This window comes from Panthera onca, chromosome B3 (assembly GCF_046562875.1).
Source record: "Panthera onca isolate mPanOnc1 chromosome B3, mPanOnc1 haplotype 2, whole genome shotgun sequence".
NCBI classification, from domain to species: Eukaryota; Metazoa; Chordata; class Mammalia; order Carnivora; family Felidae; genus Panthera; species Panthera onca.
Genome location: NC_138344.1, coordinates 94,335,598 through 95,489,030, shown reverse-complemented (window position 1 = coordinate 95,489,030; position 1,153,433 = coordinate 94,335,598). Strand labels below are relative to the sequence as shown.

The 1,153,433-nt window shown below is 35.5% G+C and overlaps 1 protein-coding gene and 2 pseudogenes across 1 annotated transcript; 1 reads left to right on the top strand and 2 right to left on the bottom strand.

The window, feature by feature from the left end:
* Positions 1-234,161: 234,161 nt before the first annotated feature.
* On the top strand, positions 234,162-1,101,820 carry MDGA2 (MAM domain containing glycosylphosphatidylinositol anchor 2). Its single transcript, XM_060619633.3, has 17 exons — positions 234,162-235,539; positions 596,885-597,024; positions 691,166-691,340; positions 770,593-770,789; positions 796,118-796,250; positions 818,845-819,114; positions 865,855-866,184; positions 892,700-892,993; positions 968,479-968,748; positions 995,066-995,214; positions 1,043,462-1,043,639; positions 1,047,679-1,047,699; positions 1,058,574-1,058,729; positions 1,059,184-1,059,342; positions 1,078,668-1,078,798; positions 1,090,150-1,090,255; positions 1,092,892-1,101,820. The coding sequence occupies exons 1-17, from the start codon at positions 235,260-235,262 to the stop codon at positions 1,092,978-1,092,980; spliced, it is 3,078 nt and encodes a 1,025-aa protein (XP_060475616.1). The 5' UTR covers positions 234,162-235,259; the 3' UTR covers positions 1,092,981-1,101,820.
* Positions 628,354-628,786, bottom strand: LOC132669604 (large ribosomal subunit protein uL24 pseudogene; annotated as a pseudogene).
* LOC132670674 (U2 spliceosomal RNA) lies at positions 757,984-758,128 on the bottom strand (annotated as a pseudogene).
* Positions 1,101,821-1,153,433: the final 51,613 nt, after the last annotated feature.

The following is a 1,153,433-nucleotide window of genomic DNA, read 5'->3' as shown; positions in this document are numbered from 1 at the left end:
TAACTATATGAGTAAATGTATAGGATATTCTTATTATGAATTAGGTCTTTTAAAAATATAATTGACTAAAAAATAACACCAAATGGAATTTATAACATATGTGTAAATAAAATATAAGACAACATCAATGCCAAAAATCCCTATGAAATAGGATTGTAAATACACTTTTTACCCTGCATATTTCCTGTAGTTAATAAACATGAGGAAACATTATTTCCTAAAATAATTTAGTATAAGGATATAATAAATTTATAATAAATAAATGCTAATAATAAACCAATATGAACAAATTCTTCATGAAAAATGTATCCTATGAAGTGTCTTAAATTGAAACTTAAAATGAAAACTCATTAATGAGGACTATTAAACCATGTTACTTATTCTAAATGTTTGTCAAACAAAGGTATAAATAAGTCAGAAGTTGACAGAAAAAAATGATAAACATTCATAACAATATATCTATTGTGATTTCTCTGTATGATGGGGAAGTTATTCTACTGTAGTTAAATGCACATAAGCATAAGGTTCCAATGAAGATAGTAATGACAGTGTTATAAATGCAGGTGATAAAATATCTTGGTGATATAGTACAAATGTGTATCCTGTTAGTTGTTCTTTTAGAACAGCTTGAATTTATCAGTAAGATACTCATGACCATTTATTCAACTAAAGAGGAATTGCCAGGAAAACGATGTTAACGGGCAAAAAAAAAAAAAAATGCTTTTTAAATTACTATTGTAGTGCTATTTTGTCCCTAAGGATCCTCTTGTTCCATCATTATCACGAGAGGCCCAACTCCAGTTTGATGACAATGGCAATAATAATGCTTCATCTTCAATATCTTTAAGCAATTGTAATAAACGCATACTGCATTAATATGTACAGGTACAATGTGGTTTGGATCCAGATATATTAAAAATTCTACTGAACATATCTCTTAAGAATAAGAGTTCTAGTATTTGAGGTTTATATTTATCCCATTATTTATCAATTTAGCAAAATATAAAATATGAATGAATATAAGACATACAATAGACTTTAATAATGTTAATAGTCATACTTTTTGCTGGGGAAATACTAATGTTTATCCATATAAACAGGTTGTTTATTAATACAATAGAGTGGTGCATAGACATTATTGAGAATATAATAAGCAAATATATACTCATTTCCGCTCGAAAAAATAAAGCGAATGGTAAAACCTAAAACATATCTGGCCTGAAAGATCTCAAATATGACACATGAGGACTATAATTTCCCTCATATGGGTGAGATGGTCCATCCTCGGCTTTCACATTTTCTTCTACTCTCTGGAATAATACCTATACAAAAGAGGTTTTGTGTTCTCTAGGACTTTGGAATTCTTTATATGTAAGCATTTTGGAAGGTTCATTTTTTTACTAATGATACAATTTAATTATTGTAGATCTATAAAATTTCTTTGTTCTTCTGGAAATACTTATGGTAATTTAGAAATGCTAATAAAAATATTTATTCCATCTTTCTTGTTTTAACTTAAATACATAATGCTGTTCATAGTTTTGTCCTTTCTGCCCTTTCCCTGTCCTTCTGTGTTTAATTTCTTAGGGAAAATGCAGTCAAGTCCTTCCAATCAGACATACGTTGTCTCTTCATTGTATCTTCCACATGTCTTCATCTTTCTTGAGGATATTTCATCCCTTTATCTCTGTTTTATTTTAAATAACTAATTTTCTCTTAAACAATGTTTAGGACTCTGACATTCATCTTAATGTCTATTTTCTCCAGAAATTCTGCCATTTTTCTCATTTACCTTTTACTCTTAATATACTTTCTTTTTTAATTTTTTTATATTTATTTATTTTTGTGAGACAGAGAGACAGAGCACAAGTGGGGCCAAGAGAGTGAGACACAGAATCCGAAGCAGGCTGCAGGGTCTGAGCTGTCAGCACAGAGCCCGATGCGGGGCTCCAACTCACAAACCGTGAGATCATGACCTGAGCCGGAGTCGGACACTTAACCAACTGAGCCGCCCAAGGGCCCCAATATACCTTCTTTATATAGGGAAAACCCACAACATCCAACTGTAAAATTTACTTGCAATTCTGCCTTTATCAAGCCATATTACACTGAGTGTTGGTGTCAATCAATGTGATGGCATTTAACTAATTATCTTCTCAATAAAGGTGTTTGGTCATGGGGCATTTAGGATTTTACTTACTAGAAATAGTAAGTTTTTAGTCTTGTTGAAATCGGTTTATAGCTCTTCAAAAATGTCCACACACTTTGTACCTACAAATCTTGTTTTTCGGGACCGCTGTTTGCCAATCAGGTCCTTTTACATCTATAAAGTCATCACACAGACTACCCATATCTAAAATGTCCATCATTTTTAAATTCTTAGAAGCACATTAGATGTCATAAATTTAATCCTTCTTTCTCAGGAAAAAAATGGCTTTAAAGCACAGAGTTACTTTGAACTTGTGAAATTGAAATTGGATTCCAAAAACATGTTATTTTTTTAATGGGTTCACTAAAGTGTCTTTTAGATTTAGGTTCTGTTATCTATATTCCTAATTAGTTTGTTTGCTGTGACAGGTGACTTTTTTTTTCAGCATTTTAGTGATTTATTTCTTTTTATACATTATAATTCTCTTTTTAAGCTTATCTTCAGTATGGGATAAATATATATATTATATATTATATAATTATTTATGTATTTAATATGTATTATATTATATAATATATATGTTATATATTATGTGTGTGTGTGTGTGTGTGTGTGTTAAGAAATGTACTCTTAGCTGTGAAAATCTCTTTCTTGAAAAGTTCTGCAATAGATTTTTCCAGAATTGCACCAGACTACAAGGTCTTAGACCAGTTGTTATTTAATTTCTCAGTTGAGGGGCATCTGCGTGGTTCAGTCTGACTCTTGATTTTAGCTCAGGTCACTATCTCATGGTTGGTGAAATCAAGCCCAGTCTCTACCTCTACACTAATAGCATGGAGCCTGCTTGAGATTCTCTCTCTCTCTCTCTCTCTCTCTCTCTCTCTCTCTCTCTCTCTCTCCCGCCCCCGCCCCCACTCCTCCCTGGCTTGTGCATGTGTGTTCTCTCTCAAAATAAATAAACATTTAAGAAACTTCTCAAATTCCTATAGCACATGAACAATATAACTAGGGACTCTACACCTGCAGATGATGGGGGCTTAAGTTTTTTTGTTTTGTGTTTTTTGTTTTTTTGGGTTTTTTACAAGTGATTTTTAGTTTTCTTTCCACCCAAAGTTCAAGGAAGAAGGCAGCCTATATTATAATATACCTGAACAAGTGGGTGAGGATTTTCAACTTCTTTTCATAAATTCAATAGACTTTGAAGGTTCTTGGTTTATGTAAATTTCTAATTCTAGCCCTACTTTGAGTAGGTTCAAAGTCCTATCTTATTTTACTGTTCACCGTTAAAACTCTAGATTCCTGCTCTGGGATCTTATATACTAATCTTCTCCCTATGCCATCCTTAGCCAGCACTGTATTTATTTGTGCATAAAGCATATAAAAAAAACCCTCCCTTTTTGTGCATATAAGGATTTATTTATTTTTTCTTCTTTTGTTCACTTTGTAGCTACAGCCGCATTTCCTTCCAAAGGTTAATAGATCAGATTTCTGTGTATTGTCTATTGCTTAACTCTGAAACCATGACCCATTATGTTTCTAGGTTGTGTAAAATATTATTTAAGCATTTTGTGGTGGCCTAGAATACTGTCTTACCAAGCAGTCATATTCTTACTCTACCATACCATAAATTTTCAACTTCTGTTCTTAATGGGAAAATGTAAAGATTAAAGGGTGGGATCATAGGAATCTCCTTGAGATAGAATCATTTCTTCTCATTATTCTCTTTGTTCTATTGTATGCACAAATGATTTGGGCTGCTGTCCACTATGTAGCCTACTCTACATGTTCTCTAAATGTTCTCTCTAAATGTTCTACTCTAAATGTTCTTACAATCATGGTCTCAGACCCTATTTTCTTCCAGAATTTCACTTCTATATTTATTTATGTATGTAGCACTAATAGTCTCCCAATCTTTGTGCATTCCATGACATTCCCTCTTCTAAAGCCCCACATTTAAATTCATTTAAAATAGAAGTTTATCCCTTGTCTTTGTTGTATAATTTCTTACTTTTGGAATTTCAAAACTGGATCTAAAATTTTATCACATATTAGGAATTATTGTCTCTTGACACTGATTCAACAGTTAATAGGAAGACTGAAATATAAACCAGTTCTCAGGGACATTGCCTGTACTAGCAGAGAGACAGAGACAGAAAGAGAGAGGGAAAGAAAGAAAGAAAGAAAGAAAGAAAGAAAGAAAGAAAAGAAAGAGAAAATGAAAAGGAAAAAGAAAAAGAAAAAGAAAAAGAAAAAGAAAAAGAAAAAGAAAAAGAAAAGGAAAAGAAAAAGAAAAAAAAATCCTGCCAGTAAGGTGGTAGGTAAACCATTTCAAAAGGCAAGATCACTTTTTGGAGTAGGTTAAAGCCAATACCAGCATTTTTAAGAGAGATAAGTAAACCTATTATAAAACTCTTCCAAAATTCTGACCCACGATATAGTAATCTGCATAGCTCCCTATGATAACATTCCTGCCATCTCAAAAACTGTCAACAGTTAGTGATTACCTATCGCAGGCATCAAGGTTTTAGTCAATCATATCCCTAGTCAAGAGGCACTTAAGAAGTCCTGGATGTCAGTTGGGTAACTGCATTAGAATATTTCTGATCCTACTTTACCTTCATTATAACAGCTTAGTTTATTTTCTCTTTTCTTTCTTTTCTTTTCTTTTCTTTTCTTTTCTTTCTCTTTTTTCACATCCCTGAGGTATACTGCATTCAGAAAAGCCTTTGTCTGGATTTTACTTTACCTTCCTTTTTCCATCAACATACCCATGTCAAACTGAGAATAACTGATACCATATCTTATTAAAGACCATGGTTTTGTCATGTTTTACTTAGTCTCAAACTTCAATCTCCATTATTGTTCACTTCTAGCTACAACCACATTTCCTGACATAGGCTGATTGATATATTGGGTTTCTGTGTATTGCTCTTGCTTGATTCTGAAACTACAGTCCCTTTATTTTAATATCTGGAAGCTGTCACCTGTCACTAGATATCACCATAATTACTTTTAAGTTTATTTATTTATTTTGAGGGGTGGAGGGGGAAGAGAGAGAGAGAATCCCAAGTAGGCTCTGTACTGTCAGTGCGGGGCCTGATGCAGGGCTTGATACCACAAACTGTGAGATCATGACCTGAGTCAAGATCAAGAGTCAGATGGTTAACTGACTGAGCCATCCAGGCACCCCATATCATCATAATTCTTATGTTGATAAAATAAAATATTATATTATTATAAAATAACTAGTAACTGAATATATAATAATAACTAAAATGTACTCTGTCCATTATGTCCAGTAACCATGACAAGTACTTTGGATGCCTTATCTCATTTAACCCTCATATATATTATCCTCACTTTATATGAGGGAGCCAAATTTCAGATAACAAATAATTTAAACAAGGTCATACAGCTAATAATGTAGAAAATATTACTCAATCCCATTGTTGTGAACTCCAAATCTCAATCATATTAATCACTTTTAAACATTTTCTTGTCTGGATTTTCACCATAAGTGATTTTTATTTTTTTTTAACATTTGTTCATTTTTGAGAGACAGAGAGAGACAGAGTGTGAGTAGGGGAGTGGCAGAGAGAGGGAGACACAGAATCCGAAGCAGGCTCCAGGTTCTGAGCTGTCAACACAGAGCGCATCCTGGGGCCTGAACTCACGAACCATGAAATCATGACCTGTGCTGAAGTCATCTGACTTCAACTATATTCAATATATTAAACTAAATCAGCCACCCAACCCCCCCCCACCATAAGTGATTTCTTAAAAAAACCCTAGCCATTAATCCTGACTCAATATTTCATGATCTTGGTTCTGACAGGAGGTTGTGTATCAAATGTCTTATTTTTCCATTAGAGTTACCCTTGGCTTTTTTCAATTTTTATGACCAATAGCTGTCAATGAAATAGCAGGACCAGAATCATCATCTTGATTGCTTTAAAATGACTTCTCTTAGCTCAGCTAGCTACTGTTTCTGGGGAATAAATTTAGTGAACCTACGGTATAAGCTCAATTCCATGATTAAAAGTTGTGGATTCTTTGTACCAAAAACAGACCCCTGTATTTTCTGTGTGACTTGTTTTAATTTAAAATTTTTATTTTTTTTATTTAAAAATTTTTTCATTTAAATTTTTCCTATGCCATTCTTAATCTGAGGTTCTCACTTGACTCCCGATCCCTGTCATTGGTCGGCATGTACATTGTCCCATTTACCCTTCTCTCTTCCTAATGCATCCGGAACTACCTCCTGCCCTCTCTGTCAAATCAAAGTATCTTTAAGAAGTTTCTTTCATCATTTATGTCAGTGGAGGCTCTACCAATCTTCATACTCCCAGATGGCTAAGAGATACTTTCATATCATTTTAATCATGTGCTTTTCATACCCCAAAGATTTTGACACTCATGAGATTATCTCTCACGCAGAGATTGGGTTAGATAAGAAACTGTTAAAATTACATCATTTCTTTCAACTGTTGTTATAACTGTGGCTGCATCAAGAGTAAAATGATTTGGCTTTCTAGAGTTTATGCATGAAACCAGGTTAGGGAAGAGAAGAGGTACAGTATTTCCCTTTGCAAAATGCTATGATAATAATATGGTCAAAATATGATCAATTCTTTGAGGCATGACTTCACTTCTATTGATTCAGTCATTAAGGCCATGGGTGAATGTGATCCATAGCATTTACCTCTCACTAAAACTCATAAACAAGGTTCCAATCTCAGATTTTATGTTCTATGATCTTAAATATGTAAATGGAATGGTTTTTGCTCACAGTTTATGTGATGAAATGACTAACTCAAGTATATAATATTACACAGAAGATCAAAAGTAAAGACACACTTAATTTCCAAATTAACCAAATTACTAAGATAATAGAGAACATCATGCTGCAACACATTTTTTTTTTTTTTTGTAAGTTTTGGTAGTAAGAGGATAGGAGGATCAAAACACATTCAAAATAATGGATAGGATACTATTCCATAGTCTGCAACACTACTAAATAAGGTAATCAACAAAAAATTGGAAGAGAAAATTAATTTTATATACAGGCATCCTTGTTTTATTATACCTTGCTTTAACTGAAGGTTTGCAGCAAACTTGCATCAAACAAATTTATCAGTACCATCTCTCCAATAGCATTTGCTGACTTAGTGTCTCTTTGTCACTTGCAATATTTCAAACTGGTGATTCTTGCAATATTTCAAACTTTTTCATCATCATTATTACGTTTGTTGTGCTGATTAGTGATCATCGTTGTTACTATTGTAATTGTTTTGGTGTGCCACAAATCTCACTCATATGAGATGGTGCACTGAATCCAAAAATGTTATATATGTTCTGACATCTCCACTGACTGGCTACTTCCCCCCTCTCTTTCCCTCTCCTTGAACTTCTCTATGCCTGAGAAATAGCAGTATTGAATTGAGGCCAATTAATAATGCTACAATGGCCCCTAAGTGGTCGAGTGAAAGAGTCACATGTCTCTCATTTTAAATCCAAAGCTAGAAATGATTAAGCTCAGTGAGGAAAGGATGTTCAAAGCCAAAATAGGCTGAAATCTAGGCCCCCTGAGCCAAACACTTAGCCAAGTTGTAAATACAAAGTAAAGGTTCCCGAAGGAAATTAAAAACGCTACTCTAGTAAACACATGAATGATAAAAAAGTGAAATAGCCTTGTTACTGATATGGAGAAAGTTATAGAGGTCTGGGCAGATCAAACCAGCCACAACATTCCCTTACGCCAAAGACTTATCTCCAGAAAGGCCTTGGAAGAGCCGAGAAAGCTATAGAAGAAAAGTTCAAAGCTAGCAGAGGTTGGTTTTGGAGGCTTACGGAAGGAAGCCATCACAATAATATAAAACTGCAAGTGAGGCATTAAGTGCTGATGTGGAAGCTACAACAAATTTTTCAGAAGCTCTAGCTAAGAAAATTAATGAAGGTGGCTGCATTAAACAACAGATGTTTAATCTAGACAAACACCTCTCTATTGGAAAAAGATGCCATCTAGGACTTTCAGAGCTAAGAGAAGTAAATATTTGGCTTCACAGCTTCAAAGAACAGGCTGACTCTCTTGCTAGAGGCTAATGCAACTGGTGACTTTAAGTTGAAGCCAATGTTCATTGATCATTCCATAAATCGTTCTAAAATCCTTAAAAACTATGCTAAATCTACTCTGCCTATGCTCCATCAATGGAATAACAAAGCCTGGATGACAGCACATCTGTTCACAACATGGTTTATTGAATATTTTAAGCCTAATGTTGAGACCTACTGATCTGAAAAAAACATTCTTACAAAATATTATTGCTAATTGACAATGCACCCTGTCACTCAAGAGCTCCGTTGCAGATGTACAATGTGATTAATGTTATTTTCAAGTCTATTAACACAATATTCTGCAACCCATGGGTCATGGAGTCATTTTGACTTTTAAGTCTTATTATTTAAAAAATACATTTTGTAAGGCTATAGCTGTCATAGATAGTGATTCTTCTGGAAGATCTGGGAAAAGTAAGGTAAAAAACTTCTGGAAAGGATTCACCAATGCTGTTAAGAACATTTGTATTGAATAGGAAGAGGTCAACATGTCAATATTAAAGGAGTTTGGAAGAACTTGATTTCAGTCCTCCTGGATGACTTTGAGGAGTTCAAGACTTCAGTGAAAGTAGTAACCACAGATGTGGTAGAAATAGCAAGATAAGTAGAATTAGAAGCAGAGCCTGAAGATGGAACTAAATTGCTATATTCTCATGGTAAAACTTGAACAGGTGAAGACTTAATTCTTATGGATGAGTAAACAAAGTGATTTCTTGAAATGGAAACTACTCCTGTTTAAGATGCTGTGAAAATTGTAGAAATGACAACAAAGGATTTAGAATATTCCATAAACTTAGTTAACAAAGCAGTGACTGGGTTTGGCAGGAATGACTGCAATTTTGAAAGAAATTCTACTGAAGGTAAAATGCTATCAAACAGTATTGTGTGATTGCTCAGGTCATGATCTCACAGTCCTGAGATCAAGCTCTATGTCGGGCTGTGCACTGGGTGTGAAGCCTGCTTAAGATTCTCTTTCTCCCTCTCCCTCTGTCCCTCCCCCACTTGCATGCACTTTCTCTCAAAAAAAAAAAACCATAATAATAATTATAAAAATGTGTACACAATTTTTTACCTTAAAATTGGAGAAATATCTTCTCATGTAAAATCATATCTAGCATTTCCTGTATCAAGTTCCAATAAAATAGTTTTAAAGACACGGAAGAAATTAAGAAATTTAAAAATGTACTGAGAGTCATAGCTGGAGGAAATCATAAGAGCAAGAACGGTAGAATAGAATGAAAAAGTACAATCTAATAGCTGACATACTCTTGAATCTAAAATGCAATCTGCCAGAAAAAAAATGAAATACATTTTTCTTCCTTTCTCTGTTTGCACCTCGGTTCAGAGAACAAGTTACATAACAACCAAAAAGCTAGAAAGTAAACCTAAGAATGTAAATTTTGTATAAAAGTGATTTGTAAGGTGAGTCATCAATATTACCCTTTCTATAGACATTGTTAGACTGATATTGCTGGAAAACAACTGAACACGAAGTGTAAAGGGGTGCGGGATGACTGATGTAGAGGGCAGCTGGAGAGAAGGAGAATTACTATTACTAGCTTATTATATCTGGCATTTTTAGTTCACATAAATTAAGCACTCAATATAGGACAAAAACAGGAAGAACCTTGGCAACATTCATGCTAACAACTGTCATTTTTGTATGTCCTTCCAGTTTAGTGTCCTAGAATCAAGAATGAAGGTTAAGAAGAAAAAAAACCAAAAAACCAAAATGAAGGTTAAGGAATAGTCCACTTCAGCTCAGGTAAGCTATACCAGTGAACGCTTGCTAGGTATGAGACATCGAATGGAATGTTGAAATACCACTCTACACTCTAATTCTAGCTGTGATAAGGATTTTTATCTAAATTAAAAATGGAAAATAAGCAAGGCAAATCACCTGTCTATTGGCAAATTCCTGGTCTGGATAAATCTATTTTCAGTAGAGAATAATTAAGCAAAAGGAAAAAAAAATAAAGATTTCATTACTGAAAACTTACTAAAGGGAATACAAAATGGAATGTTTCCTAATGTCTCAAAGGAAGATATTAACTGAGAAAAAACAATTAGCTAAAAACAAAACAAAACAAAACAAAACAACTTTTGAAACTCTTTCAAATTCTCAACATGGAGACAACATGAGGTTCTTGAAAGATAATCAAAATCATAGCAAAAGGTCAGCTGGGATTTAAATATGCATATATGCAGCAATTGAGTATTTCAAATTGAAAAATGTTTTAAGAAAATTAAATCCCAACTGCAAAATTCACTTTTTAGTAAAGTATGTTACTAGCACAGAAGAAAAGTTGAAATTTTTTTTTTCAAAATTCAAAATGAACAAACAGAAAAATGATTCTTTAAAAAGTAGAAGATAGATACAGGGGACATCTAACAGAAATTAAAAATTAAGCAATTCTGTCTAAAAAATAAGAAGCCAGAAATAAAAGTGATAGAAAAGCAAAAGTAAAAGCTTCTAAAACATTGGAAATTAGAGACCTGAATCTGTGTATTAAGATGATATTAGATTAGCAGTGCCTGGGTGCCTCTGTTGGTTGAGTGTCTGGCTTAGGCTCAGGTCATGAACTCACAGCTTGTGGGTTCCAGTCCCGCGTTGGGCTCTGTGCTGACAGCTCGGAGCTAGGAGCTAGAAGATAGGAGCTAGGATCCAGAATCCAGGGGCTAGGAGCTCAGAGGTCAGAGCCTGGAGCCTGCTTTGGATTCTGTGTCTCCCTCTCTCTCTGCCCTTCCCCCACTCATGCTCTCTCTCTTTCTGTCAAAAATAAGCATTAATTTTGTTTGTTTGTTTTAAAAGATGGTATTAAAGACTGTTAAGAAATAAAAACTAAAAACTTGAGAATTACAAAGATGGAAAAGTCTGCAAGAATCTAACTAGAAAATTCATCTTATTTTTGTGTGTAAAATTACTTTTTATAAGGCCAGAGGGGAAGAAATTTGGGGCATAGGAGTTGCTAATCTAAAAACACTACAATTAAGATGTGATCAACCAATAACAACTATTTTATTTGTTTTCAAATAATAAGTGTAACATTTGCTTCCAGGTATGATGGAGTAGTTTGTGGCATACCAATGCTCCTTTTGAGAGCAAATATAATGAGAAAATATGCAAATCTTGACAGGCGTTGGAGATCTAATGAATCATCCTGGAATAGAGAGGACAAAATTCCCCACAGAGAATTATGAAAGATGAACTGAGATTCTGTAGCCTTTTTCCTTGGGGTATTTTCTGGCTCTGGCCACAAGGCAACTGTTTGAGAATCTGGATTTTGCCTGGGCAAAACATTTTGCTCACTGTTGGCAAGTAGAGATGGAACAGAGTGTGGTCATTCCTAAGGCTAAAAAGTCTTGAGAGATGACAAAGCAAGGAATGAGAATTTAGTCTAATGAGAAGGAAGGAATGAGCACTGAGCCATCGCTGAGCCTATTTTCCCTTCAATATTTGCTAGAAACTAGAGATACATGGAGTATGAAGTTAAACAACTAAATAGCATCTGGAAAGCAAAGCAGAAAGTTTAGTAGTCTCATCAGGTTAAGATGAGGATTACAGTCTAGAATCTTCCATGTGAAAAGGCCCTGGTGAAATTAGATGGAATTCCTACCAGTTTGGGCTCATACGTGAAGACAAATCAAACAAGATGGTTGTAGGCACTATAATGAGCAGGAGGGGCAGAGTGGTATACAATAGTAAACTGGACATCAACTAACATTTTACTTAAACTGTAAATGCCAAAAAACGACAATGACAACAACAACAACCCTTTATAGGGGCATTTGTTTTATTTTGTTTTTCCAAAGTGAGGACTTAAATCACCACAAGAGGGAGTCATAGGAGGATGACTGCATTAGGAAAAGGAAAATTCCTGGACTTTTCAGAAATTACTGGACTTGGGAACTGACATTAATCCTTTGTAACCCAAAATGCCATTTTGGTTTGCCATTCCAAGGAAGAGCTAGTGGATTGAATTTATTAATAAAGTTTTGGCTTAGGTCCATCTCATGATAGGGTTAGTGAATTTCTAAGTACATCTGTGGTTATAGCCTCACTTCTGGAAGGCAGTATACATATTCAAAACTAGAAGAATCCCCTTACTGGCTCCATGATCTATGAATTAAGAGCTATTAAGATAAGATTGGCTAGGGGAAACCCACTATAATTGCTTCTCCCTGTAAAAAGTTTATAGGAACAGACAAAAGATCCTGAACAGCCAACACAATATTGAGAACAATATCAGAGAACTGACACTACCTGACTTCAAGACTTACTATAAAGCTACAGGAAGAAGTGGCAGTGAAGAAAGTGTGGTAAAAGTGAAAAAAAATCAATAAATAGATCAATGCAACAAAATAAAGAGCCTGGAAATAGACCACAATAAATAAAGACAACTGGTCATTGACAAAAAAGCAAAGACAATACAATGAGCAAAGATAGTCTCCTCAACAAATAGTGCCAGAACAATTGGATGTACATATGCAAGAAAAAAAAATTGAACATAGATTTTATATCCTTCATAAAAAGTAACCCAGAATGGATCACAGACCCATGTGTGCAAAACTATGAAAGTCACATAGGAGAAAATCTAAATGACTGGGTTTGACAATAACTTTTTAGATATAACATCAAAGGCATGATCCATGAAAGAAAGAACTGATAAGCTGGATTTCATTGAAATTAAAATTTTCTAAAAAATAAAATAGGGGTGCGTGGGTGGCTCAGTCAGTTAAGCATTCGACTTCTGTTCAGGACATGTTCTCACAGTCCATGAGTTCTAGCCCTGCGTCGGGCTCTGTGCTGACAGCTTGAAGCCTGGAGCCTGCTTTGATTCTGTGTCTCCCTTTCTATCTGCCTCTCCCTTGTTTGTGCTCTCTCTCTCTCTCTCTCTCTCTCTCTCATTCTCAATCTCAAAAATAAATAAACATTAAAAAATATTTTGAAAAATGAAAAATGAAATAAAAACTTCCTGCTCTGGAAAAGATTCTGTCAAGTGAATGAGACGACAAGCCCGAGACAGAGAAAAAATACTTGCAAAAGATGTACCTCATAAAGGACTCTTACCCAAAATACACAGAGAACTCTTAAAACTCAATAAGAAATCAAACAACCAGAATAAAAAATGGACCAAAGACCTTAATATACACCTCACCAAAAAAGATACACAGATGGCAAATAAGCATATGAAAAGATCCTCCACATTATATGTCATCAGGGAAATGTAATTTAAAACAATGAGATACCACCACACATCTATCTATATTAGGATTGCCAAAATCCACAACACTGACAACCGATGCTGCAAGAGATGAAGAGCAACAGCAAATCTCTTTCATTCCTGGTGGGAATCTAAACTGGTTTACCCACTCTGAAAGGCAGGCTAGTGCATTTTTACAAAGTAAACATAGTTTTATCATATGATCCAGCAATCGTACTCCATGGTATTTACCCAAAGGAGTTTAACATGTCCACACAAAAATTGGCATGTGGTATTTACACTAACTTTATTTATAATTACCAAAGCTTGGAAGCAACTAAGATGCCTTCAGTAGGTGGGTGAAAGGATAAATGAACTGTGGTACATCCAGACAATGGAACAGTATTCAATACTAAAAGGAAATGAGCTATCAAGCCGTGAAAATACATAGAAGAATTTTATTTATTTATTTTTTTAATTTTTTTTTTTTAACGTTTATTTATTTTTGAGACAGAGAGAGACAGAGCATGAATGCGGGAGGGTCAGAGAGAGAGGGAGACACAGAATCTGAAACAGGCTCCAGGCTCCGAGCTGTCAGCACAGAGCCCGACGCGGGGCTTGAACTCACGGACGTGAGATCATGACCTGGGCGGAAGTCGGACGCTCAACCGACTGAGCCACCCAGGCGCCCCAAGAATTTTAAATGTATATTACTACATGAAAGAAACCGATCTAAAAAAGCTACATACCATATGATTCCAACCATATAACATTCTGGAAATGACAAAACTATGGAGATGGAAAAGTGATCAGTGGTTGCCAGAGGTTGGGAGAGGGGAGCTGTGGCAAGAGATGAATAGATGAAGTACAGAGGATTTTAAAGGCAGTGAAAATACTCTGACACTATAATGGTGAATATATGGCATTATACATTTGTCCATACTCATAGAACATACAATACCAAGAGTGAATCCTAATGTAAACTATGGAGTTCAGATGATAATGATGTGTTAATGTAGGTTTATCAGTTGCAACAAATTATTACTCTGATGGAGGAGGCTAGACATGTGTGGACAGAAAGTATATGAAAAAAATCTGTACCTTCTGCTCAATATTGCTGTGTACCTAAAACTGCTGTAAAAAAGTCTTAAAATTCTTCAAAAAGCTACCACAGGTTGTGGGAAAAAATGTGCTTAGCCACAAAATAGACATCACGAGGTCAGAGCTAGTAGACATCTACATAGTCCTGCCCCCCCCCCCCAATTAACGTGATATGTAACTCATGGAGCAGCCTATGAAGTCATCATGTCTAGATTAAGCCATTACATCTGTCAAAGTTTCCATGTCTGACAACCGTAATCTCTTTAGAGTGGTGGCCTCCACTTAGTTCCTGCTTTCCAAATCATGAGAAACTTCCTTTTATTGGTGACTCTAACCTGGATCCATATAAGGAAGAGTATGCTCATGAATAATTCCAGTCTTTCACGTGGTGGTTATACCAAATAGGCAACAGACAATTCAGCCTAGTGCATGTCGTTGGAATCTCAACATCCATACACAGCCCTTCTAACCATATGAATATAGGAAAAACAAAAAACAAACAACAAAAAAAAAAAAACAGCTTCATGCTTCTGCCTAGCCTGACACAACTACCCCTTATACAATGTGCTAGAATTATGTAAACAAAAAAGAAATCCAAAATAATTTAAATAACACCTGAAATGGAAGCAGTGAAAGTAAATTTTCCTACTTTCACTCTAGGTTTCTTAATTATTTCATGTCTGCTTTAGTCATCAAAATAAACCAATAAAATTTAAATAGCAACTGACCAAATGCCTTGTAAAAATTATTTTACTCTACTTGTTTATTTCTTTATAAATCTTTGTCAGCATGCTCACCTGAAAATATTTTTTGGTGTTTTTATTGTTATTTTGTTGTTTGAGTAATATGCCTTCTAAAACAAACAGATGTGATATTTTATAGTAGAAAATACAAATAAATATTTTATTGTAGGTGTTTTTCTCTGTCTTGTAGTGTAGGATCCATCACTCACACTGCACAGCCTTCTCTACATAAACGTCTCCAAAGAAGAGCCATGCCTGCTTTTTACCTTGCCCAGTGCCTCATCCACAGTGGATACTCCATAATGGATAGCTGATGGGTAGATGGCTAGATGGATGAATCAAGTAATTGATAGACTGATGGATAATTTAAGATTGCTATATATTCTATTTATAATTTTCTTACCTCCTTTTGTTCCTTTAGGGCTTTACAATATCATCTCCTCCTCCTTTCAAATAACTCACAAGTGGATCAATTTCTCAATTATGAATTTATGTTAACGAATCTGCTTGCTAAAAGCGTAATGTTTATGACAATAAGACCCATAAAATTACAGATAGCATCTTTTGATGTAATATTACTATTACATTTAAGAAGAACCATTTTTAACAGTTTTTTGAAGAACAGGATATGGCTAATCCTGTTTAACTCTCTTCACTATTTTTTTTTTTTTTTGGTTACCTAATCTTTTAGTGTAATGAAAACACATTAAAAAGATAGTCACCACTATCCCATCAATCCTTCTCTCCTTACCCTGTGTTCTTGGCTCTGTGTATGTATAACTGCAATTAGAGAATATTTTTGGCAGGTATTGTGACTATTTGCTTGATACAGTTTACTTACACCATCCTACATTCTTCTACATTCTTCATTTTTCTTAATTAAAAAATATGTTTATTTTTCCCTTTTTCTTTTTAGGTATCCTCCCCACCCTACATCTTGTTTTTTCTTTTTAGTAGCAGTGTTTCACTGTTTCACTTTCATGAAGTAGTCTTTTATATATCTAGACTATCTTATATTTGCATTGTATACTATGTCATTTCAGTACTTACTTTTTTCTTATATGTTATTGTTCTTAGATCATATATAAATATTGCACTTAAGTAACTTTTTCTCCAACCTAACCATCAATTGGCTATTAATGCCTTCTGAAAAAAAATATAGTAGTTTTGGTTTTCTTTCTAAGTACCCTCACAACAGATTATTTCTAACAATTTTAAAGCTTTACAATTAAGAGTTTGGTGTCAGCTACTCTATAAAAATTAGTCTATCTTTTCATCAGCAACAACATTCTTTTCCTCTTAAACCATTTCCAAAAGTAGATGTTCTCTTTTGACCATATGTTATTACTATATTATAACAAATACAGGTCATATACTGAAATGCTATTTTCCTTTGTTGTATTTATAATTCAAAAGTATCTATATATGGTTCAATTCTCTAAATTCACACAGCCATTTACTCTTGTGTTTCTGTATTTAGCAATATACTAGGCTAAACTACTTCTCACTAGTTTAAAGGAATTAAGTATGTGAAATGGAATAACAAGTAATATATATCTAATGTCTCTACAGGATATCTAACATGAAATATGTGGATAAAAATATGACAGCATAAATTGTAAGAGACAATGTGCTAAAGCAAACTTGGCTAGTCATTGTCCTTTGCCAAGAACAAACATCTGAAACATTTCATTGGTAGAAGGCTTGGGGTAAGTAGGGTAGGAACTTCTTTTTCTTCTAATAAAAGTCCACTGAAACACCAACAACTTCAACTAAATTGTTATTACTGGGAAAATATTTTAGTAATTAGAGCTTTCATAAACATACTCTATAATAAGATGTTACAAAACATTATAGGTGTTATTGTCTCTCTTCTTTATAAGGCGTCTTTCTTCTTTATTTTGGGCTGAGGGGTGACCTAAAAATCTGTTTCTGGGGAATCAATGCTGCTTTCCAGTTGACTTACTCTCTATTTTGACATATGGTTTTGAATTAACTCATTCAAATTCTACAAGCTCTTCTTAAGTACCTAACAGAATAGACCAAGAGATTTGCTTCTTAGTTGGAGTTACAAACTCTCATCCAAATACCTAGATGTATGTTCTCCCAAATCCTAGGTGACTTCTCAGATACCTCAAGTCTTCATTTCTTTCCCATAAATTCCAGCTTTCTGCTGCCCTCTCCTGGCCTACTATGGCATACAGACATTTATAATCCTGAGTTTTACATTAGGAGGAAATAAAACAATTATTCTAAAATTTTAATGTGTAACAAAATCTCCAGAGAGCTTGTGAATAAAATTTAAATTACAAAGCCTATATCACCCAGAGATTACAATTCTGTGTATCTGAGGTCGGAGTTATAAATGTTCACCTTTAATGTTATTCTGAATCATGTGAACTATAAACCATAGTAAAAAACTCTGGAATAGGCAAATTTGACCCAACATCTTGGCTACAACATTTTGATTGGAAGAACAAGACTTCATGTTATTAATTTAGCAAAGAAGTTATTTGCATGTTTTTCAATTACTTAATTTTTAATATAATAGCTAAACATAATCATCTTAGATTTATATATTTGATATTCAAAATAGAGCAAAATTTAAAGGAATATAAATACCTAGGGAAAAGTAGATACAATGGCTTCTAACTTTTATACATCAACTATATTTTATTCTAAATTTATCTCCTCTGCTCAATTTTGAATTTGGCTGGTCATTATGACATATCAACTCTTTCTTGCTATAATCAAATAATTCTAATACATGTCACTGATCTTATCTGCACATATTGGGTCTTTAAAGATTGAATCTATCTAAAAAAATAAAAAAACATAAAAACTGTTCAAGTGAATAATAGGCACAATACCAAATTCATTTCTCACTGATGCCTATAACAACATTTTCTGCCTCAATCTCTAAATTTGTAAATCATAACCTGAGTCTCATATCAGAATTATCTGAGAGCTTTAAGAATATATCCATTTTGGGGAGCCAGTCTTGGGCACTCCCTATGCCTCACCTTCATTTACTGCCATTTCTATCTTGGAAGTACAGATAAAATGTGCGATTTCTAAACATAGAGTAAAACTGACTGGAAGATATTTATAGTTTAGATATAGCTGGTTGGCTCAGGATTAAGAAAGACAAGATACCATTAAAGCAGTCTGCTATTATTTTATCATTAATCATTAGAAGTCTGATGTTTTCCAAAATATTGCTAGTCAAAGGATCCTTGAGCCCTTGTTTGTTTGTTTTTTTAATCTCCAAAGCAGTTGAGAAAATAAAAAGCATACTACAACTTTTTGTTTTCCTCTGTCCGTTGCTTTTACTAATAACATATAGTTATCTTACTTTCCTACTTCTGATTCCGGAATTGAAATATACTTTTGGTTAGTCTTAACTTGGATAACATATCTGATATGCAGCCATACAGTACAAAGGATTGGAAACAAATACATCATCATATAAAAATGAAATTCTAAAATAATTATTATATAGTTAAAGTTTTGAATAAATTATCAATGGAAAGTAAAATGGCTTTATATCACAAATGAACAAAGAAGCTTTCTGAATTTGGGCTCATCAGTATGAATTTGTCTAAAATATGGATTTAGTATCTTAAAATAAAATAGAAATCTAAATAGTCATCAGTTTCTAAAGCTAGAATAAGTTTACAGTTTATGAACTAAACAACTAGGTACATTTTTGGTAACTGTTGTCACTAAATAATAATAAACTGCAATGTATATTATAATGTAAAAGTAATGATTATCTAAATTTACAACTTGGAAGTATCATAAAAATGTTAAATTTCTGCCTTCATTCTTTAAATAATTTAGATTGTAAAAGAAAGAAGAAAACTCAGTCAGGTTTGCAGGTTTGTATTTAAGTCTTTATTTAATGCATATTTTTAACTGAAAGAGATAAATTTAAGTAAAAATTTGGACTGACTTTTATATAAAGACAAAATCCTGCTGTGAGATGGCCCTAATCATAAATCCTGTGCCCAGTCCTTTCTAGAAATGAGTACACATACATGAGCTACAGAAGTTGTTATACCTAGTAGTTTGTACACCCTCTATCTTAGGGATAATAAACCCACAGTTGTGGACCAAGTTCTCAAAAAGCATGCTTGTCTTGAGACCATTGGAAAAGTGGGCTTGTTACTCCCCAGAGTGTCAGGGAGTTTATGAAGAAAAAAAGGTAGTATATTTAGGCTGAATAAAGAGAGATAGTGGAAGGCCTTCTTTCCAGAATACTATTACAATCACAAAGTTTTTGGTGCAAGGAATTTGTTATAGAAAATAGTGAAGTATCTGCTCATTTCCCACATGCCACTGTGGTGACAGACGACTACATAGGCATATTAACTATGTGCAATTTTCCAGAAATGACAGGGAGACCTTAAGATTCTCAAACGTTACAATCCATGTTTATCTAAATTTCTGGATCACTAAGGGGTGACAGCTTACAACTGGTTTAATAACAGATTAACATGATACTTTTAGATTTAGTAAAATTCATTTACTCATTTTATTATGCAACACCACCAATGGAAGTGTATATAGTCACTGAAAGAAATACTTCCCCATACACACATGTCCTAAAGAAGTGTATTCCTCAAATGGCCTAAACTCCCTAAAAATGGGGAGAGCCTTGAAACGAGAGGTTTGTTGAACCTTGGCATCTGCAGATGATACACCACCAAGCGCCAACGCCTCATGCTTAAACGAGTGAGCACAAAATGAAGTAGGGAACCTGAATTGGGGGATACAAGCATGTGACCATATAGAATCTCAATACAAATGAGGTGTCTGATTGTTCTTTCCATATCCACTTTATATCCACTTTCAGAAAACTCTTCCCTTCCCTTCCCAGGTATAGACTATCCTCTCTCCTCCACTTCCCATCTAATTTTCATAAAAAGTATTATCTGTACCTGGGTCCATTTCTCTCTTTTTTCTATTCTTTCCTCAACTCACCACAATTTTTTTGTTCCCATTATACCTTTAAAATATATTTAGCAAGGTGATCAATGATTACCATGTGGCTAAATCTAATGGGATTTCTTTTAACTCATAAGTATTTTCTTTCTTTAGAATTTTCTTTTCCATCTACTTTTCTGACACAACCCTCAAGTAATTTTTTTTCTACCTCCTCTCGCTTCTTTTTTGGCTTTACCAATTCATTTTTGTTTACCTGATACAGTATTTCAACTCAGGATCCCAGTTCATGAGTCAGCAAACTATGTCTTATGAATCAAATCCAATTTACATTCTGATTTTCGTAAATAAGATGTTTGTGTGTAAATAAAGTGCTATTGGAACAAAGCCAGGTTAATTAATTTATGTATTGTCTGTGGCCAATTTTGTATAACATTGTCAAGATGTATAGTTGTGGCAGAGCTTATATAGCCTTCAAAGCCTAAAATATTTATTATATACATAGCCCTTCACAGAAAAAAACAAAACAAAACAAAAAAAAAAAAACCTTACCCCAGTCCTAGTTATTGTATTCTGGTATTTTCCTAATCATTTTTATAAGACATCACATTGACTCCCCTGCCTCAAAATCATATCTATACACAGGACGACTTTGAAATTTATATCTTCTGTCTAGACACACCTTAGAATTTCACATTTTGATATCTAGCTACATATTTGCTACTTTTAATGAAATGTCTTAAACTCAGACTCAAAACTGAATTTATAATCCCATACATACACACAAAGCTGACCTCATCAGTTCCCACTCTTAGTGAGTATCACCACCAATATTCAATTGCTTGAATCAGAAAACTGCCATTTACAATAGTCCCTCTCTTTTCACCATGCCTAAGGTAACCAGTACAAAGTCTTAGCAGTTCTACTTTTTAATATCTCTCAAAGCTATCTAATTGTACCTATAACTCCATCTCCTTATAAGCACTCTAGACTCTTATAATAACCTCCTAATTCCTAGGGGTCCCTACCTCCAGTGAAATTTCTACTACTCTATCTTCTCATATTTTTTTTTCAAAATGTGAACCTGAGTGGGGTCCCTGGGTGGCTCAGTCAGTTAAGCATCCGACTTCAGCTCAGGTCATGGTCTCTAGTGGTTTGTGAGTTCGAGTCCTGCTTGGGCTCTGTGCTGACAGCTCAGAGCCTGGAGCCTGCTTTGGATTCTGTGTCTCCCTCTCTCTCTGCCCCTCCCCGCTCATGCTCTCTCTCTCTCTCTCGCTCTCTCTCGCTCTCTCTCTCAAAAATAAACAAAAGAAATTTTTTTAATGTGAACCTAAGTATTAACTACCCACAGCAAGATATAATTCTAGTTAACATACTTATGGTATGCCAGTTTGATGTTTTGTTTTGCTTCCACCACAGGGAGAATATATGGCTTATAGAACTCAGATATTTAGAAACTCTCTAAAATAATTGCACACTAATATTTAAACTTTTAAACTACTACCTAAATGGTCTAGTGATATACAGCTACATATTCAATGGTAAGTTCTATATATAACTTACATAGCATTCGTGGTACAATGCTTTATTTATAAAGCCAAAGTACCACTGCAAACTCTTCTAGCAAGCATTATAAATTCCCCAAATTTAATCTTTCTGGATTATTCTTAGAAATCCTATGCTTTCCAACTTGTGTATTTCTAATAAGCTATTATATATCAAATATGAATGTAAAAGACAAAAAAAATCCCTGCCCAGCAGTAACAGGGCCACAGTAACAGGGCCAGTTTTACGCACATTAAATCTGGTACTTATCAAACCAGCCACCCCTTCATTTCCCCAGGATCCTGGCATATAACTTTATCTGTGTTAGCCCATTCCTGAATTTCCACATCATTTTCAGAAAATGGTGGGTTCTAAATTACACACTGAAATCTGGGTAAGTATCTCCAATAATGCCATGAGATAACATTCTATTCTATGTCTACAATGCAAAATAAGCAATTTGTCAATTATATAATGAGCTTAAACAGGCATTCTTGGTGACCCACTATGCAGGACCACCCAACACTATCTCCCTTTTCTCTTTGCTTCCAAATTTATCCTAGGTCTCACCAATCCCCTAGGGACAAATGCTACATGATTTAAATGGCACAAGCCTATTCCTACGCCTCCAGGAATAAAGTCACCTGCTTCTCTCATTGCCTGAGTTAAAACATATGCCCAATGTTTGGGAAATTTATAGCAACTACAAAAAATGAGCTGAGACCAATTAAGCTTGCCATATCAATAGCGAATCTAAGCCTCTATATAACTTTAATTAATTACTCATTCACTCATTAAGTATGTGGAGTTCTATTATGTACCAAACTCTTCTAAATTTGAGGAATAGAACAAGAAACAGGAAATAAAGAGAGGGGGAAAATCCCTAATTTTATGGTGGAAGGAAACAGATAACATACACATGCCTAAGTCAGACATATAATATGCAAGCTGTTATAATTGTTTTGGAAAAAACATAAAATAGGAAGGAAGGGGTAAGGAGTGCTTACTCCTGAATGGTATGTGAAAAGCACAAGTGATGTTATTAAATGGGGGAAAAATGTCCTGGTCAATCAAACATTGGTGATGGGCACTTTAGTTGCTCAGAAATATCATGAAGACTAATAAGTCTAGAGCAGTTATAGCAATGGAGAGAATAATAAAAGGCATCATCAAAGGGAAATAGGATAGATTATGCAGGGCTTTGCAGGGCATTATGCAGCCATTGGCTTTTTTGGGGGGTGAGATGAGAAGTTAAGGGGATTTTAAACATAATATTTTTAATATGATATGTTTTTTTAAAGGACCACTCTAGATTCTGTGCCTATAGAAAGAAAAGGGTGGAATGAACAAAACCAGTTAAAAAGCTATGGCAAACTTCTGTTGAGAGATGATAGTGGCTTATATCATGTGCAATGGTGGAAATGAGGTAAAGTATTTAAAGTTTGGATAAATCCTGAAAGTTGGGTCAATAGGGCTTGCAACTAGAAAAGATGTTAAATATAAAATGAAGAGAAATCAAAGATGTTGCTGACATGACGAATGGAAGGATGGATTTGACAATAACTGGGAATAGAAAGATTGTGTGAGAGACAGATTTGGGGGGAAGGTGAAGAGTTTCATTTTGGACATGTTAATTTTGAGACGACTATTAAATCTCCACTAGATTTGTTGTATGTGCTTTTGGATATGAGAGTCTCAAATTCAGATGAGAGCATCTATATGGAGATATATATTCAAGAGTCCTTAGAGTACAGATGGTATTAGAGACCATAGACATAATGAAATTGGTGAGAGAATTAGTATAGAGATGGAAGAGTTTGGAGGACTGAGCTCTGGGTCACTCATTCCTCGTGGTTGAGGAATGGGGAAAACCAGCAAAGGAGACTGAGAAGAGACAGCCAATGAGATATGAGGAAAACGTGGAGTCAAGAATACAAGTGAAGATCCTGTTTCAGAAAGGAAAGAGTGACCAGTTAATTCCTTCTGATAGGTCAAGTAAGATAAAGATTACCATCACCATTAGACTTAACAACATGGAAATCATTGGTGATTGTGAGAAGCATATTTTCCATAGAATGGTGAATTTTAAAAGCCTGATTTAAATCGTTTGTGAAAAAGAAAGTACCGGCAGCACTTTGGAGGAGTTTTTGCTGTAAACTGGTAGATAATAATGAGTCAATAACTGAAGGGAAATGTGGGATGTTAAGAAGGATTTTCCCATAAAAAACTGAACCATGTTTGGTTGCAGATAAAAATGCTTTTGTAGAGAGGACACATTGATGATGTGGAGAGTAAAGAAAAAGACTGTCTTTCGGTAGGTGAGATGGGGCTAGAGGCTCGTGAACTAGTAGAATGTTGCACCAGATAGGAAGACAGAAGCATCCATATTAATAGGAGGAAAATCAGAGTATAAGACCATAAGAATAATCAAATGGATAATATGTGTTAATATACTTGGAGAGGGGTGTTACAAGTTCTCTTCTCAGTGAAAGAAGAAGAAAAATAATTGGGGATAACAATGGGGGATGTGTTAAAGACTCAAAGAGAAAGGATAGGATATAAAACAGTTTTCTAAAATTTTTAATGTTCATTTATATTTGAGAGAGAGAGCAGGGGAGAGGCTGAGAGAGACAGAGACAGAATCCCAAGCAGGTTCCAGGCTCTGAGTTGTCAGCACAGAGCCCAACACAGGGCTTGGGGGCTCAAATCCGCAAGACCTGAGATCATCACCTGAGCCAGTCAGAAGCTTGACCAACTGAGCCGCCCAAAGGGCCCCTGAAATAGTTTTCTGAAAGGACAAGAGAATAAGGTACCAATATCAACTGGTGCCACTGAGAGCCCATTGGTAATTAGTATTTGGTTTTCTCTAAGGTGGTGATTCTGCCACATACATACAAAATGGGGGGAAAGGGGCAAGGAATTTCAATGATTGTGGAAGGAAGTGATTATAATGATGAACCATGGATGGGGATAATTTCTGCTCGGCTTTTATATCAAAGGTTAGGCTTAACAAATTTTATTTATTCAGGTGCTGTCAAGGTATTTATATGCTAGTAAGTTTCTAATAGAAGCAGGTATTAATAAAATAATCAAAGAAGAAAAAGGTAAAGTTCCTATGGTAATAAGTACTACAAAGGAAATGTGCATGTTCCTATGAAAGCATATAATAGCAGAATTTAAACATTTTGGAAGTCCAGGAAACTTTTGGAAATTAAGTTGTGGTTTGAAAAATAAGTAGAAACTGACTATAAAACAAAAACAACAGAGTGGGGAGCGGAGCTCAGTGTTATGGAGTCTCAGAAATAGTAAACAGCACAGGCAAATACACTGTGGTAGGAGAGAGTATGGTATTTATCAAGGAATGAAAAAAAATCTAGAGATATGAGAGTAAGAAGGATCAAGTTTCAGGATGAGGCTTAAGACATAGAAAGAGGTCAGATAATACAGAGCCTTATAATTAAGGTAAGCATATAATTTATTGTCCAAACCAGATACCCCTATAAATGAAAAGGCATGTGAATGAAACAATTATACTACCAGGATCACAGATAGGAATAGAACTGTGTTGGACCATGAGGCATGTAGTCAACTTACTGACATAGCATTAATAGGCCCTAATACTTTATACTAAGAGGAATAGGAAATAATTGAGCACTCTTAATGTAGAGAGGTGATATAAACACACTTGAATTTGCAAAGATCACTTTGGCCACAGTGTAGAGATTAAAATGGATAAACTGCAGATTGCTTTTTAAAAAGTACTTTAAGCAGATCACACAGGAAATAATGGAAGGGTGCTGATGGAAATGGAGAGAAAGGATCAATTCAAGATATATTTATGAGGCAAAATTGACCCAACTTTGGAAAAGTATAGCATTAGAAGGTGTTAAAACAGACTAGGACGTTTATGGCTTCAAAAATTGGATGAATTGTGGAAATATTTCCTGGAATACGGAATATTCAAGAAGAAAAAAAAAATAGGAGAAAGGTTATAAGCCCAATTTTGAAAATGTTGACTTGGGGGCATTCTTGAGACATCTAGAAATAGATATTTAGTAAACCATTGGATATATGTATGCAGCAAATAAACTCAGATTTTATGCTATATTAATTTTATCTGCTTCTTACATCAAATTACTATCCAATTCTAAAGAGTAGAGATTTCCAAAATGCTAAGAAATTTAATCTCTAATATTTCTGCTATTTTCTTTGACTATCAGGTTTTACTGCCCTTTGCTTCACATATTCAACCACCTTTCCTCTCCACCCACACCCCCCATCATACACACACACTCTGAACTCCTGGCAACCAATGATCCCTTTTATGTCTCTACAGCTTTGCCTTTAACAGACTATCTCAGGAACAGAATTATAGAGTAGTTAGCCCTTTCAGACAGGCTTCTTATCTAAAAATATGCATTGAAATTTATCCATGTTTTTACATGGCTTAATACAGCTCATTCTTTTTATCACTAATTAGTGATATGTAATTACACTAATTACATCAGTGATAATGTAATATCACTATTACATTATGTGACATACATAATATATTGTGTGATATAGTATAGATACATCAAATGTTATTTGTTCACCTATTAAAGGGCATATTTTTTGCTTCCAATTTTTGGTTACTGTCAAAAAAGCTTCTACAAACATTAACATGTAGATTTTTGTGTAAACATACATTTTATGATCAGTTGGGTAAACTCCTAGGAGCATGATGGATGGATTGTATGATAAAACTATGTTTAATTTACCTTTGTAAGAAAATGACAAATAGTCTTCCAAAGTGGCTTACCATTTTGTATTCCTACCAGCAACGAAGGAATTTTTGTTGCTCTGTATCATCACCAATAACGAATTTGTCTGTTTAGGGGTTTTACCCTTTCTCATAGTTGGTTAGTTCTATCTCATTGTTTTAATATGCAATATCTTAATTTCAAATGATGTTGTGCATCCTTTCATATGCTTCTTTGATATATGTATATCTTCTTTGGTGAGGTGTCTGCTCAGATTTTTGTCCATTTTTAATTGGATTATTTGTTTTCTTATTATTGAATTTCAAGACATTTTTAAAAATATATTTTGGATACATGTCCTTTATCAGTTATGTGTTTTGCAAGTATTTTTCTCTAAGTTTGTGTTTTGTCTTCTCATTCTCTTCACAGAGTCTTTCAGAACATACAGGTGTTTTGTTTTGTTTTGCTTTGTTTTAAGTCGAGTCTGATTTACCAACCTTTTCTTTTCTTTTTTCCCATGACCCATGTTTTTTGGTATTTCATCTAAAACCTCATCATCACACCCAAGGTCTCCTTCTAGAAGTTTTATTGTTTGCATTTTATACTTAGGTCTATACTCTATTTTGAGTTAAATTTTATGAAAGGTGTAAGATCTGTGTCTAGGTTCAATTTTTGCAAATGGATATTCATTTGTCCCAATACTGTTTGTTGAAAAGAATTTTATTTTTCTAACTTTGAAAGAAATTCCAATTTCCTTGAATTGAATTTATACTTTTTACAGACCAGTTGAATATATTTGTGTATGTCTGTTTCTGAGCTCTCTATTCTAGGGCATTGATGTATGCATTAATCACTTTGCCAATATCACACTGTTTTAAATACTATAACTTCAAAAGAAGTCTTGAAATCAGGTAGTGTGATTCCTCCAACTTTGTTTTTTTCGGTACTATGTTGAGTATTTCATGTCTCTTGCTTTCCATAAGAACCTGAAAATCAGCTCGTTATTAGCTACAAAATAGTTTGCTAAGATTTTAATTAGAGTCCTACTGAATCTATAGATGAAATTGGAGGAAATATTAACAATAGTAATGATATTGAATCTTCTCAGTCATTGGAATTTTTTATCTGAATATTCTTTGATTTCTTTCATCAGTATTTTGTAGGTTTCCATATTTAGGTATTCAGGTCCTGCACATATTTTGTTAGATTTACACCCTAGTATTTCCCATTTATTTATTTATTTATTTATTTATTTAGTGCTATCATAAGTAGTATTGCTTTTTTAAATGTAATTTCAAAGTGTAATCAACCGGTGCTAGTATGCAGGAAAACAACAGACTCATCTATTATCTTCGTATCTTTCAAACTTGCTATCCTTACTAGTTCCAGGGGTTTTTTGTACATACTTTGATATTTCTAGATAGACAATGAATAAAGACAATTTTATTTCTCCCATTTCAATCTGCACATGTTTTATTTTCTTATCTTCGTGCACTAGCTGGGGCTTTCAGAGAGGTCATGCTGGCCTTATTCTTGATCTTTGGGGGAAAGCAGCCAGCCTCTCATCATTGAATATGATATTAGCTGTAGTTTTTTTTGGCATGTTCTTTTTCAATATGAGGAATTTCTCCTTTTTCTTAGTATGCTGAGAGGTTTTTTAAATCATGAATAGGTGTTAGATTTTATCAAATTATTTTTCACTGTCACTTGATATAACAATATTGTTTTCTTCTTTAGTCTATGTGTATGGTAAATTACGTTTTCAATTTAAAAATTCTAGACATCCATACATGAAATTAAACCCTTAATTACACACTTATTTGTGCTATATAATTTTTTAAAAATCATTGCTAGATTCAGTTTGGTAATATTTTGCTGAGGATTGTTGCATCTCTGGTTATGAGTGATGCTGGCCTGTAGTTTTCCTTTCTTGCAATGCCTTTATCTGGTTTTGACATCATAACACTGACCTCATAGAATGAGTTAGGAAGTGGTCCCCTAGCTTCTATTTTCTGAAAGAGATTGTGGAGAACTAGTATATTTTTCTTTAAATGTTTGGAAAGATACATAAGTAAAAGCATCCGGACCCAGAGCTTCCCTTTTTGGAAGGTTATTAATTGTTGATTCAATTTATTTAAAAATACTTGGGCAATTTATGTTATCTGTTTCTTCTGTGTCAGTTTTTATTCTTTGTTTCTGTCAAGGAATTGGTCTATTAAATCTAAGTTATCAATTTGTGGACACAGACGTGTCCATTCTATTCCTTTATTATCCCTTAATATCCATAGGATCACTAGTGATGACTTCTCTTTCATTTATGATATTGACAGTTCGTGTCACCTTTTTTATCTTAGTCTAGCTATAGGGCTATCAAGTTTATTGATCTTTTCAAACACTAACTATTGGTATTGGCTTTGTTGATGTTCTTATGTCTCTGTTGTAAATTTTAATTCTTGTTCAAATTTCTATTATTTCCTACCTCTGCTTGATATATGCTTCCATTTCTCTTCTTTTTCTAGTTTCCTAAGAAAGGTTAGTTTATTTTATATACCTCTCTAATATATTAATTTAATGTTATAAATTTCCCTCTAAACACTGCTTTGTTGCATTCCACAAGCTTTAATAAGATATATTTTTATCTTGATAGAGTCCAAAATATTTCTTTTAATTTCCTTTGAAACCCCTTCTTTGACCCACAGGGTGAATGTGTGTTATTAATTTCCACATATTTAAGGATTTTCCAGGTATCTTACTGTTACTGAATTTTAGTTTTGTAGTTAGAATATATTATGCTTTTTAAATTTTTTTTAATGTTTGTTTATTTTTGAGAGAGAGAGAGAGAGACAGAGCATGAGCAGGGGAGGGGCAGAGAGACAGGGAGACACAGAATCCAAAAGAGGCTCCAGGCTCTGAGCTGTCAGCACAGAGCCCGATGTGCGGCTCAAACCCACAAACCACAAGATCATGACCTGAGCCAAAGTCAGACACTCAACCAACTGAGCCACCCAGGTGCCCCAGTATGATTTTTATTATTTTAAATGTATCCTGATATTATAGCCCAGAATGTAGTCAGTCATAGTGAACCATTCAAGTGAGCTTAAAATAAAGCTTATTGTGTTCTTATTTGATGGAATATTCCATAAATGTCATTTAGATCATATTAATTGATAGTGCTGTTAATGCCATCTATATCCTTACTAATCTTCTTCCTGCCTGTTCTATCAATTACTGACAAGAATGTTGGAATCTCCAACTATAATTTGCCTATTTCTCCTTTCAGTTCTGTCAATTTTGCTTCATATATTTTGATGCATAGGTATTAAATTCATGCATATCAAGGGTTGTTATTCCTTTTTTGGGAATTGATCCCTTTATGATCATCCCTGATAATATTCCAAGTTCTTAAGTCTATATTGTTTGAAATTAATATAGCTAATCTAGCTTTCTTTCGAGTAGTGTTAGCATGCTATATCTTTTATCACCCATTTACTTTTAACTTATCTCTGTTTTATTATTTAAATTGGGTACCTTATAGACAACATATAATTGGGTCTTAGTCTAGTCTGACAATCTCTTTCAATTCATACATTTATACTATTCACATTTAAAATTATTGATGATATATATTTTTTAATTAATATATACCATATTTGTTACTGTTTTCGATTTTTTTCCATTTCAGGTTGGTTTTTTTTTTGCATCTTTCCCCCTCTTTTTCTGCTGTCTTTAGCTTTAAGAGTATTTAAATGATTGTATTTTATCTCCTATTTGACCTTATACTCCTTTTTGTAAATAACAGTGGCTTCCCTACAGTTTACAACATGTGCTCCTTCAAATCAATATTTTTGTATCCTTTGGATAAAAACCTAGTAGTATAATTGCTGGCTCATAGGGTAGTTCTATTTTTAACTTTTTGAGGAAACTCCATTCTGTTTTCCAGAGTGACTGCATTGGTTTGTACTCCCACCAACACTGTAAGAGGGTTCCCCTTTCTCTGAATCCTTGCCAACATCTGTTATTTCCTGTGTTGTTAATTTAGACTGTCTGACAGGTGTGAGGTGATATCTCCTCATAGCTTTGATTTCTATTTTCCTGATGATGAGTGATGTTGACCATCTTCCTTTGTGTCTGCTAGTCACCTATATGTCTTCTTTGAAAAAAATGTCTATTCATGTCTTCTGCCTATTTCTTAACTGGATTTTTATTTTAAGTTTATTTATTTATTTTGAGAGATAGTGAGTGGGGGAAAGGCAGGGAGAGAGAGGGAGAGAGAGAAAGAATCCCAAGCAGGTTGCATACTGTCAGCGCAGAGCCCGGTTCAGGGCTCGAACTCACAAACTGTGAGATCATGACCTGAGCCAAAGTCAAGAGTCAACCGCTTAACCAACAGAGCCACCCAGGCGGCCCTGGATTATTTGGTTTTGTGTGTTAAGTTAAAATGTCTTTAGTACCCAAAGCAATCTACACATTTAATGTAATTCCTATGAAAATACCACCAGCATTTTTTCACAGAGCTAGAACAAACAATCCCAAAATTTGTATGGAGTCACAAGAGACCCTGAATAACCAAAGCAATGTTGAAAAAGGAAAGGAAAGCTGGAAGCATCACAATTCTGGGCTTCAACCTATATCACAAAGCTATAATCTTTAAGACAGTATGGTACTGGCACAAAAACAGACACATAGATCAATGGAACAGAATAGAAAACCCAGAAATGGACCCACAATTATATGGCAACTAATCTTTAACTAAGTAGGAAAGAATATCTAATAGAAAAATATCTGTTCAACAAACAGTGTTGGGAAAACTGGACAGCAACATTCAGAAGAATGAAATTGGACCACTTTCTTACATCATACACAAAAAATAAATTCAAAATAGATAAAAGATCTAAATGTGAGACAGGGAACCATCAAAATTCTAGAGGAGAACATAAGCAGTAACCTCTTTAAATTGACCACCACAGTTTTTTTCACTAGACATTTCTCTAGAGGGAAGGAAAACAAAAGCAAACATGCACTATTGGGACTTCATCAAGATAAAAACTTTCTGCACAGGGAAAGAAACAATCAACAAAATTAAATGGCAATGGGAGAAGATATTTGCAAATAGTATATCTGATAAAGGTTTAGTATCCAAAATCTATAAAGGACATTTCATTTTAATTATTTGTTAGAGTTACTATCTCTCTGCTCACATTACCCATTTTCTGGTACATTGTGTAGTCTTTCAATTAGAGCCCATTTGTTACATTCACAAATGTTTCTCCAGTGGTGTAGCCTTTTCATATCTGTCCATACTCTTCCCTGAATGTAGCATCCCTAATCTGTTTCTTTGAATCTCTGATATCTCTTGACTGTCTTCTCCCTGCCACCTATTAAGTGAGATAAAAAACCCACAGGAGGCAAAAGTTGGAGGAATTCCCTTCCTCCAGCTCAGATAAGGCTCTAGCAAAGCCTTTTCCACAGGTCAAAAGTTTTTTGTTAAGGAGAAGCCTCAAGGGTATTTAACAGTGATTTCTCCGTCCCTCTGTGATGGGATCTTTCTTGAATCTTCCTCATGAGTACCTGGTGAGGTTCTTTGAAAGAAAATCTGCAACAGGGCAGGGGTCACCCCAAAACTGAAGTCGACAGGAGTTTCTCACCCTCATTCTCATCAACATGCAGTCTCCAGCAAGTCATTAAAATTACCATTTAAGTGCTAACAGAAGTTTATGATACCAGTGGCTTTTGTTCCATGTAAACAGATCCTGAAGGTGATTTTCTAGATGTGCCTGTCTTTCCAGATTCTGGGATGGTAGTTTTATCAGAAAACCAAGTTCTCTTCTGCTTCAAAAAATCTATATTGCTTTTCAGTTGTCCAGCTTTCTGTTGTAAGAATGGGAATGATGACTTTCAAGCTGTTTACATGTCAGAACGGAGAACAAAATTTGTAAAATTTTATAATTAAATAATATTTATCAAAATACTAAGTAGTTCTTCAGTGGTAGACTTTATGGATTTTTATAGTTTGTTACTTACACGTTTTAATATATTTCCACTTTCTTCACTGAGCATCTAAAAGCATTACCAATAATGGGACACATATTACCAATTTGTCAAAATAATTTGATATGGAAGTATCTCTGAGAAAGTGTATTTAGAGCAAATTAACACATAAAAAATAACAGTAGGCCTTTTAAAGGCAGGATGTTTTAAACTTTTATTATCTCATATAAAAATAATGGATTTTACACCTTAATTTCCCTCTAGTTTTTGATAAAAATGACTATTATCCATGTATCTTTAAAATAGTTTCTACCATTTAACACATCATTGCCCAATTAAAATGTTAGTCAGTTTTATGCATAGATTTTGTTTCTGTTTAATTACTTTTTTCCAGAATATAAAAAGTTATTGCATAACTGGTGTCAACGTTATTGCATATCCAATCAACACACATGGGAAAGTATAGAAGTACTGAGCAGAATGTAAAAATCTTATAAACTAACCTATATACATTTTGAAGTGTGACTCCAAAAATTTTCTTCTGATCATTCTTTTCCTTTACCATTGCCTTTGACTATATATATATCTGTAATCATAGCATTTCCATGTGAATATCTGATCCCAGACTTCACCAGCTGTTTGAGAATTCTTTACTAGATTAATGATAGTATTTACTTTCCACTGGTGATAATCTGATCATCATCACTCCCCAGTTACCAATTCTTTACAGGGGTTCTTTTGAATGAGAGTGGGAAAAAAAATATAAACAAATAATTAGTTTTTTTCACACTAAATGTCATGAGCAGAGTGAGCCTTCCAGGTGTATGTCTTGTCATGTGGCCTATAGTCCAGATTAACAAGCTGCTCAAAGGAGGGTTAGATTTAATATTGTAGAACAGATCATTTCCATGTCTCCAACACATATCCACAATTCTTAAAATAAAGCAATGACCTTAGATAAGTCCAACCAGACATTTTATTCTAAGTCTTAATAAGGCAAATGCAAGAGACTGCTGAGTCAAGCACCATTTTCTTACTCATCATTGCCTCAGCTAATCAGCGATACAAGATTTTGTGAAAGTGAAGATTGTTCAAAGATTTAAACCTTAACAGCAGTTTAACAAGGGTGTTGTTAAAGATATATACGCAACAATAGGCTTCATGGGTTTCATATTTGTCCTGATAATTGCTTTAAGGTAAAAACGTTACCACTTGTTCTTTCATTTAATAAATATTGATCCTCTAGTAAGTATCATGCAATATACATAAGGGACTTAACACTTGTCAAAACCAATATAACCTCTTCTATCATATTTTATAGTCTTAGTTGAAAAAACATAAAAAAGAAATAAGCAATTAAAATATGGGCTAAGTGCTCTTAAATAAGAGATAAGAGCTCACCTACATATGCCTTTCATTTTATCAAATATCCCTAATGCTAAAGATTACATAGAAAATTCACACAAAATCCTAAGGAAAAATTTATTTTTCATTTTCAAAAGTGAAGACATATGTACTATATATTACACTGAAATGCAAATATATATCAGCAAGCCAATATAGATTAAAATTATGTGTTATCATTCTACTGTATCTTAATTACATAAAAATGTCTTAAAGTAGCAAGATAAAATAATTACATAAATACATAATTTAGATATATAAACAGTTTTGGGTCAGAATTTTGTTAGCTTAAGCCAAAAATAGGTTATATATTTTGTTATTAGAAAGATAAAACTTACCAATTCTACAGAAACAAAAATGCTCTTTTCTAGGGCTAAACATAATGCATCATATCTTTTTAAAGAGCCAAGTTGGTTTTTTTTTTTTGCGGCAAACAATGCACTGAATTTTGTATGGTTAATGTTTGAACTCTCTTTAATGTACATTAATAAACTTTGGAAATAAACTTTAAAAATAGGAAATATTTGATATATTTTGTGCATACATAGGTAATATACACACACACACATTTAAAAATTCATATGTCTATATGATATAAAAATAGATTGTGATGACCTGATGGAAAGAAGTAAATATTGGCCCATAAACTGAGAATGATGGGAATATGTGGTTGCTTGAGGCTTCTCCACAGAAGTGAATTTTAAACAGAAATTTGAAGAATGAGGATAAACCTGTCACTGCGATTAAAGGACTTCCAACATTTCTGGGAACAAAAAAATGAAAGCAAATGGGAGAGTGATAGGAGATGAGGTTAGAAAAGTCCAAGAACTTCAGATCATGCACAGCAATGTAGAGTACAGCAAGCAGTTTAGAATTTATTCTGAATAATAAAGAATGGAATGGATTTAAACATAAGTATGGCATAATCGTGTTCATATACTGTAACAAATGAATGAAGAATGATGACAGTGGGGAGGTGGAGAGACTAATAGATGCAAGGAGAACAAAAATTCTTGGTAAGAGATGTTGGTTATTTAAAGGTGAATGGTGTCCATGGGGACTGAGAAATTGGTAAGAATTTTTAAATGCATGTGAGGAAACTCACTTGTTTTTTGCCTTAATAACTATATAGGAGATACTTCCATTAATCGTGTTATGGAATCTTGGAGAAAATCTAGGCTTGGAAGTGAGGAAAAAGAATATAAAGAGTTTCAGTCTGGGTATATAAGTTTATAATATATATAATATATATAAGATTAAAAGATTTATGAGAGATCAGGGTTCAAGGAGACAAGTGTACATCAAGTCTGTAGTCTGTGGGAGACATCGAGCCTCAAGATATTAAGTTGAAGGACTTAGCATATATTTATTTAGCACTTAAATACATGGGAATGGATGGTAGTGCCTAGAAAAAGAGAGTTAAAGTAGAGAAGAGTACCCACAAGCAAGACTTGATATACTCCATTTAGAGGCTGTAGGGGATTAAAAAAGGATTAAAAAGAAGCAGTGAGCTAGAAGGAAAATTAGAATGAAGGGTGTTCCTGAAACTGAGAGAAGAAAATATTTCAAGCACAAAGAAGTGAACAAATGTGTCATATGTTCCCTAAGCATTGAATAAGATGAGACCAAAAGCAGCCATGGGATTTGATAACATGGAGACTTTGTATTCCTCAATGAAAGAAAAAAAAGAAGTTTTAATAGAGAATAGAATGTGTTGAAGTGGTCATGGAGATTGAAGTTCCTAGGAAGGCATTTGTGCATAACTCTAAAATGTGTTTTGCCCTAAAGTTGACATTAGATGGAAGAGGATAAAGGACGAAGAAAATTTTAAAGTCTTGTAATAACTTTATTACAAGAGTTCTACTTCTTGTACTAACTCTTGTAATGCCTTGATTACACAAATGTCATCTTCCAATAGTATTTTTAGGGATAGATTGAGTTAAAGAGATTATAATCAAGGGGCACCTGGGTGGCTCAGTTAAGCCTCTGGGTCTTAGTTTTGGCTCCGGCCATGATCTTACAGTTCATGAGTTCAAACCCCACATGGGGCTCTGTGCTGACAGTGCAGAGACTGCGTGGGATTCTCTTTCTCCCTATTTCTCTGCCTCTCTCTCTCTTTCTCTCGCTCTCTCTCTCTCAAAATAATTAAATAAACTCTTTTAAAAAAGACTATAATTGAAATTCTTACATGACAAAATTGCAAAAATGTTGAACTGCATTATCTCATAGTGGAGTATTTCCATTTCTACATGAACTTCTGTTTGTAAGAAGATTTATTCATTCACCCAACAAGTATTTATTGAACAACTAGTATGTGTGTGAGCACTGTTCTGGACAAAAGCAAATATACCACCAAAGAAACAAGCCAGATATCGTTTCTACCCTCAAAAAGTTATATGCTTTAATGTGTATATAGGCCTGAAGGGAGTGAGGTATGTGGTTATACTCAGTCTACTTTCCTAAATCACTAACACTCATAAATCCTTCAGTATTATAAAAACGATATAAATCTGCAATGATAAAGAGCTTATGAATGCTGTGCAATTGAGAAATCAAGGAGACAGAATATTTAAGCAATTAATAAAAATGATCAATAGAGCAGTATAAACATGGAATATACAATAAATAAAATACTTAAAAATAGGGCAAATGCCAAGTAGTAAACAAAGAATAATGAAAAATGAAAAAAGAGAATAATGTGTGGATGAGAAGTCCCACAGAGAAAGCTATTTGAATTAGGTGTTTAGAAAGCAATGTTTAAAACATTCTTTTTATCTACCTAATTAGAATATTACAATTTTATTTGCTATTGACCAAATTGGAATTTTACAAGTAGTTGAAAGCAAGCAATAATAATTACAACACATAACACTTACAAACATTTGTAAAAATGTTATATCTGTGCCCAATGGGAAGGGGGAACTTCCATCACTTCTCAGTAACATATGTAAAAAAGAATGAGAAGCAGAAGTTAAGCCCAAGTTTATTTGCGTTGACTTGTGATTACCCACAGAGCAAGTGCAACTGAAAGATGTTCTGATTAAGGTCCACAGAATAGATAAGAATGCCATATATAGGTTGGTGTTGGTTCTGCAACTCATAACTCAAATTTGGAAACAAGTTTTCAAAAATAATTTTTGAAAGATCTGGGCATATTTTGTGTACTACTGCTCTCCAGTTCTCAACAGTTGTAAGCATCCTGTGTTCATAGAGTAATTGGATGTCTTGCTGGAATACACAAGGGGTTCAGATGTTTTAAAATCAGGACTTACAATTGCTGTTAAATGCCAATAAAGAGCTTAAAATATTTTACCTGAACAAGACAAAATGACCTAATATAAACAACCAATGTAACAAAATTTGAATAAAATTTTTAAAAAGGCAAGCAAGGAAGCCATAAAAGTTAAAAATCCTTGAGTAATTGCGAGGCAACAGACATTGTGATGAGACAGCTTATTTAAACTATGACTTTATGTCTAATGTGCCAGGGACACTCCTGGCTTATGTGTGTTGCTAGTGCATAAGAATAATAGTACCCCCATCCACTGGCAAACTGTCACAGCTTAGATAACAAACTATATCACAATCAATATCTAATCTTTATCAGATAGGTACTACTATAATCATTTTTTTTTTTTATTAGAAGTAACTGAGGCTTAGAGAAAACTTAGGCAATGTCCACATAAAAGGTAAAGCTAGCTTCAAACCTGTGTAGAAATAAATCTTCCCTGAGTTTCTCAATGCTTCTGTAAAAAGCCCTGGCCTACTGAGACACTGGGATGTATATGAATACAAAATGTTGGCCTACACTTCCTCTAGAAGTATTTTATTGTTTACACACTATGAGGATTAGATCTGTAGCCATTTGTTTAGTTAATTATGCTGATAAAAAATGTAGTAAAACTTCTATTATCTCCACAAGAAGGCCAAATGGTCACAGCATAGGCTAGACCCTTAAATTAAGCTTTTAAGGGACCACAAATATGGGTCCTCCAATTCCTTACATGTTTACATTTCAAGGAAGAATGAGGTCCATGACCTTAGAAACATCACTACATCATAAAAGTCAGAGACACTGGAGCTTCTCAGGACCTTGGAAAGATGTATTTATATTCCAGAAGGTTAGGGTGGAAACCAAGGATCCTTCCCACCCTATCTCCAAAGACTTAAGGGGAGGAGGAAGCAAGGGTTTCTCTCCCCTGTACATTATATGTAAATAGAGAAAATCCATTTTTCTCCATCTTTCACCTGGAGTAACTCTCACTCATGTAGGGAATTATTCCATCTGGCTTTTATTATTTCACCCTAGTAGTAAGGATCAAAACAAGGGAAACCACCACAATTATTATTACTTATACAATTATAATATCTAATATGTCTCTTATCCAGAATACCTCATGTGCACATTCAGGATAAAATTAATAAAAATTAATTTTAAAAACTCAACAAATCCAAGCAGTGCAATTTGAGAATCTGTCAAACCACATTTTTTTTTTTTTTAATTTTTTTTTTAACGTTTATTTATTTTTGAGACAGAGAGAGAGCATGAACAGGGGAGGGGCAGAGAGAGAGGGAGACACAGAATCGGAAGCAGGCTCCAGGCTCTGAGCCATCGGCCCAGAGCCCGACGCGGGGCTCGAACTCACGTACCGTGAGATCGTGACCTGAGCTGAAGTCGGACGCTTAACCGACTGAGCCACCCAGTCGCCCCAAACCGCATTTTTTTTACAAAACTCTAAAAATGTCATAAACCGACAATAAAAGAATTTGTGTAGAACTTTACAAAAAAGTAAGAGAAATTAATTGGACAAAACACATGAACAAGAAATAGATGTTGGTATAAGAGACTTTGTAAAGGAATAATCTATTTTAAATTGGCAAATGTTTTCATTAGTATCTTTGTATTAAGTAACATGTTTTAAAATATCAACTAGACATCCATATGTTAGATATTTTGTAATAGATTTATGCATTAAGCCATGGAGAAAAATTAAAGGCAACTGGATTAAATAGTCGTTAAATAGGAAGGATTAAGTTTAGGAAGGAAAAAATAAATTGTAGACCTAAAATATGTTAAACTTTGTAGCAGCAAAAAAATAATATATATTAGAAAAATAAAGATATGTTAACATTTTACATTTTCCATGTAAATGTAATAGTAATATTAAATATTATCTATGCAAAATAATATAAAAAACATTTTAATAGATAAAAAATAATAAACTTTTGTTTATGGTAAATTGGAAAGTGGTAAATTGTACTAATCAAGTAATATGTGAATTAAAATAACAATGGAATAATATTATTGAGTATTGCATAGCAAAAAAAAATGATAGAATTAAATTTTTCAAAACTCACAGTAAAATTAGTACATTGATGCGGGGAATAAGTTTAAGAATTCTCTGGGCTTACACCAATGGGTTAACAAGGCATAAAGAAGTACAAAGCCATAGGATGCTCACACCCAAGTTTGGGTAAACAAGATTAGGGGAATGAGGATAGAGAATGGGGGCTTAGGCCTCCAGAATAAAGTAGGGAGGTGCAAAGGCACCCAGAATAGGGAGGGGAAAAGGCACCCAGAATAGGGAGGGGAAAAGGCCCCAATATAGAACATAGGTATACAAAATAAACAATATTAGGTATTCAGGGCAGAAGTGTCCCCCCCCCCCCCCCAATTTAATGCTATAGCAGAAATCTGCTTTCACAGGAAGGAAGAACCAAGTTAGGTGAACAGGTAAATTGGGCTATGGACCACTGCTCTGTGCTGCAGGGCGAAGTTACATCTCCAGAGTGGAGACGATTAACAAAAGAAAAGTGCCTTGTTAACTCTGAGGTCACGTGTCCTACCTGTCTCATCCCCTAAGCTAGCTAAGATAAATAGAGGTGCAGCCTCATGTCTGCTGTAAACAACCTTCCTCCCAACTGCCCGGCACCTGGATTTTGTTTTGTATTAACGCAAACCCCAACCCCAAATATCTTCAAGACTCCCTTTACCTCATGTCCTCAAGTTAATGTTTGCAGATTCATTGTCTCTGTGTGAACGTCCATTGCCATGTTTGTAAGCTTTCTGATCATAATAAAAACGAGGCAAGGACCCTTATTCAGGGCTCTTGTCTTTTCCCAGATATCAGCCATCTCTCGCTTTTCATCCTGCATCCCACTCTTTTGCTGGCCAAAAGAGAACTTTAGACTTAGAATCTATGACACATTACTTGGTATATACAAAAGTATGATCAGAATATTCTTTTTAAGAACAAAAGATAATATTTAAAGCTGACTAAAATATTCATAAAATTTAAACTAGCAATTTCATTTTTGTTACTCTAACAGAACAATAGATCTAAAATATTAAAACTTGAATTCAAAATTATGTGACATATATTACTCAAGCATGCTTGGTACTTATTGATGTTAACTTTCTGATCTAACACATGGCCATTTTTTATAGCTTTTACATGTGCTTTTGAGAAAGGATGTACATTCTCTACATTTCTTCCACATATTAATTTTTTTGTCATTTTGATCTTGCAATTTCTGACATACATTAAATTTTTTTAGTATGATTCTTTTTTAAGTTCTCCTTATAGGAGAATTCCTATTCTATGTTTTTCTTCTTCTTTGGAGAATTCTTGTTCTCAATATACATTGTTATATCTATCTATCTATCTATCTATCTATCTATATCTATCTATCTATCATCTATCTATAAGCATTTTAGATGTTCTCATCTAAACACCAAGGAGTCTTGGTGTTCTTTTTTTTTTTTTTTTTTAAGTTTATTTCTTTATCTTGAGAGAGATAGACACAGCACAAGTTGGGGAGGGAGGGAGGAAGGGAGGGAGGGAGGGAGGGAGAGAGAGAGAGAGAGAGAGAGAGAGAATCCCAAGCAAACTCTGTGCCGCCAGGCAGAGCCCAATGTGAGGCTGGAACACATGAAGCCGTGAGATCATGACCTGAGCCGAAACCAAGAGTTAAACACTCAACCAATTAGGCTACCCAGTTGCCCCTACTCCTTGGTATTCTGATATTTCACCCTAGAATGGATTAATTTTTAATATTACTTAATACATAGTACCATTCTTATAATTCAAGTGTGTGTCTTATTCAGTTTTAGGCACTTTCCCTCCATTGTGTCCTTAAGTTTAAACCTTATCTTCATTTCCTTCTCTTTCTGTAAATTCTATTTACTAGATGTTGCCACTTCTAAAACAGCTTAGCCATCCTTAACTTTTCTTCCATGCTTTCTATTGTACTTTTCTTATTATTGAATTTTTCCTATCGGCATTACCATTGAATAATTTTTTCTTGATCTGTGCCAATTTTGTTACTGAGCTGTTACTGTTGTCGCTATTCAATTAAAGTAAATGTGAATCATGAGACAGACCTGATGAAGCCCCTGGAAGCAGTCGTGAGATCCCTATAATCCAACTCAGGAGAAAGACAATGGAGAATTCCCCAGGATAACAGCAGAAAAAATTCCCAGAATGAAAAATGTGCAATAAAGCTGAAAGAAAGTAATTCAGATAGAAAAAAAAAAAAAAAAATTGAGATTTCAAATGGAAATGTTTCCAAAAGGGGAAAAGAAGATCCACTGTCATATGGGCTGAATTGCGACACCTCCCTCTCTAAAAATATTACATTAAAGTCCTAACCCCCAATACCTCAGAATATGACCTTATTTGGAAAGAGAGTTGTCTCAGTCATAATTAGTTAGGATGAGGTTATACAGATGTAGGATGGGCCCTTAATCCAATATGCCAGATGTCATTATAAGAACAGGGGTAGAAACACAGGAACATAGACACACCACAGGAGGTTGGGGAAGAAGGGCAGACGGAGGTGGGAAGGGAAAGCCATGCAAGGAAGGAGGTAGAGATTGAACCAAACTGATAAACCAAAGATTGCCAGCCAAACACCGAAAGCCAGGAAGAGGCAAGGAAGATTCTCCCCTACAGGTTTCAGAGGGGGCATGGCCCTGCTAACACCTTGATTTTGGACTTCTAGACATCGGAATTGTAAGAGAAGAAATTTGTGTCTTAAGCGATTCACTTTGTGATAAGTTGTTATGGCAGCTTTAGGAAACTAATACATCCATCAATTACATAATTGGAATAAACCAAGTAGAAGAATTATTTTAAGATGATATTGAAAGTTATTTTTTAAAAAAGTTAGTAGTGACTGCAAAGAAAATTGAATAAATTATAAAATAAGTCAATTATTAGCTAAACCAACAAGAAAGTAATAATTATATCACAGCACACTAAAATGTTTACCTATGAAAAATACTTGAATAGGCATAATAACATAAGCTTTCAACACTGATTTCACAAAAACAATATAATCACAGTATGATGAGGGGAAAATAAAAGCCAAAAGAATAACACTGCCAAAGATCTAAATACTCAACTACCATAATAGGAATTCAAGAGTATGGATGTCACTGTGTGTGTGTGTGTGCACGTATACATACACACAGCACACCACATCTTCTCTATTCATTCATCTATGGATGGATACTGGGGTTGCTTCCATATCTTGGCTATTGTAAATAATACTGCAATGAATATTGGTGTTTTCATATTCTTTGGGTAAATACCCAGTTTTGGAATTAATAGATCACATGGTATTTCTAATTTTAATTTTTTGAGGTATTTAATTTTCAAGTTATGTTTTTATCTCACCTCTGATTTCTTCATTGACCCATTGGTTGTTTTGGTTTATGTTGTTCAATCTCCACATATTTGTGATTTTGCCAATTTCCTTCTTGTAATTAATTTCTAGCCTCAAGCCACTGTGATTGGAAAAGATGACTGAAAAATTTCAGTTTTCTTAAATTTATTGAGACTTTTTTGTGGCCTAACATATGCTCCAGCCTAGAGAATGCTCCATGTTGCATTGCTGCACTTGTGACGAATGTGTATTCTGCTTCTTTGGCATAGGGATGTTTTGTATGTATCTTTTAAGTCCATCTGTTTTAATGTGTCATTTAAAGCTGACATTTCTTTATTGATTTGCCTTCCCCAGACTCTGTCCCCTGACAGTACCTCCATAGCTTCTGTATCTGGCACACCTAAAGTCTGCCCCTCAGGCTACAGCTCCAGGACAAGTGAACAGGCCTTTTTCATAGAAGGACTGGTGGTGGATTTCAGTCTGCTTTCTGTGTAGTGCTCTGGGAATGATAGCCTGCCAAGAACTGCCTCTCCAGTTGTTCCAGTGCCGTGGGATCCAAGAACAAAATCTCCCCTGGCTACCAGCACCAGGTGAACAAGGAGCCCCCCTGTTCCCATTCACATCCCACCCTTATTGGCGTGATAGCTCTAGGCGCTGGGTCATCTATTCCTGATAGGCTCAATTTAATTGTATGAGGGGTGGCCTAAGGCCATACTTAGGTCTTTTGTCAAATTCCTGAGGGAAACCTGAGGGGGAGTAAGTGAGGTCTGTTTCATTCTTAAGAGGAACCTTATGACTGAGGGGGTTTGCTGTGGTCAGACACTCCCAGCATTGTTCCCAAATATGTGCTTTTCCCCACCCAGGGACCTCAGGTCCTCATCTTTCCTTTTTGCCTACTGAATCCTATCTTTTCCTATCTTAGTATCACATAAATGAATCACACTTAGAGCCTTATTCTTTGGAGTAAAATAATTTTTTAAAAATTTTCTTGTAATGTACATCAAAGTCATTTTTTTAATTATTCAAAGGCTGTACCAAATAACCTTAAAAATACATATAGAAAACATTATTATCTTTATAGCTAGCAATGATTAATATTTTTATATATATTAATTTCTTTGAACAAAAAGATATGTAACAAGAATCATGCTGTATTTTTGCCCTTCTGTCAAAGCTTTTTCAGTCTAATAAGTCAGATTTAAATTCAGCTCAAGTTCTTAGACTATCTGCTTGCCACCCAGGGAATGGTACCCCTAGGGATTCTGCAGACACACTGAGAGATTGATATACTGATAAAGTGCTCTGAGGATCTCAGAAAACTTTCTTACATGGAAATAAAAAGAAAAGGATAAACAAATTATACACTTTGGAAAAAAAAACAACATTGAGAATGAATTTATGTCTAAGCACATAAAAATACCCGATTACCTAGCATTCTTTTGAATCACCTTTTGAAGATTTGAAAAATAACTCCAAACAATCTGAAAACTCAGGAATCCCTTGATTTTTTTTTTTTTTTTTTTTTTTTAATAATTACCATTTCATTTACTTTAACACTTGGAAAGCTTGCTGCTCATGGTCGAAACTGGTCTTAACATTGACACAGCATTTGAGGGAAAAAAAAATGTTTCAGAAACTGAATATATTTTCAATGATTTCATTTTAAGATTATTTCTATCAGAGAAAAAACAAGAGTTTATTCAGTTTCTTAATAAATTAGCTTTCTATAGATTTATAAGTAATGATGATGAACTGGATTTACATATTTAAGAGTATTACCATGTAAATATTTTAGCTCATATTTTTAATATATTCAGGTGACACATTTGTTTCCAGGGTAAGACACACACATTCTACGCTCCTCATGATACGTTTTATCAATTATTAATACTTTTTGCTACAAAGAAAACTATACTTCCTCATTATGCATAATAAACATGGTGGGCCACAATTAACAATGAGACCTTCTCCCAATTTAAATCGAAAAGTAGCAAATAATTTTACAAGCTACCTCTTTTAGGGAAATTCTGGCTAACACAAATCATGTTAAATCTTATATATTTTTATTTTTTTTTAATTTTTTTAACGTTTATTTATTTTTGAGACAGAGAGAGACAAAGCATGAACGGGGGAGGGTCAGAGAGAGGGAGACACAGAATTTGAAACAGGCTCCAGGCTCTGAGCTGTCAGCACAGAGCCCGACGCCGGGCTCGAACTCACGGACCGCGAGATCATGACCTGAGCTGAAGTCGGCCGCTTAACAGACTGAGCCATCCAGGCGCCCCAAAATCTTATGTATTTTTAGATTAGAGGGGCCTATTACAGCTCTCTGCTACTGCCATATTTTATCATATTTTTTTAAAAGCATCACCAAAAAATCCAGATACTTACATGTGCCTCTAACTCTTGCACATTTATCTGAAAGGCAGTGCAAAGTACAAATTGACCACTTTAAATGAGCCACTTGGGAAAGCAAGAGGGACTAACTCCAAACAATGAGAGGTCAAATTCTGTCAAGGAAATGTGTCTTTCTTATGTTTTTAAAACTCTCTTTTGAAAAAAGCCTGTTAGGTTGGGGAGCAAGTTAAGTGACATGTCAGATGCAAAATGAGAGAGCTTCTGTCAGAGGCACAGTGGTGAACTGTAACTTCAACTAACTCCAGGTATAAGAGGGAACGCATTGCAACCTGTATCCTGTACCTTGACAAGATGCAACATTTTGAAAAACCTAAAAGGCCCAGTGCAGCATTTATATCGGTGAGAAATGGTGAACTTTTGGAAAACTCCATTTTCTTATTACTGTGGGAATTCCAATGAAATGTCTGTTAATTCTCAAAGTTTTTTGTTTACTATATTATTTTTTATTTAAAAAAAAAATTCAAAACTGAAACTCATGTTCACCCATATTAACTGGTTAATTAGTCTCCAGTTAGGATAATCTCATTTTCCTTTTTCAAAATAACTTATTGTCAAATTGGTTTCCATACAACATCAGGTGCTCATCCCAAGTGCCCTCCTCCCTGCCCTTCACTCTTTCCCCTCTCTCCCACCCCCCCATCTACCCTTAGTTTGTTCTCAGTCCTTAAGAGTCTCTTATGGTTTGCCTCCCTCCCACTCTGGAACGTTTTTTTTTTTTGTTTTTTTTTTTCCTTCCCCTCCCCTCCCCACCCCCTGGTCTTCTGTTAAGTTTCTCAAGATCCACATATGAGTGAAAACATTCAGTATCTGTCTTTCTCTGTCTGACTTACTTCACTTAGCGTAACACCCCCCAGTTCCATCCACATTGCTGCAAATGGTTTCAGGTGTACAACAGAGTGATGTAATTTTAAGACCGAAATCCACACTGCAGCCAGTTTTGCCCTTTTCTCCTCTTTTTGAACATTTATGTATGCAACATGCCTATGGGCTACATTTAGGATGACATTCACCGTGGATAGATTTTCAATATTATTTTGCTCTTTAGCCAGTTGTTTTATTGATATTGATATTAACCAGGTTTCATCAAAACATAAATGCCTTTAGCAAGAGACAATTGGCAAATAACTGAGCTGCGGTTGTTTGTGTTTGTACTCTCAAGAACAACCCTTATTTAATAAAGGTTATCTATCGATCACACACACGAAAAATGGGAAAGTGCTGGTTGATCCTAGTTCTTTTCCTGCTATGAAATGCAGATCATGAATGGCCCAAATATTCAGGCCTCACCAACCTGTGAATAAACATAAAGTCATATTTCCATTTATAACAGCTCGTTCTGCTCTCATAATAGCGGCATTTCAAACTTCTCAGCAAAACCGGATACTCTCTCTTTATTCCTGGGAGTCGACCAAGGAAAGTGTCACTTATTTTTATAGTGTAGTAAGTCCCCGGTGGCTGCAACTCACGGTCTCCCTTTGCCCAGCTCTCCCTTCCCCATTGCCCATTGGCCCTTCCATCACTCTAAGTGAATTGCCAATTTCCACCTGCCAATGGAGTTTCTTTGGACATACGTTGTGGGTCCACAGTGTAAAGGTGAACACTCTGGACTCTGAATCCAGATGTAAGTAACATCCTTGCCAGAGAGGTTTCTCGTGATACCTCAAAACTTCCCAGTCTGTGATGCAAAAGCAATGCCAGTTTCTGAGCAGAGAAAGAGAAGACGGCTCTCTCTTCAACTGGGAGCTAAAATTGTTTATGTGTATTACAACCCACAATATCTCGACCCCAAATCTCAGAAATTGCTCATGAAAAGTGAGTTTTTCTGCCTCTTGTCTCGGCTTCTCATCTTCCGCAAGTAACTCTCCCAGTAAAACTCAACAATAAAAACCACTCATGAATAAAAATCAGGAACCAAAACCACCCACTCACTACAAAAATAAAGTCTCCATTCAACACACACAAAAATGCATTTCTCCTACTTTCTCACTCTACTCCACTACAAATAAAGCAAACATCCTGAGACATATAACTCCAGCACACCTACCCCTTCCTCTGGTATCCATATTAATTTCTGGTTAACTGTATCCCTAACAAGTGACTAACTCCAAAGTCTATTCAGGTAATTTGCCTTAAATGAGGACTGTGCCGTCCCAGATACAAATTGATGTATCCATCTCTAGGGACAAAAGAAAAAACAACTCTAAAATGCTTATTTTGTCTACCTGTATATCAAAAATAATAGGCTACAGCATCATCCAATGCCCCCATTGCAGGTGGAATTCAAATCATTTGGTCAATTGAAACAGTTTCATTGGATATAGCTACACCTTAAGTCAAGAAGTCTGCCAAACACATGTTTACCATGATTTAATAAAACACTAGTTCAAATCATTCGTTGTAAATTATTGTATTGGAATACAATATATCTAACAACTTGATTATTTTCAGGAGGATTGTACTAAAAATATAAAATAGCATTCATCAAATATTTAAGCACATGTCAAACACTGTGCTAATGGCTTCACCATATTATGAAAAATATATGAAAATTCTGAGCGTAATGGAAATGATAATTTGCAGAACTTGAAATTCAGAAGGTATGAGAAATTGAACCCTGTCAGCACACCAGAAGTGTGCTGACAACAGACATAGGAACAACAGACATAGCGTAGCCACAAAAACCAGCAGAAGAACAGCATGAATGTCAGCTTGTGATTACCGTTTCTAACTCAATTGTGTCATCAATGAAAATGCCAAGCCTAATATATGCTACAAAACTTTGGCGACTGTTTCCATTTAATAAAGTCCAGAGCACCTCTTTTCCTTCAAGTGCCCTCTCACAGCGCTTCACCTTGAAATACTGATTTCAGTTTGTCCCACAGCTCACTGATTTCTGTTCTTTTTTCAGTCTTGTTTCTCTGTGAGTTTCATGTTAGATTGGTTACGCTGCTGTTTCCAACTTCCCTAGCCTTTTCTTCTACAATGTCTAATTTCCCACTAATTGTATGCAGTATATATTTTATCTCACCCATAGTAGTTTTTATCTTTAAAAATTCAGTTTAATCTTCCATTTCTCTACTTAACATGTTCAATTACTCCTCAACCTTCCTGAACATATAAAATATAGTCATACTGTTTTAAAGACCTTTTCTTCTAATGCTATCATTGTTACGATTTTGGCAGATAGTTCTCCATGTGAGGATTATAATTTTTTGCTTTGTTTTTTGCATGCCTGTAACTTTTCATTGCATGATGGACACGGTAAATTTTGCTTTATTGGGCACTGGACATTTTTGTATACCTCCGAATATTTTTGAGATTTATTCTGGGATATAGTTAAGTTATTTGGAAACAATATAATCATTGGGGACCTAGTTTTTAAACTTTTTTTGGATGGGACCATGGCAGCATATATTTGAGAAATCATTTTTTCCTACTTCTAAGCACTCTATAGTAGGCCCAATGAATTATGAAATTACCCAACCTGACTTGTGAGGAAAAGCACTATTTTTGGGCACAAGTGAACTCTGAAGATCATTCTTTTTATTGATTATTGGCAATTATTCCCCAACTTTCGGTGGTTTCCTCACATGCACACACTGATCAGTGCTCAAATACTCATGGGGTATTGGCATCTCTGAATTTCTCTGTCTGTGTGACTGTCCTTTTTGGTACTCTGTCCCGCAAACTCTAGCCATCTTGGCCTTCCCCAGATCCCAGGTCTATCTCCTATACTCAAGGAGACAAGCAACCTCCATCTTACTTACTTTTGCTGTGTCAACATCTGCTCTCTCTCTTTAGGCAGTAAACTAGAGAAAATGGCTAAAGGGCTGATTCTTACCTGTTTCCCATCTCCAAGAGATTGTGGTTTGTTGTTGCCTATGTTCAATGTCTTGAGAACCATTGTTTCATACATTTTTTTTTTGTTTTTTAGATTGTTTTAGACAGTTCTATAGACTGAATGTGCTGCTAAAATTCACATATTTAAGTCCTTAGTGTGGCTATATTGGGACCTGGGTCTCTAAGGAAGTAATTAAGGTTAAATGAGGCCCTGAGACTGGAGCTTTGGTCTGACAGGATTCATGTCCTTATAAGAAGAAACATCAGAGCACTCTCTCTCTCTCCCTCCTTCTGCAGAGGAGAAGGTGCACAGAGGAAAGGCAATGTGACGACACAGTGAAAAGGTGGCTGTCTACAAGTCAGAAAGAGAGCCCCCATCAGAAACCAAATCATAGACTTCTGGCATCCAGAATTATGAAAAAATAAGTTTCTGTTGCTTAAACCATGCAGATTGAGATATTTTGTTGTAGCAGCACAAGCAGACTAATACAGGCAGGTAGATAAACTTTGTCCCTGTTACCCTCTCTTGACTGAAAGAAGTCACAGTTAAGTAAATCTAATCACATACCCAAGACACAAAATACAGCAGCTATAAAGAGAACATGGAAGTGAAAGCATGGATCCTGTATCAGCAAAATTCAGTAATAGTAACACTAGTAACATTCATCAAGTATTGATTCATGTGTTCAACACAGTGATAAGTGTTTTGGCTTTCATTATATCATTTGTTTCTCCAAAAATCTATAGAGAAATCAAGAACTTCTATTCAGAATGAGACAAACTCTCCCTAGATATCAAAACTACCCTAAGCAGTAGTGAGGAGGGGGTCTTGAGACTTTTGTGTGCCCCCATCCCCTGCCAAGGTTCTTGGCATCTAAATACTGCCTTGAAACATACAAACTAGTCTCATTAAGCATCTAATTTCACCAACAAATTGCAATTAATAAAACACAGTCAAGTGAAAATGTTAGAACTAAAAATATTTTGAATTACGAACTCAGCAGATAGAACTAACAGCATTTAACTAGAGCAAAGTACAGTTGATCTTTGAATGACATAAGTTTGAACTGCATGGGTTTTCTTATATGTGGATTTCTTTTCAATAAATACAGTTTTGTATTATAGTGCATTTATACTGTAACTGATGTGTACTGTAAATCTCTTTTCTGTTCCTTACAATTTTCTTAATAGCATTTTTATTTCTTGAGCTTACCTTATTATAAGAATACAGAATATAATACACATAACATATAAAATATGCATTAATCAACTACTTATATTATCATTATGGCTTCTGGTCAATAGTGGGCTATTAGTTAAGTATTTGAGGTGTCAAAATTTACATGGGAACTTTTCAGTGCATAGAGGTCATCACCATTAGCCCACCAACATTGTTCAAGGGTCAACTGTAGTACATTTAAAAACAAGAAGTCAGAACAAGAGAATATATTGAAATAGCAGTAAAAAAAAGCAAAAAAGAATTAACAGAAAAGCTGTAAGAAATTTGTTGGCTATAATAAAAATTTTGTGTACATAGAAGTAGATCAAAATAAATTTATGAAGAAAATAAATGTTCCAGAAATCATGAAAGACATCAATCCACAGATTCAAGAAGCTCTGGAAGTCTCAAGAAGGATAAATACAAAGAAAACCATTCCAATATGCATCAGAGTATATGCTAAAACCAAAGGCAAACAGAAAATATCAAAGCACCAAGAAAAATCTATGCCCAAACACACCTTACAGATATCGCTGGCTCAGTTCCAGACCACTGCAATAAAGTGAATGTTACAATAAAGCTTGTCACGTGATGTTTTCTTTTTTAGTTTCCCAGTTAATATAAAGTTATGTTTATACTATACTGTAGTCTATTAAGTGTGCAATAACAATGTCTGAATAAGGAATGCATATAACTTAATTAAAGATACTTTATTGCTAAAAACAAAAATGCCAACCATCATCTGAGCTTTCAGTGAGCCCTAACCTTTCTGCTCATGGACAGCCATGCCTCAGAGTTGATAGCTGCTGACTAATCAGTGGTGGTGGTTGCTGAAGGTTGGGGTGACGGTGGCAATTTCTTAAAACAAGACAATAAAGTTTGCCACATCCATTGACTTCCTTTCATAAATGATTTTTCTGTGGCATGTAATGCTGTTTGATAGCATTTCACCCACAATAGAACTTTTTCCAAAATTGGAGTCAATCTACTCAAACCCTGCTGCTGCTGCTTCATCAACTAAGTTTATGTCATATTCTAAATCCTCTGTTGTCATTTCCACAATCTTCACAGCGTCTTTACCAGTAGATTCCATCACAAGACACTAATGTCTTTGTTCATCTATATGAAGCAACACCTCATCTGTTCAACTTTTATCATGAGATTTCAGCAATGTATCACATCTTTAGGCTCCACTTCCAATTCTAGTTCTCTCGCATTTCCACCACATCTGCAGTTACTTCCTCCACTGAAGTCTTAAACCCCTCAAAGTCATCCATGAGGCTTGGAGTTAACTGCTTCTAAACTCCTTTAATGTTCGTAATTTGACCTCTTCCAATGAATCATGAATGTTCTTGACAGCATCTAGAATGGTAAATCTTTTCCAGAAGGTTTTCAATATTCTTTGCTTAGTTTCATCAGAGGAATCATTTTATATAGAAGCTATAGACTAACATGTTTCATAAATAATCTGACTTGAAATTAAAATGATTCCTTGATCCATGGGCTACAAAATGGATGCTGTGTTAGTAGTTATGAAAACAACATTAATAATCTCATTGTGTATCTTCAGTGAGCTCTTGGGTGACCAGGTACATTGTCAATGAGCAGCATATGTTGAAAGGAATCTTTTTTCTGAGCAGTAGGTCTCAACAGTGCGCTTAAAACATTCAGCAAAATTAGACTGAAAATGTGTTTAGTGTAGCCACCTTTCTTAATTAACTAGATCTTTTAAATAATTTGCTGCTGCTTCTACATAAACATGTGCTACTTTGCCCTGTTCTGTAATGTTATAGAGACAGCCTCTTAAACTTCATGAACCAACCTTTGCTAGATTCAAATTTGCCTTCTGCATCTTCCTCACTGCTTCAGCCTTCATAGAATTCAGGAGAGTTGGTGCCTTGGTGTACCTGAGCGGCTCAGTCAGTTGAGTGTCCTACTCTTGATTTTTGCTCAGATGATGATCCCAGGGTCATGGGATCAAGCCCCACGTTGGGCTCTGTGCTGAGCATGGAGTCTGTTTAAGATTCTCTCTTTCTCTCACTCTGTCCCTCTCCCTGTCTTTCTCTAAAATAGAGAGAGAGAGAGAGAGTTGGGGCCTTGCTCTGGATTAGGCTCTGACTTAATGTTGTGGCTAGTTTGATCTTCTATTCAGACACAATAACTTTATATCAGCAACAAGGCTGTTTCACTTTTTTATCATGTGTGTGTTTACTGGAACTTTTAATTTCCCTCAAGAATTTTTCCTTTGCATTCACAGCTTGGCTAACTGTTTGGCACAAGAGGGCTAGCTGTTTACCTATCTTGGCTTTTGACATGCCTTCCTCACTAAGCTTAATCATTTCTAGCTTTTGATTGCAAGTGACAGATTTGCAAGTCTATTTCACTTAAACACTTACAGGCTATTGTAGGATTATTAATTGGCCTCATTTCAATATTGTTGTTTCTCAGGCAATAGGGAAGCCTGAGGAGACAGAGAGAGATGGAGAGAGGGCAGGTCAGTGGAGCTGTTAGAACACACACATTAATGATTAAGTTCACCATCTTAATGGTGGTATCCAAAACAATTACAATGGTAACATCAATGATCATTGATCATAGATCACCATAACAAATATAATAATAATAATGAAAGAGTTAGAATACTGTGAGAATTACCAAAACACTACAGAGACATGCAGTGAGAAAATGCTGTTGGAAAAGTGATTCTTATAGACTTGCTTAACACAGGATTGCCACAAACCTTATATGTGTAAAAAATACAATATCTGTGAAGTGGAATAAAGTGAAGCACAAAGAATGAAGAATGCCTGTATTATCGTCAAAGAAACAATAAGTTCAAATATAAAACACCTCATAGAAATTTCTTAATAGAAATATGACAGCCAAAAGATAATGGAATGGCACTTTATAATACAGAAAGAAAATAATTGCCAAACTAAAAAGTGCATGATCAGTGAAATAATCGTTAAAACTATAGGTGAATTAATACATTTATGACTAACTAAATAAAAGCAAAGATTTTTTTTTTTTGCCAGAAAACTTCCACTAAAAGCTAACAAACAGACAAACAAAAACCCACTTGAGTGAATTCTGCAGGAAGGAAGAAATGGTCCAGAAGGAAAAAAAGGGAATGAAGGAAGGAATGAAAAGGATAAATAATGTTAAATGAATAGTACAAAACAAAAATCAATAGGCATGTATTGGTCATAAAATGTATATATGCAGGACCTCTCCTCCAATATGAATGCCCATGCATCAAACTTCTGTGTCAACATCTCCTTTTTTAAGTCTAATATAAATCTGAAACTTAATATGTGCACAAAAGAAATCATGGTCTTCCCTCCAAAATTATGCCTTCTTCCCTAGTTGTCAATATCTTGGTAAAAGGAAACTCCACCTTTCTAATTATTTAGGTAAAATACCTTGGAGTCAGCCATTACTCCTGTGATTTTTCTTTCACATATATATCCAAACTTTCAACAAATTCTATCGTCATACTATTGTCAGAATCAGATGACACAACTTCCACCTTTACTGTTCAGACACATTTTCTACTTATCCCAGTAGCATCCTATGTGGTATTTCTGCCTCTCCCTTTCCTCAGCACAGTCTATTCTCAAAACAACAGCTACAGACATTCTTTTCCAAACTTACATCAGACCTTGTCCCTGCTTAAAACACTCCAGTAAGTTTCCATTGCATTGAGAGAAGTAAAATTTTTTCAATGGTATAGAAAATTCTCCTAAATGTACTTATTATCCTATTACCTGTCTGTCTCTCTCTCTTGAGGCATCTCTCTTTTGCCAACTCTGCTCCATTCATAGTGTTCTCTAGCCACAATGTTTCCCTGCTTTTTCCTCAAAACTCCAAAATCTACCTTCCTCATCTCTTCCATCTCCTTCACGTGTCCTGACCACCCTTCTTTTAGGATACTAAGGTTTTGTTTTATTTTGTTTAGTTCTTAGGCATACTATTTGTCACCCTGAGAACTTCAGAAAACATGTGCATCAGAGCAAAATATGTTTTTAAATTACTGAACAATAATCTTAGACATTATAAAGGACAATATATTCTTATTTTTGACCTGCTTATGAGTATATTATATGATTAAGTATATCCATCAATATAAAAAGGTAGACAGTAAAATGAACATTTTTTAAAATTTATTTTTAAGTAATCTCTACACCCAATATGGGACTTGAACCCAAGATCCTGAGAAGGAGAGTTGCATGCTCTTCTGACTGAGTCATCCAGGCACCCTGAACATGTTATTTTAAATAAGCCTCACACTAACAGTTATGCTATGCTTTCACAATAAATAGGCAAAAACTTAATGCTTATTAAAACTGTAAATTATTCAAAAATTAAGTAGTGACAGGCTTGTTTCTACATGTGGAATTTATGATAAATCTGTGTTTTCTTCCACTATAAAAAATCTGATTTCCCACTAATGCAGATATGAAAGTTTTTAAATGACAATTATAGAAGGAAATGGTAGTGAGTTACATATTTCCACATTTTTAGTACATATCTTACATGGTATTTTAAGAAAATGGAATATAGAGGTCCTTGGTGCCTCAATTGGTTAAACATCCAACTCTTGATTTCGGCTCAGCTCCTGATCTCATGATTCATGAGTTTGAGCCACGGGTCAGGCTCTGCACTGTGTCAGTATGAAGCCTGTTAGGAAGTCTCTCTCCCTCTCCCTCTGTCCCTACCCCATGTACTCTCTCTTTATAAATAAATAAATAAATAAATAAATAAATAAATAAATAAACAAATAAATTTAAAAAAATAAAATAGAATATAGTGGAAATGTATATAAATACTTCCTTATTTGATAACAAGTATTTTCCATTTTGAATAGTATTTCTTATTGTTTACAAAGAATATCATATTACTAAGAAGGAATTGTTTTTTCTAGAAATAACAGGAAAGTATTACCTGAGTATATACTCAATAGTTAGATAACCAATCTATAGTACCAAATGGAATTTGACACATCTCCTCTATAGCTTATCTACACCTTTTCTTACTTTATACCATTGCCTAGCTATATTTTATTTTAAACAATGTAGAAGTATATTCCATATGATGAACAATTGATTCTTGGGTAATTCTTTCTTTCTTTTTCTTTCTTCTTTCTTTCTTTCTTTCTTTCTTTCTTTCTCTTTTACTTTCAAGGTATGTTTTTCTTTCTTTTATATCATTAATCATTAATTACTTGAACATTTAGTTTCCATTGGCATCACTTTCCAGACCATCAATAAAGCTAATGTTAAGAGTGATCCCTAGAAAGAAAGAAAGAAAGAAAGAAAGAAAGAAAGAAAGAAAGAAAGAAAAAGATTGATCCCTATATCAGTTTCCTTGAACTTGACAATCTGCTATTTTTTTACTCTTCTTTGTTTTCTGTTCTTCAGCGTATTGTCAATCTTGCTGACAATCCTCATAGGGTAGGTATTATGAATTAATTTTTCAAGCAAGATAAGATGAAAAATATGAAACTTTAAGTACCATATGATTTTTAAGTACCATATGGGTTTTCCTAAAGCAGAATTCTACCATTGCTTGTAAAAGTTGTGTATAGAATTAATCATTAATATTAGAAGGGGGTACAAATAATGATTCATGCGTTGTTAGTTTCCTCTGAAAATTTCAGGTTAGTCCTCAATCAGTATTTATTAGGCTTATTAATCATTAATATTAGAAGAGATCATAATAATTACTAACCTAACTATGCTAATGTTTTCTTCTCTAACAGACACATAATAAAAGTCAGAATATGATCCTAAATTGCATTAAGCCATTTAAACCATTTTATGAAAAATCTTTACTCTTACTCATGTACACTTATTTCTGAATACAAAGCTGGCTCCTTTTTGAGTTCGAATTATGAACCAGCACCAACTAGTTCAATATGATTGTTTAATTGATCCAAAATATTTGCCAATTTGCTAATTGTGTATTAAAAATTCTACAGTTCATTTCGTAGAAACACTCACAGATACAACACTCTAAACATAGGAGAGATCTCTCATCTCATTTAAAGAAGGGGGTATAAATAATGATTCATGCATTGTTAGTTTCCTCTGAAAATTTCAGGTTAGCCCCCAATCAGTATTTATTAGGTTTATCAATCAATTTTGTTTAATTTATGCATCTGCTAATATCTTCTTAGCCATCTGTCTTCTGAAAGATATGTGTTTTGTTAAATTATAAAAAAGTAGGTCTTTATTTTCTTCTTTTAGAGATAAGATTTGTATGAATTTCTATTTATTTTTTCCAGGTAGATGTTTCTACTTTAAATTACCAAAGAGAAGAAACACTGGTTATATTTGTTTTAACTGTATTTAAATAATGATGCATATAATCATATGATAATATTGATTTACAATTACATAATAACTGCTGAAATCCAAGTTAATGATGTTCATCCAGGTGTTGCAAAATATTTTTAAGACATAGAACACTTTTTTCAAATGAAATCATAGGAACACTCAAAATATTTAACAAATAAATGTAGAACATCTCTGTGTGAAACAGATTTAAGAGAATAGGAGTCTGGGAGTCTTTCTCTATCTGTGTCTCCAGAACTCCATGATTTACCTCACAAATCCTAAGAAATTTCCAGAGAAATTTATATGCTGAGATAATTGATTTTGTTTCTTGGGAAAATGGGCATGGAGATGTGTGGTTTAGAGATATACATTAGGAGGCAGATGACTGGCCTATGCCAAGTGTTAGTGGAATAGTGGTTAAACACACACACACATGCGCACACACACACACACACATGCACACACACTTATTCTGAAAGTCTGGCAATATTCTGCAGATATAGAGTTGCTCTCAAGAAAGATTATACTCTGCTATCTGTAATATGCTGAATGTACTTTTCTAATGGATCTGAAAATCTTCTTTCATAAAGCCTATTTGTAATTAATTCCATATTGTGGTTTACACATTTGACATATGAATCATTTTTGTGCTATACTTATTTTTCAATTGAATTTAATATGCTCAACATGATAAAAGGTTTCATGTATCATTGGAATAAACTGTTATTCTAAGATACCTTTTGAACAAAATTTATTTTCCTCATTTTTCAAGCAGCTGTACAAGAAAATCTTAAACTACTACTTGAAGAGCTAATCCAGATAAAGAAATAAAGTACATAAGGAAAAGACATTTTTGAGAGAACTTATCTACTATCTCTTGAAACTAGAAACATGGAAAAGAAAATAACCTTTAATAATTTATTTTTTAAGTAATCTCTATACCCAAGTTCACAACCCTAAAATCAAGAGTTGTATGCTCTACTGACAAAGCCAGCCAGGTGCCCCAAAATAATTCTTTATCAATGTAAAATTAAATCAGAAAATGTACTTATACAATGGGATTACATAAAAATATAATTCATTCTCACATATAAGTAAAATTACATGGTTAATAAATAGTGGTATATTAGGTACCTGTTTAGAAATAGGTCATCAATTTCTAGATCATGTAGCTTTGCAAACTTAGGTTGTTTGAAAAGTATATTACAATTTTCATTAAGAGTTAACTACCACATACTTGGTAAACTAAAAATGTCCTGTTACAACTTATGTCATTTTTTGTTTCCTTCCTGGATACTTGCTTATTATATTTGACACAGCTTTGAAATTAGATGTATTGTCTATGTTAATGCACATATTTAGCTAACGATTTTAATTATTCAGAATGAATGATAAAATTTTTTTCCTCTTAACTGTAGTCATAATTTGGAAGAACAAATATAATCACTAGATTGAAGGTGATTTGACAATATTGTTAAGTCTAAGGTATATTACAGTCTGGGCTTCCTTTAGGCCCAGGGAAGATGGGTGGCCAGCTGCCCTGGGGCCAGTGTTTTAGAAGGTCTGGATCTAGCTTTCCTTTATCCCTGACTCTTACCATGTCCCTCTCTATAGTATAAACAATCTTAAGTGTCAGGAGATGCTATTCCCACCTGAACCCCTGGTACCCTTCTTGACCCACGCAGGATGTCTAGAAACCTGGAATTTCCTCCCCAAGGACTGTTGCTGGGCACTCTGACTATTGCAAAGGCGTGCATACCTCTAAACCTGAGGGTAGCTAGGAGGCAACTGCTGGTGGGCGGAGAGGAATTGAGCATGGGGGGTAAAGCCCTGGGACCATAAATGCCTGGTGGGGGCACAGTAGGAGGTCAGAGAAATTTGGAAGCTGTTCTTCCTTCACACTTTGGCGTAGAACTCTGAAGAGTCTAAGCAGTATAAATTCAAGTCAGCACTTCCCGGTTTTTATGAAGATATTCATCAAGTAGAAGGATAAAATATATTTTATATTAGAAATTGCTGCTTTAATTTGTAACTTTCAAATATTTATAAATATAGTATGCAAACCTCTATCTGTATTCTGGCCATAGGCACCCCAATATTGGACATGGACGTGATAATGATGACAGTCTGCAAAGCAAGTAAAGGAAGGAAGACACTGAAAATAAACCATCCTGAAAACTAACTGGAATAATTTAGTTTCCAAATATTTATTTTTAGCTTGTTTCCCCCTTTTGGGTGAGCTGAATTAGCAGCCCACATGGTCAAATAAAATGATGAAAATGGGTATATAGTCCAATCTCTCATTCTATTTGAGAATTGACAAATAATACAAAATTATTTCCTATTCTTTTTAATTTTATAATAATATATAAATATATATGGATGTCAGATAATTAATATATTTGAGAAACTAGTATATTTTAGAAAGAATTTTTCATAAATTTTGTATTTTAAAATTCTGAATAAAATTATCTTGATCCAAATGGCAAATGACTGAGGAAAAATCACAATTTACATTGAAGTCTTATATACAAAAATAGAAGACATAATATGTGCCTCAGAAGATATTGAGTTACTCTTCAGAAAATAGGATTTTTAAAAATATTTTCTGAGAAATTATTCATGAGGTAACAATATTTTATTAACATAAGAATCCTGAATGATGATATAAACACTTCTAGTCTCAAAGTGTATACAATAATAGGATTTTGTTGAAACGTAAATCGTATATGATTATATCTTCATGGATATTGTCAGAGCACCAATTTCACGTATGATTGATTTTCAGAACGTGTTGAATGGAATACATTTTCAAGGTCCATTTATTCAAGATGAGGTTCAATTCACATAAAACATAATTTCTTATGAATTATAAAGACAAAGAGTCCCCTAAAACACCAGACTTCATATGGTTCCTATAGTAAAGTTCTTTTATTAAATGATACAATATTTTTAATCATTTCTTTTTACATAGGTTAATACACATTTTTGAAAAAATATACTCTATAATCTGATTATTCAACTTAGCTTTCTCAACCAGCATCCAAGAAAGGACATTTTTCCCCCCAGCTTTTCTACACTGAATGGATATGCCAAGTTCTCTCCTCTTCATTCATGCATTCATTCATTCATTCATTCATGTATATATTTATTTTTGGAACAAATTGTTCATTGAGACCCATATTCTGGACACAATGCTAGCTAGTGGGATATAAACACATGTAAACACATGTATACACACATATACGCACACATGCCAGATTATTATATAAGTTAAGAATAAAGAAAGTAATTGGATTTAATATAGATTGCTAAACTTTGTAATAGAAGAAAACTTCTGTCTGCTAAAAGTAACCAAGGTAATCTCATCTTCTCTTCAACATGATCAATATGATGCCCTTTGAGTAATATTGAATTTACTTCATGGTTGTATATATCCTATACTTATATTCAGAACTTACATTCACACACCACATCCCCAAAATAAATGGATTAATTGAAATTATCCTACTCAGATTTAACATACATGTTAAAAATAAACAAAGCATATTAAAACAGTTATAATAATTATATTCTATATTTTCAGAAGTTTAGAAGAAATATGGAAGATGTTTTTAAAAACCAAGCTTATAAAGGTGAAAATTTCAATGCCTGTTTTAAAAAAAATACTAAATGGAATTAATAGATTAGACACTGCAGAGGAAAAGAAGAATTAACTTGGAGACATAGTAATCCAAAATAAAACACAGATATTAAAAAATACTGAAAAAAAATAAACCCAGCATTTGTGAGTTCTGGGACAAATTTAAATGGCCTAAAAATTGTGTAATTAGAGTCTCTTAGGGAGAAAGTATGGGGGAGGGGGATGTTAAAGAGAAAAATACGTGAACAATCTTTTAATGGGAAGAAAATTATAAATTTAGACATTTAAAGAATCAAGTAACCAAATTAGTCAAAACTGGTGATTTGGGGAAAATCTTAAGGCAGGAAGAAAGAAAAAATGCAAAGTACATAAAAACAAAGATAAGAATAGCAGAAGATTCTTTGTGGGAAACACAAAAGGAGATTATGAAGTAGCATTTTTAAAATACTGAAACAATTTCCATAAACCTGGAATTCTATATACAGTGAATCCTTCTAAAACAAAGCTGAGGGGTGCCTGGGTGGCTCAATCAGTTAAATGTCTCAATTTCTTAGCTCAGGTCATGATCTCAAGTTTCCTGATATTGAGCCCCAGGGAAGGCTTTGCACTGACAGCACAGAGCCTGGTTGGGAATATCTCTCTCTCCCTCTCTCTCTCTCTCTCTTTTTTTTTTTAATTTTTTTTTTTTTTTAACATTTATTCATTCCTGAGAGACAGAGAGAGACAGAGCATGAGCAGGGGAGGGGCAGAGAGAGAGAGGGAGACAGAATCCCAAGCAGGCTCCAGGCTCTGAGCTGTCAGCACAGAGCCCGATGCAGGGCTCAAACTAACAAACTGAGAGATCATGACCTGAGCTGAAGTCCGACGCTTAACCAACTGAGCCACCCAGGCACCCTCCACCCCTCTCACTTTCTATCTGCCCCTGCCCCACTTGTGTGCACATGCTCTCCCTCTCTCAAACACACACACACACACACACACAGCTAAATTAAGGGACATTTTTGATATTCAAAAGCTAAAATAATTAATCTCTAGCAGGTCTGCACTATAAGAAATATTAAAGGAAGTTCTTTATGCAAAAAGAAAATTATACCAGATGAAAATATAGATCAAAACACAGGAATAAAGAGTATTGAAAATGGTAATGATATAAATAGAAATGGAAGGGGTTTTTTTACTAATATTTTTTAATGTTAAGATGATTAACAAAAACAGGCACCATGTATCATGGGACATAAATATATAAAAAACTAAAATGAATGACAATAAGAGCCAAAAACCCTAGGAGAGAAGGAAAAAAAGTTTCTCTTATAAGACTTCATAATATTTATAAAGTGGAATAATATAAATTGACGGTTGACTGCAATAAGTTAAAGATACATAGGGTATACCTTAAAACAACCACAAATATAACAAAACAGGAGTTATAGCTTATCATCCAACAGAGGTACATGCAATCATAAAAGGTATTCAATTGATCCAGAAAAATAAAAAAAGGAAACAAAGAATCTATAAGATGAACAGAGAACAAATAGTAAGATTATAGATTTCAGTATAATCATACTGATAGTTACTTTAAAGGGAAATAGTATCCAACCATCATATTTAAAAAGCAGATATGATCAGATCAGATAAAGTAAGAGCCATCCATATGCTTCCTGGGGGCGGGAGGGGAATGTTAAGTACACAATTGGGCAAAAAAGTAAAAGTGACATATATTGCTGGCTCCTCTGAAACTCAAATGTTTAATAAAACTTGCTCTGTTTTCTAACAGGAAAGATAGAACCTGCAGTTTGCCATTCCCAGTGGTGAATGTCAAGCACATAACTGGCAAATAGGTACTGGGCCTTTACCTTCTGTTCCAGGTGGACTTAAATGTATTGGTGCATATTCTGGGTTTGGCCCCAAATACCTAGTGACTGAAGCCAATGCTCCATACGCTATCAAGGACTGGAACCAAAAATATTGTACCAGTTGGAAGCTCTTAGGTACCTTTCATCAGGTCCAGGCACTCACTTCACTGCCTGATCAGTGCAACATGGGAGAAGAAAGATGAAATTCAATGGACTAAGCATATTCCTTATTGCCTTCAAAGGAATGGACTAACGGAATCAGAATAGACAAGTGAAAATCTGCTAGAAGGGTGGTGGGTGATGGTAAGGCGAGACAAAAATTAAAGAGCTGGCCTATAAACCTCTAGTGCTATTTACCATGAAAACAACTACGTGGTATAAATTATAAGATAGATGTACATTATATGATTTTGAGGCTCTTGTTGAAATCGGAGGACAGGGGATGAAAGATGATATAGGAACTTAGTAGAAATCTTCCTTACATTACCATAACTTTCTTTTTCAATGCAGAGCTAACAGTCCCTGGACCTGGCTACCATTAAGAATCCAACAGGCTAGCAATTTTTGAAAATAAGGTACTTTGTCCATTAAACTGAACTTCCAAATTTTTTTTTAATTCTACTTTTATCTTTATTGATAAAATAAGGCAATTTTTAAATTTTTTGAATCTAAGGATACACAACACAATAAAATAATTAATGCCAATTGAAGAAATAATAATCTATTCCACAAGAAGTGTGACAAAATCATACCACAAAAATTATATAGAAATAAGTCTGTGTGCATAACACAAATTAAGTATCTAATACAGTAGAAGCACATGGGCTTTGGAATGAAAAACAGCACTGGTGGCGGTCGTAAGTCCATTGCTCAGTGGTTCTTTTCAGCATTTGTAACAATTAAAATCATGATATTTTATTTAGTCAATTTTACTTTCCAAATGTGGTTACAACAGAATCTCACAACACACGTGCTCTTTTGCAGTGTGACTTTGCCACTCCACCTTCAGGAGATTGATAGAGGTTCGTCCCCCTCCCCTTGAATATTGGCTGGCCCTAGTGACTTGCTTGTCACCAATATCATACAACAGAAGTGACACTATAAGACTCTGGAGACTGGATTAGAAAGAGGCTTATAGCTTCTGCCTGGGTCCCTTGGAATGCTGGTTCCATGCTCGCTGGAAGCCGGTCTCATGAAGAGGTCACACTCGGAATCTCCAGTAGATAGCCTCCAACTAGCCTAGACTTTGACTCACTGCAGCCCAGGAGTCACACATTTGAGTGAAGCCCCCAGGTGAGTTGCCCCAGCAGTTAAAATCACTCCTGCTATTCAACTAGAAAGGCACTGAGGCCTTAGAAATCATAAAACAAAGAGAAGTCCACATCCATATCCTTCCTGAGTTCTTGTTCCAGAGAACATGCGAGTGTAATACAATGGTTGTGGTTGTTTATCATTAAGTTTGGGGTGGTTTTGAGGATTGAATAATTAAAGATAAGGTAAAAGATAGCTGACTTATTAAACAGCCCAACCATCAGCCTCACTAAGGGCTAGTTTCCTTCTTTTATTCCCCTTAGATCAAGAGCTCAGATGGCCAAATTAGAGTTGCTAATACATTAAAACTGTGAAAAGCTCAGAAAAGAAATGATGGCAAAATATACATCTTTAGATAAACCACTACACAGGTGAGCAAATAAATAAGAAAAAAAGAAAAAAGAAAAACCTACCATTTTAATAGCAAAACCTGTTAAAGTACATAGAGTGAATGAAATAAAATTTCAATTTAATGTATACTGAATTTTCCTATGTAGTTCTGCTCCCCCCACCCTTTTTTTAAATAAAAGACTTTGTTTTCCTTTGAATGTTAGAACCCAGTGATAATGCTGACTTTATGAGTCACACAGTTCAGGGAGAGGGCCTTGATTCATAGGAACAGCCACAAGCTAAGTTGGGAGCCTGCAGTTTTCTCAGCATGGCTCTCTTGTAGTGAACTCTTCAGGACAACACGCTATTTCATTAAATCATTCCCCTTCTAACCAGCTTAACTACTATTTTCCCATGCAGCTTTCCCTAAAAATGCAATAATTCTGTTACTTTCTATTGTATATACTTCTCAATATATGATATTTTGAATTTTCCTAAAAAAAAAAAAAAAAAAAAAAAAGACTAATTAGGTGGCACCAATTCTGTTCAGGAGCAAGTACCAATTCTAAGACAAACATGAACTGTCCTTTCTGTAAAACAGGATATGACAGCCTGCACTTTCACCCACTTTTTATATTCTGGAGCCACAATTCAGTTTGTACTTCCCAGAAGAATGTTATACCAGATCTGAAATTATTGATGTTTATTGAATTTGAATATTAACATTTTTGCCTGTTGGAAAAGGCTTAATTTCCTTTACCTAATAAGTAAAAGGTAAAGGCTTAATTTCCTTTACCTAATAGGTAAAATGAAATGGTAAAAAAGATTAAAACTTGCATTGAGCAGTGCCTGGGTGGCTCAATCTGTTAAGTAGCTGACTTCTGCTCAGGTAATAAGTTCCGGGCTCAAAGGCTTGTCAGTTGGAGCCCAGGATCAGGCTCTGTGCTGACATCTCAGAGCCTAGAGTCTGGTTCAGATTCTGTGTCTCCTTCTCTCTCTGCTCCTGCCCTGCTCACACTGTCTTTCTCTCTTAAAAATAAACATTTAAAAAATTAAAAAAAGAAACTTGGATCAAAACGTGCAAAGATTGTTAATAAATATTCACCTAGGTTTCCCCAGCCCACATTGCCCGGGAATAAAAATCCCCACAATAATCATTTAAAAAGTGTATCTCAAATAATTGTAGGAACATTTAACCACTTTAAAATCCTTCCAAGTGATAGGAATGATACAAATTCTTCCTGGCTAAGATATGATATCTAAATTTTCTCTTTAATCATTTCAGCTGTTATTGTGACATTCAATGACACTTTTTTCTTGGGTCTAGATTCTTCATCAACATATTTTTCAACATATCTGAAACAGAATTTTTGTTGGGTGTACATTAAACTCCTCTGTTTGACAGTCAGAAAATTTATTTTTTCTTCAAAAATTGAAATAGATTTTTAGTTCTATTATATGCACACATAGTAGTTCATTTTAAAACAGCTTAAATTTGAATGAAATATTTTTATCAGGCTCAGGCTTACTTGGAGAATCTGAACTGATTCCTTAGAGTCTTCTGGTCCTTTCACATATCTGGTAAAGTTCACATATTTGCTTTCCCTGTGTCTGTGTAACGTCTGGAGAAAGTAAAATAATTTATGTCCAAGTTGTATTGGTTTATATTAAAAACTTTCAGGCCCTTCTAAATGGAAAAGCAGAAAGACTTCACTTGTGATAATTTATTTTGCCAGCTAAGAGGGCTAGTTGTCTGGGAGTAATAGGAATTAACTGCATTAGAGGTTTCTTTTATGACTGAGGAAGGTATCCATATTTTGTTTGCTTGCTCGTTAGTTTTATTGTAGGCCCACATGACTTGAGGCCTTTGCTTCTCTGCACTTTGCAAAACTAACCCTGTTAAGAATCCCTGCATCAGTCAACTGCCTGCCACCTCACTCCCAAATACATACATAATAAATACAGTTAACTTATCCTGCAACCTCTGCCCTGTTGGAAATTGAGACTGAGTTCTTTGACCACTCACAGTGTCCCTGTTCTGAGTTTCAGGCTATTAGTGAGTTTCTGCCAGTAAGATTATACCTTCAAATGTTTATCGGATGAGAAGAAATGTCTAAAATCAAGTATCTAAACTCCCACTTGGTCTTAGTCAATTTGGGCTGCTATTCCAAACTACCAACATTTATTTCCCACAGTTCTAGAGGCTAGGAAGTCCACGATCAAGGCCCAGCAGATTCAGTTCTTGGGGAAAGCTTACTTCCTGGTTTGCCAACAGCCATCTTCTCCTTGTATCCTCACATGGTAGAGACAGCCGAGAGAGAGAAACAAGCTCTTATGTCTCTTATAAGGGTGCAAATCCCCTTCGTGGGGCTTCACTTCATGACCTAATCACTACCCCAAGACCCCACCTCATGATACCATCACAGTGTGGGAAGGGAGGCTAATATTTTAACCTATGAATTTGGCAGGGACACAAACATTCCATCCATAATACATCTTAAGCAACTATTTAACAACAGCAATACATGTAAGTGGAAATAAAAGTAATAAAGAGTGAAAATAAAAGAAATAGAAAACAAAAAGAATAGAGAAAATCCATTAAAACAAAAGCTGTTTCTTTTAAAAGACTAGTAAAATTGACAAATCACTAACAATACTAATAAAGGAAAACAGGGAAAAGACTTTAATATCAAGATTGAGAGTGGATACTGATACCTTACTATAGTTTCTACAGACATCAAGTCATAATTTCTTAGTATTATAAGCATCTTTTTGCCAATAAATCAAAATATTTGATGACTTGGACCAATTTCTTGGAAGACACAAATTAACTATAATGGTTCAAGAAAAATCCAAAAATCTGAATAGCTCTATATTAATTAAAAACTTTGGATTCATAATCAAAAACCTTCTCACAAACAAGGCATGAATGTCTGTTCACACTATTTCTATTCTGTTTTGTACTGGAGATGCCATTCAAAATAATAGAGGAAACAAAATCATGCAGAATAGAAAATAAATAGTTGAGTGTCTTATTCACAGATCACATGATTGACCCTCTCCCAAGGAATCTAAAAAAAAGAAAAATCCTCTACCACTAAGGCTTCAATTTGGGAAGGTCACAGTATACATGCTCACTGTGTTTTATACTAGTAGAAAACCTGAAATATGATATTTAAGGAAAAAATATATTTAGGGAAATATGATATTTAAGGAAAAAATGGCATGCACAGTAACATCAGAAAGAAACATTGGAATACTTTGCTCCTAGATTGGCAGACTCAGTCATTAATATGTAAATTCTCTGCAAATTGGTCTATAGTTTCAGTACAATCTCAATTAAAATATCAACAGGCATATCTACAGACAAACTGATTCTAAAATGTATATAGCTGTAAGAAGGATCTACAATAACCAAAATAATCTTACAAAATAAAAACGCTGAGAGATGTTTTAAAATTCAGTTAAAGCTACAATATTTAAGACAGTGTTATATTGATGTAAGGACAGATAAATAGATCAATTGAACAGAACATAGAATTCCTAAATGGACCTACACATATAAATTAAGTAGATTTTGACAGATTCCAAAGCAATGCAACAGGGAAAGAACCTCTTTTCCACAAATGTTGCTGAACCATATACATAAATGCAAGGTCATAAACTGTCCGTCACAAGTCAGCATTATAGAAATGACAAAAAAAAATTCATAGACTGAGAGAAATATTTACAATGCATATAAATGACAAAATACATTTATTCAACATATGTAAAGAACTTCAACAAATCAATAAAAACTCCAAGTAAATTTGAGTAAAAAAATTTGAAAACATAGTTCACAAAAAAAATTTTTACATGGAAAAGAAGTATATGAAAAAGAGTTCTATAACTTCAGTCATCAGTGAAAGGACATTAAAAGTGCAATGACATACCACTTCGCACCTACTAGAAGAGTTAAAATAGAATGTCAACACCCATATTGGCAAAAGTGTGGAGCACTTGGAGCATTCATACATTGCTGAAGCAATGCAAAATTCTAAAATCACTTTGGAAAACTGGTGTTTTTTTTTTTTTTTTCAATTAGGCTAAACATGTATTTACTCTATGACCCAGCAATTTCACTTGGGTTGACCTACCCCCCCACCAAAAAACTAAGCATATATAAGTAAAATAAATGCATGTAAAATATTCTACTAGCTTTATTATTAATTGGCAAAAGAACGAATGTCAATCAACAAGAGAATGGATAAACAAATTCTGATATAAGATAATGAAATTTTAGAAAGAAATGATCTGCTGAATCATGCAGCAGGTATGAATCTCGACACTAGATTAACATTATGTTGAGTAGTAGAAGCTTAATACAAAAAAGTTCATAAAGTTCATAAAAAAAAAAAAAATTGACAAAATTCATGTATTTTAATAGAACCAGAAGTGTAATTGCTCTACAAGTTGAGATTAATTAGGAGAGACAAAAGGGAACTTTCTGGGATGATAGAAATATTCTATATTGTAATATTTTCCAAATAGCATCAAATTATACAATTAATATGTATGAGTATGGGTTAATACTCAAAGTCATCACATAACGTTTCCCTCAAAAAGAAAACCATACAAAAAGTTCAAGTGTTGGTGAAGAAGGTAAATCACTTTACTCCCTAATGTGTTTTTGTTTGTTTGCTTTTTGTTTTTTTTTTTTTTTTGAGAGAGAGACAGAGCGCTAGCAGGGGAGGGGCAGAGAGAGGGGGAGACACAGAATCCACCAAATCCAAAGCAGGTTCCACCCTCTGAGCTGTTAGTATAGAGCCCATCACGGGACTCAGACTCATGAGCCGTGATATCATGACCTGAGCCAAAGGTAGATGCTTAACCGATTGAGCCACCCAAGCACGCAGAATAACTTTACACCTATACATTGCTGATAGGAGTGTAAACAGGAACAACCACTTTGATGTACTCTTTGCCAGTATCTACTGAAACTGAACATACACATTCCCACACCTAATTACTTATGTAAGAAATATGAATGCATAGGTCTCCCAAAAGAGATCTAAAAAAGTCTTCAAACTACTTTATGTATAATTGACATAAACATGAAACGAGACAAATATCCCCCAAAATAAGAATATTTCTCAAGAGTAGCAATATTTGCATTTTAGACCAAATAATTATATGTTGTGGAAACTATCTTGTGTCTTATAGGAAATTCAGCAGTATCCTTCCCCTTTATCCAAAAGGTGTCATTAGTAACCCCACTGTTAATGACAATCAAAAATATCTTCAGACATTGCCACACATACCCTGAGAGGGGGAAATTACCTCAGTTGAGAACCTCTAAAATAAACAAATATAGCATATTCACCCAGTGGAATATTACTCAGCAATATAAAGGAATGTTCTATTGATAAACACAACATGCATGAATATAAAACAAAGTAGTCAAAAAAATTAGTATGTTGGTAAAAGTTTAATTGCTCTCTAAGATGAGGTGAGGAGAGGTCGATATGTAGCATTTGCTAATTCTCCTGGTTTCCACAACTATATTGAAAGCTACCTTTTTAGTGTTATAAGACTTATGTTTTTAGGGAGAATATTTCTAATAATTAGGCTATCCCAAAATATTTGGAAAGGGGGCATACCTTCATTAGTAAGTTCACAGATACCGTGTGACAGTTTACTAAGGATATTACATAAAAACTTACGAATCCATAAACTTTGGGGTCTTTTCATTTTGAAAGTTTGTAATACTAATATTTGTCTTCAGTATCGACTACTCATTTCCTATTTATGAAACCAAATGGACCGAAACTTTGAGTGATTTATATTTTTAAACAAGTTCTATTTATATTAATTTGTAAATTCAAAATGTATCTTTTTATCTCAGAATAAATTATGATATATTTTCAAAAAAGACATTTATTTAGATACCTATATCTGTGTAAAAGAGTCCTTTTATACTTCCGAGTAAGTAGAGGTCATAAAAGAAAAAAGGTCTCATTTAGAAGCCAAAGATAACATTGGGACCATGGTAATTTTTTCTTGAGGTTATGGTGCTGGGGTGCTGATAATAAGTATATAAAATGTGACCCTGGATTCTACTACTTAAGAATACACTATTGAGATGCCTGGGTGGCTCAGTCGGTTAAGCATCTGACTTTTGCTGTCAGTTCAGGTCATGATCTCACGATTTGTGAGTTCAAGCCCCATGTTGTGCTGACAGTGTGGAGCCTGCTTGGAATTCTCTCTCTCCTTCTCTCTCTGCCCTGCTCCCTTTCATCTCTCTCAAAATAAACAAACTTATAAAAATGCACTATCAATAGTAATAAAGGATTCAAGAAAGGTAACAGCTTTTGACTCTAACATATTTGGCATCAATTTGTAGCTCAACTTGAAAGGCCAATAAGCCAACAGAAATTCTGTAATATGGATATCCAATTTAGATTTTAAGTAAATATCACATGTGAACTTTTGACATTTGAATTTCACTTTTCATATCCAGCTTACTATTTTTTTTTCTCTGCAGACTTAAGATGATTATGGATAACAAACTATGTTTTAATCACTAAAGAATTATTTAGCAGATTTGGGGATTTGAAAGGTTCCCAGATTGAGCCTTTAGTTCCTACCTCGAGAACCGTCATTGAAGCTACCAATATGAATTTGCAAACTGAGGATTATTTTGTTACACAATCCCACACCGATGTCATTCAGTAATTAGGGGGAAACTACTCTCTGTAAACGACATTCACTCCCATCACACCCGGTACAACTTCTTAGGAAACAAAGGAAAGTGAATACTGGGCTCCACCTTATTTTTCATATAAGTTGGAGAATATAAATGAAATCAATATTAGTAAAATAGACTTGTAATTGACATTTGCATATCTATGTTACATCCTTCAGCAGACTTCAAAAATATTTCATTTCAAAAGCATTTCACAAAAGTTCTTTAAATTTTCAATAATGGTTTAGGCAATGATTGTGTATCTATTTTTATAGACCTTAACCTTTAAATCCCAGCCTCTTGTGCACTAAATAACAATGCAAGATGTTTTTCTATTTTAAATTTTAAGTATATTTTTATAATTGAAAAATACTGAATACAGGAAAATATTTTTCATAATTCACCAGTAAGTCAAAACAAAATGAAAAATAAGAAAAAGTCTGATGATTCTGGTTGCACTGAAGTAAAGATAACTTCATTAGAGAGGACACTATTATCAGAATGAAAACTAGGAGAAAAAAATGCAAAGCAAAAAACTTCTCACAAATCTAATAGCAATTGGCCATAGCTGTTTCCAAATTGGCTTCCAACTCTAATTTTTCATTTTACACTCACCAATATTATGAGAATATGTGCTTAAGTCCTCACATTATTGAATATCATCAAGCTTTAAAATATTTGTCAATCCAGTAAATGTTCACACTTATTTTAAGAATGCATAAAATTAGATATCTCTTCCCTTTTTATTTGCCATCTGTCCTTTATGAACTATTTGTTCACTTTGAGGTTTTAATTTCATGATCTCTTCTGATGTACCTTTTGTTTCTAGATGAATGAAAAACTATACAATGAAGTATACAAATGTAATTATAAACAAGATGCATAATTCAAGAAGTATATTACTGGGAAAAGTTTTATAAGTTGAATTAAGTATCTGAATTAAAAGTAAATGATGTATTTTTTACTATTCTTCAACTCATTTCTGTAACTTTGAAATGAATTTGAAATAAGTAGTTAAAAACGGAAAAGGAAAGCAACAATGCAAAATGCCTTTAAAAGGAAGGAAACTGACAGTGGTCTGGAAGGAACCCATAATATATGTGTATGTATATTCAAAGGTCTCAGTTACAGCAAAGCCAAGTTTGTTGTAAGAGCAAAGCGTCTGCCCCTTCCAAATAAGGGAACATAATTTATTATACTTGGTTATGGATGTAACAGCATGCCCTTGATATGTGTTCAGAGTACCATACTATAGCTGTAGTGAGTAGATTGATTTCTTTGAAACACTTAGTGCCAGGTGATAAGAAATCTTATTTCATGTAACTTACTATGCACTGTAAATATTAATTTGCACTTTTGCCATTGCATGCATAACACAATTATTCAGCATTTCTTAAAAGTTTGTGAAACTCACAATATTAAAATTATTTCAAAACATTCCCAAAGATATGAAATGCATTGAACTTTCTTAGAATTCAGACCTAAATGCAATTTGCTTTATTCGGGGTCTTTCTGCTTCTGTTCTTCGGAATATGGCCATAATCTCCTATAATTATGAAGTATTTCATACATTGAGCAAGTTTTACAGCCCACTAAAAAGCTAATTAATGTTGAGTTCAAATTGCTTCTCTTACACTGACATTGCTATGAGTAGTTGGCTTGGCTCAAATATAAAGCGCACTTTCCTTTTTGACCTTATCTAACTGAATGTGAGGGTAGCTCATTAAGAGAATTTTAGCATTCCTCTTGCATGGATATATTATTAATGCCTGGCTTTCAGAAGCAAAAAAGAAAGTGGGGGCAGGGATGCAAAATAATGAAAGTTCAGACAAGGTCAAATACCATATGCAGTTTAACATCTCTCTTAGTTTGCTCTTGACATTGGGCAGAAAGCATCTCTAGAAGTCAGATGTCACAAAGGGAAGTGCTTACGCTTTCTTCCCTGTACTAATCTTTCTAATTTTGGTCTCAGCAAATTCAACCTAAGGCTATTTAACCTCAGTGAGAATTTACACAAAGCAGTATTCTTGCTGTGTCTTCTAAAGAAATGTATTTAAGTATAGATATATAGATATATAGATTAGATATATAGATATATAGATATGATGCATCTTATGGCCACCTCAAATCCTCCTGGTTCCAGCCTTCCTCCAGCCTATTTCTGCTTACCATTTCTTTGTAGGCTCTGACCGGCTTTGTGAAGATATTCTGGAAAGAACCTTTCCTCATCCCATTGCCTTGTATTTCTCCTTGTATTCCTACTCTAGGAAGTATGGGTTCCCTGGAACTGTGAGCAGTTAACATTCATGAAACCACTCTACTTAATGAGGATAAATTATTCTCCTTTTCTTCCAGCTGCAGGGAGTTCTGAGCTAATTTCATAAGAGTCCTCAGGAGGTCCACCTGGATAGAGCTCACGTGGCCAGGAGCAAAAGCCCACCTAATATTGCATCCTTGGATGTTTTTCTCACTTCCCTGTTTTGTTTTGTTGTTTCCTTAACTTCCGCTCCCTGGGATAACTTCCCAAATAAACTATCTATGTGCTAAACTTTTCCTTGATCATGGCTTTCAGGAACTGTAGACAAGACATAAAGCAATGGACGTATGGAGAGATTTTATTAAATATAACTGTCTTGTGCTTTATTATGTGAGAAATATTCTGAAAGTAGTTTCTAAGTGTTTTCTTTTTCACTGAATGGTAATTTTTCAAGTAAAGGACTAATATAGCATTGTCAACATTGTTAAACAGGTATGAATACTTAAATATCTTCTTAACATCCTAGGTTCTAAAATTTTGCCCTACATGTGAATCTAAGAAATGTCATTTGCTAGAAGTATGACTTTCACAAGTTATTAATGTCTCTGAGCCTCTATTTCCTCATTTGTAAAATGGGGACAGTAATAGCATACTAGAAAGTTATACTAGTAGTCCTCCCTTAGCCACAGGGGGTATGCTCAAGACACCCAGTGGATGGCTGAAACTGCGGATCATACTGAATCCTATATATGTTTTTTTTTTCCTCTACAGCTATACCTATGATACGATTTAATTTATAAATTAGGCACAGTAAGAGATTAAGAAAACACCTAATAATAAAGTGGAACAATTATAACAATACACTTATTACAGTATAAAAACATTATAAATAATAATATATATAATAAAAAGTTATGTGAATATGCTCTTTCTCAGAATATCTCATTATACTGTACTCACCCTTCCTGTGATGTGAGATGATGAAATGCCCACATGATAAGACGAAGTGAGGGGAATTATATAGGCTGTGTGACGGAGCATTAGGCTACCACTGACCTTCTGATGATATAGCAGAGGGGGATCACCTGCTTCCAGACCCCTGTTGACCATAGGTAAATGAAACTGCAGAAAGCAAATCCACAATAAGGGAGAAGTGCTGTAGCAGCATAGTAAATAATGAAGTGTATTATATCACCCTTGTTGCATAACAAACCAATCCCAAACTAAGTGGCTTGAAATAGTAACCACTGAATTTACTCAGGATGCTGCAGACTGGGCTGGATTCAGCAAGGCATCGCTTCTGCTGCTGTCTCCTGGAATCATTCATGAAGTTCATTGTCATCCAGAGACTGCAAAGTTAGGTAGTTCAAGACGGCCATGCTCACAACTCCGGTGGTTTGCTGAAGTGCCTTAATCTTCTCCCTGTGCCCCGTTGCAGGAGCACTGGAGTTTCTTACATTGAGGTAAACAGAATTCCCAGTGAGAGTAGTGTGGGGAATAAGCTTAGGAATTCCCTGAGCTTGCACCAATGGGTTAACAAGGCATAAAGAATTAGAAAGCCATAGGATGTACACACCCAAGTTCGGGTAAACAAGATTAGGTTAGGCATAGGCCCCCAGTATAGGGCAAAGGTGTAGTTTAGGCCACAGTACAGGGCAAAGTTGCCCAGAGCAGAGCTAATTAGCAAAAGAAAGGCGCCTTGTTAACCCATTAGTGCAAGCTCAGGAAATTCCTAAGCTTATTCCCCACAAGTAGAATTTATAAAAGCACCCTGAGGATGAGGCTGAGAAGTAACAAAAATATTACTTCTGATGTTCCATTGGTCATAGCAAATCATGGGGATTGGAAAGAAAGAGAGTAAACTCCACATCTTAAAGAGAGAAGCAACAAATAATATGTGACCATTTTTAAGGTATGTGCACCTCAAGGGCAGTATTTATAAATAGCCAGGGGCACCTAGGTGGCTCAGTGGTTGAGCATCTGAAGTAGGCTCAGGTCATGATCTCACAGCTCCAAGGGTTCAAGCTCCGCTTCAGACTGCTGCTGTCAGTGCAGAGCTCACTTCTGATCCTCTCTCTCTCTCTCTCTCTCTCTCCCAAAAATAAATAAACATTTAGGGGCACCTGGGTGGCTTAGTTGTTAAGCATGACTTTGGCTCAGGTCATGATTTCAGGGTTTGTGAGTTTGAGCCTCTCATCGGACTCTGCACTGTCCACGTGGAGCTTGCTTGGGATTCCCTCTCTGCCCCTCTGCCCTCTCTGCCCCTCCCCTGCACGTGAGCTCTCTCTTTCTCTCTCTCTCTCAGATAAATAAACTTTAAATAAATAAACGTTTTTTTAAAAAAAGTTTAGTTCTGCCACTTTCTATTGGTCATAGCAAATCACAGGGATTAGAAGAAAGAGTAAACTCCACCTCTTAGAGAAGCAACAAATAATATGTGGCCATTTTTTAAGGCATGCACCTCAGGAGTAGTTTTTATAAATAACTAAATACAATGCCTGGCACATAGTCTGTACTAATAAAAAATTTTTAAAAAACAGTTATTTTCACTACTTAATTTTTTACTATTATTTTATAAAAGAGCAATTTATTTTTCTTAAAATATCTGAAACTCAATATCTAAAAATGAAAAATAATTCTTTACATTTAATAAATTTAGTCTAGTGAAAACTGAGCATATTTTCTTATCTTATTTCACATTTCACACAAAATATTAAGTACATATTTATAGATACATAAATACATATTATATGCCTATGCATACACACACACACACACACACACACACACACACACACACAACACTAAGACTAGTCCCAGCAGCAGCAGAGTTTAGTAATTATTGGTCAAATGCATCATTTTCTCTTTTAAAATCCAGTCATATAAGTCCAGTTTGCCTAGTTTTTGAACAATGGTTCTTATCGCAACATGGCCATTCCCAGGATTCCCATATAATTTTCCACCTCATCAGACCTAGAGCAGACAACTATAAGAAGAACACATCTATTCTGCTTAGGAATGGAAACAAATTACAGGGTTGGAATTGTGTGGTTTCCTGTTCCACAAATGTTCCTGAGCTTCCTGTGTGAGCTCAGGCATGAACTTAATTCTAGTAAAGAGCAGAAGACAAGTAAGCTTTTGCCTCAGAACACCCAATCAAGTGTCAAGCTCCATTCTTGTTCTGACTTCTCGCTTTTGCCTTCAGCGTAAGAATAACATCTTCCTCGGATGGTTTTAAATAATGGATGGTAAAATTATCATGATGTGTGACGTCTTAAACACATTTCATTATATATAAAGTGAGATATAGAGAGAGATAAATAGAAATGTAATTTATTTTTACTGTACAATAATAATACACTCCATGCCCGGTTATTAATGGCTGAACGTTCAGACTGTGACATGAGCTTTAGACTGAACAGGGGATGTTAGTTTACCTATGTTGCCCATGGGCATTTGATTTCTGTATCACTTGGTTTACTGAATTTCCCACTCCATCCTGAGTGCCTGACCACACCTTCCCATTATGTAGAACTGATCTCTAGCTTAGATAATCTATTTTACGTGGTAGCTTCCCTTCAGTTAAGTTAAACACACCTTCCTGCCCTTTCCACTCCCACCAGATTACCTGTGTATAATTTGTGATGTATGGTGGGATGATTCGAGTGACTGTGTTACCAGGGTGGTTGCCTTCCTCTCTACTAATTATCTGTTGTATCTATTTTAGATGAATAGGATTGACTATGCAAAAGACTGTGTAAACAGCAGTAAAACTCTACCAAAAACTCTAATTCCTATCCTAACATCGTGTATATTGTGATCTTGGTAGGAATCAGTTAAAATCTTCTATAATCTAAAGAACCCACCTTTCAATTATTGACGATTCAGAATTTTTCCAGGGCACCTGGATTTGCCTTCCATAACTGATATAAAGCTGATAATGCAAAAATTCCAAATACTATGTGCCTAATCACCTGGTTCTTACAAAGAAAACTGGAAGAGTCATTTGACTATAACTCCAAATCAGCTACAATATTATGTAAGGTAGACTACACTTTTTGCTTTGAGTGCTTATTTAGCAAGACTTACTTGTCCAAAAAATTGGACTTTGTGAAAAGTGTTGAGAATTCCTACAGTTATTTAATTCTATTTATTTCATCTAGTATATATTTTCAAAATGTATAGAAAAGCATATGAATATGAATATGAAGCATATTTTTTCTTTTTAAAAATTTTTTTAATCTTTATTTTTGAGAGAGAGAGAGAGAGAGAGTCAGGGAGGGGCAGAAAGACAGGGAGACACAGAATCCGAAACAGGCTTCAGGCTCTGAGCTGGCCCTACATAGCTCAGAGCCCCACGTGGGATTCAATTCGTGAACCATGAGATCATGACCTCAGCCAAAGTCAGATGCTCAACCAACTGAGCCACCCAAGTGCCCAGAGTCAGATTTTTCTAAGTATAATTTGTATTGATTAGGGAGGGAATTCTTTGATATATAGGGAATTTTTTATCAAACAATACCTATTTTTTGTGTCTTTGCAGAGACAACTGAGGAAAGAAAGACCTATGGATTCAAACTTCATTTACTTTGAGAGAAAGAGAAAGAGGAAGAGAAAGAGAGAGAGAAAGAGGGAGAGAAAGAGAAAGAGAAGAAAAAGAGAGCACGCATACATGCATTAACTCAGGAGGGACAGAGAGAGAGGGAGAGAGAGAATCCCAAGTAGACTCAATGCTCAGCACGGAGGCCATCATGTGGCTCAATTCCAGGACAGCAAGATCATGACCTGAGCTCATGTCAAGAGTCAAATGCTTAGCTGAATGAGCCACCCAGGTGCCCTGAGAGACCTGGCAATTCAAATCATTCAAAAACTCAGGTTAAGAAATCTAGTGATTTACAAATTATTCTTGGTTATCACTAGTAAGATCTTAAATGGGCTTTAGTTATTGAAAAAATTTGTTTAAAGCATTGTGTCATTTTTTTAAACATCATTATCAAGGTAAGACAAATAATTTATACCATGAATTATCACATAGTCTTATGCAAGAGAGGTGAACAGATGTAAATGCAGGTGGATAGCAGAGGATTAAAAAGAAAATTCACCATTCACCACATTGGCATTTCTGTCTAACAACCTTTCAACTACTTATGTAAATGTTCTTGGAACAGAAGGTGGTTTAAATTTGAGGAGGAAAAAAGCCACCTGAGAACAATTGCATTGTTTGTGAGAATTTGTTTTCTTCCTCGCAGGACTTACTCAGGAATAAAATGTTTCCTTCTAAATATTGAAGTTTTCAAAGGAACAGAAAAGATCCTCTACAAGATGGCTGGAAACAGAAAATAAAATACCACTACAAGAAGCAGAGTTAGTGTAGGGGCAGATGACTGCCCCTTGCAGATGTAAGAAAACCTTAGGAATGGTGGTGATAACAGGACAGTGAGATATTTGTGGAAGCAGCATTTATGCCCTCTGAAACAAGCCAAGAGGAAAGACCACAGATAAATCAAAACAGTTCTTGAGGGACCATTACCACAGTCCCAGCAAGCAGCATTTGGAGGCCAAAATTTAACTCACCCCTGAGTACTTCTGTAATTGGATTTGGAATATTTGCCATGATAAATAGTCTACTAAAAATATTGATTGGAAGCATGGTCTGAAATGGAAAGCTCTAGGAATGTACAATATGACCCCAAACACTGTGGCTTAAATTCCCGCTCTAGCTCTTAATAACAATGTGACCCTGGGCAAATTATTTCAACTTTGTCCACCTCAATTTCCTTATCTGTGAAATGATATTTTCACTGTCTCATTCTGTTGTGAGTAAAATTATTAAGTCTAATAAATTGAAATAATTAGAGATGCACTATCTGGGCACTGCTTGGAGGAGAAATACTTACTCCTGAGGGAATATAATATCCCTTCAAATTAGTATTGTGTTGTCCATCATGGTAGATTTCATCTTCCCTCTGTTTCTTAAAATTAGGAAAGTTTAACTAAAAATGATGGAAATGACTGAATCTAATATCATTAACATCATTAGAGTATTTAAATTTGTAGAATGATTATTACAGAATTTAAAAGAGATTTTTAGTAATGCAAGGCAAAAAAAAAACTACTAAAGTCTTTATTCCTTTTATAGTTTAGCCCATAGTACAGCAACTTGCTATTTTATTTTCTCTCTGTTTTATGCGGTATTCTTAAAAGACAAGTGAGCATAAAAATCTCCTATTAAATAGTTGCATAACTAATTGTTGAAGGTTATATCCCACTTTCTACTGTAAAACTTTTAGAATCATAGTGCCTTACAATAATTACAAAAAGACATGTTTTTCCAAATTCATAAACCAAAGGTTAACCTTATGAAGAGTTTCTTAGAGCTTCACTTTTCTTTTGAGTTATCAGTGTAGGATAATCAAACAGCCCAGAGATTTTCCTCCAAGAGAAGGTACTTGCATTTTTCTTTCTCCCCACCCACTCCACAGCACTTCCAGTTAGGAAAATAAGAAACTTTAGAACAACTTCTTTACTATTTTATTCATCCATAATGAAATTTTGGTCATTCAGGAAAGGCACATGTGAAGATTATTGGGATGTGATATGATCAGCTCTATATTTAGGGACTGTAACTGTTGGCAGTCTTTGGGATAAATCATACTGGTATGAAGAAGGGTATGGCACAGTAGTCCAGGAGGGAGACTGACTAAATCATGAAATCATTCATAGCATAACCAGAATGTTACTCAGCCTTGTATACACTCACTATAATGGTTCTTGCATTAATGTCATGTAAGACTGGAGCTAATTGAGTGGTATTGCAAAGAATGTAAGAGATTTAAGAAACAGTGGAATGCTGACCAAGCAGCTTCTGAAAAAAATGGTTGGGTGTAGAGCCTCATCAAATGGGAAAGAGAGTTGACTATGAAGCTTCAGGAACATATGACTAGGAGAATCAAGTGAATTAAGAGACTGAGGTTAAAAAAAAATGGAAAAGTCAGAGCAAGTTTGGGAATGCAGAATGAACTATTTTTACAGGTTGAATATGGGACATCAGGACATCGAACAAAAGTGTCTAGAATGGAACTAGAAAAGGTTAAGACTGCGGAAATGTCCTTACAAAGTTAATTTAACTAGAGCTAGTGACTTAAGCTGCTTTGATATTTTTCAATGCTCTTGAACAATCAAATGTCTTGGGATTAATTTCCCTGTTATCATGATTAGTTTCAGACTACCAGTTCTTAACAGAGAAGTTGAAAGGAAAATGAGAACTTATTCTCAAACAATGTAATGTAGCTGGCCCTAAACCACATAACTTTCCCATTTGTTTTCTTCTTGGACTACATACATCCAAAGGTAAACATGATGTTGTTTTCCTGTTTAGCACTTATAAATGTCTCACTCAAATATAAAATACCCAACTCTATTGTATATCCCATTAATGATTTTTAAGAACTCCAAAAGGTCCACTTTTTCCAAGTTTCTAACACTTCTACTTCCTCAATCAATTATCCTTTATTAGTTAAAATAAATTATAGCAGCAATATTATTCTCATGACTTCCCCTGTTTCTAAGATAACTTTTCTCTGAAAGATGAGTCATTTGATTTCTGCTTTTGCTGAGTGTAAACTCCAGTAGACACCCACTATGCAACAGGGCATATTGTTTAAGACCATTGTCTCAGGAGCTAGATTGCCTGGGTTCTAACTTTGTACCTTTTGTTTAGCGATTTGGTACTAGAAATTATGCAAACTTTCTGAGTCTCAGTGTTTTCATCTATACCCGAGTATAACAATAACTCCTATTCCATAAAGTATTGTGCTGTATATCTTATGTTTGCCCACTAGATTCCCCTCTTCACTTATCCCTAGCCCACTCTGTGCTTACAGAGTCCTATTCATATGAACCAAATCAATGAGCTCTCTTGCCTTCTACCTCAGACCAGAGATGGAGCTGCTGGGGTGTGATATGGGGGCATTTATTCTCCTCTCTTCTTTCCAGGTTACTATAGACTGGCTGTAGCCACCTATCAAAGACCACAGCTTCTGGTTGGCAACACTCTTCATATAGTGACATGTACTAGGTCCAGTTAACTCGATTTGCCCCTTCTGGCCTGGAGCTGGTAAAGATCTCCTGCTATGCTAGTCCTGTGGTATCAATACCCTTCCATGAGGTAGATTCAACTATCCTTACATTATCTGTTTCAAATATGCCATTACATTCCTGTTGAAACCCAGGAAGTAACTGAATGGATTAAATACGTCAAGTGCCTGGCATAGAGTAAGTTCTACAAAAAGTGTTACATATTATTAGTGATCCTGGATATTTGAAGTGTTTCTGACATTTTTACAACTGTCATTTATATGGAAGGGATAATTTCTCAATGTTTAACTAACATAAAATAAGTATTTTAAAACCATAACCTGATGCAGTAGCTTCTATTATTATGCTTTACCAACAAGGAAACTGAGGAACAGAGATACAAAGTAACTTGCCAAAGAACATACTTCCAGTAAGTGGACAAACCAGAATTTAACCTGTGGGCCAGGCTTCAAAATATTTTAACACTGCCTGTTTTGATACAATTATATCCTCTATGGAGCCGGTAATTCTGACAAGATCTGAGTGCTGGTTATAGCAACCTCCTTCCCCTTTCTCAGACACAATCAGATTCCTACTGGTCAAGCCCCAGAGATTCCTCAGTGATTCCTGAGGATGAGAGTGGGAAAGCTGGAAGTGTACCCTTGGCTCTCTTTTCCCACTGGCATACCTATAAGCTCAGAGACAACCTCAGCGTGGGGGAGGGGCAATGTGGTCAGGTGTGGCCACTGCTCTTACCTTTCTAATGTAGTCTGTTTTGGTCTCTGTGAAGCAGGGGGGTGCTCCAGCCTCACCCCCATGTTCTAGGATTCTCTCAGTGTTGTCCATGAATAGTCGTTCCTTGTTCTCCACCTATAGGGGAGTCAATTCAAGAAAGAACTATGCCTCCCACCATCTTGATGATGTCACTGCCTTCTGAGCCAGTCATTCTGAAGTCTATTTTTCACTCAGAAGTGTCTTTAGTATCACTTTGTTCCTCTCTTCATGGAGCTCCACAAAAATGTTAATATATAATTTTTTGTTTCCATGTACTCTCATGGTTGATATTTGTGCTGATATAAAATTACTTGACCAAAAATTACATTATCATGCCTTCTAAAAAAAATCAGTTGACATGAATACATTCATACATGCACAGTGCACCAAAGAATAGAAGCAGAATTAAGAACTTTAAGCTCATGTTTTAGTGATGGAGCTTGAACACGAACAAAACAAAAATCGTATAACCTTAAATAATGCTAGTACAGAAAAGAAGAGATAGTTATTGGCTTAACTCAAGCATTTTAGAGAAAAATATTGAAAGAAATCTCCAAGCGGAGAGCACTTCTTACTATTTCAAACTATTAAACACTATAACATAATTTTAGACATAATTGTAAAACTCAATTCTAATATCTTACTGTTTTGAAATAAGGGATATCATGTAATTTTCATTAGATTAAGTTTAAATAAGATATAATTATCAAATAATAGCATATGTTTATGGTGCATATTCAGTATGTTATTAAATCAAAATATAATTCTTTTGTTTCCTAGGTTGATTTATACTATATTTATCTTTCTTAATAATAGTGCCCTTTGTGTTTTTCTGAAGTGGAAACAACTTTACATTTTAGCTATGAAAGAATACTTGCTCTTATGAAATAACACTTTACTTAAAATGTAATTAATTATATTTATTTTAATTTAATATTTAATACACATATATATCATCATAATCTTCAATGAAATTAAATATCTATTAAAGACCTACTATGTGCCAGGTGTTTTGCTAATTAGCATGATGAGAATTAAAAGTAAGATTCATGGGGTGCCTGGGTGGCTCAGTCGGTTAACTTGATTTTTTCTCAAGTTATGATCTAGGGTTCCTGAGTTGGAGCACTGCCTAGGGCTCTGTACTGACAATATGGAGCCTGCTTGGGATTCTCTCTCACTCTCTCTGCCCTTTCCCTGCTTGTGCTCCTTCTCTTGCTCTCTCTCTTCCTCTCTCTCAAAATAAATAAACATTTAAAATTATAATAATAATAAAAATAAGATTCAAGATCAGCTCCACAAAGTAACATCTAGTAAGGGAGTTTAGATATAATAATAAAACATTTCAATAAAGGAAGAATGAAATATCCTGTGGGAAGCCCCAAAATGAGAAACTTGAGTAGTGACTGAAAATTATCCTGGGAAGTTTAAAGGAGAATTAATTATTTGGGCTGTGTTTTAAAATTTAAAAAGATTTCAAAAGTAGAAAGCATGAGGATTAATAGTGAAGTATTATAGTAGAGAGAACAGCATAAGTACAAGGACAATGCCAGGGAAATTAAGGGCACATTCAGTGTAACCAAACTCACCCTCATCTGGGATTTATGGTGTACTAAGTAGAACAGTAGAAAGCAAGCCATGAACAACAGCGTGGTGACAAACCATCTAGATTCTTGAATGTCAGCCAAGAAGTTTAGGTTTCCTTGTTGAAAAACTGAGTGTTTCAGCTTTAGAAAATGTGTACCACCATCACTGTGTGGAATAAATTGAGGGTAGGAGAAAATAATGGCAGAGAGACCAGTAAGAAAGCCATTGCAGTAGCTTGCAAAAGTCATTACAGTAAGCTCTTGAATTCTTATAATGTCTCTGTGAATTTAAAGTAGGGGAAATATGTAAGAAACATTGGTATGTCCGGTTCAAAATCACCCATAGAGACTATATGCAATAGACTAGCAAATTTCCTCTCAATAAAGAAGTTTATTATTTGACTAGATGACTTTCTACTTTTCACTTGAGAACCCTTACGAGTAAATAGTTTGTATTTACTCACTCAAGGGTGGAGAAAACTGTGTAAGACGTAGAGAGCCACGTTTGGGGAATAAGAAACAGTTTTAAGTAAAGAGGCAGGTATTACAAAGAATAACTATAATAGACTTTACCCAAGAACCAAAGAGCTCCCTGAAGTGAAGCAAAGATTATGCTATAGGAGGGCCTGTGCATTTATGAATACTAACTCACCCTCAGGCTCTAGAGCATGGCAGCTTGGATGTTACCATTCAGACCTTCTGCATTTTTGTAGGACCAGACCCTTACGTCTTGACAACCATTGTGACCTTGAGCTCGTGCCCTGCATGTGCCCCCCTGGCTGGCTTCAGTACTGTATGCCTACTCTCAACAGCTATCTAGAGTTATTTTTCTGGACATCCATTATCTTCCAGAACTTAAGGAGTTGAAATTCTCATGATATCAGCAGATAAGGAGGTAAATGTCTTGCTTTAAGTAAGTCTTATTAAGATACTCAGAGAAGATAGGCACCTGGGTGGCTCAGTCCTTTAAGCCACCGATTTCAGCTCAGGTTAGGATCTCATGATTCATCAGATGGAGTGCCATTCAGTCTCTGCACTGACAGTGTGGAACCTGCTTGGATTCTCTCTCTCCCTCTCTTCTGCCTCTCTCTCTTTCTCTTTCTCAAAAATAAATTAATAAGCATTAAAAAAAATGATACTCAGAGCAAAGCAACCCCACAACCCTTAAAACATTCAGAGCAGGGGCTCTTGGGTGGCTGAGTTGCTTAAGCTTCTGACACTTGATCTCAAGTCTGGATCTCAGGATCTTGAGTTCAAGCCCCAATTTAGGGCTCTGTGCTGGGCATGAAGCCTACTTAAAACAAAACAAACAAAAAACACAGAGAGCATATAAAAATAGTATTTAGTATGGTTAAAGAGCAAGTGCCTTCCTGGCATTCAGATAAGTTTTTATTTCTTAGCAAGGGAGTATGCTTTAGGAGTTTAAAGACCCACTTTAAGAAAACACCCACCAAGCTGTAGTGTTATTGTTTAGTTTCCTATGCAAATTTTAAAAATCACCCAGAATTTTAATGTTCATGGAATATTTGTTCTCACTTCTTTATATTCATAGTAATATGATGTATGCAGCTGTTTATTCATTAGGGACAGTTGGTTTATGATCAGTTTGGAAATAAATGTGAAAAACCATAGAGCTGCTTAACAACAGTAACAGAACAAAGAATATAACATATAAACTAAACTTATGATGAATGTATACTATGGCTTCTTTCTTAAATAACTCATTTTAATTAGTTATTCACAATGCAAGAGTATTTAACTTCCCTTTATTATGGAAATAGGTAATCAGAATATTTTCCATAATTTTGTAAATGTTTAACTTCATATTCCTTTTTCTTTCTCCAATTATTACTTTATTTTTTTATTTATTTTTAATGTATGGATTATTTTTTTACATACAATCTTTTATTAGTTTCATGTGCACAACATAGTGATTCTACAATTCTATACGTTACTTGGTGCTCACCACAAGTGTAGTCACCATCTTTCACCGTTCAATGTTATTATAATATTATTGACTATATTTCCTATACTGTACTTTTTGTCTCCATGACTTATTTATTTTATAACGGGAAGTTTGTACCTCTTAGTCCTCTTCACCTATTTTGCCCATTCCCCCCAGTCCCTTAACTTCTTATTCTTAAGGAAAATTCTGACTATTCCCAATTGAGTTATTGTTCTAATACAGTTTTGCATTCAAACACTCTAAAGGTGACCTTATTACTTAAAAATAGTTTAATAATATTTTATTATTATCACCATTATCAGAATTTAATTGCATATATTAAGACAGAGGAAAATAACATGTCTCAAAAGATCATTTGAGTCAAAAAGTAGTCCCTTATTTGAAATGAAAGATCAAAGCAAAGGTTTCTTCCCACCAAAAGGGATGTATTTGCTAACATGACAGAAATTAAAGAATAATAACTTTAACATTGAGTGCCTTTCATCATTGTCAAATTTATAGGAATTTGAGAGTAGAAAGTGGAAAACAGAAATTGTACATAAACAATATAGATATCAGGGGTGCCTGTGTGGCTCAGTCTGTTGAGCATCCTACTCTTGATTTCGGCTCAGGTCATGATCTCACAGTACCTGAGTTTGAGTCCCATGTCAGGCTCCACACTGACAACATGAAGCCTGCTTGGGATTCATTCTCTCTCTCTCTCTCTCTCTCTCTCTCTCTCTCCCTCCCTCCCTCCCTCCCTCTCTCCTCGTCCCTCCCATGCTCTCTCTCTCTCAAGTAAATAAAATAAACTTTAAAAAAACAGTAAAAATAAAGTGATTCTTCAAGACCACTATACAAAAACATAAACATTTCATATTTTGTGTTCCTAATTCTCCAGTGACATATTTTAGGACACTGGGCTATATATAAAAAAATTTTATAAACATACATAATATAGTTATTAAAATTCTTTGAACATTTAAGGGAACCACATTATTACATAAAGGAGAGATTTTCAATATGGAATTTTCAGGTAAAAGAGTCTATTTCCCACATTCTAATATAAGCATTCTGGGAAAATCCATCTATTAATTTGATTTTTTCAAAATGTCCTTGTGTGAGTTTGGCTAATGTCTGAGATTTATGTAATTTCACTTTCTAGAAATAAGCTAGAAAGGAAAGTAATATATGGCTTCATTTTTTAAGTGAAAAATTAGAAAAATAATTTATTTTGTAGTTTTTAATTCTTTTTGATTTATTTTTGAGAGTGGGGAGGGGCAGAGAGAGAGGGAAACACAGAATCTGAAGCAGGCTCCAGGCTCTGGGCTGTCAGCACAGAGCCCGATGCAGGGCTTGAACCCACAAATGATGAGATCATGACCTGAGCTAAAGTCAGAGGCTTAACCAACTGAGCCACCCAGGCACCCCTAGGAAAATAATTTAATTAAGATGTTTGTAAATAGCATAATATAGTCGCTAGTAGAATATCTTACAAATTATGAAAGGGTAGAGTAGAAAAGAAAGTTAATACGTATAGTCAGAGAAGAAATGCAAGAAAATAAAAAGTCAAATACTAGAAAAAAAATAACAGAAGAGCAACAACAGTCATAGCAATAAATGTAAATATGTCCTCATTTAAAAAGAAAAGCTCTCAGATTGATCTACTAAATTCTACACATTATCTGAGGCAGACCCAAACAATACAGAATTATATCACTATGTAAGAAGAGAAAATGAAATATGTGATAAAAGATCTAATATCTAGTAAAAAGGAACCCATTAAATTCGTTATGATATCTCCACAAGATATACTCATTAAAATCATGTTATTGAAGAAGATGTAAGGTTATAGGAATATGCTCAAAATATGAATAAAAAAGATATTCTAATGTTATACATTTTATTATGTTATATATAGAAAGAGGTTTTAACTATAGTATATGTCAATATATCTAGATACTACAGATAGCTCAACATGCAGATAGATATGGATATAAATATAATGTGTTTATATAACAAGGAAAATAACAAAGATACACACCAAAATATTAATGGTCATGATACCTGAATAATGTGATTGGCAGTAGTCTTCCTCAAAGTTTTGAAAGTTTTGAAATAATGCTTCCCACCCAATTTTATTTTTATAACATACCAAAGGGTGAGGAAGGTACAACTCAAGTGTGCTTTGTTACTTCTTAATAAAAAAAAATAAACACCTAATCATTTAAAGAAAGAAGTATACAGTTCTCTTGGACTCAAAATTTATTGACATTACTTTGTTTTGTAGAAAAAGATTAGCTAATGCTTAAAACAATTAGAAAGATATAAATTACATGCTATTTGCTTCAAATTTTTATTTGTTAATATTCAGGAATGTTAGATTCCATAATAAAAGCTGCATTTTCTACTTGTGAGCTTAACACATCATAACACTATTGGTCCCCATCTATACAAATAATTGCTTCTTTGTTTCAAATTTACTATTTATAACACTTAAAGTTTTTCTTGTGGAAGAACATAGTATTTAAGTCTAAACAGTTGAATTTAATTATGATATTTTGTTAAAATATATTTATTAAAGCACAATTTTGTAATGTATTATAGTTTAGATTACATTTTAGTTTGAGAATAAGTAGAGTTATTTCCATTTATAAATATAACTTTAAACAGAGTTCATCAATACTGACACTGCTGACATTTTGGACTGAATAATTGTGATCTGTTGAGTTAAGGCTAGAGTGGTAAGAAGTGGAAAGGATTTCTTAATACATAAAAGATGGTGAAAGGATTTGAGAGGCTAGTGATTCATGTCATTTACTGAACCGTGTTAAGTATTTCAAGGTCTCTAGAAATTTTACAACTATGGTAGGGTCAAATCTTGATTTAGTAAACTGAATTTGCTGTGAAGATTCCTTCTGACTCCAGACAGGGCTTCCATCTGAAAGATCACAAAGAAAGCCTAGTAATAATAGAGTATCAAATTCAAAGTGTATTTTAACATAGACCATCTCCTTCAGAATTGCCTACAAGCAAGTAACAGTCATAGGTAAACATTAATGCTTGAGGACTGTTACTTTAGAGTTCCAAAGGTCTAAGCCTCTCTCTAGGCATGCCAAGGAGCTCCAATTTTATGTAACTGTCCTAAAATCATTTTAGAAGGCTTCAGAACACCTGACAGGACTGCCAAATAGATTGGAGATGAACCTCATGAAAAAAATATAGATCACAATAGTTCACGTATATTTATTTTACTGCCAACATCAGTCCTTTCAGTGATGTTTTGGTGTTATTTTGGAAGCTCTTCTAGGATTAAGAGCACCAATCAGTATATCAGTGATCCTGAATTTTTAACTATGCAAGTTTACCCCCAGAACAAAAAGTTCTCTATGCCTACTTATATCTACACAAGAGAACAATCGCTGTGAATGAAGACATTCTATGACACAGTATGGTAACAAGAGACTCTCCTAATAGGTCACTATCTCTCTATTCTCTGCCAAAAATAAAGTGTCTTGAGAATAGCACCATTACAAAGAGATAGGTAATATGCTATCTACTCCAGATAAGTTGGGAGGAATCACAACATATCTCTTGCATCTAAATTCCTTTTGAATCTTTATTTTTAGAGATTATGGAAAACTGATGTAGGCTTTTGGCTCCTTCCCCCAAATCAGTCCTAAATATACCATATAAATAAGAAGACATTGATAGATCAAAGAATAAAATGTTTTTCAGTGTGTGTAAAAATGGGCAGCACAGAAAAGCTGGTTATTTGTTCCAGATAAAGAATACTTGGGTGGATCTTTTAGTTGTCTTTTCCCTATATTTGCTAGGTAATTCACTGTCTTCTTTTAAAATGTGCAGGTGAGTATGATGGTTAATTTTATGTGTCAACTTGGCTAAGCTAACAGCACCCAATCATGTAATCAAACACTAATCTGTTACTTTAGAGTTTCCAAAGGTCTAAGCCTCTCTTTAGGCATGTCGAGGAGCTGTGAAGGCATTTCGTAGATGTGATTAGCATCTATAATCAGTCAACATTAGTAAAGATTATCCTCAATAACGTGAAAAAATCCTACCCAAACAGTTAAAAGCCTTAAAAGGAAAAATTGAGGGTTCCTTGAGAAGAGATATTTCCTCAATGCATAGTAGCCGCTCCTGCCTGAGTTTCCAGCCTGCTGGAATACCCCTACATGTTGGCTTTGCCAGCCCCCACCACCTCACAACCCCACAATTATGTGAGCCAGTCCTCTCTCCCTCTGTGTTTGTTTCAGTGTCTGTGTCTGTGTCTCTGTGCATGTGTGCATTAACTCCTATTGATTCTGTATCTCTGGAGAACACTGACTGATACAGAACTTGATATTAAGAGTGGTGTTTCTAGAAGAACAGAATCTTGAGGATGAGTTTTCTTAATTGGTTGTGTGAATTCTGGAATTGGTTCTCATTCTTGTTAAATTTAAAGATACTAATGACTATATTTCCAGTGGTTAAAAAGGCATTGATTTCCAGTGGTTACAAAAGGCATTGATTAGATAGAGGCAGAGTTACAGGGGTATATCCTATTCATTCTGTTTCTCCGGAGAACTCTGACTTGATACAGTGGCCTAATATCAAGATTGCAATCAAGATTTGTTGGGATGGAAAATGGATTAAATGGTACAGGCAGACCCAGTAGCCTTTGATATGCCCCACACAGCCTTCTCCAGGCTCTACAATCTGTGACATTAAAACCCTGGGGGAAAAGTCTTACAGAGGAGTTTCAGAGAAGAGTGATGAGGAAATTACAGTAGAGACAGGGGTAACATGGAGCATCTTTCATTCAGTAAGTTATTTACTCACCACCCTAATATACTTTGCTCATTCACCATCTTCAACTCTAAACTTACACAGAGGTGTACCAACCAGAGCTCAAATTTTAACTCATCTTTGCTCTTTTCCTCAAAGAAATATAATTTAACCAGAAAAACTAGTGAGATCTCTGAAGAATAAAACCTGTACAGAAGAAAGACAACAAACAGGTTAAAAATAAAAGATGAAGAAAATCAATGAACCAGTAAGAATATGAATTTAAAATAAGCAAAATAAATATCCTCAAAGAGATCAGAAAAGTTATAGTAACATGAATCAAGGTCAGATATTTATAGAAAGGGATATATAAAATGCATAATAGCTGAAATAAAAATATCAAATATGAATTTAATAGCAGAAAAAGAAAGTTACTACATTAGAAGATCAGGTCAAGAAATTCTCCTATAAAATATCAGAAATGGATAAAGATAAATTATGTAAAAAAAAAAGGTTAAGGATATAAATGGTCGAAGTATAAGAAGAAAAACATAAAAGATAAAATCTTTTAAATAATAAAAAGTGATAATTTCTAAGAATTCAAGAAAGATTAAAGCTTCAAAAAGACTCATACACACTCAAATCTAGATAAATTATATTGGAATTCAAAAATATGTAAAATAATATGACAATTCTCCAAGTTTGTAGAGAGAGTGGATGTGCCTTAAAGTAAGCATCAGATTGACATAGCAAATTATTGACACTGTAGGCAAGAAACCAGAGTTACATTATTTTCAATTTACTGGAGACAACTCAAATAAATTAATGCTATAATTTTATACTAGGAAATTCTCATTTAAAGAAACACAAAATAAAAATGTTTTCTAATACACAAAGTCTCAAAAGCTTTAAAATGAAAGAAACTACTTGAAATTATACATGGAGGAAAGAGCCATATATGGGGAAAAGTAAATCCAAGAGGATACTAATGCATAAATAGTATGTAAGAGTGAGGAAATAACTTACTGAATTGACTACTATCTATATGCAATAAACAAAAAATATTCAAAAGAGCACATACATAAACCCAAATATTACTGGATTACGGTGTTGGAGGTTGGGATAGAGAATGAGCAATCAGAAAATAAATTCATGCCAGGTATATAGATAAGGAAGAAAATGTTATGATGTCAAGAAAATGATAGAGAGAAAGATTCCCCCCCCCCTTTTTTTTAAGACAGAAAGAGAGTATGAGCAGGGGAGAAGAAGGGCAAAAGGAAAATTCCAAGCAAGCTCCATGCTCAGCCCGGAACCTAATTTGGGGCTCAGTCCCATGACCCCAGGATCATGACCTGAGCTGAAATTAATAGTCTGATGCTCAACCACTGACTGAGCCCCCCAACGACCCAAGAGCAAGTTTTTAAATGACCTTGATTAATTAGACACCAAATGAAACACACAAAAAGAGGAATTTATAAATTCTGCATACCTGCAAAAGAAAATTCTATGTATTCACTTATACAAAATTAGAGGAGGGTGGTGGATTTAAAAAGCTTGATAGTAAAAGAATGTAGGGAGAAAACAAACTTAAAAAAAAAAATGGGGCACTTGGGTGGCTCAATCAGTTGAGCAGCTGACTCCTGATTTCAGCTCAGGTCAGGATCCCGGGGTCATGGGATTGCATGAGATGCAAGAGATACATTGTGATTCCTCCCAACTTATCTGGTTTGTGGGATAGAGCCCATACTCAGCCTGCTTGGGATTCTTTCTCTCCCTCTCTCTCTCTGTCCCTCCCCCACTTTTGTGTGCATGCTCTCTCTCTCAAAAATAAATAAATAAACATTTTTAAAAAGGAATGGAGGAAGATATGCAAGGATAAATGAACCAAAGGAAGGCAAGTGTCAAATTTTTAACAGTAAACCATCATTAAAAACCAATAATATAAGTAATCCTTAAATATAAAGCTCTGTAAATAAACATGAGAGAAAATTATGTGACTTTCATTTTGTAAACTGTAACAGTTTTCTTACAGGCCACAAAACTCATGAATCATTGTAGTAAAACTCCAGAGTATATAAAGAACCCTTGCAACTCACTAATAAAGAGACAAATCCAATTAAAATAAATGGGAAAAACCTTGGATGGGCATTTCAAAAAGGAGTATGTAAAAATAGCCAGTAAGAATTTGAAATATGCTGAACATCATTAGAAATCAGTTAAAACCGCAAGGAGATGGTACTTCAAATTCCAAAATGGCTAAAATTAAAAAGTCTGACCACACCAACTGTTGGCAAGAACTTGGAGCAACCAGACTTTTAAACCACTATACGCCATACAAACACTTCGCAAAACTCTTTGGCAGTGAAACATCTATTATTTGAACAAGCAGTTTCACTCCTAGATATTTATGCAACAGAAATGAAAGCATGTATCAGAAGAAGACCTCAAAGCTGCTGTTTACAACAGCTTGATTCATGTTGATTCAAATTGAAAATAACCCCAAATAATTGTCAACAGAAGAATGGATACACAAATTGCAGTATGTTCATTTAATAGAGCATCCTTCAGCAATAAAGGGGGCAAATTAATAACACATGCAACAATATAGATGATTCTCCAAAAATATCGCTTTGAATAAAAAGACACATAAAAGAACAAACTGTGTAAGATCTATTTGTAGACATCAGACAGGGAGGGGTTTTGCGGGCAAGAAAGGCTCTCTGGAATTTAGGCTGCAGGTACTAAGAAATATCTGAATCTACCAAAGTTACCCATTTCAATTCTTACAGTCATACTCTTATTCAATAGACACATTAAATTTAAATAGATATTTAGGGAGGCTATGAATTCAACTTACTCTGGAATTCAGCAACCCAGAGAATTAGACTCTGTTTCTGGTTTTTGGTGTTAACATTATGACTTCAAGGATAAGATTCTATTGGGGGCGCATAGAAGATCTCTTATCTTCTGGCATTCAATGAGCAGACATTTTAAAGCTTTAAGCTTATAATTTTTTTCTGTCAGTCCTCTAAAGACGCTAAATATATCCAGCCCATCACACAGTCTTACTTAACAAGCTCTTCATTCTAGGTGATTCCAGCCAGAAATATAAGTAAATCGTTCACAGCTATGTACCTTAAACTACCATTGCATCACTCTGATCTTAAATTCTAGAATCTAGAAGGATATTCCACTATTTTAAAGCCCTGCCACATCAGTTTAGTTATTTCACCTTCGATTTTCTTGAGACTCTCTGACCCTCAACATCTCCAGGTAATATTTACTCTATCAGTCTGTATTTAGAACAAGAAGGAAGAATCCATTCTAAGCTATTTAAACAAAAAGGGATTTATTGCAGGGTGTTAAGTGGCTTAGAAAATTTTTGGAAGGGATGATGAGAACTGAGTCTGATCTGTTAGGAGTGAGCCAAAAGCCACCTCAAAGAATTAGACCTCCAACTGCTACTGTAGCCAAGATCAGGTAGCTGCCTGTCAAATTGGGAAGCTGCTGCAATGTACCCTCTGCTACAATGTGTTGTTTCCATTACACGAATTAGCTTACATATGAGTGTTAAATTAGGTAATAAGAAAAGTATGTATAAAAATTGCATTGGTTTATAAGAATTTTTCCCAGTTTGTTAGTCTTCCATAGCAAATAATATCTGAAGGCCAAGTACATGAATACAGTCTAGTGCAGCAAACACCAATAGGTGGCGCTCTGTCCCTGAACATACCATTCACCTTCACCTTCTTTCTCCTGGGCTCAGTTTGCCAGGTATTCTTGGAAGGGCTTAATGTGTAACTTTCTCCTGTCTCTGTGTAGTTGCCCTTACTTCGATAATGTAGCATAACACAAAGAATTTGAGGAACACATATGTCACCTTATATCAGAAAATCCTGTTCAGTAGCCTCTGTCGGAAGCTGTATTATTAAAATGGATGTCATTAGACCCACCATTCTATTCATTTTTTGTATGACACTTCTGATTGCTGGAACCTGAATCATATCCAGAGCATAAGAAGCAAGACAGCTGAGCCAAAGTAGTTTTAGCTAGTTTTTTTTTTAAGTCTTTGCATTCTAGAAAGCAGGGCAGTGAATTGTTGAATCAACCAACCTAAAATATCTATCAAAGAGGGGGCTGTTGGCAGCTGGAACCAAGGAAATATAAAGAAAGTCACAAGGAAACAACTCTTTAAAAAATCCACTAAGATCTTCACAATAAGAGGAGCAAGAAAATCTGCATTTGCCTCACAAAAGAATCTGATGCCACATTACTACTGCACGGGTTATTTTAAAATGTTTTCTGGCTTTTTCTCTACAACTTCTTTCAATCCTGAAAGAGCTCCCAACTCCAAAGAAAGAAAGAAAAAGAGGAAGAAAGAAAGAAAGAAAGAAAGAAGAGAGCAAGTAAGAGAAAATGGACAAGAAAGAGAGAAAATGTCAAATATCAACTCTTCCTTGTATTGCAGACTTCTAAGTTAGGGTTTCCTTACGAGGGAAGGAGAAAGATTTCAATTATATAAAGGGTTAAGTTTCCTGTGTTAGTATCTATTGTTGATCAAAATTAATATGGGATATATTTGATATTTCACCCAGAGCCGGGAAAAAAGGTTTCTACATTTGGAAATCATAAGACCTAAAGTGAGGGGAAAAAATCATTTGCTTGTATCCTTCTGTGTATATCTCATTCAACAGATCTCTTAACCTTACCTTAGATGATATTTATCTCAGATGACAGAGGGTTTTCAATTCTTCACTTTTCTATGATATAATTATTCAACTATGGCCATGGTATAGCTTCTTATGGGCAAAGTATACTTGCCTTTATCTTGACATTGGACTTCAGCATAAAATTCCTTTGGCCAATGGAATGTTAGTGGAAGATATATAAGTAGAGGCTTGCAATGTGGTTGTGGAGTTTGGCTTGCCTTCCTTAATCCTGGTGATGAACCATGAGAAGAAAAAGCCATTAGCAAGCCACTATATTTCAAGCTGGATCACAGAAGAAGATACATGGATTTAGCCACATGCATTGGGTACATGTTGGAGCCAGAAGATTGAGCATCATGAGCAACAGACTTGGACACAGTCTCTAGTCTGGAGTTGGGATCCTGAAGCCTAGTTTCTGGAATACAGCTTAAATCAGCCACAATGTTGTCACTCCATGACTCATTAGTATCTTTAAATTGAGTGGTTTGTTATACAGCATTATTGCAGCAAGAGCTGACTAATACACATCACTATTTCAATTAAATAATTTTGTTCCTTACCATAATACATTGTTATGACTCACCTAGTTTACAAACTTTACATAATGTCTTTGAGTAAGGAGCTGATGTTAAAACCACTATCAGAGAAATAATTAGAAAACAATAACTTTACATAATTCTGAGTAAGATTTTAGCACAACTGACAATATATTTTCTAACCCTGCACAAGTATTTCTTGCTTTTGCAGAGTGTCTCTTTTTTGTTGGTTTGAAGACTAGGTGAAAATGTCTTCATGGATAGAAAAAACTCTAAACTAATAGCAGTAAGTTTATAGGGGGATTTATGTTTGCTTGGATGAATTTTATCAAAAATAGTCTAGTCTTTAAAAAGAACTCATGCTAATTGTACCAATCATCAAAAATATTTATGAAACAAAAAGGTATGCAAATGTCACATATAAACTAGATTTCCTATATTATTTCTTTTGATCTTTCATTGCAATGCTGAGAAATTCCTATTTTAATAATCATTTCTTTCTTACAAATAGGAAGACTGAGGTTAACTTTTTTTGCATAAAATGTCAGTAAACAAAGTTTATCTGTTTACTACTTGAATATGTTCTCAGTATGCTTAATAGATATAATTGAAAATATTTTAAAGTTTTAAAACTGTTAATATTATTTCTCCCTCCCCACTTTAAAACCATCTATTTCAGCCACTTCCTAACCATCAGTACTCCACGTGTGGCACAGTGATGATGAGTAAAATGTACCCTAAAATTTCCATTAAAGAAGTTCATAGAAAAATCCTTCAGAGTAAGAATATAATGCCTATCTTTCAAAATAGAAACAACAACAAAGTAGCCTAGAAAAATTAGTTCCTTCAAAAACATGAGTGTCTACTAATGTAAAGAAAACATTTTAAGTAAATTAATACTGCTAACATCTTTACTTCTGCCAGTGCAAGCTGACTCAGGTGATCTAAAGAGGAAAAAAAAGCAAAAAACAAAAAACTTAGAAATATATGAGTAAGTTGTAAAGCCTAACAGGCAAATGTCTCCATGTACTAAGAGCAAAGTAACGGCAAATGGATACCAGAATGGCAAGTTATGTAGGACCAGTGTAACTTGTGTGTGTGTGATCTGAAAATAGTGAGGTCCTTTGCCTTTGAGACATAAGACAGCCCTGTCATGCTCTAATACTTCACAAGGCAGTAGAATGATTGGAGCCAATATTAACTTGGACAGTTCTCGGGAGTCTCTAGCAACAGCTGTATGACTACACAACCTAATATTGTACAACCAGATAGTGAAACAACACATAATCTTTTGGTCGTGGGGCACTGTTACATAAATGCATCTATGTTGTTCATTTGAGTGCTGCCAGCAATGGTTTATTAGATTAAAAACAAAGGGCTCAAGTAGAAACTACACAACACGCAGTTGTAATAATCTTCCCTTCCACCCTCCACAGGTGTGTTAGTGTGGAACATCCACCCATCTGGTAAAAGCCCATTTCTATTTCCTTGTAAAGTGGTGTATCAGTGCTTAGATTAAAGATTTGGGTAATTGAAGGTGAGTGCGATCTTCAACTTAGCTATTTACTACTCATCTGACCTGAGGTAAATATCAAATTCCTCAGTTGTAAAATGAGGGAAACAATTGTAGTTTCTTCAAAGAGTGCTTCAAGCTATGTCAACTAATATATGCCAAGCCCTTAGCACAGTAACTCAGACATGGTAAGTACCAGAATATAGTTTTGCATTATCAATCATACCGTTAATCTGTTTTCATATGCTTTTTCTCAGTACTTGAAGTTTTCCCTCTCCATGTTTTAGACCACTTAATTAAAATACACATGTAGGTGATGTCCTTAGAAAAAATGTGAGATGGATGGAAATGATGACAAGAGGAGAGAGATCTAGAAGAATCGAATAAAGAATGTCAGTGGAATAGCTGTAAGGTTTTGCTGTGTTCAGAGTTGCGCGGATGTAGTAGTTTAACAAGTCTAGAAATCAATTGGTGCAATTCTCTCATTAAAACCCAATAAAACATGTCTTGTTCTTCCTGCCACCCGCCAGTACACCAGTACTGTATTCATCTAGATCAGTGCTTCTAAACCATATAACAAGTATTTTCTAAAGTTCCTTTATTGCCGAAAGACATCTGTAGAAAACATAACCTAAAACCACTCATTAGAATAATTCAAAGTCACCCATTATTGATGCAAAATCACGCATTAGATTGATTCAAGTGAATCAATCTAATGCCCTAACTGTAAAGGAAACATGATGTATAGTAAAATCATTGGCTACAATAAAAGACCTAATGAAGTACTTAGATTCTTGTACTTCCTTACAGTAAATTTGGACTTAAGAGAAAGAGTTTAATATAATGAGGGCAGGGAAATAGAAGAACAGGGATGTGTGTGGATACTAAAATAATAAGTGGTGTTAGGTGGACTAATGGTCGTTAATTGTTGGTAAGAAAATGAATAATAGCAACAACTAAAACTACAGACCCGTGATGTCCAATATGGTAACCAACAGCCCTGAATGGCTATGGAGCCCTTGAAATATATGCCACTGAAGAACTGAATTTTTTTAATATATTTTTTAACATTTATTCACTTTTTGAGAGACAAAGACAGAGTGTGAGCAGGGCAGGGGCAGAGAGAGAGGGAGACACAGAATCTGAAGCAGGTTCCAGGTTCTGGGTCGTCAGCCCAGAGCCCGACATGGGGCTCGAACCCACGAATCGTGAGATCGTGACCTGATCCAAAGTTGGACACAACCGGCTGAGCCACCCAGGCACCCCTGAAGAACTGAATTGTTAATGCTATTTAATTTTATTTAATTCAGGCTTATATTAACAACTAAATCAGGGTAAAATATCTCCCTAACACTTACATTGACTAATTATAGGTTGAAATAATAATTGGGAGATGCAGTGTGTTAAATATACTATATAATTAATATTAGATTCCCCTAGTTCTTTTTGCTTCTTATAATATGACTATTAAAACTTTTTAAATATATAGATAGCTCACATTTGCTGCTTGTACCATCTTTCTCTGGCATGGTGTTGTCAGAGTGGTAAACCTTTGAGGATGGTAGCAGGATAAAATTAACAATTAGGAATGTTTCTAGTTTGTTTCAGTATGTAATTTCTATAACCAAGATGTGTCATTTCAATATGTAAATGTATTTCTGCATTACAAAAATTACATATATATAATAGTAAAACTTTATTAATGAAATTCAGTGCAAATTCTGAATTTTATATATATACTATCGAAGTTCAGAGTATGTTAAAAGGAATCTCATGTCTCCTCTGCTTTGCATGCACGTTGGTGATGACACTTGCCAGAATTGCATCACCAGCCCTGATGACTGTTTCACCCAAATACGTTGTTGGAAATCTAGAGTAATTTGCTTCTTTCCAAAGAAGTGCATAGAAGTTTTAGCCGCATCCAAAACCTTTCATAATTAGGTTGATTAAAGTGTGCTTTGGCCCCAACATTGGATTTCAGTTCAATTAAAATTTTCTGAAAATTTTGGCTAACATGTTCTTCATCTGCTTCAAAAGGATTAATTTGCCAATCCAATTTTGTAAATTAAACTAAATTTTTAAAAAATCGAATCGTCCTCTGTTTAGTAGCCATTCAAATGAAAGCAACTTATTTGCATTTATCTGACTTCTGTAAAGATAAAAGCTGTAAAAGTGTTTGATGCAAAAAATAAACTTAAATAATACATGTTTGTTGGCAAATCCTATAATAATTCTGTTCACTATGAGATTCGTCTTAATTTCTAGCATTTTATAAAAGATCCCATTTAACTTTGCAAATATATAAATATATCTGCAAGATATGTTATAACATTTTGAGATATTTGAATTGTGACGCTTATTTTTTAATGAATCAGAAATTCTTTGATTATTTTAAATAATAAAAAATTAAAACTGCACACTGAAAATTCACCTTACTTCTTAATACAAACTCTCTGTATTACCATTGCACAGTTCGCTCATAATTTTATTTGTAACACTGAAAACAACATTTGTTGATTTTGAAGTTATTTCTTTAACATCCCGGATGTCAGTGAAAATACGTACTGAATTACTAACACCCTACAGCTATTAATGTCAGCTATAAACGCACATCGTAGGTCCATCATAGCTGCTATTACAGCAATGAGAGTTGGAAAGCTGATGTTTTCACATGAAATATTTTTAAAGCCTTTGTTAGTTGATAAACTCCATGGATCTATTCTCAGTAGTTTTGAAAGTAACATTCTCTTCATGGTTTATTTTTTTTTTTTTTACTCTTTACAAACCCTACATATATTTGAGCAGTAACAATTCATTTTCACATAGGATACTTTTACCCATTATGTGAAAATTTGCTTGACTGCAGTTCATTACACAGCTGATTTTCAACATTTTTCATAATCTCATCAAGGCTTCTTGACAAGATATCATTGCTTAGTGAAACACAAAAATCTCATTTGAACTTTTTTCTATAAATAAAAATAACAACCTCTCAATCAGTTGTAAAGATTCATTTTCTTTAATATTTTTTTATTTTTCATATTGTGTAATATACTGTTCTATTCTGTAAAAAATAAGACCTTTGATGGACATTTAGGCTCTTTCCATAATTTGGCTATTATTTCTCTGATTAGGATTATTTAAAACAGTTTGGTTGCTGTAATACAATTTTAAAACTTTACCTATGAATTTCAGCAGTATGATATATCCTTGTTAATTTCATCAATGTGTTTCTTTGTGAAATTTGCGTTAAATTTCACTAGTTTAAAGGATTTCTTTAAAAATGTGTTGTTAGATTAGGAATATGAGAAATTTCCACATGGAAGGATTTTAAAGATCTTGATAGTTTTATAATTAGAACTGTGGGAAAATCCCATTTCTTTTTTTTTTTTTTTTTTTGAATTCAAGTTAGTTAACATACAGTATAGTCTTGGCTTCAGGAGTAGAATCCAGTGATTCATCTTTTACATATGACACCCAGTGCTCATCCCAAAAAGTGCCTTCCTTAATGCCCATTCTGCATTTAACTCATCCTCCCACCCACTACCCCTCCAACAGCCCTCAGTTTGTTCTCTGTGTTTAAGTCTTTTATGGTTTGCTTCTCCCTGTTTTTATCTTATTTTCCTTCCCTTCCCTTATGTTCATATGTTGAGTTTCTCAAATTCCACATATGAGTAAAATCATATGATATCTGTCTTTCTCTGACTAATTTCGCTTAGCATAATACCCTCTAGTTCCATCCATACTGTTGCAAATGGCAAGATTTCATTCTTTTACATAACCAAGTAGTATTCCATATGTACACACACACACACACACACACACACACACATATACACACCACATTTTCTTTATCATTCATCAGTCAATGGACATTTGGGCTCTTTCCATAATTTGGTTATTATTGATAGTGCTGCTATAAACATTGGGGTGCGTGTGCCCCTTTGAAACAGCATGCCTATATCCCTTGGATAAATACCTAGTAGCGCAATTGCTGGGTCATAGGGTAAATCTATTTTTAATTTTTTTGAGGAAACTCCATACTGTTTTCCAGAGAGGCTGCACCAGTCTGCATTCCAAACAACAGTGCAAAGGTGTTCCCCTTTCCCACATCCTCACCAACAGCTGGTGTTTTGTGAGTTGTTTATTTTAGCCATTCTGACTAGTGCGAGGTGATATCTCACCGTGGTTTTGATTCATATTTCCCTGATGATGAGTGACATTGAGCATCTTTTCATGTGTCTGTTAGCCATCTGGATGTCTTCTTTGGAAAAGTGTCTATTCATGTCTTCTGCTCATTTCTTCACTGGAGTATTTGTTTCTTCGGTGTTGAGTTTGGCAAGTTCTTTATAGATTTTGGATACTAACCCTTCATCCGATATGTCATTTGCAAATATCTTCTCCTTTTCCATTGGTTGCCTTTTAGTTTTACTGATTGTTTCCTTAGCTGTACAGAAGCTTTGTACCTTGATGAAGTTCCAATAGTTCATTTTTGTTTTTATTTCCCTTGCCTCCGGAGACACGTCTAGTAAGAAGTTGCTGTAGCTGAGGTCAAAGAGGTTGTTGCCTGTTTTCTCATGTAGGAGTTTGATGGTTTCCTGTCTCACATTTAGGTCTTTCATCCATTTTGAACTTATTTTTGTGTGTGGTGTAAGAAAGTGGTTCAGTTTCATTCTTCTGCATGTCGCTTGTCCAGTTGGGAAAATCCCATTTCTGTAGGCTCGTCATAGCTATCAGTGTGAACTACATCTGTTTACATCTTTTTAGATTCTTGCTTTTCAGTATTTTATTCTCCTGAGATCCTGTCTATAGCCACATTTACTTTGGAATACCCATAAGTCATCTATTCCATTTGCATTAGTCTCACTGACAAGCACATTTATGATGGGATAATTTGGAAGGCTATTTCTCATCTTCCTGTACTCACCCAGGCTTTTATCTCTCTTATACTTGTGGCCACATTTCTTCTCACCTTTACAGACACAGTTTCAGACCAACCAGGCTATTCATTAGTCCCTGTATATACTTAGGCTTTTAAGTACTTGCTTCTGTGAAGATTTATCCAACTTCTCTTGCAGTTTTACTTTGCTAATTGGTCCAGTCAGTGTTCCCTTCCACAGCTTCTTTCCCAATAATCTTCCCTTAAATTTCCCACCACAGAGTAATTTTCCAATGTTACAGAATAATAATCAAATCCTCCCTCTGATTCTGCTGTCGGTTCTCTAGTACCTAAAATACTCCACATTCTATTCTTAGGCAAAATTCTTATCCTTTAAAAAGATATGCCTAGATTTATTTTTGAAGAATCAAAAAAAACAAGATAAAATATTCTGGTGAGGGCAGGCTGGGGTAAGTTTCTGTTATCTGTCAAAATTTAAGATTGTCTTTAAGGAGAGCTTGGCTGGCTCTATTGGTGGACCATGTGACTCTCTCAACATTGTGAGTTTGAGACCCCTGTTGTGTGTAGAGATTACTTAAGAAAAAATAAAATATTAAAAAATGATTGTCTCCAAGATAACTGATTATCTTCATTATCACACTCTCTGGTTTATCATTTTCCTCCTCTCCACAAACTCAACATTTCACCAGTCTCTCAAAACCATTGTGGGGGAGGAAACAAAAAAAGGTTCTTAATATTAAGAGGGGAAAGATGAGTAAAATTATCTTTTTTCCTCGTTCTTAGTATTGATATGATATGCTTTAAGATTCTATTTGTGCCTGTGAACATCATGAGGTTAGATAATTGCTTTTTGTTGGTTCTTTATATTTATAAAGTTCTTTCACTCAATGGAGAGTCCAAAATGTTTGATTTTTATTAAGAAATTAATTTGTAGAAAAAATACTAGTAAAATTTCAAAACAGCTTCTATTATATTCCGTCTTAAAAATACATACTTACAGGGGCTCCTGGGTAGTGTCCAACTTTGGTTCAGCTCATGATCTTGGGATTTGTGGGTTCGAGCCATGTGTCAGGCTCTGTGCTGATAGCTTGGAGCCTGGAGCCTGCTTCGGATTCTGTGTCTCCCTCTCTCTCTGCCTTTCTCCTGCTCACACTCTGTCTCTTTCTCTCAAAAATAAATAAACATTAAAATTTTTTTTTAAACAAATACTTACAAATTGGATGCTGTGTGTATATTTTGGTTTATGTGACACTGACTGGCAAAAGAAGGAAAGTGACAGGTAGAAAGTATATGGGAAAAAGCAATACCTATGATTTTTAGAGATAAAAGGAGAAACTAATTAAGAAGGGAATTAATACAGCCTATTTTGGCCATAACACAAAGCAATTAGCTTTGCTAAAAAGGAGAAAAGAAGAAGAGGAGAATCTGATTACTGACCTTATAAACTAAGTATATTATCAAATTCTTTAATAGGATCAAAGAGTCTCATTTAAGATGTATAGTAGAAAGTAGGTATACAATTCTGAAAAATAAATGCACATTTATAATTAAAATCTAACGTAAGGAAACTAAAAGCAAGAATCAAGAAAATAACAAGTCATATACAATGTACAAGAGTAAAAAAATCCACACACACACACACACACAAAAAGACCTTAAATGTCAATTAACTGCAATTGCAAACAGGTACATTGGGGGTACTTGCTTTTGCATAATTAAAAATAATAACTGAAAGCAATTTTAAAACATTTTATACTGCAAAAAAAGGGGCTTTTTATAACAAGAGGACCCTAGGCAAACAAACATTCCAGAACAGATTCTCCACAAATATGCCTTTTACTAAGTCATTTCCAACCCTTGCATTCAAGTCCCCTGCAGTTTTTATTGATTGCTGTGGAACAGAGAAAACATACATCTGCCTGTTAAGGCACACCTCATTACAGTGACTTCTGGAAAGTAATGTGCTTGAACAACCAAACATATGCAATATATTCAAAATGTTTAATTTCGTTAAAAAGTAATAGCAAAAGTTTCAATATCACTAAAATAACAAGGATCTAAATGTTTAATATCGCCAATACATGCACATTAAAACAATGAGATAACCTCTTATCCTATAAAATTAACACAATTTGAGATGTAATTTATTCAGGCTATTTAAATAATTTATTTTATACGTAACTCTAAATAGTGTTTGTAAAGTATTGTAGTACAACATTGCCATAAACATAAAATTTAAACTGCCTATATTGTCCAAGAAAAAAAATTTAAACTGTCTATATTATCTGAGAAAAAAAAAAAAAAAAAAAAACTTTGTGTGAACCTACCAAATTGACCAGTAAAAATAAATAACTGAGTAACCCAGGAGACCATGCTCTCCTGATGGTCTCTGAGTGGCTGTGGAGCAGAGCCCCCTGATGATCCATTATGAACATGTATCCTCAGAGAAAATTAAATGTTGTATCCAGACACCGCAATCCTGGGGTTATTACCTATTATGACTCAGAGTCCTGAGATGAGAGTTTGAATGCATATGTGGATATGCACTACATCATGAGACTCTCCAACCAGAAGATCCTGCCTTCTCCTCTCAAACTGAAATGGCAGGGCTTTATCGAGATCATTGATATTGCCAAAGAGTCAAGTTTAGGATTAGACATAAGTTTAAGGTTTAAATTAAGTCTTAGTTTGAGATCCTCACTACTTAATAGGCCCTCAGAGAGCAACAGCCTTAGGGGTACATACTTCTCTGAGTTTGAAGATGACTTATGAGATTGAAGAAAAATATAGCTGAGTATATAGAAAAGTTTTGGAGTCAAGGAAATCTGGATTTAAACACTTGTCTCTCCATATATTGGCTGTGTGAACATAAACCAGTTATCAAACGTCTATAACCTCACTTTGCTTATCTGGAAAATAGGGATAACAAATCTGTTTCCATACAGCTGTTATTTGGATTGAGTAAAGTATAATATGTAAGTGCCTAAAACAGTATCTGGTATATAGTAAGAACTGGCAGATATCGTGTGTACTAAGTGCTCAATAAACAGGAAGTATTATTAACATACCTTGATTCCTCCACAAAAATGTTGTCCTATGGCTCATAATTTGTGTGTTGTAAAAAATCATTGTGTTATTCGGACACCTGAGTGGCTCAGTAGGTTAAGCATCTGACTGGATTTCAGCTCAGGTCATGATCTCAGTTCCTGAGATGGAGCCCTGCATTGGGTTCCCTCATACTCTCTCCTTCTCTCTCTGCCCCATGCACTCTTTCTCTCAAATATAAATAAGTAAATTAAAAAAAAATAATCATTGTGTTACTTCTGACTTTTCTATTGTCTTCTGCTTAAAAGTGTGTGAGAATATTTGTTTTTTCGTGTTTTTCTTATCAATACTTTTAAAGATTTCATACTTTTATAATAAGATTATTACATTATAGTTATTAAATATTTATTTTTAATGTTTATTTATTTATTTTGAAAGAGAGAAGATATGAGTATGAGCTGGGGAGGGGCAAAGAGAGGGAGAGAAAGAATCCCAAGCAGGATCCACACTGTTAGCACAGAGCCCAATGCAGGACTTGATCCCATGAACTGTGAGATCATGACCTGAGCCTAAATCAAGAGTTGGATGCTAACCAACTGAACCACCCAGGCACCACAGTGATTAAATATTCAAGTTGGTCAAAGGTTTTTACAAAAATTAAATATTATTTGGGTTATGAGTTTAATACAGTCCCTGGCCCATTGTAGGACACAAAAAAGGTAGCTTATCAATCAATATTTTAGTTGGCATGAAATTTTAACACATTAACTGGATAAATGGACATGAATCCTCTGGCTTTCATGATTCAGCATGAGCTCAAGATCTCAGTCAAGCAAGTTGCCTGGGTGGCTCAGCTGGTGGAGCCTGCTTGGGATTCTCTCTCTCTCTCTCTCTCTCTCTCTCTCTCTCTCCCTGTCTCTCTCTCTCTCTCTGTCCCTCCCCCACTTGTTCTCTGTCTCTCTCTCTGCTTCTCTCTCTCTCAAAATAAATAAATAAACACACACAAAAAAGATCTCAGTCAAGCAAAATAATAACCCTCTGGACTTCATTCAGGTGGGTGAGAGGGTTAAGCCAAGCGGGAGTAATTTTTGAGAAATGAAAGATAGCTGAAAACATCCTAATTAGCACATCTGTAATCTTGAATCATCTTCCTGTTTTGCCCAACAGACTTGTCTCACCGCTTGTCGTTGAGCACTGAGTCCCACTCCTCTTCCGAGACATGCTTTACCATAAACTGAATGTGTCCCCGTCACTTGCGTCTTTCCCACACTCTTCCTGTTTATGACAATTTTTAATGACCTGTCACATAATCTATACTACTATGCAGTATCTATGCATATGTATACATACTTTATATGTGACATACTAGCACCCTTTACCTACAAAGCTATTTAAATTCTCACATAGTTCTCAAGAGTCTTATTTGACTTCCACAAAACACTTCTCATATTTCAAATGGGGTCAACTGAGAGGAAAAAGAACACAGGCCGCAATTATTATTATTATTATTATTTTTACCATAAAAGTGTGTAGGTTCTAGATGGCAGTGTGTTGTCTCTTGAAAATCTGCTCTGTATTGGAGGAGTTTAATGTCAAATCATTTTGTCGACAGAATCTGGCACCGCCCTGGGCTGTGTTGCATGTTTGTAGTGAAATACAGTTCCAAAACATTCCGGGGAAGCAATCACTTCTGCACTGTCTGGCCTGAGGAATCTACCCCCACTTGCTCGTCTAACTCACATCTCTCACCTGCTGGCTGTCATTTCAAGAAGGGCCTTGATTGCAAGTGGTCTTAGCTGCGGGATAGCTCTGGAGATACATATTTTTTGTCTTTAGACTATTTTTTCTATCTTCCAGTTTTTCTATCTGCTCTGGATTCCTGGGAATGACAAATTGTCATACGTATGAGATGTATGTTGTTAGGAATTTAAATTATCATATGTTTATATGATCACCAAAAAAGGTTTTACTTGGGTTTCCCCCACAATCTCATAAAAACCCATCTTTTATTTTGACTGACCCTCTTCAGCTTGAGTTATTTCACTTCTTTTTTAATGCATTTAGAAATCACAAGCTTCCCAAATCTCCCTTAACGTTTTTTTAAGACTCGTGTGTAGAAAACATACTTAACAACGTAGCATTGCAAGTAGGTCAAATAGAAATTCCCTGGAGGAAGTAGAAAATATATCTATCATTTTCATATGCTTATTACTAGGAGCCCATCTGAAATCTTATTAGTGCCGAGTATGGGGATTTTTTTTTTCTCTTTCCCTTTGGCTAATGACTTATTTACATATTGACTTGTCCCATGGGATTTGGGAGGTGGGGGGAACAATAAATGGGAATTTGGAGAATAAAACAGTATTCAAAAGTGTATTCTTCTTATGAAAATCCTTCTTTTGTTGCATTAACAACTTTGAAATGATCATTGTGTCATGAAATAATCGCTAAATGACATATGGCTCTTTAATCAGCATTGTTCACTGCTGGCAGGATCATAGAGTCATTGGACTTGCAAATAAGCAGGTTTTGACTTATGGTGGCTTAGTGTAATGTATGAAAATCGGTGATGGGGTGTTTCAAACCAAGAAAATTCAGCTCTGATTTTACATGCATGGATAGCACTGGCCTGCACAGGAAAATGAAATCCATTACCCATTTTATTGTTTTCTACTTTTGTGAAGTTTGCTTCAGATTTTTGTGTGAGATTTTACACAGAAGGAAAAATACGTGAAACTCTTTTATTAAATTCTGTGTATTTGAAGATAATCCTGCTAATGATGTAACTATCATCACCACAATGTTGATTCTACGTTCTACAGACATTCCTCACATGACTTATAGAAATGCACTCTCTCTAGGGAATACCAGCCTCCAATATTGGTCTAACGTGATCACAAATAGAAACACTGTTTTTGATTAAAGACATTATCTCTATACAATCTCTATACAATAAATTTTTACCTAGATACAGGAAATATTAGAACATATTGAAATATTATCCGTTCCTAATAACTTGGTGCTAAATATAGGAGTGTTATAGTTTTGTTTTTAAATAGCAACTGTCTTATTGATATCAATAGCTTTTACAAATAGATATTATTTATATGAAAGACATAACAAAGATTATTTCAATAAAACAGTACTGCATATGTATTTGTTACAGATGAATAGAAACTGCCAAGCGCAACACATATAAATTTTGTTTGCATTACAGATAGACAAAGCAAGACGATAACACAACCTTGAGGTAACCTCAGAGTCGCTTAAATTAAATTGCAGTCATGATACAGTTTTTTGAGATAGACTAGGCATTATGAACATATGCTTGTTTTCATGTGTTTATCTTATTTAAATTTTAGTTATAGCACCCTGAGATCGTTACTTTCTAATTTTTAGAAAAATAAACAAAGTCTCACTGAGGTTAAGTGACTTTCAGAAGTTCAAACAACTAGTCAGTGAAAGACCAAACATTATAATCAGTCCTTCGGTCTTTTTTTCTAGCACATTTTCTGTGCATGTATTGCAAGTTGAAGAGGGTGAAATCAGTCCACAATAAAAGAATATATGAGCTATGTCTATAAAAAGCAAAGCCTATATTTCCATTATAATCTCTAAGACAAATATCTTTGTGTAATGAGACAAATTTTAGCTTGCTGGCTTCCTGGATTACTTTGTTGGAAAGGATCTTAAGAATTCAGTTCATTGCCATGATTGAGAGTAAATGTCTGGATACATATTGCTGCCCCCTGGATTTGTTTCAGGGCCACAGTTTGGCAGTCTGACGTCTAGTTGGGATTGGTAACAAATCAGGAATCCCGTTATGGTAAGCTTCATTCCTAAGCTCAGGGAAGAGAACAAACTAAGAATTCTGTGAATTGTTATTATTCTATTTATTTTTAACTAATAATCTCCCAGACACCATAGTTCAAACATATTTATCTTATGTCCTACAGTAGCAATTGTGCATACAAAGCAGGAAGAACTGATCATGTGTTACTTACAAAACGTCTCTTTTGATGTGTCTTCCTTCTCAGTTAGAATATGAGCTTTTTATTTTTTATTTTTTTAACGTTTATTTATTATTGAGAGACAGAGAGAGACAGAACATGAGTATGGGAGGGGCGGAGAGATGGGTAGACACAGAATCTGAAGCAGGCTCCAAGCTCTGAGCTGTCAGCACAGAGCCCAATATGGGGCTCAAACTCACAAACTGTGAGATCATGACCTGAGCTGAAGTCGGACGCCCAACCAACTGAGCCACCCAGGCGCCCCATGAATGTGAGCTTTTTGATATCAGAGCAATATTTCATGCCCTTTGCCATTCATAGGACACCAAGACAAAGACTTTACATAGATTTTGATATATTTGTTGATTTAATTTTTGATTATTCGATTTATTGTTTGACTTAACATTTGAAAATTTACCAAAAATTTAGAAATATTGTTATTTTTTTCATGTATGTCCAGATAAAATTGTTTAAATCATACCGCCTATTTTTTCCAATGATAGTCCTCTCCATCTGAACTAATTTCAATAATTTTCTTTATACCTAATTTTGTTAATTTTAATAATAAAACTGTAATTTATCATTCTTCTGCTTAACTAGTACTTTATTCATGTAACAATTCTTCAACTCCTATCAGAAATGGATTCTGTTGGGGTGCCTGGGTGGCTCAGTCAGTTAAGCGTCCGACTTCGGCTCAGGCCATGATCTCGCGGCCCGTGAGTTTGAGCCCCACATCGGGCTCTGTGCTGACCGCTCAGAGCCTGGAGCCTGTTTCAGATTCTGTGTCTCCCTCTCTCTCTGACCCTCCCCCATGCATGCTCTGTCTCTCTCTGTCTCAAAAACAAATAAACGTTAAAAAAAAATTAAAAAAAAAAAAAGAAATGGATTCTGTTAATTAATCAACATTTTATACATATCTTCAGAGATTCAATTTTAAATAAACAAGTCACTGTTGACTTCTAAAATTATATTTTGGTGCATGCTTTTATATATTGTACATTTTAAAATCAGTTCTTATATTTTCTTTCACTAAATGGCTCCATGTTTATGTATAAACCATTTTCTACAACTGTATTTTAGGCACAGCTTTGAACAATTTATATCTTTTGGGATCTATTACCCTGGAAGGGCCTCTCTTCTATCTTGCTTCTATTTTATAAAACAAGGAGATATTTGATTTAAAATTTTTTCTTTACTGTTTATTCATTTTTGAAAGACAGAAAGAAACAGAGCGCAAGCAGGGGTTGGGCAGAGAGGGGGTGGGGCACAGAATCCAAAGCAGGCTCAGGGCTCTGAGATGTCAGCACAGGGACCAATGCGGGGCTGGAACCCTTGAGCCCTGAGATCATGACACGAGCCAAAGTCCGACGCTCAACCAAGTGAGCCATCCAGGTGCCCCAAGGAGATATTTGATTTAGAGCAGCAAAATATCCAGTGATGCTTTTGAGCTTCCACAAAAAAAAATGTCATGAAGATATTCTTTTTTTTTTTTTTTTTTTGCTCAGCAAGCTTTTATTTTTAGCTCTTATGTTAGTTATACGGTCTGTTACACAGTCTGTTATATGAATTCTATTAATTTGTGAGTGTGCAGTGAGGTAGAAGTCAAGGTTCTTTTTAAAATATATATATATGGATATACAGTTGTTCTGGCACAATTTGTTGAAAAGAGTTTTTGTTTCCACAATGACTTGCTTTGGCTACTATTTTATTTGAAGAATAAGAAGTTTGTAGAAATAAGTAGTTGTAATTTGAAGAATATTTGAAGGTTTGTATAGGCTGTTTTTTTTTTTAATTTTTCTTCTGTTCTATTCATCTATGGTCTACTCTTTCACCAATATCAGACTATCAAGATTGGTGTAGTTTTATAGTTAATCCTGAAAGTAAGTTCTTCAATCTCTTTTTTTCTCAAAATTATTTCTCCTCTTTTCTATATAGATTTTGGAAACAGTGAGTCAATTTCTTCAAATATGCTTGCTAAGATATTGATTGAAATGATATCAAATCTACACCTTGATTTGGGGGAAATTGAAATGTTAAAATATAAAGTCCTCTCATCTTGTACGTGGTATATCTTTCCATTTTATTAAGTCATTTTTCATTTCTCTTCCACCCCTAAAATGCTCTCATTAGAATCTAAACAGTGAGTTTTCAGGGAATAAGTCTTGCATATTTTTTCATTAAATTTGTAATTAAGTATTCCATGTTTTTAATGATACTGTAAAAAGGTACTTTTCAAATTTTTGTTTCTTAATTGATCATTACTAATATGTAGAAATTCAATTGATTTATGGATATTGATGCTGTGACCTGAATTGCTACTGATTTCATTTACTACTTCTAGTGGGTATTTTGGAGATTTCTTTCTTTTCCAATTAATTGATTGCATAAGAGAATTAACTTTTGTGTATGTGCACTGTGCCCTGAAACACTGGTAAATTCACTTTGAATTCTTGTAAGTATTTTTGCTATTGTTAGATTTCTCAGGATTTCCTACATATATAATAATAGGTTATGCAAGAAAGGCATTTACTCTTTCTCTCTGATCTCTAGGTCTCATTTCTTTTTCTTGCCTTATACTAGCTAGCATCTCCTTACAATGTAGAATTCAAAATTGAAAAAAAATTCTTTGCTGTGTTTCCAATTTCAGGAGGAGAGCATTTACTGTTTCACATTAAGTATGATATTAGTTAGAGAGCTTTTAAATCACTTCATTTAAAGATATTTCCTCATATTTATAGTTTGCTGAGGTATTGTCCCATGAGCAGATACTGAATTTTGCCTTATTTTTTAAACAATTGAAGTAACTACATGATGTTTCTCCTTTTTAAAATTAATGTGGTGGTTACATTAAATTATTTTTGAATACTGTTGTTCATTAGATAAATCTTAGATTCTTGAGATAAATCACATTTTCTAGTAATATATCTCATCATGTATAATGTATCTTATTGCATTCAATTTGCTAATTTTTCGAAGAATGTTTGCTTCTTATTCAGAAGGCCTTGTCTGTAATTTTCTCTCTTGAATATCCTTGTCTGGTTTTGGAATCAAAGATATACTTGCCTGACAATAAATTCAAAATATTCTTCCTCCTCTATTTTCTAAAATAATTTATATAATGTTACTATCATAATTTCCTTAAGTGCTAGGAATTTGCTGATGAAGCCTAATGGACCTAGAGTTACCTTTCTAGGGAGATTTCATAATTAAAAACTCAATAAATTCAGTATCTCTAATATATGTAATGCTATTGATATTTTCAGTTTTGGGTTATAGCAATTATGCCTTTTAATAATTATTCCATTTTATACAAATTGCTGAATTTATTCACACAAAATTGTTTATTACATTCTTTTATTATCCTGTTAGTGTATGTAGAAATCTGTGTTGGTATCCATAGTTTCATTCCTTATCTTGGTAATTTATGGCTTCTTGCTCTCTGGAGAATTCCAAATTTTATTAATTTTTTTTAGAATCAGCTTTTCACTTTGATATTCCCTACTATTTATTCATTTTTAGTTTCTTTCCTTCTTTCTTTCTTCTTTTTTTTTTTTTTTTGAAAGAAAGAGAGCAGGGGAGGGGCAGAGAGAGAGAGACAGAGACAGACACAGAGACACAGAGACACACAGAGAGAGAGAGACAGAAACCCAAGCAGGCTCCACATTGTCAGCACAGAGCCTGATACGGGGCTCGAGCCTACGATCCATGAGATCCTGACCTGAGCTGAAATCAAGTCAGACACTTAAGTGACTAAGCCACTCAGGTACCCCCATTTTTAGTTTCAATGACTTCTACTCTTAACTTCACTTTTTCCAGCTCATATGTTTTTCCCGGCTCATAAGTTCCCAACTCACAAGCACAGTTCATAAATTTTACATATTTTTAATTTTTAAACATAATGATTTAAAGTTTTAAATTACCCTGTAATGAATATTTTATCTGTGTTCCACCAATTTTGATGTTTGTGTTTTTACCATCATTCATATCTAAATATTTTCTAAGTTCTCTTGTGATTTTTTCTTTTATATAACACATGGGTCATTTAGAGTGTTTCATCTAATTCCCAAATAGTTGAGTATTTCAAAATATCTTTCTGTTAAAGACTTCTATTTTAATTCCCATGTGGTCAGAGAACATATTATGTTATTTCTGTTCTTTAAAACTTATGCTAACGTATTTTGTTAGATTTACATCTGAGTGCCTCATTATTTGTACTTTTGTAAATGGTATTTCTTTTTCATTTCAAAATATATGATGGTATGCATTTGTCAAAACCCATAGAATATTACAGCACAAAAGTAAACTTGAATATATGTACATTTTTTAAAAAAAATTAGCCAGAAGAACATATCAAATGCAATGAATACCCCAACAAAAGATTCTGACTACATTACAAATTTATGCATATCCTCACCAAAATGGGTAGGCAGAAAAAAGAGCTGATCTAAGTAACTTTGGAAATTGTGTCTGATTGGAAACTATAAGACTAAGATAAAAGAAGCTGTACATCAACACTGTACTCTGGTTGTTTCTCTCAGGGGCGTGGGTTAACAATTTCGAAAAAGTTGTGTCTGTATAGTAGTTTTCAACAAATAATAAACAGACGATGGATGCTGTGAGTCAGGTTTACCGTTATTAGAGAGGGAAGTTACATATTAGCAAGGGGAAGGGTGATGAAAGTGAGCCATGTGGTAATGGATTGATTAGTCTGAGATTAATATGAACCCATGCTTAGCTTTATACAAATACAGAAGCATAGAGGAATAATTGTAGATATTTGTATATCCATGAGTACATATATAAATTTTCTAGTTGTCTCAGGTGAGAGGGCCCAGAAAGCAACAACACCCCAGAAAATTGAGCCTATCTGACTCCCAGGTCTTGCTTCCTAAAACCATTCTCCAAGAAAATGTATTCAGAGCTCCTCAGAGAAATGGCTTAATCTAGAGATGGGGCAGGAAATATATAAAATGAACCTGGAGCATCTTGTAGTGCTAAAATGTGAAGAAATAATCAAAAAGCCAAAAGCACTGGTACCTGCCAAAGGGACACAGATACCAATCCGAAAGAGGTCCCAGTGGCCAAAGCTGAAATAATTTGCACAAAAAAATAATAACGTAGTACTTTAGTTACCTTTATTTTTTTTTTAATTTTTTTTAACGTTTATTTATTTTTGAGACAGAGAGAGACAGAGCATGAATGGGGGAGGGGCAGAGAGAGAGACACACACAGAATCAAAAGCAGGCTCCAGGCTTTGAGCCATCAGCCCAGAGCCCGACGCGGGGCTGGAACTCAAGGGACCGTGAGATCGTGACCTGAGCTGAAGTCGGACGCTTAACCGACTGAGCCACCCAGGCGCCCCGTTACCTTTCTGATTATAACACAAAATATAAAAGAAATATCCATGAGTTCATATTGATGTAAATAAGTAATTTAATGAATAAACAAATGGAGGATAAGAGACAAATCTACTCTACCTAAGAATTCCAAATAATTTAGGGGCGCCTGGGTGGCGCAGTCGGTTAAGCGTCCGACTTCAGCCAGGTCACGATCTCGCAGTCCGTGAGTTCGAGCCCCGCGTCGGGCTCTGGGCTGATGGCTCAGAGCCTGGAGCCTGTTTCCGATTCTGTGTCTCCCTCTCTCTGCCCCTCCCCCGTTCATGCTCTGTCTGTCTCTCTCTGTCCCAAAAATAAATAAAAAACGGTGAAAAAAAATACTTTAAAAAAAAAAAAAAAGAATTCCAAATAATTTATGTAAATATTCCTCTCTCAAGGAGCTGGACCTTAGCTCTCTCACACCCCTTAAATGTGGGTTGTACTAAACAATGACTTACTTTCCATAAAGCGGGGGCTTCTGGGTGACTCAGTCTATCAAGCGTCTAACTCTTGATTTCAGCTCAGGTCAGGATCTCACAATTGTGAGATTGAGCCCCATGTCAGACACTGTGCTGAACATGGAGCCTGCTTAAGATTCTCTCTCTCGGCCCCTCTCCCCCTTCATGCACTCACTCTTTCTCTTTCTAAAATAAATAAATAAATAAATAAATAAATAAATAAATAAATAAATAAAATTTTAAAGTAGAGTGTAGAAAAGGAGGGAATACCTGTATAGAGGAAAAACCTGCCAAACACTACTTTAATGAAGGTCAGTGTCATCAACAAGTCATGTTGCACTTGCCCTTGGTATGATGTGAAGTAAATGATACTTTACAATCTGAAGCTCTTTTTACCCAATTCATTTTCCTTTTATCTCTAGTTTTCCTGGTATTAAACATACATTGACAACATGAAGGCTTTTCTTACTTATTCCTAAAGACTCTCCCTTTTATTATTCACAGGTATTACCATGAGTAAATATTTTGAACTTCTACCTCTGTCTTGGATAAATTTCCTGGAGGAACCAGATGACATTTACTTTTAATGTGATAATTGATATGTTTGTGTTTAAGTCTACTAAAATGGTATTTGTTTTCTATTTGCCTATCTGCTCTTTCTTACTCTGTTCATCTTTTCCTGCCATCTCTAGCGAATTGATATTTTTAGTATTCCAATTGATCTCCTCTGTTGACTTTTTAGTCATGTCTTTTTGTGTTATTCGTTTTGTAGTTTCTTTTATGCATTTTTAATTTTGCAAGTGTACCTTCAGATATAATCTAATACTTTATAAACAAAGCAAGAATCATACAACAGCATACTTCAAATCACCAGCCTCCTATCCTCTGTGGCTTCATCATATAAGTTACATATGTTACAGATCTCACAATCTTTTGTTATTTTACTTTCAAAAGTGGTGCTTAAAGATATTTAAAGAGATAGATATTGATATTAATATAAAGACATAGGACATAGGTGGACATAGGTGTAAATATTTAGATTATTTTTAAATATATTTTTTTTATATTTAATTATATATTTTCTTTTTCTAGTGTTTTCTATTCCTTCATTTTCTATAGCCTGAAGGACTTCTATTAGCATTTCTTGTGCAGGTTTGCAAGTGATAAATTCCTTGAGCTTTAGTTTATCTGAACAAGTCTTCATTTTACCTTTATTTTGAGGGGATATTTTTGAATATAGAAATCCTTGTGCATGACATTAATTTTTCTGACACTGAAGGGATGCTATTCCAAAATCTGCCTCTAATCATTTCTAGTAAGAAATCAGCAATACTCTTAAATTTATTCCATTGTAATGTCTTTTTCTCTCTAGGGGTTTTCCTATTTTTTTCTTTTCCTTTGGTTTTCAGTAGTTTAAGTATTATATGCCTATGTGTAGTTTCATCATATATATTATGCTTCACTTCTGAATTGATGTCATGTCAATTTTGCAAAAATTTTTGCCATTATTTCTTTAAATTGTTTTTTTGTTTTGTTTTGTTTTGTTTTGTTTTGTTTTGTTTTTTTACTACATTCCTTTCTCCTGCTTGGGCTCCAAATGGAGATATTAAACCATTTTATATTGTCCCATAAACCTTGCAAGCTCTGTTCTCTTTTATTAACTCTTTTTACCTTTGGTATTTCAATTTGGACACTTTCTACTGGCCTATATTTAAGGACCTTGATTCACTGATTCTTTTCCCTGCTGTGTTCAGTCTCTTGATCAGCTTATCAGATGAATTCTGTTTCTGTTACCATATTTTTCATTTCCAATTTTTCGTTCTTACTCTATTTGACAATATCTATTCCTCTGATAATATATCCCATTTTTTATGCTTGTCATCTGCCTTTTGCTCTAGATTCTTTAATATATTTATCACAATTACCTTAGGAGAGCTGGCCTTTTCCATGAAACCCAAACATTTTTATTATAGTTACTTTTAAATTGCTGATTGATCATCCCAACATCTCTTGACTGCTTCTTTGTTGGTTATGGGTTTTAGTTTCTTTCTTGTTCACTTGTCTAATAAATATTTCTTAAATGCCAGACAATTTTTTAAAAGATATAGATGAATGATGTTTATGCCTACAGAAGAGCTCTTCACTCCTTCTGAGTCAATCTTATCTGTAGTCGAGCTTGGTCTAGAATCTGTTGTTGCTTTAGTTAGATTTAGTTGAGCGAGGTTTCAAATGATTTGAGGGTTAAGTTCAGAATCTTTCCTTTAATAGACTTGGGACTGTGGGATTGGAGTGCCTGACATTCTGTTTTCCTGTCCTCAGACTCAGCAGTCCCAATGTTCATGCACCTTGGGGAGGTTTTTATTTTTTATTTTCTAAGTTTATTTATTTATTTTTGAGAGAGAGACAGAGAGAGGCAGAGAGTGAGGGAGAGAGAGACTCCCAAGCAGGCTCCACAATGTCAGCACAGAGCCCAATGTAGGGCTCGAGCTCATGAACTGTGAAATCATGACCTACTAAACCCCCAGGCACTCCTTGCGTTTTATCTCATCTCTCTTTCCCACACTCAGCCACACAGGACTTGCCTCATGCTCATTTAAGACCCAGAGTGTCTGTAGAGATTCCCCCCATTCTTCTGCACGGTCCTCACACTTTAGAAATTTCTGTGCACCTGCACCTTAAGGTTACTCCAGCTCTCCTCCAGGCAGAGACAGACGCTGCCCTTGACTCAGTGTAAGGCATGGAGGGGCTGGAAGCTTTCCCTCAGTTACTCTTCTCCTGCCTTCACATGTTAGCTGGATCTTCATACCATTGCACAATGAGTACCCAAAATGCTTAGGGATTTCGGGCAGTTCTATCGTCCTCCCCTAGACTTCAGCAGCCTTTACACACCTGAATCTCCTGTGAAATGTGTCTCAGCTTCCCTGTGCTGCTCACAGTGTTTCTCATGAGTGCTCAGTGAAGCTTGTGCGAAAGAGTTGGCAGGTAGTTGCAGATTTTGTCTCTGCCTCCCTGGGATTCTAAATTGTCATACCAGCCATTAACAGTCTTTAACAACTTATTATAACCATTTTCCCTTTAGTCACAGGTATGATGGCTTCTTCCTCCCCCTTCTGTTTCACAAGGTGTAGAAGCAGCCATGGATCACTTCTCTTCTAGGTCAGGCTAACCACTCATATGTTTGATGAGCTTAAGAAACTATGACTTTAAGGTTCTTGTTGCTAGGGTGGAGGGACATTCTCTGGCAACTCTATGTATCCCACCTGGAAGCAGAAATCGTCATTTTTAATTTTTAATTAACTTGTTAGTTTCTACAATAATATCTTTGAAAAATGATAAATAAAAGATTTTTTAATGTTTATTTATTTTGGGGAGAGTGTGAGTGGGGGAGCAGAGAGAGGGGGGGATAGAGGATCCAAGCAGGCTCCACGGTGACAACAGAGAGCCCTACATGGGGCTCGACCTCATGAACTGTGAGATCGTCATCTGAGCTGAAGTCAAGAGCCAGATGCTTAACTGACTGAGCCACACAAGCACCCCAAAATGGTTTAAATTTTTTAAATATTTGCAATTAATGTATCTTACTCCTAAAAGTTTATTACATTTAATTTACCTAACAATATTATTTTTAATTTTTTTGAGAGAGAGTGTGCATGTGCACAAGCAGGGAAGGGGCAGAGGAAGAGGAAGAGAAAGAATCTTAAACTTTTTATAAAATAAACTTTGTTTAAAACATAGCCCAAAGCAGGACTCAATCTCATGACTGTGAGATCATGACCTGAGCCAAAATCAAGAGTCTGTTGTTTAACTGACTGAGCCACCCAGACACCCCTCTAACAATATTATTGAGAGCCCACCATTATGATTTCTCAGAAAGATATACAATTTCTAGGTTTATGAAACCTCAAGTCACAAATCCAATAGAGAGTAAATGAGTAGCACACATGGCTAACTGATAAGAGAATCTTCTACGAAGGGTATTTCCCTATATGCAAAACTAGAACACTATCGTTATAGAACTAAGAGAAGATTATGAATCCTGAAGTGTAAGTACAAAAGTCCAGGTGAGATTAAGGTAATTGTGGAGACATTAAAAGGCTTGTTGAATAAAAATATTTATTGTTTAAGTCTAATCCTAGGATAATAGAAAACTATTGCAGTTCGTTGAAATAATAAAGAGCCTATTTTTCAGACCTTATATGAAGCAATGTTAAAGCTTAAGGGAAGCAAAACAATATGCTTGACATAACCTGAATATAAAATATTGTCTGCATTTTCAGATACACTCACCTTGAATATGAGCTTGAAAACTTCAAGCTGATAAAAATACTAATAAATGGCTTGTCATCAAAATAAATATTAAATAAATTCCAAAATACATGTAATCATCCCAATATAATAACATTGATATTGCTGTATTTCAACACTCCATTTCTCATTTTAAAAATGCATAATTGCGGTGTCTGGGTGGCTCAGTCAGTTAGGCATCCGACTTCAGCTCAGGTCATGATCTCACGGCTTGAGGGTTCAAGCTTCATGTTGGGCTCTGTGCTGACAGCTCAGACCCTGGAACCTCTTTCGGATTCTGTGTCTCCCTCTCTCTCTGCCCCTCCCCCACTCATGCTCTCTTTCTCTCAAAATAAATAAACATAATAAATTTTTTTTCAAAAATTAAAATGTGTAATTATCCAATTATTCAGGAAAGTTCTGAGTTACAAATTAACAACCAGGTAGTACAAAAACAAAGGGAAGAAACAAATACTTGATTAAATGTAAGTATAAATATACAATAAATGTTGACTGAAAATTACATTTGTCACTAAAAGTCCCTGATGAATTAGTCCTTCAATACAAAAGGGCTAATTATAACTGCAATATGAGTAAAAGGGAAGTTTTAAAAAAATGCACTTTACTTAAAACCTTTACTATGTGCCTGGCACTATTACATCACGTTTTGATGTACTTATCCTAATGCGCATTTTACGAAACTTGTGGCTCAGAAGTCAGTATCCTGGTTTAAGTTAAATACAAATAGGCTTAGTTTCAAAGTCAGGTGTTACTGACTTTTAATTCCATGTTCCTGAGAAAAAAAAAGTGGAGGGGATACTATCAGAAGGATACGTAGAGAAGGCCTAACTTCAGGGATTGGAAGTTTCTGTGAAACCACAGAAAGCAGACATCAGAATGAAGAGAACCATCACACAATACAATTCTCCCAGGAACCATTAAATCAATTTTGGGCCACAGAAAAAGGAATACAAATATTCTGGCAGCTCTACACACTGGTTATCCAATAGTGAAACAACTTAGGCAGGATTTAAAATATCACCAAATCACTGAGGGTTACGGCCAGAAGCATCAATCAAAGGAGGCATAAAAATGCCTCCTAGTTGAGTCTAGGGACTCTTTATAAAATAAAGTTTGGTTAAAACACAGCTAGAAATCAGCAAATAGCTTAAATATCCTCCAGCAATGCTCAAGGCAATGAAAGAGTTGACTATGTTCCTATACACAGCTCTAAGATATTTGAGTAGTAGTAAGGCTGGCAATTTAAAGACATAGAATGACCCTGAAATACAAATCAGCTGGAAAAGAAAACGACCTCTTACTTTTCTGAATCATTATCTTCCTCTTGCTACTTATTGCCACGCCCCCCAACATTCTTTATGAAACTAGGTACAAGTTAACTTTATACATATTAACTTTCTAAACTCAGTTCACTAGCCATAATCTTTGTAATATGCAGAGACTCAAAAGGATGCTCTACATTTGGATCACAGATTTTATTTATGTCATTAAAATGTAGATGTTTGAGAAAAATTGGGGTTTTTTTATCGGGCATTAATATATGACTAAAGGCATGAATGACTGGGAATAGAATTTTGAATATTAGAATTCAAGCACGTATGGTCCTTATATGAAGCCAAGGACCAAATTGAAAGGACATTTTGCTAGGATGCTGAAAAATATGTAATATAGCTATGTAGGTTTATAACCCTCTCTGGGGCTTTCCTGTCCTGAAACTAGGCCCCATATGCACGGGCAAGGAGAGACTGAAGAAAGAGGCAGGTCACTCCACATTGGTCCCTGGCAGTTTTAATAATAACAAAGAGAACTTACACACAAGGCTTGTCCAGGGCTGTAGCAAGTTGACTAGATTTCCACACTTCTCCACACCGTAAAAGCTTATAAAAAGACCCTAACTGGGCTCAGTCACGTGTACCACGCAGGTGTTTCCAACACCACATCACCATCGGAAGGCTCTGTCCTTGGAGCAGCCTCTAGGAACAGGAAAGGCAAGCAGAACCAATATTCCAAGGATAGGAGAGCAGATGAAAAGACTCCGAGTGCCCAGGTCCAGCACATGGGTCAATCAACAGTCACGTTTTTTGTTGTTGTTGTTGTTGTTGTTGTTGTTGTTGTTTTGTTTTTTGTTTTTTTGTTTTTAGTCACATTCCCCAACAAGCTATGTAATTGCGAGTTTAAATACTGTCTCATAAATAGGGTTATTACCTTTAAAAGATTTGTCAATGAAAATCAGCAACATAAGTCAGTAAGTTTGTTTTCAAGTATGGTGTTATTTCAAAATGTATTCCAGTAGAGTCAAACCTACTAAGTTAGGCACAGTTCTTTCTCTCACATAGAAAATTTGTCAATACAAATAACACTAATTATCAAAGTCTGTGGACATATCTGTGAAGTTTTTATTTTGAACCACGGTAAATGATTTGCCTGTAAATAACAGGCAATAAAATATTTATTTCACTTAGTGAAAAACTGTAGTTAAGTAGTTACTCTTTCCATGATGTGACTCAAAAGAATTAGAAATCTGATTTGGCATCAGTATTAATTAAGATTAGTTTGGATTTAAAGGACAGGGAACCCAAACTAAAAATGAGGGTAAAAATATGGAAGTTTACATCTATATTACATAAAAGTGCAGGTGTGCGGTCTCTGACCAGAAAAATGCTTATGGAATTGGAAATCTAGCCTCTTCCTGTTTTTTCGCACCATTTTTATATGGCTTTCATTCCCAACTCACCTTATAGAAGGATTGTGTTGGCTGGAACCATATAATCTGCATTCTAGACAACAATCAAAGAAAAGAGGGAGAAAGAAAACAGTCAAAGGTTACAGATTTTTAGTCACAGCTCAATGGTGTGACAGTGACAAGCATCAAAAAAAGATGGCAAACACAGGATTTATTCCAAGTGGCCATGAGCACAACTAAAATTCAGAAAGTCTGTTATAAAGAAAAGGCTGGGATAGCTGTTCCTATGACAATATTCCTGAATTTTTCATATTTTTCCCTGGGATATTAAATAATTGCTCAGCAGGTGCATATTCACAAGATTTCACTCAATGGGAGGAGGCAGGAGAGGCAAGAGCTATCTCCACATGCCTTCCCCTATTCTCTAAGAGGGGTGTTATCTATTATCCTTTCCCAGTGCTCCCTCAGCAGACCTCCAGTTGCAACCTAATTGGACAGAATGAAGTCACATGTTCACCTGTAACTGCAAGGACAGCTGGGAGAGCAAGGGTCTGTCCAGGAGAATGCAGTAGCTTTTTTGAGCAAAACCAGTGATAATCAATCCTCCTAGATTGGGAATACTGGAGTCCAAACAAAGTTAGAGGTTTGTTAGTAAGCAAGATTGGAGAACAGCTACTGAATAAGTAAACCACAGTGTTTGCCAATATAATCTGGTGTTTTGTGTGAGCTGCTAAAAATAAGGTGGAAGCTGGGGCTCCTGGGTGGCTCAGGTGGTTGAGCATGCAACTTGATTTTGGCTCATGTCATGATCTCAGGGTTGTGGGATCTGCACTGAGTGTGGAGTCTGCTAGAGAGTCTCTCTGTCTCCTGCCCCACTCCCCCACTTGTGCTCTATCTCTCTCTCTAAAAAAAATAATAATTGGAACTTAATACTAGATAAGGTGAATGTTCTCAGCTGCTATTAAAAATTCAGTGACATAATTAACCAAGAATAAAAATACTTAGGACACATTTTCAGTTTTGGAATGTTGTATTAGAAAATGGGAAGAAAAAGAAAGAAAACCGTTATTTTTTTAAGTTTCTAAATAATGCTTGGGCTAAATAGGAAATCAAACCATATTATAAACATTAGCATTAAACAAAACTGGGAATACAACACATAAAAATACTGCATGATGAAGCTGAAATTTTTCAGAAGAAAATTAAAAGTCTTAAATGTTATGAGAAAATAAGAAAAAATAAAAAATACACTAAACATTTTATTTTGGAAGTAATAATAACAATGTCTCAAGTCAATTTTTTAAAGAAGAGATATGCAAAGATGAAAGTGAAAATTAATTATTTAGGGGGTAAAATCGAAGAATTGTTTAGAATTAAACATCTATGAGGCTAATTTAATATATTAGTAGGTCAAAAGATAAAAATATTAAAGATATCTTTAGATGCTACCAGAGAATTTGAAACTATCAGTATGCATTCTTGAGTTTTAAAAAAACAATCCTATGACAAACTAAGAATAAAACACCTTTAACCTATGAAAAAGCATTATGAATCAATAGGATGCCCCTTAAGAGTGAATAAATAATGTCTCCAATTGTGAATTATTATTCACATTATTCTTCTAATAAATGTAGGATGAAAATTAGAGAATTTAGTCATCTAAATAATGGAAAGCTAATAAAAAATGATAATTGTTATTGTCATTAGTAATAAATAGAAAATATAGGTACATTATAGATTATAGTATCTTTGGGATGATACTTGTTTTTCTGGGTGTCTTTCTCACTATTTACAAAGGTACAAACTTTTGTACCACACACTCATGCTTCCAGAGATCTCTGGGAGTACAAGAACAGCAGAGAACATTCAGCTAGTCTGGTATTGAGTTCCACCTCAAGAACCTGAACCGTCAGTCAGTCCTGATTATAATCTTCTAGGCAATCTGAATATCTCTAGGCCTCTGACTTTATTTTACACACCATTCTCAAAATTAAAATAAAATTCTAAACACTATAACAACAAAAATCGATTAGTATAGGGTAGTCAAGTTTATGAGAGAACTCAGAAAAATGCAAGACAAAATACACCATACTCTACACTATATCCTTGTTCTATATCATAGTTCTATAATATGAGAAATAACCGGTTTTTATAAAGGTAATGTGGAAGTATTTTACTCATAATACAAATAAATAAGAGTAAACCAAACTCAACACTTTTAAGCTACAACACTTTTATGAAGAAATAATAAACCTTTACTTAAAAACATAATACATGACCTTGAATAGAGACATAGCACATAATACTAGAAAAAAAGAATCAGTGTGGAAAATATTTCACTTCTTTTCAAATTTATATAAATATAGTACAATTAAGCTTTTATCACCTAATAAAACTTACATTTGTGGCTTTCCCTAAAATATAAACTTTACAGAATTCCTAAAATTTAATTTGGAAGTTCTGGGGAGATAATAAAAGGCTGATTTGAAAAGCAACAAAAAACTTTGCGAGACTGCCAATTTCAAAAATATGCATTAAAACATACATAGTTTTGATTACCACCACAACCACCCCCCAACACAGAGCACTGAAAACCACAAGTCCAAATCGTCCACATTCCATGTAATAATTTGAGATACAACTGCTGTTAGTAGTAGCTGGCTCCACGTTAAGAAGCCATGGAACTTATTTTCAAGAGTGGTTGATAACTCCCCTGACCCAAGCCAACTCATTAATAGTCAGTTTAACATAATGCCAATGGCAATCCCAAGGTAATTTTTTAAGTCGAAAAAATAATTCTTCAGGTAATCTGGAAGGAGTAAATATACAAATTTTGAAGAAAAATCATAATGGACTAGTTGCCCCACCTGTTAAATTTTAAAGTATTCTGTAAAGATTTGTAAATAATAAGTTCAATCACAACACCAGATAATGGAACAAAACAGCAAGTACAGAAACAAATTCATAAGGAAATATAGGATTTGATGAAGCATTGAAGGTAATGATAGTTGTTCATAAAATCATGCTGGAATAAATTTGGAATAAATAAAATCATTTATATCTGCTCCTCATACCATAACCAAACAATGTATTAAAGTAATAAACACTAAAAATTTCAGAAACACAAACAAAGAAAACACAGGTAAATTTTTAGAGAAAGCTATGCCAAATACTCTGATGGAAGTTTCTTCCAAGTATAGATGATCAGAGACAGCAAAGGGAATACAATGAAAGGATATAAATTACCATACCCTCAGCACTCTGTAAGAAAGTTCAGGATAAATCCTTACAGGAGACATCTTATATCTTTTTTATCCCTAGAGCATGGTAATTTGAAATGTTCATCAGCCATTTAAAATATATACCAAGGGGTGCCCGGGTGGCTCAGGAGGTTAAACGTCAGACTCTTGGTTTCAGCTCAGGTCATGATCTCACGTTTTTTGAGTTTGAACCCCATGTTGGGCTCTGGGCTGACAGCACAGAACTTGCTTGGGATCCTCTCTCTCTTTCTCTCTCTGAATCCCCTGCTCACTCACTTGCTGTCTCTCTCTCAAAATAAATATAACAAACATTAAAATTTTTTGAATAAAATAAAATACTATCAATAAGCTCTTCTTTAACATTTTAAAATCATTTTTTTCACCTTGAAGTCATATTTCCATTTTACTTCCACCATTAAATTGTAAACTAATAAAATATCATTTTATGATTAAAAGCTTTTTTAACCCCCTTCTTAATTCTGTCACAAAACATGTATGTGCCCAAAATTTTACATTTTATTATAGAAACCTTTGTTAAGCTGTACTTCTTCTGGATTAGGTTGTGTTAAAATTGTTATTAGTACATAACTGATCTTAGTAAAAACATATTGCAAATTTAAAAGTAATTTTAACATGAAATTAAGTATTTTAGAATGCATATTTTAATGAGATTAATAAAGCAGTTTCTGTCAGTTACTGAACTTATCCATGGATAAGTAGGAATTATTGCTAGAATATGACAGTTTACAATCAATCCTACTGATTTTTCATTTTATTACTCAAAGTAATAAAGAAACATTTAAATGAAAAGGGTTTCAACATCACCAAATTCTCTGAACTCTTCAGAATTACATGCCAAAATAAAATAATAGTCTATGATCAAAATTATTATTAATTACAAATAATTTGGCAAGAGATTAGGTAATGCTTCTAATTTGTGGAAAACAAAGAACATGAAACAACCTGAATTACATTTTTTTTTTTACCCAGTTATTAGTATCATTTGTTGTCTCAATTTGGGGAAGATATGATGGTTAATTTTAAGTATCAACTTGACTGAGTTGAGGGATGCTCAGATAGCTGATAAAACATTATTTCTGGGTGTCTGTGAAGTGTTTATAGAAGAGATTAACATTTGAGGGGCACCTGGGTGGCTCAGTTGGCTGAGCTGTGACTTCATCTCAGGTCATGATCACACAGTTAGTGAGTTCGAGCCCCATGACAGGCCCTGTGCTGACAGCTCAGAGCCTCAGCTTGCTTTGGATTCTGTCTCTGTCTCTCTCTCTGCCCCTCCCCTTCCCATATTCTGTCTCTGTCTCTGTCTCTCTCATATAAATAAACATAAAAAATTTTAATTAAAAAAAAAAGAGAAGAGCTTAGCCTTCGGTTGACAGCAGGGTACAGATTGCCCTCAACACTGCAGATGGGCAGCACCCAATTCTCTGAGGACCTGAATAGAGCAAAGAGCAGAGGAAGAGCAGGTTTGCTGTCTTTCCTTGAGCTAAAACATAACATCTCCTCCCCTCAGGTATCAGCTTTCTGGTTCTAGGGCTGTAAGACTTGAACTGGGATTTACACCACCAGCTTCCCTGGTTTTCAGGCCATTGGACTCCGACTGAATTACACCATAGGCTTCCCTGGTCCTCCAGCTTGCCAATGGCAGATCATGGGACCTCTCAGCCTTTACAATCATATAAGCCAATTTCTATGATTAATCTCCTTTTTACATATTTCTTTGTACAAATTATTGACTGTGTAACCCTGACTAATTCATCATTATAATAAACCTAGGTTTAAAATCATAAAATGATTATAATTTATGCATTTGGATAAACTCATTTTTTTGTGCACATTGGGTGAGTTAGGCAGGAGAATGACCAGAAGAAACAACATCAACAACCAGAAACAATAACACAAACAAACCTTTTCTTAAATTAGGAATGTGTATCCATTTGAAACCAACGCTCAATAGCATTTTGAACCATGAAACACTAAAGGCATTCCAGTTAAAATCTGAAACATGTCATCACTAACATTTCTCATTATAACAGAAGTTCCTGCCAATGGAATCTCACAACACAGAAGTGGAGACACATCACTACTATGAAGAAACAATCAAAATTATTATTATTAGTGAAGTATAGGATTGCTTACTTGCTGATAAAGTTGAGATAGCAAAAGAAGAAAATAAAAGATGACAAAATTAGACGTAATAACTGAATTTTAGTTGGTTATTAAACAAAGTGATTAGCATTTGAATCCATAGACTGAGTAAAGAAGACTGCCTTCACCAATGCAGGTGGGCATCATCCAATCCATTGTGCACTTGAATAGAACCGAAGGTCAGAGTAAGGGTAAATTTGCTTTCTGCTCGAGCAGGGATATCTATCTTCTCCTGCCCTCATATTGGGTGCTCCTGGCTCTTAGGCCTCAGTCTTGGTCTGGGATTTATACCATTAGCTCCCCTGGTTTTCAGACTTCAAAATTTCGACTGGAAGTGCCTATCAGCTATTCTGGGCCTCCATCTTGCCAACCACAGAATCTGAGACTTCTCAGACTCCACAGTCATGTAAGCCAATTTCTCATCATAAATCTTTTTCCATCTATTTCTAAAAATACAGATTTCCTCTTGGTTGTTTCTGTGAAGAACCCTCACTAATACAGGAGGGATACCCAAAAATGCTTTATCCAGAATTTGCAAATGGCAATTTATTGTACCTGTTATTCTTTCTCTTAGATGCATCTTGCATACCTTGCTATACTAAAAAAGGCCTTCCTTATATAGGATAAGTTTCTGTGTGTCCCTCCAAATTTATTCTCTCTTTGCTCTTCTCTCTGTTCTGTTGTATCAAGTAGTCAATGGGCTTTCAGGCCTGCTAAATTCTCTCTGCTTCAGCTAATAAGAAGCTCTAGTAAATTATCTAAAAGAGAAGAGTAAAGTCCAGGGTGTTTATTCTCCAGAATCCTTCCCTTTCAAGGCTTCCCCAGACTGTCCCTAACCAAAAGTCAGTGCTCATCTCCCAGAAGCCTTGTCTACAAGATTAACTCTCCTTCCAGGTACGAATAAGCTCTCTCTTCTTTTGTCTCTTTGGCTTAGTGGTGGTGACAGCTTTACTGCTGCCTGGTCCTAGTTCCTGTTTTACTCCTGTGGTTCCTCAGTGCCACCACTCCTCTTTAATCAGTCCCTTTGTAAATAAACTATCATCATACGCTCTAATTTTTGTGTCATCTGTTGAGATCTCGAATGATACAGATTTGGAGTAATGAAGATATTTTAATTCTATTACAATGTTACTAATTTAGTATTTTAAAATGTTTTGAGCTTTAAAGATATTTTTGTCAAGACTTATTGGAGCTGCAGATTAAGCTCATTCAATCTGCGAAAAATACCCACAATACAATCCAATTAGCAAGGCCAATTCTTGTTTCCAAGCCAAATATCCAGTTCTTTGTCACATAAAGTCTGATTTCATTTATCAATTTGCATAAATGTGTTATATGTTTCAAGATATATTATTAAAACTATTAAGAAACTAATAATGGCACACATCTTGAAACATAGATGCTGTGAAGTCAAGATTGAAATGTTATACCTCTGATAGAATGAGTTTATTCATTTCATTATAAATTATAAATGAAAATATATCAATATACTATCATATATAATATATACAATATATGTGACTTCATTTGTAATAAGACTATGCAATTTATATAGCCCAAATTAGTCATTTATGACACAAGGAACATGATTCCTTTTGATAAACTTGTATGGGTACACATATTTTTGGCTTTTATAATGACTAAATAAGAATCAAGAATAAAAAAAATAAGAGGGATGCCTGAGTGGCTCAGTTGGTTAAGCATCTGATTTCAGCTCAGGTCATGATCTCATAGTTCGTGAATCTGAGTCCTGCACCAGGCTCTGTACTGACAGGTCAGAGCCTGGAGCCTGCTTCACATTCTGTGTGTGTCTCTCTCTGTCCCTCACCTGCTTGTGTTCTCTGTCTCTCTGTCTCTCTCTCAAAAATAAATAAACATTAAAAAATATTTAAAAGAATAAAAATCAGTAATAAATCCATTTAATTTCTTATAATCATGGTCAAGTATTCTTATATATTTAATGAAAGAAACAATGATCTATTGCTAAAAACTAATAGATCTGATAGCCATGATACAATTTAATTATTGCAAATTATAGGTAAAAGAAATTAAATTGTTTATAAGTGTAAATAAGATAAGAGTTGACTGTGATTGGGGATATAGCTTTTGACATGATTTAATAAAATAGGTTTTATCTTTCTTATTAAATAAGCTGAAACTACAAATCAGAAATCTCTCTCTCTCTCTCTCTCTCTCTCTCTCACACACACACACACACATACACACACACACACGATTTTACACTAAGAGTTTTTACTTTGGAAAATTTTTTGTACAACATCCCAGATACATTTTAAAATATCTTTATTAGTACACTACATTGATTCTGCAGTTTGAAAGTGCTTTTATTATGAGGAAGAGTACTGATAATAGCTTATAAAAATTGCTTATGTTTAAATACCAAGGGTCAGAGAGGATGGAAGATGTTGGTAGCATTCAATAATTTCTTTACGCTTTTTCTTGTGCTCACAGAACTCTCCCTTGTGTAATGCATTCCTTACTTAGAGCCAGGGATTGGAAGAGGTGATGTTATTAAAGGAAATTTATCATCATACATACCACCCCACTCTACCATATAGCAGATAGATTACATTTGTATAAGAGGTCAAGGGTTCCCTTGCAATGAGCATGTTTTCATATACTTCACTCTTAAAAGGCATATTTATGATAGAAGCAGACAGTAAGCCCTATGGGTTTGGGCTGCATTAATTAAATCATTTAAAGGAGTCACTTTTGTTTGATGTCCTGAAGATTGTCAAACAATACATTTTTGTTACGTAAATTCAAAGATCCAGAAGTTCATTTTCTGAAAATTCTCTTGCCAGATTACATTTGAAGTGTGTGTAACAAATGGTTTAACTTTAACCAAAGAGAGGTCTGGCCTCTATTAGGCCAGTAGAAGGTGATCTCCAGACCCTTAGAATATCCTCCCTGATAAAAGTATCTTCATTTACCTGGAGATCTTTACCAGCAGACTTCCAGCAATGTGAATTATGATGAGGACTTTGGGCTGTATCATATCCACTCTGACTCCAATTAGCTTGAGACTAAAGGTTAGCCATGTGGGAAGTCAAACATGGCGTTCCAGTAAAACTTTGGACACTACAGCTCAGATGAGCTTACTTGGTTGGTGACATTCTGCTTTTACTATTGCATGTTGATGCCAGGAGGGTAACATATCTTAAAGAAAATGAAAGCTCCATGTTTGGAACCCTCCCTGACTCTGCTCTGTCTCTTTCCTTGGCCGATTTTAATCTATATTGTTTCCCTGTGATAAACCATACTGTGCGTACAGCTTTCAGTAAGTTCTGTGGGTCCTCCTAGTGATTTAGCAAACCCAAGTTTGGAAATCCCAAACCTGTGATTGGTATTAGGAGTAAGGACAGTCTTGTGGACCATGCCTCTAGCTTCATAGAAAATACCTGACATATCCCTCCATTACAAGTACTCCCTTTGATGACATTGTGCTATAGGACATTAAATGCATGTAAAAATCATGCCTAAGATAGATTTTTAACATGCTGTTAAGAAAGTAGTAATGAGCTGTCTAGCTACCAGGAGATCATAGGAGGCAAAAAGATTTTCTTAGAGTATTGTTCTCAAAGGTACCAGTTACTGGAGGAAAGAGGAAACAGGGAGTCAGAGAGGATCCTGCTGGCAATTATTGCTATAACATGTGCTATTGGTATTTATTGACTGGAGTCCATTTATCCGCTGGGAGTACATCAAGCTACAGAGACATTATGGGCTGAAGGAGCTTGGTGGTGTCCATCATCCCAAGGTGTAAAACAATGAACATCTAGGGAAAAGGCTAAAGATGTTCTGCTTCACAGATGAAAACTTGACCCTCCAGAATGCCTGAGCTTGGAAGAATTGTAGAAAAATCATAGCAACTTGAGGTTGTAGCCTAACATTTAGGTTTTTAATAGAAGGTGTTGTCTACTAAAAGAGCTCTGTAGTCCTATTTTCTAATTGGATTTCCTATAAAATGAGAAATGCATTCATCTGGAAAGAATTGCCTCCTAAGAATTACAAAGTACTTAACACCTTATAATTAAGCTAAAGTTTAAAATGTGTGTGTGTGTATGTATGTGTGTGTATGAATATATGAATGTTTTTAAATAATCTGAATATATTAGTAATAATATTTAAGTAACAATATGAGGTATAATTTACATTTGGCAGAGTGGCTTAAACGTCTAAGTAAATCAACACAAGCTTAACAAAATAAAAACAAAACTGAACTGAGTTCTCTTTGAATGACATCACTCGTGTGACAGAATGTGAACCTGTAGCACAGTCTTTGGTGGATCATCTTTAACTGTTTCTATGACTAGCTTTTTTTTTTTTTTTTTAAATATTTATTTATTTTTGAGAGAGAGAGACAGAGCGTGAGTGGGGGAGGAGCAGAGCAAGAGGGAGACACAGAATCCAAAGCAGGGTCCAGGCTGGGAGCTGTCAGCACAGAACCTGACGCGGGGCCCGAACCCACGAACTGTGAGATCATGACCTGAGCCGAAGTTGGACACTTACCCGACTGAGGCACCCAGGCGCCCCTCTATGACTAGTTTTTATTAAGAAGCAGTTGACTTTGGGTTTTAAAGGGATCAAAATGCTGTATCAACAATGAAAGATAGGACTTTACTTCTGTAAGAGAAGTTAAGGAAATAAGGGAAGAAGCATTTAGTAAGGTCTGTGAATTTTAAATATGCAATATTAACTCAGGTAATGTATATTTAATGAGTTAATTGTCTAAAAATCCCATGGCAATGTATTTCTGATTGTTTCCATATAGTCAGGTATATTTGTGCCCACCGTTCCCAACAAACAGCAAAAGTGTGGAAACATACAGATGAAAGTAATCTCTCAACTTATGACCCAAGAATCCCCAGGACCTAAGCTGATGGTGAAAAAAGTTGGCCACTGAACACAGTATCCAAAGAACCGTCAGGAACATTCGGCAATAATTGATCACTGATTGTAAGCTGAGTGTATTCCATGTGCTTCACACACACACACACACACACACACACACACACACACACTGCTAATAATGATATTTGATCAAACTGGTAAATTATACACAGTACTATTTAGTGGCACAATCTCACTCTAGCACTCTCCAGTGGCAGGAAGAAGGATGAGGAGTTTGTATTTACAATTTGAGGAGCTTTCAGGGAAAATGATCTTTGTCTTTTTATAAAATTAAGAACTGTATAAATTCCTATGACACTAGAGATTGCAGCTATCTTTCTCTGACTTCTAGAAGTTGACATTTTAATTGCAAGGTCATAACCAGGCATAATGCATGTTTCTGAATAGGCGGAGTAGATTTTTGCAATGTTCTCATTCTTAGGGATATAATACCATGAATGACAGCAGAGTGACAAGGGTGGCTAAAGAATAGCTCACCAAAAACATTCAAGGCAATCAGCTAGTGAAGAAATGGGATCCAATATTTCCACTGGGCTCTTAAATCATTGCATTTCAGCAGGAGATCAAGGAGAGTAGGAAAGAAGGAAAGGAAAAAAAGGAGCAAAATAATGAAGCTATAGGCATTTAAAGTGACTTTAAAATAACTCCTTTTTATCAAATTTCACCTGTGTATGCAAGGCAGTGTTGTCTAACAAAACAGTTGAGAAGTAACTGTTTATTATTGATGGTTGTTCAGGCTCCTTCAGAGGAAGGCAAAGCTGAGCACTTCTCCAATGCAGCCTTATCTCGGTGAAGCAGCAGCCCTGGGAACATAGACACTCCATCTGTGTTACAGGCTCTGATCTTAGCAGCTGAAGAACAGCAGGTGATAGACTCCTAACCTCTGGGGAGCTGAAAAAAATCAGACAGCAAAGAAATAAATACTTGGCCCAAATGACTGCATCATCACTGTTTACCTACCTACAGCTCCTTGGAAATTATGCATTATCGGTTTCAAATCACACACTTTACGTTGCCTGATGTTTGAAGCTGTTGTAGTGTTTGGCTGGTAGCCTGAATTTCAATGGTTGTCGATTCCAAGTGTTTTATGAGTCTTGTGCCTTTGATACTTGTTTCATTTCATTATAAGGGACAATGCTCATGTTATGTAATGCATTGCGTTTTACACAATGTGCCCCGTGTGGATAAGCATGATGTTTGGGTGAACAATCTTGTAAAAGTGAAAAGAAGAACTGAAAAAGAATTTTGGTTTTAAATTGCATATTATTATCTGTTCAGTTGTTATTGTGGCTTTAATGAGCTGTTTTGTTTTCTTCTTTGCTTTTCTCCTATTATTTTCTGTTTGATGAAAAGAGGAGCAGGTGTTTTTTTCTTCACATTTAAGTGGCCTGATAAAGCATGCAAGCTGGAACAGGGAGAGAATATAGAATCCCCCGGGATTGAGCAGTGGGTCTGTATAATTATTTTAGGTACTCATTCTACTGACATTGTGACATATATAAATATATTCAATACTTTTTAAAGGGATGCAGATTGCTATTTGTGATATAAAGGTTTTGCCTTCTCAGTCATGAAAAATAGATGAATTGAGAGAGAAGAATTGTTGACTATGAGTAAGTGTTGGTGAGTAAAGAATTTCAAAGTATGTCAGGACTGGTATGTCAAGCCTTTTCTCCAGCTGAGGATACATAAGCCTCTGGCTTCCCTCCACGTAGTAGTTCTGTGACCTTGGGAAAGTTCCATAATCTTTATGTTATCTCCCAGTTTCTTCATATGAAAATTATGCAAAAAGAGATTAAACAGGACTTTCATGAGAAGTCAACGAGATAACCCACATTAACAGCCTAGAATCATGCCTGGGACATGGGGAGTGTTTTAAAAATGCTGGCTGTTATCTCCATCTAAATTCCCTTCCCCAAGTCACCAAGTAAGAAAGCGATTTAGCTAAATTATGAATCCAGTCATTCTAATTCCTGAGATTTAGTCACTGGAAAATGTCCATTTTCTTCACTAAAGTCTATTTGTTGTGCTGTTCATAAAATTTGCATATACTATCTAGCATTCTATGTTCCTTCTAGTTTTCAATGATAATCATTCAGGTTTCAGGGAATATAACATGACATTCAGGAGAGATAAATTTTGTATTCAAATTGAAAAACATCTGGCATGGAAAGAGAGTTTTGACGTCTTTTGTAGTGTTGGCACACATTTCCTATTTCAGATTTAATTAAAACTTCAAAAATGTAGTTTTCTTAGAAGTAGTCTTCTTAATGTCCACTTCCAGATACATTATTTTTGTAAATAAAAGTCTTAGCTTTGTAGGGTAGCAGAAGATGGCACCCCAAAATATGCCACACCGACATAAGGATTATTTTGAATGGAAGGCAACTGAGAAGAAGCAGATACAAGTAAAGCTCTCTGCCTTCCCACTGTATGCCCAAAAGCAGGACATAAGTTTGCAAAGGTGTTCCCCTTCCTGTCTCCACCAGGAAAGACAGAAGCTAATTATCAGAGACAACTTTAGCATTTCTGGGGAAATCAGTTAACCAGAATTAATTTATTTCTTCCTTTCTTTCTTCCTTCCTTCCTTCCTTTCTTTCTTTCTTTCTTTCTTTCTTTCTTTCTTTCTTTCTTTCTTTTTTCTTTCTCTTTCTTTTTTTAAAATAATCTCTAGGCCCAAAACGGGGCTCAAACTCACAATCCGGAGATCAAGAGTTGCATGCTCTACTGACTGAGCCAGTCAGGCACCCCTATTAGAGACAACTTTAGACCTTTATCAACCTGCAGGCAGCACCAGAGGAGTCTCCATCACAAACCTTGCTAAAATTAGCCCTTATCTACCATTCATTTTCCTTTTTTATATATTTGCCTTCCTAGAATTTGCCACCCTAGACTCTAAGTCATTTTTCTTTGTCTTCTCACTTCTATAAAAAATATACTATTGTTTTGCTAAAGTGCTATCAAGCCCAAGTTCTAGCCATCCCTTAGAGCTACTCATCTCTGGCTATTCTTATATGTATGCACGGTGCACATGCTAATACACTAGTGTCTGTTTTTCCCTTGTTAATCTGTCTGTGGTCAGTTCAGTTACAGGTCACTTGTTCAAAAACCTAGCTTGGTAGGAGGGAGAAGAATGTTTTCCTCCTCTACAGCCATTTGGGAAAAGTTATGTGTTTTTAGTTTGTTACATTCCCAAATTGACTTTATGTACAGTTCAAGAAGAGGTTACTGTCACAAAATGTTAAAGGGCTATAGGAAGGCTTTATTTGTTCACCCACTGGCTGATACTTCAGATTTAATATTTAGTGTTTGATTTTACTGGTAAAACATTTTTGATATTTGTAAAATAGAAACTCTTTCAGTACAGAGTATGTAAAGCCCATTCAGCTGATTTTGACCATATATACTTCAAAGTGAATGAATTTATTCCACAAGTTCCTTCAATGTTTAAAGATGATAAAAGGGTAAAATATCATGAAAAAATGAACACCACTGAATAGGAAAAGGGCATAATTAGGAAGTAAAGTGATAGGAATCTGAAGTACTACAAAACATCTGTACCTAGTTCATAATTCCCTAGGGTCTGCTCTTCTGTACCTAGAAGGTTGGTGAAAGGAGACCCCAGAGGCTACTGCAGAGGAACAGTGCTAGGAGGGAATAAAGTCTCATAAACTTAGGTCACTGTGGTTTAAGGGAGGCCATGGATGTAGACCAGGGTTGGGAAAACCTAGGGACAATAAGAATATAACTCTTCATCAGTGTCATGCTGAGCCATGCCTGTGCTTGACATGCAAAGGGGAAAATGTGCTCCCCAAATGCACTTATCCAAAATATTAACAAATTCCATTTGTTGAACCAGTAAACAAAGTTAATTAAAGCTCCACAATAAAAAATTATAATTAGATACAAAGCCCTACACTGTCCAATGTGTTTCTATGTTTCTGTCAACCCTCATTAACCTACCTCACGTGATGTGACAGATCTGCAGCTCTGGTTGGAACTAGGAGCTCATTAAAAACAACTATTCTTCCTGTATAACACAGGGTCTTGAAACAAACAATAGCTTGTCTTTATAATGTGTTCACCATAGATTTTTTAAATTAAAATTATTTATAAAATAGTGCATTAAAATATTTATCTAACTGCCAAAGTTTTTGGTGCTCTCTTACATTTTAGATCAAGCTGAGTGCCTCACCTGCCTCACTCTAATAATGACCCTGGCTGCTCATGCACAAGCTTCCAGATCAATAGGAGTAAGGGTAACAGAATAGGACTAAGTGATGATACAATTTGTGAGAATTATATAACAAATACACAGAGAAAATTTTATAATGTGTGATTCAAGTTTTCTTCCTCAAGACTTTTGTTGTTTATTTCTTTTTATTGTATTTCTGCAGTGATTAGGACTCCTATTACCATGTCGATTTGAAGTAGACTTACTACATTTTTGTCATATTCATGATATTAAAGAAATGTTTCTAACACTTCACCATCAGGAATCATTATTACTATACAATATTGTTAGTTATTGTTTGTCAGGTTAAGGAAGTCTGCTCTTATTTGGCTAACAGTTTTGATCAGACATAAGCACCAAATTTTATCAATTGCTTTATATTTGGCTACTGAGTGATATTTCTTTTTAATCTGTCCTATAATATAAATTATAATAATTGGTCTTCTAATATTAAATTATCCTGTCATTGTTTTGAATTATACTGATTAAATTTCCCTTTATTTTACTTAGGATTTATCTTTCTAATCGGTTCGTTATTTTGTTTACTCATACTCTCATCTGATATTTATATCAAAGTACTGTACTCAATAGGAGCTGGTAATAATGGGGTTCGGGCCGGTTGCCCCAGAATGTGCCACTTTGGCATGCAGATCATTTCCAGCTGAAGACAATCAAGGCCCAACAGACTCAAGAAAAGGCTTTTACCTTCCCTTAATTGCCTAAAATAATTTAAATAGAAGGCCTGTACCAGAAAGAGAGCTATTAATGAAGGTAACTTTTTTTTTTTTACATCAGAAAGACTTATCTCTACCATTTTTTCTTCATACCTTCCTGTGAGTTCTTTTCTTCCCCTTTGAAGTCCCAGATCACTGCCCTTACCCTTACTTAGCTCAGGGTGCCACATAAGCCTCATTTGCCTTCCTGGGGGTCTATAGGAAAGAAGGAAAAAGTTTTCCTCCCCTAGAGAAAGCATTGTTTCAGTTTCTATCCCCTGGAATTTGTATACAATTTAAATGATTTATTCCTTAACATTTTTGTAGAAATCACCATAAAACCATTGATGCTCTACGGACTGATTTTTGAAATTCTGGTTCTATTATGTAAAGTTATGTTTGTCAATGTATTTGCTCATTTTTCCCCGTTTTCACATTTTTAGTGGAGTTCATTATGGTTCTATTTCTTATAACGTCTGTTTTGGTAAATTGTGCTCTTCAAGAAGTACATTCTTGTCAAAATTTAAAAGTTTATTGGGGCACAATTGTTCATAATTCCCTCTTATCATACTTCTAGCATTTTTTAGGCTCTATAGTGATGTCCCCTAATCATTTCCTGGTATTTTAAATTTGTTCTTTGGTATTTGTTGATCAGTCTCGCTATCACTTTGATCAATCATTTCAAAGAAAGAATTAGTTGCTTTGTTGATTCTCACTCTTGTGTGTCTGTTTTCACATTTTGATGTTGCTGGTCTTGCTCCATGGGAAGAAGACGCCAGGTGGAATTCGGCACAGAAGGTTGACTGGGTAGTGCTTGTACAATTACCAGCTGCAGGGGAAGGGAAAACATTCAAAGACAAAGAAGTCTTCACAACAAAGATTTCAGTCAATCCCACAGAGAGTTCTGGATGGCTTTTAGAGTTCTGAGTTGGTAAGACAGGGCCAGGACTTTACCTCCTGCTGTCTACAATTGTTGGATGCAGTGTGCTTCTGGGAAGGAGGAAGGACTTCCAGGGAGGCAGCCCTGCCAGGCAGCAGTGCTCCAACAGCTCACAAAGTAAATCGCTGGTTTGGGAGATGGGTGGGGAGGTACAACGTCCACCTTAGAATCTAGAATGTCCACTTTTAGGATGGATTCTGCCCTCATCCACCTCCACATGTATGTTGGAAGCAGAAGCTTTTCCACAATGCTGGTGTGCTTTTGTTTGGGTTTTTGTTTTTTTCTCTTGCAAATTCACGAGAGAAAGGAACCACAGCCACCAACTTTGTAGCAGAGCCAGAGGCTATGGACTGAATGACTGCGTCTCCCCAAAATTCATGGGTTGAAGCCCTAACTCCAATATGATAACATTTGGAGGTAGGGCCTTTGGGAGATAAATGGGTTTAGATGAGGTCATGACAGTAGGGCGCCCTTCATGGGGTTAGTTCTTTTTAAGAGGAGGAAAAGAGACCAGAGTTCACTGGCATTCTCTCTCTGCCTCCCTCTCTCCCTCTCTCCCTCTCTCTCTTTTTATATTTTGCTCATGCTCTCTTTCTTCCCCCATCATCTGAGAACATAGGAAGGCAGTTATCTGCAAACCAGGAAGAGGACCCTTACCAGGAACCAAATCAGCCAGAACCTTGACCTTGAACTACCCTTCTCCAGAACTGTGAGAAACAAATATCTGTTGTTTAAGCCACCCAAACTAGGGTATTTTGTGACAGCAGCCTGAACTGACAAAGATACTCAACTACCCATTTGCATTCCATTTAGTCTAAAATAGCAACTCTGTTGGTATAGATGGCCTAACTTTGGATGACTGGGACCTTCATCCATAAGCGTTCTGTACCACTGGTCACTGTGTCTTCTCAGGCCACAGCTGCTGTATTATTACATTACTCTCCTCTTGTACAGCAGTTCTATCTTTTCCTGAAATTCAGATCAATTAACCTTGCCAGTAAGGGAATTCTCATCTGCCCCTCAGGGGGAAAATGCCTAAGAAGAAGCCATAGCTTAAGTTCAATGGCATTCTTATAGGGTCGGTCAGTGCATTTTATCTTTGTCCATCAGATCTTCTACACCCTGTTTGACCTCTAGTGCTGTTCACCTTACAGCTCTCAACTTACTGAGTTTTTCCCATGCAAGTGCAACTTAGTGTTTAGAAACATACTCAAGAGGATGCTGTGTATGTTTCTGAAGCTCCTTCTTTAGACATGTTCCTTCCCTTTGGCTATCTGTCTTACACATTCCTCATTCCAGTATCTCAGCATTCCCTTACTCTGATCTCCATCTCTGCAACTCAGTGAGATCATGCTAAGGATTTTCCTCCTGCACCATGATTTGGAAAATGCTTCCAGGCAGATCATAGCATTCACCTTGTCTGTTTCCTTTTCCCTTGGACTACACTTCTATGTTTGCCTATTGCCTTGTTTCTGAAAGCACTTGACTCATACATTTTCCATGTTTCTAGATATTTATAATATTAGGAAAATTGTTATGTATCACAGCCAGAGCAGAATTCTGTATCTTCTTATTATCAATAGTTTGTGTAGTTTACTGATTTTGTGATTTCACCCATTGTTTGTGTAAACATTTTATATACAGTTATTCGATGTTCTGTTTGTGGTCATTCCAACATCTGAAACGCTTAGGAATCTAAATTAGGTGTTTGTTGTTTCTGCTTTTTCACTCACTTTGACTTGGCTTATTTAATCTCAATCTTTGAGTATTCTAGAATCAACTTTTTCTCTAGGAGTTTTTAGAAATGATTTCTTCTGGAAACCTGGGACCAGCTTACTAACATAATTTCAGGTGTTCAGGATCAGGTCCTTCAGGCTTAGACTCTGGAACACATTATTGATATCAACTTTTGTCTCAGGCTGGCTCTAATATTCCCTTTTGTGTCTTGAAGGCAGTTCACTGTTGATTCTTTCTCAGGATTCAGGTCATTTTTCGTATGTTTATTAGGTTATTTATTCAAGACATGTTTATTTTTTTTAATTTTTTTTTCTAATTTAATGCTTTTTATTTATTTATTTATTTTTTAATATATGAAATTTATTGTCAAATTGGTTTCCATACAACACCCAGTGCTCATCCCAAAAGGTGCCCTCCTCAATACCCATCACCCACCCTCCCCTCCCTCCCACCCCCCATCAACCCTCAGTTCTCAGTTTTTAACAGTCTCTTATGCTTTGGCTCTCTCCCACTCTAACCTCTTTTTTTTTTTTTTTCCTTCCCCTCCCCCATGGGTTTCTGTTAAGTTTCTCAGGATCCACATAAGAGTGAAACCATACGGTATCTGTCTTTCTCTGTATGGCTTATTTCACTTAGCATCACACTCTCCAGTTCCATCCACGTTGCTACAAAAGGCCATATTTCATTCTTTATCATTGCCCTGTAGTACTCCATTGTGTATATAAACCACAATTTCTTTATCCATTCATCAGTTGATGGACATTAGGCTCTTACCATACTTTGGCTATTGTTGAGAGTGCTGCTATAAACATTGGGGTACAAGTGCCCCTATGCATCAGTACTCCTGTATCCCTTGGATAAATTCCTAGCAGTGCTATTGCTGGGTCATAGGGTAGGTCTATTTTTAATTTTCTGAGGAACCTCCACACTGCTTTCCAGAGCGGCTGCACCAATTTGCATTCCCACCAACAGTGCAAGAGGGTTCCCGTTTCTCCACATCCTCGCCAGCATCTATAGTCTCCTGATTTGTTCATTTTGGCCACTCTGAATGGCATGAGGTGATATCTGAGTGTGGTTTTGATTTGTATTTCCCTGATAAGGAGCGACGTTGAACATCTTTTCATGTGCCTGTTGGCCATCCGGATGTCTTCTTTAGAGAAGTGTCTATTCATGTTTTCTGCCCATTTCTTCACTGGGTTATTTGTTTTTCGGGTGTGGAGTTTGATGAGCTCTTTATAGATTTTGGATACTAGCCCTTTGTCCGATATGTCATTTGCAAATATCTTTTCCCATTCCGTTGGTTGTCTTTTAGTTTTGTTGGTTGTTTCCTTTGCTGTGCAGAAGCTTTTTATCTTCATAAGGTCCCAGTAATTCACTTTTGCTTTTAATTCCCTTGCCTTTGGGGATGTGTCGAGTAAGAGATTGCTACGGCTGAGGTCAGAGAGGTCTTTTCCTGCTTTCTCCTCTAAGGTTTGGATGGTTTCCTGTCTCACATTCAGGTCCTTTATCCATTTTGAGTTTATTTTTGTGAATGGTGTGAGAAAGTGGTCTAGTTTCAACCTTCTGCATGTTGCTGTCCAGTTCTCCCAGCACCATTTGTTAAAGAGACTGTCTTTTTTCCATTGGATGTTCTTTCCTGCTTTGTCAAAGATGAGTTGGCCATACGTTTGTGGGTCTAGTCCTGGGGTTTCTATTCTATTCCATTGGTCTATGTGTCTGTTTTTGTGCCAATACCATGCTGTCTTGATGATGACAGCTTTGTAGTAGAGGCTAAAGTCTCGGATTGTGATGCCTCCTGCTTTGGTCTTCTTCTTCAAAATTACTTTGGCTATTTGGGGCCTTTTGTGGTTCCATATGAATTTTAGGATGGCTTGTTCTAGTTTCGAGAAGAATGCTTGTGCAATTTTGATTGGGATTGCATTGAATGTGTAGATAGCTTTGGGTAGTATTGACATTTTGACAATATTTATTCTTCCAATCCATGAGCAGGGAATGTCTTTCCATTTCTTTATATCTTCTTCAATTACCTGCATAAGCTTTCTATAGTTTTCAGCATACAGATCTTTTACATCTTTGGTTAGATTTATTCCTAGGTATTTTATGCTTCTTGGTGCAATTGTGAATGGGATCAGTTTCTTCATTTGTCTTTCTGTTGCTTCATTGTTAGTGTATAAGAATGCAACTGATTTCTGCACGTTGATTTTGTATCCTGCAACTTTGCTGAATTCATGTATCAGTTCTAGCAGACTTTTGGTGGAGTCTATCGGATTTTCCATGTATAATATCATGTCATCTGCAAAAAGCGAAAGCTTGACTTCATCTTTGCCAATTTGGATGCCTTTGATTTCCTTTTGTTGTCTGATTGCTGATGCTAGAACTTCCAGCACTATGTTAAACAACAGCGGTGAAGAGTGGACATCCCTGTCGTGTTCCTGATCTCAGGGAAAAAGCTCTCAGTTTTTCCCCATTGAGGATAATGTTAGCTGTGGGCTTTTCATAAATGGCGTTTATGATCTTTAAGTATGTTCCTTCTATCCCGACTTTCTCAAGGGTTTTTATTAAGAAAGGGTGCTGGATTTTGTCAAAGGCCTTTTCTGCATCGATTGACAGGATCATATGGTTCTTCTCTTTTTTTTTTTTGTTAATGTGATGTATCATGTTGATTGATTTGCGAATATTGAACCAGCCCTGCATCCCAGGAATGAATCCCACTTGATCATGGTGAATAATTCTTTTTATATGCCGTTGAATTCGATTTGCTAGTATCTTATTGAGAATTTTTGCATCCATATTCATCAGGGATATTGGCCTGTAGTTCTCTTTTTTTACTGGGTCTCTGTCTGGTTTAGGAATCAAAGTAATACTGGCTTCATAGAATGAGTCTGGAAGTTTTCCTTCCCTTTGTATTTCTTGGAATAGCTTGAGAAGGATAGGTATTATCTCTGCTTTAAACATCTGGTAGAACTCCCCTGGGAAGCCATCTGGTCCTGGACTCTTATTTGTTGGGAGATTTTTGATAACCGATTCAATTTCTTCGCTGGTTATGGGTCTGTTCAAGCTTTCTATTTCCTCCTGATTGAGTTTTGGAAGAGTGTGGGTGTTTAGGAATTTGTCCATTTCTTCCAGGTTGTCCAATTTGTTGGCATATAATTTTTCATAGTATTCCCTGATAATTGTTTGTATCTCTGAGGGATTGGTTGTAATAATTCCATTTTCATTCATGATTTTATCTATTTGGGTCATCTCCTTTTTCTTATTGAGAACCCTGGCTAGAGGTTTGTCAATTTTGTTTATTTTTTCAAAAAACCAACTCTTGGTTTCGTTGATCTGCTCTACAGTTTTTTTAGATTCTATATTGTTTATTTCTGCTCTGATCTTTATTATTTCTCTTCTTCTGCTGGGTTTAGGCTGCCTTTGCTGTTCTGCTTCTATTTCCTTTAGGTGTGCTGTTAGATTTTGTATTTGGGATTTTTCTTGTTTCTTGAGATAGGCCTGGATTGCGATGTATTTTCCTCTCAGGACTGCCTTTGCTGCATCCCAAAGCGTTTGGATTGTTATATTTTCATTTTCGTTTGTTTCCATATATTTTTTAATTTCTTCTCTAATTGCCTGGTTGACCCACTCATTCGTTAGTAGGGTGTTCTTTAACCTCCATGCTTTTGGAGGTTTTCCAGACTTTTTCCTGTGGTTGATTTCAAGCTTCATAGCATTGTGGTCTGAAAGTCTGCATGGTATAATTTCAATTCTTGTAAACTTATGAAGGGCTGTTTTGTGACCCAGTATATGATCTATCTTGGAGAATGTTCCATGTGCACTCGAGGAGAAAGTATATTCTGTTGCTTTGGGATGCAGAGTTCTAAATATATCTGTCAAGTCCATCTGATCCAATGTATCATTCAGGGCCCTTGTTTCTTTATTGACCGTGTGTCTAGATGATCTATCCATTTCTGTAAGTGGGGTGTTAAAGTCCCCTGCAATGACCACATTCTTATCAATAAGGTTGCTTATGTTTATGAGTAATTGTTTTATATATCTGGGGGCTCCGGTATTCGGCGCATAGACATTTATAATTGTTAGCTCTTCCTGATGGATAGACCCTGTGATTATTATATAATGCCCTTCTTCATCTCTTGTTACAGCCTTTAATTTAAAGTCTAGTTTGTCTGATATAAGTATGGCTACTCCAGCTTTCTTTTGACTTCCAGTAGCATGATAAATAGTTCTCCATCCCCTCACTCTCAATCTAAAGGTGTCCTCAGATCTAAAATGAGTCTCTTGTAGACAGCAAATAGATGGGTCTTGTTTTTTATCCATTCTGATACCCTATGTCTTTTGGTTGGTGCATTTAATCCATTTACATTCAGTGTTATTATAGAAAGATACGGGTTTAGAGTCATTGTGATGTCTGTATGTTTTATGCTTGTAGTGATGTCTCTGGTACTTTGTCTCACAGGATCCCCCTTAGGATCTCTAGTAGGGCTGGTTTAGTGGTGACAAATTCCTTCAGTTTTTGTTTGTTTGGGAAGACCTTTATCTCTCTTATTCTAAATGACAGACTTGCTGGATAAAGGATTCTTGGCTGCATATTTTTTTTCTGTTTAGCACACTGAAGATATCCTGCCAATCCTTTCTGGCCTGCCAAGTTTCAAAAGAGAGATCAGTCACGAGTCTTATAGGTCTCCCTTTATATGTGAGGGCACGTTTATCCCTTGCTGCTTTCAGAATTTTCTCTTTATCCTTGTATTTTGCCAGTTTCACTATGATATGTCGTGCAGAAGATCGATTCAAGTTACGTCTGAAGGGAGTTCTCTGTGCCTCTTGGATTTCAATGCCTTTTTCCTTCCCCAGTTCAGGGAAGTTCTCAGCTATAAATTCTTCAAGTACCCCTTCAGCACCTTTCCCTCTCTCTTCCTCCTCTGGGATACCAATTATGCGTATATTATTTCTTTTTAGTGTATCACTTAGTTGTCTAATTTTCCCCTCATACTCCTGGATTTTTTTATCTCTCTTTCTCTCAGCTTCCTCTTTTTCCATAACTTTACCTTCTAGTTCACCTATTCTCTCCTCTGCCTCTTCAATCTGAGCCGTCGTCGTTTCCATTTTGTTTTGCATTTTGTTTAAAGAGCTTTTCAGCTCCTCATGACTGTTCCTTAGTCCCTTGATCTCTGTAGCAAGAGATTCTCTGCTGTCCTCTATACTGTTTTCAAGCCCAGCGATTAATTTTATGACTATTATTCTAAATTCACTTTCTGTTATATTATTTAAATCCTTTTTGATCAGTTCATTAGCTGTTGTTATTTCCTGGAGATTCTTCTGAGGAGAATTCTTCCATTTGATCATTTTGGATAGTCCCTGGAGTGGTAAGGACCTGCAGGGCACTTCCCCTGTCCTGTGGTGTATAACTGGAGTTGGTGGGCGGGGCCACAGTCCAACCTGATGTCTGCCCCCAGCCCACCGCTGGGGCCACAGTCAGACTGGTGTGTGCCTTCTCTTCCCCTCTCCTAGGGGCGGGATTCACTGTGGGGTGGCGTGGCCCATCTGGGCTACTTGCACACTGCCAGGCTTGTGGTGCTGGGGATCTGGCGTAGTAGCTGGGGTGGGTAGGCAAGGTGCACGGGGGCAGGAGGGGCAGGCTTAGCTCGCTTCTCCTTAGGTGATCCACTTCAGGAGGGGCCCTGTGGCAGCGGGAGGGAGTCAGATCTGCTGCCGGAGGTTTGGCTCCGCAGAAGCACAGAGTTGGGTGTTTGCTTGGAGCAAGCAAGTTCCCTGGGAGGAACTGGTTCCCTTTGGGATTTTGGCTGGGGGATGGGCGGGGAAGATGGTGCTGGTGAGTGCCTTTGTTCCCCACCAAACTGAGGTCTGTGGTCCGGGGGCTCAGCAACTCTCCCTCCCTTTGTCCTCCAGCCTTCCCGCTTTCTGAGCAGAGCTGTTAACTTATGACCTCCCAGACGCTAAGTCGCGCTTGCTTCGGAACACAGTCCCTCCGGCCCCTCCGCTTTTGCCAGCCAGACTCGGGGGCTCTGCTTGGGGAGCGAGCCTTCCCTCCACCCCGGCTCCCTCCCACCAGTCCGTGGAGCGCGCACCGCCTAGCCGCCCTTCCTACCCTCTTCCGTGGGCCTCTCATCTGCGCTTGGCTCCGGAGACTCCGTTCTGCTAATCCTCTGGCGGTTTTCTGGGTTATTTAGGCAGGTGTAGGTGGAATCTAAGTGATCAGCAGGACGCGCGGTGAGCCCAGCGTCCTCCTACGCCGCCATATTCCCTCTCCTCCTCAAGACGTGTTTAGAGATTTGCTTATTTCCATGTAAGCACAGCAATGCGTTGAAATGTAGATTTTATGAAGAATAGCTAAATGCTGTAAAGAATCTAGCAGTTTTCCTCATGGGTTATTTATGTTGATTCTAAATATCTTCTCGATGGCTTATGTGTTCTGGTTTTTCTACAATATACCTATATGTAATTTTATTTATTTTATCTTGCTCCAGATTCAGTGTGCTTCTCAAACCTTAAGATTCATGTGACTTAATCAATCTTGAAAAAAATCAGTCTTTATGCTTTCCCCTCTTGCATCTATATTTTAATCTGTTTTTTTTTTCTTGTCTTTTTTTCTCTCAGACTTGCTTTAGTCTATGCAAAATCCTCCACACTATTTGTTAATGATCTTTTATGAAGTACCTTATCTGCTTTTTAACCATTGTGTCAGAGACACAGTATTCACATTCCGATTTGTAATAATGCACTTTTTACATGAGTGATTGAACACCTTCCTTAAGACAACAACATTTCCCAGACTCCACTGCAAACACTTATGGCCAAATCAATGGGAAATAAGTAAAATTGATGTGCATAACTTCTGGATCACAGCCTTAAAACTTAAAAGGAAAGGGACAGACCTCCTATTTTTCATTACCACTTAGGTGCAGTGAAGTGCAGATGTGATGGCAGGATGTGAAGCAGCCATGCTGGGCACAGATATATAAGCTTAATGAGGATGTTATACAAAGAAATCTGGTTTGTTTGACATGTGGAAATTACTTATCAGCCACAGGAGCCTTGAATTGCTTACATTTATGAGAGAGGAATAAACATTGATCTTATCTGAACTACCATTTATTTGGAATTCTGTTATAGTTTCCTGTATCCTGTTCAGAGTGTATATCTAACTATTAAATCCATATATCGGAAGGCTTTTCTTTATTTAATATATCTTTCATTTTTATAACTTCTATTTGGCCTCTTTTCAAAGTATCTGCCTTTTTATGCCATCTTATCTTTTGCAGTAATTGATTTCTTCTTTCCTGCTTCATTCAATTTAAAGCTACTTATTTTATAGTCCCTGGGTCAGTTAGAGTTGGATCCGAAAAGCAGAACCACCAGATTTGGGTATAATAAGGGATTTATTATAGGGATTTGCCTTTATATATTTGTGGAGTTGTTTAAACAATCTTTGTGAAGCAATTATTTCTGTGTCTTGTGCTAAGCCTGAAGTCATCAGGACAAGCAGTGAGGAAGAAAACATGGGTATGAAATGAGGGAGCACAGACAGCCTAGTACCTGCAAGAATAAGCCAAAAATTCATCAAGACAGAACCAAGTTAGTCTTTCACTCCTTCCAAGTCTCCAGCCCCAAAGTTGGGGTGAACTGCAGGAGGCACTGATCCTAGTTAAAACACATCTCATTCTTGGGGCACCTGGGTGGCTCAGTCAGTTAAGCATCTAACTCTTGATTTCGACTCCAGTAGTGATCTCACAGTTGGTGAGTTCAAGCCCCATGTTGGGTTCCACACTGACAATCTGAAGCCTGCTCAGGAGTCTCTCTCCCTTTCCCTCTGCCCCTCTCCCCGACACACTCTCATTCTCTCTCTCAAAATAAATAAATAAACTTAAAAAGAAGTTAGAGAATTTGAAAGGGGGAATCTGGCAGGTGTGGCACTACTGTAGGCCCAGCTACTATTCTGCTTCAACAAGGTGAGACAGCGGATAAATGACAACATTGAGTGGCAACAGTGCCTCACTGATTTCTGAGAATAAGGGGAATATAGCTCATGCTTTACTTCATCCTTCCAAATCTCATGCCAAATATCTCTTATGGCCCTCGCTAACAGAGAACTATCCTAAAAGAGGGGTTCTGGGGAAAAGTTTGAGCTTAATTTGGCATAATACAAATATATCATAGTCTCTTTGGTAGCCAGCCCCCAGGATTTCCCCAATAATTATTGTCTTCTGGTATTCACACCCCTGTGAAATCCCTTTCTGCATTTAATAAGACTGACCTGTGTGACAAATAAGATAGGTCACTGCAGAAGTGACAGTGTGTGATTTATGAGGTTAGGTTATCAATTACATTACAGCCTCTTCCTTGGTCTCTTAGACTGATCCTTCTGGAGACAGCTAGGTACCACCTCATGAGAACAATCAAGCAGTCCTATAGAGAAGACCATACGGAGAAGAATTGAGGGTTTGTGCCAACAGGAGCACCAGTTGGCTAGCTATGTAACTTAGCCATCTTGGAAGCGGCTCCTATAGCCCCAGTCAAGTTGTTATAGTGTGAAAGTCTGAGTTCTCCCAAAATTCTTATGTTAAAAACTTCATACCCAGAGTGATAACCTTAAGAGGTAGGCCCTTTGGGGAGGTGATTGGATAATGACAGTAGAATCCTCACAAATGGAAATAGTGCCTTTATAGGTGAGCCTCCCAGAGCCTCCTTGCCCCTTCTATCCAGTGAGGATATCAGGGAGAAAGTGCAGTGTAAGTAGGTCCATATCAAATACTGAATATGCCAGCACCATGGTTTTAGATGTTCAGCCCCCAGAACTGTGAAAAATAAATTCTGTTGTTTATAAGTCACTTAGTCTATGGTATTTTCTTGTAGCAGCCTGAGCAGACTAACCAAGTCTTCAGGTAGTTCCAGTTTGTCAGTCCTCAAGTCTTCCAACGGATACCACAAAAAACATGGAATCAGAGACAAACTATCCCCTGTTCACTGTGTTTATGACTTGTAGAAACTATGACATAAAATGATAGTGTTATTTAAGGCCACTAAGAAACAGTTAAAGAATATAATTTTAGCTCTTCATATTGCTTTGAATAGATTATTTCTTCTCATGCTTCATAATTTTGTTTTTTGAACTCATTTTTGAGGGGCTTTATCTGAAACCACCCTAGGTGGCTTGGTTTAAGAGGGTTTAGCATTTGTTTCTGTCAGGTGAATGAGGAGATCCACTGATGTGAGTATAATTTGACATCAAAGTTTTAGCTTGAGGATTCCCAGATCATATGAGTTACATAGATTTGAACCCAAAATTTACATGAAGTGAAAATCTATTGTTATTTTTGAAATTAAAAAAAAATTGTTAATGTTTATTTATTTTGAGAAGTGGGGGGAGAGGGTGAGTGGAGGAGGTGCAGAGAGAGGGAGAGAGAATCCCAAGCAGGCTCCATGCTGTCAGTGCAGAGCCTGATGAAGGACTCAATCCCATGGACAATGAGATCATAACCTCAGCCAAAATCAAGAGTCAGATGCTCAACCGACTGAACCATCCAGATGTCCTGAAAATCTATTGTTTTAATATTTATTTCTCTGTAAGCATTACTTGATACAATGACTTGTGTATAGGTGTCATATTTGAGATGTGATCCCAGGAAGTCAGAATAAGGAAGTAAAAGCATTAAGGCAGGGAAGGATGTAATACCAATAATGGACATGCTTTTGAGCTATAGTCATTCCTGGAGGCAAATTGGGCTCAGCCTTCCCAGGGATCTTCTGAAAAACAATGTGGGATGTTCCTCTGAACCTTCCTTTGGAAGGGAAGAAGTTGAGAAATGTTTTTCCTGGCTCTCATTTTCCATTGATTGAGGATTGTCCAACATGTGTTATGGGCTTCAGAGAAAAGCAGAGGGTAGGGGGACAGTAATTTGAGATGGGAAATTGGCTAAATGCATGCAAACTGGAAAACACAGCTGAAGCTGAAATTGAAGATGGGCCCAGTGCATGTGATATAGAGCCTCAATAGCATCTGCTGCATACATGATTTCAAGTTCTAGGGTGGATATTTTTTACTCTCCACCCAGAGACCAAGTCATAACTTTAAAAGTTAGGGGATTATCTTATTGTGCCAGTGGGAAGATTGTTTTTTAATTCCATCATTTCATTGAAGATTTAGCACTTTGTGTACCTCAGCTTTACCTAAGACTCAGCTGCAACTCCGCTAATACCATCCCTCCTTCATCTATTCTGTTGTGGACACTGGAACCAAGCTACTAAATAAAGTTCCTTTGTTCCTTGACAGTACGCAGCAACATCAGCCTATAAATTTACCACTCTAATATTTCATCCCATCATCAATCTGAACCACAGAGATTTTCTTTACTGAAAGTTCAGCTCTACATGTGCGAGATTTGTTTTTCAGTACAGCATTTTTATCCAGTAGTTTAAGTGTTTCACAATAGGAAGATATTCAATACATCTAGTCCAATGCATTAGCTAAATGGAAACCCCTGGTCTCCTTGCTTGATGGTAGTATAGAAATTGTCCAAGGAAAGAGATACTAGTCTGTCTGTCATCAAATTCTAATCATCCTTCAGTCATGGGGAAGGCATTATGGATACAAAGATCCTAATACTATCCAGGAAATAAACTCTGGGTTGTTGGGGCGATGGAAGGTCATGAAGGACAAAGCTGTTTGTTTTGGCTGCAAAGTATTTCCCTAATGTTGAGCCTAAGATTGAAACCATACCATAGTTTCAAGCTATATGAAGTAGAGCATTCCAGTGATCATCTAAACAATTCATACCAAAGTAAGACATAAGTATGTTTTACATATATTATGTATTTATTGCAGAACACTATCAATTTTTAGGGAGTAATGACACCGGGAAAAATTGTCTCATCACCTTAAATTTCTACAATTATAGCCTATAGTTAAATTTTATATAGTTACAGTCTCTAGTTATATAGTTATAGTCTACATAGTCGTAGTCTATAGTCATATTTTGTTTCCTTCTATCAGGATATAAGCTAAAGAAGCCCTTAACTTTTTCTCCACTTCATTTTATACTTGCCCAGGGTTCTTAGCAAGTGTCTATCTTCCCCTGTTCCTTCTCTAGCTGAGGAAGCTTAGATCTCTTTACTATGTTTGAGAGGTTATCTTCTCTAAATTGTAAACTACAGTTGAGGCTTTCCTTTGAAGACATGCAGATCCTTGATCCTATAAGTTGATGCAAATCCACTTTTCAAGATTTTTCTAGTTCTTACTCATTGTTTCTAATGACGTCCTAAAGTTTGGAGATGACCAGTGGTCCCCAAGGCTGGCCATGCATTAAATACCAGCCCAGGAAAGCTTTTTAAAATTGAAAGATTCCCCACCCCTGAGAGGCATTAGCATTTACAAGGAAGTGGATCAAGTACTGATAATTTTAACAAACTTTTCGAGGTGATACATCTAATTTCTGTTTAGACCCAATCCTCAGATTAGCAGTGAGCATCACTGAATTAGAACAGGCAACCTATCGTCCTCAAGGATTTAGACTAAGTCAGTGAGGTATTCTAAAATTAGAGGTTTTCAATGGACTGAAAATGTCCTGGCAGAATGTATTTTTGAATGAACAAAGGAATTGTGGCTTAGAGGAAGGAATCAAAATTATTAGTGTCATAAAGGGTACAATCACTAAAGAAAATTGTGTAGAAAAAAAATGATTGTGGTCCTTTGCAGACAGAGTAGTTAATTTGCTGTTTTATTTATCTCTACAGTGATGAGACTTTAAGGGAATTATTCCAAATTATGTAAAAACATAAAGAAATACTCCCCCAGAATGAAAGATTCAGGTCAATTTCTAGCCATTTAAGGATCAGACTGGTTTTGTATGTGAGCACAACATATGCATTTTATGTTAAAATTTAAAAAAATTCAATTTTTCCTTCAATTTTAATTGAGGTATAAGTGATGTACAACAACTGCACATATTTATAGTTAAAATGTGATCTTTTTTAATTAAGATTTTATTTTAATTCCAGGACAGTTAACATACAGTATTGTATTAGTTTCAGGTGTAAAATTCAGTGATTCAACAATTCTATGCATTACTCAGTGCTCATCACAATAGGTACACTCTTTAATACCCTTCACCATTTCACCCATTGCCCCACCCACCTCCTGTCTGGTAACCATCAGTTTGCACTTTAGAGTTGTCTATTTTTTTGGTTTGTCTCTTTTTTTCTTTGTTGGTTTGTTTTGTTTCTTAAATTCCACATATGAGTGCAATTATTTGATATCTGTCTCTCTCTGACTGACGTATTTTCCTTAGCATTATACTCTCTAGCTCCATCCATGCTCTTGCAAATGGCAAGATTTAATTGTCTTTTATGGCTGAATAATATTCCCGTGTGTGTGTGTGTGTGTGTGTGTGTGTGTGTGTAACCACTTCTTTCTCAATTCTCAATGTACACATTAGCTGCTTCCTTGGTTTGTTTGGCTGTTGTAAATAATGCTACATTAAACATAGGGATGCATGTGTCCCTTTGAATTAGTGTTTTTGTATTGGGGCGGGGGGTAAATACCCAGTAGTGAGATTACTGCATCATAGGATAGTTCTATTTGTAACTTTGTGAGGAACGTCCCTACTGTTTTCCAGAGTGGCTGCACCAGTTATTCCCACCAGCAATGCACAAAGGTTCTTTTTTCTCCACATTCTCACCAACAGCTGGTGTTTTTCTTGTTGTTGATTTTAGCCATTCTCACAGGTATGCGGTGATATCTCATTATAGTTTTGATTTGCATTTCCCTTATGATGAGTGATGTTGAGCATCTTTTCATGTGTCTTTTGGCCATCTGTATGTCTTCTTTGGAGAACTGTTTATTCATGCCTTCTGACCATTTGTAATTGGATTATTTGTTTTTGGGGTATTGATTTGTATAATTCTTCATATATATTTTGGATACTAACCCTTTATTGGATATATCATTTGTAAATATCTTCTCCAATTTAGGAGGTTGTCTTTTAGTTTGTGGATTGTTTCCTTCAGTGTGCAAAAATTTTTATTTAATGTAGTCCCAATAGTTTATTTTTTATTTTATTTCCAACACCTCAGGAGACATATCTGGAAAATTCTTGCTATGACTAATGTCAGAAAAATTACTGCCTGTACTCTCTTCTAGGCTTTCTATGGTTTTATGTCTCACATTTAGGTCTTTCACCCATTTTGAATTTTGTATATGGTGTAAGAAAGCGGTTTGGTTTCATTCTTTTACATGTAGCCGTTTAGATTTCCCAACACCATTTGTTGAAAAGACTCTTTTTCCCATTGTATAATCTTTCCTCCATTGTTAAAGATTAATTGGCCATGTAATTGTGGACTTACATCTGGGTTTTCTACTCTGTTTCATTGACCTCTGTGTCTATTTTTATACTAGTACCATACTGGTTTGATTATTATGGCTTTGTAATATAACTTGAAATCTGGAATTGTGATACCTCCAGTTTTGTTTTTCTTTTTCAAGATTAATTTGACTATTCAGGGTCTTTTGTGGCTCCATATAAATTTTAGGACTGTTTGTTCTAGTTCTATGAAAAATGCTGTTGGTATTTTGATAGGGATTGCATTAAATTTGTAGATTTCTTTGGGTAGTATAGACATTTTAAAAATATTTATTCTTCCAATCCACAAGTGTGAAATGCCTTTCCATTTCTTTGTATCATCTTCAATTTCTTCCATAAATGTTTTCGCTTTGTTTTGTTTTGTTTTGTTTTAGAGTACAGGTCTTTCACCTCCTTGGTTAAGTTTACCCCTAGATATTTTATTGGTTTTGGTGCAGTTGTAAATGGAATTGTCTTCTTAATTTCACTTTTCGCTGCTTCATTATTAGTGAAATCTGTTGCATTTCTGTACATTGATTTTGTATACTACAGCTTTACTGAATAAATTTATCAGTTTTAGTAATTTTTTGGTGGAGTCTTTAGGATTTTCTATATATAGTAAAATTTGATTTTTTTAAAAATTGAGATATATGTGATGGACTTTATGTAAGTTTAAGGACATATAATTATTTATTTTATATTTATCTTGCAATATGATTCCTTAAGGAAGCTTTAGTAAATGAGGTTTAGACCACTATAAACCAGGAAATCTCACGTAAGCATGTGCCTTAAAAAATTTGAAAGGGGGACAGTAGAGAAAAGGCCAATATATTAGCACTATTAATGCCTCGGCAGTATTAATTTAATAACTGAGAAGAAATTGAGGAACATCCATGTTGGGTCAAGCTATGAGAAAATTTGGGGGAAATCAAGATAGGGAAAGGTGGAAGAGCTGACAGAAATGGATTTTAGAAGATTTAGAAAACATTTTAGAATTTTAAAGGAGTCAGTAAGATTTTCTCCTTTCCTAGTAAAGAGCTAAGAGAAAAAAAAAAAAAAAACAGCGTAATTCTCAGAAGTTCCTCACAGTTCGGTTGTTTAAACTATGTTATTTATAAAATTGCAGACTAGTTAAATTCCATTAGTAATTTACAAAATATTGTAACATTTCCTTACTGTATGTTTGGCATCATAAGATTATTTTGAGCTGGGAATATTCAAAATTACAAATATGGCATTAATTATAGGTTCACATAACCACTGATATTATGTTCAATCTCACACACTTTAGAAAGAAAATATTAATTTCATTCAAACAAACTGAGTTGATTTGTTCATAGAAAAAAATCCATTCATCTGCTTAATTATCTGATAATCACTACAATTACTTCCTATTAAATGTTAAGAAAGCTCTATAATGTGATTGATACATTCTAACCAAACTTTCCATGTAGCAAATATTCAAACATATTTCATGCCATTAAATTTATTCTCTTTCATTTTTCTTTATATTCCCTTAAATCTTTTCAATTCTATTCCTTTTCCCCAATATATTTTTCATTAAAAAATAGCCATATGGTAGTTCAAACAATATTGAAAAATATAAGGAAGAATGTTGAATACACAAATACAAGGAATAATGTTAAAACCACCCCAACTCTCACAAGACAAAAGCAAAGTTTTTAACAATGTCATTATGTGTGTATGTGTGGTCTGTGTACGTGTGTGTATATACACATACACATAAACTCTGTCCAGAGTCAAACTACGTTCAAATAACTTGGCCTTAGTACTATATCTAGCTAAAAATGTCATGTCTTCTTTCCAGTAATTTTCTCCTTAGAGCCTTTTGAATTTTCCTTCACATTTGGTAACAATTCTAAATATCAAATACAATTTAGTATATTTAAACCTCTACTGAGATGCAAAGGAGTGTCCATTTTCCAGTCCAGAAGTCTTTTGACCTTCACAGATACAGAGACAGAAAAGGAGTGCCTCTGTACTTTCATTGGCAGGATCAAAGTCACCAACTCTACCTATATCAAAATTGTCTAAACCATGTCTGGGCAATGGCGGATCGGGGGGAGCATTGTGGGGAAGAGCAGGCAAAAGAATCAGCGCCCTCTTCTCCACTGCCCATCTCCCTCTACTCAACAGTCTCTGTGTTCTAGTATCTTGGAGCATCTTTAATGACTTTGAGAGCAAATACATTTGTAGGTTGCAAATTTGGATCTTAGAGTTAACAAGCATTTTCCTAAAAGACACCAGAATGGAACAATCTTCATTTTCTTTATCTATGAATGATAATTTTGAACATCAAAAAAATAAAATAAAAAAGGAAACTTTCTGTTTTGTTCTCTAATCATAACCTGAAGATTTGGCCAATTTTTCCCTAAGGATGTTTATTTTCTTAGGAAAATAAAATGAAGGGATTTTTCTTTTTGGCTATACACATAAAATCTGTTTTTTAATTTATGTTGAATTTAATGAGGAATTAGCCAATGTGTTATAACACAGTCTGCGTTAATGGGGAATGGCAATTCTGTTTAATGATTATTACATAGCTTTATTGCCAAAATGCATCATTAATACACATTACTAAATTGGCATGGAATCTGAAACACAAACTGCATTAATCATTTCCTTTTCATCTTCCCCATATTTTCCCTCTGCACCATTGCAAACAAATGACACCTACAGAGAGCTCGTTGCAATGTCACTGACTTCTTTGAAGCAGAGGTCCACCACAGCTTGGTAAGCACAGTGTCACTCAGGTTCATTCACATATCATATCTCGGAAATGAATCACAGAGGACGGGAAAGGAGATTATGTGGTTTTTTTTTTCCTCTCCGGAAAATTTAAGTTCAAAAAGAGAGCTCATGCCAACATCATGCATCACCCGCCCAAATGAGGGAAAGCTAATAACAAAATATAATTTAGAAGTGAGTTGATTCTGCCCTGCAGCATGACTGCTTCTAAGTTGCAGGAAACTATTTCCAAAATACGAGAATCAGGACAAAATGGAGCTGAAATACTAATTTCTTTCTTCTTTCTGTTGCATTATTGGTACTCTGTTAGAATTCTCAGTATTTTTTTCCCAGTGCTGTCATACTTCTGTAAAATGAAAGCAAATGTGATTCAATCATACTAGAATAAGCACAACCACAGAGAATAGTTAAAATGATATATCAGGGATGACATGATTTAGGGGAAAAATGACGTGATTTGAGGGGAAAAAAACCCCTTACTTGCTTTTAAGCAGTCATTGTAGAATGGATTAGCAAATAACAACAGTTTCCCGTCCTTTCCATGGCTCCCATATAAACTTCATCTGAGCTCTCCAACTTTCCCAGCAGTTCTTTCCAGTTATTGTTGCTTAGTGTGTTTCTTTAATATGGGACTGAGGGTCGAAGATACACCACTGTCTATTTTTTTCAGATATAAAAATGCAATGATAAAGTTGTCTTATCACCCTTTTGAAGTAAATTATACACACACACACACACACACACACACATACACACACGTTAAGAAACATTTTCTTTGAGGATCTGGACCTGAAGTCTCAGGTAAGACAAAAAAAAAGCATTCTAAAATTGATCGCTAGACAATGCTAAATTATAAAATATTTCTTTCTCTCCTCTGTGTGTGTGTGTGTGTGTGTGTGTGTGTGTGTGTGTATGATGTATAAAATTGTTTATGACTTTGCTTTCTTTTCATTTCTATATCTCCATTAAAATGAAGTGGTATTTTCCCAGAAGACTCTATAGTTTGCTAGGAACTCATAAAATTAGAGACTAGAAGAACTAAAAAAGAAATAAGGAGAATCACATTTAGCTCCTCTTTATTGCCTATAACAGCATCACATAATGACAGTGATGAAACAGCAGTTCTCATTTTGATCTTTTGAAGTCCTGTACGTGTACCATATCTCAGCTTTAGCAATCATAGTTGTGTTTGCTAAGGATTCATTATGTGCTTTTGAGTAAATAAATACTATAATTTTACCTAAAATGTTACTTTACTTGTATTCAACACTTATTGTCTTCAGTGATATTCTATAGCCTAAATGGAAAGCAAATTTCTGGGTTTACTGATTCCCCAATGACAGTATAAAAAAATACTAGGCAGATTTGGACATGAGGTATAGCTCAGTGATTATTATTGTATTCCAGATTGCAGTACACCTTTGTGTACATGAGACAACTCATAAATGTTGGGAACATTTTTATACATAGGTAACTTGATTAATTGCCATGTGAGACCGCAGATACAGAGACACATTTCCATCTAAAAAAACTTAAACGTTGTCTCCTGAATGATAGCAACTAACTACTATAAAGTAAAGGAGAACAGTTAAAGTATCCCTTAAGATTCATAAGATAGATAAATGAGTATGCGATGATAGATAGGTAGATGATAGATAGATAGTTAGATAGATATGAGTTTATAATTTAGTCTCTCAACTTGGTCACTCTACAATTGCTTTGTAACTTTCTACCCAGGGTTAAGTAATTGACCACTGTATTGAGATGAACTGCAGTCCGTGATCAGATATTTCTCACCTGCCCATGTCTATTTTGTTTCTAACTGGTACCAATAAATGAGATCTTGCCTTGGCCCCAGGAGCTACATACTGTCCTGGAAGTACAATTTCCATACTATTTTGAAAGTTCCTGCTGCAAATCTCTCTTGCCTTAACATAGGCCTTTCTGTTGTCAGGTCCTGCTCTACTTTTCTCTGTCCATTTTAGAGACATGCTTGTTGTCTACTGATTGATTTGACAAAATCTAACAGCTAAGATTTTACCTAGAGCTATGGTTCTCTTCCCTTAGAGAAAAGCTCTAGACTTCTGTGTAATATTCATATTACCTTTGCTAATTAACTGCCCTGGAGGTGGTAAAAGTTCTGTCTAGACTATTTTTTAATGACTTCTATTCCATATCTTTTACTTAGCTGCTGATTGAGCCTAAATTCTGAAGGAACGTTTGTTAGTTTAACTATGACTGTGCTTGTCATTGTAATCTTTTATCTTACAAAGATGTTTGCTGAAATAGACCAAATGATAATGAATGTTTATGTTAGCCCTTTTGTTTAAATTATAATTTATTATAGGAAAGGAGAAATTTCAGAAGTATAATCGCATTGTGGAAACCCTGTCCATATTGTTGTATTTTGTCTCCACATTGTATTTCCCTAATTTAAATACAAGTTCCTTTAAGGAAGAGACCACAGTAGATGAACATGAAAAAGCACATGTATTTTGGATTGAGTCATATGGAAAGGCAGATTTCAGATCATATAAGAAGGCACTTTTTAATGGCTAGAGCTACTCTAAATGTAATGAGATAAGTCAAGAGCGAGTGGGTGAACTTGAAGATATTAGAATACAGAGTAGCTAATCACTGAATGGTGATGCTTCTGTGAGTCTTAAAATACCAGAGCTAGAATAGTTTAGGATATGATCTCTAAGATAATTCTCAACTTGATGATTATTATATTGTGCAACGGTAAAAATGTAACCAAGTTTACAAACCCAGCTCTTTCCACATGCCATGGTCCCTTGACTAATTTGCTAAGCTTTTACATCTTCCACTCTCTTATGTGCAAAAATAATGCTTTCTTTCAGGGCTGTGGTAAGGATGGAAGGGTTTGTAAACTTCTAGACGCTTTATTTGTAGGCAAAATTATAACTTCGTTATAATTTTTATTAAAATCATATCTGAAGGTGTTTAAGAGCCACCTAATTCAAATACTCCTTCAAGTGATTAAAGTTGCTTTATAGCATTACTGCCAGATGGTTATTTAATTCAGTGGTTGTAAAAATTTAAACCATAGATTTTTTCCCTTTTAATCTTACAAAATCTGGATGCATAAAACATATAAATTTGGAAATATTTTTATTGAGTTGGGGATGGAGGTCCCTTGTCCTATTTTGCCTCCTTAGCTCTATAGTATGTTCTAAATTTAAAACTCACTATTAGTACATTTTTACAGAAGTATAACACTCACTACTTTTTAAGCTAGTTCTTTCCTTATTTGAAGAGCTACCAGCATTAAAAGATGTTTTATGGGTTGAAAAGATAATCTGCCTCTCAGGCTCTTCTTCATGGTGGTGATTCAGTAATGTGGGGCCAAACAGAACAAGTCTGCATGTTACTCCGATGAACATTCTCAAACATTTGTAAACAAAAGTTAGTTTTCCCCAAGTCTATTTTTCAAAGATAAAATTCCCCAATCTTAAGAGATATACTTCATAAACATTTGTAAATGTCTCTAAACCTATCAACTGTCTTTCACTTTGTTCAATTTATGTTATTGTTGTCATTTTAACACTCAGGTTATTCTGGGACAAAGTATACTAAGACTATGTCCTCTCTTATTCCCAATACATAATATAAATGTGTTTTCTTTTTAGTAACCACACACCACTATTGAGTAATTTTGACGTTTCTGCCAACTAAAAGTCCTAAGACTTTTTTATACACTCTGGTGCTAAAATTCAGCTCTCTTATCCTGAATAGGCAAATTATTTTTTTTCCTTTGACCCAAATCTACTTGATTTTTTAAAAATCTGTATGAACATAATAAATATGACAAACTGTTAATCCTAATAATTGATTAAAAGTCTGAAGACAGATGTAAATGTAAAGCTCATGGTGGAAACTTCTGTCCAGAGTGACAATGAATGATGTTCAATGTATAGTTTTTACACAGTATTTCAGCCATCCAGAGGTACCATGAGCATTCACCTTTTATTTATTCATCTTATGTATAAAGGACAAAAAAATAAACATGCTCACATGTTGATAGAAAAAAAGTTCATGTATTAAATTTATGCCTTCAACTGTTGGTGATGCCTTCAACTGTTTTGTTGGTGATGACAGAAACAAAAGGTCAGTCCAAATAAAATATACTAGCCATTTGTTAAATATTCATATCTTAGACTAGCACAGAGTCAGTATATGAGTAAAAAGTAGGGATGCTGAAGATTTGACATATACAGAATCTTCAGCAGGACAGTGGATGATGAAACAAATGCATACTTCATGTTACAGCACAACATTCAAGTTCACTCATTTATTCTTACATTAATAGTTATGATGAGAAAGGAATGCGTTTATCATATAAGGGAATAATTTTGCAGTTTGTATACCTATAATATTAAGCTTCATATGAGATAACTGACTTGTTAAAAAGGTGTTTATAAAATAATTTCAAAAATAAAAGTTTTTACCATCAATAAAGAATTAAAAATTATTGATGATGGTCAATAGGTGTACAAAACAACTTTCGAGTTAACTCTAGTACTGAGGACAAGACTGAAAATGTAGGATCTCTATTCCTTAGTAATAGAGATGTGTAATAATAGGCTGTGAGAACAACGGTCAATCATTTGAATTTAGATAAATAGACTGGTTCTGAAAATATCACAAACATGTAGAATATTTCTACGGAACATCGTACTTCACACTTTAAGTGATAAACATTCATTTTGTTCTTCTAAGGGAAGTAAAGCAAAGCATTTTTAAGGAAAATAGTTGTCAGGTTGGAAATATAGGTGTCTGGGCTTATGCAAAAATATATGTCAAAATCCAAGAAGAAAAATTGAAGATGTCTGATACCCAAAAGGATATATGCTTTAAAATCACAAGTGAAGCCAATGGAGTTTATTTCCTCTGCATTAATGATGATCTTTATGCATAATTCATTTCAAAAGATCAAAATGTCAATCAAGCTTAGTATGTAGAAACTATTATTTCTAAATTCAGAATGATAAAACGTTACCATCTTTGAATCTGTTTTTTAAAAGAATATGTCACAGGTTCTAACATTTAAAATGGTTAGATCAACATCATTCTATAAATGTATTCATGTACAAATACATATATTTATTTTATTCTTGTTTCCTTCCCAAAAATCTTTAAATGCAGAAACAGCATATATTGAAGAAGTGAGTAATCCCTCAAAGTGCCTGATACCTTGAAAAACAGTTAGTTTTAATTATACAACCTCTGGAAAGTTTATTTTTTAAATTATTTGCATTATTTCCAAAAATTATATTAATTACTTTAAATACAATTTAGAAATAGTAAACACCATAGACAATTTTTTTGGTTGAATTAGTATGTATTTCCTCCTTTCTCTTATTATGTGCATTAATTTATATTGTCAGTAGTTTACTTGCTCTTATATTATTAGAAATTAGAAAAAGAGTTTATGCCATTTAAAAATTATGTGACTTCAATAACTGTTTATCTTCCTTTATTTAAATAATTCTTGAAATGGAATTAGCTATTTTAATGGGCTTCTGTAAAATTAGCTTTTAATAATCTATTTTTTAACTATAACTGAAAAGATTTTATTTTCCATTTTATTTTTTAATGACCCACAAAACAGACAAAAGTTTCAACCTAGTAATTATTCATGTGGCATTTCATTATATATTCCATTTTATAAGAACTGGCCATTTTATTCTGATGGGCTATTAACATTAGGGCAGATAAATTGAGTGTTGTTAACAAATGTGTATATCTCCATGAAAATAGGGTGGATTAAGGAAAAAATGTTGACATGAATATTTGATATTTTTATGCAGTAGTTCCAAGAAAACTATTTTATAACCAAAGTGTTTTAAACTGCTTTACTTCATGGTCTGTATTTTTTAACCCTCTAAGTTACAGTATAATATAATGGGACATAGAAAAACATTTGAATATCAGAGTTCACTCGTCTTTAAATCATATATTATTGTGTTGTTTCTATTTAATAATCATGAAGACGTATTTTTAATTCATTCAGCAAATCTTATCACTATCTGCTCTGTTTTAGCCAATGTTTTGGGATGTGGAGATACCTCAGTGAAAGAAACATTTGAAAACATTCCTGTTCTTTTTTTTTTTTAATTTTTTTTTTAACGTTTTATTTATTTTTGAGACAGAGAGAGATAGAGCACAAATGGAGGAGGGGCAGAGAGAGAGGGAGACACAGAATCGGAAGCAGGCTCCAGGCTCTGAGCCATCAGCCCAGAGCCCAATGCGGGGCTCGAACTCACGGACCGCGAGATCGTGACCTGAGCTGAAGTTGGACGCTTAATCGACTGCACCACCCAGGTGCCCCAAAACGTTCCTGTTCTTAATCTTACATTCTAGTGTGAATGTTTGAATAAATAGGCAGGAAGTGGATGTTGGCTTCCTGTATACAATAAATGTTTTGATGCTGTTGATAACTTCACTTCTTGATATAGTCTCTCTTGGCTTTACTTCTACACCAAACCACATTCATGGTTCTTTTCTACCTACTTGATGTTAGTCTCCTTTGCCAGTCCTTCTTTCAGTACTCTATATATTGGTGGTTCTAAAATTATGTCCCTTGGTAACTTTGCCCCTTCATACTCTTGCCCCAAACGTTTCCATTTACTCCAAAGGCTTCATCTAACATATTTATGTCTGTGATATCCAATTCTAATCTCTGTTCTAACCCATGTTTTTTTAATCCCAGATCATTATTGTAACTGCTTCCTGATCATATTCCCTTATGTACTCCAAAGTAAAGTTCAAGGCCAAAGCATTGTGTGAGGCAATAGGGTAACTTTAACTGATAAATAGTAAATATAACCTTTGGTACCTAACAACATATGACATGTAAAATGCAAGAATTGGTAGAAATATATACATATATTAACAAACATGGCAGTAAAGATAAGCTTTAACATATCCCTCAATCTGTGAGAGGCTATATTGACAAATGATCAATACCATTTATCAAATACCAGAATGCATTAATTACTAGAAAGATACAGATTTGTCAAATATTGTAATAAAAAGAGTCGAGATTTTTTTAAAGAAATTGTAGTGCCTTGGGGAGCCTGGGTGGCTCAGTCAGTTAAGCGTCTGACTTCGGCTCAGGTCATGATCTCATGGTTCATGAGTTCCAGCCCTGTGTCGGGCTCTCTGCTGACAGCTCAGAGCCTGAAGGCTGCTTTGGATTCTGTGCCTCCCTCTCTCTCTGCCCAACTCCTGTTTGCACTCTGTCTCTCTCTGTCTCTCAAAAATGAATAAACGTTAAAAAAAAAAAAAAGAACTTGCAGTGCCTTTACAAAACTTCAGTGTATGTGATGCCAAAGCGAGCACACCTTTACAAAATTTCAAATGTAGAAAGTGTGTTCAGGTAAAAATCTGTAACTACAACAACAAAAACAGCAATTATATGTGAAAATTAATAACAAGATTCTGCTATTAATAAAGTTTGGAATATTCTCTAAAAAATATCTAAATCATGGTTAGAAAACAAAAGCCATTAATAATAGTTACAAGTTATGGGGCGCCTGGGTGGCTTGGTTGATTAAGTGACCGACTTCGGCTCAGGTCATGATCTCGCGGTCCGTGATTTCGAGCCCCGCGTCGGGCTCTGTGCTGACTGCTCAGAGCCTGGAGCCTGTTTCAGATTCTGTGTCTCCCTCTCTCTCTGCCCCTCCCCTGTTCATGCTCTGTCTCTCTCTGTCTCAAAAATAAATAAACGTTAAAAAAATTAAAAAAAAATATTTACAAGTTAATAACACATTTAACGCAACAATAACTTAAAATATTAAGGTAACGTTACTAATTAGTGTTCATTATTGAAGTCAAACAAATATTAATATTAATGGTCATATCCATAGTGAAATTAGAATGCTTATATTTTTTATATTCTGTAATTAAATTTGATTAAATTTATCATCTAGTCCTTATAAAGCTCTTGACCAACTTGAAGTGGAAGGGTATTTCCACAATATGTTAAGGAATAACATATATTTTATAAAGTTTGTTTTATTTTGGTTTGTATTTGTGGGGTGTTTATTTTGGTGTTTTGGCTTTTTTGTTGTTGTTTTGGGGGTTTTTTGTTTTTTGTTTTGTTTGTTTTGACAGAGTGAGCACGCGCACACAAGTTGGGGAGGGAGCAGAGGAAGAAAGAGAAAGTGTGTGAGAGAAAGAATCTTAAGCAGGCTCCATACTCAGTATGGAGTCTGATGTGGGGCTTGATCCCACAACCCTGGGATCATGACCTGAGCTGAAATCAAGAGTCAGACATTCATTCTACTAAGCCACCCAGATGCCCCAGGAATAACATTTAAGACAAGCAATTAACATCATTTAGTGGCAAAAACTTTAAGACATTTTCATTAAAATTAAGAGAAAATAGAACTCCTGAAGTGCTACAATAAAAATTAAAAATGCATGTATAATAGAAAATAAAATTATAATACTTGAAAATAAACTTAAAAATTGGGCAAGATCTGTATGAAGAAAAATTTAAAGTTAATATGAAGAATATAAAATGAAGATCATGCAATAGGTTTATTAGGTAAAGATGTTGCTTGTCTCTTAGGATCACTCCATTCCTGGGACACCTTTAGCTCACACTCACCATGGGGCTATGCTATTTTCTCTAACTGGGCCACTTCATTCCTATCACCATTAGTAGCTTCATCTCGGAAATCAGGTCTGTCTTCAGTGTTACCTCTCTTGGTTGTTTTGACAATCTAATTTAACCTAGAAAATTCAAGTCTCACCTTTACCCCAAATTGCCACTAGTCATTTTTACATTTTCATAGTAATTATCAATATCTATAATCATTGTGAGTCTAAAGTCATTTTCTAGTTTACTATTTGTTTGATGAATATTATGTTTATGTTTTTCCCAAAGAGAACGTTAAGTTCTAAGAAAGCAGGCAACACACAGTCTTGTTTTTTCCTGTGTCCCTGAACCTAGAATAGTGCCCAACCCAAAATAGGTTTCTAATAAAAATCTACTGTTGTACTCATTGATCAATATGTCTAGACATATCTCATCTCAAAACTGGTTGGTACAGCCTCTTAGAATTGATTTGCAATTCGCTAGTTGAAGTGCTGTTTGTAATATCAAAGCCTGGGAATAAAAGGTAGAGACTGAAGAGGGGGGACTGTTTTAAAGACTGTCCTCCAGGCAGCCCTCCCCTCTGCAGGAACCTTAAGGACAGAGAATCTAAACGCTGCATCTGAGACCACTATGTCCTCAAGGGACTCTGAAACACAGGCTGAGGAATCAGTGCTTCAATATTGTGGGGAAAATGTGTGTGAGAGAATTAGAGAGAGAAGTTGTCCATGTGTATGCAAAAAGAAAAAAAAAATACCATGTGTCCTTGGCAGATTGAGAACTCTCAGTATTTGAATATTGCTTTAGTGTTTTACACTTTTAAATTTTGCAGGACATAATAGGCCACGTTCCTGGAGTGGCTGTCAATGTTATCAAAGCAGACTTTAGACAAAATAGGAATGAACACATGTAGCAGTTAATAGCCATCAACAGCTTCTAGTGAGGTAGATTTATGGCAAAGAATCTATGAAAGCTGAAAAACATTATGCGAAACATTTAAAAAGATAGGTGCAATTAACAAACTCCTAGAAAAAGTTCAATAAACCAACCACCTGAAAAAGAAATAGATAATTTGAATAGCCTATAACTACTAACAAAATTAATTCAGCAAGGTAAAGTCTTCCCACAAAAATGCACCAGACTTGTCTGGCTTTATTGGTGAGTCTTACTAAATATTAAAAAATAGATGATGAACTTTCTTACAAAAAAGAAGAGGGGAAATATCAGACCATTTATGGGATTAGTGTAACATTAATACCGAATGAGATTGGGACAGTATGAGAGAAAATTTTCAGATCAATCTCATTTTTGAATATAGATACAGAAATCCAAAAGAAAAAACAGCAAACAATAGATAGCATGATGAAGAATTTCAGGTTAACCCAAAATTTCAAAGTTGGTTTGACATGAAAGAGTTTGTTAGTATAATTCACCACATTAAGAAACTAAAGGGAAAAAAATCTAAATAATCATTTGAATAAATTCAGAGAGAAAAATGTAAAATGCAAATCTATATTTTTTCATGTTAAGTCCTTTAACATAAAGAAGAAAAGGAAACTTTCAAAATATGATAAAGAATATTTACCCTAAACTAACAAATAAAATACATTATAATAATTTATTCCAGACATTATAAATCCAGATTATGTATGCCCAACTTTTACAGAAGGTTCTAGTCAGAGTAAGAAAAGATAGAGAAATAGTATGCAAGAATTTGAAAAGAAGATACAAATATTTCAAAAATGGCCACATTATGATACTTTCAATAAAAAAACAAAAATCTACAGATAAATAATTATAATTAATTTACAATTCAAGGTACAGTCAGGAGAGCAAAAATGAGAGAGAGGGATTTAATGTCAGTAATTAAGTTACTAAAAATGCTGGGTGGACTAGAGAAGCAATGGGAGGTTACATGCTATCATGGAGACACCAGGGAGCATAGGGAAGGAGATTAGGATCTATAGGAAGTAATTACTACTCCAGAAGGAGATCAGACTATCTACCCCAATAGTGGGCACTCCTGCAGGAGACTCCAGCCCTTTGGTGGTTACCACCCTGCCAAAGCCCACATTCTTTCGAGCCCAAGTGCCTCTATTCCAAGCTACTACCTAGTCACCACACATCCGGAATTTACTTCCAGTTACCACCACCACCTTTGCTAGAATCCTCAGTTCCCTGAAGCCTGCAGTTGCCTATGGAAGCCTGTGGCTTCTACTTTACTCCAGCCTCCTCCTTTCTCCTTTCCTGAGAGTGTTGCCTTTGGCAGAACCTAATCAGGGCCCAGTTCTCACAGCATTCTGGGAAATGCAGTTTTCAAGCATCTAGCTCCAGCAGTAGAAATATATACTACAGAAAGGAGAGTGTGGGCCTAGAACCAGCAGAAAATGACCGTTGGAATTAATAAGAGAGATGAGGAAGTTTAATTAATCACATAAATTAATCAGGAAATAAGCATTAAAAAAGCATTTATAATATTAATAAAAATAGGGTAGCTATGTATGATTCTAAAACATTTAAAATAATAGGACTAAAACTAAAATAATAAAACTTTATTATAAGACATTAAAGAATATCTAAATGAATTTCAAATATGGAAAAATTAGACTCAATACTACCAATATGTCAAATTTCTCCAAATTGATATGCAGAATCAATGCAAGTTTTAAAAAATATTGATTCATTTTTGAGAGAGAGAGAGAGAGAGAACACGTATGGGGAAGGGGCAGAGAGAGAGGGGGACAGAGGATCCAAAGTGGCTCTGCACTGGCAACAGTGAGCCCAATAAGGTGCTTGAACTCACAAACCGTGAGATCATGACCTGAGTTGAGTCAGATGCTCAGTCGACTAAGCCACCCAGGCGCCCCAAAATCCATGTAATTTTAATCATTACTATATCAGCTATTTTGTCATGTTTTGTCTGTTTCAACACCTCAAAAATTTATATGGAAGATCTAGGTCCAAGTCATGCCTGGAAAGGAATCGGGAAATTGTTCTGCCATATGTTGAGGCTTCATATAAATGGATAGAAAGAATCCTACAGATATAGATATATAGTAATATATATAGTAATTAAGATCAAGTTATAAATAAGAGGAACAGACCGAAGTGCCCAAACTTACACATGTATGCCAAACTGATATATTATAGAACTATCACTACCAATCAATAGGAAAGTTATGGACTATTAAAAAATATTCTAGGGGTGCCTGGGTGGCTCACTTGGTTGAGTATCTAACTCTTGATTTCGTCTCAGGTCATGATCTCACGGTTCATGAGTTTGAGCCCCAAAGGTCTCTGTGCTGACAGTTCTATGCCTGCTTGAAATTCTCTCTTCCTCTCTCTCTGTCTCCTCTCTCTCAAAAATAAATACATACATTTTAAAAAATATTCTAGCAAAATTGGTTGACATTATTTTAATTTTTTTAATGTTTATTTTTGACAGAGAGAGAGAGACAGACCATGAGTAGGGGAGGGGCCAAAAGAGAGGCAGACACAGAATCCGAAGCAGGCTCCAGGCCCTGAGCTGTCAGCACAGAGCCCGACGCGGGGCTCGAACTCACAGACCACGAGATCATGACCTGAGCTGAAGTCGGACGCTCAACTGACTGAGCCACCCAGGCACCCCAGTTGACATTATTTTAAAAACTAATTGGGATTCATATCTCACGTACTAGATAAAATCACTTCCATGAAGATCAGATATACAAACAGGAAAAGTAAAATTAAAAACCTTCTAAAAGGAAGCATGAAGTAGGGAATAATGATGTCTGTTAATCAAAAGTTACTATCAGACAATATACAAGTTGAAAAACAAGTATTTTAACAATAATGGCTGGCAAATATTGGTAGCTAGAGACTACAGAGAATGTTTACATGTTAAATACAAGTAGTTAATTGAATAGAAAATGAAAAAAAAAAGCGTTTCATGAAAGAAAAAATACATCTGTTGAAATAAACATGAAAAGATACTCAACCTAATTAGTCTTTGCAAAATGCCTCATATAGCCACAATGTAATACAATTTCACACCCACCAGACAAAATATTTAAAGGTCTGACAATGTTAAGTGTTTGTGAGGATGCAGAACAAACGTTGGTAAGACGTAATTTAATAAAATAACTTTGGAAAACAAATTTACATTATCTGATAGAAGTCAAAGATATGCATATCCCATGACATCAATTTTGAACTCCTAGAAATAAAGCCTTGAGAAACTCTTGCACATATACATAAAAAGACATGATACAGATATCCATAAAGGTCTGGTTTGTCATAACAAAACCTGGAAACAACCAAAATGTTTACCAAAAGGAGAATCATTAAATAAATGTTTATATACTTAACATACTGGCTTATTATAAAGCATAAAAAGTTAATGATAAATAAATATTCCAGGAATCTAAGACATCCAAATGCAGGTTTAGAGAACATATTTTTCAGACATGTAGATTTTGTAGGCGCTCATGTGGTTAAAGAATAAACTTGAAATACCTTACCTAGTGGTCTAGCCATGCCAGAAAACTTAATCCCAACTCCATTTCCCACATATTTACATCCTGATCCCATCCCAAAATGTACTTTTTCACTTGTGGCAGAAACAAATTCCACCTCAGTTTGCAAAGGAAGACATTTGCCAGTCTCTCTTGCTGGAAAGCTAGTGGCCAACTGAATACATTCTTGTCATAACCCTTAAACTAGTTTTCAGGGCTGTTCATATTCTAACCTATTCTAACCACCATCTATCTCTTTGGCTCTGATTTCAACTCCAATTATTTCCTATTTTGCTTTTTCTGTTCTTTATTACTCCTCAAACCCAGTGGGCAAGCTGCCAGCTCAGAGCCTTTTAGCTGGCTATTCCTTGTGGGTTAAAAGCTTGCTCTCTCACTTTATTCAAGGATTTTCATCACTGCAATAATGCTTCCTTGATTACCTGATATAAAATTGCAATTTAATCCTTCATCCTTAGGAGTCCATATACCTCCATCTATGCTCTATTTTTTTCAGTAATGACAATCAGCTTCTAACTTACAATTTTGTTTGCCTTTTAACTTATTTATCCATTGTCTCTCTCCCCCAAATACAGTATATTCACCATAAAGTCAGGGATGCTTTTTTTTCTTTTTGTGTAGTGATGTATCCTTGATACATCAGTGTCTTAATGTTGAATGAATTGCTTATCAAATAGATATGATTTCACTCTTATGAATTCCAGCTGTTACTGTCTACACCCTCTGTAAAATTCACCTGCAATGAAAAAATACAGCTATGTTATATGTATATTTAACATCAGCCTGTATTCTACAAATGTGCACTTAAATTATAAACTCTGTGAAGTTTTTACAACCAAAATATCTGTTTGCTTAAGTCTTACCATGAATCACAAACTCTTTATGTGTAAAATTGAGCCACAACATACTACCATTAGATGAACTTATGTACATGTTTGTTGAAACACACAATACTGGGTTACAATGCATACTGTTCATGCAAAGCATTTATTCCAATATAAGAAATAACTATTCTGCTTTAAAATTTTAAGATAACTAGATCATCACATATTGTCTACTTTTTCACGTACTAGAAAAAATCCTCACAGAAAAAAGTCCAATACAGTTTGCTCATAGCAGTGAAAAATATCCTTGGGTTTGCTTATTTTTTATAGATAAGAGAAACGAAACCTATCTAAGTTATCAAAAACAGAAATGCTGGAATGACAAGTTGAGAACAAAACTGTAATAAATCTGTGGCACAAGGTGGCCTTTATCTGAGAGTTCTGAGGTTTCTAAAGTACAAACCTCCCACTGAAGATAATTAATAGTAAAATAATAATTTTCCAGAAGTACTGGAACTTTTTCCTGAACTTTAAAGATGAGGGGATTATGGACAGTAGGACTCATGTTAGAACCCCCTTTTCTCTCAATAAAAATCACAAGGAAATGGAAAGAAAAAAATAAATCTAGTCATAAAATACATAAATGAGTGTAATTACCCAGGAGTTAACCATTATGTTTCCTATGAAGACAAAAAATGCTGGCCTCAGTAGGTGAAAGCTAACATGTAAGCCATCTCAAAACTGTAACATATATTTGGATGAGTTCAAAACAATAATGGATCAAAAAGGGAAGTTAGACTTTCAAAAAGTAATTTCATGATTTCTTAATCAAAAGATAAGAAAACAATCAACCATGCATTATAGAAAGTCATAGATTAAATACTAAGTGATGCCTAAAACACAAATCTAAAACAATCACCTAAACCCAAACTTAAAAAAAAAAGTAACGTAGGGGTCATAGTTTCTATCTTAGGGCTATAATTCTTAATATGATTTTAACAACTATTTTAAAGTGACAAGTTTAAATATTTCCTAAGTGTTTGCTATAGACAGGTGTGGTAAGCAGTCTTTTAAGATGGCTCCGAAGGATTCCTGCTTCTTGGTATTCAGATCCTTCTACAATCTCCCTCCTTGAGTATGGGCTGGACCTAGTGACTTGATTCCAACCAATGGAATACAGCAAGGACCAAGGGATGTCACCTCTATGATTGGGTTACAAAAGATTGTGACATATCTTGCTAAGGAGATATTCTTCTTGGCTTGTACAGCTTGATGAATAAGATGCCATGCTGGAGAGGTGCATGTGGCAACCCTAGCCCAAGAAGCAGCAATAAACAGAGACCTTCAGTCCATCAACACTTGAGGGGCTGATTCTTGCCAACAACCAGGTAAGTAACATTGGAAGTGGACCCTTTTCTAGTCAAGCCTGTGTTTAAGACCCCAGCCCTAGGTGACATCTTGATTGCAGCTTTGTGAGAAAAGCCAATGACCAATTTAATCTCTGCTGAGAATCCGGACCCATAGAAACTGTGAGGTAATACATGAGTTTTAAGGCACTAAGCTTTGGGGTAAGTTTCTATGCTCCATTGATAAGTAATGCAATAAGAAATATTTATTTACCACTTATAATATGCCAAGCATTTTTCTAAGTGTTTAGCATCTACTAAATTAATTGAATCTTTTAAACTCCCCTGTAGGACAGAGGCAGTTACCATCCCAAACATATACTGAAACAAAGACACCTAGATGAAACATCCTCAAAGTAGCATCTTCCATGCAGAAGATACAGGATGCACACTCAGATAATCTCGGATAATCTGACCTTGTTCATTAAAATAAATAAATAAATACTCTTAACTGCTGTTCACTCTGATATCTGACATTTGTATATTTCTTCATGGAGGATTAAATTGTTTAGCTTATTTCATTCAATCCATGAAATAACTGAATATTTAAAAAATCCAGTTTAAAGAAAGATGGAAGAGCTATCCTACCTAATTTCAAAGTTTATTTTAAGTTAGGGTGATCAAGACAATGTGGTAATGCTGTAAAAAAAATAGATTAGAAAGAAAGAGTATAGAAAAGAATCCACAGGTATATGTTCAATTGATTTTTCACAAAGGCACCAAAGAAAGTCAATAGGTAAAGGAAAATCTTTTCCGCAAACACAAAAATGCTTGAATAGCTGGATAACATTATGGAAAAAATTCTAAATTCCTATTTCACGTCATACCATACCTAAATATAATTGTTAGATGGATCATTAACCTAACATAAATGTTAAAACTATAAATCTTCTAAGAAAAAAATAGTGAACAATGTCTTCACAACTTGAGCAGGTAATGATTCCTTAGGACACAAAGTGGTTACCACACAAACAAAAAGTAGTAAATTGGTAAATATTGGTAAATATCCAACATGAAATCTTCTGCTCATCAAGAGATATCACTAAGAAAACAAATAATAGAGCCACAAATTAAGAGGAAAATACAACACATATGTATGCCAAAGGAATTCAATCCCTGATATAACAAATATAACCTATAACCCCAAAAGGAAAAAAAAAACCACTTAAAAGTGGGCAAAAGATTTTAGCAGACACTTCACAATAAAAGATGAACAAATGACTAACAAGCACATGAAGAGATGCTCAGCATTGGGGAACTTGGGTGGCTCAGTGGGTTAAGAGTCTGGCTTGGTTTCTGCTCAGATGATCTCAAGATTCCTGACATTGAGACAGAGACTGCTTGGGATTCTCTCTCTCTCTCTCTCTCTCTCTCTCTCTCCCCCTCTCTCTCTCTCTCTCTCTGCCCCTCCCTGGCTCATGCTCGCACTATTAAAATAAAGAAGTCAACTTAAAAAAAAAGATGTTCAGCATCATCAATAGTCAAGAAAATGTAAATTAAAAAACATTGGATACCGTCTTATACATACCACATTGGTTAACTTTTTAAAAGATTGAAAATACCAAATATTTATGGGAATGTAAGTCACCTTAAATTCCCATGTGTTGTTGGTGAGAAAGTGCAATGGTATAGCCACTTTCATAAAGTGTTTGGCAATTCCTTAGGTATTTCCTACACCTATCCTGTGATCCAGCCATTCTGTTCCTAGATATGTATCTGAGAGAAATGAGTGCAAATGCCTCCCAAAATAAAAAGGCTTGTGAAATAGTATTTGTAGCAGTTTTATTCATAATATACCCAAACTGAAAACGTCCATCACTGCAAGATAATGAATTAACAAATTACGATATATTTATAAAATGAAAGGAAGAAAACAGACAACAAATCGCACAACATATATGAGTTCTAAGCACCTTAAGTTGAGTGAAAGAAGCCATATATAAACTATATAAATGTTGTATGATTTCACTTATATACAATTTTTTAAAAAAGCAAACTAATCTATGCGATAGAGAGAGGTAGTGAGGAGGTGGGATTGGCAAAAACGTTTCATCAGGAAAATTATACGGTGATGAAAATATCAACATGGTAGTTGCATGATCTTCACTCTTGTCAAAACTTAATAAAGTATCAATTTAAGGTCTGTGCATTTTTATGTATGTTAATAACACAGAAACAAATTTAAAAAGCTCTTCGTATATGAAAACTGTGAAACTCTGATAGATCAACTTATTTGCCCTGGGCCAGACTGCTAAAACATGGCTATGTCTGGCCTGGGTGCTAGGGTCTGCCAATTCTAGTTTATGGATATTTCTTAATTGTGCCTGATGTTTTCTAATATATTTGAGAATAATTACTCTTTTTTTTTCTCTAGTTTATGGATATTTCTTAATTGTGCCTGATGTTTTCTAATATATTTGAGAATAATTACTCTTTTTTTTTCTTCAAATGAAATCTTATTTAACAGTTTGATAATATATAATGTTGGAAAGAAAAACACAGCTCTTATGTGTGTATATTTATGTGTGTGTATATGCAGTGTGTAAACTGGTGTGACCTTTGGAGGACATATCCACAATACCTATCAAACATGCATAAACACATTAACTAGAAATTCCACTATTAGAAATTTATTTCATATGAGATTATAAAAAAAGAGAAGTTACTGATTAGGACTTCCTTATAATAGCAAGAGTGGAAGTAACCTAAACGCTTATTAGTGGGGACTTAGAAAATAAATTGTGCAACATCACTATAATACAAACTAAGAAGTTTCTGAAAACAATGCTATAGCATTGAACTGTGTTTTTCTTTCCAACATTTCCAACATTTCTTTCCAACATTTCCAAACACACATACGAGCTGTGTTTTTCTTTCCAACATTATATATTATCAAAGACATAGAAAGATCCCTGAGACACAACAAAGGAGAAAGCAGAGTACCTAAGAATTGGTATATTGCAACTCTAGTCAACTGAAAATGTGAGCATACAGGTATATATAGGTGCACAGAGTACTTCTTTTTTTAAAAAAAGAGTTTTATTTTTATTTTTGAGAAAGAGAGAGAGAGAGAGGGAGAGAGAGGGAGAGAGAGAAAGATCATGAATGGGGGAGAGGTACAGAGAGAGGGTGACAAAGGATCCCAAGATGGCTCTGGGCTGACAGCAGAGAGCCCCATGTGGGACTCACAAACTGTGAGGTCATGACCTGAGCCAAAGTCAGATGCTTAACCAACTGAACCATCCAGGTGCCCTGAGTCCAGAATACTTCTGGGAAGACACAGAAGTTATTAAGGGAAAAGGACGGTAAGTCAGGGATAGAAGTAAGACTCATTTCCTTTGGATGATTTTTGGTCTGCTAAATGTTTTTTAACCAACTGTGTGTATTTTTCTTTTGCAACAACTAAAAGAAAACCTGAAGTTTATGCCAACTCATAAAGTATGGTTTCTTCTCTGTAAGAGTGTGTTGAGATGAGTCAAGGGCATGATAGCAAAGGGGTCTATAACTTTAGCCATAATGGCGTATTCCTTTTGAAATAAATCAAAAAGAATGTTAAAGACAGTTTATTCTAAGTGATGAGAATAGAAGTGACTAGCATTTACCATCCTATTGTTCTACAGTTTTTTGTCCAAACTCGGGAAAAGACAAGAAGGAATAAATAAGAGAAGAAAAGAAGAGAGAATAAGAGGGAGGTGAAAAAAGGAGTGCAGAAGGAATTAAAGAAGAAATGGGAAGGGGAAGAGGGGTACAGAGCAATGCAAGGGCATTGTGAAAGGGAGGAAGAGAGAAGTGGGAAAAGGATCTTATATGGAACTCCATGCCAAATGGGAGAGAGCAACACTAGTTGCTTCAACTCTAGTTGAAGCTGGAAGGGATCTAGATCCTCAGATGCTTTATCTGGTTCTATTACAGCCCCTGTGGTATCTTTCAGAATTTTAACACTCTTCAGAGCACAGTAAATAACCTCTGTTCTGTACCATAGCAGATCTCTGTATTTGCAGTTATCATTCGCTCCCTGGACATGCAAATATGTATAGCACTGGGCAATATCCAATGATAGCAAGACTTGTTTACAGGAAAATTCTGGCCTTGAGAGCCACACTGGAGTTGATTATCTCCTGCACATATTAATTTTTCTATTTTAAAGTGAATGAGGGTACACAAAGATATACACTCACCTCATAATACTGGGGCTGGGGTAGAGATGGAATAAATTATAAATTCTATAATATAACATCTATGGGAAAATTCCATAATGGAAAAAATGGTTGCCTTTAGTGGCGAGGGATATAAAACTTAGCATTTTATTCATCATGTGTAGTTTATAGGAGAAACTACAATCTGCTAAATTTTTAAACACTGGTTAGTTGTAGAAGAGTAAGGAGAAAGAGAAAATTTATCTCAAGTAAGTGAGTTAACTGCTGACTTAGCTGGATGATAACCTGAATAATTCTAGGATTCAGTCATTTTTAGAGAACTTATGAAGAAAGCTTTCCTGGATCCCATTTACATAAGAGTCTGGGAAGCTTCCCTGAATAGAAGTCATTCTGTGAGAACACAAACTCAATTTGTACCACATCCTACAAGGTAAGTAGTTGGCCAATATTGGGATGTTCTTTATTGAGGCAAAAAGCCTGCAATAAAAGCACAGGTAGAACTTTTTTAGTCTGATACTGAGAAAGCAAAGTATACAACAAAAAATGGTTTCAAGCATCTTCTGTGCAAGAAGTGGCAATACTGGTAGAATTTGCTTTAGAAGAATTGTATCCAAAGTAGCCAACAACAAGTCTCAGTTATGGACAAGCAGCAGGGGGTGGGGGTGGGGTCAGTGATGCCAGCACCTTTGATGGGCTTTGGCAAAAATAGTTGCTTTGTTGCATCACTGAAACAAAATGTATCACTACAGAATGTTGGCAGGAGAGAGGAATAAAATGGTAGCACTAAAGGGAAATTAAAAGTTCACATCTAGAAGATTTAAAGTCTTAAGCACCATTCCATGGAGAAGAGTAGATATATAGATATAGATATATTCCCTTATTTCACATAAGTAAATGAAAACCAGAGGAAGACTAGTATACAATAGACAATAAATAATGTTAAAAATGACATGTTTGGATAATAATGTAAAATAAATATTAATTGGCAGCATATAGGAAAGAATTTGTTAAAGATTTATAAACAATAAAGCATCATTGAGTGGTGACATTTCTTGTATATCTGATATATTTCTCCAAAATAGACAAGCTTTTCACTTAATGTTAGAATTCCTGAGGCTTTTTTTTTTTTCCTTTTTCCTCTTCACTCTTTCTGTCAGGAAATGCATCCATATCCTTGTCTCATTTTCCATCTGTCTTATGACTTTAAAATGCATGTCTTTATTCCTGACTTCTCTTCTGGGCTCCAGACCCATATAGGTGAATATCTATATTTCAGATATCTAAAAAGTATCATAAGATGATATGTGGATAATTGAGATCTCTCCCATACCGTAAACATAGCCATCTTCTAATGTTTCTTCCTTCAGTTATCGATGTCACCATATTTCCTGTGGTTTATGTTATAAACCCACAAGTCACTTTTGGTGCCTCTATCACTTTCATCCATTGCAAACTCCCTCAGTACCTAATATTTAAAACCCATTAATAAGTTCATACCATTTTTTTGGATAAAGACTAAAATCTTTAATCCAGCATGCCAAGGCCTTGCACTGTCTGGCCCCTGACAAATTTTCAACACTTACCACCACCCGCTCATTATCTGCTTGCTCCAGACACTCTGGCTTTCTTTCAGAGCCTTAGATTCAATACTTTGCTCTCTACTCCAAGAACTCTGCTCAGGCTTCCTCTTCTGCTCAGAACACTCTCCCCTTCCCCAGACCCACCTTCGTCTCCTCCATGCTTCTGTTCCCAATTCACTCTAACTTCTCTGTAAGTTCTTGGTATTAGAATAAATATTCCTTGAACCTCCCATTCTAAGCTAAATACTTTAACACACACTTTCAGAGGATAACATAACTTTCTTCTCAAATACTTACACGAGTGTGAATTATACATCTCTCAATGTGATTATTGGCTTAATATGTGTCTTCTCCATGAGACTGTATGCTCCACAAGGGCAGAGATGTCCTCTGGTCTTTATCTAAGCAGTGAACCCCCAGTATTGTCTAGAACTATTTTTTAATGTTTATTTGTTTATTTTGAGAGAAAAAGATAGAGATTTAGTGGAGGAGGGGCAGAGAGAGAGGGAGACGGAGAATCCCAAGCTAGGCTCCTCCGCTGTTAGCACAGAGCCTGATGTGGGGCTCAAACTCACAAACCATGAGATCATGGCCTGAGCCGAAATCAAGAGTCAGATGTTTAACCAACTAAACCACCCAGGTGCCCACCTAAAACAATTTTATATGTAAGTTACAGACAGATATCACTGAAACGACTTTGTATTAGTCCTCACAGCAACTAGAGTAGTGTACAAATAGGAAATAGATGCTCTTTCTCTCTCTTTGAAACGGGGATGTACACATAGTAGAACTTTCAGCATAATCCATTCCCATAGAACATGGTGGCTTTCCTTTATTCCTCTCTGTGAACCAAACACATTGTTCTCTGCTTTGTAGATTTATAGATTTCTTGAGCCATTCAAATGAGATATGCACATATGGTGATTTGAACGGTTCTCAGAAATTCTTAAGATTCAGGCAAGTACTACTTCTGATGAGCAATCCATAAGCAAGACACAGGCAGCTGTTGATGATGGCTGTCACTAGGCACAACCAGGACAGCTATCATGGCGCTTCAGAATAAGCTAAACGCAGTACCAGCTTCCATGACATTGGACAGTCTACAGAAGTCTTGCAGATATGGTAGTTTTGCTCACTGTCCTAATACTGAGTGAAAATGCAGAGAAACCACTTATTGCTGACTTTGCCCACACTGTCACTCAAATTCAGTACCTTTATTGCCAGCCCCACTGACCACACAATCTTTCTTGCCCCCTCCTAGGCTAGATGATGCTTACCTACTCTTCCTGGGGTCAGTGTGGTATTCATCTTATTCTACACTAATTTCCAATCTATTCTGAGATTTTGACTTTTTAATTTTTTTTTAGTTTTCTAATGTTTATTTGTATCCGAGAGAGAGAGAGAAAGACAGAGGGCAAGTGGGGGAGGGGCAGAAAGAGAGGGAGACACAGAATCTGAAGCAGGCTCCAGGCTCTGAGCCATCAGCACTGCAAGATCATGACCTGAGCCAAAGTTGGTCGCTCAACTGATTGAGCCACCCAGGTATCCCTGACTTTTTTTTTTTCCCCAAGGTCATTTTTCCCTATATTCAAATACTTGTTTTTTTTTAAATGAAGAGTTTTGACTTTCAGAATGATTGTATTGATGTGGTTTTCAGAGCCTACTTTGGAATTCTATTTTATTTTTATTATATTTTATTTTTTTTAAATTTTTAAAACATGTTTATTCATGTATTTTGAGAGAGAATAGAGCAGAAGCGGGGGGGAGGGGGAGGAGCAGAGAGAGAGGGAGAGAGAGAATCCCAAGCAGGCTGTGCACTATCAGTGCATAGCCTGACGTGGGGCTGGGTTCTCAGGAACCATGAGATCACGACCTGAGCCGAAATCAAGAGTCCAATGCCTAACCAACTGAAGGCACCCAGGCATCCTTGCTTTGGAATTCTAAAACACAATATTGACTAGATCTTTCTCTTCACATTCCTGCCATACAAATTGTATTCTCCTGCGGATGATGTGTCTGTTATTGCACAGGGAAAGAAAAGTACATTCTTGGGTATTATAGTGTATAATCCCGCTACACATGCTAATAAAGCGCCTCCTGTATGCCAGGGGAATGGGACATGAATCTCAGTAATTCCCTCTCAATGAGTTTGTTCTCCTTCACTAACATGGTCAACAAGGAAATACTTGTGTGAATCACTGGAAAAGTGAAAGCAGCCAGCCACATGTGTCACTTACAGCATGAATAAATTGAATGTATTAAAAGAACATTCCTCCAAAGAGAATCTAAAGACCATTTAAGTTACCATAAACAGGAATAACTATAATCGTCAAGAACATTACATTTAGATTATGGGGTGGCATGCTTTGTGATGTTTTTGTGTTAGCTTCATTTTAAGCTTTGTTTTTTCTTCCTGGCTTTGTTGTTTCATATTGTTTCATGTCTCAGCTATAGCCAATTAAGTATGTTCTGTATTATTGTAATATATAGATTTCTTTTATATATATTTGGAACAAGATAGCATATAAATAAATAGGCCTTTGATGCATAAGTAGGTCATTTTAGAAAAAGTTAAAGATATACACATTCATGCTATTGTAAGAATGGAAAAGCAGATCGATACCAAGTCTAATCCAACAAAGCTTGGCATATCTTAACCGAGTAATTATTGTCCCTGGAGGGTCTTTATATCTTTTCATAAAGTATATTCTCAACCCAAAGTTCTTGGTATGCATATAAAGCAGACATGGACTAATTCACATGGACACAGTTTCACTATTCACACATGAAATAAGTTGGTAAGAATGTCTCCACATTGGAAACACGGCAAGCATTGCAACTATGAGAATAACTATTTGGATAGGAGCTGAGGTCATGGAGGTGAAACAGTTGTTGATATCAGATCATCAAGAAGAGAGACAACAATGTAGGGAATGTACAGAAATAATAAAATGATATGCCTAGACTGCTGGCCAGGAAGATGCATACCATGAGAAAAAGTACAAAGAAACAAGTAGAGAGAAGACTAGAATCTCTATTCCTATATATAGAATTAAATGGTGGGAGATATAGCACGGGGTTAAAAAACGGAAAATGAATAGTCATTGAAAATATCTAAAGCCTGTCTTGGCTCATACTGCTCTAACAAAATACTATAGACTGAGTGACCTAAATGACATCCATTTCTCACAGTTCTGGGAGCTGTGAAGTCCAAGATCAAGGTGCCGACAAATTTAGTTCCTGGTAAGGGTCCTCTTCTTGCTTACAGAAGGCTGCCTCCTCATGCATCCTCACATGGCAGAGAGAGGAGGCCCGGGTGTCTCTTTCTTTTCTTATAAGGGCACTAATCCCATGAGGGGGGCTCCACCTAAGGATCTCATCTAAACCTAATTACTCTCCAGAGGCCACACATCCTAATGCAATTACACTGGGGATTGGGGATTCAACAAAATCATTAGGGGCATGAGATTTCAGTTCCATAACAAAACATGTTGCAAGAAAATGAGGGGAAGATAATGCAATCAGAGGAGAACCCTTGAGACATTAACGGAAAAGAACATGGGAGAAATGCCAAAACTAGGTAACATGTAGGATACCGACAGTATGTGCTTTCAAAGGATCAAAGACCCGAGAACACAATGAAGTCTTTCAGTTTGCCGAGAGTTCAAGAATGAGAACAATATTTTTGAACCTAGACTTCTAGAGGGCATCAAAGCTGACTTCAGCAACAGTAATTTCCCTGGAGTGATGCAGGAAGTAGCCAAACTGAACAAAATTTGTAACTGTGGAAGAAATTCAGCAACACAGAGAAGAAAGATAGAAAATGGAGAAAAGTGCTATTCACTGAGTGGCACCTACGTGACAAGTTCTGTGCTAGACACCCTGCTTGTGTGTTCTCATTCATGCCTCCAATATCGTAGCCATACTAAGGGGGTGGAATAAAACAAAAACATCTAGGGGTGCTTGGGTGGCTCAGTTGGTTAAGCATTCAACTTCAGCTCAGGTCACGATCTCAGGGTTCGTGAATTCGAGCCTGTCAGCCCAGAGCCAGTTTTGGATCCTGTCTCCCTCTCTCTCTGCCCCTCCTCTGCTCACACTCTCGCTCTCAAAAATAAATAAACATTTTTTAAAAAATCTATAAAGTAGGAGACATTAGGAATGTCCGCAATCAGGAAATGTTCTTATCATTTAAAAGAAATTATTGGACAAACCAGGCTGACAGTTTACAAAACAACTGATCTAGAATCTTTAAAAATGCTAAGGTTATAAAAGACAAAGATGGAGAAATGGTTCCAGAATAACAAAAATTTAAAAGGGACACGGAAGCTAATGGTATTAGAGTGTTATATGAAAGTTAAATAACAATACTGGTATTTTCCTAGATTATGTGATACCGTTTATGGGGCCCCTAAAAATGTGAGAGCTTCAATTCCCCTACCCCGAGACTTAACCTTCTCCTAGAAAAGGAATAAAATAATATAATAAAAGAAGAAATATTTTTATAGAATAGGCATGTGCTATAGTAAAGAAAAGGAATGGGGGTGTTCATCTAGAACATACATTTATTCCTATTCCTATTCCTATTCCTATTCCTATTCCTATTCCTATTCCTATTTTGGCTGAAGTGATTCTAGACCTTTATATGGGTATAATTGAACTCCAATCTTGAAGATCAATACACAATATTTACATGATTAGTTAATGTGTACAGGGAACTTGGACGTACAGAAAAAAATCACTTACCTGTATTATTGGAGAGTAGTTTTACAGAATGGTGTTTTTCACTTAAGCAGAAGGAATCATTAGGATTCTACTGAAATGTTTAAATTGTGACAGAAAAGAACTAATTTAAGGACTGAAGAAGTTAAAAAATGCACAACTTTAAAGCAGGATTACCCTAGATATTTGCATTTAATTTTCTAGGCTCCCTTTTCATCCTTTTCATCTGGTATTAGTCAATTCTGTGATGACAATGTGGGCTTGTATACCTATAGGCCCCAGGCAGAGATTTAGGTACACAATATTTAAAAAAAGAGAAGTTTTCATCAGTGGGTACAACTATTAGCTTTCCTCTTTCATACAAGTAATCAAAAGAAGATTGGGCTTTCTTCTATTGTCAGCTGCTCTTTAAAAATCAGCACACATAGTTTTTAATCATTTTAGAGCTACTACTGCTCAGTCATTTTTTTGTCCATTTGGATTCTGGACTGATATTTTGGTGCTATTGTCGTAAAAACTAGGCAGTATTTATTATTCATTGACAGAATTATATATTACAGATTATATGAAAGTAGATATATAATAGATTTTATTCAATTATGTGTTTTATGTACACAGACTTCTGTGTTCTGCCCGAGTAAATGGATACTTTGAGTTTCAATAGCCACGTCAATGGTTTAGAATAACATGTGAGCCCCCAGAAGATACGATTACACAATATTGTGTCTTATTCACCTGCAGAAGTGTTGAAAAGATTTGAGCACAGTTTCTAAGTAACAGTTACTCATTCTCTTAAATACATGGGGCTAAACTTTAAATTCATCAGTTACTCCATGAATGTTGTCTTGTTTAAAGAATGTCTTGCTCCTGGCTTTTCCCCTGAGTAAATAAGATACCAACGGGGTATTAGTACATTTATTTGTGACATCAGCCATCAAACTCACCAACAAACTGTGACTATAAAGCAAGAGATGGGCCTTTCAAAAAGAGCATTAAAAGCCTGTCAAAATTCCATTAAGTACTGATTCCTCTGGGAGGGCTGCCTTCTTAGCATCCACTCTCTGACACTGATTAGAAGCATGGAATCCAAGGGCAGCTCACTGTTAGTTAGCCCCAAAATTGAACTCTGGAAAGGATACACAGCATCTGGCTGAATTCTGTCAGAAATTCTTTCACAGCAGGGCCAGAAAGAAAGATTCTGTACTTTATTTCTGTGGCCAACACACTGTTAATTTCTAATCTGGTACAAAGATCTGATTAGTCAATGAACATATTTTGTTGATAAAAGTTCCAGAAAACAATTAAAATGCAAACTACTTTGTTTTGGAAACTATTGATGCTGTCTAAAAGACTTGCATCTGGCACCCTAAACATTTCAGCTTTCATCAGACTCTGCATGTCCCAGTTTTGGCCATCCCAGTTCATGATTATTCTCAAAATTTTGGAAATAACCAAAAGACTAATTAGGTCATTTGTAGCTTGGCTTCAGTGCTAGGTCCAGGATCCCAGCTGGAAGTGAAGGCACTTAGGAGAGCAATCACCATGTCTAACACTGCTGCCTGGCTTTGGGGATGATTGACATTTCAAGAGCTGAACAAGCTTAACATTGAATGAAATGCATTGAGGCAGAGCTGATACTAGGAAATGAACACATTTGTTCTACAAATATTTGCCAGCCATTTGCTGTGCTTTCCATTGTTCTAGATGCTGGAGATAGAAAGGTAAAGATGAAATACCCCTGCCCCCCAAAACCATAGCCTATGGATTCAGACAAATATGAGATTTACAAGATAGTATGAAAAATGTCACAACTGAGGAAGAAGAAGAAGAAGAAGAAGAAGAAGAAGAAGAAGAAGAAGAAGACTAGAATATAGAGTAGGAGCATAAAATTTGTTTTCAAGAGAAAAAAAAGAGGAAGGTTTTGTGGAGGGAGAAATATCATTAGGGGTAGGAGGTGGCTAGGAAGGAACAGTCCATTTAAGAAGCATAACAATGGAAAACATGGGAAACATGGAAAACTCTGGGAAATCAGAATGTTTAGAGTATGGTGCCCAAGCATCTTACCATGGCTCTTAATGCTCTGCATTATTCTCACATTTTTAGCATCCTTGAGCTGTTCACTGTTCTTGAGTTGCTCAGGCCTTTGTTCACATCCTCCAATACTTCATGCTCTTTCCTGGATCAGAGTCTTTGCCCACATGGTTCTGCCATGATTGAGTCGATCTTATCCTTCATCTTAGCTTATGTACTACCCCTGAAAAGACATATTTAAGTGGTAACATCTCCCTTACATTACTCTCCACCATGGCAACCTGGAGAATCTCTGTATTACTAGGCATCTCATTTTGTAATTGCTTTTTTGGGGGGATTTACTTGTTTATTGACCATTTAATGAAACTCTCTTTGAAATTTGGCCATTTTGCTTTCTTTCATACCTTTAACTTAGTAGTATTTAGATAAGTTTTGAAGACTGATTTAATGGTCCCAGATGAAAGTGATCTACTGTTTTATTAAGTCTGATATAGATGACACTCTGGTTGTATAGTTGACTTAATATTATGTGCATTTCATCATTCACTATAACAAATAAGAATGAGGGGTTCCCTGAAACTTATCAGTTTTTTAATATCTAGATAAGCATGAAGAGAAAGTTATAAGACTATTGGTTATTTTTAATTTCTTTTTAGGATACAATGTATATACCATGTAAGTGTGGCATGTGACCAGAATTCCATAACAAGTTAGCTATAGAGCTCTGGTTTGAAAGTAAAATACTTGTATGTAGACTTTGGTTTGACCTTAGACCAGGTTTGGTTTCTCTTTATCCCTCTTTGCTTAGTATCTCCCAGATTCGTCAGATACAAGGAAAATAAATGTGTTTCTTAAAGCCTTCCTAATTCAAAGAAGTTCTTTTTGCATTGCAAATCGTAAGTTCTTTGTATAACCATATAATACAAGCTGGTGCCTAAAGAGCTGTACAGAACTATGTATTTATAAATCTTATTGTCTCATAAAAATTCAGAAGTCCTTAAGGGTGATTCAAAAACAAGTAATCAAGAAAGAAACTTTAAGTCAATACTAAGAAAAAGTGACATAGCAAGTGACTAACAACAAAAAAAGGTAAAATTTGACCTACCACACTAAAATAAGATAAAATTGAGAACATCTGAAAGATGATAATACTCCTAATAGCTTTAGATTATTAGAAATCTTCCATTAACAAGGGATATTCACTCATTTTTTTTATTTGGGCTTATATGATCCATAAAATTGGAATCTGCTTTCTGTAAGCTAAAAAGAAGACATCATGGTATTAAAATGTTATGACTATGCACTTTTGATGTTCTATGACCTTATTATAATATTTTAATTCTGAAAGGTAATTTATTTTTATTTACTTCTATTATTTATACATTATTGATTTCACTTGTCAAGAGTAAGTTCATTTACAGAAATCTTTACAGGATGGCTGAGCACTTCCTAAAGAACACAACCTAAAGTTTATCCTACACTTCTAACACAGTGTACACACAGAGAAGATTGTACCTACATGTCTAAATGCCTTTTTTCAGGGACAAAATATCATAAGACAGTTTTATGTGGAGAGAAGAAAATGAGCTATTGAAGCAGTAAGCCAGCCACATCACCCTTCTCTACAAACAATCCACATTTTATTGTCTGTTCAAATATCTGTAGGAATAGTAACCTGAATTGGGGCTCATGATATATTTTCTTGTTGCACTTACTTTCTGGCTTTTTATAGTGAAATATAAACTTGTAATTTCACTTACTGAATAACCACCTTCTAACTATTTTTAAGAAAAACATAATTTGCCAAAAATATTAAGCAAGAAAGTGGTTTTTATTGGATATTATTTCTAATCATTGATTATTATATTTAAAAGACATTAGGCAATCAACTAATAATATGGTTTGGGTGGGAGGTAAGAATCTCATGGTGTTTCTAAAGCCTGTATCATGAATTTATTCCCATGCCACAGTAAAATGTTACAGTTGCTGAATACTTACAACTGTTAGGAGTGGAATTTAAAGGGGCAGAATGCAACAGCTGGACAAAGGTCTTCTCTGTGAAGTCTAAACCCCACTCTTTTCCCTGAAAGTGAGGCAGAGTCAAACCACCGCAGTGTTTCATTTTGTAGACAGTCTCCCTTCATCCATGGGGGATGTGTTGCAAGATCCCCCTATGGATGCCTGGAACCACGGATAGTACTGAACCCTATGTATGTTATGCTTTCTCCTATACATATATACCTATGATAAAGTTTAACTCATAAGTTATAATCAGTAAGAGATGAACAATAATAACTAATAGTAAAATAGAAAAATTGTAACAATATACTGTAAGGGAAGTTATGTGAATGTGGTCTCTCTCTCTCTCTCTCTCTCTTTCTCTCTCCAAATATCTTATTGTACTGTACTCACCCTTGTTGTTATGATGTGAGATGATAAAATGCCTACATGAGTTGAAATAAGATAAATGATGTAGTCATTGTGATGTAGTGTTAAGCTGTTATTTACCTTGTGACAACATGTCAGAAGGAGGATCATCTGCCTCTGGACCCTCAAGTGCCTGAGAGTAATTGAAATTTCATGCAGAAAGCAAAACAGTAGATCAGAGGAAGGGCTGGGGACACCTGGGTGGCTCAGTCAGTTAAGCATCTGACTCTTGATTTTGACTCAGGTCAGGATCTTAGGATTCTTGAGATCCAGCCCTGCATCAGACCCTGCGTTGAGCTTAAGAGTCTCTCTCCCTCTTTCTCTGCCCCTCCTCTACTTGTGTTCTTGCTCTCTCTCTCAAAACAACAACAACAACAACAACAAAAGGTGGGGAGGGGTGGAGGGAGGGCTATGTTCTGGGGTCACTTCACTTCTCAGCTTTCCAGCCAGCAGAATACAATCACACATCCACATGCATGCTGGCAAAGTCCTCTGAAGAAACAACTGATACACTTCCACTGCTTTCACAACTGTTGGGTGTAGATGGTGGAGTGCTGAGGTGGTATACTGGTGGAATACAAAACAGCTTCCTTTTAAAACCAAAGGGAGCATTTAATACCAGTATTTATGTATTGCTTCATATGTATTCTTCTCTTACCTCCCTCAATTACCACTACCCCCAACACACAACACACACACAGACACACACACACACACACACACATACACTATTATTTTGTGATCCGTTTCAGGTTCCTTGAATCAGAATTTTAATAGGTTCAGCTGAAGGAATCTGACATTCTGACACTTTATTAAGGAAATAAAAGTTGGGAAATCCACTGCTCCAAGCTTTTAATAGACAATAGGCTATCTGCCCATATCATTTTAAGAATCTTAATGATTCTTAAAGGCTTATTTACTAGCAGATACAGAAGGAAAGCATTATCTTAATTTCCAAGTTAAGCCCTGAGAATATTCTAAAATTTATATAATCAGTGAATAACTGCAACAATTTAAACCATGACAGAACCAAATTTATTATCTAATCTTAATAATAGTGCCACATATATTGACATTATGAAAGTTTTCCCAAAATAATAAGATGTTTAATCCCATATTTTTTAAGTTGTCAGAAATGTGAATGATTATGTCTGTCCTAGCTACTAACATCTAATAACTGGTAAGTGTATGCAATGTTTTATTTTGCACAATTAAATGTGATCCCATCCGTATGTGTATCCACTATCCACCACCAATGCAATATTCCTAAATGAGCAACATTAAAATATCTTTTGAAAAATTTTAACATCACAAAGTTCATTCTATTTATGACTACACATGTTTTGAGTGAGTACAGAAATAGCCTCTAGCAGAGATTCGAGGTTTCATAAAACACAGAGCAAATGGGGAAATGGTTTTAAATTTACTTGCTTTGACTTGATTTAGATAAATAGAGTAGATTAAAAAATTAAAAAGGTGACTTTTATGTTTATGTGAATTGGCAGGAGAGGTGAAAGTTAACTGACCTGTTTAACCTACTTTCTGAAATAGACTGATAACATGTTGTAGTTGAATTAATACTTGGCAACCACAAGAGGCTCAGAAACACAGGGTGAGTTGAGCTTTTAATTTCAAAAAAGCAACTCGTACTGCAAAAACAAACTCTTTTCAGCTTTTAAATTTAGAATATATAAAAGATTAAAAAATGAAAAATATACATTATATAGAAAGAGAGCAAAATTTGCCTTCAGAACTAGTCTGCCTTAAAGCAAACTGGGTAACCCTTCAAAAAAAAAAAAAAGAATTGTGATGAATCAAATAAGGTTTTTTATATTTTATGTATTTGTATAATGTGTTTTATATTTGTGTACTGCTACTTGATTATATACATTTCCTGTTAGTGAACTTGAGTGTTAAAAGAATTGTCATACTATATTCACCATTGTTCCTTGCTTGTTTTTGTTTTCTGTTTGTACAGCTGGGGAAGATGACAGAGCAAAATAAAGTCATTTAGAAATTCAGGAAAGCAGGGTGTCTGGGTGGCTCAATCGGTGAAGCGGCTGACTTCGGCTCAGGTTATGATCTCATGCTCCGTGAGTTCAAGCTCCGCGTTGGGCTCTGTGCTGACATCTCGGAGCCTGAAGCCTACTTCAGATTCTGTGTCCTCCCTCTCTCTCTGCCCTTCCCCTACTCATGCTCTGTCACTCTCAAAAATAAATAAACATTAAAAAAAAAAAAAAGAAAATCGGTAAAGACACTAACAATAGAATACTCTTTACTTTGAGGTTTTTGTTTTGTTTTGTTTTGCTTAGTAATCCCTAAAAGTAGTCAAATTTTGAAAAATACTCAATTTAATTAAAGTGTAAAAACTGAATTTTTTGCTCTGAATTCTAAAATATTAGGTATGACAAAGATTAGCTGTGATGCATGGATTTTCAAAGTCATGTGATAAAGCAATTATTGAGAAGCCCTAAATTACAGCAGAAAAAAAATGCCCAACTTGAGAATGATTTTGGCTTCATGCCCCAAGATTATGAAGATTTCTAGCAAAGTCTCTCAGTAGCCAATCTGATCAGCTCACTCTAGGTTTAGAGGATATATTTCGGTGCCATCAACTTTGATCCCAAGACCTCCTCCTTTGAATACAAAGTAAATCAGTCTCTCCATTGATCCCACATTTTGTACCTTTCCAGGAGACTCTCTCCTTCTAGAATTTGTAGAGCATTAGATTATATACCCAAGGAGTCATAGAAAAATCAAGACCAAGACCAGCTCCACTCAGAACTGCCCTTCATACTCTGCAGAGGCCATTCCTCTGTTTCCTTCTATTTCCTACTTAGGATCACCATTCAGGCTAATGTTCAGGCTACCACTGAATTGCCCCAGATAATGGTGTCATCTCCGTTGTCTGAAAATGTCTCCTTTATTTTTATTTTGCTTCTGTACAGCAGAGCTTCAAATTAGCACAGACTTTCAGAATCTCACACACAATTTTATCCCCACAGCATATACCTACTTCCAGAAAGTTTAGGTGAAGATTGCCACACAATATCAGGAGCCTCAGGTCGAGTAATTAAAACTGCCTCATTGTGTAGTACCTCACATGTTCCAAGGTAGAATTTTCTCTACCTACACAATCTTGCCACCTACCTCCATTCTTTTTTTTTAAACCTTCTTCAAAGTTTATTTATTTTGAGAGAGAGAGAGAGAAAGAGAGAGAGCACACGAGCGGGGGAGGAGCAGAGAGAGAGAGAGAGAGAGAGAGAGAGAGAGAGAGAGAGAAAATCCCAAGCAGATTCCATACTGTCTGCACAGAGCCAGTCGTGGGGCTACAGCCCACAAACCAAACTGTGAGATCATAACCTGAGCTGAAATCAAGAGTTGGATGCTTAACCAACTGAGTCACCCAGGTGCCCCCATTTTTCTATCTCAGTCTATTTACCTTACAAGTCTACACATACACTTTTCTATGAGGCATTTCAATTTCCATGTAAATCAGAAGATAAACATATTTGAGGTGTCAGGAGAATAGGGGAGAGCAAGGAATTACCTATTTCTGTAAGCCATGGTTAACATTCAACTACCTCAGCACAAAAGAACTTAAAAAAGTTGCTACAATGTACAGACAATTATTGACAAATGAGTGTTAGCAACTTAACTAGACCTGTGTTGTTGTATATACAATTTCATAATATCTTAGGAAAGAAAATAGTTATCTTTCCCAAAAATTCACTTGGAAATTATTTTCACAGTACAATGCCATGACCATGATTTTGATCATCTTCTCCAACAATGACCTCAATGAGAAAAACAAGCTTACAGGCTTTTCTTATAGACTGTTCTTTCCTCTATGGTACTAATATTTCACATGTATTTTAGGGTGCTCTGCTCTTTGCAGCATTCCACCTGGAGTAGAGTGGACATTTGCAGTAAATACTTGTGGAATAAATAAATAAACTCTGTCAGTTTGCTAGGTATGTCACAACAAAATACCACATACTGGGATGCTTAAGCAACAGATGTTTATTTTCTCACAGTTCTGGAGGCTAGAAGTTCAAGATCAAGATGCTGGCAGGGTTAGTTTCTCTTGAAGACCTGTCTCCTTGGTTTGTAGCAGGCTGCTCACCGTGTATTCAAGTGGTCTTTTCTCTGTGCAAATATCACTGGTGTTTCTTTGTGAATCAAAATTTTTTCTTCCGATAACAGCAGTCAGGTTGGAATAGAACCCACCCTAATAGACTCATTGTAACTTAATCACTTGTTTACAGGCCCTATCTCCAATTACAGTAAAGTTCTGAGATACTGAGGGTTGGGGGTGCAACACAGGGGTTTTAGGAGGCCACAATTGAGCCCTTAACATGAACTACATACAATATGAGAAGCAAATGCTAACTCGCGCATATAATTTCATGACTATCTGTTTAGTCGATATGCAGGCCTATTTTACAAGAAATCTATTTCAACAGAAAAGAAATTCAGGAAATACAATAAATTTTAATGTGAAAAAGGCAAAAACTTAGTTCAAATGCCAATGTTCGGGCAAGGAAACTAGTTAACGGTATGCAGCAGTTCTCATAAGAACCCTTTACAAGTATATTAAGTGAGAAATCCTCAGAGAAATTGTGAAGAATGAAGAGTACCAGATAAAAGGGGAAAGTGAAAACAAAACTCTAGGGTGTCTAAACCCAAGGGCCACATTTATAGTTCAGCACTTAATTATATAGACGGGTTAAGAAAAAATTCACAAAAGCATTCTGAAAGAGAAGCAAAATCCTGCAGTGGTAAAAAGCCTACCTGTGCCTGAATCCTTGTCCTGCCATATCCTGGCTGTGATTTGGACAGATTATTTACTCTTTCTGAAACCATTCCTCTTCGGTAAAACAAATAATGATTGGAAATTAGGGGAAGAGGTTAAGGAAAGGGCCTGCACAGTGGCAAGAAAACAATGAATATTCAATGAATGACAAGGAAAAAGAAGGATGTAAATTAAACAGAATGGTAAATATTCAATTATCCCATGTTAACAGATGACTATGGACATGTGGTTCATTTGGCACATATGTAGCAGTGATACAGAGATACAGCAGATTGAATCATCGTCATCTTCAGCAGCAGCAACAACCATTATGTAATTTATATGTATTGAAGATTTGTTCTGTAACACAAAAATATGCTTGAAGTTTTATACGCATGATCTAATTTAATGCCCCCTCTACACACACACACATACACACACACCTTATGAGGTCGTTACCACCGTTATCCACATATTAAAAATGAAGGAAAGCGATTTTCCCGGTGTCATGCACCGACCTGTAACTTAAGTCTTTATGATTCCACACGCTGAACTTTGGCCCAGCATAGTTACTGCAATAATATTCAGATTGAGTCAAGAGAAGCCAACTGCAAAGTATGTTAATGAGATTATTAAAAATGTCCAGGGTAGGGGCGCCTTGGTAGCTCAGTTGGTAAAGCGTCTGACTTCAGCTCAGGTCATGATGTCATAGTACGTGGGTTGCAGGCCCATGTCAGGCTCTGTGCTGACAGCTCAGAGCCTGGAGGCTGCTTTGGATTCTGTGTGTCCCTCTCTCTCTGCCGCTCCCCCGCTTGTGCTCTGTCTCTCTCTGTCTCTCAAAAAAAAACAAATAAATGTTAAAAATTTTTAAAAAATAAAGAATCTTCAGATTAATAAAAAGATAGTTAATTGAAAAGAATCCATGTACTTTCTTCTTGCCTGCATTGGTCACTGACATAGAAAGAAAAGATGCTTGGAACAGCATGAATGATCTTGTCAATTGTCACCATGACAGTAAAGCCAAGAGCTTCTCAGAGGCGTTGAATTCAACAACTCTGAAACAACAGTTGTTACCAGTTCTTGTTATAATTCTTGAATTAATAGTCCTTATTGTTTAAGCCATGTTTAATTGAGCTTTCTCTTACAGAGAGCTAAAAAACTTCCCTGAATGACCCAAGTTTGCTTCTACGTTCAAAGATCTTAACTGATCAAAAATGAAATAACTGTGATAACTCTTTGTATTGATTGATTTTTGTCTCCAGTTCACATACAGACTTTCTATATTCCTTCCTGGGGAAAAGCATACTATAATTTTAGAATAGAGAATATGGAAAATTGTTCCAACACAAAAACTATTTTTATATGAGATTGAATTAGCAAAAAGGCCCTAAGCAAAAATGAAAAATTTTAGCAAAAATAATTTCACACATGATGTGAAAATTTTCCATGCAGCTCTAATTATGAGTATATTGCCCATAAAACAATTATCATTTTCCGTTTTCAGATCAATACCATGCCAAAAACAAGAAGAAAGAACACCTCTTGCCATAATTTTACACAGTTTTGCTAACAAGAAATTCATTTAGTTTTGTGTATAGTGTTTCATAATCATTAATATGAGAATTCACTTTATCTTTCTGCAGAAATTGTCATACAATATATTCTCAGGGCAGACTATTCAGAATTTGAAGGCTTCGTTGCCTATGAACCGTGTGTAATGCTACTGCTGATACTCTCTCTGGTACTTATTATCCCTGAAACACTTTCTGAAGTTTCCAAGCTATCATCACAGAATGACTTGACACCATGGCCTCTGAATCATCATTGAAATTTCTTTTAAGGGCAATAAAAAGAACAAGAGAAAACATTCCGAAGACAAAAAAAAAAAACACTCCTTTTCCTCTAAGAGGTTTAAAACTATCACAGATTCTCAAGCAGAACTGGGCATACACAAATATATAAGAGCAGAAATGCATCACGGATTTGAAGTGTACATGCACCCACAGCTAAACAAACATTTTTTTCATGTATATAGTTAATATACATTAGAGTATCTTCATAGCTTACCATTTTCAAAAATGGTAGACTTTCTTTTTCCCCTCAAACCTTTCACAAACCGTATGTATTATGGTATGCTATAATATCCCTAAAGATAGGTAATGCGTTGTAATACAAAATAAGATGTTACATGTTAACCTGTCTGCGACAGAGGTTTTAGATGTTTAGGATACAGTCTTTGATATCTCTTAAAGTTTGACAAGTCTTTATCAGGAGAGATTTTCCTATATTCTCTGATTATATTTTTCCTATTATATATTCAAAGGTAATTTCCGTCATGTTAATGATGGCAATACCAGCTGGCAGTTTGAGCAAATGGAGGCCTGCCAATAACCATGTGAATGAGCTTGAAACCTGATCCTTCAGCCCTAGTCAAGTCTTGAGATGAATATAGAGCTAGTTGACAGCTTGACTATAACCTCATAAGAGACCCTGAATCAGAATCTCTCATCTAGATTGCTCTAGGATCCTGGAACTTCATAAGATGTACAAGATAATAAATATATTAAGCTACTAAGTTCTGAGGAATTGGTTACTCGGCTATAAATAACTTATTCAGACCAAACAAGAACTATTTCTTTGGTCATCCTAGTTAACCATAAATAAAAAAGGACTTGATGACTGATAATCAGAATTTACTTTCTAGCATTCACAATTCATGGTGAATGGGTATTGGTAAAAAGTGCTTATTTTGGACTTTAGTTTTGATAAGTTTCAATATGTTCTTTTGTTTTTGCACAACAAAGTCCCAAGTTAACAAGGCCTTATATGTCTGCTTGTCCATCTCATTGATTTTCTGCCTATCTATCTATCACCTACCTATCATCTTTTTTATTTCTATCCATCCATCTATCCATCTGCCAGTATTTTTCTATCTAGACATTTGGACCATGCAAATCCTACCTGACTATTAGTCAAGATTATTGGGTCTAAAGAGGGAAACATCTTTTTGCATAACTGATTCTATCTTCAAGAGTTTAAATTATTAATGTGCTTTTCATGATATAATGATCCTTTATGGCATTAAGTGGTAAAATCATAGCATACAATCTCAGGCAATGAAAATGAAAAAAAAAAAAACAGTTAAAGGCAAAAATATCTAAGTAACAATAAAAATGTGGCAAATCCCTTATTGAGGGATGTATATTGTGGGATTTTTGTTAACATAGAAAGTTTGACTTTAACCAAACTACCTTTTATTAAAATTTTCCCTGTTTAGGCAATGTAAAATGATAACTTTAGATTCATTAATGTTAAAAGTGCAGACAATAAAACTCTGACATTAATTTTGTTTTACAGCTCACATTAACTCTTTCAATTCTGTATTGTAGCATAGAAAACCCACAGGAATTTAACAGCTTAAAATACTAGTAATGTATATATTATTTCTCATGATTCTGCAACTAAGGCTGGGTATATCTGGGTTTTTTATGTTTTTTGTTTGCTTGTTTGTTTTGTTTTGGTTCAGGTAGTCATAGTATCTGACTTCATCCAAGATGGCTTTATTGTTTAGGATTGGCGCAACAGCTAGGAATTGATAAGGCTTCTCTCTTTTATCATACAGCCTTACTTCTTCACACAGCAATGGTCATCACAGAAGATTTTCTACATAAGGGCTGTCTTCCAAGAGAGAAGGAGAAGCTGTCAATCCTCTTACAGGCTAGATATGAAACTGACAGGTTCATTTTTGCTCAATTCTGTTGGTCAGAGAAAGCTACAAAGCCAGGCCAGATTCAAGGAGAAATGTGATAAACTCCACATCCTGATGGGAGAAGCAGCATGGAGGGAGGGCAGGAATTGATGGGGACTGTCTTCAGAGGATACCTACTCCAGTTCATCCTGTGGCCAAACAATTCATGATTTTCCACATGCAAAATGCATTCTTTGTGTGTACATACAAATTACATTCTAAGATCTCCAAAACCTCAGCCCATTGTGGCATCAGGCTCAGATATTCAATCCAGTGTCTCATTATCCATGTTAGATACAGAGACACATGAATGCAGTTCCTCAGGATCAGAGACCTATGAAATAAGACACTATCTTTCCCCTATACCCAACATACAGTAGTAAAACAGTATATTAGTTTCCAATATCTGCTATAACAAATTATCAGAAACTTATACTATCTCACCATTCTGGAGATCAGAAGTCCAAAATCAGTTTTATTAGTCTCATCATTTTCATAAAATCAAGGTGTTGGGTGGCCTGCCTTACTTCTTGGAGGCTGGAGGAAAGAATCTGCTCCCTTGTCTTTTCCAGCTTCAAGAGCAACTTGTATTTATTGTCTGCTTGCATTTATTGGCTAGTGGCTTTTCCTCCATCTTCAAGCAGGCAATGTGACATGTTAAAATCTCTCTCCCTCCACCCCCTTCTCTCTCTCATCTTTCACCAAAACCCCTGCTTCTGTTGTCACACACCCTTTCCTCTGACTCCGACCCTTTTTCCTCCCTTTTAGAGTTGGGCCCATCTGGTTAATTCAGAATAATCTTCACACCTTATGATCCTTAACTTACTTACATCTGCTAAGCCCCTTTTGCCATGTAAAGGAACACAAGCTGCCATACAGTGAATAGTATAACTCCCTTTCAAGCAGGGGAAAGCAGAAGACCTTTATCAGCCAATAGTCCAGAGTAATTCTAAAATCCAGCAGGGAATATTTCCCAAGTCTGCCCTGCTCCAGAGACAAGGTACAAAGTATGTTCCTTGGCTAGGATATATGTGCTCTCTGGAAATGGTTCTACATGGCTCTTGAGTTCTTCCTGCACGCTCTTTGCCCTATCCTCTGAGTTAATTCTCTTTTTCTATAAGAAATGGTTTATGCTTTCAACTAAATAACTTTCTCAGTCTGCTTCCTGCCCATAGAAGTTTTCAGGCCCCAAAATCTTTTTAGCTTTTTTTTCCTGTCTCTACCTCTTTAAGTCCACATTTGTGGCAATTTTTGCCAATAAAATTCTCTTGAAAACACTGTGGATCTTCTGAATCTTATTGGGTTTATTTCATTAGATCAAAACTACACTCACAGGTCTTTTTGAAGCAGGACCTGTTAATACTTCATTTTGTGAGATATGGTGCTGTGGGTCTATGCTCTTAAGGTTCATGATCTTAAGATGGTTAGAAATACCTTTCTCTAGGGGCATCTGGGTGGCTCAGTCAGTTGAATATCTGACTTCAGCTCAGGTCATAACCTCCTGGTTCGTGTGTACGAGCCCTGTGTTGGACTCTGTGCTGACAGCTCAGATCCCAGAGCCTGCTTCCAATTTTGTGTCTCCCTCTCTCTCTGCTCCTCTCCCCCTCGCACTCTGTTTCTCTCCCTCTCAAAAATAAATAAACATTAGAGGTTCCGGAAGATGGCGGCGTAGGAGGACGCTGGGCTCACCGCGCGTCCTGCTGATCACTTAGATTCCACCTACACCTGCCTAAAGAACCCAGAAAACCGCCAGAGGATTAGCAGAACGGAGTCTCCAGAGCCAAGCGCAGACGAGAGGCCCACGGAAGAGGGTAGGAAGGGCGGCGAGGTGGTGCGCGCTCCACGGACTGGCGGGAGGGAGCCGGGGCAGAGGGGCGGCTCGCTGGCCAAGCAGAGCCCCCGAGTCTGGCTGGCAAAAGCGGAGGGGCCGGAAGGACTGTGTTCCGACAGCAAGCGCGACTTAGCGTCTGGGAGGTCATAAGTTAACAGCTCTGCTCAGAAAGCGGGAAGGCTGGAGGACAAAGGGAGGGAGAGCTGCTGAGCCCCCGGACGACAGAGCTCAGCTTGGCGGGGAACAAAGCCCCTCGCCACCGCCATCTCCCCCGCCCATCCCCCAGCCAAAATCCCAAAGGGAACCAGTTCCTCCCAGGGAACTTGCTCCCTATGTGCAAACACCCAACACTGTGCTTCTGCGGAGCCAAACCTCCGGCAGCGGATCTGACTCCCTCCCGCTGCCACAGGGCCCCTCCTGAAGTGGATCACCTAAGGAGAAACGAGCTAAGCCTGCCCCTCCAGCCCCCGTGCACCTTGCCTACCCACCCCAGCTAGTACACCAGATCCCCAGCAACACAAGCCTGGCAGTGTGCAAGTAGCCCAGACGGGCCACGCCACCCCACAGTGAATCCCGCCCCTAGGAGAGGGGAAGAGAAGGCACACACCAGTCTGACTGTGGCCCCAGCTGTGGGCTGGGGGCAGACATCAGGTCAGACTGCAGCCCCGCCCACCAACTCCAGTTATACACCACAGCACAGGGGAAGTGCCCTGCAGGTCCTCACCACTCCAGGGACTATCCAAAATGACCAAACGGAAGAATTCCCCTCAGAAGAATCTCCAGGAAATAACAACAGCTAATGAACTGATCAAAAAGGATTTAAATAATATAACAGAAAGTGAATTTAGAATAATAGTCATAAAATTAATCGCTGGGCTTGAAAACAGTATGCAGGACAGCAGAGAATCTCTTGCCACAGAGATCAAGGGACTAAGGAACAGTCACGAGGAGCTGAAAAACGCTTTAAACGAAATGCAAAACAAAATGGAAACCACGACGGCTCGGCTTGAAGAGGCAGAGGAGAGAATAGGTGAACTAGAAGATAAAGTTATGGAGAAAGAGGAAGCTGAAAGAAAGAGAGATAAAAAAATCCAGGAGTATGAGGGGAAAATTAGAGAACTAAGTGATACACTAAAAAGAAATAATATACGCATAATTGGCATCCCAGAGGAGGAAGAGAGAGGGAAAGGTGCTGAAGGGGTACTTGAAGAATTTATAGCTGAGAACTTCCCTGAACTGGGGAAGGAAAAAGGCATTGAAATCCAAGAGGCACAGAGAACTCCCTTCAGACGTAACTTGAATCGATCTTCTGCACGACATATCATAGTGAAACTGGCAAAATACAAGGATAAAGAGAAAATTCTGAAAGCAGCAAGGGATAAACGTGCCCTCACATATAAAGGGAGACCTATAAGACTCGTGACTGATCTCTCCTTTGAAACTTGGCAGGCCAGAAAGGCTTGGCACGATATCTTCAGTGTGCTAAACAGAAAAAATATGCAGCCGAGAATCCTTTATCCAGCAAGTCTGTCATTTAGAATAGAAGGAGAGATAAAGGTCTTCCCAAACAAACAAAAACTGAAGGAATTTGTCACCACTAAACCAGCCCTACAAGAGATCCTAAGGGGGATCCTGTGAGACAAAGTACCAGAGACATCACTACAAGCATAAAACATACAGACATCACAATGACTCTAAACCCGTATCTTTCTATAATAACACTGAATGTAAATGGATTAAATGTGCCAACCAAAAGACATAGGGTATCAGAATGGATAAAAAAACAAGACCCATCTATTTGATGTCTACAAGAGACTCATTTTAGACCTGAGGACACCTTCAGATTGAGAGTGAGGGTATGGAGAACTATTTATCATGCTACTGGAAGTCAAAAGAAAGCTGGAGTAGCCATACTTATATCAGACAAACTAGACTTTCAATTAAAGGCTGTAACAAGAGATGAAGAAGGGCATTATATAATAATCACAGGGTCTATCCATCAAGAAGAGCTAACTATTATAAATGTCTATGCGCCAAATACCGGAGCCCCCAGATATATAAAACAATTACTCATAAACATAAGCAACCTTATTGATAAGAATGTGGTCATTGCAGGGGACTTTAACACCCCACTTACAGAAATGGATAGATCATCTAGACACACGGTCAATAAAGAAACAAGGGCCCTGAATGATACATTGGATCAGATGGACTTGACAGATATATTTAGAACTCTGCATCCCAAAGCAACAGAATATACTTTCTTCTCGAGTGCACATGGAACATTCTCCAAGATAGATCATATACTGGGTCACAAAACAGCCCTTCATAAGTTTACAAGAATTGAAATTATACCATGCAGACTTTCAGACCACAATGCTATGAAGCTTGAAATCAACCACAGGAAAAAGTCTGGAAAACCTCCAAAAGCATGGAGGTTAAAGAACACCCTACTAACGAATGAGTGGGTCAACCAGGCAATTAGAGAAGAAATTAAAAAATATATGGAAACAAACGAAAATGAAAATACAACAATCCAAACGCTTTGGGACGCAGCAAAGGCAGTCCTGAGAGGAAAATACATTGCAATCCAGGCCTATCTCAAGAAACAAGAAAAATCCCAAATACAAAATCTAACAGCACACCTAAAGGAAATAGAAGCAGAACAGCAAAGGCAGCCTAAACCCAGCAGAAGAAGAGAAATCATAAAGATCAGAGCAGAAATAAACAATATAGAATCTAAAAAAACTGTAGAGCAGATCAACGAAACCAAGAGTTGGTTTTTTGAAAAAATAAACAAAATTGACAAACCTCTAGCCAGGCTTCTCAAAAAGAAAAGGGAGATGCCCCAAATAGATAAAATCATGAATGAAAATGGAATGATTACAACCAATCCCTCAGAGATACAAACAATTATCAGGGAATACTATGAAAAATTATATGCCAACAAATTGGACAACCTGGAAGAAATGGACAAATTCCTAAACACCCACACTCTTCCAAAACTCAATCAGGAGGAAATAGAAAGCTTGAACAGACCCATAACCAGCGAAGAAATTGAATCGGTTATCAAAAATCTCCCAACAAATAAGAGTCCAGGACCAGATGGCTTCCCAGGGGAGTTCTACCAGACGTTTAAAGCAGAGATAATACCTATCCTTCTCAAGCTATTCCAAGAAATACAAAGGGAAGGAAAACTTCCAGACTCATTCTATGAAGCCAGTATTACTTTGATTCCTAAACCAGACAGAGACCCAGTAAAAAAAGAGAACTACAGGCCAATATCTCTGATGAATATGGATGCAAAAATTCTCAATAAGATACTAGTAAATCGAATTCAATGGCATATAAAAAGAATTATTCACCATGATCAAGTGGGATTCATTCTTGGGATGCAGGGCTGGTTCAACATTCGCAAATCGATCAACGTGATACATCACATTAACAAAAAAAAAGAGAAGAACCATATGATCCTGTCAATCGATGCAGAAAAGGCCTTTGACAAAATCCAGCACCCTTTCTTAATAAAAACCCTTGAGAAAGTCGGGATAGAAGGAACATACTTAAAGATCATAAAGGCCATTTATGAAAAGCCCACAGCTAACATCATCCTCAACGGGGAAAAACTGAGAGTTTTTCCCTGAGATCAGGAACACGACAGGGATGCCCACTCTCACCACTGTTGTTTAACATAGTACTGGAAGTTCTAGCATCAGCAATCAGACAACAAAAGGAAATCAAAGGCATCCAAATTGGCAAAGATGAAGTCAAGCTTTCGCTTTTTGCAGATGACATGATATTATACATGGAAAATCCGATAGACTCCACCAAAAGTCTGCTAGAACTGATACATGAATTCAACAAAGTTGCAGGATACAAAATCAATGTGCAGAAATCAGTTGCATTCTTATACACTAACAATGAAGCAACAGAAAGACAAAGAAACTGATGCCATTCACAATTGCACCAAGAAGCATAAAATACCTAGGAATAAATCTAACCAAAGATGTAAAAGATCTGTATGCTGAAAACTATAGAAAGCTTATGCAGGTAATTGAAGAAGATATAAAGAAATGGAAAGACATTCCCTGCTCATGGATTGGAAGAATAAATATTGTCAAAATGTCAATACTACCCAAAGCTATCTACACATTCAATGCAATCCCAATCAAAATTGCACCAGCATTCTTCTCGAAACTAGAACAAGCAATCCTAAAATTCATATGGAACCACAAAAGGCCCCGAATAGCCAAAGTAATTTTGAAGAAGAAGACCAAAGCAGGAGGCATCACAATCCCAGACTTTAGCCTCTACTACAAAGCTGTCATCATCAAGACAGCATGGTATTGGCATAAAAACAGACACATAGACCAATGGAATAGAATAGAAACCCCAGGACTAGACCCACAAACGTATGGCCAACTCATCTTTGACAAAGCAGGAAAGAACATCCAATGGAAAAAAGACAGTCTCTTTAACAAATGGTGCTGGGAGAACTGGACAGCAACATGCAGAAGGTTGAAACTAGACCACTTTCTCACACCATTCACAAAAATAAACTCAAAATGGATAAAAGACCTGAATGTGAGACAGGAAACCATCAAAACCCTAGAGGAGAAAGCAGGAAAAGACCTCTCTGACCTCAGCCGTAGCAATCTCTTACTCGACACATCCCCAAAGGCAAGGGAATTAAAAGCAAAAGTGAATTACTGGGACCTTATGAAGATAAAAAGCTTCTGCACAGCAAAGGAAACAACCAACAAAACGAAAAGGCAACCAACGGAATGGGAAAAGATATTTGCAAATGACACATCGGACAAAGGGCTAGTATCCAAAATCTATAAAGAGCTCATCAAACTCCACACCCGAAAAACAAATAACCCAGTGAAGAAATGGGCAGAAAACATGAATAGACACTTCTCTAAAGAAGACATCCGGATGGCCAACAGGCACATGAAACGATGTTCAACGTCGCTCCTTATTAGGGAAATACAAATCAAAACCACACTCAGATACCACCTCACGCCAGTCAGAGTGGCCAAAATGAAGAAATCAGGAGACTATAGATGCTGGCAAGGATGTGGAGAAACGGGAACCCTCTTGCACTGTTGGTGGGAATGCAAATTGGTGCAGCCGCTCTGGAAAGCAGTGTGGAGGTTCCTCAGAAAATTAAAAATAGACCTACCCTATGACCCAGCAATAGCACTGCTAGGAATTTATCCAAGGGATACAGGAGTACTGATGCATAAGGGCACTTGTACCCCAATGTTTATAGCAGCACTCTCAACAATAGCCAAATTATGGAAAGAGCCTAAATGTCCATCGACTGATGAATGGAATAAGAAATTGTGGTTTATATACACAATGGAATACTACGTGGCAATGAGAAAAAATGAAATATGGCCTTTTGTAGCAACATGGATGGAACTGGAGAGTGTGATGCTAAGTGAAATAAGCCATACAGAGAAAGACAGATACCATATGGTTTCACTCTTATGTGGATCCTGAGAAACATAACAGAAACCCATGGGGGAGGGGAAGGAAAAAAAAAAAAAAAAAAAAAGAGGTTAGAGTGGGAGAGAGCCAAAGCATAAGAGACTGTTAAAAACTGAGAACAAACTGAGGGTTGATGGGGGGTGGGAGGGAGGGCAGGGTGAGTGATGGGTATTGAGGAGGGCACCTTTTGGGATGAGCACTGGGTGTTGTATGGAAACCAATTTGACAGTAAATTTCATATATTAAAAAATAAATAAATAAATAAATAAATAAATAAACACTAAAAATTTTTAAATAATAAAGGGCACCAGGTTGGCTGAGTCAGTTGGGTGGTCTGACTTTGGCTCTGGCCATGATCTTGCAGCTCATGAGTTTGAGCCCCATGTCGGGCTCTGTGCTGATGGCTTGGAACCTGGAGCCTGCTTCAGATTCTGTGTCTCCCTCTCTCTCTGCCCCTCCCTCTTCACACTCTGTCTCTCTCCCTCAAAAATAAACATTCAAAAAAAATTTTTAAATAAAAATAATAAAAACATTTTTAAATAATAATAAAAAAAGAAATACCTTTCGCTAGGTAAGAGGCTCTAATTTTAGGCACTGCCTTAAATTTTTCTGGAATCTTATCTCTCAATTTGGAACTGATACTGGTTCCATGATTTATTACCAGCATCTTGGATTTGGTCTTTGTTCTCAGGTCATTTTTTCCTTGAAAATCTTTGGTTGTCTAGAGGAGTTGGTAACATAACTCAGAAAATTCTTGCTTAGTCTCCTTGATTGCTGAAGTATTCCTTCTTTTTTTTTTTATGTTTATTTTTTTTGAAGGAGAGAGAGACTGAGTGTGAGCGGGGGAGGGGCAGAGAGAGAGGGAGACAGAATCGGATGCAGGCTCCGGGCTCTGAGCTGTCAGCACAGAGACCGATGCAGGGCTCGAACCCGCGAACTGTGAGATCATGACCTGAGCCGAAATCGGACGCTCAACCGACTGAGCCACTCAGGTGCCCCATGAAGTGTTCCTTCTTTATATCATTTTTCTCTTGCAATATGCTATCATAGGCAGCTAAATGAGGTCAAATTTAATTGCAAAATTCTGCCTAGAAATATATGCATCCAGATCCATAATTTCACCGAGTCCAGTTTTTACTTTCCATACCACTCGAGGTGACAGGTGTTGCAAATGGTTCCCTGCATTCCAGTGATGCCTTCCCTTCTGATCTCCAATCTCTTTGCTAGCTTTCTTTTCAAAACTAATACCATATGTTTTAAGTTTTTGTCATGATAGTGTCCTACATTAGGTACCATTCCATCCCAGTTGTCTACTACTAGATAAGCACACACAGAACTTAGTTCATTTTTAAAAAACACCATTTATGGGACACACACATATCTGTGTGGCTCTGTTGGTTAAGCACCAGACTCTAAACTCTTGATTTTGGCTCAGGTCATGATCTCATGATTTGTGGGATCCAGTTCCATGTCAGGCTCTGGGAAGACAGTGTGGAAATTCTCTGTCTGTCCCTCCCCTGTGCACTCTCTCTCTCTCTCTCTCTCAAAAATAAATAAAATAAACTTTTTTTTAAAAAAGGCTCTGTTTATTATTTATCATGATTCTTCAATCTGGGCTAAACTCACCTGTGCAGCTAGTCTGTTCCACATGATACCTCATGGGGCTGGATCACAAAAGGTGGCTTCTTCATGGAGGCTTCTTCTGAGCCTGGTGCCTCAGCTGGAAAGGATCACACAGTTCACAGCTGACCATTCACTTTTCTCTCCCCACTTGGACTATTCACATGGCTAGCTTAGGCTTCCTGACAGTATGGTCATATCGGACTTCTCACATGGTGGTTGACCAAGAGTGCAGAAGATGAAGCAGCCAATATTTTAAAAAGCTAGGCCCAGAACTGACACAGTGTCACTACCATCTCAGTTGATTCTTCAAACAAGTCAAGGAACAGCTTAGATTCAAGGGCAGGGAAGTAGACTCATCATTTTGGTATGAGGTGAAGCATATACATTTATAGGCAAAGGAAGGAACTGATGATTGCCATCTTTGGAAACTAGCATATCGATTTCTATTTTGCTCATGAGCATTATAATTTTCTAATGGAAAATATTTTAAATCACCACAACTTCAAACCATAGCAGTAGTTTTTAATAGATTTTAATTTTAGAGCAGTTTTAGGTTCACAGAAATAGTAAGCAGAAGGTACAGATATTTCCCATTTGTGCCCCACCCACACATGCACAACCTCCCCCATTATCCATATCCTCCCAACACTGTGGGACATTTGCTATAATTGAGAAACCTACCTTGACAAATCAATATCACTGGAAGCTCATAGTTTACATTAGGGTTCATTCTTAGTGTTGTACATTCTATAGATTTGGACAAAGTTATAATAACATATATCCACCATTATAGTGTCATACAGTGTAGTTTCACTGCCCTAAAAATCCTCTGCACTCTGGAATAGTAATTTCTTCAGGGTTTAACACTTTGAGGTTATAGTTTACTTCTAAAAACGATTTGACTCTAAAAGAGATTCTATGATCTAGCTATTAGATTCTAAAATCATAGTAAACCATATAGACTCAAATAACATGAAAAATATATTTTATATTGTTTTAAATTCTTATTTTAGTAAGCAAACTTTATTATAGTGGGACCTAGAATGAATAAATAAATAAATAAATAAATAAATAAAAATAATCTTTAATTTCCATAGTTTCTAATTTGCTTAGAGATTAAGAGAAATATATGTGATGTATAAATAAAACTAAAAAGAAAACAAACCTCAAAATTCAATTCAATTCAACTCCCTTTTAAGGGAAGTCCTATTTGTCATCATGCTGTCTGTTTCACATAACTGCTTAAGATTATCACTTTAGTAGCTGGCCACTGGTATCTTTCATTTAACTAGAGTCCTGGAGTACACAGTCCACAGGTATTGAAAATAAATCTGAGGGGCATTTGGCTGTCTCAGTCACTAGAGCATGTGACTCTTGATCTAGGGGTTGTAAGGTCAAACCTCAAATTGGGGAAAAGCCCACTAAAAAAATAATAATAAATACATCTAAGAAGTTGCTTTATTTTTCTTGTAATGTGATTTTGTTGATTATTATTATTATTTTTTTTTGATTATTATTTTTTTAAGTTAAGCAACATCTAGACACTCTATTTTATGTGAGACTTCATGAGAAGCAGGGACTATAACCAATCAGATGTTTCTACCTGGGAGTTTGAATCTTGAAATCGTGAACCAAAGTCTCAGGTTTGTAAAGATAAATTCTCACCTGATAGCCATTTTGATGATAATTCAAGGGACAACATGAAGAATTTAATGGTATAGTGTATTAACAATGTCCAAACCAAATTATTTCTGTATCAAGGCCTTAAGCATGACCTCTGCTACCAGTCTCCATTGGTTTTGACCTAATTTCTGAACTTCCAAAGTTTTTATCAGTTTTGCTGAACAACCCAATAATCTTCCAATAAACTGATTTTCTACTTCAGTTACTAAGAATACAGTTTTTTAGCTTGCAACCAAGAAGCCTCACTAATACACATGTTTAATCACAGTTTAACCCAATTTTATGTATTAATACAAAACCAGAGTACATCCAAGATGTTTCCTTTAATAGCTACATATTATTCTCCAAATAGTATTAATATGTTCTTTAACAGGTATCCTATTGTACAAGCAGAGCCATTGCTAAACTGTGGTGAAGTTTTTGTTTTGTTTTGTCTTGTTTTTACAATTCTCAATGATTTTATTTATTTTGTAGTGTCCTTAGATGAAAAGATCTCAACCATTATTATGAACTAGTGATCAAAAATAAGATTTTAAAAAGAAGCTCTCCTTGGGCAAGTCACATAAATTCAAAATCAATAATGAAAAACCCTTGTTTATTTAGTCAGTAAATCAATTATTCAAATTAGTAGAAATTTCTGGAAAGCTGAGTATTCATCCTTTCAAAAGCCAAAATATTATTGTTTTTATTATCATTATTACTTACCATTTGTCTTCAAGTTTTTATTGAAAAGTACACCAGCCACAAATGTTTAAGTCAGTACATTTTCACAAGATGACCACATCGTATAAGTTCAAAATAAACAAGCAGGCTATCACAACCACTTAGTAACCTTCAAGTAATCTTTGGTTACTTCCATGTGTATGATTTTTTACTTCCATGGTCATTTATTCAATTTGTTTTATTTTCTTCTCTGCTTGACTATAATATATGTGAGAAAAAGTAACATTTTGCTTCTTCAAGTGTTCTTTTTTTCCATTCTCTGTCAAATAAGTTGAGCTCAATAAATGATTAATGAATGAAATAATAAAGCAGTGAGTGGATGGAGGTTGCATAAATATTATATATTCCCTGTTATTGTTCAAATAATACTTCATTCCTGATTTTTACCTGAATTCCTAATAACTAGTTGCTATTTCAGGGTCTTATCTATCAGAAATCCTGTTTCCCTACTCATCATATAGTAACAGTTTTTATTCACAGGCAGACTTATGTAGTATATGAACCTTTTATCTTGTGGTCAGCAGAGAGGACTTTCTCCCCCTCCAGCCCCCACTACGCTGTGCACAGTGGGTGTATTTCAGTTAGTGCTTCGAACCTTTCCACTGCAAGTCATATTTTGCTCAGGTTCCAAGGAATAGCTGTTTCCTCCAAGGCCTTTTTTGTTTTTTAATTCTTAAATTTTAAATTAAGTTGAGAAAAGCAGAATGTAAGTTAGAAAGCATGCTTCATAGGAAACATTCTCATTGCAATAAGTAAATAGCAGAATCTTTTATTACTATTGTGATGTTATTTTCTCTGATACCAATTTATCTCATGATTATTTCCAATACTAATATATTTCATTTTGGCAACAGCAGATAAATAGCCACGTACGTCAAAAATAAGATGAGTACAAGTCAGAATTTTATACTGTATACAAAAAATAATACTGATTCACATTGATATCACTAAAAACAAAATGTATTAAAATATATACTACCTTAAATCATTCAGGATTACATTACTCAGTTGACTCTATCTAAATACTCCCTTTGGTAATCAGAACAGGTATACTGGAACCATATTTTGCAGTAATTAAGATACACTCATGTTAATAACAAGTGTGGCTAAAGATTTTTTCATACTTTGTTATTTTACTAATAAGCCCATACCTTAGAGATTTGAAGAGAATTTATTCAATATGTCTGTAAAATTTTTCCAAAATAAATATATTGTGTGCATAGCAGACATTTCAGTATTTGGGAAGCTGCTTTGTATCTGTGCCCTCTTCCTATCTTTTAGGGAATTCTCTATGAGTCTTGACTGGAAGTATCTATTGTTGGTTATATTAATTAATTCTCAAATTCATTCACAGTCCTTTTGGTTTTCCCTTAAGGATTTATAAGCTGGATATCTAAATATCTATCTATCTACATATCTATCTATCTACGTATATATTTTCTCCTTTTTCTCCTTATCATTCTATACAGGGTTGTTGAAGGTAACTTTGTAAGTCTTTAAAATATAAATTATATATCATATGATTTCTGTAATTGGTCATGAAAAGGTACTATGACTTCTCTCTCCCAATACTATATTTTAAATTTCCTTTCTAAATTCAGGTGGTTTTGGCACTTTACCTAGTAAAGTACATCAAGCCATCATTTCTGAAGGATCCTTAATGTTTTTTACTTTTTAATATAGTCACTGCCGTCATTTTCCATTAGCATTTACCAGTGGTCATGGAAATATTGAAGGGCACCCTATTGTGTAATAGCAAACCAGTTTTCCTTAATAATTGGGATCAATCCAATCGTTCCATTCAGTGATCTGAGAAACCTTAAAATGTTCAGTCTTATCTTCAAAGTGAATGGAAGCATTACTGTGTTCCTTAGTGGAAATATTCTCTCTCTGGGAAGTAAGGTCTCTAGTCCAGAAGACCTCAAGGTTTTCAGGATAGAAAGAAAACATTCTGTAACTGGGTCATTAGATAAAATAGTGAGAGGAGCCCCTTCATACCTTTGATTATTGAAGCCATGTATTCTGGCTATGGGTGGGGGGATATAAGCATATAATATTGTCTCTAAGTCAAAGTACATACTACATCGTATGAGACTACATCACTTTAAGCTGGCGTCTTACAGCTACCACCATACATGACTCTCCAGTAACCCATTTCATCCTTGTATTAGGTCAAATATGTCTGGGTGAGGGAGTAAGTAGTAAGACCAATTAATTCCACAAGACCATTGCAGCTCATGCTGAGAAATTAGTTTCTTGATCAGAATCAATGCTGTGTAAAATCTCATGACAGTGATTAAAATACTCTTTGAGCTGCACATGGTGGTGCTAGAAACATCAAGGGCATTGAAGGTAAATCCATATTCAGAATATATTTATATTCTAATAAAGTTAAATCTTTACCTGCTTTCTCGTGGTGAGGGTACAATGTAATCAACCTGTTTCCAAGTGGTGGATTCTCTAGGTGAATGGTGCCATATAGAAAATTTTGGTCTATGTAACTGGTAGATTGGGCACCCAGCAGTAGCACTGTCAATGTTAACCTTGGTAATAGGTGGTCCGTGTTGTTAAAGTCTTGTTAAAGGGATATGTAACAAAGTATTGTTAAAGGGATATTTCATCCCTACTGCCATGACTTCTTTGCTCATGGACCCATTGAATAAGCATTGGGATGGCTGGGAAAGAGGTTACTGACATTCATAGAGTGAGTTATTTGCCTACCTTATTATTTTGAGTGTCCTCCAAATTATATGCCTTTGGGTAGACATCCCCAAGTAAAATAAAATATCTTCACAGTCTATGTCCATCTACATACCTCTTGACTCAAGAGCTCCTTTATCACCAGTCTTCCATTCTCTTTTCTTTGAAGTTCTTATTCATCCAACCTGACCATGAAGAACCATTAACAAGTATTACATCAATGATGTAATCCATACTTCTTCTTATCTTTCAGTCTGTCCAAATTAAAATATACTGTTTGGAATTCTGTCTAGTGGGATGTTACACTTCACTACTGTCTTCCAGGACCATGTGGGGACTGTAAAACTAAAGTGTTCACTTTTAGGTAACATTGAGCATATTGTCCAGAATTATCTACAAAACAGTATAAGGTTTTCTTTTTTCTTCTCCTTCCATGAACCATAAAGAACTCCCCATGAGGCAAGAAACGTGGATTGAGAGAATGGATTGCAGGAGGAGCTGGTTTCAAATAACCCCAAACCACCTACTCATACAACTCATTTATATCTTTGGGATCTACCTGAGCCCAGTCACGTATATACTATTTCCACTTGATAATGCATTGCTTTTGTTCATGCCCAAGCTTTAGCTTGGTAGATCAGAGAAAAACTAGTTCATGACTGAGAATTCAGACTTCATGGTCACCTGATACCCTATGGTTAGCATTAAGTCTTTACCAAAGCCAAGTAGCAAGTCAGAAGCTGTTTCTCATAAAGAGAATAGTTATCTGCTAAAGATGGCATAAGTATTTCCAAAATCCTTAAAGCTTGTATTGCAATTATCCTCTGATTTCTTGCCAGATTCTCCATACAGCATTCTTATTTGCCATAGATAATTTGAGTATCATTGGCTCTCCTGGATTATAAGGTTCAAGGGGAAAATCCAATTGCCCTGGAGCCTAGACTTGTTTCAGAGCCTTCTTTTGTGCTGAAAGAGCAAATTTTTAGGTAATTTGTAAATAGATTAAAGTAGAACACACAAATGTAGTATATGTTGTTTTCAAATCCTGAACATCATGCCTTTTGTGTGTGTGTCTGTGCTAGGTTGTGTGAAATAAAGTAAACTGTGTTTCACCTTGAATAATATATCTTATGCTCCAGATCATTGGACTTCCAGAAACTTCATTGAGGTGATAAGCTTCTGAAATTTTGTGGCATTTATCTATGATTCCTTGGCTCACATTTGTCTTAGTAAGGCAACTAAATTATCTACTATTTCCAGCTCATCCAAGCTGTGGTTCTTGTAACTTTTTGTATGGAGAAAAATGGATTGGCCAGGTCAATATTTACAAACCAAGTCCAAAAGTCTATGTTGATTTATTCCAGTCAAAATACTGTAGCTGTATTATTGTCTACAAATAGAGCCACCAAATTCATTCTCCAAGATCTATCCAACTTTTGCACAGGCCAAATAGTCAAGTTAAATGGGAATGTGATTAAATGTTACCTCTCTACATCTCTATAATCTTTGATGACAGTACAAATATTCACAATTCTTTAATATTTGAATAGGAAAGAAAAGGCCCAGTGACTTTCACTTAGATCTTGCTACCATCACGGCCTTTACCATGGGTCGCATAGCTAATGTACAGATTCTGCCAGTTGCGATGTGTATATATTCTAATTATATATTCAAGAACTGGAAAAAATTGCTATGGAATCCACACACTAACCATCTAGGTGGCTACTGTGAGTTAAACTTGGGCTAAGACTTCAGGTTTCCCCTAATGACCATTAGATTCTGGTTTGACTGGGTGAACCATAGTTGTATTTAAGGTGGAGGAGAAATTTTCTGGAGAGTTCTGGTTTTAAAAAAGCAATGCAGATTGCCACTAAGAAATGGAGAAACTTCCCAGAAGCCATGGACTTCTAATCCATGAGAACTGGTGCTATAGTGAATAGTTTCAGGATCCTGCTTACCAATTCAGTGGCTGCCAAGTTGAACACAGCATACCAGTAAAGGAAAAGAAGTCACTTCCTCCTACTCTGATCTTGCAATGGGCTTCCAATACTCTCTATTGGCAAAGTCTAACATCAAGCCAACTGGCAAAGAGAAATGTCCTGAAGGTCCAGCTCCAGGATCACAAAGCGAGGCAAAGAAAAGGTAGATATAAAGCTGAGAAGTGATAAATAAATGACTGGCACAGATGACAAGGTTAATTGAAGGAAAAGTGTGTGAATAGATCTCTCAAAATAGATTTTAGAAAGGAAGAATAGTTATATCCCAGTAAGTAATAACCAAAAGACTCCCATTGCGGTAATTATCAACCACAGAAAGTAAGCTTCTATGTGGATATCATTTGACCTCTCTCCCCTGCCAACATGGTATTTTATGAAATTTTAAGTTCTTTTTTTTTTTAAGGTCCACATAAATGGACTACCTTTTTCAATCCCTTAACTTTCAACTTATTTTGTGTCTGTATCTAAAGTGAGTCGCTTGTAGATAGCCTACAGTTGGATGGCTTTTTAAAAATCCATATCTGCTTTTACGGTGGCGAGTTTAAGAGACATTAACCTAATTACGGATAGAGTCTTATTTCTCCCTTTTGCCATTTGGTTTCTATAAGCCTTATATGTTTTGTTTTTTTCAATTTCTCTGTTACTGCTTTCTTTTGGCTAAACTGGAATGATTATTACAATAAACATTAATAACAAAGGATTTTTTAAATTCACAAATATGTGGAAATCAAATAATATACCCTTAAAAACCAGTAGGTGAAAAAAATCAAAAGGAAAATTAGAAAATACTTTTATAGGAAAGAAAACAAAACACAACAAACCAAAACATGTGGGATTCTGTAAAAGAAGTACTCAGAAGGAAATTTATAGATGTAAATATGTGCATTGAAAAAGAAAATCTCAAATTGATACCCTAATCTTTTACTTTGAGAAACTAGAAAACCAAAAGCAAACTAAACTAAAACATGCAGAATGGAGAAGATAACAAATATTGAAGAATTTACACCAAACTTTCTCAAACTCTTCCAAAAAAATGTAAGAGAATACTTTCTAATTCATTCTATGAAGCTGTCTCACCGGATTAAGACAACACAAGAAAAAAACCACAGACCAATAACCCTTATGATGATAATCCAAAATCATCAATAAAATACTAGCTAACCAAATACAGCAATATAGTAAAAGCAGTGCACATCATGACCAAGCAGGATTTATTCCAGGAATGAAAGAGTGTTTCACATATATATGAAAATCAATCAATGTGAAAAACCATATTAATAGAATAAAGGACAAATCCACATGATTATCTCAATAGATGCAGAAAAAGTGCTTTACAAAATCTGCATCCTGTCATAATAAAAAACATTCAACAAACTAGGAATAGCAGGATACTTCTTTAATTGAATAAAAGGCATCCAAGAAGATATTATCAACATCACACCAGTGAAAAATTGAAAGTTTTCCTCCTAAAATGGGGACAAGAAAAGGATGTCTGCTCTTGCCACTTCCAGTATCATTGTACTAAAAATTCTAGCTAGAGAAATTAGGCAAGTAAATCAAATAGACATCCAGACAGAAAAGGAAGGAGAACAATCTCTATTTGAGATCTACATCATCTTATATATTGAAAATCTTTAAGAATACACACACACACACACACACACACACACACACACACACACTAGAGCTAATAAATAAGATCAGCCAAGTGGCAGGATACAAGATCTAAATACAAGTCAGTGTATATCTACACAATTTCATTGAAGAATCTGAAAATGAAATTAAGAAAACAGTTTCACCTCTTACACTGCAGGTGAGTACTGGTGCAGCCACTCTGGAAAACAGTATGGAGCTTCCTCAAAAAGTTAAAAATAGGACTCCCCTATAACCCAGCAATCATACTACTAGGTATTTAACCAAAGAAAACAAAAATACTAATTTGAAGGGATACATGCACCCCAATGTTTATAGCATCAGCACTATCAACAATAGCCAAATTATGGAAAGAGCCCAAATGTCCAATGTCCATCTACTAAGATGTGATATATATATATATATATATATATATATATATATATATATATACACACACACACATATCACACATATATATAGTGATATAATTATAATTATTATAATATTATAAAATATGATGTAATATGATATATATGATCATATATATGATATGATATATATGATATATATGATCATACACACACACACACACACACACACACACACACAGTATGTGGAATTGAAGAAACAAAACAAATGAACATAGTGGGGGGGTAGGGAGAGATGAAAATCAAGATACAGACTCTTAACTATATAGAACAAAGTGATGGTTACTGGAGGGGAGGCAGTGGGGTGGGTGGATGGGTTGAACAGATGATGGCAATTAAGGAGGGCACTTGTGATGAGCAGCAGATGTTGTATGTAAGTGATGAATCACTAAATCCTACATGTGAAACTAATATTATACTGCTAACTAACTGAAGTTTAAATAAAAACTTGGGGAAAAAAAGAAAACACTTCCATTTACAATAGCATCAAAAGAATAAAATGCTTGAGAAAAGAATTAACAAAGGAAGTGCAAGGCTTATACACCAAAAACTATAAAACATTATTGGAAAAAATTAAGGAAGAAATAAGCAAATGGAAAAACATCCCACATTACTGCATTGGAAAATAATACTGTATGTTGACAGTATTCCCCTAAACTGATCTCCAGATTCAATGCAACACCTATTAAAATCCCAATTGCTTTTTTTTTGGAGAAGTGAACACACTGATCACTTTAATGCATGTGAAATTTCAAGGGATTTATTCCAGCTAAAACACACTTGAAAAAAAAAACCCACAAAGATTCATACTTAAAATTTCAAAATTTACAAAGCTACGATAATAAAAAGATGGTGATTCTGGCACAACAATAGATATATAGATAATGGAATAGAATTGAGTCTAGAAATAAATCTATACGTATTTGGTTAATTGACTTTCAATAAGAATGCTAAGACCACTCAATTTGGAAAGAATACTCTTTTTAGCAAATGACTCTTTTTAGACTCTTTTTAGACATCTACATGTGAAAGAATTAATATGGATCCCTATCTAACACCATATACAAAAATTAATTCAATATAAATATTTAAATAGAAGAGGCAAAACTATAAAAATGTTAGAAAAAACTTAGGTGTAAATCTTCATGACCTTGGATTAGGCAATAGTTTCTTAAATATGAGACCAAAAGCATAAACAAGAGGGAAAAAAAAAAAGATCAACTAGACTTCACTAAAAACTTTTGTGTATTAAAGGACATAATCAAGAAAATGAAAAGACAACCCACAGTGTGTGAGAAAGTATTTTTGAATCATACATGTGTTTATTATCCAGAATAAAGAATTCTTACAACTCTACAAAAGTTGAAGAACCCAATGAAAAGGTGGGCAAAGGATCTAAATAGACATTTCTCCAATATATACTAATGGTCAATAAGCCAATGAAAACATGCTCAACATCATTAGACATCAGTGAAATTCAAATCAAAATCATAATGGGAAGCCAATTTATACCCAGTAGGATAGCTATAATTTTTTGAAGAAAAACAACAAGTATTGGACCCTAAAACTTTGGTGATTGGGATGTAAAATGGCTCAGGTTCTGTAGAGAGCAGTTGGGAGAATTTTGACAGCTCTTCAATGAGTTATCACAGCACACAGAAATTCCATTCCTAGATATATACCAAGAGAGCTAGAAACATACATCTACACATAGACAAGTACATGGATGTTCATAAAGCATCTTTCATAATAGCCCCAAAGTGGAAACAACCAAAACATCCATCAACTGATAAATTTATGTTACAAATGTGGTGTAGTTGTACAACGGAATAGTATTCAGTCATTAAAAAGTAATGAAGTACTGTTGTGTGCTACAACACGGATAAGCCTTAAAACATTATTGCTAACTTGGGATGCCTGGGTGACTCAGTCGGCTGAGCTTCCAACTTCAGCTCAGGTCATGATCTCACTGTTGGTGGGTTCCAGCTTGGCGACTGGCCCTGTGCTGACAGCTCAGAGCCTGGAGCCTGCTTCATTCAGGTTCCTTGTCTCCTTCTCTCTCTCTGCCCCTCTCTGCCTCCTGCTCTCTCTCTCTCTCTCTCTCTCTCTCAAAAAATAAACATTAAAAAGTTAAAAAAAAACATTATGCTAACTTAAAATGAGATACAAAAGTCCACATACTGTATGATGCAATTTACATGAAATGTCCAACCAAAATAGGCAAATCTAAAGACCAAAAGCATTACTGAGTTCCAGAGACTGGGGAGAGGGAGAAATAGAAATAGAGGGAGAATAGAAATAGAATGCCTGCTCAATGTGTATGGGATTTCTTTTTTGGGGGGACGAAAACATTATTTAATTAGGTAGTGATGATGGCTGCAGAACATTGTGAACATGCTTAAAATCAGTGCATTGTACACTTTAATATTGTGAATTTTGTTATGTGAATTTTACCTCAATAAAAAAGTGAAAAAAGCAATCCAGACAGTTTTTTTTCTATATACACAATTATATCCACTTTATCAAGATAGTAATATTTCTTCTTTACATATCCTTATATAATTTTAAATAGACTTTTTAAAAACAGTTTTACATTTATAGAAAACAAGGAGATACTACACAGGGTTCCTGATTACCCTACACCTGTTTTCTCATATTACTGACATCCTACATTAATATAATACAATTGTTACAATTAATAATATTGATACTTTATTATTAACTTAAATCCATACTTTAGTCAGGTTTCCTCAGTATTTGCCTAATGTAACTTTTCTATTACATAATCCCATTTAGGATACCTTGTTACATTTAGTTGTCATGCTTCTGTAGACATCTCTTAGCTGTAACATTTTCAGACTTTCCTTATTTTTGATGACCTTGACAGTTGTGAGGAGTACTAGTCAGTTATTTTGTAGGATGCCCCTCTATTAGAAATTTCTGTTTGTCTCATGATTGGATTGGAAATATTTCTGCTGTCATAAAAATTTTAAGAACTTTCTGTCTTGTGTGTATGTCAGAGGAATTAACTTCATTAGACAAGAGACTAATCAAGAGATTTTTTCAGCTTTACTGAGGTATAGCTGACCAGTAAAATTGTAGGATATTTAAAGTACACAACCTGATGATTCGATGCTTGTATAAATTGTGAAAGGATTCCTCCCAGAGATCTTACTTAAATAATCCCTTCTCAATTTCTGCTTGGGCCGATTTAGTTGAGGGACACTGCTCTCCTTTCCTAGAGGCCACGCTGTAATCCAGGGGATCTGTGAGTCATACTCCTTATCTCTCAGAGTCACATGGTGTGACAAAATATTCTGATCTCTGATGTTTCAGGAGAGGACTTTGGGGTCACATCCTCAGTATTTTCTCTACAGTACTTTCCTGATAGTGAATTTCTTAATTTTGACTTCCTTTGTTATCTGGAAGGACTGGTAATTTTTCAAATTATCACTTCTAGGTTTTACTTATTTAACAATTCTTTTCTCAATTTATGTCTTTCTCTCAAATTTTACTATAAGCAGCTAGAATAAACTAGGCCATATTTTCAACACTTAGCTTGAAACTATCCCCAGCTAAATATCACACCGTAGTTTATTCATACAGCCCCTGTTAGTGGATATGTAGTTTTATTCTATTCTTCTGCTATTATAAATACTACTGCAATAGAGTTTCTTGCGTATATGCCTTTTTATGTATTTTGTCAGTATGTATTTAGTATAGATTTCTAGAAGAAGAATTTCTTGATATAGGAAAAATGCATATGTAGTTTTGCCAAATTACTTAACTTCCCTCCATGTTTTTGAGTGATTTTGTACTATCTGCTAGTACCTGTTCCCTAAGCCTTGGTAACGTAACATGTCAAACTTTAATCAATGTTTGGTATTCTGATAGATAAGAAATGACATTTTAGTGCAGTTTTATCTTGCATTTTATGTTAGTGTAAGAATAAACATTTTTTCTATTACCAAAACCTCTTCACTTCATTTTTGAAGAATATTTTCTCTGTGTATAGAATGTTTAACTTCTTTTAATACTTTGAAGATATTATTTCATTCCAATATGGTTTTGGTTCTGTTCTTCTGTTTAAGGAATCTGGCTTCAACCCTATTGTGACTCTTTTGGGTAATTTGTCTTTTTTCCCTGGATGTTTTTATACTTTGTCTTTTTTCTTATTGTTTTTAGCACATTTACCTTGTTATGTGTAGGTACACTTTCTTCACTTGCTTCTTAACCTGGGACTTTTATATCATCATCAGGTTTTTAAGTTCTCAGCTATTATATCAAGCTTTTAATATTTCCTTTTCCCCCCCTTGGATCCAGTAATATTGCATAGAACTTCTTTCTTTTACTCACTTATTTCATATGCTTTCTTCTATATATCCCATCTTTTTTACTTTTTCATGCCCTATTCTAGAATTTTTTTGAACTTTCTTTCATTTCAATATTCTGTCTTCATCTGTATCAAATACATTATTAAACTCATCTTTGAGTTCTTAATATCAGTTTCTGAATTTTTTCAGTTGTAGAAATTTCAGTTGTAGAGTCACCCAGGCTCTGCAAAGTGTAATCTTTTATTTTTTTAAGTCAGTGGTTGAATCTCTATTATCTAGACTCCCTGTAAATACTGTAGATATTTCTATTTTATGTTGTTTCTCTTGGACTTTGACCATTGTAAAAGTGAGCTAGGGCTGTCCCAAGAAAGTATAACAGGCTAGATGGCTTACAGAACAGAAATATATTATCTCATAGTCATACAGGCTAGAAGTCCAAGATCAAAGCGTTGGCATGTTTGGTTCTTTCTGAAGCCTCTTTCCTTGGCATGTGGATGGCCATCTTCCTCTGGCATCTTCACATGTTTTTTCCTTTGTATGTGTTTATGTCTTAATCTTCCTTTTCAGAAGGACATAAATTATACTGGATTCGGTCCTATCCATACAACTGCATTTTACCTTAATTATCTATTTATAGACCAGATCCTATCTATAAACAGTTAAATTCTGAGGAATCAGGGGTTAGGGCTTCAACATATGAATCTGCAGGGACACAATTTGGCCCATAATTACCACTTTGTCTTATTTCTTCATATCTTTGTAGGACTTATTTGAGACCTAAGATGATATTGCCTTTCTCTAGAGAGAATTTATAGTTGTCTCTGGCATGCAGCCTGTGCATCAGCAATTCCAGATCACCTTAATCCAATACGTGCTGGAGTTGATTCAAAGCTGTGATTCAGTGAGGGCTAGTCTATTTCAGTTTCATCCTTACTCCTCACTCATGGTCCTTTGGGGTTCCAATTCAAACACGGTATTTTATCAGACTCTGTTTTTTGGTGGCTCTAAATCACAAATTCTGCCCATCTTGGTCCTCGAGTTTGTTGAAAATTTTGCTTAGCTTTTCAGTTCCTCACTCACTTCTTCAGGAATATGCTAATTATTCTTCAGGAAAAGTGGATACAAATGCTGGACTTGCTGCATTGGGTTTTCCTCTTTACTCAGATCTTGGTCTTGAAATTCTCACTGCATTGCTAGTCCTCTGTCATCTACATAGACAGACAGATAGACAAATAGATGGATATAGATAAAGGTATAGATGTGCAGAAAGTCACATTTCAACTTTCTAATTACGCTGTCTGTGACAGTATTGACCGAAATTACTTAGACTGCCATTCCCAGGAACAAAATTCCACCCTAACCATCACTTAATAGGGTCAAACTGGATATGACAAAAATGATACTTAAGAAAGAACAAATTCATTTTAAAAATTGGTTTTGTTTTTTCATTTCTGTATAATTCCAGTGTTAGAATTATTATTTAAGAGCTAGAAGATTAATGCCACTTTTATTATATCACTTCTTTTGTTTGTTTGTTTTGCAACATCCCTATAAATACTATATATACTCTTAAATATCTTCTTCACTGGTTGATTTAGATGGATAGGTTGGATATCTTTGAGCAAACGAATTTGGTGGAGCAGTGTGTATATTTTAGGTGTTTGATAAAGTAACAAAATAAATGGCAAGTATATGTTATCTGTAGAATAAACAAGGTAAATGAAAGAATTTTCAGTTCTGCATTCTGGAAGTTTGTTTCTGAAAAAGAAGTCTTCCAATAGTTTGAAAATAAGGTCAAAGTAATAATCTCTATAAATTATTTTCAATACTTAAGAATCTTGTGTGTAATTTATTTTGTGTTTATTATTTTTAACAATGTGTAAGAAATCAATATTTTGTGTTATGTGAATATTCTATTAACTAAAAATGATAATGATATTATTTGAATAGTCGGGATATGTATTTGGTCCATACAATTAAAGGAGGAAAAACGTGAAAATTTTATTATGCACCTAGAATTTCTTAAATGATAATGATTAGTCAGATATGTTTTTATCAATTTCCTATTTACAATTTAATTTCCCTTTAGAAAATTAATAATTCAAAATGTAAAAGGAATATAAAAGCCAGGCATTATTCTGAAATGACAGTAAGTAGCTTGATGAAGTTTAGTATTAGTTCTTTATATCTGTATTAACAAGGCAACATTTTATCTGAAAAGATAGTACTGACTCAGATACTATAATACTTGGCTCCTTTTGACATTTGTCCATAAGGAAGTACCTGGTGAATATGGAAATATTCCGTATTGTAGAGAATCAGTACTCCAGAAATGCACTGCATTATGTCACTGTTAAAATTAATTACTTTGAGCACTTTATAAATTCAAAACTAGTTTTTTAACCAACAGATGTATCCTAATAAAAAGGAAATTATCATTCTGAAATGCCTCTAGTCATCCTAAAATAAAACTGTCAACATCGATTATGACTTAAATCCAAATAAAACAATTACTTGCAAACTTAGGTTAAAGTTGGAATGTAATACTTTGGTATTATAAATTATTAATGGAATTGTAAGGTTTTTTAGCAAAATAATCCAGTTCAAAGTGGGAGAGGGTAGCGACTCTCAACAAGTCAGTGCATTTCTTGTATGATCTTTGAGTGTAAGATACTAGTTCCCCCACTTAGTTCAAACTCATATAGTTAAAAAAATAACTATATTTTGAATTGAGGAAAGCATTTTACAACAAAATTTTATTATGTTGTATGTAAAATATGGTGGGGTTGGGAAGTGATTTGTCTTTAAATTAGACTTAATAATATACAATAAAGTAAAATGACAGGATATGTGCAATTCACTTAAAAGACTCATGCATGTTAGAATAGTGTTAATCTTTGTTAGCCTGAGTAGTAACTGAAAAGGAGTGTGTACATTGGGAGGGAGAAAAGGGGAGTGTTGGTAATATTCTATTTGTTTTATCTGGGCACTGGGTCTGCAAGTGTGTTCAGTTTGAGAAAATTCATTTTGCTATAGGTCTACAGTACCTGCAGTTTTCTGTATGTATATTGCATACAGAACATGAACATTCTATAAAACAAATAGAGTAAGATATGTAAATAAAGCAGGGTAAATATTGGTATTTATTGAAATTGGATGACAGTTGCAGCCTTATTCACAACAGCCAAGAAATGGAAACAATTTAAGTGGTTATCGGAAGATGAATGGATAAAATATTATATATATATATATATATATATATATATATGTATAAATGAAATATTATTTTGTCTTAACAAAAAGGAGATGCTAGTTTTTGCAACAATATGGATGAATCTGGAGGATATTATGCTAAGTGAAATATGCCAGACACAGAAAAAAAAACAAAAAAAACTGGATGGCCTCACTTGTATGTGGAAGCTAAAAAAATCAAATCTGTGAAAGCAGACAATAGAAAGAAGAGTGGTTAGCAGGGGCTGTGGGTGGGGAGAAGAGATGGGGAGATGCTTGTTAAAGGTTACAGAGTTTGTTATTTTGTAGGATGAATAATTCTAGAGATCTAGTGTACAGCATGATGACTATAGTTAATAAAACTGTATTGAATAATGTAAATTTACTAAGAGAGTATATTTTTGGTGCTCTTATCACCAAAAATAATACGTATATGAGAGATAATGTGTTATTAGTTTGAATGTGGTAATTATTTCATTATGTAGATGTATATGAAATCATCATGTCATACATCTTAAGTATATCTAACTGTTATTAAAGATACGATATGGACTAAAAAAGGAGTTAGATGACAGAATATTTGGGTCATTTTAGAATTTTTTAGTAATTTAGAACTTTAAAGTATTTTAAAATTTTCAAAATAAAAAAAAGATTTTTTTTTAATGACACAAGGAAGATAGCATTAAGTATTGTTGGCTTCCTGGCATGAGGGTTTTACATGGAAAATTAGCACTGTTATAATTGTATAAAACAATGGCTTGGGGAAAAAATAAAACACTTAAAAAAAACAACAATGGTTTGGAACAAATATTTGGTGAAACACTATATGCCTTGACTGGATACCTCTTCCTAACATTTATTTGCTATCACTATGATTCTGGGACTTGCCTCTTTTCTTATATGGGGTTCCCCAAAAAGCAGAACTCGGTCCTAGGAAGCATTATTAGGAAAGTGAAATCATATAGGGAAGAAAATCAATAAAAGATGCGTTCATGAATGGGCACTGTTGTGGACAACTGGGTCTGAGACTTGCTGACTATTCTCAGAGAATTTCCCAACCAAGGAGTGAAGAAGTTATTCACGAACAAATGTCCCTTATCGTTTGAAGGTTGCTTCTGTGGGCATTAACTCCCTTACATCTCTGACCTGCTCCTTGGTCTCAGAACTATTGTGTTTCTACAGCTAGAGAAAGCCTTCAGGCTGAGGTGTTTGAGGTAGGAAGCCATTCATTCATTCAATGAATTCCTCATTAAAACTGCAGGTGACCTCCAGGTTGGACCAAGAAACTAAGGCCAGAGACTTCTACAAATGCTACACTTTCCTATATAAGGATTTAACAAATGTTTGGAATGAATTAATATCTCCACCCATCTAATAACTTTTAACTCATGTTTTGTGTTTTTGATTCCTTTTATTTTATGTGAAGTTGATAAAAAAGAAAATAGAAATTTGAAACATATTGAATCGGGGATTTTGTATTCCTTCATGGTTATGAGTATTTTCTCCAAGATTTGGAAATAAGAATTCTCCCACTTTCAAAGTTGATGATATGTGTTGAATCCACCTCCATTTCATCTCTTTTGCTCTAGAGTGAGATTTGTATTTTAAAAGATTTTAATGTGATTCCGTCATTATCTTTATAGGTCTCCTGTAAGTGATAAGGACAGTTTAATTAACAGAATTCAAAATAACATAAAGAATACAAATCAAGGAAATTTCTTTACGACTACCAAGAAACATTATGAAGAATGATACCAGTCATTCTGGGTTGCCTACAGAATGGAAGTAGAGAAAATAACCTAAAGTGAAATAAGTTTAGAAAATTAAATGTATTAATCCCCATTTAAATAACGTGTGGCTAACAGGCGCCAATGCAGCCTTCTCCCTATGGGAAAACATGCAGAAAAAGACAAGAGTTAATAAGTAAGTGAAAGAGACACAACCTTAGGCTAGAATCTATGAGAAATTGGCATGCTTAAAATAGAAATCAAAATCTTTGAGGGTGAGAAGAAAGAAAAGGAAACAACTGTGGATTTAATTCTTGAGTGAAGTCAAGAGATTGACTGAAACACACACACACACACACACACACACACACACAACTAAGAAAGGTGCTTTATCCATTCTCCAACTAAATGGCACATTTCAGGTACTATTTGCAGAGGAAGTACCATAATACATGTATTCTGGAAAGTATAGGTCCTATAAGTGAGCACTGAAGAGGGGACAGATATAAAAGAAATCCCATTCTGCAGGCTGGGAATTATAATCTTTACCTATTTTCTTTGTTTTGAATCAGAAAAGCAGATTATGCAAGTAGTAGAAAAATTCCCTGAAGTAATAGACAATTGTACACGGCCTGCTCCTTATTAAGGCTCCTGTTGTCTGCCCTTTGCTACGACCCTCCAAAGAGAATTTCAACATTACTCAAGTAGAAAGGGAGCAGGACCTAACCAATCCATATTTTCTGTAAGAAAATTACATCCTGATAGATCTAAATTCCCTTTAAGAAGAAAAATTGGCATTGGGCTAATAAAAAATTACTGCAGCAAAAGAGAAAGGGAATAGCACAAAGATGAGTGCATCCCTGACAATAATTTATTGCAAGATCTAGAAGAAAATTATGATTACTTATATGACAAGGCTTAGGGCCTCACCAGTATCAGGCAAAGACAGAAGAAAATGGGATGAAGAGAAGAAAGCAATAAATGAGTTATCAAAGGGCTTCTAGGACAATTATAAATTAATGATAAAGATAAAATTTCCATTTGAGCCTGATGTGGATATCCACTGCTGTGGAAAATCAAAGCAGCGATGTGGACCAGAAGCATGGGAAGTTTCCCAGAACACAGAGAAAAATGACAGATTTGATGAAAGAAAGTGAATACACACATAGTATATGTCAAAATGAATGTATATGGATAGAAAAAAAAATAGTGAAGATAAAGTAAAGAGTAGTTGTTCCCAAAGAGGATAACCAGACTAAACAGAGGAGACATAAATAAGAGAAAACATTTCAAGGGTAAGAAAGGACTAACTACACATAAGGTATAATTTCTGGGAAAAATCCTTATCCAGATACATCCTGATAAAATACATGAATCACAAGCATGAAGTAAAAACACTGAAACTGCCTAGGGAGGAAAAGCAAATATCTGTAGTAACTAAAAAATCAAGCTGGCCTCAGACCTCTCCTCTGCAATAATGAATCACAAAATACGTTTTGATGCAACAGGCATCAAAATATTATTAAAATATAGAACACATATATATATATATATATATATATATATATATATACACACACATATATATATATAATTAAGAAAATTGGTTTTATATATTTATATTTATATTCAAGACTTTGTATCTTACATTTATTTATTTATTACGATCTACATTAAAACTAACAAAGGAGACAATATGGTATGTCAAAAATAGAATGAAACAGCAAATTCTATACTCAGTCCAAGAGGTATAAATCTAAATACTTTCATCAGTAAATAGGTAAGAATAAGCACAAATAAACTAATTACTCAGTATGAGAAGCTAAAACTGATATGCCAAAATTATCCCAAGTAGTCTAAGAGATAGGAATAAGGGAGACGTGAAAACTAACACAAAGACTTAATTAATTTGAAAGCATGAAATGGAATAATTGAAAAATCTGAAAGCTAGTAGATTGAAGAGACAAAAAAATGCAATCTTGAGAACTTACAAAACATATACACTGATCTATATACACACAAAGAAAATAAAAGTACACATTTTGAGAATGAAAAAAGTGAGGTAAGCATAAATTTATCAAATTTTAAGACTTTGTTACTCATAACATTGTATTTTAGTAAGCATTCAGAAATACATTACTTACTATAATTCCACTAATTGAATAGACCAGCAGGGACTGCCCTTCAAAAATATGCAGGTCCAGATAACTAGCAGGTAAGCTTTTTTGTGTAATAATTTCTATCATACTCTGGAGTTCATAAAAATTATAAACTTCCCAGTTAATAAAACAAAATTCAGACTAGTTTCAAATAAGAGTATAAATGAGTTACCAAAGGGCTTCAAGGACAAGAAAATTCTAAATAAAATTATTAGTAACTTTGTATGGTACTTTATTAAAGTCTTATATATTATTACAAGTGTGGGTTTTTTACTGAAACACAAAGGTATTTCAACATAATAAGCCCTCTGTGTCTAAGTTTCCTCATCTATTGACTGGATAATGATAGGTTCCTACCTCATACTGTGATTTCAAAGACTGAGTGTATCAATTTTAAATGGCTTAGATGTCTTATTATATATATATTGTATTGGTTGTGTTTCTCAGGAGAACCCTAACTAAAAGATCACTACAAAAAACCCAAGTTTAAAATTATCATAAAATAATTGTAATTATACTAAAACCTACTACTAAAACCAAAGGAAACAACAGAAGTTGGCGAAGATGCAGAGAAAGGGGAACCCTCTTACACTAGTGGTGGGAATGCAAACTAGTGCAGCCACTTTGGAAAATAGTATGGAGGTTCCTCTACAAATAGAACTACCCTATGCCTCAGCAATTGCACTACTAGGTATTTACCCAAAGGATACAAAAACACTGATTTGAAGGGACACATGCACCCTGATATTTATAGCAGCATTATCAGTAATAGCCAAATTATGGAAAGAGCCCAAATGTCCATTGATTGGTGAATGGAGAAAGAAGAGGTAGTACATATATACAATGGAATATTACTCAGCCATAAAAAATAAATCTTGCTATATACAACGATGTGGATGGAGCTAGAGTGCATTATGCTAAACAAATAAGTCAGAGAGATATAAATACCATATGATTTCACTCATATGTGGAATTTAAGAAACAGAACAGATAAACATAGGGGAAGGAAAAAAAAAGCAGGGAAACAAACCTTAAGAGTCTCTTAACTAAAGAAAACAAACTGAGGGTTGAAGGAGGGGAGATGGGTGGGGAGATAGGTTAAATAGGTGATGAGCATTAAGGTGGAGACTTGTATTGAGCACTGGATGTTATATGTAAGTGATACATCACTAAATTCTGCTCCTGAAACCAAGATTATACTACATGTTAACTAACTAGAATTTAAATAAAAACTTGAAACATTAAAAAAACACCCTAAAATAAATAAATAAGTAAGCTCTGAAGTTGACTGTAAGTTTCATATCATCAGTGCCCAAACGGATTTAGTCATTCATACTCATGCCCAGTATACTTGTTGACTACTTTTCCCTCTTGGGATAGTCTCTCTCTCTCTCTCTCTCTCTCTCTCTCTCTCTCTCTCTCTCTCTCATTCTTTTTCTCTCTTTGTCTCTATTTTTCTTTCTATCACTCTGAGTTATCTAGAGGCTTACCCCTGCACTGAGAATAAAGCCTTTTTTTGTTTTTTACACTGGCCACCAGAGTTCTTCATGAGTTGGTTCCTAACTACCAGACAGCTATCTTTCTGTTCCTTGAATGCATTAGACTCCAAGAACCCTTGTTTTCCCCTGTGTCTGTAGATCTCTCCTCACAACTTTATGAGGTGGGCTTTTTGTCTTCCAGGTCTATCTCAAAATCCATTTCCTGATGATATTATCTAACATAATCCCCAATCCTTTCGTATACTATTACATCACTTTTTTGAGGTACTTATTGCAATCTGCAATTATCCTTGTTTATTTGTTTGTTTATTGGTTATTATCTATCTCATCCCATTAGAATATAAGCTTTTAAAACAAGCCAAATGCCTAACAAAGGGAGCTTGATTAGATGATTCCACTGAATCCACCCAGTGGGATTGTTGTTCAGTCATTAAAAATGCTATTGAAGATGAGCATTTATTGTGCAAGAAAGATGTCACTATATATGGAATGAAACAAGAAAGGATACAAAACAGGTAAAGAAGTATATCATTTAAAATGTGTATCTTTAACAATTATCCCTTCTCCAAAGCCTATCCAAGACTTATTGTTTCAGGGCATGAAAGTTAAAGTGTATGCTCTTTTCAGAATTTTTAGATAGAGAATTTCTTTATCAACATTTTAAGCAACATTTCAGCGTGTCAAAAGACAGGCATTTGTATTAAATATGATCAGTTACACACTAAGGAGGTATAGAATAAATTTAGTATGGTCAGACTATACTTTTTAAAAATAAAATAATATAGAAGAGAAAGGAATTGAATAGACTAGAAAAGAACATAACAAAATACTTTTGTGCAAAGGGTAATTGTATTATGAGAAATAAATGTGTTTTGGATATGTGTGTGTGTTCTGAGTCTGGACAGAAAATATATTTATTATTGTGAGTTGAGGTGAATAAATGGCAAGAAAAGAAAGTTTGAAAACTCCTCCTTGCTTTCGTGAAATAGAGGGGTGTTGTCAGATACATGCAGCACGGAGGACAGAACTACCTCCCTTCCATTCTTCTCCAGGAGATCCCAGGCTCCCCACCCATACTTGGGAGTAGCTGCATCAGAGTCAACTTGAGATGGGAGAACTTCAAATCGAGTTTTCCTGGTTCTTCCTAGTTTCCTGAGAAAGTACATGATCACCTACATTTTAACAAGCATAATTCCCTTTAGCTCTCATGAATATTATGTTGTGTATTGGAAATGCAGGGACTACTGAGGTTAGTTGATTTGTCCGAGCTAGAAAAGTGTTTCCATAAAGATTTAGAAGAACACTTTCTAAAGGCAGGGATCTGAATAGCAGCCCCAGAGGTCTCGGCCAAATGGCTTTTGTGTACACTCTTGCACAAGAGACAAATGTGAGCTTGTGTATTTGTTTTCTGTGGCTGTTGTAACAAAGTCCCACAAACTGGGTGGCTTATAACAACAGAAATTTATTCTCTTAAAACTTCTTGAGGCTAGAAGGCCAAAATCAAGGTGTCAGCAGGGCCGTGCTCTCTCTGAAGGTGCCAGGAGAGAATGTGTCCTCACCTTTCTCTTAGCCCTTGGTGGCATCAGAAATCCCCTATTTTCCTTAAGTTGAAGATGCATCACTCCAGCCTCTGCCTCTGTTGTTGCATGGTATTCTCCTCTGTGTGTCTGTTTCTGTACTTTTTCTTCTAAGGACATCAGTGATATTGAATTAAGGGCTCACCCTATTCCATTATGGTCCCATTTTAGCTAATAAGATCTGCTAAAAACCTACCTCCAAATGAAGTTCTGACATTCTGAGAAGACAACAATGGCGGGGGGGGGGGGCACTATTCAACCTGGTATGGTCCCTGTGGTTCTTCCTCCCTTCCCTCTTCTGTCTTGTTGTATTCTTCCTGGTTAACTTTCAAACTACTCAGCCACATGTTTGGCTGGTCTAATTTTCTTTGCCAGTTTTGTAGTACGCTGGAATACTTGACTGTTCAATCTCCTAGTTACTGCTTTCCTGCCCACAGGTTTTGTTTTTTTAGTTTTCCCTCCTTCAAGGCACCTCTCATGAATGCCCCCTAGAAACTTCCCACCCCCCAACCCTGCACTTCTTTGGATCTGCTCCAAAACTTTGAACTTGCATAATAATGTTTTCTTTCCTGAGCCACCATTAAGAGACAGGACATGGTCCTACCCCCTTACTAACCTAATTATACAAGGTTGGGGTGTGCAGCTATAACTAATATTTTGAAATATTATCTTATATTCAACTTCTTTCTCATTTCCTGTAATTCTTGCTGCTCTAAGGTTCCACATTTATCGAAGCTGAGCATACCTTCAGGGAAAGGGCAGAAACCAGGGAAAAAAGAAGTGTCAGGCATTCGAAAGAAAAAAGGTGTTGTTTTTTTTTTTCTTTTTTTTTGGGAGGACCTAGGCTTTAAATTATTAAGCTTTAGCTTGGAGAAGTCAGACCACAGCAGTTTTTCTATAAAGCAGACAGTAAGAATGTAAGATTGAAATGCGTTTCGTATTTCCTTTGGAAGGATGGTCAACTTTCCTCTGGCCTGGTGAGAGGCTTATGGTCAGGGAGAGTAGAAGAGCCCAGGGAGAGGAAGGAAAAAGAGATGACAGATTTGGAAGATAGGGAAATGGATGTTCCTGAGGGGGACTTTCCTGTCCTGTCTTGTGATTGAAAGGGGTTAGTGACCTTCATACACTTTAGGAATTCTATGGTGGAGAAAACTTATTTTTTGAATCTTGCCTTAACTCTTGAATGAAAACACCTCCTTGAGTGTAAATTAGGGAATCTACAAAGGAGGAGAAATGTCAACATGGTATACACAGGTAAAGAGAGAATGAAGAGTGATGCTATATAGTTTCCCAATATGAGTGGGGTGGAGGAGATCTAGATTTTCCTGGTGGCTCCAGAGGGGAATGAGAAAGTTCTTCCATGGCAGGAAGTCTGAAAGAAGCCTGAAGTTGGAATGAGCCAAGAGCTGAGTCCTTATCACTCAAAGCCAATGGGTGAAGATGAGAGCAATGGGTGTAGCAGGGTTAATGGTAAACACCTAAAGATGAAATGGAAGACAACAATAAAAGAAGATACCTATCCCGAATATAAGGACAAAACATGAACCAACAATCATGGAGTGAGGACAAGGAGAAGAGCATGTGAAAGAAACCCTGAAAAACTGGGTAATTAGATAAAAGATGGTAAATTTTAAACCTAAGAAGGCTTTGTGCTTCCTTGACTTTTTCCAACCACTGGTTGATAGGAGTAGCTTATTAGCAGGTCGAGTTTAACTACAGAGAATGTTTAAAGTTTATGTTATGTTATGTTATGTTATGTTATGTTATGGCATATTATATTATATTAATTGTATTAGTGATGTGATGTCAAAATGAGCCCAGCTCTGATACGACCCAAATTTCCTTTCCCTTATTTCCTATTACATGCACATCTATAAACTGCTCCAAATGTAGAATCTTGGGGAAATTTTTAGTTCAACTCTCTTCTAGTCCTTTATAACATATCTGTGGCTTAATCAAATCACTTCCTTGTCAGAAACAGTGGGTTTCTTTATACTTCCACCACAAAATTGCTAATCCAACTTTGATGTTGATCTTTAATCTAGACTACTGGTGACCTAGAAGTGTAAGCATTACTTCATACCAATCTGTTTTTAAAAGATAGTAACCCAAGCAAAAATGATAAGCAGAAACTTCTCTGTGTTAATATTTAAGCTATGGAGTTTTCCAAGGATACATCCAGGGATGTGGCACTTTCAAAAATAATCTTGAAGTAGAATTGTACTCTTAAATTTTCAAGTTTTCAGAAGATATTAAGCTATGCTGAAGTACTGAAATGCCAAACCATTACAGATAAACCGTAGAAAGACTTCAGAATTCAATGTGACTGGACAGAAATGGGACAGATGAACTTTGAATGAAAGCAAGTGAAGTAATGCTTTTTGGAGAAAAGAACACTTCATCATACTTATAAAACCAAAGGTTCTGAGCTGTTAGCTAACCTCAAAGTGGAAGTGATTCAAGTTATTAGCCCCATCTAGTAATGCTCTTTAACAACTAACAATTATCAATAAAAATATTGAGTAATAATATATTATTTGAGCACTATATGCCAGGTGCTGAGCTATTTATTTCATGTGTATTACTTTACTTAAACTCTTAGTAACCTCTTGTTCTTTTTGTTTTATGAAATACGAGAAATGTGAAGGTCAGAGTGACATCAGTGATTCAAGCCCAAGGCAGTCTGATGTCAAAGCTCAGACCTTTACCTACTATGTTACACTGCCCTGAACTGAACATCTTCTACTCTGGAACAAATCTGCATCTTCTCTGTTCCTGAAATAGTGTCAGAATCGAGGGAGACGTGCCAGAATAAGAATAAATCTAGGGCAGGGCTACTAAAATTGTCAAGGCTATGGTATATGAGGGTACGCTTTTAAAAAATAATTGTGGGTTCAAGATACAAACTATAGAAAACATGAGTGGCTCACAAAATCCTGGAAGTTTAGATCTGTTGACTAGCATATCTTTCTTAAAGAAGGAGGGCACATGAGGGAGAATGCTCTTGACCACATGAGTAAAAAAAATCTCAAAGATCTGCTATTTTTAAGGTGAAGATAGAATATCAAGACTATAAAGACCCTTGCCTCATGTTTTCTGCCTCTTCCTCTACTTTCCTGAGTCCTTCAGGTCCTCCTTACTGGCAGCCACAATATATCTGAGACCTTAGCCCCATCATCTGGTAACAAATTACCTTGGCATCCTCTCAAAACAGTATCGATATAATGAGCCTTTCCTAGGTACCTCTTTTTTTTTTTTTTTTTTTTTTTTTTTTAATTTAGACCCTGGATTTACTACCTCTAGGGATTAACCTTCGGGTATTTTGTTGCTTCCTCAAGCCATATATCTCTCCTTGACTTCTCTCAGTCCATACAACGGGGATTTGCTGTGCTTCTTTATTTAGAATATTAGCAGTTACCGTTCTCATTTCCCTTTTTGTTCCCACTAAAGCCTTGCTAAGGGACAGTCCTGTTTCTCAAAATGAAATCCTTGTCTCATACTCAACACCAGTGTCTGTCTCAGTTCTGCTGTTTATGAACAAGTGTCCCCTACCTGCTTCCTGGAAATGACCAGACCTAGAATCCCCAATACTATGCTTTGTCTCTCAGAAGGTAAATCATGTCTTACTGTCTGAAACTGTCAATTCTAGGTGATGCTGCTTAGATTTCTAAGCTTGCATCCTGGAAGGTATTACTAAGTAGGAGAAAATAAAACTAGGTGGAAAGGCACTTGGCTAGAGGAAACTTACCAGGACAGAAGATTTTGTACCCTACAGGAATGGTTCCATTTTAGGGTTTAATCAGAGTGGATTAGCTTTCAAGAGCACTGGTCCATTGGACAGAGGTTGAGGGAGTGATAGTATGGGGTCTCAGGTGCATGTCTGAGCCACAGAACAATAGAGTTTGCCCTAACAGGTTTTGGAAATGTCAGAAATAGATTTAGCCTCAGGATAAAAGGATTAGGCCAGGGGTACATACACACAGACAAGAAAGGTATGATTCAGGGTGGGTTATAGTCCCAATAAGCTGTGATATAAACCAGGAATCTGTGACCAAAAGACTACAGCAAGCACAAAGAAGTGTGGGGCAACAGATCAGGGTGTACAATTTCTGAGAGATTACCTATATACTCCTGATGATTTCTACATTCTTGTTTGGTTTTATAAACAGGACAGGGAGTAGTGTATATGTGATTTAAAAGGGCCAGTGGAGGAAACAGGGAGTAACCATAAATAACATACAAGGCCTTGTATTGGCTTTGTGGGAAGAAGCTAGATTAGAAAGAAAGGGCAGATTTGTCACTAATATTCCAATTTTTCCCTACTCAGCTGTATCTCCAGAGTTACTAGTTTTTCTTTTTTCTGTCCCACTACCTTGGTGTATCTTGTCCCGAGCCCTGACTCCCTCTATGACATTGCCTCTCTGATGCAACCGAGGTTGGAATGTCATGCTCATACTGGAAAATGGAGATAAAAATTAAACAGAAACCATAGTCAATAAAACTATAACACATTGTTAAGGTAATTAGGGTTGTCAGAGGGGAGCCCCTAAATTTTCATGGCCCTGTAATTGCAAATGATAAAGTGTTCATTGCTCTTCTTGTTAGAGACAGAATACTCTTGAGTGGGCCCTGGCAGTAATATAATGTGGGATTCCTTTGGGCTCAAAGCAACATCTATATCCACAATGCAACATCCAAGAAGCTAGTATTCCATAGGTTATTTATACTGCTCCTATAGGAAACTGCTCTAATTGGGCTACACAGAGTGTCCTGGGTCCGATTTCATTATAGCTCTTGGACCTGTCTTCTAGAGCTCCTCTCCTCTAATAAACCATCTCCCTTCCCATCCTCAAGCCTCAGCTCAGGCTCACCACCTGGAGGCCTTCAGTAGCTAGTGCTAGGTGTGGCTGAATACATCAGGCCTGTTTGGTCAGAGCAGATATAAAATGCTGAATATCAAAAATAAAAATAAATTTATAAAATAATACTTTGATTGGTTGAACTGGCCATTTTTTCCCAAAAATTATCTATCCAGGATTTTCATAGGAACAAAAACCCCTATATTAAATCCAGTGCAATTTTTTATTTTTACTGTCATGTTAACTGAATTAATGGTTGCACATAGAGTTTGCCACCCTATGCCCTAGGACTTTGTTTACTTATATAAAAGTTATCGTGTCAACAGAGATAGTAGTGCATGTGTTGACCAACACACCCTGTCCACTAGATTGTCTGTTTCTTAAAGTAAGGGATTCTGTCTGACATATTTTTGAATGTCCAATATCCAGAATTAGGCCTGGCCCAGAGTAGATACACCTGGCTATTTCCTCAACTGAAATAAATTCCACAATGTCCAGGTTCTTTCCAAGCTCTGAATAGTTCATTCAGAAACTGCTGAGGGTTCCATGGGTGTAGGGTCCTTCCCTAGACAGAGGTGTGCACTACGTGGAAAATAGAGGCCCTGACTCCCTGAAGCTAACATCCTAATGTTGAAAGTTAAGGAAAATAATCCCCATTAGGGATAGTCACTTAGTCTGGATTCCTTTGCAAATGTGATACACTGACATTCTGGGATATTAAGATATTTCAGTCTAGAGTCCTGCAAACACTCAAAGAGCAAATGATTCAATATGAGTCCCCCACCCCTAAAAAAAAGGGGATAGTGCCAATATGCAGGTTAAATACTACTTCAGAACACGAGCAGCTAAAATCTGCAAGTGTCTCATGGACAATATACATTGTGAGCTGCTGTCTGAGAGTTGCAGTTTACTGCCCCTTGAAGCTGCTATGCTGTACTATGCAGGAATGATTTTTTTTTTTTTAAAGACAGATCTTCAGAAACTTAAGACAATTCCCACCCCCATCCTCCCCATACAAGTGGCCAGTGAGTGAACGTCACTCATTCTTTTCAGAAGTGCCACACATTGAATTTTGCTTCTAAAATGACACTTAATTCCATCCATGTGAAAGTGGCATTTCATAAGGAAGGGGTCCTCAACACTCAGTGAAGCGTCCATTGGGACGCTTTCACCATCCCATTCTTGGAACCCATTCTTGGTTCCTCCTATCTTGGAAATCCAGAGGGTAAGCAGTAGATCCCACCCTACAAAGATGATATACATAATTCACTTAAGTGAGATAAAGGACCTTGGTGGAAACAACGGGGACTATTCATTTTCTCTTGCTTGGAGTTCCCTCCCCACAGCAGAAGTAGCAGGGGGAGAGGGAACTGCAGCACTAATCTATTATGGGAGCAGATAAATGAATACTATGCTTCAGATTTTTCATAGCAATTACTTTTGTAACACACGTATAAATGCACGTTGTAGCTATTTTTATCACTTCCCTATCCATATGCTGTTCGAATAGTGAAGAATATATTCAAGAAAGTGGATTGCACGCAGGAAGCATTAATTATTGTGGTTATAGAAGCAAATCACAAATCACTACTATATTCCCAGTTTTTCCCTATTAAAATTGGGCTAAGTATTTCTACACTTGCTCCAAAGTAAAGATGCCTCGAGTTTTCTAATCCTTTTGTAACTGAATTTCTTAAGCTCCCCAAATATCAGAGCTAGCTAGCTAGCTCTGCCCCTGTGAGACACTGTCTTTCACAAAAGAGAAAAGATTTTCAAAGCAGTTAACTTTAGTAGGAGACACTGCATGTTAAATAAACTAAGCTCTGAACTCCCAGTGTCTCCTCTCCTAGAGAGGAGAGGCATTTCATTGCCGCGCTGACCACAATTCCATTTAAAAAGGACGGAAATGGGGAAGAAACTGTGCCGTTTCTAAGTGCCCTGGCCTGTTCTGCCCTCTAGTCAAGTAGAACGGGTCCTGGAAGACCTTGGGCGACGGGGAGGAGACGGTGTGTGCTGTAATTACCCTGGTCTAGGGTGGCAGCCGGCCCTTCGGCGTGCAAGCGCAAACAGCGGCGTCGGGCATGATAACGGTGGTCCGCCGCCGCGGAGCTCCCAGGGAGTTGGGGGAGGGCCTCGGCGGGGAAAGCTGGAGGCCGGATGCCGCCGGCCTCGCGGAGCCTCTTGGCGCTGTCCATACTGATGAGCTCCTCGGCTGACACAGGCAGGCAGAGCGAAGGCGGAGCAGAGGAGGCAGAGGAGGCGCGGAGGCAGGCGGCAGAGCCGCGCACCCGGCTTTGACGTCGCCCAGCTGCGGCTAGCAGCTCGCGCTCTCAGCACGTAGCGCACAACGTGACCACACACAGCCTCCGTCTCTGGCAGCCCGGCAGCCCGTCCGCCCGCTCTCGGCTTCGCCTTCGCCCTCCTCCTCCTCCTCCTCCTCCTCTCGCCTCCGCGGCGCGCACCCCCGCGCACAGCCAGGGATTCCGGCCGGCGTCGAGCCCTGGGCGCTCCGCCGCCTGGCCCGACACCTCTGCCGCAGCTGGGGCCCGAGCGGCGGCCACGCAGCCGGGTGTCCTCTTCAGGCGGCCGCTCCCGCGTTCACCTCTGGATGCCAGCACTACGTTAGCCCAGGCGGGGAACCCCTTCTGCGGCTCCCTGCTCTAAACTCCCGCCTGTCCCGACCGCCCCCACCCCTCCACCTGGCGGGGGCGGCGCGGAAGCGAAGAGGACGCGCGCGGTGCCGGTGGGCACGCGTAGACGTGTGTGCGGATCCGGTCTCGGCTTGGCATTCTCCCTCCCTTGCAAGTGGCGGTGCCTGGACTCTGCTTTCGGCTCCCGGAATCTGTGCGGCCGCCCGAAGCCCTCTCTTCGCTGGCGGGGCACTAAAGGCTATTTTGGAGAACGGTGGTGGCGGCGGCGGCGGCGGCTGAGGCTGGTGCCGGAGAGAGCTCCAGAAGCACACTCTGCTCCTCTTCGGTCCCTCTCCTCCTTCTCCCCCCCCCCCCTCCCTTCCCTGCCTCCCCACCCCCGTCCCCCTGGCCCCACTCCTCCTCTTCCTCCTCCTCCTCTTCCTCCTCTCCCCGCTCGGAGATGCGAGCCTGTATCGTGTAACAGGATTGGCGTTGCAATGGCAACTGATGGAATGGGGGAAGGCAAGACAGCAGGGCTGGGGGCTCCGGACTGCGGGCGGGCGGGCCGCTGCCGCCGCTTGACGCTCCTCCGGGGACCTTCACGAGTTACTTTGTAAAGGCGAATCCACGCGAGGAAGCCCCTGCTCCGTGCCGCGAGTCAGAGGCCACTTCCTGCTCCGTGGCTGCCCGCGTCAGGCTTGCAGCGCTCGGCACCCCCGGCCCCTGGCCCGCGTCCGCCGCCAGCCCAGCGCGCCGCCGCCGCCGTCGCTGCGGAGACTCGAGCCCGCTACCCTGAAGAACACTTCGCCTCCCGGTCCCCTTCCCATCACGCCCCCTGCTCCTCCCCGGCGCCTGCGATTTTCCCAGGCGCCCGGTGTGAGTGCTGCGTGCGTGTGAGTGTGTGTCGGGGTATTGTGTTGTGGGAGTGTGTGTGTGCGTGTGTGTGTGTGTGTGTGTGTGTGCATGAGTGTGGGGTGTGCGGGGCTCCTGCGCTCCGCTCACGGCCGCCGCCGGAGAAGGACAGACGGACGGCGCTTCCTTCTTCGGCGAGCGGTTCCTGGGCACCTCGGCTCGGCCCGGGCGCGAGTGGAGCGCGCTCGGCTGGCCGCCGGCCTCCGGAAGGTCCCGCTGCATCCCCCCTGGGCTGGATATGTTCATGTTCACGTGAAGATGGATTTAGTGTACGGTCTCGTGTGGCTGCTGACAGTCCTCCTGGAAGGGATCTCTGGCCAAGGAGTATACGGTGAGTGCAATCGCGACGGTATCGTGACCTTGTGATTCTTAGGCAACATAGGCTGGCGAGCGAAAATGCACGACTCGCGCCGTTCCGGGGCCCCTCCCGGCGTGGTATTTGATTTACACTTCATCACGTTATTGGGAGCGGTGAGGAGGCAGCGAGCGCGCTGCGGGTTGGGTTGCGAGCCGCTCCCCCAGCGCCTCGGTTGGGGCTGGGAGTTGGGTCGAGCCGGCAACATTGCACTCTTGCGAACGAGTGGCTTTGCACTTGATTTATCCCCGCTGGGGAACAGAGCTCTAGCAGTCCTTGATTTAATAATGATTTGGCTCCTTGCATTGCCGCGGTGTCTGTGCCGTGGTTTCCCCCGAAGGGAAGCTCCGAATGTGACCCCAGTGAGCTCCCCATCCCTCTCCGTCTCCCGCCTCCTCCTTTTCTCCACCTTTTCCTTTTTTTTTTTTTTTTTCCTTCTTCTTCTTGGTGAATGCTTACATGACTTCGTTTTCCGGCTCAGGAAGTGGGGTGACAGTTGAGTTGCGTTCTGCACCAGCGTTGCCATGAATACTGACTTGGGGAGGGGAAAATAGCAGGCAAGATTCTCGGTGCCAGACACAATTAAGGGACATGTTTATGTGAATGGATGAGCAAATGCATGAATGAACGGATGGCCAAGTCTGCGCGTCTTGGCTCCGGGGCAGGACACCAGCTCGCTGCAACAGGAACACAACGACAGTTCTCTGGAAAACCCAGGTTTGGGCCGGTTAGGACCGAGAGAAGGGCGAGCTTGTTAATTTGGAGATTTTTAAGTCCTCAAGAGCAGATCTAGGTTCCTTTGCCTGTCAGCAGTTGGCACCCTTGGCTTTCGGGATTGAAAGATACACTCACTCACACACACACCCAGACTCTGGTTGAAATGTGCCTCGTTTCCTGGGACCAGCAGGCAGTGCCACAAAGGAAACAACTTTTGTGATCTCAGAGGTATGGTAGGAAGGTTAAGAGAACAGCTATGGAGGGGACAGCAGCCACCACTCTGCTACAGCTCTCCTAGGGTCAGGGTGTGCTGGACACTCAACTGCTGCCTTTGGTATCACTCCAGGGTTTGGACCCCAGCGCTGCACTGCTAGGTCAATGGCTGTCCCTGGGCAAAGGGTATGAGTGTTTGTAGAGCTTTCCCTGCAGACCCTGGAACTTACTGCAGAGTGGGTGTGGGTGCAAGGGGACTTTGAATACTTAAACTCTCTGGGAACGTGGTGTGTGCCATGGGCAGGTGTGTGGGGAAGGAGGCAGGAGATCTGACCCAGCCTTTTTTTACTGTCTCTGCTGTGTTTTTCCTGGCTTGAGTGTTTGAGGTGGTGGTCACGAGGGGGTTGGGAGGGGTGAGCTTTGGCCCTCCAGCGCTCCATCTGCCCCTTTTCTTTCTTGTCTTCCTAGTTCCCTTTTTGGCTCAGGCCAGAAAAGTTTCACTTTCTCCTACCTCTGTGCATCTTAATTTCTCCTCTCTACCCAGCCCCTCTTTCCCAAAGGAAAGAGAACCCGCTTGAGGTGGTGGTGGTGGTCATGATGGTGGTGTGTGTGTATGTTGAGAGAGATGTTGAAACTCCAGGCAGATCTTACTGCTTGGCTGACAGCAGGAGGTGGGGCCTTGAGGAGGGCAAGAATTCACTTATTGCTCTTTTGACTTCTGAACATCTTAGAGTGGCTGAGATGCTAGGGATAGAGGAATATTGGAGATAGAGCCTTATGAAGGAGCTGTTCCTTAACATGGGGGAGTCTGGATTCCTTTAATCCCATATCCAAGTCTTTATTTCTTTTTCATTTGTTCAGATCATTCCAGCTAAGAAGATTAAACAACAACTCTGTGTGTGTGTGTGTGTGTGTGTGTAGGAGATAATGAGAAGTTAGATTCGGGGATGGCAGGACATGCTGGAAGTGTCTGGATTAGAAAGGCATGGTACCATTTTCCTGTCACTTTTTGTCATTCGGATTATAAATCCTGGCACGGTTTCATTTTGGGCAGTGGAAGGGTAAGATCTAGGAGTGGAAACAAGTAGGAAACAGTTGCATTGAAATAATGCCCATGATGCTTAACAACAAAGGGGAATGCAGTTCTGCCACTGAGCTAATCACTGTGATGAAGGTAGTGGTCTTTTTTTTTTTTTTTTTCTTCTGTTTTCTTTTAATATTGGTGTGGCTATTAGGCATCTGGCTTGGATTAGAATGGGGTTTTTGTGAAAATTAATCCACATCCCTGGTCCTTATAAATGTTACAGCTACTAGGTGGGTGAAAAAATTTATTTATGTATTAGTTTTTAAATATGTTCTAGCACAAGAGTTAGGTTCTCACAGTGGGAACTCCTAACCTTCAGCATCAGCCTCACCTGGAAACTTGTTAGAAATGCAAATGATCAGGCCCCTCCCAGACTTTCTAAATCAGAAATTCAGAGTGTGGGACCCAGCAATCTGTGTTCCTTACCTTAGGTGATAATTGTGATGTATGCTTAAGTCTGAGAAACACCGATAAGGACTTCAGATTTCATTGCTGTCACTGTGTAAATCATGACACCCTTCTTAACCTAAAGTAGTTTGAATTTTATTTGTCGAAATGTTTATAGTGAGTTTATGTAGGTATAAAATATTGATCAGTTGTGGAAAGGACATAGACATAAGAGTTAGTGTAAGGTTATAAATTGTGTTTTGAACATTTTATTTGAAGAACCATGAAAACGAATAAGTAAGAAAGCAGGGCAGTTGTAAACAGACTTTAAAGATCTACATTGGAATTTCGCTACCATAAAAATCTATGTCCCTTTATCCCTTTGTATTTGCTGATGTAAAACCATTCATGTTACACACAAAGTATTATTTCTTAATGTTTCCTTCTACTAGCTAAGTTAAAGGGGAAATAAAAATTGTCTTATAGTTAATTCAGACAAAATTATTTCATTGCAGCCTCAAGTTAACTTCATGATTTAGAAATACGTCATTGCAACTTTTCTTTGAAATAGCTAGTCAGTCCCTTCATTCTTCCACTTCTTGGCTGGAAAACTCTGAGCATGAAATTCAGGTTTTTTTAAGTAATTGAGAATATTTGTTTTAATGCACAGATTATATTGTTTTGAGTAACTATAATCTTATTCCTCTTGTGCACAATCAGCTTTGGCACCACGTTCAATACTTATGTTGTAAAAGTGTGTTCTGTAGACCCAGGAACTTACTGTTATTTATCTTGGAATATTGTTTAGGAAACTTACTGCACAATAGCTGAGATTTGTGTATGTGTGGCATTTAGGTAAGGGAAATTATCCATCAGTTTATATCTGTCTGTCTACCCCCCATCAATAATTCTGATGTCATTAAAAAAGACATTTAAAAACTGGCATTTTCCTGTATGTCTCTTAACTATCCCACACCAGAGATAGTATTACAGGGATATAAATTATTTGAAAACACTTCTGAAAGGAAAATTGGAAAAAAAAATAATTCTTTATAACAAAGCAGCATTAAAAAAACATTCATGTAGACTTCCTAAGACAGCTGTTAAATATTTTGATGGATAATACTCATTTGGAGATATCTATATTTGTGTAGTTTTTAAAATCCATTTTCTTGAGTTACAGATTTGACTTTCTTGAATTTTAAAAAGTTATTTGTATTCAAAGTTTTTTTCCTGAGAATACTCTTGGAATTTGAAAGGTTTGTTTTAGTTTAATTTTTACTTACACTGAAAACCAGAGTCCTTAAATGAACAGTGAAATGGTATCAACTTTTGGTATTATTTTGTTGGACTTCCTTTGTATTAGTTTTAGGATACCTGATTAAGCATAGCATCAAGGGTCACAATAAACCTCAGCTATATGTATACTTAACTGAAATACTTAGAGCCAAGCGATCAAAGCATTTTCCTAGTTTTGAAAGTTTTCTTTGTAAGTTTTTCTGTAGTTTGGGCTGTTTAACTGTGTTTTCTAGAGATCTTACATCTCTAGAATCATATATTGAGAATCCTATCTCCCATTGACTTCTCAGTTTTGCTAAAAAAGAAAAAAAAAACTACTGTATTGCCACACACTGTATTTTTACTTCTGGCCTATCATGCCCTTAATTTCCAAGGAGACTCATAAAAGATTATAACTGCATTACCACAAGACAAATCTACAAGCGAAAAACAAAATAAAAGTCCATGTCTGAATGGTTTTTAATGGGAGCCAATCGACCAGTGAGTAGGTATCCTGAAATGGTTAATGCACCATCTATATAGTTCCCAGGATGTGCTGGAAATAATAAATAGAATAAGTTTATCAAACATATGTGTATGACAAATTAGCAAGCTATATTCACTCAATTCCAGTAATATCAATTAATATCATATAATTTAGCAATGACATTTAATGTGGATAGGAAGGATCTGGAAGATAGTTCAGCCTGTCAGTAGGTCGAATCTGAATGGACAGATTGATCCAAAGGATAAGAGGGCTCTAGAACATCAGTTGACCATTGCATCCAGTCCCAGGATGTTGCCATCCTCATGGCAAAGTTATCCTAAGTGCGTTGAATTGTGATTTTTGCTCATTTTGAGTTTGGAGAGGCCCTATGATGAGAGACTGCTTTTGGCTGAACACATATTTAGGGTGTCAGCCTATGGTAGGAGAGGGGGATATAACTTTAATAAATGTTGCTGAAAAAAATCAATCTAAAGCTCTACCACATACAGCCAGCTCTTTCTCTGTTCCCACTCTTCGCCCCACTGTTCCTATATGCAATACACGTACACATAAACAGACTCATATTGTCACCACCTTGGCCACCATCATATCACCATCACCAAGAGTGGGCTGTCCTTTGTATCTTGGGATTATTTTTGTCCATTCACGGTTGAGAATTTGCATGCAAAGTGGGAAGATTATTTAAATAATATTACTTGCTCATGTCTTATAGATCCCTAGGAAAGTCCTTAAGTGGGCTATTAAGTATTTTAGATTGAGCAGGTTGTACATCAAGCCTAAGGAATCATTTTCTAGAGAATAAGTTAGAAAGGATGCCAGGGTGAAGATAATTAGGACTCCGATGTAAAAGTGCAGAGATGGAGTTCTGGTGAATAGAGATATCACTAAAGAAATCCAAGGAAAGCATTTTTCGTGGTCTTGATTTCTTGGATTAATTTTATTGTCTCTGATTCTGACTCTTCTTATTGATACTATACAATTATTTTTGTTTTTGTTTTATAAGGTGAACCGCCTTAAGTCTGTTTTGAGAAGTAGGCTACAAGCAAATTTTTCTGAAGGAATGTGCTCTGTATTCTTTCACAGCTTACTCTTTTAGTGTGATTGTGGTGGGACTTTAGGAGATAAGACCTACCAGCATGAGCCTTATGGGTTCAGTTTATGTCTTTTTAAGACAGTGTTAGGAACTGTGATCGTGGGTTGCTTTCTAGCTGTAGAGGTAATTCATCATTCACATTCTCTGACCTGGTCTTTATGCTTTGGGAAGAGTCTTGAAAGAGTTGGGTTTAAGGCTTACAAACCACAAAAGGCAAAGGCAGATAGATATACCAGCCTAGTCCTGGAACTGAGCTCTAGAGTGGTGCTTTCTGGCAGCTGCAGTAAACTAAGGGAATGTGCCATCAGTTCTGAGTTGAATTGGAGAATGTCGTACTCTCCTTTTTGGCTATTTTGGAGAGACAAGCAAAGTATTATAATGAGGGCATTTCAGGTATGAATAGGGTGAGCGTTTTCAGCTTCATTGTTATTGCTGTTAACTGAATAGTCCTACAAAATGAAATTTCATTTCTTTGTTTCAGTGACTGTCAGTGTAAATATACCACTTACATCAGACTGAATAAATGATTGCATTCATAGGAAACTGTGCCCTATTTTTATTTTCAAATCCAATTAATAAACTTTTGGGCCTATACAATTATAAAGTTTTGAGAAGAGACTATAAGATGTCATTAAATTTTCCCACTACTTTAAGACCCAATATGCCAGTCAAATGGCAGTCCTGTGTTGTTTGTGAGATTTCTTTACAGAAAGAAATTTCACAACTCTTTTTTCCAGAATGCAGGCACATCCATTGGATGGATTTTTTTCCCAACCTACTAATAAAATTTGTCATGTTGCATTATTGGGGCACACACTTATTTTCCATTTTATGCCAGTGCAATTCCATTTCTTTCTTTCTTCTGAAAAAAATGTTTTTTTATTTTGAAAGAGAGAGAGCACATGCAGGGGAGGGGCAGAGAGAGAGGGGGCAGAGGATGTGAAGTAGGCTGTGTGCTGACAGCGACAGCCCAATGCTGGGCTAGAACTCAACAACCATGAGATCATGACTTGAGCCAAAGTTGGATGCTTAACTGACTGAGCCACCCAGGTGCCCCTCCATTTCTTTCTTACTATACCTCCTTACATTGATCCCAGTTAAGCTTGTTTTATTTTGGTTTCTTACCACTTTTTCGAGATACTATACCTTTTCTAAGCTTGGTTTTACAACGCTTTATTTTCATTTCTGTTGATATCATTGATTGAATTCAGTAAGATGATGGTTTCCATTTCATAATCCAAATCACACATTCCCCAAAAATTATAATCACAGGAAATTTCAAATATTAGGAAAATATTTTTGGGCTATTACACATTTACTATAAATATATTAATTAAAGACATTGTTACGTAGCAACAAGGGTTTTAGAAATGATGAGGTAACTTATTCTTTGTATCTTTTAGTGTGCTACCTTTATAGTTTTTCATAAAAGTAGGAGACATCAGTTTCTTACTGTTCCACTCAACACTCAACTCAACACTCTACTGCTGTGTGGTTGACAGATGGGGTCAAGTATGTGACATGTTACCATATCTGCAAGCAGCCTATTTTTTGTTTTATTTCTTTGTAATGAGAATGGGAGGGATAAAAATCATTGAGTGATTCTGTGGAAAGGGAAACATGTCTGTCTGAAAGAGGAAAGGTTGATTCATAGCTAGGCCTCCCAGAGTCCTAAAGGACAGCAGAAAATGCAGCTCAGATCTGAAAGATGTAAGTAGGAAATAGGATGCTAGCCAGAAATGACTGTTAGAAAATGTATCCACCCTTTAAGTAATGGGGAAAAGCAAAATAATTTTTTTTCTGAAGTAATTAGAAATTTGTTCATGTGTGTCAAACAGAAGAAGTAAAATGTTTGCCATTTGCCTGAAAAACATCTTCAGGAAGATTTTTCTGGTCTCCTGAAAGGGAAAGATGAGGAACTCTTAAATAGAGGCTATGGTCCTGCAGACCACATTATCCTTCTTACTAATTAATTGTATGACTTGGGTACATAAGGACAGAGAGGCACAGATTAAGCATCAGGGCATTCTGTTATTTCTGAGTGGGCTGTGGATAACGTGTAGCTGTGTGGTGTAAAGGCTGTGAACTGAAAGAGTTTGTAAGTTAATTGAAGAGACAAAACTAAATGGGGAAACAGACAAAGTAAGGCTGTAAGAAATATATAAGTTTGTGCCTAAAAAACAGAGAGCAGTTACCGTTGATATTATGGATGGAGGAAAGTTGAAAAAGCTGATACATCCTAAGTTGAGCCTTGAAAGTAGGTTGGCATAATACTGATAAAGAAGGTGGAAATGCACTGCCACCACACAGATCCCAGCTGTAGGAATCATGGTGCATAAGGAAAAATAACCCTAGAATGCGTATCTAAGAAAGCTTAAGCTATTTCTCCAAAGTATACCCAACTAGAAAGATATTATCTGCCATTTAGCCTCCACCTTCCCCTGCAAAAGTCTGTAAGTCTGGGAAATAAATTTCATTGTGTGATATTCTAGAATGTGCTCAGATATTTATGTCCACCAAGATTTTGGATTTGGTCAGTTTGAAGACAACTGACTGCTCATTAGAAGATAAGACAGTTATCAGAGCACCTTGTTGGCTCACTCATTGTGGAGCCTGCTTGCGTGCGCTCTCTTTGCGCCCCCCCCCCCCTTGCGCGCGCACACACGCGTGCTCTCTTTGCCCCTCCCCTGCCCACTATCTTTCTCTCTCTCTCTCTCTCTCTCTCTCTCTCTCTCTCTCAAAATAAATAAGGTTTTAAAAGAAACATTAAAAAAAGAAGAACTTAAGACAGTTGTGTTTAAAGTTCTGGCAACCTTGGGAAGCTTTGAACCTACACAGCAGTTCCTCTTGGACTTAAAGTCAAAGACTTTTCAAAGCCCTTTCAGAGTGTATACTACTTAGAAGCAGTGGACTGTGGGTCCAGAATGACTTGAAATGTCATGTTGATTTTTACAAATGTACAGCCACTGAGATGAATGCATTGTCGTTATGAAAAGTGAGGTATGTGCTTTCATTATTGTTTTTTACCCTTGTGCAAAGCAGCAAGATGTGGTTGAAAACTTGAGGAATTTAGGCTTGCTTCTGGTTCAGCTGTGTTGCTTTACTGGGTGACCATGGACAAAAATCTTAACGTCTGTATCCCTCCGTTTCCACATGCAGTCAACTGTTAGGAAAGTGGGCTGTTACATAAAGGGAAGCAAGAATAAAAATGTATGGTTGCTTTTTTATACCTGGGATAGAGGGAGAGTGCATGAAAAGTGTTCTCCATCTCCTTAAGAAAGTACACTCAGATGTGCTAGCAATTGGACCTCATAATAGGCCTGCCATTTGGTTCTTAGAACAGAGTACAGAACTAGTAACAGAGAAGAAGTAATTTTTTCTGGAAAAACATTCCAGTGTGTCAGTCTAGCAGAAAATAAGTGTTATATTTTAAACAGTATATCTAATATTAATATGTGCATGAAAATGCTATTGATATTACATCTTGTGTGCACATATAATTGGTATTGCACATATAATTGGTATATTGTATAACCTCTTTCTCTCAATTTGCATAACCCTGGAATTTCTTCTACTGCTCCTTATTGGCGGGGGGGGGGGGTGTGGTGGCAGTGGGAAAGTGCTAACCCCACTCTCTGCCTCATTTACGAGCTCCATTGAGGGGCACCTGGGTGGCTCAGTTGGTTAAGTGTCCAACTCTTGATTTCAGCTCAGGTCATGATCTCATGGTACGTGAGTTCAAGCCCCGGGTCGGGCTCTGCGCTGACAGCCCAGAGTCTGGTTGGGATTTCTGTCTTGGTCTGTCTCTGCTCTCTTTCTCTCTCAAAACTAAATAAATAAGCATTAAAAAAAAAGAACTCCATTGAATATTAGTGTAGCCTAAACTTTATGTGCATGAGTGTATTTACATGTGTGTGTTCAGATTATATATAAATCTTGCTTTTGTATCAAGGAGCAAGAATATTCTTCTATTTTTATTTTTTTTAATGTTTTATTTATTTTTGAGAGAGAGAGAGAGAGAGACAGACAGAGTAAGAGCAGGGGAGGGGCAGAGAGAGGGAGACACAGAATCCGAAGCAGGCTCCAGGCTCCAAGCTGTCAGCACAGAACCCGATATAGGGCTTGAACCATGAACCACGAGACATGACCTGAGCCAAAGCTGGATGCTTAACCAACTGAGCCACCCAGGTGCCCCAAGGAGCAAGAATATTCTTAATGTCCTGCTCTTTGACACTAATTGAAAATTAGCTGTCTATAAATGTAAACTATTTGAATGGAAAAAAAGTAGGAATTACTTGTAAAAATATAAATATTTGATAGTATAAAAATAAAAACAGGGAAAATGAAAAATTATTAAATGAGGCTATTGCACATTTATTGTGTATAGCATCTAATTTTGGTCCAAAACTGACCAAAATTGCTATTTCTCACCTACTCAACTAATTGTTAAAAAAAATCTTTAGAATTAACCGAAAAGGTTGGAATTTTGTCAACATTAAACTGTGATGTATATATACATATATGTATATATATATGTATATATATATATACATATATATATATGAAAACATTTTTGTGCTAGTGAATTTTAATTATACTCGGCAAATACTATATTTTTTGTAGGTGAAAGTTAGTTCACATAAATAATCCCTATTCATATCACTAATTAGATGGGAAAAATTAGGCTGTCATTTGAGTATCAGGATATTAGTTAGATATTCGTTGGGAATATTGGTCAAGTAACAATATTGGTTCCGTAACAAAACCAAAGGGTCATATTTTCTTAGGACCTTAAGCAGACAAAAAATTATTAGTTGAGAATAATTTCCCCCATTATGTGGAATGAACAGTGTTGACTTAGTGAAGTAAATCACCATAAGGGCATACACAGGAGATTCTGTCATGTGCACAGATTCAACTGATGTTTTGTGTAGTTTTGGAGTTGTCAGTGTTACCTCAGTACCTCAGAATTAGTGAAGTTATTATCAACAAGCGATATAGTTAATATTTTTACCCTGCTTCTGAATTTGCTCCTTGTTTCATGGTTATTCTACACTGTTATTATGATTCTCCCCTTGTTCTTTTATTCACTTATATTTATCATTTGGTTCAATTTTCACACTGGACTATTCCACCTGTACTGTTCCCCTGTGTAGAGCTGCTATATTAGTTTTATTTTTTAAATTAGCAAAATGTTTATTTTTGAGAGAGACAGAGTGCTAGCAGGGGGAGGGGCAGAGATGAGCTGTCAGCACAGAGCCCCATGCGGGGCTTGAACCTATGAACCATGAGATCGTGACCGGACACTTAACCGACTGAGCCACCCAGGCGTCCCTACTATATTAATTTTAAAATTTTCAGTCTTACTTCACAATCAGTGCTCAATCTTTGGGTGATTTTATTCTCACTTTGTCATGTATAGATTCATCTACGTATCATTGCATAAGGAGATGCAGGTCTGTTCTGTCATGACCACTCCCTGCAATATTTAAGCTACATGGTGACATCATCGCTGTGAAGATTAGGGTTTCTAAACTTCCCATTCTTTACCTAAGACAAGAATAACCCCAGGGGGCTGCAGCCTTTTACTCAGAGGCTACTTATTCTCTGATTATTTCCTGTGCTTCACTAACAAACATCTCTCCAGTTGCAGCAGCTGGGGTTGAAAGTCTCCTTTCTGCTCACTGTGACTTCATGATTTTACCATTGAACTCTATTCTAATTATATGTTATTTGGGTGAGCACTTCAAAAGCATCTAAGTTTTTAGTTTTCTATCATCATTTAAAACAAACTTGTTCATACCTCAACTCTAAACTTACTTATGCGAAGGAAGTACTTTGAAACCTTTATGGCTTACCCACCTCTTCAGTTTCAGAGAAATATTAAAAGACTCTTATCTGTCTAGATATAAATAGATATGCACACACTATAAATGTATATTTGTATATAGAGCATATATGTATATGCTCTAAAAATATATTCACCTATATTAATTGTGTTTATGTATGTGTGTTTGTGTATTCATAGAGTAGGTGTCCTGGATTAGTATACATTTTAGATTAAGCTGGAGGAATTGGATGGCTTTCCAGCTTCTCTTGCAGAGATGACTCTGATTCAGTGTTGTCAGCAGGGCATGCAATCTGTTAACTAACATTCGTTTTGTTTTTAAATATCCCTTTGTGATACTTTCATGTTCTTCTTGTTCACCAGTTTACATTACCTCTAGAAACTTACATTACTTGTCTTTCCTTCTGTTTTTTGCAGTTGACAGAAGTTTTTCTTAGCTGCATAATAGCACTACATGGTCAGTTTATTTTGTTTGCAGTACAGTCATGAGTACACTTGAAGCCCAGTGTCACTGATATTCTGAGAAGACCATCCCCCGTGTCTATTGGCCAGGTCTTTACAGTAGGTCTTTTCCCCTTTTTAGTGAGCTTTTAGAGCATCAGACATATCTGTATCCAAATGAGGATACTAAAATTCATCTATAAACTAAATTTAGGTAACTTGAATTATATGCCTTCTTTTTCTATTATTGAAAAAGAACTAAAAATAGGATCTAGTAATTTTTTTGATAAAATAACTGCTATTTATTAAGTGTCTGCTATTGCCACACCTTGTACTAGGTGCTTGTGCATATTATGCTATACTCTGATCTTTGGATGAGATGGATGAAAAATTAAATAACCACCATATAGTTACTTGTGCCTAAGTTTGGAATCATATATGAAGTATATGTAAAAATAAGTATTTGTGTATATTGTTATATGTATTATTAAGCTTTATTCATATATGTGTGTATATAATTTCCTATGATTAAAACTTGCAAGTTAGCTCATGTGCCATACATGAAACTTACCTCAAACAGTATATATATGAAATGCAAATTGTGTGATAAATTCTAGCTTTTTGCCCGAGAAACATATATAGGCAGCTAAAGTCAGCATTTTATATCCTTCAGCCTTCTTTTTTAGAAAGATAGGATTTATAATTTTGGTTTTTTTTTTCTTTTTAGAATTGAAATGCCCATACTGAGGGCTCTCTCTGGTGTCATTTATTTTTGGACTGAAGGGATATTTTAAGCTTATTCATAATTAGTGACCTGTAAAAATGAAGACATGGCTCTACTAGATATTCTGCAGAAGTAGTTCTATTCTTCCATGTAAAATAGTAGGCATGTGCTTATAAAAAATAACCACTGTCAACTGTACTGCTTTATTTTCCCTCAGGCTGATTAGCAATCACTGGCCTTGGTAAGATTAATAGTTAAATGTCATATTTGGCCTCATTTTGCCTTGAGATCCCTCCAGGTACTGCTTGGGCTTTTTTTTTTTTTTTTTTTTTTTTTTTTTTTGCTCAGAGTTAATTGAGGGGACTATATCAGCGGGTTCCTTTTTCTTAAAAATCTTGTTGTGCTCAAGAGGACAGTTGATTGCAAGCTCTGTTCTTCTCTTAGCTGCCAGTGAGCTCCTGAAACCTCAAAGCTTACAAATTAGTGCAGTTTAGTGATTTGTTTTAGGCTTTTAGCTACGGCATTTGCTACCATAAAAGCCATTTTTCCTATGCCTTTTGAATGCAGTGATTGTGTCATATAGTATAACCCTGTACCATTCTGGCTATTGTGTGATTGATACAGAAACTGCTTCGATAGGAAACCATTTCAAGAGAGAACAGGAAAGGTATTATATTCGGCTGTAGTGCCATGCATTTCTAAGCAGCTGATGTTTTCTTTAACTGATAACCACCCCCCAAATTTTCAGAGGCTATTGAGCCTTTAGAACTTTAACTCTTAATTCAGTCTGGCTGCAAAGAGCAACGCCTGAAGTTCATTATACATTCACATTTCATTAATTCATTAATTCTGTAGGATGACTTTGTTGTTATTGTATTTTCAAGTCATACCTCTTTAAGAATGTGGAGAAATATTAATTTAGTGAATTTTTCTCTAAGCAGTAATTTGCTCATACCTGAGCCAAATACTCAGAACTCTTGATATACGGCTTTTTGCACACTGAAAATTGTAATAATATTGTCAAATGGAGCAGGCCATCATATGTTTTGTAATCTTTTTTTTAAAGTTTTTTTTTAAGTAAACTCTACCCACAACATGGGGCTCGAACTCACAACTCCAAGATCAAGAGTTACATGCTGTACGAACTGAGCTAGCCAGGTGCCCCATGTGTTTTGTAATCTAACAATCTCAAATTACACTGCAAGCCTTTGTAAAGGAATGGATTCAAGGATGAGTCAAATCAAAGTTCAAAATAGTTTAATCATAGATTTTATGTTTTTACTACCTCACACATTTAACACTATATTTGGGAGTACTTGCAGAAGAGAGTACACCCTATTTTTGTCTTTCTCCACTTCCAATTTTTGTATTTTGTGATACCTTAGATACATACTCTATTTTGGATGAAGGTGGATGGTGCCTTAAAGATTGAGGTATAAAATTATATACCTAAGATTTAAGTACATCTCTATGTTATGTTTTACCCTTTATTTCAGTAATATATAATGTTAGCAATTAATAGTCGTTCAATTAAATGTCTAAAAAAGCTGGAATAGATTCTTAAACAAAATAAAGAATGACTGTGATTTTCAAGTATCTTGTGAAACCTGAAAATGCCATTTAAATATCTGTAGTTGTGACAAAACTTAAAGTCTAGGTATTTTCTAAGATTATTCTAAGATTGCTCTAAGAATATTTTCTGGTGGCTTAACTATTGACAGCTTCTTATTCATTGTACGTAGCTGTCATCCTCCCAACAATTATCTTGACATTGTAGAGATTTTCTCATTGTTAATGAAAGACTCAGCATTTCTACAAATGGGAAGTTATTGACAAAGCAAATAAATGAAAACCATTAAAGCAAACTTCCAACATACTACTGTATGCTGCTCTGGGGGTTAGATTTTCAAATTACATAGGGAGAGGCAGGTATCTTAGCCTGGTTGTAATATTGGCCTGGAAACAGGCAGATCGCACTGGAATAGATTTATGTTTATTACAAGAAATAGTTGGGTGTAGGTCATGGGGACTGGTAGGATGGATCAAGGCAGAATGAGAGATGTCATCAGACGTTGGCTTCCTAGGAAATGAACACTGAGGTGAAGATTCACATGCCAGTCACTCATTAGGGAGTGCTCTCTGTACTCCCTGTAAGGGAAGGAGGGAGCCTAGATTGAGTAGAGGAAGAAGTTGAACCGTGATTCAGTTGCAGCAGAGTCCTAAGCTGAGGTGATGGGAACTGTGAAGCTGGGATGGACCTTCAGAGGTGTTCCAGATAGAGGAAAGTTCCTTTCTACCTACTTTTCTACCAATTGCGAGATGTGTGCTGCCCCTGGGTAAGATGGCTCCCTTTAGTAGAAGGCAAATTCTGGGAGGAACTCAGCTGTAAGCAATCAGCAGGCAACACTCTTAGAAGCTGGGAGAATGAATGTCTTTATGTAGAAGGGATTCTGAATAAAACACATTTTCTACATGTCACTCTTTATGGTTTTCATATTTGGTTGCTTATGAGAGTTCATCCCATTGGAGAACTGGTCCTCTCTAAGAAGAAAGTTAGTGGGATGAACGTCAGCCCCTGCTACTGTGCCTGAGCTCAGAACCACATCTGATATTTATCATCCCCCTTTTCTACCACCCCTTCTAGGAGCCTCCTACCTGCAGCTGGCAGCTCTGAAGTGACCCTGAAGAGCCTGGGATCATGGTTATAATGCCCATCTCAGGCTGCTTCCACAGATACTGCATTAGTCAGTTTGCTGTCAGAATCAGTAGGGCAGCATAAACAGATACATAGACCAGGGTCCCTGGGTACTAGGTGTCATCTTCCCTTCACATCGTGTTACAGCAGTCTTTCCTTTTCTTAACAGTCAGACTTAGTTATCCCTCCCTGAAAGGCTACTCCTTTCTTGGCCTGTTTATCTTCAGCACATAGTGGCTGGGTGGCAGCTGTCACAAGAGTTCAGGGCTCTTGCTGGTGTCCCTGGGGTAAGTGTTCCCCTCTGGGGACCAGGACATCTTAGCCACACAGAATTTAGAACTCTAGGGACTGAGAGCACAGGGGCCCCGTGTAGGTTACTAGGAATGAAGTTCAATGGGGTTCTTGGACTTGTGTATTCTACTTACTAGGGACACAGCTCCACATAATGGTCATTAATTTAGGGCTATATCAGGTCCTAGGCGTGTGGTGCCCAGTCCACTCAGGCCGTTGTCTCCAAGCTGCTACATCAGCTGCTCCTTCAAAATACTGTTCTATTATTCTGTCTGGCCAGCAGCTTTGGGACAGCACATGATATGATAGAACCAGTAGATTTTATGATCATAAAATATACTCATTGCTGTACCTTTTTTTCCTCTTCAGTGGATCCCTTTGTTTAGTACAATTTTATGAGGGCTCCCGTTTGGGTGGATCATATATTCTGAAAGCCCTTGGATCGAGGTGCTTGCTGATTATAGGCAGTAGATTATAAATCCATACCCAGAATATCTGTCAGTTCTAATCAGGATGACTCTGTCCCTTCATGTATGAATGGGGTCCAGTGTAGTCAGTTACCACCATAACAGCTGGTTATTCTCTTTGAATGGTATATATCAGGGTCTCTCTTACTGGTCAGTTGGTCACTTAGCAGTAGCACTAGCTAGATAAGCCTTGATGATTGGGAGCCTGTCTATGCTGCTTGCTTTGTGCATGTTGCCTGTACTTTTCTCTGTGGCTGCTTCCTTCTTGCACCTGTTGAACCAACACTGTGGTAACTGATGGCAAGCTGACTGATGTCAGCTGGTCAAGTCATTCTATCTATTATGCTGTTTATTGCCTTACTCTATTTATTGCTTTACTCTAATTACTACTGCTCTGTAAAAAGCCATCCCAACGTAGTGGTATAAAATGGCCATTTTATTATATTCATGGATTCTGTGGTCCAGGAGTTCATACAAGGGACAATCATAATGGCTTATCTTTGTCCATAACTTCTGAGCCCTTACCTGGGAAGACTTGAAAGCAGAAGATGAGTTGACATCTGGGGACTGGAATCATCTGGGGACATCTTCACTTACATGTGAGGTAGTTGATTCTGGCTGGCAGCTGGGACCTCAGCTGGGTTGGCAGATGGAAAGCCTATAAGTGACCTCTCCATATGGGCTCTCTCATAGTTTGGGGTTCATCACACCACGGTGGCTGAATTTTAAAAGCATGTGTCCCAAGAGGGTAGAAGTGGTCTTGATCTTACCCAGGAAGTCACATGCACTGATTCTAAAGTAATCTGTCCTTTGAGGCAGAGATACAGGTCCACCCAGGTTGAAGGGAAGGGACTATAGGTCTTACTGCTTGATGGGAATAGTGTCACGTTCACCTTAGAAGAAGGATTTCTGGGATTAGAGAGATTGTTGCAGGCTTCTTTAGAAAATGCAGTCTGTTACATGCCTCTTTCATGGTGGAAGCAAATACGTGTAAGACAAAGATCTGTCAACTTTATGCCCATTCCCATAGGTACATTTGCATGTCTCTTCCCCTGAGTTATTGTTGCTGATATTCTATTATTTCTCTTTCCAGTCCTCCAACCAACCACCCAGCCAGTCTATTCACTGCTGCCAATGAGTGTATATGTGTGTGTATTCTCCAGCAACTTTTCTTTCCACATGAAGTGTATGATTACCAAAGCTCAGCATATTGAGTGTATTTCCCCTCATTGCTGTCTTTGAAGGAGCTTCAGGGCAGGTGCAGTACCTCTTTAGTTTGTGACACATATCAAGCCAACCCATCTGTGGAACATTATTGGACATGGTGGTCCCATATGGGACTTTTCATAAAGTCATGGGTATGAGTTGAGGGTAATGAGCCAGTGCTCTTTACCCAGGGTAGATGTAGGGGTCTGGACTGCCTTGCTTACTTGTGCATTCTCTTGTCAACTTGTGTTGGGTCTCAGATGTACTATTTTCACCTATTAATGGGTTGCTACTGGACCTGCTTGATCTTACATCACTTAACTGACACAATCTAGCCTATAGTAGGCATTTTTGCTTATATAGTCTCTTAATAGCCTATGGTCAGGTATTCTGCCTGAACAAGGCCCAGTAGTACATCATAAACTAATTTTCGAATGATTTATAATTCTCTGCTGCAAATGGCATGGGCTTGCTCAAAAACCTTAGGTGTCTATGTCGCGATTCTCTTTCTGGGACTTGCCTTAAACTCTGCATGGTGATTTCTCTCACCAAAGATACTTCTATCCTGACCCAAGCTTCAGGATTTCTTCAGTGCCACCTGTAACTTTTGCAAAGTCTTTGACTTTTCTGGGCCTCACTCCAACCCAGCATCTTTCTGTGGGACATGGTAAGTAGGTGACAGCAGTATTTCCAACATGGGGTATGTCCCTTCTGAATCAAAAGAGTCCTGTTAGGGATTTTGCTTCTTTCTTATTGATGAGCAGTGTGAGATGCAATAATTTGTTCTTTGGAAGAGTTGTCCTTGCATTCCTGAGGTCTTAGACACCTAAAACTTTCACTGATTAGGTGTTCTCTGTCCTCTGCACGTGTCTTACCAAAGCCTGTAAAGTACTTGCCACTTTTTGCTTATGTGGCCCACTTAATAAAATTTATCGATATAATGGATTAATGTAATATTTTACACAATGTTCAGTAAGTTCGGATACTTTCAGAATAGATTATGACAGAGAATGAAAAACTTACAGTCTTGAGTCAGCATGGTAGAAGTATACTGCTGTTTGCTCTATATGAATGAGAACTTCTTTTGGTTCTCCTTTTTATTAGAGATGGATAAGAATGTGTTTGCTAGGTCAGTTTGCCAAGTACCATAAAGTTGTATCAGTCTGTTATAGGAAAGATACCACAACTAGCCAAGCATCAACAATTGGGGATTCTGCTTGGTTGAATTTGTAGTGGTCCTCTCTCATCTTCTGGCATCAATCTGGTTGTATTGACCTGACTAGAGAATAAAATTAGGACGTAATGCCTCCTTTAGGGTTTTAAGCATGATGCTAATATCTTCCATTCCTCCCAATAAACAATGTATTTGTGATTTGCTGTCTTGATTTAGGGTTGGGATAATAGGCATTTTAGAGAACCCCCTCACCCTGGCTGCCACTCGGCTGTTCTTATGATTAATTGAGCCAACATTGCTTCTGATGCTTAAGTGCCTCAGACTGGCCTCTGTTATTTAGAGACCCTGTTGTTCCCACTGCCATCAGAGAATCAAGTTCCATATGACATCTCCTGGTGTTTGTAACCTCAGCAATGTGGAGACCCCCTCACCCTAGCACTCACACCACTCAGTTGGTGAATTTTCTGGCTTTAAGTAGCATAAGCACTCAAGCTTTACTACTTCTGTTAATCTTTTAAAGAGAGTCTTTGTTAGTCACTGCATGATAACAACACATTGTTTGGCTTGTCCCAGTTCTAGAAAGCCTGGAGATAATGAAACAAAAATCATACCTCCTCTTCCCTCCCCCAAATAACCAGTAGTCTTGGTAAAATTTTAAAATGCTTCATTGTCTAACACTGCATTTCTACATCTGACCAATCATATATTTGATTTCCAAGGGGATTGTTATAGATCAAATTGTGGCCCCAATGCCATATGTTGAAATACTTACCCCCAATGTGACTATATTTGGACATAAGGCCTTTAAGGAGGTAATAAAAGTTAAATGAGGTCATAAGGGTGGGACCCTCATCCATTGGGCTGGTGTCCTTATAAAAAGAGGAAAAGACATTAGGAAAGTGTGCACTCAGAGGTGAGGGCACAGCAAGAAGTGGCCATCTGCAAGCCAAAGAGAGAGGCCTCTGGAGAAACCAACCCTGTCAGTACCTTAACCTTGGATTTCCAGCCTCCAGAACTGCAAGAAAATAACTTTATGAGACACCCAATCTGTGCTATGTTGTTATGGAAGCTTTTGTTTTATAATACAGGGGTCAGTAAAAGAAAGTGACTACAATAGCACAAGTCCATCCCCCTTATTAGGAATAAAATACACTCTTATGATCCCCTTTTCTATTATGTAGAAATTTTCTACTATGTGGACTTCTATTTCACCTAATAAGGGTGTTACTTGCAAGTCAGATTTGCAAGGCTTTCCTTCCAGTGTCATTGAATCATTTCCTGGGGTCCTCACAAGGATGTTAATAAATCCTTTATCCCAGGAAGATGCTCCCATATCAAAAAACTCTCCATTGTTCACCTTTATATGCTTTCCTATCTTATTCCAGCATCCTAAGGATTCATTTCTGTACATACTCTTTTAGCTCCTGCTAGTACCTATTGGCTAAATCCATTTCCTTCAGAGCATAGTGGCTTTTCTTCCTCGGAAATTTTAACATCTCCATGACTGGGTTATGTAGTAATTTAACCCTGGTTGTTGGATTAACTACCAGTAGGATGTTTAAGAGTAGATTCTAAGGGAGAAAAGTGTTGTCTTGCTAGGCAGAGGTCTCTGCATCAATGAACTCTGTTTTCTGACTTTATGTTCCATTCCCTGTTGACCCAGAATCCTCAGACTCAGTCCCAAAGTTACTCTACTGACTCTGCAGGCAATGTTCTATAGGTTCTGTGGCTCTTGTGGGTGTTGTCCTTTTCCTCTCTTTGTAGGCTCAGCATATCACCAGCCAGTTGTGATTTATTCCTGGTTTTTGACCCATTAGGCAAGAGAGAATGTGGTGGCAGGTCCTGAGTGGGGCTAGTGTCCTCTTGCAGAGAATTGTCATTGGAATTGTCTTCAAGGAGGAAGCAGGAAGCACTAGCTTTGGACAGGGAGGAGTGTGCCCCTCTGTAGGCACACAGAGTCCAGAGGGGCCTGATGATCAAGATTGGTGAGTGTATCAAACCTGATGTTCATTTCTTAGATTTCCAGGCTCCACATCTTCCCAGTTAAGCCCTTTACTTTGATGTAGCTGACTTTCCAGGTAGATTCAACTGTATCCAGAGCTCCTTACCTTATAATTAAGTTCTGGACATGATCCCCTCAGGATTCTTTTACCCTCTGTAGGAAATGGTATTGTTTTCGTTTACCGGCAAGGAGGCTCTCTTGCTTTCACAGTTCACTTTAAACAGATGATTGTATTAGTTTTCTATTGCAGTTTTCACAAATGATGACAACTTAATACTTCCATATAATTTTTGTTACAGATCAGTAGGTCAGAAGTCTGCTCTGTGTCTCACCGGGCTAAAGTCGAGGGGTCAGCAGGGCTGTGTTGATTTCTAGAGGCTGTAAGGAAGAATCCACTTTCTTGTCCTTTCCACCTTCTAGAGACTGCCCTTATCTTTTGGCTCATGGCCTGTTTTTCCATTTCTAAAGGTCGTACTGTTGCATCTCTTTGTTCCTTTCTTCCTTCCTAGTCACATCTCCCTCTCATTACTTTGGTCCAACCCTAAAAATCCAGGATATTCTCTCTGTTTTAAGGTCAGCTAGTTAGCAACCTTAATTACATCTGCAACCTTAATTTCTTTTTGTCATGCAACCTAGATATAGTCACAGTTTCAGGGAATTAGGAAGTGGACATCTTTGGGGAGAGGCAATTTTCTGCTAAACACAGTAAAAAAAAAAATGTCTGCTTCCCATTAGCTTTCTCAAATGCGTGCGTAGTTCCCAAAAATAACCGTCTGATTCTATTAACTAGTTACTCCAAACTTTCAAGTATCTGAGACATTGTACACCTTCCTTTGGTAGATCATTTCAGTTTAACTAGGTAAGACATAGATAAAATTACATGGAGCTCAGGGACTCTCCATCATAGATCTCAGCCAGTGTCCACAAAGAGCTATTGTTTCTACAGTATTCTCCCTGGGATAAATGAATTTTATTCTCCTGGGAGATTCATTAACTACTCTTGTTTAGGTTTTTTGTGTTTTATAGAAAATGAACTTTTTTATTCTGAAAGGCCCTAACTATGGCAATTTCAGTTCTTATGGTAATAATTTTTTTTGTCCATCTAAGATTCTTACTGGATAATAAGGATATTCCACTGTAGCACTCATAACTACCTATAGGTCCATGTATTGGCTGTTAGAAGTTAGGGGATGAAAATGGAAAGAAGATGGGTCAGACAATACCTTTCTTCTCAGCCTGAATTTGGCTCAGAATTTCAGCTACTCTCTGTGGTGTGGTAATGTCTTGGCCAAATGTGCCGGCTCTTTAGGGATTTTTGGCATCCTTATTTCTAAGTTTTAGGTATAGTCCTTATTCATTTAACTTTTTTGAAAAATTGAAAGTTATATATTTTCTTTCCACTATCAGTTATCAATTTCTGGAGAAGTATGTGTATGTGTGTGTGTGTGTGTGTGTGTATCTGTATGTGTGTGTGAGAGACAGAGAGAGAGAGAGAGAGAGAGAGAGAGAGAGGAATGAGAATGGTATCAGAAAGATCTTTGCAATTTTAAAAGTTATTACAGAATTATAAGATACTATCTCCTTATCCACCCTCTGTTTTCTTGGTTTGCTAGTATGTGACAGGACTTATTTTCCCTCAAGAAATAATTATATAAATTTGAAAAAAAATTATTTGAAACAATTTTAATGTCATCTTTATAAGCTTTAAACTTATAAATGAAAGTCTAATTCTGTTTAAGAACATAAAAATATTATAAATGTTGAATAAATTAATATTTGAAGATAAAGGAAAAGTACTTAGTGAATTTCCTACCATTGGAGTTTGTCTTCTTTATATATAATTTAAGAATATTTATGTGTCATCTGATACTTTTATTGGTTGTTATGTATATATAATGAAAGTTCAGGTTTCTCTGTGAATAATTTATTATGTCTAATAGAACTTTTGTTCTCAGGAATAATAGATGAGAAGAATATTGGCCATATTTAAGTTTTCTGTAAATAACTTACCTTGCTCCAAACGAATGTGAGATGTCCTAATAGTACTTTATAGGAAAGGAAAATAATGATACTTTCTAACAAAAAAATCTTACATATATAACGCTTCTCTGTATCCTTAGCTAGCACTTCCTCTTCTTCTTAATTGTAAAATATCACAGATTCTCAGAGTTCTGTCCGTGTCCTCCTTTTTTTCCGTCACTCTGCACCCTGTTGCCTTAGGCAGCTTAAATATCATCTCTGTCTAATGACTTGCAAACTTGTACTCCGTATCAGATCTTTGTTCTGGGCTCCAGACAAATATAGGTAATTGCTACATTCACATTTCTATTTACGTTGCTTAAGGGCATCAAAATTAATATGTCAAAAGTTCGACTCTTGATCTTTGCCTAAATGTTTCTCCTCAGCCCTCCCCCTCTCATTAAAGGTCGGTCACCCATGTCTACACATGTGTTTGTATCGTCCACCTGAAAAGTCATACTTTTGACTCTGGCCTCTCCTCTACACCCCTATAACTTGTCTATCACCTTTATTGTGAATCATGCCTGCAAAACAGATCTCACGCCTACTACTGCCACCATGCTGGTCTGTGCTATTTTTGTATTTCGTCTTTGTAGATGCAGTGGTTTCTCAACTGGTCTCCTCCAGCCTCTATAGACAACCTCTCTACCTACTTCATACACCTCCATACATCCATCCACACACAAAGCCTGCATGATTTTTGAAAACATAAATCAGATTATGTCACTTCTTTCCCTTAAAAAAACATTCTGTAGTTTTTCATTCCTCCGAAGATAAATTTCAAACTTGCCATCATCCTTGTACATTAAAGATGTGCCCATCTCTAGCTTCATCTTGAATTGCTTCTTTCTTTATGCGTTTTGGTGGAGACACAGTTGTTTTTATTTCACCCCGTAAAAGTGCTAGACTCCTCCCTGCATTGTACATGCTTATCTCTTGCTCTGAAATTTTCTTGCCTGTATTAGTTAGGGTTCTTCAGAGAAGCAGTACCTATCGGATGTCTGTATCTATATCTATGTATATAGTGTAAGAGATTTATTATAAGAATTTGGCTCGTGTGATTATGGAGGCTGACAAGTCCTAAGATTTGCAGTTGGTAAGCTGGAAACCTAAGAGAGCAGATGATGTAGTTCCAGTCCAAAGACCAGTAGCCTTGAGACCCAGGAGCAACCAACATTTCAGTTTGTGTATGAAGACAGGAAAAAACTGATGTTTCAGCTCAAAGGCAGTAAGGTAAGAAGAGTCCCCTGGTATTTGGGGGAGAGTAGCCTTTTGTTTTATTTAAGCCTTCAACTGATTGGATGAGGCACACCAACATTAGAGACTGTCTGCTTTACTGTTTGTCAATTTAAATGTAAATTCCACAGAAACACCAAATAACTGGGCACTCAGTCACATTTACACATAAAATGAACCATCACATTCCCCTTCCCCCTCTCAGTTCTTTCTGCTTAATTCATCCTGATTTGTCAATTCTCAGAATAAAAAGAGAGCAGCCTTTCATGACCATCTACTTGATTTAAGTTCACTCTTAAGCCTGTCACAGCTTTGTCTGTCTTATCTCTGAGTGCTTTTTATGATTTATTATTCTATATTTATCTGTGAAATAATTTGTTTGATATGTGTCCTCCCCACTAAATTGGGTGACCCAGAAGGACAGGGACTGCTCTGACTTGTTCACCATTTATACTGTATAGAGCACTTTGTAGTTTGTCTGACAGAACAGTTATTTTCTTGGGGCTAGAGAATGAATGGGTAGATTCAGGAATGAACTCAATTTGTCATAGATGTAGTCATTGAAGTCTTAGGATAACAAACAGTAGGAAAGTTTTTCCTTTGTTAAGTTAACCATTTCCTCCCTCATTCCTTAAGAAGAACAAATTACCCCATAGGTCTTTTGGTGAAAATCCAAAGTTACTCTGAATCAAAAGGACTATAGAAATAATGATTAAATTATCAGATGAGTATAAAAATATTTTGTATAATTAATTTTAGAAATTTTCTAACGTCTTGATATTTCTAAAGAATTAAGTGTTCTAGATAATAAGACATGAGGTTGGAAGACATATATAAACCATCATTGTTAACATGGTGTCTGGCTCTAGTACAATGATTGTTATTTGTATAATTTTAGGTAAAAATATATCATCTCTCCTCCATTTCTGTTGGTATTCCAAAGAAAATTTGTCTTAATATGTTTTAATGAAGAAGTATTGCACACATATGAAAAAAGCAAAAAATTAAGTAGCATATTTTATGAAAACTTCATTTATGTTGATATATACTTCTGAAATGTGTTCTGTGGAGAGCATTGTGTCCAGTCTTACTCTGCCTGGAAAAGTTTCCACTTTCCAGTACTGGTCCTGTCTGCCATTGTTCTTTTCCTACGACACCAGGCCACTCCAATCTCATTCTTTGAAGCTGAGCTTTTCTTACACTTGTGTTTCAATGCCTTCGTTTAGTACTTAATTGTTCTCTTTTTTGTTGTTGTTGTTCTTTATTTACTGTTTGTTACAATTGTTCATTGAGCAGATCATCATTAGTCATTATACATATAGTATGTTACTTTCTAGACTTTCAGGGAAACAGTCCAAAATTACAAAAATGATCTTTGTCCTCAAAGAACATATGCTCTTATTGAAGAGACAAAGAAGTTTATAATTATGTCTGTAATAATACCATTTATTGAAAATGAACTATGTAGTAGAAACCTTATTTTATAATTTCTCAAAATACTTCTTTAATAGTATCCCAGAATTCAGAGGTAGAAGCTGAGTCTCAGACAGATTGTATAATTTGTGAAAAGTTATGTAGCTAATAAGTGCCAAAGCCGAGATTAGAAGCTGGAATGTCTAACTCTACAATCTGCGTTTATGTCTCTTAACAGTGTGAAATAGCACATCATGACCTAGGCAGAGAATCGGAGGATTTACATGAAACACAGTTTGAAATTGTGTGGATGTGAGTGGGTGTTGAGGACACAATCTGATGTGATAGTCATAGTGTATTGTTTTCTATGCTTTTAAAAACGTGTCTGTATTAATCATGACTACTTTACCGAGCTGAAGAGAAGCTAAAAGGATGACAAAGATGCTGTGGTGCACACAGCTGATTTTCTGTCTCATTATATTTGATGTTTAATGTTCCAGAACTTTTAAAACCTCTAGAAACGATATATTTGGGACATGTGGATATTAAATTTCTGTGTTATTTTATGGTAGGAGAAAAGAGGCCCACGCCACCGTACCCTGCCAATAGTATTCTCTGCATAGAATAGTGTATTTGTCGAAATGGGTAATATGAATACTTTGGTCCACAAGAGGAGATCACGTTGTCTGCAGTGTTTATAAAAGATTAAAGTTTGTTTCCTCAGTTCCATTTAACTTATCCAGGGTGAGATATCTTATGACATCCAGTGCCTAAGTCAGATGATCAAGTGGAATTTAAAGGAATTGTGATTTTTTTTTTTTTACCTTATTAGCTTGTATCCGATGTTCTTACATCAACCTTACAAAGATGCATGCAGTGCCATAAAACAAATAATTCCATGAAAAAAGTCCACATGTTATGGTTGATCATCCAATATAATGCACTGAAATTAATAAGAAACTTTTGAGACAAATTTCCTAAGGTGCAGCTTTAAAATATATGTGCAGACTCAAAATACACTTGAACAATTAAAAATAGACATTTTAATCTTCCTGGCTTGTGAGTGGCATGCAGCTGGCAAATGAATGAAACATTTGTATATTCATTTAAGATATTGGAACACTGCATGTAATACTAGAGCTAGAGATTAATCCAAACATTTTCTATGGGCAGCCAAACTTCTTGTGAGAGGGCAATGCGTTTTATTAGTAAACCACTTCTGATTTAGATAGTCATGTAAATTGCAGTGCAGGAGAGTGCTCCTAGATAGTTGAGTTAAACTTAGTCCGACGGAAGTAGGGTATTCAAACATTATTCATCAGCTGTATACATGTTAGAGAATGTGGACTTAAGGAACCGAGAGACTCAAGCTTCAGATTTCAGATTCAGGAACAACTGATTTTTATATAACACTTCTCCGTGATGCAGAGTCACTCCTGAAATCAAACTGTCACCTACCTGATATTTGTTGAGCATGTGCCAGACTTTGTGGTAAGGGTTGTAAAACATAAGACAGTGTATAATAATAACTTAAAATAATTGAAATTGCTCTCATGGTAGGGCAGGTGCTTTTATATAAATATATACATGTTGTGCACTGTGATGAAGAATGTGCTATTGTTATCCCCATTTTACTGACTATGATACCAAGCTTAGGGAAGATAAATGTTATATCCAAGTTCACCCAACAAGTAGGTGGCAGATGAGGGATTCAAACCCAAGTAGGATGACTCCAAAGCATGCATTGTCATCCACTTTGCTGTTCTTTCCATCTCAGATTAAAACCTGAAACTGAAAATCTGGAAAGAAGATTATATACAGCTTAAAGCTGGTTTTACATACATAAAAAGCTTAAAGAAGTGAATATATAGATTCCTAAAATATTTTTAAAACATTTTTTAAATGTTTATTTATTATTTTTGAGAGAGAGAGAGAGAGAGAGAGAGAGAGAGACAGCATGAATAGGGGAGGGGGGAGAGAGAGAGGGAGACACAAACTCTGAAGCAGGCTCCAGGCTCTGAGCTGTCAGCACACAGCCCAACAAAGGGCTCAAACTCACCAACCATGAGTTCATAACCTGAGCCTAAGTCTGACGCCCAACTGACTGAGCCACTCAGGCACCCCATTTCCTGAAGTACTTTTTTTAAAGTTTATTTTAAGAGAGAGAGGGAGGAAAAGAGGGGAGAGGGAGGGAGGAAGGGGAAAGAGAGAGAGAGAGAGGGAGAGAATCCCAAGCAGGCTCCTCACTGCCAGCATGAATCCTGACTCAGGGCTGAACCCATGAACTGTGAGATCTGACCTGAGCTGAAATTAAGAGTTGAAGGCTTAACAGACTGAGCCACTCAGGCACCCCAAATTCCTGAAGTGTGTTTTAAGAAAAGTTGCTCCGTAACCTTTCCTAGATACGTTTTTAGCAAGTAAAAAAAAAAAAAAAAAAAAAAGGTACATTGTAAGTATCAAATATCTTGATATTTGACATTGACTCTGTTTCAGAAATGAAAGTTTCTGCCTTCAAGATGATAAAACTAAGGAAATTTTTCTCCTTTTGTGTTGTATGTTAATCTTTTTTGAAACAATTGGCAGTTATATTCTGATTAGATCTTGTTTTGATCAGTGAAGACTTTTGTTAGTGCTGGTACTAGATTTATGTGAATTTAAAAAATTGTAATAATAAAACAGACATGTCTACCTTAATTAAATCCTAGAAAGCAATTTTTTTTCTGTTTGGAATTTTCACTTGTAGGAGAAAATGAAGATGATCATGCAGAAACTCTTGCAGATAGAAAAGAGGCAAAATAGTTTTTCAAGAGTGATGTAGTTTTACGAAATACAGCTATTAGGATCGTTTGAGGGTGAAGGCTACTTTATTCTTGTAAAAACAGTGCATGAATTTCCTATTACTGCTAGAACAAATGACTATAAACATAGTGGCTTAAAGCAGCTCAGATTTGTTATCTTGTAGTTCTGGAGGTCAGAAATGTAAAATGGATGGATCTTACAGGGTTAAATTCCGCGGATCTGCAGGGTTGGGGCTGTGTTCGTTCTGAAGGCTCTGGGCATGAATCTGTTCCCTTGTGTTTTCCAGCTTTTCGCCTGCATTCCTAGGCTGAAGTCTCCTTCCTCCTTCTTCAAAGTGAGATTTAAAAAATCTTTCTCCTACTCTGACACTCCTGCCTAACTCTTACAGGAATTCTTGTGACTCCCTGGGATCCTTCCATTGGAAGATAATCCAGGATAATCTTCACATCTCAAGATATTTAATTGCATCTGCAAAGTCCCTTTTGCTACATGAACTACTAGGTTTCAGGTATCAGGGTGTAGACATCTTTGGGGGCCTTTAGTCTTTCTACCACAGCCAGATTCTACAATATAGACTACATGATTGTTTTCATATAAAAGTATATCTTTATAATTCTTATTGCATGTGTATAGATGCTTTAATAAAGTAATTTAAAATTAGCCGTGAGAAAACTCACCTGCTCTATACTCTGATCTACTGAATGACCTTTTAATGGCTCATTTCCTCCTTTTCACTATGTAAATTATACCCAACAAGGAGAGTGCTTGGTAATGAGCTTTTAGTGATTACTGGATTAAAAAAAAGAAAAAGACCATTTAATCAGTTTCCCTCGCAATTTTTTTTTTTTTTTTCTGTTTAAATAATGAAGAATGGAGAATCAACCATTTCATTTTTATTTTAGCACCGGATTTTCTTTTTGGGTAAAAGGAAAAAGTGAAAACATTTTTGTTATTCTAGTAAAAGATTATTATCATATAAAGAAACTGCCGGTCAAATTATGACTTCTTGATATTTTTATGTTTACAGCAGAGCTTTTAAGGGGGAGATTAAGAGCTTCCATCAAATATGTTAACAGTTGGTACCTGCTTACTTCCCATATTTTGAATGGCTTGTGATAAAAAGATGCAAGGTTTTATTCCAATAACTAAGATGCTATTCTCTTGCATATTAAACTACTTCTCAGAGATGAATGTTGAGGAATTATTGGGAGGAAATTGCCATTTCATATTTACATCATTAGCCTCCCTACAGTAAACCTGATGGGCTTGAAGAAATCAGTGATTTGCATATGCATATACAAAAATGGTGAATGTTAGTGATTTCTGCATCATTTTTATAATGATTGACAAGAAGTACCAGAAATGTTAAAATAGTCTGTTCATTAAATATCATTTCAACTCGATAGACATTTTATTAAAATGGTATAATGTAGTACTTTAAAATATTTTCCTTTTTTTCTTTTGCTTCATGAACAGAATTTAAAATAAATGAACATGCACAGAATCCATTATATATTTGACTGGCTTTTTTTTTACAAGTAAAATATGATTTCCTATCAGCAAAGGGAAGGAGTGTAGTCATTGTACTTTATCCGGAATAACAATAATAATCATAACAAAAGTTCATTTTGCATTTACTGTTTGGCGGGTACTATTCCAAGAGCTTTATATGCATACATACATACATACAATTGTTGTCATTCTCATTTTATATATAAGAAAATGAGGCAAAGGCAGGTTAAGTCCGAGTTCCTTAACCAGTAAATAACAGCTTGAGTTTGAACCCAATCTGTTTTAAGAGTCTGAACTCAAAACAAAATAAATCATTGTATTTTAAAAATATATTGTTAAACAGTAATTCTAATGAATATGTGAACAATTCCCTCACAGAGAAATTTTCTGTTGTTAGATTTACAAAGTTAACGTTTTCTTTAGTTAGCAGAGGCCGGAGTATGGAATTTACAACATTTATGGTATATAATGTAGGTATTTAAGAGCTGTGAGGAGCAGTGAGGGCTCTATTCTGTATGGTAAGGGTGTAGGAACACTGGAAGGAGGGAAGGAAGGAAGGATATGAAGTTGTGTTTGCTTAGCAATGTGTGTGAGGTTGAGAAGATGTTGATTTTGGAAACAGATATATCTGACGGATAATGAGAGGGAACTAAAGCTCTCTCCAAGCCCTCCTGGATGTAGGTTCTTGACTATTTTTTGTCTGTTGGAAAGTCATGTTTTTGAGCTTATTTTGTTATCTTAAAGTGCATACCTATTTATTTAGCACACATAGTTGTAGAGTGCTCATTATATATGGGGGTGCTCTAAGTGCCTTGAGAATATTGATTTATTTAATTCTCATAACAATCCAGTGATATACGTCCATAATAATCTCCATTTTCCTGGTATGGGGACTGAGAAGGGAGAAGTTAACAAATTGCCCAAGGTTGCCAAGATAGTAAGTGGCAGACCTAGGAGTGTAAGCAGTGTGTTTCCAGAGTCCATCCTGTTCATAAACAAATCTGTGAAAACAAGTTCCTGTTGGGAGGGGAGCCTTTTCCCTTCCTGATTTTAGCCCAGTTCACACTTTTTTCTACTTTCCTGTCACACCTGGAATAAGATAATTAAACACTGTGGCACCCTTCCCCCACTCTGCATCCCCTGGGTTCTAGCTTTTATTCTCATGTACAAATGTACTGATTCTTTTCTCTCTTCTCCCTTTGTTCCTATCCTTGCCTCTCCTTTCATCTTTCAGAAAAGTTGGAGAGAGTAATGGACACGTAGACGGATTTGTATACTGTACTTCTAAAGTGGGATTTCATGTAAAGTACCTGAGAAACTTAGCTAAAGTTGTCACATAAGAATGAAGTATTACAGTATAACTTTCTAATTATTTTGTATCAGGTTATAGGGTTTTCACAATACCAACCTAAATTGATTTGTAAGAGGATTAAATTCTTCTGGTGACAAATAACTAGTTAGAGGACAGCCAGCCACTCATCAATCTTTCCATTGATTCCTTATTGAGTTTGATTTGGACTTTCCAACTCTTAGTCATCATTCAGCTCTCTATTCAAATACTACTTCCTTTTGGTATCACTTTCCTCCTCTGGAGTTTCTCTCTCACTCCCCCCTTTTCTCTAACACTTGACCCCTCATTATAGTATTTTCCTTAATTTACCTTTGTAGTCACATTCATACTCAGCATCAAGTAAGTAGAAATGGTGAGACATCCTTAGAAGCATTCACTGACTCAGGGATTACACTCCCAGAGCGGGCAGAATTGATGATATAAGTGAGGAAGCAATCGATCATGCTTTGGAATCAGACTTACATATACTTGACAAAGGGACCTGTTTCATTATTTGCACCAGGCATGGTAATATAGGCATCAAGATAGTGATCCGTATCCCTGATTGTACTATGGACTTCTTGGCTTGACTCTAAGTATATCAAGATTAGACACATTTAATTTGCATTAGATGCATGCATATGTATAGGTGCATTCATCTACATTTGCAATTTCTTAGTTGAATGAATAAAACTAAAAAATTGAATGCATGCTTGTTTCATTCACTGGGAATATTGAAATGAATAGCTTGCCTTGAGGAGCTACTTGAGTGGGAAAGACAGAAAAGTAAAGAAACAATTGCAAAATTTGTTTACTCAAGAAATGTTTGATGCATACTTTTGAGGTGCAAATCATACTAAGCTCTGTATATATAGTTGTAAACCAGGGAGGTGGTGCTCCTGCCTCTATTGTACATATGCTGTGATTTTATGTGATATGTGCAATGAAAGAAACACACAAAGGAATTGATGATAGCACAAGACAGGAAGGCTTCTTAGAAGAAATGATGTTTGAGTGGGTGTTCATAAAAGCATCTGTAGTATTGACTGATGAGAGTAGTATTGACTGGGGAGAGTTTATTTCAGGCGGAAGGACCAGCCTGTACAATAAGGTGGCCTTTGGAAGACTGTAGATGGGAAAATTCCTGGAGAGTGGATGGATGCTGGTGGCTGAGAGAGCAGAAAAGAGGCACAGAAGATGGCGAAAGAAGAGGTAGGGCCCTTATGTGGAGCTTTATATGATATGCTAAAAATTGAACTATAAGCATTCTAGAAGGATGTAGGAACGTCTCCACAGATTTTTAACAAGTAATATGACATAGTTCTCCCTTAAACGACAGTAGCAACTACAACAACATGAAGGGCAGCCTCGTGAAAGACGATTAGGGTATAACTGGAGACAAGGAGGACACTTAGTCCTTGCAAGAAACCTGGTAAGAAGTGATAAGGCCATGAATTGACATATTTATGTTGATGTTAAATGAGGGAGGACTCAGTGAAGAGGTAATCAGAAGAAAGAGCCTCTATATAGAATTTGAAAACTGGACATGCATGGTTAGAGAGGATAAGTGATTCTCCAGTGCTTGGTGTGTGTGGACTTCATTTCTCAAGATGTAGAATGTAGAACAAGGGGCCATAAGGATGAAGGAAGAAGAGATGGGGAAATACATGATTTATTTTTGAATATGTTGTGTATTACATGTTTAAAGACACTCGAAGTGAGCATACCCAGTCGTTAGGGACTATGGCTCTAAAAATCTAGGGAAGAAGTCTGGCTTTGGGTTATGTAGAATTAAGCTGAATAAATCTGAGGGTGAAATAGTTCGGGAGAACTGTGATTTCTGCCCCTTTCCCGAGAATTGGGGATTGCAGGCACCAGAGGGCCTCACACATCGTGGGCATTTGGTGAATGTTTGCCTTACACTCAGTTCCATCTTCAAGGAAGCACAGAAGAGAAAGTTCTGTTTAAGGTGCTGAGAATCACCTTAGGTACTGTTTGTTGCTAAATTCTCTCCTAGCAGAGCTGGATTTCTAAACGATCACCTTCCTGTGAATCCTCTCTGACCCTCACTCCTATTGCTCAGATTAAATTCATTTAGAATGATTTCAGCTTCAAAATGGATTTTACGTTGATATCTAAAGATGATGTCTGCACACACATCTGTCTGCACTCTGTGGATGTGCACAGAGTTATTGGCACTAATTTCCTCACTACTGAGTCTTTCTGCCTTGGATGTCAGGGGCTTCATCTAAATTCTTTGTGTTAGGCATCATTAGGCCAGCTTCTGTGACTCTGTTGTAGCTTTGAAGACCGTAATCACATGTTCAGAGCCTGGCAGGAGTTGATTGAGAATGATGATGACAAAGGAGACAGTAAGCAAAAGAATCAGAGTTGTGTCATTTCATCTCCTTGGGTAACCGCATAGACATTTAATCTGAGCGTGTTGCTGTTTGCTTTGCCAAAGGCAGTGTGGGAACAGAGCTATGCAATTAGCATGATAGTTCATTCAAGAAGAACAATGAAATGAGACCAGCTCGCATGTAGGATTATATATATCACATCTGAAATCTGACATTTGCCCTATCTAAAACTATCTTGCAGTCAAAATTTGAATAACATTTTCTATGGTGACTCTATACTGGTTTATATTTCATATAATACACTACATGAGAGCATTTTCATGAGGAGCTGCACATTTAAAATAACACTGTTTTGATTTCTTAGAGGTGGAATGGTGTGACCTTTCTTGGGAATTTTTTAACTTTTCAAAGTTCTTTCCTTGAAGTCTGTACAGGGAAATTATTCTTAGAAAACTATTTAAAACTACAATTTATACTATTTACTTTGACCATTTGGCTATGTTATTCTAGAAGGGACTAAGCCATAGAAAAGAGGTCATTTTCTCTCAAGATATTTTGATATTTCTCTCAAATTCATTTTCTTTTATTGACATTTATGCCGATCAGTTATTTTAAATAATTTAGTGCCAAAGTTAGTTTATCCTTAAAATAAATGGTCTATACCAAATTTTTAACTCTGGGCATCTTAACCACAGACAAAACCAGCAGCACATAGTGGATAGAGTTAGAAATTCTGCGTTATTTTACTTGGATTTGAATCCTCTTTGTACCTTAATCCAGCTCGGTGATCTTGGGTAATATGTCATTTAACTGTCTGTATGTATAGGTATGTTTTATCAGACTCCATTTCCTTATGCGTAAAATGTGAATGTAATACTAGATTTTATAAAGTTGCCTTGTAGACTGAAATGAGAAAATACATACATAATACATAACACGATGCTTAGCACATTGTAGGTACTTATACATTTCTTCAGTTGTTTGAAGTTGTTGGGTTTACAGATGCACATGTTCATTTATTAATACTGGTTTGTGGACACTAATGTCTTCAAATTCTATGGCTGCCTCTAGCTTTACAATAATTTTAGCAGAGTTTGCTCTGATGTTTGATTCAAATCTAGAAATCAGCAAAAGCTCTCTCCTTCATTTGTCTTCAATGAAGGCAGATTGGGTTACATTGTGGTTTTGTACATTTTTTTTTTTTTGCAGTTATACTTAGAAGTTGTTTCTTTTAATAGTAAGATTAATATTCTGTGTTATCTTTTTGTTTTAGTTCAAGTGATACCTTTAGGAAGATATCTTTGTTTTAGGAGATTTTAAATCTGGGGGAAACAAAGTACTTGAAAGTACTATATTACCATGAAAAGATCAGATGTAATAATAAGATATCTGTGTTATAAGAAATTGTTGTCTTTTACTGGCAAGACTTATTCCATCAGCAACTTTTTGAAAAGTGTTCCTGTTTATCATGCTTCCTCATAGTTGCTAATGGAGAATTTTAAAGTGGGCAACTTTTAGGGCACCTGGGTGGCTCAGTGGGTTGAGTGTCTGACTTCACCTCAGATCATGATCTGACGATTCACGGGTCATGGGTTCGAGCCCCACGTTGGGCTTTGTGCTGTCAGCTTGGAGCCTGGAGCCTGCTTTGGATTCTGTCTCCCTCTCTCTCTGCCCTTCCCCCAATTGCGATCTGCCTCTCTCAAAAATAAATAAACATTACAAATATTTAAACACTATAATATTCTTTAAAAAAGTAAAATAAAGTAGGCAAAATTTCAAATGAAGATTTGCTAGGGCCTATGCTTTTTTGTCAATAGGTTTAACCTCTGACCTCCATTCTTTTAGATTGTCTATTGCATAAGGTCTGTCTGCTTTTGCCTTCTCTAAATTGATTCCTTTCCCACAGTTTTCTTGGATGTCCCATACACTGCTTTGGATGAAACATTCTCTGGAAGGTAACAACAAGGAATGGATATTTTTCTTGACAGAAAGTCAGCACTTAAGGCCCCTATTGTTTCTGAAAAATTTGAGTTGCCAGATTACAAAAATTAACACTAGTGATTTCAAGGACCATTGAATTTTGGGGGTTAATTGTCTTCTATGAAGATAGATTTAAATTAAATAATGACCATAGTCCTCTCTATCCATGCATTGATTTTTTTTGTATTTGTACAGGGAAGATATTTGCACTCTGGTATCAGAGTACATTTAATATGTAAGGGACAATGACAACTTAAGACATTTGACCTGTTGAGGTTTTTTAAAAAATAAATTCATGTCTCCTTGATAAACTGTTTTTTGCAAAATTATGCCTCCTTTTAAAAATTTTTTGTAAGCCATCTGTTCTGCATTAGATACTGTGCCAGACCATATAAAAGTTAAGAACAAATAGATTGATTACATTGCATTGATTTCTGTCATGTGTCTTATTTAATCCTATCTAAAATTTACAATCTAGGTATTTATCTTTTTTATTTTATTTTATTATTTTATTTTATTTTTTATTTTAGAGAGAGAGAGAGCTTGTGCGAGAGAGGGGCAGAGGGAGAGGAAGAGAGAGAATCTTAAGCAGGCTCCAAGCTCGGTGCGTGGGACTCAAGACCCTGACCCCAACCCAAACCATGACCTAAGCTGAAATTGAGAGTAGGAGGCTCTGCTGACTGAGCCACCCAGTCTCCCCTTTCCTATTTTGTTAATGAGGAGAACGATTCTCAGAGAAGTAAGTGACCTGTCTAAGGTCAACTTTAAGATAAGTAGAAGTCTAGGACTTTCTCTTAGGAGAACAGCATAAAATTTATTTTTTGGCCATGGACTTTATAGAGTACTTTAAACAAGAAAAAATTGTGTAAAACCTGGCTCTGATTAAGATGGAGTGGGAATGGTATTAAGAACATTTATGTGTTACTCACTACGTGTCTGTTACTGTTCTAGGTGCTTCCCATCTATAAACTATTGGGTAGGCATTATAATTACCCATAATAATAATGTAAATGAGCAATTTGAAGCACAGAGATGTTAAGTGACTTGCCTAAGTTCATATAGTTTAATAAGTAAGAAGCTGTGATATGGTTTCAGAGTCTGTTCTTAAATTCAGTTTACTTTCACATTAATGACTTCTTTTGAAAATGATTCAGTTAAAGGACCAGTACATAATAATGATTTTGATAGGAGAATCTATGAATGGTGTGTCTTTTACCTAACATCCTACATATTCTTCATTTTCACAAAATCAGAAAATAAAAATAGTTTTCATGCATTGTAAACTGTGGCTGAATAACTCACAAAGTTAAATAAACTGATATTGAAATAGTCTTTCTAGCTGAAGTCTATGGTTTAGACATGAAAAATAGAGGTGATCGTTTTATTTTACAAAAAATGAAGCCCAAAATAGGGTTTATAAAAGCTAAAAAAAACACATTTTTTTTTTATTTTGCTGGAGACCAGTCTTAAAAACAATTTTTTTTTCAGAATAATAAACTTCTGGGACTGATCTTTAAATTTGGGGAACTTTAAAAATGGACAGATATTATAACAAATATGCGCATTTCACAGAATTTATTAAAAATGACTATTCATGATTATACAGCTCTAAAATTATTGCTTATCCATATTCTCATCTGTTCCTCGATATGAATATATCATTTTCATAATTGAAATCAGTTTATATATAATATGCTTTTTATTTGATATTATATAGCAATGTAATGCTTATGATATAATTTTTATTTTAAGGGCTGCATATGATCTGTCATAATAATAATATGTTTCCTTGTTTTGTTTGAGTATAGTTAGTTTCCAGTTTTTTCCCCCTTTTGGGAAATACCAGAGTAAACTTCTTGATGCATTTGGCTTTTTTGTTGTTTCAGAGTATTTATTAATGTTAATTTCCAGAGGGATGAGTACTGGGTCAAACGATACAAAGTACCTTATTTTTTTTCTTAAAGGATCCATTTACTGGCTGGGTACACATTGCTCTGTATCTCATCTTAGAAAAGGACAAACAATCTCTTTTCAAACCTTTCACTTTCACAGTATGTATTTCAAGATACAGAATTTCTCATCTAAAACTTTTACCCAGTTAATATAGTTGGCATTATCCCTCAGATTACAAAAGCTCAGGGATCTTGTACCTAACCTACAAGATGCACTTTTCAAGGTGATTTGCGTAAGAAATAATCCAGGGAAAAGGGTCTGCTTTATGGTTAAGGTGGATTGCAAACTAAAAATTGCAGTGTCTTTATAGCAACATTATAATTCTGCAGCTTAAACTCAGTATTTGTAAAATCAAGTGTGCAGTATAGTTTACTGTGGAATTTACTGATATGACACCGGTATTTCAAAATGTATCAGAATTCTCTTCTCCAAATTAAAATGTCATTGTTTCTTCTCTATGCTTATTGAGTGTTTTGGCAAAGGTTTATCAATGAAATTTTTCTGATTTTACATTTGCTAAAATGTGTACACATAAACTAGCATCCCAAATTAAGGATACAATTTAAATTTAATATTTAAAGATTATTCCTGAGTGATTTAATTAGCACACAGCAGACACACAGACACACACACAATGGGTATCATTCCTTCGGGAAGGAACATGGTGCTTTGAAAAGTGCACAGGTCATGCCATTGGAAAGGTTTCTTTTTCATTCTGAATCCCTTGTTCTTTTACTGAACTATGGTTTAATGGGTGCTATTGTAGGCTCAGCTGTGTGCCAGATGTCAAGAACTCAGTATTAAATAAAGTGGACATGGTCCTGACCCTGAAAGAGCTTCCATATGAGTGGGAGATGATGAGAAAGATAAAAAACTTTGTCATTCTGTATAATGGGGACAGTGACAGGAGCTGGAGAGGCCATGGTGAGAACACTTTGGATGCTGACCTTCAATATTTCTGGGGGTCATTGAAGGCTTCCCAGGAGCATGTGAATAATAATATTCACTGACGATATGTGCCAGGCAGTGTGCCAGTCGCTTTAGCAGCATGTTTTCATTTCTCATTTACACAGTTCTGTAAGGTGAATATTTCTATTATCCTCATTTCAAAGATGAGGTGACTGTGAATTAAGTTCACATGGTAAGAAATGAGAGAGTCCTGATTCAAAACGGGCTGAGTCCAAAGTATAAGCACCTTCTGTTGAATTAACACCTGAAAGATCAGGGCAGTGTTATTCAGAAGGAGAGAGTTTGGGGAAGTGCAAAAGAGAGAATAGAGTTCTAGGCATAGGAAAAAAAATACAAAAAAAAACAAAAACAAAAACAAAACCCAAAAAACAAAAAAACCCACAAAAAACCTGTGCCAAGCTGTAGAAGCCAGAAAAAGCATGACAGATTCAAGGAACTTGAAGAAGCTCATTATGGATGTTTTTTGGAATGGGAAGGAGAGAAAGCACGTGAGATGAAGCTAGAAAGGAAGGTAGTGATCAGCCCATGAAGGACTTTTTAGGCTAAACCAGTAAGTTTGAACCAAATTCAGACTTAGTCTAGTGGAAAGCAGCATTTGTGATTTTGGTGAGAGTAGATTTTGAGTGTTGGGGTAGAAATCAGATTGAGACAAGAAAGGGGGAAGATGTCACCATCCATTGTGGATAAGCTGGTGAAGAAGTCTGGCTGTGATGGGTATAGATATAGAATAGGCTAAAGGGTGGTGACAAAGAGATGATTTTTTTGTTTGTTTTATTTTAAAAGATAGAAGAAACTTGAGCATTTTCAATTAGTAATGGGAATGAGTTGACAGGAAAGGACAGGTTGAAATTAAGGAATAAAGAGATGACTGTATATTTAAGAAAGTTCCAGGACAGGAAATGGAGGTGGGGAGGGATAAGGTTGATGTCCACCAGAACTCAGGTGGAAAGAATTAGCATTAGTTATGGTGGGGGAAGAAGGTGGGAGAGGGAGGAAGAGAGAGAAGGGGAGAGAGAGAAGAAAACAAGTAATCTTTGGTGTAAGTCAGGGAAACAGTGAAGGGGAAATGGGTACAGCTAAGCATCTAAGTTAAAGTGGTGACAGGCTGAGGAAGTGCCTGTATGATGGCTTCTACTCTCCTGGAGAAATAAGAAATGCTTATACTGAGAAATGATCATATAAGAAACGAGGTATTCAGATGCTCCAGAACAGTGGTTGCCTGCTTTGGCACACATTAGAATCACCCGAGGGACTTATGCATTCTGTATGTGAACAGCAGTCACCAGGCTGTTGAAGTTGGAATCCCTACAGGGTTGGATCCAAGCACTAGTATTTTTAAAAACTATAGGAGGAGTGCCTGGGTGGCTCAGTTGGTTGAGCGGCCGACTTCGGCTCAGGTCATGATCTCATGATTCGTGGGTTTGAGTCCTGTGTGGGGCTCTGGGCTGACAGCTCAGAGCCTGGAGCCTGCTTCGGATTCTGTGTCTCCCTCTCTCTCTGCCCCTCCCCCACTCATGCTCTGTCTCTCTCTCTCTCTCTCTCTCTCTCTCTCTCTCTCTCTGTCAAAAATAAATAAACTTAAAAGAGATTAAAAACTCTCTAGGAGGTTCCATTCTATAACTGGGGTTGAGAGCTATTAAGAGGATTTTTACATTTCTTTACAAAGTGCAATAGAGCTGTCTTGCTCTATGACCAAGAGCAGTTACTTAACTTTTCTGTTTCATTTGTTGAATGGGGATAATGGTATCGACTTGACATAGTTGCCTTGAGGAATGGTTGAGCAAACGGAGAAAGAAAGCTAGCACAATCTTTAGAACCTGGTAAATTCTTATAAATATTGGTTTTGTTCTTCTCTGTATCCAAATAGAAAAGAATCTTAGAAATGTATTTCATTTCTAGTATCTGGCTGTTCCATGTACTCAGGACATTAGGGACAGCTATATTGACTTCACTGGAATTAAGGGAACAAATTCTTGATGTCCCTGTTCCCTTTAGTACTATCACAATAATCCATTTTCAGAGTTACCACAACACAAATGTGTGTATGGCTTGTTTTGGTGTTTGGCTGGGTTTTTAATATTCAGGCCCCTGAAAGTATAGGTTTCTTCCCAGAAAGTCTCTGATATTGTACAGATAATTCCATAAACACAGAAAAAGAGATTTTTACTAAAGAGTCATGAAACAAGAATAGTCAGTAATAAACTTGTATTATCTGTCATTGTATCCCATAAAATTTGACACATACATACATACACACACACACATACACACACACATGCATGCACACACACACACACACATGCATGCACACATACACACACACCATACATATATAACCACGCTTCATCCTGAAAGTGGTTTCTGCAGTATGAAAATAAACTTACGGAAGCTATTCATTTCCTCGTGTAATTCATGCTTCTAAAAACAAAATTTTGAGGTTTACAGTAGAGAAGTGGTTTTTATTTGCTCCCCACTACTCATTAAGGTTGACTAGGCTTTTGCTGTACGCGTTTTATAAAGAACAGTTAAGTGGCTCCGGGACTTTTTTTTTTTTTTTTTTACACATATGCTTGTTATATGTGTATGTGTAATTTTTTTCTTTCAAAAAATGGCGTATATCCTTTTTTCCCCTCTGAGCAATGTATCAGAAATATTGCCTTGTATCTAGATCACATTCTGTGATCCCTAGTCACATGTTCTTGTGGTTTTTAATATCCTCGTGTCTCAGATTATGGTCCAGAGACCAGCAGAATCAGGGTGATGTTAAAAATGCAGGCTCTCAGGTCTCATCACAGACCCCCCTGAATTTGAATCTGCATTTTAATGAGATCCTTTGGGTGATTTGTGTGCACAGTACAGTTTGAGAAGCCCACATACCTCAAGGGAAGCCTGTTCTTCCCAGGTAGATATTTTCTAATGAGCTGCAGAGGAATAAGGTGTATATTCTTTTAGAAAAGAGTTATGTCCCTAATTTTAATTGCTAAACTACAAAATATGCATAATTGAGATACAAAGCAAAAAGTAATGAGTTAAATTTTAGCTAGGTTGCTGAAAAACAACTGCCAAAGTCAGCTGGATAATTCTTTTATTATAATAATAAATATTTATATCTTATTTATATCTTCTTTTTGGTATAAAGGCATCTTTATACAAATTTCTTATTCTGAAAGTAGTTACATCTTTATCCCACAACATTTATGCCTTTAGAAAGGTGACCTTTTATTTTCTGGAAAGGTAAACAAATCACTGTGGTGTGGTACATATATGGTATATTTACTCTCTATCATTTCCTCCCTTGACATAAAACCATCTTCGAAAATGTATTTGTTCTCTTCTGGCAAATCCAAACCACGATACTTAATATTAAAGACACCTGGACAGTCCTGTCCATATATCTGTAAACCACTGCTCAGTTCAAATTAATCAGAATTGCTATTGATATAACGCTATTGAAAGAACCATAAGGTACCCTGCTAAGAGCTTTAAAATTCTTTTTTTTTAAATTATTAATTCATTTATTTATTTTAGAGAGAGAGAGTATGTGAATGAGCAGGGGAGAGAGGCAGAGGGAGAGAGAAAGGGAATATAAAGCAGACTCCACACTCAATGGATGGAACCCAACACAGGGCTCAATCCCATGACCCTGAGATCATGACCTGAGCTGAAATCAAGAATCAGACGTTCAACCAACTGAGCCACCCAGGCGCCCCTAAAAATTATTTAATAATAGTATATACATATCCACAACACTGATATGCCACATGTGTTATATATCATTTTAATCCATATGGAACGCTAATATTATTTCTTGTCACAGATGGGTTTGCTGTGAAGCAGACCCTGAGATGGAGTTCAGCGTGCAAGATGTTTGTTAGGACTGGCTCTGAGGATCAATCCTTAAGAAGTGAAGGGATAAAAAGCATGAGTGAGTAGACGGAGAAGCTGAATGATGATTCTGTCCTGTGTCAGCCTCTGTGGAACCCACGGAGAGCTCTGGATGTGGGATGACTTTTCAGTATTGTCTTAAGGTGAGGTGAAGGGGTTCAGCCTTTAGACAACCAAATGCAAAATGTCCCAGGAAGGAGGTCAGACCTTAAACAGTGGTTTTCTTCAGCTGTTGTAAACCCCCAAAGTGAGCTCACAAGGGAGGGTCTTCTTGCAACACTCCCACAAGTTTGGGGAATAAGTCTTCATTTCTGAAGAGGGGGGATGTGGGTGGTATATCAAAAGCATGATCATAATTCTCCTTAAGATGTAAGTCTAAAGTAATACAGGATCTGTCAGTATCCCTGGAGAATCAAAGAAAGGTTAATGCTGTTCTGCATAGTTTTAATATTAGGCTTTCTGATTCATCTTTGAAAATTGATGACTCATTAATATTTAGTGGGAATCCACTATAGGGCATTCTGCGGTGTTTAATTCTTGATTGTTCAAAGCCGGATAAAATCGTGATTCTCCACAATAGTGATGCTTAGTAAAAGAGTCTTTCAACTCTGAGCCCTGCCCTGTTCATCACTGAGTCTACAGTGATGAACAAAACCAACATTGTCTTGGGCTGCATGGAACTTATGGAGGATGTAGAGACAGACATTAAACAAATAGTCATGTAAATAAGTAAAAATAGTTATAAATGTTGATAAGCACTGTCAAAGGAAAGCAACATATGTTATGAGAAGGGATGGGAGGTGAATTTAAAAAAAATTTTTTAACGTTTATTTTTGAGAGAGAGAGTGCAAGCAGGGGAGGGGCAGAGAGAGAGGGAGACACAGAATCTGAAGCAGGCTCCAGGCTCTGAGCTGTCAGCACAGAGCCTGATGTGGGACTCAAACCCACAAACTGTGAGATCATGACCTGATCTGAAGTCAGATGCTTAACTGACTGAGCCACCCAGGTGCCCAAGAGGTGAATTTTCTTAAAACTGGGTGAGGTAAATGACTCTCTGAGGAGTATCATAGAAGATGATAGCTGGGGATGAACAAAGGCACCGGTGGGGAGAAGAGCACTTGAGACAGAGAGAAGAGTATATGTTAAAGCTGAGAAAGAGTTCAGGTTTGCTTCCCCTCCCCCCACCAATGCAGGTGGCATAGTGGGAAGAAGAACAGTGTTACCAGGTAGGTAAGGCTGGAAAACTGGGCTGCGCAAGCCTGGGTAGGGCCAGTGGAGGCTATTGTCCAGAATTCAGGGGGCAGGTATAGACTGTTTTTAATAATGCAATTAGGTTTACATTTTTTTAAAACAACACCCTAATTGCCATGCAGACTCAATCAGCCCTCAGACTGAGAGGTAAAATATGCTTGAGCAAAACTTTAAATATTAATGAGTTCAGCGGTGCTGGTGAGGGGCAGGAAAGGATGCTAGAGTGAGGGAACAGTATATTGGAACTTAAAGAGACTTGAAACTGTCTCAGGTCCTGGGTTCCTGGGATTAGCTTTATAAGGCTAGTAGAGGAGCCTGGGGTTGAAGAAAGGGCAGAGGCTAAATCTTAGGGACTTAAAAGTAGAGGTTGAGGGATTTTTCCTTTATTTTGAAAATTATCAAGCACTAATGAATGCTATAAAGCAGAGAAATGACAGTCTAATGAACCTATTAGATAACTCTGATAGCATGTGGAGTATGATTAGAGAATGGTAAGATTAGAGAAAGAGAAATAGTTAGGGAGACATTTCAGTAATCCAGATAATAACTGAAGGAGGCTTATTTTAAGGCAGTGATACTGAAGAAGGAATGGAGCTTAGAATATTAAGTCTAAATATATATATATGTGTGTGTGTGTGTGTGTGTGTGTGTGTGTGTGTGTGTAAGTATATATATTTTTACTCTTTTCAATTATCAATTTTATTTAAGAGCTTAAAGTCATTGAGCAGTTTTGATAGTTGGAAAACACAGTTACCCTAGTTAAGACCTGAAAATACAATATTAAATTGTGTGTAACATTGCTCATTGCTCTCAGGGATGTTATAAATATTGCCATTGGTATGTTATTAGGAGGTAAGTAAGTTTTAATGTAATGTCTAATGTAAGTGTTTTTTTATGCTTATTTATTTTTGAGAGAGAGGGAGACAGAATGCGAACAGGGGAGGGCAGAGAGGGAGGGAGACACAGAATCTGGGACAGGCTGCAGGCTATGAGCTGTCAGCACAGAGCCTGATGCGGTGCTCAAACTCATGAACCGCAAGATCATGACCCTTGCTGAAGTCGGATACTTAACCCACTGAGCCACCCAGGCCCCCCTAATGTAAGTTTTTTTAAAAAATTTATTTATTTTGAGAAAGAGGGAAAGAGCCTGAGCAGGGGAGGGACAGAGAGAGAGGGAGACAGAGAGAGAATCCCACCACTGTCAGTGTGGAGCCCAGCTCAGGGTTTGAACCCACAAACCATGATATCATGACCTGAGCCGAAAGCAAGAGTTGACTGAGCCAGCCAGACGCCCTAATGTAAGTTTTAATAGGAGACTAAGTAAAACATTGTTGTACAAGTCTTCTATCTTTTAGTGCAGCAAAGAATCTTGCATTCTGAAGTTAAATGAATTTTTTTAAGTTCCACATTGTTTAGTATTATCTGTGTTCTTTGTCCTCTTGCTGTAAATATAAGAAGTTTGACCAAATTGTAATAAAGACTACCATGGAGCCTTAAAATAAATCATTCCAAGATGAACAAAAAGCGATCTCAGGAACAACTATACCATAACCTTTTTTTGAGAAAGTAGCCATAGATTTCAAGAGACATAGCTTTTAAAGTTTTTATCTGCCACTTATTAGGAGCAAAATCTTGGGAAAATCATTTAATTTGGGGGACTTATGAGTTGATCAGAGCAAGGAAATTGCACTCACTGCACAGGCAAGGAAACCAAAAAAATTGGAGTTTGAGTGATTTGTTTAATTTCACATGCCAAGGTAATAGTCGAAACAGGTCTAAATGAGGGTTCCATTTAATTATGATTCTAATAGAAATGTCTATATGGGCAAAGGTAAAATCAATCTGTACAAAATCAACTTACCTTTGAAAACAGTAGTATATGGTGCCCGCCATATTGTCCACTTATTTCTATGTGGTACATTCTTTGGTTTATCTGAAAAGCATTTATTAGGTGTAAAGAGACTAAGCAGAAGTGTATATTTCCCAGTTTGAGATCAAAGGAACTAAATTGGGTTTGGCTTCCACCAGTTCAGTGTGACCTCAATTTTAATTTAAAATTAGAAGCACCTAGGAAAATTGTTTACCATCTATTTCATAGCCTGGAGCTTTATTCAACTGATTGGATGTAAGAATATTCATTTATTTTCAGGTCCTGGAACCAACCCTTTGGTTCTATTTATATCCTTAAAATTTGATAAAATGTATATTTTTTTTCTTAAGGGTGAATAAAAAGATCTCTAAAGCAAAAGAAACGATCTTTATCTTTACTAGATTGTAGACATATTTTTTGAAGTTTACAGTGATTAAATTAAAACAGTGTTTGTACCATATGGGTAGACGTTAAGGCAAAAGCAGTGCCTCAAAAAGGGATGTTAAAACTGACATAGATTAATAACTCCCTGGAGGTACAATGTGCATGAACACATTTCTCCCCTGAATGACCGACCAGAAGCCAGTCGTTGGACTGTGGTCTGGGAATCACACAGAAGAATGTGTTTGAGATGATGGGCAATTTCAGTGTATACTAAGGTTTGACATATGGGTAGTCCTCTGCATCTGTTTTCACCATAGATTTCTGCTGAAGAGGCACATATCAGAGTAGTAAGCTGGGTTCTACTTATAAGCCATCACAAACTCACCTTGGGACCTTAGGCAAGTTGTAAAATTTGCCTAAATCTCAATTTTTTCCAGTTAACAAAATGAGGGTATTAATACTGGTTTTCCGTTACTCAACAACATAGTAATGGCAGTCAAATGAGGTATTTTCAGTGGATGTGAAAGCACTTGAAATAAAGGGAAGTGCTATGCAAATAAAGTAAAAATAGTCTCTTAGATCACTTAGGTCATGCCTGTGTTTGGTGGTTTCCAGAGAGCAGTGTTTAATATATCCTGTTGATACTGGTAGACAGCAACTCTTTCAGAGAGTATATGGAACCTGAATTAAAAAAAGAAAAGCCATGCTCAGCTTCACTGAGACCTTCAGTCCCTTGAAACTCTTTTGCCATATCTAGGAGTAGAAGCGCTTTCTTTAGTTTCCTGACTTAAACGTCATGGTCCACGGCAGCAGCCACATCCTTGCCAGTGTCTGCATTTCCAATCCCTTGTTGGCTTCAATGCAACCATCTGGCATCAGCAGCTACTCTGGCACAAGCTACCTGCCTGCTTCTCTGTGACTAAAACCAGTCCGAGTGCCACTTTCAAAAATCATACCATTCTGTAGATCAATGTCACCCCAATTCTGTGCTTTCCAACAAATGAGCAACAGTGTCTAGAAAACATTCTCAGTCCCATCAGCTTCCGTACGGTTCTCTGTAATGAAGACATCAGGCCTTATGTAACTTCCTGAAGATCAGCTTTATTTCCTCCATCCCTTTTAGTGACAACAGATGGTTTTATCTGTTTCCTCTGGGAAATAATCATCATCAGCTGCTTGCTCTGCCTGAAACATTCGTTCCATACCCACATTTTCTCTCCTTCATCTACCTGTCTCCCATTCATTCTTGAGGCCACATCCTGAAGAAAACTTCCTAGACCCCTTCTGTGGGTTTCTAAGTCACTGGTTTTCCACATGAAGGACGCATATAATTGCTGCTTACTTTTCATTATTTCCCCATCTCTATGAAGGCACATTTGCCTCATTCACAGTTGTCCCCTTAATGCATATCACTGTTTGACTCGTAGTTAAGTGTTCAGTAAGTACTTACCGAATAAAAAAGTGATGTCATCATTTCTTTTTCCCTTCTCCCTCTGTACCTTGTTCTTCTTCCTACTGTGGCTCTCTTCAGGTTAACTTTTTGTTACTTTTTCCTTTGACTCTATTTAATAAGTATTTATTAAGCACCTGTCACTCTTCTAGATATATCAGGAATTACTATTGAGACAACACATAGTTCTTTAATTTGAAGACTGTGGGAAAATGAAACAGATGCATGTGGAAGGTTGCCAACTTGACAATAACTCACATGTATTGAATATTTCCTGTGTTGCCAGCAGAATGCTTATCACCATTCACATTATCTCATTTAGTTATCACCATAAACTTATGTACTATGTATGATGTACTGGTTTTCTCTAAATTATGCTGCAGTAACAGGTATGCTGAAATCTCCAAATTTCAGCGGCTTACAACAACACAAGCTTATTTTTCACGATACATGTTGGTTGTGGTTTGGTTGTGACTCTGCCCTATGTCGTCTTCATTTTGGAAACTAATCAGAAGAAGGAGCCCCTGTTTGGGACATGCTGTTCCTGTGCTCACAGTTCATTTGCTAAGGCAAGTCACATGGCCAAGTCTGATACCTATGTTTTGATGTGTTGTACCTATAAATAAATGCTGTTTGCTAAGGGGACAAGGTCAAGAAAATCACATGAAAAGAGGAAAGAATTTATGATTAATAAGGAGTAGGCAGGATCCTCTGAGTGTTTGAGTATTGAGAAAAGTAAGATGGAAGAATGGAGAAGAATAATTCCTAAGGACTAGAGCTTACATGTATTTAATAGTTTAGGGATTGGTGAAGGGTTAGGGACAGTGAAAACAGGAAAACAAAGTTCAGATAATGTGAGGGTCTGAGTGGTGGGAAAGGGGGTTGGGAGTTAATGAGAGTACTAAATAATGCGACATGTATGGATTCAGGCCTAAAGATCTTTGAATTTGGCAAGTAGTAGGAGGGTGACCATAATTTCAAATGATTTGCTCCATTTAACTAATCTTCAAATATTTGTTATATTAAAGTATGCTGGAACTAAATGACTTAACCTGATCTTTAGCATTGGGGATGCTCAGTGATGACAGTTGTATTTAAACGTTAGGTGACAAATAGTGGGCAATTTTGCCTGCACGTAACTGTCATTTGTCTTGATTAGAGTGAAGGTGCACCTCAGCCAGCCTGATTCTGACAGAGTGAACACACATATCCAACCATGAACTGCTGGGGTGGGGGGGTTCATGTTTGCTGTTCCAAAAGACTTGAGAGCCACTGCTTTAGTTGTTTCATTCTGCCCTCAAGGCTTCATCCTGCGTGCAAGTCATAAGGGGGCAATCGGCTTCTTATTGTCTTTAAAAATTTTTTGACACTTGAGGTGCCAAGTGTATATGATAATCTTCCCAATTTCGAATAAGTGTATACAAAAGTTTGCAGATGTAGTTTAAGGCACAGTTAGGCACAAAGCGTTTAGGTTCTTGTGCTCTCTCATTGTTATTTGAAGAAGGAGGAAAAGTGGTTGTAAGCATGTAAAATCTACCTATGATTAATTGAAATGTATTACATGTAATCAAATCTTTATGATTTATGAACTTAGAAATCAAACTTAAGTAATTTTAAAAACTATTACTATTCGTTTTAAATCAAGTAATGCTTTCCATTTCTTTTGGGAAAGAAGTATATATATTGTATTGATTTAGTGTGATATACTGGAAAAATGAGAAATAAATGTGTTATATTTATTTATTTATTTATTTAATTTTTTTAACATTTATTTATTTTTGAGACACAGAGAGACAGAGCATGAACGGGGGAGGGTCAGAGAGAGAGAGAGACACAGAATCCGAAACAGGCTCCAGGCTCTGAGCTGTCAGCACAGAGCCTGATGTGGGGCTTGAACTCACAGACCTCAAGATCATGACCTGAGCTGAAGTCGGACACTTAACCGACTGAGCCACCCAGGCGCCCCTAAATGTGTTATATTTAAAATTTAGACACATGGGGCACCTGGGTGGCTCAGTCGGTTAAGCGTCCAACTTTGGCGCAGGTCATGATCTCAGGGTTGGTGAGTTCGAGCCCCACGTCGGGCCCTCTGCTGACAGCTCAGAGCCTAAAGCCTGCTCCAGATTCTGTGTTTCCCTCTCTCTCTCCCCGTCCCCTGCTCCTTCTCTCTCTCTCTCTCAAAGATAAATAAACATTAAAAAATTTAAAAAAGTGCAGACTTTAACTTCATGGAGTAATTTAATTTGCATTTGCTTTTATGTGTGTTAACATCAACATGTAGTATACTATATATCATATTGTTCCACTTGTCCTTGAATATGCCACAGTATCTTAACTGCTGTTGTTCTAGTTCAAAAACACAGAGAAATTAATATTTACCTCTTGAATCAGAAATAGCGATTAATACATGAATACATTAATAATTAAACAGTGTTGAAACATTGATATTAGCTTCTTGATAATTCATTTATTTCTAAAAGTTGGCATTTGTTTCGTGCCTTGGTTGTCTTGTTATAGGCACTGGTAGATCTTAATTCATTCCATTTTCAAGTATTTAACTCTATATCTCAAATATCAGCATTAAGTCAGGGATTATAGATATATCCATCCCAGAACGTCCTGAGAACCTTTTGTTGGGGCTTCTTCCATGGCCAAGATATGAAGCAGTGTTTGGGACAGCAGAATCAAGTAGATGGCTGTATGCTCTGATGAGGACAGCAACAGATCAGTCTGTGGATCAATCATGTTCCACGAGGGAGAGTGAAGCATCTGTGGCTAACAAAGTAATAAGTGAAATTACAGTCACATTTAGTATCAGTGTTGAAAGCCTATTCACATATTGACGATGTGGGGAAAAGTGTCCAATCATATGCTGAATTTGTCAAAGGAAACAAAACATAAAATTGCAGCCTTTTTAAATGTCAGTACCTGGCTTGAAAAGGGCATTGTAGTTCCTTATGTTCGACCTGAGTACAGGGAAGTACCTACTCATCTGTGAGTCTTGCCATTGGTCTCTTGAGAGCCTTTCCAGTCATTCTGAGGTTCTATCTCTGCCAGCATAAAGCTTGAGCAATGTTTCACTGTGCTCTTTATCTACCTCCTCATACACACTCTGACTGAATGCACAGCCCTGATTCATGGCTACTTCTGCCCTTCACTTGATATGTGGTTTTAGAGAAGCCTTTGATTTGCCTATGAAATTGTTAATATTAGCTTTAATGTACTTCAAGCTCTTTGCTTACACATTCAAAAAAATCAATCAGCCTGTCCTCTATTAGCACTTCTCAGAGTGATGGTGACGCACCTGGTCACTGTTCCATGAAGAGTACGTTCTTTATTCATGTGACTTCTATTTTGAATATTATTATTATTGGCACTAAAATTATTAGGTATTATTTATGAGTGTCTAGTTAGGGTCTAACACAATGCTAGGTGTTTCACATCCATTTTTTCCAGCCATCTCAATGGGTTCACAGATAAAGTCTTGCTATGTGTATGTAAAATTCAGAAACTGAGGCTCCAAGATTATATTAATGGATCAAAAGCAGCATAACCCAGAGATTTCTATTCCCCAGTTGTGTGCCAAGATCTTGATTCTTTGAGCCTTTGAACATCCAAAGAGAGCCCCTGGATGGGTCTCATTCTGACCACCACGAAAGGGTTTTTTATTACTTTCAGTGTGCTTTACAGATGTGGTCCTTCACTATGAATGCCATCAATAGGAAGTTTGGAAAGCTTCAAAATGTACTCAGTTGTGGTACGAGAATTTCAACTCAAGCCTGTCTAAATTCAGAGCTGTATTATTTTGCCTTCTCGTGGCTGATTTTGTTTTTTTTTTTTGTTTGTTTGTTTGTGTGTTTTGTTTTGTTTTAAAACTGAAGCTAAATTTATTCTGAGTTTAGGGTTTTTTAAGTTTTATGGATACTTAAAATATTGGACAGGCAATTGTACCAAAGCAATGGAAAGAAGAAAGCCAGGGGCGCCTGGGTGGCTCAGTCGATTAGGTGTCTGACTCTTGATTATGGTTCACATCATGATCTCACAGTTTGTGGGTTTGAGCCCCACATTGGGCTCTGAGCTGACAATGTGGAGCCTCCTTGGGATTCTCTCTCTCCCCCTTTCTCTCTGCTCCTCCCCCACATGCTCTCTCTCCCTCTTCCCTCCCACCTCAAAAATAAAATTTAAAAAATTTTAAAAAAATCTTAAAAAAACCAGAAAGCAACCCAAAGTAGTAAGAATATGTAGTAGGCCTTCAGAAAGATTGCAAAGATGAGCAAGCCACAGTGCTCACTTACAGCAGTCTTTACTGTGGCAGGCATTGCATCAAGAAAGGTATAAACAGAGCAATTGAGAGAGTATTAAGAAAGGATTCATCATTTTCAGGGAAGCGATTGATTGGTGGAAACATCCTGATCGATACCCAAGCATACATGCGTATCAGCCTATATTACAAATTATTTCACATTTAATGTTCCTTAGGCTCTTCCCAAATGCCAGCATTGTTCTGATATAAATCTTGCATTAATCCACTAATTTGTGTGCAATGAACATGAAATGACTTGCCACCCTCCAGTTATGTTGTTTTTTAAGATGCTTGTAACTCCATTTTTGTCTATGTATATAGTATTTGATGGACGCATAACGTGTTGTATGCAAATACATAATAATATGCATTTGACTTAAGAAACAATAACTACAAGTTATTTTGCACCAAGCAGTCCAGTAACATTTATATTTTTACAACTCACCCATAAAGAAATGGTTTTAGGAGAGAGTCAACAAAGAGTCCATCTCTCTCCCTTTTTCTTTTGCTCTTTCTTTTTCTCTTTATATATATAGTGGTTGTGGTGACTGTTGATACCAGCATGCAAGTTTATCATTTCCTCCTTTATAATAGACTAATAAAATTTAAATTTGAAATGCTTTATTATTCACCTATCTCGTCAGATTATATCTACTCTTACCTGTATATACAAGAGTGTTAGATCATTTGGAGGCATAAGAGTTAAACTTCAAGTCTGTCATTTTTCAGTTAGGTCATTTCAACAGTGATGCTTTAAAATCAGTGCTGTCGAATAGAACTTGCTTTGATGATGAATATATTTTCTGTCCAGTAGGATAGTTGCTAACCACATTTAGCTTTTGAGCACTTTAAATGAGACTAGTGCAACTGAGCAAGTGATTTTTAATTGTTTACTTTTTATTAAATTTAAGAAGTCATATGTAATTAGTGACTAACTAGTGGACAGGGTAGCTTTAAGTGATACATCAGGTCATGTTAATAAGGCTTTGGACAAGTGTGTGTACAAATAAGGAATCTTTCAGTCCATTTTAAAATGTCTGCGTTTTTATGTTAGGGTTACTTAGGGCAGATTTTAGAAAATCGGTGGGGTTTCAGTTACCCATTTGTGTGTGACAACCTTCAAAGTAACAGAAGTCACTGTGTGGCCCATTATATTGTGCTTAAAGCAGACCCAGTAATTAGCAGGAGAAACATGGAGAAGAGTGTTTGGAAATTCAAACATGCCTCAGGGAAAAAGGTTTCTGAGTTAAAGTGGTACCAGCCTCAAAGCTACACTGGCAGGTGGGGAAGAAAGGAACAAGAGTTTAACATTGTAAAATTAGATGTTTTTTGTCATGTTAGCCCAGTGTCTAGATAAGTAATAAATCGCCTGTGTCTCAGAAATTTTTATAAAGTAGCAAAAATGCATAAGCGGATACTATTAAAATAAACCCTCAAAATAGCTAATTCAGAGTTTACTGCCAGGAACAAAGGAATCTGGGAATTTTAGCAGTGCCTCAAAGGCAGAGCAGACAATGCACAGACATCACTTTGATTCTTCTGTCAAGTTTGACAGTAATGCCCCATTATATTTTACTGTCGACTTGAAAAGTCAGAATCAAATGTATTTTAGTGATAACATTGAAACACACAATGCTTGTTGGTCTTAGACTGAGGTTTTAGTGTCCTGATCACTTCTCCTTCCCTTTCACTCCTTCCAGGGGAGGTAGAGTGACTTTTCTTCTTGGTAAGATTGGAGGGAGAAACAAGGTTTACTCTTTAATGTTCCCAGGTCCCCCACTCTAATGCCAAAACCCAGCTCAAAGGGTGGAGGCTCAGATTGATCCACTACTCTCAGTGTGGACATGGTTAATCCATTCAGTTCCCAGGTCAGCCTCAGGAAGCCCATTCACTGGCATATATGAGCCACATATTTCAATTTCAATTTTATCAACAGTAAAGGTGAGGTTTGGTCTTATTTCCTAGTTCATAACTCAGGCGAAGAAGAGAGGTGATATTAACATATTAGACTCCTTTGAAATCTCATAGTTCTCACCTGTGCTGGGGAGGAATGCAGTTGAGGGCTGGAGATGGTCCTTTAGAATCATTGGAGTTGCTTTCTCAAAGTGCACTTGTTCTCTTCTTTCTCTTCTCTCTCTAGATAACCTCTCACTTCCCCTCAGCCCCTGAGAGTGCCCCCATTGAGAATGGGCCTACATGTTGCAAAGACCCAGTTACGATTTTGCTTAGAGTATATTTTCACACCCCATAATTCATATTACACTGGGCTATTCTACCATGAAACATCCTGTCTGTTGACTTGGGCTAATCCCTCAATACTTAATGTAGCCATTGATCTGGGTAACTGGGATTGTTCTTAAAATGTTCATGAATTTCAAATGCTACATTGATTTTAAATAAGTATACATCATTATAGAGTGGTTAAAATCATTATTTTGGTAGGAATTAAAAGCACTAGTAAGTCAAATGTTATTTTTTAAATCATTTTATAGTATATATAAATTATATATTTATATAATTTTATATTAATTCATTATATTCCTAAGGAGGTCAAGACAAAATAAATGTACTTGTCTTTTTGATGGCTTTAGATATAAAAGAAAATCTAAAAAATAAAACAACAACAACAAAAACAACACACCAGGAAGATGGATCAACCTTGCTATAGGGTATTTTTTTTTACATTTATATAAAATTTTCTTCCCAAATGAGTTATTAATAAGGTTTTAATCAGCCCACCAATTGGAGAGTGTACTTTGTGACTACCAAATAATTATGATGATGAAATTAATAATAATAATATTAAACTCATAGAATACCTACTGTGTACCAGATGTAGAGCTAAGCTCTTATAGGTATAGAGTTTTAAAAATCCAAACCCCACTTGAATTCAGTATGATTATTGGCACAGTTTTATGGAAGAGGAAGTTCTTCTTTATTACTTTATCATTACTTTATCACTACTTTATCACTACCAAGCCTTAGACACATGGATATTAACATCTTCTGAATGTTCTGACTGGATTAGTTGATATTTGAGATAAATAAAAAAAAATAACTTCTACCCTTATTATGTACCTGTTCCTTCTTCATTTACCTAGATAAAACTATGAGCCAGTAGAGATTTGGTCTGACCAGGTAGTGTTTTAGATGCTTGCTCCAGTGGAGGGTTCTAAATCAGAAAGCTTGACATTTTTTTACTTGCAGACATTTCTAAGGATTGCTTAATGGTGGACCCTTCTAATCAACATGGATACATGAAAGAATAGTGTATTAGAATTAATCTGTAATTACTCTGTTAGTTATCACAATGAATATGAACATAAATAACATTAATATATAGAACAGAGCCAGTGTTGGCCTTAAGTATGCTTTCTGCTCTCTAAAATGGAGTGAAATGCATCTGAGGGAAAGCATTGGTTTAAAAAGTGAATAACTGATTTCTGGCCAAACTTAACCAGAATTTTATTATGGGGAAAAAGTTTTTGTGGACCAAAGTACATCAACTTTGTTTATATACTTTAAACAATATTGACAAGTTTGTGTGTGTGTGTGTGTGTGTGTGTGTGTGTGTGTATTTCCTCTAGAATGGCATACAAATTTCCTCTAAAATGGCATAAATTATGTTTTCAATTCCTTCAATAAAGTTATAGAAGCCATATTTAATATAACTCCAAATACAGCAAAGATGCTTTAAATGTGTCCATAATTAATAAAAGAAATTTAAAATATTTCATATAAAAGTCTAAGTAAAATAATTCTAGTAAGTACATGAAGGTTTATTTTTAGTGTGATGTGAAAAGTTAACCATATGAGATTGAGATCTTTTACAAGTGAAGAAAATGATATATTCATCTTGTGTGATAAATGTTGACATGGCAGAAGTGTATTATTCACAAAGGAAATTAGGAAAGTTATGTATAAACAAATGTGTGTGCCAAAAGCATACACAGATGACCCATGAACAGTGTGGGGGTTAGGGGCACTAACCCCTTGTGCAGTAGAAAACTGGCATGTAACTTTTTGACTCCCCCAAAACTAAACTACTAACAGTCTACTATTGACCAGAAGTCTTACCAATAACATAAACAATTAATTAACATGTATTTTGTATATTGTATGTATTTTACACTATATCCTTACAATAAAGTAAACTAGAGAAAAGAAAATGCTATTAAGAAAGTCATAAGAGAAAATACATTTTTAGTCCTATACTATATTTATTGAAAAATAATTCATATGTAGGTGGACCCATACAGTTCAAACCCATGTTATTCAAAGGTCAACTGTAAGTCCATATTTTAGAATGCTTGGATGTTATTGGCCCTAACAGTATGAAGCGAATCCCTCTTTCATGATAAATAATACTATAGCAAATTCAGGATTTGCTTTTTTGTGTGTGTATATGTTTTATGTGTGTGCATGCATGCATTTTATGTAACAAATTAAGTAAAGTTGCCTGCAAAGTGTGAATTCAGAAACTCTCTCCCAAAACATGTATTCTCTCTTGGTGAATGTTTGAAATTCCACCACACAGCTTACTTTATTTCTTTGTTTAGAATTTTGTTAATCGGCTAATATGCAAAACTCATTTGTTAACAGATGCTTTAGACAGTTTGCTGTCTAATGAAAACGGCCAGTAGGATCAGACAGAGCTGGGACTGACCCTTGACAGTGGCTGGCTGAGTGGCCATAGGCAAGTCATCTATTGTATAAGGCCTTCAATTTTCTCCTTAGGGAAATAAGTTAACAGTAATTATTTCAGAGTTGGAATGAAAAAGAAATGAAAAAAAAACCTATAGCAATTATCACTGTAGCTGGCATATGGATGGTGCTTAAAACTCATTGTGAACGATTCTGTGAAATTCTTCCCTGACGTGGATTCAAAACTAGGTAATTAAGGAAGGAAATCATGGTATCAATAGGTTTTCAGAGGACACTCAGAAAGAAATGTCAGCAAAGCCCAGGAAGGGGAAATCCTATAGTTAGGCTGGGTCTCTTTTTAAATATGGTCAGACAGATTTTCAAGAGAACATTTGCTTAACAAGTCATGAACCAGCCCCATATTTTAAACTAGATGTGAATTTTATTTTATTTTTTTACCGGTGGAAATAGAGTATATTTAAAGTACACTTTACTTTCTGTATATGCTATTTCAACACTTCTTTTTGGGGAAGTGTTAACCTTAAAAATAAAACTCTCAGTTATGTTACCTGTAAAAATGGGCTTATTTGGGAATAGAGAATCGTAATTCTGGACAAGAAAGTATGGCAAAACCCTTGGCAAGTCCAACATAGAAAGGAGAGGAACGTTGTTATTTTATGAAGAAGGAGGATAAAGCTGAGAGGGGTTTGCTTTGAAGGAAAGTCCATTGGAGAAAAGGAAGCTTTCAGGGTGATGATGGAGGGTTGCAGGGTTCATTGATTTCTTGTAGGAGATGCAATGTACATCTTTTCCTGTCATGACTTGTAATTGATGACCCTCTCCTGTTGACCATTCTTCTCTTGGGTTTTGTAATTGACAGTTCTATTGTAATTGACATTGAGTTGTATGGCCCTTCTAGCCTTGGGACTCCACTGTAGTCAGGTTTCCCTTTATTAATTTTCACAGAAAAAAAAAACAATATAGATAGTGCTTAAAGAGCACAAAGAGTGGCATATTATTTGGAGAAGATTTAACACTTTGTAAATAACACACTCAAATAGTTTTGCATACCCAATAGTGAAAAAAAATAAATAGTAAATCTTGTTTAAGGAGCTTAAAGACAATTCACTCTTCAGTGTTAATAAAATTGAAAATTCACATGCCAACAGTTATAACCTTGGACATCTGGAACTTTGGAAAGCTTAAAGAAGTTATAGACCCTATTTTTTTTTGTTGTTATTTTTGATAAACATTTCCATTTTAAAGTATTTTTAAAATAAACTTTTAAGGATTTTATGTATTTGTTTATTATTTATGAGACAATGCACGCGCAAGCACACATGCAAGTGGGAAAGGGACAAAGGAAGAGGGAGAGAGAGAATCGTAAGCAGACTCCATGCCCAGTGCAGAACCCCCCACAGGGCTTGAACTCAGGACTGTGAGATCATGACCTCAGCCAAAATCAAGAGTTGTGTGCTTAACCAACTGAGCCACCCAGCCACCTCCATTTTAAAGTATTTTTTAACATAAATTGTTCTTCTACATCTTTGGTCTTTTTGTAAGGGTGTGTAAACTTGTAAATTGTTTACATGAATTCTAGGCAATAAGCCTTTATCCTGCACTTACTAGATGTTACGCTCCATTCCAGAGATTAGTAATGAATAAAACACGTAAAACAGGTACATAAACATATATTTAAAATACAAAATAGAATGTGGTTAGTGCAGTACAAAAACGGTATTAGGGTACAGATTAGAGGGACCATTATTTCTTGAATTAAGTATTCAACTTGGAAAGCATTTCCAAATAAGACAGCCAGTGTTTTCCTTTCTAAATGCTATGAAACTAGCCAAATAATTTTTATATTATTGGTTCTATGCTACCAATGTCTGTGAAACATATGCTTCCACTCTTGGGAAGTGATAGGCTATGGTACATCTCTCCTGAATACAGGTGAATACAGGTGAGACACCGCTTGCTCCCCAAGATGCTGAGAGCTAGACTTTTTTATGTGCTATGTTAGATTTGTTGACCAAGACGAACAGGCTGTAAAACAACCAAAAATGTTTGTTTAGGGTTTTAGGGATTGCATTCTGGGAGATACAGAGTGGGTGAAAATTGAAAATATGTTCAAATGGCAAGTGGAGCCTGTGGGCTCATAGAGGCAAAAACCACGAAGTTACATAACTTGCTTTGAAGGAATTATGATTGGTGCTGACAGAGTTAAACTGACTCACACATGATTGGTTATTTAGCTAATAGATGTTACATTATCTCTATTTCAGTCCAAAGTAGAAAGAAGTGTTCCAGAAGCTGGGCAGAGGTGCAATTGACAAAAGTCAAAAGTTCATGATGTTACAGAAATTGAACCAGGAGATGTGCTTAGGTCCTCCTTCCTCAGAATCCTCCCAGTCCTGTTTTGAATGAATCTCTTAGCAATGGTTACTTCACTTTGGAATCTTCTTTTGCAGGTTGTTGGCCAAACAGCTTGAAATTAAATTGTTCTACTGTTCCTGTGCCAATTAAAATTTAGGACAATTTGGTCACACTACTGCATTTTGTTTTCTTTACTCAGTCTTCCTCGTGTTACAACCTTTCCCAGCACATGACATTCTTCTTACTTATTAAACTGCTAATAAAACTCTGAAAAACTGGTGAATTATTAAAAAACAAAGACAAAAACTAATTCTTTGTGGTTCGTGGAGCGAAGCATTTCAGATTTGCACAAGATGTGTGCCTTCTGATTCATTCACAGCAGCTCTCTTTGTCCTACAAACCGTTTCTTCCCAGTGGGGAACAAATCATATTATACATCTTTTAAGTATCCTGTGTGCTGTAGGGAAGGGTGGTGCCTATTCACAGTGCTGGGGGTGGATCTGCTGACACAAGGCAAATAGGACCTTTAGTATTTGGCCTCAGATGTAAGGTTTGAGCTGGAGGCGCTGATTCCGCGTTGATGTACACAGCTAGGTCTCAGTTACCTCTGCTAGTGGAGAGGAGAGGGTGTTTCATGCCCTGACACATTGTTTACTAAAACATGCTTCCAACATACAGGATGTATATTTAGCTTTTTGATTAAATTATGTCTTTTTCAGTGGATAACATTTAAAAATGGATTCATGACCATATCAAAGCTTCGCTTTCTTTTCCGAATAGCGGTTTCGTAGAAAAGGGAAGTGATTCCAAATTGTGTTGTGTGTCAGAAACTACATGGGATTGATTTTAGCCTGGGTACGAAGCCAACTCTGTACTTCCTATCTAGTTCATTTACCCATTTATTCAACAAATTCATGTATTCTATGTGCTAAGGACATAGTAGTGAGCAAGAAAAGAAAGTTCCTTATTTCATAAACTATATCCTTTAGTTGAAAATAAAGAAATAGAATAAGATATAAAAATATAAGATAGTTTCAGTTAGTGATTTGCGCTATGTAAAATTTTATAACCAGATTAATATGTAAAACACTATCTGGGGCACCATTAGAGAGAGCAATTGGAGCCTGCCTCCCTGAGACAGCAGCGTGAGGAGGAGACTTGGATGGTCATCAGGAGACAGCAGTGAGAGTGAGAAGAGCATATCTGGGGCAGACCAAGGCCGTGAAAAGGAAGCAGAGAGTTGAAGGACAGGAGATATGGGGAAGGAGCTAGCTTCCTTAATGCATGATGTGGAGTACATATGTGCCGTCTAATCAAATAGCAATAGAGATGTGAGAACCTACTGTAAAATATATTTTTCTTTCTGTGGGGGATACTCACTCTTCAGTTTGTGAGAAGGAATTTCACAAACCTCCCTCAGAGCTCACATTAAAGTTATTTTTGGGAATTCTGAAATTCATTTCTTTCATTGTAACCATTGTAAACCGTACAGGACTATGAGGATGTTACATATTACCTTAATTTTCTTTCTTTGGACATTTGCTGGGTTGATTTGATGTGACTTTCCTCATTCTTGTAAATGATGTTGTTCTATCTGTAATGTCTTATAGAAAAATAAGGATACAACAGTTTCTAATATCTCTTCTGTCTATCAGGTGACTCATACAACACTGTGGGTCCATATGCCCCTCCTATAATTATTCCCTTTTACATTTTACATAAATTCCTTGTAGTAATAATCAAAGGTGTTTGTGTGGGCATGTGCACACAGACTCAAACACATATGAATTGCCACTTACCTATTTTGCATCTTAACTTTTAAGTGGAAAAGTAGTGATTGCCTTCATTTTGTCTCACTGAAGTTAAATAAATTGATGGGTTTATGGTAAGTGCTGTGCTACTTATTAAAAGACTTACTTGTCAAATATGAAGAAATAAACCCAAGGATGCTCTTGTGACTAGACATATGTCAATAGCATTGGTATCACAAGACATTTTAAATCATAGAGAAAGAAAACAGAGAGAAAGAGTGAAAGAAAATGAGACAGAAATCAGGGTATAGTAGTTGTCTGTTCTTCTGTAACACATCATTCCCCAGTGCAGTGGCCTAAAAACAATTCATTATTACGAGTGACTTTGTGCATGGTGTGGCGCTTCTTCTGCTGGTCTTGTCTGCACTCTGTCACGCACATGCTTCAGCAGGCAGGTCAGCTGGGGTACTTGCCTCTCTGCATGTTGTCCTTCAGCCTCAAGGAAGCCAGGCCATCTTTTTAAAAGCATAATGATCTCTGGGTTGTGAGAGGATGAGAATGAGGCTTTCTTAGAAATTGCAGGGTATCATTTCTATGAAAATCACAAGGCTGGCCCAGATTCAGAAGGTGGGGTAACAGACTTCCCTTCTTGATTAAAAGATCTGCAGAGACTATGTGGCCACTTTTTAATCTGAGAGAATCAGAGTGAAATCATGATTAAAGAAGAAGGAACAGGGGGTGAGTGGTGCGGGGTAGGGAGAAAAGAGGGAAGTAAGAGATGGGAAGGAAGTGAGAAAAGTGACATTTGAAATACCAACGCAAAAGTTGCAAGTATTCCTTCCATGTTTTATCCTGAGTTGGCTCAATTACATGTCTGTTCAAAGTCTTCCAAGGGTTTGGAGACAGTGGGCCCGGAGCAGAAAAAGGAAATGAGAAAGGGGAGAGTGGGCAGAGAGGGAGACAGATAGCATTACTGAGAGACGAGTAGGGGGTCCTGGAAATGAACCCGCATCTAATTTTAGCTCAGTCATTGGACAAAATCAAAGCATTGGTCAGGCAGCGTATTGCAGAATATAGATCTCTTGTGAGTTCAGAGGAGGAACCGGGCACAGGAACACTTTCCAGTGTGACATCAAGTAGTACCCTTTTTTGAAATAGCTCTTCGTTGAGCAGTGGTGATTTTATGTCTACTGTACCTAATTTGAGGGTGTATTCTCATGCTTTGGACTAATGCATCACTGCGTGGAACTGGTGCAGACTGATGTATTAGTTTAATAAAGCATTCAAATGAAATCTGATAGTTTCATTAATGTTTGGGAAAGGACTGTAAAAGCAAAATCAATTAGTAGTGAGACAGAGGGAAAATTAGGATCCCTTTATTTAAATCATTGAAGTGGAAAGAGTGAAAAATACTGCATATCTCTCTCTGCTTCTTGGCAGACAAACTGGATTGTTGCCTAGACAGCAGTGGTCCTGATTCTTGTTTGGGTAGATTAGGTAATAGACTCATTAATCCAAACCCTTAAATTGCCCAGATGAACTTGAGAAGATAAACAGGCTTCTATGGCTTTGTGTGGGCAATAATGGATGGAAGTTGTATGTAGATTCTACTTAACATATGACTTGTGGCCTATGTTTTTTTTTTTTCTTTCTCATTTCTTTTTCTTTAAGCTTTCACATTCATCAAGTACTTCAATTGGTCTCCAGAAATAATATACAATGAAAACAAAGTTCAAAAGTGTTATTCAATATTCAACCTAACTTTCTGCATTCTAGGACCACTTCTGTCCAGCACAACGTATTTCACAGTCTCTGAGCCCTGCACAAGGGGAAGCGTGGTGATGGGTCTGTTTCTTCCCCAAGGTGTATCTTTCATCAGTCCTTCAAACTGTTGGTTTGGCCATTGGAGGCCTTCAGGAGAAAAGTCCAAGAACTTTCTCTGTCACTTTTATCCCTCAAGGGGACAAAAAAAAAATCCTGTTCAAAGTCTTCTTTAATGGAAATAGTTTTCCATAGAGACATGGTAGGAAATTAAACATACACAAATTTCAACTTAGTAAGAGAGGGAACATAGGATGTCTCCTCTTCCTCCAGCTTTTAGAGGAATTGGAATTGTATTTTATAGTGCTTCGGAGCTCTGTAAACACCCTCAAAAAATGAAGTAGAATTATTCTGGTTTAATGAGTGGCTCATCTGATCAAAGGGAATGCTCATCCCTCTGGGCACTGTCTGATCTGAAAGCAGGCCATAATGAGTGCTTTCACTGCACTCACTCTGTACTGGGCCTCTTGGTCTCCACGGCCCTTTTGGATTTAGAATAGTTGGTACTCACAAGGCACCTTTGTGACTGGGCCTGGCAGTCTGTAGGTTAGTTGTTCAACATAGTCATTTCATGAAAACATTAAGTTGATGGTATAGGATAGAAGCAAAACATGTAGCCCTAATTTAAAAAATATTTTCTGGGGTGCCTGAGTGGCTGAGTCAGTTAAGCGGCCGACTTCGGCTCAGGTCATGATCTCACAGTCTGTGAGTTCGAGCCCTGCGTCGGGCTCTGTGCTGCCAGCTCAGAGCCTGGAGCCTGTTTCGGATTCTGTGTCTCCCTCTCTCTGACCCTCCCCTGTTCATGCTCTGTCTCTCCCTGTCTCAAAAATAAATAAAATGTTAAAAAAATTAAAAAAAAATAAAAAAAAATAAAAAATATTTTCTGCTTAGATATAAAATAGTCATAGGTTTCCATGGTCCTGAGAGGAGCTTTCTCAGATTAACTATGTAACGAAGATAGTGGCATTCCTGTTCTTTCCATATGGGTGAATTATCTATGGTGGTCAGACCTACAACAACATGGTGACTCCAGGAACATAAGCCTAAGCCAAAACTCCAAAGCCATAGGAGACAATATAATTTTTGTACTTGAATGTATTCAAGATACTTTACAAGTTCAAGTTTTATTAAAGGCGATATATTAGTATGGGCTCAGACATACACAAGCTTGCTTTTATTCCCACAACTATGTATACTCGGAGCGAACACATCCAAGCACTATTCACTGATGTAGCTGGATTGTGACCTTTGACCTTGCCTCAGATGCCACGGAAACTGGAACAAAAAAATCTTTTACCCGCACTTTTTAAGAAGAAAATTTGAGTCTCTTCTCAACTATGAATGTAATTCTGGTAGAGTCCTGTCTTTCTTATTTAAAAGAAAGATGTTTTTTATAAAACCATTTAGTTTCAATGTTAAATAATGGAAAAGGAAATGAATATAGCTATTTTATTCTGAACAAGTAGACTAGTACTAGAAAATAGGTTTATATGTAACAACCCTTTATAATTTAAGGGCTGTACCTTAAACCCTTGCTCTCTGACATTTTATAGTCTTCCAGAAAACAACTGTGCTGGATCGATACATTTATTTTTTTTCTTCTCTATCTGGGATATGGAGTATTGTTGGGAAAGTCCCAAGTGTTGATTTCTAGCACAGCATACATGTGGCCTTCACCTCGAGAGTCCTTGATCTTGCTCTGTAACCAGACCAAGCTGTTGTAAACAGTGGTGCCTAGCTACCCTCTGCAGTTAGTAGACACCTTCAGTATTTTCTCTGTGCCTTCTTCTGTTTGACTCCTCAGATCTAGCTGATGGCATCAACTACTCTGTAGAGTTAAACGGTGTTATCAATGTGCAACATATTTGGTGCTCAAAAATATATATTAAATTGAATTCTTAGTATTCCTGTTTGACTTGTATCAAATATCTGTCAGCCTGGATTCTCTCTGAAAATCTTGTGAAGGCAGACTTAAACTGTTATTCTATATGGCTATATAGTCTTATAGATGATAGGTATTTTGTGGAATGTATCTCTGCGTGTGTTAATAAGGTTCTAGTAATAACAGCATGTCATTTTGCTATCACTAAATGAAAATTTCTTGTTAAGGTTACCCATTGTATCATGGAAAACTTACTGGCTAACATGACTTTTTTTCAGTACTCAAAAATGGCTTTGATTCAGCTATCAGAAAGACTCTTACTTTAAAGGCGTCTCTTAGCAGCAGTGATGGAATTATACCAGTTTAAGTGCAGTCTTTCCTGCTCTTTTCTGGGATCTGACATACAGATATGCATAGTTGATGTGGTTTACAAGGAGGGGGATGATGGAGGCTGTGCATCCCCACCTATAGGTGTTGATGCTTTTTTTTTTTTTTTTTTTTTTGCCCTGACAGTCTGAGACTTTAAAGAGTCAGCACTACTGAGAGCCCTAGAGAAGGTGTGGACACAATTCCTATTACATCCAGAAGCAGCCATGCTTTAACTCAATAAGAGTTAACTCAATGAGCCATCATTAACTCAATAAGGGTTAGGTAAAGTATTAAACTATCCTCCTGGGACAATATATATATACTACATTAAAGGAGAAAAAAAGCCACCATAGTCATGTAGCATATATGGCCACAAATAAAATATATTTTATTCCCTTGTAAATTTGAATTATAGTTCTTTATTCTGTTGTGGTATAAACTAAAAAAAATCAGTTATTATTTTCCCTCTGTGGTAATAATATTACTCGGGATATTCAGAACATGCTATCTATACTATACTATCTATACTGTAATCTATACTATAGATTTAGGCCATCCACCTAAATCTGTATTAAATTTTTACTCTTATTTGAATATATTTTTTACATTTCAAACAGATTTATTCTTCGTTTCAAAACACAGTGAGGTGAGTTTATAATGACACAGAATAATTCCTCAGTAGACTTGATGCCCAGGCCTGGCTCTATACTTATTCAGCTAAGTGACTTTGAGTAGGCAATTAATCCTCTCCCGGCTTGAAATACTGTGAAAGGAGAGGGTGGGAGCAAGATTATCTTCAAAATCTGTTCCAATTGTAAATTAATACAATTTTAAAACACAAGCTTGCAAAGTGCATGAAGAAGGTATTGTATTTTCCAGATGGAGAAATTGAGGCAAACAAAATCAGTTACTTATTTAAAGCCAGTTTTTGTTTTGTTTTTTTGTTTTGGTATGGAGTAAAACTCATTGATGGAGTTAAATGAAAAACTCATGACTCCTTATTCTAAGCACATGCCACTTTCTACTACTTGGAAGAAATATTGAATGCAGTAAAATACTCAGCCTCAGCTGTGTGTTAAGTGCTTTGAGTTCCGTGTATTGGCTTTTCTTTCTGTGCCTAAGTATACATCAGTAATTATCTTAATTTGATTTGCTGCCATTTGAATAAAATGGAAGAAACCAGCACTTGTCTTAGTTTCTAACTGACTTCATTCTTTCCTGCTAGCAGATTTTCTGTCTAGTTCTGTTTCAGATGGGATGAGTTGACAGATTCCTTTTAAGTTAAAATCATTGACTCAATTATGGAATATCCTTCTTGTGCATAATGATGTTGTGTAGCATACTAGCGGAGGACAGACATGATGTTTTCCCCAAACGATCGAATTATCTAGTTTAGGAGATTAAATTAACTGATGGGGAGCAGAGGCTGACTCATTACTGGTGTAGCACCTCAGCTCTGTGATTTGACCTGGGATTCTTTCTACTAACTTGCATTCTGTCCAACTATTAAAAATAACCCTTTCGGGGTGCCTGAGTGGCTCAGTCAGTTGAGCGTCCGACTTCAGCTCAGGTCATGATCTCGCGGTTCATGAATTCAAGCCCAGCTCAGAGCCTGTAGCTTGCTTCATATTCTGTGTCCTCCTCTCTCTCCGCCCCACCCCTGCTTGTGCTCTGTCTCTCTCTGTCTTTCAAAAATGAATAAAACATAAAAAACAACAACAAAAACAAAAACAAAAAACCTTTCTTACATCTAGTGACAGAGAATTGTCTGAGTTAATTGTGTCTGTGGAGAAATTCCCTGAACCACATTTATATGGGGAAGAGTCTGGAGCTGATTGCAGCTTTCTTTTTTAAAATTATTATTATTGGGGTAAAATATACATAACATTATTTATCATTTTAAGTATTCATAAGTGTACAAATACAGTAGCATTAAATACATTCTCAGTGTTGTATAACCATCACCACTATGTATATTAACAACTTGTCCCCAACATAAACTCCATAGCAATCAAACATTAACTCCCCACCTCTTCTTAACCTCTGGAAACCTGTTTTCTGTGTCTCTGATTGTCTATTTAGGTACTTTGTATAAGTAGGATCATACAGTATTTCCCCTCTTGTGTCTGGCTTATTTCACTAAGCATATTTTCAAGGTCCATTCATGCTATAGCATGTATTTTGGTGGATAAAATATACTCAACCGTATATAACGTACCACATTTTGATTACCCATTTATCTGTGGACAGACACTTGGGTTATTTCTACCTTTTTTTGGCATTTGTGAATAGTGCTGCTATGAACATTAGTATACAAATATCTGAGTTCCTGCTTTCAGTTATTTTGGATATATACCTACGAGTTGAATTTCTGGGATATATAGTGGTTCTGTGTTCATCCTTTTGAGAAACCACCAAACTGTTTTCTACAGGGGCTGTACCACTGTACATTTCTACCGGGATGTAGATGTGAGGATGCAGTTTCTCAGCATCCTTGACAACACTTGAGACATATATGTATTTATGTGTATGTATATATATATATATATGTATATATATATATGTATATTATATATGTATATTATATATGTATGTATATATAAATAGTTCTAGTAGATGTGAGGTGGTATCTCATTGTAGCTTTGATTTACATTTCCCTAATGACTAATGATATTGAGTGCCTTTTCATGTGCTTATCAAAGCTATCTTTTGCAGCATGTATAATAAAGAATGCTTTGCATTTATATCTTATAGATTTATTACTTGATAAACTTTATACACACTCTTGATATCTTATTCAATCAATATCTGTCCTTTCCCTGGGATTGGACAGTTCTATCTGGCAAGTCTAGACTCTGTGTTTTTTTTTTTTTTCTTTTAAAGATATCTTTCATATATTTAACTTTGTAATTGACTCTGATCTACTATGTTTCCTTAAAGGAAGCCATTGTAGCAGCTATTGAAGCCAGTCGAAGACATGTGAAAGCATTTTAAAGTTTTTATAGTAATGATGGTTAGGGAGGGAAGTGTTGAACCAAGGTCATTTTTATTCAAATGACTGTTAACTTGCCACATTCAGGTTTATAAAATATTTCTTTGAAAGGGAGATGTTATAAAATTATTTTTCAAAGTTTTCAGTTTCTGAGATATAAAAAATACAAGGTGAAGGCTAGTCATATTGTAGTTGGAATATTTTACCAACGTTATTTTTTATTTCATGTTGGAAAGTGTTGGTGAATTTATTAGATGAAGAAAAGAATGTGGGATAGTTTCATCTAGCATCTTTTTCCCTATTGATTTGAGTTTTACTGAAGAAAAAAAATAATTAAAATACTCATTTTGTTTAAAAAATGGGCAGAAAATTACGTAGATATCATTTCTTGATTATGGAAAGAATCTTGGTAAATATATGAGACAGTCTTAGTGACTTATTTTGATAATTCTTTTAGTTTTTTTTTTTTAATTAATGTTTATTTTTGAGAGAAAGAGAGAGAGACAGAGTGAGAGTTGGGAAGTGCAGAGAGAGAGGGAGACGCACAACTCAAAGAAGGCTCCAGGCTCTGAGTTGTCAGCACAGAGCCCTACACGGGGCCCAAACTCACGGACCGCGAGATCATGACCTAAGCTGAAGTTGGCCGCCCAACCAACTAAGCCACCCAGGCGCCCCTCTTTTAGGTTTTTTTTTTAACTAAGTAGAAAATTTAACCTCAAAGGGAAAATTTTCATGACCTCAATTGATAGTGAAAGGGTCTCTTGACTGTTGAAGCACACCTGTCTCTCACAAAACATTTTCGTTTTCTATAAGAAGAGCTTGATGGGATTTTAAATGTGTGGCCTCAGTGTAGTAATACAATGAGAGACGAGCACATTAACATGAAGGCTTATTTGGTGAAGCTACCACTTAAGGCGGTGCAGAACTCTTATAGAAAGGGCTTAGGCACCGGAGCAAATTGGTTATGGAGATGGACTCTTGATTTGGACTTGAGTAAAGAGTCCCTAACTTACTAATTTTTAGAAATTAGACAAGTTGCCTAATCGACATGACTAGTTTCTTCATCTTTAAAAATGGGCATAGCAAAATACTGACACCAGAGAGAGATTTTGAAGATGAAATAAATGAATCCAAGTAGCAGAATGGCTGGGAAGTATTATGTGTTGAGGAAGTATTGGCTGTTAATTATACTACTCATAGTTTTTGGTAGCAGTGTAAAGAGAAGAAAAGAGACAAGTGTAACTGCTAGGTGCTTGCTATGGAGGGGGAACTGGATGGTGGGCAAAGGCCAACTTCACCTGCTTCATCATTTTACCATGGACCTGAACATATGAAACACTGAAAACCATAAATAAGGAAATACACCACAGAAAATGACTTTCCGGAGTGAGTCAGAAATGCTTTCTGATGATGAAGAACAGAGTCCGTGTGTTTTTAGGTTTCAGTTCTTAGAGTAAAACAATTGCATTAATTTATTTTATTCTCTTCAAGTCCTACTTCTTGACTGTTGAATTACTAGCACAAAATTGGAGGCCTTTTGGGTTGTCTTTAACTTTTAGACAAATTTCATTGAAGTATAATTAACATACAATAAAATGCACGCCTCTTACATGTACATATGAGTGAGTATCAACAAATGTATACTGTGTAACCACTCCACAATCAAGATATAGAAGAATACTTCCATCACTCCCCCAAATGATCTGGTTTTCCTTTGTAGCCAATTCCCTGCACCATAGCCTCAGACAACACTTGATCTACTTTTTGGAATTATAGACTAGGGCTTGTTTTGTGTGTGTGTGGTTTTCTAGATTTTTATATATTTGTTTTTTAACATTTATTTATTTTTGAGAGACAGAGAGAACACGAGTTTTTCAGCACAGAGAGTGACACGGGGCTTGAACCCATGAACCATGAGATCATAACTTGAGCCGAAGTCAGAAGCTTAACTGGCTGAGCCACCCAGGTGCCCCTCTAGAATTTATTTAAATGGAATCACATAGAATATACTCTTTTATATAGAGTGGCTTATTCCATTCAGCATGGGGGTCCTATTAAAGTGAGATTTGTTCCTATAGAAATGGCACTGTACCTTACACAAACTCAACATTTTAGTCAGGGCTTTGAAAACTACCAAATTATGTAGGAAAATTGAGGTAAGGGACAGAGATTACTATATGCCTATATGCCTACATGGTTCTGTGTAGCGTGGGCACTGCCTTGGTGACTCATTCCAGGTGACAAACATTTAAGATGCATGGCTGAGGGTGGCTCCTTCAGAGAGTATAATTAATGCCTCTCACTCCATTATGCTGTCACATCTTTGAGTGAATTCTTCACTTGGATTCAACTGAAAACATAGTAGGATGAGTTTTTGTGGGTTGCTTCTCTCTTTTTCTTTTCTTACAATATATCAGTTTTTATATTTTCCTTTAGTGCTAGGGATCAGCAAAGAAAATGTCTGATGGAGCATCTTTTGAAATTCCCAATTATCATGTTGGGTTGTATCCAAAATAATGAGCACCCTATAGTATGCATAATTTTTTGTTAGGCACTTTCGGGTGTGAAAGACACTTAAGCTACAGGCTTTAGTCTAGAAGAGCATGTATACACTGGAGTGGGATTTGTGAAAAAAGTTAGGGATTTAGCTAGAGCTTGAAGGTTGAGAATATTTTAATTGTGAGGAGTGAGAAGACATTCTCAGATGAGGGAGAAGGCTAGAAGATTGGAATGATATGGAGGAAATTGGCAAGACAGGTAATAGATGATGTAAACCATATAATCTATTCTATCCATTGCATTGGAAGTCACTTGAGAACAGAGATGCTGCCTTCCTCCACTCTCTTTGCAACATTTAGCTTAGTGCTAGGTATGTCGTAGGTACTCAATATTGGTTGAAGAAATGAAGGGATGCATGAACCTTGGCAATCACTTGGGCCTGCTTGAGAGTAGCTCTGTCTCTACTGTGCCTACACAGTTAAGAACCAAGACCAAGTTTAAGTAATGAGCAGAATTGCATATGACTCCTGAGAATATGAAGCCCATGTAGGAGGCAGCACTGCCTCCTCTAAGCTCTGAGGAATCCTGAACCTAAAATTCTATTTCAAAAATATGTCAGAGACCCACTTTTGCTCAACCTGAAACTTAATGTTTCTATTAATACATACTTTTCAATTGAAATAACTTTCTATGCCCTTTAGAGGAATCCATAGAAGAATCTTATCTTTTTATGGAAAAGTTGAATTTATTTGCAAGCTCTTAAGACCTTTTATTTTCTAATACTTTAAGAAAAAAATATCGGAATAAGATCAGTCATCAGAAACAGTAAGCTATTACAGAGGTATGAGGGAGAATAAGATAAAGAGAAGAATATCTATATCCGTGTCCTTACCATGTGTCATCAAACTGGCTCTTTAAAATAATTTAATGTTTATCCTAGACAAAAATCTTGGATTCCTTGAAAGGGAGCAAGTCTTAATTTAGGAGTTAATTATACTTTGTACAAGGACTATTATTTCCAATCCACACTGAATGTGAATTCCTTACTGAAGGACAAAAGTGCACTGATTAATTTATTTTGAAAAATTCGCAAGTTTCCTTCTAAAAGAAACTTCTGGCACTTCTATAATTTCATTACTGTTTTTAGTTTAATTGTATTTTAAATGCCATTTACAATGTGCATATTACTGATAAAATCTCTCCTCAGGAAACTATCTGGAGTTACTAAACACAAATAATCAAACAAGGTCTTAGCTAAACTTCTACCTTTACATGGGACTGAGTTTTTTTTTAAATTGTTTGAATTGGTGCCAAACTTTACAAAATAAGTGTGAGAAAACATGAATGGAAGATGTTTCATCCCAGCAGTCAAACCTGGGAATTTTCATATCAGAGATTATAGGTTTTCTTTTGCCATAAGGATGAGCAGAGAAAGAAATTTTCTTTTGTAAAATTGGTACTAAAATTTTATAACATTCCATAGAAAAGAGTAATTTCTTATGATATATGAGAGTTCTATTCATTTAAGTATAAAGTTGAAATGTCCTATCTTGTTCCAAAATTAGTCTGTAATTGGGTTAAATTTTCTCCAACAGTTCATCATTATTTGTTGGTTAATCATCATATTTCAAAATATTACTTTATGAAGTCAATGGAAAAATTTCCTTGTCCTATCTGTGGGTGGTCAGTGAGCACATTATAAAACATCGCTTAATGCAGTATTAGTATAGTTGTCCTAAGATACTGCATATGAAAATTTAACAAATTTGTATTATCTTCTTGGTATTTTTTTTAATGTTTATTTATTTTGAGAGTTGGGGGAGAGGACATGGGCAGGAGAGGGTCCGAGAGAGAGAGAGAGAGAGAGAGAGAGAGAGAGAGAGAATCCCAAGCAGCCTCTGGGCTGTCAGTGCAGAGCCCCATGCAGGGCTTGATTTCATGAACCATGAGATCATGACCTGAATTGATACCGATGAGTCATAGCTTAATCAATGGAGCCACCCAGGTATCCCTCTTTTTGGTATTTAATAACCAGATTTAAAATGATGAGGACATACCTTCCTTTTCTCTGTTCTATAAAAAATTTAGATATACCAAGTGTTTTTCATAATCATGCCCCATACTTTTCTCCCTAGATATCTTTCCTTACACTTTTCCCTCTGCCTAGAATATATTTTATCTTGTCAAAATCCAACTCATCTTTCACGATCCATTCATATTCTTTCATTCTTACTAACGAGTGATAACTGCATCTATTGAAACATCAGTTATTTGTGTTTTCTTTTGACATCTTTCATATTCTACTTTTCATTTAAAATATTTGTGTTGAAAATTAACTGTTTACCATACCATGAACTAGGCCATTGCTGACTTTACATTGTAATGGGAAAGGCAGATAATTTAACATACTACTAAAGTAAAGGGTGATATCTGCTGTCACAATTTCTATTCAGTATTAGGGTTTAGTTGGAGCAACTAGGGAAAAAAAGGAAATAAAAAGCATCCAGACTGGAAGTGAAGTGAAACTCTCTCTACTTGCAAATGACATGAGTTTCTTTATAGAAAACCCTAAGGAATAGATGCATTATAACTATTAGAACTAATAAATAAAATCAGCAAGGTTGTAAGATACAAGGCCAACATACAGAAATCAATTGCATTTCAAGAAACTGGCAATGAACAATCTGCAAATGAAATTAAGAAAGCAGTTTCTTTTACCATACAAATAAAAAGAATGAAGTATTTTGCAATAAATCTAACAAAAGAAAAACACACCTAACAACTGAAAATTACAAACCATTATTAAAATAAAGAAAACGTAAATATATGACAAAATATTTCATGTTCGTGGATTAGAAGATTTACTCTTAATATGATGATAATTTCCAAATTGATCCACAGATTCAAACACAATTCATATCAAAACCTGTCATTTCTGTCAAGCCTTTTTGCAGAAATTGACAAGCTGATTCAGAAACCCATATGGAAGTTTGAAGTTCCCAGAATAGCCAAAACAATCTTGAAAAAGGAGAACAAAATTGGATGATTCAAACTTCTTGATATGAGAACTCACTATAGAGCTATAATAATCAATATAATGTGGTACAGTGGAATAGAATCTGGGAATAAACCCATATATTTTTGGTAAATTTTTTTCTTTTTATTTATTTATTTTTTTTTGTAAATTGATTTTTGACAAAGGTGCTAAGACAATTTTTTGGGGGAAAAGAGTAGTCTTTTGAACAAATGGTTCTGGAACAATTGGATATCTACATGTGAAAGAATGATGCTGAGAGGCTCCTGGCTGGCTCAGTTAGAAGAGCAAGTGACTCTCGATCTTTGGGTCATGAATTCAAGTCCCATATGCCCAATTTAAATAAGTAAACTTAGAAAAATAATGATGTTGAACCACAGTCTTATACTGTATACAAAAATTAATGCCAAATGAATTATAGACTTAAATATAAGAGCTAAAATTATAAAACTCTTAGCAGAAAATGTAGGCCTAAATTTTTGAGATCTTGGGTTAGGTAATGATTTCTTACAAATGATGCCAAAAGCCCAAGTGACAAAAGCAAATATAAATTGTGGTAGGGAGAATAAATTCTCCACAAAGATGTCAGTATTCTAATCCTCAATACCTTTGCGGATGTGATTAGATTAAGGACCTCAACATGGAGAGATTATTTTGGATTATCTGGGTGGACCCATTGTAAACACAAGGGTCCTTATAAAGGAAAAAAATATGAAGGAGAGTCAGAGTCAGAGGAGGAAATGTGAAGACAGAAGCAGAATTTGAGTGATGGGGGACCACGAGCCAATAAATGTAATAGTCTCTAGAAGTTGAAAGAGGCAAAGAAACAGATTCTCCCGGAGCCTTCGGAAGTAATGTAGCTCTGCCAGTACCCAGTGCAACCCATTTTGGACTTTTGGGGTCTACAATTGTAATACAATAATTTTGTGTTGGTTTGAGCCATTAAGTTTATGGTAATTTGTTATAGCAGCAGTAGAAACCTAATACTTAGATAAATTGGACTTCATAACAATTAAAATTTTTGTGCTACAAAGGACAACATCTGGTAAGCCAAAGACAGCTTCCAAACTGAGAGCAAGTATTTGCAAATCATATATCTGATGAGTTGTATCCAAAAAAATCGAAGGACATTTTAACAAAAAAGACAAATAACCCAATTACAAAATGAGCAAAGGATTTGAATATACATTTCTTTGAGGAAGATATAAAAATGGTCAATAAGCACATAAAAAAATTCTCAGCATCATTAGTCATTAAGGAAATGCAAAGGCAAACCACAATGAGATGCCACTTCATAACCACTATGATGGCTACAATAAAAAAGATGGACAGTAACAAGTGTTGGTAAAGATGTAAGAAATTAAAACCCTCATACATTGTTGGTGGAAATGTAAAATGAGTCAGCCATTTTGGAAAATGGTTGTTTGATCTTCAAAATATTAAACATACAATTACCTGTGATGCACCAGTTCTGTTCTTTTTTATATATCCAAGAAAATTTAAAACATATTTATACACAAAAACTTGTACATGCATAGTCACAACAGCTTTATTTTATAATACTCTGAAAGTAGAAGCAACCCAAAATATCTGTCATCTTGTCAGACGCCTGGGGGCTCAGTCTATAAAGTGCCCAACTCTTGGTTTTCACTTGAGTCATGATCTCACAGTCATGAGTGTTGGGCTCTGTGCTGACAGCAGAGCCTGCTTGGGATTCTCTCTCTCCCTCTCTCTCTGTTGCTCCCCCTGCTTTTTCTCTCTCCTTCTCAAAATGAATAAACATTTAAAAAATATCTATCAACTTGTGAATGCATAAATAAGATGTGGAATATCCTTACAATGGAATATTATTCAGTAATAAAACGTAGTAATGACATAAGCTGCAACATGGATGAACCTTGCAAGCAAGCTAAGTGAAAGAAACATGCTAAGCATAAAAGGCTACATATTTCATGATTCCATTTATAAGAGATGTCCAGAATAGACAAATTCATAGAAAGTAGACTAGTGGTGCCAGAGGTGGCGATTATGTGGCAGAAATAGAGAGTGGCTATTATTGAGTATGGGATTCCCCTCAGAAATGATGAAGATATTCTAGAATTAGTGATTATGGATGCCAAACTCTGTGAATATAGGGAAAACTACTGAATTGTATACAATAAAAGGTGAAATTTATGGTGTGTGAATTATATCTCAATAAAACTGTTATTAAAAATAGCATGAAATGGGGCGCCTGGGTGGCTCAGTTGGTTGGGCATCCGACTTCGGCCCAGGTCATGATCTCGCAGTCCGTGAGTTTGAGCCCTGCGTCGGGCTCTGTGCTGACAGCTCAGAGCCTGGAGCCTGTTTCAGATTCTGTGTTTCCCTCTCTCTCTCTAACCCTCCCCTGGTCATGCACTGTCCCTCTCTGTCCCAAAAATAAATAAATGTGAAAAAAATAAAGAAAATAGCATGAAATAATATGAAAAATAAAATAAATTTAAGGGCAATAAGTGCTCTGAGAGAAAAAGTGTGAAGTGCTTTTCTTTTCAAAGAACCTCAGAGTGCCACCCCAACATGACTTGGAGTATTATGCTAGGCTTCTTTATTAGAGAGAAATCTAAGTTGGAACATAAAGTAATTTGTTTACTCATATTCTCCTGAAATCTGTGAACTCCCTCATGGTAAGGACTATATTTCTGTGAGATGTAGTATCAGATAAGGTAGCAGTTGAAGGGAATAGGAATGACACATGGTCAAGCCAACAGAACTAGCTAAATGTCATTTCTGCTGTAGGAGTAGATTCAGCTATATGGCTAGAATTGAGGAATCCAAGAATTGTAGCTCTCTATAACTGAGCTCTAGGAGAAAGAAAATGTAGTGTAGACAATGGCTATCAAGAAAGTTTGAACATGACTGGTGGTCAGGGACAGGATGTTCATTAAGAAAGGGTTATTGGACAGAGCAGAGGAGGTCTCAGTTCTAAAAGTTCATGGCAGGCCACTTACAGAAGACTCTTTGCAATGTTTAGCTCAGGTCCCCTTGGCACTCACTATTCTCATATTGATACCGTTCATAAGCTTCTATGACTTTTTGTTTGAAGAGTGTTCTTTCAGCCCTCATGGAAAAACAGGAAATGCTTGAGGATGAACATGCCCTGGAGCTGGCCTCAGCCACTAACGAATGGACATTGCATGATAAATATGCCAAATTCCTCATTCCTTGGGAGGGACAACTCTGAGAAGTCCCAGACCATCTTCTAGAGATGGCCAGCCTAGCTCTGTCCCTGATGCCTACAGAAATAACCTATTTTTTTTTAATGCATACCATATTGGTTTGCTGTTTCTTGCCTTGCCTTTTTTTCTATTTCTTAACTGATTCTTCCTAGGATTATCTTACAGAAATCTCAGTTATACTCAAATCCTTACATTTGTGTCAGCATCTGGAAAAAATCATTTCAGATACCACTGAAGCTAGGGACTGAGAGTTAGGACATTGGAGAGCAGTAAGAGTGATAAACTAACTCCCATTGACTAATCTAAGTGGCTAGAGTAGAGAATGAAGGCATTGTGTTCTTAGGGTTGTGGCAAGAGTAGTACTAAGGACAGTCTGATGCCATTGGTTAATGCTGGACACCACTTTTTTAGGGAGTAGTCAATTGAAAGAAAAAATTAAAACAAGCTTAATTTAGCTAAGATCAAGTAGAAAATGGAAATATTATTAAGAAGGATAATATAACAGCTATGGTTTACATCTATCCAGTATTTCCCCTTCCCTGTTCTAGTAACAGACCTCTACTCTCTAATAACAGACCCCATTCTAATAGCAGACCATTCAGTAACTCAAGAGTGGTTGAGTTACTGGTTGGACCAGTTCTAGTAGCTTTCCCTCCTGTCTATAGCAGTTGGTTCCAGACTGCCTGTCTTAGTCCATTTTCTGTAACAATATACCATAAACTGGGATGGCTTATAAAAAAAAACGAGGTTTCTTTCTCACAGTTCTGGAGGCTGGGAAGTCCGAGACAAAAGTGCTGACAGATTTGGTGTATGATGAAGGTACTTCCTGGTTCATCGTTGGCTATCTTTTCATTGCGTCCTTACATGGCAGAAAAGGCAAAGGAGGTTTCTGGGTTTTCTTTTATAAATGGTGCTAATCTCATTTATGAGGGACCTGCTTTCATGTCATAATCACCTTTCAAAGACTCTACCCCCAAACACCATCATTTGGGGGATTTGGTTTTAATATATGGATTTTGGGGGTACATAGTCTATAGCACTGACCAATGAAAAACCTCACAGAGATTATATAAACTGAGGCTAAGGAAGTGAGTGTTTCTTGCCCCTTTTTTTTCTAAGTGGTTTGTCAAAGTTGAAGGATGTAATGTTGGAGCTCTGGGACTGGTGAAAGCCATATACAATGGGAAAAAAAATGGAACAATGTACAAAGGGATATAATGAAGACAGAGATATGGAGAGGGCTAGGAAGAAGGAAATTGATTCTGAAAGTGAAAGGGAATTAATGAATTATGCAGCCTATCAGACACTCTATACTTCCCAGTTCCCATGACTGGGAATTAAATTAATCACTTCTTTTTGGCTTTAGTTAGCTTACATTGGGTCTATGAATTGCAGCTGAAATCCCTAACTATCAAATAGCTATCTTTCCCAAGTCTGAAGCATTACTGCATACCAGACTCTGTTTTAAGTATTGTGTATATAGTCTCATTTAATCCTTATACCAGATTTGTGAGATATGAATCCTTATATTCTTCATTCTATTGATAAGAAGACGGAGGTTAAGAGATAAGTGGTTTGCTCAAGTTTAGATAGTTGTTAGTGGTGGAAGCAGGATCTTAAACATAAAGTACAATTCTTTCATAACCTTGCATTGTTCTGGGAGCTAAGTGGTGCTAATGCCTCAGAGAGGGTATTGGCAAACTTACATCTGGAGAGTTGGAGAAAAGGCAGCCATCACAGTTCAAACATATTTTTGTTTCCTATAGTTCCTTTATGCTGTCTTTCTTCAACATATTGTCATTGAATGCCAAAAAACTCATGTAGAAAAAAGATCCTAACTTCAACAGATCATAGTCAATCAGGAAGAAATACCTTTGTACACATATACATTTCTAAAAGTATGCTAGAGTCTGGGCATTGTGATTGTAGTTCATATTAATAGTTATAAAGGGCATTCAGGAGGAAGTACGATTTTACTGAACTAGGGGAATAGGATTCAGGAAAAGCTTTAGAGAATGAAGTCTTGATGTGAATAAATGTGTGCTATTCAGGGTGAAGAGGAAGACATTCCAAGGAGAGAGAGTAAATGACAAAGGCATGAAGCCATAAAACAGAATTCACATTATGGGAACGGTAGGAAGTCAGCTTGGCTGAGTTATGGGGTATTGATAGGATGTAGACAATGATTAATTCATGGAAGAACTTGTGTGTGATTTTAAGAAGTTTGAACTCTATCCAGTAGAAAAGAAGGAACCATTAAAAATGTGTATTCACACAGATAGACTTAAAAATGGAAGGTGATATTGACTTAAACAAGATGGAAGATGAGGAAGCCATTTATAGAAGATTGTGATAATACACACATGAGGCTCTAACTTTCTGAATCAAGGTTGTAGGAGAGAATAGAGAGGAGCGGATGGATGGTAAGAGAGATGTAGAGGAATTTAAATGTGTGTTTTTATTTCTGAAATGTGGAATTTAGTTATCTGTACTGCAATAGAACAGCGCTTTCCTCTATGTAAAACTTGTAAGTAAAGCTGTATCTCTAATTTGTGGTTCTGATCCTAAGATTATATCTACATAGCAAAGTATTATCAGTAAGCAAGTACTGATTGAACAACTATCATGTGCCAGGTTAAAGGTTAATCTGTAACAATTAGATGGTTACTCACAGGTGTGATTATGTTTTACATTGTGTAACATTACATTAAAAAAAATAAAAACAGTGATTGCCAGAAGAGACCACATTTGTTTCACATTTGTGTCCTCAGAGCTTACCACCATTTCAGGAGAATAGAAGGTGCGTGACAGATGCTTATTCAGTGAATGAGAGATGAACAAATTTCATGGAATTGCTGGATTTAAAAAAAAATGGAAAGTTTTATACAAAATGGATGATTTTGTTATTTAAATAAACACCTGTATGTTTCTCAAATATTCAACCTCTTGTCAACAGGAAGATAACTGGCTAAGGTGGTTATTTTTTATTCAGACACTTTGAAACACTTTGAATACAGACCACAGGATAATCAGAAATAAGTAACTTAATTGCCCAGTGCCTCAGTTTGTTCACTAGAATAGTTTGGATAGGATTGTTTCCCCTTTACATTACTAAAATGTGTTGAGGATTATTTGGGTTTAAAGTAATTAAAAATAAGTCTAAATGGATGACTAAGCCCTTCAGAGAAATTGCTGTTTACACACAAGGTAATCATTTCAATTTAATAATGTCAGCTAATAAAGAATTTGTCTTAGAAAGTAATCACATCTTATCTGGGGATCATAGTTTGGCTTGAAGACAGATGCAGTTTTTTATTATTTTAATCCAAGATCTAAATATAGGGATTGAAATAAGAAATAGGTAGTGATTAATAAGTAGATATATTTAAAATCTACCATTTTCTCTGTTCTCCTGAGAATTAAGGGCAGATGATTTTGTTCTTGGGACCTAAAATTTTCATAGTTTTTCAAGGTAGAGAGATTCAACTTATGTTTTTGAAATACAGATATGAAATTTTTATTATTCAAGATTAGAATTTAATAAATTAGAAATCAACTACATAGTTTTAAAAAGAATTGTCAAGATGAATCAAAGGCTCTAGTTCATGTTTAAGCCAGTAGGTGTAAAGCTTTTTCTGTTCCCACTGGATAGCTGCTGCTTGTCATTCAGAGTGCAGTGTAAATCTTACCTCCTGAGAGAGATGTTTTCCTTGGCCATCTAATCTAATCTAGCCGCTCTCTCTCACAGCATTCTGTCTTAAGTCTGTACATCACACTACATTTATTCATTTATTTACTTGTGCATTGTCTGTTTCCCCTTAAGCTCTGTGAGACTGGAGACCTTGTCTGTCTTGCTTTAGCTTTCTCTCTCCATTGCCCTACACATGCATTGTGGATTCTCAGTAAAGGCTTATTGAGTTAATGAGATATGAATAAAAATCACAATTCGGATATATTGTCTTTAGAATAAATCTCCTAAGCATTCACAAGATGGTGTTATTTGCCCATCAAAGATAGTGCTGTGGCAAGCACAATAAGATACACAGTAAGGTCCTTCAGTTGCCATGGTTAGAGGTTTATGAGAGACTGAGTTGAATATGACCAAGCAATTGAAGTGGTGACTAACTCTGATTTAGGAGAGTATTTTGAATAATGCTACGATATCAAAGGGTACTGGTAGACAGAATATAATTTATTAAGAATATAAAAAAACTTCAAAGAAAACTGGTTTATCCTTTGATTTCCTTAATTTGTTTGGGTAGAACAATGGTCATGTATTACAAGCCTATACATGCTGCACTCAACTTTCATTTAAAGTAAACAAAGGAAAAGGTGTTATATAGATTGCATTGAGGAATGTAAGTTCATTCAGCATTGATACCTCAAATTTATATTAAAAATATAAATTGTTATTATAATTGCTAAAAACAAATAAGAAACCAAGACAAAGAGTCATGCAAAATGGTTAAAAACTTGAAATCCATATAAAGAGCGGAAAGGAGGTTAGCATATTATTTAGAAACATTTCCATCAAAAGGATTAAAAATTTCAGCATGGAAGAATTCATATTTGGTCACATGTAAAAGTCATTTGTTCTCAATGTCACATTTTAAAAGGTCAGATTTACTAAGACGCCCTTTTTGCTGTTGCATTGTTTATGGAAAAAAATGTATATATTCAAACAAAAGACATTTGTTCTCTCACGGTTCTGGAGACTAGAAGTCCAGTGTTTATGGAAAATCTTGAATGAAGTGTTGAGGTCCATTTTCATTGCACCATCACAGAAGTCTGGCTATTGGAAGGATGCCCCAGCCCTTCCTTCCTCGTACCTCACTTCCCATTTCCTAGCCAGACCTTTTTGCAGCCTGTGTCGTGTTAATGTGTCAATAATTAAAACACAAGTAATGAAAAAAAACAATAATACCATATCTGAGATTTGGTGAATGCTTACTGTATACTGAGAACTATACTAAGGACTTTAAATCAATTATCTTACTTAATCTTCACAATAATAACAGTGTGGTTGCTACTGTTGTTATGCAGATTTTACAACTGAATAAGTAGGTTTGCAGAAGTTAGCTTACTGAAGGTTCATCTTATTTCAGAGCTTGCAGGCTTAGCTGCTTTTTTGCCTACTGTAATGAATGTAGCTTTAGGCAGAATGAGGGGAATGAATACGGAGAATAATTCTTGAAATACAGTGTGTATTTAAGTTTATGTAATAATGGGCCCTAACTAACAATGTCAAAATTCCGGAGATTTATGAAAGTAAACACATTTATTTTCCCTTTAGGGTCAAGTCACCCTACGTGTTTTCATTTTTGGAACCAGTAGCTGCTTGGTCATACTCTTCCCATGGAGGGGCAAAAGAGCAAAATTTTGTGCTGACTATAGTCTGTGCTCTGAACAGGTACACTGTCACCTCTGTTCAGATTCCAGGGATCAACACAAGTCATGTGACCAATCCCAACATCAGTGAGCTAGGAAAGTGTACTTCCCTTTGAGTGAGAATTGTGAGTGAGACTATGTCCTGTATGTATTTAATATGGTGGAACCTTCTTTATTCTCCCCGTGTTTCCCAGCTCTGTGGATCTCATCAACCTTCTGGCTCTATTTGGATGTGTTATCATAAAAACTTGATTACTTCACAATCCTTAATTCCCATTTTTAGTAATCAAAATAGTCTCCTCAACCAGGGGCTGGGTTATTGGAAACTTAAAAATTGAACAAAGTTAGGCAGAAGTGGTGTGGAAATGCTGCCTCTACATCCTGTTCCTACCCCCAAATCTTGTTGAGAACTGCTTTTCTAAAAATATTTCTTTCCTCCAGTCAGGAAATAGGCCCCAGTGAAGAAAGTAACAAAGGACAGTTTGGAGAGAGAATTTTCTTTCCTGTATGTCCATGGAGATACATGGGTAGGGCTTTCATTAACTTGAAAGCTGAATTAAGGGACAAAGCTTTATAAAAAGCAAATTGCTGAGGAAATGTGAGGCATTATGATAACTTGCAAGTGCTTCCTGATTTCAGATGATTAAAATCTTGCTTTACCCAGTGATTGAGCCATCGTGGCTTAAAATTTATTAGCAATCATTTTTGTTTTCTAAAACAGTATGAGTTAGAGAAGTCTGTTGATGTGCCCCTTTGATGTATGGCCTGTGAAGAGGGCCATTGTCACTAAGATGGCCAAGGGGCAACAGGCAGCATGTTATGTAGCAGAAGCATTGTTTCTCATAGCTGCAAACCATGGGGTAAGAAAACTAGTGCCTTGTTCTGACTTAAAACCTCAGGAAATATAAATACATATTGTTTCAAAGAAAAACAAATTACTTCCAAGGGACATGCTGGCATTTGTGTGTGTGTGTGTGTGTGTGTGTGTGTGTGTGAGTGTGCTTTCAAATATGTAGAAAACCCATATATTCTACTCTTTTCAGAGATTACTGGCAGGTGAATATTTTTCTGTTTACATTCCTTTTCCACAATTTCATATTTAAAAAAATTAATGTTTTTTTGGGGGCACCTGGGTGGCTCAGTCGGTTAAGCGACCAACTTCAGCTCAGGTCACGATCTCACAGTTGGTGGGTTCGAGCCCCGTGTCGGGCTCTGTGCTGACAACTCAGAGCTTGGAGCCTGCTTGGGATTCTGTGTCTCCCTCTCTCTCTGCCCCTCCCCTGCTCGTGCTCTGTCTCTCTCTCTCTCAAAAGTAAATAAACATTAAAAAACCTTTAAAAAAATTAATGTTTTTATTTATTTTTTAGAGACAGAGAGAGAGCACAATCAGGGGAGAGACAGAGAGAGAGGGAGACACAGAATTGAAAGCAGGCTCCAGGCTCTCAGTTGTCAGTCAGCACAGAGCCTGACGTGGGGCTCGAACTTACAAACTGTGAGATCATGACCTGAGCTGAAGTCAAATGCTTAACCTACTGAGACACCCAAGCACCCCTCATATTGTTTTTTGATATGGTTTATAACAGTGTATTGAGTAGAATCCTATTTATATGATTACATTTTGTGAAAACTAACATGTAACACTTGAATTTTGGAGGGTAAAAGAAATAGAAAATAAGATGAATAAATATAATTATAAGATAGAGTAAAGTAAAATAAAGTATAAAATAGAGGAAAGTAAAATAAATATAAATAAAATAGAATAAAATAAATGTAAATACACTTAAAATAAAGATGTGTTCAAATAATTGCTTTACCGTTTAATTTTGATGTGACTTTAACTGAGAAAAGCAATAATTTTGGACCTACTTCCTCATTTATAATATGAGAATTATAATTTCTCCCTCTTGGAACTACCTTATAAATTAAATACTAGCACAATACCTTATGTTTAGTAATAGGTGTCCAGTAGATTTTGGTTAATTTCTGTTTCTTTAAGAAAACAAACAAATCTGTTTTAAGTAGAATATGACATGTAGACAGAACTGTCTAACCTCTGTATATCACCAAGGTCCATTGGATCCAACTTTAGATTTTAGTGTCTTTTGAGAGCAATTCTAACTCTTTATAAGGATTGATATATTATGACTTTTATAGTTTCTTAGAGGTCTTCCAAAGGAAGTAAAGAACACTTACATTAAAAATAAATAGGATAAAACACATCCTATCTTGTAATTATCTTATGAATCCATTGAGCCCTCTAAGAGATTTTAGTGATGTTATTTTTCCCATATCTTGAAACATTTTTCTATTTCATAATCCCAGAATTATTTTGTTATTCATCTTGTATTCTCAAAAAAATTCTAAAAAGGACTTAAAAAAAGGAAATAGAATTAAAATGAAAGATGTTTCACAATTATTGAATAAATCAGAAGATGGATGAAAAGAGACAGCACTATAGACTTTATGATGTTGCTGAAATTTTTTATGTAAGTGAAATCTCGGAGAATGAATCTTCAGATTATGATATTCTAGATGAATTTTCCCCAAATCAAAAATAAGTGGATGAATAATACATTTTTAAAGACAAAAGTAAATATGACATTCTCACCTCATTAGCCATTCAGCTGGAAGGATTTACTCATATAATACTTTACTACAAAAACTTGATCTATCCCCCTATTTATTTTATTTTTTTTTTAGAGAGAGAGAGTGAACAAGTTGGGGAGAGGGGCAGAGGGGGACAGAGAGAGAGAGAGAAAGAGAGAGAAAGAGAGAGAGATTGATTGAGAATCTTAAGTAGGCTGCAGGCTCATTGCAGAGCATGAGGCAGGGCTTGATCCCATGACCCTGAGATCATGAACTGAGCTGAAATCAAGAGTTGGATGCTCAACCAGCTGAGAAACTCAGGTGTCCCTGATCCATCCCATTTTGATAAAAGTTTATCTTTTATAATATGTATATCCCAGAATTCACTTAAGAAAAGAGGTTGAAAAAAAAGAGGTTAGAGTGGGAGAGAGCCAAAGCATAAGAGACTGTTAAAAACTGAGAACAAACCAAGGGTTGATGGGGGGTGGGAGGGAGGATAGGGTGGGTGATGGGTATTGAGGAGGGCACCTTTTGGGATGAGCACTGGGTGTTGTATGGAAACCAATTTGACAGTAAATTTCATATATTAAAAAAATAAATAAATAAACATAAAAAAATTAAAAAAAATAAAAAAAAAGAAAAAGAGGTTGATATGTTTAAGGTCTTATAAATTATAATGAAGTTTTTCACTATTTCCTTACACTTCTGTAAATTATTCATAAAACTTAAAAAATATATATTAAAAAATTGGATGCAAATGGTGATAATTAATTTTCCTCATATGATGAGGATAAGATATTCATACTCTTTGACCTAATATTATACCCCCAGAAATCTGTCCTGAGAACATTTCAACACAAGCAAGAAGAAATTTACTGTAGCACAAAATGGAAACAAGCTAAATGTATAACATATAAAATTCTTTAATAAATTATGGTATACCAACAGGTTAGTATATCATGTAGCCTCCAAAAATTATAATTATGAAAATTTAGAAAATTTTAGAAATTTAGAAAAACATTGACAATTTACAAAAATATTTATAATGCTAAATAAAAATAACAGCATGTTAATGGATGCATAATAATTACAGATGGACTAAAAAGAAAAACATTGACCACTAAGCTTAATTCTGCCCTTAATCATGTCTTACTATGATTGCTTGGTTGGTTGATGAAGTAGACCATCATGCTAATGGGATATTATGAAGTCATTTTGGTTAAATAGGTTATTTTTAGTCTCCATTTCTGTCTCCCATCTCATTTGACTTCCTTCTTCCCAGAGATATGCTCAATAGCATGAGTTACTTTGTAAACTTTCTTCTAGAATACTCTAGCTAGGCAGCAAAGTAGATGGACTTTCAAAGAAGGCCAACATATTCCAAATCTGAGAACCTAAAGAATTTCATTTGATGCTCAATTTTGTATTCTGGTCTATTTTTTCCTCTTTCTCATTAGGTGGTAAGCTTTTTGAAGGCAGAGATGTTTTCCCAGTTTATATGAGATATGGTGAAAGCCCACAAAAAGTATTGCTTATATTGACTGAATTTAAATGCTTTTGTGAGAATAAACCTGGTGCAATGAGAATAACACATCTTGAGACAAGGAGAAGTGTTTGAAGAAAATTGAAATTTCTTGAGTGTCTGAAATGTGTGAGTCATGAGGATGAAAGTTCTATGTCTATTCTTAGAGTAATTTTCACTAAAATTTGTAAAATACCTATTTTCATCTACATATTTTTTGGAATTTATTTATTTAATTTATTTTTTAAATATAATTTATTGTCAAGTTAGCTAACATACAGTGTATATAGTGGGCTCTTGGTTTTGGGGTAGATTCCTGTGATTCATCGCTTACATACAACACTCCGTGCTCGTCCCAACAAGTGCCCTCCTCAATGCCCATCACCCATTTTTTTTAAGATTTTTTAAAAAATATTTATTTATTTTTGAGAGAGAGAGCACAAGCGGGGAAGGGGCAGAGAGAGAGACACAAAATCTCAAGTAGGCTCCAGACTCTGAGCTGTCAGCACAGAGCCCGATGCAGGGCTTGAACTCGCAAACTGCGAGATCATGACCTGAGCTGAAGTCAGATGCTCAACCAACTGAGCCACCCACGTGCCCCTCCATTACCCATTTTTAATAGAGGATAAAATTTAGGCTCAAAAATGTTATATGTTCAATATCACATGGCTGTTAAGTTTCTGAGCCAAAATTCTAATACTAATCTACATGTTGCATCCATAGTATACATACAAGGCACTACTCCATACTGTGAAAAAGGAGAGAAACTGCAAAATATTGCTTACTGAATAGGCTGTTCTCTAATATTGACACTTACACAATTAAATGTGAAGTTGGCTGCCATATTTTATAATAATGGTAAAACCTAGAAAATGTGCAATGAATTTGACTAGTCCAAGGTTGTGGAATTGGCCACTTTGTAAAAAGGAATGAAATTTGATTGGGTTTTTATTCCTAGTTTTGTGTTCTGTAAAATACTAGTCTGCTTGGCCTTACTAAACACACACAAATACGCGGGCACACGGGCACATACACACAGACACACACACATGCCAGTGTGATATCTTTACAGTGAACCACCTTGTTATTACTTGAAGCTGTTAAGCTGGATATAGCAGCTCTGTGGACATATGTCATTCTGTGATAAAGTTCAATAAGTGGAAATGAAAATAGTCTATAAATAGGTTACTACGCCAAATGTTTTGGGGCCTTTTTTTCCTTCTATTTTTATTTGGAAAAGGTGTAGCAGGTCACGGGTTTGTGTTAGCATTTTTACAGTCTGCGCTCCAAAGAAATCAATCACAAGTTTACAAAAGCACTGACCTTGCAGTGGAGTTGGGAAGTGCATTTGTGGAATTTCATTTTTAAAGAGAGGGAAAACTATAAATGTGATTTTTTGAAACAAAGGAAGAGTGGGAAATATTTTCAAGTTAAATTAGTGTGCTCAGGTTTATTCCTGACCTTATTAAATCTTAATCTCCCTCTTCCTCTGGATTTAATAATGTTTCCCATCTCCATTTGCCATAGATAGAGCTTGTAGGTGGGGTAGAATCTCTGTGACTTGAGTACTCTTTTAAGACTACAAAGCTACAAGGAGGAAAGTTGAAACATAATGATGGAGAGACTAGAGTTAGCAAACACATTCTTTGGACTGGGCTGATATGAGGTTATCAGTTAAATGAGTATTTGACCCACAATAAGCTATTAATGCTCTTGTTAGCATTGTCAGTACTAATATTTTATTTTGTCCCCACAATATCCAACTAGCATATTTATGAAAGTCTGTGTCCTCATGTTTGCCCCTCACTGGCTCTTTTTGGTTTGTAGTCTTCCCATATTTCCAGGTTTACTTTGGGGTTTCACACACTGGAAATATGGCTCTTTGATTTTTATACTGATTCAAATGATTCTTGTACCATCAAGCATAAGTTGATTCTGTGAGAAGTATAAATAGAGAGATGAGGAGCCAGAGTTGCAAAGAAGAAGAATTCCTCTATTTTTAGTTGTTCTTAAGATAATAACAATTATGCACATTAAGGGTACATTATAACAGCAGTTTTTAAAATATTGATCTGTCCTCTAGAAAGATAGATTATTTTTAGGGTAAGCTTATTTTTGCATTTGTTTAGGTTTAGAGCCTACTGTTCATTGAAGCTTCAAGACTGGTTGAAAAAATAGGAATCTGTAATGAAATAGTAAAAGAGAAGTTGAATTAAAAAAATCTGTTTCAAATATAAAGATGCCAAATTAGAAGTGCACAGATATTCTCTGTGATTGACAGATTTGATTCTTAGCTTCCAGAAAGCTGGAGTTGGGGTTTAGGAAAAAGCAAACATGGAATAATTACGTAGTTTATGATTCTTCAGAGGAAACACAGATTTTTTTAGCAATGAATTCCAAAATGTAAGATGTGGGCTTTTATGTGCTTGGATAAGAATTTATATAATGGCCTCCTAAATTATATTTTTACATGATATTCAATATTAAATTTCATATATATTTTATATGCCACCCAAAAAACTATTAGGGGCACAATATTAAAATGTCTTTCAGGAAAGTTAATTCTGTGAGGGGCATAGCTGATGTAAGTCAAATACAAATCCTTATAGGAGCTGACTTTGATCTCTGATAAAATGTAAGAGCCTGGAGCCTGTTTCAGATTCTGTGTCTCCCTCTCTCTGACCCTCCCCTGTTCATGCTCTGTCTCTCTCTGTCTCAAAAATAAACGTTAAAAAAAAATTTAAAAAAAAAATGTAAAGTAGTGAGAAAAGGATGACTTTCCTTCAACATCACTTCTTGTCCTTGAAGGTTATTGGATGGCATATAACATCCAACGTTTTATTTTCAGATAATAACCTATGATGCTGGCATGACAGAAGTAATTTTTGCCTGGAAATACTTGTAAGTTTATATTAATAGTCACCATGTTCAGCCATTTGATCAGTGGTTCCAAGTGGCATAGTGCACATTCTCTGTGTGTCTGTGTAGTGTTTAACAGAGACCAAATGGGGTGTCTGGGTGGCTCAGTCAGTTAAGTGGCTGACTTTGGCTCAAGTCATGAGTTTGTGGTATGTGAGTTCAAGCCCTGCATTGGGTTCTGTGTGCGGATCCTGCTTGGGATTCTCTCTCTCACTCTCTCGTTTTCTCTGTCTCTCCTCCACTTGTGCTCCCCCCTCCTCTCTCTCTGTCTCTCAAAATAAATAAATAAACTAAAAAAAAATCTGTCTGAAAAGTTGAAAAAAAGACAAAATGATTTTAGGTATTTGCCAAAAATAATGCTTTTTGCTCTTGATGCAATTAATTTTGAGTTCTTGTTTCTTTGACTATTTTGATATTAGGACCAGATTGGTTTTTTTGTTGTTGTTGTTGTTGTTGTTTTTCTATTTTATTTGAAAGCTATCCATTATGATAATTAAAATCACAGCAGTATTCGAAAGGGTATTACTTTTCACTGTGACAATTTTTCCCTTTTTTTTTTCAGCTACCTAATAAAATCTTTTCTCTTATCTTTTCATATACTGTAGTGGTGTCCTCTGCAGAGTGAATACATTGATTTCATTTTATAAAATGAACATGGTTCTCTTAATCTACTTATAAGAATAACTTGGAATGGAGAAGTCAGAAGCCACTCCTACTGAAATAAATAGTTAGGGGTGTTATTTTTTTAACTTAAAAAAATGTTTATTTTGAGAGAGAGAGAGAAAGAGAGAGAGTGAGTGTGAGCAGGGGAGGGACAGAGAAAGAGGGAAAGAGAGAGAGAGCCCCAAGCAGGATCTGCGCTGTCTGCACAGAACCTGACAAGGGGCTCAAACTCAAGAAAGGTGAGATCATGACCTGAGCCAAAATCAACAGTCAGATGCTTAACCAACTGAGCACCCAGGCCCCCCAGCCAGGGGTGTTCTAACAAGAGAAAACTGTTAGCCTTGTGCTCATATACTCACTCACCTCCAACCTACAGTGACCGGGCATGGCCTCAGTTCCTGCTGCAATACTAGAAAAGATAGAGTGGGTAGCCCAGTACCACGTAGCAGCTGGAATGGAGTGGTGAAAAGTGCACACTCTGGGGCCAGACTTGCTGGGTTCAGATTCAGTTCTACTTAACAGCTGCAAGACTTTAGGCAGGTTATGTACTCTGCAGTGCCTCAGTTTCCTCTTCTGTAAGAGGAGCCATCAATAGCAACTACCTTAGACAATTGACATCCAGATTAAATATTTAGTACAGATTTGTAATCTGTTTAAAAACATTTGATCCATATAGTAAGCACTCAGTAATTGTTAGCAATTGTTTATGTTAGTGGGAGTACTAGAAATGAAGGCAAGGAATATTCCTTTTTTTAAGGGAAGAGTTTAGACATTACAATTGAGCTGTCATGGCTAGATTAACTAGAATTGGGTTACAATGCATGATTAAGGAAATCAAAGTACATTGTTTAGTAAAAATGGTAAGTATAAATTGTAATCAGGCCATCAAAATGGAATCATAAATACAAAGTTGGGCTATAGGGGTAGATGAAGTAGACTAAGAGGTCAGGGCAAAACAAATCAAAGTCCTGTTGCTGAGCCAAGGATAAGAACCCAGGGGAGCAGGCACTTCCCAGTCTGGTTTATGCATGAGATTTGGCCATGGGGATCTTATCTTAGCAAGGAACCTGGGAATAGAAAGGAGTAGGAAAGTGTCACAACTTAGGCTCATGATATCGGTAAGGTGACAGATGCTGGACTTTATAGCATCCTGAGTTCCCTAATATCTGCTTGTGTTTGATCTGCTTTCTTCATTGGTCTGATTTGCTAAAAAGCTACAGTGCACAGAACCCATCTTCTTCCTCCATAAGAACTTACAGAGCATCTTTGCTTGTACCTGTATACACATCATCTGAATTTTATCAGCAGAACAGACAGAAAAGAGAACAGTGAAAAAAGGCACACCATGTCAGTTTGGCTTCAAAAGCACTTTTGGTGCAGTCCCTGGAATTCCGAATATTTTCTTCCTATCAATGTTAAAGGTTTACCTTCTATAAGGTGGTAAAGTGTCACCTTTCTGGGAGTTTTAAAGATAGCAACATCCTACAATGAAATCACTTCTGAATTTTTAAAACAATGTTAACAAATTCACACGTCGTAAACACTCCTTCCATGCTATTTCCTCCAATCAGCTCTTCACATGCTTTTAGCTGAGTTCCTACTGCTTATTAAGATCAGCTGTGTTTAGGCAGCCAGTGCACAAGCTGGCCAGTAAATACATGCTATATAGATATTTAATACAACTTAGTGCTTTATCAGTCTTTACAACCTCTAATTAGTTAAACCACAGAACACCCGAGCACATTAGGTAATTATTACTTTACCCCCATTTCACAGATAAGGAATCTGAGCATGAGAAAGATTTGGTTCTTACTATTTTAATGGTAAAATGAAGATGCATGGTAAGCCGAACTTTGGGCTTGTGTAAAAATGTGGTGTCTGGTGAGATGTAAGTCCTTAGGGCTCTGGCAATGAGAAGTATAACATACTTCCTGCATTATGCAAGGATTATAATGTGATTAATAACATGCTACTTTTCCAGGGCTAGAAGTAGTCTATGTCCATTTTGCTGAATTCTCTACCCAACAGTTCATGCTTAACTGCTTGGAAAACACTCCCCAAAAGAATAATGCTCATTTCTTTAGTGTTGTTATCTTAATTAAGTCTCATAGTATTTCATATTTTCATTGATAATTTGATGGAATTGATGCCTATTAATGTTTCCAGAGGTATAAATAGTCAGAGAAGCATAATCCTTGGTGGAATTGATTCAGTTACAGAATTATGTGCTAAATGAGAGAAATAATCAGTGGTAGAGGGATTGGTCATTGGTCATTGTTTCAAGGGACCTGTTCAAGGAAACATAAGAGTATTGTAAATGAATTAAATTTGTGATTCTTAGCACGACTTCTGCCTTTAATTATAACGTTGCACTGGAGACAATATGAAAATAATCATAAGATAAAGAGCATTTGTATCAAAATGCTAATCAAATTTGAGTGAATTTGTTTCTTATGTGAAATTTAAATGAGCCTGTGGTTCTGGTTGATTTATACTGTTGAGTGGTACTGGTGAGGCCAGAATGTCCCGTTCCAGTTTTAAATGAGCTGGTTAATTTTCACTGAGGAAAAAAAGAAAACTTTTCTCTGCATTCTGTATCTCCAACTCCAGCTGGTCATCTTCCTAGGAGGTAGTCTGGCTGTCCTGAGCATGGAGGTGGTGAGATCTCCCCACCAAGGGACTTAAAGAGATGATATGCTGCCTGTTAGAGGTTTTGGTGGAATCCAACCTGAAGGATGTGTTATTAGTCCGTTGTAATCTACCTGAGCAAAAAGCTGTTCATCAGGTGAACAATTTAGTGAATGAGTCTAATGTTTTGATCAAGTCAGAATTTTAAAAAATTGTCCAGCTAAATGATATTTAAGTGATGATTATAATTAATAACATGGTCACACATGTTCCTAATTCATGCAAGATATTATATGGCTAGAAATTATGAGGATTTCAACGTATAAAATATGACTTGATTTATATAAAGTTTGTATGGGGATGTTAAAATTATATAAGTGATTTTTGTAAAGTAATGAGTGGCATATGGAGGTCAGAATAATTGCTTATGGTCACTGTCCATACACCTACCTTGTATTTTGTAGAGAAGGAAATTAGCAAAGCAGTGAATTATAACTATCAGATGCAGTGCGAGAATTTGGAGGAGCAAGGGATGGGATTGGCTAGCCTAGGATTCTCCTTGAAACCTCTTTCTAAAGTAGAACAAAAGTGAAAGGTGTGCTATGCAGAGGGAATAATGAGCATAAAGGATGGGGGCCAAAACTCGGATTCTGTGTTAGTGCTCCATTACTTTTAGATTTGACACCTGAGTAAAGTGTGTGTTTGTGCATAAGAAAGTACTGTGCTGGTGTGCATGTGTTGATGTATGCTATACGTTTTTAAGAGAACATGTGTTTTCATTTGAAAGTTTGGAACAGAAATGTGGAAAAATACATTTTGTCCCACAAAGTGTGATATATCATTTAATCTTCTAACAAAGCTCCATGAAAATGATGGTATGATCCTTGTTTTGCATGTGAGTTTGCTGAGCTGAGTGTTAAGGAACTTGCCTAAAGTGAGCATACATGTCTAACTCCAAAATCTGTGTTTACTTGAATTTCATTTTAGAGCTTATGTTTGGTAAAGTTTACATTTGGAGATAATATATTCAGAAGACTAAGTAGGTGCCAGTATTCAGTGTTTCCTTAACATAGAAAAGCATTCCTTTTTTTAATTTTAATTTTTGCATTAATTTTTCCATTCTAGGATATATTTGAGAAAGAAGACCAAATATGTAAGGTCATTATTTTAAAGCAACTTAATTGGGTACCTTCTAATAATGTAGGTAAATAAAACACTATTTTCATTAAATTTGGTTAGCATACAAAGTTAAACTTTTAATTCCATTTTAGACATTTTTCTATCTTTATCAACAATGTGATTTGTTTAGCCTAAAAATTTTATTCAATACTTAATTAGAAGTTCTTGCTTTGTGAATATAACCATGAATCTTTAAAGCACCTTTAGTTTCCTATGCTTAAAATGAATCGTTTCAAAATTAAGACATTAGAAAGTCTTACTTTTAAGACTTCTAAAAAGTCTGTACTTTTCCTTCTGTGGAATATGAGACCACAAAAGAGAGATAAGTATTTGAAATATACTTGTTTGAATTCTCAACTGGATGATTATTGAAGTATATTGAATTATTTATGATGCTGTGAACTGTAAATAATGGAAATTCTGGCAAAAATGGCCTAAGAAATAAGGGCATTTCTTATCTCCAGAATTTGTCAGTGCTCAAGAATTGATTGTTGACTGAACCATATCACTGGGCCTTTCAGCCTCTTTGCTCTGCCACCTTTGGTATATTAGCTTTTTCCTCAGGCTGTTTCCCATCCTGGTTGCAAGTGGACTGAGAGTGTGAACTAGGACCATGTTTTTTTTTGTTAATTTGGTTTTTTGTTCAGTGAGAGATAGAGAACGTATTCCCCAACTAAGAAGTGTCAATTCTCTGTGACTGGGACAGATTAAAAGGCAATTACCATGTTCATGTCATACATTGGATAGCTCAGAGTAATCAAGATTCATTTCCTGGAGGCAGTGATTGGGAAGGATACCTGAAAAAAAATGTAGGTTGAAAAGAGGAAAACAACTATTAGATTTTGGTCCTAAACACTACATATATGCATTAAAAAAATTTAGTATCAATGTTACTCTGGTTTTTTTTATAGGATATTTGATTACGAGAGAGAGTTATTTTGAAAGGCAAATACAGGCATTAACAACACAAGGAACGCAAGGTTAGGTTTTATTTTTTATTTTAGTTATCAGCCAAGTTTACATCAAGAATGACAGTAGTTTTATGTTTTAATTAAATGTGAAAGAAGAAACTTATGTACCAAAAGGAAGTAATAATCTCCAAATAGTGGCTGAGTTTGTGATCATCAGCATTAATTTAAAAAGTATACGTTTTAGGGGTGCCTGGGCTGCTCAGTCGGTTAAGCATCCGACTTCAGCTCAGGTTATGATCTCACGGTTTGAAGGTTCGAGCCCCAGGTCAGGCTGGGTGCTGACAGCTCGGAGGCTGGAGCCTGCTTTGGATTCTGTGTCTCCCTCTCTCTCTGCCCCTCCCTGGCTCACACTCTGTCTCTCTCTAAAAAAATAAATAAACATTAAAATAAAAAAAACTATACATTTTATAACCAACAAAGTGCCACCTAAAATTGATCATATAAAACTTACGCATTTAAAAAAATTATTTTGACTCCAGCAACAATTTTTAATATGTGAAGCTTTTCTTATTACATACTGTATCCATTGACGGGAAGACAATTTTACCAGTCTACAATGATTTTTTAGCAGCAATTATCTATACGTTCTTCATCTTTATTCTCACCTGAGAAAATACGTTGAATAGTTTGGGGGGCAAGGAATAAATGACCATGTAAATAGATTTTCAGTGGCCTGAATCATCTATGTACCTTTTCCAAAGACATATTTTAGTTTTTCTTTACCATGAAGAGAATGTCCTTTTTTTCCTTAAAGAATATAAAAAAATTTTTTTTAGTGTTTATTTTTGAGAGAGAGAAAGTGTGAGTGAAGGAGAGTCAAAGACAGAGGCAGACACAGAACTTGAAGCAGGCTCCAGGCTCCATGTTATCAGCATGGAGCCTGACACAGGCTCAAACTCAGGATCTGTGAGATCATGATCTGAGCCGAAGTCGGATGCTTAACTAACTGAGCCACCCACGGATCCCAAGAATTTTTTTTTTTTTTGCTAATATTGATTATTAATCTATATCTCATGCTGTCATATTCATTATTTAGATGTAGTTATCACAAAAAAGAATTCACATATAATTGCATTTATTAAATTGGAATGATCCATTCAGTTTTATATTTTGTTTTAAAATACAAAATATGAGGGATGGTGAATAGTTTAAGTGGATAGGAATCAAGGAAGCTGAACAGCCTTAACACTTTGACTTGTACAGGAGTAAAATTCCCCAGAACAACAGTTGGTTGATGACTTTAGTCTATATAGACAGCATGAGGTCCATAAAATCCACATGTGATTTTAAAACTTTTAACGTTAATGACCTTCCTTGTGTCATAACTCAGGAAGGCTGGAACATAATCCATAGTGTTAGGGCCGCAGCAGGACTGACTAGTGAAGAAAAGCAAGGGAACAAGGGTCCTGTGGAAGCATGGGTGTGAGCCCAGGAAAACTGTAGGGCTGACTCTGTATAGGGAGAGCTAGTATGGGAGAAGCCAGGAAGGTCCATAGTATCAGGTCTTTGGTGCATGCCAGTAAGCAGAGGGTCAGGAGGTATTAGGAAATCTGATAAATTATAGCAGAATTGCAGGCAGTCATGGGAGTATAACAAATAAAATATACTTCACCAACAAAAGGGACATGATTTTATTTGTTTATATGTATATATCAATAAACATTAGGTATATTATATTTACATAATTAAATATGTTATATATTACATATAATATTTATAATCTGAATATATATGTATGTATAGACACACATATACATACACACATGCACACACACACACATACACACACACACAACAAAAACAAAAGCAAAGATACAGTGTCAAGTTGAGGGGGCTATTTACTCTAGGATCAGGCCTCCTGGCCTGGCTAGAAACAGGGGTGTTAGGGAAGATGAAATCAGAAGCCTAGGCATTCTCTGGGTCAAGCAAATGATGGTAGCAGCTACCTCAAGCGTGTATGTGGCACTCAACTCTCCCACCAATGCTAATGCTGTGAACACTGCATAAAGCAAGACTCTTAATTTCACCTTGTCCTCGAGTGTTGACCATAAAGGCACTCCCCTTTATGGTTGGGATGGGCTCAGAAAGTGGTTGAAATTTCCTTTCTTGATGAGGAGTACTGCTGCTTGGGCAGGCAAACATGGAGTGGTTGCTTGAGTTTATATTTCACCATTTGGTGCCTCTGTGGTAACATATGATAAGCATTTGTCCCTCTGCTAAGTGGACCTCATTGTAGCTAGTCATAAGTGAAACTTACCATCTCATTCTACTGCAGACACTGGTTTGGGACAGGTTCTAACATTAGAATACATTGCAAATACTTGTATGTGATGGATGTCTGAATTATCTTCTTAAATATTTTATAATAGTACTTTAGTTCAACCTTTTATCTATTATCTTATTCCTTAACGTTTAAAAATGCTTAATTATTTGTGACATCTGCATAAAAATGTGAACAATTTCATATAAAACTTTTTTTTTGCAATACCATATATATTTACACATATATGTACATATATATATAATTTTTAAGAAAATGAAGTAAAATTTACAGATTATAGCTGCCTAGTTTACTCCCTTAAAATGATAATATCTCCAAGCAGGAATTCTCTAATCAGGGTTCTGTGAAAAGTTCTATTATTAAAAATAATCATTTATCAGCATAAATTCATCCCTAGGTTTTATTATAACTGTCATTATGTAATGTATATTCCCAGTCTGCCCTAAGGGAATGAGTAAATTTATACACACTTAAAAAAATGCCAGCATATTTTTGTAGGAAACATTTATTGTAACAGAGGCAGAAAACTCATCAAAATGGACAAAGCTGTGCATATATATGTTGTCTCTGAAGTTAGAGGCTAATTATAAAATTCACTGCTTAAGGGTGTACTTTCCTTTGTCGGTTCACATCATTTATTCCTGAAATACAGGGATGTTTACTCATTATTTTTGGAATCTTGACAGTTTTTCTTCATTTTGTTTAGGTACAAATAATGCACTCCCTCAGAAAACTGCATGGTGAGTCAGTCATTTTCAGTAAACATTACTTTTCTATTGAAAATATAACTTCCTCCAGATGCTGGGTTAAAATCAAAACTGGCATCATACCAGTGTAGACCTAAAATTTGAGGATATCAGAGCAGACTTATTTTTGCCTACCCCTGCCCACCCCTACTTCAGATCATTTTAAACCAGGATTGGAAGTTATTTGAAGATGATGTTATTTTTGAAAGCATTATACTTTTATCCTCAGGCATAGATGAGAATAGTCAGAGTCTTCACCGAATTATAAACCTTGTTTGTTAAGGATGCTGGAGTCATGGTCTTATTTATCTTATTTCTGACACTGCTCCCTACTTGCCTTGTTTTTCACTGTGAACTATGCCATACGATTCCATTATTTAAAAATTCATGATGACTCCTCTTTTTTAGCAGTTAGACTATTCTGACTGGTACCTGAATTATGTAACTGAAAAAATTTTAATGAAAATTTTGGACAATCCAGGAACCAATTTAGTTAGCTTACAGATCTGTTTGTAATGCTTTTGTGTGACAACGTGGTGAGGTGGGTTTTGTGTGTACAAACTAACAAAGTGAAGCTAAATCAAAATGGGTTAAGGATCATTCACCAAACACACACATACACACGCAACCAATTATAGACCCAGGGTAAAGCATATTGCTTCCTTTTTTTTTTAATGTTTATTTATTTTTGAAAGACAGAGAAAGACAGAGCACGAGTGGGGAAGGAGCAGAGAGAGGGAGTCAAAGAACCTGAAGCAGACTCCAGGCTCTGAGCTGTCAGCACAGATCCCAACACGGGGCTTGAGCTCAGGAACTGCCAGTTCATGACCTGAACCGAAGTTGGTGCCTAACCAATTGAGCCACCCAGGTGCTCCAAGCATATTGCTTCCTAACAAACAGATCTTTGTTCACCATTGTAGATATTGAATATGACACCTAATAGGTACTTAGTGAAAGTCTGTTGAATGAATGAATAAATCAACAAATGGCTATAGTTGGAGACAATGGGACGTTTATGAAGAACTGTCTCTGATTTGAAATTTTAAAAGATGAGTCAAGCTTCTTAGCATTCTGTGTACCCCACCCTCTTCTGCTCCCCTACCCCAGCATGTCCAGGAGCTAGAAATATCACCTCTCATTCTCTAGTTCTGAAAGGCCTATTATACAAAGGTCTTTTCTCATAGTTGATTTGTGAGCCTGGACTATCAGGAAATTTTATAGACCTAAGACTCCAGATACGAGACACTAAAATCAAACCTGTATTTGATTTTTATTTTACAAATTATGTACTTTGTGTGAATTTTTCCCGGAGATAAGGTGAGAAACCAGTATCTGAAATGTCCCTAATCGTATGAGGGTGTTTATAATCAATTACATACTAAAATGTGTCCATCCTCAAATTTTTGTGAATTTGGCTTCCATTTGATATGTAAATCTTACCTTCATCATGATGCCCTTTTTGTTCCTATTTTATCATTCAATAATAATTCATGAAATGTGTATTATATACTTAGTTTGGACAAAACAATGAGTTATATGCTCTGGGGACAGGAAGATTCGGAAAACATGGGTTTGCCTCCCAAGGAAGCTGTGCCTTGGGGCAGAGATTGTGGAGAGTGGCATCACGACATGTAGCATTTACTAGGTATGTGTGTCTTTGCATCAGCCACTTGATCTCTTAGGATCTTAGTTTTGCTTATTGGTGAAATGGGATAATTTACAGATTGGAGTTATTGTATGGATAAGACTTAAATAATAATTTTTTAATGTTTGTTTATTTTTGAGAGACAGAGAGAACACTAATGGGGGAGGAGCAGAGAGAGAGGGAGACACAGAATCCAAAGCAGGCTCCAGCCTCCCAGCTGTCAGTACAGATCCTGACGTGGGGCTTGAACTCACAAACCATGAGATCATGACCTGAGCCAAAGTCGGACACTTAACTGCACCACCCAGGTGCCCCTGGATAAAACTTTTTTAAATGTGGAAATTCTAACAAATTATAAAAGACCACATGCAGATATTAAATGTCCTAGAAAAGCTTAGAAAAATAAAGAATTATTGTATAGACTGTTTTATTTTTCTTGTAGTAAAAATATCTTAGAGATGTAACACTAACAATAACAAGTATTTATTGGGCATGTATTGTTTGCTAGGCATTTTTCTTTTTAAACTCAGATTATCATTCCCCAATGGTGTTGTTACTATCTTTACTATGCAGATCAGAACAAAGAGGGTAAAAAAATGTAAATAACTTGACCAGTGTGCTCCAGCTGGTATTCCAGTGGAGAAGCAGGGATTCGAACATAGGCAGTCTAGTTCACTGCTGTTCAGCTGAAGGTGGTGAAGTTTTGCAATGAGCGTTTACTTCTGGCCGTACTCTGAAAATGGGGCCTTTTGCAATCCAGCCTTGAAAAATGTATAGAATGCTAACAGTGGAGATGGAACTCTGACAAAGGTTTTCTCAACTCGGAATTGTATGAGGGAAGCTTCAGGGTGGGACAGCCTTGACAGGGTTTAGAATCACTGATGCAGTTATCTGGTGAGAAGTGGGGAGAAAATGAGTTACAGGTTTTGATAGTTGGGTTACGTCAGATTGTAGAGTCTTAAATGTCAGTGAATTGAATTTGTGTTTGACTTAATGGGCAACATGGTCCTATACGCTGTGTTTTGTGGTACTTGCAAGGACAGAACCAAGTTCAGAGCCAGAGGTGGGGCACAGCCTCATGACCAATAGTGGGAAGCACAAGTGAGTGTACCCACTTACATGCAGCTGTGCTGGAAGTAGAACCAGGAGCCAGAAAGCAGGCATCTGGATGGAAGTCACTTAAGAAGAGTAATTGTAAGAACCTGAGCCCACGAGAGGCTTTACATACAGAAACGTCAAGATACAAAGCAAAGGAAATTTTCAAGCTCAAACAGAAATCTTACCAGGTTGCAGCCTGTTTGCAGAGCCACAGCTTTGCTCTCAGTGATGGGTGGGGGGAGGGAGAGCTTCTGGGGTTTAAAATTGGGCTGATGTGGAAAGGAGGGTAAATGATAGAGTTGTATTTGTGGAAAAATTACTGTGACCAGAGGTTATGAGATAGATAGAAGTCATTAAAGTTAGGAGGAGCAGTTTTAAAAAGAATCTAGCAAAGTTTTGGCCAACTGAGTTATTTCATTGTGGTAGGTGGAGAAGAGATAGTGACTCTCATTTTCATTGGCTCACTATGGCTCTATTTTCTTTTTGAGAATAAAAAAAAATGCCTTGCAATGGTAGAAATAATAATTTTTAAAACTTCTTAAAACATCACATTAATGAATTATTAAATGAAATAATAATTATTAAAAGAAATAATTTTAAAAACTTCTTAAAACATCACTTTAACGAATTACCTACACTCCTACTTCTGAGTCTCTCTCCTGAAGATGTACTCTCAAGTGTCCCTACCACACATATTGATCAGAATAAAAATGCTGTCCTTCCCAGAGTTAGGAGTATACTTTCTTAGCTCCATTTCACACCAGATTTCATCAGTCTTTCTTAAGTATAACTCACAAACTCTCCACATTCCCATTTCCCCAGTTTTCATGAGTATGAGACCCCAGTGCCTGAGAATATCGCACTGCTAACAAATGAAAAACAGTGGAATGTAAAGGATTCTGGATTCTAGTGCTGGCTAGCTGTATGACCTTGGTTAAAAATATTTGCCTTCGGCTTGCCAATTTAGGCCACAGAAATCATTGGCAATCCTTTTTTCCCCCAGTCAGTGAGAACATACAAAATATTAAGGCTATCACTTATTGCCAGCCTGTATTTGGGCAAGGCCAACAGTCCTGCTCCCATAATATCTTTCCCGTAACACCTATAGGACATAAATCCGCATTCACAATACTGCTTTTGGCTGAGATGAACTTATTTATTTGTGTAGATTTGGCCTTGTTCTGTAATTCTACTAGCAGAAATTAGAAAAGCAAAATATGAGAAGAAAAAGAGAGGTAAAATAGTGCCATAGCAGCTTGTGGAAATAATTTTTGGCCTCAGTTTTGACATCAATAAAAGAAAGGAACCTAAAGAAGGGATTGCTGAAGGCCACTGCCAAGTGCAAACTTCTAAGATTCTGTATTTGAATATAACTAAAGTGTCCCAAGATAGTGGTTTAGAAAGAGTCCAAGTTCAGTTACTGACTCAGGTGAAATGGGAAATGAATTTCTTCATTTTTAAAATTAGAAAACTGGATGAGCTTATTATTAAAATACCTATCATTTAAAAAATTCTTAATCATGAATACTGTTAGAGAAACAAAGATCTATTAAATGTACTAGTAATAAAAATAACCTGCTCCTTGTAAAGCTTTCCAAAGAATCATTATTTACTCCTCAGCCATCCAGTATGCTTGTATATATGCACATCTTTATCCATCTGGGATAGTTAAGTTCTAATGTTGCTGGGGTGGTCTATGAAGACAAGATGATTTTTCAAGGTTTTTTCCCCCCATTCATTTGAGCTTATGTTTCTGCCCTTACGTACAAACATAGTCAAAAACAAATACACATTTCAAACAATAAGGAGTCTTCAAAGCTATTTTTTCCCTAGCAGCAAAATTTCCATCCATATCTCTGTTTTCTGTGAAGTAAAATACAAACTACTAGGTGTGCGATATACTCATCAGTCAGATGGCAAGTGTAGAGTCTGGCTCGGAGAAAGGAAGTCAGCCCGAATCAATAACACCTGTAATGGAACTCCCACGCTGAAACCCAGGACACAGGCATCCAGGGGATCAAATGCTCTTCCATAATGGAGAGTGATTTCAGCAACTGAACACTCCCCGAAAGTAAATGGATTTCTTAAATGATAACAGAAGAAAAGAAAAAAATAGGAAGAAGGGTTAAAACAGCAGGACCCAAGCTACAGTGTATAGAACTATATCCCCACATGAAAATCAACAGAATTCTTGACTTCATTTTATCTGTGACTTTGATATTAGGAAAATACAGGGTCTTCACATGTTATATTCAATACTAATACATATTTACTGAACACCTAATATGTAGAAAATACTAGGAAATTCTAGAGATGTAATAAAGTGTAAGAAAGCCTGTATCCTTATATGCCATGAGCAGGTAAAATGAATGATTCAGGGTGAGTACAGACAAGTGTAGAATGAGGTAGTTAGCAAAATTAGGTGGAAGATACTGGATTTGAACTGGTCTTTCAGATAACCTAAATTTTAATAATGTGAGATTGCTTAAATAAAGTATGTCCATTCAATAGTCTGCAGTGGCACTATTAAAATGTTTTTGACAAATAGTAAATGGTATGGTAAAATGTTTAAAATTCAGCAGATTTTCATTATTATATTATGGATTATATCTTTCACTATTGATCTATATCCACTTGTATGGGTATATATGTATATATACGTGTGTATGTATAAGAAAAATATCAGAAATATTTCAGAATATCAATTACAAGAGATGACATTATCTTTTTACCTTTTGGAATTTTCTAAAAACTTCCTAATGATCACATAATTGTTTGGAAAAATGAGCTATTTAAAAATTAAATAATAAAAGTTTTATACATTTCACATGCTACTTAATTTTTTTTGTTTTTTTGTTTTTTTAGAAAGAGTGCAAGCAGGGGAGAGGGGCAGAGAGAGAGAGAGAGAGAGAATCCTAAGCAGGCTCCACGTTCAGCACGGAGCCCAACATGGGGCTCAATCCCATGACCCTGGCATCCTGACCTGAGCCGAAATCAAGAGTCAGATGCTCAGCTAGCTGAACCACCCTACATATTACTTAGTTGATTATTTATGTCTATCACATAATGATACAAATTATTGAATATCTAGCAGTGGTTGCAAGTTGCTGACCGTAATATACATGTTGACTTCCAGATATCTCTATGCTTCATCACCATAGTTTCAAAATAATTTCTTGGGCATCTACTCTGTGTCAGCCACTTTCCTTTTTTCTAGGAGGCAACAATGTAACTAACAAAACAGACAAAATCCTTTGCCAACAAATGCTTCACATTCTAATTGGGAAAATTAGGTAATGATAATTAAACACACACACGCGCACACACACACACACACACACACACACACACAAGATACATCAGATGATAAATAATATAGACAAAATAAAGTGATAAAGTGGCCTGGAGAGTTCCAGGGAAGAAGTCAGGGCTGCATTTTAAAATAATGTGATAAAGGAAGGTCTCAATGAGAGGGTAATATTTGAACAAAGATCTGAATTGTTTGAGGGAGCCAGGCAGCCAGCAAATAGCTGAGGGAGAAGAAATCCTTAAGGAAGGAAAGTGCAAAGATTCTGAGGCAAGAGCTTGCTTAGTGTGTTCCAGCATAGAAAGGAGCCAAATGCAGAGTGAAAAAGGCAAGGTTGAGAGTGGTGAGCCTGTATAGCGTTTCATAAGCCACTGTAAAGAATTTGCCTGTTATTTTGAATATAATAAGCCATTGGTGGAATTTGACCAAAGAAGTGACATGATCTGCCTTTTTCTCCCCTTTTCCTTTTTTCTTTCTTTTTTTTTTTTTTTTAAATGATAGCAAGGTAAAGACTAGTTAGGAGGCTACTGCAATAATGTGGTAGGGGATAGGGCGGTGGTTTTAGGGCTTGGACCAGTGTGGAAGGGGTGGGAATTATGGGTTGTGATCAGATTCTGACTGTTATTTTGGTGTAACCTATAGGATTTGCGGAAGGATTGGATACTGTGGTGTGAGAGAAAGAAAGGAGTCAGGGATTATCTCAATGTATGGTCAGAACAACAGAGATGATGTAGTTGTAATTTACAGAGGCCATTAAGACTGTGGGAAAGCTCCCTTCCTTCCTTCCTCCCTTCCTTTGTCTCCCTCTCTCTCTTTCCCTATTTCTTCCATTTTTGTTGGGATATATCATGAACTCCATTTTAGACATACTGACTTGGAAATGCCTCTGTAACATCCAGGTGATATGAGTGAGTAGCTAGTTGGATAGTCAAGTCTGGAATTCAGGGGTGAGGTCCAGGCTAGAGAAATACATTTGGGAGCAGTTATTAAGCAATGATATTTAAGGCTTTGAATCTAGATAAGATTTCTGGTAGAGTGAGTGATTATCCAGTAGGAAAGAAGGTCAAGGGCTGGTTATGGAACCACTGTAATATATAGGGTCACTGAAATGAGACAAAAGCAAAGGAGACTAAAATGGAATGGCTAGGGAGGAAGGAGACAAACCAGAAGAGTTGAAATCTTGAACTATTATTTAAAATTTTTTTTAATGTTTATTTATTTTTGAGAGACAGAGCATGAGTGGGGGAGGAGCAGAGAGAGAGGGAGACATAGAATCCGGAACAGGCTTCAGGCTCTGAGCTGTCAGCACAGAGCCCGACGCAGGGTTTGAACTCACGAACAGTGAAATCATGACCTGAGCCAAAATCTGCTGCTTAACCAACTGAACTACCCAGGAGCCCCTTGAAATACTGTTTTTAGACTAATTTAAAAATAAACTGCAAATGACCATAAATATTTTAGTAATGAAGTATACTTTCTTATTGAAAAACAGACAAATAATTCGAGTCCTTTCGTAGTTACTATTGTGGCTGTTATTTCTACTGCTGCTTCTCCCTTTCCTCCTACATACACAATAATGTCCTCTTACTGCTTCCGTACTAATAAAGATAGACAAAGTGAGAGTTGATTTCTTACTCATAAAAATTCCATATAAACATAGACATTTTTAGAAATATGCTTTCAACTTCTTTTGAAGTGTTGTTTTCACTATGTCAAGGAAGTGATATGACCATGTTGTATGTAATATGAAGGTCTTGGGAGACTTGATGTTGTCTATTTCTATTCCTTTCCATTTTGTATTTTAATTCTTGAGGGATGCTAGATTGTAAATATAGAAAACATCTGATAATGCAGAAAACTCCTCATTGGAGATTAGTTAAAATCAGATTGGAGAACAGTTGGAATTATTTTAAAAAGGGTGCCAAGGATACCCTTTATTTCAGTAAAACATCATCAAGGAATTTCATGGAGACCCAGAGGAGCAATATGTGTGTACTGAGGTGGGGTGTGAAGAAGCAAGAACATCACAGTATTTAGCCTGAACTGTAGCTGCATGTAGTAGAACTGTTTTAATAGAACAGAAAAGCATAGAAAGCAAAAATGTATATCCCCAGGCAAAGAACAGGCTTAGTGATTTCTGAGCTGGTAATCAGAAGTCATCCTAGTAGATTAAAGGCTGGTCTGTGATAAAAAGCAAAATGAAAACTGCCTACCTGTCTGGAGGCAGAATTTAGAGGGATGTATATTTTGAAATATTTTTTTTTAATTTTTAATGTTTATTTATTATTGAGAGACAGAGACAGACAGAGCCTGAGCATGGGAGGGACAGAGAGATGGGGAGACACAGAATCCGAAGCAGGTTCCAGGCTCTGAGCTGAAAGCACAGAGCCCGACGTGGGGCTCGAACTCACAAACTGTGAGGTCATGACCTGAGCCGAAGTTGGACAGTCAACTGACTGAGCCACCCAGGCGCCCCTTGAAATATTTTTTTAATCAAACACAAATAGTCTCCTCTGAATTATATTGAATAATTACAGTTTTAGTTTATTTAGTTTGGAAGATGTCATATTGTGCTTAATTTCTCTATAAGTTTGTTTTTTTATTTGTATCTTCAGCTAAAATTAAAATAGAATAAAATAGATATTTAATAACAGTATATTTTAATAATGTATAATTTAATAAAAATGCATGTTTTTCATTTCAAAAAATACTTCAGACTGTGGAAATACCCCAAAAGCAAAAAGGAATGACTCTGCTTTTAAAGGACTAAGTTGGCTTGCCTCCTTGATGCTTCCTAGGGATCTATTCACCTGGGTGGCCAAGACTTGGCTTGGAAAGGGGAAAGATGCTTAGTGAGAAAAACTCTACCACTCTCTCAATGTGCACCTTGAGCAAATATCTGGGCTTTACATTTAATGAGGGAATGTCTTGATATGTTACTGGGTATCAAAAATGAGATCACCCTAGGCAGAATTGGATGTAACTTGTAGCTGAGAAAAATCATCGTCCTTTCTGGAAATGCTTACATAATTCCAGGAATTCTGCTTTGCTGCTAAATGCAGGACAGTGTCTTTTTACAAAGACACAGTTTTTTGAAGACTATGGTGAGGCAGGAATTTGGTCATATTTATGTGTTTTCAGAACAGCGAGTTAAAAGGTGATAAAGAGAATCAGTGAATCAATCATGTTTGACTTATATAGCAACTAAGGATTGTTGTGATTTTGTTTATTCTTCGCCAGATTGTCAGTTTTACTAGTAAGTTGTTTGGAGGTGAATAGGTACATATTTAATATCAAGCCCACATTCCTTGTGATATCAGTGGCTATGATCGCAGTTTTTGCCTCTGTATGCTTGATGATACTGATTCTGAAGACAGTGATGGAAGTATTAACATGTTGAGCTTGCTTGCCAAACACACCATACTGTATCTTATAGCCATAGCTACCAACATGGAGGAGAGTATGATCATTTTCTTTACTAAGAAGTCACAAGCGGGGTTCCTACGTGGCTCAAAGTGTCTGACTCTTGATTTCACCTCAGGTCATGATTGCAAGGTTCATGAGTTTGAACCCCTTGTTGGGCTGTACACTGACAGTGTGGAGCCTGGTTAGGATTCTGTCTCTCCCTTTCTCTCTCTTTCTCTCTCTCTCTCTCTCTCTCTCTCTCTCTCAAAAGATACATAAACAGAACAACAAAAAAAGAAGTCACAAGAAAAAAAAAAGTGTTATGTACCCTTTATTTCCTTGTTTAGAAATGGTCACTAAATAGCTTTGGAAAACATTTTTATAAAATCACCTGTACTAGAATATGAGTCTGGTTAGTGGGGAATCATTAATAAAGTTGTGAAAGGCAAGAAGAATTGCTGATCTACAGCTATGAATTCTAGTTGGAACATACCGTGATTTATGTGACCAGAAGGACGCTAAGGAAGTAATACCTAACAAAAGTTAAAGAAATATGCTGATAATTTATAAGTGAGTTTAGGAGCTGAGAAATAGATTTAGGAGATAGTTATATTCATCAGGTTAGGCTGCCATAAAAAATACCACAATTTAGGTGGCTTATTTTCTCATAGTTCTGGAGGCTGGAAGTCTGACATCAGGGTGCTAACACGGTCAATTTCTGATGAGAACTCTCTTCCTAGCTTGTAGGTGGCTGCCTTCTCACTGTTGTACTCACATGGCCTTTCTTCCTGTGTGTGTGTGGAGAGAGCACTCTCTGGTGTTCCTTCTCATGAGGACACTAATCCTATTAGATCAGAGTCCACCCTTGTGTCCTCATTTAACCTTAGTTACATCCTTATAGGCCCTATCTCTTAATACAGTTACAACGGGAGTTAGGGCTTCAACATATGAGTCTGGAGGGAGTTCAATTCAGTCTGTAACAGTAGCCCAAGCCAGGGAGTAGGTGGAATCACTAATGCTTTATGTACAAAGAAGTAAGACCCAAAGGAAAAGTCTGGTAGTTGAGTATAATGAGGACTAAAGAAAGTCATTGACTCTAGATATTAAAGTCATCATGAAAGAAGCACTTCTGGAATGGCAAATAAGGACAACCCCCTCCCCCCCCCAAACAAAACAAAACAAAACAAAACAAAACAAAACATGATATTTTATTAAGAGAGAGAAAGAGACAAAGACAGAGGGAATGAATACTGGCAAAAACTGTCAACCTAAACTTTTTTAGAACTCTAGAAATCAAAGAATTGCAAGACCTTAAGGAACTCAAGGACAGCTCAAGAAGGATCATTGAATCTGTCTAAGAACAGAGAGTTTCGTGGCAATTTTTTTTTTACCTTCTCTATATTCATATCGCCCTCTCTAGCTCCATCGTGACTATGAAAACCATCAGCCTTCCAAATGAAGTAGGTATGAGAAAAGCAGCCAGTTAGCCACTGGAGGGGGGAAGACCATTTTGGAGCCCCTCAAATATCTCCACCCCTTAAAACAACAGTGAGATACTACTGTGTACCTATTAGAATGGCCAAAATCCTGATCACCGAGAACACCAAATGCTGGTGAAAATCTGGTGCAGTGGGAACTCTCATACATTGCTGGTGGGAATGCGAAATGGTACAGCTAGTTTGGAAAACATTTCGGTGACTTCCTACAATCCAGCATATGATCCAGCAATCATGCTTCTTGGCATTTACCCAAAGGAGTTTAAAACTTATGTTTACACACAAACCTTCACATCAGTATTTACAGTCACTTCATTCATAATTGGTAAAATTTGGAAGATTTTGTCCTTCAGTAGATGAATAGATAAATAACCTTTGGCACATCCAGACAATGGAATGTTATTCAGTACTAAAAAAAAAAAAAAGAGCTATCAAGTCATGAAAAACCACAAAAGAACCTTAAAAGAATATTGCTAGATTTTAAAAAGCCCATTTGAAAAGGTTACATACTGTATGATTCCAGCTATATGACATTCTGGAAAAGGCAAAACAATGGTGACAATAAAAATATCAGTGGTTGCCAAGGGTTGGGAAAGAGTGGGGAGAGGGGGATGAATAGATGGAGCCCAGAAGATTTGTAGGGAAGTGAAAATATTCTTCATTTTACTATAATACTGGTTACATGTCAGTATACCTTTGTCCAAACCTATAGAATGTATAATACCAAGAGTGAATCTTGGTAAGTAAGCTGTGGATTTTGGGTGATTGTATGTGTTAATGTTGGATCACCAGTTGTAACAAATATACCACTTTTGTGGGGGATGTTGATAGTAGGGGAGGGAATGAATGTGTGGGAGCAAGGGGTGTAAGAAAAATCCCTATACTTTCTTCTCAATTTTACTGTGAACTCAAAACTTCTCTAAAAAACAACATTTTTTATTAATTTTTAAAAAATGATTCTTATTTTTGAAATAGAGCATGCACACAAGCAGGGGAGGGGCAGAGAGAGGGTCAGACAGAGAATCCCATGCTGTCAGCATGGACCCCAGTGCAGGTCTTGAACCCACAAACTATGAGATCATGACCTGAGCCAAAACTAAGTCAGACACTCAACCGACTGAGCCACCTAGGTGCCCCAGTAATTTTGTTTTTAAAGATTCATCACTGCTGAATTGTTACTATCTGACCTGTCTGGCATATTCCTGGAAAAAATTCCATTAACATAGGGCCTGTGTTTGTTTGACCTGATTCAGAGTTTCCTCAGTGAGGAAACCCTATCACCAAGGAGTCAGCTGAAAAAAAAATTCAAGTTAAGTTATTAAAAATTGAGATGGTATTACCATTGGACAAAACAAGAGGCTAACCAAAATCTTAAAAAGAAAGTCTGAGGAATAAGAAATCTATAGGGTATATGAAAGTTTACAATATACTTCTGGGGATCTAGAAGCTCACAGCCATATGGCTGTGTACATGCCAAGAAAGTAGTTCAGAAGACCTTAATTTCTTACCTCTGGCTGACCTTTAGGCTTTGCACAAATAAGTGAAGTCCAAGACAGAGCTTAAAACTGCTGTAGTTTTAAAGTCATACCGCCAGCATACATACAGATCTCCTCTTCAAAGGTTTAGAAACTTCATTGGGTCAAGGCATTTAAAGAAATCTCTGTCCAATCATTGACTGCTTACTAGGCTCACTATGCTGAAACATCAGTGGCTACAGGTGACAAAGAATATGGACTTTTCCAACATTAGTCCAGGAGATTCATTAAACAAATAGCAACAAAAAACTATGGGAGTGAAGGATCTGATTTCTTAAATTGTACAGTTTCAACAACAACAAAATATGACATACAGAAGGTAATGGGAAAGTGTGACCCATATACAGGTTAAAAAAATAAAAAGTTAAAAGACACAGTCCCTGGGGCTCCTGGGTGGCTCAGCTGAGCCAAGTTGAGCATCAAACTTTGCCTCAGGTCATGATCTCATGGATTTATGAGTTTGAGCCCCACTTCAGGCTCTGTGCTGACTGCTCAGAGCCTGGAGTCTGCTTCAGATTCTGTGTCTCCCTCTCTCTCTTCCCCTCCCCTGCTTGTGCTCTATCTCTCTTGCTCTCATAAAAAAAACATTAAAAAAAAAGGAAAAAAAAAGACAGGGTCCCTGAGTCACTTGGAGGGCTCAGTCAGTAGAGCATGCAACTCTTGGTGTCGGGGCCATGAGTTCAAGCCCCATGTTGGGCTGAAGATAACTACAAAGAAAAAAGAGAGAAAGAGAAAATAAAAGTAAGGAAAAGAAAAGAGTCCCTGAAGAAGCTCAAATGATGGGCTCACTACATAAAGACTTACCAGCTATTATGAATATGTTTACCAAACTAAAGGAAATTGTGTCTGATAAACTAAGTATGAGAAATATATTTCATTAAATATAAAATATCAACAAAGAGATCAAACTTAAATATATATATATATATATATATATATATATATATATATATATATATATATTAACTAATTAGAATTCTGGAGTTGAAAGTATAACCAACTAAAATGAAAAGTTTGAAAAATTTACTGGGCAGGGGTGTGGGGTTGGATCAAGAGTAGATTTGGGCTGGCAGAAGAAATAATTTGCAAACTCAAAATATAGGTGAAGTGAGATTATTCAGTCTGAGTGATAAAACGAAGAAAGAATAATGAACAGAGCCTCAGATACCTGAGACACTATCCAGTGTTCCAAGATACACGTAATGAGGAGTCCTATAAAGAGTGGAGAAAGGGGAAGAATATTTAAGAAATGACGGTCAAAACTCCCCATGTTTGATGAAAAACATTCATCTACACATCAGCTCCAAGTAGTATAAACTCAAAGAAATTCATACCTATGCACACTGTAATTAAACTGGCAAAAGCCAAATAAACAAAGAGAGAATCTTAAACACTCTGAGAGAAAGTACCTTATAACACATACAAGGGATTCTCAATAAGAACTACAGCTGCCTTAATCAGTAACCAGGAAGGCCAGGAGAAAATGGAATGACATATTTGAAGTGCTGAAAGAAACCAAGAATTCTATATCCAGCCAAACAAATAAGGTGAAAGTAAGAAACTTAACAGAGAAACAAATTGAGAGAATTTATCAATAGTAGACATCCCCTATAAGAAATACAGAATAAAGTTCTTTAGGTTGAAGTGAAAGAACACTAGACAATAACCAAAATCCACATGAAAAACTAAAGAGCACAGAATAAAAGTAACTACATACATGCATATTAAAGATAGTAAGTATGATTATATTTTTGTTTGTAACTCTTCTACTTAAAAGACAAATGTATAAAGCAATAGTTTTATTTTTTTATTTTTTTAAAGCAATAGTTTTAAAACTGTGTTGATGAATTTCTAATATATAAAGTTGTAATTTGTATGTCAATAATAGCACAAAACAGAGGAGGAAACAGCTATATTGGAGGAGAGTTTTTGCATACTGTAAAATTGAGTTGGCATTAATCTTGACTAGATGGCTTTAAGTTAAGACATTAATTGTAAACTACAAGGCAGCCACTGAGAAAATTATTCAAAAAATATAAAGAACATCAAGGGAATTAAAATAGTGTACTTGATGACATCTGTTTCACACAAAAGAAGGGGAAAATGGAAGAATTGAGGAAGAAAAAAAGATATAAGATGTGCAAAAATAAATAGCATGATGACAGGTGTAAGTTCACTCTTATTGGTAATTACATTGAATGTAAATTGATTAAGATACCAACCAAAATTAAAAATAAAAACATATCACATGGGAAATTAGAAGCTACTGCAAGATGAATGAAATTAAGATACAACATACCAATATATATGGGATGCTGCTACGGTAGTACTTATAGAGAAACTATATGCTTATAATTGTGAATACCTATATTAAAAAAAAGAAAATAGGGGCAACTGGGTGGCTCAGTCAGTTAAGCGTCCAACTTTAGCTCAGGTCATGATCTCATGGGTTCATGAGTTTGAGCCCCACTTCAGGCTCTGTGCTGACAGCTCAGAGCCTGGAGTCTGCTTCAGATTCTGTGTCTCCCTCTCTCTCTGCCCTTCCCCTACTTGCACTCTGTCTCTCTCTCGCAAAAATAAATAAGCATTAAAAAAATTAAAAAAAGAAAGAAAATAGTCTCAAGTCAATAACCTTTCACCTTAAGAAACCAAGAAAAGAAGAGCAGACTAAATGGAGAGTGAGAAGAAGGAAGGAAGGAAAAAAAGATCAAAATGGAAATAAATGAAGCAGAGAATGGAAAAACACTAGAGAACATCAAAAAAACCCAAAAGTTGTTTCTTTGAAAAATAAACATAATTGTCAAACCTTTAGCTAGACTGACTAAGGGCCGGGTGTGGGGGGAGGGTGGGAGAGGAAACTCGAATTACTAAAGCAAGGAATGAAGAAAAAGATATCATTATCAACTTTATAGAAATTAAAAGGATTATAAGGGAATACTATTGCATTAGGTATCTTTGGTTGCTATCTCAAATTATCACAAATTTAGTGGCCAAAACCAACATGGACTTATTATTTTACTGTTGTGAAGTCTTCAATGAGTGTTACTTGGTTAAATAAAAAAATGCAAGGCTGCATTTCTTTCTGGAGGCTTTAGGCGGGAACCAATTTCCTTGCTCTTTACGGATTCTACAGTATGCTAATATTTCTTTGCTTGTGGCCCTCTTCCTTCAAAACCAGCATCAGCAGGTAGAATTCTTAGATCACATCAGTTTGATCTCTTCTTTTACCTTTCTCTTCCACATTTGACTCTAGTGATTACATTGGGCTCACCCAGATAAAACCTTTCCCTATTTTAAGGTCAGCTGATTAGCAACCTTAATTCCATCTGCTACCTTAATCTTGCCCTGAAAGGTAAAATATTTATAGGTTCTAAGAATTAGGACATGAACACCTTTTAGAGGACGATTATTCTGCCTACAAAATTTATAAACATCTTTATGCCAACAAATTAGGTAACCTGGATGAAACTGACAAATCCTAGAAAGACAGAAACTACTGAAACTGACTTTAGAAGAAATAGAAAAACTTGAATAATTATATAACAAATAAAGAGATTTTCACTTGTGGGAAGAATTTAAAAAGTTGCCACAAAGAAAAGTCCAGGTACACATAGCTTCACTGGTGATCTCCAGACTTTTAAATGAGAATTAATTATATTCCCTCACAAATTTCCTCATCCCCACAAAAAGAGTACTAAATACTTAGCCACTCATTCTGTGATGTCAGTATTACATGTTACTAAAACCAGATAGATATCACAAGAGAACTAAAGGCCAATACATTTTATGAATATAGATGAAGAAACACCAACAAAATGCTAGCAAACCAAATCTAGAAACATTTATAAAAGATGCTAAAGAGACGCCTATGTGGCTCATAAGCATCTGACTCTTGATTTTGGCTCAGGTCATGATCTCACAGTTTGTGAGATCAAGCCCCACATTGGGCTCTGGGCTGACAGTGCTGAGCCTGCTTGGGATTCTCTCTCTCTCTCTCTCTCTCCCTCCCTGTCTCTTTCTGCCCCTACCCCACTCATACTGTCTCTAAATAAATAAATAAATAAATAAATAAATAAATAAACAAACAAACAAACAGCATGACCAAGTTGGATTATCACAGTTCAAGCTTGATTCAACATCTGAAAATCAATTAATATTAGTAAACAGCAAAAAATTTCATTACCATTTCAATAGATACATTCAACTAGCCAGGAGTAGACATGAATATCTTTAGTCTGGTAAAGAGGGTCTCCAAAAAATGAAACATAGAGCTAACATTATACTTAATCATCAAAGACTGAACACTTTTCCTCTATGATCAGAAATAAGAATGTCTGCTTTCACAACTTCTATTCAGCCTTGTACTTGCCCGTCACTCAGGCAAGAAAAAAAATAAAATACATTCATATTGGAAAGGAAGAAATAAACCTATCTCTGTTTGCAGACAACTAAACCTTATTTATGGAAAATCCTAAGGTATCCTAAAAAAGTTTAGAGGTAATAAATATATTTAGCAAGATTGGTGGGTACAAGATCAATGGAATATAGATTAGTAGACTAGTACTGAGAATTCAGAAGGTAACTCCTACCTTTATGGTCAGTTGCTTTTCAGCAAAGATGCCAAGACAATTCAATGGGGGAAAGAATAGTCTTTTCAAAAAATGGTGCTGGGGTATCTGGATATCCCCATGCTAAAGAATGAATTTGGACTCTTATGTGACACCGTATACAAAAATGATTGCAAAATGGATCATAGACTTAAACATGAAAGCTGAAACCACAAACCTCTTAAAGCAAAGAAGTAAAACTTCCCAACTTTGAGTTAGGCATTAGTTTCTTGTATATGGCACCAAAAGCATAAGCAACAAAAGAAAAAGTAGATACATTTGACATAATTAAATTGAAATTTTTTTGTGTTCTAAGGACACTGTCAAAAAGAAAAAAAAAACACAGAATGGGAGAAAATATTTGCAAATCATATAGTTTATAAGGTACTTTACCCAGAAAAAAATATATTCCTTGGAATTTATCAGTAAAAGAGAAATAATACAGTTTCTTTAATGGGAAAAGAATTTGAATAGATATTTCTCCAAGAAGATATATAAATAACAAATACATGAAAAGATGCTGAATAATTAAGCTATCAGGAAATTTCAAATGAAAATCATGATATTCCACCACTTCAGAACTTCTAGAATGGCTTAGAAGTTAAAAACAAAACCAAAAACATAGAAAATAAACAGTATTATTGAGAATGTGGAGGAACTCAGATCCTCAAAAATTATTGAGTGGGAATGTAAAATGTTGCAGCCACTATGGGAGACATTTTAAAATTTCTCAAAATAGTAATCATTTATTTACCACATGGCCTACAAATTCCACTACTAGAAATATACCCCAGAAAAGTTAAAATGCGTTTGTTAACTTAACCCAGCAAAAGCTAACATACCCCAGAAAAGTTAAAATGTACAGGTTTTATGTTGCTATAAAACCTGTACACCAATGTTCATAGCACTATTATTCATAACAGTCAGAAATTTGGAACAGCCTAAATGACTATTAAGTGATGAGCTGGTAAATAATATATAGTCTATCCGTACAATGAAATACTATTCAGCAAAAAAGGGGATAAAGCACTGATACTTCCATAACATAGATGAATCTTGCTGAAGGAATGAAGGCAATCACAGAAAACAAGGTGTGATTCCATCAATGTGAAATGTTCTGAATACACAAATCCACAGAGAAATAAATTATATTAGTGATTTTTAGGAGCTGTAGGAAGGACAGAATGGAGAATGACTGTGAATGGATATAGGGTTTGTTTTGGGGGGGGTCATGAAATTATTCTAAAATTAGATTTTTATGATGGTTACACAGTTCTGTAAAAATACTAAACACTTAGTTGTACAATACAAAAGGGTGAATTTTATGGTATGTGAATTATATCTAAAAAGCTTTTAGTTAAAAATATCATCAGGCATTTTGCTAAAAGAGTGATAAAGAGAAAAGGAAAATTACAAAGAGGTTGAGATTGAACCGGGATAAAATCTAATACCCTTTTAAGAACTTTCTATGTACACAAAAGAAGAAAGAGGACAGTAAAGTTTAATGGAATAAAGGAATCATTGATATGTTCTGTGGAGACTGAAATGTTTGCAGACAGAAGGGAAGAAACTAAGAGAACAGTGGAAAATTTAAGTGAGGGAGCATGGTTTGATCACTTCATTGCATGTGAAAAAATCGAAACTTTCTCTAATACAGATCCATTGCTTCTAATTATAAATGATTGCTCTTGTTATCAAATTAAAATTATCTAATTATACAGTTTATGTCCATCAGTGCTTTTCTTCTCTGAAAATTTCCATGACATCTAACCAGAGCTAGATTGGTGAGTTAGGTCTGTGCTAATGCTGTGGTTAGGAAATTTCAAAACTGACTATTTTCAACCTTGACCCTCTGAGTCACGCGAGGTCGCTATGCCTGGTGAAAGTCTTCATGGTTTTCTTATTTGTTGGCACATGCTAGTTCTTCATGCTAGTTGAATGGTTAATACAGTTGTCAAAATGTTGAAACAGGAATTCTTGAATTTCGTTCATCTGCTTCAACAATTTGATTGCTGGCTTTAAAACTCCTTTCCCAAGGCTGTTATTTTTTGTCAATTCTAGAAAAAAATATATTAAATATTCTCTTATTAGAGCATCTCTCTTTTATATGTTCTGCCCCCTAGTATGTCCATAAAGCTAAAACTGCTTGAAATCCAAGAAAATATTATTTAGAGGTTCGTAGCTATATTTTCACTATATCAAAAGGACTAATGGAAGCTTACATGTACCTATAATAAGGCTTCAAAGAATACATATGGAATCAAGATCATTTGTTTAAATTGGAAATATATCCATGCAACGTGGAAATGCAATCTTGAGGTAACATCTTGCACAATAGAAACCCTGATTGTATGTGTAGCTGTCTTTCTATCTATATATTAAAAATGGGAAGTTAATAAGTTATTTCAAAGCCAAATAGGTTGATAAAAATTCTCTTTAAAAAGTCTCTTTTAAAAAGGCAATAGAGAAGTCCTAAATGAAAACTTTCAAATATTGTAGTGCTTACCTCTTTGGAATGGAGAAAATGTGGACAAGTATATCAATATGTAAATCAAATTTTATTTTTAACTATTTTATTTTATTTTATTTTATTTTATTTTATTTTATTTTATTTTATTTTATTTTATTTTGAGAGAGAGAGAGAGAGAGCGCATGAGGGTGTGTGCACATACTCATGAGCATGGGGAGGGGCAGAGGGTCAGGGAGAGGGAGAGAGAGAATCAAGCAGTATCCACGCCCAGCACGGAGAGAGATCATGACCTGAACTAAAATCAGGAGTTGGGAGCTTAACTGACTGAACCACCCAGGTGCCCTTGTCAAATTTTATTTTTAAAAGGATGATTGGCATATACTTTAAAAATTAGCACAAATATTTGACGTAAGGAATTTCGTAAATGTTTCTGGAGTGTCATGACGAATTTATAAATGATACATTAAACCAATATTTTTGGTTTGCATGTGAAGATTTCCAGTCGCAGTGTAGTTTCTGTTTTGCCTATGCTTAATGATAATCAATAATTAGCAAAAATTGTTCCCCCCAAATCTAGAGAGATGATATCAATTAAAAAGAAAGTATCAGAGGCAGTGGGAGTTTACATATGAATGCCAGACAGCATTTTAAGCATTTTTCTTTCCTTGCTAACACAGAAAATCATTACAGCTACCCCATTATCAAATGAGACATGGAAGACCAGAGAGGTGAAGAGCATTGAGACTCATACAGTTAGTTAGTGGCTGAGCTGAGATTTAAATCCAGACAGCCAGGCTCCAGTGACTTCATTCCATAATCACTGTTATTCACCGCAATTGTTTTCTTTGCTTTCATTAAGACAAAGTTTTTTTCTCAGTCATCTTTTCTCTCAACTTTACCAACATTCCCAACATAAATGCATTGAAAATAGGCTAACATTGTGTTCATATATTCTTTTCATTCTTTTAGGAAAAGTATATGTAGATTTTATGGCACTAAAATTGACAAGTTATTTACATGATTTCATTTTATTTCTTGTCCAGCATAGCACACACACACACACATGTTTAATGTTTAAATTACTCAGATATATGAGCAAGTTCAGACATTTTTTTAGAAATACTGTATGAAAGTGAGACTCAAATGAGTAAGACTTATTTCTCATTCTGCCCATGAAAATCAATTTCACTAGTAGCATGGTTGTAGCAATAGTTAATTTTAAAGTTTATTTATTTATTTATTAGTAATCTTTACACGCAATGTGGGGCTCGAACCCACAACCCTGAAAGCAAAATCACATACTCCTCCAGCTGAATCAGCCAGGTGCCCCACAGCAGTTGATTTTAAAGGCATCACTGATATGGGTGCCTAGGTGGCTCGGTTGGTTAAGCATCCCACTTCAGCTCAGGTCATGATCTCACAGTTTGTGAGTTCGAGCCCTCCATTGGGCTCTGTACTGATAGCTTGGACCCTGCTTTAGGTTTTGTGTCTCCCTGTCTCACTGCTCCTACCCAGCTCATGCTCTGTCTCTCTCTCAAAAATAAATAAACATTAAAAAAAAATTTTAAGTACACCACTGATTATAGAAGTATCTTTACATTTAGCTGCTTTAAAGAATTGCATTTGACATAATTTAAAAGTATAAAATAATTTTATTCAAGATTACCTTCTCCTTTGAAACTCATAACATTGTTATTCATGGAAATGAGGACATAATGTTGGCACTATGTTATTATCTCATTTTAAGGACTGTGAGTGTGTGTATGTGTGTATTTTTTAAAATTTATATTTATTTAGGAATTAAATATGGTTAATAAGATATAAATTAGTATGTTACTAGTAAGATTCTAAATATGAAATATAGCTTTAGAAAATATACATTACTACTATTAACAGTTTTTATTCTGTATATTCAGAATGGGGATTAAACAATTTTCTAGAAAGAATTACCATTTTCGATTTTGAGAAGTATTGATGCCACTCATGTATGTACTGTAAAGTAAGTGAATTAAGGTTTTGTTTTGTTTGCTTGTTTGTTTTTAACTCCAGTGCTTTTGCTCTGGTCACATTTACTCTATGACAAAAATTTCGGAACTTGGACTGAGCAAAGAATACTGTTCCATCTACTTATTGAACTAGTTTTCTTATCATTTTTAAATGAATATATAACTATTTTTATTACGAAGCTGCCATGCATAAAATATTGTAATATGTAAGCTAAACTTTCAATCTCAGATATGAATCTTTATTTAATAATCTCCGAGTTAGTGTGTTTTCTCATTTTAAGCCACAGTATGGTTATGTTTTTGTATGAATGGGCAATAACAGTAGCAATATGTAACACTTGGTGTTAGTGCATTGTCTCCTCAGTGCTAAGTATTTTAGATTAATCATATTTAGTAATAACAACCACGTTTAAAGTAAGGGGTGTAATTTATATCCATTTGCAAATAGTCAACTGATGCTGTTAGAATTTAAGTAACTTGCTTATAGTCATACCAGGAGGAAACAGGGCTAGATTTTAAATCAAAGACCTCTTACTCCAGAACCTCTGTGTTTGATCTATTTAAAAATAAATTGTTAATGTTTATTTATTTTTGAGAGACACAGAGAGACAGAGAATGAGCAGGAGTGGAACAGAGAGACAGGGAGACACAGAATCCGAAGCAGGCTCCAGGCTCTGACCTATCAGCACAGAGCCTGACGCAGGGCTTGAACCCATGAACCATGAGATCATGACCTGAGCCGAATTCAGTTGCTTAACTGACTGAGCCACCCAGACTCGCCAGTGTGTAATGTATTTTAAACTTTAAACTTTGAAAGAGTTAAATAAAGCATTAGCCAACTTTCATGCTTTCCCTTGGATAAACGGGAATGTCAAGTAGCTATGAAAATATCATTTCTCTATCAGCTACAGCCAATTTATCTTCTGTCACCCTTACTTGCTATCAGGATTCCCAACTCCTACTCTCCCCTCCTCATATCCTCTGTTGGCAAAATCCTGTTGGCAAAAATCCTAAGAACACCTGGGAAAAGAAAAGGGGAAGATGAAGAATTTGAGGAGATCAAATATTCCTGGGGTTTCCTCATTCACTTGTTAATTCTTTTGAGTGCCAACAAAGTGATAAAAAGTGGGAGTACTGGGATGAAGAGACAAGGGGCCAGTGTTCAGAAGCTTCACGATCTGTAATTAACGCAAGCAGCAGTTGTGGACTAAGGTTCTGTCCGTGCTATTAGCATAGCCCTGCCCCTGTTCCATCCGGAAATGCCTAGAATATACCGAACCCAGTTTTTCTCTGAAATGTAGCTGAGTCTTTATTCATTCTCGAATGGTCAAAACCCACTACAAGAATTTATGTATTGTTTACCTTTCACTGTCTTATCGATAAAGAAAAAAAAATAAGTTAAGTTAGGACTAAAATGGAGCTGTTTTATTCCAGAAACCCTTTTAGTAATTTGTGTGAGACACTCTCATGAAAAACCTAAGGACCTAAGCACTTGATTCTGGAAAATATGCCTTGGGGAGAATTTGTGAAAATAGCCTGTGCAGTCTCTTTTTGAGTTATGGAGGATAAATAATTTTGTTTGATATAAAAGTGAGACCTTTAATATTAATTCATTCAATTTACTTTTTGCCTGAAGTGAATTAGGTACCATTCCAGGCACCAGTCCTTAAAGTGAACAGATTAAAGTCTCTGACTTTATGGAGGTCTGCTGAGGAAAAGAAAGGAAATAAGCCGGGAACCAGAGAGACCAAGAAACACTTTTGAGGTTTTGAAGTAACAGAAGCCCCATACACTCAGCCCCAATCCTATAGGTCTCTGCCCCCCCTCTTTGGGGATGTCCAGAGCCCTTGTCAAAACCAGAGGTGTTTTTCTATGTGCCTTACTTTAGGAGAGTTTCCATTTCTGATGTTCTTTAGGTAGAATTGGAGGCAGAGGAAAAGTTCTTCTAGAATAAATGCTTGATGGTCCACATAAGGGCCTTGAGTTTGTTTTCCTACAGACATCGGTGGTTCTCTTTCCTATAGATGGTTCTCTTCATATTCAATGTTCAGGGAATATGGCAGCCTACGTCAGCGATGCCATAACTTAAGTACAATTTCTGAGTAAACGGCTATGTGTGCGTGTATTTGTATGTATGTTAGCACACACATATAGAGACACAACCTCAAATGAGTGTATGTATATATCCATAAACTTGTATATATTCTTGGGATCATATATTCAGAAGCTAATATCACATAAAATCAGTCCGTGTTATTGGTAGATGAATAATTGGGTGTTCAATGCCTTCCTCACTGTGGCCACCTGACACTCTTTGGTGCTTTCTACCAGGACTTGTCCCCCGCTTACATGAACACATGCTGTTCTCAGACTGTGCCTTGTTAGTGTCCATTTCTTGCCTTTGCTGGATTGTCCTCCCTGTTACTTAAACTATGTCATTTTGCATGAACCATGTTTTCCAAGTTCATATTAAAAGGAACCTTCTACATAACGTATCGTCCCCCACCATCTGTAACCTCTTCTCTTCTAAGGATTCATAAAATTCTACTTGTATTTATTTCCGAGTGGTGCTCATACTCCGTTTGATTAATAGTTTCGTTGTTTTCTTGGACTCAGTACATTCTTCTCCATTTCATCATAATGCCAGTCATTTATAAGGCAGGGATTGTGTTTTAAACATCTAAAATTCCCTCAAAAATGCCTAGCACAGGATTGCATACTTAGGTGAACACTTGAAACACAGCCTTTTCATAAACTGGGCTACATTAATCCTAGAAAAACATCTTCCGTAAACTTACACTACTCTTAAATCATCCATAGTGCGCTTGATGGACATGGCTTTCAGGTCTCCCCCACATATACACCAGCTGTCTTCTTTATTTCTGTTTGTAGCACACTGTTGTACCTGAGACTCCTGCTGTATTTTCTTTTTCTCAGTTTTGAAGATTCATTGTAAGGATCCAAGCAAGTTTTTCCCCCCTTTGACCGTGACAGAGTTGTTAAATGTCATTGATTGACGCCACAGATGTTAAATGTATTTTAAGGAACAAAGCCTTGTTGGCAGAAAGTCACCGGTATAAATAATATATCATAAGTAGCACCCTGCATAGTTTTCATTGGCTTTTGCTGTTTACAGAACTTTAATCTATGGCTTTCATTCTTGTTTACAGTGTATACCAAATCATGAACCTATTCCTTTTTGAAAAATAAAGTGTTATCTAGCACAGGATCTCTGCCCCCTTTCTAATCTTTTCTAATCTATAAAAACATGAGATGTTTTCAAACCAAATATTGAGTTTAGCTGACCACAAAATGGAGATTTCCTCTTTAAATAAAAGTGTGTGTTGATGGATTTTATAGTGTGTAGTTTAAACTGCTTCCCAGCCATTAAATATGGACACTTAAATGCATTTAGAGCTTAGCCATCAGCTTTTTGTGGTATCAGACTTTTTATTTTGTTCTTTTATTTGCACAAATATTATTAAACACAGCCAGCAGTGACTTAGAATTAATTCGTGGATATGAAACTCATTTGTCACAGAATTTGACAGATTTTTACAATACCAACACAAGACCAGAATTTTTTATTTAAATATTGAACTTGGTGTTGCATAGTTGAAGAACAAAATGATTCTTTTCTGGAAAAAAATCTGTTTTAGTTGGCACAGATCATATAGATCATCATTTTGTATCCACCTCTCTTAGTATCATTTTGTTGGTGAATTAATTTAAATCTAGAAAAAGTTGGTTTATCTTTAAAAATAAACCTAGCCTGAACCTACAGATCTCTGGTGATATAAAGTAATTACAGGAATCAGTTCTTTCATATTGGTCCTGTGATAGGACTCTCATGTTATCTTTATTTCTCTATACAGGTTTGATTCCGTTAGATAATCTTTGTATTCTCCAATACAGATTGGCTGGAAGAACAGGTCTGATTAGTTTTGCTAATTAGTTTTTTCCCTCTGGTGGGAAGAAAGAGTCCTCACAGCCTAATACTTAGAGGTTATTAGCCTACTGATTCGGAATTCAGAACACACCTCTGGACCGATAGTTACCGTCCCTCTGTACAACAAACAGAGCAGCAAATTAACAACAAAGCAAACACGGGGACCTAGGTGGCTCAGTTAGTTAAGAGTCTGACTCTTGATTCCCGCTCAGGTCATGATCTCATGGTTTGTGAGTTCGAGGCCTGAATGGGGCTCTGCGCTGTAAGCTTGGGATTCTCACTCTTCCTCTCTCTCTCTCTCTCTCTCTCTCTCTTTCTGCTTTTCTCTCAAAATAAAGAAGTAAAACATTAAAATAAAATAAACACAAAGAAACCAAAAGCTTAGCACTAGGTGTACAAGAGGCAGCATAGCTGGTAGGAGATATTAGGCTTGGCAGCTGTATGATTGACATATTCATTGTACCCATTCATTCAGAATTGGATTTGAAATGGAATTGATTATTTCACATTAATTTCTTGGCAATGAAAAAAAACATGGGCAACTCAGGAAGCATATATTTTATTATACTTGTTCGCCTATGACATGTTTGAAATTTGCAAATCATATTTCAAATTATCTGAAAAACAGGTTAATAAAGACCACTCTAACCTTCTAAGGCTTTTGTAAAAATCAGAGGTGCCTGCCTAAAAACTTAGTCTTATAACTAGTTAAGCCTGAACACAATTAGATTTTTTTAAAATTTTTTTCTTTTCTTTAATGTTTATTTTTTAGAGAGATAGAGTGTGAGCAGGGAAGGGGCAGAGAACAAGGGAGACACAGAACGTGAAGCAGGCTCCAGGCTCTGAGCTATCAGCACAGAGCCCAACGTGGAGCTCGAACTCACAAATTGCGAGGTCAGGACCTGAGCCGAGTCCGTCGCTCAATCGACTGAGCCACCCAGGCGCCCCACAATTAGATTTTTGATAACTGTTATTTTCGCGCTGGTGATATTAACCCCAGAATTTAGCCTATGACATATTTTCTGTAATCTTTATATTTTAAATGTGTGGACATTATCTTTAGTTTATTTGAATATACTTGTTATTAGAACTTTATATGAACCAATCTCAAACCTTCAGGATATTCTTGAGGTGTAATGAAAATGTTTGACTAAATGTTTCATGGTAAATATAATGGAAAAATACTGGATTAAATGAGGTTTATCACGTTTTCTCAGAGCCTTTATATGTTAATGTCCTTTGAAACTCTAACAGAGAGGGCTAATAAGCTGCCCCCATCTCCCGCCTTTTTTGTTATTTTTCCTCAGAAAATCTCACTGAACTATTTTGCAGTATTCACTTTACCAAGTGGTATTTTAGTGCTTAATATCTTACAGAGCATCTTTCAAACACATCTTTCTTGATGATTTATAGATTTTTATGGAGTCTGGTAGCTGGATTAGATGATTTATTACTCTAACTCTAACAGACTGGATGAGAGAACTCAAGATATTTTTGAATTATCTGAGTAAATTCATTTGAAGTGGCAAGAATAAGGGTCATTAACTTATTAACCATGGGGAAAAACTGGAAAATTGATGATGTTACCTGCTCAGAAGTAATATTGCATTTGCTGTTTTGGACCATGCCTATGTCCTTAACTCTCTTAACTCAGAGTATTAACACCTTCACTACCGTTCTCCTTGTTTCGGGGTTAATGCTTGTTCTCTGCTTGACCATCTTAGGGCAATAAGTTTCAATTTTAATCACTCATGGCATAGTTTTGTTCCTGAGGGAATTTGTTACACTTTCGTAATTTCAAAATTAAATTATAAATTATATTACTTTCTGCATCTTTTTTATGTTTTTCTACTTCCTGTGCTTCTTAAAAGTATGCATGCATTGCTTTTTATAACATGAGATATAAAATGCTTCCATAAATCAATATTCTAATTCAACACAAAGCATAACACATTTTTGAGTTAACCAGTTGTCAATATGCAGAAGTAAGTTGATAAAACAGTATGAGAACATTTTTTTTTTAACGTTTATTTATTTTTTGAGACAGAGAGAGACAGAGCATGAATGGGGGAGGGTCAGAGAGAGGGAGACACAGAATCCGAAACAAGCTCCAGGCTCCGAGCTGTCTCACGGACCGCGAGATCGTGACCTGAGCCGAAGTCGGCCGCTCAACCGACTGAGCCACCCAGGCAGTATGAGAACATTTTTAATAGCAACATTTTAGAAATTTTGTCTCAAAAAATCTTTTTAATCTAATTTGTTTTATTTTTATGACTTATAGATAGATAACAACTTTTCTTAAACCTTTTGTGTCAACACAAATATACTATTGTTAAACAAAGCCTAAATGATATTATGTCTTCAGCCTAGGCATGATTTTACACCACGTCCCTCTTAAACTATACTAAAGTCAAAAGCCGTAATAAGTGGTGATTCTGAATTTAGCAGCAAGAACATGAAATCTCGCCAAGGTTAAAGGAAAGCTGAAAAAACATCAGCTAGACCTTTTGTAATCAACCTCTGACTTCCCTCGTGTGCTGGTAGTCTAATCAAATTTACTTCTCCGAGGTTTTTTTTTCAAAACCCATGGAGAATTTGCTACTTACACATCTTTTCAGAAATAAGCATGAGGTTTTCAATGTCTGCTAGAGGCCTAATAACAAAAGATATTGTGAACAGAATACCCTTCCATGGACTCTTAAGGGGAAACAACTACTTTGTTGAAAATAAATATTTTGGCCCTGTAAAATATTCTTTCCTCTCAATTAATTATTATAGAGTCACAGAACCTTGGAATACAAGTAGTAGTTCAAGACGATGGAGTCAATTCGTTTGCCTTTAAAAGGAGATACCTTGTAAGAAAATAATTACAGTTTCTTCTCCCCTGCCCCTTCTCTCTCTTGTCTGTCTCTTTCTGTTTAGTTCTTGTGTGTTAGGTGCTAAGGAAAGTAGATGATAATGAATTGAGAGAATAGTTCAATAAACCTCAATGTTGTGTGGTGGAATGGAGTTATAGTGCCAGGTATTTGACTTTTATAAGAGGACAAGCTTTCTGTGATTCTCCTTATTAAGGAAAAATTGGACTTAGGCTCCTCAGGGGGAAAGCAGCCAGTGGCTGGGGGCAACAACTAAAGGATTATATTGGAAAGTGATGGAAAGGCTTCAGAACAAAATGGCTGGGTTTCCATGGGAATTCAAATGCTGTGAGAAAATTAAAGATTGGAGAGGTAGAAATTTATCTAAGTTCTTATAGCAATCAAGAGGTAGAGCTATAACTCAATTCTTTTTTTTTTTTAATTCCAAATCAGACGTTTCTTCTGAAAATTTACTAGGTGTAGGCTACTGGCAGAAAATACTGAAAGAATCAAGGATAAAAAGAGGGCAGAGGGAGAGACAATGATGCCTTTATGGGGGTAAAACTTATTTGAAAAGAGAGAATTGATACATTAAGAGTTTGAGCATAAGTGCAGAAAGAGTAAATTTAGAGATCAAACATGGAATTTCCATAATGTATCAGTGGGGGGAAATCATGTGGTCTCCCAACTGCTATGGCTGCATTTTGCCACCAGGTATATTTTGCTTATCTTCAAAGTGTTTGGGTCTTATCTCTGGTTTCTTTTGTTCTTAAAATGAATTCGCACCTATATTTACAAACTAAGAGATTATGCCCCTTTTGTAAAGTCTGAAACTGGCAAGGCTGGTTCTGATTTTTGTGTGGCTACAGTTTCCAGTAGAGATGATGAATAACTACTCCCTTCAGATAGGGTATACAGTCCTCACTTTGCCCCAGCTACTCACCTCAGCCAGCTTCAGTCATTTATATTACCTGCTTGACATATGTGTGCCCTTCAGGATTTTTTAACCTCTAAAGTAAGGAGCGAACAATCATCTGTGCTTACGTTGCAGAATAAAAGTCATTCATTCCACGTGTATTTATTGATCACCAGGCATGTGTTAGATATTAATCTGGTATTTATAATACAGTGCAGTGAAGACACCAGAAAAGTTCTTTCTTAGAGGTTCTATTCTAATGTGAGTGGCAGGCAATTACCAAAACAGTCAGCTAAAGTGTATAGTGTGTTGGTGGTAAATGCTAAGGAGAAAAATAAAGCAGGAAAGTAGACAAGAGGCATTAGTGGGTTGCTGTTTTAAGTAGGGTAGTTAAGGAAAGTCTTACTGAGAAGGTGACATTGCTAAGAACCTGAAGAAAGTGAGTGAACAACCCCTGTGGCTCTTTGCGAGAAAAGTGCTTCAGACAGAGGGAAGAACCAAGGGAAGTTGCCCTGAATGAATTTGTTAGTGTGTTAAAGGAACCTTGAAGAGGCTAGAGTGGGAGGCATGTAATGAACCACTGGGAGAGTAACAAGGATTTGGATCTGGAATGGTGTGATTGTTAGTATCCTGGCTTTCATTCTGAGTATGAACTATATGACCATAAATATTAGGCCCTAAAGGAAGTGAGTTTATGCTAGACCGGCTCTAAGGTACACCATGAAGCTGGATATGATTTACTTTGTCTAAATATCCCTCAATTCTCTCAAATATAAATAAGGGTAACGTATGCCCTTTCAACCACCTAAATATGCCATGCGGCAATAGATTGATTGGAAGAGAGGATGCAGATAAGTCCAAAACATAAAAGAATCAGAATGATATGAGGTTTTTGTTGAGAGTGAATTCCTCTTTTGTTGAGTGATGTTCCAGATAGTGATTCATTGCCTCAGAGTTCCAAACTTACCCTTAATTACCTGCTGTGCTATAGTGGAGTTAGACCCTATAAACGCTTTTTTCCTTTGCAGGAATCTCAACATTAAGCTTTGTCAGTAGAGGGCGCTAAAGCAAAATTGCAGAAGGAAGAGTGTTCCCTTTCTGGCTCTCCTGTGAATCTGTTTTGCTACTTCTTCTACAACAAGAATGCCAGTTTAGGAATGTGCAGTGGCACTCTGCTTCAACCGTGTACCCAGAGCATGCAGTCTGATGTGACACTGCTGTGGCTTTCCTAGTGGGATACTATATACAGTGGGTTTCCTGCTGATCTGCTGGTGAGCAGGCTTCTAGTGCTTTGACACCATCTGTATACCTACCTGTCTGCACCCCAAGAGGTGTTTCCTGCTTCCCTATCAACTGTAGACCAACTCTTGTCTGGACAGCTCAGCAGACTTCACTATCCAGTGGGCTGTAATCATACCTTCTGTATTGATAATCTGAATTCTAGACATGGGGAGATCTCCCCACCTGTCCAAATTATAACTTCCTTGGGTATAGTCCCTCAGCTCTAGAGTTTTCTTTAGATATCTTGTGACACCTTTATAGTTAAGTTATATGTGATAATTTTTTGTTGATAATTTTAAAATGATTTAATTTTTCTTTGCTCTATTTAGTAATTCTCTTACACTTCGCCTGTTCAAATCACATGGTTTCTAACTCCTGATTAGACCCTGAATGGTACAGGTGGTAAGAGCAAAAAATTAATTCTGAAACTTACAGACACATGTTTCTTTTTTTCAGTATTCTCAAGGATGCATTAAGTTGAAAAACTCAGCCAAAGTGTTGTTTGAGTTGCATTTATCAGAGAAGTCAAGAGTGATACTAGCATGACAGGTGGAGTAAGAGAGGCAACTGACATAAATGCAAAGCACTCTCAACTAGCAAAGTGTTGTGCACTTAATAAGGGATAAACAGTGATGGTTTAATTCAGGGCCATGCACATTTATGGAGCAGTTTTTACATGCAAAGCAACTGTGCCACTTTCACTGAAACTTACAGTGATCGATTTATTCAATGTGCAGTTGACCCTTGAACTGCATGGATCCACTTGTATGTGGATTTTATTTTTTATTTATTTGAGAGAGAGAGAGAGAGAGACAGAGAGAGCATGGGTGGGGGAGGGATAGAGAGAAAGGGAGAGAGAATCCCAAGCAGGCTTTGCACTATCAGTGCGGAGCCCAGTGCGGGGCTCAAACCCACAAACCGTGAGATCATGACCTGAACTGAAACCAAGAGTTGGATGCCTAATTGACTGAGCCACCCAGGTGGCCCTGTATGTGAGTTTTTATAGTACATACTATAAATGTGTTTTCTATTCCTTACGTTTTCATAGTAACATTTTTTTTCTCTATTGTGAGAGTGCAGTGTGTAATACATATATCGTACAAAGAGTATGTTAATTAACTGTTTATAGTATCAGTAAGGCTTCTGGTCAACAGTAGGCTATTAGTAAAGTTTTGGGGGATCAAAAGCTATATGTGGATTTTTGACTATGTGGGGATGCCAGTGTCCCTAACCCTTGCATTGTTCAAGGTCAACTGTATGTATTCATTGAGTGTCAGGTAAGTGCTGGCACTAGATAAATGCTGGGTAATTGCTGTGATAATCACACAGAGTGGAATGGGAATTTTTACCTTTCAGATAACTTAGAGTCCTATGGGGTTGGGGGGAGAGAGAGAGAGAGGGAGAAACACACACACACACACACACACACACACACACACAATCACACATCACGATGTAATAAGGTGATGATGGAAGTGACAGAGTAGAAATGTAATAGAAAGGTCAAGTATGCCTGTGGCTGAGACTTAGAGATGTTTTGATGGCAAACAACCCTTCCATTAAAGATCTCAGTCTAGAGATACTGCATTGCTGTCTTTACATGTTATAACACTAAACCTTAATGAAAAAGGTAATATCTGAGACCACTTAGTTTTTTTTACAAGAATTAGACCCTTTGATTTACCACTTCCTGTTCTAGAACAATAATTTACTGAATCACCTGGCAGTTGAATAAGAAGTCAACTTCTTAGATGCTACTGAACACTTGTAGGATAGTTTACTGTCCAGATTCTGCTAATTGGAGAAAAAAATTAACTCACAAATTTAAAATATCATGCCAATCAAGCTGTCAAACTTTAATGAAACAGTGGAGAAGTGCCCAATAATTTTATTTCATCAATAAGCCATGTATATCCAAGGCATACATTTGCATATGGATAAAAGATGCTAGCACAGATTCAAAATATCCTACTTTTATTTAACTACTGCCTCTTTTAAGTAATTAGGACATGAAACAGTCTAACATTGTAATTTAAATTGCAAATATAAACACACAGAAGACCTATTTATCTGAATCTGTATTGTCTTAAACATCAGTGCTGGTAACAGTGTTTTTCATTTAATGGTATTTTTTCCTATCATATAAATAATGCATTAGGATATAAAACTGCCCACCTGTGCTGTACATGGTTATTATTCATTATGTTGTCCTTGGGAAGTCTGGTTCCTAAATATTTATTAGTATGAACTCATTGAGTTGTTTTAATCGTTAAGGACTATGTTGAAATCTTAATCCTGTTCTTTTGAGACTCAGCGAACCCTAGAATTAATGTGGTAGCCAAAATAGGGGGAAGTTTAAACCACAATTCTTTGGCACAGGATCAATGGATCTGTTCTGTTGTAAACAAGGTTGGTTTAGTCAAATCAGCCATCTGTCTCTGATGAATTTAGACAGTGATGTGACATATTTCAGTATTGTAACAAGCTTTTGCTTATTTTTAATTTTTTTTAAGAGACAAGGTATCAGCAGATAATAGGTCCCAGGTTTCCTCTTCAGATTAATTCTTGAATTGCATTGTGGCACCCCTCTTCATGTCAACAGCTGGTGCATTTTTTTTACAGTTACAGGTCTGAAGAAACTTCCATTTCTAGATTCTTCAGTCCTTAAATTATTCCAGTCACTTGACTTCTTTTCAGTCTTTTTTCTTTGAGGATTAACAAATTAAGTCTGCATTCTTTCATGAAGTGGTCTATAAGCTTTAATTACTTGCTTAGATTTAGTGCCATATTTAACTTTTAAATAAATAGCCAGAGCAGGAAAGTGTCTACTTCTTTTGCTATATGACTACCTTTGGGGCAAGATCATATACTTAGGGAAATTAGACTGCTGAAATACCATGATGGCCAAGCTATAGGGAATATCATACTTAGCTGTCAGTATTGTTGGTGACTTAAAGGAAAGCCTTTTACTTCTTACAAAGAAGTTCTTAGTAGTTCTGATTTGTCTACTGGAAAATTTTCACTTTATTACAAACTTTCAATTATGCCTCACAATGGAATAAATATATTCTGCTATTTCTTCTTCTCCACTGTTTCAACTGGTGTAATCATTGACTAGTGTGATTAACTAATCAATGGAGTACTTGTGAACTCTCACTCTGAGTAATAGAACACTTGAAAACTCCCGTCTGCTCTAGCAATGTAAGACTCATGAGACCCTTCATACTTAACAATAAATGCATGTAAGACAATTATTACTTTGTGTGACTAATGTTTATAGCACATTAGTGCACATTAGCACCCAAGGTTACAGGTGTGCTCCATACACATTAGACTACCAGCTGGAGGGGAAATATATGTTTTAGTTCATTCTGGGCTATTATGACTAAATACTGTAGGTTGGGTGAATTTTGAACAACAGAAATTTATTTCTCACAGTTCTAGAGGCTAGGAGTACAAAAGCAAAGTGCCTGCTGATTTTGGCGTCTGGTGAAGGCCCACTTCCTGGTTTATAGGTGGCTGTCTTTTGGCTGTGTCCTCATATGGCAAAAAAGTCAACTGAGCTCTCTGGGTGTCCTTTATCAGAACACTAAACCCACTTAGAAGACCTCCACCCTCATTACCTAATCATCTCCAAACGCCCCATCTCCAGATACTGTCACACTGGGGATTAGGCTTCAACATATGAATTTGGGGGTGGTGGAAACACATTTAGTCTATGGCAGCATTTAAGTTTGTTTTTAATAATGCGTCTTTCACTTGGTAATTTTCATTTGCTTGACTGTGTTTTTATGGTAGAAATAATTATTGGCCCTCATTCTTCAGCCGGTCCTATGTTGTCTGGTTCCTGGCCCAGGGAAGATTAAGGTGGAGGAATGATGCCTCCTGGGTGCAGTGGCCAGATAGAGGAGATATAGCTCTGGATTAGTTTGCATATGAAAGGCATGCTCTGGCTGAGCCTTTGCTGTCTCTAAGAAATGGCTAGCCCAGGGAGGGGCAGTCTCTCCTCAGCCATAAAGATTTTTAAAGATGTGAAAACACCATAGTATAGAGAGAGACGAGAGGAAAAAAAAGTACACACTCACGATACACTAGTTGTCAAGTCTTCAGGAATAAAATGGTCTAGTTTTGGTGCATCCTGTTACATGAAAGAAACTGTGTAAGTGATATAAATGGAAGTTATATGACTGCTTTTTAAATTTTTTTCACTTTGCTAGATAGGGCCTAAAATATAGCCTGAATCAATAGTCAACACCTGGCAATCCTGATGATGACAAATGGATTCTGTGGACACAAAACTGGAAAACATGTTGTCATATTAATATGGTTATCGGGCACATAACTTTTCACAACTCAGTTTCTAATTTTGAGACACAATCAGTGTTTCCCTAGGCCTTAACCTGAGTAGCTTCACAAAAGACCACAATAAGAGCAGGAATATCGTGTTGCTTGAGCTCTGTCCAAACTCATCTATGAGACATCCAGGCTCTTCAGTTTCTCTCCAGATAGTTTGGGAGTTCCTGGGGAGATTCTACACTACATGCTCCAGTGCAGTCCTCTAATCTATCCTGTGTTGTCTGACATTTTCTGCCTTTCCTGCTGCTGATGTCCAGTACATTCTCTAAAAGTCCACAGACCTGGTTCAGAGAGCCAGTGTTCTCACCAAGACAACCTGTGCCCATGAAGCTGCTGTATTCGTTCTTGCCAAAGCTGTCAAACCCAAAGCCAGCCCTTTTCATTGTTACTTGTTTTTTTATTGAAGCCGCCAGCCTCCCAGTCACCTGCACCCGCACTTTGGGATTTATGTGTGAATTCGTGAAGAGTGGACTATAGATCAATCACAGCGACAGAATGTTTTTCCCAGTTTAAAGCACTCCGAACTCTTCAGCACTGTCTCACTGCCCTTGAACCTCTTTTGAGCCTCACATCTCACCCGTAAGATATTTTTTCCCAGTTTTCTCAGTTCTGTGAAGCTCCCTAGGCATATCCACATCCATTTGATTATTATGGTATAAGATTAAGGCTGCTTAAACTAGGACGTCCTAGGAGATACAAAGAATATCTCCCAGTGATCAAGATATTTGACCACTTCAGCTACATTTACTATGAATAATGCAATGTCAGATGGTACTCTTTGCTTTCTGTTTTTACTAATTAAAGAATACAATAATTACTGTTATTTAACAAATAGATATTTGGGACTGCCTCTGCACCATGGTCTTTTGCTGAACTCTGGAGCTAATAAAATAATAACACATGATTTACTCTTTGAAATATGTGTCCTGTCTACTAAGGACACATGCATTTATTTAAAATATATAGAAGGCATAGGGAGGAAATCAAGGCATAGACATAATGAGGTCATAATTCTCAAAGTTCCAAGCTACAATACAGGCATGGTAGTATATACTGTTTTCAAATTATATTCTAGATGTGCATTGTGTTGAGCATCCTCCCTCTATTTGTGGAGGTGGAAAAGATGGGTGGATCGACACACACTCTTCTATTACCTTGTTCCTCCAACTATCTAACTATGGTCCTAGATAGATTTACATAAACCATTTGATCCAAAATTGTCTGCAGGTTGGATATTGATCAATCCAGTAAATCCCAACCTATGTATTAGGAATTGACTAATGGATCTTCCGCAGCGTTGAATATTGTGGGAATGGAGGAGAAGTTTATAGAAAGGAAGATTAGGATTTGTACATGATCTGTGCTTGGAGTTTGTAATTGGATTGGAACATGTCTCAGACATGTGTTGTTCTCTTCCCAGCACCTATTTCCTTTTCTCTCAACATAGTAGCCTGATTTTCCTTTGAAGGATTTATGTGCTTCCATTCTGAGTCTTGTGCTGTGGGGAAACTTGAAACAACCTCTGACTTAACAGACCCATCTTTGATTTCAGTGATTGATTTAGGGGTGTACATGTAACCTAAATCAGACCAAGAGAGATGTAATCCCAGGATTCATGCGAAGACTGTCAAAACAGATGCAAAATTCTGCTGTGGGGAGTGTGATGTGTGAATTGGGGACCTAGAGCTAATGCAGCCACATTGCTATCATGAGGACGGGTATGATGTTGTTTTAACAGCCACATTATAGAGGGGCAGATGGAACTCATTCTGTGGAAGATAGAACAGGGAAGTAGAGTGAAATCAGATTCTTGGTAATGTGGCTTAAGGCACTGGATAAAACCTCAAATCAAATCAAAACTAAGTCTGGATTTTAATTTGCCTAACCCAATGAGTTCCCTTAATAAAATGAGTTTGGATTGGCTCTGTCGTTACTTGCAACATAAAAAAAAAAGTCTTAACTGACACAAAGAAAATATATTTGGAGGTACAAATTGTGGGGAAGAGCTCAATATCAGGGAAGTGGAAGAAAATACCTCTGGTATGAATTAATTGTAATAGAGAAGTGCATGTAGATGAGTATGATGTAATGGAAGCATACTAAAGTAGATTTTCTTCTGTCAGTCCCTGGAAACAGAACTGGAGTAGGGATGATGGTAGGGCTAGAGATAAGGATTTGTGTATAACAATTAAGATGATGCTTAAATTCATTAGAGATGAGTTCATAGGAAAGAAACATAGTAAAATACAGTGGACTTAGAGAGGAAACTTTAGTGCTAAGGCAAACTGGACGATGAGAAGAACATGAAGGTGGTAAGAAAGAAGGAAAGAAGACAAGGTCAGGAGCTGTGAAGGTTGTAAAATCCAAGAGGGAAAGCTTTTATTTCTTGGTGAAACTGAGTATTTATTTATTTACTTATTTAAATGTTCACTTACTTTTTGAGAGAGACACAGAACATGAGTTGGGGAGGGGCAGAGAGAGAGGGAGACACAGAATCTGAAGCAGGCTCCAGGCTCTGAGCTGTCAGCACAGAGCCCTACACGGGGCTCTAACCAGTGAACCAGGAGATCATGACCTGGCTGAAGTTGGACGCTTAACCAACTGAGCCACCCAGGTGCCCCTAAAACTGAGCATTTATAATACCAGTCAAAAATACTGATTTGAAGGGGCACAGCACCCAGATATTTATAGTGGCACTATCAACAATAGCCAAATGATGGAAAGAGCCCAAATGTCCATTGACTGATGAGTGGATAAAGAAGATGTGGTATATACATACAATGGAATATTAGTCAGCCATCAAAAAGAATGAAATCTTGCCTTTTGGAAGAATGTGGATGGAACTAGAGTGTACTATGCTAAGCAAAATAAGACAAAGTCAAATGCCGTATAATTTCATTCATATATGGAATTTAAGAAACAAAACAGATGAACATAGGAGAAGGGAAGGAAAAATAAAATAAGATAAAAACAGAGGGGGAGGCAAACCATAAGAGACTCTTAACTATAGAGAATAAACTGAGGGCTGCTGGAGGGATCTTGGGTGGGGGGATGGGCTAAATGGGTGATGGGCATTAAAGGAGAGCACTTGTCATGAGCACTGGGTGTTATATGTAAGTGATGAATCACTAAATTCTACTCCTGAAATCAATACTACACTATATGTTAATTAACTTGAATTTAAATGAAATCTTCAGGAATAAAATAAAATAATTTTTTTCTTCCAAAAAAAGAAGTGTATAGAATTGCTTAATCCTTGTATGGTACACCTGAAATTAATGCTGTATGTTAATTATACACTACTTTTTAGAAGACAAAAAAAAAATCTATCATCAAATTTCATATTAAATAAGGAATAAATGTCTTTATCACCTAAAAAAATAGACCTAATGCATTTCTTTAAAACTGTAACTATCTTGGGACGTTTAGGTGGCCCAGTTGGTTAAGCGCCGACTTTGGCTTAAATCACGATCTTGCAGTCTGTGAGTTAGAGCCCGGCATCAGGCTCCATTCTGACAGCTCATAGCCTGAAGCCTGCTTTGGATTCTGTCTCTCCTTCTCAAAATAAACATTAAAAAAAGTTAAAACTATAATATACTAGTAATTGACTTGTAGGATAAAAACGAGAAGATCTCTGCCTATAAATCAGTGCAGAGGGGCTTGTAATCAATCAAAAGCTACTGTTGGATGCACGGCTATATGCTTCTATAGCTCTTCTCCCATTACTATGCCCTGTTAGCCTCAAATTATGTGGAAGGCTCCGCAGCCTTGAAAGCACCAGCCCTCATCCCCAACCCTCATGTGCTAGAGACCCTAGAAACAGTGATTTATATTGAATAACCCTTATCGTGGTCAGTTTTCTACATTTATTTTGATCATAGAAATATATGTGTTGGCCTTGTCTTCATTAAATCCTTTTCAGGATCTATCTCCCTTGATTTTTCAGATTTCTAAATTAAAAAAATCTTTTTAACATTTATTTTTGAGAGAGTGAGACAGAACATGAGTGGGGAGGGGCCGGGGGGGGGGCAGACCGCAAGATCTTGACCTGAGCTGAAGTTGGCTGCCCAACCAACTGATCCACCCAGGTGCCCCTGGATTTCTGAATATATATGCACACAATTCCCTGAACCATCTAGGGCATTTAATTTCAAACTTAGATGGTTTTTATCTAGGTACAGATGTGTACCTATTATTATTATTAAGGAAACTATTATTTCCTTAATTTCAAAGAGTAAATATGTTTAGTGTTGCCATCAACATTTGACAGATCTTTACCAACATGTCTTATGTTTAAGGAAGAGCTCCCCAGGGGCACCTGGATGGCTCAGTCAGTTAAGTGTCCGACTTTGGCTCAGGTCATGGTCTCATGGTTTGTGGGTTTGAGCTCTGCATCAGACTCTGTGCTGATAGCTCAGAGCCTGGAGCCTGCTTTGACTTCTGTGTCTCCTTCTGTGTCTGCCCCTCCCTCACTTGGGCTCTGTCTCTGTCTCTCTCAAAAATAAATTTAAAGAATTAAAAATAATTTAAAAAATTATTTAAAAAAATAAAAGGAGCTCCCCAGCAACCCAATAAGATGAAGTAATACTGCTTAGTTTAATGTCTTAGAATCTGTCCCCAGCGCTGTTGTAAATGCCTTCTATGCATTAATTCATTTAATCCTCATAACAATTCTGTGTGGTATATTGTAATCCACTTTTTATAAGCAAGGCGTTGAAGCTCAGATAGGTTAAGTCACATACCTCATTATATTGTATTTATCCAATGGTTGCCTAAAATAGTTCAAATACTTCCCTTCCCCTTTTAATATGGGTCTTTGTTAGTCCTGGCTTTGGAGGGGCAATGTAAAGTGCACATTTTGTGATTATACATCTTGCATCCTCATTTTGAAAGTGATCATATTTGAAGTTTTGGTGAAAGCGAGGTACCAAACTCCAGAGAGTCGCAGCTTCTACCCTGGAATTCAGTGTTAGTTTCCTGGGTATTTTTTTAACTGCCTTTTTAAAATTAATTTAGCCTGGGAACTTAATAGAATATAGATTACATGGGCTTAATTAACTTATAATTTGGATAAGGAAACATTTTTAGGTGAATGGTAGGAGAAAATTACTCTTTGTATTATTTTACCTATGATTTTGACTGCTGCTCCTGTCATGTTTCCAAGCGGCAAAAATTCAAACTAAGGAGAATATGATTCATGTAACATCCATGGCAAATGCTTGGAATTGTATAAATGTCATAGCCATACATACCCTGCTGCAACTTCTGTGCAACTGTACAATTGTTTTTAATGACAATATTTCCAAAATAGAAAAGTCTCCAGCTGTGACATGTATACCAACGTTTAGTTAAATATGTAGACTTACTTCTACCCACCAAAAAGACTGACCTCCTGAGTGTAGTTCTAGTTGACCATTCTCAATAATTTTCATGAAAGAAAAGAATTCAGAAACTCAGTTTAGGAGTTTATAATGCTTAAATAGAGCTCTCTGTTAGAGGTCACTAAGAGTATGGAAATAATGAAAAAGAGGAGTAGAATTTTCCATTTTACCCTTATAAAAATACTTTTTTTAAATTAATGGAATCTCTGTAAAAATGCCAATAATAAATGTTCATGGTAGATTTTAAAGAAGTAATGGGGTTAATATGTGTCTCTGATTTGTAATTTTTCTGAGATGGTTATCCAAAAAGGGACTCACTAAGGCTGTACAGTAACAGCTGTATTACAGATGTAGTCTGTTATCATCGATACTGGAGGAGATAATGATACCTGCCCCTCGCTCAGAATCTTCTAAAACTTCTTCATGGAACACATAGTTTGTCCCCAAGAGTGGATGTTTAGATAGATTGTTTCCTCTGTGTAGTACATAGGTTGTTTTACAAAATAAAATCTGTTGATAGTCCTTCTTCATGAGCTTCCTAATTAGATGAAAGAATAGCTTTCTATTTTAGGCTAAAATAATTGTTTGATTTGGTGAATTCAGTCTAAAAACTAATGTATTTGAGAGAAAATAAATATTAATCTAAGTGATAACTTGTATTACAGAGATCATTTTAAGCACCTGTAAATGTAACTGTTTAAACATTTATTTCACTAAATTTTGTTGGCACAATATATCTGTCACTTTAGTGAATGTTTATTTTCTAGTCTTATTACCTGAAAATCTGCTAGAAACCTATTCTCGGGCAATGGTAGAAGAGACCATGACTTCTTTCTTCATTGGAAGATGGAAAGTTGCCACAGGTTTCCACAGCTGTTGACTGAAGAGCTTCCATATTTTGGACCCTCATCTGAGGGTGGTCTGAGGGGAACATACACCATTCTGTAAGCATCTAGAGTATAAGCTCTAGGAGGGCAGGAATAGTGTCTATTTTGTTCACTACTATGTACTGCAATGCCAAGCATCATGCTTTGCCTACAGGAAGCACTGATTAAATAGTTCTTGAATGAAAGTACTAGATGGAAAAGATGGAATTTAATGGTGCTGTGTCTAAGTACAGGAGAAAGAATACAAGCCTACCTGGACATAGATAAGAAAAGGCCTGACTTAGTGGCAGTTCTTCTGAAAAGATGTGGTAATTTTATTTAGGGTTAAGTTTGATGTGCACCTGCAATGAAATGTGGCTACCAAAAAAAAATAATACATTAAAAATAAAGTCAGGGATAATTGTATTCTCAATGATAACATCCAAAGAAAGGATCTCATTGATGGGCTTTGTTTTCTGTCTCATGCATTTTCAGTTTCTGCCTTCCAATTGTTCCTTGTCTTCAGTCTTTAAACATGCTCAAGTCTCTCCCAGAGTTAGAAATAAAAAACTGTTTTGGCTTTTACCAACTGCTTTATCTCTTTCCTCCCATGTCCAGATATGACGGAGAATAATTGATGGTTGATGTCTTTCATTTCTGCTGTCTGATTTCCTCTTACCTCTCTCAAGTCTAGTTTGCCATCACTGCCCTGCTCAAAATATTTCCATTGAAGCCACCAATGCTGGTATTAACAAGGGTCAAATACAGGTGGTACTTATAAGTAGTCTTTGCTATACTCGAGTCTTCTGCTCATGTCCTCTTTCCTGAAATTCTGATGCTCATGGAGCATCTTGATAGTTTCTTCTTTTCTTTCTACTTCACCCTCACTTCTCCCCAGCTTTCCCAAGGTTCTTCCCTCAGTTTTCAGCCAACTGCATTTCTCATGCACCCATGCTTCGTAGATAATCCTTTCCACTGTTAGTATTTTTAACACATCGTAGGTGCTGATGGCTACCCTTTGTTTCTTTCATCCTCCTACCCTTTCTTTTTCTCTTCCTTCCATCCCTCCTTCTTTTTATCCATCTATCTGTAAGAGTCTTGATGCTTAGACAATAAAACAGTGGCTACCTCCTAGTAGGAATCGAGAAGTAGTTTCTAGTTTTTTCTTCATAGTTTTATTCATTTTCTGATATTTAAAATACACAATGAATATGAATCACCCTTTTAATCAGAAGTAAAAACTAAAATTGTTTCTAATTAGAAACCTACAAAAAAGTGGATCTGTCAAGAATAAGTGCTTCCTTTGACTCATCAGCTATCATCTCACACACCTAACCTTACTCTCTATGTTAAATAAAAGCAAGAGTGGGAGGACACTGTATTGTAATCCTCTTTGTGGATTGTTTAGTGCAGAGCTTAGGATTTAGTAAATATTCAGTAAACATTTTTGAACTATGATAACCTCATGGCATGCTGCACAATTAAAGTAACATTAAAATGAAGACAAGGGTGAAAACCCAGAGCAGACAGGACTTGGGCCAACATCTGGAGGAAACAGACCACTGTGATGATCCCAACAATTGTTCTACTTTTCCATCACAGAACCTGTCAATTTTCAGCAAAGAGAAGAGAGACCAAGGAGCAAGCCCCAGCCAGAGGCTTGTAACAGTTTTGCTGCACTCGAGAGAGAATTTAGCATTCAGGGCTACCACATAGATCAGGACTTGATGCAAGGAAGAAATCTTTGAGAACTGAACTGCAAATGATGTATGTTATTTCCTCTGAAAGCATTTTCCAGTTTCTAAGCTATACATGTGTAGGGTGAAACTCCTAGAAATCAAGTAGAAATCTGTTCCAGGAAGACCAGAGAGCTTAGTAAAGATATTGACAGTCTGGTGGTCTTGGGGAGAGAGCAGTTAGAGGTTAGGGCCCAAGAAAGTGGAGTAGTCTTTGTAAATTCCACAGGCTTGCAGTCTTGATCCCAGAAGTACTATGATCTAAGAATAAAGACAAACTGGAAACAAAATCAGCACTAACAAAACCCAAAACCTACGCTTAAATGGACATGCCAATACTCTACCTGCCTTCCAGAATAAAATAAAATTCTGCTTGGAAATCACATCAAACAGAGCAATATTTTATATATGATATCTAATAGTAATTTAAAATTACCCAGCATGTTCATGAAGTGCCTGGGTGGCTCAGTCAGTTAAGCCTCTGACTCTTGATCTTGGCTCAGGTCATGATCTCACAGTTTGTGGGGTTGAGCACCATGTGCTGATGGGCAGGGCCTACTTGGGATTCTCTCTGTCCCTCCCCCACTGATGCTCTCTCCCTCTCTCTCTCAAATAAATAAATATTTAAAAAAATTACCCAGCATGTGCAAAAAACAAATCCAGATGACTGAAAGTGAAAACAAAATTCTATAGACAGAAACCCAAAGGACGATTTAGGTATTGTGGTTATCAGGTGGGAACCTCTAAATAACGATGACAAATATTTTCAAGAAAATAGAGGGAAAATGTAGAATTTTCCCAGAGTCCCAGAATCCAAAAGATGTTGTGAGTGAGAATCGAAGATTCAGTGGATGAGTTAATAGCAGATTAGTTCTGTCAGAAGAGGGGATTAGTGAACTGGAAGATAAATGACTAAAAATATCTAGATAAAATCCCAGAGGGAAATGAAGAAGGATATAAAAAATATGTGATATGTGTCTAACATACATATAATTTAGGGTTCTAGAAAGTGAAGAGCAAGAGAAAGAGACAGATCTAGGAAAATTTTCAAAAACTGGTGATTTAAGACACAGATCCAAGAATCTTCAGACTCCTAGGAGGTAAATTACAATGAAAAACCACATCTAGGTGCATATCATCAAACTGAAAATGAAGAAGAGAAATTCTTAAAAGCAGTGAAACTACATTTTAATTTTATTCATTTTGAGTTCCACATTTATAGAAGGTGATTGAAAAACTAGAGCATATCCAGTGGCAAGTGGATATGGCAAGTGTCCAGAAATCATAAAAGACTTAGATACTGGACCTGGAAACCAGAAAATAATAAAAAGATGAGAGAGGTGGGAATGTTAAACCAGAAACGAGTAAGTAAGACAATTTTGGTAGTCTTAAAAAATTTGAGGTGTTGTCAGGACGAAAAGGCAATTTACTCGTGCTGTGTTATCCAAGGGACAGAGCTAGGATGCGAGTTGAAATGAAGCAGCTTGTGACTCAACAGAAGAGAGTAATAAATAGACCTGAATGAAAATGGAACAGCAAACTCCCAATCGCTGGGATTTTTAAACTGAGATTTTAGATGAACAAGCTTCAGAGAAGAAGAAGGTATTCTTAAATTGAATGTGAGTTTAATGAGCTCTCCTGTACAATTCTTCATAACTCCAAGGTTAAATAATTCTATAATGTGCATTCCAGTGAATGATTGTTGTATTTTCATGACTGCAACTGATTTAAGAAGCCGTTCATTTAATCATTAACTCAGCCAAATGTTGTTGAGTACCCACTTGGTGTAAGGCCCTGTTCACAGGCAGGAGAGATACCAAGAGACATAGACACAGTCCCTGGCATCATCTTGATCGTGCACATGAGAAAAGCCAATTCTGGAGAGTTTATAACTTATTCAGGTCACTATAATATAACTTAGTACAAGGGAAGACAGGACATATATTATTAAAATGGAGCTGAATAGTGTAAAAGAATAATTCATCTCCACTAAATGGGTATTTTATTCCTTTTTACAGAGGAGATTACATGCTGTTTGTCAAATTGAACACAACTGTTATAAATATAACCCTTTTCAGGACAACCAGATGATCTTAGCATACTATTGCTTCAGTGCTCTAGAAGGCCATACTTGGAGCCTCAGTGTTGTTTAACCATCTTGTATTTCTTCAACAATCCCTAGTTTCTGTATTTGTTGTTAACATAATGGTTCTAGTTCTCTGTCATGAAGTGATCATATATGTCTTTATGTCATGGCAGAAGAAAGTTGTCATTAATAATAATTTTTAAATGCATTTTCTGTGCCATTAAATGAAGACACTGCAATTATTTTCTACCCCAATGTCTCCTAAATTTAATGGGATTGAGAATCTTTTTTTTTTTTAATGTTTATTTATTTGAGAGAGAGAGAGAGAGAGAGAGAGAAAGAGACTGTTCAGGAGCAGGGGAGGGGCACACAGAGAGAGAGATAGAGAGAAAGTGAATCCCAAACAGGCTCTGCACTGTTAGCATGGGGAGAGAGAGAGAGAGAGAAAGAGAAAGAGAGAGAGAGAGAGAGAGAGAGAGAGAGAGAGAGAGAGAGAAAGCAAATCCCAAGCAGGCTCTGCACTGTTGGCACGGAGCCTGACATGGGGCTCAAACTCATGAACCATGAGATTATGATCTGAGCTGAAATTAAGAAGCAGATTCTTGAGGTGCCTGGGTGGTTCAGTCGGTTAAGGATCTGACTTCAGATCAGGCCATGATCTCACAGTTCCTGAGTTCAAGACCCGCGTTGGGCTCTGTGCTGACAGCTCAGAGCCTGGAGCCTGCTTCGGATCCTGTCTGTCTGTCTGTCTGTCTCTCTCTCTCTGACCCTCCCCCACTTATGCTCTGTGTGTGTGTCTCTCTCTCTCAAGAATAAATAAACAACAAAAAAAAAAAAAGCCGATTCTTAACCAATTGAGCCACCCAGGTGCCCTGGGGATCTTTGATCCTATCATTTTAATAACCCAGGCTGAGGAGTTGGCTTACCCTGCAGTCTGCGAAGAGAACAACACATATCTTAAAACACTTACTTTTCATACCAAATTCTGTTTTTAAAACAGTCTTCATAGTAGAAAATATATTTTACATTTTAAAAGCACCTTTTTGACTGGAGGGGAAAAAGGTTGGAAACACCGCATACTACAGGTTTTTTTTTTTTTTTTTTTTTTTTTTTTTTAATCTGTCCTTGATTTGCCCTCAAGCATTAATGAAAAATATCGGTCAGTTCCACTGCCTGAAGATTGTTTTCTGGGGAAAATAAATGTTTCAACTGTGACATTGTGTTCCCATTTGATACACCTTTCAACTTGTAAGCTGCTGAAGAAAGAAATAGGGATATTTTGTTTCAGTCACAAGCTAAGTCAAAGGCAACTTCTAATATGATGGATAGCAAAATAAAAATGGAGATGTCCCTTTGTTGGGATGATGTGCTGAAGGCTTAATGAACCTATGCGTAGTCCAGCTATAAGCCTGTGTATGGGGACTGGGGAATTCCTGTGGCACATAGCCCCACTGATAGAGTGTCTGGAGGTCAGAGCAAAGGGCCCTCCCTTTCCCTCCTTTCTGAATGGACCTTCCCTATAGTCTTCCCTCCAAATTCATGTGAACGTAGGTCCAGAGAATCTGACAATTTTGTAGAGATTACAGATACCACCTCTGTGTGCTCCCATTTTAATCTTTATCATCTGTTTTTTTTTTTTTTTTTTTTTTTTTTCTGCAAAGAAGATTATATTAACAGTGGACTAACCTAAGGGCCTTCTCTAATACTTCAAATATTTAAAAAATTAAAAAGAAAATAATAATTTAGGGTCAATATCGATTAAATCATACTACCCTCACTGTTTGCATTAACCCCTACTGTATGTCCACAACTATTTTGGTGATTCTGATTAATGTCGGTTTTACATTAATAAAATTGTATTCTTACGAAGTTCTTTGTCATTTTAAAACTCAATGAGCAAGATAAATGGACTTGATTGTATTTTCATCACTGTTTTCTTTTTTTGTCCTCCTTGGTCTTTGCTTAATTGGTATGCCCAGAGAGGGAGGATGGGCTGTTTCCTATTTCAGGAGCATGTTGTTAGTGTTTGATAACTATATAAATGTACACAACAATACTGATGAGCCAATGAAATTAAGCTTTTCAAAGGGCAGCTTTAATTTGTTGATTTGGAGCTTGAAAATGCGGGTTATTTTGTGATTGAATAACAGCCTTGAATGTTTAATGCATGGCTCCATTTACCTTGATTAGCTCAGCAATTCGCTACGCATTATTTCCAAAGATGCTAATCAATTTTAAATCAAAATAGATTGAATTGCCTCTGAAATTGTGAAGATTGCCCGAAAGTGTCAATCTCTTTGGGAAATTGAAATTCTGGCATCTTAATGAATAGAACCTAGTTATGGAAGTGCTGTATAAGAATAACGGTTTTGGAAATACTATAAGCCAGGGATAAATTTCTGAACATAATAAATTACAATAAGTATCGATTTTGTTCTACTTGGAAGAAATACCTGTGGTATCATTGTAGATTTTATTCCTTCTAATTGATAAAGTATGAAATTTAGAATTACCATTTCACTGATTATTTGTTACCTCATTCACTTCTTCTAGACTGTTTAAACTTGACAATTTTAAATATTCTCCCAGATCAAACATCAGTGACAATGCTCAAAGTTGCACATGTAAAATTAAAGCAAAAAGACAGTTTCTGTAGTGAACATATCCAACTGAATAGAGAATTTCTAGTTACATTTAATTGTGTATCTGTATATATATGCACACATACATGCACACATGTATATGCACACACATATATATCCACACATGAACATTTTAACATGTTTTAGATATTCAAATATGGGAAGACAGCATTACGCTTTTTAATAAACTATTTAACATATTAAAGACAAACATTTATACTGCAAAAGAAAATCATTTGTTGGTCTACAGAGAGAACTGAAATGCAAGGCCTTCTGACCATGACTTTATGTTAGTTCACGTGTTTATTTTAGTTCAGAAGAGTATTTAAAATTACAGGGGAATGATTGGAAAGGGAGAGTGTGTTCCCACTGAAGATTTATTTAGGGTCTACAGTATTAAGAAGTGGAAGGAGAAGTTTATCGATTTTTTTAAGATTTTATTTTAAAGTAATCTCTACACCCAACATGGGGCTCAAACTCATAACCTCCTAGATCAAGAATCACATGCTCCTCTAATTGAGCCAGCCAGGTGCCCCATCTATTTTTTTTAATAGGAAGGTATTCTATAGAGTGGTTGTAGCATTTTAGAGTTCATAAAATCCTTTTTTAAAGTTGAGCTCCCCTCACTACTGTCTTTGTTGCTTTAGTCAAATTATCAAATTCTTGGAGCCTCATTTTTCTCATCTATGAAATAAGACTAATTATAGCTGCTGCATAGTTTTGTTGCATTTTTTATTTTTTTGCATGTGTGGCTTTTCTTTTTCCTTTTTGTAAGAGAAAGGGTAGTGGTAAGATCAGTGTTCAATACAATATATGTAAAGAATGTAGCACTGTGCCTGGTAGATGTTCTTGTTCTAAGTGCCCTTAATGCATGTGTGAGGAGTCAGGGAACTTTGCATTGTACACTGAATAAGGCTGAAAAATCAACATTTGCGAGCATCTGAGAAATAATTCTCCAAACCCAGTTTCTACTATCTCATTCAATAATTGAATATTAAAAATAACAGTCATTGAACCAATCATTAAGATGCTCTGGAAGGAGGAAGCAAGTCTTTTCATGAGAAGATTGAGACGGGATTTGAGGGAAATGAGAAATCAATTTTAGTTTTTGTGTTATGTGTGTGCCTGCCGAGTAGAAGTTATTTTTGTTAGTTATCATATCCACGGCAGGTTTTACTATCCTCACGTTTAAGTCAGTGACAAAGTATCAATGCTTTTCAATAAACATTAGAAAAGAAAAAAATTCTGATGTGAATTAAAATTCATTCTGTATTCAAATTTTTTTGCAAATTATTTTCCTTACGTCTGGATGACACAACTCCTATACTTCAGGAATGGTTAATATTTTAATTTGGAGTTCTCTTTAAGTTGAGGGAAATTTATGTGTGCCTTTCATGTAATGAATCCAATAGTTTGGAATCGTATTTTAAGGAATGGTCACTGATTCCTTCAGTGTTCTGAAGTGAACATTTCCAATGTGTCAAGTGCTTAATTGAAAACATTTATCGATTCTTGATTTTTGCTTGGCTGTGAGCTCATTTATTTTAATGGAGTTGTTAATAAAATGTCAACTTTCTCCTGTTCTGTGTTCTGTATCTATTTTCTGACTATACTTACTTGTGATCTGTCATAGAGAAAAATGATTAATGTAATTTCTTGGGGCTTGCAAACTACCTGCACTTTAATGTCCATCTCATAGATTTTTACATTAGAAAGTTCACACGGGTTCATAATATGCAGTTTTACTTGTCGTTGACATCAGCCGCTTCTGGGAAATTAATCCCATGAGTTGCTTCTAGTGTGCTAATAGCAGCCACTATGGTTTTGGACAATTATTTTCAGTGCTTTAAGTTTTTGGTTATTTATTTACTTATTTAGTTGGTTGGTTGGTTGGTTAGTTAGTTAGTTAGTTAGTTTTTCAGATACCCTGAGTGCATTGTGCTTAGTTGGTTTCTGGAGGGACAAACTCACCGAGTCCAAAACATACAATAACTTAAAAAAAGAAAGGAAAACATCACTAAAGAGAGAATAGTCCTCAGTGAATGCAAATCCTGAGGAAATTCTTAGTTACTCCTGAAAATAAGTGAAATAGAGTGATTTAATGGGGTGATGCTTCACAGAGAGCATGACTTAGCTATCAGTACCTCATAGATCTGGACTCAGCCTATCTACCAAGCCAAGTTCATAGACATGTAGATTGCCTTTGCCAAATCAGAAATGAACTTCTAAAAATTATTATTTCTGGTATAGTTCTCTCTCTTTGTTCACAAGCAGAGGGCTCCATTATTTTAGTACCTGGCTTCATGGAGAGAGAGGTTTTATTATCAACAAGAGTAATGACCTTCCAACTCAGTGCAGTGATTTACCTGAAATAAAAATTAGAGAAATAGGAGGAAAGATGTTGAACTCTTGTATTAGTTTAATTCCATAAAGGAGGAAAAAATAGTTCCTACTGAGTCGGAAATAATTATCTTACAAACTATATGGCTGATTAGATACCCAAATGTAAGAATGCCTATAGATGGTATAAATTAATGATTTGTTTCCAGCTGACAGGCTGGCTGGAGAAGAAGGCCCAGATAAAGGGACTTGGAAGGTAATCAAAAAGAGTAATGAGGGATAGAATACTTCCTCTGCTCCTCTGACAAAAAAGAAAAAAAAATTCAAATGAAATCTTGGGAGAACTTAACCTTTGTCGTTTGTGTACATTCTTTTACCTGCCATTTTTCAAAGAAAACAATTATTTCAATAAGCATTGCATGTAAATTCAAATTCTTTCATTTAAGATGGAGTTGGGGGATGCCTGGGTGGCTCAGTTGGCTGAGTGTTGGGCTCTTGGTTTTGGCTCAGGTCATTATTTGCCACTTCATGGGTTCCAGCCCCACGTGGGTTCTGCACTGGCAGCGTGGAGCTTCTTGGGACACTCTCTCTCTCTCTCTCTCTCTCTCCCCCCACCCCTGTCTCTCTGCCTCTCCCTCACTCATGCTGTCTCTGTCTCAAAATAAATACACTTAAAAAAATTAAAATGGAGCTGGAATTTAATTGCTTAAATGACTGTTTTTCAGTCATATAGCATACATAAAATTGCAGTTTAAAAGAATTGCATGAATAAACAAAACAAAATAGGTGGCCTGAGGCATGTCCTTCTCCCATTCGATGAAAACCTACGGAGAAGACTGAATCAAAAAACTAAATCAGCTCCTTAAATTAGAATGTAGCCATGCATAAAATACAAAATAGGTTAAGAACTAAAAATAAAATGGAATAAAATGTTTTTAATTTGAAGGGGTTTTAAAACTACTCCAATAATTATATATTCTATGTTTTTGAACATTTTACGTAAAATAAAAATGAATCTTCCGTAAGGATACTCACCAGTACTTGCTAAAATATGAAGCGAAATAGCACTAACTCATTTGGGTCTAATAGCATATTTTTCAATAAACAAAGGACCTGTGGCCCCCAAAACAGGCAACAGAAAGTGAAAATAGTAAAAATGATGATGACTTAGCACTTCCTTAGTTCTGTGTGCCTCCTGAATGTGTGTTTGACAGCTTCCCATGTCACCAGACTTTCTATAAAGCAGACTGCTGCTGTAGATGGCTTAGGGGTTTTAAGTAACTGTCAAATTCCTTTAAGTGTTTTTAAACATGTTAGTTCTGTTTCTTTTTTTTTTTTTTAAAGAGACTTTCTTTATAGGGATATTTAATGTTATAGAATAACAGATAGAAAAATCATAGAGGCAGTAGTAAAATAACAATTATGTTTTCTTGGCAAGTACACTGTTGCAAATTATGTACACAGTTCTATCAGTTTTAGTGTGTGATGTATAGATCAATAATAGAAACTCTAAATAGTGTTTTGTTTTGTACTAAACAATTAGTGTCATGTAACAGTTTGTACCAATTTTTATACTTACATAAACATATTTCTGTGCATATATATATATATATAACTTCAGCATGTCTTTTCTCCAGAAATTATCATGTTATTTTGTTTTGTACTAAACAATTAGTGTCATGTAACAGTTTGTACCAATTTTTATACTTACATAAACATATTTCTGTGTATATATATATATATATATATATATATATATATATATATATATAACTTCAGCATGTCTTTTCTCCAAAAATTATCATGTAGATATGTTTAAAAATTGTTTCTATTGCTTTCTTCTTGTTCAGAGGAAATTTACTGAATCCTTTAGTATTTGTGAAGATTGTTGACCTTACCACCACATGCTCATCCCCCACTCCCACAAATTTAGTATGTTTTTGTGGGTAGACTATTCTGCTTCTAGGATTCTGCAGTACCATCAGTCAGTTCCTAGGGAAGATTTATTTCTTTGATCAAGCATTATTTCTTGATAATATACATATGTATGCTCATTTATATCAGCACACCAGAATTTCCTCACCTTTTACTGCTCTAGCCACCCTCAACGTCATATTCTTAGTTGACCTATGTAATTCCTCCTCCCCTAACAGACATACCCACCCTTTTTACACATAGAAACATACATACACATATTCCTTGTCATTATGGGCATTCATCACCTTAATTTTCCATACTGTTGGATTTGAAAGATAACAAAAAAGAAAGAAAAAGAAAAAAAATGAGGAAATTTAGGGCACATATTATGTTGGGAATATCTTTTCTTTGTACCAAAATTTTCCAATTTTCTAGTTGGGAAGTAATAAATTAATAAATATGACTCAGTGAACTCATATAATTAGGTTATTTGGCATTTTTGTAATTTTTATACTTCCAAGTGTAAGTTACTCTTCACAATGTTTGAGTAATATGATTCTACTCACTAGGCATATGTACAAATGTGTGAGGTAACTGAACGTCAGAGGGTGTCTATGTACTACTTGAGCTCATTGAGCTGATTGCATGGCAGAATCTAAATTAGAGTTCATTACCTCTGTCTAATTTTATACTGAATCATCTAACATAATGTTTTGCATATAATATAAATTATATATATATATATGTATATATATGATCTTTTTGATTCTCTCTGACTTGCACATTGCTTTTTAAAAATGAACTTAAGGAAAGTTAATATTTTTGGAATTTACAACCTACATTCTCAATATTTTTCTGTAGATATTCTGTTTTCTTCTCCCTCTTTGTACTCTAGGGACGAGTGTACACATGATGGCATACTAACACATCTGCATTAACTTTTGCTGAAGGATGTATTTTGACATCATAATTTCCCTTCAGAGTTCTAGGGTGTTTTAAACTTGACTTGTCTTGATTTTAGTCATTGAAAGACTCCCACTTACAGAGTTAAACTGTAAAAGTCAGGTGTAAGCATTTTTGGCAGGCATGATTTTTCCCCTATGCAGTCGTGAAAAAAATTCAATTTAAGATGCCTTTTATCTGACTGACATTTTTCAGTCTAAAAGGAGGCTAGTCATATGTGAAAACATTTGTTGTTTGTAAACTATTTGTTAATATCACAACTACTCTGAGTCTCAATCTGCAATTCCTTCTGATTCAACTTCTGATTGTGTCTCTGATGGATGTATTATATTAGACAATTATTTTGGTAAATAAAATGTTTATTATTCTTGTTCTTGTATGTAAGAATATGTTTTCTAATAATATTCTAGTTTGCTCTTCAACTAGGAATCTTTTGGTTGCATGTGATAGAAAACCTAATGCAAATTGGCTTAAAAAATTAAAAAAAAGTAATTCGACTTAGGTACCCACAAAATAAGAGATTTCACTGACTTTGAGGCACAGTTTGATTTAAATGTACACAGTATTCTCCAGACTTTGCCTTTTGCTTCTCTGCAATTCTCTAGCTGTGCACACCCTGTGTGTAGGCATAATACCCAGACGAGCTTCCCACATGGTGGCACAGAAGGGTCACCTTTGTAACTTCACACTATGAAGTCCAGAAAAGAGAAGTCTCCCCTAAAAAAAAAAAAAAAAAAAAAAAAAAAAGGAAATTGCTCTTTTGGAAGCCCCAGCAGATGCTTCCTTATGGTTCATTGGCTTAATAGTCATTCCTGAACCAAAGTTTGCAGCTCAGAGTATGGAATTTACTACCTGGTTTAAGCCATGTGACCTCTTGAACCTGTGACTCAAAAAAAGTCTGGGAACGAGTTCAAGGGGATTTGCCAAAGGAAAGTCTGGGTGTTATTGGTGAGAGAAGAGGGGATTAGATGTCCAGGAGGCAACCAACAAATGTCTGCTACAAGTCTATGTATAAAAGACTATTTTACAACACTTGTTGTGAAAAACAATCATTGGTTTGTTTTTAATTTCCTGTGTGCTAATGGAGGCCTACTACAGACATAAACATTGCCTACGAAAAGATATAAGCATCGCCTACTGGACAAGTCTCATTTCCGGTAAGCTATGCATAAACAGTGCATCGGAAAATGTACTGAGTATTTTGAACTGGGGTTGATGATTGAACCATGCTTATTTTCCATGGACTCTAGCAATGAGGGGTTTCTATCTGCATTTCAGAGAATTCCCTTTAAGTTGCTAACAGTGAAATTCATTGTCTTCAACTTACTAATTGGTTGTGAGAAACAAAATGTATTTAGAGGTTCAGAACGTGGAATGAGCACATGCAGTTATTGATTCTGTACTATTTTCAGATGAGAAGACTGAGGTCCAGAAAACTAGTGCAGTTTGTCGAGGGTTGGAGAGCTAGTAAGTGGCAGAAGCACTGTTCATACCTGTGCAGTCTGTACTCTGAGTCAGCTGCATACAGTATCCTTCAAACTCGGTGCACTGTCCTTCTAAAAAAAGTATGTGGCGCTTGATGATTCACATTTCCAGACTTGCCTGAGATGGCTTATTTATCTCTGCCTAGTGCTGAAGTATACCATTCTAAGACTTGAAATTAACCCCTCAAAATGGGAGACTCTCATATCTATGTTAGGTATTTGTTGATATTTGGCTTCCAGTGACTGAATATCCGTTCTGTTTTTGGTGTGTCTGTGTGGATTCCAAAGGAATCAGGAAGCAATGCCCCACTGACCTCTATGCCTCTGTGCAAGATCAAGACAGATATGTTCTCTCCCTGCTTTCCGTCTGCTGAAGTGCATCATGTGAAGCAGACTTGACTCATGCAGTGTGCATTGTGTATCTTGATGTGTTCGGGCTGTTTACAGGTTATCCCTGGCAGCGGTAACCAAATTGAGAGTCCAGCAGCACTGCTGAAAATTACTGTGATGGTCCTGGTGGCAGCATCCTAAGTGGTTCCCGTGGCCTCACATTTCTGTAAAATCAACTACGTAACCCCTCATCCAGGCCCAATTCTTTAGTTTTCTGAGCAAGTCCATGAGCTACCCTAAATCCTAAGCTCCTTTTCTGCTTAAGCTCTTCCTCATTGCTTTCTAACTCTGTCAGAACTACTTCGTGTACTCCTGTTCCCCAACTAACCTGTTTATTCAAGAACTATGTATAAGTACAAAATGAACACATTTACAAGGGTAGATCTTTGCATATATGAAGAGATAAAGTATAGATAAAGTATAGTCAATCTGTATTTCAGAGATAACAACACTTGTGTTATCTAGAGCATTTCATCACAGGAGATGGAATGGGGGGTTGCCACTGGTTTCTTGGGGCAGGAAAGAAACTAGAGAGGTAAGAAAAAAGGAAGAACTTGGAGAGAATTTTTAACACTGTTTTGAGCCCTTGTAATCATGAGTTTTGGCTGATAAAAACTTTATCCAAGAGTTGCAGAGAAATAAATGGAGAGGAGAGATGAAAAAAAGAGGGAGATCAAAGAACCCTTCACTGACAGTGTTATTCATAGGTGGTCATTCATTTACAAGGGAGTATTTCCCTTAGGCAAGTATAAGTTAAGTACCAGCTGTATAAAATATGCTGCATGGCATGGGATAGAATGGAAGATTCTGATGATAGAATTTCAAGATACTGTTTAAGACCCAGTACTGGTGTTAATACATTAACGATTATGGAAGCATTCCTGAGTGAGTGTTCTCCTTTGTAATACCAAGCTTAGAGGTGCCCGTAGATTCCTTCTTCTCCAATCATCCTGGAAAACTCAGAAGAAAGACAGAATTCCAGAAGTTAGTTTTAGCTTGGGATGGCTGTTTGATCTAAATTGCTTGCTTTCTAAACCCACTAGGAGCTCACAAATGAAGGCTGGCTTGTACATATTACCTTCCCCCAAGAACTTTGGGGCATTACCTGTCTCTCTTTTAGGCTTTGGAGGAGAAGGCACATTGTGAAAAGGGGGAAAATGTGTCAGGTGGAGTTTGTTCTTACCCAGCAGATAGTCACTGTAACTCTTCCACTTTTTTGAAAATCAAAAACAACAAAATGTAAACTTAATAAAAGTCTGTTAAAGTGCCCTAGCTGAAATCAGAACTTTTTATTAAGTGTGCTGTTGGTGCTTTGTTCTTAGTTTCTGAGGTGCACATCCTGGCTTCAGTGTCACTACATTCTACGTGGTGATTAAACCTGGTAGGCAGTTCCTAGAAATCAACAAGATTTGTGGAGCATCTGCTGTAGTTCAGATATTACGCATTTTCTCAGTATATCCTAGTTGCATCTGGGTACTCAAAGAGGGGAAAACATAATAAATGTATGTTGAATTGATTTATGAATTTGTTTTAATTTGGACAAACCATATAATATTAATTTTTACACCATTAGAAACAGAGGTCAATTAATCCTTAACTGAGGACATAAAGAATGCTAATTTAATGTGCTTTTCAGTTCTTTGAATTTAAAATATTCTGTAGCTATCACTTATGTATGGTTATTAGCCTTAGGGACAATATGTATTAAAGCTTACATGCTAGGAAATGTTTGCATTGTAATTGATTCTGGTCTCTATTACTGATGAAATGCTCATTTACCCATTCATTTTTTTAGAACCCCATATTATCACTCTATTTCTCTTTGTGGATAGAAAAAGTATCACTAAAAACACTAAGTAAGAAAGGGTTTAATAATTCAGCATTTTTTATATCAGGAGCCGTAGAACAAAAATATTAAATTATCCTATGAGATAATTGTAATTAAATACAATATGTTAATATAAAACATAATATATTAATTATATAATATATAATTAAATTATAATAACTGTTTTACAATATTTTCTTCCTTGTAAGCTCCATTAGGACATAAACTATACTATTACTGTTTTGTTCATTGTTGTATTGGGCATATAGAAAGTTCTCAAAAAATATCTGAAGAATTTGGGAGACTAGTTCTCTTATATAATTTGTTGAATTTCCTACCTTCAATTAACTAGCACATTCTCTTATCATAGGTTTTACTTCAGTGACACAGCTATCTAAGATATACTATTTTTTTGTACAATTCTTGCAGTGTATTAGATTTGTTTGAAAGAAATGTGTGTATTACAAACATTGAATGAATGGATACAGCAGGACAAGATAATACAGTTCTAACCAAATATACATGAAATAAATTATGTAATGATTAAGTTTGTGAATATATAGTATTATTTAAATTTTTCTTGAATGGCATTTCATTAAAATTTGTGTGCCATTGTATAAAAACAAAGCAGAGTTTCAAAGGTCAGCTCTGAATTGTGAGGAGATATAGAAAGAAAGTATGTTAAGTCAGTATGATATCTTGGACCATATTTTCTCCCCATTCTTTCATCCAACTCAAAGATGGCTAACACCTTCACAGTGAGAGAAAGACATGGATTTTGAGTGGCTGTACGGGGAATCTGCTGTATAAGAGACTGACATCAATAATTTCAACATTATGCTGTCATCTCTTAAGAAAATCATTGAACTGTGGATTTAAATTAGCATTTCACACTTGAAGTACTGTTAACTATGGACCTTGGCATAGACAGCGATAGATTTATGATGTCGATAGAACAAGGCATCTCTTCATAAGTCATTCAAATCTTTGGCACTTGAAAGGTTGATACCATTTCAGTAAGTAAAGTGGATAATTTCATTTATGATTTTGTGGTCCTCTAATTTTGGGATCTATTTGAATCTTTATGAGCAGTTTTGAACTATAGCTGGATTGAGATCATATTAAATGTTGATATCCATGAGTTACTGTATATACCAAAAGTTTTAGTGATGTTTCAAATGTAGGAAAATCAGAAGAAAAAATTTACAAGGAGTAAATTTACAAATCCACCTTTCTTTTTGTTTCAATCTGACAATTCAATTTTGATTCATTGTTGGAGGTCAAAGTCAGATATAAACAGAAGATATGTTATACTTTAATATTTTTATGTGTCCAAGTATGTTACCTGAACTTAGAAGTAAATATTAAATTAAATGCTATGCTGTGCTTTTTAGTACTTCCCATAGTGTCCCACGAAACAGTAACACATACCAGCTCTATCCTTGGCCTGGACTTTCCTGAGCCCAAGTTTTATTATTTGTGGGTTGTTGCCCTTATGTATGCAAGGTGGCTAGAACTTCTGGGGTATGTAGGGCTGTAAGAATTCATTGTAAAAAACAAACAAATAATCAAACAAACAAAAAGACTCTGTTTCATTGAGAAGTAAATCTGATTATAGCAGCATAACTTGTTTAGCTGTAGACTTAGCCATAAGTCCTTTTTCACGATCTCCATACTTTTCATATACAGTAAAGGTAGACTTCCTTCTTGAACTGGCTGCTTCCTCAGTTGCATCATTTCTCATTTAGAAATATGTTTGTATGTCTGTGTATAGTCTGTGTTTCTTTCCTACCATTTCCCTCTCTTTTCCATGTGTGCAATATCCAACAGTTTTAAATAAAAAAATAAAACATTTTTATTTTCAGGAAAATATTTGTCATGATTAAATCCACTCAGCTTAAAACAGTCAAGAAAGGACAAACAAAAATAAAAACAAAACTCCTACATGTTAACTGCACATAAAATAAAATTTTAAAATATTTAGTAGGTAATTTCTGTATTGTATATTGTTATATTTTTCTTTAAACATACTTGATAGTCACTTTATGGTACAGCCTTTCAAAATTCAATTTCCTTTTCACCAGTAATGAGGTTTCCATTGGGTCACAGTATAAGTTGTCTTCATTTATTTTAAGTCGTCTAATGTGATTTATTTACAGAGGACGTTCTACCTGTTCAGTACTATTCCAAGATCTGGAAATATACCAATGAATAAAATGCAGTCCTTGATTTCATGGAGTTAACAGGTGTAGGTGGATTGGTAGACACAAATAAAGCCAATAAAAATAAGAACACTGTAGATGATGATATCTACCATAAAGATATTAAGATGGGGCAGTGAAGTAGAGAGTGACAGCTTGTAGGGGAAGTCAGCTTTAGCTAAGATTGATTGTGCCAAAAAAAATCACATCTGAGCTGAGATCCAAACTATAGTACAGGTAGGTGTTCTTGTAGTGAGTGCTTTAGTAGAGCACTCATATTCCAGACTTGAATAAATGATACATGTAAAGTCCTTCAGGCAGGAATATGTTGGAGCATGCCAGGAACACAAGGAAAGCATATTTGATGGAAGGTAAAATGTGATGAGGTCAGAAAGGCAGGAGCCTGCTAATGTAAGGACTTACAGACAGCCACAAAAAGTTTAGATTTTATTGCAATAACAATTGGAAGTCATTGGAGAGCTTCCCATTTGTCCTTACATCACTTGGATGACATCAGTCTTTAGTTCCAAAAAGAAAAGGGGGGGGGGAGGAGTAACTAAGGGAAACAAGATTATTTGAGGTAATGCTGATTATGTCAGATTTTTAAAAGAGATATTGAGCTAGAAAATAAAAATAAATAAAATTGCCTAGAACTTTCAAGCTAATATCAGAAGGGCTGAAGACCAAAATAAGTGATGTTTGTAAAGTTGCTAACAAAAAAAGTCTTCTTTTGAGCCTTATTAGAGCAACAAGTTAAACAAGGAGAACTCTGCCTCTTCTTTCTTACTATATGCCTCTTCCATATTCCATTGCCTTCCCACTTTTGAAATACAGGGACTCCCCAAACCTCCCTCTTCTGTGCAAAACACTGCTTCCCTTGAGTGATCTAATCAATCCACCCTCATGGATCACAACTGTGTTTGTAATCCCCAAAAAGATATCTTTAACTTGTTCTCTTTAGTTCCAGAAAAAGTATTCCAGTGGTTTTACTGGATATATACACACTGAACCCCATCCTGTCCCACAAAGCCTCTTCTAGCATTCTCTTCTCTGTGTGGCAGTCTACCCAATAATGCAATGTAGACTAAGTTCTTTCTAATCTAGACATTTCTATTTTTCTCAGTCCTTTTGTACAAATGACAGCTATTTTCTTACTTTTTTCATTGTTTTGTCTTGCCCTCAATAACTCAACCTTTCTCATATCTTGTATCTTTGCAAACATCTTAATTCCTTCCCTGTAGACTTGTAGGAAATTGTCTCCCTTTCTGCCCAACACTTACTTGTATCTGTGTGTGTTTATCTTATTTCCACTTACACTGTGCAAGCCAGAGTCTCTAAGCTATCTACCAGATGCCAAACCCATACACAATAATAACTACTAAAGGGCTAAATGGATGATGGACATTAAGGAGGGCACTTGTTGGTATGAACACTGAATGTTTATATGTAAATGATGAATCACTGAGTTCTACTCGTGAAACCAGTACTACTCTGTGTATTAACTAACTTGAATTTAAATAAATAAATTAAAAAAATAACTACTAAAAACAGTGAAGCATCAACAAAATAACTTTCTTCATGCTTAGAGATTTTTTATACCAATAATTAACAGAAGTGAAGATCTTTGTCTTTTATAAATTATTCTATTTCTCATTCATTCTGAAAAAAATCAGAAAAATTACAGGGAGAAAAGATAATCAAGGTAATTGACAAAGTAGGAAATACTTGGCTGGCACTAATGAACTCTACTCAGATGTTTTTAGGGTTGTTACTAAACTGTTGGAGATGCACACAAAATTTGTATTTATATTAAAAATACAAAAAATTATAGTCCAATAATAATGATACTTATGTTAGATACCAGCATTGATTTTTATGACTTATTAATTGTATGATTAATAGTACTTAAAAAGAGATTCAGCACCTAGAGCAGCATATATGCACTGAGGTTAAGTCATGCAACAATACCTAAATTTCTTACTTTGTTTCTGTTTCTTTATATTCTTGTACTAGACTTGAAAAGTTGAAGTTCTTTTTCCAGTAATGGTACTTGTGGTACATTTCCATTTAATCACATTATATAACAAAATGACTTTTGAAATAATTTGACTAATATGGAGAAATAATATCTGGATGACAAAATATATTAGGTTAATTTCATAAATAGGTTGAATGGCTGTGCATGAGATCTTATTAATGAATGTACATCAGCCTAGAGGGAGGTCTTCAGTGGCATTCTCCTGAGTTTAATTTTTAATTTTGTTGCTTAAAACATTCTTATTTATAGTTTTGAAAGGGAGTTTGCTAGCATAATGATAAAATCTTCAGATAAAGTAGTAATGAATAATCTAGGTACAAGATTGGGATGCACATATTTTTTGAATAGATTGGAATCATTAGGATGAGTCAGTCAAGGTGAAACTGAACAAGAATTAACATAAAATATTTCCTTTGATAAAAATTTAACTTCACACATACAAAACTAATAGCAGCATATTTTTAAAAGACCTGGTAATTTATTTATTTATTTATTTTTTATTTTTTATTTTTTTCAATATATGAAATTTATTGTCAAATTGGTTTCCATACAACACCCAGTGCTCATCCCAAAAGGTGCCCTCCTCAATACCCATCACCCACCCTCCCCTCCCTCCCACCCCCCATCAACCCTCAGTTTGTTCTCAGTTTTTAAGAGTCTCTTATGCTTTGGCTCTCTCCCACTCTAACCTCTTTTTTTTTTTTCCTTCCCCTCCCCCATGGGTTTCTGTTAAGTTTCTCAGGATCCACTTAAGAGTGAAAACACATGGCATCTGTCTTTCTCTGTATGGCTTATTTCACTTAGCATCACACTCTCCAGTTCCATCCACGTTGCTACAAAGGGCCATATTTCATTCTTTCTCATTGCCACGTAGTACTCCATTGTGTATATAAACCACAATTTCTTTATCCATTCATCAGTTGATGGACATTTAGGCTCTTTCCATAATTTCGCTATTGTTGAAAGTGCTGCTATAAACATTAGGGTACATGAGCCCCTATGCATCAGCACTCCTGTATCCCTTGGGTAAATTCCTAGCGGTGCTACTGCTGGGTCATAGGGTAGGTCTATTTTTAATTTTCTGAGGAACCTCCACACTGCTTTCCAGAGTGGCCGCACCAATTTGCATTCCCACCAACAGTGCAAGAGGGTTCCCATTTCTCCACATCCTCTCCAGCATCTATAGTCTCCTAATTTGTTCATTTTGGCCTCTCCGACTGGCGTGAGGTGATATCTGAGTGTGGTTTTGATTTGTATTTCCCTGATGAGGAGCGACATTGAGCATCTTTTCATGTGCCTGTTGGCCATCCGGATGTCTTCTTTAGAGAAGTGTCTATTCATGTTTTCTGCCCATTTTTTCACTGGGTTATTTGTTTTTCGGGTGTGGAGTTTGATGAGCTCTTTATAGATTTTGGATACTAGCCCTTTGTCCGATATGTCATTTGCAAATATCTTTTCCCATTCCGTTGGTTGCCTTTTAGTTTTGTTTGTTGTTTCCTTTGCTGTGCAGAAGCTTTTTATCTTCATAAGGTCCCAGTAATTCATTTTTGATTTTAATTCCCTTGCCTTTGGGGATGTGTCGAGTAAGAGATTGCTACGGCTGAGGTCAGAGAGGTCTTTTCCTGCTTTCTCCTCTAGGGTTTGGATGGTTTCCTGTCTCACATTCAGGTTCTTTATCCATTTTGAGTTTATTTTTGTGAATGGTGTGAGAAAGTGGTCTAGTTTCAACCTTCTGCATGTTGCTGTAAGACCTCGTAATTTAAAATTACTAATTTTCTTGTGCTGTTATTTGTTGTCATATAAGAAGAGACCATAGTAAGTTTTAAGGGTAGCAAAGTATTGAACTGGTTTTAGCCTAGTGGTTTGATCATAGTACATAAAGTAATGGTTCCTAACTGTTCTGCACTGGTCAAACTCTCTTCTAAGTTTGTTGTCTCTTCTAGAGGTATAAAGAATATGGTTATACAGATCCATGCTCCAAAATTAATGTTATAAAAGTAGCCCAAACAGCTGTACAAGAGATGGTTTAAGGATGGACATGTTTATTCTGAAAAGTAGACTTAACAGAGACATATCTGTCTTTGAATATTTGAATTGTAGTCCTGTTGAAAAAGAATTACTTTTAAGTTGGGAACCCACTATAGAGGATTGAAATGATTGCACTTCTATATCAGGAAGACTTCCTAACAAATAGAGCCATTAAAAACTAGGATTCTCTTTCACTGGTGTCAGGAAGTATGTGGTGATATTTAAAGAGAGGCAAGACTTGTCAAGAGAGGCATAGAGGGATTCAAAATGCATGAGGATGAGTTGACAACATTAGATTTACAATCACTGTTTCAATCACTGCTCCACTTCTCAGATTCTGTGTTGGAATAGAGTAAAGAGCAACTTAGGCAATAAGCTTTAAGCCAAAAATTAATTTTGTCAGTAACCAACATAATCTCACAACCACAAAGTTTTGTCTGAATTATTTAGGCAGTTCTGACAATGAAGATAAGACACATGTTGAGTATTATCTGGAAAGAATCCTTTAGGTATAAGGAAGAACACTGAGAGAATAATGCATTTTATCACTAGGGAGAAGTTGAAATCACTATTCAGCACCTTTCTTCTTCTGTCTGATAATATAGCTAACATGTTTGAGCTACTTGAAAGGAACTTAAAGTGAGAGGTTTATCAGCTCCTTTTTATTTAATATCAGACATGGATAAGTGAAATCCTGTCCTCTTCCCTATTCAGGTCTGGCCTGGCTTGTACACTGTTTACATCTGGTATTATACTGGACTTATTTTCTCAGGTTATTTCTATGCACAGGGTTTCTAAACTGACTTTTCAGTCCTACTTTCTTGCTAGTTCCTCTTCTAGGTTTTTAGCTCACCACTGAATTTTTTTTCATAAACTATATTAATAATTCCCTCTTCCAAATCCTCTTCCTTATTCTGTGTTACCTAATGTGAGAGTAGCCCAGTCTCTGTTGTCTCCTAGGCTAGAATCATAGCTAGATTAATCTTGTTTTACAACCACAATTCTGAATTCTCTACTTTCCCTCTCTGTTCACTCTTTTATATTCTCATTTGTGATATTAACTGATTTGATCTTGTAATCTCTCCTTACATTACTTCATAAAATGTACAACTGCGAACAAATGTTTATCAAATTATAATGGGATACTTGAAAGAGCACAGTGATGGCACATGTGTGACAAAAAAAAAAAAAGTAAGTACTTTCTTATTTCTTCTTCTTCTACGTACTAGAGACTGGGAAAACACAAAAAGTCATCCAAGGCCATAACTGAAAGTCCAGATGTTGGAAGTCTAGCCAGGCATCTTGGTTCCATTCTTCTCATGACTCTGTATTTTAGAGCATTTTTCTCACATGTGTCCTTGAAACCTATTCAAATGCTAGAAACTTCCAGCCCATGAGAAAGAGGAAGTGAAAGAAACAAAATTTAGGTCAAGAATTTCATTTATTTTTATTAGTTTTTAATGTTTGTTTATTTTTGGGAGGGGGGAAGGGGCACAGAGAGAGAGAGAGAGAGAGAGACACAGAATAGGAAGCAGGCTCCAGGATCTGAGCTGTCAGCACAGAACCTGATGCAGGGCTCAAACTTGGGAACGGTGAGATCATGACCTAGGCTGATACCAGACGTTTAACCAACTCAGCCACCAAGGTGCCCCAAGAATTTCATTTAAAGCAACAAAAAAGGATTTGCACACAACATTGGCATTCATTTGCCATGACAAAAAGTTGGTCACGTGGCCACATCTGGCTGCAAGTCTGGAAATAGGGCCTCTAGATCTGTGGCCAAGGGAAATACAGATTTTTGGGAAGACAATTAACTGTGTTTGTGTCCTTATCAATTCTATTTTCCATATTTATTTTATTGTATATCTTATGCATCAGTCCCAGTTCTATGCCTTTGCTCATTGTGGTATGTCTACTTGAATGCTGTCTTTGACATCTGAACTACACTTGTCCAAGCACTTCAAACCGAATGCTACTTTCCCATGGAGAATATCCTGACCATTCCAGCCAATGGTAATCTGGTTCTTTATCTATACTTTCTCATTACTAAAACCTTTTATTAGTTATGTATGTGCATGTCTTACCTTTCCTACAAAGGTTCAAGATAACATAACCCTTGTCCTACTAATTTTATCCCATTCCACTGCGAAGCCTGTGCTTTGTGTTTCACTTCTCCTTAATACTCATTCAGTGAATACATGGTTAGGTGACTACTGTTTTTTATAAAACTTGGATTCAACAAAATGAAAATTTAGTAAACAAGGCACATAATGGAAATATACAGAGTAAATGAAAGCCTTGCTAGAGATTGGGTATCCCATAGATAAATGGCTCTGGATTCCAGTTTTAATTATTATTCCGACACTAATTTTGAATCAATGTCACTAAAGACTGTAATATAAGTTGAAATTTGGAGTTTAGTTGAAATAAGGGCAGAATTAGCCTTCACTTTGCAAATAATGGCATAAAAAACCCCTAACATTTTTTTTACTAGAATGGATTATAATAATCTATATTTTTCACTTACTATTTTGTTTACTCAACGAATAATTTTTGAGTGCTTAATGATGCAACAGGCATTTTTCTAGGTGTGCAGATATAACATGAATAAGACAGATGCCATCCTTGCATATCCTTCTCATATTATAATATGACATGATGTAATAATTAAATAGAGGGAAGATAGAGAAGATGGGCATTGGATATATATATATATATATATATAATTTTTTTAGCACCTTCTGTTGTGAATGTTATCAGAACCAGTGAGTGTAGCAGTTTCTTTGTTCACAATTCAGTACTCAAAAATGATTTCTATGTCCAAAGAATAACTTGGGGAGTATCTATTAAAAAGAGAATTTTCAGAATGAAATAGTGAAAAAATGAAATCACTAAACTAGTCTAAGCACAAAAGTCTTGAAAGAGTTAGTTTAGATTCTTTTAGAATACGCTTTTAAGAGAGGTCCTTGGCCTCCCTTAACCGCGGATATATTGGTTTTATTATAGAATGACCATCAAATTGTGTCACTCAGCTGGATGAAGGTGCATCATAAAGTTGCCCTGTACACTAAGAACATCTGAGGGTTACACATTTTGTACATCTGTTTTTAGTGCCAGGCCCTATAGAGTATGAGAACCCTATTTGGAAACAACCTAGAACTAAGTATTCACAACTGGACACAGACTAACCACATTCTAAGAGACAGTCACAGGTAAATAATGAAAAAGAAGTTGATAAACAGGGCATCGAATATCAGTACTACTCAGACATTTCCCAGAAAACATGTATTGATATTGGCAAGCCAGAGAGGGAAGGACCAAAAAAAAAAAAAAAGAAAAGAAAAGGAAAAAAAGGGGGGGGGGGTGGCGGATAAGAACCTGTGATAGGGTTGAGATAGTAGAGGGTAGTGTAGTAAGAAAGTGATAAATCATTTAATTTTGCTAATCATATTCTTTGTATAAGACTTTTTACTAAGCTACCTAAATGTGGCTTTTTTAAAAAAAATGGTATCTAGGGGCGCCTGGGTGGCGCAGTCGGTTAAGCGTCCGACTTCAGCCAGGTCACGATCTCGCGGTCTGTGAGTTCGAGCCCCGCGTCAGGCTCTGGGCTGATGGCTCGGAGCCTGGAGCCTGTTTCCGATTCTGTGTCTCCCTCTCTCTCTGCCCCTCCCCCGTTCATGCTCTGTCTCTCTCTGTCCCAAAAATAAATAAAAAACGTTGAAAAAAAAAAAAAATGGTATCTAAGCAATTTTTTTTTTTATCTTTGACCCTTTGGTTTTTCCTGAAACTAATTCTGAACATGGAACTCACCTATCTACTATTTTAATTCTCAATAAAATTTTAAAACAGCTTTATATTTCACGTACATAAAGAGGGGACAGTCTGCCTCTTTTCACTGTAGCTCATAACCACAGTGGAGAATTGTTAGTATTTTTTGGAGGTTGAACTTGAATTTCTATATTTTATAAAGGGCTTATGTTTTTAGTTTCTCTGAAGCATCCAGGAATGTTCTTCATAAAATAACATTTTTTAGAAAAGTGTCATTCATATTTAATATTTTGTAATGGATTCATAAAATATCTAAATTTGTTCATAGTATTTTAAAAAAACTTTTTCAGAATGTTAGTTACTAAAGTCAGCTTATCAACATTATAAAAGCATGGATTTGCATATAAATTGTCATCATAGAACTAATGAATGGCATTTTTCTGGCTAGATTCTTTGGTTTCATGCTTTGATCCTATATACAAGAATCCAAATGGAGTTCAGGAAAGCAGCCTTAATTTTAGCAGTATGTTCATGTTCTAAGCACTAATTTTATGCTTTTCTGTTCTCTTTTTTAAGTCTTTCTTATGGACCTTTTACTTTTATTAAAAAATTTTTTTTAATGTTTATTTTTGACAGAGAAACCGTGTGAGCGGGGGAGTGGCAGAGAGAAAGGGAGACACAGAATCCAAACGAGGCTCCAGGCTCTGAGCTGTCAGCACAGAGCCTGAAGTGGGACAGGTTCCCTGATGTGGGAACCCACAAACTGTGAGATCATGACCTGATGCTTAACCAACTGAGCCACCCAGGTGCCCCATTTATGGACCTTTTAAATAACACCAAATAAAGCAATCTAGTATAATTAACTCTATGTACCCATAACTCGGCTTCAATAGTTAAGGGTTTTCTACTCTTATTTCATTTCTTCTCTTAGCACACATTTGTCAGATTTTTAAGGGAAATCTCACACATCATGTCATTTCATAGGTAAATACTTCATAATGTATTTGCAACTAATAAGGAAATTTAAGTGGTATATTAGTTTAGTAGGACTGCCATAACAAAGTACAACAAACTGGTGACTTAACAGAAATTTAAGTCTGAAATCAAGATGTTAGCAGATTATGCTGCCTCTGAAGGCATCAGGGAAGGAACTGTTCGTGCCTTTCTCCTGGCTTGTTGATGGTTATCTTCTCTCTGTGTCTTTTTACATCCTCTTCTCTCTATGCGTATCAGTCTCTGTGTCCACTGTTTTTCCCTTCATGACATCATCTTATTGGATTAGGGCCTACCCTAATGACTTCATTTTAACTTGATTACCTTTGTGAAGACTGCCTCCAAATAAAATCAGTCTGAGGTATTGATTGGGGATTAGGACTCTAGCTTATCATTTGGTGGGGGTGGGGAGGCACAATTCAACCATAATAAGCAGTAATCCATTTCACACCATTATTACACTAACAAAATCCTTAATAATACACAATATCCGAGTTCCAATTCACGTTTTCTTGTTTAACTCTAAAGTAACTTTGTAGAATCAGCTTGTTCAAATCTGGAGCCAAACAGTGTTCACACATTACACATATTTGTGATTTCTTTTTATACTGTAATGGACTATATCCATCCTTTTTTTTTTTTTTTTTGTGAATGTCATTGATTTAATCAAAGTGATTCATTTGTCCCTAAGAATGTTCCATATTTTGGATTTGACTGAGTAATTTCTCATGGTGTCATGGAACTTATTCTACATCACCTATTACCTAGAAGCTGGTAGTTATAGCCAGAGGATTGATCCTATTCAAGTTCAGATTTTTTGATTTTGCATCCTATCAAAAAGCCCACTTTTGGCAGTGGCTAAAATTTATCAGTGTTCCAGAGGTTGTTACCCTTATTTCTGCATTATAAATTCACCATCAATATTTAATCTAATAAAATTCACTGATGATTATTACTTTAAATCTGTTGTTTCATTAGAGTTACAAAACAGCATTTTTCTAATTCTATTACTTTTTATATTTTATTTGGCATCTTTAATAAAGAAGAACTCTCATTATCCAGATTATTATTATTGTGGTATATTTCCTTTATTTAGTGACTTTCATTATAATAAGTTGGTTCAAACTAACTTGAATTATAATGAGTTTGTTCTAACTTTTGTTAATATCATTCTGAATATATTAATTTTTAAGTATTTGATGTGTTTTATCAATTATAGTCATGATTCCTTTTGATGCTAAAATTATCCCATCTTGAATGAGTTGCAGTCCTTTCTGCTTGATTCTGGCAACTTCCATGTTTGCCAGTACATGTCCTAGGCTCATCCTTTATGTATCCTCCTTTAGTCCAGAAATCAGCTATTTCTCCAAGAAGTCCTGGTTCCTTTAATGGAATTAGTATTTGGATAATACAACCTTGGTACTAAGAGTCAAATTTTGATTTTTAATGAAATCCCATTTCAGACTTTCTAGCTCACATAGATAAATGAATATATATTCTTAACTACCAGTTTTGATCTATCTTCTATTGTAGTTTTAACTTTTTTACCTCAATCAATGGAGAAAACTCCTAGTCACAATTATAACATCCAAAAGAATCTAAATTGGGAAGAATTCTATTACTGGTTTTGGCCTTTAAATGGCCCTTCAGTCACAGGATTAATTTAACTTTTGAAAGAATTTGTAGAATAGCCAAGGAGATCATTCATTGGGAGGATATGGGGAAATTTATGCCACACGGTTTTTGCCCTAAATTCAAAATGATATGATCCCCAGACTTAATGTGTCATCGTACATGTTTTCATGGGTGTTTTATCATGTTTTCTGACCATCTGCAAATGATTTTTCAGTAGACTAGACTTGCAGCTTAAAATAAAATAAATAAAAACTTTAAACACTTTTACTGTTGGTATATTTTCCAACACTGTCTACCACTAAAGTTCACATTTCTTTCACCTTCAAGTTGAATATAGGTGTGTATTTCTCTGTGGTTATCTGGGCAAAGATAAATGCCAAAACACAAAACCAGATAATGCACAATTTTCCGTGGGCTAATTTAGATCTGATTGAAAAAGAAAATCTATTTGTAAATTCTCATGCCTGGAATTGCAGTTCCCAAGAACTGTCTTTTCTCAGAAAGCAGTTCCTGGATATCCTGATTTAGTTAAGTAGGAAAACTCATCAAAGGATAAGTGTAGGTGCTACCATTGTGGCTTTTATTCCTCTCATTATCTTTGGAGTAGCCAGTCTACACTCCTACTTGTTGCTGGAAGCTATAGGAACATAGGCTGACAGTGGTGGGGAGCTGTGGTACAACTGCATGGTGAAGATCCTAGCAATGCACATTAAAATAGATTAATTACCTGCTCACAGTTTGTGAAACACTTTCTTGATCTAGAAGAATAGAGAGGAATACAGTTTATGTATATTGTGACTACAGGTAGAAGGGCATTAATCTGATTGGTTCTAATTCTGTGTAAAGAGACACAAAACTATCTTTGAGTATTAGACCATAAATATAAAATAATTTTTCAGTAACTTTTCCAACAATGAAAAATAGATATGTAGGATCTGCATATAAAGAACAAAGCCCCCCTTGATATCTCCAATACTCTAGGATTTGCTCTGAGCCTAGAATATCTCAATCTAGCAAAGACCCAATCAGTGGGAAGAGAGCCAGGCACATTTTATGCAACTTTATTCCATTACATTATGGACCAGCTCCAGCTGGAATGATTAGGAAGAAATATGCCTAAATAATTAACATACACCTTTGGTTTTAAAAAATGGACTAGGATTAGTTATCCTGGAGAAATATGAACATATTAGCACGTGATACAATGAAAAGAAATTCTACACAAGAGAAAAAGTGACAGATTGTTAAGTATTAAAATCCTGGATGACTGCTTCCCCTCTACATGATTTATAAACTATGGATTCATAAACTGTGAATGGTGATGTCATGGCAATGAATAAGAAAACTTTATCTTTTTTTTGTTGTTTCTTTGTTGTTGTTGTTGTTGTTGTTATTGTTGTTTTTCAGTTTTCAGACCAAACTGTGTAATAATACATAGGATATGTATATGCCAAAAACTGTTGGGCTGAAATCCTTCTCTATATAACAACATTTTTCCATCTTTTAATGCAAGTCTTGACATGTTTATTTTTTAATATTTTAATTTTGCTAAGCATTGGGCACCTTTATTTCATATTTCATTTGCTACTGTGGCAATGCTAGTTACAGTGCATTTAATAATAATTTAAGTAATGCCATTTTTTTCTAACTTAAGAGTTTATCTTTTTTTTGTTTGTTTATTCATTTTGAGAGAGGGAGAGTGCATGCACTGGGGGCGGGGGGGTGGCGGCAGGGGGCAGGGTGTGGAGGAGAGAGTATCCCAAGCAGGCTCCCTGCTGTCAATGAAGAGCATGACATGGGACTCTATCTCATGAAACGTGAGATCATGACCTGAGCCTAAATCAAGAGTCAGACATTTAACCCACTGTGCCAGTCAGGTACCCCTTAAGAGTGTATTTTAAACAGATACTTTGTTGGTGAATTCCTGAAGTAAAGTTTTCCTGTGGTCACTTTATGAAACACTCTTTCACTTGTATCTACCATACTGGGAAAGACATTATGAGCACATGTATTTACTAACACTAGATTATAAGGATGAGAATTCCTTCATAATAGTACAAATGTGACTAAAGAAGTCAAGATTTTCTATATCTATCCTGTTCCAGTAACAGTTTCATGATAAAAGCTTTTGTTTGCCCTTTACTTAGCATTTCGTAGTAGGAATATTAGCTAAGTTAACAGGTTAGCAACACATATAGTTAGAATTGATAAGAAGGGGTAACTGCCTCCAAATACTCCATGGAAATGAAGAGATTTACATCTAGCAAAGGAAGGTACATGTAGGGGATGCCGGTGTCTGGATGTTAATAGAAAAGTCAGAGATTTACATTTACTCTATCAGTTATCCTGGTCCATGGTTCTGTTTTCATCTGTGTTCCTTCTGCCTTTTGTTCTTTTCTCCCAATGGAACTTTTTGGATAATTAATCTTTGGAAAGGGCACCCCAAAAAGAGTATTCTTAAGGGATTTAAGGGATTCTTAAGGGATTCTTAAGGGAATTTTTAACAGAAAAATAATATACAAAATGCATTACTGTGAATTACTTATATTTTTCTATTGGTTCACAACAGTAATTCAGACTTATTACTTAGTATTTGTAATTTATTCTCAGGGTCAATAGCCTATGATGCTGTAATTTTTATAGCTTCCCCAGATTTGCAAACATCAGAAATTAGTGGTAACAGATAGTTCTTAGAGAGTAGATAATCAATTTAAAGAGAATGTTCTCATAAAGTAATCATAAAAGAAAAAAAATTCTAACACTAGTAATTTTACCCTAGTATCTGTATTTTTAAATTTGAATTTTAATATCCTATTGTTTTAATTGGAGCATATCCTATTCACAGAATATAAAGTCAAATTTTAAGTCCTCTGTTAAGGTGAAGCACAAATAGATTCAATGAATTATCCAAAATCCTTCACCAAGCCAATGAGTGGTAATAAGTGGCTTGTTTTTCAACTGAATTTATGTATTAAGATACTTGATATTTAAAATTTTAAGATTAGTCAAATCTTATTCTCAGCGAACAGTTTATAGGGTTGCTAAATTTATGAAACAAAAATGACCTGTGGGAAAAAAAATGATGCAAACTTCAAGCTTTTCATGTTATTGAGATTATTATACTTAATTAAAGAGGATATGTCAGTGTATTTATTTTCTAATTAGAATGCAAATCAGATGTCTTCCTTTTAAAGTGCCTTACATACATTTTCTATCTTCACTTTTTCAAAACTGCAAGTTAGAAGTTTTGTAAAAAATAAGTAGGTAATAAGGATACCACTTGTTCCAACTGCTTGTGATCCTAAAAATTCCTTACAGGCACTCATTCATTCATTTGAATCAAAACTGTTTGACTCAGGAAAGAAAAATGACACAGATTATTAATACACTTAGTATATAAATACTAAAAATATATCACAATTAACAAATGTACCAAGTACATGAAGAAGCACTTTACCCCAAAATACATATATCGAATAAACCTTTGAAAAAATGTGACATGTCACTAATTTTCAGAAGGGTTAAAATTAAAATTTTAAGTAATTTTTCAACTGGCAAGTTAACAAATGTTTTAACAAATGATGTCACTCAGTGATTTTGAAAGAACAATGAAATGGATGTTTGTATACACTGTTACTGAGAGTACACATTTGTTTCCCCTTTTGGAAAGCAACCTGGAAATATTGGATCTGAAGCAATGATATGTTCTCTGCCCTTCTATTGAATGATCATTGTCCTCATCACATGTACTATAAGACTACTTGACTAGTTATTCAACTACATAGACATAAAATAGCATTTAAACATCAAAATGCCATTCCATGACAATAGGGATAGTGGTTTTATTCCATTTTGGAGATAGAAAACTGGGGCCATGAGGAGTAAGTAAAATTGCTTAAAACCATGAAGATAATCAATAGGGCATACATGATTTGAAATTAGGGTTGTCTAATTCTAAATGTGGTTAATATGGGTTCTTAGGCCATTATCTTTGGAGGATTTATAGATAAAATCAAAACTGTGGTAAATCAAAATTTACCATAGCAATATTATCAAATGTCTTTCTAAAAGATTTGTTTGTGATCCTCTGAAATAATGTAGCACTGGCCATAAGCTATAGTTTAAAACTAGTAGGACAGCTATCCAACTATGGTCAATATGGAATGAATTTTAGGGAAACTAAGTTTATATAATACCCTTTATGTGGATTTCTATAACATATGTTTCACAGTTATCCATATCTATATCTTTATTTTGAATGACAGTTGATTTCTTCTTTCCAAAGCCTTGCAGATTATATGTAAAATTTTTAAGTCATAAGTTCCATTGGATATACCATATGCATTGGTAATAACAAAAAGAACCAGTAATTTAAGTATTATCATTAATTATCTATATGATAGGAAAATATTCCCAGATAGAATTTTAAAAATATTTGAGAGTTTGTTTCATAAATTTTGAGAGCTACTGTTTGAGATACAATTTTAAACAGATACTTAAAATCTATTTTAGATTATTTTAATGTATCCTAGTTCCAGATACATTTTAATGTAAAAATCTTGTACATATTGTTGAAGTATTTCTGAGAGGGGGAAATAATTGGATAAGTTGTAAGTACTCTATATTTGGCTTCCTATTAAAAGTCTTACCTGAAGGGGCACCTGGGTGGCTTGGTCGGTTAAGCATCCGACTTCGGCTCAGGTCATGATCTCACGGTCCATGGGTTCGAGCCCCGTGTCGGGCTTTGTGCTGACAGCTCGGAGCCTGGAGCCTGTTTCAGATTCTGTGTCTCCCTCTCTCTCTGCTCCTCCCCTGTTCATGCTCTGTCTCTCTCTGTCTCAAAAATAAATAAACGTTAAAAAAAAATTAAAAAAAAAAAAGTCTTACCTGAAAATATTGAGGTAATTATATTAAATGTTTTATAGATAGTTTAAAATGTAGAATTAACAAATGTTAGGATGCCACATTCATGAGAACTATCACTATATTATCACGATTCTGGTGATAAAATATTAGAAAATGTATAGTGTTTTCAAAATTTGCTTTAAGCGTGTAAAATACAAATGGTTAAATGTCTGCAGTTTTGGAGAAATAAGAAAGTGAAACACAATTGTCTAGATTCATGTAAAGTAAGTATTATTCAAGTTTTCAGTTTGAGTTTTGTAAGATATAGCTGACTCACCTTGAATAATAAACTAAAAGAGACTTTATATATTGCATAAATCTAATATCATGGAAATAATACTTGTGTTATTACTGACATAATTCAGTAGGGTTTTGGATGGGGTTCAGGACATTTTTTAAAGTTCCCATATGTTTTTTATAACACCACTTATAGAAGGAATTGTATTCAATGCTTATTAAAAATAAGCCCAGATAATGTGGTCTGATATTGACCATATTTTAAATTACCTGCATTGGTGAAAAATCACTTAAAAGCTAACCTTTATTGAAATTAATGAATGAATCCAACCAGCCATAAAGGTACTTCCTTTGAAGTACCAGACATGTTCTCTGATCCCTTCTGTCACTTTTTCATTTTCTGTCCTGAATCACAGTTTTGTACATAAATATTATGATCACTCATACTGTAAGCTTGTTGAGGGCATGATCTCTGTCTGATTAATGCTTATATTGTCTGAATAACTGAGCTTGAACATTAAGGGGGTACCCTATTCTAATGTGTGGAAGTAGGTGAAGTTTCCCCTACAACCAAGCAAGCAATTCAACACCAGCTGTGTGTCCTACAATTTAACTCAATTCTGACACTCTCTAACTGGAGCCGGTGCTAGATTCCACAGCTTAAGATGTCAGTCCTGTAAGTCTACATCCTACCTTAAATGATAATTGCAACCCTAGGTTGTTACTGGTACTTCTGTACGATCACCTGGCTATAGATTGGAGGTTCCCATGAGCTGCTCTTTGGGCTTCAGATGTCAGTCAAACGTCCTGGTTGTTACTTGCACTTTGACCGTCTGGCTATAAATCAGAGATTCCCAGGACTCCTGCCTTGGGTTTGGTTAATTTGCTAGAGTAGCTGAAAGAACCCAGAGAAACATTTTAATTACTAGATAACTGGTTTATTATAAAAGAATATATAACTCAGGAACAGCCAGATGGAAGACATGCATAGGGCAAGTATGGGGAAAGTGCAAGGACCTTCTGTACTCTCTCTGAGCATACCATTCTCCCTTAAATCTCTACATGTTCACCAACAGGGAAGCTCTCCAGACCCCATCATTTTAGGCCTTTATGGAGCTTCATAACATAGGTATGATTGATTAACTCATTGGTCATTGGTAATTGATTCAACCATAGCCCCTCTCCCCATCCCAGAAATCAGGGGGTGGGACTGAAGATTCCAGCTCTTTATACATAGTTGGTTCTCCTGGAAACCAGCCCTTATCTGTAGGTGCTTTCCTAAAGTTACCTCATTAACATAAACCCAGATGTGGTGGGAAAGAGTCTTGTTGTGAATAGCAACTCAGTTATTTCATCTTTATGGCTGTGGAGCAGTTTTAGGAACTAAGGACAAGAGACCAAATACTCTAACAAAAGATGCTCCCATTGCTCTCACCACTCAGGAAATTCCAAGGGTATTTGGGATCTGTGAGCCAAGAACTATGGATTAAGACCAAATATATGTGAGAAATATGTTTTAGTCATTCAGATAATAAAAATATATTTCTAACTTTTTTTAACATTTAATTATTTTAGAGAGAGAGAGAGAGAGAGAGAGAGAGAGAGAACAAGTGGGGGGAGGGGGGCAGAGAGAGAAGGAGACACAGAATCGGAAGCAGGCTCCAGGCTCCCTCCAAGATGTCAGCACAGAGCCCAGTGCGGGGCTTAAACTCACAAACCGTGAGATCATGACCCGTGCTGAAGTCGCACACTCAACTGACTGAGCCACCCAGGTGCCCCCAAAAATATATTTCTTAAAAACCATAATATTTCAGAGGCAAGTAATTAATAAAAATTTTTAAATAGATTAAAGAAGTTATTCCTCTCTACTGTGCTAGCTTTGAAACCAGAAACAACAGCACATTTGTTTGATGTCTTGGATTCATTATAATAAAATCAACATTATTAATATATCAATACAGGAAGATTAAATGAGAGTTGGAAACAAGTGTACAATTACTCAGACTCATCTGCGGGTTCTTGGCATGAAACAGTATGGGAAGGAAAGAAGAATTTATATTTTTGTGGTACTTGGTTCAAAGAGGATAAATGTTTTTGAATGGTCACAGATTGCTGGAGACTCTGTAGACAAATCCACTTGCTGTTCTAATGTAACTTCTAAACAATGTCATCTCTGTAAGTGCAACAATTTATTTACTTGTTTACTGAATGAAAAATGGATATTACCAGCAATGTGTGAAAATATTATCATTCTGTGGTCAAATGTGATAACTTTTTGTTAGAAGATTTTGTTAGAAGATAGATTACTGTGTACTCTGAAAATTAATAATAGCTTTAAGATCTTTCTCTTAAATCAGATGTGTTACATAGCAAGTATGGTATACACATAAAATAACAATTGTCCAAAGTTAGTATTTATTGACAATAGATATTTATCATCCTGGCAGTATTCCTAGGGAGAAAATAGATCATTGTTTCTTTTTTTGAAGTTTTTTTTTAAATTTATTTTTAGAGAGAGAGGGGGTGGGAGAATGGGCAGAGAAAGAAGAAGAGAGAGAATCCCAAGCAGGCTCAGCACTGTCAGCACAGAGCCTGATGTGGGGCTTGATCCCACAAACTTCAAGATCATGACCTGATCTGAAATCAAGAGTTGGACGCTTAACCAACTGAGCCACCCAGGCGCCCCGAGCTCATTGTTTCTTAGTCATGGCTTTACATCCAGGTCACCAGTTCAACTTATACACACACAAACACACACACACACACACACAACCACGCACACACACATGCACACACACATACAAACAACTATATCTTTTTAAGCCCTCATTTTGAATTGATTTCCATGTTTGTCATTATGAGCTCTGCTTATTTGGGCTAAGAAACAAGTCTGTTCCTTAAGCAGAGATTCTGGAAGATGAAGGGTTAGTCTCTCCTTTCTACAAGCACGCATAACCTTCATGATTGATATATTGTTACCCCTTCTCACTTAGCCTCATGTAGGAGAAAGTTCCTCTGTTTTTCTTCCTAGAATGAAAAGAGAATCTTTCTCATTGTGAAATTTGCATTCCTCACAAGACCTTTGAAGAAACTCTGGGAAATGTTGGTGCATTGCTGTTTAGTGGTCATAGGGCTAGCTGTGTCTCAGTAAATTCTGTAAACTCTGTATAGCACTTGGTTCTGTTTGAGTTCTTGCACATTTCTTTAGAATGTAGGCTAATTAGTGATTTCACTTTTAGCTAAAATTTCATTTTCAGTCATAATTCTAGGATAACAGAAAAAAATGTCATCAGTATCCTACTGTAATTATTTCCTAAAAATCAAGCTGTCTTTAGAATGTGCTTTGATTTGTTTATCTAGCTGTCCATCTATCTATGGATTTACCTACTGTCAAAATGTCAAGGGCCAGTTCTCCCAGTTTTTTAACAGACAAAAACAACAAACAGACATGTAACCAATAATTTCTAAACAAAGAGGACTTTCAACAGAAATCTCGTCACAGACCCTGTGAAATGTTCTTTTTTCTCACTGTGTAAATAAATGCTGCTTATCTTCGGAAGAGGCACCTGCACTAGGTCTAACCACCTGATTCCTATAAGAAGGTGAAACATTCTATCAGTAGCAGAGAATTCTCTCCCAGATCCCCTGTGACAAGGTGATATTTTGCTTATTACATCAAGTCTGACTTCTCTCATTACCCCTTAACGCATGTTTTTAGATTTTCAGTTTTTTCTTTTGTAAACTCTTACTCTATTATTTCCTCTTGCTTAAAATTCCCATGTTGCTTCTATTTTTAGCACCTCTTCCTTGTTCCCCAAAATACATATAATGTTGTGACAATGAAATTTGGCAATTGTTGAGTTAATGGGATCTGCATAGAAGAGACTAAACTACACCATCTGATTTGGTTTCAAAATGAATCTTCATTTAGTCCTCAAAGAGGTATTATGTGATGTTGTCAGTCACCAGTTATTGAACAGCCGCTTATTTCTTGAAATGTATTCAGAATAAGATGCTTTTTTGCAGCTCCTTGATTTCTGTAGTTTTCCTGATAGAATTTTCTTTAAATAAAATGTTTTCGAATCACCGAAGATGATTCCTCTCTCTATACATACACTATTGGTAGGGTACTCAGTAGAGTTCAACTTTTCTGCAATTCAGAAGTGATTTTGTGTAAATAACAGTAAGAAGCACAGAAAACTGAAATTCAAAACCATTTCATATTAGCTAACCCCAAGAGTTAAAATTTACACACAGTTTTTGGGAAAAGAAAATAAAAGAAAAGAAAAGCTCACTAGTCCCATTATTGTGGGCATTTGTTAGGAGAATAGATTTTATCCTGCTGTTGACAATACTACTCATTAAAGCAGCTGTCACTGTCTTATTTTCATTTTCCAAATTAAAAGTAGGTGCACATAGTCATTCTTTGTTAGAAGTCCTGTAGAAAAAAACCTTCTGCAAAAGTGTATAAGAATGTGAACACTGCTGAGTAATTTCTGATCTTGAAAGTTGCATAGTTTTCAGATAGTAACCCATGAAGTTATAAAAGAATACTGATGATTAGCTTGAGCTATGTAAAACCCACCCCAGTGATTAAAAGAAAGCTGAAGACATAGTGAAACTCGCTAAGATGTGCAGAGAACCAAGTGCTACCCAGATCTTGCACTGAGTGCTTGTCTGACTTTGGCAGATGGTAGGCTGCCTCAGTTTTCTGTTTATAAGATGGAAATAACTGTCCTGAATGCTTACAGAATTTTTAGTGGGATAAACAGCATAGAAAACTAGAAAATTTTAAATTGTATTATGCAGATATTACATATGCAAAATACTGCTTGGATTATCAGTCCAGTTTGCTTGTCTTCTTCTGATGTTTTGGACATTTCACTGACCACTGTGACCTACACCAAATAGGTGGGGAGCAGAAAGTAAAAATAGTAACCAGAAAAGTAGCATGTACAAAATATCTTGCCTATTCTTGACAAGTAATTTAGCTGTCAGTTCTTTGGGTAAGATGCTCAGGGATGAAGCAAAAGTGAAATGCTTGTTCACTTTGTCTATAGGTGAATCCTTAAAGATTGACCCCCCAAAAATTATCATTAATTCAATGTAAAAACATAATTTAATGAAAACCATTTATAAATTTATAAAAAAACATTTAAAATATGATTTTGGTTTTCTGAATGATAGCTCTTGTCAGAGTCATCGTCATAAACTTTTCTAGTGTCACCGAAATGCTTGTTTCTCTTTATTTATATTGTTAAATCCCATAAGTCCTCAAAATTATTTTAACGAAATGAAGGACTTCAGTTGTCCATACCGCTAGATATAATTTTAGCTAAAACCTACATCAGAATAAATACCAGGACTGGTAAGCATAACAGAAACTACTCAGGAATAGTGCACAAGAGGAACCACATTTCCCAGCTGTATTGTTTGGTCAATTATCAGATCATAACTTTGTCCTGTCCTTTATATGGTAGACACCTCCCAATAGCTTAAGAAGAAATACTGCAGTCCTTTGTCTGTTTCAGCTGATTGTGATATGTGTTTCTCATGGTACATTTTTTTATTTTTCCTAGTCAACTTGTGTTTTGTGGAAGTGGATTAATTGTCATCCATGGCTTGTTACATGTTTTCAGTATTTGTCTATGCATGGCTTGTATTTACTTATTTATTATTTACTAGTTTTCTTGTTTACTTATAAATCTTTAAGAAATGCTTACTAACGATACTTCAGATGAAAGCTAGGACCTTGACCATGACCTGTTTGTAGTTATGTGTTCTTCCTTCATCCCATTCCTTCCGTATGTTTATTCTTCTCTTGTTCCTTTTCATATAGTTTTAAGTTCATTAATATATATGCATTAAAAGTCTATTTATGTTAATTGCTTTTAACTTTATAAAAGGAATAGCATGCCTATTCATGGTACGTAATCACTAAGAAGTCTTCATACTCGCTGCAGAGCACACATAGAAAGTAATAGAACTATAAGAGGTAGAATGTCAAGATCATAATAATTTCTTTGAACTTGATCTATGAACAAAATGCACAGGCCAGATGCTTCATTGGGAGAAAGAGCATCAATTTATATCTCATGCTTTGCAAAAGTTGGTTTTGCAAAGAGATTTTACTTACTCTAGTTGTGAAATTTAAGGGAATCTATTTCTTCTCTGGTCTAAATGCACTCTGTCTTGGCTTGAAATCTCACATGTCAACTCATGCATCTGACTGACAAGACAGCTCATAGGGTGACCTACCGGATTCACTAAAATATGCATTTATACTTAGAATATGCAAAGATGTAACTAGGATAGAGAATGAGTGGCCTGTAGCATGGAGACCTCCCAGAGAGCCCCCAGGGGTCTATAGCGTTAAATAATTCCTACTAGGTGTTATAGACAGCTACATTCAAACAGATGTTCCTAACCTATCAATTATTTTACTTTCCTACTATAGCAATGCTCCATGGATAAGAAAATCTTTGTATGATATATGAAAATAAGTGGTAATTGAAAATCTAATTCATTCTCCAAAAAGCAGTGCAAATTAGACTTTTATAATGGACATTTTTGAGGTATTGCCAAAACTAAGTAAAAGAAGAATTCTTAATAAAGCTGGGAAGAATGGTTAATTATCAATACAGATTTATTATTAAACAGCAAGTGAAGGGTTATGCATTTTCTATTTGTGGTACTGCTTCTAAATTTAGAAATAAGCCACTGATACATTTAAAAAGTAACATTAAGCAATATTAGGCTCAAATAATTATGTGAAGTTCTTTTCCATTCCTCCATTCTGTAAAGAGGGCATTTAGATGACATAATAATGGAGCCAAAGTGCTAGGAATATGTGAATATTACCAGCCATGAATATTTAATTAAGAGTGATAATAAAAGTTTTCATTTACTGTCAACCTTTTCTGTGCCACATGTCTTACTTAGCTTATTTCATTCAACCCATACAACTCTGTTGATTATGTTTTATAATTTTGGTGTCATATGTGAGGAAACTAAAGCTGACAAATATTTATAATGTACCCAAGTTGTAAGTTTTGATAATGTATTACCTGTATTCATTTTTATGGAAAAAATGCTAAATCTCTTAAAAGCCAGACCTATATGGGTCTAGCCTTGCATCTGATTGAATGTGATGTACTGTCTCTCTCTGACGATCATCCACAGTAATGTTGCTATGCCTGAACATCTATCAGGAAGATTCAAGTAAAGCACTGTTGCATAATGAACTTACGTCCCTTGTTTTGAACAGACTCTGTGATACTGTTTGTTTTCTCAAGATTTGCCTTAGGAACACATGATTGAGATGAAATTAGCAATCATTCAAACTGAACAGTTATTTTTCATAGCATATTGTAAACACAGAAATTTTTGTGTTTCTAATGCAGTGAATTGATGAGGAATGCATAAACTTTCTCAAACACAGTGATAAAAGGATAAAGTGATTAGGAGCGATAAAGCAAAAAAAAAAAAAAAACAAAACAAAACAAAACAAAACAAAAAACCAAAACATAACGTAGTGTTAATTTGGTATCCTCATGTCAGTCTTGAAGAGTTGTTTTGGATTGCAGAAATATCCATGAATTTAATACCAAGCAGGAAAGCAAACTTAGCAGATAGCAGGTAGTACTGCATCCATTGGCAATTGGAAGAAAACTTTGTTATTAAACCCTCCTTAAAATAAACAAACGTTTCTGCATGTTTTTGACAAATCTGCCTTCTTCTCATAAAGCATTCATTTATGAATCACTTCTTTTTATTAACCAGTTACCATCTGGTAAACTGCTCTATTGAATAGACTTGAAAGTTGTACTTTACTCTGCAGCCATATACACTATACCCCTATAAATGTATGAAAACTGAAAACCAGCATGCATTGCTTCACATCTAATTGTGTCTTTGGAAGTATATCCTTTGGAAATATATAAATACCTGACCCGTAATTTTTTAATCATAATTATGGTATGGCTTGGTACGATAAAGCCAAAACTTTGTTACAAACAATAGCTAACTCAAAAAATATTATATAGTGATAAATTTAGGTACCCACATACTTACTCTTCATTTGAGGCTTCTCCCACTCATTTGCCCATGAATTTATTTTATTAAAATAGTTAGACAAAAGTTATTTTTAAAAGCGTGAAATAAGGATGAGACAGCTGCTGGTTAGAAAGAATTTGTACTCAGAGGTTTTGACACCACATAACATGTACACTGAGCAGTTAAACAAAAAATTGCTGAGGAGTGGGGATGCTCAAATCCTTCTTGGGGGCTAGACTATGTCCTTGGCACTTGTCTTTATAATATCCCGCTGTTGAGAAAATGGAGACTCAAGAACTACTACACGATGAAAATAGATGCCAACCACTCACTGCCTGCTGAGCTCTGCTAGTGTGAGTGGAAAGTAAGGAGGAGTACTTGTGGGAAAATGAGGTAAATATGAATATGTTAGCAGATGGAAAGCCACTGTTATTTTGACTTTCGTGATGTACTCACGAGCTTTCAGCTTTGTCTGTCGCCATCTGTACTTTTTGGTACGTGCTTGGTAGACCTCGGTGCTCTGCGAGACACGATTTAGAGCAGCTCTGTGTTGCAAATGTTTGAAATGTGGTGTCTCAGGTAATTGGAATAATTCTTAAAATTGAAGCCTCTCAGAACTGAAGGTCGGTTTTGGACATGAGAATGATGGGGCAGGAAGAGTTAAAAGAAATGAACAAAGCAGCTGCGGTGATCATGATTATGATGATTGTGCGTGTCGGTTGGAGGCAGGCTCTTGCTCATCAGTGTTTCTGATTGAGAGTTTGACAGAGGCAGGAAAGTTCATGTAAAGGGAAGAGGGAGAAAAACAGAATGTATAGACTATTTGGTCATTGAAAGTAAATGTGATATGGAATATCAGTAATAACTTAGTAAGTTTAAAAAAAAACATGTGAGATGTGTTTTAGAATTGTGGGGAGGGAAAGACAGGGTCAGTAGAGGCCTTTAAAATGATGTCATCGTTGTGATTGCCATGATCTAAAAAAATGTCAGTGAAAAGCTTTTTAAAATGTGAATTTTTTTCTTTTCTAAAACTTGAAAGTATGCCATGAACGTCAATTCAGTATTGCAAAAAAATAATATCATCCATTTGTAAACTTGAAAAGGGAAAATAAATATGCCTGTAGAAAGGGAAGGGTTGGGATTGTAGAATGGGACATTGCAGTAATGTCCTCCCTTTTTTTTCCTTCTTTCATTACCCCACATTCAATCCTTCAGCACATCTTCTTGGTTGTACCTTCAATGTATGTCGACAAGCTGGCCACTTTCTCACCACCTCTGCTACTAATATCCTGGTACAAACCCAGAGTTTCACTGTATATGGCCTCCAAATAGTGTCCCTGATCCCATGGTGCTTCTTATGGTCTATCAACATAAAAGGTAGAATGATCACTAAAAGGTGGTCAATACTAATGAATGAATGAAAGGAGAATGAAGAGAATGGTATCATGATGTGATATCTTTGATATCTTTCTTTTGTTTCACAATCTAAAACTTAGAATCAAATTAAGTTAGTCAAATAAATTAGTATTACTTTACATTTATTTATTTATTTATTTATTTATTTATTTATTTTTTACTTTACATTTAAAAATTACATTTAGGGGCACCTGGGTGGCTCAGTTGGTTGAGTGTCCGACTTTGGCTCTGGTCATGATCTCAGTGGTTCATGGGTTCAAGCCCCGTGTCAGGCTCTGTGCTGACAGCTCAGAGCCTGGAGCCTGCTTCAGAGTCTGTGTCTACCTCTCTCTCTCTCTCTCTCTCTCTCTCCCTCCCTCCGTCCCCTCCCTCCCCTGCTTGCACTCTGTCTCTTTCTCTCAAAAATAAACATTAAAAACAACTTTAAAAAATTACAATTAAAATTACATTAAACAATTAGACATATCTGGATTTTTCAGAGTTGGAATGAACTCTAGTCAATGCTCTCTATGCGAAATGAGGACACTGAAGCCCTGCGAAAGAGGTATAGGTAATATATTCTATGTCATACTTTTATTTACAAATGGAACTACTTTCCAGTCCTGTGTTCCTTCCAATATATAATGCCACTCCCAATGTGAAAATGAAAACTGATGGTTAAGGAATTTGTTGGTGTCCTGTGTCATGCAAAATGCTATTTTGTAAATGGTCCTATTGTAGAAATTTGTAATCCTTTTATTTAGCCCTTTTTATCTTAGGAAAACTTTTGTCTGTTTCTGTCTTCCTGAACGTCTGTCATTCCTGATACCATATAATTTTTTTTTTATACAAAGCTTCCAGACCTTACGGCTCTCTTTTTGCTTTTCACCTAGAAATAATGCGTTAAGAACTAGCTCTGGAACTACACGTCACTCGCCATTATAAACCCATGATGAATTCTAGCTGGAAAATCTAGGTTCAATCTATAGGATCTGTTAATTAATTATAGTATTTTACTAAAATTATATCATATAAGACCTATTTCTATATTGCGGTTCATGCATATCTATAATATTATGAACATATAAGGTAATAATATTGTTGCTGTAAGTTTTTAAGTGCTTATTTGAGGCAATTTATGTACTTCTTCATATGCAGTACATATTGGGCATTTTCTCTTTTTATTTTAGAAATAATCTATAGTACTTCTAGTAAAAGTTCTGTATTTTTTGTGATGTTTAATTTTCATCAATGGAGAAATAAGCCTGATGCAAAATTTCCAAGTCAAATATAAATCATTTCTGAGCCATAAATGTTTCTCTGGCTTTGAGGGCCTTCTACTTAGCATGGGCAAAATAAGCAAATATTTAATTTGTCTGATAATAAAAAGGACTTAAGCCATTTGGCCTGATAAGTGATTATGTGACTTTAGGATAACTTGGTTACTTTTGTCTGTAGGTGAATACTGGTTATTTTTAAAGCATAAGTATTTTGTACTGTGTCAAGGCACAAAAGAAATATTATACTACCAGTTCAGGATATTAGTTTGTTTGAACTCATTCCTCTTGGCTTTTAATATGTTGGACAAACCTTGCATCTATAAACCTTATTTTAATTGTGGTCAGCCATGTCATTTGTATATTTCATTTCCTGTAAACTAGTGCATCATATAAACATTGTCAAACAAAACTCTGATCATCTGCTCAGTTAGATCTTGTTTTTAAAGTTTCTAAGTTGAAAGTGTTTTCCGCACCCTGGAAATAGTACTGGTACTTTGCCAAGTCAGATTTCCTCCTACGCTTATCACTTTATATGTGGCAAAGGGAGTAAAAGAGTAGGAGGAATAAATAAGGCTGGTATCTTTTCTTAGCATCACATTAAGTTAGGCAAGGAATTGTGTCTACTTAACTCACATTTGCAGTGGCAGTGTCATTACTTATGTACCTTTTAGGGATATAACTAGTTCTCAAATGTGAAGATGTTCTTATGTAAAGACTTCTAATATCTTGGGTTTTATTTTTCCCTTCTTTATGCATTGCTACTCTCATATAATATGAGATTACCATTATAATAGTGAGATGATTATTGCTATCGGAACAATTCTCTACGGTGCTTCTCCCTATTAGTGTAAAAGTGAATCATATAATCATCCTATAGTTTGAGATTTTTTACAATAACAGGTTGTCCTAATCACTACAATAGTATTTACAATATCTCATTCTTCTTAAAAATTCCTATTTGAGCCAAAAAAAAAAAAAAATCTTTCCTAGTTTATCTTAAAACTATGTTTCAGGGGGCGCCTGGGTGGCTCAGTCGGTTAAGCGTCCAACTTCGGCTCAGGTCACGATCTCGCAGTCCGTGAGTTCGAGCCCCGCGTCGGGCTCTGGGCTGATGGCTCAGAGCCTGGAGCCTGCTTCCGATTCCATGTCTCCCTCTCTCTCTGACCCTCCCCTGTTCATGCTCTGTCTCTCTCTGTCTCAAAAATAAATAAAAAAAAATTAAAAAAAAAAACAACTATGTTTCAGAAGGCACAGTGAGTGTTTGGGGTCCACTTTTGGTGGACTAAGTTTATCTATTCCTTCCTGTTTTGTGAATGATAGTTAAAAAATGAACTGTATCACTTTTGGAAAAAAAAAAGTAAGAAAACAGTATTTTTTTCTTTTTCATAATATAAATATTATAGTGAACAATCCAAACTATTTTTTTATTTAAAAATGGATTATTAGTACTTACTGCTCAAAATGTTAATTCTTACCATTATTTTTACCAACTGGTAAGAGAAACTGGGGACTAAACGTTAATGCTACTGACAAAAATCATTTATTGTAGATACGTTATAGGTATTACTCTCTTAGAACTATCGCTGCTTGGGCTTAAAAGATGTGTGCCAGGGGGGTGCCTGGGTGGCTCAGTCCATTAAGCGTCTGACTTCGGGTCAGGTCATGATCTCGAGGTTCCTGAGTTCGAGCCCTGCGTCGGGCTCTGTACTGACAGCTCGGAGCCTGGAGCCTACTTTGGATTCTGTTTCCCTCTCTCTCTGCCTTTCCCCGACTCATGCTGTGTCTCTCTCTCTCTCAAAAATGAACATTAAAAAAAAAGATGTGTCCCAGGAACAATAATTATTTGCTATTTTAAAATAGTCATCCCATACTTAGGTTAAATACTACCGGAGACTATTTTACCTGAGTTCATGCAGTTCTTAGCTCAACTATAAACCCTAGAATGTTGGGTTCTTTTTTTCTAGCAATATTTGGTTTTGTGAATTAATTTTGAATTAATTATGTTTATGAATTAATTTTACATGTGCTAAAGTTTGGCTAATTTTTGAAGAGCTGTCTGTTAGAAGTTTTTAAATAAATATGAAGGAGGGAAATGCATTGGATATAATTTGTAAATAATTAAAATATTTAAGCCTTTTCTTAAATGGAACCACATTATTTACAATTTTTATGCCTTGTTGAACATAATTCAGTTTTAAAGGGATGCACCTGGGCAAAGAGAGAACAGAAAAGATGTTTTTGCATAACCTTTGGAAGGTGAAATGGGAACCTGAACAGTGGCAAGGGCAGTTGAAATGGAGCAGATGTGATCTGATTCGAGAGATCTCGTAGGAACTGGAAGGTATAGTGTAAGGATGGCTCTAACGTTTTTGTGTGGTTAGCTGGGGGTGTGTTACCATTACTGGGGGAAGGAATAGAGGACATGTTATCAATAATTACTACCTGGAATAACTTTTTTCTGAAGCTATATAAAATTTTTTCCTTACTTGTGAGATAGTGAATGTTTACCAGTGGTTATTTGGATAAACATTTCACCAAAGATAATGTTTATATCAGTAGATTTTTACATCGCATGTTTTGGACAATGATTGCTTCCAGGAAACACGCCTGTAATTAAAATTATATACCAAGAGAATCAGAGATCCTTCATTAAACTGGATAGTTTGCAGCTTTGGGTTTGTAGTCTTGTAGCATTAAAAGTGTTGTCAAAGTGTTTTACTTACCTAGAAAAAGCTAGACCTAGCTTTGAGTAGATTTGAGCTTCATTTGAAACTTTAACATTTAACATTACGGACTATCATTTAAATCATTGTCATTCCACTCTGTATCTCAAAGGGGACATTGTTATTAATTTTTAGCTATTTCTTTGTTTCTATCAAGATCTGGTATTCATCCTTTTGATTAGCAATTAAAGGTAGAGAATTACTGTTTCTATGTGCAGAGCACCTTGTGATTCAGCTTCATTGGTTAAAAAGATGATCATGTGTATAGGATTGTTGCTAGGAAAAAGCTGCTACTTTTACTCTCAAAAAATCATTGTTTTAAAGTGAGCAGTGTGGATATATCCTTTTGATGAAGCAGGGTACAGGGAACTACTGTCAAATCTGCCTTGCCTATAAAGAGCCAAAGGTGAGGCTCTCTAGAAGTTAGCTGCCATTTCAAAGGCTTCAAGATGTCAAGAGATCTCCAGCACTTCAAAGCCATGTCTTTTCCTGATCTATTTAGCATGATCTGTCATCCATTGGTGAAATATTCTCCACCGGATCCTAATTCGTGAGAGATTTTTCTCAGTGTATTTTGGATCAGGAAAGTGTCATTTGAGTTGATTATTTCTAGAGAGGTACTGCTCTTGGATATGAAAACTTATAATGTTTGCAAATACAGTTGGATTTCAGTAACAGTATCACTAAATACAATATTCTGTGTTGCATAACTGGTCATCAAGGTATCCATCTACAGTACAAGCAGTGTATCTACGATTTGAAAGGTGTGCTTCCCACGAGAACATTCAGCAATGAATTTTCGTTGATTTAGTATATGGAAGACAAGATTTCTACCAAGCTAACTGCAACTTTTTAAAGCTGAACCAAGTTTTATTTTCTTCAGAAAAAAAAAAAATGTAGGGTTTTGCCTCAGGCATTGTGAACTAGAATACCAGAAGTCTTGTCCATTTTAAAAACAAAAGCAATGAGTTTGAGCTGCATTGAGTTATTTTTAAATACCTTAAAAGCAGCAAGATATTGTGGAAAGGGCAGTGGCCTGGGAATAAGAAGGCCTGTCTCAGTTCTCTTACTAATTAGCTGTTTGACCATGGATAGGATGCCTTAACCTTCAGGGCCAAAGTTTACATTTCTGTAAAAGAAACAGATTGTGCTGAATGGTCTATTAGGGTTCTTAGCCCTACATGTGTGTTTGAATATCTATGAAATATCATGGAATTTTTTTTTTTTTCATTAGAGCAAGGCAAGATCCTTCTAACACAAAGAGTTTATTAAGATTTCTCTTTTTACATGTAAATGAGTGAATGGCATTCTCATATCTAGAGGATTAGCACAAAAAAAGTTGCTATGATGGAGAGATATTAATCAAATATGTTATATAATTTAGCATACAAAAACAAAGTCCAAGATGGAAATCAAAGTGTAGAGCCACTAATTACTTAAATCAAGTAGAGACATAAAGCTCTGTGGAGTAAAAATGTCAGATTCATAAGTAAAAATTTGAATAAGATTTGCAGAGTCAAAGGAATCAGGGTATGGACTTCGGTTAAGACATTATATGTACCAGGTGCATATGTTCCATATCATGTATTCATTTTTTCTTCCATTTAACCGTGAATTACTTTGATACTACTTTAGGTTCCAGGGATTTTAAAATTATCAACATGTTTCCTAACATCCAAAAGCTTAAAGCTCTTACAAATCAAAAGTCTAAAAAGTGAACAATCAAATATTTATTGAATATTCACCTTGTGCCAGTCATTATCTCGAACACATTACATGCATTATCTCATTTTATATATATATACATATATATACATATATATATGTGTGTATATATATGTATATATATGTGTAAGTTGACAATGTGGATGCTATTATTGTACTTTTGAGTTTTAAGTAGATTAAGGAGATTGTTGGTGGTAGACCTGGCTCTCGATGCCTGATTTGACTGTGTGCAAAGATCATGTGATTACACTTTCAATTATGTTATGCCTTTTATAAAACTGTATAAGTATGCCCACATCTGTCATTGAGAGCATACAAAACGTGAATTAGGGACAAGAAAGCTAATTGAAAATATATAGTCTCATATTGAATGATCTGTTTCATATCTTTCCTAGGCACACATTTATATATAATTTACCCGTAAAAAACAGATACTACTGTGTATGTTTTCTAATTTCTTTTCTTCACCTGAAATATCTATCTCTATATGTCAATAAGAACTTATGAGATCAAATCCAATGAATATATCTGCTGCATTTTTAATTAATCCCTTATCAGAAAGCATTTATAATATCTTTAAGTTTTTCTAGTATTTAAAGTTCTAAGTATTACTTTTGTATTTAAACCTTCAGGAACATCCTTATTTTATTGGTTAGGATATTCTAGATAAAGTTTTATGGATACTTTTAAAAGCTTTGTTACATTTCATCAAGTTGTGTTAAATATAACTGCTTTTTTTCCTCTTGTCCAACACTAGATTTTATATACATGTGCATATTTATATATTCTTGATAATATGCAAGTTTTTATATTCATAGACCTTTGAGTATTACTCAGGTTAAACATTTTGTCAATGCTTTTTAGTTACTCAAAATTTAAAAAAAAATTATATTTTGAGAGAGGGAGGGAAGAAAGGAGGGAGGGAGGAAGGGAAGGAGAGAGAGAGAGAGAGAGAGACAGGGAGAGAGAGAGAGAGAGAGCAGGGGGAGAGGCAGAGAGAGAGAGAGAGAGGAGAGAGAGAAACCCAAGCAGGCTCTGCACTGTGAGCACAGGGCTGATGTGGGGTTTCATCCCATGAACCATGAGGTCATGACCTGAACCGATATCAAGAGTTGGACTCTTAAGCGACTAAGCCACCCAGGCACCCATAGTTACTGAAATTTTTAAAAAATTAATTTTATCCTTGAAGCTTGTCTAGTTTCATGTTGTTTCTTTTAAGTTTTTATTTGAATTTCAGTTAGTAACATACAGTGTAATATTATTTTCACATGTAGGATTTAGTGATTCATCTAGTTATGGTTTGCCTCTTCCCTTGCCCCCCCTCCCCCCCACCATGTTCATGTGGAAACCTTTCAGTGAAATCATGTGGTGTTTGTCTTTCTCTGACTTAGTTTGCTTATCATAATACTCTCTAGCTCCATCCACATCATTGCAAATGCCAAGATTTCATTCTTTTTGATGGCTGAGTAATATTCTATTGTATATATATATACTACCTCTTCTTTAGCCATTCATCATTCAGTGAACCTTTGAGCTCTTTCCATTATTTGGCTGTTGTTGATAATGCTGCTCTAAACATTGGAGTGCACCTATCCTTTCAAATCAGTATTTTTGTATCCTTTGGGTAAATACCTAATAGTGCAATTGCTGGATCGTAGGGTATTTCTATTTGTAATAATTTGAGGAACCTCCATACTATTCTCCAATGTCTGTACCAGTTTGATTCCCACCAGCAGTGTAAGAGGTTTCCCCTTTCTCTGCAGCTTATCCATTTTTCTATTGGAGTATTCATTTCAGAATTTGCTTTGTAAGTCTTTTTACATATAATAGTATTAACCCTTTGACCATTTATGTTCCAGTCTCCCCCAGTTTATCTTTATGCCTTTTAATTATCCTAATGATGCTTTTTTCAGATTTAAAGGAGGTTAGTATTAATGTCGTCAAGTCTATTGATGCTTTTCTTTTTCTTTTCAGAGAGGAGAGAGAGAGAGAGAGAGAGAGAGAGAAAGAATGCAAGTGGTTGTAAAGGGCAGAGGGAGAGAGAGGGTGAATATTTAGCAAGCTCCACAGCTTAGTGTGGAACCTGATGTGGGGATAGATCCTACGACTCTGGATCATGACCTGAACTGAAATCAAGAGTCTGATGCTCAACTGATTGAGCCACCTAGGTGCCCTTATTGATGTTTTTTTTTTTTTTTCAATTTATGCCTAGGTTTCAAAAAGTTTTACTTAAAATTTTTAATGTTTATTTATTGTTGAGAGAGAGAGAGAGAGAGAGAGAAAGAGAGAGAGAGAGAGAGGGAGGTACAGAGAGAGAGGGAGACACAGAATCCAAAGCATTCTCCAGGCTTTGAGCTGTCAGCATAGAGCCTGACGTGGGACTTAAACTCACAGACTGCGAGATCATGACCTGAGCTGAAGTTGGACACTCAACCAACTGAACCACCCAGGCACTCCTAAAAATTTTTATTTTAAAATATGAGAAGATTTGTTCTATCAAAAATTGTTGTAGACTATATGTATATTTTCTTTAGGCACTGGTAAAACTATTATAAATCCACCTCTTAAAAAAGTGTTGTCTACAAAACAAGGAAGAGTTGTTACATCCGTAGTTTATTGTTAGAACTGTCCCATTCCATGACTTGGAGAAAGGCTCTGATGCACTAACTCAGAGTGAACAGAATTGGGAGTACACACAGGGACTTCCAACTGGCAGAGCTGATCCTTTCTCTGCTGTGACCTGTTCCTTGCTCTGATCAGTACCCCTCCCTGTTTGTAACTGCTTTGTCATATCCTTCTATTTATTCTGCTAAGCTCATTGTACACCTTACTTGGTACACGTGTCCTCTAATATGAGTGTCCCTTCCTTCCTTGGGGCATGCATTTGCTTCTTGTCACATTTCCCAAAAGGAACCTCCTGGTTTCTCATGCTCATACAACCCTAGATTTGGCTCTTAAATTGGCTGAAAAATAGTATCAACAACACAACAATGAATATTTTTATATTCTTTCTTAAAAATGTGCTAGAGACTGCAGTAGGCACCCTTCATGAATAAACTTGTTGAATATCACAACCATTCAATGAAGTAGGTATTTTAAAATTATTTCCATTCAGTAGTTGAAGAAGTGGAGGCTTAGGGATTTTAAAGTTGCCTAGCTGGTAAGAAAAGGAACATTTCCCCAGCTTCTTGGCTTGAACATCTGCACCCCCCCATACTTATCCTACATGAGGATCAGGTTCCCCAAACCTTGCCTTACCTTTTGTTGTCACTATTTCTAGGCGATGCCTGGATAACATACTAAATCCACTTTAACCATCCCATCCTTAACCACCACTGGCATTAACTCAACCTAGCCTACCTTGTTATGGCTGCAGAACTAATGGTCTACTTTCTTACTTTTGTGGAATCAATTACATATTGGTGTTGAAGAATTTTGCCTTACAAATTATTTTATCATCTACTGAATAGCACAGTAAGCCGTACAAAGTAAGCATTTCAGGGGTGCCTGGCTGGCTCAGTTGGTGGAGCATGCGACTCTTGATTTCAGAGTCATGAGTTCAAGCCCCATGTTGGGCATAGAGCTTACTTTAAAAAAAGGGAAAAAAAGTAAGTACTTCATAACTGTATTACAGAAATGACAAATATACAGGGATAATAGTTAAGCATTCTTTGTTCCAAAAAATTAGCCTTATCTTTATTTCTTGGTAGGCATAAGGCATTGTTTAAACTCTGTGATTTTAGTGTTCCTAAAGTTAAGCAGGCATAGTATGAACATCAGGAAAAAGGATAGAAATCTGAGCATCTCTGAAAGCCACAAAAATGTGAATGACAACATACTATGATTTATAGTTACAAATTGTCAAAGAACAGTAATTGCATAAATACTGCACTAAATTATCATTCCACTTTTTTATTTTTACTTAAATTCAAGCTAGTTAACATATACTATAATAATGGTTTCAGGAGTAGAAATTAGTGGTTTATCACTTACAGAGAACACCCAGTGCTCATCCCAACAAATGCCCTCCTTAATGCCCATCACCCATTTAGCCCATCCCTCCACCCAGCATCCCACAGCAACCCTCGGTTTATTTTCTGTCTTTAAGAGTCTCTTGTGGTTTGCCTCCCTCTTTATTTTTATCTTATTTTTCCTTCCTTTCCCTTGTGTCATCTGTTTTGTTTCTTAAATTGCACATATGAGTGAAATCATATGGTATTTGTCTTTCTCTGAGTGACTTACTTAGCTTAGCATAATACACTCTAGTTCCATCCACACTGTTGTAAATGGCAATATTTCATTCTTTTTGATTACCAAGTAATATTCCATTGTATATATTACCACATCTTCCTTATCCATTTGTTAGTCAATGGACATTTGGGCTCTTTCTGTAATTTGGCTATTGTTGATAGTGCCGCTGTAAACATTTGGGTGCATGTGCCCCTTCGGATCAGCACTTCTGTATCCTTTGGATAAATTCCTAATCATGCAATTGCTAGGTCATAGGGTGGCTCTATTTTTAATTTTTTGAGGAACCTCCATACTGTTTTTGAATGGCTTCAGCAGTTTGCATTTCCACCAGCAATGCAAAAGTGTTACCCATCCTCCACATCCTCACCAACATCTGTTGTTTCCTGAGTTGTTAATTTTAGCCATTCTGACAGGTGTGGGTGGTATCTTGTTGTGGTTTTGATTTGTATTTTCCTAATGATGAATGATATTAAGCATGCCTCTATGAGCCAAGGGGATGTCTTCTTTGGAAAGTGTCTGTTCATGTATTTTGCCTATTTCTTCACTGGATTATTTGGGTTTTTTTTGGGGTGGGGGTGTTGAGTTTGATACGTTCTTATATATATTTTGGGTATTAACCCTGTATCTGATATGTCATTTGTAAATATCTTCTCCCATTCCATCAGTTACCTTTTAGTTTGTTGATTGTTTCCTTTGCTGTCCAGAAACTTTTATCTTGTTGTGATTCCAATAGCTTATTTTTGCTTTTGTTTCTCTTGCCTCGGGAGACATGTCAAGTAAGAAGTTGCTGCGGCTGAGGTCAAAGAGGTTGTTGCCTGTTTTCTCCTTTGGGATTTTGATTGTTTCCTATCTTACATTTAAGTCTTTCATCCATTTTAAGTTTATTTTTTGGGTGGTGTAAGAAAGTGGTCCACGTTCATTCTGCTCTGCATGTTGCTGTCGTTTTCCCAACACCATTTGCTGAAGAGACTTTTTTTTTTCCATTGCATATTTTTTCTGCTTTGTTGAAGATTAGTTAGCCCTACATTTGTGGGTCCATTTCTGGGTCCTCTATTCTACTCCATTGATCTATGTGTCTGTTTTTGTGCCAGTATCATATTGTCTTGATGATTACAGCTTTGTAATATAGCTTAAAGTCTAGAATTGTGATGCTTCTAGCTTTGGTTTTCTTGTTCGGGATTGCTTTGGCTATTTGGGGTCTTTTCGGGTTCCATATGAATTTTAGAATTGTTTGTTGTAGATCTATGAAGAATGCTGGTGTTATTTTTATAGGGGTTGCATTGTATGTGTAGATTGCTTTGGGTAGTATTGAAATTTTAGCAATATTTGTTCTTCCAATCCATGAACATGGAATGTTTTTCCATATCTTTGTGTCTTATTCAGTTTCATAAGATTTCTATAGTTTTCAGCATGTAGATCTTTTACCTCTTTGGTTAGGCTTCCACTTTTAAATAATCTCAGATATTATAGTTTAAAGGTTATAGACTAGTTGTTTCATAGAGTAGTAATTCACGACATTACAACATGGAGAAGCATATGAAATAAATGTTAAGTGAAAAAAAATACAAAAATCTAGAATTGTATATATACAGTTACTATGGCTACATATTTTGCAGCTAAAATATACATATAGTCATAACTCAAAACTAAATAAGCAATAATAAATCACCGTGCTGGGATAATGGGATTTTCCTACCTTTTTCTGGATTATCATTTGTTTGATACATTGCTTTTGCAAGTTAAGGGGAAAAAAAGAATCACTTTATTTTTTTTATTTACTGTTCCCCAATGTAGCTTCCTACATTACCTTGAATAAAAATAATAATCTTGAATTAAATATAATAACACCATAGACATTTGATTTGTAGAAGTCTGGACTTGTGACAGGCTACATACAAGTTACTTGAAGAGAGACATAAATGATTTTTCAGCTATCATTTTTCAATTAGGTAAATTATTCTGATACAAAATTGCAACTCATGGAACACAAGAATTATTGTACTTGCCAAGCCTTAAATGTTTTCTGCATTCATAGAGTTTATTCCCAGGTTAGTTCCTAAAGAGTAAGTATGCCACTAAAAGAGTTGAAGCAGTTTTAAAATTTAGAGTTATATGAACATTAACTGAGCACAATTATCTAATATTAGCTATTTTATTTTGACATGAATAAATCAGTTTAACCAAGATTAGGTGTTTCTACTTAAATGAAAAGTAGAAAACATTTTGCCAGAGAAGATTAATTCTAAATGGGTGGGGAAGCTGCCATGATAAAGCTGTGTTTAAGTAAATAAGCATTTTGCTAAATTATATTTCTTAGACTTGCTCACACAATAATCTTCCCCCCTCATTTTGTGTTAGTTAATTTTAAAATATATTTAACTAGTTTAATCTAGAGTATCAATAAGGTAATACTTTTTTTTAAAGTTTATTTATTTTGAGAGAGAGAGAGAGATCCAGCAGGGAAGGGGGCAGAGAGAGAGGGAAAGAGAGAATCCCAAGCAGGCTCTGTGCTGTCAGCTCAGAGCCCAAAGCAGGGCCCAGTCCCATGAACTGTGGGATCATGACCTGATCTGAAACCACGAGTTAGACTCTCAACTGAGTCACCCAAGTGCCCTAAGGTAATACATTTTTCAATGTCAAGACAGTTTTATAACTTTCTGCGTTAGCACAGTCTGTATTAAAATAGTAATGTGACATCATCCAGAATCTATTACTAAAAAAAAAAAAAAATCAAAAGAAACAAACAAATAGCTCTCCCATTTAATGCTATTAGTCACAGGAAATAAAAGAATACTCAAGAATAATCTCTCTCCTTCCCTTGTAGATTCTTTTCTGAGAACCCTCTGGCTTTTACCTGTTAAGATAAGACAAACAAGCAAACAGAACAATAAAACACAACTCACTTATTTCTTGCACTATCCACCCATAATATTGTGGGATACTGAAACAGTGGTAAGAGTGATTTGGAACCTCCTCCCCAGCACCACCCCAAGTGGAGAAGAGCAGTGATATTCTCTTTCTGTCCCTCACCAACCTTGAAATGAGACCTATTATAAACAAATCCGCTATTGCTGGTAAATCATAGACATAGGAATTCACTCCTTAAAATTTTCTATTATAAACTTTTGGAAAAAAATGTTTTCTCCTTAGCTGAATATAAAATCAGCTTCATTTCCATGCTTTCATTAATTGATGCCAATTTAGCCACTAGAAATAGCTACTCCTGGGAAAATTTTTCATTTTTAATCTTGACACACATGGTGGGTAATCCTTTAGTGGATGTCCCAATAAACTGGAAAAATCAATCCCATGGGAAGCCTTATAAAATACGCCTGCTGACACTGTGATGGAGCTGAAACTTCACAGTGAGCCTGGCTGGGGTGTCACTGGCTGTTTTAATTTCATACAGGGGAGAGGCAAGGGGAGTAGGAGGAAAGGCCTTAACTGCCTTTATAGACATTAACTTTCAGGTTGCCCTTCGAATGCAAGAAGAAGTTGCTAATTTCTTCCCAAATATAATTCAAAATAATGTTAAATAAGCCTGTTGAGGTAGCAGTTTTTGAGTATTTATATCATGCTATCATGTAGGCCATTGTATGTGATTTTCATATTTCTCTGGGGTATTTTATATATATAGCAATCAAATAGAATAGAATCATATTTATTTCCAGATCTCTCCTATGGATGTAAAACCTGAAAAAAATTCTTTTTTCAAATTTCTACTCCTCAGTGTGAAACAGATTTGACATTTCAAAGGCAATTTTAAGTGATTATTATTTGCATAGTAAATTCTCAAGATGCCCTATATGCTCAGACACTTTGCAGTGAGCTGAAGTCATTTGAAAAGCAGTGCACCTGGCATTTATATCCAAAAGAGGTGCCAAGTTTAACTAAAATATACTTTAAAAAATTTCCCCATTGGTTTCAGCTAGATTATGATATTTAAACTCCTTAGTTAAAGGAAAAATTAACCCTGAGATATTCAATTTTTGAGGTCAGGAGAAGCTCTGCTGGGCATGGCTAAGGACTCCAGTCTACCTTTGTTTTAGCTGATTTATTAAGTATCATTCAGAATGGATTAATTTTGGCCTTAGCTGCCAGCCCTCATCACAATCAGAGTTGCTATCCACCTAAGTCTTTCCTTGAAGAGGCTTCAGAAAGAAAAACTGCTTATTCCACTCAGCTATGATTAAGTTTTTTAGCTTATAGGGACAAATAATTGGTGTCAAGCTTTTCAAGTTAGAGATAAGAGGAAGGGCAACAAAACCAATATGAGTGTCCATCTGCTCTGAACATGCCATAATAGCATTCAGTTGTAATTCCCATAGAGAACGTATTTACTCCTCTCTTGTCTTCTTCCTTGAGACATTTTTTGAAGATCATGGATAAGCAAGGCCTTCACGAATTGAGCCAAATCTCATGAGGATGATTTGAGGCCATTCCAAGACTGCTTATGTCATTTTTACCACCGAGAAATGCTTGGATTTGGGGCTTTTGCACCGTTCTCTTGATGGCTCTCATTCCTCCGCTATTTGCTGTCCTGGACTTACCTGATAGCAATGCAGGACCAGCATTGCTTTCGCTGTGCCTCCGCTGGAATCTACCACCCCTCATGGATACCCTTTATTGTGGGGTCAGGTTCAGTTTCCTTAGCCTGTTACCCATTGTTTCCTACTTTCCGCTCCATCTTTACATGAACAATTTCATTATGTGAAAGACACTGTGTTAATAGAATTTTCCCTTTAATCATCTTTGAAGCGTAGAGTTGAAGTGTATTTTATATGGATTTTTTTATAAGTTGAGTTAATAAGGTCAAAATATTAAATAATATTAAGTGGTAGATACGGTTTTTGATATGTGTTAGGGTCTGTTCTAAATAAACACACGCGCACATTTATTTAGTCATTAAAACAACTTCATCTATTCCTCAATTTATATATAAGAAAACTGAGGCACACAGGGCCAAATGCCTAGCCCAAGGTCGAAACGTCTGGTAAGTGGGAGAGTGAGGGTTCATACCAGCAGTGTGGCTCTGAGAGACTATCCATTTACCAACTTCATTATGTTTCCTCTTTAGCTGCTTCTGAATATTAAAAATTATGCCAAGGTATCAAAACCTTTAAGTATGCCCTCATTCATGCCATTGTAGGGCGCACTGATCGAGGGAGGAAGATGGAAGGTGACATTCTTCTTCCCCAGAGCCCTTATCCAGAAACTTTATTGCATATCATGCTGCAAGATTCATGTCTTTCCACTCCTAGATTTCCTGTTGCTTGAAACTTTATTGTGTTACTTTTGCATTTCTGAAACACATGTATTTAGTATGTTATCGTTCAGCTGCCAATAGTCATTGATATATACAAAAGCTCATTAGTCTTTGAGGAGGGTAAAGGAAACCTTTCTCACATACTAAGAGGCTTTGTTTTTTTTTTCCCCCTCTAACTGCCAGCCTTATTTTGGCTTCTCCTTATTGCTGTTTTGGCAAGCATTTATAAATCTCCGTGGCTTTTTGTTGAGAAAGTAGTAATTTATGATCATGTTGCCATTTTAAAGAATAGAATGACTTCCTTAGTGGCACCTTCACTATCTGTCATTAGTTTAATTGCTCCAGTTTACACTCTCTGAGTTGCTGGTGTGTCCCAAACACTTGGCTTTGTTCCTTCTAGAAGTGATTCAATTGCCCTTCCTTCTCTGCAATTTCCTCTATTACTTACATTGTGCGCCGTAAAAACACAAGCTTTAGAACGTGAAACTGGAGATCTACAGAATGAAAGAATGCATATGTGTGCATATATATGCCTTTATATTGTCATTAATATATATTAGTAACATTATTAACATATCTAATATATCAGTAAACCATGTATATGTGGATGCATACACACACACACGTATTTCAGAGGAAGATTTTGAGGGTATCACTTTGAAATAACAGTCCTCTTGTAAGGTATCTCTATTATTCCAACAGGAACACACTCTTTCTAACATAAGTTGAAAGATGACAGCAAGTTATGTCATGGACATCCAAGTCCAGTAAATGAGGCACAGCCTTGTTACAGGAAGACTGAAACTGAAATGGAAGATCAGGAAAGCAGAGTTCTCCCTCTACTTCTCAAGGATAACACCTTTCTCTTTCTTTCTCTTTCTCTTTCTCTTTCTCTTTCTCTTTCTCTTTCTCTTTCTCTTTCTCTTTCTCTTTCTCTCTTTCTCTCTCTCTCTCTCTCTCTCTCTCTCTCTCTTTCTCTTTCTTTCTTTCTCTTTCTCTTTCTCTCTTTCTCTTTCTCTCTCTCTCTCTCTCTCTCTCTCTCTCTCTCTTCTCTTTCTCTTTCTCTTTCTCTTTCTCTTTCTCTTTCCCTTTCCCTTTCCTTTTCCCTTTCTCTGGCATCTCCCTGTCTGTCTCATTTCTTTCTGTCCTTCAGTCTCTGCTTTCACATAGTCCCAAGTGACGACCTAAATCCCAGGCTGAGTAATCTAAGTATGTGAGTATCACTTAATTACAACACTTGCAAGAAAGAGAATTGGATTGATTTTTCCTAACCTGTGGGTTGTTTTCTCTTTGATGTCATACTCATCTGTGACCCATCGGTGGTCTAGTCAACTGTGATTCGTGTCTGCTGTCAACAGCAAAGCAACAGAGGCTATGTGTGGGTGCATATACCTAGTAAATTAGAAATTAGTTTTAAAACTAAACTACCCAGCTTATCTTATAGAAGTTATTCTAGGGAAAACTTGTAAGTATTGTTAGAAAATTCTTAGATTAGGCTCACTGGTGTCTGTCCTAAGTGCAGTCCTCTCTTCAGGCATTTGAGCTGTTAGGTATAATATTATACTTTAAGTCATACCCATTATAGACTAAAGGAATACCATTAAGTAAGGAGTAATCAGGAGAACACTAGAGTTTCCATGCTATTACAGAAAAGGAGTCAAAACTGTAATATGAGGATTAAATGAGACGAAAATTACTTAGCACAATGCATGCCATGTAACTGGTGACCCAGAAAGTATTGCCATTATTTTAACAATACTATATGTATATGTTCCTCTCCCTAGAAGTTTGCTTAGACATTAAGAACTCTTAATTCCAGAACATCCCTTTCATCTCTTTGTGTATATGAATTTCCCATTTTTAAAGTTCACTTCAATCACTGTTTCCTATGTGAAGATGTAGCCGATCAGTAAGGCTCACATACATGAAATCCTCTTCATTTTATTTTTCATTAGGTGCTTCATTTACATTAATACACAATGTTATATATTGGATCACATCTAATTATTTGGACTCTTACATATGTGACTGTTAGAGTTACTTTAGTTTTTGGATATCTGTGCCTCCTCTCTCCACCTAAATTATGAATACCCTGAAAACAAGATCTGAAGCTTCTAGCCCACATAACATCTACCATTACACCACATACGTTGGCAAGCATTTATGTGATTTTTTTCAGGAATTATACATAAATAATTCTCAAAATATCAGTAAAATGGGACAAGGAAATATGAAAGTAATTTTAGTAGACTTTCAGTTTAAGATTTAAGTTTGTTGAAAACTGTTGTCTATGACATAATGTTTATTTTCGTGAGCTCTATATTTACCTTTTCAGAAATTGTAAGCTTAATGAATTATTCCTGTTCTTTTCCATGTCTTAGAGTTTATTTCTTACACACACACACGCACACACACACATGCACACACACACACTCACACACAAATATATTAGTGATTTCTTTTCTAAAACCATCATGAACTTATCTAGAATTTTTTTTGCAAACCACAACTATTCATAAATGCTTTAATTTTGCTAGTACAGTCCAGTTTTGAAACTTTGCTATATGTGCTTTGAGCATCTGGTGATACGTTGCTAATATGTTCAGTCATTTTAGTATGAGAGGTGGGAAGGGGAGAATCCAAAATAGTTGTTTCATATTGAAATCTTCTAGGCCAAATTGTAGCTTACATTAGTCAATTATTTCAAATTTTAAAACACTCCATTATCGGTATCAAGTATTTCCAAACCTTCCATGTTGATGATAATCGCTTGGGGCATTGAGCATACGGCTTCCTGTCCCTTCTTGGAGGATTCTGAGTCAGTGTCTCACTTAGGTGGGAACTGAAATTTTAACAGGAATTTGTATTTTTAACCATAACTTCTATTCTGGCAGAATTTTATATTTTTAAAAATTACCTCAGGCAGTTCTTTTCCAGGAAGCTTAGAAAGCATCTATATGAAGCATTTATCCTTCTTGTCTGCTCCCTTCATTCCTAGTTACAAATCCTTATAGAAGTCACGGACCACAATCCCTGGTTTTATTGGGAACATCTCTGGTGAGTTGGATTTAAAGGTGGCAAAGTGATTAGAGTTTATTAAACTTCTTTTTATGGCAAAGACCCAAGAGTGTTGTTACCTGGTAAATTGTCTCATCACTTATAAGGTATTTCTGATTAGAACAATTTACTGTCCTCCATCAAATACATAGGGATCCCACAGATTTGAGTTTAGGGACTGTTACTGAAAGCACATTACTCAACTGTGAATTTCTTTTCTTCTTGCTGTTTCTGTCCTTTCAAAGTGTTCTTCTTTGAAATAACTTGAAATTGGGTTTCAAGAAAAGTGAATGGCTTTGAACTTCAGTAGTATCGTTCACTTCACAAGAAAATAAGAAAACCAGGATCGTATGTTATTCAAATCATTTTCATTAAGTATCTACCTTTGGTCTTTTTTTCTGTTTTCTTTTTTGATGCCTTATTGTGGTTCAGTCTGTAGTCTGCAATCATTATGGGTATTTGTGGGGCTTGAATATGTTTGAGCCTCTGAGCAGAGTCTGTGAAGGAGTGAATGCTCACAGTGGGAAGCCACTTTCCTGAGAAATAAATGTACCACAGAAAATTTAAATTGCTTCTATTTTTTTTACAGTGCTATTCTGTTTATAAAACTATGACATGCTCTCTGTTGTTATTTCCAGGTCTGAATTCCCTCTGTTCTAAGATTACAATTCTCTTTCTTATTTCTATTTTGAATAAGAGGTTTGACCAAATGTTCTTCCTGGCGCAGCTGCCTGGACCCCACTGGTTTTGTGTTTCCATATCACAGTGTACATATTTTTTAACTTAAGCTTCAAGGAACTATGCAAGTACTTAATCTGACTCTTTTATGAAATAATTAAGACACTCTGGGGTTCTTCTGATTGGACTCCATGTTTCTCCTCCTCCCTCTATCCCCTGAGCTAGAAATCAGTGTAACACGGTCATCAATATAGGAAGAGCGCTTCAACCTGAGTTGTGATGGATAAACAGTTTTATGCTCGCATGACCAAGGCTTATTCCCTCATATTTGGAAAGTTTTCCCTTTTTTGTTTGTTTTTAAAATCACATTCAAGGCAGTTCCTTGGTAGAATGTGAAGCTGTGTTAAATGAATAACAGAGTACCCCCTTCTTATTTAAATGTTTATAATTAATGTTTAGACAAGTCTGTGTATAATGAATGTACACTCCCAGTCAAGTGAACAAAAATCACTTTGTTGGGCTGCGTGCATTTCTACTGAGGGCACTTGTGGGCCACGATAGTTCGGTTGGGAGGTGTTCCTAGGTGAGCAGATGTGGATCAAGAATACTCATGTGATCCTTTGTCCTAGTCTATTTGATAGTCCCCAGGTAGAACAAGGGGCTTCCTGGGTCTTGCTTTCAGTGCACCGTGACATGACATTGTCTAATATCTCATCTTCTAAAGGGATGAGATTTTAAGCATGGCAATCCAGTGTTTGTGTGTTTTTTACATATATTTTTTTTCAATTTTAACACATTTACTTTGTTCCTTTTTTATTTTTAAACTACTTCAAAGTCATTTCCAAGCCCCACATTTGTTTTTCTTTCCTTTTGAATTCATATTTGCAGGTAGAACAGTACAAGTGCTATTGCATATGATTCAAGATCACTTAGATAATCAATGGTTCTGACACCCAAAACAGGAATGAGATACCCTCAGAACATGTCCTGTTTAGGCATATCTAAAAAAGAATATTAAATCTCTTATGAGTCAACTTTAATGATGGATGAGAATGAAGAAAATGGTATTACCTTTTTTTTCATAAAAGATCAGAATCAGGTGAAAATATTTCATTTTGTAATTTTGAAGTTCAAAATAAGAGATTCAAATTCATGTACTCAGCTTCACTATATTGGAAAATCTACTCTGGATCATACAATAATAAATTATCTGGTTTGCAAATTATGAACATATTCTCCTTTCCTATCTCTTCCCACTACTCTGAAAATAATTCTGTTTCTTAGCATCCTTACCAGAACCTGGCAGAAGGAGCCATCATAAGACTTGAATTAATTCTTTTTGGTATTAACTAATTTTCATAAAATTTTTGATAAAAGCAATAGTGTTTGAGACTTACAAAATTGTGAAATAAAATACATTCAGATAACATGGCATTTTCCTTTCAATATATTATTTCAGTTTAAGAGTTTGATATAGCCTTTCTATAACTTTTTCCTATTGGGAAACACACGCATAAATACCTGAGATAAAGAAAGACAACAGGAAAGAAAGGAAAGGAAAGAAATAGGAAGGAAAGTGATTGAAAGATAGATGTATGTCATAATTCTGGGAAATAAAAGAACCTAACCACTTACAGACTTCCATAATCCAGGAGGAGTTCTTCACCTTTTAAAATGGTACAGCCTAGCTACACTTACTCTTGGTGATGCATGACCTGTACTATAGAGAAAACCAGGCCACTGTCTTGCATCTCCAGCTCCCACCCTCTGCCACCCTTCTGTAGGTAATTCTTCCTGGGCAAGTCAGTGAAGTTTTCCCCTTCACTCACCACCAATCAGGGAACAAGTCAGAGATATTACAGAGAATAATAGAAGGGCAATTGATGGCATCACTTTGCCTTCTGGAGATACGTCTCCAGCACATAATGTTATGTGGAACAGTAGAAATAGACGGAACCATGATGATTTAGAGATTTTTCTGGTCAAAGAATGTAGACTTCCTCAAATTCACTAGGACATAAATATATCTCCTACTAGTTACAAAACCATTGGAGGACAGGAGAAAATATACCTTCATTCCACAAAACCACACTAGTTGTTGGCCATTACTGGGGATTGAACTGGAAACTTTGCATATCAACCCAAAAAGTAAAATTTTGCAGTCCCAGAGGACAATGCAATGGAAATGCAAAGATTGATTCACACATCCTCTTCTCCTCTTAGAAAATTTTCTGAATATGTATGTCAATAACTCAGGATGTCAGAGCAGGATGACAAAAGTAGAGTGGTAGGGTCTTAGGAAAAAGATAGAAAAATTTAAAAACTAACTGCATAAAAATGGGTGATATCCTCTTAACCACTTGGAAGAAAAATGAACTTGTGAAGAAAATTTACGATAGCAACAGCAGATGATTTTAGAAAATATCTGCAAGTGTCATTAAAAAATACAATAAAATTCAAATAAAAAAATAAAAACAACAAAATGACCATGCGACCTAAGGATAGGTAGCTATGATAAAAGATTAAAATTATATTTAAAAAATGTAGCCTGACCAAAGCTAAGATTTAAAAAAAAGAAGAAGCAGCTAAATTTTTTAAATAGCAGCAAAATGAAAATAAAATAGCATAATAACTCCAAATATGGTGCAATGAACAGCAGAGTTAACAGTGCAGAAAATCAAGTAAGTAATATAGAATACCATTGGAAGCTTCTCAGCCTTCTTCAGAGAAAACCTCTTCCCCCTGTCCAATTTTTTCCCCCTAAATTACTGTTCATAGCATTCCCAAACTGCTTATCACATGGCAGCTTGCTTTGGGATTGCTTGTTTTCATGTGTTAATTCATTTCATGTGTACCTCAATTTATGGAGGTAATGAGTTTCCGTTAGTGTAGTCTTAACTGCATTTATCAGATGGTTGCAGAGAGCTTGCCTTCTGAAATGCATGCTGATAGCTAATATATGGTTAATGCTTTCTCTTCTGGAACACCACCTACCAACAAGGAATACTAAAATCGTTTTGGTCTAAACTGGTCAAATATATGTTAAAACATTTAGAATTAGTACAATTTATCTAACTTCACCAAGTAATCCAGTCCTTTTGACCATATACCTCTTTGTTAATCCATAGGTATTTTATCAGAATATTCCCTCATTCACCCCTCCAGCAACTGGATTCATCCAGTTGTTGCAATATGTCAGCTTTGTTCTAAATATCTCATTATACTGGCTAATCTAGAACATCTGTAGGGCTGACATATTTTTACCCAGAGTCTACGTATAGTATGGCATGTGTTAGTATGTCTTAAGCTTTTTCTTAAGTATACTTACTCAGTAAGGCTTGGTGCTGTTTTTAACCAGCACACATTCACAAGCTGAGAGTCATCATATTTCTACTGCTCCTGTCTAAAACATAAGCGAAAGAATGTCCTTGAAATTTTCAGACATCATATTTCTTTTCTAAAAGAGGTTACTCCATTTAATCATTTGCATTTATTTATCTCTCACATAGGGACATTCTAACTTGCCATTTGTCTTCTGATTCATCCCTCACCCTATGGTTTCACATCTCTCTAGCTCTTTAAAAATGTATACAACTTTCTTGCTAATGCTGACTCAATTGTCTATTTTAGTATGAGCATTATGATCTGTTCTTGAAAACGTTTCCATCATCTCTTAATATTCTAAAATGTCATACCCTCTAAAACCTTATAAAAGACATTAGAGCTCGAAAGCTTCTCCTTCCCTCCTCACCTTCTTTTCAGTTTCAGTATTTGATACAAACTCGTTCAAGCAGCTTCACAATTTATTTACCACAGCCCATTCTTACTCAGGTTCTGATATTTAACCTGTGATCGGCTTTAATCAATAAAAGTAAAATACAGAGCCAAAAATACCGTTGTCTCTGTGGCTTATGTTCAAGATCCTAACTTTGTGCATTAAAGTTCTTCAATATGTCCTTTAGTATTGTTTATATTATACTTATATTATCTCCTTCCTCCCACTTTTTTAGTATAATGTATGCCTCTTTAGCATACTTCTGCTTTTATGAATTCTTAAAAGCTGGAGAATATGCATCCATAAACACCTGTATATTCATTTCAGTTTGTTATTTTATATAACAGAAGTGTGACCTCTTGCTCTGTCCTTTTTGTTTTTACATAGTGCCCATGCTTTACATAGTCTAATGTTCATAGTTTTAAAAGGTGTTACATGATACTGTTTCCTCATCTTTTTAGATCATTGAATAAAGCTGGATGGAATGTGCGTATGCTTCTTCAATCGCATTATTTTATTCACTTCTCCACTGTCATTTTTAGTGTTCATTGTTAGCACTATCTCCCAACATTCTCCATTTCCAGGTATTAATGTCTCCTGATTCTTCACATGTTATCTTTTCTTGAAATCATCTTTGCTTGGAGTAGTATGAAATTATCTGACTCAGAAGAGCGAATTCCAGATCTGAAGAGACCCTGAAAGGTGCCGTTTTTTATCATTAATTACTTCAGGCAGTCATTCAACACTCTTTCAGGTCCCCTAATTCCAGACGTCATTGTAGGTGCCCACTGGCTAGCCTCTCCGTTGGAATCTTTTTATCTAGACACCACTACTGACTCGAGAAATGATTATATAGCTCAGACAACCAGGCATATATGTAAAATCTTATTCATACTGGGAGTGAAAACTATATACACAGTTAAAAAAATGGGAGAGTGAATAATAATTTTCACTGATCCATAAAGACATTAAGTATTACAGAGTTAGCTTTTGGATAGTTTTGGTACTACATTTTATATATTTAAAGTATTAAAGAAATACTGAGGCCATAAATATACCGGAGACCAGTCATTCCTCTTTCTAAAAAGCAGGATGTAAAACTTCGTGATTTATGATAAACAGGACTGCTTTTTTTTCACCCAACTTCCCCTTCATCATAAATAAATGTTGATGCACTTTGGAGGGTAAAATAAAGTCTGTCACATGAATTTCATTTGCTCTGTCAGACATCAAAAATTACAGAGTCTGCTGCCTACGACACTCTCCCACCTCCCTGGATGAAATAGAAGCTTCAATCAATCACATGGATCAGCAATCTGAGGAACAAAGCAACTACATTTATTAAGCTAAACCTCCCTATTGGGACCTATTTCGCAATTCTGGTAGCAGAGGGAGTGCATAGCCTATAATACGACAAATCAAAGATTTTCAAATACTGTATACTATCATTTCAGCGTGACATTTAGCATCTGTTACCTCATCTCTTAAATGTTCATCTATGTGACTTGAATTTTCCATGGGATTAAAAGGCTGGCAGAAGCAGATATGATCATCTTTCCTCTACCAGCAGCTAATAACACCAGTTTATGAGGCTCAGTGTACCTGTTGGGTGTCAGCTCTCACCCACAGTCAGGTCTTGTCAGACTTTTCTAGCTCTCTCCAGCTCTTTAGCTCCTTTTATAAATTTGCTAGGGGTTAGACATTTATTTAGTGCTTACAGAAATGTCTCAAACATACTGTAATTCCATGACTAAAACAACTCTTACCAGAATGATGCTTCTAGAATTTAGTTAACTATATTCCAAAGATCTTTACTCTTTTGGCTTGAAATTGTATGGGGTTTCAAACCTTGCTCTTTTTTTTTTTTTTAATTTGGCACATAGGTAAAAGTGAGAGTTAGATGAATCTCCAATAAGGAACAGAGTAGTATGTATAGTGAGAAATGAGTAAAAAAAAAAACAAAAACAAAAACAAAGAACAAACTTCTAGAACATTCAAGGTTTAAATTAAATACCCAGTATTTACTATCTGAGGGAGATGCTGTGAAACTTGTTTCAGTTATTTTTTACTGAGTAACAAATCACCCCAAATTTAGCAGTTTACAATAACACAAATTTATTATTTTCCAGAATTCTGTGATTCAGATCTTGAGTTTGTTAAAAACAAAGGACCTCAATATGCATTGAAACTCCATTGCATTCCCTTGTAAGGGAAAAAAAATTATATTTAAAAATAAGAAGTCAAAGACAAAGAAAGTGAAGACAAAAGAAAGCTGGAATAACCAAAAGCTACACCCTGGCCTGATCAACAGTTGGCCATACTGAAGAGGATAGGTGACTTTTACTTAAAATAACTCTTTCCATCACCATTATTGTGCACGGTAATAGAGCACCCAGTACGTTGCGATATTATTATAGAGCAAGACTGCGCAAAATGCTTTAAACTTTATTGAAGAAAGGGAAATTTTCATGATTTCTATTACGGTGGACTGTTACAACAAATTAACCTCAAAATGTGAGTGACTTAACATAATAGAAATATATTTCTCATTAATGTAACGGTTGCTATGATGTGCTTGTAAAGTTGGTGGCCTTCCACAGTGTGATTCATGGACTGCTGTGCCTTCGATCTTATGTCTCTACCATCTCTCATGATGTTGGACGTTTTGCCTTGTAGCCAGAGGACAAGAAATGAGAGCATGATGAAGGCATACCGATTTCTTAGCCTTTCATCTTAGAACTGACATATGTCACTTCTGTTAACATCCTATTGAAGAGTATTGGTTATATGATCCCATGTAGATGCAGTGGGGCTGGGAAATACGCCCTTGGCTGGGCTGGTGCTTTGTAGCAACAGTTCTGTTTTTCTGGAGGGGAGCACAAATCTTTGAAAGACTACTGATCATCTGTATTGCAGTATGATGAAATCTGTTTTAGAAAGGATCCTGAAGTTCATCTGATGTAACTATACTTCTGATACTTGAGTCCTTGGTCGCCTAGCCCAGAAGTTCTCAGTGTAGCAGAATATACTGAGGTACACCTACCAGTTAGGAGACAAGTTGAAATCAGTGTTGTAAGTAAAAATAGTAAAGTACTGAAGTTTTCATAGAACTAATTCTGTTTTAAGTAGGTGGGTGGATTCATAGGTACCTTCACTCATATTTGTTTGTGTCTCTTTATTCAAATAAGATGGTGGAGAATCTACATGATTTATGGGCTGTCTAATCTGTGCTTTGATTCCCTTCATCACAGTCTGGGGAAGCTTATGAGCATTTTGCAAACATCGCCCATTTATGTGTGTGTGCTGGGGGAAAAACATTGAGAAACTTTTAACCTAACTGTGGATAAACACTACACATGGTAGCATACTTATTAGAAAAGTTTTGTTTTTTTTTTTTTTTGTCTTAGTGACTTATTAGAAAAAAAAATTTAGGAAGACCTGTCTTCTTGGAAGTCATTGGTCCCTAAGCCTATATATCATGTAGAGCAAATCTAATACTCCTCCATGTCGGCATTCTTCATATATTCTCAAATAAATTATATCTCCATGCTCCTTCAATCTTATATGATATATCCTCTCACTGCCCTCATCATTCTCCTCTGAACTTTGGCAGCCTTTCCAAGATCTTCTACTATTGCTGTATGTCTCCATTTGTTTAGTTTTGTGTCAGTATGAAAATAACAAACATTTTATTATAACATGTCACTCAGCCTTCATTTACATAGGGAAGGATAAATAAAATCTATTGGCTAGGACCAAAATCCCATTTCACTGAACAGTGAACTGCCTAATGTATCCACTGTCACCTCTGTGTAGTTAACAAAGGGTAGATGCACAGAGAAATCTGTGACTAAACTCTTTATTTCCCTAGGATTTTGGCCCATTATCTGGATCTATCTTCCTATCCTGCTACCCTGGTTGACATATATGTTAGCCTCACAGGTTCCTTTAGGTTAAGATTAGAAGGAGCTTTCAGTGGGAAGTTCCATGTTGCCATTTCCCAGAACCATATCTTGATATTTCTGTGGCTTCCAAAGATAGGGAAATACAGGTGGACATAATCTCAGTCTACGTTGTAACACCAGGTACATTTATAATGGCAATTAGCAGAGTGATTAGAAGAAAGAGCAGAAAGCAAACCAAGCCAAAGCAAACCAAAACTCACAAAAAGACAATATGTGTCCCAGTTTGGAATCATATGATCACTTTGTTCATCCCCAAAAAACCACTGCAGTTCCTTCCTTTATCACAATGGTCCCCTTTAGGTATTCTTAAAGAATTCTTGATGGGCTTGGTCCAAATCAGGGGACTTCATTCCTGGATAGGAGAGTTTGAGCTTAAGATTTTAAAGTGTGCTGTTCTAGCAAGTCTTGAGAATCTGTAGCTAGTAAGCATTATTGCAGTAATTATGGAAGGGGAGTTGGGGGTTTGGAGGGGTGTATTAGTGGAGAGATGTGGTGAAGAATCTCCTGAGGTACCTTCCTAGGTGGCTTCCTTTCTAGATCCCTTTATGTGAAACCACAGTTACTGACAGATGTGTGTCTCATATTCCTCTGATGAGTGAGGGTGTGAAAGAAGTTGTGAGCACTGCCCCATACAAATGTTAATTCAGTAGTGCCCCAGCTAACTAAGAATTTTGAATTTGAATTCTTAAGGTTATTTGAAAAGCAAGTCCTTCGGTTCTCTATTCCATTAACCTTTATTATAAATTCCAATAGCAATCACTTGAAAAAGAATTATGCTGTTCACAATTTTTTGTAACAATTGCGATTCCCTTCAGCTTGAAAATAAGCAGTCCTTATTCATATTCACTAATACATTTCTTCTATTGTCATAAAAGGTATATGTAACTGCTCTGAATATTCTAATGCATCACACTGGAGTCTGTTCTCAAAAATGTCTTAATAAGTGCTGGTAGATGAAATAAGAATAATCCTAAATGACAGGCAATAAAAAAACCCCAAAAACATCGCATTATTTGACATTGGTATTTTTTTTAAATTTTACCCTTACATTTATTTGTTCTGGAGATTCACTTCAGTGGCTTTAATGGTGACAAATGATGTCATTGTAACTGTAACACTGCTGGGAAATTATTTCCCAATTTCTAACCCAGCAGCTCCTCTCTGTAACTTTCTTTAGGCTGGAAATACATGATGTTCTCTTAAGTCTTATCTGTGAGATAAACCTTTTCTCTACTTCCCTTGGCTTGGAGGCACTTAGTATGTGATTCAAATGACTTTGCTTAGAGAAAGTAAAATGAGAAAAGTGACAGAGCCACAAAGCTGTGTTTAAACATATTGGGAATCTAATGTTTGCTACCAAATATTAAGAAGCTCATATTTAAGTAACGTGGGAGTTAGCCTCAAAAAAAAAAAAAAAAATGAAGAGCTATGTATTTTCAGATCTTAACAGGAATATATGAGTTCAGAGGGTGTTGGTTGTCTTTCTGTTTAGACTAATAGTTCTTCACATTTTTAGGCAGTAATTGTTTTTAAATCATCATTATTATTATGATTTTGCCTAAGAAAAAACACATTTAGGGGTGTCTGGGTGACTTAGTCAGTTAAGCATCCAACTTCATCTCAGGTTATGATCTTGCAGTTCATGGGTTCAAGCCCCACATTGGGCTTATTGCTGTCAGCACAGAGCCTGCTTTGGATCCTCTGTCCTCCTCTCTCTCTGCCCCTCCCCATCCCTCTCTCTCTGTCTGTCTTTCTCTCTGTCTCTTTCAAAAATAAGAAAAAATAAACATTACAAAAATTTAAAAAAAAAGAAAAAACACATTTAATAGAGAACAAAGTGGCGGTTCCCAGAGGGAGGTAGGTGGGGGATAGATGAAATAGATGAAGGGGATTAAGAGTACACTTAAGGTGATGAGCACTGACAAATGTATAGAATTGTGAATCACTATATTGTACACCTGAAACTAATACAACACTATATGTTAATTATACTTGAACTTAAATAAGGGGGGAAAAGCCCCTTTAAAAGGAAATTCTCACTGAGATCTTTTCACAAAGATTAAAGGAGTTGGTGTTAGTATTAGCCTAGGAGATTTGTTTCTGCTCTGCATCGTTATGTATATTTACAAATTCTGACACTAAAAAACCCAAAAACTATCCTTCTTACTATCTTTTGGCTGTGTGATTGTAAGTTACAAAATAATGTGAGTGCGTTTTCAAGTGTTTTCACTTTCTTAGCTAAATCTAAATTATTGAAGAAGGTAAACTAACTGGTTTCTAAGTTCACTTCTATTTTTAAACAAAAAGTTATGGTCCTTTGAGATAACACACCCATGATGGGTCCCTCCTCATCTGTCCCTACTATATGAAAAAAACTTTGCACGGCACAAAAAGTAGTTAAGAGCTTGACATAAACTAATTTATAATACGGATGAGATTGACTGTATTTCTGTAGCAAAGGTCTCATGTATTCGTGTTTAAGACCATACAATTTAAAATATGAAATACTCCTTCATTGGTGTAATAAACAGACTCTTTCGGATATAGATAGGAGTGTGGTTCCAAATGTAAAGAAGAAAATAAGTTTCAAGTACCTCCATGTTGTTAAGACTGTGTTGGGCTGCTCTCTCAGGACAGGCAGAGGCAGTGGCAAAATACCAGTTTCATGAGTCCTAGCTGGTTTTCTACTTCTGAGGTATATAACAAGTTGAAGAATGAAATAGAGTTAAGATTTATCTGGAGAGAATTAGGGAGACGTTTCCTTCTCACCCCAAGTCACATGAGAGGATTTTTAAGATCTCCTTTAGGGAGGAGCACTGGGTCACTCAGTTGGTTAAGCGTCAGACTCTTGATTTTGGCTTAGGTCATGATCTCACGGTTTGTGAGTTTGAGCCCTGTGTTGGGCTCTGCACTGACAATACGGAACCTGCTTGGGATTCTCTCTCTCCATCTCTGTCTGCCCCTCGACCTGCTCACTCTCTTTCTTTCATTATCTCAAAAAAAAAAAAAAAAAAAAAAAAAAAATATATATATATATATATATATATATATATATATATATATATATATATATATCTCCATCCTCTAGGGATCTTGCCCTGGGTCACCTGGAATTTAGAGGGGCCCTAAATTTCTGATAGTCTGTTTCTGCTTGTGCAATTTGTAGGCAATAGACTCTTACTGGAGCTGCTGGCTTGAGTGTCTACCAAAGAGGTTACTTATTGCATACGAATGAAATCATTTCCACTAATGGTGATAGCAAAACTCCTCATTTCCTATGACCCATAGTGGAATACAGGGGAGGAAGCCAGCCCCAGCTGAATTTATAAAGGAGATTTTTGTAAGAGTGCTGCTTGGAGGCACAGTTTCTGTGGAGTGAACTGTTTACCCTCATAGAGAAATGAGGATTGACATCAGAAATGGTCAGTTGGAGAAGTACGTTGCTGTATCAACCACAATAGTGGGAGATTTCCATGTGATCCACATAAGCATCCAACAAGATAAAGTATTAGTACTGAGAAACTAATACAGAGGGGAGTCCCATAGCCAGGTGGTATCTGAGGCAATCAAAGAAGGCCTCTACCCTGCCCTCCCTTAGCCTCCTCCTTCCCTTCATGTGATCCCTACATGGATTCCCTCCCTGGAGCAAAAGGAGGTAGTGGGGGTAGGCATGAGATAAGATTCTAACCTTCCCTTTGTTCTCAACAAAAAAAAGCTAAACAGTGCCCAGCTGAGCCAAGGTGGAGATTGGGGGGAAGCCTTAAATTCTAAACTCTAAATTCTATGAAATTAGGAGTTCCCTGCACTGGACCTTAGAAAAAAATGTTTTAGGCTCTTGTTGAAAGTGCTGCTATAAACTTTGGGGTACAAGTGCCCCTATGCATCTGCACTCCTGTATCCTTTGGGTAAATTCTTAGCAGTGCTATTGCTGGGGATTAGGGTAGATCTATTTTTAATTTTTTGAGGAACCTCCACGCTTTTTCAGAGTGGCTGTACCAGTTTGCATTCCCACCAATAGTGCAAGAGGCTTCACGTTTCTCCATATCCTCTCCAGCCTCTATAGTCTCCTGATTTGTTCATTTTAGCCACTGCTAGGAATTTACCCAAGGGATACAGGAGTGCTGATGCATAGGGGCACTTGTACCCCAATGTTTATAGCAGTACTTTCAACAATAGCCAAATTATGGAAAGAGCCTAAATGTCCATCACTGATGAATGGATAAAGAAATTGTGGTTTATATATAGAATGGAATACTACTTGGCAATGAGAAAGAATGAAATATGGCCTTTTGTAGCAATGTGGATGGAACTGGAGAGTGTTATGCTAAGTGAAATAAGTCATACAGAGAAGGACAGATACCATATGTTTTCACTCTTATGTGGATCCTGAGAAACACAGAAGAGAGGGAGGAAGCCAAACCATAAGAGACTCTTAAAAACTGAGAATAAACTGAGGGTTGATGGGGGGTGGGAGGGAGGGGAGGGTGGGTGATGGGTATTGAGGAGGGCACCTGTTGGGATGAGCACTGGGTGTTGTATGCAAACCAATTTGACAATAAATTTCGTATCAAAGAAAGAAAATAAAAAAATGTTTTGTTTATTTTTGAGAGAGAGAGAGCTCACACGCACACACAAGGCAGGGAGGGGGAGAGATGGGGAGCAGAGGATCTGAAATGAACTTGGACGCTGACAGCAGAGAGCTAGATGTGAGGGCTCAAACTCCCAAACTATGAAATTAAGACTTGAGCTTAACTGATTGAGCCACCCCGGTGCCCCTCGACTGGACATTTTTAGTACTAAAATGGTGATATTTAGCATGTGAGAGCAACATGAAAGTATTTTATTATCTGGAAGTAAAAGGAAAATATTTCATCTAGGGGTTAGGGAACCATGAGTCCATGGGTCAGGTTTAAGAGAGTAATAACATGTTTGTGATCCATAACTTACACTGGTTCCATAAAACTTACAACAGACTTTAAGAAAGTAAATTTACTTTGAGAAAGTAAATTGTTTTCTGATTACAGTCCATGGAGTTCAGTCCATTCAATATGATTAAAGTCACTACAGAGATGCATGTAATTCATTCACAGTATGCAAATAGAATTCTGGTCTGCCACACTTCTGTCTATAATACAGGGGGATAAAATAAATGTGTTGGATATTAACACCATGTATTTAATTTGACTTTGGAAAGTGGCTCTTCTTCAATCTGACACCCATCCTTTCTTTTTACTTCTCTGTTTTGTATACCCACATATCCTGGTTCAGGCTTTTTAATTTAACTTCATATCAGCACAAAACTAAGGAGATCCAAAACAAGAGAGTGAATGTGATCTCATTGACAAGTGGGGAGAAACTACCTTGTGAATGTTACATAAATTACACTACAGGTTTTCAAGTCTTCATGAAGTGAGAATGTTCTCTTTCACTTTTTTTCCTAGCTCCTAACCACACTGTCTCTACTTTCCTTTTAACCAAGAATTATCATTTAGGAGAAATTCTGGTCAAAGTGTTTCTATTTCCTCTTCTTTCACAATGAGCCACACCCCAAAGGGAGGGCAAGTTCACAATATGTCTGTTGTAAGTTTGATGGAACCGGTGTAAATTATGGATCACAAACATATTTATTATTTCTGCCAATAGCAACTGACTGTGTAATTTTCCAGATTTCTTGTATAATCTGCTCACACATGATCACAACAAGTTTTTGCTTTGTTACAACAAACCAAGTGCTCATACATATCTTCATGTAAAGTTTCTGTGTTGGTAAACCATTTCTGTTAAAAATTCCACACTGGGTTAACTCTGTATACAAGCTGTTTCTTTATCTTTTTTTTCTTGTCTTTTCTTTTCTTTTCTTTTCTTTTCTTTTCTTTTCTTTTCTTTTCTTTTCTTTTCTTGCAAGAAGTATAAAATTATGGCCAGTGATTTTTATATATTACTACTAGTAAGTTTTTTTTTAAGTCTTAAATAATTACTTCCCCTTCTGTTGGCATATATAGATAAGCTCTAAGGGGGAGCAGGCAGCCTTGTGAGAGTTCCTTAAAAAAAAAAACAAACAAAAAAAAACCACTACATGATTTTTCAGACTAAATCACAATGCTGTATGCACTTGTCACATGAACAAAGTATTGACCCACATTGCTTTCTATGTCCTTACGAGAGTTATGGAAGTAAATTATATTTTGTTCCATTGTGTTCCTTTCTCTTCTATTTGTGTTCCTTTCTTTTCTGTTTGTCAGCCATCATACCCTCTACTATTGTGGTACCAAGAAATTGAATTCCATTTGTGACACATTACTATGCTTTTCCAATTTGTGCTCCTCATTGTCCCAGACCATTTACAAAGGAATCACATAGCTTGCACTGAAGCCAGTGTGCAGCCATTTTGCTCTTTCCCCTCCCCTCCTTCTCATCTCCCAGTAACTTCTTCATTTTCTTATATTCTGTATTTCTTATTGCCATCTCCCTTTGGATTTTTTCTAATTTTGTCTTATTATGTTTTGTGATCTCAAAGGTTAAGAAAGGATGGGTAAGAATGCAAACTGAGAAATTAAAGTTCTGTTTTTTAATATTTTCCCATGAAGTCTTTCCTTGCCCTCTAATAAAAAAAGATGAAGTCAGTGAAAATGAACTCAACTAATTAAAAAGAAAGAGCACTTTTGTTACAGTGTAAATAGAATTAGAATACACTAGGTGTGATTTGCAACCCTAATAGTTGCACTTGTTATTCTCTCAAATTTGGGGGGGGATATATGAGGGAAAAACATTTACTTTTAGAACACATAGACTCTTATTCCCTGATTGACATGAACAAATCACACAGGCAGCTACAGTCAAGCAAGGGAGGTGGCCAAAGGCAGATATTCTTTCATATGCTTCCTGCCCTCAGTTCTGCCCATCTGTACCCCAGATTCGGCACGTGCCATCTTTCCCACCTTCTTTCTCTATGCCTACCCTATAGAGCAGATACTCAATGTAGAGCAGATACTGGGAAGACTGTTTTATTCTTTGAAATGTTCACCTTCTGTCAAGCAAACTAGGTATTATGACGATACTCGATGGTGCTATATCATGCTTTTAATGTATAACTATTATGTTAAATCTGAGACAGGGAAGGTTTAGGCGAGAAATCCAGTCTTAGCCCTCCTACAGTGCAGGATTGGCCTATTGTTGCAAGCTAAGACTGTGGAACCTGCTGTCACCAAGTTTGCCTAACAAGTCTGGTAAATAACCAAAGCTCCAATATAAGGTGACTCTTTGGAAGACTCACATACGTGCTCTACAGGCAACGAGCCAAGAAGTTTTCATCTTCAGCAGGAAGCTTCCAGGAAGGGAAGCCACCATCAAAAGGAAGATGATCTCTCATTTAAACAGGTACTTCTTTGGTGTCTCTAATAATGTGCTAGATCCTGTGCTACGGGGTGAAAAAAAAACCTGCCCTCAATGAGGTTGTGATCTAGTAGATATGTAATAGAAATGAAGCAAAAAGGGTAACCCTAGAATCTGTGTGTGATGGAAAAGTCAGGTTGCCAGGGAAGGTTTGGGATTGAAGAAGTGTCCCTAGGTGTTTCTACAGCACAGGGGCTTGGACCTTCTCTCTTACCATGTGGATATCTGAATTCCAAAACTTAGGGTCTCCTTCCTGTGCTGGAGACCCTCTCATCAGGAGCACCTCTAATCAGTTGCACGTGAAAGGTGTCTTCCCTTGCTGGGGATAATTTACTTAGTTTTGACCCTGGATTTATTCTTCATTGAAACATTGTTGTAAAAGTTGGTAGTTTCTACAGAATTTCCAAACCATGAAATAGTGAAATTCAGAACAACGAATATTTATGTAATGCGTGTGTGTGTGTGTATGTGTGTAGAGAGGGAGAGAGGCAGAGACAGAGCAAGAGAGAGAGAAATGTAATTCTTTTCATTTTATGAGCCTGTTAATATTGTTTTCATTTCCCAGTCTATTTTGAAGCTAGAGATCTCCTCATGCTTTATACACAGATGTGACCTCTGCAAGGAGGTGGTGATTGCGGGAGTTAGGGCACACATTCTCCATGCCATTCGCTGTGCCCACATATTTAATGTCTTTAAGCTTTTGTTTGTCCAAATGGAAATAAGCGATATAATAACACCTACTGTGTAGAATCATTGTGAGGATAAATATGTTAATGCTCAGCGCCTGCCTTCTCTACCAACTCATGGGCCACTCTTTTTGCTCACAGCACCTCTGGGCACAGACCTCTAAGTTGGTCTCTGAGAGAGTCAAGTGTGTCCCTTATTCTTGGCTGTCTCCTTCCTGTTTCCTCTGTCAGGAATGCTGAGCCTCCACACAGTCTCCTCCCTGGCTCTCATTTAGGTCTCTCTTCAAATCATCAGAGTGGCCTTTCTTGGCTACCTTAGGTATGGATTGACTCATTACTCTTTTGTCTTGCTTGCTTTTACTTCATGTGCACTTTCCCTGGAATTAGATTACATTCTTCCTTTTTTAAGTACTTATTTATCACTGTCTCTCCACCACTAGAAAGTAAGCTCCAGAAGGACAGAAACTTTTGCTGTTTCTGCACCAGTATGTCTGAAGCATCTGTAACAGTGTCTGGCACTGTTCATTTCAATGAATAAAGGACTAAACGAATCAATGTATATGTATTCCCAAGAAGACTGCTTGTCATACAAAAAGAACACAAATTATGTTATGCATTACCTTTATTTAGCATGATTATTACGAATTGATGCCAACCTATGATAAATCAGAGTATGAATCCCGTGTCTTATTCTCAACAATTTCTACACCACAGTCCTGCTTCTCTTTTCTCTACTACACAGAGTTTCCCCACCCCACCCCCCCCCCCCAAGTGGGAACTGGAATCAATATATTTGACTGTTTTATCTGTTCTCTGAAATCAAATAGAAAAATGTTTGTTCTGCTGCACAGGATGTGTGCATCTGACACCGCGAGTCTATCCCAGGATATACTGTGATAGCTGTTTCCCATGATTCCCAACCTTGTACTTGTGGTACCATGTCACATTGATAAGTTTCATTTAAACTTCAGGCACCGGTTTATATTTCTGTTCATGCTATTCTGCCTATTGGCTTAATACCCTGTGTACAGTTCTATGGTTTATCCACCAATAACTTATTTTGCTACTCTGCTGGTTGTGATATGATGTACCCATCATTAACCTGATTTTTAGAAAACTGTAAATTCTGTGAGGAAGGGGAGTCTGTCTATTCAGTGGTGCAACCCTAATGCTTATATTATAGGTGTTTAGTGTATATGTTTGTTGACAACGTGTTTATTTATATGCTTATTGTGGTAGTTAAAATTAGATATCCCTTAATCTTTCTAACAAGTCCTTCAGTATAGCCAGAAAGATGCCTTGCTTCAGTTGCTTATCTGACTTAAGAAATTTACGTTATCAAATGTTTTATGAGGTTTATGCAACTTTATTTTCCTAGATTAGCTACTAAATGCCTGTGGCATTATTTCTAGTTATAATTTCTCATCAAATTTTAATTGTTTAAAATTGCCACATTTTGTAACTGATAAATTAATTATTGTGTTAGATCCAAGAGTTTTTCAGTGTGAAAAAAATTGTTAATATGAATTGCTAATGTTTACTATTCCTCTTTCCTTCATGGTGAGGAGGAGTGTTTGATGTGTATGTTTTGCTATTCAGTTACGGTGTATGGCTATTGCAAATGCCTGGATAAAATTTTTTTTTTAATAATTAAAGAAAAATTTTAACGTTTTTTAATGTTTTTATTTATTTTTGAGAGACAGAGAGAGAGAGAGCATGAATGGGGGAAGGGCAGAGAGAGAGGGAGACACAGAATCCTAAGCAGGCTCCAAGCTCTGAGCTGTCAGCACAGAGCCTGATGCAGGGCCCAAACTCAGGAATCAGGAGATCCTGACCTGAGGGGAAGTCTGACGTTTAACCGGTTTAACCGGTTGAGCCACCTAAGCATCCCTGGATGAAACTTTCAAAGTTTTAAGTATGCAAAGTGTGTTTTAGGTCTCTTTACTCTTTGCTGCCTCACTCTGGCCTAAGGAAGTAGTAACTTCATCGTACCTTCCTTCTATCAAAATCAGATGTGAATCAAAATATTTCAGAAATTATTCACTCTAAGATAAAAATCAGAGCTATACTAAAATTACCCTTCTCTGCAAATTTGCATTTGTAAAGACCTAAAGTCAAGGGAATTTCAGTCAAGGTGAAATTCAGCTGGTGAGATCTTTGGTGCATTTCTGAAAACTTACTACACCCCCACCCGGACTCCAGTCTTGCTTACACATTTTAAAACAATGCTGCCCATGGGGCGCCTGGGTGGCGCAGTCGGTTAAGCGTCCGACTTCAGCCAGGTCACGATCTCACGGTCCGTGAGTTCGAGCCCCGCGTCAGGCTCTGGGCTGATGGCTCGGAGCCTGGAGCCTGTTTCCGATTCTGTGTCTCCCTCTCTCTCTGCCCCTCCCCCGTTCATGCTCTGTCTCTCTCTGTCCCAAAAATAAATAAATAAAAAAAAAAAAAAAAAAAAAAAATGCTGCCCACATCACCCATTCTGTCTCTGCTCTCCATATTTGCCTTCCCCTACCTCCTGCCTTAGTCCCCATGCATCTTGTCTTGTCATGTTGTTGTCACTGTGGAAGCCTTCCTCCTTGACTCGAATAGACCAAATCTCGTATATTAAAGGACTTCAGGAGCCATGTTGGCCAGGCTGCTTTGCCTGACTACCCCGTTCAGAGTTCATCCATCTCACTTTTCAGCTCCCAGAAGCCTTTATTTGTGTTTCTCTTTGAGGTGTATATTTTCTTTCTTGCTTTATGGTCGCTGTGCACAAATCTGTCTTTCCTATTATGCTGTAATACTGAAGGTAGGGAATGCTTTAGAATGTGAATGTGCAGTTCCCAAGTGGAATCAGGTCTTGTCATATATAATCAGTTATTAGCTGTGACCTTGAATTTAATTCTACCTTTGGAAGAGATAAGGAGCTGAGATAGGAGAAGCGATGAATTTCTCTAAAATAATGCCTTGGATTCCAGGGAAAACAATCATATCTTTCCCTCATTTATGCATAACTGTGGAGGCAAAGGGCACCCTCGGAGTGAGAAGTAGGTCTTTTTTTTTTTTTTTTTTTTTTTTTAAGTTTTTTGGCCACTTCTCTTCCCAGGGAATCTCTGGAAGCCTACAGGAAGTGTAGAAGCATGCTGAGCAAAACCGTGGGGTTTATAATAGCTTTTCTTTTATGAACTTGGAGCTACCAAAATACAAACTAGAATAGTCTGGTTTTTTTGGTTCACTCTCCTCAGGAACAGAGGGGGATAGAATTGCCCAGTTCTCCATTCTTCGAGGTCTAGGTGTGACACTCGTGTGCCTAAGGTTGCCCTAACTCCCCTCAGAAGCAGACCCGAAGACAACGTTTAATGAAGAAGTGGTTCATTGGAAAGTATTCCCAGGAGTGAGAAACGGCCCAGGGAAAAGAAGGCCAGCGAGTAAAGATGTGAGAGCAAAGTCCCATGGAAAGTCCCTTGGACTCTGTCTCCCTCAGGAGAGAGTGGAGATCACACTTAAGAGCTGTCCTTTCAGGGCATGGTATCTATGTGTTCTCACTGACATCTGCCCCAGAGACTTCATCTCTTCCTGTTCAGGCAAAGCCAAGTCCAGGGCGAAGGGCAGCCCTTCTCCAGGGAGCCACAGGTGTTTGTTTTTGGGTGGAACCAGTGCACAGGACAGTGAAAGAACCCAGAGTGGTGTGGGTGGAGCAGTGGCATTGCCTGAAACACGCAGTCTGCATTCTTGCTGTAGGTTTCTGCAGAGAATCCTGGCCCAGCAGCTGACAGGAGCACTGCACAGCAATAAGGCAGTGCAGGCAATAAGGAGGTGCAAGGTCTATCAAGAATTTACAAACAAAAATGAAATGAAACTGGGCAAAAGTCAGTCTGCTTTTTATTATCACCGTGCACCAGCAGTTCTGGATACTTTCACTGATAAACTGCTTCCAACCTCGCTCTCCCCATCACCCAGCTGTTCTCTTGGTGTGCCGCTGTCCTGGCCCACCGTTAGGTACTCAAGTGTATCAAATTTGAATCCCTGCCATGTTTAAAAAGCATTGGATCAGATGTATCTTTTTAAGAATGTCAGTTATCCCTGCAGTTATAAATAATTTGGTATTCTTTTAAACCACATAAAAAATATTCTTCTCTATCTATGAAGTAAAATATGTCTTCCCACTACTGAATCATCACAGGCATAGAGGGGTAGGGGCAGAAGAGGGGGAGGACCGATTGACTACGTGGGAATGTTAACCCGGCATTTCAATTCATCCATTTCACAACTGTTTCTTAAACAACTACTGGGTGATTGCGATGCACATTTTGTGTTAAATGGTTATGTAAGTATAAATTATTGTATACATATGTATAGGATACACACACACAACATATATATGTATACTAATTATGCACATTTCTATCTGAACTGTGGTTCATTTCCTTATTTGACTTAACGACTCACCGCTGTGTCTCTCAATATAGCCTGCTATATTTATCTCCATCATACCAAACTCTTCTAAAGAAAGACTCCTCTTGCCTTTGGAATAACTTTTCTCCCCCCCTCCCTTTTTTTTTTTTATTAACCAGAGCACTACCGCAGTTCATTTCAGCATCCTGAGGAAGACAAAAGGACCTAATTCACTACAGAAATCCAATGCATAGTTAAATTCTGCAGATTATTTGCTCGTGAGTCAGCCTATTTACCGAGATAATTCAACTTGCAAATTAGTCATGTAGAAAGATTTAGTTGGCGAAGATAGAGTAGGCACATTGGCCCTAAAAATAGACACACTATGCTTGTTCCTAAAGCAGTACAGTAGCACCACACATAAGAGACAGTGAGGCAGCGAGAGACTTTTTTTCTACTTATCCAAATGATCAATTCCTTTCCCTGATAGAGCTGGGAGCACATGGCCAGACCTTTGTGCCAGCTTTTCTCTACACTGGGAAATAAACCCTGGCCCATGCTCATGAATCAGGCTCTAGCAGTACCAATTGGTCTGGTTCTTCTTTTGCTTTTTGCATTGCTGACATTTCCTTCTTCCAGCTTGGGACTCGCAGCTGCAGGGATAGAGATGCAGCATATTTTTGACTCCTGTCTCTTGAAAAATGGCATCGTGGAGCTAGAGGAGTGGAGTGGCTGTGTGGGCTTACATATCTGAGGAGTGGGAGCTGTTTAGAGCCTGATTAGAAATATTTAAAATCGTTTGTAAGGATGGAATGTGCTGGGCTGTAAGGTCAGAACACAGTGTACCCCTGCTGAGTTACATCCAGTGATAATTCTTTCAGGGTTATGGGGTAACTCTGAAGCTTGATGGACTTACGTGCCGACCCTTCTTTCTGGAGCAGGACATTTGCTCTTGGTATGCGCTTGGCTATCCTTCATTGCATCACTGCAAGATCTTACCTTCTTGGAGATGAGCAAAAATGTTTCCCTTTAGATTATTCTTTTAGGTTTTAGCTTTGCAAATGTAGTAGGAAGTTAAATCAATGCACAAAGAGCTAATAACAGAGTACAGTTAGTAAATGGATAGGCTGTGTGCATCCATCCACTGGTATGTCTGAAGCATGTCCTAATGTAGAATAGAACGTGGCAATTCAGTCTAAAGATACTTCAGAATGAGGTGTGATACATGGCCCCGTGTGCATTTGACAGGTTATCTGTAATAGGTAAAGATTCTTGACTAAAAAGTCTGGTATTTTATGGGGAAAGACACTGTACATAAGATATGACCTTATGTAGTACTCAGGAAAACGTTGCCTTTATTAGAGTATAGCACGACTGCTCAGAATAAACCAGTGCTGGAGCTCATTAACGAGGCTTCTTCAGTAAATTACTCCTACTGTGGATATGCTTGAATATTGCTGGACTGAAATACCAAAATTTGCATGTGTTTTTCCAGCTGTGCTTGTTTGTTTAATTTAAAAGATCAGCTGCAAAAGAAATTCTGATCATATTCTTAAATTATGAGAATGGTCCCAGTTCTCTGATCACATTTGAAGGTTGATTTGTTTCATTCAGTGCCTTCCTGTCATTTGTTGCCTCCACTCTGTCCTGTACTCCATTTGACATTTGCTGAACCCATTCTATGTACAAATTGTGGGTGGATTTGAGTACAAAGCATGAGGAAATACTATGGCCACTAAAGAAATGCAAGTATAATCATTGTCTTCTGGTAACTTGTAATAATTCTAGAGTAGCAACATTTTATATGTATCTTATGTATATTATGTATATGTAATTGGAAGCATGTCAAAGATATTGGAATACAAATAATAGCTGATACGTACTGAGATTTATTATGCTCCATACTAGGCTAAAATTGCATGCACTATCACGTTCAGTTCTCTCAGCCCAGTTGAGATATCTCAGGTACAAAAAAGTAAAATATCTTACTGTAAGATTCCAATATAGGTAGTCTTTAAATTTCTGTTATTCAATATGTTTATGCTCCTATTTAATTACTTTGGAATGGAGAAGATTACTTCTCCTAGAAATGAGTTTAGAGAAATTAGAAAAAGGCACAATTCTAGGCACTAAAGGTGGAAACATGATTAAGTAATGTGCTAACTCTCTCAGCAGCTTTCCACATGGTGGTAAAGACAGACAAATCAACTAACATTACAGAATGAGAAGTGTCATGGTCTGGGTATGTGCGTGTGACTCTGATGAACACACAGAGGAGCATGCAAAACCCAGAATAGGTCTTGTTCTCTGTCCAGCAGATATAGAACCGTGAGCTTGAATGGAAAACTCAGATCAGAGCCAGTGGTTTCTTTAAGAAATGATCTGGCTGCAGGACATTTTGTATGGTTTCCCTGGAAATGTGAGGTATTACAAGGAAATGTGGTGGGTTGACTCATAAAGTATAGTATACTATAGCAGATGAGTGTGTCCATTTTCCTGATTTTCTCCTTTCTACTCTACCTGTGAACTCCACTTGGGGTTCCTTTTTTATAGATATATATTTATAATATATCTATCTACCTATATTACTTACACATTTATATAGTTACATTATATAGTATTATTGTATGTAGTAATATATAGTATATTGTAAGTAATATTGTGTATGGCATATATAAAAAGAAAATGCCATCTTCTCTGTTTGTCTGGACTATAGAAATGGACTACAGTTCATATATAAGCATGAAGCATATATAACAACATTAGACCTATTTCTAACCCACATTCTGCTAGAATGCATGAAAATTCATCCAGGACTAAAACCTCCAGCCATTTTTTTTTAAACCAGAATCTCTTGTCTTCCATTTATCTATTTGAGAAGAGCAACCTCTCAAGTAGAGAAAAGAGAAGGCCAATGACATTAGAGAAGTATTCATGAACACCTTTTCTGTGAGATGGCCCAGTGTGAAGAAAACCACAAGCTATATAGTCTTAAGTGTTGAAGTGTTGGGTGCACAGAACGCAGAGTTGAGCTTGAGGAAGTCTTTCCTGACCTTGATGGGCTGTCTGACAGTCACCAGCTTTAGGGAGAAAGAAGAAAGAAGAGAGTCCTAGATAAAGGCTGAAGGTTTTTAATAGGTCAGGTGGGAACAGTGTAAATTTTCTGGGAGAAACTGAATGATACAAATATTATGGGCTATGTTCTGCCAAGTTAATAAGAAATGAATTTGACAGAAGTGAGTCCAAAAGTATACAGCCCAGGGAGGTTTTTTTCAGTAACCTGGTCATGAGGGATTGTGGACCTTTATCACTGCACTGGTAGCAGGGACATAAAGTCATGTGCCCCCCAGTATAGGAAGGACTTGGGAGTCTTAAATAACCCTTTACTATTTGCCAATTGTTACCATGAATGCAAATGGAAAATTTACAGAACAAGTTAAACATTATGAAGGCAATGGGAGCTGCACTTCATAGGTCATAGAAAATGGTAAGCCAGGTGGTTTAACGGTGAGTAAAGGGTTTTGTGTGTAGAAATAACTTGATTCTCAAGAAAGCTGATTTCCAGGCATGCTAAGCCATGCTGGTCTATACTTCAGAGCCTAAACTCTCACTAAATATGTGGGTCTTGTGAGGGGAAAAATGTGTGCAGTTCCCCATTTAAGAAATGGTGGAGAATCTGGGAGAAAACATACAGCAGCCAATACTTGCATTGCAGAAATGCATGAAAAAAAATGTCTGGCAATACACAAAGGAAATTAGGGGAATCTGATATTTTTAGGAAGGTCAGAAACTCATCTTTGTGTGTGACACTCTCACTAGAGCTAAGTGTTATAACTGGCTGCATTGCTGTCATAAAGCACAATTTTAATTTTTTTTTTCAACGTTTTTTATTTATTTTTGGGACAGAGAGAGACAGAGCATGAACGGGGGAGGGGCAGAGAGAGAGGGAGACACAGAATCGGAAACAGGCTCCAGGCTCCGAGCCATCGGCCCAGAGCCTGACGCGGGGCTCGAACTCACGGACCGCGAGATCGTGACCTGGCTGAAGTCGGAGGCTTAACCGACTGCGCCACCCAGGCGCCCCATAAAGCACAATTTTATATTGCTGAATTGGTTTTAATTAATGCATTGCATTCCCTTTCCTACTGGGTCTTGAAGTATTGGGGCCTAGAGTAACCATAACAAAATTTATATATCCCACACTCAGATGTTGGTCTTTAAATGCTTATCTGTGTGTGTGTCATAGACAAATAAATGATGAATAGATATATGGATAGATAGGTAGGTAGATTTTACCTGCAATTAATACCAGATGATTACCTTGTCTTCTCCCTACCACCCATAATTAAGTAGCTAGTCCTTTCTTTTATGTATGGGCAGTATACTTTTATGATTATGCAGTTCCTTTTCTACTGTTAAGATACATAGATACCTTTTGCTTTACATTTTTTTTTCTTTCAAATGACTCCCACATGTGTAACACATACATTTAACTATATTTATATGTTAAATAAATTTTATCCCCATTGATAGAACTATAGACTAAAATTGAAATTAATCATTTTTTCTATTTTTCTTTCTAAAATTTCTATTAATCATTTTCTGTGGTGATTGGAAAAATCATTAGAAGTCAAAAGCATTAGCAAAATGCTTTAAATCCCAAGTGAGTCCTTTTCTTCCCTTCTCCACACTGATGTAAGTATTCCCCATACCTATCAGTAGTGACTGGGAAACTAACATGTATTAATGCTGGTATCCATGTACCAGCTAGGTTGCTAGGTCCTATATATGGATTGTTTAATTTCATTTAATAATCAGAGCAACTCATTTGGCAGGTGAGGAAAGGGAAACTCAGAACTGTTAAGTGATTTGCCCAAAATAGCACAGCTATTGTCAGAGCCCTGATTGGAACTCTCTCTCTCTCTCTCTCTCTTCTTCCCCCCCCCTCTGTTTTCCTCCTCATCTTTCCTTCCTCACCATATATCTATATATATCTATATCTGTGTCTATCTATCTATATCTATATCTATATCTATATCTATATCTATATCTATATCTATATCTATCTATACTGTTCAGCTTCGATATGGTGATAACATGGAAACTGAAAAAATGTATTCATTGTGTATTAAGATGCTTTATTTTATAATGTAGTTTTTTAAAGAGTCATATGGTAGAACTGAATATATTATTTTCTACTGAATTTTTTCAGTGACTTAGATTGTTAAAACCAAAAGATATGTGTATACATATATGTTTATATATGCACACTACACACACACACACACACACACACACACACACATGCACAGTCTTCTGACAACACACAATTTATCTCCTTTCATCAATTTAATCCTTATTTAATTTTAAGAGAGAAGATAATTGAAGTCCAGAGATATTATCCACTTTTCCAAAGATAGTTGAGTAAGTAATGGACATGGCGGGCATTTGAACCAAGGCTCTTGCCTTAAGTACTCTTTCTAATACCTATCTTCCCATGTGCACTAGGACTTTTATCATCACTTAAACAGTATGATGATGTACACTAGAAATTAGAAATACATCACTACTAATCCTTAAAATTATGATCATGGTAATTCCAATTATTACCTAAGCAAATGGTGAAATTCTAGATATTACAATAGACTCTACAATGCATGTGTAGTCAATGCAGCGTGGACCTGGAGGTTATTACACAGGACCAATACATTATCTATGTGGCTTGGGCAACTGATTAATTCAATTAATTTCATGATTTCACAGACTAACATCAAAGCTCACATCCTCCACCTGTCCTTCTATTATTGCCCAGCTATCAATAATCCAGAGCAAACAACAACAGTAACCTCATAATTTTGGTTTTTGTAACGTTAGAGGAAACAGATGAGGAAAAGCATCGTATGTTGGTAAGTTGCAAGAGAAGGCAACCTGGAGCATGGAGAAAGAGGTGGGGTGTAAGAACATAGAGGGTTAGGGAATCTAGCAAAGAAGTAGCCCAAGTGTGATGGGAATTACAGCAGCTCCCAAGGTAGATCTTCAAACAGAAATTCTCATTTAAAGTTGTCAGATGATTTAAATTTAGCTTATCTGATAAGTCTCTTAATCCCTTGTGTATTTCTGTAAATTTGCAAAATCCTTGTCCTTGAAAAATACGGTTCAATATTAATGTCTTATTGGGAGAGGCTGTCCCAACACTGACATTCACATCACAAACTTCAGATTTTGGGATATCCTTTTTAGGGCTACCGATAAAACTGGTTTCAAATAATAGTGCACACACCCACCTAGAGAATAAAATGAAACTAGATAAATAAGCCATCACTTAATATCAGTAGGAAATAAATGTAGAAAAAAATCACCTAAAAGGACAAAATAATAGGATTTATCATTGTCAATTCCTGAGAACACTTTGTAATGGAAACGGTTGTGAGCTAGTCAATATCATGTCAATAAAATGTCTAGGAGTAAAGGAAATACTAAACACACATGCACAGTAATACCACAGAGGCTAGAAACTCCCAGGAACATAAAGGAAAATTGTTTTCTGTATAAGGATGTTGAAGGGTATAAGATATTTTTCACTAAAGTGTAATTTAAAAGCCCACTTTGTTTAGAGAATTTATGAAAAAAATGTTCATTATAGTTATGAGCCACTATGTATATATATGTGTGTGTGAATATGTGTGTATGTGTACATATATACATTTTGACTTGTTAGACTTGTAGAAGAATTGAAAAGTGGTGTAGTATTTCCATTTATTTACCCTCCAACAAGCTTCCCCTTATGTTAACGTTGTACATAACCACAGAACATTTATCAAAAGCAATGTGGATGGAACTGGAGAGTATTATGCTAAGTGAAATAAGTCATACAGAGAAAGACAGATATGATATGTTTTCACTCTTATGTGGATCCTGAGAAACTTAACAGAAGACCATGGGGGAGGGGAAGGTGGTAAAAAAAAGTTAGAGAGAGGGAAGGAGGCAAGCCATAAGAGACTCTTAAATACAGTGAACAAACTGAGGGTTGATGGGGGGTGGAAGGGAGAGGAAAATGGGTGATGGGCATTGAGGAGGGCAGCTGTTGGGATGAGCACTGAGTGTTGTATGGAAACCAATTTGACAATAAATTTCATGTTAAAAAAAACTAAAGAAATTAACTATTTTGTAATACCAATACTAAATTAACAAAAGTATAGCAGTACATGTAAAGATTTCACTTAAAAAAAAAAATTATTGCCCTTTTTGCGTCCTAGGATACAATCCAGCATCCCACATTGAATTTAGTTGTCATGTCTCTGTCTCCTCCCATTCGTGATGGTTCCTTGTCTTTCATAGCCTTGATACTTTCAAAGAGTATTGTCATTTATTTTGTGAGTATCTATCATTTTGGGTGTGCCTGATGTCTTCTCATGATTAGACTTAAGGTTACACATTATTGGAAGAATACCACAGAGATGATGTGTCCTTCTCATCACCTCCTAACTGGGAGTGTGTGGTGGTGATGTTAATTGTGATCATAAAGCTAATTTGGCAGGATTCTCCACTATAAGCTTTCTTTTTGTAATTAATAAGTGTATCTTTTTTTTCTTTAAATCGCAGCCATAACAGATTACCACAAACAACTTAAAACAACACCCATTTATTATCTTACAATTTTGTGATTTTGTATTATTAGATGCAGGTCTCACTTGAATAAAATCAAGGTGTCAGTAGGTCTGTGTTCCTTCTCGTAGGCCCTAGGAAAGAATCTGTTTTCTTGCCTCTTCTAGCTTCTGTAGGTCACCCATATTTCCTGGCTTGTGGCCTCCTAACCTCTGTCTTCAAAGCCAGCAAGGGTGAATCAAGCCTTTTCACACTGCAATGCTGTGATCTTGCCTTCCATTTTTAAGAACACTTATGATCCCATTGGGGCACACCCAGAAAATTCAGTGTAACCTCCCTAGATTTAAGGTCAGCTGATTAGCAACTTTGATTTCATCTGCAGCCTTAATGCTTTCTTTCATGTAGAGAGAAACATCTTCACAGGTTTTGTGATTAGGATGTGGACATCACTGAGGGGACATTATTCTTCCCACTGCACACAATATTTTTTAGGAGAAATACTGTTTCTGCTCACTATATTTTTGCTCACTAATTTAACTTCCATCAAAGGATCAGGACTATGGCACATGTTATAGTAGCAATATAATGATGATTTTTAAATTCTCCCATTTCTTCTACATTTTAATAATGGAAATTGTAATTTAAGAAATAACTGTCTTTTCTCCCACTTATGTATTCCAACTTTTTATTGATACATATAGAGAATCATCGATATTTATTTTATTCTTTGGGTTATAATCTAATACTATCATTATATATTTTCTTGATCAAGTTGTTCCAAATTTGCCAGTGGGATTTGTTTCAGGTTGGTTTTGGTGCCCTTTTGATATGCCTCCACTTTCTCTTTTCAGCACTTTTTCCCCCCTTTGATCACTTTGTTACTTTGTGTCCCCCCTTTGTTCACTGTGTCCTGCACCACAGGATGATCTAGGTATAAAGTCCTTTTAAGAGAATTATAGTGACCTTGGAACTGTAAAATTCCTAAAAACTGTAAGTTTCTAAAGTTAAAAAAAAGTAGAACCTAAAATGACTTTCTATAAAGGCAGTTTTGGAAAAATAATTCTTTGAAAAAGTTTCTCTCTCTTCATATAAATGTGAGCAATCTAAATGTGCAATAAAGGATTAACTAAATTATAGCATTTCATACATGTAGCCTTAAAGTATAATAAAGATTCGTATTTACAGAGGAGGAAGGATATTCATTATACACTGCGTGGGGAAGAATAGCAAGCTCTGGAATTCTCTATAAATTGTTAACTTATCATGAGTTACTTGTGTAACCTTAGGAAAAAAAAAAAGGTCTGCAAGTAAACACAGCAAAGTAGTAATAGTAGACCATGGCTGGTTAATGTCAGGTGCTTTTAAAACTGTATGGTAATTTAAATAAAAATGTTACTGAATTTTATTGTTTTTAGGTTGGCAGTATTTAAGGAAATCTGCTCTTAACAAACAAACTTTCCATAAACTGCCATCACGCCACTATTTTCAATATGGTAAAAAGGTATGAAAAGCCATTACTTTTTTTTGTACTTTTAAAAAATGTCTCAATATGTTCTCTGAAGGCAAAAAGAAAATAATACCTACTATTCCCCTCCCACCCCCACCCCCACCCCCCAAAAAAAGTCTGAAACTGATGGGAATATAGAGAAAGATTAAAAGAAAATGACATAACTTTTGGCCATGGAATTGCAAGAGAGAGGTGACTGGTGGTAGTTACAGGGAGGGGAGGATTACTGTGATTTCCAAGGTTTAGGGTTTGTGGATTTTGTAGATACTGTTTGCAACACTATTCTAAATACTCCTGCTACTCACTGATAAGGAAAAAAGAAGTCTTTGGGCCAGGTTCTCCATGTCACTTTGTTATTTCCATCCAGACATAAATTACAATCACACAATCTCCTCATTCTCTGAGGTCCTCTCCTCTTTTTGCAACATTCTCATTTGAAGCAACACTTAATTGCAAATGAGTAATTGTGTCTCTAAACTAGGTGGTGGGAGACAAGAGACCAGGTCAGAAAAGCAGAGCCATTTTTCTCCCTCCTGGGACTTAATGTGATGCCAGATGCTTCTTTAAGTTGTGAATTTGTTTCAATTGTCTAGCAATTCTTTTCCTTAGAAAGTGCCAATGAGTGGTGAGTTAGGGGAAGCTTCACAAGGTCCTGCTGAGCATTTCATTCAGTGCAGATTGTGTGAGAGATGTTCTTCTCATTGTTGAGAGATCTATCATTGGAACATGCCAAGATTAAAATTTATCATGCAGTTAGTCTAGATCTATGGATTAGCTGCACCTAAGAAAGAAATAAACTGGTTCTAAACTCCTAAGAAAGATAAATTATTCCTTGATTTCACTAAAGCACGCTTATTGATCTTGTAAGATCTTTCTTTCCTTTTTTTGAATTGCTATTTTAATTTGATGATCAGTTCACAGAGAAGCTTTTCCGGGGATGCATTTCATTTAAAATATATTTTTCTATTTTGTGTGCCACTTCAAACTGAATACTTAAATGGAAACTGAGGGGAAAAAAATTTAAAGAACACTGTTTTCACTTTGTTTTTTTGTTATTACTTAGGAGTTAGGATAAGCAATATAGAGAATGCCCCATTAGTATTATGCAGTTATTTTCATAATTGAAAAGACTAATGTGTAATTCTAAAGTTTATATTTTGCAGAAAGTGTTTCAATGAGGTATTTTCTCCTTATATTAGATAAGTACAGAAGTTTTCAATATGAGATACATTCATTCTCACCACAAAATAAGATAATTCTGGTTAGCCTATATAAAGACTAATTTTCAGAATCAAGTTTATATTTGATTCTTAATATTTGGAATGTGTTGCTATTTCAAAACGAAAAATGTCACCTTAAAAAAGAATATAGTTTGCAAGAATCTGTGTCCAGAGGGGCGCCTGGGTGGTTCAGCCAGTTAAGCATCCGACTTTGGATGGTCAGTGAGTTTGAGCCCCGCATGGGACTCTGTGCTGTGAGTTCAGAGCCTGGAGCCTGCTTCGGATTCCGTGTCTCCCTCTCTCTCTGCCCGTCTCCCTTCACGCTCTGTCTCTCAAAAAATAAATGAACATTAAAAAATTGTTTGAAAACATAAAAAAATAATCTGTGTCCAGAACTTTCTTACACGTTTTGTATTCTGATATCTAATTATCATCATTCAAACCCAAATAATAGATCCTGATGGGGCAGGCTTCTCTAAGTGGCATCTTTCCCTGCATTCTTCTCTGTAAGGGGAACTAGATATATATGGAGCTGTTCTCTATATATGGAGCTTATTCCTATTGTGTTCTCTCTCACCACACACACACACACACACACACACACACACACACACACACTCACACACCACTGTTATTGACCTTAGTAACATTTTTGTAAAGTGCTATATGAAATAATGATTAATACAAAATAATAGAGGCATTTTGAGCATAATTCAAATCAGAAACTGAGAATAGGACCATCCATATGTTATGGTACAATAAAATTGAGCAAATCATGTAAGTATAAAATATAAAGATAGATGTATATACATATTCATATATTTTTACATATATACCTATATGTATATATACACACAAATCTCTTACTTATCTATATCTATCTATCTATCTATCTATCTATCTATCTATCTATCATCTGTCTCTTTATTATCTATCTATCCATCTATCATCTATCTATATCTTTATTATCTATGTATTTATCTCAGATAATAGTGAAATAATATAAAAAGGTAATACTGAAGTTTTTGGTATTCAGTTCTAGTTCTTTCTTACTAAGGAAATTATAAGCATTCTTTGCAAATGTATGTCAGGTAATGGTCTTGCATCTTCTGGATTTCTCCTTAATTTTATTCATGTGCAGCAATCTTTTCTATGACATTTTTATTCTTTTGGTTCTGGAATGGTCTTACTCTTGTTATAAAGCATGCATCATCATCTGCATCTATGCATTATGGATTATCAAATGCTCAAAATTCACTTTAGGTACAATCTTTATAAATTAATTTGTGCAGACTTGCTTTTCCAGGCAAAATGATTAATGCCTGTTTCATTTATTACCCACAAAATGGTGTATTCATTCACTGTAGGAATTTTTATTGGGTTCCTCAGCATCCCAGGCACCATTCTTCATATTGAGGATAAATCGGTGAACAAGGGAAATGATATTTATATCCAGTGGGAAAGATGGAACATTAGCAAATAATTTCACGTAGTGATGAATCCTAGAAAGAAAATAAAATAACGTGATAGAATGAGTATCTAAGTGGGAAATGAAGGCTTGGTGTACCACAGCATTATATAGTCTGAGGCTTGAAGATTGATTGGAAAGATGACCTGGATGTTAATGAGAAGAAAGAACATTCTAGAAGGAAAAGCAAGGGTCATGCCCCTGTGGTGGGAAAGCAATAAGATGATAGTATATCTAGAATGGAGTGAATAAGTGGAAAAATGAAGTAGAAGTCAGAGAGGTAGGCCAGGTACAGATCTTCTGCACTTTGTTGATTCTACTTAATGGTTTGGATTTGGTTCTAAAACTGTTGAGCATGTTTTACACACAGTAATGGCATGATCTATGATATATTTGTGAAAGACCATTGTACAGGGAGGAGCATGTAGGAGATTGTGTCAGTGATTTCGGAGATAATTCAGAGATACAGAGTGATTCAGAATATATTTGGAAGCAGAGCCATTAAAACATGCTGATTAATTGATAAGCATTCATAAACTAAGAAAAGAAAGACAACTGCTATTTTTTTTTTTTTTTTTTTTGCTCAAGCAAATGAGTAGATGACATTGCCATTTATTGAGATGGTGAAGACAGTATCAAGCTCCCATCCTTATCCTTAGCCAAGTAACATTCTAAGACCAGATTTATCTTATCTTGCATTATGACCTCTTTGCCATGATCTGTGTTCCTTATGCTAGACTGAAGAAAGTGCATATTTTGTTAATTTGAGTGAGTGGCAATGGCATTAGAAAGTTTAAAGAAAATTTCTCTATGGGGAAGAAAGTACAGAGAGTATCATTATATAATGGAATCATGATTAAAAATCCTATTCTGACCTATCCATAATAGAACTACTCAAAACTCATTTCTGTTTAAACATACAAGATCCTATATCAAATAAGCACTGTGAGTGACAGATATCCTTTATTGGTTTAGAGTCTTATTCAAACGATGGTATCCCATTCATTCAAATGATGGCCGTGCACAAGGTGATCAAATGTGAGGTTATCTAAATTCTAATCCTAGTACCACTATTCTAGCTGTTCAACCTTTGGCACATTATTTCATTCCATGTCACTGTCATCAACTGTGAAGTGTTATCTATCTCCTTGGGCTTATTTAAAGGCTGAATCAGCGCACACATGTGCAGGCTTTATAATTATTCGTAGAGTAGGAACTCAGCAAGCATTTGCTGTTGCTTTTATTGTTTTTATATTATTACCTGTTTTGATTTGGAATTGTCTGTACTCTCTCTCTCTCTAGTGTTCCTAGATAATCATAAAGCAGTTAACCAGAGATTACAGATACCACCATAGGCAGTGGAAACTCACTTATCCTTCGGTACCGTTTCACAGTGTAAGTTATTGTTTTTAATAGATTTTATTTTTTAAGAGCAATTTTAGGTTCACAGCAAAATTGAGCAGAAGGTACACTATGTAAGTTTTAATCACCTGGTTTAAGGATGGGGAATAAAGTTTCATGTAACATTTTCAAATTTAGTAATAAAATTGTTTAAAGACATTTATATATATTTATCTTCTCAGTCACATAAACATAGAGTTATGGTACACAAATCATAGGAGTATTAGGAGAACTTTATGTGGTGATACATAAAATGTTGATCCTGGTGCCTAGCACATAGAAAGAATTCATTAAATATTATGTTTTTGTTGTTGTTATGATGGAAAAAGCATTAACACTAGAGGTGAGTCCAAGTCCTGGCTTTAGTACTAATTATCTCTTAAAGAAATCTGGTCATGTTTCAAATATTGCCTGAGGTGCTGTTTTTTCTCTACACAACTGAACATTTCTGGAGTAATAATACATTATGACAAAAATAAGTCATACTTTACTGTATACATTTTTAAAACTTAATGGTAAAAAATAAACTAAGAAAGTTGAAAATAAGTAGACAATTAGTAACTGAACATTTGGGACTGGTTTGCATTTTGTTTTTCAATGACAATTGTTATGTACATCACTGAACTAAAGGATCCAAAAAATCCCTGAAGTGAAGAATCCTCTTTAAATTTGCCTAGCACAGCTTTCCACAACCTACTTGACTAAATTCCTCTATTACAAATACCTTTGTTAATCTCCTGAGACATTACTACTTCAAGGAACAAAAATAGAGAGATACAGATGTAGCTAGTGCTAATATTATTTATATCAACTTTTTTATCTAGTGAAGATTAACTTAAACAACCAACTCTTGAAAGAGAATGTCCGTTCGGCCTATGTACTCTACATAATTTGGCTGGTCTATAGGTGTTTGTGCACATACCTGTCTCTGACTTTTTGAAAACGATTTCGTGGGATAATTGGGTTTTGTATGGACCTTTTTATCTCATGATTTTGTGGTAAAAGAAACATTTTCAAAATCTATTACTCAAAATAAAAGTCTAATGTTCAAAGTTAAACGTATACTTGAATTGAGTTCCATTTGTGATGCCTAAAGGAACCTCACCCCTTTATGTTAGGTCACAATTCTGCTTAAATTTTGTTCACCCGCTGAAATGTCTTGTATTATTTTGTCTCATGTCTATCTGCCAAATTAGATTTGTAAGCCCTTGGAATAAGAATATGTATATTCAGGTGATTTTATGTGCACTTTCTGGCTCCTTCTATCTCCATTACAGGAGGAAGGGGTCTCTCCATAGTGTACCTGGCTGACATGCCGAAAGAGTGATAGAATCTCTGTCCACCAATGTGTTTCTATTTTCACTTCTGTGGACAAAGACCTTATGAACTACCTGATACTCTCTGTGTCTTTTTGGAGAAATAAATGCTGTCTCAAATAAGAGACGTGAAGAGAAAGAAAATTCTTAATGTGACTACTTATCATATTCTAAATAATGGATTTCGGAAGCTTTAGTTTAAAACTATAACCCATACTGTATTTGGTCAGATGACCTGTAGGTGAATGCAGATAAGAATTTTGAAGATGAATGATTATTGTGGAGGCTGTTTGCAGATCAGAAACCAGTTATTAATAGAATTTCATTTATTCATTTCTTCCATATTTTTTGAGTACCTACCGTGTGCCAGGAGCTGGGCCAGATCCTGGGATACAGAGATGAAGAGGACTGGCCTATTTTCCATGCTCTCAGAGGACTGCCCTCATGGTTATGTGAGGAAGGTGTGTACCAAGCCAGCGATTACAGATATAATTCCTTTTCAAAAGAGAAAGGGCAGGGTATAAATAGGGCATAGGGGCTTGTAGAGCAAAAGTGTTTGAGGAGGTTAGGGCACCTGGGTGGCTCTGTTGGTCGAGTGTCTGACTCATGGTTTTGGCTCAGGTCATGATCTCATGGTTTGTGAGTTGGAGCCCAGGGACAGGCTCTGCACTGAGAGTGTTGCAAGGCCTGCTTGGGATTCATTTTCCCTCTCTCTCTGCCCCTCCTCCACATACATGTGTGCTCTCAAAAATAAATAAACATTAAAGAGTTTTAAAAAAGTGAGGAGAAGTATTACTTTAGGTAATTAAAAAGTGGTCACAACGACAATAAAAAGTTTTTCATTAAAAAGTACTCACATAGTAAGTATTAGGCCTGGAAAGCTTAGAAGCAGCAGAGATGCCCTTTTGAGAAATGGAGGCACCTCTTCATACCAGTTGGTTTCTTAGCTGGGATTTTCTTCTGGAAACACTATGTACTGATTAAGAAAGCAAGCAACATTCCACCTGACTGAATTTCTCAGAGTTGGATTCTCCCAACAAAATGCATAAGAAATTTGAGAAGACGAGAGACCTAAAATATTTTATAATCGCTTTGAAAAATATTTATAACCTACAAAATAATCAACATGACTATTGCCAGTTTTGAAGTAAGGAGCCTGATATCTTAGGGGAAATATTCCCTAAAGCTTTATAAAACCTAACTCAACACTGAAGAGACATTTGGAAAGCTACCCACAAAGGGAAATGAGAAAATCTGGATTCAGGACGTCAGGGAATTGAAGTATTGGGGGACCGATGCTGCCATTGTTATTCCATGAAAATGGCATAAAGCTGTAGACTTGAATTGTAAGCACACTGAGAAAAATGAAATCATCTTGTTGTTATTCAAAGCAGACATAGCATTCTCTGCTATTTAAGTATCTCATCTAGTTGTGCAGAAAACAAATGCATGTACTAATTCAGGGATGTGTTGAAGTTTCACAGAGCATTGCCTGAGATACGGTCAATGAAACAATTATCAGGCATTGCTGAGGTTTTGCACGTCTGAGAGTTACGGTGAACACATCTAAAATTAACATAAGTATCCATGATTATTATCCCCAAAGTAATTTTGTACCACTGCTAGATAAAGACAATGTAAGGTAAACGTGTCTCTTAAAAGATAAGTAAGAGGCCTTTGGTATCTGAAGAGGAATCATGATATTACAAAAGGCCCTTTGCTGGCAAAACATAAGACCTTTAGCTGTGAGATTAAGTTAATAAGTTCCTCTATTTTAGGAAATAATCATTTAACAACAGCATATCAATTATTGAATAGATGAAGTCTATTATTGCTGCCAAGTAGCTCCATTTTTCTGTGATATTTTCAATTTTGACCAAAGTTCAGCTGTCATAGTAGTACTCAGATGCAGACCCTCTTGCAAATGTTACCTAAATATCTCCAGTAGTTTTCTGCTTGTAGATGTCTGATGCTACTGGGACTATTATTGTTACTCTTTTAATTTGCTTCAAAAACAGAATACAAACAGTACATTTTGTAGAACGGGGGTTATTTGTAGCTTTATGAAACTCTGTCTTTTGGATTCATAGCTTACCAATTGACTTTTCAGTTAGAATTTTAGCATATGGTTTAGGCTTTGATCAAATGTTTTCTCTTACTGATTTCAGCCTGTAACAGTTAGGTCAAAGAGAAGGTAACAAATATCCTGAATGTACCAATCTGGAGTTTCATATTTATTGTTTAAACAATATTTTTTGCCGGTAATGATAGGGTCCCTTAAGGATAACAGGGATGTTTATTCAGCACACCACAAAGATATGTGTGAGGTGGCAATGTACCCATTCGTGTTGAATGAGCTGGTGTTGTTTCTACCTTCTAGATCCTTTCTCCCTGTCCATTGTAACTCAGTCCTTACAAATGGCCTGCCATACAGAAGAGACATGTATTGTGGCTTTCATGATGGTGGCATCTGAAAGAAAGGATCAAACTTATTTTTCAGTAAAAATTTTAGCTAAAAGTATATGTGTTTGCTGAAGGGATACCTAGGAATATGAAAGGAGTAGAGACGGAGAGAGATGGCGAAAAGTAAACATCATAGAAGTCATAGTGTAAAAAGTTAGAAAACTTCAGACCTGATATTTGATGGATGGAAACAAAACTCCACTCAATGTACATATGCCTTTAATTTAAGCTACTTGTTTCACTGAGCCTTGCTTTTCAAAGTTCTTGAAATGAACTTCAGAAATATCCTGGCAGTTCTCACATTTTTGGGGGAGACATGTTTGACTAACTCATTTTACTTTCATTAACCTGGAATCTGGAGGACGGAAGTGGGGATGGAGGGGAGACAAGGAAGGTCTGCCACATTTGCCTTGCTAATCAAAACCAATAGAAAATCCAGGCTTCCCTAGGAAGAAACATAATTGGAAGGTCAACATCAACACTCATATCTCCTTTTTAGCCAACAGGGACTTTGCCCACAGTAAACTCAAATACTTAATTTATTGCTTTTGCCGAGAATGCTTATTGAAAGAGAGAGCAGAAAGTTTGAGTTTAGAGATACGTATCCGGAAAATGCAGGTCTGGAAATTTAATAAACAGAAGAGAGAGGTTAATGTCTATGCCATGGCACATGGAGGGCAACTCCTAGGCGTTACAAAGAGATGAATATTCTGTTTAGCGACATTACAACTTCAAAGGATAATGTAAAAGTTGTAAAATGCTTTATTACAGCCATCACACCTCCAAAATTGTCTGCTACATGATTTCTTTTAACTTGGAAAGATGAATTACAAAGTCAACACAATTTGCAGACGGTTTAACACCAAAGCAAACACAAAACAAAACACACCCTCTTAAATATTTGAAAAAGTTGAGAATGTTTAGGGCTAATCTGGCTTTTGCAATGGAAGTAATCAAAATGGTCTTCAGAGAAGATGCTCCGTGCATATTTCTTCGTCCTGACAGGAAACATAGAGTTTGTGCTATTGTGACTTTAAAATTGTTTGTTTGTTTGCAGACATTGCTTTTATATCTAAGGAAACTGGAAGTCCTTATAAAATTAGTGCCTGATATTAAAATTAAGGGCGGGGCGCCTGGGTGGCTCAGTCGGTTGGGTGTCCGACTTCGGCTCAGGTCATGATCTCGCGGTCCGTGAGTTCGAGCCCTGCGTTAGGCTCTGTGCTGACCGCTCAGAGCCTGGAGCCTGTTTCGGATTCTGTGTCTCCCTCTCTCTGACCCTCCCCCGTTCATGCTCTGTCTCTCTCTGTCTCAAAAATAAATAAACGTTAAAAAAAATTAAAAAAATAATTAAGGGCTTTTTCACCTCTAAAGCCTATAATCCTCATGGCTTCATGAAAAAGAATTACAATGAAAAAAGATTCTTACATGTTCATAGTCTTTGAGCCCTTTTGGCCAGATAGTTTATCTTTACACCTGCTGTAGTTTTAGTGTCTTGTGTTTTATGGCACCAAGAAAGAAATTCCATTACATATTCAGATGACTCTTTTCTATCCCCTCCCACCCCCTCCCACCCCCTCCCTTCCCATTTCTCCTCTTCCTGCTCCTACTCCTCCTCATCCTCCTTCTTTTCCTCTCTCTCTGTTTTTACTATCATGAGTTTGATTAAAGACCTAGAACACTTTTCATACTAATTCATTATGCAGTTTTTTCCAAAATTTAGAATTTCTTGGAATCACAATAGATATTGTCATGCTTAAAATAACATAGAATAGTAGGAACTATCTTAGACCTAATATGTTTCTTTCTTTTTGTATTTCAACTTTTTATCATTCATCTTTATTTTGTCACATGGACATATTACTTTAACAGAATTATTTGTTGAAATGATTTATGTGAATGAATGACTTGTTAGTCATCAAACTTAAATTGTTTATGTGACTTTCAGTTTAAAATAACTATTCTGAAAATAATTTTTGAAAATTGGTTACAGATGTTGTTACCATACATGTTGTATGTCAGTGCTGTATACATGTATATGGGCAACGTTTGGATGATCTGACTACATGTCTGGTATCTGTTTTGTTCTTCTTTCTATCCAAACCCCACACTTATACAGTCTGCCCCATTATCTTCCTTATAATCAGAGCTCATCATCCTTTCTAATACTTAGATCATCCCTTATTACTAGCTTTCATTCACACTTGAAGGCTTATTTCTTATTACCTTTGTAATATTTTTTGGATTATCCTTCTTCATATTTGAATGTTCCATATGTTCCCTTACAGAGATTTCAGGTGTCAGTAAGTATGCTTAACCCCATAGAAAGGGCTCTGCATCAGAAAGAAATGGTCCTTATGGAAAACTATTTCTTATCCCTTATTAAATTATTAAATCAATTTTATACCTATCAATTGAACATTTAAATTTGGATATTTGGTGTATTTTTCTGAATAATAGACTTGATCTTTCCTGTGCACACTGAGTGATATGGCATATTTTATTTACATAATTAAAAAAATCTAATTCAACAAATTCACTTGATGCTAGAATTATATTAAGCACATGTAAATGAGCAGCTAACCCGTGTAAAGAAAGGCATGACTAGTGGATATGAGAATATAAGAATACTAGATCCAGTTAATGGGGTTCATTCTTCTGTACTCAGGAGTGTCATTTAGAAAAGGCAACTTTAGAGATACTTTATACATTTTTCCTATGATTACTGAAAACATAACCATCTTACTTTCTTTTCATCACATAGTGGCCTTTGACTTCTTATTTGTTATTTCACTATCTAAATCCTTGATAGGACCAAGAGAGAGCCCCATTTTGCTAAATTCTTCTCTCAAGTGAGAGATAACATAGGGGCAGTGGTATTTATTTATGGTCCCGTGCCTTTGCATTTAGTTCCACTTCAGCCTGGAATCCTCTTTGCCTTGCTGATATACCTTTGCCAATTCCAGTAGTCTTTCATAACACATGAGTATCAACATAAAAACCAATTCCAACACTGGCAGATGGATAAGTGATATACCTATATAAAGTGGACGACTTGCTTAAGTCTGTGCTTCTTAAAAATAAATTGGAATTACTTAGTTATGTGCCTGAATCCTTCTTTAATTTAGTTTCCCTTTAATATCTCTTTAATCCTTTATAAATCTACTATCTCTCTATAGGGCAGAAAAGGAATATTGCGCTATTTTTTTGTCATCAGAATTCATAGGGTGGTTAGAGTATAGTAGCATAATGTTTACTGGACAAATAGGCCCTCTCCAATGAACTGATTTCCTTGACAGCATTTCTGGCCTAATATTCTTCCTGTTTTCTCAGACCTAGTTTCTATTCCACTCATACCAGCTAAATATAATGCTTGGAAAGTGAAGTGAGAAAGTAAATTGCAGTATGATGTTAATAAATGATGTCTGAATATGTTTTTCTTATTAAAATTATGATGGCTTGTTTTAATGAGTCAGATAGAGTGGGGCTGTATAATTACAAGGGGGATAAATCTCTACTGGTGAAATTTCAGATATTTTGATAAACTGCCCATAAAGTTTGTTTGATTAAATGATGCTTTCAACCTGAAAGTTCTCTCATTTTTCCTCAAATTCAGCCATGATGGTGACGGCTTACTTCATTTGTGCATAGTACTTTTGGGACTTTGCAGTTTGTTTTGTACAGTGCCTTGAGTGTATTCTGTCAAGATTTATAAATAATTCTTATGGGGTTAGCAGGATTGACACATCTACAATGAAAGAAGAGTCTTACGGGTTTAGAAGAAAAGTTGAAAATAAATCCTGAAGAAGGAATTATTTTAATTTACTGTAATTGAGTATGAATATATGTATATGTGTAGTTATCTAAATTTTATATGATATATATATATGCATATACAGCATATTTAAGCTAAGTAGAATGACTAAAATTGACTAAATTACAGAATCTATGAAGGTGTTTACCTTGTGTGACTATGAGGCAAAAACAGATTACTGACTTTGTCACTCAGAAGACAGCTCTACTGATTAATCCAGATTTTTTCTTTGTATGCTAAAAACAAAATCGTATACACCCTGGAAATGTTATTGCTGTGTACATTGCTCTGCACTTGGATCCACTTGGATTTTATCCAATCAAGAGTTTCCAAAATAGGTTTCATCATGTCAGAATTGTGCCATTAGTTCATTAGTTTTAAAGGGCATATGTGAACTAAACAAGTCATACTAGTAAAAAGACCCAATGTTATATGTAAATCTGTAAATTTACATTTTAATCAAAGGTTTTGAACAAAAATGAATTCTTCTTTTATGTTTTTTTTCCATAGAATGAAATTTGAATCCTTGCAACCTTAGTAAAAATAATGATTGCAATAATCTTAATGATTATTCTTTTGACTGGCTTTTATCTCTTTTTCAATATCTGTTTTGTTGCATCTAAATTTTTGTTGGGTCCTTGGTTACATGGGATGAATTTAAATCAGGGCAGAACTTCATAAATCTTAATAACGGTCAAATGTTCAACATAGTAGTGATGCACGCAATGAAATATGAATCTGAAAAAGTAATTTTTAAAACCCAAAGCTCGGCAGGGTTTAATATGCACAAGCACAATGTGCATTAACGTTTTTGTAGAGCTCTAGCAACTTAATGCTATCTTTTTTAGTTTTTACTTGCATTAATGAATCAGCAACTATTTCATCTGGATCCATTTACTTCTATTTTCTTGTGTCTCTGTATGTATTTCAAGAAATTCATTCCTGGGCACTGATTTATAATTTGGCAAAGAACATTATTCTTGCTATTAGTAGCTAACATTGGTATATATAGGGATTATTTTTATGAATTATAGAATTTAATTCTAAAAGCTAACCTATGGAGTATATGTCTTACTATTCTCATATTATGTTGTAGTATTTAGTCTTAGAAAGGTTAGTTATATGGCCAAGGGCACAGAACTCATAAGGGATGGATCTTGAGTTACAACATGATGCTGTTTGTGTCTGGTTAGTGGTCTTGACTGCCATGTTCATAAAGCTAATGGAGATGAAGAAATTGGATTCAGGATAAGCAGCTGAGTATTACCCGAGGACTATAACTCCACCTCACAGCACAAGTCCGCACCACCTTATTCCACTGGGATTTCACTCTTAATTCCTGTAGAACACTTTATCATTTTCACTTTTTGGCCTTTAAGAAATGCTACTTATCGTTTTAAAAATGCCATTTCCTGAATACTTTCAAGTCCTAGAGAGTCTGCTTCATTTCCTCTTCTCTCCTTGGAACTTAAAATTTTGAGTCTGGGACATAAGCCCTGTGTATTATTAGTGACACTGACGACAGAACTGAAGCTTAACTTCTCTCTGTTTCACAAATTCTAATACATGTCTAAAGTTGCTGTTGCCACAATTGATTCACTTGCTTCCCACTCTGTTCCCTTGTTTGCTTAACATCCTTTAACAACATAGGTCTCTTTGAGCAAATAATTTTGTTTTTAGTTCAGTCTTAATGAATTGATAAGATTCTTTCTTTCTCAATTCTTATTTTTATTAACTATTGCTTGTAATGAATAGACTGTCAGACCGGGATGACCAGCCTGTGTTACATGCATTTGTGGGTTTCTTGTAAGTGTTTGAATGCTTCAGATTTTTTGGTAGGCATTTTGTAATCTTTATCTCATAGAATCATTGAGGATATAGCTTCCGTGATTTTTTCATTCCCTCTTTCCATGTAACTTCTATTGCTCCCACTACTCTTACCCTTAAAAGCAGAGATGAAGTCCTTTCCATCTTTAGAAAAGTAAGCACCTAATGCAATGCATAAAACAGTAGGAGCTTAATAATAATTTTCTGAGGTTAATTTTGTTACAGGACATGTTCACAACCTCAGAAATTTGGCAGGTACTGGTTCTAGCCTATGTACCAAGAGTTTAAGAATGTGCTTTCCTTAATGCTTCATGTTTACTTCCAGTCAAATATTTTGCAGTCTAGTGAAAACTTTGTGGTTTGATAGATGTTTAATATTGACAGGCCAGGTTTAATAGCACCTTACAACCCAGAAATATAGTTCAAATGTTTAATCAGTCTGATAGAATGATATTACTCACATGGAATAAAAAGGTTTTGACACTACAACTTTCTGTATTACCACAAACCCGGTTCTGAAAAAAATCAAATGAAATTTTGATGAGATGTTGATAGTTTTCAAAAGCATGTTAATGAATCTTTGAGAGATCAGTTTCCTTTATTTTTAATACATTCAGCTTTGAAAGAACACATGGATGAAAATCTTTGACCTGTGATTAAGGATGAATGCAAAACTGTCTAGTTCAAAAAGCATTTTTCCCAAATCTCTCCTTGAAATTGTGTGAGAAACATGTGGTTTGGTTTGTGTGTGTTTATCAGCAGCATCTGAAAACTTCTGGGCCTCTTTCCCAGGGAAATTCAGGAATCTGATGTTGATGACAGCCTACAGCACTACTTTCATTCCAGTCTGTCTCTCCCTAAGCAAATCAATCTACCGTCAAAATAATTTATTTTACTGCATAATTTATACATTATCAGCAATCCACAACATTTCAGAAGTATTTTTGCACCTTGAAATATTTCCATTTCTATTTTGTTTTTCTTCTAGATAATTGTAGAGTCTCCTGTCTCAGGCTTTCCCTGCCTCACATTATTCACCCTTCTCCTTTCCCATGAAGATTGATAGACATGTTATATCAGACAAACTGAAGACAGTTCTGAGTGCTTTGATGGTTGCGTTTTCCTTCTCCCTTCCAGAAAATACTAGCGAACTAATGGAAACTAGACTGCCTTGGGTTACTCGCTGTGGGACTTTAGGGAAACTTCTTTTTTTTTTTTAATATATTTTTTTAACGTTTACTTATTTTTGAGACAGGGAGAGACAGCATGAACGGGGGAGGGTCAGAGAGAGAGGGAGACACAGAATCTGAAACAGGCTCCAGGCTCTGAGCTGTCAGCACAGAGCCTGACGCGGGGCTCGAACTCATGGACCGCGAGATCATGACCTGAGCCGAAGTCGGATGCTTAACCGCCCGAGCCACCCAGGCGCCCCTAGGGAAGCTTCTTAATTTAGCTTTGAGTTTCAGTTTCCCAGTCTGTAAAATGGTGATACCACTAATAAGAATACCTACTTCTTAGTGTGATTGTCAGGAAGATTTAAAACGGGCAACAGTGCCTGACACAGCCATATTCCATAGGCAACCTGCCAGACCTTTGGGGTTTTATCAAATGCCTTAAAGCAGTCAGGGCTCTGGCTCAAAGATAAGAACCTATGCCTGATGATCCATCCTAGAATATGCATTGGTAAGCAGAATGTATGAATTCAACAGAACAATAGAGCAGATGGCTGTGATCTTCCTGCTTTCCACATAGATTACTGTTGACATTTTTCTTATCTCCTCCTTCATGAGCCTACTGTCAGTTAACATTTTTCATTTTTACATGCGTTATTTTCCTGTCTTCTGGTCTTCTATGAATTTCGGTTTTTTACATGTTGTTTCTTACTTCCTAAGACCAACTCTTATGGTCCCAGAGATGTAATGAAATTTAAATGATGGTGGTCAAAAGTTTGGATAAACTTATACTTAACCATTTTAGAGCATGTAAGATTGGGCTACAGTCTTCCTACCTAGGCTTAGAAGTAAATGACCTTAATTCTGTCCATGATTATTTTATCCAGAGTTCCAGAACATTCTAGAATGTTCCAATCCAATCACTCATGTCATTTTAATACATATTTTTGTGTCTCCCTCCCCCCCCCCCCCCAGCATTTTATTCTGTAGTGTACTTTCAAGGCTTAGGAGTATTTTTTTTGACCATCCCTCCCCAGTGAAGACAAAAAGGAAGAAAGAAGCTTATGCCATATTTCTATTACAATTATGCAGAGATCAATTCATATTAACTTACCTTTCTCTTTGCAGCTCGCAATGTCCCTTTTCTGATTACTCCCACTCCTGGAAGAGATTTGCCTTTTCTTCCTCATAAACTGATATATGTCTGTCTACAGGAAACAGATTGATCCCCCACATATGAGGGAGCCCTACACCGAGTTAGTCAATGATCTGACAAATGCATTATAGTGAGCCTTCAAGCTCAAAAAGACAGGATTTCACCTAGCGTTGAAAGCTTTTTTATAGACTAAAGCTTCATTAGAAAACTCTGTGAGATCATTGAAGGCAAGGACTACATCTTAAATATCTTTTATTTTTAATGACTGCATGGCTTGGTGAATGATAGCCATTGTATAAATACTTGTCAGTTCAGTGAAAAAATAAGTAAATTCAGTTAGACAAATTTTATCTAGCATAAAATATTATCAGTTTTACTTTAGTGAGAACTTCTGGTAAAAGTAATGTTTATTACATACAAAAATCAGGAATGGGGACACTTCACAAATATTTTTAGAATAATATGCTTTTGAAAGTTCTTCCTCTCTAAATGCAATATTTTCTCTCTTCATCCATGCATACATTCATTTTCCTGTTCGATATATATGTATCTCAGATATATTTTATGCAGATGATTACAGTTGGTATTTCAATGTTGTCTGAAATCACTTCTTTTAAGTTTGGAAGGAAAGAAGGAGGTGAACTACAAATATATAAAAACAAAAGGAACATTAGTAAATTCTAGTATCAAATTAGTACAACACAAATAAAAGGAAAGTATATAAATGATCTCTTGGTCTCTTTGAATGGCTTTTAGCATTCTTGTTAGTAAAATTTCCAAAGTAGTGTTAATTTTCTCCTCTTTCTTTCCTTCTTTCCTTTTTTCCTTCTTTCTTTTTCTCTCTTTCCCTTTCTTTCTTGCTCCCTCATTTCATCTTCCCCTTAAGTAGGCTATAAAAAAAAAAAAAAAGGCTTGCTCCAGATTAATGCTTCTCTGGGTACTAGATGGTTAAAGCTATTAGTGCCAGACATTTATTTATAGGTGTATCTTCTAACCAGTGAGTAGAATACAAAATGGTCCTTGTTCACATCCTGACAAGCTTCCTGTTTGAAGATAACATAAGTTAGTTGCCTTTTGTTATTGTTAGAATATTGATAGAACAAAAAAGTTTTTAAAAGTCTATGAAATTCATAGACTATGTTCCTTATGATTGAGCAGAAATCACTTGTTTTACATACTTCAGACTTTGGACGTATTTTGTCCTTGACTCCTCAGCGATATGTAAACATTGTGCCACTGCCCATTTTTTCTTTCTTTCTTTTTTTTTTTTTTTGGATTGTTCTACACTTTTTCTTCAGAATGCTGCAATCCAAGGAGAGAAAAATAGTGAATTACAATAAAAGAAGCAGTATTCCATTTGGAGTCTCTATTGATGATTATAGAAATCTTGACGTTTTCTTTCTACTAAAAACAAATCAAAATAATATGAACCTAGTTTTGACATCTAGGTGCTAAGATGTTGAAATGATATAGCTTGTGAATGAAGAGAACTGGAGGCTCTCTGGTGTACCATAAAGGATAACTCTTCTCAGAAGGCTGGACTGTACCTAGAGTATGGATTAGAAGCAGGGATGGCAGCATGCAGCTTTTTATTAAGCTCACCTGGAAAGATATAGTTGACTTTTTAAAGGTCTAGTGTGAAGTTTAGAAAGAGAGGAAGAGTAAACAGGTAATTTTAGACCAGTGTGATATGTGCTGTGATAACAGTGTGATGTGTTATGATAATTAAGTAAAGCTGTGTAGAGGTGTCATGGAAGCTTCCTAGAAAAAGAATCCCTTAAATGTCAGATGCAAATTTTAAAAATGATTTTCTGAATGGGATCCCTTCTCATCTCCATTTTTACTACTTTAGTTTAAGCCATTATCATCCTTTGTGTGGATTAGTGAAGTAACCTCTGAACAAATCTCCTGGCTTCTGTCCCTGCTCCCCTAACAGCCTCTTTCCTGTACAGCAGCCGGATTGTTCTGGAAACATTTACATTCGATTGTATCACTCATCCACTCAAAACCTTTCAGTGGCTTCCTTTTTCACTCAGAGTAAAAGCTGAAGTTTCCCAAGCCTGAGATGGCATACGATCCTGGTTCCCACACCTCTCTGGCCTCCTCTCCACCTACCCTGTCCAACCCTCACTCACTCTACTTCTGCCACCCAAGGCCCCTTCCAGTTTTTCAGAGACACCAGGTCTGCCTTAAAATCTTTTCTCTAGCAGGTTCCTCTGCCTGGAAAGACTTCTCTCATATGTCCACTTGGCCAACATCCTTACCTCCTTTTCTCAAATCTTACCTTTTTGATGAGGCCCGATCTGGCCACCTGTTTAATGCTCCATCTGCCCAGTATCCTCACACAAGCATTCCTGATCCCTCTGACCTTGCATTAATTTTGATTTTTCCTAGAGAATTTAATGCCTTTGAATATATTATCTAATTTACTTATTTATTGTGCGTTTTGTATTAGTTTTCTCTTGCTGTCAGGAAAATTGCCACAGATGTAGCAGTGGCTTCAAACAATATAAATTTATTATCTTGCCATTTTGTAGGTAAGAAGTCCAGATTGGCATGCTGGTTTCTCTGCTCTGGATTTCACAAGGCTGAAGTCAAATTGTTCATCACCTAGGCTTTGCTCAGAAGGCTCTGGGACGAATAGCCTTCCAAGCTCATTCAGGGTCTTGGCAGAACCTGGTATCATGTGTTTGGCGGAACTGAGGTCTCACTGACCTTGCTGGCTGCCCACTTGGGGTCACCCTTGGCTCCTAGAATTCTTTCTCCAGTTCTTAGATGTGGTTCCCCCCATCTCAGAACCAGCCATTGCTTATCAAATACTTCTACGGCGGTCTGCCAGATAAATCGAGAGGAACTCTGTTTTAAGGTTCACAAGCTTAATGATATCTCCAAAGTCCGTCTTGCCATGTAAAGTATCATATTCACAGGTTTTTGGGATTAGGGTATGGGCATCTCTGTGAAGCTGTTATTCTGTCTATTGTTTGTGTTGCTTGTTTTCTATCTCCCCCTACTAGAATTCTCCGTACTAGAATTAAGCAAAAACTCACACAAACAAGAATCTCCATCCGTTTTGTTTATTAATGTACTGAAAGTGCCTGGAAGGAAGTGAATCACCTAGTAGCTGCTCAGTAAATATTATTGAATGAGGGGCGCCTGGGTGGCTCAGTTGGTTGGGTGTCCCACTTCAGCTCAGGGCATGATCTCACAGCTCATGGGTTTGAGCCCCACATCGGGCTCAGTGCTGGCAGCTCAGAGCCTGGAGCCTGCTTCACATTCTGTGTCTCCCTCTCTCTCTGTCCCTTCCCCTCTTGTGCTCTGTCTCTCCCTCCCTCAAAAATAAATAAACACTAAATATTATTGAATGCATGCATGAATGAACAATAACTTTCATTTTCACTACAGTACTAATTATGCGGTTGCTTAATGGTGAATCAGATTAATGGTGAAAAGAAAATTTTAATTAGTGTATAGGACATCTAGCCTTACTTTGAATATATATTCTTGGTTATCTATTTATGATTACATAAATGCACTCTCATACTTTTCTCTAAGAAAGATTGATATAGGAAAATCTACTAAAGGCCAAAATACCTACCAGAAATCTAGTTTTTAGGGGTAAAAACTACTATTTTTTGTAACATTTGAAGATATCCCTGTAATCTATAAAGAATTCACAAAAATTACAGTTAATAAAGGCAACACGAGTAAATAAATAATTACAGAATGAAAAGATATTTGATAAAAAATAAATGATTAACTGCATTATTAATTAAGTGATTGAAATAAACAAAAGACTTCAAGTATCAAAAGTAGTGAACAACTTGTAAATGATTATATTAAATGTTGGTTAAAGTGCAGTGAAATGGATATCTACCAAGCAGGAGTATCAATTGCTACAGTCTAGAAAGAAAAAAGAAGAAAGAAAGAAAAAAAAAAGGAAAAAATGAATGTGCCATGAACCTTCACATTGTTCCTAAGTGTGGCCTATAATGCACAATTGAGGAACCATACCTAATGGAAAGGAAACTTGAACCAAAGTTAGTATGCAGATCTATTCACTGCAATGTTCCAATAAATTAGAAGAAACCTACACAATGTCCTGAATAATGGCATATTAAAAATAATACAATAATTTTAAGTGACTTGAGTAAATGTTTACAATATAATGTTAAATGACAAAAAATAGAATTAAAAGTGTATATATAGTATAGCATATATTCCTATGCTTGTATATCATATGTAGCAAAGGAAAAACATCAAAATGTCGAACAGTGTATGACTGTCACCAGAGAGAAAGATTGTGCATTATATTTATGTTCTTTATACCATTATGAAACTTTGTAATTCTCTCCATTTGGTATGTATTTGCCTTAGTATTCAGGGGGAAATTATTTAAAATATTGAAGAAGAATATATATTATCTTCAACATAGGATAGAAGTCTTATTCATTTAACCACACTTGTTTCATCTGCTAAGTGCACAGAATAGATAGAAATGAAGAGGAAACAACCCAATTATTACTTGAAATATTTCATAGCTATTTCTATATCTTTTTGACTGATTTATGGAAGAAGAGAAAATAGAAATGTAACAAGATGCAAAGACTAGAAAATGTCATGTTTCTTTTTTCGTCCAACCTTTCCCAGGTAAATTCTGTTGCTCAGACTTTTCATTTTTTATGTTTCCATGCTTACTGCCATTTTAGTGATCACCTAATAAGGCATCCTAAATTTGTGCTGCAATTAATTAAACAGATACCATACTGTCAATCATTTGTGCTACACATAATAAACATTTGTCATAATTTCAGAAATTTATACTCTTTTCATAATTTTGCTATCTCAGAGGATTCAACAATGAATTATTTAATTTATATACGAGTTTCTGATTATTTCTCTAAGGCAGATTTCTTAACTGGGTAAGATTTATTAGGTTTATTGAAAATTACTTCCAGATTTCTCCAAAATGAAATACTGTTTTGCACTCTTCCAGCAGTGTGAGAATATAACTTTTTAGTGTTTGTGTTAATTCTTACAGTTACTATCAATTCCTTTCTTGCTCCTGGCCTTGTCTTGTGTTAAACTACGTGTATAGAATTCCCACATAAAGAGACTGATGCATTTCAGTTTCTGTGGACCATAACCCAGATTTGGAAATGTATACTTTATAGGAAACTATAAATTGTACTAAAAACTACTGAAAAGCTTATGTCCAAGTTTGAAGTTCTTAATTGTTTTTCTTTTATTCAAATATTGACTGTATCTGTGCTGTTAAAAGTTGAGTCATGCATGTTCGTAGGTAATTTTTTAGAAGGATTCTTTGTGATGGTAAATCTGTTGATTGAATTTATGTGATTGCTTCATGTGTCATTTATACTCCAGCAATTCAAGCATTTTAAATCTCTGTCTCATTGTCTTCATGCTTCAAGTGCTTGGGAGATTATGCAAAATGATGTGACAAAAGGCATAGATTCTAAAAATAGAATCTGTAACTGTCAGAGTGATTTTGCAGTTCATAATACAGGAAAGGTGCTTGGAAGAGACTCTGAAATTGGACAAACTATGGCACCTTCAAAGTCAAGTGTGTAGTTTTGTTTGGGGATTGATAGTTCCATTTTCCTCCACTGGTGAGGATAGCAATATTGCTTAACATTACTACTCTCCTTATCTTTGAAAAACATGCAAAGCATAAAAGACATGTCAGGAAAAGGAAATAAATGATTAATTCTCAAACATTTTTTTCAAAAACAGCATGTAGCCATCTTTTTCATGGCTTAAGACTTTGTGGAATTTACAGATATGACAGAATATTATGCTCTAGCTGTAATGCATCAGAGTTCATATTCATCAGGAGAGAGCCAAGTGGAAAACACAAGATGAGGATATGACTTAAATTTTATTTACGAATTCAGTTAAGAACTGTAAGATGAAGGATGTGTTATGGTTCCTTGATTGAAAAGACAGTTTAATTAATTACTTTTATACCCTTGACAAAGCTGCATCGAAGCACGCTTGTTATTAATCATTTTTATATAAACACACTACATGTATACATCAGAGAAGAAAAATATAGTATAAAATGTTTTTTGAGATATTGCCTAAAAGCACCGATTAATTAATGATTGCCATAAACATCATTTATTGCTTCAGATTCCAAAACCTAGGAATTATTTTTAATATGTACAGAAACTGACCTGAAGTTTTTTTCCATAATTGCTGTCTTAGTTAAAGGCTTTATTACACAAGCAGATAACCTAAGATTCACTTTTGGGGTAAGATAAGTTTGCTTAAAATCCTTGAAAGATATATGTCATAATTGCTTTGACTAGAATTTATGGGGAAGTTAAATAAACCAATGATTCCATAATAGCTTATAAGTGGTAGGTATAGAAAACTAAAGGACCCAAAGTCAAATTCAATTTAGGAGGTCTTGGGAAAGCTTTGAAAAGGATATGATAGTTAAGCATGGGCCTCAAAGCAATGGAGAAGACATATCTAGGTAGAAGAAATGTTACCTCCGTAGAATCAAAGGCATGAGACACCAGCATGACCTCACAGAGAAACAAGACATTTGGGTGAGCTAGACTAAGAATCCATGTTGAAGATTAACAATGGAGAACACTAAAAAAAGAGAAAGGAGTAAGACTGAAGAAAATTTGCTTACTATCTTGAAGAGTTACATCTTGATTGCCATGTAAAGCTGGAAACTAATAATTTTATTTGGATCTGAATAGAGAATGAATGAGTGGTGGTGATTGTTGGTGGTGGTGTTCCTGGTGGTAGAGATGGTTGAGCAAAAGCAGGAAGAACTGTTAGCAAACCACATAGCGGTCCAAGTGATAGAAAGTGACCAGCTGAGCTGAGGCAATGGCAGTGGAAATAGACGGGACAGAATGGAATTTGAAGTGATTACTGGTAGAATGGTAGTCCTTGGCGATCGGTTGATTGCAGTGGGGAAAAGGAGAGGGACAAATCCAGGGAGACTGTAGTATTGACCATGATGTGATTAATTAACATTGATCTAGGAAGCAGAGATTTGGGAGTTTGCAAAAGAGACTGATAAGGAATGTCCGTGGGGGAAAGGTGAATAGAGTGTGGTTTCCAGATTCCGGGATGGCAAATGGAAAGAGAAGGAAAGTCTTAACAGAAGCAGAACAATCAACTTGCATAAGGAATAAAAATGCAAAATTGAATTAGCAGTTAGGGAAGCTTTGGATTTAGCAAGAGTGCTTTTATGGCATTGAGAAGGATGAAATGAAGTTGCTGGTAAATATGCCCCAGCGTTGGAGGATGGTGACCGGAGGTGGATCACAGTCATGAAGGGAATAAGGAAGCACAGCATGGTAGCCGGAGAGAGATAGTGTTGACCGAATGGCTGCTGTTTTTTAGAAAAAGCTCCAGGATAATTTTGTGTTGAGAACAAAAAGCAAGTCAAGAGGGGAAAAAATACATATGGAAGAGAATTAAATGATGGTGCTGAATACCTAAGAAGATGAAAAGGTGAAAAATACTAACCTACAGGATTAGGAACTCCTTTTGAATAGAACAGAAGAGAATCATTTTTGAAATTAGCTCTCATTCTTAATGGATACATTTTTAACGCCCTTTGTATTTCATTCTCCTCATTGGTAATTTGCCTATCGCATACAGTTTTTAAGGCAAAATGAAATGTGTGTGTAATATTTTATAAACTACATAATGCTATACAAATGCAAAATACCATTGTTAAAGGGAAAAAAAAAACCAGTTCATACTCTTTATCCTAATTTGTTTGTTCTTTCTTTTTTTGCACTCTCCTCTGCCACTTTCTTTTCCCATATTGTTCCAGAAGTGTCAAGGAATAAACATGCTTTCTGGCCAAAAAGGGAGCTTCTGTATCATTTATAGAATTGCATTGTAGGGGTAATGTACTCCTTGGTGAGATGGAAATGTGGCACCTGAGGACAAGTTTACACCTCTGCTTGTAGCAAATAGAAAGGGTCAGTCATGGTAGCATACTTTTTTTTTTCCTTCTACTTTTGTCTGTAAGGCTTATGTCCTAGCATAAACCAGGCATTTGTTTTTGGGTTTGTAGAATTCTAAATTAGGTTTGTGGAAACATAGTGGGAACAGTACCAATTTGTTTGTGATTTAACTTTCTCCTGCCCTTGCAAGTATACTGGAAGCTCCTTGGGATCTGGAACTCTTGTTTTTTATGCCTTTTATGCATTTAAGTAGTATTGTGCTGATGCTACCTGGGGCAGTCTGTGAATCTGGGCATAGAAACAAAGTTTAATTGGCTGAATGAGAAACACACCATGAAAAAGTCTTAAGACTTCTCCTGGCCGGTATAAGATAGACATTGATAAAATATATGTTGTGATAACTTTTAACCACAAAGTAGAATGTGATGGCCATTGATTTTCGTACCTTTAGGCCATGTCCTAAAGTCAGACCTTCACTTGTTATGTGGCATTTGATTAATGTTTATGTATTGTCTCTCACCTGTCACTCCTTGGAGATTCGTTGCATTAAGTCTGCTTCACGGTAAAGGAATCTTACCTCACAGCAGACATCATAGTTTATTGCTTAATTAAATCAGAGAAAGATATGCAATCAGTGGCCCAGCCAGACCTGACATTGGCTGTCATGGGTTTCCAGAAAAAGATGTCTCATGTGACTGTGCTGGAGACATGTCTCAGGAAGATGGACCTCAGACTTCTGAGTGAATTGGTCTGATTGAGTACATGGAGAGGGCCACTCAACCACTGTGGGTTATGGCCTGTGGGTTATAGTCATTTGTTGCCAGGCAGCCTGGTACCTAACATGATCATGACCCAAACTCACGATTTGATTCCATTTAATCATGTAATTTATTGGTAAAAATCCAAGCATTTTAGTAAGTGAGTACCTAATGCTAATATTAATCATGCTGGTTATAGATAATTAGGTTGCCTTAGTGTCTTTTTTGGCTTTCTCTGCCTTGCTCTCTCTCTCTCCTTAACTCCCATTTACCTTATGACTCTTAATATCATGGTACCCCAAGCTTTCAGGGTCTGTTTTAATTATACATATTCATGTTATCTTCATAACAGACTTTCACTGCTTCAAAGGCTAGAATTCAGTTCTGTCTTCTTATCCTAATAGTCCTGTTGGAAAAAATGGATATAACAATTAATGATTACCTGAATAGATGAAACCAAAAAATGAGTAACTGTTTTGTTATTGCATGCAGTAGTTTATTCATTTACTTGACATGTTTTTATTGAGGTTCTACTATTAATTAAGCAGGGAAGCACCTAGAACAGAACAGTACTGGGAACATAGAGGAAAAAATATTTGCCCTGCCATCCTAGATTTTACAATTGATGTGCTGTTTCTTTCCAATGTTCTGTCCATTGTTGGTGTCACCCATATAAATTCTGTAAAGTGTTTTTTATTATTGGCCAAACAAATATCACTGGTACATTTCCAATCAGAGTCAGATATAAATGTATACATAATGGGGGTAGACAAGGCAATCTAAAAGTCTATTCTTCATAAATGGCAAGTGAAGAAAGAGAAGTTGCAGAAAGTAATTTTTAAAATATAATCATGAAAAGCAGGGAACTAATCATCGACTATAAAGTTGGATGAGTTTGGGGGAGAATTCAGATTAAATGGTAACTCTGGTAACCTGGGATCAGGAGTATATATGCTGGAAAATAAGATTTTTAACATTAAATTGTAAAAGAAACAGAAAAAAGCATAACATAAGAATAGGAGTACTTTAATAGATTTTTATCATGATAAATGTGCATTTTTAAATGCTCTAGACTTTGAATTTTTTCCTGTATATGACGGTTCTGTCAACAAAATTATTTTTACCAGAACATTATGCATTCAAACTAGCAGAACACTGTCAGGCAAAAAAAGGAAATAAATTGGAGATACATGCTATTCTTGTGCCATGGGTCAGGCTTTTAGGTGTCACAGCTTAATTATATATTCTTGGTACCACGCTGAGAGGCTTGGATGATGACCAGACCCACCTTCTTATGGATGCCTTCTTTGACCACATCAGCTGACCCCTGGTGATTTTCCTTTCCTCTGAAATCCTAAAGCTTGCTATTTTTACCTCCCTAATTCGATAGTTGCTGTGTATTGTTATATAGCATTGTTTTTCTTTTAAATCAGACATAATTTGTTTCCTGAGGTTTGTATAAACTCTTTGTGGAAGTACAGAGTCCTTTATATAACATCTAGGCTCTGTTGGGCAGTCCTGAATGTTACCTGCCACATCAGTGCGCCCCGGCACCTATTTAAAGTGCTCTGTATACTGTAGGGGAGAGAAAGGCATTTTCCCTAGAGCTGGACACTGTCTGGTGTCCAGCTGTGGTGTTCAAAATGTGGTGTTAGGATCAGATTCAATCATGTTAAGAGTTTTCTAAGGTCTCAAACAGGTGGAAATAGATCTACTTCTAAGATAATGGAGAAGTGGGTTACTTATTTTGAGAACAGAAAGGCAGATAATTGGACTATTTGTTATTCCCCATGCTCCCGCTTCTTGTTACGCAGATAGGCATTCCCAATCCCAAATTTACCTGAGTTTCCCGTTTGCAATCTGTCAGTCTTTTATTTTGTTATTTCCACGTGGTTGTGTACAATAAAACTCCATCTAATACCCGTTCCTCCTCCTGTCCCTCTGTCTCCCTGTCCTTGCTTCTCTCATTGTGGTCCTTCTTTATGTTGCTCTTTAAGATGGATGCTTCTTTCTCTCTTTTGTCTTATCTTTGACCTTTATCTTTGGCATGTCTGACTGTAAATTTTTCTTCCATGTTGCCCATGACATCATAACAGGATTCCTGGCGTACCCAGGTATTCCTTGTTGGCTGGAGAGGAAAAAAAAAATGTCTGGAGAGGCAGAGGGCCAATCAGATCAACTCAAGTAGACCCAAACTATTTGTTGAAAGAGTGAACTTTGTTCTATAATGAAAATAGTAAAGTTACTTGTTGAGTACACAGCTACCATTGTGTACAGACATCAGTTATTTTTCCCTCAGGGAGTTTGCAATTTTATTGCTGAAGCAGCACCAGACAAACCTAGAAATGCTTAAGTACTAGATTGTAACTTATAAACTATGTATTACATAAATCCTCAAGAAAAGGTGATGGGAAAATAACTCGGGGAGAGAATGGAAAAGATGAATTTTATGCTTTGCCCTAAAGGAATTTTTGAAGCAATATGTTGTCCTGCAAATTGCATGGAATATAGCACCAGAGAACCTGAGTTCCAGACTCACAACTTCTACTTAACAGCTGTGTGCTCTTAGGGAAATTCCTTCTACTCTCTGATGCTTGATTTTCTCATCTGTAAATGAGACTAATAATGATAGTTTAATAGTAGCTATCATTGATACAGTACTTAGTTATGTGCCAGGAAATGTAGGTATAATTTCTCTAATCTCTATAACAGCCCTTCTAAGAATGCATTTTTTGCCAGTATAAAATAGTCAAGCGAAGCTGAAGAAGGTTAATACACTTAGTTGGACAAACACCCATGTCTGTCTTGTTTGATTCTGCTTCTTATAAGACACTCAGGAGAATTAATGCAGATGAAACTGCACCTCTCAGAATAACCTCAATTTCTATATACTTCAGTAGTTTCTGAGTTATAAGTAAACTGGACAGACTATATTTAAGCTCTAGGTCTGTATCACGGAAAATATGGATATAGACAGTTAATTGGGGGACAATATAGCCTAAGGGTGTAGAGCATGGACTCTTGAAACCAAACCACTTATGGGTTTGATTCCTGACTATAACACTTACCAAGGACCTCGGTCATGCTGTTTAAATTTATGGTGCCTCAATATTAGGATAATAGTGAATACTGTTCTCAAAAGGGTGCTATGAGATAAAATGAGAATATATAAAAGTGCTTAGAACAATGCCTGTTGTATAGTGTTGGTTACTAGATATTGCTAATTGTTGAAGCATCTAAATAATTGAGACAAATCTATGTAACTGATAATAGGAACTCTACATTCTTTGTATTACACCTGTTTAACCTGGGTCTCTTTAACCAGCCTCCAATGCTACCTTGCTGCACCTAGGATAAAATTCTACAACATTGGTTTTTAAAAATATGCATGCATATATGTTTGCATTTACATAAAAACATTTGTCTATATTTACATGTACACATATCATACATATGTATATAGAGTATCTATATATAGAGATGTTTATATGTTGATGTATAGAAAAAAGAAACTCTTGGTTTAGCTATACTCTGTTTTATTTGGGCGTTTGAACATTTTCTACGTACTATTCCCTTGTAATTCAATGTTAGGTCTTAGTTTCATTACAGAGTACATATGAAGCTCTATGAGTACAAATTGGACTACAATAGTAAAAGCCTTCTGAAATACATAGAATACTAATAGGAAAAAAAAAACTTAAAACTACCCTAACTTTGAGTGCCAGAAAATGTTTTTAAATGTTTAAAAAAGATCTAAATAAATGACAAGATACAGCATTAAAAAAGTTTCTTAACTTTGGAAGTATGCTTATTAAGAAAATTTTCTGCATTCACCTAAAGTAATAGGCTATATTTTCTACTGGAAATTGATTTGTGCACTCTTCTTACGGATAATAACACACAGTTTACTATCTCACCTCAGTTTTATCCATCCCAACATTTATGAAATATGTAAGTTACCATATTAGTCATAAGATATTCAAACTTTAGTTTTTCCCCTCCCTGCTTATCATACACAAAAGTAAATAGGGCAACTGGTGACAGAAATTGTTAGTTACCTCCCAGTTAGGGGAAAAAGTCTTCTATTTATTTTCTAGGTAATATACAATTAAAAATTCTGATTATTATAATGAATTTAAAAATAACATGGTGACTATACTTTTTTTATACATGAATGTGATTTAGAAGCTGTGATTGTGTGTAAACTAATTTTTAACTCTCACACTTAATCAAGAAAAATCTACTCAATGGGCATTGCTAACCCCATAATTTATAATAAGTGAATAATTAATGCACACATTGTTCATGATTTGGTCATTTTTATTGTTCTGTTATCATTATGTACATTTTTAAATTGTCCTACAGTCTTCTTTGTAGCTTCTAAGAATCATGTTCATATGGAATAACATCATTTTCTAATAACTTGTTATTTACTTTAGGCTAAGGCATTAAAAATTATTGCTTACCTACACATTTAATGTTATGTTTGGGAAATTCTATAAAATAAGAAATTTGTAATTTTTTAATGTTTATTTTTGAGAGAGAGAGAGAGAGACAGACAGACTGCAAGTGGAAGAGGGGCAGAGAGAGGGAAGCACAGAATGTGAAGTAGACTCCAGGCTCTGAGCTGTCAGCACAGAGCCTAATGTGGGGCTCAAACTAATGGACTGTGAGGTCATGACCTGAGCCAGAGTTGGATGCTTAACCAACTGAGCCACCCAGGCACCCCAAGAAATTTAAATGTATCACAGAAATAATGTTATATGTAGCTACATATTGTCATGTGACTTACAATATTTTTGGACTGTATGCAGAGAACTTCAGAGAAATACATGTACAATTCTACTTTGGGATAACTCCACTTTGAGAACTTATTTTCAAAACTAGTATAAGTAATTCACATCACTCTTTTTCCTCTGCACCGAGATAATTTTGTTAGGGACCTTAGTTGTTTAAGTCTGAGATTTATGTGGTGATACATTAAGATCTAGGTATATCAAAAATTTTTTTCTTAAAGTCATTAATACATAACTTTACATTTGTAGTCAGTAATGTTTTATTTTAAACTTTTGATCAATTGTGGTATTGAGCATAATTCATGATAATATATCTTTGTTCTAATTGAGCGCTTTATATTTAATAATGTGAATAAATCCACACATTTTAATCGTTATGTGGTTATTAAATTGTCAAATTAAACTGTTATAATTTTAAATGTTTATTCATTTACTTTAAGAGAGAGAGAGAGAGAGCGAGAGGGGAGGGCTAGGGAGAGAATCCCAAGCAGGTTACTTGCTGTCAGTGCAGAGCACAACATGGGGCTCAATCTCACAAACTGCAAGATCATGACCTGAGCAGAAATCAGGAGTTGGATGCTTAACTGACTGAGCCACTCAGGTGCTCCTAAACTGTTACAATTTTAAAGAGAACCACTGAATACAATTTTGAAAAGTGTGTGTGTGTTAGAATATATGAAGGGATATAATATATATTCTTTGCATTCTGTGTCAGATGTATCAACTCAAATACCAATATAGTAGCTTCTCTGGTTTGGGATTCATACATGTTTTCATGTATGTTTGTTTAATCAAGTAGTGAAATCACTTCTATGTGAGATGCTTTCTAGTTTGGTTAAATTGCTAACACATTTAAGATTAACTTCACAATGATTCCTGACGGGTAAGTATTTGGAGTTTGGGACATTACCCAAGACATATCAGATGCCTTATTGCTGATCAGTTGTGTTCAAGAAACTGTGATTCTGGTCCAGGCTCTAATAAAGTATCAGCCTTCAGTTGGTCATTCAAAGCCTCAGTAACTTAATTGCCTTAATATTAAAAACGAGTAAACTATATTGTTTCTACCTTGATAGATGGTTTAAAAGCTCAAATTAATGAACAGATGCAAAAGGTTTTAAAAAACAGTGTCAGATGCTAACAAATGTATAGCATGTTTATTACATATAAGTTTCCTTTTTCTTGTAAGGTTAATTATCTGTGCTATGGAAGAAGTTGTGAGCTTGCATTTTCATTTTCATGGGGGGGAAATAGAGGGCCAGAGAAAGCAGATTAACAGCAATTTTGTCTTTGAAGAACGTGGTTGAACAGACTTTAGTTTTCCTCCTTCTTCCGAAACCACTGACCAGCCCAACTGGTCTTGTTTTAGCACTGAATGCCTCTTTTCCCGAGAAAACTTTTAGTCCTTGGGACTTAGTATGATTAGTCAGGCTGTAGACACATTTGGTCCCGTTCTGTTCAGGCATAAATCACAGGATATTGTCACTATTGAAAGATGGACCAGTAGTTGAGGATCATATGGGTAGAATGTTAATTAATCATAAGTATCATATTCAGATTTTGTTGGTCCTTGAAGCTTACCCAATTGTGAGGTTGAGAGGGGAAAGCTCTTACAGAAATAGCATAAGGGCCTATACAAGTGATGGAGCTTAAACTTAAACTTCATGGGAAGTTTGCTTCTGGTATTTATAAATCTACCTTTTCTTCTCCCCCTGAACACCCAGAATTTAAAATAAATAGCTATTATTTGTGGGGTTTTAATTTTTAAATGGCAAACATATTTATGGATTAAATATGTAATTATATTTTATTAAAAAATCAAAGAACCATAATTTAAAAAAATATTTCAAAAATAAAAAAAAGAGGGGTGCCTGGGTGGCTCAGTTGGTTATGAGTCTGACTTCGGCTCAGGTCATGATCTCATGGTTTGTGAGTTTGAGCCCTGCATCAGGCTCTGCACTCTTCGTGCGGAGCCTACTTTGGATTCTCTCTCTCTCTCTCTCTCTCTCTCTCTCTCTCTCTCTCTGTCTCTCTGACTGCCCCTGCCCCCACTTAACACTTTCTTTCTCAAAATAAATAACTAAACTTAAGAAAAATTAAAGAAACTTATGAAACAGTAAAATAAATAGAGATTCTGGTATGGAGGTTATAGCGGTATATTACTTAGAAGTAGATTACGTTGCTAAAACACATACACAAGTTCTTAAGTATGTAAAAGGAATGGATGCTTTATATTTTGCAATTAAAGCAACTCAAAAGTTGCTTTTTTTCCTCAAGCCTGTCAGCCTTAGAAAACAAAGATCTTTGACACAGCTAGCTATTTGTATCTCTTGTTGCAATTCTTTTTTATTGTCTGGGCTATTTAGCTAGTAGCAACTTAAGGTTCATCTAACAAACACATTAGTTTTTAAGACTTTGGAAGACCAATTTCTTATTTGCAACAAAGGCTCCTCAGAAAACACTGGGCTGATCTGGTGTTTCTCTCCAGAATTTTCTTGGCTGCTGATGAAATAAGAGCAGTGAGACCCCCGAATTTACATTATTCCCATGCTCCTGAGACTTTTCATTTCTCTAATTTCATTCACACAGGAACAGACTTTTTGTCTAAATTCAGAAATCTTATTCAGCAGGTATTTTGTCTTAAATGATTTTTGTTTGTCAAAAAATATGCCTGCCTCTGGACAGCAAGTGTAAATGGAAATAATAAGCTATGCCAGGTCACCACACACGGCTGCTCCTTCCTCTATTCCCATGAGGTGCTCACAGAACTTTACTCTTCATCTTATGTCCAAGAGCAGTGGCAGGGTACGGACTGCTCAAAAGGCCTCTCTGGACTTTTCACCCTGAAAATCCACCTGCTTCTTGAAGGCAGGGTCTGTATTTATTTTGTTCATCAATATATCTTCCACTCAAAGATGTTTGTTGAAAAAACAAAGCTTTTTGTTGAAAGTTGGTCAGTATTCAAAGGCCTAGTTGCATGAATCTGTATTGTAATGAGCATTCTGTTGTGCCAGCATGAAGTATCAGCAGAAATTAGGTCTTGCATTATAATGTATATGACTAGAATTTCCCATTACTTTATTTTTTAACTTTTTAAAGTTTATTTATTTTGAGAGAGAGAGAGAGAACATGAGTGAGCAGAGGAGGGCAGAGAGAGAGAGGGAGAGAATCCCAAGCAGGTTCCACCCTGTGAGTTCAGAGCCCAACGTGGGGCTTGAACTCACAAACCATGGGATCATGACCTGAGCTGAAACCAAGAATTGGACGCCCAACTGACTGAGCCACCCAGGTGCCCCATAGAATTTCCCATTACTTTAATGCTGACTCACTTGCTTCATGAAATGATAACATTTAATTATTTCTAAGCTTCACTTTTTTTTGCCTTTGACTTTAATCAACTGTAATAAACTTTTTCCTGTCCTCCACCTTACCCTAAACTAATTATGTATTAGTTATTCATTTATTTACATACTTATACTTATCCATTCATTCACTCATTTTTACACATACCTCCTATTTAATTCTCTCCCTAGGAGATCTCAGGGTTAAGAGACTGACATTCTGGAAGTTTTATAAAATTGAGGAGAACTTAGTTTAAAGTCACCCTTCACAGGTGATTTGCACAGTTTTGGCTCACAAACATGCTGTGAGTCATCTTGTTAAGCTTCTAGACTTTTGGGAGATGCATATAAAAATGAGTATCAGAAAGGGAAGGAAGATTAGCAGAAAATAAGGAAATAAATACATTTTCATTTTTTTAATATTGAGAATGACCCCAGAAACTTTGCTTGGGAAAAATAACCTTACTCAGTGCTTCTCAGAAGCTTCTATCAGATCTGAGATGCCTCTGTTGAAGGGGCTTATAGTCACAGCAGCCCGCCAAGGAGAAAATTGAATGTCTGACACTAATCATGTATACCTGAGAGTTTCTATTGTTTACTGATATTGACATTGCAAATCATGTACTTTACTGTGGGAATGACTTTTAGAGATAATCAAGGTCACACCTGACATTTTATAATTGACAAAACCAAGATCAGAGAAATGACTTGTCTTGATTAGTGTGCTATATTTATATGCATAGCTGTGACTAGAAAAAGTGCAATTTAAATAGATGTTCAAAGTGCAGTGAGGTTGACCTATAACCAGGGAAGCCCCACTAGATGGCATCCACAGAGTCCCAAAGGCTTCCATTATCTTGGTGCTGACCTTCACAGCCTCAGAACTTCAGAAACACTCTGAATAGATCATTCTTCTTAGAAGCAGTTTCACACTCACCTACTCAAAGAAACTGATTCATAAAAAATTATGGCAAAACAATGCCAGCGAATTTTATAAGAGATCACTGTCATGTGAACAGGATTTCTGGAGCAGACTCCCTTCTGGTGCATTTTCTCCCTTCAGCAAATCTACGTTACATGTAGTTACAATCAGAAGATTGCTTGAAATCAGAGGAGAGTTTGCAGTGAAGGGAATAATTAACTATTTCCAGAGTCTGGTCAGGAAAAGTATAACAGAGGAAATCATACCAGAGGAGGAGATGATTCCAGCCAGAAAGAATAGCACCTTAAATAAGGATAGACTCAAACTAGCAGGCAATGTCTCTAGTAATACATTACATTATGAAGTCCACAAAGGCTGGCAGGGTGGGAGTTGGGAGGGCTAGCAATGGCAAGGACCAGGTTTAGAAAGGCAGAAAGGGACAAGGCTTTGGGGTTGCTTTATTTGGGAAAGCCTAGTTGGCTGTTTGTGACAGGCTGTTCTTAAATTTCATGTCTCAGATTCCTGGACATTGACTCTGGCTTAAGTTTTGGTTGCTAGTAAGGCATTAGAGCCACTTCAGTCTAATAAATTTTGTTTAATTACTTTGACATCACAAAGGTAGAAGGAAAAGAAAACAGTTTTAGTATTGAATAGACACTAAACCAGAATATGATGTCCATCACAGGCAATCTGCTAAGAGATTGCAAAGACAGAAAGAAATCACACACTTTTATATAGACCTTGTATCCACACTCTCAAGATAAATAATGACTAGCCCTTAAGTAAGAAGACTTGACAACCCCACTAGGCACACACAGTTCATCCTAAATTCACTTGGTAATTGGGATAACCATATGTTTAACTACTTGGCTTTATCCAAAGGAAAAATACATATATCTTTATGACAGAAGGGAGTTTTGGTGCTAAGCACCTGCCAAGGTTAGGCTTCTATCCATCCCCAGAAACTAGGAGATAGGGAGCTGTTTCCTTGATGATCACATTTCAGAGTTGATTCCCAGGTCCTTGAGAAAGACATTAACTAGGTTGTAAAGCTGGCAGTTGGCTTATCCAGCTTTAAAAAAGAGTTACATACATTTCAAAGAGACATAACTTAAAATACATGTTTTCTAAATAAAATGCTCTACAAATAAGGAGTGAGAAGCAGTCTTTTCCCTGATACTCACTAGGGAAAGTAAACCTCTTGATTTGTATTTGCCCTTAAGGACAAGCAAGGGTGTTTAGTTGATCAGCTACCTTAAGCTGTTATACACGATTTTAAAAAGTGGGGAGGGACACTGGAGAGGGTCCAGAGAAAGTCCTTTTTTCACTTCAAAGTGGCAGCCCTCCACTTCTGTGAGTATTTTCTGAGCATATTGATGGAGCCAGACTGCAGAGTTTTCTCTTTAAGAGTCAAGAAATGAAATAAATGGCCTTTTCTTTTTGTTATCGTTTTAAAGTTATTTGGATTAATTCTTAAAATGTTGTTTGTATTTGAGGGAATTATGTTGGAATCCTCTACCCTTAGGCATTTTAAAGTACTTGACTGTGGCAACAATTTTTATTCACAGATCTCTGGGAAATTCCATCCCCCCCCCCCCCCCCTTTTTCTTACCCTGAGGCCCAGGAACTGCAAAGTAGGGCAGTTTTGCCTTCTCATTTCTACAGCTGCAGGGGGTGAGTAAGGCTGCTTTGCTGTCTGAAGGCTTTTTTTTTTTCTTCCCAAAAGGGAAATCCTCAAGTCCTTTGTAATTGTTCACACAGCATTTTATTTTTCATTTATTCCATTGTCTGAACATATTCCTAGACAGCAGTTTTGTAAAGCCCACATTACACTATAACAACAACAAAAATTGAAATAAGTATTTCCATATGCCTTTTAACATTACAAAAGTTAGTAAGATCAGCCTAAGAAACATAAGTAATGCATTATTAGATACTTTTTCAGTCATTACATGTTAGTTTGGGGACTTTAAAAAATATTTGCACAGTATCTCTTATATTTCAGGGGTCAACATATTTATGTGTTTACACATATATTTTCCATGCAAAATGCATATAACATTTATGTTTCCATTTCATCAGTCACAGTGTACACAGTGCTTATTAAAAACCATTATCAAACACCAACTGTTTGCTAATACCATGCCGTGTATCTTGGGAAATAGAGAAAAGTAAAGACTTGATGTTAGGTGCAAGAGTTTACAGTCTTGCTGGTAAAATGTGACTAATGGGTATGGCTATGGATAGCCCTGTATCATTAGGACAGAAATTGTGACTCTATGCCTCAATTTTGCCATGGAATTTCCAAGACTCAGGAATCAATAAGAAACGATGCAGGAAACTCCACACATGGTAAACTATACCCAGTGACTGTGTTGGGACCCATGGTTATAACTAACAAGTCCACTCAGCCAGCTTCGGCAGAAAGCAGCCTGCATCGAGAGGAGGCAGACTAGATCATAGCGTGACCAGGAGTGATGAGTAGGCATCAAGATTAAGAACAGAAACAGCTTCGCTCTGTCCTCTTTTGCCCTGGGGCCACCTGTTCCTCTACCTGGACTTATCCTTCAGTTTCTCCTTTTCCTGGAATCAGTTTTGTTTACTTTTCTGCTCATGATGGAAGATTACAACTCACACCCCATCCTGAGTTTTTGTATCCTCAGTTTAAGTGCCTAGCACATGCCGGCTGGCATCTCAATATCCTAAGAAAATGAGGGTCTGATTTGACCAAGCAGGGTCAAAAGGGCAGCCAGGTTGGATGGATGTCACTAAAGCATTTCCTAGAAAGGACTGAGGTGGGCAGGAGACAGAGCATTCAGGTGGAGATGGACGTTGTGGAGTACATACAAGCAGGAGGTGCATTGATCAGTAGGTGAGAGGGAAAACGACATTGGAAAATCTGGTGTGCCTTTCTATGAAGGGTAAGTTTCTTTTACAGAAGAATATCTTATTAAAAGGCTGTTGAATCTGTCAGTGTTCCCAGTTGAGAGACAAATAACAAAGGCCATTAAGGAACACGGTGGTACAAGTCTTCTCTTTTATTGCCTCTCTTGAGGGCCTCTTAACACTGCCCCTTTGCCCCATTTAATAGCAGAAGATACTGGATTGTGTTGAGCCTGACTCTAGAGACCAGGCTCTGGTAGAGAATCGGGAATTCCTAAGTATGAAAACAAAACAGGGTCTAAGTCAAGGTTCCAAGCAGATTAAAAAGACTTGAAAGATAGACTTGAACTCAATAAATCAGACCAGTTGGTGTGTGAAAATAATGAACTTCAAGTTACTAAGATCAGTAACCCACAGGAGGAGTTTCGTCCCTGAAGGAGAGAATCCAGGTCGGGATTGAGCAACCTCTTAAGTGGTCTCTGTTGAGAGCAAGAGACAATGGTTACGGCACGAAGGAATCGTTGGCTTGTGGTTTTCTTGGCTGGAGAAGGAGAAGTAAAGAGATGAAAAGCACAATACTTTCTGTCTGTTGATAGATCCTCATCATTCAATAGATTTGAGAGTCAGCAGCACAGAGAAGAGGGTTGAAATCATGAAGAGAAATAAATAAAATATGCACTATGAGTGAGAGCACGAGAGCAAGAGGAATAAAGGACCTAGGATCAGCCCTGAGGAGTGTGCATAGTTATAGGGAAAAGAGGACTCAAATCTTGTAACAAAAAAGGATTTGCCAAAATGTCAGTGGAGAATCAGGATTTGAAACACCACACAAATGGTGTGGGGAAGCAATTCAAGGAGGGGGAGAACATATGTCCAGTGCAGCAGAAAGATGAAGAAAATGAGATTGGCATGAAGGGCCTTGAATTTGGCAATAAGGAAGCTATCAGTGACCTTTGGGGGAGTCGAATCAGGAGATTGATTTGTTCAGAAACCAGATTTCAGGGGGTTAAAATATTGAGTGGATGTGAAAAATGAAGGCAGCAAGTATGGATCAGTTTCAGATGTTTGTCAGTGAGAGGAAAGAAATAGGGAGTAACATAGTTTTTTGTTTTGTTTTTGGTTTTGTTTTTTTGAAGTTAGAGGAGAAATTTGAAATACTTGAAGTTTGAAAATTGTGTCCACCTACCTCCATTTTCTAGAGTCTTTTTTCTCATGTGTTCTAGATTTCTCTAATAAATTGTTAGTCTATTGGGTTTCCCACCCTCTTTGTAATAATTATTTGTGTGCTAATTTGTATAACCTCCATTTTCCAATTACTGATACAACTGCAAAATCAAATCACAAATGTATACATGTTTAGGAGGAAATGGAACAGAGTTTGAACCAGTTGATGTAGTGTTACTAAGGAATTATCTGAGGATTCAGTTTAATTTACTGTTCTTAACATGGAAAATAGTGGGCAGTATTTAATTTAAAACTAGGTTTAGAGAAGAAATGCTAACTAGGGAATCATTTGTACCACTACTTACTATGTGTATCTCTATATCCAGTATAACTGCAACTATCATTCTGGTAACATACCTAACAGAAGAAAGGTAACAAAAACCAAACAACAACAACAAAAACAAGAGACTCTCGGAGCATCTAGTGATGAGTTCTCAGGATGAGAAAGAAAAATACAGAAATAGGATTTGTTAGTACCTACTTTGGACATCGAGAATAGGGGACACAAGCAGAGTGGATATGGTGAATGTCCAAAGCATGGCTTATTGGGGGCACCTGGGTGGCTGGGTCAGTTAAGCCTCTCACTCTTGATTTAGGCTCAGGTCCTGATCTCATGGTTCCTGAGATTGAGTCCCGCTTTGGGTTCAGTGCCGACTGTACAGAGCCTGCTTGGGATTCTCTCTCCCTTTCTCTCTGCCACTTCTCCCTCTCTCTCAAAATAAATAAACACAGACAAAAAAAAGTGTGACTTATTCACCAAAAGGCATGTCCCATCCACATGTTTATCTGTCATCTTCCCTGATATTAGAATCAGTACTGTGTCTGAGCCAATTCTAAATGCAGACTGGTTTGGAAGTAGACAAGGGATCTGCTTGTATAAAAATATACCCTCAATCCAGAAGATAATAACATCAGCAACTGTCAGAGATGCCCTGTCCATTCTACAGAGGACCTGGAATATGCTAGATAAGAGTACAGGATGTGTTTAACCTGACACAAAGATATTTAAAGTACAAATATTATCAAAATTATGCCCACGTGATGACTTTTGAACAAAGACAAAAATTTTAAAACAATTGAGCATCTAGATTGACTTACTGAAAACAATTTAGAGCAACTTTTAATACTTTCTTTATTAAATTTTACCTGGCTGAAATAATGTCAAAAGAGTGTAAGAGGGAGTAGTAGAAGGGTTGGGTGAGCATAAGACATAACTGGTAGACAGTGATGAGAGATGGAGAGAAACAGTAAGCTTTTCTGCTGTATTGATTACAAATGAACAATAGAGTCAAAACATCCTTAGTTCCTGGGATGCCTGGGTGGCTCAGTCGATTAGCGTCTGACTTTGGTTCAGGTCATGTACTCACGGTTTGTGAGTTCAATCCCTTTGTAGGCCTCTGTGCTGACAGCTCAGAGCCTGGAGCCTGCTTAGGATTCTGTGTCTCCTTTTCCCTGTGCCCCTCCCCCGCGCATGTGCGTGGACTCTCTCTCTCTCTCTCTCTCTCTCTCTCTCTCTCTCTCTCTCTCTCCCCCTCCCCCGCTCATGTGCGTGGATGCTCTCTCTCTCTCTCTCTCTCTCTCTCTCTCACAAAAATAAATAAACATTTAAAAATTAAAAAAGAAAAAAAACATCCTTAGTTCTCACCTCCAACCTCCGGCCTTTCCCCCCAGATAGCAGCATGGAATGGGGAAAATGACATTGGGACCAAAGCAACCCACTATTCTGTCTTGGTCTCAAAGTATCTGTTCATCAATTGAAGAATGGAAGCCAACTGAAGAATCATTTTGGCCTATAAAATGTTGAAATGCCTGTTAGAAAAATCCTTAATGTTTCCTGAGGTGGTATAGTAACATGCTCCAAAAAAGGAATTCTAAAAATAGCATCAAAAATGACAGAGTCATGCTCTCTGAAGATGACTTTGAAGAATAGAATTTAAGGGGAGGTATATATTTATGTTCATATTTGTTTTGCTGTTTTGAATTCAGTATATATTAAAGAGATGTCATTTATTGAGTGCTTTTTATGTGTCATATATACTTTCTGTCATTTAATCCTCATTTAAAACCTAGTGAGGTAGGTATTCATACTCCTATTTTGCAGATGAGAAAAGTAAGACACTTTCCAAGGTCACACAGCTAGTGAATGGTGGAACAGGATTTGAAGCCAGGCAGACTTCCTTGTGGGTTCTTCCTTACCACCATTCCTTTCCACTGAGCCATTCCGTGGCTCCTGTATAATCCCTGAATGATCCAGAAGCCATAATTGTGGATAACCTCAACAGGTATTGATAATGTTGGTACCTGTCTCTTCATTTTTCTCTTTTCTCTTTACGTGTTTTCACTCTGCTTCTGTAGCTAATCAGTACCTTTCAGTAAGGTGCACATTTTATATTGTCATTTCCTTAAGGACTCTTTCACCTTGTAGTTGATACTTTTGTTGCTATTTTTTCTGAAATGATTACCATGTTCACATCTTTGAGGAATGGTGGCCATTGTATTGTGAAACTAATGGTGATGATTATCTCTTCATTAACTACATGTTATCAATCAATGGTTGTGTTTTTTTCCTTTGATAGAATCCACTATAATCAGTTCCTGTGAAATCAGAATAATTGAAAATATTATAAATGAAATGTATACTGTTTTAAATTTTTAAAAGTGACTCTGATGGATATAATATGGGAAACCTTGTTTCATTGTATTGTTCTGAAAGGTAATCCACATGTATTTTTTTTCCCTCTGTCATGCATGTGAATGGCTACAGTCCTGGGATTTATTGACATTATAAAGATAAGATAGCTGCCTCAGTTGTTATCATCACTGACTTTCTTTAGAATATCTTAGGAATAATTTTTTCATTGTAGTCACGCAAAAGCTCTGTATTCCTTCTTCAAAACAAGCAAGTGTATATTTCTCTAGCATTTACAGAGTAAGAGTGAGGGCATTGCTAATGGATAAATGAGGAGGGAGTGGGAAGGAGGAGTCATTGGTGGTCACTTGCCTTTCTTTTGAACTATCTAAAACACTGGAAAGAAAAAATAAATATTTAATTATCATTGTCCATCTCTTAAATAACCATATTATAGCTCCATATTTGAAACAATGACTTATGGGCTGTTCTTGAAAAAATATATATATTTTTAAAAATTTTTAAAGATTTTATTATTTATTTATTTAGTTAGTTTGAGAGAGAGAGAGAGAGAGAGAGAGAACGTGATTGGAGAAGAGGGGCGGGGGAGGGAGAGAGAGGGAAAGAGAGAGAAAATCTTAAGCAGGCTCCATCCTCAGCACCAAGCCCGACACAGAGCTTGATCCCACGACCCTGGCTAAAATCAAGAGTCAATTGCTCAACCAACTGAGCCACCCAGTCACTCCATAAAGATTTTATTTTTAAGTAATCTCTACACCCAGTGTGGGGCTCAAACCCACAACCCCACAATCAAGAGTCACATGCTCCACTGATTGAGCCAGGCAGCACCCCTCTTGAAAATATTTCTGATTGTGTTTCGACTTTTCATTTGATAAGTACTTTCATGTGGAAAATGTATGCTGTATAACATCTCTCAAAATAAATTATACTTTTCACTTATTTAGAAATTCCTTCTCAATTTTTAGTAAAAACATTTTATTCTAAGGGAATGAATGCCAATTCCTAATCTTGGAGCATGTGACCATACTCAGTGAATTTTGTTTGGATCCAGAAACTACTAGGGACACTATAGATATTTATATCTATACAGTTAAAATCTGTAGGTTTTAATGGGAGGTTTATTAACAATCTTAGAAATAAAAAAATATAATTTTATACTCTAATTGGTTCCCACATATTATTAAATGTACATTAAGTATGTGAGATGGGTCAGTATTATCACCCACTGGGGCTCGGCAGACTGTTCAGTTGCTTTGTCCAAGATAACACAAATAGCAAATAATACAGCTAGGACTTTAAATCATGTCTGTTCACATCAAGAACAGTATTCGCTCCCTTTTAGGAAACCCTGGTAAGACAGCTTTGAAACAGCTGAAGGCATCAGAAGTGTTCATTGTACGGCTCCTCCATTGTTATGGGCTCGGCTTTCTTTGTGTTCCCAGGTTGCATAGTTTCTTGATTAGCCCTGCAGTGTTCTGTTCATCTGGTCCACCCCACTGGGCTTAACACCCCCATTTGTTCGGTGACTTTCAATTTGTTTTGCAATATTTTCTTCTGCACTGGGGAGTCTCTAAGTGGGTATATCAGGTGGGATGGAGCCACTCAGAGCTGTGTGGAATGACTGTGGCACCCACCCCAGCAATCAAGAGCAGTGATTTTGATGGCAGTAGGTGGTGAAGTTGCTCTCTCAGCCATACTGCAGAACATAAAAGTATGAAATATCCGAGATTGGAGAAGAGGGGTTGCAAATAATGGTAAACCTGATTAGTAGTTCCAAGTGGCATCACTACAATACCAGGGAGAAAACAGAAGGAACAGGGAAGGAGAAGAAGAGTAATAAATACGGTGTGACCATTCTATGAGAAATGGTCTTAGAAAGTTAACTTTGAAGAAAAATAAAATAGAATTTGTACATTTGATTTTTTTCTAGATTTAAGATGATGGAGTTTAAGACCAGTATGAGCTTGTAGGAAAGTATACGGAACTTATTCTTGGCACGGCCTAGCTTCAACACAACTTTGGAGTTGTCTGCACACTAGAGCCCGTCTCATGTCTTGGTAGCAACTCTCGTAATGTTCCATCCTCTTGACTTAGTCCCTCTGCCTCTGTCAGTGATATTAAGTATGAGACCTCTACTTTCTTCACTGCCTCCTGAACTTTGCTGTTATGTCTATATGGTTAGCTTAGTTTCTACTTTACAATACTTTCTAAGCCTCTGGATATGTTTCTCATATTCAAATATCTGAGAGACTGTTTGATGAACTAGTTACTAACCAATATACCATACCATTATCATAAATCTATCATTCTATGGAATACCATATACATAGAGGCTTTATGCTAGGCTACTGTTAAGCACTGGGCAGTCCATAGATGGCAACATTTTTTGCTTGAGGCATGATCACAATCAGCTCATCTATCAGCTGACAATCTATCCAGTTCTTTATGTCATATTTCACCAACACTCTTAAAGATAAATTATTCATGACCGTGTTAAATACAGTAAGAAAGATTTTATTCAAGTGGCCTGCTACATGGAGTTTTGTATTGAGGACAGAGATTCAATTCAACTCCAAATGCAACAAGAAAAAGTGGGAATTTATAGCCGAAATGCAAGGTGGGGGTCAGTGGATGGAAAATCACTAAGAGGAAACATCAGGGGTAAGTGGTGGGATGGATTCTGGTGAAACAACCTAACAGAATTCTTGCAAAAAGCAGGCTGGCAAGATCAAACATCACCTGGGAGATGGTGGGGAATGAGGAACTTGGACAGATACCAAGGATGATCAGATATTACACATGGGGGATTCTCCTTAAAATGACTCAGCAGGATTCTTACTAAAATTGGACAATGCAGAGGCAAATACAGAAGCTGAAAAGTCAAGGTCTAGTTGAAAAAAGAATTCAGAGGAGCCTCCCTGGTTCAGCCAGGGAGAAACTGTACTTATTATTGTTACTCTAGATTGTAACATGTTGATGTTTTCAATTGATTTTAATTAATCAGGAAAGTTCATGTTTATTTATTTTTTCATTCCAGCTGAATTTGAAAACTCTTCAAGACTACATTTTTACTTTTTCTGCCTCCTTCTACATTGCCCAAGTCAGTTCCCTATAAAGAGTGACTGCTCAGTACTCTTGCTTTGGAACTAATTACATGTTTTGCTGGAATAGCATGATAATGTATGGCACGGCAACGTGGAAATCTAGTGCAAGAGCAGCTGCACAAAAACAAAGAGGCCAAATGAAGTCAGCAAGTATTTCCCAAATTTTAATATTCTCGTTAGAGGAAAAAGAAATTAAAGTCAGAGAAGATAGGATTTTTAAAGTTATCATTAAATACCCTCCAGTTCCATCCACATAGTTGCAAATGGCAAGATTTCATTCTTTTTGATTGCTGAGTAATACTCCATTGTGTGTGTGTGTGTGTGTGTGTGTGTGTGTATGTGTGTGTGTGTGTGTGTATATATATATATATATATATATATATATATATATATATACCACATCTTCTTTATCCATTCATCCATCAATGGACATTTGTTCTAGAAATTGTTCTAGAAAATAAATTTTTGCTTATAAGAAATTTGTGTTTATAATTTTTTTTAATTTGAAGAAGAGAACAAATTTAGGTTTGAGTTTGACCAATAATAGTTGGGTTACACAGCCATGATCTTTGGGTTTTCTTTTTATTATGTATGCTGGCCTTCATGTGCAATGGACATGTAAATATACAATAATGCTGTTTACCAGGAAAACAAGTGTGGAATGAGTATGTGTAAAATGTTTGGCCTATTTACAGGAGGTGGATACCAGCATCATTTGTACTTTTTTTTTTCTAAGTAACTCTTGGTAGTATGCACATAGGTTTTCAAAAACAAATAATGAAAACCCCAAAATATTTAGGGAGAACAAATCATTTCAATTAACATGCAATTAACATGAAATAAAATTGATGAACATGCTTTGAGATTGAGGCATTGGAATAAATTGCATTTTCTGTTTAAGTGAAATGTTACAACTGCCTCTTCATTGTTTTGAAGATATTTAACAGAATCTTTTCTGTCTTATAAAGTGAATGCAATGGAATTTTATTTTCTTGCTGATCAGAAACATGCATTACTTTGTATAGTCTTGTAAATATAGATAGAACTCAGCTGTCTGATTGAACCAAAAGGAAAAAGACAAATGAAGAGCAAATCCAGTTTTCCAAATGGTTCTGGACTACCCACTGAGCACAATGTACTTTTTCTGTGTGCTTTGCTTTTTTTGTGTGAAAAGCACAAACAAGACACACAAAAATGAAGACAAATTATGGGGAATAACTTCAGAACACCTAATAAAAATACAAAAATAATTACCTTATAAATTCTAAAAACTATCATTTTAGGGGTTAGAGATGGGGATATGGTTTCTAGTTAGAATAAGTAGGAAGAGTTTTGCAAAGTGGGTAAAAATTGAGATCTGGATAATTGTGATGATTGGTAAGTAACTGTCATATTTAAGGGAAAATAAAATTATAAAACATCATCATAGAATCAGCGATAAACAAGTCAAAAGTTAATATTCTTTTTTTTTAAGATTGACATTAGAAAATGGCAGATTTAGGGAGAACAAATGATTTCAAATACAGATCAGTTTCACTGAAATGGAAGGAAGATGAAGCTAGATTAAGAAGCATCTTAAAGGTCAAGATAAAGCATTTTGAGTTTATTTGGCGAGATAATCCCATAACCTGGCATTGAAGATTTTGGGGCAGTGAAAATATGAAGTATATTTTGGAAAGATAAAACGAGCAGTCATATGTGGTATTGGGTAAAGATCAAGTGAAGTATAAGAGCTTTGATTAAGATGGAAATTGTGGGCTAAGGAGTTAAGAAAAACAGAATGAACTACTTCTGTGTGATTAGTGACTTTTTGGGGGAAGAGGCAATGTATTAGACTTTTTTTATTAATGATGACTAATTTAGTTCCTTTGAAGAGGTACAAAGTAAATGCAGTAGTCCCGCCTTATCCAAAGGGGATATATTCCAAGATCCCCAGTGGATGCCTGAAACTGTTGATAATACCAAACTATGTGTACACACACACACACACACACACACACACTGTGGTTATTCCTACACATGCATACCTGTGATAAAGTTTAACTTACAGATTAAGCACAGTAATAATTAACAACAATAACCAATAATAAAATGCAATAGTTATAACTGTAGACTGTAATAAAAGTTATGTGAATGTGGTCTCACAAAGTCTTACTGTATTGTACTCACCCTTCCCATTGTGATGATGTGAGATGATAAAATGCTTACGTGATGAGATGAAGCAAGGTGAATGATGTAATAAGCATTGTGATATACTGTTAGGTTTCTATTGACCTGACAGTATGTCTGATGGAGGATCACCTACTTCTGGACCATAATTAACCACAGGTCACTGAAACCGAGGAAAGTCAAACCACGTGTGAGGAGGAAAGTCAAACCACTAGTGAGGAAGGACTATTGTACTGTCTTCGGCATTTTTATAAGTGAGGAAATACATTTGGAAACATTGTGACCAAGTAAATGTTTAGAAAACAACTGAGCTAGAATGCAAGATAAACTCTATTTGACTTTAAAATTCAAATCCTTAACCACTATAACTCACTGAAAAAAAATCTTTGGAATTGTTTATAAATGATTAGTTATGGGATAACTAATTAAGGCCAGATTAAAGGAAATTGAATTGATGATAACTGTGCCTGAGAAGAGGCACGCTTGGACAAAGGTTTTATATATAACACATCTGATATCTAATAAGTATATAGGTATGTGTATAAATTTTGGAAGACATACCATTGCAAATACAAAACTGAAACAGACAGGATAACATATAATTGAATTCTAAATAAAAACTTTCACAAGCTTGAGGAATAAATGTGCAGAAAATCATAGAAGCAAATCCAGTGTGTATTTTTCCAGCACCTGCAACTTCTTGCTTGTGTAGAACACCCCTAAATTGATCTGTCACAGATTTTGAAACTATTTTGATGTTTAGTTTGAAAATGTTAATGGCAGAATTCATTGCTGAAAACCATGTTTGAAAAACTGCAGTATGAAAGTAGATATCCATGCAGCAAGTTTAGTCCCTAATGGAATAAAAATAGATATGAGTATTTTAGTGATTTGAGTACCAGAGAATATCAGGAGCACTGCCCAGATTGAAAATCGGGATATTATATGCTGTTTATCTTACTGTCTGCAACCTTACTTGCACAGAACAGAGAAGAACCAAAAATTGAGGAACAGACATCTGAATAGTCAAAACTGATCTCACAATACAGTAAGCATTTAAGGTCAGGTACATTATTTGTGGAAACTCAGGCTTTCTCTTAAATGAGATTTATTCTTTTACTTTTTACTTAAATGTATATATATCTTTCTAAATATTATTATTTTTTTTATTTATATCCAAATTACTTAGCATATAGTGCAACAATGATTTCAGGAGTAGATTCCTTAATACCTCTTACCCATTACGCCATCCCCCCTCCCACAACTCCTCCAGTAACCCTCTGTTTGTTCTCCATATTTAAGAGTCTCTTATGTTTTATCCCCTCCCTGTTTTTATATTATTTTTCTTCCCTTCTGTTATGTTCATCTGTTCTGTGTCTATACATCCTCATATGAGTGAAGTCATATGATATTTGTCTTTCTCTGACTAATTTTGCTTAGCATAATACCCTCTAGTTCCATCCAGGTAGTTGCAAATGGCAAGATTTCATTCTTTTTGACTGCTGAATAATACCCAGCTTGTAATTGCTGGATTATTTGTTTTTTGGGGTGTTGCGTTTGGTAAGTTCTTTATAGATTTTGGATACTAACCCTTTATCTGATATGTCATTTGCAAGTATCTTATCCCATTCTATCAGTTGCCTTTTAGTTTTGCTGATTGTTGCTTTGCTGTGCAGAAGCTTTTTATTTTGATGAGGTCCCAATAGTTCTTTTTTGCTTTTGTTTTCCTTGCCTCCGGAGACATGTTGAATAAGAAGTTGCTGCAGCCAACATCGAAGATATTTCTGCTTGCTCTCTCCTCAAGGATTTTGATGGCTTCCTGTCTTCCATTTAGGTCTTTCATCCATTTTGAGTTTATTTTTGTATCTGGTGTAAGAAAGTGGTCCAGGTTCATTCTTCTGCATGTCGCTGTCCAGTTTTCCCAGCAACACTTGCTAAAGAGACTGTCTTTATTCCATTGGATATTCTTTCCTGCTTTGTCAAAGATTAGTTGGCCATACATTTGTGGGTCCATTTCTGGGATCTCTGTTCTGTTCCATTGATCTGAGTGTCTGTTTTGTGCCAGTACCATAATGTCTTGATGATTACAGCTTTGTAGTATAGCTTGAAGTCCGGGATTGTGATGCCTCCTGCTTTGGTTTTCGTTTTCAAGATGGCTTTGGCTATTCGGGGTCTTTTCTGGTTCCCTACAAATTTTAGGATTGTTTGTTCTAGCTCTGTGAAGAATGCTGGTGTTATTTTGATAAGGATTGCATTGAATATGTAGATTGCTTTGGGTACTATTGACATTTTAGCAATATTTGTTCTTCCTAGCCAGGTGCATGGAATCTTTTTCCATTTTTTTGTCTTCTTCAATTTCTTTCATAAGCTTTCTATAGTTTTTAATGTATAGATATTTCACCTCTTTGGTTAGATTTACTCCTAGGTATTTTATAGTTTTTGGTGCAATTGTAAATGGGATTGGTTCCTTGATTTCTCTTTCTGTTGCTTCATTGTTGGTGTATAGGAATGCAACCGATTTCTGTGCATTGATTTTATATCCTGTCACTTTGCTGAATTCATGGATCAGTTCTAGCAGTTTTTTGGTGGAACCTTGAGGGTTTTCCATATACAGTCTCATGTCATCTGCAAAGAGTGAAAGTTTGACCTCCTCCTGGCCAATTTGGATTCTTTTTGTGTCTTTGTGTTGTCTTATTGCAGAGGCTAAGACTTCCAATAGTGTGTTGAATAACAGTGGCGAGAGTGGACATCCCTGTCTTGTTCCTGACCTTAGGGGGAAAGCTCTCAGTTTTTCCCCATTGAGGATAGTATTAGCGTTGGATTATTCATATATGGCTTTTATGATCTCGAGGCATACTCCTTCTATCCCTACTTTCTTGAGGGTTTTTATCAAGAAAGGATGCTGTATTTTGTCAAATGCTTTCTCTGCATCCATTGAGAGGATCATATGGTTCTTGTCCTTTCTTTTATTGATGTGATGAATCACATTGGTTGTTTTGCAGATATTGAACCAGCCCTGCCTGCATCCAGGTATAAATCCCACTTGGTTGTGGTGAATAATTTTTTTAAGGTATTGTTGGATCTGGTTGGCTAATATCTTGTTGAGGATTTTTGCAGCTGTGTTCATCAGAGAAATTGGTCTATAGTTCTCCTTTTTAGTGGGGTCTCTGTCTGGTTTTGGAATGAAGGTAATGTTGGCCTCTTAGAAAGAGTTTGGAAATTTCCTTCCATTTCTACTTTTTGGAAAAGCTTCGAGAGAATAGGTGTTAACTCTTTCTTAAATGTTTGGTAGAATTCCCCTGGAAAGCCATCTGGTCCTGGACTCTTGTTTTTTTGGCAGGTTTTTGATTACTAATTCGATTTCCTTCCTGGTTATGGGTGTTGCCAAATTTTCCTTTTCTTCCTGTTTCAGTTTTGGTAGTGTATATATTTCTAGGAATTTGTCCATTTCTTCCAGATTGCCCATTTTATTGGCATATAATTACACCTAATTTTCTCTTATTATATTTATTTCTGCTGTGTTTGTTGTGATCTCTCTACTTTCAATCTTAATTTTATTTATTTGGGTCATTTCCTTTTTATTTTTGATCAAACTGGCTAGGGGTTTATCAGTTTTGTTAATTCTTTCAAAGAACCAGCTTCTGGTTTCATGGATCTGTTCTACTGGTTTTTTTTTTGGTTTCCATAGCATTAATTTCTGCTCTAATCCTTATTATTTCCTGTCTTCTGATGGTTTTGGGTTTTATTTGCTCTTCCTTTTCCAGCTTCTTAAGGCATAGGTTAGGTTGTGTACCTGAGATCTTTCTTCCTTCTTTAGGAAGGCTTGGATTACGATATACTTTCCTTTTATGACCACCTTTCCTGTGTCCCAGAGGTTTTGGGTTGTGGTGTTATCATCTTCATTGAATTCCATTAACTTTTTAATTTCCTCTTTAACTTCTTGGTTAGACAATTCATTATTATGATGTTCTTTAGTCTCTAAGTATTTGTTACCTTTCCAAATTTTTAAATGTGGTTGATTTCAAGTTTGATAGCATTGTGGTCTGAAGATATGCATGGTATGATCTTGATCTTTTTGTACTTAGTTAGGGCTGATTTGTGTCCCGGTATGTGATCTATCCTGGAGAATGTTTCACGTGCACTGGAGAAGAATGTATGTTCCACTGCTTTAGGATGAAATGTTTTTAATATATCTGTTAAGTCCATCTGGTCCAATGTATCATTCAAAGCCATTGTTTTCCTGTTGATTTTTTGATTAGATGATCTGTCCATTGCTGTGAGGGGGTGTTTAAGTCCCCTACCATGATAGTATTATTATCATGACTTTCTGTATGTTTGTGATTAATTGATTTATATATTTGGGTTCTTGCACATTCAGTGCATAAATGTTTACAATTGTTAGGTCTTCTTGGTGGATAGACCCCTTAAGTATGATATAATGGCCTTCTTCATCTCTTGATACAGTCTGTATTTTAAAGTCTAGATTGTCTGATATAAGTATGGCCACTCCGGCTTTCTTTTGTTGACTATTAGCATGATAGATGATTCTCCATCCCCTTACTTTCAGTCTGAAGGTGTCTTTAGGTCTAAAGTGGGTCTCTTATAAACAGCATATAGATGGATCTTGTTTTCTTATCCATTCTGTTACCCTGTGTCTTTGGATTTGAGTATTGAGTCCATTGACGTTTAGAGTGAGTACTGAAAGATATGAATTTGTTGCCATTATGTTACTTGTAGAGTTCGAGTTTCTGGTGGTGTTCTTTGGTCCTTTCTAGTCTTTGTTACTTTTGGCATTTATTTATTTATTTATTTATTTATTTATTTATTTATTTATGTTTTCATCTTTTCTCCCCTCAGAGAGTCCCCCTTAAAATTTTTTGCAGGGCTGGTTTAGTGGTCACAAACTTCTTTAGTTTTTGTCTGGGAAACTTTTTATCTCCCTTCTATTTTGAATGACAGCCTTGCTGGATAAAGAATTGTTGGTTGCATATTTTTCTGATTCAGCACATTGAATATATCCTGCCACTCCTTTCTGGCCTGCCAAATTTCTGTGGATAAGTCTGATGCAAACCTGATCTGTCTTCCCTTGTAGGTTAAGGGCTTTTTTCCCCTTGCTGCTTTTAATGATTCTCTCTTTGCCTGAGTATTTTGTGAATTTGACTATGATATGCCTTGTTGATGGTCGGTTTTTGTTGAATCTAGTGGGAGTTCTCTGTGCTTCCTGGATTTTGATGTCTGTGTCTTTTCCCAGGTTATGAAAGTCTTCCACTATGATTTGCTCACATAACCCTTTTACCCGTATTTCTCTCTCTTCTTCTTATGCAACCCCTATGATTCTGATGTTGTTCCTTTTAATGAGTCACTGATTTCTCTTATTCTTAAATTGTGCTCTTTTGCCTTCATCTCCTGCGTTTTTTTCTGCTTCATTATTCTCCATAAGTTTGTCCTGTATATCACTAATTCTCTGTTCTGCCTCATCCATCCTTGCTGCCATGGCCTTCATTCGAGATTGCAACTCTGTTATAGCATTTTTTATTTCATCCGGGCTAGCTTTTACACCTTTTCGCTCTGCAGAAAGGGATTCTAATCTATTTTCAACTCCAGCTAGTATTCTTATTATCGTGATTCTAAATTCTGGTTCTGACATGTTGCTTGTATCTGTGTTGGTGTAGTCCCTGGCTGTCATTCCTTCCTGTTCTTTCATTTGGGCTGAATTCCTTCATTTCATCATTTTGAAGGGAAAAAAGGAATTAATGAGGTAAAAAAATTAAAATTAAAAAAAATTTAATAAAAAAATACTAAAATTAAAAAATTAAACACACACACACACACACACACACACACACACACCCCAATTGAATAAATGATGCTAGATCCTAGGTGTGTTTTGGTCAGGGTGTTGAAAGGAGCTTAATACATTAGAGAACAAAGGGGAAAGAAAAAAAGAAAAAAAAGAAGGAATTGTTTGAAAATTTGAAAAAATGAATACACTGAAGTAGACTAAAATGAGATGATGGAAGTAAAATAGAATTTGACAAAATTTACACAAAAGTAAAAAATATAGTAGAAAAATTAAAAATATTTTTAATAAAAATTGAAAATAAAAGTGAATTTTTTCTTTCTGTATTCAAGAAAAAGAAAGGAAACAAAAAGAGAAAAAAGAAATAAGAAAAAAAAAGAAAGAAAATTGAATAGATATACTGGCTAAGAGACTTAAATATGACTGAAATTACTTTGTTTTCCCCTAGAACTCAAACTATGAAGCGCTTTATAGTCCCTAAAGTAAGCAGGTGGAGAAACTTGTGTTTCTGAAAAGCAAGGTTCGCCCAGTTGAGTGGGGTTTAGTGTAAAGGCTCCCTTCTCCACTAGATGGCGCTGCTTAGCTTAATGGTTTAGATTGTGTCTCTTGTAGGCATGTGCACGCATACTGGGAGTGGTAAAAATGGCATTACTCAGCTACCCAGTCTCTAGTATCGGAACTCTGTTCTCCCTGATCAGCAATCATGCACCCATCCTTTGTCTTTGGCTTTCATCCCCTCCCCGCTTTTACACTGTCTGTGACCAAGCCCCAGACAGAACCTCCCTCCTGAGTTTTATCTCAGATGCGGCAGGTTTTTCCAATCCGTTATTTCTGTGGGACTGTGGCTTTGACCCATTCTGTCCCTTTGCGGGAGGGTCTCAGCGAGCAATGGCCGAGTGCCAGTTGCACCCAGGAACGTTTGCAGGACTGTGCTGCTGCTGATGCCCAGAGACTGTGGCTGGGTGCCAGCCCACCCCGAAAAAGTTCAGGCGATAGTGTAACAGCAGCATTTCACGGATTATGGCATATCACAACACACATCTGGCACCATGCTTCACCCCCAGCGACCTTGTTCCACCACCAGTGAATGTGGTTGTTCTCCCGGGTCCACTGGAGCCTTTGTCTTTGGGGGAGTCACATAGCCTCTACTAGGTGTCTCCCAGCAGGGGAACCGGCTCTCCGTGTTTGGCCCAAAGACCTCTGGACTTCACTCTGCTCCTGGAGATTTGCCCTTCTTACCAGAGCACTGCCAGGTATTGACCTGCAGAGTTTCAGACTCTGTACTCCCCCTGTTTATAGAATCTTAATGGAATTTAAACCCTCTCCTTTCTCCTTTCTCCCCTTTTAATTCAGTCTCTGGGCTGTTTCCACTTTTCCACTTTCTCTCCAGCTGCTTTTGGCAGGCGGCGGGGGGGGGGGGGGGTGTTTTTCCTGTATTCTTCCTCTCCACCCCGTCTCTGTCCTCTTTCCACATGCAAAAGCGACTCCCTGCCCTCCGTGACTTCTCTCTCCCCCACTTCACCTCTCCGCACTGAGGACCTGCTGAATTCTGTGGTTCAGGTTGTGCAGATTGTGTTAATTCTCAAGTCAGTTTTCTAGGTGTGCAGGATGGTTTAGTGTTGGTCTGGCTGTATTTCACGGACGCGAGACACACAAAAAACTTCCATGCTGTTTTCCCATCTTCGCTCCTCCCCCTTAAATGTATATTTAAATGAGCTCTACTATCAAAGAAAATTAGTGAGAAATCTTAGGGGAGCTTCTGTGTAAACTTTATTCACATTAATATTGCATTTAAACTATATATCATAACGTTAAAGGTGATGTTTGTATTATTGATTACAGTTTCAAGAAAAGGATATCTTTATTACACACTGTTTAAGGAGTCAAATAGGTTTATAACAAAGTTTACAAATTTTCCTAACTAAAATATCTAAAGTTGAAGAGAAAGTATTGCTATTTCAAGTGGAAATTTTCAGTCCACAGGAAATTTTACATTTTTGGAGTACTTTATTCTTGTTTAATGTCAGGTTATAGGGTATGCAGTTTAATGAGCATTAACATTTAAAAATTAATTTGTTAGAAGGCATTTTATGTGTTCAAAAATTGGTCATTATTTTTTTCAACTTTGTTGAGCTCTTTTTTCTATATCATATAATTCACCCATGAAAGTGTACATTTGAATGTTTTTTATATATTCACAAGGTTGTGCAACCATCACCATAATTTAACTTTAGAACATTTTTATCTTCATCAATAAAAGACCCTCTACGTATTAAGGAGGCACTCACTGCCCTCCTCTTGCTGGCCTCCTCAGCCCTAGCCTAACACTAATCTGCTTTCTGCCCTATAGACATCTTTTCTGGACAATTCACATAAAGGGGTGATATACTATGTGGATTTTTGTGACTGGTTTATCTCACTTAGCTTGGTGTTTTCAAGGTTCATCCATGTTGAAGCAGGTATCAGTACTTTATTCCTTTTTTTTTTTTTTTTTTTTTTTTTTTACTAAATAATATTCCATTGGATGGATACCATATCAATTTATCAAGTTGATGGAAATTTGGTTATTTCTATTTCTTGACTGTTATAGTTGTTATAAATGTTTACAAATTTTTGTATGAATGAATACTTTCATTTCCCTTGGATATATATACCCAAGGTCATAGATATTTTTGAACTGGTACACTGGGATTTATATGCTTTATCTCTTATCAGTCTTAATTTTAAAATGTGTCAAAATATTTTCAAAATTAATCACATGAATTAGTGTTGGTATATATAAAGAAAAAACAATAATCTCTGTTACTCTTTGTTCTTTTCATCAGACCCTCCAAATAAGCAAAGGTTATAGCCTATTGTATGTCATTCCATATCCCATACTGTTCTCACATGCTTACAAACATATAAAACATATATACAAACTTACAAAAATGCAAATTAATATATTCACACATATGAGGGTTTATTGTATGACTTTTTTAGAATGGGATAATACTGGTATATGAATTACTCTGTAATGCAGATTGTCTTTCTTATTTAAAAACATACCATAAGTATTCATCTAAGCCAAAACATGTCTTTCTAACTCGTTCTTTTTAATAATGACCCAATATGGGGCTTAGTTGGTTAAGTGTCTGAGAGTTGATTTTGACTCAGGTCATGATCTCATGATTCATGAGTTCGAGCCGTGCTTCAGGCTATGTGCTGACTGCTCCTAGCCTGCTTGTGATTCTGTTTCCTGCTCTCTGCCCTTCCCCCAAGTGCATGTGCTCACGCCCTCTCTCTCAAAAATAAGCATTTAAAAAAGTAATGATACAGCATTCCACAAAATTGGTATAAAAAATTGCATAAACGTTTGCATCTTGTTTGATAATCAAATTTAGTTATTTTACTTCTTAATTTTTTGCGACTGTAAACAAAGCTACAACAATCATTTTTGTACATATGTTCTTTATAAGTAATATATTAATTTCTATAGTTTAGACTACTGGTTTCTCACAATTGTAAACAAAGCTACAGTAATCATGCTTTTACATTTGGTCTTTATAAAATATATTAATTTCCGAGTGCCTGGATGGTTCAGTCGATTATGCATCTGACTCCTGATTTTGGCTCAGGTCACAATTTCATGGTTCTGCATGTCAGGCTCCCTGTCTCTCTTCCTCTGCCCCCACTCACTTTATCACCCTCAAAAATAAATAAATATTAAAAAAAGAATAATGTTAATATCTATCGGCTGGATTCCTTAGAGTAGGGTTATTGACTCAGTAGTCATCCTTACTTTTAATATATATTGTTAAATTGATTTTCGCAAAAGTATGAAACAATTCATATTTCCAGTTGATACTACCCATAGCTCATGAGAGTAACTCTTTCACAGAGTCTCTACCAACACTGGATATAGTAAATTTTTTTAAGTTTGCCTATTTCATATGTATTTCATTGTTGACTTAATTTGCATTTCTCTGACTACAAATGAGAGGGAACATCTTTTCATATGTTGATTAGCAATTTAAATGTCTTATTTTGTGAATTGCTAATTCTTTTCCTTTGCCCTTTTTCTATCAAGTTTATTTGCTTTCTTCTTACAACTTACTGGAGCTTTTTATATATTAGGGATATTAACATTTGCTTATAATTCGTGTTACAAATATTTTATCATTTGTTTTTTGACTTTATTTTTGTTGTCTTTTGCCATATAAATCTTCTTAATGTCCTCAAATATATCTATTTTTCTTTTCCTTTCAGTCATTGTAGTTTGATCAGTTTCATTTACCCATTAATGATGGAAGTATTTTCATACTTTTTTTTCTTACATGCATTTCAGTTAATGTAATGTTTAAAGAAAGGATATAATGTTTCTAAGGTATTCAGAAACTAACCAGAATTAATGGAATATCCACCATTTACTTCATGATTCTTTTTCTAAATGTTGAATACTTTATAAAATCTTAGAATATTTTATAAGATGACATTATATTTTATGTATGTTTCCAAATGGATAATGAAAATTTGCAGTATATATTATAAATATTTAATTAAAAAAACACAGACTACTTAAAATGTTACCAGATATAAAATGAAAAAGTAAATGGTGGGCCGCATGGGTGGTTCAGTCGGTTAAGCAGTTGACTTTGGCTCAGGTCATGATCTCATGGTTCACGAGTTTGAGCTCCATTACGGGCTCTGTGCTGACAGCTCAGAGTTTGGAGCCTGCTTCAGATTCTGTGTTTTCCTCTCTCTCCCCTGCTCATGCTCTCCTTGTCAACCCCCCCAAAAAACAAAACAAAACAAGACAAAAAAAACATTAAGGAATAAAAAGAAATGGATACTTTATGCAAAAAAGAGAAATACAAGGGGTGCCTGGATGGCTCAGTGGCTTAAGCTTCTGACTTCAGCTTAGGTCATGATCTCATGGTTTGCGATTTTGAGCCCTGCTTTGGGCTCTGTGCTGACAGTTTGGAACCTAGAGCCTGCTACAGAGTCTGTGTCTCCCTGTCTCTCTGCTCCTCCCCCACTTGCACTCAGTCTCTCTCACTATCAAAAATAAATAAACATTAAAAAAGTAAATAAATAAACAAAAAAGAGAAATACTGACTCATATGATGCTAGAATATAAAATATCAAGTTATAGAACTAGAAATTACCTTGGTATGTATTATTTTCTGGTACCCTTTTGGTGAAAATGATAATCCATTATTCTTACAGTTGGAAAACCATTAAGGTTATGGAAAGTTTGAAATTCATATGAAACCACTTGATTAGCACATTTTTGGGATGCGGGAATTGCAGGAATATTACCATCTACGAAACGACTTTTTGCATTATTATCCTCAAGCTATTTATCTGGTTCTGTGCTTTTCTTGATTCTATTCAGAATATAAAAATGTGCCTGGAGTCAAAATGATTAATTACTATAATGTTAATATTTTATGAGAAAATATATTAAATCCTGCCTTGAATACGGTTCATGGTTGGAGAGAGTCAGTACATTAATTTAGATGACTAAGAGAGATTGATACTTCCAAATAAGGAACTTGGGTATGTACTTGAGACTTTATGTACTAACTTTAGATTTTATAATTTTATACTAAATTTGAGTAATTCTTACATTGAATTAGAAAGGTCAGTATTTGAAAATGGCTCATGCATAATTTTTAAAAGGTCATAATTGTTTCTCTAATAATATGATATCTTAAATTAAACTTCCTATAGGAAAAATCCAATGTAATATCACTGAATTTTGGCTTACAAAATCAGCCTCAAATATCTTACATACCCCAACTTCTTCTAAGCATAGTAACTAGTCATTTCTCCTTTTCTCCTTTTGCTCTGGCAATACCTGCTCTGTAAGCCTTCTTCCCAAGTTTATATCAAATTGTAAAATTATTTTTATTTTATGTAACTCCTTTTTCACTTCCTATTTTATTCTGCTGTCTTTTAAGAAATGTTTCAAGCCAAGTGGTATTTTTAAATTCCTTTTTTGCTGTCTACTAGGTATAGGTTATATCTCCAATTCTTGATGAATTTGTTACTAAGATTAGGGACATAAAATGTACACTCAGGAAGGTATTAACCAGAAAAACAGGAGACAAGATTTTGTAAGTGTTTAGATAATATAAAATCAACTTAGTAAAACGGAAATACAGAAAAGGATGTACCACTTGAGGTTTGAGGTTTAAGTTTCAAGTTTCAATGGAAACTTAAACCAAGTGTATGATTTTCACTAGTGTTTATTACATAAGGGGTGGCTTACACAGCAGATATTGCCAGAGCAAAAGGAGAAAAGGAGAAATGATTAGCTACTATGGTTGGAAGAAGTTAGGGCAGGTAGGATATTTGAGACTAATAGTTTGCAAAATTACTGATGGACTTTTATGAATTTAGCAAAAGTGAATATTTCAATGACTGGAATTAGTTTGAATAATACAATATAAATCAAAACTATTTTGGTGGATAGCACATTATTTAAATTAATGGGAATATTTCATATGGAATATGGTAGCTTGTATATAAATTTCTTTATAAATGTATGCAAAAACCTTACACACATTTATACATACACAAATAATAAATAGATCTACAAAATGTTCATTTAAATACAGATCACTGATCTAATCTAGATGGAAGAAATAGTTAATTTGTGAATGCATTTTGTTAAAAGTGTTTGCTATGTCTGTAGCATAATTTATTCATTTTAATTCCAGATTAATGTGGCATATCTTCCTTTTATTATTATTTTTTTAAGAGTGTGGCTAACATAGGGTAGTTTACTTTGATGCTCAGGGGAAAAATAATAAATCTTACATTTCAAGAACACTTTGCCTTTTCAAAGATATATATTTTCTTTCTCCGATAATAAGAATATCACCTTAGTAATGGACAGTCTTATTTAGAGTCACTTAACTTGAAGTCAGATTTGGAGAAATGCCTAAAGGAACATTGGCCAAGTAAGGGAATTAACTAAAACAAAAAAACTGAATTTCAGAAGGGGATTAAGAGGTCAAGATACACATGCTTGTAATTGTTGCTCTTGTTTAAATTAGATTTGTTTTGAGGTTAACAAACTGTGGAAGAAGGAGAGGAATATAATTTTTAGAATGGTTCCCCCATAACAGTCTGATAGTTAGTTAATGATCTATCATTCTGTAGTTTTACTTTGCAAAGGTGTTACAACTACCAAATCAGCATTTGGTTACCTGGGGGAGGGTGTTCTTGGTAATACTGATGTGGAAATGCTGGGGTTTGGAGCAAAAGGTGAAGAGAGAATTCTTGAGATGTCTTCCGTGCAAATAGGTGGTTTTATTAAAGCACAGGGACCAGGCCGTGGGCAGAAAGAGCTACACTGGGATTGTGAGAAGCAATTGATGATATTCTTTCAAGTTGGGAAGGAGTCAGGGATAGCGTTAAGTCTCTGAGGAATTTTGGAAGCAATGTTTCCAGGACCTTGAGAGGCTAGCTATTATTAGGAAAAAGTCATTTGTTACTGTCTAATAAAACCTTTGTCATGAGACTCTTCAGATGTATTTCAGGGAGCCATATCCTGAAGGATGATTGCTAACATATATCTCGGGAGGTAGAGATAAAAGAAGTTTCCAAAGGAATTTTTATACATTAAAAGGGACTTAACAGGATCCAGGAGGTTAGGATAATGTTAAGCTAAGATTGCCTTTTGTCCTTAGTAAAGTATTAACATGGAGGTAGTTGAGTTCCTAGAGGAAGGTCATTGTCTGTCTGAAGGACTTGTCATTGGACTGTAAGTTACAAGGAAATTTAATTTTTTTCTTTTGCTTTTGTTCCCCACATCAGTACTAGAATCAAATTAATTCTACATGAAAATAGTAACTAATTATAACTTTAATTTAAAGGTTTTCCTGGCTAGTGAAGAGTTTACTACACGTAAGTCCTTTATGAGCATTTTAATATCTATCTTCTAGGGTTTACTGGAAAAATGGTGCATTACGTGAAGATTTTTGTTTGCCTTTGTTTTGTCTCTTATCCTTAATTCAAAAGTAAGTCTGTTTTTCCAGAATGAGAAACGTAACACTTCTCTGCCCTTTCTGAATGTTGTTTAAGATTAAAGATATTTTAGGACTTTATATTGGGTGGTAACTACTTCTAGTCAAAAAAGTGAGATAAAAATTACTTCAGCAGTTGACATCTGTGTACCTAAATAAATGGGAGTCAAAAGCAGATGACTTATGATTCAGATCAGGTGGGTTGCAACTGAAGACCTTTTAAGAGACACACATCTCTAGGAAAGATTTAAATGATTTTGGAAACTCTAGGCTTTAACCATACGCTGAAACAAGGATGGATGTGTGCTATTGCAAAGACACAAAATACAGGTTTCTGTGAAATTACTCATGAGAGTTAATGGGTGAATTAATCCCACTGTGTTTTATCTGCTTACTGTAAAGTGAAGAACAGCTAAGCTCAGTTATATTTGTTTTCCTCTGTGTGTGTTAGCAGTAATTAGCTAATAAACTCCACCTGAGTTCTTTGCAACTCTCAGTCTTTCATTTCATGACAGACGATTAGACTATGGAACTCCTCCATTTGTAACAGTTCTAACCATATAGATTAAGGTTTTTGTTCATCAGTTCTATTTTTTTTTTAACATTTATTTATTTTTGAGAGAGAGTGAGAGAGAGAGAAAGAGAGAGACAGAGAGTGAGTGCAAGCAGGGGAGAGGCAGAGAGAGAGAAAGACAGAGGATCCCACACAGGCTCTGTTCTGACAGCAGAAAGCCTGATGCTAGGCTCGAACTCATGAACTGTGAGATCATGACCTGAGCTGAAGTTGGATACTTAACTGACTGAGCCACTCAGGTGCCCCTCTGTTCATCGGTTCTTGCTTTTACACATGAATTTGTTTTCTTTTCTTAATTTTTTTTCTTCTGGTAGAAGCAAAACTGGTGGACCAAAGTCAAACTGAAAGTGACTGTATGATGTCTAAATTTTGGTAAAAGACTGTATCACATATTTTTAAGGAGTTCAAGTCTGCTTAGAAGTACTATTATATGAAGTATATATAATTGTTATATTGAAGTATATATAACATTTTTATTATTTTTTATTATTTTTTTAATGTTTATTTATTTTTGAGGCAGAGAGAGACAGAGCATGAACGGGGGAGGGTCAGAGAGAGAGGGAGACACACAGAATCGGAAGCAGGCTCCAGGCTCCGAGCTGTCAGCACGGAGCCCAACGCGGGGCTCGAACTCAACGGACCGTGAGACCATGACCTGAGCCGAAGTCGGACGCTCAACCGACTGAGCCACCCAGGTGCCCCTATATAACATTTTTAAAAGCTCTGGTGAAATAATATGTTCATTTGTGCAATGGCAAATAATAACAAAACAACACATTGAAGAACTCAATCTGTACTGATTAATGAAAAATCATCTGGAAAGTAAAATTTAAGTAATTATAAATTTAAAAAATACATTACATATTAGTAAAATTTAAGTAATCATAGGGGCGCCTGGGTGGCTCAGTCGGTTAAGCGGCCGACTTCGGCTCAGGTCATGATCTCGTGGTCCGTGAGTTCAAGCCCCGCGTCAGGCTCTGTGCTGACAGCTCAGAGCCTGGAGCCTGTTTCAGATTCTGTGTCTCCCTCTCTCTGACCCTCCCCAGTTCATGCTCTGTCTCTCTCTGTCTCAAAAATAAATAAACGTTAAAAAAAATAAAAAAAAAATTTAAGTAATCATATACTTAAAAATATATTAGGTATTATTTATAACAGACAAACATGTTTCATTGACCATTTTATTGGTTGATAAATTGAAGACTTACTACAGTATAACTTTCTGCTATATAAGTAACCAGGTGAAAGATGAAGAGAATTAGGAAGGAATATCTATTCGACTGTTATTTTCAACTTCACTAAGAGAGACCATGGGGAATGGGTTTATCCTGGCTAATCCCAGGATTAGAAGGAACCACTCTCTCCAGGGAAACTCTAGAACAGATCCCTTTTTTCTTGGATATATTGTGGACTAACAAATCAGACCTAGATATCCTTGGAGCATTCACATTTAACAATTCTCTCTACTCTTTATGCAGAAAAGGCACTCTTACCTAAGAGGGTTTGGTGATTGGGACTCTCCAATGCAGCATCATACCCTAGTTTTCCTGACCTCCCTCCTAAAGCCCCAAAGCCTTCAATGGGGGACGTTCTGGGCTATGTGAAGGGACCCTTGAATGCTACTTGTGCTGTAGGAAGAATAGGTTGTGTTGCAAGGATTGCAGTTACTGGAAGTATAACTTATAAGAGTGGTTTGGAGCTGGGTTTTTTCCTCCCCTTTTCTTTTCCCCTGCATGCATGGTTATTGAGATTGCCTTTGTGATTGAGTTTTTGGCACCTCAGCTCTAAAAAAGATTTAGATAAATTAAAAGAGCTTCCGAGAACAGCCACAAAAATGATGAAAGAGTTGGAAGTATTGATTTATAAGGAGAGATTAAAAGAATGAATATGCTTTAGCTTGGCATCACATTAGGATGTGGTGGCATACTATAACTATAAATATTTGTAAACAGAAGGAGGAGGGACAATTCTTTACAGTGGTCCAGTGAAGCAATATGTTATGCAAGAAGGAGAAGGTTAAGACCATGTTTAATGCCCTTCCTTCTGGGTCTCCTCTCTACATATTCTGGTGGTATTTCTGCTTGGAAACAGAGTAAGTTACCATTTGCTATCTAGAATAACTACCTTATATTGCTTAATGTGGGAGAAAAAGGAGAATAAAAATGAAGAAGTTATCATATGAGTAGAAATGCTGTGCAGTGTGTCTGAGCTTTCTTGACCTTCCCCAAGTTCCTGTCTGCCAGTACTGGTCATGGCATATAAGCAGCTTAGGAATGGCAAAGGGTCATGCTGTCAGCAGCATAGCTGTGGTGATTCTACGCATTCCAGCACATACTGCTCTTTGTGTTCCATGGGGTGAAGAGCCTCACTCATTTATTATGGGCAAAGTTATCTCTCCCTCAGCAGCTGTGCCTACTGCTAGCCACAGCTTCCATGGGTAAACCTGAACAGACGGGAGAGGCAGGGGTGGGACACCGAGAGGCACATTTTCCAGCTGTGCTCAGAAAAGCATGTCTTCCTTCCAATCCAGAAGGAAAAGAGCGAGTTCTATCTGAAGTCTTTCAGAAATAATATACTATTGAGAAATGGATGGAGGTGAAGGAGTTGAATTTTATTTGATTTCTATGGTAATATACTAGAGCGCCTGTTTGGTTGAGATCCCATTCAGTAGTATAGAAAACAAACTATGGATGTCCCCAAAGGGACTTTATTGTGTTTACAGATGCGTTTTTGTTCAGATTTTCTTAGTTGTTTCTTAGAATTCATGCATATTATGTCATGAAAGCTGTGTTATACTTGCTAATTCAATTTTAGGTGAGACCACGAAATCCTATTTTACCTATGAACTACTAACAATTCTATTTTCACTTTACGAGGTAGGCAACTCTTCTCACACTGTTTATATAAGAAAATGAACTCTAAGATCCAACTTACAATTCAAGGAGAACATGTCTTTGGAGAGCCAGTACCCTTAGTGAAGATTTGTGCAATGATGATTGGCATCAATCACATTTGCTTTAAGGAAGGACCTCATTTGGTTGTCGCTCAATAAGAGAATTGCACTCTTCTAATGTAATTAATGAATAGATTAGTGGACTCAGTATTGAAGAATTACATATATACCTACTCTTTAGAGATGATGCATATGTATTGTTGAAATAGAATTGATAAAACTCAGAGAGAATCACCACAGTCATTATGTAAAATAAAGATGACAAAGGCAGACACTTGGGAATGCCCACATTCTATTTGAGCCTCATCTTTAATCAGGTGATTCGGTATGGGTTATCTTTCTTTTTTTTTTTTTTTTTTTTTTCTTTAACTCAGAATTTCCAAGGAGTTCATTTTTGTTCAGGCAGCTAATGTTTTGAAATACGTGAATGCATTTAGGTCCTTACTTCCTTTTTTCCTTTCTTCCTTCCCCTCCTCTTCAACCTGCTTCTCTTTCTTTGTCTCTTTCTTCTTCTGACCCCTGTTTATAAGATAATTTACATGTTTGCCAATTCATTTACCATGCTGTGTGAGTTTCTGTTATAATTTAATAAGCAGGGACTTTGAAACTTGGATCTTAGTCAATATTTGGTGAGCATACAAATTCGATAAAACCCAGATATTGAAACATTTTTAATAAAAGTGAACATCTGGAAGTGTATACAAAAGATATGAAAATAAAGTATATACACGTTGAAGAAGATATCCTTACACAGCTTACCCCATCACCAAGATGATAAACTCTAATATCTTCAGCTCCCACAGAGTTTTACCTAAGGGAGAAAAAAAGGAGGCTGTTTCTGTGAGCATATAGAGTTGTGCTACTCTGATCAGATTGTTAACTATTTTCAAAAGCTTTACTAATTGCTTTTATATCAGATGCGTACATTCAGTTCAAATTAAAACTATCAGGCAATTTTAGTCCTAAGTGCTGTTACAGAATGAGATTTTGTTAATAGTATTCAATCCATTTGATACATTTATTTTGAAGTAATTCAGGATAAGTGAAATAAAATACCTATTTTCAAAAAATTTAGAAAAACACTTTTGAGAAAGCTTCCATCTTGAATATTACAATAACAAACAAGAATGTCATATTGGTAGGATATAGCAAAATATGAAAAATGGTTTTACTTAAATTTGTTGAATTACTGGGAAGACCTAGCGGCTAGTGACTTTTAACTTTACCAAATAATTTCATAATCTTACAGAGTCAGATAAATCTTTTTAGAAGAAAAAATACAAGGGAGGGAAAATCTATGTAGGTGGAACAAGAGACAAAAGTGAAAAGTAAAGGCAACTAATGCAGTAAGTAGCTAGATTATATTAAGTGTATTAAGAATATCAGTACTCAGGGGTGCCTGGGTGGCTCAGTCGGTTAAGCGGCCGACTTCGGCTCAGGTCATGATCTCGTGGTCCGTGAGTTCAAGCCCCGTGTCGGGCTCTGTGCTGACAGCTCAGAGCCTGGAGCCTGTTTCGGATTCTGTGTCTCCCTCTCTCTGACCCTCCCCAGTTCATGCTCTGTCTCTCTCTGTCTCAAAAATAAATAAACGTTAAAAAAAAATTAAAAAAAAAAAAAAAGAATATCAGTACTCAAATTGTCATTTCTTATAGTGTACTTAGTGTAGCTAATCCATGCACAGTAAAGATAATAAACACTATATAATCAATAATTATATTAATTGAACAAGGAATGAGTTAATGTGTCATTGTGTATATACACATTGAACATATTCAAAATTATTTTATTATTACTTTAAAAGTCTGCTTATTTATAATTTCACTCTAAGATGTATGTGGAAAGGAGTCTTGCTTGAAGGAAAGGAAAAGTAAATGAAGGATACTTCAAAATTCAAGGAGATGTTAGTATTCTCTTTATGAGACTCAATTTAATGATGCAAATGTATTTGAATGAGCATGCATTAAATCTAAGGCCACTTGGGACAGAAGGCCAAGCTAGGCTTCTAGTTCAGGTTTAAGGATTGTTGAAGACTATTGAATTCAATGGTAGAGTGATCAATATGCAGATATGTGTATTCTGTCTGATCTGAGGTTTCAGACTTTCTTTGCTAAGTATGATGTTAAAACAAAACAAAGCAAAACAAAACAAACAAAAAACCCCAACTATCATATCCTTTCAAAGAAAGGACACATTTTATAAAAGAAAATTAAAAATATAGGGGCACCTGGCTGGTTCAATCAGTTAATTGTCCAGCTCTTGACTTCAGCTCAGGTCATGATCTAACAGTTCATGGGTTCAAGCCCTGCATTGGACTCTGCTTGGGATTCTTGGGATTCTTGGGCTCGCTGCCAGCCTGCTTGGGATTCTGTCTCCCTCTCTCTCTGCCCCTCCGCTGCTCTTACGCTCTCTCTCTCTCTCTCTCTAAATAAATAAATAAACTTAAAAGAAAAAAAATAAAAGGAAGTATAGTATCTCAGAATAAAGGAAAGTGCTTCAAACTATATAACTAGGTTTTAAAAAATACCTTGCAATATTCTTATTTTTGTCTAGTTTTCCTGTATTCTAGTGAAAGTCTTCCAAAAGATTGACCAGGAGTGCAGATTAGTGATCAGCCAAACTCTCAATTGTCTGGTTCAAAATCAAAGAATTAAAAAATGGGGGCTTGTGTAAACAGTCCAAAAGACTCAACTGGTCCACGGGGCACCTGGGTGGCCCAGTCGGTTGAGTGAGTGACTTCGGCTCATGTCGTGATCTCTCGGTTTGTGAGTTTGAGCCCCGCGTCGGACTGTGTGCAGACAGCTTGGAGCCTGGAGGCTGCTTCAAATTCTGTGTGTGTCTCTCTCTCTCTGCCCCTCCCCCACTAATGCTCTGTCTTTCTCTCTCTCTCTCTCTCTCTCTCTCTCTCTCTCTTCCTCTACCTCTCTGTCAAAAATAAATGTTAAAAAAAAAAAAAAAGACTCAACTGGTCCAGTCTCTCTTTTTTTTTTTAGAAAAATTTTTTAATGTTTGTTTATTTTTTGAGAGAGAGAGAGAGCAAATAACGAAGAGGCAGAGAGAGAGGGAGACACAGAATCCCAAGCAGACTCCAGGCTCTGAGCTGTCAGCACAGAGCTCAACACAGGGCTTGAACTCACATACCATGAGATCATGACCTGAGCCGAAGTCAGATGTTTAACCGACTGAGCCATCCAGACACCCCAAAACTGGTCCAGTCTCTTATTTTTAAGAGTGAGGAAACCTATATTCTGAAGCTCATTTAGAAGGCACTAGATAATAGTTAAGCTTTAAATCTGAATGTGATGAATCACAGGTGTGGGAGGGCAATAGAATTAGTTATGTTTGAATAAGGTCAGCACACCTTTTTTTTTCTTCTTTGACCTGAAGTCAGAAACAACATTAAGAGTTTTAAATGACCCTATAACTTTTACTTCATTTGAACATGGTGTATTAGTTTTCTAGGGCTACAGTAACAAAATACCACATAGAGACTTAACAAAAATTTATTGTTTTACAATTCTAGAGGCTGAAGTCTAAGATGAAGGTGTTGGCAGAGTTGGTTTCTCTGAAGCCTCTCTTCTTAGCTTGCAGATGACCATCTTCTTGCTGCCTCTTCAAGTGCTTGTCTCTCAGTGTGCATTAGTCCTTGATATCTATTTGTGTATTCTAATTTCCTCTCTTACAAGAGTATCGGTGGGTTGGATTAGGATTCACCATAATGGCCTCATTTTAGCTTAATCACCTCTTTAAAGACCTTATCTCCAAATATGATTACATTCTAAGGTACTTGGAGCTAGGACTTTAACATATGAATTTGGGAGGGAAATAATACAGCCCATAATACATGGTTTATATGATTATTTGCTAAAACATTAAGCATTGTACAATAAAGTATTTATCGAAAAGGGCTTTGAAATATTCACCACTAAGTATTAAAGTTTAATGGGTGATACTAAAATATAGGGAATAATACAGTTACTTTACTAAAAATGCTTATTAATATATCTTTAGTAAATTATAATTTACAAAGAGCTTTTATGTATATTTTCTCACCTATTCCTCACAGTAATTTTGTGGGATAGGTAAGCTAAGTTACAGTAAATATAAGAACATAAGACATTTATTTTTGGAAACCACCATGTGTCTGTCAGGCACTATGCTGGAAATTTTATAAGTGTTATCTCAATTAATTCTTTTAACTTCTTATCTCCATCCACATAAGAATAAACCAAGACTGGGGTGCCTGGTTGGCTCAGTCAGAAGAGCATATGATCATTGATCTGGACGTTTTGAGTTCGAGCCCCATGTTAGTGTAGACATTACTGAAAGAAAGAAAGAAAGAAAGAAAGAAGCCAACTTAAAAAAAAAACAAAAAAACAAAAACAAAAAACAAAGAATAAACCAAGACTCCCAAGAGGATAGGAAACAAATTTCCTTCCTAAAATGTTGACTTTGAACTGTTAAGTCCCATGGAAATACATATTCATTTTAAGGGCATATAATATTGATAAGTCCTATAATAAGATGTTTAGTGCAGTCATGGTGAGGCTTTACTAGTTACTGTTGTCGTTTGTAGCTTCAGGTATTTTGGGAATGTCTTCTGGTTTCCCTAAAATCAGCTATGAAGTTATTTCCTTCCTAAGTCTGTTGGCAATTCATAATAATCAAAAGAATGCTCAACTTAATTTTCATAATATGACACCTATGATGAAATGACATAATCAATGCAGATCTTTTCAGAAATAAGATAGCGGTGCTAGATATACCAGAAATTCATCAATTTAAAGATTGTCTAAGAATCTAGGCAGATGATATTCAGACCTTCGTGTCTCATTTAACAGCTGTTTTTGAGTATTAACCATGCAAGGTTATAATCTTAAAGATTTTGAATCCTTGCCCTTGAGAAGTTTACAGTTCACTAAGGGAGAAAGAATAAAAATCCAGTCATAATGATAGATGATTTTATGGCACCTGCCAGCTTGGTGCAGATTATGAAATTCAAGAATACCTAATCATATAATAGAAATCTACATGCACAAGACACCACTCTTCGTTCTCTGACTCTCATTTTCCCACTACACTCTGAGAATTCCCTTATCTTCTATTGAAACCTTTCATTGAAATTTCTTTCTGCGCCCTAGATCCAGTGACCAACTGAAACCACTTAGGAACTTGAGAGCTACTGAAATGGAAATTCACTGAAATGATAGGGTTATGTGTCCCTGCTTCAAAGACATATTCTCTCCGTGGGATTATGGAGTTCAGAAATTCTTTGAAAAGTTTTCTGAAGGAAAACTTTATTTACATCACTATTATAACATACATAAATCATTATATGTGTGTGAGTGTGTGTGTGTATATGTGCCGAGGAATGAGCCTTACAGAGATGACCAATGTATTTTGAAAACATGCTGTATTTTGTATATTTGGAATTTGATATATTACTATGTTTAAATATGTAACTTTGCATAATTCCAATATTCCATCAATGTTCTGGCTCCTACTTAGAGTCCTAATCTTTTCACCTGTTATTTCCAAATCCCTGCCTATCCTTCATCCTAACTAGACAGCTCTACTATCTTGAAAATGCCCTACATTCTTTCACTTTATTATTATTCTTGTCAGAGAAGGAGGGCCAGCAGATAGAAATCTCACTTTTTTACTGGACCAGAAAATGCACTAGTGCCCTCGAGTGGATCTCCATATAAACAGGGTTGCAAATCATGGTTTAGAGGGGCAGTGACAAGTGACTGTTTAAAAGAAGGCAGATTCTGTCTTAGGGAAGTAATAAAGTTAACAAAAAACACTTCCAGAATGGTGTCAGAGCAGAAATAGAGAGTCTAAATTCAAGCACGTATTCCGGGATTCAAATGAACACACAGTTATCTCTGTGCTGACTTTAGGATATTAAGGTCTAAGTCCCATTTTCTAAAAAGATGCTTAAATCAGGGCAGGTCCTGTCTTTGAGACATTGATATATCTAACATTATATCAAAGCAATCAGCAAACCGTAGGAATTGCTTAAACAACAATGGCCAAACAAAGTAACAGTGGTTTCAACAAGGTAGAAGTGTCTCCTGTGGTAAAGAAGCTAGAAGTTTTTTGAGGGTTAACATAGTTCTCCATGATGTCAGAGACCAATAATTATTTCTTCCATATTCTCAAAGCCATTTATGGTCCAAGTTGCTGTGGGAATGCCCATCATTATTGTCTGCTTTTTAGTCATCAGGGTGGAGAAAGTCATGAAGAAGAGCCTGCTTCCTCCCTTTAAAGACATTCTTGGATGCTATATATGTAACTGTTACTTACTTCCCTTTGGGCAAAACTTAGTTACATGACTGTAGTTAATCATCAGGGAGATAGCGAGATGGAGTCTTTTGTAATATGTAGTTCAGCATTTCTGTGTCAAGATAAAACAATAAATATAAAAACTGAAGAAAGAAGATAACAGATACTGAGATTAATTGGCAGTTGGTCACATGAAATCACCCTTCTAGAACTAAGATGAGGCTAACCTAAGGTCGAGTCATTTGGTTTACTGATTCAGGTTTTTAAAAATTTCCCAGGTAGGGGGGGTGCCTGGGTGGATCAGTTGGTTAAGCGTCTAATTTTGACTTGGGTCATGATCACACAGTTTGTGAATTCGAGCCCCACATTAGCTCGCTGATGTCAGCACAGAGCCCACTTCAGATCCTCTCTCTCCCTCTCTCTCTGCCCCTATCCTGCTCATATGAGCTTCCTCTCTCTCTCTCTCTCAATCTCTCTCTCTCTCTCTCCCCCTCTCTCTCTCTCCCCCCTCTCAAAAATAAACACACATTAAAAAAAAATTCCCTCATAGGTAAGGACTAGTCTCAGAGCTTAAAACATACTGAAGTTGTAATCAGAGATCAAATATCTACAACTGGACACTAGAGTTTTGTGGAAGCAGAAAGCCAAATAACTCACTTCCAAGATCTTCTGGGAGTGGGATGATTAGAAATAGGAAAAGCTTTTAGAAGAGGGATACTTAAGAGCCCTGCAAATTGGCATCTTTGGTAAATAAATCTTAATGAATTGTATGCTCCATCCACATCTGTTGAATAGAATTTCTCATTAAGTTCTATTTTTTATGCACCAAAATAGCAAGTATAGGCTTTCTGCCAGAAAATGGTTAATGTTTAATAAGGTCTAGTTAAAAGGTCAGCATATTTTGCATACTTTTAGATGTGACCTAATGAGTTCCCTAAATCTAAATGGATAAAGCCAGCCTTATGCAATATAGACTCCTAGCAGAGTTTATTCTCTAAAGCCTGCCCCATCATTCAGTGTTTTTACAAGGTTCTGACAGTCTAGACTTCTCAGATCATAGCTCATAACTCAGTTATTCCATAATAAACTGTGTCACCTTTTTTTTGTTGATTATTTGCTACATCTAAAATACATAAGGGGTAGATGTTGATAAGAGTCCCAGCAAGAAAGATGGAGCGAACAGGGTAATTAAAAACAAAACACACACACACAAAAAAACCTTTTAATCAAAAGGGTCAAAACAAAGGGCGATGAAAGACAGCTGGCCCTGAATGTACACTATGAAGAAGTGGTTCTGCAACTCCCTGAGTGCCATAGCTGGAGGGGAGTTCTACCCAACAGGAGTTCTGGGTTTTTGTAGAGAAACAGAGCCACTCCCAAACCTTTGCCTGGTACAGAGGAATCCAGGGGAATCTGTACCTACACTTGCCTCTTCTCCAACCCTCTTATCTCCTGCCAACACCTCCCATTGGCTGAGCAGGGCCAAAAGGCAGAGCCAGAGTGATGCATGACCTTTAAGCCTTCCAAGGATACAGCACAGCGTGAGGAGGAAAAATGGACATGGAGAGGTCAATAGGTAATTTGTAACTTAGGGAAAACTGCAGAGAACTGATTTTATTACTGGTTGTTTTCATCCCTAAACAGTTCATAATTTATCTTTAAATTGTAAGACATTTCCCCACCTCTCCCCAAACAAATAACGATTAGTTACCTAAAATTGAATAATTCCTAATGTCATCAAAGTTAGTGATCAAATCTCCTGGATTGTCTCCTGGATTGCAGTTGGTACTTGTAAGAATCAGGATGTAAACAAAGCCCACATGTTAGTGGCAGTTGACATTTCACTTAAATCTTATGATATAAATGTATCTTCTCTGTCGTTCCTTTAAAAAAAAATTGTTGGAGGACTTTGGTAAGTTATCCTCTAGATTTCCCCTGTTCTAGGTTTTGCTAATTGCATGTGTGTGAAATTTAGCATGTTCCTCAATCCCCTATATTTCCTGTAAACAGATAGATAGGTCTATAACCATGAACGCATTTAGGTTTATAATTTGCTGAGAATACTTGAAGGAGTGTTGTGAACCAATGATTCCATCACAATAGCAGTGAGATAATATCTGATTAAGACTGAGCCTTTAATAGTAAGATTTCATATACTATTCCTGCTGAAAATGGGAAATGTCTGGAGATGGTGACATTCTCAGATCTCCTCAAATTATGCCTCATGGGTTACTTGGAAAGTTTTTTTGCATGAATCCTTCCTCAGAACTGGGTTCTTAAAACATTATTTGTTAAAAATTACTTCTTACTAGGTGGATAACATGTCAAAGGCCAGACTTGTACATTTTCCCAAGTTAAACTCATGCCTTTGTATAGACAAGTATCTCTTGCCAAAATCTTTTGTATAGATCATCTAATCTTCACAAGTAGCAGATAGAGTAAGAGAGGAGCTTCCTTTATTATTATTATTTTTAATGTTTATTTATTTTTGAAAGAGGGGAAAGGCAGAGAGATAGTGAGACACAGAATCTGAAGCAGGTTCCAGGCTCCAGGCTGTCAGCACAGAGCCCATGAACTGTAAGATCATAACCTGAACTGAAGTCGAACACTTAACCGACTGAGCCACCCAGGCGCCCCAGAGAGGGGCTTACTTTGATGCTGATGAGGTTTGATACAGATCTGCTCACTTGCTTGAGTCTTTTTATATACCAAGTACCAGGTATGACATTTGGGTTTTTATTTTTTTATCAAGAGGGTTCTTGTATTTTGTAAACTTTTGGTACCACAAATCGTGGACTTGGTATGGTTGATGTGATCAAAGCTGAACATGCTTGGTTACTTTCTATAATCACTGGAAGTAAAAGAAGACTTCTTTACCTTGAGGTTTGCTGGGTCTGGAAAGCATCCCTTTGCAACTACTAGAAGACGGTCATTGAAAGAACTCTGCTTATGCTCTGAGAAAAACCTAATATTCTTCTCCAATAAAGCTATTTTCAAGAGAGGGCTACCCTCCATCCTTTACAACATCTGGTCTCCATCCCAGCCATTGTGGCCACAGCTAATTGGCTTTTCACAAATGCAGTGAAAAATGACAATTGTCCTCTTTCCCCAATTGGGATTGCTTTTGTAATTGTTAGACTACAATCCAGTCTGTAAGAACATGCTCATGCTGAATTTCTTCCCTTGCTCCCACCCTCTGGTATCACCAGTGATGAGAATGTGGCTTTTAGTGCATTTTCCTTTCTCTCAGAGTGAAGATATTGCAATTTCATCATTTGCTCTCACCGCTTACAATTGACTGAAGTCAGTATATTTTATTGTGCAATTTTTGTTATTTAAAAAAAAATGTTTTTTTCAAAAGTACCCCAACAACGGAGTCATGACATTCTTCTAAAATAATGTTGAAGCCAAGGCAAGAAAAGTTTATTATTTTGTGGAGATAATATAATTACACTGACTGGTTGCAAAAATTTTTCTAAGGAGGGAAGCTTATGTGTACTTAACTAGTTAGTATTTAAAGATGTTTATTATGTGATTTCTATTAAACACCTCCATTTAACTGCAAAATTTGTGATAGTATTGACCTTGTCAGTAGCAATAAGGATCGTTATCTTTTTTGAGTGTTTATTATATGTCGAGCACGTAACTCTTACGTAGCCCCTGTGTTGCAAAACTGTAGGAGCACTTTTCCTATAAATTACATACATTATCTCACTTAATCTCATAAGCAACTTGTTTGACAAGAATTAGAATCACATTTTTCAAATTAGAAAATACATAGAAGTATTAATCCACTCATTGCAGGTCAAACAATTGATGAGTTACAAGGAGGCTTTGAATTCAGGTCTAAGTCAGTCTTGTGCCAGTGTATTTTCCTGTGCTCTTACAGCCCTCTCCTGTTAGTACTTTCCTCCCTGTCATGTTTAGATTTCTTGGTCTGCCACTTCCAGTAGGCTCTTGGGAATACTTTCAACCCCATTTCCCATTGGAAACATTTAAGCATGTTAAGGATTCTGCTGTCACAGCTGCTTTTCAATACCTGAACCCTAGATCAATTCAAGAACTTATCTTTTTCACTCCTACATCTTGAATTTTGTGCACAACCACTGAATGTCTAATAAAACAAAACAAAACAAAACAAAACAAAACAAAACAAAACATAACAAATAATGTCAATATGAGTTTACTTTACCCTTTCAATCTCAACCAGATTCTCAATACATAGGAATTCTTCTATATTTCTAAGTAATTCTCTTTCTTCTTAGGAGATGTTTCAGACTTCCTCAATTTTACTCTGCTTGCAAACTAGCTTCCTCTTCTACCAATAAGGTCAGCAGATAACCTTGGCTCCAATTTTCATATAAATAGAAGCCATCAGATTAGACGTTCCTTAAGTTCTTGCCACCATATCTATAAAGATTTTTGCTTCTGCACTCATTTTTCCTTTCTTCCTCCTTCCCTTCATCATTCCCTCTCTGTTGGAGTTGAGGAGGTGTTTTGTTACTTTCTAAATCAAGTCGCTTCACTGTGCTAAGGATTTTATCCTTTCTCACCTTCTCTGGGAAACTCTCTCAAGTAATTGTCTTTGTACTTTCATTCTCTTTACTTCCCAAATTATCATTTAAACATGTTAAGAACAGTCCTATATATATTTTTTAATTAAAAAAATTAAAGTTTATTTTTGAGAGGGACATAGAGTACAGGCAGGAGAGGGGCAGAGAGAGAGGACGACACGGAATCTGAAGCAGCCTCCAGGCTCTGATCTGTCAGCACACAGCCTGACGTAGGGCTTGAACCCATGAACTGTGAGATCATGACCTGAGCCGAATTAGGATGCTTAACCGACTGAGCCACCCAGGGGCCCCAAGAACAGTCCTATCTTAAACACACATACACACACAGCAATTAAATGGCTTCCTTTAATCTCAAACACTCCTATAACTATTATAACTGTAGTTTTATTTCTCCCTTCACTGCCAGACGTATTGAGAAAATGTTTATGTTCTAACTTGATTTCCTGATCTCTGAGTCACTTCTCCAGCTCTCATCAGTCCATCTCTTGACCTAAATCTCCACTCTTGCCTTCTTCCTAGGGACCTTTCTCAATTCTGATTTTACTTTATCTCTTCCTAGCATTTGACAAACTGTTGACCATTTCCTTATGTCTTGGGTTCCATAACATCACATTTTCCCCATTATATGCCTCTGTATCAGACCATTTCTTCTCATTTTATGGACTCTTCCCTCTCCCCATTCTTTACATGTAGATGCTCTTCACAATGATGTCCTTAACACTTTACACCTCTGCTTCATATACTTTCAATGAGCCATCAGTTAAACTCCCATGACTAATTTTCACTGTATGCTGACTATTCTCAATCTTCATCTTCGCTCCATATCTCTATCTTGTGCTTTGTGTTGAGGTATTGTAAGCGTCATAATTGCAAAATGTTGAAATTTGAACACACAATCTTCATCAAACCTGTATTTCCTCTTGCATTCTCTAGCTCAGTGAATGAATGAGAAGACCATCCACCTAATAGTCTAAGCCAGACACCCTGGGATCATTTGTCCATTTGTCTCACAGTTATTCCCATCCCTTTATGCCTGTTTCCACTCACAATAGTGTCAATTGTTTAATCCCATCACCATTTAACATTTGTTAACATTTAACATTTATCATGTTTATGAATTCTCACTGCCACTTTTTCTACTTTTTCTTTTTTCTCTCATAACTACCACCCTCTTCTTTCTTTCTTTCTTTCTTTCTTTCTTTCTTTCTTTCTTTCTTTCGAGAGATAACGTGCAAGTGGGGCAGGGTGGCAGAGGGAGGGAAAGAGAGGGAATCCCAACTAGACTCCACAGTGTCAGCATGAAGCCCATTGCAGGGCTCAAATTCACAAACCATGAGATCGTGACCTGAATTTAAATCAAGAGTCAGATACTTAACCAACTGAGCCACCCAGGTGCCCAGCCACCCTCATTTCTTATTGTAATTATTGCCACAGTGTCTTAAACAGTGTCCTGAACTTCACTTTTACTTGCTGAAGTTATTACCCACAATGGCTCTCAGAATGACTTTTAAAACCGAAAATATAACTATGTCACTTTTAAGCTTAAAATTCATTGGTCTTGAAACAAAATCCAAACTTTTTATTATGGCCACTGTGCTCTGTTTCAGTGGTTCCCTACTTATGTTTGATCATTCCCCATTCCTTTCTCTATGCACTTTGGAACCCGCCATGGAGAGGTTTCAGTTCCCCAAGCACACATACAGCCTTGTGCTGATTCTGCACCTTCTACATGAGCTGTTCTCTCTGCATATGGTGCATTCCCCCAACCCACTTCTCCCTCCATGGTTCTTCTATTTCCCATTCTCAGACTGGGCACTTATTTCTTCTCAGCCTTCCTTGGGTTCTAAGACATAGAGAACTGCTCAAAGTCATAGCAATACTGCCTTATAATTACCTGGGTTTTTTTTGCCTTTATCTTATTTGAATTGTATTCTTTATGGTTTATAAGCCTTGTGAGGGTGGAAAATATGTCAATTTCATTCATCATTAAATTCCCAGCACTTAGAACAGTGCCAAGCACAATAAATGCTTAATAAATATTTCTTGAAAGAATTAATAAAATAAGCTATGTTCTGTAATAAAATTACAATTAAAAGGAACATTTAATCCCATTGGAGGATTAAAACATAAAGTGTTTTATATACATGATAACATGCATTCTTAGAAACAACTCTCTGAATAGGAGAGACTGTTGTTTTACACAAGAGGATTGAGACTTAAAAAATGTTCGGTGACTTGCCTAAGGTAAAAAAGAAAGGGATTAAAAAATAATAACTAGAACTCCTGATGTCTGGTTCAGTGTTACTTTTGCTGTATCACACTGGCTGAAATTCTGAAAGTACAAAATTTGCATACGTTGTTGTATTAGAGAAGTTTATATGATGCACAAAACTAGTACAGCCAACTAATCAGTAGTAACTAACATTAAGACAAGACTAATAGTTACCATTTATTGAATGTTTGCTATGTTACTTGCTAGTTGTCCTCTACTAGATGTTAGCTTAACTATTTGAACAGAATGACTATCTCAACTCACTAAGATTCCATATGCAAATGTATTTGTGTATAATGAGGAGAAAACAGACAACACACAGTTCACTTCTGCAGAATATAAAACATCTAGTATTTGGGTTAGCTAATTTATGACTATTCTTTGAGCCTCATTGTAATTCATCTGTAGTCTTACGGTGGAAGAAAGCTCATGCTGTGGAAATATTGCCAGATCTCTATGGTTTTATAGTTTAATCAAGTAACTCTCTTTGAGAGTTGGGAGGTGGTGGTGGATGGGTGGGATGGAGTTACATCTTCAAGTTGTAAAAGTACTATATAGTCGAGGGTTGTCACCCCGAATTACTAGAAGTGGAATGCAAACACATCTTTGAGATTTTTTTCATCTTTTATCCTTGCAGTACTTCACTTGGAAATGGATAATGTAAACTGTTGTTCAGGGAGATATTTATTTGCATAATGAATATTGATACAGTTCTTAAACTGATTGTCTTACAGACTGAGCTTGTAATTCTTACCTTCCTATTCATAGCATGTGTGGGAAGTACATTTTAATAGAAAAGGGACAGTCTGAAGACCATCTTTGTTTCCCATTGGGGCATTTCCAGATTGGATGAAATCTAAGGAGAGCCATCTGTTGAATATTTAGTATTCAGAACGGTAGAACTACTCCTGGCATCTGGTTTTGCCAAGTCCTAGCTAAAAATAAATATTAAATGGAACTTGCTTCCTTTTTCATTGATTTTGAACTCTTTTAGAAGAAGTTGTAAATTCCAAAGGGAAAGAAATGTAGGCATTTAATTTTCATTCTCGTTTTTCAAACATTAGGTTGAATTTTAAGATCAAAAATGCCAAGACATTTCTACTTTCATTTCTGTATTTCTGCACTGCATTTTTTATAAGTTCTTATGAAGTAATGGTTACTAATTCGTTGATACTGTATATAGCACACCACTCCCCTCCCCCTCCCCGAACACACTCATCTTTTCCATAGTCATATATTAGGTTGCAATTCTATGGTGATGTAATAAACTGTTTTGCTGGCTTTGGGGAAAGTATGTTTTCATATTTAACGTGTGACTATTAGTGCAGTGTCTTAGCTACCATCTAGCTTACACAGACCCCTTCAGATATTAAGTAGTGCCTTTATTAATAAAAGTATCCCACCAGATATGAGGTTATATACAAAAATAAGAGACAAACTGAATTAAGGCATTTTTATACAGGTTAACAGATATTACTTAAACTCCTACTGTACAGAATAATAATCCTATATGATGGAGAAAAATTAAGAAGTTTCCATAGAAATTATCTGCTCTTAAGGACCCAAAGGACCTATTTGTTAAAAAAAAAATAGGGGTAGAGAACCACAAAATATTTGTATTTGCCTTTTTTAGAATCTACCCAAATACCAGACTATATATACCTTATTGTTATAACCTTGAAAAATGGTCTCTGATATTGACTAGGGCTTTGAAAGCACAAAATTAAAAGAGAGAGTGGCTCACTCTTCATTCATCTTTCTAGGATAGCAAACTAGTGTTTCAAGGAAGAATAAACTAGTTTCATAATTGGCTCTGGTTTTGCCTGGCAAAACATTGCATCAAGACTGTTTGTTCTTGTATTATTGAGGGGAGGTTCTTTACACAAAAGAATGTCATAGGCTGCACCCTGGCTAATCTTTAACAATAGGATGAGAGGCAAAACACTTGTCCTGACAATATGGCATTTGGCTTATGTTTATGCCAAAACTAAAAATGCTTTCCTCTTTATGAAATAAAGAAATCTCTTATTCCTCAGAAGAAATGTTTTTGATAAATGCCAAGGATAAAGAAAGCAGAAGGAAATTGGGAAGAAAATGAGGGAAACAATTGTAGTTGAGCATGATTGTGTGGTAAACAATGATCAGCTGTTGGCACTCAGGGGGTCTGGCAATGGCAGTTTAGTTAATTCTAGAAGTGCAGAGGTATGCACTCTTCTGATTTCTCCAAGAGTCAGGGTAAATGAATAGGCTGTTAAGTGGTGAATTCCATTGTTGAATTGAATACTGAAAAAGTATGTTTAGGTTTTAGATACACATGGATATTTTATTCTAAATTATTGCATATTACCATAACTATTTTTTAACTATTTTAAAATGCATGCAAGCCATATAATTGTGTAATGCTTGAATACATGGCGGGGGGGGGGGGACAAAAAATAGAGACACAAAGCACTAGAGAAAGTTTTAACAAATCAATTAGCAAAACAATGTGAAATTATTATAACCTAAATGCAAAACTTGTTTTTAGGAGCAGAAACAACTTTCCTGTTGTGTATTATATTTAGATAAGGAGTGAAAATGGTGTCTTTGTTCCTTGGGGTCTGCCTTCTTTGTTGGAGAAAATATTTTCATTCTGTGCAGTTAATTATAGTATATCAAGTCAAGATAAAACTGAAAAGAAACAATGGTGAAAACATTAGGGGGAAAAATGGCACAAAGAAGGAAAGAACAGAAATGGCAGTATCCAGATGAAACTAATAAGTGAAATTCAGTGATTCTGCTAGAATGGACATATTTATTTGGGGTTCAGAGTTAGGCTTTTTCACTGTAGGTTATGTCCTCCTTTATGCTGTGGGAGCACATTCATTTCATCCCAAATTCATCACATGTCATTGCTACTTATACTTTAGGTGACATTGCCTTCCTGAGGTAATGCAATGTCTAGGATTCAATAATCTGTCTCTTAAAAATTAGACCATACCTCCTTTAAATAGTTTAAGACATTACCAAAAGGATTAGTAGAAAATAGTCCTTGTCAGAGTAACTTCAGCCATTTCATTAGTCCATCAACAGTGTCTTGAGCACCTATCCCTCAACATGTGGCCTTCCTGTTCAGGGAAGAATATCTTAGAATCTGTCCCCGGCCTCCTAGCCAAGCTGCCTGCTTTTCCCACTTGGTGGTGGACTCCCCTGAGGTAGTGTTCTGCCAAACAAATCTGGCTTTTCTTGCTCCCACTACTCTGACTTCAGAGGAAAGGATATGGTTTTTACTAATCTGTCTTAAGTATGGAATAAGCCCCCCTTCTTCTTCTTCTTCTCCCCCTCCTCTTCCTCCCCCCCCTCCTCCTCCCTCTCCCTCTCCCTCTCCCTCTCCTCCCTCTCCCTCTCCCTCTCCTCCCTCTCCCTCTCCCTCTCCTCTCTCTCCCTCTCCCTCTCCTCTCCTCTCTCTCCCTCTCCCTCTCCTCTCTCTCCCCCTCCCCCCTCTCCGTCTCCATCTCCATCTCCTTCTCCTTCTCCTTCTCCTTCTCCTTCTCCTTCTCCTTCTCCTTCTCCTTCTCCTTCCTCTTCTTCTTTTTCTCCGTGGAACCTACCCTTTAAGTCTCTAAGAAAGCCTTTTATGGATAATAGAAGTACAATATGGAAAAGACCTTACTAGTACTATTATGAGTGGCTACTTTCTGGCCACCCAAAGCCAAACCCCTTTTCACAAAGTCTCTTACAGGCTGCCTTTTACTCTGCTCATAATCCACTTCATGCCTAAGTTTAGGAACATGTATCTCCTCTAAGGAGAACACCCTCAATCAAATGACCATTCTCCACATTGCAGGCCTTCCTGAAAAACATTCTTCCCTGTCGCCGTGTCAGCATCTTCAAAGGACTCTACATGCTCTGTCCTTTGCTGAAGTTCTTCCTAGTAAAATATATAACTGCTCTCTTGAGAGGAAACCCATCAGCAGCTTCATCCTCAGATAAAAGAAAACAGTAGTCTGGAAGGAGTACATCTCTCTAGTTCTGAATTATTCAGTATGAGGCAGTAGAGAATGTAAGAACTTGGGATGTTAAGTAAGAAATACAGATTTGAATTCATCTCCACTGCTCACTACCTATAAGCCTATGTTTCCTCATCTATAGAATGGTATTATTATTCATTCCATACAGGAATGAATATATATAAAAAACATTTTGTCTGAGCTAGGCATAAGTTTTCATTGACTGTTAGCAAATTTAGGTGAATAAAATCTCTGTGTATGAACTCACAGAACAGTTTATGAATCTCTAAATAAACCTGGTCCTGACCCTCATCACAGCCTCTCCTGGAGGGTCTTGCTGCTATTCTGTCCACTTCTGCTCTCCATTTTCTACAAATACCTGCCCAAAGAATAACTATACATGAATAGTCACTTACTTCTGGAGAAAGAGAAACAAGTTGACACTTTTCCCCAAGCAAACATCAAAGCTTGACAAGATAAAAATTTAAAACTCTTAAGGTAAGACTGATTTCTCAGATATATCCTTAGATAATGACATGTGTTTTATCAAAACTAACCTTATTTGCATTGAGGTAACTTCCTTATTTGCAGACTTATTGGAGAACTCAGCATATTTGTTTTATCTTTGTGTTGCAAAAAGAAAAAAACAAAAATACCAACAAAACAAAACTAAAACTTGATGCAAAATTTACCCCAGAGTAGGGGAACCTGGGTGGCTCAGTCGGTTAAGCATCCAACTCTTGATTTCAGCTCAGGTCATGATCTCATGGCTTGTGAGCTCAAGCCCCATGTGTGGCTCTGCATTGACAGTGTGTGGAGCCTGCTTGGGATTCTCTCTCCCATTGCTCTCTGCCCTTCCTCCACTTGCGCTCTCTCCCTCTCTCAAAATAAATAAACTTAAAAAAAAAAAGAATTTATCCCAGTGTAAGAAATGGAATGCCAAGGAGCAAGTACTTTTTATACCTTTTATATGATTTATTTTCCATTTCATGACCATTAGTGTTGAAAAAAAAATAATATAGCATTAATCACTTCACTCTATGACATCTATCAAAAAGGTTTATTTGGCCATATACCATTGTATCAAAAAGCCCAGAAGCATTAGATTTTTATTATGGTAGATACTGTTAATTTCACTTGTATTTTTTTTTTTTTTTTTTGAGAGAGAAAGAGAGAGAGCAGGGGAGGGGCAGAGGGAGAAGGAGAGAGAGAATCTTAAGCAGGCTCCATGCCCAGTACAGAGCTCCACACTTGGCTACATATCATGACCTGAGATGAAATCAAAAGTTGGCCATTTAACCAGCTGAGCCACCTAGGTGCTCCTCAGTTGTATTTTCTAAAAATTAGTACTTCAATCCACACTATTATGCAGAATTCAGTTGTTCCTTTGCATATCATTAAATTGCAATGTTCCTTAAAAGGGAAATTTAGAATAAGATCACCGTGGGAGGAAGTGCAAGATTATGTGATAGCAGATGGGACTAAGTACATAGAAAGTAACAGTCAGCTGCCCCCCAAATTTGAAGATAAGACATTCATTGAAAATGAAGTTATAGAGTATTAAATATAGAAGGTAAGATCAGGATTCGTATAAGAAACCCACCTGAATCAATGTTCTGTGAATGATGGGTCTAAAATCACAGAAACAATATATCACAAGCAGGGAGAGTTCCATGGCATTAAATCTTGAATGTTTGAATACATAATGCATCTGAAACTTAATTCTAACACTAGGATGACAAATAAATTTCATTGAAAATGGCAATTACAATTAAATGATAGTGACTGCCTCAGCTGCTTGCTGCTTTGACAGAGTCTAAGACTAAGTCCAGATTTATCAGAAAAGACTGTAATTAACATCCGATATGCTGTAGTGTCAAGGAATGGCAGCAGACCATTTGCTGATCCTTTTGGTACCCTGTCTTATAAAGGTTATGGTCACAAACTCTAGGAGAACAGTAAGATATTTTAAGGCAATTATAAAATGAAGTTTTGATTTGGTTCTACTGCTAAAAACTGAGAGTGCCATCACTGTCCCTGTGATTGAGATGGATTCTACACGATGGCATAACTAGATGGCACTACTACTGATGTGATCTATCTAATTACCATGGGTCCTGAAATCTGATTTTAATACTGATTATAATCAGTATTCTGAATATTTTTTATTCCCCATATTGGTTTAGTCAGTGGGAAAGACCACACTGATCAAGTATGTATAAGTATTTCATTTGTTTGGTGCTCGTATTTCTCATTATAAATTAATAGGTAAGAGATCTATTATCAGTTGGTTTATGCATTAGTGTCTTGAGAGTTTGCTTAGCCAGAGTCCTTCCAATTGAATAAACCATGCTGTTATATCTGGTTGTGTGACAAAATCATGATGGTCTAGGAAACTGAGGACCTAAACTGGGAGTGTCCAGTCTGAATCATCTCTGCAAGGCCTCCCCAAGTGTCCAGCCAGTGTCACTGCAATATAATATCTTTATAATATAATAGAATATCCTTATAAAATTCTAAAATCAAAAGAAGCTCATTAACTGTGTACCCATTTTTATAAAGCACATGTTTGATAAATTATGTTATTACTATGTAAGTCACGGTATTTGTTGAGAGTTCAGAATACTGGCATCAATAGGGGAAACATCTATGTGTATACAAACTCGTTATTATATGCATATGTACATATGATTATGTAAACATAAATTAATCTCATAATCTTGCTTTCTCAGTTATAAAAGTTTTAAGGTATACTTTTCCCAAACTTTTAGTAACGTAAATCCCCTCTTCATAAGAAACATGGGATCTACTTTAGTAATATTACGTAATATCTAATAAAAGAAATTACTAAAATAAAACTGTCCCCCAAATAGTGCTTCATTATCTTATTACTCATACCAGTTCTCTAAATCTGTTACAACCCCTAAGGATGCCATATATACCTGTGAACTTTGAAGACTGGTTGATGACAAATGAAGACATTATAGCCCATTTTAAATGGACTGGCCCTATAAAAGATACATGTTTACTGCCAGTGATTAATTTCAACCAGAATAAAGTAGACATGATCATGATTTTCTTTTTCTCCTGAAATGCTTAATAGGCTTACAGAAATTTTCAAAATGTGCAATTCCTAGGGAAGGTAATGGCTAATTGCACTGTGTTAATTAAATTACAATTTTGTGAACCAGTTAGAAAGGACTGCACATATTATGAACAATAGTACAGGACCTTACTATTGCCTAACACAAAGTTTCAGGAAAGAAAATGCTTACTTTTAGGCTTCATACATTTGTAAATATTGCAGACTTGAAATAAATCATAGTATATCATAGATAAAAAAAAAAAGTATGTCTTTCAAATTACAGTGCTTCTGTGAAATACCCTTATTTGAGTCAATAGATACCTTTTATTTCTGCACAAAGAAACTATCCTTTTGTAGGTAGAATTTTGAGATATGCATAAACTTACAACTACACCTCTGATGCATTGATTAAAATGGCCACTTCTGTTTACCAACTGGTTTGAACAGCATTTTCCTAGAAGTGGTTCTTTGTTTAGGTGTCATGTGACCACTGCCTTAAGTTGTAATCGCAACATACAACTGGATTAATAATGTGTCTTCTGAAAAACAAAGACTCTCAGAAAACAAAGAACTGGGCCTTTGGCAGATAACATTACTGTAGAGCAAAGCCAATCTGGTAACACTAAGAGTTAGACATTTTCTCGTTTTCAGCTTTGAGCAGGAGTCAGTGGACTTCTGAATAATAGCTAACATGAGTAACAGAGGCTATAGATTTGCATAAGCCATTTAGGACGTAATCAAGATTTTTACTATTGTCTTTTAAAACCAAAATCTAATAAATATGTCAAATCCATCTCTCCTGCAGTGCTTGAAAGCTTTACAAGCTATGAAGCACTTCACAAACTTTATTCTTATTTAATTGCACTGTAAATTAGCATAAATCAATGAAGATGTGATTAGTCTTTTATGCTTAGGATTGAGTATCATGAACACACATACACAAAGATACCGTAGCCCACTTACATGTGTATTACTAGTGAGTCTATTCAGAGATACCTTTTGTCTTTTTAGCAATGTTCTCCTTCCTGTGATGCCATTTAGCTCTCGGTAGAGTTCTTCAGAAATTGCACATTTGATACATTCTATCTAGACAATAAAATGATTTCCATAAACTTAAACTTTTTAAAGCAGACCATATGAAATACAATAAAATCTCATTCACTTAAATCCTCATGATCTAGTTTGATGACATGCTAATTAAAAAGAACAAATACACAATTAGGATATGACACCTATTGAAAACCAGGCTTGTCTCTCCTAGATTATTTGAAAGAGTAAAGTAAATATACACATTATTTTAAGATACTTCGAGAACAAAATTATTGTGTTACACCATGCAATTATTTAAGCAACTCTCAAAGGAAAAATCAGACTATGTAATGGAGACTACAGTGTAGTGTTCTGGGTGTGTATGTAATTTTAAAAAACTGTATCATGGGATCTGAGGCATTGTAAAAATGTGTATTTAGAAGCCAGCTTATTCCAAATAAAGTGGGGAATATAGTGACATATAGTTTTTTCCTTGGTATCTCCCACAGTATAATCATACAATAATAATATGTGAAGTTTGATCATGTGCTATTAAATAATGTGCAATTCTAAATCTACATTGTTTAATATCATAGATTATGACATTAGGGGGAAAATGATTGATAGCTCCTAAACAATGGCCACCATCTGAACAATTTATTTCCCCCTCTTCCCCCCTCCTTTTTTTTTTCTTGCTATTTCCCAATGCTGCTTTTTTATTCTTTTTTTTCTTTAATTTTAATTCCAGTATAGTTAACATACAGTGATATATTTCAGGTGTACAATATAATATATTCAACAATTCTATAGAACATCTGGTGCTAATCGCAAGAAGTAAGGTCCTTAATCCCATCACCTGTTTCATCCACCTCCACCCACATCCTCTCTGTTAACTTGATTTGTTCTCTGTAGTTAAGAGTCTGTTTTTTATACCCTTTGTTCATTTGTTTTGTTTCTTAAATTCCACATAGGAGTGAAATCATATGGTATTTGTCTTTCTCTGACTGATTCATTTTGCTCAACGTTACACTTTCGAGTTCCATCCATGTTGTCACAAATAACAAGATTTCATTCTTGTTTATGGCTGAATAACATTCCATTGTATATGTGTATCACATCTTCTTATCCATTCATCTATCGATGGATGTTTGGGCAGCTTCCATAGTTTGGCTATTGTAAATAATGCTACTATAAACATCAGGGTACATGTATCCCTTTGAATTAGTATTTTTGTATTCTTTTTCTTTAAATGTTTATTTTTGACAGAGAGAGAGACAGAGAGAGACAGAGCAAGAGAGAGCTAGTGGAGAAGGGGGACAGAGAGAGAAGGAGAGAGAGGATCCCAAGCAGGCTCCAAGCTGTCAGTGGGGAGCCCAGTGCAGGGCTCAAACTAATGAGTTGTGAGATCATGACCTAAGCCGAAACCGAGAGTCAGATGCTTAACCAACCAAGCCACCCGGGCACCCCAGTATTTTTGTATTCTTTAGGTAAATACCCAGTAATGCAATTACTGGATCATAGAGTAATTCTATTTTTAACTTTTTGAGGAGTCTCCGTACTGTTTTATATAGTGGCCTGCAGCAATTTGCATTCCCACCAGCAGTGCACAAGGATTCTTTTTTTCCACATTCTCATCAACACATGTTGTTTCTTGCCCTTCTCTCTTTTTTTGAAATCTTAAATAGGCTTCATGCCCAGCCCAACATGGGCCTTAAGCTCACGGCTCTGAGATCAAGACTGATCAAGAGTTGGCAGACGCTTAACTGACTGAGCCACCCAAGTGCCTCTTGCCCCTTTCCTTTTTAATCATCATTTTCTCCTACTTCATCAAAGCTCTTTTTTATTTTTCTCATTTTATTTTTGCAACTCCTTCCCCAAGAAAACAATACTGTATTATTAGGTGTTAGTATCCATATATTGAGAAATTTAAAAGAACCTCTCTTCTTTCCCATTCTTTTCCTTATATCTTTTTTTTCTGTCTCTTTTCTTAATTTAGTTGGCATGAGAGCTCGTTGTTCTTGCCAACTTAGATGGGAGTTCCAATTTATAAGCAGATTTATGTCAACATTGATCAGAAGGAGAAAAAAAGGCTAATTAGGCAAGCTGGTACCTACTTTTATTTTCTTCCTTTTCTCATGAAATGAACCTGAGTTTTTTGATGTGTCAGTGGAACCAAAACCATGTTCTAAGTGAAGGATCTCCATGTTGCAAATACTGTAGGTATAGAATGTGGGTAGGCAAGAGAGTGCTGAACAGCAAATGAATTGTTTGGAACTAATAGATTCTTCCAGCAGATGCTTTAATAGTAATACCTGTGAATAATACTTATTGTGACTGATCTGTACTACAGTTTAAAGTGTTACCATTACTGAAGTTCTATAAAAATGAAGTAATTTCAATGTCTACATTTCCTAACTTAACATACTCTATGGACATTTCATACATTTTATGTTTCTTTTATCTTTTTTTACTTTATTTCACTGGTTATTTTTTATGAGAAGCTGAGTGAATAATATAATTTATATAAAACGTCATCATAATTTAATATAATGTTGCATTCATAACTAGTACTAGTGCTTGAAATATAAGTGAATCAGGTTTTAGAAGAGAACTAATGATAATTTGTAATTTTGCTTCTGGTAAAGGAAGAATATCAAGAGGGTAGATACGTATTTCTTCTATGTTAGCATGACTGAGACTAGGGCGAATAAAGGAAAGGTAGTTATTCATTCAACAAACATTTCTTGAGCACATACTAGCATGAGCAGTGTGAAAAAAATTATGAGCAAGTCTGAAAAGATTCCTCAATTCATTTATATTTGGGTAACTAAATAAGCAAATAAGCAAAAAATAAAGAAGTGAAATAGCTGTACATTTTGTCAGGTATTATTACAGAAGCATACTGTATGGTGTGGCAGAGATCTTGAGGGGATCTACTCTTCCTTGAGACATTGAGGAGGAGACACTGAAGCTGAGATCTTAAGCACCTACATTTTTAAGCTACTGCAGTAACATTATCTCTCTCCTCAAATCCTGACATGCTAAGACCCTAAATAATTGAACTAAGCCAGTGATTCAAAGTGGCATTTTAATTTAAATAAAATAATTTGTGGTTACATACTATTGCAACTTACTGGTTTTATGATTTAGGACAAGTTACTTAAACTTTGTAAAATAGGAAAAATAATGCCAACTTCAGTGGATTTTTATAAGGATGCAATTATTTCTTCCTCTCAAAGATACTCCTTTTTTGCCATATTCTGTTTGTTCCCACTCTCCATTTTCTACTTCTCTACTCAGCTAAGGTCTTGAGCAGCTCTGTAGTTGCTGATGTTAATTTCTCTCATTTCATCCTTTCTCAAAACCACTACAGCCAGGCTTCATCCCTCACCACTAACACTGTCCTGTTGAGGTTAGTTATGACTTCCACATTAAATTCAAAGGTAAATTTGTAGTCATCATTGTATTGATCTATGAGTGTCACTTAACATCATCAAGTCATTTGCTTTTCTCTCTGGTTCCTGTCCACTTAGCTTCTAGACCCCATGAGTCTATATTTCCTCAGTACTGTTCTTTATTACTATTTTTTCATTTATGCCTTCTTTATTTTTTTCTTTCTTTGCTCCTTTCCTCCTTCTTTCCTTCCTTCTTTTTCCTTCCCTCCCTCTCTCCCTCCCTCCCTCCCTCCCTCCCTCCCTCCCTTCCTTCCTTCCTTCCTTCCTTCCTACTTATGCCTTTTTTAGTGGTGCCTCCTCAGTTACCCAGGACTGAGACCTCTTCCCTCTTCTGTCTGCATGCACTGCAGACCTAAAGAGAACTGATACATGAATAACAAACACCTAAACACATATGTTCAGCCCAGACTTCTCTTTGAACCTCCAAACCATATTCTACTACTTCCTTGGCATCCCAATGTGAAGTCTAAAAAGACATCACATGAATGATGGTATGCACAATTACTGACCTTTTCCCTGGCTGTGAACCTTCCTCTCCTACACTTTTTCATGTCAGTATTAATGGACCTTCCATCACATCATTGCTCAAGTAGAAACCTTGGAGTCATCCTTGAAGTCTCTCCAGGACCAGCTTCTCAAGAGTGTAACCATTGCAGTCATGCAGGTTTCCACACTCAGAGAGGCTCTGTGCTTGGTTTGATGTTCTGCTATCTCTGTATTAAAATGCTTACTTTTTTTGTCAACAAAACCTTACAGTTTCATTTTTCTCTGAGCCCCACAATGGCTGTCCTGCTCCTCTCTCTTACACTCTATATTCAACCTGTACATCTGCTATCATCTCTTGCTGAGTTAACATATCTTGAAAGCATCCTAACTGGTCTTCCTGCCTCAAGGTTTGTCCCCCCCTTTAGTCTGTTTTCTACACAGCAGCCAGAGTGATGTTGTGTGTGTATTACATGTATTTTATATTATAATATATGTATAATGTGTGTGCATTATATGACTGTGTATTATATGTGTGTATTATATCATTGTATTATATCATTCTCCTGTTTAAAATCATTTAATGACTGATAGTTTCCAATTTAATTCAGAGTAAATGCAGTTAGCAAAAAGCCCTACATGATCTGATCACCCATAACTGTTGACTTCAGTTAAATACCTACCCCCAGTCTACCCCATTCTATAAATTCTCCACCTCGGGGGTTTTGCATTGCTATTTCTGCATCCTGGAAGGGCCCCTACATACCCATATGGTGCACTCTGTCATCTACATAAAAACTTAGCTCAGATATCTTCAGGAAAGTCTTCCATGATCACTATATTTAAGTTCTAATCCCTGAACCCCTCAGAATCCTTTTTCACCCTGCACTTTTTTTATCCTTTTGCAGTATTGATCACCAAATAATATAACATATTTATTTATTTATTTATTTATTTATTTATTTATTTATTTATTTAAGATGTCTCTGTCTCTACTACTACATTGTAGGAGTTATGAGAGCAGGAACTTTGTCTGCTTTTTCACTGCTGATCCTCAGCATTGTAAAGTAAGGAGTTAGCACATAGTAGGTATCAGTAATAGCTTTAAATTAATGACATTAAATGAGGCAATGTACATAAAGAGCATGCTATATAATACAATAATACATAATAATAAAGTATAATTTAATATATATGTTTTTTAATTTAATTTTTTTATTTTTTTAAATTTACATCCAAATTAGCTTATAGTACAAGAATAATTTCAGGAGTAGATTCCTTAATGCCCCTTACCCATTTAGCCCATCTCCCCCTCCCACAACCCCTCCAGTAACCCTCTGTTTGTTCTCCATATTTAAGAGTCTCTTCTGTTTTGTCCCCTTCCCTGTTTTTATATTATTTTTGTTTCCCTTCCCTTATGTTCATCTGTTTTGTCTCTTCAAGTCCTCATATGAGTGAAGTCATATGATTTTTGTCTTTCTCTGACTGACTAATCTCACTTAGCAAAATACCCTCCAGTTCCATCCACATAGTTGCAAATGGCAAGATTTCATTCTTTTTGATTGCAGAGTAATACTCCATTGTATGTATATACCACATCTTCTTTATCCATTCATCCATCGATGGGCATTTGGGCTTTTTCCATACTTTGGCTATTGTTGATAGTGCTGCTGTAAACATGGGGGTGCATATGTCCCTTTGAAGCAGCACACTTGTATCCCTTGGATAAACACCTGGTAGTGCAATTGCTGGGTTGTAGGGTAGTTCTATTATTAGTTTTTGAGGAATTTCCATACTGTTTTCCAGACTGGCTGCAAGAGCTTGCATTCCCACCAACAATGCAAAAGAGATCCTCTTTCTCCACCTCCTCGCCTACATCTGTTGCCTGAGTTGTGAATGTTAGCCATTCTGACAGGTGTGAGGTGGTATCTCATTGTGGTTTTGATTAGTATTTTCCTGATGAGTGATGTTGAGCATTTTTTCATGTGTGGGTTGGCCATCTGGATGTCTTCTTTGGAGAAGTGTCTATTCATGTCTTTTGCCCATTTCTTCACTGGATTATTTGTTTTAAGGGTGTTGTGTTTGGTAAGTTCTTTATAGATTTTGGATACTAACCCATTATCTGATATGTCATTTGCAAATATCTTCTCCCATTCTGTCAGTTGCCTTTTAGTTTTGCTGATTGTTTTCTTCGCTGTGCAGAAGATTTTTATTTTGATGAGGTCCCAATAGTTCTTTTTTGCTTTTGTTTCCCTTGCCTCTGGAGATGTGTTGAGTAAGAGGGTGCTGTGGCCAAGATGAAAGAGGTTTTTGCCTGCTCACTCCTCGATTTTGATGGCTTCCTGTCTTACATTGAGGTCTTTCATCCATTTTGAGTTTATTTTTGTATCTGGTGTAAGAAAGTGGTCCAGGTTCATTCTTCTGCATGTCGCTGTCCAGTTTTCCCAGCAACACTTGCTAAAGAGACTGTCTTTATTCCATTGGATATTCTTTCCTGCTTTGTCAAAGATTAGTTGGCCATACATTTGTGGGTCCATTTCTGGGTTCTCTGTTTTGTTCCATTGATCTGAGTGTCTGTTTTGTGCCAGTACCATAATGTCTTGATGATTACAGCTTTGTAGTATAGCTTGAAGACTGGGACTGTGATGCCTCCTGCTTTGGTTTTCATTTTCAAGATGGCTTTGGCTATTCGGGGTCTTTTCTGGTTCTCTACAAACTTTAGGATTATTTGTTCTAGCTCTGTGAAGAATGCTGGTGTTATTTTGATAGGGATTGCATTGAATATGTAGATTGCTTTGGGTAGTATTGACATTTTGGCAATATTTGTTCTTCCTAGCCAGGTGCATGGAATCTTTTTCCATTTTTGTGTGTCTTCAATTTCTTTCATAAGCTTTCTATAGTTTTCAATGTATAGATTTTTCACCTCTTTGGTTAGATTTATTCCTAGATATTTTATGGTTTTTGGTGCAATTGTAAATGGGATCGATTCCTTGATTTCTCTTTCTGTTGCTTCATTGTTGGCGTATAGGAATGCAACCAATTTCTGTGTGATTTTATATCCTGCAACTTTGCTGAATTCATGGATCAGTTCTAGCAGTTTTTTGGTGGAATCTTTGGGATTTTCCATATAGAGTATCATGTCATCTGTGAAGAGTGAAAGTTTGACCTCCTCCTGGCCGATTTGGATGCCGTTTATTTCTTTGTGTTGTCTGATTGCAGAGGCTAAGACTTCCAATACTATGTTGAATAACAGTGGAGACATTGGACATCCCTGTCTTGTTCCTGACCTTAGGAGGAAAACTCTCAGTTTTTCCCCATTGAGGATGATATTAGTGTTGGGTTTTGATATATGGCTTTTATGATCTCGAGGTATGCTCCTTCTATCCCTAATTTCTTGAGGGTTTTTATTAAGAAAGGATGCTGTATTTTGTCAAATGCTTTCTCTGCATCCATTGAGAGGATCATATGGTTCTTGTCCTTTCTTTTATTGATGTGATGAATCACATTGATTGTTCTGCAGATATTGAACCAGCCCTGCCTGCATCCAAGTATAAATCCCACTTGGTTGTGGTGAATAATTTTTTTAAGGTATTGTTGGATCTGGTTGGCTAATATCTTGTTGAGGATTTTTGCAGCTGTGTTCATCAGAGAAATTGGTCTATAGTTCTCCTTTTTAGTGGGGTCTCTGTCCTGTTTTGAAATCAAGGTAACACTGGCTTCCTAGAAAGAGTTTGGAAGTTTTCCTTCCATTTCTATTTTTTGGAACACCTTCAAGAGAATAGGTGTTAACTCTTCTTTAAATGTTTGGTAGAATTCCTCTGGAAAGCCATCTGGCCCTGGGCCCTTGTTTTTTGGCAGATTTTTGATTACTAATTCGATTTCCTTCCTGGTTATGGGTGTTGTCAAATTTTCCTTTTCTTCCTGTTTCAGTTTTGGTAGTGTATATATTTCTAGCAATTTGTCCATTTTTCCAGATTGCCCATTTTATTGGCATATAATTCCTCATAATATTCTCTTATCATTTTTTATTTCTGCTGTGTTGGTCGTGATCTCTCCTCTTTCATTTTGATTTTATTTATTTGGGTCCTTTCCTTTTTCTTTTTGATCAAACTGGCTAGTGGTTTATGAATTTTGTTAATTCTTTCAAAGAACCAACCAGCTTCTGGTGTCATTGTTCTGTTCTGTTTTTTTTTTTTTTTTTTGGTTTTGATAGCATTAATTTTGGCTCTAATCTTTATTATTTCCTGTCTTCTGCTCATTTTGGGTTTCATTTGCTCTTCCTTTTCCACCTCCTTAAGGCATAAGGTTAGGTGGTATATCTGAGATCTTTCTTCCTTCTTTTTTTTTCCTCAGAGTCTTTTTTTAAAATTTTTTATATGAAATTTTTTGACAAATTGGTTTCCATACAACACCCAGTGCTCATCCCAACAGATGCCCTCCTCAATGCCCATTACCCACTTTCCCCTCCCTCCCACCCCCATCAACCCTCAGTTTATTCTCAGTTTTTAAGAGTCTCTTATGGTTTGGCTCCCTCCCTCTCTAATTTTTTTTCCCCTTCCCCTCTCCCATGGTCTTCTGTTAAGTGTCTAAGGATCCACGTAAGAGTGAAAACATATGGTATCTGTCTTTCTCTGTATGACTTATTTTACTTAGCATAACAGTCTCCAGTTCCATCCACGTTGCTACAAAAGACCATATTTCATTCTTTCTCATTGCCAAGTAGCATTCCATTGTGTATATAAACCACAATTTCTTTATCCACTCATCAGTTGATGAACATTTAGGCTCTTTCCATAATTTGGCTACTGCTGAAAGTGCTGCTATAAACACTGGGGTACAAGTGCCCCTATGCATCAGCACTCCTGTATCCCTTGGGTAAATTCCCAGCAGTGCTGTTGCTGGGTCATAGGGTAGATCTATTTTCAGTTTTTTTGAGGAACCTCCACATTGTTTTCCAGAGTGGCTGCACCCGTTTGCATTCCCATCAACAGTGCAAAAGGGTTCCTATTTCTCCTCATCCTCTCCACAGCATCTGTAGTCTCCTGATTTGTTCATTTTAGCCACTCTGACTGGCATGAGGTAGTATCTCAGTGTGGTTTTGATTTGTATTTCCCTGATGAGGAGTGACGTTGAGCATCTTTTCATGTGCCTGTTGGCCATCTGGATGTATTCTTTAGAGAAGTGTCTATTCATGTTTTCTGCCCATTTCTTCACCAGATTATTTGTTTTTCAGGTATGGAGTTTGGTGAGTTCTTTATAGATTTTGGATACTAGCCCTTTGTCTGAAATGTCTTTTGCAAATATCTTTTCCCATTCCTTCGGTTGCCTTTTTAGTTTCGTTGATGGTTTCCTTTGCAGTGCAGAAGCTTTTTATCTTCATGAGGTCCCAGTAGTTCATCTTTGCTTTTAATTCGCTTGCCTTTGGAGATGTGTCAAGTAAGAAATTTCTGCAGCTGAGGTCAGAGAGGTTTTTTCCTCCTTTCTCCTCTAGGGTTTTGATGGTTTCCTGTCTCACATTCAGATCCTTTATCCATTTTGAGTTTATTTTTGTGAATGGTGTAAGAAAGTGGTCTAGTTTCATTCTTCTGCATGTTGCTGTCCAGTTCTCCCAGCACCATTTGTTAAAGAGACTGTCTTTTATCCATTGGATATTCTTTCCTGCTTTGGAAAAGATTAGTTGGCCATACTTTTGTGGGTACAATTCTGGAGTCTCTATTCTATTCCATTGGTCTATGTGTCTGCTTTTGTGTCTTTCTTCCTTCTTTAGGAAGGCCTAGATTGCTATATACTTTCCTCTTATGATCGCCTTTGCTGCGTCCCAGAGGTTTGGGTTGTGTTGTTATCATCTTCATTGACTTCCATATACTTTTTAATTTCCTCTTTAACCTCTTGGTTAACCCATTCATTCTTTAGTAGAATGTTCTTCAGTCTCCAAGTATTTGTTACCTTTCCAGATTTTTTCTTGTGGTTGATTTCAAGTTTCACAGTGTTGTGGTCTGAAAATATGCATGGTATGATCTTGATCTTTTTGTACTTATTTAGGGCTGATTTGTGTCCCAGTATATGGTCTATTCTGGAGAACGTTCCATGTGCACTGGAGAAGAATGTATATTCTGTTGCTTTATGATTAAATGTTCTGAATATATCTATTAAGTCCATCTGGTCCAGTGTGTCATTCAAAGCCATTGTTTCCCTGTTGATTTTTTGATTAGATGATCTGTCCATTGCTGTGAGTGGGGTGTTGAAGTCTCTTACCAGTATGGTATTATTATCGATGAGTTTCTTTATGTTTGTGATTAATTGATTTATATAATGGGTGCTGCCATATTTGGAACATAAATATGTACAATTGTTATGTCTTCTTGGTGGATAGACCCTTTATTAGGATATAATGCCCTTCTTGATCTCTTGGTACAGTCTTTATTTTAAAGTCTAGATTGTCTGATATAAGTATGGCTACTCTGGCTTTCTTTTGTTGACCATTAGCATGACAGATGGTTCTCCATCCCCTTATTTTCAATCTGAGGGTGTCTTTAGCTCTGAAGTGGGTCTCTTGTAAACAGCATATAGATGGATCTTGTTTTCCTATCCATTCTGTTACCCTATGTCTTTTGATTGGAGCATTGAGTCCATTGACATTTAGAGTGAGTACTGAAAGATATGAATTTATTGCCATTATAATGCTTGTAGTGTTGGTGTTTCTGGTGGTGTTCTCTGATCCTTTCTAGTCTTTGTTGCTTTTGGTCTTTTTTGTGTGTCTTTTCTCCCCTCACAGAGCCCCCCTTAAAACTTCTTGCAGGACTGGTTTAGTGGTCACGAACTCCTTTAATTTTTGTTTGTCTGGGAAACTTTTAATCTCTCCATCTATTTTGAATGACAGCCTTGCTAGATGAAGAATTCTTGGCTGTGTTTCTGATTCAGCAGGTTGAATATATCCTGCCACTCCTTTCTGGCCTGCCAAGTTTCTGTGGATAGGTCTGCTGCAAACCTGATCTGTCTTCCCTTGTAGGTTAGGGACTTCTTTTCCCTTGTTGCTTTCATGATTCTCTCCTTGCCTGAGTATTTTGTGAATTTGACTATGGTATGCCTTGTTGATGGTCAGTTTTGTTGAATCTAATGAGGGACCTCTGTGCTTCCTGGATTTTGATGTCTGTGTCTTTCCCCAGGTTAGGAAAGTTTTCCGCTATGATTTGTTCACATAACCCTTCTACCCCTATTTCTCTCTCTTCCTCTTCTGGGACCCCTATGATTCTGATGTTGTTCCATTTTATTGAGTCACTGCTTTCTCTAATTCTTAAATTGTGCTCTTTTGCCTCAATCTCCCTCTTTTTTTCTGCTTCATTATTCTCCATAAGTTTGTCCTCTATATTGCTGATCCTGTGTTCTGCCTCATGCATCCTTGCCGCTTGGCATCCATCCGTGATTGCAGCTCAGTTATAGCAATTTTTATTTCATTCTCTTTTTTACTTCTTTTATCTCTGCAGAAAGGGATTCTAATCTATTTTCGACTCCAGCTAGTATTCTTTATTTTTTTAAATGTTTATTTATTTCTGAGACACAGAGAGACAGAACATGAGTGGGGGAGGGGCAGAGAGAGAAGGAGACACAGAATCCGAAGCAGGCTCCAGGCTCTGAGCTGTCAGTACTGAGCCCGACGCGGGGCTTGAACTCACAGACCACGAGATTATGACCTGAACCAAAGTCGGACCCTCAACCAACTGAGCCACCCAGGCGCCCCTCCAGCTAGTTTTCTTATTATTGTGATCCTAAATTCTGGTACAGACATCTTGCTTGTATCTGTGTTGGTTAAATCTCTGGCTGTCATTTCTTTGTTCTCTTTCCTTTGGGGTGAATTCCTTCGTTTTGTCATTTTGAAGGATGAAAGGAATTAATGAGGTAGAAAAATTAAAATTAAAAACAATTAAAATTATAAAAATAGTAAAATTAAAGAAATAAACACACACACACACACACACACACACACACACACACAAAATCAAATAAATGGTGCTAGATCCTAGGTGTGTTTTGGTCTAGGTGTTGAAAGTGGTTTGACATATTACAGAAAAAAAGGGGAGGGGGAAGGAAATCATTTGAGAATTTTAAAAAAATGAATACACTGAAGTACTTAAAATTAGATGATGGGAGTAAAATAGAATTTGAAAAAAATTACACAAAAGTAAAGAATATAGTAGAAAAAACTGAAGAAAAATATTTTAATAAAAATTAAAAATAAAAATGAATTTTTCTCTTTCTGTATTCAAGAAAAAGAAACGAAAAAAAGAGAAAAAAAGGAAATCGTTTGAAAATTTGAAAAAGTGAATACACTGTAGTAGAGTTACATACAATTATGGAAGTAAAATAGAATCTGAAACAATTTACATAAAAGCAAAACATATGGCAAAAAAATAATAAAAATATTTTCAATAGAAATTTAAAATAAAAAATGAAGTTTTTCTTTTAATGCATTCAAGAAAAAGAATAAAAAGGGAAAGAAAAAAAGGAAATCATTGAAAATTTGAAAAAGTGAATACACTGAAGTAGACTAAAATAAAATGATGGAAGTAAAATAGAATTTTAAAAAATTTACACAAAAATCAAAAATATACTAAAAAATTAATGAAAAATATTTTTTGTAAAAATTGAAAATAAAAATGAATTTTTCTTTCTGTATTCAAGAAAAAGAAGTGAAAAAGAGAAAAAAGAAAGAAAATTGAATAGATGGAGCTGCTAACAGAGTTAAATAGGACTGAAATTACTTCGTTTTCCCTAGAAGTCAGACCATGAAGCACTGTATAGTCCATAAACTAAGCAGGCGGTGAGACTTGTGTTCTTGAAGAGTGAGCCAGTTGGGCGGGGCTCAGTGTAAAGGCTCTGTTCTCCACTAGATGGCGCTGCTAGCCTACTGTGGTGGATTGTTGTGGCATTCGTAGGTGCGTATGCGCATGCGCGGGAGCAGTGAAAATGGTGTCACCCAGCTACCCAGTCTCTAGTATGGAATTCTGTTCTGTCCAATCAGTAATTGCCCACCCGTCCTCTGTCTTCAGCCTTCATCCACTTTCTGCTTCTTCACTGGCCGTGATCAAGCCCCAGGTAGTACCTCTCTCCCGAGTTTTGTCGCAGATGCAGCTGTTTTCCCTGGCCCCTTACTTCTGAAGGACTGTGGCTTTGACCCTTTCTGCCCCTCTGCGGGAAGGTCTCACTGAGCAATGGCCAGATGTGGGCTGCACCCAGGAAAGTTCGTGAGACCATGCTGCTGCAGGTGCCCCGAGATTGCATCCAGGTGCCAGCCCGCCCCAAAAAAGTTCCTGAGACAGTGTAGCAGCAGCATTTAAGGGATTATGGAAAATCACAACACACATCAGGCACTAGGCTTCACCCTTAACGACTTTGTTCCAGCACCAGCTAATGTGGCCTCTCTCTGGGATCTGCTGGGACCAGGTGGATTCAACAGTCTTTACCAAATGTCCTTCCGGCAGTGGAACTGTTTCTCCCTGTGTGGCCGAGAACCTCCCAGACCCCACTCTGTGCCTGGGGATTCGCCCTTTCCACCAGAGCACTGCTAGTTATTGAGCTGCAGAGTTTCAGTCTCTGTACTCCTCTTGTTTACAGTCTTAATGGAATGTAAACCCTCTCCTTTCTCCTTTCTCCATTTTTAGTTTAGTCCCTATGGCTGTTTCTGATTTTCCACTTTCTTTCCAGCTGCTTTTGGGGAGGGGTGCTTTTCCCACATTGTCCCCCGTCTCCATCCTCTCTCCTCCCGCAAAAGCACCTCCCTTCCCGCAGCTTCTCGCTCCCCAAGTTCACTTCTCCATGCTGCGTACCTGCTGAATTCTGTGGTTCAGTTTGTGCAGATTGTTGCGTTAATCCGCCAATCAGTTTTGTAGGTGTGCAGGATGGTATAGTGTTGCTCTGGCTGCATTTCATGGACACGAGACACAGAAAAAACTTCCATGCTGTTCTCCATATCCACATTCTAAAAACCAGCTAATTTAATATATGTAAAAAATAAATCCAAGTTTAAAATTAAATGAGATCAATCTATTTTGGTAATTATGGAGTCTAGTGTCCATGACACTTCCCTATGTGGGAAAACCAAGTCTCAAAGATTTTAAGTGCTTATTTAACTGATATTGGTCATTCAATGCAGACAGATCTGTTCTTGACCTCTTCCCCCAGGGATCCTTTCAACATCAGATTAGCTTTCTGAGCATTCACAACCCCTTGCATCTGATTCTACTTGAATTGTTAATCATGCCACAGCTTGCATTTTTCTGACACTGGATTTGTGGCATGACACTAGTAAGATGTTAACATTGTTTACAGAATTGTCAGCAAAATATAAACAATTCAAATAACCTAATTTTAATTTGTTTTTAACACTGATATAACAAAAAATACTGTGTGAAGTATTTTAAATAACATTTTAAGTATAACCACTCTTTATGGTATGCCATTTGAGGGATTATCTCATTAATCCTCTTAGCGATTCTATAAGGTATAATTATCCCTCTACTAAAGGTAGGAAAGTGATACTTAGGCAGGTTCAGTGACTTTCCTGTGATTATTTAAATAGTAAATAAAATCTGAACTTACAACCATGCTACTTTACTCCTTGCATTTTAACATTAAACAAAATAGATCCCATCCACTTTAAGATGCAAATTTCCTACTAAAAGGCTTTTTTAAATGTGTGCATGTATAATTTGTTTTAATCATGAATGAGCCAAATTCATGTGACCTAAAGTTTGAAAACAGGCTTGCTGTATCTCAAATCTCAATGATTTTTATGTATTTTTTTTCCATTGAGTCTTTGCTATAGAGCTCTCACTCAAGAAACCAGGAAGATTTTGCTTTATTTTTATATGTCATTCCAAGATTTCAAACAGTTCTAGCTATCACCTTTTGAGTGTGATGAGTCACAATTCCATTATAGACTTATTTTTAGTTTGTCATTATCATTTCACTTGAGAGCTGTGATTCCCTCAAATTCTTGAACACCAGCATCTTGCTAGAGGGAATATCTTAACCATAACTTAAAATATATAGGGATCCAGAAACCTTACTTGTTTGTCACCTGGAACTGAGAAGTCCTTTCAAATACAAACTACTACAACTGACTTAATGAAAAGTTTTAAAGGTGGGCTCAGAATACTCTTGTTTCTCATTCATTTGCCAAGTCAAAACAGAATTGGACATTAACACATTTTGTTTCTCAAAATAGATTTAGAATAATTATATCTGTGGAATCATTTTCTTATTGTGTAAAATAGTGAATTATTGAATTTGTGCATGTGTAAGCATCAAGGCTGGGGGTGGAGATTGGGATAAATTAGGGGGGAAGACCCTTGTTTGGTCTATCATTGATAGAAAAACTACTGTGAAATCGAGTTACTCTTAAAAATTAATTCTAGAAGTGTTTTGTTACTAAGACAAAAATTTATATTGTTGAAAGAAATAAACATTGTTAGATCATTTGATTATGATGATGAAGACATCATAGCCAAAACAGAGGCTTTTGATATTTGCTGTAACTTGGGGATAAAGCATACATCTTATTCTGTTTAAGTTATCTGCTATGACTATATATTAGAACATAACTAAATTTAAAATAATTGCGAAAGTGAATTCTTTACTACTGCGATACTTTTTGAATTTTATCTTTTTAAATTGGTTTTTATTTAATTTTGACTTTTAAATTTAAAACTAGCAGTGTTTTTTTATTATTATTTTAAGTTTTCTTTCCTTTTCTTTTTAAAATAATCTTTACACCCAGCGTTGGGTTTGAACTCACAACTCCAAGATCAAGAGTTACATGCTCTACCGACCGAGCCAGTCAGGCACCCCAACAATGTTTTTTGAAAGAAATTTTACACTAGTATTGAACTTGGCTTTGCAGTCTTGAATTCTTTTAAAATAATTTTTCTTTGAATAGGCTTGGTGAGGACCAAAGTTCCCATTCTGCTGCATTGGAAAATGGGTGCTTTTCTTTTTCCTGACAGGTTTATAGTTTCCTGTATTAACTCAAATTGGCTATTTACACTATCTTCGTTCTTGTTGTTTTGATGTTGTTTGTATTCAGAAGCATGTGTGAATTTTGCTAATGTGTGCTTATGTGCTATTGCTGAAACTGACTGTAGGAAGGCATGTGTGATTATTTGGGCAATTTCTGAATGCAAACCAATCACTGATGAACTGAATTTGAGAGTTTAAGGGAGACCTTAGAAGTGTCTGTACTTCAGTTTTCCAGATGAGAAAACTGAGGCTTCGTGAATGTAAACAGTTTGCACCAGATCACACCGAGAGTTCATGGATGAGTTTTGACTTGACCCTAGGATTTATGGGATGAACTGAATGGGCATGTAGTCAAACTTAATATTGTTATTATGTGTATAGACATACTCCAAATCACTTTGAAGATTTTATGACTAAGCATGAGAATAACTGAATTTTATTTCCTCTTATTCCATTTTCCGTGTCTCTTTAGTCAAATTGTTTGATTTCTTTATGCTGAAATATCCCTATGTACTAAATGAGAGTTGGAAATTAAAGTTCGCTAATAGATTTAATCTAGTTAAGTTACTAAGCATATACAAAATAAGGCAAATGATCTTTATTAATCCTATTACCAAATATTCTAAAAAACCTCCCCCCGCTGTCATCCCAATAGGCTAATTTGTTAGCAAAAATCAGTGTTAAGTGGATTTCCAGAAAAGTATTAAAATAACACAGAGTAATATCAAGTGATTTGAGAAAAAAGAGAGGAAATATGTTTGCATGAGCTATGATATGAGAAAGTGAGTTTATAGGGCATTTTTTATCAACAGGAACATTTTTGTGAAAGAGGACTTTTTAGATGTCTCTGTTTATAAAATAAACTGTATATGGGTAGATTAAATTCTACACTGTTTTTACAGTGTAAATTTTGTTAGCACCTTTTTACTTCTTGGCACAATGACATACATAGTAATTTTTCTCTTGATTTTTCGTTCATGCTTCACCCCAAACTGCTCAGGGCTAAACACAGAAAATTACATTTTCTTTCTAATCTAAGCATTTGATTGAAGAATTGTGTCATCTTATAGGAAGAGAGTTTTTTCATAAAATATGTTTTGCTCTAATGTTGAAAAGAGTTGCTTTTTAATTTTTTAAAGAATTTATATGTGTTATGCAGCTATATATGTTCATCTTAAAATAACATTTTTTCATCTTTAATGAAACTCTTCATGGACTCATACTGCAATTCACAAAATTTTCATTAAAAAAAACCTTTCTGATTAGTAAAATCATCTTGTATTAAGAAGAATTCGATTTTTAGACACTGATAAAAACAAAGTTGGCACATTTACTCACCCCCTAGACGCTGGCAACCGTCTACATGGTATGTACATGATATGTATTCTCTGTTTCTGTGAATTTGGCTGTTTTGAAACCCCATGATAGTGGAATCAAACTATATCTGCCCTTCTGTGGTTGCCTTATTTCATTCAGCATAATGTCCTCCAGGTATATCCATGTTTGTTTTTTAAGGCTGAATAATATTTCGTTGTGGGTATATATCATGTTTTATTTATTCATTCACTTGTTGATGAACACTTTGGTTGTTTCCATATTTTGACTATTGGGAACATTGCTACAATGAACATGGGAATGAAGATATATCTTTGAGATCTTGATTTCAGTTCTTCTGGATGTATATCCAGAAGTGGGAATGACGGATCATATGGTATTGGGGGGTGGAATGGAGAGTCATTATTCAGTGTGCAAAATGTGTCACTTCTGCTATACAGATAAGTTCCAGTTCTTCTGTACAACATAATGACTGTAGGCAACAATGCAGCATTGCACGCTTCATAATTTGTTACAAGGGGTGAAATGGTATTACCACATGCACACAAAAAAACAAAGAAACACAAGGAAACTCTAGCATGTATCTATTCCCTGAATCATAGTGATATCATAGATATTTGCATATGTCCAGATTCATCTAATTGTACCCACTGAATATGTGCAGTTCTTTGTTTACCAATTATACCTCAGTGAAGCTGTTTAAACAAACAAACATACAAACAAACCTTAAAGTTAGTCCAGTCTGAAGTTCAGTAATAGTAGGTAAATTCTACAGCTCTAAGCCTCACAAAAACATGCAGAGATTACATAGTCCAGAAATATGTAATTCTTTCATAAACCTACCTTTCTCTCTTTACTTTTTGAAAGTATGGGAATTTAGATAGGAAAGAAATCTGCAAAAGTAAAGAAATCTGAAAAATATTGTCTAGTAGAACTGTTTGAATTGTTTTCATATTTCACTCATACATATTTTAAGTGTCACAAAGGAAATATACTCTATGGGATTCTTTGAGAAATCATTTAGATAGGTTTTTGGATCTAAGCATCTTATATCTTTGATTCTTTTGTTTCGTTTTGTTTTTTTGCCGGTAGCTGCAGAGAAGTATGAATCATTATGATATAATAGTATTTTTTGTGGCTCTGTATCTAATGTCTTGACCAAAATTGACCTGGGCATTCACGTTACTTGGATCATATGCTGTCATAGATGAAGAACTAAGCATGGTACATTTAAGCCACTCTTTTCAAAGGCATAATTTCATTTCACTATCAGAGTTCTTTTCCAATTTAAAATTTACCAGATGTTTGTGGATTATTCCCTTTGATGTTGTGTCGAATTATGAAACATGTCATGTAAGTACTGTTTGAAAGATTTCTCTGCATTTCATTGTATATTCCAGTTATTTAAAGCATAGGCATATACTCCAAGCTATGGCAGTTAATGCCTCAAGTAGAAATTGTATTGTAGACTAAAGTATCACAAATGATAGGGGAATAAGAGTAATTCCTGCAGTGTATATCAATTTTAGATCTAGGTTTGTAAAAATAAATCAAGTTGACATATAAGATGCCTGATATAAATTAAAATTTTTATTAGATAACCTATAACTCATAAAAATGAAAGAAATTGAACCCATTTAAAATTGCTATTAATGAAATATACATGTAGATGCAGGTACATTTTTTTTTACTATTTTTCCTTTTAAATTGCTGTACCTTAATATTTCTAGCCCAAGTGGTTTTTTGGCAGCTATTTCAAGAAAATAAAATAGAAAAATGGCATTTTGAATAATATTGAAACATTTGATTTATGAATTTAAATTATTTGCTTTCTTTCTCTCATAAATACAGAGGAAGTTATCACCACCTATTTAGTGCTTTGAACTAACTTATAAATTCTATACTATAAAGTCCAAAGGAGTGACTTTGGGCAAATCACTTAATTTTTCTTTGCTTCAGTTTTCTCCTTATGAAATGATTACTAAATAGACTTCTGTGATTCTTGATTTTATGTCTGTTTCTGCTCTGTCTTGGTATCAGATTTTACATATTCACTAGCAACAATTGGTTCATAATAGTTGAGACCTAACATTTTTACTGTGACAATTTGTGAATTTACAACCCAGTGTTCATGACTTACATAGTTTTCAAAATGTCTTAGGGGTCACAAGACAAAGGAAAAAAGAGCCTATTAAGTGTTTATAAAACACCGCTCCTTTGTAACTGGAAGAAAAGGAACCACCCTTAAATCTTAAAGTACTATGTTTATTACTGGGACGTGAGTAACTTTTGAGGACCATCAATCTTGAGCAGCTCAGGCAGAAACACCTATTTTTCTATTCCAAGAACTATGTATGGAAGGTTCATTTGATGCATCCTCTAGTGGATTGACACCCTCTCCTATATTCTTGTTCTCTTCTCGTTCATCTCTCCCTCCCTCCCTTCTCTGTTTCTCTTCCTTCCTGCCTTCCTTCCTTCCTTCCTTTGAAAATAAGCCATATTTATGAAAATAACCCCTATGGCATACAACTACTAGTCTAACAAACTATGCTCTACAGTTTGGCTTGAGGTAAGTCTTAAACAGAATAAAGAGTACAAGAAATAATGATAACCGAGTCTGCTTGAATCCAACAACAACAGTACCATTTCACTTTGCTTAGCTGTAAATGACATGAAAACTGAATTGATCCAGTTAAATAATTTAATTCAGAGTGAAAACAAACCAAGCAACCCACAACAGATTGTGGGAGTTTGTTGCAGAATGATAATCTGAAACCGAGAGAAGTTACCTTACGAGTCAGCAAACAAAATCAGAACAACCGATGATAGAGAAAACAGTTGCATACATAAAAATGAGGTCTTTTATTTATACTTGAGGGCACAGATGGGGGCCTGTGGGCTAGTGCCCACCTGCACCTGTGTGTGGGTTAGAGTATAGAATGCTTGCATATACAATGGAGATTTCCCAAAAAATATGTATGCATCTTCCTTTTTTCCTAAAAAAAAAAAAAAAGTCTGTATTAACAATGGCGCCTATCAACTGAATTGGAATAAGGGCCCACCCCTCTCCCCTGCATTCATACTTCATTGGGTCTCTCCTTTCTGGTTCTCAGCAGAACCCACCTCTCTCCCTATTGTTTCTTTCTTTCCTTTTTTTTAATGTTTTATTTATTTTTGAAAGAGAGAGAGAGAGAAAGCAAGCATGGGAGGGACAGAGAGAGAGAGGGAGACACAGAATTCACAGACAGACCCCAGGCTCTGAGCTAGCTGTCAGCACAGAGCCTGATTCGGGGCTCAAACCCAGGAACCAGGAGATCATGACCTGAGCCAAAGTCGGACGCCCAACCGATTGAGCTACCCAAGCGCCCCTCTCCCTATCGTGTCTAACCCCTGGTCTCTTCCAGATGATGCCTGACATGTCCTCTTAGGCTTGTGAATTTTTCACCCTAGTTTAAGTCATATACACCGTTTTAAAAATATGGATTAGTTTAATGAGCTATCACAAATACGGTGTTTGCCAAGTAAGCAATTAAGATCAAAACCAAAAATAAAGTAAGACTTTTGTAACACCTCCTCTGTTCACTTCATCCAAAATGTGAGAGTTACCAAATGTTGCCCTAATTCTTATCTCTTTTTGGGGGGATGTAGCACCCTCTAAAACATTTCCGTTCTTCACAGTCATAATCAATGAATTGGGCAGCAGACCCTAAAAGGAAACCACAGCTTCTATTTCAAAAACACTGGGGTTGTTTGCTCGTATTTTTGTTGTTGTTTGTTTTATATTTATAATGGGAACTATTCTGTGCAAAGCTTTTTCTTTGATGATTGCTTGTTAGCTATCACATCTGATACCTGGAAAAGTAAAAACTAAAATAAATTTAAAAAAAATCAAAGCCAGCAGGAGACATACGTATCAGGGACAGGGTTCTTTCAGACAGACCAATGAATTCACACTTGCCAATTTGTTCCAGGAAGATAGGCAGTGAGGATGTACAGTGTGAACACAGGCTCTTCTAGTAACACATAAAGTGTGCACATTCTAAAAATAGACTTGTATTACTTAAAATCTTTCAAATACAGCATGACATTAGCATATATTCTGGTGCCATGCTCTACGAGAAAAACAATAGATCCTCTAATATGTGGCTTTCATCTCTTCACACTTTTTTGTACTGCCCCAACTGATCATTAAAGTTTCCTCTGGTTGGTGGAAATATAGGATTTCACAGTGGGTGACAAACACTGTGTGGAGAAAAGCTTTCCTTTTATATTTCTTTAGGAATTCGTGTCTAAATGCATTTTGTCTTCCAGACAGTGAATTGGTGGATCCCCTTTGGTACTGTGGAGGACTTTAGACCAAAAAAATTCTATACATGTAATGTGAGCTTCAGTAATCACCAGGATCCTTTGATCATGAAGGAGCTTTAAAAAGAGATTGGGGGCGCCTGGGTGGCGCAGTCGGTTAAGCATCCGACTTCAGCCAGGTCACGATCTCGCGGTCCGTGAGTTCGAGCCCCGCATCGGGCTCTGGGCTGATGGCTCAGAGCCTGGAGCCTGCTTCCGATTCTGTGTCTCCCTCTCTCTCTGCCCCTCCCCCATTCATGCTCTGTCTCTCTCTGTCTCAAAAATAAATAAAAAACGTTAAAAAAATAAAAAAAAAAATTTAAAAAAAAAAAAAATAAAAAATAAAAAGAGATTGAATTTGTTTGTGTTATCGTAGGGGAAGCAGGATTTTTGTCGGTTTGTTGTCTCATAAACAAATGTGTAATAGTACATTACCCTATTTGATTCAGCAACTGTGGGTGAGGAAACGTTGTGACTTGGAGTGTAGTTCACATTAGATTCCTGTGGTTTGAACCCTAGCTTCCACCTTTTCCTGAACATGTGAACTTTTGTGTTTTACTTACCTGCTTCAAGCTTCAGGATTTTTCTATGCTATATGAAGATGATACACATTGTCCAGGGTTATGTGAACTTTAAATGAGTAATTTTATGTGAAATATGTACTAGAGAGCCAAGTATATTTAAAAGCATTAAAACCTTCATACACACAGAAATATGTGTGTATGGGTATATGTATGTGTATGTTGTATTTATAGTTTATGTAGTAATTTACATTATGCATTGTAAGTATGTTATTATGGTAAGCAGTTCTAAGAGCCATGAGGGACACAGAAACTGATATTTCTGGAAGAGTCCACTAATCTGTTCTTGCTCTGCATTAGGATTTATTTGTTGGCAGTAAGCGTTTACACATGTCTCTGCCTGTCAGAAATCCTTGATTTATGTGGTAGGTGAGAGGCAAGACTAGTCTAGCAGTAAGGAAGTGGGAAATGGAAGCCCAGCAAGCCTTTCTTTTGATGAGTGTCAGATGATATGCTTGTTTCATATATTCAGATAGGCCTTAATTTACATAATTTCATGTCAAGAATAAGACTGCTGTATATCAAGGAAGCACATTGCTGTTTCTTCCCCATTTATGCTTCCATTTTCACTTTCCACCCTCATCTACCTTGCTGTATCCCTTGACAAGCCGATCTGTATGGACCGCTCCTGTGGGCTTCTAATTCCATTCGACCAGTGGGAGCAAGGAGCCGAGATTGGCTTGTGGGAGAAGAGATTGAGCATTTATTCCCCTAGCTTACTCTCTGAGAAGGACACAGTGTGTTAGTGGCTCTGTTTCTCTGCCTCATCAGTGGCTCCTGTCTGGTGGCTCTTTCCGGCCACAGGTTTGACCAGGTCCAGACTACATGTCTCTTCAGACCCTGTTTGGGGAGTGGCCTCTAATTCTCACTAGTCCAGGGGTCTTTCACTTTCTTGTTCTTTCCTTATCTCTGCCTTTTCCTTAGTAAACAGTCCCTTCGTTAATCTCTCTTCAGTCACACTTTTTGAGAATGGTATATGATTCCTGACAGGACCTTGACTGATAAAAATCCCCTCAATGAAACAAAATTAATGATTTCTCTGCAGAGAGAAAGGAATAATATATTGTTCTACTCCAGAGATCAATAACACTTAATATCTCTATTTTTAAAACCAACACAAGCCATAACTGATTTGCTTGAATTTCTCTCTCTCTGTGATTAAGGGTTTACAAAAATGCTACAATTGTGTGTATGTGTATACTATTGTATTCGCCTAAGGGCAGATTAATGCTGTGGCTTGCATTTTAGAACAGCTGGTGTGACAGCATAATGGAGAGTGGCTTGAGAAGGGATAAAACTGAAGGCAGAAACAGTTACTCAGAGATTGTTGTGGAGTGTAGGTAAGAGATGAGGGCAATTTAGACTAGGTCAGCGGGAGGAAATTGTACTGGAAAGAAATAATTTAGAAATTATTGAGGGGACAGTATCGTACAGTGGTTAGCTTCTTACCTGCTCAGTGACCCTGGGCAAGGTCTTTTACCTTTATGAATCTCTATTTCTTATTTTTATGCAAAATGGGGAGAAGAGTCCCTATATCAGAAAATTATTGTGTTGAATCGATGTGTGTAAAGTACATAGACCATTTCCTGGGACACGGCAAGTATATAGCATCCTCTTTAAATATTACTAGTAGTAGCTTTGTGAATTTAGGATAGTAGTGACATGTCTGGAAAGACTTGCAGATATACAGTTTGGTAGAGTATGTGGTTTTTGGTGTCATTCCCTGAAATAAGTAATTTGACTAAAATTTCAGATCTTTAAGTTTTTCTTTTAATTCCATATAGATTTTTAATTTACATTGCTGCCATCTTAGACTACTGTCTGTTGCTGATATCCTTATGCTCAAAATATAGCTAAGTAAAATCCACATTATTTTGCTAGAATTCCAAGTGCATGCATTTTCTACTCGGCCTGTGTCTCAGTTGATCCCTTGATCCCCAGCAGAGTCCCCCATAGTGGCCAAGGGCATCTTTTTTTCCAGTTCATCTCACCTAAACTGGCCTCCTCATAACTTAATCGGATTTAGTGTTATGTAGCCCCAGAAACATTCTGTGGCTCTCTCTTTTCACAGAGCATATGTTCTTAACTCCTGACTCTAGAATTCAGAGCCCTCACTAGTTTGGCCTACCTGTCATATTGTTTTGTTTTCTCATTCTGCTCCATTATTGGACTTTTACATATCCTTAAGAGTTTTTGTTTGTTTGTTTTTAATATTTATTTATTTATTTTGAGAGAGAGAGAGAGAGAAAGAAAGAGAGGGAGGGGCAGAGAGAGGGAGACAGAGAATCCCAAGCAGGCCCTGCACTGTCAGCATAGTGCCTGACTCAGGGCTCGATCTCATGAACTGCAAGATCATGACCTGCGCTGAAATCAAGAGTCAGATGCTTAACCAACCGAGCCACCCAGGTGCCTCAAGAGTGAGAATCTTAAGCGGGCTGCATGCTCAGTGCAGAGCCCAATGCGGGGCTTGACCCCACGACTCTGGGATCATGACCTGAGCTGAAATCAAGAGGTGGATGTTCAACTGAATGAGTCACCCAGTGCTTCTCTTTAAGAGTTCTGATTGATTTTTGCTCCGAATCTTTGTTATAGCTATTTCCTATACCTGGCATGTATCCTTCTTTTCTGCATGTGCCCAATAAAGTTCTGCTCATCCTGCAAAGGTCAGCTCAGTCTGTTTCTCAGATAACCTTCACAATCCCTCCTCCTGTTTCTAATGTGTCTCTCCCTCCCTCATTTCCTTATGCCATGCTAGTGTAGCACTTTTTCAAAGTATTCCTGTAGTAGAAAATATGTTCTCAGATTTTATTGTGGGTGTCATGAATACAGCTTCTTGGGTCACTTGATCCAAAAGATTCCAATTCTTTTAGTCTGCAGGTTTTAATGCCAATGCTTATTTTAGGATGATAAACAGTCAAAGAGAAAAAGGATCGACCCTGCCTGTCAATCAGCCCTGCAGCTCCTGCCCTTGGCATGAAGCCATGATTCTCATGATTGAGATGTCTGCCCCCTGGGATGTGCGGTGGGGTGCAGTCATCCCAGTGACAGTTGATTTGTGACTGAGCATTGCTGAATTCTCAATTTCAGGTTCTTAGTTAAGGGTCATTTGGGAAATCATGTCAGAGCCTGAATGTCCAACCCCAAAATCAGAATTTGTAACCTCTCATATCTGTATCTTGCAGTCTTGACTTCTAAAATTGTGCTGCAACACAGTAGACATGCCCCATTATTCCCTTTTGTAATAGTACTGTTCTGCTTTTTGTTAAGATACGTGTGCCTATTTTTCCTTGCTTTATCTTCCCCAAGTTTGGTACGTCATATATGGAGCCTGCATATTTCTGAAGGTTGCCTAACTCTCCTCTCCCCTCTCTCTGTCTCCTTCTCCCTTCATACAATCCAGAACAATGTTTATAACACTTGGCATCCTTTCTTTTTTCACCAAGGTAAGATAATCATTGAGCAGAAATCAAGAAAATAAAACCTTCACATTTTAAAATTTTCAAACAATTTATAAAATATGATAATTTGAACAACTTACATTTCACTCTAAAATGTGAAGACAGAGGTTCATGATCAAAAGGAAATTATGAATAAATTTGTTTCCTTTGCATTTTCATCATATTTTTCAAGCAAACCAGAAAGGAAGAAGTCATGAAAAAATTGTGTTATGATAATTTTGATAAAACAATGATTTGGCTCAGTGGTTCCTGGCTAAAAAAGCCCACAGAGAATTCCAGAGTCTGGACTAATTTGCGCTAAAGAAAGAAAATGTTCTGACTTTCTCTAGATGAAAGGTAACTTGGACATTTTCTGAGTGATTAATGGAATGTCATTTTTAACATGCGTTCCCAGTGATTCGGGTACAGCTGGTCCGTGGACAACACTAATGCCTTTGACTCTTCCAATTGTACTTTGAGGTTCTGGGAGAAAGAAAGAATGTTTTATATACTTTTGTCTTGCAGATCTGTGATACACTTTGTATAAAGTATCTACACAACTAAATATTGGCTGAGTTGAATTATTTGAGATTTCGTTTTTCTTACACTGTTTCTTTCATGCTATATCATGCTTGTATTCTTATGATGTTCCTTTCTAGTTTATTTTACGTGTCTCCCCCCACTCCCATCTTGCTTCAGCCAACCTCCACTTTCAAGTTGCATTGCACACTAATACCAGTTGAGGACACCATTCCAGATTAAAGAGTTTAGTAGCTCTTTTATAGTTACAGGCAACTTTATTTTGTATTTTTTAAAAAATTTTTCTGCTGTTTGGTGCATGAACTGTTTATTTTATCACATCCATTAATCAGGTCTGGCCACAAATCATTTCAAGAATAATTGTGGTTGAGCCCTTTATTTTGAATCTTCCCATATAGCTACTCACAGTGTAATTTGGAAGTATACACTGTATACTATATGCATGACTTAACAAAGTTCATTCCACCGCAGTGGTTGAAGTTAATCTTTAAATGAAGGGAGGAGGTGCACCTGGGTGGCTCAGTCGGTTTAGCGTCTGACTTTAGCTCGGGTCATGATCTCATGGTTTGTGAGTTTGAGCCCCGTGTCGGGCTCTGTGCTGATAGCCCAGAGCCTGGAACTTGCTTCGGATTCTGTGTCTCCTTCTCTCTCTGCCCCTTCCCTGCTCACACTGTGTCTTTCAACAAAAAATAAATGTTAAAAAAAATCTTAAATGAAGGGAGGGATTTTCTTCCACCCCAGAATTTGTCCCTCTGCTTCTATGACCCTGCCTTATGAACTTCTCCCATTTATTATTTGAGGCAACTGCAAGCTTCCTATTAATACTAAGCAGCTTCCAGAAAGAGAGAGAGAGAGAGAGAGAGAGAGAGAGAGAGAGAGAGAGAGAGATATGTTTGTGAGAGCAGGTGGTGGTGGTGCTAGAAATCATGGTGGCAAGGAGGGGGGCAGTTATACATTAGCTGATGTAATCCAGTGCTGGTAAAATATTTTCTGTATTTGCATCATGACTCATGGTGCTGAAAAAAATATTCATTTTTTCAGTAAATAAACAGAATTTAAGAAATAATACTAGTCTACCCTTCACAGAATCTAGAATTACTGCTTTCTCTCGATCCAAATGGAGAATCTGAATACCCACAGATGATAAATACAATCCGAGATGTGGATATGCCATTGAAATTACTTTTTTTATATGCAAGTCATGTTTTCTGGGTAGTGTTGCATTAAAAGTCCTGCCTCCTCTATTCCATCCCTGTTCCTAAAGGATAAAATCAGATTGAATTTGGTTTCTCCAGCATCTGTATCTCCTTTTCAGGTTGCTTGACTTCATTAAATTTTAGCAGTAAGCTTCTTTTTTTTCAGCCTTCAATTTTCCTTCCAGAGATCACCAATAGTAAAATGATGATGATGATGATGATGATGATAGTAAAGCAATAAACAAATTACATGGCATATCTGTTTCTCAAGACTGCTGCCAGAAGGTACCCTGATTTTGACACTTTAAAACCTGTCAGCAGAATACCTATTAAGGGAGACAAAACATTATTTTACATGTAGGAACCCTTAACTTCCCCCCTTACAACTGTTTACTCTTCCATTTGTGGCATTCTGCTGTATAAATTTTAAATACATATCCTCTGTGACATGTGGGCCCCTGTCTGGTCAGTCTGTGTCTCTGATGACAGGGACATCAGACAATCCAAATAGAATACTGTGAATAGAAATGCTTTTCCTTATTTAGAATATCTTGGAATCTCTCTACCTCTTTCTTAACTTAGTTTACTATTGCATTTGAAGTTCAGTGTTTTGAAAAATGTGACTTTTTAGCATTTTAACAATAAACAGCCTAGCGATTTCTGTCTAAATAGAATGCAGCATGCAGTTATAAAATCATAAGTTCTAAAACTGAAAGGCACCTTGTTAAATTATTATAAAACAAATTATTAAATAATTGCTGTTCTCTTTCTGAATATATGTGATCAATAGTCATTAATGGCAGAGAAGATGAACATAAGGACATATCAATTTTCCAGACAAAAAGATTATGGAAGTTTATTTTGGTAATGCAGTGTGACTACATCCTTATAAAGATCATTGTATCCTATTTTGTAAGCATCGTTAACTTGTATAGCTAAACTGTTACTTATTAGAACTATATTGTAATTTTTCTTTTTTTCTCTGGCTCAGATAAAATTTACTAAGTTGAGTACCACAGGGTACTGGATGACTGTTAATTAGCTTTAATAGTTCTTTTTTTTCAATTTTTAAAAATATATTTTATTTATTGTTGAGAGAGAGAGAGAGACAGAGGCAGAGCGTGAGTGAGGGAGGGGCAGAGAAAGAGCGGGACACAGAATCCGAAGCAGGCTCCAGGCTCCGAGCTGTCAGCACAGAGCCCAACGCAGGGCTCAAACTAACAAGCAGTAAGATCATGACCTGAGCCAAAGTCGGACGCTTAACCGACTGAGCCACCCAGGCGCCCCAAAGGTTTAGTAGTTCTTACAAGACCTATTTGTAGTACAGAAGGAAGCCACAAAAGAGGAAAAGGTAACCTCATTCCCAAGTTGAGGACAGCCGACATTGAACACTGGCAAATGTAGTAACTAGATGTTGGCTTTCAATTGACCATCTTTAAGGCAGCCAATGCATATCAACTAGCAATATAATGTATCTTTTGGCCAATACTTTTCATTTGACAAATAAAATTTGCAGTAATTGTTATATGTAATCTTAATAATGCTGTGTTGAATGAGAGCTGTGTCAAAAAGCAGTTAATTGAAAGAGAAGTAAAAATACCAACAGACTTATTTCCTTACTTCAGTGACCTTGGTCACACAAGAGGGAACCACAGCAGCTAATGTATAGGATTACCCAGAACTGATTGAAAAGTCACTTTGGGGTGTTTGTGTGTGTGTGTGTGTGTGTGTGTGTGTGTGTGTGTGTGTATGCACGTGTGTGTGTTGCCACTCTCAAGCTAAGAAAGAACAGCCAGTCAATCACTCAGCATGACAATCTACTCTGTCTGCCTTCTTTCACCTCCAGATATATCATTTTCAGGCATGTATATGTTTTATGTTTTTCCTGGAAAGGTGTTATCCTTTCCATAGTTTTCCAAAGGGTGTTCTTGGAACTCCTTAGCCATGAAGTTTGTGTTTATGTCCCCTTTGGCCATTAACTCTTAAAAGTTTTGGTTTTGTTTTATATGGTTCACAGTGTTTTATGGGTAAATGGCAGAGATAGATGGCTTTCTCTGAACTTCAGTGCACATACAGATACTCAAGATAGTCTTAAATCTCTTAAATCCAAGCTATTCCTTTCTAGGAAAATTAGAGGGGAGCTTATGTTTTGAATAAAAATTTTGGATTTTATTACCATCTCTCCTTTTCTCTTGCTGTATTTAAGTACAAAATAGTGGGCTTCTCCACTCAGGAAACTCAAGTTTCTTTTAAATAGTGTTCTTGGAGATTGCGACTGTGACTTACTCATCATGCTATCCAAAGGAAGGAAGTAAAGAAGGGAGAGAGGGCAGAGAGAAAAAAAAAATAATAAAGGAGGGAAGGGAGAGTGGAAGAGAAAGGAAGAAAAAGGGGACAGGAAGGAAGGAAAGATGTGTTGCTATTATCCCTACCTGCCTGTCTGTTTTGGGGGCTGTACATTAAGTCATCAGGGGAAATGCCAAGGTGTGGAACCCTCATCTTTCTCACCAATTGTTCAGTAGTGTATTACTTTCCTAGGGATGTTGTAACAGAGCACTGCAAATGGGTGGCTTAAACAATAAAAAATTTATTGTGTCACAGTTCTGAAGGCTGGAAGTTTGAGGTAAAGTATTGGCAGGATTGGTTCCTTCTGAGGGCTGTGAAAAAGAATCTGTTCCATGCTTCTCCCCCAGCTGCTGGTGGTTTGCTGGTGATCTTTGGTGTTTCCTGGCTTGGCTGGATGCATCATCCCATTCTCTGTCTTCAAATTCACATGGTGTTTTTGTTGTGTACATGCCTATGTCCAAATTTTATCCTTTTTGTAAGGACGTCAGTTACATGAGTTAGGGTGGACTCTAATGACTTCATTTCAACTTGATTACCCCTATTAATTTCCTTTCTCTAAGGTATTCTGAGGTATTGGGTGTTAAGCACCCAACATTTTGGGGGAGGGTGACACGTTCAGTCTATAGCAAATAGCATATTTTTTGTTACAGTACAAAAACTTTTATTTCAAAAAAAATTTTTTTAATGTTTATTTTTGAGACAGAGGGAGACATAGCATGAGTGGGGGAGGGGCAGAGAGAGAGGGAGACACAGAATCTGAAACAGGCTCCAGGCTCTGAGCTGTCAGCACAGAGCCCGATGTGGGGCTTGAGCCCATGAACCGTGAGATCATCACCTGAGCCGAAGTTGGACGCTTAACTGACTGAGCCACCCAGGCGTCCCATACAGTACAAAACTTTTAAAGCATTTGAAGTATATTTCTCTTGCTTTTGTCATAAACAAAAATAATTTAAAGTAATAGCATTTAATGTTGCTCCCCAATCAGTTAGTGTTTAAGACAACTATCAGTGGCTGTTTCTATCATTGAAAATAAACCCCTGTAATTTTTTAGCAGGTCTACAGAAAATAAGAGATGAACCTGAGGGGGTGAAATATCCCTGACACCCTCTTTTTGAAGATTGGTGTTCAGTAGCATGTGCTGGTTGGAAATGGAGTGTGCTTTCAGTCTTTTAGTATATAAGGTATTGGTGTCCTAGAAGGAGTGACAGGTTTAACAGACCAATAAAGGTCTAACTATGGGTGGAAACAATTTCATTATTTGAAAAAAAAATAGAATTTTACAGATTATAATAGATGTTTTGCAGTTTGTCTGCAAGTCAGAAATGTACAGTGGCAAAAACTGGTTGGGAAAGATAGTTTGTTTGGATATTGTCAAACCCAAGGATATTGTTTGCAAATGTCGGTATCTGTGCTTTGCCTGCATAGAGCAGATAGTCTTTTGTTCCAGTCCAGAATAAGAGATGACTGAAGATCCACCACCCCATTAGAGGGATATTATGACACTTAGTGAAAAATACTGTATTATAAATCACAATATGCATTTTAAGCAGCATGTTCTCAGACATTTTATTTGTAGAAATTGCCACATAATAAACTGACTGTGGGGAGGAGCAAAAGGCTGTGTCCTCAGGCTAGGGAAAATTATGATGTAAATTATTTTACCACAAGAGATATAGGCCTAGATTAGTCCCATTTGCTGGAGTGACAATCAGTTAGGAAAAGGCAGAACTTTTGAAAATAGACATGTGAGTTATCTGTAAAATTACATTTCTAGTATATGTGCATAGTCGAGAATTATGTGTACCTTTTTTTCTAAGGATTTCTTTCCTTCCATCCACCTCTCCCCCTCTTTTGTACTATGGATCTGTATAGGCTATTTCTTTTTTTAACTGCATCCATATATTTATTCTGTAAACATTTAATGAAGTACGTTATGTGCTGGACACAGTGCTAGGCACTTGAGATATAATGCTGAATAAAATAGGGCACAGTTTACTTCTAACTGGAGGAGACTGACTTTAATAACCACAGAAGTGTATGTAAAATTGTATTTGTGACAGGTGGTATGAAAAAGAGGCTCATGTTGCTCTGGGTGTCCATAAGTAAGGGATTTGATTTATTCAGAGGAACCAGGGAACGTGTTCCTGTAGTGAGAGCACTGAGTAAGGAATAACTAGGATAAGATGAGTAAAAAGGACTTTGGCACCAGAGAGAGCAACAGGTGCAAAAGCCTTGAGCCAGGATAAAATCCAGCAAGTTAGAGGGATTGGAAGAGACAATGAGGACAGTTTGAATGTGATGTGGAATCAGGGGAAGAATGTTCAGGGTTTTCAAAATTCAAATAATAACAATTTGATTTTGAAGCATTAGGGAGCCACTGAAGGTTCTTAAGTAAAGGGTTGATCTGGTTATTTCAAACTACCACTAGGGTGGTGTCTGGAGATTTATTTGGAAAGGGGTCATCGGTTAGAATGATTTTGTAGTAGTCTGACTGAGAGGTGATAGTGGCTTGGGATAGCATACTTGTGCTGAAGATGGAATGAGCCAATTAAGAGGGTAAAGTCAACAGCTCGGTAATGTGTTAAGGATGAGGTCTAGGTATCTGGTAGAGGCAGTTTTTCTGATGGTATTGCCATTCAATGACAGGAAAGGCTGAAAGAAGACATCTTTTTTGACGAGATAAAGGTGTTATGAGTTCAATTTTGGATATATTAGAATACTTTATGACATTCAAGAGAAACTATCAAGTAGAAAGTAGGATATAGGGGCCAGAAGGTGAGTACTAAGGTCTGTATTGGCAGTTTGAATTTGTGAGCCATCATATAGATGGTAGCTGGGCCATTTTATAGCTTAATGCTGATGTACTCTAGAATAAGAATGGTGAGAAGAGGCTAGTGTAGTGCAGGGAACAGCCTCGCGGTTTTGGACACTTTTTCCTAGGTAACCAAATGGAGATGATCCATAGGCCTCCCTGCCCCCACCATGTAAATGACCTATGGAAAATGTGATCCTTCCAGGGGTAGACTTCTTCAGTGCTGACAAGCACTACAGGAACTTTTCTTGAGAAAATGTAGTTGGAAGCCTTAGGCAAAGTCTTCTAGAAAGTATAAATGCCCTTACCTCCACAGCATGCCATTTAGCAGTGCCCACTTCAAGAATGATACAGGGTCACATATTTTAACCTCTTACCTTATATAAGGGGGGAAAATAGGGACAAACATCATGTCAACATGAGTTACATGTTTTTTATTTTAGGTTCTCATGGGCCATATACATACATGTATTATGTCAAAGACTTTGTACTTAGATTTCTCAAAATTAAGTATGTCTTGTTTTATTTATTTAAACAGTAAGTTTATTTCCAGAATTAAATTATGTAACCTCTGTACTAAATCCTAAATTAAAAAAAAAGGATTTTGAGTACCTATAAAGTTATTTATTGTTATATTCAACTTTTCTTTAGTGTCTAATCAAATAAAGTTGAAACAGAGGTATTCATGTTTCATTGATATTGAGGTGCTCTTCTAAATGTTTGGCTAGAGACTGTAATATGAATTATTAGTGTGTGAAGCCATTAATTTGCTGTCATATTTGATGTACTAATGTAGGTCAGTGACAAAACACCACTTAAAGGTACTAGTAGCTAATAGGAACATATCAACATGAGAACCTGTCAAAAAGGCCTTTAATTGGAAATTAAGGAACATTTGATATATGTCAAAATAGCTCTGGATTTAGACCCTCAGGTCTCTTGTTCTCAGCCCTTAATTAAAATGGAGGCTTCAGCTGCATGATAACATTTTTGGCTTGTGACATTCCTCCACTATTCATTTTAGTTATTGAAACTTCAGTATTGAAAAGGTCCCTTTATAATTCTTTGGGTATGTCTTTGAAATTTCTACAAATATTTGTATTTTTTGAGATTATAGTAGAGAAGCAAGTATATGCTTCGTACTCTGAGTATTAACATGTGTTTCTTTTTTTTTAAGTTTTTATTTTTATTTATTTTGAGAGAGAAAGAGCACTAGCAGGAGCGAGGCAGAGAGAGAGCAGGAGAGAGAATCCCAAGCAGGATATGTGCTGCCAGCACAGAGCCCGACACAAGGCTCAGTCTCACAAACTGTGAGATCATGACCTGAGCTGAAACCAAGAGTCAGACACTTAACCATCTGAGCCACCCAGGTGCCCCTAAAATATATTTACAAGAATGCTGATTCTGTGATTAAGTAGACAAAAGCCTTTCTGAAATACTTCTCTGTAGATACACCCACTTGTTATTCTTTAAGTGTTTTCCTACTTTTATTTATTTATATTAAGTTGGTGTAATTGTTACAGATATTTTTCATTTTTTTTCATGTAAATTATTGGGAAGATAATATAATGATTTCACTAATCAGTAATAATATCATTCCTCCAATGTTTGCTCTATACATGAGGATTTCAGGCTGCCAACAAAAACTAAAATTTTGAATGCTTACTGCTATGAGCCAGGCACTGATGTAAGCTTCAGATATGCATTATTCTAATATGATCACTGCAGCAGTGTGAAGTAAAAAGTTTTATTATCTTCATTTTATACGTGAGGAAGTGAGACTATCCAAGATTATATGCTAGTATTTCCCAACCCAGGAAACCCAACTTCAAACCCAGTACTGTAAATTAGCAACATTAGAAAGATTCAACTTTCATCATTAAAGACTTTCTATCTAGAGGTGTGTATATATATACACACACACACATACACACACGCATATATATATATATATATATATATATATATACACACACATACACACATATGTACATACATACATACATACATACAATTCATTGTTCATTATTTACCAATAACATTAAGCAGGTGTGGGAGAAAATTTCTTGTGAAAAAAACTTATTATTGAAAGAATAAATTCCGTTTTTCTTTTCTTAAAATTTTGACTGTTTTAGGTATTGGCTTACATTATGTTGGTGATGTAAAATTGTAATGTTGGCATTGGTGATATAGATCTCTGGGACAGTGGGTCAGCAAAAGTGGGGGTGTAAGATGATACATGAGTGATGGTTCATTGTAGGGGACCTGGAAAGACGGACAGAGCTGGTGACTTGAATCATAATGGGCTTGGTCATTCACTGGATTTTCATATATCAGACAAACAGCAGTGCAAAGAAGAGGGTAGGATATTCAAAGTCCAGAAACATAGTTTAAGAAAAGTCAGAAGACTCTAAATCAATTTTTGAAAATGGACTGAAGTTCATGGGAAAAAACCTGGTGGGTCCAGACAGATAGGCAGGTGTTATCTTTACCATTGAGATTAAGACAATGAGTGCAAGTGTGACGTGGAAGCAGAGAAAGTATGTGTATGTTTGAAATTGTCAAAGCTTAATATTTAAAATAATTGGATGGTGGATGATAAGACTTACTAATAATTGCTTATGTGTCACATTACATGATTTAGACAGATGTTTTTACTTTGAGTCTTATGGCACCAAGTAATGTAATAAAAACACGTTTTACCTGTCAGTATATAAATGATTGATCATTTTCTTTCTGTTTTTGGTTCTTTCCCCCTAAATTCCAAAGATATAAGGGAATGTTTGACCTTTTAAAAAGATGCAGCACCGCAAAATGAAACACAACAAAATTTATGTTTTTTTTTAAGCTTTTTTTTTTTTTTTTTTTTTTTTTTGAGAGAGAGAGAGAGAGCACAAGCGAGCGAGCAGGGGAGAGGCAGAGAGACAGGGAAAGAGAGAATTCCAAGCAGGCTACCCACCGTCAGCACAGAGCCTGATGCAGGGCTTGAATTCACAAACTACGAGATCATGACTGCAGCCAAAATCAAGAGTTGAACGCTTCACTAACTGAACCACTCAGGCACCCTAACAAAACTTGTTTTTTAGGGTAAGGCAGAATTGTAGTTAAAAGTAAACGCTGACAATTTATTGAATTTCACTGAAGGTGTCTTGTTTTCTTCAATGGAAATTACAAATAAACATTTCAGGTTTTAGAGAGAACTAGAGATTGTCAGAATCACATTTGTTACACAGGTGCCTGGTGTTTGCTAAATTCTCAGTCCATGGAGTACATTTTTGCCCTAGTGGATTCTGACTCATTTTTGCTTAGTGATAATCTCGTTTCTGCTCTGTTCAGTAGGGGATTTTGGGCGTGGCTCACTGCCACACTGATTCCTGCATTCTGGGGTCCAGAAGGCATTTTCCTGACATGTTGAGGAAGTTGTTCTCCTTGGGGTTAGTCACAGGCAGCGGCAGTGATTTCTCAGTGGAGAGAAACAATGGGGAAATTGGCAGGTCAGATCATCAACATTTTCTGCTTGCCATTGCCACTCTTGGAGAAGCAAATTGAAGTTTTCATTTTTGGCATATTCTGTAGTAAATCTCGTTTTTTTTGTTTTGTTTTGTTTTGTTTTGTTTTGTTTTTGATGAGCTAGACTGGAAGAAATAATGGCTCTCTGTAAATACCCAATTTGGGATTAAGGTTGCAGCACAATGATGAGACTAATTTCATTTTAGTTAGTATTTGCTGTAGCTTAAGTTCCTTCCAGAAGGCTGTAAAGCTCTTAATTTTACTGAAGGATGAGTGTATTGAGGTATACATTTCAGTCCAGAGGGATAAAAAAAAATGATGTAATCAGTACCTGTGGCTTCAAGAGTCCTGATCTCATAAGATGTGGTAATAATTCATAAGGGGCAAGGAAGATGTGGTTCAAAGAACCTTGGATGGTTCACTGACCGCATGATACATAGCTTCTGACATTATTAGGAGGAAGCCATTTCACAAGTTTGATTTAGAGGGAGAAGACCTAATCAAAGGTTTTAAGGATTAAATGCTGCCCTCTCTTGCAGTGTTATAATAGGGTCTGTGTCTCCATTACCGTGCCCCCACACTGACTCAAAGCCCAAAAAGAACAGTGCCATAAAAGCAAGATAGTGTTTGTCTCAGCTTGTTGTTGAGGTTGATAGTCTACGGCCTAGGCTTCAAAGTTTCTGGAGTAGTTATTTTTTATTTTTCTAAAATTTATTAGAGACATGATTCAACTACTAGTTGCAAACAATTCAGAATGTGCTATAGCATCCAATAGAAAGCCAGGAACTTGTGTATAGGGTATCTCATTCCTACCCAGGAAGAGGAATGTGCAGTTCCCCATAATAATTACCTTCAAGTTGGGGTACCCAGCTTAGTCCACACGAATCCTTTGTGAGCAAAATACAAGATTAACAAAATATTTGATGGGCTTTCAAATATTTGCTAGGTGTAAGTCAGATATTTCCCCTGTAAAATACCAGGAAGAACATAGTCAAGGGTTTGGGCTAGGAATGTCCACATAGAGACAAGGATGTAGGGAACTGGAGGCCAACTAAGACTTGGAGGTCCACGGTTCCTCTATGGAACACACATAAGAGGTTGTCAAATGCTCTATTTGAAAAAAGGAATGTTAAAAACCGTAGATTCAGTGAAATGTGTTTTTCATCTATAAAACATATAAGAGTCTTTGAAGTTTTAGCTATAGATATTAATAGGTTATGCTTCTAGGTGAAAACAAAGAGATATTTTTGATGAAATCCAAATTTGCAAATATAGAAACCTCCATGTAATAAAATTTAAAATTTTTATATTGTTTCACTTAAGAAAAATAGGACACAAAATGTTATTTTGTGGAATATAGTTTAGATTATATTTTGCTGTTTTGTGTTTAATTTTCTGCAAAGTTAGTACCCTGAATGGATAATATTAGAAAATGACATTACAAGGTAGTTCTTTTATACAAAAACATTATTGGTTTTATTCTTGTTTTAACATTACAACTTAAATTGCATTACTGATTTTTGTGTTTAACTTCAAAATTTCATGCACATAGTTGTATTATTATTGAAGGTCATTTTATTTTCTGTTCTTAGTGTTGTTTATGTATTTCACACTTGTCCTACACACCTCCCCTCTGGCACCCACCCACTAGTTTGTTCTCTATTTAAGAGTCTGGTTTTTTTGTCTCTTTTTGTTTGTTTGTTCATTTGTTTTGTTTCTTACATTTCACATATGAGTGAGATCGTATAGTATTTGTCTCTCTCTGACTGACTTATTTTGCTTAGCATAATATACTCTGGATCCATCCATGTTGTTACAAATGGCAAGATCTCCTTTTTATGGCAGAGTAGTATTCCAGCGTGTGTGTGTGTGTGTGTGTGTGTGTGTGTGTGTGTGTGTATACCACCCCTTCTTTATCCATTTATCTATAGATGAACACTTGGGCTGCTTCCTATCTTCACTATTGTAATAATTCTGCAATCAACAAAAGGATGCATGTATCTTTTCAGATTAGTGTTTTCATTTTCTTTGGGTTAATACCCAGTAGTCGAGTTAGTGGATCAAATGGTAATTCTAGTTTAAATTTTTGAAGAACCTCCATATTGTCCTCCACAGTGGCTGTACCAGTTTGCATTCCCATCAACAGAGCATGAGGGTTGCCTTTTCTCCATATCCTCGCCAACACATGGTATTTCTTGAGTTTTTGATTTTAGCCATTCTGACAGGTGTGAGGTGCTATCTCATTGTGATTTTGATTTGCATTTCCCTGATGATGAGTGATATTGAACATCTTTTCATATTTCTGTGGGACATCTGTATATCCTTCTTGGAAAATATCTGTTCAGATCCTCTGCTTGTCTTTTAATTTGATTATTTGGGCTTTTTTGGTGTTGAGTTGTGTAAGTGCTTTACATATTTTGGATATTAATCCTGTATCAGGTATATCATTTGCAAATATCTTTTTCTTTTTAGTAGGTTATCTTGTTGTTTTGTTGGTTTCCTTTGCTCTGCAAAAGCATTTCATTTTGGTGTAGTCCCAATATTTTAATTTTGCTTTTCTTTCTCTTGCCTGAGGAGACATACCTAGAAAAAATGTTTCTATGGCTGATGTTAAAGAAATTATTGCCTAGGGCTTATTCTAGGATTTTTATGGTTTCAGGTCTCACATTTAGGGCTTTAATCCATTTTGGATTTATTTTTGTGTAGAGTGTAGAAAAGTGGTCCAGTTTCATTCTTTCACATGTAGCTGTCAGTTTTCCCAGCACCATTTATTGAAGAGACTGTCATTTTTCCCATTGTATATTCTTGCCTTCTTTGTCATAGGTTGACTGACCATATAGACATGGGTTCATTCCTGTGCTCTTTATCCTGTTCCATTTATCTATGTGATTATTTTTGTGCTAATACTGTACTATTTAGATTAGCTTTGTAGTATATCTTGAAATCTTGGATTGTGATACCTCCAACTTTATTCTTCTTTTATAAGATTACTTTGGCAATTCATAGTCTTGTGGTTCAAGACAAATTTTAATAGTATTTTGTTTTAGTTCTGTGAAAAATGTTGGTATTTTGATAGAGATCACATTAAATCTGTGGATTACTTTGGGTAGCATGGACATTTTAGTAATATTGGCTTTTCAATCCAGGGACATGGAATATCTTTCCATTTATTTGTGTCATCTTCAATTTCTTTCATCAGTGTTTACTTGTACAGAGTACAGGTCTTTCACTTCCTTGGTTACGTTTATTTCTAGTTATTTTATTAGTTTTGGTGCATTTGTAAATAGGATTGTTTTCTTAATTTCGCTTTCTGCAAATTCATTATTAATATACAGAAATGCAACAGATCTGTGTATTAATTTTGTATTCTACAACTTCACTGAATAAATTTATCAGTTCTATTAGTTTGTTTGATGGAGTCTTTTGGGTTTTATATAGAGAATATCATGCCATTTGCAAATAGTCAAAGTTTTACTTCTTCTTTACCACTTTGGATGCCCCCCCCCCTTTTTTTTCTTTTCTGATTGCTGTGACTAGGACTTCCAAAACTATGTTGGATAAAAGTGTGAGAGTGAACATCCTTGTCTTGTTCCTCATCTTAGAAGGAAAGCTCTTCAGTTTTTTACCATTGAGTATGATGGTAGCAGTGATTTTTAATGTGTGGCCTTTATTATGTTGAGGTATGTTCCTTTAAACCTGTTTTTTTGAGGATTTTTTATCATGAATGGATGGTGCACTTTGTCAAATGTTTTTTATACATGTATTGAGATGATCATATGGTTATTATCCTTTCTCTTGTTGACATAATATACCACATTGATTGGTTTGTGAGTATTGAACCACCCTTGGATCCCTGGAAAAAATCCTATTTGATCATGGTAAATGATTTTTTAACATATTTTTGGATTTGGTTTGCTTATATTTTGTTGATGAATTTTGTATCTGTGTTCATCAGAGATATTTCATGTATATAATTACATTATTATTGTTACTTTCTTTTGATGACAGACTTTCTTCCATCTTAAATAGTGTCTGTTGCATATAAACAGATAACTTGAGTTAAAATTTTTAACTTAAACACTTTTCTTTAAATACTTAGCTGACACTAACCTAAAAAATCATATTAACTTCTGTTATTTAGAAAACATTAATAGCTCCTTTCTAAAAGCAGAGGCTTCAGGGTTTAATTTTCTTACCTTACTTTTGGGCTTTGGAGAGTCTCTCAGGGGAGCTCAATTAACTTACAACAATGCTGCTCAACATGTACTGAAGAAATAATGCAAAGTATTTAAAACTTTTCATATTAAGAGCCTTTTCTCAAAGTCATATGAGGTAGATACGGCCTTCTTTTGGTTAAATCCAGAATAATCAATAGGATCTTAGTACTTTTATTTTATTATATATAAAATATATTTTTATATTTTGTAAATATAAAAAGGTATTTCTCTGATGTGAATAGGAATATTGTGTTAATCAAATATATAGGTTGAGGGGAAAGGGGGAGGGAAATGAGTTCACACTGATGCTGAAATAGTAGTTAATTAAAATAAATCAATGAATCAAAAAAGTCAAATGTCAGTTTCTAACTGATTTTTTTTTGGAACTAAAAATTGACTAAAATAATCTGTATGTTGTTTGTGTATCAGACTATTGCCCTATTTGGGATTACTTAGGGCAATGACAGAGGGATTTTAACTACATTTTAAGGAAATTATTAGAATAGACATACAAATTGAACATTTTGTTTATGGGCATGTTTCCATATGTGTTTATATTCATGAGTGTAGTGAGTATATTAGTGGGATTTAATAAGTCTATGTTGTTTTAAAATGTAGAGTAAGGGTATAATTTCATAAGATCCTTATAGTCTCATGGAGGCAAAGGCAGATAAACTAAGACTGAAGGAGAGGTAGAAGACCAAAATAATGCCAAATCTAGCAGCTTACCATCTTCTATTTTCCTTTTATAAATACAAGCAATAGGCAGAAGCCAGGCTGCTGTGGTCTGAGGATAGCAAAGCAGACGCAGAAGGATGGCTTAGAGTGTGTACTGTTATTTCTAAGCACTAAACTGTAAAGGAAGGACAAGGAGAGGCCTTGATGGGAAGATAAATGCTCTTGGTTTGTCTCTGTTTTTCTTTTCTTTTTAAAATATGGGCTCATTTAAGTATATTTATGTGTTGTAGGGATTAACCTTGATTGTATTTTTTATAGAAGAAATTAGATAGTTTTGAGAGACTTCTGCATATGTGGTGCAGAAATTGACAAAAGTTAAACTTGTAAAAGAGTAAACAGAGGAAAAAAAAGAAGGAAAAGAAGAACAGGTAGGATTTTAGGAAAGTCAATTAAAAAATTTTTTTAACGTTTATTTATTTTTGAGACACTGAGAGAGACAGAGCAAGAGCAGGGGAGGGGCAGAGAGAGAGGGAGACAATGAATCCGAAGCAGGCTCCAGGCTCTGAGCTGTCAGCACAGAGCCCGACGCAGGGCTGAACCCATGAACTATGAGATCATGACCTGAGCCGAAGTCAGACGCTCAACCCACTGAGCCACCCAGGCACCCCAGGGAAGTCAATTTTAAAAGAATGATGAAGAATTATAGAAAATAGTATAGTATTGCATAAAGTTGTTTATGTTGGAAACACAAACATTATGGTTTGTTTACTATATAATGTAAATAATCCGTCTTTGCAGGGCGCCTGGGTGGCTCAGTCAGTTAAGCATCCAACTTTGGCTCAGGTCATGATCTCCCGGTTTGTGAGTTTGAGTCCTGCGTCTGGCTCTGTGCTGACAGCTCAGAGCCTGGAGCCTGCTTTGGAGTCTGTGTATCCCTCCCTCTCTGCCCCTCCCTGACTTGCACTTTGTCCTCTCCCTCTCTCAAAAATAAACATTAAAAAAAATAAATAATTAGTCTTTGCAGTTCTGAGATGATGGTATGATATTGTTAAAGGATTCCATTTTATACTTACGTTCCTTTTCACTTATGGGCGAACCTGAATAGAAGTTTTACTTTTTGCCCTAAGTTGGTTTGACCTACTAAGACTTTTCTCTCTCCATTGAGTCTTACCTCATTCATCTTTTGACCCCATTACTCTAATACCATATCTCACTCAAAATTCACCAAATGCCATCCTAGCTCTCATAGGCAATGACCTTTTGTTTGTGATCCTCCTAACTGACAACCCTGTTGTAAGTAACATTTTGGACAGTTCCCCATGCTTGAGCATCTCTTTATGTAACTTAAAAAAATTTTTTAATGTTTATTTATTTTTGAGACAAAGAGAGACAGAGCACGAATGGGGGAGGGTCAGAGAGAGAAGGAGACACAGAATCTGAAGCAGGCTCCAGGCTCTGAGCTGTCAGCCCAGAGCCCGACGTGGGGCTCGAACTCACAGACCACGAGATCATGACCTTGAGCCCAAGTCGGACGCTTAACCAACTGAGCCACCCAGGCACCCCTCTTAATGTAACTTTTAAAGAACTACATTTTCTTTGTTTTCCTTCTAGTTCTCTGACTTTACAAACGTATTAAAATCTTTTTCTTGGCATCTCTGTATTAAGAATTCATACTCCTCTGTTTCTATCATTATCCTCTTCATTTCTCACTTTGCATTCTCTGTTTTCAAGGTTTCGCCTATTCTCTTGTTGTCAACCACCCACTACTCTGGAAGTTCTAAATCTTTATGTACAGCAGTGACTTTTCCGTTGTTGGTCAGCTCACCATTAGCATCTAAAACTGAATTCTTCACCTCATCGACGAAATCTTCCTATTCTCTTCTTCCCTGTGTTTGTTATATCGGAATATGTAATATAATGCGCCTAAGAAAAAAGATACTAAGCAAATTGTTGTAAACAACAAGAAGGATAAATATGGACTCTGCCTAAAGACACAATACTTAATTTAAGTAGTGAATTGGAAGATCATACTGAAAAAAGGAGGGAGGAGAAGACTCATCTTCTATCTTAAACCAGTCACTTGGGTGAGAGAGAGAAATTAAGAAAGGAAGACACCATTTTTAGAATTACTATTTAAATGTGCTGTATTGGAGATTGTGTGAAATAAGCAGAAGAGGCCAATTATTGACAGTGTCATTAGCTAAATGTAAGATGTTCAGCAAAACTGAGAAGCGTTTTATGGAAGCATGTGATCACTTAAATCAAAAATGGAGAATGGGAAGAAATTTGATTATTGTTATGTTTGCTTGAAAAGCGCAACTGAATGCTTGCTAAGAGAATGCTGTTAACTAACAATGTCAACTGTATTATCTCTAGCCATGTGAGAGCAGTGAGGTGTGAGATGTTCTATCTCTCTGTCTCTGTGTCTCTGTCTCTTGACAGAATGTGTGAGAGATGCTGGTGCTGGGTGGTTCCCTGATGTCTTTACCAGGGCTTCTGAGAGGGGGCCAATGAACATCCCTCTCCACATTGCCTGTCCCAGGAAATCTGGGACCTGCATCAAGAACATAAGCTGTCTTGACCTGGTGTTGAAGAGTGTCAAGATTATATTGGCAACTGGATTTCCAAAGAGAGTAGTTGGATCAGGGATTTGAGGGACTTACCAAAGTACAAAGCTCTTATCTGGAGTTCTTAGACAAGAGAAAACTCCTAATACCAAACCTGTTTACTGGCTAATAGCTTGCCTGCTATTGGAAAACGACTTTTTTGAAAATGCTTTGCAGCTAAGTCTTTTCTCTAACAAAGTCCTCCCCTCCATGATTTGGGCTCAGAACGCCTGATCTCAAATCTTTTCCACCTATGAATAATGTGGAGTATGTAGTGATCAAGAGAGCATTTTATTTCTATTCTTTTTTTTTTTTTTTTTTGTAAAATAAGGTCTAGGCCCAACATGGAGATCAAACTCAGGACCGTGAGGTCAAGAGTTGTATTCTCTACTGACTGAGCTAGCCTGGTGCTCAACAGGCATTTTCTATTTAAACAGTCATCTCCCACCTAGTTAACTGAAGTGTAAACTTCTGTGTCATCTTAACTCCTCCTTCACCCCACCTGGAGTTAGTCTTCAACTCCTGCCTAACAAAACCCGCTGAAGTAGGTCTCTGCCCTCATTTCCATTCCTAGGACTGTACGGCGTCTCTGCTGTGTCTCGAGACATAATGGCAAGTTGAGAGAGTGGCGCCAGTGTCAACATTTAGAGTAAGTTATAAACTACGTGGGCCACATTTTAATGTAGTTATTTCCTAAACACTGCAGGCAGTCTCTTGCAGACGTGCCTTTGAATGCACTGCTTCCTCTTTCTGGAGTGTCCTCCTTTGTTCCCACCACATGGTTTCAGACCTAGGTTACATGTAACTGACTCATGTTAGAAACCTCCAGGCAGATTTAGGCATCTTCTGGGTTGTCCTCTTATAGTACTTTTCACTTTCTTCTGTTAGAGTACCACCCTTCTTTCTTTCCTTCCTTCCTTCCCTCCTTCCTAATTGGACAGACCCTATGGGCTGTAAGCCGCTAAAAGGTACAGCTCACAACATTAATTTTTATATCCCCAGGACATAGCCTTCTGCCTGATCTACAGCAGTTGTTCAGTAAATATATGCTTGAAAGTCTGTATATGAGAATGAAAGCCTAGAAATGCTCCTGATTGTTGCCATTGGAGCATAATTTCTTTGTGTCCTTTCTCCAACAGCATACAGAGAGAATTTGGTTTAACTTTCAAAAGTATACTCTAACAAGATAAAAGAATATCTCTCTTTTGCCCTTTCAGGCTGACCTTTTGAACCTAAAGCCAATTTACTCGAATTAAGGGAGTTGATGTGATTAGTGTTAGGAAAGATTTTACGTAATGGGATTTGGTTTACTTCAAACAAATTTGGATGAATATGAGTCTCATGCAATATTTTAACATTTTAATTTATTGCTGACTCTACAGGGCAAAGGGGATCATAACCCTTAGTCCAATTTCAGGATGATGAATTGAGGCTTTTTTCAACAAGGCAGAGGATAAAAGATGACGTGCTTCAGTTAGAGTACTGCAAATTGCATTTATATTTAGAGTTAAGTAAATTCAATGCCATAATAGTTGATATTTTGCTAAAATAGGATGTTGGTGTCATTATAGTGATATTTGCTAAAACATAAATTTGGAATTAATTATGAAATTAAAATAAATTATTAAATGTAAATCTACTCTGCATTCTGAATCATGTGATATGGAGCAGATGCCAAAAATGGTGCTCATCCTGGCAATGATATGCTTAATGTAAAATTAGAGTGTTAAGGAAAAGGAAAATCACTGGGCAGTACATATCTCCTGAAGAAAAGAAAGGAGAATCATTGCTAAATAATCCAAGAAGGTGTCAGGAACATTGGTCTAAATATCTGTCTGGGAATTCTAGATGGGAGGATATGTGAGCAAAGCCTCTCGTATCTGATGGATAGCAGTTGCTCAATAAATACATGCTTGAAGATCTGTATATGAGATCAAAGGCTTAAAATCTCAGTGCTCTTTACCTTACCCCTGGTGGGCTGATGTTACAGAAAAGTATGGTTTCAGATTGAATAGTCAGTATGAGGACCTTTACAGAACTCCTCGAGGCATTCCTCTGTGAAACGTTATGCAGAGACATCATGGATCCTTAGGCAGGAAGAGGACATGTTGAAAATAGAAATTTTCAGCATATTATTTTGGCAGTTGTGAGATTTCTTGGGTTGGGCACATACTGGAGGCAGGATGATGAAGTGGGACAATATTACTTTGGTTGTTTGTAGCAATTATAGTGTTTATGTTGTTGGTCTACTTGCAGTACTCTACTTCGTGAACACTTAATCTTTTTCTTCCCTCTAGTGTAGTGTAAGTCTAGTTTAGGAGTTATTTAGAGCCCTTATTTAACTATGTCAGACATAGTTTTAATAGCATGAAGTAGTGAAAAGAACAAAGGACCAATGGTTCTGATCTCATTTAGGCCACAACTAGCTACAGGCCTATGAGCAGGTCACTTGATGTCCCCAATTTGGAAATAAGAGTGTTGACCTGGATGAACTAAGACCTTTTCAGTTGAGCTTTCTGCAGACCAAAGAGTTAGTGAAAGCTTCCAAAATACTCCTCTTATCACTGAGCAATGAAAGTTACTAAGCACATATTTTAATGCATACTAGGAAAAATACATCTTCCACTCCTAAACTTTGGTAGAATATTCTGCCTTACCATAAGATAGACAGTAGGTTCATAATGATTACAATATATAGGCATTACCTTTTCTAAGAACGTGTTAAAATATAGAAGAAAGTAGAAAATTAAGCCTTGTACATGAACACAGTGTGCTTATTGTATAATTTTCATGTTTTAAATAAAGCTACTTATTTGCATAATGATGCTTTGGAAAGATATATCTTAAAATAACAATGCTATTCATTGATTTGAAATTAAAACAAAAATAATGTGTAAATTAATCTGGAAAAATTGTCATGTTACTCTATAATTAGATGTATTAGTAAATGTGTGCTATCACTTATTAAGATACATTTGGCATAGAATAATATTTCAAAGTAGTGAATCTGTATTTTCTATTTCTGTTTTGAAAATGTTTATTAATTGTCATCAGTTTGTTAACCTCTATAATACGTATACGGTTTTATTATGGATGCTTAAAAATAAGTAGCTCTCTGATTTTGCTTCTTTGAAGTTTAAGTTTGATCCTTATAGGAAATGATATGTCAGAAACATTGTGTGCAGTGTATCAGAACACCCAGAAAAACGCTGCAGATAAGGATTTCTAATGTCATAAAACTAAACAAATTATTACAGTGTCTAGACAGGGTCCAAAGACATGGTGAATTTTTTTTTGATAAATTGATTTTATAGATCAAACAAAACATTTGATTTTTTTGAACATAATTTAATGTTCAAACCAATGAAATGATGCATGCATGAAATTTAGTTACTTGACAATATTAAAAGGAAAATGATATTTTATTCCTTGGAGTACTTTCCTTGAGTCAAGAAATACTTATAAGACTTAGAAAATTATTTTTGATCATCTGGCCTAAGTAGCACTGGCATCGTTATCATCTGGGTGCTCGGCAAAAATGCAGATTCTTGAGTTTTCTGCATCCATAACAGATCTCTGGCCATACCTCTGAAATCTGGATTTTAAACAGGTTTCTGGGGAATTGTTTTTGTGCATAGTGAATGTAAGAGTTACTTTTCTAAATCTTCTTATCTTCCTGCTGGAAATCTTTACATGTCATTTGATGCTGGATATTGGAAACTGAGATCCTGAATTTGAAAGTTGAAGAACAGGACTCAGCTTGGGAATCCAGAAAGAACTTGAAATACCCAATGATTTTATTTTCTATAAATAGACTTTTCTATCAGTTTCTGTTTGAAATTGAGAACGATAATGAAATATGTTTTTCGATTGTTAATGCTATATACATTAGTTTATATAAAACAAAGTATTAGATATTGGAAACTTTTTCTTTTGTATTACTTTCAGAACACAGATTTTTCCAGATGAAATTTTCCCATAAGTTGGACTTATATTCATTTTATTTCCTCCATAGAATCACCAAGTTCAACCAAATTCTACGATATTCATGATCTTTTTAATGTTACATAAAGAATTCCAAGTGTGCTTTCATTAATTTTTAAGCAACCATAGCATCTACTGACAATACTGATGTTTAGGTTAAGATTGCTACAGGAAATTCTTGAGATTACTATCCTTTACCTGTAGATGTAGCCTTTCCACTTGCCTTTAATTAAAATAACCCTTTCTCCTCCATTCCCAAATGTGTTTATTACAAATAAAAATCCTGAATTCACAAATGAGAATGATCTCCAATTTGAAGCTAGTAACTGACATTTATCTCTTTGGTGACAGCAAACATATTTTATTATCTAAGTGTTTCTTATGACTGGAAGAGTTTTTGCATATAGTGGATTTTCAGTGATAAGTAAGTCATTTAATGCTAGTCAAGTTTTATTGGCCTGTGTGGTATTGAAAGAGGAGAAAATAACACTTAGGAATTTGGATAGCTTCATGAGAACTATGTCTCTCTTGAATCAGAATTTTATACTTGGGAATCAATGATTTATTGCCTTCTTCAATGGCTTAATTCAATGATCATCTTTTGCTCATATCAACACAAGAGTCTATGAAAGCTAAGTTGATGTTCAATTCCTGACAACAAAATCTTCTCATTCATTAGCACTCTATTTGCACCACAAGGCTTACAAAATTAGTAGAAAAATGCCAGTGTTTTTCATTTAAATTCCTTTATTCTTTCTATTGGTCTCTGGAGGTTGCACTACTTAGATTTTGGGCAGCGTCCTTTTCTATATTAAATTTGGGGTTTCAGAAAAGGAAGGACCTCTCCCATTTTAGCATTCAGATCTCATCATGCAGTCTTGTAATGATGATGAGTTCCTAAGTCATGAGTTTTCTCCTACCATCATGTTCCCCTTTGCCATTTTCAGAATGTATTGGTGACTGTTAGAAAAGTTTAAAGCTTCCTGTCCAGCAATATCTTTAATCCCTTGGGGTTGCTCAAAGTGTTAAGACTGATGGATCTGACTGTGGTAAAGTCTAATAAGAATTGCTCTGACAACGAAGATGATTCATGGGAGGAGAGTTTACTTACTTTTTTTATATGTCTTGTCTCTCTTCTTCTTGACTCGACAGCTCCCCCAACGGTTCGTATTGTGCATTCAGGCTTGGCCTGTAACATTGAGGAGGAGCGCTACTCTGAAAGGGTCTATACTATACGGGAAGGAGAAACCCTAGAACTGACCTGTCTGGTCACAGGACATCCACGTCCACAGGTGAGTCCCGAACCGTGACAGTGAGGGAAACTCTCATTGACCTTTCTTGCAAGTCAAAAATGTACATATTTCAGGAGATTTAGCTAAAAAAATTGTGTGTGTGTGAGAGAGAGAGACATTGAAGTCACTGCGTGTCTGCAGTGCAGGATAAGGGTGGTGATTGCTGAACATTCACGCTTGAAGTATTCACTTGGATAAGATGAAGAATTTTTTTGTTTTGGTATTGTGAGAAATTTGGAAGACACTTCTAAGGAAGCTGTTAAAAAGACAACTACAAAAATATCTCAGTAAGATAACAATTCATATGGCAATGAGTTTATTTTAGAATGTGGAGCATGATTTCATGATGACATAATTGCAGCTGAGGAAGCATTTGTTCTGAAGAATGTGGTGCACGAGGTCACATGCACTTTCCTTACTCCTCATCATTATATTCATAGAAAACTTTGAAAAACAAATGTTTGCAGGTGTATGCATTCAGGCTTTCAGAGTCATCTGCTACAGCTTTCATAAGCTACTTTAATAGCAGGAACAGAAATTGAGACTTTGAAAGGGCACTAAAATTATAAATAATGAGCAAAGCAAAAGTTTGTAGGAGTGAAAGAAAGAGTTAGGCAGAAGGTAATATAGTTAGGCTGTGTATTCATGATGTAAAAATTTAATTCAGATTCAATACAGAATATTCAGGATGTTTTAGTCAGTAATTGCCGATTCTTATTGTCATATATTTAACCTGCCTGGTTCAAAATCTGCACTGGCAATCAATACGGACACTATGATGGAAGAGAGATCTCATTTGGTGGCAAAGCTGCATATTTTAAGTATTAGTGTTACAGGAAAAAAAAAATCCATCTAACACCACTACAGAGGAGAAAGTAAGGGGCAGTGTGGAGATTTTATGAACTCATCATTTTAACCTTCTCTTTTGCTCCTACCAACCATAACTCTTAATACGCAAAGATGTTTGACCTTACCATTGTGACCTGAAGAACAAATAAAAATAAGCAAATGAACTTCATAGAATGAAGCAATAGATGGATAAATAAGACCATGACTAAAACTAAAACAGTAAAATATAAAACTTAATGCTACTCTGTTGGTAAAATGAAAGACAGTAAAAAGTAATCTAGAAAATATGATTATTAAACCTAATTGTTATTAAATTTTAAAAATAATTATTAAAATTAAAATTCACAATGGCTAAAATGATAAATTATAATACTTGCTTTTAACTGAAAATTGATTAAAGAATAAAATTACATTAATAAATTTGAGTTCTGTACAATTTGACCTATTACGATTAGACTTCATGGAAAACAATGGTTGCAAAACTATACATACAAGGACAAAAATGATAGTTATTAAAATTGGATATAGAAAAACTTATATGTCAGACCTTTGTATTTTAAAATTCATATAGAAACAATGGACTTCAATAAAAATAATTTTGCTAAAATTTAAAAAATGATGACATTAACTCAAGAATATTATCTCACAGAATATTTAGTGCTGTTATAATTTGATGATAGTTTTTGTATTTGTATACATAGAATAACAATTCCAAAATCAAAAAGTTGGGATCAAAATATGAATGTCCAAATCTAAAAGAAGCCACAAATTGCCAAATGAGAGGCAGTTTGTGGCAAGAGAAGACTCTTTAATCCTTCCATCATTCCCACACCGAACCCACCAAATTCAGCACCTTCTAAACTACAAATTACACTTAAAAATGCAACTTTCTATCTTCTTAAAAAGTCATCCCTGCTGTCTGCTCCCTCATCTCCATCCTTATGTTCCCTTAGTATTAGGAATTTCTTATTTTCTTCATGCATTTTGTCTGCAATGATTCACAATCTGGAGTATAATCTCTGATGTCTGGCCAATCCAAAATAATTCTGTAACAAAGAAGTAGATTATTGCCTTATGTGTGTGTGTGTGTGTGTGTGTGTGTGTGTGTGTTTGTGTGTGTGTGTTTTTTTTTTTTTTTTCTAAGCAGTTCCATTGCTGGAACCATTTCAGTGTTTTCTGACCCTAGGAAAAAGTTGTCTCAGTATTGTTATTTCTTCATTCCTAGAAGTAATTCAGGCATTCACAGGTGACACAGTTTCAGTTTATATCACCCGCTTGAAAAATTAACCAGGCCTCTTCTTTGTCAACAAACTCTATAAGGAAAGCTGACAGAACAGCTGGGCATCGACATCCTGGCCAAACGCTAAAGGGCATGCTGATAGCAGCTGGTCCTGAGGATGGTTTTTCTTGGCTGAGGCCATGAAGCTGGAACGACCTCCTGGCTGTCTTGGCTCATCTGAATGTGATAGGTTGGGAATGCACTGGAAGAGTGAGGTACTCCACTCTTCAGGAGATTCCTTAATCTGTTGTCTATTCCTGTTGGCAGTGAGAGTCATAAAAGTCCCCATTTCCAGAAGTGTTCAAAGGCAGCATTTTTTTCTAGATTAAAAAAAAAATTCTCTTCAAAAATATATCATCTGGCAATATGTAATGGCCTGAAGATATTATCGTATGCAAGGGAAATAAATGAAGGAGAGGAGGGTACAGTGCAGTAGTTAATAGTATGGCACTGGGACCAAACTACCTGGGTATGACCCTAGATCCACTGTGACTGCCCGCGTGAGTGTGGGAAAGTTCCTTGACCTCTCTTTTCTCTATGCCTCAGGTGTCTTATCTGTATACAAAGGATGATGGTAAACATGATACCTATATCATAGAATCCTTTTGAGAGTTAAATGGGTATTGTAAATATGTATGTACATATATATATATACACATACACATATATATGTAGTTGGCATGTAAATAAGCATTATATTGGTATGTAATAAGATATATGCTGGGTTTTTATTCATTGTTTTAAAGCAATTTATGATTAGACTTTAAAGTCTAGAGTTGAATATGTAAGTATGAAAATAAGTAGATTTATAAAGTGGTTCTTAGCATTCCTGTGGCCTACTTTAAATTAGACCCATTTAAATAAATTTCAATATTTTTTGTGTTTTAATACTCCACAGAGCTTTTACATTTCTGTTAATTACCTTTGCTTAGCTTGCAAGGACTAGGACTATGTTCAGACTACTTCATTTAATGAAGGTTTATTATAACATATATGAAGAGGTAAGAAAGCAGGGGGAGGCAACGATTTGTTAGTAAATCTCTAAACCTAATATTACCTCTACATGTCCATAATTTCAAGATTCAGCTACCCACTCTCTCTTTCTTCTTTTCTTTTTTCCTCCATCACTCCCTTTCTCTTTTCTTTTCTTCCTTCTTTCCTTCCTCTCTTCTCTCTCAATATTATCACATCAATAACAAATGAATTCTTAATATAGCTCTCTTATACGTGATTTAAACAATGAGATATTTACAAAATGTTCCCTGTCACTGTCCCACTCACCTCCCAGAGGTTTATGTTAAATAGTTTGATGTATCATTTTGCAGTCCTTGTTAGGTGCATTACCATAAATCTGATTGTATATGTTAATGTTTTAGTTTCATTTTTTAAATTAGGTAATGAAAAGTATTATTCGGTGGCTAGAATTTTTCACCTGTCCACGTGTCCAAATCACCAACTATAGATCCAGCTTAGTGGTTCTCAAGGTGTGGTCCCTGAAGAGAATGTGTTAGAAAGGAAAGTTCTTGTACCCATCACATCAGAAAATCCTGTGTTGGGGCCAGCGATCTGTCTTGTCACCAGTACTCTGGGTAATCCTGATGTACCCTGAAATTTGAGAACCACTGACTTAGATCACTATTTTCACAGAGGCTGAATTATACTTGGTATGGATGCACTAAATTCTACTGTACAGATGCACTAGATACATGGAATTGCTGCTATTTTGTTTAAAATTGAATTACTTAGAGATTTTTACTATTACAAATAGTAACTTAGCGCTTCTGGTATTGTGTATGTGTTTATGCACGTCCTGATTACATGTCTGCCAGTGTCATTGTAGGATAGTTTCCTTCTTCAAAATGGCATTTATCCAAAGTTGAAAGTGACTTTACCTTAATTCCTTAGCACAAGTGAATCTTTAAAATTTTTGCTAATTTGATGTGAGGAAGTGAATTATACTATAGTGAAGTTTCAATTTGCATTTTCGTAATTACCAGTCAATTTGAACATTTTCCCACCCACGTATCAATCATTTGTTCATCTCCTTTGTCCGTTGATTGTTTTTATCTACCTTCTTTATTTTCTTATGGGTTAGCTGCTTGTCTTCCTACAGACCCATAGGGACTTTTTACGTCCTATAAAAATAAATTCAGTATCTGAAAATTATGTTGCAAATTTTATCTACCAGGATGTGTCTTTTAATATTGCTTATGTGACTTTTACTTGGATAATTTTGTTTTTAAAAGATGAATCATTTTAATCTTTTCAATTTTGGCTTCTGAATTTTATACCTACTTTCATAAGATCCCTTTCATGTCCATGTATCTTACATTGTATACTTCTTTTCTAACAGCTTATATAGTTGCTAATGTATTTAATGATTTAATCATTAGGGAATGTGTTGTCCATGGTACAAAGTATTAGTCTAGTGTTTTCTCTCTTTTTTTCTTCTTCTTTCCCTCTGCCTTAATCCAGACAGGAGAGTCAGCATTCCACCCTACAGCTTTAAAATGCTATTTTTTTATTTTTACAAAATTGAGGTATAATTGACATATAACATTATATTAGGTTCAGGTGTACAAGAGAAATAATCACCACAGTTAAGTCTAGTTAACATCTGTCACCGTACGTGGTTACAATTTTTTTCTCTCGTAATGAGAGCTGTTAACATTTTAATTATTATATAGTGTGTAACATTAAAGCATTTTTAAAAGTTCTTAAAAATGCTATTTTCACCACTAATAAAATTTAATTATTCCTTTTTTAATGTTTATTCATTTTGATAGATAGAAAGTGCATGAGCAGGAGAGAGGCAGAAAGGGAAGGGAGAGACAGAATTCCAAGCAAGCTCTGTGCTGTCAGCCAGAGCTTGACGTGGGGCTTGATCTCACAAACTTTGAGATCACAACCTGAGTGAAAATCAAGAGTCAAATGCTTAACTGACTGAGCCATTCAGATGCCCCAAAATTGAATTATTCTGTTCTACCATTCTACTTATCCCTTCTCCTACCATGCCATGCTATTTTAATTTCAGTGGCTTTATATTACACTTAGCTATAGAGGAAAGCAAGTCACTCCTTTTTGTTGTGTTTCTGTATTTGCTTGGTTGGCCTCAGACATTTTTTCTTCTCTTTGATATTGGAAATGAGCTTTTTATATCCCCCACCCAAATAAATACTGGAACTTTAATTGCATTGCATTTTTCTTGCTATGGGACTGTGCAATAGAAAGTATGGAAAACTTTTACAAAGAACTTCTCAGTAAGACACTTTGAATATTTCAAACTTCTCAAACAAGAAGGCAGTTTTATTGTAATGAGTATAATGTGAAGGTCTTTGAATTTATTTTAATAACAAACCTGGCTATTTATACTTGAAAGGCTTTTCTTCTCTTTTCAAAAACAAAACAAAACAAAGATGAAATGTGCATCAACCAAAAAGCTCTACTTTTATACGTTGGCTTTCTGGGTAAGATTTCATTTGAATATTACTTTTCATCACTGTAATATTTTTGAAAGCGATTCCTTAAAATATGATTATGTATATCCCAAGCACCTACCTAAGAATAATTAATATTGTTTACTAGCTTATTACAGTTCATCCTAGGCATTGTTCATTTTATTGATTAAAAAAATAAGGGTAAGGCCATTCAATTTTACAATGGGATATTCAGTCATTTGATTGCTATATAAATGTATTCTTGACTGTCAAGACTGTTGCTGAGTTATTGATGTTTTTATCCTTGTTAATTCTGTATGCAGATTTTAAAGTGATAAATTTGCCATAATGAATATATTAGCAAGCCTTGGTAACAGGTTTTTCAGTTTTAAACCATTAGTGCTATCTGTGTGTTCTCCTTTGCAAATATTTTGTACATCTTGGTTCACATTTCCATATGTTTTTTCTTCTGATTCAGTCTGTTAAATTTCTTACAATAAAATTAATGCATGCACGTGAACAATAGAGGTCTTAGATTGTTGGATTTATGTCCAATTAAATAGGCAGAATTGGAATCTGTTATCTAATCAGAGATCATCAAATGTTGCATCTCTTCCTTATCATGGTTTATAGAATTCCATACAATATTCTTTTATCATCTGTGATAAATCTATCTAGGCTGGATCTCTCTGCTTCATCATATAAGAGACTCTCCAACTAAAACAGCTAATATTTTTTCAATGAATATTTGGATAGGATTAGGAAAGACTTTAGTATATGTCATATTTAAAAATATATTAATCACAAATTCCATATCAATAGCTACCTTCACGGTCTGTCCTCCCTCACACATACATGCACACCTAGTGTCTTCTCTTGGATGTACTCCTTTAAGTTCATTTTTACATGCGTAAATGCACTTACCACAGCTCATTTAGGAGGAAGGATTTACAGTCTTTCTGAAGGTTGATGTCATACCTTCAAATAGTTTTGTTTCTATTGATTTTTATACACAATGTGGAAACTACTTTTTGGTTCAACACTTTTCTCTAAAACTGCTGATACTTTTTACTCCCAGTATATCAGCATTGACCAAAGAGTTTTTTAAAAAAACATTTAATGGATTCTCTATTTCATGAATAGAGAGTCTGTTTTGCTCCTGAGGAGGTTTGAATGTGTTTATAGGTATTTCAGATTTCATCTTTTGTTTAATTCCATGGACAGTCTTTATGCTTATAAGAAACACTGATCATCCATTCCAGAAAACTGCTCAAAAAATGTTAATCTACTTAATGAAGGCTCAGGGAGGTGGAAATGTTAGCATAGATTTATTATGAAACTTGTTTTTAGAGAGTTCCCAAGGGATACTTCTGTTACTATGAGGAATGCACTGGTCAGATGGGCACTGGCATCTTTGCGAAGCTCATGGGTGACTGTCCTTGGGAGACCAGGGTTTCAGTAGGGGATGCTGCCATAGAAGTAGAATCTCTAAAATCAGCAGGATGATAGGATTCAAAAATGGCAGAGTTTGGGTTGTCACACTTAACCAACAGATTCAATGTGGATATAAATAGCATAATGAGCATCAAGGTTGGAGTAGCAAGCATGTTGCCTTTATCTGTAGGGCTTTGTTGATGAATGATAGATTATAGTGTGTTTAGCGGTAATATATAGGGGTAGCTGACTAGAGTGGTTCTTGACTCATATAAACAAACAGAGGTAACGAGGTAAGAAGGAGGTTGATTTCCACTCTACAAAAAATCACAGTCACGCAATTTCCAAATCTAAACTTGTTCACAGAGCCAACACTCATTGTTGGAAAAGGAAGCCAGATTTCTTTTTTTTTTTTTAATTTTTTTTATTAGTTTTCTTGGAAACCAGATTTCTTTGAGGAAAGACCTACAAATATCACTACAAGCTCACACCAAAAATAGTAGCTGAATCCTTCCCCAAGGGGATTTGTGGCCATTTGTCATAGTAATTTACCTTGGAGAAAGAAAAATACCAAGCCTTTTTGAAGGCTCTTCAAGGTACAGAGATTGAGTTGACACAGAAATCAATGGATTTGTAATACTGACATAGAGTGGAGGTTTATGAAGTGAGATGATCAATGGGGTCCTGGCCCAGAGAAGTGGGTTTATGGTCATCTCTCCAGACTCCCAAAAGTGTAATTGGGAGGGACATACTTAGCAGCTGGCAGGATCCCCACATTTGTTACCTGACATGTGGAGTAAAGTTCAGAGTCATTATGGTAGGAAGGTGGAGTCCTGTAAAATTGCCTCTCCCAAACCAAAATATTAAATCAGAAGTAGTACTGCATCCCAGAAGAATTTTCAGAGATTAGGTACTACAGTCAAAGCTTGGACAGTAAAGGAGTGGTAGTCTCTATCATGTTCCAATTTATTTCACATACAAGATACCTAAAAAGCCAGGTAGATTATGGCAGATGATGATAGACTGTGGTAGACAATCAAATCAACACTGCTGCTGTGCTACATGTCATGTCTCCATTGGAGCAGATTTGCCAATATACAGCTAGTCATCTGACAAATGGATGCTTTTCAATTGTCACCAAGAAGATTTTAAAGTTTCCTTTTATGTGGGATGGACAGCAATGCACATGTACTACTGTGCCCTGGGTCAGAATTCACTCTCTGACTCTCTATAACATTATAGTGCACAGGGAACTTGATTGTCTCAGTGATCTACAGAACATTATATTGATTACATCATGTCATCTTGAACTTCCGAAAAGGAAGTAACAGGTACCATGGATGCCATAGTAAGATAGAAATGTGGCAGAAGGTAAGAAATAAAGTACCCTGAATTTTACTGGTCTGTTCAAATGGTAAAGGCTTTTGGAGTCCAATGAGGCATGCTAGGGCTATTCCATCTAAGGTTATAAAAATGTTGTTGCTTATCACAGCCATACCACGAAGAAAGAAGTCCAGTATATGGTAGGCTTTTTTGGATTTTAAAGCCTGCGTATATTACACTTAGAAATATTGCTTTATTGGAAAACTTTAAAAATTCTCAGTTTTGGAGCAAGAGAGGGCTCTGCAGCAAGTCCAGTTGCAGTGAAAACTGCCTTGCTGCTCAGGCAGTGCAATCCGGAAGGCTTGCTGTTGGTTGACTATGCTGCGTGGATTCTTTGTTAGTTCCTAAGAAGAGGGTCACAGCACAAAACTTGAGATTCTGGAACTAGACTAAACTTTGTCAGGCAGAGTACTAATTGCTGTTTGCAAAGAAGCTCTTTGGTCCACAGGGAGTAGATTGCAATTGGTACATGCCCCCTTGGTCAGGCAATTCTGCGACACATTCTACATGGCTCCTCAGAGGATCCCAGTAGAATGGAGCCCCAGTTACTCTCAGCAACGACAGCACAATAACAGTTTGTTGTATGGTTTTCCCTCTTTCTCTTTGTCATATTCACAATCTCCTGTTTCCCCAGGATTGGTTACAAAAAACATACTTATTTTTGTATCTCTTATCTCAGTCTTTCTTTCCCCATGGCAATTCTATAAGACAGTACCTATTTCCTGGACTCAAACATAATGAGGAGTATATTTACACAACTAACCCTAGATTCTTCTTCCTGGTTGCTGACCTTATGTTGCTTAATTGTGATTCAGAATTATCATACTACTTTTCCTGAAGACTTGTAAAAGGAAAGCCACAAGTCATTAGTAAAGGTATGATGTTCCGTCAAATTTTGTCTTAAGAGTTTTATTAACATGAATAGCATGGGTGTCGACTATATTTTCAAATTTATTCTAATATTTAAAAAAATATTTCTTCTATTTGAATTACTTCTAAGCAGTGAAAGTTTGCAAGTTAATGCACAAGGAATTGCATGTGATGGAGATTGACTGTAAATACAGACTAAGGATTTGTTTGGTTATGACAGCTTTACCTTTTGTGGCCAAAATTTGATCCTCAGAGAGATCAGAAAATGATTTCTCAGACAGAATCAAAATTTTAGGTATACAAATCATGTGGAAGTTTTAACTTAGAAATCTTACTTTGAGATCTATATATTTTAATGAAAAATATTATAAGTAGAAGTGATAATATCATAATCATTACTTTATTACAACAGTTGACATAAAGTATTTTAAAATTATTAGGACATTTCCAGGAGATAGAAGGAAATCCATACTTCCTATTAACATGTAATTAAGAATCTATTGGTTGTGTTCATGGTTAAAATGTATAATTTAAAACATGTTTATTTATTTAGTTTGAAAAAGAGAGAGAGAGAGGGCATGAGCAGGGGAGAGGCAGAGGGGGAGAGAGAGAGAGAGAGAGAGAGAGAGAGAGAGAGAGAGAGAGAATCCCAAGCCAACTGTGCTCTGTCAGTGTGGAGCCCCACATTGGGGTTGATCCCACAAACCATGAGATCATGACCTGAGCCAAAATCAAGAGTTGGACACTCAACTGACGGAGCCATCCAGGTACCCCTAAAATGTATCATTTTAGGGTAGACAATTGCAGTTCTCTTAATACGGAAGTTATGAATAATTACATAGACATTGATGAATTGGATTCTGTATTTTTATTATTAGAATAATACTCCTATTGACATGTTTTCAGATATGTCTTACTTAACTGGGGCAATTTCCAAGTGGTAGATATCCCACAATAGTTTTTTCCCTTCAGATTTAAAAATTTTTTTCATAGTAGTTATTGAGCTGTCAACAAATCTAAATTCAGTAACGTTAATGTAGTATGAAGTGAATTTTTTCATGGTGGAATGTCAATTGAATTAATTGATTTAGTTTTGAGTCTATATTACATATATGCTGCCATTTTGTATATACGTATAGACAAAAAATAGGTATATATACACACATACACACTTACTACATATATGTATGTACTATATAAACAGATAAAGATAAATCCACAAAGTGTGAGTCATTTGGGCACATTCAACATGTCATAAATGATCATTTATAGTTATATCCATCCCTACTATTTATAAAAGGCAACATGAAAAATATAGTATTTGTCTACATGTGATCCTATTGAGTGAAATTTATTCTCTGCACTTATAGCTAGGACATCAAAGATACCAATTAAATGAATTGGATTTACTTAAATTTTTAAACTCCAATCTAATGGAACATTCCTTAAATTGACTTTAAAACATTGAGGTTTCAAATTTAGGTTTAATAATTTCAATTATAATAATAGAAAGTACTACTGATCTACCTCTATGCTAAAGAATATCCTGTCACTGGTAATTAATAATCTATATCAGTGCTGGTTGTAAACATGACATATTTATTCTGAATTAGACTCCTCATGGTCTTTTCCTGAAATGCTCAGAGATATTTCCAAAAACTCAATAAAGATTAAAAACCTTTCTGGGATCTACAAAAGTTAACTTAAACTACACCAAAGAAAGTGCTTGTAAAATGTGAGTATTTTCAGGACTGAAAAATGAGAAAACATTTATTAGGAATGACTGAATCAATTCTTTTTTGTTTGTTTATTTGTTTTTTTAGGAATTATCAATCTTTTATTCTGATTTTCTCTTAGCGCCAAAGTCTTAACAAAACCTAAAAATAACATTTATTTTCCTGACAGTTTTATCTTTTTCCATCAGCAAACATTGATTTCTTCCTTTTTCTGCTTATTATGGTACATGAGGAAACATTATCCCATACAACCTGGCCTCCTCTTGTTTTCTTACTTGCTTTTGGCAGAAATCATTAAATGATGTTGGATAAGCTTGAGGAGAGCAAAATCCGTAGTTAATTAGTGTCTTTTATGTTGGCTGTCATTGAAATTCTGTATGTTAAAATTAACTTTTAGGCATCCAGGTGTGGTATAGTACCAAATCTAAGTGATCCTTTGTATTGATACCATGTATAATTAGAACAACTGATCATTTTGAATAACTTTTCACCATGCCATCAACAAGATGGATTATAGCCAACCATTTGGCTGTGTTATATAAAATTCATGTAAACATTTTATGACATATATAAATTCTACATTGGCTAATGCCCAATATTAGCTTTAAAGGGTCCCTAATTCCAAAATTGTACAAATGCCTGAATTGCATGATTATAAATCTTATTAGATTTCTAGGGCTGCCATAACAAAGTACCACAAAGTAACTGAAACAACAGAAATGTATTGTCTCACAGTTTTGAAGGCTAGAATTCTAAAAGTAAAGTGTCAGCAAGGCCATACTCTCTCTGAGATGAGATTCTGGGTAGAATCCTTCCTTGCCTGTTTTAGCTTCTGGTGGTGGCCATCGTGTTCCTGGCCTTCACTTGTATCATTCCAACCTGTGCTTCTGTCAGTGTGTGTGTGTGTGTGTGTGTGTGTGTGTGTGTGTGTGTTTGTCTTCCAATGATATTTTCCCTCTTCTGATAAAAACACTAATCTCATTGGATCACGGGTCCACTCTAGTATAACCTTATCTTAACTAATCACATCTGCAACAACCCTATTTACAAATAAGGTTACATTCTGAGATACTGGGTGTTAAGAATTCCATTTATCTTTTTGGAGCACACAGTTCAACTCATAACATATATTATCTGTTCTTTTAAATGAGAGAGTTCATACCTTCACTGGACATGTTCTGGGGCTGCCGTTAAAGGGCACATCATATGTGTGTGTGTATGTATATATATATATATATATATATATATATATATATGTGTGTGTGTGTGTGTGTGTGTGTGTGTGTGTGTGTGTGTATATATACACATACATATATATATATATATATATATAGAGAGAGAGAGAGAGAGAGAGAGTGTGTGACTGCTGTGTACCATTAATCTTGAAGAAAATTTCAGTGATTTGCCTACAGATTTTTTATTTGTTGTCCCTTCCATCCGCTTGTCTGTACCCTTGCCCCTTGGTTAATTGAATAAATGGCTTATTTGTCAGATCATTTCGAAAGCCTCTCTTGGTCAAAGAGGCTTGCTTAAGTGCCATTTCTATGTGGTCCCAGAATACCTCGCCATTTCTTACTATAATAAATGTATCCTAGGATGTTGCTTTGGGGAGTGAGTGAGATTTTAGGCTCTGGAATCAAACTGCATGGTTTTAAATTGAATGCCACTCTCTCTACCTTCTAGCCATGTGAATGTAGACAATTTATTTAAACCCTCTTTCACTTACTTTCCTCATGTATAAAATGACAATGGTAGTAGTGATTATATAGTAAGCTTCTTTAAGGATCAAATAAAATAGCAGAAGGCAAGACAAAAAAATCTTGAATAGTGATAATGATGATAGAAATTAAAATGGAACAATCATATTGTTTTCCACTTAGTGGATTCCTAAAAATGAAGGAATGGGTCTTGCCTTCACATTTTCTATCACGTTAGAGTGAACCTATGTTACGATTTGCCTGGGATGCTGCTAGTTTATGGCTATTGTTTTGGTACAATTATTAACGTCATCCTCTCTCAGTCCCCAAAAGTGTCTTGTGGAGAATAAAATATATGGGAAAATAAACATAAAAGCTTTACACATAGAGGGTCTCAATTATTTACCAAATGAGTGAATGCAACAGGCATTTTCATTTTAGGGTAATTTTTCAATATTTTAATTAATTCCATTACCTTCAAAAAATACTAAGTTGTGTTGGCTTGTGCCTATGCCATTTACCTCTTAGAAGTAAGCATTTAAAAAAACCTTCAGATTCACTTACATAGGCACTGTTGGAAGCCATATAACTTAGTTCCTGCAGGAATGCATTAAATGTTCCCTTGGTGGTCTCGAAGATTTAATGTGTGTTCTTAGTTTACTATCCGGCAAGGATTTAAAGACACTCGGGAAGTGGGACTCAATAATATGAAGCCATTAAAGCCCTTCAGTCAGAGAAGATTCTAAACACTCCATGCCACTTTTGACAACGGTGTACATTTTTAATTATAGATGTTAACAGTTCAACATTGGGATCTCAGTGATGGGAGCATATTCACAAAGTATCAGATCAAAACCTGGTCATTCATTGTTGGAATTTGTTGCTTAAAACCAGAATACAAAGTTGTAATCCTATGTCTAAATAAGGTACAGATGATGAAATCTTGTTCTTACCTGAAAAGAGGGGGGAAAAACCAGTATCAAGAGAAAGTAGAACAGAGTTTGAAAAAGTATATGCCAAGACATGTTCATGTTGCCAACTAGTCATAGTTAATTTTGCTAGAAGCATTTGAAAGAATATAGCTTCTATTGTTCATGGGGGTCAAAACAGAAAGCCCAGGAGGAAAGTTAGTTACCTTATAAGCACAGGGAATTTCGATGCATGAAATAAGATGAGTGATCTAGAGGTATTTTTTTTTCTCATATATCTTTGGATCCCCTGCCTGGAGACCAGTTAACTTCCTTGGCCAATATGTTGGTTAACCAAAGTGGTCCAGTATTGTGATGATATCCTCTAACATTATGTTTATCAGTCTGAATATTGCTAAGTATTCTAGACCAGCTCCTAGTGATATGTTTACAGATTAAACTGAAAACTACATTTAGTTTGTTATTAGACATACACATAATTTAAGTCTATAACTGCCCTCCTAACCATTTGTCTATTTGAGACTTTTATTCCTTCTGACTGTTCTTTTGACAGTCACAATGAGTCACACACTTGGCTTATGTCTACTTAATGGGGCTATCTAGTATAATTTACCAAAAAAAGTACAAACCAGAATTTTTATTGGTTTATATGATTTTATAATGAATTTGTGTGTGTGTGTGTGTGTGTGTGTGTGTGCGCGCGTGCGCGCACACACGGGCCCGTGTGCGTTTGTCTGTCCATGGACACACACTTCATACTTCTTGAACACATGGTTATAGTTCCTAGTGGGTTCTTATGTCATATGGTAATCACTCAGGGTTGGACAGGGAAAGTACAAACAATTCTGATTATTTAAAACTCTGAGTTTACAACTGAAGAAGTGTAATGTAGGAAATGAGTTACACTGGGGATAGAAGAGGCTGAGAAGAGGGAGAAATACTTGGCTTTTCTTTTTCTTCTGTCATTTAGTCTCATGCCAGTCTCAGTCCATTGGTTGAAACCAGTGAGAGTCTGGGTAGCATAATCTACAAGTGTTTAGTCCCTCTCAATGATACAGAATAGAGCAGAGGAAGGTTTAAAAGTTTAAAACATGGATTTGTGATCATACTGGCTACAACCAGCCCTCATAGCAATGCAGAGAAGTACCACCTGGGAAATGCAAGCTTTCTTTCTAGGTAGTTATCCACAAAGGGACATTTTATCTTGGTAAATAAGGCCACTCAGTTTCTAATACTCATTTTGTAGGTTCATAAGCCTGGTTTTGTTAGTATAGTTAAAGCAGATTAGGGATGAGTATGCATTTTCTAAACTCATAAAGACTCATACATGTACAAACAATGCAAAAATCAAGTTAGGCATTTGTAATGAGAAATGCAATTACAGATCATAGCACATCGTCCCACTTGTCAATCAGTGTATATAAGCTACAGATAAAGCCAAATTACGATCAAAGGCCCATTTTTAAACTTGCAGTGGCAAATTGATTGGACATTGCTCCTTCTATCAGGTTCACTCTCCCATTAGGCAAGCCAATCAACAAGATAAACAAAAACATGTTGGTAAGCAAGGACTTTCAACTGAGGTAGCTCAGGCCATCTCATCTATTATGGAGTATAAAACCATAAGGCTTGAATCCAATAGTAAAGATTTCCTTTTTTGGACAGTTCCTGAGTAGATAATACTTGCCAGTTTGTCTTCCTAAACGCTTATTTTTCCATTCCCGAGGCTAACCAATTGTTATTTTGATTGGCACATTCTTTTTTAGGTATATTAATATTAATACATTCAATCACATTATAGTCAATTCCCAGGGATGTGTTAACAATTTGCCTTCATTATGCTGACTTTGCATATCTCCTTTCTGAAATGCTATGCTTAATTAATTGTAACTGCATTCTCCAAGGACAGTCTTAGTTCCTATATTTCTAATTTCTTTAGAATGGGTGCACCTTATTGTATTAGAATCCTAAAACTCTGACAAAATTTGAATATATTTCTTCCTTTCTGCTACAGTTGACACATGTGCAGGCTGAGTCTGGAGAAATTAAGTGACTAAGTCTAGGCCACCCAGATTTTTGGGGACAGAGACTAGATTATGAGGTGGCTGCCAGACTGCCAACTTCATACTCCTTACACTCTGCCTGTGTTTTGAAACATTTGTATTCATTCTCTCCCCTTTTCAGAAATTGCACACTTTTTAGCATGGTAGCCTGAAAATGATCTTACTTGATCATTACTTTGATCAGATTTTATTATTGGTACTCATTACAGGCATAGCCCATCGAACTTAAATTGTGAGTCCTGAAACAATAGCATCAACATCACCTGGGAACTTGTTAGAAACACAAATTCTTGGGTCCCAAAGCAGATTTACTGAATAAGAAACTCCTCGGGGTGGGGCACAGTAATATATATTTTAATAAGTCTTTGGATGATCTGATGCATTTTAAAGTTTGAAGGTCATTCATTTAGTGGATTTACATAGAATATCCCCAGAAATGCTCATATATGTTACCAAAATATCCCTTAGACTGCAGGTGTATGCAGGTCCTAGATATTTACTTACCTTGTAAGAGTCATAGGTCACTGCCTACATTTTTTTCGTTTACATAGACATAGCATTCTCCAGCAGTCAGGGACAGCCAGTCTGTTTTTGGACCAGCGCTTTCACAGAAGTCCTCCTACTCAGCACACTTACTGGTACTTTGGAGGCAATTCTCTTCCAGAGTACAGTTAATGCAGGATGTCACTTAATAGATTGTTTCAGACTACTTCCTTGGACGTAGCAGAATGTAGTGGTTCATTAGAGGCTGTAGAGAAAGATAGATTTAGGTTCTAGTTTTGACTTTGCCTCTTAAAAGGTTTATATGAAGATTAAAATGCATAATGTGTGTATAATGCCTGGCAAATGTGAGGCACTAATGTAGATGCTAATGGCATTACTCCCAGTATTACTAATCCTATACAGAGTGCATATTGCTACCTAAAATTACTACTATCTTTGATATCTATGCCCACTTTTCCAGCTGAATCACAGACATATTTTTTTTTTCTCATGGCCCCCAATGATGCTGCCTCAAGAACCTATCCTCTTATACATTTATTATGATCTAAATAAAAATATCAATAAGATTATTTTTTAATTAGGCTTATTTTAAAATTTATGTGGAAATAAATAAGAAAGCAAAAATAACTAAACATTTTTTTAAAAAGAAAGTTAACTTGGGAGGATTTACCCTACCAAATTTTAAAACCATCTAGATAATTATGATTAAATACCGTATAAATACCATGTAGAAGATAATAATTTAAATAACCTGGTATTGTTGCATGAAGAGATAGGCCCATAAGCAGATAATGAAGCTCTGGGAAAGAACCATATATACTAACAAACAGTGCAAAATAAAGGTACTGTTTAAAATCATTAGAGAAAAGATACATTACTTAATAAGTAGTTTTGGCACAAAATGCTATCTTTCTGAAAGAAAATACATTGAATCTTTACCTCAAATTTCACACTATTGGATAAAATAGGATACATGCATTCAGTGGAACTCTAGGCATCTGTGAAAGAAATGAGGAAGATATCCTTATATTACAATAGAATGATCTCTGTGGTCGAGATACATCTGTTTATCAGCCATCTATCTGCATTTATGTTTATAAAAGCTTTTTGATATTTTTAGAAATAAGTAATAGAAAAAAACTAAAGAAGATTGTTACTTTTAAGAAGTATAAGGGAACAAGAATGAAGGGACAGAGATTAAGCCAGATACCTTTAAATGTGTCTTTATTTTATTTTATTTTATTTTTAATTAAATTGTTATAATTTTATAAAATTATAAATTATTTATTTTATATTTAAATAAATTAATTATGGTTATATGATTAACATAGAGTGCTGTGTTAATTTTAGGTGTACAATATAATGATTTAACAGTTCTGTACATTAGTGTTCATCACCATAAGTGTATTCTTAACCCCCTTCACCTATTTCACCCACCTGCCCCCACCTCCCCTCTGGTAACCACTAGTTTGTTCTCTATAATTAAGAGTAGGTTTTCTGGTTTATCTCTTTTTGTTTTCTTTGTTCATTTGTTTTGTTTCTTAAATTACACATATGCATGAAATCATATGGTATTTGTCTTTCTCTGACTGACTTATTTCACCTAATACACTACCCTGTAGATCCATCCATATTGTTGTAAGTGGCAAGATCTCATTCTTTTCTATGGCTGAGTAATAGTCTGTTGTGTATATATCTCTACACACCCACACACACACGCGCGCGCACACACACACGCACACACATATACACCACATCTTCATCTTCTTTATCCATTCATCTATAGAAGGGCACTTGGGTTGCTTCCATGTCTTGGCTGTTGTAAATAATGCTGCAATTAGTATTTTAATTTCTTTTCATTTCAAATTAATGTTTTAATTTTCTTTGGGTAGATACCTAGTAGTGGCATTACTGGATCATATGATAATTCTGTTTTTAATTTTTTGAGGAATTGCCATTCTGTTTTCCACAGTGGCTGCACCAGCTTGCATTTCGACCAACAGTGCACGAGGGTTCCTTTTTCTCCCTTTCCTTGCCAACACTTGTAAAAATACTTGTGTTTTTTTTTTTTTTTATTTTAGACATTCTGACAGGTGTGAGATGATGCCTCATTGTGGTTTTGATTTGCGTTTCCCTGATGATTAGTGATATTAACAGTGAAGGAAACCATCAACAAAACAAAGATAAACCACTGAATGGGAGAAGATTAATTTGCAAATGATGTATCAGATAAGGGGTTAATATCTAAAATATATAAAGAATTTATACAACTCAACCCCCAAAAAACAATAATCCAATTAAAAATGGGCAGGGGCACCTGGGTGGCTTAGTCAGTTAAGGGTCTGACACCTGATTTCAGCTCAGGCCATGATCTCACAGTTTATGAGATCCAGCCCCTAGTCGGGCTTTGTGCTGACAGCACAGAGCCTGCTTGGGGTTCTGTCTCTTTCTTCCCTGCTGGTGCACTCATGCTCTCTCTCTCTTAAAATAAATAAATAAACACTTAAAAAAATAAAAATGAGCAGAAGATGTGAGTTCACATTTTTTTCCAAAGAAGGTTTACAGATGGTCACAAACACATGAAAAGAAGCCCAACATCACTCATCATCAGACACACGCAAATTGAAACCATAATGAGTTATCGTATGTATATTTTTTGAGTTAAGTTACATTTTGATATTAAAACCATGTATATTTATGTAACTCCAAACAAAATAAATCATTTTTCAATTCCTAAAATTTGAACACAAATGGAAACAAATTAACCAAAGTCAGTATCAAGCTGATAGAATCAGAACACAAAGATCATCTCAAGTTATTTTAAAACATGGTCTTTTGGTTATATCCTAGAGGGATATATCCTAAATGGAGGCAATGAGGGAGAAGTGCAAAACAGACTAAACTGAATTTAGTAGTTTTTCTCTTTAATTATAATATTGTTGTTGTTATTTTTGTTATTTTTGCTTTGAAGCTATTATAATGTATTATATATATATATATATATATATATATATATATATATATATATGGTAACATTGTGTAATAAATTATAATATATAATATATAATATAATATAATATAATATAATATAATATAATATAATATAATATAATATAATATAATATATATAATAAGCATGGTATGCTGAATAATAGCCCCTAGGGACATCCAAGTTCTAATTTCTGGAAACTGTGAATGTTACTTCATATGGCAAAGGGAACTTTGCAGATGTGATTAGGTTAAGGGTCTTGGGATGGGAAATTACCCTGGATTATCTGGATGGGCTCTATGTAATCACAAGAGTCCTTAAAAGAGGAAAGCAGGAGGTCAGAAAATGTATGCAATTGACTTTGAAGATGGAGGAAGGTAGCCATAATCTAAACGAGGTAGGCAGTTGCAGGATGCTGGGAACAGCAACAAACAAAGAGACAAACAAAACACCAAATTCTCCTCTGTAAACTTCAAAAGAATTCAGCTTTGAGATCTCATTTTTCCCCCCTCCAGAACTGTAAGATAATAAATTTGTACGCTTTTTAGCCTCCAAGTTTATGCCATTTTGTCATAGCAACAATAGGAAAGTAATACGGCAGGCTGACCCTCTCAGACAATTTAAATGAAAGTTTTGTGATTTTAATTTTAGTTGGCAATATCAATATGAACCCATAATTTATTTTTCACTTTCTTAAATATGATGTCCTAGTTAAGTCTACTGAAAAGTTCTAGAAATAATGTAGTAAAGATGCCCATAGTACCTGGATTTTGATCTCTAACTACAATTTTACAGTAAATGGAACCAGGTCTCCTTGGAAAAATGGTTGATTCCTGTCCTGGGGCAGGAAATATATAAGGTGAGCCTTAGATTTTTATTCTAGCCATAAAACAAGGAAGCAATCAAAGATGACTGAGGTTTATTTCCAAAGAACCCAGAAGCCAACTGGAAGAGGCTTCTACCAGCCAAATAAGAAATAATGTGAATTTTAGAATGACTGTATTCGTGTCAAAGAAATAAAAATCTTTGAGTGTATAATGATACCAACACACTAAAACAACACAACCACAAAATGAAACAACTAAACTAACAAAAACATAATGGCCGCATTTAGAATTTGATAAGACACACGTGCATTTTTCTGAATATTGATAATGTTTGAGCATTTTTCTTTTATATACGAACTGTATTTGAAATTAAGGAGATACTTGTTGAAGAAAATGTCTTTTTAGAGATGAATTTCAGTAATACACTCTGTAAAAATTATAGGGTTCAAAAATTACCATTTTGTATCCCCTTCAAAAATAATGGATATAGGTAAGGATCGTTTATGACTGCTAAAATCATTAGGTGTAATATGTTGAGGAAATTTAAAGTGGATGGCTCAGTATGACAACACCTGGACCCTCTGATCATTCTTTTTTTTTCAACTTTTTTTTTTTTTTTTTTTTTTTTTTTTTATTATTTTTGGGACAGAGAGAGACAGAGCATGAACGGGGGAGGGGCAGAGAGAGAGGGAGACACAGAATCGGAAACAGGCTCCAGGCTCCGAGCCATCAGCCCAGAGCCTGACGCGGGGCTCGAACTCACAGACCGCGAGATCGTGACCTGGCTGAAGTCGGACGCTTAACCGACTGCGCCACCCAGGCGCCCCTGATCATTCTTAATCTAACTAAAAATAGGACAACCAGATATTATACTCCTCTTGCTGAGAAGTACTAGGAAGTACACAGTGCCATCCATCCATGAATTATTCTTGCTCTTTTCCAAATAAATTTAAAAATGAACTTATAAGGGCACCTGGGTGGCTCAATTGGTTAAGCATCCAACTTCCACGTAGGTCATGATCTCATGGTTTGTGAGTTGAAACCCTGTGCCAGGCTCTGCACTGGCAGTGTGGAGCCTGCTTGGAATTCTGTCTTCCCTCCCTCCCTCCCTCCCTCCCTCTCTCCCTCTCTCTCTCTCTCTCTGCCCCTCCCCACTCTCAAAATAAATAATAAATTAATTAAAAAAATAAAAATTAAAAACATGAACTTAACAAGAAGGAAGCTTCTAGAACTAAATAGCAGTTTCCAGAAAATACAGGGTTAGAGAACAATGCTAAATGGCACCAGGGTGCAATTACCTAAATACAGAATGTAGGAAAAAATGTACAGGACAAATCAGCTAGTAGACAATATGAGGTGGAGGGAGAGGGGGAAATGTTACAGATTGAGATAACTAAGGGTCGTACCATTCTTTTTTTTTAAGTTTATTTATTTATTTTTGTGACAGAGAGCATGCATGTGCATGTGAGTGAGGTAGGGGTCAGGGGTGTGTGTGGAGAGATTGAGAATCCCACGAAACGTGAGATCATGACCTGAGCCAAAATCAAGAGTCAGATGCTTAACCTACTGAGCCACCCAGGCTCCTCAAGGGATCATATCATTCTTATGCAATGGGTAGACTTTTTCTAGACTCTGGCTGAAAAAATGTATTTTTAATATGATGTTTTGAGACAAAGAATATTGAATACAATATGGTTGTTTTATATCCTATTAAGGAATTTTTGCTAATATTACAAAGTATAAGAAATGACAGTATGCTATGTTTTTTATGTGCTATCTGATGGGGATTATATGAAGTTTTTACAAAAGTTATGATACAATGGTCTGGAATTTGCTCAGATACTTTAAGAAAATAAAAATAAGTGATTTTTTTAAATAAATGGAATGATAGGAAAAACTGAGTGACAAACTACTGTTTGTTGTAGCTGTGTAATGGGTATATACAGTTAAGCCAGTCTCTTTACTTTTGTGGAGGCTTAAATTTTTCCAGGATATTATAAGTATCAAAAATAATATTGGTTTGGCTGTAGCACACACATGAGCAGAGACTGAGCCTGCAGAGTCCTCTAATTCAGAGTTTGGCAGTCAAAGTTTTAGCCTGGAAGACATTTTAAAGCAGAAAATGCTAAATATCTAAGAGCACAGTGTGTTGATTTGACACATGTATATATTGCAATATGATTTCATCCACAGTGTTAGCCAACACCTGTATCATATCACATAGTTATCATTTGTGTGTGTGTGTGTGTGTGTGTGTGTGTGTGTGTGGTAAAAATACTGCAGATGTAGTTTCTTAGCAACTTTAAATATGTAATACAGTATTTTGACTATAATCACTATGCTGTATATTAGATTTCCAGAACTTACTTTTCTTCTAGTTGCAGGTGTGTACCCTTTACCATCATCCCCCCAGTTACTCTACCTGCAGTCTCTGGTAACTGTTGTTCTCTGTTTCCATGAATTTGTTTTTTTGTTTTTTGTGTTAGATTCCATGTGTTAGTAATATCATATAGTATTTGTCTTTCTCTGTCTAGTCTGTCTTGCTTAGCTTATTAATGCCTTCAGCATTCATCTGTGATGTAGCAAATGAGAGGATTTCTTTCTTTCTGATGGCTGAATAACATCTATCATCTATCATCTATCTATCTAGTGTATTTACTCTTTTGTTAATAAACACTTACGTTGCTTCACTATCTTGCCTTTTGTGAGTAATGCTGCAATAAACATGGAAGTGCAGGTATCTTTTTTTATATCCTGTTTAGAAAATGTTATTTATAATCTCAGTAAAACACTTGTAAAAAATTTAACTTTAAACGTACTAACTTCCTGTTATATCTATCATAAAATGAATTATACAATATTTAATAACTTAGACACAAAAATTATTTTTTTTGTTTTGGTAACTAAGTGGATGAAAATATCTTTAAAAAAGAAATTAGGAGTTTAAATTTGGAAATAATTTGGGGCGTCTGGGTGGCTCAGTCGGTTGGGCGACCGACTTCGGCTCAGGTCATGATCTCGCGGTCTCTGAGTTCAAGCCCCGCGTTGGGCTCTGTGCTGACAGCTTGGAGCCTGAAGCCTGTTTCAGATTCTGTGTCTCCCTCTCTCTGACCCTCCCCCGTTCATGCTCTGTCTCTCTGTCTCAAAAATAAATAAACGTTAAAAAAATTAAAAAAAATTTGGAAATAATTATTCTCTAGTTCTTTTTATTACTAAACATTAAATAGCAGGAAGAGCTTTAGGGTAAAGCCATATCTGGGGTGAAAGATAAACTATTTCATCTCAATTTTTTTTAAAAAAAGAGTATGTGTGTGTGTGTTTGTGTGTCTGTGTCTGTGTGAGTATTTTGGAGGTATGTAAGAGTTAAATGTGAAAAAAGAAACAAAAATATTAGAGGAAACCATGAGTTACTTTTATCTCGGAATAGATTAAGTATTGATAATATTAAACCCTGAAGCCATAAATAAAAGACTAGTAGTATGTTTGAGTACACTAAATAATGAAGATGATGATGGTAACAGTAATAAAAAATAAGTTTTGGGGAAAATTCTAAATTAAACTGAAGGCAAATGTCAAACTGGAAAAGAATATTACAGTATTTACAATTTATATCCAAACAAATTAATGTTTTCAACAAAAGAAAGCATAGCATATGTAAGAAATAGTACTACAACTGAAGAGAACCATGGTCAAAGAATGTGAGCAGGCAGAAAAAGAAACACAAATGTCTCTTAAACAGACCAAAATTAGCTTAGTCTGTCACTTACATTATAAGGTTGATGAAAATTGAAACTAGAGACTTTAAAAAAATCCGTTAAATTGACAAAGGTAAAATGCAGTTAATAATATACTATTCAATATGTGAGGGAATGAACAGTCTGCTATATGGCTGGTGGGAGCATAAAGTGTTAAATTTGTGGTCAGTTTGGAATTGTAAGTAAAAATAATGCACATAAGGATGCCTGGGTGGCTCAGTCAGTTGAGTGTCCAACTTTGGCTCAGGTCATGATCTCATGATTCCTAGGTTCGAGCTACACATCGGGCTGTCTGCTGTCAGCACGGAGCCCACTTTGGATCCTCTGTCCCCCTCTCTCTGCACCTCTCCCACTCATGCTCTGTCTCAAAAATAAACATTTAAAAAATAAAAAGTAAAACTGATGCACTTAGATATTGACAGCTATGTCATTTTAATGTATTTATCCTACAAACTCATATGTGTTTCTAATATTACATATTACATATATATATATATATATATATATATATGTCTTCAAAGATTTACATTGCAACATTTTTGTAGTAGCAAAAACATGGAAATTTAAGTGTGTAATAATAGAGAACTAGATAAATAAATCCATAACAAAAACAAATATACAGTGGAATACCATGCAGTTACTAAAACGAATAATGTCCTTGTATATGTTTTGATTTCAAACTTCTCCAAGATATATTGTTAAATGGGTTGTTGGGGAGGAGGAGGATCATATGAATGGAAAAAGAGCAAAAGCATTTGTTTGAAAATTTCATGACATAGCCCTGAAAGAACATACAACAACTAAAATAATGCATGATGCCTTAAGCAGAGAGCTGGGAGACAGAGGAGGTGGGGAAGATTATTTTTAACTGTATATATTTCTTGTTTCTTTTGAATTGTGTGCTTATAATAGCTATATTATAACTTAAAAAACAGATAGTATTCCCAAAGGGTTGGTGGGGATTAGAAAAAAAATCTTATTCTATTATGGCCTCCATCAGTAAGGTCACTACTTATAGTGCAGGACTTTAGGTCATGGGACCTGGTTTGGGGCTCAGTTTGAGATTTCACTGGGGATCTGGAATGCTTGGCAAGTCTGAGACTCGCACAGTTTTTGTCAATTTGTGAGGGAAACTTGTTTCTAGGGGGCAGTGTTTTCTAACACCACTACCAGGCTTACTGTATCAGTTCTGGCCTTATCCAAATATCGTATTATTTTACATATTAAATTCACTCCCTGTTGTTGCAGCTAATTTTCTAGTTTTCCGTGTTCATCCTTCTTGCTATGTAGATTTTAAACCTGAGATGGTTTTCTTTCCTTTCTCCATCCTTTAACGCCTTTCTATAGCTTTGTTTTCCTTCTCTATCTCTGCTTTCCCCCTTTGCTAGCTGCTGCCTGCATCTTCCTACCTCTTTTTCTTGCTCTTCACTTCATGTCTGGGCCAGTCCTGGGCAACTCCTTACTTTATCACACAGCAGCTGAACATAGAGAAATTACGTGACTAGGTCGAGGTTCATAGTTATCAGCATTTCCAGGAAAACTGGGGTAATAGGACAGTCAGCATGCTCAGGGCTATCTAATTCTTGATACCAAAATATTCAAGAATGATGCATGAACAATTTAGCCTTCTTGAGCTTTGAATTCATCTTAGTCCAGTTCCCACTGTGTTTCTTGCTCCTGTCATTTCTGTTGGAGGTAAATTTCATAGTTCTGGCCAATTAGGTCCAAGTGATCTATATACTTTACCATAATTGATACATTTAATTTCCACTATTTAATATTAACCTGGTTCTCTGCCATTAAATAGAGTTCTTTGAAATCCCTCTCTAGTCAATATTGCCCAATCAAAGGCATTGGAATTAGTCATTGGGTATAAGTGTTTTATATTTGTTGGTTCATTTAATGGTTCATAGTTGTTCACCCCACACATATTTATGGAGCATTTATTAGTGTTGTGCTAGTCAAAGCAAGGTGAGAAAGATGGTTTAGCTGTGCAAATAGTTATCTAAATCTAGCTTCTTAGCTAGAAAAATGTAAATCCATCTGGTTCATTGTGTATCCTCACTGCATATCATTGTCATTGTGTTTCTTCTATCATAGGGTCTTAGATCAAGTTCCCCAAAAGCAATTCCTGAGGTGAGAATTGGTGTGTAAATGATTTGTTCAGGAAACACTCATAGGAGACACTGGTAAAGAAAGGAATGGGGCAGCAGGGTGGGGCAGAGGAGGAAGCAACACCAGCCTGTGATGTCGGGCAAAGGCCTTTTAGAGGGTGGCTTCTCCCTGACCCTAAAGAGGAGCCCTGCAGTGTAAGTTATAACTCAGCTTTCCTGGCCCTTGTGGTTTTAGGTCTGACCTTGTACCCCACACACAGTGACCTAGACCTGATAAATATTTGTTAGAGAAATGAATGGAAAATAGACACGCTAGAGAATATCAAAGAGCTTACACTCTAATGATAGGTTAAGATAAGGAGGGGTGTGATCAAAGCTATAAGAGGAGTGCAAATAAATTGCTAGTGGGTTCAGAGGAAGAGCAGATTGCTTACGTACCATTGTTTCATATAATGATAATATTTTTAAAAAGCTTTTAAGTTAAACTTGGCAGCCTCTTAGAGTATAGAATCCAGAATGAAAACGAGGATATGTAAACTGGACTTTGCCTCAGGACCTCCAAATTAGAGGACATGTTTTTAAAAATTATTTGAGGGAATGTAGATATTTTTAAAATGTTACATTATGGAAACATTCTTTTAGTACATATAATCCTTTAATTGAGCTTAACCTGCAGCCAGCAATAGGCTAATGTCAATAATGCTCTTCTAAGAGCTACATTGTGCATCCTAAGACTGGTATGATGGTGTGCCAGGTTGCTAGGTATGGCTCTGTGGGAATCTCCCCTGTTCCAAACAAACAGAAGAGAATATCACAGTGGATCATGCTTCCATCCCATTGCTTCTTCTGTCACCTCCGCCTGGATTGAGCTTCTACTATTCTTAATTTGGTTCTGTCGTACTCATTATTCAAGGCCTAAGCTCAGATATTTTCTTGGATATGACACCCAAGAGCACAGGCAAGAATAACAACAGCAACAAAATAGATAAATGGGACTACCTGAAAAGTAGAAACATTTGTGCTGCAAATAAGCTCAAGAAAGTTAAATGACAACCCACAGAGTGGGAGAAAATATTTACAAATCATATATCTGATAAGGAACTTGTATACAGTGTATATATGTAACTCCTCCAACTCAATAATAAAAAGGCAAAAACAATTAACAAATGGACAAAGGATCTGAATAGACATTTCCTCAAAGAAGATATATGTATGGCCAATAAGCACATGAAATAGATATTCAACACATTTAGTCAATAGGGAATTTCAGATCAAAACTACAGCAATATACCACTTCTCAAGCCCTAAGCCATAAACAAAAGGAAGGATGTTAACAAGTGTTGGTGAGGATGTGGAGAAATTGGAACCCTCTTACATTGCCAGTGGGAATGTAAGATGGTGCAGCCACTTTGGAAAACAATTTGGCAATTCCTCAAAAAGTGAAATGTGGGGTTACCATTTGACCCAGCAATTTGACTCAGGTATATTCTTAAGAAATAAGATGTTCATACAAACTTGTACACACAGCTGTTCTTAATAAAGCATTACTTGTAATATCTCCAAAGTGAAAATAACGCAAATTCCATTAATTGATGCATGGTTACGTAAAATATGGTGTATCCATATGATGGAAAGTTATTCAGCAATAAAAGAGTAATAAAATACTACATACTACAACAGGGTAAACCTTAAAAACACTATGATAAGAACTCAGTCACAAAAGACCATGTAGTGTATACTTCCATTTATATGGCATGCATACTTCCATTTTTATGGCACAGCAGATTAGTGAGGTGCTTAGGGATGGTGGGGTGGAAGTGGAAGGTGTGGGGGGAAGATGATGAGTGACAGCTAATGGCTATTGGATTTCTTTTACAGGGACAAAATATGTTCTAAAATTTGAATTTGGTGGTGGTTGCATGGCCAAACATGAAATTGTTACTTTTAAATGAGTGGATTGTATAGTATGTTAATTATACCTCAATAATTATCTTAATAAAGCTGTTTTTAAAAGCCCTGAACCTAAAGGTTATCTTATAGAAAAAATTTTCCTGAGGGGCTCCTGGTTGGCTTAGTCAATGGAGCATGGGACTGTGGATCTCAGAGTTCTGTCTTTGAGCCCCACATTGGGTGTAGAGATTACTTAAAAATAAAATATTAAAAAAAAAAAATAGAGCTACCCTATAATCCAGCAAATGCACTACTAGGTATTTACCCAAAGTATACAAAAATGCAAAATTGAAGGGGTATATGCACCCTGATGTTTATAGCCATAATATCAGCAATAGCCAAAGTACAGAAAGAGCCCAGACATCCATTGACTGAATGAATGAAGAGGAGGTGGTATATATACAGAATGGAACATTACTCACCCATCAAAAAGAATGCAATCTTGCCATTTTCAATGATGTGGATGGAGCTAGAGTGTATTATGCTAAGTGAAATAAATTAGAGCAAGACAAATATATGGTTTCACTCATGCATGGAATTTAAGAAACAGAACAGAACATATGGGAGGGGAACGTATGGGAAATAAACCATAAGAGACTCTTAACTATAGAGAACAAACTGAGGGTTTATGGAGGGAGGTGGTGGGGGATGGGCATTAAGGAGGGCACTTGTGATAAGCTCTGGGTATTGTATGTAAGCGATGAACCACTGAATTCTACTCTTGAAACCAATATTGCACTGTTAACTAGAATTGAAACAAAAATTTGAAGAAAAAAATAAAACCTTTTAAAAAAAGAAAAAGAAAACGATTTCCTGAAACCTCAGTTTGAGCTCAGTGCCCTTTTTTGGGTTGCTGGTGGATATACTATGTTCACAGCCATATTGCATGAAAATTCTTCATATAGCTGGCTCTATCACTAAACTAAAAGTTCCTCAGAAATGAATTCTTCTCCATCTCTTCCTCCTCTTCCTCCTCCTCCTCCTCCTCCTTTACTTCCTCCTCCTCTACTTCCTCCTCCTCTACTTCTTCCTCTCCCTCCTGCCTCTCTTCCTTCTCCTTCTCCTTCTCCTTCTCCTCCTCTTCCTCTTCCTCTTCCTCTTCCTCTTCCTCTTCCTCTTCCTCTTCCTCTTCCTCATCTTCTTCCTATCATTATGTTGCAGAGTCTAGGGTAGTTTCTTTTGTATAGGAAACAAACAGCTGAACTTAACTATATTATTCCTTTTTTTCAAAAAAATTTTAACCCTTACTCATTTTTCAGAGAAAGTGTGAGTGGGGGAGGGGCAGAGAGAGAGGGAGACACAGAATCTGAGGCAGACTCCAGGCTCTGAGCTGTCAGCACAGAGCCTAACACAGGGCTCGAACTTGCGATCATGACCGGAGTTGAAGTAGTACACTTAACCAACTGAACCACCCAGGCACCCCTTAACTATATTATTCCTTACATTCATACAGCCTTTTGAGGCTATTTCAAAATTTTATAATATTGACACCAATTTTAAAATGGTTAGAGACAAGAAAAATCCCTCCCAAAATGTTAGAAAATGCTATGTGCATTTTTTCTTTCTTTTTATTTTTTTTATGGAGGCATAAAATTTGCCTTAAAATTGTAGATGATAAAGACAAAATACAAGAGCATATAATCAATATTTGCATACAAAAAGCAAAGCGTGTACAGGGCCATTAACATGATTTTATGAAGGACAGATCAGATCTGACTCATTTTACTTTCTTCTCATAACATACACCTTATAAATTTAAAAACCTTATGATTATTGTATCTTTTGTTAAAGCACCATTAAGCTTTTCAAACACTGTTAATTTGCTCTGACTTTTCCTTGCCTCAGTGTACTTCAGCGAAAGAGGTGGATGGAACCACTAAAACCCTGCTACTCAAGTATTATTATATGGTTTTACTAAGAGACTTCATTGTCATTCTAGTTTCATTAATAACACCAGAATATAATTTGATGCAGGATTTGACGACAGCTTTAAGTAACAATTATTAATTGGTTTTATATTCAAAATTATGTTTGAAGAAAATTTAAGTCCCTTACCTCGGTTATTTTCAAGATTTTTTGAACTGAACTGTTTCTTGGCCAAAATCTTATTCAAAATCCAGTATATAAATCATGTAAGAACAGAGTCGCTCTGCTAATTAGAGATTGCAAAAGAGGGTCAAGAGACCCAACCTCTAGCCACAGTTGTCCCCTAGGGTGCCTCTAAAGATTGCTTAAGTTTCCTTAGAGTAAAAATTTCTGCCTTAGTTAGGTAGAAAGTAGGTCTATGCATCTCCCTGCAGCTGGGAATTATATTTTTTATAGTAACCAATTACCTTGAACCAAGTGAAGTTAATGGCATTTTGCAAACCGATTAGCAAACATTGGAAACCACCTCATATGCATATTGTTTTATATAGACATTTTAACAGAAAGGCATTATTAGGCTAACTCTGTGATAACACATTGGGGTGATGGAAATAGCTATGAAATGGGTTGCATGTAATGTTACTAGTAATATTTGAAGTGCCAATCTTTGCAAATGTTTTACTTGAAAATGAAGAAAATTCAAGGTTATTTCTATTAAATCATTGCTATTCCTTTTGCTCTCCTTCACTAAAAGGCCTAATTGGAGAACAGAGAAGTCAAGAAACAGCTGGCATGGGGCTTGCTTATAACCCAGATAAGACTTCGGGAGTGGGGGAAAGGAGTGAACAGTGTCATCCACTTCTGATCTTCATCTCCCTCCCAACCTCTGTCTCTCTCTTTCCTCTTCTGGATCACATGCTTGGGTATCTGGGTAGGTCTGCCATTCACCCACAATGGAAGGACTTCCACAAGACCTTTAGTTTTCATCTCAGTTTTCATGTCTAAGCAATTTAAATTGTGTTGCCTTCCTTATGAGGTATGCATACAGTCCATGGAAAGCACTTAGCACAGTGTATAGCTTGTAGTTAGGGTTCATTGAATAGTAATGATTCATCTTTCACTTAACTGTTTTCTCTCCCTTCTTTCTCCCTTACTTCCTTAAACTTCACTTTAACATTCACTGTATTTATTTATACTTATTGAAGAAAAAAATGCAAGGAGTTTTTGTTTCACTTTTCAAAGTTTTGGTTTGGGTGTGTTTCAATTTATGAAGAGAAAAACGTACAATTGTGTATGTAACTTAGAAAAACAAAGCATTGTTACTCATGAATCTCTAGGCTATAAAGTCTGGGGATGCACAAAATAGCAAAAATATCCACACTAACAAACAGTGATTTTTCAGTTAACATTCAGGACACTGTGACTCACTAAGTGTGAAGTCCTAGATTAAGCAGTTTTTTTAAGACTCGGTCAGCCTTAATGGAGAAAGAAAATTATTTTAGAAACCCAGGGGAAAATAAGGAATGGATATTTGCTGGGGGGAATTATTTCTAAGGAAAACTTTATTAATAATTAAGTTATTTATAATTTTAATAAGTTTTTTTTCCATTTTAAGAGTTTTTATTTAAAGTCGTTTATAAGATTCCTTTATTCCTGCATCTTCTCAATTGTTTCTTCCTTCTATCTGCCCTTTTCCTTTGCTTCCTGATGAGATATGGCTTTATGTTATGGATATGTTAGTGGTCTTTGTCCAGTTTTAGCCTACTGATAACCACCTTGCTAGAGGGATGCCCAGGGATCAGTTGCGCCAGTGGCCTTCTCTTGCTGTATTCATTCAGTGTAGATAATGTATTTCTTCCTGTAAATGTGGGCTACTTTGCCAATTTGCTGACCTTGGTAATGTCCTCACACAACCTGTACTTCCTTATCCTTTTGGGTGGGCATGGATCAAATGTTGTACTTCCATCTCAGCTCTTTGTAAAGAGAAGATATAATCTTTACTGTGAGTGTGGGAAGGTACATTGGAATGCCTTTTATGATTCTTGTTCCAGTCGGAAGTCACAAAGGGATTGCACTTCATTTTGGCCACTGATGTCCAGCAATGGCTGCAACAGCGAAGAGTAATTTTAATGTTTTAAAGAATTATCTTCTGATGTTATTGGTGTTGCTCTTTCTAAAGGGAGAAGGTAACAGTCTCTTCAGCGTATGTGATTTATGTAAAATCAGGAGGTTGTGGAACCAGTCACAGGGCTGGGATGGGAATTCTGACTTGATCATTCGTACTGCTACTTGATGCCTCTTAACAGGGTCTTCTCAAAATTCTGTGTATTTTTCCAGGTTCTACTTATACTCACTTCTCATCCTCTTCCCTAGAGGGACCCTTTGCAAAAAGGCCTAGAACCACATCTTAGACTTTTAAGTTTCATCCATATTTCCCTGATTTTCTTTTCCAATCACATAAGCTTTTAGATAGTGAGCCCACAGACTTGCTCACACAATTTCCTGTGCTTTCGGAGCTATTTTCTTTTCAAAATTGGTCGGGGGAGGGCAGTGTGGGAAGGGGAACAGAATTACATTAGTTATTACTAAGCGTATTTAAATGATAAAAATAAAAGGAAGAAAGGGATTCAGAGGTGAAGACATTGCTACTATCAGTGGAGTGATGATTGGAAGGGGAGTTGAGCCAAGCCTTTGGGGGAAGGAGAATGTTAATGGTATGGATATTGAGATCTGGAACCATTTAAGCTCCTCTCTCTGATAGTGAGAATATCCACGCTTGCACTGGCTCCTGTCAGAGATATGCCTTCACTTCCAAAGTGAGGAATCCCACACAGGAAAGAAGATGGTAAATATGGAGTAACCTCTTTACCTCAAGAAACCTTTAATCTGGCTAAATATAGATTCTCTCCACATAATTATGGTAGCGGAAGCTATTTTGAGTAAAAAAAAATCTGCCTGGTTTCGAAAATAAAGTCAAGATATGTATCTTCCCTAGATATTTCTATTATTTGGGGTGTATATTTACACAAACTCACATAGACACATATATGCAATCTTTGCCAAGCGTAATTACATATATGCTAATGTACTAATTTGTAGTTTTAAATATATATAATTTGTAGTTTTCTCGCAGTGGTGAGCATCCCCCTGTAAAATATTTAAGTTGTTTGGTGTTTTTCCACCACTAGATTTTGTCCTTAAAACACGGTGAAAGGACTTCATCATGTCTCACTTCTCATCCTGGGCCATCTTGTCATTTGTGACACATAAAACAAGAATAGATATGAAATAGTATCATAATTCCCTTTCCCCATTAACAATAATCTATGTGCTTTGGATATATTTGACTTTTTAAAATTTTGTATTTCCTGGGCCTGTTAAATTATAGCAACGAAAGCTCTTTTCTCTCTGATTTTATAAATGGCGTATGCCCATGTTACCAACATGAATATTAATGCTTCTCTTCTCAGTTATGCCTCTTTAACACGATGGTACTCCCTAGTTTATGTAACCACTTAGTCTGTTCTATTAGGGAAAATCAGGATTGCCTATACACGTGATAGAAAATTCTCAACCTCTGGAAAGAGAGTAGAAAAAAAATCGCATGGCCTTTTTTTAGAGCACGACTAACCTCAATATAGTGTTTAAGTGTCTAATATTGCTTAATGGAAAAATCCATGGTACAGTTCAAACTAAATGAAATAATGATGTAAGTTAGGGTGCTCCTTCAAACAGCATCTTAAGTAGATACTTAATGTACTTCTGAGTTCAACCCCACAGCAGCCGTGCAGCCCGAGAGCTGGTTATGGGATTTCATATTCCTTTAATGGAGATGGCCCCATGCTGGGCTTTTACTTTTCCAACTGTGGCAGTAATAGTTAGTAATCAAGTCATAATGGAATAATCACAACTACAGGGAAATGCTGGCTGATGTAATAGGTTGCAAGGAGAAAAAATATTGGTGTTTTTCCAAACGTTATTCCATCTGCCTTTTTGTTGTGTGTTGAAAGAATCTAGGTTTATAGGTGAAAACAGCCCCTCAAAAGTGCCTGCACAGATAAATCTGTATCATTTGCTGAATCCTAGTGAATTTATTTTTTTCATGAGTGTACTCACAAAGAGTCACACACTTAGGAATGCTATGTTGAAATCTGAAAAGTGTGCTCTGAGCAAGAGCCAGGACATCTCTAATTCTAGAGGCCCTCACATATTTAACTTATATTTTAATGAAACAGACATCAATAGCACACTTTTGTTCTGTATCTTGTAGTTCTCTGACCTCTTCCAAAAACTGTTTCAATTTTCATTAAAGAAAATGCTACTTGCTGCTTAGAGAAAGTTCTTTCTACTGCTTATTAGGTTCTGGTCCCCAAAATGATCTCAGTGAAGGTACAGAGTCCTTTAACTTAGAAATGTAAATTATCCATTTATTTTGTAAAACCTATCTGGTCCATTCTTTTCATTTTTTGGATAAAGAAACTGGTCCCTGGGAAGTTAACTATCTGTGTGTTCTTTACTTGCAGAGTGATACAAATGAATATAGTTAATGATGATAATAGATCATTTCAAATGGCCTATAGCTTCTCTCTTACAAGAACAAATATATCACATAGCTTATCTGAAGAAAATGTTCATGCAAGAGTCTATGAAATCCTACTACATATAGTTGTAGGCACTAGAAATTTTAAGTTTACAGTTGTATAATTAATTGGAACTCAATGGGAGTGTCTGGCAAGAGTAGGAATGGAAGATTAGCTAGCCCCTTAGCCAGAAGAAAGTGCTTGTTCAAAAGCCAGTTGATAAGACCTTGGCAACTTCCGACAGTCAGAAGTTGGTCACTATGCAAGAGGAAGTTGCAAGACCAGAGCCTGAAGAGATTACAAATAATGATGGGCTTGGGGAATCCTTTTAAGGACTTTGGGCTTCACTGAAGCCCTCACTGAAATATATTAATGAAGATATTGACAGAATCAGACTTTACTTTTAGAAAGATCATTCTAACTTCATGCTAAAGAATAACATATATAAATATATTTGTTTCTGAAGGCAGGTCTGGGTGGGGATGGAGGTAGGGACTTTTGGTGGGTGGGATGTGAGGGTGGCAAGAGTTCTTGAAACATAGATCTTGTTCTTGTTCTTTTCTATAGAGAGTAAGGGCTATTTGCTTTCAGAGCTAGAAGCCTGGCGTTAGTCTATGTAACCATTCTTGACTGAACAGGAGACCTGCTTTGTTAATGTACAAACCAACTTGTTAACTACAAAATATTTGTTCCTGTTGGACATTTACCCAATGTCTTGGTCACTGTGCCCATTCTGTAAATCTGGATAATGATGATGATAGAGCCTGGGGATACAGAGGATAGTTGCAAGATGGAAGGAGTGGAAACCAAGAAGGAGATTCTTAGAGTTTCCTAGGCCAAAGATGTTGGTGGCCTGGACTGGGGTAGTGGCAGTAGAGAGGAACAAAGTTGAGACTTCTTTCAGAAGTATAGCCTATTGATTTTAGTGACAAGTAACTGTAAATGGTTAAAGACCGCACAACATCAAATAAGTTTAGGGTTTTTGGTTGGAACACAGGGGGATGGAGTACAAGTGACATAGGGATCATAGGTGTAATAAACATAGTGGTATTGAGAAAGGGATTGGGAGTTAGGAAAACTTGGGTTTAAGTTTTAGCTTTATCCCCAGCATTATTTGGGCTAGTTATTTAGTCTATCTAAACTTCCTGTTGGCTCACCTTTAAAAATGATAACAGAAGTACCGTCCCCATGTGGTCATAAGGATTAAATGAGGTACTATGGATAGCAACCAGAACAGTGCCTTGGAACAGTGTTTGTTTGCTAATAGCGTTAGTTGCAATAATAATAGCAAAGGTTTTTGGAGGGTGAAGATTATGATTTCCGGAGACTTTATGTGGGAGGTATTATGATTTGTGGCTTTATTTTTGAAGGCTTGGAAAGTGCCCAACTAAAAATATATTGAACTACTGTGCTGTTAGGAAGTTGGGCTCATCAGTTTAGTCCGTATTAACATGGAAGCCTTCTGACGTGAGAAAAGATTGTACTAACGTCACTGATCCTCACAGGAGTGTTGTGATTTTTCTAGGACTTTCAGAGATTTGCCCAGCCATTTTATTTTTTAAACAACGTATCATATCATAAATCAGCCAGTTTAAGAGAATGTAATTCCCCAAACAAAATCAAACACTGGTTTCCATAGTGATATCAAGTTGATGCCCTGCATTTAGGCTTTTCCTCCATGAACTTAACAAGAAGATAATAGCACATTCCAACTACCCTAAGTAGAAAATATAGCAAACAGTAAAAAAAAAATGCACAATGTATTTAGATGGATGTTTAAATATGGATTTAACTTTTATGAAGAGAAGTATAAGCTTAAAGCTTGATTAACTGTCATAGTAGAGGCAATGGTGTATTGGAGCCAGCTCTTAATGGCTTGTAAAAGATGATTGTGAAATACACAGGTCATTAAAAATTAGATGTACTCTTATGATTGAATAAATTATACTAAAACCAAAGGTAATGCATCTTCAAAACTAATGACTTCTTAATTATTTTATCATGTCTTATTATCAATGCTCTTGACATTATTTATGTCTGTTGTATCTGTCTGGTGGAAATGTAACATAATAGTATATTGCATGTCTCTTCCTAGCTCTGTGTTCAGTGTCATTATATTAGTAATTTGAAATCCACTCTGTTGGAAGTATTTACACCATAGAAATTGGCAAATGTTATATACATCAAGGCTTCTTGTTTTACTTTGCTTTTATTTGGAGAACTGGTGGTCAAACATTTACTAGCTCACTGCTGGACAAAGGCACCTGCTTGAAGGAACATTTAAAAGAAAACAATCATAAAATATTGAAGGAAAAATCACAAGTATTTCTTAAAGTTAACCTGAAAGATATTGGCTAGGGGCAAGACAAGGAAAAACACTAATCACTAAGAAAAAATTTTAAATTCTTTGGAGTTTCTTTAGAAGACAGAACTCGGAATGTTAAAAACTTAGTTAAGTCCTATGCTGTAGATAAGATGGAGACTCTGTTGGACATCAGATATTTTTAAAAAGATACTCTTTCATCAATGCCAGAGGAAGCCAATTTTAATGCATTCAAAATGCTTTAAAAATGTTGAAAATTGCAGTTAACCCCTTTTTAAACCTATTTGTAAGAAAGAATTATGAATTTTAATAATAGTTGTTTTGTTGGTTTTTGTTCACTACCTTTTTGATGGTGATGTCTAAAAAGACATGATAATTTGCAGTGATTTGAGCAGAGAAGTGAAGATTTCTTAGTGAAGTAGTTTTCAGTAAGACATGAGTTTTTATATAGAGATGTGACTCAGAAGTAAAAAATATTGGGGAAGTATGCAGAAATAGGACCTCTCTGCTCCTTGAAAACAATTATGGTTATTAAATTATTCTCCAAGGACATCTTGACTTAAAGAGCTTGCTTCTCTGTTTTCTTCATGGGTTCAAGGGATGGTAATAATGTTAAATTCTTTGAAATAAACAGTATTTTGAGTCTCTCACTTTAGATAAATCTGTTACAAAATGACACATGACTTTGAGACCTTATGTGACTTCCACGAAGGCAGGCTGGCTTGGTCACAAGTTAGTGCTTCTTAGGGTTTTTTTAACTCAAGGTTGTATTGTTATTTTTCTTTATAAAGGAGAAAAAGAGACATCATGACCAATGGCAAATCATAAAACTCAGGATCAGGTGAATTCACTGTCAGTTGTAATTTAAAGAATGGCTTACAACACAGGCCATAAGTGGATATTCAAACAAATACAAGGTAAACGTGAATGTTTTTGCTGTACTGTGATCACTCCAATGACATGAGTCAGGGAGTTGGCCTAAGAGGGTATTGATACAGTTCTAGTGAATTTGTTGGAGCTTTCTAGCACCTTTGCCTGTGATGACAACCATAGCAATAGTCTTAAATATAGGGCATGGTCAGTCATTCCATCCGTAAGACTTTTTTAATGAGGACCTCACTGAAACACTAAAAACCAGTTGAGGATCAGAGATCTTTCTAATACAAATGAGGACCTCTCACAAGAAAGTATAAATCAATTATGCATTGAGAGGGGCTTGAAAAATATTGCTACATACCACTATTTAACTGTGCCTGCCTATTATTCTTTGGCAGTTACCCCAATGAGATTATGAGACTGGAGGAGGAAAAATAAACTTTGTAATTTGAATCAATGAACCTAAATAAATCTTGATTCTTTAAGTTCTAAATGTTAAGACTATGTAGTATCACTTCTTTATGATTCAATTTATAGGAATTTAAGTCAGTCATATCTGAGTACCTGGGATCTCACCAGGAGGATACATCCTGGCTAGCAGACAGGCAAGTGCCATATAGGGAGGGATTATACTGGTGAATTTGCCTCCATCCATTGTCTGCCCCATAGCCTGGTAGGCCAAACTCAAACTTTTCAGTGAACTTGGGAGGCTGACTCATGCCAAAAAAGACCGCAATAATTTTAAGTTTACAAGCAGAATTTGTTTGTTTATTATGAGAAACGTAACTACTAAGGAGGTAGTTCCATTCTTTGCCTAGAATATTCTTCCCTTGTTAGAAAGCTCTAAGGAAAGCCAAATTTTTAATCAAGCCAAATTCAATGTTAAATGATGTTAGGTTTCAAAAATCTGTCCTGTTCATGTGTGTGTGTGTGTGTGTGTGTGTGTGAAGTCCAAGATACCAGATACTGTCAGGACAAATATTAGTACCTTTTTGTCTTAGCTTTCCTGGTCATTGCTTGACCAGGGACTGTCATCTTCATCTTTTGACTGTACTTTGTGTAAAATTTCCCCTGTCAAACTTCTGTCCTCCAGACTGTTGGTCAAAGGTGTCATTGTGGAAGCAAATTCTTGGAGCAAGCAAGGAAAATATTAGAATTTCCATAAGTGCTTATCTTCATCATTCTCCTATTTATATATATTATGTACATAATATATAATGATAATTTAAATGGTATATAATGAAAAGTATGTATTGAAGGGCTTTAAATTCATTAGCTCATTTGATGTTTAGAATAGCCTTGTGAGACAACATACATATTATGCCCAGATAGTACCTAATTTGTCCAGAGTAGAGGAGCTGAGATTCAAACCCAGGTTGTCTGACTCCACATTCTATGCTCTCAACCAGTATACCATGCCACTTTTCCAAAGTCTTCCCTAAGAGTAATTTATACATGAATGAATTCATATATGTTAGTGAATAATATTCATTGATAGGGCTGTACAAGTGAATCATTCTATAAATCTCAAACTGTTCCTTCTGACTTGGGAGGTTTTTTTCACATGTCTTTGAATATACTGTGTTCTGATCTGCTTCTTGTGTGCTGGTTTTGTAATTGAAACGTCCGTGGGCAGTTATAGCTTACTGTTTATACCCATCCCCATGTGCGTCCATGTTCTTGAATTGATTTCCTGGCATCACCTTTAATAATATTCAGGTCATTCTGGCAACACTTACTGTCACAGATTTAATGAATGTTTCTTTCTTCGTAACTAATTCAAAGACCAGAGAACTCTCTACTCAGCTTGTTTAATGTGCAAAATAATTCTCTGTAAGAGTGTGCGGTATAGCACTTTCCTCATGAGTTTCTGGTTTAGTTTACTCTCATTTGTCTCCATCGCAGAGGTAGGCTCAGAAGGCAAGGAGGCATCCTTCAAGGAGAGAGGTTAGTTTCTTTCATCTGAACATGGCAAGCACCCAGATGCTTGAACATATGCAACAGACCAAGAGTAATTCAGAAAATAACATCGAGTGTAAGGGGGGAAAAACCTCTTTTTTGAAGTGAGATTCTTTCTAAAGGTATTTTTGCTACTGTACTTGGCAACTTGTTAATAAAAATATTACTTGGGCTATTTTAGTTCCTCTCCATACTTATGTGATGTAGCACTGTGACTTAGGCCATCTGTTTTAACATCTTATGTCATTCTTTGCTGCTTTTAGCAGATGACTCTTTCAAACAACAGTTCATGAAGCTTGATCCTCTCTTCCTTACTGCATCACACCTTTTTTTCTTTGTTAAAATCTTCTGGATATCCCCAAGGTGACTCTGTAAGACATACTTGACCATGTGTGTTGAGATTGAAACAGGAAATAGTTAATAAGATGGAGACCACGTGGTTGTAAAACATTTTGGCTAACTAGCAATTTTTACATTCCAATTTGATGTTTTTTGCTTCATTTTATTTAAATCCTGAACTTAGAATTTTAATGAGCCTGAGGAATATCGTAGGCAGAAGGCATCAATAATATGCTACAAATTTCGAGAGTGGCTGATTAATATGTCCTTTTAACTATGTTTCTCCAAACCCTCTTAAGCCTGCATGCTTTCACTGTCATTGCTATGTGATATGACATTAAAGTAATTTGCTTTTGCTTAACTTTTATGCCATTCTTGTTCATATTATTAACTCAGTGGGCTGGGATGCTAATAACTTTAAATAGCCCATTGGTTGTCATGGCAACTGATATTAAAGTTAAATATAAGTCTGTCTCTTAGATTTCACATTTAAACCATTGCTGGAATTTGCATTCTTTAGGAACTCTATGGACTGACCATAGGACTTTATACAAAGGGGACCTTGAAAATGTAGGTTTGAATTAGGATTTGATTCAGTGACATCTGTTTTCAGCTCTCAGCTTATGCTTTGTTCAGATTCAGCCCAGTTCCATCAGATATGTGTTCAGAGAACCCTAAGAAGGATGCTCATGTAAATATTACAGGGGTTATCTAACCAAAAGTTGTACTTTTCTATATTGTTGCTATTAATTGTGGGTATTTTACATGCTGGTTTTTGTCTTTTACTTACCTGTGGGATGATTTCTATAAAGTTGCCAAATTTTTTTTAAAATTACACTCTGAGTAGAGAGAAGATAGAGGACACATCCAAGGAAGCCTTGTAGAGATGACTCCCAGATACAACCTATGCTCTGTCTTGAATGACTCGTGTCCCTCTTATCCAGGGGTTTAGTAAAGATTTCTCCTCCGGCTTAAAGCCTGACTGTCCTCTTTCACTTGTCTTGTGTCACTCTTTTTCCAAAAATATGTGCACAGCATTGAGCACACAAGATTTCATTATAGTTCTAGGCAATCTCTGAGGGAAAGCTGACTAGATCTTAATTTATGTTGCATTAATTTAAATAACCCATTGCTCTCATCCAGACTGTGTAATCTTTCTTTCCAGGTAGTTCAGCTTTCCACAAAGCATTATATTTTAGGCTATGCTATCCTTTTTTTCCCCCTGAAATTAGCATTTTTTTTCTACCTAGCACCAGTTTGAGGCTGAATGAATTTTCTCCCTTGATCTCTGGAGATGCAGAGTTATTTTCTGTCTAGGCTCCCACCCCCAGCTTCCAGAAGAAAGAACACTCTGTTATCAGCAGCAGCTTATCTGTTGAATATGTATGAAACATCCTAGATGTTGGACAGTCTTGTCAGTCTGTTATATAATAATTTGGTAGTGACATTGAGTCTTCTCCCTTCCCCCATATTTCTTGAACTAGCCCCTTTTTTGTTCTGAATATGCAATATCCTGTTCTGCCCTTGGTTCCCTGTCTTCTCTCTCAGCTTCCTTATTTGCCAGACTTCACTTTCCAATGATAGCAAGGTCTTATTTTCTAAAACCACAGTTTTTAATCAAAGTCCCCACTTTACTCACACACACACACACACACACTTTTTTTCCCCATGCCTTTCAGTAGAAGCATCTAGCATAGTGTTAAACATGTATCAATAGAATATTAATTCTGTAGGCTGTCCAATAATGTTACAAGGGAAAGGGTTCTATGTTCAGATATGATTTAGAAAGGCAGAGTTAAACAAGGCAGCCAGGTTTCCTCACCAGAGAACAATAAATATTATGAATCTCTTAAGAGAATAACAAAAGCGTTTCTGAAACATGCCTATCTCATAAACATTTTAGGACCCTCATTTGTGAGATTTCAGTTTTTTCTTTCTCCCTTTCTTTCTTTTGCCCTTCCTTCTTTCCTCCCTCCCTTCCTTCCTTCTTCCTTTCTTATCTATTTTTTTTTTTCCACAGCAATCATCAAACAAGGGTCTGTGAGTAAAGGAAATAGTCTTAAGGGAATCAATCTTAATATTTTCAACTTCCCTAAAATGGATATACTTGAGACAAGACTGGAGGGATTTGAGGTCTCCCCTCCACTTTCCATGATAATCACTCTTACCCTTTATACAAAAGAAGAAAACAGCACAACAACACCAATATTTAAATTTCACAGCCTTAATCTTTTAAGTGCCTTACCTCAGGGTCAAAAAAATTCCAAGGCACCAAACAAATAGAAATTAGTCTTGGAGTAGAAAGGATGAATGATTTATGTTTGGGTAGCAGATTCTTTCACAACTAAGATAGTTTTCAGTTCTTTTTGCTTTAACAAAATTGGAGATGGGCTTAATGAAATGGTCAGCAGACAAGTTACTGGAAATAATTTTCAGTGATGTAGTGTGGCACTATATATTATTTTTCCCAAAGCTAGAATTTCAAAGAATTAAAATTCTTATATTCATATTTATATGAGCATGTTTCTCCGATTTTAATTAGGAGAATGAAAAATAGAAATAAGAGTGATGTGAAACCCTTCACTTCATTTTAGCAATAAGTGATGATCATTTAGTATATATGAATTAATTTAGGGGGGAAAGTAGCCTTATTCATTTAAGAGATGCATTTTCAATAAATAATTTCAAAAAATGTAACATATTTATATTGTTAGATCAGTTATGTACTAATATAATTTTAGTGATGACTCAAATAACTTTAATCTCAACCCCAAAAATATACTCCATTTCTCCCAAAGGTAATATGAAACATTAATTAGTAAATGACTTTCAAGCATATAAACATATTACCTCAAGATAAAATTCTCTGGAGAAAAGTGGAGTGACACATGATTTAAGGAGAACGAGAAATGATATAAAATGTCTGATTATTATGAAGACCATGTTTTCATATTTTAATACATGATATTGATCATCAAATGGTTGTATATTCCATGGATCCATTTTTTGTTTCAATAAGTCACAGCCTTTTATTAAGCAAAAAAGATCTTACAAAACTTTTTTCATCTCATCTGGAAGATAGATCTTGCTAAATGTATAATATCAAAAATGTTATTGTTAAAAGCAGTTGCTAGAAAAGGGAAATTAGTGAAAATATAAATGTTCTCTTTTAGTTATGGGTGAATTTATTTAATCTCAAAGTCAGAACTAGCTTTAATTTGGCAGATTTTAACTTTGGGGGGAAGGTCCAATGTGTACTTAATTTTTTTTTTCTGTTTTTCTTTTTTATGTTAAAAAGTTTGAAATTAATATATAACTCACATGCCATAAAATTCACCCTTTTAACATGTAGCAATTCAGGGGTTTTAATATCTTCACAATACATGAATCCCTTGAATTGAATGGTATATTCATTTTATTTTCAAATCTCAATAGTTACAATGCATCTTTGCAACTAAATGTATGAGAATAATGTTAGAAGTTAACCTGAAAATATGTGAGGGGTAACTGGATTTTAAAGTCTTTTAGGAGTTATGTGGACAAAACATGTTTGAAGGCCACAATTCTACTTCACATTCTTTAGGAAGCATTGATCGAAGACTCCAGGTTCTTGTTCTGGCTCTTAGGTTTCCATGTCCTGCCCCTGTTTTCAGGCTAATTGTCTGTTTCTTGGTAGAGCTCCTGAAGAACTATATAAGGGATTCATTATACAGTTTAGATAATAGGTAATGGATTTAAATTCAACCATTACAAAAATTGTATTGAGCAACCCTTTGTACCAGGCACGGTTCCAGGCACTGGACAAACCAGCAGTGAATGAAATGACACAAATCCCTGTTCTTACAAATGCATCGATAAGAGGACACAGACAATGGACAAATATGTAAGTAAAATATAAGAGCAGAAGTTATGGAGAGCTGGAAAAAGTCTATTTCAATTTGCAATAAAATGTTTAGGGGAAGCCTCAGTAAAAAGCTGATATTTGAGCAAATACTTGAAGGGGGTATCGGGATATGGCAAAACATTTTTGGAAGAGGACCCAGCAAGGACAGCATCCCTGAGATGATATCACACCAGTTGTTAATGAGGAAAAGGTCAGAGTGGCTTGGACTGGTGTGAGCTATAAGAGCAGAAGAGATGAGATCTGAGAGACAAGCAGGGCAAAAGACCAGGGTCGTGTTGGCTGTTGAAAGGACGTTGCTTTTTATTCTCAGCTCAGAAGTTATTTGGAGTGTTTTCAGCAGAGGAGGGTACATGCTACAAGCCGCAGCCAAATAGTGTAAGTTATAACTAAATTTATTTTAAATCTGGGTTTTCTTAACCTGACACTATCCCTAAACAGGTCCTTTTCTCTCTCCGTCTGTACTTTTCTACCCCACTCCTATCTCCTTATTCTTCTATTTGTTCCCCCACCCTTTCTCTTCTCTTTTTTTCACAGCTCTATCAATATGTCACTAAATGATTTTTTAATTTGTTACATTTAATAAAAATTTTTGGCATTTTCTCCCAAATTAAACAGCCAATAACTTTGAACCCAATCAAATATAATAGAGAAAGAAAACAATCTATTTAAAATCACAATTATGGGGACACCTGGCTGGCTCAGTCGGTTAAGTGTCTCACTCTTGATTTCAGTTTAAGTTGTGATCTAATGGTTCCTGGGATTGCGCCCCTGTGTGGACTCTACACTGAGCATGGAACTTGCTTGGGATTCTGTCTCCCCCTCTCTCCCTCCACTCGCACTCACAAGCACTTGTGTGCTCTCTCTCTCTCTGTCTCTCTGTCTCTCTGTCTCTCTCTCTCTCTCTCTGAAATAAATAAATAATAGAAAAACAAAATCACAATTAAGTAGAATCACTTCTTCCTTTAATGGAGTGTCAGAATTTCCTACTAGAGAAATGATCTTTATGTAGCGTAACATCTTTAAGTGTGTAAGGTGAGCTCTTGAATGCCTGGTTTGGTTGGAAGAAAGAAGCAAATAGGTTAACTGTTCTACCAGAGAAATACACTGAGATTTGCTAGTAAGGGAAACGAGAGAAAAGGAGGAGGAGAGTCAGGTGGACAGAGGGAGAGAGAAAATAGAGAAGGGTCATTGAGCATTATGGGAGGGAGGACACTGTTGGTAACTATTAGCTACTGATTAACTCTTGATTACAATGGAGGGAAAGTAGATGAAAGATTTTTGGAGGTATGAGGATTTAATATTTTATTTTCAGCTGTTTGCTTGTTAATTCTATGATGTCACCACTGTCTCTCTTCCCAGGTATTCTAAAATTCAGTAGTCTCCTACACATACTCTAGGTGAATCATTTTAACATCCAGTTAAAGGGAATATATAACAGGTTGGTATGGGGCATGGAGAAGAAAATAGCTGTGGGAATGAGATATAAGTGATATCAGGAGTTCAGAAATACCTAAATTTTGAATTACAAAACCCAGAAAGCTAAAATAACCAAGCCTTGAATTTTTGGAAATCTGGAGGTGGACATCAAACTTCTCATTAAACATAGATGGTGGAGGGAGATGGCATGGTAAGGGTCAATTTAATTTTATGTATAACTCTCAGTGGGCAGAATGACCTCAGCTAGCATCTGGACTACATGTACAATATAGTATTTGCTTCCAATAACGTGCTCTCCAATCTCATTTACCAGACAAGAAGGATTAACATGAGTATGATGCTCAGACACAAAGATAGTGTCCTGGGAACTTTATTTGTGTTAGAACTGCATTGAATGAAGCCAAGAAATGTGATTAATAAGAGATGGTATAACTAGCAGATGCCAAGACGAAAGCTATGCAACTATGAAAACGAATCACTATTTTTAAGTAACAAGGAAAAGATGAAAAATGACATCTCATCCTGTGACAATTGGAGACATCACCCAAAAGTGAGCATTAAAAATAAAAAAAAAAAGAGGAGAACGGGGATGGAGTATGGAAAAACTCCTGGAGGAGAATGTAGTGAATATATGCTTTGAGAAGTTCCTGTAGATGATTCAGGTATAGGTCAGATGCCTGGACCTATGCCAGTAGATACACTCAATAAATACACAAAGCCGCTCGTGTTAGCTCCTTGCTTTAATGCACCTGTTGAGCCCCCTCCCCGTGGACACATGCTCTGGCCTTTGCTGACAGCTCTTCCTCCATCTCTCATGACTGTGTGTACTGTGCGCTCCAGTCAAACACACTGCTAGGCTCTTCTGTTGACAGGTGGTTTTCCTTCACACTGTCATATTTTGGCTAGGATTTACGATGTATTCTTTGGTAGTCTATAATATCTTTAGTACTTTAGGTGTTTCCACATTTGAAATCTTTGGATGTTTTAATAATTTGGAAACTTCAATAGCATCAATAATTTAATAATTTGGAAGGGTCACTATTTGAGTTAAACCTTTGCTCCATGTCTTATTAGCTGAAGACTTATATCAAGTTACTCAATCTCTATAAAAATCTGTCAGTTTGCCTATCTGTTGCCCACCCTGAAAATTCAGTTCTATATAGTGTTGAAATAATTAAATGAGGTAATACATTTGAGATCAGCTAGCACAGTGCTGAGAAAACAGTGCTTATTAAATAAATGTTTATTTTCTTAAACGTGCTTAAACTTGAACAGCCATTTTTCAGAGATGATGTACAAATGGCCAACAAGCATAGGAAAAAAGCCCTCATACCACTAATCATCAGAGAAAGTCAAACTACAATGAGATATCACCTCACGCCTATCAGAATGGCTAAAATGAATAACTCAGGAAACAACAGATGTTGGTGAGGTTGTGGAGAAAGGGGATCCCTCTTATACTCTTGGTGGGAAGGCAAACCAGTGCAGCCACTCTGAAAAACAGTATGGAGGTTCCTCAAAAAGTTAAAAATATAAGTACCCTATAGTCCAGCAATTACACTATTAGGTATTTACCGAATACACAAAAATACTGATTTGGAGGGACACATGCACCCCGATGTTTATAGCAGCATTATAAGCAATAACCAAACTATGGATAGAGCCCAAATGTCCATCGAGTGATGAATTGATAAAGAGGATGTATATATGTGTACAATGGAATATTACTCAGCCATTAAAAAGAATGAAATCTTGCCATTTGCAACATTGTGGATGGAGCTAGTGGACATTGTGGACTTCAGGCTAAGTGAAATAAGTCAGAGAAAGACAGATACCATATGATTTTATTCATATGTGAAAATTAAGAAACAAATGAACAAAGGGGAATAAAAAAGGAAAGATGCAAACCATAAAATCGGCTCTTAACTATAGAAAACAAACTGAAAGTTGTAGGAGGGGAGTTGGGCAGGGGGATGGGTTAAATGTCTGATGGGTATTAAGGAGGGCACTGGTTGGGATGGTCACTAGGTGTTTTAAGTGATGAATCACTCAATTGTACACCTGAAACTAGTATAACACTGTATGTTAACTAATTGGACTTTAAATAAGAACTTGAAGCTACAAAAACAAAACAAACGTCCATATATCCATTAGGACGACTGCTATCTAAAAAACAGAAAATAACAGGAATTTGCGTGGATGTGGAGAAATTGGAACCCTTATGCACTGTTGATGGGAACGTAAAATGACGCAACCTCTATGGAAAACAGTTTGGAGAGTTAATCAAAAATTAAAAATCTCATTTCTGTGTGTGTATTCATAACAATGAAAACAGGATCTCAAAGAGGATTTTGCACACCCATGTTCATAGCTGCAGTATTCACCATAGCCAAGAAGTGGAGGAACCCAAGTGTCCAGGAACAGATGAATGGATAAACAAAATGTGGTACATAGAGTGGAATACTATTCATCCCTATAAAACAAAGAAAAGCTCACCATATCCTACAACATGAATGAAATTGCAGGACATGATGCTAAGTGAAATAAGCCAGTCACATAAAGGTGAATACTATATGATTCCACTTATATGAGTAATCAAAATCCTAGAAACACAAAATAGAACAAAAGTTGCCAGGGGCTAGGAAGAGGAATGAATGGGGAGTTGTTGTTTAATGGGTAGGTAGCTTCCGTTTTGCAAGATGAAAATGTTCTGGAGATTGGTTGCACAGCAATGTGATCTTGCTTACCACCATTGAACTGTGCAATTAAACATGTTTAAGAGGATTTAAAAAAAAAAAGGTCACCGAAGAAACAATTGTTTTTTTTTTTTCCTTTTATTGAGACTTCACTGTTACTTTGTCCTTTTCCTAATCCCTTTGAGAATTCCTTCCAGTCTTGATTAGCAATTGTCTAATAAAAACCTGCTGTCTTTCTCGCAAGAATGTATGCTCCTTGAAGACAGAATCAAAGTCCTGTTTCCCCCTGCATGTGCACACTTTGCAAATGAGTGACCTGTAACAGTTGCCTAACATATCCTGATGATTATGTGAATGAGTAAAGAAGAAAATCATCAGCCATTTGCTATATCGGCCATCAATTCAACCCAGCTTAAAAAAAAAAAAAAAAAAAAAAAAAAAAAAAGAGGTAAACCGGGAACAAAACACAACCCAGTGAAACTGCTTCAAGGTTCTGAGACATCATGTTCCTTGGACAGCAGGCCATACAGTGCCAGTATGAGTGTACTTTTCATTCATTGTTTTGTAAATAGGAGAGACTTTAACGTTGATTTTCATGAGTGTTACTCACAGGTGGCTGAGCTCAAGTAGCAAGTTATTTTCTCAATTTCATAAAATAAAGAAAAGCTGCCAAGGAAGTATTGACTGGGATATTGTCCATATGTTAGAATTTTTCCTATTTCAGGCATTTGTTTTTCATAAGATATTCCTATTAGAAAGTGGTCTATTTTCTTGAAAATTGCAATATGTAACATGTCACACATAAATATTATTTTCTTCTTTTATTAAGACATCACCCTCACCTTGTCCTTCTTATCACCCTTTTGGTAACTGTTGCTGTATTCTAACATACAGATAAGTTTAGCATCTTGATATACATCAAGCTTTGGATTAAAGTTGTCACTTCCAAACTGTGCTCCTGTTAACAGTCAAGGTTTATCACCAAAATGGAATAATGCTGTTGTGTCTCAATATGCCCCCAAAACACAATGTTAACAGGTTAATTTTTCTTAATTCTACACATTTCTTCCATAAATAATTTTAAACCTTTACTGCCTATCACTGGCTCACTCGATTAGGAAAACATGAATAGCTATCCCAAAATAATACAGATGTGCGAGATTATGGTTAAATATTTTCCTTGTCGCTTTTTGTAACAAGACCTGTGCATGTATGCTGTCATTGCATTTTATGTGAAAACACTGATGTCTTCCACATCTAAATATATCACAATCTTTTCTGTTCTGAAAGTGGTCTGCCTGAATAAGTTTGAAAATGTATTTATTGTAAGAATATCTTATTTTTAACAGTGTTTCTCTACTTCATGAGATTCTTATATTTAGGATTATAGATTGTCTAATCTTTCTCTTTTCTTTTCATCAATGCAAGCTCCCTTCTCCTCCTTCTTTTTCTGTGTAAAAGGGCCTGAACAAGTTAAAACTGATGCCTTTACAGATCTGGATTGAGAAAGGGGGTCATGTGGGTCATGGAGATGGAGAAAGTAGATAGAATGACTGGGGTGAAGGAAAGGCAGTGCTGAGGGGTGGCTCTGGAGGGCTATACTCACTTCCCCTATTTCCAATAGCCCCTTCCCTTCCAACCACCATAAATTAAAATGATTAATAGTAACAATAATAGAAGTCTATAACAAGAGAAATCACCCTGTTATGAGTCAGGTATTACTATTTTTCCTGTTTTCTAGATGAAACTAACTCAAAGAAATGTTAAAGTACTTGTTTGGGGTCCTGTACTAATAAATGGAAATGACTGAAATTAAACCCAGGTAGCCTTTTTTTTATATTGATTGTTTGCCTGAAGTTGTGTGTGTGTGTGTGTGTTTTAAGTAAGTAAATATTATTTTGTCTTGAGTGATACTGCTTTATTTCCAAACATCTTCACACTAGTTTCTATGCAAATGTGGAAGTCTGAATGCATCACTGAGCACCTAAATATCTTGGTGTGCTTTGTGTGAAAACAATAAACAAATAATGTTTACTTATAGTCGCCATGTTTTTACTGACAGAAAATTACAGTGTGAGATTGACATGATGTTTTATTATCTTCAGAATAACAACGCTGAGGTATGGCATATATGCTTCAGGGCTAGTGAGTCATAGTAGATAAAACTCCGTATTCCTCTCATTCATGTAATCAGTATTATTGAATGGCTACAATGTAAGGAGAGGGAATCTCACAGTGCAAAAGACAGAAGCTTACACTGTAGTACAGGAGGCAATGGATAATGAGCACATAAAATGGATGAAGAGTTGTCATGGCTGTAAGTGGGAGGGAGTGAAGGATAAGGAAATGAGGTAGAGAGGGGTGGGTAGGGACCGTGGTACTATTCCAACTGGGATGGTCAAAGGAGACTTTCAGAGATAGTGATACCTTGCTGAGACCTAAATGATGAGAAATTGCTGAGTCCTGTGAAGATCTTGGTGGCAAGAGGTTGAAGGGGAACTTTTCAGATAGATGAGCAAGTAGGCAGAATGGCCCCCTGGCAGGGACCAGCATGAACAATTCTAAGAACAGAAAAGTAGATATATATATGAAAACAAAAGGTGCTATTAGCACTTTAAAGGTCCACAACAGGTAGGAGTAATGGGAAGAGAGTACTTAATATATCTTGATATGTGTTTAAATGTTATTTTTCTTTCTTGTTGTGTGAAGAATGGAGCATAGGAGAAGAAAGAAAGCAACACCATCTGTTAACAGGCAATTGATACATTTCAGATGAGGTAATAGTGGCAGCCTAGATTATGGGGATATCAGCTGAGATGTTACAAAATGGTGAGATTGGGATATGTTTTGGAGGTTGAATGAGCAGGGATTGCTGAGAGGTTCAAGAAAATCATCAAAAAATGACTCCTATGATTTTGTAATTTAACTGGATATTTGGGCCATTAAATAAAATAGCCAGCAAGGTTGGGCACTTTTTGGAAGATCTTACTTTTCAGCTCAGCCATTACTACTTAGTTTACTGTAACCTAGAAAAGGTCATTTAACCTTTTTCTTTCTCCCAACGTAGGGCTTGAACTCACAACTCCTAGATGAAGAGTCGCATGCTAATTTATTGCAATATTAGTTTCCCTAAGTACAAAGTGAGGAACTCCTAGTACACAGAATTGTAATAATGATGAAATGAGCTAATATTTATGAAAATACTTAGTACAGTTTGAAGCATATACTTGGTACTCAATAATATTAGTTTCTCTAAGTGCAAAGAGAGGGAACTCCTAGTACACAAGATTGTATTAATGGTGAAATGAGCTAATATTTATGAAAATACTTAGGACAGTTTGAAGCATATACTTGGTGCTCAATAAATTTTAATGTACATGCAGCCCTCTCCATGTGCTACACATTAAATGTTAAGATTTGATTACCATTAATATTGTTACTGTTGCTGTTACTATCTTGTATTGCATAGCAAGGCAATGATACACTGCACAGTGGCCACCCAATAAGCATGTTAATCAACATTCATTATCATTATTAATCAACAGATAAAAGAATATAATAAAAATGATCAAAATATTTGAAAATTATAATATGAAGGAACTAATTTACTTTCTGTGCATTCTTTTGGGTTGAGAGCCTGATCAAAAAATTTATTATATCTACCTCAGGCCAATCAGAGAACTCTTGATGAAGATATAAATCCTTTTTGATCCTGACGGTCATGCATGAATATCTTACCAGTGATCCTCAAAATAATTTATAATCTTATCAATGGAGTAAAACACTGAGGTTTTATTTATTTTTATTAATTTATTTATTTTGAAAGAGAGAGAGAATGCACGGGAGGGGCAGAGAGAGAGAGAGGGAGAGAGAGAGAGAATCCCAAGAAGGTTCTGCACCATCAGTGCAGAGCCCAATGCAGGGCTCAAACCCATGAAATGCAAGATCATGACCTGAGCTGAAATCAAGAGTTGGACACTTAACCGACTAAGCCACCCAGGCACCTGACTTTGAGGTTTTAATTATTCATCCATCTGGGCATTAAAGCAAAATCAGAAATATTGGCCCTGTCCATAGATTTCTCTGTTTACTTTCTGGTAGAGGTGGTTTGCTCTTTCTTGAGACATGGACCTTGCTATACCCAATCATTTTCCTTAAAGAATGTCAAGCAATCTGTTGGCTTATGTTAAATGTTGAAGGATATATATTAAATAATACAGGATCATATTTAGTTTGCAACAATAAATACGTGTATATTGGACCTTTGGCAGGGAATAAAATTGAACTCACAGCTCCTTGTCTCAAAAGCTGCTGGAGAAAACTCTTTTTAAAGCCGTTTTTAAGGACTTACTTGTCTTCAGTCAATGCAGTCATTCTCTGAAAAAAGCATGTATTAAGCAGGTATTATGTGGAGACACTGTACTAAATGTTGATGATATAGTAGCAAGTAAGTTGGATGTGATTAGGACCCTCAAGGAACTTGGTACCAATCAGGGAATATAAAAATCAGACGATTGTTTGGAGATATTTCTACATGGGTCTCTCATATGTCTGTCTGCACGTATTAAAAGCGGAGGCACTGACCCCCTGACCCCTTTTTTCCAGACTATCTTTCCAAAGTTTTTAATATAGAAAACAGCCTTGAAAATTATAAATAGTGTCAGTCTGGAGCAGCAGGAATAAACTATTCAGTATAAAAATTCCTTAGGACAGGAAAATACTATAGATCAGGAGTTTCTCACCAAAACTCTCTGTGGCCCCTTGCTCACCATTTGGGTGAAATCTGGCAATAAAGTGTTCAGGTGGAAGGTCCATGCTAGCTTTGCCTTCTTTGCCACATGCTAGGTAGAGATACATTGACTTGCTGTCTAATATAATATAAAGCATTGTATCATTGTGCAGTGATACATGTACAATGTATCATTTTGCTACAGATACAGTTAACAATGACTGAGACACTCCCCTTCCACCCCAGAATTTCGCTTCACAGTCCTGTATCTCTGACACATCTTCCGGAGGAGTTTAAAGACATTTCTTAGGCCCTTTGGATAGGACCATAATAGAGTGTGTGTGTTCTCTTACAGCTTTCACAGTGGGAAAGTCTGTTTCCCTTCCAGACAAGTGTCAGGTTATAGATGAGCATCTTGCATTACCTTGTCTAGTTAGCAATTCTTCAGGAACAGGGTCTGCTACACAAAGGGAAATATAATGATAAGGTCTTTAAGGTTGTTTTTTTTTTGTTTTGTTTTTTTTAAATAAGTGAAGGTCTTACTCCTCAGCCCTTGAACTCATTCCTGGCCTACTTTTTACAGGAATATCTAAGTCTGTTTCTGAAAGAAAAAGAGAGAGAGAGAGAGCGCGCCTGTGTTTAATCTGTGTCTTAACAAACGCTGAAGAAAGTAGAGTGACCATAAGAATTTTGATAGAAAAGATTAATTGAAACATAAATTAAATTTTGAGTTTCAGACAACGGTGTTAACATCAAATACACTAATTTTTCTGAGATCTTGTAGCAGTGTTAATTGTAATTATTCTAACGGTGTTAGTTGAAATGATTTACTAGCTATTAGAGAAATAAAAACAAGATTTTTCTTTTATTTGATAAACCTGATATTGTGTTGCTTTTAAGCAAACTATTTGGTTTTCTAGCCACTAAGACTTATGACTATTCTGATGCTCGGGAATTATATATATATATTTTTCTTTTTTTAGAAAAAGCAAAGCAAAACACAAAAATAAACAAAACCAAGACATTATAATTTTCCTGATGCCAACTGTTTGGCAATTTTAAGACTCTTTTTATTATCCTGAAACTATATAACTTCAACAAGACATTAGGGATTTATCATATATCTTTTTACATATAATGTTCTTTTGGCTGTGAATTGCATTCTCTCTGAATCATTTCCTTTTGGCTACTGTTAGTGATGATTTTCTGCAAATACACAGAACAAACTATCTTCTTTAGTTATTTTCCTAAACTTCTTATATATGATATTTTCTGTATGTCTTCTGTGAAACTTATGTAAGATATGGCAAGAGGTGTATTTTTTACCTGCGTTTTTATTGCTATTTTTCTATCTAGTGATTCTTATGTTTTTTTTTTAAGATGAATTCATCAGTTTGTTCTCTCCTACTCCTTACAGAATATTTAGTATTTCATGTATTCAGTCATACTTTCTCCTATTTAACAAATATGTATTGACTCTATCAATCTGACACTATACTAGGCACTACGGAATATACACACGTATTTAGTTCTACTCCCTCACTCCCCGAAGGGGTTCTACATCTGGCTTTTTTGCTTAAATGCTACCCTATTCCATCAGTCAAAGGTACACAGACTCAGAGCCTCTTGTCCTGCAAAGCTTTCATTTCCTTGTGACCAAGATGGCTGGGGTACCACAAACCAGTTAAGATACTGCCTCAAGGATAGTCTTAATATTAGAAAGTAATTATAACAGAAAATACATCAACAACAACAAAATCTGCACTATGAGTCTGTGCTCTGTGGATCGCACACAATTACAATAATCTCTGTGAGGATTGCTCATGGGCATCAGAGAAGATGGGGAATCTTCTTGCTCCCCAAATCCAGGACTTGGCCCTGCCCTTTATCAGGAATTATACCATCAGGGATCCTCAGACTTCATTGATATTTTCAAGTGTGTGTATGTGTGTGTGTGTGTGTGTGTGTGTGTGTGTGTGTGTGTTTCCTTTATTTTTCTTCATCATCTGAGCCCAAAATTCACAAGTTTCTGATTCTTTTTATTTCTCTGGAAACCCTTCTGGACCTTGAAATTAAAAAATAGAATAGAATAGAATAGAATAGAATAGAATAGAATAAAGGGAAAAGTTGTCCTGCTCGTGTCTCAGGTATTTTGCTTGCCACGTTACCAGGCTTCATTTCTGGGGAAAGTGCTATTATTTTTAGGGCCAGAGATATTAAGTAGTTGCCTCATTTTGCAATTATGAGGGTGAACCTTAGGAGTCATCTAGCTCAACCTTCCTTACCTGTCAGCAACTCCTAACACTTGACTGTAGATAGGTATGTAGGACCTGTTCTAATGGTTGCAGGAAGGGAGCTTTGGAAATGGTGCCTTCTAGAGTATATTAAAATATGTGTCTCTTTATCTCCAGGTAGCCTTTGAATGCCTTTTTTTTTTCTTTTATCAGTGATGATGATGGCATTAGAAATAGGTGTGAAGTGACTGGATCAGGATTTTGAGGAGGACTGATAAATTTGGGACCAGCTCTTAAGGGGACGAGCTGATCAATTACTGGAAGCAGAGACTGTCAAGCAATGCTTTGTACATACTTGGTGCTCAGTGTATATTTGTAAAATAAATGGGCAGAAAGGTGACATAAAATCAAATTGCCAATCGGCCTAGGCATCAAGTTCATGTTTGGAATGAGCTGTAGAGTGGAGTGTGTATGGCAGCATAGTATAGTGGGTGAGCTTGGAGAGCACTGGCCTCTGAGCCTGAGTGCCTCCAGTTAAGGCCCACCTCCCCTCGGTGGAGATCTATGTGACCTTGAACAAGATACTTGATCTCCCCTTACCTCGATTTTGGCATCTGTGAAACAGAGGTGATAGTGACAACTACTCCCTAGTGTTGTTCTGAGTATTAAATGAGTTAATATTTGTAAATCTCCTTAAAAACACTCTTTCATAGAGATAAAGCTATATAAGTGAGTGCCATTGTTATTTTCTTTAGGGAATTATTGCATATAAGGGAAGGATGTTATAATATTTGGTGGAAATGTTGACTAGAAATGAGCTATTTTAATGTTTCATAGAAGTATTTTCTTTTATATTGGAAGTAAGGATAGATTTAAAATCCTATATATTTTCACAAAAAATACAACCCTTCAGTACCTACAGTTTTACAGCTTGGTTTTTTTTTTTTTTTCACTTAAAATATATCTTTGACATTTTTCCATGTCAGTACATATAAAATTTTCTGTACTTTCATAGTAGTTTAGAGTTAGGAAGGAACTTTGAAATAATTTATTTTACCCTTGTCTCTCAGGGATTGATTGTACTTCCAGAAAGAACTATAGTTTTTCAGATTTCTTATTGCAATATGCAGTTTGCAGTCCTATTCAGTGTGCCACTTGGTTATTTTGTTGTTGTTTAGGGTGACTCCCGGCCCCTCCCAAAGAAAAGAAAACAGCTATTGTTATTAATAATACTCTGAGTTCTTTGTAGGGGATAAAACCTAAGTCTGTGTAATCACCTGAAATACTGCACACAGAGCAGTGGCAGAAGTTAATGTGGAGTAACATAATCTTTTAAAACCCAGTTAAAAAATAATGGATTGAACACGTGCATTAAGACTGTTTTGTTATAAGGTTGTAAAAATGACAATCAGTGGGGAAGGAGATGTTAGGAAACAAGCCATTGGAATGTAAATAGCAGCTTGTCAGCAGAAAGGGGAAAATAGAGCTGAATTCTGAAACACCACTGTGTAAACAGAGAAGTGCGACTTATGTTATGACATCCCTCCTTTACACCATCAAACACTTGTTAACTCACAGCACCAGGTACTTGTGGAAGGTGGGGAGATGGCAAGGCTGTAGAACTGGGAGAGGGGCTGAAAATCCGTGTGAAAAGCAAGGGGGCCCAGATCCTCTCTCCTTGACTCTGCATATTTGAGTGATCATTCCTCTCACCCTCTGACAGAAGACGAAGGTCTGATATTCTGGAAGGGGAAAAAGAGAGGATCCCTGCCTAGGTAAATGAGGGGGACACTAAATTAAAACAGGGTGAGTAAGTGACCATTGAGATGATAAAGTTGTGATGTCCAGTACCCTGCCCTATCCTCCTGTCACCTCACGCCCAGGAGGCTGCAGACATGGTATATACATCCTCCATGTATGAAACTGGAAGATACTTTTCCCAGGAGTCTGGGGTAGGTAGGGAGAGAATCCTACATATACTGACTGAAGTCCCCAAGCAAATGGCCCAGGAGATCATCATTTAATGAAGACTATAGTTAATAAATCCCACTTATGGGCATGGCATTTCCAATCAGCTTTTAAGTGTTCTGCTCTTAATATGAACAGACAACTGTGGATCACTACATATTTATGGAAGTCACCTGAGATGAAAATTGGAAGCAAAAGCAAAACAAAACAACCAAAAAAAAAATACCCCCCCAAAAAAACACAAACAAACAGAAAACCATGTGGAAAGACGCTACCAGAGAGTGAAGATATCCTCAAAATGTTTTATTAGTAATCTTAGAGTGATAAAACCTATTATTGCATCCATGAAAACAGAATAGTTTACTATTAAAAAGAGTTATCAAACATAAATGAGTTCTTGGCAATTAAAGATCAGATAGTTGTGAGGGAAGTCTCAGTAGGAGATTGGAAAATTAAAGAAATCTGTCAGAAAGTAGGGCAGACGAAGAAATGGAAATTAGGAGACAAAAAAAAAAATAGAGAATTTTTCCAAGAGGTCCATATTGTTTGAATAATATAAGTCTCAGGGAAAAAAAGTGAAGACAAAAATGATGAAGAAGTGATAATCAAAATAATAAGAATCTTTCTAAGAACGTAAGTACAGAACACAGGAGAGAAGCCAGTTGAAGTTGGTTACAGGGAAGGAGTATCTGAGATGATAGCTGCTAAGCAGATTCAGAAAGCAGCCTGTCCAGATTGGAGACATAGAATCTCTGGGCAGGGATAGATTTCACAAGAAGAAGTGAATGCAATATTTAATGTATTTGTATATACTGAAACAGATCAGTGCTCTGCTGAGAGATGACAGTGAAATCATGATATCAATATTTTTAAAAGGGGGATAGGACAAAACAAAATCACAATAATTTACTTCAAGGAAGACCAGACGTGGTGCAAGAAAGAACATTTTTCATAGTATACTGTATGGTGGTGAACAGCATCACCCAGTCCTAATACTGTAAATTCGGAGTAATGATTAAAACTGTGATAGAACTACATTTGAGAATATAGGGGGATAAGAAGTGTGTTATGTGTTTGTGCATCTGTATGTCTTTGTGGGTGAAGCTGGGCAGAAGAGCTAAGTCCTCATATTCCATAATAGAAGGCCAATACAGAATGCTCCACACAGGAGAACATAGAAGAAACAATATGAATATTGTTATTCAGATTTATGGAAGTAAATATAAAAATATACTAAAAGATTTGGAAGTTATTCCCTCTGGTAAGCAGGAAATGACCTTACATGGCTTTGAATGGCATTTGTTTTTAAAAACAAATATTACAAAAATCATTTGATGTTTATAATTTTGGTAAAGCAAAAAAAAAAGGGGGGGTGGGAAGTGGTTGGCTTTTTTTAAATTTATAGCACTTGCTGATTCCTTATAACTGGATTGTAAGAACCAAGTATGAGGAGGGCTCCTTCAAAAATTGTTTTCACTTAAAAAAAAGTCCTCATTTTCTGCTGTCCTATTCAGGAATTTAAAGAAAATTCCACAAGAAAGGATTTCAAGAATTCTGTATCATCTCCTTTCCCACTGTTTGTCCCAGAATTAGTTTCTTTAGGAAGTGAAGGTGAAACTCAATATATTTTTATAATGCATGTGAGAAGTCCTGACATCAGTGAGGTACTGGTCTACCTGTCAACCTAAGTTTAAATCTGAGACTGCCAATGATAAATCTCTATGTAAAATAGTGATTCACATCCTGCATTTGTCCTTTGTTGCCTATCCTCATCTTCTTGATGATGAGAAGACCACTTGTGCTTAGTCTGTTTTTATTATTACACAATATTATTTTTAAGAGACCAAGGGAACCAAAGACTGTTTGGGAAGTATATCAAAATATACAGAGACAGAGCCCACACATTTTCCATTGCCTTTTCATAGGATAGCGTTGTCTACACCTTTAATCAAAATATCATGTTTTTGAAGAATGCCAGTTGGTCTGTGTGCTACAAATTAGACAATACTTTTGCCACAAAGACTTGACTCTATTTTAGAGAAGCTTTGAAAATCAGTATTGGCATAGATGCAAGAATCAAATTCTAAGGATAGAAAGAAAATGATTTTAAATAATTGCAGTTAGGGGCACCTGGGTGGCTCAGTAAGTTAAGCACCTAGTTCTTGATTTTGGCTCAGGTCATGATCTCATCATGAGATCCAGCCCTGCATCAGGCTCTGCACTAACAACACAGAGCCTGCTTGGGATTCTCTCTCTCTGCCTCACTACCCCCCCCCCCCACCGCCGACCCAACTCTCTCTGTCTCTCTCAAAATAAATAAATAAACATTAAAAAAAGGAATTATTACAATTATATTTGTAAAGATGTTATATAAGGTTTTTTATTCAACATTTATTGAGTATTATAATATATGTGGCCCAAAACTATGTTAGACACTGAAGACCAGAGACAGGTCTTTGAAGAACTAAGAAAGTCTAGTAGAAAAGATTGATACATAAATTCCAAGAGTATAACATCAAATACATATTCTTATTTAATTCCAGGAGGTACATGGTTTCTACTGAAAATACATTGCATTAGGACAAGTAGGAAAAATAACAACTTTGAAATTAGTAAACTTGTATTATCTTCTCTACTTTAATCTGTTGAGTGTTTATTCCTTCATTAGACTAATTTATTATAATTCCACAGGTATTTTTTTTATGAGTTTATTTATTTTGAAAGAGACAGAGATAGCGCTAGTGGGGGAGGGGCAGAGGGAGAGGGAGAGAGCGAAAGTCTCAAACAGGCTCTGTGCTATCAGTACAGAGTGCGACATGGGGCTTGAACTCAAGAAATGCTGAGATCATGACCTGAGCCGAAACCAAGAGTCAGATGCTTAACCAACTGAGCCACTTAGGGCCCCTCCACATATAGTTTATGTGTCGGACAGTCTGCTAGCTGCTAAGGATAACATATAATTTTTTTTTTAATTTTTAATGTTTATTTATTTCTGAGACAGAGACAGAGCATGAGTGGGGCAGGGGCAGAGAAAGAGGGGGACACAGAATCCGAAGCAGGCTCCAGGCTCTGAGCTGTCAGCACAGAGCCCGACGCAGGGCTCAAACTCACAGACTGCGAGATCATGACCTGAGCTGAAGCCTGACGCTCAACCGACTGAGCCACCCAGGTGCCCCAGGATAACATGTAATTAAGGAGAAAATGAAGTTTCCTTCCTCAAAGGAAGAATCACAAGGGGGAAACAGATAACTAAAGAAGCAGAATGTTAGCAGTGTGTGGTTAAGTGTGGTAAATGCAAATAGGGGTAAGTCATCAGGATGGGAATGGATTCTTTATGGACCTTATGGTTTAGAATTATAGAATTGTAAAGGTTATAGAATTAGTCTATAGAATTGTAGAATTATAAAGAGCTTCTGTGGTCATCTAATTTTTTACAGACTGGTAAAATGAAACCCAGAGGAAGCATAGGTACAGACAGAGGTAAAACAATCACATGCATGTACACATACCACTGTGATGTGGTCCCCAGTTACCTGCTGGACTGGTTGGAATGTTTGGCTGCATGAGAGTTTGATATCCTCTATGCCTGGCAATATTTTATCAACCCATTCAGTAATTATCTAATTATTGAAAAACAACTGTAAATACGTGTGACAAGGGATTATAGTTTGAATGAACAATTACTCTAAATGAAATATTAGCTATGGTAATAGATTATTAGATGAAAACATGGGTTTTACTAAATGCCAGGAAAGCAGTGAAGATGCTAAAGTGAGCAAAAATATTCCTTACTCTTATTTTCCCCACTCTTTCTCAGGTTTTTTGTTTGTTTGTTTTGTTTTGTTTTCACGATGGCCCTGTGAGTTGAATATAATTGTGTGTATTTTACTGGTGTGGAATGTGAACTTCTGGAAAAAAAAAAGTAACTTTCCTAGGATCACAAAGCAACAAAGAGATTTCAGTCTAGCATGTCACACTATTAGCAATGTTTTATTTTGTTTTGCTTGTTTGCCTGCTTAAAAAAATTTTGGTAGGTAAACATCAAACTTTGTTAATTTGGATACTATACATTGTGACTCCATTGGAAAAATCTTAGAATGTATGCTAGTGTTTTATGATACAATGAGATATTCTGGAAAGCAGGACAATTAGAGAAAAGGAGGCTGAAGGATGTAAGAGTTTGGGGAAGTCTGTATGTTTCCTCCCTGTAGGAATTCATAAAAATACTTTGGGCCACAAATAATTTGTAGGAAACCTAGTGTTTTGGTTCAAGGACTGATCAGGGTCTGATCTTCAGCAAAAGGAAACAGCCTTGCTGTTTACAAGCAACTAAGACCTGACCTTCTCCATCATTAACAAAAATTAATATTAAAAAATTCAGTTTTGTTTCCTTTTGACCTCAGCAGGAATGGACATTTTAATCAAGAAGATAAGATTTTTCTGGAGCTAGGTGGGAGTATCCCTGAAAAGATAGCCTGAGACACGGTGAAGATGTGATGTGTATGAAAAAGAGACATGGGAAGTAGAATGTGAACAATGGCTTCACTATTTTGCCTGTTGTAAGCCCAACAAATTTGGTTTTTGTTATAATTAGTTAACGCACTACTCCTTCCCCAAGCCATGAGAAGGTTCCTAACAGTCGAGTTACACCTGTTTTAAGGAAGCATTAAAGGATGCCATTTTTTAAATGCTTAACTTTGAACATCAAATGACTGAATTTACCCTGGATTGGGCATCCAGTCAGAAGGGTTATGTAAATAGAATTTGAAAACCTTCAATGATTTCAGCAAATGTAGCTCAAATGTAGCTAGGCCAAGCTTCCTCCAAAGAAGTCATTTTCCAAAATCATACACACGCACACACACACACACTCACACACACCCCTCCCCCTTGTGTGCCTAAAATTACCTAAAATCAGCTGATTCAGTGAACGTTCTGAAGGAAGTATCTGATTAAAGCCGTTGGCAATAAAGTATGAATAATTCACAAATACCACCCTCCTTAGGGGCATTTGCTTCCTAGAGGTTTGGCTAAGCACTCACTGATTGGTGGATCCTAAGCAAGAGCCCTTTAGCTGACGGCGCCCTGCCCTTTCTGGGTCATGTGTTTTTAGCTAAGACATCTCAGTTGTGTATGATCTGAAACATGTCCTACCTCCATAGCAATAATTGCTCATTCATTCCTGTCTGATTTGCACAATGTCTTTTCAAATATTTCTCTTCTTTTTCTCCACTGCCACACTATGCTCTTTCTCAATTTCAATTTGTACCTTCCTCCACATGGGTGTCCACAGAGACAAACACGTGTGATGGCTCTTTCCTTGACAATACCAATGCAGTGTCTTAACTCCTTCTAATTATCTAGTTACTCTTTATTATGGTGGTGGTTATTTTATTTTAATTTTTTTTTAATGTTTATTTATTTTTGAGACAGAGACACAGCATGAATGGGGGAGGGGCAGAGAGAGAGGGAAACACAGAATCGGAAGCAGGCTCCAGGCTCTGAGCCATCAGCCCAGAGCCCGACGCGGGGCTTGAACCTGCGGACCGCGAGATCGTGACCTGAGCCGAAGTCGGACGCTTAACCGACTGAGCCACCCAGGCGCCCCTATGTGGTGGTTATTTTATTGAATGTTCACTAAACTGAACACGCTCCTATGACCTGATTTGAGAAACAGAACATTGTCAGCACAACATTCTTCCTCCTGAAAAAAAATGTTTCTTGTTGAGAATAGTGTCCATGCTTCCATATGTGCGGTGAGATCACTTTGTGTTTAGGCTGATATTTGAGTGACAAGGTTATAACAACTGTATGTGCTGAAGCTGTTTCAAGGAATGAAATATTTAGAAAAAAAGATTGCTGTTACACTTCACACAAAAAAATGTACACCATTAAAAAGGTGATATAAAATTTGTATATAAAACCCACGGTTTCAAAAAGTGAGGATGAAATAGCAATTGTGAATGTGGAGGGAAAAAAAAACATAATAAAATGTTTATTAAAATAGTGAACTTTTAGGCAGATAATTTAGAATGATCTGATTTGTCAAGAATTGAAGTCGTTTTTGTTTTTGTTTTTGTTTTTCCTTTCCTAAGGAAGATACATTTTCATTATTGCAAAGGTAGTAATAAAATAGCCATTTGACTTACAGCCCATTTTGGTGTGTGTTCCCTTGAAATATTAAAAATTAACAAAAATTGTCCTCAATTTAAATTGTATGCCTGGTACCCGTTTAGTATGAAAGAAGACTTTAGTGTTTCACATCAAATTGATCAAAGCATATTGCCTGCCTTTTTCTAAGTAAACACATCGTTTTGAGAAGGCTGATTTTCTCATCTATATGAAATTTATAAATCATTTTATATGATGAAAGTAATTTACATTAGACATATTAGAGTAGAAGCCTATACTGAAATAATTATGATTAAAATAAAGGATTACTAGTCCATGAACTTAATGCTGTATATATGACAGAATTTGCCCATAACTTAATCAAGCGCTTAAGCCATTTCATCATAGATTTGAGCTTTCTTATAGATTATGGTCCTCAGGATCACAGAGGATGTTTGTTTCTCCAGGCCAGAGTGAAGCTCATATTAGGTTGTCAGTAAAACTTTGAGTGATAGCAGTAGAACACTCAAGTTTGTGGCAGATAATTTTTTGGTAGTATTCTAGGAATAGCCCAACCCTGCCCCATAAATATTGATAATGGAATCTTTGGTAAAGAATAAATAGATTGCAGAGCTCATCAAATAAATTTACATTGAACATTTTTAGATATCCCTTACTATTTTGGACTAAGAAGTGGACTTCTTAGCTCATCTTTTTATTTTATTTTTTTAATTTAAAGCTATTCTTCTAATTTATTCTGTGTTATTTGGGGTCCCCTGGGTTGGTCATGTTTGACTAAAAAAATGTTGTTGCTGCTGTTTTGGTTTTGTTAAGTTTTATTTTGTTTTTACATCATTAGGTGTGGAGAGCTTACTGGAATAATTTCTTTTTTGTTACTGAGCTTTCACTTTATTTTCTTCCTAAACTGCTGAGCTTTAAAGCCTTTTCATAAAACTTCTGTGAATAAAATGCTCTTCTGGGAACACGGTGTTTCTGCATTTATTTGGAGAGGTCTATAGGGTAACTTAAACATTCTAATTAATAATGTTGGTGCTTTTATTATTGCTGAATGGGTAACCCCTTTTTTATGAACATTTACAAAGTTGAATTTCTTAAATAGCATGCACATTTCCCTCAGAATTACACTAGGCGTTAATGAGGTCATTGGTAGTTTCTAATGCTTACCCAGGGAGTTGTAAAGAAAGGCCACTATATGCCATATGTAAGGAGGTGAGCATTAAGCATCTACTAAGTGTGAGGCACTATTTTGGTTTGGGGATACAACAATGAACAAAATCTACCAAATCCCAGCCCTCGTGGAGGTTATATTTTCTAGGGCAAAATGGGCAATAAACAGATTTACATGTCTCCTGATCTCTGGTATTGATTAATATCCTGAAGAAAATTAAACTATATAAGGTGATTGAGATTTTATATAGGATGGTCAGGGAAGCCTACAGTGATGAAAAGGCATTTAAGCACAGCCTTGAGGAAAGAGAATAACAAAGGCAAAGGCCCTAAAGCAAGATGTATATGGATGTGTTTGAATAGGAAGTTCCGTAAGGCTGCAGGGCAGTGACTGTGAGGCCTCTGGAGGTGAAAAAGGATTTCTGATGAAAAGGGCCTGATGAGAAGGTCCCTCTTACTTGCACCCAGTTTGGGAAGGCAAAGAAGGGTTTAAGCAGGAGGTGATACTTTGTGACTTATGTTTTAACAGGATCAATTTGCCAGCAATTTGGGGAATAGATTAGAGGGATTGAGAGTGAAGATGGGTACTCTGTTCAGAGAGAGATGATGGTGATGTTGGCTATGGGGTTCATGTTGGGGTTGGTGAAAGAGAGTAGATCAAACATATTCTGAGTGAAGGTTTTGTGGATAGATTGGATATGAGGGTGGGAGGAGAGTAGTCAGGGATGATTCAAGAATTTTAGTCTGAATGGTTACGTGCCATACATACAGACAAGGAGTTTTGATTTACTATATTTATTTATTTATTTAGAGACAGAAAGAGCGAATGGGGGGGGGGGGTGGATCAGAGAGAAAGAGGGAGACAGAGAATCCCAAGCAGGCTCTGCACTGTCTGATGCAGGGCTTGAACTCATGAACTGTGAGATCAGGACGTGAGCCAAAACAAGAGTCTAATGTTTAACTGACTAAGCCATCCAGGAGCCTTGATATACTAATTTTTTGGCAGTAAACTTCAAGGGCATCTACGTCCATTATCAACAGGGATATTGGCATTGCAAATCTTAGGTTTCTAACACTTTTGTGCTATAAGGTAATAACTGTGACTCATTCTGGAAAGATTATTTTGGCTTTTGTTTTCGTTTTACCCCAAGTTTTAAAGATGGAGGAGATATAGATAATTTTTACCTATAAAATCAAGTCTATAAGACCTACTGTTCATTCAGAGTCTTTTCTACTACACTGTCTCAGGTGAGCTTGGAGGTGTAAAGAACACCTTGCATTAAAGGTAAGGCATGAGAGATCTGGGTATGAAATGTATATAGTTGATAATATCAAACTGGTTGATAATATCAGAAATTAGATTTCTTAAATTTGCTTAAGGTGACGTTAACTTTTTTTTATCAGGGAATTAAGGTGTTTTAGATGTCAGGAACTTACTTTACTGGATCGGGCCCAAAAAGTAAGTGACTTCTCTCTTTGCAAAGCTCTCCTTTTTATGCACCAGATTCTCTGGCATTCTGAATTAATAATAAGTGTGTCTAAATTAGATTTAGGTTGTGGGAAAGGGAAAGCTTGCCTTACTCTAGGGGAGGCAATAGCTATTTTTACAGGAACCTGAATATTGTAAGTACTACATATTTAGGGTGTTTGCACTAGTAAGTTATATTAATAGGTAACTTGATAACAAATTTCTAAGAACTGGGTCAGAGAGAAATATTAAATTGGTGCCATGTAAGTTTTTTCTAACAGCTTGGCTTATTTTGCAAGCAAAGTTAAAGAGTTCATTTTCATGGAGGCTCTCCTTTATATTTTATGGCCTGGCTCAGGAAAAAGTTTCTTGAGATATTGGGTTTCCCTTCCTCCCTCTCTCCCTCCCTTCCTTCCTCCCTCCTTCCTTCCTTCCTTCCTTCCTTTCAATATTACATTAACTTGTTTTAAATACTTTTAACTACTAGATTTCACTAATGTGAAAAAAGTCACCAAAGCCTTTGGTCCCCTCCCTGAAGTCACTGAAGAGGCCATTCATTCATTTAACCATTACTGAAGGGTGCTATAAGATGCCAGCAATCACTGCATCATCAGTCCCACCCAGCAACTAGGGAAGCATTTGGGAAGACATTGTTACTGAAGTACTCACTGTGTTTTCAGGAACCTGTGGGAAAAAGCATCTTGACTACTTAGCATTCCTTTATCCCAGAAATAGCATGTGACTCTCAGTCTCCTTCACCGGTATTATCCACTTGTGACTTTCCTCAAACACTGACTGTTTCTAAACATTTCCTATTGAAGTTAATTGTATCATTCAGCTTTGTTCTTTGGAACACCATTCACATAATAAAACCACTGTCTCCCCACAATGGAGTCTTCTCTTGTAACCCTATTTTCTCTGGCTATACCATTGATTCTGCATTCTTTTTTTTTTTTTTTTTTTTTTAACTCTTGGGCCCAGGCATTGGCAGTGATGAAGTCCTTGATTTCCAAGGCCATTTCTAGGTCTTTTGAGCTGGCTTCCTGAGGAGTCATGGGGGCCAGGTGTTGAAGCTCACACTTGTTAGTTTTTCTTGGCATGACTCTAGACAAATAAGAAGCAAGCAACAGGATATAATAAGATAGATTGAATTTCTCTTAATTTCTCCCCTCAGGGACCTTCACTGAAAGTATGTTCCCTCTTTGTAAATCATCCAGATTATCCTACATGCAGAAAAAAAGGCACACCATGAGCAACATATCTTTAGCATTGCCTCCTACCTCTCCTTGCCTCAGTCACCCCCCTCCTTTTCCCCTTATCTTTATTTCACTGGACTCACATCTCCCAAAGGAACTGTCAACACTGCAATCCCTGCCTAAGGCTCTGATCTTTTTAAAAGGTCCAGGCTAATATAGAGGGTAGTATTAATCTACATTGAGCAAACATTGTGGGGAATAGAAAGGATTGTAAGATCCGCTTCTGCTTATACATTTTGAGTTGCTGTCAGTTGATCACCTTATTCTTTCTGTAATTAGTTCTGGAAAACAAAAACTTCGTCAGAGGCATAGAAACCTTTTTTATGTTTCTATTATTCTGGAATTTTTTTTTTTTAATTTCTCCCTAGTCCAAACTTAGGATACAAATAATAAATGTATGATGAGTGAATACAATGAATGCCTGAATCAGGGCATGGTGAGAGCTCACTAATAAACATTTTGGCATGTTGTAGTACGTAATAATGCAAAAATTATCCTGTGGCCTATTTTATATACATAAGATTTATATCTTTACCTTCTTTTTCTTTCCCTGTTAAAACTTAAGTTAACCTTGGAAAGTAAGCAGTTTTAAAAACAGTATTGCAAGTAAAGTATGAACCTTTTCTCTTTCAGGTTTTTAATAAATAACATGCATTCTTTTAAAATCAATAAGAGGAAGATTTTGATCATTTCAATATACTCTATAATTATAAAATTAGATATTATAATTACATGTTCAAATGATTACACATATGAACACTGATTTCTTAATTAGAGATAATGAAGCTAGCTGTGTAAATATACAGTAATTGACTGAAGTGATAAAATCAAATAAATACTTCCATCAAAAGAATGTTAAGGAAAAATAAAAATATGTTCCTATTGAAAATACCTTTCATTGGACTCTGTTTATTGGAAGTTTGATGTGAATTGTATTCATTTAGCAGTGAGACTTGTTATAGGATAGCATCATAACTGAAATTGTGAATGTGTAAATTTATGACAAGAGGCAAAAATGTTTTTCATGAAGTGTCATGGTAACATCTTGGAATGTCTGCCATCTTCTGTTACCTGGTAAGTTCAGCATACGTTTGTCTCCTTTTGGTCATGTATCCTCAACATGAGCTCTTGCTAGAATAGCAACATTCTATTCCTATCACCATCAGGCACAGAAATAACACTGGTAGATGTACATTTGAATAAAGAGATCTTAAATATTTATAATTTATACGGTGTATGAAAACCACTGATGATGAAACTAAAGTTTCAGAGGGCTGCCTGGGTGGCTCAGTTGGTTGAGCATTCGACTCTTGATTTTAGTTCAGGTCATGATCTTGCAATTTGTGGGTTCGAGCCCTGCATTGGGCTCCACGCTGGTGATGGAGAGCCTGCTTTGGATTCTCTGTCACCCTCTCTCTGCCTCTACCCTGCTTCTTCTCTCTCTCTGTCTCTCTCTCTCAAAATAAATATACAAAACTTAGAAAAATATTAAAAAACCTAGTTTCAGATGTGTTCAAACCTTTATTGATAGTTGAGAAATAGTCTTTAATTTATCTCATATTATTTTATATGTTTTCACTATTGTACTCAAGAACCTATGATTATAGTTTTATATGTATGAATATATGTATGCCTCCATATGTGTGTATATATAACATGAAATATAGATACATATTTTTATATTGAATATATGTTTATACATATGTATATTATTGGGGCAACATTCATTAATTATGGGGAGGCTGGTTATTGTCACTTCCTATGTGATTTTAGTTTTGTGATCTAAATGTATAAAATGAAGTTAATAAAAAGATATTTACATAAGGTATTTTATGGTGCTGTGTGTGCTGGTTTTAATTTGAACTGGCAGGTTAGAAGGAAAACATTTTAGGAGTTACCCTTAATAGCTCAGGAGGCAATACGCTGAACTGGTTTCATCTGTGTCACCCATTTTCCTAAAAGACCTGAATTCAAAGTAGGGGCTATAGGTGACATTCTCTGGTAGGAGCTTTCCTTCATGATTTCAAAAAGCTCTGAATTCTCCCCAACCGCAAGGGTGGAAGTGAAATGTTCTCAGAAATGTCTCATTTTGAGTCTGAATTAAAAGCCATGGATGCTGTTAGGTCAGGATTCTGCCTTTTAGTTAAGGCACATTGTGCGGCTCCGTAATAAACTTTGAAGAAGTATAGTTTTCCAGTGCTTTGTGTCACGTCTGCTAGAGCAGCCTCATGTTTCTATGATCAGCAATCCCTTATTAGTTTTCTCTACCTGCCATCCTTTCTGTAATGCCTCCCTTCACATCCTGCACCCACATGCACTCCTATCACATCATGTGAGGAGTATTCAAACTAGGAGACAGTCTTCACAGAGTGGCAAATGAGGCCTGAAAGTACAGTGTCTGATGTTATTTCTTTAAGGACAGGGGCACCTGGGTGGCTCATTTGGTTGAGTATCTCCTGATTTCAGTTCAGTCTTGATCTCAGGGTTGTAGGTTCCAGCCCTGTGTTGGGCTACACGCTGGGCATGGTGCCTACATTAAAAACTAACAAACTAAATAAATAAAATTAAGGACAATACACTTATGTGAGTGAAATATATTTCCTCACATTTGCTGGCTCGAAAACTAAGTTTGTTGGGGGGAACGGATGAACAAATCTTTATTTTAAGCATTGTATTTGTGACATACCATGTGATATATTAACTTTGTAATACATATTTTATTTACATTTTACCTGAAATATAGTTTAGTTTTTCATGTGCAACTGATTCCAAATACTGTGAAATAAATCTTCATTTATGTCAGGATGGAACTAAGTATTCATGAGTTTTTGTGTAGTTATTGGTGTTAAATTTCTATGGGTTGAAGAACTGGTGACATTATTTACTATCAAACAGCAAACGTTTATTTTTAAACTTCATAAAATAATTTATTGAAATATAAATGCACTGGTACTTTAAATGCTGATAATGACGCTCTTTTATAATAGTGCTTACCTTCAGCTGAAGACACACTAAAGTCTTTATGAATCCTGAAAAGTAGCTTCTGTATATTTCATGAAACCCCAGTACTGTTTTTTTTTTTATGTTTGTTTGTTTGTTTGTTTGTTTTGAGAGAAAGAGAGAACAATCCAAGGAGGGGCAAAGAGAGAGGGAGAGAGGATCCCAAGCAGGCACTGTGCTGTCAGCACAGAACCTGATGTGAGGCTTGAACTCACGAGCTGTGGAACTGTGAGATCATGACCTGAGCTGAAACCAAGAATAGGATACTTAACCGACTGAGCCCTCCAGGTATCCCTGGTACTGTTTCTCTTTCACAGAATACGAATTCTGTTTACACTCTATTGCAGATGCCACTTTTCCCTTCAGTGACCAGTGCTGACCTGTTCTCCATCATTCTTCTTTCAGTCATTAAAATTAGAGGATAGAAAAACATCATTTAAATTTGCAAATTGATAATACTTATGCAGCCAAGAGTTTGTGTCAATATATTAATTCCACTGGGTAGTTAGCTTTTATGGTGCTTATGGTACTTGAGAAATGTTGTAGCCTATAGTGGATACTGACCCAGGTAATTCCAAAGAGGAGCATTCTTTTTGAGGATCAAGGCCCCGGAGAAGACAGAGTGCTAACATTATGCTTTCACTCTGCTGGGCCTGGCTTTGAAGGTGAACCTGATCAAAGGCAGGTGACAGTGAGGAGAAAAGGTTTGCATCAGCCAGGGTTCAGTTGCAGGTAACAGAATCTATTCTAACTAGTTTAAGTATAAATGTTAAATTGATCTAGATAAATAATTCCTTACAAAACTAATTCTAAGAACTACAAGTGCAGGCTATTAGGCTGGACCTGTAGAAATGATTCCCAGGATAACACCATAGTATTTGCCCACCAACAGAATGGCTTCCTCGATTAGAATCACAGAGTAGTTCTCTCTCCCAGCCATTAGCTTCAAGAGAAACATACGTTATTGAGAAGTCAGCTCCATAGCTGGTGACTGTTTCATAACCATGCTTACTGTGATTCATACCTGCAAAAATTGATTTTCACAAAATACCTCTCTTCACACTTAATTTGGTTTTCAGAATTTTTATTGATAAAATCCAAATTCTGTCCACAACTTTAATGCAAGAGAATCTGGTAAATGTATTTAGTTTTCTGGCCTTTGAATTATAAGAAGGCATTTTGGTCAAAAGTTGGGACAGGTGTTAAGTGACCAATGAACTACATCCCGTGGTCATATGGGATAATCATGTGGCACAGTTTCCCAACCATCTATTTCCATAACCCATTTGATTTTTACTATATTTGGACAAAAGTCAAAATCTCTAACTTGCTATTGAAAACCTACCTTGAAGATATTAAAAAAAAAATGTTTATTTTTGAGAGACAGAGATACAGAGCACAAGCAAGGGAGGGGCAGAGAGAGAGGGAGACACAGAATCTGAAGCAGGCTCCAGGCTCTGAGCTGTCAGCACAGAGCCCAAAGTGGGGCTCGAACTCATGGACTGCAAGATCAGGACTTGAGCCTAAGCCAGATGCTTAACCCACTGAGCCACCCAGGTACCCCTTTTAATGTTTATTTATTTTTGAGAGAGAGGAAAACCTACCTTGAAGCTTTTAAGTGTTGAAGATATATCCTTTCAATTCCTTGTTATTTGTGGAAACCACTCTTAGGACAAGATTCTTTGTAGACCTTTCTAACTTTAAAATTCCTGATTTTTTTTTTCCTTCTTTGCTCAGCATTTAGTGTCAAGTTCCTTTTCTTATGTCTTTTCCTGTCCCAGAAACACTCAGTCCCAAAAATCCCAGGTAATTTTGTGCTTTATCCTTCATCTCCATTTCAATTAGGAAACATATTCTGGTAGAAATATAAATATGTGCAGAAAGTGTTACAGTGGGTCAATAAAGTCAAATACTGTGTGCTCTTTTTACTAAGTTAAAGCAGCCATCTAGTTTCACTTGCACTAGAGAAAAGTTTTCAATAGGAGTTGAATTAAAGCCACCAAACTTGTTTACTATTAATACATCAGAGCGAGACTAAAAACAGACTCCAATTTCAGAAAGAGGGGGACCACCATCCTCACTCTCCCATATATTAGCTGTAGGATCTTGGACAAATCATTGTATTATCTTCAGCATAAGTTGTCTCATCTATAAAATGGAGACTGTACCTAATTGATATGATTGCTGTGAAGATTAAAGGATATACCTCGATAAAGCATTTGCCTGAGTGAACCTGAGTGAACAGATATTGATGATTTTTAGTAGAAATAAAGCCCTACAGATGCTTGCTAAAATCCTGGAACTATGATTTACTAATTGGATGGCCTTAGGAAAGTTAGTTAACCTTTTTGAATCTCAGTTATATGCAAATTTAGGATAATAGTATTTATTTGTAGGGTTGTTATAAAGATAATAATGTAGCCTATTATGGAATCCAAAGCAACTTAGTTTCCATTTCTTCCTTTTCTAATCTTTATTCAAAATTGAAACAAGTTACACATAAATTCTTGTAGTATTTAACCCCAGCACTAATCTAGTGGACTGAAATACTTCAAATGTGTACAAGATAAATATATTTCTGGATCCTGAGATGGGGCCACTTGCATGAAAGTTTAAAATAGTCCTCTTTCATAGGTATTATTTTTGATGCCTCAGTTTAGTTTTGCAGGCCTTCATGTTGATAGCTTCCCACCACCTGGCTGTTTCTTGAGTTCAAGTTCCAAAATTGCAACTATGACTAAAGGTCATTTGCACCTTTGAATGTTGCAAAGTGTCTATAAAATGTGTTCTTGTTCTTAGGTTTTCTAAAAGTTGCTCAATTAGTTTAGGGAAAAAGTGTGAGATAGGATTTTTACATAAAATTGAAAGTGTACCCATAGGGATTAGAGGTATTAATTTCTCTTCCCAGTGCTGGTGCCTAGAAAAATGCAGAGGGACAGATAATTCACTCTAAAATATTTTCTTGGCCCAATTAAATGTAATTGGGGGGGGGGGTATTTTAGTTGAATTATTGGAAAATATGAAATGGAATCACACTGAATTATTTATTTGGTACACCTGTCTGAATTTAACTGTTAGGAGAATACTAGAATACCATAATTACAAACATCCTTGTCAAGTCTATATGCCAAAAGACATTCTCATGTTTCTGTAAGTGTGCTGGTATTTTTTTAATGCCTTAAATGGCAAAGTTCATTTGGTTATGTTATGAATAAATTTAGCTACAGCTTTAGTAGAGCACTGTTTTGGAGTGAGTAGCACAGAGCAATTTATTTTTTATTACATTTCTAATACTCTGCAGTGTCTGCAATACTGTTAATTTAGATTATATTTTATTATAAAACACCATTAAGGAAATTACTGCTTCACTTTCAACAAGATTGAGAGTGATAGTAAGAAAAAATCCCATAAGAAACCCGTAAGGAAGATGAGAAGCTATTCAGTGGCAACAGTTTAAAAAAAATGCTTAATTAGTAAAATTTGTGGTAAAATAAATATTGATTATTAAGTATAAATGTGCTAAATTTAAATCAGGGAGCTCTTTGAAAGTTCTGGAAGAAACACAGGGAAACTTAACTAGCCTCCTCTATTTATTCACTTAGATTACAAAAAGCAAATGTTTTGGGGATATATTGTATGTCATTACCTCATCACCCCCACTTCATAAAAATGATGTATGGATGGATGATCAAGTTGTAAAGGCCCAGTTTAATGATTTACTTATTTTTTAAATTTTTTTTTTTTCAACGTTTTTTATTTTTTATTTTTGGGACAGAGAGAGACAGAGCATGAACGGGGGAGGGGCAGAGAGAGAGGGAGACACAGAATCGGAAACAGGCTCCAGGCTCGGAGCCATCAACCCAGAGCCTGACGCGGGGCTCGAACTCACGGACCGAGAGATCGTGACCTGGCTGAAGTCGGACGCTTAACCGACTGCGCCACCCAGGCGCCCCTGATTTACTTATTTTTTAACCAATAGTCTGTTCTTTCTCTCATGAGCTGGCACTCAAATCTTTTAGATGCTTTAAATATGGCATTTCCAATGCAGGCAATTTATTTCTTTGGGTACTTCTAGTTGTTTCTTCAATGGTATTACCTTCATTTTTCATTTGATAAACAGAGATCTTGGGGTGCCTGGGTGGCTCAGTTGGTTAAGTGTCCAACTTCAGCTTGGGTCATGATCTCATGGTTCTTGAGTTCAAGTGCCACTTTGAGCTCTGTGCTGACAGCTCACAGCCTGCGTTGGATTTAGTGTCTCCCTCTCTCTCTACCCCTCTCCTGCTCATGCTCTGTCTCTGTCTCTGTCTCTTTCTCAAAAATAAATAAATTTTTAAAAAGTTTAAAAAAAGGAAAAAGAAAAACAGATCTTTTATTTATAGCGTTTACAGATGTTAAAAATGGATTTCTTATATTTTGCTTGATTTAAGTTTTTCATGACAAACATGTTTGGCTTCTAATTTCTGAATGCAGAAGTAATAGCTTAAACAAGATAAGTGTCAATTCTGTATAGAAAATAAATGTAGATGTTGAGAACGTTGAAATGGTATGATGGTGGTATGATGGGTTCATGATGTCTATAGGGACCCATCCTTAGCACAGGACTTCTAAGGAGGTGGCTCACAATCTAAGATGGATCCTGGAGGCTCAGCTATCACATTTGAATCTGAATTAACAAGGAAGAAAAGCAAACAAGATAAGCGGGCCCATACCCTTGACTTTCAAGGAGCTTCTTTGGAAGGCCCACACAATGCTTCTGCTACAAGGTATATATTTGTACAGAAAGACTTGACCCAGCAGGCCTGAGGACACCATCCTCAGGCCTGCTAGCAAGGTTGGCCCTTAGTTGGCATCCGGGAACTGGGATTTCAGGAAGAGTCCACCATTCTCTGATTAGAGTGGCTTACTTACTATGCCTAAATTGTTATCCAAACAATAACGTGGATGCTGAACACTTGCTTTACTTTTGGGAGTCTAGATTTTTGTGTATGCTAGGCAGAGGGTGCCTGTATGACCAGCCTTCAGTAAAAACTGAGACTCTGATGCACTTTCCCAGTAGACATTTCACACGTGTTGTCGTAATTGAATGCTGGGAGAATTAAGTGCCTCTCGTGTGACTCCACGGAGAGGGGACTCTTGGAAGCTTGTGCCTGTTTTTCTCTGAACTTCTCCCCATCCACCTTCCCTTTTGTTAGTTTTGCTTTGTGTCCTTTTTCTTCAACATATTATAGTCATGACTAGGACTATGCCATGAGTCTTGTAAGTCGCCTGTGGTCTTAGGGACTCCTGACAAAATGTGAAAATTCATTGAATGGTTGTTTTACAACCTCTCCAGGTAGAAATCAAATTTGATAGTCGATCACAGACCTGGTATGATTCTTTTGGGAACTAAAATTAATAATATGATTTTGCATTTCTATTCACAATCTGTTTTCATCAAGGTAGCTGTGAAGCTTGGGTCTGAATGACAGGAAGGATGAAGTTGCTGTTGCCTGAGATGGAAAAGATTTAGGGAGCTGGTTTAGAGGGGAGACCAAGAGCTCATTTTGGATACATTACATTGGAGATAGCAGGCAGATGGTGGGGCCAGGAGACTGGCCTGAACTACTAACACTAACTTAGGAGTTATCATCGTGTAAATGGCATTTAGAGAATTGGAGAGGATGGCCCAAACTCAGTATAAATAGAAAAAGACCATGTTTTAGGGCTTTTAACCGTTCAGAGGTCACAAACAGGAGGCGGGACCTCCAAAAAAGCCTTAAAGCAGTGGCTGGTGAGGAAGCAGCTAAACAAATCTCTTTCCCTTCACCTTTTGGAAAACATGGAGAGTATCTTCTACATTTTTTCCTATTCTTCTACAGCTTATATGAAATGTTGTAATCTTTCAAAATTTAGATGATGGTAAAAAATGAAGTCAAAACTTTACATTTCAGTCATAGTTGGATATACTTAGCAAAGTGATTACTTTTTTTTCTACCAGCTATATTGTACTGCTGATCCATTTAGTAGTCTGTGTCCATTCTAAAACTTGGGTGGTCTATTGATAAACTACTTCATAATAGTTTTTATTTTTATATTATTTTTTCCAATATTGTTGGTTCTCTTGAATGAATTTATCTTTATGAATTCTTTTTTCCATTTATCAAAGTTGACTCGTGTCCCCTTTAATATTGCTAATTGGTAATTAAATGATGGTTCAAACACTAATTTGACACTGATAAGGTATCATTTAATATTGTCCTCTAACATCAACCCCCATGTTTATTTTATTATTATTATTATTGTTGTTATTATAATTTTTATAGTTTATTTTTTTTGAGAGAGAGACAAAGAACAAGCGGGGGAGGGGCAAAGAGGGGGAGACACAGAATCTGAAGCAGGCTCCAGGCTCTGAGCTGTCAACACAGAGCCCAATGAGGGTCTCGAACTCACAAACCATGAAGTCATGACCTGAGCCAAAGTCCGAAGCTCAACCGACTGAGCCACCCAGGTGACCGTATTTTTTTTTATTTTTTAATATGAAATTTAGTGTCAAATTGGTTTCCATACAACACCCAGTACTCATCCCAACAGGTGCCCTCCTCAATGCCCATTACCCATTTTCCCCTCCCTCCCACCCCCCATCAACCCTCAGTTTATTCTCATTTTTTAAGAGACTCTTATGGTTTGCCTCCTTCCCTCTCTAACTTTTTTTCCCCTTCTAAAGCCTCCCCCCATGGTCTTCTGTTAAGTTTCTCAGGATCCACGTAAGAGTGAAAACATGGTATTCTGTCTTTCTCTGTATGACTTATTTCACTTAGCATAACACTCTCCACTTCCATCCACATTGCTACAAAAGGCCAGATTTCTTTCTCTCTCATTGCCAAGTAGTATTCCATTGTATATATAAACCACAACTTCTTTATCCATTCATCAGTTGATGGACATTTAGGCTCTTCCCATAATTTGGCTATTGTTGAAAGTGCTGCTGTAAACATTGGGGTACAAATGTCCCTATACATTAGCACTCCTGTATCCCTTGGGTAAATTCCTAGCAGTGCTATTGCTGGGTCATAGGGTAGATCTATTTTTAATTTTTTGAGGAACCTCCACACTGTTTTCCAGAGTGGCTGCACCAGTTTGCATTCCCACCAATAGTGCAAGAGGGTTCCTGTTTCTCCACCTCCTCTCCAGCATCTATAGTCTCCTGATTTGTTCATTTTGGCCACTCTGACTGGCATGAGGTGATATCTCAATGTGGTTTTGATTTGTATTTCCCTGATGAGGAGTGACGTTGAGCATCTTTTCATGTGCCTGTTGGCCATCCGGATGTCTTCTTTAGAGAAGTGTCTATTCATGTCTTCTGCCCATTTCTTCACTGGATTATTTGTTTATTGGGTGTGGAGTTTGGTGAGTTCTTTGTAGATTTTGGATACTAGCCCTTTGTTTGATATGTCATTTGCAAATATCCTTTCTCATTCCGATGGTTGCCTTTTAGTTTTGTTGATTGTTTCCTTTGCAGTGCAGAAGGTTTTTATCTTCATGAGGTCCCAATAGTTCATTTTTGCTTTTATTTCCCTTGCCGTTGGAGATGTGTCAAGTAAGAGATTTCTGTGGCTGAGGTCAGAGAGGTTTTTTTCCTGCCTTCTCCTCTAGGGTTTTGATGGTGTCCTGTCTCACGTTCAGGTCCTTCATCCATTTTGAGTTTATTTTTGTGAATGGTGTAAGAAAGTGGTCTAGTTTCATTCTCCTTCTGCCTGTTGCTGTCCAGTTCTCCCAGCACCATTTGTTAAAGAGACTGTCTTTTATCCATCGGATATTCTTTCCTGCTTTGTCAAAGATTAGTTGGCCATACTTTTGTGGGTCTAATTCTGGGGTTTCTATACTATTCCATTGGTCTATGTGTCTGTTTTTGTGCCAATACCATGCTGTCTTGATGATTACAGCTTTGTAGTAGAGACTAAAGTCTGGGATTCTGATGCCTCCCACTTTGGTCTTCAAAATTACTTTGGCTATTCAGGGACTTTTGTGGTTCTATACAAATTTTAGGATTGCTTGTTCTAGCTTTGAGAAGAATGAGGATACAATTTGACTGAGATTGCATTGAATGTGTAGATTGCTTTGGGTAGCACTGACATTTTAGCAATATTTATTCATCCAGTCATTGAGCATGGAATGTTTTTCCATTTCTTTGTATCTTCTTCAATTTTCTTCATAAGCTTTCTGTAGTTTTCAGCATACAGATCTTTTACATCTTTGGTTAGGTTTATTCCTAGGTATTTTATGCTTCTTGGTGCAATTGTGAATGGGATCATTTTCCTTATTTGTCTTTGTGTTGCTTCATTATTAGTATATAAGAATGCAACTGATTTTCTGTGCATTGATTTTGTATCCTGTGACTTTGCTGAATTCATGTATCAGTTCTAGCAGACTTTGGTGGAGTCTATTGGGTTTTCCATGTATAATACCATGTCATCTTTAAAAAGTGAAACTTGACTTCCTCTTTGCCAATTTTGATGCCTTTGATTTCCTTTTGTTGTCTGATTGCTGACGCTAGAACTTCCAACACTATGTTACACAACAACGATGAGAATGGACATCCCTGTAATGTTCCTGATCTCAGGGGGAAAGCTGTCAGTTTTTCCCCATTGAGGATGATATTAGCTGTGGGATTTTCATAAATGGCTTTGATGATGTTTAAGTATGTTCCTTCTATTCTGACTTTCTCAAGGGTTTTTATTAAGAACGGGTGCTGAATTTTGCCAAATGCTTTTTCTGCAGCGATTGACAGGATCATATGGTTCTTATCTTTCCTTTTATTAATGTGATGTATCACATTGATTGATTTGCGAATGTTGAACCAGCCCTGCAGCCCAGGAATGAATCCCACTTGATCATGGTGAATAATTCTTTTTATATGCTGTTGAATTCGATTTGCTAGTATCTTATTGAGAATTTTTGCATCCATATTCATCAGGGATATTGGCCTGTATTTCTCTTTTTTGCTGGGTCTCTGTCTGGTTTGGGAATCAAAGGAATGCTGGCTTCATAGAATGAGTCTGGAAGTTTTCCTTCCCTTTCTATTTTTTGGAACAGCTTGAGAAGGATAGGTATTATCTCTGCTTTATATGTCTGGTAGAATTCCCCAGTGAAGCCATCTGGTCCTGGACTCTTATTTGTTGGAATTTTTTTGATAACTGAATAAATTTCTTCACTGGTTATGGGTCTGTTCAAATTTTCTATTTATACCTGTTTGAGTTTTGGAAGTGTGTGGGTGCTTAGGATTTTGTCCATTTCTTCCAAGTTGTCCAGTTTGTTGGGATATAATTTTTCATAGTGTTCCCTGATAATTGCTTGTATTTCTGAGGGATTGGTTGTAATAATTCCATTTTCATTCATGATTTTATCTATTTGGGCCATGTCCCTTTTCTTTTTGAGAAGCCTGGCTAGGGGTTTATCAATTTTGTTTATTTTTTCCAAAATCCAACTCTTGGTTTCATTGATCTTCTCTACTGTTTTTTTAGATTCTATATTTATATCAGCTCTGGTTTTTATTATTTCTCTTCTTCTGTTAGGTTTGGGGTGTCTTTGCTGTTCTGCTTCTAGTTCCTTTGGGTGTGCTGTTAGATTTTGTATTTGGGACTTCTCTTTTTCTTGAGGTAATCCTGGATTGCAATGTATTTTCATCTCAGGGCTGCCTTCGCTGCATCCCAAAGCATTTGGATTGTTGTATTTTCATTTTCATTTGTTTCCATATATTTTTAAATTTCTTCTCTAATTGCCTGGTGGACCCATTCATTCTTCAGTAGGGTGTTCTTTAACCTCCATGCTTTTGAAGGTTTTCCAGACTTTTTCTTGTGGATGATTTCAATTTTCGTAGCATTGTGGTCTGAAAGTGTGCATGGTATGATCTCAATTCTTTTATAGTTATTAAGGTCTGTTTTGTGACCCAGTATGTGATCTGTCTTGGGGAATGTTCCATGTGCATTCAAGGAGAAAGTATATTCTGTTGCTTTGGGATACAGAGTTCTAAATATATCTCTCAAGTCCATCTGATCCAATGTATCATTCAGGGCCCTTGTTTCTTTATTGATCCTGTATCTAGATGATATATTCATTGCTGCAAGTGGGGTATTAAAGTCCCCTGCAATTACCACATTCTTATCAATAAGGTTGCTTATGTTTGTGATTATTTTATATATTTGGGGGCTCCCATATTTGGCACATAGGCATTGATAATTGTTAGCTCTTCCTGATGGATAGATGCTGTAATTAGTATACAATGCCCTTCTTCATCTCTTGTTATAACCTTTAATTTAAAGTTTATAAATTAACTTTAATTTATATAACTGTCTGATATAAGTTTGGCTACTCCAGCTTTCTTTGACTTCTACTAGCATGATAGATAGTTCCTCATCCCCTCACTTTCAATCTGAAGGTGTCCTCAGGTCTAAAATGAGTCTCTTGGGGGCGCCTGGGTGGCTCAGTCGGTTAAGTGGCCGACTTCGGCTCAGGTCATGATCTCACGGTCTGTGAGTTTGAGCCCCGTGTCGGGCTCTGTGCTGACAGCTCAGAGCCTGGAGCCTGCCTCGGATTCTGTGTCTCCCTCTTTCTCTGACCCTCCCCCGTTCATGCTCTCTCTCTGTCTCAAAAATAAATAAACATTAAAAAAATAAAAATAAAAATAAAATAAAATGAGTCTCTTGTAGACAGCATATAGATTGGTGTTATTTTTTTTTTTTTTAATCCATTCTGGTATCCTATGTCTTTTGGTTGGAGCATTTAGCCCATTTACATTCAGTGTTATTATGGAAAGATATGGGTTTAGATTCATTATGATGTCTGTAGGTTTCATGCTTGTAGTGATGTCTCTGGTACTTTGTGGTGCTTACAACATTTCACTCACAGAATCCCCCTTAGGATCTCTTATAGGGCTGGTTTAGTGGTGAGGAATTCCTTCAGTTTTTGTTTGGGAAAACCTTTATCTCTCCTTGTATTCTGAATGACAGACTTCCTCGATAAAGGATTCTCGGCTGCATATTTTTTCTGTTCATCACATTGAAGATTTCCTGCCATTCCTTTCTGGCCTGCCAAGTTTCAGTAGATAGGTCTGCTACTACTTTATGTGTCTACCTTTGTAAGTTAGAACCTGTTTATCCCTAGCTGATTTGAGAATTCTCTCTTTATCCTTGTATTTTGCTGGGTTCACTATGATATGTCGTGAAGAAGATCGATTCAAGTTACGTCTGAAGGGAGTTCTCTGTGCCTCTTGGATTTCAATGCCTCTTTCCTTCCTCAGATTGGGGAAGTTCTCAGCTATGATTTGCTCAAGTACACCTTCAGCCCCTTTCTCTCTATGTTCTTCTTCTGGAAGTCCTATGATATGAATATTGTTCTGTTTTATTGCATCATTTAGTTCTCTAATTCTCCCCTCATACTCCTGGATTTTTTTTATCTCTCTTTTTCTCAGCTTCATCTTTTTCCATAATTTTATCTTCTAATTCACCTATTCTTTCCTCTGCCTCTTCAATCCATGCTATGGCCGCCTCCATTTTATTTTGCACCTCATTTATATCATTTTTTAGTTCCTCATAATTATTTCTTAGTCCCTTGATCTCTGTAGCAATAGATTCTCTGCTGTCCTCTATGCTTTTTTCAGTCTCACCGATTAATTTTATGACTATTTTTCTAAATTCTTCTTCCATTATATTGCTTAAATTGGTTTTGATCCATTCGTTAGCTGTTGCCACTTCCTGGAATTTCTTTTGAGGAGAATTTTTCTGTTTCATCATTTTGTCTAATCCCTGCAGTAGCTCCAAACTGCAGGGCACTTCCCTTGTGCTGTCTAGAGAAACTTTTGTTGGTGGGCGGGTCCACAGTCAGACCCGATATCTACCCCCAGCCCACCGCCGGGGCCACAGTCAGACTGGTGTGTACCTTATCTTCCCCTCTCCCAGGGGCAGGACTCACTGTGGAGTGGTGTGGCCCCTGTCTGGGCTGCTTGCACACTGGTAAGCTTGTGGTGCTGCTTTGATGGGATCTTGCCAAGGGCGTATTAGCCAAGGTGGATCCGCAAGGTGCACAGAGGTGGGAGGGGCAAGCTTAGGTCGCTTTGCTGTCAGTGGTCCCCCATGGGAGGGGCCCTGCAGCACTGGGAGGGAGGCACACCCGTCGGAAGGATGGATCCCCAGAAACACAGTGTTGGGCGTTTGTGCAGTGCAAGCAAGTTTGGTGATGGGAACTGGTTCCCTTGGAATTTTGGCTGGGGGATGGGAGAGGGGAATGGTGTTTGCCAGCACCTTTGTTCCCCCCTGCCAAGCTGAGCTCTGTCTCCTGGGGCTCAACAACTCTCCCTTCAGGTGTCCTCTCGCCCTCCCTGCTCTGCTCTCCGAGAGCAGAGCTGTTGACTTTTAACATTCCAGAAGTACTGCTGGCTGTCAGAGCTCTCGCAGCCCAGCCCCTCCACTTTTGCAAGCCAGACTTAGGAGGCTCTACCTTGCTGGGAGGGCTGCCCCTCCACTGCCCGGCTCCCTCCTGCCAGTCTGTGAAGCACGCACTGCCTCTCTGTCTTTCCTACCCTCTTCCGTGGGCCTCTTGTCTATGCTTTTCTCTAGAGAGTCTGTTCTGCTAGTCTTCCTGTGGTTTTCTAGGTTATTTAGGCCAGTGTGGGTGGAATCTAAGCCATCAGCAGGATGACATGAGCCCAGCATCCTTCTTCACTGCCATCTTCCTCACTCAGATATCTAGCCACCCAAGTTTAAAATAAAGTCCTATGCTTATAAAGAGTAATGGGTAGAAATATTTAGATGAATTAATATAAACATATTAAAAATTATAAAATTTAAATATAATCCTTTTGTGCATATTTCAAAATGAAAGTGGATGAGTAGACTCAACTCACATTTGAAGTATGTGTTAAAAGATCAACATCTTGGGGCGCCTGGGTGGCTCAGTCGGTTAAGCCGCCGACTTCAGCTCAGGTCACGATCTCGCGGTCCCTGAGTTCGAGCCCCGCGTCGGGCTCTGGGCTGATGGCTCAGAGCCTGGAGCCTGCTTCTGATTCTGTGTCTCCCTCTCTCTCTGCCCCTCCCCCGTTCATGCTCTGTCTCTCTCTGTCTCAAAAATAAATAAAACGTTAAAAAAAATTTAAAAGATCAACATCTTGGGGTACCTGGGTGGCTCAGTCAATTGAGTGTCTGACTTCGACTCAGGTCATGATCACACTGTGAGTTTGAACCCCACATTGGGCTGTGTGCTGACTGCTCAGAGCCCGGAGCCTGCTTTGGATTCTGTTTCTCTCCCTCTCTGCCCTTCCCATGCTCATGCGCTCGCTCTCTCTCTCTCTCTCTCTCTCTCTCAAAAATAAATAAACATTAAAAAAAAGATCAACATCTCAGTTAACTGATACTTAGTATATTGTGAGTGCCATGTGCAGTGGGACTTTGCCTAATTTAAGTTTGCCTTGTCAGCAGAATTATAGTGCTAGGAATTCATTCAACCAACAATGGTTTTGTTAATGAGTACTATGTCCCAAGCTCTTAGGTCTGGTTCTTTGGATATAGAGCTTCAGATGAGCGTTCATTTGCAAGTAATTTATTAAGGAAATGCTGTCATGAGAAACTGCTAATGGGGAAGAAAGCGTGAGTGGAAAAGGAAGAAGGAGGGCTTAGGTGTGATTTTAGGAGATTAGACTCAGCTTGATCCTGCAAAGAAAGTCTGGAGGACATATTATGCTTCTGAATCTATCCTGTCTGGAGGCTGGGGCTCTCAGCTTTCATATCCACTCTACTATTTCATTGCTAAGAGCCCTGGGGTGAAGGTAAACCCCAAAGCATTTCCAAGACTGCCTCTAAGAGCAAAGTAGCTCCACAGCCCAAGGACCTTCTTCCATGACAAACAGAGACTTCTAGGGAGGCATATATGGGAGGATAAAGGGGCTCTGAGAGAATCAAGCAGAACACCAGTTGCTAATTTGTGTGTGTGTAATCATATATACATGTGTATGTATGTATATATATATATATTTATATGTATATATATACACACACATATATATATATATATAAATTAGGCTTTCTAGTAAAATGATTTTTGAGTGATCAGAAGGAGTTACTGAGATTAATAAGAATAGAAAAAAGAGCTTTCAGGTCAAAAGGAGCCCAGTGTATAAAGTTAAAGAGTCACATGGTCCTGGAAGGACTGGAGCTGTGAAATGGGGGGGAAACATTTTCCTACTTTTTCAAGTCTGTTGTGGTATTAAAATCAGACGATGGAATAGAAAAGCATTTTGTAAATTTTTGAAGAAGTAAACTTTTGTTAATGGTTGTTCAGAGGTGATGATTAATGTCTTGGTTATGCTACAAAATAAAACCCTTAAATGAAGCAATCTACATTAACCCCCAGCCTTTTGTATTTATGAGCGTGTATTTATTTGCACCAAGATCTGCTCCCCTCTTCTATCACCTTTGGTTTGAAATAACGCCAACAGGTCCTATTGTAGTGTTCATATACATTTAGGAAGCCTGGCATTGTCACAGGTAAGCACTACATTTATGTAGTTTCTCCCACAGGTTAGTCACATAGGAGTATGTTCTTGAAAGTTTAAGTCCAAAGAAAAGCCACAGCCCAAAAGAAGATTAGAACATAAGTCTTCTTTGCTTGAAAGCATATCTAGTGTTCAGAAACACCCACGTCCTTATCCCATGCTTTTCTTCCATTTCCAGTGCAGTTGGCCATGATGATCCCCTCCCCACCATTCTGTTCTCTGGCTGGTGAGAAGATCCCTTATTGGTGTTCAAACTCACCTTTCCTTACTGTTTCTCTGAGCATATTTGCACTACATACACTGAGAAATTCTTTCCTATTTCACTGAGCACATATATCACATAGTAACTCTAACTTATAGAAATCTTAAAGGTGTCTGTTACATTGTTATTGTTATTATTATTATTATTATTGGTGGTGATAGTCATGTTGGTAGTAGTAGTGATCTCTAATATTTTGAGCATACTAGAAAAATGTGATGTTTTATGCATAGCGTATAGAAGTTTTTGGGTTAAATTTTTGTTGCTTTGTCAGACAATTGTAGTTCTTTTTATAAAATTAGATTTAGAAGCAAGTGTGGCATTTTGCTATAATTTATGGTAGGCGAATATGCCTTATTGAAAATTGGACCTGTATGATCTGGAGTCTGTGCCACTCAGAATTCTATTTATTGTATTTAGTAATTCAAAGAGAGCATATTCCCTCTGTAATTTTCCCTGATACTGATGCAAGATAAGAGGATAACCTTTATTTTCAAAACTGTAATGAACACTGTCTACTCATACTCACCTATCATAGATGTTCCTTTATATTCTTCTAGGCTGCTGCTCTGTAGCCAGCTTTATTTAGCTCCCAAAGCTCTGGTGGCAAGTCACCTGATAATTATAGCAGATCGGACGATCTTTATCGTACTTTTTCTCTGGCTTACTTTTTTATTGATGAGGTAACTTTTTTCAGAGTACAACCAAGGCAGGGACAAGGCTCAGGTTTGTCTCTACAGGTTGATCTGAGTATGTATGCCCTAACTCCTTGACAACTGATAGAAAGTAGCTTCACGTCACAAATCCTCCCATTCACTAGACATTAATTAAAGGGGAGCATCCTACAAATCTGAGCATTGTCAAGGTCTAAGTCCTTATTGGGTTCATAGCATCTATGTATTACACTAGTTTAGATTTATCCAGGTCTATCTTCGATCTGTGCCTCAGGTTTTTAACATTTTCTTGAGTTATCTCAGTTCACATTGATTTTATTTAAGGTTACATAATGCTATGATGTTTCATTATATCAAAAAACAAAGTAGAGAATTCTTTACTGGGAGTCGGATAACCCTAGGCTAAGTGTTAGGTTCTGCAACCAAAGAGGATCTCCATGTCATTTCTTCGGATTAGGTAGAGAGTTACCATAGATGTATTTCCTAATTTCTAGTATCTTTCTTTTTCTATTCATGTTATTTTATGGAAATGATTGTTTGATGTCATTGTAGCAGGATTTAAGTGCAATTGTATTTAATAATGTGGCCGATCTGAAAATTGGATATATTTTATTCCCAGTCTCAAATATCCTCTCTCCTATTTTCCAGAGTTATTGAACCATCAGATTTTAGCAGAGGGTTGGGAGGAAGGTACTATGCAGTGTAAAGAATACACTGCCCAGCCTTTCTCGTAACTAAGGATGGAATATAATTATATGATGTTAACACAAGTGTCATGAGGCAGTGACCTAGCACTTCTTGTGGAAGACAACTGGCAGGCACTTTTGTCCTATCCTTTTTCCTTCTGCTAAAAATGGGATGTGAAAACTAGATCTGTAGCTACTATTTTGGACTTAAGTTCAAGTGACACACGGTGTGGAGGGCACCTCTAAAGAGCCTGAGTCCCTGATGGAGCCATTTTGTCCGCAGTGGCCTGCCTCCTTCCAGATTTCTTTTACATGATAGAATTTAACTTTCATCAAATATAAATCACCGTTAATTTGTCTATTTTACACCCAAACCTAATCCTTATCATTCTATCCACCAACCTCTCAAGGTACAACTCAAGTCCCATATTTCCGTTCAACATATTTGTGTTAGTAGTAGTACTATGAGTAGTCATGATAGTAGTGACTTATGTAGATTCTCTACTGAACTAATTGCTAGCGATGCAGAGTTGAAATATCCAGAAAGTCTTCCTGAGGTACTTCCTATTTTATTGTGTCCGCAGTGACATTCTGTACATCTCTGCCAAGCTAGCTCACAAAAATCTCTGGGAGAAGGAACTGAAAATGAAGATGAATTGGTTCTACTTGCATGGCTAAATAGTATGTTAGAGTAGAGCTCAGTAACCTACATTAAATTAAAATAAATTAGATGAGTACCTGTTTTATTTATTTATTATTCATTCATGCTTCCATTCATTCATTCATCCCTTAATATAGAAGGTACTTACACTTTATATTTTCCTCTGTGCATCCCTTTCACTGAATTCACAGATTTTGGTGTGAGATGATTTCTATTCATTGACTTCTAGATCACTAGCAATTTTCCTTTTAATTTTCTCTTTGACAATGTAGTAGTAGTCATCTTTTGATAACTTATTTACAACTATTTAATTAAGTCTAGATAACATTGCCTGTACTATATCTGCTTTTTTAATTAAGATATTTTTCTAATTCCAACTACATGACCAATTTTTATAAATGTTCAATGAACATAAGAAAATGTTTATTCTATGTATGAAAGATTTTTAAAAATATTTTATTCGTCATATGTGTTGATTTTATTTTTCAGCTCCTCCTCGTCTTGGTTATTTTTTAAGTTAATAGAAAAAAACTGAACTATCTAGAACTTCCTAGTTCTCAAAGAGATGGATTGGAATTTCCTACTGCAACTGCATTTTTTTCAAATTCTTTCATTTCTAATTTTGTTTACATTATGTCTTTAACTGCCCTGTACTTTACTGCATACCAATTAATGACAATATATTTTTGCTATCAGTTATGACTTTTGTTACGTAAAGTAATGACTTTCTTTTCCCATTAGTGTTTATATGTATGTATACATATATATACACACATTCTATATATATGTTACATATATTGTATGTGGACAATATATATATTATATATGTACATGTATGTGTATATATAATATATATTACATATTATATATTATATAGTTATATATATGTATTGTATATTGTATATGTATATATACGTACATATATAATAGCATAAAAACTTGTTACCTTTAATTCCAGTCTAACAAACTTTTTAATGGGAAAATTCAGTCTGTTCATATTTACTTTATGACTGATGCAGGTTGTTTCTACCTTACTCTATGGTTTTTATTTATTTAGAATTATATATTTCTCTTTACCTTTTGGTCTCTTCTTGCCCATTTTATCAAATTTCTATTTATCCAATTTCTTTTCTTTCCACTCTCTCCTTTTTCTCATTTTCCCTGCCATTAATGGAGTTGTGCATTTTTCTATTATTTTAATCAGACATTTATGATTTTATTATTATTTATAAACAGAATACCTACAGTTTCTTCCATAAAGAGATTTCTTCCAACTCTCCTAAAGTTTAAGGCTTTAGTATAATTTTTCTCTTCCCTTTTCCTTCCATTCCCATGAATCATTAAGTTTTATTTCCCCTTTGTGTCCTGCGCTCGCTCACCCCAAACTCCAAGATTTTGCTAAGATATTACAGATCCCTTTATTCTATGACTTTTAGGTTTTAAGAAACTTTACTTAGTACTTAAGTTGTATGTTACCCAGGAAAACTTTACTTACCCATTAAAGAATGGACACATATTAACTGCTCACCAACGTATGCTTTTCTCTGTCTTCTCTAAAACCAACCCTCAGATCCAGTTATTTTGTTGGGTGATTACTGTCTAAAATATTTTTGTCAGGTGGGTATTAGAACCCTGAGATCACTGTATGTTTTCATATCACTGAATATTTTCTTTTCACACTACATGAAAGAGATCTTGATTGTTTAATATGGAGATAGAGACCCTGCCCCTACCTTTTTCAGTAAATTCTGGTGCTATTTACACTGTTTTCAAGCAGTCAGTGTTGGGAAATGGGTTTCCTGACGTCAAGCTGACCTTCTGTACCACCCCAGACTTATCAGTTAAAGTAAAATTTGGCTGTTAGTCACAGAAAATCCCCCCGTAAGTATGATGTAAACAAGATAGAATTTTATTTCTCTCCCATGTAGAAGCCCAGTGTTATAAAGAGTTCAGGACAGGTAGGTACAACTCCATGATGTCAGAAATTCAGATTCTTCTGTTTTATTGCTTCTCTGTGCTGGACCTTGTTCCAAATCAGCTCATGGTCCAAGATAGGGGTCAGCAGAAATGTGCAGAAATGAGCAAAATGTAGATTGCTGCTTCCCTCTGAGGACACTTTTGCTCTAAGCACACTGGTAAGAATGTGGATGAATAGATAGCTAGGAAATATCATTTTTGTCTTGGGCAGCCATGTGCCTGCTGAATATTTGGGGCTCAGTTACTACAGAAGGAGAACATTGGGGCATGAGAAGGCTCTGCAAATTATAACAGTTCGTTCCTTCTGCTGGAACTCTACACAATATTCTCTGGAGACTTTGAAGTCACAATCTTAATGTTAGTGTATCTGGAGGTTTCTTCTCTCATCATTAGAATGTCTTTTTGTGGCTCAGTAATATTTCCATTTAGTATTTTTTTTTGAAATAGAGAAGAAGAAAAGTTTTTTCCTAATTGATTATTTTCATTTTTCTCTATTCTCTTTTAGTTTCTCTATTTTCTATATTTCACTATAGAATTGTATTATTTTTTTTAAAACTTATTTATAATAAACAGTATTTGTTTATGGTAAAATAAATTTTGTAAATAAGAATTCTAAATTAAAATCTTAAAAAAGGAAACATTTTAACTATTCTCTTCTTTTTTCTAGTCCCACTCATTGAGTTAATCAGTGTTAAATTTTGTGTATTTCTGTGTGTATTTCTAACAAACATATTAGTATATATGCACATGCATACATACACATGTGCTCGCTTTATATGAGAATATTCTTTTGTTCCTTTTTTATTTAATAAAACATTTTATATCTTAATCCTTTAATGCCCACATTCAGTTTAATTTTAGAATCAGTTAGTTTATAACCACTTCCCTATCATTTGATATTCAGTTGTTCCCAGTGTTCTATTACTATATATACATTTTTCTGCATTCTTATTCATGCAAATGTTAGGAAGGTAAATTTTAACCAGATAATTGCTAAGTCAAAGTGTGAATATGTTTCAATTTTTTGACATAATTTACAAAGTTTCCTTTCCAAAAGAAAGCTTCTACCAATTTGTCCTTTCAGTCTCAACTATGAAACCCCAACAATACAAAGATATTATCAGCATTTGTGACTGTTGCATCTAGAATTTATTTCAGTGTGAAGGGTGTGTTGGAGAGTCAGCTATTATTAATTATTATTATTATTATTATTATTATTATTATGGATATATAGTCAGTTGCCCTAACACTATTGATTAAATAATAAATGGCTGGATGTAGACATAGATATAGTTATGGCTGTTTCTCTATCCTTAAAAATCAGTGTTTCTTGAAGTGTGGTTGCTAGATCTCTAGGGGGACCCTGCGATCTTTACTGGAAGCTTATGTAGAAAATAGTATTTTTTTTACTGTTGCACTTGCAGTGATGGTGCAAAGCAATGGTGGATAAAACAGGCAGCACCTTAGCACAAAACAAAGCTGTGACATTAAATTGTACTATCAGTCTGTATTCTTCTCTACTTGCTTCACTAACATGTACCCAACAGTGAGAAACAAACAAAAAAAAGCAATGTCACTAAGAGTATCGTCAGTAAATCAATAAAAATGATCAAATTTTAAGATCGTCAAAGTTGAGTACTGTATTTTTAATATTCTGTTGACAAAATAAAGAAATCCCATAAAGCATTTCTGCTGCTTCCTATAATACAGAGTTTTTCTCAAAGTAAAGGACTTGCGTGATTGAGTCTTGTACTGAACTTGCCACTTTTTTCATGGAATATAAAAAGCATGACTGTTAATACAAACTCTGGTTATTCAGACTTGGGTATTTGGCAAACATTTTCTTAAAAAATCAGGGAAGTTGAACCTCCCATTCTAAAGAAAATACCTTTGCCATATTTGTTACTAATTATAAAATTAAATTTTAAGAGGAAAATGAGAATTTTGGAAAATCTGCTCACATTAAGCATGATGGCTTCCCAACACTTAAAGACTCTTCTGAAGAGATTGGCAGTGAAATTATTAAATAGGCTCTTTTTTTTGGTATTGTGTGATGAAAAGCATGAATATTTAGAAGATCTGCATAAGTCAGTGAATTCATATTTTCAAATGACTGATGTGCCATATTACACAATCATGTATGAGTGAGAGATCCATTCAAAGTGCAAGATAAACCAATGGATTTTAATGTAACAGAATAGAAAAGTTCACTGGAATGGTTTTAGAATTCTCTCTGAAAACATTAGGAAACTACCATTGTAGAGTTTTAGTGTAGTATCAAAGGAGACTATCCTCAGTGATCTGAAAAGGCTACTGAAGTACTCCTCCCTTTCCAAATAAATATTGGTGTGAGGCCAGATTTTCTTCATATATTTGAAACAAAACATTTTGTAGCAACAGATTTCATGTAGAAGCTAATATGATTATCTAGTTGGCTCTTTTTCACTAAACTGGATATTAAAGAGATTTGCAGAACTATGAAACAGTTCCATTCTTGTGGCTCCTGGGTGGCTCAGTCGGTTGAGCCTCTGGCTGTTAATATCAGCTCAGGTCTTGATCCCAAGGTAGTGGGATCCTGCCCTGTTGGACTCTATGCTGAGCATAGAGCCTGCTTAGGATTCTCTCTCTCTCTCTCTCTCTCTCTCTCTCTCTCTCTCTCTCTTTCTCTCTCTCTTTCTCTCTTTCTCTCCCTCTGCCCTTCTCCCCAGCTCACATGCTCTCTCATTCTCTCTCATAAGTAAATAAATAAGATTAAAATAAAATACAATAAAATATAAAACGGTTCCATTCTTTTTACTCAATTATTTTTGGTTGTGGAAAATATAGTCTTCTGACTAAAAATATTCCTTGTGTTAATATGTCATCAATTTATTAATATAATTTGAAATGAGTTAATAATACATAGTTTAATATTACCTCAGTTTTAATTTGTAATACAGTAATTATGAATGGATAGAATCAATCTAAATGAACAAAAGTTATTTAAGGTCTTCAACAGCTTTTAAGAAAATAAGGTCATTTTAAGACAAACAAGGTTATAACTGCTGGTATTCCTCATAGTTTTTTCTCTCCCTGTTTTTCTCTCTTTTCTGTCTGATTCTGTCACACACACATGCACACACACACACAGAGGCACACACAGGCACACACACACTCACACACACTCTTGCGTATTTTCTGTCTCCCCTATTGCTGAATGATTTCTAGTATTATAACAGTACAATGCAACTTAATCATTGTATCTTAAAATTTTTTTTAACGTTTTTATTTATTTTTGGGACAGAGAGAGACAGAGAATGAACGGGGGAGGGGCAGAGAGAGAGGGAGACACAGAATCGGAAGCATGCTCCAGGCTCTGAGACATCAGCCCAGAGCCCGACGCGGGGCTCGAACTCACGGACCACGAGATCGTGTCCTGAGCTGAAGTCGGACGCTTAACCGACTGAGCTACCCAGGCTCCCCTCTTAATAACATTTTTAATTTCTGAAAGTGCTAGGCCATTTCCAAAATTGATTTATACTGAACTTTTTATAATATGAAATATATATTATTCAAAATCAATTTTAGTATTATGATAGCCAAATAAATTTGGCATCTTAATTGGAATTAAAAATTTTTTTTTACATTTATTTATTTTTGAGAGACAGAAAAAGGCAGACTGCAATGGGGGAGGGGCAGAGAGAGAAGGAGATACACAATCCAAAGCAGGCTCCAGGCTCTGAGTTGTCAGCACAGAGCCCAGAGGTGGGGCTGCAACTCACAACCCATGAGATCATGACCTGAGCTGAAGTTGGACACAACTGACTGAGCCACCCAGACGCCTCTTAATTGGAATGTTTTATTTATCTTAGATTACATCTTAGGGATATCGATTATCTTAGAATTGGCATCTGTTTATGCAAGAACAAAACTATGTAATTTGTTTATTTAATCTTCTTTTTTTGTTTACTTGTAGACTCTGAAATTTGAATGAAAACATAACCCTAGATATTTCCTTGGAAATACTACTTGTCAAACCAGTGCCCTTGTTACATCTTGTCTTTTTACGAGCATATTAGTAATCAGCTTATAAATTGCTTAAAGTCAGGAGTCTTGCCATTGACTTTTGTCTATATTCCATACACACAGAACATGTTGAATAAGAACTTGATACTTATGTTTGTGAATGACTCAGTTTTTATAAATCTCTAAGTAACATTTTCATTTCATTCACTATTAAGGACAAACATGATTATATTCATATTGATACTTTAATGATGTGGAAAACTTTTTAAAAATACTTTTAACATCATTAGATTATAAATTTTAATTAATATATAAACATAGTATAGCTAATGGGAGTATTATAGGATTTCAATTTTGAAGACAGTCTTTAGTTACATTTTCATTTCTTCTTCTATGTTTAACCAAGGATTTCTGTCAACCACTTCTCAACCTAAAAGTAAAAACAAATGAACAAAAATATTGTATACAGCAGGGGCAAGGAGAGAAATAAAACCAAGTTGTTTTTATTTCCTATTTTTTATCACTTTACATTACCATCATGTGGCTTTTTTTCAGGTTTTATAAACTAAAATACACAAAATTTGAGTTGAATGCCAGTCTTTATTGCTAGCCAAAACTAAGTCTGTTATACACAGCTGTGTTTAAAAGAATGCTATTGTTTATAATGGAGTGTTTTATATATTCAAAGTGTTTTGGCACTTTAGTAAAAATGCTGTCTTTGAAAAAGTTTGCACATTTTTTGAAAATAATTATTGGTATAAAATAAATTCTTTTTATCAAAACAGATATGTCATTTATGGACTTATTAAAGCAAAGCCATTAGAAAAAAACCCCAGAACTTTTAACAACCAGTATGTGTGTGTGTGTGTGTGTGTGTGTATGTGTATATATATATATGTATATATATATATATATGTATATATATATATGTATATGTACATATATATACATATATATGTATGTACATATACATATATACATGTATATATGTATATACATGTATATATACATATACATATATGTATATACATATACACACATATATATATACATATATATATGTATATATACATACATACACACACACACACACACACGCACACACACACACAGTCTCAATAAGCCATGAGAGTCACATGCTTAAATTATCCAAATCAAAGAGGAAATTTAAAGTAAAATAATGAAGCATGTCCGAAAAGAAATTGAGAGCCTTCCTGTATTAAATAAATAAAAAGTACCTTAGAGCGTTTGAAAAATATGGAAGTTTAAATTCTCAACAAAGAGAGAAACTAATCCATATCTCCAACATATTACCTATGTTTAACTCCTTTTATGTTATATTTATATTGCCTTACACACTGATTAAGCTATGCATGAATTCTATGCAATTGAATAAGAATTGTATACACTACATTTACTATACAATAATGGAATTGCTATCAAATTTTTATAATTCAGTTGTGCACATAAACTTAAAATTTTTTCCCAGCAATTTGCCAGGAATGGCATATAGCATCTCTGAAAGCAAACTTCAAATGAGTAATGGCTATTTGATTTTTCTTTGAGAAAACCAACCTAAAGTAACAATCTTTGTTGATGCTTGCTCAGATCAGGTGGACCAAAACAGCAGGAAGTGCCTCTGACAGATTCCAAGACTCAAGTGTCTTCAATGAGACTTTGAGGATTACAAATATTCAGCGACACCAAGGAGGCCGGTATTACTGTAAAGCAGAGAATGGCTTGGGGTCCCCGGCGATAAAGTCAATCAGAGTGGATGTGTACTGTAAGTAACTTACCCAGAAAACTATGATTAAGTCTACTATGGGTTTTTGTCTGACAACTTGAGATATATTTTCTTTTCATCTTTATGTCTTTCAGAAAAATTATGGTTTGTTCCCCCCCAAATAGCCTTCTGTTTAGTTGAGGATAAGAGTGTATAAGATAATTATAGCTCATTTAATATATTTCCTGAAGAAAGAATCTGTTTTAGAAACTTTCATAATTTCTTGTGATAAAGTAATACATGTTAATCATTTAAGAACCAGAATAACAAGAAGACAATAAATGTTATTGATCATCCCACCCATGATTGTTAGAGTTTGAGTGTATATACCTCCTATCTTTATGTGTATGTATATAAATACATTTGTAATTACATAAAGAAAATATTATGCGATACATACTGTAACTTGTTTTGTTAACTTTCCCTCTGTGTGAAGTCAGCTGTTCTTGTGTTTGGAAAGGCACATCATGTAAGTGGTATTTGGATTGGCTTGTGAATGACCAAAATCTCTAGGTAGAGTCTGCTTTCAGTCCACCTCTGTGGAAAGTAACCAGTACCTTGGGCAATGCTGTGCCACCCGTAAAGTGTTTGTTGATTTATTTTGGTTGTTAGTCTCGTTTTTCCACTTTTTGCTGTTAGCAAATTGTTCTTAGGCTCATTTTTTCACATATTGCTTTTAGCAAATATACTTAAAATGTTCTTGGTCTCCTTATCTTCTCCACCAAAACAAATCAAGGGCCTACTTTCATTTCATCCTTTTGCACAGGTTTATCCATCATTCCGTTGTCTTTTTATGAGAACTTGCATTTTTTTTAACTCTCTACTAATTAGAATAAAAAGGGTTTTTTCTCCTCCAAGTAATTCAGACATAGTAACAAGTGAGGAGTTCCTGTTTCTCTGCCTTTCACTGTGTCCCTTACGATGTGCAACAAGAGATACATTGTTAGGAAGGTGACTGGAGTTATACATGATTTCTTTATTGCACCATTTGCTGAATCTTATTTAGTTATTCAGGTGACTGGGAGGTGCGTAACAGGGCTGCATTTGTGATTCATCTTCCACTCTTGGATGCTTGTTCCCTTCCTGGAAAAGAGGAGAGAGAAGTCCTGTCCCATTCTGTCTAGCATCTCTAGCCCCTTAGGCATCCCCTGGCATAATTTAGGCATCTGCACCCTGTGTGCATCCATGTGCATCTAGGGCACACAGGTTGGCCTTACTCATTTACCACCTAACCACAGTATAGCCTCTGGCCCTTCTCCTAATCACATATTTCCATTTAGTTTCCTTAAAAACAAAACAAAACACTATTTTTACTAGTTTTGTTCACATACAATCTTTTAAAGTTTTTATTTAAATTACAGTTAGTGTAACATACAGTCAATACTAGTTTCAGGTGTACAGTTTAGTGATTCAACACTTAATGTACATCACCTGTTGCTTGTCACAAGTGCCCTCCCAAATTCCCAGCACCTGTTTTACCCATTCCCCCCCACCCCACCTCCCTTCTGGTAACCACCACTTTGTTCTCTAAAGTTAAGAGTCTGTTTCTTGGTTTGCCTCTCTTTATTTCTCTTTCTCTCTCTCTCTCTCTCTCTCTCTCTCTCTCTCTCTCTCTCTCTCTTTCACTCCTTCTCTCTTTTGCTTGTTTCTTTTGTTTCTTAAATTCCACATATGAGTGAAATCATATGGTATTTGTCTTACTTTGACCTATTTGACTTAGCATAATACTCTCTTATCTCTATCCATGTCATTGCAAATGGCAAGATTTCATTAGAAATTACATATGAACAGCCACTCTGGAAAACAGCATGGATGTTCATATATTTTGTAATTAAGCTAAATTTAATCTAGTTTACCTAATTACATAATTACGTACTTCTATTATTTAACATTCTGGAGTACATTCCTGTGCTTTTTTGTTCTTATAATTTTGGTCGTGACATTTTAAAACACACAACTTCAATACCTTAAACACGATTCTAAAATCTAAAAAGTTCTGTAAATTAAATGAGTGTATTTTGTTTTGCTTTGTTGGGCGTTATTGGTAATTTTTTTCAGTGAAACCTGATGTGAACTTGTTTGATGGCAACCACTGCTCTAAAATTACTCAACTAGAAAAACAGAAAAGACTTTATGCTCTTTATTTACCCTACTTTGTATGAATAATCATATGTTTTACTCAGGAAATTATATATTTGATTACACAGTATTGCCACAGAGCCTGCTGGATGTATTATGTAATACATGGTATATGTACTGTATTATCTTCTGAAAAGCTGAAATATTCTGAAAAACATTCCCCAAAGGTTTTGAATATGAGATTGTGACTTTCATTGCCACCACAATAGGTTTAGTAATAATTTAAACAATTACATTGCTAGGTTAAAAATCAAAGATAGGGGCGCCTGGGTGGCTCAGTCGGTTGAGCGTCCGACTTCGGCTCAGGTCGTGATCTCGGGGTCTGTGGGTTCAAGCCCCGCGTTGGGCTCTGTGCTGACAGCTCAGAGCCTGGAGCCTGCTTCGGATTCTATGTCTCCCTCTCTCTCTGACCCTCCCCCGTTCATGCTCTGTCTCTCTCTGTCTCAAAAGTAAATAAACGTTAAAAAAATTTTTTTTAAATAAAAAAAAAATCAAAGATAAAGGGGGAACTGACATTGTTAGGACTTAAAAAAATATTCTTTTTCTCCTCCTTTTACTACAAAGCCATCTCAGTACTATTCTGCATTATACCCACCCTTTTCCATATGTTCACATCTCTTGCTGTCCAGACTCAGTTGCACGTTTTGGTAGAAATGATAGCACTGTTCCTTGCAGCACTCCAAAGCCCCGTTGGTCTTTTAAGACTTGGGTCACCTTCAAGACAGCCAGGAATGAAAGCACTGGCTTGTTCCCTTTTTCTTTGCCTTCCTTTGGGATTTTTCCCGTACAACCAGGACCTGACAAACATCTTACTCTGTCACTGAAGGGAGATGTCACTGTGATACATATCAGAGTGAAGTACTTCCAGTACTTTTCTTTGTGCCCAAGATTTATTAGAAAGCTGCCTAAAATTATTTTATTGGAGAAAATAACGTGTATTAAATTGTGGGCCATATGAATAAATGTGACATTGCTGAAATATAAATTTTCCAGATAATGCCTTACCTTCAGGAAAGATCTTTGTTTGTGGAATCTAGACATGTGTTTTAAGTGATTATACCTATTCTTAAAGGTCTGGATAAATAAATTCCTCCAGATAGTAAATTGTTAAGCGTTTTAACTCATGAGAATACTTTACAGTAGAGACAGCTAAGCCTACTTGAGGAATCCATGTGTTCCAAATATAACCTTGACTGAAGACTAGTTTTTAGGCTTAAGTATGTGTTCTCTGCATGAATCTTTATAATTTAAAACCTGTTCTGTCATTGTTAATAAGAATATGACTAGCATAGAAATTCTGCATGCATTTAAATTGGGCAACCTTGTTAAAAAATTGGATCATAGTCTTAAGATTCATCTGTGCTTGGATTTTGATTTGATGTTGGACTATTTGATTGAATAGATACTCATTTTGATAAACCATAAATGAGAAAGCAACTTTATTTCAGATACTTTTGCTCTATTTTAAGAAATGCTAAGGGGCGCCTGGGTGGCGCAGTCGGTTAAGCGTCCGACTTCAGCCAGGTCACGATCTCGCGGTCCGTGAGTTCGAGCCCCGCGTCAGGCTCTGGGCTGATGGCTCGGAGCCTGGAGCCTGTTTCTGATTCTGTGTCTCCCTCTCTCTCTGCCCCTCCCCTGTTCATGCTCTGTCTCTCTCTGTCCCAAAAATAAAATAAAAAAAAAAAAATTAAAAAAAAAAAAAAAAAAAAGAAATGCTAAAATAACAGCACTGATTTTTCTGTTTGGATCCATGGTTTTAGACCATCACCTAAACTGTAGATTTCTATATCTTTTCACAACTGGTTCTCTGAGTGGAACTGTCATCAGTATCGACAGGACTTGGAACACAGGATGGGCCTACAATACAAAATATAGAAAAATCTGCAGATAAGGACTATATTTGCAGTAACAAACTGAGGCCATAATGGCTTGAATTTAACAAAAATTCTAATAAATAGTATTATAATTTAGCCTTGAATCCCCTGTAATAGATGATCTCTAAAATGTGCCCAACAAAGTATTAATTTTAAGGCCACCATTTTTATGGAGAGTTTTCCTAACAGTGAAAATGTACATCTCTCATTAAGCCCTGTATTCTAATAATAAATTTCTAGCGTTTAAAGCTAATACCAACCTAAAATAAAATTTCGTGATAGCTCATCATTATTTTGATGAGGAAATTTAGTTTTAGAAAAGGAACCTGCTACAATGCTGATTGATATATATGGTTTTTATTAGATAGATATTCTTAAATATTTGTGACTCTGTATTAATGTTCTGATCAATTTGGGCAGATTTATTAATCTGAATTAGCAATTTGGCCCCACAAAATTTTCTGAAGTTTCTTGTAGTAGAAAAATTGGACTGTATAGGTTTTATAAAGCAACTACCAAATGTTCTTTTATCTATTTATTTACTTTTTACTATTTCAACCAAGAATACTGTTTTCTCTGTGTTACTATTTTGACAAAATATAACTATATTCCTTAACTTATATGACCTATCACTTGTTTTCCTAAGAATTATAAAAGTATCCAAGCGTTCTATGAGCTATAATTTCTTAATAAAAGTATATTTTATAACTAGGGAGATTTCATAGCCATGTAATGATTTAATTGTTTTTTTCTAAAATCTGCCCTAGTCATTTATTTAATATTTCTGATTAAAAGCTAATCAATGCAATCCTTCTTTTGCTGGGATATATCTTCTGAGAGTTTGATAACTAATAGTTATATGCTTGAAAGACACATGTAGAATTAGTTCTACTTAAAGTTGCTGCCTTAATCATATGCATTCTTTATGTCTTCTCTCTAGAACCATGCTAAAGCAATAGTAAGGGAATAAAACAACAACAAATACATACAGGATAGAGAGAATGGGAGAGGAGATGAAGGAAAAACAATTTTGAAGGAACAGAATCAGATCAGGAAATGGCCACTGCTTATTTAGCATACTAAAGAAAGCTTAAATCAAAGCCATCAGTTTAAAGGACAGAGCTGGCATACTCATGCAGTCGAATCCTTCAAAAGCTCAGCAATTGGAGACACCACTTAGCTCCTGAGTGTGAATGTAATTTAGTGTAAAAGCAGAAGAATTGGCTGAAAGTCTATACCAGAAGAGTTACACACCCTGATCTCCTTCCACGTTTCACACAATTCTATGCCTCCTTTCCACCAGCTTCCCAGTCAACTCCTACAGAAGACTAGTATTTATTTATTTAGTTAGTTAGTTAGTTTGTTTGTTATGTGAGGTATTGAAACTGAGAGACTTTGAACTAAGAAACCTGGAATCATCAAAAACAGGAGGTAACGTACTGCACTTAAATCAGGGTTATTAGGTCAAAGTTTACATATTCGACACAATCCGTTCTCATATTTAGTTCTGAAAATGCCTTCCTGGCAGAATATTGAAGAATTCCTGTGTAGGAAATCTGATTAACTCTGGAGGAAAGGCTACAGGTCCTGACAAGTAAGGGACTTGACGACAACAGTCTAGCTAATACACTTACAGTGAAGCTACTATTGATCACAGAACTACCAATAAGCCCTTTCATAACTGATTCTTAAATGGGAATATACCCTATACCCCAAAACTTGAGACAGTCTTTTAACAAAAAAAGAAATAAACCAAGAAAAAGAAATAGGAAAAAGAATTCAGGAAGCAAGGAGAATTCAGGGACCAAATACAAAATAAAACAAAATTATTGATTATTTTAATTAGTATTCTCAAAAAAAAAAAAAAAAAAGAAATATTGCACGTATGTAACAAGAACAGGAAAAATAAAAACAAGGAATTTTCAGAGAATATCAAAGAATTCTTGGAATATTAAAAATGATAACATAGGGGTGCCTGGGTGGCTCAGTCAATTAAGTGTCCAACTTTGGCTCGGGTTGTGATCACGTGGTTGGTGAGTTTGTGTCCCGTGTCAGGCTATGGGCTGACAGCACGGATTCTGTTTCCCTCTCTCTCTGCCCTTGCTCTGTCTCTGTCTCTCTCTCTCAATAATAAATAAACATTAATTTTTTTAATTCAAAAAATTACATAAGTTATGAAAGATAAGTTTGAAATCTTAAGGACAGTAAAACAAAATTTAATAATCAAAGGGATGGAACAGGAAAAATAAGATAAGAACATGACAGAATTAGTCCAGCTGATCTAACATTTGAATGGAAATTCCAAACAGAGAAAATACAGGTATAAATTATTTTTTAAAAATATTAGGAAAATTTCCCATCATATTTGGGCATGCATTTTTCATTACTTAGGTGTCTAGTACAATGCAGTAAACTAGATCTACACAGAAACACATCAATATGCAATTCAGAACACTAAGAGAAAAATAAAGATCTTAAAAGTTTTTAGAGAGTTTTGTGTTTTTTTCCGAAATGGTCACATGTAATGAATTAGGATTTAATATGGCACATGTCTTAATAGACTTCAAGAAGCCAGAAAACAACTGAGTAAAGCTTTTGAAATTTGGAAGGAAAATTATTTCGAAACTAGAATTTCCCACACAGCCATTGTTTTTTTTCATGTGTCAAAGAAGATCCTTTTTAGAAGAAGACATTTTTAGACGTATAAAATTTCCAATTTTTTTCTGCCTTGTTCCCTTTCTCAGGACACTACTTTTATGTATGTAGCACCAAAACCAGAAATTAAATCAAGAAATAAGAAGAGAAATAATAATATTATTGTTATTATTATTATTATTATTATTATTATTGCCCAGGAATTGCTCCTGTCTTCCTCAGGAGCAAAGATTAAGCAGATTTGCTAGAGGACCCTTTAAGTTTGGAAGTTTTCTAAGCTCACAATTCCTTAGCTATGAGCTAAGGAAACTTCGTGTGCTGCATTCACCTGGGTGGGAATTATTATTCTATATATTATTAATTATTATCCTATATACAAGAGTCTTGTATATAGAAGAATATAGAGCGGAATCTTCCCAGGATGGTAAATGATAGTTGTGCATTGGGTCTCAAGGGAAACCAAGACAAACTGAAGCTGGAAGAAAGAGGCTCCATGAAGGACATTTTCATGGAACAGATGCAAATGGTGGGTTGCGTGGCTTTAGAGAGTAATTTTACACTTTTCGTAGAAAGCTTAATAATATGGTGATGATAGGTGCCTACACAATTGAGCAAACAAAATATGGGCATTATTAACAGAAGACAAAGAAAAAGTTTTATGAAATGAAATGTAGTTGAAATATATTACAAGGTTCAACTGTGAAGAATACTTAGCATAGTCATTAGTAACAGCAGCATTTGACTTAATCAAAAGTATGATAGACGGAGGATGGGAGACTTAGTACAAAAGGGTGAGTATAGTTAGTAAGGGCTTCTCTAGAACAGGAAGAAATCAGTAAGACAATAAGAAAATGAAAAAAAAGCTATAAATGGCAGTTAAACATTTAGAAATATTGAAGGCAAAACCAAGACTGGTTAAGAGATGAATTAGATAGATAACGTTGCCTCTGGGTATTAGAAATGCTTGAGGTGGTGTTTTGTATAATTATTTGGCTTTCTAAACTATGTGCATGTGTAATTTGTTATTTTTTTAACTTCATAAAATATAGATTTGAAGATTTTGCCTTGGAGCTCCTGGGTATCAAGCTCCTATAAGTCAAAACTAATTTCATTCCAAATTGTATCAGAAGACTGTTTTTTTCTAAAACTTAAGACCAGATTTCTTTCACATTTTTCTTGAATTCTTCATAAAAATCCATATCCCTTGATATTTGACACCAAATAAAATTGGCTGAAAAGATATCTTACAAGTAAAAGATGGGCAATAACAAGGGACATTGGTGCCACATTCTAACTGATTTTTCTCCAAACTTAATAAGCTAAAACTCAGGTTAATACACTGTCATTTATTGGCATGTCGTTTAGGATAAAGCTTAAAAAATAAGTTTTGACTCTTCATGCATTCAACAAATATTAGGTGGCTATTCAATATATAATTGAGGCTAAATTATTACATAATTTGTATTTTCATTGAGTTTAAACTGCTTAAAGGGACAACATGGAATATATAGTTAATTTAAATGGAATACAAATATTAAGCAATAAGATAAATAACATAAATTATACTACACAACATGAATGATGTGTCAAATGACACACAAAATGTAGTGCTGGGAGTGAGAGGGTCTTGTGGACTCTGCTCATTAAAGAAGTAGGGTTTAGGGACTCCTGGGTGACTCAGTTAAGCATCTGACTTGGGCTCAGGTCATGATCTCACAGTTGGTGGTTTCCACCTCCACGTCTGGTTCTGTGCTGACAGCTCAGAGCCTGGACCCTCCTTTGGATTCTGTGTCTCCCTCTCTCTCTGCCCTTTCCCCCACTTGTGCTCTGGTCTCAATCTCTCTCTCTCAAAAATAAATAAGCATTTAAAAAAATTAAAGAAAAAAAAGAAGTAGGGTTTACATTGTAGTTTGAAGGATGAGATTTGAGAGAAAATTCCTCATGACATTTCTACATGTCTTGTGGCAGCTTTCATTCTGAAGTTTTTGCTCTGTTTGTGTAGCAAACAGCCTCTGATATTAGAGATGGTGTTTGCTTCCAGGGCAGAGGGAAAATTTGTTTCCTTACCAGGGTAATAAAGGTAATGTCTCCTTCAGGAGCAATGATTGAACAGATTTGCTAGAGGACCCTTTAAGTTTGGAGGTTTCCTAAGCTTCAATTCCTTAGCTGTGAGCTAAGGAAACTTCGTGTGCTGCATTCACCTGGGCTGCCCCCATTTGCTCCCCTGGAAACTGAGGGAGGAGGAGAACCCATGAAAACATGAGGCTCATATATCCATCAGAGACATGAATAATAAAGTCCTTTGTCTCTGACCCAGGAGTCTCATGTCTTCAGTGAGCATCCATGAAACTGTGACAGGCTAACATGTTAGCCAGAAAAATAGCGGAATACCAGACTGTTAAGAGTCTTATTTAAAAAATTTTTTTTTTACATGTTTATTTATTTTTGACAGGGTGGGGAGGGGCAGAGAGAGAGGGAGACACAGAGTCTGAAGCAGGCTCCTGGCTCTGAGCTGTCAGCACAGAGCCAAACACGGGGCTCTAACTCACAAACTATGAGATCATGACCTGAGCCAAAGTCGGACATTTAACCAACTGAGCCACCCAGGTGCCCGTAGACTCTTAAGAGTCTTGACACAGAGTTTAAATAATTAGAGGGGAAGTCCAGGGGCCCCTGGGTGGCTCAGTCGGTTGGGTGTTCAACTTTGGCTCAGGTCATGATCTCATGGTTTGTGAGTTTGAGCCCCATGTCAGACTCTGTGCTGACAGCTTAGAGGCTGGAGCCTGCTTCGGATTCTGTGTCTCATTCTGTCTCTGCCCTTCCTCCACTTGTGCTCTGTCTCTCTGTGTCCCTCAAAAATAAATAAATGTAAATTTTTTTTAAAAAAATAAAAAAATAAAGAAAACAAAAATTAGAGGGCAAGGCCAAAGGTATTGCATAATGAGTGAGCATTTTGACTAAAGGCACAGAAGAGAGATTATGAGAACTGTATTTGGGGGAATACTGACTATAATGGGGGATTAGAGGAGGAATGAGAGCTTAATTTGAAAGATGAGCTGTCAGATTGTGTTGAAATCTTTCTGCCAGTGTTTTCAAACCAATTGAATGATTCTCTGCCATATATGTAACATCTTAAGAAATTATAACTTTAGGATTTAGGACTTCATAATTACTGATGAGAGTCAACATTCTCCTAATATGAACACTGCTTCATTTGCCCTCTCTAAGAAGCAACAACCACTCATTGGGAGCCCCAAGATCCATTTTTGGAGGAATAGAGTATTATAAATATGCGAGATATATATAATATATAATGTATATATATATACACACATACTGATGCAGATATATATATATATATATATATATATATATATATATATATACATATATATATATATATATATGTGTGTGTGTGTAAAGCAGGTTCATTGAATTTTGAAGTTCTCCTCCTCAAATGTATTTGTTGCCTTGAGATTCTGGAGGGCACTTAAAAATTTTTCTAAGAATGTGTTCCCCTAATTCTTTCACTTATTCTTAGCCATGACTATATTGCTCACAGGGTAATAGAGGTCATACAACTTTAAAGGTTAGGGTTTGATTAAAGATGATTTTTAATTCAAAAAGAAATTAGATTCAGAGGCATTAGCTTAATAAGTTTTCATGTGTGCAGACACTGTTCACACATGAGACAAATCTTTTTCAATATCCATTAAACATTTTGTAAGCCTTCTTATTTCTGAAACATATCCCCCACTTTAATTTCACTTAGGTATATTGCTGCATTTCATTACATTCAGAGCAAGCAGTGATTTTTTTTTGTCCTTGTCTGTTAGATTAATTTATTACATTTCTACCTGAGAAATTAGTTGGAAATTAGAATGACATGTTACCAATTTATTCCCCAAATACAATTTACCTGTGTTAGAAAGAAAAATTATAAACTCCACAGTTAAAAATTATTGACAGTGAGTTGTTTGAGTTTATTTTTACTGGACCCATCAACATGACTTCTGGATAACAAAGTTTAGAAAAAGGGCTGGAATGACAAATGATACCAAGGTAAGCTCTGGAAGAAAACAAATACCTTAAGTCAGTCTTATTAAGCATGATTTTCTCATTCACCATTTCTCCTCCTAAGACATTCACCTTGGGTTTGGAAGGGCTTAATAATGTTTGATGCAGTAATTACAATGCTTATTAAAAATGGGTTACAGTCATGGTAATTACCCTATTAATAAATTTCAAGACAGAATTTTGTAATATTGTGTATACTACAGATGAAGAATACTTGCTTCTCAGAGTTATTTACTCATGGGACACATGGCCAATCTCATCCCATACGGTATTAGAGTTACTAACATCCTTCATTGAAAATAAGAGGTGGGCATATAGAGACATCTGCCAAGTCAAGGACTGTGTCAATCTCATGCTGATAAGGCTTCATTTTCTATGGTCTTAGATATGAACAGGCAGATAAAAACATATTACATTCCTCTAAATCCACCTCATTTCTTCTGTTCAATTCTTATATAAAGTGTAGTTAGATTTTAATATATTTTTACTGACAAGACTTTTGCTATTTTTTAAGTGCGTCTCCAATTGTTTGTGCAATGTTTGTAGATTTTTTTTAAATTGCGCTGACTTTCCTATAACTTTCAGTATGCAAACATGTCTCTCTTTCTTGTGACCATTTTAAATGGTCATTCTGATGCCCTGCACCTTTTTCATAGATTCATTGTCTCCACTTTATTTATTATCCTTTGTATGAGGCATTTCTAAATTTATTATCTTCTAGTGGACTCTCTTAACATGCTAAATTTTGTCAGTATTTTTTCTAAAAACTTTAGTAAATCTGATTCACAGTTTTACTGTATTTATGAGATGATCCACATAGACCAAATTAGAAGCATTATCCTTATAATCAAAAATTTGAATTCTTACTAATAAAATTGTTTGCTTTGGCTTCTTAAAAAATTAGTTATATTTTACTTTCTTGACTATATTTATCTTGTGGTCAAATCTTAGTTAAACAGACATTTGAAAATTAACATTCTATTAACATGATTTGTGCAACTGATCATATTGCAAACCTAAAGGCATAAGTATATGCCTTTTTTACTTCTGTTCCTGTGTATTTCATTTTATTTTCATCTCTCTACAGATATTTTAAGATTTTTAAATGTATTTGTTTTAGAATTTCATTTCCTTTTTATTCATTTAATTTTTTTGTATTTTATGTTTTACTTAAAAATATTATTACTTCGTATATTTCATCTAATTCATTGCTAAAAATATTCCCTGGGGACAAGACCAAGATCAAACCACTTTATTTTTTTTATTTTTTTTTTTAATTTATTTTTTTTTTTTAACGTTTATTTATTTTTGAGACAGAGAGAGACAGAGCATGAACAGGGGAGGAGCAGAGAGAGAGGGAGACACAGAATCTGAAACAGGCTCCAGGCTCTGAGCTGTCAGCACAGAGCCCGATGCAGGGCTCGAACTCACGGACTGTGAGATCATGACCTGAGCCGAAGTCAGACGCTTAACCGACCGAGCCACCCAGGCGCCCCAAGATCAAACCACTTTAATATGCTACAAACACATTTCTAAATTTCAGGCTATTTCATGACCTGTAGTAGACTCTTTCATCCAATATTTATTTGCTTAATACACATTTAAACTCTGTTTTCTCAGTTTTGGTTCATCTGGGTATGGTCATGAGACAAGTTTCAGCCAGTGGCATGTGAGAAGAAGTGATATATGTCACACTCAGGTTGAGTGCCTGAAACATCTCACATAATTCATAATTATCTTGATTTGTGTACTGTATCTTTGCATACAGACGGCTCCAGTAAAGTGTGTAAGGATCCTGTGGTTTTTGGAGTGACGTGATAGAAGGATATTGAATCTCAGAGTTACCGTTTAGAGGAGAGCTACACAGGAGATTAATTAGTGTAGGAACAATTGAACTGGATTTTTCTTTTTTTTGAGAGAAAGAGACCACATGAGCATTACCACATGCATGCACACATGAGCAGAGAGGTGGGTTGTGCAGAGGGAGGGTGGGTGGGAGGGAGAGAAAGAGAGAGAGACAAGAGACAGAGAGAGAGAATGAGAATCTTAAACAGGCTCCACACCATCATGGAAATGCTAGCCGAAATCAAGAGTTGGATGCTTGGAGGACCTTAGTGGCTCAGATGGTTAAGCATCGGACTTTGGCTCAGGTCATGATCTCACAGTTCATGAGTTCAAGTCCTGCATGGGGTGAGCTTGAGTCCCCCTTCTCTCTCTCTCTCTCTCTCTCTCTCTCTGCTCCTTATGAGATTCTCTCTCTTTCCCTCCCTCCCTCCCTCCCTGTCTGTCTCTGCCCCTCACTCAGGCCCTCTCTCTCTCTCTCTCTCTCTCAAAAAAAAAAAAAAAAAAAAGGTAAAATAAAGACTATCAGAACTAGAATTAAAAAAAGAGAGAGAGAGAGATGGATGCTTAACCAACTGAGCCACCCAGGCACCCCTGAATTGGAATATTCATAAGAGGAAATTGTTTTGTTTGTTTTAAGCCACTGAGGATTTAGAGATATTTGTTAGACTTATCCTAACTGCTGTCTTCTTGGTTCCTCTTTTCATCTATTCTCCATTTCCACACTGTACTCATGAAGTTATAGAGTATCTTAAAAAACATATGGGTCATTTTGTTCTCTTTAGCATATCTGAATGATTTAGAAGTAAGTACACTTTAACAAAACAAACTCACAGAAAAGCAGAAACCTATTTATTGATTCACAAAATGGGTACCCACAAAATGGGTACAGTAGGGAAATTACTGATTTCTCAGATTTTAATTATACTGTTCCTGATCCCAGGGTAGAAGATAGTCTTGATCTGAGACATCTCCCCCTCAGAACGCTCTGTTAATGTCTTCTGAAGCTGAAGCATTTTTTAGATTCTCAGTTCTTCCATAAGTTTTTAAACAAGGGGTAATACTTTGTCTCAGTGGAAGAATATAACACCAGTATGCTAATTTAATCGACAAATTCCCAGTGTTTATAATATCTCACTCAAATTCTGTCCATGAAAAAAGTATACAATTTTTATTTGTCTAAAGTTGCTACAACTGAAGTATAAAGAAGTGTACTTATTGCTTACTTAAGAAGGCTAGTTTAGTAATTTGTGTCAGTCCAACAGTTTAACATTCTGTCTTACAATATATTTTAGACAAACAAGATTATTTTAAAGCTAAATATTAGCATAGCCTTTTTTTTAATGAGAAAAGAGGGGTGCCTGCATGGCTCAGTTGGTTAGATGTCTGACTCTTGATTTTAGCTCAGGTCATGATCCCAGGGTCGTAGGATCTAGTCCCCTGTCAGACTCTGCACTGACCGTGCTTAGGATTTTCTCTCTCTCTTCCCCTTCTGCCCCTCTCCTGCCTCACTTTCTCTAAAGTAAAATTAAAAATTAAAAAAGGAAATGTTTAAAATAAATAATAAATAAATAAGAGAAGAATACTCACCTGTGAAGGATGATTTCTAGAGACTGAAATCTGGTTTTCTTTTTTATTCTAACCCCAAGATTAGATAATAACAGAGATAATATTTAAAAAAATTTCCTTCATATATAAAAATGGAGAATGTAAAAGACCTCAGTAAGTCGGGGTACCCAAACTAAAGACTCTACCTGATCAACACAATAGATGTTGGTACCCTTCCAATAACTTTTTTTTTTTTACTCTATATATATACAGGAATAATTTCCAAATGTGTGTGCCTGACTGAAATGCCTTCCTTTAGGTTTTCTTTGGTTTCCAGAGTCTAATCTGCCCATATTCTCAGCAGGCAGAAGTTCTGAGAAATTAATGCCCTTCACATATTCTTCAAAATATTGTTAGCAATAGTTGGTATATAAATACCCCAGCTCACTTGCTCCTTGGATAGGATGACTCAGGCTGTTTCACTATCCCACAGTTCCTCAGGAAACTCTGAATTCTAATTGCTTACAGTTGTCACTAGCTTAATAATGTTCTCTATGTTTATTTCCTCACTTTCCAAATAACCTACTGGTGTTTATGGGAATACTTTCAGATGCACTGTTTGCCCTTGAATCTTTGTCTCAAGAGTTTGCCTCTGGGGAAACTCAGAAGGCACAATAAATATTGAAAAAACATTTAACTTGGTATAATGATACATTGTTTGGAATGGTAACAAGTAGATTTTGGTTGGGTTTTTTTTGGCATTTTTTAAAGTTTTTATTTATTTATTTTGAGAGAGAGAGAGAAAGAGTGGGCAGGCCTGGGAGAAGGGAGAGAGAGAGGAAGAAATAGAAGCCTAAGCAGGCTCCATGCTATGCATGGAGCCCGATGAGGGGTTCAAACGTAGAGCCTGATGAGGGGCTCAAACCCATGAACTGTGAGTTCATGACCTAAGCCAAAATCAAGAGTTGGATGCTCAGCCAACTGAGCCACCCTGGCGCCCTGGTAGATTTTAGTTTTAAGAGCGAACAACACATTTGATTTATTTGTATTTTTATAATTTTTATCAGAAGTTATTTTGTACAAAATAAGTATTAAAATATTGATTACCACATATTTTGACTTATCTAATTCTCAATATAATTTTTTATATAATCACAAAGCATCCTTTTAACAATAATTTCAACATCAATTTCAAAGTATAGTTTTTTGTTTATTTATTTTGAGAGAAAGAGAAAGAGAGCACAGGAAAGGGGCAGAGAGACAGGGAAAGAGAATCCCAAGCAGGCTCCATGCTGTGAGTGTGAATTCCCACGTGGGGCTGAAACTCGCCAACTGTGAGATCATGACCTGGGCAGAAATCAAGAATCAGATGCTTAACCAGCTGAGCCACTCAGCTGCCCCACCCCCAAAGTATAATTTTTTATTTCATCTCTGGAGAAGGGGAAGTCTTGAATTCATCTTGTATTCTCTTCTAACAGTGAGTTTCATGTACAGTTGTCAGATTTAATGGAACAAATTCTGTAACATGTCCTTGGGTCTCTAGAAGACCTACCTGGCCTGCCTATTTCATACTTGGTCACTGATACTTGTTCAGAGAACATAATGGAAGAATTGCTTTTAAATCAATGTAATCCTATCTTTATCAAGCTGATTATTATCCATTCAGTCCTGGACAAACATGTCCTTTTAAGAGATATTCAATGAGGACCTACTGAAATCCTTCCCTCATTCCACAGGCACACAATTTGAATAGCTATCAGCAGCTTTCTCTCAGTTGCTATGCACCTGTTCTTACTGCCTGTAGGTTGTGACTGTTCAACCTGATTCTGAAAATCCCAAGTGTTCTGTTAGCCTTCTGGATTAGAGGTCCCAGAAGGCCATTTCCAATTAGAGTCTGTCAGTTTGCAATGTTAATTGAGGATTCACTATTGGAAAACATTCTACTAGAAACTATGCCGAGAAATAAAACAAAAATACAAGGCCTTTGCCCTAAAGAAGTTCATAATTAGTTGGAGATTTGAAAAAAAACAGACCTAGAAAAGAACTTGGTTAAAAAATAAACTGATGAGTAAAAGTAGTATGCATATTAAAAGTACTAAAATAAAAGTGATATATAATATGACATTCATTAGAAAGTCCTCCACTAAATATATTGAAGAATTCAAGAAAACAGATGTAATTATTGTATCAATGTAATTTAATTTCTAGGCTGTTAGTTTTATAAAAGCTATCAATTTTTGAGCAAACTTATTAACTGAAAAGTAGCAGTTTTTCACAAAAGTTGATGACTGTTTAGAGAAAAAAAAAGTTTGCATCTAAATTCGATAAAGTTTCTCCCTCATATCTAAAAATTACATATATTTTTTATCTATCATAATAAAGTGGTAAATTCATTGATTAAACCAAGTAAAAGTCCCTTAAAAAAAAACAGACCATTGGCTATGTGAGATTGTTCAGCCAAAGTTCAATGGCAGGCTGACTCTGCTGAGTCAGCCAGGGAATTGGAGTCGGCATTCAGTGTTGTGATTAGTAGTCCGTTCATGAAGTGTCTGAATTTAGTTTCTTCCCTGAGAGCAAAGTCTGCTACTCTCAATTCTGTATTGCATACATATTTCATTTAAAAAAAAGAAGAAAAAGATAGGAGGAATGATATAATTTGTACAAATAGAGTTAATAAAAAGATTTGAATCTGAAAAATATGTAAGACGATGTTTAGTTAGATTTACTTCACATGTTTTTAAATCTAGTGTCAGAGGATAAAGTAGAAGTTTGAAGAGTAAATTATTGCTCACCTCTATATTTAACACTCGAGGCCATTATATGACTAATACTTCCTCTGAATTTATTCAGAATGTATTATACTATCTAATTTAAATTTATAACAGGCCCAAGAAAGCCTAGTAAACTTCACTTCCGCATTTTTGTTTAGATCATGAGTAAGATGAAATAATGTAAAATATCAATTCTCGACTAGCTTTGTAAAAACGATGCGGAAAGAGTCTCATAGAGAGTAAAAAAATCCATTAGATTTTATACAAGATAAGAAGCTCTTTAAAATTAAAATGATTTCTACCTCCAACTTTCAGCAAGAGTTTATTATTTTTTTCCTTTGACAATTGAAGGCAATAGTTCTTGTCATTCTGACCAAGGATATTGGAGAAGACATCTGGCCTTGTCTTGATACTTTACATTTTCAAAATCTTAGCTCTTTTCTTTTACTAGAGAGAGAAATTCAAATAACAGTTTTTAGCATCTGAACTGTACTTGTATGACCGAATACCAAATATTGAAGTATCTGAAAAGTAGCCTACTTTCAAGGCACTTTGAAGTTCTTAGGTTGAAAGTGAAATGAAAACATCTAAACTATCATAGGGAACAGTACAGTGTTTTTTTTGTTGTCGTTACTGTTTGTTTTTAATTTTTTTTTTGTTCATGGCCACTTGAGTCTGTCTTCAGGCTTAGAATATAAAAATCCATGTGTCACAAGATAACTATGATGTGCATTCAGGACATCCAGATGGCTGTGAATAAAGTAAATGAAGGGTTTGTTCATTTTCAAACATTTTCAGGTGTCCATCCCTAAGAGTTATATTCAAAATGTGGAGTGAGCATGTAAAGAGAGGCTTTTAGAAATCTATTCTAATTTTCAGAATGAGTTAAATTAGCGATAGAGTAACAGATGCCATTTTGTAATCCCACCTCCACTATGTTATCCCAGTACCTCATCACCTCACACCTGGTTCTTGCAAAAAGCCTCCCGGCAGACCTCTCCTTCAGTATTAGTACTTTCCTGGAATTTATTCTGCAGATCATTGCCAGATCAATCTCTTAAATTCCGGGCTCATCATAGTACTTGTCACTAAAAATTCTACATTCATTCTGTACTTTTTTACAAATTCAAATCAAATTCCCTGTGCTTTCCGCCCCCCCCCCCCGTTTTGTTGAAATTTAATCCCTTACACCCCAAACCAATGTTCTCCTCCTCCCCTGTGCCCTCTTCCTCATGCCCCCATATTCTAGCTGGCCCAGCCCTCCCTCTCCTGCTGCCATAAGAACCTGAGTTTACGTCCGCCCCCGCACTATGTTCCTGTTGTGTCTTGTCCTGTGTCCTCAACTCTTCTGTTGTCTCCAGGTACCCATTCTTGCCTACCTTTCAAGGTTCCTTGCTGATTGCTTGAGCTCCTTCTTCATCTCCTCTCCTGGGAATTGTAACTTTAAAAAAAAAATTATGCCTCAAAAATGTAGTGTGATAATCTGCCTCTTTATTTTACATTTCTACAATATATTTTGTGAAGGTTCAAGGCCATTTTAAGACTCAGGGTTTTTCAGATTTTAGAAAGTTTTTTGGGAACATACAATATTTTTTGTAACATTACCAGTGAGACCTGGGGCACTGCTTCACGATGAAAAACATTAATATTCTGCAGTTCTCTCCATGCTCTGAGTCATGTCAATCATGGAGTGGGATAAATGAACTTCATAAATAGCCTCAAATCCTTTGAAGACAGTGTTTGTCACCTAAAGAGCTCAGGTCATGTCAAATTTTGCTTTCAAATGGCTTATGGAAAAAAGCTCCCTATTGAGAGCTTTATGTACTTTAGAATTGTGTAGAAGAAATTATGGACTTGTATATGAGGTACTGTGTACCTATATTAATAATTATTGTGTATATTGACAGGTATTATATAATGATTTATGCCTATAAATTTTGTTTTTCTGACGGTCTTGTACACTTCTGGAAAGCAAGGATCACCTTATGTCATTATTTAATACAGCCTGTCCAAATGACCAGCTCTGTGCCAAATTTATGGTAGGGTATAAGAAACAGGTGTTTGTAGTGGGGCGGGTTAATTACCGAAGGGCATCTGGAGGTAGAATCAAACTGCTTGATCTTAATTCTTTCAGAATGTGTATCTGGATTCATTCTTCCTTCCACTTGCAGCCTCTCTTTTATGACCTCTGCATTCTTAGAAATAGCCTATAAATTTCCTCAAAGCAAAGATTCAGGCAAAGAAATGATGGCATGTGTCCGTATTTCTACTGGGAAAAGATAAATGACTGGTGATCTTAATGGCAATTTACTGAGAAGGCAGTGTGCTGTAGTTGGGAAACTCTGAGTTAGAATGTAGTATTTCTTTCCTTTTTTTCTGAGTATGGAGCAGTGTTTTCAAGAAGAAGCTGACATCTGGAAAACAATGCTTTTGAATAGTGCCCTGCGTGGGAGTTAAATTCTTCTTCATATGACTGACAAACAAACTGAGGGTTGATGGGGGGTGGGGGGGAGGGGAGGGTAGGTGATGGGTATTGAAGAGGACATCTTTTGGGATGAGCACTGGGTGTTGTATGGAAACCAGTTTTACAATAAATTTGATATATTAAAAAATTTTTCAAAAAAACAATTCTTCTTCATATGGTGTTGTATATAGGGAACCATTCAGTATTCACTCAACAAACAATTCTGAAATGACTTCTGTGTGGCAGATTCTGTGTGACTCAGTGTTGAGAATAGAGTGCTAAAACAGAACCAACACAGTTCATATCATCAGAGAGAGTATGACCCAGCATAGTGGAGTTAAGATGCTTGCCGTAGTATCTGAAATCTGAGCTAAGATTGAGGAGTCATAGTTCCAGTTCTTCTTCTACTAGCCCTGAGACTTGCTAAATTATGACTTCAATAAAGAGACGACATTTCTGGGTCTCAGTTTGTTTTTTTTTTTTTCTTTCTAAATGAATAGATTGAACTAAAGCACCCTTAATTACCATAACAATTTTTGGATTCTTTGATTCTGAATTTCTTCTTTATTGAAAGGATGCTTTCTATTAAACCAAAAAATATCTAGAGGGAGTATTTTGAGTGTGTGCTGGGGCATGGAAGAGAAAAAAATAAAATCTCTTATACACAAATACTTTCATTTTCTAAGAACTATTCTGAAAAAAATGCGATCTATCAGTAAACATTTTCTGAGCACCTATTTGGCTTGGGGATATTTAAAATATATAAAGCATATTATCCACCCATTAATAAGTTATAGCCTCTTTTGGAAGTAAGAATAGATGTAAAATCATAAGTACAAAGGTGTATTATAGAAGTTCAGGGGAATAAATAGTCTGTAAAGATTGGCACGATTTATTTTTTATTTTTTTTAATTTTTTTTAACGTTTATTTATTTTTGAGACAGAGAGAGACAGAGCATGAACGGGGGAGGGTCAGAGAGAGAGAGGGAGACACAGAATCCAAAGCAGGCTCCAGACTCTGAGCTGTCAGCACAGAGCCTGACGCGGGGCTCGAACTCACGGGCCGTGAGATCATGACCTGAGCCGAAGTCGGATGTTTAACCGACCGAGCCACCCAGGCGCCCCAGGATTGGCACGATTGGAGGAATGGCTTGAAGCTATGAAGAAAGAGTGGACTCCGGCAAGTCAAGATGAGGGAGACGAAGTATTTCTGATTGGGAGAGGCACTCACTAGGTGTGGGCACATTCCTAGGGGAACATGACTCTATTATCTTGACAGAACAGATTGATTTGAGTAAGGGTTACAGGGCAAATGTTCTCTAAATATTTAGGCAGTTTCTGGGAATACCAAGTTAAATAGTTTGTATATCATTGTGTGGGAATAAGGAGCCATCATAGAATTGCTAAAGCAAGGGTATATATACAGTTTTTAATGTGGGGGAGTGGGAAGGGTTGGTAGAAATGTGAAGAATGAAGAGAGAAAGCATTAAGACAGAAGGTTTTTGTTTTGTTTTATCCTGGTGACTTGGGTCACTCCTATTTTAAATAGTTTATTTAAGTCTTCACAGTATATTGGTGGTATAGTAGGAATTAGAAACGAAATCTTTTAACTGTGTGCCCATGGTATCACAGTGAAATTGTGTTAGCATCAAATAATGTTGGTAGTGAAGAAAGTGCTAAGTTTTCCTTGTTAGCATGCTTTTTTTCACGAACTCAGCCTAACACTGTGGGCCTGAGTTGTTTGAACTATTGTCAATCATCTTGTTCTGTTCCTTACAGAACTAATACTAAGTGAAGGAGGGTGTTGCAACTAATAGGAATTAGAAAGAAGAATAAGAGAGTGTATTTGAAAGGATAAAAATATGGTCTTCACAGCAGTTTGGAAGAGAATGCAAAACTTACCTGAAATGAAGTAACAGATGATTATGAGGAATGTCAGTGGATTAGTGGGTTTTTTGTTTGTTTCTGTTTCATGATTTCCTTTCCCATTGAGTTTGTGTTTTATTTTATTTGAAGGCCATGTGGGCACACACTACACATCATTTGCATAACTTTATGATGAAGATAAATTTTAATTAATTACATGGCTGCTGAATTTTCTCACTCATAACCATTTACCTTTGTCTTCTATACACTTTCTTCTTGCAAGGTCAGCATGAGATGCTGTACTAAAACAGGAGTGAATCACTATAATTGGTAGTTTTGACTACAATTGATAGAAAAAATGAGGTGGAATGACCACAGTCAATATGCATAAAAAGTTATTAATTAGTAAGCTTTTCAATAAAGATTGTATAGTCCTTTGAAAATGTTCACCATGTATGTGCTCATTTCTAGTTCTCACTTTTTTTAAATATCCTCATACTTTTCTTTTGTACATATTATATTGTGCCAACTCTTGATTTTTCCTGTTGGTACCTCTTGGGAACTCATCCTCTCTCTAACCTTGCTTTAAAAGCCCCAAATCTATATAATTAAAAAAAAAAAAAAAGAAAGCCCCAAATATATTTATCTGCTCATTTGCAACCAGAGTGTGTGCTCAGGAAGTGTTGTAGAAGCTTCCTACTCACAGCCCTAAAGCCACATTACCATTCTTATCTGTCGTTATATATCTTCATCTCTTGTGGATACTTAACAAATTAGAGATCCTTAGTCCAAGTCCAAGACCTTGCTCCTGGTTCAAAACGAGGTGCATGCCACAAAGTCGTGCCATTTTCATACTCTCTCAATGTCCAAATCTCTCCTTCAGGGTTTCTGAAAATTGCTGTGTTTTATAAAGCCCACTGCCTCCTAGGCTCCTGGGCTTCTCTCTCTCTGTCTCTGTCACTGTGCAGTCATGTTCTGCCTAATTAGGAAGCATGGTCCATTGGATTTCACACAAAACTGCAACTACCAGCACTCCAGGAGCACGGTACTCTTTACTGAAACTCGTCCAAATGTGATGGAAGCCAATTTGCATCCGGCAATACAAACAGCCTTACCTGGCTTAGCTGGCTGTTTCCACCCAGTAGAATGACCGATCCTAGTTTTTCATGCACTCTCAGTGTATCCAGATGTTCTGTATCTTCCTGGTGCTTTCTCTACTTTGTTCACTGTCCTTCCTCCTTTCAGAAGTAGTACAACAGTCTCCCATGTACCACCAGGTCCTCTATCATGAAAAATAACATCACCCTCCCCTGAAGCTTACTAGGATTTCCCTCTAGCCCTTCCAGTTTCACCTTCACCTTGAACACTTCTTTTTTTTTTCTTTTTCTTTTTTAACGTTTATTTATTTTCGAGACAGAGACAGAGCATGAACGGGGGAGGGTCAGAGAGTGAGGGAGACACAGAATTGGAAGCAGGCTCCAGGCTCTGAGCCATCAGCCCAGAGCCCGATGCGGGGCTCAAACTCATGGACCGTGAGATAGTGACCTGAAGCTGAAGTCGGATGCTTAAATGACTGAGCCACCCAGGCACCCCATGAACACTTCTAAGTATATTTTTAAAAGAGTGATCTTCTTGGGGGACTATTGTCAAATATTAAATTAATAAAATGTCTCTACTTCATTATAGTTATATAAGAAGGATCTGGATCTTTGTAACTGCACAGTGCCTAGGCAGTATCCATGATTGATTCTGTTTGCTTATACCTTTTTAAAATTTTAATTTAATTTTATTTTTTAAAAATTTTTTTCTTAATGTTTTTTATTTATTTTTGAGACAGAGAGAGACAGAGCATGAGTGGGGAAGGGGCAGAGAGAGAGGGAGACACAGAATCCGAAGCAGGCTCCAGGCTCTGAGCCGTCAGCACAGAGCCCAATGCAGGGCTCGAACTCACAGACTGTGAGATCATGACGTGAGCCGAAGTCGGATGCTCAACCCTGAGCCACCCAGGCACCCCTTAAATTTTAATTTTAATTAATTTAATGTTTTTTGTTTTAGAGAAAGAGTATGAGCAGGGGAGAGGGGCAAAGGGAAAGAGAGAGAGAGAGAGAGAGAGAGAGAGAGAGAGAATCCTAAGCAGGCTTCATGCTCAGTACAGAGCCCAATGTAGGGCTTGATCCCATGACTCTGAGATCATGACCTGAGCTGAAATCAGGAGTTGGATGCTCAACCAGCTGAGCCACACAGGCACCCCTACATCTTTTATTCTTTATTCCAAAAGTTGATTTCTTTTGAGAGAAAGAGAGAGCGTGTACACACACATAAGTGGGATAAGGGCAGAGAGAGAGAATCCCAAGCAGGCTCTGCACTGTCAGCACAGAGTCTGACGTAGGGCTTGATGAACTCATGACCTGAATGCTAATCAAAAGTCAGATGCTCAACCAACTGAGCCAATCAGGTATCCTCACCTTTTTTAAAAATAGGCATAGGTATATGTTAAGACTATAAAGACAAAGCTTTTGCTGCAGATTAAAACATGACAACTGAGAACTCTTTTCATATATTTACCACACCAGAACTGAAAAGAAAATTTATTTCCCAGTATTTCATAACTTTATTTTTATTTATGTATTGTTATAGTAATTTTAGCACAGGCATTCATTCAACCAGCATATTGGGCATCAGTTATGTGCCACTAATCTGGACACTAAGAGGTGTCATTCTTATGAGTGCACACAGTGAGCCAAGCTACTGGGTTCCAGTATTGGATCCCACATTATCAATTCTATAGCTTCTGTAACTCTATAATCAATACATTTTTACTCTCTGAATTTCATGCAACTAATTTTGCTCATTTTAAAAATGGAGATGATAATACCAGAATCATACAGTTATTGTAAGGATAAAATTAGTTGAGTCTTGTAAATTTTCTCGTTCAATGGCTGACACAAGTCAGAATTCAGAAGGTCATCTCATTGCTATAGACAGGCAGTATGCTGGTGATATGGGCAGGTAGTAGTTTCAAGAAGGATGGTAATCATTGTCAGGATTGTAAATTTTATATGGATGGATGCCTGAAATGAGACAATTAAAAAAAAAATCAGATTAGCCTACTTCTTCCAAGGGTACAGATCAAGTGAACTAGAGTCAAAGAGTTAATGTAATCACAAGTGGCCATCTCCACCATTACTAGCCTCATGGCCTTGGGCAAATTGCTTAGCTACTTTTTAAAGGGCTAATAGTGATATCTAAGGATATCTAATCCATATCAGTGTTGTCATTGTCTAATCATCACAACTATATTTACTAATGTTAGTCAAGTGCCTGCTATTCACTTGGCAAAGTAGTAAGCCATTGTAAATATTTTGTTATTTAATTCTTACACCTATAAAGGTTTAGAATAGTGAATGACATGTTAAGAACTCAATAAAGGATGACTGTAAGAAAAATTTGGGGACAAAAAGAGGCAGTGGAATGTATCCTACTGCTTTTATTTCTCTATGCGTAGGTACAAAACACTGCATCGGGCATGTAAAAATAATTGTGTAACTATTAATACTATCACTACTCAACTAACAATAATAAATTATAAGATTTCATAACACTTCATATGTACTGCGCATTATGTCAGCTACTTCACAAGTATTAATTCATTAAATATGCAAATGGAATATAAGGAAAGCCAAGTGATATAAGACAGCAGGGATATTTGATGGCAGTGAGATTCTGAGGGAATAAAATCAAGAGCTCAGATAGATCATTTGAGGAAAAATGAACTTTCTTCCTTTTTATTACCAAGGCAGGCAAGAAGGCAATAGAAAAAAAGAAACAGATGAAGTAGGTGAAAAGTGGCTGGGAAGCTGAAGGAGTGAGATCTGTTGGCCATTTTGGTCTACTAAAATACAAGGTAACATTTGGTGAGAATGTGCGCGGAGGGCGAGTTAGAGGTCTGAAGAAAATTCTGCATATTCGGAGCTGTTGTGCAGAATGGGAAATTTCACTTATGTGGAGGAGAGAGGCTTGGGAAATAATACAAAAGGTTCAGTTAGTCTGAGCTGCAGGTACACAGGCAAGGGGGAGAGAAAAGAACAGGAATCTCATGGAGAAGAGGAAACCTCCACATGTACCATGTTCTCGTCTTCGTATGATTTCATGATCCAGATAATCTTGTGAGGGGGTGACTGAGCTGGGGTGAAAGTTATTGTCTTTTCAGTAGAAGGTACTTGGGAGTTTTGAGGTAGTGAAGATGTATCCGGTATTGATGTGGATATTGAAACCCCTGGCTTTGATGGCAGGAGTCTTGATCGAGGGTGAGGTTGTAAACTAGGTGTAAAAAAGTTCCTCAAAAAGTTGATGGAGTGGACGGGTTAGCAGATGATGGAGTAAGAATAGGAAGAGAGGAAAAACTAACTGTATATGAGTTATTAGAAACCAATCTGGTGCATGAATTATGGTATTAAATTATTACTTTCATACTCTCAGTAAGCCAAATCTATTCTATAGAAGTTGTAGAAATGCAGTATCTTTTTCTTTTCTTTTCTCTTTTCTTTTCTTTTCTTTTCTTTTTAAGTTTATTTATTTTGAGAAAGACAGAGACCTCACAAGCAGGGGAGAGGCAAAGAGAGGGAGGCAGAGAGAGAGAAAAAGAAAGGGAGGGAGGAAGGAAGGAAGGAAAGAAAGAAGAGAAGAAAGAAGGAAGGAAGAAGGAAGGAAGGAAAGAAAGAAAGAAGCAAAGCAAGAAGGGAGGATGGGAAAGAGTAAGTTTGAAAATAAAGAAAAAAAGATTGATTTATTTTAGGGATTTGGATACCACAACTGAGGAACTGGCAAGTCTGAAATTTGTGGGACAGGCCAGCAGACTAGAAATTTAGGTAAAAATGGATGTTTCAGCCTGAGTCCAAACTTCCCAGGGTAGCAGGCTGGAAACTGAAGCAGGGTTTCTGTGCTGCAATCTTTAGCAAAATTCCTTCTTCCTTGGAACCTCAGCCTTTGCTCTGAAGGCCTTCAAACTGATTTGGTGAGACCCACCCATACTATGGAGGATTAATCTGCTTTACTCAAACTGTACTGATTTGATTATTAGTCACATCTAAAAATAGCTTGTAGGGAATATCTAGACTAATGTTTGACCAAACAACTGGGTATTATAACCTAGCCAAGATGATACAGAAAATTAACCATCAAGAGTTTTTTCAGTTATTTTGACATTTTATTTATCTTTCATTCAGATGTCTCATTAACTTTTTTTAACTCTTAAAATAAAAGCAGATAAAATAAAAACTTAAAAACATTACTAAATAAAGTAAATCAATGAGATGGATTGATTGATTGACAACACTATATTAACGTAGCTTCTTATAAACGTTTCTTCATAATTGTATTAATATGGGGCTAGTAATCATCCTATCATTTACAACTTTTAAAAAATAGGATGAAGTAGACATCACTAACTGAAGTTTATTTATTTTTAAAACACTAGCCATTTGATCTATTTAAAAATTTTTTTTTAACGTTTATTTATTTTTGAGAGATAGAGACAGAGCACAAGTGGGGGAGGGGCAGACAGAGAGGGAGACAGGGAGCCTGAAGCAGGCTCCAGGCTCAGCGCTGTCAGCACAGAGCCAGATGTGGGGCCCAAACCCATAAACTGTGAGATCACGACCTGAGCTGAAGTCACAGCCTCATACGACTGAGCCGCCCAGGTGCCCCCAATTGATCTATTTTAAACAAATTTCTGTTTCAATATAGTTAGTTTTGGATTAAGTCACATACACATTCTATGTATAGTGTCAAGTGTCATTAAGACAATGCACATACTGTACATAGGAACATATCTATAACTAAAGATAAAATTATTAGTTATGAGGTTTTTTTTTATGAACAGAATTGCAGCATAAGTGCATACCTGTTGATTTCATGACTAATGGTATTATCTTATAAGAAAATTAAGGACAGATGTGTTATCCTAATTAAATAATACTAAAATCACATCATCTCTGCTGGAAATTTTCTCTTGTTGTTTCAGAATCATCAACAAGATCATTTCTGAAAGACATGCCTGTATTGAAAAAAATAATTCTTGTTGTTTTATCAACAACATCATGGACAACACATTATTCTGTGATTTTTTTAATGTTTATTTAATTTTGAGAGGGGTGGGGTGCAGAAGTAGGGGAGGAGCAGAGAGAGAGGGAGATACAGAATCAGAAGCAGGTTCCAGGCTCTGACCTGTCAGCACAGAGCCCGATGCAGAGCTCACACTCATGAACTGTGAGATCATGACCTGAGCCAAAGTCAGACACTTAACCTACTGAGCCACCCAGGCACCCCTATTGTGTGATTGTTTTTATCTTAGCCTGAAAAATAATGCAACTGATTTGTATGATGTGGTTATATGATATTAACCTTCCAATCTGATATTTATGTTTGTTTTCTCTTCACTGTGAGTCTGGCTTGGTCATCATGGTAGAATGGATACTAACTGCCATTGGTTATTATTGGCACTTCCGTTTGTAAGTGCAGTAACACCAGTTTCATAAGACTTTCTTATTTCCCCATAATTACTGTTTTTTGAGATTGGTTAGCTGATTTCACTGTATCTCACTGTTCCTTAAAAAGAGTTTCTTGGAATCATTCACTATTTAGTCATGGCAATTGTCATGGTGAAAGATTATTTAGGTATACAAGTCCTAAAAAGTAATTAAATCAAAAAATACTTGTGTTTACTATAAAAATGAATATCTTTAGAGTAACATTACTGGGGCACCTGGGTGGCTCAGTCGGATAAGTGTGCAACTTCGGCTCAGGTCATGATCTCACGGTCCGTGAGTTCAAGCCTCACGTCGGGCTCTGTGCTGACAGCTCAGAGCCTGGAGCCTGCTTCAGAATCTGTGTCTCCCTCTCTCTGACCCTCCCCTGTTCATGCTCTTTCTCGATCTCAAAAATAAATAAAAGTTGAAAAAAAAAAAAGAATAACATTACTTTCCTAAGAATTTATAGTATAGAATATATGATAATTTGGGGGGGAGAGTTGTCTGAGTCTGTTGAGGCTACTATAACAGAATAAAACAGACTAAGTGGCTTAACTAGCAAACATCGATTTCTCACAGTTCTGGAGACTGGGCGTCCGACATCAAGGCACTGGCAGATCTGGTATTTAGCAAGAGCTCTTTTCCTGGTTGGTAGATTACCATCTTTGTATTGTCACATGGCAGAGATCAGAGAGTGAGAGCAAGTTCTGGTGTCTTTTCTGATAAAAGCACCAGTCCAGTTTATGAGGGGTCCACCCTTAGGACCTAATTACCTTCCACAGGCCCCATCCCATAATACCCTCATGTTGGGGGTTTGTATTTCAACATAAGAAATTAGGGATGGAGCATAAACACTGAGTCAATAGCAGTAGTGAGCCTTATAAATAAGTGTTATAGAAATGCCCAAGTTATGATTATGATACATAAACCCAATGTTGAGAGGATACTTTAAAGTAAAAAAGAATCTTTAATTGTTTTAAATGTGAAGGTCTTATAAACTTTATTGTGTCTGTAGCTTTTTGCTATTATGCCACAGTATCTTTATACTATCTGAAGTTATTGTGCAGTGTAAAGTAGTTGCACAAAGTATAAGCTTGGGTAGCAGTATGTTTTGAAATCTGGTTCCAACACTTAGAAGCTGTTTAATCTTAAACAAAGTATTTAAAACCTCTGAACATCAGTTCTCTTCTATAATAAATGGGAATAGGGGTGCCTGGGTGGCTCAGTTGGTTAAGTGTCCAACTTCAGCTCAGGTCATGATCTCACCGTCCATGAGTTCGAAGCCCGCGTCAGGCTCTGTGCTGACAGCTCAGAGCCTGGAGCCTGCTTTGGATTCTGTGTCTCCCTCTCTCTCTGCCCCTCCCCTGCTTATGCTCTGTCTGTCTCTGTCTCAAAAAATAAATAAAAACATTTAAAAAAATTTAAATTAAAAAAATTAAAAAAATAAATGGGAATAATGATTTCTTAATCTCAAGTATCTCATGAGAATTAAATAACAAAATGCAAATCAAGTCTTGACCTGATGTGTTAAGACATAGTAAGTGATCATTTAATGATCTGCTACAGTATTAAGATAGGGTTATCTCTTTCTGTGTTGACTACATTAAAAAAAACTATTATTGCTGTTTCTTCTTATACTATTATACTATTACTACTACAACTACTTATTACATCTCTTGTAATATATATAATGAGTAGTGAATGTTTCACATGATGTACTTAGTGTTTTACATAAATTTCTCTATCCAAGGGAAAAGTTTTTAGTTTAGCAGTTTTTCCCTGAAAAGCATTAATGAAAAGCAGAACATATATTTTTATGAATACAGTATTCTTAGAAATTAAATAGTTCACAAAGTCATTATGTAAATATTTTCTTATTTTGAAAATATATATAAGCATATATATATAAGCATATATAAGCATATATATAGCATATATATAAGCATATATATAGCATCATATATATGATTATATTACTATAAATATAAAACTATATATAAACTAATTATAGTTATAAATTCTGAATGTCTGGTATGTAGCAAAATAGGATGTATAAGAAACTGTCGTTAAATTAAAATTAGTCGTGATATTAGAATGTTCAAAAATCATAATTTGCTGATGTTTTTATTTGTGTAAGTTTTACCTTTGTTTTTAAAATTTTTTTTAATGTTTATTTATTTTTGAGACAGAGAGAGACAGAGCATGAACGAGGGAGGGTCAGAGAGAGAGGGAGACACAGAATCTGAAGCAGGCTCCAATCTCTGAGCTGTCAGCACAGAGCCCGATGTGGGGCTTGAACTCACGGACTGTAAGATCATGACCTGAGCTGAAGTCGGCCGCTTAACCAACTGAGCCACCCAGGCGCCCCTACCTTTGTTTTAAATGCAGTTTTTAACTTATTATTTTCCTTTGGTAGGCATAATTTTTAGATGACTTCTTATGGCTATTTTCTACAGGTCTCATGCACTTATAATGTCATCCACAGATTGAAGAGAAAATATAATTTACTTACAAGTTCCTTGGCTGTCTTCTTGACTCAGATGTCAGTTACAGACTGCAGCAAACTTTGAATTCTTGTTGCAATACCATTTAAATTCCTATTGGAGATATATATAACAAAAGTCAATGAACTCTTTGAACTTCTCATTCTTATATACTTTTACTTTTTAAATTAGCAGTTTACTTTCTGATCTGAATATCAAATGAAACCTTAATATGAGGATAATTAAACTTTGTAGATGTAATTTCCTGTTAATCATTTTCATGTGGTGCAATAAAACCAGTTTATCAAATACACCCTGCAGTGAGATCTAGTATAGATTCTGGGCCTTAATGTCATTTTGTTAATAGGTGTTTTCAGAGACTGAAATTTTAAATTAATTTTAAGATTTTAAATATGTTCCTAGGGGACGTAAGAATAGTTCTTCTGTCCCCTATTTAAATGGTGATATTAATTATCTTTGAACTATTAGGCCATAATTTTGTTGATAATGTTGTTGCTTTTCATGGTAGTTCAATAAATGTAGGAACTATTGCCAAACTGAAGGAAATCTGAAGAATTAAATGAGATCACTGAAACTCAAATTATAAGTAATATATGTGTGGAAAAAAATGCACTTGGAAGGTGAGAGAATGAAAACTTTCACACTGCTGGTTTTAAATAGAATGTGTACTGTCTTTGTTTGGCCAATATACTGAAGTCTGTGCTGAAATGCAGGGATCATACTTTAATGAACAGGACAGAAAAAGTGAGAGCTTGTGTCTTATATCAGACACATTCATATCACAGTCATTCCAGACTACATAAAATAAGTCAGAAAGGGATATGTTGTACTAGAAAACACAAGCAGTGCATTTGTTCATCCTTTCTCAATGTTTAACAGATAAATGGCTCTGGGAAAGTGTCTTTAAACTTGGGGTTTTATTGCTAAAAAAAAAGAATAATATTTATAACCTGTAGAGTTGTTGCAGAGAGAGACACAGAGAGACAGGGATGCATCTAATTACCGAATTGCAATCCTAGATAACTTAAAACCATCTTTACATGTTGTCCCTTTATCTGAATCTTCAGTTCAATGCTACAGAGTGTGTGTGTGTGTGTGTGTGTGTGTGTGTGTGTGTGTGTGTGTGTGTGGTTTCCTGGTTTATTGTGGGCTGATTGCTTTGTTTCATCATAACCAAGTGCTTATCTTGAAACTGCTTCCTAGAGAAGGCTTAAGGGGCCTGTTAACCTAGTCTAATGAGAACTCTATAGTACTCCCTCTTAGACAAAGGAATGATCCTAAGATAAGTATTTTTTAAAGGCACAAAAACTTTCATGCCTGAATACTGTAAAAGGCAAAAAAAAAATACCAAATTGGATAAACTAACTCAAATCTCTCATCAGAAACACAACTGAATAAATTTTCTGTATGCAATATATACATAGTAAAGTAGTAAAGCTATTTTAAAAACACTTGTAAAATCCTTTATTTCTGGTTATGCAGCCAAAGAAAAATGGAAAATTAATTAATAATACACATTCTTCTGAATTAACTTGAACATGGACCTTCTGAATCTGTTACTTTATTAAATTAGTCTTGTACTTCCAAAAACTTAGAAACATTGTTACTGTGTCTAGGGATTCTCTTTCAGTTATATTTTCAGCTCTCTTACCAGAATATAATTTTATTGTCCAAGATATCATATAAAAATGGAAATACAAATATGATAATTACCTAGAAAAATTTCTTGTACATTCCTTTGTGGTACACTGTGCTGGCTGGGCAAGATACCTATTTTGAAGAGACTTACATTTTTCTGATCTTTATGTCAGTGGCTAATCTGAAAAGTATTGCATCTAGTTAGTCTGACTAAAATGACCGTTTGATGAATATACCCCAACTAAATTAATGGAAGTCTTCTATTGAGAAGCCTGTCTTCTAACTCAAGTCTCCTATTTTTATAATACGGTTAAAGCAATTTTATAAAAAATTGTGACAAGGTATTAAAATGCCATTTTCAGGAACTATCTGAGGGAGCCACCAAGATGTACCAAAAGAAAAGTAGGCAGCTTTATCACTCCCTGAATACATACATACTCCCACACATACATGGGGAGAATACATATTTGGGCACATAATTCATTCTGTCATTCGTTGTTTCCTAGCACATAGCAGTAGCTTTCTGTATGCTTATATTGGAGATGTACTACCCTAACTAAACCCTTCCCATGTATTATCTCATGTAATACAGCTCCCCATGAAGTGGGGACCATGATAACCACTACTTTCTCATTTTGCCCTGCACATTGAGAGATCAAAGACGAGCAGGGAGATACATTCTACATCCTCAAAAAGCTAATAGGATGCTGAAAAAAAGATCAGAATAATGAGGATGGATATGGAGTCATATGGTTAATATCTCTGACTCTAGACAGATGAGTCCAAGTCTGAATTTCACCCTAACTAGCTGTAGGACAATAGTTAAGATTCCAAATATTAAGATAGTTGTTAGTGGTATGGTACTTAGCAAACAGAGTGGTTATAGGTTAGAATCTATATGATAATATGATAAAAAGTTATATTAAGTGTCCAATAATATGGATTATTTCTGCTGTTAGTGTTGCTACTATGTGACTACTGCCACTGTTCTAGTTGTCACAGAATATAAACAAGGGTACATTAGGACTGAAATTTAACTCTGTCAGAGGTGGCTGGGGAGCTTTCTAAGAAGGATACTACTTGAGCTAAGTCTTAGTGTATGATTAAGAATGTCACCAAATAATTTAAGAGTCACAGGAGTTGGGATTTTAAACCGTGTGATGATAGGCTTCAGATAGCTCTAACAGGAGATTTACATGTAAACTGTATTGATGGTACCTACATTTGAACCCACAGGACTGCTGGTGAGTCCAGAGGAAAGTGTTTATGCGCAACAGTGATTGATTACCAATCTGTTTTTGCAGGTGGCTAGTTGGAGGACACCATTGCCAGAGTCAGTAATACATGGTTCGATCTTTAACTGAAACCTTTAATAGTTAACTGAAAATAATTGAACATATCTTTTGAAATAATTAGTATACACTTGTTTTCTATAGCTAGAATAAATGTAGTTTTATACAGTGAACTCTGAACAATATATACTGGAAATCTAATAGTAATTTCTATACCCCTTCCCAAAGAATTAGCAAAGTAAATGTTTCTCTTCTGTTCTGGCACAAATCTCTCCTAGTCACACTTACCTGCACTGGTATTGTCATTGCCTTGCCTTATTGTTAACAGCTAATTGCAGAAAGTTCTCAGTGTTTGTATTTGTGCAGCTTAGATTTTAAATGAAGAGATCTCATTTATTGCATAGCCATCGTGGTTGCTTTCTCCAGTATGCTCCATAAGATGCAGTTATTTATTTTCTAAGGTGGCTTTTTTTCATTTACATGAGCTGTAGTAGTCTGTACCTTTGATTAGCATCTAGGTTTCTCTGCTTTCCCACTCACTCACCAAGTGCTCCATGGGTAGGTATTTTACTGTGTTCTGACTTTGAGAAGGAAAGCTAACTGAATATGTGAAATTATTAAGTATTTCTTGGCTGCGGTACATCAGATCTACCATTTAACTAAAATGCGTTAACAAATTACACAGATTGACCAGCAGATAAAAAAACAAGTGGAGAAGTAGCAATTCATTATTAATGGGAAAATTCAGAAAGAATTACTACTCTTAGTTTGGTAATCTGTTGTTTTCATGGACGTAGAATCATTTTCTAGTGAAGAGTTTTGGATGAAATAGAAGCTGCTAATAGATACTTTAATCAAATGAAGATGTTAAATTGCATATGTGACAACCAAACCTGAAAACATAAAGATGGTGCTAAGATAGCCTTTTCTAATAATAGATACTGTAGAATTGGTGGATAAACTTTCTAGCATTTTCTCAAAAAACACTTTTTTTAAGATTCAGAAAGTAATGATTATGTTTATATAGGGAGCAGTTTTTGTTCTCTTGTAATAAAATAAGTGGGATTAGTTTATCTTTTGAGTAGTCTGTAAAGGATACTTTAAACTACTTTCATAAAAGAAATATAAGAAAGAACATTATAGTAGATTTTTAGGGTCTTCATATTGTCTTCAAATTTGTGAAGTGCTAATATACATAAAACTCAAGTCCTGAGGGGAAACACAAACACACACACACACACACACACACACACACACACACAGCTAAATTAGCTAAATACATTAGCTAAATTCAGTTACTACAAATAAATTCGGGTGCTACAAATATTTCAGAAACTGTAAGTAATTTTAAACTTTTAAAAATTCAGTCAAAAAACTGTCCACATTCCCTAAATCTCATGTAACAGCTTGTGGGGCAAATCTCAACCTGATTGATGCATTTTAAAACAGTTGCTTGAATGAGTGCCTCCTGGAAAACTAAGGTTGTAATGGGAAAAAAAAAATACTAACTGACCCCCTAACTATATTGTTTCAAACCAGGTAGTGTAATAAGATTTAAAACTCCAGTGCACATACAAGTCTCCTACATTGGATTTTCCACTATATTACTCCAGCGAATCATAGCTATATTCTGCTGTGAATGTGGAGAGAAAATTGATTTAGATAGTTCTGTACTCAGACATTCCACCCCCCCCCCCCGCCCCATTGGAAACATTTCTGTTGATAAAATTCTTTTTGTTAAGGAGAGAAAGTGAAAAATACTCAATAGTTTCTATGCCGTCATGATCCTCGGAATCTTACAAGACTGTTACATAATGTCATACAGATATGGCAATCTTGTGGAGATGCATTCATTTTTTTTTATATAGCCAAAGATAATATTTTAAGGATTGTGTCATTTCTGAGAACTTTGACCTTACATTCAAGTTGATGTGTGAAGCAATTTATTGCATTTGCTGATATTTATGTATTTCCACCAGAGGGTATGAGAAAAATTCCAAAGAACACACACCTTGAAAACAGATGTGTTAATACAGTACAACATGTCTTGACTGCCTAATATTTCAGCCCAGAGGGACAGGCAGGCCTTCCCACCCATGTAATTGATTTGGACCTGGCTAGCTGTCCTGGGAGGCTGTGTATATTGCTGTCAGTGAGACTCATTACACATTCATGCTATTTTGCCACAGCAGCGTTGCAGAGGGGCATTAGGTTCTGACTCCTAGATCAGCAAAGTGGCCATTTTCCAGACATTACATGAAAACAAAAAGAAGATGCCGTGCTTTTCAATTTGTGCAGGATCAACTCTAGCCTCATTTTAGATGTTTTGATAGGTCAAACTGATTTGAATTTATCAGGGCCTTAGTAAAAACAGAAGCCAGAAATCCAAGCACTTCTGTAAGATGTTGCCACTACCCTACAGCAAAAGCAACAGATAAATGAGAGGAACAATGGGACTTGGCAGACAAGTGAAATTCCAGAGAAGCAATCGAAAGAGTGACATTTTACTAGGGTGTTAGAACACAGCCTCATTATCTCTTTTTATTTGCTACGTTGAGATGGGTTTTCAGTGTTAATTATCACCAGATCAGTGGGAAAGACCACCAGAAATGATTCCAGACATATTAAGTCCATCTCCTACCTGACAAGGTGATTGAAAGCTTGTCTGTACTCTTCAGAAACCATGTGTCTGAACTCTGCCTCTCGCATTAAGGGCTTAAATATAAATTGAAATGTGGTAGCTATTTTTATGATTTAGGAAAATAATTCTAGGCTTAAAATTAAATGATACTTGTTTGCCTAATGGCACTGGCATGTTTTCAGTCATCATTAAACCTGCAAATCATTTATTGGCATTTTTAAAGAGGTGATTAGGAGGAGGAAATGTGAATGGATTCAGACTATCTTTATGTTATACTAGGAGGAATAGAAATGACTGCTGACTCAATATCAGCAGCTATGGTTGCCAGGAATAGTATTTTTGCCAATTCTTGTGATTCTGGACAGCCATAAGGAGAGCCAGCTATATTGCGTGACTCTGGGAGGCAATAATATCCAATGCTTTCTTGATAAGTCATTCTTAGGGGAATATTTTTATAAAGGAGCAATACGATGGCTTAAACTGCCCCTGTTCCTTGAGGGGCTATAGTAGCAGCAACTGATAATCCATTGTTGATAAATTTTAATATGTATTTGTGAAAGCGTGTGTGTGTATGTGTGTGTGTGACAGAGAGAGAGAGAGAGACCGATCAGAGAGAGAGACAGAGACAGAGAGGCAGACAGACAGACACAGAGAGATGCAGAGACATATAAAGACAGAGAATGTGTGTCACAGGAGGATAGGACGAAATCAGGGTTGCAAACTCAGGATACCCAGAGCTTCTGGTGCTCCTGTGTGCTTGCCTTTAACTGAAAACACCTCAGTCAGGTGAACTGTCTCTGGCAACAGTCGTGCAATGTGTTTCTAAGGCTTGCTTAGACTTCCATGAAGATAGAGCCTGGTTGGGGTAGGGGAGTAGCCACAAGCATCAACACCACAGATTTATGCTATTTTTGTCTGAAGTTCAGTATTTTTTGTGAATAAATGTTTCTTAGTTTGTGGTATAGCCTAGATCAATTTTGGAATTGGAGTTTTATAATGTTTGTTGCTTTCTGGGGAGAGGATTTGAGAACTTTTTGATCTCCTCACTCTGTCATGCTAGAAATTATCTTTGCTAATCATCTTTTTGAATATATTAAGAAATTTCATTTTTATTCTTTTTTACTTTCCTGATAGAAATATTTTTACATTTCATAGTCCAGCTTATGTTCTTTTCCTAAGAATAGGGTGTTATTTATTACTGACTAACAAATTACCCTCAAACCTAGTGGCTTAAAATAACATTTATTATTTCCCAGTTTTATGTTTGTCAGGAATCCCATCGTGGCTCAGCTAGGTGGTCATGCTCAGAGGCTCTCAGAATGCTGTCACCAAGTAGTCATCCAGGACTGCAGTCATCTCCAGGTATAAGTGAGAGAAAGAGATTCTCTTCAAAGCTTACTCATGATTTTTGGCAACTTCACAACCTCGCCGGCTGGTCCCTAGAGACAAAAGTTCCTTGCCACATGGCGGCACAACATGATAACCAGCTTCCCTTAGAGCAAGCCAGCAAGAGCACATGAGTGAGCACCCAAGAAGAAAGTCATAGAATCTTTAGAACATAATCTTTGATGTGAAATCCTATTATTTTTGCTATATTCTGGTTGTTAGAAGTGAGTTACTAGGTCTAGCCCACACTCAAAGGGAGAAGCTTACCTGAGGACCTGAATGCCAGAAGGAGAGAATCATGGGGGGCGGGGGGGTTCATTTCAGAAGCTACTTACCACAAATGGTGACATGTAACCAACAGCTTTGGTGAAAAAAGAAATAACAGTTTACCAAATCATTTTTATGAAATCTCAAGAGGGAAAAAAATTTTACCTTCATATATTTTTTTTTTACCTTTACATGTTCACCTAAAGGCATCAACTTTTTGTAATTTGATGGAGTATTTGGGAATATAAAAAATGTTGAGATAATAGGAGAACAGACACACACATATCTATATCCTCTTTTTTCTAAATTTTTTTTAATATTTATTTATTTTTGAGACAGAGAGAGACAGAGCATGAATGGGGGAGAGTCAGAGAGAGAGGGAGACACAGAATCTGAAGCAGGCTCCAGGCTCTGAGCTGTCAGCACAGAGCCCGACGCGGGGCTCGAACTCACGGACTGTGAGATCATGTCCTGAGCCGAAGTCGGACGCTCAACTAACTGAGCCACCCAGGTGCCCCTTATATCCTCTTTTACTAACAAAACAAGGCAGTGTAGTTAAAATCCTCTATGAACGCTTTCTTTCCTTGGGATTATTGCTGCCCTGACTTTGGGGTTTTATTTTCTTCATTTTTTTGACTTTGGTGCTTTAATTTTCAATATTTTTGTATATTTTCTATATTATATATATTTATACTTTATATATTTTATTATTCAATATTTATAGTTTTACTATATACATGCATTATTTAATAATATATTCTTGTTTTGCTTGTTTTAAAACTTCATGTAAATGGTGCCCCTATTCTGTATATTCATATGCTCCCAAGAATATATGTTAAAAGTTCTTGGAAAGAGCATTATTCATAAAAAACAAGAAAATTAAAGGAAGCACCTATGTATCCATTAACAGTAGAATGGACATACAAATGGTAGTATATTCATAAAGTTGAATATTATACACACTGAAAATGGATGAACTAGAGTCATAAACTAACATGGATCCATTTCACAAGTCTTAAATTGAAGATAGAATATTTTTAATCATACGTATTTTCGGTCAACTAACTTTTTAAGTCATTCAATGTTATTCTAAGTTACCTGTTTAAAATGTGTTTAAATGACTTTTTTTATTAGATAACTAAAGAAATTATGTTATTGTTCTTCAGCTTACTAACTGGTTGGGTGGGGTAATTCAGTAGAACATTTCTAAAAAATCCCATGCAAGTGTCAACTTTAAAAAAAAATGTGAATTACAAGCCTATCTTATGATTATGCTTATCGTGTATGTCAGGTATTGATAGAATTTATGTAGTTTGGTGCCACGGAAGCAAATTATTGTTACTTGGTCTCTTTTCATATTTTATTTTGAATGCCTAGAGAGCTGATAGATGTATTTGTGCCCTCATCTCCCTGCCTCATTTTTCTCTCATACAATTGGGAAAATTGCAGCAGCTGTGGCTAACTATTTACATTGAAAATAATAACATGCGTGAATAGGATCTTTCTAACTCTTCGTTATTGGCAGCAGAAATAAGTGGGAATATTGGCCCAGCCTCATCCTAGAAACAGAGCCACATCCAGAGTGACATAAAACAAATAATTATAAACTCATAGCAAAACAAGAGAACAAATTAACAAAAGAAGGCAGTAATAATGATAATCAACAATACATAATAATCTGAGAAATTCCAAGTGGTCCAGTAGATAATATTTCTTTTGAGAGGGTTGGTTTCCATTTGTTGAATTACAAATTCTGAGTTATTTGAGTGACTAGAGGTCCCAATGACAAGTAAAAGTCAACTTGTGTTTGAGGCACATTGAGATTCAGTAGAGTATATAGTTAATAGCATAGCTAGACTGTCTGGATTTGAAATTCAGCTCAGTCACTTAATAGTTATGCAAACTTGAAAAATTTCCTAAATGCTTCCGGTCTTTTCTCTCACTTGTAATCTTCATATGCCTCATGGTATTTCTCTCCGTATTAAGTGAGTTAGTATTTATAAAGCCTGTAGAAAAGTAAGTAGCCTATAGCAAGCATCCTATAAATGTTAGCTTTTATTAGTTAGAAGTCAAGAATGTATGATTTTCCCATTACTTGAAGGTAGCTTATATATTGCTTTTAATGAAAATAGTTATATTTCTGTAATAATCCATTCCCTACACCTCCTGGATATTAATACCTATGTATCTATAATATCTAGTGCTATTATAATTAAATTTGTAATTAATAATTATAATTAAACAATTTTATAAAAATTTATTGCATTGGACAAATGGCATTTGATAGACTGTCAATGAGAGAAAATTTTTGTTATCCACATTTTGGTGCATTTGTTACTTGTTTTCATATGCACAAATCATATATAGTATTTTTGTATTTTAATAATTACAGAAATAGTATGAAACTCTATGTATCTTCTTGCAACTTTACTTATTTTTTTATTCCACATAAAGTTTTTAAAGTTGTCTAAGTTAGTACATGAAGATTTATTTTACTTATTCAACTGCAGTATAATATTCTAGTGAATGAATATTGATGCCAAAACTTTTTTTCTAATTTTCTACCAGGAAATAATGAATATATATGTACATGTCTGTGTGTACACCTGTAATATTTTTCTTAATGTATTCATTTAGAAGTGGAATTGGGGTGTCTGGTGGCTCAGTTGGTTAAGCATCCCGCTTTGGCTCAGGTCATGATCTCACGGTTCAGGGGTTTGAGCCCTGTGTCAGGCTTTGTGCTGACAGCTCAGAGCCTGGAGCCTGCTTTGGATTCTGTCTCCTTCTCTGCCCCTCTGCTGTTCACACTCTGTCTCTCTCTTTCAAAAATAAATAAACATTAATTAAAAAAAAATAAGTGGAATTACTCAGTCTCACTCTTGAAGTGCTTCTTCAGCTTTACTCAGTATTGCCAAAATGCTCTTCACAGTGGTTGTGTCAAATTTTACTCTAATAAGCGTATTAGTTTTTGTTTCCCATGTCTTTGTCAACAGTTGGTATTTTTGCCAATCAGAAGGATCTAATGTTTTTTTGTCAGTTATCTTCTTTTTGCCAGTTAAAAGGATCAAAAGATCTATAATGGCATAATTTTTATTTGTTATTTTTAATTGCTAGTAAGGATACAGATATTTTTCATACTTATTAGCATTCAGGCCTCCTTTTTCTGGAAATCAGCCTTCCATACAATTTCCTAATTATTTTTTAGGCTGTTGTTTTGTTCTTGTTATTGTTGTTCATTTCAAGAAGCATCTAATAATCTCTTGATATTACTTATTTTATATATGTCACAAGTATCTTTGCTCACTCTGTGACCTTTACTTTTTTGTCTTTGGATTTATAGAGTTAAAATATAATTCCTAAAATTAACCAATTTTTTTTCAGAGTTTTGAACTTTGTTAAAGGATATTTTAAAAGATATTAAAAGTTAAAAAAGATATTTTTAGTTAAAACGTGTTTTAAAAGATATTTTTCTCTACCCTGACCTCATAAAGTGTTATTCTGGATGTTTTCTAAAGGCTTTAAATTATTTTTTTTTGTTTTTGTTTTTAGGAATTTAATATTAAGAATCTATATTTTGAATGATGTCTGGTGAAGAATTGTAGTGATTATTTAGGGTTGCATAATTAAAGAGACACAAGATTACTCAGTATTGAGTAATATACAATGTATATTCACATAAAGTTTTAATGATTGTAGAAAATGTGACACAGTAAGATAAAGCATGCACAGCCTGCATGGAAAACATTTGAGTGCATCCCCTCAAGGTAGTTCCTTGATTGCACAGGACGAACTTCTCTTCCAGTTACGAGCCAGCCAAGGTGTGGGCATGGTATCTGAGTCAAATGGTGTGACCAGTCAGACCAGATGCAAATCATCACTTTACATAATCCTGAACAAGGTAGACAAGCTCATTAATAGTGCTTCAAGGAGAATTTCAAACTTTATCTATTTTATTTTATGGTGGTAAGAGCACTTATCATGGGCTCTAGGCCCTTAATTTGTTAGGTGTGCAATACAGTATTCTTAACTGTAGAGACAGTGTTGTATAGCATGTCTCTAATTGATTTGATTAGAAACTCCCATTTTCTCTCACTCTCATCCCCTAGTGGCTGCCATTTTCCTCTTTGATACTGTGATTTGATTATCCGACATACCTCACCGAAGTGAAATTATGCAGTATTTGTCGTTCTGTGACTGGCTTGTTTCACTTATGTGAAATGTGTATGTCCTCCATGTTCATCCACATTGTCACATGGCAAGATTTTCTTGTGTTTTCATGGCTGAATATATTCAGTTATATGTATGTACCATGTTTTCTTTATTCATCTGTTGATAGAATTTCAGTTCTATCCACATAATTCTGCACTGAACACTAAAGGGCTAATATTTTTTGAAATCCTGATTTCAATTCCTTAGATAAATATTGGGAGGAGAGTGAGAGACTCTCCATCACACAGTGGTGTGTAACCATAGTTTAACCTTTCTCTCCTTCAGCCTCATTATGTATAAAATGGGAGTATTAATAATATCCAAATCATAGAGTATTTTTTGGATTAGTTAGGATAATGCATGTAATGTACTTAAGAACACTAACTGGCATATAAATCTTCCTTGTTTTCCTAAAAAAAAATTATTCTGTATTATAAAGTAATGACAAACTTTATTAATACTTTTGCCTTATTTTACTGATATTAATAGAGCTTCCATAATATTACTCTGGTTAATACTTATATTTTCTTATCACATTTTCTACTCAAATACTTTGTAATATTATGTTAACATTATGTTTATGTATATCTTGTGTAAAGATCATATCATTAGGTATTTTGAAAGACATATTCTTGTCTTACTCTCAAGTTACGTGTGATTAACATATTTGACAAATATCTAGAATATTATTAATTTTATTTTATAGAGTTTTTCTCTTTATTTTTTTATACCCTTTCTTTGATTGTTATAGTTTTACTTTCTTTTAATGTAGTTTAAATCACAATTCTATTTTTATATTTTAATGGTAAAACCTAACTTTTGGCATGCATATTCAGCTTTCTACATTAAACATTAATTGGTATCTCTGTTATTTTCATAATGTATGGGCTTTAGATAGCTTTTACCCTGCAGTTCAATCTTCTTTGTGCTACAGGTCCATCGATATAATTTAAACAATTTATATAGTGTTGTTAGTCCTGAGAATTAAACAGAGAGCATCATGTTCTAATTTTTATAAAACATGTGTTTTACTCTGACTATGGTCTAATTAATGGTATTAAAAAAAATTAATGTTTATTTCTGAGAGAGAGAGAACGTTGGAACATAAGTGGGGAAAGGGCAAAGAGAGGGAGAGGGAGACACAGAATCTGAAGCAGGCTTCAGGCTCTGAGCTGTCAGCACAGAGCCTGATGAGGGGCTCAAACTCGTGAACCCAAAGTTATGAACTGTGAGATCAGGACCTGAGCTGAAGTCAGACGCTCAACCGACTGAGCCACTTAGGCGCCCCTAATTAATGGTATTTTTTAAGAACTAGAAGGATACTTTCATAGAGTGATATTTGTTCTGCAAAGCTCTTACCAATATTAAGTAAACTTCCTTTGAAAATGCAAATTTTTCTAGCCTATGTATTAGAAAATATTGCAGCAACTTGGGAGGGAGAGAGAGAACCAGAGGGAAAGGCAGAAGCAGAGGCAAAGGGAAAGAGCCAAAAGGAGAGAAAATGAATAGAGAGCTACATCTGCACCACATGGCTGTTTAGTAAAGTAACCCAAATTTATACCATTATATGGGCTGATTTCTAATTAACCACATGGACAAAAAATGTGCTAAAATATCCCAATAGAGGTCTAATTTGCAGCTGTTTGATTGTTTCCCCCTACTATTATCTGCAAAGCAATTATGCATGAATAAAGACTTCTTGACTAGCTTTCAAGGAAATATTGACCACTAATACATTTTAATTAAGGAATATTGAAGCAGGAGAATTTAAATTAACAAAATAAACAATGTTAAAACAGGGTGAAGTTTCAACAGTAAGCAATTCTAAAACCTATTACAAATGTTTCTGTTTCACATTTATAAATATACATGCATGTCTGTGTAAACACATGCTTGTATATACATGCATATAATTTAAAATGTATTTCTATAGGATATGTGTAACAAATGTATAATAAATATAGTGTCTTTGCCTAATATCAAATAGGGGGGGTTAAGTCATCATTTGTTGGGAAGGGGCATTATCTTGGAAGGTTTGATCATAGAATCGATGTCTGAAACCTTAAAAAAGTAAGAGTGAAGGATGCAAAAAGGGGATGAAGATTTGTGGGTAGAGGGAACCATATAAAGCATAGAGGCAAAAGAATGCATGGAAGTCAGTATAGCCTCATACATCAGTGTCCAGTAGACTTAGGTTAGAATTCTAATGATGAACTGTTTTGGAGAGGTCATTTAAGATTGAAGACTCTGGTAAATTCCAATGATAATGTTTTTTATATCAAAATTATATTTTGGAGATTTGATATGCTTGTGTATATATGTTTTTGTGCATTACTAGCCAAAAGGAAGTGGTCCAAAAATATGCTTTCATCTATTATTACTATCATTATTATTACAGAGTTTGCTATAATTATTACTGTTGCCCATTTAAGACATTAGAATTATTATTAAGTTTTTAAGACACTTTATTTATTTATTTATTTATGATTTATTTATTTGGAGAGAAAGAGAGAGATTGAGCAGGAGAGAGGCAGAGAGAGGGAGGAAAAGAGAGAATCCCAAGCAGGCTTCACACTGTCAGCGCAGAGCCCAATGTGGGGCTCAAACTCATGAACTGGGAGATCATGATCTGAGCTGAAATCAAAAGTAGGAAGCTTAACCAACTGAGCCACCCAGGTGCCCCTAGACACAAGAATTATTTAAACATAAGTTGAACATGACTAAAAAAATAGAGTAGTAAGAATTGGGATAAGAGACAGAGGTAGTAACCTGAGGCAGATTATGACGCATTTTCTAAACTTCATCAAAACATTTAAACATTATTTTGGGGCATCAGGGAGCTGTTGAAGTAAGTGAGCAATTTGGAACGTAGAAAGCTCTCCTGTGAGGAATGGATGCAGGGACATGAGGAGTGAAACTGGAGGGAGAAATACTTAGAAATTAGAGATAATGTTTGCCTAAATGTGGTACGTGCAGTAAAGATTGAGAAGATAAAATTCGAGATATGCTTAGGGCATAGACCTTACTGAACTTAGAAATTTATTAAATTCAGCAGTTGGAGATGAATCAAGGATGGTGAAGATATCTTGAATGTGATACATTAGATATATAATGATTTTATTCCCAGGAATGATAAACACAGAAGGATTAGCTCATGTGAAGGGGGATAGTGAGTCCACTTTTGCATATGTGTAGATACACATGCTCAGAGAACAGAAAAACGTATATGTCTAGCATGTGTTTTACTGAACTGGCTTTCAGTTCTGGAGATACATCAGCAGATGATAAATAGAAAATATCAGCATTTAGATTAAAATTAAACTCGTAGAGTAAATTAAATTGAGATACTATAATGTTTATTTCTGAGAGAGAGAGAGAGAGAGAGAGAGAGAGAGAGAGAAAATGAGACAGCATGAGTGGAGGAGGGACAGAGACACAGAATCTGAAGCAGGCTCCAGGCTCTGAGCTGTTAGCACAGAGCCCAACACAGGGCTCAAACCCACAACCGTGAGGTGGTGACCTGAGCCTAAGTCAGACGCTTAACTGACTGAGCCACCCAGGTGCCCCTGAATTAAGATACTATAAAAGAGTCAGAACATACCTGAGGAACATCCACCCACATTTAAATATCAAATGAAATTAAAAGAGCTCATTAAAATGTCCAAAAAAAGCAGTCTCATTTGTTTGAGAAGTGCAGACTTTTTGTGAATTTCAGTAGGAAAAGAGGAGTCTATAACCTGTGTAAGTTATAGCTCTTGTAATGTATTGGTGTCATTTTCAACTAATTGGAAAAACCTACTCTGATTAAAATCATTCTCTTAATTTTACATTAAAGTGTATATCTCCTGTTACTATCTTAGTCTCCCTGAGTTGTCATAACAGAATACCACAGACTAGGTGACTTATACAACATAATCTTATTATCTCACAGTTCTGGAGGCTGGAATTCTAAGAATCAAGGTGCTGGCAAGGTTGGTTGCTGGTGAGGCCTCTCTTCCTGGCCTGAAGATGGCCCGCTTTTTCACTCTGTCCTCACATGGACTTTCCTCTGTGTGTGCACTCAGATTTTCTCTTCCTCTGCTTGTAAGAACATTAGTCCTATTGGATTAGGGCCCCACTCTTAGAACCTCAGTTAATCTTAATCACTTCCTTAAAGGCTCTAACTCCAAATACAGTCACATTGGAGATTAGGGTTTCATCATATGAATTTTGGGGGAACACACTTCAGTTCATACTAGTTACAGTATCAAAATAACTTGAAAATTCAAATAAGCTGTATGATGAAAACTGCGTCAATCAAAAAAATAATCATAAGAAAATAATCTATCTTTTAAGAGAGCTCTATTTAAAGAGATAAGAGCTATCTTGATGTCACAAATAAACAGAAGAATCAAAATATGCAGAGTGCCTCTCCCCCCATGACATATACTTGGTATAATTCCTGGCATAGATTAAGGTGTTAAATTAGTGTTTTGAATGAATGTTGAATGAAAAAGTGACTAATTGATCAGTTCACCAAAAATGTATAAACAGACAATTAGAGGTTTATATAAGGGAACTAAAAAATCGGTTGTAATATATTAATATAAATATAATGAAATTAGAATTCAGACAGGCTAGATGGTTTTTACAGTGTCATACAATTACTTAATAGAGAAAAAAATGGGTCTGGATCTTAGTCCTTCTAATTACCACACAAAGGGAAGAAGCCAAGGGAAGTGATATTCACTTATTAAATAAAAAGAAAATTAAATAATTGAAAATAAAAAATTTAAATTGAGTCTCAACTGAAATGGATTTTGATGTATAAATCTGAAATGAGAAGTAGTAAACTACTGTTTAGGAAAACCACAAGTCAGGGGTGCCTGGGTGGCTTAGTTGGTTAAGCATCCAACTTTGGCTCTGTTCATGATCTTTCATTTTGTGAGTTCAAGCCCTGTGTCCGGCTCTGTGCTGACAGCTCAGAGCCCAGAGCCTGCTTCGGATTCTGTGTCTCCCTCTCTCTCTGCCCCTCCTCTGCTCTCACTCTGTCTCTCTCTCTCTCAAAAATAAATAAACATTAAAAAATTAAAAAAAACAAGTCAGGATTATCTTAATATGTTTATGACTCAGTAAAAAGCCAAGTGAAGTTAATTTCAGGAATGAAGAGTAGATAATCACATTCATAAAGAGATATGACTGTTTTTATTGAAATAAATGTTTAAAATATTTTGAGGACAACTAAACTTTTTTTCGTAACTCTTAGTTTAAAATCCTTCACCTGCCTTGATGTTCCCATAGAACCTACAGTGCTGTACTTTGTGTTTTAAATTAGAGATGTTATATATCAGCAGCAGCCTGTTAGAACATAAAATTTAAAAAAAAAAAAACACATGTAATTTTATTAAGAAAATCGCAAACCTTTAATGATGTGTAAATGAGACTTGAATTAATGTAGATATGTATTATGAATATGGTTTAGGTGTCTGAATAGTATGGAGGTCCGCTCTTCCCAAATAGACAATAGTTTATTGGCATAATAAACAGGTTAAAAAAAACCAAAACATTATGAAAACAAAATGGGAATAGTTGGCCTCAGTTATTATTAAGCTATAGTGCAGAGGTAAGTAGAGGAAAAATAGTAAAAATTTCAATTGATGGTAACCCGTAAAATAAAACATAAATGAAAATATTGATGTTTTAAATTAGATATTAAAACCTTATGACTTCTCTTGATTTGGCTTCCCCACATAACATTGTACACCTGAAATTATTACTTATTTATTTTTTTTGTTTAAGATTTATCTTCCTCATGAGAACAGTCATTGTGCTAGGTCGTAATTATTTCTCCATGGTCTAACAAAAGGCCAGGCACAGTAGATGCTCAATTAAAATTGTTGATAAAGCAAATTAGCATTATAATATATAGACTTGACTTGTATTCATCATTTACCAAAGGCCTTGTTGGATCTTCATTGCTTATAAGACCAGTACTCATATGTGTTACTTTAACAACTTTGAACATCTTGCAGTTTCCTGAATGTACTACATTCTCTTATACCTCCAAATGCTTGCTGTTTACTATGCCTGGAACATGTTAGCCTCTATTCACTTTCCCAACCTCAGCTCAAGCTTTTACTTCGTGTTCCTTCTTCAGGCAGGATTTGTTGCTATTTTCACCTAGGTCCCTGAATAAATTTGGATAGGTTGTGTAATTACATATCTATAATATAGCTGTTCTTGATAGTTCCCATAGCACTTGCCACATGAAAATGTTTATTTTTAATATATTCTGCTTCATTGGATTGTGAAGTCTCCCAAGACAGAAATTTTCTTAGTTGTTTTATATTTCTGTACGTAGCTCAACACTGGGTATACAGATGGCAGGCATGAAACACTTTTATAGAAGAAATGAATCAACTGAACAATGCATTTTGTAAAATTTCTTTGAGAATAGAGAAAAGATATTCTTTAAGTTTCCAAAGTTAGAAACAGAAGACAATATAATCAAAGCTTTACTGGCATAGTCCAAGACTTTCACTATGAATAGTGAAAAAAGTTTGATGTCAGTCTGGTTGGCTTTTGACCAAGTAGAAATGCTTTTGAATGGTCTTTATTTATGAAAGGAAATAATAGCTCTAAAGAAGGCCTGGAAATTTGATGGGTTGCCAAATGTACATTTCCTATGTTAAAGCAGCAAATAATACTACCCTGTTAGTTACTTTAAAATGACATAGTGGTTTTGTAATGAACTTTAACACTATTTAATATATTTTAAAATCTTTTTTCAATCAAAATGGAGATGTTGTGGGCTGTTTTTGGATTACAAAGTCTGTAACACCCACTCCCTTCAATGTGTGTTTCTTAAGCAATGTATTTCTGAGATCCATTCCAAGGGGAATCTTCTCTGTGACACTATTGCCATGGAGAAGAACTGGTTATGATAAAATTACTTATGATGATGTGCTAAGCATTTATGTTAATTCTTCTTCCTAAACAATTCACAAACAGAAAATTAGTAAAGCAGGTTTTAAAAATGTATTCATGTATTATTATAAGTTGACATAAAATTTCTGAAAGAAAATGGATTCTGATATAATTAGAGCACCTATCTGAAATAAATATTGTCACTGAAGAAATAATATCCCTTTGAACAATAGGAGATCACCTATTTTACTCCGTATCATTTGCCAGTAATGAACACTGGAAGAGAATCCTAGAAAGGTGGTAATAACTTTTCATGTAAACCAACGTTTGCCTTAGACCAAGAACATAAGATAACTACTTAATTTTTTTCCATTTAAACCCAAGGATAGCCTCAGTTTCAATAAAAAGAATTTAATGTTATTTGATATACTTTATTATTTTCATTTTTTTCTAGTGTATTAAATTAAAAGGATTTATGACATATCCATTATGCTTTGGGCCATAGTATTATTGAAGTGAAGAAAAAAGAAAGTAAGGAACTCTTATAGTTCTTTTTTGCACATTTCATATTTAAACCTCTAGTATTTCTTTCACGATCTCTTAAGAGATTATGAGCTTAAGGTTATGAAAACCATATTTTTTATAATGAGAAATTCCCTAATAAGTTATGATTTTTAAGAAATTGTTTTAATTAACTATGCAAGGGTTTTGAGCCAGTGGGTTATGAAAAGTATATGACTTTCGATTTCTATATGAAGATTTAAATTAAACTATAAATATTAAACCAATATGTTATGTGTCAAATATCACATCTTTTGATATTTCAATTTAAATATACATGAATAGTCTGAAAGCAAAACATTTTTATGGTCGTTACAGTTTAAAACTCACATCCTTTCATTCTCCTTTCATCTAGAAGGATAAAAATCAACAGAACAAAAATTATTATGAAATTAATCTATAGAAATATGGATCTTATATACACTTGTCAGAAATTTTTATAAGAAACTTTATAGAATGTTTTATCCATTTGCCATCTTAAACAACGTGATAACTGTATCTAAATGTATTATGCAAATTCATAATGCGTTGAGGTCCTAATGAAGTAAAAAGTATGTAGGATTTTCCCCTCTAAACAAAGTATCCAGAGTGCTCCAGTTTTTCATTCTCACAGAAAGAGCTTTGAAGTTCAGTAGACTTGTTCTTGAATCATTGTTCTGCCATCTTTGTCAAACCATTCAACATCTCTGAGAAACTGTGAGTAGTTTACCACCTGTAAACTGGCAATGATTGTGCCTCCCTTGAAGCACTCTTGTAAAAGTTGGATGAAATATCAAATGCCTCTACCGTGCCTGGCACATGGTAGGTTCTGATAAATGATAGCAAATGATTTAGTATTATTTGTTATGGTTAAAGATTTCTTTCCTCACTGTCAGTCTTTTTAAATACCATTTCTTACTGCTGTTGCTGTAATTTTTCCTCTTCCAATTTACTTTTGGTTAACTGAGGATTTAGCAATAAACCAGGAAGCAGTTATTATTGTATCTAAGACCTTGGAGTTGAGTTCAAGGACAAAGTAAAGTTGCTGCACCCTATGAGTGAAGGGTATGCATTTCCTTCTGTTTGGTCGAACACCCTTTGCCTTTATGTGTATGTACATTAGAGTTTGTTCTGGTGGTTGACAGTATAGAAAGTTCAACTTAGGATAATTGAATTATTATTATATTTATCTAACATTTGATATTTATTTAATAATACACTGTATTGCTTTGACCTGACAGGAATGCTGTGAATGTGGAGAAGAGGGGAGGGTAGTTCTGTAACAATATACATAATTTATTTATTTTATTTTCTCGATGTCTTTATTATTTAATATATTTAATTTATAATTATTAATATTTCATATCAATACTTCATTTAAAAGTCATTCAATCAAGAAAGAATCCACTTAGGTTGAGATCCAAAGTTATAGAAATGTTCAGATTCAGTAAGCTATAGAAAATCTTGACTATTATAATTATTGCCATAGCATCCTATCAAGTAGAAAGACTCATGTTTTAGTAGTAAATATAAGGTATATTAGTTCTTAAAATAATATTATGTTTACTTTTTTTCCTAATTTGATCCATAGGTTCACATCTTAGTAATAAACTTTGTGTTCATGTATTGAAGTAATAGTTTATTTCAATGTTAGTAACCTTTGGAACTCCTTAGTAAAAACTGTTGGCTACCAATGAGTATGAATCTTTCTATGAACATTTATAGGCAAATGAAAGTAATAGAATAAATTTTAAAAATTCTAGATGCACTTTGATTGTAGCTATATAAATATCTGTACGTGTTTTAGGAGCAAAGAATGGAAGAAAATATTCTGAAAGGAAACTAGTTATTAAATTTAAGTTGTGAGTTATTCTTGGTCATATTGTTGAACTCGTAGGCTGAGTTTCAATATACGTAGCATGGCTATTTTGAAATATGTAAATAAAGCAAACCAGATTTTAAGTTGTTTCCTGTCACCCAACTATGCCCATTTGGAAGAATTTTAATACCCAAAACAGGCTGACTACATAAATACGTAAAATTAATTAATTAGCTAATTAATTAATGCTCCTTTCATGTTTTTGAAGGAGCCAAAAATCAGACTTATTAATTTTCTAACTAATAAGACAGTAAAAGACTAGTGTTAAGTCTCATCTTATTTTACTTATATCCATAAACATCAGTCGGGTCCTAATGTTGCTAAGGTTTAAGAACCCGAAATACTTCAGGGGAATCAGTTCTCAGTCAAAGGGATACTGTTCTTAGGTACATATAACTTTCATTGAATTAGTGTCTTGAAGGCAGAATTTCTTCCATTAGCTTTATTAGCGTTTTATTACTTTGCTATGAAATTCCAGCTGCTTGAATTTAGTGTATAAATATAATTTAAGGTGAATTAATTTGAGTTTGAGGCAGTTTCTTAAAATTGAACTTGGTTGATAGCTTAATATCAGACTATAAAATTTAGCACACACATTTATTAAACTTACATTCTTTTCTAGAACTGAGTACGTGCTACTTAGTTGCAGTATATTCTGAACTATATAACATAAAACCCTTTTTTATGTAATAATTTTAAATAATTTCTTATCAGCTACCACGTGAGAAGTCAGCATGTAGTTTTGGGACAAGAGGTCAAGCAAAAGAAAAACAGAGCTTATACTAGTTGAGTGGAATACTAAACTTAAAAGACTCTAAAAACTTGTGTATTAATTTGTCAGCATTTTACCCAAATTATGATAAGGAAAGGATGAAAAATTATACAGAGTAGAGAAGTTATTAAATATTAAATGGAAACTTAATTATAGGCAAGACGTTAAGCTTTTGTGATGGGATTTTTCTCTAGTGAAAATAATGGGTGGACTACAAGACTTTCTTTATATACCTGGAATTTCCCCCACAACATGGGTGCATAGATAAGCTTAACAGTGTCATTCTCAGGCTCTTTCCTTTGTCCACTTTACCTTTGTAAGCAGAATCGTGGCCCTGATTTCTACTCCAAAGAAATATTATGAAATAGTCTTAAAAAGGCAAGAAAAGAAATGTGATTGTTTTCCTTAGATAAACAAATGAAAAATAAAACCCTCTATTTTTGGTAACTTGAGGCCTTCCCTTCTATATCTGATGATGTCACTCAGTGTTGAAAGTGAAAATTTTAATTTTCAGATTTTTCCCAGAAAATTATAAAAAACAATTAATTTTCTTGAAGTCCTACCAATAGCTGACTTTGTTATTGTCTCTTTGCTAGGAATTATTTATAATCTAGTGTGGAGAGATCCCACCCCATTCTTACTAATTCATAAATAAGTGGCCATCAGTCATTTTGATTGACAGCCTCTGGTTCTGCAGAAACAATAAATCTGACCACATCAATTATTTGAGTCCTCATGATCACCAAACTTAGATTCTTTTATCATTTCTAACAGGAGAACATAAGTTCCTGACTTCATTTTCTTGTATGTTTTGGGAAATTCCAATAGTTCATCCATAGACAACTGTACAGCAGATAAAAGAGGGGGATGGCATGAGGCAGGACACTGATTGACATTGTGAAATCACCTCCAATGTGGTTACATCTCTGATATTTATAATATTCTTGTTGAAATCTCCATTATTTTGATGGAGATTACTGTATCTCTCTTGTTTAAGTGGCAAGGGGTTGCTATTAAACTGTTTAAAAAAAAAAACAAAAAAACAGTTTTCTTAGAAATCCCATGAAAGGAAAAGCAAACTGACGGCAAAAAAGGACGGCAATTGTCAGTTGAAGGAAGAGCTGATCCCATAGCATCCAGGCAAGTTACAGATGCACAGATTTTGCAGATGTCTAATATATTAAGAATGGTCAGCTGACAATAGAGAAACAGTAGAGATACTTTTCTGTAAACAACACACATGGCTAAATGCACTGGAGTTGTACATTTTGTCTAATTGAAATATGCATGAAAAATAGATACAACCATGCTGGAAATGCAATTAAGTTATTCCCTTGGGACATTACGAAGGCAGAAGTCACCCATTGTTTTAAAACTGGTCTACCATTATAAGGTTTTACTGGATTTTAAATATAAATAAAATACTTGCATTTAGAGTAACTCCCATTTTGTCCGTCTGTGCCACTCAATTAAGCAGGAAATCTAAATCTTATTCTAGGATGCATCTTACAAAGTATTTTTAATAACTCCCTGAAATGTGTACGTGTGTGGTTAAAAAATGTTTTAGCACCTCTAATCTGAGGTCCCAGAGATGTATGACTTAATCACAGCACTGCCTGTAGTTTATAAATCCCTCAGTTCTGCTAATCTTGCCACCTTTTGGTTTCTACTATTTTGTCTCTTGTGGGAAGAAATTCCCACTGCTATGGATTTTCTGGTCCCTGACAACCTCCAGTCCTCTTCTTCCTCTCTTTTCAGCCAAAAAGTCTTCCCTGCCTTTCACAAGCTCTGGCTAAAAGGTGCTTCCCACAGCAGAGCACATATAAAGAGAAGATTTAGGTGCAGACAGAGGTTAAGTAACTCGCCTCAAATTATAATAATAGTAAAGGCAAAAACAGAGATCTGGGTGATTACCCAGTTCTCTTTGTAACCAGTAAGTTAAATTGATTCTTATTCAACTTTAATTAGAATTGGTTTCATGCAGTTACTTTTCAAATAGGTATCAGCTTCAGAAATAATGGTGGATTCTCACAAGTGGAGCATGCCGGTGGTGACTGGTCAGGGTCTACATTTGAGAGTATTGCTAATTTTCCCCAATTTTCAAAAAGCTAAGTCCATACTGTTAGGTGATGGCAGCTAAAAGCAGAATCCAGTGTACTGGGTACTTGCTAGAATGCCTGATACATTCTAGACACAAATTGTCTTTTCTGCGTGTGTGGAGCCCCTGTGGATTAGTTTTTAAATTAATAATTAGAAAGAGGACCATTTGGTATCAGTGGGAGAAACAAAGCTGTTTTTTTTGGTTAGTTAGTTTGTTTTTGTACCATCAGGTCAGCCCTGGACTTGTGTGTAAAACATTCTTTACCTCAGGTGAGGTTTTTCTCAAGCTGGTTCATAATTTTGCTTTTGTTTTTTTTTTTTTTTTTTTTTTTTAATAATGACTTGTTTCCAGTTTTTTGTCCTTCAAGCTTTGTTGGCTAGACCAGGAGATAATGGTTCCTTTCAGTTGTTTCTTGTGTTGAGGTTTCTTTATTCTATTCTAATGACCCATTGTTATACAATATCCTACTAAAGATATCTTGCCGTACCGGAAGATGCTGATGCTTGTATTATGGATGAAATGACTGATATTGTTAAAAGAAGGAAATACACATTGTATTTCTGATAAGAAGATGAATAAATGAATAGATATCTAGAAATACATGTTTTTGGAATAATGAAATAAGTATACTACATATGTATTAGCTATTACTATTACATCTTTCTGAAAGGTTTCTAAAGATGGATTAAAAAGGTAAATAGGGCTGCTTATGAAACTAAAGAAATGAAAACTTAGAGCAGAAGGTGTGTATTGACCTATAAAAATGGAGCTGTCTTGGGATACCTGGGTGGCTCAGTTGGTTAAGTGTTGGACTCTTGATTTCGCCTCATGTCATGATCTCAAAGTTCGTGAGATTAAGCCCTACATTGGGCTCTTCATAGACAGTGAAGAGCCTGCTTGGGATTCTGTCTCTTTCTCTTTGCCCCTCCTCCCTGTACATATATATATATACATATATATATATATACATGTACATATATATATATATACATATATATGTACATGTATATATATATATATATATATATGTATTTTTTAGTGAAGTTGTCTTGATATTAACCACCAATGCTATTGTTATATATGAAATCAAGTAGAACAAAAATGTATGTTTTTAGTCTGCCTTATCAGTAAATCAGAGGCTAAGGTTAGGTAAAAAAAGTTTATTAGAAGGCCAGAAAGCTCTGTGTCAGAGCTCATAGTTGCAAGAGTAACGGAATGCTACTTTGCACTGTGTCTCTATCACTTTGGGCAGAGACCTAAAGGCTTATAGCAATTTAGAAGTTGCCAAAAACATCTGGCAAAGTGAACTACCAGACCATGCATGATGACCCTGGAAACTGCTCTCTACCTCCCTTTTAAGAGGAGTTGAATTTGGAACCTAGGGATGGAAGACAGGGATTTTATTTTATTTTATTTTATTTTATTTTATTTTATTTTATTTTATTTATTTTTTTATTGTGAGTGCTTCATTGTTTATCCAGGTGGATAAGAAGGTTATGCTTCTTTCTCTTCTCCATCCAAGTGAGGAAGACTTCAAGCATTCTGTCCTAAGATCTGCAGACTTTCTCGATCTACACAAGACAGGATCCCATTTTTCTTCTCCACTCCTCCTTTAGTCATCATCATGTCTATCACCCTGAAAGAACTAGCCCCTGTGGCTATGAGAGTGGAAGGGAAGAGTCAAAGAACAAAGTATACAAAGGAAGAAACGGGGCTAAGTCAGCCCCCCACTATCTGTTATTCCGTCCTAGGCTTTCAGGATATCAGGCCTGAACTAGTACACAACTGGAGGGAATGGAGAAAGCATTAAGAGCATTCATAATTTTTTTTTAATTATTGAACTGGACATTTTCATTACAGAAATGGGGCTGTTCCTGGGAATTACTACAGGGAACTGGAAAAGCTGTGAAATGTGCCCCAAATTTCATCCAATAGCAGGAAAAGAAATAGCCTATCACATAGGCTTTAAGGGCCAGTGGAAGAAAGAATAAAGTTGATTTATGGCTCCTTCCTGTTAAACACTGCTAATTCAATAGTCCATTGCATATAAGCAAGAGAGTTCAACTCTGACTAACTTTAACTAAATGAATGAATGAATACATAAATAAAATTAAATTTTGTAGGTTTGTTTTCAGTCTTCAGAAAGATTGACTGAAACACAGAGGAGCCCATCCCCCAATCCCTCCACGAACCAGGGCTGCCATTTCTGTGGCTACGGTGCACTGAATTTCACATGTCCTGCTGTTGCCCATTCAACACGGGATGCAGTCTCTAGCACAGTTACCCCTACTGCCCAGGAAACTCAACATTGTTGCTGCTACCTCTGTCATATGACACTGAAATGGATCCTCTGTGGTTTCTACTTCTTTGTATTAATAACACCCAATTTAAAGCTTATAGTAGATGCATTCTACTCTGGCTACAAAGAGATTGGGAGATAAATTATCTAGGATTGCATTGTGGGGGGGGGGGGGCGGGGGGAGAAGGGGGAAATACCAAAATGTAAGGATGGAGTTCAAATGTTAGACCCTGTGTTTGGTGAGATCCAGTAATTTACCCATTAAAAAAAAATATTTAAAGATCCCAAATCTGAGAACCACAATATAAGAAATTCAATTTCTGAGGTCTTTAACTTAACCACTAGAATAAAAGTACAATATTACCAAAAAAGGTCTATTAAAGGAATACAAAACTGCCTTCTTATCTGAAAATGTATAAGCACATTACCAGTAGATGTTTAAAAAGCATTTAATACATTTTAACATCTCTTCCTATTTTTAAAACAAATCTCTAAATAAGAAGTAGAAAAGAAACTACTCAAATCAATAATATTCAATTTAAATTTTGCCTAAATGACAAAAAGAGAAAACTAGAATAATTTCAGTTAAAATTAGGATCTAAATATGGATGCTCTTTGTAGTTTTTTTTTTTTTAATTTTTATTTAATGTTTATTTTTGAGAGAGAGAAACAGAGATAGAGCATGAACAGGGGATGCGCAGAGAGAGAGGGAGACACAAAATCTGAAGCAGGCTCCATTTCTGAGCTGTTGGCACAGAACCTAATGCAGACCTTGAACTCATGAACTCAACTCAACTCATGACCTAGCTAAAGTCAAATGCTTAACCAACTGAGCCACGCAGGTGCCCCTTTTTGCAGCTTGTTTTAGATTGTCTTTGATTTCTAGCAAATGTTCTCAGAAAATAAGATAAAATAATTTATATAAAGGTAAAAAAGAAAAAACAAATTTGCTGATAAATTATACAATATAAAATACTTTAAAATATAAGTAAATATATCCATATAAATATATATTTACAATATAAATATAAAATACTTTTATAAAGACTATATCTATATATCTATATCTATCTATATATAATATATATATAGATAGATATAGATATATATATAATATATATCTTCCAAATATGATATGGAAGAGTATGAAAGTAATTGGATATGAGTTAATTATAAAAAATTGATAGCTATGTTTTAGGAATAAATGATGGTAATGAAAAAATATTTCATTGATAACTTAAAAATAAAATGTTTTGGAAAAAAAATCTTCAAAAATGGTGTAGAATCTAAATAAATAATGTATGAATTCATATCTAAAACTGCAGTATGTGTTCTGAATTAATGGAAAAACATGCCATGTTTTTGAATGAATCCATCTAATATAAAATATCCCAAATTAATAAGCAAATTTAATATAATCCCAAATAATTCCCAGAGTTCTGTTTATATGATTTCTTAAATTGAGTTAAATAAAATAATCTAGACATTAAATAAAAGACAAAAGCCTGAAAATAACCAAAGAAGTATAAAATAGAATAGCAGTGAAGGGCTGGTACAGAGTGAAGTTGTCTTTATAAAATTCAGAAGGTAAAAATATATTGTATTACATATAATAGTTTTGCATGTGAATGGAAAAATTAATACAACAGAGGAGATAAACCATAAATAGATCCTAGACATGAGAATTTAATATAATAAATTTGCTGTTCAATTATTGTGATAGAATGAAATATTAAATGGTGCTGCTGTTACTGTATCTCCATCAGAAAGAAAAAACAATTAGACCTCTAAATTACATGATATTCAAAATTCAATTCTTTTATTTTTTTTTAAATTTTGATTTTAGAGAAAGAGAGCAAGTGAGGGAGAGGGGCGGGCAGAGGATAAGAGAGAGAGAGAGAGAAAGAGAGAGAATATCAGGCAGGCTCCACTCTCAGTGTGATCCTTCAACCCTGGGATCATGACCTCAGCCAAAATCAAGAGTCAGATGCTCAACCCACTGAGCCACCCAGGCACTGCCAAAATATGATTCTTAATGGAGTAAAGACTTCATGTGCAATTTAGGGGGAAAGTGGGCATAATTTGCCATACTTTAACAACCAAAAATCCAAAAAAAAAAGATAATAATTTATGTTATATAAAAATTATGTTGTTTAGGAAAAGATATCAAACAAAATTCATAGAAAAATAATAATCAAAAGGTTATAATATATAATATATAAAGACATTTTAATGTTTTTGAAGTACAACTAATGGAAAGAAAAATAGACAAAGGATATGAATTGGTAGTTGATGAAAGAAAAAGTCTATGTAACCATTTACCAAATTAAAAGACTCAGAATAAGATGTAGTCATGGAAGTGCAACATAAAGTGATAATGAACTACTACCTAATACAATCATAGTGCATAAAAATTCAGAACAAAAAAAAATCTATCATAGCTGAGAGGTAGGTAAAATGATACTCACATGCGTGTCATGAAACATACATTTCTTTTGGAAAGAAACAGGACAAAATTTCAGTTAAAACTACTTACAAGTCAGTTTCATGTTTATAAGAATTATTCCCATCAAATAAAGCCATCAGTTTGAAAATACATATTCAGAGACCATTACTATGGAATTGTTCAGAGAGACAAAAAACTGGAAATAATATCAATGTGCACAATAGGGAAATACTTGAATAAATTACATGAATTCATGGCCAGGGATATAGTATAACTAAGATAGATAGATAGATAGATAGATAGATAGATAGATAGATAAGAGCTCTACTTTGGAAGGATTTCCATGAGTTATTTTGCATGAGAAAAATATTTTTTTAAATGTGTTATATGATTAATTTTCCTGGAAAGACAAATGAAACTACACACCCAAATATGTGTGTGTGTCTTTGCATATATGTGCATATTTTTATATATATGAATATATGAGTCTGAACAAAAAATGTAGAATACCATGATATTAACATGCAGTATGTGGGGAGGTGAGGGTATGAAAGAAGAGAGTGGAGTGAGAGGCCAGCATTTAGAAGAAAAAGATTGAAACAAATATATATATATACATATGTATATGTATATATATATATATATATATATATATATATATATATATATATATATCATAGTATATACCTATAAATATTATATAATGTATATAACATGCTTATAATATGTTATTTATAATGAGTATATAAATGTATATATTGTAAACACATAAATTACCATTGTGTGTGTATAAAATTTTAAAACTTCAGATTCTTTATTTTTCTCATTTTTCATGTGTCTCTTAGAAAATGGGCAAGGAAAATAATTTTTAGAACATCTGAAAGTTCAAAAACTGTTTCTGCAGGATGATATGTAAGATCATCAGATATAATATCATCAAGCTATAAAGCATGTGGTTACTTTTTTTTTTTTTAATAGTAGAAGATGAGGACCTATCTACCAATGAAAGCTCATCAGTGGACAACACAGGGAAAACTCCCAAACGTTTGCTGGTACTGTGGTACTGATTCTCTGGAAAACACCTGGTCTGACTAAAATCAAGCCCTAGACATCCTCAGACTGGCCCACTAACACCACAGGAACTAAACACTACCCACAACAGGCAAACAAACAAACAAAAAATCCACTGCGGGTGACTGGACTAAAGGAAAAAGCAACTTACCCACAACAGCAGGGCACACATATCACCCATAGGAGACACCCCTGAAGTGCCAGATTCTGGTAAATAGGGGACACTGCAATGCAGGGTAATACAGGACTTCTTCTTCATAAAGCCATTATTTTCTAATGCAGGAGATGTAGCTGTCTTTCCTAACATACAGAAACAGACACAGAGAGTTAGACAAAACGAGGAGACAAAGGAATATGTCTCAAATGTAAGAACGGGACAAAATCACAGTAAGAGACCTAAGTGAAATGGAGATAAATAATATGCCTGATAAAGAATTCAAAGTAATGTTCATAAATATGCTCATTAGATTTAGGAAAAGAGTGGAGGACATCAGTGAGATCTTTCAATGAGATTTAAAAAAGAATCAGAGATAAGAACACAATAAATGAAATTTAAAATACACTTGTTGGAATAAATAGTAGAGTAGAGGAAGCAGAAGAATAAATCAGGGACCTAAAGGACAGAGTAATGGAAGATAATCAAGCTGAGCAAGTGAGAGAAAAAAAAAATGGCAAAATGAGAACAGATTTAGGGAACTCAATGCCACCATAAAATTTAATAACATTCACATTATGGGGATCTCAGAAGAAGAAGAGGAAGAAAAGGGGGAAGAAAATTTATTTGAAGAAATAATAACTGAAAACTTCCTTAATCTGGAGAAGGAAACAAATCTGCATCCAGGCACAGAGATCCCCCAATAAAATTAATTCAATTAGGTCCGTATTATGACAGATAGTAATGAAGACAGCAAAAAGTAATGATAAAGAGAGCATTTTAAAGGTAGAGAAAGTAAAAGCATTACATATACAAGGGAAACCCTGTAAAGCTATCAGCTAATTTTTCAGCAGAAACTTTTCAGGCTAGAGGGAGTGGCATGATACATTCAAAGTGCTGAAAGGAAAAAATCTGCAACCAAGAATATTCTATCCAGCAAGGCTGTCATTCAGAATAGAAGGATAAGGAGTTCTGCAGATAAAAGTGAAAGGAATCCATGACCACCAAACCAGCCCTGCAAAAAATGTTAAAGAGGACTCTTTGAGTGGAAAGAAAAGACCATAAGCAAGAGTAGGAAAAGTAAGAAGCAGAAAAGCAGTAAAAATAAGTATATCTGTAAAAATCAGTCAAGAGACTCACAACATAAAAGGATATAAAGTATGACACCATATACCTAAAATGTAGGGGAGAGAGGAGTAATGAATGAGTTCAAACTTAAGTGACCATCAACTTCATATAGACTGTTGTATACATAAGATGTTACATGCACACCGAATGGTAATCACAAACGTTGTAATAGATATGCAAAAAGTAAAGGAATCCAAGTGTATCATTAAAGAAAGCCAACTATTTTTAAGAGAACATATCAAGAGAAGAAAGAAATAGAGAAAAACCAAAAAGAATCATAAAACAAGTAACAAAATAGCAATAAATAAATACCTATCAATAATTACTTTGAATGTAAATGGACTAAACACTCCAATCAAAAGACATAGGGTGACAAAATGGATAAAAAAGCAAGACCCATGTATCTACTACCTTCAAGAGACTCATTTCAGAGCAAAAGACACATTCACATTGATATTGAAAGGATAGTAAAGCATTTATCATGGAAATGGATGTGAAAAGAAAGCCAGGGTAGTAATATTTATATGGCACAAAATGGACTTTGAAAGAAAGATTGTTACAAGAGATAAAGAAGGACACAATATAATCATTAGGGGAGCAAGCAAGCAAGAAGATATAACAATTATAAACGTTTTTACACCCAATATGAAGGCACCCAAACATTTAAAGCAGTTAATAACAAACATAAAGAAAGTGATCCATAATACAATTGTAAGGGACTTTAATACCCCACTTACATCATTGTATAGATGTCCAGTAGAAAATCAGGAAGGAAATAGTGTCCTTGAATGACACATTGGACTGGATGACTTTTAACAGTTACATGTAGAACATTCCATCCTAAAACAGCAGAATACACATTCTTTTCAGGTAAACAGTGAACATTGTCCTGAATAGATCACATATTAGGCCACAAAACAAGTCTTAACAAATTCAAAAAGATCAAAGTCACTCCATGCATCTGTTCTGACGACAATACTATGGAGCTAGAAATTAACTTGAAAATCTGGAAGGAGCACAAATACAGAGGCTAAATAATATGCTACTAAACAGTGAATGGGTCAACTAAGAAATCTAAAAAGAAACAAAAATACATGGAAATAAGTGAAAGTAAAAATACAATAGTCCAAAATCTTTGGTATGCATGCTATAAATTTCTCTTAGAATTTTCTTCCAGAAAATATAAATTTATAGCAATACAAGCCTACCCCAAGAAACAAGAAAAATCTCAAATAAACAACCTAACCTTATACCTAACAGAGCTAGAGAAAGAACAAACAAAACACAAAACCAGTAGAAGGAAGCCATTAATAAATATTAGAGCAGAAAAAAATGATAAGAAACTAAAAACAAAACAAAACAAATAAAACAGTTTTACTTAAAAAGTAAAACAGATCAGTGAAACCAGGAGCTGGTTCTTTGAAAATATCAACAAAATCAATAACATTTAGCCAGACCTGGGGTGGGGGGGAGGGTTGGAAAGGACTCAAATTAAATGAAATCAGGAATAAAAGGGGAGAGTTAAGTCAGTTAAGTGTCTGAGTCTTGATTTCAGATCTGGTCATAATCTCCTGGTTTTGTGAGTTCGAGCTCCACATTGGGCTCTGTGCGGACAGATTCTCTCTCTGCTTGGGATTCTCTCCCTCTTTCTCTCTCTCTGTGCCCCACTCATACTCACACCGTCTCTGTATCTCTCAAAATAAATAAGGTTAAAATTTTTTTAAACATTAATGTATTTTAAAAAAGAAATGAAAAGAAAACTGACAAGAAATAAAAAGGAATGGGGCACCTGGGTGGCTCAGTCAGTTGAGCGTCCGACTTCGGCTCAGGTCATGATCTCACAGTCTGTGAGTTCAAGCCCCGCGTTGGGCTCTGTGCTGACAGCTCAGAGCCTGGAGCCTGCCTCGGATTCTGTGTCTCCCTCTCTCTCTGACCCTCCCCCACTCACACTCTGTCTCTCTCTCTCAAAAAGTAAACATTAAAAAAACTTTTTTAAAAAGAAACTTATGATCATATCAATAAATGCCAAAAAATTTTTGACAAGGTACAACATCCATTAATGATAAAAACCCTCAACAAATTTGGTTTAGAGGGAACATACTTCAACATAATAAAGGCCATATATGAAAAACCTACAGCTAACATTGTACCCAATGGTGAAAAACTTAGTACTTTCTCTTAAGATCACAAACAAAACAAAGTAGTCCAATCTCACTAGTTTTTTTTTTAATGTTTATTCATTTATTTTGAAAGAAAGATACGGAGAAGAGGAGAGCCAGAGATAGAGGGGGAGAGAGAGAGAGAGAGAGAGAGAGAGAGAGAGAGAGAGAGAATCCTAAGCAGGCTCCACACTGTCAGTGCAGAACCCAAAACAGCTCAAACTCACGAACTGTGAGATCATTACCTGAGCTGAAATAAACAGTCATGAGTCAGACACTTAACCGACTGAGCCACCCAGGTACCCCCCAGTCTCACCAGTTTTATTCACTATAGTACTGGAAATCCTAGCCACAGCATTTAGATAAGAAAAAGTAATAAAAGACATCCAAATTTCAAGGAAGAAGTAAAACTTCCACTATTTGCAGATGGCATGTTACTCTCTATACAAAACCCTAAAGGGTCCACAAAAAAAAAAAAAAAGAATAATAAAATAAATAAATAAATAAATAAATAAATAAATAAAACAATTGATAAATGAACTCAGTAAGGTCACAGGATAAAAAATTAGTGTATAGAAATCCATTGAATATTTTATACACTAATAATGAATCAACAGCAAGAGATATTAAGAAGCAAAAATGTTTATAATTACACCAAAAGTAATAAAATAGCTGGGAATAAATGTAACCAAGGAAATGAAAGATCTATACTCTGAAAACTATATAGCAATGATGAAAAAAATTGAAAATGACACAAATGAAAGGTGTCCCATGCTCATGGCTTAGAAGAACAAATATTGTTAAAATGTCTGTCCTACTCAAAGCAATCTACAGATTTAATGCAATCTTTATCAGTATACCAACAGCATTTTTCATAGAACTAGAACAAATAATCCTAAAATTTGTATGGTATCACAAAAGACCCTGAACAGCCAAAACAGTCTTGAAAAAGGAAAACAAAGCTGGAGGTATAAAAATTCCATATTTCAAGTTATATAAAGTTGTAGTAATCAAAAGAGTATGGTACTGGCACAAAAATAGACATATAGATCAAATAAAACAGGATAGAAAGCCTAGAAATGAACCCACAATTATATGGTCAATTAATCTTTGACAAAGGAGGCAAGAATATGTAATGGGAAAAAGACTCTCTCTTCCACAAATGGTGTTCAGAAAACTGGACAGCTACATGCAAAAGAATGAAGAAGCTGGACCACTTTCTTACACCATAAAAAAATAAACTCAAAGTGGACTAAAGATCTAAATGTGAGACCTAAAGCCATCAAAATCCTAGGAGAGAGCTCAGGAAGTAATTTCTCTGACACTGACAGTAGTAACATTTTTTTTTTTTTTTACATATATGTCTCCTGAGGTAAGGGAGAGAAAAGCAAAAATAAACTTAGTACAACATCAAAATAAAAAGCTTCTGCACAGTGAAGGAAACAATCAACAAAACTGTAAGACAACCTGCTGAATGTGAAGAAGATATTTGCAAATGACATATTTAATAAAGGGTAAGTTTCTAAAATATATAAAGAAGTGATACAGCTCAACACACCAAAAAACAAATATTCCACTTCAAAATGAGAATACATGAGCAGACATTTCTCCAAAGAAGAAATACAGATGGTCAAAAGACACATGAAAAAATGCTTAACATCACTCATCATCAGGGAAATGCAAATCAAAACTACAGTGAGATATCACCTCACACCCATCAGAGTAGCCAAAATAAAAACACAAGAAACAACAAGTGTTGGCAAGGATGTGGAGAAAAAAGAACCATTGTGCACTGCTGGTAGGAATGCAAAGTGGTGCAGCTACTCTGGAAAACAGTATGAAGAGTCCTCAAAAATTTAAAAATAGACCTACCTTACAGTCCAGTAATTATACTGCTGGGTATTACCCAAAAAATACAGAAACACTAATTCAAGGGGATACATACATCTCTGTGTTTATTGCATCATTGTTTGCAATAGCCAAATTATGGAAGCAACTAACATGTCCATCAATAGATGAATGAATAAAGAATATGTTATTATATAATGTTCACACAATGTATATTCTATACACATAATGGAATATTAGCCATTAAAAAATCATGAAATTGTGCTATTTGAAACAACATAGATGCAGCTACAGAGTGTAATGCTAAGTGAAATTAAGTCAGCCAAAGAAAGATGGTTTCATTCATATGTGGAATTTAAGAAACAAAGCACATTAACAAAGGACAAAGAGAGAGAGACAAACCAAAAAACAGACTTTTAAACTATAGAGAGCAAACTGGTGGTTACCAGAGGGGAGCTAGAGGGGGAGATGGGTGAAATAGATGATTAAATAGTACACTTAATCCTGATGAACATTGAGCAATGTCTAGAATTGTTGAATCACTATATTTTAAAACTGAAACTAATGTAGCACTGTATGTTAACTATACTGGAATTAAAATGAAAAAACTTAACAAAAGTTAAAAACTTTAGAAGATGCAATTTATGTGTAAGTAGATCTGTAAGAACAAAATTTCAGATAACGAGTCTAAATCTTATAGATAGCTTCACTCTTATAAATGTGCCATTTTGAGAACTTGGTGTCAATTACTCATTTTTTGTCCTTTTTTTTTAATGGGGTATCAGATAAAATTAGTCATTAGACAGAAAAAAATATGTAGGGAAAGATTTGAAACTTTTCTTGTCCTCAGTACTTGCACATAATTTCTCATTGATTTATCAAATGGTGCTTTTTTATTGATACCTACAGAAAGTGCTACAAATCTTTGACATTGATGCTTTATTTATACTAAGGTAACTTGTGCTTGATTGTTGGTATATCTAACAATTATTTAGTAAGTTTTTCTTTTTTGTAACTTCAAGGCAACCTAATTTTATTCAGGTTAGTTAGCATTATTTATTGTTATGTATATTCATCCTATAGCTATACTAGTAACATAAATTCTTACCCATTAAATGAGAAATAATATACTTGACTAGCTTTAGTGCCTCCAAGAGTATTGAGTGGTTATTTTCCTTGAGAAAACACAGTCAGATTTTTTTTATGCATAGGATTTTTAAGATTTCTAGCACTTCCCAGAGGGGAAGATGACATCCAGTGTGGTATTTAGTATGTCTGCCATCTGGGTTTTTAGATTCATTTGGTTTAATTCAAAGATTAAAGACAGAAAAATTGGACCAAATGGTGGAATAAAGCCCTGTGGAAAACATGCCTCTGCTGTGATTATTTTTGAGATTAATTGATTCTTTAACTTGTAACTATATCCCGTGACTTCAGTGGCAGTTAATAACTGATTAACCATGAATATGTAGATTAATTGTGCCAGTGCATGCTGGGAGATGAGTTAACTCTTTTATGTAACTAGAGTACCCCAGTTTAAGTGGAGAGTAGACTAAACAAATGCTCCCATGCTTTAGTGAATCTTATTTCAAACAGGACTATCTAATATATAAGCAATAATTTTGAATTTTTTAAGGAGAAAATCTATGCCTTCATTAAAAAAATAGGGAGGGTGTAAAAAACACTTCCAAGTTTTCTAATCTAAAAGATTGGAAGCTTGAATAAATACTTCTTAAAAACAAGGATGCACTACACTTGATCTTAGCCAAAAGGCCAAGAAAGGATAAAAAACAAGGATGCACTATTGATAAATCTTAAATGATGTTGATTTGTAAAAATCTATATAATTATACCATTAAAATAGTTCACATATTGACCATTTTTATAAAGCTCCCTATTGTTCTTATTTTTTTCCTTATAAATCCCTAGCTCTTTTCTATTGGGACTTAAATATATATCTTTTGGCTTCAAGGAAAACAAAACAACGAAAACAGAGCAGGACTCCTATGATCAAGTGCTGTCTTATAGCTACTCCTCTAACTCGTCGTGAAAGCCAAGTTCCTTGAAGATTCATATCTATGAATCTTTCCATATTTTTACTGGCTTTCAGTGCTTGAAGGCACAGGAAAATGACTATCAGTTCTATTACTCCTCTGACACAACTATGATGAAGGCTACCAGTAACCTATTTCTTGCCAAATTTCAAGTCACTTTTCAGTTCTATTTTTACTTTGATTCTTTTCACCATTTATTCTGGTTTCTAACTCTTCCGTGGGAGTGGATTGACCTTTTAAATTTATTTTGTTTCCCATTGATTTGTTTTGTCTCTACCCTCCTCATCACTTTTTCAGGTTTTTTTTCCTAATTCTTTCCTTCTTTTTTCCTCAATTTGGTGTTGCCCATGCTCTATCCTTGAACCTTCCCTGCCTTCCTTCTGCACACTTCTTGAATGGTCTCATCCCTCACGTAGCATATTGATGACTCACAAATCTGTATCTGCAACCCAGACTTCTTATTCTTCTTAATGTATAGTCTATGTGCCTTATAACTAGTAGAGCAGTAGGTGCTTGACATTCGACATGATTTAAACAAAACAGGTTCTTCATCTTCCATAATCTCCTGCCTTGTCTCCTCTGGCCAGGAACAGGTTTACTTTATATTTTATTTCTGTTACTGTACCTTCTACCCAACTGCCCAAGCCAAGTCCTTGTCTCACTCTCTTCTTTCTGTCAGCTCTCTATTTAATCAGTCACCCAGTTCAGTTCATGCAAGTTTCTAGGATTAAGAAAGGTAACTTCTATCACTGTATATATTTTTGTTTCTTTTTTTTTCTAACCAGTTAAAATATTTATTATAAAAATTTAAAGAGGGGTGCCTGTCTGGCTCAATTGGAAGAGTGTGCGACTCTTTCAGGGTTGTGAGTTTGAGTCCCACATCGGGTGTAGAGATTACTTAAATGAATACAACTTAAAAAAAAAGATAAACATTTAAGCAATACTAATTGTAGAAAGTGAAAATTCATTTGGTTCTGTGTTATCAGAGATAAATCTAGGTTACTTCTTTCCTTCCTTTTCTTCCTTCCTCCAGATACTGAGTTCACAACTTAGAGTATCTATTTCCTGACTTTTCCCCTTAACATGCATGAAATTAACTTGTAGTATTATGTCCAGGGCCTGATTCAAGTTCTTTTTTTTTTTTAATATATGAAATTTACTGTCATATTGGTTTCCATACAACACCCAGTGCTCATCCCAAAAGGTGCCCTCCTCAATACCCATCACCCACCCTCCCTTCCCTCCCACCCCCCATCAACCCTCAGTTTGTTCTCAGTTTTTAACAGTCTCTTATGCTTTGGCTCTCTCCCACTCTAACCTCCTTTTTTTTTTTTTTTTTTTTTTTTTCCTTCCCCTCCCCCATGGGTTTCTGTTACGTTTCTCAGGATCCACATAAGAGTGAAACCAAGAACTGCCAAATTGAAGTCATTTTAAGTTTTGTTTCTTAAAATGACTTCAATTTGGCAGTTCCTGGCATGTTTATTTAGCCAAAGAGAAAATCTCTAGAAAATTATTTCAGCTAGACAGCAGTAGCTATTCTGTTTATGGGGAAAAAACTAATTTCCCTTAGATTATTTTATGTATGGGTAGCCTTGCTAAAGATTGACATTGATCATATTAACTACAGATTAATCTTCTTTGTGTTAATACATTAGATCATTATAGAATACTTATGTCCATTATGTCAGGTTGAAGGAATACAAACATGACTAAGATATGGATCTTATATGTACATAGAGATATATATATATTTTATAGAAATCCAAATTAGTTATGTCATTAAAATATATTTGAAGCAAGTATTCATATATCAAATCATATATCAGTTATTTATATTATTTCATAAATGAGAAGAATTTTGTCCTCTCTTAGATAATAAAAATCATATTCTCTTTACTTAAAAGAATATTTTGCATTTGTCAATGAATACTGTTTTTACATGCTTTAATTTCACATACTCAACCTATAAATTTAAAAGAAATTTATTTTAAAGAGAATAAATAAGTGTAGATAAAATATGTTCCATAACAGAAAATAGTACAGTGTGTTTTTGTAATATCATCAAAGCCACTTCGTATGAAAACTGAATATTAAATAAATATAGAGAGAGATCTTATGTCACTTAAACTATGTATAAAGATTGAAGAAAATTAGAAATGATAACTTAAAGGTCCTTGGATAAAACGTATAACAAGTACTCCTTCTAAATCCTGGGTGTGAAAGTTGTTGACTTTCAAGTTAATCTCTCTCATGAAATTATCCTCAAATGGAAAGAGCTACATAACCCAAGGTCAAGTCTTCTCTCTAGGGAAGCCCTAACCCAGTGACTAATCAGTGTCCTTTATAAAACAACTTTTTTGGGACAACTTAAAGTCCATTGCAACTCTAGAGCTCCTTCTGGATCATCTTGAGACTTTGTAGTGATGCATCACAGTTTAACTCCTCCCACTGCCTAATCTTTCCTACCTTTAATTTTTTTTCAAGCCACCAGAAAAATTGTTCCTAGGGGCACTCCTCAAAAGTTTCCTGAGTGCATGTCTTCATCAAAGACTCGTATTTTCAAGGAGTCATTCTAGATGGTCTGAGGAAATAGACTCTAAAATAGAATGGTACAAACATCACCCATCAGCCCACTAACTTACTGACAATGAGGACCCCATTGCTGGTAGTAGATGGACAACTGATAGCTCTTGAATGCTGTAGTGGTGAAATTGTTAAAACCCCTGATGTTGAACAAGGATAGGTACCAGTGGAATGTAATGCACTGTGAATACACTATCTCTGGCTTTTGTAGAATTCAGGGGAAAGTTATTATAAGCATGATGGAATCTGTTTCTCATGGATTCTATTTATCCAGTGGAGAAAAATAATGCAAGGCTGAATGTAAATAATCATGAATTGGAGGTGATGTGTGAGAATAAGAAGGCTTTCTTCCCAAAATATAAAGAAATGTTCATCTTCTTTAGCCAAAGGTCATAAAGGCTGAAAAAAAAAGGCTTAGGATTTACTTAAATATATAGCTGAGCTTTACAGAACCTTGAATCCTTAGCCCTGACAAGTCAGCTAAACCAGTGTCTGAACCCTGCTTGAGAACAAGTGGTACTCTGATTTGCAGGGGTGGGGGGAGGGTTGGAGTACATTTGGGTTAATGATCTCAGAAACCTTGAAACCTAGTTCTCCATAAGCATTCTGGGCCTACAGAAATGGTCTATTCCTCCTAATTAAGGGCTTTTATGTCAATCTTGCTTAAAGATGGTTCAGAAACTTCTTCCCCCTGAGGATATACCCTCACCTCCATTCCTGGCCTCCAGATCAATACATAGGGTCAGCAGATGACATCATGTGGCCACAGAAGTATGTTTACTGGTAGGCGTTGGGAGAGCATGTATGGAATTGGATTCTGAGGCTGCGGGATCAAGTGGGATGGAGAATAAGATTGAATAAGTTTGGGGATAGAGAATACATAAGATCAAATGGGGATAGAGAATAACAGTTTATTGATATGATAGTATTCTCCCATGATATAAAATTTAGCATCTTAGCAAGGATAGCAAGAGAGAGTTGCTGCTGCCAGATAGCTGTTGGAAACTTGAGGAAAGCAAGCATCCCCACTAAAAGAAGTATAAATACCAGAGCTGCTGTGTATACAGTAGAAAAAGGTGTCAAAAGACTCAGATATGTGAACATACTAAAGTGAATATACCAGTTAGAGCCCAGAAAAATCATTCACTCACTATCATCTGTATAAAGGCTTCAAGGACACCCCTAAAGCAATAAGAATGTGCTGATGACTGAGAGGCAAGCATCATTGAGAAGTTCCTAGGTGTCTGTTCTCTGTAGGCAAATGTTGATAGTAAGAGATGCTAGTAGAGAACCGAACTGCTTGATAGGAATGGAAATGTCAAGATCTCAAAATAATAGAATCTAAGTGGCAGTGCTTAGTTGTCACAAGCAAGGTGGACACACAGTTATTTTAATGAGGAGCTAGTTAAAATGCACCCAGGGCTCTAGACTCACAGGGGTCCTGGAGACCAACAATAAAATATAGCATTGCATAGAGCAAAATAAGTGGACACTCAACAAAGGTATTATCCAGTCTATGCTATTAAAGAAATCAGGGGTGCCTGGGTGGATCAGTGGGTTGAGCGTCTGACTCTTGGTCTCAGCTCAGGTTGTGATCTCATGGTTCGTGTGATTGAGCCCCATGTTGGGCTCCACACTGACAGCACTAGGGATTCTCTCTCTCTCTCTCTCTCTCTCTCTCTCAGCATCTCCCCTGTTTGCTCTCTCTCTCTCTCTCTCTTTCAAAATAAACATTTAAAAAAAATCAGAGGGATGATCAGGAGGCTGAATATGGTCACATAATAAACAAATGATGATTCCTTGCCTAATTGTTGCAACTGAGGTAATTTTCAGACTTTGAACTCTTTGAAGGGGAGACTAAGTCACTAGAAAGAACACTACAACACCACAAGAAGTGTATAATGATTCTCAAAATTCTTTGTTTAAAGAACCTATATCCACTTCCTTAAATAACCATTTTCTAGGAAAAGGGGACTTGTGAAACATTTTGAGGAGTGTGTTACACAGGATCTAAGTTGACTTTGATACCTGATATTCTACAGAATTATCATGCTCTTATATCATTGGAGTTGGGCGTACAGGTACCAGGTAATAAATGCAGTTGTGGCCCATGGCTAGCTCACATTGGGTCAAACAATCCACAGATCCCCCTTGTTATCATTTATCTCATCTCTAATTGTGTACTTGGGATGGACATATTTTCTAGTTGGCAGAGCCTCCATATTGATTCCTTGGCTTTGGGGATAAGAGCTGTCCTAGTGAGAAGGCCAAGTTGAAGCCTCTGAAACTTCCCCATTTTTCAGGTGAGATTTATCAAATGTAATCATATATCCCAGAGGAAATACCACAGATTGATGCCATCTTTAAAATCCTAAAAGATATGCTGGTGATGGTCCACCTCACATTCTACTTACTGACAATGTTGTCTCCTGATGAAACCAGAGAGATCCCAGAGAAAGATAATGGACTACCACAAACTCATCTAAGCAGTGCCCTTATTGCAGCTTATGCCAGATAAGTTCGTTTTGCTAGAGTAGAATAACATGGACTCAGATACATACTGTGTGCCAGTAATATACTTAATGCGGTCTTTTTCATTTCTGTTAGGAAAGATAATCATAAATAATTTGCATTCACTTGAGACAGACAATAGCATATATTGGCAGTCTTGCCCTAAAACTAAATTAACTCTCACACTCCTTTTCATAAGGAGTCATCCAAAGAGATATAAGCATCTGGACATTCTGTTGAACTTGTTATTGTTCCACTATATCGATGGGATTATGTTGATTAGTCCAGATAAACAAGAATTGCTAAGTACATTGGATATCTTGGTAAGACATGCATAATCCAGAGGATTGAAATAAGCCTATGAAGATTCAGGGGCACACAGTATTAATAAAATTTTAGAGATCCAGTTGTTGTATCTTACCAGGATGTTGCCTCCAAAGTAAGGCACAAATTATTGCATCTCACAATTCCCATCCTTCAGAAGTAAACACAATGCTTGCTAAGTCTCTTTGGGTTCTGAAGCATATTTCACACTTGTAAATATAATTTAAATCCATTTATCAGGTGATTTGGAAGGCTTCAACTATAGACTTCAACTGTGTCTCAAAGTAGGAAACGGTTCTGTAGTATTCCCATGCTGTGATGTAAGTGACCCTGGTGCCTGAGTCACATAACCCAGGAAAATCGATGATATTAGATATATCAGTGCTAGAAAAGATGTGTGGTTTACAGCAATACTAATAGGAGGATTATAAATTCAATTTCTAGGATTGTTAGTAAGATCATCCTTTCTTCAGTTAAGAATTATGCCCCTATCATAAAAATAGCTCTTAGTATGCTACTGGGCATTGGTAGAGATGGAGTGTCTGAATATGGAATATCAAATGACCATGTGGTCTGAAATTCCAATCATACGTTGGCTTTTGTCTGATCTACCAACATTAAGCCATAAAATAGTTGAGACCCATCAGTAGTTCATCATAAAATGGAAGTAATAAATTCAGGAGGAGGCAAGGCCAGGGCAAAGGGCCCAAGTAAGCTGTACAAGGATGTGCCCCCATGGCATCTATCAGTTTTACTGGCTCCTTTTTGTCAGTCTATATCTGGCCACATAGAGGGTCACTTATATGTTGATGGTGGAGAAAAAAGGCTAAGCTTTTGTGATAGGTCAGCTCAGTATATGTATGCAAGTCAAACACTGGACTGCTACTTCACTAGAGCCCCAACTCTGGGATGTCCCTGATAGACAGGAATGAGGAAAAATATTCTTAGAAAATATTAGAAAATTAGTTAGAAAATATTAGAAAATTAGTTAGAAAATATTCTAAACTTTGGTTTGGGTAGTGTACCTGGTCAACCACTTTGTGTGGAAAGAGATCTGTTTGAGTAGGTTGTTGGACATATTATTATTGTGGATAATTATTGAATGGATATTATCGAGGACCAAAAGTTACCCATCACAGAAGAAACACAAAACGATGAAGCAGACAGAGTTGTGAAGACAGTTGTTAATAGCCAGCTTCTGTCACTGGCCACTCATAGGTAGCACAACAGGCTCATGAATAGGATTCCCATAATGGTAGGGATAGAGGTTATGCATAAGCTTGAAACATAGGTCCTCATCCATGAAGGCCGATCTATCTACTGCCACTATTGATTATCTAACCTGGCAGCAACAGGGACCAACACTTGACACAGTAAAAGTACTGCCCTTCAAAATTCCAACCAGTCCCTTGGTGGCAAGTTGGTTACATTAGACCTGATTACCCGAAAGTAACAGTGCATCATTTTGACTGAACTTAACATGTAATCTGGGTGTGGATGTTTATATTGACCTTAGTCAGCAGCAACCTTACCCAAGGACTTTTAGAATGTTGTATTCACAACACAGGGTCCTACCTAACCACTCATGGGACTAGAAGCACATTTTGCAGCAGTGAAGATATAGCAGTGAGAACATTGCCATGGGATTCCTTGGTCATATATTCTTTATTACCTAAAAATACCAACTTACTAGAGTGATAGAATGGTCTTTGGAGCGGGCATCTGAGTCTCAGAGTGATAATGGCTGCTAAGAAAGGGGTGCTATTCTCCAAGATACAGTACACATTCTAAATCAATGATCATTATTATCTAATGCTTTTTTTTTTCTATAGAATACATAGGTTCAAAACCAAGGAGTGACCCCACTTACTAACATCACATTCAGTGTCTCACTTGGGGAATCCATGTTTCCCTTCCAACTCTGGGTTCTGCCAGTTTAGAAGTCCTAAGTTCTCAGAAGAGGAAAAGCTTTTATTAAGTGATATATCAAGAGCCCCATTAATCTTTAGGCCATAGCTGCTACTCATTTACTTTAGGTTTCCTATGTTAGGAAACAGGGAATAAGAGGAGTCACCATCCTGGAAGGAGTAACTGACCCTTATGGTCAGCTGGAGGTAGGGATGTTGTTACACAATGAGACAGTAAATAATATGTTTGATACCCAGTTGATCCACTTAATCATTTCTTGGTCTTCTCTTGACCAATTTTGGTGGTAAACATCAGTAATGTGCATCAGTAATGGCTTGAGAAGGACATGGTGACCTGGTGCACAAAATCCTCAGTGAGGAAGGGCTGGTAACCTCAGTAAGGGAATCTACTTATACCAAAAGTTGTACTAGCCTAGGATGAGAGCAATTTAGAATGATAATAGTAGAAAGAGATGACGAATATCATCTCACCACAGTTTCTTTTGACAGTTTTCCCCAGAAAGGTGACTAACCAGCATCCTGGAGTAGCTTTTCCCAGATAGAGTGAATTATCATAACTAGAAAGTGGATGTGAGCAGATGCTGTATGAAGCAGCCAGATCCCTTCCTTGATACTGAAGGACTCATTCTTCCAACTGCTGAGAGTTTTAGCAGCTGATGGCTATCAGCTAAATCTTTCTTGAGAAACCACCCTGGGTGCAGTTGATTTTGGCTCTTGATTTTGGCTCAGGTCATGATCTTTAAGTCCTGAGATCAAGCCCTGAGCCCCGCCCCTGGCTCTGTGCTGAGGATGGAGCCTATTTAGGATTCTCTCTCTCCCTCTCTCTCTGCCCTTTCCCTGCTTCAAGCCACTCTCCATCTCTCTCTCTCTCTCTCTCTCTCTCTGTATCTCTCTCAAAATAAATAAATAAACTAAAAAAAAAATTTTTTTTTAAAAAGAAATTATCCTAAACCTAATAGAGCTATCCCTCCCAAGGTCATGCCTTCTAGGTGGGAGTAGCACAGAGGGAAGGACTGATTGAGGAGGAGGGGGTGGGTATATAAAGCTTAGCTCCCTTGCCTTAGGGCAGGACAACTGTGAGAAGACCTCACCGCTCCATCACTTCTATAGAGCTATTGAGACCTTTGTTATAACTGTGCTGTAGCTCAACTCTCCTCCCCAGCAATCCTAAGTCTGTCAATCAAGTGTTGATCTAGAAGGTACTTCTCAATATACTTCCTGCACACATACCTCTCTTTTAGAGTCTTTTCCAAGAAACCTGACCTACAACAAATACTCATATTCAGTATACATTCACTAAGACTATATAGAATTTATGTTAATCATATGTACTGTTTTAAGTGATTTATATGTATATGGTAAAATTATATATCATGTAAGTATATTTATATGTGTATAAATATAAACATACACCCCCACACATATAAAATATATTTTTTTAGGAATGTCATTGTTTGACTTTCTAGAACATGACTTGTCTTTGTTATGTTTGTTTTTAAATAAAATATATATATATGTAATGTAATATATATTATATTATAATACATTGTATTATATATATACATATATATGTGTGTGTGTATATATATATACATATATATGTGTGTATATATATATATACATATATAATACATATATATGTGTGTATATATATATATACATATATAATACATATATAAAACATTATATATATATAATACATTGTATTATAATATAATAATATATAATATATTATATAAGTATATATATTATATATATATGATATATATATATATATAATATATATATATGATATATATATATCATTTAGGAGCTTTGTGAAGTAGAAGTTCCTAAACATGGGTGAATCCAACAGATAATTCTGCCAATACAATGTTCAGTGCACATTGTCACAGGATTGGATTCTCAGAAGGCCAGTGACCCGAAACTTACATAGATCAGAGAAGAGCATGTTTAAATGTTTGTTCAGGTTTGGTCTATTGACACCATCACCTAACAAGAAAAGAGCTAGGGATATGTCAATAAATGCATGTTGGAGAGTACAATACTGTTAACTACTTGGAGGCCTGAGAGTATCATCGTTGTTGCATTGATTACCATCCACTTGTTTTGTCCCTAAACTTTCTGGCTTCAGAATTTTGTTTTTACAACATAACCCAGATCATATCTCCTAAAAATGAGATAGGACTAAAAGAAATTATGTTTTGTCTAAGAAAAAAAAATGAGTTGTTTACAATCCATTCACAATACTTTTTTTTTCAAGTCACTAAGGCTGAATTCATATAATCAATCTCCTCTAAGGATTTGATTTGTATGTGAAGGACTAATCACCAAGTAAGTGAATATTTGACAGATTCTCAAGACCTTTAAACATTTCATAATAATGATGCTGGTATCCCTAAGTACACTGACTATTAAAACCAGATGGCATGTATCCTTGCACAGCTAATAGAATGAATTTAAACTGAAAGTTCCTTCAATTTTACCAAAAAGCAGCAGTTGTTCTGTAAATTTATACTACTAAAATTAGAAGCCTTTGAGGTAGCTGTGAAAAGATTCTAATGTTGGAAAAAAAAAACTCAGAATGTTGCAAAACTAGAAATTTAAGTAGGGCTGTCAAGCAGTTCACATTTGGAAAAACCTTTTTTAAAACTGGGGAAATTTGAGAATTCTGTTCTTTGATTCCTTAGGGCTGCTATTACTTCATGACTTTTGTTGACTTTTTATTATTTTAATGCATCACAAAGAATCTTTTTAAAGAACACTGCATTTTAACTATTCTGGGTGGCATATGCTCACACACCTTACTATTCTTATGTTTATTTAATGTATATAATATATAACAATAATATATAATATGTATATAAATATATAATATTTATAAATATAATAGCTTCTCTTCAGTGTTCACATGAAAGTATTTGTCTTATAGAAAAAATTGGTAGTCTGAACAAATGGCAAAATGGCATTTTTATCTATTTAAAATGAGAGTTTTGTGCATTGTGAATTGAGGTAAAGGTAAGAAAAGTATGTGGAATTAATGGAAGTCTAAATGAAACCCAATAATGATAATAGTAGTAATAATAGCTAATTTTTATTGAGCTTCTACTATGTGCCCAAGGCTGTGAGGAGTCACTCATTTAATTCTCCAACAACTTTAATTATATAGTACCATTATTATTCCCATTTTATTGGTAAGGCAATTTAAGACCACAAAGATTAAGTAATCTTTCAGGTACAAAGCCAAAAAGGGCAAAACTGGGTGAAATTAATATTTAAATACAGCGAAAGTTTGCATCGTACTTAGTAAGTATATACTACGTTAATATTATTAGCATTTGGAACCAAGAGCATGTTGTTGTTGTTGGGTTTTTTTTTCCCCCTCTTTTTTGTTGTTGAGATATAATCGACATATAGCATTATATCAGTTTCAGGTATACCACACAATGATTTGATATTTGTGCATATTGCAAAATGATCACCAAAATAAGTTTAGTTAGCATCTATCACCATGCATGAGGTACAGATACTTTTGTGTGTGTGATGACAACTTTTAAGATCTATTTTCATATTGACTTTCAAATATATAATACAGAAAAAAAAAACAAATATATAATACAGTTGTTATTTTAAAGCAAGTTTACTTTCTAATTTCTTCTTCTCTTAATTAAAGAAACTGGGATATGGTAGATCAGGGGTTGACAATCTATGGCAAGCTGTGGCCCATGAGCCAAATCTGTCTAGGCACCTACATTTGTAAATAGTTTTACTGGGAATCGGCAATGTTAATCAACCATTCATTTAATTAGCTGTCTTTGACTGCCTTCACACTACGATGGTAGGGTTGGGTAGTTGAGAGAAAGACTCTATGAACCCAGGTTCATAGGAAGATTGTATGAACCCATGTTCATACAAAGCCCAAGATATTTATGTATTTTTTTTCCAGAAACTGTTTACTAAACACTGTGGTATATATCCCTTCTTTAAGATGCATGTAAGATGGCAAAAATTTAATCTCAGTATCCTGTAGTAGAAATATTAGTGCCTTTTAACAGTACCTTCTGTTAGCACATTTCAAATTAGCAAATGTAATCTGGGAAATAAAATCTGAGATGAAGAAAGAACTTAACCTAGTTTAAGATCATATTTTCTCGGGGCGCCTGGGTGGCTCAGTCAGTTGGATGTCTGACTTCGGCTCAGGTCATGGTCTCCCTGTCTGTGAGTTGGAGCTCCACGTTGGGCTCTGTGCCTAGAGCCTGCTTTGGATTCTGTGTCTCCCTCTCTCTCTGTCCTTCACCCACTCATGCTCTGTCCCTCTCTGTGTCTCTCAAAAGCACATGAACATTAAAAAAAATTAAAAGATCATGTTTTCTCACTATAAAGATGATAATAGTTTATAAACATAATTTTTTTATTTAAATATATCTGTTATAAATGTTTAGAAAAGATGTTAAGGGATTAAGGGAAAGAGTCTGTTGAGCCGCTTGATATTTCCCTGTCCCTGTGTCGTTGTTTTGGCTAATCTCTTGAATTGAAGGGTCTTGGATTCTGATCTCTCATGGAGCTCTGTTCTATGCAGCTGTTAGAAAGTGTTGGAAATATGCAAAGTCCTGTGTACTGTCTCAACAAGTAGAAATCTTAAAAAATAGCTCTATTTGTTTTTACTGCCTATCATTGGAATTTTCTCTAAACAATTTCAATAAACTAAATGAAAAAAACGAGTCTAGAGATAAGCAGTAAAACTGATTATGAAAATGAACCTTTGGTTAGGTTTCATATGTGTAATACTTATAAAAGCCATGTAACTCATAACATTGTCACTTGGTTTATTTTATTTTTTGTTTTTTAGATTTGGATGACCCAGTAGTAACTGTTCATCAAAGTATAGGTGAAGCTAAAGAACAATTTTACTATGAGAGAACGGTGTTCCTCCGGTGTGTTGCCAGTTCCAATCCACCTGTACGGTACAGCTGGAGACGTGGTCAGGAGGTGTTACTACAAGGATCTGATAAAGGAGTTGAGATTTACGAACCCTTCTTTACCCAGGTAGGAATTACTAATAATGTTAAAATGCTTTCCTAATTCAGGTAGCTTGTAGTATTATGTTTATTTGAAAAGAGTGTCTCCAAATCTGGCCTTGTAAAAAACACGTCCTTGGGCGCCTGGGTGGCTCAATTGGTTAAGTGTCCAACTTTAGCTCAGTCATGGTCTCATGGTGTGTGGGTTCGATTTCCATGTTGGGCTCTGTGCTGACAGCTCAGAGCTTGGAGCCTGCTTTGGATTCTGTGTTTCCTTCTCTCTCTGCCCCTCCCCTGCTTGAGCTCTGATTCTTTCTCTCAAAAATGAATAAATGTTAAAAAAATAAAAAAAAAAACAATATGTTCTTGACTGAAAGCTAAGGTAACTCAAATAATAAAATTTGTTAATTTTTATGTGATAGCTAAATTTAAAATGTTAACATTTGAAAAAAAAATCAAGTATCCTAACTTGTATTCCTTTATCCATAGGTTTAACTAGGTTTCATTATAAAGTACATAATTGTACATTTGATGACTGCTTTGTTTTTTGTGGAAAATATTTCTTAAAGGGAGAAATTTTGATTTTTCTCTTTTCAATGGTAAATACTTTTAAAGGAATAAAGAAATGTACTTGAAATTCACTTAACTTTGGTTGTAGGAAAAAATTTCTAATTTCTTTTGTTCATTTTGGGTTTTGAATTAGGTTAATAATAGAGCGTTAATTATGTAAAAACTGAAATTTCTAATGGGTCCTCAACTTATTTATTTTTTTTTTTAAACAATTAGAAGGAGTTGTAACAGTCTTTTTTTTTTTTTAAATTTTTTTTTTAACGTTTATTTATTTTTTTTTGAGACAGAGAGAGACAGAGCATGAACAGGGGAGGGTCAGAGACAGAGGGAGACACAGAATCTGAAACAGGCTCCAGGCTCTGAGCTGTCAGCACAGAGCCTGACGCGGGGCTCGAACTCACAGACCGCGAGATCATGACCTGAGCCGAAGTCGGCCGCTTAACTGACTGAGCCACCCAGGCGCCCCTCAACTTATTTAATAAAAAGAAAAATCGAATTAATTTCACATAGAGTTAATGTAATGTGAAATATTCTTCTATAATATATCGAGTGGAGAATTAGTAATTCTTGAGGAAGACACTAAAATTTGAAAGAATATTTGAGTGGTGTTATTATAGAGCTTTTCTGGTTACTAGAAAGGAATACAAACCTCATTAACAAAGAAAAATAATTTTTAATTAAAAAATGTCTATGGAAGGGGCGCCTGGGTGGCGCAGTCAGTTAAGCTTCCGACTTCAGCCAGGTCACGATCTCGCGGTCTGTGAGTTCGAGCCCCGCGTCAGGCTCTGGGCTGATGGCTCGGAGCCTGGAGCCTGTTTCCAATTCTGTGTGTCTCCCTCTCTCTCTGCCCCTCCCCCGTTCATGCTCTGTCTCTCTCTGTCCCAAAAATAAATAAAAAACGTTGAAAAAAAATGTCTATGGAAAATATTCAAAATAATTGTGACCCTGAATAATAAAGAGGGATTTGACCATTTTATATGAAGCTTCGAGATATTTTGTGATCATAATTAGGTCAATATACAACTAAATTTTATATATTATAAATATTCTACTTCTAAATACTAAAGATAAATACATGTTTCACCTCTTAACTCCCTATAATAACAAAAGGTCATCCTGAGTTTGTAAATTTCCCAGCATCTCATTTTTCATCATTAAATATATTTCCCTATTAAACCGTTTCCTTAGTAAACCATTTACCTGTAATATCTGAGTTCTGACCTCTTTCAATTAATATAATTGCCAATGTTTAGATATTAACTGTGGAAGAATGCATAATTGTACAAAAACATCTGAACACACTATGTATACTTACATATTGCTACTTGGAGGTATAGAACAGCTGGGACTTACCAAGATACAAACTTCTGAAAATCATTGTTGCACATGTGTTACTACCATGACACATTGTTGAAACCTGTTTTAATTTGACCCTTTCCTGACTCAGGCTATTATAATAGTTGCTTTCTGCCAAAAAGGAAGACCATAATCTCTCCATTCATTCAGCACTACTGTAATTCATTGTTCAGTTTTTACTTAAATCATTTTTTTTCTTAGTTAGAAAATTAACAAAATATTTGTTAGCAGTATTTAGTTGCTTGGGTGGCCCTAAGGTTTAGAAATCAGATAAATGATCATCTACCATTTTTATTTTTATTTTTCTATTGTCAATGTTTTTTAGAATATGTACGTTGTCTTTTTTTAAGTTTTTACGCTAATTCTAGTTAGTTAACATACAGTGTAATATTAGTTTTAGATGTACAATATAGTGATTCAACACTTACATGCATCAGGGTCACAAGTGCCCTCCTTAATCCCCATCACCTATTCCCCCATCCTCCCACCCACCTCTCCTCTGGTTACCATCTGTTTGTTCTTTATAATTAAGAGTCTCTCTCTCTCTCTCTCTCTGTCTCTCTCTCTTATTTTTGTTCCAATTGCTCATTTGTTTTGTTTCTTAAATTCCACAGATGAGTGCAGTCATATGGTATTTGTCTTTCTTGGACTGACTTATCTCACTTAGCATTATACTCTCTAGCTCCATCCATGTCATTGCAAATGGAAAGATTTCATTATTTTTTATTGTTTTATTATTTATTCTGCATATATCACATTATATATATTCCATTGTGTACATTAATATATATGTACACAATGGAATATATATAATATGTATACAATTCAATTGTATACATATATATTAATGTACACAATGGAATATTATATATTGGGTTGCTTCCATATCTTGGATATTTTAAATAATGCCGCTATTAACATAGGGATATCCCTTTGAATTAGTGTTATTATATTCTTTGGGTAAATACCCACTGGTGTGGTTGCTGGGACATAAAGTTGTTCTGTTTTTAACTTTCTAAGGAAACTCCATACTGATTTTCACAGTGGCTGCGTCAGTTTTCATTCCTACCAACAGTGCATGAGTGTTCCTTTTTCTTCACATGCTCACCAACACCTGCTGTTTTTTGTGTTTTTGGTTTTAGCCATTCTGATGGGTGTGAGATGATTATGGTTTTGATTTGCATTTCCCTAATGATAAGTTATGATGAGTATCTTTTCATGTGTCTGTTGGCCATCTCTATGTCTTCTTTGGAGAAATGCCTGTTTCTGTTTTCTGCCCATTTTTTGGATTGTTTTTTGGGTGTTGAGTTTTATAAGTTCTTTATATATTTTGGATACTAACCCTTTATTAGTTAGGTCATTTCCAAATATCTTCTCCTATTCCGTAGGTTGCCTAGAATGTGTACATTGTTAAGAATTAAAAAAACAACAACATGTTTTCCTCTAGAATCTTGTGAAAAATGATAACATTTACAGATACAAGGGTGATACTGTATAGCTATTTCTTGCCTGTAGGTGGGTCTGATCTCTTGGACATGAACACATGGGCCATGTCCACCTTTTGGAAAAATATATATACTTCCAAAATAATTAGGAATTTGTTTTAAAGTTATTAAGCAAGCACAAACTTTTCATTCTTTTGAATCTGTTGCTAGTTTCTGTTACCAGCTCTAAAAAACCATCTTATAAGAGTTCTCAGACTCATAACTAGTGATTCTTCCTTTTAATAATAACTTTTATTTTCTCTTCTTTATTTTCCTTCCTCCATTCACTTAGGAGAAAACAATTTTTTAATTTGAACATTTCACTACTGATACTTTCTTGGATATGAATATCAGCCTTTACTGTGTAACACAGGCTTTCTCTAAGGTGGCTGTGCTCATAACTCTGCTGTTTAAACCATCTGAATCAGTTCTCTTAAAAAGTATTTAAGACACAAACAAACTTTTCTTGCAAATTCTGTGTTGTGGATTCACCTGCTGTAGTTGATAATTACCAATAACATACAGTTTAGCTCCTATTTAAAGATATCCTTCCTGGGGTGCCTCGGTGGCTCAGTCAGTTAAGAATCCGACTTCAGCTCAGGTCATAATCTCACGGTTCGTGGGTTCAAGGCCCGTGTTGTGCTCTGTGCTGACAGCTCAGAGTCTGGAGCCTGCTTCAGATTATGTGTCTCTCTCTCTGCCCCTCCCCCACTCGTGCTCTGTCTCTCTCAAAAATAAACATTAAAAAAATTTTTTAAAAAATGAAGATGTCCTTCCTGCCTTTGCTTATTTGACTGTGTTGCTTATCTCTCCTTCTGAAATAGCTAATATGTATTTGTATGTGTCCAAAAAATTCATGTTGGAGCACAAGGAGTACTTCAATATTTTTGTGTTTTGTATGTACTTAACTTGTTAATATCAAACATGTTTTGTAGGCCAAAAACTCTGTTTGATAGAAACTCTCAAACAGCAGCATATGGAAAATATGGAAATTTTAGTTCTTACAGCCATAGAGAGTGTGGGATTTTTCATAGATAAAATGCTATCAGTGGTTTTACTCTATACTCCATGGTATATACTGTACATAGGCCTAATATACACAAGTCCAACTATATCACACAACTTCCATGATCTCTCCATGGAATATTGGAATAGCGGAATAACTGGCTGCCATGGTTTATTACTCCAGACATCTGACTGATTATTTAAAAATGTAAATCTGATCAAATATGTTTTTCTTCTTAATCCCTCCAGTGGCTTCCAAATATTTCAAATAAATCCAAATAATATATTGCAGTCTAGATCCTATTTGACTTTGCTCTGCCTTCTTCTCTCTTACCTAATCTATACTTCACGCACTGTTCTGGTTACACCATCTCTAGGTGCTAACCTTGTCTATCCCTGGGGTCTCCATTCTCCATGTTATCAATTCTTCCTCCTATTTACTTAGATAACATGGCAGGGGTCTTAACACTGAAGACTTTATCACCTCAGAAAGTCTTCCCTGGCAGACCTTTGTGAAATAACATGTCTCCCTTCCACAGTTACACTTTTCCAATACCCAGTTTTATTTTATTTTATTTTTCTCATATAACTAAATCCATCAAATTATCCCATTTGTGTGTTTGGACATAAACTCACTAATTATAGAGTCTTTATCTTTTCAATAGCTCAAACACTGCCTGATGCATGGAAGATTCTCAATAAATATGTGTTAAATGTTGAGCCAGCACTTCCATGGAGATGTCTGGATTTCTAGCTATGGTGTAAATAAAACTGAGTCCAAGTTACTAGTAACTCTTGAGTCACTCTCTGTAATTCCATCCCTCTTTACCCATTAAAGAAGGCTTAGTGAAATGTGAATGAGAAAGATGTTATAATTGAATACATCTTAATGTATTTAGTTTCCAAAGTGTTGATGATTTTCTACTTAGTTTTTAATTGATTTCTTGTCTGATTTCGTTATATCAGAAACCATACTCTGACCCATTTTAACCTTTAGAAATTAACCTAGACTTGCATTATGCTAAGCCTGTGGTCTACTTTCATAAATGGTATATGTGCGCCCACACACAAGAATGTGCACTTCGCAATTACTGTGTTTCAAATTGGTCACATTTGTTAATTGTGTGTTCAGATTTCCTTCATATTTTCCAATTTTTCTGTCTGTTCTTTTAAAAACTATTTAGAGAGGCTAATGTCTGTTAATATGGCTGTAGAGTTGTCTGTTTTCAATATTTGCATTATATATATTTTGAAGGTATATTATTAGTACAGATATAGAATTTTTATAACTTCCTAGTGGATTATCTTAGTATATTATTTTCCTGGTAGATTATTGTTAAGAATGTCCATTTTTACCTCTAAAAATGCTTCTTGACTTAAAGCCTCTTGTGTCTGTCATTAATTTAACTACACTAGCTTTTTAAAAAACTTTTTATTTAAATTCCAGTTAGTTAACATAGAGTGTAATGTTAGTTTCAGGTGTACAATATGGTGATCCAATACGTCCATACATCACCTGGTGCTCATCACAGCAAGTGCACTCCTTTATCACCATCACCTATTTCACCCCCTCCCCCCCCCCCCCCCACACACACACTCACCTCCCCTCTGGTAGTCATCTATTCTCTCTAGTTAGGAGTGTGTTTCTTGGTTTGTCTCCTTTTTGGTTAGTGTTTGGTTTATTTGGGGAGTGGAGGGAAAATGGTAATTATCCACCTTTTTTACTTGCATATTTTATGTGTTGTTATGTCACTTGTAATCAGTATATAGGTTTCATTGTGTTAAGCTGGTGAAACAAATCTTAGTTTTTACTATATTTAATCCTTTTTTTCTACATGACCCACCTATTATCTTTTATTTATCTCTTTTCTTGTCTTCTTTTAAATTTGTCATACATTTACTCCTTTATTCAACTAGGAGTTTTAAATTATCTTAATATCTTGTTTTGGTTACCTTAAAAGTTACACCTTGCATCTTTGATTATTACTTTATCACTTCCTCAGTAGTGAAAAAAACTTAGAATACTTTAACAATATTTACCCTTTTGTATTTCATGTCATTTTCATCTAGTATTTTAATTCTATGTATATTTTTAAATCAACAAGATATCAGTATTTTCTTCTTTGGAGCAATCATTATTCATTTATATTTACCAGCTTTTTTTCCCATTTTGAGTTAATTTTTGTTTATGGTATGAGGGAATGTTTGAGGTTCATTTTTTGTGGATGGTTATACATGGGTTCTAGCACCATTTATTAAAAAAATCATTCACCACTGAATTTCTTTGACACTTAAATTGAAAATCAATTGGCCCTGTGTATTAGGGTCTATTTCTGACCTATTAATTCTGTTTTATCGATTTATATGTCTGTCTTTATGCCAATACCACACTGTCTTAATTACTGTGACTTTATAATAACTCTGGAAATCAGAAAGAATAAATCTAACAACTGTGTCCATCTTTTTCAAAACTGATTCTGATGTTTTGGCTTTGCATTTCCACTTAAATTTTGGGATCATCCTGTCAATTTTTACAAAAAGTCTGATAAGATTTTGAATAAAGTTGTGGTGAATCTGTAGATCAGTTTGAGGAGACTGCTATTCAACGATGGGTGACTGATATTGGCAATATGTTATAATCAAGCAAAGAAAAACTCGATCTGCCTCATGTAAAAAAAATTTCATTTTTGAGAGAGGGACAGAGAGAAGGGGAGTGGGGAGGGGCAGAGAGAGAAGGAGACAGAATCCAAAGCAGGTTCCAGGCTCTGAGCTGTCAGCACAGCAGGGCTTGAACCCAATGGTGAAATCATTACCTGAGACAAGTCATATTCTTAATGGACTGAACCACCTAGGCACCCCAATCTGCCTCATTTTGATTTTAGTGCTTTGTCATGTGTAAATTTGCTTTATAAATAATATGAGATTATATGTAAAGTTTTTCAGCCAATTTTATTTAGATACATCAACTTTTGAGAAACAGCTTTTGAGTTTATATATATGTATATATATACACACGCATATATACATCATAAATGCATAAGAAGTTGGCCATTTGGGGCGCCTGGGTGGCTCAGTCGGTTAAGCGTCCGACTTCGGCTCAGGTCACGATCTCGCGGTATGTGAGTTCGAGCCCCGTGTCGGGCTCTGTGCTGACAGCTCAGAGCCTGGAGCCTGCTTCAGATTCTGTGTCTCCCTCTCTCTCTGACCCTCCCCCATTCATGCTCTGTCTCTCTCTGTCTCAAAAATAAATAAATGTTAAAAAAAAAAATTAAAAAAAAAAAAAAAAAAAAAAAAAAAAAAAAAAAGAAGTTGGCCATTTATTTAATAAATTCTGGAGAGTTTCCTACAAAAAAAAATTATGTTTCAGGGGCCAGGTGTAGATAGCCACCTTGAAATTCCAGTGTTTCTTTTTTAACGGGCATAGTAAGTTTACTTTTAGGCAGGAATCACAAATGCAAATGTTCACTGAGACTAATCTGGTAACATATATAAGTAAATCTTCCTGGTAGTATGAAAATAAAAAATGGCGAAGCTTGCTATGTGTGCATACATTGTAAAAAAAAATGCACTGCCTATTGCCAGAGTTCTGTATTTGGGCCTCTGGGCTGCCATTTTGAAGCTCGGGCTCAAGTTCAAGTTACTTCAGGAGGGATGTGGTGGTGTATATGATATTATTACTAGTGTTATATAGCTACAGAGTAACCAGGATTTCTCTAAAAGTTTTGTTGAATGAAAAAAGTAGAATTGATATGTTGAGGATTACAGGGCTGGGATTTTTATAATACAGATGAACATGATATAAGGCACATTTTTGCCTATGAATCTCCTTGATGGTAGACAGTGTCCTCGTTTGTATTTTCTAACCTCCTTGGAAATTTGGAAGGACTGTGAATTATGGTTGACCAGCAGTAGAAAGCAGCAAAATAAACTTAGCTTGTGTTCTTCATTTTTATAATGATAAAATATGATTTTTTTGTAATTTCTAACTTACAAAATTATCATTACCTAGTTGTTTTTCTGTACATTAGAAGATCAAACCATACATTTCTAAGTAATTATCCAGAATTGTGTTATTGAATTAAAGGCATTACTTGTTTTGGTACGTATCAAATTTTCTCTAGATTTAAAATTAATTTTGTGTTGTGTCCTTGAAATATTTCCCAAGGTATATTTGCCTTCCTATAATGGCTTTGGTATTTTTAATGAGATAGGAATAGTGTTTAATTTTCCTGTTGCTTATTGTGCTAGTTTTTATGTGTGCTAGTTTTATGTGTGTTTTTATGTTATTTGTGTGTATGTGTGTGTGCGTATATATATAATTTTGTAAATTTAATATATATGTATATTCATTTAATAAATATATGAATTTAATAAATTATGTATATATATAGAGATATAGATATAAATATAGATATAATTCTTTGGTGTTATTCATTTCTTGGATGGTTGTTTCCCATCACCTACCATGTGTACTTTATGATGAAAAAATTTTCCACATTAACATTGTTTGTATTGGAATAATTCAATAATATTTTAATTTATTTTCATAGATTCTGTAGCCTTGTGGCTTTATAATGTAAATAAGATCCAGTTATTTTTTTTCAAATTTTTTAGTGTTTATTCATTTTTGAGAGAGAGAGCATGAACAGGGGAGGGGCAGAGAGAGAGGGAGACACAGAATGCTAATAAGCAGGCTCCAGGCTCTGAACTGTCATCACAGAGCCCAATGTGGGGCTTGAACCCACAAACCATGAGATCATGACCTGAGCCAAAGTTGGAAGGTTAACTAACTGAGCCATCCAGGTGCCCCAAGATCCTGGATTTACTTTACTTTACTTTACTTTACTTTACTTTACTTTAATTTATTTTAACCAAGATCTACTATGTGCAAGGTTTGGGGAACTCTCTTCTAGAGATATAGAGGTTACTAGGCATGGCTCCTCCTCTTCTTACTTTGTTGATATGTGTGGGAAGAACTTAAGGTAAATAATGGTTATGATACAAAGTAAACATCATTCTTAAAATAGAGGCAAGCAATAATGCCACAGAGAGAGCATTCAAGATGGAAAACAGTAGTACCTATAGTAATAGAGAAGGATGACAATATCTCCAAGATTGACTGGAACAATAATTGGTAAAGGTGGGGAATAGGTGGACTGTAAAGCTGGAACACTATACTGGGACCATATTGTGGAAGAATTCACATTACAGATCATAGTCTGCTTATTTTTTAACATTAGAAAATCATTTTTTTAGGATATTTATGTTTTGCTATTCAGTAATGATTTCTTGTTTTTATTAAATTGAATTTCCCCATTAATATTAAGTTAATAACTATATCAATTTGAATAAAATATTTACTTCGCCATCCTATTGAGAGAGAAAAATCTTATTTACACCTTTTTATATAACTCATGCTACTGAGGTGAAATTGGTCCGAGTTTCTAAGTCTGATAGAATTCATAAGAATGTAATGTAATAAGTTTAAGAAGAATAATTATACATTTATACTTATACTCATTACTGAAGGTGTAAGCTAACATATTGTTGTCAATTCATAAGTTCATAATAAATTAGTCATTAGACATGGAAAAAGTGAGTGTGAATAAAAAGATTTTCATTTTTTACTGATACCTGAAAATAAGTATTTTTAAAATTTCCAATTTCTTTTAAAAGAAAATGTGTTTCTTTTACTAGAAATGGTGCTTGATGCCAGGGGTATTATTTCATTTCTCAATGTCAACTTTGGTAATGGCCACGGACTAATGTATAGAATGCCTTCCTTTTTTTATTTTATTTACAAAAAGTAGTTTTAAAAGCTTAAATATAGATATCACAGATAATTTGGTCAATATTAAAGGAACATGTACTTAAATTTTATCAACTACACATACTTTTGCTATTTTTCTAGAACTTTAATAAAGATGTTGATGACATCATCTTGTGTATTGTAATTACACCATCTAATTATAAGACTGAACATATTTACATCAATTACATAATTAGTTATAATTAGGCTAATTAGACTAATTATACAATTACACAATAATCAACTGAAAATTCCTTTTTACAAATCATGGAAATTCACATGCAAATAGCCTTCTATCAGCACAGAATATTAAATTTATATGAGCAACAAAATAAAATTAATGTTATGTGATAAAACCAGTTATAAGTAGTAAAGTTGATACCATTCTAAATATATACCTTCAAATGTATATATACATGCTATTTGATAGCAATATATATGCACACATTTGTTGGTATCCTGTTTTTTTATATATTATGCTATATATATTTTTTAAGTATTATGGAAGCTCTTTATTGAGGGGAACAGGGTCATCCTGAATGCCTTCATCATTTCCTGAATGTAGTGAATTAATTAAGTAGTTAAGGTTCAAATTTTCCCATAACTCTGTTCCTTTCTATATTCATTCAATAGGATTTGTCTGTATTAGCCCTTCTCACTCCTTGCCATGCTGCATAATTTTATGTATTAGCCTAGATGGCTGTCCTGTAGGTTCACATATCTTGGGACCTTGTTTTCCGACTATTAGAAATAAATTATCTTAGCTCACCCAGAATAATTCTCCAGTCCCAAGAGAGCTGAATCCTTGGGATATTATGAATCTAGAGTTCACAGTAAAAGTTATTCTTTTGTTTTTTGTTTTTTGTCTTCTGTACCTATTTTGCTGCTCTGTTCTGCATTTAAGAATTAACTAGAATATGCTTTGTGCAAACCATTATAGTTACTGGGCCATAGTTGGTCTTTAAATGGTGGGAATCATCTCAAAGGGAAAAATGAATTCTCTTTTTAAGCCTTAACAATATTACCTCCCAATTTATATTCTCACTTTTGGATAATATAAGCAGCAGGCACATTCCTTCCACAAAAACTTAGGTATACAAAATATTTCAAGAATACATCCAGTACAGTAGTGACTTCTATATTTTAATGGCCAGAGCTTCATTGCTGTTGGCCCAGATGTATCTGATTTTTTTTGCGTATTTCCTTCCCTTGTGACTTATTTTCCATTTACATTTTCTTATTTATAACTGACTGTACAATTCTGTCAATGGCCCCTAACTCAGCTTCATAAATCTACCTTTCAGACTTCCGTAATGTTAAGAATTTTTTTAATTACTAGTACTAAAAAGCTAATATGGTTAAAAAAATGTTTACTGGAAATATGCAAGAGAGTGAGTTGGCTTTATTTTTTTTCTAGTCAGCAGTCTTTACTGAATTGACAACATGAACTGCACAAATGGCAGAGGTGGAACTTAACAGTGAAGTTATCTCATATAATGGAAAACGAAGATCCATACAAATATATAATGCAAGAAAAAAAAAAGCAGAAAACATACACAATGCAAATGACAGAAAACATATACAGACAGTCCCCAACTTATAATGACTCAATTTATGCTTTTTCGACTTTATAATGGTGTGAAAGTGGTACACATTTAATAGAAACCATTCTTTGAATTTTGAATGTTGATCTTTTAAGGACTGGTGATACACAGTTAGATATTCTCTTTCTGATGCTGGGCAGCATCAGGTGAGCCAGAGCTCCTAATCCACCATGTGATCAGGAGGTAAACGGCTGATACCCATATAGCCATTGTGTTTTTCACTTTCAGTACAATATTCACTAGATTACCTGAGATATTAGGCATTTTATTATAAAATACGCTTTGTGTGAGATGACTTTGCCCAACTGTAGGCTCATGTAAGAGTTCTGAACATGTTTAAGGTAGATTAGGCTAAGCCATGATGTTTGGTATATTAGGTGCATTAAATACATTTTTAACTTCTGATATTTTCAATTTACGATGAGTTTATCGTTCCTCCCACAGCAGTGTAGGATCAAGAAACTGAATTTCCAACCAGGTCATTCCCTCTATGGTTGTAGTAAATTTTAAGTCAAGAAACTAGCTATTTCTTAATATTTAATAGACAGGAAGTGCTGTATATCTATTCTAGTAGTCCAGGTGTAAATACTTAAATGTAGAAAAGTTACAGAGAAAGAATCAGCATCTAGTTGATTATTTAATGTTTATTTACTTTTGAGAGAGAGAAAGACAGAGAACTAGGAAAAGAAGGGCAGAGAGAGGGAGACCCAGAATGTGAAACAGACTCCAGGCTCTGAGCTGTCAGCACAGAGCTCTATGCGGGGTACCGACTCACAGATCATGAGATCATGACCTGAGCTGAAGTTGGATGTTTAACTAACTGAGCCATCCAGTGCCCCCAATTGATTATTAATATGACAAGTTTTATAGAAAGGGTAGAGAAATGAGAAAGTAATAAAGATGATACAAGAAATGCAGTGACATAAGCAAAGGACCATGTGCCTAGTGAAGAAAAATGAAATCTAATTTGTCTAGATTTTATATTTTTGCCCTCTATGTTAAAAGTCATTATTATTCGGGGTGCCTAAGTGGCTCAGTCTGTTAAGCATCAGACTCTTTATTTCAGCTCACATCAGGACACCAGGGTCATGAGATGGAGCCTGGTGTCAAGCCTTGTATTGGGTTCCATGCTGAACATGGAGCCTGCTTAGGATTGTTTCTCTCTCTCTCCTTCCCTCCCTCTGTGTCTCTCTGTGTCTCTCTGTCTCTATCTCTCTCTCTCTTTCTCTCCTTTTGCCCCTCCTCTGCTTGTGCTCATACATGTGCACACATACTCTCTCAAAATAAATAATATTAAAAACTCATTATGATTGTATGTTATGACTACATTTCTTCCTAAAGGATATGATGGTTGGAAAAGACCAAACTTTAAGTACATTCTATTAATGAACAAGTTTTTATTAAGCAGTACATGAAAGGTTTCTAACTAGTATTTTGAGAGAAACAGGATGAGCCTGTCCCAGGGGCCTTACGATTCAGGTAAAGAATAGAAGTAATGATAACTAATAAGGAGACACGAAACAGTGATTTATAAATAGGTGTCTTAGTATAAAAATGCAATAAAAGATCCAAAGGAAGAGAATTTAACTGAGAAGTTCAGAAAGACCATAGGGTATGTACACATTTTTTTGAACTGCACTTCAGTTAAGATGGGAGCAGAAAAAGATGCATATCAGGGGGTGGGGGTGTCTTTTTAAAAGATGGCAGAGTTGGGGGGTGCCTGGGTGGTTCAGTTGGTTGAGCATCCTGACTTCAGCTCAGGTCATGATGTCATGATTCATTGGTTTGAGTCCCAGGTTGGGCTCTGTGCTGACATCTTGGAACCTGCTTTGGATTCTGTGTCTCCCCCCCCTCTCTCTCTCTACCCTTCCTTTCTTGTGCTCTGTCTCTGTCTCTCAAAAATAAATAAACATCAAAAAAACATGGCAGAGTTGGATATTACAAAGAGTTCAAAATCATGATGAAAGTAATTGGGAATATGGAATTTGAAGAATAAGGAAAATAATTTTGTATAGACTGCATGGGGTCCCAAATAAGAAACTAAAGAATTTTGAAATGATGTTTCAGAGGAGAGCTGGCTAGGATATTTTAGCATGGACATGGCATGATGAAGACAGGTCTGATGGCAGCTACAGAATGATTGGAATAGAGGAGAGCTGCAGTTCTCCATAGTAGATGGTACATACATTACCTTAGCCAAAATGAGCACTCAAGCAATATTTGTTAAATCAATGATAAATAAGGATATAAAGCAAATATTGTGCCAATAGGATTGGAAAGGAAAGGTCATTTTGTGAAAGGAAAATTAAAGAATAATCTAAAGCTCTTGATGTCATTTAATCTGGAGTAATGAGAAACAGTAAAAAGTAAATGACGACATGACTTCTGAGTCTGGATTATGGGAGAATGATGGTGGCTTGCATTAAAAATAACATCAGAAGAGAAAATTCATATGAGGCAGTGCAGCCAGTATAATGGAGTGTACTAGTGAACTAACTTTAATATGACATTGTGTGCCTTACTGATGAAAATCTCTATCAAGCAGTTATCAGAGAACAAGAGACAAGGCTAGAAGTCAGAGGTGTGAAGACATGTACAAAGAGGCCAAAAGCAACCAAGAGGGAAAAAAATACATTGGGAAAGTATGAGATGCTTTCTTTTTGAAGGGAGGTGAGTAATGCAGGAAAAATAGAAGTCAGCAGGTGACATAAATAAATAAATAACAATGATCAAAGAGAATTAGAAAGCCATGATAGATTATTTTAAGAGGTTCAGAGGGAGCAAAATTCAAGTGTACGGTCATTGTTGCTAACAAACATTGCAGGTAAAAGGACAGGAAAAAAATAAGAAAAGTTAGATTTTATTAGTTACAATACTATTGATAATTTCTTTCAAATACATTTTTTTCTGTTGTTGTTTAGCTTAGAGATTTGTCAGGAATCTATACATCGATACTAATTGAAGCAATGTTTCTAATTAGTACACTAGAAGATTGCAGAATAAAATTTGCACAACAGATAGAAAATGAAATGGAAAACAACCAAGAAGTGACTGAAGTATGATATTCTAATTACCTACACTGAGGGGCTGTCAAAGTAGCAAAGATAATCTAAAGTGTTAGAAAAAAGCAGAGAAATATAGAAGCATTTAAAAAAAAGAAAGATGTATTGAATTGTAACAAAAGAGCATTATTAATGACATTAATAGGTATGGTTTCATTGGGGTGTTGAAATATTTTTTTAAATATGTATTAAAAATAATTTGTCAGTGGAAACAGAAACAAGTCGTGGCAGAATATAATTAACTCCATGTGAATAGACAGACTTTATCACTAAATATACACCTAAATGACACTGTTTCTCCTTTGTATATATTTGAGAATCTTTGTTACTGAAAAATTGCCTTTAGAATTACTTTTAGAAATTGTCTATATTTATTAACATCTATTGAATTCATATTGGGTTCCAAGGAGATAATAAATCCTGGGGAAATAAATACGTGCAAAGCAAAGCCTTGAGTGGTGAAATACAGGTAGTTATAGCACTTTTAATTGAAAAAGTATTCATTTATGAAGTGTCTCTAGCTGAGTCCTGTCCTAGGTGCTTGAAACATAATGCTGAGAGCAGGACAGACATAATCCCTTCCCCCTAGGTACTTACTGGCAAAGGGATGAGTCTGGCAGAAAATCAATCCATTATTGAAATAAAAGGAAAGATGAGACTGTATTATGAATATAATGATATAAACAGACCTCACAAAAAGGGATTTCTCCTCTTCCAGAGGTGAGGAAAGGCTTACCTGTGGAAGTGAGGAGTATTGGTACCTAAGAATGAGATGAAATTGATTAAGCATAGAGAGATAAAGAGCCAACCATGTGAAAAGGTTCTGTGGTAGAAGGAAGGATGTGTACAGGGCACTAAGAGAATGAGATGAGACTGGAGAGGAAAGGAGAATGCAGAATGCAGACCATATAGGGTTGACCATCATGTTGATAGCTATTGTGTTAACTTTAAGAATGATAGTTAAGCCATTGATGTGATTTAAACAGAGAAATGACATGATCAGATTTTCATATTTAAAAAAATCATGGAGGCACCTGGCTCTATTAGCAGGGGAGCCCAGCATCAGAAATTCTGCAGCTCAATACTCTGATTTGAGCAAGGAAATGATGTGATAAGATTTTCATATTTAAAAAAATCCTGGGGGTGCTTGTCTGGCTCAGTCAATAGAGCATCCAATTCTTGATCTCAGGGTCATGAGTTCAAGCCCCACGTTGGGCATTCAGCCTATTTAAAAAACAAACAAACAAATAATTCCTGTTTATAGATAATTATGCTTGCTTGTGTTCTTAAACTATACTAAGCATAATCAGGAATTTCTTAGCAGAATGTAGGGTTTATAACATTACATTTAAAAATAAATAAGAAGAGTGGCCAAGATTGAACATGTTTCAAAGTCAATAAAAGGATCTGAGAAGGAGATGCTGAATATATGATTAAGAAGTAACTGAAAGTCTATGATTCTTGTTTTTTTTTTTTATTTTTTTTAACGTTTATTTATTTTTGAGACAGAGAGAGACAGAGCATGAACGGGGGAGGGTCAGAGAGAGAGGGAGACACAGAATCTGAAACAGGCTCCAGGCTCTGAGCTGTCAGCACAGAGCCCGATGCGGGGCTAGAACTCATGGACCGCGAGATCATGACCTGAGCCGAAGTCGGCTGCTCAACCGACTGAGCCACCCAGGCGCCCCTGATTCTTGTTTTTAAAGAAGGAAGAGTAAATTCAGAGGAATAGAGCTGAAGTTCAGTTTAGGATATGTTAAGTTTTAGGTGTCTATGAGACATCAAAATGGACATATTAAAGTAAAATATTGGTCTCTGTGTATGAAACTTAAGGGAGAATTCTGGAATAGAGATATAGAATTGAGGAGAGGAGCAGGAAGATAGGGCTTGTAGTGGCAAGGAGTAGTAGGTCACCAGGGGAATTTTGTAACTCAAAATCAACTGTGAAACAGAGTTCCAGGGAATCTAAATAGTTAAGTGTTGAGAAGAGAAAGAAAAGTGGAAAAAGCTAAGGAATAGCAGTCACAGAGGTAAAAGGAGTAAAATATGTCATGTTATTCAAAAATTATCTGAGGAGGGGCCAAGTTGACAGAGCAGCATGGAAGTTCTCTGCTTCTGTCATTCCTGAAATGCAGCCAGATCAGCACCAAATCTTTTTGCACACATAGAAAATTGATCCAAGGACAAACACAACAATTTGCATAACATGAGCCACAGAACTCGGCAGGTATGTGGCGTGAAGAAGTGAACTGGGGGAGAGAGAAGCCGCAGAGGGTAGGAAGCTGTATTTGCAGAGAGAGGAGAGAGATTGTGGGAGGGAGGAGTACAGGAAAAGCCCTCCCCCTGAAAGTAGCTAGAGAGAAAGACAAAGAATGGAAATGCCTATAAGTGACTGAATAAAAGGGAGAAAGGAGAAATGAGAGGATTTCAATGCCATTAAGACTCTATTAGGAGGGGAGCCCAACATCAGAAATTCTGCAGCTCAATACCTGGTAGTGCTCTAGTGGGAAGGGAGAATCCCCAGGAGCAGGCAGCAAGGTCTGCAAGGTCTGTGGGCCACATGGGGAGAAGCAGTTCCCATGCTAGGAGGGCATTGGGTAGAGGCCATATGGCCTCCCCACAGGCAAAGATCCTAGTGGACCCCAGAGAAAATGATTGCTGGCACTGGAACAAAGAGGCCAGTGTGCAGTGCAACCTCACACCAGTTGTATGTTGTAATTTGCCGTAATCTCTGAATCTCTGTCGCTATGTGATCACACAAACTTATTCTGGGCCAAGTTGGTACCCAACACAGTCTCTGAACCTCTGCAGCAGCACAATTGCAAGTACGTTACTGGGGACAAGACAGTGCCCAGCCATTGCTCAGCAAGACTCTCCCGAGAGAGTCTGAGCAGATACAAGCCACAGGGCCCTCAGAAGTGAGGGGTTTGGAAACACAGCCCCATCTGAGATAAAATTTGGGAGGGAGGTGCTGCCTGGCAGGCTGACAGGTTGGATGCGAACACTAGAGGAGAGGATTGGACAGAAGCTATAGACAAAGGAGGGGTGCTTGATTGCCAGTTGGTGAGAGCACAGAGTTCTGGTGGGAGAGACTGAAAAGTTGGGTGATGCCATTGTTACCTTTCCTGTGCATCCGCATACACACTCACAGGTGCCACACCAATCCACCCCAGTAAGATAAGCAGCGCCACCTGGTGGAGAACAGAGCCATTACACCAGCCCTGTCCAGCTGTGCAAACCAAGCTCTAAAGGACCACCACAAGTCTCTCTGTCTGCTTAATTTACTGACTATAAAGTGCTTCATAGTTTACTTCTAGGAGAAATTGGATGTAATTTCATTTGGATTTCATTCTGTTCACTGCTCCATATATTCGTTTTTTTTTTTCTTTTCTTATTCTTGGATACAGAAAGATTTTTTTTTCCATTTTTATAAAAAAAATCCTTTAATTTTTATGCTATATTTTTTATTACTTTTTTGTAGATCTTCTTAGTCTATTTTACTTTCATTTTATATTATTGTATACTTTTTAAATTTTTCAAACGTTTTCTTACATTGTTTTCCTTTTTAAAAATTTTCTTTTCTTTCCCTTTTTCTTTATTCTATCAAGTTTCTTTCATTTATTTGATTTTTGTGTCATTTTGATTTTTTTAATTTTTAATTTTTATTTTATTAATTCTTATTTTTCATCCAAAATGATGACATGAAGGAATTCACCCCAAATGAACAGGAAGAAATGACAGCCAAGGACTTAATCACCACATATGTGTAGGCAGATGTCTGAACAAGAATTTAGAATCACGATAATAAGAACTAGCTGATGTTGAAAAAAGGATAGAATCCCTTCTGCAGAAATAAAAGAAGTAAAATCTAGTCAGGATGAAATTAAAAATGCTATAACTGAGATTCAGCCTTGAATGGATGCCATGGTGTCAAGGATGGATAAAGCAGAGCAACGAATCAGTGATATGGAAGACAAACTTATGGAGAATAATGAAGCAGAAAAAAAGAGGGAAATTAAGGCAAAAGAACACAATATAAGAATTAGAGAACTCAGTGACTCATTAAAAAGGAATAACATCCAAATTATAGGAGTCTCAGAAGATCAAGAGAGAAAAAGGGGTAGAAGGTTTGTGTGGAAAATCATAGTGGAAAACTTTCCTAACCTAGGGAAAGACACAGACATCAAAATCCAGGAAGCACAGAGAACTTCCATTAGATTCAACAAAAAAGTGACCATCAACAATGGTAGACAAACTCACAAAATACACAGACAAGGAGAGAATTATGAAAGCAGCAAGGGAAAAAAAAGTCCTTAACCTATAAGGGAGGATGGGTTCACACAAACCTATCCACAGAAATTTGGCAGGCAAGAAAGGAGTGGCAGGATATATTCAATGTGCTGAATCAGAAAAACATGCAGCCAAGAATTCTTTATCCAGCAAGGCTGTCATTCAAAATAGAAGGAGAGGTGAAGAGTTTCCCAGACAAAAACTAATGGAGTTTGTGACCATCAAGTCATCCTGCAAGAAATTTTAAGGGAGACTCTCTGAGGGCAGAAAAGACAAAACAAAACAAAAAAGATCAAAAGCAACAAAGACTAGAAAGGACCAGTGAACACCACCAGACACTACAACTCTGCAGGCAACACAATGGCAATAAGTTTATATCTTTCAGTACTTAACTCTAAACGTCAATGGATTAAATGCTCCAATCAAAAGACATAGGGTACCAGAATGGATAAGAAAACAAGATCCATCTATCTGCTGTTTACAAGAGACCCACTTTAGACCTAAAGACACCTTCAAATTGAAGGTAAGGGGATGGAGAACCATCTATCATGCTAATGGTCAACAAAAGAAAGACGGAGTGGCCATCCTTATATCAGACAATCTAGACTTTAAAATAAAGACTGCATCAAGAGATGAAGAAGAGCATTATATCATAATTAAGGGGTCCGTCCACCAAGATCTAACTATTGTAAAAATTTATGCTCCCAACACAGAGAACCCAAATGTATAAATCAATTAGTCACAAAAATAAAGAAACTCGTTGACAATAATACCATAATAGTAGGGGAATTCAACACCCCACTTACAGCAATGGACAGATAAATAGAAAATCAACAGGTAACAATGGCTTTGAATGACACACTGGACCAGATGGACATAACAGATTTTTCAGAATATTTCATCCTAAAACATCAGAATACATATTCTTCTCGAGTGCACGTGGAACATTCTCCAGAATAGATCACATACTGGGACGCAAATCAGCCCTCAACTAGTACAAAAAAGATCAAGATCATACTGTTCATATATTCACACCACAATGCCATGAAACTCGAAATCAACCACAAGAAAAAATTTGGAAAAACAACAGATACTTGGAGACTAAAGAACATCCTATTAAAAAGTGAATGTGTTCACCAAGAAATTAAAGAGGAAATTAAAAAGTACATGGAAGCCAATGGAAATGATAGCACCACAGACTAAAACCTCTGGGATGCAACAAAGGTTGTCATAAGAGGGAAGTATATAATATGCAGGCCTTCCTAAAGAAGGAAGAAATGTCTCAGCTATACAACCTAACCTTACACCTTGAAGAAATGGGAAAAGAGCAGCAAATAAAATCCAAAACGAGCAGAAGATGGTAAATGATAAATATGAGAGCAGAAATCAATACTATCAAATTCAACAAAACAGCACAGGTCATTGAAACCAGGAGCTGGTTCTTTGACAGAATTAACAAAATTGATAATCCCCTAGCTAGTTTGATCAAAAAGAAAAAGGAAAGGACCCAAATAAATGAAATCAAGAAGGGAAGAGGAGAGATCACAACCAACACTGCAGAAATACAAACAATAATAAGGGAATATTATTAACAATTATATGCCAATAAATTGGGAAATCTGGAAAAAAATGGACAAATTCCTAGAAACATGTACACTACCAAAACTGAAAGAGGAAGAAATAGAAAAATTTTTTTTTTTTTAATTTTTTTTTCAACGTTTTTTATTTATTTTTGGGACAGAGAGAGACAGAGCATGAACGGGGGAGGGGCAGAGAGAGAGGGAGACACAGAATCGGAAACAGGCTCCAGGCTCCGAGCCATCAGCCCAGAGCCTGACGCGGGGCTCGAACTCACGGACCGCGAGATCGTGACCTGGCTGAAGTCGGACGCTTAACCGACTGCGCCACCCAGGCGCCCCATAGAAAATTTGAACAAGACCTATAACCAGGAAAGAAATGGAATTAGTAATCAAAAATCTCCCAAAAAACAAGAGTCTGGGGCCAGATGGCTTTCCAGGGGAATTCTACAAAACATTTAAAGAAGAGTTAACACCTATTCTCTTGAAGCTGTTCAAAAAAAATAGAAATGGAAGGAAAACTTCCAATCTCATTCTATGAGGCCAGCATTACCTTGATTCCAAAACCAGACAAAGACCCTACTAAAAAGGAGTACTATAGACCAATTTCCCTGATGAACATGGACACAAAAATTCTTAACAAGATCCTAGCCAACTGGATCCAACAATACGTTACAAGAATTATTCACCATGATCAAGTGGGATTTATACCTGGGATGCAGGGCTGGTTCAATATCCACAAGGCAGTCAGTGTGATACATCACATTCATAAATGAAAGAACAAGACTCACATGGTCCTCTCAATAGGTGTAGAGAAAGCATTTGACAAAATACAGCATCCTTTCTTGATAAACACACTCAAAATTGGGATAGAAGGATCATACCTCAAGATCATAAAAACCATATATTAAAGACCCACTGCTAATATCGTCCTCAATGGGGAAAAACTGAAAGCTTTCCCCCTAAGGTCAGGAACATGACAGGGATGTCCACTCTTGTCACTGTTATTCAACATAATATTGGAAGTCCTAGCCTCAGCAATCAGACAACACAGAAGAATAAAAGGGATCCACATCAGCAAGAAGGAAGTCAAACTTTCACTCTTCACAAACAACATGATACTCTATATGGAAAACCCAGAAGATTCCACCAAAAAAATGCTAGAACTGATCCGTGAATTCAGCAGAGTCACAGGATATAAAATCAATGCACAGAAATCGGTTGCATTTCTATACACCAATAATGAGGCAACAGAAAGAGATATCAAGGAATCAGCCCCATTTACAATTGCACCAAAACCATAAAATACCTAGGAGGTATAACCAAAGAGGTGAAAAATCTATATGCTGAAAAGTATAGAAAGCTTATGAAAAAACTGAAGAGGACACAAAAAAATTGGCAAAATTTTCCATGCTCATGGATTGGAAGAACAAATATTATTAAAATGTTGATATTATCCAAAGCAATCTACATATTTACTACAATACCTATCAAAATAACACCAGCATTCTTTACAGAGCTAGGACAAACAACCCTAAAATTTGTATGGAACCAGAAAATACCCTGAATAGCCAAGGCAATCCAGAAAAAGAAAACCAATGCTGGAGGCATCATAATCCTGGACAGTATGGTACTGGCACAAAAACTGACACTTAGATCAATGGAACAAAATAGAGAACCCAGAAGTGGACCCAGAAACATATGGTTAACTAATCTTTGACAAAGCACGAAAGAATATCCAATAGAATAAAGACAGTGTCTTCAGCAAATGGTGTTTGGAAACCTGGACAACAATATGCAGTAGAATGAACCTGGTCCACTTCCTTACATCATATGCAAAAATAAATTCAAAATGGATGAAGGACCTAAATGTAAGATAGGAAGCCATCAAAATCCTAGAGGAGAAAGTAGACAAAAACCTCTTTGATCATGGCTGCAGCTACTTCTTACTCAACATGTCTCCAGAGGCAAAGGAAACAAAAGCAAAAATGAACTATTGGGACCTCATCAAGATAAAAAGCTACTGCTCAGCAAAGGAAATAATCAGCAAAACTAAAAGACAACCAATGGAATGGGAGAAGATATTTGCAAATGACATATCAGATAAAGGGTTAGTATCCAAAATCTATAAAGAACTTAATCAAACTCAACACCCAAAAAAACAAATAATCCAGTGAAGAAATGGGCAGATGACATGAATAGACAGTTTTCCAAAAAATACATCTATATTGCCAAGAGACACATGAAAAAATGCTCAACATCATTCATCTTCAAGGAAATACAAATCAAAACCACAATGAGATACCATCTCACACCAGTCAGAATGGCTAAAATTAATAATTCTGGCAATGACACATATTGGTTAGGATATGGAGAAAGAGAAACACTTTTGCACTCCTGGTGGAAATGCAAACTTATGCAACCACTCTGGAAAACAGTATGAAGGGTCCTCAAATAATAAAAAATAGAACTACCCTACAATTCAGCAATTGCACTACTAGGTATTTATCCAAATATACAGGTGTGCTGTTTCGAAGGGGCATATGCGCCCCAGTGTTTACAGCAGCACTATTGATAATAGCTGAAGTATGGAAAGAGCCCAAATGTCCAACAACAGATGAATGGATAAAAAAGATGTGACATATGTGTATATATACACAGACACACACACACACACACACTCGCACGCGCACATGCGTGCATACGTACACACACAATGGTGTATTACTCGGGAATCAAAAAGAATGAAATCTTGCCATTTCCAACAACAAGGATGTAATTAGAGTGTATTATGGTAAGCACAATTAGAGAAAGGCAAATATCATGACTTTACTCATATGTAGAATTTAAGATACAAAACAGATGAACATAAGGGAAGGAAAACAATATGAAAACAGGAAGGGGGACAAAACATAACAGATTCTTAGATATGGGAACAAACTGAGGGTTGCTGAGGGTTTTGGGTGGGGGGATTGCTAAATAGGCAAGGGACATTAAGGAAGACACTTGTTGGGAGGAGCACTGGGTATTATATGTCAGGGATGAGTCACTGGATTCTACTCCTGAAATCATTATTGCACTATATGCTGACTCACTTGGATGTAAAGTAAAAAACTGAAAAAAAAAATCTTAGTCAACTGGTTCTAGAGTAACATTTTCTTTCAACTATACTTTCTAGCTAAGCACACACTTTTCTAGGCATTGTGTTTAGTTAGTATAAGTGACTAACTAATACACTGTAATACACTGAGAATATATTTTAAATATAAGTTCTAGAAACACACGCACTATGTATATTCATGTGGGATGAATTTGCAATTGTTTGTACAGAAAAATTACAGTGTCTTTCCTAAAAAAAATTAAAGATAGGAGATTGTTTCTAAGCCCCCTGAGGAAAGTGGACTGATTTAAGACTGAATTTTGACAGTGAATGAGTGGAATTATAGCCACAGTGCCCCTGCATACTGAAGGAGAGATTCATTTGACACATTTGCAAAACTAGGTGTGAATGTCTATGTGTGAGCAAGCTTTTTTTTGTTGCAAATGAGCAGGTAGTGCTTATATGTCTTCTCACTATGTATTCTGACCCTTTTGAAGAGTATATGAAAGTATTACAATTTTTAGGATTTGAGTGATGTTATACATTGTTACCTGTAGATATTATCTGGAAAAAATAACATTTTGAAAATTACTATACCAAATATGATTTCATTGGGATACTGTTTATCATTTCCATAATTCATTTACTTATGAGAAGAACTATTTGGAGAAGATGCATTAATGACCTTAAAGTAACAAAATCTCAAGAGACCTATTTTAAATTGCGCAGTAGGGGTTTTTTTTTTCTTTAATTTTTTATTGTTGTTGTTTGTTTGCTCTTTTACCCTTTGAATAATTTCATTGTTTTACATGGTCTTTCCTGGATTATCAAGAGTTTGTGCAGCTTGCCTGATTTGAGTGTATGATTTTGCAGATTTACCTGGAAGATCTAGGTCTTGAACTCCTGAATATAAGATAGCAAGAGCAGTAATTATTTAGAAACATTCATGAATGCTTCTTTAAGACAGTTCTATATCTGTCATCTATCATTGATACATATACACAAAATATTTATGTTTATAAATTTAATTGCCTGTTATTAGATTGATTTCAATAACTGTTCTACCAACAGTTTTTCGTTTATTAGCTCTTCTTCAGAATCCTTTTCTCTCAAAACATTTCATGTTGAAGTCTATATAGATTGCAGCATTTGTTGAATAAACTCCATTATTAAGTACACTGTTCTGATCTTTGCATAATAATTGGCATAACCACCACCAGAAATAGATTTCTCCCTTTATGAAGCTAATTTGCAAAGAAAATGTTGAGTTTTCATTGTAGTCTGTTAGTTTTTATCTCCAGGCATATTGCGGTATTATTTTTAAATGCATGTGGTGTTTTTGTTGTTTTTGTTTTATTTAAAAACATTTTCCTTCAAAATAAGACAATCTGCTAGATTTTGATAATAATATGATTTAATACACTATAATGCCATGATTCATTCATTCATTCATTTTGGTTACTGTTGACTTTTTCTAACGACCTTTTCTACGTTTTCAGGGTGAAACCAAGATCTTAAAACTAAAGAATCTTCGACCTCAGGACTATGCTAATTATAGCTGCATTGCTTCAGTGAGGAATGTATGTAATATTCCTGATAAGATGGTGTCATTTAGACTTTCCAACAAAACAGGTATGGAGCTATCTCTCAGTGTCTTATGTCTTTTATCCATTGTTAATGTTTAAAAAGGCTCTAACTTTCTTGTAGACCAATTTATTTCTTTAGTATAAGTAGGTACAAGGCATCTTTATTTTTCCCCCAGAAAAGTCTGTGATATCTGGAAAGCTTTTAGTAAATGCACACTTTACAATGCAATATGTTCCCATGTTAGGTTTGTTTATATTGCATATAAAATTGTGCTTCCTTAAGATATTGTATTCATAAATGTCACAAGCATGCCCATGTCCTGTTCAAAACATTCTGAGAAATATTAGATTCTTCATATAAAAATTTATGGTCTAAATTGCTAAAAGTGTTTTGTAATTCCAAAGCTAAGTAACAGAATCCCTCTCTTACTCTGTTTCAAGTCAAGATAGTTAATTGGTAATTTCAGGTAGGTGTTTTCTGGAAAGCATTTTTGTAGAAAATGTCAAAACATTAGCAAGATTGCAACTTAAGTCAGCCTGTGTTTAGTACTATAGACCTCAGAATAACTGCAAACATATTAAAAGGGAATTGCTAAATGAAAGAGCAAAGAGAGAGCATGGGAATGGACTGTCTTTTCTATGATTGTGTCCAGTCACCCCAATCAAATAGAATTTGAACTGGTGTTGAGAAACTTTCAGTGGCAATTAATATAAATTGTTACTTTTAAATAATGCTATTAAAATATGGAGTTTTAAAAGGACTTTTCTCATTAACAGAAACCTGGAAAGGTGTGTGTTGGGTGTGCATGGGTATAGGTTTTGATTCTGCCACTTATTAGCACTTGGATTTTGTTGAGCAAATCACTTCACACTTCTTTGCCTCAGTTTCCTCATAAATTCTTAACGTTGTAGAGAAGAATTTATGAGTTAATATACATAAAGCACTTGGAACACTTTGTCAGTTTTTTCAACAAAGAACTAGTCAGCATCCCCATCCAGCTCATTTGGTAAGAAGATTAAACCTGAGACTTTATCGGAAGGTGTAAAAAACATGTGCTCAAACATTGACCCATCAACATATGTTCCATTGAGTTGTTAAAATTTTGAAAGGTCATTTTAAAATGTACTCATTCATTTATTTGTCAGAAGTGTATTGGGTTCCTATTATGGGTCAGCAATGATAGGCACAGGAATATTGGATAAGATGTAAATTGCCTTAAACTGGAGAAATGATTTCTTAAGCAGCAGGTAAAAGTCATTTGTGGAAGGTAGAAGAAGAAAGTGGGAGATGAAAATAAACTTTATCAAGAAGGATGAGAAAGACTTGAGGGAAACTACGTTGAATAAAAAAATAGAAATATAAAATTTTAGGAGACCTAGGACTTATAGAAGTTAATAATCTCATTTCACTTAAAAAAGAAGAAATATGATATTGAGAAATAATTATCAGAGATTAACATGTAAGAACTGGGTGTGATGATGCTGTTGTTCTTGGCCTGAAATGCTTTGTGAATTATTATAACTGATTTTGTTTTTCTTAGTTTCTTTAATTTATTTTTAAAATACACATGATCCAGAGAGAAAAATTAGAAATAAAATGTAAGTAGGTTCTATGGGATGGGGAAACATTGCGACATAATAAGGACAAAGTAGTAGGTATTATTACATATGTCACAGCTTTGCCCTTGACAATGTTTTATTACTTTTAAAAGTATTTCTTGTTTCTTGTCTCAGTTTATCTTTATAACTACTGGGATGTAAGCAGTTAGATGTTTTGTTTTCTTTTTATCACATCTTTATCATTTGACACATAACATACTATCCCATAGTGATTAAAGTATCCTCATTGGGTTGTTTTGAGAATGAACTAAATCAACATAAACAAAAATTCTTTGAAGTCTAAGAGGTACAACAAAATTATAGTTAACATTTTTTTTCTGCTTCAGGAATGTATACTTTATTATTTCTCAATGTTCTATGGCTACTAACAACAGGGGACAAAATCTATCCCAATGTTGGAGGAGTTGTTTTAAATAGGAGACTGACTAGCTATTCAAAATTTTTTGTAGAGCTAGAGAAAATGAACTTAAATTTCAACCGGGGTTTTATTAGGAAAAAAAAAATCACGTATTATCCTAAAGCTGAATGGAGAAGATTACCATGAGAGGTGATAGACTTTCCCTGCCTGAGGTCTTAGAAAGCAGTTGGGTGACTTTATTTCTGAGGTGATTTTTAACATTTGCAGCTGAGAAAGCAAAGATTTGACTCCCTGTCTTACAGAGAGCACAGGAACTCTGTAATATAGATGTTTTGTTTAACTGTTCAGTTTTCTGTTCCATTCTTTATTTTTCAGACTGCAGTGTTGCATATGTAGACTGAGGTAACAAAATAACCTATTTTTCTCTTTTATAAATTATCTCACAAAAATCTTAAATTGATGTTCACTGAAAAATGAGCATCAGAGTTATGGTAAATAATTGGGTTTAAAAATACAAGTTAGTGCCTTGTTTGACTCTTCACTAACTATAATTGGGCACGTCCTGCAGCCTGGTGCTTTACATATTCAGTCCAGGTTTCTTCTGCATTTTCACCATCTGGTTGTACTCTAAGTTGAAAGAGTTGGTGCATTTCAAATAGGTGGAATCTTGAGGTGGCTCTCAAATTACACCAGGAATAAATTAAGCTTTCAGCATCTTCATGCAAACAGGTCAATAAACTGACAAGTGCATACAGGCTATTTCATTGCTAACACTGGAAGATCAGGAGTCACCATGGCCGTAATCGATGTGAGAGACAGGTGCTCTTTATCGTTTCACTCTTGTGAATCTTTAAATGACATAAAGTTCCCATATTTTTAACTCTTGGTTTGCAAAATGTCAAGGAAAATATTTAAAGTATTGAGGGGGAGAATATTCTATTACAAATATTGTAATATCTGTGATTGCTCTTGTTTGTTAATTAATTTGACGAAAGGATAACTTTGGAAATAATTTTTGTAATAGAGATCAAATAATTGACTATTAAATGTATTTTTGGTATAATTTTATTCTAACATCTGAGGGAAACTTTTTAATTGTAATCAGGGTATTGATCTGCTTTGCACAATGCCCAAATGATGTAGCATATGAAGATGGAGACAGTCCTCTGTGAATAACGTTTTCAAAAAGTTTTTGCAGCAGAACAATTGCATCATGGAGTATAGTTCTCTGGGCCCTTCCTGTACCTGCTGAATTACACTTCCTGCAATGTATACACTTTAACCAAGTATAAATGATTGCTTTGGAAAACAAAAACTGTCTGTATCATTAGAGTGTTTTCCATGAACCAGTCTATTTTGTGAATAGGAACTTTTGTTAATAAGAGTCTGTTTTTTTATAGAACTGCTTAGAAAAGCCATGTTTAGGTGTCATTTTAAAAGGCAGCATCATTTGTAGATTTACCAACAACATATTTCCTTAAATTTTCTGCTATGAATTGGCATCTAGTAGAGCTTATAATTGAATATCATTGGATCATGGAGTGTCCAATCATTTGTTGGCCCCTGTTGGTTACTTGGCATGCTATGGAAAATCTCCTATCATAGAAATGTCATTATTTATCATACCTGATCTAGCTGTCTTAGAACTTATCATGACAGTTCATAGAATTTTATAAAATATGAAGATTTTAGGTGTATTAACTTCTTATCATAATGTTGTAGCAGAGACCAAAATTGTTTCCTACTCCTGTTTGGAAGACAAAGATTAGCTCTTGATTGGTAAATTCCCAATGTAGCTGTATTTTTCTTAGTTCATTAAAACAAACCTGTTAAAATTTGTAAATTTAGAATATTAATAAATATAGGTATATATTTTAAATTATCGTAATTATGGTAACTTTGAATATTAAATACTAAAATTTCTCAGATAATTTATACTTCTAACATGAGGGCACATAGGAATTATGATAAAGCAAATTTAATTTATTTTAATTTATTTCTAGCACTTATATATTGATGTGTCATGATTTGAAAGGCAAGTAAGAATTAAGTAGGTTACTTATATTAGGATGAAAAACATATTTTGTACCTGCTTGAGAGGTTATGATGTAGTCTATAAAGAAATGGGACAGGTGGGGCTAATTTTACTTAATTATATAGTCTTTTGATTTAGTCTGCTCACATTTAGCATTTATAAAAATTACCTAATTAAGATGTCTTCCTGAAATGTGCATCACATTTAGGAACCAATTCATCATAAAAGTTATTGCTGGCTAAATAAATAGGGCAAACCTATACCCCTTTCTCCTCTTCCTCTCTCTCTCCCTTCTATCTCTTTTTCATCTTCTTTCTCTTCTTCCCCCCTCGCCCCCTTTAATCTGTCTTAATAAGAGAGGTTAGGAGAAATCTCTGTTTCTTATGCTAGGTAACTGTTGCCTTTTCTGTTAGATAACCCACCTGGTAGGTATAATATAAATTCCCAGAAATTACAATAAACTTCAATGTAAGATTTTTTGTACATTGTGATTTATGGTTGTTTTATGTTTATGGGAATTTAATAGGTGTTATGAGAAATAAAATAATATTTCAGTTATAGGAGTAGTATAGGAATAGCTGTAGATATGAAATAAAAATACATAAACACTTTCTCTTGTAAAATGGTATGCCCTTTTACATAGATAGCCCATTTAAGTGCAAAGAAAGGGGCAGTAGACATTTTGCTGTACATGTGGGTTCTGACCTCAGGCATTTTTCTTAGCTATATGGATATTTGAGTGTCTTGCCTTTTGGTGGTCTCTCCTGCATCTATACAATCAGTAGTATCATTTATTAGGACTTAAATATGGTGTTTCAGGGGCACCTGGGTGGCTCAGTTAGTGAAGAGTCCATCTTCAGCTCAGGTCATGATCTCACAGTTGGTGGGTTTGAGCCCCACGTTGGGCTCTGTGCTGACAGCTCTGTGCCTGGAGCCTACTTCAGATTCTTTGTCTCCCTCTCTCTGCTCCTCCCCTGCTCACAATCTGATTCTCACTCAAAAATAAATAAACCTTAAAAAAATTTAAAAAAAATATGGCATTTCACCAACAATAACTCTTTAAAAAAAGACTACATTTGTGAGAAGTACATAGTGCAAATACAATGACTTCCTTGTACTAGTTTTGCTGCCATAACAGAATGCCATAGATGGGTGGCCTAACAACAGAAACTTATGTTTTCACAGTCTAGAGGCTGGAAGTCTAAGATTAAGATGCTGTTCGAGTTGAGTTTTGGTGAGGCCTCTCTTTCTTGGCTTGTAGATAGCTGCCTTCCCAGCTGTGGTCTTTCCTCTGTGGTTCACAGAGGGAGGGCATGAATGAGCTAGAGTTCTTGTGTCTCTTCCTCCTCTCATAAAGACACAGCAGATTACAGTCCCACCTTTATGACCTCATTTAACCTTAATTATGTCCTAAAGGCCCTATCTCCAATACAGTCACACCGGGGGTTAGGGCTTGAACATATTGAATTTAGGGGCACACATTTCAGTCCATAACACTTTGAAATGACTGAAAGGTAGCCTTTGCATTTAGGATTCCTTTTCTTATTTCAGATATAAGTTTATAATATATGTAAAATCCATGTAAGAAAATGAATCTAACATTTAAAGAAAAAAAAAAAAAACCTTTCTTCTTTAGTATCACAAAGTATTTCAACTCTAGTGAGAGTGTTTGTGGCCCTGTAATTTTAGGTTTGGAGATAAAGTAAGGAAGCAACTGTAAAAGGTGAATGAAAATCTAGTGAGGGCAGAAATCACTATTGTAATAGTATTAGCATGAAATTTTAAGAGCATGATCAAAATATTGAAATAAGATCACAGATAATATACAGACAACCCATACGTTATTTTTCTGATTTCCTTTTTGGTGAAGTTAGTATGTGCAACAGAAAATAAAACAGAAGGAAAAAAACAGAAAAAAGCCGAAAATCACCATTTCACACACTGAAATATTGGGAACATGAGTGCCTTAATGGAGATTTTTTATCATAGATAATTCACATTTTCTAAAACTGGTATTTACTACTAGATCCACCAACAGAACACACATAATGTTGATATGCTATCATTAGAGAATGAGATGTTTCCTATAACTCTTTTGCATGAATTTGGAAATTCAAAAATCTTAGATTCAAATTCTGGTTTTCTGAACTTGTAGATGTTACTTAGTTTCTTTAAACTTATTTTCCCCCCACATAAAATGGGGATAATACAAAGTTCCACGTTATTTAGTTTTGTAGGCTCTAAATGCTATTAAATGAAAAACTTAAAAAAAATATCTGGCATATAACAAATATAATATATAGTAGCTATAATTGGGTTGTTAACCTAGGTAATAGAAAGAAGGAATAAAATGACACCATTAGTAATAATGATGAGATGGTGATAAGAATCTTAGGGTTTTTGCTAGGATATGGTTTACAGCTTCAACCACTGATGACTAATCTTGAAAAAAAGTTCATAATCGTTTTGTGAATTACTGTTATCAGTGGGTGAATTAAATAATAATTTCTCAGAAAAATCTATAGAAATGAGTACATAGTCTGGTCTACTATATAAAGTATTATTGACAAAAATGTTTAACAGAAATCAAAGTATTATTTTGCGAAATTAATAATGGTATGTAAGGTAAATTGAAAAAGCTTTCAATCGTGTTGATATGCAGCAGATTCTTAATATGAGTGCTCATCTTTTCCTAAGGTAATTGAACTTATATATGACCTATTCTCACTAATGTCTCTTCAGAAATGTGAAAATACAGGTGATGAGTAAGCAGTGAATCTGGAGATAGAAGCAGTGTCATTATGGGGTTTCAACTTTGGTCTTCCTGAGACTGTTTCCAGAGCAACAAGGTGACCCAGATTTCCCAAAATCCTATTACTATAGTAACAAGAAGTTTGCATGTTGCTGAGATCTCCCTACACCTGTGCATTTTGTTGTCCTAGCAGTGCATTTTTCAAGTTTGTTATATCCAAAGTTATTCTTGGATTATGAATTCTTATATAAAATATTCCTCAGAAGCCATCAGCTCTCCCAGAAGGTATCAGAACCTAGACACAGTAGATATCTAAACATGGAACAAGATTAAAAAACACTGTTAATGAGGGGTGCCTGGATGGCTCAGTTGGTTAAGCATCCAATTCTTCATTTCGGTTCAGGTCATGATCTTGCAGTTCGTGGGTTCGAACCCTGCTGTCAGCATAGAGCCTGCTTGGGATTCTCTCTCTCTCCCTCTCTCCCTGCCTCTACCCCACTCATGCTCGCTCTCTCTCTCTCTCTCTCAAAAATAAATATTAAAAAAACACTGTTAGTCAAATGAAACACTTATCATTCATTGACAAGGCTGTAAACTATTGACATTCTGTCTCACAAATTACCACAAATAGTTTGGAGCATATCAAATAGTTTGTGATTTAGCAAACATCTAGAATAATTCATTGGTAAGATTTTTCTAATTTTAAGTAGTTACTATTCTTCTTATGCTGTTAGACTATAATTAAATTGAATAATTTAAAAATTACTCATGAGAATAGAAAGTTCAAACCATGTATTTTATAATATTTCTTTCAGCAAGTTGAGTGAAGATAAGCTAAAATAAAATAAGGATTTTTATATCCCTGAGAATAATTCATTTTTTAAATTTTAAATTGCTTCTAGATTATGGATTTATAGGCCACAGCTTAGTACTTTTCAAGATTCTATTGTTCTAGTGAAACTGCTTGAAATTATGCTATTATAGATACTAATTAAATTGGTAGAAATGCATTTTAGACTTCTTTCATGGTTTTTGAATTTGCCACTCATAACTTGTGATACAGAATAACTCCACGATCATTTGTCAAAAAATTTGCATTTGTATATTATTGGCTGTCAAGATGAAGGTAAAATAATTTCCGTTAGTTCATGTACCTAATCCCATTATTTATTCACCCTAATCCTAGAATTGATTACAGCAAATGATCATCTTTAAGGTTACCAACGATCCCAGTTTGTCCTAGACTCAGTGAAAGTCCCAATTCTGGAAAACTCTTTAATCCCAGGCAAACCAGTATGTTTAATTACCCAGTGATCTAATTCCACATGCAGCCTCTTTCCATATAGGATACTAGTCTTAATGACAATTGTTAATACTGCTGCATATACAGCTTTAAGCCACTCTTTTGTAAAGAAGCATCAGTGAGAATACCTGGGTATGGATCCTGGCTCTCCCCACTCCATTGGTGCTATGACCAATTCTGTCAACTCTTTGAACTTGCTTTTCTGTCAAGTCATATTGATAATTTGCTCTGAGGTTGGTTTCAGATTGATGACAAGACAACATTCACTCTAAAATTTCATTTTTATTTAGCAAGGTAACATCAACAACAATAAAAACCTACATGAATGAGGTGGCTGGTTGCAAAGAAGTGGATGAAACCTATACATACTCAGGTACTCTTGAGCCCCAAGGTCCATCAAGAAAGGTTCAGGCTCACACAGTTTAGGAATATTAATACCTCATTGTGCTTGTTGCCCTTTTATATATGGGATTTACATTACTATCCAGGAAAAAGTGAAGCTACTAAATAATCTATGAACCGAATGCACCAATTCTAGAGAATCTTTGCAAATATTGTACTTTCATTATTTCTTATACAAAATTTAAAGAATTCAGCGGCAGGAAGGCTTTAATGTCCTTCAAGAGAGGATGCATCCCTGGCTACTGTTCTCCCTCAAGCTCTAAGGCATTTCAAAGTATCAAGTTTATTTTTACCTCATCATACATACTGGAAAGATTAAATGAGATTAGCCACATTACTCATAGGATTTAAGTCACCGTGGTGGGCTAAGTTGTAGCCTTGTGGTCACTGTTACTATCATAAAGTCATGTGAGCCACAGTAGCCATAATTTAAAAGATTCATATTGGTTCATGCAGACTTTTAATTAAAATCAGGGAGAGACAGAGAGAGAGAGACCCTGTAGTAGTTGATACATAGGGTATGTAGTATATTGTTACAGGGACTGGAAGCTGAGAGATTGGTAAATGGGAAATAACAGACAAGCTGAGTATCAGAAATGCATTAACATCAATCTTTTGATTATAAGTCCAGACATCACATGCACTTTTGGTTTGCTATTGTGGCAGTTATTTCCAAAGCCTCACAAAGATTTCAGCTATTCCCTCAATTTCCATTTTCTGCAAAGTCTGTTTTAAGAAACATTTTTTTCCCCACTAGCAACATACTCCTGTTGATTTACTTGCTACTGTTCTATTCCCATGGAAAATAGGCATGTCCAATTGTTTAATAATATGCTTTAGTTTATGTTTTGAACAGCATTTCTTTCTGTCAGCTGCTTTGAGTCACTCTGCTTTAGTTGCTTATTGAACTACTTGAGCATTTTATTGATGGCAACTTTCAATCACATACTACCTACTGAATGTGCAGTAAAGTCAGCAGTTTTATTTTCTGATAGACACATTGTGTAATAGGAATTCATTGATGATAGCCGTGGCCTCTTGTTTTATGAATGGCACCTTGTATCCCGATTTGATAAGAATGAATATTATCAAGAATCCAGGTATATAGTTTTAGCATAAAAAGATGTGTCACTTTTATGAAGCTACTCTTTTTAAGTTGTTACTTTGGTTTGGCAATGCAACATTGTACTCAACCAAGCAAGAGGGAGGATTTTAAGTCAGCCAGGGAAAGCAAAATCCAGCAACCATAGTTTGCTTTGTTTTACTGAAAAGGCTTTAGTTCCAAATATATTTCCAAAGTGAAGAGAAAACAAATTAGGGACAACAGGAAATAGATGAACAAACCTTTTGGGAAAATAGGCAGTGTAATATGGGTTTCTTGTTAAATTTCTCCAGGATTAATCTACTAAGGCACTTGCTTAAAGGAAACAAAAAGGGGAATAGGAGGATAAACCCCTATTTTTATATCTTTCTAATTCTCCTGATGTGGATCAGAAGTGTGTAATAACTCAAGTCCTGCCTTGTTGCATGTTGTCTTTCAACTTTAAATTTAGCTCAATCTGATAAAAAATTGTAATTTTCATGTCTTTTTCATTTTAGAACCATAAGTAAAAAGCAATTTGATATGATATCATAAAGTATTATGACACTATGGGCTATACAAAAAATATGATACTACATTTCAAAGAATCTGAAAATCCTCTGAATATGCAGTGGTCTGCATGCTAAATATCATTTTGTGTGTTTAAGCTAGGTGTTAAATATGAATATAGGTTTAAAAAGCATTATTATATGTACACAGATCCACATTCAGTGTAAAATGGATTTAATTCTCAAGTTGCTGAAGAGTTAAATAGGCAAATCAATTTAGTAAGAACTTGAAGAAAAACAAAAAATAATTCGACACTTAAAACAAATGGTCTTCACATCCTCCGTAAAGATATTTCTGCAGCTCATACTAAAATGGGAACATGTAGATTTACTGAAATCTATAGTGAAAATATCAGAAGTAAAATGTAAAATCTATATTTCCAGTGGCTTTGAGAAATAAAATATTGGCAGGACATTTTATACGTGCATTTCTTATGTGTAGAGAGGAATTGAATTCAGAGGTGATTCAGTCAATGTTTTATCTCTCATATTAAAATCGTAATAAAAAGGTTTTATTGGCTTTTAATCTTTCCTTAAGCAGTATTCCATTTTTTGCAGCTTATTTAGTTCTTCTACATACTATATTACATTATTTCTTATTCAAAAAATAAATACCTCCCTTATCATGTAGCAGCATTGTCCTAGAACATGGCAGCAATATATTTAAATATTCTCTGAATGTCTGAAATCCCAAGATAAGAAGTGTAGCTAGTTAAATGGTTAGACTTGAATTGACTCTTGTTGGAATTAGATCTGTAATGACAGTGTTAAGCAGCAGCTACTATTTACAGAATGTCAACATGATACACCTGCAGTGTATCTACTGCAGTGACACCTACTACAAGGTCTATAGTTTAAAATTGTCATTCTCTCCAGTGTAAACCACAATGTGCATGGCTTTGCAATTCAGTCCAAATGGTTCCTCATCACACACAACACTTGAAATCGAATTTCTCTATTTCAGCGCATTTATTTTTTACAAATTAGCTCTGATTCTTTTTCTTCCTTCCTTTTTCCTTTTTTTATTTAATTAATATGGGGAAGGAATATCAATATACACATCATAGTAAGAAAAATACTTAATTCTATCTGTATTTGAAAGGAAACATCTCCTAAAACCACATTTATTCCTTTACGTAACAAAATCGACACAATAGTAGGCTTTCCCAGGACAGGTCTTAATTTATTAAGGCACCCTCACCTACTAGAATTAGATTCCAAATGCACACATGTCCATGGAGACTAGAGCAGAAATCCCAGCTGAGAGGTTGGTAACAGATATGTGCTCAGTGCTGAGGAACTCATGACACTACACTTATCTGGGTTGTGACCCAGTTCAGGCAATCAAGATTATATTCTATTTTGTAAAACCGCTTCCAAAATCCACAGTAAATAACCATTTATAAGGCTCAAGTGTGTTCAATGTGAATGTATGTATGATTTGTATGATTTGATTTTTTTATCAAGCTTTGGTCTACTGTATTCAGCAAAATATGACCACTTTTGTCTTTCACAAAGTAGTGTTTTATAGCAAAATTTAGAAGCATCAGCAAAAATGTTTCTTTCTCTGCATCTAATTACTAACATCTAAATATGTGGATATATTACTTCTTTTCTTGCTTTTCAAAATTATGCCTTCGTAATCTGGCATTTTGGGGACGATAGTTGAAATAACTTAGTTTATCTTTGTGACCACACTTACTGTTCTATGTGATGTTTCTCTTTCTCTTTTCTTGCTGGCACATTGTCACCTACCACTGTTGTTCTCCATTTTCCTGTCTCAAGAAGACTTTAAGTTCCTCCTCCTCACCTCTTGAAATCTGAGAATTGAAATAACTGATTCCACTGTAGCTATGTATAAGTTAGGAGTAAACATCCTCTGGGCATGGCCTAGAGAGCCAAAGACACTTCAGAATTAAGTCCTTTTAATTCTGACTTAGGTGGTTCACAAATCCTTTTTGCGTTGTATTCTGAATGGTAGATGTTTCTGGAAGTCTGACTAGCAACCCACATTTGTTTTTGCCCTTCCTAGGTTTCTATAACGTAATAATGGACTAGTATTCTGAATGGTAGATGTTTCTGGAAGTATGACTAGCAACCCACATTTGTTTTTGCCCTCCCTAGGTTTTTATAATGTAATAATGGACTTGTATTCTGAATGGTAGATGTTTCTGGAAGTCTGACTAGCAACCCACATTTATTTTTGCCCTTCCTAGGTTTTTATAACGTAATAGTGGATGACACGAATGCTGCCTCTTCTTTCTGTCAGAGAGGCAGCACTAAGTCCTCCTCTGGCATAAATACCAAGAATTCTGTTAGAGCTTGGAAATTACCAACTTTGTTTATTTCACTTTGGAATTTATCTACAATGACTTATATTCATCTCACATCAGACTGCCTAAATTAGAATCCCAGTTCCAGCCGTCACTATCTATGTGACCTTGGGCCATTTATCTGAACTATTTCTCAGATTGATAATAACTAAGATGAGTAATAATAGTACCTATCTCATGCAATTAAATGAGTCAGTATATGTAAAGGCTTTTGAAGAGTGTCTGGCACATATTAAAGGTTATAGTTTTCTCCATCTAATCTTTGCTAGATCTTGGACCCAATTTAGGAACTGGAATAACCTCAATAATATGTGTCATATGATTAGAAGACTATATGCCCAGGTGTTTTCCTAACCAAAATAGAAATCTGGCCTAAGTAGTCCCTTGGGAATTATTTAACAGAATTCCCTGGATATTTAGGGGGCAAATAGAGGCCCAGCAGAGTTAAATCTATTCAAAATTATTCTTTTAAGATTAGCTTTGCACCAATCTTAGCCAAAATGGCTATAGAATAAAGTTATAGAACCATAAAAGGATTCAAAATAGAACACTATAATACAGTGTCCCCAGGCTGGGTTATAGAAAGAGAAAGTAATCTTTGTTAGTTCAATAAGAGAGTAACCAGTAAGAGAGTACCTTTTTGCATGGATCTCTCTGTGTTATCATACTGGTTATAGAAATACCAGCTGCCTCTATTTCAGCAGCTGTGGTAGCCAGAACAGAATTATTGTTTTGTTTGCTTCGATGCTCTGGTACGGCTTCAATAGTATAGCTGTGAGATCTGCACCAGATGGTCTTAGAGGTGATGTCTTTATCTCTTCTGCTGCTGCGCTATCTCATTCTCATAGAAAAGTCTTAAGTCCTGACTGATTTTTTTAAGGCCATATCGAATTATCTACATACTGTCCTCTTAGGATAAAGGCCATGCTCCCTTTATTTTGGTTTCTGGGATATAATTTAGCTTAATCACATAGTTTATTAATAGTAATGTGTATGTCATAACTGAGCAAAGGGTTAAGCACAAAGACGTGTAAATAAGATACTATATAAAAGTGGTGTACTAAATTTTGATAGAGAAATTCGTTGTTGTCACCTTGTTAGTAATATAAACCAGGTTAAGTTTAGATGGATCGAGCAGTGAAAGAACTGGCAGGTCTTTATAACTACTATTTTTCAATGAATGGCTCATGAAATTATAAGTCATATGTCACATTTTTTCATTTTATTTTTTTTGGTTAAGTTTATAATAATGAGTAGTTGGGGATTAAGTGGAGTTTCTGTTCTCTCATCTTTATTTTTTATTGTTAATTTTACTGAGTATAGTTGACATACAGTGTTACATTAGTTTTGGGAGTACACCAATATGATTTGAGTGTATACATTATGCTATGTTCACCACTAATCTAGCTACCGTCTGTCGTCATCCATCACTATTACAATATCATTAACTATATTCCTTTTTCTGTGCGTTTTATTCCTGTGACCTAGTCATTCCATAGCTGGAATTCTGTATGTTCTACTTCCCTTCACCCATTTTGCCCACTTACACCCACTTCTCTGGCAACCATCAGTTTTCTCTCTGTATTTTGGGTCTGATTCTTCCCCGTGTTTGTTTATTTGTTTGTTTTTTGTTTTGTTTTTAGATTCCACATGACAGAAATCATATGGTATTTGTCTTTCTTAATCTGACTTAATTAGCATAATACCCTTTAGGTGCATCCATGTTGTCTCAAATGGTATAATCTCATCCTTTTTTATGATGTGTAATATTCCGTTCATACCACATCTTCCTTATCAGTTTGTCTCTTGATGGGCACTTAGGTTGCTTCCATATCTTGGCTATTGTAAATAATGGGGCAGTCAACATGGGAGTGCATATGTATTTTCATATTAGTGTTTTCACGTTCTTTGGGTAAGTACCCAATAGTGGAATTATTGGATTGTATGATATTTCTATTTTTAATTTTTTGAGGAACATCCATACTGTTTTCCATAATGACTGTACTAGTTTATAATCCCACTAACAGTAATATTAGAGTTCCTTTTTCCTCCACATCCTCACCAACACTGTTATTTCTTGTCTTTTTTATTTTAGCCATCCTTACAGGTGTGATATCATATTTCATTGTGGTTTTGATTTGCATTTCCCTGAAAGATAATTATGTTAAGCATATTGTTCTCTAATCTTTAAATTCAACATTGTTTTATTTAATGAGACGTTATTGAGCACTTAATTCTTTTTTTTTTTTTTTCAACGTTTTTTATTTATTTTTGGGACAGAGAGAGACAGAGCATGAACGGGGGAGGGGCAGAGAGAGAGGGAGACACAGAATCGGAAACAGGCTCCAGGCTCCGAGCCATCAGCCCAGAGCCTGACGCGGGGCTCGAACTCACGGACCGCGAGATCGTGACCTGGCTGAAGTCGGACGCTTAACCGACTGCGCCATCCAGGCGCCCGAGCACTTAATTCTTTATGACATCCTTTTCTAGGTGCTGTTGGTACAAATATGAAAAACATCATCCTTTTCACCCTGATATCCTATTCCTAAATATCTCACAGTACAAGGGTAGGAGTAAATGTAATGTAGTGGGGCATGAAAGGTGGTTACTAAAAGTAGCTATTGCCATACAAAGGAGGAAGTAACTCAGTTGGCTTGGACAGAAAACTAGGAATCCAGTGAAGAATTGATATTGATAGTAGAGCATGGTAAAGTGTTGACTACCTGTTTACCAAGTGTATAAACACTGAAAGAAAATTTCAGGCAACAAGTATAGCAAATTCATGCTCTATTGATCTTGTGAAGAGGACATTGTTACAAAGTGGCACTCTTCCTAAACAACTGGTACCTTCTGTAAAGAACAGGAAAGTTCTGTGTACAACAAATTCCTTAGTCGGAAGTGCTTAGCTTGGATTACTCTCCATGAGTGATGACCCCCTGGGATTCGGCTGCAATAGCAAATTAATGCTTGGTTTCTTGTAAACTCGAATGAGACCCAATTTAGCCAAGATTTTACATTTTGGCAAGAATAGTTAAGGATTGTTGACCAAGGGAGAGAGGTGTATGTGGTTTTACTGTTATTTTCCATCATGTTTCCCAAAGTATATGAAGGCATTTCAGGCCACTAAGTATTTAATCGTCCCAACTATTGGCATTGCTTACTGACTGAAATAAGCTTTTGCTCACCTTAAAACACAAGTTCCATTTCTAATTTTTCCATTTATCTTGTCCACTTATTAGATTCAAATGTAAATGACACTTGTTCTATTTTGTAAAGCTTCATTTTATTGAATAATATCTTGTGGCAAATTTCCTTACTCATTTTGTTCATGTGGCATAAGCATCTTGGTCAGGGATCAGAAATGCACATAACTTCAGAGAACAGGCAGGTGATGTAAATATATGAAGTCACCTAAGATAATGGGAATCATGGGGAAAGGGCTAGCTCTGTTCCTGCTAGGATGTAAGCTTCTGAGTGCAGAGGATCTTTGGCTGTTTTTCTTTTCACCAGTAAATTTCAAGTGTCCATCACAGGACTAAATATATAGTAGGTTGTCAATAAATACCCATTGAGTGAATGGATGAATGGATGTGTTGAAATTCGTTGTACTAGGGAAAATAAGCAACACATCTAAAAACATTCCTTCCTAATAACAGCAACAGCAACAATAATAATAACAAAAGAGGCTGTGCCAACCTGGTTTGGACCCTGGTATTATTATTAACTAGGTCTCTTCTAGGAGACTTTTATGTAATTTTCTGTGCAGAAACACACTTACTCTGCCTTCTCAATCATTTCCAGAAGTATTCTGTCTGTGAATATTAATGTAATAAAAATGCATGTTGGTTTCAATATCTGTACCAAAGCCTCACTCTTGAATTAGAGACTATTTATGAATACTGTTTTGAATATTGCCATATCCTGGAGCATTGTTTTAAACAGAATTGCTTAATATGATATCATTTCTGGATTTCATGGGAATCAATTAATATGTCAACAATGATAATATTTGAATAGTAACCCTAGTAAATGGATAGGTTATTTTCAGTCTTCAACTTCTAAAATATTCTCTCATTTTTACTACGTGAAATGTTCACTGCAACCTGTATTTCAGTGAAATGTGTGTTGAAAATGGATTTCAAGGAAAGGCATGAAAAAAATAGTGATTCTTGCATCTTGGTGAAGTAAGTAGTTCTTCTGGGAGAAACTTTTTTCTATTCCTTGAGTCTGTAAGCATACCTTATGCTATGCCTCTCCACATAGAAGCTGGGCTTGGTTTGCTTATCATCTGTATATGTTTTAGTTTAGAAAATGTAGGGCCATAGAACAGAAGCAGGAAGTTAATCATATATACTTTTATCCCCCTTCCTTCAATTTACACCGTGTTCTTATTCATTTTGTTTTGTGCCTGTATCCTTATGGATAAAGGTGCCTCTACTCACCACCCATTCATTTGTTATTCTTTCTTTCTCTATTTCTTTCATATTATCTCTGCATAGCCAGGTATTTATCACTGATACATGGAAGGATATCCTAGCAGATACTGTGAAAGCCCTGCCTTCTCTTCTTAGCATGTTGTGGAGGTTGCTGAAATTTCTTTCGACAGGTTCCACATTCAGTACTCTTCTCTCTAAGCACTTTCTCTGGACTCAGCAATGTGTTCAGCCAAAGCATGAGGTTGGAAGGTTAAGAACCACAGAATAATCCTCAACTAATGAGGGATGGGAGGTAGTAGACAACACCCCACAAAGCCTTCTTGCTCTTCACAAGGAGAGCTTTGAGGTCTGTTCTCCATAGTCTCTCCCAGGGTTCCAATCAGCAGGGACCCAGGCTTCCCACAAAGATGATCAGCTCGTTAGTGCTCCTTTACTGGCTTTTTCCCCTTTCCTTTCCCCCTTTTCTGCTCCTTCAGTATGATTCCTTGCATCTGCACTCAAGTTAACTACATATATCAGGACCTATTTTTGGAAAGACTCAAACTGAGACAAAGACCATGCTAGTTGAGGTGTCTCTGTTCTTCCATTCCACCATCGTGGGGCTGAAGACCACTCCCCTGAGGCATGGAGCCTTTCCCATGAGATTCACTGTGTTCTCGTTTATCTAGCTGGTCACACTCAGTGACCTCAAACCAAGAAGGGATACACAGATACTCTGCTCTTGAATATCCAGCTGTTTGGGATTTGGTGTGTGAACCAAGAGGCCAGTCCTCTCTCTGTCTGGAACCCACTGAAGTGTCTGTTGCTCAGCCCAAGAAAACTCTTCTTTTTGTTTACCAGAAGAGGAACTGAAGGGAATATGGCCAGAATTCCCTTTCTCAAAGATATTTCCTAAAATATATTTTCCACACTGCAGTTATTGAAACTCTATTAAATGTTTAGGATTTTGGAAAATAGAGACAACAGACTGGTTTTTCCTCTCTTCCTCTTTGTTCCCTTCTCTCTCTCTCTCTCTTTCTCTCTCTTTTTGTTATCCTACTTCATCACATTTCTCCCAGGACCAATAATTTATCTATCAATCGATCAGTCAGTCAGATTCCTACCGCAGAGCACATCAGTCATGCTAGAATGTTGGCATACTGATGTTGAAGAGGACAGTCACATCTCTGTGACAACTCCTATGGTAACCCATGCTTGCCATGATTAAGTGCTGGCAAGATTACCTTTCTGAAAACCTGAATGGCACCACAGTGATTTGTAAGCCCTGCATATACACAGAATTTTTATAGCTGGTGGTATCTATGTGTGTGCTATGTTAAAAGCTGACTTAGTTGGAATTATTTTTATGTAATTTGAGTCAGGTGTTGGTAATAACTAAAAACATGTTTCAAATACTCTATTAAATTTCACTTAATTTGGAAAATTTCCTTTGTTTATTGTATGTATTTCATTTTTTCTACTTTTTGCTTTGGTTTCATGAACATCCCAAATAAAACTTATATTGTCCATTCAGTGTTTCTCTTGTCCCTTTTTCAATCTTCATGTTTAATTTCTTTATTACTTAACAATGAGCTGAAAATGGTAATCTGTCTCTCAGATGTTGCTGTGAAGAATGTATGGATGTCTAGATCTTGCAATATGTTTTAGGACACTGCAGTTTTGTCATAGTAAGAAGGAGACTGATGACCTCTGTGGCCTTCCATGTTTGTATTGATATAGTGATGCGGTAATTTGACCAACACATGCTATAGTCATTTACTGAACACTCAGCTACTTACATGATTTAGTGTAATAAGATTTATCTTTCTCATTTCCTGTCTACCTATATAAGTGCTAAAGAAGAATCTTATAATGCACAGACTCAGGATGGTTGGACAATTTAAGGACACTGTGAAACAAATAGCATTCACTCACAAGGTGGATGATGAAATACGTATAATAATTTTTGCTCATAAGCTTTGAAAAGTCCTGTGAAAATGTTGAATTTTGAAAAATAATAAGCTTATAATGCACAGACTCAGGATGGTTGGACAATTTAAGGACACTGTGAAACAAATAGCATTCACTCACAAGGTGGATGATGAAATACATATAATTTTTGCTCATAAGCTTTGAAAATTCCTGTGAAAATGTTGAATTTTGAAAAATAATAGTTTCAAATTATAAATTGAAAATTATTTAAAATATTAATAAATGCTTAATCATGTTTGCTTAAAATGTGTATGTCTTTAAATGTGTTTTATATGACATGGTATAAAACCTCCAAAAGTCAAAATGATCCTAAAATATCTCAGCCATATGCATCAGAATAAAATAGAACAGTTGAATTTTATAGTGACTAAATTTTTCACACCAGTCACTCATTTATTAATTTGCTCTCTTATTGATTTGCCTTTCTAGTACTTATTAAGTACCTATTATGTGCTAAGTGTTGGACCTGGCTATGATAGTGGTAACAAAAATAGTAACAGAGGGTATCACTTTTTCAGTGGATATTTTTTCCTAGACATTATTGTAAACACTTTAGACATGTTAAAGCATCTCAAAGCTATAAGCTTGTTAGCAATTGCTTTCCTCCATCTCAACAATGAGAAATTGAGTCACCAAGAAGTAAAAGAACTTGTCCAAGGTCAAACAGCTATTAAATAATAGCACAGTCAAGATTTTAACCCACGTGTCTCTTACCACTCAAACACCCCACCACTTAATGGATAATGGAATCACTCAGATAATAGAACCACCACACTACATCTGGCTCAAGAGCAGTTCTAATAGCCTGGCTAATATTATACAATGTAATATGAAAGGGAAAAATATGGGAACTATGGAAACCTATAAAAAGGGAGTAAATAGCCCAGGATATATTGCATTACTCTTTTATAAACCTCCAAATTAGCAAAGGATCCTTCCAATAAGAAGTCTCCTCTAAAAATACATTTGATAATAGAAAAAAATATTTTTAAGTCTTCCCATTTTAATTTTTTTTCTCTAAGACATGCTTTACACTTAAGCCTAGTGAATTCTAATGCCTCTGAGGTTCTTAAGCAAAACCTCATAGTTTAAAAAAACTGATACTTATAAAATCAAAAGTAAGACACTAAAACAAAATGGCAGCAATTTCACCTTTTATCTTTTCAGTATTTAAAGCTAGAAAATTTTGATTTTAACATATATATGAATATTCTTTTTTTTATTTTTTTTAAATTTTTTTAACGTTTATTTTTTTTTGAGACAGAGAGAGACAGAGTATGAACAGGGGAGGGGCAGAGAGAGAGGGAGACACAGAATCTGAAATGGGCTCCAGGCTCTGAGCTGTCAGCACAGAGCCCGACACGGGGCTCGAACTCACGGACCGTGAGATCATGACCTGAGCCGAAGTCGGACGCTTAACCGACTGAGCCATCCAGGCGCCCCTGTATATGAATATTCTTTTTTTTTCAACGTTTTTTTTTTTTTTTTTTTTTTTTTTATTTATTTTTGGGACAGAGAGAGACAGAGCATGAATGGGGGAGGGGCAGAGAGAGAGGGAGACACAGAATCGGAAACAGGCTCCAGGCTCCGAGCCATCAGCCCAGAGCCTGACGCGGGGCTCGAACTCACGGACCGTGAGATCGTGACCTGGCTGAAGTCGGACGCTTAACCGACTGCGCCACCCAGGCGCCCCCGTATATGAATATTCTTAAAGTCTTGAAATCATTTGCCATTATTGTGTTCTTCTTGGGGTGTTTTTAATATCAGGGATAATCAGAAAAATGAATGCCATCTTCAACAAATCTAAGTTGGACGATATTCTTTTTTCAATTCAGATTTGGGAAAGAGAGGATTTTTTAAAAAATAAGACAGTGGATATAGTTCTATATAGTGCTTTATAGGTACGACAGTGGTCTTGTTATATATGTATTATTTTTCTGAACTTTGGAATTTTCTTGAGCTTTTTTCTTTAATAGAAACTAATAGAAGCTCATCTTTATACAAGTCGATTTCAGGGGCAAATATTTCTTGAGTTAATGTCACCATTGTATATTTCCATAGTCCAAACGTATGCTGTTAGTGGCCGTTAAGCCTTGGGACTTTAAATTTTACTAAAATATGATGTAAAACAAATGAACTGTGTTAGCATGATATAAAAGTTGGAATCTCTAGAATTATACTTTAACTAAATACCCTTGTGAGATTATGCTATTTACCTCACATTCGGCTATGGGGATTTCTTTTACTTTTTCATGGCAACATATTGATAATTAGACATAATATCTATTTCTAAAATATTTAAATAGTAATATTAAATAGCTCTTTGACAGAACTTTCTTTTGTACTAAACTGCAGCGCCTTTTGCATATTATTTTCACTATGTGAGTTTTCCAGTTTTAATCATAAATCTTTATAATTTCAAGTAAACACCTCACATGGGCTATTAAGACACTTTGAAAAACGTCCATATTACTTAAAATGATGTTAGAAGGACCAACATGCAAAAAATCATGTTTAAAAACGTTATCCAGGCAATTTGTGCCCATCCCACAGAATCATAATAATAACATGGAATTGTTTTCTTGTTCATGTCTGTTTTTTGGCTTTATTTTGTTTTAACAAGGAAAGACAATATTGGACCACACAAGTTTGCCTTTTATTCTGAGAAAATCACTCTCTACTCTAAGTTGAAGTTAATAGTTAAAAAAAATTATACTGTACAATTGAATATTTCATGTGTTTTTGATGTGGATTTACAATACAGTTTTAACTTTGGTATAAAATATTTCTGCATATGTAAGATCAGACACCAGCATACTGCATTCCCCCGTCTTCATTTAGGGATGCGTTGTGTAGGCCAGCACTTCATTGTAAGCAGAAAAAAGTGCTGCATGTGAACACAGATAGTTTTTGTGCTGTTTCTATTTTGAGTGTTTGGTGAAAAGTCTAACACAGCATTTTTTTGAATGGATATTTATCTTTATATTTTTTAACCTGAAAGTTTGCAAGGGAATTATTTTCACTGGGGAGATTATTATATAACCTAAACATTAGGGTGGCAGGAGTCACAGTTTGGCGACTATGTTTGAGCTCTCATTTGTTTGTTTTAAAGCAGTTATGCAAACTCACTGTCTTAGACCTTTTGTGAATGGAGAGGTTAGAGATGAAGTATGGGGACTGCATTAGAATTAGATGATTTGTTATTCCTTTCAAGATCAAAAACCAGGCCCACTGCTTGGTGAAAGACTGGAATGATCTATGCCTTTATCTCTTATTCAGTTGGGTTCAGGCACAAAAATATATCATAGCACCTCAGAATGATCCACAAATTAAATAATTGATGATCTTCCTTATGAAAATACAAGGACTAAACAGCTGCAATATGAAAATACAAGGACTAAACAGCTGCAATATTTGTACCTGGCAGAACAAAAACAAATAATGGTTTTCAGTGTTAAAAGAGAAAGGGATTTTTACTTAAAAACCTTAATCTTGTCATTCTAATTTTGGAACAATAATCCAGGAATACATAAATTTTAATTCCTCTGACTCTGTGTAAGATTCTTAGTGCACTTCTACAGGTTTATGCCATGCAATTAAAATATGTAACCATTATATCTGGTTTAAACTTGATGATGCAGTAAGATTTTGGCAAAAGAAAAGACTATGCCATTTTAATTGTTTGAATAAATATAAAGCATGCTGTTGAATTCCAGTTGTAGGAGATCTAAATAGTGCATGTTTTTTTTTTTTGTTTGTTTGTTTGTTTATGTCTTTTAGCATCTCCGTCAATTAAACTCTTGGTGGATGACCCTATAGTTGTAAATCCTGGAGAGGCCATAACATTAGTATGTGTTACGACAGGAGGAGAGCCTGTGCCCACTCTCACCTGGGTCAGGTCCTTTGGGACTCTGCCTGAAAAGACAGTTTTGAATGGAGGAACGTTGACCATACCTGCCATCACCTCAGAAGATGCCGGTACTTACAGCTGCATCGCCAATAATAATGTGGGAAACCCTGCAAAAAAGTCCACCAACATCATTGTGAGAGGTAAGTTGGCCTAGAGAATGTTACCACATAGATTTCTGTGTTAGCGAGGCTATCACAAAGCAAATAACGTTTGGTATGAAAACATTTCCTCAAATATTGCATGTATGTGTCATATACATAGAAAATTATTTATAGTTGATGAATGATGTCTAATTCTAAATGGCAACTAAAATTTCTGAATCTTAATAACCATGATTTCTTTATATTTGCATCGAATGGTTTTCATAACATAGTCTTAGTGATACTATGAAACTATTCCACTGAATAGTTTTTATAATATGTTTTTAGAAAAAAAAATTCATTAAAACACAAATGTGGCATAGAGAGTTAATCATTATTTTAAAGATTGCATATCAGTTTAGAAGTTTAATACATGTATCAATTTAATGTTTAATAAACATTTATTGAATCCCTATTACAAGCAGGGCTCTAAATTGTAAATTGTAGGATTATATAGAGATCTACAAAACATTACCTTGAACTCAAGGATTATACTGTCAGTGAAAATAAAATATCTCACTTAATAGCCCTGTGATCCAGCGTTGGGGAGGCATAAGCAAAAGCTATAGACATATAAAAAATTGCAGTAACTGCTGGCTGAGGTTGTTAGGAAATATCTAATCACGTTTACATCAGTTTGTAGAAGCTGGGAAGTTTTAACAGATAGAGATTAGAGAAAGACATGGAAAAGTCTGACAAATTTATTTGAGGAATTGACATAAAAGGTGGATCATGAAGTTGACATTAGCGTTGATGTTCTCGTGTGGCTGCTGCCAGCTGGTGTGTTGGTACTATATGTAAAGGAGATGCTATCCCTGCAGGTTGGAGGATGTTAAGTTACTGTGCAAGGAGATTGTGTTTCTTCATGTCTCATCTGGCATGGTCCTGGGTTGGGATGGAGGATGGACACCAATGCCTCTAAATTTAAAATAGATATTCACATGCCTAAGAGGACTTGCCTCACAGGCAAATGAAAGTTTCTCATGATGGAGGATTGTAATGGAAGCAAAACATAATTGAATGTATTGATATTAACATTTGTAATTTTGTGAATGTAGGTTGCAGGGGCTTCAGGGACCGTAGCTATCTGTTCTTATCCAATTCTCAGAAAAATGGTACTTGACCAAAAGTATACTCTATTCAAAATATTGCAAGGTGTTAGATGTAAATGAAGCACTATGAAAAATGCGCTATCTGCTACCAAATTGTAGGCTGTACAATGTTTAGTAATTGCAAGATGGACCTTTATTTTATGTATCACTACAAAGTAAAGCGTAATGTCAATTAAGGTACCACAGTGTTTTCTTATTAGATACAATGTTACTGAAAGCAGTGTTTCAGATCTGTATATACTTAGGTTTTCTTTTAAGCCATGTATCAACCATTTACTATGTATAAAAAGGAAAGTAAAAGAAAAACAAGTTGATTAAATTATTCCTAAAATTTCACACTCAGAACCAAGCCAACTGTTTCAATCCCAGTCTTTGTTGACTATGGTTTTCCATACATCTTTCTTTATCACTAAGGACATTTATAATCCAGAATTACAGAGAAATATGGTCTCTGATTTTCTCTCAAGTTAGATCATCACTGCTTTGCCGTGTTGATAGCAATCATAAGAGAATACTGAATGTGAGATACATTCTGATTTTAGAAGTGTTTGAAGGTGAACATAATAGGGATTTTAAAACAAATGAAATGTGATCTTTACTTCAGCTGTTTGATTTCAGAAACTTCTACTGGATGACTACCATATGCTAACAACTCAGCAAATTTGTAAGGGATGCATGGGGGTAACTACAAAAATCAGTGACTACCCTCACAGGGGTTCACAATTCTGTAAGAAAGATAAGAATACAAAGGAATAACACATGGAAATGAATAAAAAGACAGGGTCCATGAATGGAAGTATCCTAACCTTCCTAACTTGGATATCAATATTGCTGGCATGGACTTCTCTAAGCCTGGTCTCACTGAGTAACCAGATTCTCCGGCCACTCCAAATTTCAAGGAAAGAAAGAAAGAAAGAAAGAAAGAAAGAAAGAAAGAAAGAAAGGGAGGGAGGAAGAAAAGAAAGAGAGAGAGAGAGAAGGAAGGAAGGAAGGAAGGAAGGAAAGAAAAAGAAAGAAAGAAAGAAAGAAAGAAAGAAAGAAAGAAAGAAAGAAACTGTACAAATAATCATGTTTATTATTCCCATTTTTATTTGTTTGCTTTTAAGCACATGCTTTCCCAAATAGTCATGAAATAATGTTATCAAATATTGCTATAAAAATTTGACACTCATTAAATTATTGCAGAACTATCCTTAAGACTCATGGATGCAATGTAGAATCTTTCATTCCACTATTTTTTCAAGGATGGGAATTCACTAGAGAAAAATAATGCATTAAATATAGTTTGACCAGAGGATCATCTGCAAGTGCATTTAATTCCTATACAACTGGCAAAATATCTGGCATAAAATATTTGTGTTTCTCAGGCCCCCTCTGTGAGGGACTACAATCCACAGCACATAGATGCTCAGAGAGTGATCTGCTCTTCCCCATTCCATCTAGCAGTTTTAATCCATGTTCTTACAAAAGACAATTTCCAACTTTGATGGGAGTAACCTAAACATGTATATCCCGAATTCATACATTTTAAATTTTTAATTTATCTGAAGTGTATGTGTGCAGAGCCACAATGTATTGCCAGTGGAGCCTCTCAGCAATGGCATTCACATAATTCATAAAGTCAATTTGACGAGATTTGTCTAAAATCATATTGAGTAGAGAAATAGCCTTTGTTAATGGGTCCTAGATTACATGTGGGGAGAAAACTGCTATAGTAATGTGAGGCATCTGATTCCTGCCACCATGGCCAAGAAATACAGTTAAAGAAAATGGTTTTCTTTTTATTATATCAAAGAAATTATTTTCGAGTCTTCTGAATTTGTAGACCTCTGCAGTGTCTCAGATTAACTATGTTATGGATACAGTAAACACGAAGCTCTAGGTTCCCCCCACACACACACACACATTCTTATCTGTAATGAAATCAAGATCCATAGACCAGAATTTTGAGCAAGCACAGGGATATTTTGTGTGTAGAATTCCCATTACCATTGGAAAATATTCATGGAACAAATAAGAGCATGGGGTGAAGACAGGAATAAAACTCTAGAAACATTTCTGAATTGTCATTTGTTGTGTTTCTTTATTTTAATAGAAAACACTTTAAATAATGTAGACAGAACTTCTTGTAGATAACATGCTCAAAGCTGAAGAGGAACGTCATATGCTTTAATCTTTTGTTAGATATTTATAAATATAGCTGCAATGCCTTTTCTTATTCTTTAAGAAGTTGTCATGATGGAGCCACATTTTTCCTGAGTCAGAAGAGAAGCAGGATGGCCTGGGCCCACTGCTTTCCAAGCTCCTTTTCAATATGTCATTTCCATGATTTTCATATGTCATGAATTGAACCACCGTGTTGAACAAGCATGGTTCATAACACGATCAAGACATTATTGTATTTTAGTTTCCTGTGGTATCTTTAAATGTTATTCAGTGGCTTAATCTTCCCATTTCAAGAAGAAAAGTCAGCATATCTCCTGACCCTTATCCTCATTATTAGAAATGGAGAGAGTCTTACAGTTCATTCAAACCACAAGCACACATTTAGTTCAGGGTTTCTGGATGCATTATCCAAAATACTAGTAAAATTCTAAGCCTGATTTAATGCAAAAATTTCTCTCCTGCTCAGCTTGGGTCCACATTAGGTTGGAGACTTGCAGTGGGAAAGCAGAAGGGATGTATATTGACTTCTTCATCTTTGTCTGTTTATCTACCACCCTCCTGACTACCCACTCCACCACTGACCTGATCGCCAGATTCTGACCTCCCTGGCTTGTGGTGGGGTAGAGAGGTCTTCTCTATATAAAACATTTGTCTTTCTTATGTGGCACATTAAGGGACTCTTGGGAGATTCCTCTATCTAGAAGACATGTATATTTATGTGGATTAAGGATTGAGCTCTAGTGATGGAATCTCCCAAGAGCCCCTTAATGTGCCATATTCCCTGAGCACAACCTCTTATGCTGTGTCCTTTCCTCCTTTCTGCTGAAGGCTTCTCGCTTTCCTTTGGGCAGCCAACTAAAGAGAGCCCAAGACAAGTCTGTGCTATTTCTCTTTGTCTGTGACTCACATCCATTTAGTGGAAATGTTCACCAGTGATCTCTGGGAAAGCACACAAATTCCAGTGTAGCTACCCTATTGCCCACACAAGTTTTGGCTTCCTCAGATGTATCAGGTACCTTTTCAGGGAAAGTACTTCAGAGCTCCATCTGTTCCAATGAAAAGCCTCCTCAGTAGGATTGAGATGAAATAGACAGGTCGTTTGTCTGCTATGTTGGTCCATATTGGCTCTATCTTCAAACTGTACTCTGAATCTGGGCATATGTTACCAAGTTCACCATTACTACCCTTGTGTAAACTATCAATGTATCTCCCCTAGTTTATTAAAATAGTCTTTTCTTTCATCTTTACACTCCAGCTTTGCTTTTAGAAGCCCCTCTTTTATCTACTGTATTAAATAAAGTAGATTAGGCTTTTAACAAATAGACCTATAAATGTATTTACTGAAAACAGAAACACTATAGATGTTTCTCATGAAAGAGTTCAGGCATTTCCTAGTCGATAATGTTGGTGAGAGTGTTGTGTGTGTAATTGGTATGTGTGTGTATGGGGTGGGGGTGGGTGGGTACAGGTAGAAATGGAGAGTCTGATCCATGCAGTCATTCAGGCACCTAGGTTGATGATGTCTCTGTCATCTTCAATCTGTGGCTCCTAAGGCTTCTCTGAGTAATACCTCCATCCCTCTTAGCTGGGAGTGGGAAGGAGTTTGAATGAGCACACATGGGAGATTTTTATGGAGTAGGTCTGCATTAGTTCCACTCACATTCTATTGGCTAGATCTTAGGTGCATAGTCACGCCCAGTGACATGCAATGGCATGAAGGCTGTGATATGTCTTCTTACTGTGTGCTCAGGAATAAGAGGGCATGGGTGTTTGTCAACAGCCACCCATTCATACAAGAGACAGAGTGATTGGCATTATCTCATTCTACTATTGGAAACTCCTCCCATGACTTTCCCTAAAATGGAATTTCACCTAAAATGGAATTCAGATTCCTCCTCATTATTTCTTGCCCCTCTTTACCCACTATACTTTATACTCATTATTCTTCTTTTTCTTTTCCACAACTCGGGACTTGAACATTTACTGTTCGTTTGGCCTAAAATGTTAATTTTCAAATACTATCTTCTGGGAAGTCTTTGACTACCCTCTCTGAGATAACCTACCCCTAATCCCCTTGCATGGTTTGTTGTTTCCTCTTATTACATAACTACCTGGAGTTGTCTTATACATATCTTTATTTATTTGATGAGATTTGATGAGTTTGATGAGACTGTGGGGACAAAGAATTTATCTGTTGTCTTATTCAGTAATGTATCCCTAGAACCTAGAAAATTACCCAGCATATCATAGATGCTCAATAAATATATGTTGAGTAAATAGATCTCTTTTATAAGTTTAATGGCTTATATTAAACATTTCTTCAGATATCTGTCTCCCTTTGATATCCTAATTATGTACTAAATGTTATTAATGTAAGTTAGGAACTTTATATACATGTTAAATCCTACTAAACATCTGTGTGATATGACTAGCTCATTTAAAAGGCCACATTGTTCCGATGATTTATTGCAGTGTAATAAGCCACCCCCAAACAGTAGCTTGAAACAGTAGCTGACATTTGCTTTGCTCACAACTCTGGGGTTTGAAAAGCTTGGCTAAAAAATTTAGGGTCTCCTATGATTGCATTTTGAAAGCGGCTAGTGCTGGGATCATCTTCAAGGCTTTTTATTCAAATATCTGTTGCCTAGACTAAAAAATTTAAACAGCTGAGTTCTTTAGCTCAGTCTCTGTCCTTCACTCTCAACAGTCTCTGCATGCTTTCTCCACATCGAGGGCTCATAGTAGCCAGAATTCTACCGGATCCCAGGACAAAAGTCCCGAGTGCTGTGTGGATACTTTTAACCTGGGTTCCAAAGTCATGTGGTGTCATTACTGCATTCTATTCAAGGCAGTGATAAAGGCTGGCCTGTTTCCAGAGGGGATGAAAGGGAGGAGTTTCAAATAATCTGCAGACATGGTTTTAAATAGGCACCCCAATATGTGGCATACTCCACAAACCATATTCTTCACATCATACTCCCATGCTGTCTCAAAGCTCACTTATGCCTCTTATTTTTTTTTTCCCAATTTCTCCTTAATTTTATCAGCCCCTATCTTGAACCCTGGCCTCTGCTAAGTGATATTGTAAACAGTTTTTTTTTTAATTTTAGAAATATCCCAGCCTCTTTTTGTTGGCTATGATCTCAGATTTCTAATACGGAAAGAGAAAAAATACGTTGTCAATATTGAAATAGATTTAGCCTTTATGGAGGAAGTCAATATGTATTCAGTGAGGCGTGAATTTACAGTTTCCTAACTGTCCAGAAATATACTGTAACCTCCAGGAATATCATAACCTTCTATACTGAAATGTGTTGATTTACCTAACTAGTGTATCCACATGAAATGACTGAGTTCTCTCTAAAACTCTGAATTGTAATATTAAGCACATTTAGTGGAAATACATCAAATATTAGTGCTCATAACACTTAAAAATGATCTTTAGGCTTATTACAAAAAATGTTATAGTTCTAAAATTCTATGAGGAAAAAAATTGCGAGCAGTTGAGTTTATCAGTTCCATTGAGGTAATAGTAATAGGTATGTTCCAAGCTACCAGGCGTACTGTATACATTAACTTTTTAATAATTCCAAAATACTCATGAGGTAAAAAATATTATTTCCATTTTAAAGAAAAGTAAAACTGAAGAGGGAACAGTTAAGTAACTTCCACCAAACAAGCCTTATTTAAGCAGCAAAGCTGAGATTCAAAACCCATACAATGTGGTTCCAGGGCCACTGTCTTAACCAAGGTACCATTGTGCCTTTCAAAATTTAGCCAAATTTAATATATATATAATATAATATAATAATATATTAATTAATATATAATATAGTAATTATATAAATATAATTATTTATAAAATATATTATATTTATATATAATATAATTTATATATTTATATATAATATAATTAATAAATATATATTAATTATATAAATTAAATATATATATATATACACACACAAATATACATATATATTCCATTCCCCAGCCCCCAAATTTAACTGACTAATATCCTTTATTGTTTCCTGTATTCTTGTCTTGCCAGAGAGTTACTAGGTATTCTTTCTGGGTTGTGAATTGAATATATGTTTGTATTTATGGAAAAAAAATTCCCAACACTGTATAGAGTTCTTCCTAATTGCACTGTTTTCTTCCCAGATATATAATTGTTTTTGATTGGAGAAAATTGTTTTTGTTAGCACTTTTTCTCTGTGGTGATGGTAGGCATACTTCAAATTCTAACCAACACAGTGTTTATAGTTTATGATTTTCTAAGTAATACTGAATTGTGAAGGACTTAACATGACTCGTTTACTTCTAATGGCTCTTTTAAAAATTACTGTACAAGAATTTTGAAGAATTTCTATTCATTTTAAAAGACCAATTGAATCATAGAAGATACAAAATAATTGCACAAATAAAGCATGCAGTATAAATCAGGAACAAAACAAGTTACCTATACTTAAAACAAGTGTGTTCATTGTTTTTACTGAAAGTTATCTATCTCAAGCTCTTGACCAGTGAGTCAGTCAGAATTGACAATGTTCCATAAATAATTGATTCAGTTTAGGTTTCTATGTGTTTCTAAAAATAAAGTATTTCTGAATTTCCAATAATAAGGTCATTGCACTTCCCAAGCATTGAGATTAATCAAATTAAATTTTCAGTTGTCAGTAGTTCTCTTTCGTGATCTGTCATCAATAAAAACTATAATGATAAAAGCTGAAATTGTAGAAAAACAGTCTTTAACATTCTTCAAGAGCAAAGCTGTCTGCCGTGTGCAGGTGTTCTAATTATTCATGTAGATTAAATGCTCTATTTCTGTTTTCCCAATTTAATATTCTGTAGTAATTACATCTCCCCAAAACACCAGAGAGGATTTTATTATATTATGTTTTATAGCTCTGAAATGGTTTCATTATTATTTTTTAAAAAATTAATCTGGGCTACACAAAATATGAAAATTACCACATCCAGTAGTTCTCATCTGAATATAGATGATAGCTCAGTTTCTTTTCATAAATAGGATATATCTCACTTATCTTTGTTCATTGAAATAACATATGAGGAATTATCATAAAATATAAATTCAAGTGAAAAAAGTTTGTCTAGATATTGCATAGTCTTATTATGTTTACATAACGATGTACAGACAGCTTAGTTATACATGTTCACTTCATTAAAAACTTACACTGTCCTCCGTAGTAGATGGAGTCTCTCATATTTATCCAAAAAGAGATTTGCCAATTGGTAGTAGTGCCTTAAAAGTCGATACATGCTGGGGCGCCTGCGTGGTTCAGCCGGTTGAGCTTCTGACTTTGGATCGGGTTTTGGCCCATGGTTTGTGAGTTTGAGCCCTGCACGGGGCCCTGTACTGACAGCTCAGAGCCTGGAGCCTGCTACGGATTCTGTGTTTCCTTTTCTATCTCTGCCCCTCCCCAGCTTGTGCTCTACCTCTCTCTCTTTCTCAAAAATAAATAAACATTAAAAATAAATAAATAGAGGTGCCTGCTGGCTCAGGCGGTTAGGTGTCCAACTTGGGCTCAGGTCATTACCTCGTGGTTATTGAGTATGAGCCCTGCGTAGGGCTCTGTGCTGACAGCTCAGAACCTGGAGCCTGCTCCAGATTCTCTGTCTTCCTCTCTCTCTGCCCCTCCCCCACTTATGCTCTGACACACTCTCTCTCAAAAATAAATGAACATTTAAAAATTAAAAATAAAATAAATTTTAAAAATAAAAATAAATAAATACATAAAAGTTAATACCTGCTAATAGGAAAGAAGAATCTCATTCAAATAACATTATTTAAAAAATTTTTACATCAGTTTCTTTGAAGGCATTTTATATAGTGTTTTGTTTTTGGTTTTAGTTTTTGGTTTTTGGTTTGTTTCAGCCATGATACAGTGGATGATGGGAACCCAATGCAAAAAAAGAGAGAGAGAGAGAGGTGGCATTTTACTTATCGGCTTAGGTCAGTGGTTCTCAGTTGGAGGCAGTATTTCCTTTTAGGGGTCATTTGGCAGTTTACTGAGACATTCTTGATTGTCATGGCCAGGAGTGGTAGTGTGCTATTGGTATCTAAAAGGTAGAGGCCAGGAATGCTGCTGAACCTACAATGCCCTGGACAGCCTCGACAAAAAATAATTATCCTAAGGGTCAATAGCAATGCTGTTCATAAACTCTGACCTTAATTGGTTTCCCTTAAAACCAATCTGAAAAGTGCATAAAACTATATACATGCATACACAACAAAAGCAAAGAAAAAACAGAATTAATTCCAAAAAACACTGTGCATTTTGATACAGTATTAATATCAGATTGTAACGACTTTTGACATATCTCTTAGAGCTGCAGATGTCAGTACTCCTTAGCCTGACAGTCCTGTTTCTCTGTAGAGTCATCTTGGGAAGAAGCTGTCATCTGGCCCACATGGGAAGTGCTTACTGGGAACTTAGAGCAGTACCTTTTCTCTTTGGCCCATGGTCATCAGCTCCTATCTCCTGGGTTATAATGATCTCTCTCAGTCTCAATTACTCACCTAGTCCATGTCTTCAGACTCTTTCCTCTGAAGCTCTATACTCCATTCACTAACATTTCTCACCTCATTTGTTAAAGTTTTTTATGTGATTTCTAATTTTTGAAACCTACTTTTTACTGTAAGAGTAAGAACTATTATAGGCTATTTTTTAGGCTTCTAAAATGTGCTTCTTCCCCCTTGTCATTCATTGAGCCCATGGAGTCCATGAACCCAATATTGTCATTTATGGGCAGTCCAAATACTGTAAAATCTGTGTGCTTCCCGTAGCACTAGAAGATATCCTGTCAGGTTATCCAAGACTTGAAACCAACATAATGGAAAATGAAATAATGGATATTTATGTTGCCTTTATCAATTTCCTTCCTAAACGTTCCCCTGATTATTCTGGTGTGGTGTGTGTGTGTCTGTGTGTGTGTGTGTGTGTGATATAAAGACGATGTAAAATGTCATAATATGGCTCCTTCTTACAGTACAAGTTAAATGCTAACTTTATTTACAGAAGTTTGTTTTTGAAGGATTGTTCCTAGTGTAATTCATTTCATTTCACACTGGCTGTTAATTTCCTTTGACAGATGTAGAAAAACTCAAAAGGGAGGCATGTAACAGATTGTAGTTGGCCTATTAATTTGGGAGTTTATTTAGTGTGAGCGCTCAGAGAAATAAATGAAGATATTCACTTAGATAGAAAGGTTATGGTTCAGTAATTCTTTTCCTCTCATAGTATTGGAATTCTAGACTTAGGTTCCCTGTGATTTTATTAGTTTTAATACTTTATTATCATATAATACCCCCCTGCTTGCTGATGATATAATCTGAATATATTAAAGCACTATCTTAAAAATGAGGTCTAAGATATTACTTTATTTTTACTTTTTATTAAATATAACAGAAACGGTGGAAGTTATAAGTATATAGCTTAATGAACTTTCACAGAGTGAGCATATGTATGTCACCAGCCCTCAGACTGAGAAACAGAGAATTAATAGCCATCAAGAAGCTTTCCTCTTGGTCCTCTTTCACAACCTCTATTTTGACTTTGAACTTCTTAGATTAGTTTTGCTCTTTTAAACTTAAAAAGAACTATAAAATGCAATTTGTATATAGATTTCTATCCCAATATTATGTTTGTAAGATTCATATGCTTCTGTGTGTGGCAAGAGCCTTTTTATTTTCATCATAATATAATGTTCCCTTGTATGCATATAATGAGATTATTTGAATATTTATGAACTTTTATTTCTAGTTTGACACCTTTGTATGCATAGTTATGCTCGGAATATTTTTGTACCAATCTTTTGGTAAACATATGAATATTTATTTAAATTTATTTTTATTTTTTATTTTTTAATTGTTTTTAAAGTTTATTTACTTTGAGAGAGAGAGCGTCTGGGGAGAAACAGAAAAAGGGAGAGAGAGAGAGAGGGAGAGAGAGAGAATCTCAAGCAGACTCCACACTGCCAGTGTGGAGCCTGACATGGGGCTTGAACTCATGAACTATGAGATCATGACCTGAGATGAAATCCAGAGTTGGATGCTTAACCAGCTGAGCCACCCAGGTGCCCCTAAATTTATCTTTAAAGTTTATTTATTTGAGAGAGAGAGCTAGCACATGTTTGTGCATGAGTGGGGGTAGAGGTAGAGAGTGAGGGAGAGAAAATCTCAAGCTGGCTGTACACCATCAGTGCAGAGCCCCATGCATGGCTCGATCCCACTAATAGTGGGATCATTACCTGAGCAGAAATCCAGAGTTGGTCGCTCAACTGACTGAGCCAACCAAGCACTCCTGAATGCATTTCTTTAATAGATATACCTAAGAATTGTAGGATAAGAGAATATTAATATCTAATACCAGATTCTCCAATTTACACTTGTACAAGCATTCTGTTTGTACCACACCTTATCAACACTTGATATTGTCTATATTTTTATTGTAACCACTCTATTGGTGCTATGGAGTCATACCGTGGTTTTAAGTTACATTTATCTAATGATGGACAAGTCAAACAACTCTTCAAATGGTTTTGACCATTGGATTAACTTTTTGACAATCACTTTTTCCAGTCTTTTGCCCTCCCCCATGTGGGCCTGATGACAATATGTCCAGAGATTGCAGAGCATCATTGGACCCCATGCCCCTACCTAGAGATTGAATGATTGGGCATTTTCCAAATGCATACCCCTGATTTCAGAATTTTTTTCCTACCTGAGAGTTTCCATACAAGTGGGAAGCCTGTGTAGAACTCCTAATTTAGCTGATGGTTCTTCAGTCAGGAATTGAGATAGTTCTGCCATTAAAGGCTCTCCCCATGGGTATCAGCAGTAGCATCCTCACTGGCAACCCTGCATGTCTTGTCCTTGGTGTTAGACCAGTCCTCCTTATACGGGTAACTGGACACAGGGTCTTGTCTCAGTGGGGAAGGTCTCTGATTAATGTGGTCATGCACCAGTCCCCAAGGCTCCCCCTCCCACACCTTCTGGGTTGTATTTTTCCTTTTTTATTTGTAGAGTTCTTTGTGTATTTTGATATGTCATTTATTGAATATATTTATTGAAAAATAGTTCCTCTTACTTAATGCTTGCCTTTTCACAATCTTAATGTTGTCCTATCATGCATAAGTCTTAATTTTGACAGTCTAAACTATCAAAAACATTTTTTAAGGATAATGCATTTTGTGTCCTACTTAAGAAATCTTTTCCAAACCTTATATAATAAAAATATACTCTCCTATGTTTTCTGCTAGAAGTTTCATTATGTTACCTACAGCTTTAATCCTTAGTTCATTTCAAATTGACTTTTATATGTAGTTTGAGGTAGGAATAAGGTAATTTTTTTTCAATTTCAATTCCTGGTTAACTCATTACCACCTGTGTAATTGACCATTCCTTCCATTATACTGCAGTGTCACCTTTGTCATACATAAAATAACAGATACATGTGGATGTGTTTCTTGGACCTATGTCTTTTCTATTGGTTTTTGTTTATACCTGTGCTAATACTATCGTATCTCAATTAGTATAACATGATATTGATCTTTAAAATCTAGTAGTGTAAGTATTCTGGATTTTTTTTTCTTTTTTTCAAGATTGCCTTGGCTATTCTTGGCCCTGTGTGTTTCCATATACATTTTATAGGCAGCTTAATTTTTACTTCACTCCCCCTCCATAAATAACTCTGAAAATTTTATTTGGATTGAGTTGAATATAAAATATTACAATCTATCAACATTGTCTACTACTTCATTACTGGTTTTTAATTTCTTTCAAAAAAGTTTGTAATGTTCAGAGGAATGGTCTTAAACATCTGTTAGATTTATTTTTAGTAAATAAATTTATTTATTTATTTATTTATTTACTAATTTATTTCATGTTGGTATATAGCAATGCAAATTATTTTGTATATTGACTTTGCATTACTCAACCTTACTATAGTCACCTACTGATTATAATAATTTGTCTTAGATTCTTTAAATTTTCTATGTATACAATCATGTTCACTTCAAATAATGAAAGGTATATTTCTTCCTTTAATGCTTACATATTTTATATCTGTTTGTTGACTTGGTTTATTGCCAAAGATATCCAAATTACATGTGCAATAGAAGTAGAATATCACACATCATTCTCTTTTTTCCAATCCCCAGGGGAAAGTTTTAAGTACTACACCATTAAATGCAATGTTTACTGCTGACATTTTCATTATATTCTTCTATGCATAATTAGCTAAGAACTTTTAATGAGTGCTAAATGCTATGAAATAATTGAATCATGCTGATAAAACAAGAAAAGAGGACTAGGGGAACAAAGAATATGTGAGACATACAGAAATCAAACCCAAAGGAGAAGAAAGAAAATAATTTAAAAAGAGTATATTTCAATAAAATATAGAAAAATGACAAAGAAAAAAGCTGAAAATATGTTCTTGGATAACATTAACAAAGTTGATAAATTCCAAAAGGACTGATCAAAAAAATAATAGATAAAATACAAGTTAATATCATCAGGAATGAAAGAAGTGGCATTACTACAGAATTTACAAACTTAAAAAGACAATGAAGGAGTTTTATGAACAACTTTATGCCAATATAGGTTTATTGAAAAGCACAATTCATCAAATTTAACATAAGAAATATTTTCAAATTTATTTACATTATTCATATTCTAAATATTAATTAAAGAAACTGAATTCATTATTTCAAAATTCCAAAAGAGAAAACATGGCCAGTTGACTTCATTAATGACCTCCATTAAACATATAGGAATAAATAATAGCAGTCCTATACCCATTCAAACAACTCATAAGGTCAAAGAGGACGAAACGGTTTCCAACTCATATTATAAGGCCCCCATATCCCTGGTAGTGAAAAAAGGCAGTACTTTATTATAAGAAATGAAAATTAAATACCACTAGACTTCATAACCACAGACATAAAAATTCCATAAATATATTATCAAATCAATTCCACCAATATATAAACAGGATAATACAGAATTATCAAGTATTGTATACAAGAAATGCATGTTGGTTTAACATTCAGGTAGCATTTAATGGGGGCCCCTGGTGGCTCAGTTGGATGAGTGTCCAACTCTTGATATTGGCTAGGTCATGATCTCATGTTTGTGAGATTCAGCCCTGCATCAGGCTCCACACTGAGCATAGAGCCTGCTTGGGATACTCTCTCTTTCTCTCTCTTTCCTCTCTCTCTCTCTCACTCTCTCTGTCCCTCCCCCACTCTTGTACTCTCTCTCTCAAAATAAATAAATAAACATTTAAAACCCAAACAAATAGCAATTAATGCAAATACTGCATTACAAATTAAAGTGAAAACTAATAGTTCAATTGATACAGAAAAACTTTTGGTAAAGTTTAACATCAATTTTATAAATACAAGGCGACAGTTAAACCTAATCAAACACAACTACAAAACCCTGCAGCTAAGGTAATACATAATAGTAAAATACTGAATACTTCCCTTCCTAAGACTGCCAAGAGAATGATGTCCATTGTTGCCACATCTATTCAAAATTATACCTTCTGCAGTTTCCACCAGTGAAATAAGAAAAAGAAATAAAACCCTATGGATTATAAATGAAATGAAACTGTCATTATTCTCTGATGACATATTCTTAATACATTTTTAAAGAACAAAACTTACCATAAAAAATTGGTTTTATGAAATGCTAAAAACTTCTATTTATAAAACAACAACAACAACAACAAAACACTTATTAAAGGGTGCCTGAGTGCCTCAATCCATTAAGCATCTGACTTCTGGTTTCAGCTTGGGTCATGATCTCACAGCCTCGTGAGATCCAGCCCCACGTCAGTCTCTGTGCTCATTGTGCAGAGCTTGCTAGGGATTCTCTCTCCCTCTCTCTCTGCCCCTCCCCAACTCATACTGTATCTGTATCTGTCTCTCTCAAAATTAAATAAATAAATAAACTTAAAAAAATACACTGTTAAGAAAATAAGCCAGAAATTGGGAGAAATTGCTCTCCCCACATAAGCATGCAAATAACTTGTATCCTGATTATAGAAATAACTCTTACAACTCAGTAATAAAACAACAAACAAGCCAATATTTAAAAATGGGGAGGGATTTTCAGTACCAAAAAAGATATTAAAAAAAACAAGTCAGAAAACATTTTTTTTTTCTTTTTGGCCATCTTAAGTTTATGTAAAATCAGTGTTATTTTCTCCTTAATTATTTAGAAAAGAATTTTCGGGAGAAGCCTTCAGGGCTCATAGATTCTTTGTACAGAGATTTTCAATTATAGATTAAGTTACTGTGATAAATATGAGACTATTAAAATGTCTATTTCTTTTTCAAGATTTTTTTCCCTATGAAACTGAGTATGTTTTTTAAATTGTGAATTTTATTCGTGTAACATTGCTATAATTAAATATATATATACATATATATATGTATATGTATATATATATATACATATACATATATATACACACACACACACACACACACACATATACATATATTCTTTTTTTTTGTCAGTGGTGTGCTAGTAACCCAGCTTCTGGGGGAAAAAAAAAAGTTTGATTTATAAGATTTACCAGTTTCCATGCTGTGTGTAATCAGACCATGGCCAGTTTCAAGTTGTATCATTGGGAAGATATGCACGTACTTTGTTGTCTTGAGTAGATATGAGGTAGTTACAACATGCTACTGTTGTAATTTGTAATGAAACCATCATATTGGTAATTTATGTCTTACTTGGTTTTCCCTGCTTAGTTCTGTTTGAGGTCATTCAATGTCATTAGTTACTTTAAAGATTCAATTTTCACTTTTTTTTTTTTTTTTTTTAGTTTTCTCTGTTGTGCAGACACTTTCTGTTATAATAATTTCTACCCTTGATTATTTCTTTCCTTCTATATCTTTAGTTTTGCAATGTTAGTTTCCAGCCTCTTATAGTATTGATTATATTATTGGTTTTTAACCTTCTCTATTTTGCCTGATACAGGTTTAGGCTGTAAATCTCCCTATAAACATAGTATTAACTACATCTGGTGAGTCTTGATTTGTAATGTTTTTATTATCACTCAGATTGAAATACTTTATAATTTCCACTATGATTTTTTTTTCTTTGATGCAAGGGTTATTTAGAATTATATACTTACACATATACGTATATATAAGTATATATTATATACTTATACTTATTTATATGTAAGTATATATGTATATATAGGTATTATATATTTATATATCAATTATATATTTATACATAATTTAAATATTTATATGTCAATTATACATTTATATGTCAATTTATATGTCAATTATATATTTATAATATATTTATATATTATATAAATTTATATGTATATGTAAATTATATATTTATATATTTACTTATATATTATATACTTGTATAAGTTCCAAACACATGAGATTTTTAAATTATATTTTTATTATTTATTATAAATCATTATTATCAGAGTTCATATTCTTTTATTTTTATTTTATGACTCAGCATGTTGGATTATATTTGTTCTTTTTTTGTTATTTGTCTTCTTTTTTTTGGAGTTCTTGAGATGGGAGCATACATAATTTACTTGAGACTTTATCTTTTCTATTGTATGCATTTGATGGAAGTAAAGTTCCCTCTCAGCACGTCTCTGGCTGTGTCCCACACATTCTGAAATGTTTTATTTTTATTTTCATTCAGTTCAATGTTTTTTTCATTTCCCTTGATACTTCCTCCTTGACCCATAAGTTATTTAGAAGTATGTTGTTCAGTTTCCAGGAGTTTGGAGATTTTCCTATTATCTTTCTGTTTTTGATTTCTAGTTTGATTCTGTCTGGTTGGTGAGCTCACTCTGGATGACTTCAGTTCTTTTAAATACATTAAGATTTGTTTTAGAAGTAGGATATGTCTTCTTTGATATGTTCCATGAGCACTTGAGAAAAATGTCTATTCTGCTATTTGGTATAATGTTCTGTAGGTGTCAGTTTGATCTTCTTGGTTGATGGAGTCCTTCAGTATCCTTGATGATTTGCTATCTAATAGTTCTATCAGTTTTAAGGAAGGGGTGTCAGAGTCTCTAAACACAGTTGTTGATTTGCCTATTTCCTCTTTCAGTCTTATCAGTTTTTTACTTCACAAATTTAGGTGCTCCTATTTTGTTTGTTTGTGAGTTTTGTTTTGTTTTGTTTTGGTGTATACACATTTAGAACTGCCACATCTTCTTAGTGGTTTAATCCATAGGCAATGCATACTGTCCCTGACTGAGTTCTGCAGTTTTCTTTGCTGTGAAGTCTACTTTATCTAATGTTGTTATATACACATGTGTGTGTATTTACTTTTACTCTACCTATATCATTATATTCAAGTGAACTTCTTATAGACAATAGATAAATGAGTCACTTTTTTAAATTCACTGTGCCAGTCCGTGTTTTAATGGATGTATTTACGCCATTCATATTGGATGCAATTATTGAAATGTCAGAGCTTAAGTCTGTCACTTATCTATTGTTTTCTGTTTGTTCTGTTTTTCTTTCTTATCTATTTTTTTCCTGCTTCCCTGTGGATTATTTGAACATGAGGAACTTCTACTTCCTGGAATATGTAGTAGAAGTACTTTCCCTTCTTCTTTCCACTAAATATAACTTTTTTTGTAAAATTTCCATTTTTATTTAGTTAAATCTGTAGGGTTTTTATTATTACATCTCTTTGTGTAGTTTTGTTTTGTGTCCCTGGCTGATTTTCTAAGAGTTGGGTTGTTTTGTTCATTTGTTAATATTTGGATGTTTTAATAGTTTTCATACTCTGTGCTTACATGTGTTTTTTCTATGTTTATCATGCTTCAGTTTTTCTGAGTGCTCTGAATTTATTGGTTTTAGTCTGTTTTCTTTATCGCTTTCCTTTTCTCCTCTCTTTCACTGATTTTATTTACACTTAAGATTAGGCCTTTCAATGAGTTTCATTCATATATCAATATTAATATATATATATTTGTGTATGTATATATATACATATATATATATGTATATATATATATATATATATTTTTAATTTATATCCAAGTTAGCATATAGTGCAATAATGATTTCAGGAGTAGATTCTAGTAATCATCCCCTATATATAATACCCAGTCCTCATCCCAACAAGGGTCTTCCTTAATGCCTCTTGCCGATTTAGCCCATCCCTCTACCTAAATTCCAGCCACCCTCAGTTTGTTCTCTATGTTTAAGAGTATGTTATGTTTTGTCCCTGTTTCTATATTATTTTTGCTTTTCTTCCCATATGTTCATCTGCCTTGTATCTTAAATTCCACATAAAAGTGAAGTCATATGATATTTGTCTTTCGCTGACTAATTTAGCTTAGCAAAATACCTTCTAGTTCCATTCATGTTGTTGCAAATGGCAAGATTTCATTTTCTTTGATTGCTGAATAATACTCCATTGTATACATATACAGTATCTTCTTTATCCATTCTTCTGTTGATGGACATTTGGGCTCTTTCCATACTTTGGCTATTGTCATTAACACTACTGTATATATTGAGGTGCATGTGTCCCTTTAAAACATCACACCTAGATACTTTGGATAAATACCTAGGAGCATAATTTCTGGGTCATAGGGTAGTTCTATTTTTAATTTTTTGAGGAACTTCCATACTGTTTTCCAGAGTAGCTGCACCAGTTTGCATTCCCACCAGCAGTACAAAAGGGTTTGTCTTTCTCTGCATCCTCACAAACGTCTGTCCTTGCCTGAATTGTTAATTTTAGCCATTCTGACTGATGTGGGGTGATATGTCATTGTGGTTTTGATTTGTATTTCCCTGGCGATGAGTGGTGGTGAGCATTTTTTCATGTGTCTGTAAGCCATCTGGATGTCTTCTTTGGAAAAGTATCTATTCATGTCCTTTGCCTATATCTTCAGTGGATTATTTTTGGGGGGTGTTGAGTTTGATAAGTTCTTTATAGATTTTGGACACCAACCCTTTATATGATATGTCATTTGCAAATATCTTCTCCCATTGCATAAGTTGCCTTTTAGTTTTGCTGATTGTTTCCTTCTCTGTACAGAAGCTTTTTATTTTGATGAGTTCCCAATAGTTAATTTCTGCTTTTGTTTCCCTTGCCTCTGGAGACATGTTGGGTAAGAAGTTGCTGTGGCCACGGTCAAAGAGGTTTTGCCTACTTTCTCCTCTAGGATTATGATGGCTTTCTGTCTTACATTAAGGCTTTTTATCCATGTTAAGTTTATGTTTGGGTACGGTGTAAAAAAGTGGACCAGGTTCATTATTCTGCATGTCCCTGTCTAGATTTCCAAAACCATTTGCTGAAGAGACTGTCTTTATTACATCGGATATTCTTTCCGGCTTTGTCAGAAATTAGTTGGCCATAAATTTGTGGGTCTGTATCTGGCTCACTTTTCTGTTCCATTGATCTAAGTGTTGGTTTTTGTGCCAGTACCATACTGTCTTGATGATTATAGCTTTGTAATACAGCTTGAAGTCTGGGATTATGATGCATCCAGCTTTGGTTTTCTTTTTCAGGATTGCTTTAGCTATTCGGGGTCTTTTCTGGCTCCATACAAATTTTAGGATTGTTTGTTCTAGTTCTGTGAAGAATGCTGGTGTTATTTTGATTGGGATTGCATCGAATATGTAGATTGCTTTGTATAGTATTGACATTTTAATAATATTTGTTCTTCCAAATCCACGAGCATGGAATATTTTCCTTTTTTGTGTGTGTTGGTCCTCTTCAATTTCCTTCATAAGCCTTCTATGATTTTCATCATATAGATTTTTTATCTCTTTGGTTAGGTTTATTCATAATTATTTTATGGTTTTTGGTATAATTATCAAGTGGGATCAATTCATTCATTTCTCTTTTTTTTAATTTATTGTGGTATATAGAAATGCAACTAGGGGCGCCTGGGTGGCTCAGTCGGTTAGGTGTCTGACTTCAGCTCAGGTCATGATCTCGCGGTCCGTGAGTTCGAGCTCCGCGTTGGGCTCTGTGCTGACAGCTCAGAGCCTGGGGCCTGTTTCAGATTCTGTGTCTCCCTCTCTCTCTGACCTTCCCCCATTCATGCTCTGTCTCTCTCTGTCTCAAAAATGAATAAACGTTAAAAATTTTTTTAAATAAAAAAATAAAATAAAATAAATGCAACTAATTTCTGTGCATTTATTTTTATATCCTGCAACTTTGCTGAATTCATGGGTCAGTTCTGGCTGTTTTTTGGTGGAATCTTTTGGATTTTCCATATAGAGTATCATGTCATCTGCAGAGTGATACTTTGACTTCCTCCTTGCTGGATCCCTTTTATTTCTTTGTGTTATCTGATTGCTGAGGCTAGGATTTCCAACACTATGTTCACTAACAGTGGCGAGAATGGTGAGAACAGTGGTGAGAATCCGTGTTGTGTTCCTGACCTGAGGGAAAAAGCTCTCGGTTTTTCCCCATTGAGGAGGATATTGGAAGTGGGTCTCTCATGTATGGGTTTTATGACTTAGGTATGATCCTTCTATCCTTACATTGTTGAGGGTTTTTATCAAGAAAGGATTCTGTATTTTGTCAAATGCTTTCTCTGCATCTTTTCAGAGGATCATGTGGATCTTGTCCTTTCATTTATGAATGTGATGTATCACATTGACTGATTTGTGGATATTGAACTGACCCTACATCCAGGGTAAAAATCCCACTTGATCATGGTGAATAATTCTTTTAATGTATTGTTGGATCCAGTTGGCTAGTATCTTGTTGAGGATATTTGTATCCATGTTCATCAGGGAAATTGGTATATGGTACTCCTTTTTTGGTTTTGGAATCAAGGTGATGCTCACCTCATAGAATGAGTTTGGAAATTTTCCTTCCATTTCTATTTTTTGGAACACCTTCAAAAGAATAGGTCTTAACTCTTATTTAAATGTTTGGAGGAATTCCCCTAGAAAGCCATCTGGCCCTGGACTCTTATTTTTTGGGAGATGTTTGATTACTAATTCAGTTTCTTTATTGGTTATGGATCTGTTCAAATGTTGTATTTCTTCCTGTTTTAGTTTTGGTAGCTTATATATTTCTAGGAATTTTTCATTTCTTCCAGATTGCTCAATTTACTGGTACATAATTGCTCATAATATTTTCTTTTGATTGTTTGTATTTCTGCAATGTTGGTTGTGATCTCTCCTCTTTCCTTTTCGATTTCATTTATTTGGGTCCTTTCCTTTTCCTTTTTCATCACACTGGTTAGGGGTTTATCAATTTTGTTAATTCTGTCAAAGAACCAGCTCCTTGTTTCTTTGACCTATTGTACTGTTTTGTTGATTTTTATAACTTTGATTTCCACCTTAATCTAATCTTTATTATTTCCCATATTCTGCTGGTTTGGGGTTTTATTTGATGTTCTTTTTCCAGCTCTTTAAGGTGTAAGGTTAGGTTGTGTATTTTAGACCTTCCTTTTTAGGAAGACCTGGCTTGCTATATACTTGCCTCTTATGACCACCTTGGCTTCATCCCAGAGATTTTGGGCCGTGGTATTATCATTTTCATTGGTTTTCATGTACTTTTTAATTTCCTCTTTAACATCTTGGTTAACCCATTCATTCTTTAGTAGGATGTTCTTTAGCCTTCAAGTATTTCTTGTCTTTCCGAATTTTTTCTTATGGTTGATTTCTAGTTTCATAGTTTTGTGTCTGAAAATATGCAAAGTATTAACTTGATTTTTTGTACATGTTGTGGAGTGATTTGTGTCCTAGTATGTGATATATTCTGGAGAATGTTCCATGTGCACTTGAGAAGAATGTGTATTCTGTTGTTTTAGGATGAAATATTCTGAATATATCTGTTAAGTCCATCTGGTCCAGTGTGACATACAAAGCCATTGTTTTCTTGTTGCTTTTCTGCTTAGATGATCTTTCCATTGTTGTAAGTGGAGTGTTGAAGTCCCCTACTATTGTGGTACTGAGTTTCTTTATGGTTGTGATTATTGATTTATATTTGAGTGCTTTCATGATGGGGGCATAAATGTTTACAATTGTTAGAACTTCTTGGTGGATAGACCCCTTAATTATGATATAATGCCCTTCTTCATCTCTTGATACAGTCTTTATATTAAAATCTAGATTGTTTGATACAAGTATGGCTACTCTGGCTTTCTTTTGGTGACTATTAGCATGGTAGACAGTTCTCCATCCCCTTACTTCCAGTCTGAAGGTGTCTTTAGTTTTAAAATGGGTCTCTTGTAAACAGCATATAAATGGATCTTGTTTTCTTATCCATTCTGGAACCCTATGTCTTTTGAAGGGAGCAGTTAGTCCATTGACCTTTAGAATGAGTACTGAAAGATATGAACTTATTGTCATTGTGTTGTCTGTAGAGTTGGAGTTTCTGGTGGTGTTCTCTGGTCCTTTCTACTCTTTGTTGCTTTTGGTATTTTTTTGTTTTGTTTTGTCTTCTGCCCTCACAGAGTCCCCCTTAAAATTTCTTGCAGGGCTGGTTTAGTGGTCACAAACCTCTTTAGTTTTGTCTAGCACTCTTTTAATCTCTCCTTCTGTTTTGAATGACAGCCTTGCTGGATAAAGAATTCTTGGCTGCATATTTTTCCAATTCAGTACATTGAATATATCCTGCTACTCCTTTCTCTCCCGCCAAGTTTCTGTAGATACATCTGCTGTGAACTTGATCTGTCTTTGATTATATGTTAAGGACTTTTTGTTTTTGTCCCTTTGCTTTGATAATTCTTTCCTTGTTTGTGTATTTTGTGAATTTAACTATGATATGTCTTGTTGATGGTCACTTTTTTGTTGAATATAATGGAAGTTCTCTGTGCTTCCTGGATTTTTGATGTCTGTGCCTTCCCCAGGTTAGCAAAGTTTTTCACTATGATTTGCTCACATAAACCTTGTACCCCTTTTTCTCTCTCTTCATCTTCTGGGACCCCTATGATTTGGATGTTATTCCTTTTTAATGATTTACTGAGTTCTCTAATGCTTATATCATGCTCTTCTGCCTAAGTTTCCCTCATTTTTGCAGCTTCATTATTCTCCATCAGTCTATCTTTATATCTCTGATTCACTACTCTGTTTCATCCATCCTTGCCACCATGGCATCTATTCAAGATTGCATCTCAGTTATAATATTTTTGATTTCATCCTGACTACATTTTACTTCTTGTATATCTCCAGAAAAGGATTCTATACTTTTTTTAACTCCAGCTGGTATTCTTATTATCGTTATTCTAAATTCTGGTTCAGACATCTGTCTTATATCTGTGTTGATTAGGTCCCTGTCTGTCATTTCTTCCTGTTCTTTCATTTGGGGTGAATTCCTTCATTTTATCATTTTGGAGAAAGAAAAATAATTAATAAAATAAACATTACATTTAAAAGTTAAAAATAACACAAAAAAATCAAATAAAAGAAGCTGGATCCTAGATGTGTTTTGTTCTGGTTGCTGAATTGTTGATAGAATAGAGAAAAAGGGAAAGAAAAGAAAATTTTTAAAAGGAAAAAGAGGAAAACGTTTAAAAAATTTAAGTGTATACAATAACATTGAATACAATTAAATGAAAAAGTAAAGTAGACAAAGAAATTTACAAAAAAATAAAAAATTAAGGAGAAATCATTTTTATAAAACGGAAAATAAAAATGAGTTTTTTTCTTTCTGTATCCAAGAATAAGAAAAATAAATGAATAGATGGCCCAGTGAACAAAATGATATCCAAATGAAATTACATCTAGTTTCCCCTAGAAATCAAACTATGAAGCTCTTTGTAGTCTGTGCACTAGGCAGGTGGAGAGACTTGTGGTGATCCTCTAAGGTTTGATTTGCACATTTGGACCGGCTTGGTGTAATGGCTTCATTCTCCACTAGGTGGTGCTGCTTAGCTTACTGGGGTGGATTGATGTGGCACACGTATGAGTGGTGCTCATGGGCAGGAGAGGTGCAAATGGCATCCAGCTTCCCAGTCTCTAGCATCAGAACTCTGTGCTCTCGCCAACTGGCATTCAAGCACCCCTACTTTTTCTATGGCTTCTGTCCTCTCTCCACTTCTACTCTGTCCATGGCCAAGCCATCATCCTGCCAAATGGCACTTCCTTCCAGAGTTTTGTCTCAGATAGGGCTGTGTTTCCAAACCCCTCACTTCTGAGGGCCCTGCATCTAGAATGCACTCAGACCCATCCAAGGATCTTGAACCCAGGGGAAAGTCTTGCCAAGGAATGGCTAGCTGCCGGCTCACCCTCAAGAATGCTTGCACACTGCTGCAGAGGCCCAGAGACTGTGGCTGGGTGCCAAACTACCCCAGAAAAAGTTTGCAGGATTGTGTAGCAGCAGCGTTCAGGGACTATGGTAAATCACAACACACATCTGATGCCACATTTCACTGCACCCTAGTGTTCTTGTTCCAATACCCACAAACATGGCTGTAATCTGCAGTCCACTACGACCTTTGCCTGCAAAAAGGCTTCATGGCCCTTACCAAATTTCCTCCCAGCAGGGGAACCACCTCTCTCTATGTGGCCTGAGGACCCATCAGAACTCACTGTCTGCTCCTGGGGATTCACCCTTCCCACCAGAGCACCACTAGGTATTGAGCTGCGGATTTTCCAACTCTGTGCTCCTCTGTTTGTAGAGTCCTAATGGTATTGAAATCCTCTCTTTTCTCCTTTCTCCTTTCTCCCTTTCTTGTTCAGTTCCTTGTGGGTATTTCCACTCTTTCTCTTTCTCTCCAGCAGCTTTTGGGGGGAGTGCTTTTCCTGTACTCTCCCCCCCCATCTCTGTCCTCTCTCCAAAAACAAAAACAGCTCCCTACCCCACCCCCCTGCGGCTTCTCTCTCCCCCAGTTCACCTCTCTGTGCCACATACCTGCTGAGTTCTGTGACTCAAGTCATGCAGATTGTTGTGTTAGGCCTCACACAAATGGGGGTTCAGTGCTGTTCTAGCTGCATTTCAGGGATGAGAGAAGCAGAGAACTTCCATGCTGTTCTGCCATCTTGGCCCCTCCCAGAGTTTCATATATATTTTAGGCTTTTTCCATCTTCTTTTTCTCCTTTGTGTTTCAAAATTTATTATTGCCCTATCTTTTAGTTCACCAAGCATGTAGTCTGTTGTTTTGAACTATTATTAAACACACTTAATGTGTTCTTAATTTCATTTATTGCATTTCTCTTGGTAAAATTTACATCTTATTTAGTTTTATAGATTACAGTCATTTGGTAAAATTTTCCGTCTTTTTATTTAGCTTTCCCAAGGGTTTTATTTCATTTTGTTGAGCATTTCAATCATATTTATTTTAGTATTTTTATCTAAGAACTCCAGTGTCTTGACCAACTGTGATATATTTTTTTTTTATTTTAACTTTGTCCTGTCTCATGACAAGCCTTATTTTCTTATTGGTTCCCAAGTATTCTACATTAAAAATTAGCTTAAGATTATGTTTCTTCAGAAATGTTTCTTCCTTTTTTTTTTAAATTTCTTTTAGTTTTCTTGTCTCAATTCAATCAGATATTGATCAGATTGAAGGTTGAGTTGGTAATGCTCTGTCCCCTATTTGCCCCACTCCTAGGGCAGGGATTTGCAGAGCTTCCAAATGAGTACTGTGGAATATACACTGGAGTTTTTTGCCTGGATCTTCAGCCTCCAGCTACAGGCAAATGCCTTGAAAGAAAAGTGGCTATAATATGTTAACTCATCTTTTTGTTTTCCTTTTCTCTGGGATTTTAACCCATCATGTTTGTGAGAGCTGATGTCTGATGCTTTTAAGAAATCTTATTGGCTTTTCTAATTTTTTCTTTATGGGAGTGATGGTCATCTGTAAGTGACTCGAGCAAAGTCAGAAACAGAAGTCTGATTCAATACAGTTTTAACATTAATGTATTTATAGTAATAAGTACTAACTTTGTATTTGAGAATTTGATGTATAATGATGATCAAAATGCAGAAAACTCAGACATCATGGGCAAGTGAAATAGAAAATAGCCAAGTAGCTTAGATTTTTCTACCATAAAGTTGAAACTCTTTAAGTTCCTACAGTTAAAGGAAGTGTCTGTTACCTCTTTATTTTTAAGGAGCAAAAATTGTAATAGAATACAATAGGATTTGCAATCCAATGTTTTTACAAGTAAAGATGATAACAGGAGCATAATTTTACAATATAAGATCAACAGCACAGAAACAATAATTGACAAATGGCTCAATCAGCAAATAATGAAAAATTTAAATTAGGCATTAAATTCAGTTTTTTTCTTTCTTAATTGGATATGTCTTAATTGCTGGCACTGTGCACTGAAAATAATAAATATGTTAATAGATACGTATATTTTCAGTGATAATTTAGGAACTGTTCATAATTACAAGTTAATACGGTATAGCATTGTGTGTAATTCGACCACTTTAAGGAACACCTCATTCCCCAAAATAAGCCCACAATGATATCTCCTTGCTGAAAAGACTCTAATGTTTTGGGGTTTTGGTGGGTACTTTTCATTGTTTCCTAAAAGTACTTTGTGTCTAAATTTTCTATCTGATTTTCCTGACATGGCAGAAAAATCCCAAGTGCACAAATGATATTAAGCTTAGAGATTTCATTAATGCTTGAATAATATATTCTTTTATAAGCTTTTGCAAAATAATACTTGAAATATTACTTGACTTGATATTATTATTTTTATCAGTTTAATACTTACAGATATCTTTTCATTAAGTTGTTCTGTGCTTCTATTTCATCCTCTATAGATAAAAGCAGTATAGTATACACAACCCAGAAACAGACCTTTGGAAACATATACATTTGAGGGATGCAACAATTTGTAAAAATTTGTAAAAATTGAGGTAAAATGAGAACCAGAAACAAATATTGTTTCAAAAGTAATACAAAAAAAACGAAACAGACTTCACAAATGATGGCATGGTCACAACAGCATAAGTGCATTATGCCAGAAGTTCAACAAGGATTGAAACTGCACAATGATGCCACTGGTGTGCTATGACACATAAGAGGTGGATCAGAAGCCAGATGTCAGCAGATTATGGGAGCAACTGGGATTTGCAAAATAAAGGTTGTGAAGATGGACTACCTGGAGAAGTTGAGAGTGAATAAGATGAGTAGGAATGAAATCTTTTTAAGATGACAGAGATGAGCATTTGTGAAGGCTTGACTAAGGTAATCAGTGGCAAAGGGAAGGTTGAAAACTGAAGAGAGAGATGGACAGAGGGAGTAGTGGAACAGAATAGATGCAGGCACAATCATGGTCGAACATAGAAGGGATCATCTTCAGACACAAGGGAAAGGATAAGAAGAGGTAGAACCATAGATAAGCTTTGTTTTGGACTGAAGTCTATATATGGGCATTTATTCCTAACGCCATTTATTTTTCTCATTGAAATCAGAGGCCATAGCTTTTGCTGAAACTGAGAGATGAACTTAGGTGGAAGTTTGAGGCTGATGATGGCAGATAATGGAGAATGGTTAAGAGCATGGAAAAGGGAGGCTGCATAAAGCATTGCTGAGCAACAGAGATTGTAGCATCTTATATAACCATGATCTTAGTTAATATTCATTAATAATAAACACAATATCACTCAAAACTAACCCTTAACTATTCATTATAACATGGCAGTGCTTTAATGATTCTACCTATTTTTCTAGAATAATTGAATTTAACCAAAGTATTGTTATTATAATTCTTACAGTGTAATGATAAGATATGTTTGATGACTACAATTCAAAATGGAGCAATCTCTCTACCTTTTAACTAATGGGTTTGTATCCTTTTCTTTCCAAAAAAAAAAATCAAGTCAAATTACAATAATATCTATTCAATGAGGCTTGGGAGAAAATAAATAATAATATGAAAATAAGCTATGTCTCTGTCAAGATTTCCTTTATAGAAAAATATTTTAAACTGATAGTCGCAAGTGGTTTTCTTATTGAAGAAATAGTCTTCCAATGTTTCTGTGGAAGAAAAATAAAATGATCCTGTGTCCCCAAATAAACTAGTGGCTGTATAAATAGAACAGACATCTCTTCAACCAGAAATCATCGAATTAAACATAAGTGCAATATAAATCAAGCTATTTTTACTACTCTCACTCTATTTACATATTCAGCTTTGTTTTAGAATCATGTTTTCTTCCCTGTATATGATGACAGACCAGGTCATTCTAATGACTGAATTATGTAGCTGATATTCGGTAAGTATGTGTTTAATTGAATTAGACAAAATGTTAACCTGCACCTTTCTGTAGTTCTTTTATTCTGTTTTATTGAATTCCAGGAGGACTGCAAATAGAAATTATGATAAAATCAACTGACCCAAATAACACAGTACATTTGACAGCATTCATTTTTTGTCAACACAACCTAAAACTACTTACTGTCAACATTATTGTGGACATTTGGATACAGTAAAACTGAGTGCAAAGGGGCAATTAACTTGACTGTCCTTGTCACTAAACTTTATTATTAAACTAGTGCTATAAGAAATTATCTGTATTTTTCATATATGATTTGCTTGCACTCCAATATTACTTTCTGCCAACTTCTATCTCAAGTGATGTTGAGAATGAAGCTATACTTAATAAAAGCAGAATTCCACATTGATCTACTCTGCTGTCTAAAATATTTAAGTAATGAAATTTCATCACTGCTTAGATTCTTCTCAATTTAGCAAACAGAAACTTAGTTCCTTGGAGCTATTAATAGCTTGTTCATCTCTCAGCCTATTAATGACACCTTATCAAACGGTTTTTCAATCATATACAATCCTTACTTGTGCCTTCTCTAAATGGCTAAAAAAAATCACCCAAACAACCTACAAATTTTGGAGGGTCTTTCGTTAAGGAAATTTTATGTCAAATGAAGATTAAGTAACTGTCAGAAAGGCCTGTTCAAGCATGCCAAATGCCCATCAAATATTAGTGACTGCCTATAGAACTATGTCCCAAATGGTTTCAAAGTGTTATCCAGACTGGATAGGAAAGATGGTTAGTATTAATATATGATAATGGTCATCTGTATATGAAGAAGTAGGAGTGCAAATGTCACATAATTGCCATACTAAGTAATCAACTTAATTTTTTTTTCAAAAATTTACTTTTGAGGGGCGCCTGGATGGCTCAGTCTGTTAAGCAGTTGACTCTTGAGTTGGCTTTGGTCATGATCTTGTGGTTCATGAGAACAAGCTCTGTTTCTGGCTCTGCGCTGACAGCATGGAGCTTTCTTGGGATTCTTTTTCCCTCTCTCTCTGTCTTTTTCTCAAAAAATAAATAAATATTTTTAAAAAAATTACTTTTGAGGGGTTCTTGAGTGGCTCAGTTGGTTAAGCATCCAACTGATCAAAGCATCGGCTCTGATCATGATCTCACAGTTCGTGAGTTTGAGCCCCATGTCGGGCTCTGTACTAACAGTTCAGAGCCTGGAGCCTGTTTCAGATTCTGTCTCTCTGTCTCTCTCTGTGCACTTCCCCTGCCCGTGCTCTCTCTCTCTCTCTCTCTCTCTCTCAAAAATAAATAACCATTAATATTTTTTTTGAAAAATTTACTTTTAAGAGAATATTTTATTCCCCTCAGGAAAAAATACGTGAGTGAAGTTATCTACGGTTTTATCTTAATAATTTCCCCTCAAATTTGAGAAGGACTGAACAGGTATAGGTTGTGGGTTGTGCTGTACTAAAATCTAAATTGGATTTATATTTTAAATATTTGATGTGATGTTTTATTTTAGATGTTGTTATTATAAGGAGTTTGTGTCCTCAACACTTAGGCTTATTGAGGGTAAGCCTCAATAATAACACTTAGCTTATTTAGGGTAAGCTACTTAGCAGGGAGTTTCAAACCACACAGTTTTTGTGGGATGCTGCCTTGGTTTGTCAGACTGTTGAAGCATAGGACTCTGTGGTTAACTGTCAGTAGAGACTGTGGGTTGATTTGCCAGGGATTTTGATCTCAAAGTTATTGCTGCTCAATACTTTTCAGAATCTTAATCCAGAAAATCAAATATATGGAGGGTTTCATGTAGGAAATGTTTTTCAACTCTTTATTTAGGTCAGTAATTTCTCATCTTGAGGCATGAATCAGAATCATTAGTTGTAGCCTAAAAATGCACGTTCCCAAACTGCACCTTAACGTAATTTACTTGGAATCACAGGTGGATGTGCTCAGACATTGTGACTCTGTTTACTTTTGGTTAGGAACTAGTGGCCTCAATGCATGAAAATCTATCCCTAAATTGATATATCACATGTCTCCTCATCCATCCTTCACATATTAAATCTCCTTTGCTAAATTCCCCTTAGCCTAATGTTTTAAGCCTGAAGTGAGCAGTTTTTTTATAAATAGCCTTCTAAAATTGTTCCCTGGTTTTTTTTCAAGAAAATGTTCAAAGTTATTGTTCATCCCTCTAGCCTGTACCCTCCTAAGGTGACCATTCTAAGAAATGCTCGTATTTCGTTTTTACTCTACATACACTATAAATTCTACAACTGGTCAAGTTTTACTCCTTGTTTTTGGCTGCTACAGTGTTTAGTATATAATCTCTGGCTTGCCTCTATAGCAAATAAATATATAGAAGCTTATTATATTTATTTTTCCCTTCAGCTTCACTTCTGCCTTTGTCTTGTTTTCCTAACTTGATTTTATCATTTCTTCTTTGTTGTTGTTGTCATTGTTGTTGCTGTTGTTTTTACTTCAAGGTACAGTAAATTAGCAATAAATGTTGAAAGTCTTTTAAATCCTTCTTAGAACATGGCAGGATATAAATAAATGAGCAGTAGTCTCAGGACCTTGACACTATAAAGTAACATCACACATATATAGCAATCATACAGAGCCCCCTGAAAAAATGATTAAAAAGTGAGGGAAAAAAACTAAAGAAAACCAAAAAATAAGAAAAATATGACTGTGGAAAGAGAGCACACAACTGTGTATGATAAAGCCCATGTGCATCTTTGATAAAAGAGGTAGAGTAGAAAATTGGGAAGGGAGTGAAGTTGTTAAACTAAGTCTAGAACTGTAGTGAGAGTAAGAGCTGACACTTATCAACAAAGAAACTGGGAAAACCAAAAAGAACCTGACACAAACTAAGAATACACTCTTGTCTATAGCTATTTAGAGAAGAAAAAAAGTCACTTTGTCATAATCAGAAGACACCTGGTGCCATTCTATGCAGTTGAGTAAATTGGTGATGATAGGTTCTCAAATTTTTATGAAAATGCAAAACTATGTCCCAATTCCTTTTCTTGAAAAAGCAGAGACATAGATTTAGTCACGTCATATGATGACAGATGATACTTGTGGTGATCATAACATGATATATAAAGATGTGAATCACTATGTTGTACACCTGAAACTAATGTAACATTGTGTGTCAACTATACTTAAAAAAAATTTAAAAAGCAGGGACATATGTAATACATTTTAGAGTAAACATTTTTAAAAGCTTAATCTTTTATTTGTTATTATTTTTGAGTGTTTATTTAAGAGAGAGCACGAGTGGGGGAAGGGCAGAAAGAGAGGGAGAGAGAATCCCAAGCAAGCTCTGAGCTGTCAGTGCAGAGCCCCATGGGAGCTCGAACTCACCAACACTGAGATCTTGACCTGACCTGAAACCAAGAGTGAAAAGCTTAACTGAATGAGCCACCCAGGTGCCCCAAAGCTTAATCTTTTAAAGTTGTGGGCTTAAAATGATGTATTTTAAATTATACAGAAAAAAAAAACTTTTTATAAATCCAAATTGTGTTCTTTGAGTTTCCAACTGAATGAGCTTTGACTCTGCTCCAAGCAAACAATATTTATCTGTTTAAAAAAAAGTGAGTAGAATTGCACAAGATTTTCTGGTAGGAAAATGTTTTCCAGATAGCTAAATTTCAGCAAATACTCTATTTTGTTACCATGTAATGAAACAAAACACTATAGTGTTGCACTATCACCCAATGGTGATAAGGAATGGATTAAGGAGAATTAATTTTGAGACAGTCTTTGGAAAAATAGCTTCATAAAATTCTCATTGATTTGTTCCCAAGCTTCATTTGACCTCCAAATAAAGGTGCCTGGTCCATATAGTATGCTCTTAAATATGTATTTCTCTTATTATATTATATTTAGTAAAATAAGAGGAAAATGGGGGAAGACAGAGTAATTAAAGATGTTTTTAAAATAGTGCTTGTTGGTTAGCATATGTATATTTACACATATGCATATATACATATACACATATACATATGTATGTTGAAATATGTCCTACCTTTTTTTTCATGTTTACTTATCTATTTTGAGAGAGGATGAGAGAACACGCAAGCTGGAGAGACACAGACAGAGTGGGAGGGAGAGAGAATCCTAGCTCATGAGGAGTCGAACACAGGCCTCAGTCTCACGAGGCCTGTAAGATTATAACCTGAGTCAAAATCAAGAGTTGGTTGCTTGATCCACTGAGCCACACAGGCACCCCAAAATTTGTCCTACTTTGATAAATCATGGCACTCTATTTCCACCGGCCACATTTATACATTTTCATCTGCCCTGAGATTTCAGCGTCATACAGAGCCATGTATATGTGGGAAATTTAAGAAGAAAAAAAAGTATCATTTTAATTTCCAATTGCAGGGAATTATAGATATTAATGAAAAATGTTGCATGTGTTATATGTTAGATGGTCACACATTTTTAGATTGTTTATATTTTTTTCCAAAATATCTGGAGGATTACCAACACAGAGAATTAAAAGTTTTATTTCTTTCCCCTATTAAGTGTTTTTCAGAATGACAGATCATTTGTTATAATTCGGTTAAGAAAAATATTCTGCAACAAGATTCTGCAATATGCTGAGGAGTAGTTCACAAAAGACATATATTTATCAGGCACTATCACTAAATGATACCCACTGTGTGAGGAAGATTAATTTATTTCCTGAACAAATACTTTATTGAGTATAAGTTAATTTCCTCACCTAGTTTTATTTGGTAGCTATTTTTTTGTATTTTATATTGATATTTGATAATTATTTTTCTATGTTTGATGATTTTCAAGAGGTTGTAATAATTCAGTATGGTTTACTATGAAAATAATCCAGAGTTGTAAAGCACAAAGTCCGTTATTGTCACTGGGACTGCTTGTGGGTATAAATAACAATAAATTAGTGTCTTTTTATTTTTTATTTTTAATGTTTTTTTAATGTTTATTTCTGAGACAGAGAGAGACAGAGCATGAGTGGAGGAGGGGCAGAGAGAGAGGGGGAGACACAGAATCCAAAGCAGGCTCCAGGCTCTGAGCTGTCAGAACAGAGCTGATGCGGGGCTTGAACTCACAAACCATGAGATCATGACCTGAGCCAAAGTCGGTTGCTGAACTGAGCCACCCAGGCGCCCCAAATTAGTGTCTTTTTAAATTCATTTCTCAAACAACTTCTTAAAATAAGAAAAAAATAATTGATACACAAGTGCATTTGTTTAGGTTAATATCAGGTGACAACAATCAATACGATAACTACTTGGAAATAGCTCCAGATATGTCTCCAGTGGATGTAACGTTTTATATTTTTGTTTATCCTATTTACTCTTCCATATCACCAACCACAATGTAAGACATGTGGAAGACAAAATGCTCAGGAAGTCAGCAATATAAAGTACCTCTCTTTTCTGGAAGCTTGTAAGTCCAGAAAATACAAAGTATTTTGAAAACAGCTATGTGGGAGAGGGTTTTCTGACAGAGAATAGTGGCAATTCGGTCTTAATTGTGTGAATCGGGGAAAGTATTATGAAAGCAATAACATTGGATCTGGGATTTTGGTGACTGGGGAGGACTTAGACACACGGCTTAGAGAAGATGCCCATACCAGGTATATGTAATGGCAATGGCAAATTCTGGGAGCCTGCAAGCAGCAAAGGGGAAAAGATAGTTTCTATAGAAGAAGGTGTCATTAATGGCAGGAGAGAGGCGTGCTGGGGAGGGAAATCTAGATATTCCTTAAAGCAGTAGTACAAGTAGTTTTAAGGCGCACAGGCTCTGAAGTGCTTCATCACATAGAAACCTAGCTGGTGACTGGAAGTAAACAGCTGTAACTCAGAGAGGTAGAGTCAGAAGCTTTTGCCTAAGATGGCATCTGTGCTGAGCCTGAAACGATGGATGTAAAAAGCAAATTGTGAAGTAATAGGGTAGACAGAGAAGAGAAAAGTGGAGCCCAGATTCAGGACGGAGGAAATGGGGATAGAGTTATCTGGGAGCTGGAAACAAAAGGTCAGGACATAGCAAATGCTGCAGGGAGAGAAGGGGGAACAGCAGGTCCTGGAATTTGTCTTCACTGGCAATTGTTACAACTCTGGTCCTGGTGAGAATCAGAACTAATTTGAAAGAGGTTAAGGGTGAGTGGTTTCTGTGTTCATGTTTTGACAAGGAGAAAGGGAAAGAACGTAAATAAGAAGTAGCTCCAGGCTATAAAGTTGAGAGAGGGCTTTCTGTATTATTTAGTTGTTGTTGCTTTATTGTAATTAATGAGGAGATTATGATCTTGTTTATAGATACATGGGAAGGACCTTGTTGTGTTTGAGAGAGAATGTAAGAGAAAAACAGGAGAAAATGGAAGATGTGTGATACTCCATGCAGGGCTGGAGCTGAGATCAGGAGGACAGTTTAAGATTTTAACTTGGAAAGGAGAACCAAACTTGCAACCCGAGTGACTGGAGGGGAATGGAAATGAATGGTTGAAATCGCAGAAAAATACATTTCATAGAATGGTGAGGCTATTTGCTAGAATTAGTGAAAGATGAATTAGAAACAAACACTGGTACCATAAAAATCTCTGTTCCACATACTCATGGTGGAATCCACTCTGTGGAATGATTTGTCAGCATCTACAACCCTTCTCTTTTCCCCTGATTCTCAGACCTTCCCTGCCTTCTCCACAGTAACTAGCTGTTTTTGTTTATGTGTTTTAAAGTATTCCCTTGTGTAATAGCTAGTACTCTGTGTCTTTGTCTTTATTGCACTGTAAATAAAATTTATTTCTATGCTTTTCTCCACCATTAGGCTTTTCCATCTTTGCAGCTTTGGTGGGAAGCATAGCAGTAGATACATTGTGAGTCAGGAAACACTGAATAGAAAGCAGTTGGCATCTACTATTTGCTTACTCTGTGTGGGCATCAACATTTTCAGAGCTTCATGGTTCAATTTTATGATCTCCACTTTTCAGAATTGGGAGACTGAGTTAATTACCCAAGGTCACATTTAATAAATGATGAATTCAGACTAGAACCCAGATAATCTGACCCCAGAATATTTACTCTTCAAATTTACTTATTCTCTATATTGACTCTCCAAGAAGTCACTGGCATTCAGATGAAAGCTGATGTGCTATGCATTTCTCAATCCCAAATTCTGAACAGATTGATTTTTTTTTAAGATTTTGCCTAAATGGAGGTTAGTTAGACTCATAATACTTTGAGAGTTAGAATTTCTTAGGTAAAGAATGGTGACCTTAAGGTACTTAATATTGATCACTCTTAATATCTTTATTAGCTTGTGAAGACATCTAGAAACCACTGGTTTTCTGAAACTTTCTTCAAGCCTGAGCTATGTTGAAAGGAAGTTACATGTTAAGTTGTATGAGGTCAATTTAAATAATTTTGTTATTGATACATTTAGGAGCTGTTCCTTAATAACGTTTGAAGTAATATAATCAGGATAAACACTCCCTTGAGGGTCAGGTAAAGTAAAGAATGATACGCTGTGGTCACTTTTTTTTTTTTTTTTTTTTTTTTTTTAATTTTTTTTTTCAACGTTTTTTATTTATTTTTGGGACAGAGAGAGACAGAGCATGAATGGGGGAGGGGCAGAGAGAGAGGGAGACACAGAATCGGAAACAGGCTCCAGGCTCCGAGCCATCAGCCCAGAGCCTGACGCGGGGCTCGAACTCACGGACCGTGAGATCGTGACCTGGCTGAAGTCGGACGCTTAACCGACTGCGCCACCCAGGCGCCCCTGTGGTCACTTTTAAGCATGTCCTCTAATAACTCAGTCCTTCCGGATAAGCTGATGACCGGCCTCATTCTTTTCTGCCTCTGCATTTCTGGAGGGTGGAAGGATAACTAACTGTTTCCTAAGACAGCAGTTCTCAAACTTGAACATACATCAGAATCACACAGTTGGACTTGTTGCAATGCAGATAGCTGTGTCCTACCTGAATAATTATAGATTTAGTGTGAGGTGGGGCTTTATCCCAGGAATTGCCAATTGAGTGTGAGGTAGTACCCAAGACTTGCATTTCTAACAGGTTCTCAGGTTGTGCTCTTGTTGCTTATCTAGGATCCACACTTGGAAAACTACTGTTCTAAACTATAGATGTAATAGTTTTTATTTGCAATAGTAGTAATAACTTTAACAGACTACTGGCCTTATCATCTCATAATTTCCTTTGAGAATGAGTACAGATCAACTTTTTCAATACAAAAGTCATTGTGTCTGATAAATATGTTCTAACATTGCACGGGCATATATCCAACAACTCTCTAAGTAATGCAACAGTTGATTTAACATGAGGATATTGTGGAACAATTTTTTTTTCTTAAAGCACTCAGCATGTGTCACTTCTTAAAGTATTTTCACTGGATGCTGGCACATGTAGACCTCCCTATCTTGTCCCTATCCATAGGTATCCCATTATCTACCTGTTCACAGAGACTGCCTCCTAAGTCAGCTTTTCTCCTTTCTAAGACTATGTGAATCTTACTTCCATGTCAGTTAACACTTAAAGTATATATTTTCATATAACCCTGAACATATAGCATCACCCCCCAACCATGACCAGCAGTGACAACCTCCCTGGGTCATTGTCATAGAATGTAAACTTGTATTCATTCTTGCTGAATAGTTACCAAGACAAATCTTTGGATTTATCTTTGACTTGAACTTGAACACCTGTGCATCTAGACCGTACTCCTTAGGTTCCTATGTAAAATTGGTATAATTAACTCACCTTGAGGGACACATTGACAACTAGTCATTGAATTATACTGTTATGATCATCATGGGATGTGGTTCCAAATGCTGCTTATTGTGGGTCTCATTTATACAAGTTCAGAAGATAAATTCCATTCAGATCTTGAATCAGGAATAGTTTTTTGTTTGTTTGTTTGTTTGTTAATGTAAGCAGTTGGAGTATTTTTAACTCACAGAAACTGAAATATGAAATTAGTATTTCCCTCTTTGCCTTCGGTCCTGTAAAGATCAGAGCCAATTTATAACCCAACTACCAACTGTATGGGATGTAAAAACATTTCTATGCCACCATCGTTTGACCTTACTTGCTTATATGCCACAATTTTCTCATTAAAAAGAGAGAATGAACTATAATATGTATAATATGTATTTCTAAAATATGCTTTAAAAACTTCTAAAGCAAGTAGGATGTACTTTTTTAAAGTAAATGTTACACATTTCTCTTTATAACACATATATGAAAGTTATTTAGTTTTGGAGCCTGTCTTTTCACACCTCATTTTAGCAGCCCTGTCATCTGTTAGTTAACCCACAAATCCAGGCACTTGTCCTATGGTCTATTATCAGAATTAGGTGGTCTCATCAATGGTATTGACTCTTCAGATTCTTACGGTAGTTAAGGTCATTTATAGAAATTCCTAAGGAATACAGATTTTTTTCATTTGGTCATTTAATATATCTAGGTTATTTTTCTTGCTCTTTAACATTAAAATGAAAGAATATATATCAAGGGTTTAGCGGTTGTTTTAAATTGAAATGTGCATAGATCCAGTCACAATCTTTTGTTTATCAAGAAACAAAAACAAACAAACAATGATCTCATGTTCCCAAACATGGGCAGCAAAATGGATTAAGGATAATATCCGTGGTCTACAATTATGGCAAAATAATTTATAAAAATTCTTTCCTTCCCAACAAAGACTGACTTTACAACTATATATGGATGATAAAATACATATGAACTAAGGAACTAGAGAACATAGCATGACAGTGGTGATGCAGATGAGCAAAGCCAACTGATTTATTTATTTTCATAAATATGATCTCATATTTTACTAGCCATAGACACCAGTAGAAAAGAGATTTTCAAGAAGGAAGAAATCAATAATGTAAAAAGATAGGGAGTACAAATATAAGTGGTATATAAAAATGGAGAAGACCTGGAGAAAAAAATCATCGAGTTAATTTGTTAAGAGGCTATTGCTAACCTTTGAGTCTTCAATGCCATAATAGCACCAGTGAAAACCAGTGTGTGAAATGCCCAGGTAGATCAGTACATGATGGAATAGTGGGGGTAACTGGGGTTTCACTGTGTTGTTTTTTTTTTTTTTTTTTTTAAGAAATATGCCATGAATACTTTCAAGGATTTTCAGGTTTAAGAAAAAAAAGTGTTTTAAGTTTTGATGTGACCGAAATAATTTTCTATGCTAAGAGTAAATCGCTTATGGAAAAGAAAATATTGAAATTTCAAAAGGAAGTGGATACCCAAAAGAATGCGAGGCATCAGGGTTCAGTGCGAGAGGCTGCCAGATGGGCAGAATGAGTTTGGAAAGGAAAAAGGCCATAACTTTGAGACAGAAAACAAAGAAAACAAGAAAAGTAAAGAGAGATTTTTAGTTTCATTTAGTTTCATTATTTTCCTCCAGTTTTCACTGCTACGTGATCGATTCCATAAATATTAAGGATGTACTGTTTTCAAAAGGACTTCAAAAGAACTATATTTAGCACAGGCCCTTCAAAGCTGCAGTTGATGTTATAGCTGTTTCTAGTCCTGGGTCCTTACAAACTAACCAAAAATATAATTTACTGTGGGCACGTTCTTATTTCTCATAGTGAAGGGGTATTCTTTTTTTTTTTTTTTAATTTTTTTTAGTTTTTTTTTTTAATGTTTATTTATTTTTGAGAGAGAGAGAGAGAGAGAGAGAGAGAGAGAGTGTGAGTGCAAGTGAGGGAGGGGTGGAGAGAGAGAGGGAGACACAGAATCCGAAGCAGGCTCCAGGCTCCGAGCTGTCAGCACAGAGCCCGACGCGGGGCCCGAACCCACGAACTGCGAGATCATGACCTGAGCCGAAGCCGGACACCCAACCAACTGAGCCACCCAGGCGCCCCTGAAGGGGTATTCTTAAATTTGATAGGAAAGGTGAACTCAGACTACCTGCTAATTTGTGACATTAGAGGGCAGGAAGTTGTGCTGATTAACATTCTCCTATTCAGATAAGTGGTGCGAACATGTCGTGCTGTGTCAAATACCATTTATGTAGTAGCTGTGGTATGAAAATATTTGTCTTTATTTATGACATTATAAAGGCACTTTGATAATTTATGGACAATATACATTTTCTCCTTGAGATAGAGCTGAAATGATATCAATGGCAAAATAATAATGATAATGATATCATTTTAGTCCATTTCTTTTCCCATTTCTCAAAGAAGGGTTTAAACCAAAAAGGAAAATTTGTGCCCATCTAAAAGATCCTTTCTTACTTTAATTACTACTCAAAATACTTACCTGCAATTATTTTATTGAGCAAGGACATTTAAAAGACAATTAAAATTCAACCATACTTTGCTTCAACAACTTGAATGATTAACTACAGTAATTAGCTTTGAGAAAATTCACAAAATAAATAAAGCCTTGATACTTCATAATTGAATAGAACCCCAACTTCCTTCCAGCATCTAATTCTGCATTCAGATTATCAGGGGTGCTATTTTAAAGTACTTTCAGGAAATGGATGTAATGATTTTTTTTTTCATTCTTGCATTATTCACACTACAGATTGGCAATTGGAGTTGTTAGATAAAGGGAAGGAAATGTACAAATACCTAATAATATATACAAAAAAAGTACCTCCCTACTTATATCCATCTTCTAGAAGCTTTACCGCTTCGTTTTTTTTCTCTAAATGTTTATTCATTTTTGAAGGAGAGAGAGACAGAGCACAAGTCGGGGAGGGGCAGAGAGAGAGGGAGACACAGAATTCAAAGCAGGCTCCATCCAGGCTCTGAGCTGTCAGCACAGAGCCAGACGCGGGGCTTGAACCCACAAACCGCAAGATCATGACTGGAGTTGAAGTCGGACACTTAACTGACTGAGCTTCCAGGCACCTCTTACTGCTTCTTATAATAACACTTTACATGCTTTTTTCGTAACAACGTAATGTATAAATAAGTAAATATTATTATTTCTGCAAGTATCTGAGCTAGATTGAGTCTTACTAGTTTATATCAATTGCACATTGTACAGAAGCTAATACACTTAATCCCTTTTTAATGCTATTTGCATATTCCAAAGTGTGCATTCCCAAGATAGGAACAAACTGATAAATTAAATTTTTAAAAATGCTGGTTAATTGGGAAAGGAAAGAGACACACCTTTGTTGGTGCAGATAAGTTTATGTCATGGCTCTGAAATATGTTTTATAACTTTGATGTGCCAGTAGGTACATCTGAGTTTAAAAATATTTCCCTTTCCTTTAGTTTTTTAATCTTAAATTTTATTTTTACTAAGGAGTTGTATCTTCTCATTACTTTTGTGATTGCATAATGGAAATTCCTGAAACATCAAGAATGAAATCTAATTTTAGAGTCTTTTCAGTGATTCTCATCAATTGATAGATTCTCTTTATTCTGTAAGATACTGATCCTGAAAGATGTTCCACAAATAAAGGTTTTTTAAAAATACCATAAGCCCCTCTAGGAGTATTGCAAAGTGTGTGTTAACATGTTCAAAGTTCTGGGAAGTTCTGCAGGAAAGCAAACTTATTCATATAGTCAATCTCCCAACACTATTTGTTCTGCTTCCTTTTAACATGATCCCTAATGACTTTTTTCTAAAACAAGTTTTGGCAAATACTGTTTCAGTTAATATAACTGTGCTTAGATGTCAGTTTTCTTAATTCTTTCATCTTGCCTTAGAAATGATTATCAACTGAGCTCTAAAGCATGTAAACAAACCCTTTTGCATGAAATTCAGGCTCCTTACAAAGAAAGGATGAGTAACAGATGTTAATTTGATGGCGCATGTCCCTGACACATTATATGACTAGGATACATAACTAGCTAGTCATTGGCCATGATGGAATGAGGTCTCCTGAGTTTTTCTGTACAGAATCCTCTTCTTTACATATATTCCTATATTAATACTGTTTATTCACCAAGTATTATTCTGCTCCTATAACAAAACCCCTGGACCTTAGAGGACATCAAATCTCTTCTCCTTTCTCTATCTTATTCCCTCTGCCATGATTTATCTCAGAACACAAGACTACCAAACAAAAAGAGTTAACATAGATATCAGACTGAATGGAAATGATTGGCATTTGTAAAGTTAATGCTTTGAAATGTCACACTTAATTAAATTTGACAAAACCTCTTAAATACCAATTCTACCAAGGAAACAGCTTCAAAATTTGGAGACCATAAAGAAGGATGAGGCATGGCCCCACTCCCTAGGTTTTCACACTCTCATTGAAGAGGACTGACATCTAATTATAATAGGACAGATTATATACACTATCATTTACTATTTCTTAAGTTGCTCTGCTGATGTAATTTATCTCCAACTGTTTATTCAATTGACATCATGTGAAACTGGCAGTACTTCTTTTTCCACTTAAATATTTTTATTGTCTTTAATAGAAGATAAATAAATATAAAATCAATTTTTGTTTATCTGACTACACTATTAATGATTTCTAGATCCATTTCTCCCAGCAACATTTTGCCAGTTTTCCTGCAGTCCAGAACCCTACTGATAGTATAAGAATTGGTACACTTTGTTATTTTTAAAGTAATTTAACTACTTAGAATAGTGGGTGGTAATCACTCTGTGTCTCATCATCCTTGTGAAATAGCTATGTTCTCAGCAGAGGTTGAAAGACTGACACCTGATATTTCATATCTGCAAAGAGGTGCTTCCTCATTAAAATTTGACTTTTAAAAATTTTTAAAACAAATTTTTTAAATGTTTATTTCTGAGAAAGAGAGAGAGAGTGAGCAAGAGAGAGAGAGAGAGAGGAGGGGAGGGGCAGAGAGAGAGGGAGACACAGAATCAGAAGGAGGCTCCAGGCCCTGAGCTTTCAGCACAGAACCCGACACGGGGCTTGAACTGGTGAACTGCCAGATCATGACCTGAGCCAAAGTTGGACACCCAACCGATTGAGCCACCCAGGCACTCCAAAATTTAAAACATTTTGAGTATCACTTCATTTAGTGTCATTTTTGCTGTATCTACAAATTATATTTTCTTTTGGAACTACTATATGCTGTATACTTGTGGAACAGTTGACAATCAGTACATTTTATAATTTTAAGTTTATAGTTACAGGCAAAATACAACCTCATAGCCTCCTCTTTGTCTTTATCTGCATTGAGCCTGTATTCCTGGAAGCCACAGGCATAGACTTCTCCAAAGCCAGTGGTTTCTCGTTCAAAAATAAACTCAAGAAGTAATCTAATTTTATATAATGGAAATATTCTTCATAGCTGTAGTCATCATAGGCAAAAATATACTTTAACTCTAGGGAAAGGCAAGCAGCAAGCCCACCTAGATCTTTGCAGTGGCCTTGCTATAACACACTGGTTTCACTCTACTCGCAGGGCACCTTTTTAAATTTCAGAGTAGAGGGACTTCAGTGAGTGCATCTAGAATATACTCACAAGTAACTTGTCAGAAGTGAATGTGGGCCAAGTTTGTATTCAGTTCTCACAATATTAAAAAAAAAAAAAATGGGGGCTATGGGTTATATGGCAGTGTTTCTAAACTGATTATCCTAAACAGAGACTCAGCTTGATGCCAATTCTTTACATGAACTGCCAGACTAAACAAGTACCTTTTGAGGTTCATCCATCACAATTTATGATACATTAAGCTAAATCTAATGTTCTCTCAGGCTGGTGTTAGGGGATTTTCAATAGTCAGACTAAGAAATTGCATTTGGGGAAAGGGATTTCTCCTTTCTTTTTCTGTAGAATTTCTTTAGTTCTATAGAGTCTTGTTATGTCTGTTGGATCCTTGTTATACTTTGGTACTAATCGCAGATTGATTTTAAGCATTTAAATCTTAACTGGTTAGCAGGAAATGACTTTAAATTAACATTGCATGAACTACCATAAATTGTTCACTGAAAAAGAGAGTGTTTAATTATAAATGAAGGAACCTGCTTCCCAGTTGATTAACTATATTAAACACTTTATATTTTCAAAGCTCTACACTATTGCTAATAAGCTATTTCTCACAATGGGTCTCAGAGGAAGCCTACTACTATCACCTCCTATTTTTATAAATGATGCACTTGACCCATAAAAATTAGATTGCCCATATTGGACTATATATAAATGAAAAGCTAGAATTAGGTTTCAAGATCTTAATGTACCTGTGCCTAGTTTACAGAGGCATGCTTTTAGTTTTCTGAGGAGCTAAGGTTAGAAAATCAAATAAATTTAACTGGCCACTGGTCCAAGAGATGTTTGTGCGTGGATTCACACATATGCACGCATGCACATACACATTATAGTCCATTATTTCTTTTCCCTTAGACATACACATAATAATACACATTATTTCTTTTCCCTTAGAACATTTCTGTTCTGTGTGCAAAACTAGGTATTTTGTTATGAGGTAACATAAGACAAACTCAATGAGATGGCTCTCCAGTCAAATGATCCATGCTACTTATTCTGATATTCCTTAACTTTAGCGCACTTGCCAGACTGACTTGTCCCTCTTTTCCTTTTTAGAATCTGTCATTCAGAAGACTAATGTGATTGACATTGATCAAGTCACAGAGTGGCCTGATACTGAGAACAACAAATATTTGTGGCAAGGAGTTCATTTTAAAAGCCCACTTGATTATTTTGCTTTTTATCAAAAAATATAGTTGCAAATCATATTGAATTTTTTAATTAATTGATTATTAGAGTTATAATCTTTAATATTTTTTATACTTCAGATTTGAAAAGTTATTTTCCATGAATAAAACAGTTTGGAACACATACTATAAATATTTTATGTTTTTTAAAAAATCAGTGGCTTTGAATTGTTTTGTTGTTTAAATCTAACTAATCTGATGAACTTGCAGCTCTCTCAGTGGTGGTATCCATTTACTATGTCACTAGGCAGAGAGCAGACCTAACAGTAAGTGCCTAGTAGTAAATAAATATTAATCACCAAAACATCAGAAGTTTTTGTTGTGTTTATATATGGCCACCCTAATAATTTTGGAATGAAATTTATTCTCAATGTACGTCCATACGAAGCTATTAATAAATTAATATATATATTTAAACTTTTAAAATTAAGAATTGTCTGTTTAAAAATTTTATTTAGGTTTATCATTTTTTCTATAGAAACAGAATCAGGAAAATTCTTACCAAATGAAAGTAAACTCATTTAAATATTATGGTGCTGACAAGAGTAAATGCTCCTTGACATACTAATTTTTGGGGACTCTTAAAAAAAGAAAAACTATTGTAGGATACAATTTACTTTGTGCTATAGAACTTTAATTATATTTGAAATATATGCGCACAAGTTATATACCAAATATAGGCATTTTCAGCACATTTTCCTTTCTAGCCACAAAGCTGTATTTCAGTGCCTGTTAAAATATAATCGTATACACACACACACACACACACACACACACACACACACACAAGCACACACACACACTCTGGGTAATAGAATGACATAATTTTTCTTAATTTCATCCTACAGTCATATACTGATAAAGACATTGTTAGCAATAAATAAATAATTGTTAGCATTTTATTTCTGGAAAAATGTAACAAACAACAGTATGAGAATGTGATTTAAATATTTGTTTTTTGGTGTTTTCTTTAAGAATGAAGATTTGTGCCTTTTCTGAACAATATTTTAAAGGATACTCTGAGATTCAGATTTCTTCAAAGTTATAACATTTAATATCTATGTAGAGTGTGGTTTTTCTAGACAGGAGTATCCTAGGTGTCAGGTGGATAAATTGGACTATAATCTATGAGTACAAAATATGCTGTACCAGTACATGAGGGTAAGGATTATGTCTGCTTTGTTCATCTCATGTAATAAGAGCCTCATCTAGCACCTAGTCCTGAAAAGGAGCCCTATAAATTTTTCTTGAATAAAAAGGAATATATAAACATTGTTTTTGGTATTCATTTATCTCTCCTCACTCAGTTGCAAACAAAAAAGCATATGAAAATATATGGGGCTGACTAGTAAATAAAATTAAAAGCAAATTTTTTTTTAATTTCTAGTGCATTCTTATATAGTTCTAAGATTTCCATGGTATTTTCTTGCTTTTATGGGATGAACTAAGAAAAATCAGGTTAAACTCAAGAAAGGTCACCCACAATGCAATGAGAAGGCCTCCATTATCTGCAGGTCTTTCAAATTCACATCATTTTTGCCAGTGTCATTTATATATGGTTAATGGTAACAGTGAACGGACAATATTTTATTCTGATTATTAATGTTTCAGTGCATATGCCACATTTTATCATATAGGGATATTAAGTGATATTAAGGGGGAGGGAAATGAGTAGGATGTTAGTAAAGAGAAGAATGTATGTCTGTGAATCACTGCCATAAATAAATGTGCAAACCCTATTCTATATTGAGTCCCATGGTATCATTCAAAGTTTAGAACTGGGGCCCTTGGGAGGCCAGTAGATGCTCCCCCAAAAGTCTCTGGTAGTTATCACTGCTGACACATGTTAAGAGAACAGTACTGCCCTTAGACCCAGAAAGCACTGCTGTTAGGATACAAACACAGCATGTTTTCCAAACCATCTGCCAAGAGGTTCTTCTGGCCATCTGCATGAGCCAGCACACAGATTCAACTGGAAACATCTATGTATGGTGAAATAGAACAGTCATAGCAAATGTGGTTTTTTTTTAATTCTCTTTAGTGCAGGTTATTTAAATATATGAAAATGCCTTATGAATATGAACTGACTCAATTCTTACCAAACTAGTTTTGGTCAGCATGTAGATAAAATCTTAGAAGAATTTTCTTTAATCTGACATTTGTGCAATATTCTCTGTGAAATTGCACCATAATTAAAGGGTGGCACAGGTATTGAATTGGGCTTATGATCCATATTGTTATTTTTAAGTCTAATACCTAAATGATTTTATACAAAACAAGTTACATCATGTGTTCAAAATTCATTGGCAACAATTTTTAAGTATCATATATAGACAAAGCATCTTTTATATCACTGGAAAATATTATCCAATTTATAAAAATCAGTGTTTAGAATCTCTAAGTGACTTAGATCTTCAGACTGTTTCCAGGTTTCCTAAATGAGGTTTTTGACATGCACACAACAAAGAAACATATATACACTTTGTTTTATTTTGTTTTACTTTATTTCAGCCCAGAGATGATTACCTAGAGTGAATGAATCCTTAATATTATGGAAGTAACACTAACTACCTATGGAATTTTTATGTTTTAGCATTAAAAAAAGGACGATTTTGGATCACACCAGATCCTTATCACAAAGATGACAACATCCAGATTGGGCGTGAGGTGAAAATATCTTGCCAAGTAGAAGCTGTTCCTTCTGAGGAGTTAACATTTAGTTGGTTTAAAAATGGTCGTCCATTGAGAAGTTCTGAGCGGATGGTTATTACACAGACTGATCCGGATGTCTCCCCGGGAACGACAAACTTGGACATCATTGATTTAAAATTCACGGATTTTGGGACATACACATGTGTAGCATCTCTGAAGGGAGGAGGAATATCTGATATCAGTATTGATGTTAATATATCCAGCAGCACAGGTAAGAAGCATATTTGTGATGCAAAAGATGTTTGCATTGAAAATCATTTCTTTATGTTTAGCAGACAAAATAGTTTTCAGTCAAGCTAAGAACATTCTTATTTCCATTTCCTAAAACCACAGTCCTAACATTCTGAATGTCTAATAAATATCACGTTAAAAGACATTGTTACTTCTGTTTTGATTTAGGTTTATAGGAGGCTTTACAGAAGTAGTGTGAGTAACAGTAATAGCATTGGCTATGATAGACATAGGCTTCCAGATTAAATAGTAACAGGTGTTTTTTTTTTTTTTTAAGTTAACTAGGAGCCCTCTGTAGAGCCTAAAATTATATTAATTAATAAAGTTAACAAATTCCTAAAGAGTTAAGACAAATTTTGGGAATTTTAAACAAACAAAATATTTAGTCCTAAGAAGCAAATACTAAGAGATCATTTGAAAGTATTCAAATACAAGATTTATAAAAAATGCATTTTCCACCAATTCAAACCAATGATAAAAGTGTTAAACGTGTAATCCGATGTGGCTTTTTGAAGAACGTTATGATAGAATCTCTTCACAGTGGGAACGATTTAATATAAAAATATACTGGAGTGAAATTCCTTCTTTTAAAGTTAAAAATGAAAGTGTTATCAATTTTCTCTCGACTAAACATACATCTGTAGATGAGGTAAATTATAGGACTTTGGTATGGGAGGACATGCTAGCTTACCTCTTAGGATGTTTTTAAAAAGCCTTGTGATTCTGTGAACTGCAATCAGTATGCATGGGGACGACACCAACGTAGCTTTGTTTTGCCAGCTTGTTACCAGACTGAATTTCAATTTAGGATTTTTGTATAATTCTAGGGTGAATAATACGTGTTGAAAACATAGAGCACAGATGTCGCCAGCAGACATACTCTGTTTTGAGAACATTTAAACGGCTTTTCCTTTCCAGTCAGGCAGCATTTTGACTCTCGTGTGGTAACAGATTGACTTGTGATTTTGTGTCTTCTCATGATTTAAATTTCGGTGGACACTGGATTGATTTTACTCCTTAAGGGACATAGGTCCATCTTCAGGCTGACCACATGTGCTTACTTTTCACCATTCCGCATTATTTCTAAGAGATATTTCATTTTTATCAGCCACAGTTAATGTGAAAGGAGGTTAGAGGGATGAAAGTTACTTGTGTTTGGCAGAAGTCACTTTCTAGGCAAAATGATAATAATAGCTATTTTGATAGTAACTATTATCTGAACTTTATTTCCAAGTTGGTGCTAGCACCATTTTAGGATATCTCATAGAAAGCTGTTGATATGCTTAGTCATCATTGTTTATGTTTTCATTCAGTCAACAGACATCCATTGATTGCCTACATCAGTGTGCTAGGTGACATCCCACAATGTCATTTCCTGTAAGAGTGAGAACAATTTTGTAAGACCCAGAATTATCTGTCCTTATTTTTGAGGGACGATTTTCCAGAATTGGTCTACACTAAATTGTGAACACTGCTTTTTTTGTTTGCTTGTTTGTGTGGTTTTGTTTGCTTCTTGTTTTTTTTTTTTTTTTTTTTTTTTTTTTTTTCGGAACCAGTGACATAACCCAGATCCAAACAATCAATACTGCTATCGAAACAGACTTGTCGGATGGTAGCATAGTTCATTCAACATTAAACTTAGACAAAAGAGGGAACATAGAATGGACAGAAGAAAGGAGTATTATATAATATCTACAAAATTAGTTCTGACATTCATTTTCTTTTTCTCTTTTTTTATGTTTACTTATTTTTGAGAGAGAGAGAGTGTGCCTGAGTGAGTAAGCAGGGGAGGGGCAGAGAGAGAATGAGAGAGAGAGAATCCCAAGCAGAGAGAGAGAGAGAGAGAGAGAAGGAGAGACAGTACCATGCAGGCTACACACTGTCAGTGCAGAGCCTGATGCAGGGCTTGAACCTATGAATTGTCCAGTCGTGACCTGAGCCAAAATCAAGAGTCAGATGCTTAACTGACTGAACCACCCTGGTGGCTCCTGACACTCATTTTCAAATATACTACTTATATTACCCATTTCAAACTATGGGCTATAAGAGAAAAGGAGAAAAGGTAACTAGCATTGATTCATGACATTTCTAAAAATCCTAAGTGAAAAGAAATGTCAGAAAAGCAGAAAATATTCTAGAAATGCCTCTTAGGAATAAAAGTTTAGTTATAATAAGTAAAGTTTCTTAAACTGTTATCATCTGGTCTGGTTACCAAATGTAACAATGCTAGAGATAAAAGGAGATATATGAAGTCCTCTTTTTTTCTTTTTTTTTCCAAAAATTTTTAACGTTTATTTATTTTTGAGACAGAGAGAGACAGACCATGAACAGGGGAGGGGCAGAGAGAGAGGGAGACACAGAATCCGAAGCAGGCTCCAGGCTCTGAGCTGTCAGCACAGAGCCCGACGCGGGGCTCGAACTCACGGACCGCGAGATCATGACCTGAGCCGAAGTCGGATGCTCAACTGACCGAGCCACCCAGGCGGCCCTATTAAGTCCTCTTTTAAAACACTCCCCTCTGCTGTCCCCCACCCATCACAGACAGACCTGGTTATTGTCTGTCTCCTCCTTAGAGTGGAAGCTCCATGTAGTCTAGGCCTTTGTCTGTACTGCTTGTTATTATAATATCAGCATTTGGAGCAATATATAGTACTTCGTAGGTACTCAAAAAGTAATTTTATTTATTTATTATTTATTTATTTACTTATTTGTTTACTTATTTACTTATTTATATTGAGCAGGGGAAAGGAGCAAAAGGAGAGAGAAAAAGAATCTTAATCGTAAGCAGGCTCCATACTCAGTCTGAAACCTGATGCAGGGCTTGATCCCATGACCCTGGGTTCCTGACCTGAGCTGAAATCCAGAGTCAGACCCTCAACCAACTGAGCCATCCAGGGCCCCCCCAAAATAATTACTAGATAAAGACATGAGCTAATTTGTGCCCATAGCTTTCCTTTTTAGGTTTTCTTTTCTCTTATTACTCTGAGTTAGGCATTTTTGTGTCTGTCTCCCTGCTCTTATAATTTCCTACTGTCTTTAAGAAACATTATTCAGTACACCAATGTATACTGTGATTTGAGGTGTTATCACTATTAAGGGCAGGAATGGCTCCATAATTTATGGTGTCCTGTGGAAATATAAAGCAGATCCCTTGTTCAGAACCTGCTGAGAATTTCACGGTAACAACATCGAATCATTAATTTAAGCACAGGATCCTTGTGAGTGTGGGTGGCATGGTACTGACATGCACAGGGGATTGAACTTTGATAGAAAGGCCTGAAGAAGATGAAGTTTAATCTAAAGCATGAGTCACTCACTGGAGGCAATTGCATATTCTGTCTTTATGCCAAAACTTGTTTTCATGCTCTTTTTTGATTACAATAGAATGGAATACCAGATTACATTATAAAGATCTGCAGATCTGAGATTATGTGATTCAATGGGTACTGAAAATATTATTTTTATCCTCACATAGTAGAAGACTCCACTTAAAGCAATGCTTTAGGATGAAATATAGAGGTATTCCTGGGGGTAGAATTTGAACAGTGAGAATGAACAAGCTGTAACATGGAGGAAAATCTTGGACTACATTAATTCTATGAACCACACGGGAGGATTCAAAGGAAATTTCCACAGTCAGGCGAGTGAAGTCAAAGAGGAGGAAATTGCTGTTAATATTTAAGTAAATATGTGGGGACCTCTTCGGTTCTGGATTTTGCTAGTTATATTATTACTATTTCAGGGAATTTAGGATTGACCAAGTGGTCGTGATTTTCTTATGTGCTAGATGTTTTCTATATGTTAAATGTAAGCTATTTAGGGTGACATCTTAAACTTAAAAAAAAGCCTCTAAATCTTTTGTTTTTCATAAAAATCTTGCACTTAGGCCTGAGTTATCACTTACTGTGTTTAAGAGACATATATGAACTTTACTAAGCTGAGGATGAGGTACCATAAGGCAATTCTGCCTAATATAGTTAGAAAAGCATTTTTTTTTAATGAAAGCCACATCTCTAGATATGCTTTTGAGGACTTTTAAAACTGAAATATAAAATATCTCAGGAAGGTAAATCCTAGTTTACAGAATTATTAATATTTTAAAAAGATAATGATTTGATTTAAAAAAAAAATGAAGAGAAAGGCTACATGTATTTATTTTGGAGTTTGTCTCATGCATTTGATTGAATAATAAAAACTGTGATATATGATGATAGATTATGTCTTACTTTCACATTAATTCATTATTAGTAGCTACTTTCATTCTGACTCTGCAAGCATTCAGATTGTTTTATTGTAAGCATTTGTTTTGTCTATTTAAAATTCATGTTTCTGGGGCACCTGGGTGGCTCAGTTGGTTGAATGTCCAATTCTTGATTTCGGCTCAAGTCATGATCCCATGATCATGTGACTGGGCCCTGTGATGGGCTCTGTGCTGAGCATGGAACCTGATAAAGATTCTCTCTCTCTCCTTTTGCCCCTTTCCCCCACTCATGCTTTCTCTCTCATTCTAATAATAATAGTAATAATAATAATAATAATAATTCCATGTTTCTTGCAGATTCTTCTGTTATTGTTCTGTATCTGGCTCCATGTCATATGGTGATGGACAAATGGGCCTTTCCCTTAGGGACCTTACAATCTAAGTTTTCATATTACTTAGTTATCAGGTGTCTTAGAAATTAGGCACAGTTTATAGTGGGAAGGAAGCTGTACTTAAATTTGATCATATTTCTGTAGGAACTGTGAATGCTTTCTTTAATATTAGCCCAGGAAAGTTTCAGAGGAAATTGACATTTGAGTTAAATCTTGATAGAAATGGCATTGTGTTAGGAATAGTGGAGGGAGGAGGGTACAGCTGGCAAAATATACAGGATGAAGAAAATCCTGGAAATATTACATGATTCTCATGTTCTGCTTTTACTATAGGATTGATAGTAATTGATATTAAGATAAGTTGTATTGGTTTATTTCAATTTTATTGCTATCATTATGGAAGCTATATTTTATCTAGTAGATAGCTTTAAAAAACACATTGTACTAATTATAAATTTATCAGTTAAAAGTAAATATACTGAAATTTTCATTGTTACAGTTCAGTTTTGTAAAATGAAGATCTTCCCCATACTTGCTGAAAAAAGCATGTGAATTTTAGCCTAAAATCCCAGCAATAGTTAAAACCAACTCTTAAAATCTTTTCACCTGATTGTTAATTCATTTTAAAATATAATTGTTACCGTAACTATTTAATTTTCAGAAGGCTTGCTGAGAATTACTCTATTGCTTCCTCCAGGGTCGTTCTGAGGTAAAGTCCTTAGGTACTTACTAGTTTGCATGTACTTCTTTGCATGACCTGACAAATGTGTAGGTTTATAGGAAACTCAGAAGCATCTGCATCATGCTAGAAAATATAAGCAGTGAGACTGGCGATCTGTGGAATTCCCGTGGTGAGACATCTGGTGGGCAAATAGAGCAGAAGACTCAAAACAGATTTGATGATTTTCTCCTCCCTTGTTAGAATACATGAGCATTTTGTATAGCAGAAAATTGAGCAAGATTTAGAGGATTAAACCATAAGCATAGGCACACAGAGCTGACCAACTGAGAAAATAATTTTGAAATTTTAGCTTCGCTGCTGACTACCTGACTGGTTACTATAAATATGATGGTTAACAAATGTTTGTACAAGCATTCACACCTGTGAAATTAAACGCTCTTGATAACATGGGGATATAATACACAACTAATAAGAATAGCTAATGAGCTGGAAGGCAAAAGAAAAATGATTAAGCCCTGTTCATTAATTTGCTTCTTTGCCCTTTTTCAGTTAAAGAATAATAGAAACGCATGAAATTCTGCTGATTAAAACTGAAGTTCTATAGAATGACTGTAGTGAAAGATAGACCCTTTCATGTAAGAGGAAATTATAAATAAAACCAATGCATGTAAGATCTGACAATGCTTTGATAAGAGGAAACTTCCATGCAGTGAAAAGTTATGTAATCACTTACTCAGTTACTAGACCCAGAAAAATTCATTTTCTTCCTTGACTCCAAAATTATGAAGTTCAGTCCATGACCTACAAATTAATGGTGAAGAACAGAGGTCAGCAATATTTTTCTAGAAAGTTCCAAATAGTAAATATTTTCAGCTTTGTAGGCTATGAGGTTTCTGTTGCAACTATCTTAGTCTGCTGTTGTAGTAGGAAAGCTTCCACATACAGTGGGCATGACTGTGTCCTAATAAAACTTTATTTATAAAAACAGGTTGTGGGCCATATTTTGCCTCAGGCCATGTTGTGCTAAAATCTAACCTAGATTGTTGGAACTCTATTAAGAATTAAAATAGTAACAAAGCTGAATTCTTATGGACTTACTAGGAAACTAAGTTAAACCCACAAATAACTGCTATTTGTCTATACAAATACTAATATATTTTCTATACACTGAGGTGAAATCTCAGCCTTTCTCTATTTCTTATTCATCTGTATATCTTATTGGGTTCCTGGTTAAGCTGATAATTGTCTGCTAGGATGGTCCAAGTTCTAGAATTAATGCATTAAGATCTTCTGAGATTACTTGAGATAGCTCAAATCTCCTTCCTAACACACAAGATTTTCTGCTGCCATCCCTATTCTGCTTGTGACCTCTTAGAGCTATCTTTTATCTGTTTCTACATTTAAAAAATTGTTTTGAATAGCTGAGGAGACAATGAAAAAAAACAACTTTAAAAAAATTTGATACACTGAATTTTGGAGTCTCCTGATTATGGGGTCAGTGTGCTTTTTTCTGAAAGGCTGATTGGCTACTATTCACACTGGCCTCAGGCAGGACTGGTTCTTACAGACTGAATTTACTCTCAATGCTGAAGCTTCTTCTCTCAGTTGACTCTTGTGCTTATTGGAAGGGGTATTATATCTGTCCTTGATACGGGTCAAGAAGAAGCATTGCGTTTTGAGCAGTGTGTCAGTAAAGAGACTGTCACTCTAAAAACTGGTGAATTATCTCTTGTACAGACTTGCCCACTTTCTCTTCATAGGCTTTCCTCTTCATTTACAGCACTGGGACTGGAACTAAATGTAGCTAGCATATATCTTTACTGTGGTACTTAGAGCCTTAAATTGCTATTGTACTTAGTGAATTTCCCAGAGAGACACTGAACTGCAAAATACCGTGTTTAATCACCACATACCCAGAACATTCCTTAGGAAATATTGGGCTATGCATACTCAGAGAGATACCTAATTCTTTTCATTTGTGCTTTCAGTAAAGGATGGTATTTCTGATGGCCTGTATGGTAGGAGTGGCTATATAAATTCATATTTAGGTATGTTAAAGTTTACCAAGAATATTTTATGCTTAACCTTGCCTATTTGAAAATAAGTGTTACTCCTTATATTAAATGTTTTAACTTTAAAATTATTTAATAATTTGGAATTATTTCTTCTGCTCATTTATGTAAATCTTGTATTGCTCAGTGGCTGATGCAGATTTTCTACAAAGGAGACCTATAAATGCAACAATTCGGAAGTGTTGGAGTGGCCAGGCAACTTGTCTGGAATCTGTGTTTGGATAGCTAATATGGCTTTAATTCAGATTGTATGTTTGCAATAATAAAAGAAAAATAGCAGAAATAGCAAAATTTTCTAAAGATGTCTATACTCACTCTTAAGTAGGTTTGAGAAAATATCAGTTGTCCATATCAAATATTATTGTTTGCATTATTCTTATAATTATCATTTAATTTCAGGTAGCTTAATGGGGATTGTGGTGTTTGGAGCTTATGACCAATTCTGTGATGTCTTTGATAACAACCATTCAAATAGTCAAAACCCCATACTTGAATGTTTTTAAGGTAAAGATACTTTCAGAAGTCTTACCAAGTGCCATATTAAAATGTGCCGAATGACCTAAGAGAAAAATTGTTAAATTACACAAAAATAAGGCAAAGTTCTTTACAAAAAGACTCCTGAAACTTCTGAAGTCATCTTAATGGAGACAGGAAACCCTCCACAAGAAATGTACACACTATTGATAGCTCACAATATTGGTATTTTTTCCTTCCATCTGGTATATAAGACCTTTATTTCACAGTCTGTCAGCCCTAAAGAAACTGCCCTTAGTGGAGGAATATTGAGGCTTGGAAATTTAAATTTGAGAGGCAAAGCTAATTTACAGTGCAAGAAGGAATAAAGCCAAGTGTTCTAATATAGCAGAGAGAAATTAAGTATAGTTGTCACCTGAAATTCTGGAATTAATTCATGAAACATAGTGCATATTCAATCCAAAAAAAAAAAGTTTTATTCAACAACCACTGTAGGAAAGGAGGTATGGAAGAAATAAAAACAAATAGGGTATAATTCATAATTGATTGTATATCATAGTGAGAATACACTTGAAAACTTTAATAACAGATGAAGTCTAGAGTTGCTTCACAAGCTATCAGAGAAATATAGAAACATATAGCATGAAATGATTGAATCTGGTCAGCAAGAGTTCTATGGAACAGGTGGCATCTGAACTGGATTAAGAATAAGGATTGTATGTCCCTAGATCTTAGAAGAAAATGCATATAATTAGATCTCATTCACTCAAGCAAGAATGACCAAAGAACTTTATCAAGGGGTGAGTATGATCAGATTGGCATTTGGGAGGGGGGGAGGCTATTCATTGGATGAATCTTCAGAGTTCCAAAAAGAGACAATTAGAGGAAGAACGGTGGAGATATAAAATAGTTTCATTTAGAGATAATGTGAGAGAGAAAACAAAATTTTTATTAAGAAGCAAAAAGGCAGTGGGGCTAGGCAGTCCTTCATGGATGTGAATATTAATGTCACTCATGAATGTCATCTGAGAAGTCAATAAAACCTCTTTGCATCTTAGATTCCTTATCTCTCCACTATATCTTTGGAATATTTTTAAGGAAGAGATTAAAGAAATAGAGTGGGAAAAAAACATTAAAACAAAACAAAACACCCTCATTTTGGAGTGGGGGAGGGGAGGAGCTATTTCTTCAGCCGAAGAAATTAATAAGAATCAGATGAGGCACTGGGGAGCACTTATAACCTCTCCTGTTAAGGGACAATTTAGTCAGTGACCAATACTCTCAAGTCAGCTTAAGAGAGAGTCTGACTGGCATCAGGAAATAAGATAAAAACAGAGAGAGAGAGACAAACCATAAGGGATTCTTAAATACAGAGAGCAAACTGAGAGTTGCTGGTGGGGTTTTGGATAGGGGGATGGGCTAAATGGGTGATAGACATTAAGGAGGGCACTTGTTGGGATGAGCACTGGGTGGTATATGCAAGTGATAAATCACTAATTCTACTCCTGAAACCAGTACTACACTGTATATTAACTAATTTGAATTTAAATAAATAAATTTTTAAAAGACAGAGAGAGGTAAAAAAAAAAAATTAAGAGAGAGAGAGAGAGAGGGAGAAAGCCTGACTGACATTAGAAGAAAGCTATGGACTTGGTCCACGCCCATATTTACCACTTAATAGCTTTATGACCTTGGGTCTGTCTGGACCTCAAGATTTTTCATCTGTAGAATAAAGGAATCAAGTGGGTAACTGGTTTTAAATGGTGTTCTAATGATAACTAGGGATTTGGGGGAAATATTTTCAAGGGCTACTGAACTGGAGAGAGACAGTAAATAACCAGCTGGAAGTTTTATAATCCCCCCCCCTTTCTTTTCAGTTTCAATCAGAGATAAGCATATATCTCTCTTATATTAGGACTTCTATGTAAGATGATATTTGGGCAACAATTCTGATCCAAATTCATGCACAGATGGTATTAACAACACATAGTTGTCAACTGTTTGCTTAGATAAATTCTTTAGTCCCTTCCAAAGTATATTGTTCATTTATGCTTCCAAAATGTTATACTCCAGCTGCTTAGAACATGGCAATGCCACCTTCTGAGTGAGAGACTTTAGGTTGTGGGAGACGTTTGAGAGGACAAACTGATTTAGGATCATTTATAGCTGAAGGGTTGGACAACATCCTTGAGTTTCTGGTTACCAATTAGAGAATCATGTTTGATGACCAAAAGAAAGGTCACAAGTAGAGCATGGATTTCACAAGCAGTTGCATTAATTAGAAGTGGATGAACTTGTCCACGAAGAGAATACGAAACAAAGGTAAAATATATCCAAGGAAATGGTGGAAAAAAGCAAAAATTATAAAGAAAATTAAAAAAAAATGGACATAAGGAAAAAGAGCTCCTCAATTTGTGTGGAAGAAGGAATACCCCGGGGAAAACTTATGTATTTATAGCATCTGTAGGACCTTTAATATCTCTTCATCAGCATGAAGAGGCATGTGAAAGATTTTGTTTGTCCCAGGTACTTTAATATTGATGAATGAATTTTGACAATGGAAGCAGCTCTTACCTTTCTTCTAATGAAAGGATTGTGAATTAAGGGAGAGAGGGTGAGTGGAATAGAGGGGAAGAGAGAGAGAGAAAGAGAGATTTACAAAAAGTAACAATTACACTAATTCTCTTTGCAATGAGATCAGTTGCAATGAGATACGGAATATTTAAAATGCTTTTAGTTAGCCTTATCAGTAAGTTACAAGTTGTTTTGAAAAGCATGAATTGTATCAATGTTTTTGCTACTTATATTTTGGGAGGGCATAAATGCAAAAATTCTGTATTTTCTATAATAGTTCAATAAACTTTAATCATGTTTGTAATTAGAATTATCTCACATAAACTTGAATATCTGTAATTATGGAAGTAACATTGGATTTATAGGTTTCCCTGTTATTCATCTTAAAATATGCTTTCCCCCCCAACCCCACAAATACCAAAACAAAGTTTCTACCTTACAGGTTATAGTTTAACAATGGCTAATTTAGCTATTGTAAAATTACCATGTCTTGTGTTGAATATTTTCTTCACTTGGCAGAGTTAAACACTTTTTGAAATTCCTGGATTGCATTAAGATAAGAACAAGTAAGATAAGAACAGATCAATGGGAAATAGGAAAGAATACCCAATTTATGCTTCCTATACTCTTCATCCTTTTATAAATGCAAGCAATGAGGGCATAAGAACTATTTGAATTTTAAATGACTAAATATAGGTTTATCTAATCTTATGAGGACTAAACACTATTAGTTTCATAATTTGCATTTAAAATTATACTAACTATCAATAATTTAGTTACTAGAGTTAAAGATGACAGTCTATCCATTAATTGATGAACAATAAATTTCTCCATTAAATTTGTACTTAAGAATAGAATATAGGCTAGGGTATATTATTTAAAGCTATGATATAAAAACTTACTCTGGATCTTTTGCCTAGAGAAGAGGATAGAGTTATGGGAAATAACATTATATTTACTATTTATGTGATTATGACCACACTTCATAATTTTGTGTTTGTAGGTGACACTATCAATCTACCATTATCAGGTGAGGAACAGAGAGATGAATAGAAGTAGCCGTGGAGACTAGATCCATAGACTAATAGTTTGATCATCATTTTGCTCTTGTGGAAGCAGGTACTCTAGAATCCTAGATCTTCTAGCATCCGCTAGAACAATTAGTATAGTGAGTTAACTTGTGTGTAGCATGTAGGTTTCATTTTACATATTAGAATGTCTTAAATCAAAGCTATTTCTTTTAAGAGCTCCAAAATAGAAATTAGAGCTACCATTAATGCAAAGAACTTTCCCCAAAGAATATGCTTACAAATGAATACATTTTTTTAGTAAAAGGACCTTATTAATTTTCTGTCTTAATTTTTCATCCTTCATTGTGGCATATCAGTGAGGTTAGGAAAGAGATTAAATACATTTAGAAAATCACTACAACTGGAATTTTGGTGATATGATTTTGGAAAATTTATAAATTTTGAATATCTAGTTTTAAAATAAAAGATGATTGGGGCAGGTCCTCAGACACCTACTTTGTAAAACATTTTTAAAAGATTTCTAAATGTCTCATTTATTGGCATAGTTTTTAAATATTGAGGCCGTTTATAGGTTACCTAATACGTTTTATTTTATAGAGAGGGAAATGGACCCCAAAGCTTAGGTACTTTCTTAGTTCCTATAGCCACATTATGAATTAAGCTTACAATCTCAGATTGTATAAGTATAAGTCCAGTATAAGAGTTTGCAGCATGCTATAAAATGTCACATCACCTTACATTAAATGGCTATTTCCCTTCACCATCTCAGTGATTCTGAATTTGACAAGGGCCTTGCATGAAAGGGTCACTAAAGGAGGTCTTAAAATATTCCAAAAGAGATTCAGGTAACCTGGTTGGATCATCTGCCATGCCCTCTGTTGATGATGGAACACACCTTTCTCTCCTGCTCTGAGAACACCACTCCAAAGAGTGGTAGGATGTTAGGTTCCATTTACCAGTCTTATATTCCACTCACAAAAGCAGAGTAAGGCCTTACCTTATTCTAACCAAGGTACACAGCTTGAACAGTATTCATGTCACCAAAGAAGACCACTTTCAATGTTATGCTAGGTTAAAAATCCTCTAGTGCAGCTCAACATTGTTATACTTATCCTAGCTTCCTGAGAAGAGTGAACCCAGGGTTTGGGTATTTAAAATACTACTTTAACCACACCTGGGGTCTGAGTGGCATAGTTTAAATAACCATAACCCTAGAATATACATTAAAAGTTACAGCATATAAACATAGGTCACATTGTTTACAGTGAAGCATTTTTTTAAAAAAAATTATATCACAGCTTAATAAAAACAGAAAAATGCATGAAATGCAAGCATGCAGCTTAGAGACTGAACACATATATATAACTACACAAAATACACAAAACATTACCATATGTGGAAGATTAAAAGTAAATTATAGACCACATAACATAGAATACCTACTTACAAGAAGTGATAATCTATGAAGTTTGGAGCTTTTATTATATTCTAGTTGCTGGGCTAAATAATTTAAAATGAGTACTTCATTGAATCCTTGGAAAACCCCTTGAAGTACGTACTGCTGTGATTATATCCATTTTACAGATGAGAAACTTGAGCTTTAGAAAGCATAAGTAATTTTACTAGGCCTCAGAGTTTCTAAGTAGCACAGTAAGGTGTTGAACAGAGGTCACTTATGGCTGCCTTTTATATAAAACACATACCCTCTGAATTGAATGAGCTCACGAAATGAGATTTGAGACTCCAGAGATAAACTGTGAGAAATGTATTTTCAATGAGTGAATTCATTTCAGAATTCTCAAATCATAATGTGTTTGCCTTTCATACATCTTTGACTAAACAATTGGAGCCTAAGAAGACCTGTTGGCGAAAGTCAACCTAAGAGGCCGTTAAGAACCAGGACTGAAAGCTTTAGAAAAGGGGACATGGCAGTGATTTGCAGGGAAACTGAAGAATTGAGAATGCTGGACTCCCCTCAAGTATATGACAAGTAAATAAGTCAGAATTTCCCCAAGTTTAGAGATCTTCCATCAGTGATGACTAGATTAAAAAGATGTGAAATGTGAAGCATATCATTGCACTTTAAAGAAAGACTGTTGTGCACAATATGAAATATCCTGGTAATTTAAATATGTGAAGTAGAAAAAATAAAATGACAGGCAGTTCAAATGTCTGCATCTAAAATGGATTTCGTGTGAATTACAGTCCACTATAAATGAAACATAAGTAGTCCACTTTTACCGAGTCTGTCTAAACAATACTTGTAAACAAAATGTATTTAGTTGACATTTAAGCAGAAATATCCTTGCTTAGGAATAAAATGCAATGTAAAACCATATTAATAAAATGGTACTCTATTCACACTCACATATGAGCTCAGAATGAGTTATGTCTCATTCCAATCAATGGCATTATATGAGTTTTTATTTGGTTTTAAAATTGGGCTCATATTTTTATTGTATCATTCTACACTTCTGCAGACTGGCAGAAGGGACCATAAAGTGCAATCATTCATTGGGAGAATATTTGTTAATAAAGTGTTCATGTGTAATAAAAAAGAAACCTATTTTTTAATTGACCAGTTAGTTACCTACTAACAGATCTGTTAATTAAGCCTCATTTGCTGTAAAGAACATGTGGCCTTGATCTGTTGATGGAACATTGTGTTCACTGGTTGTTTCATCTTGCTCTTGACAAAGCGTGAAAGAGCCAGCTTCATTTTATGTCAAAATGTTTATTAAAATGGTAGTAGTGTCTATTTCCACAGGATAAGGCATATTCAATGATACACAATCAGTGGTGTAATTAGGGAATTTGTAAACCACAGGCATTGTGCAGTGTGGTCATTTACAAGGGGCCTAACAATGTCACATGGATTCTACAAGTAGACAAATGGCCTTTTTATTATAGAAGCAAATTGATTTTTCTAGCCATTCCATGTTGAAGAGTTTACCACTGTGAGCAACAGTTGCTCTAGAAAATAAAATAAATTGTGGATTGCTTTAAAGCATCTTTCTTTTGCTATGCTTTCATAAGATGCATTTGATATATAATTTATAGTTATCATCCTTTTAATTTAGAATTCCTTCATCCACAGAAAAGCAATCACATAATTAACATGATCAGACAGCTCCTTTTTACTTACTGGTCCCTGGTTTTCATGGCAACACCCTGACCTTTGTGAAAATGGACAGCACTGACATTTTGTCATCCTCATAAGGGAGGAACAGATGTATTAGGAATGTCCAAGCCCCTTTACTTCATAGAAACAGAATGAGAGCTGGGATATCTGTATTATGTGCCATTTTAGGATAATATCCAAACTCATTGATCAAATTATTGTGTCTAATGAAAGAAATCTGCAACCTTCTTTCCTTGGTTGGCAGTGGGGGATGCCTCTGTTCGAATTTTTAAAAAGTTTATTGCTGTCCATTTCCAAAATGTTATCTTCTTCAAACAGTGTTTTCATCTGAAATGCATATGTATCTCCAATAGAACTGACAATGGCAATGTATATATATATATACATATATATATACATATATATATGTATATATATATGTATATATATATGGTTTTAAAAATATTTCTTTGATTCTGTGTGTACCCATGTTCAATACTTGAGACATCATGGGTATGAATAAAGCAAGATCTTTGCCCTCAATATAGAAATATATGTATAACAATAAAATACAGTCATTGATACCACACCAGTAAAAGGCACTGATAAGAAAACATAATAACATATAAACATACATGGAGTGTTTACTATATGCTGGACGTTGTGCTCAAGATTTTGTATGTATTATATTGTTTAGTCCAAAAAAACTGTAGTTGGTACTATTATGCTACTTTATTTAGAGTAAACGAGACAGTGGTTGGAGGACTTTCCCAAGGTCATGCACCTAGTAGGTGGTAGAGTAAGGATCTGAAATTAGGCTGCCAGCCCTGAGCCTTGCTCTTCACAAGTGTACAACTCAAAGTACTTCACAGTTCAGGGATACTCCAGTGTGCATTGTGCCATTGTATCTTTAAATTATCATTAAATTCTCAAAATGACCTAAAATTGGACAGCTGGAAAGTGGGCTGGGTTAAGCCCAAGTCACATTTCTAATTTTGTACCTTAAATCTCTCCCAAACTCTGCACATCTACTAAAAAAAGCCATCAGATTTAAAAATAATTATGAGCAATTACCAGTTACAAAGAATCCTCTCTATTTATCATTTTCTGTAATGCATAGTGCATTTTTGAAGGTAGGGAATGGCCTAATTTATCTCTCTTGCCCTCAGTTTTAAGCATATTTATCTTTTGAAGGAGCTCTAAAATGTGTGTTAAAATGAATTGGTGTTAGCTCTAAAATAACACATAAGTTTTCATACATGCTGTTCTGCTTTTGTTATTCCCAGGATGTTTTGCTATTGATTTAAGGGATAGTGCATTTATGCACACATATAAATGTATTTGGATAAACTGTTTTAAGAGCGAGTAGGCAAGGACACAAATATGTTACAGAACAGAAGAATTTCAGGAATTTGGGAATCTCTGAGTTAACTTTAAACTATAACACTCTCTCTCTCCTCCTTGTTATTTTTAGTTTCTGTAACAAATGTTTAGAGTGCAATATTCAACTTTTAAAGGTAAAAATCTAAATTGATTTCTTATGCCCAAATAACCGTTTTCCAGTTTTACTCTACATTATTTTTAAAAAGACATACAAAAATGAAATGGAATTTACATAATAACATAGAGTTAAGTTAAAGAATTGATCCCGTTTCCCAGAAATGATGTTATAGATTATTATTTTTTATCAAATAACCTAGTCATATTTTAGTAAAGATCTTAGTACTTTATTTGATGGTTTGACTCTTGTAATTCTTTCTTATTATAGCAAAAAAGAAAGTGCTTCTTTTGCAGTCCTTATTTCTTCCAGTATTCTCAAATCTAGCCCAGATTCCTACCTTGTTGAAATTTTATCATAATTTGAGTCACTAGGAAGCAGAACTATCTTGCTCCTAGTTTTTTAGTTTTTTTTTTAAGTTTTTTACATGTGAGACTTTACATACTTAATCAGTGACCATCAGCTATTTCTATATTTCACTGCCTGAGTAACACATACAGTAAGTCAGGGGAAGGGAAGTTAAACACAGAAACAAGGGAAACTTTCATATCTTTTTCCAAAGAGGTGAGTAGAAAATTCTCTTTTTGATACAGATTTATCTTAATGATTCTTAGAAGATTAGAATCAGGTTAGAATCAGGTTAGAAAACCAAATTGCATGAAGATCAGAACAATGCAAGATACTCGAAAACTACATTTAACCAAATGCTACATGAGCAACCTTAGGTTAAGTTCCCATTCACTTATGTATTTATGAGGCAGCAAGAACGGAACCCATGTTTCTTTGCAACTGGACTTGTAGCTTGTGTAGCAGGGAAAATATGAATGCCACTTAGAGAATGATTTTCTATTTTGTTCTTTCATCTTACACTTTGTGTTCTATTGAATCCCTCAGAGACTATTCTTGTGCCATAGCAACACCTGCTGGGAGAGTGAAGTTCGAACAGCCACACTGTTGCCTGCCAAAGTTGTTTTCCTGATTGAATGGCACGGCATGTCCTCCATCTTCCAATACTAAACCCTCCAGAGTTGCTACCCTCCAAGATCCTGCCTCTCCCCATATATTCCAAATAACTAACAATACCATTGTAATAAGATTTTCTAAAAGTCTTTCAGAAGTAAGCAGTGTATATGTATGTGTGCTTGCAGGTACATTTCCCCTTAGAATTTCCAAATGCAAATGCCAGGGTACTGCAACCTCATGTTTGTTTTTCACACGTTCTTTCTTCTGGTTTTATTGCTAGACTTGCAAAATCTTGTCAATTCTGTTTTGTTTGCATCTCATAACTTACTGTAGGTGAGTCAGTAAAAAAAAAAAATGTGTGTCAGTGCAAAATTTTTTAAAAAGGCAATCTTTTATTTACAGAGTGTGATAAGACAAGTATTTATGTGTATTCATATCATGGACAAAAACAGTAGGCTTACCATCTGGCATAAGGAAACGTTTAAAAATAAGTGCGTGTTTCATATATGATTTACCCACGAGGCTATAAGTAATACAAGTCTTAGAATATGGGTCCCCGTGGACATTCTATTGTAGAGCCAAATAGCCTCTTCTTTACTGCTAATAGAAGAAAGCCATAGCATGGACAAATTACTCAATACTATTCAAATGCTTCTGATATTTTACCTCCCTATATAATTACTGTGATCAAATTAAAATCTAGTAGAATTGCTAACTTTATAAAAACCAATTGGATTGTTGTGGTTTTTTTTAATTAAAAATTGAAATTGTTAGTTCATGTGTGAAAAATGATCTTGAAATTCATACACTTTATAATTAAGCCTTGGATCATCAAGAGGTAATTATTCATCAATAGTTCTTACTTTGGTTACTTAGTAACTGTCATTGGTGCTCTATGAATCACTTAAGAATTTATCAAGCACCTCTGAAATACTTATTTTTTTTCCTCTGAAATACTTTAAAATGTCACATGGTGTGGGAGCTCCTGAGGAAGTAGATAAAACCTGGTGCTGACCCCAGGACATCTGAGCTACTTTGTAAGGGAGAGAGGCATTTTGTTCTGGCATATGTAGAATGAATTGGATATGCTGTAATTCGGAGACATGGAGAATGAATAAAAGACACAGAATTCAAAAAGACTTAAGGGAACAAGAAACTTAAATTGGGCCTTAATACAATGGGGGATGATTGGACGGGTATTATGAGGGTAACATCATTTCTGTAGAGAAGGAAGGAAGAGAATGAGCCAAGTATATTAAAAGAACCCAAAGACCTGGCTAAATTGAATAGAGGACTTTTCACAGAAAAATTGCAGCTTAATAAAGTTTGGCAGGTAAGGGGCAAAACAAGCAATGGGATTTAGACCTCTATCCTAGAAAACAAGTAACTACTGAAGATATTTGAATGGTGGAATGACACGTTTTACTAAAGACTATTCAGAAATGGTAAGAACTTTTAAGGAGGGGAAACATTAATCAATGAGATTTTAGTAATTCATTTGTAAGGGGGAAAAAAATCCAGAAGGAAGTGCAGCATTCAGTATATTTGTATTATATGACATTGCATTAAATTATATTAAAATGTTGCTCAGAGAAGTTCTGCATATTTTAAAACAAACTACAAAAACATTCTATGTGCTACATATCCTATAATTCACATATTGTCTATCTCTGTGATTTAACAAAACAGGAGTTGTTTCCAATAAGTATCCATTGGTGATTTCTATTCCTTTCATGGGAAATGAACTATAGAATGTTGCTGTCTTTCATCAAAAATTATGTTCCCGGTCATGGTCTCTTAAAGGAGGCCAGTATCAGCAGGTTCATTCATAAGTGAGAAGTCTTTAGAATGCTGGATTTCTTTATCACCTTGAAAATCTTTTAAGCACATCTTACTAAATATTTAGTAATTGACACATATTAATTAAGCTTATTAGTTTAAAAGTATTTTGGTGGCTTGGATTGGAATTACTTTTAAATGAATAGAATTCTCGAAATTCCCTTATATAGTCATATGAATATTCCCCAATGGCCATAGACCTCACTTTCTTATATGTTTCATGTATTAAAGCAGTTACTCCTACTTTCAGTTGTGTGTTCATATCAGCTGTGAGGTTTATATTACATTAGATTAGAAAATTTCCAATATTAGGGTATGGAAGTTTTAAATATAGATTACAATAATTATATTATTCTCACTTATATTGGGTATACTTTTTTGAGTGGAAGAGAAATGAGACATGCTGACAATTTCACTTAACTAATAGTTTATCTTGCTTTTCCTTAGTCCATTGTGAGAAGTCATTACTGATGTGCCGTCAGTAAGTGTTGCAATTGCAAGCTATTTAGTTCTGTATGTCCATGTAAAATTATTTTGTGATTTCTCATAACTTCACATTTTGAATATATCTATGTGCCCGTCTCATACTTATAAAGCTAATCTGTAATATGTTAGCAAAAATGAGATTGAGGACTGCTGATGTGAACGCTGAGAAAGCACTGTAGTGTGATAGAATATCTTTACTTTAAAATTATGTGGTCTGAAATAAGGATGTTACTAACCTTGGCGTCTCAATCAGTAGATCACCAAGGATGAAACTCACATCCAGTTTATAGTAAATTTTTAAAATTCACATGTTGTTTTTGAAGGTTACCAAAACAAAAACAAAAAACAAACAAAACAGAGTTGATTCATTTGAATTAGTTATATCTACAAATTCAGTATTTACTTGAGTCTTTCTTATATTCCTTTATATACATCCAGTCAACTTGAGAATTCCTGAAGTGTGACCTCTAGGGGTCATTTTTATAAACACACATTTTTCTGATTTTTTTTTTAATGTTTCAAATACAGATTATACATATTACTTTAAAACATACATAGGTGTTATAAACGATTTCTCCCTAAAATTCAAGTATAATTAAATAATGACATACCTATTTTAGGATTCTTGAAAAATGGGAGTCTGGTTGTCCTTCTGGAGAAAACTCTACTTACTACTTAGTTTATTATGTTTTTTATGTTAAAAGAAATATATATTTTCTTTTAATATCTCTTATTAAAACACACTATAAATAGTTATGTGTTTTAAACCATTGTCTGTAGTTAGCATATTCTGATGTCTTTGTTTCAGATCACATGATATTTTCTCATACAGTTCAGATGAACTAACCTTCCCCTGCATTCTTGTGAGTGAGAAAATAGGCCAGTCATTTTCTGAGTAATGACTAAAGATTAAATTTCGTCAGCTTCCTTCCTACTGAAGAAATAAAATCATTTGAATTTTCGATATTTGTTTTATTTTATGGTCTGTGATACTATGGAAATGTTGACAGAAAACTAGTTTGAATTACTTGTCACATATTTATTGTTTAGAATGAGAAACTTTGGTGTCATATCATGCTTTTCAAGTTTCTCTGATTATAGCATCTTCCACGGTAGCATTTCAGATAGCACAAATAAAAATAGGGGCATGTATAACCTATATGTCATAGAAGGTAGCTTTGTGTTTTTACCAGGAGGAAATTTTTTTCTACTGAGTACATTATGGATAAATGTGGATCTCAGAGGGGCAGACATTTCCATTTTTTCTACTTAGTTTGATGCTTTCACTGGAGACAATGTTTCAAGAAAAAATAATTCAGTTGATTAACAAAAGGATGGAAAAAACATCATGACATAATTTTTTTTTTTTGTGCCCCCCACCCTTTTTAAATATAGTTGACACACAATGTTACATTAGTTCCAGGTGTACAACATAGTGATTCAACAAGTTTATACCTTATGCTATGCTCAGGGCAAGTATAGCTACCATCTGCATCATGACATAATTAAATGGCATGTCCTCAAGCTAGCTCTTTCTGTTGTATTTGTTTTGTTTCGTTTTGTTTTGTTTTAATTTACAGCTTATCTATTTGAATTTTTAAATGAAAGGTGAAAGAAAAGATAAACTGGTGGGTCCTTTTTTTGACTCTCAACTTTCTCACACACCCACACACTTCTCAAGATATACCGCATCTGAAATCCATGCTAACAATATATTTTGCAGAAGATTCTGCTACTTGTATGGGCTACTAGTTATAGAAGTAATACTACATTTCATGATTTATCACTTTTATAATGTTCATGATTTGTCTCTATTATGTTTATGTCTATTATACTCATAGCCTTTTATCTTCTTATCTTTTACCCTTTTTGCCCTCTCTCCCTCCCTTCCTTCTTCAATGTCATGACTTCCTGGTCTCTGCCAAGCAGGAAAGCAGGGCACTTTAGAGATAGAATAAGATACTCTGTCTTTGAGGAGCTTGTCTTTTCAGGAGCATAGAAGTGGGAGAAAATGTAAGGCAAAGCCACAAGTACAGGTCAAACAAATATACAGTGTAATATGTGTTCAGGAAGAGTGAGCAATCAACCCAGCCTTAGTGGTAGGCAGTTATTACAAAAATGATAATATTTGAACTGAATCTCAACACATGAGGCAAGCAGGAGCCACTAGAATTCAGCAAGGGCCAGACATGCTGAACATAGAAAAGAAGTGCTTGTTCAAGGGCACTGAAGTTCACCAGTCAGTGAAACTGCAAGAGAATGAGTGTTAAAGGAGTAAGCGTTTCTCAGACTGTGTTGAACAGAATGCTATGTCCAGGTGATACATTTGTGTTATTAAAAAATGGAGTTTTTATCAAATGAGCTTTGGAAAATTGGTTGCATTAACATTTTAGATTTCTCTGAGCTTCTTGGAACCTATGATGTACTAATATGCATTGTCCATATTGTAGAAGAATGAAAGATGACAGGAAATATACAAAGAAAGTAAAATTCATCAATAATCCCACACTCAGAGGGAACCACTGTTAGTGTTTTGGTATAGTTCCTTCTGGATTTTCTTTTCCTCTAGATTTTTCCTGTATAAGCCTCCTATTCTCCTCTAAATCAGTGCAAAATTGCCTCCCTTTCTTAATTTGTACATTCAGTCTAACATGTTTTACTGAGTTCTTACTATGTGTGAAATAGAGTGCTGTATACTAACAATGTAAAGATATATTTTCTTCCTTTCAAGAAGCTCCTTGCTAACATTCGCCAGCATATGTCTTTTTGATATAAAATTTTGATACTGCTGTTTATAGTGCTCAGTAACATCTTTTACTCAATCATAGTGATAATAGCTATTCATACTATTCACTAGAATGCTTTTTCTTAGCAATTTCAGCATCTTTATCAATAAATGTAGGTGTATTACATCATCATCTAAAAGGCTGCATCATATTTTATAATGTGACTGAACCACCATTTATTTAATGGATCCATCAGGCTGTTTTCAATCTTTTTTTAAAAAATTAAAACAGTATTATGAGCACTCTCAATGAGTACTGTAGTTTTCATAGTGACATGAACAAAATTGTATTTAAAATGATAAAGCTTATAGCAGGGTAGTAGGAAGCCTGGAAGAATTAGACTGGTGACAGAGACCACTTATTGTAGTGTCACAAGAAGAGAAAATGATGAATTCTACTGAGAAGTCTGCCTCTAGCCAAGAAAAGAAATAGGCAGATATGAGAGACATTTTTGATAGAGGAAACAACGCAGCTGATTAGAAGTGGTGAGCAAGAGGAAATGGTAAAACAAAATTCTGTAGCTTTCAGTTAGCAGATGAGGTGTGTTGATAACTACCAACTAAGTCAAGAAATAAACAGTGCTTTGGTTTGGGGATTTGAAAGACTTTGGGGATATAGAAGTGGGCTATAATCATAGACTGAAAGAGCCTTGGGATAAAGTTAGAATTTGTGTTATCAACATATAAAAGAGAGAAATTCATGAGAAAAAATGAGATCTCGTAACAAGAATATGTATAGTAATAATAAGAGAGTTGACTGAAGAATTCTAAAGAATGGAAAATTTAATGTGGAGAGAGAAGACAAGCCTATGAAAACTGTGGGAAGTTGTAAGGTCTTCCTGGCCAAGAAAGTTGCAAAGAAAGATTCACTCTGATTTCAAGATTTAAAAGCCTCATGGAAGAGATGGAAACAATATTTTAGTTGAGTGTTGCTGTTTAGCAAAAATTGGGCTAATTTATTTTAAAAATCTATTTTTAAGTCATCTGGATTAAAATTGAGTCTTGCATTTATGTAATTTTGATTTTGTAGGGAGGAAAGTTTACCTAAATAAATAACATAAATAAATTTATAAAGGGAGTTTTTGAACTATGTAGCATGATAAACAACAACAAAAAGTTATATAGCTAGTCCATTATGTATTTTGTATTAGAATGGCCTAATGTAATAAAGTCTCTGAATATTCTTCTTACTAATTCAGGAAATACACTTTCATTTAGCACCACTTCTTTCCTTAACGTTTTACTATTTGTTTTTAGGGTCATAACATTAATAACCTTGGAGCTTATAAAGTACAAATTCTTATTTTCAAAAATGAAGAAATTAATACTCAGAGTGATTAAGGTTGGCCAAGGTCATGTGACTTATTTTTGGAAGAGATGGGAGGAATATTTCAAAAACTAATACTCCATTGAATAATATTTTAATTTATAATTTATTTTCTTTTATTTCATGTAGATTTATCAGAATTTGGAGATATGTTTGGATAGCTATATTTTATAAGCAGTTTTGACTTATACATATGAAGTATTCCAATATAGACAGAGATTTTGAAGACAACTATAGATCTGTAAGATATAAGATAGATAAGGTCATTTGCAAAGGGTGTGTAATTTACCATTTTAAATTCTACCTTGGCTCTTTTTATTGTCCCTGAGACAGTGACCAAGAGATGGACAGGGAAAATTGGTCCATTTTGTCCCTAGGAGCACAGAGGCCATGAGCAGGAGGAGTGGGGTCCGGTGTTAGCTCAAGTTATTCATTCCAGACACCATAGTTTACTGGAGGCTCAACATTGGCCAACTGCTCTAAATTAGCCTCAATTTGAATTTTGATCAAATCAAAGTGTTTTTCCTCTCTTATTCTCAATGTTCTCATTTGTTAAATTTTAATATTAAATATTTAATCCTTAGGATTATCAAGGAAGTAAAATGTCAAACCTCTAATTATGCCTGGCACATAGTAGGAGCACAATTAATGTTAAGTGCAGATATTGTTGCTGTTATTCTGTATGCTTTCTCATGGAGGGTGAATAAATATTACATCTTCCCAATCCTTTTGTAAGATGCCGCTTAGAATTGCATCATTCCCTTGTGGTTCATTTCAAAAAGAACAAATTATTGGGGCGCCTGGGTGGCTCAGTCAGTTGAGCGTCTGACTCCGGCTCAGGTCATGATCTCGCAGTTGGTGAGTTCGAGCCCCCTGTCAGGCTCTGTGCTGATAGCTCAGAGCCTGGAGCCTGCTTTGGATTCTGTGTCTCCCTCTCTCTCTGCCCCTCCCCCGCTTATGCTCTGTCTCTGTCTCTCAAAAATGAATGAATGTTAAAAAAAATTTAAAAAACTAATTATTTAACTAAGTAATTTAATTTTTTAATATTTACAGAAGTTAATCAAATAATTGATCATGTAAGTTTTAAAAATGTAGGCATTTTAAAATATATTTTATTGCCAAATTCTAGAATGTATATATCTACTTCAAGAAAGTGGTGGTTAATGAAGTCATATGATTTTTGTCTTTCTCTGACTGACTAATTTCACTTAGCATAATACCCTCTAGTTCCGTCCACATAGTTGCAAATAGCAAGATTTCATTCTTTTTGATTGCTGAGTATACTCCATCTTCTTTATCCATTCATCCATTAATTCATATGAGGACTTTAAGAGACAAAACAGATGAACATAAGGGAAGGGACACAAAAATAATATAAAAACAGTGAGGGGGACAAAACAGAAGAGCCTCATAAATATGGAGAACAAACTGAGGGTTACAGGAGGGGTTGTGGGAGGGGGGATGGGCTAAACGAGTAAGGGGCACTAAGGAATCTACTCCTGAAATCATTGTTGCACTATATACTAACCAATTTGGATGTAAATTAAAAAAAAAATAAAAATAAAATTTAAAAAAAATTAAATTCAAGGAAGTGGTGGTTAATATTTCATATTTTTTTCTAATTTCTAAGATGTATGCATTATTTAAGTAACTTTTTTAAAAATAAGAAGCAAATGAAGGAATTAAATGAAAGGAAAAAAACCTGAAGATACTTAAATAGCAAGATAATTAACTTCCCTATCACTTTGGACTCAAATTTATTTTCCTCTATGTGTAACAAGAGCGGTAACAGTTCAACGTTAAGTTGAAAAATAATTTAAAAACTGTTTGTTTTGTTCTCGGGCACTGGAACACAGTAATGCCAAAAGGAAGAATAAAATCTTTGCCTTTTTATCCATATATGCAGTGATACCTCTAAAGGAAGCATATGATGTTTCCCAGAAGGGTAGAATTATTCCTATATTTCTGGTTATTCCTATTCTGGCATTCTAAGTTAGCCTTTGTTTTTTGATAGACATTTTAATTGCCCAAATACAATGGATTTCATATATATTTGTGTAAGAAATAAAAGTCTCCAGCGGAATAGGTAATGTTTCTGAAACAACACACTGAACAGTATTTGCCTCTTACTGGTTGATACTTTTCACTAAACCCTAACATAAATATATTCCAGCACAGTAAATTTCATGTAAAATGAATGTCTCATAAATGTCTTCAGTAAACTAAAAAATTAGCTTTACTTGAAAAAATTACAATTATTTTATTTTTGTAATATGTTCTCGAAAATTCACTTAAAATTAATTCCACAGAAATAGGGGCAAATTGTGACAAACTACTTATACTTATCTCAAAATGTCTTAAAAGGAAATTATGTGAAATTAAAATGTTAAAAATATTAAAAGTCCAAAAGAGAAGAATATAGTGGATTGTCAGAGTGTGGCATTCTAAGTCTGTTGTTGCATTCCATTTCCATCAGGGAGAAAACAAACCCTAAATGTTAGCAATTTGGCAACATTTTGTACACCAGAGTCAAAACTTCTGATTTTCTATCAGAGGTCCTTTGTTTTCCTTTTCCTATTACTTGCGTTTACTGTGCCTGCTAAGTCGAAAATGTCTCTTATCCCTTTCTTAGAGCATCTTTGGGTAAGAGATAACAACATAGGAAACAAGACTGAAAAGCTGGATCCTACCCTCAGCAAGCAGGATCACTCTTCTATGAAATGCAGATGTTAAAAACCCAGCTAATGACTGATCATGACAAGTCATTGAGTAGATTGTTCTTATGTTGACCTTTCATGTTCCAATTTAATGCTTTCTTTATTTTGCTAATGTTGTTTAAATACCTCATCTGTGAGAGTCATAGGAAAACAATTCAGAATTCTTTTAAGTGAGAGTATGTGCCACTTACTCCCAAGGTCTCTATTATTTTTGTCATCTGAATTGTCACACTTCTTCAACCAGCAGAAATTGTTTCCTTATGATTTTCTGTGTTTGGATATGCTTTACCAGTTTATACTAACCTTGAAAAATTTTCTTTTTCCCATTTCAAGTTCCACCCAATCTGACTGTTCCACAGGAAAAATCACCTCTGGTCACCAGAGAAGGGGACACAATAGAACTGCAGTGTCAAGTAACTGGAAAACCTAAACCCATCATCCTCTGGTCTAGAGCGGATAAAGAAGTTGCAATGCCTGATGGGTCAATGCAAATGGAGAGTTATGATGGAACACTGAGGATTGTGAATGTATCTAGAGAAATGTCAGGAATGTACAGGTGTCAGACCAGCCAATACAATGGATTTAACGTGAAACCAAGAGAAGCCTTGGTGCAGCTCATCGTGCAATGTAAGTAATGTTTTTGTCTGTTTCTACTGGGGACAAAAGGAAAGAAAAGATGTGATAATTCAGCTAGTAAAATGAGGTGAATTTTGGTGTTGGATTAGGGTAAAATATTTCTATATCGTCACTACCCGATTTAAATTATAGTTTTCCCTTAAATCTGCTTATTGCTTGAGTTAGAAGTAATAGAAAAGAACAGTATCAGTGTGGTGTGTGTGTGTGTGTGTGTGTGTGTGTGTGTGTGTGTGTGTGTGTGTGTTTTGATTATGATGGTATTATGTGGTTGGTTAATGCCAAAGCGTCAACAAATCTAATGGTGAAAAACTGGCTATGTGCAATGAAGCAGAGTGGAGACGGCAAGTAATTGCTAATTCAGATTACAATACTCTTGTCTTCACAATTCTTGTTTCTACTTCAGGCTATTGCTTGCCCTTTGCCCAAATTATCCACCTACTCCAGTGCACCCCTCTGCTTAAATTGTGGAAACCTCATCATTAAACTGCTATGTTTGCATATCTGAAGCTGTAAGAGTAGATTACACAATTTTCTAGTCATATTGAGATAATTCACATATTAGGTACTGAATTTTTGCTTGATTTTGGTAACAGATAATTGTTTCACTGTGAGAGTTAAATATAATAGATTTTTAACTATTTTTATTGAAATCACTGTTACACTTCTAACAAAAAACTGGAGACATTGTGTGCTTTGAATTTGCTTTTAATATTAAAAGTACCTAAATTCATAAAGGTAAGAAAAAATTTAATGATGTCCTGATGTTGGGATATTAGAGGATGCCCTGGTAAATTGGATGGCAGGTGGTACAGATAGGGCCAAAAGAGAAGAAGCAAACTAAACACAATCTTTTCAAACTCTGGTAACGCTGCTGTAAATTTTAATTGATGTGGATTTTGTTAAATACATGTTGGCAAAGTCTTTAAGAATATGAATGAATTAGATGAAAGTACACACTTCAATAAGAAATGATGTTGTTTTCTTTCTATGGTTCTGTAACTCAGAAAATGGAAAACAGAATTTAGTCCAAAAATGTCTCTTTTTATATTAGATTTAAGGATGTCAGCAAATTGGATTAACTGACTTTAAATTTGAAAGAATAGTTGAGATATGGAAAGATTATGTTTGGGACTAATAAAAAGTTCATTTATGTCTGAGGTGTGTGAGTGAGGTTGGGAGGAACAAGGTTCTGGGTGCTGTTTATCGATTCCCTCTCTCCATTCTGTAGAAACTCAGATTCTAGTGTGCTGTTTGCCCTAAAAATATGCAAACTGATATTTGCATAGGATAAAATATTTAGTCAAATACCTTGGCTGATTTCCAGTTGATTATTACTTTGTCTGGGTTTCTTTTTCCCCAATAATAAAGCATTTAGATAGCAAGTTCTATTCAACAGTTTAGTATTGCTTTTTCCTTACTGGTCTTTGTACTCATGACAAGCTCATGGGTAGGAGGTTCATGTGAAAATAGGTTCCAGAAAGAAAAAGAGAAAAGAATAAAAAAAAGAGGAAAAAAAAAAAAGATACTTTCAAGTGACCATAGAGGAAACTGCAGTTTGGAATACTTCATTTTGTTGGTAATCCCAGAATTCTGTGCTTCCTCTAGAGTTAGGCACAAAGCCTGTGTTCGTAAAGGCTAGTTTCAGGGAAACTAGTGTCATGCTGCTCACACCTCTCTGGGGAATCTGTGATACAAATAAAAGCCATAGAACCCATTGATTATAAGGAATTTTGAAATAAAGTTTTAAGAACCAGGATCTCTAATCTCCATAGAATATACTAACCTTCAGAATTCTATTGGCGAGCTTTTTTTTTTCTTTGCTTCTTAAAAAGTCCCATAGGAAACATTAAGTTCAGCACAAGGTTTAAAAATTCAATCTCATAATAGTGAATGAAAATAAATACTGGCACGGTTCTCTCTAGTGTCACAGGATGTAATTGACTAAAAGACACAGATAGACATAGGCAGAGTCTAGTTCATTTAATGTAAATAAAAAGATCTACATCCCAAGGTGACTTCCCAGAGCAGGGGATAGCATCTAACAGCACTTCCTCTTGGAGGCAAGCTTCCCTGGCCTACTGGGGAAGTCTTTCCAGTTCCAGGTGAGGATGCCATCATGTCTTTCAAGAAGCTTCCTTTCATGTATTCCCACTTCTTGTGAAGAATCTAATTCTGTGTCTGAGCATTTGCCAAGTACAAGTAACTGGTAACAACTCCAGATTATTCCTGAGTGAATCAAACGTTGATCTTCCAGGCACATAATACCTGCTAGCAAGTCCAACCTGCATGCCTACCTAAGGCTTATTCCTGCAAAACTAATGTGTGTGTATATATATATATAAAGCTCATACTCCTTGCTTCCTACATGACTGGTTTTTATTATTTAGGTTTCAGGAGTATCTGAGAACTTGTTGCATAGAGTTTGAGACCTGAAAGTGTTCAAGTATACGAAGAAGATGCCAAATTATTCTAACACTAATAAAACACCTCTTTCAGGACTTGAACTCTACACTTTAGTTTATGATTTCTTTTCTTAGAATATTTATTACATTGGAAACTTCTGGGGCAAATCTGTTTTTCACACACATGCACACATAATATACACATTTATATATAATTTTATGTCTGAAGTGTAAAAGAATGAAAAAGAGATTGTCATAGTAAATTGGAAACCAACAAAAATCTAGTATCTCTAAGGCACATTTTTCCCCTTGTTTACTTTTACTGTGTCCAATTAAACAGTCACCAGTCAAAAGGACTAAAGGAGCACAGAAGTAATTGTTGAGATTGTACGTGCCAAAATATAAATAGTATATATATTTCCATATTATATAGATAATGGACTACTTTGTGGGTTTAATGTTCTAAATTGCCAAATGAGATTTAATTTTAGCTAACGTTGAATTAAAATTATGAAGCAATCATCTTATTAAAACCTTTTGAATTATTTGCTATCTCAAGTTAATTTGCATACTCTTAAAGAACGATTTAACAAGTGACAGAAGCCTCAAGGTATTTTATACCATTCTATAGCCTGTTACGAGAAGCTACATCACCAAAATGAAATAGTTTAAATTACTAAATTCTTGTGTACATTGCTTGATCCTGGAAAACAAACAAACAAAACTATTTTATCATAATATTTTTAACTTTTACATTTGCCAATTATCATACATGATATGGGCCAGAATAAGTAGCTGCAAATATAATTATAAAAGTTTGAAAAATAATGATTTAAAGTTAATCTAAACTTTTAAAAATTTGCTAGGTAAAACTACAAAGTGCAATATGAAGTTTTAATAATCTTCAAATTTTTAACCATTACTTAATTTCATCTCTGGGTATTTGGAACTGTATAATTCTTTTGTTAAGTTTCCAGCTCATTTTTATTTGAAACTGATTTATTCTCCTACAATAGAATCTTTGAAAAGAGTTATATGTGTTAACTGATCCATATCATTTAAAAATCATAGTGTGTATAGAGCTTATTGAACAAAACTAGAACAATTTCCTAACAAAGTTATAGTAATAAAATGATAAAAATTAAATGATTTAATTGACCCATTAGAGTAGTGATTGTTTAAATCTTGATTAAATAAAAGTCCCATTGGATGAATAAATTCAAATATATTTGAAAGAAGGAACTAAGATATGCCTATTGTCCCCCTAAAGGAAATTGTTGTTTTTCTTATATATGTATTATATAAGTATACTTATATGATGTATACTTATGTACTTACGTACTCTGAACATTATGTACTCTGAATTTAATTTCATAAACTGTAAATAGTTTCATCTCAGAGCACTGGTAATATCTTTCAGTTAAGTGAGTATATTTTGAAATACAATTTTCTTGAAAATCAGTTGGAGAAGATATATACTGCATTGAATGTTACTTTTATTATCAAAGCTTCATTATATATATGCACATTTGTTGCACCTACCATACAAATAGGAGAAAATCAAATTTAATTTCATATACAGGGAATCTACTCAGACTTGGAAATTCCAAAGACAGTCTGGCAAAGTGAGGTCCCTTATCATTTGGAATGAAGGCAGAGGCAGGTAGTAGTCTGGGACTTCAAAGGGAAAGAATGCAATTCACAGGAAAATCAAAAAGAGTAAATGTTTGGTAAGCAAATATTTGTTGCGTTATTGGGAAACAGTGGGACACAGAAGATTTTGATCAAACAGGCCTTGCTAGGTTCCTCCCAGTCTATCATACCCTAGTTTATAGCATAATGTAATTATCTATGGTGATAGCTCTCTTTCTGGAACAGGTTCTCTTTCTAAATTCTTTGTAGGCAGTTGAGGGGGGGAAGTAAAGAGGTTTTCCTGAATCTGCTGGGTCTAGATTGCTTTTTAACTCAAAATAATCTTCCTGCCAAAGTGGCCCATCTTGGGGTGGCCTACCCTTGGTCCCTACAAGAAGATCATGGAACTTATACAGGAAAAGAAACTTAAATACAGATTAGAATGTAATGCTCACTATTGTTAAGACAAGTTATTGAGTAATTTTGTGTAACGTTGAGATGTATAGAATTACTATTGCGTGAATATAACTACTTTTTGGATTTTTTTAAACAGCAAAATTGCCCTGAAAATGATAGTGGGGCTAGAGATTAATCTAAAGTTAATACAAGAGACAAAGTAACTATTGATAAAAGAGGATGCAAGCAATTTGCCTTCACACAGGAAGATGTTAAAGCTATCCAAAGGAATTTATAATTAAATGGACAAGAATTTTAACTTATTAGCAGAACAATAAAAGGGCTTCCAGCTCAGTAGCCTACTTACCCAGATGCTTTTCCTATTTTCCATATTAATTCAGTCTATCCCTTCTCAACCTTCTAGACAAGATTATTTGGTGTTGACTCATTAGCTAGGCTCCTTTATTCCCTTCTCCTGTTTCCACCAATTTGTCAACTGCCAAGTCCTGGCTAAATCCCCTCCCTTTAGAAAGCCTCTTGGTACTGGAGAAGGGTACTGATTGTGACCCATTTCTAGAGTCTCAATACTTAGGAAAAGTTCATCACTTTTTAAAAGTCTGCCTGGTAAGAAATTATTAACTTCATTATTAACTTCATTAACCCACTAGAATATAGGTTGGGAAAAGCTTTTAAGTTTACTAACAATATGATATTTTAAGCATTCATTTTTCATATTTTATGTTTAAGGATTATTGCATAGAATTTAGCATTTATTATACAGAGTTCTTTTATTTGAATTAAATGGCTATGTTGTTGTTTGCAGCAGTTATTATAAACATTAATCAACTGAACCCTAAGGTAATGTTAATATTATAAAAACAATATTTATGCTATTTTCTCTGATCCTACCTTTCCTGTCCCCCAGATAGTTAAGATCTTCTCTTTGGAAAGAAGAAGCAATACTCTTATAAGTTGGTGTACAATTTAAACTGTATAAAATAAAACTCTCGAATTTCTACTTCAACTCAATATGTCATATAAATATATCTTACCTCATTTCCCAGTGGATTTAATGAGGAATTATAATGGAGCTGCCTTGAAAACAGATGTGTTTTGGGGCGCCTGGGTGGCTCAGTCGGTTGAGCGCCGACTTCGGCTCAGGTCACTATCTCGCGGTCCGTGAGTTCGAGCCCCGCATTGGGCCCCTGTGCTGACAGCTCAGAGCCCGGAGCCTGTTTCAGATTCTGTGTCTCCCTCTCTCTGACCCTCCCCCATTCATGCTCTGTCTCTCTCTGTCTCAAAAATGAATAAAAACGTTAAAAAAAATTTAAAAAAAAAGAAAACAGGTGTGTTTAAACATTTTATTTTTGTATTACTCCTGAACATTTGAAAATTGAACTTCCCAAGTGGATATGTTTTTCTGCAGAAAGTATTTAGGATGAATTTACTTGAGCTGAGCTGCTCCTGCCCTCCCAGGTAATCAGTCTCTTTGCTCCCTGTTTTCTCCCTCTTCCAGAGAGGATAGCATGGTAGATAACCATCTAAGGGAGTTATCAGAGACAACAGAAAATCTCTCTCTTTTTTAAATTTTTTTAATGTTTTTTTTTTGAAAGAGAGAGAGAGAGCACAAGCAGGGGAGGAGCAGAGAGAGGGTGACAGAGGATATGAAGCAGGCTCTGTGCTGAGAGCAGAGAGCCTGACGCGGGGCTCAAACCCATAAGCCATGAGATCATGACCTGAGCTGAAGTAGGATGCCCAACTCACTGAGCCACCCAGGGGCCCTAAAACTCTCTTTCTAAAGAGCTTCTCAATGTAGAATACAGATGTGCTGTCTTTATTGAACAGTCAAGTACAGATTATCTGGAAAGAGGATAGGTTTATTCAGAATAAAGATCATGTAAAGAAACTATATCCATAATTTATTTCATTGTTGCTATTTTAATGTAGATACAAGCATGGTTTGATATTTAGAAAGCCTTAAACATTAAAAGTTTTGTTTTCAGTGTCCATATAAAGAGGTGGAATGGGCGGGGGGCAGCCAGTTTTAGAAGGATGATTAAAAGTAGTCCAATTTAAACAGTCAAGTCTTGTGTTTATTGATATTGTCAAGTTAAGTACTTAGGCCCACCCCGGTAGTGCAGAAAAAAAATTAAGTGTAAATAACAGCATTTCCATAATACTGAAAAGATATTTTCCCTGAAATAGATCTGTGATTAAATTAAATGTGCTTTGAATGAGGAAAGTTTATACTGTCTCCTTTCCCAGTGTCTTTTCCTCACCTCCTCCCATCCTCATTTTATGGAAGTATATTCTCTAAGAGAGGTGAAATAAACACATATATCAATAAATGTGTGACTATAAAATTTTTGTAACTTTTTTCATTGTAGTTAAAAAGGGATTTGCCTCTCATCGAAAAATAAATGTATTCTTCCCAAATATAGAATTTCGACATCTTCTAAATACCATGTTCTTCCCCCATGAAAATAAAAATATAATAATCCTAATCCATTAAAATAAATCATACATAGAATTTTATAATAATATACTCCATGGACATGCCTGTGACTTTATCAATTTATTTTAAATAATATACCACCAATAAAATGCTTTGTGTATGGGAAAATATAAAGTAGGCAGAAGACATGGCTCTGTCGTTAAGAAAAAAATCCATAATCATTTCAGAAGTTAGGTAACAATGTAAGAAATTGAATATCAAAAAAGCAGTTAGTCATATACATAAAAGCAATCAGGAAGTGAGAAATCATAGGCCAGTGTTGTGAGAGAAAGGCATGACTTATACTATCCCTCTAAGCAGAAGACACACATTTAATCAGTGTTTAATCCACCTGCAAGCAAATAGAATTCATAAAGAATTTTAGCTTATGTTTTGTTAGTAATTTTGTCTTTATTTATTGTCAATTGTTTGATTATCTTAGTTTGATATTTAATACTAGCCCCATATTTTTTTGTCTTTGCATGTATTATATTGTTTTGGGTTATATTATATTCTGTTTTGTTAATAATTTTTAAACTAGTAGTAAACTCCTTTACTGTGTAAGCTACAGGAGGGTCTTCTTAGGTGCAATTATTTCCAAACCCATGGGACTACCATAGACACATATGGCATCAAATTCAGTTTATAGATATAAGGTTGGAAGCACAGCTTGCTGGCATGCCCTCTCACTCCCCACTCCTGGGGACACTTGAGAATTCTGGAAGCACGTTTGCCTGTCAGGACTGAAAAAGGAGTTATGCTACTGGCGTCTAGGGCTCAGCGGGCAGGAATGCTGTTAGATGTCCCAAATGCATAGGCCAAACTCCAGAGAAAGAATTATTCTGCGTAAAATGTAATAATTTGTTTTATGTGGGGGTTGTCCTATTAATTTAAGGGAATTTAGAGGCATTCTTGGCCTCTAATCTTGAGATGTCAGTAGCAAGCCTCTCCTCACGTCATGACAAAAAAAAAAAAAAAAAATGTCTTCAAACATTGCCATATATCCCCTGATGGTCAAACTTACCCAGGTTAAGGCCCACGACCTATAGGATGGCTCATATGTACAAGAGAAGAGCTACATAATTTGGGGATGGGAACTCTGGCAGAAGCTTCTGCCCCACAGGAACCAATGTTTCTTATACCAAACCTATAGGTACAACTGCGAAAATCCCTGAAGTTACAGTCACTACACCAGTAGCTCAAAGCTATAGCATCCTATTAACTATTATTCCTCTATTTCTATTCCTCTCATTCTAGAAGCAATTTAATACAAAAATGTTACCTAAAATCAAAGTTGACATTCTTCCCTTGTCAAGTTACCAGGGCAGCAGAGCAGAACTTTAAAAGAAGGTCAGATTCTCATGCAGCAGGGAAAAGGCTTTTGTCATCGCTTCAAATGTATCTACTCTTCATCTGCCATGCTAAACTTTCTTAGTAATTCTTTTGCGTTAGTATTCTTTGTTTGATCATAATAATTACAGTTGTGGATATCAAGCAAGTATGTTTCCAACATACTTCACTTATTTTTTTATTTTTATTTTTTTGGACTCCTCTTCTGTAAACTGCTGTGCCTGTATTCTTTCTTTGTAAGACTTTTGGCTTTGTATCTGGGTTTGGGAGGGAGTAGCTGTATTTCATGCTGTTCCATCGGATCATTTGATCTCTTATGAATTCCTTTCTTCTGGCAAATGAGTATTTCCTTGAAGCCTTAAAGATTCTGGTAGGAAAAAAGCAAAAATTCTTCAAAAGGAAACTTTGAGACTTAAGCTGACCATGCATTGTGAAACTGAAAGAAATTCTCCCTTGATTTCACACATATTAGATTTATTTTAAACGTGGAAATTACTTTTTTCTTCTTAATTCCAAACTATTTTCAAAGAGAAAGAAGTGAAATACTTTTTGGAAAATTAGTGAATGTGTGGATTTTGTTCTTTAATATTGTTTCTCAGTGAATGAAATAAAATGTTTTCCTTCAGATTGTTATGTAGCTTGGGTAGCATTTTTTTTCTTTTTTCAATTAAAGAGGGGTTTAACTTTAAAAAATAATCAATGCTGGATAATACTAAAAATTAAGCAGAAATTAAAAAATCTTTAAGAAAAGTGACATATATTTTCTTAGTATGTTAACTATTTGCATTGAACTGTATGAAATGGCAGAATTAATCTGATGTTCCTTCAGTTATTCTCAGATTCACTCTGTCTGTCAGCATCAACATTTTTTCCAGTGGTTCTACTATTTGAAGATATATGTTCTTAAGCACAAGCTAACTGCTTTGTGTACAACATAGAATGATAAATATAATATTTTATTGCTGAGTTAAAAGACACAAGTAATCTGAGTATGTGAAGTTTTCACTGTAATTACTGACTTAAAACCTGAAGCTCAAATGTATGCAAATATTTAGAGAGATATAAATGTGTATGATAGATGTCTGTCTGCCCATCTATCTACCTTTCCATTCTTCCAGCCATCAATCCATCTGCCTCTCTCAATGTTATTAGCTTTATGCATTTTGCATCTTTACTGAGTGAACACTCATTCTTATTAATGCATTTTTCTTCTTTGCCTTTTATAATTCCATATGTGCTAGTTCTGTTTTAACTTTCCACTTACGTCTTTATTTCTGTTTATTCTTCCTTTCTCCAAATCAGGTTTTGTTTCTATTTTTCTTTTACTCTACACTCCCTTGCTTGGCAATTTAAGGACTTAAACTATGACTATGCAGATCTTCCCTGCATTTGTATCTGGGACAGTCAGGCAGCTTCTGTGAATTTCAACTTAGTTTCCTGATTTATTCTAAAATCTAATATGACTATAATTAAACTTACAGTGATTCCTTAATTATTTTTTCTCCTCTTGAGTTCCCTGTTCCACCTAAAAAGATCTCGCTCCTCTCTGTTATGAAAGTCATCATTCTATCTTCCTTCTTTCCCAATATGCAACTGAAAATCAGGATATTGGATTCTGAAATTTGAGATATGGTTTAAATTCCAGCTTTGCTACTTTAACTGTAATTTCTCTCAGTGTTCATTCTCCATATCTGTCATCTCTGAGGACCAAATTAAACGATGCCAGAACAGTGTTTATCCAATGTTTGGCACATAGATAGTACTTCTAATCATTAGCTCTTAGTTCTCAAAACCTTCTCAGTATCTATTCAGTCCTCTCCAGTCCTACTGTCATTTTCAAAGCTAGGCCCTTTATCTCCTGCAAGAAATTCCTATTTTTCCCCACCTCTGATCTTCTCTTTCCCCCTCAGAACATCAGTGTCAGATGAACATTCCTTTATGAGCAGGAACACTTTCGGTTGCAAATAACAGAAAATTCTTATCTAAATCCTCTTTTTTTTTTTTTTTTTTTTTTTTTTTTTTTTTTTTTTTTTTGCCTCTCCTCCAAGGATTAACTCCAGTGGGATCTGATTCCCTTGGCTTAGGTAGCCATTCTGTATAGCAAAGGCATGGCTGCAAGCGTTCGTTATTCCCTCTTTAGAAATTCTGTATTGCTGCTCACTACCCATGATTCAAAGTTCAGACTGCTAGACTTGGCAAACAGGATCCTCCACCGTTCTGTGAGATCATATGCCATATTCCAGTCAAGGTGAACATTTCATTATCCGGTGCACTTTTGAATTTGGTGCTTTTTATAATTTCATTTTTTTCCTAATGAATATTCTTAAAGTCACCTCTCCTGAACCTACTCTTTACCATTTTTAAAGCAACAGTTGAATGCCATTTGTCGCATAAAATTTCTCTCTGAAACCTCCAGCTGTATCTAATCTTTTTATTCTCTAAATTGACACTTTTTTTTCTGGACTTACCAATTTCAACAGTCTATTCCTAAATTATATATATGAGATATATATAATAGATATAGATATAGATCTTCTTTTCTCTCTTTTTTTCTCTCGCATAAGAACATAAGTTCTTTTTTTCATGAATCATGATTGTGTCTTCCAAAAGGACCTAGATCAGAAAATGCATAAACTAATAAATTATTTAAAATAGGTACTTCTGGCTTTGGTCATGTTTTTCAGCTGCTGTTTTGTTAATGAAGATATAACATTACATGTACAGTTTTTACTATAACTATGGATATGAGTACATTTCTAGGGGAGAAATAGGTTATAAATTGTAGGATGGGTTCCAATTCTGGCACTGATTCTAATCCTAGATTTTTTAAATTATTTTTTATTGTTTATTAATTTTTGAGAGAGAGACAGAGTGCAAGTGGGAGACAACAGAAAGAGAGGAGACACAGAATCTGAAGCAGTCTACAGGCTCTGAGCTGTCAGCACGGAGCCCAGCGCGGGGCTGGAACCCACGAACCATGAGATCATGACCCGGGACAAAGTCAGACGCTTTACCAACTGAGCCACCCAGGCACCCCTAATTCTAACTGTTTTTAATGTGTGACTAACTCTGTCTCTACAACCAATTTCCTTATGCAAATGAAGAATTTAGTAGTATGATCTCTAAGTCATGGTCAAGTTTGAAATTGTTGCCAGTAAGTGTCTGATGTATAATTTATGCATGTATCACAGCGAACCCATATTTTAGTAGCCATTTCAGGAATCTCCTAGAAACTCTATGTTTGAATCAAAAAGATGCATGATGAGGGGCATCTGGGTGGCTCAGTCAGTTAAGTGTTTCCACTCAGGTCATGATCTCGTGGCTTCCTGGGTTTGAGCCCCACATCAGGCTCTGTGCTGACAGTGCAGAGCTTGCTTGGGATTCTCTATCTCCCTCTCTCTCTCTGCTGCTCCCCCTCTTCTGCTGTCTCTGTCTCTCTCAAAATAAATACATAAACTTTTTTTTTTAAAAAAGATGCATGATGACAACATTTCATTGAAAGAAGTTCCCAGTGTTAAAATGTCTGTTCTGTGTTAAAGACGGGTAAAAAAATTAAAAAAGATAACCTGAAGACAAGTAGAACATTAATTATATCTTCTTTACATCTATTGCATCTAGAGAAAATACATTTGAAGTAATGGAAAAAGCATTCTTGGTATAGATAATGACAAGAATTTAGTGTCTGTGAATTAAAATTTCAGAAGTTTATTACATATCATCCTTGTGAATTTTACTTGAGTCTTTTCCTTTGTTTGGTTTATGATTAACTTCACTGTAGAGTAGGACTGATCACTAGGTACAGTACTGAATCCATAAACTATTACAAATATCATGCATACAAATATGTGTTATTTTGCAGTTACTTTTAAAGACTGTGGATCTGCTATCTTATTAAGGATACTACTGTCTGGTTTCTTCTTTAGAAAAAAGAAGCAACTTTTTTAAAGCGACTTAAATTATTAAAGTTAAAGCAACTTAAATTATTTTATTTTTGTGTGTATGTATGTCTGTTTCTATGTAGATATCCTTTGCAGCTTATCTATAAAGAAAATGTACAAAGCAATGGAAAGATATGGTAGCTTGGAAATTAGTACTTTTCTCTCAAACACCATTTTATCTCACATGCCTAATTTAAAAATTAGATTGCCTGTTTGCTTTAGCAAGAAGCTTTTTCCAAAAAGTTTCTGAGTCTCTTTTTCTTCAGAGCAATCTGTTAAAAATTTCTGCTTCCAATGTTTAAACATATTTTGTCAGCTCATTTGAGTAAGAAAACCTAATTTGTTCAGCATACACATTAGTATTTATCTGGAGTTGAGTAAGATTTTACGTGAAATGGCCATTTTGACCTTGGATAATAATAACAGTAGTATTTGATAAACCATGTGACAGTCCAGAGTATGTTTTGGTTCCCTTCAGAGGTCTTGGGAAAGCATGATTATTTTCTGAGGCAGCTTTTGAACGTTCTTACTTTCAGAAACTCTCTTTCTTTACCTCCCTCCGTCTTTGTCTTCTCTCTCCCTCTCTATACACAAATATACATACGTACATACACGCATACATGCATGCACACACATACATACACATACATATACACATGCACACATACATGCATACACACACAAAATATGCACATACATATATACACACATACACATGTACCTACACACATACATACACCCATACATACACACATACACATATACATATAGACATGCAAACATACACACATACCTACATACTTTTAGGGAGTTTTAATTTGAGTATATCGCTCCTTCTTTGAAGATGGAACATACTTTTCACTTGTCTGTTTTCAGATCCAGACTGGTTTTCTCTAGAAACGTACATGAGAAATTCTGGATTTTTTCCCTACTTCCTTGTCCTGAAGATGAACTCCATGCCATCCCATGCTGTGTAGTACACTTGGTCCCAAATTGCAGCTTAAGTGTAATTATTGTGTTTTTTTTTTTTTTTTTTTTTACATTGATGACAAAATAAACCAGTGTTTCCTAAGACTCATATCTGACCTGGGGCACCTGGGCGGCTCAGGCAGTTGGGTGTCCAATTCTTGATTTCGGTTCAGGTCATGATCTCACAGTTTGTGGGATCGAGACCCACATCAGGCTCTGTGCTGACAGTGTGGAGCCTGCTTGGGATTCGCTCTCCCTCTCTCTCTGCCCCTCCTCCCACCCCTCTCTCAAAATAAATAATCTTAAAAAAAAAAAAGACTCATATCTGACCTTATTACCCCCAACTCTGGGCTCCAGTCATCTAACGTTTTCATATTTTCATTAATTCATTTGTAGAACTACTTAACACTGTTGTGTTTATATGTATGATTGTTAGAGAGGTTTCCACAAACAAAAAACTAAATTTGGTAATCTGCATATGTATATTCTTTTGTTGACACTTGATCTCAAGCTAATGCCTTGAAATTTCATGTTTCAGCTTGAATGGGGTCCTGAAGAGCTGGGCTCAATAATGTCCATAAAATTCCAATAAAGTTTCTATATTCATCTATATATACTTAAATTAATAGGAATGCAAATGCGTACTATTTCCCTTTTATTAATAGTAATGCTACATAAGTTTAGTTTAGATATCATACTGGTTTTCAATTGGGTTTCATTTCTTTTACCATGCAAATAATAATTTTACTTAATTTTTCCATAAAAATGTTGATTGTTCCAAATGCCTTTCCACGTTGTTAAAATAACATTAACAACATAACAACAACAGTGGACTGACTTAAAAAGTAAAGCCAAATTACAAGAGAACATCTACTTGTAGTGTAACTTCTATGCCTCACCATGGTTGTTTTGTATACTTCCTTATTTTTTTCTAATTTTGTCAAAATAATGACTATTTTTCCTACATTGTAGACTCAAAACATTGGCATTATTTTTATTCTTCACATAATTATGTTTAATTTATCACTAAATGCTTCATTCTTTTCCAAGATAATGGAACTGTTTCCCTGTCTTTCTCTCTCCTTTCCATCTCTCTCTCTTAACATGTGAATCTGGCTGTTCCACCTGAAAATAGTGTTTATAATCTGTCTTTTATTTCTCTGCATTTCCAGTCTTTGCTTTATTCCCTTGCTTCACACTAGTTTCTGCATTAGCATCTTGGTTATGAAGCCATAGCTCCAAAAGATCTCGTAGTTTGACCTAGCTCCTCACACTGCTATGGTCTCCTGTGTTGCCACCTTGTGATGCTGGTTGATTAACCTTTGTCCTTGCTTCCCACTTTTTACTAATGAGAAGTCAGTTGTCCAACAGAACCTTTCTTTTCTCTCTCTCTTTGTTTTCCCCCCAAGTGCACTATATTCAAGTGTGAGTATATTTTAGTTTCTGCAGTATTACTAAGCCTATAAAATTGCTGAAAGTAAATGTGCATGTGTTTTTAGAAAACTGTTTTGAACAAAAAGACACAGACAAAGATAAAGTGCAGTACTCAATGTTGGTATAGCATTATAATTGATGAGATAATGGTCTATTCATGAAATTTGACTACACTGCCTAAGACCTTCTGGGCTTTTGCATTGCAAGTACTTTTTTTCTTTTTTCTTTTTTTAATTTTTTTTTTTAGTTTCAACCTTTCACTTAAAGTCTCGTTAGTTAACATATTGTGTAGCAAATATTTTTTTCTTAAACAATCGCTTTTTGTTCTTGCTGCTCAGTAGTGTGCCACATTTATTTACTTATTTTCACTTTAATCTGTATTCAAATGGGAAAGCTTTAATTAATTTTGTCAATAACTACTTACTGTTTTCTACCCATTTTTGTGCTAGCATAAGGGAAATTCAAATAGGAAAGAAAGAGAATCTGTATGCTAGATATGATTTAGAGCCAGACAAAAACTTTTAACGCTAGTGACAGAACACATACTATGTGAGCACAGAAGAGAGGATGCTGGTAGCTAATTATGCTTTGTCCTGACAGTGTATATGTTTGGTACATGGTTTTACATTTGATTTCACCAGTACTGACAGATGTGGATATGACTGTGTAAAAAGATTCTCCCTAATCCTCTTACTTCCTTTTAATTCTCTCAACTTAAACATTTTTGCAAAATGGCTTGAGCCCCTACAACTTTAGGGACTTTCTAGCCTGTCTCCCTAATATTTCTGGGGGGCCTTGATCCTCCTGTGAATCCCTCACTCTGAATTTTTCCTGTGTGCTCAATATGCACTCCACCAGCATCCCTCCCTTAGTGAGTTTTAATTTTCCTCACACATAATTTCATTTATTGGACACACTCTCTTTTCATTATTTCCCCAAAGCAGTATTAATCTAAGTCTGAGAGGCAAGACAGATGACTGAAGATTTCCAGAAACTGGGGGAAGGGGTAGATTAGAGAAGGAGATACTTAGAAAGAATTATCAGTGTCCCCAGATAGCCATCATTAACATTTCTCTCTGTTAGGTCTAGATCTTAATTCCCATCTAAGTGAGATCTTTACTTCCTAACCCTCAGCCACTAATAGAAAACACAACTCCTATATATAATACTTACTATGGAGAGTAATTTACTTCTTTTCATGGTAAATATCCCTTATTTATACTGCCTTGTCACAATTGAAAAGACTAGTAAAAGTATTTCTTTTAAAGGAGGAAAAAAGCCAATTACCCCAGGAGAAACTTATGACATTTCCCAGGATCTATCAATCTAAGACTTCAGAATTGCATTTTTTACTTTCCTTCTCTGTGTGCTGTGTAAGTACCTGTTTCTGTGTATACTGGTGTGTGTTAGTCTGCATATATGTATATATATATATATATAGTGTGTGTGTGTGTGTGTGCGCGCGCGCGTGCGTGCGCGTCTGGAGGGGTAAATATCAAAGATAAGGCAGGCAGAGTGCATGGGGTGGAGAGGAACGGAGAGTAACAAATGCCACAAATATTGAGTCTAAAATTCAACATAGTAATAAAAAGGGTAATACCAAAGCAAAGGCGACATTTTCTTGGGTGTCCTCTTAAACTGCTTGATGTCCTGTAGGTCCTATTTCATACAATGTTTTAAAGGTCATTAGGGGCAATATTTAAATCTAAAGGAAAACAAAATGGTAATGTTAATTCATTTATGTAGAGTCCTTCCCTTAAACTTTGAGAGCCTCTACTTCCCACATTCCGGAATAAGCAGGCAGGGAATGCCTCTCCAATACATAAGAACAAAAGAGATTTTTAATAGTTTTATTTTTCAACTTTATGTGGAATTTTAAAACCGTTTTCTTAAGAACTCATTTAAATATTTTCTCCTGTTTTCTTTTTTTCCCTGAATGTGGAAGATTGCATGTATGTATATAAATGTTTAGGCTCTGATTTTAGGGTCTGGTTAAATCCTGAGACTATGTCATATTTCTTTCTGTGGTTTCTTCACTTCTCTTTGTGTTGGTATTTCTTTCATATATAGTTGGACATAATATAGAATTAGAATTATCGTACTACTCATTATATATTTTCCTACTTGATTTAAAATATTGATTACTATAATATTTTACATTTCTTACTCAAAAACAAACATATATAGCTGTTTCTAAATTTTATTCCCTTTTTTTAATAGATGAATTCTTTCTGACCCTTTGGGTAAAGTTCTTTCATGGAACTACATTTCCCTAACTAGATCTAAAATAAAACCTGTCTCTATGGGCAACAAGAGAGCATGAAGTCAGGATATGTTTTCCTTTGATAAGCTTGAAAAGTCAATTTCAAGGATAAAGTACCTTGGTAAAAGTGAATCAGACTAGATAAACACAAATGGAAAACAGAAAAAATAGAGACATAAATAGATATGTGGTATATTCTACTTTTCCTAAATAAGAAAGGCAGTTACATGGAAAATACAGGTGTTTTACAAGAAGAAAACATTAAAAAAGGGAGAGACCAAATTAAAAAAAAAAAGATAGAATGTGGAAGAAAATAATAAAAACTTCTACAAATGAGAAAAATGGAAATACTTTAAGCAAGTGTTTCAAAGGCATTTATCTGTGAGTTATGTAAAATTTCAATACTTGTCTACTAATTTCAAATCTATCCTAGGTGTATTAACAAAGATGTCAGAAGTTTAGACACTTAATTTTCCCTTCTTTATTTTTTTTCAATTAGAACTGTATAATTACAAGAAAATTAATTATGACTAAACTTTATTTAAAAAGTCCATGGGATACCTGAGTGGCTTAGTCAGTTAAGCATCCGACTCTTGATCTGGGCTCAGGTCATGATCTCATGGTTAAGTTCATGAATTCAAGCCCAGCATCTGGCTCTGTGCTGACAGCCAGGAGCCTACTTGGCATCCTCCCCATCTCTCTCTCCCTCTCTCTCTGCCGCTCCCCCCACTCATGCACACATGCTGTCTCTCTTTCTCTCTCTCAAAATAAATAAACACTTAAATATGAATAAATACAAAGTCCTCATATTAGTAATAGTCTGTGTGAATTTATGTGCTAAGATATTTTTCGAAGCTCCAGAAGTCTAGTTCAAGTTGCATCATTGCAGGCTCCAAATTGATAGAGTAATAAAATAAGAGTTGCAGGCTTTTTCTTTTTCCAATGGAAAATTTAAAATATATTCAGAGTGAGTTATTGAAATACATATAATCACAACTTCCCTGGTGCATTTATCTTAATTTCGTATTTAGAAATTATTTTGTATAAAATGATAAATCTGTGTTGAATGTACAAAGGGAAATGTCAAGAATGAGTTTTGAATGAGAGAGAAATTAACTCACCTATTGTGCTTTATGAGCCCTGAAAATCTGACAGATTTAAGGATAATGTATAATGACAGATTCTGTATTATTTGGGAAAATATTTGAGATATTATTAATGATATAATTTGGATTGTATGTTTATAAAAAGACTTTCTATTGTTTTTCAGAGAAATCTGGTGAGGAACATACACCTGATTCTTTTTTTTTAATGTTTGTTTGTTTATTTATTTATTTATGAGGGAGAAAGAGAGCAAAAGAGAGTCAGAGAGGGAGAGAGAGAGAGAGAGAGAGAGAGAGAATCCCAAGCAGGCTCTGCACAGCTGGCAGCACAGGGCTGGACATGGGGCTTGAACCCATGAACTGTGACATCATGACCTGAGCTGAAATCACGAATCAGAGACTTAACCAACTGAGCCACCCAAGCACCCTGAGAAAGTAAATGTTTGAACTGAATTGATGAATGTAGCAATTTAAAGACAAGGGATCCAAAGGATAATCTTCAGACTCTTTCCACTATTTCCCCTGCTGACTACTTTTAAAATACGTAATTAAAGTTATGAAAATTTTAACAAGTTTTAAATGGAAGTCTGTTGATATCCTACTAGCAATGTTATACCTCTCCAAATAAACAAGTCCACAGGGCAATTTAATGCTTTCCTGGTGCCACCTTAGTGGTTAGTCTGGGAGACTCTTCCCAAGTTGTTGACCCTTTTCTCCTTATTTTTCTGTGTTACTTAATTTTCATAAAAATCCTGGTTCCCTAGATTTCTGCAGTTCTGCATTTTGGGAATTCATTTTTTTCCCTGTCTAATTTTATCAGTATCTTCTCAGACACCTCATCTCTGAAGCACATGTTACATTCTTTTTTCACTTCCAAAGTCTGAAGTTCAGACCCTTCTTGTCTCTTGCCTACCCTTTCATTAGTCCTGCCTCCAATTTCTGGCATTCCAAATTGTTGGAGTCCCATACTTCTCCTTGACTCATAAATTAATTACAAACCCTTTAACCTGGGGGTTTTGGCCCCACCTTGTTTGCCTCAGGCTTCTAAGCTATTACTTTTCTACAGATACTTCCCATTGTGGACTACTCTGTTTTCATGGCTCTTGTCTTCATGCTTACACCACTTTCTCTTGTTAGTCCTTGTTGGCTTTATATCTCTCCTTTGCTCTTTTACCTAATAAAATATCTGATGGAATACATGCCAACTGCTTTAAGATACCTGTACCAATCCTCCATGCTGAAGTATGATTTCCTGGGTCTAAACCCAAATTTACAATGAAAACATCAGTAAGCGCAGAAACCAGCTTTTGTGGAACACTCACTTTATGCTAAACACTGTAGTAACTAATCTTTTTGCATTATTTGATTTAATCTTTAAGTAACTCTCCAACTGTACGTCATGTATTTTTGTATTTGGTTATGTGGTTGAGTCCATTATGTTCCTTTTCTAATCTAGAGACTGTAAGTTTATTAAAGCTTGTTAAAGGTAAAGTCATGATTGATTCATCTTTGTACTTTCTGCTCTAGACAGTTCAGTGATAGGCACTAAAATGGTATTTGAAAAAATTATATAAAATGATTAAATGATATAATAAATCAATGGATAATACCCACCCTGAGAATTCAGGCTCTGAAGTGTGTGTTTGAACTGGTTTATCATTTGTATCATGAATGTTGACTCAGTTGATCATTTTAATGACAAGTCAATTAATTTACGTAGTTCCCTTTTCTTACAAACAGCTATACACAGCTTATGGACAAGGGATTTTCAGGAGATTTTTTAATCAATCTGTTCTCTATACAAATCTTTGGTTTTTCACTACTTTACTTTTATATTTTTTTTCTCTGACCTTATCATTCTACACAATTAATTTAACACAATCATGTATACATGAAGACTGGAGAAAACATCAGTATCTTAATGTAAAAAACAAACATGCAAAATCTAATGATACTATAATTCAAGAAAGTGCTGATGAAAATAGCATATAGTCAACCAAGAAAGTTGTCAAAGACAGAACTGAGAAAAAGTTTGTTATTTCATTGCTTCTACTTTTAAATGATCTGCAAAATATATCCCATCAATAAAAGCAGCAAATTATAATTAATTGCAATAAACCTCAGGGTTAAATTGTCATTGTTAAAACTAGTAAATGTTATTATTATCTTAACATCTTAATAATTTTATGATACTGATATTTACTCCTCTTCACAGCTCTGATGTCAATTGTTATAATTGTTATATAATATTAGAAATACACTGGTAAAACACTACTTGCATATAGCAGAAGTAACTTATTTTAAATTTCATGCATTTTCAAACTGACCATTATTGTCAACATGACATTAAAGAAATTTTGTAAAATGTGCTGGTGTAGAACTAATGGACTCTACATATGTAGCTAGTGAATCCTGGGAAAAATTTATCTCTAGAACTCCCAATACATTGCTTTGAAATATGTTTTGATATAATAGTCTATTAGTCAGATGTAAGATATAGGTTCAGTAGAACCACCCAAAGAAAATTGCTACTCCCTCCTCAACATAGAAAAGTACACAGATTTATTAAGTTACCTTCTAAAAGTTCATTTATAAGGCAACTATTTAAATTTCAGAATATATGTCCTCACAGATATAATGCGATGAATGGTATTTACATTCTTAGGGAAGTTTACAGGTATACATAATGCTCATGAATCATAGCAAGGACAGTGTTAGTTCAAGGTCATAGTTCTCACTTTATGTTATGTGGAAAGTAAATGCTATTTGTTTCCCCAGAGCACCAATTCTGTAGTAAGGTAAGCTTTTTTCCTTCCTTTTTTTATGACATGTTTCCAACTTCTTTCTGATTACCTTTGTCTAGCTTCAAATTCCTTTATTCCTTATGATACTAAGAAATTATCTACTACCTTTTTTTCTCCAAAATAAATTTCCAGTCAGCAACTTCTAGAAATAAACAAAATGTAAATTATAAATTAGTAAAATAAAATCTACCTCTCTTAGTGAAAATGGATATCAGTAAGAAATAAACCTGATCAAATTAACTCATGTCCATGACTTATATTCATTTAATTGTAAAGAAAACACTTGTATTTCAATACATGAAGCTTAATTAACACAATATTTAGTTGGTGAACAAAAAGAAGTTAGACATCTAAGCACTGAGTGATCTAACGAAGACATTTCTGTATCATTCTTTACATTCAATGAGTAGAAAAATTTAAATTTTGCATTATGCTTATGCCATAAGGAATATACCCCTACTCATCCTCACCTAATAGTCAAAGTACTATAGGAGGCAAAACTAGATTATCAAGGTGTAGTTATGAATTAAGGTAATTAACTCCATAATATGCATATTTAAAGAAAAAATTTGATTTGTTTGCTGGAATATGTCAGAAAGGTGAATTCTGCCCTGATTTTAACTAAATAGGTGTTTCAAATATTCTGCCTTAGAGTGTATATATCCAGCTTTAATGTGCTAGAAATTTATATTATTTTTAATATCTAATTTAATTTCCTTCCTAAGATTTCAAAAGCTTATTTCATTAATTTATCTCTTTAGATCTCTTCAAAAAGCATATGTTGAGCATTTTCATGTCAGCAATTGGACTAAGGTGCTGAGAATACAAAGGTTATCATCGTCTATTCCTAACCTTGAGAATTTCCAGTCTGACTAGGTAATCAGAAATAGTCATGGATCATTTGCATGCTAGTTAGTAAGGGGAAGGATTCTACAGGGACTTGGTTGTTAATGGAGAACTTTAATAAGAGATTCAATCTTGCCTAGTGGAGGGTGGGAGGGAATCAGAAATCTTCCTTAAGGTGAAGTCTAAGTTGGATTTTGAAGGACGTCCAGGACTTGGTTGGGAAAGGTGTGAAGGGCAGAGAAACCAGCATGACCAAAGGCTCAGAGAGTTGGACCCAGCAATGCTGTATATGAGTGAAAAGAGGTAGATTTAGTATTGCCAGAGTGAAAATTGAAGGCACAGCAGTGGCTGGAGACACATGAGGGGATCAAGTCATGGTATGCTCCCTCTTGTGGCTCAGCTAAAGAGTTGACTGTCTCTTACTATTTCTGTTTTCCCTGGGAAACTGAATTCAGAATTCTCACTCACACCTGATGAGATTTAGTAAGTATGTCCAGTAGGGAAAAGTAAATGCACAACTTACCAGGAAAAAATGGACCCACAATTTAATGTTGTACAAATAATGCTTGTTCATTGTATCACATATATCATAGCAAAATAATTCTGAAGTCCTAGTCACCATATATCTTTCTTTTTTCCTTACTTTGGTACTACTGATGGAACTTAAAATGTCTGCTCATATGTACTTAGCTAGAGAAAGGTATATATTGATTAGATTTTGAAGATTGAGAAGCAACAGGCCAGGACAGTTAACAAATCAAAACATCCCATAATTACCAAAGGAGGCAGAAAAGTTTCAGGTAATGTGATCCAAAAGGCACATGTGTAAAGAGTGATCAAATTGAAATCAACTGTATTTATGTTTTTTTCTCATAAGAGTGACCTTAAGAAAAACCACAGCATATTAAAGTAACCTACTATCACAACATGTAATCATTCTGTTTGAACATTTCCATAATATGTTATTGCTCCAGTACTAATTCAAGAGAAGAGAATAATCCTACATATAAGTTAAAAAAATGGTTTTAATGCCAGCTCAGTTTATTTATTTACGGTGACGTAAACTTATCTGTAGGACTATTTGAGTTCTATACTATTCTAATTTATTTATCTGTTAAATGCATGTTACATTAAATTATATTACCTGATAAAATAAACTTAACCTGGTGATATTTGCTAGGAAATTTGATTTATGGTTGGGTAAATATGGGAATATTTTCTTATAATTACATGTTATTATGTTAAAAATAGAAGTAGATATTAGCTTAATTTGCTGAGTTAGATTAAATGATTAAAGAGCTAAAATGTGCTGAGTGAGAAATAAACCTTTGAATTAGTTCTTAATAAGGGCCTTAGATGTTTTTAAGTAATATAAATATTATTGCAAAAAAGAATAAAGACACTTTATTGAGGGCACTGCGAGATCTAATAGAATGATATACAATTATAGTTATGGAGTGTTTTAATTTTTAAAAACTCCTTCAAGTACATTATTTTATTTTATCCATACTTCCAGAGAAGATATTTTATAGATAATGACATTGTAGCTTGAGAGGTTAAGTGACTTACCTAAATCACACACCTGATTAGTGGCAGAACTGGGGCCAGAATTTCTAGTCTAGTGTCATTTTTTACTTCATGCTGCCAAATTCTGTATAAGATTTAAATATTTAAATCTGTACTAGACATAAATATAAAATACACCATGCTTTTTAACTCATTTTATGATCAAATGAGTACACTCAAATCAGTTCTAGGAATTGGAGACTGATTTGCAAGGTGGCCCAGGGTCTACTTGATATCAAAATCTTACTTCCACATGCCAGATATAGAGTTATTATTATTTAGCTACTTGCATGAGCCAACACAAGAAAAATAACAATTAGACATTGGCAAATTTCTCCAACACTACCTGTTAGGAATCTTTTGATCCACCATATTTATGCTGTGTTTTTGTATATGAATATGTCTTATAATCACTGTCCTTCAACTATATCCAGAGGACCTCTGAATATTTTTTTTCCTCTAATATACACATGTCTAAAACCTAGGTCCCCTGCCTTTATAATGTATGTTTAGAATGAGACCTCAGTACATTTTATCTATTATGGAATATTCAAAGGCATGTTTATACAGTAGTTGTTTAACATATGCCATTTTATGCTAAGTAAACTTGAAATTTGAATTGTAGACACAGATAAAGGTCCCAAATAAAACAAACACATTTGAAAATTGGATGCTTTCCAAAATAATTTTCATCATGTACAATTCACCCTGTGCTTATTTTATTTCCTTAGATTATAATTGGAAATGAATATAATTGAATATTTTTACAATTTGATTCACCCAAACTTAATATAATATCATTCCAGCAGAGAAAACAACTCACAGTGTTAAAATCAGCATCACTTATACAATAGACAAAACAATCTGGTCACATATTTAGATCAGTAGAAGTTTATACCCAATCAACAAGATAATTGAGGAGCAATTGGCAAGATGTGGAAATCATTGAAAAGTATCAGTGCATTTACTCTATATTCCATTTATCTCCCTATCTTCTTTCATTGTCTAATCTTAGAGGGGAAACAAATAGACTTTCTACAGTCATGATGGTAACATTCTGAACCATCCATGTAACATTCTGAACTGTCTATGTAGTTTTATTCTTTACTCTCAGAATAGCAAGATGCTGTTCACTGTATCTCTAGTAAGAGATCTATATTGCTCTCATGTGTAATAAGACACCAGGTAATCTTAATGTTGACTGAAACAACCTGTATGTATAGGTGTATGGCAAGCACTTTCCAACTGCTAGATTCATTCCTACCACCTTCACTTAACCAAATCCTACAGCAACTACATCATAACAAAATGAAAACAGCATAATGAAAATCTCAACTTCCGATTAATTAGGGATTGACCTGAAAAATAGTAGAGCCAGCAGTAATTTTTGACTCGATTTTTTTTCTTAAAGCATTTTTGTTATACGTTTATAATTCTGCTCGATCAACATACGTTGTTCTCCATCGTAAGACACCTCTGTGCATATATAAGTCCATCCTTTCCGTAACAATCTTGACTTAGGAGTTGGATTGGACTCACAAGACCAAAATTACCATTCCCACATGATACAAATCCTATAGGAAGTTCTCACTGGTCTTTCAGTCTGTTCCCTTAATGGATGTTTACCTCAGTCCATCAGTTACCCAAAATGCTGAACTTTTTAAAAGAAATGTTGCTTCCTGAAAATTTCTTCGTATCAGTATAGATCTGTGGAGGCAGACAGTTGCATTTTTATAGGACATTGCTTAAATTGTACCCCCTGCCCCCACGAAAACTTATCTAACTCTCCAGCCTGTTCCACTCTAAATAACATTATTTTGCTATTCTCCTAAAATACTGTATACTTTCCTCCTTTATATGTACATAGCTAAAATGAGCCACCCAGGTGATTAGGAACTCTGCTTAAAGATGAGTTTTCATATTTCTTTTTAAAGAAGGAAAAAAATAGCAGATTTTAAATAACTATCTTCTAGTTTAAAAAAGAACGGAAAATAAAAATTCCCATTCCCTGTTCTTCACTAGGTAATACTCTAAGTAAGTAATTTCTGGGACAGAGGTAAATATTAGATAGCATCAGTTTCCCTGACAGTGGGGGAATTAAAACATTTCTATTTTCCTTTTCTGTACTTAAATCATTTAAATTCTCTGATGTGAGGGGCGCCTGGGTGGCGCAGTCGGTTAAGCGTCCGACTTCAGCCAGGTCACGATCTCGCGGTCCGTGAGTTCGAGCCCCGCGTCAGGCTCTGGGCTGATGGCTCGGAGCCTGGAGCCTGTTTCCGATTCTGTGTCTCCCTCTCTCTCTGCCCCTCCCCCGTTCATGCTCTGTCTCTCTCTATCCCAAAAATAAAAATAAAAAAACGTTGGAAAAAAAAAAAAATAAATTCTCTGATGTGATAGATCAGTTGAATGAATATTCAGAAATTCACATTTTGTATCAAATTGGAGTAATGTTCACTTTTAATGTTATTGATGATATTGTATGTTTATAAGCATTTATATCATTTTTTAAATCTTTATTATATGTTGTGGTGAATCATTTTTACACCATCATTCTATGTGGTGTGTGTGTGTGTGTGTGTGTGTGAAATGGAGATGGGGGGTTTATTTCAAATTTAACTATTATAAACATTAATACTCAAATATCATGAAAATAATCTGAGCTGAAATGAATTACATCCTGATAACTGAAATATGCCTGAGATTTACTGACTGGAATAGACCTGTCAGTGCAAGCTCAACTTGTAAGGATATAATTATTACTAATAAAATACTATTTTTGGAGGAGTTACTAATCTTCTATTTAAAATTCATCAACATAACTGATAAATTTGGATTTGCTCCTATTTCCCAGAAACAGTCATACTTACTAATGAACACTTTATAGGACTTTGGATAATCTAGCAATTCTCAGAAAACACATTGAAAGCATGGTCTTATAGCAATCAGCATAAGTTCTGACAGATCCATTTAATCAATTACAGAATATAATTTTACAGTTTTTAAAAATACCTTATACTGTTATAAAACATACAATCAATGCATAAATATGTAAAAATGTAAACAAATCACCCTAATCCCTATACCCAGCAATTAGTATCATTATCATTAGATTGGTATATATGTATATATATTGAGAGATGAAAAAGAGATAAATGAATAAAGAGAAATTTTTATCAAAATTACATTATATTATATACAAGTTCTTTTGGAAAACTTAAGAGTAGGGAATAATTCCCAACTCATTTTACATCCTAATATTACTCTGCTACAAAAAAATAATAATAACAGTACAAAAAGACTATAGACTGATATCACTCATGAACACAAAAATTATAAACAAAATTTTAGTAATTTAATACAACTATAGATGAAACATGATAACACATTATGATGATGAGTGGTTTATCCTAAAAATGCATAGCCACTTTATTTTCTTATTTTTATTATTTTTTAAAATTTTTTATTTATTTTTGACAGAGAGAGACAGAGCATGAGCGGGGGAGGGGCAGAGAGAGAGGGAGACACAGAATCCGAAGCAGGCTCCAGGCTCCAAGCTGTCAGCACAGAGCCTGAACTGGGGCTCGAACTCACCAACTGTGAGATCATGACCTGAGCCGAAGTTGGATGCTCAGCCGACTGAACCACCCAGGCACCCCAATGCATAGCCACTTTAACACTCAATTATCAACCAATATAATTTGCAACCTTAACAAACTTAAAAAAGAAAACTCTTATGCATCTTTCATTAAATGAAGAAAAAGCATTTGTTGAATTCTAACAACTTTTCAAAGCAAACAAACAAAAAATAGATGAACAAAAGACCTTTAAAAACTAACAATGGAAGGGAACTTTCCAAACCTGATAAAATTGCCTACTCCAAAAACCTACAGCTAGCTTCATGCTTATAAGGAATACACTAAGTCATTTCTAAGACAGGAAAAAGACAAGGATGTCTTTCTTACCAGGTCTATTCATTATCATACTGGAGCTTTTAGCTAGTACAAGGCAGCAAAGCTAGGAAAATAAGTAAATGGCATCTATTTTGGAAAGAAAGAAACCAAACTGTCTGTTTCACAGATGATGTGATTGTCTGTGTAAAGAATCTGATGGAATTTACAAAAGTTAAGAATTAATAAATAATTTAGCAAGGTTGTAGGATAAGATACCAGTATACAAATTAATTGTGATTCTATATAGATCAACAAATAAGCAGAAGATGAAATTAGAAAAGAATCTTTTTCACAGTAACATTTAAAAATGTGATGCTAGGAGTGCCTGAATGGCTGTCTGTTAAGCGTCCAATTCTGTTTTTTTTTTTTTTAATTTTTTTTACATTTATTTATTTTTGACAGAGCACTAGTGTGTGTGTGTGTGTGTGTGTGTGTGTGTGTGTGTGGGGAGAGAGAGAGAGAGAGAGAGAGAGAGAGAGAGAATAAGAGTAAGAGAGCGAGAGAGCGACAGAATCCAAAACATGCTTCAGGCTCTGAGCTGTCAGCACAGAGTCCGACTTGGGGCTCGAACTCACAAACCGTGAGATCATGACCTGAGTCGAAGTCGGATAAGTGTCCAATTCTTGATTTCTGCTCAGGTCATTATCTAATGGTTGTGAGATCGAGCCCCATGTTGGGCTCCATTCTCCATGGAGCCTGCTTGGGATTCTCTCTTTCCCTCTCTGTCTGCCCCTCACCCCACGCCATTTGCACTCTATCTCTCCCTCTCGCAAAACAAAAAAATAATAAAATAAAATGTGATGCTATATGATTATATGGAGGAAAATTTGACAAAGATGTGAAAGACCTTCATTATAAAACATTGCTAAGAGAAATTAATGACCTAAATAAGTGGAAAGATATATGGTGTTCATAGATGATGAAATTCATTATTATTAAGATTTCAATTTTCCCAGTTGATCTATAGATGTGAACAAGGTCATTTGAAATTCTAGAGTTTATTTATGTTTTAGTAAAAATCAACAAGCTGATTCTAAAATTTATGTGGAAATACAAAATAACTAGAATAGCCAGAACAACTGTGAAAAGGAAGAACAAAGTTAGATGACTAATCCTACTTGATCTTAAGGTTTATCATAAGGACAGAGTATGGCTTCATGTGAACATAGACTAATAGATTAGTGGGAAAAAAATTAGATAAGTCCCCATGTATATGGGACACCTTCTTACTGCCAAATGTGCAAAGGCAATTTAGTGGAGAAAGATAATCTTTTTAACAAATTATATGTAACAACTGGATTTCCGTACACTACAGAGTAAACTCCATTCTACCCTTTGCTCCAGACATAAAAATTCACTCAACATTTATGATTAATTTGCATTTTCTTCATGAGTAATAATGTTGAGTTCTTTTCATATGATTATTTGCTATCCATGTATCTCCTTTGCTGAAATGTCTATTCATATGTTGTCCATTTTTTATTAAGTTGTGTTTTCATTATTGCCTCCTGAAAATTCTTTACATATTCTGGATATACATCTTTTATCAAATATATGATCTTAAAATGTTTTGTCTCAGCTGGATTGTCTTTTCATTCTTTTTTTAAATTTTATTTTAGAGAGAGAGAGAGAGAGCACGTGAGTCAGGGAGAGGGGCAGAGGGGGAGAGAGAGAGAGAGAGAGAGAGAGAGAAAATCTTCCGCAGGCTCCACGCTCAGTATAGGGCCTGATGCACAGCTGCGTCCTATAAGCCTGGAATCTTGACCTGAGCAAAAATCAAGAGTCGGCTGCTCAACCAACTAAGCCACCCAGACACCCCATTTTCATTTATTAAATGTCTTTTGACAGAAGTTTTGTTTGATTTAATATTGATAATGTCTAATTTATCATTTCTTTCTTTTATGGATTGTGTATCGGGAATTGTATTTGAAAAATCCTTGCCTAACACAAGGTTACAACAGTTTTCTTCTGTCTTCTTCTACAAGTTTTATAGTTCTGTGATTTCCTAGATATAGTGACCAAAACACAGTCCATAAGAAAAAGAAGTAATAAATTGTATATTATATAGAAGAAAACTTGTGTTCTTTGAAAGACACTTATAAAATAATGAAAAGACAAGCTCAAGACTGGAAGAAAATATTTTAAAATCCAGAATATGTGAAAATTCTCAACTCAATAATGAGAAAACAATAAAATATGGGCAAGATTTGAACAGACACCTCACCAAAACATTTTGTGGATGGCAAATAATCACACAAGTGTTCGCTCAATATTATTACTCATCAGCAAAATACAAATTAAAACCACAATGAGGTAACAGTACACTGTTATTATTAATGGCTAATGTTAAAATGACTGACTTTACAAAATGTGGAGAAATGTGAATAGGTGATAGAACTCACATACCCTGCTGGGAATATAGAGGAGCACAACAACTGTGGCACACAGTTTGGTAGATTTCTTTTTTAAATACTGAACATTCACCTATAATTATGGTCAGGTCACTCCACCTAGAGGTGTTAACCAATGAGAAAAGAAGCCATACTCAAAGACTTATACACAAATATAGCACCTTTGGTTATAATAGCCAAACACTGGAAACAAGCTGAGTGCCCATGTATAGGTTAATGAACAAACATTGTGGTATGTCCATACGAGGAATGAACTACACACAGCAGGTATGAACCTCACATAATTATTCTTAGTGAAAAAAACAGACAAAAAAGAGTAAATAATGTTTGATTCCATTTATATTGAACTCTAGAAAATGCAAAGTAATTTACAGTAACAGAGAGCAGATAATTTCTGTGGGGATGAGATAGGGGAGGAGGAGGATGGACAGAAGGAATTACCAAGGAGCACAAAGAAACACACAGGTGTTGAACATGTTCTCTACCTTGACTGTGGTGATGGTTTCACAGGTTTATCAAAAATATATGTCAACACATATCAAGTTACATAATTTAAATATGTGCAGTTTATTTTTGTCAGTTATACCTCCATAAAGCTGGTAAGATAGGTTAAAACAAATAATGCATATATTCATCTCAGAAAAGATCATAATAAATATAGCTACACCAAATACTTAGCTTCTCCATTCCCAGTGCCTTCATTTTGGACCATCCCTCAAATGACTATCAATTAGAACCATTCTACAATATGAAGCTAACGGGTATTACATATCCTGACTTGATATATATATTTGACAATATTTTGCTTTCATAGTTTCATGACATTTCTACTGGATATATATTTTCCATATGCAGATATTACTTCATTGATGATACTATGAAAATATGTAGAATATATTTACCAGCATTGTCACTGCCAACATTCCCCCGAGTGGAAATTTATTCAGTTTTCCTGGTTTGCCCAAGAGCTATATCTATTTTTTTTATTTCCAGTATAATTAACATAAGGTGTTATATTAGTTTCATGTGTACAACATAATGATTCAACAATTCTGTACATTATTTGTTGCTCATCATGATAAGTGTGCTCTTAATCCCCTTCACCTATCTCACCCATTACCCAACCCACCTCCCCTCTGCTTATATTTTGTACTTCTAATGTGATTGTAGTTTTAAATTTTTTTCCATCTTGTTCCTGATTTGGTATTTTAGAATAGGCAGTTTGTTTGTTTTGATATAAAGTGTTTGGCTTCGCGACCAAATATACACTATCTCCACCCATAGGCTGCATTTTGAAACTTGAGTAATGTTCTGTCCACATTATGAACAGTGGATAAGAAGGTATTTTGTTCTCACTTAAAATACTTTGAAAAGTTAACCTATTTTCTTCAGATGTCACATGGAAATAATAGGCAGTGTGCTTAGTTTTAGAAACAAACTATGCTTAGTTTAATAATCAAAGGATTATTTAAGGTTTAAGTGTTATGATCTTTTTCTACCTGTTGATACTTGAAAGGAGATTTTCCATGAAAAATCAGATATTCAGAGTGCAGCTTACTTTAGGATGCTAAGAAAACATGGAATTAGAAATCTAAGAACTTCATTTCTCTTCCAGGATCTGCAGCTACCCATTGCATAAAGTCAGTCAATTCATTTAAGTACTTTTTTGTCTTATTTTTGAACTTATGGAATACAGAGATGATCTTGAAGACTTCTGTATTATTTCTGATTCTAAACACTGTAATTATTCTACACTACTTCTTCATGAATTTAGGGGTTACAGTAACTGCTCTTGCTTTGAAAAGTTTGTATTTAAATTCCAGGCTATAATAGCTAACACCTCACAGTTAGCTATTTAATTTGCAAAGTTCCGGCACACTTTTTTTTTAATTACATATTCACAACTGCCTAGAATGTAGCCAAAAATGGCATTATTATCCTTAAGAGCAGTTACGTGCTTTGAAGTTAGGCTTTCTACCCTTCAACTTTCTTGTGTAGCATATAGATGTCACAATACCTACGTCAGTGTTGTGAGATTTAAATATGTCTGACATACAGTATCATATAAATGACAGCCATTAATATTAGTATAACATTTTAGCTCTAATAATTTTGCTATTCTTTTACATATAATTGCAGTTGTTTTTAGGTGGGGAAACTAAAAGTTGCAAAGGATAAATAACTTGTAAAATGGGTACACCTAACAAAGGGCAATGCTAACATTCCAACCCAGGTATTTCACTTCAAACCACATTGTTATTAAATCCTATACATTGTGTCTAATGACTATATATCATTCTTATGAAACCCAACTACCTAGAATTGTGTGCAGATAGATAATATAGTATGTCCTAATTTGTTAGATTTGCGTTCCCTTCTAGGCAATCTCTTCGCCAATTTAAACTGTCATGGTGGTTCACATTTCAAAAGAGGAGTTTAATATCCACCAATAATCCAAGCGGAGGGAGCAAGGTGATTGCCATCTTTTGTGGTTTTCAAGCTGGCAGAAGAGGCAAGATATGACTTTATTTCCTTCAAAACCCTCTCCCTTCTCCTAGAGCCAAAATTTTAAATATTTAAATAATGTTGGATTTAATATCAATAAATCATTTTTATGAGAATAGGTTTACCTCATTGTAAATACATCTATCAGTAGTTAACAAAGTGAGATAGCAAGAACAAGTTTTTATACAGACCAATTATACTGCAGAAAACATACTTTTTTTTTTTTTGAGATGTTGCACCAGCTTTAAAATCAGGTAATTTTATACCTGTTTGGACTATTAATGATAAGTCTGTAATTTGAAAAACCTTTCTAAACACTTGATAATTATGTTTTTTTTTAAGAAATCAGTCTGTTATATAACTACCTATAGGTACTGATGTTCCATTAATGCTTATGATTTCAGTTACCAAAAAAAAAATTATACTGAAAATACTGGCTATTACCTTTATTAGTACTATCAGGTAATAGGTGGACTGCTGTGATACTTTTTCTTTCTGGCTGTGGTAATGATAGAATTTTGGTCCTCTGATTCTGCAGTTTATATTCAATTTCAATCATATTTCAATTTGCCATGTTTAAAATTAGGCAAAAAAATTCAAGAGTTTTATTCAAGCTAGGGAATAAAAATAGTGATAATTAGCTTATGCCTGAGATAGTACTTTTCATTCATTACATTTCACTATATACTTCTATTCCACTTATTATTTTAACAGGTAATTTAGTAAACAGTAGACTGTTTCCTATGGGGAAGGTTAAGTTCCTAAAATGTTCTGCCCATGGTAGAACAAGTTATAGTCAAAAAACTTAAAACTGTATGGGAAAAACAGGACAAGGGAGATCAAGGTTATAAATGAAAGTATTAAACCGTTGGTCCATTTTAAAAGCCTTAAAATAATATAAAGTCAGCCCACTAGTTTAAAATCATAGAAATATCATATACAGATTTAATTAGTAATGGTGGTTAGTGGGTAATTAGTGTCCATTTATTATTCACAATTGATAAAATAAATTCCAGACTCTTATCAGAAGTTTGAAACACTACTTGACTTTATTTTATTTTGCAGAGAATAATTTTTATTTTGCAGAGAATACTATGAGGAATTTTATAGGAGTATCTTATCTATGAGCCTTTCTCATTTTATAATTCACTGCTCTTGGTTTCCACCTTTGGTTCTCTTATTGGATTCAGAAATGCAGAAAAGCCCGATCTTGCAGTTTTAAGAGTGAATAGGGTTTATGTAACCTTTATTTAAGGTTACTCAGCTACTCAGCTTTATTAAACTTGCCGGGCAATCTATTTCTAACCCTTTCTTTAATACATATGTTTATATAACCCCAGGTCTCCCAAGATAGCTTCATGAGTTCTACCCTTCTTAGAAGTGGCTTAGATTCCTTACTCTTTATACACAGAGAAATTCTCTTCTAAGCCTCATGTTATTTCACTTCATTACCCCCCTACCCCCACCCCCACCGAAAGCTCTTTTAAAATAGCTCTTTTTCGGGGCGCCTGGGTGGCTCAGTCGGTTAAGTGGCCGACTTCAGCTCGGGTCATGATCTCGTGGTCCGTGAGTTCGAGCCCCGCGACGGGGTCTGTGCTGACAGCTCAAAGCCTGGAGCCTGTTTCAGATTCTGTGTCTCCCTCTCTCTGACCCCCCCCCCCCCCCGTTCATGCTCTGTCTCTCTCTGTCTCAAAAATAAATAAACGTTAAAAAAAAATAGCTCTTTTTCTTCTCTGCCTTCTATTTCTCTTTGTCTAAACTTCTCTCTTGGTTCTAGTTTTTTTATGATGATGTTCAATAGGGATTATTCACAATCTTCAAATAACAAAACCATGATTTTTCTGGTAAAGAGATATACTCAAAATACTTGCTTTCACAGACCTTTGAATTTGGATTGTTCACAGCAGGGTTGACTTTTTATGATATTGATATTTGCCACACCTAGAAGTAATCCACCCTACTTCCTTCCCATTATCATGAATTTCACAAAGTAACACTTGTGAATACAGCAAATATTTTGAATTCCCTTTGCATTTCAAGTATGAGTAGTGTTGAGCGCATAGAGATTGAAAACAATAATCTGAGAATGGAATAAAATTTTCTATAAGCATATAGTTGGTATTAGTTTGAAAGCAATGGCAGAACTTAGAGAATAAGGAGCTTTTACTAAAACTTATGAAAATAGTACTACACTCTATCACTCTTAACAATACCACTTAAGGACTTTACCAGCTATTTACCCACTCCCTTGACTAATGGCACATATGGTTAAGACACTGACTACTGGTTTTGAAGTGAATAGATGTGGAGCCTATACCAGTTTTTTCTCGTGAAAAAATTAAATGACATTCATTTTTTCCAGGAAACTGAATTAAATGCTTCACTTTAATAAGAAACATGTTAGGATTCAAGAAACTTGCTCTTTAACTTGCTCTCTAATCCCAAATTCTTATTTCAGAAAATAATTAGTATTAACATATGAATAATGTGAGGGATAGTTTTATATTAATGAAACAACTATAAATGTTTATTGTTACATTCAAAATGTTTTATGACAGCTTCCTTATATCTTCGTTTAAGATAAAATTTTCATATTCATAAAATTATGTTGAAGACGTTTATGCTGAAAAACACTGATTTAAAAGTATTAAATGAGGGGCAGCTGGGTGGCTCAGTCAGTTAAGTGTCTGACTTTGGCTCAGGTCATGATCTCAGGGCTCATGAGTTCGAGCCCCACACCAGGCTGTGTGTTGACACCTCAGAGCCTGGAGCCTGCTTCTGATTCTGTCTCTGTCTCTCTTTGCCCCTCCCCCGCTCGTGCTCTGTCTGTCTCTCTTTCTCTCTCTCTCAAATATAAATAAATATTTTAAAAAATTTAAATAAAAAAATATCAAATGAAAGATTGAAACATTCAGAACCACTAGTGAGAGAGTTCATTTCTGAAAATTAATTCAGCAAAAGATGCTGTCAAACAAAGCAATTGCCACAGAAATAATTTAAACCCATATATTACCTGACAAAAATCACAAAAATTAATTAAACTGTCATCATTAATTAAGTGGTATAGTGTTGAATATTTTAATTCCTAGAAAGCAACTAATTTAAACTTCACATTTCAAAGCAATGTGCTAGGTCCAGCCCTCAAGAAAATTTTAATTTATTGATCAGTAGTTTTTCAACTTTGGTATTCAACAGAATCATTTAGAGAGCTTGTTAAAATGTAGAAACACAAGATACCATCGATACTACCAATTCAGATTATTTTAGTTTAGGATCTGGGTACCAAGAAATTCCCTCACTGATTCTGATAGACGCTCATTGGATCAGTCACTATAGGAGTTGGTGATGCAGTAGAATATAAATAGAAGCAGAGTAAATAGATTTTTTTTTAATTTTACTTTAAAATTTCAATTGTAATTCATCTGTTTTTTTTTTTAATTTTTAATTTTATTATTTTTGAGAGAGATAGACAAAGTGCGAGGGGGAGGGGCAGAGAGAGAGGGAGACACAGAATCCAAAGCAGGCTCCAGGCTCTGAACCATCAGCACACAGCCCGATGCAGGGCTCAAACCCATGAACTATGAGATCATGACCTGTGCCAAAGTTCAATACTTAACCAGCTGAGCCACCCAGGCACCCCCATAATTCATCTGTTTCAATGCTGCCCCAGATTCTTCTCATAAAATGATTATCATTATCATATAATGGTCTACCATCTGTTTGACCAGAGAAATATTCTACTCTGATGAAATTTCAGAAATACTGTTTTGCTCTGTACTGTATAAGCTAAATTTGGAATTAGGAATTCCAAATACTTTTAATATTGGTGTTAACAAATGTGGATACACCCACAAGAATGATACTGTAATGAGGTACAGTTTGAAAGTATTATCTTAAGTGAACTGATTAAAAGAACTACACTTTGTGTTTAAAAAAATGGGAAAGTGTGCAGGAACTTAACACATGCATATTTTTAAAAGTTTATTTATTTGTGAGATAGAGCAAGTGGGGAAGAGGCGGTGGGGGGGGGTGGTGACAGCTGATCTGATCTGAAGCAATCTCTGTACTGACAGCAGAGAGCCATTGTGGGGCTTGAACTCACCAACTATGAGATCATGACCTGAGCCAAACAGATGCCCCTACAGGGACTTATATTGAATTGTATTTTCCTACTATGCCATGTGCTTATCTCTTTTGTATCAAGACATGAAATTTACATCTTAATACTTTCAGTTCTAGAGACTTTGTATTTAAGGATATTGTGCTTTTATATATAAGGTTGTTTTGCACCAACATCTGAATTAACTATTAAAATCCATTTATAGTGCAAGAGGCATGAGAAGAAGCACATATGATACTGATGGTAAGTTACTGAAATATATTTGTTGATCTATAATTTGGTCTGTTGATGTCCATATATATGTTTGGACTGGGTTTCTGTGTTACATATTTTAGTGCTGTGTGTGTGTGTGTGTGTTTGCCTTTTAATGTATCATAAGTATTTCTTCCTGGGAGTTAGCCAAATTGTGAAGTTTGAGGACACAGATCTGTGCAACCTGTCCTTGCTTTTGACATCTACTACAATGGTTGGTTCAAGGGGTCTCCAAAACCACTCTTAAATTTGGATACTTTTCTGGAAGCATTCATAGAAATGATTGAAAGCAACTGTATTCAAAATTCCAGTTTATTAAAGGGAAAAGAGACAGATTAAAATCAGCCAGAGAAAGAGACACATGGGGCTCCAAACGTGAAGCTTCTACTGTCTTCCCTAAGGAACCAGTATGTGTTATCCTCCCAGCATTGATGTGTGACGATATGCGTGAGGTATTGCCAAACAGGGAAACAAACATCCAAGCTTCAGTGTTGAGAGATTTTATGAGGCTCCATTGGGTCAGCACCATTGGTTGATTGATTGATTGCCCACGTGGTGGAAATCAGTCTCCAGGTCAACTATTACTGTGTGACTCAAAGACCTCATTCTACATCACACACTTTCTGGTGTGACCAACCCAATGCTGTCTGATGTGACCAACTTCCACTGTGAACAAAGACATTTCTGTGAGATATGGCATAGCTTACCTTCCAGAGGTTGAAAATGAAGGCCAACCCTCTCCTTGGGCAGAGATAAATTCTTCACTTTTACTACACAACTTCTTAAAGCAGAAATATAAAAATTTTGAGTTAATTAGAGATAATCAACATGGACTCAACATATAAGAACAATTTAGGGAAAAAGTAAGAAATGTGTAAAATTCTTTATAAATCCTATTTATTAACAGTGATTTAAGTGCATAGGATTTGGAACTGATTATTCAATATGAAGTATTTGAGGATAAGAACCTAACTAGAGGGACACCTGGGTGGATCAGTGGGTTAAGCGTCTGACTCTTGATTTTGGCTCAGGTCATGATCTTGCGGTTTGTGAATTCGAGCCCTGCACTGGGCTCTGCACTGACAGAGTTTGAGCTTCTCTTTCTCCTTCTCTCTGCCTCTCTCTCTCTTTCTCTCTGTCTCATAAATAAATAAACTTAGGAAAAAAAAGAAGCCAACTAGGTAGGGAAGGAAACTTCTGCAAATAAACATTGATAGAGGGAGTAAACGTGTTTTCAGGTGTTTTGTTTTTAATAATTCATATTCATTTATAAATAAATGGGATAAATTGAAAAATATGCTTAATATTAACACTGTGATTTTATTAAAAGTATACATCACATCATCATACCACCAGAGAAATAAAGAAATGTTTATATTTTCCTAATAACCAGTTAACATCCTTTTCATCACAAGGGACTTTCCTAGTGTATGAGAAGAAATTTATATATATATATATATGTGTGTGTGTGTGTGTGTGTGTGTGTGTGTGTGTGTGTGTGTGTATACACACACACACACAGGGTTGAGTAATTCAGTTATTGGGGCAAGAGGCATATAATTTCAGGATATTTGGTTGAAAATGTTTTCATATAATTCATTTCCCCTTGTCAGTATTAAATACATAAGTGATTAGGTTAGTCAAGACATACTGCCCTGTCATTGATAAACTTCATGCATGGCTCAGAAATCATCAGGACAATTCTGGAAGCTATTTGTGTCTCACAATTCATTTTTTTAGAACTGAACTCAAAATTTAATTTCTCTGGCATATAAAAGTGACACAATTTACACAGCTATGCTATCTAGTAGCTTTTAGCAAAGTACTAATGAGTATTAAGATTGCTGGAGAACTTGGGTCTGTAGCTACTATGAGAAATGTACCAGTAAATGATCAGAAAGATATGACAGAATATCCTCCTCAAGAGTGAAAAACATTGTACAAATTAAAATTGTTATACTGCACGATTGTGAATGTGTGATAAATTTAAGGAATAAGTTGTTGCTGCCAACTATTATGGTATATATATTATTAGTAAATTTTCCTGTAGCACTTCATTGTAACAAACATAGATTTGTAAGTAATTATCCCCCGCAGGAAGAAAATGATTGTGAGATTTAAATTTTTTTTATTTAAAATTCTTGGCTAATTGTTTAAATAGGAAATTGTCATGCATTTGTTCTGATAACTTAGGTAGAATTTATCTGTTATCTTTTATCTATTTCTTTTGAATAAAAATATATTTAATTTCACAGTGGAAATTTAAATAAATTTAAGCCACCTCCAAATATGAACTTCCAAGTTATATTTGCCATGGAATATCATTCTCCATTTCTTTCTCTGCTCATGCTAACCCCAGGGATTTGAACTGTCTGAGAATTTTTAAGTCATTGTCACTGGTTGGGTTTTGTTGTCATAGTGTGTACCTCAACTGCTAATTGCAACCGTTGGTTTTACTTTTTACACAAGAAAAAAAAATATTTAGGACTAGCTTTTCTCACCACATCATGGAGTCATGAGTTGGAACCAATTATTATCCTATTTAGATCACACATTACGCAATTATGCATTTTTTTGAAGTCCATGGCAAAAAGCCAGTGTATAACAAGGTGTTTCTGTATTTCAACCTTTGGATGGAGTCTAAGAGAGTCTGGTACTGAACTAACTCTATGGTATGAGGGATAGTGATCTAGCAAAGTTACAATGTATTGAATGAACAAAGATATTTGAAAATTCACTTTAAAGAGTTTATTCTAAATTAGAGTTGCATTAACTATTTTGTGTCTCTTGCAATCACAAGGGGAAATAACTGACTTTTAGTTTCAGTGGATAAAGGAAGTTCACTTTTGTTTTTTTTGTTGTTGTTGTTGTTAGAAACATTCAAGCCTGAGGAGAAAAATTGTTCAGATATTGATGTAAGCTATATGTTTGGAATTGCCCTCACAAACATCATTAAAATATTTTATGATAAAATATTATTGCTATTTTTGTTTATACCATTTAGTGGATATAAAATTGTTGAATAACTTAAATATTAAAGGCTTAAATTATTAACCTTTGCTGACTTGAATCTTAGGACATATATTGGGGGGAAAAGAGGTATTGGGGACTATTAAGTCCCTAAATTATTGAGTAATTGCTGGTGTTGCCATTTGACACGAGTTCTGTTTGATAAATTGTATAAACAATCAACACTTAACAAAAAAATTTGTGTTTTAACTATCAAAATGAGAATACCACTTCTTTTCTTTCTGAAAACTGTAAGATCTTCTTTACATTTCATTAAGGGTTTAAAGAATCCTCAAGAGATGACCTTTCTAAAGAGGATGTCTTCCCTATTACTATTCTGTATCCTGAAGTTTCTATTAAAGTGTGTGACATTTCCACAGAACTTTAAATAGACATGTTAAAGGACAGAACAGGGAGTACATTCATTATAATAAAAAAAATGTCTGCCTATATGACCCCAATAAGACAAGTTAAATATATTAACACTACTTATTTTATATCGAAGGGCCAGATGATAGCCGGAAAAAATCAGTGAGCACAAAGCCTGATTCAGTATGTGTGCTCTGACACTTGTAGTCATAATCCCCTAATCCTTTACAGAAGTGATCAACAGCCTTTTGCTCCTGTATTTTCTGCCTCTGTCTTAATGTGTGTTTGAGTCCATGTATGAAGACAAGTCAATAACTAGAATCCTGATTTTCTGTATCTTCTCTAGCACTTAAATCGTTAAACATATTTCTATATATGACAAAGTAAAACTTGATGTAGTCTACAAATAAAATGTATATTTCATTATCTATCTATATCTGGTATCCTTACTAGAAATTATTTTAAATCTTTGATTTTTTTATATATTTACTTTTTTATATAACATTTTTCATAGACACCATTTTCCAATGTGCATTGCATGCAACTCTAGACGTTAGCAGAAACTCAAAAATAAAAGGAATGGTTAACATTTTTGGAAAATGTTTAACAAATATAGACAAGTTTTGTTATCTATACCTGTTTATAGTACTTCTCAATAGCTTATATTTGTTAAAGCATGTCATAGATTCCTAAAAAGACAAGAGAACCTGCAGCATTTTCTAAACAAAGCTTACCATGAAACTTTATTTCTTTTTATTTATTCCAGAAATATTTAATTAGTATTTGAATAACCATAGTAAACCAATCTGATAAAGTTCCTACTCTTATGCAGTTTATGTTCTAGTAAGCTAGTCTCTCAGGACCAGTGGTCAATAGAACCTTTACAAACTAGCAAAGAGGGGGCAAGGGAATATATTAAATGTCTCATATATGCTATCTCATTTAATTTTTAGGACAAATCTATGAGTTAAGCACCGTAATCATCCTCATTTTACAGGCATGAAAATTGAAGCCCAAGAGAAATTCAGTTCATGTATTTTAAGGTCATATGTATAGCAAGTGGTAGAATCTGGATTTGAACCTGAGAGCTCTTAAGCACACTGTATTCTATTGAGGACTGATCCTTTATAATAGCCTGCCCTCCAAGAGACATGACATGGCAAATATTTTATCATATATATAAAATTTGGAGCTCTAATTTTAGTTTCATAATATGGATACATTGAATAGGAGGACAGAGTAGCAGGATTTGGGCACTAAGTGAACTATTGTTGAACTACGTACATTTAATATTTCTACCAGCTCTGAGAATTCTGTGATTTTTTGAAATAATCATGATCCACTTGATGAGTCACACTTTGTGTGTGGTCTCTGCTACCTGGTTTGCTCTCAGGTACCTAATCATATAGAGTATGTATAAGTGCCTGGGTATAGTTCTCTCTCTGATAAAAATCGGAGCTTCCGTAAATGGAAGCTATGATAAAAAAAAAAAAAAAAAAAAGCAATCCGTATTATCTGTATTTTTCACTGTCCCATTGGCACAGTCACTCAGGAGTTAACTGGATGTGTTTTGAGTAGCTATTGCCAACAGACTGTTTAAGCTGATGTTATATTTAGTCGCTCTCATTAGTACTAACATTATGTAATTCTAGCCATGATGAAAAAAGATTAGTCACATACTGTCAACTGCCAAGATTAAAAATATAAGCTTTCCATCTTGTATTTTTATTTACCTTTAGTTTATTCTCCAGTAAGAAATATTTTTTTCTAGGCCTGTCTATTCTATTTTCTTCACAAGTAAGCTTTTATTTCACTGCAACTTTCCTGTCCTTATGTTTCAGGGAAGTTCCGTTTTTCCCATCACTTTCATGTACATATTCCTAACACATAGAGATGTAACAAGCCATTAAGATGTACCATTTAGCTGGTGGTACAATTAGGGCAAACTATGTAGTCACAGAACCTAGACAGTTTGTGATGAGATTGGAAATTAGAGAGCTACATTGACAGGTACAAAGAAAATTAAAAACTGGGCAGAGAATTATGGGTGCATGTGATGAATAATTTCCTATTAGTATAAGGCACTAAAATTTGTGACTTGGATTGCATTTTTAAATGTAAAAGAAATTAGAGAAACTTTGAAGTTATGCTTTGGATACGTTTTCTTTACAATGAAGGGTAGTGTTAGCGAGAGCAGTCCAGGAACTGCATATATTATGTAGCGTTTTTTAATTCTTGTCCCTAAGCTGATACTACATGGGATTGTGTTGTGCACGAAGAGTTTTATCCAAGTGTCATGGTAGAGAAACAGTTGAAAATCATTCTTCTATAAGGATCTGTTCTGAAATGGATCTTACTTCCTCCTACTAGCAAAATTATTATGGAACATGAGTTTCAGTTCTACCTGAGAGGAGACAAGTAAATCAGATCTTCCTAGATTTCTTAAAGCTCTGCTCCATCCACCCCTCTTTCCAGTTTAGGTCTGATATCCTTGCTAGTACATATGAAGGCAGTACCTGCCCGTTGTCTTCACTATTATTCCATTTTCTATGAGTCCTTCTGCTACTCATTAGCTGTTTCCTGTCCAAAGTATGCCTGCTCCTGTGTCAAACTGCTACACTGGATCTTCTGAGAGCTGAAATACTACTGTCAGCACACACAGCATCAGCAGCCTTTCTATCAGCCAACATGTCAGAATCTAACCTTTGCTTTTCCAGTGTCTCAGTTTCTATTAAGTTGCTTATGTTCAAATTAGACTTCATGACAACAGCTGTCTGAATTGTGGGGTTAGAATTATGCTACTTTACTTGATTTTTTCCATCAGTTATTTTTTTTTCCTGTCTTGTAAGGTAAATATAAATCCTCAATTATGTTGCTTTTTATTTGACCCTAGTTTCTCATTCCTATTTTTCATCATTTATGGGATAATCAGCACAACTCTCCCACTATGAACGTGAGGACACATTTATCAGCTCTACAGAAAGACAAGCCGTCTTCAACACTGCTATATGGTTTCGCTAACTAGTGCCATCTTAAGAAGCCATCTTCACAACGACAGTAGTGAGAATATGTCATAAGAATTTGAAGTGTACCCTTTCTTGAAGAGAAAGTTCATTGGAGCTACAGTAAATCAATATATGTGCCTTATAATGAAATAATAACTTGCTTATGGAATTTTTAAGAATTATATTTACTCTCTGTAAGCCTATTTGAAACTGTGCCTTCACATTACTTTTTCCTCCTATGCTAATACTGCCTTTATGCTGAAACTAAATTTCATTGAGAGATTGGGAGGTAGGCGTTGTGAACAACAACAAAAAATGAGTAAAGGAGAAGGAAACCCATAGAAGAATAGGAAGTAAGAGTGGGAGGAATGAGTATGAAGAAATTCAAGGTGGTGAACAGATGGAGGAGTATAGGTTGGCATGAATGGGGAGGGTGTAGTGGTCAATCTGGAAAGCAGAATGCCTTATTGGAAGTGAGCTCTTTAGTTTTTCTCTTTCATATTCCTCCCTGCCTTTCTATCTTCATGATTATGGTCAGAGGAAGGGAGATGAAAGAACACGTGTTTAGAATAAGTGATGACAAAGACAGGAGACAGAGAGTGTTTGAGCTTATTGATTTGAAGTATTGGGATTTCCAGCTTGCATCCCTTGAGTGCTTGATATCCCTTTGATGCCAATTTATGTTATAATTCTTTTCTAAAAATTTATATTTGTGAATACACAGCGTTATGTTAGTTTCAGGTATACAATGTAGTGATTCAATAAGTTTATATATTATGCTGTAAACACCACAAATGTAGCTACCATCAGTCTCCATACAATGCTATTACAATACCATTGGCTATATTTTTTGCTATGCCTTTTATTCCTATGATTCATTCATTCCATGACTGGAAGCCTATATTTCCCACTCCCCTACACCCATTTCGCTCATCTCACCACCCTCTGGTACCTACCCTTTGGCAATCATTAGTTTGTTCTCCGTGTTTATAGGTCTCGTTCTGCTTTTTGTTAGTTTATTCATTGTTTTTTTTCTCATTATTGTTTTTTTAGATGCCACATGTAAGTGAAATCTTATTTTGAAACTTTTAATAATCTGGGTTTTTTTCAAAATTTGTTTTGACAAATTTGATTTGTTTTTGTGGTTATTACAACCTCTCTGCTGTTCTGTTTTAAACTCTTGATAATTCTCTTCCTATTGGCTATAATGCTGTGTCGACAGCATTTTCTCTGAAGGGCTATGAAGTATATTCTTAGATTTTTTTTCTAGAGAGTTGGTTGGAATGTTATGAGAATCTTTAAGAAGTACAGTGCGTGCCTTATTGAACTAATTCAGTCTGATTTCTACCTTTAAAGTGAAGACTTTCCTCTCAGGCTTTTTCTTCTATTCATCTGCATCTCCATGACTTGTGCTCATATCCCACGTAATACCACATTTAAAACTTTCGAGTTTCTGTCTTCTCTGGTCTTTATTTAGCCCCTTCTCAATAATATTCTCCACTTTTTATTACTATTATTATTATATATGTCATGATAATATATTAATGATATTAATTTAAGTACTATAATTTATATTTCCTTTCACCACCACATACTGTAGTCTGTGCCATAAAGAACTAGCATACTTCTACAGTAAATTATCACACACACACACACACACACACACACACACCACACCAGAGCATTGTATCTCAACACACTTTGCTATACATATTTCCCTTACCTTGCAAGACACAATAATATCAATATGGAGGATGCCTTCTTTTGAGGCCCAAATGGTGTTATATTACTGTATTTGACTTCATCCAGTCCCCGTTAAAATGCCAAGTACATGGTTGAAACTTGGTCGTTGGCACTCATTTCCCTTGATTATGAAGGACGTATTGTCCTAACTGTGAATTTTATGCATGTTTAGGAGATTAAACAAGAACTTTCACATATGCTAGTGCTGCTCTTTCAAATTATTTTCTTTTTTCAGATCAAAGTAAGTTCATTTTCAGTTTATCAGTGTGATGAGTGTCATGTTGCTGCATTCTTATTCTGGAAGGCTCAGAAATAAGTCTTAATGCGTGTCTGCATAGAGGAGAGAATCTCTTTTTTAAGATTTTCTATTCCTTTATAGAATTCAATAATTCCTCAATAATCACTGATTCACAATGTTTTTATTGAAATATGGTTGAAACACAATGTTACATTAGTTTCAGGTAAGTAACAGTGATTCAGCAAGTCTGTATATGTTATGTTATGCTATGCTCACCACAAGTGTAAACTATATCTCACCACACAACACTATTAAAGTACCACTGACTGTATTCCTTATTTGTACCTTTTATCCCCATGATTTATTCATTTCGTACCTGGAATCCTGTACCTCCCACTCATCACACGGACTTATACGTTAGCGCTGACAATTCTAGCCTTGTTTGCTTTGTTAGCCCTTTACCAAATATTCACCCTGAGCATGTTAATACTTTTTTTTGTTATTGGATTTTATTTTGAGAGAGAGAGAGAGACCATGTGAGCTGGGGAGAGCAGCTGGGGAGAGGGATAGTGAGAGAGAATCTTAAGCAGGCTCCATGCTCAGCACAGAACCTGATGTGGGACTTGATCCCACAACCCTGGGATCATGACCTGAGCCAAAGTCATGAGTCAGCAGCTCAATTGACTGAGCTACTCAGGCACCCCAGCATGTTAATACTTCAATTAGTTACTTGAGAGAACTGTCATTTGAGAATAGCAGATAAGCTTTCTATGAATAAATTTCTTAAAATAAGTTGAGGTAAATGCATATCCCATGTCAGGTATTTTATTATTTCACTATCATGAGCTATGATAGATAGATAGATAGATAGATAGATAGATAGATAGATAGATAACTAGGACAGAATTATGAGCATCACTGTAATGGCTTGAAATCAGACTAAGGCCACTTTGAGTAAATGTGAGCCGTTGCCTTTAAGACTCTTAAAGCCCTTCTTCCAGAATGCTCCTAGAAGATCAGAACGCATTCTTAACCAAGGCTTCTAAATAATTGCTGATAGAAAAATCAGACACTCTTGACAGGTTATGCTGAAGAGTATAAAATAAGTTACTCATTTCTACTGACTTCAATAATTAAATGGGTCCTAGGCAATCAGATATAACTTACCACTGATGATACGGAACGAACAATCTGCCAGTGTGTTAGTAAGAAAACAAAGATAGCATGCTAAACATCTCATTGTGTCTTTGGTTAGATGATGTCCATTAACTCTAATTTCCTTAAGAAGTTTCTCTTTTGGAAATTTCCTCAGTACCGTATTTAAGACTTTCTGGTATCTAGCAAAATTAAACATGGATTTAATCAGCCTGTAGATGAGAATCAGAAAGAAAATCTTACATCAGTATTTTCAGGGAAGGTCGTTGGTATATTCTGGGATCAGTGTTGGCAGATGCTTAGGTTGTCAGCCTTCAATATTGTTCTTCCATTTTATGTGGTCATTAGAGTTGAGCAAAGCACCCCAGTGCTTTATAATTAAAGGGAGTCGCTTAACCTCAGAAAGAATCCCTGAAGAGGTTTTGTTGATACAAATAATAAAGACACAGATGTAGAGGTAGCTGATAAAACTTCTTGTGCAAAGGGCTTCTGTATCCATTTCTGCATAATTGAGTTCTGTATGTGACACTGTTCTTGAATGGAAAACAATTGATATCTCTGTACCATCTGTTATTTTGTGTCTGTGCCAAGCGCCAACACCATAAGGTAAAAACAATAGTTTGTGAGCACTGCAGTGTGTTAATATTCACTGGGAACCTGATATTCCAGCAATCTTCCTCAGGCTGTCAAAGCTATCAAAATATAGTGATGATTTTTAGTAGGCAAAGATAGTGTTCATATTGTTATCTCTTGACAAATTACATCTATGGAGCAATCTGTGAAACCCAAGAAAACCTGAAGTTATATTTTTTCCTAGAAAAATGTCCCAACTGCAGGTAGCTAATGGTTACTTGGTAAGGTGTAAATAGCAGTGTTAATGCAGTAGGATAAGTTGATAAGATCTGTGATTCTCACATCAACTATCTCCCATTTTTAAAAAAAATTATTTTAATGTTTATTTTTGAGAGAGAGGGAGAGAGAGAGCAAGTGTGAATGGGGGAGGGGCAGAGAGAAGGACACACAGGATCTGAAGCAGGCTCCATACTGTAAGCACAGAATCCAGTGTGGGGTCCGAACTCACAACCTTGAGACCATGACCTAAGCCAAAATCAAGAGTCAGCTGCTTAACTGACTGGCCACATAGGAGCCCTCCCGTTTCACTTGAATACTTGATTGTTGAAATTATGTATAGTTCATGGAGGTGTTCCTTGACTTCATCCTGTGTTATTTCATGATCTGTAGATGGTACCACCACAGAAAAATTGAAAGCAGATTTACTGATGCCCAATTCTTTATTAGCTCCGGGGTGAACCATTCAACTAGAGATTTGCTCAATTATCAGGAGAGATGCCATGTTCCACTTCCTTAACATTAAGAGTGGATTTACTCACTGTGGTCTATTTTGAGGATTTTTTGTTTGTTTTTTTTTTTTGTTTGTTTGTTTGTTTTTGCTTTTTGGTTATTTTGTTTTTGTTTTTGTTTTGTAAGTGTATAGTATCCTTGTTGCCTGCACATGTTATTTGGGGTAGTTATAGTCAGGGGAGATGAGTGTGACCCCCTGAAAGCCACCCTTTCTCCAAAAAATTATCTGGCCTACCATACTATAAATTCCTATCACATATACCTACCAAGATTAAAACAAAATAAACATGAGGAGGAACTTACGCAAGATAATGCAAAGTACGGATTTATCAATTTAACATTCCATGGGACCCAAAACTTAAATGTATAATTACATGTAAATGTATACTCCTCTAGCGTCAGTTCAGTTCTTGTCAACAAATTTCTAGAAGAAACACTGGTATTCAAGGAACAGTACTGTATTTCTCAAACCAATCAAATAATCAGTAGAAATGATGTTGATAAATAATTTCCTGTCGTTATATTATTTATATTTTTTGTTACTTCTTTTTAGCCACTTTCACATCTTAATTCATTTAATGTTCAGAGAACTCCTTGATAAATACAGGAAAGGTCCACACTTAAAATTCACAAAATAAAGACTAGGAAAGCAAATCTAATGGAAGGTCTGTGGCTTGGTCCCAGTCATCTAACCGGTCAGGTTCAGCAATAGGAAAAAAAATTCTGGTTCCTTGTCAGCAGCAATTTCTACTCTATTCTTCCTTAATTCCTTTGTAATTATCCTCCGAAGGCCTCAAAGGGGAAATGAATGAGAAAAGAAAAGAAAATACACTGCTGAGTATTAAAGAATAATTCCTACTTAAAATTTGAAGGGAAGTTCAGCAAATACCTACTTAGAGATGTTAACATTAACTGTAATTTAGAATGACTGTTATTAAATCTGCTCAAGTTTTGCCAGTGACTTGGGTATAAGGGATGAAAAAAGCAAAATGGCAACTTCAGTTAAGTGTTAGTGATGTATTTTTGTCAACAGAAGATTGGAACATGCAAATAATTTTTAATTTTTTGGAAGCTGGCAATCAGAACCATTTACTATTGCAGTATTTAGATGTTGTTGCAGAGCTCATCTAGTTCAATAGTTAAGGAGAAATTGTAGCATAAATCAGCTGTGTAAGATTTCAGCTGGTGAATTGATGGACTATGTAGAGATTCTTGAAGAATGTGATGGGGATCATTGGGTACAACTGTCCACTGGAAACCACTGTCCTGATTTGGACATATAATGGCATTGATATGCTGGTAATGGATATGTGGGCAGGAATCATTTATTTTCTATGTTGAAATAATTATGGGTGATTTGATTATATTTTGTATATCTGTTTGATATGTAAGAGCATTTTTACTCAATAATCTTAAAGGAGAGAACACATATGTAGAAAAGGGAGCATAAACAGCAGATGATATATTCCATCTTGCATCAAAAAGGTTCAGTGAGACATTTCCTTATAGTGTAGTCCAAACCCTGGGCCAAAGTTATTTTAGGAAGATCATTGTTAGATAAAGGTGACCAAAGAATCTTGAGGAAACCATGTAAAATGATTTATAAAGCAAGTTAAAAGTGGAGATACGACTATTAACACTTCCCTATATACAATCATTTGTGACTTTTCTTTCTTTACTATAGTTTGAGGAATTGGAAGTGCATGTACATACTTATTTTTATACCAGGAAAGTTAAATACAGGGTATAGTTTGTTGTTTTTGGTAACATAAGTAAAGAAGCAAGGCTGAGGATGTAGAGGCTAGTTAGCAGGACTTTCATGAGTTGGAAATCTGATTTGAGATGTTTAGTGGAATCATGAAAAATACCTTGATGTATCTGATTATTTATTACAATAATATACCTGTATTGTTACTAATATATTTATAGCCTTATATTTACTCTTGTTAATAATAGTGATACTAATAATTTTGTACTAGTAATAAATTAAAATTCAGACTAGTTTTATTGAACATCACAGTGTGTATTGTGAAGGTAGCATTTTGCTGGTTGAAGAAGAGAATTAATCAAAATTCTCATACTGTCTTCTCTGTTTTGAATGGCATGCATAACAAATTTAACGTTAGTGTCAGCTGTAGCTGAAACTAATTCTTTTCCATGTGTGGGGTGCCAAAAAAACGTCAGCATTTGAACTTTGTGAACTTTTGAACTTTTCAGCACATTGATGTTACTGAAAATAAGGCCTGCAACCAGGAAAATATTGAAATTCATCCCTACACAGCAAAGGGAGACTGAACAAATTAAAGGAGCACTCAGATGTATGACTTAATTTTTAAATCTCCACTGACACTTTGGGATATCTCAACTTTTGGTAGGAATATTTTTCTAAGTTTATTTTGAGAGAGAGAGAGAGAGAGAGAGAGAGGAAGAGAGGGAGAGAGAGAAAACAAGTGGGGGAAGCGCAGAGAGAAAGGGGGACAAAGGAACCAAAGAGAACTTGGTACTGATAGCAGAGAGCCCTGGGGTGGGGGTGGGGGAGGCTTGAACTCAAGAACCCAGAGATCATGACCTGAGCCAAAGTCACATGCTCAACTGACTGAGCCACCCAGGCACCCCTGGTAGGAATATTTTGATGGTGCTCCCCTGGAAGCACATTTAAAGAGATTAATATTATTTTCTTAATGTTTATTTATTTCGGAGAGAGAGAATGAGCTGTTAGCACAGAGCCCCATGCAGGGCTCAAACTTGTGAATTGCGAGATCATGACCTGAGCCAAAGTTGGAAGCTTAACTGACTGAGCCACCCAGGTGCCCCATAAAGAAATAATTTTCTTAATAGAAATTCTTGTTGATAGAAAAAAGTCAATTTAATATTACCTTAATTCAAATTTATTAATCATAAAATACAACTGTGAAATAAATTATTGGAAACTTCGTGGAAAATTCAAAATAATATCATTTGGGAAAATACATTCATTAGATAAATATTAATGACAGATATTCTGTAAAGAAATTGAATAAGGTACATGATTATATACTCAAAATAGTTATTCTACTTATTTTAATATTCCTTTAATATAATTTTACAATATTTCTTTATGAATGTATAAGGATATGTGCTGTATTTTTAAAAAAATAGTTTGGGGAAGGAGCGCCTGGGTGGCTCAGTCAGTTGAGCATCTGATTTTGGCTTAGGTCATGATCTCGCAGTTTGTGAGTTTGAGCCCCACGTCAGGCTCTGTGGTGACAGCTCAGAGCTTGGAGCCTGCTTTGGATTCTGTGTCTCCCTCTCTCTGCCCCTTTCCCACTCATGTTCTGTCTCTCTTTGTCTCTCAAAAAATGAATAAATGTTAAAAAATTAAAAAAAGTTTTGGGGCACCTGGGTGGTTCAGTTGGTTAAGTATTCAACTTCAACTCAGGTCATGATGTCACAGTTTGTGTGTTCAAGCCCCGCATCGGGCTCTGTGCTGACAGGTCAGAGCCTGGAGCCTGCTTCAGATTCTGTGTCTCCCTTTCTCTCTGCCCCTCCCTCACACACACTCTGTCTCTCTCTCTCAAAAATAAATAAACATTTTTAAAAAATTTAATAATCATTTTGAATTAGTGTTTTAAAGAAATGAATTTTTAATTCTATCAATATATTAAAACTAATTTGTAAGCCCATAAATAAATATTCCAAAAATCATATACACTTAATAAATTGTGGAGCTCTTGCACAAGATTTGGAAGATTAATTGCATGGTTCTTGAGAGTCTGACATAACTGGAATACAGTGTCCAAAAGGACATTTAATTTTTAGGTGATGTTCAAATACTTTTGAATGAATGAATGCATGGATCTAGTTTGATACCTATCAAATATTACTCAATTTCTGACACCAGGCTGCACTGAAAAATCATACCCTCCTATTCATCACTGTTGTCGACATACTTTTGGGTTTGCCACCTCTTTGATTTTGTTGACAGAATCGTTCACTTCTGTGTCAGTCCAAATCTTTGAGTTAACGGAGGCCCAGGTACTTTACGTGAAAGTTCAAGAAGGGGACAATGCCCAGGTGTTCAGTCTTAGCATCTTCCCACAGTAAATGATACTTTCCTGCAATTTTTGTGGCTCCTTTCTCTCTGTGCACTCAGAAGTTGTTTAAAAACCAGCTAATGAAAACTTAAATGACTCTATCCTCCAGCGATGCTCTTCTCCTGTGACAACTTAGAGCCTTAAGTCTTTAGGCCATTCATTTCACACCCACCACTTGACATTTTTTAAGCTCTAGTAAACTTATCCATTATATTTAAATATTCCCATATTTATAACTTGTCTTCCCCAACTACATCACAAGCTCTGGGAGGACAGGGACTTTGTTTTATTTCCCACAGTGCCGAACACACTGATTTGCATATAGCAGTTTTAAAGGGCATACATACTTATATTTCTCATTTCTTATCTTCTAGTTAAGACTCCAAGTTTCTTAAAAGAAAAAAAAATGTCTTTCATGGTGCTCCCGATAATTCCTCATCTCAATAGATATTTATTTATTTACAAAAATATGTGGGTTTTTTTCAAGGAAAAACTATAAAGGCTTTTAAAACCAGAGATGGTCAGAACTTTTCAGAATCTGAGATACAGACATTTTACAAAGTCAAACATGGTGTCTGAGTTAAATGTGTTTACATTCCAGTCAATGCATCTATGTACAGAAAGTCTAGGAAAGGGCCTATTTTGCAAACTCAGTATTTAATATAAATGTACAAATACCAAAAGACATCCCAAAATGTATGAATGGAGATATAAATACTATCTTACAGCTCTGAATCATTCTTAAGGAAAGATTTAGCACTTTTTAATAGGGCTTCTGTAACATTTCTCTGTGTTTGCAAATGCAGCAACTATGACTTGGCAGAAGCAATGAAAGCATTTCTTCCTCTGTTACCAACAATAATCCCAGAAGTTGAAGCTTCATATTTACAGTTCCTTGATATGCAAGAATTTACACCATATTAAAAAGTGCTCTGCTTCTTCTGTCATTACTGCTATGTGAAATATAGTGAAACAATGTGTTTTTTTTTTTTAGGTTGTTATTAACTATTTTGAAGTATATATTGAAAGCATCCACTATAGAGCCCTGAAATTAATGTCAGGAGTGTAACACGTGGCTGTCTAAATCACTACCTATAGCCCCTATGGCTACATAAATGATATTTAATGTACTTCTTGACAGGCATCTACAACAGTCTTCACTTATCCACAGGGGATACATTGCAAGACCCCCAGTGAATGCCTGAAACCATGGATGGTACCACGATGCTCTTTCCTCATCATAGTTACCTATGATGAGGTTTACTTTATAAAATGTAAAAAAAAATAGTGACTAATAATAAAATAAAACAATCATAACAATATACTGAAATAAAAGCTACATGAATGTGATCTCTCCCTCCTCTCTTTCTCTCTCTGTCCCTCTTTCTTTCTCTCAAAAAAGTATCTTGTTATACTGCACTCACCCTTCTTCTTGTGATGATGTGAAATAATAAAATGTCAGTGTGGTGAGATGAAGTGAGGTGAGTGACACAGGCCTTGTGATTTAACCTTAGGCCACTATCATTCTTTTGTGTGATTTTGTGTCGGAAGGAGGATCATATCCTTCAGAATGGTGGTTGACTGCAAGTAACAGAAACTGTAGAAAGTAAAAACCACAGACAAGAGGTGCCTGCTGTATGCTAAATGTTTTCATCAAATGCTAGTAAATTAAGAAGCCATTTTTGATGCCCAAATTAGAATGATATATTAATTTAAGTATATTCTGGACATGAGTGGTTCTTAACAATCTTTTTCATCAGAGTGTTTTATCTTTGTTATGATAAAGGAGACAAGTCAATTAAAACGGTGTATCTTATTTGCATATTGAAACTACAACTATATTTGATGATACAGTTTTTAGCCACTGGAATTATAATCATTGTGGTTTTATTTTCTTACTTTGTTTTGTTGTTTTTTGTTGAAAATATTTTATGTATAAATACATAGTACGTGAAGAATGTCCTCAACCTTCAAAGAAGGTAAGATAACTAAAGTATCTACTAAATGTAAAAACACTGAAGGAAATCATAAGCCAAGAGCAAAACTAAAAACAGTGCAACTTCTCCTCACTAATATTTTTGGTGTTGGAGACCATTTTTTATAACTCTTTACTACCAAGACTAAAGCATCACATCATCTGCTTTTGGCCTAAGATTAGGCTTCATTATTTCATATCAATTTTCAAGGATAATTCTTTTGCTGAGTCCCCCTCTATTTTTGAAGTTTTTTCTATATACTAAGTTCACTATCATGTTAATGATTTATATTATTTAAATATCTAATTTGTAAAAGGTGAATGAACTCACAGTTCATTTGTCAAAGTAGGTGTCAATTTCCTTAAGTAAAATCCTATGATTTAAGGAGAGCAATCAACATATGAAATGGCTAGGTATAATGGACTTCCAGATAGAAAATGCAATGTTCTAAATATATTTTTATTAGACTAACTTGTTTCATGTTTTACCTAATTGGGGCTGTAAAGAGTTAACCATTTCTTCTTCCTTAAAAATGCAGAATTTCCACTCTGGAGTACCTTCACTCTTTCTTTGTTTCCTGCATTTTTGCCAAAATCTGTTTGCATAAGCTGTGCTCTTACTTTGCTTACTTCACTTTCTCATCCCCAATGCCGCATCTTCTTTACTAACACATGTGCCAGAGCGACATATAGGTCATAGCTACAAATGAATCCCAAGCAGGCTCCTCATATCCCCTATTCTCCTCAGCTACAAATCCACATCTCTTATTCTTGTACCATATTTTCGTACCAGATCCACAACAATATTTAACAATTTTCAATTTTAATTTATTCAAAGTTTCATTTTCTGTGTCAGAGTCATTGTTTTATAGATCTCTCAATTTACCTATAATCCCGTCAGAAACTGAGCATTCTCTTGGGAAATTAAGTTATCCCCTCCTGAACTTGTAACTAAATGTAAAATATAAGCTCTTGCCCAGAATGTTGGGGAATTGTCTTTGTGGAATGATTGCTTATTTTCAGTTTTATTTTAAAATAAATTAATTATGCAACAGGGCTTTTATAGCATGTATCGATTTTTAAAACACGAGGACAGTTATATGACATCATAGCCTATAGTCTAGATTCGAAACGTCAAATTTAGTCACTTGTTCCTCATTTACTATGCATTGTAAATCAGACATCGGCACAAATTGTGGGTATTGCAATTTCATTTTCTGAGAAGGTTTTTCTGCTTAATTGGACTTCCTGGTTGACTTAGAATTAATTAAAAGGTTAGTTTTATTGAGATGATCCTTACTGTGTATGTTTCTGAAATCCTGCTTGCATTAATGAACACAAAGGACAGAAAGGGTTGAGGTATTGAGGATTTAGTGTCTTACAGTTCTTCTGCTTCTTATCTCAAATATTGTTTGACTTTGTTACTATGAGTCAATTTTCCAGCTTTTATGGAAGTATTTTAGTTTTGAAACCAGTTTGTTGAGTTATATGGACACATAATTAAGCTCGAAGAAGCTGTAAAGGAAAGTCAGAATAGATTTGAGGGCTGATGTCATCAATGAAAACATCCAAATGATTAAATCAAATGTATTATTAAAAAGTTCCTTGGATTATCCAGAGTTGGTTTATTCTTCACTTTCTTTTAGGTCTAGAAACAGTATGGCTAAATGATAAATAGTGTCTATTAATCTTACAAGGCAAAGCTCCCATAAAACAGTTATGAGTACAGACTACTATACTTTTGTTATGAGAAAGGAATTGCAGTGGTTCTATACATTATCCAGTATGTGTCTTATATCAATAATACAAATACGCAAGTATTTTCAATAGTATGACAATTTAATAATTCACTATAACTCCAAAATTGTATCTTGCACACAAAACTCGTAGAGATGTGAAGTAATGGTTACCAACAATCTCAAAATGTGTGTGGAGAAAAGTGAACACTAATTTTATAAAGTGTTTCACACAATCTTTAGTGTAGCTTTGCTGCTAATTGTTTACAAATGATATAGACAATTTAGTTTTTAAATTACATTTCCCTATATTGACAACTTCTGAAGTAGATGATCATTATGCTAGAGACTGATTTATAATTTGCTTTTGACACTGTTTCCTCAAGTTACTATGTTGGAAAGAACATGGACTTTGAAGTAGGTGGTTTTGGATCTGATGTCTGTCACCTGGAATGTGTGGGATGCTCGAGAATGTAACTTCCCAGATGTATTATATGTAAAATGGAGACAATAATATATACTATAAAAGATTGTCATAAGGAGGGGTGCCTGGGTGGCTCAGTCAGGTAAGCATCCAGGTCTTGACTTTGGCTCAGGTCACGATCTCACAGTTTGTGGGATCACACCCTGCATCCGGCTCTGTGATAACAGTGAGGAGCCTGCTTGGGATTCTCTCTCTTTCTTCCTCTGTCTCTTCCCCCCCGCACATCACATGTGTTCACTCTTGTGCGTGCGCTCTCTCTCTCTCTCTCTCTCTCTCTCAAAATAAAAAAGTTAAAAAAGAAAGATTATTGTAAGGATTGAATTAAGTCTTAAGTATGTGTAATGTGCTTGCTCATCCATACAGAGTAGATTAATCTTAAAAGTGTTTCATTCCCCACGTTTAATATACACTTAGCCAGAACCTACAAACTTCTCAATATCTTTTTCTCAGTTTATCCTTTTTCGTATCCTCACTGCTGAATACATTTGGCCTATTTTAAGACTTGGTTGGCAATTGTCTTTTTCTTTCTGACACCAAATAACTAGTGTGTTTTCCAACACCAATTCTCTGATTCCTCAAAACCTTCAGGTGTCCAAAGTTGAATTCAATTCCAGCACTAACTGCCTGGAGTTAGTGAAGATACCACAAGTCAAAGGGCTCAGTCTTGCAAGATTACTTGCACTTCAGACACCAGTAATAATTCCACGTTGCCACCTGTACTTCTAACCAACCAGCTGTAAATTTTAGAGTTCCCATGACCTCCTCCCTCCCAATTTAGATAATTTGCTATAATGACTCATAGAACTCAGGAAAACGCTTTCCTTAAATTTACCAGTGTATTATGAAGGCTGTATCTCAGATACAGCCAAGTGTAAGAGATACATAGGGCAAGATTAGGGGTGCAAGTGTAGGGTAATAATGGAAAGGTTTCCTTGCTCTGTGCAAGTGCACCACTGTCCCAGCACTTCAATATGTTTCCCTACCTGGAAGCTCTCCAAACACCATTGTTGAGGTTTGTTATTTTTTTTTAATTTTATTTTTTATTGTTTAATTTATATCCAAATTAGTTAGCATATACTGCAACAATGATTTCAGGAGTAGACTCCTTAGTGCCCCTTACCCATTTAGCTCATCCCTCCTCCCACAACCCCTCCGGTAAACCTCAGTTTGTTCTCCATATTTATGAGTCTCTTCTGTTTTGTTCCGCTCCCGTTTTTATATTATTTTGTTTCCCTTCCCTTATGCTCATCTGTTTTGTCTCTTAAGTCTTCATATGAGTGAAGTCATATGATTTTTGTCTTTCTCTGACTAATTTCACTCAGCATAATACCCTCCGGTTCCATCCACGTTGTTGCAAATGGCAAGATTTCATTCTTTTTGATTGCCGAGTAATACTCCATTATGTATATATACCACTTCTTCTTTATCCATTCATCCATCGATGGACATTTGGGCTCTTTCCATACTTTGGCTAGTACTTTCCATACTTTGATAGTGCTGCTATAAACATGGGGGTGCATGTGTCTCATTGAAACAGCACACCTATATCCCTTGAATAAATGCCTAGTAGTACAATTGCTGGGTTGTAGAGTAGTTCTATTTTTAGTTTTTTGAGGAACCTCCATCCTGTTTTCCAGAGTGGTTGCACCAGCTTCCATTCCCACCAACAATGCAAAAGAGATCATCTTTCTCTGCATCCTTGCCAACATCTATTGTTGCCTGAGTTGTTAATGTTAGCCATTCTGACACGTGTGAGGTGGTATCTCATTGTGGTTTTCATTCCTATTTCCCTGATGGTGAGTGATGTTGAGCATTTTTTTTCATGTGTCGGTTGGCCATCTGGATGTCTTCTTTGGAGAAGTGTCTATTCGTGTCTTCTTGTTGCGGCCAAGGTCAAAGAGGTTTTTGCCTGGTTTGTCCTCGAGGATTTTGATGGCTTCCTGTCTTACATTGAGGTCTTTCATGCATTTTGAGTTTATTTTTGTGTGTGGTGTAAGAAAGTGGTCCAGGTTCATTCTTTTGCATGTCGCTGTCCAGTTTTACCAGCACTACTCGCTGAAGAGACTGTCTTTATTCCATTGGATATTCTTTCCTGCTTTGTCAAAGATTAGTTGGCCATACGTTTGTGGGTCCATTTCTGGGTTCTCTGTTCTGTTCCATTGATCTGAGTGTCTGTTCTTGTGTCAGTACCATACTGTCTTGATGATTACAGCTTTGTAGTACAGCTTGAAGTTTAGGATTGTGATGCCTCCTGCTTTGGTTTTCTTTTTCAAAATCGCTTTGGCTATTTGGGGTCTTTTCTGGTTCCATACACATTTTAGGATTATTTATTCTAGCTTGGTGAAGAATGATGGTGTTATTTTGATAAGGATTCCATTGAATATGTAGATTGCTTTGGGTAGTACTGACATTTTAACAATATTTGTTCCTCCTATCCAGGAGCATGGAATCTTTTTCCATTTTTTTGTGACTTCTTCAATTTCTTTCATAAGCTTTCTATAGTTTCAGTGTATGGATTTTTCACCTCTTTGGTTAGATTTATTCCTGGGTATTTTATGATTTTTGGTGCAACTGTAATTGGATCGATTCCTTGATTTCTCTTTCTGTCGCTTCATTGTTGGTATATAGGAATGCAACTGATTTCTGTGCATTGATTTTATATCCTACAACTTTTCTGAATTCATGAATCAGTTCTAGCAGTTTGTTGGTGGAATCTTTTGGGTTTTCCATATACAGTATCATGTCATCTGTGAAGAGTGAAAGTTTGACCTCCTCCTTGGCCGATTTGGATGCCGTTTATTTCTTTGTGTCGTCTGATTGCAGAGGTTAAGACTTCCAATACTGTGTTGAATAACAGTGGTGAGAGTGGACATCCCTGTCTTATTCCTGACCTTAGGGGGAAAGTTCTCAGTTTTTCCCCATTGTGGATTATATTAGCATTGGGTCATTCATATATGGCTTTTATGAACTCGAGTTATGCTCCTTCATTCCCTACCTTCTTGAGGGTTTTTATCAAGAAAGGAAGTTGTATTTTGCCAAATGCTTTCTCTGCATCTTTTGAGAGGATCCTATGGTTCTTGTCCTTTCTTTTATTGATGTGATGAATCACGTTAATTATTTTGCGGATATTGAACTAGCCCTGCATCCCAGGTATAAATCCCACTTGGTCGTGGTGAATAATTTTTTTAATGTATTGTTGGATCCAGTTGGCTAATATGTTGTTGAGGATTTTTGCATCCATGTTCATCAGGGAAATTTGTCTATAGTTCTCCTATATAGTGGGGTCTCTGTCTGGTTTTGGAATCAAGGCTTCCTACAAAGAGTTTGGCAGTTTTCTTTCCATTTCTATTTTTTGGAACACCTTCAAGAGAATAGGTATTAACTCTTTCTTAAATGTTTGGTAGAATTCCCCTGGAAAGCTGTCTGTCCCTGGACTCTTGTTTTTTGGCAGGTTTTTGCTAAGTCAATTTCCTTCCTGGTTATGGGTCTGTACAAATTTTCTATTTCTTCCTGTTTCAGTTTTGGTAGTGTGTATGTTTCTAGGAATTAGTCCATTTCTTCCAGATTGCCCATTTTATTGGCATATAATTTCTCATAATATTCTCTTTTTATTTTTTTTAATTTTGCTGTGTTGGTTGTGATCTCTCCTCTTTCAATCTTGATTTTATTTTTCTTTTTCTTTTTCTGGGTCCTTTCCTTTTTCTTTTTGATCAAACTAGCTAGGGGTTTATCAGTTTTGTTAATTCTTTCAAAGAACCAGCTTCTGGTTTCATTGATCTGTTCTACTGTTTTTTGGGCTTCTATTGCATTAATTTCAGCTCTAGTCTTTATTATTTCCTGCCTTCAGCTGGCTTTGAGTTTTATTTGCTGTTCTTTTTCCACCTCCTTAAGGCATAAGGTTAGGTTGTGTATCTGAGATCTTTCTTCCTTCTTCAGGAAGGCCTGGATTGCTATATACTTTCCTTTTATGACCATTTTGCTGCCTCCCAGAGGTTTTGGGTTGTGGTGTTATCATTTTCATGGACATCCATATACTTTTTAATTTCCTCTTTAACTTCTTGGTTAGCCCATTCATTCTTTAGTAGAATATTCTTCAGTCTCCAAGTATTTGTTACCTTTCCAAATTCTTTCTTGTGGTTGATTTCGAGTTTCATAGCGTTGTGGTCTGAAAATATGCATGGTATGACCTCGATCTTTTTGTACTTACTTAGGGCTGATTTGTGTCTCAGTATATGGTCTATTCTGGAGAATGTTCCATGTGCACTGGAGAAGAATGTATATTCTGCTGCTTTAGGATAAAAGTTCTGAATATATCTGTTAAGTCCATCTGGTCCAGTGTGTCATTCAAAGCCATTGTCTCCTGGGACACCTGGGTGGCTCAGTTGGTTAAGCGGCCGACTTTGGCTCAGGTCATGATCTCGCGGTCCGTGAGTTCGAGCCCCGCGTCGGGCTCTGTGCTGACAGCTCAGAGCCTGGAGCCTGTTTCAGATTCTGTGTCTCCCTCTCTCTTACCCTCCCCCATTCATGCTCTGTCTCTCTGTCTCAAAAATAAATAAACGTTAAAAAAATAATTATAAAAAAAAGCCATTGTCTCCTTGTTGATTTTTTGATTAGATGATGTGTCCATTGCTGTGAGTGGGGTGTTGAAGTCTCCTACTATTATGATATTACTATCAATGAGTTTTTTTATGTTTTTGATTAATTGTTTTATATATTTGGGTTCTTCCACATCGGCGCATAAATGTTTACAATTTTTAAGTCTTCTTGGTCTATAGTCCCCTTGATTAGGATATAATACCCTTCTGCATCTCTTGATACAGTCTTTATTTTAAAGTCTAGATTGTCTGACATAAGTATGGCTACTCCAGCTTTTTTTTGTTGACCATTAGCATGATAGATGGTTCTCCATCCCCTTATTTTCAATGAAGGTATCTTTAGGGCTAAAGTGGTTCTCTTGTAAACAGCATATAGATGGATCTTGTTTTCTAATCCATTCTGTTACCCTATGTCTTTGACTGGAGCTTTGGGTCCATTGACCTTTAGAGTGAGTACTGAAAGATATGAATTTATTTCCTTTATGATGCTTTTAGAGTTGGAGTTTCTGGTGGTGTTCTCTGGTCCTTTCTAATCTTTTTTGCTTTTGGTATTTATATATATATTATATACATATATTTAATAAATATAAATATATATTTAAATGTATAAATAATATATAAATATTTATATTTTTTCATCTTCTCTCCCCTCAGAGTCCCCTTAAAGTTTATTGCAGAGCTGGTTTAGTGGTCACAAACTCATTTAGCTTTTGTTTAGGAAAATTTTTATCTCTCCTTCTATTTTGAATGACAGCTTTGCTGGATAAAGAATTCTTGGCTGCATATTTTTCTGATTCAGCACACTGAATATATCCCGCCACTCCTTTCTGGCCTGCCAAGTTTCTGTGGATAGGTCTGCTGCGAACCTGATCTGTCTTCTCTTGTAGGTTAGGGACTTTTTTTCACTTGCTGCATTCATGATTCTCTCCTTGCCTGAGTATTTTGTGAATTTGACTATGATATGCCTCGTTGATGGTCGTTTTTTTTATTGAATCTAATGGAGGTCCTCTGTGCTGCCTGGATTTTGATGTCTGTGTCTTTCTCCAGGTTAGGAGTTTTCTGCTATGATTTGCTCACATAACCCTTCTACCCCTATTTCTCTCTCTTCCTCTTCTGGGACCTCTGTGCTTCTGATGTTGTTCCTTTTTAATGAGTCACTGATTTCTTTAATTCTTAAATCTTAAATTCTCTTTTGCCTTCGTCTCCTTTTTTTCTGCTTCATTATTCTGTATAAGTTTGTCCTCTATATCGCCGATTCTCTGTTCTGCCTCATCCATCCTTACTGCATCCATCTGTGATTGCAGCTCAGTTATAGCATTTTTAATTTCATTCTGGCTACTTTTTACTTCTTTTATCTATGCAGAGAGGGATTCTAATCTATTTTCAACTCCAGCTAGTATTCTTATTATTGTCTAAATTCTGGTACAGACATCTTGCTTATATCTGTGTTGGTTAAATCCCTGGCTGTCGTTTCTTCATGCTCTTTCTTTTGGAGTGAATTCCTTCATTTTGTCATTTTGAGGGTGAAAAGGAATTAATGAGGTAGAAAAATTAAAATAAAAAATTAAGATTAAAAAATATTAAAATCAAAAGACTAAAAACACACCCCCACACACAAATCGAATAGTGGTGCTAGATCCTAGGTGTGTTTTGGTCTGGGTGTTGAAAGTGGTTTGACAGATTAGAGAAAAAAAAGGTGGGGGGGAAGAAAAAAAAAATCTTTTGAGAATTTGAAAAAATGAATACACTGAAGTAGACTAAAATGAGATGGTGGGAGTAAAATAGAATTTGAAAAAGTGTAAATAAAAGCAAAAAATATAGTAAAAAAATATTTTTAATAAAAATTAAAAATAAAAATTATTTTTTCTTTTTTTTATTCAAGATTAAGAAAAGAAACAAAAAAGAGAAAAAGAGAAAGAGAAACTAGGCAAAAAAAGGAAATCATTTGAAATTTTGAAAAAGTGAATACACTGTAGTAGACTAAAATAAAATGATTGAAGTAAAATAGAATTTGAAAAAATTTACATAAAAGCAAAAAATGTAGTAAAAACATTAAAGAAAAATATTTTAATAGAAATTGAAAGTAAAAATGGAGTTTTTCTCTTTCTGCATTCAAGAATAAGAAAAGAAACAGAAAATAGAAAAAGGAAAAAAAAGGAAATCGTTTGAAAATTTGAAAAGGCGAATACACTAAAGTAGACTAAACATGATGGAAGTAAAATAGAATTTGAAACAATTTACACAAAAGTAAAAAATATAGTAAAAAATTAAAAATATTTTTAATAAAAAGTGAAAATAAAAATTAATTTTTTCTCTTTCTGTATTCAAGAAAAAGAAGTGTAAAAGAGAAAAAAAAATAAAGAAAATTGAATAGATGGACCTGCTAACAGATTGAAGTTGGACTGAAATTACTTCATTTTCTCCTAGAAGTAAGACTATGTAGTGCTTTATAGTCCATAAACTAAGTAGGTGGTGAGACTTGTGTCCTTGAAGAGCCAGGTTGGCCCAGCTGGGCGGGGCTCAGTGTAAGTGCTCCGTTCTCCACTAGATGGCGCTGCTAGCCGACTGGGGTGGAGCATTGTGGTGCTGAAAGATGCGTATGCGCATGTGCGGGAGCAGTGAAAAATGGCGTCACACAGGTACTCAGCCTCTGGTTTCAGAATTCTCATCTCCCGGATCAGCAATTGCGCACCCGTCCTCTGTCTTCAGCTTTCATCCATTCCCCCACTTTTTCACTTTCCATGACCAGGCCCCAGGCAGTACCTCTCTCCAGAGTTTTGTCTCAGATCCGGCTGTTTTCCCTGGTCCCTTACTTCTGAGGGACTGCGGCTTTGACCCGTTCTGCCCTTTTGCGGGAGAGTCTCACCGAGCAGTTGCTGAATGAGCAATGGCCGAAGGCCGGCTACACCCAGGAACGCTTGCTGGACCCTGCTGCTGCCGGTGCCCCGAGACTGCGTCCAGGTGCCAGCCTGCCCCCAAAAAGTTCGCGAGATAGTGTAGCAGCAGCTTTTCGGTGATTATGGAAAATCACAACACACATCTGGCACCAGGCTTCACTTTTAATGACTTTGTTCTAGCACCAACAAATGTGGCCGTTTTCTGCGGTCTGCTGGGACTGGGTGGCTTCAACAGTCTCTACCAAATGCCCTTCCAGCAGTGGAACCGCTTCTCTCCGTGTGGCCTGAGAACCTCCCGGACCCCACTCTGCTCCTGGGGATTCGCCCTTCCCACCAGAGCACCACCAGGTATTGAGCTGCAGAGTTGCAGCCTTTGCGCTCCCCTTGTTTACAGTCTTAATGGAATGTAAACCCTCTCCTTTCTCCCTTTTTAGTTAAGTCCCTGCAGCTGTTTCCAATTTTCCACTTTCTCTCCAGCTGCTTTTGGGGACGAGTGCTTTTCCCGTGTTCTTCCCTCCCCCTCACCATCTCTGTCCTCTCTCTGCCCGCAAAACACCTCCCTTCCTGCAGATTTTTGCTCCCAAGTTCACTTGTCCGCGCTGCGTACCTGCTGAATTCTGTGGTTCAGGTTGTGCAGATTGTTGTGTTAATCCTCCAATCAGTTTTCTAGGTGTGTAGGATGGTTAATGTTGGTCTGGCTGTATTTCATGGACGGGAGACGCACAAAAAATTTCCATCCTGTTTTGCCATCTTCTGTTTTCCCGTTGTTGAGGTATTTTTATTGGAACTTTCATTACATAGGCATGATTGATTAAATCATTGGCCAGTGGTACTTGAACTGAATCTCTAAACTCCATCCTCTCTTCCTTCCCTGGAGATTAGGGGGTGGAATGAAATGTTCCAAACTTAAAATCAAGGCTTGATCTTTCTGGAACTATCATATCCCAAAGCTCTAGGGGCCAGCCAGAATCACTTCATTAGCATAAGTTTCCTGTGGTTGAAAGGGGCTTGTCATAAATAACAAAAGGCATTCTTATCACTCAGGAAATTCCAAGAGTTTTAGGAGCCCTGTTCTAGGAATCAAGAACTAAGATGAAATCTATATTTCCCATTACACTATAGCAATTAATAAGTTATTGCCTTATAAAAACTAATATATTACTTGCTCATTTTAAATTGTGCTTACTTACATATATTAAGATATTATTTTTATACTGAGATTGTAACTTGCATGTTAACAGGAGCCATTTTTTATTCATTTTTGTTTAATCCCCTGGTATATCATCTTGTACCCAGCAGTATCTATGAATTCTCTAAGTATTTATGTGTTTGATTGATGCAAATAATATAGGGATCTTTTGAATACATATCCTTATAGGAACATAATGCTTAGAGAAATCACATGGTAATGTCTAAACGGCTGACATTTTGAAGGTAAATTGGCTTTGGTTCAAATATGCTTAGTGTTTCTCAGTGCATAAAGAGGTTACTCACAGTCATCTCTGAATTTCAAAGTCCTCACCAGTAAGATGGGTATAATTGCAAGACCATGAAAAGGTTTGAGAGAAAGGCACACACACACACAAAGAGTTTGTCGTACACTAAAAGTAGCAATTTCACTATTTTGATTGAACAATAGAAGAATATATTTCACTGACTTAACATTCAAACTCCTGGATTTTCCCATCTAAGTATTGGATTTATTGTTATTATTATTATTATTATTATTGACAGCACAGTTTCCCCATATCTCTTTTAACAAAGAATAGCAAAGAACAGACAGGTGTTTCATTGGACAGATATTTGACTTGAGAAGAAATTACTTGAGAAGAAATGATCCTAATGTGTACATGTTTAGTAGTGACCTAAGAGTTACATAATTAGGATCATACCTACACTGAAGTTCACCAAACAGGTGACTATTTTCCTCTTTTAACTGTAGATAAACTATGCATATTTAACATTCATAGTCTGATACTCCCTTAAAGACTTAAAAAGGGCTATATCAACATTTTTTAATACTAGCTTGAAATTTTTTGTTATATATTTAAAGGTCTTTTATTATTTCTGTAAATTAAGAGTATTACTTTTTTTACAGTTCTGGTGTTCATGAGAACCTGGAAATTTTTTAAGAAATAGAGGCAAAGTTTTATTTATACACAATATTGCAAGAAATCATGGACTTATCTCTGATTCCCTTACTAAGAAATAGATACTAATACACATTTCTCTATAATTGAGTGTTTTCACAGGTTCACAGGTTACTCTTTCCAAATAAGTTAGACACTTGTATTTTGATGTAAATATTTAGAACCATTCCTACTCAGAACACTTCCCAGACATCTGGAACTAGTAGGTACAAGAATGGTAAATGCTAAAAACCTAATTAATTGCGAGCACTTTCTCCTTAACAACTTTATTCCAATCAAAATCCTTAATAACTTTAAAAGGTTATACCTTTACCTCCAGACAGCTAATATTCTACATGCACTCATCATATCTATTAATACATGGGTAGTACAGAAATTTGTTTACATGATGTACTTTGTTATATACACTACAATTTCAGTCTGGTTTGAAATCTATCATTAACATTTTTTCTTTAACCTAGCAGTTTTGTTGTAATACTTTTATGCTTTCCACAAAACATGGTTTCCATTTTTGACTTACACAAATTTGTACATGTGAATAGGCCAACGTCTGTTTTAATTGATAACTTCGATAACCAATATTTCCGAGGGAAATGCTGAGAGAGAGAGACCCAAATCATGATAAATTGGTAGTATTTGTAGTTGGAAAGAATGAAGCAGACGTTGTAGTTATGAGCCTACTCTCTGGAGTCAGAGTGCTTTGTTTGAATACTTATTCTGCTAATTTTTAGCTGGGTGACTTTACTTAACTTTTCTGTACCTCACTGTCTTCTATAAAAATGAGTACTACTATAAAAAGATAAACCATGTGAATATATTAACACAGTACCTAGAATTTAGTAAATATGCAATATCAACATATATAATTATTATTTTTATTATCATCATCCTTTAGTATATATGTAGGGAGATGGTTTTACAAGTAAACTTTTTAAATTTTTTTAACGTTTTATTTATTTTTGAGAGAGACAGAGACAGAGTGCGAGTGGGGGAGGGGCAGAGAGAGAGGGAGTCACAGAATCTGAAGCAGTCTCCAGGCTCCAAGCTGTCAGCACAGAGCCGGATGTGGGGTTCGAACTCACGGACTGTGAGATCATGACCTGAGCCGAAGTCGGACACTCAACTGACTGAGCCACCTAGGTGCCCCTGACAAGTAAACTTTTGAACCAGATAATATAATAGTGTATTTTTAGACTATAATGGTATAATTTTAGAATCATTTGTTCAGTTGGAAAAAAAACACAATTACCTATTTATTTCTCCTAAGGAATCTTCCTTAAGTGGATTTTTTTCCTCACAATATCTTTTTATTTCAGTTTCTTAAAATTAAATACTTCATAATAAAGCATACTGAATAACTCTTACACCATGAAATGCTGATTTTATCAGAATAGTGAACTTTAACTTTTTGACACCTGAAGCTTTCTTTCATCATATTTAAAGTTTTCACACAACACCATTTAATCCTAACTGTGAAGGTCTGTTCTTCTCACTGGTTATTCCAAGGAATGAAGTGCTGAGTTCATTAATAGCCAGTGGGCTTAAAGTGAACCTTCTATCACAGAAGTTTTCCACAGGCAAACGTGACTTATAATGAGTTTGCTTAGTTTCACATTTTATCACTTATTTTGAGGTTAGGGAATCACCCTGGAACCCAAGATGTTTGGGCAGTCTATTAAATAGCAGTAATGATTACTTTCATTTAGGGATGCTTTCCAACTCGGACTCTACTGAACTCTATGAAAACACACTGTTTGAAGAGATTTAACCCAACACTATCAGGTGTTTTTATAGGCTGTTAATAAATGAGTTGACTGAATTTTCTAGGTTTGGATGAATGACTCATTCACATAGAGTGAAAGTCTAAAAAATCCATTATTTGAAATAATCTAATAGGTCAGATATAGTCAAAGAATTCCCACAGAAAATCATTCATAGGAAAAGTAAATATATATTTTAGGATATTGGCCTGGTAAGTATAATTAATTACATTTTGACCTTTGCCATTTAAAAACAAATTTATAAGAAGAAAGATAAGCAGTTGCAAACACTGTTAGATACAAATACAATGAGAGTAAATGTGTATTCACTTAACATAATTGCATTTGACTCTAGTATCATTAATCTCTACTTCACTTCAGCATTTCATTCCAATGAACATAACGCTGAGCCTCTAATCACTCCAAATTTTCAACAAATTCTGTTTATTGACTACAGCTTTCTCGTTTCCTCATTCCATTGTTCTCAGTGTACTTGTTTTTAAGGTTTTCAAGTGTCCTAGTAATTCAGCCTATTGATTGACTTCCCCTATTAGTTTCCTTCTGAATCATTTCCTTCTGGAACCAACTTGGATCCCAGGAACTGTTGCTTAAACTGTGTTCTCACCATTGCCCTGTCCACTTGTCCTTTTGCCTCACTCTACCAGGTCTCCACTCATAATATCAAACTGCTTAATTTTGAAGGCTCAGAGACTTTTGTATCAGTTATCTGTTATTGTGAAGCAAATACTTAGGAGCTCAAAATAATCATATTTTATTATATCTATTTAATCCCTGGCAAGTCAAAAATTTGAAGAGAGCTTGCCTGGGCTATTCCTCTGTTTCATGTGGATTGTGGTATTATCTGGGTCATCTGATGGTATTTTGCAGGTGGCTGGGCTGGTCTGGAAGGTACAAGATGACCTCCCATATCTGGAACCTTGGTGGGGATGGCTGGAAGGCTGAGCTTAATTCTACCCTTTGTATAATCTCAGGACCTCTTGAGATGGTCTCTTTAGTAGGGTAGTTGGACTTATTTCATGGGTCAGGGCTCCCATCATAAGTATTTTAAGAGATAAAAAGTGAAATTCCCAGTCTCCTGTGGTCCAGGCCTAGAAAATGATGTAGCATTACTTTTGCTCTATTCTATTGGTCAAAGTAAGTACAGAATCTATGCAGATTTAACAGAGTAGACATAGAACCCATGCTGAATAAATATTGAAGACTTCGTGAACATCTTTACTCTTTTACATCATTTATTCATTCATTCTTTTATGTATTCAGTAATGATCTGGCACTAGCTATAATGCTGAGTACTTATGGATACAGAGAAGATACAATGATGGGGATTTTTGAGTCCCATTATAATTGAACTTATATGAACTAGATATGAACAAATAGTGTTACTATGCAGGAAATAAATACAATGATTGCTAACCATGTATTGGTAACAGTAGGAGAAATATTTTACTAATTGGTAGCCCAGGATAGGCTTTCTAAAGAAGTAAAATATAAACAATGATCATCAGAGAGCAATAGAAAGAGTGAAGGAAAGAACATCTTCAGAAGAAAGAATAAAGCCCAGAATCCAGAAAGTGCTTGTCATGCAGGAACAGGAAGGAAACCTGTTTCTGAACACAATGATTAAGATAAGAATGATTGAGAATATTGTCAGAGCCAGAACTTGCAGGACTTTGTAAGCCTGATTGACAAGTAGGGGCAAATCAATAAAGTGTTCTAAGGAGGAGAATAACAAGAGCTGATTTCTCTTGTAAAAGAACATCTGGTCAATATCAGAGAAATAGTAGAAGGTCAAAATCGGAAGCACAATGGCCTTTTAGAAGGCTATTGGAGGACATTTGCAGTAGTCTATGTAAGAGGTAATAGTAGTGGTAGTAAAGATTGGGAGAAATGTATAACCTCTGGATATATTTTGAAAGTAGAATGAATAGATAATTATGTTTTCTAATCATAGACAACACTATTGAACAAACAGATGTCATTCCTGATGTCTACTATTTAACCATGAAAACTGCAACACACATTATATATACTCCACAGAAAATGCTTTTGCTATAATAATTTATGACATCAGACTTGTCAAAAACAATATATTTTTTCAATCTAAACTCATATATTGCTAACATTTGGCACATTTTTTTACTTTATGTTCTTTGAATGTCCAAAGCCTTTAATTTTTTGTAACACAACTCTCTGGATCCATATATCTCTTTGCTTATTTATATTTATTCTCCTCTAGGAGCTTTTACTTTTCTCTAACCCCAGAAGTGATTATATTCAGGATTAAATCCAAATTTGGCTTTTTATTTGTCTTTGTTTAAGCTTATTCTGAATTATCTCAATAAAACCAGAGCTTTCAGTCAAGTCAGCATTTTGAGCTTTAGATCTGTATTTCCATTTGACTAATAGAGACATGTGATTCTGGGCATATAATAGACAAAATATTCCTCAAAATCCTTCCAGTGTAGGGACCCCTGGGTAGCTCAGTCGGTTGAGTATCCAACTTGATTTTGGCTCTGGTCCTGTTCCCACAGTTGTGAGATTGAGCCCGGCATCCAGTTCTGTGCTGGGCGTGGAGTCTGCTTAAGATTTTCTCTGTCCCTCTCCCTCTGTCCTTCTTCCACTTGCTCTCTCTCTCTTAAAAAAAAAAAAAAAAAAAAATCTTCCAATGCAAACAATCAAAAAATGCTGCAAAATTTCTAAAAAATATTATTGAAAGTATTAAAATGTTTATTTTAAAAATACAATGTCAAATTTATAAGAAAGCAGGACAATGAGGCTAATCTTGCCCCAAGGGCATTTGCTGATGTGGGAGAATTTAAGCTTCAGTTTTGATGACATTTCGAGTCGATTACAGTCTAACCAGAGTATTTCCTGGAGAAAAGTTCTACCCATAGAAGTTGGAACTCGAAGGACTATATCCATAGGATAAGAGTAAAGTAGGCGTAAACCCAGTCTACATATTCCTATTCCCGAGTGAGTGCAAAGAAACTTGTATTTGAAGTGAGCAGGGTAAGGGTGATGTGGGATCACATTATAATCACAAGTTGCCTCTTTGGAGGATTTTTAATGAAAATTCATATCACTTGGGTGATTAAAATAAAACCTCCAGCCATGAACCTAGATTAATGTGATCCTAGACATTGATATCAGTAGTTGCCTATAGACACATATCTCTCTAGAGGAAGAAATCATCATCTTAGATATTTAAAAATTCCCATATTTTTACAGGACATTGAATAGCACAGAGTCAAAATTAACCGAGAATACACAGCAACAAAATACCATCAGAGAAAACAAACAAAAAACATCTTTAAAGCCATATAGAAATATCAGATAGTATAAAATAATTACTTTGTTTAAAGAAATAAGAGACAAATCTTACTACATTTGCAAGTAATGGAAAAGTATAAAAGTAGCGGCATAACAGGTATACAAAAAAACTATGCTGGACGTTTATAAATGAAAGCTACATTATTTAAAAAAAAAAACAAAAACAAATTAACAACTCAGGCAATAACAGATGTTGGCAAGGATGCAGAGAAAGCATGCCAGTGGGAAAGAAACTGATGCAGCCACTCTGGAAAACAGTATGGAGGTTCCTCAAAAAATTGAAAATAGAACTACGCTATGACCCAGCAATTGCATTACTAGGTATTTATCCAAAAGATATAAAACTGCTGATTCTAAGGGGCACATGCACCCCATTGTTTATAGCAGCAGTATTGTCAATAGCCAAAGTATGGAAAGAACTCAAATCTCCATTGACTGATGAATGGGTAAAGAAGATATGGTATATAGAAACAATGTAATATTACTTGGCTATAAAAATAATGAAATCTTGCCATTTTAACAATGGGGATAGAACTAGAGTGTATCATGCTAAGCAGAATAATTTATTCAAAGAAAGGCAGGTATCATGTGATTTCACTCATGTTGAATTTTTTTTTTTTAATTTTTTTTTTAACATTTATTTATTTTTGAGACAGAGAGAGACGGCATGAATGGGGGAGGGGCAGAGAGAGAGGGAGACACAGAATTGGAAGCAGGCTCCAGGCTCTGAGCCATCAGCCCAGAGCCCGACGCGGGGCTCGAACTCACAGACCGTGAGATCATGACCTGAGCCGAAGTCAGACGCTTAACCAACTGAGCCACCCAGGCGCCCCTTATATGTTGAATTTAAGAAACAAAACAGATGACCATAGGGGAAAGGAAGCAAAAATAAAAACAGAGAGACAAACCATAAGATACTCTTAAATACAGAAAACGAACTGAGGGTTGTTGGTGGGGTGTTGGGTAAGGTGATGGGCTAAATGAGCAATGGTCATTAGGGAAAGCACTTGCTGGGATAAGCACTGGGTGTTGTATGTAAGTAATGAATTACTAAATTCTACTCCTGAAATCATTATCACACTATATGTTAACTAACTTGGATATAAATAAATAAATAAACAAACAAATATTAAAATAATAATAAAAACATAATGGATGGGTTTAGCAGATTAAGTAGAACTGAAGAAAGAATTAGTGCTCAGAAGAATTTATTCAAAATGCAATGCAGAAAAAGCAAGAAATAGAAAAGTTGGAAGAGGGATTAAAGACATGGAAGACAGAATGAATGAAAAAGACCTTCACGTGAGGATAGAAATAAAAAAAAAAAAAAAGGTATTATTTAAGAAATGACAATTTTCCAGAAATTTCTTAGGTGAAATATACCAAACTGAAATCAACAGATTTAAAAATCCCAGCAGGTCCCAAACTTTTAGGTACAAAGAATATCCACTTAAAATCATTATATTGAAGCTATCAAATATCAAAGGTAAAAACATTTTGAATGTACCTGGAGGAAACAAAAACAAGAACTTTAAAGTGTGAGACTTTAAGCTTACTTGTCTATAGCAGTAAAAGCCATCTGAAGACAGTAGAACTATATCCTAATATGCTAAAAGAAAATCAATGCCACCCTCTAATCCTATTATGTAAAAGGAAAATATCTTTTAAGAATAAGGCTAAAAATATATTTTCAGAAAATCAAGACCAGAAAGGTCATTAAAGATCATTCTAAATGATGTACTTGAGACAAAATTTGGAAAATGATCATGGAATTTTAAGGTATATAGTGAAAGAATGAATTAAAGGCAAATGAGCCAGCATATATCTGAATAATTCTAAAAATTAGTGCAGATATAAAATTATAATGTTCAACTGTTTTTTTTTAAAAAGAGAGAATTAAAATTAGTAGCAGCAAAAGGGTTGGAATAATCATGTAGTCCATAAATCTAAAATAAGACAAAGAAAAAAGACCACAAAACAAATAGGAAGTACAAAGCAGTTACATTTGTTGAGTACATTTGTAGTCAAATGTATCAGTGGTCAGTAAATATAAACAAAGTGTTAATTGCTGTGGGTAAAATTTAAATATTGCCAAGGTTTCTTGAAAAAATAGAATATAACTGCATGCTGTTTAAAGGAGACACTTGTAAAATATAAGGATAATGAAACTCTAAAAGTATGGAAAAGACAGCTTACAACTACTAACTAAGCAATGCCAGAGTAAGTATTAATTGAGACAAAATAGTTTTAAATAATACAACCTTAATAGAGATAAAGGAGGTTGTTTCAAAATGATAAAACCTTCAGTTTACCAATAAAATAAAGCAATTTTAAATTTGTATGTACTTAATAGCGTGGCCTCAAAATATGTAAAGCAGGGGCGCCTGGGGAGCTCGGTTGAGCCTCCAACTTTGGCTTAGGTCATGATTTCATGGTTCTTGAGTTAAACCCCAAGTCGGGCTCTGTGCTGACAACTCAGAGCCTGGAGTCCACTTCAGGTTCTGTGTCTCCCTGTCTCTCTGCCCCTCCCCCCCTCATGTTCTGTCTGTCTCCCAAAAAAATAAATGAATAAACAAATAAACATTAAAAAATATGTAGAGGAAAATGTAGAGAAAACTATAAGAAAAAATTTTAAACTATTGCCATTTTAGAAGAGCTTAATACTCTTCTAAATTAATCCAAGTAGAATAAATAGGGTAAAAGCCCAATAACTATGTAGATGATTTGGATAACTCATTTGTCAGACTTGACCCAACAAACAGTTCCACATCACACTCCTAAACTTCAGACTATTTATTCTTTGCAGGCATACACAGAACAAAAATTAGTCGTATATTGGGCTATAAATCAGGCTTCAACAAATTTCAGAAGATTGAAAACACATGGACTATTTTCTCTGACCGTGATCCAATTAAGCAAAAATCAGAACAAAGAGATAATAAAACATAACCCATATATATTTGGAAATGAAGAAACAGTTGCCTACTTGGTATCCCTACTGTCTGACTAGCAGGTGCACAAGTTCAACATGTCCACCGTACCCTAAACTACCCCTCCTGTTTTCTCTGTCTTCGTCACTGACACCGTATCCACCTCATTGTCTAAGGCATCATTTGTGGTTTCACTGACATTGCCTTAGTTCAGACTTTTAGCAATGATGTTCTCATTTTCTCTGTAACTAGACTCTTTCCTTTGAGTATGCTCCTCCTGTCTGCCCAAACATTCTTTCTAAGAAAGATCAGTTTACTCATATAAAACCTTCATTTAAAAAATTTTAAATGGACCTTGAGGATTTATGCTAAGTGAAATAAGTCAAACAGAGAAAAGCAGATACCATATGATTCCAGTTATATGTGAAATCTAACAAAAGAAACAAATGAACAAAACAGAAACAGACTCCTCATAGATAACAGAAAACAATCTGGTGTTTGCCACAGGAAAAGGTGGTGGGGATTGGATGAAATAGATGAAAGGGATTAACAGGTACAATAGAAAAAAAAATTAATGAGCCTCACTACTAACGAGATGAAATCCAAACTCCATAACATGATATTCAGAAATTCTTGACTAGAGTCCCTTCCTTTCTTTCCATCTTTATTTCCTCTGAAGCACTCATGCACCTTTTGTTCACCAGCTATGCCAATTCATTTATACTTCTATGAACACCACCTCCTCTCTACCTTCTCTTTACCTTTTGCACATATTAATCTCCTTACCTGGGATGATTGATTACCGACCTCACCATTTCCTATATATCCTGGAAGACACAGCTCGAGTATCACATTCCTTGAGATGCCTTGCCTGGTCAATCCTCATAGTGTTATTCACTTCTTTACTTTCTACCCTAGAATTGTTTTTTGTACTTCAGTTTTGTAAATCAGCTATTTAAATAGCTGCCTGTTATGTTAAATCATAAATTTCATGCAGACAGGAATTTTTTTCATTCATTAAAAAAAATTAGCACTTATGTAGGAAGAGCTCAAAAATTGAATTTATGAATAAAATTAGAACAGTAAGATAGTTTAAATATATTTGTTGAGAGAAGCAAGAAGGATGAGTCAACAGATTGGCAGCAAGAAGGGACAGCGAAAGTACAAAAAAGTATTGGAATAACATGTAAAGAATATTGGAGGGTGAACTTAGTGCATTTAGGCAGTCCTAAAACCTTTTAGTGTCTTGAAGGAAAGGATGCCAGAAAGAGTTGTATGGCTTCTATACTACACAAGAGAGTATGTACGGCTCTATACTACTCAGGAGAGTATCATATACGTCTAGTCAAGTATGTGATAGTGCTGTGCAGTGCAATCCTGAGTGGTCACAGTTTATTTGATTAAATGAATCCTGTCCTTAGTGCCTAGGAAGTAATTGTTATTTATTATAACCATCAGGAGTCATGAGGTAAAGGATTATAATTTGCATACTCTATATAATGAGAAATGTATGTATGAAAAACTTTTCAGAAATCTTTCCATCAAAAACAAAAAAGTTAGGTATCTAATGTAGCAAGTTTTAATTATATGGAAAAAATCACAATTAAGGCGGATAAATGCATCACTGCAGTGAGTTAGAAACCTCATCCACCTGTGTTATAATTTGCAAAGTTTGCTTAAGGTTTACCCATGAATATTATGAATTTTAGTCAAATGTGTTCAGACCAAATAATTTAGAACATAAATTTATAAACTTAGGTTACCTACTTTATTAAATAATAGGTAGTTCAGAAGCTAAACTGGGAATAATTAGAATTCACTGACTTGAACCAATGACTTCGTCTGTTTCAAAGTCTCATGCTAATTTGGAGACTGCATTTTACACCTACAACATCATTTGGTTGCTGGCAGTATAAACATAGTCATGATGGTTTGTTCTGGGAAGTAGCTAAAAAAAAAAAAAAATGAACTCTGCTACTTTCACCTGCAAATGATATTTCAAGGCAGTGAATCTCATTCACTGCCCACAGTCAGTAAATGATGTTTCCCATTTCCCATCCCAAGCTAAAATTCCTGGTGTTGCTCTCCACCCACCTCTTACTCCTTACTTGTTGCTAGATGTGTTCTTAAAAATAGCTTCTTAGAATAAGAATAGTCTTTGGCTCATTGCAGACCACATGTTTTATCTGTTTTAACGTCTCTTCTGCAGATCCTCCTGCTGTGGAACCAGCGTTCCTGGAAATTCGGCAAGGACAAGACCGAAGTGTTACTATGAGCTGCCGGGTCCTGAGAGCCTATCCAATACGGGTGCTGACCTATGAGTGGCGCTTGGGCAATAAATTATTACGGACGGGTCAGTTTGACTCTCAAGAGTATACAGAATACCCGGTGAAGAGTCTTTCCAATGAAAACTATGGGGTTTATAATTGTAGCATCATTAATGAAGCTGGAGCTGGGAGATGCAGCTTTCTTGTTACAGGTAAGATTCACAATATTTTTCCCTTTCATATATTTTTTATCAAGGGATTGTAGGCTTTGTCACTATACGAATTTAAAGCATTTTTCAAATCCATGAAGCATACTATGAGCAGTTTGACTACCATAGTTAGAGCTACTCATTTCAAGCTGTTTGTTTTAGTAGTTAAGACAGTTTATATGCCTATAAAATTAGAAGTTTATGTGAATTCAAGTAGATTTGGTGAGGAGTTTGGTTATTTTGAGTGTTTAAGTAATAAAGTGACAAATCTTAACAAGGTTTTTTTAGATCACATTGCAAATACTAATACTAATACATATTTTCTTCTGCAAGTCTAAAATTGCTTGTTAACCAAGACTTGCTTTGGTTTTCTTAATAGTAGAGTGTTTTCTTCCTATTATTATTTATTTAATAACACTGAATCTTAATTTTGGTGAATCTTAATTTTGTCCTTGGCTTATCATTGGTTCACAGATATTCAGAGGGAAAGCAATAAAGTTGTATCTGGCATTTAATAAATTTTTAGAAAGACATATCAATCAAAACTTTTTTGTGCCGTTATCTTTCAATGTATTAAAAGAAATATTAACTGTATTAAATCTTATGTAAATATTTAAATTATTTTATAACCTATATACTAAGTAAATTTGTATAATTTTTGAGCTATGGGTTAGGCATACATTAAAAGGATATATTCCTTTTATTCTTTTTCAGTATTATTTAATTCTAGGGAAAGTTAGTCATAATAGTTGGAATGTTTATGCTAGTAAAAAATGAAACAGTAAATTGTTTATTACCTGAAAATCAATTGTAAATGTTTCAAACTTAGTGAAATCTTGTTCATTGGTAATGTAAATTTTTATTCATAAGTTCTTACCGATAAGAAAATTTTCTAGACATGAATCACCTTGACATATTTTTGGTTCCTGAAATATGACATTAGGTAGATAAAATGCAATGAACTAACCAAAGAATATGAAGATGTCCTCTCTTCTGGCTCTTGCCACTCTTGGTTTTACAGTCCTTTTATCAACATTCAGTTAGACTTAAAAGATTTCTACTTTTCTTAAAGTGAACTATTAAAACACGGCTCCTGGGTGGCTCAGTCACCTAAGCATCTGACTCTCCATTTCAGCTCAAGTCATGATCTCACAGTTTGTGAGATGGAGCCCTGAGTTGGGCTCAGTGCTAATAGCACAGAGCCTGCTTAAGATTCTCTCTTCCTCTCACTCCCTCTCTCTCTTTCTCTCCCCCTCTGCCCCTCCCCAGTGTTGACTTTAAATAAATAAATAAATAAATAAACAAACAAACAAACTTTTTTTTTTTTAAGTGAACTATTAAAACAAAACCAGAAATCCTTAGGACAATGCTACTTACATGATGATCTCACTCCTAATTTTTATTCCTAGGCATATTTATAAGGGAAAGAGAATGAGTCTGTTAGTCTATGGAGTAATTTAAGTGGCACAGTGTACTTTCGCTCTTAATTTACATATTATTACCCTAAATCAATAAGAATCTTTCAAAGGTTGTTGTTTTCCACATATCGGTAGAAATAGGACACCTTTTTTTCATTAACTCTCCAAAATAAAAACACTCCATAAAATTAACTACATACCTTTCTTCAAATTTTTGGACTTACATTCATTCTAATTTGTTTTCGACACTTCAGGCTAGTTTAGACAATGATGCCTTTGTAAGATTTTCATTTGTTCTCTATCATGTGACTCAAATCCTATTTTCTGAACTGGAAGACAAGCTGAGACCAGAAGGGAATACTTTTCCTAGAAGAAACCATTTCCCATTCAAGATCCATGTGATGTAGTAAATAGATTTTGATAGCTCCAGGAAGGAATAAGCCTGTTATGGGTTGCCCCCACAAGCGAATGAATAGCTCCATGAACTAATTTATTTCCAGTGTGTATTTTTTATATCTTCAAGTCAACCTCATTGTTTCAAGATTCCAATAGTTTTGAAGAAAAAAGGAAATAATTGAAATCCAAATATTGTATAATCCAGAAAAATATACATTTGACCCTTGAACAACAGAGGAGTTAGGTGCACCAACCCCCAACATGCTCAAAAATTTGCATACAGTTTTTGACTCCCCCAAAACCTAACTACTTATAGCCTACTGTTGACCAGAAGCCTGAGTATATAATCTACTGACACATATTTTGTACTATATATATATATATATATATATATATATATATATTATATACTATATTTTTAAAGTAAGCTGGAGAAAAGAAAATGTTATTGGGGAGCCTGGATGATTCAGTCAGTTGAATGTTTGACTTCGACTCAGGTAATTATCTCTCAGTTTGTGAGTTTGAGCCCCATGTTGGACTCTGTGCTAACAGCTCAAAGCCTGGAGCCTGCTTTGGATTCTGTGTCTCCCTCTCTCAATCTCTGCCCTTCCCCTGCTCTCTCTCTCTCTCTCTCTTAAAAATAAATAAACATTAAAAATTTTTAAAAAGAAAATGTTATCAGGAAAATCATAAGAGAAAATACATTTACTGTACTTCACTATATTTATTTTTTAAAAATCTCCACGTAAAAGTGGACCCACAAAGTTCAAACCTGTGTTGTTAATGGTCAATTATATAAAGAAATCAATGATTCCTTAGAATTAGAGGTCTGGAAGGAACAATGAAAAGGCATTTGTTTCTTCTATTAAAACATATCACAATTAGTAATCCTTATGAATTTGCCACAATTCAGAACCCTTTGAAGCTATACAGAAAGGAGCTCAGGAATAGAATATACAAGGGTATGTATAATCTTTCTGCATATATTCTTTATCCACAAAGATCTTTGAAGACAATTCTGTTTACGTCCTGATAGCCAAATTAAATTAATTTTGTTATTACAACTATTTTACCAAATTCAAGATCACTCTTGTACTAGTTTTGAATGTTATACAGTCACCCGAAAGTGAACTTGATCTCACTACACATCAAAATATACAGAATTGTACTAATAGTGAATGGCAGTCCTCATATTTATAGTTACTTTAGCTCCTAGGAAAGCTAAAAATTTCACACCTCCTTTTCCCAGTTATATCATGTGTGTGTGATGTGTGTGGGAGTATAGAGGTTGATGAGTGGGGTTGTGTTTGCTGAGAAGTCAGGGTATGAGAAAGTAAGTAAAGATATTTTGGGAACAGTGAATAGCTTAGCTTGAATTGCACTGTCCATGTTAGAAAATATTAATGACAATACCACAAAATACTGTGTATTTTCATCTATTTACTAATATTATTATGGTAAAGGTAAGCATAGAGTTGTTTATTGTTTGTTTTGTGGGTTAAGTTAGCTTTGTGAACAATGGTAGGAAACTAAACACCATTTATCATGTTTTTCTGTGAAGGAATTTTTACAAGTTCCAGGAAGTATATATATACAGTTATATAAATTTAGATTTGTAAACCACTTAAGAATTGGATCAATGGAGACAATTTTAAACTCTTTTAAATGAAAACTATTAAAGGAGTAGTGTCTTTTTCAATGGGTAACAGTGGATATTTATTCTATGAGAATTTTTATTGCATAACTACAAGTTATAATTGAGCATAAAACAGCCAGTGTGTATTCTCTCTACTGATGAAAATTTTGCAATCTGGAAAATATTTAACGCTTATTTGCTGTGTACCTACTAATTTGCCAGGTATCAGAGATGACACCAGAAATAGAATAATACTCTGTCCAAGAAATCTTCCACTCTCATGTCAGTTTCTAAGTCTTCTCGGTTTTATATTTGCTTGGTATTTTGAATATATCATTTTAACAATTTTTATTCCTATTACATTTGTAAAGCCATATATTCTTTTATCTGAGATAGTATAGTTGCCTTTTATCTGATACCTGACTTTTCAGCCTCTTTCCCTTTCAATCCATTTTTCATACTGCAGGGCTTTATTTTCCTAGAAAATATATCTTACTTTTAGTGGGAAGTATCTGTGCTCTTCATTGCCTTATAGAGGTGATACATTAATTCAATGTCATGAATTTTCAAACCACTCATTAATATACCAAATGGAATATATAGAAATACATCTCTTTGAGTCCTACCAATTATTCCACACTCTAGTCAAATTAGGTCATTCTGCTTCCCACCAAATAATTACACATTTCCAAGACTTTATGCCTTTGTTCACATATTACTTTATTTTGAAATACTTGCCCTTTGTATATTCCTCTACCAGAGTAATGGCGGCCCTTGTATAAGCCTTTACCAGGGTCATTTTGACTTTTGCTCCTCAGCCAAATAGAGATGTGTAGGTTGTAATAGTGTATTATTTTACAATTCACAAATTAATTATGTATGTTACTATTTGTCAAGTATCTGAAAATATCCATAAAACTCCCAAGTAACCATGATTTGAACAAGATAGAAAATTATTACACTCAGGTTAAACCTTAAAGTATCATTGCAGGAACTAACATAATGGCTTTTCCACAAAGTCTTCAGAAATTCAGGTTTCTACCATCTTATTGCTCAATCATCATCAATAATTGGCACTTATAGCCCTAATGGCTGTTGAAGTCCCAGCTATTACCTCTACATTTCAGTGTGTTACCTCTTTTTAAGGATACTTCCTTAAAAAGTGGTAGTTTTAGATACCCTTTCTACTTGAATTTTTTTGGAAACAACTTAATTCTATTGATGTATCTGCAATAAAGGCTGTGGGTATTGATTTTATTTTAGTAAGATTAAATCACAGGATTAAATCTAGGAATTAAATCTAGGAATATTAAATTGCCTTAATTGAAAAAAATACAATGAAATTAAATGGAGATTTTCAAGGAAAACCTGGAATCTAGGTTTTATTTCTGTAATACTTAACACTGTTACTGATAGTCAACTTTTCAGGAGCCATGGCCACTGAGCCCTTAGTATAATTTAAAAAGACAAGAATAGGTTTAATCGTAGAGCTTGCAAGATATTATATTGACGAGCAATGGAATTGAGGGTACTCTGTTACTTAATGCTCCATAACCAATTACTACAAACTGAACATCTTTTGAAACAGCACATGTGTATTATCTCACAACTTCCGTGTGTTAGGAGTTCAGGTATGGTTTAGCCAGATCCTCTGTTCTGGATCTCACAAAGCTGCAATCAGAGGGTTGGCTGGAATGTTCTTATCTGAATGCTTAATTTCAGAGAGGAAGTTGAATCATGTCCAAACTTATTAAGGTTTTTGAGAGAATTAATTTCCTAATGGTTGTATGATAGAAGGCCCAAGTGTTTTGCTCCTTGTTGGCTGAGGCCAATTTCATGTCCTAGAAGATGCCTGCACATCCTAGAGACCACCCATAATTCTTTGTCATGCGGGTTTTTCCAAAATGGCTATCTACTTCATCAAGCCAGCAAGAGGAATCCCTAGCTCTAGTCAGCTAAGATGGAATCTTGTATGTCATAACAATTACTGAACTGATACCCCATCATAGTTTCTCCCCACTTTCAATGGGAAAGAATTATACACAAAGACATGAAAACCAGGGTTAAGAATCATTGGAAGTCAACTTAGGGTTTCCCTGCCACAAATACCCATTTCCTGCCACAAGGAGTATTTTTTAATTTTTTTTAATGTTTATTTATTTTTGAGGGATGGGGGAGGGGCAGAGAAAGGGAGACACAGAATCTGAAGCAGGCTCCAGGCTCCAAGCTGTCAACACAGAGCCCTATGCAGGGCTCCAACTCACGAACCGTGAGATCATGACCTAAGCCAAAGCTGGATGCTCAACCGACAGTACTGAGCCAACCAGGCACCCCAAGGAATATTTTTTAAATATAGCCTACATATGAAGGAGACTATTGTATCTAAGGCAATATTGAAAAAATCCTTCATAGTTTACCTTCTTCAGTAAACATGGCAAATAGGGTTCAACCAAGCAAAAATTTGCCTGTGATTGTTTCTTTTGCCTCTAGTTTAGAAATATTTGTGCTAGGATTCTGCACAATTTTCCTGTGATATAGTACAATATTTAGATTTACGTATTAGAACTGCTGTTTTCTCCATGTCCAGCAACAGCAGATAAGACACATAACTATAATTACATTCTAGAGGACAAATAAGGCAAAGGTGACAGTTTTTTGAAAAGGAGTACATGTTATCATTCAGTAAATGTAAAGAAATTCAGATTGACTAAGAGCTGTAATATTACCCAAAACAATATGTTGGAGGACTCTAGCATTGCTTAGTTTTGAATACGAAAGAGGAAGAAATGATAACCAAATCGCTCCAAATCAAAATATCAAAATATTTTATTCTTGTTTTCTAATGTCTGATTGAACTATATAGTAACTATATGGAAAATATATTTTATTCTACGGTAATGCATATGTTTGTTCTATTCAGCCAAATACTTGTTTATTATGAATATCTAAAAACAGGCAACATAAGATTATGGATATATCATTAACAACTACCAGGAGTAAAACAAATGAAATGATGGAAAAAATAATACCTACTAAAATTTCCTGGTGATAACTCTAAAAGGCAAGAAACTTCTATGTGAAATCAAATATTTTTCAGGGGCAGAATTCTATTAAACTTTTTAAAATTTTATTTATCATAATAGATAAACTAGTGGCCAATGTTTCAGCCAGATTATGAATTATAGTTATTTTTTAAAATATGGAGTAAGAGTGCTCCTGGGTGGCTCAGTTGGTTAAGCATCCGACTCCTGATTTCACCTCAGGTCATGATCTCATGGTTCATGAGTCCAATCCCCACATTGCGCTCTGTGCTGACAGTGCAGAGCCTGCTTGGGATTCTCTCTCTCTCCTCTCTCTGCCCCTCCCACACATTCTTCCTCTCTCTCTCTCTGTCTCAAAAATAAATAAAATTTAAAAATTTAAAAATATGGAGTAGACAATACATAATATATTCTAACAACTCTTAATGTGTACCATTCTATAGTGTATAAGCTGATTCCGCTTGTATCTTTTTCATTTCATTCTTGTGTGTGAATTTACTCTTCAGAGTAAAAAAAGTGATAGAATTCAAGCAATGCTGAAGGAAGCTAGGATTTTTAGCTCAGCAAAATGATGTATACCTCCCCTTAAAATTTCTGACATCCTGGTAATATATCAAAATGATTAAACCTTAGAAAATAAGGGTCATGTATGACAGTAAGGGTCTATTCTAGATACTTCCTAACCAAGGCTAACACCAAGCCGTCATAACATGGGCAGGCAGAATTTCGAAGTTGACTCCCACCAAGTTGGAAGAGCTTGGGAAATGCCCTAAGTTCTCCATTGTTTTCACTCCAATAAAATGTACAAAGCTAGCATACAAAAGCATCAGGTGGTCAGCTGATAACTGAACTACCTATTAGAATAAACACAACAAAATGTTACTCTTAGTTATGAATAACAGTGGTCTATTAAAAAGGAACCCTACGATAGCCCAGATGTTGGATATAGCAAAACCTAGCTATTATAAATAATTTCAAACTATTCAAGGAGAATACATAGTAAGATTTAAAGATAAATGTAGTATTTATGAGCAAATGGATAAGAAATTTCATTCAAAGGGGAAAAAAACTGTAAGAAAGAACTAAATGCAAATTCTGCAACTAAAACTCTGCAATAACTGAAATGGAAAATTACCTGGATGGGCTTAACAGTATATTGGAAAAGTTAGAACGGTCAGTGAAATTGAAGACAAATTGAAAGAACTGATACAATCTGATAGAAAAAGAAATGGAGACTAAAGAAAAGAGGCTTAAGACATGGGAGATGATACAAAATGGTCTGAAATGAGTAGAATTGAAGGTTTAAAAGACAAGAATGAGATTGGAACAAAAAAAAGTTATTCAAACCCACAGATCCAAGCATGAATCTTGGTATAGAAAGCAAGAAGAGTACAGAAAAAAACCACACTTACGTACACCATAATCGTGGAAAACCAAAGAAGGGGAAATTTTTCAAAGCAGCCACAATAAAAATGATATTCTGATGATATGCATGACAATTACCTTCTCATGAGAAACAATATGGATTAGAAGACAATAGAGCATCTCTAAATCTTTAAAATTCTTTAAAGTATTGTCAATTTATAATTTGATATGCTATTTAAAAAATAGCATCAAATGAATGTTTCTGAACAATGAAATCTAGAGAGTTAGTAGTCAGCAAAACTGTACCACAAAATATACCAAAGGATACTTTTCTTATTACAGGGAAGGTTATCAATGGAAACCAAAATCTATAAAAATAAATAGTCTTTTCTTTATGGTTTCAGACCTTACGTTTAAATCTTTCATCCATTTTGAGTTTGTTTTTATGTATGGTAAAAGACAGGGTTCAATTTCATTCTTTTGGATGTGGATATACAGTTTTCTCAACACCATTTCTCATAATGTACTTGTGGCACCCTTGAAAAGATCCGGTGACCATGTATGAGTGAGTTTATTTCCAGACTCTTAACATGTACACACACACACACACACACACACTCATACGAGGAAACTTTTAGAGGTGATGGGTGTTTATTACCTGGATTGTGGTGATGCTAACATAAGGTATACACACGTCCAAATGTACCAATTTGTATACATTAATTATGTGCAGATTTTGTATACCAATTATATCTCAATGAAGCTGGGGGGGAAATGAAATGAAGAGGATCAGATACAGTAAATAAGTGGATAAAGATAAAAGACTATCTTTCTTCTTTTTTTTCTTGTAATTTCCATAATATACAGCTATATAAACAATGGTCAGCAAATTATAGCTTGGGAACCAGCCAACTGTTTTTTTGTAGATAAAGGTTAATTGGAACATAGCCTCACTTGTTTAAGTACTGTCTATGGCTGTTTTCATGCTACAACAGAAGAGGTGAGTAGTTGTAACAACAATCATATAGCCTATAAGCCTAAAGTATTTACTGTCTAGTTCTTTAAGGAAAAGTTGCCCATCTTTGGTTTGAAACAAAATACTAACTTTATTAAATTAAGATTTAACATATTAGAACTAAAATATCACAGTAGCATAAAGGATGGGATTAATTTGAATTATATGGTTTTAAATTTATAACAATTGTAAGGTGGGAAGTGAGAAGTAAATAGGGACTTCAGATAATCATGAAATATGAAGTGTGATATATAAAGTGATCTTATATTAACTCTAAACAGAATCAGTAAGTTAAACTTGCATAGTTTTAGTCATACAGAAACTTCTAAAACATCTTCAAAAAGTGGTGCATCAAAGGAATTAAAATATACTTGAATTTCCTCTAACTATCACAGGAAAAGAGCAATAATACATGAACAATAAAATCATTGAAGGGACAAAGAAAATAAAGAGCAGGATAGTAGACATTAGCTCAATTATATCAATAATTACATTAAATGTAAATGAACTGACCACTCTAGTTAGTTGTCAGAAATCATGGGATTGGATTTTTTTTTCTAAAAAGCAAGCTGTTTACAAGGTACACCCTCCTGTCTACAGGAAAAAACAACAACAACAACAAAAAAAAAACATTAAATACAAAGACACAGAGGCAGAAAGTTAAAGAATGGAGGAACACACAACATGCAAACAGCAGACATAGGAAACATGACAAAGGTGTATTATTATTATCAGACACAGTAGACTTAAAGACATAGAACAATTTTGGGTTAAAGAGGGACATTTAAAAATAATAAAAGAAGAATTTATAGGGAAGACATAGCAGTTCTACATATGTGTATGTCTCTAATAATAGAGCTGTAAAATTCATAAATACAAAAGTGCCAGGAGAAATAGACTATTCCATAATTATAGCTGAAGATTTTAACATCTATCCATGAATAATTGATAGAATATGTACCCAGAAAATCACTGATGTTTTAGAAGATCTAAGCTATATTATCAAGCAATTTAAACTAATTGATATTTATAGATCATTATACCCAAAGTTGTAAAAGATACATTATTTCATGTACACAGGGAATGCTCAGTAAGCTAGATAATACGCTGACCAAACATTTTCCTTCTAAAATTGGGAGTAAGACAAAAATACACACTTGTACCCTCCACAAATATTATACTGCAGGTCCTTACCATTGCATTAACACAACAAGGGAAGTAAATAAAATGCGTAAAAATAAGAAAGGAAGAAATAAAAATACTTCTTTTTTTTAAAGAGTTCTCTTCCTTTTTTTTTTTTTTAAGTTTATCTATTTTGAGAGAGAGAGAGAGAGAGAGAGAGAGAGAGCTGGGAGAGGCAGAGAAAGAAGGAGAGACAGAATCCCATGCAGGCTCAGTGCTGTCAGTGTGGAGCCCAACACCGCACTTGATCTCACAAACCTTGAGATCATGATCTGAGCCAAAATCCAGGGTCAGGTGCTTAACCGACTGAGCCACCCAGGTGTCCCAGAAGTAAAAATAATTCTATTCTCAAATCATATGGTTGTTTATGTAGATATTCCTCCTTGAATTAATAAGATAATTTAGCAATAGCAAAGGACACAAAATCAATCATATTTATGTATAAAATAAAACATGTAAAATCAATCATTTATGTATAACAGCTACAAAAATTTGAAATTGAAATGTAAAAAATACCATTTCCAATTTAAATTACCATTTCAAAATATGAATAAATTTAATAAAATATGCACAATATAATTTGAACAATAAAAAAAATTGCTCAGGAAACTAAACAAGACTTAAACAAATGGAGAAGTATACACTCATGGATTGGGAGAATGAATATTGTTTTGATGCTTATTTTCTCCAAATTGAACTATAGATTCAATTCACTCCCAACAATATTTCCAGCTTGCTTGCTTTCGTTCTTTCTTTCTTTCTTTCTTTTTATTTCGATGGGTCTTGAAATGTTTGAGTTTTTATTTGGAAAACTAAGGTTCAACAATATTTAGGCCTCTGTTGGAGAAAAAGAATAAAGTTGGAAGCCTCGTACTACCTGATTTCAAGGCTTACTCTAAAACACAGTAATCAAGATAGTGTAGTTTTTGTATAAAACTATACACGAGGAATGATCAATCAGACAAAATAGAGAATGAAGAAAAAGACATCTATGGTTATATAGAAGATATGGTCAATTGAATTTTTCCAAGTCACCAGCATAATCCATTGCAGAAATCGTAGTTTACTGAGTAAGTTGTGTTAGTTCTGGATACATCCATATTGAAAAAAATAAATCTTAAACAATACCTTACACTGCTCACAAGATTAAGATCAACTGTAGATATAAATATGAGAAACTAAAACTGTAAGGGCACCAGGAGGGCTTAGTCGGTTAAGCATCCAACTCTTTGATTTCCACTCAGGTCATTATCATGGTTCATGGGATTGAGCCCCAGGCGGGGCTCAGCACCAACAGCTTGGAGCCTACCTGGGATCCTCTCACTCCCTCTCGCTCTGTCCCTCCCCTGCTTGTGCTCTCACTCTTTCTCTCTCTCAAAACAAATAAACTTATTAAAAAAAATAAACTAAAGCTATAAAATTCTAGAAGAAAACATAGAAGAAAATCTATGCAAATTTGGGATAGGCAAATATTTCTTAGAAAGTAAACAAACAAAAGCCCCATTCATTAAAGAATTATGCATCAGAGGTCATTAAAACTTTTTGCTCTTCAAAATACATCATTAAAAAATAAAATGGCAAGACATGGGCTAGAAGAAAATATGTTGCAAAGGTTTGTATCCAGAGTATGTAAATAATTTTTAAAACTCAATAGTAAAACAAATAGTCCAATTAAAAATTGACAAAAACCTTCAATAGACACTGCAGAAAAGAGCATACTGTTGACCAATAATTGTATAAAGGCCTGTCACTATCATTAGTTATTGTAGAAATGAAATTTAAACCACAATGAGATGACACTACACACACATTATAATGGCCAAAGTTAAAAAGACACAATACCAAGTGTTGCCGAGGGTGTGGAGTAACTGAAGTTATCACACACTGCTCCTGAGAATGTATAATGAGATTACTTTTGTGAAAATGGATTGTCTCTTGTAAATGTAAACATGCACTTACCAAGTAATCTGGCAATTCAATTGCTAGATGATTACCCTATAGAAATAAAAGCAATGTCTATGTAAAGATTATGTACAAACTTTAATAGCAGCTTTATTTGTAATAGCCTCTAACGAGAAACATTCCAAATATCCATCAACAAGTGAATGGATAAACAGCTTACTCATGAAATGGAATTATACTCATAAAAATGGAAAAAAATGTGAAAAATTACTGGTAGACACAGTATATGGATGAATGGCTTTCAGAAACAGTATGTTGAGTGAATACAACCTGACACACAAAAAGTGCACTATTTATGGTTCCTTTTATACAAATTTCATGAATAGGCCAAACTAACCTTTAATAATAGAAACTAGTACATTTTACTGTATGGGAATCATATCTCAATTACGTATTACCAGATAAATGATATTTGCCAACTAAAGTAGTATTGGGAATAGGAGGTATTTTATAATACAAAGATGCTTGTTCTATTTAATGTTATCATATAATATACTTATTCTAGTGCATATTTTGTTACTACATTCAGGGTAATTAAAAAAAATTGGTTGTTCCTCAAAAATCCTTTGTTACTTTTTCCTCCACTAACCTCTAAACTCCTTTCCTTCAGATGGACACACTAAACTGGTTGTCTTCATGGTATTTCCCCTCACCATGATAACCACTATGATCTTTCCTCAATTATATCCCTTACTTTAAGAGATAGTGACTATTACATTAAGAATATAGAATGACCTAATATGTTGGTAACAAAACTTATACATACAAGTGAAATCAGAGAGATATGAATCAGGTTTTGGAGGGTTACCATTTTGTAAGGAAGACTGTCACTACGGGGTACAATGAAGGGAAAATAGAGATACAAGTCTAGCAAGATAGCCTGCCTGTCAGATTCCAAAACTATTTCTCATGGCTTCCTGATATTATTTTGGGCAGGCATTAGATCCAATTTACAGATGGTAAGAAACAGCCTGTAATCACAAATAGTTTCCCCTGAGAGAAAAGAATCCTCATATTCACTTAACAACCAGAGAAGAATAAAACAAAGAAACTCAAATGTAGAAAAGCACATATATGTATATGAATGTTATGTGTTTAGTATTTCTATTATTTTCTTAAGGGTCTGTTTACCACTTAGTACAGTTGGATTTTCAGGAGATATTGGGTGGTAATAAAACCAGTCTTTGAAAGAATCAAAGGGCTTTTTAGTTCAATGGCATCTTAGCCAACTGCCAAACTTCCAAGTGTCTGTTTAAGCACCTGGCTTCTGTTTATCACCCTGAAGGGATGATTAATGGATGAGAACAGTGGAAAACTTGTTCCAAAGGCATGCCAAAAACCAGATTCAAAGTGGTCAGCAGAGAGATTATACAAATGATGGCTCAAAACCTGATCCATCGTTTTTTCTTAAGGGAGGTTTTGCGACGGACGTTAAATTGCAGAAGTCAAGAGAGGTGTTCTTTTTATAAATTCTTTTGAGGTTTTAGACCAGAGGATAAAACCACAGTCTGAAATTTTTGTATTACTTAGGTAAGCACAACTTAAGAAATCCACTTGTTTCATCATATTAATGAACTTAGTTTCAAAAAAACTCATCAATATGACACTTCCTAGAAGCCTCAGGATCTGACTGCAGAGAGATAACCGCTTTGTGGTCAGATCCAGACCAGTGCTTCTTAGCCATATGATAAGAACAGTTATTTATCCTCTAATCTTTTTCTTGTGCCAGGAGTCATATTCACAGATCTTTTAGTTATTCTTAGAGAGTATCAGTGATTCAGTTTCAATAACTAGTTTCCTTTATTCATATCTAAATCCACTTTATTAATTCAAGTTATATGTTTTGAAGAAAATAAATGTTCCTAGAAGATAAACAGCATAGCTTCTGGGCTTTCCTCCAGCTCACTTGAACACCTCTCGCTCCCTGCCTAAATGATATTCAGTGCATTAATATTCAGCAATGGACCACCCACATGTGCAGCAACAGCTCTTGCCAAGAAGTTAATGTGGTCTATAAGTACACCATTGAACATTCAGCTCTCTCAGCCCAAGAGTCACTGGGTCAACACATCCATCTGTTCCCCTTCCATGCACACACCTCAACCAATGGTCCTTTAAATGAACACAAGCATTAAGATATTTGGAGTTGTTACGTTTTTAGGGAATGTATAACTTTAGGAAAGAATGAATACACTTATCTGAAGCTTATTGTATATTCATTATTCCTGAGTTAAATATTTAGTTAAATACATGTATGTGTCATTCAAGAGATTTAGTCAACCCTTATCTATATGAAGTCCTGAGTTGATAATACTTTCTGATAACAATATAACGTGGCAAATCTGGTTTAGTGCCAGGGGTAAATTGTAGTTTCAGTTTCTGTACTCACAACAGACAAAGTAGGGAAGCAGAGATACTTTTGAGATTAGTGGAAGTGACATTTTATCAGCAAATCCATCTGTACAGTATTTGTGTGTGAATTAGGGAAAAAGTCCCCATTATTGAAGCAGATATGGCTCCTATACCAGGGTAGAAGCAGTTGCAAGACGAATAGAGCCTGAATTTCAGCCCAACTCACCCCTTCAGCCAGACACACTTGGTAGTGACCAACCATTTCCAAAGATGTTGGATGTTAGAACAAAAAAGGACTTTGGACAGTGTGGGTTCAGAATGTAGCTTTGTTACTGGATGGTTGCTTACTATAGGGCAAGCTGTTTAAGACCGCTAATCTTCACTTTAATCTTTTGTGGAAAGAAAATGATAAGAATATTCTCATCCTGCAGGGGATTGCACATATTAAAAAAACATAATGTGTGCAAGTTGATTAGCATGGTGCCTGACAAATAGCAAACACAACACCAAAAGTGCCTTAAAAATATTTTTTTGTCTAGGAGAGATCAAGCATCAATTCTTCCTTAAGCCTAGAAAGAACTGTTTTATTCCCTAGATTAAACTTTCTACTAATGCTTTAGAAGCCACAATTAGAATATTTTCTGTGATCAGGAAGAACAACACTAGAAGCAGGTTTACAAAGTTATTAATAGGAAGACCCCGATGGAAGTGTTTATCCAGATGTATTTGTAGTATATAAAGAGAACACAAAATCCTTCAGTGTCAGAAATTACAAGACTGAACAACAAAAAAAATCGAATCTCTAATATTACACCGTCTGTAGGATTTTTTTCCCTTTTACACATATTCCATTGAAAATTTTGTACATTAGAGGGTTTTTTTACACATAGTTCTGGTTACATAATTCAGATTCAGATAAAATTTCCCCACACTGTACACAACCTTAAGGGAACTGACTGTGTCTTTGATAGAGGTTGGAATAAGAAAGAAAGGGCAGGAAAACCTGAAATGACTGGCTTTTGGATTACATGTGAGAAGCCTTTTGGGGGGGTTCCAGAAAAAGCAAGGGAAACGTTTTGGAAGGTTATATTAATGAAATATCTTTTAATATAAAATGAAACAAAATAGTTTTGTATTCTTTCTGCCTTGTATTTCCTGCAATGTTTCTAGAAAGAAAGATTTCTAAAAATTTCATTTTATCGTACCATTCTTGGAAATAATATACATTGAGGAAGATGGGGATCAGATCCTCTATTTGAAAGCCAGCTTTCTTTGAATCCTTAGGTGAATGGTGTAACCTTGCCTTCTCAGAAAATGTTCATTTGGATCTTTTTGAGGGATGATTTGCAAACCAGGCAAGGAAACTAGTCTGCATTAGTTCAGCAATTATGATGTTCTTAGTAATTTTCAAGATTCGCAGCTCAACCCAAGTAATATGCTTTTGCATATTGGCCCTTCTCAGCCTCTGTGAGACTAAAATAAGTTAATATTTGGGAAAGTAATTTGTAAACTGTAAATTCCTATATAAATTTGAGATACAGTTTTTATCCCTTAACATTTTCTTACTCCCTGAGTCCATGGTTGTAGTGGTAAATTATAACAGAATAACTTTAAAATGCCAGCTCCAGATGTATGATTTTCATAATGTCTCAAATACTGGACAGGGTAGTGGTAAGCAAAGGCTTTGGGCAAGCTCTATGGCATACAAAGTGGGTAATGGAAGTACAGAGTCTTTTGCCCTTTTTCTTCATGCGTGTCTCTATCAATAAGCAGTCATCTTTATTTCAGGAGGATCTCTCCACATTAGTTTTCTTTAGAACAGGTGGTTTTTATGCACATAACATTTACTTAGATATTTCCTTATAAAATATCACTGGATTTATAAGTTTCATTTCAAAACTTTCTCTAAACCCTTAGCAGTTTCCTATTTACATGCCAAATGTGAAAGCTAACTGTTTCATCAAATCCAAATTGTTTCATCTTTTAAATTTTTTGAACCAGATCCTAGTCTAAACCTATTTTGGAAAAAAAAAAAATCAAATTATTCATATCCAGAAATGCATCATTTCTGGCAAAGTCCATTCAGAGTTTTAGAGTTAGGGGGTTATTTATTTAAGTTGAAATGTTTGCTATCCAGCAAGTGTGTGTATTTTATATTACCCAATACAATATATTTTTGATGTGCAAGTCGATAACTACTTTGTATAAATATTTTGTTTTCTAGGTCAGAGGTGACTCAATTGTATTGAAGTATTGCTTCATTAAAGTTTAAATAAAATAAATAGGCATTCATTTAAATTTGTCCAGTTTAGTATTAAAACTTCAGGGGCTTCAGGGGCTCCTGGGTGGCTCAGTCGCTTATGCCTCAGACTCTTGATTTTTGGCTCTTGGATCGGTGAGTTTGAGCCCCATGTTGAACTGAGCTGAGAGTGCAGTGCTTGCTTGGGATTCTCTCTCTCTCTCCCTCTGTCTCTGCTCCTCTCCCTCTCTTATTCTCTCTCTCTCTCTCAAAATAAATAAATAAACTTAAAAAAAAAACCTACTAAAATTGCTTTAATTTCCTGTGCTTCTAAACCATAACAATGAAACCAAGTGTGGACCTCTTCCTAGAGAATTTTAGTTTACTTTCTTTTTTTCTTTCCTCTTTTTTTTTTTTTTTGTGAGAGGTGATACAGCAAGAGATTAATATTTATTTAATATTATTTGTCAGTTGTATGATAGGTATTTTATAGATTCTATCAAATATAAATAGAATAAACTGTATATGCTAATCCATTTGAATCTCCAGAGACAGGTTTTTCACCCAGTTATCTTCATAAAATAATTATTTTTGACAACCATAAAACCTAAGTGAAAGAGTCCATAGCAGTAACTAAATGGATCTATCATTAGTAATATTTGCTAAGTATACAATCTTTATTAATAATTTTTATTGTATTAATAAAGAATTTTAACTTTATATTGCAGATCCTTGCTCAAATGAAATTATGAACTCCTCCAAAAAGTGTCTTACATTGGGGGAGAATTTTTACAGTGGAAAACATATCATATTAGCTTCCAATTGATGTGGATGTGTGTGGCTTGAGCACACATATGTGTTTTGGTAAAACAGACCCTTTTTTTCCAAGAAGTGATTTCTAAGCCATGTTCCTTCTGCAACCCTATCTGGTTGCCTATTTCAGTAGCAGTGATTTCTTTCCTAATAATCAATCACAGGATTCTTGGTAAATAATAGCTTTTGCATCTGATCATCATTTTCTGTTTTAGGAAATAGGCCTAGAGGCCGTTTTCTTGGGCCATCATTTTAATGTCCTTCCTAGAGATTAAGAGAAAAGCTAAAGTATCAACACTGAAAGATGATTTTTAGAAGAATTTATATAATTTGGTCTTGGGTTCATTCTGCATTTCAAACATTAAAGTGAAATATTTTAATTTAGACAATTTGAAGTCATTATAGTTAAATAATTTTCCAAGTAGAAATTTCTGTAAACATACTTCCTCTAAATATCTGACCTAAAAACTATCTGTAGAAGAAAATTGAACTGGTAGGATATTATATTCAAGTGAACTTACATTATTGAAGCAAACTATAAAAAGACTAAAAGTTTACACATAAGTCTGAGTATTTTCTTTCATTGGCTTTTTGTTAATTAAGAAAAGAGCAGGGGCGCCTGGGTGGCGCAGTCGGTTAAGCGTCCGTCTTCAGCCAGGTCACGATCTCGCGGTCCGTGAGTTCGAGCCCCGCGTCAGGCTCTGGGCTGATGGCTCGGAGCCTGGAGCCTGTTTCCGATTCTGTGTCTCCCTCTCTCTCTGACCCTCCCCGTTCATGCTCTGTCTCTCTCTGTCCCAAAAATAAATAAAAAACGTTGAAAAAAAAATAAAAAAAAAAAAAAGAAAAGAGCATTGAAATAATACTTTTAATTAAGTATTATACTTTCTGCTAACACATTTTGATAAAGGATATGAATTGTATGAAGCCATTTCATGAGCATATCATAAGAATCCTGCTATATGGCATTTTCTCCACGTGCATCTTTTAAGATTATGCTAATAACCCTTATCAACTTCACAGGTATGTGGATCAAGCAAGAAAAGTTAATGCTTAATAGTTGAGATTTGTCAACTTCTAGGTGATGTTCACACACATTATTCCCTTTGATCTATGTCAGTTTTTATTATATTAGTAATATTCTTTGATGATCTATCAAAGATGACTTGATTATGCCAGCAGTGTTTATTTATTTAAATTTGAAATAAGTCAAAGACAGACAAATACCATACCGTTTCACTTCTATGTAGAATCTGAAAAACAAAACAAATGAACAAACTTAAAAAATTGAAACAGACCCATAAATACAGAGAACTGATGATTGCCAGAGGGAAGGTGGGTAAGGGGGTGAGCAAAACAAGTGATCCAGATTGTGAGATACAGGCTTCTTGTTATGTAATGGATATGTTGCAGGGAGAAAAGGTACAGCATAGGAAATACAGTTAATGGTATTGTAATAGGTTTGTATGGTGACAGATGGTAGCTACACTTGCGAGCACAGCATAATGTATAGACTTGTGGAATCACTACATTGTACACCAGAAACTAATGTAACATTGTGTGTCAGCTGTGCTTCAATTAAAAAAAATACTCATTAATTCAAGTCTAAAAAAGGTTATTGAAAAAAATGTCATAACAATGACTGGTCATTTGAAAACATATTGACTCTCTCAAACAGTAAGCCAAAGTATGGATGAACATTTCTCTGTCTCAAGTACAAAGGCATTTCACTTTAATGATTTGGTTGGATAATAAATTGCTACATGTCTTGTAATTTTTTTTCACACTCTAAACAATCATTAACTGAAAGATGTTGTCATTAACTTCACAGCTGTATAATTTAGTTATGCTTTTGTTTCCTGAACACATATTGACAAGTTATCACTGTTGAAAAAACTCTTGGCATTCAGTTTATTGCTGCTGTGACATTCACTGTAATTCTAAGATAAATTGTTTTTTTATCAGATACAAGTTTCTTTTGTCAGTGTTACTTAGATATTTTCCATGTTTCCATTCTTCATCTTTCTAGTGAAATGAGAATATGCAGGATTCATCAATTCATTAGTAATTCCTTTATTACATTCTTTTAATGAGATAAGGCCTAATATTAAATATCATATAACTACCAAATATAGGTAACACAGATGAGTATATTGATTCTTTAAAAAAAAAATTTCCCTTTGACTTCATAGAATTAAACTTTTTGGTCCTCTTACGCCTCCATTTTCAAGATACTAACTTTTACATAGTTTTGAATCAAAACAATAAGCTTTCAGAAGGATAGGATACCAAGAGGTAATGTATCTCTTCACTCTTCTTCCAGGATGAGATGCATACAGTCATTTTCCATCTCAGTTGTAGACTCTAGTGTCCAGTCCAGTCCAGTGCACATTGAAAATTTAGGAGTTTACCCATAGTATCCAGTCAGAGGACAAATGTTAATTGGGCGTTTATCTGTAATGAGTTTTGACTTCATCCACCTTTCTTCATTTCTCAAATCATGTTTTTGGGTTTTTTGTTTGTTTTTTAACAGCGTCTTCTTGCTGGTTTCCTACTCAGGGCTTTTCACTTATCTACTCCACTCTCTTCTTTCCTACCAATTATAATTAAAAACTATAAAGTGGATTTGTATCCTATTCCTGATTTAAAACTTAGAAAAATCTCCATTTCTTTTTTAATTTTTTAAGTTTATTTTACATATTTTGAGAGAGAGCGAGAGAGAGTGAGCGAGAGCATCCCAAGAAGGTTCTACACTGTCAGTGCAGAGACTGACACTAGGCTGGATCTCACACCATGAGATCATAACCTGAGCAGAAACCAAGAGTTGGACATTTAACTGACTGAGCCTCACAGGCACCCCAGAAAAATCTCCATTTCTATAGAATCATTTCTTTTTCTTTTCTTTTTTTCTTTTCTTTCCTTTTTAATATGGCTCAAGATTCACTAATTTGAAGACAAGACATGGTTCCAACAGTTGCATGTTCTTTCTTCTATCCTGTGGAGGAATGACAGAGCTACATAGATTTTTGCTGTCTGTCTAATAAACTGGCCTCAGTCTTAGCCGGCCTGAGTCTGAACACAATGTGATTTGACTGTGTTTGTTAGCTTCTACTAAAAATGCATACAGGCACAGAGCTGTGATTCTTCTGATATTTAGAAGTCTTGTTTGTTTGTTTGTTTAAATCAGTACATCATCAGTGTTTTAAGTTTCCCACGAATCTCTGTAGCCACTTTTCTTATAATAAATACACATTTAAAACATATTAATATTTTTATTATTTTTGATACTTTGCTAGTGTATCTTTTATGAAATTCCTTGATTATTATCATTTTGATTATTAATTTAGTTTTCATTCAATTCATTGATTTCACTGAGTTCTTTTCACTCTGGGAAGTGAAAATTAGTAGATACATATAAAATCTTTTCTCCTACTTAAGTGAGTACTGATTAAAATAATTAGAGAATAATTGGGCTATATGGTAAGTATCAAACATCTTATTATATCAACAAGGCACTTCATAAGTTAGCACTGACCTATTCTTCCTGTCTTATTCGAGTACATGAGTGTGTCAGCTGTTATATGACAGCTGATGATATCATCCCTATTCATCAAAAGTGCAGAGTTTGTAGGAAAGGCGGGCATTGCATGCTCGTTATACCAGATCCTGTGATAGTTCTAAAATATTATCTATAATATAGTCCTTTTTCGCTGCCAAGGGCCATGCTTTATTTCTTCTCTTCTTTATCCCTTCATAAGCCACCCTTGTCTGTCCAAACAATTTCTTCTGTAAGATCTGTAAAGGTGTCAAATATGCCCCCTGTGAAGCCTACCTTTGTTCCCAGTAGGGAATATTAGTTATTCTTTCATAGAAGGTTCCATAGTATTGGTTTATCATCCTCTATTGTAATTCTTCAATGCTCTTGGGCATACTTACTTATAAATTCTATTATGTGTTTCTATTTATCTATAGACTAATTCAGCTGTTTATTGGCTTTCTTAGTCATTCATAGTTGAACGTTTTCTTGTTAGTAATGTTGCATTCAGAATTCATATCCATTGAGGTTTAATTAGGATAAATTCTCTGTAGTCTAAATTGAGAATATGTCTTCCAAAAATAACTTGGTATTGGATTTACTCAAGCACTCCAGTGGTATCACTGGCCAACGATGATTTAATATATATATTTAATGATTATGGGGCGCTTGGGTGGCTGTCGGTTAAGCGTCCGACTTCGGCTCAGGTCATGATCTCACAGTTTGTGAGTTCAAGCCCCGTGTCGGGCTCTGTGCGGATGGCTCAGAGCCTGGAGCCTCCTTCAGATTCTGTGTCTCCTCTTCTCTCTGCCCAGCTCATGTGCACTCGCTCTCTCTCTCTCACAATAATAAAATAAAAGTTAAAAATTAATATATATATTTAAAGATTAAATGATGATTTAACATAATTTTTTTGTCATCTTCTTTGCTGGTGAAGGGAAACTATTTTCTAGTAATCCTATGTCTGAGATAACTGTCTTTACTGCTATGGAAAGTGACATGTTATAGCTTCTTACTAGATCTTCAACTTTTAGCTTATGCATAAAATCATATTTTGAAATACCAATTTAATCACTTTTCAAAAGTTATTTTCCAGAGAGTAAATGTATTTTATACAAATTCTATTTAAAATTGTGAACAATTAAATATTTTATCTATGTATATTTTAAGAATATTTTAAAATTTATGATCTATGAACATAATATATCTAAAAAGTATCTGCTATTTTAGATAATGAACTAGGTCATTTAGTCTAAAAAGATTTAAACTGGGACAACATTGCATAAAAATAAAACTAGAATATAAAAGAGAAAGGAAATTTCTTGGCATGCTTGCTAGAAGGAGAAAAAAAAATGCCCACAGAATAAAAAAGAAAAAAAAAATATGTTATGAATTCTTTCTGTGTTCAACCAGCAGATGTCATGTTTGGTTGTCAGAGTCTAGGATTATTATAAGGGTATTTCTTTAGTATTATGGTGAGCTTCTTACAAGTGACTGTATAAATATTTAATATGATTAGCTCTGAAATCAGAGAAGAAATGTGTGTGTATGTCACTTTAAAAAATTATTTCTCTAAATGAAATAGAAAGCATTTTATTCAATAAAATTTATACAAAAGAGATTTAATACAAAATATGTTCTGAAACATAAGCATAATATCTATATTTAACTGTAACTCATCAAGATTTCTTGTCAGTAATTATTTATTACTATTCAATATTGTGCACCATCTAAAAACTTTTTCATCATTTTTAATGTTTATTTACTTTTAAGAGAGAGAGAGAGGGAGAGGGAGGGGCAGAGAGAGAGAGGGAGACACAGAATCTGAAGCAGGCTCCAGGCTCTGAGCTGTCAGCACAGAGCCCAACGCGGGGCTCAAACTCACGAACTGTGAGACCGTGACCTGAGCCTAAGTCAGACACTCATCCAACTGAGCCACCCAGGCACCCCGAAAACCTTTTTCATCTTTAATTCTAAGGTTGTGCAGTTCAACTAAAATTAAAAAAAGTAAAAACACAAAACTTCTAATTAAAATAAAACTTTCTCTGTTTTTTTAATTTCACAAATCAAAGTCAAAATTTGTAATGGAGCCTTTTTTATTTGATTTTTTATTTATATCAAGTTTCATACATCATCACCATTTCTTTGTTCCTAAATCTCTTTATTGTCATAGGAGATATTGGAACAGATCATTTCTAAATTATTTTCTAATCTGATTGTCCATGAAAGATTACTGCATATTATGTTACTCACAATAATACAGATATATCAATGAAAATAAAATATTTTTGAAAATATTCTGGAAGGCCTTTATAATATTCTGCAATTAAATATACAGATGATGGAATTTTACACTGAAATTTGGATCTATTTGGAGTGTTAGATGATCTTGAAAATAGATCTTGATTAATTCATATTATTCATAGGATCATGAGGATTTTCTTAATTTCAAGGTCTAACTGCTTCAATAACCTTAAAAGTATTTATTTAGGTAAACAATGAGTTCTAGAATTATGGCTATTTGCATTTATGACAGACAGCCTATTACCCTACTGGCAGTAAACAAAAAACAGGATTATATTACAGGCAATAGAAACATGCAATGGAATCTGTAAATTACTATGATTTCTACAGTTAAAGTAATACAGTAAACAGCAGGCACATGTTTCATAGCACCCAATAGATCTGCGACTCAGTGGTACTTTAAGGGCCACCTTGTGGCTATTCACCATCTCAGACCTGCTAAATGATTAGTAGGTATTGATTAAATACCTCTAGCAAAGAGAAAATAAATCAATGATGTAGATCATTCCATATTCAGAAAGGATTGGGAGAACATTTCTACATCAAAATGTGTTTCCTTCTAATAGCTACCTGCTGGTATTCATCTTATTTCATAGGTCTGTTAAAATTTGTCTGATCTTCTTTCTCTGTGATAGAATTTCAACTCTTAGAAAACTGCATTTGTCCTTTTTTGAGAGATTTTTTTTTTGTCCTTTTCTATGCTAAACAGCCACAGGTTGTGACTCTACTCTGTGTACTCATTCCATTTGAATGTGTCCTTCATTTTATAAACAGTAATGCTTAGGACTAAATTTAGTACTGCTGCATTTCCCCCTTGGTTAAAAAACAAAAGCACCCCCCCCTCCAAAAAAAAACCCTACTGAGACTATTACTTCATTAATTAAATCATCACTAGTCTCTAATGAAAACCCTCCAGGTTTGCATTACTTACTTAAGCAGCTCACTTGCTTCATTTTTACGTTTTGGATGCTTACTTTTAATCAAAACCCCTAGCTCTTTAAGCTACTACTAAATGCACGTCCTCAATAACATTTTGAGAAATTTGGTCTCAAATAAAAGTTGCCAGTGACATTTTGGGTATTGATTTCTTCATTCAGAGCATTATTTTCCACCTAAATTTTGCCCTTCAGTCTTGCGAACAATAAATTTGTGCTATCACTTAGTAATAGGTAAAAATACCATAAAAAGATAAAAGAGGCAATAAAGTGAATGTGATGGCTCTTTTCTAGAGAGTTCCTTCTATGCAGGAGACCTCCTTTTTAATTCATTTCCAATTCAACTGAATGAATATTCATGGAACATTTTTTTAAGTCACAGAATATTGATGTGGGAGGCTTTTCCAAATGTTATCAAAGTTCAGATATTTGATTCCATGTAATTTTGCTGGTAAAAGTATCAAAAATCTAATTCAGCTCACCCGATGCTATTTTTTCCTGGTGAACATCTCTGGGTAATAGAGACTATCACTTCTCTTCTTAGTGGGCAAAACCCATTTTTTAACTATCCTTTAGAAATGTTTATGGGCCAGAGAGCCTGGGTGGCTCAGTCAGTTAAGTGTCCAACTTCGGCTTAGGTCATGATCTCAAAGTTTGTGAGTTTGAGCCCTGCGACGGACTCTGTTGCTGACAGCTCAGAGCCTGGAGCCTGCTTCATATTCTGTGTCTCCCTCTCTCTCTTTGCCCCTTCTCCAATCACTCACTATCTCTCTCTCTCAAAAATAAATAAACATTAAAAAAAATTTTTTTACAGGCCAGCTCTTCTGCAACGATTAGATGATAGATGAGTAGTGATGAAGAAATATGAAAAACCAGGTAATAGAAGTTCCCACAGAAAGAAACCCAGGAGGAAAAACCCAGGAGGCCATTTAATGTTTAATTTTTATAAAATAAAAAACAGAAAAGATGTTGAATGAGGGATGATAAATGTACAACTTATTAACTCATCATTCAGTAGGAATTGCAAAGTTATTTGAAAAGTCTAAGAAAATGTTAGTATTTTCTATGAGGACAGAGGCCATACTTCGTTCATTGTGTCCCTAATGCTTAGTATACTACATGGCATTTAATAGGCTCCCCTTTAATGTTGTTGATGTAATAAATAAATACATTATCGGTAAAAAAAATGAAGTATGAAAAAATCTGTTTTTCAGAATATCAGGAGTTGGATCTATCATTCCAAGTGGTCTGTACATTTTTCAACTTGGAACTTGGAAAAAAAAAAACGAGATGGTTTATATATGTTATATACACTATATGCACTTCAGATATTCTTAAAATCTAAATAAAAGCCTCTTTGTTATTGGCCCAAGTTCTTATGTCACTGTGTTGTTTGGGCAATTTCAAATTTACTGACCAAACACAATATAAACACAGATTTTCATTTTTACTAATTTGTTTTTACAGAATTGATCATTCACTTGCTGAAATACTACTTTTGACTTCTTGGATGTCACAATTTTTATTTTCCTCCTGTTGACTGGTTTATTCCTTCTCACACTTTGTCAGGGTTATCTTCTCTCACCATTCTTAATGCTGGATTGCTTCAGGGTTAGGCCTTAGTCGTCTTCTCTATCTATTCACAACCCCTTGGTGACCTCATCAATCTCATGGCTTTCAATTTAAAATCTATTTATATGCGTATGGTTAGCAAGAGTATATAGCTCTAATCCTGGCCCCTTCCTGAATTCGAGACTAGTATATCCCACTTGATGACTCCATTTGTATCATTTAAACTGTTCAAAAGTAACTTTCTGAAGTTCTGCCCCCAAATTTGATCCTCCCATGGGCTTTCATCTCAGTTGATGGAAACTCCATTCTTTCTTGGACAAAAAACTTATAGTTGTCCTTGATTCTTCTCTTCCTCTCACGCTCTTCATCTAATCAGCCAGGAAATCTTCCTGTATCTATGCTCAGAATTCTCCAGAAAGTTGATTAGATTTTAATAATAAGACTTTTCAAGTAGAAGAATTACTCATGGCACACATGGTAGAATGTGGTAAGAGGGTCAAAAAGAATATGCATGTTTAATGTGTCATCATTAAATTTAAGCACTCTTTCTATTTTTAGGAAAGGCCTATGCTCCAGAATTCTATTATGATACCTACAATCCTGTGTGGCAGAACAGACACCGTGTTTATTCTTACAGTCTACAGTGGACACAAATGAATCCTGATGCAGTAGATCGGATTGTTGCATACCGGTTGGGTATTAGGCAGGTGAGAAAGAAATTTATTCAGTGACTTTTTTTTTTCTCTCTTTGTGGTTCTCTGTGAAGACCTTGTTATTATGATTTATTGCTCTAAATTTTTAATTATTTTGCATAAATTCCAGAATATGTTTTTCCATATGAAAGATAATTGTGCTTTACACAGAATTGTTTGGAATTATTTACGAATGTTTGGATTAACTTTTGCATTTTCTGCTGTGACAGCAGACATTCTAAAGTGATATCCTTTGAGCCTTCTGAAATCCTTCATCACTAGATATGCTATAGAAATTACACTGTATTACTGCTATGAAAGAAACTTATTTAAGATGTGCTTACACTTACCTATAATGCATAATTCTTTGTCTTGTTTCCTAAGGAGTTAGAAGTCTTAGTTATTTTTACTCTAAAGGTTTCAAAGTACATAGAGAGGTTGTTTTAAGAATGAATTTAATATATTGGAAGAATAGAAATATTTTAGTAAAATGAGCAAAAACAATCAAGTATGTTTTCCTAAAGTAGCTAAAGATTATGGGTTATGTGAAAATAAATATTTTCAAGTGAACCATCGTTAAACCAAATTATCCCTTGTTGGTGTAAATGATATTTTTTAAATTTAAATGTGGGTCTTTACATTGATTCCTGTTACATAGTATATTATCTGGAGTGAGTGACTGTTTCAACATAACAAAACATTTTTGAAGAGTTATTTGATGACTATATAATCTATTAGCTTTCCCTCAAAACTTTATATTATCCCCAGACTTGTAAAGTGTTATTCCACTTCCTTGATGAAATAACAGAATAGCATTTTGAGTTTCCACAACAGAAAGGACAAAGTTTGCTTGGAGAAGATTGATCAACCATCATTATTCCCCTCAGTTGTATTATCATAAAACCAGTGTTTTTCTACCTTGTTCACAAAGTTATAATAAAAGACTATGTAAGATACATTATTCAAATTAAGATATATTGTGAGTTGAATATTCATGTCTTTCCTGTCTAATCTAATCTAAATGAAAAAATAAAAATCTTTTTTCTAGTAAATACATCCTGGCGTTTGAAAATTGCCACTTTCTTGTCTAAGTATTCATAGGTCGCTGATAGAGCAGACAGCAGGGTATCATTGAGAAACTTTATTATTCCCCTTTTGCTTCAGTCACTAAGGAAATCTGAGTAAATCCCAAACCTGTATTGAAATTGTTTGTTCTGCTCATTCTAATGTGATGACAATTTTCCCTAATAAAGAAAATATAAACAAGAAAGGTTAGCAGTTATTTTTCCTTCAGCTGGTGGACTTTTTTTATTTTTTTTCTTCTTAAGCTAACATTTTTAGATCTTTCATATTTACAGCATCTTAGGGCATTCTTGACTTTAGACATGTCAACTCATTTTCTGAGTCCTTACCACTTGATTTGGTCATTCACATTCATCTTTCATTATCTGTATTTTGAGATCTCTAAGAACCGAATACCAAATTGTTATTTGTAAAATTGTTATTTTCCTTAGGTGTCTTTTCCTTTTTTTCTGGTTATAACTTTATTTGCAATGATAAAGTCAGAATTTCATCTTTAGCTTCTTACTTTCTTCTTCAGATGCATTTTCTTACAGTATCTGGGTAATGGCCCATTGCTCCTGTAAACTGAAGGGCTGCCTATTTTTGGTCTGCAGAATTTACCCAACTCTGCTCATCATTACCTTGCTTTACTCTCCTGTCTCTCAAAACCTCCATTCCCAATGTCTCCACTGTGTATGCAGCTACCTTCTCTCTAAGTCAGATTTAGCAGAAAAGCAGTTGCCATTCCTCCAAAATTCCTCCCAAATTAATTTGAGCAGAATCAGATTTCCTTCTAAGAGGGATCCAACTAATTGAAGCCCTTCCTTCTGTCCACATCTTGTACTCATTATTAATAAACTACTTTCTGTATTATGTTTCACAATGATCGCTACCCTATTTTCCAATGGCAGTTTCTCTTCAGATTTTCCTCTCCTACATTAGCATCTCCTATAAATTCTTATTTTTACATATCTGGATCATAGAACTAGTATATAACTCTCTGATATGCACTGATGCACATTTCCTAGTCACTGTGGTGTTCCTTGTGAACAAATTAGACAATTTCCCTCTACTCTGCTACTCTAGAATAAATTATATATGAGTGTATATGTGTGTATAAATTTCCTCTATGTTTTTTTCAAATTATGCATTCCAGACATATCTGGCTTCCAATTCTAGCCAATCTAGCCTCATCATTTTTTAACTATATAACCTGGAGCAGATTTCTGAACATACCTATACCTAGATTCCTACCCTGTAAATTGAATATAATGATACCTTTTGGGCAATTGGATGTGGAGTGGAATGCATTCCACACTTGCCCCACAGGCCAGCTTCCCTTGTGCAGGGCATTCCTTACATAAACATCTGTTGGAGTTCTCACATTCAGTTACCAGAATTGTGTAAGGAGTTAAAAAAAAAAAAAAGGACATTTTATGATCTTAACATGTCTACTATTTTTTAGTTGCATTCGGTATACTGTATATCCTAGGCCTAAGTATTATTCCAAACCATGAGTTTCACAAAGTAATTTCTAGACAATTTTGTCCCTTTGTCTTATTTTCATTTCAAACTTGTCTTCCATAATATCCATTTTACTGATTCACATTTTTCTCTTCCACCTTGAGTCTTAGTTTAAAGCCTTCTTGATCAGATCAGTAAGTCTGCTGCTAATACTATTCTTTCCAAGTTTGTGAGATTCATGCCATCCACTAGAGGAAAATGTATTTCTGATGTTATGAGCCATAGTCTGGAAAACCGTTCCCGTCTCTGACATGATTTTGAAGCTAACTCTTTCCTTGCCAAACATTCTCTCTGGACTTCTTTATTATTTGGATTTTCTTTTATATTTAGAAATAAGTATAATTTTATCTTAGGGTGCTTTTTTACAATGTTCCATTTTAGTTCGTAATTTTACTTGCATTATGTCTTGCCACAGAAGAGGAACTCTGTTATGTTTTGGGTAGTGTCTCAATAAAGAGTAATGGCCGCATGCTGTTCTGCCAACGTGAGTAGGAAAACAAGGTTTGTAGAACAGAGAGAATAGGTTTATCTGCTTCTATTTTCCCCACTACCATGTCCTTTATACCTTACCTTTACACGAAAAATCTTTACATGCAAAATAGCCTCAAAAGGCAAAATTTCTTTTGAAGATCTCCTTATACATCAAAGCTTAGGATGGTAGGGCAAAGGCATTCTGGATATAATGAAAGTGATACAGTACTTTTAAGAATATCCCCTGCTTAATAAAAGGAAACAAAGATATTAATGTAAAATATGGTTATTTTTATATATTGTCTTAGAAAATTTAGATTTCTTCTTTCATTGGCATGTACATTTAGGTATTAACATTTTTAAAGACACAATACCAGCATTTTTAACAGAAATCACTCTTGCATTCTGATCTGATGATCACTGTAATAAAGATTTTATATTACATACAAATGGCCTTTTTCATCCCCCAAGCTATCACAGAATCTTGAATCAAGAGCTTTTGAATATAATCAATATAATTTGCATGATTTTGAAATAAACACTGCTAGGAATGTAACCTCAACCAAATGGATTTTATAAATGGATTAAATGGCTTAAAAATGGTTTTTTTTTTCCCTAATAACTAACATTTATACCTTTGATTATGAGACCAGTTTTTCCTCGAGGGATTATTAATAATTTATGTCACATATTTCCTGTTTTTTAAGACTTATTTCTTTGGGGGCTCCTGGGTGGCTCAGTCGGTTAAGCATCCGACTTTGGCTCAGGTCATGATCTCACAGTCCCTGAGTTCAAGCCCTGTGTCACGCTCTGTGCTGACAGCTCAGAGCCTGGAGCCTGCTTCGGATTCTGTCTCTCCCTCTCTCTTTGCCCCTCCCCTGCTCATGCTCTGTCTCTCTCTTTCTCAAAAATAAATTTAAAAAATTTAAAAAAAGACTTATTTATTTGGCCAGTATTTTTATTTTGAGCATATATATCTAAATAATTTCTTCTACCCACAAAATATGTAGGTTATCTAGTGCAGAGCACCTCCCCTTTTATGTCAAACATATTACATAATACATTTCTGTATTAGATGAAGTCTGTAAAACAAATCTGATTCTTAAAAATTAATGGCAAATTCAATTCTAGAGAGCCCTACTTTGTTTTTAAGCCAGAAACTGTTAGAAACCTTGTTACCTATTATTAAATTCAGGTGATAAAATTACTGCTGTGTTATTAAACCCACAACTGGATAGAGTTGGTGAGCTGAACCTGGCATTTCTGTAGCTTTCTGGTAAATGGATGATTACTTCAATTAAATTATTTAGTCTATATTTAAATATGATGAAAATTCCCTTCGAATTTGAGTATTGGCTTATATACTTTTCTTAGAAGTTGCTGCAGTGTATTTGAGAAAAAAAGAACACTGGTGTCTGGAATCACTGCTTTAAGAGACTTAAAAAGAGAACAGATACATCATATGAAGTTAAAAAATGTAATATGGGGGAAAAAAGTTTTCTCAAAATCTTAATATCTTTAATTTATACTTTTTAGGCTCAGCTAAGCAATTGTTTAATCTCCTTAGACAGCTACTAGCCCCACAATTATTTGCTTCATTTGTTGCTTAACAGGAAAGAGAAAAGGTTATTTGAATGTCTGCTTTCCTTGGTATCTAAGGAATTAAGGAACAAGCAAAACTGTTTCTAAGTTATCTGAAGGTACCATAAACATCGTTTGGCCGCATTTGAAACACACACAGCTATAGTTTTAATAATAAAGGATTGTGAAGTTTTATACAGTTTCTTTTTTATACTCTGTCATAGAGATGCGCAATGAATGTGGCTTTTTGACTGTCATCCTTGGAAAGTAGGATGTTTTATTGAATAAGATGAAATGCCTCTGTTCTTGTCTTCTTGTCTTTTTAAGTTATGATATATTAGGGGCACCTGGGTGGCTCAGTCGGTGGAGTTTCTGACTTTGGCTCGGGTCATGATCTCACGCTCTGTGAGTTCGAGCCCCGCATTGGGCTCTGTGCTGACAGCTCAGAGCCTGGAGCCTGCTTCCAATTCTATGTCTCCCTCTCTCTCTGACCCTCCCCTGTTCATGCTCTGTCTTAAAAATAAATAACCGTTAATTTTTTTTTAAGTTATGATATATTATAATGCTTAGAATTATCATCTTCATTTGACCACTCAGTCAATAAAACTTTAAGTAAGTTAACCCTATGGCAATTACCAGGAGTTCAAAAAAGAAGCATTGCCCTCAGTGTCTTGTTAAAGTGAGCTATAATAGGACTATGTACAAAATGCCATAGAAACAACTATAAAAGCAATAAGTACTGCAAAGTAGGATGGGTAAGAGATGTGATCACCAAGTTAGTGACTTGTTTATTAGTTTTTATAGATTTATACTCAATTTTTTTCATAAATGGTAATCACTAATATAGACTAATCAAGAAATCACTAATTATGAATATACTTTTTTGCATAATTATTACATGAATTTATTATAAATTTAATTTTACTCTTTATACATGTGACTATAAAACTGAGCTATAGTTTATTTTTCCTTACACTTAAAACATTTTTGTTATTTTATTAAATAATTTATTGCTTATTGTTGTTTACTTACGTTTTACTATTATACTATATCATAGCAGTTAAAAAGTTTTAATGTATGGGGGCACCTGGATGGCTCAGTTAGTTGGGCATCTGACTTCTCAGGTCATAATCTCATGGCTTGTGGGTTCAAGCCCCACATCGGGCTCTGTGCTGACAGCTCAAAGCCTGGAGCCTGCTTTGGATTCTCTGTCTCCCTCTCTCTCTGCCCCACTCCTTCACTCATGTTCTCTCTCTCAAAAATAAATATTATTTTTTTTAATTTATAAATGTATTATATACACAAATGACCATATGTATGACCATTGTGGTTATTAATATTGCTAAGTACCTCATTTAATGTATTGATAGAAACAAAAATTTAAGGAGCATGGAGTATAATTGATCATGGGGAATGACTTTTTATACTTTAGCAACTCGTGTAAAGAAGTACTGGCAGTCTACAGATGCTGAAGTAAAATGATAGAAAAAGACAGAATGAGATTAATGTATATGATTGGCTTAAGCCAATTGGACAGATTTCATTGAGAGAGATGTTTGGAGGAACCATTTGACATAGGTTGACATTTCATACTGGCCCAGGGAAATCTGTGGAGAATTGATAGATAATGTGGATTCACTGTATAGTCTTAATTCGTGAATAAAATGACATGTTCTGTAGATTCATCTGATCATATCACACATAGTATATTAAATTATATTATAATAGAGGCAGAGAAGAAAATTAGGAACGTTTGAAGTAAGGTTGAGTAAGATTTACATTAGAGTAGTGAAAGGGGAGAGAGAAAAATTGAATTAAGAAAATGTTGAAATGGGCAGAACTTGAATATTGATTTAATTTGTGAGAAACAGTTTTTAAAAGTACAATGACCTTTGTTTTCTGCCATTTACTTCAATCTCTTTAGTGAATGTTCTGGAAATCATCAAATATATAGATGAAGAAGAGAGCAGGCAATGGAGAGAAAGGTAGAGAAGCCATTTTGTTAATGGTCTCTTTGGCTCTGGAAAAGAAATAAGCCATATGCCAGTTCATAAAAAGTGGCTATCTCCATCTTCCAAATGAAAGACACCACACATATATACTTCATTCATTCCATAAATACTAACTTCACAATTTATTTTTTAGGAGGAATAAATAGGATACATTTGAAAGACCTGGACAAGTCAAGGGCCTTTCTGTGAAAGCCTTTGCAAAATAGGGTTATGTTGTCTTGGAAAATTCCAACTATTTCCTGAAGAGTTTTTCTGAGTCTGTGGCCCTTTGTACATATTTCATTTTGTGTAGTAATACTACTCAGAAAAATTAATGAAAATTTTCCTTTTACTTGACCCTGAGTGAGATAGAAAATGAGCAACCTTGAAGAGACTTTGGAGTGAAAGATTGTTAAATTATTGATAAAAATAAGATATTGAATCAAAGTTTGCAAGAATGCTCAGATTTTTAAGTTGAACTTGTTAAATTTGAGTGATAGTAAACATAAAACAAAAAAAGGTAGCCTGGACAGGAATGTGCTACTAGAATTTGAGTGAACAATTCTCCTTGAAAATATAAATTTATAGACCAGAAGCATTAGACCTGAGAACTGAAGATAGCAAAAATGTAGAGACATAAATTTACTGCATTAAGACAGTGAGGATAGAAGTTCCAGTGAAAAAAGAAATAACTAAGAGGTAGAAAAATCTATATCATGTAAACTAAGGGAAAGGTATGTGAATACATGCCTGAAAAGGGGGGGGGGGGGTTGTATTCATACATTTAAATAAATTTTAAAAGTTTAAAAAGGCCTACAGTTTAAAAATACCAGATACTGACAAACCAGTGTTGCTTTTTTATTTAAGGTGAACAATTAAGAGGGGAATGGAAAAAATAAATGTAGATAGGTTTAATATTATTTCAAGGTCAAGTGTTAAAAAATCTAACTGAGCTGAACCTATCTTGGCTGTCCATTTGAATCAGTATTTTGTTAAGAGGAAAACAGAAGACTCATATATTTCTTTGGATAAGAGAACACTTCTCACACGTCTAAGTTGTATCTTTTGTAGTCTGTAAATAAGTGTTTTATGGGTTCCAAGAATTTGCTCTCAAAGAAACTGTCCAGAAGACCTATTTATGTTATATTCTGTGCTATTATATATTATAACATTATATAATATATAATATACTATATATTCATGGTCTTAAATGACTAGGACTGTAGAGTTCACCGGAAAACATTCATTCATTCAAATACTTTTAAGGGAAAAAAATATCAAAACTTAAAATGGAGAATGAAGTTTGGATTAAGAATCCTTTTTTAAATTAAGCTTTTATTTTAATTACAGTATAGTCAACATACAGTATTAGTTTAGTTTTAGGTGTATAATGTAGTGATTCAACACTTCTGTGCATTACTTAATGCTCTACTCTTAATCCCATCACGTATTTCACCCATTCCCCACCAACCTCCCCTCTGATAACCATCAGTTTCATGAGCTTGTTCTCTATAGTTAAGAATCTGTTTCTTGGTTTATCTCTCTCTCTTTTTTTTTTCTTTGTTCATTTGTTTTTTTCCCTTAAATTGCACAAATGAGTGAAATCATATAGTATTTTTCTTTCTCTTATTTTGCTTAGCATTATGCTCTCTAGCTCCATCCATGTTGTTGCAAATGGCAAGATTTCATTCTTTTTTATGGCCAAGTAATATTCTATTGCACATATATCCACTTCTTTTTTATCCACTCATCTATTGGTAGACACTTGGATTCATGTTCCTTTTTTCAGCCTTCAACACTATGCAAGTTGTTTGTTTCAATGTAGATTTACTTATTGATGTATAGTTTATATTTGTAGTCTATGTACTATGTCTATTAATAAACTGATCATCCTGGTTTCTTTGTGTTATAGCAGTTGCTCTCAAATTTGAGTGTACATCAGAATCACCTATAGTGCTTCATAAAACAGTTGCTGCACCCCACTTCGACAGGTTCTAGTTTAGTGAGTCTGGGGTATGGCCCAAGTATTTGTATTTTTAACAACTTCCTGTGTGAACTTGATAAAGCTATGTCAGGGCCATACTTTGGAACCATTCTGTATTGAAGGGACTAAGATCAGATTCCATTTTCATCTTTTGACATTTTCTCATAATAGCATTCCTATATGATCTCAGTATTTAAAAAGTGTATAAATGCTGTTTAAGCACAGTGCTTGGCATATGCTGCTCAACACCATTTTTGGAATTAATGATTTTGAAATTTACATGTTATAATGAGTAAATTATAAGGGGTACAATGACTTCCAACCAGAGAGGTATCCTTTTGTTATGCCTGAATTGATGCATTTCCAAGACCAGTGATTATTAACATATTCTCAGTCTACCATTAATCTTCAAGATGTATCTGGTATACTGAGAACTTAAATGCAAATATTTTCCTTAGTTCTTCTGGGCAAGATATGCACAGTTCCTTAGGCTTATATTTGTATATACTTTTAAAGATTTTTTACAAGAAACCTATAAATGGAGTGTTAAAAGTTAACTTACTTATGGTATGTGTAAACTAAAATTTGCATTTGGTAGTTTTCTAATGACTGACTCGGTGCCTCATCAAGGAATGTTACTACTTCAAAACACTATTATAACTTCTAAGTGATCATTCCCTCAAGTTTCAAAAATGAATGATTGTCAGAGTGCTCTTCAATTGACAACCACTTTCTATTGCTTCTTTTCATTTTTAATTATAAATTACCATCAATTTATCTTTATCATTTTCACTTTAATTCTTCACATTTCATAAGTTGTCTGAAAATGTGGATCGTATATATTTTTACACTTACTTTCATGACATAAAACTTAACTAAAGTAGCTGGAAGAATATTTACCTTTGAGTGATGAATGCTGAACATGAAAGATTTCAAAAAAATTACATTAACTACAATCGTACAGTTGCTTGATACTGGATTGTCAGATACTCCAAGTTTCTGTTCTGTGTTTTAAAAAGTTCAAACAAGAAATGAAAACAATCATAACGTGTTTAGTGGACTCCAAGTTCTGAAAACCATTTATGAAAAGATGGAGCAAGAAGTTGAGAAAAATTTGAAGGCAATAGTTTGAATAGAACAGGAATGACTTATTCTTACCAGTTCTTTTTTTTCAATTTTTTAAAATTTACATCCAAATGAGTTAGCATATAGTGCAACAATGATTTCAGGAGTAGGTTCCTTAGTGTCCCTTACCCATTTAACCCATCACCCCTCCCACAGCCCCTCCAGTAACCCTCTGTTTGTTCTCTATATTTAAGAGCCTCTTCTGTTTAGTCCCTCTCCCTGTTTTATATTATTTTTGTTTCCCTTCCCGTATCCTCATCTGTTTTGTCTCTTAAAGTCCTCATATGAGTGAAGTCATATTATTTTTGCTTTTCTCTGACTGACTAATTTCACTTAGCATAATACCCTCCAGTTCCATCCATGTAGTCGCAAATGGCAAGATATCATTCTTTTTGATTGTCGAGTAATACTCCATTGTGTATGTGTGTGTGTGTGTGTGTGTGTGTGTGTGTGTGTGTGTGTGTATATATATATATATATAATTTCTTCTTTATTCATTCATCCATCAATGGATATTTGGACTCTTTCCATACTTTGGCTATTGTTGATAGTGCTGCTATAAACATGGGGTGCATGTGTCCCTTCAAAACAGGACACCTGTATCCCTTGAATAAATGCCTAGTAGTGCAATTGTTGGGTCGTAGGGTAGTTCTATTTTGAGGGTTTTTTTTTGAGGAAGCTCCATACTGTTTTCCAGAGGGGCTGCACCAGCTTGCATTCCCACCAACAACGCAAAAGAGATCCTCTTTCTCCATATCCTCGCCAAAATCTGTTGTTGCCTGTGTTGTTAATGTTAGCTATTTTGACAGGAGTAAGGTGGTATCTCATTGTGGTTTTGATTTCTATTTCCCTGATGATGAGTGATGTTGAGCATTTTTTCATGTGTCGGTTGGCCATCTGGATGTCTTCTTTGGAGAAGTGTCTATCCGTGTCTTTTGCCCATTTCTTCACTGGATTATTTGTTTGTTGGGTGTTGAGTTTGATAAGTTTCTTTATAGATTTTGGATACTAACCCTTTATCTGACATGTTGTTTGCAAATATCTTCTCCCATTCTGTCGGTTGCCTTTTAGTTTTGCTGATTGTTTCCTTTGCTACGCACGAGCTTTTTATTTTGATAGTTCATTTTTTGTTTTTGTTTCCCTTGTCTCTGGAGGTGTTGAGTAAGAAGTTGCTGTGGCCAATATCAAAGAGGTGTTTGCCTACCTTCTCCTCAAGGATTTTGATGGCTTCCTGTCTTACACTGAGGTCTTTCATGCATTTTGAGTTTATTTTTGTATATGGTGTAAGAAAGTGGTCCAGGTTCATTCTTCTGCATGTCGCTGTCCAGTTTTCCCAGCACCACTTGCTGAAGAGACTGTCTTCATTGCATTGGATATTCTTTCCTGCTTTGTCAAAGATTAGTTGGCCATACATTTGTGGGTCCATTTCTGGGTTCTCTGTTCTGTTCCATTGATCTGAGTGTCTGTTTTTGTGCCAGTAACATACTTTTTTTTTTTTCATACTCTCTTGATGATTACAGCTTTGTAGTATAGCTTAAAGTCTAGGATTGTGATGCCTCCTGCTTTAGTTTTCTTTTTCAAGAATGCTTTGGCTATTCGGGGTCTTTTCTGGTTCCATAAAAATTTTAGGATTATTTGTTCTACTTCTGTGAAGAATGCTGGTGTTATTTTGGTAGGGATTGTATTGAATATGTAGATCGCTTTGTGTAGTATCGACGTTTTAACAATATTTGTTCTTCCTATCCAGGAGCACGGAATCTTTTTTCCTTTGTGTGTGTGTGTGTGTGTGTGTGTGTGTCTTCTTCAATTTCTTTCATAAGGTTTCTATAATTTTCAGTGTATGGATTTATCACCTCTTCGTTTAGATTTATTCCTAGGTATTTTATGGGTTTTGGTGCAACTGTAAATAGGATCGATTCCTTGATTTTCTTTCTGTCACTTCATTGTTGGTGAATAGGAATGCAACCAAATGCTGTGTGTTGGTTCTATATCCTGCAACTTTGCTGAATTCATGAATTAGTTCTAGCAGTTTTTTGGTGGAATCTTTTGGGTTTTTCATATAGAGTATCATGTCATCTGCAAAGAGTGAAAGTTTGACCTCCTCCTGGCCGATTTGGATGCCTTTATTTCTTTGTGTTGTCTGACTGCAGAGGTTAAGACTTCCAATACTGTGTTGTATAACAGTGGTGAGAGTGGACATCCCTGTCTTGGTCCTGACCTTAGGGGGAAAGTTCTCAGTTTTTCCCCATTGAGGATTATATTAGCGTTGGGTCATTCATATATGGCTTTTATGAACTCGAGTTATGCTCCTTCATTCCCTACCTTCTTGAGGGTTTTTATCAAGAAAGGAAGTTGTATTTTGCCAAATGCTTTCTCTGCATCTTTTGAGAGGATCCTATGGTTCTTGTCCTTTCTTTTATTGATGTGATGAATCACGTTAATTGTTTTGCGGATATTGAACCAGCCCTGCATCCCGGGTATAAATCCCACTTGGTCGTGGTGAATAATTTTTTTAATGTATTGTTGGATCCAGTTGGCTAATATGTTGTTGAGTATTTTTGCATCCATGTTCATCAGGGAAATTGGTCTATAGTTCTCCTATATAGTGGGGTCTCTGTCTGGTTTTGGAATCAAGGTAATGCTGGCTTCCTACAAAGAGTTTGGCAGTTTTCTTTCCATTTCTAGTTTTTGGAACAACTTCAAGAGAATAGGTGTTAACTCTTCCATAAATGTTTGGTAGAATTCCCCTGGAAAGCTATCTGTCCCTGTACTTTTGTTTTTTGGCAGGTTTTTGATTACTAGGTCAATTTCCTTCCTGGTTATGGGTCTGTACAAATTTTCTATTTCTTCCTGTTTCAGTTTTGGTAGTGTATATGTTTCTAGGAATTTGTCCATTTCTTCCAGATTGCCCATTTTATTGGCATATAATTTCTCATAATATTCTCTTTTTATTGTTTTTATTTTTGCTGTGTTGGTTGTGATCTCTCCTCTTTCATTCTTAATTTTATTTATCTGGGTCCTTTCCTTTTTCTTTTGATCAAACTGGCTAGGGGTTTATCAATTTTGTTAATTCTTCCAAAGAACCGGCTTCTGGTTTCATTGATCTGTTCTACTGGTTTTTTGGTTTTAATAACATTAATTTTGGCTCTAGTCTTTGTTATTTCCTGCCTTCAGCTGGCTTTGGGTTTTATTTGCTGTTCTTTTTCCACCTCCTTAAGGCATAATGTTAGGTTGTGTATATGAGATCTTCCTTCCTTCTTCAGGAAGGCCTGGATTGCTATATACTTTCCTTTTATGATCATTTTGCTGCCTCCCAGAGGTTTTGGGTTGTGGTGTTATCATTTTCATTGACTTCCATATACTTGTTAATTTCCTCTTTAACTTCTTGGTTAGTCCAATCATTCTTTAGTAGGATGTTCTTCAGTCTCCAAGTATTTGTTACCTTTTCAAATTCTTTCTTGTGGTTGATTTCGAGTTTCATAGTGTTGTGGTCTGAAAATATGCACGGTATGATCTCAATCTTTTTGTACTTACTTAGGGCTAATTTGTGTCCCAGTATATGGTCTATTCTGGAGAATGTTCCATGTGCACTGGAGAAGAATGTATATTCTGCTTTAGGATGAAATATTCTGAATATATCTGTTAAGTCCATCTGGTCCAGTTTGTCATTCAAAGCCATTGTCTTCCTGTTGATTTTTTAATTAGATGATCTGTCCATTGCTGTGAGTGGGGTGTTGAAATCACCTACTATTATGGTGTTACTATCGATGAGTTTCTTTATGTTTGTGATTAATTGATTTATATATTTGGGTTCTTCCACATTTGGCTCATAAAAGGTTACAATTGTTAGGTCTTCTTGGTGGATATACCCCTTGATTAGGATATAATGTCCTTCTGCATCTCTTGATACAGTCTTTATTTAAAAATTTTTTAATATATATTTATCTTTGAGACAGAGAGAGACAGCGTATGAGCAGAGGAGGGGAGAGAGAGAGAGAGTGAGAGAGAGAGAGAGACAGAAGCTGAAGCAGGCTTCAGGCTCTGAGCTTTCTGCACAGAGCCTGACACGAGGCTCAAACTCACGAGCTGTGAGATCATGACCTGAGCTGAAGTTGGACACTGAAACGACTGAGCCACCCAGGTGCCCCTGATACAGTCTTTATTTTAAAGTCTAGATTTTCTGATATAAGTGTGGCTACTCTGGCTTTCTTTTGTCAACCATTAGCATGATAGATGGTTCTCCATCACCTTATTTTTAATATGAAGGGGTCTTTAGTTCTAAAGTGGGTCTCTTGTAATCAGCATATAGATGGATCTTGTTTTCCTATGTTACCCTTTGTCTTTCGATTGGAGCATTGAGTCCATTGACATGTAGAGTGAGTACTGAAAGATATGAATTTATTGCCATTATGATGCTTGTAGAGTTGGAGTTTCTCAGGTCTTTTCTAATCTTTTTGCTTTTGGTATTTATTCATTCATTCATTCATTCATTCATTCTTTTCTCCCCTCAGAGAGTCCCCTTGAAAATTTATTGCAGGGCTCGTTTAGTGGTCACAAATCGCTTTAATTTTTTTTTTTTTTTTTTTGTCTGGGAAACTTTTTATCTCTCCTATTTTGAATGACAGCTTGGCTGGATAAATAATTCTTGGCTGCATATTTTTCTGATTCAGCACATTGAATATACCCTGCCACTCCTTTCTGGCCTGCCAAGTTTCTGTGGATAGGTCTGCTGCAAACCTGATCTTTCTTCCCTTCTAGGTTAGGGACTTTTTTTCCCTTGCTGCTTTCATGATTCTCTCCTTGCCTGAGTATTTTGTGAATTTACTGTGATATGCCTGTTGATGGTCGGTTTTTATTGAATCTATGGGGGTCCTCTGTGCTTGCTGGATTTTGATGTCTGTGTCTTTCCCTAGGTTAGGAAAGTTTTCCGCTATGATTTGCTCACATAACCCTTCTATCCCTATTTCTCTGTCTTCCTCTTCTGGGACCCCTATGATTCTGATGTTGTTCCTTTCTAATGAGTTACTGATTTCTCTAATTCTTAAATCATGCTCTTTTGCCTTAATCTCCCTCTTTTTTTCTGCTTCATTATTCTCTATAAGTTTGTCCTCTATATTGGTGATTCTCTGTTCTGCCTCATGCATCCTTGCCGCGTGGCATCCATCCGTGATTGCAGCTCGGTTATAGCATTTTTAACTTCTTTCTGTCTATTTTTTACTTCTTTTATCTCTGCAGAAAGGGATGCTAATCTATTTTCGACTCCAGCTAGTATTCTTATTATTATCGTGATTCTAAATTCTGGTTCAGACATCTTGCTTATATCTGTGTTGGTTAAATCCCTGGCTGTTGTTTCTTCGTGCTCTTTCTTTTGGAGTGATTTCCTTCATTTTGTCATTTTGAAGGGAGAAAGGGAATTAATGATGTAGAAAATTAAAAATTAAAAAGTTAAAATTAAAAATATTAAAATTAATAATTAATACACACACACACAAACATAAATCAAATAAATGATGCTAGATCCTGGGTGTGTTTTGGTCTGGGTGTTGAAAGTGGTTTCACAGATTAGAAAAAAAAAAGCGGGGGTGAAGGAATCGTTTCAGAATTTGAAAAAATGAATACACTGAAGTAGACTAAAATGAGATGATGGGAGTAACATACAATTTGAAAAAATATACACAAAAGTAAAGAATATAGTAGAAAAATGTTAAAGAAATATTTTTAATAAAAATTAATAAAGATGAATTTTTTTCTTTCTCTATTCAAGAAAAAGAAATGAAAAATAGAAAAAAGAGAAAGAAAAAAAGGAAATCATTTGAAATTTTGAAAAAGTGAATACACTGTAGTAGAGTAAAATAAAATGAATGAAGTAAAATAGAATTTGAAAAAATTTACATAAAATACAATAAAAAATTTAAAAAAATTTAATAGAAATTGAAAGTTTAAAATGAAGTTTTTGTCTTTCTGCATTCAAGAAAAAGAAAGGAAACAGAAAAGAGGAAACAGAAAAAGAAAAAAAAGGAAATCATTTGAAAATTTGAAAAAGTGAATACACTGAAGTAGACTAAAATAAAATGATGGATGTAAAATATAATTTGAAAAAAAATTACACAAAAGCAAAAAATATAGTAAAAAATTTAAAGAAAAATATTTTTAATAAAAATTGAAAATAAAAATGATTTTTTTCTCTTTCTGTATTCAAGAAAAAGAAAAGAATTGAAAAAGAGAAAAAGAGGGGAAAAAAAGAAGGAAAATTGAATAGATGGAGCTGCTAACAGTTTGAAATAGGACTGAAACTACTTCATTTCCCCTAGAAGTCAGACTATGAAGCACTGTGTAGTCCATGTACTAAGTAGGTGGTGAGACTTGTGTTCTTGAAGAGCCAGGTCGGCTAGTTTGGGTGGAGCTCAGTGTAAGGGCTCCATTCTCCACTAGATGGCGCTGCTAGCCTACTGGTGTGGAGTGTTGTGGTGCTCGTAGGTGCATATGCGCAAGCACGGGAGCAGTGAAAATGGCATCATGCAGCTACCCAGTCTCTAGTATCAGAACTCTGTTCTCGTGGATCCGCAATCGCCAACCCATCCTCTGTCTTCAGCTTTTGTCCATTCCCTGCTTTTTCACTGTCTGTGACCAGGCCCCAGGCAGTACCTCTCTCCCGAGTTTTATCTCAGATGCGGCTGTTTTCCCTGGTTCCTTACTTCTGAAGGACTGCGGCTTTGACCCGTTCTGCCCCTCTGTGGGAGAGTCTTACCGAGCAATGGCCGAATGAGCAATGGCCGAATGTCGCTGAACCCAGGAACACTTGCTGGAACCTGCTGCTGCCAGTACCCCGAGACTGCGGCAAGATGCCAGCCCACCACAGAAAAAGTTCACGAGATAGTGTAGCAGCAGCTTTTCAGGGATTATGGAAAATCACAACACACATCTGACACCAGGCTTCACCTTTAAAGACCTTGTTCTAGCACCAGCAAATGTGCCCATTCTCTGGGGTCTGCTGGGACCAGATGGCTTCAACAGTCTCTACCAAATGTCTTCCAGCAGTGGAATTGCTTTTCCCCGTGTGGCCTGAGAACCTCCCGAACCCCACTCTGCCCCTGGGGATTCGCCCTTCCCACCAGAGCACCTCCAGGTATCGAGCTGTGGATTTGCAGACTTTGTGCTCCCCTTGTTTACAGTCTTAATGGAATTTAAACCTTCTCCTTTCGCATTTCTCCCTTTGTACTTTAGTCCCTATGGCTGTTTCCAATTTTCCACTTTCTTTCAAGCTCCTTTTGGGGAGGAGTGCTTTTCCCATATTCTCCCCCCAGCGACCCCCCCCCCCCCCCCCCGCCAACTCTGTCCTCTCTCCACCTGCCCTCCTTGTCCTTCGTGGCTTCTCGCTCCCCAAGTTCACTTCTCCGTGCTGTATACCTGCTTTATTCTGTGGTTCAGGTTGTGCAGATTGTTGTGTTAATCCTCCAATCAGTTTTCTAGGTGTGTAGGATGGTTTAGTGTTGGTCTGGCTGTATTTTATGGATGTGAGACACAAAAAAAACTTCCATGCTATTCTTGGCTACTCCTCAACTTAGGAGTTCTTATAGATTCCACCAGCTGCTCTTGAAGTATGCATGCTGCACAGTCAGGTACTTTGCTTTACATATACTACCATATTTTATTTTTTAATCAACACAGTGAGATAGATATTCCTGTTTTTCTGTGTTAATGACAATTAAGTCATGGGGTTAAGTAATACACCCAAGATCAAAGGCGAAACTGGGATTTGAACCCAAGACATGTGGGTTGGAGTCTGACAAGTGTAATTCAGCTGAATATCATTTGAGCTTTGTGTCTTTATCTTCTATCTCATCTTTCCTCTCCTTCCTCTTTCTTCTTCTTCATTTTTTAAATTTTTTTAAGTTCATTTATTTCAAGAGAGAGAGAGAGCGAGCAAGCATAAGCAGGGGAGGGATAGAGAGAAGGAGAGGAAGAGTCCTAGGCAGGCTCTATGCTGTCATAAGGGGCTCATGACCTGAGTTGAGACCAACAGTTGGGCGCTTCATTGACTGAGCCTTCCAAGTGCCCCTCTTATTTTTCATTTTTTAATGGTAGATTTTCATCTTGTTTTCTCACTTCCCTTATACTGATTTCTTATTGACAATTTCTACCTCTTTTTGTATTAACTTTAGTTGCTATTCATATTTTAATTAGAATTATATATATCTATACCCACATAGTTGAACATTATATTTTTCTTCCTTTAATTTCTTCTGTATTTGAGGATACATCCACTTTTCTACTTACATTTTCTATATTTTATACAAACCTTTCTGATTTTGGAAATCTTTTCCTCAATTTGTTATTTTATAGTTTACTTAATTATGGCATGATATGAATACCCGTTTTTGCTTTTTTATTGGTAAATGAGGAAAACAAAACAACTGTTTGATTTCAGAATAATAATATAAATTAGAAAAATATGCCAATATAATACTAAAAACCAAAAATTCCTGTGAAATTGGTATTATCAATCTTGTTTAGATGCAGAAATAATCTTCTGAAAGTTAAGCTTTGTAATCATGTTCTGCAGAGAGAGGGGTCCTTGGGGAACTATAATATTAACCTTGTTTGTCTAATTCTAAAAGCTCTTTTCTTCTATATTTCACTGCTGTGAAATTCTGTATGCTTCTCTGAATCATTAGAATGTAATATTTCATCGGAAAGGATATTGGATAGGTATCCCAGAGCTCTATCATGAAAAGGTATATATGTCTGCTCACCTCTTGCTGCTTCTACAGCCAAATACAAAAAGTTTATAAATCAAAATACCAATACAAGAATAGCATGTTTGCTGTGCCTTATAAGTGAGGCTAGACAAAAGGGGGTTAGGGTCTATTGTAAATGAATGCTTAAATCTGCCTTCTATATTTCATGTCAATTTATAAAGAGGTCAGTCATAAGAAAGAAGGATCCTTTCATGTAATCAGTGAAGCATGTACTAAGCTCTGATTAAATATGAAGGACTCAAATGCCAAGCATTTGAGATGCCAAGGAGGTGGGAATGGGTGGGTGGGAGGATGGTCTTATATCTTCATGGATGGATAACCAAGGAGGCAATTACAGTACCGTTTGATAGGTATGATAATAGGTGTGGATATAAGGTATTGTGGGAAAACATTGGAGGAGAACCTAAGATAACTTTGGGAGGTGAGGAATGCTGACACAGTAATAGCAAACTTACATGGGAAGAGTGAATAGAAGTTACCCCAGATCAGGGGACATGGAGGGAATTACCATGTACCTGATACAAAACCAGCATGGTAAGTTCAGAGACCTGAGAATAAAGCAGTGTATCTGACCATGTACTGCATGAGGGGCAGGATCTAGCTGGAGATATGATAGACCAAGGACACAAAGGGCCAAATGAAATATTCCAAACAAGTTAGACTTCACCTTGAGAGAAGTGGGAGACCCAGAAAAGGGCAAAACCGAGGAATCAAATGATTGCTATTGTGGCACAAAATTAAGAAGGGATGAGCATAGAGTGAAAGCTGTTTTTTTTTTTTTTAATTTCAAATGATATATAACAATAGGAATCAGTACTGCTGCCTTGGTGATTGGAGAGAAATTGATTTGGCCAAATGAGGATGATTTGACAATTAAATTTAGATTATGGGAAAGAAGGGAGCAAGAAGGCAGAGTTGAAAAAATAAGTTCACTACTTATGTGCTTGTCAAAAATCTTATGTCAAAACATATGAATATCTGTTACTCTTTTCGATAGGTTAAGAAAATATTTTTAAATATGATTTTTTATAGTTCTAGGAAAATGAATTGCTATTGAGATGAATGGTAGACACATATTTAATGGAATGTTTTCAAGCAAATATACAATGGTAAAATTTAAAAACAAAATCTGAAGGAAGTTTCATGTGATAATATAAAAGAACCTTAATGTATCCCTGCAACTTTTTTTAATGTTCTAAGATTTATTCTCAGAAACTCATGTCTTCAGAAAATGAAACAATAAAAAATTCATAGGAATTTTTCTTATATTTAATAGGCACCTCCCTCAAAAATGGGAAGCTAATTTTGAACATATGTGTGTCTATACTTATAGTACAAGGTGCTACAATGATAGGTCCTAAAATGAGAAAAAATTTTTGGAAGAATAGTTACTCTTAACACACACATGCGCATGTGCGCGCGCGCACGTGTGTGTGTGTGTGTGTATGTGTATATTTTATACTATATCCTCTATAATTTTATATTATTCTTTCTTTAGAAAGTATCTTGGTGCCCCACAGTATTGGTATACTAGGTTAAGTACTCCTGTATATTAATACAAAATTACTTTTACAACATTAATTATTTTTTGGAAAGAAAAATGTTAAGGCTTGTACCAGTTCTTAAATCTTACTCTTGGAAGGGACCCATATCACTTCCATTCCTATTTCCTTGACCAAAGCAAGCCCAATGACTTTAAGTGAGATAAACAAGGCAAACAAGTGGTATCCTCATGTACCTGCAAATATAAAAGAAAATATTTACGAAGAGCATGAGTTACCACCCAGAGTTGCCTTTCTAGTCAGCAGTGTTTGATTGAATATATTAATAATATCATTTGACTTTCTGATGAAACTGTAACCTCAGAAAGATCTGCTTCTTAAGTTTACTTCTAAAATATTAAAAGAATGAGTACAAATTTTATTTTGAAATTATAGCATTTAGTTCAAATAATGAAAGCATAAAGAATTCAAAGGGGCTCAAAAATTGTCTTTTGAATGCCTGAGTCAATAAATAAATGATGAAATAAATGCCCCTGTATGCATGCTATCTATGTAAAAGAACAATACATGCCCCTGTGTATAATTTGTCAAAGCCTTAATATTCTTTGATTCTTCTTTTGTAATTAGATGTTACACACTGTTTTATGTAGGATAAGAAGTGAAACAGACAGAAAAAGTCCATGAACTCATGAAGCTCATTTTCTTTTAGACAGCAGACCAACACACACACACACACACACACACACACACACACACACACACACACAGATAGAATAATTTCAGAAGCTGATTAATCTTACCTGACAAATAAAGCAGAGATAGAGGAAAAACTGATATCACTAAAATTCACTCTGTATTCAGAGAATCTCATGAAAATATGAGAAGGTAACAAAAATCTCATCTTTACTTTTCCCACATGACATCATTTTGAGACAGTTTTCAACTCATGTTCATAGGAAGTGGACTTATAGTTCAATCTGGGGAAAAGAATCTAATTTTAAATAATCAAGTACATTAACTAAAATGAAGCAATAATAATCTCTTCATTCAACTGCCATTTTAGATTTTCTTAAAAACTAAATGAGGTAAGGCAAATGACCCAAAATTCACTGGCTACATTCATAACTCTTAACCATATTCAAGGATATGAAATAAATTTGAGTTGGATATAGTTTAAATCTATATATTTTAGGGGTGCCTGGGTGGCTCAGTCGGTTGAGCATTCGACTTTGGCTCAGGTCATGATCTCATGGTCTGCGAGTTCAAGCCCCATATGGGGCTCTGTGCTGACAGCTCAGAGCCTGGAGCCTGCTTCAGATTCTGTGTGTCCCTGTCTCTCTGCCCCTCCCCCGCTGATGCTGTTTCTCTCTGCCTCTGTCAAAAATAAATACACATTAAAAATAAATAAATAAATAAATAAATAAATAAATAAATAAATAAAACCTATGTATTTTGAGGACATATTATGACTAGTCAGTATGTAAAAACCTGTTCACAATTTGAAGACAGGTAGGTCACTTACATAAGAATAAATTGCCATCTGAGGAACATCTGAAATTCTAAAAGACATGTCTGAAGCATTGATACTCCTAATGCTTTTATTGTAACTGCATTATCTTTCTTATTTAAAAACTTATTTTGAATTCCAATAATCACAATTTTTAATGTTTATTTATTTTTTATGTATTTATTTTATTAGAACACAAGCGAGAGGGGGAGACACAGAATCCAAAGCAGGCTCCAAACTCCGAGCTGTCAGCACAGAGCCTGACGCGGGGCTTGAACTCACAAACTGTGAGATCATGACTTGAGCTGAAGTCAGATGCTCAACTGAGCCACCAGGCGACCCCAAATAGTCGCAATTTTTGAATTGGGATAGAATTTTCCTAAGTAGCTCAAAAAAACTGCTTAGAGTGTTTAGATGCTAAGAGACAGGTGACAAAACATTAAGAAGGGAAGAGTTACCCAGGGCAGCATGCTTAACACTAAGAAATCTAGAACTAGAGCCTTAGGTGTTTGGCCCTTCCAGATTGCTCTATATTACAAATAGCTTTTTTTTTAACCTTTAGTTTCTGAATTATGGATGATGTTTTTAGTGCTCTAAATTTCTATCCCCTATATTTTAATAAGCACCAGGAATGGTAATGTTAAGGATCATTCTGGTTTTATTGCTAATAATTGGTTAGATGATATGTACGGTTTTATTTCATACTTTGTTTTATTGCTAAGAGTGATATGATTGTGGGGGTGTTTGTGGGATCTTCTGTCAGTGTTATATGATATTGCCTGGAACTCTTTCTGTTCCCCTTTAATTGGTTCTCAATACCCTACAGCTGAGGACAAAGATGTACCTCCCACCCTAAGGTAATGAGAAGACAGAAACAATCCTAAAATATACTCAGGGAAAGTTCCTTACCTTGTTAAACTTTCTTTTTATTTAGGAAGAAATCCTGTACAGAAATAAACAGCTATTATGATTTCAGGTAGTAAAAAAATTGGGATGAGCAGTGGAATGCAGTGAGATAATGAAACAGTGAACCTGGTGCTTTAAGAAATAATGTGATCAGGGAACTTCTTTCTTAGGAATTGACATATCTGTACAGACGTGAATGAAGTCAAGAAATAGGAGCTACAAGGTAATTGAGCTAAGAGATCAAAACGCCACATATCAAAGAAAAATAAAAACATGTATAAAATATATATATTACATTTAGTTTTTGTGGGCACCAGATCTTCAAAAGTCTATTGAAAAAACAGAGCACTCTATTACAAGAAACCATGGAGATCCAAATTAAAAATTTTTAGTGTCAATCTGATGATATAATAACACAAAGGCCAGTAGAAAAGAATTGGGTATTTTGCTAATTAGAAGTGTAATTAACATGTGTTTTCATATTGTTAGGATAAGAGAACTGATAAGACACTGGTTATGTGGGACAGAACAATGCAGAGCCCACAGTGGATTTGCTAGAAATTAAGACAAGAAAAGAATGAAACTCTGTAATTGGGACTGCTCGATGAGTGACACTTGGTAATTAATCTAGGTGTTGGGCTTGAGTTTTTATTAGCTACCTGTCAGTAAATTTAAGTAATGGCACAACATTTTGTCAGTATGGGCAAAATGCCTTTCTCTGATCCAGAAAGTAAGACACACCTTCCCACTGAGTAACCAACTCAATAATGTTTATGCATCAATTCAATAAATAAAATTCTAGACTGCGGGAATATTATAGTGACTCCAAAAAAAAAAATTCCTTCCCTTTATGGACTTGCATTATAAAGAATAAATTAACCCATTGTCAGACACTTGTAAAGAACAATGAGTTCTAGCTAACAAATAGACAGCAAGTAAATATATACTGAAACATCAAACCTAGAATAGTGAAATCATACTGATCCTGAGCAGAACGTGTATTCACAGTGTAATAATCTTTTGTCATCCATTTACCAAAAAAGGACCATGATAGGTTTTATTTTACAAAACATGGTAATAGCAAGGCCCAACTTATCTGTAAATATCCAGATATAAATATCATCTAGCAATTATCAAGCATTTGCTTTATCTCTCACAAAGTAAAAGAGTAACTTTCGTCCCAATTATTACTTCGTTTTTGAAATATCCAGAGGATTATAAATTTATTAAGTAATATTAGTTCTTATTATTTTAAAGAAAAACTCATCTAATTTTAAGATAAGTGAATTTAAGCAGTCATTCTGGGGAACAAATTGTCTTGCAGATTAAATGAATGAGATTTTCTCAAAGGCAAGAAAATGTTCTTTTCTGAACTTCATCTCCCCTTTCACCTGCTATTCTGTACTACAGTATGTAGCTCAGAGTGGCCCATACTAAATGCCCAATATTAGTCAATTACTGATACCCCTCATAGAATGGCCTTAATGTGCCATTATTTTAAAATGGGGAAAGTTTAAGGGTGCCTGAGTGGCTCAGTTAAGTGTCCAACTTCAGCTCAGGTCATGATCTCGTGGTTCATGAGTTTGAGCCCCGCATCAAGCTCTGTGTTGACAGCTCAGAGCCTGGAGCCTGCTCTGGATTCTGTGTCTCCCTCTCTCTCTCTCTGCCCCTTCCGTGCTCATGCTCGCTCTCTCTCTCTCTCTCTCTCTCTGTCTCAAAAATAAATAAACCTTTAAAAAATTAAAATAGGAAAAGTTGAATGAATTACAGTATTAATGTAACATAATGTTTTTTAACTTTTCAGCAATTTTATTTATATAACTATATATACTTTCAGTGCTCATTGAATAACTGTTGACTGTCAGGGATTTACATCTACTTCATTTATTTCTATAATCACTAGCTAAATTTAACTATTGCTCCTGGCTAAAGAGGAGCTTTCATTTTGTTTTAGTTATATAATTTTCAAAGAACTTAGCAAACATGTTTTTTTTTTTTCCTGTTGTCATGATGAATTGAATTGCATGCTTATGATTTTCATTTTTTTTCTATCAATGGCTGATCAGTTTTATTGTTAATAGCAACTATCAATAAAGGGATTGTAGTTTTACTATATTTTAATCCCATTTTGTATAACAGATAATAACTTGATAAATTTTAATGTTTCAGAAGTATTACATATTCCTCTATTTCAATATACTCTCGTTTGCTTATATTCCAATTTGTGTGTGGTTTAGTGTCCTTATGCATAATGATACAAACTAGTGTCATTAATCATGAATGAGATAGTTTGCTTGCAACCTCAAAAGAATATAAATAAAAGTGTAAAATGGAATTTGGAAACATAAGCATGTTTGCCAAGTGAAAAAAACCTGGTTTTATTTGCACTCATGCAAATATTAGTACTAAGTATTTTGACATGGAATTTTAGAAGTCCCACCTTCTCAAAAACAGCTTTCTCAATTTGAGACTGCACTGCTGGGAATTGCTTTGAATATCTAAAATCTTTTCTGTCATTATTAGTCTTTTGTGTAATGTGAGTCCTCCAGAGAAGGTGAAATTTTGGACTTTTCATCTGAGTTAAAGACTTAGCAACTTATAATAATGAAATAGGAAATGGTCTTATGAGAATGAAATGAGATGAAGGATAATCATCTAGGTGTAGAGTATTCTGGGAGATTAAAAATGTGTCTGATTGTCTGTTTTACATAAAGCTGTCCTGCATTTTCATTAGTTTTGTTTTATTAAAGCTGTGACTTCTAAATTCCTTCTCATAGCTTCAGAGATTCACATTTATTTCCAAAGGTCCCATGTAGATTACCCTAGTAATACCACTTCAAAGACTAGGAGATCGTCTTCTACAGGTGCAAATGAGAAATTTTTAAGCAAGGATTCTGAGACTCTGAAATGGGATGTATTGAAGGAGAACTTACTTGAGTCCAGGTTTCTAGTCATTTCACCTTATGAGTTCAAGAATTTTTCAAGAAGTATATATGTTATTCTTTATTTATGTACCCCTAATTCTTTAAAAGAAAACATGCTGATGTCAACACTAAAGCATATTAGGTTGTATATTAGTGACATCAAAAATATTTGATGAAAATAAATGGCTCAGACAAGAATTTTCTCAAATATCCTTAGTATGTATTAATATTTCCATTTTGGGTTGCTTTTCTGAGAAATGTAATAGGCTCAGAAAAGTACTTAGTCTGCCTCACTGATGCTCTGGATGTCTATTCCCTTATAGATAGACCCAATTTTTTAAATTAGTGGTTTTAGTAATAATGCCATTGTCAATAACAATAGCAATGCTGTGATTTTAAATAAAATATTTCAAATTTTGTAAGTTTTTATACAAACTCCTCTTTTTAACAAATGTACATTTTGAAACCACTGTTGTTTATAAAGTGATTCTAATTGATTCAACATTGCTTAAAAAATTATTCTTCCTTTTAAGTTAACATAACATTCCTTATAAGTTAATGTAAAATTATTTTATAATGTGGTCTACATTTGACAATTCTAATTAGATGAACACAAAAAAATAGTCATCAAGAAATTGCTATATACAAAGGTATTTGATGTAATTTCTACTTCAGAAAACTGTTACTTGGAAACCAGACCATCATAATAAATAATCAAGTAATGCTCAGTTAGTGAGCAAATGCACAACCCAAAATAAAGTAGGAACCTTCTGTGGTGGAGTGAGAAGAGCATTCTAATATGACATATAGTACAAATACTACAAAGGGCACATATTAGGCTAACAACAAGTTCAACTAGGTTTTTTTGGAAAATAAGTAAATTATATTGGTTATCTTGCACAGTGCCTCTATAATGGAGGTGAGGAAAAGAAATGCTTTCTTTGATTGAAAGCAGAAATATGTTTCCTCAGGTCAGGTATAGAAATGGACATTTTGGTGAAGATTAGAAAATAAAACTTTTGAAGTGTCGAAATAAAAGTTATTGTTTTGGAGTAGCAAAAAGTCAAAGTAGCAAAACCAACTGGCAATTTTATCTGTAAAAGCTACACTAGGCTAACTCTGTTCTAATGCTAAAATTAAGAGTGTGTTTCTCAACATTAAAAACATAGTTTTCATTTCCTAGTGAAATCTATTACAACGGGGAAATAAGGTTGTGCAAACAAAAAGATAAACACTGATTAATCTGTATGTTTAAGTAGATCTGTGGATTCTCAGTGTCTTAGAGATTGCAGCAAATGAAGTATTACGGTACAAAGCAGTGTATATCTTGAGAAAATGCATATTTCCTCTCCTATAAAATGGTACATAACATTACCTTGAACATAAAGCAGATACTTAGTCATTATTAATTGATAGTATGAGGATATTATGGCTATATATGAAGCAATAAAGACAGTGAAATAATGAAAAGAAACCCTTCTTGTAACTTTTATATTATATATTTTCTATGTCAGTACAGTGCATTGCCCACTTTAGTGCAGTCGTTTTGGAATAAAAAAAAAGAAACAAAACAAAGCTCAGTTATAGAAAAATTACTTTTAGTGTAGCAAACATGCTAGTATTTTGGAAGATAGTTTTGGTTTTTTTGTTTCCCAACCAATATAACTTCTATGTACTCAAACATGTGTTGGAAAAAGGTAAAAGTGTATTTGGGAAGAGATAAAAAAGTACATCCTGTATATAGTTCTTGCAGATTGAGGAAGGAGAGAAATGTTCTATAAAGAGGTAGAATGTGGGGTTCCATAAATCTGTAAACTTTCATCTCTTTTTAAAAGAGTTCTGAGCAAAAATAATAAAATATTCAATTCATCTTATCACGAATTACAGGGGTATTTTTTTGCATATTCTGTGTAAGTTTTGTCAATTTAACATTTTTCATAGTTTTAAAATTCTTTAAATTTAAATGTTTCTGTGGTCCAGATGTTTGGTTTTGTTGTAACATATTCTAATTAGTGACTTTCATGAATATACAGCAAATGTTCAGCCAGCTCAATTATTAAAAAAATGGAAAAGCTAATAGTGGATTATGATATAGTATTAATCAGGCATCTCATTGTCAGAATTAGATATTCCCAATGTTCAAATACTTATCATTTTTAGTGCTACAGTGGATTATAAAGATCATCCTTATATTATTGCTGAGGAAACTGCAGCCCTCAATTTCTTAATGCATCCACATACAAATAGCTAATAGGTATAAAAATAGAAATAGAAACAAATAACCAGATTTAGGTATTCAGTCCTTAACCATGCTGGAGCTTTTCGTTTTTAAGACATTCACCTCAATTGGATGCCTTTTCTCTGCTAAATTTCTGATTAACATTTTTTGTTAAGTAATGTCCTTAATTTTTACCGTAAAATTCTAGTAGTAGGCGTGTGAGCTACATATAACTTCAAAAACTACTATTTTAAATAGCTATAAAATAGAACAAATGCAACAAAAAGTTCTACTTGAAATAGAAGGAAAAATATAAAAAAGGACTTCATTTCCCCACAAGTCTAGGAGATTCATGTGGGGTCATGAGTATATTCCTTAGTATTGCAAAATCCAGCTGATGTGCTAACAAACTGCATTTTAAACATTTTTTAAGTTTAATTTGTTTAGTTTGAGAGATAGGGTGTGGGGCAGGGGCAGAGAGAAAGATGGAGAGAGAGAATCTCAAGCAGGCTCCACACTGTCAGTGCAGAGCCTGATGTGGGGCTTAAATTCACTAACCATGAGTTAATGACCTGAGCCAAAATCAAGAGTCAGGCACCTAACTGACTGAGCTACCCAGGTGCCCCTTAAACTTTTTTTTTTTTTAAGAAAGAATGAAAGGGAGAGAGAGAGAGGGAGGGAGGGAGGGAGAGAGAGAGAGAGAGAGAAGGAGAGAAGGAACAAGCTGGGGAGGGACAGAGAGAAAGAGGGAGAGAAAGAATCTCATACAGGCTCCATGCCTAGCACAGAACCTGACATGGGGCTCAGTCTCACAGCTGTGAAATCATGACTCAGACACTTAACCAACTGAGCCACCCAGGTATCCAACTGCATTTTAAGTAATGTAGAATTTCTCTTTCACGGTAATTTTTGTAAGATCGTTTGTTCATTATCTGACTTTCCTGATTTATTTGTCTAATCATACTTATTACTCTAATATGTTATTAGTTAATTATTATTATCATTTAGCATTGTTTCCCACACCAAAATGTTAGCTTTGTGAAAGCTGGGCAGTTTTCTTTTATTATTATTCCTATTATTGTTGTGGTGTTTTTTTATTGTGCATTCATGGTGTCTATGGGATACTATATATCTTAGTTTACTTAAGTGCCTGACATATAGTATGTGTTCAGTAATTTTTTTTTAGTAAATTATTGCTGCATATGATAAAAATATCACTAATTATCACTTTTGTGGATATTGAAAATAAAAAGAAAAAGTAATAATTACAATATTAAAACTTTTTCAAAATTGAAATCTGGGTGACACTGTTTAAAAAATAAACTAAAACTAATTTAGAAACAGAAATGGCTATATGAAGACATTATACCACTCTACATTTGCATATGGTTTACATAAAACCCTTTCTTGTAAAGCAAGGGACAAGTGGGAGCAAATAAGTCGCACTTATGTATACCATGAAAAGGGGGATGAAAGAATGAAGTTCATCAGTGAGTCTGGAGTTAGACCCTAGTAGCAACTGTTTGCCTTAAAAAGTTACTGCTGAAAACTCCACAAGCCCGAGTAAAATTGTCGTTGGTGATGAATGATGAAGATCTTTGCACAAGCCACAGTATCTCTCTTTAAGTTTTACTTCTAGGCTTAGCCATAGCTCTTCAATTAAGATTGCCTTAACCAAGATGGTCCAGGGAAGCTCCAGCCTTGGCCACAGGCTTAGTTCTTATTTAAACTCTAGTAGTGAGCCTGGGTCCTGAAAGGAAAGCAAAGGTGTAAACATGATTTCTGAAGTGGTTGGGAAAGCTAGAGGCCATTATGGATTGTTGAAATAGCATTTACAATGATATAGAAGCATGGAATAAAAGATTTTTGGTCTGTTTTTACTCATTGTGTTATCCCCAGTGCCCAGAACTATGACGCATAGTTGTGGTAGAGTAAATATATGCTGAATAAATGAATGAATCCAAGTACAATAATATAGCTGGACATCAATTCTAGGTTTGATTTTTCTTTCCTTATAGTTTAAAAATATTGCTTCATTGTCTTTTGTATGCACTAGTGCTACTGAGAAGCATGATGCCAATGTGATATTTCATCTTGATTGTTGAATAACCCCTGCTTGCTAGAATCTTCCAATATTTTCTTTCTCTTTGATATTTTTTAAGTTTTACTATAACAAGTTAAACTGTGTTTGAGTGTCTTTTTCTCACCCTTATGTATATGTTTCAGTAATTACAAAGTCTTTCAGTATGAAGTCATTTTAAATTAAAAAAAAACACTTTTATTTTGAAATAATTATGGATTCATGAGAGATTACACAGAAATAACAGGGAAGTTCCATGAACTACTCCTCCTGCCCATTCCGAAGCCGTAATAAAGTATATTGTCAAAACCAAGAAATTGACATTGATATAATCCACAGAGTTTAATGAGAATTCACCAGTTATGCGGGCACTCATTTGCCTCTCTGGGAAACTTATTTTACTCTTACTTTGGAAATGCTTTGTCACGTGTAATTATTTTCTCAGAGAAAGATGAATAGGAAGGAAAGAAAATACTCAGGTTACCAATCTTGCTGCAACTATTGTTATCCATTCCCAACCTGTTATACCTGGTGTGATTAATTTTTGGCTTCTCAGGGGAAAAAGCCTGAATAGTGATCAAGCCATAACAATGATGAGAGTAGGGAGAGGAAAAAAAAAAAAAAACAATTATATGCTAACCTATATCCTCTTTGTGATGTGACCCTTTTTCCATTAGGGTCTCTAATTTTCCCCTCGGGTCATTAATCAACACCTTGCTTTTAAGAAGTCTTGGGGTTGGGTTTTGAAACAGGCAAAAATCCTATAAATTTCCTTTTTTATGGACAACCGCATCATTGACTATTAAATACTACCTTTCCTTAATCTGACCTAAAATCTATATCATGTTCCAATATTTTTTTGATGCTATCTGTCTAATTAAAATGATTGATGTTCTTTGTCTGAATTGCTTGGGCGACCTTGATGTAACATTTCAGCATCCTGCCAAACCCCTACTCCCCATCCAGTCTTGCAGTCTTACCCTAGAATATTTTGCTTTTAATCTCTTTTTTTCCCAACTTCCATATATTTTCTTTAAAGGAGCCATTAAACCATATGTGGATATCATTACCTTACATTATTCATAAAGTACCATAGAACATGTCAATGAATAATGTTCTCTTTGCCTCTCAAACATACCATGTCTAAATCCTGACATACTCTGTCTGAAGCCTGGTCTTCCTTCAGTCTCCCCATTACACTGAATAGTCTCATCATCCATACCCTTACTCAAGCCAGAGAGAACTGGGAATAATTCTTGACTCTTACCTTTATTCCATATCCAAGCCATCCAATTTCCACCAATTTTATCTCTTGAATATTCCTAAAATTCTTTTACCTTTATCCAACTCTTCTATGATCATCAAGTCCAATTTCTTGCCAGACAAATTACCAGAGACTTTTGCTGAATAAACTCTTGCCTCCTCCAAATTGTTTTCCATAATTAGCCATATATTTTTAATTGCTATTATTTTTGTTTTTTTATTATCTGATCTTGTGAATATATTAAGAATTCTAGCATATGTTATGGAAATATTCTTCCATATACTTATCTTCTCATTTTAATGTTATTTTTACTGTGCCTATTTTTAAAATTTTTATACAATTGAATTTTTCCATCTTATGGTTTCTGAATTTGAAGTCTTTTGGAAAAGCCTAGCACACTCAAAGATCTAAACAAAATCTTAAATTTTTACTTCTAATACTTTTGTGGTTTCATTTTTTTTTTTACTTTAAAATTAGGATCTAAATTCCACATATGAGTGGAATTCCACATATGAGTGGAAATCATATGGTAGTTGTCTTTCTCTGACTGACTTATTTCGCTTAGCATAATACTCTCTAGCTCCATCCACATCATTGCATATTAAAAAACAAAACAGGGGAAAAAAGAAAAAAAGAGAGAGGCAAACCATGAAAGAGACTCTTAATGATAGAGAAAAAACTGAGGGTTGCTGTGGGGGAGATGGTGGGGGAAGGGTTAAATGGATGGTAGATATTAATGAGGGCACTTGTGATGAGCACTGGGTGTTATGTTGTATGTAAGTGATGAATCACTGAATTCTACACTTGAAAGTAATATTATACTGTATGTTAACTAAATGCAATTTAAATAAAAATATGAAACAAAAAGAAAAGACAATATCTAGCTATAATTTATGTAAGTAAATTTTCAAATTAAAGAAAATAGATAAAGATGATTACAATCCCCAAACTAGCCAGATCCTATGTTAATCATGTTATGCATCCCCAGCTTATAATTACACATTTTTCTGTGATAATTAAATTAATCTCTTTCTTACTGCACCCTTTCCACCTATGTACCGTTTGCTTCTCAGTAACAGTAACACTAGTAGGGGGGCTAGCAGATGTAATTATTATTGTATTAGCTAACATATGTAATGCTCGCTTTGTGTTAAACATTGTTTTGAGTGCTTTACATGTATTAATTCTTTTAATCCCTGCAACATCTCAGTAAGGCAGTTACTAGGTTAGCATTTAAGTTCTAGAAGAAAAAGGATTCTGTCTCAGTTGTTTCAGTAATAGGCTCTCAGTAGATGGCTTTGAATGAGACTCAATCAATGATACTGTGCAACATTTTTCATTGAAATAAAATATAATTGATACTTGTTCTTAAAATTGCAGTTTCAAAATGTTAAATGGCCACAATATACATAACATAGTGATTGACTCTGTTTTCAAAAACAATCTTTTAAGAAAAAATTTTTACATTTATTTATTTATTTTGAGAGAGAGAGACAGAGCACAAGATGGGGAGGGTCAGAGAGAGAGAGATTGGAAGAGAGAGAATTCCAAGCAGGCTCTGCACTATCAGGACAGAGTCCTATGAGGGGTTCGATTCCATAAACTTCAAGATCATGACCTGCGCTGAGATCAAGAGTCAGACCGTTAACTGACTGAGCCACCCAGGCAACCCCCAATATTTTAAGAACACTTTGATGATTAAGACATTTTTGTAGAAATTCACAGGAATGCAGGGCAGATATGAGGATGATATCAAGTTCAGCAGAGAGTGATGTTAGACTATATGTTTAGTAAATAGAAATATATTAATAAGGAGTAATAAGTATGGATTTCATGTGTAGATAAATGGAGATATTACGAGTTTTCTGGAAAAGCATTTAAAAATACTTATTATGTAATAAGACTTATTATGTAAAAAATACTTATTATGTAATTGCTTCATTTATCAATTATTTTGTGTCATTTTAGGGGGCATGTAAACAGTATTTCATTAAATAAAAGACTGTTGGTATACTGCTGTTCCCATATTTACTAAGGACAACTGTAGAATGATTTCAGTAATTGTCTTTTTCCTAATATTGGAATCAGTTTTGTGTTATAGAAAACGCATATATCTAGCTAACCATCTATAGTTGATGGCATTTTTTTAGAATGAGGTACATTCTGGCTTCTAAAAATGTTCCTCTTAAGTGTGATATATAAAAAGAAGTATGAAAATGTGATTATACAGCAGTATGACACATCTTTAGTTTAAATTCTAACAACTTATATATTTTAATACTTTTCCTTTAATAAGAAAACTTTGCTGGAACTGTGTGATACATTCAGAGTTCTAGTACAGCATTATAGTGTATCAGATTATTGTTCATTAAAAGTTTACTTCTCTGCAGTTCTGGTCTTTGGGAAGAGTATATCCTATATTCACAGATGTGAAACTTGGTTATGTGATTTGCCTTTGTCATCATGGAATATGTGTAGAAACGATAGATGCTAGTTCTAAGAACAGTCATTAAAAGCCTGGCATAATTCTACTCATCCTCCAAAACCATCTGACTTCATCAGTGATAAAACCTGCTTTAGGTAGTATGGTGGCCCAAGAAGGATAATAGACTGGAGCCAAGCCCAACTGGGCAAAGCTTAAATAATCTGAAACCCAACCAACCTATTGATGTACAAGCAAGAAATAAACGCTTATTGTTTTATGCCATTAAGAATTTCTGGTTATTTGCTACACAAATTATTGTTGTGTCATAACTAGATGAAACTAACATACTTTTATTATTTTTGACCTTGATATATCTTATATTGCAATTTTGCAAAGTGAATCTTTGATAGAAAACAGCGCTAACAAAGCCATACTCTTATTTATTAGAAATGTCCAGAAAATTGTATTTTACAGTTTTACATTGAGTAAATTCAACAGTCTGGTTTTTTTCCCCTTAATATATATGGAAAAAGAAACAATTTGTTGGTATCTATAGTAATTAAGATTACGTATAAACATATGAAACTGAAAAGAGCAAAATAATAGGAGCTTAAGTGAGATATATGTTTATTTCTTTCTCACAAAGAATCAGTTCAGACTTCAGCAGGCCAATGTTGATGTGTGCTCCACAGTATCATTAGAGATCTAAGTTTATAGCTTTCTTTTTCACTACCAGAGGACATGACTTTCATGCTTGAGGTTACCTGATGACCTAAGGTTGCTGTTAGAACTTGACACATCACAGGTGAATCACTGACTATAACTGAGTAAAGGCAAAGATCAAACAAACAAAAACTTAAAAAACAACAAATGATTAAAAGGCTTTCTAATTGATTAGGCTGTCTTCCCTAGCCTTCCCAAAAACACCAAGCAGCATTTCTACTTCAATCTCATTGGCCAGGATTAGGTCACATGCCCACATCTTGTTTAAAGGGAAGCCCAGAAATTAGCAGCCCTAAAAGCTGAGTTCTCTTCCTAAAGAGCAAGGGGACTGGAAATGGGTTAGAAAGTAGCATTTCCTGTGACATCGCTTTATATTTTCACCGAGAAAATTGTATCCCATTGGTCATAAAATCTCTAAAAAATAAAACTTTATATTTTAGAAAATTCAAAACTAAACTTCCTAGACTCAAAAACTGTGCATAGAGTTTATATTTAAACTGTGCTTTAATATGTCTTATATAAAATTTCAGTATTGTTGTCCACTCACCTTCCACTCTCAATTTAACACTGCTACAATATAAAAATAAATTACTCTGTGTGGTTCCTCATTGTTATTGTTTTCTTGTGCCAACCTAGTTGGGTGAATTTGAATTAATAAATACATGTATCAGTCCAGGAACTTGTGTAATGTTTCCCATGAAAAGAGAATATTATTGACATTTTTATACAAAATACAGTAAGAGATGCTAATTTCTATTTATATATATGTATAACAATTGCTTGTTTTTCTTACTGTTTTTTGTCTAAGCCTATAATGTGAGAACATTTTGATGATTAAGGCTTTTTATCGTTGCCAGTAATTGAATTACAGCATTAGTACATAAATACATTTAAATTTTTATGTCATTATTTTCTATTATATAAAGTTTATGAAGACATATTAACCTGAGGCTTCTCCCTATGAGCGTTAAAATTGATTGCCCAAGTAGATACATATTTAAGTCATATCAAGCTGAAATAGTCTAACAAAACTTAGAGAATATTCATGGGGACATTATAGATTTCAACTAAGTTAAATTGAGTAATTTGTCAACGTACATACTGAGTGCTCAATAAAGTTAGCTATTATTTTAAATAATATTAGAAAAGAGTAATCACTCGGCTCGTTTAAGCAGGAAAATAAGTTACTTCAGTGGCAATATGTAGGATGGGTAGGAATTGGAATTCACTAGAAGCAAAGAATTCAGTTGAAAGACTATTAGAAGTTGTTGATGAGACATGGAAAGTCAGCATTTACAGCATTAAGATATAAAACTATTAGTAATAAACTCAGAACATAGCAGAAGTAAAATATCACACCAGGTTATTCGTAAAAATAATTGAAGGAAGTGATGATGATCCCTTATATCAAAGAAATGCCAAAATTAAATGACAAATCAAAACCCTAAAGACTGATCTATTTGTAAATTCTGGAAACAGTAACTTATGAAGAAAAATGCTGACCAAGCTGCTTAATTCATCAATTAGTCTTTAGGCTGAGGTGTCCTTTCACCTGCTGATCCAAGCATGACAAAAAAATTATTACACTATGTTATTTCCAAACTTGATAGGAAACCAGTTTTTCTTCCATAGTAATTTATCATTATCTGCTAAAGAATGATTATTTTTACTGTTATATATGGTCTTTTGGGTGGTTTTCAATGTTATGTTTTGTCTTAAGAGATGAAAATAATAAATTCATGGTGGAGAGGATTTGCCAGTAATACACACAAATTCTTTCCCGAGGCAATATGAAATACCCCGTCACTTAATGATTTACATAACAGTTATGATCACAGAACTCAGCACAACCAGAGCATACATTCACTGGAGTCTCAAAATAAAATTCAAAAAGCAGAATGTGAATTCTCTTAAACTGTCAGGACTCACAAAATCAAAAGCTTTTTGTGTGACTAAACTCTCTTCCTAAGGAAAGAATCGTTATCTTATATCTGTCATGCACTGCTGTGTAGTTCGGTTCAACATAATTAGGCCCTCGCTAGTGTAAAAGTCCTTTATCACTTTTCTAAGGGAATGTGAATAAAATGCACATTGGTCAGAAAAAAAATTGTGAAAGCAATACATTGAATATAATGATAAGAAGTGGAGAATAGTGATTAAGATTAGGAAAGTTGCCTTGAAATTGGACAGTATTGAGTTTCTGTATCAACTCTTGCTACTTACCAGCTATGTGTCCTGAGAAAGTTTATCAGTTCTGTAAGTTTTAGTTGTCTTGACTGAGGAAATAAGGATAAAATACTAATCTCATTGGATTTTATAAAAATTAAATTAGGGGCACCTAGGTGACTCAGTTGGTTGAGCATGCTTGATTTCATCTCAGGTCTATTTCGTTGTCTCTGGTCATGATCTCATTGTTTGTGAGTTCAAGCCCTGTGCTAGGCTTTGTGCTGTCAGTGTGGAGACTGCTTGGGATTTTCTTTCTCCCTCTCTCTTCCTATCCTGGCTTGCACACTCTCTCTCTCAAAATAAATAAATTAACATTAAAAAGAAAAAACAATTCTACGTATTTTACTAGAATAGGTGAAAATATGAGAATATGGATACGATTTAAAGTTAATTATTTAACTACCTCACTGAATTGTTTGAGATTAAATTAAATAATAACTACAATGTTTAGAACAGATAGTAGTCACTCAATACATATTAGCTGTTTAATAACATTCTCATGTAATTCTTCTAATATATTTGTAAATGTTATATTGGGAATGTAAGTTAAGTCACATAAAAATATATATACTAAGCAGTTAGACTATGTAAAATGCTAGTCTTTGTTCTCAACCCCTTCTCTTAGTGGTTAGCTATCACTGAAACTAAATTTTTTTTCAGGGAGCTAAAAGGCCTCCTTTTATTCAAAATTCTGTTCTATAGTTGTCTTAATTTTTCTGGAACTGTGTTTTTTGCTTTAAGTCATAAAACCGTTAATATATCTAGAAAGTTTTCGGCTCTATTTTTCTTTTGTTTCTTCCTTTTCTATGGTCATTAAGAAATGTTTCATTTGGTTGTAGCTGAAGACTTTGTTGTAGGTACCTAATGTTTCATTCTCATTTTTTAAAAATCATCCTTGGAATATATTTATAAGGCCTTTCATTTATATACCAGTGATATTTACCAGAGACTCTGCCTCTGTCTCAGTTCACATCCCCACAGACAGCACTGTTTCCTTAGGTAGACAAGGAAAGAAAACTTAGCAAAACAGCATGAAAGACTGATATTCAATGAAGCTGTAGATCCATTCATTGTTGTCTTTACCTGAAGGTTGTTTTGTTCTTTTCTTTCATTTGCAATCAAGCAACTATTATGATAAGGAATGTAAATTAGAAAAACTTTCAACACAGTCAAAGCTAAATGCAGTAGCTCTGTAAAAGTCTTTCTTGACATTAGTTCACTATGTAAGTTAAAAACTTTGATTGCAAAAGGGCAGTTGGGAGTTTGAAATATTAACAAATGCATGTTTTTAAATTATTGCAATTTTTTTTGTCCACTGCTAGATTGTTATTTAAACTTACAACAGAGGACACTGAGGTTTATGGTCCAAGGATATGAAGACACATTCCAGGAATGTGAAGGCAAACCTACAAACAATATACTACCACAAAATCAAAAAAATGGCAAATGAGCTTTGAGTAGATTTTATAAAATCTAAGCAAAAACAGTAGCCTTGGAAGCCTAAGCTTCAAGTCAGATGGAGGTTTGTGGTAGTGGAAGTGGGCAGGGGGTAGTTGAAGGAGAAAAAGTACTGAGTTCCAAAGCCTTTGTGTCAGGAATAAAAACACTGGGAAAAATTCCAGTGCAAGTATGCAGAATCTCCAGGCATGAGGAATATTTTATAAAAGTGAAAGAAGAACAATAGAATAATTCTTAAACATTCCCTGAGAAAGGCACCTATAACCCACATGAGTAGGAAGGCTGTGGGCTCACCTCCTAATGATAGCAGGAAGAATGCAAGACTGGCCTGGAAGCTTGGGATGCTGCCTGAGTGAGCCCTCACCTGGCACAACAGCCCAGACTGAGCCAAATTTTCAGGTACTGGGGCCTGCTAGTCTTTTGCTTCATGCAAAAGGGGGTGCAGTCAGAATTTACTAAACCTCTGAAAAAGGGGGAGAGACAGTGCTGTTAGACCCAAAGAACCCGAGATTTGCCAAAGCTGTAGGCTGAATAGAAATAACTTATTTAATTTTTTTTTTAAGAGAGCATGAAGAGGGGAGGGGCAGAGAGAGAGGAGGACAGAGGATCCGAGAAGGGGCTTGATACTGATAGCAGCAAGCCCAGCATGGGGCTGGAAAGTAGCCCTGGAACCTGAGCCGAAGTTGAACACTCAGCTGAGCCACGTGGGTGCCTAAAAGGCTGAATAGAAATATTGACCCAGAGCCCAAGGCAGTTCCAAAGTTATGAGCCAGTATAGGACAAGAAAGACCATATGAAATTGACTAATTCTGAGAGATTACCTACCCGTAAGAAACAGGATAATCTAAGCAATAGGCATCCTCTCTAATACCATGCCAAGAGCTTTTAAACTAGGGAATGGGTTTAATTTCCCAGGTAGTACCCAGTACTAAATGATTGTTGTTGTTGTTGTTGTTTTAGTTTTTTTTTAAATGTTTATTTATTTTTGAGAGAAAGAGACATGGAGCATGAGCTGTGGAGGGTCAGAGAGAGAGAGGGAGGGAGACACAGAATCTGAAGCAGGCTCCAGGCTCTAAACTGTCAGCACAGAGCCAGATGTGGGGCTCAAACTCAGGAACCATGAAATCATGACCTGAGCCTAAGTCGGATGCTTAACCAACTGAACCACCCACGGGCCCCAAACTGATTGGTTTTAAAACCTGAGTTTAGGGGCGCCTGGGTGGCTCAGTCCGTTAAGCGTCCGACTTCAGCTCAGGTCACCATCTCGTAGTCCGCGAGTTTGAGCCCCGCGTCGGGCTCTGGGCTGATGGCTCAGAGCCTGGAGCTTGCTTCCAATTCTGTGTCTTCCTCTCTCTCTGCCCCTCCCCTGTTCATGCTGTGTCTCTTTCTGTCTCAAAAATAAATAAACGTTAAAAAAAAAAATAAAACCTGAGTTTATCAAGTTCAAATCTTAAACATTGAGTTTAACTTGAATTGTCAAGAATTAGTTGTTTTTTTAAATTACTTTTTCATCATCAGAATGAGGAAAGCAAAATCCAATTTTAGAAAAATAAAGAATATTCAGTTTCTAGGAGAAGCAAATGACGAATCCCACACTTTGTCTGATTGCTACTGAATGTAGCTTTCCAATACCCCTCAGTTTCATACAGTAACATTATTTTGAACCTCACCCTTTGGAATCAGATTTACCAGATATTGTATGGTAGTTAGTTGTACCTACTACTATTTAATATAACATCAAAGGAGTTTTTAATCATGCAGAATCTCATCACCTTTAAAACAGATGTTCTTATTTTGCATAACCTTTCCATGGACTTATGTATTTTATGGAGCCACACTCGTATTGTTTACATTTTGCACTCTGCTACTTTAACTGTACATGATATCTTAGACATTTCCACATTTCTTCATTGTCTTCAAAATTATAACATTCATCACAGTGGTAAACCATAATTCCTTAAATAACTTTCCCAAAAGAAGTTATCAACCACTTATTAACTGAGATCACTATTATGTAGCATCTATTATTTTGTTTATGGATAAATCTGAAATTAAAATATACATGGAAACATGCATTACTTACATTAAATTATGAGAATGTGTTTTTAAGTCAAACGATTTTAGTGTCACTATGGCTGTTATTGAATTTTACAAATAAGATTACAACAGAGTACTAGGTCATTTGTCCTGAAAGCACTGCTATCATTCCTCAATTCTGTCTCTCCACCCCACCTTTCTAGTGTTCCATATTTGGATCCATCATATGGTATTTATTAAAATGAATTTGCCAGCATTTAGGCAATAGAGTAAATTACTTAGCAGACATTATTGTCTAATCAGATACATATTTTCCTCTGTATAGATCTCTATCAATTTGATGGTTACCCTCGCTTGCATTATTTACATTATTTTAACTCTGATTTAAACACAGATCCCTACATGCTTTCTAAAAAACCTTTAATACGGCAATGTGATATACACTGAGACAAAAGGCACTGTTTACTTGGCAATGACCTTGGCCATGTCACATTTGGAAATGCAATTGTTGCCCACATACCTCAGAAGGTAACACAAAATCTTCAGTTGTAGATGAAGCAGTCTGTTGAAGGACTAGTTACAAATCAGTCTGCCAAAAGCTTCAGGCTAGCTTTTAACTAAAGCTACATAGCTTTCACTAAACACGATTCAATTAAGAACAATAATACTAGCTTCCAAAGAAGAATGGCAGATGAAAACTATTAAACATCTGTATATTTAAAAATATGTACTGTCACTTCCAAAGGCATTAATTGTTTATGATATTAAGCAAAGCCTGAAAAAAACAAACATTTCAAGGGTGTTGAAAAAATGACTCTAATTCAGAAGAATTCATACCAAGTGTGAAAAGAGTAAGACACAAATTTGTAGTAACAACGGAAGAAAGGGTATGTAATTAAAGGTTAAATGTATACTATTAGTAGTAGAAAATAGAAATAAGGTACCTTTAATGCTATGTTATTATTCCTTTATCCTCTCAGGTGTTATTAAAGTAATAGTGCATCTTGGGGCGCCTGGGTGGCACAGTCGGTCAAGCGTCCGACTTCAGCCAGGTCACGATCTCGCGGTCCGTGAGTTCGAGCCCCGCGTCAGGCTCTGGGCTGATGGCTCGGAGCCTGGAGCCTGTTTCCGATTCTGTGTCTCCCTCTCTCTCTGCCCCTCCCCCGTTCATGCTCTGTCTCTCTCTGTCCCAAAAATAAATAAAAAAAATAAAAATAAATAAATAAATAAATAAAAAAGTAATAGTGCATCTTAAAGCCTATGTCACCTTTATTTGAGGCTATAAGACATCTGGATTTTAACCCACTGAAATGTTATCTTAGCTAGTTTATATTCTATGGGGTAATTATATGAGTGTATGATTTAGGGTCTGCAATACCTGGATTTTTAACATCAGCTGTTATTTTTATTAGCAACGTACCTGGTAAACAAACATGAATGGAAGTTTCCTATAATATGGGTATATCAATATTTTTCTTTCATTTTACAGCAAAATCGTATAAACCATGTATATGTCTTGTATTCAGTTGGTGGACTCTCTCTTCTCCTTTAGGGTCCTCATTTAGACAGTATCTTTCATTGGAGTTCATTATCAGGCTGAAAAAGGTTTATAGGCTGAAAAAGGACTTCCTCCCCCAACCTCATTTCAGAGTCCACTGCAGACTTCTACTTAAAGGAGCTAATTTTGTTCCTTTTAAAACTAAAAAAATTAAATTAATATTTCCCCCCTGAAACCTTTTCAACAATGGCCTTTTAGTTATCATCTGTGGTTAAAAACAGGAAACTGCAGCTTTTAATAAAATGATTCATTGTAGGGGATTTTTAGGTTTTGAGGTCATCCCCTAAATCATTTGAAAAGAATGTATCTCCTAGGAAAAGTAAGTTAAATGGAAATTTTTTTAACACCTGAAATGATAAGAATTTTTTAACACATTGCTTTCATATGAACATGTTTATGGGGTATGCTCTGGGACTGTCATTTGTAGTTATGATGTGGGTCCTGTGTTCTCTGAAGGTTTTGTGGTATTACCTCCAAACATTGTGCTAATGTTGCATTTTCTTCTGTAGTGTGCAAACACTACATTTAGTTTTGCATTTTTACGTTTTACACAGCTCACTGAGATACAATATAAAATATTTAGTTGCTTATTCCTCAACTGCAGAAGTGTATACTTTCATTACAGCTTTAAATTAAAGAATTGGGATCAAAATTATTGCTTTTTTAATACACATATGAAGTTATGTACTCTAGAGTTTGCGATAAGTAACAACATCAATGTATCTGCCAACTAAAATTACTTGAGTAGAACATCCCATTATAACCACAGAATACCTACAATCTTCCCTTGGGATGTACTACAAATATTGAGTGGTTTTGAACTTATATTAACATCCAGAAGAGTATACCTTGATTAAACTTGTTTGTCGTTAGATAGCGGTTAAATGTCAAATTATTCTGTATGTATTTTTGTGAGTTTGAACTTCTTTTACTATTTTCTGAAATAATTGTACTTTGCCTTTAGTTTAAGACCTAAAAACAGTGAAAGAAATTGACATTTATATTATATTACTTTATAGAATACTTAACCTCCAGAACTAATAGGAACCTTAAGACTTAGAGTTTTGGTTTTTAACAAGATTGCGCCATGATACTCATGCATGCCAAAATGTGAGAACCACTGATACAGAGTATCAAAAATACAGCATATAAAACTCTGGAGACCATCAACACTTAGAACTCAGGAAAAGGAGAAGCTGCCCATCAAGGAAAGGGGAGTAGCCACAGATGTAGATGTAGGAAGCAACACAAGGCCCCACTGCCTCAGAGTCTAAGAAAATTCACAATTGCCTGTCTCTAACTTTTATTCTACAGCTCTCTCTTTGAAAAACAAAGAGAAATATTTCAGGCATATACACAAATAATACCATCATAATTTGTATATCTGTCACCAATCTAAAGAAACAACAATAACAAAAAAAATCACCAAATGGAGTGAAGTCCTTTGTTTACTGCTCACAATTAAATCTTCTCTTGGTGCTCTTCTAACCCACCTGACCAGTATCTTGAACTTGTATTTACTTTTTTCTGCATTTCTTTATACCCAATACATATCTATGCATCCTTCAAAATGCATACTTTGAACTTAATTTTTATAACATGCCTGTTTCAAAATTAAGTTTGCTCAATATGACTTTCGTGAAATTTGTCCATGGTAATACGTGTTTCTTAGGTTCATTTTTCGTGCTATATTTTGTATTATATTTTATGAAGAGTCTATAATTTTATTATTTTATCTCTTATTGAGGTTCAGATCATTTTCTGTGATTACTATGCCATGGATATTTCTGTTTCCTTGTGTACAAATACAAGAGTTTGTCTGTTTTCAATGTAATATTGTTTTTATTGCCAAATGGCTCTTCAGTTTACATACTCATCAAGACTGTATTTTTAGAAGACCATTTTCCATGGATGTCTCGCCTTTTTGAATATCTTGTGTGCAAAAGCACTGTCTTTTTTTTTTCCAGCCTATCTTTTCAAGGTCATTTGCATAGCAAACATCCTTAGAAAATAGAGATATTGTCTCCCTCTAGGGCAGAGGGAGCAGAGATCTGTTTCACATCCAGTATAATAATTAATTTCCCTTTTCTGTAATGGTTGAGCAGGTTTTGTTACTGTCAGTTTTAAAATACTAAGGTTTTTTTTAAAGTTTTTATTTAAATTCCAGTTAGTTAACATACAGTATAATATTAGTTTCAGGTGTACAATTTGGTGAGTCAACAGTGCCATACACCGTCCATTGCCCATCACATGTGCCCTCCTTACTCCCCATCACCTATTTAACCTATCCCCCCATGCTTCTTCCCTCTAGTAACCATCAGTCTGTTCTCCATAGTTTAAGAGTGATGCCAGGGTGGCTCAATTGGTTAAGTGTCTGACTCTTGGTTTCAGATCAGGTCATGATCTCACAATTCTTGAGTTCCAGCCCCACATTGGGCTCTGCACTGACAGTACCCTCTTTCTCTCTCTCTGCTCCTCACCCACTCATGCTGTCTCTCTCTCAGAATAAATAAAGTTTAGGAAAAAACGAGTTGGTGGGGCGCCTGGGAGGCTCAGTTGGGTAAATGTACGACTCTTGACTTTGACTCAGGTCATGATCTCATGGTTCATGAGTTTGAGCCCCCCATCGGGCTCTGTGCTGACAGTGTGGAGCCTGCTTGGGATTCTGTCTCCCTCTCTCTCTGCCCTTCCTCTGCTTTCTCTCTGTCTCTCTCTAAAAATAAATAAAATTAAATTTAAAGAAAAGATCTGTTTCTTGGTTTGAAGCTCAAGAGTATTATGCTAAGCCAAATGAGTCAGAGAAAGACAAATAACATGATTTCTTTCATATGTAGAATTTCAGAAACAAAACAAATGAGCAAAGGTGGGGGAGATACTAAGGATTTTTAAGCTAAGGATCCCCCAGATGTGATACAAACCGTAGGCATGTGCACTTCAACCTGGCCACTTCTGCGTCACCACTGTGGGGCTTAGGAGACAAGGGGAACTGATCTGAATGTAACGTTCATGCTGTCTGCTGTATTCTGAGTCCTTTTCATTGACCTGGTTGTCTCCAGTCTTCTGCTAGTATCTGTAATACTGTTGACGGCTAACTTCTTGGTTGGTTTGTTTGTTTGTTTGTTTGTTTGTTTGTTTGTTTTTTAAGTTGATTTATTCATTTTGAGAGAGAGAGAAAGATAGCAGAGGAGCACAGAGAGAGAGGGAAAGAGAAAGTCCCAAGCAGGCTCCATGCTGTCAGCACAGAGCTGGATCCTGAGATCATGACCTGAGCTGAGATCAAGAGCCAGAGGCTTAATCGACTGAGCCACCCAGGTGCCCCCAATGTCTTAGCTTGTTAAGTGGAGTAAATTCTTGCCCATCCCTCTACTCCTCCCACCCTGCTGGTTCTTGACAGGAAATTCTCATTGCTTTATATCTACATCAAACTTTAATATTGTTATTTTATAAGTTTTTGTTTATCTGATGGTGGGAAATAGTATTATGATTTTAATTTCCATTTTCTTGATTCATGATGAGACTGAGCCTTTTCTTTAGTTATTCAGGTTTCCACATCTATGAAATACCTGTTCCTATCAGTCTGATTTTGCTATTGAATTATTTTTCTTAAGTTAGAAGACTGTTAGCTGTACTATTCTAAATATCTTCTTCAAACCTTTGCCTTTATTTTGGCTGCTTAATGGGGAGCATTGATGAGAAGAACTTTGTATATCAAAATTTTAAATTTAATATTAACTTCAAATTTAAGTTTGCCTAATTTATCAGTATTTTCCTTTACTAATTGTGCTTTTCTATTCTGTTTCAGAAAGAAATGTCTTACTTGAAGTCATAATGACATTCTTCTGTATTTTTTTTCTAAATGCTTAAACTTTTGCCTTTTAAATTTAAGTCTTATTTGATTTCCAGAGACTGTTTCTATATAAGATGTGAGGTAGACATCAAATTCATGTTTTTTCCATATACATACCAATTTGATGATATATCTTTTTCTGTCTTCTATGTGAAAATCCCCACAAGTATATATATAAAAGCTTTCTGTTTTATTCCATAATTTTATTTGTCACTTTTCTATCCTGCTATAATGGCATATTTGAGATTTACATTTCCAGAAACATAGCAGATTAGGCTATATAATTAAAACTAACCCACACTCAGAAAACAAACAAATATATAAATATATGCAAAATATCTATATGTACATTTAATTATATATGTATATGTATGTATATATATTACTAGACACAAATGTAAGGGAAAATGGAAAATCAAAGTATTTTAATTGGTATGTCCCACTCAAATGCTTTTGCCTTCAGCTGCTCACCAAGCCAGATAAACTTGAACTTTGAGTCTTATAATTTGGCATGGTGAAGCAGGCAGGATTCAAAACACAAGGTCTTCCCAAAGCAAGGGATCACCTCCACTTTAATCTGTGAAAATAAAAGTGAACCATACTGTTGATGTGCGTAGGATTGTGTCAGAAACAAAGGCATATCCCTAAAGGAATATATCTGTATTTTAGACTGCATAGAACCCCCATAAATAATGTTTTTAGTCACATGGTCAACATACAGTTAAAAATAAGCAAGATAATACAAAGAGAAAAGTGCCAAGAACAAGGATACTATAGACTTCAGATATAAAAATATCAGGTACATGTTTATAAGGTAACTATATTTACGCTACTTATATGAATTTAAAAAACTGAAAATGTATGCAAAGAAAAAATTATGAAGTGACACAACAGATTTTTTTTAAAGACTTTATTCCTTTAGAGTAGTTTTAAGTTCATTGTAATACTGAGCAGAAGATTCAATGATTCTCCTCCATATACCCCCTGCCCCAGGACAGGCATAGCCTCCACCAGTAACAACATCCCGCAACAGAGTAGTACATTTGTTACAATTGGTTAACTTATACGGATCCACTGTTATCAGCCAAAGTCCATAATTTACATTGGGGTTCACATTTTGTGGGTTTATAATTACATGTATCCACCATTATATCATCAAGCAGAGTAGTTTCACTGCCCGCCCCCCCCCCCCCCAAATTCTCTGTGCTCAGCTTATGTATCTCTTCCTTCCCCGAACTCCTGGTAACCACTGATCTTTTTACTGTCTCCATAATTTTACCTTTTCCAGAGTGTCATACAGTTGGAATCACTCAGTATGTAGCCTTTTCAGATTGGTTTCTTCCATTTAGTGTATGCATTTAAGTTTCCTGTATGTATTTTCATGTCTTAATTGCTCATTTCTTTTTAGCACTGGTAATATCCATTGTCTGGTTGTAGCACAGTGTATTTGTCCTTTCATCTACTAAAGGACATCTTGGTATCTTCCAAGTTTTGTCCATTGTGAATAAAACTGCTATAGACATCCATGGAAAGAGTTTTGTGCAGACATATTTTCAGCCCCTTTGAGTAAATACCAAGGGGCATAATTGCTTGATTATATGGTAAGGCTATGTTTAGTTTTGTAAATAAAACAAACAAACAGACAAACCAAAACTATCCTCCAAATTGGTTATATCATTTTGCATTCCCACCAGCAATGAATAAGAGTTACTTTTGATCCACAGCCTCACCAATATTTGCTGTTGTCAGTGTTCTGGAATTTGACTCTTTTGATAGGTTTGCAGAGGCATCTCATTGTTTTGGTTTGCATTTCTATGATAACATACAGTGTGGAACATCTTTTCTGTTAAGATCCATGGACCATTTTTTAATTGGGTTATTTGTTTTCTTGTTGAATTTTGAGAGATCTTTATATATTTTGGATGTGCCTTTTGCAAATATATTCTCCTAGTCTGTTCTTGTCTTTCAATAGTCTTGGTAATATCTTTTGTAGGGTAGAAATTTCTAATTCAAAGAAGTCCAGCTTATCAGTTATTTCTTTCCTAGATTGTACTTTTGGTATTATATCTAAAAAGTTGTTGCCAAACCCATGGTCATTTAGATTTTCTCCTATCTTACCTTCTAGTAGCTTTGTAGTTTTATGTTTTACATGTATGTGATACATTTTTAGTTAAATATCATGAAAAGTATAAAGTTGGTATTTAGATTTAGTATTTTGCATATGGATGCCCAACATTACATCGCCGTTTGCTGAAAAGGTTGTTTTTGCTCCACATGTATTGTCTTTGCTTGTTTGTCAAAGAAGATCAGTTGATGTTAGGAAGATTTGGTGTATATATACTCAATGAGATATTACTCAGCCATAAAAAGAATGAAATCTTGCCATTTGCAGTGACATACATGGAGCTAGAGAATATTATGCTAAGTGAAATGAGTCAGTCAGAGAAAGACAAATACCGTATGATTTCACTCATATGTAGAATTTAAGAGTCAAAACAAACAAGCAAAAGGGAAAAAAGAGAGGCAAACCATGAAACAGATTCTTAACTATAGAGAAGAAACTGATGGTTACCATGGGGGAGGTGGGTGGGGGGAAGGGTGAAATGGGTGCTGGGGGTTAAGGAGGGCACATGTGATGAGCACTGGGTGATGTATGGAAGAGTTGAATCACTATATTGTACACCTGAAACTAATATTACACTGTATGTTAACTAACTGGAATTTAAAAACTTTAATAAAGAAAAAAAAGTAGTTAAACTTGTATCTCTCTAAGCTTCAGATTGAGACAGCAATAGACACTATTGTTTTATCTTCTGACTCTTAATAAGATGGCATATTAAATCTGTTTAATCAGCCAAAGTATTCTGATAATTTGGTAATTATCTGCAAACATCTGTGTGGAAATATCTACCAAATTTGTTGCTTATTCTAGAAACTTGAATATAATATAATGTACAATATAATGTAAATATAAAGGTACAATATAATACACTTTTTTATTTAGTAAAATTTTAGAAAGCTTTCTTGAACATAGTAAATATCTCTGAAGAAAATATTGGGAACATTATTACCTAATTCCTTTGATTTCAGGCTGGACAGCAGCGCTGGTGGGAACAGGAGATTAAAATAAATGGAAATATTCAAAAGGGAGAACTAATTACATATAACTTGACTGAGCTAATTAAACCAGAGGCTTATGAAGTCCGACTAACTCCTCTCACCAAATTTGGTGAAGGAGATTCAACAATCCGTGTCATCAAATACAGCGGTAAGTAGTACTTTATAAGTATTTTTTGCATATTAAAGTGTCTGGAATATGTACAATGCAACTATCTACTAAATTTGGACATAAACTAAAATTTAGCATATTGACCTTCTGGGTCATCAGCCAAGTGACAAAAAGAGAAAACAGAAAACTAAATCATCATGTATTGTAATATTTGTTTTAAATGTAGAGATGTTGAATAATATTTTAGTTAACATTGAATCTCTGTGATAAAGCCAACAGTGTCCTTTTATTTTCTATCCCATAAGTTATGATGCAATAATTTTGCATATTTTTTTCAAATTCTTAATGGCTCTAAAATTTGTCATTAAGAAATTAGCAAATATTATCAATGCTTGGTTTTTAATTGATGGACTTGATTTTTTAGAGAATTTCTAGATTCACAAACAATTGAACAGGAAGTATAGAGAGCTTCCATGTATGTCCTTTTCCCCCAACACAGTTTCCCCTATTATTAACATCTTTCTTTAGCATGGTACACTTTGTACAATTGATTAAAGAACATAGATGTATTGTTAAAGTGACAAATAGTTTGCATTAGGGTTTAAAATTATTTGTGTTGGACAATTACATTAATTGTGATAAGTAGATAATATTATTTATTCATCATCACAGTATGATACAGAAGAGGTTCACTGCTCTGTGGGTCCCCTGTGCTCCCCTTATTTATCCATCCCCACCCACGCCCTCCAATCCTGACAACCAGTGATCTTTTTATTGTCCATAGTTTTGCTTTTTCTAGAATGTTGCATAGTTGGAATAATGCAGCATATAGCTTTTTCAAGCTAACTTATTTCATTTAGCAATATGCCTTTAAGGTTTTTCCACGTCTGAGGCTCGATGGTGCATTTCTTTTTATTGCTTAATATCCCATTGTACAGCCATATTGCAGTCTGTTGATCCATTCATCTGTTGAAGTACATCCTAGGTTATTTTTTTGGTCATTTTTTTCTTTTAGATTGCTAATGTTAAAAATAGCTAAATGTATGTGAGTGTTTTTGTGTGTATGTTGGTGAAACAGATTAATATTTTATTGACTGAAGTTTATGTGAATTTTTCAATTGAAATTTATAATGTTCAGTGGCTACCTCTAGAACTGTCAATGTTTTTCAGGGTTGAATGATTCATATTTCATATTTACTTTATTACTTTAGTGAAATATTATTCTTTTTATCATTGATTACCAGGGCTTGAATTAAAAACTAATAGAATGTAGTTTTTTGTGGTTGAAGTTCTCCATTCAGTTTAGCATTAGGCAGATTTTTTCCTACTTAAGAGGGAAACAGTGAATACTATCAAAAGTAAAAAATACAGTGAAATTATTAAAAAAAACTCATTGGATTTGGGGCACCTGGGTGGCTCAGTCAGTTAAGCATCCAATTCTTGATTTCAGCTCAGGTGATGGTCTCCTGGTTCGTGAGATCCAGCACTGTGTTGGGGGCTCTGTGCTGACAGCATGGAGCCTGCTTGGGATTCTATCTCTCCCTCTCTGTTGGCCCCTCCACTGCTTGCACATGTGTGAGCACTCTCTCACTGTCTCTCTCTTTCTCTCAAAAGAAATTAACTTAAAAAAAAAACTCACTAGAATTGCTTTTCACATGAAATCACTTTTCTTCACTCTTTTTTCATCAATTAGATATATTCAGTTTTCACTGAAAAAGATATACAATATAAAATAGAATATTAACAGGATAATAATAATAATAATATCATGGTGTCGCAGTTCGTGAGATGCAGCCCCGCGTCAGGTTCGCTGTCAGCACAGAGCCTGATTGGAATTCTCTTCTCTCTCTCTCTCTCTCTCTCTCTCTCTCTCTGCCCCTCTCCCATTCATGCATCCTCCCTCTCTCACTCTCTCTCAAATAAATTAAAAATAAATAAATTTTAGTGGCTATAACAATTGTTATTCTGTAATAACCTCCATGATCCCATTGGACACACAATTAGATAGCATCTCAATATATTTTTTCTAAAATTTTAATTTTATATGTCTTATAAATTATGAATTATTATCTCCTTTTTACTAATTTTATGTTCCCTGTCCCTAAGTTATAAAACTATAGACTACTTAATATGGTCATTAGAAACAATGCATTAATATCCATTCATGTAAAAAATGAAGATATTAGGACCCAGAAAGTTTCAGTTAAACAGAGTTAAACAACCACAGAGTTAAACAACTATGAAATGACAAATTCTGAATAGAACTGGGGTTAGTTCACCCTTTCATGACAGAGGATCCATGTTGCTTTGCTATATTTAGAAATTATATGACTTTCCTTAAAGCGATATAGAGAAAAAACATCTTTAAAATCTCAGTAGTTTTATTGAAAACTCTAAGGCAACAGACTAAAATGGAAAATAAATCTGGAGAATAGATATTATTGTAGTTTCAACTTTAATTATTTTTACATTCTTAGGCATACTTATTAAAATCTTAAACATTTTAATTAAAATTTATTTTATATAATATAGATTTGGGTAAAGTTTACTTAAATGGTATCTAGACATTTATAAAAAATCACACATGAAAGTACAATTGAAAAGAGAAGCAAAATGGACTGACTGCAATATTTAGAATTGAGACTGGCAAATTTTCACAAGGTTAAATCTGCTACTTACAGTAAATTTGGTGACTAATAATATTGTAGCAGAAGACTCAATTAAAACTCAGTCTGTTCATAGGTTAACTGTAGATGTGACATAGTTTTTAGAACGAAATTATAATTCAAAGATATTTACTTCTTTGTGAGATAATACATAGACAAATTAAACTTTTATATTATTAATTATGAAATAATTTTAATTTTTTACTAATTAATTTTTGGAAGATAATATATTGATATCTTGCAAGAAAAAGAATTATTTTTCTTCACTTCAGTGCAACTAGTAGATATATAGTCCCTTCTCTATATTGTGTATTTCATATTTGCAATGGGCAAAACAATGAGAAAAATAAAGTTAATAGAAATAATCTGTCTTCTGTAAGAAATAGTAAAAATACTTGAGAAACTAACTCACTTTGTTAAAACTGATGTCAGTGTACTCATGTAACAATTATCATGAGCACACTTTGTGTATGTGTGTGCCTTTTTCACTATCATACTTTACCTGTAATGTCCAAGTTTAACAAAAGTGGTTAATGGCAAACACTAGGAATTAACAACAGACAAATTTCACAAGTTAGAGTAACTCCCTCTTGTAATCCTGGTAGACTACGGTAATGCTTTACTTTATCCAGAATGAAATTTGCTCTCGAAGTGATAAATGACTAATGATTTTACACAGATAACATTTTAACTGTTGGATTAGATATATTTTTGTTGTTTCAGTAAAATGTAAAGTACTCATTCCTCTTCAGGTAGACATCAGTTGTCACTTCTATGGTAAGCACAATTAGTTTTTTGAAATAAATAGGTCTTCTGGTGCACAAAAATGCAAATGTATTGGTTTTTATTTGAAAACCATGTGTGTGTGTGTGTGTGTGTGTGTGTGTGTGATTAGACAAAACAGCACTGGTACAGCAGTTTGTTTTAGGGTGTGTAAAAACATGATATAAGGAATGTCTTATTTTCATATATACCATGTTATTTTCACCAGAAGTAGATAACTGCAAAAAAAAAAAAAAAAACCCTAAAATGTAATCTTTGTTGGATAATTGCTTTCATTGTTAAACCATCTAGATTATAGGTTGGCCTACTGTCAGCCTGAGTTTTGATTTCTGGGGATTTTTGCACTGGTTAAGATATAAAAGATCAGCAACTCCATTCCTTGGAAAAATGAACAAATCCCACATGCTATTTAGCATTGATCTTTTGGGTACTTTGAGTCTGTTATTGCTGAGCTCCAAAGTAGATTCTATTCAATCCTCTAGAACAAAATGGATTGCAGACACAATTCTCCATGGTCACAGTGGGGGAGATCATTAAGTTTTGATAAGGAACTATGAGACACTGATTAGACCTTTATTTATAAAAGACATTCAAGCCATGCTAACATTAGTTTTTTGCTTTTCTTGTAGCTCCTGTTAATCCTCATTTGAGTAAGTATATATTTTTTACTTTAATAATTGTACAGCATTTCACAGTTAAGAAAAATAAAAAAATTCATAGGCATACAAGGATTATTTAGCAACTGTTCATATTTTGTTTAAAATGGAATGGCTTAGAAACAATAAAACTGGCGTTAAATGTGAATTGTAAATTTTAAATTTTTATGGACATGGGTATAAAGACAAATTATTTAACATTGGTTATTGATTTTCATAATTTTTCCTAAATAGGGAGCCATTTCCAACAACTTAACATTTGTTATATGTTTAACTGGGGGATTTTTTTTTTATCTTTTGTAGCAGTGCATATCATTTATATTGCTATTATTTGTTTCTTTAATTTTCTTTTTAAATTTCTACATTCCAGTTGTAAAAGGTTATAGTTACTTAGAAAGTTGGTATTCAAATAGTTGAATCAATATTTTTCTTGGATTACTAATCTTTATCCTCATTTTTAATGAAGAAGATAGTCTCTTCACCATCCTGTTGATAATATTTCACATTAAAGATTGACTTGTGTTTTTTTATTTTGTGCCTAGGAATATATTGTTCTTGGCTAATAAAAGAATAGAGAGTCACTTTACATTCTTACTCCCATCCATCCAATATTCTCCATTACCTATACTTACTGAAGAAAATGTGCAGGTCTTTTTTCTCATCTTACTATGTTTCCTTTTCTACCATGGCCTTTCAAGGATTATATCACCAATACCATACTACACAACATGCTTCTACCTTATTTTCTACTAAAGATCCTCTTTTACTCCATTTCCACATATCCAAATCATAACACTGAATACATTTATGGGTCTTTACTATTTTCATATTTCTTTCATGCACACTTCATTTTGTTCTCACCAATGACCCTTTAATGTGGATATCCTCAAGTCTTTGAGGTTCACTTATAAGGTTTAGCACAAATGCTTCTTTCTGCACTAAGTATTCTCTCCATTTGATTTTCTGTAACAATTTATCTTCATCTATGTGGTCAGCTATTTTTTATTTTGTCATATTCCCCAGTAGATTAAGAGCTAAATATGTTTCTAATTTCTCGCTATTATCTCACTATCTTTTTGTCTATCACAGCATCTTATATTTAGCAGGTGTTCAATGATCATTTGTAAAAAGAACAACACGACAGTTTCAAGATGAATTAATTGCATAAATCAGGTTCTCCCTGGCTTCCACCCAGGGTACTATTGCTATTTAATTACTATATTGATTATAATTCTTTTGAAGGTAAATTCTCTGACTATAATTTCAGTAGAAGTGTTTAAAAAGAGTTGTCATGGGAAGATTAGATACAGGAAAAATCGACAAATATTTCAGTTCAGGAAATATTTGTGAGAAGCTTCAATTTACTGGAAAAAATGCATACATAAATAAACAGTAGAGCTTTGTTTGCTAACAGGTTACTTCCATACAATGTAATAAGTACCATTAATTTTTTGGCAAGTGAAGTTTTACAGAAGACATGATGCTATTTTAATTGGGTCCTGAACATTGAGTAAAGGTCCCTTTGGTGAAGAAGGTGAGGAAAGGCAAGCCTGTCATCAGAACGAAGGTCATGCTCAGATAATTACTGAGCAAAGCTCATTGTGTCTGGAGTATGATGTTCAAACATTACAGAAGCCAGAAATGTGCCCTGAAGATGAACAATATTAATTAGAATTTGAGTGTTTCTTTTAAAAGCTTGTATCCTTTAGGTGATAGTTACCAACTTCTTCCTCATAAGCATTTTTTTTATAGTCAAACAATGAGTTGGATTTTCTATTTTTAAAATAATTTCCAGTATAACTCTCTATGCCAAAGATTTCCACTGACTGTACTTTTTTTTTTAAATTTTTAACATTTATTTATCTTTGAGACAGAGACAGAGCATGACGAGGGAGGGTCAGAGAGAGAGGGAGACACAGAATCTGAAACAGGCTCCAGGCTCTGAGCTGTCAGCACAGAGCTGGATGCGGGGCTAGAACTCACAGACCACCAGATCATCACCTGAGCCGAAGTCAGATGCCTAACCGACTGAGCCACCCAGGTGCCCCAACTACTGTACTTTTTAAAAATTTTACCAAGTTTCGATACGGTAAAAGAATTGTTTAGAACAAAGACTTTTTAGTAAACATCATACGATGATTTCCATAATTTATAAGGGTATTTTTTTAAAAAGGGTAATTATTTTTATGTTTTTGACATAAAAATACATACAATATGAGACCTATATTGACAACAAATCAAACTAACCTTAAATGCTCTTTTGCGTATAACAACTTATATAGTCTTCAGGTGAATCTATTTATCCTAGGTATCTACTTCCAAAATATCTATATAGAGTAAGTCCATGAATTTTATCATAGTAGGATTCTTCATTAGACTAAAAAAAACTGACTTTTTAAATTTAAAAGAGAAAGGCCTTCTATTTATAGTGTCTTTTAAAAACTCTTTTGGTTAGTCTTTTGAACTGAAAGGAAGGATGATTAGTTGTCAGAGAACTGTAGTCCTCTGGTAGAGCAGCAGTGCTCAGTTGCCCTTCTCATACATGTCTTGTTCCTCAGGAAGGGCACCCTTGGACCAAACCTGAAGTTTAGTCCATGATTGGACTGTGTTAATTGAAAAGAAAACAGGAAAAAGTTGAATTTCAATTGAAATGAATTCTGAGATCTCACAAGTACCTCACCAATGGAGTTGAAATTTCCCACTGTAAAGAGGTTTTAAATTTTTTGAAAAGCAAATTGTTAAAATTCAGAACTTTGTTTTTGGATTTCAGAAAGTTTGTTTTTGGATTTCATTTGCTTTATGTTAGAGATTATTTTTTTTTTTTTTTTGTTAGAGATTATAAGTACAAGACAGTATGTGTATATATATGAAATTCATATAACCATAAATATGCATTATAATACAAAGAATGCATATCCATGAAAATTCACTACCTCAAGAAAACAGCTTAAAACTAAAAAGAAAATTTATTGTAATAACCCACTCTAAAATATCAATCCCAAGTTAGAACTAATGGACAAATTAAGTAAAGTGATGTGATATAAAATCAGCATACAAAAACCTGTGACATCTCTGTATATTCACAATGAACTTTCTGAAGATGAAATTAAGAAAACAATCCCACTCAAAAACAAAAGAATAAAATATTTAGAAATAAAAATAATTTAGAAATAAACTTAACCAAAAAAGTAAAAGACTTCTACATTAAAAATTATAACACATTGTTGAAGGAAATTAGAGAAGACAGGTAAATGGAAAGACATCCCACGTTCATGGATTAGAAGAAGATTGTTAAAATATCCATATTTTCCCAAACAATCTACAGATTTAGTGAAATCCCTACCAAAATGTCAATGACATTCCACGGGGCGCCTGGGTGGCTCAGTCAGTTGAGCATCCGACTTCGGCTCAGGTCATGATCTCACAGTTCGTGGGTTCGAGCCCCGCATCAGGCTCTGTGCTGGAGCCTGCTTCAGATTCTGCGTCTCCTTCTCTCTCTGCCCCTCCCCCGCTCATGCTTTCTCTCACTCTGTTTCTCAAAAATAAATAAATGTAAAAAATTTAAAAAAAAAAAAAAAGTCAATGACATTCTTTACATAAATACAAAAAACAATCTTAAAATGCATCCAGAACCATTAAAGATCCCAAATAGCTAATGTAATGTTGAGCAAGAAAAATAAAGCTGAACGCATTGTACTTCCTGATTTTAAAATACATCACAAAGCTACAGTAATCAAAGGAGAATGGTACTGGCATAAAAACTGTCATTTAGACCTATAGAACAAAGTAGAGAACTCACAAATAAATGTGTGAATTTCCAGTCAACTTATTTTTGACAAGAGTACCAAGAACATACAATAGGGAAGGGACAGTTTCTTTAACCATTTACATTGTTGGTGGGTATGTAAATTGCTACAGCCTTTATAGAAAACAGTGTAGGGCCTCCTGGATGGCTCAGTCAGTTAAGTGTCTGACTTTGGCTCAGGTCATGATATGCAGTTCTTGAGTTTGAGCCCTGCATCCAGCTCTGTGGTGACAACTCAGAGCCTGGAGCCTACTTCAGATTCTGTCTTTTCTTTCTCTGCCCCTCCCCCTCTCATTCTCTCCCTCTCCCTGTCTCTCTGTCTCTCTGTCTCAAAAATAAACATTAAATTTTTTTTTAAAGAAAACAGTATAGAGGTTCCCCAAAAATTAAAGATAGAATTACCAAATGATCCAGCAATCTCACTTCTAGGTAAATATCCAAAGGAAATAAAATGTCTGTCTTGATGAAATATCTGCAATGCAAAGTTCATGGTAGCATTATTCACAATAACCACAAAATGGAAATGATCTAAGTGTCTATCAATGGATTAATGGATAAAGAAAATGGAGAATATTAAACAGCTTTTAAAAAGAATGTTATTCTGCCACTTGAGACAACACCAATGAATTCATTTTATTATGCTAAATAAAATAAGCCAGACACAGAAGGACAAATGCTGCATAATATCATTTACATGGAATCTAAAATAGTTAAACGCAGAAGCGGAGTGTAGAATGGTGGCTTCCAGGAGCAAAAGGGAAGGAGAAATGGGGAGATGTTGGTCAAAGGGTATATAATCTTTCAGTTATGTTAGATGAGTGAGTTCTGGAGATCTAATGTACAGCATGGTGACTATGCTTAGCAATACTGTATTATATCCTTGAAATCTGCTAAGAGAGTAGATCTTAAGCATTCTCAACTCCAAAAGAAAGGAAGAAAAACAATGGTAACTTGTGATACGTGAAGTGATGGATATATTAATATGTTTCACTGTGGTGGTCATTTCAGAATGTATATCAAAACATCACATTGTATATCTTAAATGTATATAATATTTTTTGTCAATTATATTTCAGTAAAGCTAAAAAAAATAAAGTTAAAAATAAAGAAATGGTTGGGGTGGGTGCAAGAGGGTCATTGGGCTAGAGGACTACAGGGCATCAGGGTGCTTATCCCCAAGTTTTAATCTGTCTTTATCATGTTGAGAAGAATTTGAAAAGTAAAGCACAATTTTAGAAACCTTGTAATGTAGAATATCTCAAATATATTAATTTATTTCTATGGAGCCCCTGAAACCACCAAAATTATGTTGTAGTTAGAAATCTCGTGAAACTTTCAAGATTAGATCAGTTTTTAGGTCTGTATTACTTTCTTAATTTTTTAAAGGTTTTTTTTAAATGTTTTATTTATTTTTGAGAGAGAGAGAGTATGAGCTGTGCAGGGGCAGAGAGAGAGGGAGACAGAATCCACAAAGCAGACTTCAGGCTCTGAGCTGTCAGCACAGAGCCCAACGTGGGGCTCGAACCCATGAACCATGAGATCATGACCCAAGCCAACGTCGGACACCCGACTTGACAGAGCCACCCAGGCACCCCATATTACTTTCTTATTTTATGATATCTTTTAATATTTAATATAATACTGACTTTTGATAAATTTTTACAGACTGAGGCTTTTTCATTATCTATCAAGATATTCCTTATTCCAATAAACTTTTTAATGAATAGCTTTTTACATAATTACTTAACATATAATGACAGGATAATCATAGGATTATTATAGTCCAAAATGGTGTCTTTTTTCCACTTTTTCTATTTTTTTATAAAATCTCTCCAGTAATAGGTTTCTTCACTGTAGATGTATGTCTACAGAAGTAATGAAGAACTATTAAGATTACTTATGTATCTTTGTCCAATATGAATTATTGTAGTCTTAAATCGTACTGTGAACAACTTGTGATATCTATAAAATAAGCCTTTTAGGTGTATCTAAAATTATAGACATGTTTTAGGTTCTTATAAGCTGTATTTTTGCTTAATTTTCCTATGAGAGACTTAAATTTTCAGGTTTTAAAAACTTTTGTTTTTGTAGGCAAGTTTTCTTTTTTTTTTTTGAAACAAGGCTAAATTACACAAAAGATATGTTTAAATGTCCTTATAAAAATTCATTATATATAATTTTAAATAACATAAAAAGATTTGGCACCAGATTTATAAACAAATCCTGAAGTTTTACTTTTGTTTTTGGACATTTTCTTTGTATGTATACAATATGTAGTTAAACAACTGAAAACATTTAAAATCAGGGATTGCTTTATTACAACTCCAGAATAGTAGCTAAAGGAATCCCCTGTCGTGCCTAAAAAACATTTAAAGAAACGAATCCACGCATATAGCTACCCTGCTGTCACCAACATTAGATCTCAATTGTTAGACTCAGGCAGTCCTGTCTTCTTTAGTACAAGATCCATGGTGTAAAGACGTGCTAGAAAATATTTTATATGGGATATTGTTTATCCAGAAATGTACTGATTTAGAATTCACTAAATGCTTATGCTCCCTATCAATATTCCTATTCATAATATGGAATATAAATAAACACAAAGAAGTACAGCAAGTCTTGAATCTGAAAACAAAAACAAAATAAAACAAAAACTTATTCCTTAAATTCAAAGGGAGAGTTTCTGTTTACTTTTTAAATGTGTATGCCAATGGTTTTCTTTCTACTTCTCCTTCCTTCCTTCCTTCCTTCCTTCCTTCCTTCCTTCCTTCCTTCCTTCTACCTACCTACCTACCTACCTACCGGTTTCCAGCCTTCCTCCCTCCCTTCTGTCTTTGCTTTTCTCTTTCTTTTTTAAATTGTGATTAGAACACTTAACCTGAGATCCACCTTCCTAATAATGTTTGAATATACAATATAATATTGTTATATACAGGCATAATGTTGTACAGCAGATCTCTAGAACTGACTCATCTTGCAAAACTGAAAATTTATATCTTTTGACCACTATCTCCCCAATTTCATCTTCCTCCAGCCCCTGAAAACCACCATTCTACTCTCTGCTTCTATGCATTTGGATCTTTTAGATTCCTCATAAGTGTAATCATGCAGTATTTGTTCTTCTAGGATTTGCTTAATTCACTTAGTATAATGTCCTCCAGGTTCATTAGAGTTGTCACATATGGGAAGTTTTTCTTCTTTAAGGCTGAATAATATTCCATCGTACATATATACCACATCTCCTTTACCCATTTATCTATTGATGGGCACTTAGGTTACTTCTATATTTTGGCTATTGTGAAATGTGCTGTAATGGACATGGGAGTACAATTCTCTCCTTGAGATAATGGTTGCAATTTTGGGGGAATCTGGGTAGCTCAGTTGATTAAGCATCCATCTTTCACTCAGGTCATGATCTCACATTTGTGAGCTCGAGCCCCATGTCAGGTTCTTTGCTGCCAACTGAGCCTGGAGTCTGCTTTGGATTATGTCTCTCTCTGCCCCTCCTCCTGCTTTCACTCTGTCTCTCTCAAAAATAAACATTAAAAAAAAATGGTTGCAATTTTTTTGATAGAGACCCAGAAATAAGATTGCTGAATTATATGGTACTTTCATTTTTAATTTTTGAGGAAACTCCTTACTGTTTTCCTTACTGCCTGTACCATTTTACATTCCCATAACAGTGTACAAGGGTTCCAATTTTTCCACACGCTTGGCAATGCTTGTTATTTTTTTAATTGCCATCCTAACAGGTGTGAAGTGATACCTCACTGGGATTTTGATTTGCATTTTCTTGATAATTAGTAATGTTGAGCTCCTTGTGTACTTATTGGCCCCATCTATATATCTTTTGGGAGCAATGTTTATCCAAGTTTTTTCCTTATTTTTTAATCAGGTTTTTTTTTTGCTATTGAGTTCTAAGATTTCCTTATATAAAAAGGTGGCCTTTTTCACTCTGTTGTTTCTTTTGCTGTGCAGAAGCTTTCTAGTTTGATGTATTTCTATTTGCTTATTTTTGCTTTTGTAGCTTGTGTTTTTTGCTGTCATATCCAAAATATCATTACCAAGACTAATGTCATGAAAGTTTTTCCCTATGTTTTCTTCTAGGAGTTTAACAATATTAGGTCTTACATTAAAGTATTTAATCCCTTTTGAATTTATTTTTATGTATTGTGTGAGATTAGGGCCCACTTTCATTCTTTTGCATATGGATGTCCAGTTTTCCAGCAACATTTTTTGAAAAGTCTTTTCTCTCCCCGTTGTGTGTTCCTGGCTCTTTCGTCAAGATAATTTGGCTGCATATACATAGAATTCTTTCTTGGCTCTCGATTCTGTCCCATTTGTCTGTTATGTTTTTATGGCAGTACCATACTCTTTTTTTATTTTATTATTTTTTATAAATAAAAATTGCATATATTTAAGTTGTAAAATATAATATAATATATATATATATATATATACATACACACACATATATATATATATACTTTATATATATATGTAAATGTATACTACCCTCAAACAGCACGGGTTTAAACTATGCAAGTCCACTTATTATATGGATTTTTTAAAAATCCACATTGTAGATGCATTTTCTCTTGAGATTTTCTTAATTTTCTTTTCTCTAACTTACTTTATTGGAAGGCTACAGTACATAAAACATATAACATATAAAACATGTATTAATTGACTGTTTATGTTATTGGTAAGGCTTCCAGTCAACTACTTAACTAGTTAAGTTTCTGGGAAGTCAAAAGTTATATATGAATTTTCGACTGTGTAAGGAATTGGTGTCCCTATTCAGGGGTGCACGGTACATAGTAAAATGACCACTACAGTCAAGTTAATTAACATATCATCTTGACACATAGTTACATTTGTGTGTGTGTAATGACCTCTACTCTCTTAGTGCATTTCTAGTATATGATCCAATATTATTATCTGTAGTCATCATGCTGTACAGTCATCATATCTAGAGTTATTCATCCTACATGCCTGCAACTTTGTACTCTTTAGCCAGTGTCTTTTCATTTTCCCCCTACCTGCCCCTGATAAAGACCACTATTACTTTCTGCTTCTCTGTATTTTGACTTTTTTTAGATTCCACATGCAAGTGATATTATGTAGGGTCTTTTTTTTCTATGTCTGACTTATTTTACATAGCATGTCTTCCAGTTTCATCCATATTGTTGCAACTGGCAGGATAACTTTCTTTTTTTTAAGATTTGGAGGCATCACACTGAATAATTTTAAATAATGAAATGTATATAATATATAAAAATATATCTGTATGCTTTATTTAAAAATATATATATAAATATATAATATTTTATTATTTAAAATTATTCAGTGTGATGCCTCCAGCTCTGTTCCTGCTCACAGCTCTATGGGCAGTCCAAGGTCTTTCATGGTTCCATATGGATTTTAAAAATTGTTTTCTACTTTAATAAAAAAAGTGCCATTGGTATTTTCATAAGGATTGCATTGAATCTATAGACCACCTTAGTAATATGGATATTTTAACATTAAATCTTCTAATCTATGAACACAGGATATTTCCATTTATTTTGTCGTCTTTAATTTCTTTTATCAATGTATTATAGTTTTCAATGCATATGTCTTTCATCCCTCGCTCAGTTAAGTTGGTCCCTAAGTATTTTATTCTTTTTGATACTGTAAATGGGATGGTTTTCTTCGTATTTTTTTTTTCAGATACTTCATTGTTAGTGTATAGAAACACACAGATTAATTCAGGGGCATGATTCCAACTTCAAGGGCTCCACTTCCAGGGATAGCTGTTGGATAAGTCTAACTCACTGATGCGGGAAAAACAAGAATCTCTGTTTTTTAGATTCTTATACCTTTATGAATTCCAGGGAATCTGAACTGGGTTTTGACTTCATCATTTACTATCGCAACTTAGTCAAAGTTTTCTCTTCTGTGAGCCTCATGAGTTAGTATTCCTGTGATTTCATAGAGGTTTTATGGGTTTGAATGAAATATATAAACTATGTTTAATATTTCTCTATTTAGATAATTTTAGTTTTGTGTCTAGTTGACATTATCATCTCCTTTATTGTCTCCTATATTTCAAGCAGGGTACATCTCAGTAAGAAAAACCTTGATACCTAGAAAGGTTACTCCTGCCTACCCTCATTACAGGAAGAAAACTCTCTCCGAACTTTTTGTTGGGTCTGAACTTAGCATGTGGCAGGCATCCAGGAAATCCCAGGCCTTCCACAGTCTTCATAAATTCTTTTCATTTTTTTTGTATTTCTAGTGAATTTCAACCATCTGCCAAATTCACATTTAAAAAAAACATAAAAGATAACTACTTTTTAAAATATTTTGCTATTATCTTCCCCTAAGTAAACTTCCATTTCTGCAAGTGCTTATATGTGAAAGCATCTCCAGAGATGGTGTGAAAAATTTTAACTTCAAGGTATACAGCTTTAAAGTGTTGTCAGGTAAATTAATAAAGATAATTTTATAATTGACAATTTTGTTTGTGTTGTTCTTATACTTGAAAAATGAAAGTTGAGAAATGTCATGGAGAGCCTGGATGGCTTAGTTGGTTAGGTGTCCGACTTTGGCTCAGGTCATGATCTCGTGGCTCATGGGTTCGAGCCCCACACACATCAGGGTAAATGCTGACAGCTCAGAGGCCTGGAGCCTGCTTCAGATTCTGTGTCTCCCTCTCTCTGCCCCTCCCTCTCTTGCGCTCTCACTCTCTCTCTCTCTTAAGAATAAATAAACATTAAAATAATTTTTTAAAAAGTTGGGAAAAGTCTTCAGCCATAGTTAAATTTTAGTTAGTTAGATATTTCAGAGGAAAATGACTTGGGTTTAAGATATTACTGGCTTATATACATCAAGATTATTTTTCTCTTTATTAAAATTGAAATAGTTTCATGTTTAGTCATACTCTTTTGCACTATCATGGCCCTGGTGCCATTATTGAAATCTTGCATTATTATTGTTGTATGATGTTTTAAAATTTTTATAAGAATATTGTGTTTATATTAATTTAATTAATATTAATTTAACTAAAATTTGTTAACAGGAGAATTTCACTGTGGATTTGAAGATGGTAACATTTGTTTATTCACCCAAGATGATACAGATAATTTTGACTGGACAAAGCAAAGTACTGCAACGAGAAATACAAAATACACTCCAAACACAGGACCGAATGCTGATCGTAGTGGCTCTAAAGAAGGTATGAGGGTATGAAATGTACTCCCGTCTTGGACTTCTAAAAATGCCATTAATATGACATGCACAGAATGCTTTGCTATAGATTTGAAGATTATGGGATAAAACCTTAAATTTTTAATGCATAGACTCAATAATTCAGATATTTCCAAAGCTTGTAGACATTAATTTTCTCTCAGACCTCACAGACACATATAGTTGAGAGATTAGATGTTTTTGATAATTCAAGTCTAAAATTCCTATTTTGTTTAACATTTTTGTACATTCAAGCAATTTTATCTTTCATTATGTAGATCATTTATTCTTGATGTTATATATATAAAGATTTCACAAATGATATCAAAATTCTCCTGTGCATCTAGAATGCACTTCTTATAAAAACTCTAAATCTCCTTAATGATTAAATTTCATGTCTCCTAATAATAATTTGTCTAAACATTTATGTTGTCTTTTTAAAGGTTTTTATATGTACATTGAGACATCTCGACCCAGACTGGAAGGTGAAAAGGCCCGACTTCTCAGCCCTGTTTTCAGCATAGCTCCTAAAAACCCTTATGGCCCCACGAACACTGCATATTGTTTCAGCTTCTTTTATCACATGTATGGACAACATATAGGTGAGATGGCAAGAATTATTGTTTCTTCTAAAGTAAATCATAAGAAAAAAATGTTTACCAAGACACAGCATGAAATCAGTTTTAGTCAAAGAATATCATCATTGACTTTTTTTTTAAATGTCTGTTTATTTTTGGGAGAGAGAGAGACAGAATGTGAGCAGGGGAGGGGCAGAGAGAGAAGGAGACACAGAATCCGAAGCAGGCTCCAGGCTCTGAGCTGTCAACACAGAGCCTGACATGGGGCTTGAACTCACAAACCATGATACCATGACCTGACCCAAAGTCAGACGCTTAATTGACTGAGCCACTCAGGCACCCCTGTTATCACTGACTTTTAAATTAAATACCTTCAAATTGCAAATTAAGAGGCTAAGAATGTTCCCCTATCGTGTCCTAATTTTCAAATTTTAGATTCAAATTTGAACTTTTGGAGCATTACCTACCTCTTCTAGAATCCTAATTCACACAGACCAGAGTTAAATTCTTGATCGATCTTATTGTGGAATTAATAGCAGTATAATTTAAGCAGCTTCTTTTCAAAGAAATATGCTCAAATAATGACCCAGTGTATATTAATGACCATGAAAAGAGGTTTTGCCATATTTGGAAGATAAATACCTTTAGCACTGTCTTTGCATTTGGAATACTGGGATAATATTTTCTTGTTTATAAAGTATGCCTAACATACCTAGTAGGATCTAAGAATGTCCTCATACCACATAGCCTTACAGACAACATAGCAAAACTGCTGCAGGAGGTGGGGAGAGATCATACGGGTCTACATGTCTGTATGCACAATTCTAAAATCAAACTGATCACAAAATTTTTTAACTTAATTATTTGGCATCACATGCTATCTGATCTCCATGTGTTGGAATATATGACCCGAAATAATCTGAGCTTGTTTATAATCTTTATTTATCTAAATAAGTGTGAACATTTATATTATTTGAAGCAAAAATATGACTATGTTTGATTATAAGATTCTGTTCCAGATTCTTCCAGAGACTATCATGTAATCCATAAGATAGGCATTCTTTCACCTTTCTAAAATAAGACAAAATTCTGAATGGTGAAGCATCTATCACCACAGAGCTTGGACAAGGGGTTTGTGGGTCTGTATCTAGCAGAAGAATAAGGCATTGCTTCGGGACAAAGGAAAACATCTCTCTATGAAAGAAGGTTACATTTTCAATGGACAGAAATGAGCACAGGGAAGATTAAGGCACTGATAGTGAGGAAATAAAATGTGGAAAGCTAGGATGACATTAAATGTTTTGATGTAAATGAACAAAACTAAAACTATAAATATATAATTACATAAACTAACACAATCGTGCACATGATAGATGTCAGTTACTGTACTATTTAAGTGAAGTAATCCTCTTGATCAGTTTAAAAATATGAGCATAACATCACTGTCCATTTTTTACAGCAGAAAAAAACTGAGTCCCAGAGAGTTTGTTTGAATTGCAAGGAACTGGTTATGCTGGGTCGTAAACTCATTGCCAGCACTATTAAGCAGTATTTTTCACAGTGGAGCACTAGGTAATATACCAGGAAGGCCAAACTTGTGCAATGAAAAGTCCTCTGAAGATGAAGTCAAGAAATCTGGGCTGGAACTTGGCTGTAGCTTACTTTAAGAATGCAGAGAATTCACTTAAAACATCTGGATCATGATCTCCTCGTGTGTAAAATGGAAATATTAATTCCTATTTCAGAAATTTGTAGTTCATGCTAAATAGGATAATATATATGAAATCTCAGATGGTAGACACTCTTAACCTTAGGTTACTTTGAATCTCAAATAGCAATAATAAAGTAATAGCTAATGTCAGTCACTATTCCTAACACGTCATGGATTATTTATTTTAATTATTATAATAAACATTTGTACTCATTAAAATCATTATCCTCTATCATAGGTAAGGAGACTGATACAGAGAATTTTACTTTACTTTACTTGCCATAATGTCACAGCTGATAAATAACGAACCATGATACCAATCTGGGAAGCTGGACAGGATTTGCTTGCTTTGCCGTTCTGTGGAGAGACTCACTGGAATGTCATAAATGTTTAACTAATGTAGTAGTTAGGAGAAGACATACACATTTTGGGTAGACCACAAAAGCATGATGAGATTTCTGATTTGGGAAAATAAATCTTACAGGAGTGGGTAAAATTGTGGAGAAACAGAATACAGTTTGGAAAAGCAGTTAGAAAGTTACAACAGTAGTCATGGGTTCACTACAGCCTAACCTATGAAGGGAAATAAATCTCCATACAATTGCCAAACCATCTTATTTACTATGAGATTATGATCTTATTAGAAAGGTAGGATAAGCTCAACTCTCATTTTCCCATTAGTTGGTGATGTATTCTTCACTTTGAAGATATTCCTTAGACTCTCTTTCTCTTCTCCCAATTTCCCTTGGAACAGGCTTGTTTTAAAATGGTTTTTAAATAAATAATTCCAAGATCAATATTTTGAATTACTTAAATGAGTGAAATGTGCATGTACTGTTTTTATGAGGCTGGCCCCCTCTCAAATTTTCTCCATATTTATACTGAGGTTCAAGATAATTGTAATATACTTCTAACTTCACAATTTTTATACTTATCATTCTTTATTGACAACAAATGTCCAGTTGACTTCTGCCAGTTTTATTCTGATTGTTTCAGGAAGAAGGCAGTTCTCCATTTCTTCCATGTTCTCAAACACTTAACCATTTTGATATCTGTGCCATTTCTCTGCTTCATCAGATGGTTGAAGGTTGCAGGTATCAGATCTGTCATTAGAGTCCCTCCCAGCAAGGCACGATCATGCTGCTTACTAAAATGTAGACAAAAATGTCTATTCCAGACGTGCACTAATCAGGACCAGATGAGTGACCTCATTAGGGAGAGGTTGCCTGTAGCTGAAACCTTCCCTCTTTGTAAATATTATTCTAAGACACTCATTTATCTGTAAACCTGGGGGCATTTATAGTCACTGGTTTTACAAATTACATTCTCAGTTTTATTCATTTTTTTGCAAGTCCAAATTCGAAAATGATTTGCGTGGATTTCTAATAGCCTAATTGCGATTATTATTTCCTGACTAACCATACATAATCTTTGCTGTTTAAACTTTGACTAATGCTCAGTATATCATTGAGGAGAGTTGTAACTTTTAATGATACAAAAATGGGCAATCAGTTATGCATTACTTAGAAAAGATATTCCTCTTTGATGTAAAGTCAAATATGTTGTATTATTTAATGCTACATAAAAAGTTTCCCCAAAATTTTGTGGCTCGAAACACAAACATTCATCTCTCAGTTTCTGTGGGTCAGGAATTTAGGTGAGGCTTAGCTGAGTGTCTGTAGTTCAAGGTCTCTCAAGGTTGCAGACAAGCTATCAGGCATGACGACTGTCTAACTTGAATACTTGACTTAGCGATGATATTACTTCTTCTAAGCCCACTAGTGCACTTGGTGTTTGGCAGGCCTCACTCCCTCATAGGTATTGGACTAAGGACATTGATATCTTGCTGGCTGTTGAATTCCTCTCAATTCTCTCAAGTTCCTTGTCATAGGAACATCTCTACAGGACTGTCTCATGGCATGCCAGCAGGCTTTCTCCAAAGCAAGCACTGACAGAGAGCAAATACATGCCCAAGACTTTTTATAACCTAATCTCTGAAGTGACATTCCATAATGTCTGCCTTATGCTATTTATTATAACTGAGCTGATATTTCCACCCCACATTCAATGGGGGTGGGGGGGGGGGAGAATACACAAGGGTGTTAATGCTAGGAGGCTGAAATCATTGGGAGGCATCTTAGCATTTATTTGCCACACAGGTACAATTTATTGTTAGCTAAATGTTTCATCAAAATTGATTGAAGAGAAAACAAATGAAAACTACAACATGTCACCCTTAAACTGTTGATTTATAAGTACTGATACAATAGATATTGACAATAGCATAAGATTATTTCAACAATCCTGTAGGTACAAGAAGGCATTTTCATTCTTGATTAATCATCTGAATTTCTAATATTCTTGCATTGAAACTGAACTTCATATGAGGTCACCTGATGTGAAAAAAAGCTTATTAAAAAATAAGTAAAATATGTACTTCATTTATTTCTAGGAAGAATGTAAGATATAAGCATACCAGGAAATTAAAGATAAAAATACAAAAGGCACTTACGAATACATTCATTGAGCTTGATAAGAATGGTTCAATAAAGTTGTGGCTCTAGAAAGCTAATTTCACTGTGGAACAAATGGGAAACAAAGAAAAGGAGTCTGGTCATGGGATCTGTTCTTTCTTTCTTTCTTTTTTTTTTTTTTAAATAGAGTAATGCTATTCTCACAATGCTTCTTTTTTTTTTTTTCAATATATGAAATTTATTGTCAAATTGGTTTCCATACAACACCCAGCTCATCCCAAAAGGTGCCCTCCTCAATAGCCATCACCCACCCTCCCCTCCCTCCCACCCCCCATCAACCCTCAGTTTGTTCTCAGTTTTTAACAGTCTCTTATGCTTTGGCTCTCTCCCACTCTAACCTCTTTTTTTTTTTTTTCCTTCCCCTCCCCCATGGGTTTCTGTTAAGTTTCTCAGGATCCACATAAGAGTGAAACCATATGGTATCTGTCTTTCTCTGTATGGCTTATTTCACTTAGCATCACACTCTCCAGTTCCATCCACGTTGCTACAAAGGGCCATATTTCATTCTTTCTCATTGCCACGTAGTATTCCATTGTGTATATAAACCACAATTTTTTTATCCATTCATCAGTTGATGGACATTTAGGCTCTTCCCATAATTTGGCTATTGTTGAGAGTGCTGCTATAAACATTGGGGTACAAGTGCCCCTATGCATCAGTACTCCTGTATCCCTTGGGTAAATTCCTAGCAGTGCTATTGCTGGGTCATAGGGTAGGTCTATTTTTAATTTTCTGAGGAACCTCCACACTGCTTTCCAGAGCGGCTGCACCACTTTGCATTCCCACAAACAGTGCAAGAGGGTTCCCATTTCTCCACATCCTCTCCAGCATCTATAGTCTCCTTATTTGTCCATTTTGGCCACTCTGACGGGTGTGAGGTGATATCTGAGTGTGGTTTTGATTTGTATTTCCCTAATAAGGAGCGATGTTGAACATCTTTTCATGTGTCTGTTGGCCATCCGCATGTCTTCTTTAGAGAAGTGTCTATTCATGTTTTCTGCCCATTTCTTCACTGGGTTATTTGTTTTTCGGGTGTGGAGTTTGGTGAGCTCTTTATAGATTTTGGATACTAGCCCTTTGTCCGATATGTCATTTGCAAATATCTTTTCCCATTCCGTTGGTTGCCTTTTAGTTTTGTTGGTTGTTTCCTTTGCTGTACAGAAGCTTTTTATCTTCATAAGGTCCCAGTAATTCATTTTTGCTTTTAATTCCCTTGCCTTTGGGGATGTGTCAAGTAAGAGATTGCTATGGCTGAGGTCAGAGAGGTCTTTTCCTGCTTTCTCCTCTAGGGTTTTGATGGTTTCCTGTCTCACATTCAGGTCCTTTATCCATTTTGAGTTTATTTTTGTGAATGGTGTGAGAAAGTGGTCTGGTTTCAACCTTCTGCATGTTGCTGTCCAGTTCTCCCAGCACCATTTGTTAAAGAGACTGTCTTTTTTCCATTGGATGTTCTTTCCTGCTTTGTCAAAGATGAGTTGGCCATACGTTTGTGGGTCTAGTTCTGGGTTTCTATTCTATTCCATTGGTCTATGTGTCTGTTTTTGTGCCAATACCATGCTGTCTTGATGATTACAGCTTTGTAGTAGAGGCTAAAGTCTGGGATTGTGATGCCTCCTGCTTTGGTCTTCTTCTTCAAAATTACTTTGGCTATTCGGGGCCTTTTGTGGTTCCATATGAATTTTAGAATTGCTTGTTCTAGTTTTGAGAAGAATGCTGGTGCAATTTTGATCGGGATTGCATTGAATGTGTAGATAGCTTTGGGTAGGATTGACATTTTGACAATATTTATTCTTCCAATCCATGAGCAGGGAATGTCTTTCCATTTCTTTATATCTTCTTCAATTACCTTCATAAGCTTTCTATAGTTTTCAGCATACAGATCTTTTACATCTTTGGTTAGATTTATTCCTAGGTATTTTATGCTTCTTGGTGCAATTGTGAATGGGATCAGTTTATTTGTCTTTCTGTTGCTTTATTGTTAGTGTATAAGAATGCAACTGATTTCTGTACATTGATTTTGTATCCTGCAACTTTGCTGAATTCATGTATCAGTTCTAGCAGACTTTTGGTGGAGTCTATCAGATTTTCCATGTATAATATCATGTCATCTGCAAAAAGCGAAAGCTTGACTTCATCTTTGCCAATTTGGATGCCTTTGATTTCCTTTTGTTGTCTGATTGCTGATGCTAGAACTTCCAACACTATGTTAAACAACAGCGGTGAGAGTGGGCATCCCTGTCGTGTTCCTGATCTCAGGGAAAAAGCTCTCAGTTTTTCCCCATTGAGGATGATGTTAGCTGTGGGCTTTTCATAAATGGCTTTTATGATGTTTAAGTATGTTCCTTCTATCCCGACTTTCTCGAGGGTTTTTATTAAGAAAGGGTGCTGGATTTTGTCAAAGGCCTTTTCTGCATCGATTGACAGGATCATATGGTTCTTCTCTTTTTTTTTTTTTTTTATTAATGTGATGTATCATGTTGATTGATTTGCGAATATTGAACCAGCCCTGCATCCCAGGAATGAATCCCACTTGATCATGGTGAATAATTCTTTTTATATGCTGCTGAATTCGATTTGCTAGTATCTTATTGAGAATTTTTGCATCCATATTCATCAAGATATTGGCCTGTAGTTCTCTTTTTTTACTGGGTCTCTGTCTGGTTTAGGAATCAAAGTAATACTGGCTTCATAGAATGAGTCTGGAAGTTTTTCTTCCCTTTCTATTTCTTGGAATAGCTTGAGAAGGATAGGTATTATCTCTGCTTTAAACGTCTGGTAGAACTCCCCTGGGAAGCCATCTGGTCCTGGACTCTTATTTGTTGGGAGATTTTTGATAACCGATTCAATTTCTTCGCTGGTTATGGGTCTGTTCAAGCTTTCTATTTCCTCCTGATTGAGTTTTGGAAGAGTGTGGGTGTTTAGGAATTTGTCCATTTCTTCCAGGTTGTCCAATTTGTTGGCATATAATTTTTCATAGTATTCCCTGATAATTGTTTGTATCTCTGAGGGATTGGTTGTAATAATTCCATTTTCATTCATGATTTTATCTATTTGGGTCATCTCCCTTTTCTTTTTGAGAAGCCTGGCTAGAGGTTTGTCAATTTTATTTTTTCAAAAAAACAACTCTTGGTTTCGTTGATCTGCTCTACAGTTTTTTTAGATTCTATATTGTTTATTTCTGCTCTGATCTTTATTATTTCTCTTCTTCTGCTGGCTTTAGGCTGCCTTTGCTGTTCTGCTTCTATTTCCTTTAGGTGTGCTGTTAGATTTTGTATTTGGGATTTTTCTTGTTTCTTGAGATAGGCCTGGATTGCGATGTATTTTCCTCTCAGGACTGCCTTCGCTGCGTCCCAAAGCGTTTGGATTGTTGTATTTTCATTTTCGTTTGTTTCCATATATTTTTTAATTTCTTCTCTAATTGCCTGGTTGACCCACTCATTCGTTAGTAGGGTGTTCTTTAACCTCCATGCTTTTGGAGGTTTTCCAGACTTTTTCCTGTGGTTGATTTCAAGCTTCATAGCATTGTGGTCTGAAAGTATGCATGGTATAATTTCAATTCTTGTAAACTTATGAAGGGCTGTTTTGTGACCCAGTATATGATCTATCTTGGAGAATGTTCCATGTGCACTCGAGAAGAAAGTATATTCTGTTGCTTTGGGATGCAGAGTTCTAAATATATCTGTCAAGTCCATCTGATCCAATGTATCATTCAGGGCCCTTGTTCCTTATTGACTGTGTGTCTAGATGGTCTATCCATTTCTGTAAGTGGGGTGTTAAAGTCCCCCGCAATGACCACATTCTTATCAATAAGGTTGCTTATGTTTATGAGTAATTGTTTTATATATTTGGGGGCTCCGGTATTCGGCGCATAGACATTTATAATTGTTAGCTCTTCCTGATGGATAGACCCTGTAATTATTATATAATGCCCTTCTTCGTCTCTTGTTACAGCCTTTAATTTAAAGTCTAGTTTGTCTGATATAAGTATGGCTACTCCAGCTTTCTTTTGGCTTCCAGTAGCATGATAGATAGTTCTCCATCCCCTCACTCTCAATCTAAAGGTGTCCTCAGATCTAAAATGAGTCTCTTGTAGACAGCAAATAGATGGGTCTTGTTTTTTATCCATTCTGATACCCTATGTCTTTTGGTTGGTGCATTTAATCCATTTACATTCAGTGTTATTATAGAAAGATACGGGTTTAGAGTCATTGTGATGTCTGTATGTTTTATGCTTGTAGTGATGTCTCTGGTACTTTGTCTCACAGGATCCCCCTTAGGATCTCTTGTAGGGCTGGTTTCGTGGTGACAAATTCCTTCAGTTTTTGTTTGTTTGGGAAGACCTTTATCTCTCCTTCTATTCTAAATGACAGACTTGCTGGATAAAGGATTCTCGGCTGCATATTTTTTCTGTTTAGCACACTGTAGATATCGTGCCAATCCTTTCTGGCCTGCCAAGTTTCAAAAGAGAGATCAGTCACGAGTCTTATAGGTCTCCCTTTATATGTGAGGGCACGTTTATCCCTTGCTGCTTTCAGAATTTTCTCTTTATCCTTGTATTTTGCCAGTTTCACTATGATATGTCATGCAGAAGATCGATTCAAGTTACGTCTGAAGGGAGTTCTCTGTGCCTCTTGGATTTCAATGCCTTTTTCCTTCCCCAGTTCAGGGAAGTTCTCAGCTATTATTTCTTCAAGTACCCCTTCAGCACCTTTCCCTCTCTCTCCCTCCTCTGGGATACCAATTATGCATATATTATTTCTTTTAGTGTATCACTTAGTTCTCTAATTTTCCCCTCATACTCCTGGATTTTTTTATCTCTCTTTCTCTCAGCTTCCTCTTTTTCCATAACTTTATCTTCTAGTTCACCTATTCTTTCCTCTGCCTCTTCAAGCCGAGCCGTCGTCGTTTCCATTTTGTTTTGCATTTCGTTTAAAGCGTTTTTCAGCTCCTCATGACTGTTCCTTAGTCCCTTGATCTCTGTAGCAAGAGATTCTCTGCTGTCCTCTATACTGTTTTCAAGCTCAGCGATTAATTTTATGACTATTATTCTAAATTCACTTTCTGTTATATTATTTAAATCCTTTTTGATCAGTCCATTGGCTGTTGTTATTTCCTGGAGATTCTTCTGAGGGGAATTCTTCCGTTTGGTCATTTTGGATAGTCCCTGGAGTGGTGAGGACCTGCAGGGCACTTCCCCTGTGCTGTGGTGTATAACTGGAGTTGGTGGGCGGGGCCGCAGTCAGACCTGATGTCTGCCCCCAGCCCACAGCTTGGGCTGCAGTCAGACTGGTGTGTGCCTTCTCTTCCCCTCTCCTAGGGGCGGGATTCACTGTGGGGTGGCGTGGCCCGTCTGGGCTACTTGCACACTGCCAGGCTTGTGGTGCTGGGGATGTGGTGTATTAGCTGGGGTGGGTTTGCAAGGTGCACGGGGGCAGGAGGGGCAGGCTTAGCTCGCTTCTCCTTAGGTGATCCACTTCAGGAGGGGCCCTGTGGCAGCGGGAGGGAGTCAGATCCACTGCCGGAGGTTTGGCTCCACAGAAGCACAGAGTTGGGTGTTTGCGTGGAGCTAGCAAGTTCCCTGGCAGGGACTGGTTCCCTTTGGGATTTTGGCTGGGGGGTGGACGAGGGAGATGGTGCTGGTGAGCGCCTTTGTTCCCCGCCAAGCTGAGCTCTGCCGTCTGGGGGCTCAGCAGCTCTCCCTCCCTTTGTCCTCCAGCCTTCCCGCTTTCCGAGCAGAGCTGTTAACTTATGACCTCCCAGACGCTAAGTCACGCTTGCTGTCGGAACACACTCCGTCTGACCCCTCCGCTTTTGCCAGCCAGACTCGGGGGCTCTGCTTGGCCGGTGAGCCGCCCCTCCGCCCCGGCTCCCTCCCGCCAGTCCGTGGAGCGCGCACCGCCTTGCCGCCCTTCCTACCCTCTTCGTGGGCCTCGCGTCTGCGCTTGGCTCCCGAGACTCCTTTCTGCTAATCCTCTGGCGGTTTTCTGGGTTATTTAGGCAGGTGTAGGTGGAATCTAAGTGATCAGCAGGACGCGCGGTGAGCCCAGCGTCCTCCTACGCCGCCATCTTCCAACCCTATCGGGATCTGTTCTTTCATGAATCTTGAGGGTGGGGAAGAAGTGATAAAATAGAGAAATGTGGGGTTATTGATGTGCTTATTTTTAAGAGGAAAAACATTAATGGAAAGGTAAGTTTATAGATACTAAAGTTGGAGGGAAGCAAATTTCTTGAAGAGATGGGAATTGAGAGTTATGATTCCCCTACTAGACTTCAAGGGGAAAGAATGTCACTTCCACTGAGGTGGGAAGAAAAGAATTAAGTGGGAATTGTAGCTTTTGATACATTCCGAGATGCAAGCGCAGCAAGTGGACTTAGAAGTTGCCTTTTTAACAGTATCTAACAATACCTATTTTTTTCTGTAAAATAAATACAGCTTTTGCATGTTCAAAGAGTAGACCATTGTAGGCAAATGGAAACAGACTAATGAGTGATAGAGAGTTGAAGCAGTTGGAGACCAGGATATCAGTCCTCAGTGTTTTGGAATATGTTTTAGGATATAATGCTCAATTTCAATGCCAATCACTTCTTGTGTGTATTACTGAATTCCCCTGATAACTGATTTCTTTGCTATCTCTTGGTCCTATAGTTTCTGGGGTAAATATAATTTTCTCAAACCAGTATCATAAGGACCTTAAGGATATATGCCCCTCTGGCTTCTTAGGGCAGCAGCATGGTCTATATCAGCCATACAGGAAGTTCCCCAAATTGAGCTATCTTCTATCTGGAGCCTTTTTCTAGGCTCTATCTTTGTTCTACTGAACTATATACTTGGGGGGAGCAGAAACAATCTCTCTCCCCATCACATGGTGCCCTGCAAATATAAATATTTATTTGTCCACTACATAAATATTTATTAAGCAAATGAATATTTTTAAATCACATGATAGAATAAGTACTTTTTCCCTTCCTTAAATCATCTAAGTAACTCATATTCTTCCTTTAAAATCTAAATCAAGATCATGTGAAATTTTTCCCCATTCTCCTTCTCTTTTTGTTCCTGTAACACCTGGTATACATCTCTATCATAATGTTTGTCACCTTGACCTCTGATAGACTCTAAGCTCCTTGAGAGCAGCAATCATAATTGATATATATTTGTTCCTCTGAAACAAAAATGCTTAATAGATTTTATAAAATAATAATCTAAACTAGATATTTAAGCTTCTGAGTGTGTTAGAAGAATAACAAAGCAAATTACTTAAAAGTATTTGTGTAGGTTGGAAACAGGTCATTTCACTAAGACTTTATAGAATAGGTTGGGGGAAAAAATAGAAGTTAATCATTGACTTAATGTGCTCTGGCAGCTAAAGCATAGAGGAATATCACATATTTCTTAGCAACTAATTCAAAGAGAAATTTATGTTTATAAAAGCACCCTTAAAATATAATGGAAAATGTCTTCACTTAGTACTTTTAGAAAGATCTAAAACTTGTTCTAATAGGAAGTTTATATACTATACTAATGGACCATAATACATTACAATTTGTGTTTTGAGCTGAAGTGTCATGGTCCACGTATGTCACCTTATGATTAACTAACAAAGTGCAGAAATAGAATTAACCTCTAATTAAATTTCTCTTAATAAGCTATCTCAGGTTATCCTTTAGTGAGAGTGGAGTAAAACTTTCTCAGTGCTGGCATTCAAAAGTTTTAAAATGGAGACTTCAGTGTTTTTATACAACATATAGAAAAGGTGATGGTGACAACGTTCTACGTGGTTTTAGGAGTCTGATTTTTATTCTTACTTTGGTCAAAGACCATATTTCTTGTGATTGAGTTAAGAAACTAGAGATTCTTGCTTATATGTCAAATATTTTCCTCAAATAAGAAATCTCTCATATTTTACTTCTTAGATTTAGACGTTATAGGAAAGACAGTTTGAGCCTGTTTTCAGTAGTCTTGTATGTATTTAATACTGATAATGCCAATGTCATCAGTGTGAAAATAATGCTGCAGGTGGGACATTCATTGAGGAAACTGCTTTGTTGAATTAAGATGTATTTCTTAAGGGGAGGGTGAATAGAACCTAGCCATGATTTATGACCACTTATAATTAAAATGTGTTATTACAGACACCTGTCACAGATCCTCTACTAAGGCCATAAATAATATCTAGTGCACTTACCTTTTAAATCTGTGTTTTGAACTACCACTACCCCTAAATGTATTCTCCTCCTATTTATTTATTATTCAGATAATGTAAAGTAGAAGCTGAGATTTTTAAATAAAATTAATTCTATGATCAAGAAAGCCTGATATTTCAAAATATACTAATCTAATTCTTAGTATAATTAATACAAAATATCTCATCAGTTGAATTGATGGTAAGCAAATGGGTTGACTTGCTTTTGTTGCTCACCCAGTGAAAAACTTTTTAAACTGAAAATATAGGTTTATTGTGATGAGTATTTTTACCCTTAGGTCTTGAATTCACTCATTTTTGTTCAATAGAATTAATTGCATATGCTATGTGCCTAGTGGTATATAGGGTTCTACAGAAAATAAGAATTGTGGTGAAAGGTTTTTATCCATCAAATAATTTGTCATCATATTTGAGATAATAAATTACTGAATAAAATAAAAGTCATATTCACCAAAGTAATATTCATTAAAATGCTTTACAACCCTGTGCAATGGGTGAATAAAGGATAGAACACTGAGAACAGCAAAGTTAAAATAAAATGTCTATGGACAAGAACAAAGTGTAAACCATCCAAATAAGTATTAAGCAGAAAGCAAAGGTTACAGAATGTGAGAAACAGAAGGAGCCACATGAAAAAATGGAGAATATTGCTCTTACAGCACAGTAGGGACTGTGGTATAGTCAAAGAGTGACTGGGTCTAAGAAAGGGATCTGACATAGTTCAGAGAAATAGAAAGCATGATGAAGGTTATGTTTAAGGAAAATTTATTGGACACTAATGGAGAGATTCAACAGGATGCAAGAAGGCATGGTAATGACTGGAGAAAATGAACTGACATTTTTTATTTAAGATATAATTGCAATTATATATTGAAAAAATAATAACAGTGGATGCATGCAGTCATTTCTATTCAAGCAGAAAATAATGATTTTATAATTTCCCATGTTTGTCTGTATATATAAAACAAATGATGCCAACAATTACCTATCAATATACATGGCTCTTGCCTGAAGCTAGATGATTTTGGCACATCTTCATGTTCCATGAAATGTGAAACACAAATTAATGGCTGTATTCCTGATTAGAATAAAAATGTGATTTATATGCAAGTGATCCCTAGGCCTCGGAGTACACCAAACTACAAATTAGTTTATACGAACTTGGTAATTTCAAGTATCTGTAGGATGTATGTATGCACATTTTAGGACATATATTTCAGTTATTTATATAAAATATATAAAATACGTATTTATAGTAAATAGTTAAAAGTAAAATTATGTTAATGATTTAATGAAAGAACTAGGTATTAATAATTATAAATAATATTTATGAAAATTATATTTATACAGTAATGTATGTGAAATATCAAAATAAGAACCATCCTATTTCATAATGCCATAAATAACTTTAAAACATTGGTCACTGCTCTTGAGGTCATTTAGCCTTTCTGACTGTGGTCCGTAACATGAGGTCAGTTTTCTTGAGCTCTCACACCTGATCGAGAAGGGGTGGTGATCAAAATATAAGAATTAGGAAACCAAAGTGAAGAAAAATACAGTTAAGTTTTGCTTAGCAATGTCAAACTTGTATCTTGGAACTATGCAGCATTTGAAATCCTTGGGGATGATTAAATTCATACCTATTGATACGTGGTGCCTACTCAAGCATAAACACAGTGCCTCCAAGGACTTAAAATTACTTTTAAAGAGTATTAATACCATCCATCATTTTCACTTTGGAATTTTCTTACTATAATACTATAATAATGTGCTGAATCAGCTTTGCTGAATCTAACTTTTCTTGAATTGCTTTATTCTGTTTCACAAGTTCTAATTTCATCGACCTAGATGACCTGAACATAAGTTTATATAACTGTTGTCATTGAATTCTCTTTATAAACTTAAAAAACTGGAAACTAGAGAACTTGTCATCCCTGATGGCTTCATAAAAAAAACAAACAAACAAAAACAAACAAACAAACTGGAAACTTTCTGGAAAAAACATTCTAATTTGACAGTAAATTTCATATATTAAAAAATAAAATAAAAAAAAATACTGCTTTTCTCGTAAAATAGAACAGCAAATCAATAGTTTGGATTCATTGATTTGGATTACAGAGTATAATTAATGAGACATATAAATTATAACATAGTTTAAAGAATTTATTTCAGTCAGTTACTCTTCTGGTGTCTTTTTTCATAAGTAATGCTTGCGTTTTAAAATAAAATCTGGTAATGGGCAGAAAACATGAATAGACACTTCTCTAAAGAAGACATCCAGATGGCCAACAGGCACATGAAAAGATGCTCAACGTCGCTCTTCATCAGGGAAATACAAATCAAAACCACACTCAGATATCACCTCACTCCAGTCAGAGTGGCCAAAATGAAAAAATCAGGAGACTATAGATGCTGGAGAGGAGGTGGAGAAACAGGAACCCTTTTGCACTGTTGGTGGGAATGCAAAGTGGTGCAGCCACTCTGGAAAGCAGTGTGGAGGTTCCTCAAAAAATTAAAAATAGACCTACCCTATGACCCAGCAATAGCACTGCTAGGAATCTACCCAAGGGATACAGGAGTACTGATGCACAGGGGCACTTGTACCCAATGTTTATAGCAGCACTTTCAACAATAGCCAAATTATGGAAAGAGCCTAAATGTCCATCAACTGATGAATGGATAAAAAAATTGTGGTTATATACACAATGGAGTACTACGTGGCAATGAGAAAGAATGAAATATGGCCCTTTTTAGCAACATGGATGGAACTAGAGAGTGTTCTGCTAAGTGAAATAAGCCATACAGAGAAAGACAGATACCATATGGTTTCACTCTTATGTGGATCCTGAGAAACTTAACAGAAACCCATGGGGGAGGGGAAGAAAAAAAAAAAAAGAGGTTAGAGTGGAAGAGAGCCAAAGCGGAAGAGACTCCTAAAAACTGAGAACTGAGGGTTGATGGGGGGTGGGAGGGAGGAGAGGGTGGGTGATGGGTATTGAGGAGGGCACCTTTTGGGATGAGCACTGGGTGTTGTATGGAAACCAATTTGACAATAAACTTCATATATTGAAAAAAATAAAATAAAATCTGGTCAAAATTGACTCTAGCTCAAATAATGTATTCAAAAGCAAATTCAAATCTGGGATAAAACAAACCTGGCTTCTTTAGACCTGGGACAAATATTTTTCACATAGTATATATTCAGTAAACATAAATTGGAATAATTCAAGTTTGAATTTATATTACATATGTAAATATGGTCCTTTTAAAGAACAGAACAACTTGAACTGCCTTAATAGCTTAGAGATAACATCCATCATTCTTTACATGCAAAGTATCATAGGACTTCTACTAGGTAGAGAAACTAAGGTGTCACATTTAAGAAAAAAAAAGACAACTGATAATTTGCTTTCTGAAAAAGCAGTACAGTTAGACAAGAAATCAGTAGAGAACATCACAGGTCAACCCAATCAGTTACCATTAATACAGCCATAGGCTATAGCAGACACAAGCCATAGAAGAGATGAGGAGCCCCTTTTCTATCTAATGCACATACAGACTGTTTCTTCAAATAATTTGAAAGGTTTATGCTACATATCAATTTGTTAGTCCAATGACAACTAATGGATTCAAAAGTATTATAACTATATTTAATGTTTAATGTATTATTTATTTAGGCTTGATTTCCTTGGAATCCCTCCCTATTGTGGATTCATGTTCAAAAATAGAATGCAGTTATATCACACAGAAATATGTCCTGAAAGAGCTCTTCCTTTTGGCACAGGTTGCCTTTCTAAATACAAGGTGCCAATACCAATGAGCAAGAAAATTGGAGCCACATTGAGTATCTAAAATGGAAAATAGAAGGATTCAGAACAGCTACTTCTTACTACGATGGATCAATGAGCACAGTCTACTGAAATAAAACTGCCTTCTGAGAAAGATTATAAATCTAAAGTCTCTGTGTCCACAATGCCCATTTTTCAATGAAAATCACTAGACATACAGAGAAACAGGAAATGGGGTCCAAAGTCAATGAAAAAGTAAAAATCAATCCATTGAAATAAAGCTGAAGCAGGAAGATAAGGGCAAATAAAACTAAAGAGGGCAGATCTATCTATGTATCTATATAGATAGATCTCCAATTATATATATACATATATATATATATATAGAGAGAGAGAGAGAGAGAGAGCATATATATATATATAGAGAGAGAGAGAGGGAGGGAGAGAGGGAGAGAGAGGGAGAGGGAGAGGAAAAAGTAGAAAAGGAGAGGAAAAAGATGAGGCATAAATAAAGGGAAAACCAAAAGACCTTCAGCAAACTCTACACCAAGATGAATATAAGGAGAATCATATTTAGGTACATTGTAATCAAACTACTGCAAATCAAAACTAAGGAAAAATTCTCAAAAGTAGCCAGAGGGAGAAATAAAAACATATTCAAGGGAACAAAGATAAAATGATGGTTGATTTCACATTAGAAACAGTGACATACAGAAAAAATAGAACAACTTTAAACTGCTTGAGGAAAAAAATGGCAGAATTTTAAATCTCACAAAAACATGAATGAAGTGAAGTTATTTTTATATAAACAAATCTGAGAAACTTTGTCTCCAGCAGATCACCACTACAAAAAGTACTAATGGATATTCTTCAGGCCAAAGGGAAATGGTGCTAGATTGCAACTCAGATCTACAGGTAGAAAGGAAGTCCATCAGAAATGGTAAATAAGTAGAAAATTTTAAAACTATATTTTCTTCTTATAATTTACATAAAATATATCTGTTTACTGTAAGGTGAGATTTACAATTTAGGAAAAAGTAAAAAATACTATTAAAAATGGAAAGAGGATAGATCAATGAATTATACTGTGGTAAGATTATTGCATGTGTGTAGTGAGATAAAGAACGTGAAGTATCAGCTTTGAAATGAAAGAAGGGAGATAATAGTAAAACCCGAAAAGAGAGTATGATGATGTAAAGTGAGCATGAAGAATAAACTACTGCCTATAATTAGACTATGAAGAGTTATGAATCCTGTTAGCCCTGGAACAACCACTAAAACACAATTAGAGATTTAAAAATCAGTACAAGAAATAAATTAAAATCATATATATCAACTGAAAAGAAGAAAGAGAAGGAGCCACAAAAGAATAAAAACAAAGTACAAGTGGAGAATAAATAAGATGGTCTTAATTCCAAACATACCAAAAACTACAGTAACTATAAATGAACTAAATATTAAAATTAAAAATGATAGAATAACATAGATGAATATAACAGAAACTATACTGTGGAAAAGTAGCCAGAGACACAAAAAATAATTAGTGCATAATTTCATTAACATCAAATTCTAGAAAAGGCCAAAACCATCAGTTCGTCAGGAGAGTCATATCAGTAATTGCCTGGCATAGGAGCAAGGGCTGTGAAGATAACTGCAGAGGAAAGAAAGTAAGGAAGCTTTCTGGGAAGAGGAAGTGTCCTGTATCTTGGTTGAGCAGCACTTACACTGTAGTATATATCAATCAAAGGTTATTGACCTGTACATTTAAAATGAGAGAATTTTGGGGCACCTGGGTGGCTCAGTCGGTTGAGCGGCCGACTTCAGCTCAGGTCACGATCTCGTGGTCCGTGAGTTCGAGCCCCGCGTCGGGCTCTGTGCTGACAGCTTGGAGCCTGGAGCCTGTTTCGTATTCTGTGTCTCCCTCTCTCCCTGACCCTCCCCCGTTCATGCTCTGTCTCGCTCTGTCTCGAAAATAAATAAACGTTAAAAAAAAATGAGAGAATTTTATTGCGTGTAAGTTATATCTCAATAAAGTTGTTTTTTTAAGTGTATCAAAATACTGATTGCTTAGTGATCAGTATATCAGACTTTATGGGTTCAAATATTGCCTCTGCTATTTTCTTACTGTATGAATTGGGCAAATTACTTAACCATCCTAAGTTTTGTCTATAATTGGGAATAATAGTAGTTTATAGCACTGGTGAGAGGATTAATTCCTTATCTGGAGCAGGTGTTCACTATATATCAATACCATATTGTAATAATATCATTAGCATCACTACTATTTTTACGAGGTTCAGAATGTGAAACTGTTGAAAGAGATATATCAAATCATGAGACAAAGTTATTCTCATGTTCAAATAATTCTTTTAAAAGGGAAATGAGACTTGGATAAAAAGTAAACTCAAAGAGATGCTATTTGGTAATGTAAGATAGGGCAATTAGAGTCAAGTCACTCAATACATACAAAAAACATTAGTTTCCTATTAATGCTGTAACAAGTTACCATAAGTGTTGTGGCTTAAAAGAACAAAAATGTATTATCTTACAGTTCTAGAAGACAGAAATCCAAAATGAGTAAAATAGGGCTAAAATCAAGGTGTCAGCAGGCCTACTTCCTTCTGAAGGCTCTAGGGAAGAATATATTGCTTTGCCTTTAGTAGCTTCTAAAGGCTGCTTATATTTGGCTTGTGGCTTTTTTCTTCACCTTCAAAACAAGCCACATAGCATCCTCTCTTTCTCTCACATGACCTTCTTCTCTCCTATATCAACTCTCTTGCCTCCATCTTATAAAGATACATGGGGTTACATTTAAGATCCACCAAGATAATCCCGAATAATTCTCACCTGGAGATCCTTAATTTGACCACATCTGCAAAGCCCCTTTGGTCATATAAAATAACACTCAAAGATTCTAGGGATTAGTACACAGTTGTCTTTGGAGGCCTGCCAAATGCCATACGAGCAAGATTGGAAATGAGAGGGGAGGAAAGGAGGAGACACTAGTGCCCTGAGAAATTCTATTTTTAAAAGTTTACAAGTGTTTGGTCAAGCAGAAACAAATGTGAAACAAAAACAAATATATGAAATAAAATGTCATTGTTATTTTTAGGTGTCCTAAATGTTTATCTGCGTTTGAAAGGGCAGACAACCATAGAGAATCCACTGTGGTCTTCAAGTGGGAATAAAGGACAACGGTGGAATGAGGCTCATGTTAATATATATCCAATTACTTCGTTTCAGGTAAGAAAAGAACAATCACTTCTGTAAATAGATTGCTACACATGAGCATAATGTTGAAAGGCAGACCTTAAGCAAACATTAGAATATGAACATTCAGAAATGCTGTGATACAAGCATCACAAAATGACAGTATTAAGTTTTTCTTTAGTTCTTGAAGCTGTTTTATAAAGAGAAAATGACCCTTTTTCTTATTAATACCTATCAAGTATTATGTTTGAATAATTACCTTTCAGAATCTAAATGATTTGCCTAGTGGAAATGTAATCCATTTCTACAAATTCACATGTGTATATTTTGTTATCTGAAGTTAAATAACACAGGTTCTTATAATAATGGAAGCTGGGTAGTCTGTTCTCAATCTGTTTGAATTTTAGTTGATGAAATTGTATATATTTTAGCAAAATGTGTCTCTTTTAGCTAATGTCATTTTAGTAATTTATCACTTTGATTACCAAAGCCAGAGAACTTAACAAAGCTATTTTTCTTTATTTTGACATAAAAAGGTAGGCTTAGATTGAAAGCTACAAATATATAATATAAATTTTAATGACTATAAAAATGGCCACTATGGCTTGAGACAATACTTCATGAAAATATATCAGTGGAGAAAATAATGTAGTTGTATTGATTTTAGTAACTATATACAGTATGTGTATTTTATAGACTCAAGTGTTTTTTTCCTATCTGTGATTTCCTCAATATATTGAAACATATTTTTGCTTCCTATGTAACTGCCTCACCAACACATTATTAAATCAAATATATATACAATAAGTTGTTAAGAGAATAGTTATATTAATTAATTATTAGTTATTGCCATAGACATCAATTTAGTAAATATTTATTAGGCACATTCAAAATAATCATTTATTCTCCTAACGAACAATTCAATAAATACTTTTTGAGCTACTACCATGTGCCAGGAACATATACAGTTTGAAGATCTAAAAATGATTGCTTGGGGTGCCTGGGTGGCTCAGTCAGTTGAGCATCCAACTTTGACTCAGATGATGATCTCATGGTTCGTAAGTTCAAGCCCCACGTCGGGCTCTGTACTGACAGCTCAGAGTTTGGAGACTGCTTCGGATTCTGTGTCTCCCTCTCTCTCTGCCCCTCCCCCACTTGTGCTCTGTCTCTCTCTCAAACATAAATAAACATTAAATATTTTTAAATGATTGCTTACCTCAGATTGGTAGAAATATACATCTAAACACTGACATCACATACTGTAAAAATTGCAGTAAGAGAGGTATGCACAAGGTTCTGTGAGCACACCCAAACAACAAGAACAGTATGGAGGAAAGTCAAGAGACACTTGAGGTATAAGGTGAAACCTGAACCAAGGAGAGGGATTGAAAAGCCGAGCAAGAGCTAACAATATTGCAGCAGAGTTCAGAGTAAACAGACATCGACATCATATACCATAGGATTTGCCTGAGAAACAGAAAAACTTTTATCTAGAATTTGGTACCTAAAGATACATCAGACTGGGGTGATCTGAGGTTAAGGTTTAGATAATGGGGAGTCATTGGAAGATTTTAGTTGGGGAATGACCTGGTACAGTGGTCACGTTGGGGTTCAAGTGGGTAAAATTGGGCTGGCAAACAACTTAGCACTCGCAAAATTCACATAAAAGATGTTGAAGGAATAAACTCAGAAAGTGGTATAAAAAGAAGTGGATGATTTCAAGATCTACTTAGGTGTGAAAACTAGCACAGCATTTTTATGTTGGGAATTTGGGAAGCAGCCATAAATGACTAACAGGTTTCTAACCAGGGAATCTTGGGTAATGCCTGTGCTACACATTACCTTAAAAAAAAAGGAAGGAAGGAAGGAAGGAAGGAAGGAAGGAAGGAAGGAAGGAAAGAAGGAAAGAGAAAAGTTTCAGGGTTGAGTACGGCTACTTCTTTCTTGGACATGTAAATACAAAATGCCTATAGAGTATCCTTTTAAAGCTGTGCAGGTTGCTGTGTGTGTTTATGTGAAACTTTGGAGACATACACATTTATGAGTCATCAGGTTGTATGTACTACTTAGAAATGTGGGAATGGTTGATATTTCCAAGGGAAAGTGTACATAGGTGAATAGTGATTAAATGATGGAACCATGCAGAAAGCTAACCAATAACAACCGTGGGAGAAGAGCTCAATCCTAAGTAGTATTTTTTAAAGTTAAAATGAAGGAGATCCAGGAAAGTTGGGTGCCCACAGAATTTAAAGACAGTGGTATTCAAATAGAAAAGCAAGTTGAGTCCAGTGCACTGGTCATTACACAGAGCGTCCAATCTTGGTAAAGATTGGACATCTTCACCATCTTGGTAAAGAACCACCATCGTAACTAAAATTATTTACTCCTCAGAGTTAATAAAATGACCTATAGGCAGATATTAAATTTGTTATATTTATTCAGTTATTTTATTCTGTAATTTTTCACATTAGTAAAGTATGAATTTTGTTTTGTTTTGTTATGATCTTACAAGGGGATGTTGCTTTAGTCAGGTTGTTACAACAGGGAGAATCCACAAGGGAATGTCCCCCTGGATATAAGCAATGAAGAGAGTTCATAGAGGAAAGAAATGAGAGGCAGAGTATCAGTTCCAAACTTGAGGTTCCAATCTTATAGAAAGGAATTGCTTTCCTTTGTGATTTGGTCCATCTTACTCCATTGGAACTGTCGATTTAAAGAAGGGATTTCAAGATGTGTATTAGTCTTTTGTTACCAGCAAGGATGTGGTCAGTATAAATTCAGAGTAGAACATTTTTACAACTCACTACAAATGACACATTTTCTGCAGCCTCAGAGATTTCCATATTAAATTCACAAAACGAGATTGATTAGAATGTTTAAAGCAGATGTTCAATAAAGTGTTATTCACAAAACTCCAAACCTTGGAGAACTCTTCACTACAGTCAACTCTTCGCCTCATTCCAATTGAGAAGTCAGCCTGGGTTTGCATAGTTGGTGCTCACAGTATTTGTCATTTCTGGTGCTTTTTGTTCTTTTGTAGATGCATATTTCCATCTGGTATCAATTTTATTTCGCTTGAAGGACTTCTTTTAACATTTATTTATTATAGTGTGGGTCTGGTAAACATGAATTCTTTTCACCTTTTGTACTTCTGAAAAAGTCTATTTCATCTTCATATTTTGAAAGATCTTTCCTCTGAGTATAGGATTCTAGTTTTTCCTTTTGGAACATTAAAGATATTCTGCTGTCTTTTTGTTTGCATTGTTTCCAAGAATAAATCTGTTGAAACTCCTATTTATCCTTCTGTGTGTAATATGACTGGCTGCTTTTAAGATTTTCTCTTTACCACTGGTTTTGAGCAATTTAACTGTGACATGTTTTTATGTCATTTTCTTCATTTTCCATGTGCTTGTGGTTCATTGATTTTGAATCTGTGAGTTTATAGTTTTTATAAAATTTAAGCATTGTCTGGCTAATATTTCTTCAAATATTTTTGTTCCTCCTCCTCTCCTTTGAAGACTCCAATATCTTATATATGTATATAAGACCCCTTATTTATGTGCACGTATATAAGGTGTTACAGTTCACTGATGATTTTTAAATGCTTTTTGATTTTTGTGTTTCATTTTGCATAGTTTTCTGGTGTGTCTTTACATTCATGAATCATTTCTTCTGCAATGTCTAATCTGCCTTCAATAATATTCGGTGTATTTTGCATCTCAGACATTGTCATTTTTGTCTCTATAAGTTCAACTTGAGTGTCTTAAAAAATATTTCCACATCTCTAGTGAATGTTTTGAGTATATGAAACCAAGTTATACTAGATTTCTTTATGTCATTGTCTGCTAATGCTAATACCTCTGTCAGTTCTTGGTTGGTTTTGACTGATTTTATTTTCCTCCTCATTACAAGCCATTATTTATCTGCTTCTGTGCATGTCTGGTAGTCTGATTGGGTGTCAGACACTGTGAATTTTATTCTGAGAGGTAAAATTCTTGAAATTTTATAAAATGCAAATTTTTTGTGTATTTTTTTGTATTTCTGTAACTATTCTTGAGCTTGTTTGGTAGTTATTTGGAAGCTGTTTGATTATCTTGGTCTTGTTTTTAAGATTTGTTGGAAGATGCTGAAGCAGTGTTTAGTATAGGGCTATTCTCACTACCAATGCAAGAGTCTTCTGAGCACTCTGTCCAATGAATTATGAGGTTTTCATGTCTTGCGTGAGTTAAGTACTGTTACCTTAAATGCATCACTCTGGTTCTTTCCCAGTTCTTGTGTAGTTACCGGACATTCACGCCCTGATGAGTACATTACTAAATACTCAAGGGGGACTTTCTGCAGATCTCTGTAACTCTGTCTTTGCTTATATTCTGTCTTGCACAGTCTAGCTGCTTTGGACTCCTTAGACTCTCAGCTCTATCTCCTCAACCCAGATTTTCTACCAGGTTCTGTCTTTCTTCTGCTTGCACCATGATCTATAAATTCTATAGATTCTATAGATAGATTCTATAGATTCTATAGATCTATAGGACAGTCATAAGATTCACCTTGTTTGATTCTTGTCACTCATTGATCATTGTTCTTCATTACCTAATGCTCATTGTTTCCTATATTTTGTCTAGTTATTTGGTTGTTTCTGATGAGAGGATAGGTCTGGTTCCTGTTAATCTGCCTTGCTGGAAGCAAATCAAAAGGTAGCAGTTTTTAATGAAGCATTGCTACACTATGTAAGTTATCAAAAATAAAATAAATAAAATCATTTTTATTTTGTATTTCTATGTTATTTTATTCTCTGACATATTTTTAGGTCTGTTGACTAAAGACTGTCTTTAATTTCATAAATCTTGATTTTTGAAGGAAACATGAAACACAGCTACATCATCCTACCACATATATTGTTTGTATTTTGGTTTTGAGTTTGTTGTTATTTTGAACTCTTTTCAGACAAAGTGATTTTATACTCAAAAATAATTTATGACCTATTGAGCTTTTCAAAAATACTTGCTTTGGTATGTAATGCCTACCAGGAAAACATGGTAAAAACTGTACAGAATATATTAGCATATAAATTAAGTTATGAGAAGTTTTAATATTACTCAGATGTAGATTTGTGGCATTGTAGAATGTCTTTAATTCAAGTGGAAAGGATATCTCCTACCTCTTGGAATTTTAAATGTAGTGTTGAGCTTCTGCTGCACTGACACTTAGGTTGTTTTGTTTGGAGTTGCGTGCATTTAAATTATTTTGATTTATAAACCCTTTAAAAAACAGCCACTTGCAAAGTCCTTTGTTTGAGTGTGTCCAGTTAGTTTGCTTAGCTGAAAATAAAATTGTTTAGTATTTCTCAGGGTTAGTAGAAGTCTTAGCCTTCTGCAATTCCTTTTGGGGTTCTTTTTCAAGAATTAATTTAACATTATCAGTGCTTATGATGAAAAGATATTTTATTGCTAGATTCGGAAGGAATACAGCAAAAATTCCAAAAAAGGTAAAAATGATGCAGTGTTAGAATGCTACTTATCATTTATATCACACACCAAAAAAAAAAAATCCTTTTTAATGCTTTACTTCTTTTCATAGTATATTCCAAATGCTTTCCAGGGGGGAAATATGGAGACATCCTGAGACATAAAAGATGCTCTTTATATTTTCTTTATTACAGCTGAAAGGAATTCTGGAGATCTTCTTTTATATCCTCATTTAAAGATTTCAAAGTGATTTCAAGACAGTTTATCTTAAATAACATACATCCTTAACATGAAATAGGGTGGGAAAAGATTTTAGCTCTCTTTGCATCATGCTCCCTTCATGCTTATCTAGGTAATAATAATAATAATAATAGTAATCTGGAATATATTGTCACATGGTCAAGTAGATGTATATTTGGCATTCTAAGCCAAATTCCAGGGCCATTATATAGACACAACTATGGCTCCTAAAGTAACTATTGTAAACATTTTCCAATGATGGGGCACCTAGATGACTCAGTGGTTAAGCTTCTGACTGGATCGCAGGTCAGGTCTTCATCTCAGGGTTGTAAGTTCACCTGCACTAGGGATCCACACTTGGTATGAAGCCTACCTAAAAAGAAAAAAGAAAACAAAATTTTTCCAATGTTAAAGCTATTTTAAATTTTATTTGTATCTTAATTTTTTCCAAGTGATGTACACTGTCAGTTTTCAGACTGCATTCTTAGACTTTGTGGTTGCCTTAGCAGTAATAATCAGAAGTGATGTATCTCTTGTCTTGAAGAATATGCTATGAACATTTGCAGAAGGCATCATTAATTATTGAAGTCAAATCATCAAAAGTGTGTTGTATCCTTAGACTCCCCCATCTATTTTTATTCATTAGTGTTGCATGGAGCTCTTTCTTCCTTACTAAGAAATTATATTTGAACACAAGTTTTAATAGCATCATCTATATCTCTCTTTATTGACATCTGTATCAGTAAGCTTTAATGCACTATACTGTACGTAAGAAATTGTCAGTCAGTGAATTAAAATAATTTTGTTTAGTGTCATTCTAATAACAGAAGCCAACATACATTTTATTAACTTCCCACTTGAATATACCCACCAACAGTTAATTTTATGATCATGCAGTATTTATCACATATTAGGTTTGATGCATTGCATGTGCACACTGTAAAAATATATAAAATTTTAAACTTGTCATTTCAGTTAAGGGAAATCATTTAAATAATATCAGTATGATTGTGTGTAAAGACCATGTTTTACATAAATTGAGGCTTCTTTTAGGAAACCTAAACTTTAACATTTTATCCCTAAGTATATAGATGTCATTAATTCCTTCTTTGTGGCAATTAAAGCAAATGCATTTCAGAAGTATTGAAGAGGAAAGGAACATAATTTTACCCCTGTAATGTAATAGCATTCAGAATCATGATGGTCCTTCATAAAAATATGACAAAATTTAACCTGTTAAACTAGAGAACATTTCTTTTATAAATGAATAAAATTCATTTTTATCATTGTATACAGATTATAGCTTCCAGTTTGAGATACATCATAAGGAATGGTTATAGTTTCTTCTTTTTTATACCTGGGAAAAAACTGTTTGTCACCAAGGATTTATTTTTGTAAACACTTGAAAGTTTGGCCAAGGTACACTGTTTGAATTGAATCTGTATGCATTTTATTTCTGTTACCTACTTCACAATCAAAAACAATATAAAGGAAAAAGGTATCCCTCTAGGTCTTAGTCTAGAAGCCACTTACGAGTATATTAGAATCCATAAAATTTTGTTATAATAATTAAATATGTAGTTGGAGTTGGAGTTCAGAACATAAAAAGAACAATGCAATAAATATCTCTTGTGAGAATCTGTAGGAGTTAAAAAAAAACAATCTATATCTTCTTAGGAGCAAAACTCTTACGGGAATTTAAAGGAAACAAACAAACATGTGGCATAGGATCTTTTTCTCCCTGTTCAAATAGGAGGCTGAGGAAGGCTACAGTATTTCTCTGGAATATTGGATTGGATTCCCTATCATTGCACGATTACAAATAAATATTACAAACACTAATTATATAACTGTACCAAGAGATATTGTCAGAAATTATTTTTATCTACTGCTGTATTTACACTATCTATGCTACTACTGTATTTCTGATTTATTTCCACACACAATACATAGAACACCTGTTATGCTTACACAGGAAGTAAAGTTGCTTTACTCAGTGACAAACTGTATTATTGATAGTTGTACAGATAAATGTAATAATTTATAAATCAGCCAGCTTTTATTTCTATAACACTTAACTCATTCAGGATCAAAAAGGGATGAAGTATTCATATAAGAAAATGTGCTAGTATAGGCAGTCCTGACGACACATGACAGTTCAACTGGTGTTGATTTGTATTTTTGCTGTTCAGCCAACTACACACATACAGTCAACTCACTGCAGGGAGGCAACACGCACATTAAATTACATCAATCTACTCTGATGCTTACCGAAAAAGGCTCTCCCAACGCTTCCTCTCAGTCCTATCACAAAAGTAGTGTGACATGGGGCGCCTGGGTGGCGCAGTCGGTTAAGCGTCCGACTTCAGCCAGGTCACGATCTCGCGGTCCGTGAGTTCGAGCCCCGCGTCGGGCTCTGGGCTGATGGCCCGGAGCCTGGAGCCTGTTTCCAATTCTGTGTCTCCCTCTCTCTCTGCCCCTCCCCCGTTCATGCTGTGTCTCTCTCTGTCCCAAAAATAAATAAAAAACGTTGAAAAAAAAAAATTAAAAAAAAAAAAGTAGTGTGACAGCATCCTTCACAACCTCTCTGCTTCACGGCTCTGTCTTTAACCCAAACGTAGGTCTGACCATACGTTTAAGCATGAACCTAGGTAACCTGAATGGGAAGAAGAAGGAAGGGAGGATAAAGACAGCTAATGGGAAAATTAGGAGTGATTGATACTTTATGGTCCCTAAAAGACATTTTGAAATGCTTTGAGCAATGGCAGCATCATTCAAGGGCCAGCAGCTTTGAAAAGATGTTGATGATTTACACATTTTAGTTCTCACTTTTTTTTTTTAAATAGTCTCATCTTTTTTATATTGACACCTACCTCCGGGTGACTAGAACTTGCTAAGTAAAAATAATTGTGTACTTTAAATAAATGAGAAAAATTGTGGATGATTGTTTTAGCTATTTCCCTCTACATAACTAAGATGGAAAAATCTATGTATTCCTAAACCTGTTTCTCCAGCATCCTTCCCAATGAAAAGACTATGACTTCAGCTTCATCTGTTTAAATTTCAAGTGCGAGCAGGTGCAGAACATTCTAACCTACCCTATCAGCCTTCTCATGGACACTTCACTTCCCACACAAAGCACATGAGAATGCAGTCCCCTTCTTTGCCATGGCTACAGCATAAAGCCTGTACTCCACTATACAAGCTGGGTTTGCTTCCTTTCCCTTCCCACACCATCTTTTAAAATTAAAACTATTGGTTACTGAGGAGGTTTCCTCTTTACCAAAGCAAATTTTCCTGATTAATGCATCCTTATTCCTGCTGCAGTCCAGAATTAAAACCTTATTGGGAGCCAGAAATCTGTACTTTATTCCATTTGATCCTTTATAATAGCTGCAAGAAAGAAAGAATTGTGATGACAGTACTCCACTTTTATTCAGTCAACTATTAGCCATGTGGCCAAAGTGGAACATGTTGGATTTTATGGAATAAGACTCATAGCAGCATGAATCTGTGGGTTCTAACTTTCTCCAAGATAACACTCCATTCATGTTGTTATCTTCAGGAGAGAAGACTCAGCATCACATGACTGAAACTAAGAAGGGGGTGGGAATAACCATTGATTTACTCTAACAATGATTCTCTACCAGGTAAGCAGCACATTTTAAAATAAGGAAAAATACCCAATGACTTAAAAACCCATAATTAGGAAACAGGCAGTAGTACTGATAGGGGCAATTTAGGATGACCTTAAAGAGCCATGTGCTCTATAAAAGGTGTGCATATTAATTTTTTAAAATGCATTCACCTCAGCCTTGTTCAGAATAGCTGAAAATAACTTTAATGTCTAACAATATCAATAGGGCCACTGGTTACATAACTTACGTGATATCTATAAGGTGGGGAATTCCACAGTCATTAAAATTATTTCCCCTTTTCTGATTTCAGTGCTCTTGGATTTTAATACCATTGATTTTTTTTTTTTAATTCAGGTTGTAGGACCTTGTGATTTAAACAGCCCTCTGAGGGTTTTTTTTTTTTTTTTTAGCTATTTCCCAGATTACTTTCCAAATGCCACCTTAAGACAAAATTAAGTCATTATTCTAGGCAAAGTAATATTTCATTTCTTATTCTGAGGACTGAGAATCCATATACTGCTAGCTGGGTTCTATATTATATTTTAACTCTGGTCTGCCATTTTATTCTGGCTTCAGTGATAACATGACATTTTGGATGTTTTTCAAAGAAATGGCTTTGGGAAATCTTTATTAACTTATTTATCTCAACATAGGTAAGCAGAAAACTCTTTCTACACAAATTAAATATAGTAATAAAATTTTCTCAAACTTTTCTCTCCTATCAGATCTTGAAAATTATTCTTACGCTATGGATTCAATATGGACTATGAGCAGGGAAAAGGAACTCAGTGCAAAAGTTGATAACTAATGCTTCTGCTTACTAAAAGATTTCAATTAATAAAATTATGACAGTATGTCAGAGAACAATAGATAAATCTTTCAAAGGTAGCATAAGTATTCTGAAAATCACCACAAATTTGCCTTTAAGGAGCCATATTAAGATACTCTCAAAGACAAAAACAGAACCAAAAATTTTGACATTGATAAAAATAGACTTTCGCTCAATTTGTTGCAATGAAATAAGGCTAAAAATTGTATTAAAATGCATACATCAGCTTGATGTTGAAACAGCTCTTTATTAAGCTAATTTTTCTTTGAAAAGACCAAACTAGATACTTCATTTTGGCATGTAGAAATTTTTGTGATTATAATCACTAAATGCATAGGTTGCCTTTTTGTATCAAAAGGATTAAAAAGGTTTTGCTAGAAGCAAGGAATGACTGTGGGGTTATAGAGAAAATTTTATAACAGTCTTATTTCTGCAAAAGTGAAGTAATAAAAATTTGCTAATTGTCCCTATATTGTTACTGTATTCAGAATTTAGCAATAAAAGGAGACTGATTTCATTCATCTATACTTTCACCTGTCATGTATCAAGTCTCAGTGCCAATCACTGTTGTAGATACTGGAAGTTCAAAGGTCTGACACTAAACACTCAAGTAAACCCATAAATATCTTCAGGTGTTTAAAAATAGAATGTCAAAAGTGAAATTATAGAGGTATATCATAACATAGGGGAATGTGAGAAACTTATTCACTGTATTTGCAAGAGAGCAAACAATTTCATAGTGATGGTAAACCCTTGTTCTTGGCTTCAATAAACATAAATACTGCTGTAAAGAACCGTGAACTGATTTATCCCATAAAATATTTCTAGAAAACCAGTGTTAGATGTTTAGAGAAAACTGGAGGGAATCTATCTCAGAGAAATACTGTTCAAATAAACATTTTTCCCCTGAAAACTAACAGTGGTAGGATTTGTAGCGGTGGTAGTTTTTATTGTATTATTCAATTAAGTGTAGTTTTGTTTTAAAACCAACACAGAGCTTTTGATGTGAAAACTAATATTAGCCAAGGAAGATCCTATGATTGGTTTTGTTAAGAACATTCATGTTTTTTTTAAGCAACAACTCTGAAGACTGTGAATAATAAATGATGCCAGAATTACTGTTGATTTTAGGTTTGGCTCCTTGGTTTCTCAGTAAAAATCCATCTACAAATCAAAGCTCTACATTTAGGTTTGTTTCATTCATATTTGTAGCTCATTTTTGAAGGTATTCGAGGTCCTGGCATAGAAGGTGACATTGCCATTGATGATGTATCAATTGCAGAAGGAGAATGTGCAAAACAAGACCTAACGACTAAGAGTAAGTGTCTACTCTTGGATTGGTTCGATGTAATGTTAAAGTAACATATTAACTGTTAAAATTGTCTAATTTTTAAAACTCATTTATTTTTTAGTTTGTAAGTTTAGAAATTCCTTATATGTGAGACCCTAAAATTGTGAAGATATTATGAAAACAAAGTATTAAATTTGAGGGTAGGCATATTAGACCTAAGATCAAAGTAATTTTGATTTAGGTCTATGTAAGGCAAGTACACCTTGATTTTTTAATGAAGATTTTTAAAAATATTTAATTCATATTATTAATTTCAGAGGATTCTTTAACTTTTATTAAAACATTGGCTAATCTATATACTCAGCACACTTTTACATAGCAATAGCTATTTTTATTGCCCCAGTTTATGAATGTATTTTCCAAGTCTGACTTTTGCAACCATTTTAACAGATTCACTACTGTGAAGAGCCTAAGTGTATACAATAAGTAACAGATCAGCCCATTTTTTCCTGCTATAATTAACCTATGTGCATCACAATCTTAGTAATTTGGTTTCATTTTTTCACACATGAATATTTTAGTTTAATGATATATTCAAATTTTATTTTCTTGTTTTTGAATATAGGAGATATAATGTAAAATATTATTAATATGTGTAATAAAAGATATAAATTTAAAAATTACAAATAATGCAGAGAGCATCAGAATTATGTGTTAGGCAGCTTCTTAAAATCCTCATCTCCATATTATCCATGTGAATCTGAGAAAACTAAAACCATTTCTTTTAAAAATTCCTCCACTTGAAAAATTTTCATAGGGTCATCTGATCTTTAATTTCGTGATTATATAAAGGGGTATATCGATCAAGCTAAATTTAAACAAATAACTCATCAATTATTTAGTACACATAAAAGAAGCATGAAAGTCCATTTTGTAACATGTAGAGAAAATAGGAGTCTTTGTTAATTGCATATAGTTATTGAGAAATTGCATTAGTCTAGATGTTGAAAGTCAAATTTGTGCAACTACCCAGTGATTGCTCATATGAACTGAACTGACTCCATTTTTAAGCATTGTAAAGAGACAAAAACTAAGATTGTATACAACAATGAGCCACTTTGCTCATAGTTTTCACCTTCTTGTCATTATACTTAGTATTTCAAGTAATAAATTTAGTAAAAATTTTTTCCCATGTCTGGCTAATTTCACTTTAAAAAACCAGTAGCAGTACCCAAATGAAGTAGGTTTGTCAAATATGCATTCTCCTTAGAGGAGAAGAATGGGATTTCTTTTGCATTTCATAACATGAGCCAGTCATAGTAACATCATATTAACTGAAGATAGTTACCATATTACATAGGAATCTTACAGTTAGATAATTTAATCCCTGAAACCTATTACAAATTAAATTCAAGAAATTGAATTAAACTCTCCAAATGAGGAAAGCAAGAGAACTCCCTCATGGAGAAAACACAAGTGGTGAGAGTTGCCACAGTAAAATGACTAGGATAACCCATAGGGACTTTATTGTTACATATTAGTATACTTTCATAATCAGTTTTCTTCTCCTCTAAATTGAGAGAAATGTGTGTCTGTTTTAAATAAAATCTGTCTGTACTGGAGGTATTTCTATTTAGACTCTGGAAATCAGAGGAAATAGCCCCAATGAACAAAAACATTCTCTTTAGTATGAGAAAGTATTGTGTTACACTAGTATACATTTAACTATCATTTATTAAGCTCATTTTGACAAGTAGTATTTGGTGAATATTGTTAATTTCTTAGTACACACCAGTTTGACGGCCCAAAGCTTCTTCCTAACTGCTCAAGTTCCCAACCCTTCTCAGTCAGTATATGGTACCACAATATCAAAAGCTGAGGTTGTGTCTTATCTTCAAAACCCAGGTCTCTCCTAGGTGAGATCCATGTTATAACTTAAGCTAGGTTCATGAATTACCAGGCTTGCCTATGTTAGCCCTCCTAGGTAAGGCATACATTCTGAGAGGTATCACCTGGACATGGAATTCTACTTGAAACTCCAATTATGGTAGCAGTCTTACAGCAGATTGTTGGGAATTTTTTTTTTCAGTTAGAATGTGCTTCATAGTGCTTCTAAAACTCACGCTAAACAGAAAATTATTTACCCAATTTATAGATATTGGGCTGATCTAAGCACATATAATCCAGTTTGCCGTAGTTAAATTTCTACCCATAAAAACCCCTTCTTAGTTTTCATAAAAAGTACTTTTTCTCTGTCTTTAATCATAACCATTTCTGGAAGCTTGGGGTGGGGGGGGGAGAATGAAAACTGACCTCTTAGGATTTCCTAGAATTTTCTCTGTGCACAGGCTTTCACGTGGCTAGCAAAACGCTGAGGTTGAGCCCAACCACACACTTACACAAATATCTTCTGAACAAATTTTCATAGCATAGCGTATCAACTTCAAACGTTTTTCTTTTATCAAATTTCTAATCACATATTTATTTTCTCATTTTCTTGTCTTGGAAACTGATCAATAAAACAAACCAAAAAGAGTATTTTGTAAAAATGTTTTCCATATGCTAATATTGCTTATTAGTTCACCACAGTTGTATTGATAGCTACGTGGAGTATTTATTCTCTATTTTTGTTTGTTTCTTGGCATTATCTCTCTTGTCTTTAGATTCTGTTGATGGTGCTGTTGGAATTTTAGTACATCTATGGCTTTTCCCGGTCATCGTCCTCATCTCTATCTTAAGTCCTCGAAGGTGACCTTATCCTGGCAGAGGCTATAAAAGATTCACCAGGCACTGGCATGAAGAAAGAGTCTTTGTAAATGGACATTGAAAAAACAAACTACCAAAGATTCCTCCACTGACTACTGACTCAAACATAAAATAATAAAAACGAATTTTTTAAAGCACTGGGGATAAAAAAGACATCATGGAAGTATAACTTATTCCAAACTACATATAAAAGATAATTTTGACCTGAGTAGAGAAGAGACCTTCAGGTGCTTTTGTGGCTAAAAAGATTACAGCATCATCTGGTCATCTGGTTGAACTCTGGAAAAAAAAAAAAAAAAAAAAAAAAAAAAAAGCTATAGAAATCCTTGTCAAAGCACAAAGTCATGGCTGGTTTTGTTTCAAATGAATAGTTTGCTTGTTACCATGGAAACCTAATGGCCTGCCAACAAAAACCTCACTGTAAACAGGGTACGTGAAAAGCTGGCATTTATTTTCCTTTCAAGAAGGTTTTACATAGAGAATTAAATAAATGTAGGCCCTTGTACCTTTGGTTGTTACCCTTCCTTGAAAATAACCCGAACTCAGAATTATTTAAAACATTCATGCTCCTCCCCACCTGTCCCCATCCCACCTTTCTTGTTATTATTTGTTTTCCTCCCATGGCTAAGCTAGATAACTGTATGCTGTCTCTTTTTGCATGCATTACTATCCAGGATGGTAAACCTGGGCTTACATATTACACAGGCTTATCGGAGTTTGCTCGCGGCCACTTGAACACCCAAACTAAGTCATCTGTTCCAATGAAGAAACCAAACCACCATCTTTTATAAATTGCCATGGAAACCAAGTGCCTTCAATGAAACAAGCCTGAATAATTTTCAACTCAGAAGCTTGCACAGCTAAGAGTGGTTTGTGTAAAACTATTTTGTAAACAAACTACAGAGCCTAAACGTGCAAATTATAGGCGAGACAACAAAAGCCGCTTCTGAAGAAGAAAGGACCGAAGCTACTGCGTAAGCCCATGCAGACGAAATACTTGTTGTTGGACCTCCTAGACAGCCATGGCCATTCGGCTTAATTGTCCATCAGAAAATAACTTCCATTGAGACCAGACATGGGAGCAACACTTTTTTCTTCCAGGTTATTAAATGGGTCAACCAGAGCAAAAGGTTGTTAAAATAATACTTAGCGCAGAAGGTGGTAAAACACAAGAGTGATTTTTTTACTCTAACCTCCATTTGAAATGAAATTGGCCCTAGCTTTAGAGGGAGCAAAGAAAATGTTTGTGATTGCAGTGCGTACAAACTCTACAGCGGAACTGGGCCTGAAAAATCTGGCTTTATTCTAAACACTGAGGGTAATATGCCTCTGCCCTTTAGTCAGACTCTGTGCAAATTGTGAAATATTATTTTATTATTTTACCGAGATTAAAAACACTTTTACAAAAAAACAAAAACCTGTAAAAATGATTTTGAGCTACCTGAGGACAAATCATACCTTTAACCAGCCAGTTTTCCAATGCATTGTAAATTTCACTTAAACCTGTTGGTTATGAAAATTTGAAGATCTTTTTCCTTAAATTATCTCAGCTTTTAACTTCATTTAAAAAGACTTTTGTCTAAAGAAGAATATTATTATTATTATATGTTCTTTCAACACCCCAGGATTAAAAAAAACTGATTATGCAAGTAATTGGAAAATAAGTATTAAATTATAACATTTGCAAATATTAATATAAAAAGCACAACAAAATGTAGTGGAAAAATGATAAAGCTTGGTTTTTAAAAGAAAAAATTCTGTAGAAATGTTTGTGCAAATTCAGTAATTCAACTTAAAAGATAATTTTACAGCTATGTTCAATAAAGCCTCTTTCCAGGTAAGGTATGCAAAGCGGTATGTGTGTTTGTTGAGCAATGTTTACTTGTCACCAAAATGAGACTAGCTATATATACAAGTTATGATACCATGGGGTAAACCTTCAGAGCTTCAGACACCTTAATGTTGGCAGGAAAGCATTTAATAGGAACCCTTGATGCACTCTTCCATATTTTTCATACATGTAAAATAAAAGTCAAACTTATGAAAGTAAAATACGAACTTGGAATTTAATGTGTATTTTCATAGTGAAAGAGAGGACCAGTCAGAGCTAGGTGGTGATAGAATCAAGCTAAAACTAAGTCCTTTAAATTAAACAGAATTAACTAAGAAGCTTTATAACTTACTTGAACAAATCAGGCATATTGAAAATTTTCACAATTACAGTCAACCATCTGTTTTATCAAACCAAAGAGATTAAAGTAAACAATATTTGGGGCATGTTTTACTAACTCTCCTCACCTTGACTTCCATTTTGTGTGGCAACTCACCACTTCTTTCCACTATCCCATATTAGTGGATCATCCTTTCTAATTGATGTTTTGCACACCCATTGCTGATACTATTAAAAAATTGTTTTACATCTAAAGACAGGCTTAGCTCATTGCTGCCTTCTTCCTTTATCTTGAATTTGATTTGAGTGAGACTTTTGAAAAAAACTAAAAAAAAAAAATCTATATTCAGAATATTTGGATATACATGTGTCCTTTCCAGGAAAACAATCAAGTCTACTTTTCTCCTATTAACTGCACAAAGAAATTGCTGTAAGTGCAAGTTTTCAGTCCTTTTACAACGCACTCATAAAATACTAAAGTCTTTTTATAACCTTTCGCATAGCTTCAGAAGTCCATGAGAACTGGCTGGTACTTCAAAAATTAATTTTGATTAATTTTTTGAGAAAATGCAGATGAGTGCCAGGAACAAAGGGGCAAGCAGAAGAACTGCAAAACAATCAGATTTATTGATATGGTAATAAATCAGAATATAGATCGCAAGTGGGTTCTGGATCATTTCTGTAAAACACCAAACTTAGAATTCGAATCAATGTTTTTCACTCCCCATCAAATGTTCAGTTGAAAGAAAATGAATAAAAATGCAGGAAATTTTAAAAGGCTGGGATAAGTGAAGTGTAAATTGCTTTAAGTAATTTCTTGTTTAACATCAGTAATAATAATGATGACTTTAAACCACTTACCTGTTTATCAACTGCCTATCTTTTCCTAAAATTTTTTTGTATTTATGATGAGTTAAACTCACCAATATATTTCCCCTTTTCCTTTTTGATAACATATTTTAAGTGTAATTTATGTCAATTTTTTTGTTGTCGTACTTTATAGGAAGGCATCAGGCAATAGAGCTTTTAATTTTCTGGAAGAAAGATTACACCACGTAATGTCCAGGTCATTAATAGATCCGATTAATTAGGAGCTAACTCTGTTTCCTTAGTTCAAAAATGCTTGTTCCTCCACATTTAACATGTCTGCAACTGGGCCTATTTTAGTTACAATTGGTAGTATTTCTGTGTAGTGATATATAAAATAAAAGTGCATATTAAAACTGATAACATCTTAGATATGTTGAGATTCACCAAATTCACTAAATCTTCCAGAAGTGCCAAATCATGCCCAATATTTATTCCTTTCCAACAAACCCAAAAGTGAGAAAAAGATACCCTGTCATATTTGTAGGGTTTATATTAAATACTCATTGCCTATGCATTAAAAATGTCATAACTTTTATTTTGTGCTTTAAAAAATTCTGAGTCTTCTCTTACCTCTAGTATACACATATACTGTGCTGTGTTTTTCTTTTTTCCTGCTACCTATTTTTGTTAGTTCCATGATGAATTATAACACGCTGTGTATCCCTGGTTTGAAATGTTTTCTTGTTTTGTGTGATTCATAGTACTTAGTAAGTTAGAAGTTTGGCCTGCCATTAAATTTTCTTTTAGAGACCTGAAAGATGCATGGTGCACTACAATGTCATACAATAGGCTAAACTAATGGGACTTCATTTTACATATATCACAGAATTGACTTTGGCAATGAATTATGATAACTACAATAATCAGAATTACAAACCAGCTAGTCAGTCAGTTACATTATATTACAAATAATAAAATCCCACTCTTTTATATTTCAAAATATGGCAAAATATGAATGACAACTGTACTAACTTTTCACCAAACATGCATTTTTATTTTAAGACTTTATAATAAACTTATCTGTCAAAATGCATCATTGGAAAACAATTAATTAAGTTCTATGCTTAAGACTGTATGAAACTGGTTGTGATATTTTTCATGACCTATTTTGTTTTGATTAGGGATTTGAAAGATGGTGACCAACTAATATGATTTTGATAGAGTGATTTTCAAAGGATTCTTTTGAATGCAGTTTCTTTAACAAAACAAAAAAACTTTTTTTTTTTTTTTAACGTGCCTTTCAAAGATCAGGGCCTCACAACAGCATTTAAACTGGAAAAAAATTTACTGAAAACTCATTTCCTTTTTGGTTGATGACTACTTCTTACAAATTGCCTCACCTGTGTCTCAACAAAGCAGAAGGTTTATACTCTTCTTGCAACTGGGTAGTTGGTATCAATGAGGAGTTATTGCATTTTCTGTGAAAACAATAAAATCATAGGGTTCAATCCCAAGCTATTTCCTTTCCTCCAGTGTTCCTTTTGTGTCTAACCAGTTTAATCAGTTTTCTTAGAGCTTATTTTTTAAAAGCAGTCTCTGGCACTTTTTACTTCAACGTAGGAGAAAAGCTACCACGAACGGACAGAACTTTTTTCAAATCTGGTATAAAAAGCTCTTTGCTGAGTATCCATAATATTTATAAATATATGTTATTACATAGCAAAAGTAGGACTCAAAGACTTGAGATTGTAATGGGAAATATGTCCATTCAGAATCAGTCCGTCACATGTGGATGTCTGCTTAGAAACAGAACTGAAGAATTAGGGAGAGAGAACTATTCCACATATTTCCATATGGATCACTTTATTGCCATTTTAGAATAAAGTTTAATAAAATATGAGTCGTGATTTTACTATCCTGAACCCACATTAAGTATATTGAAATTAAGGAATTGGAATTCAAAATTTTGAGTAGGGTAGAGGTTAAACTCGGGGTAAAAAATGAAATCGTTTTCTCAAGGGAATATTTACAACTGATTGAATTTAATTTCAATTGTTCTAATTTTCCATGGGTTGAGCTAAAAAATATTCTTATTTTTCAATCAAATGATGGTAAATTCTGTGAATTAGGGATTAGCTTGTTAGTTTCCGTTTGTTTTCATATGGCTCTTGTTATCCTGGATTTCTAGGATATCACTTTTATTTCTTGGATCTCATCAGTATATTTAAATGTATAAGTTTAATTAAGTATACGTTGTGTTGAATTTATATTGAATATTAGTTACATTTTAGATCTCAAATTTAGATTTAACTTACTTTTTCTTTTGATATTTTACTTCTGCTAGTTTCAGATAGCTGTATGTTATTTTCCCTTGGATTTTCTTTCAATAAATGCAATTATGTTAAATACTCTATTAGTGTTTGGGGGAAATTTCTGCTGTCAATAAGCACTTAAGTTAGAAAAAAAGCTATTTAGAATGGCAATTATATTTTCAAATTAAGGTGAAAATGCCATCATTTCTCTCACTATTAAAAATCTTTTATAGACTCAACACTGCAATGAAGCACAATTAGCCCATTAAAGATATGTGTTGATTTTTACATACTTTGTGAAAGATCCTTTATAAGATTGTGTTAAACAAGCAGGCACTAAAAAATACTCCTGAATGAACTGTGATTTAAGAATTATGGCTAAATTTAGTAACTCTGGGCTTGTGTATGATATGTAAAATATTGATTGAAGATTATAGCATGGATGTTATCCAAGTAGATAGTTTCAGTCACATATTTCATGGGGGGCACTGTAGGCTAAATGTGGGTCTTCTGAGGGAAAAAAATAATAGTGCTTGACAATGATTTGAGTGAACCAAAGTATAAATGGAATCCTAACAATTAGCTTGCATAGCTTAACTTCCTGTCTATCTTTGGTATTATATTTCTAAGAATATCTGTGAAATTATAGAAAAGTGAATACAATTATTATTAACAGACACACTAATTGTGTTTAAAAACCAACCCTTAACTATGTATTAAAATACTGTTTATTCTTTATAGCTATTTAGTTTAATAGTCAAATTAAGGGCCTTATCTATCTTTTGACTTCCTATAGTACCTACATTCCTTTAAAGTATTCTTTAGTTATCTGAATATCTGCTCCCCAACTGAAACTGTAACCTACCCCAGGGCAAAGACTGTGTCTTTTAACAAGAGTAAGTACTTTCAACTTATCTAGGTTCTGTAGAGGTTATTGAATTAATGGTTATTGAATTAATCTGTGATTTAGAGCTATATTTAAAATAGAACTTATTCAATGAACCTAGGAAATAAGCAGCAATGTCACCTTTCAGTGATAAAATCAATGAAATTTCACGGACAGAAGATGCCTCCTGCATGTGAGAAAAATGAGAAGTCAAGGCAACTGAAATAACAGCATAAGCATTTGCAACACAATTTCCTGGCACTTCTTAGTTTAACAGAAAGTGATTATATCTCTTCATAAAAGGGCATATGTTGTCAATGTTTTTGCAAACAAAATTACTATGTCGTTAAACTGAAGAAAATGAGATGAATTCTGCATGTTTTGTGTCAGATGCCATCGTTATACATGAGACTAATACTACATGTATGTCTTCTTTCAACCAAAATGTATTAATTATAGAACATTATGCTTCATTTTCTATTACAGAGATCATGAGCTCTAGCTAAATTCAATCTTAGCTGCTTTCTGGAATTTATGGTGGTAGATATTGCTTGAGATCCAATTATCCACTAAACTTGAAATAAAGTATATTTAAACATGGAAATATTTTTAAGAATTACACAATAATTGAATTATAAAAATTACTAAAATAGGAATATATTTATTTAGTTCTGGGAATACTTTATGTGGAATAAACTAGATTCTTTTGTATATGGAACAAAAAATGTAAACATTAATTTTCAAATTTGGAAATTGTGTTGAACAGAGAGAACTACTAATTTTGTTATTTTCATTGTTTCTGTTTTGAAGTCTATGTTTTAATTTCCCAAATTAACACAATTCAACAGGCCAATAAGCCCAAAATAAAAGATGGTACAGTGTTAGTACATGGCAACTACACACACATTGTTAAGTAAGTGAAACCATAAGTAGTATAGAGTCTGTTAACACTAGAGTTCTCTAAAATTTGCAGAGAACATTCTTATTAGCTCACATTTTTCAAATATCTAACCAAATAGGCTGAGAATACGTTGACCTACCAGATGAGGCTAAGGGACAACAAGGGGAGGCATGCAAAGAGGAGAGGTAGGGGGTTTCAAAGACTATATTCACTTCACAATTTTCCTGAGGACAGGTCCAAATTACATACCCAGTACATAAAATACAGACAGAATGAAAGGAATGTCAGTCTGTCAGTTACACACGAAGGCTCAAAGAACAGAATGATAAAGCTTCTAGGACAGAAATATAAAGAAGTCACTTAAGAGGGGTACAATGTGAATAGATCAGGAGAATGCATTGAAAAATGAATCTAATCAGAGCATTCACATTAACATAAAGGAAATAAAAATAAGATGACATAACCAAATGCATCTGGTAGAGAGACAATCTAAAAAATGAAAATAAAATATTTTGATGAGGTAAATTTGAAAAGGAACTGCAATAAATATATATGCAAATATTTTACCACACACTCTTCTTGCTTTGTCTTTTTTATTTTGCAGTGACTATGGTTACAACTTGGCTCCTCTGTCCAATTTCTCCTTCCTGGTTATGTGGATTCACAGTATGTAGATTAGTCTAGAGTTGAGAATCATAATGCCTACTGCACATGCGTCAGATTGGTGATGAGCATTTTCAAATTATGTCCACTTTTTGTAATAATCTTACTTCAAGCCCATACATCCACATTCATAAATATACAGTGGTGGTAGAATGATTTATAATTTTCAAAGTGTTTTCATTTCATCCGTTCTAGCCCATAATTGTTAGTGACTCACCATGGTATACATGAATCTTTGTATGATGGATGCCTTCCGGTCTTCTTTCCATCACCCTGTCTTTCATTGCATGTGGATGGTCACCCTTGCATAGTGTGACCCAGGACTGAAAAGAACAATTTTTAATAAGCAATGTCTTTTGTATTTTATTAGCAATGAACGTCCATACTTTATCAAGTCTAAAATAATATTATTTTACATACCACTAGGAAGAAAAAACATTTTTATTGTGATTATAAGACACCATCATTTCTAACAGAAAGTCCTATTTCAGAGATGTTAAATTGCAAATCAACAAAAAATTAACCTTAAGATTGATGAAATATGGCATCATTTATAATTATACTAGATATTTCATGTGACCTTCACAGGAAATCTGCTCTGCGTCTTGTAATGCAGTTGGACTCTGACTTTAATGTGAATCAAAATCTCCTAGAATCATTGTTGAAAATACAGATTCTAGAATCTTGGCACCAGTGGTTTTGTTTCAAAAGACTTTGAGGGAAGGGAGAAGGCATAGGTTTTTAAGAAGCCACTTAAATAATGCTGATCTATTGATCGAAATAACCACAATTTGTTAAAGATCGGTGCATTGGAAAGTAACCAAGTTCAAAGTCTGTTTTTTACCACTAGTAGCTGTGTGACCTTGCACAGATAGTTTAAAATCTCTGTGCCTGAGTGACCCTGAAGATAACATAGAAAGGTGTGGCATCAGATTGCCAGGGTTTTTCATTGCATAATCTCCCTCAGTTCTCTTAGCTTTAAAAGGGAGTACTGTGTTTTCTAATTAGTGAGCTAATATCTTTACAAAATGTGGAACATTACTAAGCACCACGTAAGTCTTTGCTCACCTATAAAAATGGGATGGTAATATAGTACCTACCTCATAATGCTGTAATGATTCAATGAGGCAATGCAAATTAAGTATTTAGCAAAGAGAGAAAATTTTGTTTTGTTTTTTTAATGTCCTCGCTTAATAAAGTAATAGATCTTTTAAAATAGGTTCTTTAAAAACTCTTTGAATAGCTAACCCTTATTTCCTTTTCCTTGTTTCATCTTAAAACAGACAAGGAAGAATTTTCTATAATATTTTAATTACTTAAATATTCTAATATTATTTATCTGATATGAAATGAAATAGCCCCCAAATGAAATAAGCTCTCTGGCATTACTTTAATATTGTAAATTATTTTTGGGATAATCATGCTTATATTAGGATATAAAAAATTAAGTTAGAAACATTATACAAATGCTAGTGAGTAAGCACAAGGTTGACATTCTTCAAAAGTTACCACTGAGATTCATATATGTGTTTACATTCTAGACAGGAACGATGTGTGTTTTTTAAAAATAAACTTTTATTTTGAGATCATTATAAATTCACATGCAGTTGCAAGAGATAATATAGAGAGATTCTATATACCCTTGACCCAGTTTCCCTCACTAATTACATCTTATAGTTATATATGTGTGTGTATTTAGTTCTATATATGTATTTAATGTTTATTTACTTTTGAGAGAGAGAGAGAAAGAGAGAAAGAAAGCCGGCAAAGGGCAGAGAGAGGGAGACACAGAATCCAAGCAGACTCTAGGCTCTGACCTATCCGCACAGAGCCTGAAGGGGGGCTCAAACTCACACACCATGGGATCATAACCTTAGCTGAAGTTGGACATGTCACAGACTGAGTCACCCAGGCGCCCCAGTGCTATGTATTTTTATCATACCTGTCGGTTCATGTATCCACCACCAAAGTCAGAACACACAGTCCAATCACCGTAAGAACACCTTTAGTGCTGTCTTCTATTTTACACATTTCATTCACTCCTGCCTCCCTTCTAACCCATCCTGTACTCCTGGCAACAACTAACCTGTTCTCCGTTTCTACAATTTTGTCATTTCAAGAATGTTATATAATGATATCATATGCTATATCAATTTAGGGACTGACTTTTTACACTCAGCATAATTCCCTGGAGATTGATTCAAGTTATGTCATGTAACCAGTAGTTTGTAACTTTTTATTGCAGAGTACAGTATTGTGGTGTATGGATGTACTACATTTCGTGTAACCATTCACCCACTGAAGGACATCTGAGCTGTTTCCAGTGTGGGGCCATTACAAATAAAGCTGCTATGAATGTTCATGTATGCACTGTTGTGTGAACATAAATTTCCATTTCCAAGATAAGTGTTAAATATTGTAAAAAAAAAAAAAAAAAAAAAAAAAAAAGACTGCCAAATTGTTTTCCAGAGTGGGTATATCATTTTTCACTCCCACCAGCAATGCATGAATGATCCAGTTTCTATGCATTCCCACCAACATTTGGTATTGTCACTATTTGTTTTTATCTTAACTATTCTGATAGGTGTGTAAAACCTCATGAATTTAATTTTCATTTTCCTAATGACTAATGAAGTTGAATACCTTTTCATTTGCTATCTGAATATCTTCATCTGTGAAATGTCTAGCCATGCCTTTTGCTTGTTTTCTAATTGTATCTTGTGTTTTGTTTTGAGTTTAAAGAACTCTTTTTATATTTTACACATTAAATCATTTGCTGGATATATGGCTTTTAAGTAGCTTCTCTCAGTCTGTACTTGGACTTGTCACCCTCTTCACATGGTATTTTGCAGAGAAAAAGTTTTTAGTTTTGATGAGGTAGGTCTAATTTATTATTTTTCCCTTGTAAGGATTATGCTTGTGATGTCAAGTTAAGAACTCTTTGTCTATCTAGCCCAAGTTACTAAAGCTTTTCTTTGATTCTTTTGTATTCTTTTATAATCAATGTTGTCTTTAAGATGGAAAATTGGACAAATTTTAAGTCCTATTATAAATTTTAGGTATATTTATTTTAGTTCAAAATACTGACATTTTCTCATAGCAATGAGAAGGTATAAAAAATAAATTAATGGTGCTAACAATTTAACTGTTCTAGATGTTAAATCTAAATTTAGAATGTTACATTTAAAGTTAGATATATGATGTATGACAAGTCCATAAAAACTTTCATATAAGAAGTTGCCTCTCTTCATTGCAAACAAACCCAAAGATTGCTGTCCTTAATTGTCATAATTGTCTTTAATTCCACTTATAGGAATTGTCATGCAAAATTGGACAACCATGCAAATAATCATGTATAAGAATATTATGGCAGTTTATAATGGTGAAAAAAATTGGAAACAATCTAAATGTCCACCAGTAAAGGAATGGTTGATGAAAGTATGGTTGTGCTCTTCCCATATCCACTCTAGCTTGACCACCACACTGCAGCCTGAAGACTGCCGATTGTGTGAGATTACCTCAGGACCTACCCATGCACTATAGCTCAAAAGTGCCAGCAATTAACATCCACCACAACCATCCTCCTGTCCTGCTGCACCAGCAGCCTTCAATGTATAATGCCCTGGGTTTCTGGCCTTGAAAAAGACTAACACTGAGATATCTGTTGTACAGACTCCCAGAGTTCCCCAAATAGGATCGAGTCAATCATTCACTGGGGTCCTTGGATTAAGAGCATATCCTTATTAGTTACCTTTCCTTCCCTTTATAACTTCCTTATATCTCCACTAGAATTTTCCAGTAATCATCATCCAGATAAGATTTTGTCCTAAAACTTTGTCTCAAAGATAAGGTTCTCTTTTCTGAGAGAACAAAACTAACACAATAGTTTAGTTATGGAAGAGAGAATCAAAAATATATTTTTTAAATGGGCTTGAACTTTAAAACATATAAATATATCTACTACATACTGTTAGGTTAAATATTACATGTAGTCTGATATATTTATAAAAATATGTATATATGTATAAAAATATGTATAACATTCTCCATGTCTGGTAGATATGATTTAGCAAAGTTTCCTTTTATACCTTATTCTTTTGATCCTTAATTTTTTGGGCATTAAATGTATATAAACATTGTACACTGAAGAAAAAAACTCCTCGAAGAGAAAAGAAATGGCTCAGTGTAGGGAAATTTTGAGATTTTATTGTTTAAAAGTGATCTTGTCTACATTTGGGTGGCCTAGAAATTAGAGCTTTAAGCATTTTAGATGGAGGCATAAGACAGCAAGGAGAACCCTATCTGCTGATGAGTCCTCAAAGAGGTGCAGTGAAAACAGGATAATTGTCAAGGGCAAAATATCATTTAATGTTACCCATAGTCAGAGGTAACCAGATAAAGTTGTAGAATTAAAATAAGCTCTACTTAGCAAAGTAAACTTAACTCAAAGTTCAGATTGGATATATTAATTGGAAACAGCAAAAATCCTGTTTCTAAGTTAATGAAAATAACTCATTAATGATTCTTTAATTATGAATAACAATGAAAAGTCTACTTTTGAGAAGTAATATGCAGAATTTCTGTTTTATGATATAATGGAGATGATATAATGGACTGTTGTTCCACTTTTATCTCTTCCTTCCTATACACTAATTATTTGTTGATCTCAATTGTAGTCTCTCAACTGTATTTATTTATTCTGGAAAATAGTACACAGGACATGAGAGTAATCTCCATCAAAATGAATGCATTTCTTTTCATCTCTTCTGGCCTGGTTAGCTTTGTTGATTTGGGTATGTGCTAATGAGGCGGGTCCTGAAGATTCAAACTCCATCCCAATTAGCTGTTCACAGAGAAGTAAATTCCATGGACACACACTGAGAGTATCAACCAAGCATCTGATTAAGGCTTGTTAGTGGTCAGAAATAGGACTACAATTGTGTGACAAACTTGATGGTTTTCATTATCACAATTGAATAAAAATTTCAAAACCTCCTTTTACATTGGTGCATTAATAGCTGCTTCTCCAGTATTCCTGATATCTGTGATGGCAGCAACAATCAAAATAGAAGCCAGAAACCTGAGAATCAACCTTAATGCCTCCTTCAGTCTTTGTCCCTTATGTCCAATCCATCACCATATCTTGCTGATTTTTGTCTCTTGAGTATATCTGGAAACTATGTACTTGCCACCAGCCCTTATGTGACTACCCTAGAAAAAGTTACCATGAACTCTTGCTAGGATACTGCCTTAGCTGTTCACTGTAGACTTATACTTTCAATACTGCCATCCCCATTTTCCACCTGTGGCTTATATAATTATCTTAAAAAACATATACAAATATAAACTTACTCTCCTTCTTAAAGACTTTTAATGGCTTCTCACTGCTTGCCAAATGAAGACTGAATTCCTTAAAGTCACATAAGAAAACCTTCATGATCTGGCTTCTCTTACCAATCCAGCCTTATCTTGCTCACCAGGTAATGACACTCCCCAGTACCTATCATATTACATAATCTGACACTTACCAAATTACGGTGAAGAATAAACAAGTCTCCTGCCACTCTCACTCTTGCTCATGTTGTTTCAGACACAGAGATTTTCTTCACTTTTTCCAATGCTGCTCCATACTTAGGGCCTGGGTGTCTGCTGTTCCTTGTCTCAAATAATCTAAGCCTTCCTTTCCTGTTGCCCGGTTCATTCATGATCTTAGCTTATGCAGATGTTCCTCTGAGAAACTTTTCATCATTTAGATCAAATCGGTGTCTTCTATTATATGTTCTAATTTCCTTGAGAACATTTCTCAAATTTTTAAGTATTTACATATTTGGTTATTATGAGTTTCCCTTACTGCACTGTAAGCTCTATGAAACCAGAGGAAACACTGACTTTGCTTACCAATTTTTTTAAGTTTTTTTTTTTAATTCTCTTTTAGTTCTCTCATTTTTAAGAGAGAGATGGACAGAGTGCAAGCAGGGGAGGGTCAGAGAGAGGGACACATAGAATCTGAAGCAGGATCCAGGCTCTGAGCTGTCAGCACAGAGCCTGAGCAGGGTTCCAGCTCACGAACTGTGAGATCATGACCTGAGCCAAAGTTGGATGTATAACCGAGCCACCGAGGCGCCCCACCAGTTGTTTTTTTCTTAATTCAGAGTAATGTGTCAAATATTTTGTTAAACAACAGTGAATGACTATATTCCCTCCACTTTGATCCTGTAAAAGCCAATCCAAAGACTTTCCCAAAGATTCATTCTCTTCAATTTATTATTTTTCATACTATCACATTTTTTTGAAATTGCCAACTCCTTGAAATTACCAACATCGGTAAATGTTATCATATTCACTGTTTTTTTCTCATTGTTTTGGATACTATCTATTACTTCACATGCCACCTATACTTCTGTCTTTAACTTTTTCCAGTAGTCTAAGTTTTTTCTTCTTAGTTCCATCCCATCCACTACAAGAACTACCCTCTCATGGATGATGTTCAAATCGACCTCATTCTCCAGGCCTGCATCTTTTATATAGATTAAAGATTTCTGCTGAATATTACTCTTTACACCCTAAATCAGTAATCAACTTGCTCTTCATCCCTAAAAACCAAATTCTTCTCCTGGATTCTTTATCTTGTTAATTTCACCACCATTATGCTACCATTTTTCTAGTGAACTATTTCAACTATGTTCAAACCTGTTGAACTATCTTTGCCTCCATTTCCCTTGTGTTCTAAATGTAATCAGTTTTGCCTCCTCATTTCTGTCATTTTTAACCTTTTTAAAATTCCATTCTGCTTCACAGAAATTAATATAAATTTTCTACTGTCCATACAATGTAATAGCATCCTAACTCATGCTTCCCTTATGCCCTATTCCCAAATTTGCCCCTGCCAAATTGGTCTTCCTAAATAGGGTCCCACCATCTTACAAGAATGTGGAGCTTTAAACATATTAGTCCCCTTCTCAGGGATTGTTAGTGTCTACCTTTTACATACTGACTGAGGTACAAATGCCTAGCTAATACCCACAACTTTTCTTAAATATGTCTAATATACCTTGCCAGATCTCTGTACATTTCAATTTTACTGGAAAGCATAACTTGCCTAGAACATACTCACCTTTCTAAATTCTTTGAGCTTTACCTTACTATTTCACTTTGCTAAAGTGAATTATGGTCTAGGGGCAGGGGGTGAGAAAGGGGGAGTCCTACCCATTCTTGAACATTCATGTCGAATGCCATCTTTTTACCTGATACGCTTCTTGAAATTCATAACACCTTTTCACACCTCTTTTATGGAACAGATATTTTGCTTTATATTATAACCACTGGGTCCTTGTCTTGTTTCCTTAATAGAGACTGTAAGCTCCTTAAGAGCAGGCATTATTTCTTATTAATTTTATGTTCCCTGCAATGCCAATTTCAGAGATTGGCATATACTAGGTGCTCAATCAATATTTGTTGAATTAAACTAAATATGTAGGAAACCAAACTAATAAAAATGTATATATAGAGAAAAATATTCAAGAAATCACTGAAATTTGTACATCAGAATGTATAGAATAAAGAATTTATTGTTTCTGCTGTATCATTCGTTTTATTACAACATTTAATAATAATAATATTTATGTTTTTAGGACTTAATTATCTTCAAATTTTCTAATAAAAAATTAATGTGATGTTCCCAAATGCTTTGTGAGATAGAATAGTCATATGCTCATTCTATACATCCGAAAACTGCTGCATAGAGATTTTATAACTAACCTGTTGAAGATTACATGACTGACAACACAACCAGAATTAAAATCAGGGTCTTTTGACCTTTGTCATCCTAACGTATTGTCTTCTAATCTCAGTATTATTTTTCTGCATATATAAAGTGAATTAATATATTAATGGAAGTTAAGGTACAAGTCCTATTTTATTTAAAGTTTAAATATGTATAGCATATATTTTTCTGGATATTCTGAAAGATGATGGGAAGTTTGAAAAACTCTTTAATACAAAAAGAAGGAATGCCAATAATTCGAATGTATTCATTATTTGCAAGTATGTATACATGCACACAATCGGATGTTTATGTGTATACATGTGTATATCAGCATATATACATAACCATATCTGATTGAAAATGCTAGGCACGTTATTATCTCTCCCAACCTCATGATTTTAGAATAAGGATTTTACTGACTGTCTCTCAGAGGCCACACTCATCTCTTGACAAGGAATCATTAATATTATATCATACATTATTTCAAAAGAGACAAAATTGGGAATGATTCTCATCAAAATATAATCATATTCATTTTTGTTGAAATTATCTCTAAGAGACCAGCATAAAATAAGGCTCATACACTGCAACCAGTTCTATTATTTTACTTGTGTATTATTTTATTTGTGTATGGGTACCTGAACATGAATAAAGCAGGTTCAGATCCTTTGTGACACTCTGAAATTCTGGATCTAGACGCCACTGGCAATTGTACAGGAACACGTTTAAACTTCAGTTGTCATCTTCATTCATCCTTAGCACTAATGTAGTCTCAACAGAGGAATTGGAAATGCCATGGTAGTAACATGAAATGTTCTGATATCAAAATATACATAAAATATTTTTTTCTGACACATTCACACTGAGAACCTGGTGTGACTAAGAGGTTTAAGTGCTTGCAAGTGCACTGATGTTGCAGAAGAAATGGCATGACTTAGTACAAAGAAAGTCTATTTTTGTAATTTCTCCCCTAGAAAAGAGCTTGAAAGTACCATGGCTATTTCCACCGAGCTATATCTAAAAGAGATTTCTAGAATGTTAAATCTATGCTGACAGTGAACAAAAATCAATTTCCTAAAGGTGAAATTTAAATAAGTCAAAGGTTTAAGGGAGATAAATGTTTATATTTATCATTAATCTAAGAAGAATGTCTTGTGTCTTCATAAAGGGTTTTCTAATATTGCTACACCTATCCCTTCAAATGAATGTATTTCTATCTTTAAGAAGAAGATTAAAAAAATATTGATTTTTGCAACTCGATAGGACAAGAGCAGTACCCTATATGAAATGCAATCTCTTCCTTTAGAGAGGAAAATGTGGTTCTAATGAATGCTGACAAGGGCAACATTTCAGCCTTTTTAAGTAGTTTTAATAATAAAATGTGATTTGTTACATTTCTCAGAAAAAAACTTTACATTTGGATTCCTTTTTTGTACATTGTGAGTTGGTTGGGTCTATTATTGAGGGGGAGGGGGAGGCAGGTGGACTGCCTTTATTAACTAAAGTGTAAACTTTACAGCTTACTCATGTTGAGCTTGTAACTATTCTTATGCTTCCTTTTCACTTGCGATTCATTCCTTCAAGCATGCATTAATTCAACAGATCTATGGAACGTGCTACGATGAGCCAGGCACGGTATTTTTTTTCTTTTTTAATTTTTTTTAATGTTTATTTATTTTTGAGACAGGGAGAGAGAGAGCATGAACGGGAGAGGGTCAGAGAGAGAGGGAGACACAGAATCTGAAACAGGCTCCAGGCTCTGAGCTGTCAGCCCAGAGCCCGACATGGGCCTCGAACTCACGGACCGTGAGATCATGACCTGAGCCGAAGTCGGACGCTTAACCGACTGAGCCACCCAGGCGCCCCCAGGCACGGTATTAAGGACTGGGAATGCAGTGTGAACAACACGGATGACACTGCCTCTTCTCAAGTTAATATCATTAATTTAAGTGGACCTTTCTTTTCTTTTTTTTAAAGGTTATCTAGTCTCAATCATCTGAGTGGGAAAAAGCACTAAACCTGAGTAAAAGATTTATATAAATGCTTACACTAGCTCTATTCAATTCTCAGTAAATATCTTTTAAATATATCCCAACCACCTAGTATTTCTTCATATTGATTCCACTCTTGTTTCGCACTGCAAAACTTGTAGGGATAACATTGAAATACAGGATAACTCTCTATTTCCACAGACAATAGTTAGAAAAGCTCAAAGGACCTAGCTCATTAACCCAACATACCATTAGGCTATGGAGCTGTAGTGGCCAAAATGGGGTCATCACAAAAGGAAGGAAGTATGTAGCTCTGAAGAAACATGCTGGAGCCTCTGTGAAGGTCAGATACTCAAAGAGCCCTCTCTTCTCTCAGTCTTGATATTTTGCAAACTTATTAGGAAAAATTATAAAGTAAATGTATTAAAAATTCTGAAGATGTAGTGACGTAAGCAAACTATCTTTTTGTAAAGTTAGTTCTGAATTGAAACTTATATATTTTTTTTTAAAAAAGGGGGATATACTTACCAGGGACTTAATGAAATCTGCAATGCTGTGCAGTCAATTGAAAAAGACACTATATTGAAAGCCTTTGGTTAAATATGCCAGTTTCTAAAGAAGCTATTACTAGTCTGACTTTCCTTATCCTTAAGTAAAGTAATACTTATCTGATTAGCTATTGCAAGCCAACCCTCCAGGATTGAGTTGGAAGTATAAAGAAAGAATAACCTAGAAATTAAATCATTGGATTTGTAGGACATCCTATATTTTATTTCAAGTACTTCCGTGCCAAACTCTAAAAATTGCAATCAATTTCAATGACCGTGAAGCGATAGTTTTCATAGAGACATTATAGTCAAGGCTATTTAATTTCCATTTAATCAATGATTAAATTGTAAAAAAAATGTTTCTGTTCAGAAATAATATGAAAGCCTTCTTTAGGATGATGGATGCACGTATGCATTTATCCATCATTTGTTTCACAACCACAACAAAATGAGTCATTTCAATGAGCCAGGCATTCATGAATGGGACAGACAAAAAGATCTACTCTTAGGGAGCTCCTAATATAGTGGAGTAGACACACACTCATAACCCTGCCATCACAAACAACAACATAGCAACAACAAAATAACTATATTATATGTTAAACAGGACAAGAATTACAGAAAAAGTAAATACAACAGTGGAGAAGAAAGAGTTGGAACTTTAGAATGTTGTGATATCATTTTTTAATAGGTTTGACATTGATTTAAGAAATTGATAATGATTCATGACAAAGCAACAAAGAGAAAAAAAATCCATTCTCTATCAAATCACCAAACAATGAAAATTACCTGAAAATTGATTTTTTTTCTCTTTTCCCCCACAGTGGGTGGTAAGCAAAAGAAACCAAGAACTTCACGTGCCTAAAACTGACTAGAAATTAAATAGTTTTCTCAGGGCACTTGGGTGGCTCAGTTGCTTAAGCACCTGACACTGGATTTGAGCTCAGGTCATGATCTCATGGTTAGTGAGATCGAGCCCAGCACTGGGTTCTGTGCTGATAGTGCAGAGCCTGCTTGGGATTCTCTCTCTCCTTTTCTTTCTGCCTCTCTCTCTCTCTCTCTCTCTCTCTCTCTCTCTCTCTCTATCTCAAAAATAAATAGACTTAAAAAAAGAAATTAAATAGTTCTCAAATGACTTGAAAAAGCTAGAACTTATTTTTAATAGAATTTTAAAAATATAAAATCTTGATATTAAAAAATCTTACATGCACCTATGAGTGTTGTACACATCTCCCTTCTGCTGTGTCACATTTTGTTTTAGAAGACGTATGAAAAGGGGCCATTTTCAGGTAAGCTCTCACTTTTCGGCCATAGAAAATTCAGAGATACATTTAAGCCATATGAAACTTCTGATGTGTTAAACCACATTTACAGAGAAGAAAGAAAGCAAAACAAAAATGAAATTACTGACTACTTACGATAAGTAGTGTAAACATTACATTTAATGTTTAAGTCACTAGCTTACACGTAGAGTGTTTGTACCTTGATAAATCTGCATTAGTTACTTGGAAATATAGCTCAACTAGTTGTCTTAACAACATATTGCATACCGGGGTGCCTGGGTGGCTCAGTTGGCTGGCCAGCCGTCTGACTTCAGCTCAGGTCATGAACTTACAGTCAGTGAGTTGGAGTCCCGCATCAGGCTCTGTTGAAAGCTCGGAGCCTGGAGCCTGCTTCACATTCTGTGTCTCCCTCTCTCTCTGCTCCTTCCCCTCTTGTGCTCTCTCAAAAGTGAATAAATGTTAAAAGATATTTAAAAACAAAAAAAAACACAACATATTGCATACCAATTTGAAACTGGGTTTCTTAATGACTTTAAACTATCCTATAGTGAGCAGGACACACATTATAATTTTTCATATTGGTAGAATGAATATGCATTTAGGTACGCAATTTTTTTACAATCATTATGCAAATGCATACATTTTTCTCATTTTGAATATAGTAATCATGTTTAAAATTAGATTTCATTCAGGGCACTGATTTGCACAGAGGATGACTTAACACATATTTTTAATAAATGATAATAAATATTTAGGAAATAACTTGCAGGTAATGAAGATTTTACATACTTTACTTAATATGCAATTTAATAATTATTATTATTAAATAATAACATTGTGAATTAGATATTATTGCTATGTCCACTTTAAAATAAATTTGTTATATATTATGTCAGGTCACATAGTCTGGGCATGAAACTCACCTCTGCTATTAGTAGCTGTCTGATCCATTTTTTACTTCTATATGCCTTAATTTTCCCATCTGTATAGTGGGGATAATAATAGTGTCTATCTCATGACTAATATGAGAATTAAATAAATTAAAAGATGTGAAATTCTCTGAACAACGTATTTGCATACTAAGCACTCACTATATGTAACTTCTATGGTGGTGGTGGTTAGTGTCATAGGTAAGAACCTGAAGCTTAAAGAAAATAAGATGGCATAACTAGAAACCAGCTGAACAAAGACACAAAATCAACTCTCTTACCTTCAAATCTTTTACCTTTCCAAAGTTCTGTGTGACCCATTACAATTTGGATGATTGAAAAGTTGAGCTTGTCCAGATGTACAAAAAATGTTTATAGGTGTATGTGTGTCATTGGGAAGCTCTGTAAAATTAAAAGTCTATTTCAGGGGCACCTGGGTGGCTCAATCAGTAAAGTGTCCAACTTCAGCTCAGGTCATGATCTCATGGCTTGTGAGTTTGAGACCCGTGTCGGACTCTGTGCTGACAGCTCAGAGGCTGGAGCCTGCTTCAGATTCTGTGTCTCCTTCCCTCTCTGCCCCTCCTCTGCTTGTGCTCTCTCTCAAAGATAAATAAACATTAAAAAAATAACAATTTAAATTTAACAGTTAATTAAAAATAAAAGTCTATTTCAAAATGTAATTTTACTTGGGGCACCTGGGTGGCTCAGTTGATTGAGCATCTGACTCTTGGTTTCAGCTCAGGTCATAGTCTTGCAGTTTGTAGGTTCGAGTTCCGTGTTGGGCTGTGTTGACAGTGTAGGGCCTGACTGGAATTCCCTCTCCCTCTCTTTCTATCCCTCCCCCACTTGTGCTCTCTCTCGCCTTTCTCTCAAAATAAACTATAAAAAAGCATTTAAATGTAAATTTTACTTGAAATTTTTCTCATCTTTTGAGAAATGATTCTTTATCAATTTAATTTGCCTGTGCCTTTATTATATCATTGTTCCATCACGTCTGGTAAATTGGATTCAAGTATGTAATATTTTAATAGAACAGAATAAACAAAGAAACACCACTATATATTAAATTAGTCTTACATATTTTCTTCATTTGGGTAAATTAGAAATGAACTCTGAGACCTAGAAGTGGCTTGACATGAGTGTAATATACACTTTCCTTTGTGTACTTCTCTTTGATTTAATTTTGGCACTATTTTGTGATGAGATGTATCCAAACAGAAGACAATACCAAGAACTCACCATTACTGACAAGCATTCTGACCTTCAAAGGGTGTGAGCGGAGTAAAGGAACACAGGACAACACACAACTCTATTTCCACTTTCCCATCTTTCTCTTCCACAAACTGATGGCATGACAAACCAGCTCCGATTCCTTCTTTGTGAATCTTCCTGACCACTTTTATTGACCTGGGTTATACTGAGTTCTGGTTCACAAAAGTAGACGATACACAACAGTTCTAGAAAAACAGTGGTCTAAATGCACAATGCCCACCCTGGGAAGGTACATGAACTTCTGAAGGCTTTACATTTCTTTTCACTAGTGATATCTGACAGATGTCTACCTGTAAGATTACCCTGCAAAGTCTCACAAATTTATCTGATAGCTAAGGCTTCTACCTGAGTGCTCTTAAATGTGTAAAGTTTTGACTCTAAGTCTCTTTATCTTGTGAGGCCAATTTTTATTATACAGAAGCAATAGTATTTTATTAAAGTGTGGAGCATCAACTATGATTTATAAAAGTCACTACTTGAGGGGCACCTGGGTGGCTCAGTGAGTTATGACTCATGATCTCCTATTTCTTGAGCCTGAACCCCATCTCAGGCTCCTCACTGCCAGTGTGGGATTCTCTCTCCCTCTCTCTTTGCCCCTCCTTTGTGTGCTCCCTCTCTCAAAATAAACTTAAAAAAATAAAAAATAAAAGTCATTACGTGAAGATTTTAGTAAAATCTTCAAATGTAAATTAGATTTTATTATTTAATTTAATCTGACCAGTGTCTTTCGTTGTTGCCCCTACTGAAGGGCATGTTCTCTCACCACTCACAAGCACAGTTTATATTATGTTGTCTTGTTCTAACTTGATCTTGCTTTTAATTGATTTGAAGGTTGGCAAATTCTGGGCATGTCGTGGCTTACTACAGTGGGCAAACGAAGCCTTAGAATTCTTTCTACACATCCTCTGATGTGAGTGGGCAGTGGCGAGGCTGATATTCTTGCTGAAATCCAATCTAGCAACTCAAAATTAACCACTCTGTAAAGCCCAAGTCATGTTTCCCTCTCCTGTGATACATCTCCTCAGCTAAGTTTCAACTTCCTTAGGGATCCCAAACTATAATGTGTATGAATGTAAACTGTTTTATAAATATCTCTTTTGATATCTTTTTTTCCCTCTTGAATGTAGACTCCTTTTTTAAATTCAGCCCCCAAAGCTTAAACAGCATCAGGTATATGTTGTTTAACAGTTGGTTGGCTGTTGGACTATAAAGTCTGTGGAATTAAAGCACAAATAAAGATCCCTCTGGCAATAATATTAACTTGGTGACAAGCCCCAAAATCCTGAGTCAGAGTTCCTTGAGTTCTTCTGCCTAATACCAGTCTGAGATCGGGCTGAGTTTAGAATTAGCTGTTCCCCTTTCTACGGGAAAAACACTATAGAGCAGTTCTCCTAAAACATATGAGAAAAAAAATGACGAAAAAGGCTACAAATTTGGGAAATAATGAGAACAAAGGAAAGGAAAAGAAAAAGTAGTCTATAGCATCCCAGAGAGAGGAACACACATGGAGAGATGCTTAGTCACATGGATGATAAAGCCTTGCAGATGCTGCTGAGCTATCCTGGAACCCCAAATGTGGTAAAAAGCTCAGGAAGCCTGGCTGCAAGGCAGTCTCTGTGTTTCCATCAGGTCTTTATTGCCCTATTACAGCTCATATCCTTACAATAAACCATCCTTTATTTTTTTTTAATTTTTTTAACGTTTATTTATTTTTGAGACAGAGAGAGACAGAGCATGAACAGGGGAGGAGCAGAGAGAGAGGGAGACACAGAATCTGAAACAGGCTCCAGGCTCTGAGCTGTCAGCACAGAGCCCGACATGGGGCTCGAACTCATGGACTGTGAGATCATGACCTGAGCTGAAGTCGGACGCTTAACTGACCAAGCACCCAGGCGCCCAACCATCCTTTAATTAAGGCATCCTTAGAGAATTTCAACCGCTCACCAGGCTGAGAAAAGTGTTAATTTATTTAATCATTTAATAAATAGAACTACATATTGTGTTGGGTTATGTAACGGTTGCTATAATGTGCATGATGTATTTCTAATACCTGCCAGTTAGGCCATAATTACAATTTTATTCTCCTTGTTCAAAAATATAGTATCTAATGTTATATAGGCAGAGGATTAGTAAGTTCTTTTTCAGTAAATTATGAGAGAGCCATTGATTTACTATTTTTATAACCCTCTTTCTCCAAATATGACTTGAAGACCCTCTTTCTCCAAATGTGGTTTCTGATGGCAGCAACCATTTTTATTTATTACTGATTTCCTCATTTAAGCAATTCTCAAAGTATTATTCAAAGATACCTTCATCAGAATCACATGGAGTGCTTGAAAAGATATGTATTTTGAGACTCTGTGCTGAACGAATCAGAAATTTAGGAAAATGTAACCTAGGAATTGCATTTAACAGACTCCCCAAGTGAAACTTACGCATATCACATTTTGCAAACTCTTACCTGAAGATATTGCCCACAATACTTTAAAAAGAGACAAGCAGAGTGACGCCTGGGTGGCTCAGTCAGTTTGAGCATCTGACTCTTGATTTTGGCTCAGGTCATGATCTGAGGGTCGCGGGATGCAGCCTCATGTCAGGCTTCATAGTGAGCATGGAGTCTGCTTAAGATTCTCTCTCTCTTTCTCTCTCTCTCTCTCTCCCCCTCTGCCTGTCTCTCTCACTCTGTAAAACAAACAAACAAACAAACAAACAAACAAATAAATAAATAAAAGACAAGCAGGGAAGCACTCAGTTGCTGGGCTGTACAGTACCATTTCAAACAAGATCACTTACTAACAAACACTGAGACACATGACTGCCTGAGACTGTCTCTCCAGTTTAGGTCACAAAAGGTAGGGAAGTTAGATCTCTGCTATTTCAAAGGTACCAGATTTGGGATATAAAAAGTAGATTATATTTCCAGAGCAGATTTACCTCACTCTACTCTAATGGGGCAAAGAGTGCCCACATAGTAGAACGCGATGTAGAGCCCCCAATAGGAGTTAGTTGAATGATGTATCCCAAGCCAAAAGTAATCACCAATGGGAGACTATTTATAAATGAATGTCTTCCCAGTAAGGTTTTTGCTTTTCTTATTGACTCTGTAAACCACAAGATAGATGAGAGATGATGACCATCTTAAAAAAGACCACGACCTCACCACCCCCAATGTGTGTCTGGCTGCCCATGTTATAAGTCAAGGAATCAGCTAAATTGCCATGGACACTCAAAATCAAACAGTCTCCTTTCCCTCTTCTTTCTTGTCCCATCTTCCCCTTGGAGTAAAGACATATGAGAGAGACAGTTAAGAGAAGCAGACCAAATTCACCTATCCCATGATATGAGCTACTGGGGCCTCACTGAAACTACAAAGGTAGAAAGGCAAGAGCTCTAAGTCCACTACAGAGCCTTGTTTTATGACACTAATGCTCTGCCCACTGTGCTAACAAGGTACCTTAGATCTGTGTTTCAAAATGTGTAGAATAGATTCTCACTAACTGAATCAAACTGTCTTAATAACCCAAGGTGAAAAGGAACATCTGGAAATAGAGTAAGATATCAAACAATAATCTTGATGCCCAGTAAAAATGGTAGTAATAAAACAAAGTGGAAAGCAACTATAAATAAAACCATTTTCTGTTTATACCTTAGATGAAACTCTTTACAGAGCACAGCAAAAAATTTACAGAAGCATACCATAAATGAAATGGTTTCATTATAAGGCTTAAAAGCTGACTCATGATCCATATAGGCTACCCTTAATGACAGCAGTATGATAGACACCATATCTCTAAGGGTAACAGCAGTTTCCAAGCAGTTCTAAGTCACCAATTAAACACAGCCCTCACCTCCATTCCCCTCAGGATTACAGAGGCTGGTTTACTTCTCACTGGCTAATTAAGAAGTGAATACCAGGAAATTAGGATGCCTGAAAACACATCCTGAATTCTGCTGATCTTTTAGAATTGGGATGTGGAGGGTGAACTGGATCTTGTGTAACATTTGCTTACGCTTGGGAAAGTGCACGTCTTAAAGATGCTTCTTCTCAAGATTGTTACATTGACAAAGGCGAATCACAACTGTAGTGAGAGATAATGGGTGGCTTTAAATGAGCCATAAAGCCAGTCTATTGACTAAAACTAATTACTTGGCACCAGTGGTTGCCTATGATAACAGAGTATTCATTGAGTACAACATAGAAAATTAGAATTATGTGATTACGTCTTCAAATCAGGTAAGAAACTAACCATTGTTTTTCTATTAGAAAAACTGATACCCACTTTAACACTGTGGATTGAATAATAACTTATTAACCCCTTGCCAACCAAACTGTTAAGTTCTTTATTGTGCCTGTGCTCCAGAAGACTACATGAGGCTTTTAAAGTAGTAATTTGGTTAAACATGAGAAGGACATGAAAATACAGCAATGAAATTCTAGAGTATACATATGTGGTTTCTCTTAATGCAGGGAAGAATAAACTTTTAATTTTGAGAAGAACCAAAATCTTTGGCAGCACCTTGTGAAATATTCATTATTTAGTATTGGATGACAAAAGGGTTTATTATAAATTTAAGAGAGCCTATATAATTCTAATGGCTAACCAGGTAATTCTTTGGGCACAAATTCTTTCTTTATAATCATTACTATGAGAATCTGAAAGCAAATGTACTACTACCTCACTGGCAATTACAAGTGCCAAATTATTAAGTGCATTAACGATTTTAGGCAATTGGAGCCCCACTTAATGCACTGGAGTAGCAATTTACTAAATGGACTTGAGTGGCCTGACAAATCTAATGCACCCCACAAGGGTAAGCACTCAATCACTTTATTTCCATTTAGATCATCTCTATATTCAAGAAGAGCAGTATTTTGGGAGTTAAAAATTATCATTGAGAAATGAAAAAGAGAAAAATATACCATAACATGAGCAATTTAGGAGTTGCATTTTCTTGAGAAGTCAGAGATTTTAAAAGGCTCTTTTTAGAATATTAAAAATTTTTAAGTCAGTTGTGACAAATTATAGTCAACAAAGCAAAGATTCAGAGTAAAAACTATCTTGAAATCTTATCTGCAAATGATAAACACTGGAATGTGAAGTTGCTCAAAGGGGGAAAAAAGTCTCTCATAAGTAAATAGCTAAACATTCAAGGTCATTCAATTAACAAGCAAACAAAACATTTGACCTTATGAACCTAACACAACAGTTAACTTTTGTAAAAACATGCAAAACACAAGACTGTAAATATAGTCTATGTATTGACTATTTAAGAAAGTTTTTTTCATTAATTTGGTTGGTTTTAATTTGTATTTCAGTTCAGACTTCAAAGAGAACACTGCATACAATCTCCCCTGAGTTGCTTTTCTAAGTGAAAGTAAGTTTACTCTAAGAATTCTTGATACAGAATCTTGCAACTAGCTATATTTATGCAAATATTTTTGAAATGCAGTTATAATTGATGAATGCCAATGGATACATTTAATAATCAAGTCTCTTGTATGAGTATTCCATAGTTATGGTTGCACAAGTTCACCATATATTAAGTGAGGTCCAAAATTATTTCAAAAGTAGATTTTATCAATGCTTCATTTCATAGTGTGGAAAGTTTCTTGTGTTTTTGCTACACAATGTTGATCATAGGAAATAAGGACTCACATGGGATATTTCAGGTAGTGAAGGATAAGATTAAGGACATACATGGGTACAAGAGATCCTGAATTTCACATACATCTAAGAGGAACTTGCATGTGACTGAAAACTAGAATTCTTTTTGCATCCAAGGCTTTGGCAAGCCCCTGGCCAGCAGGACTTCAAGGTGTGCATAATAATGCTCCCCACTTACAGTGGCTCAACTCTTCTGTATGTTTCTATATGAACCTATCTGTGTCTCCTTCTGTTACCAGTTGGCTCCCTTATTCATGCAACAAATACTTATGAAGTGTCTACTATATACCAGAATCTGTTCTTGGCATGTAGAAACATCAGTATAAAAGTATAAGAACATCAGTGAACCCAACAAATAAATACCTAGACTTTCTGGAATGTCTATGTAGTTGCAGAAACACTGAGAATAAACAATAATTTTTAAAATTAAATTATATAGCATATTAGAAGATGATACACATTATGGAAAAAGAAGAAAAATACTATACATTTGGGCAAACTATTAAGAAAGCTTGGTGCTCATTCTTTTGGCATGGACGGGTAGTTCAAGCCACATAATCCCTGGCCTACATAAAGGAATCTTCACCTTGGCTCTATCCTTTAACCCCAATAAAAGCCAAGACTAGTCACCCCTTCTTGCTAACTCAAGCAATTTTTAGACATATTTGAGAGCCTCGTTTTGTTAGCAATCAAACTCTTTGTATCCTTTTAGTGTGTGTGTGTGTGTGTGTGTGTGTGTGTGTGTGTGTGTGTTGCCATCAGTCTTGACATCCTACCAATTTTGGATGGAGTTCCATCTCTCCTCAGAGGAGTGAGCATGACACCATATGATCAACCAGGGACATGCTCAAATGTCTTACATTTATGACTCACTTTCCTGTTCACTTCAGGCAAATTAGGCATTCTAGGTCCTTATAAATATCTGTGATGTTTCTTCTAGGCTAGTAAACATGATCAGGACATTGCTTTGATTATATTTATAACTTAAATATATCCTATTAGACGTTATCTTCTACTCTTAAAACCATCTCAGATTATACTCGGTAAAGTTATCAAACCAATTTATTTAGAGAAGACTACAGAATGTGCTAAAGAATGGAATACTTGCAATGGAAACTGTGCCCAAATACACACCCTTCTCTTAATAACTGCTAACATTTCAATGCCTTGCTTCCAAAGAAATATGAAAATTACCAGATATTTGTAAAGTCATTTTCTTTTCCACTTTTTTCTCAATCCCCTGACAGAGCAGACAAAACAAGAGGGATTTCTCAGATGCCTGACTAGAATCAAAGTTTTGTTTTGTTTTGTTGTTTGCTTTCTTTTCCCAGTGGTTGAGGGATGACACAACTTCCAAGAGAACTAATGCTATCTCTTCAACATCCACCAAGCTAGAACAATCGGTCTTAAATTATCCCATGCATTTCAACATTCCAGATTGCCAAGGAGAAAACAGCATGCATAAGAATATTATATCAATCCAACATTCACAACTTTAAAATATCACAACCATATATGCAAGTCAATACCACTCAGAACACTACTAATGGAAAAATTTCATAGCAATATACAAACATAAATTATTATGAGTAGTAATTTTTGTTATTAATAAATGTTATTAATAATTAGCTATCTGGAGATTTAAAAAGAAAGAAGCTGAAGTGTCTATTCTTCCAAAGACTCGAATGAGCAAAAATAAGTTAAGCAAGCTGAAGTCATATATTTCAAAATACACTTTAGGGGGTGCCTGACTGGCGACTCTTGGGGTCATGAGGTCAAGCCTTACATTGGGCAGAGAGATTACTTTAAAAAATACCACTTGAAAAAAAATACCACTTAGCAATCATTTTAGAAGTTATCCTATTTCCAGCATATATAATATTTGACATATTTTGAGGAACTGAGTCAGCTCTGTTTTAGGAAATACTGGATTTTCTTTCTTTCTTTTTTTTTCATTGCTTCCCCAAACTGATAAGTTGGATTCTTAAAGACAAGCACATTATTCAAACTGTTTCTCATTTTTGACACGATGATACAATAAAAAAAAAAAATCTTCCCTATCATTTATGATAAACGATCCTAACCACTTTTTTTTTATCCATGCCTATGGTGAAATAGAAAATACACATTTGGGGGCTGCCTGGATGACTCAGTTGAGCACCCAACTCTTGATTTTGGCTCGGGTCATGATCTCATAGTTCCATGGGATCAAGCCCTCTGTCAGGCTCTAAGCTACCAACCCAGAGCCTGCTTGGGATTCTCTCTCTCCCTTTCTCTCTGCCCTTCCTCCACTTATACTCACAACAGAAAGAAAAGAAAAGAAAAGAAAAGAAAAGAAAAGAAAAGAAAAGAAAAGAAAAGAGAAAAAAGAAAAGAAACAAAAGAAGGAAGGAAGGAAAGAAGGAAGGATGGAAAGAAGGAAAGAAGGAAGAAAATACATTTGGTCTTTGTCCCTGGCACACAGCTCCTAAAACTCCTGAAATATCCTGAGTAAAAAGACTGGCTTTGGTATGCTAATGAGATAAACTTAGTTGAGGGACTATCAGTAAACTGGGAATTCCTCAACCTGATGAAGGATATCTATAAAAAACAAAAACAAAAAAAACCTCTACAGCTAACATTATATATAATAATGAAAGTCTATTCTAAAATAGTGAATAAGGAAGGGATGTCCAATCTCACCACTCCTATTCAACATTGTGCTAGAGATCCTAGCCTGTGCAACAAAGCAAGAAAAAGCAATAAAAGGCATAAGTTTGGAAGGGAAGATGTAAAAACTGTTTTTATTCACAGCAATATGATTGTCTACATAGAGAAACCCCCCCAAAATATACAAAAAGAGTTGTTAGAAATATATAATAATTCAATTATGTTTCTATATAATAACAATGAAAAAATTGAAATTGACATTTAAGAAACAATAAGATTTATAATAGTAAGAAATTTGAAATTTAGCTATAAATTTCACAGAAGATATCTATTTGCTGAAAAGTTCAAAACACTGGTGAAAAAATTCCAAAGAGCTGAAGTAAATGGAAAGATTTTTAAGTTCAAGGATTGGAAGACAATATTTTATAGATTTAAAAGTCCCAAAATTGATCCGTGGATTTAATGCATCCCAATAACAATCCCATAGGGATTTTTTTTGGTTGACAAGCATTTCTATAAATTACATGAAAAATACAAAAGAACTATAATTTTCAACACAATTTGAAAAATGAAGAGTAAAATTGGATAATACAGATCTTTCTTGACTTGTGATAGGGTTACAACCCAATAAACCCATCACAAATTAACGATAGTGTAAGTCTAAAATGTATGTAATACATCTAACCTACCAAACATCGTAACTTAGCCTAGCCAAAGTTAAATCTGCTCAGACACTTAAATTAGCCCATAGTTGGGCAAAACCATCTACTAAAAATTGTTTTGCAATAAAATGGTTGAATATTTCATATATTTTACTGAATACTATACTGAAAATGAAAGTCAGAATGGTTGTCTGGGTACAGAATGGTTGTAAGTATATTGCTTGTTTACCCTGTGTTCACATGGCTGACTGATGGCTGTGACTGCCACTGCCCAGCATTACCTGAGTACAGTATCACATATTGCTAGTCTGGGAAAAGATCAACATTCAAAATTCAAAGTACAGTTTCTACTAAATGCATATCACTTTCACACCACTGTAAAGTTGAGAAATCATAAGTTGAACCATCACAGGCTGAGGACCATCTGTACACAGTATTTGATTTCAAGGCCATGTTAATTAAAAGAGTGTAGTATGGTGAAAGCATGGGTACAGGGATCATTGTAACAGAATAGAGTATTCAGATATATACCTACACATCTAAGGTCAATTAATTTTTGACAAAAATGACAAGGTAATTTAATGAAAAAAAGACAAATCTGTTTAGCATATGGTGCTGTTGCCTGATCATAAGTTATTTATAATACTATGGCATGCAAAATATTTCTTCCCCTTCTAAGTTTGCCAAAAGTCTCATCCCATAATATAGCCAGCAAAAAAATCCATAATCTTGCTTTCTGTATCAAATCCAGATGGACAGGACTCTCTCTATAATTAAGTTACTTAGATACAGCTACTAAAGTGTAACCTAAGATATAAAGAGATGTGCTGGCTCTCTACCCACACTCAACATACAGTTGTAGGACAGTTGTAGGACAAGGTTACTACTAAAAACATTGTCTATCCATACTAATTCTGAAATCCATGTAAATAAATGTTAGAAGTTCCTCAATACCCATAAGCTTCTTTAAAACTCTACAGTTTGATTCAGAAGATCCATCAGATGATCCATTAAATTCTTCAGAGGGCCTTGTGTGTGAAGCACCACAATTGATATTTCTGAGGCCCTAAAAAAGGCATTTTGCATTTATATTCGTGGTTTCATATGTAGACAATGATTTCCTTGCAGTGCCCTACATTTTGTCTTTCCTTGGAAGCTTTTGCTTAATTTTACCATTGTTTGTCTTCTAGAAAGCCTGAGAATTCTCAATGCTATACTCCTGATCATTCACGGGGAACAGTCCCTCCATTGTTTCTTTCACATTTTACTGTAAGCAGCAAGACACCACCTAGGCTGCATGTCCATCATGTCAGCTAGCAACTTCCTTAGCAAGACCATTCAGTGCATTAAGTATATTTTATGATGCTCTCACCCATTACAAGTATCTGCTTCCCTTTGATTTTTAATAAGATTTTCCTCACTTTCTTTTAAGTCCTCACCTATAGCCTCCTCAAAAGCCATGATACTTCTACAAAGGATAATCGACTATGATAGTTTTTTAAAATGTCTACAAAATTTTTGACTGTCCTGCAACAAATCTAATTACTCTTTCCTTGAACAAAAACTTTTTTTTAATGAATAGGAGGCAGTACAATGGATACGGCATGGTTTCTTGGGCCAGATTTTAAAGATCAGTGCAGTTTCTGCGCAGCTCTGTCTCAGGACTATCAACATTGAAATTTACTCACTGGTGTAGGGAAGCCCAAATCCCATGGAGAAGTTTCCAGTGGGTGTTTTAGTTTCCAGTCTCTGCTAAAGATGCTCCTGATAACCAACATCAACTGCCTTGCATGTGAATGAGAAAGACTTTGAGGAGACTCCAGCCCTGGCCACCATCTGACTGCAACCTATGAGAGGCTGTGAGCAAAAAACATCCACCTGTGTCATCATCCCCTTGAACCATAGAAATAGAAATGGAGGATTTTTATTATAGCAAATCTAAGTCTAGGATGGTTTGTTATGCAACAACGGATTAGAAAATCATTTAGTTCAAAAAATCAATTACTCCTATGCATGACATTAATAGAATAAAGGACTATGTTCATTTGAGTAGACAAAATGGTTCAAGATACAAACGTACCTAAAGCCAAAGAAAGAAGCTTATTTTCATGGTTTTTTTTTTCAATGGTATCTGGGAGAAAAGAGGCCTTTTATCATTGATCACAAAGCTGTGAGTATGTGATCCTAGAGTTGCAAAACTGAATGCATGTAGTTTTTGAAGAAATACAGTTAAAGAGAATACAGCCAGAATACAGATGGGTACAGAAATAAGAGCTAGAGAGACAGCTCTGAATATATTTTAATCTGAAGTTCTGATCACCAGTGCTTTTCCTTTAATTTTCTTATGTGTACCAATAAACTATTTCCTTAATGTTTTTCCACCAAAGATAGCTCAGGTTGAGTCCTTGCACTTGCAAACAAACTTCATTCTTTCTCATGATCCTTTCTAATTTTAATGTCCTGTTTTATTTATAAATATATTCTATATAAGGACAGAGCAGAATATTTAAAAAAATGACAGCATTTGATCGCGATAATGTAATCTAATATTGTTGTAGAAGAAAAAGACATTTTCAGAGGATTAAATAAATTTTGCACAGAAAAAAAGGAACACAAAACTGGTACACATTCTCTGTTTTGTTTTGTTTACTGATTTGAAGAAGGCAAGCCAGAGAAGGGCTGGGCCCTTGAAAACATACAATGCTTAAGACTGCTTTTCTTCAGACATTAAAAAAAATCCTATGTAAGAATTTTAGACATATTGGGGGGCCTGGCATAACCTTTTACTTCTTTTCCCCCAAAGAGCAGCAAACATAGATGAAAAAATAATTTTGTGAAAGCAACAATAGAAGGGGAGGCATGGTGAAGACAACACAGAAACGGAGGAAGAAATGGTGCCAAGGCTTTAAGAGTCTCACAAACGTGCTGTGGTAAAACTTAGTGGAAGGTTCACAAACAGGTGAAGAAGCCAGAGACTTCAAATGGACAGGATTCACACTCTAGAAGCAGGAAGACTTGACGAAGAATAGCATAAGTGTGAGGGATCTATAAAGTCTATAAAATGAATTCCTTGTATGTTGAAAGATTTGACAGGAAATTTCATATATTAAAAAAAAAAAAAAAAAAAAAAAAAAAAAAGATGGGCTTTCATATTTGTTCTTGTTTGTTGCAGTTTTTCTGAAATGTCACTTAAAAATACACACACACACACACACACACACACACACACACACACACGTATTTATATAACAATGCCATTGATCCATTCAAAAAAAATAAAAGTTTACAATGTAATATTCACCTTCTCCCTGGACCAACCCCCTGAGTACGGATTATGGCTCTTGAGTACTGGTTCCCCTCTGTGTTCAAGGTTAACTCTTATCAATGATTTCTCCTGGAAATAAGATTTTAAAATGTGCTTTTTCACTCAGGGTAGAATAGCAATCCATCGCTGTGTCCTGTTATTGTGCCAATGTTTAAGAAGAGGCACACTATGTGGGAGCTATGAGTCCATTAGTTCTTCATAGTTAATTTATGCAACAAAAAAGTGACAACGCCAGCAGTAACAGGCACTACAAAGATGATGTGTGTCCAACGGCCCCTATAGAGATGCAGTCATGAGGTTGTGGGAACCAGAGACAGCTGTGTCTTATAAAATCGCGAAACTCTTTAACAAAACAGTTAGATCTCAGTTGAAAGCACTTCAGATTGACCTGATTTTGCCTCCTTTATGCAAGGGATTGAATGGACCCCCATGGCATGCTCGGTAGCCTATACAGCTGACTATGACAGCAGAGGGTGCCTTTCTCTGGAATCTGTTGTGCAAGTATCTGCTTCAGAATGGAGTCTAGAACCCTTGATGGGAAGGAACTCAGCTGTCTGTGCTTGAGACCCATCATTATCCTTGATGAACTTTTCTGAATACTGCCTTCCCTACTACTGTCATATCATGCTTAGTGCTTTTCTTTGGACTCCCTTTTTATAACTGAAATGAATATATTTTAAAGCAATATGTTACTATATCCAAACTTAAAAAAAAAAGATTTATTTATTTTTGGGAGAGTGCAAGCAGGAGAGGGGTAGAGAGAGGGGGACTGAGGATATGAAGTAGGCTCTGCACTGGCAGTCTGACAGCAGTGAGTCCAATGTGGGGCTCAAACTTAGGAACCGCGAGATCATGACCTGAGCCAAAGTCAGGCGCTCAACTCACTGCGCCATCCAGGTGCCCCCAATTTTTTAAAAAATTCCCTAACACCCTCCAATGTAAAGTTGAACAGCACTCCTTATATTTACTCACACTTTTATCTTTTACTTGTCATATTGCTTTGCAATTAATTTTACATTCTACTGTATCTGACTGTGAGCAGCTTATGGAACAGAATTTTGTCTCCTCTCTTTCTTTCCCTCTCTCTTTCTCTCTCTTTTAATCTTTGCAACTTCAGTGCCTGTTGGAACTTAATAGGTGCTTAATAACTATCAAAAATTACTCAGAAAATATTAATTAATAAGACTAAAGACTCAATTTATTCTGTCAAAAAATGGGTAAAGACAATACCTGGTATCCTAACAATGAAGTGTTAGCTGTTGGATTGCAGATCTTTCTGAGGAATATCTGATTGGATAAGATTATGCATCTTTCATTTTTTTGACTAGGCTATTTTATATCCTGAGGGATAAAGCAGCTTAGATTGTAGAAAATTGATGGCAATGGAAATGCTTCTGATATGTAACAGTCTTTTTCTTATATGTAATGTTATGTCCAATAGAGAATATATATATATCCATATATGTGTTAAATTTTTATTTGAACTCATACTGGTTCTCCCAACAATTAAGGAGACAAAATTTTTGACATGCATTAACTTTACAGGACTACTTTTATCATTTTGAAAATAATACCATATCAACTCATATATATAGGGGAAATCATTCTCAATAAAGGTCCCAACTCCAAAAAGAGGCAAAGGTGAATCTCATTAAGGGAAAGCTCAAAACGTTTTTTCAACAAAAAGTAATTGCTCTGTTTAGCCAAGTTTGTGGCTGACAGGATTAGTGACTTCCGGAGAGTGCTATGGTGGCTGATTGCTGACTTGTCAACTCTTAAGGGATGATTTCCCCAAGTACACTTTGTAGCAAGAGCAAACCAGAATAGTCAACCAAACAAAGGGGGAGTTCATTAGGGTGGTTAAATACGCACCTCTTAATTTTTTTCTAATATGAGTTATCATAGTATATCTCTCCTGTCATGATAGAAAACCACTGTAAGAGCAAAGAGTGTAGCTAGAACTGAAATTTTGAAATTTCAGCATAAACAATACAGAAAAATAAGTATATATTCTTCTGTATTAACTACAGGGAGTTTGGGAATCCAGAGGATAATCAGCCCTTATATTGTCAGGCAAGATTTTATGCAAAAGGTAGTGCTTAATTGAGTCTACAAAAATGGGATAGACAAGTACAGGAGGTGGTATTTTATGGAAAGAAATATAAGTAGGATCACAGCGACAAAGGATGAGTTAGCCTAGAATAGCAGACTGTGAAGCCAGAAGCCTGAGTATTCTTATCAGACTTTCTGGGATGAAAGAAAACCTGAGGGGTAGAAAACGGATAGTTTCATCAGAAAAACAATGGAAAGTAGCTAAGTGTGTAGGCATAAGGCAAAGAAGTAAAGGAGATGTTGGGAAAAGCAGCCTGGACTGATGACTAGAAAGATAACATTTAAAAAGCGCAGGAGGTTTCTTTTTGGGAGCAGAGCATGGAGTTTTTACACTAAAAATCTCTGCAGACATGTGAGAGTAGAGAATCAAAATGAGTTGATGCATAGTAGAGGGAAACAGTTTGCTAGGAAAACAGCAACCATAAGAATGATCTGAGAATGGCACATTATTTTTTTCATATTATTTGAAATCTAGAATGAGCTTTTGAGAGTAGGAATAGTATCTAGTCAATGGGCATAGAGTTTTGAATTTCTTAATGCTTATTATTTAGATGGTAATGTCTGTGAATAAATTTTCAAATTTAAGTTAAATTAAGTCAAGTTTCTTCCAAAAATTTCAAAATGACTGTGAAGATGACTTGCTACATTTTTGTTGAAATAAGTTACTAATAATGTTGATGCAACTTTTTCTATTAAATTCTTTATTTTTGGAAGTGTGTGTATATGACTTCTTCTCATTTAAAGAATCAGTATAATATAGTATATCTTTTTGTTTTAAATATGTATACATATATAGAGAGTGACAGAATGTATTTATCTGAAACCAAAGATTCTAAACACAGGAAGGAAAGCAAAGACTTCTTAAAATAACATCTGGGCGAGAAAAATGAAAACTTCAAAGTGTTCTTTGATGTCCAAATATTATATTTGCAGCAATGAACACAAGCTAGGGCTTCCAGAAGCTGTTAGCTGAGTATCCCTGCTTGTAACTGCCTCCCTTTATCTCTCATCAAAATACCCATAAAAACGTTAGAAAACTTAAATGACAGATAAACAAATGTGGAGGCCCTTTTCTTACAGATGCCTGTTATAATTCTGAAAGCACTTGGAGAGTCAGGCCACTTGACCTGCAGGTCTGTTCTGCAGAGGGAACAACTTTCCTTTAAGTGAGTTGGTAAAAGTCACCATCAGTTCTGGAACAAAATGGACACTCTGGCAGCTATTAGTTGAATGATACAAAATTGCATTAGTGAATGGTTGCAGGTTGAAGAATACAAGCTATGGCATTGAAGACTCAGGATTTTATATTAAGGTCTTCCATTGGCTAACTAAAAGCCCAGACTGGAAGATTTAGGTAAAATATCTGATTCTCAGTTTCATCAACTGAAAGGTGAGTATAACAATACCAATTTTGTAGGGTTCTTTTAACATTGTAATAAAGTAATATAAATAGATTATTTGGCACTAGTACTCAATGGTTTACTACATCCAGTTTCTAATGAATAGCAAGATAATTGCAAGCTAACATTAGCAAAGTGAAAAAAATGTATGAACCCCAATAAAAATACCTATAGTATTTTTAAAAATAAAGAAAAGAATGCAGAAAAATTTCAGCCCTTGATGAGAACTCCCACAGGTAATGCATGAATACTGAGGGAAAAAAACAGAAACAAACTTTTGTTTATTCATAAGCAAATATAGGAATATATGAGTCATCAGTTTGAAAGAAGAATGTGTTGAATTTTGTGGCAAAACAATTAAAATAACCAATGCAACAAATAAGTAAAAGAATCGAAGCTGTATACAGTTTCATTTATAAACAAGCATATTTTCTGATTGTGAAAGGCATTAGTAAAGGAGTGAAAAATCAGTTAGAACATGACACACTAAAAGCACACAAGACAAAGCATATAGATATAATAGTAAACAACAGAAGAGCTTTAAAAATATATATCTAAACAAACAAACAAACAAACAAACAAACAGAATGCTAAGTCAGGAAATCACTGCAGTGTCTACAGAAGCTCAGGAACTGAGACTAGAATTAGAAAGGGTTAATTGCCTTGGGGAAAATTAATTATGAGAAAACAATACTGGGACATCATCTAGATTAAAGTCAATTCGCTTTGGCAAACCTTTGTGAAGCACTAACTACATGGAAAATATTGTCAGTCTTCTGCCCAAGACATCAGAAATGGAGGCAGTTTCAAATGGGTCAGTTTCACGTTTGGTCACAAATGCAGTTAGGGGTGTTTTTCTCCCAAGTTATATGCAGTTTTATAGCAATTCCAACACATCACAGCCGCCCTTCATGCCACTTCCCTATAGACGCAGGCATCATGACAATGAACTTCACTCATTCCTGCATGTTATCAACTTCGCGAGTCCTAAAGAACATCATATCTGTTAGTCATGCCTTCAAATTCATCTGGAATAAAATAATTCCTTAAGCAAAAATAAGATGTATTATAAAAACTGTTCCTGCAAAATAGTCACAAGTTAAAATCAACATATTTTAGGGGCTCCTGGGTGGCTCATTTGGTTAAGTATCTGACTCTTGATTTGGCTCAGGTCCTGATCTCACAGTTCATCAGTGCTGACAACATGGGGCCTGCTTGGGGTTCTCTCTCTCTCTCCCTCTTTCTCTGCCCCTCCCCTGATCATCTGCGGGCTTTGCAGTCTCTCTCTTTCTCAAAATTAATAAACTATAAAACATCAACATATTTTATAGGATTGACTACAAAACACCACAAGGACCATATTCTGTTATGGATTGCATTATTCCTCTAAATAGGCTTCTATTTAAAAGCCTGCATGTTGAATACTTGCTTTAACTGTTCTCATTATTCTTTTGATAAGTAATTAGAAATCAGAGTGAGTGCTAAAAAAAAGAAAAAAAATCTATGCTTCATGTATGTTTTATGCATCTCTGGCCATTCTTAGAACAAGTTTTAATAATATTTGTAAAATTTGGTTTAATAATGAAATATGTAAATATAAGACATTGATTTCAAAATAATTATAAAGTATAAAAGAAAACATATCTACTACATAAAAATCAAAACACAAAATGAACAAAAACTTAAAATTAAGCCTAAAATGATACATCGTAAAACTGTGTAACAATGTATAGGTACTCAATATTAGTATTATAAAACATTTATTGTGCACTTGTATATGTGGGAAATTATATCAAGATCATATATTCACTTACTTCTCACTAGTATTTGATGTAGGGACTGGTAGCAACTATCTACAAACTTGGGAGTACACAAACACTTTATTTGAAAAGTTTCATTTTGGAGCCGCCTGGGTGGCTCAGTCGGTTAAGCATCCAACTTCAACTCAGGTCATGATCTCACAGTTTGTGAGTTCGAGCCCTCCGTCGGGCTCTGTGCTGACAGCTCAGAGCTAGGAACCTTCTACAGATTCTGTGTCTCCCTCTCTCTGCCCTTCTCCCACTCATGCTCTCTCTCTGTCTCTCTGCCTCAAAAGTAAATAAACATTAAAAATTAAAAAAAATAAAACATATAAAGTTTCAATTTGAGCTAATTTTAGAATTACAGAGTTGCCAAAGTAGTACAAAGATTTCCATTATATTTCTCACTCTGCTTTTTCTAGTGTTAATGTCTTTCAAGACAATAGTACAGTTATCAACAGAGTACCTAAAAGTGAAAGAAAAAGTAAGTCCCAGACATGGATACAACAGAATTTTTTTTTCACAATTTTCTCCTGAGAAGAAATTAGTAGTCCTGTTGAAATCCTTAAATATTTTGTGGATAGTTTTCACAGAAGTAAGACATGTTCAGAGGAGGAGCCAAGATGGCGGAACAGCATGGAAGTTTTTTGTGTGTCTCACATCCATGAAATGCAGCCAGACCAATAGTAAACCATCCTATACACCTAGAAAACTGACTGGAAGATTAACACAACAATCTGCACAACCTGAACCACAGAATTCAGCAGGTACCAGCAGGTACGTGGCACAGAGAGGTGATGTGGAGGGTAGGGAGATGCTTTTGTGGGTGGAGAGAGGATAGAGATGACAGGGTGGGGAGAGAATACAGGAAAAGCATCCCTCCTCCCCAAAAGCAGCTGGAAAAAAGTGGAAAATTGGAAACAGCTGCAGGGACTAAACTAAAAAGGGAGAAAGGAGAAAGGAGAGGGTTTATATTCCATTAAGACTGTAAAGAAGGGAAGCACAAAGTCTGCAACTGGGCAGCTTGATACCTGGCGGTGCTCTGGTGGGAAGGGTGAATCCCCGGGAACAAAGTGGGGTCTGGAAGGTTCTTGGGCCACATGGAGAAAAGCGGTTCCACTGCTAGAAGGGCATTTGGTAGAGACTGTTGAAGCCACTTGGTCCCAGCAGACCCCAGAAGGCGGCCACATTTGCTGGTGCTGGAACAAAGTCGTTAAGGGTGAAGCCTGGTGCCAGATGTGTGTTGTGATTTTCCATAATCCCTGAAAAGCTCCTGCTACACTGTCTCAGGAACTTTTTCTGGGACAGGCTGGCACCTGGCTGCAGTCTCAGGGCAGCAGGGTCCAGCAAGCATTCCTGGGTGCAGCCGGCATTTGGCCATTGCTCATTTGGCCATTGCTCAGTGAGACTCTCCTGCAGAGGGGCGGAGCGGGTCAAAGCCGCAGTCCCTCAGAAGTAAGGGGCCGCATGTGAGACAAAACTCGGGAGAGAGGTACTGCCTGGGGCCTGGTCACAGACAGCGAAAAAGCAGGGAATGCACGAAAGCTGAAGACAGAGGACGGGTTGGCAATTGCTGATCCAGGAGAACAGAGTTCCAATACTAGAGACTGGGTGGCTGCGTGGCATCATTTTCACTGCTCCTGCACATGTGAACATGCACCTAAGAGCACCACAACAATCCACCCCAGTAGACTAGCAGTGCCATCTAGTGGAGAATGGAGCTGTTATACTGAGCCCCGCCCAAGTGGGCCAACCTGGCTCTTCAAGAACAGAAGTCTCACCGTCTACTTAGTTTATGGACTATAAAGCGCTACAAAGTCTGACTTCTAGGGGAAAATGAAGTAATTTCAGTCCTACTTCAATCTGTTAGCAAGTCCATCTGTTCAATTTTCTTTCTTTTTCTCTTTTTCTCTTTTCCAATTCTTTTTCTTGAATACAGAAAGAGAAAAAATTCATTATTATTTTCAATTATTATTAAACATATTTTTCTTTAACTTTTTTACTATATATTTTACTTTTGTGTATATTTTTTCTAATTCTATTTTAACTCCATTATTTTATTTTAGTCTACTTCAGTGTATTCAATTTTTCAAATTTTCAAACAATTTTCTTTTTTCTTTTTCTCTTTTTCATTTCTTTTTCTTGAATGCAGAAAGAGAAAAACTTCATTTTTACTTTCAATTTCTATTAAAATATATTTCTTTAATTTTTTTACTATATTTTTTGCTTTTATGTAAATTTTTTCAAATTCTATTTTGTGTCCGTCATTTTATTTTAGTCTACTAGTGTATTCACTTTTTCAAATTTTCAAACGATTTCCTTCTTTCCTTCCTTCTATGTCTCTAATTCTGTCACCTAGACACATTTAATTTGAATCTAGAATTGGTCATTTACATTTCTTTTTTATGAATTTACTGTACACATATGTATATCCAACCTTACATTATGGTGACAGTTTTCAAACATAGAAGACTGAAATTATTTAAAAGATAGTATCCATATACCCTACCTGAGTTTCTGTCATTAACACTTTACTGTATTTGCTTTCTCAAAAAATCTACCCCGTGTCTATTCATCCTTCATTTCATTAGTATACCTTCTGCTAAATACTTCAACATGCATATCAACTTTTATTCAATATTTGTTTATATATTTCTATTGTGAGATCACATTTACATAAACGAAAAGCACAAATCCTAAGTGTACTTTTCCCTCATGCATGCATTAAAAAATTCATACACTGCTGTAATATAGAAACCCATCAACATATAGAACTTCACCATAACACTAGAAAATTCTCTGCTACCCTTCCCAATAAAACCTTGCCCTGCTTTCGATGAAATATTCATGTTTTCATATTTTACCACAGATTGTTTCTCTTTTGTTACAAATCTTGATGTAAAGGATATTATATCAATATTTATATTTGCCGCAGCTAATAGATTGATGATGATAAATAGATGATAGATAAATAGATAAAGAGCTCTATCTGTGTTGTTGTAGGTAGCAAGATTGTGGATGATGTGCCACAGTATGTTTTTTCATTCTCTTAATGATAGGCAACTAGTCTACTTCCAGTTTTTGCCTATTGAGAACAAGGCTGCTATAAACATTGTGTTACAAGTTTCTTAGAACATTTGTTTACATTTCTTTTGGGTAAACACCTATAAATAGAATCCCTGGGCTATAGGGGATGCATATGCTGAAGGACATTTAGTGGTATCTGTTTTACTCTACATTTTGTATAATATACGCTAAAATTAAAAATTTCATAAAATATAAGTACATAGAAAAAAGTTAAATTATATACAATAGTGATAACCACAGTTATCTTTTTGACATACATCTTCCAGAATTTCTTCTCTAAGTATATAAACTTCTCTAAATTTATAAATATATATAAATTTATACTGGGATTAACTTAATTAATTAAAATAAATTAACCATCATCCAAAAATATTATTAAGAACCAATTATATGCAGGGATACAGTAGAGAATAAGACAGGGGCGCCTGGGTGGCTCATTCAGTTAAGCATCCGACTTCAGCTCAGATCATGATCTCATGTTTCGTGGGTTCAAGCCCACCCTCAGGCTCTGTGCTGACAGCTCAGAGCTGGAGACTGCTTCGGATTCTGTCTCTCTCTCTCCCCCTCCCCCTTTCATGCTCTGTCTCTCTCTCTCAAAAATAAATAAACATTAAAAAAATAAAAATAAAAAGTAAAACAGAATTTGCATGGGGCTTGAATAAAAATAATAGTTAACTCTTATACATATGGGTGTCAAGCACAAAATTTGATGTGCATTTGCTTGAGTTAGTCATCTAATTGCCACATCGACTCCATCAGGTAAAAAATAGCTTGCTTAAGTTTGTACAACTCAGATATGGAGACAAGTAATATTTCATTAGAAAATAAATGAACCCAGGAAGTCTAGACCCAGAGCCCTTGCCCTTAACCCTGTACTACAGATGTGCACCAGGATGCCATTCACATTATATTGTATGTAAATGGTGCTTCTGGATTATGCAAAGCAGTGACCCTTACTGCCATTCATACTAAGAATAGTGAACATATGTGTAATCTGCTCCTCCCCCCAATAATACATAATAAATATAATCCTGATGACTTTTCATAATTTTAAAGAATGTCACTCTAATATAATTTATTTTAAAAATAACCTTTTAACAAAAAAGTCCCTCTGTTAGGAATCGTGCTTACTATACCTATTAGAACACATATCTTTTTACTCATGTTCTATTGCTTTCTTAGCATAAATTTTTACGAGCAGAAATGCTGTGTGAAGGATATTCATATTGAAAGATGTCATAAATGTTTTCATTTTCTCCTCCAAAAATATGTCAGTATACATTAGTTAACAGAATGTTATAAACCCCTTACAATATCAATATTATTAGTACCTTTAATCTTTGTGAATAAAATATTTGAAATTTAATTTTACTTAACATACATTTCTTAAATTTCTGCCAGAAGGCTAATATCTTTTTTTGTAAAGCAAGTATTTGGTTCTGGGCCCATTTTTAAATATAAGTATATATACATGATTATCATTATTTAGTAAGTTACAAGCATGAAACAATGATTTTAACACTTTGTTCATAAGTACAAAATTTTTTCATTGAAAAATGAACAGATCTGAAATATTTTTATTATCTTTTTTAATGTCTATAGGATTTGTAGTAATGACTCCATTCTGTTATTACTTTTATACTGGTTATTGACATGCATATCATTTTAGTAACAGGTACATTTTGCCCCCCATTGACATCAGTTACACCAAACCTATCACCTACAGTCTTGAGACTTAAGAGGCAAAAATTAGAACTTAATTACCATGAATTACTCTAACTTCTGTTTATTGGACTCATTCAGTCACTTATATTTACTGAATGCTAGTAGGGACCTGGCAGTGTTCTCATTGTTTTCAGTGCTGGGCATATATCAACTAAAATAAAAGAAATTAACAAATCCCTGTCCAAGGACCTTACACTTTAGTGAGAGAAGATGGAGACTGAAGATGCTAAATAAATAGATTATTTAATAGCTTATAAGGTGACAAGTGCTCCCAAAACAGGAAAGAAAGAACAGAGTAAGAAGAATAAGGATATTTGATGGGAGATGAAAAGGTGGTAGGGTTGCAATTTTAAGTAAGGAAGATCAGGAAGGGACCCACTAAGATTGGTTTTCTAACAAAATTTGAAGGAAGTACATTATGGGGAATGTTTATCCAGTAGTGGTTTGAGTTATTAAATTAAGTTAACTGTCCAAGTCTTTTTATCTCCTTGGTGTTTATGTGGGAGACAGGTATGTCTCTAAGAGATAGCTTTTTAAAATTCATTTTACAATTTATTTTTTGCAATTTGTTAAGCTTTTTATAAAACTCTGCATCTAGACCAGAGTATAACACCTTTTAAATGCTCTAAGATTCACAGAGAAAATGAAAGAAATACATATTTGTGGATAATATGCTCTAAAAATAGCATAAATTCTAGTAAAATTCCAAAACATTTCCAGTCATTTTAAGGCATAAAACTTATAGATCAAGTATTGCTTTCCTTGTTTCAATGAAAACTTTTGTTTTATGTGAAACTCTATTACAAAATTCTTAGTAGGAATCTATTTTTCTCTTAAAGAGTGTTCACAGTAGCATTCTGAGGAAGCAATTTGTTATGAATTCCCCTCTCAAGCTGAACAGTAGCGCATACTACTACCAAATCTCCACTGCATACATTAAGTCACTTATCAAGCTCAAGGATAATTTTAAAGGAAGTATATATTATTAGAAACATTCTACCACTTGTCCAGTATTTTAGAAACTCTATAACAATAGTGCTTTTATTTCTTTCTGTATTTCTGATTTTAGTTATCAAATATAATTATAAATAAAACTTGAAAAGGCATTCAAATTTTTACATATTTTTAGTCACTTGGAGTTCTGCTAATGAAAATTGGTATTAAAAATATAGTGTGAATGAAACACTAATTTCACTCGTGCATCTCTACAAAATTGTATGGGTTCATTTATAGTACACTGAGCATTCTGGAATGAAAATATGACATAATCTCTATACACTTGTAAAGAGATATGCTGGTTGTAATTTTTCCTGAACCTACAAATTGAAATTAGTTTATGTAAGTGCAACATATTGTTTGTTTTTCTCATGCTGCTATGCTGAAAAGGATGACAATCCCTCTGAATAGAGTTGGTAAGCTTTCTTAGACAATTAAACACATGGAAAATAACTTATGCCCCCACTCCCACAAGATACAGATCTTTTAAAAAATGGGTATTAATTGAAGTTTTTACCTTAATAATTAAAAAAAAATACAAATTAGATTCAACTGGATATCATGTGCTGCTTGATGAAAGAACACAACACTGCCTATGAATTAATCTTGCCAAAGTACCAATTTATAGAAAATATAGTGACAGAGAAATCTATTAAATAATACCATGGGATGCAATCAATGGAATCCAGAGGATGGAAAAATATACTGGACAAACGAAAAAAAAAGGTTTTTTCATCAAATAATTTTCAACAAAAAACAAAAGAAAGAGAGGGGATAATGACAGATTAAAGAAAGGTTTACTTGGTATGAGGTCTGAGGAAACAGGTCAGGATGTGCAGTCAGCAAGCTTGGCATGAGTTGACAATTACTAAAGCAAGGTGATTTGTTTATGGGTTTTTATGTTACTATTTCTTTTTATTATACATTTAACACTTTCTGTAATATTTTTAATGTAAATTAATTAATGGAATTTGATAAACTCACCCAAGAATTGTGATTCTGCTATGTTGCACATCCGTTAACAAGCAAAAAAAAAAAAAAAAAACATTCATAAGTAAATGTATATTTATATTATATAAAGTATACTTATATTATTTAGTGGATATTTATTGAACATCATTGGCCAAACAGAATTTCTCTTCAGGAGGTTATCTATAGGAAACTGCATCTTAGAAACCACTATTGTTATAAAATAAACTTCCTAATGAATACTTCATGAATATCATTTTGGATTGGTTAGAAGAAATTGCTTACAACACAATATGCTGAGTGTTATAGAAAACATACCATTATGTGTTTTGTATACCTGTGCTTATTTGGTTGTCAAATTAGATTCTAAAATAACATTCAGTTCTATGTGTGTGCGATATGAGTAAAATTACATCAAAACAAATGACTTAGTTACATTGATATATAACATAAGTCTTATATTTTCAACTCAGAGTTTCTGTAGGTTAGGAGACTAGGCACTGTTCAGTAAGTTTATCTCTTAGGTTGAAATCAAAGGTGTCAGCCTGAACTGCATAATCATCTGATGCTTGACTAGGAAAAGATTGGTGGTTACTTTATTCATGCATTTACTTGCAGTATGTAGTTACTTGCAGACTGGCCAGACTGAGTGCTACATATACTTAAGGGGAGGGGATTACCTTAGGGCATAAATACCAGGAGGATTATATGGAAAATGTAACCACCATATTAACTAAATCATGAATATGTATAAAACATAACAACAAATCTATAATAATAAAACAAGCTTATCTCTTTTTATTTTGCTTATAAGTTTCAGTTACCCAATCTGTTTCACATGAAACTGATTTTTAAAATAATTTTATATTTTCATATATCACTCAAATATTTTGTGGAGCATTTTTTGGTCTTTTTGGCTCTTTGATTCTATGTAATGAAAGTGGAAATGATTGTTACATAACTTATTTTTTGTCTCTCAACAAAATTATGGTATTTTTTAAAGTCAATCATTTTCATTTAGATCTTTTATCCACTGTGATCATGACCATGAATTTTCAGTTATATTCAGGGGATACAACTCAATATTAATAATAGATCTTTATGGATAATTTTTCCAATTCTTTTTCACTATACCTAAAAACATTTAGTTGCAAAAGCTTACAGAAAATATATACATATAGTATTTAAAAATCATAACTTTTCACTCTGAAAAAATAACTTCTCACTCTGGCTGTGACTTCACAAGGGAAAAGAAATAAAAGAATAACCAAATACAGTTAAATTTCTTTGGAGGGTCTGAAATCACCTATGCAATGCTTCATTTCATGTTGTTTACGAGATGACAAATCTCATGTTGTTATGCATTCATATACAGCAACCCTCAAGTCATTTTACTATGAGAGAAATTTGGAATAAAATGGGTCTATTCTAAAAGACAATGGGCTATAGGTATTAAAATACAACAGGACCTCTGGATTGCATTTGCAATCAACAAATCCATTCTAGCTGGTTTTAACAAAAAAAGTCGTAGTATGGAAAATTAGTTACTTGCACCATTCTTTAAAGACCTGGAGAAGGCTCTAGGCTGAGCTCCCAAGACTCTTTGAAATGAGAAGCACTTTGTCTCTGACATAGTTGAAAAAGTTTAAAAATTTGATGAACGAAACTAATTGGTAGGAAAAAAAAAGTCATTGCTATGGATTCTGGCTCCAGAACATTACAACCTAACTCAGAAACAACATGCCCTACATTTTGCCTTTCCCCTCTTCTGCCTCCATTCTACATCAAAATCTCGCATAAATGCACATAATTGACAGGCCAGAACCTAACTGCAAAAGGGCATTGAGGAAATATAATTTTTTAGTTTACAGCTAACATGAAGTGTAATTTTTTACTTTCATGCTAGAATGGAATATTGAATAAGCCAATTTATATATTAATGTATATCAATATCTGTGTAGCTGTATATTTATGAACTAATTCAATAGTAAAGAAAATAAACCCTAGTTATGCATTGAATTCTAATTTAAAATAACATCAATGTCTTCATTGACAAAACCCTGAAAGAATCAATGTATGGAATTAGTTTTGTTGAAAACTTTTGGAGGTTCATTCAAAATAACAATCATTATTTTAGCCACTCTGACTGGCATGACAAATCAGGAGACTATAGATCCTGGAGAGGATGTGGAGAAGCAGGAACCCTCCTGCACTGTTGGTGGGAATGCAAACTGGTGCAACCATTCTGGAAAACAGTGTGGAGTTTCCTCAAAAAATTAAAAATAGATCTACCCTATGACCCAGCAATAGCACTGCTAGGAATTTACCCAAGGGATATAGGAGTACCGATGCATAGGGGCACTTGTACCCCAATGTTTACAGCAGCACTTTCAACAACAGCCGAATTATGGAAAGAGCCTAAATGTCCATCAACTGATAAATGGATAAAGAAATTGTGGTTTATATACACAATGGAATACTACTTGGCAATGAGAAAGAATGAAATATGGCCTTTTGTAGCAATGTGGATGGAACTGGAGACTGTCACGCTAAGTGAAATAAGTCATACAGAGAAAGACAGATACCATATGTTTTCACTCTTATGTGGATCCTGAGAAACTTAACAGAATACCATGGGGGAGGGGAAGGGGGAAATAAAAGTTACAGAGGGAGGGAGCCAAACAATAAGAAACTCTTAAAAACTGAGAATAAACTGAGGGTTGATGGGCGGTGGGAGGGAGGGAAGGGTGGGTGATGGGCATTGAGAAGGGCACCTGTTGGGATGAGCACTGGGTGTTGTATGGAAACCAATTTGACAATAAATTTTATATTAAAAAAAGAAAATAATAGAAAAAAACAAAATAACAATCATTAATCATGTAATAATACCTTGAATTGTATGAGCTACCTTATTTTAAAGCATCTTCCTAATTATAACCCATGTTCATCATTATTAATTTGTAACAGTTAAGAGGGAACAGTCACTGTAGAATCTATTCTATATATGGAGATAATGAGGCATCCAAACACCCAATGTAACTTGCTTACTCGTTACCTAGTAGATCTTTGTCATAAATGTATTATCTTATATGGGGAAAAGCATCTTTCTATACTGAAATCCTGATGTTTAAGCTGTTTTTTTTTTCAAGTAAGATTTTTGAATATGAAGTTAGGCCTATTCAGAAAAACTAATTTGAAAAATAAAGAATGCAATAAATTTAAAAAAGCAACCATTGCTACCTATAAAAATCTTTACAGATGAAACAGATATAAGGATAATATGATTATAATTGTATACCATTACAATGAGCATGAAACTTACAATCCAAATCTGAGGAAAGCAAGTATAACTTTTTAAATTCATCTATAACCTAACTTATCTTTGTTATTGAAGCTCTATACCAATTGAAAATTGAACTTTGGACTTTAAAGATTTTTTTTTTTTAATTTTTTTTACATTGATTTATTTTTGAGAAACAGAGTGAGATAAAGCGTGAGCAGGGGAGGGGCAGAGAGAGAAGGAGACACAGAATCTGAAGCAGGCTCCAGGCTCTGAGCAAGCGGTTAGCACAGAGCCTGATGCGGGGCTTGAACTCACAAACTGTGAGGTCATGACCTGAGCCGAAGTCGGACGCTCAACCGACTGAGCCACCCAGGCGCCCCTGAACTTTGGACTTTAAATAAACTCAGCAATTTGAAGTTTAAAATTTGGTCAATTTTGGTAAATATTCACTGAAAATATTCTGGCCCTTCCCCTGTCCTTGCCCAAGCATTGGGGCAGGGACATTACTCTCCACTATGGTCCTATGAGTCAAGACATTTTTTCTTACATGCTCCTGGCCTTGACTCTGGGGTAGCTCCATTTCAGCTTATTGGTTTCAACATGTGAGTTGTGAGGAAACACCAAATAAGAGAGTCTTTGAACTGAAAGGGCGGATTCAGGTAACCATTGCCAGAAATTTGCCAAATGCTTTGATATTTTGAGAGCAGAAAAATATATTCCTTTGTAATCGTGTTGTTTTCAAATGTTGGCTCATTATTTTTTAAAAAGTAAGGATCTGTGAAGAAATTACAAAAACTTACATGGAGATTATTGTTGGTGGCCAGGATGCTTATTGACAGCATCTGACATTTTATTGTTTTTCCAGATATTTGTATCTTAATTTTAAAGTTAATATGATGCTACAGTATTTTATTTTACACTGAAAAGATTGGCGTCTTTATGATGGTACTAATACTATAATTTTTCTTACAAGCTGTGATACGTGTTTCTTGAGTTTCAATCATTGGTCTCACTAGAAGTCATCTGTTATATTTATCTACTAACTATGATTAAATAATTCAGATGACTTTCACTTCCTCCCATTTCTAGCTATCATTTTCTGGCAGCATCTGTAGGATTTTTTTAATGTTTATTTATTTTTGAGAGAGAGAGAGAGAGAGAGAGAGAGAGAGAGAGAGAACATAAGCAGGAGAGGGGCAGAGAGAGAGGAAGACACAGAATCCAAAGCAGGCTCCAGGCTCTGAGCAAGCTGTCAGCACAAATCCCAACATGGGACTCGAACCCAAAAAGCGTGAGATCATGACCCAGGTCAAAGTCAGATGCTCAGCTGACTGAACCACCCAGGCACCCCTGTAGGTTTTTTTAATAAGAAAAGAAATATTATTCAGGTTTCCATTTAATCATGATAGACTCAAAGATCTGTTCCCTCTAAAAATCGCTACAGATACAGAAAAGGTCTAATTTTTTAAGCTCATTTATTTATTTTTAGAAAGAGGGAGCAGGGGAGGGGGAGAGAGAGAGAGAGAGGAGAGAGAGAGAGGAGAGAGAGAGAGAGAGAGAGGAGAGAGAGAGAGAGAGAGAGAGAGAGAGAGAGAGAGAGAGAGAGAATCCCAAGCAGGCTCCACACTGTCGGCGTAGAGCCCCAAACAGTGCTTGAACTCACCAATCATGAAATCATGAACTGAACTGAAGTCACGAGTCCAACACTCAACTTACAGAGTCACTCAGACACCCACAAAGGTATAATTTTTAAAGGTACTCGTCTGCAAACACAAAGAACAGAATCCTAGACAAGAGATGTCAACATATTTTCTCTTGGAACATGGAAAGCAGAGGGAAGATAGAATGATGAACTCGGCAGGGCAGAGAACAGTGAAGTGTAAGCACACACAGGGGAGAAGCCACTGAATAGCCAGCTGCTTCACACTCTAGAAACTGACTCAAAAATCAGCGCATAAGATGCTAAAATAAGTGGAGAGAGAGTAGAGCTGAGAACTGGGAAGATGGTTGAAGACATTTTAAGGAACAGCGAGACTTCCAGTTTTCTCCAATTCTTTGCAGGTAGAAACCACCAATCTTCCACTTCAGGAAAAATGGAGGCTGAGACTCAGCAGAATGAGACGTTGAGGTATTTTAGTGCAAAAATGGCAGTAAACGGAAGGCAGCATATACTAAATGTTGATCCCTTTCCTCCAGCCCTGTCTTTGGCTCAGTTCCCAGCAACCTAGCAGTTAAGTATGCAACTCTTTAGGTAATATATTACAGTATTCATCTCTGGAAGAACTGAAAGATCCTGGGGAGAAAAAGACCTGTGCATAGTGAAACACTGTAATATTCCAATGAAATCTTAGCAAGATACCATCAATGTTCCTTCTCCCTCACTCCCATGCACACAGCTCTCTCTCTCTCACCTTCTCCCTCTTACACACACACACACACACACACGCACACACACGCACACACACACATCTATTTTAATATTTTTCAGAATCTCATTCTAAATGAGTGAGAAATGTGAAAATAATAGTGAAAGAGAAAGAATGACATAAAAAAATGAAAGAAAGCCAAGTAAAACCAGGGACTGAGATTGATAAACTATTTCATTCGCTGCAAACATCTACACAGGCTTGTAAAGAGCAAGAATGCTAAAAGTAAAAGTTTTTAACAAATTAATTACTGACATATATCATATCTGATCTTTGTTTTGCAAAAAATAAGAACTAACTCCAATTGAAAGAGGAAACTCATCCACATTTAAATCAGCTGAAGGTTTCTATATGTTCCTGAGTAAACTTATTGTCTAGAATTATTTTGATAATTATTGAACTTCTTCATCCCCACGTGGCACTTGAAATGATCAAGACTCTCCAGAAGTAGTACCAATACACCCAAGTTTCCAATTCCTACCATTCATTCCAGATTGGTCATTGTTTAATGGTGCATTTTGATACTTTTAGATTGGCAGAAACAACTTGAAATATTAGCAGATTGAACATTAAATGAATTAATAATCCTATTTTATATGAATACTTGTATTTGAAAAAAAAATTCCCAAGAGACGTGACACATATTCACAAGATACATTGTAATACAAAAGTAGTTATAATTGCACTGTGCCTCTTAAAGTAGTTGACTCTGGATAAAAATCTTTCTCAAAAAACCTATTAGTCTTTTCTATACTGGTTAGATAGATAGTAATAAAATCCCACAGGATATAAATAATAACAGTGCTTTTGATCATTGTGGCTGATAATTTGAAAAGAAGAGCATTTTAAAATGGAAGTGGCTTATTTCCTAAAGGAATGAAAATATAATTTGGTCTGCGCTAAATAGGAATCATTTAGTAGACACCATATCGGATGTTAGCTTGTAGTGATAAGATAAAATGTTTGTAATCCCAATGGATCATTTAAAAAAGAAAAGAAATTTCTTCTACATGCAGACATGACACTTGTTTTATTTTGCAGCATTTACAAAGCTAATACATATGTTCAGCAGAAATACAAGCTAATTTATAGAAGTTAAAAATACATAAAATGCATTTAAGTGTGTAATTATCATTATGTGAAAGAAAAAAATAGACTTATGGGTGAGATAAACATAAAATTTTGGGGAAAAAACACAAGTGTTTTTAAGAACATGCCTTTAACTTATACCTTGATGATATTTCTTTTTTTTTATACCTTGAAGATCTTTCTTTGTTGTTGTCCAATGTAGCATAACTTTAGTATTTAGTGCATATTTAATAAATCATTACAGCTGACTCTTGAACACGATGGGTTTGAACTATACAGTTCCCCTTATATACAGATTTTTTCAATAAATACAATATCACAAATGTATTTTCTCTTCCCTATGATTTTCTAAATAACATTTTCTTTTCTCTAGCTTATTTTATTGTAGGAATTCAGTTTGTAATGCATATAAACATACAAAATATATGTTCATTGACTGTTTGGTTTACTGGTAAGGCTTTCAGTCAACTAGTGGCTATTAGTAGTTAAGTTTTGGGGGTGGGTCAAAAGTTGTGTATGCATTTTTTAATGTTTATTTATTTTTGAGAGAGACAGAGACAGAGAGAGAGCAAGAGAGTGAGAGAGCATGCGCAGTGGATGGGCAGAAAGAGAGGGGAACAGAGGATCCAAAGCAGGCTCTGTGCTGAAAACAGGCAGCGCAATGTGGGGCTTGAACTCACAAACCACGAGATCATGACCTGAGCCGAAGTCAGGCACTTAACCAACTGAGCCACTCAGATGTCCCTGCACGTGTATTTTTGATTGAGCAGGGACTCAGCACCCCTGGCCGCTGCATTGTTCAATGGTCAATGTATAATGAAAATAAGTCAAGAAAACTTTGACAGTAAGTTATCAGAGACCATGCCCTGATACTGAAATACACTAGTATTTCAGTAGGATAACTTGTTTTTAGAATTAAAATTAAATGCCTTAGGCAGTACACATACTTTCTATCTTGCTTCAGTCCCCACTATTAAGGAATAGCTTTATAACCTTTTGCTTCACTCACTGTCTTCAAAAGTATATGAGTCTGTATTCTAAATTATTTTGCACTTGCAAATATGGCACAAACTTACAGAATATCTGAATCATGTCACAAAATCAATTATTTTATTTATAAATCCGGAGTAGCATCCATACACATGGTAGTCAAACAATTTTTTGGCAAATGAACATGATTCATTTATTTAGTTTTCCTTGTGTTTGAGAAAATTTCAAAATACATGTATGATGGTAACATTTCATCATATAAGTTCTATTGTTCTATTGAAAAGTTCTGAAGCAAACACAACTTTGTTTTATCATATTAACTTGCCCTACTCATTAAACAGCCTAACAGAAATTAAAAAAGTCAAAGCGCTTTCCCCACATCAAACCTTTTCAGTGAACAGAACTAGGACTCATATATATGTATATGTATATGTATATGTATATGTATATGTATATGTATATGTATATGTATATGAATACATACTTCCACACCTACACACGTGCATACATATGTCAGAAATATACATTATTGTTATGGGCTGAATGCTTCCCCAAAAGCATTATGTTGAAAACCTAATCTTAGTACCTCAGAATTTAACCATATTTTAAAATGATTAAGGTAAAATGATGCCATTCGGGTGAGTCCCAATCCAGTGTGACTAGTAACCTGATAAGAAGAGGAAATCTGGACACACTGAGGGACACCAGAGACATGTGTGCACGAAGGAAAGATCCTGCGGGGACACACAGACAGCCACACGTGTTCATGTTCAAGTCAAGGAGTTAAAACTCCGGAAAAACCAAACATGCTGACACCTTAATCTTAGACTTTTAGCCTCCAGAACTGTGAGAAAACTAATTTTTGTTTTTTAAGCTTCCCAGTTGCTGGCATTTTTAAAATGACAGCAGTAGCAAATTAATACAAATGTAATACCACTAATTCTAACCTAGCACCACAGAGTTCATTCTTTTTTCTTTTCTCCTTTCAATATTTATAACTCCTTTTTTTTTCTGACAGTGAGAAATCAGGTTCCCATTACCTTTAACATATTTACATGTTTGACAAATCCCCCTATGAAACCAATTCTTTATATCTGCCTTTACACCTTCCACTGCATAGATGCCCTCCTTGCTCGCTTTGAACTGTAGGACATCACTCTTCTGTGCGAATGCCTTCCTCACCCTGCTTGGGTTCTGGTATCTCTTTGGTAGGCCATCTCAGCCAGATCCCCCGCTCACCCTGCTCACCTCAGATAACTCACATCATGCCATTTCTCTGCTTAGGTGTCCTCTTCACACTGCCCTGGCTCTGACACCACATGGCCGGCCCACCAACATCCTTCTTCCTCCATTTATTCTGTGACACAGTGCTGGAGTCACCGTGGCTTTTCTCACCACCTCCACCAATCCAAATGGTCATGATGCCTCCATTTCACTGTCTCATTTAAAAGCTTTAGTACATAATTATTTAGTAAAGGAAAGCTACAGAAAAGAGAGGAAGAGCTAAACCCTTGTTCTGGAGTTGATAACCTTCAATTTAAAAAGTAGATATGGGGTACCTGGGTGGCTCAATCAGTTGAGTGTACAACTTCAGCTCAGGTCATGATCTTGTGGTTTGTGGGTTCAAGCTCCGCAATGGGCTCTCCATTTTCAGCGAGGAGCCCACTTCGGATCCTCTGTCTCCTCTTCTCTCTCTCTCTGACCCCCTACCCTGCTCTCTTGCTCTCAAAAATAAACAAACATTAAATTTAAAAAAAAATTTAAAGTAGATATAAATGTTGAAGCAGGAGGTTCATGTAATAAAAACCATCACATCGATAATTTCACTTAATTTCTTTTTCTGGCAGTTTCTGAGAAGGTGGCAATCCTAAAACAAAGAATAAATTTATGCCATTAATAATTTGCTGAAGACTAGGCAAGACTTTTAGCTGATTCTCTACCATTAGGTTGTGTAGGGGGGTTTAGACATTTGAATGATGGAGCAAGGAAAATTATATGACCATGAGATGGCAGTAGCACACAGAAGCTTCGCTGGGTGATGATGCTTTGACAGGTTTATATTTGGGGGAAGCCAAGGGGGCAAGCCCCTCACCACAGGAGTGTCTCCAAAAGCTAGGGTACGGGTGTCTCCACTCAGAAGGGGAGAAGGACAAAGAAACTCCTGGGGATGGGGATAGGAGAGAAGGTCTGCATGTCTAGTGATGTCACTTAGCAGTATGGAGGTAGAGGGGACTCTTGGTCAGACTGCTCAGAAGGGCAGTAGCTCCAAGGGGTCTTATAACCACAGGGATGTAATTTATCGATGACCAGCAGATGCTAGTTGATGTTTTGCAGGGTATCTAAAACGCACAGAATCTAAACAGTTAAGAAAACATCTGCTTAGTCAGGCTATTTTAAAAAATAATTGGATGTTCTGCCTTAATAAGAAATACATATTTGGTCTCTACCCCTGCTTTGTGACACAGAGTTCTTAAAACCCTTATAATTTCCTGAGTCGTACGGATGCTTGGGAGAGAAATCTTGCTTGGGAGAGAACAAGATGGGGTAGCCAAATTTGATAAGGATATGAGAATGGGTTGGCTATTTCAACAGAAGCTAGGAGCTATTCAGGAAGACAATGGAAGAATGACCTGAAAGGTATCTGGAGATCCTCAGGACTACCCTTACCATCACAGGCTGAGACTAGGGCAAAATGATTTCAAAGGAGGGGCTGCTGCTGCCTGGACCATCCGCATTCTGGTGCCATGCTCCTCCACCGTTCCGGTGGGCCATGACACAGTTTTTGCTGCACCCAGCAAACCACCCGTAGTGTGGCTGCCTCTACCTAGATTTTAAAGGATTGGGAAGCCTGGAGGCATGGGTGTGCAGCCCAGGCAGAAGGCTGTTTCAGGAATGCCTGTGGCAGGGGGTCTTCACTAGGGTAATGCCAAGCAGAGCCATGGCAAGGGGTTGGGGGTGGGGTGGTGCCCCCATAATCTAGAACCATCTGCAGGCACCAAAGTGCAATCCAGCTAGGGAGAGGTGCATCATGAGCTGTTCCCAGCAACTCCATGCAGGTGGGGTGCCTGGAGTATTGGGGATCTGACTCTTGCCCTAGTGGGTCCAGAAGGTGAGACACGCAGCCAAGGAGGATTGGGATTTATTGCTGTTTGCTCCACTGGGTTTTAGATTTACTTTGGGCCTGTTACTCCTTTTTTCTTTTCTATTTTTTTCCTTTTGGAGTGGGAATATCTATTCTATGCCTATCCTACCTTTGTGCTTTGGACATACATAACGTGTGTTATTTTAAAGGTTCACAGCTACAGTCTCTTCTATATATAATTTAGATGATATTTAGATGAGGCTTTTGCCTTAGACTTTTGAGTTCATGGCATGTGATAAGGACATGGATTTGGGAGGGTCAGGGACAGAATTCTCTGGTCTCAATGTTTGTGTGTGTATGTCCTTCCAAAGTTCATATGTTGAAAACCTATTGTGCAAGATGCCAAGACCTTACCTAGTCTTAGTCACCAGTAGATCAGAAATTCCCACTTGTTCTATAAGGACAAAAGGTCTTTCATTTCCCAAAGGCACTATCCTAGGGAAAGCAGTGCTGTCACATCCACCAGTGTAGATGAGGAAGTGTCGTGGCTACTGGCACCCTGCTCTATGCTGAACACTGAAAAGAAAGCATGTGTACCTTGGCAATTAGCCTCGTACATGACTTTCTCCTTTTGAAGTATGCCAATTTAATTTTCTTAATGATACCCTATGCACTGTTTTTTTTTGTTATTTATTTACATCTATCTTTTCTCCTAGACAGTGAGATCAGGACACATGTCTTAGTCATTTCTGCTTACCTTGTATCTAGTTTCCTGATATGTTACTGAATGAATGAATGAATGAATGAATGAATAAGTAGATGGATGAATAAGTGAAGTCTCAGATGAGGCTTTAAGATTGATCCATTTCTCTTGGATATGACAAGTGTTTATAGAATTACTTAGTGAAACTTGGCCACAGGATGATTAACATAGGCTAATATTTCATGTAGCTCAATGGCATTGAATAAAATTTCTAGCCTGAAAGCATTATGATGTTGTATAATCCTGGCAAAAACTCTGCAATAACCAACTACATTTGCCAGAATTCCTTCACTTATCCTGCTAAGCTTCAATGCCATAGCTACTACTAATGCATAGGAGTTTCATCTAGAACAAAAATTTGTCACCCATAGTCATATAAAGGTTACTAAACTTGAATCGGACTTGAGCTTTAGTTCAGAGATCAGAACTCAAGTTTATTTCAAACTAAATCAGTAGCTTCATCAGTAAAACAGGGTGGCTCAAATGTGTTGTGTATAAATTTACATCTCAGTAATTACATGATTCTAGGTAGATCTCTTTCATCAATAGAAAATCCATTTACTTGACTATGTTCCTTAGAGAATGAAACTTAGAAATTTTCTTTTTTTCAAAAAAATTTTTTAATATTTATTTATTTTTGGAGAGAGACAGAGTGTGAGTGGGGCAGAGGCAGAGAGAGGGAGACACAGAATCCGAGGCAGACTCTAGGCTCTGAGCTGTCAGCACAGAGCCCAATGCAGGGCTCAAACTCACAAACCATGAGATCATGACCTGAGCCGAAGTCAGATGCTTAACTGATTGAGTTACCCCAAAACTTAGAAATATTCGTATCTGCAATACACTACCACAATATCATAATATATTTAAAATTTTTCTTACAACAAAACTCTACTAAAAACATGGGCATGACACCTAGAAATTCACTCAATATATGATAGATTTTGTGCCTGATCAAAAAAATCATCTGTAGTGTGAAAAAAGGTATGAAATGGTAAATTACCAGCACATTAGCACATGCAAATTAGAGGGAAAGCTAGCAGATTTTCTGATCAGACGTTGTATGTTTTTACTACTAGTTAAATTTTATCACACTTCTCATAAGACAGTGAAAAATTTATACAGTAAGATACACAATTGATGAGCTACTACATTCTTAAGCAGTTTTATATTTCCAACAAAGTGATATCTACATTAAAAATTGCAGCAAATGAAAAAAATTACAGCAGATGTTAAATCAACAGCTTATTTCAAGAAACATTTTTTTTTTCATTAAAGTATTTATCATCTAATTCAAATTTAAACATCTGGGCATTGAAACATCTTTTTTTAAAAACAAAAATTATATCCTACAGCTGATAGGCACACATGATATGCAAACCAAGAATGATAACAATATGCATGGTAGCAAAATTATATAAATTTTAATTGGAAAATGAAAGAATTCCTCAGGGGCACCTGAGTGGCTCAGTCGGTTAAGCATCTCGCTCTTGATTTCAGCTCAGGTCATGATCTCATGGTTTGCAACATCAAGCCCAGCATTGGGCTCTGCACTGACAGCAGGGAGCCTGCTCAGGATTCTGTCTCTCCCTCTCACTCTCTGCCCTTCCCCCCACAGTGTTCTGTCTCTCTCTGTCTCTCTGTCTGTCTCTCTCTTAAAGTAAATAAATAAACATGAAAAAAAATTAGAAAGAAAGAGTTCTTGATATCACCACAGTTCAAAAAAATATATGTCACTGAGTTTTGCAAAATCATTGTTTAAAATGGGTATCACCTTAAGTGAAAATGCATACAGGTAATCCTTGTCTAAAGGAGCTTATCTTCTGATCTCCTGATTTTCCCAAAGAATTTTATTTTCATCATTTTATGTTACCTCTTGACATCTAAAAGTTTGAATCAGTAGCATATTCCACCATTTGTTTAATATCAATCTAGACGATACTTGAATTCCCCCTCTCTAGGCTCTGATTAGGAAGCTATCCCTGGAAATTGTTTGCTGTTTCTTTGTCTTGATGTTCTAGGAAAATTATATCCACTAAAATGATGTCTATGAGGTCAGAGATTTTGAATTCTGTTTATTGCTCTATAACTAGTACCAAGAACAGAGTCTCACACATGATAAGCATTCAATAAATAGTTGGTAAATACATTTTCTGAACAAATTCTTTTCTGATGCAAAAAGATTCAGCACTCTCCATTTCAGTAACACTAGTCCAAATTAGTTTAAGCTAATAAGACATAAGAATGTAAACACATATATCATTGGGAAGCCCAAAGTTGAAACTACTTTCCAGCACAGCTAGATCCAATTGAAACGTGATTATCATGGCTTTCTTTCACACTCTGTAGTTCTTTTCCCCTGGATACATTAGCAGGTCAATCCTTACGGCCCCACAGGATATGCACTACCAAATTCTAGAAAATACAGTTCACATGGACTATGAAGTGAATGCTAACCTGTGAAATAGTGAAGTGTAAAACCTACAAGAGCATATAAGGTAATCTAAGATTCTGGACTCATTCTTTTCCTTCGTTTAGGCAGATTAAATGGCTGTTAATATTGGTAGTAAACAACATTAGTCAATATCAGTAGAAAACATTGTCTGTGTGTGTGTATGTGTGTGTGTGTGCATGCTTGCACGCCTACATGTGTGGTTTATCTTAAGATAAGATTCTTATTATCCTTGACCACATGCCATATTGTCCTCAGAGAAATGGAATAATGAATAATGGAATAATGAAATGAGTTATTTTTCCACTGCTGTGGATGTGGTCAATAAAGTATACTTCTGAAATAAGGGGAATGGGAGAAAAGTGATAGGCAAGCACGGATAATTGCTGAGTCCAGGGGAAAAGTACTATCTCCTCCCACAAAAGATATCTGCTTCT

Excerpts from the sequence above, each read along its gene's own strand:
- MDGA2 (XM_060619633.3), top strand. The coding sequence starts at position 235,260 with ATGAGTGTGGGGTGTGCGGGGCTCCTGCGCTCCGCTCACGGCCGCCGC. Across the intron at positions 770,790-796,117 it reads ACGAACCCTTCTTTACCCAG|GGTGAAACCAAGATCTTAAA; the intron begins GTAGGAATTACT and ends CTACGTTTTCAG. Across the intron at positions 892,994-968,478 it reads GGTGCAGCTCATCGTGCAAT|ATCCTCCTGCTGTGGAACCA; the intron begins GTAAGTAATGTT and ends TCTCTTCTGCAG.